Raw genomic sequence first — 1053759 nt, 5'->3', positions numbered from 1 at the left:
GAAGTCACATTATTGGTATCCTCTGCTGCCACATAAAATCACTGCACCACTCACTCACAATTAGTATTTTTTTTTGAAAAACATCGAAAAAGTTGTTTGCTTATGTAGGACTTTTGAGAAGCGCAGAGGAGGGCACCTATATTTTGGTATTATTTAGTATTATTCAGTATTAAGTGTTTAGTATTATTTAGTATTTAGTATTATTTAGTATTTAGTACTTAGTACTATTTAGTATTTAATACTTAGTATTTTTTAGTATCTAGTATTATTCATTATTTCCTTTTAATGTAACGATACTTTCAGTTATCTTACTTATAATTTTATAATTTCATTTTGAATGCCAGCTAGAACAATAGAAATGGAATAGTGTTAATTAAACATAAATATTATTTAATAATAAACACCCGGGTGTTTGTTATTGCCGCAATTAGAGTGTCCACGAATACCCGGGTGCTGAGACACCTCTGGCAGTAAAAGGAGTAAAGGAGTACTGCCTTAATAATGAATAAAATGTAGCATACTTTTTGCAGTTCAGTGCGCTTGAAATCGCAGTAAGTCCAAGTAGCACTGCCCACAAGTAACTCTGTAATGAAATGGAATAAGAAGGAATTTTATTTAAAACTCTTTTTTAATAAATATGCAATATTTTATAAGTCTGTTTTTGAAGTTTTTTTTCCTGTAATAGCTATGCGCACCAGCTACTTTGACAGCACTGGGCCAGGTTCGACGTCGAGCCGGGCGGTTCGAACAGATCGAGAGGAAAATCTATTTAAGCAACACACAGCTCTCGACACTTTGTATTTGCACGATATCTTTTCACCCGCGCTGCTTGTGCCTCGCTTCCCACGGAGATCCACGGCGATCCACGACGATCCATTTGGGAAAATATATATCAGGGAAAACGCTGCCAAGCCGGGAAGAACGGAAACTCCAGTTGAAAAAGTGGACAATACGACAGTTTGCCAAAGATCTAAAACGGCGTCAATTTCAAACAGACTCCACACCAATACAGATAGAGAAAAAGACTCGCGGACTAGTGTGTGTGTGTGCGTTTGTGATTGATTCGAATCGTAATATCGGAGTTTTCAAAAAACGCGCTTTATTTTTTCTGTTTTTTTTTGCCCGGTTTTGGGTATTTATTTATTGTTTTTTTTACCTGTGCCTGTGAACCGAGGTTCGCGACTTGTGAAATCATCGGCCATTGTTGTGAAAGAGCGGCTGTCTGGGGCCTGCGTTCTCCTACCTGGCGTTATAATCGCCGCCCCTAAATAAAATAAAAAAATAAAATACAAAAAAAAAAGAATAATAATAAAGCTAAACTGCTGCCGACGGGCTTTTGCTGTTGTTTGCGGTTAAAATATTTGCGGGCTTCATCAGCGGCGCCTCTCGGAATTGGATTCCACATTGAATTCGGAATCGGTGAGTCGGGACATCCGAAGAATGCGAAGTATCTGCGATCCAGCGATGGTATCTGCCAGATACATTTATTAAATATATTCCTGATTAGTGGGCCAGCTTCATTTCTTCTACATTACTGTGGTTGTTAAGCCATTAAGTTAAGCAAATAGATGTCATACCTTAGGTGCAACTAGTAATTTGTGTTTTGGCATCACATCACCAGCAGCGATCTCTGAGTTTTCCACTGCCAATTTCCTGTGTGTGATCTCACGAAAAAGCAGAAGACAAAACATAAAAATACACACACTCTTTATCGCGCAGAAAACAAACCAAAAAAACAAAAAATAAATCAAATACAAAAAAGCGCGACTCCCAAAAACGGTGAAAATAAAAAAAGCGCCAGTCATGTATGGTCACAAGCGGCGAGATGCCCACAATGTCATGACAAACAAACCGAATTCAAACGATCTGCTTCGTAGTATTTTGTTTTTTTTTTCGTATTTCTTATTTTGTATTTTGGACGCGACCAGTCCATTAAAAAAAGGCAAAGGAACATCCCCGAGAAATGAGAAATGGCTGTGCGAAAAAAAAGATCGGAAGCAGAAAATGAGTAAAGTTTAAGACGCTTTCCAGGCAGACAGACAGACAGACAGACATGTGTGTAGTACACGCCAAATAACACACAAGCACAACACAAAACAAATGAAATAATAAATCGAACGACGCTGCCATAAAAATACATTTTCGGCCCACATGCGAGCGAAGCCATAGAGATTCAAATGTGCCCCCAGATAGGAGCGAAATCATCGGAGTAACGTGCGATCCGGCGATCCGGCGGGGGCGGGGCCCCCAGATAATCAGGGGCAGGGACAGGGGCAGGGGGTGATCAGAGATCGGGGAATGGGGGGCTATGGGGCACCCAACCAACCAACCAACCAGCCAACCAAGCAACCCAACCGAAGCCGAGCGAGCAATATGGAATCGTCGTTTTTACGTGAAAAGCTTCATTTCATTCATAAAAAAACGCCATAAATGAAAAAGAAACGAGCAAGGCAGCAAACTTGGTTACGTTACGAAGCTTTGATACCCTCGCTGACTGCAAAAGTCAAAGTGACTGCACTTTGGTTTGATTCAAATTGCAAATCCCAAAAATAACTATTGAAATGATATTACTATATCGAAAACACCATTTAGAGCATGCAATAATAAGCAATCTTATAACATTTTTGTAGCATGCGGAGTCAGAACCACCCCTTTTTACAGGGTATGTGCCAGCTCCATGTGCGTCTGTCTGAGTTTCTCAATGAAACTACAATGCATGAATGGCAAGACATATCAATGGAGCTCCCAGCCAAAGATGCCCGATCCCCCAAACCAAAACTTACCCCCGAAACATCCATATCCACATCCACGGCCTAGTCTGGATCCAAAGTCTGGAACTCTGGGTACTGGGTACTGGGTACTGGGTGCTGGGCTCTTTCTTGGATCCGATCTGGCCAACTGGATAGATGGTGGGCGTACAAATTGCTTCGCCTCTCGACTGGAGGCCTCCACAAAGTGAAATCGGAAATTCGCCAGCCAGAGGGTCTGTTTTTTGGATTTTTTTAGTTTTTGTCTCGAATGTAGTCGTGGCCGCCAGGAAAGAGGAGGAGTGCGTGTATCCGATCTTGATTTGGTCTTTCTTTAGCATAAATATTCGACAGCGATGATCGATGAGCAAAAAAAGAAAGGAAAAAAACCGAGGTGACAAATCTAGTGATAAATGATCAACAAATTGCCTAAAGACCGAACTAAGCGAAATAATGAAACGCCAACGTGTGAATGAATTATATATAGAAAATAGTAAGAGTTGCTGTTTTATACGTCGGTATTATTATGCGGAGGAGGTTCGATCTTCGAGAATTCAAGTGAAATTCCCCACCAAAAAAAAAAGTCAAACCGCATCGCATATGGAGAAGTCCAAGTCACATGAGATCATGCGGACATTTCCACGAAATTCGCCCTTCTCAATGAATTCTTGCATTAAATATATGTTAAGTTATTCCAACCGATGCTATCCGGTTTGCTGGAATAAGGGGAAGTACCTCGAATGCACAAAAAATCGTTATCAAATCGGGCTGCCCATCTATTTGTATTCAAAGTTGCGACTCTGATCTGGAAAACTGGCCATAAATTATAGCTCCAAGGATCTGATCTGCCAGCGAGTCCTGAGCAAGAAACGCAATGAGGGCTTCTATATATTCATACATCTATATATAGGCGGGGGAAGTGCGGGGCGTGGCAGACAGTCTGCAATCAATTGGCTGACATTTAGTGGAGGGAGTCGTCGGGCGGCAGTGATTGATTGATTGATAATTAAGAGTGGCGCCTACTGCCAGCCACGCCATTCCACACTCCATTGAGCCGGCGAAACGGGAGGCACTGCAGCATAATGGGACAAACGGATGGATGGCTGGCTGGACAATGGCCACATTTTAATATATGTACGATCATGTGGCGCTTGCTAATTTAGCTGGTCAGTCTTTCAAGTTTCGCCGCGACTCGAATGCGACGATACACAGAATCAAAATCGAAACAGGAATGGGCGGGCTATCGCTGAGGTCTCGTCTGGGTGAGTGGGAATTTTGGGTATATCCCATATTTAAGCGCATATTTTATTGCCATCATTATGGACGCGATGAGTTCGCATTCGCATTCGCATTGGGTTTGGGTTTGGGTATTAAGAACGGCACCTGCCCCCCAGGCGCCATCGTCAAGGTCATTGGCGTTGGCTACGTGCTGCCCATCACGCTGGTGGGGTAGCTGCGACTATCTGCCAGCCATCTCCATGAAGTTGGAAATGTATATCTTTATATACAGTATCATCCATAGATCTACATAGACAGTGTCATCCATAGATCAATATATACAGTATCATCCATCCTTTCGCTGCAAATGAATCATGATTTAAAGAAACTAAGTTATAGATTTACAGGGTATGCGAGTTCACTGGGTGACAGGGCGTCTAATATTTGGCTTGTCTTCGGCTGTGCCTGCAAATCTCCAAATCGCCAAATCGGCTGCTGTGGAGCTAATGAGCTTTTGTTAAATTTTATTAATGGAATTGCCAACATTTATCATAAATTACAAATCGTGATCGTGATAAGAGCGCCGTTGACTGCGTCAATCTTTTGAATAATTAAGTTGTCGTGTTGCTTTGATAATGTGTTGTTGCTGTTATTGTTGTTTTGGTTGTTGCTGTCTTTGAAGCGCCGCACTCCACAAAAAATTTGCTTAATTTTATGGCCCGTGTCTGCTTTTTTCGTCTATCATATATTTTGTTGGCCCATCCATTGTCTGCGTTTCATCTCGAAAGCGTTTGCTAAAAGCCAAAAAGCCAAAAAGCCAAATCACCGATTATTTATTGTATCTGGAAGTGGACTCTTTCTTTTTATGGCCTCCGTATGCCACAATTCGCCACAACAATAATCCCAAATCGGATTGTCTCTCTCGATGGGATTAGATGGGCTTGGAATCGATTGCTTCAACAACAACTTATGGGCTGGATGGCGCCAGGTCCACATGGAAACCACAATGATCGGCGATAACCGCAGCAGTAAGCTCAGTACTTCAACGATTGATTGCCTCATTAACAAGCGTCGTAAATAATATCTAGTTTGCTACTGAAAACGGTGGGCCTAATGGCGTTGAAAATCTCTGAAATCTTTATAAAATCCATGTCCTACCTCTCTCCATTTCAGCGAGCGCTGATCCTGACCAGCCCAAGATCCTTGTCCGTATTATGCGACCGCTGCCATGCTGCTGAGACAGCTGAGACTGGATAACGGCTAGTGGGCTGTGGACTAGGATCGGATTGAGGAACATGGCGTGCAGCAGGATGTGGATCAGGCGTCGCTGGCTGAGCCTGCTGCTCCACTGGTCGTGGCTGATTGTGGTCACACAGGGCAGTGGGGTACGCCCGCTTTACGGCCTCCATTCCGACGCACTGATGGCGGGTGAGGGGCAGCTGGTGGTGCCGCGACGCGTTCATCCCGATGGGGCGTTTATGACCCACCAGCTGGACTACGCACACGAGCTGGATCATCGGCGGCATCGCCAGCGGCGCAGCCTGAACTCGGAGCAGGATGCACAGCCGGCAGAGCTGCATGTGCTGGTCCCGCTGGCGAACGAGACACTGCATCTGGAGCTGATGGCGCACAGCTACTTCCTGGCCCCCCATCTGGTGGTGGAGCGGCATCGGCGGGATTTGCGCACGCGCTCATCGCTGACGGCGCGCCACCTCAACTGCCACTTCCATGGCAAGGTGCGCGGCCAGCCGGCCACCAATGTGGCCATCTCCACTTGCTCCGGACTGGTGAGTTGTCCAGCTGTCCGTGCTTCGCCCAAAAACTGATCACTCTCTGCCAGGTGGGTCACATCCGGACGGCCAGCAATGAGTACTACATCGAGCCCTCCAAGGAGCACCAAGCGCATCCGGTCAACGGGCATCCGCACGTGGTCTTTCAGCGCTCCTCCGTCAAACCGAAGGTGCGTTGGCTTATACCCTTGATGATCCTTTTGATAATCCATCCATTAGCATTCGTCGCGAAAGCGGAACAAACGCAAGCGGATTGGCCAATCGGGAGGTGCTGGCGCGGAGGTCAGCAACTGTGGCACGCGGGAGCCACGCCGGCGGATGGAGACGAGACTGGAGTGGCAGGCCAGGGGCAAGGTGAAGGTGCAGGGAGGGCGTCAAATCAGGCGCCATCACCACCACCACCAGCACCAGCACCAGCACCAGGATCACCATTACAAGCACAAGAACCACCATCATCAGCAGAAAAATCACCGAGTGCCGCACACCAAGTTCAAGTACGAGACGCAATTCCAAACGGAGCCGGAGATTCATCCGGAGATGCCCAGGCGACGGCGTTCCATCAGCAGTCCACGGCATGTGGAGACGCTCATCGTGGCCGATGCCACCATGTCGGCATTTCACAGGGACCTCAACGGCTACCTGCTGACCATCATGAACATGGTGTCCGCCCTGTACAAGGATCCCAGCATTGGCAACTCCATCGAGATCGTTGTGGTGCGCATCATTCAGCTGGACGAGGAGGAGTCCCAGCTCCAGCTGAATCTCACCCAGAATGCCCAGAAGAACTTGGATCGTTTCTGCAGGTGGGCTTAAATATATCTATCAACTCTTTTTTATATATCTTTGATTAGTTGGCAGCACAAACTGAACAAGGGCAGTGAGAAGGATCCGCATCACCACGACGTGGCCATCCTGATCACACGGAAGAACATTTGCGCCAACAACTGCATGTGAGTCCATTCGATATACCAATGCAGATAGCTATATACTATATCCATGACAAATGGCATCCGCAGGACACTCGGCCTGGCCAACGTGGGTGGCATGTGCAAGCCGAAGCAATCCTGCAGCGTCAACGAGGACAATGGGATCATGCTCTCGCACACCATCACCCATGAACTGGGCCACAAGTAAGAGAATGAAATGGGTAACTTGGATGGGGGAAATGGATGTTGTAACTCTGTATGATCTGTAAATTGAATTAAAGGAGGCAGGAGTGCGTGTGCAACAACAGGTAGCCGGCAGCGATTTGCATTGCCTCCTGCGGCGCCAGACGTTGCCCCACTCGCATGCCCCACGCGCTGCTGTCCAGTGAAGTGGCCCGTGTGATTTCCGCTCCCCATCCCCCGGGCCAAGATTTATGGCCAGCCCAATTCCGTTTAATGAATGAATCGCCAGCGCACTCAAGCAGCAAAAAAATATAAAAAAAGAAGTAGAAAAAAAACTGCAAAAGCAGGCAAGAGCACAAGTTGCTTGATTGCAAACGAGGCGGCTAAGTGGACGCGACGGATGCTTTGACACCTGCGTGTGTGCTTTATTTTCAGCGACAATGATCGCCTGCGTTGCATACTCAGACTCAGATACAAATTCTGTGGCTGTTTCAGATGCAGATTTAGTTCCAGATCAAGATTTATATGTAGCCTGCTTCCTGCTCGATTCAAACTCAATTAGTCGAGGCACCGAGATCTCGCCAGAGATGATCGCCAAGTCGCTGGCCAGTCACTGGCAGTCACTGGCAGTCACTTGCACTCACTCAATGTCACGGTTTTAGATACATATGTCTATGCTGTCAGAGAAAACTGAAAAACTGTACGATGCTGTATGATACAAGTAAAGTCTGTTTTTTGTAAACCTAATATGTAAAATATGGCTAAGAACTCGTTGGCTAAAAATCATAGCATAGTTTTTGGCGCTAAGTTGGGCTTAGTGCCTAAGAACTTTGCCAGGGGATGCAATAGTATAATATCATATTAAATTAGTAATAATAATAATAATAATAATATAATATTATGTTAGTATATTCTCTCCTCCATCATTAACCAAAAACAATGATCTATTGACGGCAATCATCAATGGTTCCATGCGATTCACCGTGATCACAGCATCGATCTCGAGCGGTCGGCACACCCAGACACTCCGACTCATTCCCACTCACACCCAGCGACAGCCGGGTCCGGTTTTCGCTGTCACATCGGGCGGAGAGAGGGGGCTGGGGGGGTAGAGCGGCGGACTTGGATCGTAATGGATCCGATCGGATCGTATGGGTTTGGATTGGGTCGATCGTTCGATGTTCGTGCCATGTTGCCAAGTTTTCCAGTTTCCAAGTGGCTGCTCCGTGGCTGTGGCTGTGGGTCGCCTACTGTGTCAGCATACACTGAAAACAATCACTTCTTGCTAAATTGTAGTAAAATGCCTTAAACTAACCATGTGTCTTGAGGAACTCAGTTGATTAGTTGGCATATAACACTAGTAGTTCTTCGTATTTAGTTACAATTTTAGGTATTACTACTTTGAAACTCACGCGGCTTTTCTGCCAGTGCAGCCCAGGGGCCGTCAGTCAGTCTAGCGTGCTCAGTTCGCTTCTCCCTTCCGATCTCCCCGATCTCTCCGATCGGTCAAGATATAGTGGCGATGGGTTGTGTAAGCCGACCGGAATCGGAATCTCTCTGGGCGGGAAATCAAAACAAAAAACAAAAACAAAAAAACAGGTGGTTTGTTTTGGTTTCGCTTATGTGCTTTTAATCGGATATATCTGCTTGTGTTGCACTGGCGATTTGCTCCCAATTGGCTATTATTCTATTAAAATAATCAGGTTTTGGAGCGATGTGCTGAGAGGGGGGCGGGAGGGGATGGCCCCACGATTGGGTCATTTTCTCAACGACAACTTTGCAACTTTGTTTCCACGATTTGTTATGTTTCGTGTTGCTTTTGTAACCCAATGGACTGTTCTTCGTGTGCCCCACAGCTTTGGGATGTTCCATGATACCGCGAAAATCGGCTGCCATCCGCGTGTGGGTCCCATTGTGCACATCATGACGCCCACTTTTGGGGCGGACACGCTGCAGGTTTGCTGGTCGAACTGCAGCCGCAAGTACATCACGCACTTCCTCGAGTGAGTATCCTGTGGCAACACCACAACCAACCCAGGTGACTGACTCCCCAACGATTGCAGCCAGGGATTGGGCGAGTGCCTGGACGATCCGCCAACGCCACTGGATGAGTACAACTACACGGGCGAGCTGCCGGGCATGCGGTACAATGCGAGGGGCCAGTGCCGCCTGCAGTTCAACCTGACCACGGACAGCGAGGTGGGCGCCTGCTCCGCGCCCCACGAGTTCTGCTCGACGCTGTGGTGCAAGGTCAACGGCGAGTGCGTCACCCACATGCGGCCCACCGCACCGGGAACGCTGTGCGGCCGGAACAAGTGGTGCCAGAACGGCAAGTGTGTGCGCCGCGAGGAGCTGGCGGCGGTCAATGGGGGATGGGGCGATTGGAGCGAGTGGAGCGAGTGCTCGCGCAGCTGCGGCGGTGGGGTGTCCACGCAGCAGCGGGAATGCGACAATCCGGTGCCCGCCAATGGCGGTGTCTTCTGCATTGGCGAGCGCAAGCGGTACAAGATCTGCCGGAAGCGACCGTGTCCGGCGGAGGAGCCCAGCTTCCGGGCGCAGCAGTGCGCGCGGTTCGACAACGTCAGCTACCAGGGTGCCACGTACAAGTGGCTGCCCTTCTTCGACAAGAGTGAGTCCATCAGCTGGTTGGTATTTCATATGATGCTTAGTTTGGTACTCGATCTCTATGGCAGATAATCCCTGCAAGCTGTTCTGCAGCGATGTGGACGACACGATAATCGCCAACTGGGGCGCCACCGTGCTGGATGGCACGCCCTGCACGCTGGGCACGAACAACATGTGCATCGATGGCATCTGCAAGGTAGGGTATTCCGAATCCAAAGTCCCGATAACTGATCGCGAACCGCATCTCGTTCAGAAAGTTGGTTGCGATTGGATCGTCGACTCGGAGGTGCAGGACGATCGGTGCGGTATCTGCGGCGGTACTGGCGATCACTGCCAGCCGGTGAGGGACACCTACGCGGATCCGTTCGCCGCCAAGGATGGCGCCTACGTGGAGATCGTCACCATACCGGCACGCGCCCGGCACATCCTCATCCGTGAGTTGGCCAACTCGCCGCACTTCCTGGCCATTGCGACGGGCGGCGGGGAGCGATTCTATCTGAACGGGGACAGCCTCATCTCCATGCCCGGCGAGTTCGAGATTGCCGGCGCCGAGAGCCTCTACGATCGCGTGGACGAGCAGGAGACCATCACAATACCTCAGCCCATTCAGCATTCCATATCGCTATATGTGAGTGCCGTTTGCTGTTTCATTTTCATTGAATTTCCACTGACTTTCCACTGTATTCCTCAGGCGATTGTGCGCGGCAATGAGAGCAACGCTGGCATTTTCTACGAGTTCACGCTGCCCGCGCTGAATGTGACCGCTGGCAGGCAGTTCCTGTGGCGCCTCAGCAACTGGACCGCGTGCTCCGCCAGCTGCGGCGGCGGCGTGCAGCACCGGGAGCCCAGCTGCCAGGAGAACGGCAAGGGTGAGTCCAGCAATCCAGCAATCCAGCATGAAATCCTGTGAAATTGCCACTTAAACTCACTTAATCCTTAATCCTTTTAAAGCTCTGGCTGACACGCTGCCCTGTTGGACGCACGCGAAGAACAAGCGACCCGCGCGTCAGTCGCGCGGATGTGGCGACCAGCCGTGTCCTGCCCACTGGTGGCCAGGTCCTTGGCAATTCTGTCCGGTCACCTGTCTTTCAGCCGTTGGCGGTGGTTCGTTGGCGCCACCGCAACGCCGGCGATCCGTCGTCTGTCTGGACGAACACGACGTGGTCGTGGCCGATGCGGAGTGCGGACTGCTGCAGAAGCCGCCGGAAATGGAGCCCTGCGAGTCCACGCTGCCGATTTGCAGGACCAAGTAGCACCACAGGACACACTCCTCCCTATTTATTGACGCCGCCACTGAAGGAGCAGTGCGCTGCACTGGAACATATTTATTCAGCGAGTAAGCGATCATCCCAGATGTACTTAACTATAACTATACGACGCACAAACAAACAAAAAAAAAGAATTATATGGAAAATGAAAAGTGGAAATTACATAGGCTTAGGATAACGCTTAGGCACTAGCGATAAGGCATCTTATGTATTACGATCGCGGGCTTATCGATATATATATATATATATATATAGTATTTAGGTTACTCAATACAGATAGATGTATGCGGAATTGCCGGCTCTCTCTCTCTCTCTCTCTCTCTCTCTCTCTGTCACTATGTAGTTCATATCACATGGATGCAGTGCATCGGGATGGCTTATGGAGTGCACCTAGAACCGCGTATTGTCCGGCATCTTGCGGAAGTAGGCGATCTTGTCCTTGGGCACCCGGTAGCCGTGCATCCAGCGACTGCCCTTCCTCAGCGAGCCATCGATACCGTCCTTCCACACGCCCTGCGGCAAGTAAACTGCAAAAAGGACACACAGGACATCAGTAAAGAACGATACCATGCCATGATAGCTTCAACTCACCCTCGCGCTCCTCGCGGTTCGCATGCAGAATGGGGGCCACAATGAGCTCCTCGCCCACGGAGAACTCATCGCTCACAATGAGACAGGCGGGATCGTGGGGATCCATCATCCACAGGGGCCTCACCAGCGGCAGTCCCTCGTTCATCGACGGATTGAGGTACTTCTTGAGCAGTGGAATCACGATCAGCTGGCGCACCTCCTTCAGCTCCTGGGCCACCCGGGTGACCAGATCACTGCGATACTCCGAGGGCAGGTGGCTGAACTGCATGGCCGGCATGAAGGTGGCCAGCTGGAGCCAGCGGATGAAGAGTTCCGGTTCGGGCAACGGTGGCTGCGCCATCGAATAGAAGCTGACCATCTTGGTGAGCGGTCGCTGCAGCAGGTAGTCGCCGCCAATCACGCCCGGCAACACAAACGGATAACCGATGACGCCGTAGTTGAGCACAGCACCCAGCGTCTCGCGCAATCCCTCCCAGGTGGCGTTCGCCGGCGGAGTGCTGAGGAATGTGGGCGGCTTGGGCACCACACTCGCCGTGGAGACGGCCATCAACCCAGCGCCCTCCAAGCTGGCGGTGAACAGCCTGGCATAGGTGTCCGGATTGTCGAGGGTCTGGCGGCACTGGTAGTAGTGCGGCAGATTGTAGCCCGTGCCCAGGTCCAGGTAGAAGCTCTGCACGCCGTACTCCTCCTTCAGACGCTGCAGCTTCTCCAGCAGCCAGGGAACGGACGCATTGTTGGTTATGTCCAGCACCCCGGCGCTGGAGCTACTCTTGTACCGGGTCAGGGCGGGAATACTGCGCTCCGAGTGGCGTTCGTAGATCAGCAGCTTGCGCTTCACTGCATCCTTGAAGTTCGCGCTGTCCGTGCTGATGAACGGCTGGATGGTGAGGACCACCTTGAATCCCCTGCGGTGCAGCACATCGATGGTGTCCTTGAGCGTGGGAAAGCGGGTCTTGTCCACCGTGAAGTCGCCAATGTTCTCCTGCCAGAACTCATTGATCACGATGTGGCCGAGGCCCATGGCAATGGCACTTTCCGAGTAGTCACAGATGGCGGACTCGTTGAGGGACTCGGGCAGCTCGGTGTGCGGTATCCTCCACACCGGCTCCTCCAGCAGCGAGTGCAGCACCTTGAACTCCTGCTCCTTGAGGCCATCCCACAGGCTCTGCTGCGTCATCAGCATGTGCAGGCTGCGCATGTCCTCCGTGGTGCAGATGCGGTAGTCCAACTGCGGCAGCGGAGTCAGGTGATTCACGAAGGTGAACTCATCGTTGGCCGCCCGCAGACAGAAGCGATTCTCCGTCCGGTTGACGCCCAGTTGCAGTGGCGTCTTCTCGCTCACCTGCATGGCCACGCCGATCGAGTTGATGAAGTACCTCTTCACCCCATTGCCAAACTGATGGATCTTCGCATCGCCGGAGGCATAGGGGGCAAAATCGAAGTTGGCATAACTGAGGGACCACTCCTGACCCTTGGTCACACCGCCGCCGAACCACAGCCCGTTGTCCCGCTTCAGTTCGTAGCAATCGGTGGGCAGGAGACCCGGCGTCAGTGCCTGCCACTGCAGCGTGTAGCACCGGAAGACGCCCTTGTCCTCGAAGTTCATATGCAGTCGCGCTATGCCATTCCACTCGATGCACACGCTGCCATCACTGCGCCGCTGCTCCTCGAGGCAGTGGAATGGCGCCGTGTCAAAGCCCAGGGTCACGCCCAGCTGACCCGATATCACCTCCTTGTCCTCGTGGCTCAGGATGCGAAGGATGCGGTCGTGCGAGTTGAACTTGATCTTCTGGAAGTAGCTCCTCGTGAGCACCTGCTGGTGGTAGGCCACATAGGCATAGCCAATCTGTGAGGGTAAACGGATGCAAATTGAAAAGCTATCGATGAATGAGTTTCAACATATTTGTTTGCCATATCTTGTGGCCTCTTGGGTTTCTTTAAGTAACCTTGTCAAAGTGCCACACTTTAAAGCCGCTCAAAATAAAAGGCAATGCGATAAAAGGCTTAGCAATTCAACGCAGCCTTTTTGGGAGCTCATAAAACCCATTTGGACATTAGGCAAAATTATTCAATCACCCTTTATCTGCAAAAGCACACAGTACTTTTATCGTGTGCAGCGAGTTGACAAGCTAAGTCAACCAAAAATGTTTAAAAGCATAGATGCAAAGTCATTGTCTTATTGATATTAAGAAGAAATAATCTACAAATTCTCATTGAGAATTTTCTATTAAAAGCTCTGCATCATCATGTTTATGATCACTCACTATGCTAGTGATTTCCACTTCGACTCAATAAATGAATAAATGAATGAATGATTGAACGCTGATGTCTGCTGATGATTGCTGATGATTGCTGCTTACCAGAAATATGATGATGAAAAACATGATGATGACGAATATCTTGATCTTGTAGTCCTTCGTCTCGCGCTTCTTTTTCCTTATCAGCTGCGGAAATGCCTGTGGATATGGGTGTTTTTTAATAACCTGACCTTTGAACTCTGTGCGCGTGGAACCAACTCACCTGCATCTTCTCGCGCAGCAAACTGGCCAGGGAGTTCACGCTGGTGATGGAGGCCTGATTGGAGGCCAGGCTGTGGCTATCGAAGTCGCTGGCCAGCATCTCCTTGCTGTTCAGCCGCAGGGCGGGCAGTGGAGCAATCGAGGCGCGTCTCCTGCTCCGAAAACGATCGCTGCAAAAAATCAGTGGTACCTTTTAGTTCTATATCGGGTTATATCCTTTCAACCTACGTGTATTTCTATTTTTCGCAACAAAAATCTGTGTTTGGCTCATAACAATCGACATAATTACTCAAATGTGGAATGTTACACCTCGTTGAGTGGAAATGAAAAAAAAATTAACCAAAAAAAAAAATGTCTAAATCGGTCAGAAATGGTTAGTATAAGTAATAAGCTGCTCAAAAAAGTTTTTCTTTTATCTTTAGCATCATTTTTAGGGAAGTTATGATGAAAATACCCATAGAAAATAGCGATTATTTGCCAAAAGTCGTTTTTCTGAATTTCCGGCATAAAATAATCTGTTTTTTTGCCACAACTTTAAAAATAATTGTCAGAGTATGGAATGCCATACCTCGTCGAGCTCGTAATTAAATTTCCAATCGAACGGTGTCCTCAAAAGGCGATTCTATTTTTTAGTTATTTTTTGCAAATTTTGATGATGGTACCCCTTACAAAAAATGCGAAAATTTGGTCAAAAAATATTTGAACAGAGTCGGCCAAAAAGTGATTTGGTTGATTAGTTTTGGTAATTAGGAGTACAAAAATGTAATTCTTTTCGCTTTCTGACCATTTTTAGCCACGTTATGCAGACAATACCAATCGTAAATATTGCATATTTGCCGAAAATCGTTTTTCTGTTTTTTTGCGGAAATAAATATCAGTATTTTGAACACAACATTCAAAATAATGGTCCAAATATGGATTGTTATACCTCGTTGAGCTCGTAATTAAATTCCCAATCGATTTGCATTTCAAGTTTGACATGTAAAATTTGACCCATTTTTTTTTCAAATTTTGAGTAATGAAGAAAACGCCTTCGAAAAAATTGCAGTTTTTTTTAATAATCAATTAAAACAATGCTCTATGAGTTTACCAAATAGTTTCTCATTTATGGAGCATTTCAATCAGAACAAATGAGGAAGACCTATGCTGATTGTACCTTTGATAGGCGTGGTATATGGAACATAAATTCTTTTATGAGTCTGATAAGTTAAGCAGACGTAACATTTACAGATGCAATTTGCTAGAAATATGTGTATATTTTATATTAAATACCCCGAAAACACTTAATTTTTGTTTAGTTCTGGCAGATAGCGAATGAGATAAGGTGAGTGAGGCCTTGTGGAATGGCTTATTCAAATGCGTGGATGCAACCGAATGGACCCTGAACTTGCAACACCATCGGGGTCGCCTTATCGCCCTTATCGAGGGGCGGAGGACACTCGTTGAGCCCACTTTCCACTTTCCGGGTAGACAGAGCAATTTTTGTTTGCATAACGCAGACTTTTCGCTCCGTTCGCGTATGCAAATCTCGCGCAAACAAACAGAGCCAAAAAGTGACGAAAAAGCCGAGACACGAAAATCTTTGGAGCTGATATTGTGCTCTATAATTATATATATGTACGTACGTGTATATACACTTGCTTGGCCTGATTTATTTGCAGTTGATAAGCGGCCTGGCAGCTCTCGAAAAAGTCGTAAACACTCCCCCGTTGCCTATAGCCGATATATAAAATAAATACCACAACGAGTATATAACATCTATATAGATATATCACTTGGTGGAGGCGACTTGAGTTGGAGTTGGATATGCGGATGCTATCACGCCCAATCGCGATCATCAACTGAGCCGAGGTCCGTTTATGTCGCTCATGCCGCACAGCTCCAGATCTGTACAGTGGAGCTTCCTCTACCCCAAATTAACTTATCAGACGCTGGAGAAGATTGGAGACTGAGACTGTGTATAGTAATGTGCTTAAGCACTTAAATTGCCTCATCGCGTGTGAATGCCGGCAAAAGCTGAACGCTGATGACACGGGTCTCTGTGGAGAAATCTCGGCGAACTCAAGATATACATACATATTTACGTATATTCAGCCCGTAGGGTATACCCTTTCCTTTGGAGAAACCTCAGCGAGACATTGGAACCGTTTATTATGGTATCATAAAATATATATCCCTTGCAATAACCTTTCGAGTAGAAGATGCAACTATGGAGTTGCTAGGCTGATTTGTAATCACTCGCAGTGCACACTGCAATTACTGATAAGAGAGCTCTTGAAATCAGAATGCAAGGCATTCGAGTCGGCTAGTTTGAACTGCTTTGAATTGATATAAAACCGGATAATTAATCTGGGATTACACTCAATCTCGAATGAATGTATTTATGAATTTCCTTTTACAGATACTTTCCCCAAATCATGTCTACTACAATATTAGATAGTAAATATTGCTCAGGTGTGCAATTTTACACCTGGTACGGGGCAGCCTATCACTTTGATAATAACTGTTATTGGTCCAACACCTTGGCGATTCCATGTGGGTAATCATAGGAATTCACACTCTCGCGGCGGCGGGGAAAAATCGAGAGAAAATCGCTGTGGAATTAGCATGGAAGTGGGCAGTAGCTGCAACCGATACTCGGCATGGGGCGTTAATGTGGAGGGGAATGTTTGGGTAAGGCACGTTCCACTGGCAGTCGACGCCACAATTGAATTACTGTCGTTCGCTGGAGACAAAAGGCAGCGACTTTCGATTAATTAATCTAATTGCCCGATGATTCAAGTGGGAAAAAAGTGCCCAACGACAGCGTGGGCCAAGTTTAAAGCAGCTACACACTGTATTCTTTGAAATTATGTAAATATACAACATAGAACTAAGCCACTATCTACTACTCGGTTATCAGTGCAGTATCTGAACAAATCGCTCACCGGTGAACTGGTCTTCTGGCGTTCCCGAACTCGTCATCGCTGTCATCGTTGGCAAAATTGATGGCCTTATCCGGCGTATTGGCCGATGTCGTCGTCGTCGTTGTACCCGTAATTCCCGGTGTATCCGGAGTGGCCGGAGTGCCCAGGCTGGAAGTCGCATCGTCGGCTATCTGGAAAATGGGAATAGGAATTTATATTGCCAAACAGACACCTTCCCTTTATATAGATAGCTGGGTAGATAGAGCAAACAGTTGGCGATTGTAACTGAAAGTGCGCGATTTTGGAAGAATATACTCGCATATTGTGATATTGTATGTGGCTTCCCTGGGCTTTTGACACCTGCACTTGGGCAAGGTGAGTGCAATTAGCACAGAGGCGTTACCGCAGAGAAGGTGGCTCAAAGTAACCGCAAGTCCGGAAAACCGGCATCGCATCGAAATGAGATTGAGAATGAGAAATTCATGAGCCACGGGCCACACTTAGTACCTGCCTTATCCTTATCCGTAGCCGCACTGATATCGAGTATTACGGCGGTGTCTGTATCTTTAGCGGGTGGCTGATCCTCGATGGGAACACTCGAGAGGATGAAGCGGCTGTTGGGCGAGCTCATTTCGGGCACTCAGCACTTATATCATGCAATTATTGTGTTATCACAGGCACTGTATTATAAATTTGAAATATCAGACTGTGTTACAAGTACGCGGCTACTTGAAGTTGCTCAACACGAACACCGCACTGATTCGCAAAAAAAAAGTAATACAATTATTTGCTAAATTAGCAAAGTAGTTGTTTTATTTGTTTGCTGTTAACTATGTTTGAGCTAGTTCAGATCGCCAATACTGTCGAGTTGCCAAATTTAATTATATAGGACACCGATCCGAACGCCGTTAGTGCCGCGATCGCACTGTTAACCGTTGATAATTGCTGGATCGCTATTGCCTGAATATTGTTTTTGAAGCCTCAATTTATGCGTTTTAATCGCTTCGCTCTCGCAGCCTCTGCCGCGGTCGCAGTCGCAGTCGGCGTCGGCGTTGGCAGCGCAGTCGCTGCGCGGCGTTGAGTGGAAGTATCGACACCCACACTCAGAACAATCATGAGTGGGAATTTGATTTTGATAGAATTATCCGACAGAGTCGTAAATTAATTGCGGCTACCCTGATTGTCGACCGTACTGCGGTTTTAGAATTTTAGCGCCGATTTAGCCTTACTTCGTGACAAATGGCCATAAATATGAATGCACTGCAAATAATTTCATTTCATACCAAAGTAAAGTACATATATATTTTACACGGCATTTATGAAATCGAATACTATTGCAATAACTTGGAATACAACAGAGAAAATCGGTCTAATTAAATCTGCGTGGTGTGACATTCATGTCTCCCTTTCAATATTTATTTATTCCACATTTTCTCAACTCTCTTCGAAAGCGAAAAGTTGCGAAGCTAAAAAACATTGCATACTTTTGGGCATGCTGCGCACAGACCACACTGCGTATGTGTTATATTCTCGCTGTGTGACAGTTGATCGCTTGGGCACATCACACATACGCCGCGTTGGCCTGGCCACGCCCCCTCCGCCCGCCCGACGGCGTATTTGCAGCTCTATAATTAGCGCACGGCATTCGTCGCTACCTTCCGACACCAGTAATGAGTTTGAGTGTTAACACATCGAAAATAATAGACAAAATCTCCCACGGGAAAAAATATCGGATGCGCTAATAATTCAGATATTCTAGTTTGGAATTCAGAGAGTTCGGTCGGAATAATGTAAATATTTGTGCGAAATATCGGCAATCAATCATAATTGCTTTGCGCTTACATACGTCTCTGTTAAGTGGGAAAAAATAAAAACATATACTTATGTAATACGTTTAAAGAATAATGAACACGTTGTTGCCTTCAACGGCAACTTGTTTTAATTTGTACCAAATTCAAGTGATTCCCAATGATAATAGCTTGTTAGCATAAATGTTTATGCAAATGTCGGAAGCTATGAATTCGTATTTGGAGCACTATGCATATATTAATGGACATTTAATGTGATATACTAATCTATTGAATGGATACCTAAACGACTGCTTAAAAGGTGTTTTTTGAAATACACTAAATGTGCTAAAATAATGGTGCCCATTTATACCGTTGGACCATCATGTGACTTAACTAAAATTCGGGTTTTCGTCACATGTGTATTGTTTGCCAACTTCATATAATTAAGGCACAATTAACGTTTGGATATTTTTTGGATAACTTTTTTGTAATTTGGCGAGATTTGCCGAGCGCGAGGAATCACACTAGAGGCGATGACGCTGCGCTTAATTACGCATTGTATTTTAATTTCGAATGAGGCTTAACTGCTCAACTGGTTTGCTGCAATTATATATTTAAAAAAAATGGAAAAAGAGGCAAAAAATAGCAGAAGATACGCTGTACCGCATTCTAGATACCCTCAAAAGGCAGCTCCCTGCAAAACTGTTGTTAACTTCATAAATGGATACTCGTTTAAAAAAACCTGCAATTAGCTTATCGTTTTATGTAAATTTTCTACTTAAGCTTTTGAGAATACCAAGCGACTTGTCTTTCGAGGAATTTATATAAGTATTTTAGTGGGTCATAAACTAATCTTTTTATACCCCTCCTACGCCAGATTCTTCGTTTTACATCGGCACAAGATTCACAAGATGAATTCAATGTTAAATTTAAGATGATTATTTGATTGCCGGGCGAAGTGAATTGCGAGCAATACTCACGATCTCCTCGTGCAGCGCATCCTGTGGCTGCATCTGGTGTCGCAGACGCAGTGCCTCCAGATCCAGGGCATTGATGCCCGACGGCATGGATATGGAATTGCGCCGCAGTCCCGGTGCAAAGGCCTCCGGCGAGGGCGTCGCCGAGTTGGACATGATCGCCTCCGGTTCCTTTTCGTTGACCATCTTCAAAAGCGGCAGCTCCACATTGCGTCGCTCGCTCAGTGATTGCTTCCTGGGCATGGCGCCCAGCAGCTGATGCTGCTCCTGCTGCGCCACCGGCTCGTCCCGCTCATCTCCATCCGTGTCCGCGTCCGCGAAGGCCAACTCCGGATGCTGGCCGTTGAGCGCCTGCGCGGCTCCCGTTTGCGATGAGTGAGCCATTTCTCCGCTTCTGTCGATTCTGCCGCTTCTCAGTTCCAGCGGCTGCGTTCCAAACGCGATCGCGTTCCACTGGCGAATGAAAAGGGTTGAGCGGCAACCGGAACCCGAAATCGCCGGCGGAGCGAAAGAGAGCGCTGGCGGGCGGACAGCGGGAGGTGGGCAGTGAGCGGGCGGCTTCGATTGCCATCGCTATTTGCCTTTAATCAGCGCTTATCATCGCTCGGCGATAATCGCGCACAGCGATCAAAAAAATAAAGGTTCAATCCCAGTGCCACACATATGTCTATATATATTATGGCTAAATTAATCAGTTAAAAAGGTAATCGAATAATATATGAATCATGGCTTCGTATTTGCTGAGCCCCAAAAATAACTGTACCAGTTATATATTTTTTAGAAATTTTCAATTTGCATCACTGCTTTTTCAGTGTATGTGTACTTTTAATCCGTGTGCACTCGTTACGCACATATTGCTCATACGCCCCGTATTTCCCCCGTATAAAAAAAACTTCTTGTTTGAACTCTGCGACTGTTGTCCCACTGAATCGGTTAATTAAATTCGCTTTCTAGCCATAAGCCCACTTCGTGGATCGCATTTGTTTGCCTGGCTAATTAGGCGTAATCTAGCACCGACTACTCTCTACTATTCGCGCTCCCCGTAAAAATGCTCTACCCCGTTTCACCACCAAAGTGTACACGAATAAAAGGCCAAACAAAAAAATTAATCAACTGGCAAAGTCAAGAGCCAAACTCGTTCGTCCGCCGATCCGATCATTTCAATCGCGCAGCGCCTTTCAATAATTACATGTGTTACCTGATAAGGTGAAAACCAAACCAACCCAGCCACCCACATCCACCCCCCTCTCCCCCTCCCCTCTCCACCCATGGGCAAACTTCTCGCCCACAACTAATTTGCAATATTGTTTAACAAATTGCGCTCATAAATTGTCTAGAAGTGCGCAAATATTTGACGATTGAACTATATTTATGATCATTGCCACAGGGAAGCGAAGAGCAGGAAATGGAATCAAATAAAAACACCGCTTTAAAGGAAATATAGAAATATATGCCGAGTAATGTAATTCTGGTATTTTAATTGAAATATTTTACATTTTGTTTGCATGGCCAGCATAGCCTGTGGGCACTGTACCGCAGACGAAACGCATAGAGGCAATCGCACTGAATCACATATTAGAGACGGTAATAAACCGATTTAGTGATACACTAAACACAAAACAAAAACGGGCATAACCATTCCACGTTTACAGCTTCTGATAAACCCACTACAGTGGGACTAAAACCACGCTGCTAATCGCTCGAATTTGTTATAAACTATTAAGTTATAATACTGTGAGGTGAGGCGATGCCCGATTTGAGAATTAATAAGCCGAGATCGCAGGCAAATAATTGTCATGCAATTCGCGATTCAAAGTCACCGCCAAAGTTGGTCAACTCTCGCATTGTGTATGTGCGTGTATTTTCAATAAGCCAACAGTACGACTATTTGCAACTCGTACAACCTTTACCATGGACTGCTGATGACCTCATGTTGTTGGTTTAAGTCTGCAAAAAAGATACAAGTAATACAAACCAGAGATTCAGTCGGAAAGCAACCACTATATAAGCGAAAATCTAGAAATCCTCTACATAATGCAATTAAATTCGATTCGAAGGCCGCACAAGTCGCAGAAGAAATGATTTGAGTAATTTTGAAAAGGGGAAAAATGCAATTTGCTTTTATTATGCTTGTTTTCGATAAATTTGTTAAATTTGTTCATTTAGTTTTAGTTGTACACTTAAACGTTTGTTGGATGTTCCAGTTCACATACGCATTTATTTATTTATTATTTAATTTATCATTTTATCATTTAGCTTATTTTCGCCGAGCTGTGTTGTCGTATTAAATGTGTTCGAAAACATTGATAATTACTATCGTATTTATTAAGGAATGTATCTTCTTGTTAGCGTATATACTTTTCTCGATATTGTAGTATGTGGCTTCTATTTGCTTTCGCGGTCCCCGAGACGCCCAACACTTTTGTTTGCTCAACAGTCACGAGACACAGAAAGAATAATTAAATAAACAACACGACAGAGCGTAGTTAGTTGCATAGTATTATTAATTATTATATGGAATACACACAAATCTAAACTAAGCGCTTGCTACATGTAAATGGCCAAAAAGAGAGAAATACTAAAAAAAAAAAAAAAAAAAAATGAAAAAACGAGCGAGTAATAATAATAAACATAATTTTAAATTCACATTATCGTAGGACTATAACTAAACATAATAAATACATTACGTGATCTACGCACATCGAGAGATTAACAAATCCAATACAGATACGAAAGAGATATGGAATCAATTAAATAATATATAAAATTAATCGTAATAATCGTGTAAATTGTAAATATCACAAGCAGACGTCACTTGCATCGTTGATAAATGTATGCCTATATGCCATTCTATAAGTTTGCGGATGTGTAATTGTGTTCTGCCTTAAAATGGTGTGAATTTGTTTAGGTTGTTTAGGTTTTGGATTCGGATTTTCCTAATGTGATTTCTTGTGAAAGAAAGCTTGGCCTTAGCGCGCGATTTTCGCTATTTGTGTTGTGCCTCTCTTTCTACTGCCCGCCTGCCGTCTCTTTCTACGTTACGTTTTTGAGTTCGCCTTTGAGTTGACATTAGTTGAGTTTTGAGTTCTGAGTCTCGCTTTTGCATTTGTTCAATAACTATTAACGTTACCTTATATTTAACTAACAATTTCTATAGAAAGTTTCGAATGAGTACAATATTTTCAACATTTCATCGCTTTTATCTGATAGATGTATATTGTTTCGCTTAGCATTTCTTTTGCTGATTTCTGAATTCTGATTTCGGTTTCATGCGTTGAGAGTTCGTTCTAGGCCTTTCTACGTACATACAAATAAATAAATGATCAATGTCTGTTGATTTGTTTGCTAAACATTTATGTATATGTATATATATATGATGTATATTTGTGTATAATTAAAATTGACTTTTTACAATTCATTTTTCAAAGATCTCCTATAGCCGCTGCTTTCCTATGAGCAAAATATACAAACACAAACGGAACAAAGGGTATTTGGAAAAGTACGAATTAAATATTACGCTGAGGTTGGCTTAAATATACTCTTTTATATATTTTTGTTTGTTTGTTTGTTTTGTATTGTTGTTTAATGTACGCATGTCTGTGAGTGGTGTGTATATATGTATATATATATATTTATATTGTATAATGAGAATCGTCGGTTCTGCTTGATCTAAATTGGTGCCTGTGTTTGCTCTATGTGCTAAGTGCCGAAAACATTTGAAACATTTTTGTTGCTGCTGTTAACATTTTCCAACCTCGTCCAACCACCGGACCAGACGACCAACCCATCCGCATCCCAAATCGGAGCCACGAGAGCCAAGGCGATTGCAATTGCTTGTCAATGTACAAATTATATAAATGTATATATATCAGTGCCAAATATACTTTACAATATATGTGGGTGAGGCATTAGATGCAGCAGTGGACCAGCACGAATCTGAGTCCTCAGATTCCGCAGCCCCAACAACTGACCAGCCGGAGTATGGCAAGCTAACCAAAGGAGATGTGGTGTGGTGTGGGCTCAGAGGCGGAGAGTTCGGCAGTTGGGCTTCTCCCACCAACGAACCACTAACGAACAATGTGCAATGCCTCGGCCCGCCTGGTGATGCTTGGTATGGTACTGGGTTGCTTAATCTGCCCCTCCTGCCGCCGACGCCGTCGCTGCTCCTCTTTCTGCTCCACTGGCTCCTCTGGCTCCTGCTCCTGCTCCTCGTCCAGCACCTTACGCCTTCCCTAGTCGCCGCTGTCTTCCCACTTGCGCTCCTCCATGATGCGATCAAAGCAGTCCGCAAGGAATGCATGCTGCAGGATGGAAAACAATATTAATTAAATGCAATTCACATGGGAGTGGATGTAGGGATTTGTGGCTTATATAGTGTGCAGCTGACCTCTCTAAATTACTTTTCCAATCAACAGGACAATTGCATGCATATTAATTATGTCATTTAAATCACACAAAAAATAATTAACCAAGTTCAATTTACCATTGCGTGTTTTGTCATTCAAAATATGTTACAATATTAAAGGGAATCATTTTTGTGTACACCAGAGCTATACTATATGCCATTATACTGCACTGTTTCACATCCAAACTTACATATGGCGTGTAGACTTTGACCCAACGTGCTGGCTTATCTGGACGATTGTACTGAAAGCAGAATGACATGGACTCCTCGTCGCTCTCGGAGCGCGTGATGCTGTCCCAGGTCAGCTCGACCATTTGCGCCTCCAGCGAACCATCCTCACGGCAGGCGTGCAGGCGAAAGCTCTTCATGCCTGTGGATGAGAGAGAGAAGAGAGTTGTTGCTAGATGCGTGGAATAGAGGCGTTTTGCATATACGATTACTCACCCACAGCGGGCACAACGTGTCCCTCCTTGCGACTATCACAGGAGCAGTGGGGAAAGACGACGTCTCCATATCCTGGCAGTGTGCGGGCCAAGGCCAGATAGTCGCCCGCCTTCTTGGCGTCCTGCAGCGCCTTCAGCTCGTACAGGCGTCCATCGGCACGGATATTGCCGCGATTCACCTCGTCGACCGCCTGGTAAAATATGAAGCGGCCAGCCTGCTCGCCATCCGGCAGCGTCAGCTCCTTGGCCACCGAGAAGAGCCAGCGACGGACGCAGAGGCAGGTGGATGAGGCGGTGCTGTAGTTCTGCACGTACAACTGATGTGGAATCTCGTGCGGCTGCAGCTTCCGCTCAAAGTTGTACTCGACGATCTCGAACAGGTAGAAATACTGCTGCGTGTAGGCGGTGAGATTGGCGCGCTGCACCAGGATCTCCCATACCACCTGGGCATTGGAAGACTTCTTCACCGACACGGTGCTCACTTCATGATCGGGCAGCATCACCTTAATGTCCACCGGCGAGGCGGATATATCATCCTCGGTGTCGGTGAGGAAGTCCTGAACGGCATCACTCTCCGCAATCACCCGCACAGCGCACACCTTCTCCAGATACTGCTCCAGTCCACGGCGCCTCGTGTCCAGCTGCTGTTCGCTCAGCTGGAAGGGCCACTTGCCGGGCAGCTTGGGAAAGTTGAAGCCGGAGAACTCCTTGCGCAGCAGCGAGTGCAGGTTGGCGAACTCCCGATAGCGACGCGAACAGAGCTGCCGTCCAGCCATGTGTATGTTGAAGACGATGTACCGCTCGCCATTTCGATTCACGATCCCATAGTCCGGTATGCTAAACAGGGAATGGTATATATAACAATTAATTTTATTATCCAATTAATCTGTTTCGTTTGACGGGAACTTACCTAATGGGCAGCGAACGCTTGTCCGAGTAATCGATGTAGGAGTAGCCGCTCTGATCCTCCTGCGGCTCCAGTCGATCAGCCTCCTATTGAAGTAGTAGTGTGTCAAATTTGTGGCTATATTATTTATATTTTGAACTCACCTGCTGTGTCACCGATATCACCGTCAGTGTTAGGCAGTCGCCGCCGGATTTGATCAGATCTACGACCTGTTTATGTGTGGCTCCCTCGACGCTGACGCCATTTCTGCAATTAAGCGGAGAGAAGCATTAAAACATCAGTTTGTTTTCAATGGTAATATGGTAGAAGCTATAGGGAAACCCAACCGAAGACAACGTTTCTCTAAGGCCGTCAACTGAGCATACTGAACAGAATGAAAGGGCAGCATCTCGAAGGAAGTTGCTAAAGTTGCAAAAGTTGCGAAGAAGTTGCGAATGGAATCGGTGCTGAACGATCGTCACTGGCGAATTAAAGGCGTTGCCATCGACCACAGATCCATTTAAGCGAAAATAACAACAGTGGGAGCCCGGAGATAGCGTCGATAATGGATGCATTGACATCGCAGTGGCGTTGATAAGGCGGCTACTCTGGATGGTCGGTCGATTGGCGTCCATTCGACGATGCGGGTCAAGTTGGAATCACTTATCGTATCTATCTAGGAGCGATGCTCTCGAACTTGAAGGTTGATCGACATAGAAACAAATGATAACCTTATTTTAGTGATAAGCACCTAACTGAAATGAGGCACAAGTTACAAGAATAAATCTGACAATCAAATAGTGTACAGCATAGTGGGCTTTCAATTTGATTAAGTGGGGAAGCAAACAATTATTGAATTGGAACGACAACAAGTAGCACAGATATTAGTAACACCACCACGAATCCGCTTTAAGTGAATCAAGTTGATAGCAATAAAATGGGAACAACGAAAGGCCTTGGATAAGGGCAGCTCTCAGCTTTCTTCCTCGATTTCCTTCACTTCTCCGGAGGAAAAGGCGTCTTCCGGTTTGCCATTCGCCATCCCATTTCATCCCATCCCATCCCATCCGTACCGTACTGAAGTAAGTAAGTAAGTAAAGTAAGTGAATAAATAATCGCTGCAGATATCGCCGCACATTGTGACGCACTGTGGAATGGATGAAAAGCTCCCGAGACTCGCAGCATGACTCACATAGCGACATGTCAGAAATCCAGAAATGCAGAAATCTGGGGGACAATAAGCGGCGTGCAGCGTTGGGGAAGAGAGGTGAAGATGTGGAGATGTGGGGATGTGGAGGAGAATGCAGTGCAGGAGACAGGCGCAAACAGTTGAGCGCCTGAAACTGAATCTGAAACTGAAACCTAAACCAAGACGCGTCTCTGCTCTGCTCAGCTCCGGAAACCTGTTTGCCAGCCAGCCACTTGGTAAAAATAGTTAAGAAATACAGCAACGATACAAAAACAAGACGGAAACACAATAAAGCAGAAAAGATCACAACGAAAGAGCAGCAGCACAAAGCACAAAGCTATCTATGCATTTATTTATAGGCGAATGCAAATGCCTTTCCCTTTTAATTGTGTCCGACAAGATGAGGCGAATGTTTTTTTTCCGTTTACGACGCGACTGTATCATTTTCCATTAATTGTCGTAGCTTTAATTTAAGGCATCTTAGCTAGCCGTGCAGCTTGGCCAGTAGCTTCTCTGGGTGCGAAAAAGGGTATATACAAAACCAAGGCACAGTGGGACAGGTGTACAAAGCCACACACACAAAGTGTGGCATGTGAAGCAACATCTGGCGGCTTTATGTCTATTGGCTTATTCCCAAGAGCATTTCATATCGATTGACATCTACGTGGCCACTTTCGTTTGCCACTTTCGATTGCAACTTTCAATAACTTGAAGTTACGTGTACTTCCGGCATACCTTCACATCCAGGGTATCTGCAAGGCTGATGGGCCGAAGCAACTAATAGGATTTCTATATCCATTACGGTCAATGTTTACTCGCGATTTGTGTGCATTTCCCTCCGGCACTAATTGGACATGGTAATGCGACTGGACTGTGGGCTGGATTCGCTACTACGGGGTATGCAATTGTTTAAGTCCGGCAAATCGAATAAATATTTGCCGGGCACCGAACAAATAATAAAATCCAAAATGTTTACACACCGAATTTGAATAGTTGAGGGCGAAATGAAAAGATAATTCGCACATATAGGCTATGCAGAGGGGATTTCAAATATCTAAAAATACCCTAAGAAATGTGAAGAGCAAATAATAATGGCCAATATATCTTATTTATATATCTATATATATGCACTGGATAGCACAAAGTTGGCGCCTGCATTCCATGTTTATATCTAATTCACCTTGGACACGTAGCATGTGAAATGTAATTCCATTAACGGGCATGGAAATCGAAAATTAATTAAGCCCAACAGGAATCCGTTGGAGGACCTGACATGAGTGCTTAACAAGTGTCCTGCCATTGCTTAATTCTCGTTTTCAGTTTCTGTTTCTGTTTGATGTGCCTCGCCCCGTGTCTGCTCCCGAATCCCAATCCAAATCGTTTCCTATCCTATTGCTACTCCCAGTCCCAGTGCTAGTCCCATTCCCACTACCCACTGTCCACTTCCATTTCCCGTCGGTTTATTTTGGGCTTAGTTTGGTCCGCATGAAGCCGAAAAGTGAAACCTGAAAACATGAAAACCTGAAACCGCCACCAAAACTCCTCGGTCTCTGCTCTCGGCCGCTCTAGGAAATGCGGAAATGTGGGCCAGCCAGTCCGACAGCCAGCTACTCCACCACTCTGCCACTCCGCCAGTCAGCCAGTCAGCCGGTCAGGCAACCAAGCCGCAACCACATCGACATCCCATTGCCCATCGCCCATTGCCCCATGCCCTCCACCATCCCCATCCCCATCCCCATCCCATTCAATCCGAGTCGATCCAGTGACGTAAATCTATTGATTATTGTCGGGGCATATGCCACAGACCAGCAGCAACAACATTGACACAGAACCCAACCGCAAACACAAATTCGTGGCAGCATAAAAAAAAAGGTTTCGATTGAATTGGTCAACGTGTTTTATGTTGAGATCTTTGCACTTTGTCTCGAAAACATTTGGTATTTAATATGTATTCCAGTTGGGAACTCATGTTGCTCCTGTTCCTTCGGCTAAAGTAGTTTCCTTGCCATTAATAAACACCCAAGTCCACAATGCACACACATGGCTACAAATCAGCTAATGACCCTTCAATAACTCAAGCCATATGCCACAGTAACATTAGAGTGGTAGAGTGTGGCAAGTTTGAAATTTCCCAAGCTGGGAAATTGTCTGCCACTTGCGTGCTGTGCCTAAAGGCTTCTTAACACTCAATTTAGTTTCCGGCCCGAGAAGATGAACTTTAAATTGTTTGCTTAAACTTGTACATACGAAACGCTTTGGAAGATGCATGTATTATAGTATGTCGCACCATGGTTATGAGAGGTTAAATGCCTTGAGAGTAAATGGGTTGAAGGCCCAGGAGTTGCAAACAGAAAAGAGTGGAAAAAATGGGGGGAGCGAAAAAAATTGTGAAAGAAATTTCCGGCTCAAGGTGCAATTGTTCCTCTGCGTTTCAATCAAGTTCCTTTTTTATTGTCTGCGTTGTATTCTATGGATACATTTGTTTCGTTTATCTTGATATGCACTGAAAGAAATTGTTGGGCATGGGATTTCATACCGCTCAGATAAGCTTTTTAAAGCCAATGAATGTCACGTTCAACAACTATTTATTGCTATATTTACTCAAATGTTTCCCCATTTGTGCACTTTTGCGTTGACATGACTGTGGCGCGTTATTTGTTTTTAACGACAATTGCTTGGAAAGCAAAACGAGCGGCAAACTGAAAATAGTTCATAATCCCCATTGATTGAATCCCACAACCTTAGAACAGCCAACCACCCAACCAACAACCTCATTGTACCCCCACAAGTACAATGTTAAGTGGACTGCGAGATGGCCAAGTGCAAGCCGAGCACAAAAGCTGCAGATGGAATATGGCCAAAAGGAATGTCTTGTCTGGGTTTCTCAATCAAGAAGTATCCTTTCAGTGTCCTGTTTGTCTCAAAGGAGCAGTCGCAAAAGGGCAATTCATCAAACCCTCTTCCGTATTAATCCTCCCATTCAGGGATCAACGAACCCATCCCTCCAGTCGACCTCCAGAGTCTACAGTCTAACGAATCCAAGTTCACTTCAAAGTGCATTGCTTAGTTGGCCCATTGAATCATCGGCCAAGAAGTTGAACAACTTCCAATTATTATCCATACGACAAACGTAATTGATGGTCCATTTTCCTGTTGAAATGAATTAGGTTTCATATATGAGTTTATGAGTTAATTCAGTCAACAAAGTTGAGACGTAGCAAACGTAGCAAATTGTCCAAGGAATTTATTTATTCAATTTGAATGGACAACAACAAGTGGGGGTGCGAAACTTTCTCCGCTGCAAATGTGGGTTAAATTCGCAGGCAAATTGTGTTTTCTCTCGGCAAAAGTTTATTGTTTTTAATTGCCCAATGTTACTGAACGCACACAGAGCACTGGATCCATTCTCTGTTTATTCCAACTTAAAGATAATAACGTCTTTTGTGTGTGTTTAAGTGGATTTCAAAACAAGCAGAAGGGCAATTAGAAATGGAAACCCTTCAATGAATGATGTGCACAAGGGGATTCCCCTAACTTGATATCGTTTTTAAAACTCCTTGCATTGTAGATCTAGTTCGCTATTGGAGTTCCGTGTTTCTAGAACCAGTCAGCACTTGGAAAGTGGAATCTTTAGCACTTTTGGGACCAACAAAGAAACATGGGACCATTTCAGCAACTTATCCGGACCAATCAGTGCGAACTTGGAACCACTTGAGATTCAATGGCTAATCTAATCGCAGTGTAGCCTGCATTATACGTGCCCTCCAGTTCTTTGTCGCCGCAGTTAGTCCAGCGATTCGAGACCGATTAAACGATGGCCAGAAGACCTGGAACACTGGATTCCCAACTGCCGCTCCTTGCGGTGGGCGGACTACTCATCCTGGGATTGGCCATCGTCGAGTCCCTGGAGTGCTATGCCTGCGACTCCGCGGAGGATTCGGAATGTGCCACCCGACCGGGTCAGCAGCTGGAAGTGGAGGAGTGTCAGCAGACGGGCGACGAGTGTGTCACCTCCATATCGGCGGGATTAACGCGACGCGGCTGCCTGGCGCGTTTGTATCCTAATGGCTACTGTGCCGCTCCATGTGACCGGTGCAATACGAGCCTGTGCAATCGGCACGTTTATCCCACGGATCGATTGCGTTGCTATCAGTGCAGCGGCTCGGATTGCATCGATGTGGCCAGTCGGCCGCAGTACCTGCTGCCGTGTCCGGTTTATCGGGAGGATGACAGGTGCTACACGAACGTAGTCCACTTATCCAACACCCAGCGCGGCTGTGAGCACACCAATCTGCCGACAACCTGTCCGCATGTCTGTCTGAAGTGCAATTACAATGGTTGCAATGCGGAGAAGACCGTCACGGAATCGCGCTGCCTTCAGTGCACCCACAATCGATTGGCCCCCAATCCGGACTGTCTGCGGGACCAGGATCCCCAGGCGGAGCAGCCCAAGTGCTCGTTGAGCAACTCAACGGTGACGCATTGCGTCAACAAGGTGATGTACGGACACAGGGAGAATTGCTTTAGCTACCTCAACAGCCAGACGGAGGTACTCCAGAGGGGCTGCTCCACCAGCATGGGATTCTATCCCACTGGCGACCTAACCGAGTGCCACGGCGAATTCTGCAATGCCAATTGCCAGGATATTGTCTGCGCCGCCTGCAACTCCACCGCAAATCCTGCCTGCCGTTCTGGCCGCAATTTGCCAACGGAAAAGTGCGCAGCGGGCACCACGGCCTGCTATTCCTGCGAGCAAGGTTAGGGTGAGTGGGGCATCTCATCTCGACCAGGAACTGCTTTTAAGGGACCCACTCAAGCTGTCAGTACATCATTTGGAAATAAAACTTGTCAGGCAATGCATCTCTACGGAGATTTTCAATTGAATGGCATTCATTGATTTAATTTTTGTTCCCTTGGCCAACTTTGTCAAAGTTGAATTAAATTACTATTTTGCTATAAAATTAGATCTTAATTGTTCTCAATTAATCAGTTAATGTGCAACTGCTACCATCGATACATCAGTGCTTAACCTTGTGAATGCAATATCTGTAACCCATTTCCCTTGTCATCGCAGATACCTTCCTGCGACGTGGCTGTGCGGATGCGGATTTTGCACCTTCAGCCCTGGGCGAAAATTGCCAGTTGTGCCGCGATGCGGACTCCTGCAATCGGTACTCCGTCCGGAGCTGCTACCGCTGCAATGCCCAGGACCAGGATGCGGACTGTGCGGCCATGAACCTGCCCACAGCGATGACCACCAGCAATTGCTCCAGCCCCACGGAACTGTGCGTGAGCACGGTGGTCAGCCGGCTGGACGGGATCTATACGGTGCGCGGATGCGAGGGTCAGGTGCCGGAGTGCTCTGCCAATGATCCGTACTGTGTGCGCTGCAACGGAAGTCTGTGCAACGATGCACCCACTCTCTGGCGGCAGACGCAACTCGGGTCAGCAGTTTCTACGGATCAGCAGTTGCCGCATAGCTGGTGGTCACTGCTGCAGTACTGGTGGTCCAGGAAACTTCGATAAGCACCCATTACATGGCTGGCTGGACGAACTTTGCGCCGATATCTGATTAATGGGCGTGGCCAAGGGGCGGATGTGTTCGGCAGGAGAAAATAAAGCGAGCGGAACGCCCCCGCAAAATCGGGCAAACAAAAGCATTTGGATAAACAAGCTGTGGATTACTAAACGGGCTCACTGGACACTGCTGCTCATTGGAAGTACGGATGCCATAAATAAGGATTACATATTGTGTTCCATAGATCATGTATGGCAAATAGTTCCTATCTAGGAGAATTGTATAATTGTATGTACATGTTTTAAAAATGTAGGATATCATAAGTAAAAACGGGGCTAGTTTTTTGGAGCTTGGAGCCAGTTTCGTTATGAATATATTCATATTTTTGATAAACTCTCAGCAAATTTGCGTATTTAATAATCATTAAAGTGGAGCAGAAATATATTAGCGGGATTTAAGCGCTTGGTTCCAGTTGAAAACTGGTTCGCAAAGGCGGAAACCAAATGCAAATTTGTTTGCTTTTACTTTCTGCTTTTTGCATTTTGCTTGCTCTGCAGTTTGCGCTTTCTTGTTGCTCTTGCTTTGCTTTTGTTTTTGCTTTTTCTTTTTCTTTTGCTTTGCTTTTGCTTTTGTTAGCTCACGCGCAGCCGAATTATAACGGCTGTCCGCCGTCGTCGTCGTGTTTGTCGTTGTTGTTGTTATTTAAACTGATAATGAAATGATGGGCACTGCAAATAGCAACAACAACAAGCCGCATAATAGTCAAACCCCCTCCCAGTCCCCCTCTTTCCGCTAGCATCCACGTCACTCATTCTATTTGCTTTGGAAAAGTGTGGAAAATTTGCGAATTTTCCGTTGCCGACAAGGGAAGGTGACAATGATAATTAAGTTGCTGCATGCTCTCCAGTGCGACGAAACTTTGGTAAAATTTATTAATTGAATTTCGTACCGAAACCAGACTGTATGCTGTACTGTGCGCTAGAAAGGGACAGCGAAACCGCACCCACTATGAAAACAAAATGAAACTACAAGAGTAGCAAAGTACAGTGAACACTACATCACTTTTGATTCTTAATATTTGGAAATTACCTAATTAAAGGCAAAGAAGTTTGGGAAAGATAGAAGATAGAAATGCACTTTTCAGGATTTAATATTATACATTTTTAATTGAAACACCATTCATGCACTCTATCGAAAGGCCACTGTACGTGAGTAATGAAATAAAATAAAATGATTGATGGACAGCCTCAAAGAGAAGAAAGGGGAAGAGCGAAAGGAAGGATAGGGAAGAGAGGGACACGAGATATTCACTGATAACGGGTATCGAAACTAAAATGTCAAAAGATGCTAAACAAAAGCTTCGCCAGACAGGGACGCAAGATACGGGAAACGGGTGAAGAGCAGCATTGAGAAAGAAACAATACAATGCGAGAAAAAAGAAATATAAGTGAGCAATTTAATTAGCCTGCATGCAATTGTGTTGGACTGAGTGTGTGTCCACGTGTGTGTGTGTGTTGGTGTGGTGTGTCATAATATTATGCCACTCGAGACAACATAGGAACACAGAAAAGCGAAGTTTAAATTAATTCCATTAAACGAAAATATTTTTATTCATCAAGCAAGAAAGTAATTGATAAATGTGGTTCCTTATCAACATGTTCCACTGACTCATATTTCTCCATCGTCATACTTCCTTGTTTCAGTGTTATTTAAACAGGAATTCCGAGAAACTGATAAGCCCCAATATCATTTCATGACACAAAATGAAATACTAGCTCTGCAGAAAACTCGCTATTATTATCTAATCGTACACACTTATTTTGTTTTAATAATATACATGCATTATACATCAGATATAGGATATAAGACTTGTATGGGGGCTTTTTCCCTTTTTAACCCCAATTTTTGGTAACAACCCTCTGGAATCCAGCAACAACCACCAACGCCATGCAGGTAGAAGTGTTTATTGATATTCCCGGGCTTTTTTGACCCACTACGAATTCACCTCCACTTCCAAATTCAACTTCAGTTCCCCCCGCACGCCCCCCACTCCATAAAAAAGTGGGCGGGGTCAGAGGTCGCACATGCAAGCCCTTCGTGGGGTTAACTTCGCTTACTTAACCCCTGGGCACCCCGAAAATACCAACACCAGCCGTAAGCTTAAAGAGCTTACTCTTCAGATTGCCCTTTGAATTTATACAAACTGTATGTAAGTTTTTTTCTCCCCCACTCGTTGGTAAAATTAACTTTCTCGTGCAAAAACTAAAATTCAAACTATAATTTGATAAGAGAAAGGTTTTAGTTTGGGCCCAGTTAAAAGTGTTTAAAATGAAGTAACTTGTGCGCACATTTTCCCAATTAGTGTTGCACATGCCTTAAGTTACAAGTAGACAAGTGGTCAAAAGCAGGTTTTAAACTCGCCTAAACTCAATAATGATTCTAAGGACTTGAAGTCGAAAGCAGATAAATGCAAGGACGCAGCACTTTTCGGATGAAATCTAGTTTTAGGATACAACTCATTGGGAGAGAGATTAATGAATCAGGGATATATGGAATATTTTCAATCACAGTTAATGATAGTATCAGATAGCTATTAGCTCTTTAAGCTCACATTGATATCACATCCCCCAAAAGATGGAAACTAGTCTACATAATGTGGATGGTACTTACACTTCCAGGATGCGATCGCCCTTCTTGATGCCCGCCTTCTCGGCCGCCCCGTTCTCAAGGACGGCGCTCACGTGCTGAAGGGGGGCGTACAGCTCGCCGTTGATCGAGCGCAGTTGACCCCCCTCGGAAACTTGGCCACGCACGTTGAAGCCAAAGCCCGTTTCCGTTTTGTAAATGGTGACGACACGGGGTCCATTCGCTGTGGTCACGCCTACGCCGACGCCCATGACGACCGCGCCGCCCCCACCGCCGCCCGATGATGCGGACACCACGGCGCTGGCGGGGGTTGGGTTTGGGAGGGGATGGTTTTCGCCAACGATGCTCATTGCGCCGGTCGTTCGCTCTCGCTCGCACCACCTCCGTCCGCCAGGCCCCTCTCCCTCACCCTCTGCTGCTGCCCCTCTCCGACGTGCTGCTTTCCACCTTTCCGCTTCTCAGCGCTGTGTTGTTTGCACAATATCTTTTGTTGTGTTGTGGTTATTTCGCTCTTTTATTTTGCGTAATGTTTTCTGCAACTTCTTTTCGGCACACACATACACAACAAACCACACTTGCACACACACACACACGTATAGAGACAGGCACCGCCACTTTTACTTTTTACGCTCCTCCTTCACTCCGCTTCGCCTTCTGCACTGTGCTCCACCGAAACTTCTTCTCTTCCTGCTCTTTCGCGCGCACACACACACACGCGCACGCACCGCAAAAAAATAGATTATTTATGGGACTTATTTTAGTTAACACACACGCCAGTGTTTTCGCTACTTATTTTATTTTCGCGCTGCGCATTTTTGTTCCGTTAGTTGGTCTGTTCTGTGTGTTGATGTTCGTAGCGCAGTCTTCCGATAGCTTTGCGTGTATCGCAGTGACTGCCAGTCGATGTATCGGTGGCGTCCTATCGCAATGGAATCCGATTGCCGACTGCGCCTATCGTGAGAGACTGCAGCTATCAGCTGGTCGGTTATCGATAACAATCGTTACTATGCAACACTGCTATCGCCGGCTGAGAGCGTAAGCAACGCAATTGTGAGTAAGAGCACAGTGGGACAGTAAATGGTATATATGGCATATTTTTAGTAAATACTATATTTATGCTTTTGTATAATTCAGTATTTTGCGCTTATTTAAACAGCACTAATAATACTGTAATCAAGAAAATACTATGCTCTCTCTTACAAATGCATTTATTTTCAAACCCACTGTGCAGAATGCCGAACGCAAGCACGAGAATGAATAACGGTACGATTTAATTCAAAATGTTCGCACTATTCAAACAACTCATATTTTGTTAAACTCTTATGCCTCAATCTAAGAAAGAAACATTTTAAAGTAAAGCAACTAAGTTTCATAAAATAATAGTACAACTTTTGAAAAATAGTCTCGCATTAAAAGCTAAGGAAAAATGGATTTAAAACTTTGCAGAGCCAAAGCAGACAACTTTTATCCCCCAAAATAGATGGTCTTAAAAAATAAAATGGGTAAATGGTTTTGGAGCAGCGACTGCGACCGCGAGAAGGGATCATTCATACATGGGGCATGGTCGCCGACGCTTTTGGATGGGGAGGGGGGAGGTGGGTGATGACTTATGAGAAAATATGCTTATTGGGGCCTAAGTACCAAAGTTATTTCCCCCCAACACATGAAACTTTAATGCAATGCTCCTCTTTTTATTTTCGTTTGATTTCGTATTGATTTCAGTTTGCTTTACTGCTGCTCTGTTGATTCTGTGTTGTGGATGTCTTATGAAATTTGTTAGATACGCACACTCTAAATTGTACATCATTATTTAATCCTGAAGCAGTTCTAAAACACTGCCCTTCTCCTAACTACTAGTAAACGTTTTCTCTTTTCTCATTTTTGTTTTTTTGTTATATCTCAATTACTCACAGGCCATGCATACAAACATACACGTAAAAAAATAGTGCAAAAATGTATTACTCTTTCTTGTTCTTCTATATGTATAACAAACGGTACGTTTATCGTTTTGCCTGCCTTTGAAATGATAATTGTGTTTTTTTGTATTGTTTCTACAGGCAATGCTCACATTACAATTCGCATAAATATTTTATGAAATAAACATAACATAATAGCAAATAAGTTATTGGAGGATTCAAGAAAATACATATTAATACAATTCTTTTCGATAATGAAACGCTGACCCGATCTAGGCAATATCCTCCATATATATATATATATGAACATATACATTTGTATTTGCAGGGTCCTCAGTATTTTACGTTCTCTATTCGTTTTGGCTAAAATCAAAGCAAAGTGTTCTTGAAACAGGTCCAACAAATAATTGGCTAAAACGTGTGAGGCTCATTAAGCTCAAGCTTTTCCTAAACTTTTCCCTTTTGTTTTTTTATACACATACACTTTTACACTTAAATTCATCAAAGTCTAATTAAAAATATTCCTAAATTCTTAGACGTACAAGAGAAAATATATGCTTATCTAGTTATACTAAGTAAAAAAAAAAAAAAAACTGAAACAGCTGCTACAAAATCCTTTCGCTTCATCCTTACTTTAAGTTGTATCGTTAACTATCGGCTAGCTTAAGTATTTATATATGGTATAATTACATGTATCTTGCCTCATGACGAACGGATTTAAATCCGTGCGCCATACAAAATTTCTAAGCTCCCTAAACTAAGTAGAAATCGACCCTAAAAGTGTGGTGTTTTCTCTGTTTTAGAATTGTGGCTGCTTGTTGGTTGTTGTTAATGTTATTGTTGCTTGTTTGGTATGCGATATAGTGGCTATATCCCCCGGCGTTGATCCTCATCCAGATCCTTTGGGTTACCTGTCCTGGCAATTATTTACAGTATATGGAAATTGACGAGAATTCTTGGCTTTCGCGGCTGCTCCCCCCTTCCACTTTTACTTATACTTCAGTTTTTTTTACTGTTTCAGTTTCTGTTTCAGTTTCAGTTAAGATTTCGATTTCGATTTTGTTGACATCACAGACAGATGGATTGGATGACCCCGCGGGCTCAGTGGTGCCACATGAGCCATCGTTAACTCTTGGCGACAACCTGCTCTGCGCCGGCAGTCACTCCTCCAGTGGTTCCCACTCCAGTTAACTGCTGCTTGCGATCCCACCACTCCTGAATGCTGGACGCCATGCGATGGCGGCGGAAGCGCAGTGATTCGCCGATGCACATGTCCACGAAATCCGACTGCATATCCTGGTCGCCCTTGACCAGATTCATGTGCTCCAGCAACAGGCTGTAGTCGCGGCCGGGTCGCCGAATATCCCGGAAGATCTGGAGTCGCAGTTCAATGTTGTGCAGCCGCGCAGCTTCACGTTGCTCCTCGGTGAAGATGTGCGGCAGGTTCTGTCCCGGTGAGCTCATGCCCCCGTTGTTGTGCGTCGGCGAGGAGCCACAGCTAGAGTTGCTCTTCACCTCCAGTTTGCAGGGGCTGCTGTTGTTGTGGCCCCGGTGGTTGTGATTGTTGCTTAACGCCGAACCGCCAGCTGTTCCAGCGGCGCTGCTGTTGTTATTGTTGTGATGGTTGAGACCACTGGCCCAGTAGTAGTGGGGATTCCCCGCTGCAGTGCTGCCGGCAATTCCCGCTGTCCGTTTCAGGGCATCGAAACTGTTGCCACCCAGCGAGGCATGCTCATCGGACGAGACGCTTCCACTCTCTGTGCTGCCATTGCCATTCAAATTGCTGTTGCTTGCGCCCGCTCCGACCGAGGAGCCACTGCTGGTTCCATTGTGACAGGTCTGCAGTATCCGCGAGATCTCCGAGGCATCGTTGATGTCATTATGGCTGAAGTAGGCGGAACTGGACGATAATCCCGAGGTGCTGGGAGCGGGAGTACTTGTTCCCAGTGGTGATGGAGGTACCAAGGACAATGGAGAAGGTGGTGAGATGGCTGAACTGTGACCGTGGCCATAGCCATTGGCCAAGGGCAGCGATCCCGGCTTGCTGACACCCAGTAGCCCCGCTCCACCACCTCCGGCCGCTCCACCCAAGGAGCTCAGGTTGTCCAACGGCGAGCTCAGGCCACCCAGATTACTGCTGTAGGCCGCATGGGTTGTCAGTCCGTTGAGGGGTACATAGAGAACGCCAGAAGAACTGGCGCTGGAGCTGATGGAACTGCTGCTGCCGGGTGCGACGGCGGAGCAAACTTCGCTGCCATTGCTGGCCGGAATCACAGATGTTGCTGGTGTCGCTGAAACTGCTGGTGATGCTCCAGTTGGCGGTTCGTTGGCTGGAGCCGTACCCGGCAGGGAAGCCCCACCTGGAACTGCTTCCGTTTCCCCCGTTGTCGCATCGTCGCTGATGCCATTGATAAAGTTGTGCACATAGCCATTGAGCGGTGTATCCTGATCGCTGGTCTCCTCCTCGTTGAAATCGAAACTGATGCCCAAGCGATCCGAATGCGACATTGACATCCCAGAATCACTAGACGAGGCCTCCGATGTAGAGCTCACAAAGCTGCTGTTGCTATTGCTGTCGTCGTCGAAACAGCTGGCACTGGGACTGCCATCAGCTCCCATGGAGGAATCGCAGCCGACTATAGATGATGTGGCACCTAGTATTGGTGTTCCTGGTGCACTACCCGTCGTGGAGGAGACTGAGCTGGAGCAGGAAGATCGCGAATCCGTAGATATTCGACGGAATTCAAAGCCACGTGGCAGCGGGCCTGCTTTCCTCTTGCGTCCTCGAGACGTGCCGTCAAGTTTCTTGGAGGATCCGCCACTGCCACCCGCGCCCAGCATTAGTCCTGACATTCCACCGCCCATTCCAGGCATCCCGGGACCGGAGCCACCGCCTGGCGACGAGCCAGGGGACGAGGGGCCCGGTCCAGTGGGCGAACCCGATCCGGAAGGTGAGCCGGGCGGCGCTCCACCCGGTCCATTGCCATTTGGCGACTTCATTGGCGCCACATCGCTCAGATCCGCCTCGTCCACCATCACCATGTGCTTGTCCTTCTTGTACGGATTACCAAACATGTGCTGCCGCACATTCGTCGGCTCGATTTCACGCAGCGGATTGTCCTTGTTCTTGAGGTACTCCTGATAGTTGCCCATCTCGGCGATAGGCAGACAGTGGCCCGAGTCCTTGGCCACCAGCGAGGCGGGTCGCAGGAAGGTCTCACGCATCCTGGCTATTTCCTCCACCAAATCCCGTCGCGGTATATCGAATGGATTCCGATACGACTTGGCCGACGACTGATGCGTCAGCTGCGGCACCACAATCGTATAATTCTCCACGGGCTCTATTTCCGCATGCAACTTGGCAAATATATCCCGCAGCAGTGGATGCCGCACCAAATCCCTTCGCAACGCCGCACCTGTGCAAAGTTTGGCCGTCTCCACTTGGCGATAAGGTGGCTTTGGCTGCTTTAGCTGCTTGTACACTTTCATGCAAAGATTCTCCTGATCCTGCTTGGCCGTGTTCTTAATGTGCTTCAGCTGATTGGCGATCGTGGGCGACAGGTAGTTGTCCACATTCTCCGGCAGCAGGAACTGCAGCAGCTGATACGGAACATTGATGTTGACCAGCGCCTTGCGCAGGAAGGGGCAGTAATACGGCGGTATTGAACGCACATAGGCGTTGAATTTGTACATCAGATCGCTTGGCGGACTCATATTGTACTTGTGGATGAGGTCATGCAGGATGGGCAGCAACGCTGGATAATTGTAAGCCAGTACATAGAGGTGCACCTGGGAAAAGTTGGGCGCCGCTTTCAAGTAGCCAAAGGGCAACTCAAATCCATGCATTCCATTGGTCACAATCACCTGCCAGCACTTGTTCATTTCGCGCTTATTGAGGATCTGCAGCGTCAACGGACAGCCTTCAATCTCGTACTTGTCGACGGGGAAACTGCGCACCAACTGTGGCTCGTCCACCGCCGGCGTCAGGATTTTCAATTTGGGATGTGCGTCGCGAGGCGGCAATGTGATCGCCTTGGAGTCCGGCCAGTAGGGCTCCGGCAGTGGCCAATAGCCGATGGGGAAGGTTTTCTGCGTGATGTGCTTCTGCACGTAGATCATCTTCTTCACCGGCTGGAAGACGATATCGGGCGGCGGACCAGCTCCGGGCGTTAAGGATATTCCCATACCGGATAGCGTGCTCGCCGGCGTCGCTTCGCCAGCGGTAGTGGAAGCAGCCTCCTTGGGCAGCATCGGCTCGAACTGCAGCACCACACCGGGCTGCACCTTTTGGACAAGACTTTCAATGCACTGGTTGAGTACGTAGTGGCTTCGCACTCGATATGACCGTCCGCCCGTGACCTCGCACATCCGCTCGATGGGAGAATCGTCATGCGGCACCTTGCCATCCACACGCTCGTCAATCTTGTTGCCCGGCATGCGGAGGACCAACGAAAACAAACGCTGATCCCAGCGAAATGGCTCCTTGGTGAACTTTGTGCCCGGTATTTGGTTGCTTAGCGGCAGTATGATCTCCTGGTGGACACCGTTGCGGTACGAATAGCGACCGCCGTCCGTAATTACAATAATGACCGATGGCTCCAGGTAAAATGGACACCTGCCCTGTCCGTACGTATCGATGCCCGACTGCATCCGATTCAGGTTCAACAGATCGAACGCGTTGCGCAGCGATTCTCCCATCGAGGTGAGGCCGTGACTCTGCAGGTTCTTCAGTTCGTTCATGAAGGTGGCATGGTTCTCCTTCCACCCAGCTTTTACGTTCGCCGGTGGCTCCTCGAACGTGAGCAACATGTAGCGATCTCCCAGGCAATCCTGCGTCCGCTGGCGATACTTAAGGAACGTCTCCACGGCGCCCTTGGCAATGTCCAGATACGTCTTCTGTACCCCATTCACATACGCCTTCTGGCACATGGACGACGAGGTGTCCACCAGGAAGAGTATGATTGTCATGGCGGTGATTAATCCTGTGCTCTAGTGACCTCCTCTCCCAACCTGCTTTATTTAATATGCGTGGTTGTCGCTTTGTAATCCTAGAAAGAATGGAAAAATGTTTTTAGAATAAGATGCAAATGTTAACATTTTATCTTGTGCAAGGGTTGCAAGACGATATTTATCAGCTGGAATGCTTCAAGTCAAATTTGTCGATACATAATTATGTTAAATAATTATATTACATTTTTTATATATCATAGAGTAAATAAATGTCGGCTTGGCGTTACGCTTCCTTGGCTCTTCTATAACACAAATATTCGTACAAAATCAAATTAAACCATGACGTAATTTAATTCTAATTCAAAACAATGTGAAATCTCACAGAGTGATGCATAAATGTATAATAAGCTGAGTTCCAAGCCCAACAGTTTGGTTATACCAAAACCGAGTAAAAAGTAGCAGCTAATTGCTTTCGGCAAGAAATTACACTGGATCTTGGTTAATTCCAAAATATGTCTATTATTAAAGTTCAAATTAATTATTTAATATTTTGATCCCTTATTTACCGTTATCGGTTCAATTTCGATTGACCAACCGAAAATCGAGCTTTACTTACTTTATCTCTTATCTGTTATCGTTTATCTTATATTTTTCCTCTCTTTCTACTGAGCCCGGGTGCACTTTCTCCCTCTCTCTTTCTCTCCCTCTTCTTGCTGTCTTCTTATTATTTGTGGTTGTTGTTTTTGTAGCTATCTCCCTTTGTGTGTATGAGTGTTTAGGTTTTGTTTACGTTGTTAGCAGCTCTCTTCATCTGCTTGCTGTTTTTGCTGCCGATTCTCTCGCATTTGTTGTTCTTGTCCTGGACTGGATCGATTTGCTCTTTTTCTGCGTTTCGCTGTTCCGCTTTTATGGTACATGTTGCGTGAAACAGCTGACATTTGGACTGGTGAAACAACAACAACAGCGAACTGCGAATGAAAACGAAAAAGAACGAAATGGTAATGAAACAGGCATGCAACTGGTTGTAAAATATCAATAGGTTGCGCATACGCACTGTGCGCAATCGATTTAGAAGCCGCAATATAAATGCATACCGATAATGGAACAACTGCGTAATCACCGTTATCAAACACAAATGCTACACACCACACACTCTGTCGCATAACGCAAGTGCTAATTAAACAACAAAATGGAATCTAATTCCCAGGGGGTCAGCCGTTGGTCCTAGAGGGGGAAATATTTATGTTGGGGAAAATCGCTTTGACACAAATCCAAATCCATTCCACTCACTGGCCATTATTTCTCCTCTTCATTCCGCTCCTTCTAACTCGTTCCTCCTTCTCTTTCTATTGATGCCCCACTACGGAGTCATTCACTCGACGCAACTGCCACCACTACTACGCTCTGCTGGCGTCGCCTAGAGATGACTGCGTGATCCAGGTGGGCGAGACTCGTGAGCAAAGCTTTAACTTTGCCAAAAACTATTCTTAGCCCTTTTACAGAGAAAATGTATCAATGGGAATAATATTCATTTGTAGAAGTTGAAGATAAGATACAAATAATTTAGCATTAATTACAATATAACACAAGGTCATTATTGTGCAGGTGCTATAAGATTTTGTTCTTAAAATGGTTATCTATACTCCTACATACAATATAATTATATCTTTCTGAAATCATCTGAAGCGTACCATACATATTGCGAATTTTTAGTCTACCGATACTCGCTGCTCCTATTACCAAAATAGGTTACTCTCCTTACCATCTCCAGTTGGGGTAAAAGGTAACCGTAAATCTATTACACAATGACAAAGCTCACGATCGTGAGTGTGTGTGCGAGAGAGCACGACCTACGCATCTCTGATGGAGAGCGAAGGAGACGGATGGCCGCAGAAGAAGCGGAGGAGGAGAAAAATGAGAAAGGGGGTTGGGATGTGGATGCCAGGGGGAGGAGAAGGAGGAATGCGATTAACCAAAGCCGGGATAACGATAACGATCACTTAGCGATCGCAGGCTTAACCCACATCCTTACACTTTTAATTAGGACAAGTAAGCCAGTCAGAATGTATGTTTTACCGGGGGAGCCGTAATTGTCTTGAGTTCGAGTGCAAAACATTCAATTTCTAAATAAGAGCGCAAACACACACGACACTCGCGCACATGGACTTGCACACACACACTCGCGGTTTGGTGCATGGTTGCCAGATACCCCCACTTTAAATACGTAAGGAATTGATCGAAAATTACAAGAAATCTTATAAATTGTACTAATTTATCTTGAGCAAAAACACCACAAAGTTCGGATTAAACGAGCGGTGTGTGATTTATCGATGATCTGGCAACCCTGTACCGACGTGTGGGTGGGGTGAGGGTGGCTGCGGGGGACGAGTCGGCCTATTGTGTTCGATGGCAATCCACAAAGTTCACACACACGTTTAAACAAAAATGATAGAGGGCCAAGCACTTCAAGTAATCGAGTTTTTCCGTCTAATTAATCTCAGCGCAGCGATGTTTTGGCCAACAAAATGACACGGCTCTTCGTCGGAATTCACTTATGCAGCCGCGGCAGGGTTGCCAAAGCACGAAAATCGGCGAAAAAATAAACACACTATTTTTTGTTGTTTCGAATAAATAGGGGGCGGCAAAGGGGTGCAGGGCCTTTGATTGGTGGTCATTTTTCATTTGGATGACCTTAATTTGCATGTGATAATGCTGATTAGTGCAGCCCCGTTATCGTCACGGTAATCGTTATCGTCAGAGTTGCAAACACCCGCGCATCGACAGCCCGCCAAAGCTTTCAAATTTAAAAATGTGTGGTCGTGTCTTAAAATTTCGATTATAAGGATCGCATAGTTAATACTTTAAATTTCTCTAAGAAAAAAAATGGGACAACACTCACACATAACTACACCGGCAGCATCATCGAGTAAGAGTTTCCGGGCCAAAAAAAAAATTAAAAGAAAACAAAAACAAAAAAAAACGCACTCACAACAAAAGGAATGTTTCACCTCTTCCCAATACTTGCAATAATTTTCGATTAGCTTCTATATGCCGCGCCACGATTTTTTATTCTGTTATATTTTTACTTTGTGCCAACAGAAATTTATCACCACCGCACGAGAGAGCGAGAACACACACGCACACACACAGCCAGAGTGCGCTCTCTTTCGCTCTGCCGCCGTGGTGCATAAGCGAGAACGACCGACAGACGCGACTAACGGTCGGACCGACCAAACGACCGTCGCTATCGCCGTCCCCCTCTCGCTCGTGGGTTTGTATCGGGGAGTTGTTGCTTACACGCACTCGCACACATACTCTAGCACACTGGCGCCTCGTCACTGTTGTTGCATCGCTGTCGTCCACTCCTGCTCTTCTTCTTCTTTTCTTGTTCGCCTCGCTTCTCTTCGGATTTAACTTTGCTGCCGAGCAAAAACAACACAACACTACCGTTCTCAAAGTTCGAATGATTTGATTCCGTTCCGTCAAATGACGGTGTGGCCAAGTAGCGCCAAATCAGTGAGCCCGTACCGCGGCGATTCGGAAAAGCCATGAGAAGGGGTCGGGAATTATGGATTTGTAAACGTATTAGGAGTTTATAATATTTGCAGCCATATATTTCCTACCATTTTAAAGTAATTTAGAAGTATGCTGCACAGACGACCTTTCATGACAATAATTTAGCGTTATCCATAACATTTACTTGAAATGTAATGGTTAATCCTTCATCAAAATATACAGCATCACAACTATAGTAGTCCCTCGAATGCTTATACTGCATATGTTTTCATTACTATTGAAACCAAAAGATTTTATATTCATAACATTTACATAAAATGTGATGGTTAATAATTGATCAAAATATACAGAATCACAACTACATTAGTCCCTCGAATGCTAATACTGCACTTTAGTTTTCTTAACTATTGAAACCAAAATATTTTATATAAATAACATTTACTTAAGATGTGTTGGTTAATTCGTGATCTAAATAAACAGCATCACAACAATAGTAGTCCCTCGAATGCTAATACTGCACATTTTTTCGTTACTATTGAAACCAAAAGATTTTACTTAAAATGTGATAGTTAATCCTTGATCAAAATATACAACATCACAACTATAGTAGTACCTCGAATGCTAATACTGCATATGTTTTCATTACTATTAAAAACAAAAGATTTTACTTAAAATGTTATGGTTAATTTTTGATCAAAATATACAGCATCACAACTATAGTAGTCCCTCGAATGCTAATACTGTATTTATGTTTTCATTACTGTAGAGTAGATAATACCGATATACTATATCCTATTTAGTTACTAATTAAATAAATTAGTGAGCTAAGAACAAATACATGTGTTATTTGTTACTGCAAAACATTGGACTCGGAGTTCAAGATGACCTAATAAAATATTATTTAATCAGAGTCCACCGTACTCTATCGATAGCGATAACTGTTCACCACACATACAGGTATCGTTATCGAGCAACGAACACATGTTCACTACGTTTTGGCGCGTAAACAAGTAAATAAATAGTATTATTAAAAATAATGCCGGAAAGCCTGATCGCTGGCATTCCGGTGCACTTCCCGTTTGAGCCTTATCCGGTTCAGCGGGCGTACATGGAGAAGGTGATCCAGTGTCTTCGCGATGGCACGAATGGAGTCCTGGAATCGCCAACCGGTACGGGCAAGACGCTAAGTTTGCTGTGCTCATCGTTGGCCTGGATCCGCACAAGGCAATCGGAGCACCAACAGCAGATGGTCAAAATGGAGAAGGCCGATTTTACTGGTCTTGGAGGAGGAGCAGCTGGGGGAGACCTGTCCGAGCTGGCCAAGACCATGGGTCGTGCGAATAACTGGGGCGTGCCCAAGGTCATTTACGCGTCGCGTACCCACTCCCAGTTGACCCAGGCGATGCGGGAACTCAAGAGGACGGCGTACGCCAACATGCGATCCGTGGTACTGGGCTCCCGCGATCAGTTATGCATTCATCCGGAGGTCATGAGGGAGCAGGGGAACTCCAACAAGACCAACATGTGCAAGCTACGGGTGCACTCCAAGACCTGTTCATTTCAAATGCGCGTGGAGTCGCGAAAGGATCATCCAGATCTGCGCGGACCCTCCATCATGGACATTGAGGACCTGGTCAAGGTGGGCCAGCGCCTAAAGATATGTCCCTACTTTGCATCTCGGGAGTTGGTTCCTCAAGCGGATATCACCTTCATGCCCTATAACTATCTACTCGATCCCAAGGCTCGCAAGGCCAACAAAATTGAACTGGGCAACACCATTGTAATTCTGGACGAGGCACACAACATCGAGAAGATCTGCGAGGAGTCCGCTTCGGTGCAGATTAAGTCCTCTGATGTGGCTATGGCCATCGAGGACGTCACGCATATCATGCAAGTCTTTGCGAGCGGCGAGTCGCAAGACATGGGCGGGGATGAGCCAAAAGACTTCACCTTGGATGACCTTACGTTGCTTAAGGAGATGCTGCTCGAGTTTGAGAAGGCCATCGATGCCGTCGTTGTGGAAAACGCCGTCGAAGGAACAACCTTTCCCGCCTCCATGATGTACGAACTGCTTGGCAAGGCGAATGTAAGATGCACTGAATCTTTAAGTATTGTTGAGGCTTACTGAAACTTCCTTTATTTTAGTTCACCTACGGCAACGTTGCCACAATAGTATCCCTGCTGGACAAACTGGTGCAGTACCTCCTTGTGGCCTCCCAGCAGATGACCATCCGCAAGGGCGGCACCTTTACGATGCTCAGCGATCTGCTGACAATTGTGTTTGCCAACAAGGAGGATGTGATGAGCAAGGTGTACGCAAGCTTTAAGGTGCATGTGCAGTTGGAGGAGGTTAAGCAGGGACACGGAAAGCAGCAGGGTGGTAAACAGCACGGTGGTTGGCTGGGCAAGGGAACGATTGCAGCAGCGACTGGCTCAATTAAGGTCGCCAAAATCATCAACTTCTGGTGCTTTAATCCTGGCTTCGGAATGGAACAACTGCTAAACACCCAAGTGCGCAGCGTAATCCTGACGAGCGGCACGCTGGCTCCTCTCAAGCCGCTGATCGCCGAACTTGCTATTCCGGTGGCACAGCATCTGGAGAATCCCCACATCGTCGACCAGTCGCAGGTTTATGTCAAGATCATCGGCACTGGACCCGATCGACAGCAGCTGATATCGAACTACGCGAACCGGTAAGCATTATTCACACCAAAAGCTTATTTGTTTATGGGCAATGCCATGAGTAAATAAACAATTTGGGCCAAACATAAATCACTTCTGTTGCAGGTGAATCATATCATAACTTTACGGAATGCCAACGTATCAATTTCCTAATGTTAAGCAAATGAATTTTAGTAATAAACATACTTTTGGTATCTACCTTCTTTCTTCTTCTGCAGTGATAATCCCAAGTACATCAGCTCCCTGGGACAGACAATTCTGAATGTATCGCGGATAGTACCCGACGGCCTCCTTGTCTTTTTCCCATCGTATCCCATGTTGAACAAGTGCGTGGATGCGTGGCAGGCCAGTGGATTGTGGGCAGACATATCGGTCAAGAAACCGATATTTCTGGAGCCGCGGAGCAAGGATCAGTTCACCAGCACGATGGAGGAGTTCTACCAGGCGATACGCGACTCCAAGGGTGCCGTATTCATGGCTGTTTGTCGCGGCAAAGTCTCCGAAGGTCTGGACTTTGCTGATCGCAATGGCCGGGCGGTGATTATTACGGGTCTGCCATTCCCGCCGCTAAAAGATCCCAAGGTGATACTGAAACGTCGCTATCTGGAGGCGAATAGGACGCGCGAGAATCAGCTGTTAAGTGGTCAGGAATGGTACAATCTAGATGCCACGAGGGCAGTCAATCAAGCCATCGGTCGTGTAATCCGGCATCGCAACGATTATGGTGCCATTCTGCTCTGTGATTCGCGGTTCAAGGACGCCTCCCAGGTCCAGCAGCTGTCCAAATGGATTCGGGGTCACCTGGGCGACCGGCCACAGTGCTCACCCTTTGGTCCCATCGTCCGGGAACTGCGTCAGTTCTTCAAGAATGCCGAGGCCAATGTGAGTCTATGATGTTCTTGAATTTTTCACAATTTGTGATACAATTCTTTCCAATCTTCAGATGAAGCTACCGGACGAGAGGGAAACGGATTCGCCTTTGGAGACCGTCTGCAAGACAGAGAATGAACCCATAGCCGCCATTCCAAAAGTGAAACGGGAGCCTGGTTCCAATGCCACCTTCAAATCGGCCAATGAATCCGCCATGTACGTAACCTGCGATCTAAGATCACGCTTATCAGCTTAATAGATTGCATTGTAATTACTAAATCGGATTTTAGTACGAAAACATTTTAGTCTATGAAGTTTTGAGATTTATAATGGCGAAATCCGATTTCAAAAGGTTTAAGTGAAAAGTTTTAAGCCATTTTCAGTGGTCATTTGCCATCACTGCAAGGGTAAATAAACTTTTGTTTGTCTTTCCTCTTGTATTGACTCTTTGAAATATTTATTATTTTTCTTTGTAGCAAAGTGGAGATGGCCAATTCCATAAAGACATGGACACCCGCCGATTATGCCAGCGCCGCTGGACGAAAACTGGGTGGTGCGGCGCCCAATGCCATGGACTTTATGAGTCGACTCGACTCAAATGTCTCGGTAAACACGAGATTCCCACGAATCTACTTTTACTTTGTGTTTATTTAGTTCCTACGGAATTGTTTTCCCCTTTCTAGAGTATCGATTTTAACTGCTGCATGGATAGTAAAAGTGGCTCCTCTGGCATGGTGAAGATTCACAAGCGGGAGCGAAGCTCGCCGACGCAGCCGGAATCCTCCAGTCAGGTGTCAAAGAAGCGATATAAGCTGGTGGAGAACATCAAGGTGGAGCCAAGCAGTTCGCAAGTTAAGGAGGCACCTGCGGAAAGGGCCGATTTTCTCCGAGAGGTGGGATACATTGGAAATTTCTTTCATACTGCTGTTAATTATATACCTTACATTGCAGCTACGCAGTCTGGTCACCCAGGATCAATTCCGCCGCTTTGGCAAGGCTCTGCTGGAGTATAAAGATGGCACCTATGAGAGCTTTCAGGCCCTGATGGTCATACTCCTGGATGTCCTATCCGCGCCCAAAGTGCGCTACATGCTCGTCGGGATGCGGAAGTACCTAAAGAATGAGCACAAGGACGAGTTCGATCAGAAGGTGGGCAAACTTTAACAAAAGTTTTAGGCATTTATATAAAAGAGTTTTTAAGCTAAGTCATCCCAAGGATATCTTTTTTTCAAATATTTTGACCCTGGCTGTAAATTTTTGTTACTATTTAGTGGGGCGTGTATAATTCTACTAAGACTAGTTATAATACCCGATGCTATGCATTAGTGTACATTAATAATATTCGTATTTCTGTATATTAGTATTAAAAATTATACATTAATCATGATATTGTTTATTAATTTGTGGGAAAATATGAGGCCTTATTAAATGCAAATGTAGTTACTCCAAATCGTTTACAAACGAATTTCGCTTTCCGTTTCCCCAATCTGTTTACTTATTTACCGCTCAAGGTGGATTTAAGTCAACAGTTTACCTTTATTGGAAATTTAAAACCACGCTCATCAAAACTTCGATTTCGTTTGCTGATAAGCTGATGAGCTTTAATAAGCTTTCAATCAAATCAAAGGTGAATGGAACAGGGTGCTTAAAACTCTTGAAATCTTACAACTCTTATTTAAATGCAACCTCAATTTGCCTAATTATATGTAGGTACGTATAAATATTTTGTTAAAGTTTAAGCATGTTCTTGTCTTGATTTTTTTAACTTAAACATGAAATTCTTTATTTTTATAAGCTATATATGTATGTATATATGTGTATATGTTTTTCGCATTTATTTTTGAATCCATCGCTTGGGGACATACATTTTAGAGTTGGCAGCTTGCTTGGTAACAAATCTGCGAAACGCAGCCAGCGCAGAACGCATCCAATAAGTTCATTGCCAAACGGGCCGAGACCCTATAATGCACATCCACATGGCCATCGGCTGGCGCAACCGAGTCCGAAAACTGAGACCGAGTGCAACGAGAATGCGGGTCCGAGAGGCTCCGACTTCGGACTTGGGGAGGCACTCGCGTGGCAACAATCGTCCAGGGCGCACGGCACACACGCAGAGCTGCCGGAGGAGATAGCCCATTGCTGTTGGGGCCAGAGTCGTACCTCCGATCCAAGTGCAGGCCCGCAAAAGACCCGTTCCCGATCCATCCGCCTCATTAAATTTCCGCCGCTTTGATTGGGGCACGCAGTAAGTCGATTGCAATTGCCGTAGCCTTTGACTTGCTGCTCGTTTGCTGCTGTTTACTGCTCGCTATTTGCAACAAGTAATAAGGGTGGGTTGGGGGTGGCTGGGTGCTCGGCCCACGCAGCGACCTTGGCCTGGTTTAGGCACTTGCCTTAATTGCATTTTGTCGTCATCGCAGCGCACATGGTGGAGGAGATTGGCTGCCAGAGACAGACGGGCATTGTGGTCGCCATGCCCAGCCAGGTTGCATCGAGTACCGGAACTCCAGCCCCATCCGCCGGCGGCATTCACCACCAGCAACAGCAGCAGCAGCAACAACACCACCAGCAGCAGCAGCAGCAGCAACACCAACAGCAACACCTTCAGCAGCAACAGCAGCACCAGCAGCAGCATCAGCAGCAACACCACCAGCAGCAACAGCAGCAGCAGCATCAACAACTCGCCAGCAACATGAGCCTGCTGACCGTCAAAGGTGGTCGTTACCTTTGGACAGATCGGGAGCTATTGATGCACCTCCAGAACTACACGCCTCTGATCCTTCTCATCGATTTCGTGGAGAAGACCCGAACCAAGCGCTTTTATGAGAGCTCCGAGCGCTATGAGATACTCATGCTGGTCTTCATCATGCGCAAGGGAGCGCCGTTCTGCGAGAACAAGCGCTTTCCAGCGGAGTACTGGGTTAATTTGTCGGTGGGACCAATTGCCGAGGCTTTTGACCGACTGCAGGCAGCCATCGATATACCGGATCCCCAGCTGCCGATCCACATGAGCGTCACGGATTTGACCAGTTGGAAGCAAATGTTCGACCTGGCCATGCTGGATATACGGCGTTTTGCGTACTACACCGATCCCTTGCAGCTGGCCGATGCGGGCGTCTTTAACCGGATCACCTTTGAGCAGCGATTCGGAATGCAATGGCAGGAGTAATGGGAATTGATGCAAGTTAGGCAGAATATATTCACGGGAAACAGCATGTAATCACACCATCAGCACCAACACACTTTCCCACATTGGGATGGATCATGGGAAAGGCTACTATATAAATCTGAATGAAAGCATTTAGTTAAGTATAAATAGAAGGCACTAGAGTAACCGATCCATCCAATCCCACATAGACAGAGTTATTTGTTGCGTTAATGTCCCTGCATAGCGAAATCTACTGTGCCTTCTCCAAAACTTCTGATCCTTCTGCATTCCTTGGCAATCCTTCAACTTCATCTCTCCTTCGACTCCTCAAATGTATCTGTAATACAAGCGACGTAGGACCCAAAATGCTTTAATGGAAATAAACGTTAGTTACTGTTCAAACGCCTATTTATCTTTGTAAAATTGCGATACATTCACAACTCGCATAACGCACTATAAAAATAGAACTATGTACACTATGAAACTACGCCTATGTTCCTAATTCGACTTCAAAGAGATCCTTGGCAGTCCCATTTCCAGGGATCACCCAGTCATCCTGCCTCATGGCTGCCGCTTAGGAACGCGATCCCGGTCAAAGATGCCCAGCAGCTTACCACGAGTCATCTCCTTTGCCTCACGCAGTCCCAGCTGGTAAATTTCATCATGCATTGACTTTATATTCTCGATCAGCTGCTCGGGAGTGAGCTGGGCTAGTTCTGAAAAAACAAAAGTATGTAATGAATATGCCGCAATACATATATATACACAATATATATACATACGATTGATTTTGGCCATGTCCTCCATTGTCAGATTGTTGGCGTAGTCCGTGCTGCGCGTGTAGATCGGCGTGTCGCTCATGGTGAGGAACTCGTCCATTCCGGGAACTGGACCAAAAGAAACGAAAAGTAGGCGTTAAAAATGGCGCCAACTTCTGGGTGCTCACGTTGTCTACACTCACATCGCTCCGGCCATTGGACAGGCGAGGGGCGCAGCGTTTCCATGGAGATAAGCTCGTCCTCCGGCGTTACCGCCTGCTCCTTGCCATCCGGGTTCTTCTCTTCGGCCGATAACCTGCTCCTACTGGCCGCTGAAGCCTTCTCCACTTCCTCGTCCGCTGCTTTCAGAATGGTTTCTACAAGAAAATCTCGTTGTATTACACCTTTCGGGTTGTTTTAATATTCACTCACCTGTGGAATATAAATCCGTAGTTGCCTCTGCGTTGCTCATCGCTGAAAATTTTTAAAAACTCCCAAAACGAATAAAAAGAACACAGAAAGATGCACAAAAAATCCGTGGGCTAATCACTTGCCACCTCGTTAAAAGAAAGCAAAGCGTTGCCATTTTTAACAATGACTATCGAAGACTATCGATTAACCGCCAGGCCAGTGCTATAAAGCACCAGGAAGTATAAAACAACTTATATTTTTGGTAAACAAAGAACTGTTGTTGTTGCTTTTCCTGGTTTTATTTTTAGAATTTAAAAATAAATTGCAAAACAATGAGGAAATTAGCGAGCCTTGGATTCATTTCAAATTGAGAGTGAAGAGCAGGCGTCTTAGCAAAGCAATGGGACCCTCCCGCGACCTCTATCGTGCTCTCTTTTCCGCTCACGGTCGCTTAACGGCGCATAGAGACAACTCTGCGCGAGGTCGCCTACTCTCATTCGCTCTCGCGCGCAAACGGCACTTGGCACACTTTGCACAGTGGCGCCAAAAAGTATGTGCCCGCAAAAAGCACATGTGCTGTGCTGCAGTTGTGCGAAACAAGAAGAGACAGATGTCTAGCCAGTTATTAAATTCAACACTTTTAAAAGTAGGTTGATTTTAAAATCTGAATCTTAGTTTCTTGTTAATACCCAATTGACGCAGTGGCTGGTTAAGCTTTAGATACTTATTGGGGGCGATTGGTCACACTGTTCGCCTGCGCACACTTTTGGTCGCCACTGTGTTACCATGCGCGCTCCCACTTTCTTTCAGTTTTTCAGTCGCTGCTCCGCTCTCACTCGGTCCACAAGCACTCACACGCACACACACATACACCCGCGCTCACCTGTTCCGCCGGCCCGCCACCCCCTCTCTCGACCTTACTGCGACCGCTCCCGTTCCGTTTCGTTATTTTTTTTTTCGTTTCGATTCAGTTGCCGTTTTAACTTCGCCGCGCGAGAAGCGGAATCTTTTGTTAGTCCGCTCGTGGAAAATCGGGAAAATACTGCAGTGCCGCTGCACTGCTGCAACTCGTACCTTTCGCTTCGTTTGGCGCCAAATTTCGAATCGCATATCCGCTGGCGGATTGAATTGCACCAAAGTTGATCTTGCTCCACGTTTGCATCCCACCCACCTACCATCACCCCTCCCCCTGACAGTGCCCCCACGTACGCACAGCCCCCCAAACCCCCATCCCCCCGCTCGACGACTCCCATGGCAGCTAGCAAACTCCATTGCGGCAAGCAATTGACAGCCACACATTCACATTTCGATGCGACATGTGCGAAAATCAGGGCCTTTTACTTTGACCTGGACAACACGTTGATTCCCACCCGAGCCGGCGATTCCAAGGCGATCAGAAAGGTGAGCTATGTTAACCAAGCCAAACGGAAACAGCCTCCCTGTGTCTCTGTCTCCCCACCTGCCCCAATCCGTTGGCGTTTCTTCCGTTTCTTTTCCAGAGGGGTGAAAGTGCGCAGCAGGCGGGCGGAGCAGCTAGAAAATTTTCCACTGCAGCCCGCCCGTTGTTACGTAGTCGAAAAACCCGGACGCTCGGCTGATAGCACGCGCCCGAAATTCGATTGTTTATTTGCGTTCCGTACCGATTTCCTTTCCCTTCCCTTCCCTTCCTTTTACATCCCCCAACCCCAACGCCTCCCCACCCAAAAGAAAAACTCTGAGTGCACTCGACAAGGTCTTAACTTAAATATAACCACGGGTACATGCACTCTAGAAGGCTGTCAGCGCGATAAAACCAACAAAGAACCAGCATTACGTTGGAAATTGGGAATCTTGGGTTTTTCGAAATGCCCAAAGGCACTTTACAGGATCTTATCATAGGCGCATTATCATTATACGTGCACTCCAGGCGGTTAACGATTGCAAAAAAGTCGTAAATCGGGGAACTTGGGTTCAACAAAAGTTAAAAGGAGCGTCTTTAAAGGATCACCATGCCATAATTAAAGGATAAATGCTTAAACTTATCCGGCCAACTGTTAGTTTATGAAATCAATGGTTTCTTTTGAAATATAAACTGCCGACTACAATTGAATGGCACACCGAGAAGCTAAAGGTTAAGTGATGATAATAGGTAGCACTTCACAATAGGTACATACATATAAGAACATTCAGAGGTCATTGACATCATTTATTACAGAGATCCTTTCTGTAGTTGAGTCTATTTGCGTCTGTCTTGAAAGGTTAAACTTTATTTTAGCAATCTTATCTTATTTCCACTTTCCCTTCAAGAGAGAAAGGTATTCTTGAAAATGTGTTCTATGTCACGTACATTTACTTATTTTTTGCATTCCAGATTATATCGTTATCTATTAAACTGCGCCAATTTAGATAGTTAACTTCATTATCACGTTCACGTTTCAATATGCCATGTTTGAAGGCCTTTAATAAGACAGTTCAGTTTCTTTATTCAGTTGCTTTCAATTGTTAGCGGGCGGAGCCACACCCATTTATATTTCGGAACTCATGTTCATAGTAGTATTTATGTATATGTGGCAATTCGCAGGGACTCCAACTTGATTTTTACTATTGAAATGACTTTTATTATATTAGATCGGGTCGTTAAGCCGGAAAATAGATAACCAATGGAAATTTTCAAGCTATCATTGCAACCATAACATATAGTATACATATATACATATAATATTACTCATGCGACATGTGTGCCGGCGGCAATTGCAGTTTGATGATCAATTCCCAGATAGTACGACGATGCTATAACGATTACGGCATTACGTTCGATTAATCAATTGGCTTAGATTTGATCGAATGATTGGGTTTGACAATCTGACGCTTAATTGAGAACTTTATGGACGTAATAGTTTTGATTGCAGATTGTAGACATAGGTTTTTAATTGCTTTTATTAATCTCAACTTCACGTTAGCCAAAGTTTTGACTTTGTTTTAACAGTTCTTACAGCGTGAGAGTTCTTAACTTATCACGTCGTTAATTCGTCATGGCGTATTTATAGTTTTATCGCTACTAAGGTTTTTATGACATTATCATATCAACCAAACACACGGGTTAAGCTTATTTATATATATATATTTTAAAATTTATGTAACGTAATCACACAAATTGCCACAATTACCCATTTCGTTCTCAGCTCGCGGATGTTCTAGAGAGTCAGTACCAGTTCAGCAAAGATGATGCCACTCAGGCCACCCAAAACTTTCTAAAGGCCTTCCGCCGTTGTCCGGACAACTCGCAAACATCGCTGGACTCGTGGCGCACTCACCTGTGGCGCGAATCCCTTCCAGCTCGCCACAAGCACCTGGCGGAGCAGATCTATCCCAAGTGGCTGAAGCTGCGGTATCGCTACCTAGCCGTGCCCGCTGATTATGTCCAGCTGCTGCTGCGAATGCGCCAGGCGGGCTACGCCCTGGCCCTCATCACCAACGGACCGTCGAACGCCCAGTGGGAGAAGGTGGCCGAGCTGAATGTGCGCGGCTACTTCGACTGCGTGCTGGTCTCATCGGATCTGCCATGGGAGAAACCGCATCCGGAGATCTTCTATGCCGCCTGCAACTTTCTCAATGTCAAGCCGCAGGAGTGCGTCATGATCGGCGACAAACTGGAGACCGACATTAAGGTGGGTCTGGGCTATTCACAAATGTACTCGCAACCAACTGACCAATCTCTCTTTTAGGGCGGTCACTTGGCCCAGCTGGGTCTCACCTTCTGGACGCCACTGAGCAATAGCAGCTCGGCAGCACAATCCCTGCTGGATGTGGAGTACAAGCCGCACGTTAAGTTGGGCAGCCTGCTGGAGATGTACAAGTACTTTCCGCGCCTCAACGCCGTCGCCCTGCCGGAGACGCCGTCGACCTCCAGAAGACGTGGCAGCCACATGAGTCCCACTGGCCAGGGCTCCGGCAGCGGTAGCAGCTCCAGCGCCAGTTGCGTGCCGGGTGCTGGCCATGGATACCATCACCACCACCAGCACCAGCAGCTGCAGCAGCATCATCATCATCAGAGGCAGTGGCTCTATCGACGAGGCGTTTCACTTCCAGCCATGGATTGCTCCAATAGCGAGGCGGAGAACAGCTGCGACAGTTTTCTGTAGGCAGAGCAGAGGACCTAGGGGATCTAGGTGATCGAGAGGATCTATACGGATCGATACGGATCGAGAGATTGTTGAAAAATGTACCTTCAGTTTACAAAACTATAGCTAAAGAGGATTGAGGATCGTAGAACGGGTGTAATATTCACGGATGGACGATGGACGATGGAGAGCCAGGAGAATTGGAAACGAATGCAGGAATTTAAAGTTCAACTATTAGCGGGAGGAGCCCGGAAGCACGGTGAATCTCGATATCTGCCATTAGACTAAAATTAAGGCTAGCAAACAGCATCGGAGCACACAAACAAACTACAGCAAACAAGTACATGGAACAAACGAAACAAATAGAAAAACAAATGAGGAGGACAGGAACCAAAGCATTGCTTTGAAAGCAACCAAATGTATTTTTCTAAGCGAATTTTCTGTCACATATTTTGTAAATTGATATAACACGCAACTGAAAGTACGTCAAGGTAAACGTAAAACGCGACAAAGAAAAAAAAATAAGAAAAAAGTAAAAACGATACAGTAAAGCAGAAAAAAACCTCAACACGAACCTCTTTCAGACTCTGATGAATGATGATGAAAAACAAAAAAAAAAAAACAAAATGCAAAATACAAAAGAAACGACACGAATAACCGAATCACCCACAAATCTGTAGTTATGGTGTTATGGCGATGATGGATGTACGTGAACGTTAACTATTGTCTTAGTCGTAGCCTTTAGTCGGGTATTGTAATCGCGGCCTCTCGAAGCTGTGGGCCCACACTGTTGGCAAATTGTTATTTGCAACCACCACCACCTCCTCCCCATTTACCCACCACACTCCACCCCGCCCTATGCCACGCCCCAGACCCGCCCACAAGCCCCAGGTTGTTCAGCACCCACGCGAAAAGCATCGTTGATGATATATGTAGATGGCTCATATGCCGGAGCACTGTTGATCATTGGAAATGGAAAATAAATGACACCGCAAAACGCAAAACTCCTAGTTTCTTTAATCCGTGGGATTACCATACCTTGTGCCCTCTGAACTGGGATAACTGGGATTATAGTGGATCAAGCTGAGAGTTTTGCCCTCCAGCCCACAGAAGTTGCAACTTGTTGGCATCTCTTTCTAAAGCGTGTAGTTATCCAGTTGGAGTTGAAATGAAAGCAATGTTTGGATTTCATCATAGTAAAATAAGCTTGATTTGTTTTTATTTATTTGTGGGGATCTTGTTGTTTATGGACTACAAATACGCTATACGGTAAAATGGTATATCGCTTGCAGAATCAGCAAATAAAAGTTATAACCAACATTGAATCTTTCGCAGATTAATGCTAACGTCAACTGGCTGTATAATTGTTTCTTCACACATATACCATACATACATATACACACGGTTATACATATACATATATAATTATAATCAAAGTCACGTACACGTAAAAAAAATAGTTCGGTTACAAATGACACGTTTTGAAAAAAAGTTTTATCGAAAAACGAAACACTTTCACGCGATACCGAGGCATTTTGAATATTCGGCTGGCTAGCTAGGCTTGCACTTGGCTTTACTTAAGTTTGTTATTTACGCATTACGCTTTTAGTTTCTTTTACAAAAGAGCACTTTTCAGACTACAAAATACCCTAAGAACCCGTTTACTGAAAATGGATTATACATAGATAATGGACATAAAATGAATAAGAAAACGTAACGTAATATAACATGGAGTAGTTGTAGTTGTAGTTGTAGTTCTTTTGCAGAGGTTGTTATTATCGTAGTAGTTAATAGCAGGTGCTGCCGTCGTCGTAGTATAGTAGTATTTATCGTTCTTGTAAAGCATTGTACAACATTGTTATCCGCTTAAGTGTTAATCCGATGGTTCACCCATCCTACGTCCTACGCCCATCTCACTCCCGGATTGGCCGTGTTAGTCGCTCTGGCTGCCTCGTCGTTTAGTTGCGCGTCGCATTGGCCGCATATATCTCCATCTCCTCGATCTTTTTCCTGCGCTTCGTCAGCAGCGGATTGTTCGACTTGTCCAGCGCCTTGATTTGCATCTGAGGAATAAAAAAGGCCAATTAACAATTTATTTTTCAGAGTATCAAACTAATCAAAGCATTCCCGTTAGTTCTTATAATTAGTGACTTGGCAGTTCACGACTGGAACAAAACAGGGCTAAGAGGCAGTCTACTTGCTAATTGCTTAAGCATATTAAAATTGAAATTTATTTTCCCATTGTATAAACAAAACACTGCACACAATATATGGTGAAAAGCAAATGCGTAATGTTATATAATAGAATGGAAAAATTCAGACTCGCATCGAGATTTATCCTGCAGACAAAACAATGGCAAGATACATTGGCCTACATTGTCATGTTAGCCATGCGGATGACCCACCTGATCGTAATCCACGCGCATAGTGGCCAGCGAGCGCATCATCTCCTCCTGCACCTCCGGCCAGGTTTCCTCGCTCTCCTTCAGCATGCGACCCGTGCAGAGCGGTGTCTGTGGTACGGCATTGTACTGGGCAATCCAGTTGTTGCGAATGACGTCCTGGATGCGCAGACGCTTGCTGGGATCCACGTTCAGCATGCCCTTGATCAGGTCCTTTGCCGCTGGGCTCACATTCGTCCACTCCGGATCGGGAAAGTCATACTGGCCGGTGCGAATGCGCTTCTTCATGCCGGGCGAAATGGCCAGGCCATGGTTGCTGTAGAACGGCGGGAATCCGCACATTATGATGTACATCACCACGCCCAGCGACCAGATGTCGCAGCTCTTGTCGTACTTCTCCGGGCCCAGGACTTCAGGAGCTGCAAAATGAACATTATCATTAAAATGGCAAGGGAACTACGCAGAAGTAACAAATACTTATTTAGCAGTGGAATGAGAACTAAATCCCCCGATATATTCGCAACCTTACTTTCCGTTTTATTGCAAATTAAGTCGGTCGCACTTTTGCAACGAGATTGAGAACAAGGCTGAATTGATTTATAGAAATTATAGAGAAAGTTCACTCAATAAGTTATGTGAGACGGGTGCAAGTAAAAAACCTCTGGTAAGCTACCTAAAAACTCATTTTACTATCAGCTGTGTGGTGTATAATTAAGTCAATAATTCAAATGCCCGTCATGCAGTTTCCGGCCCCAAAATGCCATGCCATAGTTTAGCGTAGGTAAACAGCGGATTTTAACAATTATAGAGAAATTTTTTGTTAACTAGCAACTAGCTGATGATGACAATTCCTTCGAAAGGCACTAACCCACGTAATAAGGAGTGTAGCAGGGCGTCTGCAGCTTGTCATTGCTGAATGTCTCCTTGGCGAAGCCAAAGTCCGTCAGTTTTAGGATCGCATTCGGTTGAGAGGTGGTGTACAGCAAGTTCTCCGGCTTGAGATCGCGGTGTGCAATGTCGCGACTGTGCAGATAGTCTACCGCCGAGCAGATCTCGTGCATTATCTGGGCCGCCTCCCGTTCCGTGAAGGCGCCATCGGCCTTGTCCTGGATCCTCTGGAAGAGTTCGCCGCCCTCCATGCACTCCATGACCACCAGAAGGCACTTCCTGCCGCTATAGGTGTTCTCGTAGACATCGATAATGTTCACAATGTGCCGGCATCCGCTGAGTCGCCAATGCAGATCTACCTCGCGACGCGCCTTCTCATTGTCCAGCAGCACCTTGAGGGCATAGTTCTGTTTGGTGCGGCGGTGGGTGCACTGCACCACCTTTCCATTGATCCCCAGGCCCAGTACCGTGTCCGAGATCTCGTACTCGTCCACCAGAGGTGTGGTCTTCGGTTGCCGTTGGTTTTGCAGCGAAAGCATTCTGGAATCGGCTGATCTCTAACTGAAAAAATAGGGGGATATATATATATAGTCAGTTAAGTTTGATGATCAGGCGTCTGAATTGTATGCATTTAAATCATTTTAAAGTCTTGTTTTAATACTAAATAATACAATTATAATTCCATGCCTAACTAACTTTGTACTTGTGCAATTAAACAAAGTCTTAAATAATTAATTTATTTCGAGGCGCTTCTTTTCATTTTAATGGCGAATGGCAAGCCAATTTTGGTTAACAATTTATGGGCAACTTATTTGCTTAACGATTTACGCGTTCATTGAGGGTCGGGCCTCTTGGGGAACAATAAATTATATTTAATTATTATCTTTCGTAAAACCCATTGTTGCTATAAATGTAAAGTTCAGTTAAGATGGGTGTATATCAATTGGGCCTTTTAATTACGTGCTATATAGTCTGCCGTGGGAATTATAAGGGGATTCCCGCACTACTTTTCCACTGCTTCTTTAGAAAGTAAATCCCTGGATAACAATAATAAAACTAATTAGGCGGAAGTACATCGAGAAAAATGTGTTTATTTGTTGATTTAATTAACTGGTTGGATCGAGAAATATAGTAAAGATCTATATGGAGTGTATATTGTTCTTCGGCGTGTACGAAGCGAGAATAAGAAGTGCGCTATTCAGTTCTCCAGCCTTAAATACAGAATATGGAGATCCGAGAACCTCGAAGAGCTTCGATCTCGACTCGATTCAAATTGCATGCAAATGAACTTACAGAAAGGCAGAAAAAACAAATATCAAAAAAAAATCTGGGGGCGGAGGAAGTGGGGTGGGGTGGCTAGTTAAGCCCACAGTCGCTGCATATTTTCGTGGTTTCTTTTTCTTTCTGTTTTTCCGGGGAAAAAACGTTATACAATGTTTTTTTTTTTTTTATAACGGGGAAAACAGGAAAACGATGGTAATTGCATATGTTGGACGCGTTATCGGTAATCGCTAATATCGATACACGGCTGTGGGCTAAGTGCATTTGTGTGCGTGCCGCACTGCTGATGAAATAATTGGTACATTCGGTTTTTGTTTATTTCGAGCACATTACGCATTGGCGGAGAATAAAACTACTGTTTTTTTAGCTTCCCGTAAAATTGGTTAATTAACGCGTTGGTTTATTTTACTGTCCACATGCACACACACCGCACTCACACCGAGAAGCCCGCGCACGCACACAGACACACACTGTCGAACGTCCATACAAATGCAAACAATGCGTCATGTTTTCCCACTGTTTAACTAGTATTTCCTAGCTTTCTGGTTTTCACTGTACACGCCAGTACGTTTTTTTTATCTTGTTATCGCTTTTCGATCGTTTTCAGGTGGCCCAGATTTTTCCTGGCCACGCGCAGCGATTTTATCTTATCCGCCCGGATATATATCCCGCATTATCACCTGCTGTTCAGCTGATCGTATTTACCTTTCGGATATTTATTTTAGCGTGCTATGTAACGGAACGAAAAAAAAAGAACAACTACACAACCAGGGAATTTATTTGTAAATGCTTCGCGGTGTGACCAGGCGGCACTGAATGGAAAATACTATACTATAATTCCACTGCAATGCACAAATCTTAGTATGCCAGTCATAAGGCTTGTTCGATATTTAAAAATCGATTAGATTGATCGAGTGCACAATAACGGTAAGGTTTTGTATTCGATCTTACTCAAATAGAGTTTTCCAATTGGAACATTGGAACCTTTCAGTAATTGGAAGACTGAGAGCATCGTATTTTGTTAACAAAGTGATATTTGCGGAACAGTTATGCCAGAAAGACGCAACTTATTGTAACGTAAAACATAAGATATAAAAACGTATTTTATTACTCCCATGACTATCGAATACTTTCACGAGCTATCAAGCCAGGCGCCTATCGCCGTTCGCCCATCTCTACTACCCACTGTCTACAAAGTGGTGTGGGGTGTGGGTACTGCAAAAAGTGGTTTAAATGTTGTTGCCACGGCCAAACTGACGATGCGCCGCGTCCGCTGAGCCTCGTGTCCGCACCCGTGAGATCCGTGATCCCCAGGTCCGAGCTCTGGGCACCCGGAAAACACAACGAGCACAGATTCCGACTGTTTTCGGTTTCGTTTTCAGTTGGTTTGCATAGGCAGACCAGGCAAACAAACAAACAAACACATAGAAGCATCGGGCTTATACTATACCAACGCGAAAATAGGATAAACGGAAGGCGGAGAAGTAGATAGACATCCTCTCGTTCCCTCTGATTGCGAATCAGTTCAGTTCAGCGCGCCATGTCGCAGGTGCTCAGCCCCCACAAACAAGGCGTGGCGGAGGCGGACGGGCTGGACTACACCAACAGCAGCTCAATCATCGAGTTCCTGGCCAAGGAGCAGGACTGCGGCGGAATACTGACCGATCCGGACCCGGAGTCCATATTCCAGGAGGTTAGCCGCCTGTCCGACAGCACGGACATGCGATCCGTGGATGAACTGCTGCAGGAAGCGGAGCGTCTGATCCAACAGCAGTTGCGTCTCGGCGGTATGGCCCCGGAAATGGATGGTTCCGGGCCTCTTGTTCCGCCCAAATCCCTCGTCGGAGAAGCTTCCACCTGTGGTGATGGCTCCTCCTCATCCCCGCAATCCTCGCCGCACAGCAGCATACGGCTGAATACACGCTATACCCATCGCATCGAGCATTTGCCCGCTCCCTTGCCGCCAAAAACCGTCGTAGTCAATGGCAGGAACAGGCCCAGATCCGGTTCCAAATCGTCGGCCTCGCCCACATCCGTGCAGACGCCGCTTGAGAGCAGCAATGGCTGTGGATTTGCCGCCTTCGTGGATAACCTGCCATCGGAGTCGGTCATTTCCGAGGAGTCCACGCCCAAGGACATGGACATGGAGAACCATACGGCGGCCTTGGCGCAGCTACAACTCCAGCTCCAGGATAATACCGATGACGACGAGGATACGGTGAGTTCCAAAGTTAGCTTTTGCAGTTTTATTTCCCAACCATTCTTATTGGTTTGCTTTTGGTCAAGTGCTCTATCTCAGGGAAGTGTAGTGCTTAACATAGTTGAATAAGCTGCTACTGTCTGATTATTTGTTTACTCCGCTCAAATAAATTCTCAATCGTTGTGTAGTAATAAATAGCGTAGATTCGTTTATTGTCCGCCGTACAGGATTCAAAGGATACAGCAGCCCACCCAAAACACACACACTCGCACTCAGTCACCAAATCAGGCATTCAAACCAACATAAATAATCCTTCACGCACACATAGAGATTACACATTACACTAGGTGGGGGTGGGGGGGTGTAAAAAAAAGCGATATAGTTTACCAATTACACCGAGCTTCGGCGGCGAAGATTGGGCGGCATTTAAGCAGCTGAACTGGGGCCAATAGCCTGCGCCACCGTCTCCACCACTGTCCAGCCCTCGAGAGCTGTGTCCTTGATGAAGCGCGGCGGCAGGACAAATCCGTAGGCTCCACGGTCCCTCAGCTCGATGGTGTACACATATTTGACACCCAGCGCGGCACGGCTCCAGTCATCGGATCCACCGCCTGCGATACCCAAAACTTCATGGGTTACTGCTGCCCTGTACGACGTGCCCGTCTTCTGGAGGATTCGCTCCGCAGCCAAACTGCTCACACGCTGCAGAACACTGGCATCCTTGACCTTGACGGCCTTGTAGGCCCACGGATAAACAATCATCTGTCCGTAGCTGTGGAAGGTCAAATACGATTCCAGATTGTACTTTCTCTTGGCCAAAAACTCGGCCACCGCACGCGTTTCCCGCTCCGAAGCTGGCGAGGATCCGCGGTACGTGTCACTGCAGGGATTCGTCGACGAACCATAGCCATTCCAGCCGATGTCGAAGTTCCGATTGAGATCCACACCGCTGCACTGGGCGCGACGCGACGGTGAGCGATTCTTGCGCCACAGACGATTCGTGGTCCGACTGTATTCATAGCCATCGGGATTCATCACCGGCATTATGTACCAGGTGAGGCCGCGAATGTGCGCCGGCTGGTTCTCCCAGTCGGACATCAGCTGGTACAGGATGAAGGTCACCGTCGCGGGGCTGATCCATTCGCGGGCGTGGATGCCGCCGTCGATCCACACCTTCTTGTTCTCGCGGGGATTCTCCGAGATTCTGCGGCGATATATCAAGATTTGCGTTGGATTATTAGGAAGGAGATCAAGTTACGCTAGACGATGGACAATGCCACGGTGCCTAAAAGTAGGCAACCTATTTTGGTAACCGCTGAGAAGTATATGAAATGATTGCATACTTCTGGGCCTTTCGACACCGCAGCTTATGGCACTCTTAAAATTTATAAGAAATATAATCATATAAGCTTATACTGGCACCCCCACCTGAGCACTTTCAGATCGCGACCCTCGGCCGTTTGGCCAATGGTGTATAGTCGCACGATGTTGGGGAACTTGCTGCGGATCTCGCGCATGAAGCTATAGATGGTCTCCAGATCGTGGTAGTCCTTCCAGTGCATGCCGCTCCTGGCGGCCTTCTCTGTGGGTTGAAAACCGTAAACATTCAATAAGATTCCATTCGATAAGATGCTCTTGTAGCACTCCACTTACTTGTTCTGCTTCCGAGAGTGAACGAACTTGACTGAATGCCTTCGAGCAGCTCCTCATCGATCATGGATTGAATGTTGTGGGACAGAATCTGGGGATCCAGGCGATGGGCGGATAGGAAGCTGCGAGCGGCCTTCAGTTGATCCCTGGCAATGGAGATGTCCAGGAACTTGGAGTTCTCCTTCCAGATATTGCCGCCGAACTTCTGCTCCAGCATTTGGCCCACGGGCACACGTTGTTGCATCGCCTCCGAGATGTTGTAGATCCTCCAAAGCTGCGCCTCATCGTATCTTTGGGGTATCTCATTGGCATCCAGCTGGGTGAGATTGGAGGGCAGCTCGTTGGCCGAGCTGGCTGCTGCAGCTGCCACAAGGAGCAGCATCAGCAGTTGAGTTTTTTGCGTCATTTTCGCTTTGTTGCTATCAGCAGGTTGACCTGGAAAAGTGATTCGGTCGGTGGTAATCAGTAAACAGCGAAAAGCCATCAGCACAATGTTATCACGCGTAAAAAGCAGTTTCATTAATTAACTTCTGATCAGTGCTAAAGGAGAAACTGGCCTTGGTAACCAACCCACAGTTATTGGTCAAACATTAGTTAGCATCTAACGTGGCTTTAATAGGATGAATACAATGTGTGTCACGATTTTCATATTGTTATTTATGGCATCTATTAAGCCGCTAGTTGCTACCAACAAATGGTAATGTCCATTGCCAGTTGATTGCTAAACTCTAAAGGTTAAAATAGTACACGCTTGTTTGGTTTGCAATAAAATCACGCTATTTATGACCAAAGTGCTTGCCTTTTTCGAGTCACCCGCAGTTGGGGAATAAACAAACCAGTGCCAGTGTTAACTTAGTTTCACTATTATGAATAGAATTTCAATCTAACCTTCTCGCCCATCGATACGCTGGGCGAATGAAATGAAAATAATCATATGTACCTTCAACCAAATCGTTCATGTACCGAGAACTAAATAACAAACGAAACTATGTGCACACTGGGTGCAAACTCCAACTGGTATCGGTGAAAATAATTGTTACAGCAAAAGTTCCTCTAATTACCGGCACACAAAAATAGAACAAAAAAATGTTTCCGTTTTCATTGTTGGTGGTTTTGGGTTATCTAGATGTGTGAATTACACGTAACCCTGTTTTTTGTGTGTGCGCTTGTCATTGCCAATGAAGTAATTAAAATTAGTAGATAGCGTTAATGGTTTTGCAATCTTTTCCATGGAAACACACGTGAGTTTCAGGATCTTTTTGTGCCAAACAGAAATGAATCTAAATGATTTTAAAGGCAAAATGGTAAAATTAATAGTTAATAGCTAATGCTAACGAGATACTTATCAAGGCAACCCAAGTGTTCGAAAACATTTGTATTTCTGTACGTGCATTTGATTTCTAGTATACAACTCAATCACTCAACCAATTTGCATTGTTTTACGGATTCTGATGGCATCGAGCGATCGATCGATTGATCGTTTTGATCGCTTGGATCGTTTGTTGCATTTGAATCGTATGAATCGTTCGATCTGTGAATTCCCTCAGTTCTGAGAAGTTCCGGGGTTTATTGCCTTATTGACTCAATCAGAGTTTCGTGTTTACGTTTCCACTGTTTTGTATGCACAATGATGGATGAGATGGATGGATGTTTCACCTGCGTCTTGGTCACTGGACCCTAAGAACTAGATTATGGGCTTGGGCCTAGAAACTTTTCCTGGTCGTCTTACCGATTTCGAAACGCCGTGTTTAACGCTTCTGTGCTAATTTCCCTGGCCCGTTTTTATTTCTTTTTTTTTTTGAGTTTTTGTAGTTTTTGTTTTCATTTCGGTTTTTTTTTTATGAATGCGTATTTGTATTTTCGTGTTTATTTTCTTTTTATTGCCAGGCAGAAAGTGGCACTTGAATGTTGGGAGGGAGGTGGTCGTCTCCGTTTCTCTGTGTCTCCAAGTCTCTTAGTCTCCGAACCCCGAGAACTGGTTCTCGGATCTCAGATCTCAGATGTCCGATCTCGGGAGTCGAATGTGGAGTACACAGTACAAACACAGTTTCGGATTGGGTTTCGCTTTGTTTCGGTTTCATTTCGCTGCTGTTCACCTCGACCTTCGTGCCCCCCGGTTCTCCTTCCATTAAGTTGTGCGTTTATGCTTGCACTTCATTCCGAAAAGTAAACAGTTTAAGAATCAGATCTTAGATTCAGAGTCTGAATCTGAATACTTCTGTTGAAGTTATAAATATATAAATATATAAAGCCCTATAAGCATCATATAATCGCATCTTTGTTAATATAAACTTCTGTCTGAAATTAAATATATCATTTACATTCAATCATCAAGAGATCGGAAATTATGGAAATTATGAACTATAAAAAATGCATTAGGTTGTTACTAATTGCCTCTTAATTCGTTAACAAAGAGGCGTATAAAAAAGTATATTTCGCGTGAAATTTCTCGCATTTTAGCACTTTCGACGAATGCGAAAGACGGCAACATTTTAAGTTCCTCCGCTGATTGGCCAAATAATTAAAATTCAAAACCTGTTTTGAAACGACGCCGGTGCATTTTGCACTTCCTTGTTCGTTGTAACAGCTTTATTTTTTTTTTTTTAAAGCCTTTCTTTATTCATAATTATTTTCTGAAGTCCTGCATTCTTTGTCAATCTTCAACCCATTCATTTGCAATTCCCCCCTAAATTTTACACAGTCATCCTGCAGTCTGCAGTCTTTTTACGTCTTTTCTTACAGTCTGGCATCCCTGATGTTTTGCAATTCTTTCGGCCGTTTGTAAGAATCACCCCTTTTCTTCGGAAGTCCTCCCTTTTACCTCCACTCCCTTCTCCTCTGAAGCTTTGCACTTCACTTTCTTCCGAATTCTCCTCCACTTCATTTCGTTTGCGTTCTTGCCTTCTTTTTTCCACTTTTGACAAATTAGTTTAGTTTATAGCATTTTCGTTGCGTCTTTCACTTTTTTTTTATATTTTTTTTACTTTGTTTTTGCCTATTCCACTTACGGTTTTTTTTTGATTGCGATTGCTGCGCCTGTTCTTCTTCTTCCTCCAGTTGCCGGCTCTTCGGAAGAGAGTGCACTTTGCGAATATGTGTGTTTTTGTGTGTGTGTGCGCGTGTGTGGGAGAGAGTGTGTCGCTGGGCGAGCTGCAAACTTCGACTAAATGCTGATTGTATGCGCTTCAATTTTATATTGCCGCTCTGTCGGCGCAAGGGAGCCGTTATTCAAAAAAAAAACAAAATTATTTTAAATTTAAAAAATAATAAAAAAAAACGAACACAACAAACGAAACCGAGAATTACAAAACAACAACAGCACCAAAGCCCAAGAGTGTTGTAAATGTTTGCGCTGACCGACGACCGATCTTTAAAGCGATCGTCGCGTAAATGGAAATTGGAAATGGAAACGACAGCGACGCCGGCAGCAAGGCGGCAGCGCAGCTGCAGAGTCGGCGGCAGAGAGCGATGAGGAAGAGTGCCAGAGGGAGAGGGAGCGGGAGCGGGAGAGGGAGCGGGAGAGGTGGAGGAGATCCCCCAGTGCACCACGCACACGCGCTGTCTCTTTCTCTGGCATCTGCATCCCACCATCTCGTGACGTTGGTTTCGGGAGGGGGAGAGGGCGCGAGAGGGAGAGATGGATGGAGAGGGATGGCCCACGCCCACGCCAGCAGCTGTCTCTCTTGCACCCGCGACATTGACACTTTGACTCAGTCACACACATTGAGTTGCACTCGCATGCATTTAACGGTGCATTTCGCACCGGGGACTGTCCACTTGCTGAACATGTCAACTGAACAATGTAAACGGACTCAAATGCATCATTAGTCACGGCTTCAGTTTGAAAAAACCTTTTTTGTTATCCGTAATTTTCTGGAAAATAATGGCCAAGTTGTATTGTTTTTTTTGGAATATCCTACTATACCATTTCCGGTGTTTAAAGATATTCTTTACTGTTCAGTGGTGCTGGTCATGAATCACTGGGGATCAAAGTCGAACAAATTCTTTTGCTGTAACCTGGTATTTCCAAAGATTATATAAATCCCAGTCTTAATCAACTATTTAATTATTAATTAAAATGTTGTAATCTAGCCATAAATTTTTACAAGCGTCTTAAACGTTTTTAATTCATTGCAAGTGGTGGAAATACCCCGTGCATAAAAAGGTAGCGAAGGTGCAAAGTTGTATATCTCGACATTTGAGGCAATCTAATATTCAATCAATCTATCATCATAACCAATAATGATGATTGCTCGTTATGAAACGTCGATCGCATGTAATGGAAATGATAATAAAATGAAAATTCACACTCGACAAGCAAGTTCAAGATATATTGTATATATATGTATATATACATACATATATGTATACACATATTCCCATCTCTTTTTGACTGCAGCTGATTTTTGAACACAAGTGCGATTGTAAATTGCATATTCAATTGTATCACTAACTCAAAATCACCCGCGTGTGTGTGTAAGTGTGTGACGGGGCGATTTTGACCCACTTGGCGAGTTTTACTTTCTTTTGCCTTTGATCAGCTGCCCCGCCCACCTCCGCCCCGCCGCCCACAAATGTTTTTTTTTCGCCGCCAGGCATTATTTATTTTTGATTTGTTTCTGGCTTTTTTCCGGTGTTTCGCTTCATTTTTTTTTATTTCACCTTTTTGTGGTGCCCAGATTTTCACTTTTAACCCTTTTTTCGAGAGTGCGGCCACAATGGTTGGTTTTTTTTTTTTTGGGGCACCTTTCTTGTTTGCTGTCGGTTGATTGTACAGTAAATGCTGGATACACGAAAAGAAATTCGTATATTATCAAAATACCCATCTTATATCCTATTCTTTTGGTGTGAAAACTGCTTGCCGTTCTCTTCTTAGTTTCAGGCCAGGGTCTTTTGTTAATTTTTTCCATACATACATATGACATGTTAATAACAATATAGTTTCGGTTTATTTTCCTTATCGCTCAAATCACTTTCTTCGATAGCTGGCAGCTTTGACTTTGACTTTGGCGTCGGGCGGCGATGGCCGCGGGCCTTTCGCTTAATTTCTATATGCATGCACAAAATAAATCCAATCAAATATGCAACAACAAACAACAAGAAGCAACGAGCAGCAAAAAACAAAAACAACAAAAAATAATAATAAATAAAAAATAAATAAGGCGGCCACGGCTGAAAAACAAAACGTCGTAAGCGATGTGGTTCGAGCTTACTGGTTTATGAAACGCGATTGAAAGTGAAAGTTGGCGCCCTCTCTCTCTCGCGCTAGCGCTCTCTTTCGCTCTCTATTGCCGCCCCCCTCACTCCCAGCTTTCTTTTCCTTTCTTCACTTCACTTTATTCTTGTTGACCAAATTCGCCCCTTGTTTTTTTGATAACTTTACATAAGATCGTTAATGAATAATGGCTTTTACGATATGCGCGATTGCGAAATCTATAATCGAAATTGGCAGCGAATCCAAAACGTGGCCTAAAAGTTTACTGCTTTTTCTCTCTCTGTTGCCACCTTCCAATCCCCCCAAAACAAGGCCCAAAGAGACTCCACAAAGAAAAGGCCCACTCTCTCCGGAGAATTCGATTTTTAGACCGCTTTCTACGCGCGAGCTTTTCCCGACCACTTCAGCCTGAAAGTATGCAGCTGACACAAAATAAATTCAAATTTTTATGGTAAAGGAAATTAGCTAAGAAACTACTATTTATATTCACTAATTTTCCAAATAAATATGTACGAGTTCAATTAAGATCCTGATGCTTTAGGCACTTTTGATCCAGCTTGATCCAACCTGTAGATTAGATTAGATAGTTGAATGTCGCTCCACCCGTTTCCTTTACTCCAATTGCTGAGCAATGGTGCGCAGAAACTCGAAGACCTCCTCGCCGGACTCCACGATGTAGTGCGGCGGCAGCAGGTAGCCATAGCGTCCCTGATCCTTGAGGAACATGTTGAACACCAACTGCGGTTCAATGCGATCCTGCACCCAATCGGCCGAGTTGCCCGGGCGCGCCAACTTCTGGCGATAGCTGGTGCCCGAAGTGTACTCCGCCTGGTTGAGTCGTCGCAGTGCGAGCACTGCCCTCCTTGCTGTCTGCTTGAGATCCCGCTGATTCTCCGTCACGTAGTCCGCATCGCCCCAGGGATACGTGATGGCCTGCCCGTACCCGCCCAGGGACACATAGGCACCCAAATACTCGCGCATTCCGGAGAGGAAACTGCGCACAGCACGACTCTCCGGCTCGGAAAAGCTCTGCGCTCCACGATAGAGATTCTTGCAGGGATTGCTCGTCGATCCGGTGCCATCCCAACCGTAGTCAAAGTTTCGGTCCAAATGAACGCCATAGCAACCACTGGCAGTGTCGTAGCCACGGTTCTTCGTCCACAGGCGATCCGTGTGGCGGGAGTACTGGTAGCCATCGGGATTTGCCAGTGGCAGGAAGTACCAATCGATGCGGCGCATCGCCCTCTCCGCCCTGCTCTGCCTCTGACCCCCACCCTTCGGCCTGCCCCAGAGATGGGTCAGCTTGGATATGGCGTAGGTGAGGGCGGCAGGACTCAACCAATCCCTGGCCTGCAGGCCAGCATCCACGAACACCGCCCAGTTATCGGGATTCCCATTGGAGACCCTGAAAAAGTCATACTCTTCATACTTTTCCAAGTGATCTGATGGCAAACTCACCTGATGACCTCCAGTGGTCGCTTGTTGCGCGTGACCCCAATCTGGATGAGTTCCACATTTTCCTCGTAGGTCTCGAGCAGCGTCTGCAGGAACTGCTTGATGTCCGCCTGATCGTGGTAACGCCGCCAGTTCATCGTTGAACCCGGTACTTCCATCCATGGCAGCGAATTGTTGCGCACGGAATCCAATGGATGTTCCACAGCCGGCACTTCCACGTAGGTCTCATCGATGGCCGTTTCAATGTCGTCGATCATTATATTGTAGCTGTAGCCCACCTGGTCCATGAACTTGCGGGCATCGGCCACGTTGCGTTGCTCGATGAGGATGTCGATGCCATCCTGGTTGATATTCCACACCTCGCTGCCTGAAAGAAGTCGAAAAACGTTAGGAAAGGTCGTAATGCCTTTTTGAATTCGGAATTGGGTTAATGTCATATTCACATTAGTTGGTAGCTTAGATACTTAGATATTTTTGCATATTAAAGACTTAAAGACTGGCATGTTATGATAATATTCATAGAAGTATATGTTTATACCGAAGTGCCTCCAAAAGGCTCTGAGTTCCGGCTGTTCCAGCCGCGTTTCGTGGACCTTCCACAGCTGGAAGCCGTAGTATCGCTGCACCTGGCTGCCATTCCGGTAGCGCCTGTTTATCTGGAACGAGGAGCCCGGCGACAGGAAGTCGAAGCGACGCAGATCCAGCGGCGATAGCCACTGCAAACCCTCCAGCGTGGACTCGTACAGCTCGCTGCTATTGAGGGTCAGCAGGGCGAGGGGCAGGCCGGAGATTCCGGAGATCTCCGGCACGGAGACGCTGCGCCACAGCAGCAGCTTCTGGCCAAGAACCGATCCGATGAGGGCCACAAACGTGAGCGCTTCCAGTGGCGGCATCTTCGAACTGAATATCTAACTGGGTTCTCGTCTTTTTTGGGTTCTGGGCTAGCGGTTCTCTGAATTATGCGAAAACCACAAATTTATGCGTGCGAATGCGTGCTCAGGTGGCCGAGCTGACCTGACCTGACCCGACCCGCCCTGACCCCTCCCAGAACGCGCCTCTCATCGTGACAGACGCGGTCAAGACACTAGCAGCTGGCGATCGATTACAAATGGGTTGTTCGTCATAACTCTGCTAAAAATCGCCATACTGCTAAAAGAAATGCTGTTATGTGCAGTTAGTACCAATACTAACCATCCCATTCACTTTTTGAAAAATGTTGACACATTAATTTTTTTTCAATTTTTTGCATTTTTGGTAAGGGTAACATCGTCAAAATTGGCGAAAAATGGGTCAAATTTCACATGTCAAAGTTGGAATGCAATTCGATTAGGAATTTAATTACGAGCTCAACGAAGTATAACAATCCATGTTTGGATTATTATTGTGAATGTTTTGATCAAAATACTGATAATAACATTCGCAAAAAAAAGAAAAATCGATTTGCGCCAAAATTTCAATATTTACGATTGGTATTTTCTGTATAACTTGACTAAAAATAGTCCGAAAGTGAAAAGAATTACATATTTGTACTCCTAATTACCAATACTAACCAACCAAATCACTTTTTGACCGACTCTGTTAAAAAATTTGTTGGCCAAATTTTCGCATTTTTTGTAAGGGGTGACATCATCAAAATATGCAAAAAATGGCAAAAATTATTTTTTTTAAGATTTGAATGCCAATCGGTTGGAGGTCAAATTGCGAGCTCAAAAAGGTATGGCAATTGATTTTATAACCATTTTTCGCATTGTTATGGCCAAAACACTGCATACGCAAGTGTAAGTGCTAGTAGCTCTAGTTTCGCGGCCGCGAGTGTGCGGGGCTAGGCTTGACAATTTCTCTTCTATTGTTGTGGCATGACAGACATCTTGAAAGCGCCTGCGGGCATTAGTTTTAAACTCACCGAATAAAGCGACCACCTCGTTGAATTGGGCATCCGGCGAAGCCAGCACCTGTCGCTCCTCAGCCACCTCGTCGTCCTCCTCCTCCCGCTCCGCCATGGATGCGCCCCGGGTGGCGTTGAAGTTCAGCTTCCACAGCTGCGCACCGCGGTAGCTCACATAGTTGGCATCCAGGTCGCTGCGCAGCTCCGAGATTCTGCCGCGTTCGGATGGCGAACTCAACGACAAGGGGTGCAGATATCGCAGCAGGTGACCCACACCGCCGCCAAAGAATGGTAACCTCGTTAGCTGACTATCGGTGCGTGCTAAGTCCGTATAGCTGCGGCCGCCCACCTGCTCCCATTTCGCAGTAATTAGTAGCATTAGCGGCAGCCACGCCCACTTCCAGGGTAGGCGTTGCATATTATTGGAATATTCTAGGAATAGTATCGCGAATCTTGTGGTGCGATCGATTGGGCAGTTGGTGCGGATTTAATGCGTTCGCAAATCGATCGGTGAGCCGCAGCCTCCGGCTAACGGTTTTTCGCGTTCTCAATTCTTCGTTCTCCATTCTTCGTTCACCATTCTTCGTTCTCCGTTCTCCATTCTCCGAGCCGCGTTCTTCTCGTCTTCCGATTGCCCAATTAAGGCCAACGCATTTGCATATTGACGAAATGCCGCTGATTTTGATGCTTTTCATTTCGGACTTTTACTTTGGTTGGTTGCCTGTTATACTGTCATACTGGTTGGAAGAAGGCAGCTACCGATTCTTCACACGCAAACTATTAGCATAAATTTGGCTGCTCTCTTTGAGCATATAACATTTACATTTTGTTTGTTTGTTAATTAAAGAATTAACACCTTATTGCCGACAGTTAAAACACTTGTACGTTTTTCTCAATTATATTTAATTTTTTTTTTTCAATTTTAATAAACATTTCAATAAACATTTTTCAGTCTATTTAGATGAGCTTTCTCGTTTTTCTTTTTTGTTGTGTGTGTGTGCTTTTGTGTGTGTTCAATTTGTCTAGTTACAAGTAGAATAAATAAATAAATAAATAGTATTCATATAAATAGAAAAAAAAAAAAATCATTAGGCTGATTTACAAACAAATCGCATTGAGCTAAGTATCCAGACTAGTGGCCACGCCTCCGGCTGCCACTGCTGTTCCTGGCCACCGACTTTCCGCGTCCCTGGGCAATGGCCCTGGCCACGGTATCGGCGAAGGTCACGCCATCCTTGCCATTGTACTGGATGAAGCGGGCGGGCAGGACGAAGCCATAACGTCCGGTGTCGCCCATTTCAATGGTGTAGGCGTACTTGATGCCCGCAATGCCCTTGGCCCAGTCATCGGAGCCGCCGGCGGCCGGGTACAAAGTTGTGGCGGAGGAACCCACCGTATACTTCACGCCCGTCGACTTGGTGATGCTCTGTAACAAAGGGATATAATTAATCAAGAGGCTGAACCTAACATTCGATTTAAGGGACAACTCACCGTTCCCGCCTGTCGCGCCACACGATCCAGATCGGCACGATCCTGGGTCAGCTGGTAGTCGTAGCCCCAAGGATACAGGATGTACTGGCCATAGCTGTGGAACGAGAGGTACGCCTGGAAGGTTTCGCGCGGGAATCCGCTGATGAACTTGGAGATGTAGAAGGTCTCCGGCTCGGAGAAGGCCTTGCTGCCGCGATACGTCTGCGAGCAGGGACTGGCGGAGGTGCCCTTGCCGCCCCACTTGTAGCCAAAGTTACGGTTCAGATCCACTCCGGGACACTGGCGGCCATGGGCGCGCATGTTCTTGCGCCAGAGGCGATCGGTGGTGTGGGAGTATTCGTAGCCATCGGGATTGGCCACCGGATGGATGTACCAGTTGATGCTGCGCATGTGCTCGGGCAGATCCTCCCATCCCTCGACCAGCTGGTTGGCAATGTAGGTGACCGTGGCCGGGCTGATCCACTCGCGTGCATGCATGCCACCATCGATCCAGATGCCAGGATTACGGGCATTGCCATTGGAAATCCTGAGGAAAGAAAACATATATATTATATATATTACATTGCATTAGAGGGTTAGACTCACTTGAGAATCTTCAGTGGTCGCTTCTCCACCGAGTATCCAATGATCTCCGTGGAGCAAATATCCGGATAGGTTTTGGCCATGTAGTCAATGAAGCCATGGATGTCCTCCAGGCGATGGTAGGCCTGCCAGGTGAGGCGATGTCCTGCGGCGAATACAAAATGCAATGCAGATAAATATGATGTACTAACCCCTTTTGGTTCATTCAACTTGCTGCTGTCAATTCACAGCGAGCAAAGGGAACTTGGCACTCGGACCCTCAACTTGAACCCCGAACCCAGAACCCAGAACACAGAACCCTTGGCAGTGAACCCTCAAAGGAGACACCTCCTTGTCTTGGCGTCGTCTGGTGTTCCCCGTTTCGCCGGCTATCGATTAAACAACAGCGTCTTGCAAGGACCTGGCCCCTTTTCTCCGGGTGCGTTCAGGAGTCCAGGAGTTCAGGAGTTCAGGAGTTGGGGCAATGTGGCACGTGGCACGTTCCTATGGCAAAGCCACTTTGCGCTTGATGACTTTTCACACGCCCCTCGCCAAGTGCATTAAATGCTCGTTTGCGGCGACACCTCGCTTCGGTAAAAAGGGGTGGCACCGACCTACCGCCTGTCAATCAAAAGCGCTTACTCCACACACAAAAAAAAAAACAAAAAAATAATAGAAGGTATATATCCTTTGGCACCACGAATAGCGGGTGTATGAGTCAAGACAAACTTCTTAATGACCATAACTTGTACGTTTTCAGGCTTTATAAACACAGTTTTGAGATCTGCGCAAGATTAGTTACACTTACACTTCATTCTGCACTTGATTTAAATTCACTCTTTGATTGCTTTTGTTTTGACTTACCCTTGCGGTTCTGGAGTTCGGCAATCTTTTCCGCTGGGGGATTCTCCTTTTCGATGACTCGCTGCAGATTGTCGATGAGTACGATCCGGGAAAGATTAGCGGCGCGAATGTGGCGCTCGGCGGCGGCCAAAACTTGTGGCTTCAGCAGATAGTCCACCTCCTGCTTGACCTCCTTCCACAGTTGGCCATCTAAACAAGAGATAAGATAGGATTAGCTATTGAAGGTACTAGAGCATTAGATGGGGCACTCACCATATTTGGACTGCAGTTCGTCGGCCATTCGCTTATCCTTGTCGGTCTGGACCACGATGCGCCACACTTGGGCGCCATCATAGCGCCGCAGATGGGCATTGAATGGTGACTCCTCCTCCGTCTTGGGCAGATTCGTTTCCGATGGCTGCTGCTGCTGCTGCAGGAACGAGGCGTTGACGTAGTTCAGCACACTATCCTGCACCTGAATGGGTTGCGATGGCACCTGGGGCTGGGGCACCACCATGGGAATGATGGTGGTCAGCAGGGACGATTCGATGGGCTTGGTTTCCTTCTCTGGCTGCTGGGCTTCCTGCTCCACTTGGACTTCGTTTTGGGTCGAGTCGGATTGGATTTCATCTTGTTGCTTAGATGGGATTTCAGCTGGTACTTCTGCAGTGTTTTCAGCTGTGGTTTCCGCTGGAACTTCAGCGAGAACCTGAACTGGAAGAGAATCAGCAGGGAGTTCAGCTGGAATTTCCATTGGAGTTTCAGCAGGGGTTTCAACAGGAGTTTCAGCTGGGGTTTCAGCTGGGATTTCAGCTGGGATTTCAGCAGGGGTTTCAGCTGGGATTTCAGCAGGGATCTCTGCAGGAATCTCGGCAGGGATCTCAGCAGCAGTTTCTTCTGGTTTCACTTCGGGAATAGCTGGCTGGGTCTCGGCATCATTCTGGACCTCCTCCTCTGGCTTGGCATCTTCCTGTTGCTTGATTTCCTCCACGGGCTTGGATCCTTCAAGTGGCTTAGCCTCCTCCTCAATTTGAACTTCCTCCTCTGGCTTGGCTTCCTCTGGAATTTCAGCAGGAGCAATCTCCGCTTGAACTTGTTGCTCTGGGGCAATCTCGACTGGCTCGTCATTCGAAGGCTGGGCAATAATATCCTGATCCGTTTCATCGGCCAAGGCTGGCTGCTCGGGTTCCTTTTCCTGTTCCTGTTCCTTTACCTTTTCCTGCTCAATTTCTATGGCTTCTGTAACTGGGGACTGTTGGTCCTCGCTTTCCGGCTCCGGTACCTGGTGGTCACTGGCCTCGGCCAATTCTTCGGGCACCAGGTTGTCCATAGCGGCAGTTAGGCCATCTTCAATGCCCTCGACTAGGGTTTCCATCAGGGATGCCTCCGTGGTGTCCACCTCGTTATCACTGACCTTCTCGGCCTCGGCCTCGACTTCGGGTTCCTTTTCTGGCTGGGAATCTGCTTCTGGCTGGGATTCAGCCTCTGGTTGGGCTTCTACTTCAGGCTGGGCTTCCACTTCTGGCTGGGATTCAGGTTCTGATTGAGACTCAGCTTCTGGCTGGGCTTCTACTTCTGGCTGAGGTTCAACCTCTGGCTGAGATTCCACTTCAGGTTGGGCTTCCACTTCTGGCTGGGTTTCAACCTCTGGCTGGGATTCCGTTTCTTGCTGGGACTCTACTTCTGGTTGGGGCTCCATTTCTGGCTGGGATTCCACTTCTGGTTGGGACTCCACTTCTGGCTGGGATTCCACTTCTGGCTGGGATTCCACTTCTGGTTGAGCTTCCACTTCTGGCTGAGCTTCAATCTCTGGCTTCCTCTCTGCCTGTTCACCATCAGATTCTGACTGAGATTCCTCTGGTTGCATCTGTTCCGGCTGAGTTTCCGATGCCTCGGGCACTTGATCATCCATGGCAGCTGCGGATTCCTTTTCCAATTCCTCCACGACACTTTCGGTGGCAGCAGAAGATTCCTCATCCTCTGGCTGTTCATCGTTTAAGGGAACTGGTGCCGATTCGGTGGCTAAGTCCACGGTTTGCTCCAGCTGAGCCTCCTGGCTAGCTGGTTTCATCAGGACCACATGTTCCTCGATGGACTCGGGCTGCTGTTGTTCGTTCTCCGCGTCGTCGTGCTCCGTTTCTGGCTGGGATTCGGCCACCGTAATGTCGCTGGGCAGCTCCATAAGCTGCATGGCCGGGCTGGAATCGCTCTCCAGCGCCAGCATGTCGGAGGATAATGAGCCTGAGGGCTCCGATTCGGGATCGGCTTCAATGGAGTTGCGATTGACGTGCTCGGTGTCTTCCAGTTGGCTGGCCACCGTATCGGGCACCAGCATATACATGTCCGATGAGTCGGCGGATGGAATGGAGGTGAGCTTCATGTCGTCCACGAGAACATCCTGCTGCTGCGGCTGCGGCTGCTGTTGATCCGCTGGCAGCTCGTTCCTCTCGAGTGCCAGGCGATCCAGCGACATGGACGCCACCTGGTTAAAACCAAGGTTAAGGACTAGGAGCAGAGAGCCGATGGTGACTATTCTTTTGGGGGAAATCCCCTCGTTGGCAGTGCTGCCACGCGATCTCGCGTTGTACATCTTAGCGGGATCTGACTGTGAACCGTAATGAGACATGTCCCATTGGTGGAGTGGCGCTTTTATACCAACGCTGGGAAAGTATTGCCATTTCATTTTCGATATTTCTCTCCACGCTGCCACCGCCGCAGTCGGCGTCGCTCTGCCGCCGTCGACGTCGCTGCCCGCTTACACTGGTCATCAAAAAGAGTGGAACTTGTTATGTATGTTAATGTGTGTCTTCCAAGTGTCCGAAGCCCCGTGGCTCTCTTCCTTGTGAGAGACTCTTATGTTAATCCCCCCAGCAAGTGTCATCGGCATAACCATATCTGCCGCCCAGCATTTCAACCATCTTCGAATGCGACAACGATCCCACATTTCCATACCCATACCCATACCATAGACCAGGTCGCCTGGTCGCTCTCGCTTTCTTTCGGGATCGATGCGGCGCATAACACGAAATTGATAATCGAAATATATGTATATATGCACTGCTATAACAGATCAAATGCCACGATAAGCCCCCAAAATTTCTTGAGAAACTCATATAAAGCGGTTAGACTATATCTATAGACTTATAGCTGGCTTAAGAAGCTTATTGAAATAAATAAATATTCTGACTAATTCATACTTATAACTAACACACATAATAGGAGAAGTTGTAATGAGAAAATAAAGTGAAAATCACTGCACACATTTCACCTCTGCAATTAAGCACTGTTGAGCTTCCGATGCCATAAATAACTTTTTCCCAATTAAATATTAAATGTAGCACTCTGCAAGTGCGCAAGTGCCATCAGCTGTCACAATTATCGAGTGATCGACTTTCTATATGCACAGCAAATCATTCTGAAGCTCCATTTCCATATCGATCTCGATCTCGATCTCGATCTCAATCTCGATCTGAATCGCTGAATCAGCGGGGGCCCCAATTGATAAACGATGTCAATTGGCAATGGCGTGTTAACTGCAATGCGTATTGTCATTGCAATCGTTTTTGGAATCGTGCTATATATATATATATATATATATGTAAATATTTATTGAGCAAATGCAGCAGGACGCACCCGTGATTCCTCGGATTTGGCACACGAACTCACACGCTGATCATCATGTGTCTTGCGTGTTGTGCTGGCGCGCTTTTTTAAAAGTTTCCAATTTGCTCATTGACATGATTTCTGAATAAGTTGTTTTGTCGCTTTTTTATTTGCACTCGAATATTGTATATTTGTATTGGTATTACCCACGCTCTGCTCTCTAATCAACCGCACCTCGTTGGCGGGCAAACAATTGCCGGTTCCATCGGTTTGGTTCCATTGCTGTTTTTACCGCGCGCTCCTTTCACTTTATAAGTGGAGTTTATCAAATGACAATTGAGGAAGAGCGAGAGTTCAAGTAATTGCAATCGCCTTCGCTATTGCCATCGCCATTGCCTGGGTCAAGTAGTGAAATTGTCCTAATAGTCAGCCATACATATAGTTGCTTAGGGCAAGTGCCTCTCGATTTGCTTTACCATTTGGCAACCGACTGATAATGAATCTAATAGATGCGTTAATGTTGTGGCGTGAAATGCACAAACTATTGCTAATTGGCAATTTGGTTAACATCCTTATCGATGCCCATACATGTAATAAATCCTATTAAATAAATACGAATTAACTATTAACTATTAAAGTGGCTCAATAGTTAAATAAACTAGCGATCTCTAAACGAAGTAGAACCAATACAAATCAACTACCCCACCACATCATATAGGTTCACACATTTCAAGCTGATTTCCAAGTGGAAAGTGGCAGCTCCATAAAATTCACAAAAGTATGAATGAAGTGAATGGTGCAAACGAGTTGGAGGTGTACGATGCTTTCCAGGTAGATTCTACTACCAGCCTGGCGGAGTCGATGAAAGCGAGAGTGGGCAGCGAATGTCAGTCAATCGCTGGCGGCTAAATGCCGAAAAAGGCCACTTCAAAACCAATGCACACACACACACCAACACACATACGCTCACACACACACACAGATGCCGACGAGCACAGTGGGACAATGGGCAATGTTGGGCGGAGTGGGAGGTTCGGTGCCACGAACTTTCTTTCTTCATCGATATTTCGCTGCTTTTTGTCGAGTGCATTGTTGTTGTTGTTGTTGTTGCCGCTGCTGCTGCTGCACGCCCACATCATCCCAATTATCTCCTTACGCTCACGGGCACCCATAAGACCATAGCACCATGTGCCACTTGACAGTCGATAGCGTTTGACGAGGGTGTTGCTGCCGCGCACAGTGGGCCAAAAGCTAGTTCGTTGCCTAAGTCTTTCGTTTTGGCAACTCACTTTAGGTTTGCAGGCATGAATTTGTTAAATATAACTAATTGTGGGAATACTTTGATTTGATTAAACAGCAACTAGCCAACATTTTACTAATGCCATTTTAAGCACTTGGATCCACTGTCCACTTCGACATAAAGTTGTCATTGTGGCGTGTATTTCTAGTGTACTGTCTTTGTACTTCCACTGGCCTGCTCTGTTTGCCATCTCGCCAGAGGATGGTTGTTGGTGGGGGCACCGAAAGAAACCGCCCAGCGGCGACAAGTATTAAGTATTATTGTTATTCTCGCAACGCGCACCTTCACGGCTCGTTTTGTGGCCCATTAGCGTTGAGCTGCCACACCCCAGGAGCACCTCCCCTGCACTTTCACATGTCCCCGTGGCCGCGACTCATCGAACCTCTTCATCTTTCACGTAGTCTGTAAATGAGACATTAAGTATGGGTCGGGTCTTCAAATTTGCGAGGAAAAACGAAACGCTGTAAAATGCTTTTCTCAATAATAGTTTAGTGGAGCATGAGTTAACTGCAGAAAATGTTGAGGAAATATTTCCTACTTTCCCCAGTATTTATGTTCTACATGTTCGCTTTGCTATTATTTGCAGATGGAGGAGATCACCGAGGCGGAGGTGGACGCCCCCACTTTTTCGCGGCCTGAGGACACTGGCAACTCGGTGAGGAGTCCTCCTGGCAGGCTGTCCAATGGTCAAGGGCAGTCTTACAGCAAGCCCAGTCAGTCCAGTCAGCCCATTCGACCAATGGCCAGCTACAGCGAGAAGGCGGTGGGCAGCTCACCCAAGCGCATGGTCAGCACCTTGACCTCACCCATCGAGCAGATCGCTTGCAGTGTTTCCCGGGAGCATGCGCTCAAGCTGGAGATCGAGCAGCTGCAGGAGCGCCTCAAGGACACCGAGGAGCGACTGGCCTCCGTTCGCCTGCAGAGCGACTCGCTGTCGCAGACGCAGCGTGCGCTCCGGGAGCACAACAGCCGGCTGCAGGAGGAGTCCGAGATGCTCAAGCTGGATGTGCAGCATCTCAATGAGTGCGCCAATGTCTTGAGGGCGGAACTGCAAGCGGCTCGCCGCGATCGTGGTGAGGCGCTCCAAATGCAGCGCTCCCTGCGCGAGGAACTCGAGGAGGCGCACCAGGAGCGGCGGCGAACCGGGGAGGGCAAGGAGAAGGACAGCCGCGTCATTCAGGACCTGCAGCGCCAGTGCCGCGAGATGGAGCGGATACTCATGCGCAAGCATCCGGACTCCGTGTCCGCGCTGATAGGTGCGTTTAGACTAACCTAACACTAATGTTATGTTTTGAACTTTCTGATTCTGGATTTCCTCTCCTCTAGTGGCGTCCAAGAGTCCGGGCATGTGTCCGCTAAACGACCAGGAGAACTTAACCAGTCGCAAGCTGCTGGAGCAGCGCATTGCCCAGCTGGAATCTGATGCCAAGGAGCAGGATCGTAAGGCGCAACAGATTCTGGCCAATGTCCAGGCGCGCTTCAACTCGGTGCAAGCCAAATATGAGACGCACATCGCGGACCTGGAGACGCAGGTTCTTAGGTGGGTCCCAGCTAAGAGGTTGCTCACAAGCACATTGAATTATCAAGGTTTCTTTTGATATCCACAGCCTTCAGGAGATCAACACGAAGCTGAACGAGCAGATAGAATCGCAGGTGCGCACCTTGGATCGCTATATGCAAAAGCGGGCGGATAGGTACTACAACAATTGCACCCAAACGGAGCCATTGGAGGATGATGGATCAGTCGGCGGTGGTCTGAACCACGGAAGAGCTACCCCAGTCAGCTCGACCACAATGGGCACCCAAACACAGGCGGCAAATGGAACGCGGGATCACAGTACCAATACCATTGGCTGCCCCTCGCCGGCGCTCGTGTGCCAGCAGCAACACCTCCATCCAGCGCATGGCCACCTCCATCCACATGCACCGTCCGCAAGCAGCAGCACCAGCAGCACGGCCAATTCCACGCCGAACACGTCGCGTCCGAATTCGAAGCAAAGTGGCGGTCAAAGGCGTTCGCCACTGGTCACCGCCGGCCCCTCCAAGCTGCCCATCTCGCAGTCGGACTCGACGCTCTCACTGCTCAGCCATGGCGGCGGAGGATCCAAGGAGGAGGCACAATTGCTCAGCTCCGTGCGGAGCATGCGCGTCGATCTGGCCATCAAAAACAAGGCAATGCAGCGTCTTACGCGGGAGCTGGATGAATGCAAGAAGACCATACGGAAGCTGCAGCGGGACAGGGAGGCTAGTGGCTCTGGCAGCCAGCCAGGTGAGCATCGATACCCTCCACATTCGAAGTTCACATCCCCTTAGCCATCGCCATCGCCATCCCCATCCTCATACCCATTAAAATCCAAAATCGAATCTAAAAACCCATCCCATAGCCCCTCTCTAATTTCGGTTGTGTTTGTGTCACTCGGTCGCCGATGGATGGCTGGTAATTTATGGACTTTCTCTGCCCGGTCAGCACGTACACTTGGTAGTTCCCCGCTCCTCTGCCCACTGCCCACTGCCTAGTGCCCACTCCTCCTCCTCCTCCCAGGCCCCGCAAGCTGGGGACCCCTCACCGGCACTCCGCTTCTAGAGACCGCAAATAAATTGCTGGAATAAATCATTGTACGGCTGTCGACGCTGTCGGCCTTTTGACCACTTTTTGCACTCGTTTCAAACGGCAATTGCAGCGCAACTAAGCGGCTAAGCGGCCATCGGCCAATGGCCAAGACAAACACGTTTCAGCCAGGCCAAGACGCCTTAACCCACTGATCATCGTGGGTTAAATTCGGGGATCTCAAAAAAGAGCTCTGTAATTGTTTAAAAAAGTATTTATTTTATTTTGAGCTGAAACAATCTTTCCATTGAAACTATTTTTAAAATTTTTGTTTGCTTGTTTATATTTACGAAATATTATTTGCCTGATTTTGGTGCTGTGCTAGGGTTAAAACAAACGGCCAAAACGAAACTGAAGCCACAGCGTCGCAGTTGGAGACACCGAGCGACCGAGAGATACATGTGGATACACGGAGTGGAGGGCGGAGTGGGAGGCCCCATCTCGGGCACTTGGTTATGTCACCTGTGCGGCCTGACGCTTGTTTATTTACCTTTTGTCGATTTGGATTTAAATTTCTTGTTGCTATTGCTATTGCTGTTGCTATTGCTGTTGCTGTTGCGGTGCGGTTGCCATCGAAAAAGAAAATTCGAAAGCGAAAGTCAAAGTCAAAGACGCGGGTTTGTTTTGGCGGCGGGTCGGTGGACGCTGCTGGGGATTCGACTTGGATTGGATCAGGTCTTCTTCGGCCCCATCCTCCTCCTCTTTCTTTCACCCCGCTGCCATCGACGGCGAAATGGACGTTTTATAATGCCATGACTTGTTAGCCCAGCCGCCTCTGTCGTTGGCCAAAACGCTTAGCGTGCTTTTTATTACTTCTTTTTCTGCGTTTTGTGATTATTTTGTATTTTTTATTGTCTCGTTGTATGTGTGTGTGTGTAGTTTGATGCGATGTGCTGTGCGCTTTTTTGTGGCTAATTAATGAGCCGTCGCTCCGTCAAATTTGTTTTGTTAATAATTGTAAATGCCAAAAGCGGACGACGGTAACCGTATAAATAGCATCATCAGCGAGTGTTTTAATTTCGTACGCGCGTGTAAAAAATGTAAATCGCTCTTCATAACTGCCGGATTATGCAATACGATTTTTGTGAAAATTTTGTATACAAAATTTTGGCCACACGCAGCTCAATGAACCCCGCATCTCAGCTTACATAATTGAATTATGCGTATGCGTTATATTAGATTATTACTGATATTTGCCATCTTGTGCTCTTCTAACACATCAGGCAGCAAACTGGATCTGCGGTCCCAGGCCAGCGGCGGATCCCTGCAGAGGCGCTCCAGTGGCTACGATCACCATCACCACAGTGACCACATTCCGGCGGCCACCGAAAGTCAGGCTCTGAAGGAGGCCCAAAACAAGTACCGCCTGCTGGAGGCCGACTATAAAACCCTTCACGACAAGCGGCTGCAGGATGTAAGTGATCACACTACTTAAGTAAACTTATGTAAATTAATGTTTAATACTTGTATTGGGCACACAGCTGAAGACCCTGCAGAGTGCCCACGAAAGGGAACTGGCCTCGTGCAACGAGACTGTGCGGATCCTGCAGCAGCGCCTCAACGAGCGGGAAGAGGCTCTGACCACCCAGAAGCGGCGCAAGGTGCCCGTGGATTACTATGCCCTGAAAGCCAAGGTACAGAAGCCAAAGCATAAGGCATAAAGCATAAAGCTCCCTGAAACAATCAAGATCTATTGCAAGTTCAAGAACATCCAGAAGAAGTCAAGTAGAGCAAATATTGTTTGTTCAATGTAAATGCAAAATAAACTAATCTTTTGGACATAAATATTATTTCAAGGTATCGCTGTTGGAGAGGAGACACTCGGAGCGGGAGGAGAGACTGCATATGCTGGTGGAGGCGCTCAGCAAAGGACGGCTCAATGGTGCACTCGAGGATCTGATGCAGGAGAACAACAACAAGTAGTGGAGTTCAGAGTGTTTAGGATATTACTTAAGCCACATTGCCACATTTAATGCCAGCCAATTCGATTAGAGTCCGTCTAAGCAGAAAACATCCAATGATAAATGATAAATTTTAGCCAGAACAAAAAACAGGGCTTGGTGGTAGCAAAGGGTCCGAGCACTTGCTGCCAGGTTGGATTGCGTTCGCTAAGAAATGGAACTCTAACTGGACGCACCTGCGATTTTCTCAAACCAAATTCGAATGTGTTCAAAGAGGAAACAATAAGTGTATCGAGAAGTGATCAGTTAGCCGGTGGTTGGCTTATTTATAGGCTTAAGATCTTTCCCAACAACAGCTGCAATCCAATCTGGCAACCGAAGGCCAATCGGAATCCATTTCATGCCCTTTGCTCACCAAGGATATTGAAAGAAACAGAAAAGGATTAAAGTTATTGTAGTTCTTAGAGCAGAATGTATTTTAAATATCAGTGTTTTGATGTAGAAATTGAATGGTTTAGACCGCGTTCACACAACTTAGAAAGGGATAGCGATGGAGGTGTGAAAGAGAGCGAGCCAGCTGAATGCTCCATGGAAATGAAAGGGAGAGGCAGCTTGTAAAACGGCAGTTGTACTAGAAATAAGTATTTTATGTATATAGAATATCGAAGTACCGAAATTCGAAGCGATCTCAACATGAATATTATATATTTGATTTAGACGAAAGGTGCTGTACGAGCGCAATTAATTTTACCAACTTAGCAGTCGATTTTTTTTTACCTAACCCAATTATTGTGCGTTTATGAATAGAGAACTTTGAAAAAGTTAAAAACACACTAAGAACCAGGGACCGTAAATACGGGTTATTTATACCCTTTCCCAAAACTGACAGAAAATAAATGTATGTCATCAAGTATGACATACTTCAGTACTGGCAATGAAAGAAGATTCTATATATTTCTCAAACAGTAAACGATAAATGTAAAGTTCAACCAGTATTTATTATGTATAACTTTTGTTAAAACTGGCATTATCTTTGGATTCTACATTTTCGAGAGATACGGTCCCTGTTAAGAATTGAATGGAATAGTATAGATCTCCCATAAGTAAAAACTCAAGCAGGCGGACAATTAAGACAAAAACCAAATAAAAATTCCCAGTATTCCAATTCACACCCCTTATGATATTTATTGTCAAAACAGTCAACTTCTTCGCCTTATCGACAATTGTTGAATATGTTTGACCGGAGTCCGTTTCGCACCGGTGGGTCACTGGGTTCCCGAGTATCCAGTTTCATGGAGCGCCACCACCGACGAGTACAGATGAGTCGCAACAAGTTGTACCTTTACCGGCTCAGTCGAGCCACCAGTTTGGTGCACCAGCGACCGCCCCTGATGAACACCAAGGCCCAGTCGGGATTCGATGTTCTGCACGAGGATGCCCGTATCTTTCTGGAGCGTACCAACGCGAATGTGCGCCTGCTACTGAATCTGTCGAAGATCAAGCGAACCAGAGGCACCATTGACATTGACGAGGGTTCACCGCTCGTTCCCAAATCGGCTCTACCACAAATGCGGCATAGACTGGATCTGGTGGAGCGTCACAACCTTTTGTTGGGTCGCCGCCTGTTGAGGATCCATGAGCGTGGAGCCGCCCAGCGGAAGCGGTCCAGCCGGCAATCGCCAACGAGCAGCATAAGGTGTCCCAGTGTGATGACCAATCGGTCCACTCTGGGTGAGAGTGAGGTGTTCGACAAGTACATTGGCTGGGATCTGGACATGCCCGTGGGAAACTTCGAACTGATGCGACTGCTTCGGCCCAGGATTGTTTTACACTTCGGTCTGATGGACGGCCGGCCGTTGGGCCAAGTGGTGGTACAGCTATATACGGAGGCGGCGCCGCTGGTGGTGCTGCAGTTCGTCCGCACTTGCCTGGCCCAGCGGTCGCATGAGTTCGCCGTGCGCCGGATCTTTCCACGTCTGTGGTTGGAGGGCTATCTCCTGAGCAGCTGCAAAAACAGCGGAGGCGAAGCGTCCTCATTAAGCTATCGCGATCCCATGGAGTTCGATACGCGCGTGGTGAGTCACGCTCGCTACGGTTGCGTCTTGTCCTGCGCCAAGGAGTTCTGTGTCCACGGCTTCCCCGGCGGAGCCATCAACTTTACCATCAGCTTCAAGCCCCTGCCGGTGGCCATGGGTCAGCGCGTGGGCTTCGGTCGGGTGATACGCGGCGACAAGGTCATCGTGGCCATGGAAGCTCATGGCACCAAGAATGGAAAAATTAGCCGTCCACTGCTCATCACCCACTGCGAAATGCTATAGGACATGATGGAGCTTCTGGAGGTACTTCTGGTTTTATAATGCAGAGAATCGTAATCGTGAAGGAATGATTCTATGCGTACTGAAATCGGGAGTCCTGCAGATTCATTTGAAACTCCCTCCCATTGAAATTCAACTTGGTCTCTGTCCAACTGTTGGTTAAAGTACGAGTACAATTTATTTGATTTCTGGATGGATAACTACCGACGATTCGGGCAATCCCCATAAACGAACATTGTATTAATATGTGCTTCTTGTATCGTGCATTCAAGCATATGGATAGTTATACATTATAGTCCTCCGTATGAGACTAGCTAGACTAGCGTTGAAGTTGCATACAAATATATATACGAGTAAGTGGTTCACGGATAGACGAGTAAGAGAAGAAGCTGCTCAAATCCTTCAGCTCCATGACAATACGATCCCAAACAACAGCAACATTTAACTGGCTAAGTTTAACAGTGATTACATTTGGATAGAATAGATAGTAACCGAACTACGAATTGATTAAATGCTGGTTAATGCGGATAAGATGCAGATATATAAACCGTATAACTAGACTGTTTTGATACTTGGTTAAGTGATATTCTTAGTAGGCGTTTACTGCAACTCCAATTGCTTGGCCTTCCCAGTGATACTCCAGAAGTCCGGAAAGGGTCCATCCTCGAGCCTCCGGTTCCGAGGCCAACCGGAATTCGAAGAACCAACCAACCAACTGCTCGATTATCCTTGGAACTGTGAAGCTCTGCGAGCTGGCCGTGCCTGCTTTTATACCCGGAGTGGTTTCATGGCCATGACACCAGAGTCCGGGACACAGTTGCCAAGTCGATGGGCAATTTTATGCCCTGATGGCCATCTAAAGCGCCACAGGAGTATCCTCAATTATTGGGTTGGCTCCTTTGCTCGATGCACTCTAATTTGATTTTGATTGAATTGCGCTTATCGCAATTGTGCACTCGCTCCGGCAAAAACGGAGTTTCAGCATCCTCCTTCCAAGCATATGTACATATATTGACGTCACTGGTGCTTAACGAGCTTCGCAAATCGATTCCCTATTTTATTTATTGTTTATACAAGTATGTACATATAACCACCATATACCCATATACCCATATACCCATACACCCATATATACCCCCCACGTGACGTCACGGGCTTGGCAGTTTTCATTCATGGAAAATTGGAACAGGCGGCCGCGCATTAGGCTCACTCGAATGGACAGTGGCGTCTGCGCCACTTGGAATTGCGTCTTGTGTCGTCTTGGTGGTGCAGTGGTGCACATGTGCGATAAGCGGAATTCAATCAATCAGCCCAGCAAATTGGGAGCAGAAAGTGCCAGCGTGGGTGTTGCCCAACTAAGTTTCTAGGCCGGATTCCGCTATAAAAGTGGCGACAATCCTCTAGCGAAGTCATTCCAGTTGCGTATCCTGCTGGTGACACAGCAGCGGACTGAATCTTCCAACTTCTTCTTTCGTACCTGACTACCAAGCACCACCGATCCACCGAGGATGAGACTACGGCTTAGCGTTCTGCTCCTTCTGCTTCACCTTGGCTGTTTAACTGTGACATGGGCCAGCAGCAGGCACTCCTGTGGCACTGACATCTGCAATGATGGCCGCTGGGATGGCCATCAACGTCAGGACGACTATGATGAGCACATGGTTTACAGACAAGGCGCGGCGGAGAGTCAGAGGAGAGTCCACGTTGAGTCAGTGGCGCGCGATGATCGTGGCAACGAAAGGCGCGAGGAAACAAGGGTTCGTTTGGACTCATCCCTGCGCCTGGAGGCGCGCGAAGATCGTGATGAGCGACGTGAAGCTCGGGAAGAGCGGGAGCAGCCTCGTGAAACCCGTGAAGTTCGAGTCGACAGGCGTGCAGCTCGGGAAGATAAACTACTGGAGGTTCGCGAAGCTCGTGATGAGCGACGTGAAGCCCGGGAAGAGCGGGTGCAGCCTCGAGAAACCCGTGAAGTTCGAGTGGACCGACGTGAAACTCGTGAAGATCGAGTAGACCGACGTGAGTCCCGTGAAGATCGAGAGGACCGACGTGAATCCCGTGAAGATCGAGTGGAGGGTCGTGAAGCTCGCGTCGGACGCGTTGAGCAACGCGATGCTCGTGACAATCAAGTTGAGCACCGTCAAATTCGTGAGAACCGAGAGCAGCGACGTGAAACTCGAGAACAACGAGTTGAGCGACGCGACGTCCGCGAGGAACGTGTGGAGCGACGTGATGCTGACGAAGAGCAACGAGACACTCGTGAGGTTCGCAATCAGCCTCGTGAGGCACGTGAGAAACTGGTGGAGCGACGTGAGGAGCGCGAATCGGACAGGCGTGACTACGAAACTCGACGAGTAGCAGGGAACGACAGACGACTCGAACGCCGAGTAGAACGTGAAATGTCCAGACGCGAGGAACGCGTTAATCGCCGTGACGAAGGAGCTAGGCTAGACAGGCAATTGTCCCGACGCATGGAGCGCGAACAACAAGAGCGAGACCCTGAGCGACGAAACGAACGGGAGAATTTTCGACGAGCAGAAGACCGGCGTGTTGAACGACGCGAACAGCGAGAGAACCGAGTACGATTTGTTTTGGATGACAACTCTCGACGAAGCGAAGACCGCAAGGAAGAGCGTGACAATAAACGCAGGGTACAGCGACGGGAAGAGCGAGACTCAGCTGAGCGTGTAAAGCAAGAGGAAGACCTCGACAGGATCAACCAGCGCCGAGAGGACAATGAAGTCGTTCGCCGTGCAGAACAAGAATCCTTCCGTCGATTCGACTTGCAAAGAGTGCCGGCAGACGGTATTAGCGTCGAGGAACGAAGGGTGGAGAGCAATATTAATCGTAGAGAAGACCGTGAAGCTGAGCGCAGGGAGGAACGCGCAACCGAACGCAGGATGGAGCGCGCCGAAGGAGAAGTGCGGCCGGAAGAACGAGTTGAGCGAAGAGAAGTTCAACGGCGAGTAACTGGAGACGATTTCCGAACTAGCGAGCGGCGTGAGGAGCGAGAGGACACACGTCGAGTGGAGCGCGATGGTCTGCGAAGAGAACGAGAAGTTGAACGAGTCGAAGAGCGTCGGGAGGAGAGCGATGGTATGCGAAGAGAGGAACGAGAAGTTGAACGAGCCGAGGAGCGCCGAGTGATGCGCGATGGTATGCGAAGAGAGGAACGAGACGAGGAGCGCCGAGTGGAGAGCGTCGATATCCGAAGAGATAATCTTCGCAGGGAAGAACGAGAAAATCAAAGGGAAGATCGTCGCCGAGAAGTACAGCGCCGCGAGGAACGGGTAGACCGTGAACGTGTTGAACGCCAGCTTTCCAGACGAGAGATTCGTGAGCCATTGGAAGAGCGTGTACTGCTTACCACCCAAGTGAAAGCCAAAGGCTGGTTGAGCTATGGCAAACGGGAACTGCTGATGACCGGGCAGATCCTCCTCCTGGCCGCTCTCTACAAGAAGTCCACGGCCGGCGGCAAGGGCTTTGGGTGAGCATATTGTGCATGGTACTGGTACTGGAGAAAAGAAAAACTAATCAACTCTTTTTATAGCCATGCGCTGAGTGAGCAGATCCAGGGCTACTTGCAGGCCATTGGATGCTAGGATGCACAAAGGAAATCGACGGCCCTCCCCAAATGAGCAAACGGATATGGATCAAGGAAAACAGCATTACTACCCACAGAAAATGCAAACGGACCCGACAGCGAGCTACGAGCAGAGGGATGGGATGGGATACTCCGCCGGAGCATTGTACAATTTAATCCAACTGTTACTGTAACCAACAAACCTTTCCCCTTTCCTGTTGTAGCCAACAAAAGCATAACGAAAATATATGATGGGATGCTCGAGTAGCCGAGCATCTGCAAACTGCATTGCAATTCGTGAGTTTCGATTCCCAGCCACCTCCACCTCCAACCCCACCTCCTGGATAATTGGAGCAGTCGCCTTCGCATTCGCATCCGAGGGACCGCAACTGTCCACTCACATGGCTGGGCATCCTTGGATGGTTGGATCCTTGAGGCAGCTTTTAAAACCGCCCACTTGGCCCGCCTCCTTTCGGATGCCACAGAAACCGAAACCGAAGCTGAAAGGCAAAATTATTATTGCGATTTTCCATGCCGTTTGCCTTCGTCCTTGCAGCCGCATTGCTCCTGAATATATCCTTTCTCCACCCACGTGTGTGAGTGTCTGTGTGTGTGTGTGTATCGAGGCTGATAAATTTCGCACATATTAGATGTTGGTCTGGTCTATTCATCTTTTTGGCTTTCAAGAGATTTCCCCTGATGGGGCCAGCCGTAGAAGCAGCAGTTTTTGGGGGGCCGACAAGCAGCCAGTAAGCCATCCTTAATCAGTGAAACCAACACACAAATTTTACACAATTTTCATCTTTTGGGGATTATTTTGGGGGTGTGGACTGTGGACTGTGGAGTGTGGAGTGTGTGTGAGTGTGTGTCTGCTGCATAGCTGGATAGCTAGAGTGTGCACTTGTATCCGTATTTGTGGGGAAGTATCCTTTCCTTTGCCATGTTTGCCATGAGCTGGTTCCGAGTTGCTTTACTTACACTTATCCAGGGATACGAATTTCGTTCGGTAGGAATTCAGAATGTGAAGAGTGCACGCAGAGATAAAATCAAGTACTTCCTACTTTGGATTGCAATTTCAAAAAGTTGCCTGTAAAGTTGCTTACTTCATTAAAGCACTTGATCCTAATAGGATCTACGATCGACAATGAGTTTAAGGCAAGTGAAATATCACACAGAAGTATAAAGCTAACTCGAAACATACCCATTCAGTTTGATGTATGCATATTCACAGAACCAAAGGATTTGCTTTTTTCCATCTATTTTTGTTTGCCATCTCTCGCTGGGTTTATTCATGGGGATTTTCATGAAGGGTTTAAATTCAATGCGAACTCTTCTTATACACACATATATATATGTATATATGTATATATATACAGATATATGTTAAATTCGTGGGCCATGGAAGTGTGAAATATCAATACGCAATGTCTGATGGGGGATCCTGTGGCCAGGACACTGGGCAGGCTATGCGATATGAAAGCGCCACAAAAGAGCAATAAACCAACGGGAAAACATCATAAAAAATGCAGTTTTCAATATTTATACGAATTAAATAATTCACTGGCATTGGCCGGGCCAAAGAGGAGCTTCAAAAACCAAAGTGAAACCCAGATTCCTACATATATACGTATGTATATATATATAGACAAGGCGAAAAGGATCCGGTTGCGAAAGGAGAAAGCAAGCAGTAGGTTCTGCCCCGCTCTCTCAAAAACTTGTGACTCTGGTGGCCGGGCTGCTTTTACTGGGCATTTTACGAGTATTTGAGGTTTATTTTATGCCCCCAAACACACACAAGCACACAGAAACACACACACACACACACACTCTCCGGAATGCAAAACAACATAAATTCTGTGTCAGAAATCATAAATTTCAATAAAATAAAAGCAGCGAAGCGCCAAATAAATACGTGGGGTGGCAGCTGGGGGCTTTTGGGGCGCCACCACCTAATGGGGTTAGATTGTGGGGCAAATTACAGCTACGCTAAAAGTAATAAGTAGACGCGCAGTTTTTTAAGCTCCTATTGCAATATTTTGTATATTAATGGACTCTATATGGCATACATTTTTGATTAAATTATTTACAGCTCAGTAATCCGGATTCAGTTAAAAATGCACTTTAGAATGGTAGGAAAAAATGCGAAAAAATAGGAGTATAAATATATCTGTATTATTTTGACCTTAGCTGTTGATGTGTGTGTGTTGGTGTGTGTGTGTTGCCACGCTTCACTTGGCTAAGTAAAAGCAACAGCCAAGTGCAAAATATATTTTCTTTAAAGCGGGCGTGAGAAAAGGCAAAATAGAAAAAGAGGAGGACACAAAAGGAAAGTCCTTGGGAAAGTGTGTGTGTGTGAGTGTGAGTGTGAGTGTGTGTTTTGCATAATTTAATGGGCGACTGGGGAGGTGGTGGGTGTAGGGGAGACTGTTGGCAAGGATGCAGGATACCCGCCATAAAGTGGCCACCAGGCTGCCGCAGGATGCTTTCTATCAAGTCAAGGTAACGGCCGAAACTTGAGAAATATTTCATGAGGCGAACGCGGCAAATGTGTTGCAACACACACACACCACCAAATTGGTGGAGAAATGGGGGAAAACCCTGCGTTTTTTTTTTACATTTTTCCACCTTTTCTTTTTGCCATTTGCCAGCAATTTTATAAATTATCAATTTCACTCGCCCCACTGAAAGGCTAAAAAGCAAAGCAAAAAAAGCAAAAAGCGAACAGGGCGCGCACACAAAATAAATAAATGCAATAAGCGAAGGCAAATGGAAAATGGGTAAAATTGGGGAAAATTGGAAAACCGCAGAAATTGCAATCGAAAATCCGCCACAAGTTGCCATTAAATGTCAATCCTCGAAAGGGGGAAATGTGCAGTTAAATAAAAATCAAAGCGGTTTACGTTATCAGCAGCCAGCGATGCTGATGCCAGTCGAAGAAGAAGTTGCGTTGACAGAATTTCCCAACTTGCTCGCCCACTTTTCCACTTGCCCGCCCACTTTTTGCCTGCGCCCTCGGCGGCATTCTGCATTCGGTGGCGTAGCAAATGCGAAATTGGTTTATGCAACAGACTTTTATGGTGCCGATCGGGCGTCGAGCATTTGGCAAATGCCAAACTCCGAGTGACGTACAGCCGGATTCACCGAATGTCAGGCTACTGCATTCACTGCATTCACTGCATTCAGAAAAATGCACTTTCCAAATCTCTGCCAATTTGAATTTATTGCATATATCCCTAAGACAGCTATAAACTGGCATTTAGCCTAATGGTATTTTCTAATGCGCAAAGTAAGTCAAAGAGTCCTTAGTTGCTTTCAATACATACACTAATTTTTTTGCAGTGCACAAGGTCTGCAGGTTGCCGACTGGGGGCGGTTCGATGCCAGCATCAATCGCAGTTGTGCAAATAAATTTGCCGTTCACGTACATGAAAGCCGCTTGCACAGGCATGCAATCATCCTCAAATATTGTCCCAATCCAAATCCAAATCCAAATCCAAATGCGAATCCCAATTGCAGCCGTCTCCTGGATTTTGGGATGCGCCAGGCGGCCGTCCAGCGCAATTGAAAGGCGACCGATTCGGATTTGGTTTTTGGATTTGAACCTGGGGGATTTGGGTTTGACTAGGCGCCATCATCTAGGTTAGCCATCATCTCATTCGATTTCATCGCATCTCATCTCGCACCTGTTCGATGGCCACACAATACCAATGATGAAATTTGCTTGGGCTTGAGCTGAGTTTTATGGGTTCTTAGATATTTATAGATTGCCACTGCTCAAGGGTAGCGGATGACTTCCCACCTCCACCCCACTCCCCCAAAAGTGGCATCGAAATGGATCCTGGCAAGCTGGGATTCTGGGATTCTGGGATTCTGGGCTGTCGTTGCCCAACGGAGCATAAAAAATTGCTGCACTCAGACTCGGCACTCCGGCAATTTTTGGGGCGTGGATGAATGTGAATGTGGGCGGAGTGGGGCGGACAGGGTGGCATTTTCAGGGGGCGTCGGTGCACCCTAAACGATAGCAGGCAAAGTCAATTTAGTGAAAATGCGAGGCAGCAAGTGAAATGTCATAGCCAAGTGGTTGGGCTGTGGGGCGACCTTCGTGATACCAAGGCAACCAAGCCACCCCCTTTACCACCCACCAACAGCTGTCATTGTCAGTGGGCCACATGCTGTCTTCCCCTTTTTCTTTTCCTTTCTTTTTCCAGCTGCAAGCTGCACTTTTCCTTAAAGACGAACTCCCCATCGATTGTTAAACTTACTGCCATAAACACAAGGCGCTTGCACTGTGCTTGCCACATATCTTCAAATATTTAAACTAATAATACCGACGTACAACGTACAACGTGAGTGCTGCTAAAACTCAGCTTATAAAATATTCCACAAGTTGGAGATGATAGTAAAGTAAAGATTTTTATTGGTGACAAACCGCCAGGGATCTTTGCAACACCTCAAAATGTACTTTTTGGCAAGCATTCGTTTGCTGAACTTCGTTTTTATGAAAGCCGGGTTTTTCACACAGTCCATTTCTCCACATTCCCCCCATTTTCACCCCATTTCCCAGTTTCTCCCACTTGGCAGTTCGACTTTGACAGTTTGCCGAAGGAGAGCAGCTTTAAGCCACATTTGGCAAAAACTTCGCAGCAGTAATCCCAGTGGCTCATGTGTCCTGCCAGCTGGAAGCAATCAGTGGGAAAAATGGAGCGCGCGGAAAATGCCTTTGCATGCTGGGTGTTAACTGCATTCCGCATTCCGCATCCCTTATACTCGTAATTGCCATATCACTCGCCATGCATTCCATTTTCCGGCCCTCACCTTTTTCGGCGATGGGCGATGGGCGATGGCACCACTGTGATGAAAATTCAATTTGAAATGCGCAAACAGCAAGCAAACTGGCCACGCCCACCAAGCCCACTACGTGACCTGCAAGGTGGGCGGTGGACGATGGGCGTGGTTGTTGGGCACAAAACGAACTGAAAATGAAATTGTCTAAACAAGTTACGAAATCCTGGAAAACTGGGCCAACAATGGACCAGTCCATTCGCCAAGCAACAAATAAACAGATATCAATGACTTTTTATGGGTCCAACGATAGCTGGATATTCTGTTTCGAAATATACGATTCTGTGAAGTTCTGGTTAATTCTTTGCCTAGTTTATTGCCTGCCAACTTGCAAAGTTACTTTAGTTGCTGCCAATGAATTGATAATCATTTAATTACCCCTGTTAATACTCGAAGCGCATTTGGAGTTTCATAACGTAGCCACAATTCGCTTGATTAACTTCGATTTAGTAGCTCCCTTTGGGAAAAACAAGGGAAACAGGCAACAAATTGTACACAGTTCACCTGTCAATTGCAATTTATGCAAGGGGGTTAAGGGTCGATGGGGGGTTAAGGGGGGGTTAAGGGGGCCAGATACCAGAATGCAGAATTAAGGATCCACTGGCAGTGGCAAATAAAAAGGTGTTGATGGACTGCGACATGACTGCACAAATTGCATGGACACGGGTTTGGCATATGGCCAGAATCGTATAAAACAGCACAGGGCCTTCAGTTCAATAGAGGCGAATGGGCGGCTGGGCGGCTGGGCGGCAGGGGGCGTGGTCACATTGCAGTTGCAACTGCAGTCACAGCTAATTAAACGCGAAAAGTGCAGCGGGGGAGTTGCAATTGTTGCCAATTTTACAGCCACTGAATGGGATGTTGAAAACAGAGATGCTCGCCTTTGAACTTTAAAATCTGTTACGTTACTTATTAAAAATAATAATATTACCATGTAAAGTAAGTAATATGTATATCTATATTTGCAGCTTACCAGCTGAGCTTCTTCATGAGCCACATCCGCCATACCTCTCACCACTGACTGGATGCACATAGAGATGAAGGCGGCAGTGCAAGGAGGGCGTGGCCCGGGGGGCAAAATGTTGTATACCAGGTGCCGGAATCGATGCCGCTTTCAATTGGAATTCAATTCGAGCTGGTCCGCGAGAGCAAATTAAATGAGGTAGCCACGGATCTGCGCATCCTGTCCAGCTTCCATGGCCATCCAAATCTGGTATCGCCATGCGAAACCCATGTGGTTTTGGCCCTCGCCGCAGAGGAACTGGAATTAGAATGGAAAATAATTGCAGCTGGCGCCGTTTCAATTAGGTACGTTGCATGAATTTGCCAATGCAGCTGAATCCCCTGACCACCCAATCCGACTACCAATCCCACTACCAATACCAATACCAGTTCCAAAACCCAGCCCATTCCAAAAATCCAAACCCAACTCCAAAAGTCTAGACCCTGGATACTGGTCCCAGTCCCTGTTCCACTAGCAGTCGCTCAGTTTGCACTTATATTCCAGCACATCCCCCTCAATTTGCTGCTAATTGCACGGCAGTATGCACTGTGAAAAAAAAGAAAAGAGAACTGCAAAATGTTTACTGCTATTTGCATAATTTCCCCAGCTGATTTCTCTTAGTTTTTTATGCAAATAATGGCGTTTTCATTGCAGCAATAATAAAAAACTCTCTATTCTTTGCCACATGCCACATTTTCACGCAGTGTACGCCGCTGGGCAGCTCCGAAATTGAGTGGCCACAGCGGAGCTGCAACCGCCTTAACCCCTGTTTGCCAGCTGTTGGCCGTTTCCCCTGCAATTTGCCAACTGCACTCGAGGGATGCATTCTGCTGACCGACTCTCTCTGCGACTCCGCCGTCTGGTGTCTCGTCCTCTGTGGGCCAAAAAGGATTGCACATGCGGATGCGGATGTGGATGGGATGGGTTGGTATCCAGTTAACCACAAAGTGGAAGCCTAAAAATTCACCAGGATCCGGTCTAGAGATGCATGCGCTTTCATCGACTTGGCGAATTATGCTTGGCCATAAATCAAGCAGTGTCCTTGCCATATTGCTATTTCTATTCCCAGTCATATTTCCATTTCTATTTCCATTTTTATTTCCATTTCGATTTCCAGTTCATTTGGTCGCCATTAGTTGCCATCGAATCGCAAATAACTCACATGAATTCGGCTCGGAATTGATAATTGATTTGGCCATTATGATGTGCCGCCGTGCCAGAATGCCGCATCATCATCGAACGCCAGCCAGAGTCCACCCATCAGTCATCAGTCACTCATCACCCACTCATCACCCACTCATCACCCACACTCATCACACTCTCTCGCAGCTCATCAGCTGTCCATTGCGGGGAATTAAAGCCAATCGCCGATGAATGGGGCCGTGCCACGTGACTAGGAATCACAAAAATGGGTAAGTGCATTTAGAAATAGCTTTATTTACTGATTTATGATCGATCAAGCAAAGGATGTACCAAAAATACTTATCTTTTACTTACGAAAAACATATTATAGTTACGCCGCAGCACGAAGATCGTTGTGGCTTTATCGTTTTGGATGAATTTGTAACTCAAATTGTTAGTGCAAACTTGCAACATCAAAGGGAGCAATAGAAATGTTGTAGAAACTAGTTGCCTCACTTTTCGCCCCGAACAGGTCCTGCGGCGAATTCGGCAGAGCTTTGAAACGGATATATACACCCACCACCCCCCTTTTGGATTTAAGTTGAGGGAGATCCCGGCGATGTCAGAAGTTGGCAGCATTTACTTCATTGTGCTTAACACTTTCCGCTTTGCCAGACGCCGCTTGACAGCCACCTCCTTTGGCCCCCAATCCCGTAAGTCCACCCATTCCCCACCAACCAAACTCCAGCCCGCACTCTGCCCCTCCAACGCTCGCCGAGCTTAGGACTTCCTGCGGGTGTTGCAAAGTTGTGCGGCATGGCTGATGTATGCTCATATAACTTTGCCACTAACGATGAGCTCATGAGCTGCATAATAATGAGCCAACGTCGGCGAGGGCCCAGGACCAGGCCCACTATTTCGTTGCTTCTAATCCTCGAGGATTGAGGTGCGCGGTGAGGGCTTGAGCCAGGAACCCAACCCCATCCGAAGTGCATCCATTTCGCATTTATCGACTCAATATGCCCAACCCTCGGCCGGCCATCAATCGCCGTGTTATGGCCATGAATGCCGCACGATTAATCTGCCAACCGATTTCCCGTTGACGCAACAACAATGCCCAGCTAATGCGGGCCAATTATTCATATTTCCAAATCAAAAACTTTCCTTTCGATTGCCTTCACCTGCGGGATTTGCCTCGTTGGTGAGCTGCTGAAGAAGTGGGGGATTTGGGGGCAAACTTATGAACTTGTCCTGCCTGCCGACTGATTCGTTTTGATTAACATTTGCATACGCATGTCTGGCCATTCCTGTTTGCTACTGCGACATGCATACCAAGTATCCTTCTCGTCCTGCGGCGAATTTGGAATTTATTTTGATTTAATCTATACACTTTTTTCGTACAGAAACTACTGATGCATTTAACTAGGAGAACCACCTGCCACCTTTTAATTATAACGCAGCTAGTTTCATTCGCTCACAACTTTCAAGTGTTTAATTGCAGTTTGCAAGTGCTAAATACTTGATTTATTTTTTCTGCGTATATATGCACATCTGCAGCCGATCTGCAGCTACTTGGGGCTACTATTTAGCTGCTCAACTTCAAGTGGGCCAAGTGGATGGCTATGAAGGCTATGAAGGTTATGGGTGCATGGGGCTTCGCCTCCGGGCATCGTCTTTTCAATTAGCCCAATGCAAAGCATTCTGCTAGTGGGGAGCAATGGAAAAAACCCCCCTGAAAACCGCCGCCCTTGAAGGCCTCCACTAAAACTCAGACCATTGCGTTACAAGTGCAAATTAGTCGAGAGTGCCAACAAATTTAACGAGCAAATTTACACTCAGCGAGCAGCAACAGCAACAGAAGGGCATTTTCTGGAGGGGATTTTCACCCGGAGGTGGGTTTTCGGCTGTTTCCGGGCATTTCGGTGGGCATTTCCGGGGGGGAGGGGGAGGGCGTCCGGGGGCTTCTGCGGGTTCCGGAGGCCATGAACCGAGTGCATGTCCCTGGCCCGATCTCACAGCAAATGCCCCGTACTTTCTGTTCCATTCAAAGGCAGTTGCAAATTCGCCTGCCATTTTTTCGGGCCGGGGATTCCCCCAGCTGCCTGTGTTTTAATTTAAGCAACACAGGGTTGGCACAAAAAGGAGGAGAAGCAAGGAGGAGCAGAAGGAGGAGGAGCTGGTGGCGGAGGAGGAAAAGTGAAAAGCCTTGTGGCAGGGCGAACCTTTTCCCCGATTCTCGACCCGCTTTTCCGTTTGTCTTATTACGCCTGGGCGTTGGCCACTTTTTTTTTTGTTTGGCTCGGCGCCGTAAGTATTTCCTTTGATTCCGTAGGCCGTGTGTGTTTGTCGTTGGAAATTGATTCAAAAATACAGCAGGATACAGCGGAGGAGAGCTAAATTCTGGATGCTGGGTTCTGGATACTGGAACCTGGACTTTGGACTTTGGACTCGGGATCTGAGCCAATCTGACAGAGTGCAGAGCCCAGAGCCAGCTGTGAACCCATGTCAACTTTAATTGAATTTGATAGAACGGATATTTAGCCAAGGTCCTGCACCATTTACACCATTAGGCGGACGAAGGACCTCCTGCTGGCCCAGGACCTTCGTCGCAGTCCACGACTCATATTCGTAATTAAATTTCGTAGTGGGCGTACGTTTGTTTTTCCGTCACATCAGCCTGTCTGCATTTTTCCCACAGGCACATTATTTTCACATTTGTGAAGGTTCCAGCAAATTTTTTACCCCAGCCAAGAAAGGCATAGAATATTTTGTGGTTCAAATCTTGTGAGTTATCTTAAAGTGGCATTCATTTCTTTCTGCCTGCGTGGCTTTTTGGGGGCCTTAATAATTTAGTGACTGGAGCAATCGCTCAAATTCTGCAGCCATGACTGGTCGTTTATGGATTTGCCAGCTGAAGATGACAGCCCACGGTGATGATGATGATTAAAATATTACTTTCGCCGGCTGCTCGGTTACTTGGTTACTCTGTTGCACTGAACAGATTATACCTTGGATCTATGGATATATGGATCTATGTAGAGCTATGTAGCTAAGTATTTCGATTTATGTCATTGGGAGCATTAGGAGCATTGCTGTTGTAATTAACGTGGCTCGCTTGTTGGCCCAGACCGGTTTGCCAAAAAGAAATATCCACAATGTCTCGTTTCTTCTGTATGAATGTCACATTAACTGGCATGGCACACACATGTGTGTGTATGCTGTGTGTATTGTATGTATGTTGCATTATTTCAATTATGTGGTTGCTGCCAATTGCTCCATGTGCTCCACAAAAGGTCCACAATGTCGGCCTTGGGCATTATAGTGTTCAAATTGGGTTTTCGGTTTTAAGTTTTTTCTATTTTTTTTCCAGATTTGAGTAACGAGTGGCAAGTGCGGCGTTACATTTGCTAAATTATTTTGACTATAAAGGCCGCTAACGGCGCCGCATTTGTTATCAAACAGCAGCCAACGCTCTACGCACCAACAGCCCTCGCCTTGCAGTCCAAATCAAGCTCATAAAATGGCATTCAAGGTGGGTTGTAGAAGCCTAACGGATACCCATTCACATACTAAATATTCTACTATCCCTGCAGTTTGTGGCTCTCCTCGCTCTGATCGCCGCCGCCAGTGCCGGTGTCCTGCCCGCCGCCCAGGTGTACCACCATGCTGCTCCGGTGGTGGGCACCTATGCGGCACCAGTTCCCGTCGCCGCCACTGGCGCCGTCCTGAAGACCGTGGCCCAGCCGGTGCTGGCCAAGGCCGATGAGGAGTACGACCCGCATCCGCAGTACAAGTACGCCTACGATGTGCAGGACGCCCTCTCCGGCGACTCCAAGAGCCAGGTGGAGGAGCGCGACGGCGACGTGGTCCGCGGCGAGTACTCCCTGGTGGATGCCGATGGCTTCAAGCGCACGGTGCAGTACACCGCCGATCCCATCAACGGGTTCAATGCCGTGGTCAACCGGGAGCCGCTGGTGAAGACCGTGGTCAAGACCGTGGCTCCAGTGGCTCCAGTGGCTCCCGTTTACGCCGCCTATCACCACTAAGCCAGGACATCACCACTTGAATGCCATTTTTGTTGACTTAGTTGTAGGGCTCTTAACTGCAAATATATATGTGACTTTTTTTTTGAAAACTTAACGATATGATCGAGTTTCACTTACTTCTGCAGCTGTTTAAATAGACGTTCTATGTTATATATGTTATATGTATCCAATTTCAGCACTCGTGGAGTGCGGAGTAAATCAAAGGCACACCCATATCCTTATGTACGTATGGCATCCTCTGGGCTCCGCATTACTTTTTACTTTCCATGCCGTTGCGATGCCGTTTGCCTTTGTTATTAAATTGCCAGCCACATTGCGCACACTGGGGAGTATTTATTAAGTCATAACCTCCCATATGTGGGCTATATATATTCTGCGATGGGTGGCAGTGGGTGTGGCAGTGGGTGTAATTGTGGCAACAACACACACGCGCATAGATGCAAACGACGTGCAGTTTGCACCAGAGAACTGCAGCCAGCCACCTGAACTCTAAGTGCACCCACTAAACACCGGGTGTCTCAGCACTCTATTTGGGGCAATAACAAACACCCGGGTGTTTATTATTAAATAATATTTATGTTTATTTACCACTATTCCATTTCCATTGTTCTAGCTGACATTTAAAGTGAAAATATAAAATTATAAGTAAGATAGCTGAAATTATTACGTTACATTAAAAGGAAATAATAAATAATACTAAATACTAAAAAATACTAGGTATTAAATACTAAATAATACTAAGTACTAAATACTAAATAATACTAAATACTAAATAATACTAAATACTTAATACTAAATAATACTAAATAATACCAAAATATAGGTGCCCTCCTCTGCGCTTCTCAAAAGTCCTACATAAGCAAACAACTTTTTCGATTTTTTTCAAAAAAAAATACTAATTGTGAGTGAGTGGTGCAGTGATTTTATGTGGCAGCAGAGGATACCAATAATGTGAGTTCGACCTACTGGAGGAAGTGCCTGAGCTACCTATTTTCCAGGAGCTACAACCAGCTGTCAGCTCAGAGGTGGAAAGAGCTTGAGTGGGGTGAGTACCTGGCAGTGTTTATTTTTATCACTTTAAAAAGAAAAATTAACATTTATAAAGTTAAATATGGCAAGCAAATATTAAACATTTTTTAATATTAAGGCAATAAAGGAGGCCATCTACAGATTTTGGGCATAATCTATTTAGTTTTTCAATAATTATGTTACCACAGGCACTCGAGTGTCTACCAGGCACCCGGGTGTTTACGAGACATAAATGAGTGTTTTTGCCATCAAACCCATAGCCACACGTGCACCTGGTAAGCAAGGAAAGTGCAGTGAAAGTATAAGAAAATCTCGGGCATAATTCTATGCACATAATATTCATAGCTTTGTATTAAGATTTAGTTCCCTACAAAATGGAATATTTAATAGAAGCAAGCGATTTAATTTTTCCTTCACATGCCAGTGCTTGTTTCGATCACTAGTGTTTCCTTTTTTCCAGTGTGATTGCCGGCGATTGTAGTGCGAAAAGCTGGCGAATCTTAACGATTTGCTTATTGTTCCTTGCCGCCCGTTATGCATATACTCGCATACTCGCATACTCGCTATATATTTGAGTTCCCTGCTCGAGGACTTCCTGCTGGGTATTCACAACGCGAATGCCTCAGAACAGCAGGCAATTCAAGTCGATGTTTGAGTCGAGAAAGCCATGTGAAATTTGGAGTAAAATCAAAGATTAGTTTGAATAACTAGGTGCGATGACGAGTTGATTTCATTCGAATCCAAGGTGAATGGTGGGTAAATTCCAGTCGAACGAAGTATCCTTTTTTCAGCAATTTCATGTTGCACATGGCGTCGCCAACAGATGTTGCTGTTGTTGCTGTTGCTGTTGTTGCGTGGGTGTTGCTGCTGTTGCTGTTGCGGCAACTTGGCGTCGCCGAAATGAAATTCCCGTTTAATTGCTGCAATAGAAGGAGCAGACGGTTGCCAGTGCCACACATGTTGCACATTCCACGGATAATGGGGCACGGGGCGGAGAATGGAAAATGGAGAGTGGAGAAGAAAGCCGTAGCGGGCAGAATGGCACGACTACAACTAATTGAATTATGCGGTTGCAGCGCCAGCCGCTTCATCTTCATTCCTGGGATTCCCTGAATTTTTCCTTTTTTTTTTGTTTTTTGTGTTGGCCAACATCAGCTTCCAGGCCAATGAATCGCCGAACTCGACTGCACTCCCTTGACAGGGCTTAAACTAAATAGAGATGCATACAAATCGCAAAACGCAAATCGCAGGACATCATGCAAGCAGACATACAATATGGAAAGGCGCTTGTGGCTTGTTAGTAAATATCCAAGCAGAACTTCATCCACGACCTCATGTCCTCATGTCCATTATCCTGGTCGCGCTCAAAAGCCGCATAGCTGTGCCAACTGAATTCAGCGACATGGCTTAAAAGGCCGTTTGTCCTTTGGCAGGATGTAGGATATTATCCGTGGACGTCGGGCGTTGGACATTGGATGTGGGATGTTGCACGAATATGGATGGGTGTGTGCTAATAGCGAGTGCAATGGTCCATCCAAGGATGCAGTGGCCATTGGACTGGGACAGGGACTGGGACTGGAACTGGGAGTGGCGAGGAAATGGGAAATGGACAGCAGGGCAACATCAAAGGACTCATCATGGCGCCGTTTTTGAAATTGGCATAGCTCTCTTTGTGTGTGTGTGGCGCTGTTGCAAGTGTGTGTCTCTCAGGCAGCTGAAAGTCATAAGCATGCGAAATATTGGCAGCGGGATAGTCGAAAATATCCCTTAAAAAACGCACTTAGACTTTGAACAGAGAAATGGACCAAAGGCTTTCTAGTTTTAACCACTCTAATTAAAAATCGTAGCAAAAGAGAGAGCTTCAGCAGCAGATAGTCAATCAATAACCAGATGACATCGTGTCACTGACTATCTTATTTATTTATGGCGTTATTTACGGCAAGCAGCAAGCGAATTTTGCAAACCCAAATAAACAACCAACAACGAGCAGGACCGAAATGACTTTATAATCTTATTAAATTTTAATCTCCCAATCAGCCAGGGACGCAACCTTTTGTCAGTGGCGGCATTGCCCCATAATTATCCTGGGCAAAGTTACAGCCACAAAAATCCAAAAAAAAAAGGATGGGAAACCCGAAAAAAGGAAAAAGGATTCCGATGGCGGGTAGAACAACCTGTTCGATTTGGGTTTTTTTTCTCATTTTTTTCGAGGGTAAGTGAGGGCGTCAAACTTTTGCGATTGCTGTTAACAAAACAGAAATCAAAATTGAATGCCAACTCTTGATTAGTTTTCCACTTTAAGGCCTGCCATCATCGGCTGTCGATTGTCAGGTGTTTTGTGCGCTGTCGCCTAATTGAAAAGCCAACTGCTGTCCGAAAAAACGGAAAATTTCGCATGGAAATATTTTGGAGAGGCGACGGCAAAAAATGAAAATTGTTCCAGCTGCATTTGCATTTGTCGCAAAAGTTTTGCGGCTCTCAATTGCCAAGGGGAAGTTTTTCGAGGCTGCAAAATGCGATGAAAGAAAACTCTTCTAATTGTAGGCACTTTACGGCGAATCCCTTTTGATTTACCACATTTATAAAAAGCAGATTAAGCAGATGTATTAAAATATTTCAATTTTGTTATATTATATATATAACATGTTATATCAGTTATTTCTCCGTCTGTTGAGGTCCTTTTGGTGGTTGTGGCAACCAAGTGAAGAGCAGCGAAATCACAGCTTGAAGTGAGCATTGCAATCGTCGCAGATTGCTGACCAAATGTTGATTAAAATATAATTGGATACTAATTAATGCTAATTGATTTGTGCCACATGCGCCCGTGTCGGACATCTGAAACCGACCAAGTTACAAGGACCCACTCCCACTTCCACTCCCCCTTTATCTCGGCTTGAGTATCCAAGTCCTTGGATTATGCAGCACCCACACGAATGCAAATGCAAATACAAATAAGAACACAGATGCAGTGCTGTCAGTTCATAGTTGTGTGCGTGTGTGTGCGAAAGGACACACGGTCTCATGTCAGATGGACAAACTTTCGACCACACACGCACACCCACGCACACACACGCACACATGCAGATTCGTGGAATGGGCAACCAATTAAGCTCTGTCAAATTGTTTGGCATTTGAAGTGCAGTTGGAAAATGGGTGGAAATGGCTCCGCTGCACCGATGACTTTACACCGCTCACTTTTTCATGATGCTTTTCCAGCCGAGTGCACGTTTTAAATTTTTTAATCGTTTCCAATCGATTCCAAAGTATATCGTTTTTTAAATCCTTCTCTTCATTACGCGAAAAAACAATATGCAATTTTTGCGATTTTTTTTACTGGCTCTCTATATTTCAAGATATCATTTTGTAAGATTCCTAAAGTTTTCCTAGATTTTCCTGTCTAACTAACGCACTACACCAAGAAGCTTGCCGCTTACAGATTAACATATTCCACACGATGCTTTTTCCATTTTCCGCTCGCAAGGCGAATCAATCCGCGGATTTTCTTGGCTCGCGGTGCGGATTCAACTTCGTAAATTGCAGGCGGTAAGCAGCAATGTTTGTCTATAAGCACTTTCAAAACGAATGTCTTTTTCTCGCACAGAAATGCGGAGCTTTTGTCGCAGGGATATGAGCCACCGAAGGCGATCCGCACGGGCACCTCCATTGTGGGCATCATCTACCAGGATGGCGTTATCCTGGGCGCCGACACGCGCGCCACCGAAGGACCCATTGTCTCGGACAAGAACTGCTCCAAAATCCACCACCTTCAGGATCACATCTAGTGAGTATCCAATAACTTGGCGTATCTTTTTTGAAATGGATCCCTGACGCAGCTGCTGTGGAGCTGGCACCGCCGCCGACACCGAGATGATGACCCTGATGACCAGCGCCGAGCTGGATCTGCACCAGCTGAACACGGGGAGGCAGGTGCCGGTGGTCTGCGCCAGCATGCTGCTCCGCAGGACCCTCTTCCGCTACCAGGGTCACATTGGTGCCGCCCTGGTGATGGGCGGCGTGGACAGCAGCGGTCCGCAGATCTACTGCATCTATCCGTGCGGCTCCAACGACAAGATACCCTACGCGGCCATGGGCTCCGGCACCTTGGCGGCCATGTCTGTGCTGGAGCACGGCTGGCAACCCCACCTGGACCAGGAGCAGGGCAAGCAGCTGGTGCGCGAGGCCATCTCGGCGGGCGTGTTCAATGACCTGGGCTCCGGTTCCAACATCGATCTCTGTGTGATCACCAAGAAGGGTGCCGTGTACCTGCGCACGGATACGATAGCCAGCGAGAAGGGCGAGCGGCTGGGCAAGTACGGCATCAAGCCCAACTCCACCATGGTCACCTCGATCTCCGTGCTGAGTCTCCAGGTCACCGATGAGCGAACCTACGCCGTGGATGATCCACAGCCGGGCACCAGTGGCGTCCAGGCGGATTCACCGCCAACGGGAGTGGAGGCGGAGCAGGAGGAGAAGGAGGAGCTGGCCGAAGGATCACAGACTAAATCACCATAGGCATTCCACCCACACATTCATACATTCATTTCAATTCGAGCAAATTAACCGTTAACCAGCCACTTGACTTCACATAAATGCAAATGCAAAGCGCCGAGATTCCCCAGAAATTCTGGCATCGTGTAGTTGGTGCAAGGAGCATCAAACGCGTTTCCCTTGGGGGCACAGAATGTGCGGCAAAGTTGAAAAGTTGGCCATGCCCAGTGCAGCAGCACTGGCCAAAAATGCCAAACGAACCAACGAATACGGAAGTATATCTCTATCAAGAGATATGCCATCTCTTTTTGCAGTGTAGGAATCCGGAAACCGTTCTGCTTGAAAATTGTTTGAATCTCTGGCAATTCCCAATGGTTGGACTGCCATCAATCCGGCAGCGTCTGGGGTATCTGGGCGAGTCCTTCTGGCGGCGAATGCGGTGTACGGATTCGGAGGCCAGGTGTTTGTCCGTCCGTAAAGGGGATACAGCTGCCAGCTGGATGGGATGCCGATCCCATCAGGCGATGAACTGCGAGGACGTGTAAATAAGGCCTGGAATGCGAGACGATGATAGAGGGACTAGGGAATAGGGAATAGGGACTTGGGGAACTGGAACTCCGCCGGAGAGCAGCATCATTATAAGATTAAATCGCAAGTCCACCACTCCTTTGGGGGGTGGCTAAGGTGACTCTGATTTTGTTTTGTCGACTGTTTGCCTCCTCTGCCACCTTTGGCCACTGTGCACAGGTGCCTCGGTACACCCATCTGTTGTCTGTCCTCTGACCTCCCATAAGCCAGCGTCCAAGTGCTCCACCACCCACCACCCACCACCCACCATCATCCAGTATCCATCTTCCTCCAACCCGCGCCAAGCTCCACATGTGTGCAGATTTTAAATTAGATTTCTGTGTGCACTCCGAGCATCCTCGAATCCTCGCATCCTCGCATTGCCTTCACTTTGGCCACGCCCACTTTCTTTGGAGCTAGCTGCAAAGCCCGGTTATTGCGGATGCCATGTGGTCCTGATTCTGATTCTGATTCTCGTGGAGAATCCTCCCGCTTGCGGAGCATTCGAGGATAATCTCGTTTACTTGATGGAACTATTTTATCATGGAATTGGCTGAACCCAAATTGAGTTAGACTATGACCGGGATATTTAGGAGATATGTATGTATGTATCTTCCCTGTGGGCTCATTTATTATTGCCATATCAAAATGTATTTGCGAACGTCTCCAATTTATAGTTTAATTTTGTTCTTCTCCATTTTATTTTCAGTAGATCAAATTTGGTCTTTAGACTTTCTACTCTTTGCTTACAAATTCACTTCTTCTGCCTTCTGTTCACCCATTTGCCCCATTAATCCCTCCAGCCACTGGCTGGATTCACCATGCAATCTGCCATCCATCAATCCGGCCATTCATCCATTTCGACCTCTGATCTCTGCTGGTTCAACGAACCCTTTTTGCTTCCTTTTTGCCTTTTGGCTCCAGTGTCCAGTGTCCAGCGTCCAGCACAGGCGATGAGGGTCCGAGCTTGGGATTACATTTATTATTTATTTACGGCCACTTGGCCACCAGATGGCCAGGAAGCGTTGTTCCGGAGTGCACCGGAGTGGCCATCTGGCCATCTGGCCATCTGACCATCCGACCTAGGCGCACTAATTGAATCACAATAGGAGGTGTGTTGGATGAGGACTCACAGTACTGGCAGAACTGGGTGAAGTCCCATGTCAGAGGGTCGTGTCGCTGCTGTGACACCTCCTTCTGCCGGAAAATGCGTCAAGTGCAATTTAATTTAAATCGTGCGTAGCCAAGGGCATCGGCATCGGCAGCAGAAGCACTAGCCAGGAGTACGAGCCAGGAGCAGTAAGGATATCGTTGTTGGGGTCACGGCTGAGTATGCCTGTCCCCGGGGCCACTCGAGGCAGTCATTTCATATCCTGTTGTTTATGGGCTCTCACACACACACACACACACACACACATACAAACATATCCTTAAGGTCACATCCTGCAGCACAGGAGCAGAAGGAGCAGCAGGACGACCTGGCTGATGATGGGCCACGTGGGAGTGAAAGGTCAGTGTGCAAAGTGCCTGCGAATCGGAGGCCCAAACGGCGACGCAGGTCCTGCGGACTGCGAAATGTGCCAACGGATGCGGACACGGATATTGACAGGCGGGCAATAAAAACAATAAAGACAACGGCGACAACAGCCACACCAGCCACACCAGCAGCTCAAACAGGAGCAACAATCAACGCAACGCCAAGGATGCGTGGACATTTCTTATTTATACAACACCCATACAAATTCATAGTACACCCATTGCAGATGGGCATACATCAGTATGTGTTGTGTCCTCGCTGCTCTTTCGTGCATATCGCATACACTAAAATACAGTGCAATGAAACACGCATGTTACACTCTTACTATACAATTATTAGTGCCTTCGGAAATCCAGATAACTTATGCTTTCTTTGCTGTTCGAATACTCTTATTCTGTATTTCAATTACAGGATCTTGCAGAGCAAATCAATGGCATTTGCTTATAACACATCTCAACATTTTTAGAACACATCCCTCATGAGGTTGGCCCTCATTTATGCAAGTGCCACTGTTTGGAGCCCGAAAACTTTGAAAACGGACAGTGTGCTCCAGTTTTTGAGCTGATGTCATCCAGAATCCCATTACGGAGCTGTTCCTTTGATCTGCTGCCGCAATCAGGCTGCTGATTCTTTGCCAGAGAAACTTCTTCGTGTCCTTTCTTGCTCGCATTTTGTTAGCTTTTCTTTTTTTGTGTTCCTCCTCAGTATTTTTTTTTTCGGGGTGGAGAAAGGAGAAACTTGTGCTGCCGCACTTTTGTTACTTGTTACTGGTTCCTTGGCCAGTTTGCTTTTGGCCGGCAGCAAAGTTTGCACGCGGCCATTTAGCATCGGCAGCATGGGGCATTGGCAAGTGGGGAATGAAGAATGGAGAATGGTGAATGGTGAATGGAATGCATGCCACGTCAGATGGCCCCGGCTCAAAAAAGGACGTGCTTCACAGCTTAAACAGGCGGCCAACAGACCCGCCTCCCTTCCGGTGGGCGTCGGCGGACGTGCCGGCGGCGGCTGGTGGGCGTGGCAGTGGCAGGGGCATAATCATATAACTTGCAACACCAAGCAAGCAGAAGCGGCTTCATTATCGACAGCTGCAGCAGCTGCATTGTCTAATTAGCGCGTCCAACGCGTCGTATGCGCAATGAATAATTGTCGGTTACCTAGCTGCTAAGCCAGCAGCCAGCAGCCACCCAGCCACGCCCACTTACCACCTCCCGCCCCATTGCGGTTGCAACTGGTCGGCCAAATAGGCCCAGGTTGAGGGTTGAGGGTCAGGTGGGGTTGTTGTAGGTTCACAGGGCGTGCATACAAGTGCAGATAGAGATTTGGGACCTGCACGTGCCCCATCCGGCATCCCATGGATCGAATCCGAACGAGCTGGAGCTCCAACTGGCCAGTCAGTCACGCGCCAAGGACCGACACTTATTACGTAATATCCATGAGCAAATTGTCCCAGCTTCAGATGAAAACCAAACCCTTTCGAGCAACGCCATATAAATCTGGCTCAATGCTCAACTTGACCAGATGTTTGAAAATATGCAAATATTCATATGTAATTTTGTGAGTACACATAATTGGGTGTAATTAATCAATGTGCTTGAATACTTTCAAACAGCATTTGCACCCACTCGAAAGCTTTGTTACTGAGAATACTTCAGAGCTGCGTCGGCAAACAAATCACAAAGCAATTGCTCAACTGTGCTGCTTAATTAGCACAGGTACACGAGGATTACGTTCCCCATTAGGGATTATTAATTTGAGATTTATTCGCCCTGATCCACAGCCAAGAAGTGGGCGTCCTTGGAGCCCTTGGAGTTGCCATGGCATCCATCCACAAGCTCAGCCACCCAATTCCAGCGTAAGCATCGCACAAGTGCCACATAATAACAATTGAATTTTCAGTTAACAGCACTAATTAGTCGCCAGACACTTGGGGCGCCACTCAATATGTGGATCTATGCACTGGCGAAAATTTGCCAAAGTAATCGCAATTACAATTAATACACTAATACCTTTATTAAATATAGAATATTGCTATTTTAAGCCGAAATATTAGTACATTTCGGCGTTGCTATACTAAAGTGATAAGCTTTTACAAGCTGATTGCATGACGCATTTGCAGGGCTCACTTATCAGGTTCATAAGCTTGCGATAAGATATTTTTGGGGTGTGTTATGGGGTTTTGTGAAGATAACATGGCAGGTGAACATGGACAGGTTACATGGCCTACAAATGCAGCACAAAGGTCTGGACACTCTCGTGTGGCGGCGGCGGCCGGATGAGCTGCTGCCCACTGGCGTCCAGGTGATCCACGTACCGCAACGTGTTGATCAGCTGGTAGCCCAGGCGCTGGACCAATCTGGCGGAGTACACACTGGTGCAGTCGACGGAGATCAGCTGGTGTCCCAGTTCCCGGCCCCGCTGGGCCACTGCCTCCATGAGGCGACCGCCCAGGTTGCGACCCCTCAGCTCCGGATCCACGCCCAGTGCATGGACATGCAGGCAGCTGGGCACGTTGAAGCGACGGCACACATCGGTGGCCGTCTCCACCGCGGAGAGCAGATGCAGTATGGTGCCCCACTTACCGCCGGCATATTTGACGGCCTCCTCGGCCATGTGCTCCGGCTCGTGGATGTCCTTGGGTCCCGCCACCACGGCGGCCACAATCCTGCCGCCGTGCAGTGCCACAAAGCATGTGCCATGGGGAACGTTGGACAGCAGGAACTCCTTGTCCGCCGCCTCCGGCTCCGGCGGATGTGTGCCCGCGGTCAGCGGCTCCTCGGGGTAATAGTGGGCCAGCAGGAAGGTCATCAGCTCCTCCGTTCCAGCGGCGGCTACCTGGCGCACCTCAATATCATCGGCATTCCGGCTCTTCATTTTGCACTTTGTGTTTGCCAATCGTTTGGCCACGATTCCAAACACGTGGAGACTTTACAAACAACTGATCGTCAGCTGGGCGAGATTGGGGCTTTTTTCCAAACAGATGGTGCTTGGGTGGCATGTTGGATGCCAAGCTTTCGCAAGTGGATCGCTTGATGGTTGGGGCAGGTCGCAATTGTGTGGATGGTAAAGCGCTTTTTGCTTTTTGCTTTTCGCTTTTCGCTTTTACCTGTTGTATGGCTTATTGTGCTTTGTAACAATTTGAAATAATTATCTATTTTTAAAAATTAACTGAAGCTAAGCATAACGCTTTAAGATATTCATTTTATATATATATAATATATTAATTTTCCGGAATTTTCCACAATCGCGAATCGCAACATGCCGTGTTCCCACACACATAATGGGCACTTTGTGTTAGGCACACGGGGTCCAATTGTGTTGATGGTGTCCGGAGAATGCGATGTTTGGCATTGATTAACCAATCAGGACCACACGAGGAGAACACCACACAGCAGGAGCTCCTCCACAGAGCGACCAAACGGGGACTGCCCCACTCCGTAATCCCGTGGAGCAGGTCGCATTTCCATGCGGACTACGTGTGCCATTAAGTGGCGCACAGTAGCGCTAATGGAGAGCATCGGAGCCATTAGGAAAGGTATTAGGTCGGCTTAAGAACCTTGGAGCCGCATCCAACAGCACAACATCTACGGCGGCACCACAGCAGCAGGGACACGGCACACACAACAAGGACAACAAGGACGAACAAGGAGCAAGTGGGGACTCCTGGCTGAGCAAATAAATGTGTAGTGTCCACGTGGGTATCGCCACGACTGCCCGTTGCCCTGTCCTGTCCATCATTTGCATGGCCAATGGCCCATGGACAATGGGCATCGATGAGCGGTTCGATGGGGTTCACGGGCGAAACGGATACGGATACGGATATGCTTTCCCGGAAAGGGTGCTGCTCGGGCGACATTCGTAATCCGTAAACTACGGAAACTACACAAACGACATCGACAGCGACACCACATGGAGTGGATGTGGATGTGGATTTGGATGTGTGAGTGAATGTGTGAGTGGGCAAGTGGGGAAGTGGAACGGAAATGTTCTTGGCCGGGGATTATGCCACTGAAACTTATGGAAGTGAAATCGAGCGCGCGAAGTTCAAGTGGCAGCCATTGTCCACCTCGGAAAACACACACAATTCTAATTGGAGTGCTGCTGGGCGTTGGGTGGACGTGGGCGGGTTGGACACAGACGGAGACGGAGACGGAGAGGCAACCGAGGATGTCCAAGCAAATCAACTAAAAATAAAGAAATCCTTCACAATGAAAGCATTAAGCTGGAGAGTCCTTGTCCTGCTGCCCCCCTCCTTTCCCCACCCATCATCATTTTCGGATGGTGACATGGGCTGGAACAGCGTGTCGTGCACAGCGAGAAATTCGGTGCTTTTGCTTCTACAAAATATGAAAACTAAACAAAGAAATCTCAAATTTCGCTATAAAATGCACTATGAGAATGTAGCATACTTTCAGGCAGAAAATAGCCAAGCATTTGGCAAATATATAATTATTTTGTAGCATACTTTTGGCCTGCGACAAAATCGTTAGTTTTGCCTTGAAAATGCACAATCCTTCAATTTGCTTACGAAATGCATGTTTTTATGCCTAATTCATTGATTTTTTAAAAACAATAAATTATCGACCAACTAAAATCGAAACATTACGCAATTTTTGCACTAAAAAGTCAATTTCTCATTAAAAAACAGTGTACAATTTGTGTTTTGACCACGTTTACAAGTTTCTGTTAGGACATCTAGAGGATGTCCTTGAAGTCGTCGTCCTGCAGCACCTCGTCGCCGATGGTGAGGATCAGCGTGTCCTCCAGATCCTCCGAAACGTGGCTAGGAGTAGGCGAAGGGGCCGGCGGCGTCGAAGCCAAGCTGGCTTCCAGTTCCTCCTGCTGCTGCTGCTGTAGACGATGCTCGATAAGGTTCACAACGACCTTGAAGGCCACCATGGTCTTGGTGTGCTCGATATTATGGGTCAGTTCCTCCAGTCGGCTGTGGATAATGGAAGAAGTGGGATTGGCCAGCCTGCGCCGGTAGGCGGGGCCGAAGTAGTGCGTCCGCTGGAAGTGGAGTTGCGCCTGCGAACGCGATGCGTACGGCGCAGGACGATGGGACTTGAACTTGCCGCCCGGCTTCTTCACGTGCTTCTCGTAGTAATTGTCTGGCGAAACGGATATCTCACACCAATCTTTGAATACTTTAAAACAAAAAAAAGCTTACCCAATGACATTGAGGCCAATTCGGGATCAAGAACACCCTTTTTGCGTTCAAGTTTCATCTTTTCTTCTTTCTCTTCGGTTCTTTTCACAAGATCTGAGCTCTAGAAACTTTCTCGTTCGTCGATTTGGCAGGTTAAAGTGAATTTTCTTGGGCCATCTATCAATAATGAAAACTCTGTTTGCAGTGCTGTAAAATCTACCTTGACAGGAAGCAGTGTTCGAAAAGTTCGCTCCCAAGGAAAGGGGGCAAAACAGTGAATAGTAATGAGCTCGTTAAAAGCGGTTTATCCGATTTTCCTTCATAAAATAATCAGTTTTTTGTCCAAAACTTTGAAAATAATTGTCAGAATATGGAATGTCATGTCTCGTTGAGTTCGTATTCAAATTTCCAATCGAACAGTGTCCATGAATAGGAATTCTATTTTTTAACCATTTTTCGCAAATTTTGATGTTGTGACCCCTTATCAAAAATGCAAAAAATTGAAAAAAATTAAATTTCCCCAAATTTATCAAAAAGTGATAGATTTCGTTAGGATTGGTAATTAGCTGCTCAATACTGTCATTCTCTCATTTTTATGATCATTTTTACCAAAGTTATATAAAAAATTCCCATTGAAAATATCGAATATTTGCCAAAAATGTTTTGTTCGAATTTTCGTCATAAAATAATCAGTTTTTTTAACATTTCTTAAAAATTATTTGTCTGAATATGGAATGTCATACCTCGTTGAGCTCGTAATTAAATTTCCAATCGAACTGTGTTTTCAAAAAAAAAAAATTTTTTTTTCACATTTTTTGCAATTTTTGATGATGGTACCCCTTACAAAAAATGCGAAAATTTGGCCAAAAAATATTTTAACAGAGTCGGTCAAAAAGTGATTTGGTTGTTTAGTATTGGTAATAGGGAGTACAAAACTGTAATTCTTTTTGCTTTCTGACCATTTTCAGCCAAGTAATACCAAAAATACCAATCGTAAATATTGAATTTTGGCGAAAATCGATTTTCTGTTTTTGTGTGTAATAAATATGAGTATTTTGATCACAACATTCGAAATAATGGTCCAAATATGGATTGTTATACCTCGTTGAGCTCGTAATTAAATTCCCAATTGAATTGCATTCCAAGTTTGACATGAAAAATTTGACCCATTTTTTGCCAATTTTGACGTGGTTACCCCTTATCAAAAATGCAAAAAATTAAAAAAAAATTTAATTTCTCAAAAACTTATCAAAAGTGATGGGGTTCGTTAGCATAGGTAATTAGCTGCTCAAAACCGTTATTGCTGTGGCTACATGAACATTTTGAGGATAGTTGTAAAGAAACGCGCTTCGCAAAGCCCTGTAAAATAACGAATTTTGTAACGTTTTCAGAGCTTGCGTGATTTTTCCATGTGTACTCGTTGGTTTTGGGTCTGGTGCTAGTTTTGGGCAAGTGTCCTTGAGCATTTTGTGCCAAATGCACAGGCGAAGGGGGGACGGACAATGAAGGAGCATGGGCGTGGACTGGGAAGAGCGGGGGGGTGGGGAGTGGGAGGGGACTTGTACTAGCAGCACAGCTTAGCACACACTTCATGCTCGAAGCGAGCCACAGTCACGTACATTTGATAAACTTCATTCGCTTCGCCCCGTCTCGTATTCGCTCGGCAGGGAGCCGAATTCGCCGCGGAGCTTTCGCCCTTGCCTTCGCCGTGGCAGGACATTAAAAAGGACCTGTTTCGCCGTCGAGGCTCCAGAACAATTCGTGCCGCGCGCGCGTTCGGTTCGTTGTGCTTTTTGGGCTCCTGCAAGGATTCGTTTATAGTCCCGTCTTTCTCTCTCTCTCTCTCTCTCTGTGTCTCCCTCTCTGTCTCCTGCCTCTGCACTTCATATCCTGTGTGTGTTTGGGTGTGTGCGTGTGTCTGTGTGAGTGAGTGAGTCCTTGTGGTAGTGAAGGTAAACAAGTCGCCGCGGCGCCGGCAAAATGTTTTATTCCTTGTTATTGTTGCGTGGGCACAGCAGAAATATTAAAAGTGTCCTGCACGGGGAGGTGAAGTGAGAGAGAGAGAGAGAGAGACAGGGAGAAGAGGAGGAGGGGGGCAGGGGAAAGAGGAGAAGTTCCTTATCATAAAAATGAAAATCCTTTCGCGAACTCCGTGCCGATGCGTTAATGAACCACTGCCAACGCGATTGTACCATTTCTTTTTTTATAGTGAGCGCCAAAACAAAAAATTTGAGAACATACAACAAATAAAGAACAAGACATAAAGAAAGCTGTTTATCCTTGTCGACAGAAATTGTAAAAGGAAATAAAGTGTGGAAAATGTTGCGACCGCGCTGCCTGGTGTCCTTTTTGGGACTCTGCCTGGTGATCAGCCTGGGAATGCGTTGCGATGCTAGAGCGGTGAGTAAATTGATATTCCATTCGATCAAAATCCGAGTTCCAAGTTCAACAGCACCATGTGCCCATAGAGTCCTTCCAATGTCCTTCTCCTTTGCTGTTCTGTTGCTATTGAGCTGCACCTAAAGGACCAAGCAACTAAAGGACCAGCCCAGCTTGAGCTCGCTTGACTCGTTGTCCTGGCATTTGAAGCTAGTCATTTTACAAGCCAAACAATCATTTGCCGAAATGCCAACAGCAATAGAGCAACTTTATGTATTGCAACTTATTCCATGACTTCTGTAAGTTATACCTGCCGCCCAGCCGAATGAAACTCGAAATGTAAACTCATGAATGCTAATAAATTACAAAATTATTGCGGCCCAAAATCGGCTAAGGCGGCATATATAAATGTCTGTTTTCAAACTTCTGAGATTTCTCTCCGCAGGCGAACTCATGAAACGGAACCACCGCAAGAAATTTCCGGACTAAATTGCGGCTAGTTGGTAATCGAAAATCATTTGAACAGAGATTGGGCTAAGATAATTTGCGAATATATATAGCTAGTTGGCAGTTTGGGCAAAGTGGACTGTGGACTCCTGACCACCAAAATGGCTTGGCCCCAAAATTTATATGCGCAAAAGTTGCGATTCTGCTGCTGCTGCTCGAGAGTAAATCAAAAATGCGAAACTCTTTGGTTAGCCAGCAAAAAGTTTTCTTTTGCTGCTGTTGTCGTTGAGTCGCTGAGTCGCTTGAGTCGCCGTATCCTCGGCAGTTGATTTTGGCAACGTTCTTGTTTTGGTCTTGTGCTCAGCTTATCCTTTCGACCCCATCTTCTCCCCTTTAGCCTGCCACGTGCACTCGGAAAAATAAATGGGCAAGTCCCACAAGCAGTTAATCGCTCATTGAAAGCTTCTCGTAAGGGCGCCCAAATGTAGGCCGCCAATTTAGTTTAATTTCCGTGACTTGTAACCCCGTTTCTTTCGGTGCACTCGTCTTTTTCCTCTCCCGTGGCAGTCGGGTTGTCCTGCTTCGAACTGTCCACCCGACCGTAAGCGCTGCGAAATGAATAATTTCAGTGAATTTACTACACAATTTTATTCATATAAATCACAAATTAAATAAGTTTTTACGAGGTTGTTCGGCGGTTTGCAGCCCCACTACAAAACTTGTTTGTGTTCTCGTTCTCAACGTTCATTCGTTTGTTTCTGTGTTTCTGTGTTTGTTTGTTTGTTTGTTTGTTCGTTTGCTTGCCTGCTTGCTTGCCTCCTTGTTTGTTGGCTCTGTTCTGGTCTGAAATGGAATGGTATGGTACACTTCGGTTCGGGTTTTCGGCCCTTTCCACATGGCCAGCAAAGACGAATGATGATGGAGGAGCTTGGGGTTTGGGATTGGAGCTGGTGCTGCTGGTGGAGCTGCTGGTGATGGTGGTGATGGTGGTGATGGTGGTCACGGGACCGGGGGTTTTTATGCCCATTTGCCCTTTTTTATGGCTGTGTAATTTTTTTGTTGGCCTCTTTATTTATGCTTATTATCGTGATTGCTATTGCTGGCTTGGAAAAACAGCAACTGAAATGCCCACAGCCGAGGCAGAAAGTTTAGACTCGAACAACTAGCGTATAATTCAATTTGGAGCAGAACTTTGCGGACTTGGCTCGCATTTCCAATATTAAGCACTCACTTTACGCATGTTTGATTTGATTATTGCAAAGAGTTATCAGCTCATTCAAGGGGACACCCACGCATAATGGCATTATATCAGACAAAGAACTCTTGAGGCGAGTAATTTCTATAGGTAAAGCCCTTATTTACATTTCACATTTACTTTGACGCACCGATGATGTTGGGGATTATCCCATTATCCTCGTTAAGCTGTTCAAAGCGAAACGCGAATATTATGCGAGTGCGCGGTGAAAATGAAAATTTAATCACCAAATAAATGGGGTCAGTTGTTGTACAGCCATGATTGGCCGTTGACGAACCATACACTTTTGAGGAAAATCTACTTGGGCCTGGATTTGCAATCCATTCGATTATGGGCTCAATCATTTATCACTTTCCAGCGTAACAGACAGAATATTGCCATTGCTTTGCTTTGCTTTGCTTTTCCCCATCTTTTTGGGCCTTTTCCAGCAAACATTTTTGGGTTTTTCTTTTTGGTTTTGAGCACGTCTCGTCAGCGGAAGGGAATGCGGGTGAAAACTCTGGCCTGGTCCCCAATTTGCATACGAAGGCTCGAGGAAGCTTCATGCAGATGCATTAATAATGTAACATTAGACGGGCGGAGAAGAACGGAGGCCAAGGAGCTGGAAGATAAACAATGCGGAACGCCTTAAACGTTAGCCAGGATGACACGAGATGAGCTGGGAAACTTGGCCTCGCACACTGCCGATAAAATATTCACCTTAGCATGGCGCCAGTATAATAGTAAAATATATGAAAAACTATTTCATATGTGCTCTTCTCAAGACTCACTCTACTTTGAACTTATGTAGAAACAAACTGAATTTCCATGATTGGCTCGCACTTGGCTCTTGGCATGGCCAATTATTTTGTTGCAGTGTAGCCGAGTTTTGGCCCGATTTCAGGCCGTTTCATTCCGCTCTTATTCATGGCATTCACGTGCGCCCGACACGAGATTCACGAGACGTGAAAGCAATTTACGATGTGGCCGCCGCAACAATGAGCAATTAATCATGCCACCGCCACAAAATGGAGCATGGAACTCCTCCTGCTTCGGTTCCAGTTTCACTTTCCCGGCATCCATGCGCCACCCACTCAAGGACGCGGCCGGCAAAGGCCGCCCAGCAGACACAGAAGGCAGCGGCAAAGAGAGACGTAAAAAGAGGAGGAAAATCCGGAAAATCGGGAAAAAAGAAGCGTAGGCGACCTTGAGCTGCATTTACCTACCCATCAGCGACAGGCGCCCAACTATTTCGCACATCAAATCATAATTTATGGACGGCAATCAAAATGAGCCCGACTTCCCAACCCAATCCATTTCATTCCATTTCTTTGCATTTTTTTTTACATTTCGGGCGTATTTGATGATGGCTTGGGGCTGGTGCGAAAAAGTTGCGCAGTCGCCCACATAATTATCGGTTTGATTTATGGCAGCGTTTTCGCAGCCAATTACTTCGCACTTCGCGCTGAAAACGGGAGGGGGTGGGGGGAAAACGAAACGGAAACGGAACCGGAAGTTAAAATGAACCACTGAGCGACCGCTCATTCCTGCATATCGCTATCCTTGGCAGCTTACACATCCATATCCTTGGCCACATTCCCACCGGAGCGACGCTGATTGGCCAGCCTTGAAGTCGGTCGAAACTCGCTGTGAATGCCCATGATTTGGTGAGTTGCATGTGGATTTTCGAAGGACATTCAGTCACAAACGAGGGGAGAAATGAAAAAAGTGCTTTATGGCAAACCAACTGCCATGCAATCGAATTTTATTTATACACCTTTAGTTGCGACTTGCTGGTGTGCAAAATTTTCAGTGCAGGGAAATGAAATGGGTTCTCTAAGACAGGACATTAACAAAGTTGGCGCCCAACGCACAAAAAGACTAAAGGACAAACAGGCAAAAGGACAAATGGACGAAAGGACTAAAGGACTAAAGGACGAATGGACAAATGGACAAATAGACAAACAGAATGACAGATAGACAGTCGGATAAACAGATGGACCATCAAACAGTTGACACACACGTATATATCTGCGCCGAGCAAGGACAATGGCGACAGGACAATGGGAACCAGGTCAACTGGGGCAACTGAGGTGAAGGCAAAAGAGTCGACAGCCAGTTGGCAACCCAACCAAAAATTTTCACCGAACCTGAAGGCTTAAGTGGGAATTTCAGCTTGAACTCGATTGCCATGGAAATGTATGCTTTTTTAGTGCTGCCATTTTTATTTAAATTCGAATACTCAGCATAAAAAGATGTATATAATGCCACACACATGATGACGTGTTAATTTTGCTTAATTTATGAAATTAACAACGTTCCCACGCTGAGTTTTCAACACAAAACGCCAGGGGAATGTTCGGCCATTTCCACAGATCCTTTGAATGGTGGGAACTTTGGTATAATTGCGTTATCTGCGACTCACCCCCTTCCCCCTCGCCCCTCCCCCCCTCCGACCAGTGAAAGAAAAGTTGAAAAGTGTTTGCATTCAGTTTCATCAGCTGATTGCCGGCAGGTTCAAAGGCTCAAAGCGAAGAAGAAGGCAAACTTTGCGATGGAATGCAAATGCGAAAAGTGCGTCAGTTAGTTGAGGTGTGTTGACACATCGTTTAGGCCAATTTGCAAATTTTCTTGCAAATCTGCCAGAGACTTTATGCTCCAAAAATGCCTTGATTTTCTTTGCAACATTGCAAATATTATAGGAAACGTGGATTAATACCTAAAAAGCACATAGCACATCACATGAAACTATTTCGTCGTCCTTACAGGTATTTCGATTGAATAAACGAGGCGGGCGAGTCAATTTCATTGCCGATCGAATGCCAAATGAGTTTATATAAATTAATTATTTCTGCGTCCCACGGCCGTCGATTGGTTGACCCGATTAGAAACACAGAAATACAGAAATACAGTCCATCCGCAATGGCATCAGAATTGGAAATTGGAAATGGGAAATTGGATATGGGAAATTGGAAACTGCAAGTCGGAATGCATCGGCAATGTTTGAATGTTTGAATGTTTGAATGTTTGCTGTTCGCTGCTCTGTGGTCGCTTGTGCAATCCTCGACTGTTGACAAACGTAATTAAGAAATTGTTAGGCTGTCCAAATGGCAGGGGGGTGAGGGGAGGGGAGGGGATTTCGCAAATATTTGCCCACCGCAATGGATCCCCCATAGATATCGGATACTGCTGTGTGCTCTGCGGCAGGATGCAGGTTAACGAGGATAAACAATACACAAATTTGCACTTTGCCATCCAACGAGATGTGCGTAGCATACGCCGCGAAAATTAAACATTAATTGCAGCAGGAATCGGCCAACTTGCTCCATTCCGCTAATGAAATTAGGAACTGCACTTCTGCACTGATATTTCACTCACAGGTGTTCGCAGGTATGCAGCAATATATAGTATTATCACTGCATTCTTTTGGCCACTTTTGTGAGCTATTTCGACGTTCTAACACTTCAGCTGTGGAAATTATGCAGCGCAGTTGTTAAAGCTGCTTTGCAACCTCCACTTTCATGGCTGTGCAAATGTCTGCAGCTTAGTTACTCCAGTTCTACAGCACTTTTCCATGGGTTTTGCGCCATTGTTGCAACGGAAAGCCGTTCTCCTTTTTCTTCGCACTTCTTCTCGTTCGTTTTTTTTTGTTCAGCGAGGGGCGAATGTTATTGAGTTGAAAATGTGCAAGTAATGAAGCAATTGGCACGTGGACCTTCAGCACTTTTCCCCGCATTTTTCTGCGCTCCCCCACCCCCCTTTCTACTGCTGTCGCCCCTCTCCTACCCCCCTGCCGCCATTCCGCCATTCATTCGTTGTGGGCCATTGTCTTTTGTTCGGCGTTCGCGTGGTAATCAACTCGATTGCCACCCCGCCCACGGCACTCTCCCCTTCCCCCTCTCTCTTTAGCTGGCGCCCTTTGACCCCGTTCAGTGGGTGGCAGGATGGCCGGGTGGCGTGTCCTTCGCTGGATGCGGGCAAAGTGCAGTCTTCATCCTCGCTGTCGCGGTGGAAAGCGGGGAACAAAAGCGAATCCGAATACGAATCCCCCTTTGGAGCCATGCCCCCCCACCACCCCCCTGGCACGCCTCGTTATGCACAAACAAAGCGTTTTCGCTCGCATTTAGCAGCAAATTAGAAGCTGGCGCTTTGAGGTCCTGCCACGTCTCGGAAAAAAAGGACTTAAACGGAGGCGGAGGATGAGACAGGTGCGCTTTTGTGACACGTGCATTTGCAAAGTCAGTTTGCAAAAAACTAGAATGAAAAGCGTGAAGCGCAACAAAAAAAAGATTACATTACGAATTAGTTAACAGTAAATAAAAGTGTTTGTCTGTGTGTGTGTGTGCGCGTGTTTTAATCACTAAAACGCAGGCAGCAAGTCCTTAAAAGGATGCAGGACTTTAAATACAGACGTGCAGCTGAGGCAGTTGTCACTGTTGTGAGGCGGATTCATTACGGGGCACTTGGTTTTGGGCCACAGCTTGACCCCAAGCGTCGGACATTAGGCCACAACGATGATGGCACTGAAACAAATCGGGGCACACAAGTAAGCGGCTGCCTTGATTTTTAATTGAAAAGGAAAACATGCAAGCAATGAAAGTCCAAGCTATTTTGGCCATTATGCGCAGTGTGTTCGCTTCATCCTACAATCGCCATTGACAAGGACGATAATGAGAGCGATAATGATGATGGTTGGATCACCACACCACCCCCACTCCCCACTCCCCACTCCCCGATCCCCCTTCATTGGCCCAGCTGGGCAACATCCTTGTTGCAGAACCATTATCGTTCACTGGGGCATCATTGATAACAAATGCTGGCCCATTAATCGGCGCACTTTCCCCACTTTCCCGACTTTCCCGACTTTCGCAGCCGAGCTGCCTGATTAAACACCACACACACAAAGAAAAAAGGAACACACACACACATACACACACGCAGATGGCAACTTCTAATGTGTGTGTTAAACTTTTTTATGCCTTCAGGCCTTGTTTAATAATTGAACAATAAAGAACGAACGGCATTAAGTAATTTGTGTCGGTTAAGTCATAAAACTCACACACCCACATACATATGTAGCCATGCATATATGCACACACACACACACACACACACACACACACATATGCGCATAAATTGTTAATTCAGTGCTCAAGTTAAATGAGTCGTTGGCATGAAAATTTCAAGTTTATTGCAGACGAACTGGGGTGCCCAATAAATTTTGGCTTGCGTGCCTGAGCATTGAACACCACCCAACCCCTTCTCACCAAGCAAATGGCCAGGGGCGCACAGAAGGGGGCTCCAGAAATGAATGTCCCCCGCAGCAAACACTGCGTAATCATTTACTATGATTTAGTTAAGTTATTAGGATGCCTGCCTTTGACTTGGGGTTTGAGTTAACTTGGCAAAATCGATGCCCCTCGCAAAAAGTTGTGTGTGCGCCCCTGTGCACCATCGCCCACATACAATCCCCCCTCATGCTCGACAGGATGAGCCATTGATTCATGTTAATTAAATGTGACAAAAGTTGAGAAACTTTTCCCAGGCGACTTTCTGGCTTTCTGGCTTGCTGGCTTGCTGGCTTGCTGGCTTGCTGGCTTTCTGCCTTCCGGCCTTTGCCTGCCAACCCCATTTGCCATTGTCCTCCGCTGCACATTTTCATTTCGGCCATGTTGCGGTTGCTTTATGGCCAATCTAGCCTGTACCAGTACCAGCCCACCCAAAACTGAACTCAACTGAACGGAACTGAACGCCACCCCTGCATAATGTGCGACAATTTCGATTGCAATCATCTGGGCAAAAATGTTGCGGAGCAAAAGTTTCTGCGCTTTTAATTAGAATTCGAAGCGAATCCGCAAGCTGTCCAAGTTTTATCTGGGCCATGATATTGGTATACCTTGGGGAAGAATGGCTGACTGGCTTACTAGCTGACTGGCTGCATCACCGATTCCCTGCAGGGATTTGCGATTTGGTGCGGAAGGACTTAGTTTCCTTGGAGCTGGCAAAAGTTTATGCAACGATTTGCCAACTTGAAGGTGGTCGCCGCTGGATTATCAGCCTTGGAAGGCGGGGCAGTGCAAACTTAAGCCTCCTGCAATCAACTTTCCAGGGGAAACTTTATGATATCGATGACCACAGTGGTTACTACTACAGTGATTACTACTCACACAAATTTATTTATTTTCCATGAATGACGCGCCATATTTTGTCATGTTTATTAGGCATTCGGATTGTCAGATCTCTGCAACGGCAGCTTGTTAGCTGTTTTACTTATAAACAACTATCTGTACTATTCAGTGGTGACGCTTGATATTTACTTATGCTGCCTTGCACTTAAGCTCCCAGCTGCCAGCACATTTTGCACATTGAACAGATGCCAATTCAGGAGTACATAAAACCTGGTTCTCTGTACCGGCGGAGTGCAAGGATAATGCTTAGCAGGAGCTGCTTGCAAACTCCTTGTCCGCATGCACCACCTCCATTTGGCATTCATCCACCCCTCGGGTCTTCCGTGGGATTTCATTTTCGCTAATCAATTTGCATAGCTGCGGGAGGGAGTGCCAATCCTCCCGGTTAACTCGGCGTCCTTTCTTCAACTCGGCGCCCAGCAACTGACGGCTTTCTTGTCCGTAAAGCCTTGTCCGCTGTCCGCTGTCCGTTGTCCGCTGTCCGTTGTCCGTTGTCCGCCGCTCTGTTTCAATTTCAATTAGAAACTTCTTTAACTGCTTCAGCTGCGCGAACCCAGCGGATTGCCTTCGGCCAAGTTTAGTTCACTGCAGTCAAGCTGGCTGCACTGCGAGAATTGCATCTTCCTTTTTGGCCACTGCCAGGAAAGAACTAGACTATTTATGGCATTTGTTTTGAATAAATGAATAAGCTGCGATTACAAGCTTAAGTTTATGTTGCATCTATCGCTGCACTCAAGCCAAGTACATAACTAACTAAATAAATCCCATTTGGCATTTACTTATTTTTAATGATTAATTCCACCCAAGTGCACTGTGTGTTTCCATGGCTAACTGAATAATTGCGGGATATTCAGCTTGGCTAGGTTTATTCAGCATTTGGTTGCACTGCGAACGGATGGCTTCCCCAACCGAATTGTGCGGGAATTAAGGTAAGCTGAAATTGGTTCTATTTGACTTGGTTCTATTTGGGTTTTCTCGCATTATTTTCACCGGCTTGATTGCAGGAATAACAGTTTGGGCACCTGTCAACGCATTCCACGCCACTTCCCCTCCCACTTCCCCTCCCATTTCCCAGGCATTTTTCGCGCGAGAAATTTAATTTCTTCTCAGCTGCCATTCGGAACGTCTTGGCTGTTTTTTTTTTCTTAGCTGAATAAAATCTCTTAAGCTGGTTGCATTTATACAAGCACACACACACAGACGTGCGAGGGCATAGGACGAAGTGAGTGCGAGTGTGTGTGTGAGTGTGGCAGGATGTGCAGGATGTGATGTGCATGTGTGCGTGTCCTGAGAGTTGACTTAAGTGCGCATAATTCACATTGGCTCGAAAGTAGCGCAAGGATTAGGCGATGCACAACAAATTACGATGTTATCCTTGGGGCTGCACCCGAAACACATGCACACATGTTGTTGTCCATGTCCTTCTCGCCATCTCCTTATCTCCTTGGCGGCCCCATTAACCCACAAAGCAGCACACGCCTCGTGGCCCCAGAAATCATCATTTTCCGCAGCTGAAAAACATTTTCTTGTCTACTTACAAAACATTCTCATGGGCCATGTAGGATAATCCAGCTGCACATCACTAATTGATAAATTATTAACAGAAAAAGTAGAGCTAGTTTCTCTAAGATGGTGAACCAACTGGTGCATTCTCTTGTCTCCTATCGAGATGTCCTCATTGCAGCATTTTCCCATATTTTCCTGAATTTTCTCGTATTTTCACGTATTTTCTTGCATTTTCTCCATTTGTCTCACCTCGCTGATTGACTGGCCAGATTGCATTGGATATTTCCCTGGATATCTCCGCCCCACTTAATCCCCTTAAGCCCCCGTGTCACGCACTCATCTGCAGACAGACTGAATGGCTGGCGGACTGATGGATTGACTGGCTGACACAGTGACAAACTGACAAACTGGCAAACTGGCAAACTGACTTGCAGCGCTGGTTGTCTTCAATTTTAATAAATTTCCCGTGCATGTAAGCAAGCGCGACAGTTGACAGCTGCAGCTTCGTTTCCCATTTTCCTCCTCTGCTGCTGCTGCTAGTGGATAGTGGGTAGTGAAAAGTGGGTGGTGAGTAGTGGGTGGTGGGTGGTTGCTAGCGGGTAAGTGGGCGTCGTGTTATCCTTTGTCCTTCGTCCATTGTTGGGCCGCCAAAGGGGGCGGTGGGTGCAGAAGCGGCTTTGTTGCCACTGTTTTTGGCACAGTCTGTTACAATTACATGTCCCACTGTCTGCCTTAGGGGGCGGTAGGCGGTAGGCGGTAGGCGGTGTGCGGTGGGTGGCTGGGCTGGTGTGCAGTGGGTGGTGACCTGCCAAGGACATTGCAGTGGCACTGTAACATCACGATATATTTTATACAAGGCGACGGGTCACGCTCTCGTTTCATTTATTTCTGCTCTGTGCATATTTCTCTGCCACCCAGTGTCATCGTTATTTATATATCCTAGTCACCACCCTCCCCCCGCCCTTCTAAACCACCTGTCGTTGGATTGAGGCTGCAGGTAATGTTGGGCGATGGGTGGTTGTGGGTGGTGGGTGGTGGGTGCTGGTGGCTGGTGGCTGACTGGCTGGCTGCACAATTGCCACTCGACGCACATCGAGGATACTCGAACGCAGCATCGACAAATTGAGCAGCTAACGGAGGAGCTACTCCAGCACAAGCTGCAGCTCTTCGCTGGCCTTGTCATCCATTCTCAATTCGCATCTAATGATCTCGGCTATCTGCTATCTAATATATATTAGAAAATATTTCAATATGGCACATCTAAGTGGCTGTTATGCAGGTTATACACTTGTATCCTTATAAATAAAGTTTCTTAGCTTCTGGAGTAATATTAGTTCTTCTGCTTCTTTTTATTTTGCATTTTCTACCATCACAGAGACGAGCGCTTTTCCAGCTTACCACACATCGCTCATACGCACCGTGGCCAGAAATTTATCGCCATAAAAGTACGTAATGCCAGGTCGTCCCATGCCAGCGCTCCAGACGCTTCATTAGCATAATGGCCAACCTTATGGGGTGTAAATCATCTGAAACATAAGCGCGCCGCAAGGTGGGCGAGTAAATGGCAGACTAGGGAAAAATAAAGCTCAAAAATCACATTGCTAATTCATAAATAAGCCGTTTGACTTGGCAGCTTTTGTGATGTAATATTTAGCCTCCCCTTCCGTCCCCCCCCCCCCCCTCAGAAAAAGAAAAAATTAAAGTACAAAAAAGGCAGGTGGCATTAAATATGCCAATATATCAAAAGGATTGCTAATGTACACACCTTGCGCCAACGGGCGTATTTGATTTTAAACGCGCCCCATTTTGTGGCTGCCACATTAGCATACATCTGCATAAATGTGCGTATTTCTGAGAATATATACCTACATATATTTATATATACATGCAAATGGATATAGTCGCTTGTACTGGGACAAGATACTTATGATTCACGCACGACTCGGCCAAAGATTGGAGCCACTTGAAAGCGCCACAGGCGCTGATTGTGTTGACACCCCGGGCCAAAGAGGCGCCCTCCTTCAATCCACATCATCGTTCTCATCCTCATCCGCATCCCCATCTTCATTCCCATCCCAATCTTCATAGCCATGCCATCTTGGCAGCAAGTTCCATTATAATCGCTCGAGTACTTGGTGAAAAGCCAATAACGAAGAGGAAAATGAAAATACTTTCCTTTGAGCTCAGGTGAGCGGGCAACGGAGCATGGGGCATGTGGCATGGGGCATGGGGCATGGGGCATGGGGAATGGGGAATGGGGAATGGGGCATGTTAACGTTATCAAAAGGGATGAATCAGCTCACATTATGCATTCACAATTTGTTTTGGATCTCAGCTGAAGGAAGTATGCAGATAATACAGTTTTAGCGCATAGTAATACATAGTATTATGCATGAAGTTAATAAAACAAGTTAACTTCCCAAAGCTGCCTAAAGGCGTTCATAACTTTTCGTATCTAATGGGTAATTATAATTTGGCTTCACTGCAAACTGGCAAACTGGCAAACCGGCAAACTGGCAAACCGGCAAACCGTTTGAAGAACACAAAGAACACGCACTTTAAGCCCCTTACAAGTTGATGATCTCATTATATCCTTTTGGCTAAATGTTCGCTAGCAAGTACTTAGCGCTTAATTTCCCGCTCTGTGCCAAAGTAAAATAGAAACCCATGATTAAAAGGTGCAAACAGAGCGCTTTTCCCTGGAAATCCTCAGGATGCATTGTGCTAACTTGTTCGCCGCTCTGCGCTCTGCAGCCGTTCGCAAAATGCAAATACAAGAGTACAAGAATTACACAAGCCAAAAGAAGTCTTTTGCAGCGCTTTGTGATTTCACTTATTCTTTTGTTTAATTTGTACTCGCACCGCCCGCCCACCGCCCTTCACCCGCCGCCACAGGATGTCTTCATCATAATTACAAACAAAGCATAACTAGGGGGAAAGCAGCAGACAAACAACAGCAGCAGCAGCAGCAACAACAGCAGTAGCAACAACAGGAGGCGCCGCAAAAGAAGTGGCAACCGTGGAATTGTTTGCACAGCAAGTTGCGAAGTCTCTGAAAAAGAGAAGAAAAAACATAGCTATGAAGAAGCAGATAAAACATAAATATAAAACATAGTATATATAGTTAATATATATGTGGAAAAATCAACAATCGGTGGCAGCTGAGCATCTGCTGCAGTTGCAGTTGCACTTGCCTCAGTTCGTGCTGATGTTGCCAATATTTGTAATAAAGTAGGAAAATACATTAGCTCCAATTTGAGCTTGAACTTTTCTCACATATACTCGTAGCTATCTAATGACATTGATTCCGTAATACTTTAATATGATTATGCAGCACTTATTGCCATTGCCATTACTTCTGCAACAATTGCTGCTATCGTTGCCAAGTTGCAAGTTGCCACGTTGCAAGTGCAATATAGCAGCTTATGTTGCTGTCCCATATTGCGACTCATTTGCATTCCTTTTACTAATGAGCTCTGATTTGCTTTAAGTTCCCGCAAAAGTCCTTAGCTTTCAAAACCGAGGCATTGAAACACTTTAAGTAATTTTTTCGAAATTTTGACGGTTTTGTGTAGCCTAGCAGCTAGAGCATTTGACTCTCACTCGAAAGTGAAGGGGTTCAAGTCCCAGTAGGTTTATCAAAATTTTTTCATGAATACTACTTTATACTTTATATTGGATCGCAACTTAATGGAACGGTATACATTTTTATTCCGACTTTCAAATATATCGATGTGATTCACATATTTTCGGTTACTCCCTTTGCGAGCAGCCAACTGAAATGTTTGCATGCAAATTGTTGAATAATTGCTGCCTCAGTAAACTCCATTGCATTGCGTAATGCAATAGTATTAATAATTCCAGCAAAAACACATTCACACTCACACACTCGCAGCGACACGTGTGTTAATGCCACTTTGTAGCAGATCTCCATCAAGTTATTATATATTGAAAGCCATATAGGGCCGTAAATGCATAATAACTGCAATTGGGCTAATTAAATTCATATTTCATAAGCGAGCCAATTCGCTGGGCGATAAAAGTCGCAATAAAGTAATAAATCGCTTTTATGGATATATTTGTACTCGCATAACCAAAATTAATCGACTGATAAGTGCTGCATAAAAACCTATTCAAATACATTTACAATCCCCGCACCTTTCACCGTCTCTATATTTTCATTTTTCCATTTCCCTGTTGATGGAATTTTTTTGCGCCGAAGAGATGAAAGTACCCGCATCACGATGGCCAAGAAGTTGCTTTTTTGCTTTGTTAAATTTTTCAATTAAACGTTAATTAAGTTAATGAAATGCTTGCCACCCAGCCCGCATTCACGTTGTCCCGTATTGGAAATGGGGGAATAAAAATCCGGAGAAAAGCTGAAATAAAATTTTCGAATTTATGACCAGCAGCATTCCTTGGGACTCTTAATTTCACTGGGTTTTTGCCAAAGGACTTGCCGCAAGAATTTTTCCACCAGCAAGTTGCTAAGCAATGTGCACAAAGCAGATTTAATTAGTTTAAACAAAACAAAAATAAACCACACTTAGCTGCGTTTATGAGCAGCATTGGATGAGCAGCATGCAAAGTTTAGAAGTTGAGTGAAAAAAAAAAGTATTTTTTCTCCTTTCAATGCGTTTTTCATTTTTGGTGGTTAGATAAAAAAAGTTTTATTTTTTATATACAGAGGTTAACTTTTGGCTTAAATTCTAATATTGCACGCACGACGTTCCCCATATGTGGTAATGTAGTAAATCTGGCCTTCAAGTCTCGATACTGGGTCGGGATATGTGTATATGTCTCTGCTCTCTCTCTATCACTCTCCATCCACAACTTCAACAACTATGTTATGTTAACTATGTCATGTATCCATTTCCATGCTACTTTACTTCACCGGGATTCGAACCCGGACCGGCGGCACTACTCCGCTCCGTTTGGGAGCTCGGAGTCCAACCAACTGTGCTGCCGCCGGCGGCGAGGAGACAGCGTCCAGGAGCTCAACTAGAACCTCACCTGCTTCGATTGCCACAAATGAGTTGCCACCTGCTTACTGCGATAATCCTAATTTGCAGCAAGCGATTGCCATTTGATTTTGTTCAGTTACAAGTTGTTATCCCTACACTTTTACTGCTGAAACTAGTTTCAGAACTCGAAACTACCAAGTTGTTTGTATCATAAGCCCATCTAGAACACATTTCGTGTGCGGAGCACTCGAGGAAAGCAGCCATTTAAATTTCCGTTTGACAAGAGGGTTTTGTTGAGCCCGCCGTAATGCCCACCTTCTTTCGGCCGCACTTTGTCATCAGCTTGGCGCTGCTCGTCTTAATGCGAATATGGTATATGGTATATGCTATATTTGCATACATATAGATGTATACGTTTATGTGTATATATGTATGTATTCCAGGCGACGAGTTCGCCATCGTCCTCGGGTCTCTGCTCCTAATTAGTTAATGTACGAAAGCGAGGTCTGTCACTCGACTCCGTAAGCTGAAGGCGGAGATGGAAATGGAGATGGGAACGGGAACGGGGATGGAGATGGTGACGGAAATGGAAATGGAGACGATGCTGGAGTACCCGGGCTGGTTCCCCTGGCGCTTGGTTCCTCGGTCTCAGCACGCGGCAGGCTACAAAGAACATTTTTGGAATCTCTCGCGGCGGAGGAGCTGGAGGAGCAGGAGGAGCAGGAGGAGCAGGAGGAGCAGGAGGAGCTGGATGTAGATGCGAGGCATTCTGCGCTGCTTTGCTTTGCGGCAGCTGTTGCCCGTTTGTTGCCCCGCTGCCCGTTTGTTCAGTTTTTCCCAGTTGCGCCCTAATGAAATATATGGGGACATGGCTTCAAAGCAGATTTTACATCCAGGAGAACCCCTCTTACCCCCCAACCCCCTCAAAAGCCAATGTGCGCGTGTGTTGTATGTATTTTTAATGTCGTAGAGTCCTACCTACAAGCAACAAACTCTTCAACATCACCAACACAGCCCCCCTGTCCCCCTGTCCCCCCTTGGGCATTAAAAATGTAAACGCTTTACGGGCCACGCGGCGTATGCTTAATGCATAACGTATACGCACCGTGCGCCGCTCGCATACAAATAAACCGAAATGAACTCTTTTACGTATGTATGTATATTTCCGCACTTTTTCCCATTCTGTTTTACAGGTGAACGTGAGCAACACCTGGACGATGCCGCAGGAGGGTCTGAACGTCTTCTATCGCTTCTTTCGCGATCGCATTTCCTGGTTCGAAGCCGATGCCGTCTGTCAATTTCATCACGCCAATCTGGTGACGGGTAAGCAAGAATCTGGCAAATCTGGGGACACTGTGTAAACTGGGGAAAAGCTACAGCATTGGGTTGTAACAGAGCTGTGTGCTAAATGCCCAAAAAAGCAAATGCCACATTATTGCGAAACTGAACGGCCAACGAGCGTCACCTAGCAACTAGAGAATGCAATTGGGATCGCAGGAATAGAGGAGGAGCAGGAGGAGGAGGAGGAGGAGGAGGAACTGGAGGGCACTGCGGGTGCAGAAGACCGATTTCAGAAAGGGGCATTGCCATTGTGGTTCGCAAATGAATGAAATGACAGCAAAGTGACGCAGCCACAGTCGACTATCCCTCCCTCCCTCTCTCAGTATCTCTCTCTCTCTCTCTCTCTTATGTGGCAAGACCCCAAAAGCTTTGGCGTAGAATCAACCTCTGCGCCGCACTTGCCGCCCCCCCGTTTACCGCACTGAATTCGCCTTTCAGCTCCTCATGCGAAGCTGTGGGGCTGCAAGCCCAACCATCCTCATAATACAATAAATCCCTCTGACAAATGCTGTCGCTGCAGTGCCGGGGGCACCACCCCCCACTCCCCACTCCCCACTCCCACCCTGTAAATGGGGGCTAGTACTCGTAGTACGAAACAGCAGCAGGTCGAGATTGGGGTCGCAGTGGCCAGATAAAGATGGCCAGCAGTTCGTTGCATCTAAATCACAATCAACCGGTCGCTCCAATGACCCAAAACAAGCGACTCAATAGGGCGCCAGAAAAATGCCAATATATCAGCTTTCAACAAAAGTTGGCCAAAATGCAGGTCCTGCGATCCTTGCGGCGGCGAAATCCACATAAAAGTCACATTTATACGTGTGATTTTAAAGGAGTGATGTAAAGTGATTTAAAATGTAACGATTGGTATCCAAAGCTAACATACTTTTTCCTTTATGTACAAGAGATGCAATTAACAATTGAAATATAATAATTTATTTATATCTAGCGAGCTGTTAGCGTATGTAGAATGCGGCGTCAATTTGTTGAAAGCGCACACTGTTTTTGTTGTATTTCTTTTGCAACATATGCAAATGTGATGCACACAATAGCTAAATAGGAAGCACAAACAGCAGCGAAAACAGGAAACCGACACACGAGAGTTGTGCAAAAAATGGGAGGAAAAACAACAAAAAACAAAAATTATTTTCGACAGCGTTTTGTTAACAATTTGTGATGTCACTGGTGGGTAACATCGAGCTGATGGCTTCCCACTGCCGAAAAGCTCAATTGAAACAAAAAACCCGAAGTGAAAACGAAATGTGGGGGTAAAAAAAAACAAATACAAAGAACGAACAAAGAAAACAACAATAGGCGAGGCGAATTTAATAGAAATACGCTGTGTAGAACAAATAAAAACCATTTGTCGACTCGTTTTCATTTGAACTATTCTCTCTGCTCATCCTTTTTTCTTCTTCTTCTTCTGCTGTTTTTCCGAACGTCCTGCATGCGTGTGTGTGTGTCTGTGTATGTGCTTGATGTCCTTACAGTCGACAACAGTTTTCAATTCGATGCAACGCGCGACCTGCTGAGGGAATTGGATGTGAACGACATCGTTTGGATTGGTCTCATGCGACCGCAGAACTCGGATCGTTTTATGTGGTCGTAAGTACAACAATAGCAATTCCAATAGCAATGGCAATAGCAACGGCTACATCAACATCAACACCAGCGACAAAAGCAGGCCATTGTAGTGTGCGGGGCATGCCAGGCCACCAGGACAGCAGGATACAGGGGTACAAGGATACACGGTATGCGGATATACGGATACACGAACGCACGGATACACGGATACACGGAGACGGGGGTACAGGGATACATGGATATACCGATACATAAGCAGATAGAGGACATGGGAATGCAGGCGGAAGGGATTGTGCGACAATTGTTCTGTTGGGGCCGACATGTGTATAGTGGTCCTCCATTTAGGAGTAGATCAGAGTCGGGGAATCCCCCACTCCCCATATATATTATATATATATTTATATATATTCAGAAGCTTAGCGGGCTTCAAATCCTTGCCTTTCAGCTCAAGCATATAGCCATCAAAAGGGTGCAGCATATCAACTTTCCTAATTGATTATCAATTAAATACAAATAATAGATAGTAAGCCATGACAGATACGTCACAGCCACTTATAAATATTAATAGCAAGAAAGCAAGCAGTTCATGATGTGATTTCCTTTTGGGGTGGTCAGGAATTCACGTCCCTTGGTGGCGGACACTGGTTACTGGGCCGAATCGCTGCCCCTGATGGATGCTCCACTCTGCGCCGTCATCGATCCCATACGAGATTACCGCTGGCACGCCCTGCGCTGCGGTGGACCCGAAACGGCCTCCTTCCTCTGCGAAATGCCAGGTAGGTGGAGTACTCCAGAGAGTACTTTCTGGTGGGGATTTCAGCTAACTGATCTGCACCATCCGCAGTTCCCAGCTGGGCGGATGCGTGCATACTGAAGGACATGCCCAATTTGACCATGCAGTACATGGCGGATACGGCCAGCATCGAGCTCATCCGCAATTGCCAGGAGGAGGGACTGCTGCGACACACCTGCAAGGGCAAGGAGGTGAGTTTGGTTTGTTTCTTTATTGGTCCATGATTGATTGCTAAAAGCGAATTCTCCTTCCCCACCTGTTTGCCTAACTCTTGTGCGTCTTTGCAGGATCGCGAGCGTGCCATCCGACAACTGATCTGCCCCAAGGAGCGGCTGGAGGCGCAGCGCATCAACGACATCACCAACTCGCACTTCAAGTCGCTGCAGATCATCAACAACATACGCACGGACAACAAGGAGAACAACGACATCGATCTGCTGCCCAACTATGGCCGCCGCTCTGGCATGGCCATCAACATCGAGGTGGCGCCACCAGTGCCGCCCGTTGCCGTCTCCGTTCCCGGATTGGGTGAGCTGATGCAGGCGGATGCGCCGGGCGCCGTATCGCTGTCCGGACTGTATCGCATACCCGATTTGGTGCCCAAGCCGGTGAAGAAGGCGGCCAAGAAGGTGATCACGCCGGACTTTGCCAAGAAGCTGCAGGGCAACCACCAGCAGCAGCAGCAGCACAATCAGCAACAGCAGCAGCAGCAGAAGTCGCGCAAATCGCTGGTGCACCAGCACGAGGAGGAGCTGATGATGGGCGACCAGCCGGCGCTGAGTGAGGAGCAACTGCCTCCGGGCATGGCCATGGGCCTGGGCATTCGACTGCCTCTGAACGAGGATGACAGCAATAGCGATGCCTCCAATGAGATATTCGAGCATTTGCCGCACAAGAAGAAGATCCTGCCGCAGGATCTGCGCACCATGGCGCCAATTGTAGAAGCCAAAACGCCAGCGACCACAACAACAACAACACTGAAGACAACCACTTTGGCAGCAACAACCACTAAGCCAACACCAATGACAACAACAACAACAACACTTACACCAACAACAGCAGCGGCAACGGAAGCTACTGAGGACGTGACCACACCGAAAGCAGTGGACACCACAAGTTCACAGGCGCCGGCAACAACCACGCGGCCAACAACAACGGTTAGAAGCACCACCATAACAACCACCACCACAACAGCAACAACAACTACGCCGCAAGCGGAGGAGATAACAACAACAACGACCAGGAAACCGGAGCCAACAACCATGGTGGCACCACGAACAACAAAAACCGCGGCGAGCGAACCAGCAGCACCAGCAGCAACTAGCACAACAACAGCTGCAACATCCGCTGCCACAACAAGAACAACAACAACAAGCACAACAGCATCAGCAGCAGCAACAACAACAACAACTAGCCATGCCACGCCCACGGACAACAGCAACAACATGGCACATCCCATACACCCATCGCAGCAGCAACACCACCAGCTACCTATGTGGCACGAAGGCGCAACGTTGCAACAGCAACAGCAGCATGCAACGCACGTCAACGAGTCCGCCGATAATACGCGCTTCATACCGCCAATGCTGCTGGTGAAGTCGCACTACGTGCCGCCGGCCAAACATGCCAGCGAGCACTCGACCACAACAACACGTGCGACAACAACGACGAGTACGGCAACAGCAACAACATCGGCAGCAGCAACAACATCTGCAGCAGCAACATCGGCCAAAGAGGAAGTGCAGCCATCAACAGTAACGTCATCGAAGGGAGTGACAGCAGCAGCAGCAGGAGCAGCAACAACATCAGCTGCAACATCAGCTGCAGCAGTCGCTGACACTGTGGCAACATCAACCGTGACAGCGACAACAGGTGCAGCTGTGGAGGTGACAACAAGCGTGAAAGTAGCTGAAGACACCGCAGCAACATCGGCGACAATGCCAGCAGCAACGGTAATTGCCAGTGAAGCGCCACCAGCAGCAGCAGCAACAGCAGCAGCAGCAGCAGCAGCAACAACAACTGCTGCCAGAGCAGTCGCAGCTAATGAAATCAAATCGAATGCCACAGCATCTGCAGCTGCAACAGCAGCAGCAACAGCAGCAGCAACAACAGCAACAACAGCCATACCGAAGCCAGTCAGGGAGTTCAGATATCCCCCAGTGAATCAGGGATCCTTCAAAGTGGACAACAACGGCATGGGCAGCCCCGAGGAGGAGGAGGAGGTGGAGGACGAGGAAGGACATTTGGAGAGCGAGGCGGCCACAACGCGACACAACTTCCTGGAGGAGACCGAGGCGCCATTCAAGCCAAATCGACGACGCTCGCTAACCAAACCGGAAACGGTTAGCTATTTCAAGAAGATCTTGGGCTAAGAACGCCCGTAGCCCAGAGCCCGGAGCCCGGAGCCCGGAGCCCGGAGTCCGAAGACCGGAGTTGCTGCAACCGTAATCCGCACTAGTAACCGTAAACGTAAACTTAATCGTAACAGCAACAGTAACGAACTGTTAAACCATAAATAAGAAAAGATGATGATGAGGTACGAGTATGACGTAAGAAGTACACTCCCTGCACAGCCAAGCGTAATTGGTCTTCAAAATCAGAGCAAATTGAAACAGTTGTTGGCATTGCCCCGCTGGCCATTTTTTTAAAAGTCCCCCGGAGTCCCACCCCACATCCCACATCCCACATCCCACATCCAGCATCCCACATTCCGGCCAAAAGTTTGCGGAGCTAGCGCTTCCCAAAGTCTTGTGTCTCCAGCAGAAATGCCGGAAATCCAAGCGGAAACCCAAAAGAAAACTCAACTCAACTCAAGTCGACTCGACTTCAGTTGCAAGTACCGAAATATGTCAATTTTTCACCGCAAAAAGAAGGAAAAGCAAGCAAATGCAAACAAACAAACACGCACACTCAAAAGCAGATACAGATACAGCTGGAGATACAGATAACAGATACACTTACAGCCGGAGAAAGTGCAAAGTCTGTCAGGTGGGGAAAGCGGAAAAAAAAGAAAAAGGATGGAAACCAAAACGCTGGAGGAGATTCGAATGGAAAAGCGGGGAGTTTGTGCGATGCAAAGGCCAAATCTAAAGTACGATAAATACTACGATAAAAGTGTTTACAAACGTATACACAGGGCGTCTGTTTTGGATTTCCGTTTGCTTTGCCTACAAGCGACATGTGGTCACACTGGTCCAAGTGCACAGAGCAGTGGAAGGTGGACAACACTGGATGGCAATTATTTCGCGTTCCGTTCGCATTTTCTCGTTTTTAAACAAAACGTTTAGAATCCATGGGAAAACGTTGCTTATGTCTAAGGCTTCCTCATGAAGCATTCACTCCATTAAACTGCATTTTTGAGCAAGTGCCAGCACTAAAATAATATTTATTTACTTTTCAATCAGCAGAAGGTTTCACTTGCCGCTTAAAACTTACGTGCCAGTTGATCCTCACCTCAGTTTTCATTTTTCGAACAAGCTTATGAAAATCCAAAACAGCAAACGCCATGCAACTTACATAATTACCTATTAATTATGAACATATGTAATAGATGTTGTTTTTTTTTTTTTGGTGTATGGAAATAGTCAAATACAATTTGTGTAAGCGAGTATAAACCAGTTTGTCATTTGAGAAAATTTTGAGAAAATTACTTCGAATGAATGCGGCAAATTGGCGGAGCGAAAATAAAATGAAAAATGCGTTGCAAGAAGAAATGAGCACACTTAAGATTAAGCTAAAATTAAACGAATCGAAAGGCAAGTCCAAAGTGGAAAATGAAACCGAAAAAAAGGCGCAGACGAGTCCCGAAATAAAACGGAAAAAGCCGAAAAAGAAAAGCACTTGATGTAGAGAATTATTTGTAGGTACTTCTGAGAGCAACGGGCAAATTAATGCGGTTCCGTTGGGTTGCTCTGGAAAAAAACCAAAAAACCGAAAAAAACACACAAAAACATGCAGTAAAATAGTATAAATGTAAACCAAAGTAATGAATTATGAATAAAAGAAACCCTTTCAAGACATTTAAATTGGCCAAGAGTTTAAATGGGAAATGGCAGGTAAATGCAGTGGAAAATAGGAACAGGTGGCTTAAAATGGCTTGCATGAAAGCTTAAAATTTTAATTTTTCATTGGCCATCATCTTAATCTTTTTCTGACTTTTATTTCTAACCCATCGAAGGCGATGTCAGAGTTTTGTAGCCTCACACAGCATCCACTTTCCTTTTTTTGTCGATTTCCATTTTTATTTCGTTTCCCTTTTTAGCGCTTTGAGTTCTCCGGTTGTTTTTAATTTTTACTTTGCTTTGGTTCTTTTTTTTGGTATTTTTGAGTGCGCGACGCGTGAAAAGCTGCTGGAGGCGTATTTTGTAAATTGAAAAACAAGAGGGCCGATTCCAATGACTGCCTGCGACCCAGCACCGCCTGCGGAATACCCTAACCAAGAAAAGGCACCCGAACTGCGAGTAACGCTAGCGCTGGCCCACGTGTCGTATACGTAATCACGCTTACGCAAATCCTACACTACAAACTCAAGGCAATGGCAAATTAAGTCTTACACTACAGTGTATATCATATATTTTGAACTAACCCGCCGGAAATGCCCAGCACTTCTCTAATCGAAAGTCCGTGGCCGTTGGTTTCGTTTCATCGTAAGTGGATTGTTGGCCGGAATGGTGGCTCGATGTCCGTAATTCGCTCAGAAGGACGGAGGATGTTGTGTGTGTGTGTGTGTGCTGAAGTTGGGCATGCCGGAGCTGCAGGTTCTGGTCGCTGGTCGCTGGTCACTGCTTTTTCGTCCTGGACACAACTGGAGTCCTGACCAGCCAGGCGTCCCTTTTAGCCTTGGGTGTATGCTACGTCGTTTTCCTTGCCGCTTTTTTTTTTTTCTTTTTGTTTTTGTCGTTTTCGGTTTCTTTGCGCTACCAATTTTTGCGTGCAGCATGCAAAGGGGGAGCAGTCTGGAAAAGTGTGGCAACTGAACTGAAAATAGCTGAGCACCAGCGGGCGTGGCAGGACATGCCGCCGCCACCCACACGCCCGCACGCCACAAAAACTTTCTAAAAATTCGAGAATACACGGCACTTTGCACAATTTACCAGCTACATTTTTTCAGCTGCAACATGTGATGCATTTTCGCTTTGAACAAATTATGCGACAAAGCAAACCGATTATTTGTGTTTCATAAAAGCGAATTTTTAATTAAATATTATGCACTGCCATATGCAGTGCAGTGTTTATTGCCTATGACTTCAAATGCCATGACACATCGTTTTTTTTTCTGGTGCAGCGAGCAACGGGTTAAGCGGGTGAATACTTTGAAAATTTATTACACACACATTGCAGGCGCACTTTTATTTCATTTCGGTCGATGGACGCCTTTTGGCCTTTTTATGGCCAACTCGAGGAGCGAATTAAGTGCAGCCGGCGCAGACAGGACCTTCCTGCTTCCTATAGGAGGCACACACACTCACACACAGACACACACATGGCAGCCATTAGGCTGGAAATTAAATTTTTCATTTGAGCCAAAAGGGCACAGCTCGACCATAAAAGCAGCCCGTGCAGCGGAGGCTGCAAAATTTCAAATTTATATCAATTGCGGTTGCTCATTGACGCCTCGGCGGTTGTGCCTCCCCCCTCTCCCCCTTTCCCCCTTCCTCTTCGCAAGCAAACGAGTCAAAGTTAATTGAATTTCCACAGGTGAGGAGGCGGATGTGCAGGCATTAATTATGCAGACGCCACATGAGCTGCAGGCGAACTTGATCCGGCCACATCGAATCCAATCAATTTGCACCGAAGATTCTGCCGCCAGACGAGTAAAATCTTTGCATTAGTAATATGATAGGTAAGGCTGACAATAAAACATGGCCATACATTCATAGCATACATTTTTCATTATACTATATGCATTAGCTGCGGATAGTGATATATATTTTCATGGACGCTACTGTTTCGCTTCGATAAGCCACGAATCGCTTACCGTTTTGCTTAATCACATTTAATCGACAGCTTACGGCAATTATCCTAATCCTTCGCTTGGCACTCCTGCTGGCAATACCAATCCCAATCCTTGGGAATCTCTATCCCAAACCCATTTCCATACGCATTCGCATCTCCGCCAGCATTTCCATTCGCATTCGTGGAGGAAATGTAAGTGCAAAGTGGATTCCCTGACGGCTGCCTCGGGGGTTGCATCGCGTCATCGAGCTGCAGTCAAATAGCAGTAAGCTTCAACTGTCCTCGTCCTCATCCTCATCCTTGTCATCCTTGTCGTCCTTGTTGTCCTTGTCGTCCATGTCCTTTGCCACCGCCTCCGCCCCTGTGGGTTATTTTGGCGAGGCAATGGCAACCGGATGCGGAACCAATTTAACGACGCCATTTCCGCGTCAGCCAGGCAACTGCAGAATCTCTGCGGCGACCATTGGCATCATGGATGTGGCATGCCCCTACCCCCTGCCCCCTGCCCCTTGCCCCTTGCTGTCTGCCACAAATATTCCGATTCCCATCGCAGAGTTTGTGATGTTGTTATGTTTGCCGCCCCTTCTACGCGTGGCTGCTATTTTTGGTTGCCATTATTGATTTCCCAAATAAGTTTCGTGGCCATCGCCGCAGTTTTAATAACACAAACGGTTCATTAAAAAATATAGCAAATTCAATTATGCTCACAGAGTCATTTTTCTGCATTTTGGTTTTGGACAATTTTAATGGAATCACTGGAATGTACAGGAATATAAAGCAACTGAATTGTACTAGTTCGTATTTGGTATTGACAAAGTTATGTAATTATAAAATAAATTAGATATTGATTAAGCTTATTTCTATTAAATGTTATGGAGTATTCTGCGAATACTTCGCATGCCATTTCATTTAAATAATCGTATACAAGTAAAATAAAAAACACAATTCCAAATTAATAGCAACTGAATAAACAGTGTACCAGTTTCTTGATCAATGTGCATATCAATTTATATCGAAATTTATGTAAGCCGTCATCAGTTTAATCAAATAATCGAATGATTGAAAATGCTGACCATAAATTGAATTACGCCCAAAGCTGAGTTCATTCTTTCGCATGTACGAATATTAAACACGTCTCTCTTAATTTATGAAATAACCTATTCACTGTTTTTCTCTGCACATTCGAGGCATTAAATTCTTTTTTTTCTGGAATAAAATATCTTAGTGTACGCATACGCAGGTCAAACTGAATTGAGATTGAAGCACCATGGGGCTTTCATTTTTATGTCCCATTTATTTCGAAAGATAAACATGTCTATTTCAATTTACAAAGTATATAAACTTGTCTGCTATGGGAAGACACTCTCTTTTCCCTGGAAAACTTTCAATTTGTTGAATTCAATGAGAACACACTTATTTGAAAAACAAGTTGGGAAAAGTATAATTTTGTGGCCTTTAAAGCTGACAGATGACTGCATAGGTATTTTTAAAATATCCCTTAATGCTGAAGTGAATACCGAAAAACAATCAAGCTCAACTGAGACGTTTGCTTCGCCAGTAATAAATAACTTGCTTAACGCATTTGCAGGTTACCGCATTTGAACCGCATTAAATTTGAAACCCCATCAGGATCCCCATCAGGATTCCCAGCCATTTCCGGTCGTCCCAGCCGCAACGCCGTCTATTTCCGGTTGTGAATGCGATGCGCATTTATTACTCGCTTTCGCTATTCGCCCGATATCAGCCACCGACTTGACTTGGCCACAATCGTTTAAGCCGTTTCAGCCAGCCGCAAGCAAACCCAGTAAACCAAGTAAACCGAGCAAGCCGAGAGCAATCCCCCAAATTGCCGCCAAAGAACACTGCCATATATATCTATACACAGATACTTCGATAAAGATGTGCGTTTATACACATATATACAAAGATATATATAAATGTATGTATATAGATATATATATAAGGAGCCGGAAGGGAGGTGCCACAACAAAGGACCTTGGCAAGCTGCTGGCATCCAATTGAATCCGGCATCAATTCAGACGACCCGGCGATGACATCCCAAACAAAAGGGCGGCGGCAAGTGGAAAAGCGGAAAAGCGGAAAAGCAGAAATGAAATGAATTATGTTAAGCATGCAAATTTAAATAAAAACAAACAGAAAAAAAGTGACAAGGGAAAAAGAAAGTGCAAACAGGGTAAAATCAAACAAAAAAATTAAAATGATGAACTACAAAATAAGTGGAGAGGGAACTTAACTGGCAAGGACATGGACATGAACATGAACAGAGGCTCTCTGGCAAAAATCAACTGCCAATTGCAATTTGCCAGGCTGTGCAAATAAAACAATTTCACAACATTTACAACACAAAAATAGTGCAAAACGATGGCAGTGCGCATTGAAATGTACCAAATGTAAATGCTCATAAAATGTAAAACATTGCATATGAAACGATACAAGGTGTATCGTTCAAAATGTGAAATGACAAATCTAGTGTGCTCTGTCAGAATTGCTGTCTCAAAATTGTTGTGGCCCACAGGTGCATCTTCGCAGAGATGCCCATTGATTTCCATTGATCGCCATGGAAACGTCAGTACTCTCCGATCTCAGCGAGCTGTCGCTCCAATCTCTGGGGATTGGAGTTGCTGGAAGGGGCCAGGCCAGAAGGGAAATCGGTGCCTACGACTGGCAGTCGCTGCTGAACTCAGTACGGCCGAGTATTCGCAAGAAGTCCGATCTGTTGATAGCCGTCACCCACTGGCTGGTGACCAAGGAGTACCGCCTGCGATGCGCCTCCCAGTTGCCCAGCTACCCAGTTTCCGGCGGCAGGCAATTGGCCGGCGGCTGTGGAGCTGTGTGCGAACTGCTGCCCGATCACTGGAATCGGGAGGCCGATAGATACACGCTGAACTACACGGATGGACTGGGTGGTCAGTATGTGCTTATGGCCAAGCTGAGTCGTCGGGATCTGGTCATCAGTCTGCAGAACTCGACCAGCAAACGAATGGCCATCGCCTGTGTGCAGCCGGAGCATCTGGTGCGTTCCACATGCAAGTCATCGATGGACAAGTGCATTCCCATGCTGGACAAGTTCATGAAGAGATTGCGCGTCGAACTGGTGGATCCGGCGGTGCGGGGCACCAAAAGATTGGTCGAGGCACCGTCCTGCAATAGGAAAATTTGGAAAAAGGAGCTACCCGTCCGGCAATCGGCCACTTCTAGTGTGACCTTCAATCTCGCCAAGAGCGCCCATGGTCTGGATTGTGAGGAGTCCACTTAGGGATGCAGAACTCACCATTCAATACAAATAAATATGAAATTATCAGTGCAGAGTCGAAATCACACTTCGCTTAATTCATTTCGCTAATTATTTCAGTTTCTTTTGGTTGTAAAAGTGGTTTTGTGAGGTTTTTGCATAAAAATTTGCAAATGAAATGGCAAAAAAATATATAAAATTCCAGATTCAAATGCCAATCGATAAGGCGTTAAATTTCGAGCTCTGCGAGAGCAGACCTTCAATATCTGGATCGATACTTGCATTGTTATGGCCGTTAAGCCGATTGCTAAATGTTAAATGTTCCCATGTGTACATTACTCATACGCAATGTTGCACTTAGAAATTCAATTAACCAAACATTGTGTTTCACTATTATTTCACTATTTGTATACCCTTACGGCATCCCTTTGGTATCGGAGCATTGGTCAGTCGATAGCCAGATGTATTTCACGACTGCGGTTGCTCGTTTTTGGTTGGATTTTTCGGTTTTGACTGCCATGTCCTTTTCTCGTCCTGCCACGAATGGCTGTCATTATTATGGTTTGCCCCCCCAATCGCATTTACGATGCTTTGTACGCATTTATTATTTATTGTATTAATAATGCAGTCGCGTTGAAAATTTCATAATGTCCGGCGATGTGTCATTGAGGCAGTCGCCAGCAGTTGTTGTTCCGCAGTTTTGTGTGTTTCATTTCTGTTGCATATCTGCGGATATATTATTGCATGCTGACACTTTTGTTGTTCATGCCGCTGTGGTTGCGGCAAACTTGACGTTGATGTGGCTGTGGATATGTGGATGGGGATGCTGATGGCCGCTTTGGTTCGCTTTTGGATTCGCTTTTGGGTTCGCTTTGGCTGGCTGCAACCAGCGGTTTGTACCGCAAAAAAACAAACAAAAAAACAAACAAAAAACAATGCAAACCCACCTCCGGTTGATGCAGTGAAATGAAAACCACTGCGTAATGGAATATGAATATCATATGCAGACTCAGTGGCTAGCAAAGTGCTGCCCCTCCATTTTGATGGGTTTGTCGAAGACCCAAACTCGATGTAACGATACAAGCTTGTTGACTAGGGTGGACCCTATCCTTAAATCGAGGCATGTTGTGGCATGTGTGGCAGAAGCTATAATCTGAATAAATCATTTGCTGGGCTTATAACCATTTAACCAAAAATGTGTGCTCGCTTTGTTCTCAATACGTGTATTAACAGTTAAGTGCTGTAATTATTTCCACCATTCTGCGGTTCATGGCACTGCACTATGAGAAATTAAACCATATAGTTAGGGATAGGGATAGTTAGTTATGTTTATTGGCAACACAAAACAGTCTTTATTTTTGCACTGCCACCCTTTTTGGCCACGTTATAGCGAAAACCCCGATTGAAAATATAACATTTTTGCCAACATTTTTTTTCTTATTTTTTTGATAAAAAATGTGAACCGATTAATTAAGAAAATTGAGAGATTCTGGATTTCAGATACCAGGCAAACAGAAATGTCAGGAAGTGGCCAACGATCATTTCGATTTTAGTAGCCACCTACTGCTAATTATAATTGCCTGGTGCATAAAACAGCGAAATGTGCCAAAAACCGGGCTTTTAAGCCGAGTTTTGGAGGTGAAATTGAGAAATTCTCGATTTCAGATACCAGGCAAACAGAAATGTCAGGAAGTGGCCAACGATCATTGCGATTTAAGTAGCCACCTACTGCTAATTATAATTGCCTGGTGCATAAAACAGCGAAATGTGCCAAAAACCGGGCTTTTAAGCCGAGTTTTGGAGGTGAAATTGAGAAATTCTCGATTTCAGATACCAGGCAAACAGAAATGTCAGGAAGTGGCCAACGATCATTGCGATTTTAGTAGCCACCTACTGCTAATTATGATTGCCTGGTGCATAAAACAATGAAATGTCCAAAAACCGGACATTAAATCCGAGTTTTGTTCGAAAAATGGAGATATTTCGAATTTCAGATACCAGGCGAACAGAAATGTCAGGAAGTGGCCAACGATCATTTCGATTTTAGTAGCCACCTACTGCTAATTATGATTGCCTGGTGCATAAAACAACGAAATGTCCCAAAAACCGGACATTTAATCCGAGTTTTGTTCGAAAAATGGAGATATTTCGAATTTTAGATACCAGGCAAACAGAAATGTCAGGAAGTGGCCAACGATCATTTCGATTTTAGTAGCCACCTTCTGCTAATTATGATTGCCTGGTGCATAAAACAACGAAATGTCCCAAAAACCGGACATTTGTTTTGTTCGAAAAATGGAGATATTTCGAATTTCAGATACCAGGCGAACAGAAATTTCAGGAGGTGACTTTGCAGAATTTAAAATCAAGCAGCCCCCGAAAGTAGGCAACGAAAAAATTCACGATCAGCTGATCTCATCTCTTCCATCAGCCCAAAAGTATGCAACGAAAAATTCATGATCAGCTGGTCAACGTTTTCTGACACACCCTAAAGGTATGCAACGGAAAGTTGGTCGCAGCAATTGCAATAATTTCTACCTGCGGCCCAAAAGTATGCAGCCAAATATGCATGCTCAGCTGAAGTGCATGCATCTTTCGCTGTATACTTTTGGGATGCCGGAGGAAATTCATGCTGCGACCAACTTTCCGTTGCATACCTTTAGGGTGTGTCAGAAAACGTTGACCAGCTGATCATGAATTTTTCGTTGCATACTTTTGGGCTGATGGAAGAGATGAGATCAACTGATCGTGAATTTTTTCGTTGCCTACTTTCGGGGGCTGCTTGATTTTAAATTCTGCAAAGTCACCTCCTGAAATTTCTGTTCGCCTGGTATCTGAAATTCGAAATATCTCCATTTTTCGAACAAAACAAATGTCCGGTTTTTGGGACATTTCGTTGTTTTATGCACCAGGCAATCATAATTAGCAGTAGGTGGCTACTAAAATCGCAATGATCGTTGGCCACTTCCTGACATTTCTGTTTGCCTGGTATCTGAAATCGAGAATTTCTCAATTTCACCTCCAAAACTCGGCTTAAAAGCCCGGTTTTTGGCACATTTCGCTGTTTTATGCACCAGGCAATTATAATTAGCAGTAGGTGGCTACTTAAATCGCAATGATCGTTGGCCACTTCCTGACATTTCTGTTTGCCTGGTATCTGAAATCGAGAATTTCTCAATTTCACCTCCAAAACTCGGCTTAAAAGCCCGGTTTTTGGCACATTTCGCTGTTTTATGCACCAGGCAATTATAATTAGCAGTAGGTGGCTACTTAAATCGCAATGATCGTTGGCCACTTCCTGACATTTCTGTTTGCCTGGTATCTGAAATTCGAAATATCTCCATTTTTCGAACAAAACTCGGCTTAAAAGCCCGGCATATTTCGTTGTTTTATGCACCAGGCAATAATAATTAGCAGTAGGTGGCTACTAAAATCGAAATGATCGTTGGCCACTTCCTTACATTTCAGTTTGCCTGGTATCTGAAATCCAGAATCTCTCAATTTTCTTAACAAAACTCGGTTCACATTTTTTATAAAAAAAATAATACAAAAAATGTTGGCAAAAATGTTATATTTTCAATCCGGGTTTTCGCCTTAACTTGGCCAAAAAAGGTGGCTGAGCTAAAATGACATTTAATCACAGTTGGGAAAATTTAGAGATTCTGGATTTCAGGAATCCCCGTTCTTTTCCCGTTCTGGAGTTAATAATTTTGGCCAGAAAAAGTGGGTAAATTTCCCATAGTGCAATGTGCGTGTGGTGTGTGTGTGTGTGTGTTGCAGCATCATCATAAAATTCAATTAAACCGAAAGGCACACAATCAAACAAAAGATCAAATTAAATGCCGGCTAGCAGTTTACTTCGTTGATGTTCGCTGTGAGGGCGGGGCAGCTAACCCACAGCAAAGCACATGTGTTGGCTGGGCTTCGATGTGTGCTGCTGTGCACAGAGAGAAATTTCGGACAACTGAGCTCCTGAGCTGCGTGCTACGTAGTCGCTACCCTGGAATATCACACAACTAGCTGGAAATTTGTTTCTACCTATGTACAATGTAGTTGTAACTGCAAGATACGAGTATATGGCAAATTCGTTTCCATTTCTTTCAGTGTGCCACTCACACATGTCTGTGTGTATGTATGCGTGTGTGTGCATAGACAAGACAGCGGCACGCATTGCGGTTTAACGCGCTTTTCATTACTTGGCGGGGATGAAGGAGGCTGAATGGCTGCCAAAGAAACATCAAAGGAGGTGGCCACACAACGTGGAAGGACATGGCACCAGAAACAGGAACAAGGAGCAAGGAGCGCGCAAGGAGCAAAGGAACAAGGACAAGTTGCTGTGGTATTTTTATGGCCATTTCAGTTTCGAAACGGCAATCGAAAAGCTTGTACCATCACACACACATGGCCAAATGGGCGAAATGGGCGAAATGGGCGAAAGGGGCTGTGCAGCGAATATCATATAAAAGTCATTGGGACTTAGTTAAGCCAGCGATATTAACAAACGCCAAGGATGCCAAGAAAGGCAAAGAAAAGGCAGCACAAGGATAATAATAAACCAAGGCGGCCACAAAGGCCATATAGCGACACTAAAATCCACATGTCGCACTGGACATTAGCGGCACACGAGAATTTTCCCCTGACATAAAGCTGAAGCAGAACCATTAACTTGAATATATATTAGGACCATATATATATAGCAATAAAATCATGTTTAGTGAAGACAAACCTGAGTGGCTACTAAACTTGCATAGACCAGCATTCAAATGGCATGCAATCAATTGCGATTTTGGCCAAGTGCTTGATGCGTTTAATCAATGAGTTGGCTGCCAAATGCAATCCCATCCACCAGCGCCAATCAGCCGGCCAACAGCTGACCACAATCCGGTGGCCAGTGAGCAGTAGCCATTGAACTGGGCATAGTGACCATTATATGGCCCTTTCGCAACTCGCGCCGCAATCTCGCGTCCAGCCAATGACACGGATTTTCACTTTATGGAGCACTCGTAGCTGGAACCGGAACCGTGTCCTATCCACATTATCCAACGATGCTTAACCCTCGAAAGACCCGATGGCGCCAACCGGCGTGCAGGCAATTACAAAGTTTTGGGCGCTGCATTTAATTGGGTACGGCAGCAATCGGCCATCGGCCATCGGCCATCGGCCATCAGGCATCAGCATTTGTTATAGTCGCTCGACAATGTACCAAACTAATAGCTGACCGCTCCGGGCGACTTATGAGGCTGATGGGGGGTGGGGTTTGAGCGGGACGGGGGGGTGGAGCGTGGGTAATGGGGCACGGGCCCAACGAGCCGCCTAATTGAATGCCCCTGGCGAAGAGTGCAAAAAAAAACCCAACAAAAACAGGCTAAAAAACAAGTAAACGGCAACCACTTTTCCACAACGACTTTTAAATGAGCTTTACTTTGAATGAACCTTTTTTTAACTTTTATTCTTTGCTCAAGTTCGTTATAAACTTGCTTTAATATATGCATTATAAATGCTTGTAAAATAATGTTGTTGCTGAAAACTGTTTAGAATTTCGTTGAATTGCGTATGGAACTCAATATACCCGATTTGAAAAAAAGGCGAAAACACGTAGAGGCAACTGAAGAAAAGCTAAAAATTATACATTGTATTTATTATCGGCTGCGGAAAAGCAGCGCGTCCCAAGCATTTTGGCTTCGACTTTGGCTTTGGCTTTGGCTTTGGCCCGCCGGCTGTTTGTTAATGGCAAAGCTCAAGCGAGTTTTCATGTTGGCTTAGACAAAACGGCCCAGCTGCAAAACGCCGCCGCAGAAATTGGCCTTTTTATTGTGTAACCCACCATGGCGGCCAGGAGGAAGGACCTCCCTGTTTTCCCCCAGCTCCCGAATTTCAAAAGCGGCGACCACAAGCCGCCGCGCAGAACAGCACCTTCTGCTCACAATTCTGTAATTCTGTAGCTTCTGCACTTGCAAAAATCGTACACTTGCGTGAATCCAAAAATGCGGAAGTGAAAATTTAAAAATTCTTATTTTTGAAGGTTTTTTTGGTCTTTATGGGTTAAAAGTAATCTCACTAGAAAATTTGTTTAAATTTGAAGGGCCAAAAAGTGCATAACAGATACCCAGCTATAAAACCATGTTGCGTAACTCAGCACGCGTTCATTACTGCATTTTTTTGCTGTGTAGCACTCCTCTATTTTCCACTCATTTATTTGCTTGTTCTTGTTCCAAAGCAGCGGCATTACGAAATGTTGGCGGCGGTTGTTGGCCATTTTGGTAACAAAGGACGACCGCTTCCGAAAGGGCTGCGAAATGGAAGGAATTAAACATAAATGTGCATAGTGCTTTGCATTTTTCTTTTAGTTGGTGCGCGAGACGAGCGGAATTTCGCCACGGGGTTCAAAAGAATGTTTATTGATATTGGAAAATATGTCTTGTTTCAAAGAATTCAATGAAAAGGGCATGCACACAAGGGACGTCATGTGTTTCAATTCATATTGACTTTCTATCATAAAGCATATTTATAAAATGCCAAAAAAAATACAACAAAAAATGCACAAAAGCGAAATTTATTAATTTTGAAAGAACAAATATGTGCGTTTGCATAAAAGAGAAGCTATTACAACGAAATGTTCCGTACGGCTTATGGCATCAAAACATAAGCCAGGCATTTGGGTTTGCTTTTAAAATTCCACTTAACACCTTTGTCGTCGGTGTTTTGTACAAGAAATAGCTTTTCAAAGTGTTTCCCTTCGAGGGAAACGCCCATTAAAGGGAATTATAAGCAGCCACCTTGCAAGTTGGCCAGTTGGGGGAACCTATACTATACTCGTATTCCATTTCGCCCACCGCAGATTTAAAATTCCATTGAGTCCCTCTGTTTTTGGCCTGAAAATATGCATCGTCACTCGGCCATCGTTCTTCTTCGGAGCTCAATGTAATCGCCTTAAAAGCTCCTCAAATAGCAGCGACTGTTCACAAAAAATGTTCCTGCTGGCATTTACCGACTTTTGATTTGAGCCTGACACATATGTATGTATGTGCATATATGTATGTATGTATGTATGTACATATGTGGTGATTACACCACACCTTCTTTTCGATTACATTTTTTCGGCTGGAAGATGGATTTTCACCTATATGGCCAAATGGCTTAAAACGAATAATGCAACAGGAAACCGGAAACAGGGCACTGCTTGTCCGCACTGCTTGCCACGCACTGGATCCATGTGAACATATGTATATTTACCTTTGAATGGACGCACATATTAAACCATCCAAACGCCCCAAAACTATCTGTTCAAGCCGATACACTGCAAAACAACTCACACTAACATTGTGCACAATGCAAGCGAGTAATCATGTAAAGATTAAACAAAAAGGAGGGACACACATTTGCTGGGCGCATTTTGAAGTATTTTTGCATAATATAATCAAATTAAATGCATTTAATATGCCGATTTCTGGCAGTGTTCACGCACTGCAGCTGCGCGAATTTCGGGTCGCATTTTAATGGTGGCTTAATTAAGCGTTGCATTTTGCATGCGGTTGCCCAAAAATGGCAGCGAACATTGTGAAAACTTTGCATTTTCCTTTTCCACCCACTAACCACCAACCAACCAGCCACCGCCCACTTTCCCACCCACTTTCCCTCCCACTTTCCCGCCCCTACTTTCCGCACCTCGGCTGTCACTAATCAAGCTGCGCTGCCTGTCAATTACATGGTCCGCGGAGACAAGGACGAACCGCTGGAGGTGCGTGTCCTGATAATGATGGATGGATTGATAAATGGACGGATGGATGCCTCCAGGATCGCAGGGATCACATTACCCGCCCGTCAGCGGGATTTCCCGCTTGGATTGGCATTAGCATGCGACTGGATTTCGCATGCGGCATGCGGCATGCGGCATGCGGCATGTGGCATGCACATCATCAGGTTCGCCAAATGTACTCGTTGTGATTGAATTGAATTTGTATTTATAATGTATGCCAGTACGCATTAATCAACTTTCTAATCAAATATTTAAATCCGTATAAACTAGAATGTATATCCATGTATTTCCATACTATTTCAACCTAAAGTTCCACTAAAAACTGCTATAAAAAATTAGCATGCAACTTTGTAAGTAGGCCCATAAATATTTACATTATTAATGGCATGCTTTTAACCCTGTGCAATAAACAAATCCAATTTGATTCAATCCAACAATTCTTGACCTATTGATGATCGAATGGGTTTGCACAAAGAAAAGTTCCACCCTTGAGTTATGAAAACGCAATTGAATTGCGGGCTTATGGAAAAATCGGATTTATCCGCCACTCCGATGGCCGGGCATCTGTGTCAAGAGTTTGGCAAACAAATGGTGGATTATGTGCTGCGGCGCAATGTTTAATCAAGTTCACAAAAATTACATTTGATTTTTTTCGATATTCTTTTTTTTTTTCTTTTTTTCTGCGCCCAGCAAATTGCATAATAAATGCGGAATGGCAATGGCGAGGGAGCGGAAAAAACAAGAGCGCCAAGGCAGAAAAAATAAAATTTCAATTATTGAAATGCAAATGGAATACAAATATTTGCATAAACACAAGCGAAGCGCCGCCCGGCCACGCCCCCCGCCTTCCAGCCACGCCCACACAGCAAATATAGATTTTTTTCGAGCTCAAATCTACTCGGGCTTAACATGGAAATGTGGAGAAATGGAAAAATCACAAATTAAATGAATGCCATGCCGGAGATATGGAAAGTGGGAGCTGCGAAGTGCGTGCCGCGTAAAAGTGGCAAATCTGGCCCTTTCAAAATATAAGCAATTAGAATGCCAGGCACACAGCCAAATCCAGCGAAACCTATACAACCAACAGATACCCTGTAATACGGCGAAGAATGAAAGGATCCAAATATACCAGCTAATTTAGGTTTAAATGCAGCATATAAACAACTGGGTATCTAAAATGCTCAACTCACTTGGGCAGTTCGCCGTTCTGTCGAGAAACAGAGGCAAGTGGGGGTTTACAAGTGGGTGGCTAAACTGGGGGTCAAAGGTTGCCCAGCCAGCGGCGCCACTTGTTGCATGCCCCATTGGCTCAGCTGCATGCAAATGTTAATTAAGCGAGCGTGCCTCTCAAAAATTCCGCCATATTCCCGCCACTTTGGCGCAAAATTAATGTACTCCCTCCAGGACTGCAGGACTCCAGGACTTTAGGACTCCAGGACATCAGGACACCAGGACTCCGAAACTGCGGGCGAAAAGAAGGAGACAAAATGGGGATTATGGGGCGAAATTCAAATTGGAAAATATTTGTTGCTCCTGCAGGTCCTTCCCCACTGCTCCCCACCGCTCCCCACCGCTCCCGGCTGCATTCCAATTGGAGGGCAAATAATGGTCAAAAAGGGGGAAAATGAGCGCCATGACGGACAGGTGGAGCAGGGGGTGGTCCAATCAATATGGAAAGCACTTGCAGAGCATGATTCATATTCAACACGCGCCGAGTTGCCGCTGAAGCATTAAGAGTTTCAAATGAAATGGAACGAAACAAAATGAACGGGAATAATAAAGGATACACGCGCAGAAAACGATGCTGCTAGCAGACCACAATGAAATAAGCTAGCCACAGGACTAACATCCTTGCCGCCTCAAATTGGAATGGAAACAGAGTAAGCAGTAAGCACAAATGAGAAATGTAATAGCTGAGGCATCTTTATTTCTCGCTGTGCAGGGCGGCTGCTTTGAAAGGAAATTAAGTACACATTGTTTTGGATGATGATTGTTCGATGGCAAGCGGTGGGAAATGAGGGGGCGGCGATTTCATTTTCCATTCGGTTTCGGGAAATTACGAGTGACTGGTCAGGAGCACAAGGACGAGCATGTCCTGAAGCAGAACCAGAAGCAGAACCAGAAGCAGAACCAGAACCAGAACCAGAACCCGGACAAGCCAATGCAATCAGCGCCATGCAAAAATCTATTGGAAATTTATAGCAATCATCAGTGGAGAGCAGCGAGTGAGGCGTGTGCCCGCTGAGTCGTTCAATATTGCGAGTAAGTACAAGTATGTATTCTAAATGCGAATAAATGAACAATAAATTGTGAGCTAGCAGCGGCTTTCCTTGTACTCGAGTAACTACGTCCCTCGCTGATTGTTTTTTGCCACTCGAGAGAGCATCTTCATGTCGCCGGCAAAGCCGCAATTTATTGTCCTTCTAATGCCTGCGAATGGAGCGTAGAACGGAGAATTGCCAGGCACCAATATACATGTATATATATATACAAGTATTTATACATTTCCCAGATGCCATTCCCACGGTTTATCTGGGGGATAAATAAAATGGGTTATGGCTGAAATTGGAAGAGCATGGATAGGAAAAGCACTCCCTCTAAAGTGGTTTTAAATGTATATACTCGTATGTTAAATATGTGATTACCCTTAGTTATTTATCCTCGCATTCAGACGCGCAGCAACAGTTCTATAATTCGTTTCCCCTCCGCCTTTGAAGTCAACCATTTTCATTCCTTTTGCCAGGCTTAATGCCCTTGTGACTGTGGCCTCTTTGGCAAATTTGCTTACTCGACGGCTTTGCAACCTCATCAAAGTGCAGCCTGCTGCTGCCCATTCACGTTCGCCATTTTTAGCGCTAAATAATGAAGGACCCCCGAGCCGTAAAGCCGTAATCCCGCCGACCCGGAGACACGGAGACATGGAGACCCGTAGAGCCGTAGAGCCGTAGACCACGGCAGCTCATAAAGCCGCAAAGTGCCGCTGGTGCTGTCCCTGTCAACCGTGCACTTGCAACCGGCTTTGCAGATGCAACTGCTGCACTTGCAGCACTGCTGAAAAATGCACGTCCCTCTACTGCAAATGGAAAAACGACAAGGAAAAGGTTTCAACTTCTCTCGAAAGATGTACAAAACGCTGAGCCCTTAGTTAGTTAACTTCCGCAAACATTCAGCTTCATTTAAAAAGGATCCAAATATTTCTCACTGTGCATGCTGCGTGGGCGGGTCGGACTTTTGTGAGTTTCCACAACTGCAAAATGAGGCCCAGGCAGATGGAAACGCACTGTGTTGCGCACATACATACATGTTTCATAAATAATCTCCATTTGCGATGCAACACGCAATGTTGACTTTACCTCCCGATTTTCCACTGCCTCGGCTTTCATTGCATCTCATTCGCATTCAGTCGTTGCCTTCGGGCCAACGGGCTACTAACTCCGATTCTCTCAGTGCACTGCGCAAAAACTGTGCCCGCTATTTGGAAGTGATTCATTTTTCCGCCATAGAATCACATTTTTTCTTAATATTCCTCGCAGTTTGCGGGACATTCTCTTCATTACTCATGTGGCTTGTTTATCGCTGGTTTTTTTCAGTGCATAGGTCCTCTTCCTGGAGCTGTCGCTTCCACTTCTGCAGTTACTGTGGCCGAGCTGTCATTGTTTATGTACGTGAATTGCAAATCTCTCTCTCTCCAACGGACGGACGGACAGACCGACGGACGGACACAGAGTGTCCGGACATATCTGTGCCCATTCGTGCCGCAAAGATGCCCGAAAATGGATGCCAGCAGTTTCGGGATTTCGGATTGCAGTCCATTTGGGTCGATGCATTTGTGCGTTGTCCAAATCCGCACTTCCATATCTGCACTTCCATATTTCCCTCCACTCACTCAAACACCTCGATTTTTCCGCCCACTGGCTGAAACTGGTTGCTGCCACTGGCGATTTGCTTAAGTTTACTTAGTTCACCGCATTGTCGCCATTTGCCGTCTGCTCATCTCAATCCTGCCACCCACCAGGACTTTGCCACTTTCCGCAGTCCTTGGAGTTGCTTACTTGGGCCTCGGCTTATTACGATTATTATGTCTTTTATGGTTGCGGTCTTGTAGCCTCCGGATTCTCGGCTACGCACACACATTTAGTGGCAAGTCCTTTCGCAGGCTAAAGGTTTGCAGTACAGTGCGCGACGCACATATAGAACCCAGGGGAGACCTAGCGAAACAGAAAATACTATTTAATATAACTTGAATCAAACCCCAACTATATTACTTACATTCTTCTCCGGGAACCATGGCCATGAAAACCACTGTACACTTGGCGTTCTACTGGGGATTCGGTCTAGCTTGCGTGGCAGCCGCACCATCATCATCACCATCTCCATCAGCACCAGCACCACCACCACCACCATCTCCATCAGCACCACCACCACCACCACCACCACCACCACCACCACCACCACCACCATCTCCATCATCAACCACACGATCAACGCCATCAGCATCAGTTGTGATATGCAAGGCGACAGGTTCGCTTTTCCCGATCCGATGGCTGCAGTTTTCCCCAAGTTTTCCACTGCGTGCTGCGTTCTGCGTTCTGCGTTGAGTGGAAAATCATGGCAATAACTTCCACTTGTTTAGCAGCCAAACTTTGCATGCTGCTGGCTGGCCGACGACTATTTTCGGTTCCATTTGAGGTTCAAGTTGCGGCATCAAGTTGAGAACGAAGTCATGCTCGTATTGCAAGTACTTTAAGGCCCTCAAGTTTGTACTGCAATTATTTCCATACACGATTTGCTTCACTGAAAGTCAAAGACGAAGTACCAATGTACTAAATGCCGTACACTTCGATGGTAATTCAAATTAGGCCAAGAGAGCCCCACTCCCCGCTCATTCGATGCGTAAATTCAATTGCATATCTATTGATTCCTCAATGGATTAATTCGAGCGTTGATTGTGCTTTCCATATATTTGCGCTTTAGTTGCGGTACAGTGCGGCCTGGCTATGTGTGTATATGCATACGAGTACATACTCGCCTGATATTGATTTATCGCTGTCTGGCGCACAGATTTATTTTGGCCAGAAACAATTAGCCGCCCGTAAATGGCAAATGCAGATGTTCGACTGACTGGCTGCGGGAAAGCTGTGAAAATGTAACTTGATGATGCATATAAAAGCAATTTTACGCAAATTGTTTGCCCAGCAGCAGGAGATGTGCGGTGCGAGATGTGATGTGTGGTCGTGTTCGGACAGACAATTGACCACTCAGCACATCGTTAGGATGTGCCAGGATCGGCGGCAGCTGAATCCCAATCCCAATCCCAATCCACATCCCAATCCCAATCCACATCCGAATCCGGCCAAGAAGCAGCAGCAACAGCTGCAGCAGCCATTTGGTTTTTGCTCGCCTTGGCGCTCTCACATCTGGATATTTATGAAATGCTCCATCTTCAACTGCGTGTTCGTCTTTCGCATTCGAGTGTTGTGTGCAAAATGACATGTCGAGTGAACTGGAAAAAAAGAACTGAGAATTATTGGAGAATTTTACAATTTGCATAAAGGAAAACATGTTGGGAAACCTGAAGTAAAAAAAGATATATAAATAGTACTTAATGATAGACAAATATGTATATGAATGTATTTAACTGATTTTTCATTTATTTGATTAGTCAGCATTGGATTCCTCTACACTGATCAAATATTAATCATACGACCCGTTGACGCTGGCTAGCCAACAGCTATCCTCTGGAATAGACGACTGTTTTTTCTCAGTGCGCCAATAAAGTTAAAAGACAAAGGACATGACAAACACTGAGCAACTGGAGGGGTAGAGGAGGGGAGGAAACGAAAGGACTAAGAGCGGCCATGTCCTTGTCGAGGGTCGTTGAGTAAAGTGTATTCGAGTGTGGAATATAACGATTAGTTGAATCAGCTGCTACTCCGTCCATCTCTCCAGCATCTAGACCCACTCCGTCTCATTTCTGGCTCTTCAAGCGCAGCCAAAAACATTTTGCCCTTTACAAGGAGCTGTGTGCAGAAAAAGGATTCGCATCATAAGGATATCGCTTACTTGATTTGCAAAATATTTCAAATACACTTTCGATTGTGTAAAAAGAGGTAAGGAGAACTGAGAAGTTTTGAGTAATGAAACCTATTTAACTTCAAATGATATAACTTCAATATACCCTGTGCGGTATTAGTGGGTATACGAAAAATGCTTAGCGTAACTTTGGGCGCCATCTGCAACTGCTTTGAATGCGATGAAAATGGGGTGAAAGGGGGGTAGTGGGGGCTGAAAAGGTTGAAAGCCGGGGTGTTGAGAGGGGGGTTGGGTTGGGGGGTTGGATTGAAAAGGTGATTGAGGGCAAAGGTGCAGCCGTCTGTCAGAAACTAATGCCATGAATAAATGAATGAATGTTTCGATTTCGATTTGAGTTTTCTTTCTCCGTGTTTTCCACGCACACTTCTTGCACATTTTTCCCCGCACACTTTTCAACATTTTCTTTTTTTTGGTTTTTTGGTTTCTCTGGTTTTTTTGTGTGTGTGGTTGAGGTCTTCTCTGTGTGCAGCTGCGAATAAAGTTTCGACTTTTGACTTGCAGCCGCTTGATTGTCGAACGCATGTTGCATAAAGCCACTTCCGCTCTATATCTCTGCACATCAAATCCCACTCTGCACTTGAAGAAATAGCTGATTATTACACATATCCAAAATACAAAAAAAAGGCTATATTCATGATAATTCTATAGGCCTGGTGATGCTTTCAATAAAGCCATCATTTTGTACAAAAAACCTAATAATCTCGAGGGCAGCGTCTCGTAACATTTTTCTCAGTGCACTGGCTGGCGAAAACGAGCGGCGGCGGCGGGAGGGGGAGGGGGAGGGTGTGGGAGGGCTGTGTGTGTGACAGGAAAACGGAATTGAAAATGAAACCACGCACGCAGCAAAACACATTGTACTCTGTACTTGGCTAGTCCTTGCACTTGTCTTCCACTGTCTGCCGTTTGTCTCCTGCCAGCCACTCCCCCCATTTTTTGTCAGTGCATCGCGCTGTCTGCCGCTCCCCCTGGCACCATTTTCAGCACCTCTTCCCAAGTTTTCCGGGCGTTGCACGTTGCCTATTGCAGCCATTACTCAAGCGACAGCAACGGGTGGTTACAGCCTCCTCCGATTTTCCCCAGACTCCCCCCCACCTCTTCCCACACCCCCTTTTCCCCTTCCCACCGTCAACAGTTCACTACACCACACTTTTCCACCCACGCAGTCAGAGCCACCCCCTCAATGGCACTGTGTGCATGCAAACACGTTTCTGATTAGGAATCAACAAAACCGACAACAGCAGCCGGAAAAAGGACCTGTTCCTTGGACCACCAGATAGCAGATGGGAAATGTGAGGAAAATGGAAGGAAAGCAGGCGAATAAATAGCTGGGAAGCAAGGAAGAGGCGACGTGGTCATAATGACAATGCCACAAAAACAGAGAAACCACTGCAAACGGGTGTCCATGCCAAGCAACGTGAGTAATATGTTTTCTTAAAGGCGAGCCCGCAAAAGTATGCTATGCTTTTCGAGCACCTCAGTTTTCTTCAATTTCTTCCATTTCCAGCATTTCTAATACGAGCACTTGCACACATTTAGTCCATTAAGTTTCATTGACTTTAGGGCCTTGCGTTTATATTCCAACTTTTCCTCAGTCGATTTTCGCACTTCAAAGCACCTTACCTGTGACCTGTGACCTGTGACACGCATCTTGTTTATAAGACTACTTTCACTAGACTTTGTAGAAATCAAGACAAAAGCTGCTGGCAACTGGGGGAAACTGGGAAAACTGGGAAAACTGGCGGCTCGTTTCGTTGAATTTTAGCAACTTTTGGGCACTTTGGCAACCGCCGGGCGCCGTATACTTCGGTTTTTAGCTACCCGAATTGTCTGCATCAACCAGGGCAACTCAAATTACCCCATTACCTGCCGAAAGTGCCCCTCCCAGCACCGCACAGACCCCCTTTCTAATTTCTAACACCGGCCCGCTCCTGAGTTTCCATCTGTTTTTTCAATTTGCGCGCTCACGACTCAAAAACAATATGGCAAAAGTTATGCGCCTCGAAATTTCCAACAAGCTGTACCCGGGAACAGGCAACTTTCGTGGACCACCCACGCCACGCCACGCCCCCGCCCCCGTTGAAAACCACCGCCCCTGGCTCATAAGTTGTCGGGTTTCCCCCCTCCCCCCATTTGCCACTTTACACACGAAATAAACGTGTTGAAATTCAACTAAAATTAATTTGCCAAAAATCAAGGCGAAAGTTTTGCGCCATTTTTGGCCTCTGATTTACTTGACTCCACTCCATTCCGGACAGCACCACCACTGCGAAATTCCCCTTTTGTTCGCTACGGACAGGGTCATAAATTTCACCGGGATTTTGGCCAACCGAGAGAGAGCCCTTTTGTCAATTCCAAAGTAATTCGATGGCAAACAAGACATCCTGGGTGTGGATGTCCAGTGCTGGGGAATACCGACCATTGGTTACACCCGAAACTGTTCACTTGGACACTGAAAACGGGGTACCGGATACTTGGATACTTAGATATGGGATACTGGCATACTGGGAGACTGGGTGATGACCCCTAAACCAGATCGATTACACAGCTGGGAATTCGGCAAACGGTTTTCCGTAGTTCAAAGCGTCAGTTGGCCTTCAACATTCAATATGATTTATATTATTAATGGAATCGATTGCAGCTTGCTTCATTTATTCGCAAAGAGTGAATAACCACAATGCTAATTCAATTTGCTTATTTACTGCTGGAAATGAGATGCTTTGCTTGGCAGTCTCATTTGGTTAATTACCCATAATTTAGGAGAAACATGCAAAAGTATTTGCAAGTTGTTTAAGGATATCGAGCCATTCACTCGTTTATTTCGCATATTTATTCCTGATTGATTCTGCAGCGTTTCTCCGGCACTTGAGTGCACTTTTTCGCATATCTTGGACCCGTTCAACCATCACTAATCCTCCGCCGTGCAATTCGATCCGTATATCAGCATATCCATATGGCAATGGCGTGCACTCGACGATTTCCCTGGGAAATGCAGATGGAAATGGGGTATAGAGTCTCGCTTGGCAATTAGTTTAGTGGCTGCCAGCCCGCAGAGAAAACACAAAATTAGCGGCAGACTATAAGCACGCCAGATCCGTCAAATGCCCCATGCCACATGCCACATGCCACGTGCCACCTGCCCCCGCTGCAATGCTGCCCGTATCCGGGACTCGTATCCGTCCGGATTGCGGTGCATTTTTGTGAGGCAGAGTGAGCGCGAAGTAATTTGCATATGTATTGCCATGGCATTTGCATTTATGCATGTCGACATCACCCGCTACAAAGTCCCACCCCCCCCCCCCCCCTCCCCCCGCTCCAAAAACCCCCCTCAAAGCCCACGCCCCTGTGTTTTTGCATTTGCACATTTGCGGTCATGTTTATGCGCGCCAGTTAATCGATTATGCACGGGCTGAGTGAGCAGCGCCGGAAATGTGCAAATGCTGCACTTCCGCTTTAGCCGCCGGCATAACCCCTAAACACCCTTCACCCCTTCACCATTGCACACAAAAAAATAGAAACGAAAGAGCCACGCCCTGCGCCCCCTTGTGCTGGCACTTTTTCATTTGACATCCTTTGTGTCGCAGCGAGGTGTGAAAACGGAAATCATTATCGCGTTGCTGTCATCTCTTTACCATTCGACACTATGCCACGCCTCTCAATGTCCTTTCTATGACTCCTTAGAACGCCCTGATGACAATTCATATTCTAGAATATTTGCATATTTTCTCTTCTCAGTGGTACATTTGAATTCTGCATTTAATTAGCTGCGAAGCTTATTAATATTAAGTATCCTTTTGGTTTATCAATTTGGACTTTCGTTCCATTTAACTTGATATTGCAGAGCACTGCACTTTCGGTTTGGCATCTACGCTTTTCCCCCCATTACACTCGTTTTTGTGGTTGTTTATTCAAATATTCATCGCCCGGAGCGGCAAGTCCATATCACAAATTTCGCTAAATAAATATTGCAAATTTGTGCATGTAGCCAATGCGGGTGTTTAGCGCACTCGTGCTCATTCACTCGTGCTCATTTACTCACACTCATTTACTCACACTCATTTACTCACACCCATTTGCTCACACTCATTTTGTCGAGTGTAAGTGGAAAAAATTGCAACATTAAATTATTCAAATATGATTTTTGTATTGATTGCGTCTCTTTGTTGCATATTTAATTCCAATTGCAAATCTGCAACTTTAATCGAAATCGGCCATAAATGTCACGTTGACCAATTATAAATATTTCAACAATTACTAATAAATTCAGAACTAGGAACTGCACTTTCTGGCCGTACATAAACATGGCCGGAATCGATTTCGTGGCCCAAGAACCATCGATCTTGGCCTGGCCCCCCATTCGATTTATATTCCTAGCCCATTTGGCGATGCTAATCGATGTGCATTTGTGGCTTACATCACTAATCCGCCCCCATTTCGAGGCGCCACAAGGCGGGGGGCGTGGCACAATCACTGGCCATTTATCAAGCATGCACTCCGTTGTGTGCGGACCAAGAAACAGGAAAAGGAAACAAGCCGAAGGATTCGAGGATACAAGGATACTAGGATACTGGGTACTGGGGCTACTGGCACGCCCGAATGCTGAGATACCAAAAAAGGATAACAGCTGCAAGGAGTCACAAGTGAAGCGGGATGATGGCACGTCTGAGAAATGGCCTGTTTGGATCTGGATCTGAATCTGAATCCGAATCTGGGGATATGTATCGGGATCTGAATCTGAAACTGGCCAACAAAGTTAATTGAGCAAGCCGGCTGGCGGCGAGTGAGGGAGTTGGAGCCACAGTTGAAATCCAATTTGTCTGGCAAATACACAAATGATGGTCCGCCCAACTCCTTTGTCTCCCTGGGCTCCTTCGATGGTCCGGAGTGGCCACAACCGGAACATCCGGCGGAGAAATAGCAGCAGCAGGAGTTGGAGCAGCAGAAGTTGAAGCAGCAGGAGTTGGAGCAGCAGGAGTTGAAGCAGCAGGAGTTGGAGCATTCAAGGCAGCATCGTTCATCTGTCAGGGCCAAAAAAACGGATGCAAGTCGTGAAAGAATCACCAAGATGCCATCGCAACCGTGGTGAGGGGCGGCGAAGGGGAGAGGCGTGGCCATCTGGCCGGCACTATCACCACCAGCACCAGCAACAACAACAACAACACTAAGAACAACATCAGCAGCGGCAACAACATCGCAAAAACAGCCAACGGACACGGATCCCAGCGGGCGGCCAATTTCCCTTTCGCACAGGACATCTCCTCTTTGCTTTGTGAATATTTCAAAAATTGCAGCAGCAAAGGCGTTACACTTGGAAAAATGTAATAACAATATATATATAAAAACCGATATATGTGTATATAGATATATAGTAGCTCTCCGTTTAAAAAACACCTGATTTCAGTTGCATGGTTTTGTTGATTTCTTGAAGCACTTCAGTGGCAATCGGCAACTTTTCCGCACAGTGCTGCAACAGCAGGCGATGGAACTCCAGTTGAGTCCTGTCTTGGCAGCAGCACTAAAATCAACAAATTTTTCAGGACCCCCCACTCCCCCAAGAAAGACAGCCCGGGATGGTGGCATGCAATCTGCTTTGGGCCGAGCCGAAAATAATACCCTACCATCGAATAAGTGGCCCCATATTGCCATAAAGGCATGCAGCAGTAGTGTGAGAGTGAGAGTAAAAGGGTATACAAATAATGGATGGCTGCGAAGTGCGGACTGGAGCCGATATGCATCTGACAGCATTATGGGTAAATTTGTTTGCCTTGTAAGCATATCCTTGGGCGCACATCCGGCTGGGGATATGTCTACCATCTGCCTAACAAGCCAACAACAGTTTAGTTTGCTCCATTTCCGTCCTGCTCGTCTTTGTCTGGCTTCTGTTTTTGGTTCTGGCTGCTGGAGCCTGAAGCTTGCAGTCTGGATTCTGGAGTCTGGAGTCTGGAGTCTGGAGACCAGCGCCAACATGATCTGCTTCCAACTTAATCTGCATATGCGACCAAACATCTGGACGACGGACCAAGGACGACTCTGCCAACATAAATTGCCGGGCAACGAGTCCCAAAATCAGGACTCAGCCTCCGGTTTCGTAGCAATTCACTTGGAAAGCAAAAGGCTGGCATTCTCAGGCCATCAAAGATTCACCAGTTTACACTAACTTTGCTGCTTTACTGCAAATCAGCTGATGGCGGAACATTTAAAAGGATTAAATGAGCATATTAATTACCTAGTTTTGATCTAGTACCATTATTGCGTTATATAAATATGTATATAGCCAACTCGAATATACTACTCCCTATGAACTCCAACTTGAACTCCGTTGGGTTCGTGTCGTGCGTTGCGTTATCAATTATCAATCAATTTCCCCAGCTCCCCTTTGATGTCCCTTCAACACATGCTTGCCGTCACTTGCCCATTTTGGCGTAAATCGAAAACGTTTCCCACTCGGATCGTAAAATCCGGCCATAAACCGGGCAGCATATCAAGTGCGTATCCGTATCCGTATCCGTGCCCGTGCGCATCCTTGGCTGATGACTCATCAATAAAGCAAATAAAAGATGCGAAGGAGCTGCTACGCCTTTTGGGTCGAAAGGTGTCCTCTTGGAAAATGAGCAAATATCCGCTGAATCAGGATTGCCGGAATTAACGCATCAGCATGTCTCTTTTATATGGAAAAAATTAAACACGAATGTTGCAATTTAACTATTAATGTAAGCCATTTGATCATATGTACATGGTATTCAAATAATTCAATGCTGCTTATTGGCCAATCTACTATTTACAGATGTAGCATATCCGCTTCAGCCTTTTCATTTGATGAAAATATTTTTGGCATTACACAAATTTCTTGTCACTTTGCTCGTTTGTCGGTTATCAACGCATCCTTGGGGGGAAATCCGTTGACGAACTCGCAATGCGGCTGCTCTCCCAGCCGAAAGATCATGCACAGTCGCCCTTTTCCGCGCGGCTTTTTCCTGGCCATTTCCATGCGGCTCCTCTGAAAATCGTTTGAATCCCATTCACCTGTGGCTGCATCTTCTCCTGGCAGCACCGTTTCCGCGCTCTCCTGATCGTCCACCATTCTGCTCATGCCGTAGAAATAGAACAATGAGTTGTGAAGGAAAGTATCACTTTCATTTTACCTGCGCTGAGATTTTGATTTTGGTTTCCTTTTTTTTTTTGTCTCAAAGGGTTGACAATAATGTCTCAGGCATATCGTCGTGCTTTGAAATTTGGGGCACCGCCTGTCACGCCTACTGCGAAGTACGCCCATCAATCCAGCCAGAAAGATGAATCTGTTCAGATGCCCCATAACGCCGTGTATGCTTAGTAAAGTAAAGTTAGTAAAGTTAGAATTTAAGATATTCCGCCAATTCAGATTGAAACTGGTACTTTTGAAATTGGCGCCAAACTAAAACCGATTTAGGCCATTCTCACTTCCCAGCTTTTCCCTTGGGCTTTTTGTAAAGTAATTCAACATGCAGCCTTGAAGCAAAAGATAAGCAAATTAAAAATACGCAAAGCCCAAACTTGCAACTTGCAACTTGCAACTGGCAAACAACAAAAAATAAACATATCGAACTGGAAAACACTTTCGCTTCGGCAGATTTTGGGTCAGTGGGAACAGTAGGATATTGGGCATTGTGATGTTCTGTTATCGAAAGCATCTTGTGGCGCCACTTTTCGGTTATCGCTGCTATTTTGTTAAAAATAAAAGCGTAAACAACATGTGCGAATCTATTACGCCGGCGGATCAGCGCAATGTGGAGGTGAAGGCACGAATTCCGGGTGGAGCCGAGGGCTTCGAGAAGCGCCTGATCCTAGCCAGAAACCTGAGCGGCAGCCAGGATGCGCAGCTAATCGAGCAGCGGGACGTGTTCTTTGAATCACCGCTGGGTGGTCGCCTAAAGTTGCGCTACTTGCAGGCGCCATCGCGCTCCCAATTGGTCTACTACGATCGTCCGGATGTGGCCGGTCCCAAGCTCTCCAAGTTCAACAAGACGGAGGTGGACGAACCGGAGGTGCTGGAGAAGATCCTGCGCCAGTCGAACGGCGTCCTTGGTGTCCTGGCAAAGCGACGGCATCTATTCCTTTGCGGACAGACGCGCATCCACCTGGACGAGGTAAAGGATCTGGGACACTTCATGGAACTGGAGGTATGCCTGAAAGAGGAACAAACCCTCGAGGAGGGCCAAGCCATCGCCGAGAAGCTGTCCAGCGAACTGGGCATCCAGGAGGAGGATCTAATGACCGGCTCGTACTTCGATGCCCTCAGAAAGCTGAATCGTTAAGCGTATAATCCTTTTATATGTCCCTTTTTACGATTAGTTCCTTACCCAAAATCATAGAATTACCAGCAATTGTTATCCATAAAACATTTTGTGAGGCAAACTTCAAACATAGATGGGCTTTTAGTAAAATAATTATATCCATAATTATAGCAAACGAATCACGCGCTTGGTGTATAATAGGTATCTTTTATTTTGTGAGTTGTTGCAAAAAACACAAAGTCAAACTCAAGTCTGGCAATGGATATTTACAAAATCGCTTTCCGTTGGCTACGCTAGTTGGTGTGAACAGAACTTAAAGTCGAGAGTTTTAAATGCAAAATGGTTAGAACGACGAACACAAGGATGAAGCGCGACGGCCTGGAGCTTGTTAACTGTTAAACTAATCATAGGCTTACGATCTAGGACTTGAGGATTACAATGGGCGACGAATTGAGCCGGTGGCCTAAGGGACTAGTAAATTAAAAACGAAGGCAGCTTCTAGCTTCCCTTGTTTCTTTCATTTCCATTCCATTCCTTTTGTTTTGTTTTTGTTTTGCTTGCTTATCCAATGGAGCGGCAAAATTCGTAAAATAATTTTGGCTTGGTAAAAGTCGTGGTTGTGTGTGTATATATGGCGCTTAAAGCTAGGAGCGAGGGAAGCGGGAAACGTGGACTGTCATCTGGATCTGCATCCTCTAGCAGTAGGATCCAATTAGGCTGATGGACAGCGTTTCGGAGATGGGATCCGGCGCAGAGATCGGTTTCCAGTACAACCAATTGTAACTGACTGCAAAAGCGTTGGGAATTAGTAAGAAATCGATAGGATTTTTAGGAGAAACCCCACATTGAAAGGCTCGTTAGTGCAAGAAACACAGAGTTGCAATTAGCACAAAATGGCTAATGATAACCTATCTTCTGTGGAGTATGCCCCGAAAGAAAAGCACTCGAACGATACTCACGCACAAAGGACTGGGTTAGTCGCAGGGACAAGGTGCGACAGCGGTGCCGGCACTCACTGGTGGGTCGCAAGATGATGAACCGCGTGCCTACCGCCTGGTGGACATAGACATTGGAGCATTCCGTCTCTGGCAAGGTGTAGACCGGCGCCTGGGCAGTATCGATGGCCACATAACGCTCCAGGGCCACGCCCATGCTGGGCAATCGCGTTGGCCTTGCGAAAATGGGACGCAAAAGGCGCGCGGGCAGCATGCGGTTGCAGCGCCAAAGATTGTGCGCCTGCTGGGTCGAGCTGCTGTTGAACTGCCCAAAGAGATCCTCGAGATTGTGCACGGCCTGGTTGGTCGAGTGCACCCGATACGCGTCGCGCTGGAAGATCTTATGATTGCTGGCGTAGATGTTGTAGAACTGGCTTAAGTCAATGGCCTCCAGCTGGTTGCTGCGAAAGGCAATGGGCGATCCCTCCGGCTGATGGCACTTGTGGTTCTTATGGTACTCCAGCGGATGACTATCTGCGCACTCCTCGCCCTCCAACCAGATGGACTCCACATCGGCGCACGGCCCACAGCTCAGATCCTCCAGCTGAAAGAACGGATTACCCATCAGGCAGGACTCGTCGTAGAGCTCTGTAAGCTGTGGGAATCGTTGGATCAGCGGCATGGTCATTCGCCGCCACATGCGCATCCCGGGATAGACCATGGCCTGGACGACGCGCTCCTGGTGGCCGCCGGTGGAGCTAGTTACCTCGTAACGGTAGGCGGCCACGCAGAGCGACACCAGCGTCAGGTAAAACAGCCAGCAGAGGATTTGCCGTCGCCGGTCCAGCAGATGATGCAGTACCTCCAGCTTGAGGTAGGCCATCAAGGGGGCGGGTGGCGTGACGCCAGTTTGCCAATTGCGTTGCCGGAAATACTGAAAGAGCACATAATTGTCGAAGCTCAGGGGTCGCACACCGTACCGCTGATCCGCCAGCCGGCGCAGCTGACGCACTGCACCCGAATATCGCTGCAGCACTTGCTGGCGACTCAGCTGCACAAAGTTCAGATCATAGTCCTCCGGATCCTCCATGGCGCTCCTTGGGTCACATAAACAAATGGATTGGTACTCGATTTTCCGATGTGTTTTCGTTGTCCTGTCGTTTTGGAGGAATTTCCGTATGCCGGAAATCACTTAAAGTTCATTGCTAAAACACAGCATACTGTTTTTTGTTTCCTTTTGATTTTATTTGTTTTCTTTTTGTGATATGATATCGATGTAAGAAGGCGTTTTTGTTAACAATAGCATTGTTATCGATAAACTAGGGATGGAGCGTTACATAACAAAATACAGTAGGCATTTAATACAATGGACAATATAGGAAGAGTGTCAGAGCCTTATAAAAACAATGGCTTAAAAATATTAGATTAAGCTTAATAAAGTTTAATCGCTTAATAGGGGCTTAAGTAGAATATTTACATTTGAAATAATAAATCATATATAACATCCCCTAAAAAACAGAATACTTCAAATATATCGAAGAACGCCAGCCCTGATCGATTTCGTCTTTTGTTATTGTTTTTCGTTTGTTATGATATCAGTTTGTAATATCAGAGAAGATGGGGAACTACGAGAAACTGGAGGGCAGCTCCTTGGGGAAGGTAACGGATGAGCTGCCCAGCCATGGACACCGCAATTGGACCCTGCGAACTTTGGTCTGCTGGAGTGCTTTGTTGTCGTCTTTGTTGTGCCTCTTCTTGGGATTCATTGGCATGGGTTTGCTGGGGCTCCAAATTGAGGAATTCCACAAGGTAGAGCAGCGATTGGTGTGCTACTATGCCAGCGATGGCAACCACAACCTTAGCCTTTTGGATGTTCCCGGCGAACTGTGCACCCACATCAATATCGGGCCCGCCACTTTGGACAATGCCACCATATTCCTTCCCGATACCCTAAGACAGGTGCTACAGAACGACAGTCGATCCTATCGTGCTGCCCACCCGCAGGTTCATCTGCTTCTCTGGATCGGCGGAGCCGACAGCGGGCGGCAATTTGCCCTTATGGTGGCGAACCACGCCATGCGAAAGGTGTTCCTGCGCTCCCTCCGCGAAATATTGCGCACCTATCCCAGTTTGGATGGCATCGATCTGGACTGGGAGTTCCCGAGTGCCTACGACCGTGAGAGAATGCATCTCTCGCAGCTGCTTTACGAGATTAGAACGGAGTGGCGACGCGAAAAGCGTCCCAATGATATTCTCTCGCTGGCTGTGGCTGCTCCCGAGGGTATCGCCTTCTATGCCTACGACATCCGAGAGCTAAATCTGTACGCAGACTATGTAAATCTGATGTCCTATGATTTCCACTTTTACCGCGAGGACACACCCTTCACCGGCTTAAATGCCCCACTTTATGCCCGCTCGCAGGAACGTTCGCTGATGGCCACGTTCAACATCAATTACACGGTTCAGTGGTGGCTGAAGAGCGGCCTGGAGCCACAGCGGTTGGTTGTGGGTCTGCCCACCTACGGACACTCTTTTACGTTAGTAGCTGCATACATTTCAGAATGAATCCCTCTTTAATTACACTTTCTCGCCCACCAAACAGGTTGGTTAATCCCCTTAATCACCGCATAGGAGCTCCTGCTTCGGGTTACGGAAAATGTGGCCAACTGGGCTTCACCACACTGTCCGAAACTTGTGAGTGTGCCGCCAAGTATTTCAAACCCAACTTGTCCTACGATGCCGACAGTTGTTCCCCATATTTAAGCGCTCTGCAGGAGTGGATATCCTATGAAAACCAAATGAGCATCGCCTGCAAGGCTAACTACGTAAAATCCCTCAATCTGGGCGGCGTTATGGTCTTCTCCCTAAACACCGATGATCTCAGGAACTCATGCAGCTTTTTGCCAAACTCGAAATACAACGAGAAACCGGTTTTTCCTCTAACCCAGGCCATTAAGGACGTCCTACGGGAGTCGCTGTGATTACTCTGTATTATTTGATATTTGATTTATTTGCAAGAGGCTGTTGCTTCTGCTGCTGTGTCACAACCGCCTGGCAAACTGCTCGGAACAGAAACAGTTTTGTACATAGTCATAGACGATAACTTTATGTATATATAAGTATAAATTAAATTATCACAATCGATCAATTCATAATATAACTAGATGGTGTCAGCATACGCAAATCAAAGGTATATACTCGCATGTACATGTGTGTGGTGGCTGGTTTTTTGGGAGGATTGGGACGTGAAAGTGGGTGCCTCACACCGGATCCGTATCGCTTGGCTAATCAAATAGTATAGAAAGCATAATACATTATAACTGGGAATGGGAGACGGAGTTGGACAACGTTACGATGGCCACGTCCGCCGCAGGCATGGCAACTCGGGCAGGGAGACGATCCTGCGCTCCGGCAATCATGTTTGCTTCGGCGGTCGTTGCAGATTGGGTGGCGGAGCGGCAAGAAGCTCGTCGATCTGCAGCTTGTAGGCCGCCTTCAGCTCGGTCAGATCCAGCTCCAGTTCCTCGGTGCGCTCCACCTTCTCGCCGTACATCTGGAGCAGGGCGTCGTAGCGATGCTGCAGGTCCTCGTAACCCTTCTCCATCACCTCGTACACCTGCTGCTTCTCCTTCATCTATCATTAGATGGATATAATGAATTATTATCTCTGATAAATTGGGGCTCTCATTCCTACCGTTTCCAGCTCGATGGTCAGGTTGGATATCTCGCCGTCAAGCACGCTTCGCTCTGCCTGTAGGCGCGACACTTCCCACTGCAGGTGGGTCAGCTCACCGTCGCGCTGCTTCAGCAGAGCCTGCAGGTGCTCCAAAGTTGTGGTGTTGGCCGCCAGGAAGCTCAGGTGTACACCTTGGATGATGCCCGATTGCTGGCGGCCCGAGTTGGAAGCGCAATCGAGGTCGTCCTGAATTTGGCAGTAAATTAGAAACTTAAGAAGGTTCTTCATTTAAAAGATTAGGTAAGTTAGATTACCGCTTGCCAGTCGATCATGCCGCCCAGGGTCTCCTCATTGGAACCACTGTCGTCCACCAAGCTGAGAGGCGGTGAGGAGCGCTGTGGTGCCTGGGTTTTCGGCAGCTGCATTTGCAGCTGTGGCTGCAACTCACTGCTGGCCTTCACCGCCTCCACGGTCAGCAGCGTGGGCTGTTTCCTCTGCTCGGCTTCCGCCTTTAGGCGCAGGCACTGCTGCTCCAGACTCGCAATCCTCTCCTGCTGCTGCTTAATCTCTTCCTGCAGCAGGCTCAGTTGTCTATTAGGTTCAACAAAAAGTATATGGTATAAGAAATGGGTAAGTCGATAAATCGTGTAAAGGCACGCACTTTTTGTGGTCGGTTTCCTTATTGCCGGATTCCAGATCGTGCTGACGCAGTGCCATCTTGGCAGCTTCCGCCTCCATCAGCGCACTGGACAGCTTTTCCTCCAGCAGGCCGCAACGGGTGCGCAGCAGCTCCTGCTTCTCGCCCTGTACAGATTCCAGTTGCTGAAGCGAGCGCAGTTGTACCTGTGAGTCGTCCAGTTTCTGGAGAAGCTGCTGCTCTTCGCGGTTCCAGCCAGCGGAGCGCTGGTCCAGGGTGCGCTGCAGCGACTCGATCTGTCGTATCAGCGGTGTGGTAGTGGCACCCAGCTCTTGAGTGGAACTTTCCGCTCGCAGCTCGGCGGCTTCTAGGCGACGCATTAGTTGGCGGTTCTCCTCGCGCATCTGCTGCTCCCTTCTGGCCAGGCTGTGCTCGGCCAGGCGCAATTTTTCGCGCAGGTCGGAGACCTGCTGCACGTACTCCTGCTGCTCCGCACGCAGACTGTCCTGCTCCAATCGCGTACGCTTTTGGAGGTCTCCCTTAAGGCCATCGAAGCTGGCTTGCAGGGCAGCCAGTCTGGACTGAAGATCTTCGATGCGACTGCGGCTCTCGGCGTTCTCCTCATCCACGCGCTTCTTCTCCGCCGTCATCCGGAACACCGCCTCGATTTGGGTGCGCTCCATTTCCTCCTTGGCTGCTAGGGATCTCTTAAGGCGCTCCGATTCGCTGGAAAGCAGCGAGATCTGCTCGCCATTCTTTTTCAGCAGCGTGTCCGAGGTCTTCTCCTTAGCGCGAAGTTTCTTGATGATCGTCGACTGCTGCAGGATCTCCTTCGACAGCTTCTCGCCCTCGGACTGCAGGGCGGCGATCATCTCGTTACATTCGGCTAGCTCATCCTTGGGTATTTTGTTCTGCAGCTCATCGCGCAGACTCTTCATTTGGATGCGCAGGGCATCGCGTTCGCGGATGCTGGCCTGGAACTTCTTCTCCAGCGCTGACAGACGCTGCACTGCATCCGCCGCATCCGGACTGTTGGCGCTATCGGCTGCCGCCTCAACGCGGGCGCGCAACTCCTGGTTCCGCTCGAGGAGCTCGGCATTCTGGCGCTCTGATTGCAGCAGTCGCTGCTCCCGCGCCTCAATCACCTGGTTCAGCTCGCTGATGCGTTGCACCAGTTTGTCCAGCTCCGACTGTGAGTCCTCCGACAGCAGCGAGATCTCCGAGGGCTCGCGATGGTGTCCCTTGGGCTTTAGACAAACCTTGCCGCCCGCGAGCTCTTTGAACTTCTGCGGACTGGTACGCGTGGTGGTACTGTTGGTGCTGGAGTCGCCATTTGGATTGGAGATGATCTCAATGTCCGAGGAGGTGGACGAGTAGCTCTGGTCCACCACTTCCGCCTTGGCCGGAGCGGGTGACTTGCCCTTGTGGCTTATCTGCAGCTGGATGTCCTCAAAGCTCTGCGTGGAATCGGAGTCGGCATTACCGGCTGCCTGAATGTCGCTCAGTATCAGAGCCTTCATGGTTTTCGTGGAGTCTGCAGAGGGAAAGATTATCACTGTTAGGAAGGTTTTGGGAATATCGGCAAGGCTATATACCATTCAGATGATCCTCCATGTGGCGTTCCAGCTGGGTGCCGTCATCGTCATCATCCTCGCCGTCGCCCTCGGCATTGTCAGACGTGTCATTGCTGGCGATGATGACAATGCTGTCGGGCAAGGAGGGCTCCGTGTCCGGCGACATCTCCACTTCGCTGGCCGTGGTGGCCGTTATGAGTTCCAGCGAGGATTCGGACATGCGCTTGGCCACCGAGGGCACATCGCCGCCGCATGGCGAGATGGGCGAGGTCGGGGAGGAGAGCAGATCCACCGAATCCGAAGTGGCTGACTGCCGTTTGCCGTAGGCGGCACTTCCAGGCACGGATGTGGGTGTGGGCGGAATGGTTACCATCTCGTTGGCATGCGGATTGTCGAAGAATGTAGGCGTGTCCGAAGCGGGCGTGGCAGCGGATCCGACTGTCTCCGTGGATGCATTGTTGCCAGGCGGTGTGCCACCTTCGCCCGCAGCTCCTGTCACCAGCGAGTCCTTCTCCGCCGCCTTGCTGTCATCGTCCTGGATGTCCAGCGCCTCAATCAGCACCGTTTTGGCCTTTTCGAACCAGCTCATCTTGGGTGCGGATGTGGAATCGCAGCCCGAAGTGCCACTGTATCAATATTGTGGTTGACGTTGCCGCAGTAGCCTGGCGAATTGAGTCCGATCTCGACCGCACTCCTGCTGGTCCGACTGCTCCTGCTGCAATCTCCTGCTCCTTGGCGGCACATGCAAATCCCAGGTCTTTGGAGGACTTCGGATTTGCCTGTTTTATGGCCAATTGGAATTGTGTTTTCAACAACTTAACTCAGCCCCGATAACTATAGTCGGCTATCGATAGGTCAGCTGTGTGACCATCGGTCGTGCAGTACAGTGAGCACGCGATACTATGAAAATTCATTTAATTCAAATTTATTATTTAGTACTTGTCTATTTTAATTAAATGTTATCCGAGCCATTGTGAACTAATTAACACATGAAGTCTAACTTTTATTACATAGATATTTTATTTTGAGATTGAGATTTGTACGTACTAAAATTGCACCGATGCAAACGAACCTAAAAATTTGGCGAAAGAAAAAAAGCTAATACCCCATGTAGCTGATATGGCACATTAAATTAATTAAACAACAACAACAAATTAAAATCGATACATTAATATTTATATTTCTGAAATGCGTAAATAAGGAACACTCATGGAGGTTCATGTCCTTGCTAGGTGCCTATGCAGTATCGCCACCATTCTTATTAGAATACAGCCGACAATCGATTGGCCCTCCCAATTGGACTAACGCCTCTGTTGATATCGAGAAACTCTTTTAATGTAATGTATAAAAAAATAAAAAAAAAATATGGAAAACGGTCATTTAAATTGAGAGTGTAATCAAGGCAGATTGGGCAGCAGCGTCGTGTCGCGTCACACCTATTTTTTAGTCGGCGAGAGCAGCAGTAGTGCACCGCGTAGCGTTTGGATCGGATTGCATAGGATTAGGCAGCAGGAGCCAGTGGCAAGTGGCAAGTAGCGAGTAGCAAGGAGCAAGTAGCAGGCGCAGGAGCAGCTAGTTCCCATCATCAGTCATCGGGAGTCATCCGGCGACCGCAGGGCCGACTCGAGTTCCAAAACACCATAGCACCAGAGCTGCAGAACATCCGAACATCTGAACATCTGAGTCCCCGGAATCAGCAGGCGGAGCACAATAAAACGGGGCAGCAACAATAACAATCGCTACTCAACTACGCACCGATTGACGCCCGACCGCCCACCCCCCGTCCTCGACACCTCCTCGCCACCTCCTCCCCACTCCTCGAGCACCCGCACTTTTGGCACAAACACCGAAACACCAAAACACACACACTCACACACCAACACACACACTCGCACACTCCGCACACACACACACACTTATCAAGCGAGCGACAAAAAAGCGACCGCATTTATCATCCGCCCATCGCAAATCGCACATCGCATTGTTTGCTATTGTTGTCTGCTCCGTTTTTCGCACGCGAAGGAGCAGACAAAGAGGACGCGCCAAGGAGGCGGAGAAGTGCAGAAGGCGGTGGTGGAGCAGGAGCTGGCGCAGCAGCAGGCGCAGGTGGACAAAGGTTCGTCACCAAGTTAAATCCACCAGCATCTATGGGTCAAAAGGCGAGCACTCCGGCTACCAGTGGCCAACAGAGCCCACGCTCCAGGACATTCTCGAGCAGTTCGACAGGAGCCGCTGATGCGGCGCTGCAGCAGCAGCACCAACAGAATCCCGGCCAAAATCGTAACGCCGGCAATGACTCCAGCGGTCAGGGTTTCAATCTGCTGCGCACTTTGCCCGGCCTGCAGGTGTACCACAACCAGAACTCCACGTCCATCGATCGCCAGCGGGCGCGGAGTCTGAGCTCCGTGCCGGATATTCAGCAACAGGCGCAGCAGCAGCAGCAGCAGGGATCGATTACCTCGTCCGGCAGCAGTCCGCACTCGCATCCACATGCGGCGCACGGACACCCGGCCGTTGGTGTCTCCGTATCCGTGTCCGGGAATGCGAATGCAAATGCCAATAGCAACAGCAGCTTCGCGGCCGCCGGGAACAACAATGGATCCGCCACACAGTCCTACATGCAGCAGAGGCGTACCCTCGGCGATTCCATAAGGGTGAGTCCTGGAGGGGATTACAACGGGAGGGTCAGTTTAAATAACTTGAACCATAGTATGTAGACATTCCGAAGGTCAGCAGGTTACTCCTCGATTTATATGTCTGTCCAGTGGCAGGCATTGTCCAACTTGTTCGATATCTATTTTTGGATTCAACAAGGGTAATTCCATTAATAAGTACTTAATAGTTGGGTAAATAAGCCGAATACCCAGAATGCATTCACATTGTATGTATTTATGACTAAATATCGGATTTATACCTCAAATATTGGCATATTTGTATTCCATCATTTTCAGATGCATTAAAGATTCCGAAAATAGTATCTAGAACATCAGACTGCGAGTGGCTATGATGTACAATAGATACAAATTGTTTTAACTGGTTTAGAGTACTTAAAAACTAATTTGGATCAGTTCGATCTATGAATAGTCAAGTGATGCAAATGAATCTCTTTAGTCAGCAGTAGGAATTACGTATGCGCCCCATGTTACCAAAATCCTAACCCCTTCTTTTTTTCTCGCAATCCTCTGTTTCAGGACATGTCAATGACCGGCGGCAACATCGCCGAGAGCATCGCCCTGGCCGCTTCCGCCACGTCCGCCAATGGGATAGGTCGTGTCTACACAGCCACCTCGCTTCCATCGCACATTTGGTCCTTCAATGGTGAGCGTTCGTGGCAGCCCCACAATCCGCACCATCCGTGCCATCTCCGATCTCTGATTTTGCTACATTTCCCTTACCATATTACAGGTATCAAGTGCCCCGTGTGCAATAAGTTTGTGTTGCCGGACGACATCGAATGCCATTTAGTCATGTGCCTAACAAAACCACGACTCTCATATAACGGTATGCTGTTTACATAATCCCAACGAGAATCGCCGCCGATATTCGCAGAAAGCTAATGTCTATGTTTATCCCGCATTCCAGAGGACGTTCTCACGGACGCCAAGGGCGAGTGCGTCATCTGCCTGGAGGACCTGAGTCCGGGGGACACCATCGCCCGGCTGCCATGCCTCTGCATATATCACAAAGGGTGAGCACTGGGGGATCCCTAAGCTCTCTGTGCTTTTGCAATCCCAAGATAAGTCGTAGCGGTAGGGTACTTTCAAGTAGCTGAAATTTGAGGACTCCACTTTTTGTAAACTACGTATTTTAGATTTGAAATGTCAAGCTTTGAATGCCATTCCATTGGAAATGGAATTACGATCTCGTCGAGAGGTGTAACATTCCACATTTGGATCATTTTCTATACTCATTTCATTGAGAAAATTGAGAAGAAAGGGTTTTAGTTACTTCTTCAGCTGAAGAATAAAATAGAATAGAAATAGAACGGATTTCTGGGATGACTATACAAAACAAATTTCAATATTTGATAAAATATACGGTTGAATTTATTCTTCAGCTAGCTGAGTTACTTTATTGCAGACGGTTGTAAACCCGCACAGTAGGGAATTATAATCTTATCTATAAAGTAATCGCGAAATTTGCCCTTAAAGAGGAAAGTGAACAAGCCCGCAAAACCGCAAAGCTAGCAAAAAAAAAATAGTAGTAGAAACAAACAAAGAGTCAATAACGAGAAATTGAGGAGTGTCTGAGTTTGAATTTTCACTTTTCCCACCCCTTTGGGGCCATAAATTTAAAAATAAGTATGCTCACATAATGGCCGCTTGTAGTGTGAGCACTTTTCCCCGAAACGCCGGCAGTGCTAATTACAATTCGTTTGCTTCTTTCGCCCCCCGCAGATGCATCGATCGTTGGTTTGAGGTGAATCGCTCCTGCCCCGAGCATCCTGGAGATTAGTAAGCCTTGCCAGGTAAGCGCCTGTCCTTGGCACCATGCATTGCAGATGGTGCAGTTGTTACTCTTGGACTCACACATCCATTTGCTGTTGCTGCAGGTCTCGCCGAGTTGTTTGTGTGGTGCGTTATGCAAGCGAGGAGGAGGAGTTATGGAGCAGGAATCGATATGGAGCAGCGACTGGAACTGGCCAGCTGGACGCAGTGCGAGGATGGGTCCATTCTCTGGGTTGGGACGGAGATCCCAGGCCCAGTGACCAAATACTTTGCACGTAAGTTGGGCCAAAATAAAGTCATAATTTGAAAGAGATATGCATATTTCATATCATAGTAAGTTGGCCAAGTAGATTACCATTTCATAGCTTGTATACCATTTGCAGCCTTTCAACACCGCGACCAGCTGGAGCTTGTAAACAAAAAGCGGAGTATATGGGATAAAGGATGGTACATAGGAGAGGCTATGCCACAAAATGCTGATCTTGAGAGTGGGATCGAGGCATCGATCATTTGACCTACCGACCGACAGACCGAGAAACCGATCGACCGCTGGTGGAACCCAAACACACACAAATCAATTGAAACAAATTAATTTACAATGCTAAACTGGCAGTATAATAATAATAAACGTAATGCTAATAACAAGTGAATTATATAAGTAACGAAATCAACCAACCCACAAAAACTACAAGATGAAGCAACAACCAGAAGATTTAGATGACGGGAGATGAGGAGTGTAAAGCGAAGCAACCAACCAACCAACAAAAGAATGTCAACCAATGTGATGTTAAATTTTATATTTTGTACTATGGATAATGATGTAATTGTAATTGTAATGTATATGTATGTATTTATTATTTTAAACAGGACTAAAATAGGATAAACACAAGCGTAAGGAGAACACACACAAGAAAATAACAATAACAAACACTATTAATAACTATGTTAAATTAGAAGACAAACAAAGGAAAACGAAAAGCAAAGCAACCAAAAAAACAAAACAAAACAATACAAAAAAGAAGAAGATTGAACTTCAAATAAGAATGAAATGTAAGGAAGATAGAAAACAATGGATCCCATATTTTCGGTGTATTTTAAGATTTGTTCAACAATTCGCAATCGATTCTCTTTGTGTTTATCCATTAGTTATGGCTAGTTATATTTAAATTATTGTAACTTTTTATATCCATGTTTGTTATCAACATTTTGTTTGTGTTTTTGTTTAAACAAATGAAACATTTTTTTTAATTGACGGAAATCGAATGAGAAATATTTGAAATATTTCCCACTATTTGTAATTTGTCAATGTGAAGTTCTGGTCAAACGAAAGCTGAGGACAAATCCGTTTGTATTTTTTTTTGTAACTGTCGAAAGCTTCAAATTGGCCATATATATATGCATATATTCGGAATCGGCAGACATTGCAAACTGGTTGTAAACGATGCAGCGGCTAAGGAAAACTCAAAGCAATATATGTATGTAGGTTGGATTGAATGCAACCGCTGCACCGTTTACAATCAGCTTCAGTCTTGTGAAGCTGTGCGTTTATTATCATTACTGATTACGGATTTTGGATTACGGATTACTGCATGTAAATTACTATCCATTATGTTTAATATCCTTGCTCATCGATATATCCGGATCGCATCGATGATCCGCCAAAGTTTCCTTAGCAACCGGAGCAACTGCAGCGACGGCGGCAGCTCGTAAGAACTATTTTGTAAATGATATACTTTAATGTATTGTACAGATGATATACACCCCATACACCATCTATATATATATACATACATATATATATATATATCTATATATATATGAATTGTAACTGTATAACTATAGCGTTGCATTGAGCGATTGAGAATACAACTGATTTCACTCCAAGCGTAAACGTGAAAATAAAAGCGATAATCGTAAACGTAATCGTAACATTTGAATGCAAATTTCCATATTGGTTATATTTGAGAAATCATTTTTTGTATCCCGATGGCGAAATTGGTAACTAATCGAAGCCACGAAGGCAAAACAAACAAAACAAAACAAAAAAAAATAAAAATATTTGAACTTTTATAACCAACCAAACCGAATAGAGCAAATAAAACGATCTAGGATAACAATTGTCAAGTAAAACGGATGCAAATCGAGAAGAACTTTAGAAAATAAATGAGTGATTATATACCACAAATGTCTAACTCACTTGAAGTCGAAGGAAACGAACAGTCACATTTATATTCAGCATTGCGTTTATTGAAATAACTAAAACAAGAACGGGAGGCGTGTATATCGACATCGCGTCGAAATCAATTCCGCCACATTGTCTATAAACGGGCATAGCGGTTATATAGAGTTGTATATATAGTTCTAATGTGGCTACGGATAATTTGGTAACGAAATTCAATCGGCTTACACCTAACAATTTTGCATTTAGGTGGGGGGAAACTAAAAGTGGCTTAACACATAATTAAAACACATCCGGTACGGCGTAAATTAATATATAGTATATAATCGAATCGTATAGGAAAAGTCGCACAACAGCATTAAAAAAAAATAATAATAAAAAGGGAGAACCGGAAAACGTATTTTGCGAATCTGAAACCTGAAATATATCGTATCCGATAACGTCATTGACCCCAGATCTTCTACATCGGGAGCTGTGTGAGCTGCTGCAGCTGCTGCTGGCCAGCTACTCGTTATGTCCACTCGGAATGCGGGTTGCGCTCCGAGAGAGCACGGAACATGCGCCACGATCCGCCGGCTTCCGGACCACAGCACTCCGCGTCTGTCTGTCGATTCGTTTCGTTTCCTATCGTTTATGCAACTACACATGGTTGAATGGGGGCGGCGGCCAAATTGGTTCCGCCACGGCCTTTGGGTAGTCAGATGCCGTCAGGCTGCGACTGCTTACAGTCCGGAGGAGGTCCTGATATCCGATCCAAAAGGTGGCCCCAATGTTGAATGTAGTCTCCCCGCTCCGAGTTGTGATGCGTGGTGATGTCAAAAGCCCAAAATTGCGGCCGAACAGTGTGAAGAATTATACCCACGGCGTCCAGCCCTCGTAGAGCACGGCTAGGTTGTCTGGATTGGTGGCCTCGCGAATGGCATAGTCCACCTGCTCGGCGACGGTGCTGCGCTGGTTGCTATCTGGATCCCGGCCCTCCAGCTTCATCCTAATCTTCTTCCACACGGACACGCCGTACGCATTTCGCTTCTGCTCATGCACATTACTAGAACCTAAAGTGAATTAAGTAAAATTTAGTAACGCATTCGCTTGAGATTTGTTGGTGGTCTGCCTCACCTTTGGCATGCGTGAACGTTTCGTACGAGTCCGTTTCGGCTGCGTGCTGCAGGAAGTCGTCAATGCTCTTGAAGAACTCGTTCACCTCCTGGCTGGACAACGCCAAGATCATCTGCAGCTGGTGACGCCAGCTCTGCAGCACTGCAGGCTGCAGAACGCGACGCTCGGCGCAGAGATCCTTTCGCAGGTCCTGCAACCGCATGAAGAGGGACTGCACCAGCCGCTGGCAGTCGCGCAGGTGGCCGCAAAGTAGCTGCACATCCGTGGGCACCAGTTTCCCTTGTCCCTGCGCCTGGGCCTCGGAGCACAGGCTCCGCACATGGTAGCGTGGCATGTTGTCCTGCAGCCGCTGTTATTTGGAGATAAATAAGCACATTATAAAAAGTTACAGTTGCATTGTGATTAGACGCGTACCAGAGTCTCCTTGAGCAAGGTGCAAATGAAACGATGCTTGCTCTGCTGCTCGCCCTCTAGGGCCGCAATCTCGCGGTGCACCTTGCAAGTCTGCTCCTCCAGCAATCCCTGTACATTCTCAATCCAATACGAATCAATGACACCTTCGGGGTCCAACAGTTCAACCACCGACTGCTCCACGGCGCTGATCCTTGAACTGCTCGCCTGCCATTGTCCATGCGCAGCCAGCCATTGTTCCAAGTGGTCAACAAGTGTTTGCCCCTCCTTGCCAAGAGCTCCCGCATGCTGCTCCAGTCGGGCTACAGCCCCGGCTCCATCCGTCAGCTGTTGCACCAGCGCCACATGAGCCATTATCCTCTGGTTGCTACACTGCTCCCTGCGCAACAAGTTGTCTATGTGGTTACGATTCCAGTTACTGCGCTGCGTCTGCAATTGGCTGAGTTGCGACTCAAGGCCAGCTTGTAGTTGCTGCAGGGCCGCCAGATTCTGGTCCAACTCCAGCCAACTTTCGCCAATGATGGCGGCCAGTTTCGGGCGGCTGACGATGTGGTGGCCACAGCGCAGCTGGCTTCCCAGTGCTTCCGAATAGGCCCAGTATTGAGCAGATGCGGCCAGGGTGTGCATCTCCAGTTGCTGATTGAGTAGCGCAATTTCCGCTTGCTGCTGCTGCAAAGCGCTGTCCGATTGCAGGGAAATGAAGAGACCCTCGCACAGGTGGTCCGCTTGCGCTGGATCCCCGCAGTTCGCAGTGGGCAGACATTGCGGACCGACGGCGGTGTAAAAGTTGCGCGTGAGGATCGGCAGCAGGCCTGCAAGACTTTCCACTTGAAGGCGATGGATGAGGCCCACAACAGGTCGGGCCATTTCACGCACATCGCAAGTGCGACTGGACTCCAATGCCTCACTGATCAGGCCGAAGAAGCATTCGTCATTCAGTTCCGTATGGCATGACCGAAGTAGACCCAGCTCCTAATAGAAAATCTCCTCTAGTTAAGCCCTTAAAAATACCAAGCTAATTATACACTCACCATTAACTGTTGGGTCTGCACGTCGTGGACATCCTCGAGCATCATCTGCACGCTGCTAACCAACGAGTCCAAGGTGGTGGAGGCCAACTGGAATTGCTCGTAGGCGGGCTGCAGGGTAAGAAGAAACCTGCGCTCTGCTGGGAACTGATCCGGCTGCTGTTCGTTCTCCAGCGTGGCTTCCAGATACAGCTGAGCAAGACTGGGGGCACTCAAATGGCACAAGGCACTCAGCTGGCCCAGATTGGGTTGTAGCAGGAGCAAGCGATATATGATGGCTGGCAAGTCGTACTCAAAGATCTGCTTTAGATGCGACAGCGCTGAAAGTAGACTCTCCAATTGTCCCAGATGAAGATCCTCCTGCTTGGCCATCGCCAAAACTCCTTGGGACATGGAGCGCACCAGGTGGATGAAGTGCAGCTGGTGTTGCAGCAAATCCTCGTCCTGGTTGGCCAGTGCCACCTGTTCGTAAGCAGCGAATGCTCCTCCAGCTCGATCCAAGGTGCGAACTAGGCTCGCCTTGAGCAGCAGCAGGCTGCAGCCACTCTGGCCAATCATGGCCAGCAGAGCAGGAGTGGGTGCACCGAGGGATTGAGCCTGCGCCTGCTTGGCGGCATAAAGCTGAGAGACCTCATTCAATTTGCAACCTAGCCGCTCCCAAGCGTACTCCAAGGCATCCGCGACGCCCACGACATCCGCAGTGCAAATAATGGAACTAGACGGCGAATTGGTATTGCTGGTGGAGTCCACAGTGTAACCGTGCTGGATGTACGATCCAAAGCTGTCGTGGAAGCGAACGAATAGGTTTTGGCGATGACTTTGTTCAGGGAAGAAGTTCATGACTGCCGCGTACTGCTGCAGGTGCTCGGAAGTCTTCAGGGCCACCTCATCCAGGCGACTCAGTAGCTCATCCAACTGGCTGCGCATGCTGTCCAGTCCGGCCAGCTGTATGGCCTCTGCCAGTGCAGAAAATTCCCTGCCAGTCGCCACATCCGACTCCATTTGCAGCTGCACGAGCTGGGCGTGCAATTCGGCCAGATGATACGGCTGCAGACACTGACCATAAGTTCGGAGAAGGCACTGCACTCGGCCAAAGTCCGGCAGCCGTTCCGTACTGAGCGATGCCAGTGCCTCGGAGTGACCACGGCGAACGGCATGACGCAGCGATGCCGTATTGAAACTGTGACTCTCGATCGCCGTGCCCAGCGATTTGATTTCGGCGATTAGGGCGCTGCGCTGATTTAGCTCCACAAGCTCCTGCTCGGCCACCAGTTGCTTGGTCTGCGCCGTCTGAAGGTTGCCCACCTCCTGCTCCATCTCCTCCAGCTGCGACATCATCTCCGTCCTAGCAAATACAAGAGATTTATAGACAAGATATAAGATATGATGGATATACTCACTTGTGGGTGGACCAGTATTTTTGCAGCATACCCAGCTTGCTTAGGAAGTGCTGTCGCTTGGCATCCCAATCGTGTGTCTTTCCCTTACTCTTGTCCTTCTTGTGGCACTTAAGATCTCCGCCACCGGAACCACTTGCTCCTCCACCAGTCACCTGCTGATGCTTGGCGTTCAGGGATCGGCGCATGGCCTGGGCATCGTCGTTGATGGTCCAATCCACCAGGGGATCGTAGACGAAGGCCTCCAGCAGGGTCAGCAGAGTCTCGCGCTCCTTGCGCATCACCTTTAGCACATATTCGCAGCCCAAGCGGAAGGAGCCCTGCAAAAGACGATCGGTTTAATGGTTAATGACGGTGCTTTGTCTATATGTATATGCATTTATATCACTGCTGTAAATGGGACATTGGGGTCCAATAAATGTACGACGGAACCGTTTCCATCTGTCGCATGGCGCACAGATATACGATTCGAAATATTGGCAATGCTGATTTTATGGGAGCCCCAACCAGAACTCAACCAGAACTAGAAACAAGACCGAAACCATAACCATGTTCTACATATACGACCTCGACTGCCAGCGACGCTAATCGCTGTTTACAATTGTAGATTGGCCCGCAATTTGCGTGATAAGCCACAATGTCTGTCCATTTAGATATATATAAATGGACACCAGATTTACCCCATTTATCCATTTGGCCATGTTATCCTTAGATGTGGTCTGTTTTGTTCCATGGGTTCTGTAACATCGGATTTATATCACCCATCGCGACTTATAGGTTCTTCGCTTTCATTTTATCGAGAAAATGCAATGGATCCTGCTGGAAATTTTGGCAAAATCAATGATGTATCTGTTTACTACTGACCCTGGTTGTTTATCAATCTATTTTGGTCCGCGGAGCTGGACTAATCTGCTAAAACCCCCAGCGATCTGTTTGGCCATGCATTGGGCCCGGGAGTCCGGGCACTCCAAACGCTCGGGGGCAATGGATGAAGTGGTTCTATGGGTGGGTAGGTGGATGGTGGTTGGGCCAAAGTGGCGGGCTTATCAACGGATTGCGGTTCTCACGGTGGATCTGGCGCGCTATCAGTTAACAGTGGTGGTGACGATGTCGTAAAGCCACCAGCGAAACGTAAACAAACGACGCCCACGGTCCGTGCCGAAGCCCAATTGAATCTGCATCCGATCCGAACCGATCCGAACCGAGCCGAAGTCCTGGCCAAAAGTCGGACAGCTCCAGCTCCCACGGTTGCCAGATAGCCAACCACTGGCGTCGCGTGCGCTTCGTTTTCCATCGCGGCCCATGGCATTTACCAGCAGCTCATCGCCCGCTTGGGATTATCGCAGCTCCCCGGCAGCGTTGGGTGTCGACCCGTTCCTGTGGCAGCGGCAGAATGCCACGGAAACGCCAAAGGAAATAAGTCTCCAGGCGACCAACTTGGGTGCCGGGCATCTTCTGTGGCTCGCCATCAATGCCTTCTTGTTTGTCCTCATCTTGGGCGGCAATATGCTGACCATTGTGGCGGTGCGCACATGTCGCCACCTGCGATCGGTCATCTCCAATCTGTTCATCCTGTCGCTGGCCGTCTCCGACTTCTGTGTGGGATTGGCTCTGCCCTATCACCTGGCCTTCTACATGGGCTCGGATATTGGCGCCATGAGAGCACCCTGCCTGCTACGCTTCTTTCTGCTCATCTGCGCCTGCTGCGTGTCCATGCTGACTCTAATCTCCATTGCGGTGGATCGGTATATAGCAGTGGTCTATGCCCTGCACTACAGAAGGTAAGGGGTCAAGGGAACGGGATCAATCCTAATTCAGTGGCTACATAAGAGAAACCCATCTAAACCGTAGATACATGACCCGTCGAGTGGCGTATGGCATCATCATATCCAACTGGTGCGTGGGTGCTTTGGTGGCCCTGCTGCCCGTTTTCTGGAATCGATGGCCGGAGGCGCAGGCGTGTGAATTCGACGAAGTTCTCTCACCCGGTTACATAGCCGGAGTGATAACGCCGGGATTTGTGATCATCTGGATATGCATGTTCCTCGTCTACTGGCGCATCATGCGCGAAGCATCCAAGCAGGCGCTGCGATTGCGACAGTCGGTGGTCTACAACACGGACGAGGCCACCACAATGCGGAGTCTGCTGCTGCATCCGGACTGGAAAAGCGTCCAGATCGTAGTATTCATCATGGGCTGCTTCACGCTCTGTTGGCTACCGTACTTCTGTGTGGCCATTGCCCAGCTATTCAGCATCTGCCGGAGCAGCTCGATGATCTACAAGACGACGTTTTCTCTGGCCATTGCCAACTCTGCTCTCAATCCCATAATTTATTCGTGGAAGAACTCCGGCTTCCGGCGAGCCTTTGCCCAAACACTGTGCTGCCGACCAACGAGGCAGTGCGATGATCCGTTGCCGGCGGATAGCAAGCACCGCATGGAGGCCACATCCTCATCCACGGGCTACCAGCAGGAGATCAAGCCGAAGGACACGCAGTGATTAACGGCACGGAAAACACACCGCTCTGACTTGGTAGAATCAAATTGAGATGATAGCAATAAAAGTGGACATTATCATTAGGAGCACCGTTTTTTAACCCACCACCAGCGGTTTGTTTAGATAGATCGATTCCAAAGTCGAAAGAAACTGCAGTAAAGTAGTAGGGTGAAGAGTGGTCTTACCTCGATTCCCGTGATGCCCAGGGCGTGCACCAGATTCTGGGTGAGACGGAAGGGCACCTTCTCGGGGATGCGCAGCGTGCGGCCCTTTTCGAAGCACACGTTGTAGTCGATGTGCACGATATCGCCGCTGCCCAGGTTGATAAGCACGTTGTCCAAATGACGATCGCCCAGGCCAATGACGTAGCCAATCATCGACATGACCGACATGCAGCGGGCATAGCGACGCACCGACTGCCGCCACTCGGCGGCGTTTCCCGCCTGGCACCACAGTTCGCGGGCGAGCAGATCTCCGGGTGTTTCCTGCGACAATTCCGCGAGCACCTGGCGCAGGGCAGAGATTGGCCACTGGCGTCGCGGGTCGCTCACCTGCAGGTTGTGCTTGGCCAACAGTGGCGAGAGTTTGCTGTAGAACAAGTCCGTGAAGCGTCGCGTGGCATTTGCCCCAGCACCGGCACCCGATTTCCCAGTGACCTGGGGCTGTCGCTGCTGCCACTTCTTGTAGAGCGCAAAGAGTGGTGTGACCCCGTCCACCCAGCTTATCAGTCCGGATTGCGGGCCCAATGGAATAACCGAATAGTGGTGGGCACGATAGCAACCGTTGCCGGGTGCATCGCTGCGGCAGGCCATGATGGCGTTCGAGATGGACAGGAACTGCATGATGCGCTCGTCCAGATGAAGATCCTCCATGCCCTTGAAGAGGAACGTGTAGCGCTGACCATTGCTGCCGTAGAAGGCGACCTTTTTCGGTTTCGTCTTGGTGGGCAAAACGCACACCGAACCCTCGACGCTCTCGATGTACACCTGCTCCTCATCCGGCGCGTGGGCGTCCAGGCCTGGCATCGAGATGCGCATGCGTCCAATGCCACAGAGCACCGGGCTCAGACTCTGCATTTTGAGAGTGCTGCCCGTGCCTCGGATCATGTTCGATTGCAAGATGTGGTACAGCTGCTTCAGCTTATCCCATGCCTCCGGATAGCGACGAGTGCGCAGTGCATCCACGGTGGCGCGAATGGGGGCATCGAAACGCTTGCGGAAACTCCGCTCATAGCTGGTCTCCGCCGGACGAGCGGTGAGCGCTGCCAGGGCCTCCAGATCGGCGAGCAATTGGGGTCGCCAGACATTAAAGCGGTTATTCTTGCCCTCGTGATCGTCCGGGCGGAATTCGGTTGCCAGCGCACTCACACGACTCACGTACGTGTTGTATATGTGGGCCAGCGAGTGGATCCAATACTCGTCCCACAGCAGGCAAACGCGGCGCAGCTCCTTCACCATCAGCTGCACATGCTGCACTGCTTCCGGCGCCTGTTTCGAGAGCTCGCCCAAAAGATAGCCATAGCAGCAGGCGTCCTCCGTGGTTGGGGGCGTTGACGCTGGCGGTGCTGCTGCGTCCTGTTGCTCCCTGTTCGCACCAACCACTGCCGGGAAGATAACCAGCTGGGGGCGACTCTCGGCCAGACGACACAGCAAGTCGCAAACGCTCTTCCTCACATACGGTTCGTGGTGATTCAGTCGGCTGAAGAGCTGTGGTATGATCACTTTCCAGGGGGCAATGGGCGTGGTGTGCAGTCCCTGCTCCAGAACTTCCTGCAGACCGCTGGCGTGCTTGACAATCAAGCGGAGGAGACGGAGCGTCGTGGTCACCAGATTGCTGTCATCCACATGGAAACGTTCCCGCTGCGATACGTTTCCTTCTCCGCCAGACTTCTCCGGACCAGAGCCCGATTTCAAACTGAGATACTGGAAGTACGAGCGCGCTGCATCCTTGTAATAATCATAGGTGTTGCTTATGGCCCGCCGCCAGATCTGCAGAATGGCATCCAGCACTTCCGTCGATTTATCCGCCAAAAAGGGCAGCCGACGCAGACAGTTCTTGGCCGCCTCGTCGTCGCGGGCACGCGCCACCTCTGGACACACCTCTACACAGTTCGCTGGCGGCTGCTCCATGCTCAGTGCTTGGAGGAGCTCACCCAACTGTTCGTTTTCAAGCGGCTGGGCAATGTCCAGCGCCTGGCTAAGAGCAGTCGCATCCGCCTGGGTAAGCACACAGCCGCTGTCGACGATTTTCTTGCCCCATCGATAGCACCAATTGCCGTAGGCGATCAGTGCTTCCTCGCAGTTGGGACGCTGCTTTAAACTAGAGTGAACCAGGCGGGCAACCAGACGTTCCGCCTGGGGAATGGCCAGTGGTTGGCTGGAGCCACAGGTCAGCGGACACTCTGGTAGCTGGTCCAGCAGTTGAACCAGTGCAGGCGACTGATTGGTGGCCAAGCCATTGCAAGTCCGGGTAGCTATCCAATCGGAGAGGTTAAGCAAGAGATCCGCTCCCGCGGCCGGTGGATTGTTGCTCTTTTGGATGTTCAGGCACAGGGAGGCGCATACATCAATCGAAGAACTTACTTCGCTGCACTGTGTCTGCGTTTGCTGCTGCTGGAAATGTAGGCACTTGACCAGCTCACTGTAGCCGCGAAGCAACTCCGGATTATCCGTTTGCACTCCCTGTTCCAGTGAAAACAGACCGGCTATCTCATCCAGCGGCTGGCCGAAGAAGTGGGTGAGCAGGGTTTCCGCTAGCTGAAGATTGCCTTCCTCTCGCGCCGCTGCAGCTCCATCCAAACAAAGCGTTTCCCAGCTGCCAGGCGCACAATGCTGACGTAGCAGTTGCGTCCACGCCAAGCAGCGCATTAAAATGGCGCTGGAAATGTGATTGGAGCGGTTTTGACATCTGTTCGAGGACAAGGGCAGCAGGGACAACTCCTGACCGCCACTGACACCTTGCACTATATGTCGTAGCAGTGTGAGCTCTTTGCAGGATCTCTGATCGAAGCTGGGGTTCAGCAGACTGTCTCGCCATTGGGTGTCAAGTAGGTTTCTCGCCTGATCTGGCAGACAACGTTCTTCTAATAGCTTGTGCAGCACAATGTCCTCGGTTCGTTGACGCACATGGACGGAGGAGAAGCTGGCACGTTCGCTTACGCCACTTGCTGACACAGACTCTTCCCAGTTGCTGGGCCAAAGACTCAACTGCTGCAAGGCTCCCCCGAACTCGTCCATCGAGGAGTACGCCTCCTCTCCCCTGGCCAAGAGCCGTTCCAGTGCACTGACCTCCACATTGCTGCGTTGCAGAAAGGGATTCAGTTCCCTGTCCTCCGGGCGCGACAGCTGCTGCTGCTTCAGCTCCACCAGCTGGGACCACTGACCCAGATCCTGCAAGCACTGCATCATCTGCGCCACAACAAACTGTCGAGTATGCGGCTCCAGTTCGGGCTGATGCTCCTCCTCGGCAATAATAGTTTTGTAGCCGGCAAGGGCGGATTCCCGCTTTCCGGCCGCCTGATCCGCCGCGTATATCAGCCACTGGTAGGATTTGCTGCTCTTGGAACGGGCCCACAGGCAGAGACCGCGCAGCGAGTCTGCTTCTTGGCAACTGACCCAAGCCCAGGCCAAGTAAACGATAGCCTGACTGTAGGTGGCATCTTGCGTCTTTTGGGTGAGCAGAATTTGCTGCAAGGAAGTGAAAAACAAACTCAGTTGACCACTTAATTGGAGTACTGTATATCTAACTCACCTGGGCATATCGGATGACCAGTTCCGGCTGCTGCACATGCATGGCGATAATGACCACACCAATACGGATACGATTAAACCACGACTGACAAGTGGGGTTGTTCAGACGGAAGAAGGCAGCCACTGGCTTTTCCGGGGGACGCAGGGCAAAGGCGCTTCCCTCGGCGGCGTTGTAGATGAGCTTCTCCAGCGCATCGAGGAAACCCAGCAGCAGACTGAGATTGCTCTGCATGCTTAGGAGCTCCTCCAACGACAGAGTGTCCAGGGCTGAGCGCTCCATCTCCTTGGCACAGCCACTCAGCAATCGGGCATGACGCATGATAATGGCCTCGAATCCGAGGAACGTTTCCTGAGGCTTTCCCAGCGTTGTGCGGAGTCGCTGATCCACGCAGTATCTGGCTGCTTCGAATTGCAGCCAGGCGGTAGCCAAACGCTGGCAGCGCCTGGTGCATTGCGACAGCTTCTCCTGCCGCTCATCCTGCGGAGCCACCTGGCAGCTACGAACGAACAGCTCCCGCAGACAGTGGACCAGTGAACTTTGCTCTGGTTTATGCAGCCGCTCAAAGAAATCTCGGAACACGGTGTCGCGTACTGCACTGCATTGGCTCATCCTCTGCTGCCAAACGCTAACTCTTCTGCTCGTCATTCCCGGCATTGATGATTCCCCACAGATGAGGGTAAGATGCAATGGCAACTGGGCGTAGATTTGGGAATAGGGTGCATGGCAATTCGTGGAAAGCACCTGTAGCTGCTGCAGGGCCGTATCGCGGTACAGAATCAGCAGCTCCGGAAGATGGGCTAGCCTTTCCGGGCCGTAGTCTAAAACAGTTTGGATGCAGGCAGCACTTTCCAGGGGTGTCCATTTGGAGGCAGTGGCCGCAATGTTTCGGCAAATTCCTCGGAAGTTCTGTTGCTCCATAAGCAGATCAGCCTTCTCGCGGCATTCGCTCAGGAGCATCTGTGTCCACTGCAGCAATATCCTTAGGTTTTGAGGCGCCAGCTGGTGAGCCTGTTCCAAAACCGAATCCAAGAAGTGAAGTATGCTCGCGAAACTGTTTGCTGTTGGCGAGGTGTTCTCTGCCGACAGTTCCTGATCACGAAGCAAGCTGGAGTTGGTGCGGAAGTTGTGATTCGCCTGGCAGTGGACCACGAGCAGACCCAAAATGGCCTGCTGAGCGGCGGGATACCTGCCCCAGAGCATCAGCTCGTGGGCCCTGCAGTTGGTGAGGAGCAGTTCCAGAATCGAGGGCTTGCAGGCGTACATGCCAATAATAGAAGATGTTTGCTTAGCCAGGGCAGCCAGAGCGGCCAGATGGAAAACGAGGAGCACACTCGCTTCGCTGGCTTTCCTTACGGACTCCTCCGTTGTCGGTGAAGTGAAGAGCAGTTGTTCCAGACAGGCGTCAATGTCGTCGACAAGATATTTATACGCCTGCTGAAGCAGCGGCACATTTCGGATGAGCAGTGTCTCCTGGCATGTGCGCAGTAGCAGCCTGTAAGAACTGCCACCTGGCGTTTGACGCCTCACCTCAGTCAAATAGGGATTGGATTGGAATATTAAATGCACCAGGCTAGGCGTCAGACGTGCCCGCAACCTTCTCACCGTGCAGAGCAGCAGATAAAGGACACTCTGCCGCTGGGGCTCCTTCAGAGAAAGCATCTGTTCAAGTTGTTCAAGCAGCAGCTGCTCCAACGTTATCGGATCAAGGCCGCTGAAGTTATTTAACAGGCAGATGCAGAGCAATTCGTTAATATTGACCAATGCTTCGGTATCCGAGTGCAACTCTAGGTGGGGCATTATTTTGATTAGATGATCGACGGCCATTTGGACGATGCATTCACAGGTGGGCATGCCCACGAATATCTGCATGCGCGCCAGACACTTTAGAAGCGTGTTGAAGGCACCGACAAAGGCACCCACACGCTCCGCGGTGGCCGTGGGTTCGTCTTCCTCCAGCGTGGTAATATCCTCGACAAACTGGTCCAACAAACCGTAACTAAAGTCGATTTGCTTGCTAAAGTACGGCGTTAACTGCTCCAATACCTGGGCACAATGGGCCTTTAGGTGCGTGGGCTGCCCGGCCTCCAGTTGCCAGCCGATTACGATGTCCACTACATCGGTAAAGTGACACTCGAAGGCCTCCCCGTAGCTGGCTGAGAACTGCACTAGAGTGTTGCTGACGGCAATGAAGTTGTCAGCGCTCTCCGCATTCTCCAGAAAGTCCTTCAGCAGCAGCATGATTTTATCGGCGTACATGTGCAGCTCGCACTTCGTGTCGCAGCTGCATTTGAATTGGGATAAGTTAATATAAAGATGAACAATACTAATAGAGGGCAGAAAATGCGTCACCTTAGTGTGGAGCGCAGGGCCAAGATCAGGTACTTCTGCATGCGCTTGCTACTCTTGTAGTTCATCACAATGAACTCTTCGTAAATGGGATACGACTTGCGGTTGATGTAGCCAATCAAGCCAAGGGTCTTGCTGCACTCCTCCAGAACCGGCGGCGGGCATTGCTTATATAGGGTGAGCATGTTCTCCAGGATCCACACGAATGAGCATGACATATAGCCCATGTTAATGGGCGTGCGAACGGCTTGATCCAGTTTGGCGCACAGCTCCAGAGCCACGGCGGGATTGGACTCGTTGATTAGCCTGCGGATGATCTTGGACAGACGCAAATCTTCGCCATTGGCCGTGGAGTTAACCGGTTCGCCTGTTGAGATTCAATCAAAAATTGGAGCGAATGTCAAGGTCGAAACTGTCGACTCACCTTTGCACTGGTAAACCTTCCTATGATTTTGAGCTCCAGCCTGCCCTTTGCTCACATCATGGTTCATGTTGCGCAGCAGCAGTGTGTTGGCGAACGCCTGCGCAACATCGTGCACCTTACCCCCGCCAGGTGACCACATGGACTCACTGCCTCCCGATCCGGCGGCACTGCCACTTCCGCTGGCTCTACCGCTCCCGCTGCCACTCCCACCGCCGCCTTCGTTGCCGCTGCCACTGTGATTGTCATTGTTGTTCAGCAGAACGCGGTCGATCTCCGCGTGGAACGCGGAGGACGCCTCCTCCTCGGTTCCAGCCCCATTGCAGTTGTCTGGGTGGAGCGCGTTCTTCATAGAGGGAATTGGCGGCGCTAGCGCAGACATCAAATGTCCGTGAAGTACGTCATTAATCACTGATTTGGTTAGATATACTTAGTTTAGTTTATACTAATTATTTCTTTCTTTTCCTTTTCTTTTTTGTTTCAACAATCGGGTCAATCGGTTATCGATAGGAACAGCTGACGCTGGCGCTCAACGGGCCATCGTATCGATGTTCCGGTGGAAACACTTTATCTAACCTGCCCAGTGTGATTGCCAACTTTCCTACCAGTTGGATGTGTTCCGCCACCAAACAGCTTGACAGGATCAATTAAATATCATCAATTTGTCCAGCTTTCCTGGGTTAACACTCCGGCCAATCGTGACACGAAGACTGCGTACGTCAAAGGGAACTGTTGAATGCAGTGGGTATCGGCCAAAGTGCCATCTCTGTTCTATTTTGCGCGCGCAATTTGAACCAAAATTACAGTTACTTTAAACTTTATTTAAGAAAAAAAGTCAAAATACAATGCACTTTTTTGTACATATATTCAATTTTTACGTGCGCGGCGTATACAAGGAATAGTGCTGAATATATTCCTGAAACGCCAGCCAAACCCTTAAATTTGTGGCCTAATAGTTAAGCTTTCCCATCATGTGCTGGGTGTAAACGGCCACAAAACTGGCCATTTGGGCATACACCTGGTACGGATGCTTGAACGGCGGCAATCCATAGCTGCCGGTAGGCGGAGATCCCATCGGAGCTGGCATTTCCATTGACGTGGGCAGAGAGGGAGGAGGACATGGTGGTGGCGGCGCCGGCGGAGGAGGACATGGCGCGGCGGGCTGCTCGCGTGGCACCAGCGACAAACAGATGTCGCCCACCTGCAGCTGCTGGCACTTGAGCTCGTACAGCTGCATCGACAACTGTGGATCGCAGGAGGCCCAGCCCTGTCCGTAAACAAACATCGGATGACCCGGCTGCACCTCCAAGTCCACCTGAAAAATGAGTCCAAGGATGAGACAAATGTGATTTAAAGAAGTAAATGCCGAACCCACCTTGGCGTGGTGTGTGTCGTAACTGAAGGTGAGGGTCACGTGGCTGGGGCATCCTCCCCGGTCTATCCTAACGACTGTGGCCTCTCGCAGTTCAAAAATTTGACTACGCAGCGCCGACTGGATGAAGTCCTCGGTGCGTATGTCCTCCACGCGACGCATGGCCCCGCTGCCCAGTTCAATGTAGGATCCCCGGCGGAAACAGGAAGCTGAGTCGTCGGAGAACCCGCTGAAATTGAAGCAACTGTTTAACTGAATTAGGAAAAATAACGAATCGTGTGCTTACTTGTTGGACCAATGCTGTTGTGGCGGTGGAGGCGGCGGTGGTTGCCTCCTGATTGGGTCGTAGCCGTGGCCATAGGGGAGTTCCATGTGCATCTGCATGTCGATCTGTTCGCCTGGACGGAAGCTCGTCAACTGAAGTATTCTCTGCCAAGGGAGGCAATTGATATACACTTATTCATTCAACGCCAGCGTGTTTTCCACGGTTTTTCCAGGAATGTCACCCACTCAGCCGGCCCGCCTGATACCTGTTTTATGGCCCAAAAGGCCATAATCTGGTCGTGCCAACAGGTACGTGGCACCTTAGACGCCGGTGATCGCTACCTGCCCACCGAATTCCGTTTAACAGCCATTGTTCGTTGTCCATTGTTGTTTGGACCAGAGAATCCTGGCCAGCGGCGCCGAACTGGCTGTTGCGCCAGGCGCCTTGAAGGCTGCTCGACTGCACCACCACCACTCTGAATGCAAGACGTGACCAATTGCGGATTTCTGCTGAAGCCCATTCTAGTGCTCCGTTTATTTGGTTTTTCGTTTTCTCTTAACAGCGGACGAGGACGACGCGGATGACGATGCGATGGCCACTTTGCCACAGCTGATCCCCAGAGCGTACAGATAGTAGGCCCCAAAGAAGTAGAGCACTCCCAGCGCCGAGTACACGGAGGTCAGCAGCAGGGGCAAGAAGGGCAGACGCTTGTCTAGGTGCAGCAGGAACGAGAGCAGATGCTCGTAAAACGGAATGGCCAGGAAGCCCAGCATGTACAGCCACTCCAGCGGGTGGAAGCCTCGGAAGCCGGGGAAGATGCGATACAACTGGCCGTACATCATGGCCACGTAGGACATGTACAGGGAATACCGGGGAATGTACAGATCCACATCGAAGAGCAGCGGAAACAGCGAGAAATAACCGGCAATGCCAAGGATGTAGGCGTATCTGGCATCTTCCCGGTTCACCAGGGTGAGCAGACTGCAAAAGGTGGGCCTGTTAGTGGGATTCCCTTTGATTAATTAATAGAGGGGAAGGGGAACTTACCAGAGCGGAAGGAGCACCATCAATATAGCCTTCTCGTGGACATGCCAGCCGAAGACGAAGGAGGAGCAGCCGCACAAAACCACGGCTCGCAGGAAGACCAGTGGACTTTGACTGCAAAGAGATGGCGATTAGTTTGCTGTGATATCCTGGAATCCAACCGAAGAAGGCCTCACTTCTTAGGACTGCGGAAGAGCTTCACCAGAATGGGCAGCATGAAGAGAGCGGTGAGAGCAAAAGTCACGGGCGGTGTGATGGCTGGTAGCACCGAGTGCCTAACCTCCTGAACCAATCCTGAAGTGGTAGAGGCACCGCCATCCTGCACCTTCAAAACTCCGGCGGCCACCTTATCGGCGGCGTTGTACATTGCCCAGAAATTGGGTGCCCAGTAGGCGTGCGTTAAGCCACGCTTAAAAGGAAACAGGCGGGAGAGGACCTGCGGCAATTGCTGCCAGAAGGGTCCGAAGGACACGGCGAATGGAGTGAGTCCAACGACTAGCAGCTTGACTATGGCGCCCCCCATAGAAACCACACTCGCCTGCTCCAGGCAATAGAATCGCAGCAGGTATACACCAAAAGCGGGAGCCATGTACAGAAAGATGTGCTTAAAGTTGAGCAACACGGCGAAGGCAAAGGCGCTTCTGAGGAACCGCTGACGAATGAGGGATCCGATGCTTAGGAGCAGTATGCCGAACAGGAAGCCATTGTATTGGAAGTGAATGTGGTCCACGAAGAGGAGTCCCACGTTGAGAAGCAGCAACATTGAGCCGGCAAAGAACTGCTGCGTATCCCTGGCCAATCCCAGTGATCCCAGGCAGCTGCGCACGCCGAGCACATACACTAGATCCGTAACAATCACTGAGAGCCTCTGGAAGTAAACGGTGCCCTTGGACTCGTAGTTCAGGTTATCCACCACCAGCATCCGTGGATCCACGTACTTGGCCACCTGCGAGAGCAGCCACTCAAAGTAGGCAAAGAACGGCGGGTAGTCCAGGGTCCACGCGCTGGTGGCATTCACATACCACTGATCTAGGGGCAAGCTATGGGTGATGGCCAGCCAGTTGCGATGGACTTCGAAATCCGTGGAATGGCTAAGGATGAATTTGTAATGGGTTTGATAAGCGGAAACACCACTGCACTTACTAGGCTGGAATCAGGAGAATCTTCAGGCCGGTGGCTATGCCCACCAGGTGCCAGAAGAGGTCCTTCATCTTCGTTTCTCTCGGGGATTGGGATTGTAAGTGCAAGTTTTGATTTCGATTCGTTTCTTATCAGCGGTGAGTGCTGTCTGATCTGGCTTGAAAGTGGACGAAATGCGATTATCGATGGTGCAAGCTAGATCTGGCTTGGAAGTAGCCAGGTAGCCCAAATAAAAGCTATCGTTATCGAACTGGCCAGTTTTCGCCCTCGCCGCCGCCTGGTCACACTGGCGTTCGCGTGTATGCATGTGTGTGTGTGTGTGCGTTACATTACGCATTTGCTTTGCGAATTAGAAGCTAATTGAAGCGAATATTGTGGACTCGAGCCGGTCACCAGAGTTCCACGGTTGCCGCCAACGCCGAGCTAAGGTCTCCAGCCAACCGGGCCATGTACGCCACCAACAATGGCGGCACGAACAAGGCGCCAAACAGGTAAGTTCCGCCTCCGCCAGCAAAATCGAGCGCCCCTCCCCCAAAAAAACAGGCGGTACAGCCGAGATTTTTAATATGTGCGCCGCTCCTTTTTGTTTTCATTCTGTGATCTGTGTGTGATTTGCCAAATTAATATGAATCCCCTGCAGCAACGCCACCTCCATGTTCGACAACACAATCACAGTGACGCCCATTAAGATGGAACTGGGCCAGGCGTATGCCAAATCCCAAAATCCAGCGGCGATGCAGCGAAGAACACCCAATGCAGTGGTAGTCACCACCTCCTCCGCCGTTTCTTCCGCCCAGCAGCAGCAGGGACAGCAGCAACAACAGCAGACGGTACCCATGGCCAGCCTGGTGTCCAACGCATGCACCCTGGTTAATCCCAGCATGAGTGTGACAGTGGCCACCACCGGAGCGAGCGGCGCCAAGGAAAAGACCACGAAGGCTACACGTGCTCAGGTGGCACGCAAACCACCGCCCACCATCGACAACTTCTGGCCGAATATCGTGAGCGAGGTGCACAGCATCGGCCAGGTTGATGCCAAGCATCAGGTGCTGCCATTGGCGCGCATCAAGAAGATCATGAAGCTGGATGAGAACGCCAAGATGATTGCCGGAGAAGCGCCGCTGCTGTTTGCCAAGGCCTGCGAGTACTTCATTCAGGAGCTTACCATGCACGCATGGGTGCACACCGAGGAGAGCCGGCGGCGCACGCTCCAGCGTTCGGATATTGCCCAGGCCATAGCCAACTACGACCAGTTCGACTTTCTCATCGACATTGTGCCGCGCGAGGAGATCAAGCCGTCGTCGGCGCAAAAGGGCAAGGATGGCAGTACTTCCAGTTCGAGCGGAATGGCGGGAACAACCAGCAGTGCCGCCTCCACCTCCAATCCAGCCACCTCCAATGCGGCCGCCTCCGTGGCGGGAAATGCTACCGCCACGGGCAACTTTGTAGCCAGTGGTTCCTCCGTACCTGCGGCCACCGCTGGCGGCCTCAAGCTGGACACCACGGGCGCAGCCACCGCCGCCGAGGTGCTCGGCTTCAGTACTGTTAACTCAGACATCTTCTCAGCGCAACTGCAGCAGCAGCAGCAACAACAACAGCAGCAACAGCATGCCGCCCAGCAACAACAGCAGCAGCAACAACAACATCACCAGGCGCATCCACAGCAGGTTCAGATTATTCAGCAGGGCGCTGGTGGTCAACAGTTGCAGTACTTTATCGCACTGCCGGGGCAGCAGGCGGCCCAGCTCGTGCAGCAGGTTCAACAGCAGCCGCAGCCCGCGCAGAACCATCTACCCATCAACATTTTGTCAGCCCAACAACCCACCCAGCAGTTGATACTGACCGCCGGTCCCAACGGTCAGCTGACCGCCACGCCAGCGCCGCAAACGGCTGCTCAGCAGCAGACGGCCCTGCTCCAGAATCTCGCCCAGCAGCAACAGCAGCACCAGCAACAACAGCAGCAGATTCAGCTGCTGCAGCAAGTGGTGACGCCCACGGGGGAACTGACTAACGTGCCGGTAGGTATCACTTGAGCTAATTGCACTGAATCCCACATTGACAATTGCCTTTTTCATTCCAGATCGCCATTAATGCCAACCATTTGCATCTCCTGCAGCGCCTACAAATGCAACAGCAGCAGCAACAACAGCAGCAGCAACAGCAGCAGCAGCAACAACAGGTCATCATCCCAACCCAACTGCTGACGGCCCAGCAACTGCTCCAGCTGGGCGGAGCACCAACGGTCGCCCATCAGCAGCAGCAACAGCAGCAGCACGCCAATCTCACCCAGAGCAATGCCAGTGCGGTGACCAGTGGCACGCCGATCTTTATCAACTCGACTATGGCTGGTGCCCAGGCGGCGACGCAGGCACAGCAGCAATCGGCGCAACAACAGCAGCAACAGCAGGCACAAACGATCTCCACCATGTCCACGGATCGCACATTAACCGGCGGATTTCGGTAAAAGCTGGAAGTATGATATCCGAACTAACAGTCGGACCAGACGGACAGTTGGCAATCATATCGAAGCATCGGGAGGCATTGGAATCGGGCATTGGCAAGCGGGCATTGATTGCGCCATCCCCTGTCATCCAGCACAATGTATAATATTATAGTTTACGTAGGTGTATACGATTGTATATCGGAGGAGATTATATATAGCTAGTGTCTAAGTCGTAGGCATCTGTGTAGAAACGATTTCTCAATTGTAATTTATTACTGACCCTCCCGCCCCCTGGGAGCAGGTTTCACCTCCTCCAAAACACCGCCACCTCCACCACTTTTAAAACCTAGCACTTAGAGAGAATAATGGGAAATCTAGTGTATGTGACGGGGATGCCACCGGTCCAAAGCATAACCCAGCGTTTCGCGTGGCATCCGCACTTTATTATGTATTTGTACTTCTAACTAAGCTAAGCTCTGATAAACAATTATAAGCCACCAAGGACTATGTGCCAGAAACTCGTGCGCCCCCTGTATTCACTTTCTAGCCAGGATCTTGTTGATGTCCTGCAGCTCGCGAGTGCTCCACGGTTCCAGGGGATCGGGCGGCGATTGCGTTCTCCGTGTGTAAGCGGAACGTCCCCGCTGGCTGTGCTCGCCTGGATCATCACTTTGCTCCGGCGAAACTCTGGCGCACAAGGAAACGTGGGACTTAAAAAAGGAAGTGGATGCCAGATATAGGAACTCACTTGTTCCGGCGACGAACACGAGCACTTTTGGCGCGACGAGCGGCCTCATCCTGTGCCGGCTGACACTTGCGCAGGTGAAACTGCTTCATGGTGGCGTGCACCTCCTCCGCCGTGGGTATATCCTCGCTGTCCTGTCCACCATTGCCGTCCTCGGTCTCCACTTCGGCTTCCTGTTCGATGGTCAGCACCTCCTCCGCCACAACTTCATCAAAGTGGAAGCCCTAGTATTGAATGAACATTTTTCATTCCTATTCGTCCGTTTCTTATCCACTCACCGTATCCACATCCAAGCCTGGTGGTGCCCACACCGAGGACATGGGCTGAAACTGTCCATGGCTGTGTCCCTCGAATCCCTGCTGGTCCCGTCGAATATCCGCCTTGGATAGAGCATTGTGTGTCCGTTTGGCCAGCGATAGCTTGCCGAGAATGGGCCCGCCGCTGTCGCTCTCCTCGGTTTCCACCTCTGCCAGCATGGCCATGAACTCCTCGAGCTTTTTGGGATCGACGATGTCCTTGGGGTCCTGGAACAGGTTGCTCAAATTCGAAATGGGCAATGGCATGGCCATTAGGTCGGGAGCAGCAGAAGCAGCAGCACCACCAGCAGCAGATCGTATTGCAGGAGCGGCCGGAGATGCAGTGGCCACCGAAGCCACGGGCAGCGAATCCACCTTCTTGACCATCGGCGCATGCGGCTGTGTCTTCATCGTTTGCTCCACCAAGTCGAAGGCCTTATTGGCCAGTTGCTGCAAGCCAGCAAAGTAGTGGGGATCATGAGTCTCCGGTCGCTGGTCCGACATCATGATCAGCTCTCTGAAGGGATCCGGTGCTGGCGGAGCGGGCGGTGGAGCTGTCACCGATCGCAGAGTGACACCATTGGAAGAAGCCGGATTGCTAGCGAAGGTCAACATGTCCATGGCGTTGGTGAAGTCGGAGTCCGTGTGCAGATTGTAGGGATCCTTGAGCTTCTGCTTGGTCACTTTAACGGGACTGGAAATGGAAGCCCGTCCCCACATAAGGCGACGCATCTCCTCGCCGGTCATTCCGCGCTTCTTCAGCGCCGTTAGCGTCACACGACCCACTCGCTGGTGAGGATGGACACAGAATAAGAATGCGTTCATTATGGGAATGGTAACATACCTTCCAGTTGGAGACGGCTCCCTTCCGCTGCTTGGCCCTCGTCTTGCTCTTGCTCTTGATGACCATCACGCCGCGCACCTCGAATCCCGAGTCATCGGAGGGACCCAGCGGAATGGAGTAGGCCTCCAGATAGCCCTTGGCATCCGCCTGCGGCACAGCGCGTTCCAGGGTTACGACAATCTTGGCCCACTGCTTCATCCACTCCTTCTCCGACTGCTCGATCACAGTCACATAGGTGTTGCCCATCATGGCAATCAACATGTTGAGCAACAGGATGGGCACGAAGATCATAAAGATAACAAACACGGTCTTGGAGAGATTGGGGTATGTCGTCTGGTTGAGATCGGGATACTGCAATGGAATGATATCATTACGAGTAAGAAATCCACGTTTGAGTAAGTAATCCACCCACTTACGTTATAATCACCTAGTGTGGTCTGAAACAGGGCCATCCAAGTGCTGGTGTAGGTGTTGAACATGGTGGACTGCACCTGGGGATGTCCCTTGTAGAGGAAGTAGAAGGCCTGCGAGAATCCACACAGCACAATGCAGTAGATGATGCCGAAGGTGAACATGTCGCCCGTGATCATGGAGTAGATCATAGTCACAAAGGGACCCGTCAACCGAATGGCACTGAAATGGAATGGAGGAGGAATGGGGATAACTTCTAGACAAGCCCAACTATCTAACTTACCCAGCAAAGAACATTAGGAGAAACCAGGAGCCGGGTACAGCGAAAATCAGGATGGCCTCCTCGGTGTCGGTGTCGCCAATCAAACGAAATGGAATGCACGCCAGGATCAGCAAGTTGGAGAACAGGAAGATGGCCTTAGCCGGCGCATGGGACTGTGGAACAAGAAAAATGATAATGGTAAGCAGAATATAGCAATCTATATATATTAAGATCCCTACCAGTTGCTTGAGAAACGCGGATAACCCCTGGTTTTTTATCTCGTCGCCCTGCTGGAAGATCACATAGCTTAAGACCCCCACCAGAGTGGCAAACTCGGCGCAGTAACGGGCCACCGTCTGGGCATTGTAGTCACTACCACTGTCGCCCTCATCCGTCGGCATGTCCAGGAGAGCGGCTGCCGAGGGATCAGATCCTTCGGAGTCCTCGCCCTCGCCTTCACCATCGTGGGCCGGACGCAAGTATACCGATACGGACAGGCACAGCAGATGGGTGGACAGGATGAGCAGGCGCTTCAGAAACTGGTTCTGCGCAAAGGTCTTCCACTTCTCCTCCAGCAGACGCTGGATGATGCCGCCGTCCAACATGTCCAGATGCTCCGGTTTGGTGCCGTTCAGGATGATGAACAAGGCTGAATTCCAGTCTGTTTGGGATTGGTAATCAAATCATATCTTCAAAAGATTTCGATATCGACTTTTGGGAGTACTCACTAGTTCTGCCGTCCGGCAGGAGTGTGTCCAGTGCATTGAGTGGGTAACCGGAGCAGGTGATGTTACTGTAGCGCCAAAACTCTCGAGCGGACAGCTCCAACATTTCACGGAATACCTCAGCCCGTCCCAGTTTGCAGGCCAGGGTGAGTGGAGTCAGTCCTGTTTGGTTGACGATGCCATTCTTCGCCGGCGTCTTGGGATGTCGCAGGGCATAGCCGAACATGTCCAGCTTGTCGCACACGACCACCATGTGCAGGATCATGTTACCGAAGGAGTCTTGGGCATCCGGATCGGATCCGCAGTCGACCAGCAGATTGTAGACACTCTCGTTGGCACAGCAGGCGGCCCAGGCCAGAGGATATTCACCCATGTAGGCCAGTCCCTCGTAGTCGGTGCTCTTGGCCGGATTCGCCCGCTGCTGGTCACGTGGCAGGAAGAAACTGCCGATCGCCCGCTGATTGATATCCGCTCCGGCCTCGATAAGATCTGCCACCAGCTCATTGTTGCTATAGGCAATCGACAGGTGCAGGGCACTGGCACCCAGATATTCCTCGCCCTCCATCACATCCAGCGCCAGGTTGGGGAACACACGGAGCAGCACTCTCGCCAACTTGGTGTGCACCTTTGAATCGCAAATGATGAGCACATGGAGCAGACTCTCGCCCAGGGCGCCGCGGTACTGCATCTGCCAGCAGGCCTTGTGGTCCTCCCATTTGCCCAGCGGATCGTGGATGGACAGCGACGCCTCAATGGGTATGGTCACCTCGGTGTGGTCGCGGTACTTCCAGCGTAAGAACTCTGCACGATTTATCACCTGGCCCTTGCCATCGTTGTACATGAAGACACCAAACTGCTCCCGGATCAGCTGCTCCACGGCAATCAGTCCGCCCGAGTTGATGGCGTCGATGAGGTCACCACCTGGTCAGGTTTGGTTATCAGTATTGCTTTTATAGAAACTCCCTGTAACTCATGTTACCAAGGTGCACCAAGGTCACCAAACTCTTGGGTCACCTTTTGGCCATTTATCATTACCTACCTCTTTTGTAATCCGCCAACTTATAGAGCAGGCACTTGCAGGCGGTGGCCGAGGATTGCGAGATGACGGCATCCAAGATGGCGCCGGGCTTCATCTCCGGCGCCTTCTTGCGCAGGCATTTCTTCAGTAGGAACTTCATATCCGACCCCTCGATTCCAATCCCTGCTGCGAACTCAACTGGCGAACTCCTGGTGGAAATGCGCACAACCTTCTCCGCTTGTTTGTTCGATGACCCATGATATCAAGAACGAGAAAGACAGCTCGTTGTCCAGGTAACCCCACACACCTGACCAAGCCAAGCCAATGGGAGTGAAACTATTTCCTCAAATCCACAAGTCAGTGGGGATACAAGTTTCAGAAATGAGATACAAGTTTAAGATTAATTTTAAGATTTTGAATTAAGATATGAAGCCGTAGATCACAGAAACACTGTTCACATATATAGTTTCCTTTTGTTTTTTTATTGAATTATGTATATAAATATATTTTTGCTTTCATTATTATTATTGTAATTATAACTTAGTGCTAGAGTATCGGATGGGGGTTATCGGATATACTCGTACTGTAAAATAAATTGTATAAATAATGTGTATGCTTCTGATTCGGATTCAGATTCAGATATCGATTCCGATTCTGCTTGTTCGCCTTCTTCAACCATCCTCACTACTTTCTGCTTGCATTTCCTTTCGATTTCCGCTGTGAATCATCAATCAATCAATCAATCCTTCATCTGCTTATCATCGTATAATATATCGCTTGAAGTTGTATTTTCGTATATTGGTATTGTTATAGATATATATAAATATAAATATAAATAAGAGACGTTCGAAAATGGTAATCGAATATGGCTAATAAATACAGAACGACATAATATCTGCGGGCGTTCGAGTTGGGGTTTTAGTATTGGATTTTGGAGTGGGTTTACTGGGACATAGGACTTTATGATCGTAGAACTGTGTTCCCGCTTCCCCAAATGGGATCCTGATCCCTATCCCAATCCCCGATCTCAGACCAACCTTTTCAATTCAACTCCTTTGGGACTTTTTGGGAATCTTTGACGGGGCGGGCAGATGCAGATTCAAATGCAGATCAGAATGTTTAGCGAATACTTGTCTGTCAGTCGTTCCATGGCGTTTGGATTCAATAAATGCAGCTTGGACTTTGATTTGCAGTTGCTGGAATTGCTTCAGTTTGCGACGTATATGCCGTATGCCTATAACTATGCGTATGGTATGTGTGTATATATAATCTGTATAATAGAACCTTGTTTAGCACAATATTGCCCGTTACCCGAGAATTGGTTGTTGGTCTGTTTTGAATTATTTGAGTTTGAGTTTGAATTTCGATTTGCCACGCTATTCGCCCTACGCGGCTCTAGTTCAGTCGTTCGTTCAGAAGTTCGAGTTCTTGGCCAGCTTTTAGTTACGCTTGGTATACAAAATATATAATATATCATGTATATGTGTATATATGTATATTCTATTGCAAGTACAAAACGTTATTGCCTATGGGTTATGCTACTCGAGATACGTTCTATTGCCTTCCCTCGTTTCCGTTTCCGGTTCTGTTTTAATGGCAACTCATTATTTCCCCCCTTCCGTTCTGATTGGCATCGTACTTTCTTTTTGCGTTAGTAGGGGACGTTCGGGGAGGAGGATTGTGAGGATGGAGATGGACAGCTGGACAACTGACCCATCCGCTGATCAAGTCTTTTCGTTATACATTTTGGAATTGTTGTTTGCATGTCTTTTCGGTTTGATTCGGCTGTTGCAGTATGTTTGATTTACGCATTTTACACTATAAAAATTGTCTCGCTTGATTGTAGTTCTCAGCATTACTTTCATTTTCATATAATTTTTTTTTGTTTTTTCTTTTTTGTTTGGCTACAGTCTATAAGTTTTTCTTTCCTGTCTTGTTGTTGTTGGTTGGGGAATGGGTAATGGGGGGAGGTGGTTTATTTGGGGGATCGAAAGATGCGAAAGACTAGAAACGATGTTGGGGGGCATCTTCGGTTCGATTTGGGCGGGTTTTTCATTTCGGATAGATGGTAGGTAGAAGGAGGGTGAAATATTGCGAAAAAGGAAATAGTCAGGCACACGCACACACACACACTCTATCTCTCTCTATCTCGTTCTCTCTCTCTCACGCACTCACATGCAAACTTGAAACAAACAGAGAGGGGAATACATATGCGTAATGTACATACGTAAAATTAGTATCATCTAAGCGCTTCTCCTCACTTTTCCTATATGGCCACATAAACTGAAGGACACAGGAGAACCGGGGAAATTAATCGTAAGTGTAAACACCTTAATAGGCTAAACTAATTTTGGACTAACTACTTAAATAGCACACAAAAACACAAACATATATGGGTAAATCAAAAGTTAATACACACACAATAAAAAAAAAAGAACATACATAAAAATCAACGTTTAACAAAACGAACAAAACTGGCTTATGATGTTTAATTTGGCAATTATTGAGCAACTGCAGTAATTGGCGGAGGAGCGAGGAACTGAATGCTGGGATGATGAGGGATGAGGGTGTGTGTACGGGAGTGTGTTAGTTTTTTTACTTTCGGCTTAGCTACGAGTTCTCTATATACGCTCGCTCGCAAGTAGATTGTAAATGTCAAGCACTTTGCTGTTCTGTCATGATGTCGTGTCATGTTTAGATTGTTAAAAAAAAGTTACGCCCATTGGTTAAACGCTAAATTGTGAACTGATTTCCATGGTTCATGTCCGCCGCAGATGTTGGCTATACTGCTACTCCTGCCACTCGTTCTCGTCCACGCCCTCCATGTCGTCCTGCTCCAGCTTGGTGGTGAACTCCATACGCGCGCTTACTGATTTCTGGATCTGAAAGGAGCGATTTTTAGTTGGATTCGGTAAATATACCGAATATAGGCTTAATTCTAACCTCCTGCTGCTTGTTGATCTCGTACTCGGACTTCTGACCACCGAACTGAGGATGATCCGGCTTCTTGACGGGCTGCGCTGGCACTTGCTGTATGGAAGATACTAAAACGGAGATAACATCAGTTTATTTTGCCAGAATAGAGAGTCAATCATCACTCACAAGTTTCCATGCCCTCTGGCTTGAGGCTGACCTTGGGTGCCGCCTTGTCATTGCTAGCGAACCAATCCTCGGAGCTTAGAGTGGCGCTCCAGGTGATGCGTGTGGGTGGGAACAGATCGTCTTGGAACAGCTCGCTCTGCAAAGCGAATGGTGATTAGAGTCGGGGTAAGGAAATGCCTAATAGGCATGCAAAACCCACCTTGATGCGGGGCACAGTGAAACTCAGGGGCTCAATTGTGGTATTGGTTAGCCGATAGGCCTTCGAGAACTCCACGCTGGCCACGTCGCAGTGGTTCTTCGTGAGGAAACTGAGGCCCTGGTGCAGCGAGGTGCAACGATGGTGCGACAGTGGGCAGATGTACGGCTCCTCGTCGGTGATCTCGTAGCAGTAGATGGTGGAGTCACCCTTGCCCGTAACAAACAGTGTGGAGCTATCTTCGTCATAGAATGGGATCAATATGGAGGGTGAGACATCCAAACTAGCAGTGTTCAACGGGGCGGACAATTTTTGTGCATTGTACACGCTGATCTGTCGCTCCGAAACCCTGAAAAAGTTATGCAAATGTCAGTCAGAAGTTCACCAAATGGTCGAATTTTCCGAATCCTACTTGTCGAAACCAGTGCAGACGATGTAATGTCCCTCCAACGCCCAGGTGATCCGAGCTCCGCGAGTGCCGACCGGTCCATTGCCTTCCCGTATGGGTGTCTCCGATTTCCTTGGGTTGTATACCCTAATCTTACCATCCTTGCATACGGTGGCGCCCAACCGGCCGCAGGGACTCCAGGCGAAGTCAAAGATCTGATCTGTATGCCCCGAAAGCGAGCACTTCTCTGTCATGGTGCGCAAATCCCACAGCTTGATGGTCATATCGTAGCTGGCGGTTAGCAGAACATCAGCAGCCAGCGGGTGGAAGCGTATGAAGTAAATCTTGTCCAGGTGAGCGGTCAGCTCGCCGGCAGGTGTGTTTGTCGGCTCACTCAATCCGCCGGCTTCAATATGCCAGATTTTTACGATGCCATCGTCGCAGGCCACAGCCAATCGCTGGGCATCAAACGGATCCCACTGGAAGTCCATTATGTTGCTGCCGTTCACGAGCGACGGAATAACGCCATCGGGCAACCGTCCAGGGCGGCTCAACTCAAAGATGGCTATCTTGCCGCCGGGCCCAGAAAGTGGCACTGCGACGCGCTCCTGGTTGGCGTGGAAGCCATTGCACTCGCCCGGAATCTGGCGACTTAGGTTGCGCAAGTTCTCGATGTGCGTGGACTTGTGACCAGGGGTGCCCTTCAAGTGCCTGAACTTGGACACCTTGCCAAAAACGGTGGAGGTGCGTTTGGTGCTGGCAGCACTGAATGCCGCCTCAGTGGCGGATTTTTTAAGTCCAGCGCCGTTTCCGCGGCGGTGCTCCTCCATTAATTTACCCTCTGGGACAGAGATGCGCTTGGTGTCGATCACATTGCCCTGCTGCTGCTGCTGTTGACTGGGCTTCAGGGGCTCCACCTTGGAGTGCTCGCGACGTCTGAAAATCAAAATGGTATGATGAGTATGGGTACTGTGCTTTACGCCTTTGGAGGAGGAAGGATACTTACAATGGAACTGGCGACTGAGGCTTCTCGTCCACCTGACTCTTGGAGCGATTCTCGTATATACGCCGTCGCTCGGCAAAGCTGCTCCTGGAGGTGCAGTTCCTTCGCAAATCCGCATCCGTGCGATCTTCGCCCTCCGTCGAGTTCTCCGAGGACTCCGAGTTTTGCTCGAATATCTAAGAAGAGTCATGGAATATAAAGTAAAGGATTAGTTTCTGGCAAGTATAGTCAAGTTGGAAATCCCTTTAGCAGACCTTGTCGGATGATTCATCATCGTCAGCCGAGGACTACACAGTTGTTATAGTAGTTCCCGTTGCAGAATCGGCAGTAGATCAAGTACAGAAGATAAAGTTGGATTTTAGGGGTTAGTTGGAAGTGATCGGGAGCGTTTCAAAGTTAGTTAGACGGAAGAAGGCGAATTTTGTTGTTGGCACAGGCATGTAATAGAGGGCGAGCAGAACGTTACAGTAGTAATAGTATACAATGGATTAAATATATTGACCCCATTTGACGCGGACTTACCTTACGGCGCTCCGAGGTGGTCAGTGACTTCTGGACTCCGTTTCCAGCCACAGCAGGTTCCCTTTCGGGTTTCTCTGCAAAGAAAGTAGTGAAATAAGTTGCTTATTAAAGGTCTTTTTTCAGAGAACGCAGTCTCCTTACTTTTAATTTCGATTTCCACAATGAGATCCGGTTTGGCTCCCTGAGCGGGTGTCATCTCCACTCCGCTGTCCTGCCCCACGTTCGAGATATTCTCGTGGGATCCCGGAGCCAAGGGCACAGCGAACACCTTGTCAAACGAAACGTCACCTGTGGTGCTGGAGAAGGGCTTGGGACCCAAACGTGGCTGTGGAAAAATGATAACCACGTAATGTTAGTCGACATCTTAAGTAACAACACAAATAGAAAATCATAAATTGCGTTTACAGAATTCGCAGAAATACCAACTGAGACAAACTACAAATAGTCTGAATATACAACGGATATCGTAAACAACTGAAAATGTGCCAATAAGAAAACAAAACGAAATGCTATCAACTGAAAACATAATCTCTAGGTGTTTCACAAGAAAACCAAACGCAAACCAACTGCAAATAAAGTAAAACAAACGTAGAGCACTGAAATATGAATCGGAAGATGTCGCGACTTTGGTAACAGCAATTGCCGTCTCAATACCCGGCAAAAATGGAAAAAAATTACCTGAGTTCAACAAAAAATAAGGAAAATACATTAAAACTGTACTTAAAAGTATAATAATCAGCTCAACGATATAATACACAAACAACAAACAAATAGGAGTGTCTGGCGGTTGATTATGAAGTGAGGATGACGGCACCTTGTAAGCAGACGCAGCGGTGGTACGAGGCCTCGGGCGCGGCGTGTTGGTGCTGCTGCTTTCCCCAGCGGAATCACTGGCCTCCGGCAGGGAATTGTTGCGCGAGGTGCGCGGCATGGGCTTCGGTGGCGAGTGGCTGCCACTGGCCGAGTGGTTGTCCAGTCCACCGGACGAGGAGACCTCCTCGCTGCTGCCGGTCGAATGCTCCTGCTCGGTGGGTGACTCCTTGTCATCCTCCTGGGACTGGGCGTAGGCATGGGCCTTTTCCTTCTCCGAATCCACCTTGTATTTGGCCTCGAACTTACGGATGAGCTCACTGCACTCGCCATCTGGCTGGGACTGTGAAGGTATGCTCTTCTTTCCATTGCTATCGTTGCTGTTGTCATTGCCGTTCTTCTCCTCAAAGTTATTCCCCTTGTTTAGCATGACAAAATGCTCGTTATCGTTGCGTTTGGCCTGCTGATTTGGTTTCCCAGTAGTGTTGCTCTTGGCCCGCTGATTCTCCAGGTTCTTAACAAAATCACTCAGGTTACCGCGATGAATCTGCATTGATGGCCAAATTGGGGTTAAACAAAACGCCCAAGAAGAGCTAACTATTGAACCCTAACTACATTAACCCTCATTGCCCTGGTCTTCCTTTTTCCAATCTTACAATATATAAGTCGAAATATAAATAAATAAAAGGTTACTTACAATAATTGGCTCATCGCCATGCTCGCGCTTGGCGGGATCAAGGCTCATCTTGGGTACCGCCTGGTTGCTGCCATTCAGCCACTCGCCGGCCACCAGTTCTGTCTTATAGCCAGTGGTCTCCGGATATAGATCAGCGTGGAAATCACGGTATGTCTGTGGAATTTTCTTATAAGTACTTCTAGGATAAATTTAATATTAGTATATTACGCACCTTTCTGGGCACCTGGTACATGATGGGTATGACCATGTTGGAGGTCAATTGCAACACCCGGTTAACCTCTGCCTCCATGACTTTAAGTGCCCGCTTGGGCACCAGACACGCACCCTTTGTCTGCTCGCCAGTATGACGCAAGCCCTCAATTAAATACGGATCCTTCTCCGTAATCTCCAAGTAGTTAATGGTTGTGTCACCTTTTCCGGCTAGGAAAAGCATATTGGTGTCGGGATCGAAGAGGGGCATCAGTATGCCCGTGGAGCAGTCCAGTTCGAGAGTTTTCTCTGGCGTGTTAAAGTTGCGCACATCGCGGATGATCACCTGTCGCAGTCGGGCCGCATCGAAGCCTGTGGTCAGAATGCGGTGCTGATTTCCCAGCCACACCACCCGCGAGTCCTTGATGCTCTGATGCGACTCAGCAGTCAGCTGGATGGGTGAACCAGCGGCACGGGGATCGAAGATTCGCACATTCTTATCCTTGCAACTGGTGGCCAATACGGTGCCATCCTCGCGCCAACTGGCCGACTGTATCACCTCGGGATGCTCATTGTTCGCTGTAGTGACAAAAATACATTTAGTAAGGGTTCCATTTGAAAAAGGATGTTTTTACTCACAGAATATCTCCTTTTGGGTGCTGAGATCGAAGAGAGCCACGCAGCCGGCGGCTGTGGAGTACATCAAGCCGTCGGCCGTTGGATGGAAGCCCACTGTCTCTACGCGTCTCTGCTTGTGTGAGAAGATGGCCTCCGGATCGGAAAGCGACTGCTCTAGACCTTTTTCCGGTATGTGCCAGATCTTGACCTGTGGATTGCAATGGGAGTGATTGATTAGCTGAGGGACTTTGTATCATCGACTATAAAATTTGTGACTAATGTGATAGCATTTGTGGGATCTTATGTTTTCTGCTGAGTAATTAATATTAATAATAGCACAGCTATTGATTGCTGGTTCTTATCACACTTATAAACTCATCAAAACATGCAACAATTTTATCACTACCTTCTGGGAAATAACAATTAATGTTTGAGAAATGGAAAAAACAATTTTAGTATATTAATAATATTGCAATAAGTAAGCAAATAATCTGAGTAACTCTTTGGACAAATCATTGGGAAGTGATGACCCACACATAAGATATTTTTAAAAAATTTAGGGGTACTCCCAAGAAATGTTGAAGGATAAACAGTTCTCTTACCAGGCAATCCTGCGAGGCGGTGGCCAGCAGCCCGTCGTGAAACGGGGAGAACTTGAGGTCCGTCACTGTGTCCGTGTGCCCATGGAGCAGCGGCATGGTCTTGCTCTTCCGGCCGCAGTCATCCAGCGGGAGGACAGCGACGCTGGAGCCGGTGTGCTCCCAGTTAAAGGCCATGAAGGCGCCGGAGGCGGCAATGTTGTTGCCGTACGTCTGGTAGCTGCCCACGCAGATCTCGCGGACGCATGCCTCCGCTTTGGGCACAATGGGTGCGGCATTTTTGTACTTGGAAGCCTTGAATCGCCAGGCCATGGTTGGCTACTTGGTTGAGATGGGGGGCTTCGATCCGATGTGATGGCGATCCGATGCGGATGTGGATATGGACGTTCTCTGCTCGAGTGTAGAGTGTCGATTGTGGATTGTATATGCCTGATGGTTGATGCCTGATGGTCGATTGTCACTAGTCCGGTGGCTCCCTCTCAGTCGCTCTCTTGCGCTTCGCTCTGCGCTCCGCTTCTCCGTTTGTGAGTTTCGTTTCTGGAAAATGGCAAAATAGCCGCATAAGTATGATATCACTTGGGTGTGCGGGGGACATTCCACAGTTTGTTATCGCCCTGCCCGCCGCTCCTGACTCATCGTCATCCGAATCCGATAGGGCAAACAATAGCCGATAACCGAATATAAATAATAATACATTTAGCAAGTAGGGGAAAAAAAGAGAGATGCACTTGCTGTTGCGGCGATACGACTATTGAAAAGAGAAAGCTGGACAAGAATGGTGTCCCCCAAAGCCGGATGAGCCAGCCAGACCAACACTCGCGCATTTGGCGTACGTGTTTGTTTGAGTGTGTATGCGAATGTTTGTTTGTACATCATCAGGAAAGGCGAAGAAAAACACTGGGCAAAAAGTGATGCGATCCGGCCGGTAGGGGTTAATTTGCCACACCTAAGGGTTAGTGATCCTCTCATAGCGCTATTTCTTCACATTCTGCCGAGCTAAACATATATTTTGTATTAATTTTCCTAATTTTAAAAGTGCAGTTTGCAAATATTAGGTACGTGTTTAAACAACTGCTGAAAATGGCAACACAAACAGTATGATCCAAGCGGCGGTAAGGGTTTATATGCCACACCTAAGGGTTAACGATCCTTTTGATAAATTTCATGGAGAGTTTCACACACATACACTTGTACAAACACAACCCACTTGGCTTGCAGTTTATGGATAACCACAGTAAGCACTCTGTAAGCTAACCATCACATCAGTGTAGTTACACCAATTTGCTTTGGTTCAAACAAACAAAATGTTACTTTGCTAAACAAGTGTTGTTTTTCTACGTATTCAATTAGTTATTACTTTATTTTTATAGTTTTCTCTCTGGTGACCACACTGTAGTTTCCTGAGTGCATTTAGCTAACGTCGAGAGAGCGAGAGCGGGAGGGAGAGAGCATGCGCCAATTCAACTGTTTCTGTTTGTTAGAAAGCGGCAAAACAAATGACCACTGGGGGTAAAAGGAGGCGCGGCTGGGGGACGGCCAAGCAGGTATTGGCCAGCGGAGCCACCAGGTAATGGGGTCAAGTGATTTAGAAAAGCAAAATCAAAGGCAATGTAACGAGGCGATGTTGCAAAGTGAGAGCGAGACGGGCACAGGTGCAACTTGCAGGAGAGCTGTGCCGCTAACGGTTCAACTGATGATAGCGGACGGCGTGGGAGAGCACGAGCATCTGCATCCCTATCTCTCTCTTTCGCTTGGTTGGGGGTGGCTAGAAACAAGCCGGCTAGCATTTTTGTTGTTTTCACCCACTGCCCACTAAACACACACACGGACGCATTTGCACTTCTGGTGGTTGATTTTTTGGTCACTTTGTTGTTATTCCTGTTGTTGCTGCCTATATGCATTTATTGACATTTTCGCAGGTTTTCCCTCCTTTATTTTGCATACATTGCATTTGATTATTGGGTGTTACTTTCTAGTTTGCGTGCAATTCAATGAAAAGAGGGGTGAATTTATTTTTTATACACTTCTTTTCTCGCTTTTCCTTCGTTTCCTTTTCCTTATTTTTTGCAGCACACACCCTGGCGCCGGCAGAAGAAGAAGAGGAAGAATTCAAAGCGGCGGCAATGACAATGACAACTACAAATGCAACAACAAAGGGTGCGCGGGGGTGGAGTGAGGAGTACCGGAGAGGGGGTGGTGCAACTACACTAACAACAACTGCGCAAAGACGACGCCGCTTCTTTTTTTATGGTCAAACAAAGGAGCAGTTTTGCACACACACATACACACACATGCACACTTGAGTTGCAGCGCTGCAACTACACCCACACAAAAACGCACACGGATAGAAAATCCCGACAATGAGGATCACACACGCGCGCCGGTAATTATACTCCCGCTTATAATTACAAATATTGCAATTAGATTACCAATGCAATCAATAAACTACGCGAGAGATCTTCAACTTTTTTTTCAAACGTTCTGTCATTGTCTATCGATAGTTTCTATCATCGTCGCGTGCTAGAGGTGGCACATAAACATCGCCACATACCGATAGCCCTATCGATGGCGCTACAATCGTCACTTTCTTTCGTCGCTATTTTCACATTGTTTGGGCAGCATTTTAGCAGCACTGCGCGACGGTCACCGCATTTTGTTGTTGTGTTGCGCGTTTAAAATTGTATTGTTATTTTTTTATATTTTATTTTTTTTTGGTCCAAATGAGAGCCGGCCAAAAGTGCAGTGCGAGTGCAATTGAATTCCAGTGAATACGAAGCGCGGATCGCAAGCACATTTAAATATACATATATGTGTAGTTAGAGCGAGATGGGGCGAAATATCAAATAAAAATACTGTACTATGTGTGTGAGCAAATACTAATACTACTCAAGCGGAGAACGAAAATGTGCGTGTGAGAGAGAAAGAGAATTTAGTGTTTTTTATTTTATTTAATGGCTTGCGGCTATGAGCAAAAAGAACCGAATTTCATTGCGGAAAAAGGAGAATGAAAATTGCCAAGAGGGAAATCTGTGAATCCTGGCGAAAACACACGGCCTCATCATGAATATACTGCAGAAAATCGGTCAGTATTTCCCTCTTTAGCGCTCTCCTTTTTTATGGCGACTCCTTGGCTTTTCCATCCATCTTCCACACAGTTTACCGTTTGCATTCGCCTCCATCGTTTACACACATACCTTTGCCTCCTCCTTCTCCCCTGCTCCTGTTCAACCAAATCCCTCTGCTTCTCCTACACCCCGCCCCCCCTTTATCCAGCAACGCCCTCGCCTCTCATTGTTTTTATTCTTGTTGTTGGTGGCTGCTGCTGCTCGTTTTGGGAGCTGTCAACAAGTCTATTTTTAGACTTTTAGATGCTGCAGTTGCATTTGCCTCTCATCCAGAAGTGTTAAACATTGAAAGAACAACTCCAGAAGCGAAGGCAAACATTTTCATTTCCATTTCCTCTTCCTATTTTCATTTTGCCCCTCGCATCTCCCCTGCACCCAAAACACCGCTCCCACACACTCTCTCGTTTTTTTCCTCTAAAACTCCTCCTAAATTCACATGGTTCGAAACCTGGATAAAAAGGCTGTCATCCTAATTGGAATTTATCCTCTTGTCTTTACTCCATTTGTATAACCCATAGAATTTTACTTTGTATCCCATATGGAAGCGGAAGCTCCTTGAGTATTTCCTGGAACTCTCCGATTGCATTTGATTATTGTTTACCTGTGGAATTTTGTTTAATTAAGCAACTTTTCTCCGAAAATCCTTATTGACTAGCATTTTTGAAGCACAGCACATACACCTACACACATTTACTTAAAATGCATTAAATATTCTCAAAACAATCCTTAACCGATTTTGACCTTTGCAAACGTTATCCTTATATTCTTTGCTTAGCTGAAAAGTGGGCAAGAATTCTCACGTTTTATTTTTTTTTAGATAAGTAAGATGTAAGAGATATGTAACTAACTTAATCATATAAAACTTATCATATAAAATATGTTTCGAGAATAAATATGTAGCCTGCATATTCACTTATACCTAAGTTCACCACTAGTCTTAACCTAATAATAACTTAATCATATAAAATAGATAAGTAAGATGTAGGAGATATTCATATAAATATAATAGCCTATAATATAAATATAATAGCCTATAATATAAATATAATAGCCTATAATATAAATATAATAGCCTATAATATAAATATAATAGCCTATAATATAAATATAATAGCCTATAATATAAATATAATAGCCTATAATATAAATATAATAGCCTATAATATAAATATAATAGCCTATAATATAAATATAATAGCCTATAATTTAAATAAGTAGCCTGCATATTCACGTATACCTGAGTTCACCACTGTGTTAACCTAAACGTAAAATAATAACTTAATCATATAAAACATAATCATAGCAAACTTAATTGTATAAAAGTTATCATACAAGATATTTCGAGAATAAAATATGTTTCGAGAATAGATATAATATAATATAATAATAATATTCTATAATAATAATAATAATATAATATAATAATAATAATATAATATAATAATATAATAATATAATAATATAATAATATAATAATATAATAATATAATAATATAATAATATAATAATATAATAATATAATAATATAATAATATAATAATATAATAATATAATAATATAATAATATAATAATATAATAATATAATAATATAATAATATAATAATATAATAATATAATAATATAATAATATAATATAATAATATAATAATATAATATAATAATATAATAATATAATAATTTACCTCCTAAGTGTGGGACATACCTGGTCAGGTCCATGGAGCACTGCATCCAGATCGACGACGGGATGTCCACATGGCCTCTGGAACCACTATCACACACACAAACACACATACTACTACTTCTACTACCACATCATAACTTCCGGTCAACTGATCTATGAGCTGTCAGAGCGGCTATCCCATGAGGATTGAGTCAGAACTGATTGGGAATTTTAAGTCTTGGTGGACGAAATTTTTTTTACATTACATTAATTATGTAAATTAAGTAAATTAAAATGTATACAAAATAACTTTTGGTTTGTTTAAAGTTTTGCGTTGAATGTTACCTATGTTTCAATGTTGCAAATTCATTGTTGCACATTCAATGTTGCAAATTCATTGTTGCACATTCAATGTTGCAAATTCAATGTTGCAAATTAATTGTTGCAAATTCAATCTAGCAATTTCAATGCTGTAAATACAATGTTACAAAGTCAATGTTGCAAAGTCAATGTTGCATGTTTAATGTTACATGTCACATATGTACATATTGATCGAAATATTTGTATTTTAACTAATCTCAATGGTAGAAAGTGTGACAAATCTGGGGTTTCCATGGAAATACGCCCTGCTGACTATATTTATGCACTTCTGCCCACATATGTACATACATATGTAGATACAAAGCACTAATTATTTAATTTCTGCGAATGACAGTTTTCATGTGATATGTTATTTGATTTACCACTTCATGTCTATTATTCTGTTGATTCCGACAAAACGCCAAGGATTTTGATTTCCTGGAAAATGCAATTGCTTTAGGAACTAGCGCTGAAAAAGTTAAGTGGGCGAAAATGTATATTAATCCTTTGCGCAGCCGACTCCATTGCCCACCCTCGTTTTAATTAATTCCTGGAAAACACAATTCCTGCTTTCTGGTGTCCATTTATAATTGCATTTTTTGCCCCAGCATTATCCTGTTGATTCTGGTTCCATGCAACGCCAGCTTATAATTAATGAGCAGAGCTCCGATTTCGTGGGAAATGCATTGAAACTTGTTGCTTCTTAGAGACTTGGCCTTTGAAGGATTCGTCTTTTCATTCGCCTTCAATTGTATTTCCTTGGCAGTTTAACTGACTTTCATAAATGCTAAGTGGGAAGTGCAAGTGGGAATGCTTAAATATCTGGGCCCTTTTTTTCAGCTAAATATTTAATTTGTACTTTCTGTGTGGATTTCATTGTTTTGGCAGCACTTTTGTCGCCCACTCTGCATGACCGCTAACTTGAATTTAAAAGGAAAACAACCAATTTTTGACAACGACTGCCTTTCTGTGTGTGTTCAGCTCATTCGGTGTTTACCTTTTTTTTGCGAGTGCAAATTTAAAGAGCCGCCAGCTGACTTAAATGTTTCCATCAAGCTGATAAGAGCCCCTGACGATAATAATGGTCACTGGCTCTCACACTCGCGCACCTTTGAATAGGAGCAGTCAACAGTTTAGCGAACTAAACTAGTGCAGATGATCGTTACTAATAAAAACTAATAAAGTCACAATTAGTTTATTTTCAATTAGATAAATAGATGAGTTTACTTGCAATAAGGTCATATAAAGAACTTGAGTTATGCAATGTATTATCCATGAATGTATGGAGTTTGTGGTACTCCACAGCATTCAATAGTAGTGACTAACTACTATGCATATAGTTTAAGGATTTCCTGAAGGCAGCTGGAGGGGCGGGGAAAGTAGCTAGACTGTCAGATCTGGCGATGAGCGCTCTGCCCAGTGGTCTCGCGATTAGATTGTAAAAGTTGTGCGCTCGCAGCTCATCGCTTTACCGCTCACCGTGTACCGCGTACCGCTCACCGCTTACCGCTTACTGCTCACTGCTCGCTGGTGCGGCGGTATGGTAGGTTGACTCGGTTTTGTTGGGTTAGTTGTGTGGCTTTTGGGTTGGGTTGGGTTGAATTGGGTGGCTCAGCTCGGTCGGTCAGTCGCACGCGAAATTTTCACAACAACGGTGTGTGGCTGTCGTCTCTGCGCACGGAAACACATAACACACAAATCGAGTCAAGTTGAATAAATGTTCGTTGAATAGCTCGTGATTTGCAGGCAGGCAGTGTGATATCATACATATAGGGGCGATCCCCCAAATCATTTGCCTATTTTAGTTTTTGGTTTTTTTTATTCGAGTGTTCCAGTGATCAGTGATCAAAAAGCGATCGATGCGGGCCACAAATTGAGTTGGAGTCGTTGATGCGTTTGCTCCAATTCTCGCGCCCCAACCAAATCTAGAGCTAAACAATAGCAAAAGGCCAGAGAGAGCCTCCTCCTCCGCTTGTTTTTTGTTGTTAAATATAGTGCTTGTAGTGTATATATATATATATATATATATATTCCCATCGATTTCCGGCCGTCGACAAAATGCGCGTTCTCAACACGGAGCTGCGCCTGCGCTTCAAAAATCGCAAACCGCGACCCTTTAATCGCGCTGCCAGTGCCGATGATGCGATGGATTTGGGCACAGGAATGGGAATGGGAATGCAAACTGGGACGGGGACGGGCATCGCGAATGGGACAGAGATCGGTCTGCGCCTGAATGGAGCCACCAGTATGAGTACGTATCATCTATAAACTGTGAAAAACTGTATGAAGATTAAAGACTACATCGTCGTTTAGACATACGGCTAATAAACATACATATAACTCCATTTCAAAACGAAAATAGTAGTGAATAGTAGATTTCGTCGGCTGTGACTGTCGGGTGGCAAACAATTTGACAGCCAACCTAGTAGCTTAATTATGTTTGCAGATAGTAAAGTTAAGCAAGGTGTTAACTAACAGTTCGCAAATATTGCAGAACTGTGGCACGTTATCTGGATTTACAAGTAGTTGGGCAAGTATCATCGGTATCATCATGGAGTAGTTTTTGTCCAGACAAACATACCAAACTGGGATTTCAATAGTTAAATGCATTCACTTTTGTAGCGAATAGGGGTTAGCAAACTAATTTATTATTGCTCTTATCGATGAAAGACAGGTGTAAAAACTCAACATGCTTATTTATAGATACATTGTGATGATTATTTTTCCATGTGCAATTTCCCCGCTGACAAAAAGCAACAACAAAACAATTGCTAGTTTTCATTTTTCCGCTTGCAGTTCGCCAGTAGTTTTCAGTTCCAGTTCAGTTGAATGTGTAAATGGCCTTGAGCCAGTCAGATAGAGATGGATGTATGGATATAGCTACACAGATAGAGATAGATAGATAGTGCGCTGTGGAATGCGATAGTTCGTCGAGATAATGGAATAATGGCCACGGGCAAATCATCATTTGTATCATTTTCATCTAGCTGCAATTGCCTCAAATTAGGCGAGCATAATCGGCCAAATTGATCAGAATCCGAATCCAATGCGGCTATAGTGGGCACTTTATGCGCGGATCCGATCGAAGATGAATCAATTTGTCCGATAAATTGAGGAACTGACTGATTGTGATATAATACATTTCTGAAATCGAAACGAACGAGGCCAGAGTTGCACTTGCTTTGCTTGGGAAGATCCTCTATGTATCTGAATATAGAATATTTGAATTCTACCTCGTCCGTGGAAGAACAATATCAGTAACAATATCTAAATGGTAGTACACCGTTGGCTGGGAGTTGCATATACCAGTGTTTCAATGAGTACAGCCAACTAGTCCCCAGATACTCGTATTAGGTATTATTAAATATATATTAGTGGCTGTTTGGGGTTCCTTGCCCGATCGGAGTGGTGGTAGTAGTACTCAGTAGTATCCTATCTAATCTAATCACCCGACTCCATGTCTGCGTCAACACATGTCCACATTGTTGGGATTGCCAGCATTTGGAATATATGTAGAAGTATCATAAAATATACACATATTTGGTATAATATATGAGATGTGCGTTGGTTGCCAACGACATTTTGGCATGCGCAAGCGAAAACGAATGAAAACATTCTCCAACTGGCGAGATGGAAATGGAAATGTAAATGCAAATGCAAATGTAAATGGGAATTCCATAAACATGAAAAGGGTTTTGTCTAATTGTTGTTGATTGAACAATTTCGTGTTGGCTTTCACTGCACTTTCTAACTGGGAGAAAGGGGGGAAGCTGCTGACTGCTGACTGCTGACTGTTGACTACTGCTGGTCACCTGTTGCCGCCTCTTGGGTTTCGATAAATGAATAGCACTGCACTCAAAAAAAAAATGGTTTTTGTTATATATATTAGTACTAGCATAGATGATTTGCAATGAACTATATGATTTATGATCCGACTGGGCCACATTTCAATGGGGAAAATGTGGGCACATATTTATATACATATAAAATATCTCACAGTCCGTCATAAATCAATAACAGAACGTGATAAACTCCATATTGCACTCATTAGCACTATGGGATTTCTAATAATAGTACGCACATGATTCTTTGGAAAACTGCATGTTTGCTAAACTAAATTCAGTTTTCAGCCGAGATATATAAAATGTACCACTTGCCATTTGCACTGAAAAGAGATTTGTGCGTTTGTTTGTCACATTCGGGGCAAACAAAGGAGCTCAAGTGTCGGGAATTGATGGCTTTGTGGCCAGGACACCAAACGGAAGCACACAGAGCGTCCACAAAGCGAGTGCCAGGAATCAGGCATCGAGAATGGAAAATAGAAAATGGTAAATGGCAAATGGCGAACGGGTAATGGAAGATGGAAAATGGAAAATAGAAAAAGGGGAATCCTGGTCAAAGGAGAGTTCCGATTTCGATTCCGCTTCCCGGGAATAATATGCGTCCGCTTGCGGCTGATAAGTGACATACGATGCGAGTTGGCAGGTCAATGGCAATGGCCACCGGGAATTGACTCGATTGCCTCGCTTTTTATTCTTGTATGCTCGTATTGCTATTGCTATTGCTGTTCCTGCCTCCTGACCCTGACCTTTGACTGGAAAATCCGTTAAGGGGCGCCTGTTTGGTGCGGCTCCTCCGTGCTAATTCGTCCATGGAGCTAGCGCAGGAGAAGGGCACACTGAGATCTTAATTGACCAAGTGAGTGCCCGTCGACAAATGCCTCAATTTCACAATGTACATATGTACATACCCATATATGTACATACATATATGGTCTTACGACTCGTCCGAGTTGAAAATTATTTAATTGAATCGTGCGGCGATCAAGAGATAGCGGCCAAGTTAAAGGGAAAATGTGGCCAGCGCTTAAATACATACAAATGGGAGATGCCTAGCAAAAAGCTGCAATGAATTGCACGCTGTGCACATATGTATACAGGAACTCCAGCGTGGAAAGCACCTCTAGGTATTAGCTCTTGAAACCTTCGAGCTCAAGCTCGAGCTGGACAGAAATGCTTTCGAATAAACCATTTGCAATGCGTTGAGGTCGAAAGGAGATAAGGTTGGGAATGTCAGGCGCAGAGATGTCTTCGCAATGGCCACCATTTGATGGACTTAAGCTGGGTGTGTGGTCACAGGTGGGCAGAGGGCTTCCATTGGCGCCCAAGTGAAATCTGGACTGACTTGGTTGGTTAGGTTGGTTGGCTAGATGGCTGGGCTCACATACCTGTGTGCTGGTGGCCATTGTTGGATCTATGGTCACGTATGACATGGCACTTTCCCGCTTTCCCTCTGGCTGCCCCCACAAATGTTTGTTTATGTCAACTCGATTGTGGGCTTCTTTAAACTGTTTTATGCTTTGCGCTTTGTGCCTCGTGCTCTCTGCTTTTCACTTACACAATTGCCATTCTGCACTTTTGCTTTCCAATGGACTTCATTTCATTTCGTTTTCCATATCGTCAACGCTCTATGTCATAATTGTTCACCTGGCCGCCCAATCTTTCTTTCTTCCCCCCCTCGATTCCCTCGCACTACTTTCTTCTGGGGTGCGAAACTTTCATTCTTCAATCTGTGCGGCTGTCTTGCTTTCTGGTCAAGAGTATCGCATCTGAAGCGTGTCTATTGGACAGTTACATTGTTGCAGTTGTTTTGTAGTCGGTTTGTCTGTCAGCCCCTCGATTCCCGCCACTTTTCATTATTATTATTATTACTATAAGTTGTAGCGGCACAATAACCACCTGCTTGAATCGAACTGAAGATTTCATTCAGCGAGCCATTCCATTCCATTCCAATCTATTCGAAAGTGAAAGAGTTTTCATTGAGCATTGAGAAATCCAAATTAATTGGAGGGCATTCACCCCTCCTCCGCCCTATCCCTTTAGTTGATAATCAGATTTATTGAAGCGATTAATTTGCACAACTTTCGGTGAGTAGTTAACATAAAAAGTCGCCAATCAAGCGGTCCGCATCTAAAACTTGAAACTTGTAGCTATGCAATATTTTTTGAAAAACAAAAATAGATTGAAGCTATAATTATATTATTTAGTGCACATTAGTTTACTGTTGTGCTCCATATGTACCATAGCCAGTTTTTGAAGTAGTGGGCGACACCCAAACACCCACACCACTCGCACACACTAACACACACTCCCACACACTCTCACGCACAGCCGACGTCATCGGCGTAGTCACCATTTTTGTGCCGTCATCGTCATCGCTCCCAATTCTCTATTGGGTTCTCAGTCTCGCTTCGTTTGTCGTTCGGTTTCCCTGCTTATGTGGTAGGCATTCAAAAGTAATAAAACAAAAGCCCAAATACCCCAAATACCCATTATACACGGGGAAAAAAGGCGGTCGTTTTAAGGTATAAACAAACCAGTATCTAGAGTTTGGAGTTCGGCCAGCTATTCTTGTTCTTGTTCTTACATCAACAAGAAATCAGTTTGTATAATTCCGGAATGAGCAGTGAAATGTGTTAATAAACGGGAAACAATAAGTAAAATAGGTCACGCACTTTTCTACATGGCGAGAAAAGAATGTGATTCTGTGAAAAGTTCTTAAAAAAGCGGACAAGCAAGATGTGATGTTCTTTTTAAGAGATGAGCACTTGAACATTATCATTTATCACTAAAAATATTCTGTTGCGTCAATAATGAATCAAGTTTCTTAAAACAGAAAATAACTAGAATTACTTTTGGATCAAGTTATGCACCATAAGATTATTCGTCATATATGGCTTATCGCTTCCTGACAAATGAGTGTCTAAAATTGTAAATACCCCAGAGCATTTTGCAAGTACACAAGTTGTAGTTCGAATTTGAATCCCGATTTGAGCAGAGCTTTTGTTTTCAGTGCGCCGAGAAATGTTGTAGTTTCGTTTTCGTTTACGCTGCGTTGAGAGTTTTCTTTCCGTATTTCTGTATTTTTTTGTTGTTTTCCATCGACTTGGTTGTTTTTTGTTTGTGCCATTCCTGAGTTGTGTTGTCGCTGCTTTTTTTTCTGGCTGGCTGTTTGTTTGCAGCGCATTATTAATTATGACGACGAGCTGTTCAAAAGTTATCTAACCGTTGCCGGGAACGCACGAACGGGCCGTTTAACGACGCACTCCATCGGCGAAGAAACTATAGAACCCAAAAAAAAAACACAAAAAAAGAAAGAAATATATATATATATAAGAATGAGTATCGGAACTCAAGTGGCCGCGTATATTTAGCCGTGTGCTTTCCGTTTTTCGTTCGTTTGCGCGGGGTGAAAAGTTAAATAATATACGGCAGTTGGAAAATTAGCTACTACAAAACAACACAAACATCACAAAATACACAAACAACAAAAAGGGCTAAGCGACAATTCTTGAGTGAGTAATCGCGGAGAAGAGAACTCAGCCCATAAGCACGATGATGTGTAACTCAGCATTGTAATTCGATGGCATTGTTGATGCGGTGGGAATAATACTCATACGCAGTGGGTGCCAATCGAGTTCTCTCCAGCAAATCGCACAAATCGCACAATCGTACACAGCGAAAACAAATGCACATACTTTTGCGATGACAGCACCTGCGAGTGACGTCATCGTTGCCTGGGCAGGGGGGAGAGGGGTGTAGTATGTTTGTATTTCATGGGGGCAATGAACAAATGGTAAAGGAGTTTCCACACCCACATCATATGCAAGTTACAGTTAAAGATACTAAGGTGATCAGTAAAAGAAAGGTGATCCATTTCTCTCAGTGCACCACATGTCGCCCACACGTTTAGGTGTGTGGATATTATGCATTTGATACGATGCATTTTACCGGCATGAAAACCAGTCGTGATCAGTTGATGACCCATGCCCAAGCATAAATCAGTGGCTGTCAAATGAAATGGAAGCCACATGAGCCCTTAATAGACACACCTGATTGCCAAATGCACTGGGGGAAAACTCGTTATGCTTCACATCCAAAAAAAGTAATCAAAAAATGGAAAATCAATTATTACAACTCAGAATAGCGGCTTAAAAAGCCATCCTAAAGATATTCAATTGCTCATTTGCAAATACAACTGCGGTGTGTCACAAATGAGTGCCTTTGTGCTGTGAAACACAGCCGATTTGATCACCAAAATTGGTCATTTCGCTACACTTTATATATGTACATATGTAAATTAGCATGTGCTCGGCTGTATTAACAGCTGAAAAGTTAACATGGCATTAACAGGCATTAGCTGTGCATCCACAGCAGCGGTCAAGATAACAGTGCTCAGCTGAAAACAAATGATTACAAATATTTACTGTGCCTTCGACCGTCAGTAGTTAAAGTTCACAATTGTAGCTGGTAAATAGAACTAATAACTACAATATTAGTAGATATGTTATTATTTTGACACGTGCTGTTTGGGTCAAACGAATATGCAGGTTCATTGGTTCAGTGAAACATTGCCTTAATGACCAGTTAAATAGTTGAATTGCTACACTAATTAATGCGACAGTAAGCAAATGCCTACAACATTTCAGGTTCAATCGTTTAGTTGATTTGACTACTTGAGATTGTGTTTTTGTTGCGCCTAATGGACAATTTGCATGGAAATTGCTGCTTCTGTTTTGTTTTCCAACAGATTATGTCATTTACCCGATTTTGATTGCTCCACTCAATGTGGGGCAGAGTTTCGTTGGTTATTTTTTTGTTTTTTAATTATTTTGTTGGGCGCCCATGTGCGTGCAGGGCAGCCTAATAAATACATGTACAAATGTATGAACATTTGGGTATAGACAGACATATGTTACGTGTGTTTATATGTTCAGGAACTATCGCGATCGCAGCAGTTAGAAAGCATAGCATTCCATAAGGCAAACAGAAATTCCTCGGCTCTTGTTTTATTTATTTGCTGTTGTTTTCCGTGCTCATTCAGTCGGCATTTCACATTTTGTGCGGTTTTGGCTTTATTTTCGCCTTACATTTCGCGATTTGTTAGCTGCTGCCGCTAATAGGCTTACTCTCAGTCTCTCTATCGCAATCTCCCTATCTCGATCTTCAAACTGGTTGAAGATACACTGAGCAAAAGCGGTGTCTCTGGGGCACTGCGGTCTATATATTCTACCAAACTTTATCCCATCAAACACGTTAGTCTTCCACTTGAAACTTCATCTTCAAATCGATCTGAGAACGGGTTAATTAGCTTGGCTTGACCCCTTAATGCCATAAGGCATAAGTCTAGCAAATCTTGATCACTGAATATTTGTTTTCACTGCATAATAACAATAACAGCAACATTGAAACTGGTCGGGAAATTGAGGGGCGACACTCGCGAATATTGGTCAAGTTTGCGGTCCCCCGAGGACTTTGCATATAAACGCGAGCCAATGGCATTGCGATGATGCCTCCGCTGATTTTATGAGCGATCTTCATCATCGTCGTCTTCATCGGGTGTGCCAATTACCGAATTCGGTGTCAACTCCTCCTCCCAACCCCTTTATTTCTCTATTCGACGACAGCTGCTTTGAATCCGCCTAGCCCAGTTTGCTGCTGTACAGTGAAGCGTCGCTAAGTGGCATCGCATATAACTCAATCTAAAACCCACTGAAAGTAAGTTAGTGATATTGATATTTTATGAAGAAGTACCATGTTGAACCTAACTTATATCTGTGTATCTATATAAATATTTGAAAATGTCAAACAGAAAACTTGTTTGTTTCGTTATTGCCAAGCTGTACTGTTCGAATTCTTTTGGTGTGTGCCTTCTTTTTGGGCTTTGTCTTCTTTTTGGCCAGAACCAGAATCGAAATCACCTCTTGATCGACTCCGCGCGACTCGTCCAACCCGCTCGGCGACTCCAGACCAAACCAAACTCGCTGGGTCCGTTGCCTGATCCAATTTCCTAATCATGCAAAGTGGCACTCGACTCTCGGCGAGATTGCAGTCGCCGCCAAGTGATATCGGGTTTGGTTGCCTGCCTTCCCATTTACCATTTACCATTTGTGCGGTGCCAAATTAATTGGGTGAACGTGACTGCTGCTACTTCTAGTGCTGCTACTTTGCACTGGAGTGGGTGGCGCTGCGAAAGATGCCCGAAAAAACAAAACCCATTTCGGGCAGTAGGTCAGAACAGAATCTGAAATGTTTTTGCAATTGCAAGTTCCTGGAATGTTGTATTGAAAACAATACACGATAAGCTTCGTTGTTTCTGGTTTTCTTCAGAATGTTTTCGACTTTTTGGAATCCAAGCCTAATTCTGATACAACTCATGTTAAGATAAACACATATACATACATGACTGTAGTCTATATTATGTACATTAGTAGCTTTAAATAGTTATATTTTTAAGGCAATTCCATGAGTTTGTATATCAGTTTTTAATCCGGAATTAAATTTAAAGTCCTATTAACGACGACAAACTATGACCTTGATACTCGAACCTTTCACTGGACCCAGTCAAGCTTTATTCTATTTAAATTGCGCCTTTGGCCAGGATTTCAGCTTGGCCTTAACCTTAACCCAAGGTATCGATTCCACCCATAGCCATGCACCTAACTCTCCGCTCGGGACAATGATGGCCTTTCTTTTTAGCGCTAACCCGATCCACTTGGGGGTTTTTTGTTTTGTTTTTGTTTCTGCTTTCCATATACATTTCAGTTACTTGCTTTGTTGTTTTGCATGCTTATGCTTAAGATATTTTTTATATTTATTTTCTTGCTGTACTCACTTTTGGCGACGCCTTCGATTTTCGCCCATTTGCGCAGCAGCTAGTAGTTCATTTCCAAGGCAAGTCACGAGCGGCACTTGCAAATTGAAGAAATCCGCCCGGCGTCCTCTTGTCTCTGGGCCCCCTTTACCGCCCCCTCACCCCCTGCGGCTCTATTCAAGGTGCGCCAGCTGATTGATAATTGGCGGAGAGCTCTGCGGATGGAGAGCAGCCTCCCGGGCGCAAGGAAAGAGCCGCAAACCGCGGGCTGCACAGCGAGAAAGTGGGTGTACCTGCAAGTAAAAACAGTAAAAAGAACTTGTCATCTTAAAGTGGCAAAGTCATCAAATCGTTGAGAATATATATATATTGAATACTTAAATTCGATTTGCGAGACCTATTGAATGGATACTATTGTAGCCCATTTGGATTAGCGGTGATGTGAAAATGAATATGTGTGATTTGTTTGATGAATCTTGGCGAGAAAGAGCGATGTGGCGAGAGCAGCAGGAGAGATCAGGAGAGATGGTGAGAGGGCGATTGCCAGGTGGGCAAGTGCCATTTGGGGCTCTTTTTTCCCTCGGCGGCTCTCGTATGCTGCTGCTGCTATTGATGGTATTGCTGGTATTGCTATATGGCTATATGGCTATATTGCTAATGTGTTGCCATTGCCGTTGGCCGGTTAGCGGGTCTCCAAGACTCGGACACTCGCTTTTGCCGCCTGGTCGGTCGGTCGTCTTTTGCTTTGCCCGTTTGCGGATTTTCATAGTTCAGTGCGCTTTCCAGTCGACAACGACAACGACAACGGCAACGGCAACGCGAACGGACTACGACGACAGCTGACGACGGCAGAGCGCCAGCATCTAAATATAATCATCTTTATTTGTGATTTATTTAATCAACATCTCACCCAGAGGCCAACCAGATAGATTGGCCACTGCGGGGGCGGTGCGACAACGAGATGGATGTATGGATTGATGGTGGTGAAAAATCAAAAGGAAAAACGAGCGCAGAAAATTGCACTTGAAAGTGAAAGAAATTGCCCTGGAAGTGCAGCAAAGTGTGTGCTTATCGCTTATCGGCGATTGTACCAATCAGCCTGTTGATATTTCAAGTTCAAAAATGCAAAAGTGCCAAAGTGCCGAAGTGTGGTGGTGAATGAAAACCTATTGGGAAAATTGCGGAAATCGCACTTGAACTATACGTAAAGCAAAAGACAAGTGGTACCACAATCGGGCAGAGCAGTAAGAAACGGAAATTAGGGCTTGATAGCCTTTAAACATTTAAGAAAATAATATACGGAAATCACTACGGCCAATTGAAGTAATCTGAGATACTTATTACAGATATTTCAGTTAGCTAGAATCGGTAATCGCTTAAATTGCCTATCGGAGTTCTTGCAAAAGCAAAAGAACATGATCAGAAAGCATTTAAGTCTACTTCCTCAACGGATATAGCATTTATCAGTGGTCAAAACTTTTTCGAAAATACAACTGCAAACTGAAAGTGAAATAATCAATGTAAAACATTAAAACATGCCGAAACAGAAAAATGAATTGATGTTGTAATCGAATCGACGGCCAATCGCTTGAAACAACAATCTTATACAAACCAATGTTGCTGCTATCGCTTATCGCTATTTGGAGAAATCAGTTGGGCCAACGTGTGTGTGTTTTGGCCAGGCATATTTAAGCCACAACAAATTGTTGTTATGCGTGTTGCTGTTGCTGCCGCTGCCATTATGCAACATTATGCCGCAGTTTGATGAATCTTTTTTGAGCGACTGTGCGCTGGCCGACCGCTGGCATTTCTATTCGTACACGGTCAAGCAATTGCCACCGCATCCGAGTCCAAGTCCGAAACCGAATCGGAATCCGTATCCCAGCAGTGCCAGCCACGATGATGATGATCAGCACCGACTCCATCATCATCATCATAATCATCACCATCACAATCACCACCGTCTTTGGAAGACGCAGCGGCAGTCGTGGTCGCCATGCGACTCCAACAACAATCATAGCCCAAGTAGCAATGGCAACTGCAGCAGCAGCACCTGCAACAGCATCAGTGCCACCGGTAACACGTTGCATAGCATCAAATTCCACAGACGTCGCAAATACAAAAAGCTGGCACGATTGGCGCTATCAACGCCAGCGATTCCACTGCAGATGGATGTGGATGCCGATGTGGATGTGGATGTGACCGTGGATAGGGAGTTCGATATGGAGATGGACACACCTGTGCCGCTCAAGAATGCGGTGTGCCGTAAGTGAAAGCTACTCGCCGGGCTTTTCGCTTGGTGGGTGGTGCTCATCGGTTTCTCGGTTTTTGGCTCTTTAAAAAGTTCCGAAATGAAAATGATTGTGCTCGCATGAACGATTCCGAAATGGGAATGCTAGGAATTTGTATTACATATGCTCATTTCAGCTGTAATTATTCCACTTTTAAGTATACACGTTTCAAGATTCGAATGAGAAGGGTATATATATATATTTAATCGTTGTAAAGGGGCAATGAAACATCTTTCAAGATCTTTGGCTAACTCTGAAAGATTTTCAATTTTGCAGCTAGCTTAGCCAGTGTAGAATGACCTTAAAATATTCGTCTTACTTAACCAAATGATGAAAAGTACGAAACGAAACCTACATTGCCATATATTGCAAAAGATTGTGGTTTCAAATGGGGCAACTTTTGATTTTCAAATTGGCATTCAAGAATGCTGCTCGAACAGGAAAGACAAATCCCATGCTATAAACATACATATTGTAGAATCCTATGAAACTCGTATTTTTGCTACCATTCAAAAATATATTGATATGTAATGCCTATGAATTAATAAAGTGCTCGAAATACCTTCTCTTGCAGACGGCAGCATCAGTTCTCCATCCACGCCCGGCGCCTGTTCCAGTGGCATCGGAGTGGGCGGTGGCGGCTGCAGCAGCAGCAGCAACAACAGCATCAACAGCGGCAGCTACTCCACCGCCTGCACTCCGCCACCACCCACGCACCACCATCACACGCAGCACCAGCAGCTGCAGGGCACGCCCGCAGGATCTAGTCGGGTGGGAGGAGCAGGTGGAGCAGGTGGTGGAAGTGGAGTGCCACCGGCACCACCCAGTGCCGGATCCTCGGGCCACAAGAACAGTCTGAAGGGCACCAAGCTAGCACGCCGAGCGCGCTCCTTTAAGGACGACCTCATCGAGAAGATTTCCCTGATGCGCACCACCAACAATACACTGGGTCGCTCCCATTCGCCGCACAGTCCGCGGACCAAGCACGGCTCCAAGGCACCGCCCACCACCGAGGAGGTGCAGCGATCCACCCAAACTCTGGAGACGCACGTCAAGGACATCTCGAACGCGCTCAAGCATTTCCGGGATGTCATACTAAAGAAGAAGCTGGAGGTGTTGCCCGGAAACGGAACGGTCATTCTGGAAACCATAGCCAGCATGTATTCCGGTAAGTATCCACTCCTCGACTTCCTCGGCTTGTATCCTAAATGATCCTTTTGCTTTGCTGCCGCAGTGATCCAAACGTACACCCTGAATGAAAACAGTGCCATCATGAGCTGCGCCACACAGCAGGTTTACCAGAGCCTGGGCAAGCTCATCAAGCTCTGCGACGAGGTGATGCTCTCCGAGGACAGCGGCGAGTGCGCCTCCCTGAGCAACGAGAATGTGCGAGAGGTCATTGATCTTCTGGAGGATGCTGTGCGGGTGAGTCTTGCTAACTTTCCTTATACACACGGTACGTTTTCTAACGATAATGATTCCACAATTCTACATTTTCATGCACAGAATCTCGTTACGCTGGCGCAGGGCAAACTGAAGGAGCAGGATCAGTGCGCCTTTCGCTATGGTGGATCTGGTTTGGGCGGCATTGGAGCGGCGGCGGAGATCATGGGTGCGGTCACCGCCTCGCCGGGAGTGAGTGTTCCCGGCACTGGCATCATGCGCGTTTCAGCCGCCGAATCAGCTGCCCAGCGAACTTCGTTGCCGGACATTGCACTCACGCCCAAGGAACGCGACATACTGGAGCAGCACAATGTGAATCCCATGCGCGGCTCGCACAGCACCGAAAGCATCCTGCGCGACACGAGTCCACCGCCAAAGCCACCGCTACCCAATAGGGCCAGTAATCCGCCGCCGTTGCCACCCAAGAGACGCAGCCAGCCGGGCGCACCTGCTGGCGCTGCGGTGGTCGGCTGCTCATCGTTGACATCCGCCTCCTACGCCCAGCCCCATAATATCAGCCTGAACTTGGACCTGGACTGCAGTTCCAACATCTCGCTGCTGAACTATGGCGTGGATCGGTAAGTGACTTGCAGACTAGGGATCTATTAGAAATCACTAATTGGTGCATCTTCCACAGCCTATCTGTGCGGTCGCGGTCACCGGATGAGAATAGTCAGTGCTCCTTTGACTCGGCGTTGAATCACTCACGCGAGGAGGAGGACCACCAACAGCAACAGCAGCAGCAGCTGAGGTCGCTCTCGAAGATGCCAACGATGATGGACGAGGACATGGACAAGATGGTCAGCTACAGTGAGTATTGCCGCAAGGCTTCGCCACTTCCCTCACTTTGCTCAACTCAAGTGGTGGCCCCCCCAATCAACGAATTCCGTACAGAATCCACCGGTTACGCAGGCGCCGCAGTCGAGGACAAAATGCAGACACCACTTGCGACTGGTGGTGTTGGTGGTGGTGTTGTTGGCGGAACTGGAGGAGCAGCCGAAGGTGCAGCTGCTGCAGCGACTGGTGGCGGGGAAACTAACAGCAATCGCCACTCAAACGAATCGGGTACCCAGAACATCTATCATCGTACTTAAAATCCCGCTTATTATTTTGTATCTGTTGCACGGCCAATGCACGGCCAATGAATCCCCTCCCAATTCATCGTTAGGCATTTTGTATCTATGTTTGTCCAGACTCATCAATAGATGCTGTAAAAAGTTGGCTTTATCCTCCCGCCTTCCACCTGATCCTTTCCACGGCTTTCCTTCGGCTTATTATTTAATTATCGCTTGGTTTTGGCTTCCAATTACCCACAACGAGGTCTGCACTTTCGGACTATTTCTAACGCTCTCCTTCCATCGGCAGGTTTCGTGTCGATGCGCGAGTTTCGCACTTCCACACAGACGACGGACTACAGCATCCAGTCCTCCACGAAGTCGTCCAGCAGCAATTCGGAGATTGCGTTTAGCATCAGTGAGTCGACGGCGGTCGGCAGCAGCAGCGAGTACCAGCAGATTAGCCAGTCGGTGTCGCACAGCCAGCGTCATATATCTTCGAGCAGTAGTAGCTGCACCACCACAACCACCAGCAGCAGCACCACCACCGGCTATGGGAGCAGCAGCAGCGAATTGGAGCAGCAGCAGCAACAGCAGCAGACGACGACGCCGGCCGAACTGGCGCCCGCCCTGCCGCCAAAGAGCACCCAACGGAGCAGCCTAACCCGCCACGAGTCGCCCGTTGTTGGCGATGAGCTGGACGACGCGCTGTCCTCCTCCGGCTGGGCCAGCCACCGGAGCAGCCAGTCAGAGGTGGCCGAGCTGCGCCAACTGTCGCCGCTCCATCACCTCAATCACCATCCGCACACCGCGTCCGCCGGGCAGCTGCAGCAGTGGCACTCCAAGCACCACAGCCTGATCGAGGGACCCCGCCTCCAGCTGGCGGGGAGTGGCAGCTGCAGTGCGTTCGATCAGCGCCACTTGGACCAGGAGCCACCGCCGCTGCCCATGAAGAAGAAGCACAGTAAGTCGGTTTGCCCACGATGCACACTTTATTTACATCGATTCTCCCTATTTTTCTTTTTTATTTTTTTTCCCCCCCGTTTTTCGATTTGGTTTGGTTCTGCCTCTCGTACCGTGTGTGTGTTTTTTGTTGTGTATATTATGTATATTATGTACATTACTTTTATATAATTTTATTGTCATTTTTGGAACCGCCCAGGCCAGGCCGAGCGGTAAGTTAATGGGTGTTTGTTGAGCGCATATCAGGGGTTTCCTTTATCACCGTCCTCCTGTTGCGGAATCCATCCCATCAGATCCATTTAATAGGTTACTCCATCGCTAAAACCCAAACAAAATCAGACGAAACAGAAACACCACAACAATCAGACCTCCAATTAGTTATTCAATCAGTCAATCAGTCAACCAGCCAATCAGTCAGCCAATCAGTTAGTCAGTCAACACCTTGTATGGGTAGCCAGGCAGAGCAGTCCGTTTTTCGAGATTTGTTTGTTTCTTTAAGACCATTTTATTTATAGCACATACCCGCATTATCGCAAACCCCTTAGAAATGCTGGCGACAAGAAAGTTTGCCAAATTGTTGTACGCAAGAGTCTAACCCATCTAAATTATCGTTCCAACCAACATCTAGTGTTTCAAAGTGTGGCCTTTTCGGGTAAGTCTGTGTGTGTTACTAGAGGACCAACACGAAACAAAAACACTAAGCCAACTTTTGCTGCCAAATGCCAAACAAAAACGAAACAATACAAAATCACCCACGAAACAAACTTTTTGCGGCGCCCTTGGAAAGCTCGCAATGCTCTTTTCTTCCCTCCGCATTGAATGACACTCCGTTCGGTAAAGTTTTGCTTTATTTCACCATTGGGCAGTGATTTCCTTGGCCCAACAAAATGGGAATATTCCATGTTTGCCTATGCCTTTTCCGTATTTATAAAACTTCATAAGGTGAATAGCTTGGACCTATTATATTGCTATCCATTTAATGGAGACCTAAAACCCATGATAGAAAGAGCATTTCGAGTTCGCTATAGGCTTTAGGCTATTTGCTCTGCTGTTAACTTTGCTGCTGCGCCGCTTTGGTGGCGCTTTGACTTGGCGCCCGAGCAGCCACCTGTTTGCAGTTTCCGTTTCTAGTACTAGGCTAAGTTACAGTTCTCTGGCTTCCATTTCGCTCCGCCTAACCCACTGTGTCCGTCCAGAGCTAGTTCCTCCAGTCCAACGACCCGAAACCACCCACCCGCTCAATGTCCTGCTCTGTGTTACTTACTATCCAGTCCTCTGTTACTCGTTGTGCTGTGTTGTATGTTGCGATTCCTGTAGATCTGGCGAACAGACAAAGACCTTCGGGATGGGGGGTCCAAGGATCGATCGATCGGCTTAGTTTTGGTTACTGTCCGCTGCCACTGTAGTGAATGCTGCTAACGATTTTCCCTTAACTACCGCACACAGTTCTGGCGTACATGGAAATCTGCTCGGCTTCTACGCGATCCATTGAGCAGCACCGTCACACGATGCATGCCTGCAACATAAGTCGCAACATCTCGCACAGCCAGACCATGAAGTGAGTAAAGTTGTATCTAGCAGCCACTTCGCCGTAATACGTACTAACCTCATTTTGTTGCTACCTTCGCAGCATCATGCCCATGAGCAAGGAGCTGTCGCCGGAGCTCGAGATACCGCCTGCCCTGCCGCCAAAGAACTACAAGCAGCGCAAGGCGACAAGCATGGTGGCATCACCCACGCTGCAGCCCATCATTGTGTCCACGCCGCCGCCGAGTCCGAAGCCGGCACTGGGTGAGAATGGGTCGACGGGCAGGCCGGACAGTCGCATGGCCACCGTATGCGAGGAGCTGAACGATGCAGTGGGCAGCGACGACGCGATGCCGGAGCCCCGCTCGCCCGTGCTGGACAGCAATGAGAATGTGAGCGCGGTCGATGATGTACGGACGTTCTACTGTCACTCGCATCAGCTGCCCAGTGAGATGAAGATGAGCGAGGACGCGAGCAATGCCGACCAGCCGATAACCACGCCGCAAGTGCTTGAGGAGCAGGAGGAGCCAACGGCGGAGTCCCGTCCACTGGTCGCTGTGCACGAGGCGGGTAAGCCAGAGAACGCCGACGATGAAGCGGAGGGCGAGGCGGAGGCGGAGCGAGCGGATATGCTGATCAACATGCTGGAAGAGGTCAACATCACACGGTACCTGATACTCAAGAAGAGAGAGGAGGACGGGCCCGAGGTGAAAGGCGGCTACATCGACGCCCTCATAGTGCACGCCAGCCGTGTGCAGAAGGTCGCCGATAATGGTAGGCATTCGCAGCGCAAGCAGAAGCAGCACAAACATACCAAATCTCATTCGCATGGTCATTTACCCAACTCCTCTGTTGTCTCTGTCAATTTCCATTCCATTCGTGCAGCGTTCTGCGAGGCCTTCATCACCACCTTTCGCACCTTCATCCAGCCGATCGACGTGATCGAGAAGCTGACCCATCGCTACACATACTTCTTCTGTCAAGTGCAGGACAACAAGCAGAAGGCCGCCAAGGAGACCTTTGCGCTGCTGGTCCGAGTTGTCAACGATCTAACGTGAGTTTCCTAACCGCAATTTGAATAACTTATCTTTGAAGCAACTAGGTGGCACATAAATCTACATACCTGCTTATCATTGTGTTCACCATGCAGGTCGACGGATCTTACCAGCCAACTGTTGAGCCTGCTGGTGGAGTTCGTCTATCAGTTGGTATGCTCTGGTCAATTGTACTTGGCCAAGTTGCTGCGCAACAAGTTCGTGGAAAAGGTGACGCTGTACAAGGAGCCCAAGGTGTATGGCTTTGTCGGTGAGTTGGGCGGAGCCGGTGGTGGCCCCGGAACGGGAATCGCCGGCAGTGGTGGATGCAGTGCAGGTGGTGGAGGAAACCAGCCTAGCCTGCTGGACCTCAAATCGCTGGAGATTGCAGAACAGATGACGCTGTTGGACGCGGAGCTGTTCACGAAGATCGAGATACCCGAAGTATTACTATTTGCCAAAGATCAGTGCGAGGAGAAGTCGCCCAACCTTAACAAATTCACCGAGCACTTCAACAAGATGTCCTACTGGGCGCGCTCCAAAATCCTGCGACTGCAGGATGCCAAGGAGCGGGAGAAGCATGTGAACAAGTTCATCAAAATCATGAAGCATCTACGCAAGATGAACAACTACAACTCGTATCTGGCGCTGTTGTCGGCCCTCGATTCGGGCCCCATTAGAAGGTAGGTCCTGCTTCGGCCTCTTAAAGCTATTGTTATACGATTTATTTGTCCTGCAGATTGGAGTGGCAAAAGGGCATCACCGAGGAGGTGCGATCCTTCTGCGCCCTCATCGATTCCAGCTCCAGTTTTCGCGCCTATCGACAGGCGCTGGCCGAAACTAATCCGCCCTGCATACCCTACATGTAAGAATGATGATCTGATGTTCTTTGAAAACCCAAAACCCAAAGCTAACCAATTTGTTTGTTTCAGCGGCCTAATTCTGCAGGATCTAACGTTTGTGCATGTGGGCAACCAGGACTACCTGTCCAAGGGCGTTATTAACTTCTCTAAGCGCTGGCAGCAGTACAACATAATTGACAACATGAAACGTTTTAAGAAATGGTAATTTATTTCAATTCCAATCACTTTTTCCATTGATCACGAACTAACTTTAATTTCTGACGTAGTGCCTATCCATTTCGACGCAACGAGCGCATTATACGCTTCTTTGATAACTTCAAGGACTTTATGGGCGAGGAGGAGATGTGGCAGATATCTGAGAAGATAAAGCCACGTGGGCGCCGCCCCGTTAACTATTAGTCTTCAAGCAGCAACAGCAAAACACCAATATTATATATTATGAAATATATACACCATATTAATAAAACAGTGCAAACGGTTGCCACGTCTGGGAGGAGCATCGTCAGGAGCAGCCGACAACTATTCTAATGGGTCTGAGCAATAATGTTCGCTATTCTCTGTCTATATATACAATTATACAAGATATCTAGCTATAATTACCAGCCGATGCCGGATCGGAAATACATATACTTATTTAAGATGTAGCGATTCAGATACGGATACACGTAGCCGCGTACAAATAACGAGCCGATCTGTAGTTTAACTATTAAGCTCTATGACGGTTGGGCAATGAACCAACCTCAGCTAACTCCCCACCAATATTCGAATCCCTGTCTACGAGTCCCCAACTTTTTCCTGGACTTTTGCCAGCACTAGAACACCAAACTTACTTACCACCATGAGACAACCGAGAATCGAGAAATCAAAAAATCAGCAATGTTCGCTTTTGTTTTGAGATCTCTTTTTATACAAGAACACAACGAATTTTGAAAACAAGCTACGTGAACGTAGAGGCCAACCGACAACCTATATTCGACGATATATGTAGCGATATCTCGGACTATAAATCGATGCAATCCACGAGCAGAACACCAAGCAACCCGTAGCACAAAGCGCGTTATATATGCAATTCTCTACAAAACAACCAATATTAAATACCCGTGTGCGTTAGAAGTTATTGAAATTGAACTCCAAATCAAAATCAGATTTCAGAGTGCACGAAACAGAAAACAGAAGCGGTATCGATCAAATCAATCAAAAATTCATTTTGCAACTCAATTAATTGAAGAAACTTTTAAAGTTACAAAAAAAAAGAGGAGAGGAACATGTGGGAGATTAACTAAATTCAATTTGCTTTTAAATGTACGACTAACATTAAAAATATTTATGGGCATGTAATAATAGTTCTAAATAAAGCTTTGACTTCTCCTTTCAATTCTGTGAGGAATAAATTTATTGATATTGCGTGTAAAAATATTAATCATGAGAAGAAATCTGAAGCAGAGTTAAAACTGAATGAAATCGACCTCAAGTTGTTTTTACTGAGCAATACTCTGTCTCGTCTGAGAAATATTGTCTTCTTATTTAGAAATGGGAAACAGAAAAAAAGGCTGCTTACTTGAAGAATTTAATTCCCGATCACCATAGCCATTTTAAAGAAAACTTAATTTTTCATTTGTGTTCAGTGAATTCGGTCTTCTTTTTGCTGCTGCTTCCGCTGCCGCTGGCGCATAAATTATGTTTACTAAGCTAACGAACCTAAGGACAACAATTTATTCTTTTTTTTTCACCTATTTTTAAATAAAATATTTTGTATATGTAGAGAAAATTTTCAATTGTAAATGTATTTGTATTTAAATGTTATGTGTGTATTCATAAGAAGAATGAAAATAGCTACCACAATCAATGTATTTTTCCTTTATCCGCAAAACGTATTTTTATTGGGGGGTCACGGAATATGGACTATGAATTGAAAATAAAGCGTTGCCTCTCAGCAGTCATCAAAACTAAAACTGTTGTTAAAAATATGGGATTTTTGCAATTACTTGGCCAAAAATGGGCGCACAGCTAAAAGCTGTTTTGTGCTGCTAATAAACATAGCTAACGATGTCTAGCCCTACTTTATTGATTTTCGAAAAAAAAAAATTTGTCAAATTTTCGCATTTTCGATAAGGGGTACCATCATCAAAATTTGCGAAAAATGGGAACAAATTAGCATTTCAATGTAGGTACATGGATCGATAGGGAATTTTGTTACGAACTCAACGAGGTATGGCATTCCACTTTTGGGCAACTATTTTTGATGATATTGAAGAAAAAACGCATTATTTTTCATCAAAAAATCGGAAAAAAAAATTGTAAAAGTTCGGACATTTTCAATCGGCATTTTCGCCGTAACTTGGCCAAGTACCGGACATGTAATTCTATTTTTTTAATTATAGGCGCCTTTCATCGACAGCACATAGGCCGCCTGGTCACAATCGGTGCAGTGAGTTATCGTGTAATCGTTATCGCATGAGGTAAACATTCGATAGAATAGAAATGGATCTGCGCCGGGACCTTCTGGAGGCGGAGTATAGAGCGGATCAGGACGAGGCGGAGCGTCAGGCGCACTTGCAGCTCGTCCGGAAACTGGACCACAACATCGGCGTCACTGTGGGCGTGGCGGCGGATCGTCTGCAGCAGCTAGTCGCTGGCGTGCGAGGGAGAGGGCACCATGGCTTGTTGCGTCTTTGGCAGCTGTGGCTCAACGAGTTAATCTTGACCGCCGGACTGAGGGATCCCGCTATGTGAAGCTGTACGCCGCACGCTGCTTGAACTCCGTTGGCTACCAGCTGGACAGGCTGTTGCGGGAACCGGCAGATTGGGAGCTCCATATGTCCTTTTGGCTCACACTGCTGCCGGCCACCTATGAAGCCTACGATTCCGCCGGGTGCTCCTTGAAGTGCGCGCTCTGCGACGCCCTGTCCAACTTGGGAACCTTTTGCTTCAACAGACTCCCGGATGGCCAGAGGACCGCCTTGTTGGCCTTCCTAAGCGGTTGCGCCATCGACGATCATGAGGATCCGAGGATCAGGGGAGCCGAACTTTTGGAACGCCTCATCCAGGCGGCCACGAAGTGGTGTGCCGACGACGACAAGGTCAGGGCCAATGCGGTACGTGCCCTGGGAAATCTCTTGCAGATCCTGTAGGCCCAGCCTCTGGGAAACGGATCAGATTCATTATTCTCTCTCTCCTAGCGCAAACACAGTATTGCATCATTTCTCGATCTCAAATACCAGGCGCGCAGAAAGATTACCACGTGCAAAACAATCAGCTGATCAGTCAAATTTGCGCTTAGACAGAGATGCCCGCGTGCCTTTTAGTTTCGGCACGCACCCATGTAATGCAAGGGACTTTCGTGCCTATCGTGCTAAAATCGTGACACGAACACAAGAACAACGTGGTCGCTCATCACTGCTCTGCACTTAGATCCCAAGTAACGGTTCCGCTGCTCTCCTATTGGTCAGAAGGAGCTGGGGAGATCGAAATGGCAGCCATCATGAAAAAGGGCGGCCATCATGAAAAGGATCAGCTGTTTCAACTGATTTCGAACTGTCAGCTGCTGCTTGCTGCGGATTCTGTTCGCCTGGTGTCCGGGACCCAAAAAGTGCCAATTTGACTCGTAAAAATTATGCCGGGTAGGAAATTATGTGCGAGTTTGGTGAATTCTCGGTGGCTTAGCACCAGGCGAACATAAATTTGCGTAGGGGGCAGGCGGACATGATCGTTGACTGCTGACTGGAAAGACGTATAGGGCGGGCTCATGGAAAAACTAACGGTTACCCCTACATCGCTAGCTTCCCATTGGTCAAATGGCTACTGGAAAAACGTATGGGGCGGCCATCATGAAAAAGCGATCAGCTGTTTTGGTTAAATTTGAGCGGCCAGCTGGCGCTTGCTTCTGTTTCTGTTCCCCTGGTGCCTGGAACTTGTAAAGTTGGCAGTTTCGACCGGACAAAATTTGCTTGGCGGCCGGCGGACCAAGTAAAAAATCGGTAATTAATACAAGAAATATACTTTTTATTTAATGTGGATTGCCTTAATTTGATTTGTTTATTTGTTAGTGATGGATGGATGTGATCAAATATTTACTACAACTATTTCCAAGTATTGGGTTAGCGTATTTGCAATTGGATTTAAGTTAAAATGTCAAATAAATAAATATAATAAATAAAATATTTCGTGAACAATTTGATGATTTGATTAAATAATATAAATTTTAGATTTAATTTATTAAATGCTTTTTAGTGTGAGGTTGCGGCTTGAAGCGGTTTGAGAGAGCGCAAAATGTGCTTCAGATTGAGATTGTTTGTTTGAAGGTTCGAGAGAGGCAACAGTAGCAGTGATGCCAATTTGGCTTTTTTTCTCTGTATTAGATTTATAGTCCTATTGTACCAATACCAATACCCAGAAGCATTTTTCTGTTACTAAACTATGTTCAACTTGTTTGTAAAGTACAACGAATGCATTAGGAGGTGCGGTACATACATTTTTTAAAATAATTTTCTAATAATCGTATTTTATTATAAGGTTCTAACTTGGTCCAATTTTAATGATATTCATTTATATTTGAGATTCGATTTAAATTAAGAGAGTAATCTTGCAATTAAGCCTCTTGTTCTTTCTTTGTTTTTAGCAGTGATTCGACTGAAAAGCGGGCATCACTGCGATTCGATCTAAACGTCCGCCGGTTTTCGTTGGAGTGTTCAGATGAGCTCAGGAGCTGCAGTGCGACGGTCGCACCTCGAAACTTAGCGGGATTTTAAAGTGTCAAAAACGAACTCTTTTCGCGCTTGAGTCTGAATCCAAAGAGCTTTCGAGCCAACGAAATACGTGAAAAGTTTAAGGCTCATACTAATCGGAAACTACAAGGCTCCAAAACTGAATTTTATTTGTTTTCCGCCTCATACATTTTGTCAACGTACCGACGGCATTTTTTGTTTTTTAAGCCCGGCGACAGCCAACGAGTACGTAAAGTGTGCAAAAAAATTTCAAAATTGAAAACTAACCTGTGATCTTAAGTTGATGTGATTGTTGTGAAAACATTGCCAGACATGCAGAGTTAATCTCGCACAGCGCAATGATAAGAACTAAACAAACCGCTAAAGTGCGAAAGTACTTGCATATTTTTGTACCATATCAATGGGGCGATGGTCTGTCCAAAGTAAACGAATACTTCCCCTGTGCTTTCCAGCTCCTGGATCGAAAGATCGAGAGTTGATGTCCAGATTGAAGGCTTAAGTGCTGATCGACCGCAACGGAAATTGAAATCGGGGAGCATTTTTGTGAAAAGTGCACAGATATAAAATAATGTGGTGTTGAATAGTGCAAAACAGATAAGCTAAATTATCAAAGATAACATTGTCTTGATCCTAACTTCTCCAAGAAATCAATAAAGTCATTTTTTTTGTACGATAGTGAAAAGATTACTTGTCAGAAAAACTATAATCAAACCACCAAAGCTACCTACGTTGGTAGGGTATCTGGGATACCTGCTGGTCGGCTGTACTTGACATGTTCGTTTTGGCGCGCTCGAAAGGCGTGAAAGTCATTGTCCAACGTTGGCCATTTGATTGCCAGCTCCTTGGAGCTGTATGCTGTTTGCTGGATGCGGCGATCTGCGAACTGGTAATGGAGTGGAGTGGAATGGAGTGGCTGAGCGGCTGCTCTCCAGCATGCATATAGACACACGATCGCCTCATCGGAATCGGAATTCTGCGGCTCTCAAGTAGCTTCTGCTTCTGCTGCTGGTGCTTATGCTGCCGGTCGTCCAGCAGCCTGCGTGTCTCGCTGTGCTGCCCCTTCTCCTTCTCCTCCTACTCGTCCTCGTCCTCGTCCTCCAACTCGAACTTCAACTCCAACTCCTTCTCCGCAGTCACCTCCACCTCCTGCGGCACTTGAGTCCACTTGGAGACAGGCGTTGTTATCCGCCTGTTGTCTGGCTCTCCTCCTTCTACTCCTCCTCCTCCTCCTCCTCCTCCCACTCTCTTTTGCCACTCAATTGGTGATCGTTATCATCAGTAGGAGTAGCATCCAGGATTAATGGGCTGCGCCAGTCTAGCGAAGCACGAATAGGCCAGCACCCTCGAGGTCAGGTGTCACAGTTATGACCTACACGGGGAATATAATATTCTTAGAATCATAGAATCAGGATACTTCTGTATCTTGAAGATACTTTTTATCTTGTATATACTTCTATATCTGTAAGATACTTTTATATCTGGTAGATACTTTTATATCTTACAGATACGCTTACGCTAAAAATTGGCCAATTTGGAAAAATTGATGAGTATTTACCAAGTCGATTGTGGCCGTCCTGTCTGCATTATTTGCCCAAGGTGTATTTGTTGGTGTTTCACACAGTCCCTTGGTGTTACTTTGTGTGTGTGTGTGCCAGTGTGAGTGTGAATGTGAGTGTGTCGCTGTTGTTTCATTAAGCAAACAGAGCTGCAAGTGCCACTTGGTGCTGTTGTTGTTATTGCTGTTGAGCACTGGACATCATTTAAATCGGTCGGTAGCCGGGAAAGTAACTCTCCTCCTCCCAAAACAAGCGTTCCCCTCGCTCATCCTTGCTCATTTGGCTTGCTCGTTCATTTGAAATCCTTTTAGCCGATGACTTTGTCGTTTTTTAGTCAACAAATTGCTTGTACTCTCTTTCTATACACAAGGAGAAACATACACCATATTTAATTATTATCTGCATATCTGTATAAAATAATCACAGAATTCTAAATTCTTTCGCGGCTTTGGGGCATTCTTTTTAAGATAACTGTAGGCATAATTTGTAATCTCTAGGAATTCTTTTCTCGGTGTATGTCATTTTTTATGTTGGGATTGTTTATGAACTACATGCCTCTCGCTTGCACCATCAATGGCTGTGAGTGTGCGATTTCCAGTGCCTCTCCCCCGCCCCCACTTCCTTTTCCAGACTCAGTTCCATCCCACTCCACTGCCAGTCCACTCCCAGTCCACTCTACAGTCCACTGCAGTCCAGTCGAGTCCACTCCACTCCAAGGGGCAGCTTCTTGTTCTCGTTGTGGCCTTTTGTTGTACCTTGTGTGTGTGTTTGGGTTCTTTTTTTATTTGTATTTTCACGTCTCATCGTCGAGTATTTGTTGTTGCCCGTGTGGATGCTGCTTCTTTATTTTCTTGGTAATAAGGTGTGAGAAAGGCAATAATCGTAAAGAGCTAACAAATTGTTGTTGCTGCTGCTGCTGCTGCTGCTGAAGCTGCTGTTCCTACTTTGATTGCTACTGCTACTCCATCCTACCATCCACCTCCTCCTCCTCTCGCTTCTTTCACGCTAAAATGTTAATCTGTCCCTTTTTTCTCTCCAGCTGAAGCAATTATATCGTTGACGACAGCACTAACAATGCATGGCCTCATCTTCATTCCATCGCCCTGATAACAACGGCCAATCCTCACCTCTTATTCCCAGGCTGCACCTGATCCTCACACAGTACTTGAAGGAGAAGTAGAAACGCGAATTCTTCAGTAGTGCAGCAGTAGTTGATTTGCAATATGTATTTAGCAAACTTGCTAACTGCTCCGAGTAACCATAAGTGTCAAAAGGTTAAGTTAATACCTATTTGGATATTTATACACTTTACACCTTTGTGAAAACCTTCAAGTCAGGTTTAGCCATATTGATTACACGCTGACTAAGCTTTCCTCACCCTGCGAGCGCGCCTTAGCTGGAAATTCCAATTCCGATTCGGACTTAGATTGACCATGGGATTATCTATGCGCCGGAGCCGGCTATCGCCATCATGTGCTTCCTTATCGGCCGACCATTAATTAGCACAAAATAAAAATAATTTCAAAACAAAGCGTGGACGCCGTATTTATAGGAAATCGAGGTCTGGCTCGGTCCCGATCCCGAGATCCCAGATCCCGAGATACACCATCCCGATTTCAATTCCAATCTCTGATGCCATATGACGTTCCCGTTTATGTTCTATATTCATATTGCGTTGTAATATGCTGCAGTACTTCCGCCAACGAATTTTTAACCACTGATTCAATTACGAATCGGATATATATACATCTATATTTATGCATGTACGTGGGAATCCAGGGAAGCAATTAGTTCACTTAACGAATTCATTTCCCAGGCCGTTTTGCAGATGAGTTGCAGTTGGATTTCGGCTGCTGCCCGATTTTAAAACTGAATCTTCGAGAGCCAGAGCCTTTTGCTGGCTGACGCTGGCCGATGTCATTATCTCCAAGTAATTCCTCATAATCGCCATGTTTGATCTTATTAAGACAACTTAACTTGTTTTCTTGCCCATCATCGTCGTTTGCCCTGTCCCCTGATCTCGAATCAACCCATTCATACGTGATGGACTGGACATGGACAGACAGCGCTCGATCGATCGCTTGACCAGTCTGTAGTGCTGCGAGTCTCTTTAGAGCCACCAGAAGAGCTCTTTTTCTTTTTTAGCGGAAACCAAATTGAAACCTTAATGTGAAATCTCAAGACTGGGACCTGTTTCACACACCTCAGTCGATTTGCTCTCAGATGAAGGCACTTTGAAGCTAGGCTCCGAAACACGCGAATTCTTCAGTGAGTTTAGTGAATTCAGTAGATATTCGTGCACATACTGAATACTGAGTTTGAATAAGAGTTTGTATTTTCCTTGTCCAGAGTGTCCAAATAAAAAAAGGTCAAAGAGGCATCACTGGAACACTTTTGGCCGTTCACTTGTTGGCCGTGTTAAACGTCTGGCTTCTGGCTGTCCGGTCTGTCGTGTAACAAGGCTGGCTGGAGCTGAAGCTGGAGCTGGAGATGGCCCTCGTTGACTTGGGTAACTTCACACCGGGCAAAGTGCTAACGACTTTGTACCTGCTCTTCCTCCACTTCTGCATCGTTTTAAGCGACTGCCCCTTAGCGCTTCAATCTGGCCAAGCTGAAAGAGTTGGGGGGTGCAGCGGAATGGGGACACTTCAATTGCTGGTTGGCAACTTTGCTCTTCGGTTATGTTTCATAATTTATTTCTGACTGTAGAGTTTAATTTAATTTTTAGTTAGTTGGACACTAAAAAGCCGAAATATATATAAGCACTTTTCTTGGAAATCTAAAGTGCCAGCACACAGACTATTCTCAATCCCCTCCAGCGACTAGAAAATGCCCGCGTCCAGAGCAGTGAAACCGAATCGCAAATAGATCGCGGGTCTGCAAATATGGCAAAAGATAAACAAACTGCATGGGTGTGGGATTGGCAATCAGTGATCGGCAATAAGCAATCAGATATCCGATGTCTGGAGGGGATTGGGTGTACGTGTGAGTGTGAGTTGGGGAGTATGGCCTGACCAGGCCATAATGCACGGGCAACGTTTATTTTTAATTTCAATCTCAATCTCCGTTTCGGTTTGCTTTGGCAGCTGGGGAAACTATGACACATCAGGGTATCGGCTGCCTGGTCAAGTGGTTATATCTGGTGCTGATCGTGCACACGCTCCTCTGCATCAACCAGCTCGAGTGTCGCCAGCACCACAATCGGAATAACAATAACAATAACAGAAGAGCGGACTCGGCCAGCTCAGAGGAGGGCCACAGCAGCACCAGCGATGGCCTGGACAACTTTGCGGACCAGGACGCCAGCTTCGTTGGCCATGGCCACCAGCCGCGTCGAGGCCAACGAAAGAAACAGCAGGGTGGTGGCGGTGGAGGAGGAGGTGGCGTCGGAAACGGAGGAGGTGGTGGAAGCCGGCACAATCGCAACGAGGAGAGCGGCATCTCGTTGTGGATCAACGAGCAGCAGCTCAAAATGCTTACAGGTTGGTGAATAATGCCTAACCTCGTTTTTAGCAAATATGCAAATCTGCTTAAATAAAGTTAGTAGATTGTAGACGTACCTGGACATTGACCCATTCCTGCTCCTCCACAGCGCTCTACTTTCCACAGGGCTACTCGGAACGCCTGTACGCTATACACAACAGCCGGGTGACCAACGATCTGAGGGACACCACGCTGTACAACTTCCTGGTCATTCCCTCGGAGGTGAACTACGTTAACTTCACATGGAAGTCGGGCCGTCGCAAGTACTTCTACGACTTCGACCGCCTGCAGACCATGGACGAAAGCATTTTAAAGGCGCCAACGCTGTCCATTCGCAAGAGCGGACGCATTCCGCAGGAGCAGAAGAGTAAGTAGTGCGGCAGAGATTATCAGTGTCCGGCAACTAGCCTCATTCCAAGCCAGATTTTAGCATATTCCTGCCCTGCACCGGCAACAGCTCCGGCACCGCGTCCTTCAACGTCGGCCTCAAGATCCAGACGCGCCACAACAAGCCGCTCTCGGGCACACCCATTCGCCTCAACTTCAAAAAGGAATGCGCCCACAGAGGTGTGTATGATATAGACGCTTCCAACCCTACTTCACTAACAACTTTGCAAGGTAGTGTATATGAAATATTAAGCAATGCTTTTATCTAGTCGATAGTAATTGTAATTTAGCATATACATACATATTGTGCACACTCCTCCCATCAGCCATCCATGTGCGATCCTAGCATGACATCCACGCCCACCCGACTCCCTATCGATTCCATTCCATTGCCCCCATGTAGTCGCTTTTCACGATACCTCCGCACCCAGCTCTTCACTTTTTCCACGGCACCAAATTACTAGGGCTATCAAAGAGAATCTCTGGCAAAAGTAACTACTTAATGACATCTTAAATTATAGCCACATATTACTTTTTTTAATATATGTGATAAATTCAGCAATAGTTTCTTCTCAAAGTACATTCATTCTTGAGTTCTAAAGTTCTTCAATCTCTTTCTCGATAGTAAATTACGGGTTGATAGCCCCAATAAAAATTCGATTCGATCTACCCTCGCTCCCAAGCCAACCGCTTTTGTATCTATCTCTCGATCTATGTATCCACTGTCCACTCCAACCTGCCCCTCTTTGTGCTTCCGATGTGCTCCGTTTAGTGTAAGTCAAATGTGACTGAGTGTTAAATGAGTGTTAATGCCTCGTGACCTGCGAACGATTGAACTAAACTAAAAAAACTTAAGCTCCCGATCCAGAATGCAGCTTGAAGTGCGGCAAGAACGGCTACTGCAACGAGCACCACATCTGCAAGTGCAACGTGGGCTACACGGGCCAATACTGCGAGACGGCCTTCTGTTTTCCGCAGTGCCTCAATGGCGGCAACTGCACCGCGCCGTCAGTTTGCACCTGTCCGGAGGGCTACCAAGGCACGCAGTGCGAAGGTGGTGAGTAGACGCGTCTGTTCCGGACATTTAGCTCTATCTTTAATGCTTAACACGGTAGCGAAACAGATAATTTGGTTTTGGTATATACAGGGGGGGCCCAACTGTTCCAGCCTAGATCTTCTTCGAGATGGCAATAGCCGTCTTGCAGCCGAACTTGATTACCTCGGTCATGGCCTGGTAAAAGGGCGCTTGCTCGGCCCCGTGATCAATGCCCGTGTCGTGGTGCTCCTGTTCCTCGTCCCGGAACTTGGTGATGGTGGCCAACAGCTCCTAAAAAACCATAAAACGTTGTTAGTTGGTCCGTTCTTTGGTGATTGCAATCAGTACTTACCTTATCCGGGTTCGGTGCCTCCATTATCTGGCGCAGCTGGTCGTTGTAGTGCTCAACGATCACCGTCTCCACTGCCACCGTGCAAGCCATGGCTGCCTTTTCGCCCATGAGAGCGGTTCCGGCACCTAGCACAAATCCGGCCACGTTCCAAATCGGCGTCATAATCGTTGGACGCACGCGGTGCTGCTGGATGAGCTGTTCGAACTGTTTACGGTGCTCCTTCTCCTGTTCCCACATGTGTCCGATGGTCTTGCCCAGCGGTCCGTTGCCCAGAATGGCCATTTGCCCGGCGTAAATGCGATCTGCTCCCAATTCGCCGGCATGATCAACGCGTATTATCTCATCTGTGAGCGCATTTGGTCGTGGACGCAGCGAGGTGGTGTCAGGGCTGCCTTCTTCCGCGGTGCCGGCTGATGCTCCTCCAGTTGCTGAGCTCTGGCAGCGCATGGAGAGCAGGCGTGGCTCGGGCCGGCTAAGGACTCTTCTCAGCATTCCATCTGCGAAGGAGAGGAGGGAACGCTATGATTAGCACACTCAGGGCAAGATAACTGGGCATTATATAAGAATTGAATGTGGTTGAGAAGCGCAACTAATTAAATCCTACTAATCAACAGGTATTTGCAAAGACAAGTGTTTGAATGGCGGCAAGTGCATACAGAAGGACAAGTGCCAGTGCTCCAAGGGTTACTACGGCCTGCATTGCGAGTACTGTGAGTATCAAAGGTCCTGCTCGTCAAGGCGATCCTCTGAACGTTCTCCACCCATTTTCTTCACAGCCAAGTGTGTGATACCCTGCAAGAACGAGGGCCGCTGCATCGGCAACAATCTGTGCCGCTGTCCCAACGGACTACGAGGCGATCACTGCGAGATCGGGCGCAAGCAGCGCTCCATTTGCAAGTGTCGCAACGGCACCTGCGGCTCCCACAAGCACTGCAAGTGCCATCCGGGGTTCTATGGGCGCCACTGCAACGGTCGTAAGTGCAACGCTGATCCTGGGATGTCCCAGGGATAAGGATGTGCACATACAATACGCTAATCTGAATCATTTTCAGGCAAGCGACGCCATGTCCACCGAAACAATGACTCCAAGTTCTAGAGCTTCCGGCGCGGCGCACACGATCCAATGTAATATTCATTCAACTTTTCACTTTTCTACTAAAAAAAAAGGCACGACAAGAACAACAGCAACAGCGACAAAAGGAAGAAACGAAAATAATTCTAATTGTGATACATTTTTTTTGTAATTTAACATTTTTAAATAAATACAAAATCGAAGAGTTCATGGTTGGTGATCTAGCCAAGATTGAGGGGGTCTGTTGTGAGCTACTAAGTGCAGTGTACTTACTCATTGGTAAGCTTTGGTGGGCTAAGCTTTCCACAAGGTGTATCGTATTTAAAAAATAAATAATTAAGTAAACTGCAGAACAATTTGCCGAGCACAAAAACAAGTTGCGTTCTGTTTATTTTTGCACAATCCAATCTAGAGATGGACATTTTCAACGTGCGTGCCGCCGGTATCGGATCGCGGTCGTGAGTCACGCCGTTCACTATTGATTCAAACAGACTCTTAGCCGGTTAATCAAAAGTAACTCGTTAATTTTTAGATTTTCCATTTTCATTTTATTTTAATTACGCACCACCTCTATACACCATTTCCAAATTTCCGGGTTTTCGATTAAATAAATAACACTGTACAACATTATTAACACTTTCCATTTGTCTTTGCAGCCCTGGCCGAACAGCCGGCTATAGCCGATAGTCACGCAATCAGCTGTGCCGCAACTAACAAACAAAGCTACATACATACATACAAATGTGATCTGATCTGATATGCAACCCAAAGCCTTTAATGCTTAAATTCTACGTGTATCTCGATGAATTTCACCACGATCCTCCCGGCCTGCCGCCCCGCTGGGGGATTGCGCCGGGTGGTTTCCAATGCGTGATGATAGCGCCTCTATATAAGAATCGCTCCACAAGTGACCACCAAACAGTCTCGCAGAGATCGCAATTATCGCAGTTATTGCAGTAACTCGTTGGTGAAGAGGAAGCCTGTACGTACATATGCATATAGATACGTATATCGGGAATTGGGGGCAGGTTAACGTACTGCCCGTGAAAGCGACAATCAACTGCAATTGCAACTCTCCATTCGCCAGGGCACAATGTCGACGCAGCAGCAGCAATTGGACTACATTGAGCGCAGCCTGGTGTACGAAATCTTTAAGTATTTCGGCTCGGGGGTGACGCTGGAGGGCCACCGAGTTGAGTGCTCCACTGGGTTGGACGGATTCATGTCCGCCCTGTACACGGTGCAGTTGGATCTCGTGGTCGCCGAACGGATGCGGACTGAGGTCGTTATGGTCAAGTTTATGAAGGGTTCGAAGGAATTCCGCGAGCAGAGCAACTCGTACATTCAGTTCGCCAACGAGGTGTTCGCCTACGCCGAAATTCTGCCTGCCTATGAGCACTTGCTGCGGACGAGTCATCTGTCCAGCGAAATTGTGTCCAACTGGGTGCCGCGCTGCTACTTTGCCAAGTTCGGAAGGGTCAATAGTGTGTACAGCTAAAATGTTCCTCTAGCCCTGCTAATCTTTGCCTTATATTGCAGACCTTGGGACTGAACGCGAATCCGTCCTGGCTGTAAAGCATCTGAAGGGCGAAGGCTACGAGATGGGCCCGCGTGTGACTCTCCGTCGAGATCAGCTGGAGGCAATGGTCAAACTGATTGGGCCCTTTCATGCCTTAGGCTATGCCATACGAATACTGCAGCCGCAGGTTCAAGCCCGCCTGCGTTCGGGCGTGGTTGACTTGCCCTTCGTCTCCAGCACAGGAAAAACCAGCTTCGATATGGTATATCGTGTGACCTTTGATCGTTTTTACGAATTTTACGATCGGCAGAGGGAGCAGCTTTTAAAAGACTCAGATGCCGGCTTTGCCGTCGCCATCGAGCGTCTGCGCGAAAAGTACTTTACAAATCCCACGCATCTGCTGGAGAGGATTCGTACCGCGTCCTATGCGGACGATCAGCCAGATAGTCACTTTGCCACATTCCTGCATGGAGACTACAATCGTAACAATGTGTTGTTCCACTATGGCGACGATGGCCAAGTGGATTCCATTAAGACCATTGATTTTCAAGAGTTGCGCTTCAGCACCACGGCCATTGACCTGAGCTTCTTTATGTACATGAACACGCCGTCCGAGAGCAGAGCAGAGATCTTCGCAGATCTCCTGAAGAAATACCACAAGTACATGAGCGAAATGCTGGAACTAGTGCTGCATCGCAACCGGGATGAATTGAGCGACGAGCGTGTTGAAGAGCTCCTAGCTGATTACAGGTGGATGAGACATAATTGTTCTTTAATTTCCATGATTCTCATTTAATCCATGCTATCCACAGTTACGAACGCTTTGAGGCCCACTTCAAGCGATATGCCTTCTACGGGGTGATGGTCTGCATGCACTTTAAGCCCTGGCTGATGGGCAGTGAGACGGACTGCGCTGAATTGTCGCGTCTCTGTGAAACAGATTTGCACGGCCAGGCATGCTACCAGCTGTCGCTGGACATTGGCGGTGACGTGGCCAACGAGGAGGTCTTCAAAATTGTCCGTCATGCCTACGAGCATGGGTATATGGACGAGATATAGATACCACCCGCATGCTTATCGGTCGTGAACAACATCTCGGATTTCAAATAGAATTATCTAGAGATCCTTTTTTATCTAGAGATCATATTAAATAATCCGACCGCTACAATAACAATCTCTGTTTGCTTAAAGATTCATCTTCACTCCCTGCTACGTTATACCACTTTTTTAAGGGAGCCGAATTGAAATGAGAGTTACTTCAATTCAAACAATAGTTTAATTAATTGAAGCCAATATCAGTTAGTCTCCAAGGTCCTTATCAGTTTTTACTCTTACAAATGTAGTAAACATCATCTCTTAATTAAGTTTAAAAAAAAATAGTTTTCAATTCTTAAATAGTTTGAAACTAGCACTAATTATGCATAATGGGGATCAATAGACGCGACATAATAATAATAATAATGGTGTGGTGTTAGTGTTGATCCAAGTTTCTGGTTGCAGGGCGAACCACGAGACTGTTGCGGCGCTTCAGAATGGTGATGAGAGACCCTGCCGTAGCAAAAGTAGCCGCCACCGACGAAGTGGAAGGAGCGGCTTTTTCGACAGCTGTGGGCGGCGTCTGTGCCTGAACCTCATTTGCCTGACGGAGTAGTTCGCCAGGATTGAGCGTTTTGCGCCGCTTTGCGATCCGCACCAACGAGACAGGTTCCTGCACTTGAGCTTCCTGCTCCTGGACTCCAGTCGATTTGAGTCTGATATGTAGACGCGGAATTGGTGGCCTGTGGGCCTTAGACATTAGCTCATTGTCTAGCTTACGCATTATACTGTCTGTATTATAACGTGTATAGCGCAGGCTGCTTTTTGTGATAATCAATCCGTTCTGGAATTGGTAATGCACTTGCATAAGGAACTTCTTCAGATCGTTAAACGTATGCACTTCCCGGAAGCTTTTCCAATCGTTCCGGTGGTAAGTGTAGCAGTGCTGGATGTACTCATCGAAGCCACCTGGCTGGGAGCGAGTGCAGAACTGACAAACCAGGAAGCGGCTGTAGTGGTCCAACATATGGCGCAGCGTGGTCAGTTCATCGGTCGAAGTGAAAATGCAGTAGGAACAGTGATAGATCACCGCCGACACCAGCTGCCGAAAGCAAAAACGCTCGCCTGGCTTGCTGTGCTCCACTTGACCGTGCTGGCCAATAGTCGCCTTCGTCGGCATCACCACACTGCACAATCCGCACTGGTAGTATTCGTTTATGATCCCACCACTTCCACTGGCACTGAGCAGCATTAGGGCATCAAGTTCAGCATTTGTTACGTGCTTCAGATCATTGGGCAGATGACCCAATCGACTGATGTGCTGCGCAAGATCCTGCCAGTCGGCATAGCGGTAGTCGCAGTACGCGCACTCCGACGGTTGACGAATGTCCGCAGCCACTATTTTCAGGATGCCGTGCTCCCTAAGCAGGTGCTCGCGCAGTGCCTTTGCGTTGCCCTTAAAGCTCTTGCACTCGCAGCAGAGCAGCAGTGGCTGCACGCGGAAATAGAAGGGTTGGTCCGGATGATCGCGAGCCCAGTGCTGGGTGCGTAGGTCCGGCAAGTTTGTGTTTGTTCCGCCGCAGTGCGTACAGGCGAACTCCATGATTTTCTGTTGCGGAATAATATTGATATTTAATATAAAGGTAAATAATTTGTACCAGACTCCCAAATTAGGACCTGCATTACCCATTTCACTTACCGGTTCATCATTTTCGCTGGGCTCGTCCGTCTCGTCGTCTGAATCCAGCAGGTCCACCACTTCCGTTACAATCTGTGGCTCCTGCAATTGCCTTACTCCCGAGTCCCGGCTCTGGTTTAGTGGCAGGAACACGCCCTGCTCATTGTTCTGTTCCTTCTCCTTCTCAAGGTCTATTTCGATGGGGCGACCCATCTCCCAACTTATGCTGTCTGGGATTTCGTTAAGCACACGTTCGAACTGGACCACTGCCAGTCCGTTTTCATTGGGGTGCGTCTCGTGTATGTGTAAGGCTACCTGGCGCTCCAGCGAATGCCCGAAGACGCAGTGGGGACATTGCACCTGGCTGCGCGACATGTGCTTCTCTTCGCAGTGCGCAGCCATCTTTTGGTAGCTAGTGGCCGCCTTGTGACATATGGTACAGTAGAAGCCCAGTGTCTGCTTGCTCTTACACACGATGCGCTGGTAGATTTGCACAGGCTGCACGTCCCTTTCCGGGTGTTCGCGAAGAATGTGTTCAATGAGCACGGTGGCGAAGTTTCCACCAAAGGCACAGTACGGGCAGTGGTACTGGTAGTTCCGCTCGTGAACGGACGCCGCATGGGCCATGATCTGCACGGTCGTAGGAAAGCACTGGAGGCACAGGTTACACGTGTACTCCATTGTCGCTTCGCGCGCCAGTTTAGCTAGAGAGTGGGGTTAAATAACACTTGAGTGGGCGTTTCGGATGAAGGTCGGTGAAATTCTACACTTACGCGCCTTCAGCCAGCGGGCGTCGGTCGTTTCGTTGGTGTCACTGTGGCGATGTACGATCAAGTCCACATTTTTGTTAAGGTGACGCTCCTGGATGTGCCGTTCGATGGCACGTCTGCTATTATGGCGTGAGCAACTACCGCATTGAAAGATGTACCGCTTATGCATTGAAAGATGATCCGTGTACTTTTCTACGCAAACGTGACCTTGGGACTTCTTGCAGTGCGGGCAGCTTACACCCTCTGAATATTTGTGGTTAGCCATCATGTGTTTGCGCATCGCCGTTTCCGAGGAACACAGCAAGCCACACAGGAAGAAGCCACAGCGGTAGCGTAGATCCGAGGGCACAAAGTTAAACGGCGGCTTGACGGGCTTGTGGGTTCCAGGAACTACTGGTTCGGGCTGCGGCGGTGGTGCTGTGTCACAACTTTGCCCAGAAGTAGATGGTTTTTCCAAATCGATGACTGGCCTCTGCGGTGCCACCACTGCACCCGCCTGAACAGTTGCTTCTCGAACTGCTAGCACTTCCTCCCTTTTGTAGGCCTCCCGAATGTTCTCTCCTTTGTGCTCGTAGAGGTGCACCTGCATGTTGGTCCTTACCGAGCTGGAGAAGGGGCATTCCGCACAGCGCAGCGGTTGCTGGAACATCGGCTGCGATGGCAGGAGATGCACCTCGGAGCTCCGGAATTCCGTCTTTGTGCCCGAGCATCGGCGGTCCATTTCCTCGAACAGCTTGCGCTGAAAATTCTGCATCTGAAGGTTGCCAAAGGGCTGCTCCAAGACGGCAACAGAACATTGCGTTTCTACACTTTTCTTGGCAGCGTCGGGCTTCACAGGCAGCGGCACGAACTCTATCGGCCGATTAGTCCTGTTGTAGGCCCTGCAGTGCACCGTGCGCATGTGATACAACATGATGAGCTTGTTGACCGATGTGGCCAAACAAATGCCGCAGAAGATGCTGTGGCGGGCGTGGTACTGTTGCAGATGCGTACGGAGTGCCGGCGGTTGCATCGCCCGGGGGCAGAACTTGCATCTCACCAACCCGCTGACCATATGGGTGCTACGGATGTGGTAGCGCAGATGGTTCACAAACTGCTCACCCGCCAGCCTCACGATGCAGCCTTTTAGGGGACAGGCGAATAGTTTATCGTCTGGTCAAGGGATACAAGGAATACAGATGAAGGCTAAGAAATATGAAACAGATTAGCTATAGTCTAGTTCACTCACCACTGTATCCCGTGGGTTTTAACAGACCCAAGATCACATCAGACAGGGAGCCAAGATAGGTGGGGCCGGCGGTTGATCCCGCCGCCGCAGGCTCATTGCCGTTGATGGCCGATTGGGCAGCGACGGTGGTGGTTGCAGTTGAAACACCCCCGCTGCTCGCACTATCTCGCAGGTTGAGCATATCCCGGATTTTCTGGCTAACAGATGGTGGTCCAGTGGAACTCTCCAGATCGGAGCGAGGTGCCAGGTCGTGAATGATCACTCCGTGGCGCAAGTAATCATCCACATCGACTGCCACATGGGAGCAGTACGCGCAATTCAGGTGACCGCTGCTGAAACTGAAGCTGTGGAACTTCATGTGCTCCCGGACGAACATGACCTTGTGAGCGGTGAAATTGCAGTTGTTGGCCATGCATCTAAAGCGATTACGATTCTCTTCAACGGCGGCAGGAGCAGATGCCTCCACGGGCAGAGGATCGTTAACGACTGGCGAAAGCACTGCGTCTTCCGAAATTTGAGTTCTGCTGAAAACCTGGCTGATTTTCAAGCCCAAGCCACTCGGATAGCCAACTATTACGAGCTGCTGCTCGGCTGGCTCTGCTGACGGCTCAGTAGAATCGGGCTTGGCGGAAAGGAACTCGCCCAAACCGGAGGCGTGGAAGTCCGACTGCTGATTGGGTGGCCGTGGTTCCGCCGCCAGCAAATCCCTTAGCATCCCATTTTGCTGATTATCAGCATCCGGTGAAACTATTTCTTCCGGTTGGGTCTTCTCCGCTTGTGAATCCGCAACAAGGCGGTCGCCAGTGAAGCGTCGAACGCGTAGCTTGCAAAGCACGGGGACGGGATCAGGTGTTGATTCAGGTTGAGATTCAGGCTGTAATTCTACAACGGCTGGAATTTCTTCCGTAGATGGCTGCGGAGGTAGGTTGGATCTGTCTTGCATGTGCACGTCCCTCATGTGACGCAACTCCTCGGAAATTCCAAGATTCGTTTCCGTTGCATTCAGTTTTTGATGGCACATGCCACATTTGCCGCTCCATCGAACCAGAGGGTGCTCCAATGCAAAGTGATTCTCGAGGCCTTCCAGCTCATCGGAGAAGAGGAAAGGGCAGCCCGGCTGCACGCAGTAATAGGATGCCAGTCGATGTTGGTCCTCATCTGATGAGGACTTTCGAAAGGCCACATTCTCCACCCGCTTGGTTAGCGACTTAGCACCCGTAGATGTGGATAAATCCTCCGGCTCTGGCTCCGGCTCCGGTTCCGGCTCCAATGGTTGCATTGTGGGCATAAGCTCGCTGGGATCAGGGACGTCGTCGTTGCTGCCATCGCTGCATTGACTACCATTCGAGGGCACAGCTTTGCTTGATCGGGGTCCTTTGTTCAGGCGCGAGCAGAAGCGATTGAACACGTGGAAAATGCTCTTGGAGGCCTTGGAGTTGCTCTTGGCAGTTTCCAGATCCACCCACTCGTCGGTAAGCGCACCATCGTCATCACTACTTCTATTATTGGCCTCGTCGACGTTTTCGTTATTGGTATCCTCTTGCTCTGAATCATCGTCATTCTCAACGTCGGATCCGTCACTGCCAATCCCATCAAGCACATCCCCAGCCAATTCGGCTAGACTGACTTCCGTCGCCATGGACGTCACGATGGACGTCGCCGTCAGCGCAGGCTGTGGCTGTGGCTGTGGCTGAGGGAAAGCCACTACTGTTTCCACATCCACATGTTCATCAGCAGAATCGCCATCTTCTTCCTGTGCAGATGGATCATCGGCAGGCTCGGGATTTGGGACAGTAGGCTCCGCCAGTTCTGTGCACCCACCGAGCAGCACCACTGGCTTTTCGTCCACCATTAGGGTCGTATTTTGAACGGACTGTTCCAGAACTTCTTCCAAGTCCGTGTCCATTTCAGAGTTCATTAGACACTCATTGACCACTAGCACGGGCTCCCTTTCTGGCGGAGGCGGAGGTAGCTCCGGCACTTCCAGATCATCCTCCATTTTGACCGCTGGCCCTTCGTCCTCCTGCACTTGCACTTGTGCTTCCTGGGTCTCCTTCTGTTCATCCTGCTCTTCTCTTTCGCGCTTCACTAGCCGTACGGATTTTTTGACCATTTTTATGAAGCGCATATTGGCCTTCTTTTGCTGTTTACTCTTTTTGATTGACTTGGATGTGCTTGGCTTCGGTCTGTTGTCCTGTGTTCCTCGCACAATGACTCTGCCGTCCTCATTCGACTCGGCAGCTGGGACGTCTGTTGTGTCGCAGATAAGCAACTCCTCCGGTGCGATACCCTGCATCTCCTCCTTCGTTAGACCATGCTGAACCATAAGGTGCCGGTCCATATTTTCCCTGCTGTACTGCAGAAACTGGCAGATGTGGCACACGTGAACACTCATCGGCAGGCGGCCGTTGTTGCTACTCACAGGCTTGGCACCCGGCCCACAGGTTGCGGTGTGGGCCTGCAGCCTACTGAGGCGGTTCTGCGGCATATTACACCTGGAGCAGTGGAATCGCGACTCGCCCATGTGGGCGGATAGGTGATCGATCAGGCCCAGTTGGCAGAGGAGCAGTGGCTTCTGGCAGAACGGGCAAGTGAAGTGCAGTGTGTGGATGCCGCGTTGTGAAATCCAGTAATCCGGGCGATTTCCGCGACCATCTCGCAGCTCTATAAGCACATCGGGTGGCAATCGGGCGGCATAGTGCTCCTTATGGCACATCATATAATGACAGAGGGGGCTTCTGCGAATCAACTTCGAGCAGACGACACACTTGATGACAGCCATCGATTTGGAGTGCCATTCGGGATTTATGTTAGCAATTGTATTTTTCTTACTTTTCCCCTTTTCAACGGCTTTTTTCAACGGCTTTGTTTGCTTCCGCTCATCCTTCTTCTTCTGCTCGTCCTTTTCCTCGTCCTTAAGCATCTTCAGCAATGCAGCACATCGCTGGATCCGCACACGGCACAACATTGGTTTCTTTGCATCTTTGGTTGCCTTAAACGTGGCACGATTGATGCCGCTCTCGGATGTTCTGAAGGCTTTGCCCCTTCGCGCCGTGTTTCGCACGAATATGGAACTACAATCCGATACGGTGGAGATGCTATCGCCTTGCGATAGAGAGGACGTGCGGGAATGCCGGCTACTGGATCGTGCCAGCGAGGGAGTGCGGGAACGCCGGGTACAAGCCCTGCGTCCGGTGGCCCGTAGCACTTCCTCGCCGTAGTACATCTGCGCAATGTCCTCGTTGAGCTTGTCCAGCTCATTACGCTTCCTTCGCGGTTTCGCGCGAGGCTTCGGTGTTGTTTCAATCTCGGAAACGGGCAGTGGCTCTGCGGACTTTACATCCTCTTTCATTTGGGAGACTTCCACGTTGTTCTCTGCCGGCCGCTCATCAGCTGTGTCACTGACCTCCTTCAACTCCTCGGCCTCCAAGCGAGCCTTTTTAGGCTCCACTTGCACATCCGGTGATTCCTTGTGAACGGTCTGCCTTTTCCGCTTACGATTTGGAGGGGGGATTGGAGCTACTGCATTAACATCAGCACGCATAGAATCTTTCGCAGGGGCCGGAGTTTTTGCCCTGGTAGCTTTACCCTCGCTGACCTTTGCCCGCGTCCTGTTTATCTGGCCTAGGCCAAAGCAGCTTCGACTCAATTGGGTCTCGTTAAAGGAGGCCTCACATCCGCGAGTGCGACGTTTGCCGGTAATAATGTTGTGCGTGGATAAGCTGCAGTTGTCATCAGTTTTCTTGAACATGTTGGCCAGGTTTCGGGCGTTCTGAGACCCGCGTTTCTGCTCCGGCAGATCCTCGTAGGTAAAACTGGATGAAGAAATCTTATCCTTGTCCACCAATGGCTTACTATATGTAGGAGCCATGGAGCTGCGTCGCTTCATGATCCGGTGTAGGAATTGAAGTGAAGGCCCGGGCACCTCCTCATCATCGTGGTCATCATTAAATGTCTTGTTGTCCATGAACTTTTGTTCCCTGCTCTTGATGTCATCATCAGAATGCACCACCAGTGAATGGGCATTGGGACCAAGGACAATTTTTATCTTGGAGATCTTTGGAGGCTTATCCAATTCAGTATCCTCCTCCTCCTCTTTCGTCTCGTCACACTCTTTACTTACTTTCTTGGTGGATTTATTTTCTTCGATAGTATCATCCTCCGATTTTTCATTGGCAGGCTTTGCCACCAACGTCCCGCAGTTCTTTTTAGTCGGTTTTTCCAACGTGTCCTCATCTCCACCATCTAACTGTCGCTTTGGTGCAGCTTTTGCTGAAGACGTAAGGGAAGACTTTGTTCCAGTTCCAGATGTTTTACGGATCTTGGCCAGGATGTCCAACTCCTCACTCACTGGCTGGGCCTGTTGACTGTCCGGAGTGCCGGGAGGTAGCTCTGGAACTGGAGACGAGTTGGTCTCGCTAAGGGGCGGTTCATTTTCCAAATTGTCCGTATTTTCCGAGCTGTCCTCACTGACCACGCTATTCGAGTCCATGAGCTCGCGGGAGCTCTCGACTTTCGATTTCTTTTCATGCTCCCTATTCAGTCTCTTCTTCTCCTTTTTGTCGGACTTGTTCTTCTCCTTGTCGTTGGCCTTCTTATCCTGCGGTTTGTGATGCTTCTCAGACTTATCCAGCGTGCTCTCCGGCTTTTCTTTGCCCTTATCTACCTTGTCTTTATCCTTAGTCTTATCTAAATGTCTATCTTTATTCTTATAAGTATCTTTGTCCTGTTTGGCATCACAGCTTTTGCTTGCGGGGGAATTTGAGGAGCAGCCTAAATTATCCCCATTTCCATTGACTGAGCTTGTTGAGGTTATTGTCGCTGCCGCTGGTAGCGTTTTCTTCGGTATTCGAAAGTCTAGCTTTTTGCTTAACGGACCGAGAGTAACGTTGCGGTAGGAGGTGTCCAATTCCGGCAAATTCGTCATCGGCGTTTTCGACTTCTCCGCCTCGCTCTCATCCGACTTTTGCTTCTTTTCGGCGGCAAGCTGTCTACGCTTTTCTTCGGCTTCCAATTGCCGCATAACTTCCGCTTCCAATTGACGTAGCTCCGCCGCAGCCTTAGCCTTGGCCTCCGCCTCAGCGCGGGCCTTGGCTTTGCGGTGCTCGCCGTATGTACGTGGCACGTCTTTGGGTCGCTCATAGCGGGAACCTGGGTTGCCAAAGCCCCGGTTGTTGTGACCGCCACGGAATCCGCCCCTGAAACTATGCGATCCATTAAACCCACCAGCATATTCATTCCCATATTGATTGTTTGGAAAGGGTCTTGGGTTTGAACCGCTTCCATTTTGATTGCCACTCCAGTTGGACTTGCATGAATTTCCATTGGCGTTAACATTGTGATTATGATTATTATTATTACTATTAGATTGCCCTCTATTGGCCGACTCTTCGTAACCGCTGTAGATGCTTGTAGCACGACGCGGGTCACTGGCATACGGTGGAACTTGTGCCTGAGGCGTCAGTTGCTGTTGCTGCTGTTGCTGGGCGGACTTGTTTTTCCAGATGCGAGGGTCACGTGGTTCTCGGGAGTCAATGCCATAGAAGGACCTGGGTTCAAGGCCAGGGTCCTGTGCCAAAGCATCCCCAAAGGCTCGAGAATCTCCCGGAGATACTGAGTTGCGTCGCGGAGCACGCTGGATTGCACAGCCGCTCTCCAGGGGAGCATTTGAAAATGGTGCCCACGTACCGGGCCTCATGCTCGGTGGCGGCGGAATAGGCGAGGGAGTTCGCGCAGGCGGCGGCAGTGTTAAGCTTATGTCGTTGTCATTATTGATGTTCGTTTTAGGCAGGTTTTGGCCCTTTCTGCCGCGTGGATCGTTTATGTTTGAGGACAGTATAGGCATACATGGGGCCGTTCCTGCTCCATCTCGCAAAGCTGCCAGCTTCTTGCGGGCTTCTTCAAGCGTATTTGCGGGACTTGGTGTGCTGGCACTGACCAAAGCAGGTAAATCCTGTACCGACGACGATACGGGTACGTCTTTTTTGGATTGCCTTGGAGAGGCTTCCTGCCGAGGAGCAGGCTGTACAAGCGATCTGCTCCGGCGCGCAAAATCCGGGCTATCCGCATTCACAGGCTTTGCTGGTGAGCGGCGGGTTAACTGTGGCGATGTTGTATAAGATCGCCGCGAGAAATTCACCTCTGGCTGCGGTGCAGCGTTTGTTGTCGCTTTTTGCGCGCTAGCACGCTGCTTCTTCTCTTCCATTAAAGCCTTCTGCATGGCAGCCAGAACTCCGCGACTGCCAGGAGAAGGGCTGGAATGCTGATGGAGTTTCTTAGCCGCCGCGGATGTTGGTTCTGGAATGGTTGGTGTCGTCATATCCTGAGCAACAGCTTGACGGGAGGTACGTGGTTCTGGTGAGGTCAGCTGCACCTCATCTGATGGCTTGGAGCTGGGAGTCTTTGGGGAGTTCAAAGACCCGGAAACCTTTGAAATGGCTGGAGAAACTGGAATCTCCATGGCAACTACAGAAGAAGTCTTTGTGTATATGGAGCAAGTAGCTTTTGACCTGCGCTCCAGCTCCAGTTCCTTTGGTGTCGCTGGCTTGGCCTTGGTAGCCGCTGATGCCAGGTTAAGTGAGCCATTTAACCTTCTAGCCGGCTCCACGGAACTTAGTTTTGTGTGAGCCGATGGTGAAAGAGGTGAACTCCTTTCTCCTTGGTCTGGCGGCTGTGTGGTTGATCCGGAGGAAGTCGATGCGGTGGAATCATACTCTGTGTTGTCACTGATATCAATGATTTCGCCAGTGTCCACTTCGATCCTCTGCACAACGAAAATTAAGGATTGGAACATGATTAGACGATGTGGCCATACCTGTGACCCGCACTTGGACTTACCGGCTTGAATCGCGTCTTTAGCTTTTCGATGATCCCCTCGATCTTGTTAAGAGAGTTCATCGATACATTTCTGAAACGAAGGAGTGGATATGATTGATAACCAAGTTCGGTGTTCGTCCCGTGGTCCATGACTTACTCGCGCTCCAGCAGGCCAACCAGGGCATCCAGACGCTGGCCCTGAACTTTGGACAAAGTCTTCTGGAAGTCCTTTCGCACACGCCGAATAAAGGGCACAAACTTACGGATCTCCAACAGCTTGGCGCGGACCTTCTTCTCCATCGTCCTATCGCAGCTCACCTCCACCACGTCGTCCTCGCTGTCCTCCATTCTGCAGCAGGCACTGTTCGCTCGATCCCGGATCCGACTCCTCTGCGATTGTTTGGGGTTATGGGTTTATTAATTACATGGGTTAACTAAACGGCATGGTTTCTATTCCAGCGGCTCCGGCACTTCAGCTCACATCACTCACCGAATGAGCACAACTAATGTGTCATTAATGTCTCTTAAAACCGCGACTTCTCAAACTTAATTAACGTTTCTAAAGGAGGCAGCACACAACGGCGTCGTCAAAGGCATGACAACAACATCTGTGGCGCCGAAACCGACCGAAACCGGGTGGATTCAATAACAATCGATAACGTCGGAGCAAACTAAAATATTTTTGTCAGTAGTGTAATCGTGTCGTAGTACGTTGCAATGCAATGCAACCATCATATAGCAACCAACATAGCAAATAATTTCCCGTAACTAAATTTCTTTATGTTTTAAAAATGATAAACATTTAAACATTTTTTGCACAGCGGACTATCGATAATGCTTAAGTGTCATCACTACTCGCGCACGCCGTCAGTGGAAATGAATTCGCCGCAAGCAGCAGTTGTGTGCGTTTGGCAGCGCTCAAGTGTGAGTGTATTAGAGCGTAAGACGTTCGATATTCTTGCTGTTGTTATTGTTTTGCGGAGGAAAAAATCCCACGGCGTTGCGATCGAAAACGTAAATAAAACAGCCAACATGAGATATACACACACTTATGTACATATGTACGCCTTTCACAAATCCCGTACCTACTAACTGAAGTTGGGAACAGCCATTCGAACTAGCGTCTACCTAGTTTTCTGCATAACGACGAAACACACACATTAAAACATTCAGCGGCTCTTGAGCAAATCAAAAAGTCCAAGAAAGCCAAGAATTCTAGGCGACGTGGCAGCTCGCGCTGATCAAGAATATAGATAGTCTAGAAGACCAACAGAGATTCCACCACTGCTAACATCCAAACCTATTGTCATTTATCATATTTAATTATATATATGCATGGTAGAGCGTGCTGTTTCTTACATACCGTTGCAGTTTGAACTCTCCCAAAAAAAACTTATTTAGCAGGCTTTACTTCACAGTATTACGAAATGGACTTAAAGGTTCGTCGATCGGAGAATACCAAATACATATACACGAACTAAATACGGCGAATTTTCCAACTCGTATATATACAAAATGAGAAGACGGCCAAAAAATGTACAAATGAGCGAACAAAAGGAAAAGAAAGGAGAAATTTTCGAGTATTTCAACTATAAAAGAAACTACGATATTTGCGGGTAAGATAAGTAATATCTATTAGTGTAATATATATTAGTGTTGTATGATAAAAAAGAGCTTTTTAAAAATAAATGCAAAAACTTGCAACAAGTTTTTTTTTTTTAATAACTCGGGGAGGATATGTTTAATATCCTTTAAATAAAATCTGTTAAAAATACCTATCGCTATTTTCGAAAAGATGGAACATTGTGCAGTCCAAGCACCTATCTATAGGTTCCTTCATGTTCCTTAAACTATATTGGAAACAATTTATATATGAAGGTGCTTTATTTGAAAGAACTTTACCGCCTTTTGAGCATTGGTAAAACTTTTTATAAACTATCAAGACGTAGTAGCACGACGGAAACGTGTTGCTCTAATCCTTGATTACTATTACTGTAGCAACAGCATCATAAGTATCAATTCTCTTGACTAGCCAGTATACATGGCTATCGAGAAATAATTGACCGAAAATATTGTTATTTGGTATTCGGTCCTTTTGTGGGAAGAGTACGTAAAAATAATCAATAGAAAGTGGTTAAGTTTTTGGTAAGTCCGGGCAACAACAAATCGGTAACACTCAATTGTCGATGGGATTTTTCCAGCGATGCGAATATATAATATACGAATTAACACAATTTAGTCGTTTTTCACTTGTGATATGTTCTTTGTCGATTAGCTTTCACAGTCCATATGCTATGCTTAAAAAGTTTTTTTAAAAGATCTTTTTTATGCACATATTGTGTAATTATTACATTCATATGTGCACTTAATACATTTGTCTACAATAAATGTATACACATTACTCTTTATTTTGAAAAATATTTTCAAAAATGGTGTATTTCGCCGATATTAAAAAAATATCAGATAGTGCCGTTATTTCCAAAGTCCGAGTCTCTCGATTAGTTTTTTCATTTATAACAAAATCTACTCCCAGATAGTTTATGGGCACAAAAAATTATCCATATTTTGGTCAAAGTACCTCTCGTTGCCTCTACGAGGTACTGTAGTTTATCCATATTTATGTGCGATATAGGAGTTGATGAAGAAATCCGGTTAACCAATCGGTAAAGTAATATATGTTGTAAGGACTACTAGACTCTTTTCCGCACGGGATCCTCGTGGGAAAAGTTTAAATATAATTGGGAGAATGTTGGTCAAAAATGCTTAGCATCGAAAATTGCGCCGCGTGGCCGCCATTAGAATCTGTTTCCCTAATCTTAGCTCTTCAGGTCGCATATTGTCCGATATCTCGGTATTCATACGGACAGACAAACGGACAAATGGCCGAGATCGACTCTCCTTGTGACCAGGGTTAAAAAGAGTATATTCTATAAAAGGTAAGAAGCTTTCCTTCCACGTACTACGTAGTGGCTACTCTACGAGTAGCTGGCAAAACAAGGTTTATAGAATACAAGTTATCGATATATTCAAACGATTTATCGATAAGTTAATTCAACTTTCTACACTCCAGCCCGTAATACGCCATTATTGATTATAAATGTCCTTACAGCTCTCGCTTGAGACCGCGACGGCGCGTATTCGAATCGATGTATGAAAGAATATTTATATAAAAGGCGATGGGATTCTTTACACGATAAGTTCTGCGGGAAACTTATGCAGACACACTCACACAAACACAGTCGCAAAAGCTCACACACATGCGACGCAAACTCGAACGAACACAAAGGCACACAAGAGCATAACTTTTTTGCTGGCCTCAACAATTGGTTTTTTTTTCTTTGCTGCACACTTCCCGTTTTTACAACTATTGCACTTGATTAATAATATTCAACAGTACTTACGTTAGGTTACTCTCCGCCGTCGTTTCTGGCGTCTTGCGCGATTCTCAGCAATTTGGCCTTGTCTGCGAAGGTGTTGTCGAAATACGAGCCGATCCGAGCACCTCCAAAGTTGTCGCTGAAGTGGCGGAACTATGCCCGTGTCGCCGACAATGCGCAATAGCCGGCGAAATGCGGTGCACGCACACAAGAACAAGTCCCACATACAGGCACACGTGCTCACACTAACACGGCTACAACTGCAATTCGCCGCGACGAATTCGCCGTATGCAGCGAATATCGAAACAAGTGTGTTTTTTTTCTCTTATTTTTATCTGACAAGATTTTGGTGTTACTCAAACTAGCAGCAATACAGAACTGAGAACAGAGCTAATTCACCGGCTTGATGTGCGCCTTTGACAACTGTGGAAGGAATTGCAAGGGTTCCTGTGCCAAAAATATAAAACTATATTGTTTAGGGTTTATCACACATAATAGTCATACATCATGTCACGATAGTCATCGATAGTTGTGGGGCAAACGAGAATTTTCGCTAAGACGCGATATGGTCATACTGAAGGAAAATTGTAACATAAAGAAAGATGATAACTGACTGCTGACTTCGACAGCCAAAACGGCGAAGCACAAATGGAAAATAGCCGCCATTTTGATCCTCTACAGTTGGTAAATATATTGAATCGCGAGTATCGAACACAATTGATATTAACAAAACAGCACTTTATTAAAGTTGTACACTTGTAATCGCCTAACGAATTAAGTACACAATTATCGCGCTAAAAATACAGTGTTTCGGGACCAACTCATCCCCTCGCTTAGGACTATGATCGCAGGGTGTAAGGACACCTGCTCCGGATTCGTGCTTATTTGTGATAATAACTGATATTTGACTTAAAGCAGATATCGAATTATCAGTTAGCCGAATTTTAAGCAAGTAACTGAACACCCAAACATAAAAATTCCATAATATTATTTAATAAAAAAAAAACACTCCGGAGTTTAAGCTTATCTATAGTCTACTGCTCTCCGCGCCATTTTGTCGCGGCGGCGAAATCTGGGACTTGTCGTAGCCATTGCTGGACATTTGCAGATGCTGCGGCAGTTGGGCAGGACGTCCGTTGGAGGGCAGGGTCTCGTCCACGGAGAACACGGAGTTGTCGTGTCCGTGCATGTGGCGAGCATTGAGCACGGCATCCGGATGGCTCTTTGGCGACTCCGGCTGTCCGACCTCTTCCGGCTTGCCTTCCAGCAGGAAACAGGTGATGAAGAAGAGGATGGAACCTGTGAAAAAAAGGTGTTAGTAATATATTGGCACCCAAAAGAGACCAGACCCATGTCGACTTACTGATGCCATAGAATCCAGCGTAGAAGATCATGATCGAGCCGCGATAGCCCAGGACCTTAGCCACAGGATCCACCAGAATGGGCAGGTTGCCGCCGATGTTGTTCATCACAAACAGGAAGACGCCAATGGTCGAGGAGCGAACGCGCAGCGGTACAATCTCCACAACAATGGCGAATACAATGCCGAACCACATCTCGGCGAAGAAGTAGCTCAGGCCCAGCGTGATCATGGCCCACAGCGGATCAAAGTAGACCGATCCAAAGGCCGGCAGTGTGGCAATTAGCTGGCTGACAGCCAGAACAAAGGCGCGTGATCGAATGCCCATCTTGGCGACAATCTTGTCCGACACAATGCCACCAACGACCACACCCACGCTGCCAATGCCGATGGTGACGCCAAAGAGCCACCAGCCCAAGTCCACGTCGGGGAAGTACGTGTTGTAGTAGAGATCGGCGTTGTAGGCAAAGGTCATGCCACCACAGTGACGGATGGACGCGGCAATCATCAGCATGATCATTGCCGGACTCTTGATAACCTGCCACAGGCTCACCGGTTTGCCGCTGGACGTCTGGCGGTCACCCTCACCGATGGCCTTGCGCTCCGGCTCCCGCAAAGTGGTTCCGGTCAGGGCGGCCATAATAACGGTGAGGACACCGGCGCCTAGGTAGCAAACGCGCCATCCCAGATTCCAGAAGTTCAGCTTGGTGATGTAGCGGCCCACCGGAAAGGCGATGCCATAGCCTCCATAGATGCCCCAGTTAAAGATGGCCATGACCAGAGCTCTCTTATCCTCCGGAAAGATGTCAGACATGATGCCCGTGGCCAAGGGATTGCAGCCCGATTCGCCGGCTGCCATGATCATGCGCAAAATGACCAGTTGCCAGTACTCCTTAACAGTTCCCTGCAGGATCATGGCAATGCCAAAGATCACTGTGCACACGGTCAGCATATTGACGCGATTGTACTTGTCCGCTGCGAAGCCCATGAAGACGCCCGCGATGGTGAAAATCAGGATGAAGGTCGGTCCGGCCAGGATCTGGTAGTCGATTCCCAGTCCATTGTAGTTCCACTCGCAATACCCAGTGCCGTTGAAGTCGAGGGCATAGCAACTGGTCTCGTTCCCCACCGCCGAGCACTGGGTGGGCAACTCGTGGCGATTAAACATGGAGGTGTTCTGCTGGCAGGCATGATCGCCGTAGTCCAGCTCAATGGCTGTCTGCTTGGAGGTCACACCGATCAGATAGTGACCCAGTTCGCCCAGGATATAGCCGATCGTGAGTACGGCCAAGACGTAGGAGTTGTAGAACCCGCTGAGTTTCTCCAGAACAGGTATCATATTGTGGCCGTTGACTGCGGAAGAGACAGGAGTTCGGCATTGATTAATACAACCATTCACTATATTGTAAACTAAAACCAACAAGAAGGTACACAAACCCAATTGGCTAGCTATCTGACTACAACGCATTCCCAATGAGAGGACCATCACTATCGCATTTCTCATTTGCACCGAGTGAGTGGGCAATGAGGAAAACATTCAAGTGGCTCGACATAATGACAAATAATCTGCGAGCGAGCACTCAATTAATGAGTCTACCAGCCTCCGATTGTCAGCTCACAGATCAGCTGCATAATGCAATCTCGGCATAGCACTTGACGGATCGGATCCGTCGTGACTGGAATTTCGAAAGGAACTTGGCACAATGTCCATAATTCTCCCTCGCAGCGTAACGAAAGTGAAGGCAATTACGCGTACGTGATACGCGAGGCGATCTCTCTAACGTGCATTATCCGGATACTTGTACACATAGATTGCAGGCATAATGATCTCAAATCGGAGCTCTGCAGGTGGTGACAATTAAGTTAAGATCGAAAAACATTTCGCTATAAAATAAAGTACTTGTTTGATAATAAATCAGTTAATGGACTGATAATGATAATGGAAAGGCGGCTTTAAGTAAAACGAATAAATATTTAATGGACTTCAAGATCAATATGATCAATATGAGGAAGCAATTTGTGCCTTCTTTTCTGTAGCTGTGTGGCCTTACATTGAGCATTTTAAGCCTCAACGCTTTCAAGGAAATCGGAACGGAACTGGGAAAATTGTATAATTTATATACATATGTATCTATGGGATTTATGGGGTATCCAAGAGCTCAGTTGAACTGATCCACAAACGTTTACCTGCCGTACCGAGCAAAGTGCCACGATCAATTTGTCTTTTTTGTGGTACCCTCCATTCTCGCAGGCGGCAAATTATTTTGTTGTTTTTTTGTTTTGTTTTTGGCAAACCGCCATTAGGCAAGCTTCATAATGGGTTAAGCCCGGCAAGAAGTCAGCTCTTTTGGGCCTCGACTTGACTTTTGACAGTCAAACACCCGCCCCGCCAACGTGCGTACCGAAATTCCTTTAATCAATCAAGTTAATTTGCTTTTGCTGTTCTTTGTCTTTCTCTTTTTTTTTCTACAATTCTGTCTACAATTTTTGGCTATGTCTTACAATTGCCGGGCTGTCAAAAGCGCCAAGGTCAATACCAAGAATCGCCGAGAACATGGCTGGAAAAATAGTGGCCAGACACCTTTGCTATCTGGATAGCCATCCAGCCATCCGACGGATATGCGGTTGAACAAAAGGTCTCAAGAATGCGGATGCTCGGTGTATTGACCGCCTGGTTTATTGCACAGCTGGTTCTCTATTTACCATTTATACCATTTTTAATTTTTTTTTTTTTTTACCATTTTTTTTTACCATTTGGTCATTGATCATTGGGCATTGGCTTGTGTGCTCATTGTTTAAAACGCTTACAGAGATCCGTCTTTGTGTCTCCAGTTCCGAGTTAGCACTAAACGCCTTCGAAGTGAGGCACATTCTGGTTTCGACATATTTGGCCCAATGTTCGGTGCAATTTTAATAATAATAGTCATTTCAACACTAACGGCCCATTGAAAATCCCATAACCTTGATCATCGTGATGCTTCGTGTGGCGCGTTTGACATTTATAAAGCCATAAATAGGTATTAAAGGTATTAAAGCTCACACGTGAGTCTGGTAGTCTGTAGTCTGTAGTCTTATATGCAGATTCGATGTAGGAAGCGGGGTATTATTTCCGATTGTTGTCGACTTAGCCGAATAGACAAGAGGCAGCCTTGGCATTGGACTATTGTCCGAACTGAATAAGGTTGCTGCTCGATTCTTATGGAGATCCAGCAGTTCCTTGGCCATGCATTACATCCATATCCACATCCGCCAGTGAGCCGCGTCGTTTGGCTGTAAGCCGCGTTTTCTATTTCTAGTCCAATGTCAAGGCGCCAATGGAGTAGAGGCGTGTAATAGACCGAAAACCGGACTCTCGACCAGACGTGACTGGCTCCCTCCCTCCCTCCTCTGGAAACTCGCCTCTTTCGCTTTCTTTGGCAAGGCCATCGCATTTGCACTTCGTGCATTGGCTATCGAATATATGGGTGCTCATTGGAGCGATAATGTTTAAACTTAAACCTACTAGCAGTAGGAATCGATGTCTTTCGAACAATGAAACTAATGTAAAATGGAATTGCACAAAGCATAGAATCGCGAATTTGCATTTAATTATTGTCTAGCACAATTAATATACCATTTTCGTGTGCTCCGCCGTGTGCTCCATGTGCTCCATGTGCTCCATGTGCTCCATGTGCTATTTGGAACGCAACTGATCCTTGAGTTTGAAGCACTGCCATCTACCCCCTTTCCCTTCCACCACATATCACGCAATGCCCCGACATTACAGCATCGACTTGGCTAATGTTCGTGACAAGATTAGACCAAGAACGGTCAGGCTTGGCTGCCTCGAGCTAGAGCTTAGAATCGAGACTCCAAACTTTGAAACTCGAATCAAGTGGACAGTCGAGAGTTGAGTACTGTGAGCATGTGCGAATATCCGATTCAGATGTGTGGGTGCATAGAGTTTTCCAGATATGGATGGATGGCAATTGCCACACCATTAGCTGCTATTAAAAACTCGGCTTATTTTCAATGGGCCGGGCAATTAGAGGCAAGTACTTCTGGGAACTTTCTAGCTGATAGATGCGAGTCATGTTTAACCCCGATTCGATTAGTCGCCTATGCAAAGCACTTTGAACATCTGACAGACAGACAAATGGCTGGCACTCAAGCATGCCCATTACACATAATGCACATTATACAATCGTATTAAGTTGGCTTTTAAATGCGGTTTATCAGCCCGACTTGTAACTCGTAACCGCAGTCAAGGTTAACCTGCCCACCAATTGCAATTATGAATGGTCTCTGGGTGGCCGACGGGGGTGGTGCGGGTCGCATGCATATAGCTAATGCCATTTGGCTGATTTTTAAATAAATAGCGAATAAATATTCCTAATTTATTGGCTAGTCTCCCGTGCGGCAGGTGTCTCTCTTTTTTCTCGCCCACAATTAACAGTCACTTAGTTGAATTGAATGGTTTGAATGCTTTGAATGGTTTGAATGGTTTGCTGGCTTGTGGGCTTGTGGGCTTGTGGGAATAGAAGATCTTTGGTGCCACCTAAGATTGCGTGACGTAGTCGGCTACGTTCCACCTTGACACCTGCCTGTGTGAACCGAACACTGGCATTCTGCAGCAGATCGCCAATTAATTAATAACTGATTACAGATAACGCCCCCCTTGGACTTTGTCTGCGAATTTGATTTATGCATGGCACTCGCCATTCGACTGTCGTCTAAATGAAGCCATCAGCCGGTGGACTGGATTGGATTGCGTTGAGTGTGGTCAGTTAGCCGCTGGGTGCCAAGAGAATCCATGTGATGATTTGCATATGGCCATTATAATGAGCGAGGTGCTAAGTGCCAGCGACGCCACCTGAAGAAATGCCGGATGTCTGTGGACTTGGCTTGCATAAGTCTCGTAAGCAAAGTGCTTTGCACGGGCGAAAGTAAAACTGAAGATCATAAAACTATACTATACTATACTATATAAATCAGCTAGGTGTGCAGCGGAGTTAAGATCGTTTATTACCATCCCCGTCCAATGTTCTGCCTGAGACAATATATGTGTGTGTATATACGGGCAGGTGGAAGAGATAAACTGCCAATGAATCAGATTCGATTTCTCTGGACCAGGTGTTCGCAACCTGAACCTAATGAATTACAAAATGCCATACGGGCCATACAGGCACCTGGCAACTGCACTTCCAGTTCAATCCCATCCCATATCATCCCACCTGATCCGATTCGATTGGATACCAGATGCTAATGCAAATGCAAATGCAATGTAGATCCGCGAATCGAGCTAAGTTGAACCCGGGCCATTGGCAAAGGGCTGCCGATGGAAACGGTTCCGCTATTAGCATAAATTAATACGGCTGCTGGGCATCGATGATCCGCCGACCGGCTGGTCAAACCGGTGGTCAATGGCAAGGGTGGCGGCGATTGCGAGTGCAGCGAATGCAAACTGGCTAGTCATCATCCGGACTGAATATTGGCCCCATCTGGAGTGGATTCTAAGCAACAACAAGTGCAAGCAAACAAAAAAATGACTGAAAAAAATGGCTTTCGCCGGACTGTATAACCCGAATTACGGGTAATTACGTCGTCTCCGCTTGTTCGACAAATGCAAATTAAATGGTTGGCTGCTATCTTCCAGATTCGACTACTCTGATACCCTGATATCGCATCAGATTGATCCACTTTGAGTGGCCAGTAGCAGTTGCATTACTCAGTGATGACAATGAGTGCCTGGCTCATTAGAGTTAATTGTTAATTGCAGCGGCCCTAGTCGCCCAGATTGGGCAATAAATTGCACATAAATATATCACTCAAGATGCCAGATGGCCTGGCATAATTAGAGTAGTCGAGCAATTAAGCTGGCTGCCAGCTTATGCGAGAGTTATCAATTAAAATTAATCATCTGCGACACCTGAGCAACCTTTCTAATTACTCGCATATATAGAACTGACATTCCGCCATCGAAACTGATTGAGCTATTACCAATTACGCGGTATAGGGAAATGTGGCCAAAGACGGTTCATTTGATTTGGTTTCCAAATAGGGAGATTGTAATAATATATAATATATAATGCTCATATAAATTACAGAAAAGGGAATGTTAATCAAAATCAGACACACTTATGCAATTGCCGCTGTTCATTAGCAATTTTAACTCCTCCATAATATATTTCCAGCTGTGTTTGCATCTCCCAGCTCAGCTCGGATCTTCGTGACTGCCCCACAACAATGTAGCCCCCAAATGGATAGCTCCTGCTTCCACTCTTCCCCCCTCGCCACCATCCGTGCCGAAAGACGCCCACCAGAAATTCTGTTAGAGAGGTGGGAACGAATGCGATTCATGTCGAAATTAAATGATTGCCAGAATTTGTTTAATAAATTCCCATTTAAATCGAGCTTTCAAACTTTTTGCGATAATGCCATGTTTATACAACACGTCTCCGAACAAATTGCCCAGTTGCTACTCATTAGAATCGATCGATTCATTATGAATGGAAAGATTCATTAGAGCGTCTATATACTCGTATGTCTTGTTTAAAATCCAATTCGGGGCTTTTCCTCTCTGTTCCGCGGCGATAAGATAGCCCAAACTTGGTGGCTTCATTACCTCCGGGATGTGGGAGTGTCGTCCGTAATTTGTTGACAGCAACCGAGTTGCGTCAATATTATGTGGCTCAAACACAGACTCTTAATGGTTTGCGTTGTAGAGCGAAGTGCCATTGGCTATTTCTCCGCTTCCCATCGGCATCTTTTTTGAAATGGAATATGACTTATTAATGACTAGCGTCTCTTCTTATTTCAACTTCTCATATCGCACTAATCACGATTGTTTGATTTCAGCACATACACACACTTGGCAATCGAAGTGCTAGTCTTTATTGCCTGCGATCTTTAATGAGCCGCGTTAATGGCTTGCGATCTTTGCTTATAAGGCTAGTTAGAAGATGATCGTTCAGATCTGTAGACTTCGAATTCATCTGTATTATCATCGGACTTCCAAGTGAATTACTAATCTTTTTCCTGCGACTCAATCGTCACACCTTTTGGATTGGTAAGTCTGCGGTTTCTTGGTCTTCCCCCCAGTGAAATCCACTGATTCATCTGCACCCATCTAACTTACACTTTCCTTTCCCACTCGTGTCGAACTGCTGCTATATGTTCTTGTTCGATCTGGCGATCTGTCGATCGATCGATTGTTCGATCGCTTGATCGGTAGCTTTGGCACTGACACACAAAAACTGTGGAGAATTATGATACCCCTCGATGGATTTAAATTAATTGCACACAAGCACGCGTCGGCGAGCAATTGAGTACTGTCAAGGCGTTTTAATATTTATTTATATGGTTTTTTTTTTTCTTTGGTTTTCTTAAATTTGCAGCTAGAGCATCCGAGCTTGTGTCTCTATTTTTCAATCAACATCAGCGGAGTAGATAACGCGACACGACAGACGAAAGACGAAAGACGCCACTTACACAGAACAAACAATTCGATGGGTTGTGGGTAAATACAAAAAAAAACACTCTGTTCAGTCCGAAGCGAGAATAAATGTGCTCCCTGGACTTTTTGGGGCACGTCCAGTTGGCTGCGTTTTGCAAACAGAACTAAAACACGGCTCAGTCCATCGTCGTTTTTAAAAAGGAAAACCGCCCAAACGGCGACGGCGACGTCGACGGCGCTGCCATCGCCGGCTAAACAATGCTAACTTTCAGCTCGAGAGAAGTCCAAAAGCAAAGCGGCAAGCCAACCAAGCCAACCAAGCCAGCGAAGCCAGCCAAGCAAAAGCAGTCAAGCAGGCCGAGAGCAAAAGCAAAAGCAAAATCAGCAAAGAGCGAGTGCGCTTTGTTGGCGAGATGCCTCGTCAAGAACAAATGTCGGGAACATGACCCTTCCATCCCGATGCCGATGTTGATGCCCATGCCCATACCCATGCTGATTCCGAATCCGATTTCGATGCCGAATTCCAATCCCAAGTGCCAAAAATAGTACATGCAGTTGGAACAAAGGACTGATTAATCGGTGATTCCCGATCCTCAACGGCCGTGCCTCCTTTTTATTATTCCCGTTGCCGGTGCATTTGAACTGGCCGCTGCGCAGGTGCTCTGCGTTTGTCATCTCGTCCAATTGGAGGAGGAATCATGAGGAAACTAAGCACTCAACACAACCAAAGTTCAAAGTCAACAGCCAGCAGCAGGAAATCACACAAAATTAGCACATGAAACCTTTGTGATTAAGCACCTAGCAATCATCATCGATAGTAGACTTACATACAGTGATCCTTTGCTCGAATAGTTCCATTCTGACTGGCCACAGTCACGGCCACTCAGCTGATCATCTCGAGCTGCATGCGTGCTGATCATGATCATGCTGCCCTTGATCCCGCCTCTATGATTTGTTTACGTTCTCCTCTCCAAAAAGCAGCGAAAAGTAGCGAAAACAACAAGCGATTCACCAGCAGCGCAGAGAAAACCAGTTGGCTGCTATGGAAAATCCACGCATAACACAACACCGAGACTTGGTCGGTGGATTCCCCCATTCTGATGACTACCTTGCCCACCGTCTCATCTCTCCTCTCTCAGTGGTCAGTGGTCAGTGGTCAGTCGTTCCGAGCATGCCGATGATGAGTGGTGCTTGTCTGTGCCATGTTGTGCGGACGATCTTCTTGACTGACCCCTCCGATTTATGTTAAGTTAACCCATATAAGTCACCGATCTTACTTAAATAAGCAATTGATTTAACCATTAAGTCGATATTTAATATTTATTTATTAATAAATCTAAACACATGTGAGCAATCACTTAAAGTGCTTCCATTTCAATCCTAACCCATTTTAACTGCACTGTTTGCATAAATTTGGCCAGTGGGTTAAGTAAGTTCTGGGATGGGGTTAAATAAGTTCTGGGATGGATGGATGGATGGATGGATGGATGAACTCTTGGATTCGGGGAATACATTAAAATGCGCTGCAAAATCCAGTTCCCAGCCGATGTCCGTGACTGCAATTTCGGGGGATTTTTTCGCTGCAACTCCGCTGACTGACTGCTGCTCCTGCTTCGGCACTATCATTACCAAGGAAACTCGTGTGCGTGCCGTAAATCGGTGCACACGATAGCCGCCTATCCGCAGCTGACTCATGGAGCACCGAGCTCCAAGCTCCGATCTTTGAGCCACAGATCTCAGCTTCCCCGCGGAACCAGTTTCCAGTGGTGGTTTTTGTATAGCCCTCGTGTTGTTCTGTCGTTCTGTGCTTTTTGGCTTTTGCAGGTGTTGCTTTGGTCTTACGGGTAATTTTTTCGATGCTAATTTGGAGCTGTCGTGGTCAACGGAACACCACGTTGTGACGTCAGTTGGTTGGGTGTTCCAAGTGGTCGAGTTGGGCGGCTCTAGTCTCAAGTTCGAGTGCACCGGGAATCAAGAATTGTGCGTCATAGATATCAAAGTGAGGTTTTCTCATTTAAAATATTTTCCTACTTCGCTACTTGCGCTGATATAAACTCTTTTAAATTTCTAAATTGCACATAAATTAGTCACATTTTCTTGCTGTGTATGTGAGCAGTGGGTGGTTGCTAGGCTTTGCTTAGATTCAATTCAATTCGTTTGCATTTCGTTCTGGGAGTAGTGTTCTGTTTCTTTTGCTATGGTCTTGCTTGAACGCCCACGAGCCACGAGCATTTCAAGGCCCAATCCCTCGGTTGGTAGCTCCACTTAAGTGCCACCGTGTGTGAGTGTGTGTGTGTGTGTGTGGAACCGGATCCTTGGGGCAGCGACATGGACGTGGAGCTACGGACGACATGGCACGTGCAGCAGTTGCGACACTCCAGACAGTCCAGACACTCCAGTTCCCAGTTTCTCGACACTTGACCTCAAGAGATGGAAATCCAAGTGATCGAGCGACACCTGCAATTAGGCGTGAATCATGAATAAATTGAATGGGCACGCGGACACTAAAAATACAACTATACGAGTGTTGAATTCGCGCCAATTACAAAACAATAAACGTATTGTTTTTTTTTTTACTGATTTACTGATTGCTCTGCGCGTTGGTCGCCCAAAGAACTGGGATTTGCCGCAGGATTTGGTGAGTGGTTGGTGGCCAGTGGCCAGTGGTCAGTGGTGAGCGGTGGAGCAACGCCTTCCCGACCGGTTTGATCCGCAGTCTTATTTTTGATCGCCGGCCGATTAGCAACGGGCATTTTTATGGCCATGTCCAGAACGAACGCGCTAATAAATGACTAACAGAAAAGGGACAATGCAGTGCGGCTTATTGAGAGCATACATATGGCCTTTTTGGCTCGATCGGTTTTATCAGGTCGCTTAATTAAAATGCATTGCCCCCCAGGTGCTAGTTATTTTCCACACTTATCATCATCGACAAACCGCAAAAATACTCCAAGTTTCACAGTCTCCAAGTGACGTCACAGTCACTCCATTAGTCCAAAACCACAAAATTCGAATACTCTGTTTAATAAACGAACTGTTTCCCACCATTTAATTTGGGCCAATAGAATACACAAATATTTATGATTTAACTAAGTTTATTTGATTTTTTAAGCTATGGGAATTTGGGGCCCAAGTGAATGCCTGCCCCTATTGTTCATAAATGAAGTGAGTAATTTATGCAGAGCTCTGGGAAGTTTCCATTTCCATTTAATCAAAAGCCAGTGCCTGCTTAAGTCGGATTCAATTTAGCTCGTAGTCTATAGAATCAGGATTAGTATCGTATTGAAAGTGATTCCAATGAAAGTGCCGCGATGATCGCCAGGAGTTTTTCGAATGCCGAAATAGCTCAGTTGGGAGAGCGTTAGACTGAAGATCTAAAGGTCCCCGGTTCAATCCCGGGTTTCGGCAATGATTCTCTATTTTATTTTTTATTTTTCAATCAAATTGCATTCTTTACAACTAACTTGCTGCCGATAACGTCTTTTAATTTGAATAATTCAAATAATCACATTTATATATTTAAGCTAATTTTTTATCAGCTTACCGTTGGTGCTTTGCAGCACTGGATAGTGTAAGCCAACGCTAAGCTCAGCAAGGCCTTGAACCATCGCATCGATCCCCTATGCGTTTCGCTTTCCAACACAGTCACACTTTTAACATTTCTGTTCGATATTACCAGGCATCCAGCATTTGGTTTGCGTCCGCAATAAACCAGGGATTACTGGCCTATTTTAGGCACACGCTGCGAACGCCAGCTGGCCACTCTAATTGGACTCGATTTCAAACACTGGAACTGCCATTTCCTTTCTTTTTCGTTCCACGTTTCCGGTGAGTGCATGTGCCCAGCGAGTTATTTTCCGTAAATTGCCACTTTAAACGTTTCCAAACTCATTTACTTGTAGCCAGGGCACTGCGGTACGTTTGCGGTCGTGTTAACGGTGTTGGCGGCGCAATTCTGGCTGGTAGAAATCAACACGTCCAATTGGCCGGCCAGAAAATGCGTTTGCACCGAAACCAATTCTTTTTTTCTTACATATTTTTTTACTGTGGGCCTGCGGGTCGAAACCGAAAGTTGCACCATATAAACAATCAAGTGCACGATATGGATCACTATCATATATGCCTTGATGGCATTATCTTTTTTTTTCTGTGAAATATAGTGTAAAATGTTCCAGAAATGCGTGTGTTGTCACTGCGTCTGTGTGTGTGTGCGTGTGTGCATAGTGTTTCCAAAACTTACTTAAATTATTCAAGTAAAGTGCTACCCCAATTAAATGCACAAGTTAGGCGGTTTTCAAAGGATTTCAACAAGCAGAATTAATGCGGAATTGTTGTTGTTTACAGGAGCACACACATGAGCACTCATTCACGCACACACACGCAAGCAGGCAGCCGCTTAGTTTTTTTCTCTCGCTCATTTTGCACGTGTTTTGATTGCCGCGTTTTAAGATAAAAACTGCTGTTCAAATTGGTTATATTCTTGAGAGACTTACACACGACCGCCAGCGTATTTAGGGTGCCCTCGAAAATAAGCAGGAAATTGGCAAAATTCGCGCATTTTGCGTATTGTACAATGCCGGTCAACATAATAGTAGCAGCAACTAGAAGCATAGTTTATCCAAGCACTAATCACTGATTTAGCTCACTGCAGCTGTTTTAGAATCACTATTTGCCCTTCTGTCGAAAAATGAGACCCTTTAAAGTTGATACTTATGAAGCGTCTCAAGAAACGCACGGGTACAATTTCAAATAAACATGCATGTAAATTCGAATCCAAATCCACTTATAACTGCTCTTGCTGGCTTGCCAAAGCTGCTGCTGCTGTTGCTGTCGATTTATCTTGACCGGATGTGCTATTTTGTCATATGCAATATTAAGATATCTTACTAATGGCTCATGTTCCTTGCAGATATTGAAAAATGGGCCGTTACTCACGCGAGTCAGACAACGTGGCCAAGTCGTGCAAGGCGCGCGGGCCCAATCTACGTGTGCACTTCAAGGTGAGAATCCTACCCAGAAGAGTCAAAGGAGAACCTGGGTCATCCAGGGTATCCCGTATCCCTCACTCCGCAGCTTAAATCAGTGAATGCCAGCCGATTGTGCAGCACCTCGCTTTTGCATTGCTGCCAGAAGAAACCTCCAAATGGACGAGTTCATCAGCTGAGTGCCAAGTCCCGAATCTCTGGACGCCCTCTTCTAAAATCTCGCCCACAACCCAAGCATTCTCCAAGAATCTCCATCGAGTGTTTCGGCATGCCCATTTACTAGGCGGTTGCTCCATCCTGGACAACTGCTGACGATATGTGTGCCCAGAGCGAAACCAAAGCCTTGCTAAAACAGCGGCCTGCTGCTTTCCATGAGCTAGTCTCTACCTGTAGCCTGGCACAGATCTACCAATGAATCTACTACTGAAGTACATCAGGGAATCCACTAAATCAAACTCATATCACTAGTTAGCCAACCGGAGCATAAAAATCTAGCAGCCTAAGCTGATAACTTGTAACCAACTTGATCCTGTATAGCTAACATGATATTTGCTATGATTTACTCGCCTCCTTCTCCATGGGCACAGTTTTAAACCAGGTGGTTCTCCTCCATGGAAGATTACCGATTGAAAGCTGTGCCCAGAGCAAAACCCAGCCATTGTAAAACAGCGGCGTGTTGGCCATCAATGCTCGCGTCTCTACCTGAACTTTGGCACAAAACGATAGTACTCCCCCAGTCCATGACTTCACCATGACGATCATCCAACATAAAGCACAGCTAGTAAAGATAATTTCATCATTTTGCAGAACACACATGAGACCGCCCAGGCCATCAAGCGCATGCCCCTGCGCCGTGCCCAGCGTTACCTGAAGGCCGTCATCGACCAGAAGGAGTGCGTGCCCTTCCGTCGCTTCAACGGTGGAGTCGGTCGTTGTGCCCAGGCCAAGCAGTGGAAGACCACGCAGGGTCGCTGGCCCAAGAAGTCCGCCGAGTTCCTGCTGCAGCTGCTGCGCAACGCCGAGGCCAACGCTGACTGCAAGGGTCTGGATGCCGACCGCCTGGTCGTCCACCACATCCAGGTGAACCGCGCCCAGTGCCTGCGTCGCCGCACGTACCGTGCCCACGGTCGCATCAATCCCTACATGTCGTCGCCGTGCCACGTCGAGGTCATCCTCACCGAGAAGGAGGAGGTCGTCTCCAAGGCCACCGATGACGAGCCCACCAAGAAGAAGCTCTCCAAGAAGAAGCTGCAGCGCCAAAAGGAGAAGATGTTGCGTTCTGAATAAAATGTGTTCTGGGCCAGCCGCCCAAGCCGGTGACAACTACTGAAGCTCCATTCTTTTTTTTTGTATCCTAAACCTAATACCGATTATTGTGCGACGAGATGAAGTCGCGGATGTGGAGAATACAGAGTACAAGCCCCCAGATTTGACCACCTGGAAATGCTATGCGTTTTGCTTTAAACTCAAACCAATTTTTTTTTGCTAGGCTAGGAGAGCAATAAAGTGAATTGCTATTTTCGTACATCTGACTTGACTCAAAATGGGGCTTAGGGTTAGGTTTAAACGCTTTCTAGAAATTGAAATTTATTGAGGGACTTTGTTAGATTGAACAGGGCGGCCAGTAATGCCAGTAATACATGGCATAATATATAAATTATAAATTTTGTTTGAACAGTAGATTTATATCTATATTTACAATAGGTTGTTTTTTTCAGCGTGCATTAACATTCAGCCAATACACGAACCTTAGCTAGTACTTCGAAGTTAGCGGGGACATCTTACACTATCCAGCTCGTGCGCGAACCATTGCGATAACTTATCGATACCTTAGCCAAGACCGAGTTCCGCAACAGCGAGCTTCAGACAGCTAGACAGTTGAGCGCGCTTTTTTATTTGAATTTGTAAAACGTTTTGCCGATTGACAGCGAACAGTCAGTTTTCAGTCTATTTCCTTCCGCAGAGCTCTTGTGGAATGTTCGGTGGCTTTTGCGCGCATTCACTTGCATCAATTGCCTTCGAGTGGCCACTTGGCATATTCATTTAAACTGATTTCATTGTAGCGCACTCGTTTACCAGCCTCCCCACATTTTCTTTGATTACAATTCAGCCGTACTTATACTTACAATGCAAATTAATTGAATTATTTCAATTTGCTGTGCTTCTGGCTTCTGGCTCTGGCCAGTGTATTTCGTATTATTATTTTGGTGAGCTCTCTTCCCTGTTTTTGTCTATTTATCTTTTCTTTTTTTTTGATGTTGTTGTTGTTGTTTGCCTACTGAATCACTCGCTGGAGGAATGCCACGCCCACAAGCCCTGCTTGATATCAATTCCATTGAAGAAGCAACCCACCGAGAAAAAGCTGGAAAAACAGGCAAATGGAAATAAAAGCAACCAAGCAGCATTCGGACTCAACGAAGAGCACTTGAGCGGCATAATGCAATAAATGTCGGGTTTTGTTTCTGCTTTTCTTGGCGATCGTTGCGATCTTTGGGAATCATCTTCTTGCTGAGCTTGGATTCAGATACACCTAAACCTAACGTCGTCCGAACTGAGACAAATCTAATTTACATGATCGCTCGCATTATCTCGTCCATTGTATTATAATCATCTGCGACGTCGACATCGACCTCTGCCGCCGTCCCCAGTTCATTGCTGCAGTGGTTGTTGTATATATTTTGATTTTTTTCTCTGCTTTATTTTGTACTTGTTGTATTTTTTGGTACTGTTGCTGGCGAGTTCAGTGGTTGGCGCTTCCTAAGTGGATGACACTCAAGCTCATTGAGCGCTCCATTGTGGGGAGACATTCGATGGGAATGGACGGTGCGCGAACGGCGGGGTGAGACCGAGATCCGAGATCGGGGATGGATGGATGGATCTATGGGGTTGGTGGCGGCATCGGGGTGTCCAGGGGCTTGGGGCTGGGATCGGTGAGATTGGGATTGGGATTCGGATTGGGATTCTGCCGGCGTCGCTGTCGTGCTGCACCTAGCCAGTAGTAAACATAATACAATAACAACAATAACGGCAATCACAGCAACAACAACAATAGAGCTCCCGCACAGCGGACTAAACAATGCGAAACATCACATCTGAAATTCGTTCGTTTTCAGTTTTAAAGTTCAAGCCGCGACATTAGCACACAAAATCTGCGATTATCCGATACTGAAAAAAATCTATAAAGAGCTGAAACAAAAATACATCGAAATAAAAATATAAATAAAAATAGAAATACGTATAATAGCAATAAAAGCAATCGAAAGCGCGTAATAAAAATTACAGATGAAAATAAATCGTTTAGTGATCCACATTCGATTCCCATTGAAAGCGATTTAAACGCAAGCGTTTCTAGAGCGTGAAGGAATCAATATAAATGAATTACAACTAAAGCGCAAACAAAAAACATATACAACCAATTTAACAAGCATTAACCAAGCAAATAAAAAGAAAATCGAACCACTAAAGCACCTGGCAAGACTCCAAATTATAAACACATTTCAGCGCGAAAGCATCAACAAATCGTACAAGTTGGAAAAACAGTGGAAAACTTTGTTTCCCATACCGAATATCAATTAAAAACGAAATATAAACACAAAAAAAAAACAAGTAGGATCGAACGCACTAGCAGGAAAGCGGAAGACAGCCACAAAGTAAGGATTCAAGCTGAATTGCGTAGTGTGGAGGGGGTGGAGCCACCGATTTGGTTATCGTTATCGCAGCGTTGACCCTTCGCCATGCAGACTGTACCGGCGATCGCGTTTTGCAATTAGGGGCGGAGAACTGTTGCAGTACTTGTATTTACATATAATTTGATTGATATATCATTTCATATTCAGCATGGAAAATAACACACAAGTAAATATTGTGCGCCTGGTTTTGTTTACTCAAAATTTGCATTTAAATTGTGGGAATATTTTTTCACTTGGCCGTTGTTTCTCCTCGTATTTGCATGCTAATTCGAATTGGACCAGCACCCCCGATAAATATGGCCCGTTTGCAGGGGAATTACTAGCTACTCGCTACTGGCCAAGTCGCACGTGTCCGTCCGGTTCAGGAATGTCCGAATGGCATCCAAATCCGTATTCGAGTTCAGCAGACTGACTGCACGATCTTTTGGCTCACTTGGCCCGACATCACGCACCGATCTGGTGGATATAGAAGTATATATATATATTTAGGCCAGATAGCCATTTGGTCGAAAGAGACGTCACCCAATGTCAACGTCAGCACTCAAGAGTGTGTATTTTTACCACAGACTCACAGAATGTTGGGTCCGAACTGCCCCATTCCAGAACGAACAGGTCTGGTCCACCTTCCCGACTCGAACTCTTCTCTATCTGATCATCATCTCTCTTTCGGCACTTTGACCTCCCATTGGCATCAGAAGGACGCACGGATTTCCGATTCGGATACAGATCTATAAATATGTGGTATTAATCATCTGGCAGCGAAGTGCTGAAGTGCTGCGTCACTGGGGCACATCATTTTCCAATGCAAGACATTCAAATATAGACCCCAAAGACGGCACTTGTTGCTGACGGAAATAGCTCTCGGCAACAGTTTAGTTTGAAAACTCATGGTTCCAGAGATGAACCGGTATAACCGGTTGCAACGGGTATTGGGAACTTTACCCGCTTGGGCTAAAGGAAAATTTTGCAATACTTCTCTTCCTTGGGACATCTTTCGAATGGCTTGTCAATAGGAAATTCAGAATCGCAGACAGGGCGCATTTTCTGCGCGAAAGAAACGAAGAACAATTTAAACACAAAAAAAAAGAAGAAAAAACATAAACAAAACGAAGTATATAGTACTAAAAACGATCGAAATAACAGACAGACTCACCCTCGGGTGTCCGAAATAAACAAGATTAAATCAGTTTTTCCATTTTCCCTCTTGGCAAAACAAATTTTCCTTGCGCTCCGTCTCGTTCTATCCATTCTATTGCGCACTCGTTCGCACGACAGACTTTCGCTTTTTGGGGGCCACAAGAAAATCCACGACTCACGTGTTGCGTATTGTTTATATTTTGGCCGTTGGGTAGAATTGGGTGAAACGTGTGGATCGATCGTGTGGATCTCTTGATCCGATCGCATGTGCACATCCGGATGAATGCTTAGATAAGAATGCCCCGATGATGACGATCTCATTCTATGGGTTTCAGAGTCACATAATTGCGCCAAAAAACAAAAAACGACGGTAAAACATAACAAAAGTCGACGACACCAAAAATCAGCGATAACTATTTGAATGGAAGCAATATCGAAGGTCAATCGGCAAGATAACGATAAAACCGGTAAGAAGGACTCGGTTAAGGCACCGATAACGATAACGAGACTTCACCATTGCCACGCCCACCGCTACCACGAAGAGGTAAGTTTACAGTCATGGTGATTTATACAGAATGTATACGAAATAAATTGCGTATACGCCCAGTGACACAAAGAGCATTTCTGCATTTTCCCACCGATTTCCCGATTTTCCGATTTTCAATTGGCCACTCAATCGTTGCTGATTGCACTTGATTTGCATTTTTCGCATCGAAAACATGCATATTTGTTTGCAGTGGCGGCAATCAAACAAGTTAAGTCACCAGCGGCGCATTTCTTATGACAGATCGCTGTAACAGAAATAAAATGCAACCGCAGGCAAATTACAATTTAATCAAAATATTTGCTCACAGATAAGACAAGAGAAACGTGTCGGCATTTTTAAGCGTTCTTACTATGGGAAATGGGGTGCTTCAGGGAGCAGAAAGGTCACACATGAAACACACAGAAAGGCAGCACATTAAAAGTACCAGGAAGTGCTTAAGATTTGGATGCCAAACCATGTATCTAGATGTATCTGTAAATCGATGTATTTTAAACGGCGCACAATGTTCTTGAACCTGAAACGCGACCACACTTTTTGAAAACCGAAATTTGCGAGTCGCTTTATTTTCGGCCAGGCAAACATTTCCTTCAAGGCATGCTTTAAAAATAAAGCGCATATACATAGATTGCTCTCCGCCATAATTATTTATTTATTTGTTTGTTTATTTTCTGAATGCCTTGCCCTCGCGTTCATTCGATTTTGGGGGGCGGCAAGGCGGCTCAAACCGATTCGAATTGGTTTGGGTCAGCGCAAAGTTCTTCGATATAGCGTCAGATATAGACGGATTCCCATTTCGATTCCGATGCGGATTCAGATTCAGATTGAGATTCGCATGCAGATACAGTCTGTGCTGGCAGTGCAGGGAATTAATTCTTTTCTGCGGGCTGCGAATGCAACTGCTTTAATTGTGCAATTAGCTGCATAATTGCAATGCTCTGAATGATCACGTATTCAAGGAGGCACTTAAGGGGTGTATTTGTACTGCAATCGCATGGCTACTTAGACCAAGTATGCTACTTATTATATTGCATTGTCCAGCTTTTCTTGTGGCCACCACCCATTGAAAATAAAACACGTTCATAATCATCTAACTATTTAATACGGCTTTTCTTTTATAGGTTATGGCAACAAATGCAAAACTCCGTGTTAGCTTTAAGTTACCTACCCCACCATTGGCTTTAAATAAATAAATAGCGAAATATTGATTGAATCGTAATAATTTATTTGGAACAGCATGCGAAAATTGAATAGTCAATAAGGTTTTTTCCCTGTGCACTTAGCAAACAAATAAGAAATAACGAGACAGGGAAATCTCATAAAAACCTGCCACGTAAGCATTTTCAGGCAGTTCGGGGTCACCAATCTGACACTTTCTCTAGCACCGTCGTCGATCTCTCCTTTCCCTCACTTCATTATTGCCCACCTTATTGCCGGTATTTAGCAAACAAATAGTACATTCAAGTGGGAAGACTTATAAATACATTCCTTTTGTTTTTTTTTGCCTGCTCGGGGTTACCAGAATGCAAATAACTCTAGATGTGCATGTGCACTATACATATGTACGTACATATGTGTATATATCCACTCTATATGTTTTGCGCCGAAAGTCAGCCAGTTGAGTTGAGGGCCTCGCTCGTTTGTTTAACTCTTTATGGCCCTTCGGTTGGTGGCTCGTGTAGCGGCGTTGTTGATCCAGTAGCTATATCAAGTAGTGGTAGCTATATAGTGGCTCGATTACATTAGCAGCTAAAGGCCCTAATCAAGATAAACATTTTAAATCAAATTACCCGCGCCGACAGTTTTAGACATCATAAAAATCCAAACAAAAGCCGCGTAGAACCGCCCCAACCAACCAACCAACCAAACAAACAAAGCAAAGCAAAGCAAAACAAGTGCTTTTGGGCATTTTGCAATATCTATTTTGCAAATAACGACAGCGACAACGAACAAAGAGCCAGGCGACATGTGGCATCAACTAATTGTTGTCATATCCATTGTTGTAACTGCTCGGGCGCCACAAACCAGTTCGCAAATGGAATTAAGTGAAAATCAAAATCAAAATGAAAATTCAAATTCCAATTCCAATTCAAATAGAAATAGAAAAACTCTCCGCAATGGAAAAGCACTCAAGCAGACAGTTCCTCAGTTCCTCAGTTACTCAGCTCGAGATCGTCTTCCAATTGATGCAATTCCAATTGAGGCTTCCGAACTAGAAGAATTCAGTAGACAGGTGGTTTTGCCTGCCCAAAGCGTGCAGATCCAGTTTCCATTCGAATTTCAAATTCTGTAAATAACAATAAATCCAAATGAAATTCATTCTTTAATATACAAACAACGGAAACGCGGAGCAATAACAAATTAATCAGCTTAAACTAACATTAGGTGTTTACGCCTTATTAATAATAACGAAATATTTAGAAAGAATCAATTGCTTATAACAGCGAATGCAACAAGAAATTGATTCTCATTATTTGTATCATTTCCATTCGGAGAATCTATATATGATTTATAAATAATGTGGTTTTGTTTCAAATCAATTTATAGTTTGTATATATGGCATATGTATACTGTATAAGTGATTAAAGAACTTGAACCTAAACCTATAATCTCGATGAGGCCCTTTGATAATGTGTTTATTCTTTGAAATCCAAATTATCCGTAAAACTGAACACCTCATCTCGATGCACCAATAATGATGCTTCATGGAATAGCTAACTAAATGATCTGCGGAACTGAAGAACTCGTCGCGTTTTCGCCCCTTTTTAATTCAGATGACGTAGCTGCCTCAAAGGTTCATCGTGTTGATTGGCATCGGTTCTAACCGGTTCGCACTGGCGACTGGAAACAGAAGATTGAGGACTGAAGACAGAAGTCTGTAGACTGTAGAATGCAGAATGTGCCTCACGTTCTTCGGTTGTTTTCCTCTTCATCGATGTCGCTGAAATTGGGCATTGAATTGATTTCTGCTTAAGCCACATGGTTAGTCATCGGCTGTGCTCCTCTCTCTCTTTTTAACCCATTGGAAACGGCGTCTTCTTCTGCACCCCTTTTCCATATAGTGCCCTCTATATAGAGCCGATCTTGTATTTTTCCCCTTGCCTTAATTGATATTGAGCATGCAATGATTAATCAAGCCGAAACTGCGAATGAACGCGCTATTCAACAGAAGGGGCTTCTCAGAAGGGGAGATGAGACTATGATATAGTGACTTTATGGGGGATACCAGGGGAAAGAGTGGAGCAGTTGGACCATAGACACTGCGTAGCCAAAAGTGACTTGGCACTTTGAATGCACGTGACTCGAGGAATTCTCTGTGCGTCAGTGGAGAAGTTATAAACAAGTGTATTAGGAAAAAGCCAACGCTAAGCCAATTACAATGCTGATGTTTTGAACGTTATAATGTTGCGGCTCAGCGAAATGACAGATCGTAAACCTAAAGATAGACCATTGAGGTGGAGTTATCACTTGCAGATCGTAACTCTGCTGATTACTGGGTGGGAATCCACCGAGAGAGAGACTGGCTTGGTTCGAAATCAATAGAGAAACCCCAACAATTTCACCTTTTTTTTTATGGAACTAAAAAAACAATCAACAATTCGCCTGTGATCTTGAATCTATTTATGTGCGGAGGGTTCAAGGCGAGATCAGTGCAGTGCATACCCCTAAAATAACCGACGTTCTATGTTCTTGGGTCTGTTCTTAATTGATGGGAATAAGAGTTTGTTTTTGCCAATGGAAATACAAATAAGGAAGTGGGATATCAACAATTCATGTGTCTCTTTGATTGCTGTTTAGATAATATGCACATACTTTTTGCATACTTTTAAGCTAAGCCTCCAGAGAAGCAGCAGAGATATCAAGGGGATGGCGCAGAAGTGCCAGGGTAGGCAGATTTATGCCTGGCAAACGGTCCGCTTGATAAGCGGAGTATCTCCGTGTGGGTGGCCCATAAATCCCCAGTGGCAGCAATCACAAAACAAAAACATCAACAACTTTAAGCCGCAGCCTCATAAAGTCTACACAAATTTCCACTGACGTCAGTCCCACATGAGGAGCAGTGTACATAGCGATCAAGATCAGGAGACGAGGAGTTGAAGAGATCTGGGTATTGGGATGAGAGATGAGAGATGAGGGATGCTTCGTTGGTTGGTTGCTTCGTTTGGGAGTTGACTTTGATGGCGTTTGCAATGGGCCTTGGCAGTCACAGAAGACACGTTGGCTTGTCCAAAAAGTGAAACAAAAAAAAAAAAATAAGGAGACGAGAGTGAAGGGAAAACAATATCAGAGGGCCAGGTCACGAGGGCTGGCGAACACGGACACGGACACAGACACGGACAAACAAGCAACTGGAAGTGATGACAAGCGGGCAAACACCACTGAACTTGGACGACTGGCTGGCGGCTGGGCCAATATTTATTCGGGATCCACTTCGAGTTGCGAAAGATGTGTGACGAGAAGTAAAGCCACTTATTTTTAGCCGATCTATATTGCATTCGACGGCAGCCAGCCACCGAATTTACAAATAATGCCGGATTACAGGGCAAACACCTTGAAATTCTCCACTGCGTCTTATATGATAATATTCACTTATACCTGAGTTCCCCACTAGTCTTAACCTAATAATAACTCAATCATAGAAAACTTATTCATATAAAGCTTATCATATAAAATATGTTTCGAGAATAAATATGTAGCCTGCATTCACTTATACCTAAGTTCACCACTAGTCTTAACCTAATAATAACTTAATCATATAAAATATGTTTCGAGAATAAATAGGTAGATAAGTAAGATGTAAGAGATATAATAATATAAATAAGTAGCCTGCATATTCACTTATACCTAAGTTCACCACTAGTCTTAACATAATAATAACTAATAATTATATAAAATATGTTTCGAGAATAAATAGGTAGATAAGTAAGATGTAAGAGATATTCATATAAATATAATAGCCTATAATATAAATATAATAGCCTATAATATAAATATAATAGCCTATAATATAAATATAATAGCCTATAATATAAATATAATAGCCTATAATATAAATAAGTAGCCTGCATATTCACGTATACCTGAGATCACCACTGTGTTAACCTAAACGTAAAATAATAACTTAATCATATAAAACATAATCATCGTATAAAACTTATCATATAAGATATTTCGAGAATAAAATATGTTTCGAGAATAGATATGATAAATATAATATAATATAATAATATAATAATAATAATGTATAATAATATAATAATATAATAATATAATAATATAATAATATAATAATATAATAATATAATAATATAATAATATAATAATATAATAATATAATAATATAATAATATAATAATATAATAATATAATAATATAATAATATAATAATATAATAATATAATAATATAATATAATAATATAATAATATAATAATATAATAATATAATAATATAATAATATAATAATATAATAATATAATAATATAATAATATAATAATATAATAATATAATAATATAATAATATAATAATATAATAATATAATAATTTACCTCCTAAGTGTGGGACATACCTGGTCAGGTCCATGGTGCACTGCATCCAGATCGACGACGGGATGTCCACTTGGCCTCTGGAACCACTATCACACACACAAACACACATACTACTACTTCTACTACCACATCATAACTTCCGGTCAACTGATCGATGAGCTGTCAGAGCTGCTATCCCATGAGGATTGAGTGAGAACTGATTGGGAATTGTAAGTGTTGGTGGGCAAAATTTTTTTTACATTACATTAATTATGTAAAATTATGTAAATTAAGTAAATTACAATGTATACAAAATCACTTTTGATATGTTTAATGTTTTGCGTTGAATGTTGCCTATGTTTCAATGTTGCAAATTCATTGTTGCACTTTCAATGTTGCAAATTCAATGTTGCACATTCAATGTTGCATATTCAATGTTGCCAATTCAATGTTGCATGTTCAATGTTGCAAATTCAATGTTGCATGTTTAATGTTCCATGTCACACTTATATATATATCACTGATTGATATATGCTGATTGTTATATGTTGCTTGTTGAATGTATCAAGTCCCAAGTTTATTGCTAAATTTCAATTTTCCTTTGTTGTTCATTGATAATTATTGAAAGTAGCTTTTGAATAATCATGAAACATCAAATGTTGCCTTTGTTTTCCATATACCAATGATTAGCATCACTATGCGACATAAACGTTTTCTTGGAAATCCAAGTTCTTTGCCAACGAAACGCCAAATATATACGATATGGAAAACTGTCTAGCATCATTTTTGGTTTCGATTTTGTTTCATGGCTGTGGGCTGCGGAAAAAACCTTTGCACACACAAAAGATCATTTATACATTTATATTTTTATGGAACTGAACACAACAAAAATTACGTAGATCTGTTGCCGCCGCCAGGGAATTGGCGGGTCCTATGGGGGCCAGTGGGGGTGGGGGAAGTGAGGGGGCGGACAACAAGCACGCAAATAATTTCGACACATTCGAGGCGACAAAAAACACGAGAGGCACTGAGTTCGCACGCACATATTTCATACATATTCGCAGAGCTATTTCTGTAGCGCCTGGATATTGCTGACGCGCGATTTTTTTTTTTTTTTTTTGGGACCCTGCAGCGGTTTGGTTGGAAATAATGTTGGTTTTAGCCAGGGTTTGCGTTTCAACTTGGCCGTTTGCAAAGGCCATAGTGCACGAGCAGCCCTTAGCTGGTGCAGACCGATCGCAGAACTGGTTCATACCCGTTTCGCAATCGACTTCATGTCCAGCTGCCCCATGACTAAGCGATTCGTAACGAAAATCTTTTTAACCGATTCATAAGCGATTTATATATAGCTGTGCCATAAACTACGACGTTCAAAAGCAGCACCCTCAATATGTATACTTTTTTTATTATTATAAGAAGTCCTACTAGGAGGTCCTCTCATAACTTTCCATCTGTTTCTATGTTATTGGTGATTTTCAAAATTCAACCGCTTTTAACCGATTCGCACCCGATGCGCCGGACGCTAAGGACTTCGTATTGGTATTAACGAACTACAGGCTTTGCATTTTGCATGAAGAAGGAAGAGCATTGCATTCGCAGCGAGCCATAAAGATTGCAGTTCTTATTTTCGTGCACCCACACACACACATGTGTACACACATTGTTGCGGTTACGAGTATAGCACTCACTAGGCAGATAAGAGCGCCTGAGAGCCAAGTGATAAGCATCGGAGGGCGACATCTCTGATGCTGCCACATCTCCTCGCTGTTGTTGTTGTTGTTGTGGTCTCCGATCCGCCAGGCGATAACGTCAAGAGCAACAAAAAAACTAGGAAGGCGCGCAAGAGCAACAAAAAGCACAAGAACAACAACTAAAACCAAAAAAATAAAAATAAATAAGCAATAGCAACAGAGGCAGCTGGGTAGCTGAGTAGCTGAGTGTACACCAGCTAAGAAGAACCGAGTGAGCGAGAGTGGCAGGCACACACAGATTGCGCGATCGCGAAAGAGCGAAGAAGAGTCAGCATCCCGAGAACGAATCCGAAAAAAGGGGCGGCAGGGTTCGCCAGGGGGGGCGGGGGTAGGCTGTGGGGCTATGGGTTGGCGGTTATAAAAACGCCGACCCAACGATGCTTGGAACGCACTGTCCAATCGCTCTTGGAGCCGCGTGGAGCTCCTCCAACCAGTGATCGTGATCTATATAGCCCGATTCATCTACTCGCCTAACCGCCGTGCATCGCATCCCTATTGAAACAACACACACGCAACACCCAACACACAGCAAACAACACTCGTCGACATCGTCGACAAGGACAGCAGTAGTAGGTGCGTATTCCCCCCGATAATTAAGAACCACCCCGCTACACCCCTCTGCACCCCACCGCGAAGCCCAAGGATAAAGTACAATGGGCAATGGTGATTCAGTTGGCTGCGCGAGTCTTCCTGTTGCTCGTAAATATAATTCAGATTCAGGATGACACAAAACAAATTATTTTCTGCCGCCCGCGGGCATTATTCCACATTCTTTATTCCAACCTTTTTGTTTTTTTTTTTTTGTTATTTAACATTTTTTTTTTGTTGCTGGAAATGCGGTGTAACAGCTGAAAATAACAAATACCCATAAATTAATTATGCAAACTAAATTGTCGCGCGCCCGCGAAAAAAACTCGCAAAAAAAAGAGGGGGAAAAAATACAAGTATTTAATTCGATGCCAAAGTGAATACCAGATTGAAAAACGGAAGGCAGGCGCCAAAACACCTGTGTCCGATTAATTCAAATATGCATAATCCCCGAAATTCCCAGATTTTCAATCGCAGGCCCCCATATGAAAATGAAATTTTTGAGGGCAAAATTCTGTACAGGATCTCCATGATCTCCTTAGCTTATATCAGATACTTTCCTTTGTTTCTATAAGATACTTTCCTATTCCTTTTCTATCAGATATCTAAGTAGTTGATATGTAGTATCTAAAAGGATTGTCCTTCCAAAAGGGACATTTTTTATGGCATTTTCTGTAGAGCCCAAGAGTTTGGAGCTGCTGCCCCAAAAGCCCTGATGAAATACACTTTCCGCAGGTTTATTTATCATGCCTACATTGTCCTCTGAATCATACGAAGCGGTAATAGCTTTGGCGCTTGTTGCTGGGTCAGCAGATCGCCTCCAGAGAGGCCTCACTGTGGCCCATAGTCGCGCACTCGCTCTCTCTTGAGGCGCAAAAACAACAAAAGCAACAACAATATCTCCAGCATATTAGTCATGTTTGTTTTGAATTATCTGTGAAAGAGCGATCCGTTTCGTTGTTTATTGAACACCCAATTCGGAATTCCTCGTAATATCCATTTGAATTCGTTATATTCACGCTCTCTTGTGCGACTTTTGTTTTCGTTTCGCACATCGCGCATCGCACGTCGTCTTCAATTGAAAGTGGTCAATTAATTGAAATGTTTGTGCAGCGATCAGCAGCAAGAAGCGCACAAATGATGCTGGTCTCTTTAATTGAAGATGCGGATCGGAAAGATGTCGAAAGATATATACTCTCCTTGGTGGGGGAAATAAAAAACCGATTCGAACGAGTTTCGAGCACAGCGCACGCAGTTTGATTAACAATTCAGCAACAACAGCCAGTCCAGTACATACACATGTACATATTTACATATGTCCTCACATACATACATACATATATGAGCAGATAAATGTGCATATAGAATATACTTGTGGTGGGCACCTCTATATGTAGGAAATGAAATATATGTAGGCCCATCTGTGTACGTTGGCTCTGTTATTGTTTGTAGATTAAACTCAGCCATGGCCACGGCACAGACGCCCAAAATGAACTTAGCGAAGGCAGCAACCATTTGACCTTTAGTCTAGATATCAATCACGGGCTTCTTAACGTTACGATTTTATACAATTGACTTGTGATGGGTAACTGTAACTGTAACTGTATCTGTACCTGTATCTGTGTTATTACGATCGTAATTAAGCTGTCCCTCATCTAGCATAATTTTCAATTGGCCGTGTTCGTTTCGTGACAACAATGTCTAATTAAATTAATTGTGGGCGGCTTAAACAAACGGCTAGTTAGCAAATATTAAGCGAAAACGAGAAGCGAACAAAGAACACGTACAGCAACCCACTGACATCCAATCTTTTGTGTGGCTCTTCTGTGGGTCAGAGGTGCGATAATTTGCCAAACGAAGCAACCAGAAATTAGCGTCAAGTTACGACTACGTCCGTACTAATAATCGCCCATTATGCAAGGCCCCCATCTGCACTTGACTCTGGAGAGAGTCACGTCGTCTTTGGTAACCCGTAGAAGTTAACCATCTCGGGTTTCACTGCGCTTTCCCCTTTATTCGCGTTTTTCGGCCCGCATAAACATCCCGAATGCAGATGACTCACAAACAAAGTGGGCGAAAAAAACGCCCACCAAAGTGTTGCTAACAATTAAGCAATTAGACAATAATGATCGACTTTATGGCAGATATTCGTTATTCGCATGATATAATGATTAATGAGCTGCTCCAATTGCATCACTAAGTTCGATTAATTTCCATCTCAATATGGGTTTCGAAAATCCCTATACTTGGTTACTTTTTCGTTTTTTTGTAAGCTCACAAGTCACATGGCCAGCTTACACGATCATTGCTCGCTCTGATCGAGTGGTAGTATCAGTAATCGCCCTGACAACAATACGTTTAATCGCTATACATATACATATACATATACATATACATATACATATACATATACATATACATATACATATACATATACATATACATATACATATACATATACATATACATATACATATACATATACATATACATATACATATACATATACATATATACTCGCCCGCTATATGTAACAATATGAACAATAATGATAATGCCGCTATTAAGTCTCAAGTATAATTCTTTTGATCACTTAAGCCGATGCCTGCTGCCGTTAATTGTTCACAAAAAGGGATTCGAAGTTGAATTTTCAAAATAATCATCGGCATTGTCACCCGATCGGCCAGTTACGTTTAAGTTCGGATAACGTTATGCGATTATCATTTCTACGATTTGTACCGCACTTGACTCATCTGAACTGTTTATTTCGGGCTCAAGGTAGATCACGTGGCGATCACGATTTGCAATTGCCATATACGCATCGTAAAAATAATCCTTGCACCTTAGGCAATGCTTTCTTATTGTTAATCGATTTCTGAATCGATCATTTGGGGGTCACTTGTCTTTGAATACATTTTGGTACTCCAGACTAGTAATTAGTTTCTTTATTTAATGGTTACATATGATTAATTCCTGAATACTTCATGCTGCATCTTACTTTAATTTCGAAAATGATTAATAAGTGGGAGCTCAACTTTTGATCTCTGGAGGAATTCAACTCAATCGTATCGAGGTCATCAGAGGCTGAACATTTCTTGTTTTGATTTGCTTTCTTCGGCGTTATCATTGCATTGATTTGCAATTGCTGGTCGCACTTGGCGATGATCGCAATTTGAATATCAATTAGCAAGCAAGCGCGCGCGCTCACAGCGTGCGAACAGTGGGAATGGAACAGTGCGGCGTGCGGCAGTGAAAACGGTAAAAGGGGGCGGTGGGCGGGTGATAAGCCGCGTTCCACTGCCGCCCGTTCCGCGGATGCGATTTCTGTGTATTTAAGCGGCCGTCGAACGCCGCTCAGATACTTTCCACCGCTTGAAGTGCACGAACGTTGATCAAGAGACCGCTCCGCTCACAGTACCGCTCATAGTACCGCTCATAGTACCGCCGACGTACCGCTAACCGCTCGTAAATCCGCTCGTATTTGCAGAAGATCCGTTGAGAAAAGCGTCAAATAGGGTATTTTTTTTTTGCGCCCAAATTGGTTCGATTTCAATGCCCTCTGCCATTCGCCCATTGTGTGCCAGCCAACGGTTTTAATGTTTTCGCCAGTTTGCAAGAATTGCCAAGCCTCGTTGAGAACTCCGCGCACCAGCAACGCCAAGATCCACTATAAGCAAAAACACAAACAGTCCACATTGAGCTGACGAGCAATTTTCTAAAATTTAATCCACAAACAACACGAGTTAAAATAAACAAACACCAAACAAGTGCAAAATAAAAAAATTATAAGTACAGATATACAGATATACAGGGCGTAGCAGCGCGATAAATACAATTATTTAACGGTGCATAAAAAACATATATTATTCGCAAGGAATACAACCAATTTAATTGCCAAACAATAAGCCCCGAAAAGCAGCGAGTTCTGACCAAGAACAGCCAACAGGTAATGAAATGCCAATCATGAAAAAGTTGGGGCAAATTAGCAGAATTACCAAAAGCTAATATTCTAGCAGTGAAAACAAATCGAGAATTATATAATTTATGTTATGAAATAATGAACTTAGGTATTTGGAATATTAAAGACTCTTAAACTTAAGGGTCTTGTTTTGCTCACAGTTCCATTTTTAAAGGAATCCAAACAATTTATCTGAGTAATTTTATTTTTTGGTTTTAGCACTGGTTCGGTAAGCGATTGAGTGGTTCAAATCTCTCACAAATGTTTTGTTGAAAATCTGTAGTTTTACGAGTTCATTCCGACTTCGAACCTCAGCATTTCCCACAATGCACAATCCACATCCCATACATCTGTTAGGAGCCGTAGTTTAAAGCCGGGTCTCAGTTTTATGTGCTAATTAATTTGAGATATGCAAAGGCGCAAAAACAAAGCTTCGTGCACCATAAACGGTCCACCCAATCCCCCATTTGGCATAGCCCCTTTTTCCCTGGGCATCCGACACATGCATCGGATGACATTGGGGCACCGAGTGAGTGAGTATAAAGCTGAAGCTGGGACCACATCAAGTCCGGGGTATTCCATTCACACGCAGTTTTTCCAGTTGCGCTGCTTTAATTGCGCCTGAAAAAGACAATCATTCTAATGCGACTTGTTTAAACAGCAAAACTGGAAACGAGTGCGTTTTTATGGCGCTAATATATACATACGTAGCCATAGCATAGCATTTTTATACAGATGAAATGTTTTTTTTTTTCGAGCCAATAATCATGGTTCAACTCGAAAGTTTATGGGAGCACACTTAACGAGTGAACTGTGCGGTTGAGGAATTCATTTAATATGCTGACAAATATATTGCACTTCCTAAATGTCTCTAGTAGGGCTCCAGAGTTGTGACTGTACTTTTTATGTGGTAAATGGATTGGGCATGGGAATGGGAATGGGAACAAGATCGGGAGTGGATCTGGGAATGGCACGAAGGCCAGGTGAAGGGCCATGTGGCACTGGCTTGCGGAAGCGTAGGCGTTTAATGATCGTCCAGGGCATAAATCAGCATATATTCATAATAAAACATGGCTAATTGCTGGCGATTATCGTTTTGCAAGCGAATGGAAACGGAATGAGCGGAACGAAACGGAACGGAACGCAGTGGCAATGAAACACATCCACCCACAAGTGACGGACACTGACAGCTACACAACGCAAAAGGCTTTGATGATTTCATATCAATGAGCCAATAGATAAATATTATATATATATATAGATATATATACCATACTGTTAGGAGTAAGGCAAAGAGTTGGCAAGCCAGCAGCATTTCTCTCAGTGCACTTGCCGTTGCGCTTTTGGTTCCTGTTCTCCTTCATTGCACATGCGTACGGCCGGTTCAGTTTCAGGTTCAATGCGATTGCGATTGCGATTGCGATTGCGCTGTCGATTGCGAATACGAATCATTTGTTACTGATGCACATTTGTAATTGTTGTTGCCGCTGCCGCTGCTGCCTAATGAATAAAGTGAAAGATTGGCGCGATAAATTGCGATTTGAATTCAATTTTCGCCAATCTCTTAATTAGCAAGCTGTTCGAGCGGAAGACGCACTTGCTCGCTTTGATTTATTTTTTACTTATTTTTTATTGAGTGCTACAAACCAATTAGTTTCCCATGCTTAAAAATTGCCAGTGCGTGGGCAAAACAATTATAATTAGTATGGCAAAATTTCAAAAAATACCCCTAAGTATAACATTGTTATATCTACATATACTTTTTTAGCACCCACCGCAGCTGGAGCAGTGAAATTCAAATACGCTGCGAAGACAGCTCCTCAATTATTTATTAATAAAATTGTCGACCCAAATGGGGGATTTTTTCACGCCTTCGGCACTTACGGTTAATTTCAGTGCCCGCGACTATTTCGGGCATAATTTTTTATTAATCAATTACGTTGTCGCTTGGGCGCGACGAACAGATCGTTCATTCATTCTGCTCAATTGCCGACCAATTGCGTTAAATTAACCCACTTTCCTCCCATGTCGAAAAATCGATCGATACAACGATCGATCTCTGATTAAACACAACGATAACACTCGCCATCTCTTTTCTCTTTCTCTCATTGCAGACCGCTAAGCGAGGCTTACACAACTGTACCCATCTAAGCAGAGCTTAGAGCAAAGAAGCCACAAAAAAAACCCCGAAAAGAATCCCAATTTCCTTTTTGCTACGCGCACAAGAAGCCAACAAAACCCTGAACTATAGAATGGTAGAAGGTGATTCCGCAAAGGGCAAAAGCGAATGTAAGTAATATAGATTCCATTACATTAATGGATATTTGATAATATCATATTGTTGTAAGAACCGAACCTTTAATCCCCGTGTGTAACCACCTATTACAGCCTATAATGTAGAAGCTGGACTACAACCAAACTACAACCAGAGCTCAGCAAGCAACCAAGCAAGCAACCATCCCACTGGCCAGGCAATCGCACCAGCCACCGGAAACGCGACCTCGCACATCGACAACCGAGCGATCATCCAGCCGTACTCCTTGGGCACCGGACCCAAGCAGCCGGAGTATCAGTTTGCGGCGGACAATCGCGGCTACGAGCCGGACAGCCATGCCAATGGCAAGCAGCAGGACGTAGAGCGGGACGCCCCCGATGGGGGTCACGGGGGTCATGGGCCACCCGGTAGGGGTAAGGGACGCAAGAAGTCCATACCCTTGCCGGAACCCACTGCCCCGATAGTCGCCAACTTTGAGAGGGCCATCGAATTGTGCGGCTATGGCAAGTTCCATTACATACTGCTGGCCATCTGCGGATTGGTCAGCACGTCCGAGGAAATGGATGTCATCTCCATGTCCTTCATTCTGCCATCGGCGGAATGTGATCTGGATTTGAATACGGAGACCAAGGGCTGGCTCAACTCGATCATCTTCATTGGCATGATGGTGGGCGCCTACTTCTGGGGCAGCATCGCCGACAGTTTTGGCCGCAAGAAGGTCCTCATCGTCATCTCGTTCATGAACGCCTTCTGCATCGTCGCCTCGTCCTTCTCGCAGACGTACTCCTTCTTTATGCTGTTCCGCTTCCTCAATGGCGCAGCGTAAGTATTTATCATCCATCTAAAATTAAGCCATAACAATCAGCCAACGAGTGCCATTCAATAATAGCCAATCGATGAGGTGATACTAGCGCTCCATGCAGCCATGGATCATCGTTCGATGAATCTGTGGATCTGTGGATTGAGTGACACACGGGCCCGGACCCGGGGCAAAGTGTTAATTCAATTACTTCTATTATGAATAACAACAAAATATTTGAGCCGCAATATCGTGACTGTTTATGCTAATTAAAGGCTCGAATCCCGCAAGTCCGATCGAAATGCCCCGAAAATGTAACGAACGCGAAAAGATCACCCAAATGCCCAATGAATTTGCCGCTGGCAAATGGAAAATCTGAGCTCAGGCCTCGGCCCCCTGGCTTTTTGGGTTACATTGACGCTTAGTCACCGGTTTACCCCAATGCTCAACCATATTTAACAATATATTTTGTATTTTTTGCCAATCGTTTGCTAATTACCGCACCGAACTAACAACACTTATTTCGCAATATTTTCATGCGCTCCGACATTGAGTGCTAAATGATACTTCAATTTTGGTTTATCAATATCCAAAGAATTTCAAAAAATATTCGTATATTTGATGTCCTGCTGTAGAACTCAGTAAACGGGGCGTATACGCAATATATGATTTGTGAAATCGCGTATACGCACTGTATGATTTGGAAAATAGCGTATACGCATTGTATGATTTGGAAAATTGCGTATACGCACTGTATTAACATAATTTTTTTGAAAAATCCCCGGATAGTTTTTATAGTTACGAATTAAATCCTTTTTTTTACCCATTTATTTACAGTTTGGGCGGCAGTGGTCCTGTGATCTGGTCGTACTTCGCCGAATTCCAGCCGAAGGCGAAACGCGGCTCCATGCTGAGCTTCATGGCCGCCTTCTGGACGTTTGGCAATCTGTTCGTGGCAAGCTTGGCCTGGCTGATCATCCCGCGTACGATTGGCGTCACCACGCAGTACTTCACGTATAACTCATGGCGTATCTTCCTGTTGGTCTGCTCACTGCCTTCGTTCCTCGTGGGATTCCTGCTCTTCTATCTGCCCGAGTCGCCCAAGTTTCTGCTGACGCGCGGCAAGAAGGATCGCGCCCTGGCCATTTTCCGTGGCATTTTCGTGACGAACACGAAGCGCCGACCGGACGAGTACATGGTCTACGACCTGGAGGTGGACGAGAAGCTGCTGGAGAGCAATGGCAGTGTGAAGAACAAGTATAGCCGCATGATCAGCGGAATGGTGGACCACAGTCGCGCCCTGTTCAAGTCGCCCATACTGCGATTCACCATCGTCTCGATCACGATTAACTTTACATTCCACATTGGCTATTATGGCCTGTTGATGTGGTTCCCGGAGCTCTTTAATCGCTTCGAGGAGTACGAGAAGGCATTCCCGGACCAGTCGGCCGGCGTTTGTGCTGTCACGGACTACGTGGTTAACCTGGCCAAGGAGCAAAGCAACAATGGCACCTGCTCGTCGGATATACCGCAATCGGTGTTCATGGAATCGCTGATATCACTGGCCTCGGCGCTGCCCGCCAATCTTTTGGCCATCCTCGGCATGGACATGCTGGGTAGGAAGTTCTTCCTAATCGCCGGCACCATGACCGCCGGCATCTGCTCGGCGCTGATGTACTTTGTGCGCAGCTCCGTTCAGAACCTGGTCGTATCGGCCATCTTCAGTGGCGCCATCTCGGCAGCCAATGCGGCGCTCGACTGCCTGATCACCGAAGTATTCCCCACCAAGCTGAGGGCCACCGGTGTGGCCATTTCGATGGTCGCCGCTCGATTGGGCGGCATCATTGGCAACATCGTAATTGCCCAGCTGCTGGACAACTACTGTCCATCGCCCACGTTCATCGTGTCGGGTCTGCTCATCGGCGGTGGTCTCATGTGCCTGCTGTTGCCCAATACGACGCGCAAGGAACTCAATTAAGCAACTAATCACTAATCACTAAACGATAGCCCCCAGCCAAAAACCCATAGAATCTTCTGCTAAAACTGTTAACCTGCAAGCTCCTGTCTAGAGTTATGATATTATAGATATCAACTTGTGGGCAGGACCTTTGGGCTAATTACGTTTTCCTTGAAAATCAACAATAGCTAACACACCACCACACCAGCCCACCCCACCCGCGACCCACAAGTAATTTCCATTTGCCCCATTCCGCCAGAGGATCGGGCATTATCTGTGTATATATGGTATGTGTGTGCTACAATACACGATTATTTGTATCGTCAGTAATTATTTAACGATAGCGATAATGATTTTCATTGTGTGTCTAATTTTAAACGTCCCCTCCCCCCACCCCTCCTAAAAATATCTATCTATCTATTGGAATTTAAACGAACCAACAAAATGAAATCAGAAATGGGCAAAAGAAATGCCAAATCAAAATCGGGCCTTATCTAAAACGAAAAAAAAAACAAAAACAAACAGAAAAAGAAAAAGAAAGGAAAATATGAAATACCCGTTTTTGGATGCCACTCTTTCGCCCAATATGATAAGCAAAGAAAACCCCAAGCCAGCGAGAAGATATAGCAGGTAGGATCGATAGCAATCGATGTATATGTATTGTATTGTACGATATGTAGAGAATAATATATATTTGGCAAGCGCCGGCGCCGGCTGAAGCAGCAGCAGAGGGGCTGAGTAACGGTAAAGACAAGGACTAAGCGCCGATAAACATGATAATCGTGAATGATACACAATGATCACTTACCGTTCTTGTCCCGCTGCTGTCCGTTATTGTTGTTATTATTGCTATTATTAATACATCCAATGTAAAACACATACGTATATAACTTTATCTATATATTAAACATACATATATCAAAACCATTTTTTTTTGTTTTTTTTTTCGTCATGTAGGACCAAAGCACAGGAAGTGAAAGAATATTTGTAAAATTTAGTTACGTTACTACAAGTTACGCTACATATATACAAAACAAAATAAAACCGAATAAAAAAGGACAAACCACAAAGAAAACGTTTTTTAATTGGCACCAAGCGGCTTATATTGGGTATCTAATAGCTACGAGTATCTGAGTATCTGTAAAAATAGTACTTCCTCAGCAATTTCGATGCCATTCAAGATCAGTTTAATCAGTCGCACATCTGCGAATTTCGAATGGAACACGCGACCGGATTAATGTTTATTTGCCCAATGAATGAGAAATATTGACGAGGACGTGGAGCTGGCCAGCGGTCCAGAATTAGCGTTAATTAAATAAATACATTGCCCAGATCCGCAGACTCACGGATCCAACAAAGGTAGTCCATGTGTACGTACATAGATAATGTACATATTTATTCAACTGAACTCAACTGAAGTGGATGTGCACGTCTGCTGGGCCTAAGCATTCAAAGAGATTCGCCGACGAATGGAAATGGCCAAACAAATGCCGAAGAATTCGCCCCATTTCCACTCCCCTGGGCACTAAAAAATATAGTATATACTCGTAGGATTCGATGGGTATCATCAACACGTGCAAGTGGGAAAAATCCAATAAAAGAGAAACCATAAAAATAGATTAGCAATGTTGATTTGCGTCATATGAGTGAGATATTAATACGAAAATGTTCCAGTTTCCAAATGGAATTGCTCAACATATACGCACATTAATTCGGAAATACAGAAGACTTCATGTTGTCACATAAATCTGGGATGAAAAGTCCGCGGAATATTATGGAAATAGAATTTTAGACATTTGCTAAGAGACTATGATAAATAATTTAAATTGATTAGCAAATATGCATCAGAAAAGGCTGTGATAATAAACTTGGCTCCCATGATCGTAAAAGATTTAAGCATTCTCTTTGCTAATTATGGCATAAGCAAATTGGAAAGCTTTTTGCCCGCTTAACTATGCCATTAAACTATTGCCTACTTTGGGGAACCACGTGTAAACGCAGCTTTACACTCAGAAAAATAGCTAGGTTCGACAAAGCTACTCAGTTTCCCAGCCATCGATTTGAGAAGAAATCAACATATTCTTGAAATATTATTTATTCATTTAAAAATATATAATGTTTGTATTTTTTTTTGTTGTTTTTCGTTTCTTTTCCTTCAGATGACATTTTGGAATGATTATTTAATGCATTACATCGGCTTGTCTCTAAGTGTTTGTGTGTGTCTGTGTATATTTGGGTGTATGTGTATGGGTGTTTAGTCAGATTTAATCGCTACATAGGCACGTCAGTTCTATTTGTTGATGCTGCTTGCAATGGATCCTTACTATTATTCGCTTTAAAATATATATATATTTATATGTGTATATTAAATTATATTTCATAGACATCATTCTTTGCTTTTCATACAAAAAAATTGTAATCATTATTGTAAATCTATTTTATAAGCTGCGGCTAATAAATATGATAAAAAAAAACGACAAAAAAAATTATTTCATAAATTTAGTTTCATATGCGTTTAAATGGTAAATATTTGAATATGGGTATGGGTACATTTATATGTAATGAATATAGAAAATACTTCGCACAGTACGCGTGTGTGTGTTTTGTATGTGTGTGGGCTTGTGGAGGGAGGGAATCATTCATTGATTGATTGATAAAAAGCAGTTACAATTTTAAATTGTACAAAAATGTAAAAAAAAATACTATCTCGCTTGCTCGCCCTCTCTCTCTCTCTCAATCTCTAGCTATCTCTTTCGCTCTAACTGCCGACCTTAAAAGCTATACAAAAATAAATCGCAGACGAAGTTCACCCGCAACAAAAAAAAAAAAAAAATAATAAAATACATGTTCCTAAAATTGGCTGTAAATAAATACAGTTCCGAGTGCTCGGCATAACTTGTCTTCATTTTCAATTCTTTTCGCTTTGTTCTTTTGTGGTTACTCTCACATTTTTTTACTAACAATTGGCTACGAAGTTTTAAACATTGCTCGTATGTTTGTCTTGTTTCCATAAATATATTACTTAAATTGGGGCTTGGTTGGAGGATGGATTCGGAGTAACTCTGTCTATGTGGAAAACGATCGGGAGAAAGAAAGCGGAAAATGGGAAAGTTAGTATATTAGTGGATTCCCACACGAATTTATTAAACTACAAAATTGTACTAAAAACACCACTAAAAAGAAACCTTTTGCGTTTGATTTTTAAAATGTTTTTGCCTGCCTGAGGCTAAACGAAGTTTTGGTAAATCTTTGGAAATGTATGTATACATCAGGTTATTCATCTGAAAACAATTTTATTTTAATTTACCTAAACTAATTTAAGACCGAAATGTAAGGGCTTGATTTGTATATATATTTTGTCTATACTTTCTGATTTTGATTTAGCGGAAAGTTTAGTGTTTAGTGGTGTTTAGATTTTAAATATGACATTTGATTTTCCCTCTCTTTCTCCCATGTACCACTCTCCTATCTTCTGTCTCGGTTACACGATAATGTTAGACATTCTTGTTGATTTTTAGGTTTAGTTTATAATTGCACTTATGTTGCTATGTTGCTAGCTCTCTCAACTTTCAACCAGCTGCTGTTTGTTCTGCTTCCGTTCGCTTTGTTCTGATTGTTATTTAATCGTTTGATGCATTAATTTAACTAAATAATAGTTCACTACTCAATAATTGCTTGTATGCGTGTGTGTGTGCGTGAGTAAAATAAATTAATAAAACATGGTGAACATTTTTAAATACATTTCTCAGTTGAAAAGTACACACACACAAGGACATGCGATCAATAAATATTAATTAAATAACTCAAATTATGAACTAAGTGTGTGTTGGTGTAGTGTATGTAAGTGTGTGCGTGGATGGAGGACGAGGAAAAGGAAGCTGCTGAAATTAAAGGAAGGAAATCAATTCCTCACTTGGAATGAACGTGTTTTTGGGCGTGTTTTTTCTTTTGTGTGTGACATTCTAGGAATGCTTAGCATATATATATTGGATATATAAATCTAATACAGAATCGTACCATATATGCTATCTCATATCGATTAAAAATACAAATACATCTCAAGCGCGCTCTCCCTTTCAAATACTATATAAAAAATACAAGTTGTTGTTGCTGTGCTGTTCTATGTATGTCGATTTGGGTGGCTCGAATAAAATATCTTATTTAACTGAAGTCGTAATTGCGGACACTATATAGACGTTTTGTCTTGGAAATGGTAATTAATTCTTTTCTTATTTCAATCAGTATCTACTAGAATTTGATCCTATCAACCATCTTTACTCCGGCTTGTATATCTTCTTTGTAAGTGTGAAATGAAGTCCTAAATCAAAAATTTCCAAACCAAAATGTTTTACCTAATTTGCCCTCTAGTTTATATGCTGACGTACGATTTTGAACCACTCCAATGAGTCTAATATATAATTCTAGGTCTGGGGAGGACTTCTGGTCGATCTACTAGCGGGTGAAGGCACTGAGAAAGTGCGGCCCGCCCATGTCAAACTGCTGCTGATCGAAGCTGTCGTCGGCCAGGCCAAAACTACTGCCACCCAGTCCAGCACTGCCACCAACGACACCGCCGACGCCGGCTAAGCCAGCTGCCGCTGCGGCAGCCGCCACTGTGGCCGCTTTCAGCTGGCTGATGGCCAGCATGGGTGGCTTGTCGCCCGGCTTCCAGCGCCTATGGATGCCCATCGACTTGAGCTTCTGGCAGACGGACGAGGGCGATATATTGATGCCCTTCTCGGCCAGGCGGGCCGACACCTTCCAGTACTGAATGTTGCTGTCCTCTTTGATCAGCTCGAGTATTTCGCGTGTGATCTCTTTGTCGCGCAGCTCACGTTCCGCGGCCTTTAGACGGCGGCGAGGATGCAGCAGCTTTGGTGTCGTCTGCTGTTGTTGCTGATAGTGTGATGTGTCCGCTGGTGTATGGTGGCGCAGTTGCTGTTGCTGCTGATGTTGTTGCTGTTGCTGCTGCTGCTGTTGAAGTAGCAGCTCCTGTTGCTGGCGTTGCTGCTTGATTAGTTCCATTTGCTGTTGCTGCTGACGTTGCATCTCCTGCTGGCGTTGCTGTTGCTCCTGTTGATGCTGCTGCTGATGCTGCTGCTGATGCTGCTGCTGATGCTGTTGCTGCTGTTGATGCTGCTGCTGCTCCTTGACGCTGAACTCATCCGAATGCCTGCCATCGGAACGCTTGTTGCGATAGGAGAGCGGCACTCCCTTTAGAATGGCATCGCGCACTTTCCAGGCCGTCATTTGCGAAACATTGAGTGCCCTGGCTATCTCCATGGTGGAGGAGTTCTGGGCCACCAGCAACTTGGCCATGGCATACTTCTCGTCATCGATAAAGACGTTCGGCTTGCGGGGCTTCTTGCCGGTTGGCGTAACAGTCGCCGAGGCTGCAGATGAGCCTAAAACGGGCACTGGAGCTGCAGTGTTGCTGCTGGAGCTGCCATTGCTGCGAAGGAAGATTAAGAAATTAATGGATGTGTTTACTGACTTAAGCACTCGCTTGAAACTCACCTCTCGTTGCTGTTCATGTGGGGCATGGAACGCAGGGACAGGTTGACGGGCAGGGCGTGCCTATTGAATATGGAACACGATTACGATTAGATTTTGAGCCTATTTTGAATTGTAAATATATATCTTATCTCTTGCTATCACATATTTTTTATAAACTGACTTTTATGTAGCTGAGTACCAAGGCTAATTACTTGTTAGATGATATTAAAAACTTATCGAGGTATACCATTTCAAGTTGGGAATATTAAATCGAATTTTCGGGTTTTCGAGTTTGGGCTAAAAAAAACTGTCTAAATGAGCAACCAGAAATAAACTATAAAATTTGATAGGAACGGTCGCTAATCATATTATTAAAGCTAAAATATTTATGACTGAGTGATAAGACTATTTATACATTTATGATAGATTAAATAAAATCGATTTCATAAGCATTTAAATAATCTTGAACGGCATTTATGATTTTGAATGTATGATTTATGGTTTATGGAAAATGTAGTCTTACATGACGGAGGTCGGATAACGAGTTAACATCGGCATTCCACCGTTGTGGGCCTTCTGTTGCTGCAGTTGCTCTCGCCCGCGATCTCGGTGCTCCCTTTCCCGCTCGCGTTGCTGTTGCTGCATCTGCAACTGCTGGGCGTTGACGATGTGGGGAAAGTGCTGTGACTCGGCCAGCAGACGTTTATAGACCTCCACGTCGGGCCGCGCGGCAGCATGTACTTGCACTGGCACTGGCATCCCAGAACTTCCCAGCGTTGGCGGCGGTATTGGCGGCGCGGGCGAAGCAGATCCGGGTCGTCCACCATTCGATTGGTGTTCATTGTTTTCGGTGCCCTCGAAGGGATCGTGATCAATGTGATCGGAATCGGGATCAGGATCGTAGCCATTGTGGAGCAATCCACAAACGGCATCCTCATCACCCATATATCCCGCTGTTTCCTCAGCTCCGATCTCGTCTGCTCCGCACTCATCCACTAGGCCCAGTTGATGATGTGAAGGATGGTGATGCTGCTGTTGCTGCTGATGCTCCTCATCCTCGCTGTCCTGTCGTTCTTCTTTGATAAGGCCCAAGCCGAGGTGACTATAGGGAAGACTCAAATGATGGTGTTCTCGTTCACGTTCCGCTTGTGCCGCCGCAGCAACTGCTGCCTGCTGCTGATCCTCCTGCTGTTGATGCTGCAGCTGTATTTGCTGATGATGGTGTTGGTGCTGCTGCTGTTGTTGCAGTTGTTGCAGGTGCTGCTCCTCCTGCGATGGATCCACGACGCGCTCATGCAAACTGACTCCATTCACCAGACTTTTACGCAAGCGCCAGGCAAAGGTGCGCGAGATGTTCAGCTCGTTGGCGATCACCGTTGTGGTGGCCTCTCGCAATATCAACTGCTTGGCCAGGGCAATCTTCTTTGCATCCAACTTGATGCGAGTGCGTCCCTTTCTCTTGTTGGCCAGCCCAAGTCTTAAAGATCAATCAAATAATCAGTAAGGTTCTTAAAGTTAAATGCAATATCTATAACTTACTTGCGATTGTTTATGTGCAGATCGGGAGCCGTGGGCTTGCGTGCTCCTCCGGCGGCAACTCGCTTGGGGAAATTATTAAACTGCACAATGTTTTGCTTGAAAAGCTGTTGCAGTGGCCTGTTAAAACGAAGAACCAGATAGTTTGTCTCACATATAATGTTTTTTTCCGATAAATCACTTACATTTTGGCCGCCTTCGAAGGACAACCGGTGCGCTTATGCCAACCCAGATGATGGCCTGTAGGGAAGAGGACATGACAATCCGAGCACTGCATCGGTCGACTGAAAAACCAATAAATACAATAGATAATTCAATATACCAATCTATTCGATTACACTCACGTTTGGTTACGACGCTTCTTGACACAACGACCGCGTCGTATGTGTTTCTCCAGAAAACGCTTGTAGAAGTAGGTCTTGCGGCAATTGCTGCATTCATACACCGGACCCGGTGCTCCATGGACGCTCTGCATGTGCGCTTTGAGGATCTGTTTCATCTCAAAGATCTGATAGCAATGAGGGCATTGGAAACCAGGCTCCTGCAATCCCTGAACCACGCCAACGCCGACTCCGTTGACCAAATCATTTGGATTCGACGGATCCGCTGAAGCTTCATCCCCCGGCGTGATCAATTCAATTTCGGGTATAAGCGGCAGCGACATTTCCTCATCCTCATCATCGTCGCCATCGTGGTGCTGCTGGTCGAGATCGAGCTCCATATCCTGACCGGGCGGACCGGTGGCGGAGCCATTGGGAAACTTGTTCATCTGATGTTGCATATACTCCTGCATCAGACGAATGGAATTGAAGTCGAAGGGCTCCTTGGGATGACCGCCATGGCCGGTTATCTCGCCATCATCGTTATGGTGCTGATTTAAGGGATTGATTTCCTCCACATCATTGTCATCCTCGTGGTTTGCCGTCAACTCTAGGCCGTTTCTGAGTAGTTCGTCTTCTGGACCGGCATCACGTCCTGGTTCGTGGTGGTCATCAATCTCATCGTGGATCTGATCAGCCTCATCCCCGCGATGACCATTAATGGACTGTCCATGGCCATTTTGGAGGCGTTTTTGTGCTTCGCTAACTGCGACATCATTGTCGTTATCCTGCTCCTGGTCATTGTCCTCGTCCTCATCATCGGATGATGAACTGCTGCTGGTGGAACTGCTGCCGCTTCCGCTGGCACTGCTGCTCCCGCTGCCACTGCTGCAGCCGCTGCTCTTGGTCTGGTCGGCAGCAGCACTCGCCTCCAGCGGATCCGCGCCCTCGATCTTCTGGAGCCTCAGTTGCTGGCGATAAAAACTGTCCGCCTCCTCGCACTTCTTCTTGAACACGCACGCCGATATGGCCGTCTTAGCACATCCAACGCACACCTGTTGCGGTAGGGTGTCGTTTTTACTAATCTAGAGGGTAAAAAAAAAACAATGTAAAAATAGGTTTTATATGCAAGTTTTACCTCTGCCAAATGTAACAGCCATCAAAACAGCCAGAGTGACGGAAAAATACAGATTATCGATTTACAAAGCTCGCTTTGATTAAGTGATTACTCATAAATACAAACGGAAATGACAGATTTTCAAATTTGATCATAATACATATGATTACCTACTACATTAGTGAAATTGCCAAGCATTATTTAGGCAACACTTTTTATTTGATTTAATAATAAATCTGTAGCTAAAATAAACTTGTAAAATATATGAAAATTGAAGGACAACGGTACTCCCAGGCGTTGCCAGATTGCAAACAGACCTCACAAATGCCAAATGACAACATAAAATTCCTTGAATTGGCAACATAATCTACTCAAGTGGGAAAATTGCACAAATAAACCAGAAAATTGCAGCATTTCAACGGTTGAGGAAAAACACATAAGGAGAAAATCAAATTGAAATATGCACATGAATTGTAAAAGCACCAAATGCGAATAAGGGGCCGAAGACATACCACATACAGGCGAGAAACAGGCGAGGAAAAACACACAGAGCCACCCCATTCACATTCACGTGCCGCCCCTCACTTTACCCCTTACCTTTCCCCTTACCGGCCCAGAATCGAGGGGCCAACGAACGTCTAAGCCGAACATAAAGTGGAAAATGGGCAAAGAGCGAATACACAGAGCGAAAAGTACTGACTCCATTATTACATAACATTTTCAAGGACCGAATTCAAGTCCCATCGCTGCTCAATACAATGTTGATAGCTTTAGACATGAATAATGTTTTTTTTGTACCTGAATGAAATCTAGATAATTGGCACGTGTAAAATTATAGCTATATTATATATTTTATAGCAATACATAGTATACGTAGTGCCATATACATATTTTCTATCATACTATTTGTATCTCTTCGTGTACGAGAGCGACAGAGATTAGGAGGAGCTGGCGAAAGAGAGTCAAGAGAGCCAAGATTGTAAAGTTAAGTAAAGGAAAAATGTATGGAATTAAGCCAAGCACATACAAACATTCAAACATACAAGCAAAGCAAACACTTCTAAACAGCAATTTCAAACGGTAAATTATTTTACAAAAGACAAGACAAGACAGAGTAGAGAAACGAAAAGATACGAAATGAAATGAAGAAATACAAAATGCGAAGACAAGACCCACAAGAAATTCCATCGAACGAACGGCAAACGGAAAAAATATGAAATGCTCGTTGGAAAAAATTGTATACACAATACACAAGACACAATATGAATAAAATAAACTAACCAAAGCCGAAGCCGAAACCGAAACCATTCCATGGAACAAATAAACATCAAACAGAATAAATGGCCAAAGAGGAGTGGAGCAACAAGACAAAGCAATGAAAACTGATTCCAAATTACACACACACTTATGTGGCTCGGATATAAGATATAAGATATATTATGTACATATGTACGTACGTACGGGCGAATGTGTATGAAAATTAATATGAATAATAAATACGCCGAGTGGCTGTTGCTGTTGGTGTTGGTGTGAATAACTTTCATGTGTTTGCTTTTTTTAGTTTTAGTATTCCACGAAGAAGAACACAACAACAATCTTGGATTACACACAAACAGTGGGCTCGAATAGTCGACACACCTCGTTAAAACTAAATACAGATACCCTAAAAACATCTTTCAGCTCAACTATGCATGTGCAAATACCTTGGGCAAAATGGTAAAATGGCAAAATGGAATAAGACCAAACACAATTTGCTTCCTGCCATTGCATGTGTTTCAAATTTTGATGTATTCCAAGCCCTCGGTGATGGCATGGTATGTATGGAATACAAATTAGGATCGATTTTATAGGCAAACAGCTCGAAAAGCTCTCCAGAATCAATGGGATAGAAAAGAAAACAAGCTATTCACAGCAAAACATTTAAATCAATAACTACAGTGGTCGCTAGCTAGCACATTAGAACATTCATTGAAATAAAAAAAAATGCTTGATAAATTATATAAAAATGTTTCCCATTGTGGAATGAACATTTTTATGAATATTAGGCCACTCCACGTGCTAGTTTATTTTGATCAGCCATTATAAAAGCGGCCCTAAAACATTTCTTATCAAAAAGTTTACCATCTGAAGATGATAAGAGGTCTATGTAAATGGAAACCTATATGGCATGTTCTACAAACTGAATTACTTCAGGTAAACCTGCTTATGTAGGTTTCTAGACCTGGTCCTAACTACTTTATAATACGTTGCAATACTTTATAGCTCTACAGTACAGTATTACTTTGCATGTGACCACTGTATGGGAAGTCTGCAATTCTTGACCTTCGGTTCACCCGCTTTTTCTTCGTCACCTGCTTGGCTTGCTCTTCCGTTCGGATTTCTTGGTGTTTGGATTGCTCCCCTTTTTACTGTCAGCCCCCATTTCATTTCCCATTTCATTTCCCCTATTCTGCGATTGACACTCACCTTGACGTTGGCCAGCGTGGTAATCTTCTGCCAGAGCGCATCCTCGCCGAAGATGGGTATCATTGGCAGGTTGGCTGCGGCTGTGGTGGTGTTGTTCTGCTGCTGGTGGGTGGTGATGCAGATGCGACACAGTGGCGCACTTCCGCCCACAACCTCCTGCTGTTCGCTCTCCATCGCGAGAGTGTGGAACGGAGGGAACTGGAACTGGAATCGAAGGAGATGGAGCTGCTGCAGGAGTAACAGGAGTAACCGCTGGCCATCAACTGCATGCCTTCCAATGGTTCGGGGTCCTTCTGTTTCCACTAAGCGTCGTCGTACCGCAAATCTCCGCCAGTAGGTGGACCAGATCAATCAGTTACCAAGTCCCGGTATCGATGGATTGATGGATTGATAAAGAGTACCGGCAACAAGTGGCACTCTCTCACGCGAGAAAGAAGCGCGCGGAACGTACGGAATGGAGAGCTAACGCACGGAGAATCCGAAACGTGGAAAAGAAACGTTGCGATTGTACCGACGACGTTTGGTAAACTGAAATGGGAATGCAGAGCAGAACAAGAAAACTATTTATTAATAATGGGGTATAAACGAAAAATATGTGTACGAAAAAAACATACTTATATATACACACATTGACGTATGATACACAGGCAACGACGTTTAAGACGCAAAGAAAACTAAATAAGAGTTAACAAAACACTGAGCGAGCAAACTAGAAAATAAATGTGAAAAATAAAAAAAAAAAACAGGCACACACACAGTTATGGCAACACAATGGCACACTGATACAAACATACTCCTTGCCCCCTGCGTACAAACATACGTAAAAGCATATATTTATTGTGTGGATTTCAACAAAAACAACAGCAGCAACAACAAAACAATTCTTACTGTCGTAGCCGCCGTACAAAAGTTATGAACTTGATACACACACACAGGCACATACGAAAATAAAATTACACAAAAGAAAACAAGTCGAAACTAAAAAATAACATTCATGCACACACTCTCACACACACACACACTGTTACAACAGGGGTATCTCACAGATACAGTGACAGTGAGACACGAACAAATAATAATAGCAAAAATCGTAACGAAACGAAATGAAATAAAACTTTATATCTACAAAGTTGAAATTAAGGGGTGGGGAGGTGAGGTTCGGGGGGTTTATAGACGAGATAGGGCGGAAGACAAAGCGCACAGAGTACGATAAATTCATGCTCGCTCTCTTTCGCACATTATGGAATGAGACAAATTACTGTAATTTAGTTGAGCAATTAAGTTTTAGTTCGCCATTTTTGCTCCATCGATAAACTCATCTCGATCAATAAATCACCAGCGTCATCGATAAGCCAGCGGCAAAGTCATCGAACTATCGGCGTTTCCATTCCATTTACCTCCCCCCATTCCCCATTCCCCACTCCCCATCTACTCAACTCAAAACCCCCCACAACTACTGAAAAGAACAAGGTGAACGAACGGAAATGGAAAATGCGTGGAACACAGCACGAGAACTACGAACAAATTCCAAATGCAATTCAAGTTCAGCACTGGAATGCAAAAATTCTTAACCAGTTTCGCCTCCCGAGAACTTTTTGCAAAAAATCATATCCCAAAAAAAGAAAAAGAAGAGAAAACAAAAACAAAACAAAAAAAAACGCAGTCTATGTGGGGGCAATGGGGGGTTAAGAATCCTAGCCACATGAGTTTGCAAATTGAAATTCTGTTTTGATCTTCTGCGCGATCTCTCTTTTTTCCTCCATCTGCATTGGGGAAAGAGAACAAGAATAAGCTCTCGCATAATGATGCACAGAGAGCAAGAGCGAGAGCGAACAAGAGAGGGGAATAGCACCTGGAAACTGGAACTGGTAAAAAGACCAAAGCAATTTGCAATACATATTTGTACAACGAGTGCTAAACCCCGCCGCCTCCCACTCCCTGAAGAAACATAATGCATGCGAGTATTGTGAACATTGTGGATCTTCTGTAACCCCAACGCAAATATCATGGATATAAAATTATTAGTTGCAGTACTTTTAAAATCCTTTTGAGGATATGAATAAATTTTCACTTAAACGTAACTAACATTCGTAACATTATCACAAATCTGAATATCACAAAGTACTACCAGAAAACGCCCGAAACAACGTTTGCAAATATCATTGCATACTTTTCAACGTCCTGCCAAGGCTCTTTGGAACATACGATTTCAGAGCCTTCGTTTAAAGTTTATTGAAATATTTAATTAATACTGTAAGTTTATAACGAATTCAAAGTACAAAAATGTCAAAGTCAAAGCGTTCGTAGACTATAAAACTGGAACCACTTTTTTTATTACAAATAATTCGAGAAACAAAACTTGTTTGCGTTCCATAAATAATCTTTAAAAGAAACTTGAATTTCTATGAGACAGATGGTGGTTGGAATTATGGAAGTTCGACTGTATATGAATAGTTTCCATGTCTGTCCTCTGTAAGCGGCCCGCATATGGAGCTATCCCTCTCGCTTCCACCTCTATCAATTGCCATTTCAAGTCAGCGCCAGACATTGTTTAAGTTTAAAATAAAAATTAAATAAAATGAAACCCATATAAAGACGTCCGAAGTTGGCCAGGGAGGGGCGGAGCAATGGTGGTGGGAAACGTCGCGGTTTTACACATATGAGGAAATGTACGGAATACGGAGCAAGAAAGAAAAAAAAACTTTATAACAAACGAAATGCTTATTACTTATGAGAAGAGGGTTTTTGGGGGAGGTGGGAGGTAGTGCGTAAGAGTCGAGCGGAAAAGCAGGCAGAAAAGTCAAGAAACTCGAGATTTCTGCTTCTGCACAAAGACAAGACTAGGAGACTAGAGAGAGAGAGAGAAGATTTCAAATCGTTGAGCCGAAGTCTTGAAGCTCCAAACAAACCGAAGCGAACCCCAACACGAACAGCAACGAACCCGAACCCGAACCCGAAACCAAACCGAACTCAACTTAACTCAGCTCAACTTAACTGAACTGAACTGAGCTGAACTGAACAACTTTACTCTACAACTATTCAAGAAGTCGCGCCGAGAAAAGCAAATACACACTACTTACACTTACTATCCCATATATCCCAGGGAGAAACATGTGTGTTGGTTGCCTGCGCTTGTTGGTTTACCTCCACTCACACTGTGGGACTTAAAACTTTGTTATTTCTTTTTTATGATTATTTTAGCTATTGTACAGTTCCACAGAAAATTTATACACCGCACACGAACGACCAACTTACAAGGGGGCGGTGGGAGGTGGGTGGTGGCGGTCTTTAGATGGTGGGTTTTTACTATACATACAGACATACATATACACCATACCATACCATGCCATACCGTACCGTACCATACAGAATTTAATATTTGTGAGCATATTTGCGGACGGCTATGGAATGGTATAGAACACAATAGGAGCACAAGAACGCCGAGAAGACGAAGAAGCACATCTAGAAGAATTGAAGACAGAACGCGCAATGACAAAGTAAACTCTTTTATCGCTATTCGTACCGTGTGTGCGCAAGTAGTACTGGATAAATTCTAAATGCTGTCGTTGACTTAGAAAGTATTCCAAATAATAAGCTTAAGAAGAACAAGAAGTGGGCAATTCTTCTGTAAGCTCACCGACCGGCATACTTTTTTTTTTTTTTTGCTTTTTTCCATCTGAAGATCACAGATCAAGAAACCGAAGAAGTATGGAAAATAAGCAAGAAAGGCCTCCATGGCCTTGCATAACAAACTGCTGTGTTCATAATTAAGTTGAGACTCTCCTGCATGCAACAGTTTAGGGGGCAAAAAGAAAGATACGGCCAGCAGACCGATAGGAAGACAGATGTGTGAGAAGAAAGCGGAAGGGTGGAGGGTGCAAGCTAAAGAGATTATACTGATTATGCAATGCCCCCAAAAAGAATATCATTATTTGTATCTACAACTTACACAGGCATAAGAACATGCATGGCCAACTACAGTGATGTCTCCCAATTTGCTTCCCAAATACATTCGAGTTGTTTAACTCCACCAATTCCAATACAATATGATAATCAAATATTAATAATAATAAAAATATGTTCCTTTAAACACGATAGTGTCTATTGCTTGTTTACACTAACCCGTTCTCCGATTTACAAGTGGGAATTTGTTGATGAAACTCACACCATTAATAAATAATGATATACTGATGCAAGGCCCGATTTCCAGATGTGTTTATTATTTTAATACTCGGAACTGTCAGGAGAATGGGGTATATTTAATATACTATACTGTATGTGTGTAACAGAGAGAAGGTTTTGCTGTTTTGATCCGATAAAGTGTATGCATGTACATAAATATGTATGTATGATCTTTTCGATTAGGTTGAATCACTTCTTATTGAAATCCAAGATAAGGTAATCTTAGACATATTATTCTACTTGTTGTTATTGTTATTTTGAAACTTTTCTTAGTTACAGGTCAGTGAAGCAGGTTGTTTCACTTAGCAAGCGACCACTGTGCTGCACATTGAGACCGCATATGAACGGTCGGTGGTAAAGAGATGGGATATTGAGGTGAGGTGAGGTTGGTAATTACAAACTCACGACAATGTGCGACGTGAACAATAATTTTACGTGTACTTGCAATAACAATAGCTCCGGAAGAAGACACACCAGCACACACACATACACACACGCATGAGTGATTACAGTGGCCGGCGTGTCGGTGTGAGGAAATGTGCACTCACAAACATCTGCAAGTTCAACCATAATAAAAAAATAAAAGAGAAGATTGGAATGTCTTGCCTGTTTGTTTGTATATTTTGTTTGTTTCTTTGCCGTCAGTTGGCGAGATATTAATTTCGATAGTCGCTCGATATCGATAGCCGAACCCGGTGGTATCAGGTTTATCTGATTATGTAAACAATTTTACCCAACTATGCCCCAATATTGTATGCACACATACGACCGAACAAAACCTAGATAAATGCTGATGGTTTCGTTTCGCAGAAACACCCAAATAAATATTGCGATTAAAATTCTACAGAACTGAAAAGAAAACAAAAAAGATATTGAAGAGACTGAAGACTAAGACCAAAGGTATGCGTGCAAAGCAAAGCAAAGCTTCAAGCAAACAAATAGAATCGCGCTGATAATGAAGATTACGGAAACGATGATGACGATGATGGAGAGCGAGGATATTATGTCAAAAAAAAAAAAACAAATAAAGAAAAACAACAACTAGCGCTACGAGGGGGCTGTAAACCAAGTAACCCGACCGCTTCCACAAAAGGAATTGCGTGTGGGCGGGTGGGAGTGCCGAGAAAAAAAGAAACAGCTTGAGAAGACGACAGGAGAAGAACAGGAATCAAAACTGGGAGCAAGGGGAAAAAGCCAGGCCAAAAACTAGATGAAAAACTTGGCAATGACCAGAGATAAGCCTCAGATGAGAGGAGCGAATAGCAAACAGAGAACCGAGGAACCAAGGAACCGAAGAACGCCGATGCCAAATAACCACGAACCCAGAAGCGAGAGAAGAAACCAGCCAGAAGAAAGAACCAGGCGCGCTCAATAGACAAGTTTCATATGCAGCAAACTTGCCCATAAAAGCATCAAAGATGCAGCGCCCTCTTTTCACATCTTCCCAACTGCGTTGCAAAAACCAAAAAAAAAAAACACAAACAGATGTGTTCAACATACTAGGAGCCTTACGAATAGGGCGAAGAGTCTTCTATAACCGGAAGAAACCAATTTTAATCACACAAAGTACTGAGGGAGCTATCTTTAGGATGCATTCCTGAAATCTCTAAAACTTTACGATCTAGTGCAATAAAGTACCTAAAGTAACCAACTGCCTTTCAAACTATATGATATATGTACGTGATCCTTGACCTTTCGTTTAAATTCCTCGTGGCATTAATTCTAAGATATAACCCCGTTGAGCAATGAATGAACATTTTAAGAAGAATTACTTTGACACTTTCTTGCAAGAATTTAAATATATATAAATTCAGCAAATTGGATCGACAATGAGAACAGGGTTACTATTATTTTGACCTCATTTGTTCGTACCAAGGGGAATCGCAGTGGAAATCCTCCAACCGCAAGAGCTCGCTTGATTGATACCCTGTAGCCGGGTGGGCGAGGGGTTCTGGATGAATGGGGAGGAGATCGTTTGGTGCGGTTTGGTCGTCGGAAAACCACAGAAAGAGAAAGAAGAAAAGAACTCAAAGAAACTGTGCAGCATAGAAAAGTTTACAGCTTGAAAAATATTTTTATGGCCTTACATTTTGTGCTTTACTTGACTCTTGTTTGCGAATGCGAGTGACAGAGACGGGTGCGACGGGTGCAAAGGAGATAGCACGAGCACGTGCAATAAATGCAATTACCACATTGAAGCTAGCATCTGTCTCCATGTATGTGTGTGTGTTTGTGTGTGTATGCGAGAGTTTATGGGTTCAAGTTGTACATTTTCTACAGACTTTTAAAGACGATTCTGATATAAGCGGTATCAAGGGTTGGATTGGTTATTATCTTAAAAAGTAGCACATTTAAACCTGCAAGTTGGTCTTCAGCCAAAATGGCACATACTATAATTTTCCTAAAACTAACACTAAAATATACCTATAATCACGTTAGTGGAATTTAGCGAACTCTGATTCGATACATATGTAGTTTTCTGTAAGCAGCAATTTGTATCTGTAAAACCAGTTTTCAGCGTTATAGTTATTGTATAATCTAAATGATATGCCAGTACACTGTATACTCGAAAAAACAATAGTTGCAAAACACCAGAGTGTGGGTAGAGTCGGGGAAATGCCATTCAAAACATCCCAATTTCGCAGGGGTATCATATAGTCGAATACCAGGACTTTGGCCCAACACTACTTACTTATTTAATGCGTTCACCAAACTTGGGGGGCAAAAACAAACAAAGCAAAAAGACTTGGAACTTCAACGACATTTGACTTTGCACTGCCTTTGCGTTGTATTTGCCATTTGCTTTTGTCTTTCGATTTGGCTGCATTTTTTGTGTTTTCTGTTTTTTCTTGATTTTCTGTTACTGCACTTACATTTGTCGTATATTTTGTATTCAAACATACCTACATATTTTTTCTTCATATGCATTTTTATGTGCGTGTGAGTTGTCTATGATTGTCGAGTGTGTGTGTATCTGTGTGTGTGAGTGGACCTATGGATGTGTGTATTTATGAGTGTGTGTGTGCTTGCCTCGGATCAAATTTGTTGAATTGTTTATTTAGTACGCTGCTCTATTGTTGTTGCTGTAGCTGTTTATTGCTATTGCCGTGTGTGTTGCCATGTTTTTTTTCACCGTGTGTTTTTCTCTCTTTTTTATTAAATTTTTTTTATTCGTTATTGTTATTATCGTTAGTTGGCTGCAGCAGTTGCATTCGCTCTCATCGTCTTTCGTTTGCTTATTTTTCCTTTTTTTTAGTTTTGCCTTTTGCCGTCTCTTTCGTTTTTGGTATTTGTAAATTACATAAATTGTCTTGGACTATAAATTACGGGAAGATTATTATGGATTGTTGGCTGTGTGTCTTGTCTGCTTGTCTTGGTAACGAAACGAAACGATACGATATGAAAAAAACCGCACTCAAAAGTCACTTCTCTGCTTCGACTTCGTTTTTTATGCTTCTATAGAGATCTGCATTTAATGATACTCGAGTAGTTACATATGCATATCGGCAACTCTTTGTTTTTCTTTTTGGTTTCTTCGAGTGTACCTGTGCATGGGCCACCACAAACAGCTGTGTCCACAAAAATAGTGGTGCTGTAATGTTTTTTCAATATTAAGTAGGGAGCTTATACATTTTAATTTAAAGAATTATATTTCCAATATTATATTCAAGTATATATCTATCTGTGAACATTAAATATCTCAAATTGTCATGCTTATTTCCAATTAAATAGTAAGTAAAGGCGTATTTTTTCAAGTGTTAAACAAACATGAATTAAGATACATATGGATTTTTAAGCACCACTATCATGTTGAACCCAGCTGTAACTAGGTGTGTGTATTGCCTTATTATTGTTGCAGTTTTTATTTGAGCTCCGCTTGTTGTTTTTGTTGTTTCTGAGTCACAGAGAAGCGAGCTTGGAAATTGGAAATGGGATATGGTAATGGTAATGTTAACAAATATGTGCAGCTCCACTCGTCTAGTGGGTTTTTGTCTTCTTTTTTCTGCAAATGCCAGCTAGGCAGCTATAGAAAAAAAGGGAAGGGCCTGAACAAAGTAAAGGATCACAAAAGGGGTTGCAATGATCATTCGCACAAAACAGGAACCTTTTAATAGCGGAATATCAAGTTATCGCATTTATCTGTCAAGCACGCAAAGTTCGGCTTATGGGAAAGATTGTTATCGTTGTTTCGAATTTACCAAGCTTGATGGATTTAATAATTTAATGTCGATTTCAGTATAAATAAATGCAAATTTATTGTATTATCTAACAATTAAATAGACAAGAGAACAATAACATTTACCCTAACAAGTGTCATGTGGCATGAAATCTGGGGCATTGTAACAAAAAACTATTTAAACATTGGATTCAAGGCAATTTTTTATTTGCTGAAAATGACAAGCTTGTGACAAATGATCCAATACACATACTATTGACTTTAAAGCTGTGTTTTATTCATAATTATTCTACAAATTAACGTTTGAATTTGAAACCAATTGGAATATCAATTAGTTAAATGGCGCATTAGCCAACACTGAACGTAGACTATTTTACATATATTCGTACAGAAAAAAAAAATAATAATGGGAAAAACATTAGGCAGCTATCTTAACGTAATTCATTTTAGGAACCCGATATCTTTTCAAGAGTTCTACATTCAAATGTTGCATAACGATCGAGATTCCAATCGGAATTTGTTCAGACATCAAAGTAATAACTTATCGGAAATGTCATAGAAAAACCGTTGAGCATGCGTGTGCTTGTTTGATTTGTAGTTCGATTTTTTTTAGTGATCGCCGAACATGCGGTGTAGAAATTTCCGCTAACCAAAACAACAACAACAAGTTTCACTTAATTCAATTTATGTACAATGCAAACGCACCAATACATACAGATGCGAGGGCACTTACAGATACAAAACATACCGACATTGTCGTATTTTAACCTGACTTGTTGTTTTTCTCTATTTTATCAAGCGGGTGATCAAATACGAAAGAACAATAAACACGGAGAAACGCACACACGCTTAGTGCCTTAAACATTTCGTAGGCATATTCAAAAAACAAAATAAACGAACAAAAAACGTAATCTTTAGACATACTGAGATACAGATACCGACATATAGACACACCAGCAGACATACACACGAATACAAGTTAACGCACTGATTTAACGTAACTATTTTAATAAGAACTAGCGAAAGAGAGGGTCAAGAAAAATGAGAGAAGAGAGAGCAGAGCGGCGCAAAAGGAGAGCACAAGGAGCGTGCGAGCGGGACGGGAATAGAAAGGCAATAGCAATAGCAACAGCAATAGCAATAATAACAATAATAAATTGAAGAGTTAAACTAATAATGAAAATGTGTGTGCATGTGTGTTTGCCTCTGATTGTACATATGTATGTAGTACATATGCCTTTCTCGCTCTAGCGGGTAGTAGCGAGTATAGTAATAATAAAGTCAAGTAAAATCGTCGTCGCACATACCTTTATTTAGTCGAAATTGCTATGTATTTATCTTGCTTCTTCCTCTTCTTCTTTGCCGTTGACTTCGCTGCTTTGCTATGCTGCTTGTTGTTGTTGTTGCTGCTGCTGCTTACTGTTGTTTTATTTGATACTTTTGTTATTTGCCGTTGGTTTCGCGTTGTTTTTGTTGCTTTTCTTATAAGTTTTTCACACACAACAGAATGAAAATGGAATGTGAATGTGTAAAATTGTTGTATTTATTATTAACTGCTTTTTAAAGTAGTTGCCTTGAATGTCTGTCTGTCTTTGTTTATTTGTATGCGAGAATGATAAATTATGTTAGTGCTTATATAAATTTGAATACCGTTGCTCGGATCTGATTTGTTCTTTGCTTTTCATTTGCTTTTCTTTGCTTTGCGCCTGGCTTTTCTTCATGCCTTTCCTTTCGCTGCACATTCCAATTGAAGGAAAACCCGAGAGAACGAGAACCAAAAACAAACAAACAAAAAGGATGAGCGTACAAGAGGGGCTCAAAGTTGGGGAGGGAAGAAATCGACGACACACGCACGCAGTCAAATCGCAGTTATAAAATGTATGTTTATCTCCCAGTGGCAGTGTGTGCGTTTGTGTGTGAATCGCTGGCGAATGACAATCAAAGGTAAACACAATTAAGAATGCGCCTATTGTTGCAGTTGACGTTGCTTTTGCGATTATCGTCGTCGTTGTTATTATTGTTATTTGACTTTTGTAGAGCGGCAAAGGTAAACTACGCTACCTGTGCCAACTGGCGCCGCATAACACGAGCACACACGTCCGTTCACGTCGAGAACCAAAACAAAAATGCGGTACAACATGGCGTGTGCTGTCATTCCACCATTCATTCACTCAACTACCAGAGATGCGCGCGTGAGCCAACTTCGCCGCCCGTGTAACGATTCATCGGCTGTTACAGCACAATTTATTTATATGTGCCACTATGACATTTTATTGTTTTTGATGGCAATACCTTTTAAAAATGTAATAACTAAATAATGGAGTATTTTAAATTTGCATTGTATTGTAGCGTATTGCAAAATTTTTCACTTTGAATAAGAAGGGCCTGGCATAAAGCAACAAAGTAAGGTGCACGCACGCATTTCTACTTACAGCCGCAACGCGTTGGATGTGACGTCACGCGGTTTGAAGCGGCTTAAGAGCTGAACTATAATTATTATTATGGGATACCAAGCTCAAAGAAGAAATATGTACATATACTACAAACGCTGAATATAAATTAACATAATCTTGTATGTGGTTGAAATTCTGGATACCAAAATTAAAATGAAAGTGGGGTATCATGTTAATCAAAGAACATTGTAATAAAACGCCCGTATTGCAAGCAATCAAAATTTTCGCATTTTTTTGAAAATATTTAAGCTAACAAAGTATAAAAAACGTTATCTAATAATTAAGAAATTCAAAATCCAAACATCTAAAATCAAACATGCACAACTTTAAACAAAAATGTTGCAATTCCTAACAAAAAGTGCATCCAATGTCTGCATCCAATCACCTTTATAAGCCAATTTCATTGTCTACAAATATTTATAAATGAAAACATGGGCTAACTTTTGACTAAAAGTTTTCGAAATAGAAAATTTAAAAATGTATAGTAAAAAACGATTCATTTATATTTTACCACTAAATAGTATAGGATCTTGCATTTGTATTTCAGTTAGGGATTGTTTTTAAGAATAATTATTTCATGTGGGGGAGTGCCACAATGTGGCTGTGGTATTATTTCGCCATCGATGTGCGGCCACACTGCGCCGAAAGCTTGTGCAAAATAATTGAAAGCTATTTTTAAAGCTATTTTGGACCAGATCTGCAGCTTTTTTCCATATTGATTAGTTATGTCGCTTTTGTTGTTTACTCGCCACATTTTTTTTGCCCAGGCCAGTTAATTGTGTTAATTCCCGGCGCGCGGGAAAAGAAAAAAAGGGCGAACCACGGTGGAACCACAAAAGGACCTGACTGCCGCCAAAGAGTAAACACCACAAACACCACCAACCGGATCCCAAAGGCGAGTCGCGAGCGAGCGCACCAAATCCACCGATGTCAGCGGGTGTGGGTGGCGGAGGGAGCATTACCACCGAGCACCACAGTCGCCTCTACTTCCTCAACTCGCCGACGGCGCCGCTCACCGCCCGCGATCCGTTCTTCATCAAGCCGGAGTATCTCAGCTATGAGAGTCCCATGCACCATGCCCTCTACTCGGGCAATCGGGGCCTCCTAGAGTACAACAACTATACGAGTTCGGCGGCCGCGGCGGCAGCCGTTGCCTCATCCGTAGCCACCTCCGTATCCGTGTCCGGCTCCGGTTCGGTATCGGGATCAGGATCCGCTGGAACCGCAGCCAGTGCCTCAGTAAGTGCAGCGAACAGCGGTGGCAGTGCGTCTGGAACGGCGGTGCTGAGCCTGGAGAACAACTTTGCACAGCAGGGCAATCCCCACCAGCAGCAGCAGCAACAGCAGGGCAATCCCCACCAGGAGGTCCTCCAGCAGCAGCATCCCCTGCATCATCATTTGTCCGCTGGCGTTGTAGTCGAGGCCGGTCAACTTGGTGGCGTACCGGGCCTTGCCAATCTTGGTGTGCCTCATCTCAGCGCCCAGCAGTCTGTGACGCAGCAAGGTCAATCCTCGCGAGCGCAAAAGGCCGCCCGCCGGAGAAGCAACGAATCGATTGAGGCCAGGGAAAGGCGGCTAGAGAGAAACGCCGCCCGGATGCGGGACAAACGGTCCAAGGAATCGGAGGCCGAGTACCGCGTGCGTTTGGCCAAGAATGCGGAGGCGAATCGAGTGCGCCGCCAGAACGAAACGGAAGTACAAAGAACCCTAAGACTGATGAAGAATGCAGCGCGGCAGCGACTGCGCCGCGCCTCGGAAACCGTCGATGAGCGCAAAAAGCGGCTGGCCAAAGCCGCCGAACGGATGCGAATCGCCCGGGCCAATGCGCCCAAGGTCATCAAGCCGCCGCTGGCCGACAGGCTAAAGGGTTACTAATGGAGGATCGTATATCGGTTAGCCTGGACTAAGGCAAAGACGCCCATTTGGAGCTGGCTCTCCGGCAGAGCAGCCAGGCCGAGCAGCAGGAAAAGCTGGCCCAGGATCGGCAGAGGAACACAGACACATCCACAAATTATATATATATATATATATTGTATACAGCCTATAAGAGAAAAGAAATGAGATAAGGAAACCCATCCGAAACCAGGAGGATTCTCGAGAATTAGCAGATGAATGGGCAGCAGGCACTCTAGGATTAAAGCCAGGCAATTTTTTTTTTTAAGTTTAAAATTAACAAGATGAAGTAACGTAATGTAATCATAAAGTAAAGTATTTTTATAATGCATGCATTATATTCGTACGATATGTATACACACACGACACAAAAACCACACACACCCACACTCCCCCCCACAAACACACACACACATATGCACTAGCATAGTCATAGCACACATATAGAGCCCCCAAAAAAGGGCAGTGATGCCCCCACTCCCCCAGGAAAAAGGAAGCTTACATCGCCAGGGTGCCTCACTGTAAATAAAAACAAACGGAGGGAAAATCGCCAACGACTGAGGTACACCTCCCAAACTTAAAAAAAAACCAAAAAAAAAGAAAAAAAATTATTGAGCATCGCGAATGGACGAGGCAACAAGTGCCTTTCGAGGAAGTCCTCGGGCGAAACTTGCTATAACATTCAAAAATCGTATTTTTCCACAACAACAACTGAGGCACCCTACTGACGAACAACCCCCATATGTGTGTGTAGTTGCTAAAGGCATGTAACCCAAAACGGACAACGCCACTCACATAAGGATATAATATACACACACTCGTCACAGCCCCCATATAAATATATGTATATATACAAATTTATATATATATATATATATATATTTGGAGAATACACACATGATCCGTTGCCAGGCGCACATAACGCAATATTTGTTAAAGCACGCAATCCTTCTTCCTTCCTTCCCAAGCCGACACCCAACCGCCCACTTTTCCTAGACCTTTTCCTTATCCTCATCCATGTCCTCAGCCCCCTCCCACGCCAATGTCCTTAGACGGATAGTAGACTCTTCCGCGCGGGCCCACATGATATATATTTATATATATTATGCTAATTATTATTAATAAAGTGTAACCATTAAGTTCTAGTCGAAATTTCAAATTGTTTTTCTCCTGTCTAAATACGTTTATCAATTGTTTTTGCCTTAAGTCTTAAGATTGAGATACATTTTTGTGTATTGTAATATTCGTGTACACTAACAATAACAACACACAACAACAACAAAAATTAACAAATAAAACACACAACACCAACAAGGGGAAAACAGAAACAGAAAAATATAAGCGAAAAAACGAGAATAACAAAATGAATATACTTGAATAAAGTTGCATTCACAATTTTTACATGCTGCGTTCTAAGTTTTTGGCGGGAATTTAGTTAGTGGGGAAATTTGATAATCTGAAAAAATTGCATTCAATTCATTCAAAGAGATTTGAAAGCTTTGCAATGTAAATGCCATGTTAACATAACAGTTACAGGTGACTGTAATGTAAAGTAAGCTTAAAAACAGTGTGACCTGTACTGTGTACAGCGTGAACTGTAATCTTGAACTGTAATGTTGTGTAGAATAATGATAGGACAAGCCAATTGAAACCCAGATATTATCGAACATAATATCTCCTTGCAAGACTAATTTCCAAACTGTAAAACAGGCGCAGGCGATATTTTAAGCAGAACATCGATTTATCAGTTGCATTGTCCAATGCATCGACAGTCGGCTTGACTATCGATGTATCGATAAGTTTTACCATCCCTACTGTGAACTGAACGATTGTTGAAATGAAAACAACTGAAATAAAATGAATTAAATTAAATTAAAGCCATAGTGCCACGAATTGAGAAAAATAACGCATAGTTAAAGTTAATGACACTCCGGTGCGATTAGAAGTAGAAGATATACGCTGGACCCAGCTATGTGGAAAATTCCCGGTCAATGTCGGTAGTTAAGTTAACGCTGCGCCGCCACTGAACATCCTTTTAACCCACTGAGGGAAAAGGCGCCTGGATGCACCGCAACACGGCGATTAAATGGAATTACAAATCGAAGGGTTAAGGTTTGTGCGAAAAGCAAAATAAGGAGCGGAAAAAAACTCGCACACACGTACGTCGTGTATTGCTGTGCTGCAAGAGTGTGAGTTTAGCAGTGCGTGCGTGTGTGTAAGTGCGAGCGGCGTGCTGCATGGGTGTGTGTGTATAATCATGTGAAAAATCGATTGGCAGCGCAGCAGCAGCGCGGCGGCGGCGCCAATTGTCACTGACTCGAAAGAAGAAGCACGCTTTTATGAAAACGCACGAAAAATTGTAATGGCAAAATACGAACGGGAATAAAAACACACTGCTAAAGAAGGAAGAATCGCTCCTAAAAATAAAGGGAATGAAATAAAATGCTCGTGGATCACAATAATAGTTAGCGCAGCGATCGCCGCAAAAAGAGAGTGGGAGAGCAAAAACGGCGCCAGCACACACATATTCTTTATATAACTAGTGGGCAAAAAGCGAAACAAAACAAACACAAAGCGGAAACGCCAAGGAGCAGCGAAAAAAAGAGCGGGAGACGGCCCAGAGTGTGTGAAAGAGAGGGGAGAGAGCTGGAGCGCGGCCCCTAGATGTTATCGAAACAATCGGAAGGACTGCGCTCATCCTTTCGATAACCAACTAATATACCCATTGTCTATATACATATATATATATATACACTACACTTTTGGAGCCCCGATAGACGACAATTTCGATTGTTGTTGCCCCCGGCTTTTGACCAAGAATGGAACCAGATCCCAATGGGATAAAAATAGAGCCCTCACTTGATCAGCAGCAGTACGCCACCCATGTGCTGGCCATCAATGGCTCCAATGCCCGCCTGCTCATCGAGCATCCCTCAGCTTTATTGGTACCACTCTCCTCGCATCACCAGTTGCAGTTGCAGCAGCAGCAACAACAACAACAGCAGCACGTGCAGCAGCAACATCAACAACAGCAGCAGCAGCAGCATCAGCAACAACAGCAACAGTTCCAGCAGCAACAGCAACATCTTCACCAGCAGCAACAGGATCAACTGCAGTTCCAGCAACAGCATCTCCAGCTTTATGCACACGCACCACTAAAGCAGCAACAGTTGCAGCAGCAGCAGTCGCAACAACAACAGCAATCGCAGCAGCCGCCCACTCCATTGGGACCCACCAGCAGTGCCAGTTCCGCATCCATAACAGGTGCATCCACCACTGGCCACCAGCAGAGGTGGAACGAGAGCCCCGAGGCACGCCAGCGCCGTCTGGCCAGAAATGCTGAAAGGATGCGGGAACGCCGGCAGCGCGAAAGCGAGGATGAGTATCGGAAGCGACTACTCCGGAATGCAGAAGCCAATCGCCAGAGACGCCAGAACGAATCCGATATAGAGAGGGCCATGCGGCTAGTTAGGAATGCGGCCAGGCAACGGCTACGCCGGGCCATGGAGTCGCCGGATCAGAGGGCCAAACGATTGGCCAAATTGGCCGAGAGGATGCGCATGTATCGCGCCAGCGAGACGAACGATCAGCGGAAGCTTCGGCTGGCGGAAATGGCGGCCAGGGCGCGCCAGAGGATCGCCAATGAGTCACCGGAGGAGCGCAAGGAAAGACTGAGAAAGCTGAACGATTATGCCAAAAAGGTCAGAGAAAAGAAGAAGGTACTGAAGCATGTTGTGGTGCACGGTGGTTCGTCGTCGGTGGTCGTCTCAACGCCGACATCCTCCTCGTCGTCAACGGACCAGCAGCACCACCACCAGCAACAGCAGCAGCAGCAACAGCAGCAACAACAGCAGCAACAACAACAGCAGCAAGTGCTAGCTGTTGCAGCAGCAGCCGCAGCAGCAGCGGCAGCCAATTGTACTAACGAACACACTATCAATCTAAACCAGGCGGCCACCACAGCGACGACAACGGACGAGGCGGGGACCCCGCAGCCCTCGGAGGATCAGCATCATCTGGTGACGGCAGCCGCCTATCAGCAACACCAGGCCCTGGCTGGAGTGGAGTATATGGGACAGGGCATGTTCCTGGCGCCCGGTTCCCTGCGTCCACCCATGCAGCTGAAGCAGGAGCCACAGACGCCGCAGCAGCAGCAGATCACCCAGCAGCAGTTGCAGCAGCAGCATCAGCGATACACCATCACCGGGCAGCAGCAGCAACAGGTTACGGCCGCCCTACTCGAGGGCACCGAGCCGGGCAGCATCTTTGTGCAGCAGATCTATGGCGATGAGGGTGGGAAGGGCACCGCCAAGCTGCTCCAGGCCCATGTGCCGCACTTCAGCATCGCCGGTGGCCAGCTGGAACTCTACCCGCACAAATATGCCGCCAAGAAGCAGGAACTTCAGGTTCGTATGCAGTCGTAGAGGGTATTGAATGATCGGCGATAGCAACCCCAAACACACACCCACACACACCGTAATGCATCACTGTCCAAGCTTAGGAAGCTCCTCTTTCCCATGAATTCCATGTAATCGACGCAGCGCCTGTTTGCTTGTCCATAGTCTTGTATTCTTTGTTTTCTAGAGACCGCTGCATCGTTTGCAAAAGAAAAGAGCACTTATTTGCCAGTAAACGTAAAATCGAAACACGATTTGCTAGTTTTCTCCTGATTTTCAATAATAACAATACATGATTTTTGCAGTTGCAGAGGAATTTGGAATCGAATACAAATTCGTAGCACTGGTAAAATATCAAACAATTGCCAATACTCGTAAATTTCAAATATTTTCCTTGCAGTTGGAGAAATCAACTGCCTCCAAGGAAAATGATTGAAACCGGAAAGTAGGAATTTTGAAAATACAGAATTCAGAATTCAATGAAAATGGGAAGAAGAAACGGCTGATGGACATTTTTTTGTTGTATGTTTTTTTGGCCGCATTTGAACTCCTTTTTTGATCAAATCGAAAATCGTATCATTTTGTTTACAATTTTCTTTATTTCTGGTTGTTTATATTATTATATTTTGATCAGGAGCAAAGGATTATTAACCATATAGAGTGTAGATACTTATTTGTAGCATTGTAAATGTTGAACCTAAGGAGAACAAATCAAAATACGTTTAACAACAAGAAACAAACAACAAAGTGGTTTTAATTCGTTTGTACAGGTGTGTGTGTGTGTGTGTCACATTTGTCTCTTTCACTCTATCACTCGCACTCGCTTCTTTTCGAAAAGCAATCTATAAGCCCACTTTTAATCACAGCAATCAATCTTATCTCTAATATTACGAAATTAGGTTGCAATGCTTTATAAAATTCAATTACCGAAGATTGCTGTGATTTCTAAGATTAAAGCCAAAAAACCAAAGATCGAATTTCAAGTGAAAGAAACCCCATTCCCCATTCCCCGTTAACCCCATAGGCCCATAAGCCAGCCAAAACCAAACCAATCCTCTATCCCTACTTGCAGTCGGACAACGATGCTCCGGGATCAGCGGGCGGCAATGATAACAGCGGGTCTGTTAGTCTCGGGCACAACGAGACCAAGGTGATCGTGACGACAGCCAGCGGGGAGCAGAAGCTGCTGAAGGCGACGCCCGGCCAGGCGCAGCAGCTGTACAACCAATTCCCCTACCTGGCCACCTTCCCCAACACCACCAGCAGCGGCAACAGCACCACCAGCACCACCAATGTCGGCCACGTGGGCGTCGTGACGGCGGGAACAACAACGGGCGCCGGCGGCACCACGACCACCGCCTACTATCCAATGTACCACAATGGCTTCCAGATTGGCATCGGACCGAATGCAGTGCCGCCGCCATTTACGCCCGTTAACTTTGCCAACGCCAGTGGCGGCAATAGTCCCGGTCAGTACAACATCCTGGCGGCGAATCCCACGCTAACGGTCACTGGATTGGGACAGCAGGAGCAACAGCAAACGACGGCGGCGGCGCCACAGATTGTGACCACCCCGGTGGGCAGGGGCAGGCCGCGAAAGAATGCGCTGCCCAGCGAGGAGCAGCTGAAGGTCAACAGTCTGCTGGAGCAGGAGCTCAATCAGATGCTGTCCGCACCGCAGTTGGCCACCAGTACGCCGCGTCGCGGCCGACCACTGTCGCAGACATCGCAGCAACATCATCAGGAGCTCAGCCAGATTCATGTACATTCCACGGCCGATGGCGACAGTCGAACGCCAGTGATGACGCCGCGACGCAGCGGTGCCAACAAGTATGAGACGGAGGAGGAGAAGCGAATACGTCTGGACAAGATGGCCGCACACCAGCGAGCGGTGCGTGCCAATGAGACGCCCGAGCAGCGGGCCACGCGCCTCCAGAAGCTGAGCGAACGGGCACGGCTGAAGCGGGCGCAGATCCGGGCCACCGAGAATACGGACGAGCGCAAGGAGCGCCTGTCCAAGCAGGCGGAATATGCACGAATGCGACGCATGCGCAGCCACACGCCGCGCAGCAGCAGCGCCACCAGCACCGAGTTCCGTGCCAAAACCGAGGAGGAAGATGAGGGCCAGGACGACGACACCAGTGCCGAGCAGCATATGTACGAAAGTGAAGCCGTTTCGGTCACGGGCACGGGCAGCGATGGTGGCTTCGTTTCGGTGGTTAAGGCCGATAACGACGACTCACCGTTGGGCGGTGGCGATGGCTCCAACGATCACGAACAGCTGCCGGCGTTGCAGTTGCAGCAGCACGAACTGCAACAGATTGCCGGCAGCCTGCAGCAGCAACAATTGGTGCAGCATCCGCATCACGAGGCGATTGTGCTGAACCAGCAGCACCGCCTGGTGACCATCAGTCAGCACCAGCAGCAGCAGCTCCATCAGCAGCAGCTGCAGCCACATCCGAACTTCAGCAAACTGCAGACGGTCAAGGATTACGGCAACGCAGCCAGTGGCGGAGGAGGAGCTCCTGGTTCTGGCGGCGGCAGTGGAACGGGAGCACCGGAGAACAATGACATGCTAAAGATACTCGAGCCAATCATTGTGATGAAGACCAAATGAGGTTCGCGGAGGCGTCACAGTCGCAGCACCAATCGCTAGAGGGGATGTGTGGATGACGTGCTAGCCAGGCCTCCAGTCCAGCCAGGAAATCGGCCGTTGGACGCACAAACGAGAGAGATATCTGCGAAAAGTAGGGATTGTCTATAGTTATCAATAAGAGTATTTTTTTTTTTTAAATGTGTTTTTGAATGTGTTGGTGTTCTTCGATGGTAGAATTTGTAAAAAGTCAGAGTAAGCGGAGATCAAGGATCAAGTGCAATACGGATGCCTGGCAGTCACCAAAGTCCCCCGGAAAACCAGCAAACTGAAATTATACACTGTGACGCCCCTAAAACCACTGAAAATCGAGGAAATGCAGCTAAAAAAAGAAAAATAAAAGAAAACTACGATCGATGGAGGAGATCAACTAAACCTAATCCAGAATATGTAGCGCGTAAACAGAGCACTAAGTAGTTGTATGTATTAACTATTAATTTTTTAAATTAGCAAAAAAAAAAACCCAAAATAACAAATAAATCTAATAAGATCAAAACGGAACGGTCGATTGGCAGCGATATATGGGCAGATGGTCAGCTAGTGTCTATCTGTTATCGATAGCCGATAACAGCTTTTTATAAACATGTTTACAACGCTCTACAGCGAGGATACGGAATACTCGGCGGATTCCGTGGAGTGGCTGACACAGGATGATGAGACATCAGGCTTCTTCGCCTGCGGCACCTATCAATTGGTACAGGAAGAGGGGGAGCCAGCGGCGGAGGCTTCACCCAAGCGTCCACGCAAGGGTCGCGTTTATTTGTACCATTTCGAAGAGGCAAACGGCTGCCTGGAGCGGCTGCAGTGCATCGAAACGTCTGCCATTCTGGACATGAAGTGGCTGCCTGCCTGGAACAATGAATGTAATCCCCACCTGGCCACGGTTAACTCATTGGGACAGCTGGAAATCTACGAGTTCCTCAGCGATGAGAAGAAACTGCAGAGGCGCACGTGTTTCTGCCTGGCGGAGGAGCAGGAATCGCAGGAGGAAGCGCCGTTGGCGCTGGCCCTAGACTGGCGACACGACGGACAGCACATCCAACTGGCCATTTCCGATTCCAAAGGCGGCCTGAGCCTATTGAACTACTCGCCACAGGGTGAGATAATCCGCGAGCGGTCTTGGCTGTCCCACGGCTTTGAGGCGTGGACCTGCGCCTTCGATCGCTGGTCACCGCACCTTCTGTACAGCGGTGGCGACGATATGCTGCTCATGGCCCACGATTTACGCACCGAACAGCGTGCGTGGACCAACCGGGCGCACATGGCTGGAGTCACCTGTCTGCTAAGTCATCCGCGGCACAAGAACCATCTGCTCACGGGAAGCTATGATGAGCAGCTGCGTCTCTTCGACACCCGATCGATGAAGCGAACTCTGGCCCAACTGGACTTGAGCGGTGGCATCTGGCGACTGAAGCCGCATCCCGCTCAGCCCGATCTCATCCTGGCCGCCTGCATGTACACCAACTTTAGCGTGGTGGAGCTGGATGTCGCGGCACCTGGCCTGAGTTTACTGGGCGCCTATGAGGAACACGAGAGCATCTGTTACGGCGCTGATTGGGCTCCGTTCCGGAACAAGGACGATGCGTCCTTGACCATGGCCACTTGCTCATTTTACGATCACAAGTTGTGCGTAAGTCGCGTGGAGATTAGCAAATAAATTCCGACATTGTAGGCAGTAAATTGATTTATTTGCTATTTGTTACATGTTCTGTTATGTTTTGTAACTAGATGTAACTAAATATTAATTAAACCAACAATAACAACTAAAGAAAAACAAAGGGTTTATGTTTTTAAGCTACCGATAGTTTAAAACTGGGGGGAAAAACCGAATTGCTCAGGGTTTTGGGATATTTTGAATTTTCCATAACTATTTTTGAATTTCCCCCATCCCTGGCAAGCAATCGATAACGTTGGCAATCGGATCAGCCCTAGCACGGTTATCGTTATTGCTGTCAGCGCATTTATCTCAAAACATTCGAATTGAGCGAAGTCTGAAAAATAACTGAAGGAACTTAAACTGCTTAGTCATGGTAATTGCCAAGCGGAGAGATCCTGCGGGCTTAATAAACTCATTATCGAACTCCCCACAGCATCCGCAACCCAATGGTCATCCCAATCCCAATCCCAGCAAGGTGGACGCCGAGAACAGCCTAGATCTGGCGTCCAGCAGCATTGATGAATTGGACGAGACCATCCAGAATCTGATGCTTGAGCTGGAGAGCGAATCGGAAGTGACAAATGTGGCGTTTGAGGCCCTCAGAGCGCGCATCATAGAACTGCTGCATGAGTACGAGGATGAAATGGCCGAGGAGAAGGCGCTGCGCGCGGAACTCCGCGATCTGGAGGAACTGCAGAGTCAGATGGATCTGGAAGATTTTCAGGATGAAACAATGAATAAATAATGTACCGGAGGCGTGCTGCTGTTAATTTTGATTTGTTTTATAAATACATATGTAAAATATAGGTATCACACGCTTTTCCATTTGATTTTCTCAGAGTAACAAGTAGAAGTAGAAGGTTTTACGCCACCACATTCTGGATCCAGTTAAGGGCGCCGCGAATGCGACGCAGCCGGGCGCGTGACAGGAAGCTGCAAATGAGCAGGTATTCCACATACGCGCGCCTGCCACTGGTGGCCACTGGCATCAAACCCGCACCCAACTGGGGACGGCCCTCGCACATGATCTTGGTGGTCAGCGAAAGCAGCCACTGGAGGATCTGTAAAATATTATTATGATAATTCAAATCTATAGGCTGCTGGCAGTATCGAAAAGGACCCACCTCGGGACTGTTGGGCATGCCGCCAGCCTTAAGCCAATTGGACGGTGCCCACAGGAACAGCTGCACCACATTTGCCGCAATATCCGGACTGACCCGCTTGGACGGGTTGGGATTGAGGATGTTGTAGACCAGCTGCTGCAACAGCGGCGGGCAGGCATCGCTCATTGGCGGCAGTTGGTCCTGCCGGTAATCGCTGTTCCTCAACGAAAGCGTCATCTCACCGCGCTCGCGCGCCAGCCCAGCGCTGCTCGAATAGAACGGATTGCGGCTGCCAAAGATCTCGTAGGCCAATGCACCACAGGCCCACAGATCCGCCTTGCCGTAATTGAGCACGGCAAACGGACCAGGCATCGTATTGAAGATCTCCGGCGCCATCAGCGCCGCATTGCCGCCCTTGTCCACGTCGTGCGAAACGTACGGCAGCCGCAGGCCATGCACCTTGTCAGCCAGACAGCAGCCAAAATCGGAGAGCACCAGCACCGGAGCCGCATCGTCCTGCAACTCGATTAGCACATTATCGGACTTTAAATCCCGATGGGCGACGCCGTGACGACTTAAATGATTGACAGCCTCGAGCATTTGGGCCAGCAGCAGAATGCGGGTGCGCGTGCTCAGCTCCTGGCTATCGAGCAGTCCGCGAAGACTGTGATCGTAGCGTTTCATCAGCAAATACAGCGACATGTTGCGGCCATAGCCCTGCGGATTGATGCGTTGCGGCTGGGCCACCGGATACAGGAGGTGGCCATCGGGAAAGTTGCGCACCTCGTCGCAAAAGAAGCCAAACATACAGACAATGTTGGGATGCGGCGGCAGGTGCACGGTTTGGTTCTGCAGCAAACGTTCCCACTCATCGGAGGCCTCATTCATGCCGCGCTGGCGGGCCGGCACTGTCTCCTTGTACATGGCACGCAGGATGGACAGGGCGTTGCTCTGGATGTCGTAGTTGAACATCATTTTGAGCGCCAGTGGATAGTTGTCCGCAGAGCTGTTGATGTCTGTATTCGCTGGTGGGGTCTGCAAGTTCAAGTAAAGCGCGTGAAGGCAAGTTGCCTAATAAGGGTTGAAGTTACATATTTACCACATTGAAGGCACTGCTGTTGGGCTGCTGATCCTGCTGCTGCTGCTGCTCCTGTTCTCTAGCCTGAGCGCCTACGAAATCACTGGCCGCCGATGGCTGGCTATAGTGGAAGATATTGTCCACAGAGCCGCCAAAGTTGTGAACAAAGCGCGACATGTTCTGCAGCGGCGACATCATCTCGTGGGCACTCCAGCTATTGGGCGCAAAGGCTGGCGTTGCCTGCGGCGGCTGCGCATCGGGCTGCGGGGCCTCCGAGGTACCGTCCTTCTTGAAACCCGCTGCATAGACAACAGCGGCACAACCTTTGGCAATGGGCGGACCGATTTCCAAGTCATCGATGCTGAACTTGCTGTCCAGCGTATCGGAGATATCGTCGTGATTCCAGGCGTTCTGCAGCCGGCTAGCTGCCTCCCGAATCTCCCAGCATACGCCCTCCAGTTCATCCTCCTTGCTGAGGACACCCGACCCGGAGGCCAAGCTGACGCCAATCAGGGCGAAGAAGGGCGCCGAGTCCCCAAAGAAGAGTTTGCGTGTGGCCCGCTGACGAAGATCCTCCGAGTAGGTGGTGGTCACCCGGCTGAGGATGTTGTCGATGAATAGTTTGCGCGCATGCTGGCCCACGCGGAAGAGTCCACTGCTGCTGGTGGGGCTGCTGGCGCTGGCATTAAGCGGCGATCCCGCCGGAGAGCTGGTGGTGCGGGGCAATACATTGACCACCGATTTGGCCGCCTGCTGGGGCGTTGTCTGGCGGAGATTGGGTTGGGTTAATTGGCCGTGATTTTGATTAGCAAGTTGGCTATAGTTACCCGCAGCACATTGGCGGCGGTGGAGGGTAGGGGAAAGCCTCGCTTGCTTCTTGTCTTCAATTGATTCTGGTCCAAAATGTTGGCGTGTATATCACGTTTACAATAGCTGCGCAAAATGTAGCGACCATGTTTGATCAGTCGCACGGTCAGCAGTCTCACAGACATCTTTCGGCCCACAAAGACCTCGGCTCCAAGTGCCTGCAACTGAATGAAGCCTTTGAACTGTCTGCAATCTATTAATTATCTTTTAATCCTTACCTATTTTTTAAGATTTGTGGTGCTTAACTCTTGCTGCTTCTTCTTCTTCACCGCCAATGTTGCTCATGTGTGTGATCGATAACATCGATCGATCGCCAAACAGCTGCTGTCGATTCGATTGTTTTGTTTTTGCGTCGCAAATAAATTTTCTGTTTGTGTGTTTGGTAGTGGTAGTAGTGGGTGGTGGGCGCTGCAGCTGGGGGGCGAATTGAGGGGGCGGTCGCAGTGGTAGAACTACAAGGCAAAATCCTCGGATCGAAAGGGTTTATTTTTGCACCGATTCTCGAAAGATATATCGCCTTTTTCGATATCTGTGTGGGCTAGACTGATTTTGGGCTATTTTCAACTGAACGAAACGGTTAATTTACGATATCCAACTTGCCTGGCTGCTTAATTTTTATTATCTGCGCCTACTTCAACGTTTCGTTTCGATTCGATTTTGTCGTTAGATAATCGCTTTCAGCTGGAACTTGTTTTGCCCGGAGAAATTGGAAGTCGCAACCAACACTTGCTTATCTTATCTGTTTTTCTTTGCTTTATTTCGCTATAATATAATAGCTAAATCTGCAAGAATTTACAATAAAAACAAAGAATAAGTTAAAAACAGCAAGGCGCTAGTGTGACCGTTACACGACACTTGCGGTATATTTAAAAATCGATAACAATCGAATAGTCTGGACTCGCACCACAACTAAAAACCGTTACTTTGTTGCCGTAAACTCCACAATTAAGATAATAACAATAAAAGAATACAGGACACACGTCAATTTATTACATCAAACAAACCAATCGTCATAAACCGCAAAACGAATCACTTCGGTCCCAGCATCTCCTTGGGATTGACCCACTCCTTAAACTGCTCCTCGGTAATGCCCGTCTTCAGCGCCTCCTCCTTCAGCGTGGTCTTATTCTTGTGCGCCGTCTTGGCGATCAGAGCGGCCTTGTCGTAGCCGATGTGGGGATTCAGGGCGGTCACCAGCATCAGCGACTCGTTCATGATCTTGTCGATCCGCTCCTTATTGGCCTGCAGTCCCTCCACGCAGTTCTTGCTGAAGGTCATGCTGCCATCAGCTAAAAGTGGGTGAAAGCAGGTTTACTCTTCCAACTATGGAATCACTCATTTAGACGGCTTACCCAACAATCGAATGGAGCGCAGCACATTGGACACGACCAGGGGCTTGAACACGTTCAGCTCGAAGTGCCCGTTGGAGCCACCGATGGTCACGGCCACCTGGTTGCCCATCACCTGGGCGCACAGCATGGTAATCGATTCGCACTGCGTGGGATTCACCTTGCCGGGCATGATGGAGCTACCGGGCTCGTTCTCCGGCAGCATTAGTTCACCCAAGCCACAGCGCGGACCCGATCCCAGCAGTCGGATATCGTTGGCGATCTTCATCAGGCTGACGGCGATCGTGTTGAGGACACCATGCACCTCCACCATGGCATCGCGGGCAGCCAGTGCCTCGAACTTGTTGGGCGCCGTCACGAAGGGCAGACATGTGAGCTCGGATATCCGCTTGGCCACCTTCTCGGCGAATCCCTTGCGTGTGTTCAGACCCGTTCCCACGGCAGTGCCGCCCAGTGCCAGCTCATACACCCGCGGCAGACAGCCCTTGATCCTGTCCAGACCGTTGGTCAGCTGCTGGGTGTAGCCGCTGAACTCCTGGCCCAAAGTCAGCGGCACTGCGTCCATCAAATGGGTGCGGCCAATCTTGATGATGTCCTTGAACTCATCCGACTTGGACTTGAGGGCATCCCTCAAGTGGGTCACCGCCGGCACCAGCCGCTCGTTCAGCTCCATGCCCACTGAGATGTGGATGGCGGTGGGGAAGGTGTCGTTGGAGCTCTGCGACTTGTTCACATGATCGTTGGGATGTACGGGCTTCTTGCTGCCCAGCTCGCCACCCATCATCTTAATGGCCGCATTGCTGATCACCTAGATGGTGTTAGCAATAAACAGGGTAAGCACGTAATCTATAGACATTTCTCGTTTCCCGTAACCAATCTCACCTCGTTGGTGTTCATATTGGTCTGGGTGCCCGAGCCAGTTTGCCAGATGACCAAGGGGAAGTGACCCTGCTTGTATAGCTTGCCGGAAATGACATCGTCACAGGCGCAGGACACCGCATCCGACACCTTGCCATCCAGGCCGTAATCCTTGTTCACCTCGGCACAGGCCTTCTTCAGTATGCCCATCGCCTGGATCACCGGCATCTGCGGGCAGTACGTGATTAAATGGGTATGGAGCAGAGCTCTAGATGATGCCAAGGATATGTCGGATATATGCCTACCGGCATGCGTTCGCCAATGTCGCCAATGGGAAAATTCAGCTTGGAGCGCATCGTCTGCGCTCCGTACAGCTTGTCCGCCGGCACCCTCAGCTCCCCAAAGGTGTCCTTCTCCATGCGGAACTTGGCATTCTCCTTTCCCTTGCCGCCCTTGTCGCACTGCGAATGCAAATGCAAATATATGCGCCCGCTGCATGAGAAGCCACCGCCCATTGAGTCTACTTACATCCTTGGCACGGAGGCCACCGCAAAGCAACCAGAGATTGCGCCTACCCAAACTCAGGCCATTGATTTGCTTCAGCATTTTCAGTTATTATTGTTCTGTGATTCAGTGATTTCGTGATTCCGAGCGATTCATATACAAACGATCTAAAGCCGACAAGCTAGAAAATTCCACTGGGATTCCGATGACAGCATGGGGTTGAACTAGTGGGTCTCGCCTACTGGCTGGCCTACACTTCACTTGGGTCCCAGCATCTGTTCGGGTCGCACCCAGTCGTTGAACTGCTGCTCCGTGAGGTAGCCCAGATTGATGGCCTCCTCCTTGAGGGTGGTGCCATTCTTGTGCGCCGTCTTCGCGATCTTCGCCGCCTTGTCGTAGCCGATGTGGGGATTCAGTGCGGTCACCAGCATCAGCGACTCGTTCATGATCTTGGCAATGTTCTCGCGGTTGGCCTGGATGCCATTCACGCAGTTGGCAGTGAAGGTCCTGCTGCCATCAGCTGCAAACAGAAATTTCAATTGATTTCGATTGGTGGCGCAACAATAAGTCGTGTGGATAGCTTACACAACAGCCGAATGGAGCGCAGCACATTGGACACGATCAGGGGCTTGAAGACATTGAGTTCAAAGTGCCCGTTGGAGCCGCCGATGGTCACGGCCACCTGGTTGCCCATCACCTGGGCGGAGAGCATCGTCAGCGACTCGCACTGCGTGGGATTCACCTTGCCGGGCATAATGGAGCTACCGGGCTCGTTCTCCGGCAGCGACAGCTCGCCCAAACCGCAACGCGGACCGGAGCCAAGGAAACGGATATCGTTGGCGATCTTCATCAGGCTGACGGCGATCGTGTTGAGGACACCATGCACCTCCACCATGGCATCGCGGGCAGCCAGCGCCTCGAACTTGTTGGGCGCGGTGACGAATGGCAGGCTCGTCAGCTCGGCGATCTTGGCCGCGCACTTCTCTGCGAATCCCTTGCGTGTGTTGAGACCAGTTCCCACGGCAGTGCCGCCCAGTGCCAGCTCATAGACACGCGGCAGGCAGGCATCGATGCGCTCCTGGGCGTAGGCCAACTGCTGGGCATAGCCGCTGAACTCCTGGCCCAGCGTCAGTGGCACCGCGTCCATGGTGTGGGTGCGTCCGATCTTGATGATGTCCTTGAACTCCTCGGACTTGGTGCGCAGCGCATCGTGCAGCGTCTTGATCGCCGGCTTGAGGTTGTTGTTCAGCTCCAGGGCCACCGAAATGTGGATGGCGGTGGGGAAGGTATCGTTGGAGCTCTGCGACTTGTTCACATGATCGTTGGGATGCACGGGCGTCTTGCTGCCCAGTTTGCCGCCCAGCAGCTCAATGGCGCGATTGCTGATCACCTGAATTGTGAGGTGAGGAGATTATGAAGTCAGAAAAGGAGGAGGACATGGCAGAGTGACTGCTTCGCTCACCTCATTCACGTTCATGTTGCTCTGGGTGCCGGAGCCCGTCTGCCAGATGACCAGCGGGAAGTGGTCGTCGTACAGCTTGCCGGAGATCACATCGTCGGCCGCCTTCGAGATCGCCTCGCTCACCTTGGTGTCCAGTCCGAACTCCTTGTTCACCTCGGCGGCGGCCTTCTTCAGGATGCCCATGGCCTGCACCACGGGTTTCTGGCGGGGATCAACGAGAGTTTCAGTATTTATGCATAGTTTTATTACTTTTAACACTGCAATTTGCTTAGGCCTTGCAAATCATTCTCAATTTATGCAGCTTTCGATAGTAAAAGCTGTGCTCAAGCATTATTTTGGTTTGTAATTAGCTAGACCTAGCAGTTTTTTCAACCTTGAATGCTAGAGAACTGACTGTGGAGAGCTGAATATCATTTTCTAATGAAACTTAAAAGGAAAACTTATTGAAATGATAAATAAGACGATATATGAATAAGTAATTGCTAATTTAATTTAAGCTAGTATTACTCATAAAAAGCAGTATATTGAGATTGAGATTTTCATATAGTACAGAACCTGATTGAGTTTTATGTAATTTTTCCCGATTTACTTACGGGCATCCGCTCGGTGGCTCCGCCAATGGGGAAGTTGATCTGGGATCGCATCGTCTGGGCGCCATAGTATTTATCCGCGGGCACCTTCAGTTCGCCGAAGGTGTCGCTCTCCACGCGAAACTCCTGGGAGGCCTGTCGATGGGGAAGGTATCATCAGTTTCAAGTGCGGCAATCTTACGAGCTAAACAGATAGGGGCCCCGACCATTTCAGATTGCAGATAGATGGCAGATAAGTTGGGCGAAATCGAGAACCCGAGTGACTATGGAACCGGTGACTATGGAAATCAGAAAGCAGAATCTACAAATCAGAGGACGACCACTCGACGGCTGCTGCTGCTCTAAGTCGACTGAGGCGAGCTCCGGCAATCGGAACGCAGAACGATAAGCCTGAGACTCTTTGGAGTCCAAATCAAAAGGCCGAGTGTACAGCGCACAGATTCTTGAAAGTAAGCGCTCTCATCGAGCACATTTGTGGAAGTGGAGGTGTAAAAGAGGCCCAGTCTCAGGGGAACTGACTGTGCTGACTATGGAAGACCCTACTTTGCATGGGGTGCCTTGCTAATCAGCACAGCATGGAGCGCAAAAGTAGTGCGAGGATCTGCAAATATATCCAATATGGTAAGGGTAATTGCAGTTTCTCCTGCTGTAAACGATTGATATGCAGTATGTTTACTTATTATTTGCGGTGCTATTCATGTGGGCAGCAATGTGCTTCTGATTTATGGGTGTAATTTACGCCCGACATAGTAGCTACTATCTAGTGCTATATATATGCCGTACTATCTGCATAATCGCTGCTGGCGGGGAGTGTATTACGGTGGTCGGCATGTTGCAGATGTTACCATATAATTAACCGGTTTCGAATTCAATTGCCGAAAAACTAGAATTCGCTGACTAGCACAATTTCTTGAATTACAACTCGTTTCGCGAGTTCCTTTTCGTTTTTTTTGTTTTTTGTGCGCTGTGAGTTTGTTTTGTTTTCAATCATGTGATTTGAGTGCGATTTTCAGGCGGGGGGTAGAATACAAAAAGAAAAAGAAAAAGAAAAACGTGTGAGAAATTTGAGTGAAAAAATCAATGCAGCGGCTTCCAATTGGAGCCCGCCGCATGCCAATTGGAGTTGGGCCACAAGTGGTCGGCAGTGCCAGTGCCAATTGGAACGTTCGTTCCAGCGCCTGGAAGGCGGCGGTCACTTCCACTTTCCATTGTGTAACGATTACGAAACGCCGGCATTTGTGCACTTTTCATTTGCATTTCAATTCTCGCCTCGCCATGTTTACAATCAAAAACACACTTCTTTGAATTATTAGTGCCTGCTGCATGGGATGCATTACATAAGGCACAATATTTGCCATATCGATGCGAAATATATATCCAATTTGCAGAGCCAATTCGAGTCCTTACCAGACGCAAGCTTCCAATGGCGGCCCAGGGTTTCGTCATTTGTTGAACGCCACGAAGCGTGGAGCGCTGCAATAGCGGTAGCACCATCTTTATGCTTATTTCTTGGGCGGTAATTAATAAATAAGTTTGCCAAGTGATTTCTTTCGCGGACGAGCCCACCACAACAACACCAACAACAAAAACACAACAACAGCAAGTCGATGCGCGGGTGAGAGCTATCGCCCCATCGATTGTTCCTATCGACATATCGATTGCTGCTTAAATTCATAATAATTAGGATACAAAACCACATACCTACCGTAGCAGCTACTGTTTAAGCAAAACAATAGTTCATTGTTAATACTCAAAATTGAAATAAACAGTGATAAGTTTAATCTGTTGGTATTTTTTGCAACTGCAACTATTGCTCTTCACAACTATCGATAGCGGTCTGCAACTTGCTTATCGTTTGTGTGCCATCTGCAGGCGAACAGCTGTTTTTTCGGAAATTGAAACTTTGTGAATTTTTTTTTGAAGTGAGCCTGCAATGTCGGCGTTTGTGAAAACCGTGTGCCTGGCCCAAAAGCTGTGCGCCGCCAATCCCGCCGTGGCACGCCAGGCGATCCGCAGCAGTAAGTGGAGATCCGGATGCGCTGGCATCCGCAGGCAACCTGCTCCTCTGTTTTGTTTACGTAACTTTTGCATGCACCGAATGCTACAAACACTCGCCTTTTCCGTTTCAGTGGCTGGCTGGAACAAAGACTACAAGCCGGGTCCGTATCCACAGACGGAGAAGGAGCGTCTGGCGGCGGCCAAGAAGTACTATCTGCTGCCGGAAGAGTACAAACCGTATGCTGATGACGGTCTGGGCTACGGAGATTATCCCAAAACGGGCGGCGGTCTGGGCGTTGAGGCCAAGGACTCGTATTATCCCTGGGATTATCCGGAGCACAAGCGCAACCACCACGAGCCCGTATGTGCCTAACACCAGCAGATTAGTTAGCTTCACAACATCTAGCCTAATTCATTCTCATTTCTAGATCTCGGCGGATCATGATCTGTACAGCGAGGATCGCTGGTCGCAGGCCGAACCGCCGCGCTACAGCAACGCGTACTACTTTGTCTGCTTCCTGGGCGTCATGTCCGGCTGCCTGGCACTGTACTACTGGCTGGATGACAAGAAGATGTACCGCCCCGTGGCCGCCAAGCAATACCCCAGCGATGGGGTCAAGCACTACACCTTCGAGAAGTAGAATGTGCCACACTCTCGATCGCTCTGCGGGCCTCGTTTTTATTTCATAGGCAATTAATCAACGCATCTGTACAATTAAAATGAATGGAAACCAAGCTAAAAACATGGATTTCGTATCATTTTTGACCAGCAGCTGCGTCCCATACACCTTTTCTCCTTTAATGAGCGAGCAATTGAAACTTGAGATGAACGTTTATTTTTGTGGCGAAAACATGAATGATTTTGGAACGTAACTGGGCCGCAAAGGGGCCCCAAAAATCCTTAATGGGTTTTTAGTAATGTCGCTAAACTCTACACTTACGGCTAAATACATTGTATTGGGTGACCAAAAAAAAGCAAGACGTGGAAACATATACTTAACTAGTTAGATAAGAGTATAAAATTAACTGTTGTCCGGCTGGTTTCACTCCACAATGTAGTTGGGGTGCACCACCAGCAGGGGATCGTCCTCCGTTTCGTCATCGTCCTGGCCCTGAAACTTGATTATCGGCTTCAGCGTGGACGTCTTGAGCGGAATGATGACCTGATCGTGGTAGATGAGGCGATCGATCAGCTTCTCGATGAGGTTTTTACGCGAGATTAGCTCATCTTCGGATTCGATTTGCTCCGCCACCTGCTCCAGATACCAGGTGACCACATCGCTCCGCTTCATGCCCGTATCGCTGCCCTCCACCTCGCAGCGCGCCTCCTCGCCGCGCATGTGCAGCACCAGCATGGTGGACAGATTCTTGTAGTCCTCGAAGGAGAGCGTGAACTTCTTCTTTTGCACGGCGCCGCTGGCGGAGGTGTCCATGTTCTCATCCACATTGGCCGCTGCACCATTGTTCTCCATGTCGATGTCATGCTGAATGCCATCGTCCATTTCCAGGCCCTCGTCGTCATCCAAATGTATGTCCGGTTGTTCCACGCGAATGATCGACTTGTTCAGCAAACGGAAGGCCTCCTTGACGTGCCGCTCCAGCACGCGATTTGAGCACTCCAGCTTGGCCTTGGCCTCGCTCAGTCGGATCATGGACTCCAGCTGGCGCACCGTGATTCTCCAGGTGCTCCTGCCCGACGTGCCCGTATCGCGCTGCCTCAAATGGCCATAGTTCTCCACCAGCATGCGTCCGGCCTCCTGGCTAATCACCGGCTTGAATTGCCGCGCAAATGTCACGTAGCGAAGGACCTCTTCGCGGGTATACGCCCGCTCCACGGACTCCTCGATGTTCGAGTGGAGATCAACGATCTTGCGGGCAATGGCATAGTCCACCACTTCATTGCATTCGTCCACAAGGATGAAGAACAGATCGAAACGCGACATAATCGGTGCAGATAGCTGAATGTTCTGCTGCAGACTCTTGGAGCGATCGTAGCGACCATTTATGGGGTTGGCGGCGGCCAGTATCGAAGTGCGGGCATTGAGAGTGGCTCGTACACCGGCGCGGGCAATCGATATGGTCTGCTGCTCCATGGCCTCGTGAATGGCCACCTGATCGCGCTGGTCCATCTTGTCGAACTCGTCAATGCAGCAAATGCCATTGTCGGCCAACATGAGGGCGCCCGCCTCGATGACAAAGTCAAAGGATTCCTCGTCGCGCACAACGGCTGCGGTTAAGCCCGCTGCCGAGGATGCCTTGCCGGAGGTGTAGATCGCACGCGGCGAGAAGTCGGAAACCTGCTTGAGGAACTGCGACTTGGCCGTACTGGGATCACCCACGATGCACACATTGACGTCGCCACGTAGCGATGTCTTTTCGGTGGTGGTCTTTGCAACGCCGCCAAATTGCTGGAGCAGAATGCCCCGCTTGACCTCATCGTTGCCGTAGATCGAGGGAAACAGACTGCTGATCAGATTCTGGTAGAGATGGCGATCCTTGGACATCTCGTAGATCTTGTGCCACTCGGCATCCGTCATCTGCTTCTTCATATCCTCGGCTGTCACCTCCGACATCGGCAGATCGGTGCCGCCAAAACGTGCTGTGGTCGCCTGAACGCTGCAGGCGAGGAAGGCCATCCTGTAGTTGAGCTCTCGCATGCCCAGTGCCTTGAGGCCAGTAACGCCATCCATGCCCTCGCCGGGCTTGTGGCGGGAACTATTCTCTGCCCGCGTGCCCACGCCGGCCAGGACACTCACATCGGGCACAACGATCAGAGTGCCCGTGAAATCATAGCGATCGCCAGCCTGAACGGTTTCCACCAGCTCCGAGCGCAGAATGATCTCCACCGCGCGGGGAATACAGCCGCGAGGCAGCTCTGCTTGGGTCTCCTGGATGCGAATCTTCTGGAAGTCCAAGAACAAACTCTTCTCCACGTCCAGCATGAAACGCTTGCGATTGGAACAGACGGGATTGCGGCAAATGGTGGGATTGGTGAACTTGAACTGCTGCTCTACATTCCGAATCTCCGTCTGGCAATCAAGGCACATGAACACGCCCGAAACCAGCTCCGGATGGACGGGATGGGTGCGCACCACCTGGCCGGAGATGCGGATGAGGGTGCCGATCTTGGAGGTGGTCAGATCGCGAACCTTGTGACGCGTCGGCACCTCCGTGAAGGCCACATAACAATCCTTCTGGGTCTTCAATCCGATCCTGTCCTTCACGTAGTTCGAAACCGATTGGCAGAGAAACGGATAGACGTGGTAGTACTCCTCGATGATGGCGGTGGCCAGATTCTGATCGTACTTCTCCACATCCTCGAAGCTGACCTCCAGGGTGCAGCGATCCGGGGATTCCAAGCTAGCGGCTGGGCGCGTGTACTTGATCTCGCCGTCCTCCTTGAATTCCTCGAGGAAATCCTGAAACAACTTCTGCGCCCGAATGCCCACTTCGTCCTTCACGCGCAGCTGGCCAACCTGAGCATCTGCCACATCCATATTGGGTCACTTCTCGCTTCAAACTGGTAAATAACGCGCTAAATTCGGGGATTGCTTTGGTTTCTTGCGAATGTTTACAGCTGCGTGCTTCGCTAATTTTTGGCGCCTTTTTCTGACAGTTGCTGGGGTGTGGCAACACCTGTGGGCAAAGATGCCACCTATTCAAGAGCAAATGTAAACATATGTTACGGTCACATTAATTTATTTATTGTTTTTTTTTTGTTATCTTTCAAAACATTATTCAAATTCCTTGCTAAGCCATACATAGTTTTTGCATTCTTTAAATACATTAATTTTGAAAACAGAGTAGTTAAGTAGTAGTTAAGAGTAGTATAAAAGTTAAATGAGATGTGCTATAAAAATAACCTAATTTGAAATACTTAACGGTACACAAGATGAATGGCACAAGTTACAGAAATATTTTTACAGCTTGAGTATTTAATCATTAAACCTAATTATTAATAAATAATGGCTTTTCCATGATAAACAACACAATCAGTACACTTTTAAGACCGATAGGTCTCCCACGCATGTCGCAAAACGATATGAACCGATAGGTTCATTTCGAATTAATCGATACCACGCGAATTCCGTGAAATAATTTTATTGATTCTATTTTGGCAAGTTTTCTGATAAAACTGCGTGAGTACGTGCCTCCCGCGCCGTTGCACGTGTGTTAAGTGGGTGCACCTGTCCGCCGGCACCGTGCTGGCCATAAAAGTCGGTGCGGAACCGCTGTATTCACTGACACCACTGTGGACCACTTTGCACCACCTCCCCCTTTGGAGTTTTGTCCCAACAAATTGCAAAGGAGCCCCGGAAAATGGTGGACGCCGCCAGGCAGATGCTCGACGAGCTGATGGGCAGGAATCGCAACCTGCATCCCTCGGAGGCGGGCGCCAAAGTCAATTGGGAGGATCCAGAGGTGAGTACTCGCAGATTATGGCGCGGTAAAGAGCAACCCCGCACAAATAATGTGTTTTATTCCGCAGTTCTGTCAGTTCTACAACGTTAAGTTCTGTCCGCACGATCTATTCATAAATACCCGCGCGGACCTGGGCCCCTGTGCCCGCATCCACGACGAGGAAGCCCGACATCTCTACGAGGATGCTCGACCCTCGCAGCGGAAGCGCCAGTACGAGGATGAGTTCCTGCGCTTTTGCAATGTGATGCTGCACGATGTGGATCGCAAGATCCAGAAAGGCAAACAGCGTTTGCTCCTAATGCAAAAGGATCAGCCCAATGTACCGGCACCCCTAAGCAGGCATCAAGAGCAACTGGCCAACCTGACGGCCAGGATCAATAAGCTGCTCTCGGAGGCGGAGGAAGCCGGCATTCGGGGGGATGTGGACCAGGCCCAGGATCTGATGACCCTGTGCGAGGAGCTCAAGGAGGAGAAGGAGCAGTTGGTGCAGCAATACGAGTCCAACCACAAGGCCATCAGCAGCATCAGCCTGACCAAGTCACCGGAGGATGAGCTGCAGCAGCAAACCCGCAGCAGTCCTGTCACAAATCCCAGCGAGGAAACTCCAACAACTCCTCTACCAGCCGCCATCACCCCCGATGAAGCGCCGGATGCAGCGCCAAGTTCTGCGCCACCTGCAGCGGCAGTAAACACATCGACAGACGAGGCCGCCGAAGCTGCTGGCTCAGCCAGCGAGGACAAAACGGAGAAGAGCGATGGCAAGGCGGCTGGCTGGTCGCACGACGCCATGCCCGAGAAACAGATGAAGGTGTGCGAGATCTGCGGCGCATTCCTGATCGTCGGCGATGCACAGCAGCGGATTGAGGACCATTTGATGGGCAAACAACATTTGGGCTACTCCAAGCTGCGCAACGCAGTGGCCGAGATCAACGAGGCGCGCCAGAAGGAGCGCGAGCAGGAGGAACGACGTCGGCGCGATGGCCGAGTGCAGCGCTTCCACTCCTACGAAAGCAGACGGTAAGGTCGCAAGTCATGTATCCTGCATATGTATGCACACCTGGGAATCGATCGGAAAACAAAAATACGTTCTTCTTCGAGCAAGAAAATTGGCAGAATGCCTTCAATGTGACTATGAGTAATGCTGTTTGATTACTTTGCGTTTATTTTATCACTTGGTTACTGCACGAAAAGCAAACTATGTGATGTCACAAAATCGTATAGACCATCTATTTGTAGTTAATGTCGTGTGATGATCAATAATATATCTAATCGGTGCGTTTTCCATTATTTAATCCTTTAGCGAGCCACGCAGCGAGTACCGCGAGCGAAGTCGCGACTATGTTCAGAATCGCCAGCCCTCGGATCGGCGTCACCGTAAGTTGCCTCGCCTCCTATTGGAGACCGGGATCCCGCTTGCACTTGCACACGGCACTTGAGCGCTTATTAAACTACCTTTCTGTCTTTCTGTTTCAGATCACCATAAGTCACACCACAGCTCCCATCACTCGTACTCGCGCAGTGGCGGAGGTGGTGCTGGTGGTGGCGGCGGCGGAGGAGGTGGTGGAGGTGGTGGCGGTGGTGGCGGCAGCAGTCGGAGCAACCGGAGCCACCATAATCACAACCATAATCACTACCGCCACGACAGCCGCGAACGACATTGCCGCAGTCGGAGTCGCAGTCGCTACTAGAGACCAAAAATAATAGAAACCAAGTGAATAGCAAACCAAGAACACAAGTAAATAATTAGAGAGAGTCCAGGAGCAGTTCCCAAAGTCCCATACCGAAAGCGTACAACTAAATATGATCGAGTTCAACACGACACACAATCTCTCGCCCATCTACGATCTGCGATCTTCAGTCTTCTTTGTCTTATGTGTTCGCAAATCCGCAATCTGCAAGTCCGCAATCCGTAAGCACCAGCTGCCGTGGCCACGGGCGGCAGCATCGAGGTATCCCAATAAAACAAAAAAAACCAAAATCATTAACACAATTTCCAAAAAAAAAAAATAATAATATGTATCAAAAAACAGTTAGAAAGAAACAGTATCTGAGCTGGCAGTAACGAGTGCGCTGAGGTGAGTCCAACACTTGATAAACCCGTAAAAAGTAACACTCGGGCGCCATTGTGCCCCACCACATTCTGTTGACATACTCGTTTCCGTACCATTACTCTATATCGATCTATATCTGTGTACACACACACGCGTTCCCCCATTAATGTGTGTACCCAGTTGGGCTGAGATCCGGGTGAGGATTTCCACCAGGGGCCACTACTTCGAAACGAACCGACGGACCAACGAATAATATGGTTAACTTGTCTGGTCTTTAAAGCATCAAAGTCGCTTTTACTCTAACTATGTAGTTTTCAAGGGCAACTAGTATAACAATTTTGTGCAATGGGTATCTATTAATGAAATATTAAGGGAGCTGTACACTGCATATACATATAAGACTCATTCAAGTTCAAGGATCAGACTTAAGAGTAGTCAACTATAAGTACAAGATCTTGCCAAGTGCTGGGCAATCAGACTTCTTTATGAACATGTATATTGACCAAGAGATAGGCTGAGGATTAGGGAGATACGGAGCGTTCTATGGGCGTTTCCCTTGCAATTGTGAGTGGGACATTGACTGAAACAGGTATTTACGAAGCCTTACTGTTATCTCTATGCGCTTAACTAACCCAACAGATACAGATCCACGCATTCCCCTCTGCATTCCACCCCCCCACATTCCTCCCTGCACATCCAACCACCGCCCCATAAACCACAAACGATAAATGTATGTATATATAGTAATATCTATATGGCGAATTTAAAAGAGATTCACTCGTACTGCATGTGATTTTGGCTTCGCTTGGCCACTGGGTTGCTGGGTCATTTCTTTGCGATGGGATGGGTTTCGAGTACCCAAGTGGTACTTTATCAGCCATGGTACCTTAACCGCCAGAAAGAGCCGGACTGAGAGAGAGAGAAAGAGAGAAAGAGCTTGCAGGTACATTTGATCAAGCGATAAAGACCAACACAACCGATTAGCCCTTTCCAAGGATTATTCTTCTGGATTTTGCTACTTGTCTTAATTTTGTTACTTGTCTTAATGATTTATGATATTGAATATATTTGAAAAACCCATGTTAATTACGAGCTTTAACCTTGGAAAAGGATCGTCGGCTTGCCGTCAAAACTCTACATATTACAGTTTCTTTTTTTTGTGACTTCCTTACTCATTGTTGTGGTTTTCTGCCCCGCCCATCCTTCCCCTGCACTATACTATTTTTTAAGATTAAAAAAAAAATCAAAAAAAAAAACTAACCCCAGCGAGAACTCTTCAAGTCAAGATTCCAAGACACCCACGAAAAATCACGAGGTAATTGAATTGCTAAATCGAATTAAATTATAATCAATCAAATACAATATACAACGCAAGTGACGAAACACAAGCATAGGCAGTGATCAGAGGGAGACAGCAAACAGAGCAAAGACAGAGAGGGCGAGAGAGTTCGAGTTCCCAAAAAAACCCATACACATGTATGTATGTTCATGTTCCCCCCTCCTCTTCACCAAACAGGTAAATTGTGACTGACCCCCGACCCCCTAAAATTATGATACTCATATTGATATTGATTAAGTCGAATTTTGTGATTACTTTTGTAATTTGTGATGCGATCTCTGAATCTCTGTCCAGAGCCAATCGAAATCCCCGTAGCTGTATGTTGTGTACTGTTCGTACCACAAAAAACCAAAGAAAAAAAGAAGATACTAATAATAATGTTTAAAATATAAATATAAATAAACCCCACACTCAGATGAACTCTGAAAACGTATCTATATATACACGATCAGCTCGAAATTAATCTAAGATGCGCTATCCACTTTTAACCGCCCCAAACTTTTGGTCTGGCTCACTTAACTCACACTTTTCCCTCTGCAAACGTATTCCAGAAGCCGCCATCTGAGGAATGGAGCCCCAAGGCTTCTACACCTATATATATATGGAGAGAGAAGAGAGAGAGAGGAAGATATATGAGAAAGAAGAACCAACCAGGTAACTTCTATGCCACACCTCCCCACATAAATGTTTCTTCACGACAGACAAGGCGAAATCCGCAATCCAAAGTCCGAAATCTGGGATACGAGATCCATAAAACGCTATCCGGAATTCAACGATCATCAACGAACGATCAGTGATCAGAGAAAGAGAGAGAGAGAGCTGAGTGCAAGAGAACGCCAAGAGCCACTGAGCGCAGAGAGAGAGAGAGAAAGAAAGAGAGAGGGAGAGAGAGAGACACTCGTGTAGAACTGTATTAGGCATAATACAAAACGAGGTGAATTTCCATTTCTCTCATCTACTTATAACTATATTATATACATATATATCTATAACTCTACCCATTACTTCACCCCATCATCCTTGGATCAAAATTAATAATGCATTGAAAACGCCGGGTTGTTAAAGTCAGTTAATGAACGATATACTATGGAGCAATTTGAACCGTACATACATATACGAAATGTATGGTTGCTTTAGTTTCTGTGTCCGCGCAGGATGAGCTCCTATTTTTTCCGGCCATTCCTGCGAGGAACACAACTTCTTCCTGTCTCCCAGCATCCCCAATAATACCCACTAACCTAACCCATCAAGGCACATTCTTATTGGTTTCCTACCTATCACCTAGCAAATTAATCAATTGAATTGAGTTCCCATCGGGCAAGCAAAGTTAAGGCAAATTTACGAATGCAGATTTAAGTATATAGTGTAACCAATCAATAAAACTCGATCGATCGCCTTTAGTCATGTAAAGATGTTTTTAATTATGAATTACGATATGAGTAAGGATTAACACATTCTATTGAGAGACTCGCAATAACTTTCTAATAAAGATCAAAGTAAATCCCGAAAAAGAACTCCAAGCCGTTGTTTTCATTGCAATTATGATAAATGTAAGGTGCCATCGTCACTAGTTGTTTTTACCACGCCGAAAGGTGTTTCGTTTTGTATTTTATATTCCGAAATTTTTCGAATTAAAGTGCATCCTAATAAATTTATTTCGAAACAAAGAATATAATATCCCCAATTTTAAAGTCCGTTTCGTTTCAGTTATAACAATATTCTGTTTGTATATTTATTAATCTATAGATAGAATTAATATTAATAGTATTTATAAATTTGTTGTCGCTGTACTGTATGTATTTGCATTAAGATTAATATCTACAACATCTATTTACGCACTTCAACGGAGTCGCTGAACGTATGCTAGTCACAGTGCGTTTCGGGACAGTAAGGCAGCATGTAGTTCGGATTCATTGCATTCATTCTAGGAACGCAATTCACACAACAGCCATTTTCGGGTTGAGCAAAAACTGTACGACTCGAACGCCTGTTTTTGCGAACAGTCAATTAAAAATAAGAACAGACAATAATTTACAATCAGCAGTGGGGGGGTCGAGAGTGGAGGGGGGTGCACTTTAAAGTTAATTGCATAATATCGTAACAGTTTTCAAGCCTAAAGTAATATCAGTTGTCTGAACAACACGTAAATGCAAGCATAATTCAATGCCAACCATTCCAGCAGGAGTTGATCGGTGTCTATAATCTACAATCGTTTCCATAACCAAATTACACTTGTGAAACGCACTGTTGCAGCACACATTCAAGCCTTACAACATACGCCGCGGCCTAGCCAACATTTCACAAGGAAGCCAAATTTAACAATGTTGTAACCAAAGTGATGTATAATATATATATATATAATATGTATATATAAAAAAGAATGGAGTTTATTACCAAATAATAATAATAATCATAATCGTATAATAGGGTTACAAAATGGTGTATATTAGTAATGATAAAAAAAAATATATTTGCTTTTGTGGGAATCCTGCGAACATAGATTGAGTACCAATAGAAAAAAAAGTTATTTTTGCATTGCTTAACTTTTATACAATTCGCTAGCCAGTCGCTCAATTTGTTCTCTTGTATAAATTACACTTTCTTTACGGACAGCAGATAGACATAGTCCTACATAGTTGATCTTGATGTCGGTATATAAACGGTATTGTAAACGATGCAGCGGTTGCAGCGGTTGCAGCGGTTGCATCGTTTACGGCCAGCATGGGATTGGATTTATAGTTTATAGGCTAATACCTAGAGAATAGCAAGTGCTGCAGGGTGTGTTGAAGTGTGTGTTTTCCTGTGGGGATGAGAGCTTCCTGGGTTCCCAGCTTAGCACCAACGCCTCTGCCTTTCCTTTAGATGAACATCTGCTCCTCCAACGCCTCCGCCCCCGTCTCCATCTCCATCTCCAGATCCAGCTCCAGATCCATTTCCATCTCTGTGAGACAACGGCGGCTGAGGCTACCGGGAGTTGTCCTCTGTTAGTGACAGTGCTCGGTGACGTCCACGATTACGGATTTCTTCCAGCAGAAGAGGAAGTAGCCAACGGCGGCGCCCAGGACGACCATCAGGCAGAGCCACACGTTGTACGTCATGAAGATCAGCATGAGCAGGAAGGACAAGGTCACCTGGAGCACGTGCAGCAGCGTCTGGAGCAGGTGGTTCACCGACAGCATCGAAGGTCTGTTTGCATCGAAAGAGTTACATTTAGTTCGAATATAGCACCATTTAGCTCTTACAAATGTAGCAGGACAACGGAAGATACATAATTGAACGTGACAAAATCAAAAGAACATAACAAATTGGTAAAGAACATAACAAAATATATAAGTTTAGATCGGTGATCCTTGGGGTTGGGTTTACTCCTGCTCTAAAGTTCCATTTGTTAGATTAAACTACCATTAACGATTAGGGTTAGACTCCAGATTAATTGCCAACTCGAACTACTGTGTACTGTGTACAGGTGTGTAACCAAGTGTAATCATATATATTATGCGGTCCAGCCAGATATCTGTACAAATTACGGGCCAATTTGTAAGCCGATACGTAAATCGAAGCGCAGCCGTTCGCAATTGTTTTTTTTCCCATTAACTGGCGGCGCTTGGGTATATCGGACATATCGGATAGCAAACAACATGGATGTAACTAATGCAAATTTAAGTGAGGCAACAAAATTATACAGAGACGGGGATATTACATATATTGATTGGGCAGGTGGACAGTTGGGCAGTTGGGCAATTGGTCAAGTGTTCAGTTGGTTAATTGGGTTGGGGGCAATGGAGCGATACTTACGGTTGCTTGTGCACAACTTCGCCCACGTATCTAAGAAAGGATCGATCGAAGCGTGCCGGGTGGGACACCACACGATTGCGGATGCGATTCGCGGATGCAGATGCAGATACAGAATCAGATTGAGTTACAATATATATGTATAGTTTCAATTACGGTCGCGTGAATCACAGTTGCCAATTATACGAAATTAACGAGGCGAGACAGCAGAGCGTATCGATATATGAATTTGGTTTGAATTGGTTTACGTTTGTTGGTTTTTTGTTTTAGTTTTTGAGATGAATCAATTTACAAATGAAGAGCGACGCGCATTGATGATGATGCAGATATAGATATTGATATTGATATTGATGGTATTGATCAGAATATGAGGCGGTAGCGGTAGCGATAACGATTTTGTACGATTTTGTACGATTTAACGGGTAACAGCATAACGAAAACGAAACGAGAAGAAAGAAGAAGGCATTAAGATTAATATATACAACAAGTAATAAATACAATAGATACAAAGCTACAAAGCTACAGAGTATGGATGGGGGGCAAAAAGCATGCTTAAACAAAGTCGCTTAGCGGCAGGGAAGGGGATAGCATAGATTATCATCCAGAACTCACTGCACGGGCGAGGGAGCTGCCGCTGCCGGCGATGGTATGCGCGGTGCCTCCGGATTTCTTTGGGGCCCCGTCACGGGTCGATACTCCAGCAGATTGTATGTCTTCCAGAACAGATACTCGCGATAGTACTTCAGTCCCTCGTACATCAGGGCCAGCAGGAAGATGGCGATCATGGAGCCGACCAAACCGGCCACCGTTTCGATGTGCCACCAGGAGAACAGGATCGTCTCGTCGTAGCCAAAGTGGAACTGCGAAGACCATGGAGAATTGGCAATTATAAGGAATACCATTAAATCACGTTCTCTTACCGCCATGGGCATCATGTGCTTCATTCCGGTGCCAGAGCCACCGCCATGGTTGTGGGCACCGTGACCCGCGTGACTCGCCTGCAAATCGCTGGTGTCGGGGATCAGGTCGAACATGGAAGCGGAATCCGATGGAGACGCCGTCGACGCAGCCATGCCGCTGTGGTCGTGGTGCATGCCCGCATGATCGTGGTGCATGGAGTGATCTGTGGATTATGCAAAATCATCGAGGTTGTGATCCAAGTCCAAATCGAAATCCAAATCCGAAACTCACCAACACCGGGCGCACTGTGATGGGCGTGGTCCATAGCTGCTGGTTAACCGACTTCTTACTGTGGATCTGCGATTAATGACTGCAAAGGAGAACGGGGTGAAAGTCGCATTAAATCTTTGCCACTCGTAAGTGAATAATAAACAGTGTACATATAAAAGATATGAATGGCTACAATGGCGGTCAAGATAATAGAGCTTTCTTCACATAAATTCCCCAGGAAAGATTTAAAGATCCAAGCCATCGCACAATGACAATTGAATAATAGTTTGCATTGAGATATATATATTAAATCTTATAAATTATATTGCCTATTTATAGTTACAAATCTTGCGAGCTCTAGTTTCTGCCGCATTTGTAAATCGAAAGGTTGCTTTTCACGTGTGTTGCGGCTCAATTGCCAAGCCCCAAATCTCATTCAAACCGATATATCTCAATTAGAAAGTCAATCCCTGAACAATCCAACCTCACCCTTTTCCCTTCCCTTCCCTTCCCTTTCCCTTTCACATCTGCGAAGGGAATGTTCGTTCAATGACGAATGCGAAATGTTCGCTGTGGAATGTGAAATGAAAATGCCAGACATTGCCACGCGTGCTCCACCCACCGGATAATGAGGAGGAAACTGCGTTAACCACTCACTCAGCCCCCCCAAAATGCTCCCCCCTGACCTTGGATTAACCTGGATTAAAATGGGTCGCTTACGACTCCTCCAACTGCTGTGCCACTTCTGCAAATGGGAACACTGCGAGCCATAATTAAACAGGCCTGGTAGCTTCATTCATTTCACTTCTCTTTGTCTCTGTGGTTCACCGCATTCGGTTAATGTCGCAGTTCGCAGTTCGCAGTTGTGTGATAAGGCGCTGCTGCGACACCACATTACAAGGTAATCAGTGGAACATGCTCGCACATCGAGCCACTTGTGGCATGCAGTACAAGAAGCTCGCTGATATGACAGGATGTGCGGTTTGGATGGCAGAAGGCTCACTGATACGAGTTCAGGTATAGGAAAGAACCTTGAAAGGATCCTAACTGATGATGATACTTTTCAATTTGTTGCGCTATTCCCTTCGATACTCGTAGAAAACCAAGTGTCACTCAGTTGAAAAGGTCGACATACAACAGTGGCTGGTTTATCACAACGATTCAGTGAGCATTGCATTTAGCATTTTTGTCTAAACACAAATGAACACAAGCACATCCGCAAATTCCATTGAAGAGTTAAAACACGTATTCCTCCCCTTTTTCACTGTAATTAATCCCAGCATTCAACATCTCGTAGAAACAAACAAAACCACAAGCGAGCTTTAGAATTCATATCGTGTTAGAAAACCCGTTTCGCTGGAATTCTTCGTCATGTTCTGAAGTCTGAAGCGGCGAAATTTCTATAAAAATAGGTAGACAAGTGCACATTTGAAACCTCTTAATGCGAAGATCTGGTGAGGAACGGCTTGCTTTGGCCTCCAAGCGATGGACTCAATAGTTATCCAACTGAACTGGACTGGCACAACTGGTTAACTGGTTGGTTGGTTGGCTTGCCACTATTTCTTTTTGGTTTTGGCCCGAAACGAAAGGAAAATTAGCTCTGTTGCGGTAGTAATTTGTTTTTCAAGACAATGATCGGTACGCAAACCCAAGACTTTCAAAATAACCAATGAAAAGAGAACATACACAACATAATTGCCACTCTTGGATGCAGTAATTGTATTTCGATTTTGAAATAACCATTGAACAGGGGCGGTGGCGGTGGGGGGAAACCAAATTGCGGTGCAAAAGTACTAAAAAGTTAAAGTTCAGGGTAAATTTGCGTAGCTTTTAGATAACATTCTGTGGTTTGTTTGGTTTCTATGGAATCGCTGATATGGAATCGCTTGGGAGGTTCTGTGGGCGGCAATTGGAACCCCGTTTCAGCGCCTCTGATAATTAAACAGCACAAAACTAACGCACGGAACAAACCGGTTGGACCTACTCACCTCTGTCACTCTCGCTTTTAGTCGCCTGCATTAGCAGCTTAGTCTTTGCACAGAGAGAAATACCTACTTCCCCTTTGATATTGTTGTTATTAAATATATGTTCTCATTTTTCAGTTTTATCTGTATTCAGTAACAGTGAATAAGCAACATTCAACAAAAATTTATATGCTTTAATATGTGTAAATTGCTAAATGCTAAGACTCAGCGAAATAGTTCAAAATGTAGATAAAAGTTCTGAAATGTCCGTGATGCATATGATTCAGCTTGTCCTATTCATTATTCATATTATACTGAAGAGTCTTGTAGATCGAAATAGTAATATAAGGGCAAATCAAAGTGGTCAAGCTACAATACCTTTTTTTTCTGTGTATTTGCATGGACAAATGGCATTAACCGTTACTTCATCTCATCAGCTGATCTCCCCAAAGAGAGCTCCATCCTTTTCTCTGCACACACACACACAAACTCGCAGCACTTGCGAAATGTCAAATCACGACCGATGTGTATTGCAACAACAACTGAGAGAGCGAGAGTGATTATTTTTGTTCAGTGCGTGAGTTTTTTCTATTGAGCGGGCGGGGGAGCTATTATATCACATGTGCAAGAAAGAGAGTCAGAAAGAGAGTTTAATGATCTGAATCTGAATTTGAGCACATATCAGTCAACGCACAAACACAGATAGGTTAATTGTGCTTGTAACGGTATAATTGACTGATAAGCGATTGGCACTGATAATCGCAATCGGTATGCAATCGCTGATTATCGATAAGGACACCTAAACTTTGTTTTTAATTTAGTTTATTCTTTTTCACGCATTTCGTATGTGTGCTTGTTGTTGTACTTACTGCAATTGGCGGCAATTTGCTCGAGTTGTAACAATGTATGTATGTAACGCCGGTTTAAGTGACGAGCTCAACGGAATGTCTAGCTAAAAACAGAGAGTCAACGAAAAATTCCAATAAGCCAAACAATCGTACATTTTTTACAATGCATGCAACTGCTGTCCCGCTCCCTCTGAACCCAACCCCTCCCCCCCCCTCGACTCTTTTAACAACAATCACAGTTTGTTTTTTTTTTGCTTCGTTGTTGCTTTTTGCACTAAATCACACACACACACACTAACTGCAAGTGCTGAGCTTTGAGAGCAAGCGAGATAGCAATAGAGAACCGGCTGCAGCATCTTATGAAAAATAATAATTGCTTTAATCGTTTTTGCAAGTGTAAAACCCGATCTATTTCACAGTGTTATCCAATCGCACATGTGTGTGCGTTTGTTTTGCGGGTGTGCACTTAGCCCACACACCCGATTTGTAGTATCATTAGCACTTTATCTGTTAATATATTCATATGTTTGGGGCTTACTTTACTTCCTGCGGAAAGGAAATAAATAATAATAAAAGAAAATGCGCACCGTCCGCCCGCAGACAACTTGTTCGCACGATTGTTGATGAATTAATTGCAAACATATGTTTTTTTTATTTAACAGAGCGCTGTCCACGAAAAGACACTAAATAATGCCAAAAAAGAGTTTCACAACGTTCAAAGTAGATTAAGTTTAGCTTAGTAATACAACTTATTTTACAACTTATAGTCGCCACAAATAGCACATTTATTGACTTTTAGTTTGAATTATTAGTATTTATTTGAAATAAAAACGAACAGCTGTGGGTCAGTGTGCACACACCCAGAATTTTCCACATATCGATAAGAACCTATCGCCCAGGGATCGTCTCCGACATTCTTTGTGCGCATTAAATCTGTAAAACTTTTAAAACACATTTATTCTCCCTTAGAAGGTAAAGTTAATCACAAAATTACTGCAATGGTATATCAATTGAATGTCTAAATGCATTACAGGTATTAGGAAACACCTAGGGAACCAGCAGAAGTTAAAACCCCACTGGTAACCAAAACACGTGCCAAAACAAACGTTCATATTTTCCGTATAAGTTGTAAATATATAAAAAGCCAGCAAAATGGGAATGGTAACAAAGCGCAAGAAGATGCACTATGGCGATACCCATCTTCAGAGGAGATGGCGTGTGCGGAATCGCCGTCGTGATCTCGACCAGATCGACGATGACCTGCGCACCCGGAGTGGTGAACTGATTAATCAGAATGTGGACCTCGACAAGCCGGGATTTGCGCAGTTCTACTGCGTCCACTGTGCCAAGTACTTCATTGATGACACCGCCATGCAGGCACATTTCCGCACCAAGGTGCACAAGAGGCGACTCAAGGCATTGGAGATCGAGCCGTACAGCATCGAGGAGGCGGAACGCGCCGCAGGACGTGGCAGTTTCGTGAAGCCGAAGAAGCGGTCGATGGAAACACAGCCATCAAAGGAGGACGTGGTCGCCGGCAAGAGGATCCGAGTGGAGGAGGTGACCGAGGACACAGACGCCACCGATTCGCCCTCGACGTCCAAAACGAAGCGCAAGAAAGCCGAGAAAATGGAGACTTCGCCGGAAGGATGATCGAATTATTTGATCTAGCTTAGTTTTTAAGACCCTCTGGGAATGGATTTTCTGGTTTCCCCCCAACTGCTTTCTTTAAATACATTTTTTTTCTTCTTAAATCGATTCAAAATTATATTTTATTTGATGCGAGCAAAGGGGGCCGAAGATCAGCAACTTCAAAAAAGTAATTCAGCGCTAGCAAACAGAACAGCTTGCAAAGCTTTCATTACCGTTACGATTTCTCCTGCAGCTCAAAAGTTCAAGTTCTCTCCGCAAACGGTCACTTTCTTCGTCCGTGCGCACCGGTTAACACAAATCGCAATGGCGGTCGCGCATAAAAATTGAAATTAATTAATTATCAGCTTCATTTGCCGTCGAAAAGTGTTTCAAAGTGCAGTTAAACAGGGATCGCAGGTACTGGCAATGCGTTTGCCTTGGTATTTCATGTTTAAACGGCTGAAATCGGTGAATTTCTGCAATTTCGCTGTTCTCCTTTGGACTTGTTCTGCTTTGGCGCGCGTGCGTAGGTATGTGTGCGCGTTTCACCGGCATTCTCTCGCACACATAAAAGTGTGCAATGGTTTGTGTGCTGATTTTGTGCATTTTGATATCGCGAGTGTTTTGTTATTATTTTTGTTTTGTTTTTTTTTTAAGTTATTTGTGCTGTGTATTTTATGATTGTGCCCAAAAAATATGATCACTAAATTGTGTGAGAAGTGTAATCAATTATTTTTATTTTTTTTAAGTGATTTGTGCTGTGTATGTTATGATTGTGCCAAAAAAAATATGATCACTAAAATGTGTGAGTAGTGTAATCAATTATTATTTTTATTTTTTTTAAGTGATTTGTGATGTGTATGTGTAATATGAAATTAAATAATGTGAAATTGAAATGTGTATTTGTACATATACATATAGCAAGAATTGTAAATGTACGAATTTCTAATGGTGGTAAGTGCTCTATTATTACACTTTAATTTATGAGTCCTATAGTTGTAACTTGTATGAGTTTGGAGACTTAGAAAATGGAGACTTAGCCGGAAGGATGATCCAATTATTTGATCTAATTTAGTTTTTAAGGCCCTCGGGAACTGGACTTTCTGGTTTCCCCCCAACTGCTATCTTTAAATACATTTTTTTCCTACTTAAATCGATTCAAAATTATATTTTATTTGATGCGAGCAAAGTAGGCCGAAGATCAGCAACTTCAAACAAGTAGTTCAGCGCTAGCAAACAGAACAGCTTGCAAAGCTTTCATTACCGTTACGATTTCTCCTGCAGCTCAAAAGTTCAAGTTCTCTCCGCAAACAGTCACTTTCTTCGTCCGTGCGCACCGGTTAACACAAATCGCAATGGCGGTCGCGCGTAAAAATTGAAATTAATTAATTATCAGCTTCATTTGCCGTCGAAAAGTGTTTCAAAGTGCTGTTAAACAGGGATCGCAGGTACTGGCAATGCGTTTGCCTTGGTATTTCATGTTTAAACGGCTGAAATCGGTGAATTTCTGCAATTTCGCTGTTCTCCTTTGGACTTGTTCTGCTTTGGCGCGCGTGCGTAGGTATGTGTGCGCGTTTCACCGGCATTCTCTCGCACACCTAAAAGTGTGCAATGGTTTGTGTGCTGATTTTGTGCATTTTGCTATCGCGAGTGTTTTGTTATTATTTTTATTTTTTTTTTAAGTTATTTGTGCTGTGTATTTTATGATTGTGCCCAAAAAATATGATCACTAAATTGTGTGAGAAGCGTAATCAATTATTATTTCTATTTTTTTTAAGTGATTTGTGATACGTATGTGTAATATGAAATTAAATAATGTGAAATTGAAACGAAATGTATATATACGAGTTTCTAATGGTGGTAAGTGCTCTATTAATACACTTTAATTTATGAGTCCTATAATTGTAACTTGTATGATTTTTTACATTCCCTTGATCAAGTACAAAAATCCCGGTGCATTTGTTTAAGGAAATAAATAATAATTTGTTCATGTTTCCATTTGTGGATTAATGAAAATCACGCCTTCATTCAATCTTCATGGTATAAATATATTTTCGCTCTTATATCCTCGTTTCGCATGGTTTTCAGATATACAATAATTATACTTAGGTTACCTATAAGACTATTCGAACTATACAACATGATGGATGGTGCAAAACTCTCTGCCACTGGGCGGTGGTGGCCATGCACTTGGGTCGCCTTCATGATCCTAAATGTACAACAATTTGTAGCCTTTTCAGCCATACTTCATAATCAATCTCTCCTCGTTTGTTTTTGTTTTTGGTATTGGTATTCCTTGCCCATTGTTCATGATTGAAACGTTTCTTTAAATATATATATCTACATATGTATGTGTTTGTGTGTGTATGTTGTGTTGCTTGCGTGCTTCATTTGGTTTCATCTTCCTGCAGCTTGAGGTAAGTAAATGTGGCCGAGCGGGGCGCTTGGACATCGTACACTGGAGTGGGAGTTTCCCCTTGGGTATTGGGTATTGGTGCAAAAATGAGATGTGCTCGGGAGGTGGGTGTGTGCGGTCTATATACAATCATGATATGTGAACTGGGTTTAGTCTATTTACAAGTGTATGTATGTTCGTATGTATGTATGTGGACTAGTTTCACAGCTTGTTAATGGCCGCTTGCTGCAAATCAAGGGCCACCTGCTGCTTGAGCTGCTCCGGTGAGGCGGCCACCGTTTTGTGATTTTGATATCTTTGTCGACGCATCTTACGCGGCGTTCCATTAGCCAGCTGATCTTGCTCCGTCTGCTCGGCCTCCTCGGCGGCCGTAAAGAATGGATGCTTTAGTGCCTCGTCGGCGGTAATCCGCTTATGGGGATTAATCTCGAGCAGGCGATGCAGTAGGTCATAGGCGCTGGCCGGAAAGCATTCGTATGCATCCAGTGGCTCTGTCAAATATTCGCTGTCATCGCACAGGCAGTTGAAGAAGTATTGATCACAATTCCGGCATACTTCGCACCTTCCGTCCACAGATTCGTGGCTCTTGAGGAGCTTGGCATCACTGAAAACGGAACGGTGGCGAAAACGCAGGCATAACTTTCTCAGATTCAGTGGCCTGGACCTCTGACTCAGGGTGATCATACGATCAAGAGCCAAGGCCGTTTTCCGTATCGCTTGATCTCCAAAAATGGTCACAATCTCGGCCAGAGCAATGAAATCGTTGGGTGCCTTGAAAAACGGGTACACCGACGACATGATCGAGAGGAAAATCACACCCGCCGCCCAAACGTCCACGGCAGTCGTCTGATCTGGGTACTTGAGCAAGACCTCCGGCGGCCGATAGCCAGGTGTTCCTGCCCTGGAGGCGTGCACCTCCTTCTTCATCAGGCAATTGAGGCAAACCGAGGGATTTGCAAAGCAGAAGCACTTGGCATTATTAGCCGCCGCTGTCGAGGCATTTCGATTCGTATTGTACTTGCTGCCCGATGGCGTTGAGGGTGTTTGGTCCAGCTGCGCCAGTTGCGGCTGTTGTTGTTGCTGCTGGTGTTGCACTGGCTGTGGCTGGACGGGATTGGACCCATCTACCGACTGCTGCTGCTGCGAGTCGCTTGGCGCAATATCGTTGACCGGTTTCAGGGGCATCTTGCTGGAGTCCTCGTGCAAACGCATACGTTTAACAGCTCCACCCAAACCAGCATCCGCTGATGCACTTTGTTGCACTGCATCGATTGCTTCACGCTCGCGTGGTCGTTTGCTATGGTTGTTGTTGGCGGCGGCGATGGATCCGGCAGATCCGGAAGATCGCAGAGCCGGTGGGTTCACATGCTGGGCCAGGCCGAAATCGACCAGGAGAAACTCTCGTCGGCGTCGATTGTAGAGAAAGTTGCTCGGCTTCACGTCGCGATGGATGACATCGAACTTGTGGACATGACGCAGGGCCACCAGGAGATTGCGCATATACAGCCGGATCTCGGGCACATCCATGCGCGTGTAGAAGTCGTGGAATCGGTCATGCGCCATGTAGGGCATCACAAAAGCGGCGGAGGCGTCGCAACGCAGGCAACAGTGGATGCCCACCACGTTCTCGATTCCCCTGAAAAGCGAAACAGAGCGAGAAAACAATAGATTAGATATATACTCGTATGCAGCTATAGGTTTCGATACGCAGCCATTGGCTTTAATTAATCTAACCAGTGATTTGACCAACATCCTGATTCATTTTAAAGGTAGTATGATATGATTGAGCTAATCCTGCGTTGGATAGATTGAACTGAACAGCAGGATTGATCCATGTCAGCTTTACCTTCTTGTCTATGTTGCTTTGTTGTTGTTTCGTGTGGGAAAACCACAACACAAACAGGGATATCCACACACTTCCGCCCACTTCATTTTAGAGAGAGGGATAGAAAGAGAGAGTGACTTTTCGACGTCACGCAGAACTAGTGCTGACCTGATTTCTAGCTATTTTTGGCTGAATAGTTGTTATATATATATAGCTTACACGTAAATTTGCCAATTCGTAGTAATTAAAAATAACTTTATTAGCTATTTATATTACAAGTACTTTAAATGTCTGAGTGGAGTGTTGGCTATCGGTATAACTTCAAAAAGCTCAAATGAACGAAGGACCAACCAACGATTTGATAAGCGACTTTTCTAGCCAGTCGCGCAGCTCGATTGTGGGCGATGGCGATGGGCGATATGGCAGATGCGATTTGCGAACTGGGCGCTGGGCCTTCGGGTGCGGAACAGGGAAAAGGGAACAGGGGGCAAGCGGCATATGTGAATACGTGAGGGAGCACTCGGCATGGCCCAGTCATAATTATCATCGGCTGTGACGCAATTGGGTCTGCGGAATTTGCGCAAATTGCTTGAATAGACACAAAATCGTAGCTGGCAGTGGGTCTCTTCGAGGGGCAAAAAAAAGATGGGCGGTGGACGATGGGTAATCAGGGGGCGGGCAGCCGGCTTATGTCAAACATGCAACGTCGCCCACACAAAATACTGCCCACTGCCTACTGCCCACTCGCTCTCTCCTTCCTATTTTGGGTGAATTATACAGCCAAGCGATGAGCTGACCGCTGACGAACGATACTGCCCCAAACTCCTCCGGTTCGAGGCGGTATTGAACCGATTTTGCCACCTAATCGCCTAATCTAATCGCCTGGCCCGGCAGACCAATCGATAACAGGCAGCTGGGATTGCAGGATATGCTACAGTCTGTACCTTCACACCACGCATGTGTGATGTGTGATGTGCGCGGGCTGTAAACAAACCGTACAGCTGCCACACGGTAAGAAATTATGATATATCTGAGGACTATAATGGCATTTTTAAATGCATTAGGCAGCGGTGGGTTTCGAATTCGGAATTCTGTTCCATGTTGGAACACAAACCTTGTTGTTTTACGTGAGCAAAGTTATAATTTCATGGGAACTAATCATAACACAGCGATATCAATCGTGTTTCCTTTTCTTTCTGTGAACGGGCAGATGCGATTTTGCATAAACAAATGTGAAATGTATTCAGATCGAACATTTTTCGCATATCAAAGTGATGTGAAATGCGTAAATGAATGCAAAGAGAGATGCGGCATTTTTCTCGCTGTGCAGCGAGAGGGCTTCAATGTAACTGTAAATGGGCACGTGAATGGCGTGTGAAAGTGCAATAAACGAACGCTACAATCATGCCATCTCGCTCGTTCGTGCGGCTAAATAAATTGCAATGACGTAGATGGAGCCGCTGCCGGCGGCTGACGTCGTTTAACGGCGTTTGACGCAGACGAGGACGAAGAAGCGTGCGTGGGTGGCTCTACCATCGTACCACCGAATTCGTATGCGATACTATAAGGATGCGGCACAGGATAACAGGAAAGCAAGCAAGCGAAGAACCTACCCCATTTTTGTCATGCACTGCAGCTCCTTCATTATCCTATCCGGATGACTGGTGGGTATGTGATGCTTGATGGCAAACTTGCGGCGCAGACTGTCCGGCAGATGCGATTCCCGCCGCAGTGTGCCCAGCAGCACAGTGCTAAAGGTCCCGTTGCCAATCCGGCTGTGCACATCGAACAGCTTGCCAATGTCCGGGATGCGTGTGAGGAGATCATTGATGGCTTCTGCAAAGGATTGCCAATTACATTCATTTGCTGTGCACTACACCTTGGTGAAGATTTAAACTTACCTTCGCTTTTGTTGCGCGCCTGTTTGGTTGTACGCGGTGTGACGGGCAGACCCATGACTTCAGCTCCTATGGATTCCACAGGCTGCTCCTCCACGGACGCAGTGGATGCTTTGCCCACATGCCTGCCCGCGGTTCCAGTTGCCAGACTGCTGGCATATTGCTGAACGGCTTGCCTCGGCTGCCGTTGGACTTGCCTTGGCGCGGCACGCCAGGATCCGCCTCCGTTGGCGTACACCACATTGGCGCTTGCCACACCCGTTTTGGGGCGACGATAGTGACTGCCCGGTGTTGCCATCTCCTGGCACAAAACGCGATCGGCCATTGTTCTTCAGGAGCACACTATTCCTGGGCATCGGCGTGTTGATAGTGCTTGAACGGCTTATTGCGGGGCTAGAAAAGAGCCTGTAAAGAGCACAGTTAATTTCGACAAGGAATTTTTGGAAAATTTTGTTGTTTGCCAGGCCAAAGTGGAAAGTAAAGTGCTTCCGAACAGTTGGGACTTGAGGTTGACACTGTGTCATTTGCCTTATGGACGGCCGGGCAACAGTGCCCAAAATTGTCAACGCCTACTCACTTGAATGCCTGCTTATCCGCAATCCGGTGTCCTGCTGCGCCGCCCTTTAATCCCGGAACTCTGGCTGTGGCGCAGCGTCCGTTGGTTGAAAGTGGATACCCTGAATGGAGCACATTAACAACTGGTCACCACTGGTCACTGGTCGTATTGTCTGGATTGTGTGGTCGGTCGGTCGGTTCGGCGTTCCGCGGGAGCTGAGGTGGTATCAAACCATCGATGGCGCTACTGATAATATCGATGGTTCAGTTCCAGCCGGTTCGATGCCATCGATGGTTTTTTCGAGACTATGGGGTCAGTATGATTGCCAGTCGGGCAGAATAGAATACCAAATACCTTGCCCTACCCTGGTCACTGGTCACACTGATTTGGCGGGGAAATCGCTTTTCCGGCGGAAGTCTGAGTTAAGGTCAACATAAAACTGAAAATTGTTGGTAGTAATGGGAAATGATTAACTAGTTAACTGCTCTTTATTGGAACAAAACTGCGCTTATTTTAAATTTTAGTTATTTAAGAATACATGTGTCTGCTTAAAAAACAGTTATATACTTATTTATTAAATAACAAAAAAGTTGTTACAAAGTGCGCCAAAGCTGGCATTGAATATACCAAAAATACCATAAAAGAGTATTTTTTGCAATGTGCTCCGTGCTCGCCACGCGTTATGCGTTTTTTAGTACATTCAGTACGGGCGCCGGCGTCATTGAATTGCTCGAAATTTCTGCGAACCTGCAAAAGTTTGTCAACGGTTATTGAAAGCAACAACACAGAAAATGTCACTCGAACAGGTAAGTCCAAGTGGTGCTCGAACAAGTGATCAATGAAATAAACCAATGAAATCCAACCAAACAGCTGAAAAGCGATGTGGCCGAGCTTGCGGCCTTCCTGCAGCAGGCGAAAGGTGCCCGCGTAAAAGGCGTGCTGACCACCGCAAAAGCGGAGGCGGAACGGGAGATAGTTAACCTGGAGATGAAGGCCAAAATTGCGGCGGAGCGTCAGGCAGCCGGGCCCAACGATGCCAAGAGGTGAGCAAAGTGGACTATACAAATCCACAGAGTCCGGGGAATTCAGCGTCCACTAGGATTTCGAAATCTCTTCATTGAGCCCGCACTTACCACTAATACATCCCCATTTTGATGTCCCAGATATCTGCACGAGCTGACCGACTACGGCTGGGACCAGAGCGCCAAGTTCGTGAAGCTGTTCATCACGTTGAACGGAGTGCAGGCCTGCACGGAGGAGAACGTGACCGTCACCTACACACCAAACTCGTTGCAGCTCCATGTGCGAGATCTTCAAGGCAAGGACTTTGGGCTGACCGTGAACAATCTGCTGCACAGTATCAATGTGGAGAAGAGCTACCGAAAGATCAAGACCGACATGGTGGCCATCTACCTGAAGAAGGTGAAGGAGGACGAAAACTGGGACGTGCTCACAGCCATCCAGAAGCGCCTGAAGCAGAAGCAGGACAGTGAACTGACCAAGGATGGCGAAAACCCCGAATCGGCACTGGTCAACATTATGAAGAAGATGTACAACGATGGTGACTCCAAGACAAAGCAAATGATCGCCAAGGCCTGGACCGAAAGTCAGGATAAGGCCAAGTTTGGCAAGGAGGCGGGCGGCGGACTGGATTCTTTCGGCGATCTCTAGATATGATAACAACCCTTGAAACCGACTATATGTATTGCTAAATACCTAAGCACTGCTTCGATTCCAGCACACGTTGTATATGTGGATAAATAAACACCCAGCTAGGGCATTAAGTTAAACCGAGTGGTGGTTTTCTTGGTTTTTATATATATTTGTATATAGGCTTTTATTAATTAAATTCTTGTGATTAAAATCAATTATGCTGCTCTTCGCTTAGAGTACACCCTTGCGGTCTAATCTATTCCATTTGTAGTGGTTAGTTTGCTTTCGAAATGAATTGATAATTACACTTTAGCTGTATTCAAAATACACTTTATATGTTCTGCGATATATATCCAAGTACATATATATATATATATATATATATATATATATGCGATGCGATGCTCATCATGGCCAGCGCTTGAGAACCCGTGGTGCACTATCATCCTTTCTTTTGTTCGATTTCTTATCAACCTTTTGGCATGCAAATCGGGCAATTGCTTAATTCTCTATAATTATAATTACACCACGGGCCATGTGTGTGTGTGTGTAAGGTGTTTTTGTCTATGTGAGTGTATGTGTCTGTATTGGAACAATTTAATTGTTAAACAATTAATCATTAATTATTTTGGTTGCGATCTTTCTTGCCGCTTCGAGTTATCATATACATAAATTGGTATCATTTGGTGTACAATAAAAAGCTGAAAAACGCAACTTAAATTCAAATTGAAATACAAATTATATGAAAAGAATACAAATACAAAATGTAACTGATACAAGATATCGACAGACTGAACATTAAGACCGATTTTACGAGTACATAAGAACTATACAACATGTGGGCAATTGGACAAACACAATTTACAATCTATATATATATTTATATGCATAGGTACGATGTACTAAACTATATGTTAACATTGCTAAATCTAAAGAACAAAAAAAAAATGAAATCATACAATAAATGTTCAATAGTTGTAGATATTTAAGGTTTCTGAAAATTATGCTATGGTTCGTTCGTTCGCTCAACGGTGCCATTAACTATATAACGATTTCTTTTGTCCTCTCAAAAGCTATGGTTTCTCAGTTATTTTTATTTTTTTGTGACCGTTTTTCTTGTTTTGTGTTTTTTGTATATTTTGAATGCTCGATGAATACAGTGCGTTTTAGAGCTGTACTCGAAATTGCTTCCACTATAATTGAATTAATTTATCGTGTATTTAAATTCGAACTAACCATCCTTTTATTTCCTTTAATTTCACTACACCCCCGAAACGCACTGTATCCCTTGAATGGTGTGTGTGCATATGTGTTTTTTTTGCTGGTGCAGTTTTGTGGGTTTGAAGAGCCTGATTTTGGAGTTCCCAGACTAAGGAGCACCCACTTATTGAAGTTGTTTTCTTATAATGCGGGGGCGGTCGCTTCATTTCCTAGCTATGCTTGCTATATCCCTAACCGATCTCTTCTCTTCTTCTTTCCTTGTATATATAGTATATATATATAGAGCTATACTGTAAAAGTCGAGTTGTCTAAAAGCTATTCATCTTTCCAGATCCCACGATCCCTTCCTTCCACGATCGGTTCCTCTGTTCAAGCGTACAAAAATAAATGTATTCTGCTTCGCTACAAATCGAATCTGAAGAATTTTGTTGGCTTTACTTTAAAAATTTCTAGAAAACTAGGTATGCGTCCTCTATGTGTTTGCGATCGTGTGTGTGTTCTTTTATGCTTTTAAATAGATATATTCAATATTGTAATGCTTTTGGTTTTGGTGTAGATTTAAAATTCCTGTTCTAGGCCTAGACAAAAAATTGATTTAAAATTTTTACTCGAGTCTTAAATTTGGATTGTATATATGGTTTTATCATCATTACCCTAGATCAGCGCAGATCGAAGCTTATTGGGGGTATCCTAGCTCGACGCTAGCTCTAAATACAAATCAAATGCTTATATTTGGTTAAGAAAACGCTTTTACCCTACAACGCCGCAAAAAATAATAACTGACTTATTTCGAAATGCATATAAAGATGTTGGAAAACTGGAAACTGGAAAATCTGTATTAACGTAGTATATTGAGTGGTTATAGGGAAAGAGAATTGAGAGCTTATATATTGACGATTACAGGGGTTCAATACTCGCAGATAGAGAACTGTTTATACGGGGGATATGCTTAGGAGTCTCTGGCTGCTAGGGATTCTGCCCTGTCTGTCCTTGAGGCAGTTTCAGTTTTGCTTTCTTCATTACTCGACATTTAACGATCCTGATTCTGATTTGGGTATATATCCTATAGCTATGGCTTTCCCCTGGATTTCATTTGGATTGGAGTGGGGTGACCTCCCATTCTTTGCCTTTTGAGACAATGTTTTCATTAAAATTCTCCAGTTTCAGGATTTTGCCTTCATATTTTTTGGTTTAAATCGTTCAATGGCTGATCTCCACCTTCTTTTTCATTGGGATTCTCCCTTCTGATTCTTTACCTTTTCTCTGCTCTCCACGCACACACACACGCCGTAGCAGCAGCAGCAGTAGCAGCAGACAATTCCAGCTTGGCTCTAAACCTATCTTAACTATTCACTACCCACATAACCGAAGTCATATGACTTCACATTACTTTTCGATCTTCATGCTCCTCTGCTCACTTGGAGGCTTTTCAGAAAACCCTCGACTTGGCTTGGAAACGGACCTGGACGCTTGGCGTCCGCCGGCGCTGTTAGTAAAGCTCTGTATGATGACGTACTGGCGCCGGAATCTTGGACATGCCCCTCTCTCGCCTGGGCGATACCACGCTGGCTGATCCAGCAGCCGCTCCGGATCCAACTCCCGCATTTGAATGGTTGCTTTCGCAGGAACTGGCGGCGGAACTTCGCTTGGATCGCGCCTTGGCTGGAGGAGAACAGCTCTCCGAACGCTCCAGATTACCATTGCTGTGCACCCAGGCCGTGGTGAAGTCCTCGTAGACCGGTGTCTTTTTGCCATTACTGTTGATCTTATTCGCTGCTGTTGTCGATGATGCACCACCTGCCTTTGTTTGGTTACCAGCCGCATAGCGTGACAGTAGTGACTTCATCTTCTCCAGAATCTGGGCATCGTTCTTCGCGCTACTGGCAGCCTCCAGGAGTTGTTGGGCCAACGGCGACGAAGCGTGGTTCTTCACGGGCGACGTGGTTAGCGAACTGGTGCATCCCGGTGCTCCACTCCTCACACGGCGCCCATTGCTGTCGTAGAGAATTTGCGATGAGCGTCCTTTGCCATTGCGCTCGAAGGAACCAGTTGCTCCTGTACCATTTGTGGGGGCCACAAAGGTATCTGCGGTGCAGGGTGGTCTTCGTTTTGGTGCCCCCGTGGTTCGTCCACTCCACGTATTCGTGACATCACGCACCATGGGCAATTGGGTAGCTTGACGGGATCGGGGCGGCGCCACCGGCGTGGGCGTGGCTCCAGTAGAGTTCCGAACTCGAACTGATCGATAAACCGGCTGTTTTCGGCTAAAGGCTGGAGCCGGTAAACCAGATCGGCTGCTCAAATCCTGCAGGCTTCCACCAGCTCCGCCACATGTGCTGTTATCGATGCTGCGGCGACGACGCTGCGCCAACGGAGAGCGTGGAATCTTGCTGAGATTAGGTGTTGGATTACCCAGAGTGGTAGCCACCGACTGATCCTCGGTCTTGGCCATGTCCACGGTGATTTCGTCGTCGGTTATAAAGACACCAGATTGCTCAAATTTGTCATTTAGCTTATGAGCTCCGCTAAGAATCGCTGGCAGCGATTGTGGGCCATCGCACACCGAGTAGTCCTCACGATCGTGGCCATTTAGATCCTCCTCTTCTAGAATGTCCGTGGTTGTCTTCTCCGCCGGCTCATCAGAGGGCGAGATCTGCGAGTCACTTGAGGTCTGATCCAGACGCGCTAAAAATATTAAGGATAATTGAGGACATCAAAAATCATATAGAAAAACACTTTGCACCTTCGGAATATTCAGAAACTCACCATTGCTTTCAGCGTCCTCAATAGAAGCCTGACTGTGCAGGGACTCCCGTTTTTGAGCTCCGGATTGGATGACTCCCAGACTGCGGTATCCTTCGTCACTGATCTCACTGCCATTGTCGCTAATGTTCTCGAATTTGTTGGCGCCACCCTGTTCGCTCGCGACTCCCGATCCTCCGGATCCCGAACCGACACCTCCTGCCGCCGAACCGACACCAGAACCACCGTTTGCCTCCTCTGAGGAGCAACTGTAGACGGGCAGCGATTTCGGACCACTGCTGTACGAATCCAAAGAGCTCTGTTTCTTGCGCATATCGATTAGTCGGCGAGGACTTGGTGACATGGAGCGCCTGGTCAAGCTGGGCGATCCAAGCAGTTGGCCGCTGGAGGCGTCTGTGGTGACTGCCTGGCTAGATCCCGTCGCGGATGCACTGCCACCTCCGTTCGCCTGCTGGTTGAGGAATTTTCGCTGTGGTGTCGGACTGCGACTGCGGTATTTTCCCGAATTAGGCGAAAGACTGTGACCATTCTGGAGAGGTGGAGGAGTAGGCACGCCCACAACTCCTGTTCCACATGATGATCCTGTTCCCGATATTGTTCCGGGTCCTCCATTGCAATTGGGACTGTTGAAAACGCGTCGAGCTGCTGGCGGTGACCTAAAAATAAAGATAACCCAAACATAAGTGTGAAGATATTGATGATTTTAACAGAAACCGATGCTTTAAATATCACGGAATATATTAGAAAGTCATAAAAGAATAAAAGAGTACTTACCTTTCGAATATCACCTGCGCCTTGTGAAGCTCGATGCCATTGCTCGGATTGTGATTCGGTGACTGACGGGGAATGAGGCGAGCGGCCACGGAGCTGCGATGTTGGGCACGGCAGCGGCACGGATCGTGCTTATCCAGATAGTGTGATAGTGTGTCCCAGCCGCCACCGACGCGCACCATCACGTGGGAACGAAGGATCTAATAGGTCAATGGATTCAGCTTAGAACTATACATTTTGGCTTTAAATACTTACCCGCACAAAGATGAGAACTTTGGTGTCGCCAATACGATATTTGCCCTCCGATACTCTGACCATGGGAAATTGCGAGGGGCATGTGCACTTCTCCACTAGATCTCGGACCTGTTGTTGAAATGAAAAGTATAAGATATATTAAGATATATTAATTTTCTTTGTGAACATTAGCGATCACAAATAACGACTAGTCAACTTATTAAATTGATCAGCTGAAAGCTATCAGCCATAATAGTCCATTGCCAACTAAATACGTTTCAACAAATGACCATATACATGAGTAATGATGACAGTTATTGTAATTGAAATTAATTGCGATAATTAGCATTTATCTGTATCACTACGTATTAAGTGAAATGAGTGTGAACCAAATATGTGAAGCAACCAATGCGCGAGCTAAAAATGTTCTCAGTGGCACTGTACCAATTCCCCAATATCGGCGGACGAAGAAAAACTCTTGACTCCAAGTGTCCAATCCGCGGCTTCCTCCCCCCTCGATTGACCCTTAGCATTGCATAAGCCTGACCCGATCAGTTCCCCGACTTCCTAACTCCCTGACTTCTGCAGTGGCAGTTTGTTGCAGTTGCAGTTTGCCCAAAACACAGGAAGAGGAGGTGGCGGTGAAGGTGGAGATGTAGATGGAGGAGATGCAGAAGCAGAAGGAGCAGAGCGACGAGCATCGGGGTCACCAAATAGTTTTTCACTGCATAAATTCACGCGCTGCCATTGTCCAACAAACAAATGATCCGCAGGGGCGGCGAGTCGAGAGAAGAGGGCGGTCTACGAGGGACACCGAGGGGGCTACCCTTGCCCTAGGGAGCCATGGGATCCATGGGATCCATGGCAAGACCATTGGCAAGTCAGCATTGGCTCCACCATCAGCAGTACGTCCCAGCGGGCGGCGGCAGACAAACAAATGACGACTTGCCCTGGCCTCTCTTTGGGTCTGATTCTTCACTTGCCGAAATTCGAGTGCGATTTGCGAAATAAAGTATTTAGATGGGTGCCATTTTCACAAATATTTCGAAGTTTCTCATGACTTGCAGTGTATTTTTGTTTCTGGCCCTGACTGCAACCCCACCTCCATCCTAATCCTAACTTCTTTGCCAGCAGCTCGGTCTCCCCGATTGCGAGTCGAACCCATTGCTACTGTAGTTTGTGGCAGCTTGGAGCTGAGCAGCAACGCATTGGCACCTTTGAACTTTTGCAACTCCTTCTGGGCTGGGATGCGTGCTTAGGTGGAGCTGAGGCTGGAGATGGAGCTGCTTAGCTGCTAGACCAACTTCAACTCCAACTCCAACTCCATGGTGGCTCCAAGCTGGAACCGACATGACAATAAATCTTTTGGTTGGTGGGGATGGTGGAAGGTGGGCCAAGCAATCCAGCCAGCGATCCGCCAGCGATCGGGGATCGGCGTGACTCTGACGCATACGAGATTAGCTGGCCATGGATTGCGATGGGGATAGCGATGTGATCCTGGCCTAACCATAAATCGCATGCCACCAACTAACCAACAGCGACTGGAGACCGAACAGACAGACAGCGGCGATGCGGACGTGCCAGTAGCTCCAGAGCTCTACAGCTCCACAGCTCCACAGCTCTACAGCTCCAGACTTTTGGAGTCGACAAATGATCGTGGCTTTTTCTTTTCATTTCTTTTTGTTTCGTTTCTGCTGTTGGTGGCACATCATTTGATTTTCGACAAGTTGTTGAGGCTATTTGCTGATTTGGCTGCTGCTGTTGCTGCTGCTTTTGCTGCTGCTGTTGCTGCTGCACAAATTGATTGGCTGCCTCGGAGTGGATTTTTGCTGGAGAAGGAGGACGGTACGATGGAGGAGGGGAGGTCCATGTCCATGTCCAGGTTCATGTCCCATCCATCCAGCGACCATCCATCCGCCAGCTGTCGAACATTGTTGCTGCTGTTGCTGTTGCTCATGTTGCTGCTGCTCATGTTGCTGTTGTCAATGTTGCTGGCGGCGTGAGGAAATGTTTGCATGGCTTTCATTAGTTTGGCCGTCAATGATTTTCCATTGCGCCTGACCAATCCGCATCCTTTGTTGCTTACTGCTGTCGTCGTCACACTTGCAATTACATTGACAATTGCAATTGTTGTAATTGTTGTTGGCACCATCGTCTTGTCAAATTAATTTGACATCTCAACATGGCAGCAGGCAAATCTGGAAAACCCTCATAACACCCCATCAAAAAAAAGAAAAGTAGAAAAAAAAAGTAACCAAAGTTCCAGTTTCAATTGCTTCTGATTTGTTTTGGTATTGTTTTTGGCGTGTTTTGTTGTTGTATTTTTCATAACTGGAAACTTAGCCATGGCTAAAAATGGACATGAGCAAACTAGCAACAACAGCAGCCCAAGCAAAACAATAACAAACAAAATCGTGAGTTGAGCCCTCTCAGAAATAAAGTAAATAGAAAACAAAAACAACCAAAATATAAAAAAGAGAAACCCAAAAGTGGACATTGGGAGTGGGACTGGAACACCAAAGGAACGGGAACGGAAAGCCCTGCGGGAAAATGGAAAGCCAAAAGCGGAAAGATCGGACACTGAACACCAAGTTGGTTGCGCTTATTCTGCATCATAAACTGAGTTGGTCGCACATAGTTTCAAGAATCTAGTATATATTGGGTCACCCAACTTGAATCAAAAATTTGTGAAATTTATGAAAAATTGATTCGCTTCACTCACCATTTCGTCGAGGCTCTTCAGATCATTAGTGATTATCTGGGGCTGGGGTCCGTACATCAGCACGGGATTCTGGTCGCCATCATCCTCGGTCTCCGAATCATCGCTGTCATCATAGAGATCCGTCTCCACTGTGGTCGTCGTTATTGTCGTTGTTGTGGCCGCACTATTTCCGGAGTCCAGTGCCTCCGTTTGGGTGCCGTTCTCCGAGGAGCCAGCCCCATTGGCCTTGATGTCCGCGGCGATCTCCCGATCGATTTGTCGCTCCATTTGCACCAGCATGGGAGCCAACATTCCTAGTCAAATAGAATAAAATAGTTTCCATTTTTTTTGGTTTTATTATTTTACTATGCATATTAAAGAAACTTACCAAACTTGGCTCCCCGACGTGCCACCTCCAAAAGGCACAGGATCACGTGTTTTTCGTTTTTACGCATGATCAGATCGTCCGTTTCGAACAGCAGGCACTCGATGATCTTAAGGCTTTTTCTGCAACAATAAGATAAGGTTACTAAGAGTTAAGGTTGCGAAGAGATTAAACCCACCTGCACCAGGTTATAAAGTTGGAAACATTGTCGCGGGCAAAGAAGGTGCCACTTTTGGCAGCCGGAAGGTAGTGGACATTTCCCATGGCCAGAATTGGACCCGCCAGGCCCGAGGTCATCGAGCGGGTCATCGATTTGTTGCGGGCCTGTCGCCGTGCCAGATAATCCTCAGCCGCCTGTCTCACATAATTTGCGTGCTGCAAAGAAATAAAAGAACGCAGTAGAGGCATTAGCATTAGCATTAGATGATGAGATGATGCAGAAATTCCCAATGAGCACGGCAAATAATTCGCCGAGTGCGTCCGCGTGAAAGTCAAAAATACAAAACTAGAAAACGTTTTATTTTTAAGCTCCTTAGGAATTTAGCACGGCATTTTTAGGCTGTCTCCCCCCCTTTCGAATTTCCCGCGATCTTGGCCACCACATTTGCTACCTGCAATGGGCGTTGAACGATCAACGTCGCGACAATGCTATTTATTTGTGCTCTTCTGGGGTAAATGGTATTTTAGGACACATTTGGACACACAGCGTTATTGTTGCTTGCTTCATCCTGGAGTAGAACTGCATCCTAACCAAGTGAAACTGTGTTTTCAATATGTACATTTCGAGTCTTACAATGTGGGCGCAACATTGTAATCCCAGTGTTTCAGCGCTATTTGCCATTGGCACATTTGACGTTTGGGGTTATGTCATCCGCAATGCGAGTTCCCTGGGCCAAAACAAAAACAAAAAGGAAAAAAAAAACCTACAAAAATTAAGCTCCAATCCCATTCGGGGCGAAAACAACAACTGCAATCGTGTCTCGACGTGTCATGCATTTCCATTTGCATCATTCCATATTCATTTATGCACACTTTGTTGTAATAATTTAATATTTAAACAATATTATTATTTCTGCTTCTTCCAGCGCCTCTCTTCTTTTATGGATATCTGACAAATGCTTTATTTGGTGTTTATTGTTTCACCTTACCATAATACCCTACCCCAAATTAGGGCAACGCAAACTGCAACAAATGCGGTGACGATGTTGACGCTCTGCTGACGTTTGCATGCCATTATACATATGTACATTTGTAAATACATACATATATCTCAAGGAAAGCCAGAGGAGATCCAATTGAGATCGTTAACTAATTGCTAATATGCATATCATCAGTTTTCCAACTGTTTCGTTCTACGCTTAAAATATTGTATAATCAAGATGGTGGGAACTTAAATATATATTTAACTAATGGGAAAAGAGCATTTCCAAGTCGATATGTTGCTTCGCTACCTTTTTCTTTAAGGCATCTGCCTCTTTGGCTTCTTCTTTTCTTCCTCTTTGGCTCTTATCATGCCGCTTGCAAGGTAAAGCTGCAACGCCCACAACCTATTTCGGCAACCCAGAGGCGTTAAATGCATCTCTCTCGCCCCGTCTCTTTCCTATCTCTCTTCATTCTCCCTCTCTCTCTCTCGCTCTCCTTGAACAGATGCGCTACCCACGAAGTTGGTTTGGGCCTTGGTTTCACTTTGGCCGCCAGCTTAGAACCGAAGCCTTAACACAGGCACAGTCGGGGACATGTAAATAGTGTTTTCGAATAATGCGTTACTGCTATTACACAAAAAGTTGTTATGTGTAAACATAAAATGGTCTGATCTATGTTTTAGAAAATATTTAAGTTTAAGTTTAAACTATAACCTTGTGTTCTTTTCATGATTTCGGAATACAGTTTTGATTTCTGTGGCTTGACTTAGGAAAACCGTAAGATGCTCTTTGCAGACCTCATATCTTAGACACTACTGTGGGTGTCTATATGTGCAGGTGAGTGTGGTTGCTGCAGCACCACTCCAATGTTTGTTTGGCTTCTTCCTCTTCTCAATCCGAATCTGAATCTGAATAATGCATGCAGAGTGGCGCGCGACAGAGACGGACGCACATGCATATTTGATAATCGCAGCATCACATTTTCACTTTCGAAATTCGACAGTTGACTGAGGCATTGGATAGAGGGGGTGGACGGTTGTGGAAATGGAAATTGTTATTATGACATCAAAACTTTCTTGCATCAACATCAGCGGAGAGCACGTGCCACTTGTTGTTGGTTTTTTTTTTCTTTCTTTTTCCCCCGTCTGGAGCAAGTGCAAGTGCAGTTTGCTGTTGATAAATCGATATTGGGACACCGGAAAAAATAAATCAACGGCCGCCAGCTATCTTATCTGCCATATAGTAAAAGTAAAACGAACTAATTCGATTGCAAATGGAATTCTTTGCCTATAACTGATCGGAGAATCAGTTCGGGTCACCAAATACAATCATTAGCAAGTGCAGTTATATATATTTTACAACACTGCATTTGGATTTCAATGGTTTTCGTTTTAAAACACGTTATATACCATCAAAGATGGTAGGGTTCAACAGCCACTATCTTTTGCCAAATCCTTCTCAGCGTGTGGGCTTTAATTCAGCTATGAAAATTAAAGGTGTAACTGCATCAACTTTGTTTTCTTATCCATCTAACCCAGTGAACTGACATACACATCCGCATCCGCCTCCGCCTCTTCAGAGTCAAGTGTCGAAGCAATTAACATGACTCTTCTTCTAGTTCTACTTAGTCTTCTTATCCATATGGTTCCCAGTTCTGCTCTGGTGTTTTCTTTTTTCCCTGGGAATAAAACGTTGAGTGGGAAAGAGATGGAAAGTGGGTCGACCTGTAGTCCAAAGCCTACCGCCCACGACACTCAATCTGGCCACGCCCCTTCATATTGCAAATACGTGACGGTGATGCGGTGCAAGAACGAGAAGAAGAAGACAGCAAGGAGGCAGACGAAGAACTACAGTGATGCTTCCATTAATCGAACTATACGTGATATTAAAACAAAAATTAAGTTAATTAGACGTCGAGTACACTGAACAGTTTGGTCCTTCATCTCTCCGTTGCCTTTAAAGTGTTTCACTTAACGAGACTTTGAAATAGGAAAGTTCGTTACGAGTTATGGATGTTCGACTGTAAATGGTGTGTGTGCAAAAAAAAAAGGAAAAGAGGGGGCGTTATTACAGGTACGTAACGTCACGTAATTAGCTTAGATTTTTCTCTATTTTTTGTTGCGCTTTTGCCTGTGCACAAAATGTATGTCAATATGGCGTTAATAACATTACATGACTACTACTTAAAGCTATTGCAAAAAAAAAGAAATAAACTGCAACAACAGAAATAAACTCTGTCGCATTATTTGTACCGTAACATTCGACGACGTAAGCGACGGCAAAGCAACGCAGCCAGTGCGAAAAGCATTTTTTGCTTCCGCAAAACTCAAATTAAATAAAACAAAATTAAAGCGGGCAAAAAAAGCAGCAGCTAAATAATAAATAAAATGACATCGCAAAAAATTCATCCGAAAAAACCGTGAAACAAAAATGGCACTAACTCTTATAAAATCATCAATAAATCCACTCGAATGTTTTGCGTTAATTTATATCAATCAATGATCAGAAATACAAAAACATTTAACTATTTTTATTTATTTATTTATTGAATTTAAATATTAATAAGCTATTATTATACGGCTGGGAAATGTTATCAATTGATGCTCACTGTACCGAACAATAGTTGATTTTTGCAATTACACAGACGCATTTGTGATTCCTTCAGAGTGCCAAAGATGGGGTTTTTCGAGAGCGGGCGAAGTTTGCTAAGCGGATTTGCCGCCGTTTCAACTGTTATTTGTTATTTGGCAATTGTTATTATTATTTTATTTTTATTTTTGTTTTTCTTTATGTCACTGATTGCCGTCGATTGGCCCCACACAAAACAGAAACAAAAAAGCGCACACAATAAACCGCGAACTGGGAGCTCAATCAAAATCACAAAACTGTCCGCGACCCATTCAAAATCATATTTCAAACGCCGTTCCATCGGCGGCTTTGTCTCTTTGGGTTCAAGGTTCTCGCATGGCGATGACTTCCTACCCACAATTCGTATTGCTTATATGGCTTTGGCAATGATAGATCGATCGATCGATTCGCTTGCAAATGATTTCTGCACAACGGAGCACAGGTAACAGCCAACAGCTAACCATGATCGATCTATCGATCTTCTTACCGAGATTCAAACACTGCTTGGCTCACCTGCTCGGGAGTCTTTTGATCTTGCTAACGGTATTTCCATAATGCCCATAGAAGGCGTTCTTTCTACCTTTTTTTTGCTTTGTTTTTTTTCGGACCCAAAGTTTATTGCTCTGTGTGTGTGTGTGGGAAAAACTTGAAGCGACCCTGACGATTGGCAATTTCGATAGAGCTGTGCAGAATCGATGAGATCACTCAGAATTGGCGATTTTCGATGACGATTGCCAAAGCCAAAGCATAGCTAAAAAAACAAAATTAGAAGCTACGACTTCCGCTTGACTTGAAGCCAATGGTACTGCTAATGGGAATGGCAATAATGGCAACAAGTGTGTGCTCTCGAAATCCGAGTAGCTTAAATCCAATTAACCCAGTAACTGGGTGTATTGTTTGCAACCATATGTTAAGACAATCATGTATTAGTTTTCACCGATTTCACGGGAAAAATATTTCCTTAGGCTAATGAATAAAAACACAAAAGCATATCTTTCCCATTGGGTTTTTTTTCTATAAAAAAAACTTACAACCGTCTTTTGATTGGTTTAATTACTTGTGAAATTTCAAAACTGAGCAAATTATGTACAACGTTCACAATTTGTTTTTCCATTTTTAATATATATATTTTTTTGGTCAGCCAAATTACCCCAAAATTGGCTAAATAGCTTCAAAATTAGCAGAGTGATTTCCTTTAATGGACGCCAAACGGTCGGGTTGTTAATGACCAAGTTAAATTAGGGGAATTCTTTATAAGGTCACTTAATGCTTCTAAATGAAATGAAATATGTATTTACGATTCTAGGGTTCAGAGACATTGGGAGAAACGAAACGAAAGAGGGCAACAAACAGAGCTAAGTAGATGGGCATTTGGATACGGCCAAAACTGGCAGAATTCGATGCCAAAACTCCCCTAAACACAAACCAAAAAAAAAACAAAGAAAAAACTGAACCAAACTGAACTGGTTTATGTTGTTGTAGTCGGCCAAAGCCAAAACGAATTTTGAATGTGGGTGAAGTTGTTAAAAATGTGGCAAACGCAATCGAGGTTAGCTAGAGCTATGGCTATAGCAGGAACCCCCCTCCGGACCCTCCCACAATGATCCGTACCTACTTGGCGCATATTTAGTTATAAACTTGAATTTAGACTCTGGCCAAATTAGAGCCGATCTACAATGTGCGCGAGTCGAGCGCCTATGCCCCCAGAGTGAGAGCGAGACTGACAAAATACGGCACTGCTTGGTTGCAAACATAACTAAAGATACAGGTACAGATACAGATACAGATGGATTTACAGATGGATATACCAAGATACAGAAATAGAAACAGAAAACCGACTCTGACTCAGAACAAGCCACAAATGTCGAGATCTGTTTGTCGCGCTTGTCCAATTTGTCCGATTCGGTGTGTTTCCTGTTTCGAATTGCCAAAATCCAAAGAGAGAAAAGCATTACGTGTTTTTACTAGGCAATGAATTCAATGACCGAACTGAACTCAGGCTAAGCTAATCTTGTGTGATCCGAATTATTTTAAGCGGTTCTCTTTTCGTCTTATAACTGAGAATATAACTTTTTTCATAATTGGAGAAATGTTCTGGAAATGATTCTTTGTTACATGCTACCTTCTTTCAGGACCTCCCATTTATAACAATACTTTATAAATACTAATCGGTTTAAAGTGAAGCACTTTTCCCAAAATAGAGTGCTAGCCTTTGGAAAATCTCTCCTCGAATGGCTCACGATCGTGGCGCTTCCGATTTGCCTGAGATCCTTATCGTCATTTGGCAATGAGTGAGTCACCCGGTTACCGCATTGACCGGCTCATTTTCTCCAATGGATCACGGATCTCGGATCACGGATCACGAAAGCGCCTTTAACGTATACAAAGATCATCACGGACGAATTATGGTGCGTGCTGGGGATAGAAATGGGTATGGAGTATTGAGGATTGGGGACTCGGGGGGAATCGCTGCCACGCGGATCGTGCAAATTGCCTGACCATGCCGGTCTATTTGGCTATTTGTCCACTTACGGAGGGGGCAGCAGCATTTGTTGTGTGTGTGTAAATACGGAACATATGTAAATATTAATTTTATTAAGCAAACGTGACTGCAAGATCTCGGAGCGACTTGGGGTTTGGACTATGGGAGTTTTAAAGGCTTTTGGTCTTGGCACATTGACGTCGCTGACACGACAACGAACTGTGTTTGCTTTTCATATTTGGCATTTCAATTCACAATATTTGTGCTGGCAAAAGTAGTGTGTTTCTTTTGTTTTGGTTTTGTTTTGGTTTTTCGTAATTTTGTTGTTGTTGTTTTGTTGTTTTTGGCACTGACAGCAGTTGACAGTTGCCATCACTCACGCATCCCGTGCGTGGGAACCACCTAGGGGGTGGATGTGGGGGAGTGGCGGCCTTGTCTTTGAAGTGCAACTTCGCCGGATACAAAAAAAAGTAGATGGCATATGTACGTGACAGCTTATCGTTATCGTTGCAACGGATTGTTTGTCTTCTTTGTGGTCAGGTAAAACGCATAAAGTGTGGCCAGATCAAGTAAAGATGTTAGGAAATAATAAAAAAAATACTACAGTTATTACAAAAGACAGGTTATCACGTAGTTGATGAATAAATTTAAATTTCAAAGGCCATATTTACCAATATAAATTTAGAAGCAAATGTATTCAACCTAACATTAAATGAATATTTCATTTCACCATTATCCTATGTGATCCTATAAATGTGATTGGAAGGATGTTATTAAAGCCAATTACAACGTGCCTATTGTTTCTATGCATGTCCCGTTCAATGCCGACTCCCATTTCTAGCAACACTTTTGCGCAATCTTTAATTTCCGCAATGACTCAGTGAAATCGATCAATTGTTGAATCGATTGCCTTTTTCGGACTCCATCCCACCAACTCCGCCCCCCCCTTAGCGCTGACCTTTGCGGTTCTAAATTTGGAAACAGTGCAGTTACGATCGTGAGTGATTTTGTGGCTTGTGCTGGTCACGCTTTTCTGCCATCCCTAGAATGGTCATTTGCAGTTCGGAAAACTCAACAGCAAACAGCAAACTGTAAACTGCAGCACTCACACCCCACGAAAGATCTGGAATTAGTCAGCGACACTCCATAAATCAGGCACACTCATAGAGTAACCGAAGGAAAACAATCGAGTGCTCCGACTCCAGGTCCCCAGGTTCCATGTCCCCATGTCCAGTTTCACTTGGGGCAGCTGCCAATGTCTCGGGGTCCAAGCGATTAGCATACAATTTGTGGGAGGCGGGGCGGAGTGTGGTGGGGGGCTAACACTCGCGGCCATAAATAATAATCGCTAGGGGTCTTTGGCTTGCAGTCTCCGGGAGTTCGAAGTTAAAAGAGTTAAGAGTTTCGGACTGCCAGTTGGTTCCCGTCTGGCAGTTGTCGGTACAAATTGCACCGTTAATAAAGTCAAAATCGGATTAGACACGGTCCACCGCCCTCTTTTTGTTTTTTTTTAGTTTTTCTATATTTTTTTCTGAACAAAACTCAGCTGCAAGCCGAGCCACCTGTGATATCTGTTGTAGATATAGCCGCGATATACACAACCCCTTCACACCCCAATCAGGCAAACGAACGGCCCACCCGATCGATTGGCCAGAAATTTGATCTCGGCTGGGACCGAAATCAAATGGCCAACACAATAAATTCACCTCTAATGAATTTTGATTCATTTCCATTTGCTTTTGGCGCAAACAACTAAATAACTCTGGCAATCAATGGACCAAAGGGGGGGATTGTATGGAAAATATTGACCCATATATGTCCGAATTGGACGGTAGGCGAATCAGTAAATCGGTGACAGAAGCCAAATGATTCGATATGGATCGAGATCTAGGTGGATTTTCACAATTTACTGCACCATTACAGCGATAGAAAACAATTTGTAGAATAAATTCCGAATGATTGGTAAGCTAATTAAATTTAAATACCCTGAAAATATTTTAACTTTCTGTGAATTACTTTAGTTTAAATGGCACTTATCGTATTTTCTTAGCTTGTAAAACTTTATACGCATAAGTAAATTACATATTGTAGATATCGCGAGGGATTCAGTATGAGCTGTAACAGTATTTGAATATTGATGGGCTGCAATTCACTTGCATAACGTCACGTCTTCTGAGCTCTGGATGCACAACTTTCTTTGCGGACGTGCCATCCATCCATGCCTCCCATTCGTCATTACCAATTTTGCAGTCCAAATGGCCCCAAAAATTCTAAAAACTTCCCATTTGATATGCATTGACCCAGGTAATCAATAAACATTTATCGGACCCATTATTTATTAAGGAGGCATGCAGTTATACAATCAAAATGTTTGCCAATGATTTTCAATTTCGGTGCATCTAAACCCTAACGCTTGCGATTGTAGCGTTGTGGACGATGGCGCTTTCGATTACGGGGGCGACGAGCTTGTTCTTCAGCCATTTGAAGAAGGTGCGGTTGTATTTCTTGTTTATTGTTCTTGAGAAAATCGACCACGTCCACCAAGAGCTTGGAGTTTGCCTTGGTAAAGAAACTGATGGCCTCACAGTTACGGGAACGCGATAGGCATCCCGTTCTGACCAAACGCTGGACATAGCCCTCAATGGAAATGGGGAAATCGTAATTGATCACATAACGAATGCCCGGTACATCCAGTCCGCGCGAAGTCATATCCGTGGCCACTATAATATTGTAGGCACCATTGCGAAAATCTCGGATTATGACTTCCTTTTCCAGCGTAGAACGTCCTCCGTGGATGCCCTCACAGGGCACAAAGAGCCGAATGAATTCCACCAGTTCGTCCACGAGCTTTTGGCGCTTCACATAGACCACCACTTTCCCGGGACTATCGCTTGAATCATAAATAGCAGTCAGCTCTTCTTTAAGTTGATACATTTTGGAACGCCCATCGATTACTTCCACCCGCTGGCGAATGTTTTGTAAATCCTCGCTGGAATTGTTGATTGGACCCACGCGTATCGAGGTGTATTGGCCCATAAACTTGTTGGCTATCCGCTCCAGATTACGTGACCACGAGGACGTGGTGATGATCAATTGGGCACGTGGACGTAGACGACATAGCAGCCGGCAGATTTGACCCTCTAAGCCCACGTCTATCATGCGGTCGATGTCGTCTAGAACCAAATAGGCGCAACGATCCAGTTCCACCTCATGTTTTTTATCATCTATCATTTCCAGAAGGCGACCAGCAGAAGCCACCAGCAGATCGCATTCGGAATGGCTTTGCCATTGACCACCGCCCAAGAGGCAATGAGCCCTAAGCTCGCGGGGATTAGTGTAGTTCAATACCTCCTTGCGGACCAAAGTAGCAGCCTCGCGACCGTCCACCAAAATCAAGACAATGGGTCCTTTCTTGCGCCCCTTTGATCCTCGCTGCTCCTGTATATTCAATATGCCAGGCAGTAGGTAGCCCAATGTTTTGCCAGTGCCGTTACCGGAAATCATCACCAGATTTCTACCCGCCAGGGCAATCGACCAAGCTTGCGCCTGAATGGGCGTGGGTGCATCATAGCCTTGGAGCTCTAGTCGCCCTAATATGGTCGCATCGAATCCGCTGCTGTGGAAACTCTTCATAGGCTTGGGAATGGGTCGGATATCCCAGCTGGCCAAGGTGATTTTGTGGCGTTCCCGATAAAGATCGGTGTCATTATCCACCACATCCTTCGGCTGCTTTCTGGTACTTAAGTTATTAGGGGGACTTCGGCTTTTGGGTGGGGAACGATCCCTCCAGGGATTGCGATGGGGACTACGGCTTCTGATCAAGGACCCATTCTTGAAAACCTTTTGAGAAGGGCTGAAGCTACTGCCCCTCGATTGAGTCTTCAGACGATTGCGCATCCCGACCCTCCAAGGATTGCGACTGCGATTGTCCGGACTTTTGAGATTCGTACTGCCGTTCGTCAGATCTATTCTGTTCTTCCAAGGATTTTGTGGTGTACTGCTGCTTCCTGATTCATATTTTTTACGATACGTTTTTACTGACTTGAAAGAGTTTGGTGATTGCCAAGTTTCATTAATGCGACGAACAGCGCTTCGTAGTCGTGTAGTCTCTTTCTTGTCGCTACCACGAGAACTGGCTCCCGCATTGGATTCCGCATCGGATCCCGAACCGGAACTGGAATTGGATTCAGAATCGTTTCCGGAATGGGACCCGGAATTGGACCCAGAATCGGACCCAGAACTGGACCGTAAATTGGATCTTCCTCTAAAATTGCTTTTACTCATGCTACGGCTCCTGCTTTTCGACTTCGATACGTCAGCAGAACATGGTTCAGCGGAATTATGGCTCCTGACTTTCAATTTTAATTTCTCGTCCTGAGTTCCATTCCGTGTAGAGGAAAACCTATCCCTCGAAGGGCGAGACTCCGAGCCAGAGCTGGAGGATATTGAAGTTCTGAACAATCGGCTTGTACCAGAACCGCTCGATGAGCTCGAAGACGTGGAATGCTTACGGAACGGATTATTCGGCTTGTTATTCTCTATTTTACTAACTGTTTTCTTTGGTGAAAGGCCAGAGGTCCGTTCGATTTCCTGATTTTGTTCTGTATCAGAAGCTTCGCCTTTCAAGTTTTCCATCTCCATTTCTTTAACCTCCTTAGACATTTTCTGTAGCGGTTCTCAGAGTTAGTTCTGCGTTTTGATATCCCCGTTTTAGTTTTTGCTAAAGCACTGAAATTTTTCCTTGCCAAGGTAGCGAAATGTCAAGTGAAGTGAAAAAGTAGACAACTCTAAATTTTGGTGTTGGCTAATTTTCCGAGTGGTTACTCTAGTACCCTTAGTGTTAGTCAACCAAACAAATTTTTTAATTTCAATGTTGATCTTTATAATGAATAATTGCAAATTGTTGTTTATTATTATTATTATATAAATAATTGTGTCAGATGTCTTATTTTTTAAATGGAGAATACCAGTTCCGTATTAATCTGAATGGTTTAAGTGGACTTTTATGGTCTTTAATATGCTTCACTTTCCGAGTGCAAACTGTCCCAGTTCCGGACAGTGGTACGGATACGGGTTTGGACTTCGCTGGCGGAAGTGCAGAGCTCTCTTACTCAATCGAAAGACCCAAAAAAAGAGAGCTGGGCATTATCTGGCTCCATTGGGTTATCTACGTATAATTGGCGACTGTGTGAGTGTCTGAATGTTTGTTCAATTAAAAGCATTCGCTGGCTTTTTATCAAATTCAATTAGCCGACGACGAAAACCAAACAAAATCCGAAAAAACCGCGGCAAAAAAGTTGCTTAATGCGGAATTCAGAGGGAGGTGTAACATCTCTCTCGAATAAAAATCATAAAACTAAACAACAAAAAATAAGAAGTACATGCATGCATTGGCGAGGAGTTCTAACTATAGAAAATCCGTATAATTAACTAGATAAATTGGCAAGCAATTGGCTGTACAGATCGTTAAGGCTAATGATCGCCAGACAGTTCTCTAACGATCTCCTTTGGCTAATTGGCCCCCAGTACGGAACACCCCTCCACCCCTTTTTCCGACCACCCTTCATTTAAAGTGGCCATCAAGTCGTAATTACGATCGTTGTTGAAACGATGAAGACATAAAATCGCACTGCATCGCCTCAGAATTGCTGGCCATTCAAAGAGATTTGTTTTGGCTTAAGACCCCCAATCAGCAAGACCCCATCTACAGACTCCATCTACAGACCGGAGTTTCAATTAAAGTTCCATTAACGCTTCGCGACACACACAATTATCAAAAATTATATTTATGCTTATGACATTTCCGGCAGCTACCCAGTTTCCCCCCCGAACTTTGGACGGTGCAAAATTTATACCCCCTGTCTGAGTCATTTCATTTATTTCGAGACAGCGCAGACAGAAGATCAAAGCAACTTCATGATTATGCTGCACGCATATCCATCACCATATCGAGCTCGAGCATTCGCCTTGGGGTGGAGTTGTCTATGGATCCATGGATGCACTCGAGTATTGGGGGGAATGTCCAACATCTTGAGGTGAGCTGTGTGTGTGTATGTGTGTTGTTGTGTGTGTGCAGTTGCAGGTGCAGCTGTGTGGCTGCGGCTGCTGGGATCGCTGTGTGTGGCTACAGTGGTTGGGGGAGTGGATAATCGGCACCAAACGTACAAAAACGGCGTTACATTCAACACTTTGTTAGCAGAAACCAAGCTCAAAAAATAGTGGATTACTTATAAATTGTTTGTCTCGAGGGAAAATCAAGACTAACTGCTCGCAAAATTGTGCATATAGTCACTAACTTTACAAGATTCTTTCAAATCCCTTCCCATGTCCGGCAATTACTGGATTTAAATTCACTGAATAACTAAACGATAACGACATATACTAGATTCGTTGAAAAGTATAAAGTACATCCAAATCGAGCTGGCCATGTCCGTCTGTCTGATTGCTGAGTAACGGGTATCCAATAGTCGAGGAACTTTACTATAGCGATCTCTCTGGTTACATTACATATTTTCGTCGACAACAGAGTTCTATGCTACTAATGTAGGACTGGGCATAAATTCTCGGCTATGTTCCCTGAAGAAAAGCAGCAAAAGTCCACACACACTCAAAAGAAACGAGAGGAGATCGACGCAGCAGGAGACCCCCAAACGGGGCAAGGCGATCTCGTTGCCGATACGAATCCGCAAAGCAGAAAAAAAGGCTGCAACAAAATAAAAAAAAAACAAAAACAGCAAAGCAACAAAACAGAAAAAATAGCTGCAACATCGGGGCAACAGCAGAAGTAAAGACAAATTGTCTACGGGTTGAGGTCTTGCTATTGGCCTCCAGCGTGACGATGTCGGGTGCTACTGGCGCCACTCAGCGCCAACCAAATAGAAACAGAAAAGAGGGCCAAAAGGCAGGGGGCAGGGATTTGTGGTTATGGCATGTGCCACCCAAACCAAACCAAGCCAAACCGAAACTGAAAACGGACTACAGACTGCAGAAAACTGAAAAACAAAACAAAACCAAAGCCAAGCAAATAATATTAGCGATCAAAGAGAATGCATATATGAGCATTAAATGTAACATGTCTAGTTAAGGTAACAATTTTTAACTTGGATTTCGACATTAATGATATCATTAACGATAGGCCTCTCACCCTATTGATATATTTATAAATTTAGTTGGTTTTAATTGACTTCTTATAAATTCCATGTAATTGCTGTTTCACTTGCATGCATTTTCTTTAATTTGTAAGTTTAACGACTAAATGGGGTGTCTTTTGTATGTAGAATTAGGCAACTCACTCGGTAAAAATCTTTTCTACACCCTAATTTATTATCCCTGTCCCGTTGGCTTATTTCAGTACTTCATTTAAATTATGAACTTTTCACAATTGCTTTCGGTTGAGCAACTAAGCCGGCTCAATGAACCCCCGGTGACCTGGTTTCTGTTTCTTCCTATGGTTTTCCTGCCGGAGTGCCGTTGGCCAGGTAAGAAGCCTTTTAGCCGAGTTGAGTCGAGTCGAGACATAAAAGATGAAATGGAAATTTGTCGAGCTCTTGCCACTTGCAGAGTGTCGAGTTGTCGAGCTTGTGAGTGTGGTGTGTAAAGTGTGTGTGATGTGAAATGGATGGGTAGGTGGAAATGGAATGAGTATGAGTTGCGGCTTACCTTGCACAATGCCACTCCCGTGTCCAAGCGATCCATAAAGTTATCGGCATTGATGCTCAGCTCTGGATAAAGTGTGCTAAGCCACTCGGCCAAATCCTCCCTCATGGCCTCCAGATATTCCTCGCTGGATTTAAATGGCCTATATGGCCTCGCCTCCAACATGGCCATTGCGTCGGGCTTATATTGAATCCTTCTAAAATTCTATTCACAGCTTCTTCGCCTTTGCTTTTGCTTTCGATTTCGATTTCGATTTTTAGATATTTGTGTTTTTGGTTATCTATATATGTATGTATATATTTTTGTGGTTTCTCAGACCTTAGCAAAGATTGGTCGTCGTATTTTCCTTACGCTTCTGGCTGCAGTGCATCGCGTCTGGTTCGGATTAGCGTTTCGGTACGGTTCGGTTCGATATTGAGCTGAAAGAAATCAAAAGTATAAACATAAATTAATATTTTGTTGGCCAAATATTTTGTTTGTATGCTGCGGAAATGCAAGAATTTCCTCAACTCCTCGTCTGAAAATCTCGTTGATTGATGATATGTAATCAGATTGCCAGCGAGTGGATAATAAATTTTAAAAAATTGTTGCACCAAAACGGCGTAAATTTATGATTGTGCCACTGCAGCTGACATAATTATGGTACTGAAAACCGCAGCGGCAACGGCAACGGCAAACCACCGCCGTCGGCAAAACAGCAACTGCAAAGTTATACAAATAAAATCAATAAACAAAACATAAAAGTCGGTAACTTGAAAAAGGCCCAGACAAACCAGCGGCAGCCTCTAGAAAAATAAAACAAAATCGGTATTGGGGCGCCGGGTTAATGGCATCTCACACCCAAGTTCCCCATTTTTTAAAGTTTTTTAAAGTTTTTTTCTTAGCCGCTGCTCATTAACAGCAGCAACTAATTGGCGGTAAGCCCAATTGAACTGTGAACTTCGGTCAGAAGGAGATTAATGTCGAAGACGATAGCCAACAGGCAACTGCCATTCAAGGCCAGTCATAAAACTTATGGCTTATCAGAAGCATTTATCGAATTATCGTTGCATAAGGATGCCGCAACAGGATTCGACCTTGGGCCATCAGAACAGGTTGCTGTTATTGCCATCCGCCCCTCATTAATCCTCATCCCCATCCAATGGAATTAAACTTTTGCTGAGGGGCTCCCAGGACAAAGGAAGCCGAAGCGCAACTTTGTGTATGTAAGTGTTAAATATGTATATTGCAACATGCAATAAATATGAAAAAGAAGTCCGTTATATAGTTTATGGTTAAAAAGTAACTTAACTCTCAACCTTAAATGGCAACATGTGGCACAAATTTCTAACTGCAAAGCAGAACATCACCATAGACACACCTGCTCTATTAATAATAAATTATGATAATTAGGCCAAGGTGCTGCTGGGCTAGGTCGAAAACCGTGTATATTGTATATTGTAAGAGCGATCCAATCGATAGGTAATCATAAAAACGCCATGGGAGAAAGAGTGGGAACAAAGCTGAAAGAAATCGAATCCCGTTCGCACTGGAATTCCGCTGTTCGTTGTTTGGGGTTTTTGGTTTTTAGAGATCGCTGTGTGTATTTTAAATGTTTTGTGTATTTAATTCGCCTGGCTATTGAATCCATTGGTCCCCGAAGCTGTATTAAGCGCTTGCGCAACCGCCTCATTCCCGATGAGGCTGGTCTTAATTAAGGCGCACCGATTTGGCCACTTACGTGTTTTTTCAAAGCGATCAGGCGGATTCGGAATCGGATTGCGATTGCTATTCGAATTCGGATTCGTATTCGTATTTGTTTTTGCATTCGGACAAGTACAAAAAACATGCATGTGTGTGTTGGCTAATTTGCTGGCCATTGATGTACCAAAAAACTTACCTCCGGGGGGTTTGGTTTTTGGGTAAATCCGCATCTCATCCCCCGGATTTCACTTTCGCACTTGCGAAAATCTTTTTGCCTAGATCGATCAATCCATTCATATGCCACGCCCCCCTGCTGTTGACCCAAGTCAGAGAATAACTAAAAAAAACAAAAATGAAACAAAAGTTGCAAGCTTTCGAGACAAACATATATGCAAATGCTCGCTGGCCTTTTGTTCGAATGATTAGCGGTATTTTTGAAAGTGAATTTAATTAAAAAATCCGCATCCAAACACAGCGAAATGTATGTATATACAGCACACACATTTTGCATAGGATGCGTCGCGTCGTTGGCATCGATTCGCATATAAGGTCTGCCCCATTCCATTTCAATCCAATGCGATCCAATCTCCTCCCATCGCCAAGTCCGGTAATTGAATGCCCCTCCAAAGTAAGTTTTTTTTTGCTTTGTTTTTTTCTTATTAAATTGTATTTTGGCCATTGCCGATTTTCACATTCGAAACTGTCATCACGCAACTCCCCCGCATTTCCCAACGTTTTCTACATTGTTTTCCAATGCTTCTTCATTCTGTGAGGCGTGAAACTTGTCCCTTATCTGACCAAAAGTTCCCAGACTCGATGGCAATCGGATTGGTGGGTTCCCATATATACATACATACATATATAGTATATTCCTTATTAGATATTGCAGCAATTGTTCAATCGGAAGAGAACAGCTTCTATATCAAAGGGCTTAAGTAATCAACCAAGGCGTACAAATAAAAACTTCTTATCTTTTGTTGTCATGCCTATAATTGTTATTGGATCATTTTCTAATTCAGGTATATACAAGTTTGTATATACGACTATAAAAAAAATAAGAATGTGCTCATTTTGTATGCAGTTTGGCAATTTTTAATTTTATTAAGTTCTTCAAACTAACATAACAAACTTCAAGCAACAAGTGAACTAATGAATTCCCCTAGCTCCCCAATACTTTTAATACTTCGACTTTTCCCCACTTTTGACAATAGCAAAGTGTGAATTGCCGGATGACAGTAAAAGTGATCGAGAGTGTGAAGCGATAAAGTTTTGGCTTCAACATGACAGTGGGCATGGAAAATATGTTATAAAAGTAACGAATTCAATCTTTTTGTTGCTGCTGCTGCTGCTGCTCTTGTTGCCTTTTTCAATTAACAATTACTAAAGTGGCAAAAGAGATAGAGTTTGTGTTTGCTGTTCGGTCATGCGGTAGAGTTTCACAATGCTGTCATATCGCTATACGATGGACCCAATAGGATAGTTATACCAGACAATTTGGGACTTCAAGTGCGAGTCAAACAAGACATCAAGTATCTGTTGCATATCCCAGAGATACACATCGGCTTTTGGTTGTTTATGCACAAAATATCAGCCTGATTAAAGCAGTAAAAAAAGATTATGTAAATTATCAGATAAAAGAACTAGTGATAATTAGGTGTTATAGTCCAATTCCAGTTATAGTAACATTTATATAGATAGGTTAATGGTAAGCTTTTTTCAGTGTACTCCCAAGAGAGTTCTCCTCCACATATTTTCTTTTCATGCCACCCAAACGTTCAATGACACTTGAGGCGACAATCGAAACGATTTCGTTGCAGGCCCACAACATTCAATTGGAGTGCAGTTCACACTCCCACTCCGCCCCTTTGCCAACAGCTCCATTTCCAATTCCATTTCCAATTTCAATACCAATTCCACTTCCATCTCCGTCGCCGTCGCCGAACACTCTCGAAATCATCCGAACTTGATGCACTCGCATCTGTCAGAAATTTCAGTGTCGAATGTGGTCCATGGACCATGATTTTGACAGTGCCCGTGTGTACAATATGGATATGGAATGGATGCAACTCCGTCTGCGTTGAGTGCTCCCCATTCAGCAACAACATTTGAAATCTCGTTCAAGTGCAGAAGGTATTTTCACAAGTTATTATCTATCCATTTTCAGCCATTGAGCCAACAACAGCAACAACAATGGTAACACAGCACTCGACTGGAGTTGTTCCCCTTATTCGCCCTCTTTTGCATATGCACATATACCATGCACCATGCCCATATGGAATGTTTGGCTCCTTTTGTGGCCGTTCCCTTTTGGCTCCTTTTGTCTGTTGATGCATTGTCATCATCATCATCATCCACCCATCAGCGGACCCATTGCATTCCATCCCATCCATGTACAGATATATATATATATGTATATATATTTCCATTATCAGCAGTAGATGTCAGCACTATCCCCTGTTTCTCCTCATTTTCCGCATTTTCCCCGCTCATTTGGTTAAATGCACTTGCCGGAGTTTCCTTTTGGACGCTTTGTCTCCGTTTTTGTCATTTTGTCATTTACGGCTAAATCAATAGACGCCAGACAAAAGCAGAACCGGCGCCTCCATTTTGTAGTTAAGAATCAAAAAATATAGTGAGCAAAAAAATTTCTGGCATAGAGTGGCTTTTGCATGTGATTACAGTGGTTTGCGTGATCAAAAAAATATAAACCATATTAGCTTACATTTTCTCTAACCAATCTGCATAGTTTGAGCGCCGGCGGCTTTGAATTAATTTTATTATAATTAATAGGTACAAATAACGATAACTAAGCTACAAGTTGATTTATCGCATGCCATCTAAATTTTACATTTTTTAACCAACATATGTATGTCTGGTATATGTCTTTAAAAAATTGCATATTTTATGGGAATTTCATGGGAAAACATGGAGCTACAATATGATATTAATTTTGTGATTTTGGACAGATGTAAACATTAATTTATATATTTATGTTATACGTTATTTATGCACATTTTAATTATTCATTGCAAAATTGAATATTAATTAAATGAGTTATGCTTACATTTCCCATGGTCCCACTTTGGACCACAATTTTTTAAATCAAATGGAACGTTGATCGTTAAATAGATATCATCTTCTATTTCTAACAACTCAGAAGCACTGTACAATTTTCATGTTCATACGGATACTTTGTATATATTAGTCAGTTGGTGTTGGACACTGACGGTGATGTCGGCTGACGATTTTATTGGAGTGCGGTGGAGTGGGTGGCGTGTGTGGGAGGACGACGACCTTGGACTAGCTGAGGGAACTACGGTGGGGAAGGGGAATACGAGAGTGGGAGGATACCAATGAGCGGGTAAGGAAATTCACTGGCAGCGGGCCAAAACTAAAGTTCAGCAAACTGACTCACTCAAAAGCAAATAATCGAGCTCGGCAACAAGAACAACATCGAATTATATGGGGAGTACAAAGAGAAACGTATTTTTTTAGTTTTTTTTTTATTTCGTCTGGCCTTAAGTAGATCAAACTTCCACTCACACACATGTTAACCTTCTAAAGCCGCTATATCATTTAAAAGGGCAAAGAAAACACAACACAATAGTATACAAAAACCAAAGAACTGCAAATCAGCGGCAGCAACAACAAAAAACTTGTCGCTCAATGGCCGCTTTTTGTAGAAATGTCGCAGAAACTTAATTTACAATTTATTTTGCCTCCGTCTGTGTAAGCAAAAAAAAAAGAACAAAAAAGAAACAAAGACAAAGCTGCGACAAGTTAAGAACTCGAAACAAGAAACGCAACTTAAGCTGCGTAGGTTTCTTAAGTAACTTCAAATGTTTTGATTAGACTTTAAATGACAACAGCAGCAGCAGCAACAGCAACAAAACCAACAATAGGCTCTGCTAAGCTCCAAGTTGGAGTCGAACTCAGTCATTTGCGCAGTCGCAGCTGCGCAGTGTGGGTTGCCTCAGGAGCGAGCGAGATAGCCATAAGGAGAAGCGAGAACGCAGAGAGAGACAGTAAGAAGGGGGAGTAGTGCTAACTTTGTTCGACTTTGAAGACCAATGCAATGACCTCCGCCGAAAGGACAACTAACAATGATCAAAACAATAATATGCCAAACAATTATATAATACATTCTGTAAACTAACACAGAGGTATTTGCAGATATTGAAAGAAAAATATAGTTTATGACGGGAGGGGGTTTTGAAATCTTATCAGTTGATCCATCACTCAATGTGGAGATTACATTGAGCAAACTAGAAAGGTTTTTGCACTATCTAAGTCACAGATATATATACATATGTATGTACATATGTACAAAGACAGCGACTGTGATCGTGCTATAGAATGTATAAATAAATAATAAATACATAATAGGTACGTACATACATATGAGTCTACTCCACGCTCAATGACGTAATGGCGGTAGCACTTCGGTGCGTTTAAAGTGGGCTTTTGGCCAAGGAGAGAGAGGGGAGCTCGGTGGCTAAAGAGTGAGAGGGGGAAAGGCGGCGATTGCAAGCGTTTTTCTGCCTCGCCACTTCTAATGCTTTTCAGTTTCTACCCCGCCCACTGTCTGACTTTCATTAACCATGGCTTCAAGTTGCCTTTGTTGTTGCGTTCCGGCTGCTGTTTTACCTGATTCTTTTCTCTGCCACAGTACAAACTCAATAGGTTGCATTTTCAGATGAGAATTACAAAACAAATAAATGTTATGTTCAAACGTTTTGCACGGGTATAATGTCGCACTTTGTGACGGAAAAGAAAACATGCAAATTGGTGTTTTTGCCCTTACTAAATATTATAGAATACTATAAAATGCCATAGCGATGCATGACTGTACTCTTTTAGTGTTGCTTTTATGCTTGCGCTGATGCTGTGAAGTTCTTTCTGCTGCACAACTCATGCCCTTCTGCTCCAACTAGCGCCCCCATCCGCTTGCCATCTCCCTCACTCGCGGGTTCACCTTTCGCTCGTGCATGTGTGTGTGTGTGAGACAGACCTGAAGCGCAGCTTTCCGCTCTCTTCTGCACTCTCTTCTCCGCTCTTGACCTTGAACTTGTACCGGGTTTACTTTTGTTTTCTTTCGGTCGCCCCGTCAACACTTATGAGTTTTTTTCTCCCATTTTTTTATGTGTGCCTTTATTGTTGCCTTTCTTTTTGGCCCAGCCTAATCAGGCTTAATGCCGTCGTCATCTTACTCGCTCTTTTTTGGGCGACAAGGGTCGGTGAGAGGGGGGCTGATCGAAAGGTAGCGTCTTCTGGGAACCAACCTTAAAAAGGGCAATTTTTTGCAGTATTTATGCAGAAATCGAATCGCTTCGGCCTGTAATTTCTACGCGAGTATATGCAAACAAGATTTATATGCCCCTCATAAATACCGATTTTGCTGATTCTCGAACCCTGTTCAAATTCTCAGAATGTTTTAACCGGACCGTTGATACCTTGGCTAGTAAACGAATCAATTGATTTTTGCATATAAGATAGTGACAAATGGGTTATAATATCTCTTGTCATGCGCAGATTCTTCCAAGAAACGATTAAATCTGAGTCTAATTCTGGGTTCAAAATTTGTGTTTTTATTCGTTTCGGTTAAGAATTGGGGCTTACTATTTAAAACCGTGATTATCTAAACATATTTTGCATTTTAAACAACAAAGTCATTAACACTATAACCTTGTTTAGATACACAACCTGGCTATTTTGCTACTTTGCAAATAACCAAATGTCAAAAAGTAGTGCTGATAAGTAGTAGTAATTATTTGCATACAGCACTGGACTGCTTATTTTTACTCTACTTTAACTTGGTTACATATGAATGGAAAGTGAGTTCAATAAATTATTGTCTACATGTCTGACTTTAACAGCAATTTATTCAATTTTAAAGCAATAAATTTGATTTTTCCACGTTTGAGCGTAGTAAATTCCTATCAAAATATTTAACTAAGTTACACATATACATACATACATTTGTGTTACGATTGTCTAACTTGTGGGAGCTGTCCGTTTTGGGGGCAATGATAATGATGATGAAGAGGACTATCTAATGACAACTGACATTGGCCATGCGACAAGCTCGGTGGCCAAGATGTGTGACACAATTGCCACATATCCAATGACATTGTGCAGCTGAGGCAACAACCACCAGCAGCAACAAGGGGCCAAGAACAAAAGTTGCTAAGATTTTGAAATGGAAACCAACCACCGAGCGTCCAAGAGCAAGAGCAAGAGCACAATCTCGGACTAGACCTGCAATCCGTAACTAGAACTCGACGTGGAACTTGAACTGGATCTGGACCTGAACATAATTGGCAATTGTCTAGTCCGTAAAGACCTCCAATGCTCCATCTCCATTTCCATTTCCATTACCATTTGCCAACGTGCTGAGCTCTTTGGCCAGGTGAGAGTTATGCGTTGTTGTTAATTAGCCATTTACGGCCTGATTGCTGGCAGCCAACTCATCGGTATTGGGCCCAGCCTTCCAGCGATTCCGAGATCACCTGTTAACGAGGTCAAGACAACACACACACACGCAGCGGGAGCAACCAGGCCACGGCGAACAACTGGAGCACATAGCGGGTGATAACTGTGCGGATCCCTTGATGCAAAAATCCCCTGCAGATCAAATAATTTAAAATTGTGCAAAAAAAAAGTTACACGTTTACTTTTAATTAGTTTAATGCCACTACCACACTATACGATAGCTTTTAAATACCACGTCTATCAAGCTAACAAAATAAACAGGAATGAAGAACAACTCCGCTGGCGGAGGGCATAATTGATATGCGACACGCACACGGCGATGGATCACTCCAATTTATGCATCGAACGACCAGGAAAACGAATCCAAACTTTGAGTTGGACCTGGACTTTGTCTTGGTGGACCTGCCAAAAGGAGTGGGAGATGATGGGGCGACTTTGAGGCGTTGATGTCAACGTGCCACCTCCATAAACAACTCAATTCGATCGTGAGTCTGGCCACGTTGCTACGAATCGGTTCAATCAACTGCTCCCCACTCTACGTTTGTTACAGACATACGTGTGTATGTCTCCTTCCCCACTCCTTACGTTACCCCACCGTACCGCCCCGATATGTTTTGATAGCAGGCACGTGATCTGCAGACGAAACGCTGGCGAACCAAATCTGAATGGAGCATTTATGAATGGAGCACTCAGCCCAGACTGGAGCTCAGCCTTAAAGTTTGGTTCACTCCAGTTCAGCTAGGTTCTACGATGTGCGTGAGCGTGTGTGCACTGTTCAAAATAGTTAGGAGGCCCACGCTGGGTACTTTATTTCTTTAAAGTATAAAAAGTATAAAAAATGAATTGAAAAATAGGTAAATAGATTTCTACAGCTTATTTTGCCTCAGTGTATCAGGTAGATAGTTTCGCTTTCTACAGATCGCTTCTAGGAGTATTATGTATACGCATACGAAGAAGAAGAAGTGGTAAGAATCGGGAGATTAAGCTCTTCTTGTGAGAAGAACCGTTGTTGTAGTCGAATGTATATGAAGTATCTTTGTATCTTCGTATCTGTATCTGTATTTTGGCACGAATGTCGCATGTCGCATGTTGCTGTTGCTGTTGTTGTCGCCGTCGTCGTAGTCGTCTGACGCATTTGTCTGCCTGTCTCAGTGCGTGGCTTAACAACTTGAAATTGTGGCATAAACACGTTCTACAATTTCCGGCATGAGTGTTGGGCGTTTTGTTGTTTGTTGTCGCCGTTGTTTTTCTTGTTTTTTTTTTCTGTATTTTTGTTTATTAATTCCATTGATCATAATTATCCGAAAACAAAACACACGATTTTAGATCGCTTCTTCGATGCCCACTGGGAGCTTCTCCCTCCCCCAAAAAGAGGAGTGTGTTTTAGTACCCTAAAAATATCCACCTCCCTTGGCTAATGTCAATGATCCATTCGAGCAATTTGGGAGTCTCGTTTCTCAGGGCTATTTATGGCTAACCTTGCGGCTCCAAAAAGCAAACAGAGGCGCAACACTAACTCAACGAAACCAAAAGGTCTTTCATCTCGCGACTGCAGGCGATATTTTTTTGTGTGTCACTTTTAGAACAATTAATTAGTGTTTGTCTTTTTTTAGTCACACGGCCAGCGAACAAACAACAAACTTTGGAAAACGATCGATTGACTGACCTTAGTCAGGGATACAAATACCGATACCAATACATATAGAGATACACATACAGATATAGATACAGATGGAGCAACAAAATAGATACAATTGGTGCGTTTGTGCGCACTTCAATAATGGTTAACGAAATTGAAAATAAATTCACTTTCAATTTCACGATCATCGCTTGAACTGGCAAAATGCTTTAAATTAATTTATGACAAGCCCTTAAGAGGGTTAGAGCAATTAAAATTGATCAAGCTGCGACCCAAGACATTGGAAGCGATGATGATCATGTGGCATCATTAAAACCGCCGGCCAAACAACATCAGTTTTGTGATAATGATCCGGCAATCAAACAGAGGGCTTAAAACAAAACCAAACTAGTGTGAATGCCAAGCCATGTCAAATGGCCCAAAACAAATGGCCAAGACCAGAAAGACAGATCTCCAGATCCCAAAAGACGCTGAAACGCACAACCAATCTTGGGCCAGTTTCAATTTCGATTTCGTAATTTAAATTTCAAGTGGATTGGAAACTGTCAAAAGCCCCCCCACTACCATCGAAAAAAAATTAAATAGAAAAATAGGAAACACGAAAAAACACAGCAGGTGATCAGAGGGCGGGGCAATTTAAGGGGTGCCTGCAATCAATTAGGTTTTGATGATGTTTGCCGAGTCGAAATTGAGTCCATTGCACGATCATTATACAAGATGATCGCATTATCGTCTCAACTTTGACACACTGCAAAAGAGACTGGCACAAATTACACGGATATGAACTTGTGCGGATCAATTAAATGACATAATTGGATCCGTTTTGGGTGCGTATTAGCGCTCAACGATTGTTGATCATTGAAAATCCCCAAACGAGATCTGCTTTGGAGCAAATCGATTATCAGAGAATAATTGAAGTCAGGGACTAATGGCTAGAATGATTAGTGATCATTGTTGCAGCTTGAGATCTATCGAGAGGATATTCTACTTACTTTAAACCCATTTAAACTGTATCAAGTCTCAACTATGTTTGAATCACATATAGAACGGAGTCAAATGCCGCTTAGGCTTTTAATTTTCTTTATCAGTTATAGTTCCTGCTCAGTGATCAATGATCTTACTGACACATTGCTCTTTGCAATTTCAGTACCTATTGAAGTCTATTGATTTGACTTATCTCCTCAAGGTTTTTTTCTGCTGGTAGCTCCAAGAGAGTAAACCGCAATAAAACAGACGAGTTCATTGGCACCTCTTGAGCGAATTTCATTGATCAATGTTTTCAGCGCTCATTTATCAAGCTTTCAAGGCGTTCATTTTCGCTCCAGTTTGCAGATATGTGTATATAGATACACCCACCCGTCGAAGAACAACCCACGCCTCCCTCTGCAGATCTCGATCTTTGGACATTGGTCATAGACCATCGACCATCGACCATCGACCATAGATCAGCGCTGGCATTTCCGCATTGGCATTTGGTTTTGTTATTCGAGATCAGCGCACTCGAGTGTTTCTCAAAGCCTTCGATCATTTCATTCCATTTCATTTCCAATTCGCATGCAAAACGGCGCGCATTCTAAAAACGATCGACGATCGAGCTTGACCAACGCCCAGTGCATTATTATCATTATTGTTCCGTCATATTTCACTGGCAAATTGCTGGGCAATCGTAAATGGTGACAGGAGAGGCGCCACCAGCGCTCGCTCCTCTACGGGGAAAATAAATGGAAAATTTAAATAAGAAATGCGAGATGTGAAATAAATGTGCCCAGCTAATCGATTAATTGCCACGGCAGCTACAGAAGCACTCAGCGAATGCCTAGATGAATATACCCCCGCACTCACATCTGTGTGTGTTTGCTGCCTGGGAATACTGTCTGGAAACCCCGGGAGGGGTAGTATTTATACCAATACCACCTTATACCATATAACATATACCATAGCTCGCAGGGAAATGTCGTAACGAATGGTCGTCGGAATGGCCCAAACGAATTGTGCAGCCGATAAATGAACAAAGAATTCGCAACGCCCACAAAATGAGGCGGAACATTTAGAATGCGGGGCGCGAAAAGGGCAACAATTTACATTGGGCATTGCTGAAATGGTAGGAAGCTGTGCTGCCGAGGGACACGAACTCACACCGAGAAGGTGGATAAGAAAAGAGTGGGTCTGGAGTGCGGAACCCGATAAGGATACTATGATTGGGTATGGTATGGTACCAGAAAAAAGGAAAAACAGTGGGAATATGCACATATATTTTGGGACAAGTTTCATATATGTACAAATAAATACATACTAAGAGTATTTCTTATACAAAAGGTATTTATGGTATTGTTTTGGAAAAACACCAAACGCCTGCGAAATGGAAAAGTTCAAAGAAAAGGGTAACCAACATGGACGAAGGAAACACAAAGCTAAATCAAAGGAAATAACAAGAAAATAAATAAGCGAACAGACCAACTGCAAGAAGTGGGCGTGCTAAGAAGATTATGGAAACAAGGAAATGTGCCGGCAAAATCCCATCGTCTCACCCTCGCATTTTTCCCCTCCAGGCAAATCCTGGGGTTTTTTCCGAACTTCCCTTTTCCCTCACATTTGGTTCATCATTTGGTCATATCTGTCAACATTCGTCGGGTAAAAATAAAGACATTTTTACTGCACCACCCATCCTAAACGCACCAACAACGACGAGAAAAAAAAAAGAAACATATAAACACTTGAGCCTTGCAACACACATATGTGCAACGTGTAATGTGCAATCTGCCATTTGCAGTATGCAACATGCAACTGCAACCGGATGGAGCAACTGTACGCCGGGGTGCTGGATATTACGGGGTACTGGGGGTGGTGATGGGGATGGTGATTACCGTTCGGGGACACATCAGTTTTATTGCACTCACTCGGTTTAGTTTCAAGTTGTTGCTGTTGGTGCAGCTAAATGGAATTATTTATGCAAATTTAATGCAATGCAAATGTGAGTAGCTGTGAGAAGAAGCAGGGGAAAAGTGCATTTTATATTGATAACAAGCATAAATCTGTGTATCTATGCACAGCTAGAAAAAGGTTGTTAATTACTATCATTCGCAATTAAAACATAAGAACTGATACGTTGTCCAGCCACAATTAATTCCTTATATTATGCCTAACTAATAAGGGTGGATATTATATAAATGTATCTAAATTTCTTTCTGTGTGAGTACCTGTATTCTTGCCAATGTATGTGTGTGCTTAATGCACTTTCAGTAAGTTGGTTATTTACCTTTTTTTCTTCTGTTTTTGCTGTTTTTGCAATTTGAAACGAATCGGAATCGTTGGACTTTTTTGCGGGGGCGGGTGGTGCAGGTAGGGGGCGTTCACTGTCGGCATTTTGTCAAAGGTAATTCATAGTTGTTTTTGTTGCAGCGACATTGACAGGTTGCCGTTGTTGTTGCAGCTTTTGCTGCTGTTGCTGCGATATTGTTGCTGTTCTTGAGTTGCGCATGCGCAGAGAATTTCAATGCAGCATAGATAACCAACTTAGCCCCCTTAACCCCCGACCATCCCCATCATCACGAACACCCACGGACATGTCTTGGCATAATTAAACAAATCTGCGACAACAAACAGACATAAGCAAGCCATTAACCCATTACTGACCCCAAAACCGGTCACCTATCAACACACTCGCGCCGCGTTCACCTTGTTAATTAATGCGAAAAACAACAAGAAAAACAAATTGGAAAACGCACCAAAAAGGGGGCGGCTTGGGAGGGGGCTGAAGATGGAGGCGGGGCCAGACGTTGTCAAAGTTGGAGCCACTAAAAATCCAAACTTTCAGGGCCAACCAGACTAAGTTGGTGGCTTACACAGAGAAGAATTAACTTGTATGTCGTTCCCCAGAAATAGGGAAAAATCGTAATTTTCGTCTATTAAATGGTAATATAGAATGAATTCAAAGCCAATGGGTTAAAGACTAAGAAAAAGCTTAGAAAAAGGTAGCTGGCCTTCTAAACGTGTCCATCCATCCATCAATCTTAATTATGCTAATCACAACTATCAGATTAGATCAACGATTTGTACCCATCACTTTTCAATCTGCAAAAGAATGCGGATTTTCGACACGCAAAGCAATGCTTTCGTGAAATTATGCTGACTATTCCATGAATTGAGAAAAAGGCAATCAAATGTATGCATTAGCTTATAGCTTATCATACCCAAAGGCAATAGAGAAGAATAGACATAGGCGTTAAACGATAATTTCCTGCAATTGGAATGGAAAAGAATGGGGCCCCGCCAGTTGTAAAATAGATGTGCATGTGGATACCAGTCATATAGATACATACATAAGTATAAAATCCACTTAACCCCCAACTACATACTTTTATGCAATTGAAACTGCAACTACTTGCAAAGAATCGAGGCGAGAAGATTTAACAAGACGATATAAGGTGGCTTGGTGAACAATTTTCATTAAAAAAAAAGGGGAAAATGGGGTGGCTGTGTCGAGGTTAAGGGCTGAAAAGTGAAAACCAATAAACTGCATGGCCTGCTCAATTGGAAAATATTTATGTGCTGAAATTTTCCCGTTCGCGCTTGAGTGGTTTTGATATTGCTTGGGCCTGGTCTTGGTCTGCTCAGCATCCCCTTTGTCCCTTCCCCAGATCCTCACCTTTCAACGGAACGTTGGATTTTATTTTACTTTACTTTATTTTGGCACACAAGGAATGCACCCGGCAAGGAATTCAAGGGAGAGCACTGAACGATGTCCGCATCGTTTTGTCCGACATGCGATACATTAGAAACCAATGAGAATGGGAGAGAAATGGGCCATATTTCAATACGGAATAACGAATGCCCTTCGAATCTGTGTGTGATGGAAAATTATAGCTTTGATTGGATTTATGGTCTCCCAAACTGTAAGTTGTAGCTATATTCATAGAAACCGTCTTGCAATGGCAAGTAATTTGGCAACACACTATGAAGATCTCATAAAAATCGCACTACAAATTTGATAAGAATCTATTAGCAAAGCAGAACTTCGGATAAAAGTTAGAGTATGAAATCAGAAATGTGAAAACCATGAGAGACGAAAAAAAAAAAACCATTAAAAAGAAAAGGGAAAATTCTTTCAGTCAGTGCTGAAAGGTAATAAATAAGCGCAAGATGCGGACACGTGTGCCGTTAATCCAACAGAAGCTATATCTGCAGAGACGGTCGGAGAACTCCTCATCGCGTTTCTTGCAATCCCAATCCCCCAATGGCAATCCACTGCAGCAGCCATGCATGGTGCATCGTTCTAATTAACGTCACAAAGACGGAAAGAATCGGGGAACTGGGAACTGGGAACCGGGAACTTAGGGAGCATACAAAAGATGAACGGAGGAAAGAAGGAAGGGCAGCTGCATGCATATAAATCCGTATATATAAATTTATATGGACGCCAAGCCTCATGAATTGCCATTCACATTTGTATATATACATATATAGGGGTTAGGTCTCCGACTTTGACATCAACTTCCATTCCCACTTCCATATCCATCTCTCAACCAAGATGCTTGGTTCTTTTCCAATTAGGGATAAGCACTTCTAGGAGGACCAGGAATATGGTAGGGCACTGGAAACTCTTCAATAAATCGAATTGATTCGAGAAAACGATGCACACGGCGCGAACTTATGCCGCAAAAGCGTAATGCTTCTCATAAATTACAAAAATCAGGCAGTTAAATTGGGTTCCTACTTAAGTTGCTCAAGTTGTTTACAATCAATTAATATGTTTATGGGCTTTCGGAATTGAGAAATCTTTGGTGATGTTATATCACAAAATAAATTGAATTCCAAATCAGTTAACGATATGACTCGCTTTGCCATTATGAAGTACTTGCCATAACTGTTTAGTCTACTATTTGACCCGACATGACCTGAATACAAAGGGGCCCAAGCTAAAAACCCAAAACTGGGACGACAACGACAACTTCTTGTCTGATTTCCACTCAAATGAAGTTGTTTGCCGTGTGTTTACGCCCACAGCGAAAAGATACAGATAGGCAAATACAAATACAAATATAAATGTAAATACAAACAGCTCAATAGTTTGACTCGATGGCAAGATGGATTGGCTCGCGATGGGACGACGGACCAGAGTAGGGCTAGGTTTATAGCATCCAAGATGAGATGGAGATAGGCGAGGGGAGTCTAAAGCCCAAGTGATGGGGCTGGGCTACTAACCTTGACCCAATAGCGTGTGCTTGGTATGTGCTGAAAGCGTGCTAATTGCAAAGACTTTTCAACACGACCCAATCCTAGGCACCAGCAACATGATGGAGTCAAGTGTAAACACAATAAAAACACACGGAGATGAAGCAGATTCAGATTCAGCTACAGATACACAAAGATAGAGAGAGAGAGATATGTATCCAATGTATCCATTTACAGATACAAGTCAAAAGATACGATCGCAGCAGCAAATAAAGTTCCTCAGTCAATACAGAAAGTTGTGTTTTTGTTTGGTCTTTGCAAATGAAGAAGACTTTTCAAGCAGAATCAACAATTGGGCGCAACATATAGATCTGTACATATGTACATACATATATCTTTGCCCTGGATGTGTACATCTGGCCATATGAACTCGTAAACTCCATTTCCAGACATCTCCAGCAGGTAAACACCCAACAAAAAAGTTTCGAACCGAACCCCATCAAAAGCGAACTGCAGCCCCAAATCAAAATCGAACTAAAATCGTACGTAAACACCAGATAAGATAAAATAACTCTTTGCCAGAAACAGAGCTAAAGCCTCAACTGTTTGTGCCTGATTCACATTGGCATATGGTGTTTGTTTGCATAGTGACTATGGCTTGATAGATGGATGACACAATACCAACACCGGATGTTAGATAGGCCTTCAAAGGAAGGAGCATGAGATGATGGCGCTTGAAAGCCCAGTTTGGTTTATTTATCTCACATTATCAGTCGTTTGGATTTTTCTGCGGTATTTCTGTACTACAAATACGGCATTATTTGGATATCTCAATGGGTTTTAAAAGGTCCTGTGCTTCGGTAATCCCTTTTAAATCTCTCTTCAGACCTTCTTTGCGGTCCTTTTTTTCATTACTATTTTGGTAATTTCTATAAGATGTAAGCTGCTTTTAAATTATATTTTTGGGCAATATGTTCTACCTTTTCAATGCAGATCCCTTGAGAAACCATAATAGAATTTTTTAGAGGCTTCTACTCAATCACTTAATACCACCTCTATAATCTTTCCTGCTTTCTGTAATCTTCCCACCATTCTCACTTCGTTAAATGGAATTCCATTCATGATCCCCACGATTACTGGACGTTCATTGATGATGGGGGAAGTGCTATTTAGGTTTCATTTAGTCAAATGGAAAGTTGGCCAAATGCAAATCGCCCGCCATAAAATATCCATAAATAGTTTAAATTAAATGATCTATCTAACGTTCCGTCAATCAAGGTACAATGTTGACTCTATTTTTTCGATGGTTAAAAGTGAGGTTCCGGCGGGCGACCAAGTCAGCGGGCATTAAGGCGCTCGTAAAAAATTTGGATGATCTCTTAGCCAAAAGGGGCAGGGCACGAGGCACGCTTTGATTTTACGATCCGGGCCAATCAGGGGAATGACGAGCACGCAGCCAACAGAAATTATCCCCTGCAGCTAGGCGATCGTAACGAGAGACGCAAGGCCCCACACACGCAACCCAATGATCACAGATCTGCAAGAGAAACCCAAACCCTATGGCCCCCAGAACTCGAAACCAATCAACCAGCAAAGAAGTAACTAAATTTGGTTACAAATTATGCACAAGACAACGGGGATGCCCAGTTGATCAGATGGGATCAAGTTGGATCACCTGGGCATAATGATTCAATCGGAGCGATCGTTTGATCTAAACATCCCAGTCACCCATTGATGGATGAGCACTTTAGCAGGAGAGGAGTGCCAAGTCATGGATATTTGAGTTCGAAACTCAAAAACCCATCCTGTATCCCAAATGGTCCTTCAAATCCCGTGAGGGATTAGCCGGGGAATAAAATCAAAGAAAAAAAACGCTTTGAAAGAGACTCTGTTGTCTGCTGTTTGATTTCTGATTTCCTGGCTCAAGTGGCCGAGGACAAAGCGATCGACACTTGACACACTCGGACGCGATTGCAAAATCGCCGAGAATAGATCTCCACAAACTCGAGTCTCAAGTGCGAAGAGTCGCGGGTAGTCGACTTATGAGGTAACCCAAAACAGCAAATTAAATGTCGGTTCGTGAAGTCAGAGATTTAGAGGTTCAGAGAGGCGGGGACCCGACATTGACATAATGATTCTTGGCCAGGCTTGGGTTTCGCCGCCCGGTTCCGGCCAACAGTTTTTGACTGCCATTTGAGGAACTTAATGAGCAACAAACTACAGCCACTCAAACTGCAAACAACGAACTACAAGCTAAGCTAAGCACACACGAAACAGCATAAAGCACACACCAAAATCTTTCGCCCACCCAGGCAACTTTGTCTTAAAGGCCAGGCCAAAGACAAAAATTCTTAATTGCCGGGCCTTTGGGCGATATATATTTGCTGTCAGACAGTGCAAAAAACAAAAAACCGAAAAGAAAAAATCAAAACCCCCTCATGATGTAAGCTGCCCAATTTGTCTTCACCTTTCCGTACATCAGGTTGGTCCAGTCCGGTTTGCTTCGTTTCGCTGGAGTCTCTCTTTGGTCGCCAAACCCCATCGCATCTCACGTCTCGATTCATAATTCAGTGGCCAAAAAATGCGCATGCGCATGCGCAACTATTTGGCATTCGAAATGTGATCACATTCGGACATTCGATCGCTTGTCGCCCCCATTCATAATATTCCATATCCATCGAAACGGATCTCCACGGATTTTTGACAATCTTCCGACAGTTCCAGCAAAATCACAGGCTTATGTGCACATAACAAAATGAAACCCTTGATGACTAAATGCCATTAAATGTAATGAGATTTAAGTACGCACCGCCGATACCCCTGACCCACTAAATGTATATATCTTATGTGTGTGTTTATGATGTCAAATATGCCGTCGTGTATCTCATAAATACATTTTTGATTAGGCCCATCATCAGACCGCCCGCATCCGAGTTGATTTTGTTAATAGGCGACAATCGTCGAAGGCATTTAATCGGATCCGCTTGGCTTCCACTCCTCGAAATCACCCCTAACTTCTATATACATACATATGTATATGTATGTGTAATGGGTCTGTGAAGCGCCGTGTTAATTTGATAATAATGCCCGCCGTTGAGCAAAAAACTAATCATCATAATAACGATGATTTCACGCCTGCTTGGCGATCGCTAAAGATCGCAAAAAAGTGATGGTAACTCAGCCATTATGCGGATAGATCATTCTTAACAGATGTTGAGTACATTAAAAAGTGGCGGTCTAAATGTTCACTTAATGATACCAACATTTGCTTTTAATCGCTTGATGATTTTCAAGCCTGAAGAGATTATCTCTAATGATCGCAGACTAAGTTCGGTTACATTTTTGGACAGACATGAAAGGATTTTATGTAGGATCCTAATTGAAAGATCATTTAATCACTTGGGGATTGAAATGCACTGATGCAGTTACATCGTTACGATTTGGTCGTTAAAGATCTGAATCTCTGGCAAAAACTCTGCCTGGCGGATCACTCGAGATCAATGCGAGATCAAACTGCGTAATACCCATGACTGTCGAGGCATAATCCAAGTGAAACTTCAGCATTTCATTGTCATCAGCCAACGGCATCGGCGGCAGTCAACTTGAATGGTTTCATTTCACCCACAACCCATATGCCAACGACATGGAGCCGGAGCTCAAAATGGTTGTGTAGATGGAGATGGATTTGAAGCTGGAGACGACGGAGCCACATCATCCATCAACCGCTGGCGAGAGGGGCTGAGCAATTAATAAACAAATAAAATGGCAACTACAATGCGGGTTCATGACCACAGCAAGCATCTCATCTGCGAGCCAGCAGCAAATTGCGTGCGCGAACAACTAAATTTACAAGGCGCCTGGGCCTGGGAATCACTCTGCTCCTCAAGATGCAGATGGATATAGATATAGATATAGATATACTCGTACAGATGCAGATGCAGTTGCAGTTGCAATCTTACAGATGAAGATCGAGCCGGGATGGGACGGAAGATGGGACCAACCAAGTTGCGACTCCGTGTACAATTAATTCAATGAGCAGTGGCGACAAAGAGACAAAAGATCGCCTCGGGCAAATGCCTCACGATCAACACGCATAGAGTTTGTGAATCAAATATGAATGGAGAGATCAGCACTCGCAAATAAGGCATAAAACGTTGCAAAAAAATGTGGAGATTTCTCACCCCAGCCCCAGACTAGTATGTTTGAAAACGAAATTAACCTTTTGAATTAGGATTAGAAATCGTTAAACAAAAAATGACTAGATCCATTAAAATGCCTTTTCATTTTTACAATAAAACTTAAAGATGTGTTTAGGAATTTTGGGTGGTCAAGTGAAATGATTTATTATCGTTGCATTTCAATTAGTTGAGTACAAATGAAATATCTCATATTGCATGATTATCTTTTATCCTTTACCTTTGTTAGGGGATCATCTATTTTGTGTCTACTTTAAAATACCCACATGAGTTACCTGCCAGAGGGTGAGATCCTAGTTCTTTATGGAGTAAAGATGATCCTCAACTCTTAAAATGTATTTCGAGGATAGCACACCTCTGCTTCATTTCCCATTCACCTTGGGATCCCTTCGTCTGTCATCTGCACTATCTGTGTTTGATCAACTGCCAGCTGATCGATGATCTATTCCGTTTCCCCAGCAATTTGTATGCCTGGCATTTAGTATTCCGCCGTTTTCGTGGCCCTTTGGCGATCACTTGACACACTCTTGCTCTCTCCCCGCCTGACGACTGTCGCCTGTCGAAATAAATAAATGAACTGTCCAAAACTGATCGGAGATGGGGGTGCCTGACGTCGATTCGGCTGTCCATTTTGGGAACTCTGGAACTAGGAGCGATTGCATACTCATGAATATTGAAATAGTCAAGGGGTTCACAAGGGGGGCGAGTATACATATGACAAACGACGACAAATCGACCCGAGCTATCGATTGTCGCCATTTGGCGATCGTTGAAATGAATGAATTTCGCGCCACGTTTTTCCGATACGCGTTAGTAGTTGAATGCCAATTGGGGTGCCTGATAAGCACTTGATAACGAAATCGAAATCACAAACGAAAACGAAACCCAAAAATGCAGCCGAAGAAGCGCCGTATTTTTGTGACTCACAGATTCTTTTGGCGGTCTGCCCATTCATAACCAATCGCAACGAGCATTTCTTTCGCACATTCAGATTCCCTGACCTACGACATAATCCCCCGAAAAATGCGCTCACACGAATATAGCTTAATATTATATATACACATATATATATATATATAGCCATCTCGGTCTATGACGAAACCGTTCGTATATTTGTATCATGGCCAAGAGATATGCGTTTGACTCTATCAAACGTGGCATATATAGTAAGTGTGTAGAGCATATAGCCACATGATTCACACGTTTCCCCAGAACCAAAGTGATTAATTCCCGGGCGCATTTCTTTCTAGATGGCAAATGATCGGATTTATCTTTTTTCAGGAAGCGAATTCTTGGGAAGGGAATTCTACAAATCAGGACTCTGCTTACCCATTGAATTGAAAGGCTTCCTAGGTTGGCAATATATATATATTTATATGGCAAGGAATATAGTTGTGGAAATCTACACAATATTTAAAATACCAGAAAATTTATATTTAAAATGAAACACAGCCTATCTGTACAGCCCATAAATTTTTGAATAACAATGAAAGTTTCTATGACTTTTACGATACATCACCACCCCCCACCCGCAAAACAAAAGTTCATAACACATACATATGTATGTATGTGTATGCCCCCCTTTGCTTAACACTTCCCCCAGCGACCTTTGATGAACTTACCGATCTGGCGTTGATATCTTCACTCGGTGCGCGTTCTTCTGTTTGGTTTCTTGTTCGTTTCTGTTGGTTTTCCTCAATTGCGGCCGGAACCTGAGGACGGAAAAAAAGGAAATCGAAAATGAAATGAAATGTGCATATATGCATATAAGTAGATAGATAGTTTGGCGTTTTTTTTCTTTTAGTTATGCTATAGAGACAGTGAGTGTGACATCATCAGAGACGTAAGTCGAAAACGGTAAATGGAGTTTTATTTGCTTTTTGTCATTGAACGTGAGTGAGCGTTCCACACATCGTAGAGAACTAGAGAACTGGCAAGAGAGATGGCGCGAGGTGTTGGTCTAAACAAATAAGTCAATAAATAAAGGCGTTAACTTGCCTTAACGAATGGCCTACGTAAATATGCGTTGAAATGAGCGAAAAGAAACGACTTAAAAATAAGTGTTATAGAGTTGATGAATACGAAAATGGAACCGTACTAAGGTGGGCTAAAGTCTCGGACCCAATCCAAATCCCCGATTTCAATTCCAAACCCAAACCCAAGCAGTAACCCAAAACCAAAGTCAAAGCCCAGACTCACAATCGGTGTAGGCTTGTTTCGCAATCGCTCATGGACTTTTGCTACAGAAGTTGGCAATAAGCTAAAAGCTGACAAATGTCTGACAAGCGGAAATGGCAAGAGAGTTGGGAAAACACCACGTCCAAAATACACGAAAATTCGCACGCAATCTAGAGGAAATTCCAATTGAAAGTCGAAACGGAACCGCCACCAGAGAATAGTTTGGGTGTGTCCTGCGGCTTAAAGTATCCAAGCATTCATCATTATCATCGTTATTAATAAACCATTTTGATACTTCATAACATTTGTTGGTTGTTCGAAACTATCGAAAAACCAATATCGACCAATTTATCTCTATCTTTTTGTGCGTTGGCTTGACACCTTCTGTTTGAATACGATTGGTTTGGTTTCTACTTGGACCTTGGGCCAACCTTTTCCCATGAAGGCCACTTAGCGGGTGAGAGGGTCTAATGGGCAGGTAAGAATTAGGCAAGGTCAATGCCACATATGCAGAGTGCTGTTCTGACCTTTTTAGGGAATCTCCGGCTTCTTTTTCGAGTGCGTGACGAATGCCTGCGCATGCGGTCATCAAGGTCAGCTAGCAACTCAGCCCACCACCCCAAACACTTCCCCATTTGCCGGCTACCATTTACTCATTAGAACAGCTGACGTGACTCAAACTCCTGGCAAATAATAATAAAAAAAAGAGGCGCCACGTCGATGGGTGGCCTGCAAAACTATGAGTCATGAAAATGTTGGCAAAATTCGGTAAGGGAAAATTAATAATATTGCCATAGAACATTCACAAGTTCTTTAATTAAGCGCCAGACATCCAACGATGCAAAGAAAGTTTACAGAAAGATTTATGACTCAGCGTTTGTGTCTCCTCTTTGGTATTCCCGTATATTTAAAGCAAAACATGGACCTTTACTAGTCCATACAGGATATAATAAATAATCTTTTGAAGTCTACTCTATTTTTGGTGCGGCAGAAGAATTTTAAGGGAAAAATCGACAGGATTTCATAAAAAAAAGAGAGCTTTGAAACTGGAGCATTCAGCCATTCTTATCGCTATGTTTGACCAAAAGCTTCGATGTCTTATGATCAGTTAAGAAATGGCTTTACTGTAATTTCTTCTTGGAATAAACAACCACTATTATCTGTTTATCTTTACTATTATATTTATGGTCATGAAGGAATATGGCCTTTGACGATCTACTTAACTATAAAGTTCTACAGTCATAAATTGGCCTACCCCTAAGTGGTTAAAACTGGATCTGGAACCTTATCCCTGGTCGTATGACATATTTTATGGAAATCCATATATGGATGTGCATATGCATATAGCCGCGACATTTGTCATTTGTCGGTCTGTAAGTGGAACTTCAGATAAACCCCATAAGCAATGGGACCAACCGAGCTGTCACAGTTTGTTGTTCACTTGTAATTCCTATATGTACATATCCATGTATATATATATATGTATATATGCACACCAAAGATCGGGTGAGTTGGCAAGCCAAGGGGTACTATATAGTGCTCATTCGTTATCGGGGGTGTCGTTGCATGTGGAATTATAATTGAATGCGCCTCATGTTTATGATTTACACCATTGCATTCCGGCACAGATATATGTATGTATCTGCAGTGTGTATCATTGGCAGACAAATAAAACGATAAGTTCCAACTACAATTCCAATTCCAATACCAATAATAATAATAATAATAATCATTATTTTGTGCTGTGTGTTTGTTTATTTGTTTGTTTGATTTTTGGGTCTTTCTCTCTCGCCCAAATCAGACAATCGAATTGCTATTTTGGCATTAGATTTCTTTTGTTTCCCTGTATGTCTACTCTTTTTGCCGATTTGATTTTGAGTTTTGAATTTTTGTGTTTCGGCTGCGCGACACGCAAATCGATGGTTGCCACCCTAACAGACCAAAACAACAACAATGCCACTTAAATGTACGTTAAATTCTGCGCTTACTTTTTACTTTTTCTGCACGCGACGACGGCAGAGGCGGTACCGAAAAATCGGCCAGACGAGGAAGCACGTTATTATTATAGCGGTAAGTGTGCTATAGCTACACAGTGTGCTAAACAACAGCGATGCAAAAACACCAATGTTTTCCCTTCTTAATATTCACTTGAAACACACAGCTGGAAATCACCAAACACCAAACAAAAAGATTAAGTATGCAAGTAGTAGATTCAGAAGTCGAGGAGCAGCGACGGAAACGGAAACGGGGAAATCGGGAATTATAGTGGCACAGGATGTTCGGAGCGTGGACGCCACCAAATAGCGCGAGAAGGCGACTCCGCGAGACCGCAACTCCCGAACTCCGCAACTCGACGGGCGACCATATGACCGAAGACTAACGTGGCTCAGCCCAACTTTTCGCAACACGCACCAGGACCAGCACCAGCACCGCAGGGTTGCAATATCCACCTTGCCCCTCCCCATTCGCCAGCAGCTTCCGCGCAAGTCCTTGCCCAACTATTCCGATACCGGGAGAGAATCGAAAAGGACGAAAGAAGCAGCAGAAGGCATAACGCATTACAATAGTTAGCACAGTGGATCTAGTATTCAACAATAACTATCATATCTAAGGGAAATATATGTAATCTATAATTTAAAGGTATACATATAATGGAGAAACAGCCAGTAAACGGATTTTCGTCTATTTAAATGACAGATGCGTATATATCACACTTTTATAGACCAGTTTATATTATAGATCAACATAAAGTAATGCTAATGTACAAGTAATAAAGGGATGTACAATAGAATGACTCTGTTAAGGCTTTAATAACTATTGGGATTGTGTATCAGAAATGCTTAAAATCGAAACGCGAACATCATAATTGGTAGGCCAATAAAATCGCAGTTAAAGCAAACAGTGGGGGGTCAGTGGGGCACCACTGTGCATTGATTTCTGGAAATTATTGTAATCCCATAAGCGCTATCTCTCACGCCAGTGTGCGTGAGTGCGAGTGGGAAAGAGACGGGGCGCACGAGAGAGATGCCGCGAGCCGTGGGAGGAGAGGCGCATGCGTTGCGACCGCTTTACGCGATGGGAAAACATATGGAGGCCCAGCCCAAACGGTAGAACCAAAACTTAAGACACAAGACTCAAGCCCCCGGGACTTTAGAACTCAAGACCCGCAACTCTCGACGCTTTGTGTGTGAATGTGTGAATGTGCGAGTGTGTTGGTGCTTTACCCTTTATCAGTTGAGCATTTTCCTTATCAGTTCGACCGTTGACGGCCCGAGACTTTGAGAACCAACAGTTCACACCACAGCAGATCTCTGCTCTCGTAATTTCTCTAGGGGATTCGGAGAGGAAAGAGAGAGAGTGCACTTAATATTCCGTTCATTCCTTTGCCTCAGCTTGTTGTTGTTGCGGGAGTCCAACAGGCGTAAACAGCTGTAAATTGTTTGTTGACACACGCACAGCTGAGGTCAAAATAACAGTCGATTTTATAACTATATTATATTATACATATGTTAATAATAAAATTGAAATAGCCACAAACATAGCTAAAATAAGGCTAATTACAAGCATTTTTTTGTGATATAAATTTTTAGGTTTTAGTTGCTTTAATGTGAACTAAATCTGTGCCCGCATCTGTAAGGCGATCCTGTCAACGTTTTGCCTTATTGCTTTTAATTGGCAAGCCGAAGAATTTAAGGGCGGATGAGCGATTTGGAGAGGGTTATTTTTGAGGGGGCAAATTTATGGTGTGCAGCGGATTTTAATTTTATTCATCAGCCGATTTCGCGGAAGCCCCCGTCCACAAGAAAGTCATCGGAAACAAAGCCAAGGGAACTTTGCCATTCTTGTTGACATGACAAACCCATCGCGTTCTAGGAAATCGACACACAATTGGCACAAAACTGCAGTGGCAAAGTGCAACAAAAAGTGCCGAAATCAACAAGTGCGTGTGCCTGATAAAGTGGGTGATATTATACATACATATACATACATATGTACGATGTATGTGCATTGGATGGTTTTTTGGTGACCCACTCGATAGGGCATGTGTGCAAGACAATATTTCTGGGCTTTATCAAACGAAAGAACGACAAGGCAAACACAACACACAAATCCACAATCGCCAAACATGTGTAACGCTCCCATTTGTTTTTATTCCACTGATAAACATAGTGTGTCCGATTAAATCAACTCAACCATTTGTCTGGTCTCGTCGAAATGGAATAGGAAATGACTAAATGCTATAACTAAAACGCCTGTTTGAAATATTACACATTTTAATACAAACCTTTCGCAGAGCTCCGCCAATATATTGATTTGTATGCAAATTTGGGGTTTATTTGTGTGTTTCTCGTTCACAAGTATAACAATTGTGGGAAAAATCTTATTAATATAGATCTTTTTAAATCATATCAATATTGCGTGTATATTGGTTCAAAAGGCACTTCACTTCGCGGTTTATATTCGAAAAAAAGGGTTTCTTTTCGCACACTGGTTTCAAAAGAACATAAACAAAAAATTCCGCGTCACGGCCCAAAATCGTTTGGGTTGTGAGGAGTATATATGGCAATCATTATAACAATATATCCTCTTGAAAGAAATCAAATATCATCGTGTGATATTGTTTCACCACAATTTAACGCATGTTTTCGAGACAATTTTCGAAAAGAACTAACGGAAACCGAGACACAACCATCAGCGCGCGGTGTCGGTTGGAAAATTTCAAAAAATGGGTTGCCGCTATTTCTTATATAGGCTCTGCCGACGCCGCTGCTTCTCTCTCGCGACGACGACGCTGACGTCGCTGTTAAGCCTCTCGCGCCATGTTAACACGCACGCTGTTGGGAATTTTGTTAGGCTTTTGAGCGATAAGCTCAGACAACCAAGTACCTTAAGCTTAGTATATACAAATCTTAAAATATAAGATGAACTTTGTAAGTCTGTCTACCCTATTTGCTGGATGATTAATTATAATTTCCTTAATTATTTCTTTTCTTTACAGAAAAGCACTGCGTGAATTATGACTAAATCTGGTAAGCTCTATTCTATATATACAAATATTCTAGTTAAAGCTGTGCGTACATATATTTACATTCGGAGATTTTAATTTTGATTTTGGCGGCACAAACTCTCATCAAAAGTTTAACATTGAGAGATATTTTTTTACGGGTATGTTGTTAACAGTGACTGGGCCAAAATCGTGGAGAAAATAATTTGGTGGGGTATATTCTCGATAAAAAATTATTTTAAGTTCTTGACAACTTGTAATGAACTTGTTTAATGCTGGGCTTTATTATTTATTTTTGTATGGCGAAAGGGGTTAGAGCCCCTTTGCTACACCTCTTGAGTTTATGTTGTTACAGTTCTTATACCTTTAACAACGCTCTCCGATTAAGTGCTGACACAGTCTGCTTGCTGTAAAACACACTTTGCAGTATATCAAAAATAACTAGTTCGCGTGGGGCTTCAATTTAAATTTTAATTCTAAGTTTATTGTTATTTTTAGTTTATTTTAAACGTTTTTTTTTATTTGATTACAAATTACAAAATTACAAAAATTAAATGAATTAATTACAAAAATAGCATGGCAAGACAATAAACATTCCATAGAAAATAAATAATATAAATAGGGACGTTAGCAAAAACCTGGCTCAATGCCCATCAAAATTCATGGTAATCATTTCCGCATCGACGTCGTGCCAAACGGCGCCATCTTCGTCTCCCTCCTGACCTGACCTTGCGGCTGGTGAGGAGGATGCCTCCCGAGAATTCTCTGCACCATCGGCACCCAACCATTCCCCATTCGATGTTCCACAGGGTGGGGCCAGTCCATTGGCGGATGGCTGGTTATTCACCTTAATGGCGCCACTTTCGTCCAGGACAGGTGATTCATCTATATAATTGGAACTACTCAATAAACTGATTCCTCGCAAAGTCCGCTCACACTTGGGATCTTTACTGCAAATTGTTTAAAATAGATACACCATAGTATAACTGCCCAAAGACCATCAACTCACCCCAATGCCTTGTAGTAGTATTCCAGCGCCTTGATGGGTTCCTTTTGGATTCGCAGTATATCGCCAAGATGGGTGAACAGATTCGCCTGCGGAAAGAGGGAAACGTGATCCTCGAGCAGTTTAATGGAGGCCTTGGGTGCGCCCTCGACCTGACAGATATCGGCCATTAGAGCCACCGCCGGCGTGTAGTTGGGATCGATCTTCAGTGACTTTTCGGCAAACTTGCGGGCAGTCTTTCTAATCTTTGGATCCGGTGAATGAAAGAGGGTGCGACCAAACATCTGTCGATAAAAGTAAAGAGGCCAATTAAACCATGTCACTGGAAGTATTGAGATTCACAGCAGTACCGTGAGGCTCCTGGGCGAATTTTTAAAGATGTGCAGTGTCCAGTTGCACATGGTATGGGCCTCCTTGAATCGCTTCTGAGCCAAATAGCTGTGGAAAAGTCCCCTATACACCTCGAAACGATATGGTATCACAGTTTGTGCCGTGCGAAAGGCCTCCGCCGCCTCCTTGTGCCGCTCCAACGAGATCAACAGGCGGCCGCGTAGGATTAGGGCTTCGTGGTGTCGGGGCTCCAAATTCAGGCATTGACCAACGAAACTCAAGCCCCGCTCGAATTTTCCCGAATCGTACATCAACTGCGCATGGACAAACCAATGACTTGCAGAGTACTTGACTTCGGAGGTCACCTGTGCATACAGGCGATCCATATCCATGCTCCCATCAACGCCCTCCTGACTACGGACCACCGCCAGCATTGCGATCGCCTCCACGTTGTCCGGATTGGCACTTATCGCTGACGCGAAGAGCTGCTCCGCTTGAATATAGTTGCCGTGGTAGTAGAGGCACCTGCCCATAGCCATCATCAGGTACTCATTGCACCGCAGCATGGTGGTGTCCTGCAGCCTCTGGAAAGTGCGGGCCGCGTCCAAGTGCTTGCAGTCGAACATCTGGGCGAGGGCTTTGATCCACGTGCTCAGCCAGTCGAAATTGCCGGGCACCGTGGCAGCTAATTGATATGGTAAAGATATGAATGGATTAGAGACCCCACTGTGGTAGATTGAAAGGACCATGAAAGGACCATGAAAGGACCATATCACCCAAGTTTGAAACTACTGGATTAATTTGGAAAATCTTGTGCATATGTACTACCGTGCATCACCAGAGAGTTGACCTCGTTGCCATCAACTCCCAGATCCAAAAGGGCCTCGATCACCTGCAGCGCCATTGGGCACTCGCGCAACACTTCCTTGTAGCCGAACAGGGCCTCCGACTTGTTGGGGTATCCGTATCCGGAGCCGTGATGCTGCAGCCTGGCCAGCATGAAATTGATCCTCGGCGAGCGCAATTTTGCGGGCACCTGGAGCAAAGTAGCTACGGCCATGCTGTGATTTCCAATTTCACGATAACACTCGGCGGCCCGACGACGCAGCTCCGCATCCACAAATTCCGGATAGGAACTTTCGATGGCCACCAAACAGGCGTTCTTGTGGCGCACCATGTGTCGCCGTTGGTGGATAATCTCCTCAAAATGCCTTAAAGCTGCGCGATGTTGTCGCTCCTTGTAGTACGAATTCACTAGATAGAGCTGTACCTGGTATTCCACCTCCAGAGTGGCCACATAGCGATCATTCTTCAGCACGGTTTTTAACAGTTTCGCCTGCCCAATTAGATTGTATTATATGGAATTATTTTTAAGATCATCATCGGATATTACCGCTGGAATAACGCACTCGTACAGCTTGTAATCGTAAAGCTTCTTAATATTGGCAAATAGCGCGTTCTCCATCTTTTGCGCTGGTCCAAAGACTGGAAGAAAAACTCGTGTAAGACAGGAATATCGAATGCTAATGCAGATGCTAGTCCATATCGTGATTTTCCGATATCGATTCGAAATTTGAATAGTGTTTAAAAGGTTCCAAACCTCGCTTACAAAGCAATTACAATACAAAGAGCACAATTCATTTTTGCAGATATTTTATTTTGAGATTTACGACGTCGGTCTTAAACTAAATCGCTAGGTAATGCCAAAAAGAGTTTTGCAACTACAATTGTGTATTATAAGTATCGCTCTAGGTAGCAAATGTAAATGGTATAAACTGTCTTTATTTGTAGGCATTAATTTATTTATATATGTTATGTATGTGTGTGTATTATTACAAACCATTTATTTTTTTTAACTGGAAGCTGTAATATTCAACCCGAGTTATTTACAACGCTTGCCGGTCGCAAATGCACTCCAGTTGCTTTACTGAATGTTATGTGCTGCGACAATACTTTTGATGCACTTTTTTCTGAAGTGAACGCAAGGAAATATACATATATTATCGTTTGGAGTTGGCCTAGACTATACAATGGGCTTACTCCTTGCGCTATACACAACTTTAAATCTTATACTATAGGGGAAAATTACAAATTGAATATACTTGCTACTCCCAAGAAAGCAAAACAAAAGCAAAGTTAATCCTCTGATGACTGGCCTTCTGGTTTCCAAAAAAAAACGAATACAAAAGTAGAATTATTAGATGCAAAAATCCACAAAAACTTGAACATTTGTACATGGAACAAAACGCGGGGAATACATTAAAAAACTATTTGCTCAACGATTGCCCGATTAGCCGGGTAACCGAAGCTCCAACAATACTACTACATCTTAGCCTAGGTCTATCTGACTGAAAAAACAGGACTGGGCATCCTTGAAAACTTTGGGAACTAGGGGTACTGGACGTATTCGATGATGACTGGAACACAGTGAAACATTTACTGAACTGACCCACTCTCGGTACGACATAATAATACCTATAGTGCGGGTATAACTACGGGGCTTATTCGATGGAAATGGCAAACAAAACCTTTAACAAAGCGTGGTTGAATATTAGAGGCCGACCAAGCTAGGCTATTTAACTATGCTTAGACATTCTTATAGAACACACGGGTCGATCCTTGATGCCACCTTATTTTCTGTCTAATCAACGTGGGCTAACTTATGCGAATCTCTTATCTAGGACAAACTACATATGTTGCCGCCGCCGACACCATTGCCGCTGCTCCTGCTGCAGTTTGCCCGCCAGTTTGTGCCATCCGATGCCGGGGGTGTGGGTGCGATTGCGATTGCGATTGCTAGTGCGGGTGCAACTGTAACTTCCTCATCGTCGTCCGCTACCATATCCAATTCCGCTCCCACTCCCAAAGCCCCTGCTCAGTTCGAGCTCGTCGTTGACTCTACTAGCTCCGAGCGGTTTGGGGTGTTTTTGCAGACGCACATGCTGAAGAACTTGCTCTTGACCTCCTCGATAGAATAGTCCACCTCGATGGCGGGATAGCTGGACTTCTGCAAGAAAATCGGTCAATCCGTATGTCAATTATAAAACGATGCAAAGTTACATACATTTTGAGTGAGGTTTTGACCACGCAGCATCTGCCAGTTCTCAAGCTTGTGCGCATATTTCAAATACTTTTCAAAGTCGTGCAATGCTTCGTAGACGTGGCACAGACCCAGGTAATCGTACTCCAGGCCAGAGTACGAGTGCCCAAACAGACGCAAGCCTGCAACAAAAATGCAAATATATGTAAAATTTAACAACGAATAGTTTTTCTAACAGTATGTATACACATACTTATATCAATGCTGCGCAGATAAAGCTGTTCGGCATCACGGTATTTCTTCATCTGGTAGTTGTATAGCGAGGCCAAATGTCCAATGGACAGGCCCACCTCGTAGTCAAAGGCACCCAGCAGATCTGTCTTGATTTTGATCGCCTTTTGGTGCATTCGTTCCGCCTCCTCGAAGCGATTCATCGTTTGGTATAAACGCCCCAGATTTCCATAGTGCTTCGCCGTCTGCACATTCACCTCGCCAAACACTTGAAGCGAGAGGAGCAGGGCGAAGTTATGCAGCTCCTCGGACTGGAGCAGCAGATCCTCCTCGTCCATGCCATCAGCCATCTTGTCCAGCGCAATCTCCTCCAGCAGAAGCGCTTTCACACGCTTTGCCGAGGCCAACATCAGATGATTGCTGGGCACTAGACGCTTCATGATATTCACTGCCTTGTCTACGTGATCCTGGGCACAGCTGAAGTCACCGGTGCTGTACTCGTGAACGTAATAGGCATAAGACAAATCCTCGTGGGCAATGGCCACGTGAAAGTTCATATTGCCAAAAATACCGCGGCGCACGGCCAGTGCCTCTTTATACACATTTACAGACTGGAAGACAGAGTCCACGTTGAGCAGGAAAAATCCATAGTCCAGCAGAGCATCGCCGTACTTCTGGTGCTTTGGGCCAAAGTGTTCGCTGTGGGAAAAAAAGTTGTCGAATAAGTTTTTAATTATAAACTGGATACATCGTGAAGAAGTTCGTTATGAAGCACCGATTGCTTGACAACTATTGATTTGTTTTTTTGCCAGATTATCACCGAAAAGAAAGAGAAGGGCAAAATGTTGTGGAATCCATGGAATGATTCGCTTACCGTGCGCGTCGCACCGCCTGGCAGATGAGCAGATTGGCCCGGGCAAAGTCCCGCTTAACAACACAGGCCTTGGCCGCCTGGCGCAGAACATCGATGGTGATGCTGTCGGGGATTAAGGGGAAATATGAGCCACCCATATATGAGGCTAAAGAGAATAGGAACACAACTCACCGTGGATTCGCAGATCCCCTTAGAAATCGCATGGCGAGACCGCTCCACATATGACTGTAGTTGTACTCATTGCGGGCAAAGTACATGGCGGAAATCTGAGTGTAGGCTATGGCCACCAGCTGGGTTGGCACGCGACTATTGAGCCATTTGTTCAGACCGATCAATTCCTCGTAGGTGCGCTGCGCCAGCTTGAAGTTGCAATGGGCCGCTTCTGCGTATAGAAGCCTATTCAGAGGAGATATATTTGATTAGTTTGTTTGATAATAGATTTAATAAATATATAAATTACCGCTGCAGGCAGTCGAGTCGCAACTCCAACCAGTGTTTGTGGGTCGGCAAGTCCTTCAGTCTTCCATTAAGGCATGCCAGCACGGTTATGCTCTCCTGCATCCATCCAGCCTCTGAGAGGAACGATCCGAGGCGCAGTCCCAGGTCGATGGCCTGCATCTCCACGGCGGGCAGCTCCTCGAGGTCAGAATCGTTGATCACAGTGGGTTCAACCGGGGTGTCTTTCTTCTGTGGGAGACCGAGTATGCTCAGAATATCACCACTGAATTCGGAACACAAATCACTGGTGCCGCTGTCTGCTTCTGACGCCTCCCCGTCGTAGATATACATTTTACTGAGGTCCGTTGTGCGATCCTCCGGTGTATCCTTATTCGTCTCCTTGTGCGAATCTACCGATTCCGATTCCGGTTCCACCTCCTCTTCCTCCTGACCGGCAACCTCATAGCGCGATACATAGTTCTCGCTGAGTCTTTTGGCCAGCATCTTCTTGCTGGCCATTAGTGAGGCCATTATGTGCAGCAACTGGCTGCGAGCAGCTGGGTATCGAACGAGTCGAGCGAACACCTCCAGCTGGGCCAGCTCCTCCAGCAGCGTGTCCTTCAAGGACTCCTGCTGCGACATCTGTGGATGTGGAAAAAGCGATTGGTTATTGGTATAGTAGTAGCATTAGCATTAGTAGTGGCAAAATAGGTCAGTAATTTAGTTACGAAACACTTTAATGTGGGAACAAATTGCTAATCGATAATCCTATTTGAAAAGCTTAAGATTTTAGTACTGGAGTCGCCAATAAAAAGTAAACCAATTCGAAGAGAAGAGAAGAGAAGAAAAGAAATACATCCAATCAGCGGACAATGGAATTTGCTTAGCCATTATCAGCAAGTTCAATGGCTCTTCAGCCAGCAGCTGCGCCATATAAGCAAGGTCTATGCATCACTGCATCCACCATCCCCCATCCGCCATCCCAATCCCAGAACGAGACCCACCATTTCCAAACAGGACAATCAAAGCGCGCTGGACCCATCCAACTGGTTGGTTTATTTATAGAGCCCCCCGCCTTCAATGTCGCTTCAGTTTATAATTTACACAGTAATTGCCACATATTATGACAATCCATGTATGGAGGAATCGAAACCCCAGGCTGGCACTGGCCAGCATTGTAGATACATTGTACACTCGCAACCACCTGTGGGTCTGTCGACTCGGGTTGCCTTCATCAGAACGGAATCCATCCGAACGGAATGCAGCGCCAGTTTATCCCTGGATTACTAAGTAAACTCATTATAAACAATAATTTCCGATAATTGAAGGTCGTTATTCGATATGTCGATCAGATCGCTATGATCGTTCAGTCAAAATAAACAATGGTCTCAATTGATGATGGTGAACTTTATCAGCAATCTATCCTTTAGCTTGTAGTATGCTGCATTATGTACATATTTGTAAAGATAACGATTAACGATCGGTTATAGTAAAATGTACAATTAAATCAGTGCCAATCATAATGTGTCAGAGAAATCTGAATGCATTGAGTGGGAGTGCTAGGCTAGTGAGTGTTAATCTACAATTTTCGCGAAGGCCTTGCTGCCAAGGGTTAATGGGCAGACTGGCGGGGTGTAAACAATTTAAGCGGAAAAGCAAACAAACACAAACAGACAAGTGTCCATACCCCCCATCGCTGATAATGGGTACGAGAGAATGGTAATTGCCAGTGGCGAAATATGTATGTACATACATAAATGTGTATGGCGAGTTCAGATAAGAACTAACTAGGCAAGAACTAAGTTAAGGTGGTAAGGTATCGAAATTTAGGGATCCTCACTCATGCTGCCAAGAATCTTAATGATTGAATGCGCATAGTTCCGGGAATTTAATGTGTGTGTGTATGCATCATTCGAAAAATAAGCGTCACAAAAATTTACAGATAAAAGCTGAGGATATGCTCTTAAAACGGAATTTCATACACATTTAGATGTACTAATAATAAAATAATGAGATGGTACCATAAGTTTTGGGTAACGTAACTTACGACATTGAAAACCAGGAAACGTAGGGGCATTATTAGTATTCAGAACCCAGTTAACCAGATTATAACTTAGCTATTGCCCCATACTGGTTATGATAATGGGATTCAACTGAGTTTTGGAGGGAAAGAAGTGCTGGCACTTACCATTTCGTAGACATCGATGAGCAGGTTGCGTGGCAGTTCCGCCAATCGGTTGATCCTGTCCAGCGCCGGAATCTTGGTGTTCATACTCCCGATGAGGGCCTGCAGCGACAGGTCGTATAGGGCCTTCGGGGTGTTGGGAATTGGATTTTGGATCAGGGCTGCGAGTTGTTGGCCAGCCATCTCGCTGATTTGCTGTTGATATTGCCTTTCTTTTTTATTTCGATGCTATCGCTGTTTATCGTTTACAGCGATGCTAACCTTAGGGGCGGGCGGGGGACTCGCGGGAGGCGTGGCACTCTGCAACAAGTTTCGATTTGTCGATATTTGTGGGAAATGCATTCGCACACGTGCCGCGGGTACAGAAAACCAAAAACAATCAAAAAACCAAAAAAATAAAACAAATTGAGCGAATAAGACAAAGAAAGAAAAGGCAAACAAAAACAAAAAGCACGGTTAAAAGCAAGAGCAGAAGAGGTCCACAACAAGATCTGGTTTTTTTCGAGTGTGTCTCGCACTTCACTTCACTTTCTTTAAAGGCGTTCTTCGGTATTCTGGTTTCTGTGTTTCTGTTTTTGCTTTTCGGTTTTCCTTTCTCTGCCAGCGCGCTGCTTTGCTTTTGTTTTTCGCTGCTACGTTTTGCCTTGCTTTGTTGCTGCTGCGATTGTTTTGCTTTTGCTCGAATGGGAATTCTCTAGCACTTACACAACTCGAAATCGGAATACATCTAATTGTCTAATGGCCCGTCGGCTGAAGTCGATATCGTGGCCCACGGCTAATGTGTTGGGGATTGTATTGTTTCTGCAGCACTTTTTCTTTATTTTCGTGTGTCGATTTGATGGAACTAGTGGTGGCAAACAGCTGGTCTTATCGATAGCCACTGCTGCGGGACTTCACTGCGGACCGACCGATAGATCGCAGTGTTACCTTACCGTAGGGTCCTCAAAAGTCTATTAAATCTTTATTAACCGTTTAGAAATATATTAAACTCTTTCTATTGCAAATAAAATTTGATTTTGTAATTATGCATAGTGTGTAGGCTGAGCACCCGCGATTCGGGAAATATACCATGTGCAAAATAATACTAAAACTGATGTAAATATTTTGGCGGTTTCCGGCAGCGTATTTTAAAAATTCTGATACTAAAAATAATAAAACAATAAAATAATGTAATAAATTACTTCATTTATTACATCACGTTCTTGGTGGAACTACCTAAGACGGCACTGCCTTCCAATCATCATACTTGTTACTTCAACCCTTATCATCAGCCTAGTCATCAAAAAAATCAATGGACTCATCCTCGATCTCCACCAGGGCAAAGTCGGAGGTGCTGCCAAACATCCACCAGTGGCGCAGAATGTTCCGGATGAGCAGGAACCGTGTGGTGACGAACTCAAAGAAGTGGAAGAACAGGGCACTGGAGGTCAGCAGGGCGCAGGAGGCGACAAACACCTCCTGGACGGTAAGCTGCTCGGTGCTGCCCTGATTCATAGTATCCATGCACTGCAGCACCTTTGATCATCAAGTTTTCAACTTAAAACAAAGCCAGTGAAACTCCAAGCTCAGTTGAAACTCACCTGCTGCAATATGATATGGGCTAGTGGCATCAGCGAGGCGCTAAATAGCAGGTGCTTCACAATCAGGCCGCAACAACGGCCACAGCAGAAGGTTCGGATCATCTGCTTCAGACTGACCCGCTCCTCCGAAATGTCAAAGACTGCATTGCAGACCTCACAGCGATTATCCCTTCTGTGCATAATCCAGCGCTTCAGGCACTTCAGGTGGATGTAGCCCTGCAAAGATCACCTGAATGCCGTAAGTCCAAGAAGACAATCCCATATGCAAGATTTTGAGATGCTACTAAGCTGGTGTCGGTAAAGGGAAGAGTATTCCCACGAACTGGAACCCTTGCCGGCGGTAGCAGGTGCTGTGTAAGGAACCACACTTACCACGCTGCCCTTGCAGTTGCACGGACACTTGATGATCTCCATGTCGCTGCGATTCCAGCGGCAGATGCGGCACGAGTTGCCATTCTCGTTCGCCGAATGGAGGCTCTCCTCCAAGGGACTTCGCGTTATCAGTGGCAGCATCCTCTGTCGAGCTGATGATATTTCCAGGGCGGCCATGGAGGCGGTGGGCGTGCCACTGGCCATCCGATGAGCCGATGCAACGATTTCCGGCAAGCAGTTTACTTCCGCTGCCGCTGCGGGAGGCGGCTGGGCGCTGGGAGGCGTGGCACTGCCGGTGGCATCCAAGCCGTTTATCAGGAGGAGGGCAGCTGCCTCGGTAAGAACGTGTGGATGATGCGACATATTGCTCGGGTACACAGATGTTGTTGCGTGAATGCAACGTATATTGTGGCGCCTGCACTGCTTGCAATGATTGTGAAAACTGCTTGGCAGTAGAGGCGCTCGTGTTTACTAATGTGGGTTACAAACCAAATTTTGAAAAACAAATTTTTACACCGGATTTTTCTGCGACATCTTACATACAACTTGAACGTTGGACTTTTACCGAGTTTCTGAGCACACCTCACACATAGTTTATTGCCAAGAAACAAACGGCATACTGTATAGCATTCCCAGTAGCTTTAATTTTACCAGTTACTCGTAGAGTAAGAGGGTATATTAGACTCATTGAAAAGTATGTAACAGGCAGAATTTTAAATGTATATTTGTATACCTTTTGATCAAACCACATATAAACACATTTTGCTTGGGTTTCATTTGATTTTTTTTTTATTTCTTTGCGGCCGTTTTATTGCCATCGGTTAGTAAATGTTTCGATCTCGTTACACGTACGTATTATTACAGTAGTTCATCAATGTGTGCGACGGCATCGGGACGTATCTTACATACATATATACTCAATCCATTGTCGATAACCGCCGGCAGGGTTAGTAACTGCTCTGCATCTCCTCTCTCCGCAATTAAAATTATGACAAAAAAATATATAATTCAACAATTATTTGCATAGATTCTGCTTCAAGTTCGATAACAAATAATAATGCGTAATCGTAATAATAGTAAAAAATAGTAAAGGTAAAACAAACACAAAAAAACGTACAAAGAGTCGGTTGTTCAAGTTCGACGAGCCATTTGCGCTTCAGTTGAAGAATATACAATACATTTATGCCGATTATACAATTAGATATTCGCAGGATGACGGCTACTTGAGTGGCTGCCACGTAGGCATAGGATTATTATAGATTATTATGGATTATAATGGTGTATGGGGGATAGATGGGGTGTGTCTAAACACAAAATGCCAAAGGGGATGCGTACGTATGGTGTATGCTTAAAATTTAATGAGTTTCTGCTGTTGCCGTTGAGTTGACTTGGATTTGGATTTGGATTTGGACTGTTCTGCTACTGCTGCTGCTGATTTCGATGGATAATCACTGACAATTCCGGAATCGGCGATATATGCTCTGCACGTAGACGAACACGCACTTCCAGTCAGGACGACTCATCTCCACCATGTCTTCCACATCCAGCAATGGTGCAATGCCAGCCTTCTCACTGCAAATTATTTACCATTAGATAACAAATATATAGCATACACTTGGGGACACCCCACGGTGCAGCGGGGCGTATACTTACTCAGCAACGCTGAAGGCCAGCTCAAAGTTGTGTCGTCGCGTCTGCTTGGTTAGTGTGGTGTAATCAAATGCATCTGGCAAGAAATGGTGTATCAGCGCACAAAAGGCCAAGCCGTCTGACCAGCTCGAGCTAAAGTTGTTTATTTGGACGTTCTGCGAAACAACACACATTCAGTTTTGTATTTAACGATGGTCGGTAGTGAACGGTAATAATCGAGCGCATTCATTTTTTGAGATGGTTGATTGATAATTGTTTTTTTTTTTTTTATTATGGCCCTTGAGCAAAAGCAAGAAGCATTTAGTTTGAGATTCCAGCCTCCATTACTAGATAAGACTAACTAAGCAGCTGGTAAGTGAGTAAAACTAGGGTCAACTAAATCGAAACAATAACAACAACAGCGGCAATAACTCAAGCGATTAAGCGAAATGGCCAAAAAGAACGGTAAGCGGTGATCGATAATAATCGGCAGCAAAAAGCGGTAAACGAAAACGGAAATGACAATCGTCATTCTATTTCTATTTCCTACATCATTTTCGTGCGTTGTGTTCGTGTGTGTGAGCGTGTGCGTGTATGTGTGTGCCTGTGTGAATGAGTTTTGGAGAAAGCTTTTAGACTCAGCCGAAGTTAGGCGCTGTTAGATGTTTTTGCTTAAGTTTATTTTGTTTGTTGCTTGGATTGTTCTTGGCTTGTCGTTAGATTGTTTGTTAAATAGGGCTAAACTAAAATAATATCATCAAAACAAACGGCAAACTCAAGAAAAGATTCTATAAACTAGGCTTTTTGGCGGTTGAGGTCAAAATAAGTCGATAACATTAGGAATCATGTAAGAAACACTATTTCGATTGCATTAAATTTTGTTGGCATTATTTCATAACTTTTACAGAACAATTTTGGCCTCAGCTGCTATAAATAATTAACAAAGAATGGCAAGGGCAACAAATATTGGCTGTGGCTTCGGCATTTCATTTGTACTTTAAGGGTTTGCTAGGTCATAGGTTTGTTTTTTTTTTTTTTGGTTTGGTTTAGGTTTTGGATACCTCATATTCCTGCGTTTTATGCTTACACCACTGCAGAAGTTGATCCTTGACAGTGGCGGCGCGCGCATTTAATGCCGGATCGGTAAATTTGAACAACGGTTGTGCCGAACCGCCGGGGGTCGTGGGTGTGCTTGTTGTTGGAGATGATCTGAACAAATGAGTCAAGGTTGGAGGATTGCAGACGTTTTAGCGAAACTCACACAAAATCGGTTCATCTTCATGTTGTTCTTAATTTCTGATTTTTGCAATTTATTTGTTTCGTGTTTTTTTTGTTTGATATTTTAGTTCAAATGTGTTAAATGTATTTTTTTTTTAAATTTTGTGTATGTGTATATATATGTATGTGTATAATCTTTGTGTTAGCAAGAAACAACAACAACAATTATTTAAATACCAAAAGTACTTGGCAATGGAACAACTAACGCGATGTTTTTTGGTTTTCTGACAAAGGATACTTAAAATTTTGGCTTTGGGTATTGGTGGCATTATTTATTTGCCGAAACAAAACAAAAAACATATAGTAATAGAGATAGTCGGGAGTAAAAGAGTAAAAGAGGGTAGTTCAAGTCCAGTTTCCAAAGGCTAACTAAAAAAAACAGGAATACGGTTGGTCTATGTACAAGAGAAAAATCACTTTTTCCCTCCCTAGATCTTTTCTTATCAATTTTTATACATTTTGTTTTTCTTGGTAGAGGGATAGACAATACTACGACACACCTCCATAGAGAACCAACACCAGAAATCGTATATGTAAATGTGTGTTAAAAGGAGGTGAAGATTGTGATTGTTTTTGTATCCATTGATTGTGTAAGTGTGTGATGTCCTCCAATAACCAATTGAATTATTTCAGTGATTACAAGAAAATTTAGGAGAAGCAATTTTACTTTAATAGAATGCCCGTATGATACCATAAAAAAGTGTGATAATTTTGAACATTTTTTAAGACCAATGGAGTTACAGGTGATTACTTCTGAAATTGCTTGCACTGCTTGCTTCTCCCATAACTTTCAAATCGGATGAGTGACCTGCACAAATGTTGACTTGTGTGTATAGTATTCATGCCCTTGCTACCACATATGTGTGTCGATTTTTGTATGTATATGTATATGGAATAATCTGAATAATCGTTGGGGTTTGGGGGGTATTGACTTACTTTTGCGCCTGCTGGGCGGCTGCCTGTTTGTCCAGCTGTTTGAATTTAGCCAAGGGTGAGATGTTTTTGGAGGCAGCACTTCCGCTGACAGTGCGTGTGGTAACTGAGGAAATGCGAAAATGGAAATGGTATCCTGGTCAATACATGTCATAGAGAACCGCATCCATTGGACTCACCCTTTGTTGTCGTTGTGGTCACAGTGGCACCGCCATCCTTGGACTTGGTTTCCGTTCGCTGTTCGCTGGACGAGGAGCTCTTGTGTTGGGCTGCTGTGTGAATAGAGTTTTTTAGGGATGCGGTTTTGGGTTTTTGTTTTTTTTTTTTTTTGCAGCAGGTGGAAGAAAAAAGAGAAGCAAACAAATTACATTGATTAGTTTTGGGGCATGCACAAAATCAATTACACAAAAAATATCAATAAGTTTTGGGTAATCAACTATTCTATTGGGTTATTAAAAACTACATGTGTTTTGTATCTCTGGGCAGGCAACAAAATTACACACTACGACAACGGGTCGAAAAATAGCACAAAAATTGATTTGTTTTCGTTTGTTATATGATATCAGCTACTACACAAAATTCAAAAACATATTGGCATTATTCAAGCTGCCACACACACTAGGGCTTCATTTTTTTTTCCCAGTGTCTGCGGTTTGGCATTCCCCACGAAAGGAGAACACGGAAATCACACAAAGAAACACTCAGAAATTGTCGCTAATGGTGTGGACATGACTGTGGCGGTGGTGGTGGTGGTGTTGGTGCTTCTGCTGTTCATGGGTGTATTTATGTTCTTGGTTTTTAAATACACAGAGAAAAAGTTAAACATTTTGAGCTTAAAGTAAGCAAGTTGAAGTAAATGCATACAAAATATTTACAATTTTAATGCATATATGATTTGCTATTCAAGCTCAATTTCAAGTTCACTTGTACGCAGTTTTAACGTACATTTTCCATCTGTGTAGTTATGAATGTATAAAAACTCATGCACAAAAAAAGTATTTACAATTACAGCTAAAAATCAATGAACGGCATGCTTTAAATCGAGGAACAGGGTACAGGAGCAGATCAGCAGATCGACAAAATATGTGTAGACAAAAAAACTGATCATTAAATTCAACACTGTTTCCTCATCTCATCTGTTTTGGGTGTTAAAAAAAAATTAAGATAAATATATATGTACAAAGGACGACAGAGAGAAAAAGGAGGGACAACATGGGGGTTTCTTTTTGCCGCTTCCGTTTTCTTTTTTTTCTTTCAATTTTTGTTTATGCTTTATTTGAATCCTTGCTGGACCAACCAACCAACCAATCAACCAGTCAATCAATCAAATCAATCAGCCAACTAACGAACGAGCAAAACGTAACAGAACGTAACAGAACGTAACAGAACGTAACGTAACGCAACGTAAGGGGGAGAGTAAATTGAGGGATAAGCGCTAAAATCGACGCATTTTTACGTTTTCACACTTGGCTGAATAAAAACTTTCAGGCAAAACAAATATGTACAAAAAAAACACACACCACATAATGCACAGTCAGTTGTTTGTTAAAAATAGCATTAAATAATTGAAGAAGTTTTTGTAAGGTATCCTCTATTAATAGTTGAAAAAACGTTGAAGTACAAATTGGTTTTTAGAAATAAGTAGTTAAATAGAAATGCTCTGTACAAATATTTTAAAATTTGTTTAGGTCTTTTTCATTTAAAATTCAAAATAATCATAAGCACTTGTACTAATAATAGCATTATTTTGGTAACAACTGTATGTTCTTGTATGATGTGTGTGGTTTTTATGCTGTTAGGCTGCTGCTGGGCGGTATAGCAATATTTTATAAACTAAATATCTTTTTTATTGGTAGTACAAGGCGGGGCAGGGGCGCTGGCAAAAACAGGATAATGGGCGGACTTTCAGGGCTAGCATTCTGTACATCTGATATTTCTTTCGTTTTCAACTCACAAATCTCGGAATATTGATCAAGCTGTTGCTTTTGTTGCTATTGTTGCTTATTGTTGTTGTTGTTGTTGTTTGGGGCTTCATTGGGACGCAGTGCAGCAAACATTTTCATTTTTATCTTTATTTAACTTCTCGATTGTCGCGATTGAGCGTGTTTGTGAGTTTAGTCTTTTAAAAATTGAAAAAGACAAAAAAAAATAACAAATCGAAACCGGCTGTGGTCCCTCAATTTTCAACAGCTGCTTGCCTGGCTTTTTATAGTTATCTGCGATTAACTAACTCTCGAACATGGGAAAAGTGGGTGGGGTGGGGGTTCTGGGTGCTGGTGGGTGGGTGTGACAAAAACAAAGCTAATCTTAGGACTCAGCAGTAGCGCTTGAGTAAATCAGTAAACATTAATCAGTACAGTTGCCGTTACATGTTACAGTTATCATTCCGTTTCGATGTCGATTTTTCGATTTCGTATATCTTTATACTTGTTTTTTGTTTTTTTTTTTATATATATTTTATATAGATTGTTGAGATTATTTTTATCATGTTCTCATCCAGTTTCGAACTGGAATGCCTCAATGCGATTGTTCTTTTATATATTCTTTGGGTGGGTTAAGTTATTTGGCTTGAGTGGTTGAGTGGTTGGCTGGACTGCTATTTCTTGATTATTTGAATTTAGTATTTTAGGCACCCATCATTAGCTGCTCGAAGGCGTCCTCCACATTGCTCTCGTCCAGCAGATTGAGATTCGCGATGTGCGGCATGGTGGCACTGCGACTGAGTGCACCACCGCCACCACCACGCACCACCATGCCCAAACCGGCGGTGGAAACGTTACCATTCGATGTGGTCAGCGAACTCAATGATTTTCGAGCTGCCGCCGAAAGTTTTTCACTCGTTTTTGTGCGATTAATGGCCGATTTTCGACTTGATGATGTCGTCGTCATCGATGTGCGTAGCTCCTCCACTTGGCCGCCAGTCGGTGATTTTTGACCGGAGAAGTAGGCAGCCACCGTTCGCTGTTTCTCGCTGACTTGGGCCTTATCAATGCCCGCTTCGTAGAGTTTGGGCACAGCGAGTGAGTGTCCGGATTTGGTGCGTCTCAGTTCGCCGGGAGAACCGGGCTGGTTGTACTTGGCCGGACTCGGACCCGCCGTCTGTTGTAGCTGGCAGATTTGGTTCCACGAATCGCACTTGCTCAGTCGATTCACCCTGGATCCCGATTGCGTACCCTGATGAGAGTCCTCCTCGTGATTTCGCCTGCTCATCGATGTAAAGGCACTCACATTGTTGAACACTATGTTGTGGGGTATCTCGTCTTCGGGCGGCACTTGTGGCTGTGGTGTCGCCGGGGTTTCCACAATACTCGGCTTGATTTGCTGATGCTGCTGTTGTTGTTGCTGTTGCACCACTGTGGTGCTCCTTACTGTGGTACTGCTGGTGGCGGTGCTACTGCTATTTTCCTGCTTATTCAGTTGCGGACTCTGGTACGAATTGGGCATGTAGTGATGACGCTGTGGTGGCCCAAATTTCTTTAGCAGTGGTGCATCCTCCTTGGGCAGTGATGATTTCACAATATCCGGCGTATCGGGTGGTGCCGAAGACTTGTACTCCTGTTCGAAGTACGTGCTCCTTTGACTGCTCTCCAGGACATTGCCCAAACTCTTGCGGCGCAACTCGTTAATGTGCTGCTCCTTTTGCTGTTTCTGGACGGTGGTCTGGTTACTGCTGGTAATAATGCTGGAGTTAAGGGTTTGCTGGGACATTACACGATTCTGGAGAGGACGATTCTCGTAGCCGGAGTCTCCCTGGATGGTATGACTACGCGAACTCAGCTTGGGAGCATGTCTGGGCAGATTGTTGGGCAGTTGTTGAGGTAACTGTTGCTGCGGGATCTGTTGGGGTAATTGCTTGCGCAATTGTTGTGGGATCTGCTGAGGCAGCTGCTTTGGTAACTGTTGCGGCAATTGTTGAGGTAACTGTTGTGGGATCTGTTGTGGGATCTGTTGTGGTAACTGCTTTGGCAACTGCTTGGGAATCTGTTGGGGCAATTGCTTTGGCAACTGCTGTGGAATCTGCTGTGGAATCTGCTGAGGAACCTGCTGTTGCTTCGGAGCAACCTGCTGTGGCATCTTTGGCCCCACTGGCTGACTAATTTGCGGTTTAGTGCTGCGATCCACTGGAGGACCCATTGAGGAACCCAGCGGTACACTGGAAACTGTGTTATGCACCGGATTTGCTGTCCAACTGGTGCTGCCCAACGACAGCGAGGAGCTGGCATTCGAGTGTTCTGAAGTTCGACGCAATCGCTGGCTCACCGATGTGGCCATCGATTCCGGTTCGGGCTCATCACCGGAATCGTCCATGGGATAGGTAACTACGTAGGAGGTGTTGGTCTCACTCAAATAGGAGTTGGCATTCTGATTGCTTCTGGGTGGTGTGTACGTGGGATTTGCTTGATAGTTTATCGAGGGCATGCTCACAGCAGGCGGCGTGGACATGGGCGAATTCGCGAACTGCGGCTGTCGTTTGGGCTCAAAGGTGTTCAGGTGCGGGAAGAGTGGTTCCACCAGGGGAGCCTGATATTGCCGGCCATCGGGCGAAAGGCAACCTGATTTTGGCGAACTTGGAGCCGTTAAGGGTTGCCTCCTTTGTCCACTATTGCCAACTGAAGCATTTCCAGGAGCACCACCAAGCTGCTTCATGGTGTAGAGCAAGGACTTGGCCGCCCTTGAGTTCTTTCCGTAAACCTCATCGTCACTCATGTGAGCGTTCCTTCTGTCCGCCACCCTTACTGCCGTTTGACTACGTGGCTTACGCATCACCTTTGTTTCGGCTCGGTACTCCAGCATGTTGTTATCCGAATCCAGATCGAGATCATCGTCCGTATTGTCTGTCATCAATGTGGGATTCGGCATGGTCATGAAGCTCGTGGGACTATTGGGTGGACTGTCCACATCCACATCCACTGGACTGCTTATGTAGTCGAATCTCCTGCTTCCAGGTGGCGGCAGATAAGTGGGATTTGAGCTGGTAAGCACTAGAGGTGCACCCAGGGGGTTGGTTAATGCCTCGGCCTGATCCACAGCACTTGTTAGGCAAGGTTGACTTCTGTAGTTGTGAGCATTACCACCTTGGGGCCGTCGCACTGGCGGGAAGTCGGCATACGTAAATGAGATATTAGTGGGTGGCGGTGGTGCTTGATACGCCTGTCGCGGTGGTGCAGCTGTTCCCGGGTCCATGGCATTCGGCAGGGATGGCCTCTTCTTGAACTCACTCAAAGCTGGTGCCTTTGAGCGCAAGGAATTGTGACGCTGCAAATAACCATTATTGCCATTGGGATATGTTGGCTGTTGCTGGTGCTGTTGCTGTTGCTCTATGTTATCCCTTAAGGACCTCTCTTCAAAGTGATGTGCTTTGCGTCGGAAATCGCTATTGTCCACCTTCGGTTTGGCCACCCAGGGCAATCCGATGGGCGAGGTGGCTGTTGAGGATGGCGAGGGCGTATTGCTATACGAAGTAGCCGATCTTGCCTGCAAATATTGCTGCGATTGCGGTGGCGGCTGTGACTGCTGCGTTGGTGGTTTCCAAACGGCTGCATTGGGCTGGGATTTTTGAGCTATGGGCTTGTAAATACCCGGTTGCGGTTGCGTTTCGTTTTCAATGGGACGAAAGACCGACTGGGGAGCGTGTATAAAGTTATTGACTTGGGCAGCCTGTTCCCGCTGTTGCTGGAGACGTAGTTCCATCTCTTGTCGTCTCTGTCGCTCCAGCTGCTCCTGTTGCTGGCGCTGCCTGTCCAATTGCTGCTGCCTTTCGACCTGTTGTCGCTGCAATTGCTGTTCGTAGTATTCGCGCTCCAGGCGAGTGCGTTCCTCACGTTCGTAGCGTGCCTCTTGCTCGAGTCGCAACTGTCTTTCCAATTCCTGGCGACGTTGCCGTTCAATTTGAACAGCGGCAGCAGCTTGCTGTTGCTGCTGGAGTTGCAATTGATCGCGCTGCAGTTGCTCTCGCTGGAGTTGTTCTCGTTGAAGCTGTTCTCTCTGAAGTTGCTCTCTTTGAAGTTGTTCTCGCTGGAGCTGCTCTCGCTGGAGTTGTTCGCGTTGCAGCTGCTCCCGTTGGAGTTGCTCTCGTTGGAGCTGCTCCCGCTGGAATTGTTCTCGCTTGGAGAGCTCCCGTTGATTCTGATCTCGCTGGTTCTGTTCGCCCTGGTATTGTTCCCTTTGAAGTTGCTCTCGCAACTCCCTCTGCTCTCGCTGCCGCTGCTCCCTTTGATACTGCTCTCGCTGCATCTGCTCGCGCTGCATTTGCTCTCGCTGCAATTGCTGATGATGCAGCTGCTCTTGCTTGGCCCACCCCGGCACATGTCCAGGCACTGGTGGCGGCTTACCCTTGGTCACCGTGGCCACAGCTCCTGTCTCAAAGGTATGCTTGATGTTACCAAACTTGTGGGTCCAATTCGAGACACTTCTTCCACCACCACCGCTCCAACCCAAACCAGTTTGATGACTTTGCTTGTTGATAAAAGCCAGGAACTTGTGATCGTTCTCAGTTTTTGGCTCAAACGGTGGCACTGCATTGTGAACGCGTCGCTTGACACTCACCTGCACCGCTCGCTTCAGACCCATATGTGGACCATGGTCATCTTCCAAATCCGAATCGGAATCACAGTCCGCCATATACTTGGCTTTTGCCTTCGGTATATCGATGGTGTTGGCTCGCTTCATTAAATGTTTCTTGCCGCCACCAAATCGACTGGAGTTCGAACTGGAATTCGAATTGGTTTGCGAGTTACTGGCGGAGTTTCCATTGCCATCGGGACTAGAGTTCTGTGAATTCTGATTTGCCTCGTAGCTGGCAAAGCTGACGGCATAATCACCGGAAAGTGGCCGTCTATTGGTGGTACTGGGTCTTAATTGTGATTGATTCTGGGTGGGGCCTGTCTGCGTCACATTGGGTGGATTATTGGGTGACTGCAGTTGCTGCAGCGGTGGCTGTGCCACAAACTGATTAGGACGGTAGAGTTGAACTGGTACTGCACTCGAGCTCGGTGACTTGCTCAGCGTAAAATCCTTGCCCTCCAGGATCAACATGTCCTCCATGTACCGTCGGGCGTCGGCAAGTTCCTCTCGACTAACACCAACTGTGTGCCGACTGTTACGCTGCCGACGTTTTGCGAATCGAGATTGTCGACTATCCGTTTCCGGTTCCGGACTACCGGCATCGGCCTCCTTTTGATTTTCGTCGATCTTTCGATCCTCGGCCAACTTTTCGGGCGCACTGAGTCCACTCTGGAGGCGGGCCACCAGGCCGAGCAGAGCCTGCCGTTGACCCCCATCGACGGCTAGCTCCTTGCCTTGTTTCAGGCTGCTCTCCAGGCGGCTGAGGGCATCGGTCACTTCTTCGACCAGGCTGCGATTCGCTTCGCTGGCATCGCTACCACTCTGCTGTTGCAAGGTGTCACGCAATCCCGCGGCCAGCAGACGCAAATCTTCGCCGCTTTCCGTGCCGGAATCCTCTTTCGAGGGCACGCTTAAGCGGCTGCCTGTGCTGGGTGCTCCAGAGCCTGGTACGGATTCGGATCCCGACCCAGTTCCTGAGACTGGCTTCATTTCCGGCTTGACTTTGTCCCTGGACCTAACCACTGTGCTAACCTGGCTACTGCTAAGACTACTGGATTTCCTACTACCTATGCTACTGCTGCTGACTGGTCCTGCTGCTCCTGTGGCTCCTGTTTTCTTTGCTTTTGCTGGCAGGGACTCACCCTGAACCTGAACACCGTCTGTGGTCGAGGAGCTGCTGCTACTGGCCAGCTCAACTTTGGCCAACTTTTTGCTAACACTTTCAGTGACTTGGCTAGTCTTGGTCTCCGTCTTTTCCACCTTTTGCACGGCTTTCTGTTGGATCTCCTCTTGCTGCTTGGTGACCTCTTTTTGGGTCACTTCCTTTTTGGTGACCTCTTTCTTGGGCTCCTCCTTTTTAGGCGGAACTTCTTCCTCCTCGTCACTGTAGTCGGTCACCTCCTCGATGATTTCCTCATACTCGCTGGCACTGCTTTCCTCCTCCTCCTTCGACGTCTGCTTTAAATTCTTTTGCTCTGTTTACCGCAGCGGATAAAGTTAAGAGATAAAGGAGACATAGATAGAAAGATAGAAAAAGTGGTGGAAATGCGAAAAATTCGCAACGAGAACGCAATCAAGCAATAAAAAGAACTGGAGTGGGAAACAAAACCTGCTCAGTTGATCGATTATTCCAAAATGGTGGATAAATATAAATATATATTTAAGAAAATCTAAAACGGCCAGACCACTAAAGTTGTAACTGTTTTTAGACGTTTGTCTCCTTAAAGCCGCTTAGACCTTAAAAATCAAAAATCTCCAATATACTATACGTATTCACCATTTATTTGTTTTCAAACTTCCAAGCATCGATAAAAATCGATCAAATAAACGGGCACAGAATTGGTGTATCGGTGACTTGTTTTTTTTGGCGTACAATGGATCAATTCCAATTTTATGTGGGTCTTCGACGTGAGACTTTCACTTAACGACTACAACATTGAAGGAAAGATAGTACAACAAAGTAACGATAGCACTATAACGATAACGATGTGTGCAACGCGACGAGAAAACGATAAATATTCATCGACTGGGGAGGAGCAATGGACATGACCAACATCGAAACGCTGGGTGGTTTAGTACCTGAAGACTAATGATAACCGGGGAAAATCGGATAAACGGTTTAACTCTGATCCTACCGACTTCAAACTTCCTGCCTAGCTAGTTGCTGTGCGCATTATCTACAAGATACAGATACAGAACACAATATATAGAGACGTGTTTGCTCGATATCACTGCGTTTCCATGTGGAGAGCTTTAGGCGTCTCCACTGTTGATGAGGCGTTGAGCTAATCCGCTGGCTTTTCATTTTGGATGGGGAACATTACGGAGTTGTGGAAATAATAGAGGCACTCACCTTCGCGTTCCGCCATAAGTTCGCGTAGACGTGCACGGATCTTTCGACGCTCCTCGTAGGTGGACGCCTGTTCCAGCTGCAAGCGTACGAGAAAAAATGATGGTTAATCGATCGAGTTTGTTCGCAAAGTGATTTCCGGAAATATTTGGGTGTTAATACCCACCAATTGCTTGAGGACTTGCTCGTCCCAAATCTCCTCAATGTCACAAGTTGTACGTGTAACTGGTGCTGAGGAGCTGCTGACCTTGTTGGAGGTGTTGCTGGTGTTATTGGTGGTGCTGGTGCTGCTATTGCCGGACTTGCTGTAGGTGTTGGTTATCCGCGTGGTCTTCACCTAAAAGCGAGAGCAGAAGATTTGACGGAGATCAGAAAGCGTTTAATTCATTTTCGTTTCTTGTTGTTTTTTGTTTATCAACCGGAAAATTTCATTTGATTTTTGTGTGTGGGTGAGAAACAAACGCCAGCTGTTTGGACCTGGCTAAATAAAGCACGATGAGCACATTCGCCGGCCACAGAATCCACGCCAGCCAGCGCAATTATTCACTTGCCAAGAGTTGCCAACAAAATTTGGTGTTGGTGGCATCTCCGTCGATCGATGGCCGTGATAAGGCAGAAACCACAAGATCAATTTGTCAGTACAATGTGTCCTTAGCCGTGATTTCGAATGCATTTGCTTGCCACATTACCCCCTGCTGCTTCCGCCAGCAGTTGATCAATGTCATTGCATACCTGTCGTATGCGTAATATGCCCAAGTATACACTATACAAAGTGCGCATACGACGCGTTGACGAAAGGTAAAGCAACAACAAAGGGAATACTTTGCCTCATTGTGCTTAAAAAGTAGTCAGTTGACATTGTCTTTTCCATTTTATTCTTTTGGTCAAATATGAAATGTATGGGAATTTTTGGCTTCTGCAGTCTTAAAATCGTTTTAAATACAGGCCACAATTAAGCCGTTCCCCTCAAGAGTACATTGATATTGAACGACATCAAAATAAAAATGTTATCAGCGAATTTATGGCGAAAATTCATTTTAATTGCGCCCAAAAGAAAATCTGGCAATAAAATTTCTCTTTGTGCTGGCGGACAGCACATCAGATAAATCAGCTAAAAGCGTTTATAGACCCCTGAATTGATGGCAAATATTGATGCACATACATAGAGTAAATGCCTTTATAGATATATTGAGTGCAATTAAGTATACGCCGCGTTGGCCTGCAATTTTTAATGATGAAGCACAACGCAAATAGCCAAATAATAAAACATTTCTCACTGTTTTCTATCCGTTTCTCTCACTCTCTGGCAGAATGAAAAATGTAGTTGTTTATATCAATTTGACCAAATTTGGTCAGCGGCATGGGAAATTTTCGATTCAAAAACTGACTTCCAACATGTTCGAAAAACGCCCCCGCTCTTCCTCTTGCAACACGCGTTGCTATTTATAATTATAAATTATTTAAGCACACACACATTTCAAGCGAGCCCAGTATTTCAGGAAAAGTTCCTCATATTTTCCTCTCCCATATTCGTTCCCTGCCTTCCTGCTCCGTGCTCCCTGGTTTTTTGGGTTAAACTTTATATAATATTTGTGTTGTTTTATAAACAAAGTGTACGATAACAACAACAATCAAACCAAGAATTAATTGCCAAACATTTTTACAATTCCCGCGTCCCGTTTGCTGTTGCTATTGTTTTTGTTGTCAAAATGTGGGCCAAAACTACAACGCGTTTCATCTAATTTGACTTGGTTTAATTTGAATTTCATTCTTTTCACTCTGGGCTTATTTATAATAATTTTTCTTTTTGTTATATTTTATATTTTTTTTGTTATTCGCTTTGGGGGACTGCAAAGGCTTGCCAACTATTTGGCGCAATTCCGCCAAAGCGTAACAAATAGAGGGGTAGCAAACCAAGCATGGAAATCAAAATGGAAATTGCAAAAAGAAAACAATTAAAAAGATTGAATGGGGGGGGAAATGGGGAGTGCAGCTGACCAAAGCGATCATTGCCAGGTAGCTGATTTTTCAACTGCACTTGGCCATTGACTGTTGCTGCTGGTCAACAGTCGTTTTTCTCTCTGCCATTGATTTTTCGGCTTTGACACTGCCTCAAATGATGGAAAGGACGAGCATTTGATTGATGGCCACCAATTTGTAGCGGCACCCAGACACTGCCGAAAAATGGAGCACTTAAATATAGAAATATCACCTTTTTAAAAAAATAAATTTTCAACATACTTCTGATGGCTGCTCTTGTGCAGCAAAGCAACCCCCTACGATTTTCAATTTAAATAGGATGGATTTGGTTAGTTAGCAAAACTTGCTTGAAATGCAAACCAAGAACTGCCCAAATACGAGTTAAGTGAATCGTGTTTCTTTCAGTGCAATTTCGTGCCTAACAACAATCTGATCAATATTGACCTCCTACCAAAAAAAATTTTTAAGACTTTGCCAATCACACACGCAGAAAAGTGTACCCCATTTTCCATGCAAAAGAATAATGATTTTCATTTTGCGTTTCCAAATTGACTTTCTTTCGTTTTCGATTTTTCTTTTCTTGGATTTAGTTTTGTTGTGTTGTGTTGCTGGTTGTGTTGTTATTTGTATTTTTAGCTCGGGCAAAATGAGAAATTATTTGACATGCAAAATGCGAAGCAAAGACAAAGGCGAAACAGCCAACACGCACACACAGTGATTATGAAACGGCAAAAAGCAGGAAGAAGCAGCCGGCCGACAAAAAATGATTGGAACGATGGGAGTCGCAGCTAAGACGCTTTGACAAAGCGCGATGTGCGGCATATACACCACTCACCTCAACGGCAGCGCAAAATGCATAATGAACTTTACAAATAGCATATATGTACATATAGGGGCAGAATCGTGTTTTTTTTCAAAATTTTGAGTGGGCTTAGTTTCAACTAGTTTCAGCTGTTTGCTCGTTGACGGGGCTTAAGTTATTATCACTTGTGTTCTCGAAACCTCGAGAGATTTTAGAACATTATTTTTTTGTTTTCCAAAGTAAGATATATGCGGCTTGTGTGCTCTTATATAAACAGCTTGTCATGTTTATTATTTCCAAAAACATTTATATAACCATTCAATAGCCTTAATGTATATATGTTTTACATCGCTCGTAAATGCGTTTCCCTAATTTGTTCAAGTTTTCATTCCTCACTTCTTGAGTCAGTGTGATAGGGGCATAATGGAAACCGGCTTCCCAACTCGAAGCACTTGCAGCAGCCGATGCTTAATCACCGAACGCAGAGCTGGTGAGCTGAATGCGGGCAGTTGGGGGAAATTGGGGGTCTCGGAAGGCTGAAGCGGCGTTTGAGGATTTGCCGATCTGCATGTTACGCTCAGCTACACACACCTGAAAATGGCAAAAACAGAAACGGCATTTCTTTACGTTCCAGTTCTATCGGCTGGAATCGTGGATCCGTGGAGCTTGCCATGGAGTCTGCCTTATGGAGTGGACGTTCTGGAGTGAACGCCACTTTATCGAAGAACATAACATTAAGTGGCAAATACACGACAAAGTACACTTAGCTATATGCTTATATCCTCAAGAGAAAACTATGGAATATACATAACTCTTTATTGTACACAGCATTAACTTCCTTTGAGATCTACAAGTTTGTACACCCAGCTGTTTTAATATTGTGGGCAAACATTATCTATTTGCTATTCGATTGATTCTTTGAAGTTAAATATAATTTCACACAAATAGGACAGCCGCATAGGCTGCTTAAAAACTGAAGAATCTGCTTTTTGATCCCAAGAAATTGCATCTAAAGCTTATCCACTGTGTTGGGATTTGTTTTAAAGGAATACCCAGGTCAAGGAGCGATGATATAAATGCCATTTTTCTTTGAATCTGTCTTGTGTGTATATCGGATATATCTAGGAGAATTCCTACAGCATCGGCTGGTGGGGAATTTATCAGTGGGAATCGGTATTTAGTTCACACAAGTGGAGGAAACGGGAACATCAGATGCCAGAGTCCGTTGCACATGCACCATCCCAATGCCCAATGCCCAACGCCTGCTGCCCCTCCACTTTCTGGTTCCTCCTACCATATTGTGTTGCCCAAAAATGCTCCAACATAGCCCGAATAGTCCGTAGAGTCCGTAAAAATAGTGCCCGTCGTTGGAGCTATTTTTGTAGAAATTTTCCGTACGCTTGACGCTCTCATTCATGCATCCTCCTGCTCTCCGCTCTGTTTTTAAATGTATTTATTTATTTATTTGCTCTATAGCTGGGAAGATGAGCGTGTCTGTATCTCGGCAGACTTTTATATATACATGTATGTATAAATAGCTATATGTATCGGTGGATATAGATCTTTCAAAATATATATCTATACATCTATACGAATGCGAATATATATATATGTGTGTGTATAGAGATCGGTGGCGGTGTCGTCGCCTTTCAGGTGCATTTTGAGGTGTCGTGACAGGAATGCTTCGTTTTGCCAGCAAATTATGCGCACTAAAAATAATTGACAAAAGCATTTGCCCTCTCTCCACTCCCCACTTTTGCCCCATCATCATCTTCATCACCATCACCATCACCATCATCATTATCATCTTGCCCCATAAAGTGACATGAAACTTACGCCGTGGACTGCTCTTGCGTTGCCCCTTTTATTTTGATGTTGCTCGAGATTCTCGGGATGTTGCAGAGTTAAACCAAATATGGACACTCGCGTTTGTTCACCATATAACGATAGTATAATAACAGAACTGCACAGTAAAAAAAACTACAAAACTTGTCTTTTCTTATGCGCTTCTATTGCTTATTATTACTCCTCTTTTCTTTTCGCTTCTATATTTTGTTGTATTTTTTTTGTTAACACAAGTGGTTCGCTTGGCACTCTTTTATTCTGTTTTCTGCTTAGCTTTTTTGCCCGTGGTTCTTCGCACAAGTGATCGATGCCGCCTCTGAGTTTCTACTGACAATTTCGATCTCGATGCCGAGATGCGCTTCTGCCTCTGCAGACGTCGACGTCGCTGCCGCAGCCACTGCTAATGCCCGTTAGTACAGCAAAGGCCGCACAAATAGCACTCAGCTTATTATAATAAATGTCTTGTATGTTTAAGCGTTTTAACAGACACAAGCTCTTACTACGTATGTAAAGTTCACAACACAATGTGAAACCTTATCTTTTCTATCAACCATCAACTTAGTGTCCCAGAATTTAAATGGTAATACAGCATTTGGATTGAATAGCTATTCAATGGGCCGTTACTGTACTTGTGGCTTTCTGACCAGCCAGGCATTGCGCATCTATCGCATCTCTTCCTACATCGCATCACGCACACGGCACACACATGCCGCAAAGTGTCCCAGCCTCACAAGTGCGAGCGGGATGGGTGAAAGGTGGGGAATGAGCAACGGTTGTTGCACACCAAATCTCACCAAAGACGAGAGAGAGTGAGACGGTTGGGGACAGCGGGAGCACGCGCTCAGTTAACGGTTAATCGAGCACGTGCACGTGCTTCCGCGCATCATTGAGGTTAGGTTATGCTTGCATGGCACTTGCAACAACAAATAGCGGCAAAAACGTGCAACAAGTGCTGGGAAAACTCTAGTAAAATGAGGCTTATATCGCCACTGTGCATATGGGAGACTTTTAATTTTTTAAAGACAGTTTTTACTTACGCCTTGACTATTTAGGCGCTGACCCGTGGCGGTGGGTGGCAGCATGCTCTCCACGCCCTGCATAATGACACTGGCTCCCAGGAATTTGTTGAGCAGAGCACGGGCCTCGCGATCCTCGCTAGAATCTCCGGGCTCCTCGACTGGAAAATTAAATATCACAATCAATGTTTTAAAAAGAGAAAGGCAAGTGCATTGAGTTCTTACCATTATCCGCATTACGCATGCGCTCGAGGACATCGTCCACACTGGTCACCTGGCGCTGATCGGCACTGCTGTTGAGGAATGATCGTGTGTTGCTGGATCGAGTGGTGCTAGTGATGTGACTCTGATTCTGGCGCATCTGTGGTGCCTCGATCACGCTGCAAACCTCATTGGATTCGCTATCATCCTCGGTCTCATCCTCATGCCTCACCAGCGATTGGGCGATCGAGGAGTGGGTCGAATGGGTGGATGAGGAGGATTCCTTGCGTATGAACTTCTCGCTAAGCTCCTTCACCGATCCGCGACGCACATATCGGGCATCCTCGGGAAGCGCTTGCTGAGACTCCACCTTCTTGAACTCCCGCACCACTCGGGCATCCAACAGCGGAGGTGAGCTATCATCCTCATCCTCAAGCTGCTGCTTTATGGCGGCCAGTTCGTCCGCATTGCTTGAATAGATGAGTTCCTTGCGCTCGTGACGCGGCGGGGACTTATTATCCGAGTAGAACTGCTCCTCGATCACATAGCCTTTGACTTCTGGATGGGAAGAATCACGGATATTAAATAACATTGCGTGTGGTTTAGTTAAAACCAACAATCATCCACTCACCTTTCTTGGTCTCACAGGGTTCCTCTGCCGGTGGCGTCGCCTTCTTCTTGAGCGCCCGAATTCCGAAGAGCGGCAGTCCATTCTCGTCTGTGGGTCCCACACCATAACTGGAGGTGATCGAGTCCTCCTCGCGCTGCTTGTTGCGTGTGTTGGTGGTGCTACTGGAGCTAGTCGTGGTGCTCGAACTGGTCGTTGTGCGAGTGATCTTGCCACTGCTCGAAGTGGTACTAGAGGTGGATCCTTTCCGGGGAGTGCTTCCATTCGTTTGGGGAACGGGGGCATGACCCTTCAGCACCTTGGAGCGATCTGCCCAAATGGGTCCTTGAGCTGGCTTGCTGGGAGCTCCACGGGTGGTGCTTGTGGTGGTGACCTTAGTGGTTGTGGTGGTGCTTCTATCTCCGGGCGATTGCTTTCCCGGCGAACTAATTCGGCGCTTCTGTGCGGGACTGGCACTTCTTTCCCTCGGCTTCATTGGCGGCTTACCGTGGGGCGAGGTTTTTCCCGGTGTCGTTGGGGTTGTGCTGTCCACCTGTTCCACTCGCTGTTGTTGCTGCCGGCGGGTTGTGGTGGTGCGAACTTCCTTGGTCTTTACTTCAGCAGCGCCCGCTGGACTCTGATCGCGTCTCTTGGGAAGTGGTGAACTCTTACCCGGAGTTGTGCTTGTGGTTATGGTGGTGATGGTGGTAGTTGTACCCGCATTGATCATATTCTTGCGTATAAGACGCATTTGTGCACGAATGCGGCGACGCAGTTCGTAGCTGGCAACTGTTTCCAAAAGCTTCTCCAGTCGCTGAAGATCGAAAATTTCCTCGATCTCTAGCTCCAAATCTGAGTCCTCATCCTTACCCTTCAGCGAAGTCTTTCTTGGCTCATCTGCCCCTCTTGACGGGGTCTTTCTCGGCACATCGAATTTCACGGATGAGTTGGGATTGCGTGGCTCCACAGGAGATTCATCCTCCACGGATGACTTTCTGGAATAGTGACTCTTATTGATCTCCAGAGAATCGCGTCGAATGTGCTCAAGTGAACTCTTTGTGTGATCCATGTACGAGGGACGACGACCAGTTGGCTCGGAATCCACGTGTGTTTCATGGACTGGTTCAAACACATTTCTGCGGCTAGCCACATTTCGTCCAGTGGTGTTCGTCGTGTAAGTAGTGGTGATGCTCTTTTCTGTAAGGGATTCAATGGGTATGATTTCGGGTTCGTCTTTGGATGGGTTAGTTGGAGTCGGTTTTGGAGTCGGTTTAGTTGTCTTTGTGGTGCTCGGGTGCTCAGTGGTGGTGGTGGTGGTGGTGGTTGTGGAGATCGTGTTCAAATTGGTGGAGGTGCGTCTACTGGGCGATCGGGAAGGAGATCGCGATGGCGATCGCGATGACGTTGGGGATGGGCTCTTTCCCTGGGGCTTCTCGCTGATGTGTGAAGGTGGCGCCGGTCCCACCACCTCTACGTCCACATCCACATCTTGGACTACCCATGACTGCTGACTGATTTCCTCCATTCGTTTGGAAATGCTGCTGGTCTTGGATGGTGGCGATTGGGCTGGGGAATAGGCCGATGGAGTGGTTTTTCTGGTTCCCGGCTTGGTCACATTGGTCACCTGATTTCTGTACGATCTCTTCTCTTCGGTAATCAAGCTGGTGCTTGGACTAGGTCGTCCACGGGTTCCATTTAATTTATTTGGCGATGGCGTAGTGCTGGACTTTCGTTCTGGCGTGCGCTGGCCAAACACAGAGGGACGGTTAAGGATATCCTTTTGACGCTTAATTTCAATAGCTGTTGTGTGTGCCTTGGTCATTGGCAGAGGTTCATCATCGAATTCTTCTTCAGGGGACAACTCCGGCTCTTCTTCGGATTGCCTCAGTGGTTCCCTGCGAGGTTCTTTTTGGGGTACCCTTTTGGTCACCCTTTCTGGTTCCTCTTTGAGCTTGGCTTGAGAATCCTTTTGGGGCACCTTTGGTTCCCTTTTGTTTACCTTTTCAGGTTCATCTTTAGGCTTCGGAAGGGGTTGTTTCTTGGGTTCCCATGGGGTTTCTTTTTGTGACACCTTTGGCTCCCGTAGAGGTTGCTTTTTAGGCTCCCATTGTGAAACTTTTTGTGGAACCTTTGCCTGATATTTAGGCACCTTTGCAGGTTCTTCCTTGAGCTTAGTTTGAGGTGATTTTTTCTGTACATTTTCCGGTTCAGCTTTGGAATCCCTACGTGTCTCTCTGGTTTCCATAGTTTCTTGCTTAAATTCATTTAGGGTCTTCTTCTTAGTCACAGTTTGGGTGATCTCTTCCTCCGTCTCGAGTTGCCTAGTTTGGTCGTCATCCTCCACGTCTGTGTCCCGATCTAGGTCTGGTTCTGACTCCTCATCCAACTCGCGCTCTGGTTCGCTCTGTCGGGAGATATGGCGCTCAATGTTGGCTACTAGACGTGGCGACTTCTGTGGCATAGTGGGCGCTAACTTCTCGGCTGTGTCTATGAACTTGTGAACTTTCTGGGAGACACTCAGGGTACAATCGTCGCGAAGCAGCTCCTCATCTATCTCCTCCAATGCAGGGCGCTCGATCTCAGGTCGAGGAGAAAGTGACGAAGGCCTGATAACATTCTCGGCAGTGCGCATGAACTTGTCTACTTTCTGATTGATGCTAAGCAGGCAATCGTCATTTTCAGGGATCTTGGCGTTTGCATCAAATTCTCTGCTAAATGGTGCTGAAACCTTTGGCTCCTTAACCTTCTCAGCTGAGTGAGTGAATCGGGATACCTTCTCGTGCACACTCAACAGACTCTCGTCCGTATCGGGAGTATTTACGGGATAGTCCAGGCTCTTGGGAGCCTCCACAGTGGGATTATCCAGAATATCAACCTCTATGCCATTTGAGCTAAGCAACTCGGAAATTTGACACCCAACATAGGTTTGAGATTCCTCCTCGAAAATCGGAATATTTGTAACCTGTGGCTTGCGACGTGGCTCATCATCGGGCTCCTGTACCACATCCGGATAGCGAGGCTTTCCCGTTTCCAGTTCAGCGGGCACGGGTGTTGGCACAATCCTATCCGGTGATGGCTCCCTAGAGCTCTTTGCTTGCTGGATATCGATGATCACACCCTCTATGTCAGTGGCCGTATTGATGCGCTGCTCGCTCAGGTTGATTGTCTTGGTGGTGCAGCACTTGCTGGGTCGGCTCCTTTCTCCACCTGGCTTAAGGCTACTCATCTCAGGATGAGGCTTACTACCGCTCACCTTAATGATATTCTCGCTTGTGGAGCGCGTGACCTTCTCGGTTTTATCGCGACGCGTCACTCGAGGCACAGGTGCTGACTCCTTGCGCTCCGTTACCGGAAGCTTTCGAATCGGACTGGGCACGTTTCCGGTGCTACTTTGAGGTCGCCTCTCAGTTTTCGGTGATTTGGGGGCCATGTGATCTATGATAATCTCCGTGTGCACGGAAATATTGCTAGATCGCCGGCGTTCGTTACCCACCCTAGTGGGACTGGCATCTGGGGAAGAGGAGTCCCCATCTACGTCATCTTCTGGGTTACGTGTCTGGGCCGGAGTGGGCGTTCGGGTTTGTTGGGGAGAAGTTTTTTGCTTGCGCGGCGATGAACGGAGGCGATCCTTAATCGTAGGCGAACCATTGGTATCGCTGGGCTTCCGACCCTGCCGAGTTGTTGTGGTCGTTGTAGTGGTACGTGTCTCCTCCACCAGGCTATCCCGCTTGCGACCCGACAGGGAATCCTTGCGAGGACTCTTCGCAGTTGGGACCTTTGATTGAGGTTCTTTGGGCTGCAGTGGCTGCTTTGTTTTAGTGGTGCGTGAATTGCGACGTTCGGTTTCAAGTTTTGAGACGCTGACACTGGTCTTTTTCTTAGTCTCCGGTTCTGAATCCTTTTCGGGTTCCGATTCAGTTTCGGGTACCCTCTCTGGAATATTTTGTGATGGCTTCGTATTCTTTTTGGGAGTAGTTGGACTTGGAGTACGCGGTCTCTGGCTGATTTTCTCTACAACAGTTTTTCCCCGGCAATCGATGACCTTTTCGGTCACAAAGTTTGACTCCACTTTGCTGGGAATCTTTTTTCCAGAGACGGGAGATACTGATGGCGATGCAGTAGGAGAAGGATGCTGTTGAATCTTCGGAACTCTGCGTTCAGGAGAAGGAGACTTTGATCTCTGCTTGGTAATGACAATGGTGGTTTCTTCATTAATGTTAATTGTCTCGGCATCGTCTTTAGGATTCCTAGGGCTCTCCTTGGGATATTCAGAAGGTTCTGGCTCTTTTGGATACCTACGACTGCCTGGTTCCTGGGGATATCTTGGAGTTTCTTCATCCTTGGAATAAACAGGACTCTGTACCTTCTTTAAAGTAGTGGGAATCGGTTGATCCTTTTTGGGAGATTTGGGAGTATCTTGTCCCTTTGAGTATTTAGGAGTATCCTCTTCCTTGGGTGTCTTTTTCGATGGATTTACCAGAATCTCCACTTCCTCTGCTTCGGTCACATCTACAAAGAGCTCCTCCTCCACCTTAATCGTAGGTTGTGTGCGTACCACATATGTCTCAGTAACACGACTTGGCTTATCATCTTCATCATCATCGGGGCAATCCTCAATTTTCACTTGAATTGTTTCTATGGTTGTGTGAGAAACATTCTCAGCTTCCTCTTCGTTATCTGGCCGCTCAGTGTAAGTTCCCTGAGTATCGCCGTCTTCCTCCATGCCCAAAATCTGGCGACAGCGATCCTCGAAGGTCTCACGACGAGTCAAGCCCTTCTTGCGGAAGGTGGGTGACTCTTTTACTTCGGGCTGAGCATCAACTTCATGCGGCTTGGAAGGAAATCCACCATCTGGACTTTCAATGGTCTCAGCCGGCTTGGTTTTCGGTTCATTATTAGCTGTGGTCCGTGGTGTCTTTTCGGAAATGGGCTGATTCGGGTTACCCCGTTCGTTCGTTATAAATTCTTCGTTTAAATTGTTGGTGGTTCGTTTTTGTGTAGTGGTAATGGTGCTGCGGAATATTTCCTCCTCCCGTCTTTGCTGGCTGGTTAGATCCTTCTCCGGGCTTTGGCGGGACTTCGGGGGTGTTTCCTTGGGTAACTGCTTCTCAGGACTTTGCCGAGGTGAAATACGGGGAAGACCAGGACCTTGATCGCGAGTCTGGGAGTCGGGTACTTGCTTCTCGGGACTTTGACGAGGAGAAGCACTAGGTTGCCTTACACCAGGAACCTCTTCGGGACTCTGGGCTCGGGGCAATGGCCTTTCGGGGCTTTGACGAGGTGAAACTTGAGGCTGGGTCCATCCAGGAGTCTTCCCAGGACTCTGAGCACGGTGAAACTGCTTATCAGTCTGGCTGGGCGTGTAAACCTCATGTGGTTGCTTAAAGGCCGGCTGCTCCTTCTCAGGACTTTGTCTGGGAGTTGCCCTAGGCTGTTGTTTCTCGGGACTTTGGGTCCTAGTCACTGGTTTCCCAGGACTTTGAGCCCTAGGGACTGGACTTGTGGAAGCCGTGGGCAAACCAGGAGCTCCTCTCATCTCTTCGGTAAGAATCAGCTCATCGATCAAGAGCTCACGATCCTCCGGATGGGAGACGCGACGACCTTCGAAAGTAGTTTCCCGCTGCACCTGACGTGGCTCCACACTGGGCGACTTGGAGCTACGCCTCAGCTGTGGCTCCGTCTTGGGTTCGTCGTGGGGCCTCCTCATTGGGTGGGGCTTCTTGTTGGCTGCAACGGATCAGGACATAAGACTGGGGCACGCAAGGCGCTATGTGAACTCGTCTACTTCTTCAACCGCTGTGTGTAAGGTGAGCGTATGTTGTGTCTATTATGGCATATCCCTGGTTAATTGGTTAGGATTAGTTACATCTACGCTGGCAGCTTCCGCTACGGATGTTAGGCAAATTCTACGGTGTTAGGCAGGCACAGGCACGTTCTCAGGCAATGTTGAACCAATACAATATATAAAAAAACACCCATTAGTGGAAGCTCGAGTGAAAGAAAGGTTAGACTTGTAGTGGTAGAGTTAGGGGCGCAGATCTCTCTCAGTCTGCCACCCACAGAATTGGCATCCCAGTTTGTGATTCAGTGCAAATTCGGCTTTAGTGTGCGCTTGGTCAAGACATTGAACATTGAACATTTCAGAGTTGCGGTTTTTGGTAAACAGTTTTCAAGTATATTTATTTGCAAAAAAATCCAAAAATGTAGAAGTAAAGATAGCATAGTTAGGTGTACAGAGTTTCTTGATTTTATTGTTTTGTTTGTTTTATTTTTTAATTTTATTTTTTTTTGCCTACTTTCGGGTAGTGGTTGAATTCAAGCCTTACCAGGGGTCCCTGAGCTCTCGGGCGTCTCGGGGTTTTCCCCCTCATTTCCCAGCTGGTAATATTGACGCCGCACACAGGGCGCCTCTTCCACCACCTTTGCCTCATTTGCGCTCAGCTTCACCTTGCGGATCGGCTGGGAATCGGTATCGGTATCGGTGGTAGCAGGTTCGATTGCAGATTGTTTCGGGTGATTCTGGAGGTTGTCGGAGGTGGTGGTGGTGGTTGTTGTTTTGCGGGTGGTGGTTAGTGTTGGTTCGTTGTTAATAGTAGGAGGAGTAGTTGGTGGCAGAGAGAATATATCGCCGGGCTTAGTGGTAGTATACGTATACTGTGATAGCTTGTTATCTGAAGGATATACATTCATATACATAGTTCATAGTTCCAATATTTATATAGCATATATAATCATGTGGTTTCTATTTCAATTATTTTTTTGTTTGTTGACCAAGAAGTCATCAAACCTCTTTTTTTATAATTTGTTGTTTGTTCTCTAATTCGTACCTGGTGGTGCGGAACTGGCTGGTGCTGAGGTGGGTGGTGCAGCGGTTGTGGGTGAGGCTGGTGCTGGACTGGGACTGGACTTGGTGGTACTGCTAATGGTGGTCGTGGTGGTGGTCACACTTCCTCCTGCTTTTGGGGTGGGCGACCTGGGCTCGCTGGGAGTTTTCACCGGCTTGGTGGTCTTGGTCTTGATGGTGCTGCTGGTGACATTGCCACCTGTGTGCCTGGTCACAGTGGTCGAGCTGATCCTGCTCGATTCCGATGGCGCCTGGCTGTCATGAGAACCCTCACGCATTTCCCGACGGAACGTGCGATTCGAGGAAACGCTCGATCGTGGCGACTGGTGGTGGTGGTGTGAACCCACCGAGGTGGTGCTGTCCGCCGGCGAACTGCTGCGTAGCGAGGCGGCAAATGCCCGATGGGCGGCATCCACCTCGCGCTCCTTTTGCAACTGACGCCGCGTCAACGGCTCCGAAGTGGTGGTTGTCTTGGTGGTGGTGGTGGTGCTACCACCAGTGGTGCTGGGCCGCGATTGACTCGGTTTGCCGGCTGGTCCGCGTGGCGAACTGGCGTAATCGTCGCGTGGCTGAGATCGACGTGGACTTCCGGATCGGGGAGTGGAGTGTGTGGGAGCATTGGGATGCTCAACCTGTGTCTCAATGATCCGCTCCGTGTTCGTCTTGCGATTGGCGCTCTGATTGCGACTCACCGTCTTGGACGTGAGCAACACCTCACCATCGGGTTGATCGGGACGAGTGGTTGTGGTGGTTGTGGTGCTTGTGCGCACCGAGGGAAAACCATGGGTGCTAAAATCCTCCTCCACCGGCTGACGTCTGGTGGCGGGCTGCTCCCAGCTAGGTGTTGGTGCCTCCCTCAACTTCTGTGGGGATCTCTGCGGCTCGTGGTAATCATCGCCCACAACCTCCGTTTCGATGGTGCGCTGTGAGCTGGTCTGCTGCTTCACTTGGCGGCTCTTTTCTGAACGTACCACCACCACCTCCTCGCCAGCAATGCCTGGTCTTTGAGAGGGATACTCCTGTGTGGGCTTATTCGGACGCACCGAGGGGAAACCATGGGTGCTGAAGTCCTTGGCCGGCGACTGACGTGGTGAATGGGAGGGTGGGGCGTATGATTGTGTGGGTGCCTTCTGCACCACCCTAGTTGAGGGCTGGCCACGGTCATCGTACTCCTCCACGGTTTCCGAGGTGGTTTCCGTGGAGAAACGGCGACTGGACTTCTTCACCGAGGAGAAGCTCTGCGACTCCGTCACATGCTTTTGCTCCACATTGTCCACTACATCACGAGTTTGGCTATCCTGCTCATCGTGTTCACGTCGCTGATTGTGGACTTGGTTACGGGTTTGATTGTGTGTCTGGTTGTTGGTCTGCTTGTGCGTTGTATGGCTCTGACTGGGAGTAAGTTGCTCCGTCTCATAGCGCTTGTTTTTAACAATGGTTCCGTCCGGCAGGCGCTTAACCGTAGTAATCATCTTGACATTCGGCTTGGGATACTCCACCGTATTGGAGATTATCTCGCCGGGCTGCTCCATTAGATGTTGGACATGGCGTTGATACTCCGGCGAAGCCTTGTCCATGTCCACATAGCGCTTGTTCTCCTCGTAATGCTGTTGGGTCTGGACATTCCGGGTGCTGTTGCTTTGCTCGCGGCTCTCCGTGAATCGTTCCTGCTGCCTCTGGATTTGCTCCTGGCGCTGGATCTGCTCCTGCCGCTGGAATTCCTCCTGGCGCTGCAGTTGCTCTTGGCGAATCTGTTGCTCTTGTCGCTGCAGTTGCTCCTGCATACGCTGCTCCTGACGCCTCTGATCCTGCTCCCACTCGCGCTGATGGGGCTGATGCGGCTGATGTAGCTTCTCCTGGTTATCCAGCAGATATCGCGGCTCATCACCGTACTCCACAGTGGACGAGGAGGACACCACCTTGGAGGAGGACGAGGTGGAGGTGGAGCTCATCTTCATCTCGGTGCGACCACTGTTCTCGTCCCCAAAGACCACCGTCTCTTGGAGCTGGGTCTTCGAGCTATCGGAGGCCTGCTTCACGAAGTTCTTGTCATCGCCCTGATGGGAGGCACTTGAGCGCTGCTCGTTGCGACCTTTGAACTCGGCCAGGCCACCACCATTGAGCTTCTCCACGCCTGCGTTTGTGTTGGGGTTTGTTCGTAGGTTGGTTCGTTGGGTGGAAGGTCGAGTGGTGGACATGGACATACAGAACAAACAGAGTTGGGTTATACACAAAACTTCACCGACAAGGGACAAGGGGGTTAGATTGCTTAGACATTTACTGCAAACTCAGCTGGCTGACTTATACGATTCGTTATCTATATACCCAATAACATTTGCCAACAAGTCCATATAGCCGGTGAGTTTCCAACAAATTCCTTTTGATTTTTTTTTTGGTCAGCTTTGGTGCCAGCCAGACAAAGGGGCTATCACCAAGCAAAAACGGATATGCACTTACCATCTGTTTTGGCCAGAGTTTCGGTGCGATAGGCCCGTCCATCCGGACTGACCTCCGAGGAGGTCTGCACATCCCAACCGGTGGTATTCGGCTGGCTGAGCGTCATCGAATGGAATCGCAGCTCATGGGTGGGACTGGTCGAGTCGCGCACCTCCTTGGACTTGAGGCTCTGGAAGTTCTGGTCGAGCAGGGCATCGCCGTGGCTGGTGGCCAGCGGATCCTTGCCTGCATATCCGGCCAGCGTATTCACGTTGCCATTTCCGTTTCCGTTGGGCTCCGACATTGGGTCCGTTTCGTGCCTATAGAGGTTGCAAAGTCGCGACTCGCGCAGCTTATAGAGATGCGATCGGATCTGCCTCTTGCGCTCGCTGTCCTCGGACTGCTGCCACTGAAAAGGATACGAAAAAAAAGCATTACAAATGTTATATATAAAAAGGTGGTTAATTTCAGTGTATCTCGATAATATGCAGTCTCAGCACTTGTGTTATTTCAATGTAGATCACTCGGTATCTCGGTAAATAGGCGCGTCCTTGGGCCAATTAAGCCAAGTGAACTCGTGCTCAGCGTTGAGTGCCTGCGAGTGGAGTCCAAGTGGAGTGCAGGGAGCCCACGCTCGTCGCTTCCAGCGGCTTGGATCGCCTTTTATGGCGCCCGCGGGCCACTAACAATTAGCCAGCCAGCCGGTCAGCCAACACAACAAATGCAACCACCATCGGCTGACTCAGCCACTTGCCTTATAGACTGAAATCGAATCGAGTGGAGTCGAGTCGAATGCCCGCTTCTAGCTGGTGAAACGACGATCATGATGATGATGATAAAGATGCCGCCCCCAATAAGTTCTCGGATTTCAATGGCAGAAGCAACCGATGACCAAAAATGGCTGGGATTAGCGTAAGGGTAACAAATTGAATGATTCAGACCAACAAAATGATTGATAGAGATTGGCTTTTAATAAAAATAGAGCATAAAGTAAACAAGGAATCGATGACAGGCATAAGACCCGCCTAAATCCGATTTCAGTTTACGGGAATTCTCTACATTTACGCCCTTATTCCTCGGAAATCCCAAGTGGTATTCAGTTATCAGAATCGAATCAAATTCGAGGGCTGACGTTTTAGCCTATAAATAAAACATGGAACAATTCCGACTGACCGATAGCGGATCCTATTGGCTTCAACAAAGACTCATAAACGATCGTATTTATTTAAACAATAATCTAGAAAGGTGGCAGACTTTAAAGAGGGAGAGAGGGAGGCAAAGCGAGCGAAAGAGAGAGCAAGCGATCGAAATATAGTTAGCAAAGAAATTGAGTGAAGTTGAAGCGGTGATATCACCTCACCTCAACACGACCAGTTTGGCTATAGCGGAAAAACATGTCAAATAACATTTGTATTAACAATAATGACACCTCGATGTCAGTGGGGGTGAAGGGGCTTCGCTAACTGTTTAATTTTAGCCCAACAGAGGCCATGCGACAGGCAAATGGGAAACTTCCTACAACCAGATGGAACTCTATTTGCATATAGAAGAGGGGGGAAGGAGGTGGGAAATATAATTATAAGTATTTCGCAGTTTAGTAGCTAAGAGCAGGCATTAAATTTATGATGCATAACAGCAAATTGGGAAGTGGAATCATGAATAACTCTAAAGTTATAACCAAATAAAACTCGAAAATAAAAGATTTGTAATGGAATTCTTACGCTTATAGGTAAAATCTCATTAATAACTTTGTAAATATCATTTCTCTTTGGTATCTTAAAGTTCTTATGACCATCTGGTCAGTTTGCAACCGAAATTGCAGTTTGTTTTAATTAGAACAGCGGGTGACCAATAGTTGTAGTGTTATGAACAACCTTTCTAGCATTTGCCAGAGATTTACGGTTGCTGTCGTTTCTCTAGTTATTAGCGAAATCTCATATTTGTGGCAGCCACATCCACATCTACAGTGATTGATAGCGAAGTTGGTGCTTTCTTTTCTGACAAAACGGAACGACAGATGGCGCTGCCATTACTTTCAGCGCTTTCACTCGCCCAAATCAACCGATTCACTCGAATTGACAAAATAAAACAAAGTGCACGAAATCAAAATGAGAGATACATCTATATCCAAGTGTGTTGTGTGTGTGTGTGTGTGTGGGGTTGTGCGAAAAGTTTGCAACTTTGCTTTGTTGTTGTTTCCGTCTATTTGTTTGTTTGCTTGCCTGCTTGTTTGCCAGTGTGTGATTTTTTTCAAGAACTGGTCGCGTGGTCGCAGTCTAGACCTGCGTCTTAAGTCGCCTCTGCTTGCGCCGCTGCCAGCAGACTCCGTCTCTCTGAGTGCACTGCAAACAATTTTGAAGTTTCTACATTCTAAGCCAAATAGTGGTATGAAGAGAAACTAGCGAGCTCTAAGATAACAAACAAAAATATAATGTTTTAGTGCCTTATTTTGTTGACTTGCATTTCCCTCTATAAGGTTTAAAGTTCATCACAAGAGCTTTAGGTTGCGGACGACAGATGACCTGTTCCACGCTGGTGATTATTTTTCTGCAAATTCTCAATCGGAACTAGTTTCTCCCAGTGTACCTCAGCCCCTGTCTCTGCCCGCAATGACGTAATTTCTAAAAGTACCGGGCCGCGATAACCAGTTAACTGAGAAGAAGACGAGAAGAAGAAGCTGATTTCGCACCTCTGCAGCGACGTCGGCAGCGGCAACCTGTTGGCGTCGACGCCAACGCCGACTTCAACTGAGACTTCAACTGATGGGATGGACCGCTCTTGCCTCTCGCTCTGCGTCCGCTCTCGCCGTCCCTCTCTGATGACGTGACGTGCGAGATTTCGTTGATGTGCGAATGCTGATAAATTATTTTGAAGTTTTTTTTTTTCGCTTCTTAGCTGTTTTTGTTTTTTCATTTATTAAGCTGTCGTGTCAGCAACGTTGACCTCCAACTTTTTCCTTTTTTTTTTTTTTGTTTTTGCACCAAAACAAAAATCTTGTTGTTATTGAAATTAAACTTTATTTAAACTTAATTGAGAGGAAATCAAAAAAGAGAGAAAGAGAAGGTCGCGGGATCAGCGGAGCCATCCCACTTAGCCGGTGCCCACTGTACAGAAAAACCTTGGCTGCGATTAGCTCATAACTTAATGTTTCCCCATTCAATGCACATCAATCGAGATAGGACACGAAATATTGCTAAAAATATCAGATAGTAAGCGTTTAAAAATAATACATATTTTACTTTCCCTGTCGATAAGAACCTTCCCATATTTATCAGTAAAAAAAGAACATAAGAATGCAGGTATTTTGAGACTTGTCATAAACTGTTTTTAAGATTACTTTACAATTCATATAACGATTTTAATAAAATATATATAAACCCAATTCTACATATGTATGTACATTTGAAGCAGCTTATGTTTACCAATTCATGATAATCATCTTCACGTTAATAATACTGATAATACTACCGTGAATAGTACTTTTTTAGGTACCAGGGAGCGTAAAGCTCTACAATGAGCTAAACAAAATTGCTTTGCACTTTGCTGCCGGCGTTAATTGCCGTCACTTGCTGTGTGTATTTTTATGGCAATTTCGAATTCGATTTCAATTTCGCTTCAATTCCGATTCCCCTTCAATCTGTACTGTGTGTATCTTACTGTGCATATGCATATTAAAGTGACCCAATTGCCACTGTCCGTACGCCCAATTGCGAATCAAGAATCTAGAATCGAGAATATAGAATATAGAATATAAAGTCTACAATAATTTGAATTGTGTCATTTTCGGTTGACGAAGGCAGCGAGCGGTACAAAAAATAAAAAAAACATGTTTATGTTTGCTTTCGTGGACTTATTTGTGTTTTCGGTATCGCTGTTAATTGTTTGCCTCTTATTTTGGGTATGACATCGCCCCAGGTGAATAAAACATGGCACTATAAAGCCACAACACAGCCACAGCCGCAGTTCTGAAAGTGGAGCACTTTCGTGGGCCGTCGCTTGCATACAAAAATAAAAAAAATTACAGAAAAAAGACCAACGAGAACTGGACGTACATTAGCCGGTCTTCACTGTTTGTGCCATGGGAAAACGTGAAAAAATAACTCAATCTTTTGGTTTTTGGGTCTCGCGGCTTTTTGATCGATGGACAGCTGTCAAATGGTTAAGCGTGTGGGAAATTATAATGCAAGCTTGGATCCATAGGTGATATATAGCCGACAATCGTCACCAAATCGGTGGGGTACAGCAACAAAAACAAACAAATAGTATAAATCTTAAGCCCAATATGATATCATACATATACGAAAGCGGAATTATGCATAGAGTGTAGATACATGTATATACATATATATGTAAATATGTACATATATATATTCCAGACAATTATCGGAGCCACAGTCATTAGTGCAGGTGGAGTTTTTTGTTTCGCTGGCCGGAAAGCCATTTGCACTGTTTTCTCAAATTATAGTTTGCCTAATTTGAAGCCGTCTTTTGTCTCGAGATCATATGATTGACATTGGATGCCATAGCGCCTGAATTCCATGCTTTAAACAAACGATATTTTGCTAAGAATTGAAATTCCCAGTTAAATAGTATGAATTTGAGAGTTATTAGAACCTTGGAGCAACAGATGTTGGTTTCTCGAAGAGCGCAACCTGCCTTATAGAGAAAGAAGATTTTCCCGGTGGATATAGCGCAATATGGTTTTGCATATTGTGAACGTCGAAGATTTATCGAAACTTCTATCACCGACAATGGGTGCAATTACCATGGCTAATTACGGCCGAAGCCCCGCTCCCCGAAAAATAAATCCCTTTTGGCTGTGATCTGGTTTCGTGAGTGGAAAGGTGGAAAAGTGAAAAAGTGGAAAAGCGTAAGAGCGTAGAACAGTTGGTTGCCAAGGCCGACGGCCCACGGCGGTGTAAACTTGTTCGCCAGTAATTAGATACACTCCCGATTAGCATATGCATACAGTACGTACATTTATATATGTATCTCTCTTAGCGTAACTCTTAACTCTTTCTATTTGATCACGCCCCCGCCACACCCCCACCAACGCCCCCGCCCTTGTCAGCTGTTCTAGTTCTACGATCTTCGATCAACTGGCGACGAAAACCTACAAACTGAGCACTAATTCCCCGATAAGATCCGTTTGTTTGTTTACAAGCCACTTGGCGCAGTTAAAGATACAGCCAGAGATACATAAATAGGTGGTATAAACAGGTACAGGTAGCCCCCGCTAATTGGCAGGCGTCGTTTATTTTGTCTTTGTATTAGACACTTTGAGTGTTAATTGCCAAACTATACACACTTTTGGGTGGCATTCAACGATACCAAGTGGCTCAAATCAATGAATTTGCAATTTGCTGAATTAAAAATAGGTCTTCAAGGACCGCAAAAAATGGCAACGGACAATTTCCCACGCAACAAGATGGTCTGCAATGGATTTTTACCACCGCAATTACGCGTCACTATCGATTGTGCTGTTAAATAATAAATTGTGGCGGTGGGTGTCTTGGGCCAACTTGTTTAGCCCCAAGTTGGCTATATCCTACTGTAGCATTTGCATTATGGCCAACGATGACTGTATCTTACAGATGTACAGATATAGCTACAGTTAGCGACTAACTGTTATGCAAAGACTGGGAAAAAGGTGAAGCTAAAACTGTGCGAAAGTGTGAATGTTATGCGAAGACGTTAAGGGGGTAAGGGAAAGGGACGGTGCTTGAGGGGGTGAAAGAGATGGCTTTACGACCTCTTGTTGGCAGCTTCTTTTACGTTTTAGTGCCCATATTCTGGTCGAAATGACAGGGAATTACCTCAGGTAAAAAAGAATGGGTATTCCGTTTCTTTTTGATTTATTTTTTGATTCCGGAATTCCTCTCCTTGCTGACGCTGTGCTGTTCTTATTGGAGATTCTGTACGGTTGAGTTGTTGTTGCACCGGCAAAAAAGCACGTCAAAAAAACACTTGGTGTGACTAATCCTGTAGGTTTCTCTCTTTTTGTATACTTTTTACTTTCGTGCGATTAACAAATAACTAGAAGTGTGTTTAAAAAAAAAAGACGATCGTCGCTGACTGTTGTCGCTTGGATGGTTTGGTAGATATTGGTAGGTTCTTTTTCACGGAGCGTCGGCACGTTGCAATCGATCGAGCACCAAAATCAGACTGAAGTTTCCAATCAGAATCAAAGCCGCCTAAAGTGGCCGCTGCCGCTTAAACGTCGACGGCGACGCCGGCAGCGAGCCGAGATATGACCGAATACGAAAAAGCGACGAATACGAAGATGACGCGACCGCCCAACCGCACAGTGGGGCAAATCAGGCGGGCTGGCAGGCGAAATGCTATAATCTCTATATTCAGCAGTCACCAAACCAGCAATTACCAACTCATAGCTTGGTGAAAAATTATCGTATCATGGATTGTAATACCTTCTGCAACTCGGCTCATTAAATACAAACAGCTAGTTTCATAAGCTAGTTAAAAAATTTTAGAAAATTTTTTTATTATTTTTAAAGGGGTTACTCCATAAAAATTGACAAAATCTATCAAAAAAATGCAATTTTATATTGTATTGTAGACTTTTAGACGTAATTAAATGTAATTACATTGCAACAATTTTGAGGTATGCCATATGGAAATCGGACTAAAATCAGCAAAGTTATGACATCCAGAAGATGCGTCTTGGGTCACAATCTTGAAAATTAAACATTTTGAAAAATGTTGAAATTTCAAACCGAAAAGTGCCTCTTTTCTTATTGGTTTATGGGAAATTTACAGTTGTTGGCCCTCTTACGTTCCTTTTGTAAAAATGTAAGTAGAATTTGCTCCAAACATTGCTCATCCGTTGCGATTGCATTGAAACGTGTTCAATTTCGGACTTTTGTGCAAAGAATCCGTGTCCGTGCGGATCGACAATAATAAATCACTCGTTCGTCGGCCGGAGGTGGGTGTCATTGTTGCAATATGTTAATAAACACCTTTAGCCCAACCATGTGTGTGTGTGGCTGGCTCAAAACTATTTTCAGCATTTTTGGAAAACACTCGAGCTGCTGGCGCCCACCATTCCCACTGAATCGCTATGATTTGTATTTGTACAATTTCCAACGGGCCCCAAAAATTACTCATCGACGTTGGCGCAGACGTTGCGCAGACGCAGACAGAGATAGAGACAGAGACGCAGACGTCGTGACTAGACGGTCGTTCTAATTTGCCGCACTGTCCACCGGTCGGTCCGCCATTTGTGGCCCACTGTCCACAGCGATCAGTGACCATTGGCCACTTGCTGCATTTGGCCATTTGCCATACGCGGGTGTTTTATTTATGTTTTTTACATTACTTTTTTTTTGTTACTCCATGTGTGCCAATTCACTGATTTATTCAACAGTCGACGGCTGGCGACCCACGCGATTTTTTGACTCGCGCCTGTAACGAATCGAATTGACTCGAATCGAACTCGAACTCGGGGACTCGAAGCTGAATTGAATCGCCTCATGGCCAAGAAACTCAGATCGTGGCCAACCAACGCCGCTTTCTGGGGTTTCGTTTCATACTGAGATTCTGAGATCTGAGCGCCCAGGGATGCACACACTATCCTGAAGATTTTAATATGCGAACTTTATTAGCACTCGATTCGTTTGAATAAATATTTATGAATTTATAGCAAATACTGTGTTTGCAGGAGCTTTGCTCGTTAAATTCAAATAAATTTCATTTGATTAGATAAGAAAGTGTTTATAAATTGGCGAAAATTTGATAAAATTTTCTGAGAAATCATCGTGCGCTATTGATTGCTATTCTCAATGACATTTCAGGTGTTGTCTTTACACCTCTGAAATTTGTTATCTCCACGAAAGACAGACACCATTTAATTAATTTATACAGCATTGTAAACGGACATATTAATGTGAGTTAAATTAATGTTATTTGATTAAACAAGTGACTGCTGACGCTGACAAGCTGATATTACATTTTAGCAATACCAAAGATGATAGAGCAAAAGAAATGACCATCCCTGGTTAAGGAGGAAGGAGCATAGATAGCTGGCTTGACACAAGGGGGGAGGGGGGTATGGAGGCCATCAGCGGTCAGCGGGCTCAGAGGCCAAAGCTGAAATTGATTCATGGCCAATGAGTCATCATCGCAGGCTTTTTATCAGCGTCCGTCGCAGTTGCAGCGCAGTCGCACAGCCTCCCAATTTGTCTCTTTCCCTCTCGCTCTCTCTCTCTCTCTCGCTCTCTGGTTCTATCTCTCCCTCTCCATATATGATGCCACCTTTCTTTCTCTTTCTCTGTTTCTCAACACCGACTGCGTGGGCTATCGCTCGTCTGCTGCTGCTTCTTCTTTCGCCTGGTCTGTTATTGTCTTATACCCTCTATAAAGGTATGATATAATGGTCAAACACGCAGGATCATACACGGTATTATTAAGCATATAATAACATTATGATCTGAAAACTTTAGTGGCCAAAGAATGTGTTTAGTTCGAGGTTCCTAACCATATGCAATCAAACGTGTTCTTAAACTCTCTGTTTTTCCTATTGCTTGTTTTCATGGAAAGTTTTTTCACTTTAAAATTTAATTTAATATTATTATACTTTTTGTTTAAAAAGTAATCCATGTTTCGCTTGAGAAACTAGTCCATCTTTCTCTCAACTGCTATTTCCCACTTATGCAGATGGATGGATCATCATTTATTTGGACAGATCCCCGATGCGACGTCGTCATCGTTTTTCCATTGACTCTTCTAACGACTTTTTAACGATTATTGCGAATGTCTGTGCCAAGTCAGCGACTAGCGGCCCACGCGGCCAAGTGAGCTACAGTGAGCAACCCCATAGATGACCCAATTTGGCCAGGTTGAACTGGGTTGGGTTTAGACTCGGACTGACTAACCGAGTGAGTGAGTGAGTGAATCTCTGGCCATGGATGGTCTGGATCGCTTCTGGCCAGTTCTCGAAATTATCGTCTGGGGAAAAAAGCAGGGCTTTAAAGGCAATGCCATTGGCCATTGGCCATTGGCATTGAGCTGGGAACGGGGACACGAGTCCGTCAAAGAGGCAATGAACAGGCATACAATCGAGCTGCAATACAGCTTATTTTTATTGATTTTAATGCCGCAAGAGGACCACACTAGCACTAGCTAAGAACATTCCCCAAAATACATACCATTTTCCTCAGCAATTCCTCGTTTTGAATATCACCCAGATCGCATTCCACCTCCATGGCAGGGATGGCTGAAAAGTAGACGCAAACAAATACAAATAAATATAATTATATTAGCAGATAGTACAGATCGGACATAGGATTAATACCCATAGAAGCTGGCCAAAGATTGTTCGTTTTAGCTGATGATGCAATTATTTCGCTGCACATTTCTCATGTTGATTTATTTGATTTGATGATTATAATTTGTCGCTACCGCCCGGGGCACGGCAAGTTTACCGAGCAATATCGGTTGCCATCGATCATGAGCAGTGTTATGGGTGATCACTGCGGACGAGGCGAGCCAGAATCGGAATCGCATAGAATAGCCCAGAATCGGTCAGAGTCACTGTGACATTTCCCCCGTAAATGGCCAACTTCAAACATGGACAGCAGCTGCACATATACATGTACATTTAATACAAAACTAGAAACGCCAAACGAAAAACAAATAACAAAAAAAAACAAAAACAGTCAAGTGCATCCACCATTGCACGCAACAAAACTGAAGTTTCTAAGTAGTCTGCATATTCTAAGCCCTCCACTCAGATTTCAACTCATAATAAATAAATACGAATAACTAAATCTACTACCAACTAAATCTTAAAAATTTAATTTACATATTTTAAATAGTTAAACAAGTACATTTTCTTGCTGTGCATTCGAGTTGCAAGCTTGATTAGCGCGGCCGCAACATTTTGGCTTCGCTTTTGGTTAGCATCAACGGGCTCGGTCAATTGGCAGTCCATTGAAAGGGGCGTGGGGATGGGGGGTTTGCGGCATTGCCGGGAAAAAGCTCGGGCAAAAGCCAAACAAGTTCAAAACCACAATTGGGCAAACAGAGCCCCATTGAGTCGAGCAATTGAACTTGAAAACTGAGCCAGCATGAAAGAGAGCACCTTGCGCGATCGGTGGGGATTTTGGTCAAGTTAGCCACCTCCTCTGCTCAAATATGTCGGAATGCATTTAACTGATTGATCCAGTGGGTGCACACAATATAAATTTCTTTATACATATATATAAAAAAAAAGTTGGATTTCAAAAACTACAGCAATTGCTAGCCTATGTTAGCCTATAATCCAAATCCGCCCCATTTACGATAACAATTTAAATACAACACAAATCAAAGCCTTTCGGACGTCAGACGAACAACCATTTAACGCGTTTATGGGTCATCCATCAAAACAGTGGTCCAATAAAGACATGTCTGCCGGACCAAAAGATACACTTTTTATCACGATCCGTGTGTCGCCGTACCTTATGCAAATCGCGTGGGTTGGCGTGTGGCCAATGCCCTACGAATGCCGATTGGCGATCTCATAAAATTCATGAATTACCAAAACGGCAAAACGAAACCGTCATATTTAGCTGTTGGCCAATTAAAAACCGTTTTATTATCGAAAATCACTCGGTTATTTTGGTAAGTCAAGATTTATGGCTAATAAAATGGGCATAGATGCAAATTCAAAGCAAAGCCATACAAATGGCAGCATGACATTATAATTAAAAAGAATAACCCTAAGCCACTTACAGTTTCTTTGAAATTAAATTACGTATAATTAAATTATTAAGCCCTTCTTAATCAGTGTCATGCAGGCATAATAATGTGTTGCGATGCCGCTAGGTGGCGCCAGGCGGCAGGTAAACCGCAGAAATCACCGCAAAACTGTTAGAATTCCTCCCCAACATTGTAGTCAATCTTGGGCCTCTGTTGCCCAGTATATATATGTGTATATATATATATATATATAGATTAGGAATCGCATAGAATAGCCCAGAATCGGTCAGAGTCACTGTGACATTTCCCCCGTAAATGGCCAACTTCAAACATGGACAGCAGCTGCACATATACATGTACATTTAATACAAAACTAGAAACGCCAAACGAAAAACAAATAACAAAAAAAAACAAAAACAGTCAAGTGCATCCACCATTGCACGCAACAAAACTGAAGTTTCTAAGTAGTCTGCATATTCTAAGCCCTCCACTCAGATTTCAACTCATAATAAATAAATACGAATAACTAAATCTACTACCAACTAAATCTTAAAAATTTAATTTACATATTTTAAATAGTTAAACAAGTACATTTTCTTGCTGTGCATTCGAGTTGCAAGCTTGATTAGCGCGGCCGCAACATTTTGGCTTCGCTTTTGGTTAGCATCAACGGGCTCGGTCAATTGGCAGTCCATTGAAAGGGGCGTGGGGATGGGGGGTTTGCGGCATTGCCGGGAAAAAGCTCGGGCAAAAGCCAAACAAGTTCAAAACCACAATTGGGCAAACAGAGCCCCATTGAGTCGAGCAATTGAACTTGAAAACTGAGCCAGCATGAAAGAGAGCACCTTGCGCGATCGGTGGGGATTTTGGTCAAGTTAGCCACCTCCTCTGCTCAAATATGTCGGAATGCATTTAACTGATTGATCCAGTGGGTGCACACAATATAAATTTCTTTATACATATATATAAAAAAAAAGTTGGATTTCAAAAACTACAGCAATTGCTAGCCTATGTTAGCCTATAATCCAAATCCGCCCCATTTACGATAACAATTTAAATACAACACAAATCAAAGCCTTTCGGACGTCAGACGAACAACCATTTAACGCGTTTATGGGTCATCCATCAAAACAGTGGTCCAATAAAGACATGTCTGCCGGACCAAAAGATACACTTTTTATCACGATCCGTGTGTCGCCGTACCTTATGCAAATCGCGTGGGTTGGCGTGTGGCCAATGCCCTACGAATGCCGATTGGCGATCTCATAAAATTCATGAATTACCAAAACGGCAAAACGAAACCGTCATATTTAGCTGTTGGCCAATTAAAAACCGTTTTATTATCGAAAATCACTCGGTTATTTTGGTAAGTCAAGATTTATGGCTAATAAAATGGGCATAGATGCAAATTCAAAGCAAAGCCATACAAATGGCAGCATGACATTATAATTAAAAAGAATAACCCTAAGCCACTTACAGTTTCTTTGAAATTAAATTACGTATAATTAAATTATTAAGCCCTTCTTAATCAGTGTCATGCAGGCATAATAATGTGTTGCGATGCCGCTAGGTGGCGCCAGGCGGCAGGTAAACCGCAGAAATCACCGCAAAACTGTTAGAATTCCTCCCCAACATTGTAGTCAATCTTGGGCCTCTGTTGCCCAGTATATATATGTGTATATATATATATATATATAGATTAGATATTTATATATGTGTATACATGTACCAAGTCAGTACTACTTGTGCAATTGTACTCACCTGTTGCTGCTGCTGTTTTTTAAGTTTATTATCAGAGAAAGACGTCGACTTGGAGGCCTTTGTAATTTTAGACGACGCGACAACGAGCAGCAACGTTTGTGTATTTTCGTGTACTTGGCAATTATTTAAACAGTAAATAGTTTAATTTACGGAAAGATCAAGTTGCGGCTGCCTCACCGGCGAAAAGTTGTCAGCGACTTGCGCGCGGTTAAAAACGCGGGCGCTGACTTTTTTTTCAAATCTGCCGATTGTTTGATTGATTTGCGGTTTATTTGTTGAACGTTGCGACTAATAACTCAAATACGTTTGGTTTAAAACAAATATACTTATTTCAACAAAAGTAAAACACGAAGAGCAGTGTCCTGCCACAAAAAAAAAAAAATCGTTAACACTTTGAAAAGCGTTCGTTTTGGAACGCAACAGCGATTGAGTTCGAAGTAGGGTTTGTGCGGCAAGCCAAGGGAGGCGGAGGGCTGAGGGGCGTGGCGAATGATGCGGCTGGCACGAGTGGAGGCTCTTGACTGATTGCAAGCCGCTGTTGTTGCCGCATTTAGGCGCTGGCTCTCGCGGCCGCCCAAAAACGCTGGCGTCGACGCCACTGCCACTGCAACGCTCTCTACACTTAAGGAAAATGGTAATACGAATTACGATAACTAGGAAGTACACGTATACCCAAAGAAAAGGGCAAGATAACTCTGAAACTGGGCTTTAAGCGCGTCTTAGTAAATGCAGAGCATAATCAGAGAACTGCAATAGTGGCATTTTTTGCCACCCTACTCACCCCTTTCCTCAAGCTCTTTCCACGTCAGAGCTCACAGCTGGTTGTAGCACTTCCTCCAGTAGGTCGAAATCACATTATTGGTATCCTCTGCTGCCACATAAAATCACTGTACCACTCACTCACAATTAGTATTTAAAAAAAAAACTTCAAAAAAGTTGTTTGCTTATGTAGGACTTTTGAGAAGCGCAGAGAAGGGCGCATATATTTCGGAATTATTTAGTATTATTTAGTATTAAGTATTTAGTATTATTTAGTATTTAGTGTTTAGTGTTTAGTACTATTTAAGGTGTTTCTCCGAGTGCATATACATATCTCTCTCCGTCAGCTGATCCTGAGAGATAAGGAAAGTGAGAGCGAGCGAGAGAGCCAAAGACAGAACTTGATAATCCCAGCTCATTTGCATGACTAATGACCACTGGGTGTGCAAGTGGGAGGGGTATAGTGGAAAGACAGGAACCAGAATCCAAAAAAAAACAAAAAAAGGGAAAGAACATAAACAGGAACAAAGTCAATGGCTGCCAAACCCATTGCATATTTTTCTTATGAGAGTTTGCCATGGCAATCCAATACGAATTTCTTGTGCAAATTTGACTTTTTTTATCACGTTATCAAGTTGGCTTGTAAAACTCAAGACTTTAGTGGGTTTTGGGTTATAGGTAGCACAGAATTAGCCAAAGTAATAGCTTTTTTTATTATTAAAGCTGAGTAAGCAGAGATATCGGTATATCTGATGGTAAAAGTAGAATAAAGGATAATGGTGTTTTCTTCTAGAAGGAAATGGAAATAAAACTGGAACAAGAGGGACAGATCGGATGGCCTTATGCCAGTGTCTATCACAAAAAATTAAAATGGTCAGGACGAGGCTGAGGCCCAAAAAAACAAAAAACAACAACAAAAAAATAACAAAAAGGCGAATGTCACAGGGTCAGTGGAGCAGGCTTTTTTATTTTGGCCAAAACCACCTTATTAGCAATCTCATCATCATCGATACGCACTTGTTGTCACCTCTCTCTTTCCCCGGCACACGTTTCACATATATCGGTCTCTGTCTGCCGGGTTGAATGCGTGTGTTGAATGTCAACGATCAGCGATCATTGCCAGTCGCATAAAATCGCATGCAATGCTGTAAATTCTAGGAAAACATTTGCTTATGCAAGTGGCACAAGGAAAACAGCCGCATCAGCAGGAGCAGCAGTTTTCAGATCTCTACTTTATGATATTTCAATTTCCTAAGATCTGTTCTTAGTGTCTTATGTGTTACACTAATGAAGGTTTCCTAAAGCACAACATGCAATAGACCCAAAGCAACAGCAATCTAAACATTTTGAGTTGCAGCAGGATCCTTTCACATCGCAATCGTGGCCAAATGCTGCTAATGCCAAACTAACGCCTTGCAACAAGAACAGCTGCGGCCGAAAGAAGAGCGCCCTTGGAGGTGCAGTGAAAGCCGCTCTGGGCCACGTTTTATTGGCCACTTTTGGACACTGTCCTTGCGCCTGCCTGACGTCAGCACGTAGGCAATTGAAGAGGCGACTTGGCGAGTTGGCGACAACACACGTCTTCAACTTGTTGCCACTGCGCCTTAAATGGCCCGGAGCAACTTAACCAACATCGCCAACATCACGCACTCGGTGCACAGCACCGCACAATGACAAAAAATGCATCTGATTTGTTGTCTTTTATTAATTTATTTTAAGTGATTCACGGCGGCGACTGAAATCGAAAACCGAAAACTGAAAACAGCCAAACGGCAATCGTAAGTGAAAACGAACCTTGGAAGTACCAAAAATGTCAACTGATTGATTTGAATTGCACTGCACTGCATTGGTAAGAAACAGGCGATGCAACAACATACATACATAGTTTGCAATCAGCATGGAATAATAGAGTGAATAATATAACTTAAAAGAACCCAAGTGAATGATTTCAATTGAACATGAATGGAGTTACTTTATTAGAACTATATATAAATGTACTGTATATATGTATATACGTAATATATGGTGTGGAATTTGTTGTTGTGGAATAATCGCAATGAACTCTAATAACTAATCAGTGCTAAATACAACTTAGTAAAATCATATCATATCAAATATGGTGGCGCGAACAAGAGCCGCTAGCTGTCCGTACGATCTCTACATACTATATGCTATATATGCTATATATTGGCGATGTATACGATAGTTCGATGTTCGATGATATCAATATGAAAGCAACAATTCATCAAATGTGTGCAAGGGATTCGATTAAAAAAAATTATTGTTATGTCTATGTTTAAAATATGTTTGTGTATATGTATGTATGTATGTGCGTAATGGAATATCTGGCTGAGTTAAAACTATGCTTCCTACATGCTCTTTTTTTAGTAATGGATAATTCAAATTAAAATCACATCAAATTCGCTGAATGGAAGAGATTAAATGGCCAAGACAAGTCTTTCGAATTTACCCAACTCCATCTCCGCTCTCAAAACACTATTATTCCTATAGCATTCTACGATCTAAAGAAGGTCTACAACATAGAGCTGGCAAAAGAGATGTATTCGAAACCGAGAGAGATGGAGATGGAGAGCTGGGCGATGGTTATAGTTGTCTATATCAACAATATACATATCCTATTAATGGGAGCGCTACGGTTTTGGCACACAGCTTACACTCGTTTGTTTGAGGGATGGCGTGGCGTGGCGTGTCTTGAATCAAATCAGGAATCAAGAATCAAAAATCAAGAATCAAGAATCAGGATTCAGGTTAATGATAATAATGCCTAATACTAGTAGGTGTCTTGGGTCAAGATTCTCTTGGGAACTACAACTACATGCTAACTAACTTATTGGGTAAGTGCGTACAAATACGAATTGGAAGAGCGGAAAGGAAGCTACAATTGCAATTGTGGTTTGCTGTTGTTTAGGGTTCGAGCAGCTCGAACGCTATTACAATATATCTATAAAAAAAATATATCATAGTAAACGAGGATTGCACACACACTGAGATTATGTAGAAAGTAACTTATCGACAAATGGAAGAGAATGATCGAGGTGAGGGTTTCGGTTATCATGGAAGCTTCGGTGGGTGGTGGGTGGTTGGTTGTTGACGGTTCTACTGGATGGAAACGGGACTTCCTTAATCCGTCACGCCCAGGTGCACCAGCTGCTGCATGGTTCGCTGCAGATATGTGGGATCCGGAAACATATTGAACTGCGTCTTGTGATCCACACTGTTCCAGATCACCACATCCTCGCGTCCGGTGGTTACCGATCGTCCGATCGAGAATAGCAGCCGACGGTCGAAGGCAATCTTAAGGAAGCGCAGCACCTTTCGCCCCAGCGGGCAATCCGGCAAGTAGCAGATCCGCGGGAATCCCACGGCAAAGAAGGCACGACCTGGATGCGGATGCTCCTCTGTCTGTAGGCCCGATGCAATGCTGTAATGCAAAAGAGCGATTATAAGTGATTGCTCAGAGGCCACATGCAATCACACTTACTCGTAGACAATCTGTATGGTGTTCTGACCCTCGTGTCCTGGCAGATTCTTGCTGATAATGCTCCATGACATGCTGCCTATGGGCTGATTGCCCACCTTCTCCCCGTAAACGATTCCGCATACTGGGCACTCGATGAAGAGGTTCTACGGCGAAGAATTATTGTAAGCTTTCTCTTTCTAATTGACATCGTATTTTCCGCTCACCTTGTTCATTTCGTTTTGCTGGGCAATTATCATCCCGTTGAGGCACTGCAAATGCATGAGATGCTGGCAGCGACTCAGCGAAATGGCCGGATTCTGGGCGGAGTGCACCAGCTCCTCCATGCACATGGGACACGGTTGGGCATTGGGCCACAGCGGTGGCTCCACCACCTTCACAAATCGCGATATCATATCGCTGGCCGGGTCCACGCCCACAATCGAACCGGCGATTGATTGCTGCTGCTGCTGCTGCGCCTGTTGTTGCTGCTGCATCTGCAGCTGTTGCTGCTGTTGTTGCTGCTGCTGTTGCTGTCGCGGATGCAGTGGCAATGGCGGCGGCACCGGTGCTCTTTCGCCCAGCGACGATGGCGGCAGCGAGGGCACAAAAACCTCATCGCTTCCGAGCGAGCAGTCTAGCAGATCATTGACCGAAATGGCAAAGTTCCTGCTGCGCAGACTCTCCTTGCTCTCGTGGCTGAGGTAAGTGGACACGGTGTCCACACTGGGTCTCCGCCGATGCGATTTCACACTGTTCGTATCCGTGTCCGAGGTTCGCGTCCTCGATCTCGAGCGATGCGAGCCCATCCGGCTGCTCCTTTGCGACTGCAGCGATCCCTCCGAGCAGCGACTATGATGACTGTTCATCGAGGCAGTCAGCATGTTCTTGGCGTGCGAGAAGTGGGCATGCGACAGGTGATTGGCATGGTGCAGGGATGCCGATGAGGAGGACGAACTGGCACTGGTCGCCGTCGCCATGTTCGAGTGCTTGGTGCTGCTGCTGAAGATGTTTAGGTTGTTGAGAATCTGGCGCAGATTGGTGGTCGAGATCTCGCTGTGCTTCTTGGGCGGCTTCCTGGGCGCCGTCTGATGATGGATTTGATGGTGCTGCAGCTGATGTTGCTGTTGCTGGTGATGATGTTGCTGCTGCTGTTGCTGATGCTGCTGATGCTGCTGGTGCTGCTGCTGCTGCACTTGATGGCTGGTGGGCAGTGGATGTTGCTGCCTGGTCATTGGCACTCTGTGCAGACTCTTGGTGTCGCCCAGTTTGGGCAGTGTGTTGTACTGGCTGCTCGCGCTGGCGGAATTCGACTTGAGTTGGTTGGCCTGCTGCGGCGTCAGCTTCACCAAGGGATACGGCGCCTGCTGGGTTCGCCGGATGCTGCGCATGGGTCCGCTGGGTTGGCGCAGCTGGGTGAGATTGCAAAAGTTGATGGTGTAGGGCAGGCCGATGTGGGTGTTGCACAGGTCCAAGGTTTGTTCGCCCTGCGAGGGAGTAGAAATATGTTTAGTTCGAATCTGTGCTTGACGTTATAGTATGCAGTTGCAGTTGGAATTAATGCGGATAAAAGAAATCTTGAAGATATAAAAAAGCCCCTAAAAAGTGGATTATATTATCATAACTCAGCCAAATCTCCAGCGGCTGCTTTTGCTAGTCTTTATTTTTAAAGCAGAAAGATTCTGTATTCAAAATTTTACAAAAGTGAAAAAAAAAAATTTTTTTTTAATTTTTTACAATTTTGATAATGACACCCCTTGCAAAAAATTAAAATTTGAAAAATTTTAAATTTCACTTAAATAAAAATATTTAAATGCACATTTGTTTGTGTGAAAATCTAGAAACCAGAAAGGTGCAATATTATCATCTACTACGTTTTTTGGCTGAGATATGAACTGTGGAACTGTGGGAAATGTGTAATATTAAACACCAATGTACACTTCGCCGAATTATGCATCCTTCGCGAATTGTTGAGCATCTCAAAAGACAAACACACACAGTCTTTAAAGATTCCTGATGGACTCAACTGGCGGGATTTCTTGAGCAAATTAAAATTCCAACTGGACTGCGAATAGGAAAACTGTCACTGGGCAACTGGCACTTACTCTCGCCCAGGCGTCCTCGATGATGCACTGGACGTGCATGTTGTAGGGCCGCCAGTCGTTGTTGCTATCGGCACTGCCGCCCGACCACTCCCACTTGGTGCCCTTGCCCGCCGGCGAGCTGGGGGCGTAGAACATGCGGCGCACGCCGATGGTCAGCAGACCGGAGCCGGCCGTCTCGGCCTCCGATTCCTGGGTCATGGTGCGGACGTTGACGTAGTACTGCTCCAGGCTGGGATCCGCATCGCTTAGCATGACGCGCGTCAGTTTCTTGGCGTGGGCGCGTTCCAGGTGCTGCGACACCGCCGGGGAATAGGGCAGCCATTTGCCGCCACGCGACTCGAACTCCCACACGCAGACGGCGTGGGCGTGGTTCACGGGCGGACCACCGGATCCGGCGGTGGACATTGGCATGGTGGCACAACTGAAGGCGCTGTTTCCACCGCCATCGGAAACGACGGATCCGGATGCCGCACTTCCGGCGCTGCTGGCCATTGCTTGGAATTGGTCCGTTATCCCTGGCGTAAGTCCATTGCCATTTCCATACCCATTTCCATATCCAACTCCTCCTGCACTCACTTCTCTCTCCTTCTCTCTATGGCGCTGTCTCGCTCGCTCGCGAAGATGGGCACAAAATAAACAAAGAAATTAAAAATGGTGGCCCCGCTGCCAGCGTTAGTTAGCCCTGATTTTCCCTGGCTTCCATTTTCCCGTTCTTTTCGTTTTGGTTCTCAAGTCACTCGGTTTAGTTAACGTGCGGCTCAAGAATTCGCGTTTGACGGTAAAAACGGTTTTTCTAGCATTTAGCGCAAGCGCAGGCAGGAAATTTATTTTTTTTTGGGCAGCGAGTTGGTGAGAGACAACAGCGGAAAATGGCTAAATATAGACAGGTGAAAATACCGCACTGCATATGCAGCCACCAGTTGGATTCGGTAGTTTCAGGGATGGCTTGACTGGTTTCTAGCTAGAAGTAGCTATTCTTTCCATATATTTAATCCTTGTCTTGCACTTCAATAGAAATATATGCTATGTTTAGTGATTATGTTTGAGTTTATTTATAAATGTATAATTTAATTCCGTATTCTACTACTTATTAGGTTAATGTTATGTAATGTTAGTACCGCAAAAATAACCTTTAAACTGGAAAGGATTTAAATTAATATTTACTTTAATATTTGTTATTGCATTTGTTATATTTTGGAAAATTATAGCTACTTTTTTCCAACGATTCGACTTTCAGCACTGGCTGTTTCAAGTACTTCTTGCTTTTTGGTATTTTCTTGAATGATTTTCAGTAATTTCAACTCGGTCACTTTGAAAAAAATTGTAACTTCCCCAAAAAGGAGCATGTCTCAGCTTCGACGATCACTCAAGCGGCTTATGTCCACGATAAGTTGGAATGATCGAAATATAATTTTCAATTTAATCGAATGGTATCTGGCAACATGTTCTGACTTCATATTCAGTGTTGACATATTCTTAAAAGTTCTGTGTGAAAAACATTCTTTCTAAAAGACCAGTTTTTTTATTAAACGGTTGATAAATAGAAAAATGGAGAGAGTCTCTGCTAAGTATAAGCATGGCTTCGCACCGCGATAAATCGGTATTAGTGGCCTATTTTGGCGTTTTGGTGGAATCGTCGCATGGCCACCTCGAATCGATTCGATTTCAAACACTGAAACTGCCACTTCCTTTCTTTTTCGTTCCACGTTTCCGGTGAGTGCATGTGCCTAGCGAGCGGTCTTGAATTTTGTGCTAAAAACTATTCTTTTATTTACTTGCAGCGAGTATTTCGATACGTTCGTGGTCGTGCTTATCACAGGTAAAGCCCACAATTCCAGAGATTCTCCAAAAACTATTGCGACCGGCGAAAATGTGTGTGAAAACGAATTTTTTTTTTGTGTTATATATTTTTTTTTCTGTGGGCTCCAAGGCCGGATTCAAATGTGCCACTTGAAACAAAGTGTAAACAACACATGGAGTACATTAAATACTTCGAAACCCTTTTTTTGTTAGTGAAATTGCAAAATTCCAACCAATTGGAACAAAAATGTGCGTTGCGGCATGTTTTTGTGCAGGTGTATGTGTGTGTGTGTGTACGTGTGTGTAGAAGTGTTGATAAAAACCTTGAAAATCGCTAAAACAACCAAAATGAAAGTAAAACGGCTCCTATTTAATAAAACGGACTAGATTTATTCAAAAAGCAGCGGAAATGCGTGTTGTTTACACCCATTTAGCACACACACGCACATTCACACACACACAAGCAACATGGTTTTTTTTTTCGTACTTACAATTTCATGCACGTGTTTTGCTGGTCGCTAAAGTTTTGCGTGTTTTCTTGTTACTTTACGAAGTTTAAAACATATTAACGTTTGGATTCTATTTTAGCAACTGCTTATTTCGGTAGCAAAACTTAAAACCGCTTGAAAATGGTTGTCAAGAAGGTGAGTTGTTGCTGCTCCAGCTGCTTTGTTGTCGATTAACTAACCAAATCCCTGCTTCGATTACAGCCCAGGCCAAAGAAGAAGCCAGTGACCAAGAAGGTGGCTCCCGCTCCTCTGGCTGTGAAGAAGCCCGTGGTCAAGAAGGTCGTCAACCAGCTGTTCGAGAAGCGTCCCAAGAACTTCGGAATCGGTGAGTAGTGTGGATATATATGAATATTACAGGGTTTCCTCTTTTGAGAAACAGAAAGAAACATCATTTGCTCAATTTGCATTTAGTAATCGCCATTATACGCTCACCTTTCAGGCCAGAATGTGCAGCCCAAGCGCGATCTGTCCCGTTTCGTTCGCTGGCCCAAATACATCCGGGTGCAGCGGCAGAAGGCTGTGCTCCAGAAGCGCCTGAAGGTCCCACCGCCAATCCACCAGTTCAGCCAGACTCTGGACAAGACCACCGCTGTGAAACTGTTCAAGCTGCTGGAGAAGTACCGTCCCGAGTCGCCGCTGGCCAAGAAGCTGCGCTTGAAGAAGATCGCTGAGGCCAAGGCCAAGGGCAAGGATGTCGAGCCCAAGAAGAAGCCCAGCTACGTGTCCGCCGGTACCAACACCGTCACCAAGCTGATCGAGCAGAAGAAGGCTCAACTGGTGGTCATTGCCCACGATGTTGATCCTCTTGAGGTGAGTGTCTTTACTTTACTCTTGCAAGAATTGCAAGTACATATGGTTCTCAATCTCGTTGCGATGATGAAAAAATTTCTTCAACTCAAGGCATCTCGCTCCCGGCTAGCAGGTAAATCCTGCTCCCAGGTGTAGTGGGTCGCTGCCATGTAGAAATTTGACTCCTGACGCCGTAATTCCTTGAAATCTTACTTGATATTTGGCTTAGTTGACGTTAGTTGACAACAATAGCTAGCAAACCAATGCCAAACGATGAAGTTTCAATTGAAAGAATTACAATACCACGACCACGTGGTCATCAACGACAACCAAATGACGCTACTCTATTTCTCTATTTGCAGCTGGTGCTCTTCCTGCCCGCCCTCTGCCGCAAGATGGGCGTGCCCTACTGCATTGTGAAGGGCAAGGCTCGTCTGGGTCGCCTGGTGCGTCGCAAGACCTGCACCACCCTCGCCCTGACCACCGTCGACAACAACGACAAGGCCAACTTCGGCAAGGTCCTGGAGGCCGTCAAGACCAACTTCAACGAGCGCCACGAGGAGATCCGTCGTCACTGGGGCGGTGGCATCCTCGGCTCCAAGAGTCTGGCCCGCATCTCCAAACTGGAGCGCGCCAAGGCACGCGAGCTTGCCCAGAAGCAGGGTTGATGATGTTCAAGCCGATGAAGCCGATCCGATGGTGGAGACTTTTTTAGTACACATGGATGAAATTAGTTGGGCCTTGCCCACTGAATTTGATAACTAATAAACGTTTAAGTGTACAATTTTTTTTTGTTTTTTTGTAATCTAAGTGTGTGTACGTGAGAGTGCTTTCGGCTGAGCCGTTTTCGCATCGGCTTGGATTGAATAAATCTAAGATGTATCCATCCCCCAAGTCGCGCTTTGTTTTCCGATACTATTGGCGTTTCCGGAGCCAACAATTTCCGGTTCTTTGTCCCATTATTCTCTAAATTACGAAATAACCATACGTAGAACCGCGTATTTCAAACATTTAGCTAAGCAAAAACCAGAGAAAGTAATCGGCGTTTCAAAATTTAGTTTTCCAAGATTGTTTTTATTTTAGATCTATTGATGGCAAGGTTACGATTACTAAATTTTAGAGAGATCCGTCTTGATCCCCAGCTTGCTGCTCTGGATGGCCTCGTTCAGGATGCTGAGCACCATGTCCACGCGCTCCACGGTGGCGTTCTCGCCCATCAAGCCGATGCGGAAGACGTGCTCCACAGTGGGTCCCAAACCGCCGCTAATCTCAACGCTGTACCTGAAAACATAATGGATATGTTAATACACAGATACAGATATCTTCATTTAACAAGACAATAGTTCAATACACACTTGCGCATGGCGTACTCGGCCACCTTCTTCCAGTCGACGCCGAAGGGCACCTTAATCGTGTTTACCGTGGGCAGACGCTCGTCCTCCCGCGACACGAACATCTCCAGGCCCAGCTCCTCGATGCCCAGCTGCAACCGCTTGGAGCACTCCTGATGCCGTCGCACCACCGCCTTCAGGCCAACGGCACAAAAGTGGGCCAGTGCCTCACGCAGTCCGTACAGCAGGGTGGAGGATATGGTGTGATGGTAGATTCTGGGTGTGCCGTAGCAGCCCCAGTACTGACCAATCAGCAGAATGTCGAAGTAGTACACCTTCGGCTTGCTCTTTCGCTTTCGGATGCGCGTTAAAGCGCGTTTACTGAACGAAATGGGTGTGAGGCCGGCGGGACCGCCGAGGGATTTCTGGGAACCCGTGTACGCCACATCCACCTTCCACTCGTCCATGAGGAACTCGGTGCCGCCCAACGAGGCCACCGTGTCCACGATGAGGAAACAATCGTACTTGCGACACAGTTCGCCCAGCTCGCGGATATTCTGCTGGATAATTCCGGTGGAGGAGTCACCCTGGGCTATGAAGAACACCTTGGGGCGATGCGCCTCGAAGGCGAATGTGATCTCCTCGTGCGAGAGGGCACGGCCGAAACTGGCCTCCACATAGTGAACTACGGCGCCATAACGACGGGCCATGTCACCGGCACGATGGCCCCAAACGCCGGTGATGCCCATGAGCACCACATCGCCATCCTCGATCAGATTGCACAGGGCGGCCTCCATGCCCGAGTGGCCGGCTCCACTGATGCACATGGTGGCATCGTTGAGGGTCTGGAAGATGTACTTGATGCCCTCCTTCACCTCGTCCATGATCTGAGTATGCAGAGAAATGCAGATATATACAGAGATTAACATTCATTCGAATTTTCGAGGGTTAGCCCATTCCCAGTTTGTAGCTCAAGTAGCTCAATCCATCGATGGGATCTTTAATGTTAGATTGCTATAGCGTATAAGAGATGTGCTGGTTTCACTCGATTTGTAGCCCACAGATCTCTGACCCATCTCAGCAATTGTATCTCAATGTTTCTACTCGCTTCCGATAAGGTACAGTGCGGCCCATAAGTATAAGGTCCGAACCCAATTTGAGGATTAAGGGTGCATCTTGCTTGCAGTTTTGAAGTACTTGTAGTATAGTATAGTAAAAGGGCTATTATACCTGCAGGCACTCGGGATGCATGTGGCCCAGCACCGGATTGCTCATGGCCTCCAGGACGCGATGGGAGCAGTTGGAGGGTCCGGGGCCCATCAGCGTCTTGCTGGGCACATAGAGCGGTCGCTTGAGCACAAGTGGCGGTGGCACCTCCATACTCTTTCGTTCTTCTGTTTACGTAACCAGACCAGATCTCAGATCGCCTTATGTTTATGGCCGCCTTATCGCCTAATCCGCTCTACACCGTACCAGGTGGGGTGGGTGTTACTGTTTTGCGTGTGTGTTGTGGTGATGGTTATGGGTTGTCTCTCGGTGGCTGGCCAAGATCTGACTGAAACGCTTGCCGGGCTGCTGGCCACTTTATAGGAATCGGGATCGCGGCTTATCGCCGTGAATTTCGCCGATGAACGCACTTGAACAAGTGGTAAATGATGCGCTCTCCCGGCTTATCAAGGCATCAAGATCGAGAGCAACTGCGTCGTTGGCGGCACAGAACAAAATTTTGATATTTTATTTAAGAATAATAGCTCTAAAGGCTGATACTACTTACTTTGGATGGGACAAAATTGAAAAGTTAGATCAAGTTTAAAGACATTACTTTTAAAGTTACTATATGCATATGCATGATTATCTTATTTATTTCATTGCTAATCGGTGGTAACTTCCGTTTATTTTCAGTGTGCTGGCGATTCTTTGATTGACCTTCTTTGATTCTTTGAGTGGCCTTCGGAAGGTTGGCGGACCAATATGCTTGTTGTGAAATACGAATACGAATGCGAATTCAACGAATTCACAAGTCGAACCTTGGAAGTGGGTGCGTATACGTAATATAGTCGCATCTTTTCTGATGCTGGAAGAATCTGCAGAGAGCAGAGATCAAGAATCTACATATTTCTTAGTTGTCGAATATACTCTCAAAATCTCAGCTCACTGATTATTTGATTGGTGGTTTGGTTGGGAAGCTAATCTTGATAGCAGGCCTCCCCGTCAGTTTTTCCATCAGAGATTCAAAGTGAAAATGGAAAACACATCGTTGACGGCAATGTTGTGACCAAGAGGTCAAACTCCAAAAATATTATTACCACTTTGCTTGTGGTGAAATGGGAATCAAAATAACAACAAAACCATAGATCTAAGAAAGTGATAAATAGTAAAACTAACAGGCCGCGACTTTGAAATAATCTGTGGTTCTCATTTAGTTAAGTTAGTTAGCTTAGCTAAATTGTTCGTTTGAGTAATGATTGATTTTCCAATACTTTAGGGACAGAAACATTTAAAAATCAGCTATTTTCAATGAAGAAGTATGTTCACAATTATAATATTGTTAAAACTATTAATCATAAACCAATATATAAATATAAATTGGTTTATGTTTAGGTTTCATATTTAGTTTCCCTAATATTTCGTTACTGAAACATTTAAAACTCATTTAATTGAATAAAAAAGAGAGTTTAAAATTATATTACTGTTGAAAATATCAATACTATTAATATATAAATAGGTTTATTTTATGGCTTTGCTTAAAGTTTCCCTAATATTTCGTTTCCATATATGGCTTAAGTATTTCCTATAAATATGATATATATAGTACTTCATTTTTCTCCAAGTGATGAAGACGTTTTTTCACTTTGGCACTTGGTCACACTTGATTTTTGGTCAAAACAAACTGCACAATAATTAATGTATTTAAACGCTTTTGATACGACTGCAAAAGTAGGCAAGATTCAGTTGCTATATGTATATAATTGATATATAGACAGCATGGAAATCGGCAGCGATCAGTCCTATCAGGACTTCTTCGACAAGTTGCGTGGGTGAGTCTGATTCTGGACAGGATTAGGATGCAAGTGCTGCATATTAAGTAAATGCTTATACATATATACACTCCAGTGAATCGGCACCTCGAAACTTGCGTCAGATCTTCGAGGACGACGATCGTCCACTGGCGAACGAAACAACCAGTTTGCGTTACCAACCAGGTAGCTCCAAGAAATCGCAATCGCAGGCTGGCAAGCGACCGGCAATGAGCAGGAGTAGCACCCTGGAAACGGCCGCCTGGAACACGGTCATTGCCAAGGTGGTGCATGCGTATCAGAGCAGCGAGAATGTGGGACGCGTTGGTCTGGCCCTCTCGATTCTGGGCGAGATGGAGGCCAGCAAGCTGATTGTCTACAGGAGCAAGAGCCAGGTGCTGACCACGCTGCAATTGACGCCGCGTGGCGGCAAGGTGATATTGCGGGAATCCTATTTGCAGTTCTACGATGACGAGCAGTGCTGCTGGAGCCTGCGATTTGACAAGGAAACGGATCAGCAGGAATTCGTAACGTTTATGCGCAAAAAGCAACTGCCAGTGGAGCACTTTCCCAGCGAGGTTTCCAGCTCCTCCAGCTCGGCATCGCCTTCCTGCGAGGACTTATCCAAGTCCCAGGTTAAAACTACGGTCACAAAGGCGACGGCCAATCCCCCACAGCCGCAACCACGTTCCCGCGTGGCGCTGCCAACGCTGGAGAAGCCGGATGACGTGGAACCCGTAGAGGAACCACCGCCTTCCAACGAAGATGTGATAGTCACGCCACTGCCCCGACCCATAGGCTCGTCAAATACCCAGAGGAAAACCAGTTCCAGTTCCAGTTCCAGTTCCCTGGCGGTGGCCACCTCTGAACCTCTGAGCAGCGATACTCCGTTGGCTGTGACGACGCTGGACAAATATCTAAACGAACAGCGAGCCTCGGGTGTGTTGATGGAGCACAAGATGGACGCCATTCTGCAGGCCATGAATCGCATGGGTGGCGGCAAGTCGAGTGTGCCCCTAGAGAAGTCAAGTGATCCGCTGCTGGAACGCGACAGCGAGGACGAAATGTTGGAACTGGAGCAGAAGCTGCTCAACTTCAAGCGGGAGAATCGTGCCCTCATGCGAAACCTCAAAGCGCGCGAGCAGGCGCTGGAGGATCTACGCTGCTCCGCGTGCGCTCTATGCGAGGAGCTGCTGGTCCAGAATAGCGATCTCAAGGAGCAGAATGCCCAGCTATTGGCCAGCAAGCATATTTCTGATGCAGGCACAGCTTCCCCTGCCAGTTGTCGCAGCTGCGAGCAGTCTTCCCGGCAAATAGCCAAAATGCAGCGACAAATTGCCGCCCTGCATGAAGCACTGCGAATCTTTCAGAAGTCGGGCGACTCCCAGTCGGGTCGCTTATAGTGCCTATTGTAAGCGTATATGTTCTGTATTACTCGTACTATCGAAAAATGTATTAAATCGTTTGTTAGGTCTCGTAACATATCCATAAATACAAGCCACACACTACCAGCTCTCTTCTAAAGTCAAAAGTCACCAGTCACTGCAATTGAGATTACCAATGCATGGCAATCATTTACAAAGCGAGTTTCTAACTTATTACAACTATTCGTGGAACAAAAAGTACCAGTTAAGATGATATATTAGCTGATATTAATGAGCGATATATAAAAGCTATTGCCTAGGCTAAAACAATTGGGATGGGAATATTGTATAGAGCGAACCCGTTTTTAAATTATGAAAACACCGCAACGAGCGACTTCCTCTTGTACAAACTAATTTGTTGTATTTGCAGCACATGATGCTGAAACTTAAGGGCTAAGACAAGTCTAGAGTTTAGTGCTTGCGTTTCGTAATCCGGGGAAGAGTTCATCGGGGACCTGGTTTTTGGGACCTGGAACTGGAGGCAGTCTCTGTGGAAGTGGAAGTGGAAGGGAAGGACGGGCTGGCGGTCCTACACTTTTACGGCTAAAATGGAAATCGAGCTAGTTTACGGAGCGAGTGCTTTGGGAGGCAGCTGTGTATCCTGATACCGATACTGTTCCTGATCCTGGATACAGATCCAGATTCTCTTGCTGATCCATCCATCTCAGTAGGTGCTGCTGTCGCTGAGGCTGCTCAGGTAGCTGCTGCCGGCGGTGGGAGCACCGGAGCCGCCGGCGCGATGTCGCTTCCGCTTCACCTTGGTCTTCTTGCGCCGCAGCATGGCCGTGTCCGTGGACTTGCGCTTGTACTTGCCCTGCCGCTTCTTCTTGCGTCCGTACTCGTCCGATTCACTGGTGCTCGACTCCTCATTGTCGCTGGAATCGGACTCGGACTCGGACGAATCGCCCGACGTGGTGGAGTCCTCACTCGAGTCGTCCGATGACGACGATGAGCTGCTGGCTGATGAGGAGGAGGAGGAGGACGACGATGACGACGAATCTGAGCTGGAAGTGGTGGAGGAGCGTCGTCGCTTTGACTTCTTGCTTGTGCTCCCGCTGCTGGGTCGCTTGCCCGTTTTGGTTTTGGCCAGCTCGCTGCTGCTGTTGCTGCTGCTATTGGTCTTTTTGTGCTTCCGGCTCTTCTTCGTTCCGTGCTTCTTGTGGCGCACCGACTTCTTCTCCTTGTCCTTGTCCCTGTCGGCCAACTTGTGGCTGCGCTTTGAATTGCTTCGCTTCTTTTCCTTGCTCCGGCTCGCCCCCTTCTCCTTCTCCTTCCCTCTCTCTCTTTCTCTCTCCCGCACCCGCTCCTTTTCTCGCTTCTTTGCCTTGAGCCTATCCCGGCTCTTGTCCTTGCTCCTCTCCCGGTTGGTGGCTGACGCCAGCGGAATGGGCGCCACTGGCGGCGGCACCTCAGCGCCGCCCTTTAGCTCCTGGGCTCGCAGCTCCGTGAGCGGCGTGAGGTAGTCCAGCTCCGAGTCCGAGCTGGTGCTCTCCACATCCAGCAGGATCTCCTTGTTGGGGTCCACCTGCGCGATCAGTAGCATTAGCCATGTTTTCGGCCACCATGTGGGGTTAAAGTAAACAAGACATGCGGTCTTTGCACTTACCTTGAGAAAATTGCGGCATTGGTAGGTCAGGTGACCGGCGTAGCCGCATTTCTTGCAGGCCGCCCTCAGCGTATCCTTGTTGGCGCTCGCCAGTGGAAAGTTCATGGCCGCTGCGCTGCCGGTCGATCCTTTGCGGCGCTGGGGGACGGGGCGGTGGCGGTGCGGTGCAGTGCGGTGCGGTGGGCTGCTTGTCCACTGATTATTTCGCCTCGCGCAGCATTAATTGATATATGCACAACAACAACAACAACAACAATGGGGAAAAATGAAACGCGAGTTGAAGTAAATCGCGATTTTAGTGTGACCATGGGCACTCTTTTCAAAACACACCAAGCGGCTGACCAGCCGAGTTTCACACCACTTAGCCGAGACACTCACCGATATACCATATTTGCCAGTGGGGGTGACACTGGCAGACGAAAAATACCATCATACCTGAATGGAATCTGGTCCCACTGGACGCCAGCAAGGTTTAGTTGTTTACCAAATTTCAAGCTCTACGGTTGAGTCGCGCATAAAAAAGGCGCCAAAAAACTTGGACACTACTCGCGAACGTTCAAAACAGTTCATTTATATCCAGCCAATTCCGCGTAGTTCCCGGCCCAGGCTTTACGCCTAGCTGCAGCCCGTGTTGTTAATTACGTGGGGTATTTTTGTTTTTTTGCAAGTGCTTTTGAGTGCCGAAACTAAACCAGTGCAGCGTAAGCCATCGCAATCGCGCCCCAGTTCAATCGCCTGGCAAAAAGGACACAGTTTGAAGCCATGGCCCAAGCAGAGGCCAAGACCACGTGCACGCGGCGTCGCCGCCAGTTTTTGCCCGATGGCCAAAATCGCCAGCAGCGACAACAACATTGTTAGCGGTTTCCACTGAAACAACAACGTTGTGTATTTGTAACGGCTTGGATCGCGTACCGTTAATCGTGGATTGTGGCATTAACTTGAACTGGTCGAGCAGCTAGCAGTGATTATCCTTGTGATCCCGCCCATCGAGAGTGGGGATAAAAACATTGGCAACAGTTGGAAGTTGGAAGTTCGTAAGCAGTTGAAGCAGTCAAGCCAGACATCAGGTGAGTGCTTAGTATTCTTTGAAAATGAAACATTTCAAAATATATTGAAAGTGATGGAAATTTGACACCCAAAAGTGATATATGCATCCTGCAAGCGTTTAAAACAAATGAAATAGAGTTAATTAAAAACAATGTGAGTCGGGACGAGGCAATGCAAAACGATTCCATAGTTAATTTTCAGCAATTTAAGTGTCTGCAGTTAATTCATTTGAGTGTCACATTCCATCCGGTGTGATTGCTTTATTGTCGGCCAGTGTGACCAATGCGCTGTGCAATGCATTCATCGCCTGGGAGACCAAGCCTCCGTATTAATTACAAACAAATTAAAATTTTTTGCCTCGCCCACTGCCCACGCCTTAATTAAAGACGCCAAAGAGTAACGGTAATAACCGACAACGGGAACGACGGCCATCGGGGGTTTACGTTATTCGTTATTCCTTATTGTTGTTTTTGTACTTCTGTGGATGCTGGCCCTTGTTGTTGCTCTTGCTGTTGCACTTGTTGTTGTAAGCGTAATTGTGCCAGACATCGTCGCTCATTCTCGCTAACGCTCAGACCGTACACTGAAAGAAAAGCTGATATAAAGCTATGTACATCTAGTTTCTGCAATTCCGCATTCAAAGATTAGTGTGACCATGCCTGTCAGGGAGTAACTACTCTTATTATTGATAAGATTATATATTTATTTAATTTTTTAAACTCTCAACTCTTTTGTTACAAACACCTCGATTTTAAAAATGAAAAGTACCCACTTTATCATGGTTTTTTTTCCGTGTGTGGACTCCAAGCGCCACCCCGTTGGACCACAACCCCCTCTAAAATCACCCGCACGCGCCGCTCTCCGCCCCGCCCCCTGGCCACGTTTTCTTCTTGGTCCTTGCCTGCTTTTGTTGGCAGGAAAAAATAATAAAAGCTAGAGGGCTGAAAGGCTGGGCAAGGGGATCGGGGTGGCAGCTGAAAACTGTGTCGCTTTCGCCTGCGTGCGGTGACTGCAAAACTGTTGCCCAAAACAAATGACTAGAAACATGATTGTGCCCCACTCTGCCACGTCCGTGGCATCGCATCCCCCCATCGCTGATTTATGCCAGCGGCAAAATTATGAAAAATTGTTGCAGCTAAATTTAAAAGAAATCTGTAAGTAAACACAACCGAGAAACGTACACCCAAAGAGGCGAAAATAAATAAATTCGATAATTTATCCATAAATTCTGGACTCGCAGCATTTTCGGCGTCAACGGCGGCTATCGGCCTTGGCTACCGTTGCTGCTGTTGCTAGTGTTAGTAGCAGTGGCAGTGCACCCATTCCACCCATTCCACCCATTTCACCCATTTCAGCCATACCCCTGCTTTGTAGCAATTAACATGTGCAAATTTCTGGCCACATAAATTTCCGTAAACTGTTTGTTGCTCCCAGCGCCAAATCTCTGCGTCTGTCGGGAGGAGCCATAAATTTCTTGTCGCGTTGAATGGGGAGTGTCCAGAAGCACAAGATCTACAGATATAGATGGTAAATCTTTGGAGCCAAAGGCGAGATAAGGCAACGAAATTGGCCTTGGAGATCAATCCTTGAAACGTATATTATTAGGGTTAGGATTTTGTATTTATCCAACTAGACTGGCCTTGAATTGCTTGTGCCAAACCCAATCGAAAAATATATTCAAAGATATCTGCTACCCATTTTAAGCCAAGGTCAAGTGTGTGCCAACAGTGTGACCAAAGTCTATCGCTAGGGTTCTGAAGCAAAATCTAATAAAGTACATAATAAATCATCATTAAGTTGAATAGAGGCATTTTTACAATAACATTAAGGCATTTGTGCCCACGGCGAAATATGTTGATTGTAGAATAAAGTAAAGTATTCTCAGCATTCATTTCTGCATTCATCACCAAACCAACTCAAAAGTACAAGGTGGATAAGATGGGGAAATCAAACCGGCTCAAGCTCCAAACCATCAAAGTCGAATAAAGCGGAGTATAATCCTTGCCGCCGGTTGCCATTACTTGAGCGAATGACCCTCCGGCAGTTCGACAACGTCAATAGTATATAGTTATGCACATACTTATATATGCGTGTAATATCGTGTCATTCAGTGACACTCAAAACTCTCAAGTGCATTCAAAATTTAAGTGCGCATTTAAATACGTGGCGGCGGCTTTTGCCTTGCCACCGAAACTTGGCGCCCCAAAAAGACCCGGATGAAGATGGATAGATGGATGGATGGATGTGGATGGATGTGGATGGAGTGTGTGGGTGTGTGATAGAGAGGATTCTAATGCGGTAGAGCAGGAGGGGTTGAGTTCAAAGGAAAGGGACGGCACTAGAGCAGCTGAGCGTGCACCGCAGAGTCAAAGAAGGAGCTCAAAGTGGCTTACGCTTGACTGATTTAATGCATGTCAAAATGTCAAAATATATGCATGCACAAAGAAAACCGTTACATGAATCCCTTTAACCCACCACCCACACCTCCTCCCACCTCCCCCCTCCCTGTTTTCGGTCACAGATTCTCGGACTCGGAAGTCCCTTTGCCATAGTCAAAACAATTATAAATGATAAATGTCAAACAGAGATGGACAGTGGCAAAAGGAGAGAGATGACAGATGCTACACGGTGGGAAAATGTCTTGGGAAACTGTCGGAACTTAATACACAGGATGTCAGGTATTTTAGTGAGTGATATATGTATATACCTATAGTGTATACCACACCTACAATTCTTTATGAGCTACAAAAATATCTGCACATCGCGGTACTTAATTGCATTTCGTATGAATGTATGATTTCTATATGAAACAAATGTTTTGCGTGTATGGAAGTGACAAGGGGCAAGGGAGAGGGGCTTAAGGAGCGAAAGGGACAACGAGCAGCATTTAAATATGCAAACTGGCAAACAAACACACAGATAACACACACATATTAAACTTAATTTGGCGCAGCTCATTAATAAAACACAAGCAGGCAAACAAACAAACATGCACATACACTGAAACCTAGGCGGAGAGCCATTAAAACTTTAAAGTGTTGTCGCTGTGAGAAAGCGGTAGAAAGTGGGAGAAATCGGGAGTAAGGGGTTGAGGGTTGAGGGAGGAGGGAGGGTTGGTGGCTGGCTGGCTGCTGACATAATTTATGCAAAATATAAACCGAGCGACAGGCAAAAACAACTTATTAAAAAATACGTACAACAAACGAGCGACAGCTATAAATAACCTGGCCAAGTAAAAGCCATCAGAGAAAAAGGGGCGGGCGCCGAAAAGTCGGGGGAGTGGCAGTGGAGAACTTTTTCAAGTGGCTGCGAAACTGTAAACATTCTCCAACTGCCTTGCCACAACAATTTTTCCCAGGACAACGGAGCATATGCACTGCGGCAGGACTCTCGGGGGGAAAAACAACGGGGATCATACTATTTTACACATTATAAATTAACTTTATGCGGGGAGGCAATATACAAATGCAGCTCAAAGTTTTCATTGAACTTGATTGCTTCTGTTAAGCAAATAAATTCATATGGGTTTTAATGATGTTTTATTTCCATGAAATTCAAGCCACTGAAGTTGTTAACAACAGTTTACTTTCTATATTTTCTATATTATGTGAATGACACCTTAATAAACACACACTAAAACCCACTATACAAAGACTGGAATATAAAGAAAGTTTGTTTGTATTTATAATAAAGGAAGATGGAGTTATTATTTTTTTCCGAAAGTCTCCTATCAAAACTAAGCAACAGAAGGGTGAACTTTTAACGGTTACGCCACATTTACCTTGCAGTAAAAATCCTTTTTTTTATTTTGTTTGTACGGATCATACATAAGTCTATGTATATATATAGAGACCATTAAAAAAATGCAGGAAAACTTCTTTGTTGTTTACCTTCATCAATTGGCTTTTGTGTGCACTTTTGTTTTCGAAAACCCCAGAGAACATAATCCAAATTATAAGCCCCAGATGTGTGTCGCAAAGTTTGAGTTGTTTTTCGGAGCACGGGTACATTATTATTATTTTGGCCCACGACCAATGCCAAATCCTCATGAGTCTCCTCGTCCTTAAAGGACATTCAGGTTTCGACTTAGCCTTAGCCCAATCGTCTTTCCCTTTCGTGTTTCGTGTTTACTTGTGTTTTACGGCTGTCGCCGCCTGCGGCTCGTCCAAACAATTTTCAGTTTCATTTTCGTTTAGTGTCAAGTGGCAGCAAGAACAGCAACAACTAATGGTAATAGCCCTGCACACGACAAGCGACTAAAACTGCTGGAAATAATATCGGGCAACAAACAGTTGTCAGGCCCAGCTGCTTGTTACGGCGACTCTTTCCGCTTTCCCCTTTCCCCTTCCCCTCCAAAGAAAACCAGCTAAAAGCGAAGAAAAGCGGGCCAAGAAGTGCCAAATGGATGAGGGAGGGGGGGATAGGTTCCTAAGTGGATGGCAGATAGCCTGATCTGGGTCTTGTCTCTGGATTATCTTCCCGCTTAACCCCATGCACCCCAAAAACACTGCACAAAAATGGCGCAAAAACAAAGGAGAGAAATGAAAACGAAACCCAGAATTAAATGCCTCGACGAATGAATCCTCGTTTTAATTATCCCCATAAATAGGTGGGTCATTTATCGAAATGCCAAATGGTCGCTGGCTGGCCATGAATACCCGTTCTCATACTTATTCACCACCTATTATGAATGCGAATTAAACGTGAATTTATAGAAGAAATGACACAAATGCTGGCCATTATAAACGGCTAACGAAATGTGATAATGCGCACACTTACGATTATATAACTACTTGTTGATTAATGGCAAATTAGAGTGCAATTTCAAATATTTAGTACTTTGCCCTGCTCTTGGATGAATATATAAAAATCATGTATAACACATTCAGTGAGCTCTGTTATTTTCTCGCAGTGTGGGTCACTATTTTGCTTCAACCAATATTGCTGGCTGCGGGCTAGAAAACTTGGTTGTTTCAGTTTGATTCCGATTGTTGCTGTTGTGTGCCGGACTGGAACTAGTTTGCTTAGCTAAGCTAAGCTAAGCACTTCCTCTTCCCGGGCTGATTTATATACACAAACACAGGCACAAACACAAACACACACACATTTCAAAAGGGGGACACATTTACACATTTTCAGTGCTGCTCAAACTGAAAGTGTGCACATAAATTAAGGTAAGGGCGCCACTTGCATGTGTGTGAGTTTGTGTGTGAGAATCAAGCGATTTCTTAACCTTATTTTTCCCAACTTTTTACAAACACAATGCACACGACAAAATGAATAATGGCTTTGGCAGAATAGATTAAAAGTCACTTTCCACTTTAGTTTAAGCAATTCCGAAATAGCCCTTTAATTATGATATATTTTATTTATGTAGTTACGTATGTTTCCTATATATAAAATCAAGCAAGGATCAGTATAATTCGTAGTCTGTAACTTACTCTAAATAGATCTCAGATTTTCTCTCAGTGTTTGGGCACTTGAGCGTTGCCATTTGATGGCTCCTCGGGATATTGAATGCAGATCATCCGTTTTCGCAGGCAAAGCAATCTTGCAAATTGCACATGCACAACCTTAACTTAACGCACACAATCATGGCTGCCGTTAACCGGTACCTATTTTGCACAAACACAGACGTGCACACAGTGCGTATGATTAATTTAAATGCATGGCTATTTGCATAGCAACCAATGAGATGCAATTGCGTGACGCCGATGAAATGGATTGAACTAAGACAATGTGCACAGCTTCTTGAGAAACTATTTGCCCATTGAATCGAATATTTTACTTAAATATTGCACCTATTTAAGTAGTACTAAGCTAAATTTTTATTCATTATTTTTATTAAATTTGTTGTTTTTTTGGTTTTAGTTGTCCCCTGTTTCGTGCGCATATCCTGTGCTACTCCCCACTCAATCATTAGCTTATGGAATAAAAGAAGTAATAAAATCTAAATAGCTCTTGTTCCAGTGTCCCAGGACATGCCACTTGGGTTTTTATAGCCTTTTCTAATTAAGTTAAGCTCACATAACAATTTGGGTTGGCGGGAGCACGAAATAGTTTGCCGGAGCTCAAATGTCAGGCAAACATTTTCTTAAGACGCTCAACGATCTCATTCGTTTGAGTGCGCGAATGTGTGTGTGTGTGTGTGTGTTTGCATTGCCTTGAACCGTTTTAACATCTTAAAAGGACTCGTTCTATTTGCTTAAGGCACACTCAAAATCAATTAAACGCATAGTTTCCAGTTGCAGCTCGCTCTCTGTCTGTCTGTCTGTCTGTCTGTCTGACTGTCTTTCTGCTTGCCTGTCTCTACTTTTTGGCCAAAAAACTGTGCTGCATTTTGATGCGCTACGCTCGAATTCATTAGCGTCTAAAGTCGAAGTGTCTTTCTGTCTTTCTGTCTTTTTGTCTGTCTGCCTGGAAATACTTCTGTCTCTTCTGTCTGGCAGCTTGAAGTGTTTAGCTTATTGAAAACTTTTCATTTGGCCCCGCGTGGGCACGTTTAGCTCAAAGTTGCCGCCCTGCCGCCAAACCGGCTGACAAACTGAGCAAACTGTGCAAACTGAACCAACTCAACTGCCGGCTGTCGCGCTAATCAGCCAGCGAATGCGACTCCACAAAATGTATGCAAAAAATATGTGCTGGCACTGAACAAAAAAGGCGCAAGACCCTAATAAATATAATTACAAGTAAGCGGACATAACATCTACCGACGCTTTTTGAAATATTATTTCCTGAATAAAAGGCATATATTTTCATAAAGACTAATCATTTTCGGTATAAAAAAAAAAAATTTGCTAAAAAATTGATTGCCGAAACCCGGGATTGAACCGGGGACCTTTAGATCTTCAGTCTAACGCTCTCCCAACTGAGCTATTTCGGCACTTGCGATTGTGAATGCGAAAATCATGTGATTAGAAGTGCAGAATAAGACTTGCAATTATTAGAGCTTAATTAGTAGAGCTGTATATAGTATTACCTAAATGGAAGATACTCAGTTACCTTGAAAGTAACTCATTAAATAATGGAAATATTTCGTTAGCGATAAGAAGCGACTTGCGTGTATAAACTAATTTTAGTCAACGTAGCTTGACAATCTACAAATATTTCATGTAAGTACTACGAATGAACTCCCAGTTGAAGTATTCGGATGCAATTAAGGCGGTAATAATGGCATTACATCTTAATTAAAGGATCCGTTCTAATTTTTCTGAGTGCTCATCTGGCTGTAGGTTCAGCTTTTGGCTTTAGCATCTGCAGCTGCATTCTAGCTTCAGTGGAGAGGCGGGCAAAGTTTGCCTGAATTATGTAGCGCGACGGTAATTTGAGGCAAACTTTTGACGCTCAAATAGTTTTGGACACAGCGCTAAAGCTTCAAGTTCGCAGTGGGGATCGCGGCGAACAGCAGGGGGGCGCGGCAAAAAGGGGCGCGGTAAAAGGGGGGTGGTTAAGTCAGGGGCGTTAGCTGGTAAATGGAAAAACTCTTAGCGGGGCGGGTGCGTGACTAACAATGTGATTGTTAAAGTATTTGCACTTGATTACAAACTTTGCAGTATGCATATTTATCGAAAGATAAAGGGAACATCCTTTAGCAATTTATCTAGCATAGTTTACTTGTTTTGCAGCTGAGTTTGCAAATAGTGCATAACAATTTTAATTGGATACGTTCAACATCAATTCCCAAAGCGTACTATGAAATTGCAGTGTCAATGTAATACGAAAATACTATCTAGAGACTTGCCACAATAAAAGGACTCCTTTAATGCCTGCCTCTTTAGTTCATCAATGGTCTTTTTTTGGGCAAGCCAGCCAACCGCATCAATCGCTTAGTATACTTTTTGTCAAGTAATTGCCCCGGTTGTGACCCAAATAATCGTTATCGGTAATAACCAAACATTGATTTATCCCCAGTTTTTTTTTTCTTTTTGTATGCGCCATTGTCTGCCTAGCGAGACTTCTTAGCATTGCTCTCAACGTAGCATTTGACCCGACCCACACACCGAGAACCGATAACCGAAAACCGAAAACCGGTGACCCCGGCGAAAAAGGAACCCCGTCGAAGTGCCACAGTGCCACAGACAAAGCCATTAAAATCGCCATCAATGCGACCCTGTGGCAAAGCGAATAACGCATGAGAGTACGCTTAGAAAAAGTGGAGTGATGTTGGGGAATTTCGAATCAAATTAAGTTTGTTTTCCTAGCGTAGGGACTTCGTTTGAAGTGATGCTTACAAAAAGAACACTAATTTGTAATCATATCGTTGTTTTCAAACAGTTTTCTCAGTGCACTCGACGCCGAAATGCTGAGAATAATCCAAAACGGAATATCCAATATGGAATACCGAAAATACCCGAAAGCAAAACCAATTCCAATTCAAAAACAAATCCATTGTAAATGCGCTTGTCGTCGGTTAAAAGTTTTCTCCGTTTCCCTTTTCTTGTTTTTTTTTTGGGTTTGCAGAGGGGCGGCGATGGGCGTGTCGTCGATGGGCGTTTGGCATAATAATAACCGCTAACTTGTCACCTTGCCACCGACGTTCGCACTTTTATTACGACCGGATCGAGAACTCGTAAAAAAGGACATAGGACAAAAAATTACGTGTATCCTTTTTCTAATCGCAAACGCGTGCCCAGTATGGCAAAGCTAAAGTCCCTCGTTCGGGGGGAGCCCCTTTTGGAGCACCTAAAAACCAGCATATAGCGAACTATTACTTTTATTTCCTCGGTGGCTAGCAATTGGTTTGCCTTAGCTTTGCTCCCTGTCACTTTTGTGGCCCAGTCCCATTGTGGCCAAGTCTGGTTCATTCCGAATGGGAATGGGAAGGGGAATGAGAGTTGGCCAACTGTGCGGCTTTGTGTCGCATACAAAGTGATAACGAAATAAATAAATAATAAATTTCGTTTCCTTTCCTTTCGTTTCTGTACGTTTCGTTTGGTTTTTATTTTAACACAGTGTCTCGCACGATTTTTAGCAAATTTACCCCGCCAACGCTGCCCACATAAGTAAATAGCTGTGTGAGAAAGGACTGCGGGGCAAAAAGGTTCTGTCATGAAGTTTGTCGCTTGGTTAGTTGGGAATTTGGGAGCCCCAGACCCCAACGATATGGTCAAAATGCGCAGAGCAGTCTGGCTCAAATGTAATAATGTTCAGATACACACATAGCGACTATATATATATATAGATATATGTATACATGTATAATAAGAGCGAAGGAGTGCATAAATTTTGGTGAATTTTGAGTAGGGACAGGACAAAGTCAGAGTCCCAAAGTCCGGAGTACCAGAGTACCAGAGTACCAGAGTCAAGTGCTGATTCAGTTGCCTGAGTTATGGGCCACTATGGCACCCAGAAATTGTCTTTGACTGCGGACTGAATGAATGTTCTGTTTATTCAGCGAGTGACTGGCATGCAGAACGCAGAACCCTCGAATGAAAACGAATGAAACCCGTATTTATGAGTACTAAACAAATAAAGGAGTTACACTTGATGTCCTGGCCATTCATAATGCTGGAATAGCTCATTTGGAAGTCGTTGCTTTGAATGATTAGGCCACCGCCCACTTGGGTTTTTTTTCTTTTTCACAAAAATGGGAAGGTTAAATAGCGAGGAGTATTTATTTAAGCAATGAAAAATAAACAATTATTTATTAATACCCTCCATCTTTTCCATACTGAAATTATTTTTATTATTTATAACTTATAAAATGGAATTAAGCTTGTGCATATTTAAAAGCTATATTTACGCAGATTCTTTTTCATAACTCTTTTAATGCGCCATATGCAATATATATTTATTTTCAATATTAAAGGTAGAATTACTCCTATGTGCTTTTTAATCATTTTCAGTTGGACAATTCGGCATTTTCATTGGAAAATGTTTGGCTTTTTTGAATGCCTTTCTCTTGCTTTCCATTAGGTGCATTTTTTGTTCAATGACTAATGCCAGTAGAATGGCCAACAGTTTTGGATTCATGAAGATGAAAGCCCAACATTTGTGTCACCAAACGGAGAGGTTGGAGGTGTGCTGAATTTGCATTCACCATCGGACTCTGGGACCCTTTTCAGTGGGCTGCGAACCGCAGATTTTCACGGCGGAGCAACAAACAAATGCCAGGAAAAACCTCGATGGGATCTGACCAACATGAGTGCGTGGTAGGAGGGGTGGCAGAGGTTAATGGCGGGTAAACACTGAGCGAAAAACTGATGGAAATGTGAGTGGTACAACGGTACAAATCTCTTGGTTGCCGGAGAACTTTGTCATGTTGTCACATAACAGCAAATCCCAGCGCGAGTCTGTTCTTCCCTTTGCAGGTCGCTCTGCTCTGGCCACCAAGCCCCACTCCATTTCCCCAAAGCCCCACCCTTTTGAGGGGGGGGGGGGGGGTTGTCGCCCACAACCCCCACCTTTCCGCGCGTCCAAATGGGGTCTGTGGAATGAACATCAGCGAAATCATTTGGCGAACCACAAAATCGCATCAAAATATTGCGTATGTGCGTGCCGAGCCAGCAAGTCTTTTCCCCTGTTGATGTGCCTACTCCCTTCGCTCGTGTGTGTGTGTGTGTGAGTTTGTGGGCTTATATGGGCGGTGGTGGGCGTGGCAGAACTACCGAGCTGGGAGTAATCATGTATCGCTATTCTAAACACACTGAAATGCTCGAAATGAGCCGAGATTTGTCTCTGCCAATAAAAAGTAAGGCATATCAACTGCTGGTTGAACTCCAGTTGCTCAAAATCACAATAAAATAGCAATAAAAGCAATATAACTATGAAAAATAAGTTGCAAAATTCTTCACTGTTATTTATTAAAAGAAAAAGTGCCCATCGTAAAAGTTACTTCACCATTTTTCATTTTATATATTATATATTTATACTTTAATCTGAAATACTATGTTTTCTCATATGAAATTCATATACTTTTATATTCAGTATACTGGTACTCGTATATGTGCTTATTTAACTGCCATTGGAGTCACATTTTCCACTAAAGTGTCGTAACAATTTCTGATTTAGTTTTTCGTGACATATGCTGCCGTTTTCTGCCAGACTTCACCGCATTCCCTCCCACATTTCAAGCTTATTGCTGCTTATTGTGAGAGGCACCTGTTTTGGGCTTTATTTAGGCCATTATTTTCTATACTGTCAATACTTTTGTACACACTTTTGCACTCCCCCCGCTGCGCCAGCACAGCTCATCAGTTTTGTCTGGTAATTTGCATTTAAATTTGCGAATGTTTTGCCTTTTTCTCGTTTTTCCCGTTGCCAAACAAAAGGCAGCGAAACACAAAATCCGTGGGCTGCCGGAGGATGGGATTTTCCAGGGGGTGGTGATGCTGATACAGGACTACGGATGAGATGGGGAATTCTTTCCTTTTTTTTTGGAAGCGGGGACAGGAGGTTGGGGCGTGTTATCAGAGCAAGTTGACAACTTTGCAATGCGTTTCGTTTCGTTTCGCTAAGATTTGTTTAATATTTGCCCGCAGGCCGTCGATAGCTGGAGTACCCAACTCAACTCAAAAGAAGAGAAACAAAATGAACTACAAATAAGAGAGGGAAAAGTTGGGAGAAATGGGCGAAAGTCTGGCCACGCCCTCGTCCTTGGCGGCGCCTTTCACCGGCTTTGATGTTGTGTGTGTGTGTGTGTTTTGCTTTTTTATTTTTTTCTGGCGGCAAAAGCGGAAAACTGAGCGGAAGAAAAAGTGCGAACTTGGCTCGAATATGGCGGGGAATTTGGGCGGTGGAAATCGGTGGAAAATGTGGGGCAGTGAAGCCAAGAAAGGGTGTTCTTCTTATTTTTATTTTTTAAGGCCACGCCACTGCCAAATATTAAATAACCTTTCGGTTATTGGCTTAGTCATGGGGCATTCTACTGCTTCGCTTTTCTGCAGAAATATCTCTTCCCGAAATTCTGGCGCTCCATGTTCTCCAATCCCCCACCCATTTCGTTTTATTGCCACAAATTTGGTTTGATAAGCCATGGGCGAACTTTTTACAATGGACAGTTTTTCGAACATTTCGCATTTCTAGGCCCTTTTGTTTTTTTATTATTATTATTTGCCTCCGCTTTTGGGTACCTCACTTATTGGATCGACCTTTGGGAAAACTTTTGCCCAACCCCGCCAACCCGCAAAATTTTGACATAAAAGCTCATTAACGTGATATAAATTAGATTTTGGGTGTTAGTGCAGAGCATTTTCGGATACACATGGCAACACTTGGTGTGCGTGGCAACCCTGCTCGTTAAGAAGGAGCAGTAGTTTTCCAAAGACCCTTTTGAATAAATTAGTGGTCGGGGAAAAGGTTCCTATTATGTTTTATTGCTCTTGATTATGGCTCATGGTTCGTTCTCAGTTTTTCGGAAGGGAGAAAAGGTAATTGTAGCATCATTTCACGATTATCCACTTCAGACCGAGCAATCACCCCATTCCACACGACTTTTCTCCGCCACTTTCGCTTAATGCCTTTAAAATCACCTCGGAATAAGCTCCACTCGACGGAGGGGAGCTATTGTCCATGGTTAACACTCCCTCGCAACTTGTTCTCGTCTTGCTTTCTATTGTACTACACTGCGCGATCAGGTGCTGGTATTATACATTTTAAAATCATATACGGTGCAATCTAATGGTGTAAATTTTAAACCAATGAAATAATATTTAATTTTCTCTTATTTTCAGATTCAATCGGCACAGCCTTTGGAGAACTTACTACAGTTGAATTCAGGTAAAAATTCTATTCAAAACAGCTTGAAATGTTTTTAATTCATTTGCATAAATCTTGGTAACAGCTTGTAATATTTCAAAAAAATTTCTAAAAAATCCGATAAGCATAGTGGATAGGAAATAGCGCGATTAGATAAATCATTTGTTCCTCGCATAGTATGTTTTTGAATGCAATTTTCTCAGTGCAGGGTATATCGTCTGTCATTGTTTTTGGTTTTGGTTTTGGCTCTTTCTAGTCGAGTCGTCGCTTTTATTGAGCTGCTGCTCGGCAAAATCGCAAATAGCCATAAACGTGTACATCAGACTTTGCTTTGGTTCGCTTGGCACCAGCTGCCAGTACCAGTGAGCCATCCCAGCCCCTTTTCCCTTTAGCCCCCCTTTTTGGGCGCCCATGCTTCATACTTGAACGCATTGTTGTTATAGCCATCTAATATTGGATTTGTTATTGTTACTTCTTCCTTTGCTCTTTGTTTTTTCTTTGGCCATTTTTGTTTTTTATTTTTTATTATATATGAACAAACAATATTCATACAGCAGAATGGAATGGAATGGGATGGGTTTCGAATGGTATAGGATAGATTTGATGCCCACGACTCGTGTCTGTTCTGTCGGGCGCCCCTTTATTTCATTTTATTTTATTTATTTATTTATTTATTTTTATTTTATTTTCTACGTATTTTATTTGCCCCCCAACTCGACTGCCTTTGCTTTGCTTTGCTTTTGGGCTTGGGTGTGAGTTTTGGGCTTGGGCTTGGGCTTCCGACCGCCACTAAGCCCGAGATTTATGTACTAAAAGCACGTTGAAATGCAAACGCGGGGAATGGAAATGGAAATAAAATAAAATACATTTTATTATTTATATTTGTCGTGACTTCGATTTATTATACGGCCAATGCCATAGAGGAGGTCTAGTTGTACGTTGGATAAACTGGGGGATCAGACGCGAGGCATATGTCTTACCTAAAAACCTCTAGTGACTGGGTTTCGTGAACCTATATTTTCTTAGTAAATGTATTCATTGCATTGCATGGGGGAGCAAATGTTGATACTGTCTGTTATTACTGCAAAATGATATGGGAGTCTATTTATGGGTGTATTTTTTGGGACTTGTTATCATTGCATAAGCCGAATTGGTTTATTCGAGGTCTTTTAAGACCAATTTGTTGGAGGTATTTAACATTGCGGCATTCGAATTTCATCTAACTATTTTGTATCCTTTTGAGATTATTAATTAAAATGGAATTCCCCTTTGCCTTAATTATCTTTTTCTTTCCTTTAGCTTTCTGACCATTTTTAGCCAAGTTTTACCTAAAATACTAATCGCTAATATTGAAATTTTGGCAAAAATTGATTTTCTGTTTTTTGGGTAAATAATTATCAGTATTTTGATCACAGCATTAAAAATAGTGGTCCAAATGTTGAATGTCATACCTCGTTAAGTTCGTAATTAAATTTCCAATCGAACTGTGTTTTCAAAAAAAATTCATAGAAATTTTTTTTTTTTTCAAATTTTGTGCAATTTTTGATGATGTTACCCTTAAAATGTGAAAATGTATTTTAACAAAGTTGGTCAAAAAGTGATTTGGTTGGTTAGTATTGGTAATTATGAGTAAACAACTGTAATTCTTTTCGCTTAATTTTCTGACGGTTTTCAATGTTAGCTCCGAAAAATATGCAACACTTTTGGGTTTTGCCTAATATAACGTATACGCAGCGTTCACAAGAAATATTTTACAAATTAAAGGGCAACACTTTTTCATAGTGACCAAATTACTCATTCGCACTGGTGGCATTGGAAATTGTAATATATTATACATATTCGATTGCTTTTGATGTATTTTTATAAACCGATTTTTAGTTCTTGATTTGTGGGCTTTTATATGTACGTAATTCAATAGAGCTCTGTTTCCGAGAAAATAAATACAAATAGACATAAGCTTATAGTGGAATATATTATCGGATTATGCTATTGATTACCATCAATAGAGTGCATTTATTGGCCAGATAGAAATTCACCGCAACAAATGTATTATCTTGGTTACAACACATAACAAAGGGAACCAAATTTATTGAATATGCTCACACAGAATTTCCAAAGATAGCTAATCTTTATTCCTTTGTTGCAATATTTTTATCTGCATTGTACACCTATTTGGGTTTCTGAACATTATAATAACAAATGCGTTGGCCACTTTTCGACATTTTGGCCTAATGCCCTGCAAGTTCGAAAATGGGATTTTTTTCTTTTTTTTTTTTGAAGTGAAGTAAATACCATTTTTCTTGCCATTGCCACTTGCCAAGTACCCGAAAGTTGGAGATGGGACTCTCTCGCTCTCGATTCAATTAGAATGCCAAAAATCATGTCAGCAGCCATTATAATTACTTCCGTTCATTTTCGGCCACTCCCACGCCAAAAGTCTAAGCTCATTAGCAGCACAAAAAACTTTGCTCAATGCTCCTCCAGCTGACCGAAACAGACATGGCATCCAAAGGACATGGACACGGCTCTGCAATGGAATCGACCAGAACAAAACTCGAATGCTAATGACAAAAATAACGAGATTAGATCCGATCGGATCGAAACGAAATGGCGGCGGAAAATAATGAGCGCAGAGTGGATATATAGAGGAACGGAGGGCAAATTGAAGCAAATCAACAAATTAGCCTTGTCAAACTGCATGGCAAAATCGCGGGCGGTATGATTGCGTTGTGCCGTTGCCTGCCAACTTCAGTCAATCTGTCAATATTTACTCATTTCATTTAGTCATTTTCAATTTATAACCATTCAATGGAATTCAACCCGCCACCCGCCACCCGCCGTCCGCCTCCTCTTCAATTCCCCTCCCCACCATGTCACGCATCAATCGCTGTCTTAGCCTCCTGTTTTTTTTTTGTCCTTTTTTTGCCGTCCTCTTGGTATTTGTGCCATTTCGCACGCACTACAGTTTCCTTTCCCCCTCACATTCCTCGTCCTTTTTCGGCGTTAATTTCCCTGCTACTTATGCACAGAGGGAAATGCCTCCGGCCAGGACATCCATCCATCAGTCAGCTGCTCGGTGGTTGGGTGTGGGCTGTTGTGCACTGATGATACCCCAGGGTGGGATATGTCGTCTTGGGGAAAGTGTATCTGTATTTGTCTCTGTATTGGCGGCAGCGACAGCTCCACATTTCCCATTCGAAGCGATCGGCCTGCGAAGATACCCCTATGAAAATTGCCATATGGGTTACCCGAGTACTTAAGTGGCTAATGTTTGCTCAAGATTGCCGTCATAAATCTTCTCAAATCGAACATCAAAGGGTAGTTTTCTATAATAATATATATCAGCTATATATGTACTCGTATATATTTTAAATAAAATTTATTCCACTTTAAGTGCCAAAAAAGAACAATCAAAATTCGTTGTGCTTTGCTACGCCCTTATTTCTAACGATGCTCAGAATTAATTCTAGTTTTGGACAGCAAGCGACAGCAGCATTTTTAATAGTCGCCACATTTGTGAGGGGGAGGTGGAGTTCCCCCCACTCCAAAAGTTGTAAATTTTTCCAAGTGCCTTCCCCCTCTTTCCCCGCTGCGCAAAGACTACAACACTTGAGGCGTTTCAATTGTTTTGAAGTTCCTCATCGAGCCATTCTTGTATCTATTTAATGCTACTGTTTTGTCTGAGACTTTTGGCTGCGGCGCTCAATTAACGCGTTTGGTTTATGGCCAAAGAATTTGCGTGGAAAGGTTCGGGGTTGCTTTTGCTTTTGGCCACTTGTCGGTCGTAGTTGGCCCAACAATTAGAAGCGCTCGACCCAATAATGCTGAGTTAGCTGAGCCATCATAACGGTAGCTCCGTAGCCCCAATGCCCACATTTCATCACTTACACCACCCACCGCCCACCACCCACTATCCCCCCACAAAATGGCTTCATTTACAGCCGGAGGCAACAACAATAAGTGAAATTTTCACAAGCTTTGGGTAAAGCTTTAGTTGTTTGTTCCTCCCGGCCCAACTGCTTTATATATAGAGTATATCTACCTTTTTTTTCGTTTTGTTTTTTGTTGCATTAAAGGGGAACTGGTTAGTGGGGGATAGCGGAGAGAAAAGTTTTCCACTTTACACAGCGAAGAAGACGCAACTTTGTAAGACCTCCGGTCGTTCCAAACTTCCCCCGAAGCCCAAAGAATTACTGGTCGTTATATACGTATATATAGTGGGAAATCTATTTTCGAATGCCAGTCAGACGACGACGACGACGACGACGACGACGACGGTGGGTGGTCAGATGCTGGATGGGTTTTGGTGGTTGGGTTGGGTTTTGTGCAAAAAGTATTTTTCATTACATTTTCCAACATTTCCACTGTGCCGTTGCCTTTGCCTTTCTTCAACACCACCCCCACCACCACCCCCTGCGAAAGCAAACCAACGTCGACTTAATTTATAATTACGATAATTTGCGCATTACGTTTTCTTTTGTTGGCCTGGTTCGTTCTGTTCGTCGTGGTTCGTCCTCCTCGTTCCGAGGTCCTGCTTTTCCAGGAGGCAAACTTTTGTCGGTTAGTTGGAACTGCGTCTCCCGCTCGCACTTTGCTTTTCCTCCAATCTCTATCTATTGCTACCCAGCCAGTAACGCCACCATTCCGCCACCGCACCCCTCCCGCAAGCCCTTCCGCTGGTTATCTATCCCCGCCCATCTTTTCGCCCCCATTTTCCGTTGTCCTTGCGGCTTATCAATAATGTTGATTTCACTCTGTGTCGCATAATTGAATTCTGAAGTTGTTAAGTCACAGCACAGCCAAATTTACGCGCTGGGAATAGGTCAGCCCACCACCCAAAATATCACCTCCACCACCACCCCCCCCACTTCCCTTTCGTAGGTCCAAGGCTGTTCGTTTGCTGATTGAAAATTTGCCAATTAGAAATAATGAAGCGTGTGACATTAAATGCAAGACAAGCAGCAAATCGGGCCAAGTCCCCCAGGTTCTTTTACCGCCAGCCAACCACCTACCACCACCTACCACCACCCACCTAGCCACCTCACACCTCTCCTCTCCCGCAAAAACCCCATGGGATCGGCAGCGGATGGCTCGTTAGAGCTATATATACTATATATAGAGATGTATATGTACCTTGTAATATAGTATTTTTCACTGGTTCAGCCTGCCAATGGCGATAACAAATTTTTGCTTAGAAAGGAAGAAGGAAGCTCTTAAAATCTCATTGCCGCACACACACACACCCACACCCACACACACACGTAGTCGTTAGGCACGGATATCGAAAATTTTCATGTCTTCCTTTAGTTTGTCTTAGTTGGTGAGCCCTCCACTCTGCTCCTCTCCCGCCGACGAGACCAGCCATCATTAGACTCTCCGGGCCAGAAATCCCGTCAATCGAGTCCTCTTTCCGACCAGCTAGCTAGCTGGCTCTCCATGCCCCATGCCCCATGCGCCTGCCCCTCTCAAGAACACCTACCTTCAACATTTTTCCGGAAATTTATAGTCCTTTCGGGCAGGAAGAACGGCGGGGTAGGGGGTGCTGGTTGGGTGGTAGGCAAATTCGCATTAGGCAAATTCTTTGGGCACACGGAGCCCCCAACTTGATGCATCCCTGCTGCACTTTGGTTGCCAGCCAGTCAGCTGCATACATACATATTTCTTTTAAGTAGCTCATTATTTCAGCGTTTTTTTCCAAACGCCCCCAACCCCGCCCCCATTTCGCCAATAAATATGCCGATGACAGGGGTTAAGACTGCAACCACAGGTGATTGGTGAAGTGCTCCTTTCGCATTCGCCGGGGCTGGAAAAAAGCCATCAAAGAGTGTCAACAGGAGAAAATCAGTCAGTGCCTGGTTTTCCTAGATCTCCTAGTTTTCCTGGTTTTCCACACCCCCCACCCAACTTGAAAAAAGTAACTAAAAGTCCCCAAGGCTCTCACAAAATTGTACAACTTTGCGCTTGGGTGAGCTAAGTTCTGGAATTGATTAGTATAATTATAATTGTATTACCATTAATTGGGCTCCTCGCACCTAAGCAGCTTACATTGCAGTTTTGAATACAATTACTTATTTTGGTATATTATTAAGTTGCTTCACAAATGAATAACAAAAGATAAAGAGAAATATAGCACTCTTGAGCAGCAGATTATTAAATTGTTACCAATTGCAAGTACTGACTACATACATTTGCGATCTAAGGCTTTAAGTGCGGAATATTTTCCAACAGAATTAAGTACAACCTCAACGTCATCAACGTAACTACACTCATACTCATACTCAACTCAGCTCAGCTCAGCTCAACACTCATCATCACCATGAACATCATGGCCATCATCAACACGATGACGGCCAAAAGTCAGCGCTGGAATTAAATTAGAGCCAACTTGTCTTGATGCCATTCAAATGCTCGCCAACTTCCTACCACTTTTATGCATAGCGAAGGATATTTCGGATATTCAGCAGCACCTGGGTGGGTTATGTCAAGGAGTTCTCTCTGGTTTTGGGATAGCATGGTGCTGCCATTTGGCTTGGTGGTTTCCGAGGGTTGGGGCTTTGAGATGGGGTTTCCACGCTCTGAAGGGATAGGGATACTGGGTGGGAAAAGGGGAAATGGGGAAAAGGGCTGCCAGCAAGCGGTAGTATTACAACGCATCGCATCGCATAGCATCGCATCGCATCGCTCACGTTAAGCACATAATTACAATTCTGCTTTATATTTACGTGTATTTATATTACCTTTTCTTGCCAGCGAACACGACAGCGCACTAAGCTCTTGGCTTCCCCATTGTGTCCATGATGCGGAACTATGGATACCCTCGTTGTCGGTTCCTGGGAACTTGGGTTGTTGGCTTGTTTGGTTGCCGATTGTCGGTTGTTCGGGGTTCGCAAAAAGGGGACTTATCCCACGCACTGCCAGCGATTGCGGTATTCAAATGAGATTTTCGCCTTTCGCGTTTGACAACAGGCATTAAATCGTATTTTCGCATCTTTGTGAGTTATTTTGAATAATTCTGTTGGACCTTATCATTACCATGCTGTGTCTTTCTAGGTGTTTGCGAATAATATAGTTGATTTTTAAATGCTTCCGTTAAACAATTCAAATCTTAATTCATAAAAAAAATATTAATTTATCATTTTGATACTCGTAGTCCAAAAATATTTAAGTGGACCCTGATTAATTATGCCGGCAGTTTTGTTAGCTCTGATATTTTATGCCGAGTTTTATTGTTTGCATTCGAAGGCTTAAATTTTGTACAAGTAGCCAAAAAGTTTGGCAGACTTTGCCGCGAATTTCCAGTCTGATTTTCTCATTTGAGGAATGATTTAATAAGCTCGAGATTAATTATAGCAAAGTTGGTTCTTTATTTTACACCGACGTTGTTTGTCTGCCCCAGAAGGGATTGAATTAGTGCCCCCTTTTTGCGTTCAAGATGGAGCTTGGGAGCTTCCAGCGACCCGCAATTCGTTGTGCGTACTTTTCCGGGCTCTAATGGGCTGTCTGTCGTCCTGCGAGATGGTAAGGTGGCAAGATGGTAAGATGGCAAGATGGCTAGATGGGGAATAAGGCTGGCGAGAAGGCGACGATGCCAATCCATCCCCGAGGGTCCTGCCACATATCCAACCCGGGCATACGGGATCACACATACGGCAAGTTAACGGCACCTCGACTCCTAGACGAAGTCGTAGTCACAGTCGCAGTCGCAGAGTCGACATATTTCACGTTGATGTATGGTTTAATTACATTTACGTGGCTGTTATACGGCCGGAGCTCCAACTTAATGGAGAGCTGACTGGGAGTCCTGAAGTGGCCGCCTGCACAGCGCGCAATTTCAGTAAAATTAGCAAGTGCTACTGGCTAAATATATCTATTAATCAGATAAATTCGAATTTATAGAACTATAACTTATAAATATATTTATTGCTGGTTTCTTCTTGGATTAATAACTTATTACATTTGGAAAACATTTTAAATGCATATTTTTGAGCCATCTTCATTTTAGATAGTTTAATTCTGGCACTTTGTATGTGGTTTATTAAGTTATTGTAATGAATATTAATACACCTTATTTTGCGGTGCAATAAGACGCGAGGTCGGATGGATAAGTTGGCTGCTGTGTTGTTGGATTCCCGCGTTTTTTTTTTTTTTTTCTTTTTTGGGGGACGGGAGACAGCTGTCTTTCAGCGCTTTTGTTTGGCTGTCGTCGCCGCCATTAGAAGACATCGCGATAGGCGCTTTCATAATTATCCTGCACGAAAGTTATCCACCGTTGCCTGCAAGGATTTCGTGTGGTGGTAATGGTGGTGTTGATGGTGGTGGTGCTGGTGCTCCTGCCGACCCGCGGTGAACTCCTTTTCATGAGCTGCACGTCGTCGCTGGCAAACTTTCGCCTTCACCTGGCGGCGTTCATCCTACGATGAAGTTTTCACGCTCCGCAGGATTTTCGGGCATCCTCTTCAACCGGAGTAAGTAAAGTGCTGTCTCCTGGGGGGAAGATGGTATGGGCATTGCCATACCAGAGTCTCACCCACTATCGCCTCGGGTTGTGGGTTAAGTGCTTAGATTAGGTTTTGTGGATCTTTAATTGATGTTAAGCGGCGAGTTGATGTCAAGTTGCAACTCGCGCGCCTCTCAGCCTGTCACGCTGTTTGCTCCATATTTTCCACACGCACAAATACATATATATAATACTTGTTTATATATGTATGCCTGCGATTCGTGCTTGGTATCGCTTTTCCCGGCACCGTTCAATTTTCCATTTTAATGCCGGGAAAGTGCCATGGCGACTCATGAGAAGGCAGCTTTGCTCGGGTAAAAAATGGGGGAGTTCTTAGCTTGGAAAAACTGCAGGGTTGAAAAGAGAGAGGTGGTCTTGTTATGGGCCAAAGCCCTCAGCTGCTTAATGAGACTGAATAACCTGCAAGTATACAATTTTTTTAATTCCTCTCTTTATGCGAATTTAGTTTTGAGCCATCGAGAAGGGGCTTTTAATAAGACTATTTATACATATATTAATGATTAATGATGGCCAATATAATTTGGCACATCATCTTCTTGTTGTCAGCGAAGAAACCTTTGGCTTGAACTTTATTGAACAGTACTTTTAAATCAATTTACCCTGTCTCCTTTACATTTCGCCCACATCTTAACATTTCCACCCCTCGAACCTTTTTTTTGCTGACTTTTCTCGTTTCTTCATTAAGCTTCTCTTCATCAATTCAGCTGAGCAATTACCTCCGACTTGGCCATTTTCACTAACCGCAACTGTGACCGCACTTCAACTTCATTCAACACGCGCACAAAAAAAAAAGAAAAACGAAAAGAGCACGGGGGAAAATGAAAAATAAAAAGAAAAGCCCGGCTTGCTCTTAAATGTCGCCGTTTCTCAACTTCTTTCGACGCTTTCATTAATGGTTTTGGCTTTGATTTTTCACCATCTCTTTACCTGTTTTCCTCTCCCGATTTTCCCCTTCTGCCCCCTTTTTTGCACCCCCTATAATTTTCGGACTCTGCTTCTTCTTGTCTGGCTGTTTCGTTTACTTTTCAGCAGATTTTATTTATTTATGAGCAACTTGACTTTAATTAATGTATTTATCGCTTCAATAATTCGAATACAACTTTTCCCGCCACCCACCAACCACCACCCACAGTTCGCTTTTAACTCAATTATAGCCAGCACTTTTCCCTTTGTGCCTTCTCTTTGGCTTAGGGTTTTAAACTAAGTTTTTTTGTTTTTTTTTCTTTCACTTCTGATTGTTTCCAACAAAATGCAATAATGAGCTTAATTTTCCCGCTTTTCCAAGCCACCCAACCCTACACACAAAACCACACACATGCGAACGGAAAACTTTGCCATTTGGCCAGTTTAGAGTTGCTCAATAGAAAATCCTTGTTTGGTTCTTTGTGATTCACATTTTCCTTTGGCCCACCGTGAAATGAAAACAAAATAGGCCATTCCATACATTTCATTTTTCATTTAATTTTAAAGTTGGTGTTTTAAAATTGTCCTTAATAACTCTTGTCATAATTATGATAATAATTTCTGTTTTCCTACCATTTTCCCGGTGTATTCGCGTGAAGTTTATGTGGTGGAAAACTTACGCTTTTCCGCTGGTCAGCGGGCCACCATCGTTGTTAATTATATTGCGCCGGGTGTCAGTTGCCTGTCACTGTCCGTCCGCTCTTTGCGCTTTTCCAGCTTTTCCAGCTTTTCCCGCTTTTCCCTTGCTGCTCTCGACTGCGGCTCAAAGCATTTTCCATGGCGTGTGTTGTGCATAAAAATTCGAGGAGCGGTGGTAAAGCGATGAAAACAAGTTTTCAAAAGTCTGGCATAATAACCCGTCTCCCGCCGAACCGAACTCCACTTGAAACGGCAGTCAATTAGGCACAGAAGAGACCTGTCCTGAATACAACCCCCTTCCCCACCCACCCCTGGAAGATTGCCCTGAAGAGCCCCCATCCCCCGCCCATGTCTCGTAAAATTATGCGCACTTTGCATTTACATTTTGTGGTTTTTGGAAAACGAGAAACGAAAGTAAGTTTCTTGGGCTTGGGCTCTGTGGGACACAGAACTTGGCTGGCTGGCTGACTTATTTACTTAGTTCGCTGAGCGCTGAATTTGAACGAAATCATTTGTGTCTTAAGCGCAAATGAATCACTTAAGTTGAGGACAACCGAATAACAACAATAATAATAATATTAAGGGAAAAGGCACGGCAAGTTGGAAAATGGAAATGGGAAATGGTAAATGGTAAATTTGTCGTTGTTCTGTGGCTCAAATTGTGTCCCGAAAAGAACTTTTCCAACAAACATTTTTGAAACAATGCTGTGGCCCACAAAAGGGGCGGTTTAGATTGTGGGCGAGTGTGGGCGTGGCCGTGGCACGTGCCTAATAGAAAAGCGATAAGCAACCCCCTCTCCATCGACTCCAGTGCTGACAACTTTTCTATTTTCTAGCCAAATTGAGGTTTTTCCGGACGTAAGCCCTTTAATATCTTTGCCCCTTTTGTTGGTACTTTTAATTGCACTTTTTAGATGCGAAATGAACTTTGAAGGATTGCTAATAATATGGTATCACAGTAGAAAGTTAGCTTCATGAAATATATTATTTGCTACATCCAACTAGGATGTTCAGCTACTTGAAGTGGATTTTTAGCTACTCCAATGCGGTAACATTATCCAATTGCCAAATTGCCAGCACTGACCTCCAATTGGAGCTCCAGTTGGAGCTCTGCCGCTGCTCAGATAGTCAGCGATGCGAACGCGCTTATTCCGTGGAGACTCATTCAAAAAGGTCACCACCACCTAGCCCACTGATTCCCATTTTGTTGGGAGCGCTGGGGGGGGGCGTGGCAGTTGGGCGGCCGAAGGTCAAGGGTAGCTGAAAATAATGCACAGGGAAAAAATAGGGGAAGCTAAATTCGGGAGCTTGATGCTCAACCAAGAGCGTGAGAACGAAGGCAATGGAGAAATGAAAAATAAGCCAACTGAGACACGCCTCGGCGGTCACAGGACCACAAAGGAGATTCGGAGGGGGTGGGGGAGGGGGAGGGGCAGTCGGTGACTGTAATATGATTAAAAGCACCTCATAATTGTGGTCAATAGAGGGGAAAGCGGGGTGGAAAATCCTCCGCCGCAGTGGGCGTGAAAAGTGCGAGGGGCACATTTTTGAATGGAAGGTGAAAAGTGGGTTGTGCAGCGAAGCGATAAGTGAGAATAGAGTGAATTGTAAAGCTCGGGAAAAATATATATGTATGTACTATATAATCTCTGCGGGCAGCGGTTTTCAGTATTTAAACAATCGAAAGTTAAATATTGAATTACATTGATGCTCCGCAAATGAAATTGGCTTAAAGGAAAATCGCGAATTTTTAAATAATCAAATAAAGTCTTTTATTTCGAATTCCGAATTATTCTTAATTCATTTAAATCAGCAATTTAACTTAAAACTGCTTTTATTTGATTACCAATTAAAACGTGTACGTAATTTTGGTTGCCTGCCCGACTTAATATACATAGTTCATTTTTGAATTATAACTTGTTTCATTTACCCATTTTCCATCACTGTTGATGTTAATATATAAAGGGAATAATTTACCCGATACGCATTAATTGCACTTGCACGCGCCGAACTGAAGAATTTATAACTTATGGTGCATTTTCCAGGGCGCAAAGTCGACATCATCGCCTTAAAATTTTCCGAATCGAAGCGGCAAAGTGAGAAAGTGCGAAAAGCATTGTGGCGCAATGGGGAAATGTTTGTATGCGGAGTATATGTATGTGTATTTGTATATGTGGTGCATATAAAGCTGCGCTTATTTCACTTTTCCACTTTGCTGCCATTTCACACATACACATATAGTACGCAGAGTTTGCCGAGAAGAGGCCAGTTGAAAATCCCAGCCATATAAACTTATACAAATGACATCCGGTGCGCACACACACGCACACACATGCAAAGCACACACACATACACACACAGATCCAAAGACGACCTTTACGGTACCGCTCATTGTTGAATGATGTATGAAGCTTTTGGGGCGCCACACGTCCAAATTGTTGGCTCCACACTTAGAGAACCAGAGAACCCTATGCTGCTCCGCCGTTCTCCCCACTTTCTCCCCAATCTCTCTAGCCCTTTCCACTACTTTGGCCATTGAGTCTCCTCCCAACTGCTCCCTAAGAAGTTAGAGGCACGCAAATACCGCAATTGGAAGCGGTCGAGGTGTAAAATCATGTTTGGGCATCAAGCGGAATTAGAGAAAGATGGACGTGGTGTATGGGTGGAAAATGGTGGAAAGTGGGCAGGTGAGGAGCGGAAAACGTGGGCTAGAGAATTGGGAATTTGGGTCGCCGCCGCCTGGCACAGTCACAGTCAAAGTACAGTGGAGATTACCCACGCCAGAACGGATGCATTGTCTATATGCCGAAATATTTCACAATTATAGACATTGCATGCAAGTGAAGGGCACTGATAAAAGTAATGACTGAATGACTTAGAATTCCAATCAAAATTAAATTTTTTTTTTTTAATGTCAAATTGTATTTGGATTAAAATATATTTCGAATCCTATTGAAGTAACATTGTGTATTTAAAAAGCAAATACCCATGAGATTTCTTGCAGTGCATCCCGCAGCCAAGTACACAGAAATAGTGAAATGCAGACATGGAAACACTCATAGACAGAGTTGCAATTTATATTTGATTCGAGGCATTCGCTTCGGGTCGATTAGTTGCCGCCGATGTCACCGCTCGCCTCTAAAATCCCCTCACCGCACCCCTTCAACGCCCTGTTTGCCCACCGCTATATACAGGCTTAGCCCACCGCATGCCACCTTAACCCACAGCATGGCGTAGAATGTGCAGTCCACAGCACAGAGTACAGAGCACAGAATACGTATACGCATGGTATGCCCAACACACTCAGCGAGTGCTGCTCGTTACGGCAAGCGTATCAATTTGATCATGCGTGTCCTTTTGCCTCCCGATTTTCCAGTTCCACTCTCCTCTTTGCGTGTGTGAGTGGTGTGTATGTGACTGTGTGTGTGTGTGGGTGTGTGGGTGTGTGTTAGGGGGCTAAATGCCGCAAATTGAAATATGGTTTTCGATTTTCAGTTTATATGCAGCCATCTATAACCAAAACCCACACATCTGTATATCGGCTTTCGATGTGAGTGTGTGTGTGTGTGCGTGTGTTTGTTTGTGTGGGCGTTTTGCGCTGGTGTTTGCCTCTCTGTTTGTATTTGAATTATTTTATCATCTTTTCGTTTACTTTTCAAATTTCAAGTCGTTTGCTTAAGAGCGAGTCGAAACAGGAATCGAAAAAGGAATCGAAATCGATGTTCCACATGAGCGATTGCTAACGTACTTTTGGATATCATTTTAAAATGTTTTGAAGGAATCGTTAGGTTTTCCGATACTTTTTGAATCGATTTATACGAATTTTTGAATGGGTTTATTTGAAAGTTTATAAACATTTAGAACGACTTAAGCTAGTTTTATCCATTTAAGATTAAGAATCCATAGGTAAAGAATGAGCATATTCAAAATTTATTCAATCGCTCTGCTGAGTGTATTAACTTAGTCGCTGATTGCTTTTCGGTTTTTGGGAGCAGCCCGCAGTTGCGCTTTGTGCTTAGTTTGTTATTAAATAAAGGCTTAGTTGAGTGGTTTTTTTATGTGTCCATATGTGGCAAACGAAAGCACACACGCACGCACAAGCACCCAAACCAACACACTCACACTAACACTCGCAATCACACTCACACTTTCGCACACCCGCAAAAGCGACCACCAGCCCATTGTCATATTAAATCATACAATTGGTCAGATGCCCCAAAGCTAGTAACCAAAAAAAAAAAAATAAAATAAAAATTTCCCTTTTTTTTGTAGCCACATGCTGACACATTTCGCCATTCACTTTTCACGCTCACCCACACAAAGACCGCTTTTGATTTCGCTACTTTCGTTTGCGTGTGTGTTAGTGTGACTGTGCCAGATGCGCGAGAAAATAAAGCGAAAAATTTGCATGCCTACACAGAGAGAAATTTCCATATGATTAAAAGGCGTTCAAATAGCAAGTTCCACTTTTACGAAACATCTGTGGTAGCAAAGTAAAACTTCAAGTTATCTTATTATATTTCAATTTTAGGGAATTCAATCATAAGGGTGTCAGCGAGACAGAACTATTTGAAAATTCAGCGAATTTCGTTTAGTGTATTGTTCTCTCTTGAATCCTCTTCTCTTTTTTCGCTCATCCCATTTTTGTTCGGTTTCTTTCCCTATTTTTTGGTGGCTTTGCTGCTTTATAGACTTTTCGATTTGGCTTAGCATGTGTGCGTAACCGTTACGGTGTGTGTGTGTGGGTGCATGGATGTGTGCGTGCCTGTTTGTCTATTTTGTCGTCCGTGTCGGTTTTAGTTGCCAATAGGCGGCTTAGCTAAATTTGCATTTATTGTTAAAATGTTTCATTTCATTTCATTTATTTGGCCAACACAAAAAAAATAAAAATAAATAAAAAAACAACACGGCAAAACTGAAATCCATGCGAAAATTGGACACGTGTTTATATGCGTGTGTGTGTGTGCGTGTATGGGTGTGTGGGTGTGTGGTTCGGTCTATTGGTTTTTTGGCTTTGGATTATAACAAAAATTTGGGGACAAGTGTAAAGGGGCGTGTGGAAGTGGGCGGGCGGTTAAATGTTTGCACTTTTGACTTTTCCCATGCAATATTTTTCGGGACTCGACAGTTTGGGGCTTGTAGGTGAGTGATTGAAGTTGATTTGCCTTTGTTGAATACTTTTATTTTATGCGGTACAGTCCCGTCTGGTCAGCAAAGTCATCAACTTTTGCTCCATTGCATTCCATTCACATATATATTTTTATTTCATTTGTGGGGGGCGCCAAAAACACAGTTTTGTGGTGCGCTGAAAAACGATTATATTATTTTGTGGCCAGCAATGATTGGTTTTGTATTTAATAAAGTAAGGTGTTATAAATGGGGCTTTAATAAAATTTTTTGTTAATTAAATTGTTTTTTTTTGGGTTGTCGGTTACAATTACTCAGTTCCTTAGCGAAGAAACCTATTTAATTCATTTTATTTGGAAGGTATTTTAATTGGCAATTGTTTACTTAAGGTCCTAACATTTTTTGTTACAGCTGTGCTTGTTGGTATTGTTTCTCCATCTCCCCAAAACCTGCCAAGTTCTTGTTGTGTTGTTGTGATTTTCCTTTTTCCTTTGAGGCTATTTCTTTCTTTTCCTTTTTGTGCTTTCCCCCTAGCTTTGCTTGCCTTTTTGCAACTCACAATCAATGTGTCCAATTAGGTTCTCAGTTTTTCGGGTTACCTTCCAGTCGAGTGGAGCCGCCTTCCCACCAAAAGCCCCGAATATCCTGTAACCTGTTGTAGCATAACTCAATTTCGGCTTAAACAACAAACCGAATCGAAACGAAACGAAACGTATACCAAGTGAACTGGAAACGGAACCAAAGTGCAATTATATCCCCTAACCCCTACAGAAAAAAAAACAAAAAAAAAAACAGTCAAAAGGAAGGGAGAGGAAACTGCGTCAACACGTGACTGACAGGCCAGAAATAAACAAAATGTAGCTCCGCTTTGTGCCAAATCCCACAGCATACTTTCTGGGGTTTTCCCCGGATGCCCAATGCCCGATGCTCGATGGTCGATGCTCGATGGTCGGTGGTCAGTGTTTCGGGTGCATTCTAAAAGGCATTTCCCATTGCATTTTCATTCATCGCTCGTAATTGTGGTGTAAAAACGAGGCATCAAAGGAGCGGTTCAGCTATGTGGAGAACTGAAAGGCAAATGGCAATAACTGTCATTTCCTGGCGACCTAGTAAATTCGCCTCAGCTCTCGAAGCTCGAAGCTCTCAAATGAAAATTGCTGACCTCTGCCCAGGCCCAGACCAAAAACAAAAATGAAAGCAAAGGAAAAGGAAAGGAAAGGGGGATGGGAGCCCAAAAGGATTTGCCTCCTCACATCACGTCCTTCGCCACCACGCCTCACACATGTGCAACAATTGTAATGGTCTTCGTGTGGAGGCAATGCATAATTTGTTATCTAAATTCAGGTTGTCTATCGGAATGCTCGCAATGCTATACTGATTAAATTTCGCTACCTCCCCCTTACATGCACACTCACAGACACAGACACACACACACACATACAGTAGTCGTACACAGACAGGACTTGCATTGAAAATAAAAACCCCCAGCTCCTTAACACGTTTCATAGCATTGAATGAAGAACGTGCTGGCTACATATGCGAATCGTTCGCAGCCAGATGTACGCGAGTAGCAACCGAAACTGTCCGTGCCAGTCTCATTCGCATTTTCTGGCTCTAATGCCTCCGTCTTCCAATCCTCCCCCCAACTGCAGGATCCATTACAGTGGTCCTGGATTAAATTAGGCAAGTGCTTAGTCTCTTTAATTTGAAATAACTGGGCTGAACTAGGCCGAATTTCTGCGAGTATGCTGCAAAAATTAAACGCTTAAGCTCACACATTTTTGATGAAGTATTTATGGTTGCATACTTTCAGACACTTTGTCAAAGGATTATGCATTTTTAAGTGATTAAGTGTCTGTAAATCTGCATTTATCTGCTTTACATCCCACCCTTGGGATTCGGGTATTCAGACATTCAGGTATTACATTTCAGGCGAATATTGTCCGAAGTTCATTAGGAGCATTTGTAGTGCATCTTACCATTTCGGTTGTGGTTTCCTTCTCGGTTTCCTGCTGCAGTTTGTCTCACGGTGCGGCTTTCGTTTTGGTTTTTTGGTTTTCGGGGCCGCCGATTCCGATTCCATTTGCCATTCGCCATCTCCCTCGCGCGCCACTTGCTGTCCCTGTCTCGGTTTTGGTTTCCTCACTGGGGCCATGTAATTTCAAGTGGCGTCTGGATGTGGCAGGAAAAGGACTCGGTTCTCAGCTTGTTTATGCATTTGCAGCGGGCCCGCAGAAGCAACAGTCGCAGATGGACCCCGCCCACTTGCCCGTTTGCCCACTTTTACTTCGATATTCCGCACTTGCTTGTTATTTTTGCTTTTGTTGCCTTCCTTTTTATTTTTTGTGTTCCACCACGTACTTCGTTCGCTCTCGATGATGCAAAAGATTACCAAGTTGTTGGCATGTGGCAGCGGCCGAAAGCGGAATATAAACTCAACTCAGCTCTCATCTCTTAGCTCTATGCCTGTGGGTCATTATGCAGGCCCCAACCGCATCCGCAGCCGCATCCGCATACCCGAATATCCGCATTCGTGTCCGCTTTTTGGTGGCCGCAAACCGTCAACGAGTCCAGCGGGCTGACAGCTTGAGGCACACTTTTTATATCCCTTTTCTTATTATTTGTATTTTATTCGGGCTGCTATCCATGGGTATCCATGTCTGCGGTTTGGGTCTTGAGCACCCCAAAAGATTTATTTATTGCGGCTTTTAAACTCCGCAAGGAGTGAGTGAGTGAGTGAGCCCAAAAGACACCCAAATGCCGAAAACACCGTAGTCCGTAGACCGTAGTCCGTAGTCTGAAGACGGAAGGCGTGACTGGCGTGGGGTACTGGCCATCAAATTGGGCACGATTCTATCGCACTCCGTTTATCCGTTCGAAATGTTTGACTGCGGCATCACGCTCCGCATTCGATAAATGATTTGGGTGTACTCCGATGCCAGCTACCTATAATTTATTGAAAGTGCATTTCAATTGATTTGGGTTCGATCAGGTATTCTGGTTGCGGTAGCAGATTCTTTAATTTATGATTTATACCATACTTGAAGCACAGACACTGTCTTACTTAAAAACTAAAAACAAGGAAAAATCGTTAGCATTGGTTGTAATATACATTTTTCATTGAACTCGTTTTCCTGATTTTTTCCTCAAAAATATTTAGTTATTTGGCCAAAAAATTGGATATAATAAACCAAATCTAGATTGTGATACATCTTTAAACTCGTAATTAAATTTCGAATCAAATAGTGTTTTCTCCAGAAAAAAAATTTTTTTTTTTCAGTTTTTGCCAATTTTTATGGTGTTACCCCTTATAAAATATGAAAAAATTGGTTTAAAAATTAATTTTCCTTAATCCGTCAAAATGAGAAAGCTGTCGTTAGATTTGCTTATAAGCTGTTAAAAAAATTGTTCTTTGAGCTATGTATATGATAATTTTCGGCCAAGTTATGATGAAAAATGTTCAGAAAACATTGCGTTTTTAACAAAGGTTTTTTTTTTATTTTTTCTCTAAAAATAATTGGATGTTTGACCACTTTGAACTTAAAATTCGAACTTAACATACATATGTACAAATTTATTGTGCCAACTAAAAAGATTAAACTTTAACTTGGAGTTCCGTCTAGCATTTCGTGGTCAGCTTTGGGCTATTGACTCGAACTAATTGAAGGCCATTATATCCTGAGACTCAGTCTCAGTATCATTGTGTGGGGAAATACTTGAAACTTGTAAGTTTTTTTTTGTATTTTTTTTTTTTTTTTGGTGAGTGTGGAGGAGGGAAGGGGAGGGGGAAAGGGAAAACATTTGTGCGGGATTCTCGAGTGAAATGTTCTTTGGTGCTTGCTGTATCGCTGGCCTTGTGCCAATCAGTGTTTGCCTTCGTCAGTGCCACTTGTGGCAGCTGCACACATCTGCCCCTTCGTTCGCTTACACCGCCCACTTACACCGCCCACTTTCACCGCCCACCCCGCTTGGAATCGTACTCGTACATTTTTGTAAGTGCATCAAAATTCTTAGCATAAGACGTGGACTTGTATCTCGGCTTGTGTTTTCCTTTTTGATTTAGTTTTTATTTTTCCAGCTTCTTTTCTCACTGCACGTTGTTTTACTTTCTTTGCTTTCTTTACATTTTTCATGATTCTCTGTGCTCAGCATTTCTACGTTTTTTTTTTGTTTTGCTAGTTTTTTCCACCACCTCCCCTCTTTTTTTTTGTTTTGTTTGTAGTATTTGCTAGTTTTCCCACATTCTCTTTCCTATATATGTATATATATAGTATGTATATATATATATAATTTTTTTTGATGTTTGTTTGTAGTATTTTGCTGGAATTTCACTTGGTGAACTGAACTGTTCTGGCGTCTATTTCTTTCTTGCCACATTTTCATGTCGTTCTCTGTTTGGTTTTTATGTATTGCACAACAAATTTTATGTTGGCTTGGACGTCTTGATCCAAAAACACCGCCCATCAGCCCCTTAACCCTCGAGTGCCGCTACGTGTGCCCTAGAAAAATGCACAGAAAATTCTTCATTTGCGAGGGTTTCAATTGAATTTCGAGCTCCAAGTCCTTTACTCGTATGTTTTTACGCACACTGTGCACAATTGTTGTTAGCAAACAAATTGAAATCTTTCCTGATTTTAAATAGTTAAAGTTCATAAATAGAAGGATCTTTATGGAAATGTCACAATTAGTTGCTTAAAAACATTTCCGAAGTGTCGACAAATTTTTCCTCCATAATTTTTTCTCAGTGCCTGTGATAGGAGTGTGTGTGTGTGTGTGAGAGAGACCGGGCATTCAATCATTGCGAGACTCAACATGACGAAAGGATGCAGGACAAATGGCGGTGGAAATGCGGAGCGGGGGGGTGTGGCAGCTATCTGACTGATTTTCCCTGTACTCGTGCTGCCCCCACATTTTTTTTTTTCCAATTTATTTGCTTGCTCCACAAAATCACCAACTAAGCAATAACAACAAGGGGCGAACCTCTTTAGACGTGACTCTACGTTTCACTTTGCAGTGAAATTGTTTTTTCATTTCCATCTCCCAACCCCAACAGACACTAATGGGTTAACTCGAGTTGGTTACAATCTAACCCAAGGGCTCCTCAAGTGGGTTAAGCCTAAGCATTTGTACGCCCCCAACCCTTTAACCCGTAGTCTGTGCTTTGGGGCGGTGGGGGGCTCAAGTTCAGCAAATTGTGAGGATTTTTGTGAGTTATTGTTTGAATCCATTTGTGCGGATGCGAGGATTCGGATTTGGATGCGGTCAGCGGGGGCTGGTAATAGAATTAGGCAACTTCAGCTTAGGCAACCAGCTGGGGGATAATCAATTTGATAGTTTTGGTGTCCACCTTTGAACCCCTCGATTCCGTATTAGATATTAGGAATTCCCGGGATGGAATTGCAAAGGTTCCGTGTGTTTGTACAACGATGTGGGATGTGGATGCCTTCAAGATTAGGACAAAGAGGGTGTGCATTTTCGCCGAGTGTTTGTCCTTTTTGTGGGTAACTCTTTGTTTGCCAGTGATATACGCAGGCCATTTTTCGAAATAATAAACAAGTCTAATTGCGAGAATGTACACTTTTTGTCTGGAGTTGGTACTACATATTATAGCAAAAAAGGCATATTTATTTTTATAAAGTGGAAAAAGTAACAATAATTGTTTATGTTTATGCAAAATATAAGTGAAATGCTGGTAGAAAAAACCTAAGTAATTAACATGTTCTATTCATTTTATAATTTTTTATGTGTTACATTGACATTAAAGTGCGCTATGGTACTTGACGTAGTAATTAGGATGTTTGTTACAACAAATATGACTTTTATTAAATAGTTACAATTACATATTTATATCTATGATATATTTGTTATCTTTAACGTTAGTTCCTCTTTAAAGCGGCTGCTGTATTTGATGTAGTTATTATTTGCAGTTTCCCTGTGACATTTATGATCTTTTCGTGTCACTTAGCCTGATATATATTCTGTTTTGCACAGAATCGCATTTGTTTTTTATTTTTTACCAACTCCTTTTTGTTTTGGCAACCCGATTTTTTGTTATTTTGTTTTTGTTGCAGCCCGGGGCTTTATGGCTTCCACGGAATTTTTTGGTCTTTGCTTAACTTTTGTTTTCTGGTTCTTTATGACTCGTTGACCGCCCCAAACCGCCCCGCTGATCAGTTTTGGCCCCCCGTTTTGGTCCTCGGCCGTCCAGACATTTCGCCATCGCTCTCTGTACATTTCATTTGCAATTTACTTTTTGCCCTCCGGCCAACTTTCCAACGTCGGTGGTTTTTCCCGCACACAGCTCGTCATCAATCTCCTGCCCTCCGCATCCACGTTCTCCTCCGTATACTCCTCCGCCAGCGATCTCTCCATGGTTTCGCCTTTGGCCGTGCTCCAGTTTTTGTGCCATTTCCCAATTGCTTTCTGTGCGGTTTTGGCCATCCATTGTTGTTGCTCCATTCCCATTCACGAGAGGCTGCGAGGATGCTGGAGGAGGAACTGGATGCTTTTACGAAATCCTAGGCGTGATTTGCCGTTTAATTGTGCAGCAAGTTGCCAAAAACGCAATGAGTGAGAAATGGATATTTGGATATGTGACCCCCTTTGGCCTTCCTTTTCGCCCTGCCATAATGGTTGCTCTCCTTTCGGCTTTTCATTTTTTTTTCGACCAATTTTTCGAACTTTTTTTTGGCCCCTTCCCTGCCTCCTCCTATTCCACTGTGCACTCATGTCCTGGCAGCAGGACGAACTGCTAGTCAGCTTAGACACAAGAATCGTTTTTGGCGGCATGCGTGATGTGATGTGCTACCCTCTCATCCGCACTTCCATCGTAATGACTCTTTTATCGGCACTTGCAGAAATTTTGTGCCAATTATTTGCGAGAAAAACTGTGATAGTAACTTTGGTTTTTTGCTGAAAATATCAATCAACTATTCCTATCAAGATTTTACAGAAACAAGTGAAATGCAGTTTCAAATTTTCATTCATTTGGAAAGGCTAATTAAAGATTTAATGTTTTCGAACTTAATGAAATGCTGTGCAGCAAAGCAAACAAAAAAACACTTTCACTTAGATAATGAAAACATTATCTAAGCAGGATGATAAATTTTCCCATTCAGTCGATGTGCCCCTCTTTTCTGCGAGTGACCTGTCATCAATAAGGCAACAAACTTACAAACGGCAAAAGGACCGACTTGAACACGACGGACACTGGTTTGCACTTTCACAAAAAAAAAAAGCAAAATGGGGAAAAGAGAGGAAGTGGTTTGTATCAAATGGAGCGGTAGAAAGGATGCGATGGTAAGGGATGCGATCTATGGTCGCTCCATTTGATTCACCTCGTGCCTTCGTTGGGACGTGCGCAAATCAGTTGCAGGAAAATCTATCAAAATTCCGCAAATAACTGCACGTGTCCTGCGTGTGTGTGAGAGTCCTGTCGCATGTCCTGGAAAGTTACTTCGTTTCAATCAGGCATATTGGTTGTACACACACAACTCGATTTTGCGATGTCTTCTCGACCACCACCACCCAGCCCATATCCTCGCCATCTTAAAAGCATCTATCTTCGCGGTGGCACTTTCCCCGTGCTCCTTGCCCCATTCTCTGACTTGCCATCTTGAGTCCTCTTGCCGGGATTCCGAGCAGGACTTGGACACTTGGTTGGCTTCTCTTGGTTAGGCGCTGCTCTTGCATTTGATTAAGTGCTGGACGTCGTGTTTTGGTAAAGAAGCCGGAGAACCATCACCACCATCACCAGAAGCAGAAGCAGAAGCAGAACATGTGAACTTTCTCATTTGAGCTAATGATCCGTGTAATCTGCTTCAGTTTTCCCGCTTTGGCCCACTTCCACTGAGCTCTGCATACACGGAAAGAAATCAATAGCAACTCATCTGAAATTCATCAAATAATATGTTAATTATTTGAATGACACAGAAAAAAATCGTTAAAACGGTACGATTTAAAGAATTTGAAAGAATCTTTACCATTTTAATGTAATATAATTAAATATCCGCTTTTTTTTGTTGGTAATTAAAATCTTTTGTTTTAAATCAATTAAACATTCCTTTCCGCGTGTATGTGAAATTGAATGCGGGATGCCTGCTGGGAAAAGCTTTGCATAATTGGCATAAGTTTGCACTTAAGTCAGACTCAAAGGTAGCAACCCACACACACCCACACACAGGCACACACACACACACGTAATGCGTGCATACATGCGTGTTTCCCCACCTGTCCTCCCATCCATCCGCCATCGATGTTGCGCTCTTCTCACGGTAGATTTAACACACGACGGAGCGTTCAATAAATGTCAGCAATTAAAAGGGCAAAATAAATGTTGCACCGCCCCTAGGTGTAAGTGTGTAGGTGTAGGTGCTAGAGTGGGCGGAGTGGGGGCGTGGTTAAGCTGGCAAATGGCGTGGAATACAAGTGTAATATTTAAATGCCAAGATGACAGGGAATCGGAGCAAAGCCTAAATGGAAGAACGCAGAACAAGAGCGTATCTAGATACAGCATACAAAGCAAATTCAAAATAACACATAATTCAGAACCTGCGAGATTGAATGAATGGCGGTATCATTTTGACTGAAAATAAAATTCTGTCTAGCTGCTTGAAGAAATGAGTTCTTGGAATATAAGTTCCCAGAAATATACACGAATGTCATAATCAACATAGCATGTATACATGACAAATAATTATTAAATAATAACATCAAAAGCTAGTGCCGAAAATAATGCAAACAAATTGCGTTTCCATTTTTTGAACGAGTCAATATTTAACTGCATAAATTTGGGTCTTAAACCCAAAAATTGCATGAACTGCACGAAGTAAACAAAAATGTTAAATGCAAAGTGTAATAAAATAACACATTTTAGCGTTTAACAATGTGGTTTTTGCCAAATATTTGCAAATAAAAATGAAATATAATTAGTCTGCTCATAATCCTCATAAATATGAGCTAATTTTTGGGCAAAAACACTTTAAGTAAATCCCACCCACATAGTCGTGATTGATTCCGTTTGGTTTGGAGAACGTTGGGTAGCATTGTTTTGGTCTGTGGTCCTGCCACCTCCCACCACCCACCTCTCACATCATGATTGATGATGGCCCCGTTCGCCAGAAACTGCGCAAATTGGCAGGATAATCGTATTGGAGCTGGCTGTGGAATGCAGATTGGCATTTGGCAATGCGAAAAGCCGAAAATACTGTCGCATTAGGCTTGAGGTGAACCAAAAGTATTTCCATTCCGATTGCATGTCCTTGTGATTTTGCTTTTGCTCTCTTGCTTTTGCTCTTGCTCTCTTGCTCTTGCTTTTGGCTGCCATGATGATCCAGATATCAATTTCAATTGTGGGGCCAAAGAGAATTGATATGCAGATGCAATTACCAATTACCTCGCTTGATTTGCCTGATGCGTGTAGTTATTTCAACGGGCCACACACACTGAGCGAAAATTGTGTTATTACAGTTGGTGAATGAACGAATTTTGCAAACGATATACATATGCATTAATTTATGGGCAGTTCGCTAGGCCTTTTGAAATTTCTGAAAACAATAGAAATCAGACAACCCATTGTTTATTTGTAACACTTGTAAGCCGAAAACAGAGAAATTAATTAGGAATTACGTTGCTTTGTTTACACCAGCTGCTGCTACTCAGTTCCTCATTTTCAAATGCTAGAAGTGTTTTGTTTTTCCCTGTGCCCCACAACACAGACAATTTGTGTTTTACTTATCGCAGGACAGTATCTGGTCTCTGGTATCCCAAACAAGATTGAATGACGGGATATTATATGCCACAAACATGTGCGGCAACGGCAATTGAACATGTTTCATTAAATTCGGGGCGGTTTTTCGGGTGTGGAGTAAAACGTGCTGCGATGTCTTCACCTAATTAGCATTGAGGGCGGGTCGCCAAAAATGCAAGCCCAAATCATGGCCAAAAGCAGGCCTGACACTGAAACACTGTAACACTGTAATGGGGGCAACGGGGTGTCCTTAATTGAAGTGCCACAGGATTGGGATATGCGAGCAGTCCAGAAATCTCCACAAAAGGGATGGCACGTGCTAACCAGAGTGCGAATCGCTGTCGCATCGTATGAAGTCGGCAAGTTTTTGTGCTTGGGTGGCGCAATCTGTAATTTAAATGCCAGCCATCTTCACGTTTATCAGATTATTTGCGACAAACACTGCGGATACTCTACTCGTATATATATATGTGTGTGTGTGCAGATATGCTAATGTAAATGTGTGGACTGTGATTAGCAGGATAATGAGCATGTTTCATCCGCTGAAACTGAAAACCGATCTTTCGGCTGGTTTGTGTGGAGTTTGGTGCTCAAAAATATCTGTAATTTAATGTTTGACAGAAAACTTATTTGTAGATTCATTGAAAGGGAGTATTAGATATTTGTTTGGATTATATGTTATACGAACATTACAAACATTACTAATTATGCAATGGTAAAATGAACCACCTCTTTTAGCATTATGTGTAATATTCTGTACTCACTTATCGCCAGTGAAGTTTATATAAAAGGTATGTGAATGTGAATGCGATTTTCCAGGATATTACACATTTTCCTGTGGTAACTTGAAGCTGTTGACTCAATTACATGGTGTTTGCCGTGCAATTTGCGCTCTAAAACACTCACATCACAATTTTCATTTTCATTTTCATTTTGGGCCAGATTTTCATGAAAATATTTTGCATTTGCAGCACCCGGCGCGACAGGCTGTCTCATTTCCACTTTCACTTCCACTTCCACGCTCACACTCAGCCAACTGAAGACTGAAAAGGAGAAAATAAAGGTTGCAAAATAACAAAAAAAAGAAGGTTGAAGGCGGCGACAGGCTCGTAAAAGGGCGCTGCTGTACAGCAATAACAACATTTTATGACGGTCACATAATAAGATCGAAAAGACCCCGCCCACTTTCACACAAACCAGCGGCGCAGACGAGGATGCAAATTACGTGGCACATGAAGCGTCAAAGCGTTTGATTTGATTGTCAGCGGCAGAAGAGAAGGGAGGCGAATCGAATCGAGTCGTTTACCGCCCAAGTTTACACCTTCAACGGACCGACTGGAACAGATTGATTGATTGATTGATTGATTGATAGATCCATAGCCAGTGGTCGGAGGTTAGAGGTCAGAGGCAAAGGCAAAGGCAAAGGCAGCGACAGCGACAGCGGCACAATGAACAAGAAGTCGCCACTGCCGTTGGCGGCGTTTCTCGGCGGCGACGGCAGCGGAAGCTGTGCCGCCAGCGGCAGCAGCAATGTTGCAGCAACTGCAGCGGCAGCGGCGGCGGCTGCAAACGTTTCCGGCGGACGTGCTGGTCGCCAATCGTCGACGGGCGGCTCGTCGAGCGGCAGCGGCGGTTCAAAGTCGGAGAAACAGGCGGCAAGGGAGGCGGGCGGCGGTGGAGGCAGTCTATGCGGCTGCCAAAAGGCGCCCAAGTCGCACTGCATATCAGCAACAGGTAAGCAAAAAAAAAAAAAGAACAGTTTAAAAGACCCAAAAAAGTATGCTACTCCATGTGATAAAACACAGTGCGTATGAGTTATAAAATGTAATATTACTCATACGCCATGCCTTGTATGACAAGCTCTTTTTTGCACGAACGACATAGTCAGGAAATTATTTATATTACCATTTTTAAATTGCTTTATTAAAAATATTTATTGGCCATATATATGTTTAATACGCTGCAAGCGAAGTTTGTTTGCAGCATAAATATCGGTATTCATCATACGCCGTGTGGCCCAGCTCAATTATTTTAAATACGCCAGTTGGCATAGATTTCAAACCAACACACAAAAAGTGATTTAACACAGCTGGTGATATTTTAGATAAATTCAATTTTGAACGTTATAATGCTAAAAAAAAAAAAAACAGAAAAGGAAATGCGAGTTGCAATTAATGGAACCTTTGTGCTCGACAGGCGTGCTTTTGTTGGTGCTGCTCTACACGGCCATGGGTTCCATCGTTTTCGTGACCCTCGAGGGCGAACTGGAGGATGGTAACGCCCTGGAAACCGCTGTGGCCGCTTCCAAGCCATATCCCCGCACCGAACTAGCCAACGCCGAGATACGATCCAGGTACAGATATTAATTACTTGTTTCAGCTTTTTCTATAACTTACTTACATACTTTATGTACCCACAGAACTGTGGATCGCTTGTGGTCGATAACGGAGGACCTGAATATATTGTACAAGGAGAACTGGACGCGCCTCGCCGCGCAGGAGGTGCAGCTGTTTCAGGTGAGCATACCCGCCATACAACGGGCAATGTTTCGGGACACTAATTGAGCATTTCCTTGGCGCCCCTTTTCCAGGACACTTTGCTGCGGGCGGTGCGACAGTCGAAGGTTTATCCCCCCGGAGGAATCCAGTTGAATGCGCCCACACATAAATGGACCTACGCCTCGGCCTTTCTCTACTCCCTGACATTAATTACGACGATAGGTGAGTGAGTGAGAAGTGCCTTTCGTTCGTCCCTCCATTTGCCACCCTGGACGCATCGCTCATACGCCCCGTCTGCCACTAGTAAACACACCGCATACCCCGCCCGCCTTCAGGCTGTAGCCCTACCGCTCCCCCACGCCCCTCGCCCCTCGCCCATCGCCCTCGTCCACAGCGACCTCTTCCCATTTCCTTTGTTCGGCACTCCTTCGATTCTCTGGGCAATTTATTAGCCCGGGCATCTGACGTTTGCCATCCGAGCCTGCCAAGTGCATGAACCCCGTCACGTGTGCGTGTGTGCGTGAGACGTTGAGTGACCGCCCCGGACCAGCGATGTCCGCTCCACTGGCCATTACCCATTTACCGCCCTCTTGCCACCCACTTGCCACCCATTTACCACCACCCAACTGACCGCCCAAAGAACGGCTGCTGTTTTTAATTAACAAACTGTCAACTGACAGCATCGATTTGGATCGCTCGGCCTCTTGGCCACACATTTTTCCCCTTTCTTTTTTTGCGTTCAATATACGATTGCGTCTGCCTTCCTTTTTTTTTGCTGTCTGATTTCAATTAGTTGTAAGTAACCCGGGGGGCTAAGTAGTCGAGAGTCTCTCCGTGCCCTAATACAGAAAATATTGTTAAGATGCATGTCCATCGTTATTTAACATGCGGCCCAAAAAAGTGTGCACACACACACACGCAGCCCTTCTGCTCGAAAAAAAATTCGGATGCAAATTGAATTGTTGAGGGCCCAAAATATTAATTGGAAAAATAATTTGAAACTGCCAGCAAGAGGCTGGCTGGCCAACACTTTCATTTCCGGACATCGTAATTTGTTTATTTTCAAATTTTCATCCAAAATAATGAAGCTTATATTTATGACAACCAATTTGAGGCTGCCCTTAATGTTTTTCTTGAATTTGCAGTAATAGGAGATTTTCTACATGAAATAGGAAACAGCAGCTTGGGCATTGTATTTAAATTATATCTTCTCTACTTTGTGGAATTTTTCCGTTTAAGAATGTTTTCTTTAAAGGGACGGTTTTCAAAAGGCAGGCCCACTTTTGCCAGATCTTGGGGATATTGGTCACGTACGATTTCTTTTTTTGTCTCGGAGGGTATCAACTGTCGGATTTGTCATGGCATATTCAATTCACTGGGCAGCAAAAAGCTCAAAATGTTAAAAAAATAAAATCAGAGCGTGTTCCGCCGACCATAGGATAAATACAAAAAAAAAAAAAAAAGAGCACAGAAATGGGTGGCGCAGGAAATTTGGCGTGTGGTTGGTTGGCTGCCAGCACAAAAGAGCTCACAATAAACGCGCTGTTAAATCAATCGAATTTGTAGCAATCACCAGCAGAAACACACACACACCACACACCTACACCCGTACACCCCTACAGCCATCACCCTACACCTCCCCCGCTTAATGTGAATTGAGTTTGAAATCAAAACTCAATTTCGGCCAGCCGCCGGAGGGAAAACGGAGGGGGGGAAAGCGAGGGGAAGGTTGAGGGAGTGCTGCTCTAGCCGCCGGGAAAGCTATCAAAAATCTGTCTAAATATCGCCAGCCAGAGTAGTACAAACGCTGCCAGTCACGACTGTATGGCGGGTGTCATTGAAATTATTTTGACATCGTTTAGATAAAAGGGGGAAATTGGGGAAAACCAGGAAAACCAGGAAAATCAGGAAAACAGGGGCCGCTGAACGCTGAATGCTGAATGCGTGGTAGACAAGCTGGGCAACCTGCGGTTGGCAGTTGGGTAAACCAAACAACAGCGCCAGAAATACGGCTGCAATACAGGAGGATAGTGAGCCACAAAGTTTGGCCATCCATCCACTCGACAGGATCGGGGAACGGATAGTTTCCTTTGCCGCTCTGCCCCCAAATGTATCCGTTCGTTTCCCGTGAAAGTGTATGTAATTAAAGTGCTTGATGGAAATGCTCTTTCGCATTTGACAGTATAGTCATGTATCTGGTAAAGAGTTGAGGGGTTCATTAATTTACCTATTCATTTATCAGACTTTGATGTTTTTTTGGGAAAACGTGGCAAAACAAATTTTTGTGTAAAGCACATTACCCATTTATGTTTTTCAAACTACAAAGTGCTTATGTTCGATTTGTTGGCATTGCAATAACTTTACATATGCGCCGTATTTAAAATATAATATCTGTCAGTTGCCATGCTAAACGAGACAACTTGGCCTGAATGGCACATCAATCAATTATGAAACAATTTGTCCCCAAATTGCTAAGTGGGAAGTTTCGATTGTTTTCAGCTAATGTGTTTTCTATAAATAAGCCAAGTGGCTCCCGCTCAGTGCCAACAACGTGGAGAGCAAAGTGCTGGGGATAAATGTGAATGGCTCGAAATTGGTAAATCTGAAAATCCCAGCCAGACCATCCCGTCACCGTCACCTTGGATTGGGGCCAAAAACTTTTGCCCGGGGAATTGGGGTTGCGACTCGGGGCGGCATTCGATAAAACGATCGTCATGAGATTAAGTCGGCAGAGACAAGACCATTATGCAAAATTCCCATCGATTATCTGTTAAAGCCTTGCCAGGACACTTGGCTCATTATTCAATAATGAAGATATTTGGCCCGGCTTACACTCGAGTGTGTTTGTCATGGTTGCTAGATATTCGCCGTCGGTATTCGGATATTTAGGTACTTGGTTATAGCCATTGTGCTATTTTCGATGTGCACAATGGCCCACCTGTCTCCACCGGATGTCCTTCAATTAAAATCCACCGAAAATTGCCAAATTCTTGTGGGTGTGTGTGTGTGTGCTTAGCTCGTAAAACTAATTTCATTGCCTACTTATGTGGGCTAATGGCGTGAGGAAAATCCCATCCCTTGATATATGACATTTACAACTGCAAATTTATGTCGATCTATTTGCATTTGCTGCGATTTTCCAAATGTGCCTATCTGACCGCCTTATCGGTTGACACAATCCAGTCGTTCATTGTCTATTACCAGGAATAATTAATATCACGCATACGCCCCGTGCTGCGGTAATAAAATTAACACTTGCACTCATAAATATAAAACATGGTACCAATAAATACCACCGCACACACTCCATTCACTTGTGATTTATTCGCTAGTCATTGTGTGTATGTGTTTTGTTATCCACACTTACACACACACACATGCAGACCCTGCAATTTTCTGACAGCTGCGATTCAATTTGGCCAAATGCAGTGAGCCACCGCAGAACCCACTTTTAACCAACTAACTGCGGAAAAGTTGATAGTTTTTTGTTCTGGGGCATGGCATGTCATTAGGGCGGCGCTCTATTGTTAATTGGATTTGTCGCCGGTGCAGAATGAGAACTTTTTGCAGCACTTAATTGAGTCGGAAGCGCACGGCTATGAAAGGTGGTTGGTTGGTCCAGGAATTTGCCATATACTATTCTGTATACATCCTGAAAAATGGCAATCACAATTGCTAACATTTTCCATTTTCCTCGCTGTTTTGCAATCGATAAGTGAATGCAAACTGGCAGGAACACACTCGATTGGCTAACATAAATCTCTGGCAAATAAAGAAAGGCAACTACCCGCAAAAAAAGGGTGGAAAAAAAGAAACCCCAAACCACTATTCACTATTTACAACCCACTCTGACCTTCTTCGCGCTGTTGACCTTCAACGCTGCCAGACCATAAACTATTACCATCCGTGTAATGGCTTCGTCTGCCACTTCCGGTTGCCATTTTGAATTACAAATGGCTGTGCAATGCGGAGAAAGAACCGTTCGACTGAATCGCCATTTGTATTTCGTGCAACCGCCACACCCGCCACACCCGCTGCACCCTCACCTATTTGCATGACCAGCATTGTGCTCGATTGGCCCCTATTAACTTTATTAAATACTCTTGCCCTGCATTATATTCACACGAAAAACTCCCCGCCTCCCCCTCCAGCACAAACACTTGCGTTGCGCCATGATAGATGACACGTCCTCTGTTGTATTATTATTATTACATAATTTGTATGCCCGGAATTGTGTTTTGCCGGCCGGGTCGGCAACTATAATCATTTGCCACACGTGCCACCGAAAAATCTATGGGCTCAGCGCTGTTAACAGTGTTGGCCAAAATTGCGGAAACTAATTTGGCAGGATTTTCCTGAGCTCTTTCTTTTCTATTTTTTTTAACTGGGCCTAATTAGTTAGTGGCGCTTAATAAAAACATTCGGTTGAGAGGGCTTTTACATAATGACTAAGGGTTTTCGAATCACTTTTAGCTGTTCCCATGCAAAACTATCTTAATAACAAGTAATGCTTATCGTTGCTATGGCTAAAATACTGTAAATCGGGGGGATTCCTTTCGACAAGATGGACTTGTGAACTAGTTCAGGCTAGAAGTTGACAACACTGATTGAATTGTGGTGGGAGAGGAGAAAATAATATATTGCGCGGCAGTTTATTTTATTTTATTGCAACTCACAGCCTCATTTTTATGGCCATGGTCATTGAGCGTGTGTGGGTGTGTGGGTATCCCAGTGTCAAATATAAAACAAATAATGCCAAACGCGACAACAGCTACTACGACTAGAACAACAATATCGGCGAGGCAATCACAGATAAGTCAACATTCCGCTGGCATAGAAAAGTGGAGAAAGTTCGAGCAAAGTGGTGAGCTACGAAATAGCGAATAAATGAATGAGCGAATGAATGGCTCCACGAATAAGTGTCAAACGCCTACGCTTCGGCCATATAATGTGGCTCACACACACATACACACACACGCACATAAAGCGTTGAGTGGCCTAATGCGAGTGTAAATGTGCTGCCACATCACCCCATTCAAGCCAACCCCTCACTTTTCGACCCTTGACATACTGCATACATTATTAAATGTCTTCCTGTTCAACAGCAGTTGCAACAACTACAACCGTGACATGTGTCAAACACTGAAACGCATACTACTCAATTTTTTTTTTTTTTTTTTAGCAAAGCCCCCACCATCCCACCCCTTTAAAATCCACCCGTTTCGCCCAGTTTTTCGGCTAGTTTTTCATCTCTTGCAAACGCTTACTGCAGGCAATCAATCTCGCCAGTGGGGAAAATCCAGCGAAGTACAGATTATAGGAGAGAAAAGGGGCGAAAAAAAGGGAGCAAGAGTTGAAAGGGAAAGTGGAAATCTGAAAATATAAGGGCGACAATACTGGGGATGGGGCATCCTTAAAGCCTGTGGACTGAGATCGAGACACGCGCTCGCAGCTCACAAGGCCCCATCAATGGCTCTTTGTCTCTGTGGCTCTCTTGGGGATTTTGTCTTTTAATGCCGGATCCGGAAACACACACACACACACGCTAACGCATACGCACACCACCCACGCACCGGGGAACATGGTCCAATCAAGCGTAGCTCTTATTTCTGTGTGTAAATGTCGCCTATCAATGCTTAATAATGTCATAAAATCAAAAAGTCAGGCCAAGCGGGTGTAGCACAACAATCATGCGGATTTCTTACAAAATTACACGCGAAGAAAGAAAAATCCATAAAAGAAGCCGCAGTGTGAACATGCTCTCTTGGTTACTTTAGGATATTCTGAGCAACCGATCAGTGTGACCATGCTGCCTAAACATTGTTCTAAGAAATCGTTCCTATAATCGTTCGCGAATCTAAGTGTCAGTGTGATGAGACAGCAACTACTTACACTCAACAAATTGCATATACATATGTAGATGCATACTATCTGCATATGCAAACTGTCCCTATTTATTCTCTGTGTGCACATAGTACACATGCTCCATGGCTCAGCATACATACATATGTATGTATATGTGGGTACGCTTGTGAGTTGGTATGGAACATTTTTCAGGGCATGTGTTCGGGGTACCGTCGCCGTTCGAGTGGCCACTCTCCATGCTCCTTGACCTTGCCCCTTCCCCTTGCCCCCCTTGTCACAGCGCCCAACGAAGGGCTTGGGGGTCAACGGGGCTGAGACGGAGAACAGAGAACAGATTGCTTGAAGCGGGGAGTGCGAATCGCAGAACAAACTGTGAAATGGGGGAAAATGTTGCTGCGTTAGCTGGAAAATGTGCACGCCCCTACTGGCTCAGTCCGGGTCCGGTATTGGCTTGAGTTCGCATTTTTTATTTTATGCATATTTTCTTCGAGTGTTCGGCATACAGAAAAGCGCGCTATACAGCATGTGAGATGGTTGGCATCCGTTATGTCAAGTGCTTGACAAATCTTTGTACACTGGTAAACAGTCAGCGGGATTTGAATGTTTTAAGTTTGTCGCTGGCATAATTGAAATTTATTTTTTTGCTGAGCGTTCTGTGCTGCAGGCATCGATCGATATTAGATGTATATTCTTTTCAATGCAAGGTCAGAATCACTATTGCTTAATAATAATAATTTCAATAATGTTATCATACTAATTGTCATTGCGTTTGACAATAAAACATTGGAAACAAAAAGATGTTATCTTAATTGAAACTGTCGTTTTCACTTATCAAAAGTCCGGTTGCTTTATTTATTTACCGTCTGACCAAATAGTTTTCTATAAAGGAATTCTTTTTATTGTATTAAAAAATAGTTTGGCTCTGGTTGGGTAATTGAAAGTCGTTTAGTTTATGCTGTAATTGATGCGCCTAGTAGTAATCCGATTAGATGGAATTTCGCAACTAATTACCAACTTAAAACCAACTGCTTTTTTAACAATGTTCACATTGTCAAGCATAATTATATGTCAATCGAATTAAAACACCCTTTCTGTGGATAGGGTGTCTCACTTTCATTTAAGTCTGCACTCATAATAAATCTCTCGCCAAAGGGATTTGTTTTAAGACTGCATTAGATGTTCTAATCAAAGTAAGGACTTCCATAAAGCGAACGCTGCATCTTTTCAACTATCAATAAACTTTGTGAATTCTAGCTTTCTGCTTTTGATGTTCCATCCCCGATAAGTTTATTTTCATGGACGGATAACAATGACGAACTGTACAGTTTTGCCATATGAATTGTGACAAAATGCGAATGGCTTCCTCTCTCTCTTTCTCTCTCTCTCTCTCTCTCTCTCTCTCTCTCTCTCTCTCTTGTTTGCCTATTTCTGTCTCTTTTGCTCCGTGCATATCTCATTGTGTCATTTTCCAGGAGTTATAACCTCACTTCGCATCGCCCCCTCGGCCAATTTTCGCATTTTTATGCATGTTTTGACATGTTCAAGCATCGTTGGCGTCTCTTCGCGATGTCAGGCATGCAACGTTTTATGGTCCATATACGCGTATGTTTGCGCATATACTATACGGCTATTTATGTGCATATATCTGTGTGTTTGTAGAGCATATATGCATGTATATAATATGTATAGAGATCTGATAGCACTGCAGGCCGTTGTAGGGACATTTTGTCTGCGGCTGGCTGGCTTTTGTTTCCATTTCGCTCGCGCCGCTCTCCGATATTCACATTTTACATTTCGCATTTGTTTAACAGTTAAATGGACAGCAGTGACGTTGCTGCCGGCGTCACCGCGTCTCGATAACAATTTTAATAGGCCATTTAATTTTTAATTAATTCTTCAAGCGCCAGTTGCCATGTCATAAAAATGTTTGCTGTCATGTTTGTCCAATGTCCTCGGTGCTCAGTCCTCAGTCCTCAGTCCATCGTCCTACATCCTACGTCCTCTGTCCTTCGATTTTCATTTGCCATCAGCCATCCATTGATGATGATGTTTTTGGGGCGTTTAATGACATGTTTTTGTTTCATTTCGCCCTTGCCGGATGGCCCTGCATATCATTATTATTATTTCGATATTTCCTTCGCTGCCCTTTCCACGACAAAATAGTACGCAATTTGCTTTGTTTATTGAACATTTGTCTATTTACGAAGATGAGGGGCGGGTGCGTGTGTTTTTCCCTCGTAATTTCATTACTCAAATCTTGCTGACGCGCACACACAAAGAAAATGCGGCAAACATTTGTCATTTATGCTATCCAAATGTATTTAATTCCACTTTTGGTCACACCGAGCTATGATCCTAAATGCTATAAGCATAATTTATAGTAGATGTTGTACCCACCTTGTGTTAAATTAGTCTACTCTTTGTAAAACATATTTTCTGCGTGTAATCTGTAATTAAAGCGAGACAGAGAATGTGAGGGGGGAGGCATCCACATTGCTGCCCACTCAGCCATTGCTGCTTGACCTCGAGTCTCGAGTCCAGTGGTTGAGGGCATCTAACCTTCGACATTGTGCCCGTCGACCACGTTGTACCAACCACCAGCCACCCAGCCACCCAACCCCCTCAGTCCCCCCGCCCCTCCTCCAATGGGCATTGTTTGGTTTTATATTTGGAAATTTTTGTGACTCTCTTAATAGCTTTTTGTGAAAATTAATTTCTTAGCTATTAGAGGCTCTTGTCGTCTCCACATTCACTTCTCCCCCGAAGCCCACACCCTCAACTCTCTCAGTGTAACTGTGTTGCTGTGTGTGTGTGTATGTGTGTATGATGGAGAGTATTTTGTAATTACTTTATGCTCGAAAATTGCCGTAGTAAAATATTTCTCGCTGGCTTTTGGGTTGGATTTTACTGTCGCTTTGGGTCAGGACAAAAAAGCCTTAGCAAAAATCAAAGGGGGGGTGGCAATGGTTTTAAGAGGGCACACGTTGACCCAGTCGCCTCCATGAAATGGCCCTTTTGTCGACACAACCGGCACTCAACTTTCACTAATGGAATCAAATGCCATGCCTAGCCACCGAAAGTAAACCAATTTAAGCAACCCAGATTCACTATGTATACATATGTATGGTGTGGTCAGGTATTGGTATCAAATACTTAAAGACACAACTTTGTCGTCTGGAGCTTATAATATCATATCATATCATCATTCTTTGATGATAAGGCAACAGCTTGCATTGTAGCATATGCAATAAATAAATTATTTGATCACTGCATTGCCATTGAAGCAAAGTCATATTAACAAAATGTTACTTAAATCTAGCAGAAACACATGTCTTTCTATGGAACACGTTTTATGCCGGATACTTATTAAAATAATTTACCCCATTGGCAGTTAAAAAATTGTGGCTCTCGACAGTTACGTTAACATGCCACGTGGCAAATGAGTGGTCCAAGTCGTAGGCCAGAATAGCTAAATCTGCCCAAGAACAAGGCCCTAAAACTGACCATCTGACCATGTTAGAGCCGGACGTGTGCACTTAACCCGTTCTTGGCCAACTCGGCCATTATCCACCCACTAACCAACACCCACTAGCCAGCACTCACCACAGCATACAGCATACAGCATACAGTACTACAGCATACAACACCCACAGTCTCAATCTCCGGCCCGGATTTCAATCCCCCAACATGGAAATCGTTTTACAGCCCCCCGCTCTGGTTAAATGTGTATATGGCATGCAGTTTGGGGTAAACTTTTCCCGAAAATTGCTACGCATAATTGCCAGTTTTTGCTGCCTGCAAAGCAGCAGTGTGGGGTGACCACCCTTAACCCGTTACAGAAATCTTCCAGCTAGTTGAAGAGAAAGGGGGTGGTGGGTGGTGGTAAAAAGGGGCTTTATAGCCTGGTCGACATGTGTGCGTCGTTAGTTAGTTAGTTATAACTACATACAATTTTATGAACGCCATATTGTAAATGTTATAATTTTCACTAACAATTTTTAGCAACCGTTGCCGTCGTCGCTGGCGAATGGGGGGCGTGGTTCTCACCGCCCACATTTATGAACGATGACCATGCGACGATGATAATTTTCAACAACTTTTACGTAGCGTGTGAAACACGGAACTCAAGAGGGTCTGAGTGGGTCTGGGGGGAAAGGTGGGGCATTGGGGTTGGGTTTTTTCTGGAAAAGCCTACACATGCAACGCCCACCACCCCCCTCTCTACGGCCATGCACTTAAACGTGCTTGGGATTTTAAAGTATTTTTTACATTACGACTGAAAAGCATTTTCTGTGTTTTTTAACTCCGATTTTTGTCGTGCTTTTTTGCTATTGTCGTTTGGTTTTTTTTTATTTTTCAGTAATAAAATGTAATACATACAAAGATTAACACACACATACACACTGGGGCTGCACTCACACACGCACCATTTTACTCAATTATAAAAGTTTCCACATTAAAAGTTCATTGCAGAGCCGAAAGTCTGGGCGAAACGAAACGAAAGTCCGAGGCAGAAAAGCACAGAGTTGTTGGGTTAGGTCGTGCCCACAGGAAGGAAGGCCTAGGAAGGACCCACCACAGGTCCTTATTTGGGGTGCTGGCTCCTGGCTCCTAGCTCCTAACTGGCACCCAGTCTCGTTTCCATTTCCCCAATCCTCAAAACCCCACTACCAATGCCCTCCGTTGCGCTCCAAAATCACCGGGTCTGGGCAAACAACATCAAAGCCAAAGTGTCTCCGACAGAAAAAGTTACGTTTTTTCTATTATTTGGCCCTTTTTGGGGCCAGCCAGAGAGGAATCTGTGTTCGGCGGGGCCGTGGGCCGGGGGTGGGGTGTAGGTAGTTGAATATGGAAAATGGGCAAAAAGGAGTCTGGTCGAAAAAGGTTGTTGTGCCACATGCACATGCCACATGCCACTCTTTTTTTAGCTCAGTTTTCAGTCTGTGAGCAAACGACTCTATCTGCTACTGCTAATCTGTATATGTATCTTCACTATCTGAATAGTCTGAACTGCTAATTAGATAAAGCATAAAGAACTGACCTTAACTTAAACTGGCAATGAAAGCACGTGTGCAACGAGCTTAGTTAACTGATCTACTTAGCGAGATTTCACTGTGGCCCTAAACAAGAAACTTCCTAATCGCATTAGTTCTTAGTTCCATGATTCTATCAAATCAAGCAGCCATCTTAATCGATCTATTATTATTGTTTTCAATCATTACAATCCCAACTTAAATGTGTGCCTTTACTACTGCTGCAACTTTAAGTACATTGTTTGTTTGATTTCTTTCAGGCTATGGCGGCATCTCACCACGGACGCAGTGGGGCCGAGTGGCGGCCTTGGTGTACGCTTTGTTCGGGATACCCATTGTGCTGCTCTACCTGTCCGCCATGGGCGAAGCTCTCTCGGCGGGAATGCGCTGCCTGTTCCGGCGCCAGCGTGTGAAGGGCGGACCAGGTGGCGGACCCGGTGGCGGTGCCTCCGGTGGTGTGGGCTCGGGCGCCGGGGGAAGCGGTGGCGGCCGAAAGACGGACAAGACCAAAAGCCAGGGGCAGCACTACGGCCACCAGAAGTTGCATCAGTACGGCCTGCCGCCATCGGTGTACCAGCAGCAGCAGCAGGCGCAGCAAGCGCAACAGGCACAGCAGCAGCAGCAGGCGCAACAAGCGCAGCAGGCGGGGCAGCAGCAGCAGGTGCAGCAGGGCAAAAAATCCTCGGGCAATCGCCGTGGCTCACCTAGTGTACCCATCTCCATTTGCGTGTGTGTGCTGCTCTGCTATGTGAGCAGCGGTGCGATTTTGTTCCACAAACTGCAGAACTGGAGTGTCCTGGAGTCGCTCTACTTCTGCTTCACCTCGCTGGGAACCATTGGATTCGGTGAGATGGCTCCCAATGGCGCAGTGGCTCTCTATACGGCCTCCGCGTACATTCTGGTCGGCATGGCCGTGGTGGCCATGTGCTTCAGCCTCATCCAGACGGAGATCGTACTGTGGCTGCGCCGGTTCAGCGTGCAGGATCACGTGATGCCCAAGGCCGAGGAACTGGCTCTAGTCACCGTGGCGGTCACACCGAAACCCTCCTGACAGCGACCCAGCGCGGATCCCAGTCTGGGCGTCGGATTGGGAGTGGGTCTGGCCGGCGGCGCCCTGGGGCAGCCGCAAAACAATCTTGGCCAGCACCAGACCATGTTCTTTGGACCCGCCCACACGCTGACGCAGTACAGCTCGCTGCCGCGCAGGAGTCACCTGCAGGCGGCCAACCATTCCGGCGGAGGATCGGCCTTCCAGCGAAACACGCCCATTCGTAGATCGACGGGCATACCGGAGCACCATTTGGAGTACTTTGTGCCGCGCAGCATCAGTGAGTTTAATCTGTCGGGTGTGGGCGATCTCGCCCTGCCGCCACCCCGTCGATACTCACCCAACATGGTGGGTGGTGGTGGTGGTGGCGGAATGGGTGGCATGGGCATGAATATGGGTGGCATGGGCATGAGCATGGGCATGGGCATGGGCCTGCCACATGGCCTCCAGTTGGGTCCACCACAGACGCTGCTCTGCTCGGCCACGCCCACTGTGCAGCAGCAGCAACAGCAGCCGCCTCCGCCGCCGGCACAGCTGCAGATTGTCACCCTAAAGCCGCGCAGCGAAAAGATGGTCACCTTCGAGGATGAGTCAAAGCAGGCGGTTGGCGGTGGTGCAGTTGGCGGAGGAGCCGGCGGCTCAGGCACGCCACCGCATTGTCCACACGGAGTGCCGACGACTCCGCGAAAATCACCGGCCGTGGGCGATATATTCATGTGACCAGGAGCGCAGGACGAGGCGGCCCAGTTGGATGCAGCAATGCGATTGCGCGACAGCATCGATGATGCACTGTGTCCAAAAGTTGGACCGGCGCCAGGTGAAGTGATACGTGTCTAGAAAACAAAATGAACATTCTCAACGCAAACACTCACACACACACAACACACACACGCAAACCAACACACTGTAAGTAAATGCACACACACACACACACGTATAAAACGAACTCTTTCCAAAGCATAAGAGAGTATAACAAAAAAACATTGCCTACTTTTGAGGGCCAATACTCTCAACTTGAAGTTCATTGTGTTTTTCAGCATATAAGTATAAATAAAACATTGAGCAAATATTTATTATTATGTGTGTAAATATAGCATACAAAAACCACAAAGAAGGCAAACAACTAAAGTTGAATCGCACTTTGCGACAGAATGAGAGAGTGAATTAAAATTAAAATTCTAAATGATAAATGCATAAATAATTGAATGCTGCGTGAGGGCGTTTTACGGTTAATGCTGTACAACACGGATCCAGAAATTAATAAATACACTCAACCACACACACACACTATGAATAATAAATAGTGCGTGGGCGTGGCATTAGGGAGCGGGACGGAGGCTGGGCGGGCAAGTAGAGCAAACAAAATGCAAATGAAAATGACAAATTGTATAAATACCAAAGGACAAAGTTTATTTATGCGATTTGTTAGTTAGTTGCTGCTCCTGCTCTCTGAGTTCTGTTTTTTTTTTCTCCTTTTTTTGTTTCGCCGTTTCTGGTCGCAAAATTTCAATTAGTTTTATTTGCTGTTTCGCAGGGCAAATATGTATAAATTTCCGGAAGGCAGATTTTTACTATTTGCGAAATGCTGATGGTTTTCTTTGCAGACATGCCAAATGTTATTTAAACTATGACAAGTGAAATCGAAATGTTTTGCACCGATCTTTTCTAGAATATTTATACATATATATATTGTTTTTTTTTTTTAATAAATGGGGGTGCACTACATGTAAAGTAATTTTCCCATTTGCCAATATCTTACGAACTGTTATACGGTGCCAAGTTAGATGTAAAATCCTACCAATAATAGCAAAAGTGTTTTTATGCTAAATCGTATTTTTAACAAGCGAACTGTTGAATGTATGTATCTCCCCATTAAATTAGGCTCAAAGTGTTAAGTGTGTATATGAATGTAAGATAAATGTGTATGTGCCAAAAAGGGAACCGAAAGTATTATCAAAAATTGATTATTAAGCAGACCTTTTAATCCGACTAAATGCCACGTACGAGCGATCAACGAATTACCAACGATTTATTCAAAAACTTTGGTGGCATTTGGCTTTGGCTTGAGTATTTCGCTTTTTAGCCGCCATTTTTTCATTTGTTTGGCAAAACGCGTAATTTCCAAACCGCCCACTGGCAATTAGGTTTAAATACTTTTTAAATGCATTTTGATTGTAGGTAATTGAGCGCGTGAATGGCCATTTGTTGTTTGTTTCTGTTGGTTACTGGCCTTGTTTTCTGTTCTCTGTTGCCTGTTTTTTGTTGCCCGTTCTCTGCTTTCTGTTGGTGTTGCTGTTTTCCACTGACAGGACATCCAATTGGAGGGCTGTCAAGCGAGCGGAGCTCATTTGAACGCGTTTTTTTCCCTTTTTTTTTGTTGCTTTTGCTGCTTTGCGGCAATTCATTTAAAATAAATTCAATTTGAGCGACCGCCACCGCCCACCGAGTGGGCGTGGTCGCCTGGTTGCATTTGTTAATTTTTGCCATATTCAATTTGTGACATTCAATTAAAATAGTGAAATTAAACCAGATAGGATAGTCATTGCTCGTAAAACACAAAGCATGCGGACAAAAACAAAAACGAAAAACAAAAAGGGATTAATATATAAATAAAGAAATTTTTTAAAAAATACAACACGCCGGACAACCTTCAATCTATGGGTTGTGGCCCCGCAGAGACTAACTGCAGAGCTCAAACTTGGGTCACAGCCTCAGCCAATTCAGAATATGTATGTATGTCTATGTAGTTAATAACGAACTAACTAACAGCCAAACGGTAATAGTATAACAAAAGAGAGATAAAACAAATATTGAAATTAAGCCAATGTAATTAAATTAAGTCCACTTGAACACGCATTCACACAGTACACACAGACAGAGCCACAACCACAGACAAATTAATACCATTAAGTAAACTAAATGTAACGATAATTTTTTTTTGTCAAATTCCTAGCACGGTAAGTTGAACTTTTAGGCTAACCGCATGGGCTCATTGCGAGTGGCAGTTAAGGATAATTACTCTAATTCATATGTAATCCTAGTCCACTAGATACACACATACATATGCATATACATATACATATAGATATATGTAGCCGTACACAAAACGAAACTAATCTAGCATTGAGAAAGGCAAATAAGAAATACCAATAAGAAATACCGCAGTTCGCATCATATATATACATACATATATATGTATACAAACATCTCTCTATATATATACATATATATACAAGCCCAACCAAAAAGAAAAGAGCAGAATAAATACATCATGAACAATTTAGTCAAAAATCAACAACTCTTTGTTTGTTCTTCTCACTTGCGGCTCACATTAACAAATGCCAAACATCTGGATGATGGGATATGGGAAATAGGATATATGTGTGTGTGGTCTTTTGGGTGATATATTTGCAGATTGTCAACAAGTGCCAACATCTTAATGGGAAATGTTAGCTTCTTATTTAATATTTGACATGGATTTACTTTTTTATATTTAACTGTCTTTATTTATGCTCGAATTTATTGTGTTCATTATTTTTGATTATATTTTATAATATAATTTTTTATTTTCTTATTTTATTATATTTTATTTTGTCTTATTGCAGATCTTCAGATTTTAACGATCACTGTCATCTTCAGTAATTACTTCGTATTTGGAAATCCCAGCCTACATTTGATACGCCCAAATATGTTCGCCTGATTTGGTAAGTCGAAGCAATCAATATTATATGATTATATGATGATGGAGCATTTAGTCGAAATTAAGGCCAGGATATTCGACATTCCAAGAGTTGTGTCCAAGAGCATTATTTTCCTTTCGGTTCAATTAATGAACCTATTTATGGCATGCCTTTTTCGGACGGGGCTCGTTGAAAACTGAAACTTAAACTGAGACTGAGAGTGAAACGCGTGGATACATTACCGAAATCATCAAAAAGAAACGGCGAATTTATTGGAGCGGCAGAAAGGAGAGGGTGGTGGGGAGGAGAGGGAATAAGGGGAGATTGTGAATATCTTAAATTTAATTGAAATGCGCAGAATCAATTTGCGTGTTAATTGATAAAGATAAAAACGGACGAGAGCGAGTGCGATAGTCTGACCAATACAAAAACAAAAACACAAAAAAAAGGCCTCCCTTCCGCTGGCTCTCTTTTCTGCGAATTGTGAATTATTTAATCATTTAATTAGTGTTAATAATTTATAGCAAACAGCTTCGCAATCAATTTGCGTTTCAGTCCGTATCTGTATCTGTATCTGTATCTGTATCTGTATCCGTACCTTTGTGGCCATTTCGCTGTGCGTGTGCATTTTATGACAACTCTGGAATGAAATTTCACTTAATCAAGAGTCGCATCCAGGTGTTCAGCCGAATGGCTGGCTGATTCCCTGCCTGTGGGAGAGTCCGAGAGCCCCGAGTCCAGATTCCGGCTTTTTGCCACATCAATTTAATTTACTTGTGACAAATATCTCCATATCCGGTCATCGCATTTACCCCAGCATTTCCCATTTCCCAATTCCCCCGATGGATTCTTCCTCTTCGCTCGAGTGTTTGTCGAACCTATAGACCAAATGTCAAGTGGAATAGCATTAGCCCATCAAATGATGTGTAATGTACTCGACTGTCTCTCGAAATTATCAAGCCAATGCATACACATTTTGAACGCTGCGTTGCATGGCTGTAAGTTCAACCTAATACGAGTATAGTTCTCGTAAGTATAGTTCTCGTAAAGCTCTCTACTATTGCTCAAAGATCTTTATAGTGCCGAACTGCACTGTACTTGCATTGTTTGTACACATAGCCATCTGCTCGTTACATCCGAATGCTTGTGTAACATCCAGCGAATTACCTCAATTTACACAGATGGCAGGGCATTAAATTAATTTCGTCAAATGGCAAATGCGAGTTCGAGTTTGAGTACGAGTGCGAGTGCGAGAGCTGCCAGAGCAGACTAATTCGGCCAGGTGAAGTGGGATCAGTGGGTGAAATGGATGCACTTCTCGGATCGAAGTGGATTCGGATCCATGGGAGCAAGTGAAGCTGCAGGATATATGTTAGATGGAGCAAAAACACACACACACGCAAACACACTTACATCCAAGTAATAAATTTCGCTTAAATGTTCTCCTTTGTTCAAGTCATTAAAATCGCATTTGGCAAAGGAAGGAAGCCAGTGGGTCCTGTATGTGACGACTCACTGATGAGAATGAGGATGAGCAAACTGGATGGCTGTATGTTTGGATGCTTGGATGTTTGGCTGTTTGGATGTTTGGGTGATGATGCTGATGATGGTCTCCATCTACTTGGCAATGCGTTGCCATTAACGTTGACTGCTACGTTGTCAACACACTTGACATATAATTTGATTACGCATACGCATTTTATTAACTCATTTTCAGCGCAACCATCCGCCCCTCCTGTTCTTCTCTCTTCTTCTCTGTTCTGTCCCGATGGCGATATGATATACTTACAAGCAAGAGATATGCCGGTCCCATTAACGGTTACGTTGTGTCGGCTCTGCGGTTTTCAAGTGCCCCTGAAAAGCGCCTGAAAAACATCCACAATTTCCCCATTATTCCGCCAGCATATTGTCTGAGTCAATTACAACAACCTCGCTGCTGACGATGGCAGCGATCGTAGCAAAGTGTGCGTATGGCGAACGCCTTCGATGGGCGGACCATCTCTAGGAAAAACCCGCTGGCGGCGGCAACTAATTTCTTTTTACAACTGTAGCAGTTCCTCAGCAGTTCCTTTATGGAAAGGCAAAAAACCCACACATGCCCGCCTACACTAAGGCAAAAAACTCGAGTGGTTCGTCTTTAAATCCAAAGTGCTCAGTATCCTGCAGCTGGAAAGCCTTAAAGCCAACGGAGATTAAGAGTGATAGCATTTAAGGCACGGAAGGATGCTTTAAGTCTGTCTCTGCCATGCAAAGGTGTGTGAAAGTATGCAATTAAGTTGCCAATTGAAAGATAACAGGATAGCACAAAATGTGTCGTGCGATTGTTTCGAAATTAAGTGTGCTGTAAGTGGAGGCTCTTCAAATGACTAACTGGATTTCATTTACTCACTAGAAACCCTCAGAAATAAAGTGAGCGTAGATTGGGGATTTACAACGAATGTCTCGCAATTGAGACCATGTTTTTCTCGCCGTGCAGATGTTTGCAGAGCCTCAAACAGCTGCTGCCAGGCCAAGCCAAGCCAATAACCCAAAGGAGAGCAGTCACGAGGAGTCGTAGCAAACTGTTTACTTGGAACAGACTGTCCTCACACACACGCGCATACACACACACTAGCACACACACATACGCATACCGCACACCAGAAAGGACCAAGGACGTTATGGCCGAGGGGGGGAGGCGAAGGAGCCCGGGAACCGCAAAACTTATGCCTTGGCCCAGCAGCAGCCATTGAAAAGTCGTTAGCAAAACGTCAGACAACACACGGCAGTTGGCCAAAAGGATGCGGCTGCTGCTTCTACTGCCACTACCGCCACTACTGCTCCTTGGGATCTTTGCAATCCTTGGAATCCTCGGAATACGGATACGGGTGCGGGGTCCTGGCTTTGCAACTTTGCGTCGTGAAAACCGGAGGGGCCCCGCCATAATATATAGAGCCCAAGTAACCAGCTAAACTCTTGATGGAGCTGCAAAACGGGGGCCGCAAGACAAACATCAACAAAATGCCGTCGTCGTCTGTAAGTTAACCCTGACTGGGGATTATGACGATTAAAGTTAGTGCATAAATGTCCCCCAAAGTTAGTTGATAAAAAAAGGGAGATACCTGGGCGAGCATAAGTTTTTCGATCGCTGGCAAGAGATTAAAGCACAATTTGTCAGTCGGAAGGGAGATGGCGATGGAAAAGCGAGTGATATGAATGGTAAGAGGAAACCAACCGCTCTGGTCAGTTGATTTGGGGTTCTCTCGGGGGATTTGTGACCCAGAAATTGGGGCTCCCAATTCGAGTACCATTAACCCGCAGCTAATATCGCTCCAAGCCCAACTAATGGGCAAATAAAAAGAGCGGGGTGGAGCTGCGAAAGCCAAGTCTTGCGCAACCAAATTAAAAGTCCTTGCTGCTCTCCCTTCTTTCTGCTCTCGCCATTCACCGCCAGCACCCTTTCTCTCTCTTACATTTTTTGGCCACTTCCGGTCCGGGCCAAGTGCAGCCATTTTGCGTACGCCCATAAATCTATTAAGACAATTTGGCAAAGGCAAAGGCAAAGCAGCCCAGGAAAGTAGAAACTTTGTCTACATATATTCTGTTCTGTTCTGTTCTGTTCTTTTTATTTTACTTATATTTCTTTAAAATTTTTGTTTTATTTTTTGGTAGAGCGCATCCAGCGCCAAAAGTAACCGCACAAAATCTGAAACGCAGCAGGAAAAACAGGCAAAATCGGGCAGATTCGGGCAGCTAAGGAGGTGAAGTGGCTGAAAGAACGAAGGCGGAGCAAACAAAAGTAAACTTGCGTGCTTCCTCTTCATTTTTTATTCGCATTTTTTAAGTACTGTCAAGGGTATCGCTATCTTACGTCCTATACATACACACACGCACTCCCAGCTCGGTGATTATATGACAAGCTGCTGGAGCTTTACTTTGCACTTGGCCAAAGAAATGAGGAATTAGTCACTAATTTGGTTTTTAATTTGCGTGATTTTCTACCTCCATAAAAAGAAAGTGGCTTAAGTCGTAGACATTCTGCATAACTCTCGATAAATATTTGCTTTGAAGAGTATACAGAATTTTGCTCAGTGCAGAGCGTATGCTGAACCTGAAGCCGAAGCTGATCCCCTGGCCCATTCCATTCCAATCCATTCCAGCCATGCAAACAAGCTGCGCTTGGGCGTGGCGCACGGGGCGTATGGGTAATGGATAATGGATAATGGTTACTGGGTAGTGGGTAGTGGGTAGTGGGTAGTGGGTAGTGGGTACTGGGTATCTCCAGCCTCTCAATACAAGTTCTACTTACTTCCTCACCGACTTGATTTACTCCCCCAGCCGCCGAACCCACTTGGTTCCGTTTATGTCAACTTGGCGCGAAGTTGCTGGCTGTGACTGCAAGATACTGTCATTATATACATATATATATATATATATATATATATATAGAATACATATGTATATAGAGCCCAGCCCGGAAAACCCAACTCTGCCGCATTCTGTAATAATCTATCAAAAATTGTACGCAAACAAAATGTGATTTTGCTCCACGTGCTCTGCATATCGCTCCCTTTTTTTTCATTTTTGGTCGCACACTTTTCCTTGGCATTTTCCTACTCTGCATAAATTTTGTTCAGGCATTTGGCAATTGATGGCACTGCAAAAAAGTTCATAAAACTGACCAAGGTTTTATTTTAATCGGTACCTCTTTTTAATTAATAAAAAGTGGCATTTTTATTCATTAGGTTTTATCTAATACATAAGAACCTCTGTGATTCTTGCTCGCTAAAATCTCGCACAAAATCGCTTAAAATTTCCGTTAAAAGTATGCAAAGCTGGGTTGTTAATGCAGTTAATATAATTTTTTTGCCGTGTGAGTTGTGTGCGAGCAATGGTTGTTTGCCCATTTCAAGATTGTGATTGAGTTGGGTTGAGTTGCCAGGGGGGCAGCATGCAACTGGTTGAGATTGCATTGGAGACTCTGCAGCGGAGGTCCTGGGACCGCAGTCCCTTAACCGCAGGATGCCCATTACGTAGGCATTCCCAAAAGGTGGCAAGTTTTCGATTTCAATATTAGTTGTTTTGCATTAAGGTTAACATTCATGCTATATATGCTTTGTATAGCAGTTCTATGACAAAGAAAGAACTATCTTGGGCAAGGTGGATACTTGTAAAGTAGAGCCACTCTCTTATCTACTGATAATGCAAATTCGTTGTCTTTTAAAAACAAGAGAGAACGCTATAGTCGAGTTCCCCGACTATCTGATACCCGTTACTCAGCTAGTGTAAGTGCGAAGGACAGTTTTTGGCGGTTTGTGGGCGTTAGAGTGGGCGTGGCCAAAAGTTTTTTGGCAAATAGATAGAAATTTACAAGACTAATACAAAAATGAAAAAATATCAAAACATTTTTCAAAAGTGTGGGCGTGGCAGCTTTGGGCGGTTTGTGGGCGTTAGAGTGGGCGTGGCAAAAAGTTTTTTTGCAAATCGAGAGAAATTTACAAGACCAATACAAAAATGAAAAAATATTAAAACATTTTTCAAAAATGTGGGCGTGGCAGTTTTGGGCGGTTTGTGGGCCTTAGAGTGGGCGTGGCAACCTGAATCGACAAACTTGCGCTGCGTCTATGTCCCTGGAGTCTGTATACTTAATCTCAACTTTCTAGCTTTTGTAGTTCCTGAGATCTCGACGTTCATACGGACAGACGGACAGACGGACAGACGGACAGACAGACGGACGGACAGACGGACATGGCCAGATCGACTCGGCTACTGATCCTGATCAAGAATATATATACTTTATATGGTCGGAAACGCTTCCTTCTGCCTGTTACATACTTTTCAACGAATCTAGTATACCCTTTTACTCTACGAGTAACGGGTATAAAAAACCCATAAACTAAAGAGGATTCTTGAAAGATGGCTGGCTCAGAGGAATCAAACTTTTTGCTACCCTAAACTTGCCAAACATTTTCGACCACCACAAATGACTTGCCACCTAAAACGACGGGTAAAAAACGATCTTGGTTTTGGAAATTTTGCAGATATTTTAGTTGCGGATTAAAATGCGTGCGGAAAACCAAAGTTAGTATTAAGTTCTCTTACCAGGGTATTTGAGGCGTCATCCCTTTGGATTTCGGATTTCGGCAGCCTTTCGTGTTTTATTTGCGGGCTGTGTTCAATCTGTTGAACTTTGTGCCATAAACAACTTTGCTTTAATCGATTCTGATTCGATTTGAGAATCTGACTTTGAATCGCTTTTTAAATCGTTTTTGTTTGAAAGTTTTTTGGCATATCTCCCACCCGCCCCCTTGCCCCCTTGCCATTCCCCCTTTTGCTACCGTGCAACCCGCTCAATCTGTCACTCAATCTCCCTGGAGGCGACTCTGCAACATTACTTTCGTGCCACTTTTTTACCAAAGCGGCAAAAGTTGAATCGCAACCAGAACTTTTGCACCGTCACATATGCACGCATATCTCTTTCTCTCTCTCTCTCTGTTGTCATCTATCTATCTCGCTCGCTTTGTTCGTCAGCAGGTTTTGGATGTTGCAGCATCTTTGGTTACACTCAAAATGAATCGAACGAACGCAATGCACCGCGAATGTGGCACACTGAGAGAAAATGGTCTAGCAAAGCGATTTGATGTACATTTCATTACATTCTTGTACCATGAATAATTTGTAGTGTATCGCTGCCAAATTAATAATACAATTACAAAATGTTTGCTTAGACATTTTGTTGACAAAACTTCGTTGAGTTAAGTGCTTTCAATTGATTTATTGTTAAACATGGTAAAAACTCAACTACATATCACATCATTTTTCAAGTGCAGCGACCAAAGAGTTTAAAACTTTACGAGAAGAATCGAATAAAGGGGATAACTGCAAAGCAACTGCAAAACAAAAGTCGAGCGTGGAGTAAACAAATCTTTGCGACATAAAAGACGCCACAAAGATTCAGATACAGATTCAAATGCAGATGCAGATGCAGATACATGTGCGGATGGGTAAGACGCTGCCGCGAAAGAGACAGAGAGCTGTGCAGCGAAAGAGCCAGCAGCATGAGACTGCAATTTGTGGACACAGATGGGAGCGAGAGTCAACCAAAGTGAAATCCTATAGAAATTGCATTTGCGGCAGCAAAAATTTGAATTGCAATTGCGCTCACACACACACGGATGACCCCCGATCTCATCCGCATTTCCACTTTTCCCTCTTCTTCTCCAGTCCCGCATCCTGCATCCAGTATCCACTATCCAACATCCAGTGCGGTATCTCTCCTTGGTTTTCCTTGGCTTTTTGCTCAGGGTCCAAGCCGTCCAGCTCAGCTCGTTTATCAAAGCCAACGCTTTTGAATTTCTGAAATGTCTTTTCCGCTTTCCTCGCTCCTGCGGCCAGTTCTTGGCTTTTCTATGGAGCGGTGCGGGCGGGGAGGGCGGGAAAAGCTTGGGGTGAAAAGCAGGAAGTATCGTTGCAAATTACGTTGGGCTATGTCGCTTAGTTTTTCCGATTCGAATGCGCGAACATGACAAATAGATTAACCAAAAACTTGGCCACAAGGCCGAAAGGGAATGTGGCAGCAGTCGAGGGGAGGGGGAAATTCGTTGGAAAAAGGGACAGGACTGGACAGGAAGTCGCCCGTAATGATGACGGGTGCAGCTGCAATTAGGGCAAGGCTTTTCCTCGCCACCAACTCCCCCCAATCCACCCATCCGGCTGTCAAACGCATGAAAAATGTGCAACATTTTGCGGCGCTCCCAGCAGACGCTTTAAGTAATAACAATTTCGCGGCCAGCAGATACGAGTGGGGGAAAGGGTGGGGGGTAAAGCAAAAAACCATATCATCTACAAAAAAACAAAGTCAAAAATAACAACTGCCCGCGGGACGGTTGTCTGATCTATGGGCCATATCCATGTCCGTCCGCTCCATGACTTCCATATTCCATCTGTCACCGCTGCAGCATTTTATGGCTATTCATTTTTATGCAACATGGCCAATTGATGGCCGTAATTGCTTTTATTTCCTCCAAAAACTTTCGATGCGAAGGGGGGAAATGGTTTGGATTGGGATGGGAATGGGAATGGGATCTTGCTGCACAAATGGCGACAAATGTGGAATCAATTACATGCTGCAAACTAGGCTTCGGAAAACGGAAATAGTTGCAAAGGGTTTTTAGTTGAAGGGAGTAGGCAAAACGAAAACAAAACAGAAGGCACTGAATTGACACATTTCGTTTGCCCAAAGGGAATTTTGCACAAAAAATTTACGAAAATATAAAATGCGGAAAAGTGTTCAACTAACGTTAGGATTCCTAGTTTTGCGATAGAAACATACATGCGATATACAAATTACAGGGCAAAATTAAGTACTAAAATCCAATGTTTTACACAAAGATTACTTATTGAAACTTCTTAGCTAATAGAATCACGTAAGGAATTGATGGAAATAAATGCCTTCAAAAATAATTAAATTGAAAGTGGTGTTACGGTCCAAGGATCTTAAATTGGGAGAATCTCCGCACTTTCCCCACTGAGACATTGCAAATTATTGCCTTTCGCCACCACGAAAATCACTTCGATGGGAAACTAAGCCCACCGCCTATCAGCACTCTGCTGTAAGAAAAAACAAGACAAATACAACTTATAAATAGTTTTACTTGAGTAGCGAAAATTGAAAAACCAAAGGGGGCCCAAAAAAATAAATATATACCTACATACATATATATATATATATACTATATATATAGATACATCTGTAGGGATTGCAAAAGTGGGTGAAGCCAAAGAGAAAGGCGATGAGAAAACGGAGCAAAGACAGCCAGAAATAATAAAATAGGAAAACTTTTAGCGGCGCATTAAGTTAACCGAGAATCTGCGACTATGCGGTTGTCCTTGAGGCTCCGCTCAAGTGGGCGGAGATGGGCGTTGGTGGGCGGCAGTGCGAAAATGTGCGGCTAACTTAAATTTATGCGACACGCCGACCAGGAAGTAAAGGAGCCCAACAAAATCTGAAAAAAACAAAAAAAACAAAAACGATAGTCGGAGAAAAAGAAACCAAAACTCGCATAAAATTCAAACGCAAGCGAAAACTTTTTGTGAAGCTTAAGCGAAAAACCAGGTTCTCTGCTCCATTCACCACTTGCCCCAAAAAAATAAAAATCCAAAAATTGGGGGGCTGCGATCCGTTGCTGCCTCCGAAAAAGTGAGCCTCCGCTGGACACGAAATGCCGAACCTTGTTATCCTCAATGGGTCAAGAACAATACACCACCACTACAACTACAACTACAACTACAGCGTGGAAAGTGGGCGGGAAAAATCTGGCGGTGGAAAATTGTCAGGGGGCGAAGCTGTTGGCTGTTGGCCGTTTGCTGTTGAAGCCGGGCATCGGCGACATTTTGATTTATTTATGCTGCTGCCGACACCAAACGGCGGCCATATGAACCGTCCTGTATGAATACATATAAACTATGGCCTAGTCGCATGTGAGTAGGATTTTGGTAGCGGCGGTCCAGGCTCCTGACACAATCAGTTAATGGTAGCTCCCCATCTCCCCAACGGGGCATCCCATTCCCCCATTCGAGCCGGGAAAATTAATAACTTTTAAAGAGCTAGCTTGAATATTGGGATTAAATGAGGAGACTTTCATGCACAAAATCATAAATGGTAAGGCTGTCTATAAAAGTGAGAAACTAATGCTTTACATACTATACTATATATACTATCACTATATATACAGTTTTTGCAATTTCCTCGTAATTTGTATTATATAAAATAGGGTTCTTGAGATCACGTTTCCACGTCACATGTTAACGAAGTCAGTGGGAGTCAGAAAGCCAGGAAATTATGATTTTAGTTGGTCGGCTAAATGCTGTTAACCACATGGACTGGCGTCCATGCTCGGCTCCTTCAGCTGCTTCATCCTCGCGGACTGGGGGATTTTATAAACCGGTTTTGGATTTGGGTTTGGGTTTGGTTCGATTTCGGTGCGCTTGGCTCGCTCATTTGGTTTTCCGTTTGAATTTCCTTTGCACTCTATGAAATTTCAACTTGATTTCCGTCGGGGCATTTGTTACTTATATTTTTAGCTCTCCGCCTGGCCACTTCTGTGTGTATTTGTGTGTAGTGATATGGGTGTGTGGCTCTTTCGCAGCCCTTCACACACCCATTCACCCACACAGTTGTTGACACCTACCGCCGACGACAGCTGCTTCACCCACACACCCACATCCAACTCAACATCCACACCCACGTCTACACTCACTGTGCATGTGCCTGTGTCCTGTCCATCCATGTGTATAGGTGTGTGTGTGTATTTGTTTGTTGATTTGGCTTAGTAGTTACCAGGAGTCTGGCCTTGATGGCAAAAGTGTCCTGGCAGGAAAAAATACATATAAAAAAGAGCAGATCGCCCCGACTATTGGCTACCTGGCGTTCTATTATTAGGATGCTTGAATAAATCATTGCCATTTCCAGTCCCTTGATGTTAGCTAAACCTCGTTTAAGATCTGTGTAAAGTGCCTAGTTACACTTACGACACTTATAGTTTATTCGAAACTTTAAGGTAACCATATCTAAATGGCAGAGTGTCTTTAAAAAATAGAAATAACCCTTGTAGGGGGTACAAAAGTGCGGAATATAAAAATGCAGAAACATACAGCCAATTTGAGGAATCCGCTTAAGTGCGACATTGATTTCCGTCACTGATACCCGACACATGTCGACCCGGCAAAAAGCTTATGAAGAGAGGATATAGAAAAGTGGAAAATAGGTTTCCATAGGATGTACACCTAGAGCTCAAACATTTCGCCACAAAAATGACCTAATTGCAATTGAAAATGGTTTAAAATGGCCACCCCGAAATATATGGGTCCAAGATCCAAAGAAAACCGAAGTGAAAGCCTCTAAAATGTGCTGCACATTTAATGAGAATTTGCCGTTCGATAAGAGAGCGCATTCATTCATGCTGCGGTTTTTCGCAGTGCAACAGAGCGGTTCACAGGATTCACGCAGTTGGTCACACACGAGCTGACATTTCGAGAGTGTCCCAGTCCAACCTCAGTCTGGATATTGGATGGCGCCTGCGGCAATTGCAAAACCTATGGATACGGAGATGGAGATGGTCGACTCCATGGAGTGTATCCATAAAATATTGTTGCCAACCGATTTTCACATGCAAAGTTTCTATTCCTCTTTTCGTACTCTATCTGCAGCGTATTGTGGTTCTATCGGCAAGTTTGTCACTTGAATATATGACAATAATATTATTAGCTTTTAAATATCACGCATATATACAATATATTGTTACAAACTAGTAGTTTTTCGATTTAATTAAAGGGTATATGACATTTATTGACAATTAGTTTTGCGACTTTTTGGGTTTTTTTTTTCTGGAATCTGAAATTTCGAGTAGAATGTGTGGGTGCTTTTCCGATTTAAGCGGGTTAGTCCGATGGGAGCAGAGGGGGGGAGGGGAAAGTAAAGGGAGGCAAGTCGGCGACAAGTTGGCCAGGGGAAAATACGAGATGGCATTAATAACTTAGCAATTGTATTGGGCCGTTGTTGCAGACGCAGCAAGGCCAACTGCAGCAGCTGTTCTCCACTCCTGCACTTCTGCACTCCAAAGGGGAAAGGGGCAAGTGGCAAGGGGCGGTGTGGTGTGGTCTCCACAAAGTGGGCGGAGGTGTTGCACTGGTCAAGAAGTGGGCGTGCTGGAAGACTTATGTCTGGGCCAAAGCCCAGGCGAGATTGAGCCAGGCTGAGACCGGCCGAGCCCGGCAGGTTGATTGATGGCCTGGAACGGAATGAAATTGAATGGAATGGAACCCTGGGGATTTATTCAGACGCTGAAACAAAGGAAGCAGGAGGACAATCTACTACTACTACTACCACTACTACTACTGGAAACAATGACCTGATCTGAAATCAAAAGATTAATCAAGGCAAGCAGGGCAACCTGAAAGCAGAACAACAGGGTATTTGCAAAAAAGCTAGAATAGATACATATACAATAGGTAGGTGCATATGGCTGAAAGCACAAAGCATTGTGATATTTAAATTATTCATGTGGCTGGAATCATTTGCGTGGGCCCAAAACGTATGGCAATCGAATGCAGAGAGCCAAATAAAATGGACTGGCATTAATTGGGGATTAAGAGTGTAATTATATTTTTATAAAAACATAACCTATTTCGATATTATCCGGCCACTGACCAGAGAAATCAAGGCAAATTACATATTAGCAAATTTAGCCGGAAATGAAACGGTCGTAGATTAATTAGGGCTTAGTGGTGGGCGCCAGTGCTATACTTAGCCACTATTTAGCAATGCTGATGTGTGGAGTTCTTTCATCAGTTCGTTAGATAAGTAGTTGATATATGAGGACGCAAGGAGGCACGGGTCAAAGGTCAAACGGTGTGCCAGACACTCAGTCATCCGCAAGTCAGTTCGTCATAGACAGGCGTCCGCCTTTCAATCAACCCAATACATACCACCTACCGAACACACACACACATACCACCCCCACAAAGTACCCAATAAACCCGGCGGGTTCCCATTTAGCCACGATGATTAATTGCGGCCCCGGCATGCTAACAATGTTAATTTGTCATATACGCGACGGCACATCCGCCGGCAACATGGGTGGCCCGAATGCTGGGAAAAAAGCTGAAGGAATCAAATTAAAAATGTATAATCGCTGGGGGAACATAAAAGTACGAAAAAAAAGAACAAAAAAAACAAAAATAAAGTGAAACAAGAGCAGCAGATTGAAGAGCAATCAAATCAATAATTCATGATATGAAAACGTTAAGAGTAACGATAATGCACGAGTCGAGTCCGTTCGGATGACTGAAGAAGAGCCCGTCTTGAGGTCGAATTTGTATCCGATTTTTATGCGGAGGTCGTTGGGCGGGTTAGGCAAATGTACATTTTCAATGACAACGGTAAGAGCATGTAAATGCAGGCGATGACAATGTCGAAATGGGGGCATATTCGGGGGCAACGAAGGAGCTGTGCTGTGCACAGACAACAAATACACACACACACACACACACACACAACCAGGCAACTGCAAGTGCAATTCAAATAAGTTTTCATCTATTCCGGTTTTCGGGCTATGCTTACTCTTCGCATTTTCACATTTTCACATCTCCGCTCTTCCTGGGAATCCGCAGCACTTACCACTGTGGCTGTATTTAAATACTTGCACGATTTCCGGTTGTTAGCGCAGCTAAGTTTCAAAATGGCTGTCCCAGCCACACACAAACACAGAGAGACTATCTCACATACACACAGACACACATCAATTTTTGTGGCACACTTTTGAGCGCACTCATCGACATCGGACATGCATTGTTTTTCGCCACTGCTGCTTTTCACAATTTGCAATGATATTCGCAAAAAAAACAGAAAAACGATTTTCGGCAAAAATTCAATATTTACGATTGGTATTTTCTGTATAACTCGGCTAAAAATGGTCAGAAATCCAAAAGAATTACGTTTTTTTACTCCTAATTGCCAATACTAACCAACCAAATTACTTTTTGACCGACTCTGTTAAAATAATTTTTGGCCAAATTTTCGCATTTTTTGTAAAAAAATTGCAAAAAATTTGAAAAAAAAATTTTCTATGAATTTTTTTTTTTGAAAACACAGTTCGATTGGAAATTTAATTACGAACTCAACGAGGTATGACATTCAACATTTGGATTTTGAATGCTGTGATCAAAATACTGATAATTATTTACCCAAAAAAACAGAAAATCGATTTTCGCCAAAATTTAAATATTTTCGATTGGTATTTTCGGTATAACTTGGCTAGAAATGGTCAGAAAACTACGTTTTTTTACTCCTAATTACCAATACTAACCATCCAAATCACTTTTTATGAAAAAATTGTTTTTCGCCACTGCTAATTTTCACAATTTGTTCTTGCAAATATGGCAAAACGCTCTGAAAGCAGAATGAACGGTGCAAATGTGTAACATGAACCAAGTTCTTTTTTCATTTTTTTACATTAATGGATTTGCCACAGGCAACCCAATTTAACTGACCGAAAAGTACGGAAAATGCTCAAGTTTCTACTTTGAATATCGGGTTTTTAAGACTTGATCCAGGGGAAAAGCGATTTTTGTTTTTGGTAAATACCTAACAGATATCATCCTAAAAGCAGCTGCAAAATGACAGCTTAAAGCTTTGCCGCATGTAAACAGGCCTTGATGTTTACCAAATAGTTCCTTTTTGCATAGCTGCCAAAAAAAATCTCAGCTGATGACCCATTGTTTAAATGCAGTAACATGATATATTAATTTTTATTACCTTCGGCGCTCAATGCAAAATGGCCAAATAGCCAAATATCCCAACTCCAGTCATATTTACAATGTTCGTAACAACCGGACGGGATGTTCAATAGATTTTATGCAAGCAAGTAAATAGAGTGTAAATGCATGCTTTATTGAAACAAGCGAAAAGCACACACATATCAAATTGTTTAAGAGTGTAAAAGAAAGCGAAACAATCGCTTAAATTTATCTATTGGAAATCCATTGATCATCTGCTGTAATTTTGCTCAAGTGAGCGTTGAAAACTGCTCTAAATCGGCTCTGCGTCGCCGTTTTTTCACCTCGAGTTTCCATTTCAAGGAAAATATGCAAAACAATCATTGTCGGAGCCAATCCGCAAAGCCAAATAGCCGGGCAAAAACCATACTCGCCGGCGGCGAAACTTGCAGGGATGTATGCAGTATGTACATATATGAATATGTATATGAGTGTATATGTATGTAGATGTGTCTGTATATGCCAAAACCCCCTATAAGTCCAGCGATGCCAAGCTTTTCACTCGCTCTACTCGTTTTTGAAGCGGCTGGCTTATTTTATTATTTTCTGCTCCCCCTGCGCACAAATACAAACAAACATACACACTCATTCGTATAGCTAGCATTTTTTCCAGCTGCATTCTGTGGCGGAAGTTCATTTGAGGAATTTCGCTTTGGCATTTCCGATGTGCCGTTCATTATTTTGCTTTGCCATCGCCTTGGCTTTCACCTGGCTTTCCGCACCCCTTTTGCCTTACCATTGGCCAATCGGCGAGTGAATAGTCTGATTTATAATGATTAATGCCCTCGAGTTATGTGTCCGACATTTGCGATTGAGATGGTGCTGAATGCGCCAGGAGATGCGGAGATGCGGATGCCACCGAAGTTGGCCAAAACAATTTGCGGCCACAGCTCGTTGGCCAAAAATGACAGTGTGTTTGGCTGCTTTTGTCTGTCTTATTTTCATTGTAAATGGGAATGTGAGTGAGTGTGACTGTGAGTGTTGGTGTGAGTGTGAGTGTTGGTGCGGGTGCCATCAGAAACTTCATCAAACTGTGTTTCGCCGATTTCGCGGTTTTTGGCGCAGCTTTTCAGGAGATTTTCCGCCCCTCGCAAGAGCAGCCTGCATTCGCACTGATAGTGCGATAAGCAGCTTACCTCTATGGACCCATTTCACCTGACTGATTGCATCTGGCCAGGCTGTACTGTACTCATCAACACAATGGCCAGTGAACTTCTAGCCAAATTCCTTTCGCAATAAACCCAGCCATCTGCCCCGTCCAGCAGCCCAGACGCCAAACTCCGAGTCACCTTGCGGCGATTTTCATTTCGCTGGTAAACGCTGTTCCCATTTCAATTTTCGTTTTGGCCATCATAAAATATAATTGTTTTTCCACTCGCCCCGAAAGTGAAAAATAAACTGCCAATTCCACATTGGCGACTGGCTAACAATAAGCTACACCAACAATGGCAATAACAACAGCAACAGCAGCAACAATGGACAAAAGTAAGCTATTTGTTTAACAGCTGCAAGTCAGCAGGAATATAAAAAGAGAGCTGGAAATAAAGCAGCTCATGAGCAGGTGAACCTGGCCCTGGGATGCGACCAACTGATATCCTGTTTCAGCAGGATATAAACTTATAGATTGTCCATAGATCTAACCTATGGATCTATGGAAAATATGTCTAGTAGTAGTAGTTTCTTTTACAGATTGTTTAATTGTGGCATTTGTATTCATACTTTTCACTGTACACTGGACTACAGGGTATGCGTACGTTGGGCAGTACGAACGAAAAATAAGCGAAGCGCCTTTTTGGCGGGGGCATGCTTCTTGTTCTGGTTCAGCTGGTGATTCTTGGATGGATGCTGAGACCGCATTTATGGCCCACCGGATTTCACTCCTATAGCAATACATATAGGCTATATATATTTATGTATATATTCATAAATATATATGTGTACGTATGTATGTATAGCGGGCGCTATATACGATGGCCGTTTCCTACGATTTTTACCTATGTGCCGTGTGGTCGGACACGGAATTCATTTAAAATTTAATGACCTAACCGTTATTGTTGCTTTTGCCGGTTGCTGCTGCTTGCTGGTTGTTGTTGCTTGTTGTTGTATGTTGTATGTTGGTTGTATGCATGTCGGGCCACCAACAACAAGAGCAACAACATCGACGCAATATTAAAATTCATTAAAAATGATTTGCGTAAAACGCAATTTTATTTTTTCATCGCCACAAAATGAGGAAAAAAAAAATAAAACGCCAGGCAAGCTACCGAAAAAAAGAACAAAATTGCAAAAAAAAAAAAGAAAAAAGAAGAAATGGATGTGGAAGTGGAAAAATGGGAGAGGGAATATATAACACGGGCATAAAAACAAGTGGCAGTGAAAGTACAACACTTCAAAACGAAACAAATAAACAAAAAGCAAACGGATCGGAATTCAGGACGTGGAGTTTCATGGAAAATGGAAATATGGTTTGGCATGCTGTGTCCGCTGGTGTGTCCGGTGTCCAGAGACCAAGAGGTGGCAAAAATATCCATGGGCGTAGTGGAAAAGGGGGCTTTCCCTGTATCCATGAATCCATGAATGGCGAAGCCCTTTTAATTGAATTGCCTAAAACACAGGAGCTATCAAGCAGATGTTGCGCTCATTGAGTAAAGTGAAATACACTTTATGTGTGGTTGCAAATGTCCACCAAGTTGCGTTGCAAACCTCTGACCGAAATCAATATACCCTTTGCAAACGTATAAAAACATATTCTCTTTGTTTAGTATTTCGGCATTTTCCCCATCATTCGCTTTTCAGCCTGTAACTTTTCACAAACAGCCATCATACTTTTAAAGTTTTTATTCTATCAAGCCCCACAGTTTCTATTTTATTTAGATCATTGTGGAATTTATTTGAAAATTCCCCATCAGCTACCCAACTCAGACGTTTTATGTACTGGTCGGTGTTACAAGTTGGCTTCAATTTACGATAGTTTTTGGCCCGGATTTTTTTCTGTCCGCTCTTTCTCATTCGGTGGCAGTTAGCCTCGATGAACGTTATGCTTTGACTGGCCGCTGCCACTTTGTGCTTATTTGTGCTTGAACAACACGATGGTTACCATCCAAAAATGCCGCTCATAGATTTCATAGAGTCCGAGTCCGCATCCGCATCCGGTGGAGGCCACTAAAAAATTAATGAAAAAAATTGCACCGCACACACGCAGCGACGTGCATATAAAATTAAAAAATTTATTGCTGTCGCTGATAGGCATACTCAGGCCATTGGCTGCCTTGTAACGCAACGCCCAGCTCTGCCCTGCCCCGCCCACTTAGCCAGTGCCGCCTCCTTTCTGCTGCGTCACGCAAATTAAAAACACAAAATATGAAAATACGGTGCTTTACGGTGCAAAAATAATCAAAAAAAATAAGCAACAAAATAAAGTGACCAGAAAGTTTTTAAAATATTGCGCAAGGCATTTATATTTAACAATCCATGCATTCTATATATTCCGCCCTAATGGGCGTTTTGTGGGCGTGGGCAGGCAGCGGGGGCGTGGCATGCAGAAGTACGTGGTGCGTGCTGTAATTTCCATGTAGACACAATAACAGCAACAGCAACAGCTTTCACCTTGTCGCTTTTTCAATTTTCCCTCCGCTTCTTATTGACTTTTTCCCGCTTTTCTCGTTGGTTTTTTTCCTGCGCATAGCACACACACACCAGATATCGCACATATACTCGTATACCTATATTTTTTATTACTTGATTTGATTTTATTTTTATTTCGCTGTTGCCACTTGCAAACATTTCACAGTCTGTTGCCTGTTTTGAGCCCTGATTGTCATTGAGTTCCGGGAAAGTAGACAAAAGTGGGTGAACGTGGGTGAAAGCGACTGAAATGTGGACAGCAAATGGGGCGTAGGGATTTGTTAAGAAGTCGCGATTTCTGGGCTCATTAGATTTGACAGAAATTTGCGCCAAAGTTTCCGTTTCGTCTGATCCCTGTCTGGTATTATCCCCGAACTTTTATGAGTGCCATGTCAACTTGATTGCCCCGACATATGTATGTATGCGGACTGAAGTGGGCGGAATGGGCGGACTGGGATGTGAGGTCAAGCCACTTTGTCATCTAGTGCTCCTGCCGGTGACCAATTAGTCCACAGGTGACAAAAGAGCCACTCCCACTTGTAAGCCCACGGACATCGGACGAGAGAGTACAAAAGGGCGGGGCTGGTCCAAAAAAAGAACAAAATGGAGAAAGGAGGAGAAAGTACGTGGCAAGTGAAAGAAATATGAAAATGGCAGGCGAGCATTTTCCCAGCTAAGCCTAAAAGGCAAAGAGTGAGTTTTGATTTATGCGCCTAAGGAAGCGCCCTACCCAAAATCAAAAAAATTCAAAAATCTTAGACCTACAAAGATATGCAGTTCATAAGCTGCATAATCAGTATGCTATTGCTGGCCTTTGGGTACTTGGATTAATTTCATATATTTACTATTGAAAACCACTGAAACTTTCACTGGCAACAAGTTTTTGGGCAACTTGAAAATTCCTAAAGCAAAGCAAATGAAGTTTTCGCCAATGCAACAACTCAGCAGAATACTGCTAGCTCAACAACACACACTTCTGATGTTAGTTACTTTGGGGCCTGCGGTACCCAATGTGCGCATTGGCTGCTGGGTGTCTTCGGTTTCTACTGAATATGTGACATTTATGCATTATTGCATAACCTTTTAGACTTACTGTAAGCCATGTGCTATGTAGCTTTGCACTTATACATCATACTTGCCATACTCGCATGCCAGCTTCTTACGTATGCGTAATATCAAGCATTTGCATTGCGTATACGCCCCGTTGCTAGGTTACTTTCTGTTGCACTATATTTGTACCAGTAGAATTTAAAAGGAATACAACTGTTTAACCACTCTATTGAAAATTGCAATAAAATGTAATTAAGTGAAGTCTTTTAAAGACCAAACGGATCACGGCATTTAAATTCATTGCAAAATTCATTGCAATTCCTTGTGCAAAAAATCAACGAAATAAAGAACAGTGATTATCGGGTATCACGTAGTCGAAAAACAGTGCTCCAGACTTGTTTTTCTGCTCGCCTCTTTCGTCGGACACAAGGAAACAATAACAAGCGGAAAAAACAGACGCAGTTCGGCAACGCCATTGTTACCCGTACAGGTGGACGTGTGTGTGCGCGGACAGAGATGGCGAATGCGAATGCGATATTTCAATGCGTTGTGTGAAAAGCAGCGTAAAAAAAGCTTAAGCTAAAATGGGATTAGAAACAACAGAAGGGACGATGCGGAATGGAAAGGAGAGGTCCTGGTTCTGTGCAAGGACGAGACGATGAGAAGAGGAATTTTTGGCTACCTGGTCATGGCAAAGTGCTTATTTGTGTGTATGTTGTTTACTCTGCAGTTGCTGTTGTTGTTTTTTGAGTGGCCACACAGCTGGCACATCCAGCAACCAGCATCCAGCACCCAGAATCCCGAGTCCAGAGTCCAGAATCCTGCACACAGCATACGCACTCTGCCAGCAACAGGAGGAAAAAATTACCCAAGCTCACCTGAACTTACCGGCGGATAACAGGCGTGCTCGCAATTCGATGGGGAAAAAATAGGAAACTTCAGAATGCACTTGGCAAACGCCAAAGACCCTAACTTTATGAACATCTTAACATAATGCAATCGATGAGCTCGAAAGAGGTACAAATTCAACAGCAAGATACGGAAAATATTATAAAAAATCGGAAGTGCAGCGAGTTTTGGTTTCATAAGAACGAGAACAATGTGAGTTATTTTCCAATCTGATGCCCATTTCACAATTAATTGCTGTGAGTGTAGGGCATTTGCAGCGGCGACCTTGTCTCGTTTACAAGCTTCTATTGTTTCTTTACATTTCGCTTTCCTTTGTACTTTTCCCACGCTTTTTTGCAGCCGTTGTGTTGCTAACGAAATTATTTAGTAGACCCGCGTGGCTGTCAGTGGGGCCAAAAGGGAGCAGGGAATCTGCCACAGGAAGGAGGAAAGCTGTCCGGGCTGGCAGCGAAGGGGGAACGGGGAACGGGGAAAACAGGACATTGAGTGGCAAGTAGTTCATCAGGTCTAGGTGGCGCTCTTTTTCCCCTTTTTTCTATGTATTTATGTAGTGTAGTACTCTGTCTCCGCGGCGTTGCGCATAAAAATCGCATTAAAACTAAAGTCAAAGTTGGTTTGTAGCCGCCCTCGTCGGTGACCATGCCCACGCGAATGGAACTCGAAAAAACCAAATTCATGTTCACACGCACAGCAGCAACAACGGTACAAAGACAGGGTAAAGTCCATGGAGAAAGCAGGGCTACCTGCGGATTTTGTCCTTTCTTTTTACGGCTCTCGTCCACCTCAGTGGTCCACTAAGCACAGTGGGCAAAAGTGGATACAAAAAGATTAAATAGTAATATTACATAAATTATGCTATAAACTCAAACATTTCGCTTTCTTTGACAAGATGACTATGATAGGAATGTTTTGTTAACTACTACTGTTCAGAAGCCAATAATTTGACTTAAATATGAAGCAGTTTAATGCCACTGTAATCGAGTTAGCTTGTGTGTATGTGTGTGCACGAGTGGGTGTTTGTTTGTTTGCCTGGCCAGCTTTATTTTTTACCTTACTGACTTTTCCTTTTTGGCCGGGAAGAGCGCCTTTTGATGTGGGCTTATCAGATATCAAAGCGCATAACTGATAATGTGGCAATTGGAGGAGAAACTCAGACAACAGGTGGTCGACTGGGTCGAACTCGAGGGCTTACCCCCCTCTGGAATGCTGATTACATCTAAACTGAACTGACACGGGCAACACGAAAACACTAAAGTCAAAGGCGGAGTTCAAACACTGCCAGATACATAGGATCATCCATCGCATTTCCTTATCGAAATGCTGTCGGGTTTTCTTTTGTCTGACTTACCTTTGCGGACGTTTCGGTTTGTATTCATTTGCCCTTTTTTCTTGTGGGGTACAATGAACGGAATGAGAAGTTGGCTAAAAATGTAGATACATCCATCAAATATACATACATAGGCTTTTCTCCAGAAATATGTGCAGTAGCTTATTTATTGCCTATTTCTTAACGAAAGCAATCTATCTGTATATTGCGATACATAATGTGAAAGTAATTCAAATAATATTATGCACAAGTGTAATTCGAACTTGTGTTTACAAATATTTCCTGCTCGTTTTCGTACTTCCCCATTTTGAGAATGTTTTTTTTTCGGCTGGGTCCTTTTTGCTGATTTGTTTAGGTTGATAATGATTACAATGCTGTGTTGTGTCGCTGCTGTTCTTCCGGAGGCGATGCTTTCCTCAAGCACACCCACCAACCCCCACCCCCCTTCTAGCAGCCAATCCCCGCCTCCCCCCTTTTGCACGGCCACCTTGATTGTTTTATGTGCCGCTCTCATTATCGCGGCCATCTTTCAAACGTTGCCGGCATACGTTAGTTGGCCTAAACTTGAAAAGCTTCCAGCGGCACACAAGTGTGGCCTACTTTCCGGGGAGAAGGCACATGGAAGGGGGGAGGTAGGGAAAGGACACAAGAGCTGGGGGGCTTAGAGAGAGGTGGTAGATGTCTGCCAGCAAACATAAAATCAGCTAAAACGTTGCCACAGCACGGCACACACACTCACTCACACACACACACGCACACCCATATAGTGGCACACAATTTATGCCCCTTTTTGCGGAAGCCTCAACACGGCCTGTACACCTTGCGGCATTTAATATTTGTGTTTCGCCCGGCACACGGGCATTTTCCACCCATTTTCCACCCGCCCGCACCTGAGCTTCTGGCTTCTCAAAACAAAAAACAGAACAAAAACCAAAAAAAGAAAAGAATACAAAAATAAAAAAAAGAGGGGCAAAAATGTTACCTGCCCGGCTTTTTTCGTGCAAATATAATAATGTCAGGACTGCGTCGACTTGTTTACGCTTTGGCGAAGGCTTTCGCTAAGGCAATTTATGATTGACCGCATGTCCTGGGGGCCAAGGACCTGCCCGCCTGGCCGCAATTGAAACTTTAGCGCAAGCACGTGCCAAATGTTTTCGCCCTCGGCTTGCGACGATTACAAAGCCTTCAACTCCCACGAAAAAGCCAGTATATATATATACACATATATATGTATGTATATAAATTGTAATTACGTTTTCCCAAAAGGTGAAACTTCAACTGCCTCCAAAAGTGTGTGATACGAAACGAAAAGGGAGCCCAACAAGAAATGACTTAAAAAAAAGGCAGTGTCGTCAGCTTTTTGCAGCGAAAATTAATTTGTATACTTTCTGCAGCACGTATGTAACAGCTAATAAATAGAAAGTTTCGCCAGCCAGTTCATTGTAATTGCGAAATATATAATAGAAAAAAAGAAAGATGTTAAATGTCTAAAACCTGACAATGGGTGCAGCATGTTTAACCAACAATTACATTTACCAACAAAACTACACATGTATTATAAAAAAAACCATCGAGCTTAGTACATTGAATGTAATGTACAAGTTTTTCCAACAAATCCATAAAAATCATTGGTCCCATGTTTGCGCAGTCCCCTCTGATAAAGGGCGCACTATCGAATGAAACAGATGTCGTTTATAGATATTGCAGATATATGTACATAGCTGCACTTAATCAACCCACCTGTGGGTGACGCGTAATGGCCAGCAAATCCGGGTCGTAAATAAAACAACGATGCACTTTTTACGGTCATTGCATTGCTTTAGTTCTGCTGCCAGTCTAAAACTGAGAGCAAACAAATAAATACAAAAAAAAAACACGAAAACAAGGCACATAAATTAGCGGCTGTAACTGCTATTGTTTGTTGAAACTAATTAAATTATCATTGTAATTGATTAGCCTGCAATCTCAATTTGGCGATTGGGAAAAAGGGTCACCGAAAACCAATTGCGCATTCCCCCAGAGATGGATCCCTCAAAATGATGGGTAATGTGTGTGTGAAGGGCTTGGGCCAAATGGAATTTGAAGCATCGGATAAACAATATATTATATTTCTATAAATCAAACTCGCTGCCAAAGCAGTTGGTGTGGAAAAAACTGCAAAAAAAATTGAAAATAAGAGGAGAGAAGGGGAGTGAAGGGGAGAAGCAAAGGAGTCCCTTAACCGAGAATATTTATAAACCCGTGTTTGGATGTAGTCGTATGAGTATTCAAAGCGCAGCGGGGAGAAAATACAAACAGCTACGAGGATACGGCAAAGCACAAGATGAAGAAGCAGCATCCTTGCCACAGCAAGGACCAAGGACGCACCAGGACGAAGGACGGAGGACGAGGACGAGAAGGGGATAAGGGGATAAGGGGATAGGGAGTGGAACAGACAGAGTGACTGGGACTCAAATGGCATTTCGCAGACAATATGCAAACATATAGCATACTAGACATGCTTACAACCAGATACCTTCCCCATCCTTTTAAAAGAATGAAATAAATGGGGGCGGTGGGGGAAGAGGGGAAAAGGACGAACGATGGGCGGGTGTAGAGGGACCCACATGAATATTGAGAACTGCGATTTGATTGTATTGTATATGCTATATAGTATGCTATAAGCTACAAAAAAAAAGGCAAAATAAAGCGGAGAGGCATTCACCCTATTGCTGTTAACAACGCAGCCTGTGGACTGAGTGAAAATCGGAAAAATCTGAGATTCTGGCATGTCCAGCCGACTTTTCCGGGGATTAAGAGCATGGACCACATAACTTCGAAGTTAACTGATAGCTTTTGTACCAACTGCCCAAAAAGGAGCAATTCTGCTCAGATTTACAGACATTGCGTTTCAGAATGGTAGTTCAGCTCACATGGTTTATTATAGCATTAGCATATTAAATTGCGAATATTAGATTCATACTTTTATGGATTGACAAATCATTAAATCCAATATATCTACGCTCCACTCGAAAGGGAGTGTGTGGTATTAATTATAAACGCTCTGCATTTCGTACTATTTTCTGCAGTAAATCTTTTAGAGGATGGCACAGAATGGCATGAATTGCATGAACTGATGCAATTATCGTATGTCTGAGGCATTTCAAATATTCCTGGATAAATTAGCTGGCTGCTGGATGTACTGTTCTTCAAATGTGTATGTGTATGTGCTTGCGCTTGTGCTTGTGCTTGTGTGTGGGTACAGTGCGCGCCGACTTGGCCAACTTCCTGACTGGATGAGGTCCTGCCAGGAGCTCCCACTCTCGACCGGGCCATCTATCTGCTATCTACAATCTGTGGCATTTGCAGCAGCAGCAGCAGCAGCAGCAGCTACGTGAGTGTGTGAAAAGCACACATACTAACTCAGAGGCACAAACACATACATATGTATATATGCATATGTACATTCATACGCTGAAAGTGTGCCAGGGTTGTGCAAGCCGAAGTCAAAGTGTTCTGTCCACAAAACTTTGTGCCCGGCTAAGAGGCAAATCGAAGAGGCAAACCGAATGGAGGTGCCTGGAATTTATTCCGTATCGCAGCCATATATCTTCAAGATGGAGCACCCACATACACACACACACCCTCGCACACTCGCACACTGACACACACAAGCAAAGAGAACAGAGGGAGAGCAACAAATTGTCATGCAGTGCAATGCAAAAACAATTGCTCGTGGTCGGACATCAACAACATCATCAACAACAACGCAATGGATTGATAAACATAGACAACAGACGCCGCATGCACTGAAAAAATAACTGATTCGAAAAATTTTAACAAACAAAATCTGCCGTTTTAGAAATCTTGTTTATTCTTCATAGTTTTAAAAAACAAAGCATTTGTTCTCAGCTTCAAAAATAACCAAAATTGTTTTGAAAATTCTTCATCCTTGCAAAAACTATCCCATTTTTCGCAGTGTAGAATACACTTCCACACACTCACACAACTCGAGTGTGCGTGTGTGGCTCCAGCAGATTGTGTGTCATGTTCGAGTGGAGCAACTTAAGCAGTCAAATAGTTTAGCAAATTGAATTAATAATATTTTGTGGGCGGAGTAAAAAGGGGGGCGGGGCGGACAGATGGGCGGGAAGGGGCAGGATCTAATTGTGGCAATAATCAAATATTGTTGCATACTTTGGGACAGATTGGGGCATTCGAGTCTCGAGTACCATTCAATTACTCCACTTTCCCCACACAAATTTCCAGGATCGTCGCAATTCGATTGCCTCGCAATTGTGCATGTATTTTTCTTTGATTAATTTATTTATCTTCGTGCCGGCATCATTTTGTATTTATTTATGTGCAGACGCACAATATCTTGAAATGGGACTTTATTATTCATGAGGAATTTGTTATTATTCAATGTGGGTGCTATAATCACTTGGGCATCTTAACAGATTTTCGTATCAATCATTGCCTGCAACCAAAGAGGACAAGTATTTGTAAAGAAATATTATTGGGATTATAGGTAAATAAGTCTTGTTAAAATTAACTAGTATGCTCATTTAACCCATAGCATTGCCCATCTATATCTTTGTCTGGCATACAATAGCCTAGTTGTTTAAAAAATACTCGATTCGATGTGAACAACGGATGAATCTATATTGCATTTGCGATTCGCTTCGATTTGATTCGATTGCCCTGGGTATATGTCGTTTTGGATATTAACTTTTGTAAAACGCGTAGTAGGAGGAGCCCTTTGGTCAGATGTTGTAATTTCGTAGACTGCCACAAATGTGACACATTTGGCCAAAATGAAAACATTATATCCAGCTGGGCTTCTATGTGCGCCTTTGTGTGCCTTTGTGTGTGTGTGTGTGTTTGTCGGTATCTGTGTGATGGCGCGTGAGTGTGTGTGGCATTTACTCAGCTAATTTAAAGCTTAAAAACCCCTTTGGCCGGCAATGTGAACAATGCCAGTAGCCAAGGGCCACTCGAGTTTACCTGAGTGGGTGTGTTTGTGTGGGTGTAAGGGTGTCTGTGTGTGTTAAGGGGCTGTGCTTTGACCCCCCAATCTCTCTCTACCCCTCTCTCACTCTATGTGTGTGTGTGTGTGTGTGTGTGGCAAATAGTCAAATGCAAACTATTTACCACACATTGAACAACAGTTGCATAACGGACCAGGTCTCCTTTTCATTTGGGGATCCCAAGGTTGGGAGTCCCTTTCACACACCCACTACTAATACCAATACCATCACATGCACCCGCAGTGAATGCAATTTTAACTATGTCACACACACACGCACACACACACATACAGAGCTCAGAAAATGCGGAGTGGCACTCCATTAAGCATATAAGTACACCTATTAATGGTCAAAAAGGAAGCCAACGAGAAACCGACAACGACAACGACAACGAACAGAAATGAAAAACGAATTCAGAAAAACAGAAGAAGAAAAAAAAGGGAAAAAAAGAACGTAACCAAAGGAAGCAGAGGAAGCAGGAACGAGGGAACAATATTACACTTTATACTTTTGCCACATTACAAAATGGAATTTCCTTCGCACTGTGCGAATATTCGAAGATAATAGAGTTTTTGAATTTAAAAATGGTTAATATATTAGTAATTAGCTCAAATAAAGAACGTCAGTACTAAATTGCTAATACTGAATATTTGTAACCTGCCTGTTGCATGCAACACTTATCAGCACAAAAAATTAATCAATAAAACAATTTGAGCTTCATTTTCTGCGACCGATTAAGGCTACTTTGCGTGCGTTTCTTTGAGTGTACCACTGGCACCACACTGATACACATAATGTAACTCATCTTAAGCACATTAAGAGATGTGCAGGACCCGCAGAAGAGTGCGGTCCTGAATCCGGAGGATACAGGAGCCAGGAGCCAGGATGCTGGATACTGGATTCTGGATACTGAGTTTCTGGACCCACCAAGGATGTAGATGGCGGTGGAGCAGCAAGCTGCAAGGAGCACTTGCGGTCGAAAGGCAAACTCGGGGTTCAGTTGGTTGAGTGAATGGATTAAAAGTCCATCAGAATGTACATAAAAGTCATTGACTTAACAGCCGGGGTCCGGAGTTCTTTTTTTTTCCAGGCTTTTCCGGCTTCTCCGGCTTCTCAGGTTCCGCGAACGTCGAGGGTCGTCCCAGTTATCCCAGCATCCCACCTGAGGGAATCTTGGGCATCATTACTATTATTTCACGTTCTTTTTTTTGGTCCCAGTATTTTTTGGATCCTGCACACTGCAGGTGTGTGGGTGTGTGTGCTTGTGCTGAACGGCGCTTCACTTGCCGCACGACAACACTGGCGCTCGCGTGTGAAATTAAATTGTTTGTTGGTTCGCGGAAAATGAAAATAAACTTTTGTCTTCCTGCCGCTGTTGTTATATTTCCGGCACGTGTGTGTGCCCATGTGTGTGTGTGGGTTTTGCACGGATAGACCGATCAAATGCTGCGACCACATGACTAATTGAGGTTGGGCCTTTGGAAATGTTGAACAAGTGTGCTTAAAACGGTTTGAACTGGAATTAAAACTGAATTTTGTCGTACTGTCGCACAGTCGTAATTGTATGTAATATGCATTATATGAATGTCTATCATGTTAGTGCCATTTCTACTAGAATGCATTGCAATATATTTGTGTGTTTATTCCGCATTCGAATCTTTTATTATCTTTGCAACTTGTAATACACTACTAATACGCTCAACGAACCGCATAAATGTGCCCCGTAATGCTAACTGAGATTATGTGGTCTCAAATGAAATTGAGCAACCATCGCATCATTAAGATTAAATGGAAATGCCGCCAGTTTATGGAAACGGACAAGTGAGCCTGATTGTGCCAGCCGCAAAATTTCGGGATGCGATCGAATGTCGGTCATGAATTTGAATTATAACCTGTACCTGTACCAACATTTTGTTGGCCATGAAACGGGATTTTTCGTAATGAGCCGAGCATGATGTTCAATGTTGTGCAATATGAACTCGTATGCAAAAACCCGCCAGTCATTCAATTTCCCCGACTCCCCCCCAAAAAACCACGCCAAGTATTCCCATCCGGCAGGTGGCTCTCCATTATGGAGTGTTCAATAATTATGCTGCTGGTTTGTTTCTGGTTTTTCCTGCTGCGGTCGTCCTCGAGCCTCATTGACTCATTGTCCTGGCTTTATTTTCGGGTGAGGATCCACCCATTATTCTGTCCGTCAGTTGGCAAACATATTAGTTTATTGGTCATTTCTCCAGTTCTTTGCCCATCTCCACTCGATTTTCCACTCGCCGGCCTAACGACGCGAAACCGCAGGCTTAGGAAACACCATACCAACCAACCAACCAACCAACCAACCAACCACCCACTCATCCCTGAAAATCCTTGGATCGCAAGTGCGAAATGTATTTACACTGCTGCAGCTCCATTCAGTAAGAACCTACTGCACCTGTACATATGAAAGCACTGAGAGAAATTAATGTATATAACAACTTCGTTTGGTTCACTAAAAAGTCAGTCTGCCATAAATATAATATAAATATTAATAAATATAATACAAATATAAATATATTTTATAAATTTTATATAATAGGTTGTGAATTTTTACTTAATTCCATATATGTAGACTTGACTGCATAAAAAGCGGCATAAGGGATTAAAAAATATATTTCAACTAGTAGTGCATTTTTTACTATGTCTTATGCCCATAGAATTCATCTGCCTGTGTATGCGTGTGGGTGTGTGTGTGTGTGTGTGTGTGGGAAAACCATGGTTATGCGAAAAGCGGCTCAGTGTCATTAGGTGTTTGGGTTGGCAGCAGGAACTGGAAACTGGGAACAGGAACCAGAACCGAAACAGGACGAGGATGAGGGTAAGGACGAGAACGAGGAGCCCAAGCCCGAGTTGCCATGTCATCGAATTTTCCGCATTTGTAAACGCAATGTATTTTCGTGGAGCGCCGGGGACTTTGGGATGCGAATGAATGGCAAAGTTATTATGTAGCCGCAAACGCTGCATTCCTCTTATTAACTTATTCAGCGTGCCAGCGCAATCAATCCGTCAATAAATATAGACGGGGGAGTTGCGAGGGCAGGGGGCATGGAAAACTCGTAACTGGGAAAATCGTTGGAATCGGGGGAAATCGGCTTTTGGACGCCGATTCTCGGGCGAGCAATCACAGTCACAGGAATGTTCATGCATTTGCGACCGATTTCGGGGGTATTAAAAGTCTGTCACTCCCGTTCACTATGTATGTTATGTGTGCTCTGCCTTCTGCCAAACCATATGCTTTGTCCGAGGATCATTTCATACGGATAATACTCCACCACCCATTCTCCCATTCTCTCAAAATTGTTCGCTATTATACTATTGATTCCTAGGAAATTAACAGTCCCAGTGTTCCAGAGCTTGAAAGAGCTCAAATCTCAATTGAATTCCGACGAATTGTCGTAGTTACATGCGAACTACTTAGTAAGTAATGCAATCCTATTTTGCATTTCCTTTTCATTCGAAATGGTTTACAGTAATGCGTAATTCATAAATGCTAAGTTCATTACGCAATTTTATTAAATCGCATGCCTTTAAATTTGTAGGAAAAAACTTTCCAGACCAAAATGGTTTTGGATAACTCAAACTAAACTAGAAATGCACCACTGTTTACTTTATATTTCCATTAAATGAAAGTTAACGCCTGCTTTTTGGCCTCCATTCAAAAACTAGCCCACATCTACAGTGGCCGCTTAAGTTTGAGTTTTGGAAACAATAATTGCAGCAGGCGACCGCAGAACTTTTGTTTAATAGACCCAATCGCACACTCAACGAGATGAAGAGGACTCCTTGGGGGGCAGAAAGGCAGAAAGGCGGGTCGGCAGGTCAGCCGCGGCGCACACTTAACTCAAGTTTCATTCAATTATTGTTAAGCACCTCAAGTTTTCTTAGCCGCATACCGCAAAACGCCCACAACCGCCATGGGCGTGGCTGTCCCATACACCTTGTCCATTCCCATTCCCATTCCCATTGCCAAAGCAAAAAGCCAGGCCAACGCCCACCTTTTGGGTTCTCGGCCCCAAAAACGAGGCCACTTGACAGCCGCCAAGCCAGCGGAGAAGACATCCAACGTCACCTACTCAGCGGACCCGACAAACCCATAAACACCATGTCACAGGGACCAGGAAGATGGGCGATGGGCGATGGGCGATGGAGGCCTCCTTCTGGAGGCTTTCTGGGCTCAGCAGCCGCACAAAAATGTTGTCGCACGATTTTCTGGCTGGCCAAAGTCTGTTGCACTGGAAAAAATGTCGAGTGCGTGAAGCAAGAAGAAGCCGGCTCTATTGAGTTGCATCTGAAAACTAATAGATATATTTTTTATTATTTTCTTCTTCAACATCCGATTGGAAAGTCAAAAGTCTTTCAATGAAATCTTGCTAACTATGTTATGATTATACGAAGGTTTTTATTTTACTTAACTACTTACTTGTATTATAATAGTATGTTCTCAAGCTTTGCCTCCTTCAAATACTGGATAAATAGCATCTTATAATAATGTATTAGTTACGCATAATATTGCCCAGTGTAGCCACAACGCACATGCTTACAAGGCACACCGGTCGAGAGGTGGGAGGGTGAAGAGGGAAGGGGGGAGCTGTCACACTTGGCCATCCCAGGCGGCATCCTGGCCAACTCCCGAGGCCTGACACCAATACTAATGCGTGCGATTAACATTCGGAATGGTCTGCATCCAGTCGGAGATTTGATGGTGGTGGTGCAGGATGCGAGGAGGCAGAAGAGGGAGAAGAGGCAAAAGACGGAGGACTAAGGACGAAGAACGCAGGACTTCTGGCAATCGGCAGGCAATTGGCATGGACGCGACTCTGGGCTTTGGGCCACATACACACACGGGCGATGGGCGATGGGCATAACCCGTCGTGGGGCTGCGGACACGGTCAGATGGCTGCGGTACATGTGTACATGTGTACATGTGTACATGTGTATCTGTGTATGCACACCCACACACCTACACATGTTACCACACATATCCCACATATTGCACACCCAGTTACCCATACACATGTAGAATCTAAGCCAACACGTACGCCCACGCATACACACGGCTGCATATGTTTGTTATAAGTCCCCCTGCAAATATGCGATAAACTACTTGCCACCTTGGGGGTTTTCCGGGCTGGGGCTTTGTGTGGCCGTTTGGTGGCGGTGGGTGGGTGATTTCAGTGGGTGATTTCAGTGGGTGATTTCGAAAGGGTGTTGGCTACACGAAAAATGGCGGCATGTCCCGTCTTGTTGCCGCAACGTGTGTCTTTCGATCGGATGGCAAATGGCAAGAGTGGCCGCGAATGGACAGGGATGGCAAACATTCAATCGCAGTGTATCCGGTTCCAATTCAGTGAATTTCAGTATTCAGTCTACAGTTTTCAGTGAATTTATTAGATTTTTGCAAATTGCCAAATGAGTAATAAAGAATGTGAAGCTTTTCACTTTAATTTCAATCACATATACTATGTACATACGAATAAAAATTGTAATTCCGCCATGTCATTGCTTATGTATGTATGGCATTTCTGAAAGTATGAAATTGGATATGCTTAAGCCTTTTAACTTTATTGCGTACGTGAACTCATATTGTAACTGACATTACATATAAAATATAAATACATATGATTGGGATATTAATAGTCAACCAAATTGAAAAGCAAAATGGCTGCAAATCGATGAAACTTTTCACAAAAATAATTCTCTTATTATTTGCAACTGTTTGAAAAGTACCATTCAAATATGAACTGTTAGCGTGCTTAATTGAAAAATGAACCAAGTTCGTGCCGGCTTTTTCGGCTGGTTCCCCTGAAATATGGCCTTTCAACCGGTGCCCAATGGGGAATATACCCAGACTGCAAGTTGCCAGCCCTTTTGCCTTTTTGGAAGAGGGCAAAAAATGGTAGCCATGTTGCCAGCGGCCACGTAGAAGGCATAACTTCGCTTCACTTTACGCCTATTTCACATAAAACTTACGATTACACAAAAGGAAGAAAGCGCCAAAAAAACAAAAAAAAACACCAAAAAGGGGCGGCTGTGAGTAGTGGGCGTGGCAGTTCACTTTAAGACTTCTTAGCGAAGAAGCGACACACTGGAAGTTTATTTTGCGGTGCGATTTGATTTTATGCAAATGATTTGGGATGGGATCGAAGGTTCTGTGGTTCTGAGGGGCGAGGGGAAGTTGCGACAACTTTCTGGCAAATCAATTCGAGCTTGCCAAAGTGACACAACTTTGAACACACACAGATACACTCACAGATATACTAACTCGCACACACACACGCACACACGGTGGGCGAAAAGGATGCGAAAAGAAGCACGGAAACAACATCTCGGAAAAAGGATAGAGAGACTGGGAGAGGGAGAGAGAGGGGGGGGCGAGCGGGTGTGGAAAAGTGTCGAAAATGCGAGTCAAGGCGCCGTTTTTGCAATTTGTGTGCGACGCGATGTCAAAATACATTGCCAGCTACAAAAACAACAGTAGCAACAGCAACACAAACCGCACATGGCAAAATGTAAAAAAAAAAACAAAAAAAATGAGGGGAAAAAATAGCAGAAGAGCAGGGAAGCCGAGAAGCAGCCGCATGTAAATGCCAAACGCTAGTTGCGGACAGTGCGCGACATAAGTCTATTAAGCCGCAAAACCCAACCCTTCTCGATTTACTAATGATTTGAAAACTGAAAATCTTGGCCAACATAAATATGCATGAGCAGAGCTTTCGCACAGTTTGTATGCTAATCTTGGGCTTTTCTTCCGGCCTTTCCAGCAAATACCTTTCTCCGGCAGAAACTTTAAAGTAAATCATAGTCTTAAGCTGTTACACATTTGGGCTTTAAAAGGTAACTTCTGGGTTACGTTGCGTATGCGTGATATTTCCATTGTTTCGCTATTACTGAGCTGTGAAAATGTTTCTTATTAAATACTAACAAGCTGGAAAGCTTGGTGTCTTATAACTTGGCAATGCAATTTAGCTGGTTTGCTTATGTTTTCTTGGCAGCCTTACGCTTTCGTCGCTCACTGTACGCCGCATTCGTTTTGTGTTGTTATTGTTGGTCTGCATACGTGTCGAGTGTTTATTTGAAGGTTAAAAATGCATAAACTTTTAAGCTCGCACGCACACACACACACACAAACACACACTCACAGCTACCGACACTAACACTAATGGCTTTAATTATTAATATTTCAGCGTGAAATTTAAATTCAAGGCATGACAGCCAGCAGAGCGAGAGAGAGAGAAAGAAACACTCGCAATGCGAGGCTACAATTTCCACCCATTTCACCTAGTTCTTTCTCTTGTTTTCCCTTCGTTTAGTTTTGTTATTGTTGCTCCAGCAATATATTAAAATTCAATTTAATACAATTTCAATTGCTTGTGCGTGCCATTGCTATTGCAATGGCGATGGCGATGGCGGAGGCGAGAAGGCAATAGTGGCTTTGCCGAATGGCGAAAGGTGATGTGTTTCGCACATTGGCGCCCATTAGTTGGCCAGAACGATGGGAATATGGCCCAGTAGGAATTACTTAAAAGGCTCTGCGGGTCTGCACCTACGTTACAGTAGTTACTTGCTAGAAAGAGATAAATTGACCTTAGCCCCGGACAAATTAAATGGTGTGTTCATTGTTTCTAAATCGATGGGTACTTAAAGGGCAATATCTATCTCTTGATAGATGCCAGAAACAGGCATTTTAAAATCTAGCACAGCTGGAATATAAGTGCATTCTTAATATTTGTGGACATGAGCAGTTCAATTAGCCATTCAGTGATGCTACTAGGTACAACTGAGTGCTTAAGTGCATCTATGTTTCTATGTTTGCAATATTTCTTGCAGCTTTCCCCTCACCCGCCAGATACTTTTTTGCGGGTTATTCTGCTTTGTATGCAAAACGTGCAACGTTTTGTTGTTGTGGGTGTGCTGTTGCTACTGTTAGTGTTGTTTGAAGTGCGTGTTGCATCGTTCAACGCTGGCGTTATTTATGCAACAACGGCAATAGCAACAGCAACAGCAACAGCAACATGAACGGAAGCGGCAACAACGTCTAGCAGTCGATCTATGTAGCCCTTTGCTGTTGTTTCTGCTTCTGCTTCTGCTGGCATTTACGAGTAATGAAGAGCCCACCATCAACCATCAGAATCGGTGCCTAGACCCACACATATATTCTCATCCGAAATTCGAGGCCATTCCCTGACATGTCAGTGTCGCTGTGCTGCTGCGTTGCAATTTGCATTTCATTTTTCGCCTTTGTAGTGCAAAAATATCATTAAATTAAAGGGCACAAAATGAAGGAAGCAAAGTCCGAACGAAGACAAAATTCTGGCTCAGTGTTTCTTTTTAGTATGCATCTTGTACGGAAAGTAAAATAAATCAAGAAATCCAACACAGACACGCAGTGAAAGGCTTTTCCTTTATTTCTTTGTGGCTAAAACGTAGACTAAGCTCCGAGCTTAATTCACACGACACTCATACATATGCAATATGCAAGCCAATAAATGTCTGAGTAGACATTAAGTTGCGTTTTTAACACAATTTCAAGTTGCTCAATTCTCGACACCAGGCGATCATAATTAGTAACATGTGACCACTTTCTGGAGTTCCTGTTCGCCTGGAAATTTCATATATTTTATAACAAAAAATCTCACCAGCCGATTTTTAGCTCGACAAAAGCTTAGTTTTGACTTTAACTTTATCAAATTACTTACATATCAGATGCGTTTTAGTTTTTTTTTGGCAATAGTTACATTGACATTTTGTACATTTTGCACACAGGTCACATTTTGAGTATATTTAATGTATTGGGGCTGAGACTTTGAAGAGACATTGTGCGTAAGGACTTGGCCATTTAAGTGCGTGTTTTCAATGCATCTTGCAAAGAAAGTGAACCGAAAAACGGAAACGAAAATAAATCAAGGTATTCAGAGCAGGCGCAGTCATACAAACACACACCACACACCACACACACACAGTGTCTGCACTTTATGCACAAATTTTTGTTTTGCCACTGCTTCTGTGTGGGTGAAAAACTGATTTAACTGAGAGTTTAATTCATATGACACGCATATGCAAGTCGATATGTGTCTCTGTGTATTGGCCTGCATATATAGAATTTATATAATATTTTTGTTAACAGATATACTATACTATACATATGTGTGTGTGTGTGCGTAAACAAACAAACGACTTACATAGGCGAACTGCAGCGTTGGCAAAACTTTATCAACGGCAGTCAGCGGGGTCAGAGGTTAGCCATAAATATATGTGTGTGTGTGTGTGTGTGTGTGTGTGTGTGTGTGTGTGTGCATCCAACTGGCTATGTACTAACCGAATCAGGTCAAAGAAAGCACGCGAAGGGTAATAAACATGATAAATACTCGGCAAAAAGAACAACAGCAAGAGCAAACAATTTAATAAAGAACGCAAAATAAAGAAGCCAGAGTCGTGAACGAAATCCTGTTGAATTGGAACTGAAGGCATAAAAGTAAAACTGACAAAAGCAATAGACCAATTGCTAAATAACTACATTATTTTGTGGGCAAGCATTTCTCATCTTTACTGGTATATCTCCCTACTATTCTGTTAGGTGACCCATCGATTGTTAAGAGCTTAACCTGAACTTAAGCTGATGAAAGAATAAAATCAGAGATAAACCCAATTAAAGCGGAAGTCCTCGGGGCGCCTCCAGCTGAGCCATAGCCATCATTATAGTTCCAATACCAATTGCAATTCCAATGCGGCAAAGGGATAACAGCGCCTGCAGGCAAATCCCGAGAGGATCGAAAGGACGAAGGGGAGCAGCACTGCAGCAGCAGCAGGAGCAGCACGAACAGGAACAGGAAGCTGGGAACCAGGCGGCAATGGGAGCACACTTTGCATTCTGGCAATGCCGAGAATCTCAGTTTCAGTGCAATTAGCTGCAAGCTGGGAACCGGGCTTAATCAAATGCCCAGCTACTTCATCCTTTTTGTCCCTTTTGGGGGGAGAAAGATGAAGAAGCTCTGGAAAAAGTGCAGAACATAAAAATGTTTGCTTCCGGCCAACAATACAGAAGCCGCAATATTCACACTTTTACAGCTGACTGGGCAGACGCACACATCCAGGCATATTCAGACACATGCAGACACATCCAGGCACATCCTGGCATCATGAAGGTCCTGAAGGACGAGCAGGCATACAAATGAAGAGAGCTGGCGGGCAAAAAGTTGCCTCAAGTTGTGATGCAGCTCCCGATGAAGTCGTTCCAAATGAATATGCGTGCAGAGCCGAAAACAGGACAGCTTTACCGCTCAACGAGATGCTAGGGACTCATCCTCAACGAAATCCTCATCCTTATCCGAAGCTGAATCTGAATCTGAATCTGAATCCTCATGCCCATCCAAATCCAAGCGGCAGCCACCCCACTCTCCATCATTCATGATTGCCGCAGTCTGTGGTCTCATGATCGTAATTTACTATTCACAAAATATTCAAAACTGCTGCACAAGTGACACTCGAATGTCTTTTCGCAGTCCCACTGACAGACGCAGACGCATTCACAGTTGGAGCCATTCGGAGCCTGAATCCAGGACTGAGGACTCAGGACTCAGGACTCGGCATTCTGGTCCGGAGTCATCTCCTCCCCAAGCTCATCATCCACACCCACATCCCCATCCTCATCCACATCGCCATCGTTGTTGTCGTCTGTCAAGTGCCAAAAGTGCTTTATGCCTTTTGCTCTCCGAGTTTTATTGTAATGCTCTTTGTTGGAGCTGGCAAAACTTTGCTGCAGGTTCGTCTTAATGAGAGGGGATAGTCGAGCTCAACGGCACCAAGGCGATCCTGGAATAAGACACCTTAACCATAGGATCTATGCATTACAAATCTTGGCAATACGCACTACTCAAAGCAACATTCGAAATAAGTGCGAATTTCGAATGTGCATGTGCAAGGGTTTTGCGAATTTAGCCAAATTAAATCCAATAGATTGAATCTACCGCATTTAATAATTAGTTTTCCCAAATTAAACCCAGTTTGCACAACAATCTAAATCCCTTAAGACACAACAAATTAATTCTAGTTCATATTGGGATTCAATTATTTCTGATCTCTAGTAATATTCTTAGCTTTTGTTTGACAAAAAAAAAAGCGTTTAGTGTTTGGCAAAAGGATTTGCTGTCCTGTCAATATGACAATGTGGCAGGGAATGAGAAATTTCCTGCACTCAACACTCAAAATATAGAATTCTATTTATTCTATTCTACTTACAATAATTCTACAGCCATAAAATAATTCTATAGTTACAAGAATATGTGTTATACACATAACTTGAGTTATTATTTCTTTCAGTATGGTCTCCTGCTACGAATTATTATCGACTGCTGATTTTGACGATTCAGTTAAAGCCCAACTCTCTTTGTTGGCCGAAATACATGAAATACGTATCCTTGTGACTCGAAAGACGTCCAGATGCTAAAGATATCCAGTGTATTGGGCCTTCTCCCCATAATCGTTGTTAACAACGGTATTGTTGTTCTTTGAGTTGTGCTTCTAGATAATGGACGCACTTTGGGCGCAGGATTATTAATATGGTTTGGTCCTTGAGTTTCAACAAAGCCGTAAGGCGGCTCAGTTAGGTGTAGCTTAAATGCCTGGCATTGGCATATTTGAAATTTAAAATTTGTGCAAATCTCGGTCTGACTCAGTTATGAAGTTAGAACTACAGCTTCTCGTATGCTTGTTCCTTTTTGCTATTCAAAAGTGCAATTGAGTGCGTTCGAAAAGTTGAGTACCTTCGATGCCGTGACAGTTTCGCGGACTTTTGCAAATATATTTGATTTTATGCAAATGCTCGTATTATTGACAAACATGAATATAATATTTTTTATTTGCAATCCACTCATTTCTTCGCTGCTCCTTCTCTGTGATTTCTCGGTGGAACAAGTCAGGGCAAACTTTGGCTGATTGTTTCGGCTTTCTCCCTTCGCCCCCCTCGCTTTCATCGCATTTCACTTCTTTCACTTTTTGGCAACAGAGCGAAAAAAACAAAAAAAAAAACAGAAGAAAAAAGAAATACCACCGGGGGAAACAACAACTTGGTGGACCATAAAACAAGGTAAACTATAAAAAAAAGCGACGCCAAGTGAAAGCAATTACAAATGCAAACTACGAGCAACAGCTGCGGGCGGTACTTCCATGGGGGATTTGACTTAGGGGTATGGGTTTTTAGTTCCCGAGATAGTGGGGCAATGCGGAGTGGAGTGGGGGGAGTGGGGAAAGTCTGGGGCTAAGGTGTGTCCAATCTGCTGTTTTTGGCAGATGTTCTTGGCCTCGAAAGGCATTCTCTTTTCTCTTTTCAGTTCGCAGTTTCAGTTTTGCGAAATTTTAATGTCCAACGGGGGCATATGTTTATGACGCTTACTAATAAAAAATGTTTTTACGACTCGACTCTTCCACTTTCTAGCGTTCTCGGCACTTACAGTTTATGTGGCTTTCTCTCCGGCGAATAAACGAATCAAATTCCTTGGCCGTCGCACAGGGCGTATGAGTAATGCAAGAAAGTGTTCTCCATGGAAATGGATGATGGTGGATGTGAATGTGGCAATGGGTGGGTATCAAAGGGGGCAAAGGGGTGGATTTTCGGGTAGGATAGATCATCATGGCATTGTCATGGTAGCTGGTAGCTGGTAGCTGGTAATGGTGGCTGCTCGCATTCCAGCCCAGTTAGAGCGGAGGATACCTTCGAGGAATTCCAGAAACTAGAGCCCAAGGAGCAGCCATAAAGTGCAAGGATACGTAATGCAATATTTAGCCTCCTTTGAGCGCGCTTCCAGCAAAGTGACAAAAAAGCAAAAAAAAAAGACAAAAAAAAAATAAAATAATATAAAAAGAGTGGGGTACACACAAAAAATCTCACAAGAAGCAGCCGGCAGATCCTTGGGCTCATCCTGCGTCCCACAGCGCTGCTCGTTGCGACGTGCAACTCGACGCGTATCAAGTTACAACTTGCAACAAATATTAAATCAGTAAAATGTCCTTTAGGGCGCACTCCACTATAATTGTTGTTGCAGCCACCCGTACTCCTTCCTTTTCTCCGCCTCTCCCCTCCCCGCTTCTCCGCCGCCAAGGAGAGGCTTCTAGTTCATCGCGCCGCCATTGTTGTCCTTGTTGTCCTCGTTGGCTCCACTGCCGTTTTCCTCATCTTCAGTTACAGCGCGTCAAAATTGCTGCCAGCCCGCGAGTGTTTATGGCGCCTCACAGGCTCACCTCGTCCCGTTCGTCCTGTCCGTCCTGTCCGTCCTGATGGAGCTGGTCACCTTTCCAAAGGAGGTGCTAAGCCAGGTGGGATGCACAGTGGAACTGAACGTCTGTCCATCTCAGTGCATCTTAACACAGTCGTATCAATATGCTGATAGTGAAGTACATTCAATCAGTAACTTGCGCCAAGGTCATTTTGCATGTTTGTTTGGGTTTTTGCCTCGTTTTCATATTTATGATATATTTATATATAATCACATATGCAAAATTAAGATCTAACCTTAAGTATTACGTAAAAATACGATTTTTAAAGTTGCTTCTTACATATAAAAACGCCATTTTTCCTATCCTCTTCCTCAAGTTTTTAACCACATTTCGCGCGGATCTTTTGCCCGGTTTCCCTTTCTCCTCATCCAATTTCCTACTACCTCGGATTGAATAAGCGACTTGTGCCGGGCACTTTGTCAGCTGGGCGTATCAATTCGGAGTCACTGTGCCTCGGGTCCACTCTACTCGAATCTCCTCCATCACTTTGACTCCCTTTTGGCTCCATCCTGTGACGCTTTTTATTACGCATCCCGGGCGGATGAGACATTGTTGCGCCGCTGATGGATTCCGCTACTTAGGCCGGATTCCGGGATCTGGGATCTGGGATCTGGGATCTGGGTTCTGGGATCCGGATTCCGTGGCTGCAGCGGCGACGAACTGAAAGATTGTGCAAGTGCAAATGCATTTTGCGGCCATGAAATTACCAGCGACTTGGCCGCAGACAACAGGAGATGGAAAGCCAGTTGATGGCGGAGTCAAATGCGAGCGCTTCGGGCCACAAACACCCCACTGTATTTGACATTGTAATTTGATTTTGTGGTCTGCAGGTACAAATGCCTCGGCCCTCGCCGATGTGGTCAGCTAAAGGCGCTGGATTTTGCGGCTCTGAATTGTGCCCGTAAATGGCAAAAGCAAGGCGGTTTCCCCCATACCCATTGCCATTGCCATTCCACTCCCGTCTCATTTCCATTCTTGGTCGCGAGTTTTGCCACTCGGTCTGCTCCTGTCACTTGCACTTTTCAGATTGTGTGTCCTGTCCTGTCCTGTCCTGTGCTGTCCTTTCCTCTGCTCTGCTGTCCGTTCCCATACTTTAGTCCTGCAGCTCTGCAGTCCTGTCCGTGTTATTTATGCCCCTCGGTGTGCTCTACCACACCGTATATACCCCGCACTCTACACATGTATGTGTGTGGGTGTGGCTCTGGGTGTGTGTGTGTGCGAAAACGCCTCCGCTGGGATGATAATGTGTGCGCATAAATATACATGGGGAATTTATTAAGTTTTATGTGCCAGCGCACAGAAGTAGGCAACAAGAAGCGCAGCTCACGGCAAGGACTCGCATTCGGATTCAGTTTTGACACCTCACCTCCGTGCCCCCCCTCCTCCCTCCCAGTCCACCCATCTTTGCCCCACCTTGATGCCTCCTAGCCAACTCTGCTTCTTCTTTGAACCTGCTTTAAAACAAGTTTATCAACTTTTTGGCAGGCCAAAATGAGGCAGAAAGGAGAAATTCAAGGCACTCGAAAAAATAGCCAATCCCTTGATAAGAAAACTACAGTCTCATAAACTGTTTCGTGCATTTTGATGCCTACGTAAGCATGACCCAAACATCTGTCGTTTAACAAATAAAAGTGTCAATAGAAGGATGGTCCAACTACTGCAAGGTTGTAACCCACATTTTTGTACAGTGCCAGCATTGTCAGGACATCGCATTAGGCACGTGTTTTTTGGATTCGGATGTGGATGTGGATTCAGCACAGATCCCATCACATTTCGCCCCATTCACATATCCAACGCATTTGTCGCAAATTTTTGCTTTTAACGAGGCAAATTGTCTGGGCCAAAAGTTTAGCTCGTTTTCGGTGTGGAAACTATGCGGTTAAATGATGGAATCAGCGACTTGCGACTTCAATCGCAACTCCTCGCCGGAGCAGCTCTGGCGGGGATCACGGAGTCGTCTGTGCGGAGTACAGCTCGTAAACATTTGCCAATCTGCAGACAACGCCCCCCCGGGGGCTATGCCCCTGCACTGCCTCCTCATCACTTGCTACACCAACTACTTATCTTATTACCCAGGACCCTCTTCTGCTCCTGCTCCTTTTCTTTTTCTTCATCTTTTTGTTTTTTTTTTTTTGAGTCCTCATCAAGTAGTCGCCATGGGAGGCAATTCCATTCCGCTGCTGTTCCGTACCGTTCCGTTTCAGTCCCCACGGAGCAGAGCTGCAGACTGCAGCGTTGACAAGTCGTCATTCCACTCCGAATTTCCCCGGAAAACCCCACCACCGAACCACCCCACAGCCAGTACAACTTAATTTGCACTACTCACGGGTGCATAGTCGTAGTCGTAGTCGTTGTCGTCATGGCTGCCAGCATCAGGCGCTTTTTATTATTTCTCGCTCTGCCAAATTGTATCCAAGTTATTGTCGTAAAACATACGAAGCTGCCACAGTGCGTATGCGCTATATTTTGCCATAGCACCAACACCACCACCACCACCACCACCACCACCACCACCATCACATCTCCTTCCTTCTTTTCAGTTCACCATTCTCACTTCCTTCCGCGCCCAGGAGCATTGCACTGTGCTCTATTCCGGCTATACCCTGCCGCAGGGTATTTCGCTTTTCCATTTCGGAAACTCAGGAAATCTTAAATCACTCAAAAAGGCAGTGGCTGCAATTGGGGAAATTCCTTTTCGCACCATTGCTCTTTGTGAACGCTTTTGAATGCCATTCTTTTGCATGAAAGCATGTCATAAGTGACTGCAACTTGAATAATTATTAGAAAAGTTCATCTGCATATGTATTACAAGCAAATTTTCAGCAAAAGATTGCATTTCTCTTGGAAATTTTCCAAAAAGGTGTTTCCTTTTCTTCAGCAGATTATCTGCGGCTTTTTATTTGCAGCATTTTTATAAATTTTACGCTGCGGTTGTCGCCGCCGTTTTTGATTTGGTCTTCTCGCGCTACGCGACTCGCAAGGCAACTTATCCCGCCAGCCACTCGCCATCTGCACCACCCCCACTAACCCAGCCACCCAACCACCCGACGAGCCACCCACCACCCACACATATGCCAGTGGGCGGGCGGTTTCCATGGGTTTTCCACACTTTTTCTGGTCTTTTTCGCGACTCTCCGCCGTTTTTTGCGTGTTTTATTTCGCTCAGCGAATGTGTCACACAGTTTTTAGTGTGTAAAGTGCAAACAATCAACGCAAGCGACTTTCAGCTGCTGCCCACCGATGCCCCCCCTCCCCCCGCCCCCTTGGGCGTGTCTCGTCACGCTTTTAGCTAAGCTCGGTCGCACTCCGCGAGGCTTCACCGTACTCACACAGCACACTCTTTGGCAAAACTGCATCTGGTCGCTTGTCAAACGCTGGCAGCACTTTTTCAGCTTGTTTCTGTCACTATTACATTTCATATTTCCACGCCCTTGTTGTTCTTGCTGTTGTCCAGTTTAGAACCGAAATTCCACACTTTGCCATCGTGAATTCAACGCAACTGGGGGTTTTTATCTGCAGCTCACCCCCGCCCCCTGAAGTGCCCCTTTGACCCCTTCGGAAAAGCCCCCTTTCATTTGGCTGTCGCTTTTTTTTTGTGTGCCGAGTTTAGTCCAGCTCTTAGGACTCAATTTTCAAGGAGAAACTGCATCCACTGCCAGAAATAATGAAGTTGTTTTATCTTCTGCCCTCTAAAACAGTCACACCGAATTTGGAAATATTTTTAAAGCATTTAAAACAGCTTCAAATAATATTTCTCCATTCTTAGCATTCGATATTTGTATAAAGCGAGGGATTTTCTGAAGGTTAAACCAGTTTCGAGGCAGGGATAAAATAAGTGCGACAAATGCGTTTTCCAATAAACATTTACCCGCGGAAATGTAGAAATAAATCCAGGATGAAGCCATGGCTCCAGACGGCTGCTCCGGCACCTAATCGCAAGGACACGAAACAGGACTTTATTGGACCGGACTGGGCCAGATCCAAGTCGGCATCAGCACCTGCCAACGGTGGCTATCAATGGCCGGGCACAAAACTGATTTCAATTCGACTGGGAGATGACCGCATCCCAAGTCTCCAAGGACATTTCGTGTGCTGGCTGCTCATTTCATTGTCGACTGCCTCGCTTTAAATGACAGATTTATACGGTATGCACAGGCAACAAACAAGGACAATGACAACTCCGATTCTGATGCCGATTGGATGGGATGGGATGGGATGCGGATGCGAATGCGAAAGCGAATGGGAGTGCGATTTCATCTCGGGCTCCTGGTTTCGAAACAATCCAGCAGAGTAGCACAGTGCGGCAGTTGCAACTTCAGTCCTTCAGACCGAATGAGTGACATGAGTGCCAAAAGGAGCAGGACATTGGTATGCACTGCGCTCGTCCTTCCCCACTCATAAAAGGGGGTGGTAATCCCCCCTCGTAATCCCAAAACATATACTTAGAAGTGCGCTGGAATACGGAGATCCGAGATCCTAGTAGATACGAGCAACAATAAACAGGAAGCACAACGGGAAAAACCAACAAACGAGCTACGAAATGCCACGCAGGACACTGCTGAAGGAGTCAGACTGGCAGCATAAACTGAATAAAAAATAATTAAGCTACTGTTGACGCACTTCTCCTTCCCCTTCTCCATTTTTATTTTTTTTGTTTTTTGTTTTTGGGCACGCCAGGCACGTGACAGGGTTCCCAGTTTCGAGATGAGTAGATGGCTTACAAAGTAGCGAGTAGAAAGTGCAGAGGTGACCATTAAATTGCAAAACAACTGCTCAGCGCCACCAATTAAACTTGAAGTTCCCCGAAGTGAGTTGGCAATGTAGAGTGGGTTATACACCATCGCCGGGTTTTCATTTGAAAGAGCTACGAGTATTTGGATATACCATTTTCGTTACGAAATACAAAGGTTACAGGTTAGATTCGCTAGTTAATTTTCCTCATTCAATTCATTTGAGATCCTTTTTTGGTCGCATTTAATATGTTTCAGCGCTTCGGATTGACTGTCTTCGGTGTACACGGGTTGCTGTATTCCCCGACTTCTTCGCTGCAGTCCCTCAATTATGCATTCATCGGATTCTTTTCATGCCATTGCCACCACTCCTCCTCCTCCTTCTCCTCCGGTCCGCCACTCATCCATTCCTGACCCACTTCCTGATGCCCAGTTAGCGACCAAATGAACCAACATGGCAGACGCTGATGACCGTCTGCCATTGCCATTCTGAAATTCTGCCATTCTGCCGTTTTGCCATTTTGCATTTGCGTTTTAGTTGTTTCTCTGTCCGACGCCATTTTGTGACCCCTAATGAATATGAAGAGAAGAGTTGGCTGCATAATTTAGGGGGACCACCCGGCAAGGACATCCAAAAACTGCATTGAATGACATGCGTTTTGGCATCAGAGTTTTTACGAGTCGACTGCTGGTCAGCTGGTCATAAAAAAAACACGCACAGCTTAACCAAGACAAATGACAAGGAAATGTGTCAGAAGAAAGGGGGAAGGGGGAAAGGGGGGTCAAAGGGCGGCGGCTTTAGGAAGTGGGCCAAATGCGAGCGGTCCCTGGAAGTGTCCTACGAAAAAAAAGGCAACTGATTAAAGTTGCTGATTGAATGGCACGAGGCTAGAACACTCACCAACGCACACACGCATACACTGCGCCAAACGGGTTATTAAAAAGTAATTAACTATGAGTGAAAATACTAAAGCTATGCGTCTATGAATCTATGATATTTGCAAGTATTATAATTTCCTTAAATCTGAAAAGTTCCCACACTTGATTGTGTTCTTTTTCCACTTTCTTCCGATGTTCCAATAATCTAATAAAGCTAATTTATTTCGCTGAGTGCACAGTTGCCATAAATAAGTAAATGCAAAAGTCAGAAAGTTGACAGGACTTGGGTAACGAAACGAGGCGCACGTCAGTGGCTGCAAATGAACAGGGAAGGGGGGGGTCATGGGGCACGGGGCACGGTACATGGAAGGCGGTTGAGGGGGGTTTTTGTGGGGCACAGCACGCATTTGTCAGGCAAGCGGCAAAAGATGTTTGACGCTTTGACAGCTGTGGCAGCGACAGTGACAGCGGCAGAGGTAGACGCCGAAATCAAACGGGAGATATACACACGTGGATTCGGCGCTTTCGTCACTAGTCGAAGGCTTTTGGGCCTCTGCCTCTCACCTCTCACCTCGCTCCGATTGCCTGCCCTTATGTTGCTTTTTTATTCGGCATGGAACGTCATCTTCAATGGGACATTTCCACTTTGTCAGCCATCATCGTACTTGTCGTCGACGCCGTTATCATCGTCAATGGTCGCAAGGGACAGACTGTTCGCCATTATGACGACTTCTTTGCCCAGCCGCTTTTTCCGCTTTTTTCCGCCTTTCCCGCACTTTCCCGCTTCTCAAGCTTTTCTTACCTCAAACCCCGCTCTAACGCAGATGGAACCAGCAGCATCCGCTGCCCGAAAAAGCGGACCCCATGACGGGGTTTTCAAATATATTTCACTGCACGTTCTCCTGCCACTTAGGAACGCTTTTCGGTTATTTTTAATATGAGTACGTGACTTTTCCACAGCCACTTTGTCGGCGGAAAAGAGGTGGGTAGTGGAAAATGCGCAGGGTATGTGGCTCTTTGGGCCATAGCCTAATTGAATGCACGCCCGATTCGAATGCTGGCTATCTGTGGGATTTATGTGCGACGTCATTCAATTGCGAATCTAACAACTATGCTACCTCTGCATTATTTGAGCTGGTTTTCTTTGTAGCCATCATTTATTGTCAATCCATATCTTATGGGTCCAAAAATTAGCTTTCCCAAAGTGGAATGCCATACCTTTGTAACAAAAAGTAATTATCAACTAATCGAAAAAAAAATGTTTGTAAAAAATCGGATATTTTCAATCGGCGTTTTTGCCATACATTGGCCAAAAATGGGCGCATAGCTAAAACAAAAACTGTTTTGTGCTGCTAATAAACACAGCTAACTATGTGTATCCCTACTTTTTTAATTTTCGAGAAAAAAAAATTTGTCAAATTTTCGCATTTTCGATAAGGGGTACCATCATCAAAATTTGCGAAAAATTGGCAAAAATTAGCATTTCAATGTATGTACATGGATCGATAGGGAATTTTGTTACGAATTCAACGAGATATGGCATTCCACTTTTGGACAAATATATTTGTGGTTATTGAAAAAAAACGGATTATTTTTGATCAAAAAATCGAAAAAAATGGGCGCATAGCTAAATTTGTATTTTTTTTTTGTTTTTTCAACGAACGAAATAATTAATAATTAATAATTAGTAGGTGTCTACTTAAAACGAAATGATTTTTGGCCACTTCCTGACATTTCTGTTTGCCTGGTATTTGAAATCCAGAATCTCTCAATTTTCCCAACAAAACTCGGTTCACATTTTTTATAAAAAAAAAAAACAAAAAAAAAATGTTGGCAAAAATGTGATATTTTCAATCGGGGTTTTCGCCATAACTTGGCCAAAAAAGGGCGCATAGCTAAAATAAAGACTCTTTTTAACAAATTTTCGAATTTTCTGTATTTTTTCGATAGCAAACGGAATTCTTCTTTCAACCAGGAATGCTGGATTTCCGGCTTCCTGGAAACTGACCAGGTAGCAGCGGCTTAAAAATGGAGGCCTTTTGGAGCGGAGGGAATCCGAATTTTGGCAGCCGCACCGCCACCAACAACCTGACACACACACACAGGCACAAACACCGATGCAGACGTAAAGTACAAATGTGCCAGATGATAACATTTCGGGTCACCCCCGTTCACATATCCCACAGCGATTCCAACTAGCCTCCAAAGTCTTATCTGCATCCTCGCGCTAATACGTATGTGCGTACACTGGTAGAACGACGAGAACATTTGGATTATTAGGAAGATAGAAAGTTTTTGGTAAATATGAATAATGTTTTATCAAGAGTGCTAACAGCCTTTAACAGCATTAAAATTTAACTTTGCAGTTTATTGTCAAGCAAATGGTAATTGCACCGGATTTTAATCACATACTTTCGCTCACTGCACTCAGCCTTTTGGCTCCTTCGGCAAATTTGGCCAACTGCTCGGTGTTTTGGTTTCGGTGCGTGCGAGTGTGGATGAGGATGGGGATGGGGGTGTGCGTGTGCCGGATTGCATTCCTTGAATGCTCATTTGCCTCGCTTTTGCTGCGCTTTTACTGCCAGAGCCCCACAGCCACACACACACCTCCACACGAACACACTTGCATACCCACGCACACACACACACACACACGCACTCACACGTGTGAGAGGAGGGGTGAGATTTTTCTGTTGCTGTTGATGCGATTTTATGTATTTCCATGATGCGCTTATTCGACTACGGCATTATCCTGGCGAAGCCACGCAGCGCTTTCCATGCATACAAATTGCTAAATTATTTAAGCAGCGACAACGGCCCAGTTGCAGGAGGAAAACTGGAGGAAAACCGGAGGAAAACCAGGAGAAAGCAGGAGAAGCTGGGTCAAATCCAGGCGTATGGGGAACGAGCGGTTGCTATTAGTCCAAGTTGTCCTGTCCGGTAAGTCGTTGGGTTGGTCAGGGGGCTGCGGCAGTTTAAGGACACGCACACGCACACGTGTGTGTCGGCGTTTGTGTGTTTGTGTGTGTGTGTGTGTGTGCTTGCGGTCAGGCCAATAATAAATAAGTGGCCGAAAGCATAGCATACTTTTGTGCGCCGTTAAACTTTCTGCGTAAATTCAGCGTTCATCATGGCTAACTTCGTTTCCTTTCCCCACTCCATTCACTGCTGCCATTACATACAATTGCTGTCCGCCGCACACACATGCGCACACTGAGAGAAAATAGGAAGATGGCTTATCAACAAATTGGGTTCCCTTGTGTCAATCTGTCATCGTGTATATTACATTTAGTTGCAATTTTCAGAAGGCAATTAAAGGTGATTTTATCTATTAATATGTAACTCATTTTCTGCCAGTGCACACACACACACACACAGACACACAGTGTCGCCCAAAGTTGTGGAACTTGAACACGGACTTCTGGCCTGCTGGCGGTTAAGCGGTCACCGGGCCAGTGGTCACTGTACCGGAGACACCATACGCATTCAATTCAATTTGAAATTCATGGCATTAACTTTAACTTCAACTTAAGACCGCCGCTTGCAACTTGATAAAATGTCTGGCAGAAGGAGGTGGAGCAGGGGGGTTCTGCGGGAAATGCTGTGTGGCGAGGGGGAGGGTGGCGTCTGGGGGCAAGGGTGGGCGTGACCACTGCAGTGAAGCCTTTTAACTTAGTTTGTGTGCGCTGATGTTTTCCTTTTATGCTTGCAGTTTCATAATTTGATTGCATACTTTTCGGGGCGCCCATTAACACGATACGTGTGTGCGAGTCGGCACTTGTGTGCGTGTATCGCTGCGTTTGTGTGAGTGCAACCGGCACTGGTGTGCGTGTAAGCTTTTAGCTAGCTAATTGCGTCCAATTGGCCAAAACAAAACCACCGCAAAAATTTCACAAAAATTCAACATGTACCGCAATGTATGCATTTAACTCAACCAGAAGGAGACATGGAAAAAAAAAAAACAACCAGAAATATTCGCAAAATTTGCGCAAAACCATTGCGAAAAGTGAGCAGCTATAGCAATATCTATACAGTTATATTAATGCTAACTAGTTTGAAGCAGTGGCAGCTGCATAAACAATTCGCTGCGACTCTCGTCCAACTTTCACAGGACCAACTCGGTTCGAACAAATTTCGGTAATTAAACTACATTCGCATTTTCCAGGAAGGGAAATCAAGGGCGTGCTGTGACGGGGTGTGGTGATGGGGAAGGGAAGGGGATACATCCCATTTGTACAGAAAAACATGGATTGTTCTTAATTGCGAAATGGATGGCTGATAAACTCATTGGAATTGGATGCCACACCATAATAGTTTCAATCGATGCAAATGAATGTTTATAAGCGGAAAAGATCAATCGACAAATGATTTGTTTTCCATTGTGAACGATTCGTTACTCGTTATAAGTTTATAGTTATGCGGGAAATGAAATGAAATTTGTTTAGAAACATATTCACACAAATAGCACAAATCGCTGGGCATTAAAAAACCCATCGATGGCATAAAGTGTTTAATCAATTGCATAAATTGTGGCAAATGGAAAACATGAATAAATTTCAAAACATGAAAAATGCAAAACAAATCGCAGGGCCAAGTAATTTTCAAAACAAAACATTCGAAACAGCAACACGGACATCAGTTTAATCTCTAATAGTTTGGCATTAAAACTGCAGCTCTTCATTGTGGCCGAGCATAAAGTACTTGCGCATATTAATATGAATTGATTGCGAATCGCAACTGTTGCAAGTTTAATGAGCCCATTCACGCTGCAGTATTCATGGGCCGCAGAAGTGGCAATCATTCATTTAATTGTATAACCATTTCGGGCAAATAAAGTGGTTAAAAATATTGCCAAGCCAATTACATACCTCATGTGATGCTTCCTGGGGCCTAAGGAAATCCCGAGAAAGTTCCACTTGCAATATGAATATCAATAATGTTTTCGACTATCTGCTGCTGCCAATCTGAGCCAACTTTATTGCCCTCCTTTGGCCGCGTTGGCCACTCGAGGCTTCAAAGGACTTCCAACTTCAAATCACGTCGCTTTATTAGTTCAACTTTCATCGCTCGCCGATTTTTCAGCTCCCCAGGTCCCAGTGGCCGGGATTTCCAAGTGGGCGGGTACTCTCGGTGGGTGGAAAATGGGTCGACTACCTACCACCTATTGACGTTTATTGAATCAAAAGCGTTCGATTCGCCGCCGCCGCCGTCGCTTTGGTTTCAGTTCAGTTCGCTCGGCTTTTCTGATTCAACTTGGTGCTTTGTTGCGGCGCCGTAAAAAATATGGCTTGCACTGCAAAAAAAGAATATGTGTAAAAATGCAAATTAAATTGGAATAATTTTAACGATTCTATGCATTAAAGAAACATGCAAAAAAACACTGATTATATGGGGTACATTCGCAACATGGCTTGAAATGCGTGGTAAGCCTTTGAACTTTTTTCAAGTGCTCGCAAAAAGTGGGCGCAAGGTGGAAAAAACAAAGGAGATTTCCCCGCGGAGCGTGAGCTCAGCAAACTGCTAAGCCTTTCAGCTCCATCGTTGCCCACATCCACATCCTACACATCCTATACTCCTGCACACACACCTACACCAACACACACCACATCTAAGCACACACACACACATCCAAACACCCGGCAAACATTTCAAATCGCCGGGTCATGATTCAAGCACTCAGTCAGCTGTATTTTATTGAATTAAGGCGGAGCACCGACTGCCGTTCGATGGGCGGATCGGATGAGAACGGATCGGGTGGGCATTTCGGATGGGGGTGTACTAAGGGGGCATCGAGGGGAGCATCAAGGGGGCATCAAAGGGGGGGGCGCCACAACAAATGCGACGCTTGGGGCCTAAACTGCGATATGGATGCAGGAGCTCCAGGTCCTTTGGTCCTCTGCTTCTCTGGTCCTCTTCCAGTGGCGCCCGCACATATGGGTGAGTGTGTGTGTGCGGCTCTGAGCCGCCCAATAACTTCATAAATCAAAGCGTTTGCTCAGTCATTTTTAGAATTTGTTTGCCACTACGCTGCAATGCAAACGAATCCCCGGCCAGAACAACTCGTATGAGAATGCAAAAACCGTACGTATGAGATTTTTGCTCCCCCACACCCTCCTCGTCCTCATCCTCCACACCCAATTCCCATTGTTTTTTTCCTGTGATTTTTCTAGCGCTTTCATGGCTATTGAAGTGCGGGTATATCGAACTATTATTATATGCTTAATGGCATCTGGGCTACGCGATCCATCGCAGACAGAATGCAAAATTGCCATTTAAATTGGGCAGGAATAGAAAACAATTCGAGATGTCTGTAAGCACTTTCTAAATAATTCTAAGTCGTGCTAAGCAAAAGCTTCTGTAGCAATGGGAACTATATAAACGTGAAATAGTGTTAAATATATAAAACTCCTGCTCATATAACAACTTTTAGCAGTTTAAGTGCCTTGCAGTTGAATAACCTAGAATATCCTTTAAAACAAGAAACTCAAGAAACCAAGATAAGTTATTCAAGCAAGTGCTTGTAATATGATTTATACTTTAATTTGAGTACATAGTACTTGGTAACCTTTCAAAACGCAGAGAACAGGGCGTTCAGAAACGCTTTCCAGGGCATCGTGAGTTCGAATCCCGCCCATGCATTGGCGGCATTGCACAACGCCTTTGTCCTGTCCCATTGCGATTTCCATTGTTGTTGTAATTGCTCCGGCTGCAAATTTAGCCGGTGTTTTTGCTGGCAGTGTTTTTATTCAGCGCTACCTTTGCCATCGGAATGTTTGCCTGTTTGCTGGATGTTCGTTTGCAGGTTTCTTTGGCAATGCCATTCGCATTCAGATTCCCAATCCCAATCCCAATCCTGTTCCCAATGCCACTGCCATTGGTGCTCCACCCATTTTGCGCGCCCTCCTTTCAGTGATTTAAATTACAATTGTGGGTGGTTGGCAGCCTGTTCATCGATGTGTCGCGTGTGACATTGTCATTTGTTTAAGCTTTATTAATGGTTTTTTGGCTTTGTGCTGCGCTGTGTGGCGAAGGGCGTATCGCGAGTTGCGAGTTGCTAGTAGCGCATTGCGAATTGCGATTTGCGAATTGCGGCATGCGAACCATGCGAATTGTGGGCGGCCCTCAACAGTAGGCAACACTTTTTGTCCTCGCCAAGTGCTCTCTAATTAGTGCTTGTTTACGGGCCCTGAGAACTCTTGACAGCCGGCGCCTTCGAGTATCCAAGCAAGTTTCGCAAAATACGATTTGCATATTAAACCAAAGTTTGGTGGGTGCGGGGAAGTACATAGAGCAACCAGGCAAACTCATTGAAATTGAACGGAAATTTTGCGCCCAAGTTGAGCGAAAGTTGAGCAACTTTTCCACGCGTTCTTGTTCTTCTCGTTTTTCATGCTTATGGATTTTTTCTAGCCACTCGCCACTTGCCACTTGCCACTTGCCCTTCGCATTCCGTATTGCTTGTTGTTTAGCCTGACTTTCTATTTACAGATTATATTTATACTTTCCGCAGTTTGCTCCATTTCCATTCCCCAGCCGCCCTTCCATTTTATTTACACGCTCGCTTTGACTTGCCCGTGGAACAATGAATGTCACTTCGGTCTAGAGTCTAGACCCCAGACATTGCCCTCGCCAGTTCGCCGAAGGATAACGCCGAAGCGGCCATACTCTTTGATCAGCTACAAGCGAATTTTGATTGAGTTGCAACTCTGTCGCCTAACCGGAATCAATTTGCTTATCTATTCGATCAGTTTGAGTAAAATCGTATTAAATAAGCTGCAGAATCGACTTTTATTTAGTTGCACAAAATGCACTTTGCTTTCGACTGCAAATGTATTTCGGCATTTTTCGCATGTGATTGCGTAAACCTGTTGATCTGCCAGAGTAATCGCCTCAAATATTTTCGTGTACAACTTTTGTTTGGTGACCTGGAGCGGCGGGTGAGGGGGCGGGGGCGGCGGCACACATACGCAGGATACTGTGGCGCACATCGTGGACAGGAGAGGATGTGACCTGGCCTGGGGTCACACGTGAAACGGGGTAAGCTTATAAGTTTATAAAGTTGCGGATGGACGCACGTGTCGTTTGTTGTTCGGTGCTCAAGTTTTTTTTCCATTCTTGTTTTGGTGCCATCGATGCGGCTGACCTTTTGTTGCTGTTGACTCTGACCCCTGACCCCTTTCCCCCTACCCCTCATCCCTGCCCCCGTTGTGCCTCCCAGTGCTCCTCTTATCGCAGCAATGGATTACATTCCTGCTTTCGCCTCAAAGGGCGAAGGACGAAGGGCGAAGGACGTTGGAAGAAAGGCTCTGGCTCCTCACCGTGTCGCAATCGGATTTATCGCATTACGCATACGCACTGTCGGTCTCCTGGACTTTCCCAGCCCCCTCATCCCCGCTCCCTTTCATCCTGCCATCACCCATCAATTTATCGGCCTGTTTATGGTCGTTTTACATGGCCATAACGTTAATTAAGCCCAGTTGGCTAAAACTGTTGTTGCTCCTGCTAATACTATCCCAACTCCTGTGGAAGGAGTTTAGTTATCCCCATCTTTGTGTGTGTGTGTATGTGTGTGTGTGCATGTGTGTGTGTGCTGTTGCCCCAGTGTTTGAGCAAGTCAATCGATTATTCATCGAATATGCTAATGGCCAAATCACTGGGCCCAACTAAAATCCCCAATTAAGGGCTGTAATTGCAGTCCATACAACTTTTCGGCGCTCATTAAATATAAACTGCCTGGCTGGCTAAAGCAATAACTAATATTTTGAGTGCGAATTGATTTTAAATAGGACTTTCGGCAAACTTTTCATGCCAAATCTGAATAAATTCAATGTTCGCAACTACTTGTACTTGTACTTGTGAGTGTGTTAGTAAGCTTATGCCATGGCGTGTGTACACAATATGGAATTATTGGTTTCACTTCCAAATACACTTTTTGCACATCTTTTGGAACTGAGCACAAAGAGTGCCTCTTGGTTGGTTTCTCATCTTGACTGGACAAACAATCTTTATGCCACCTGCTGGTCGTAAACTAATAAGCTTTGTGGTCATGTCCTCTTTGTCCAGTGGCCCAGTGCATCCTATCCCATCCTATCCTATACCATCCCATCTGGCAGCATCGCATCGCCTTACTAAGAAGTCCTGCCGTCGTCGTCCTTTTGCTTGCACTCTCGCACAATGAAATCGCTGGAATTCCTTGCCAATTTTATAAACAACAATGAACAGGCAAGTGTCGGTGGCATCGTGTTGATGTCAATAGTGGGGGATTGTGGCTGGCTTGTGGATAGAAGGATAGTAGGCGGCGGGTGGTCCGCATTCCACTTGCTGCATTATTCTGCTTGTTAAACAGTTGACGGTGGCCTTTGACTGGCGACGCCAAATACTACCAAAAACACCAACAAAAGGGCTAAAGGAGCAGAAAAAAAAATGGGAAAACCAAACCAAAAAAAAAAATGGCAAAAAATAGAGGGAAAAACACCAACAACAGCGTACAGAAATGCAGAAACAAAAAAATAATGGCTTGACTTTCAATTGCACAAGAACAACGGGAGCGGCAGGACAAACAGGACGAACAGAGACGAACAGGACGAACAGGACGAGCAGCCAGCAAGCAGCGGCAATCAACAAACAACACAGCAGCGCCGACAACAATAAAAGGCTCAGTAAGTGGGGATTCCGGGGATCCTGGGGATCCTGCGGCGGAGGACATCAAAATCAATTCGAGCACGGAAACTGCTGCAGTTGTTCAGTTGAACGGCCTGGACACACACAGAAAACCAGCCAAAGTGGCAGCAGCAGCAACAGCAGGGAAAATGCGAAGACCGTTGTGGCAAAAAGGAAAACCGCACTGCTCGAAAATGTTTACCTCTCCCACTGATTTCAATGGCCAATTATCCCAACTACTACTGTATGCAAAATGGGGAAATGCACACGCTGAATTTCCCAATCAAAATCCTCTATTTGTAATTCAGAGTAGCTTGTGTTGAATGGAAAGCATTTAAGTTAGCCTTTTTTGTTTGCAGTGCAGCAAAGTCATTCCCGGAAAGGAATCCCATTGTTTTTAGTGTTTTGGTTGTTGTAGCTCAGCAGGCGCTGCAGAATATGCATTGATTTAAATGAATTGTTGGAGTAAAAGTCAAAAAGGATGCAAACGGATGCAAACGGATGCACACGCGTTAAGCGATAAAAGGATAATGCCGCACAGCCTGATATCATCTTTAGTGGCTCACATTTGAATTTAGATTGAAAGCAGATCACAACGACGCACGCAGATTAATCAACTCTGGATTAATCAACTCTGGATTTCCTTTCAAGCGTTTCTATTTCATAACCTCAGCAGGACACACACAGCACACACAAAATGCAGCAACATTGCCAGAAGAAACCCAAATGGGGGATGAGAAATGAAAGCGAAAGTGAAAGTGAAAGTGTAAGTACTTGGATCCACAAATGATTCGAGTGTCATCGCATGACCCCGTCAAATGAGCCATTCTGGCAGTTACTCTGGGCACACAGCTCATTCCCGAACCCGATCAGGTTCGGTCCCAAAAGGAAATCAATTCAAATTAGATGAAAATTATAGTTGAAATTGCCGGGGGGCGGAGAGGGCACCTCTCTCTCTCTCTCTGCCCGCCAATCTCCTCAATCTGATTAACACTTTGCAGCCGGAGGGCAGATAAAGAAATCGATTTGGCCACGTAATCAAGGCAGCCGGAATAAGAATCGGATTCCGAATCCGGAATAGGAATCTGAATCGGAATCGCAATGTGAATGGGATTGGGAATGGAAATCGATGCGAAGTGAAGTGAAGCGAGGGGATGACTTGCTGACCACCAGTTGCCCATTTGGTGGCCACCAACTGATTACAGTCTAATAAGTATGCGTGGGGCGTGACCAAGGGTCCTTTGTTAATAGGTCTCCAAAGGGTCACTCGCACACACACACACGCCTTTGAGGTCATAAAAGGGCGTAAAGGAGAGAAACTTCGAAAAGGGAATTCAAATTGAAGGCCACAAAACGAAATCTTAACAATAAAATGAGTTCAAAAGTTGCGCATCGTGGAAATAGCAACAACAGCAACTAAGCAAATGCCAGTGTGAGAAACACGCAGATACACTGAGCGAAATACAGCTGTGCAAACAATAGAAATGCAGTAGAGGAACTTGAAGTACAATACCTAACTGTGAGTGATACTTTTCTGCGAGTGTACCCACATGCACACCCACTTGCTGCCCTTTGCCAGCTTCTTTTTGGCATTTTGATTTTGATGTGTTCATTTGCACTTGTCCTCACTCCCACCGAAGATAAATTAAATTTAAACTGATAATAAAAGAGGCAAATTTACGAGCCAATAAGACAGGCGAGCGGGCGAGGGGGCGAGGGGGTGGGGCGGGTGGATTTGGCCTTGAGTTTTGGGGTGGGCATGGCCCTTTGGCCCGCCGCACAAATAAATAATAACAAAGGGCCAAATAACAACGACAGGAAGCAGAAGCAGCAGCAGCAGCAGCAGCAGCAAAAGAGCAGCAAAGGAGCAGCAACTTCACGACTTCAGGACCTCAAATCCTCACAATGGGGATGTGTGGCTAAGGAGTCCTGGCGCAGGACAAAGGGGAGCCGAAACCGAGATAAGGACAAGACAAGTGCAGTGCGAGATAAACTTAACAAACGAAGTCAACAGCAACCAGACAGGCAGTGCGGGGTGCGGGGTGCGGAGTGGGGTGGGGGTGCGGGGTGATGGGGTGTGTGGTGCTGTGGCAGCGTCCTTGCAGGTCCTTCGAAGAAGAAGAACAAGAACAATGGCATTGGCAATGTTTAGCACATGAAGTAGAAGAAAAAAAAGAGGAAGTAAGGCAGAGCAGCTGGGTCATAACAACAGATTCCAACTGCTTAGTGGATACTTACCCCGACATACACACACCCACACACATATATACCCACACACACACACAAACACACAAACTCGCTGAGACGTACTTAGTGATCCCTGCGAACAATCCAACGCTGAGGTATATTACGTATACGCAATGTTTGCTTAACGGCAGCGGACGGCGACAAAGAGATTAGAAATCGCACAAAGCACAGCCAGCCACATTCACATCCACATCCAAATCCAAATCCAAATCCAAATTCAACTTCAATTTAAGCTTTTGTCAGGGAAACCAGGAAGCGGGGAAGCAGGGAAGCAAAAACGCGGGGGCGTGCACTGAAAACATAAAAAAAGGGAATGATAAAGCGGTTGGCCATGGGAAGCAGGCAATAGCGGGGAGTGAGGGATGGAGGGGGAGGGGAGGGGAGGGCACTTGGCCAACAAATGGAATTAAATTCGCCACTTACCAAGTCGCTGGAGGGAAAACTAATCTGCTTGCACCGCAGCCACCGAGGGGGCAGATGTCTTGTGCTGGTTTCGTTCCGGATTCTCTAATTGATTTAAATTTGATTACTTTCGATAGATCGCTTGAGGTGGCTCAACCAAAGCGCCTGGCCATTGGGTTTTATTTTCTCTGATTTTGGCAACGAACAGCAGGCTTTAATTCTAGAAGCTGAAAGTATTCATCGATACTTTATTGCAGGCTCCTTTCTAATTGGGAATTTCTTTTATTTACTTAAGTGTTTGTGCTGTTTATTGCACTTTGCCTATTAATCAAGTGCTTCTTCTTTGCCTGCCAAGTGATTAAGTACACTTTTTAATTTACTTCGCTGCATCGGCGACTATTTGATTCGATCAATGTGGATATTTATCAATTTCTTTCTTTTCAGCCATTCGCTGCCGTTGGCCTACCCCACCATATCCTCCCATATCCTTTTTAAGGAGCGTCGAAAAGAAAGCCAAATGATTTCATTTAACCAGCGAAATGACACCGCCACCAATACACACTCACACACACACACACGCGCGTTGAGAACAACAAGGACACAACAAGGAAGGACGAGGAGGGACGAGAAATGGCGGCGAAAGCGAGTGTAATTGCAGCAAATGAATAAATGAGGCGAGGCAGGCGAAAGCCACCGCTGGTTGCTCCTTGCGGAGGAGTCCTCCATGGAAAACCCCCTGATATCCTGCCATCTGCCACTGTGCTTGTGTGTGTGAGTTGGCTTGAATGCAACGCATGTTTTGCCGCTTATTGCCCCAGCAGCAACAACAACAACAATGGCAAACAAGAGCCAAAAAAATCGGAATGAAAATGATGGAAAGAAAGCAGTAATCACAAGTAGTCAACTTTCAGGTACCTGGTAAAAGCAAAGATATTAAGTAAGATTAAGTTAGACTAAGATTAAGTTAAAGCAAGGACATCCTGAGGATCTATGATAAGTTCTATTCCTGTTTCCTGTTTCCTTACTCTTCTACGATTCGATAACTTGACATTATTGATCTTATTTGCGAAAGCCAAGCAAACAGCACATGGAACTCGATATACCCTCGAAAAGCTCGTGTGCAGAGGTATTGAAATGAAAATGAGCAAATGTAAGCACACTGTCTCTCGCACTTTCTCCCTCTCTCGCACTTTCTCCCTCTCTCTCGCTTACTCTCTTATATAGCCGCCTGATCCCGGCGCTGCTTCATAAATTCAAATTTGATTTTCATGTTGATTATGATGCGAGCGCTGCGCAGATGATGATGGACATGAAGATGGCGAATGGCAGTCGAGGCCTCGGAGATGGAGCCACAATCAGAGCCATAGGCACTCTCACACACACACACACACACTCCATCCTGATTGCTGTCCTCTTGCTGTGTGAGTGTGTCCTGGTGTGCGTAAGTGTGTGTGTGGTGACTCTGTTGCTTGTGCTTTGCATGCCACTTGGATTTTTATTCAAGCTTTTCTCCCCTATCATCGCGTCGCGTCGCTTGCTTTTACGTTTACGTTTGCGTTTACGACTCGAACGCAACTTGCGAATTGAACTAGCCTGTTTTGCCGGCAAAGAGCCTTTATATGTTTTGGCCCAGAAGCGTCGTATATATGAGTACGTATGTGGCCTACTATGTACTACTAAACAGAACAGAGCCGTCAAATGTCTCAGTTCGCAGAAATCGATTATTAAGTGACGTATGATGATTAAGTGGCTCCACAATTCCTCGCAACTTAATGCACTCGTAATTAATGGAGGGCAGTGGACTAATACCTTTTGATGGCTTCCTCACATTAATGCTGCATAACAATAATGATTACAATGTGCAGTTACAATGCTCGAAAACCCTTTAAAGTAAAGTGTACAGCTAGTCGTTTTTAAAGAATGGCATCTAACATATATTGTTGCCCACTTTTATTAGTAGTTTCGAAATAGTTCACTCACGCATTTAGCATGCGATATACGACATAGATTCGATTGAAAACTTTACGACTTTGCGACTGCAACCAATTTGGTGATTCAAGGACGCCACTTAAGCCCATTCCCATGGCCATACGCATGACATATAACATTTCGCAGCCATTCCGCCGCAGTCTTCAGCGAAATCCTCCTCCTTGCAGCTGCAAATGGCCGGAGCAAGACAATCAAAGGCGGCCATCAAGTCAACTGACTTTATTACACTCCAGTCCTCCAGTTGCCTCGTTAGAGCGGTTAATGCCCAAAAGCGATGACAGCGCTGCATCGCCATCGCCACCGCCTCGCTCTCTATCTGGCATGCATCCATGTGCATTTGGTGTCCTCCATCCCGCATCAAGCCACCAGTATCCAGCAGTCAGTATCCAGCATTCTGCATCCAGCATTTTGCATTCTGCGCTCTGCGTTCAGCATTCTGCATCCACCATGTGCCCTCCAATCGCCTCCATTTCCAGGCCAATACCGCCAATGCGACTGCACTTGGCCGAATGACACAAAAACAAAAGCGAATGACTGGCGACATATGGACGTCATCGTCATCGTCGTCCTCGTCGTCCTCGTCGTCGTCGGCGGCGTTGAAAGGGTGAGTCCACCGCCATAACAATGCGACTGGCGGCATCTGCTGGCGACACATCCCGTCCGATTTCCATCCGTATCCGGAAACCCATTCCCATATACCCATATACCCATTTCCATTCCCATACCCATTCCCACACCCACGCCCATTCTCCTGGCCACATTCACTTGGAAAAGCCAAAGACAAAGGACAAAAGACGCCGTTCGCCATGTACCACGCACCACTGTTAAACTCAGCCGTAAAACTCTCATTCTCAATTACAATTGTAATTGTAAAAGGCAATAATTTGGCGCAGGCGAGTTGCATGAATCCACAACCATACGCCACCGCACCATTCCCATTCCCATTCCCTCAATCCACGCGAGCAGTATCCCCAATGCAATGCCACACAAAAGTTGTGCCGTTATTCTCGAAAAACTAAAAGTACACAAAGGTACAGAAATCCCTGCCACCTGCAAGACTGGAAGTGTAGATTCTCTTCTTCGATATTTTCGCTTAACACTCACTTTTCAACCCACTAAAAAATTTTAAGTGTCTAAAGAGCACATCTTTTCAATCAATATCATCAATCTTTTATATGAATTTCCTATCACATAGAATAGTTGTCGATCAGCAGCGATTTAGGCATCTAAATGGAATGGGAAAGAGTGTCCCGTTTCCGGTTTGGCATTACAGACGCAGTTTTCCGGGCTGACCAACAGGTGGATGTCGGGTTGCAGTGTCATAACAACCAGCCGAGAGGATGCGATGAAAATGGGGGGGAATGCGGGAAAAATGGTGGAAAATGGATGGCGGGAAAAGCGAAACTTCGGCCGAATGGCGAGTGGTGACGGGTGCGTAGCGGTTGTTATTGAAATTTTTCGAGCGTATGCTGTCGATTGGGTGACAGAGCCAGAGTCGGAAAACAACGTGGGGGCGAGGCAGCTGCGAGCCCATTAAGTATGCAACAAATTGCAGTCAGGACATCCAGGACAGCCAGTGGAGTCAGGACATCCAGTACAATCAGGACGGACAGGACGGACAGGACACGCCGGAAGAGCAAGGACATCGGGGACATCAACAATCAAATGGCCGCAGCTGGAATGTAATGATAGGTGTTCGAGGAATTTCCCAATGAGAAAATTGCCAATCGACGGCGGCAACGAAACAGTTCTCCACCAAAGCCACCAAAGTGGCGACATTAAAGCCGTAAGTGCACAAGGACCTTGCTCAAATCGTGAAATGCTCCCCCACTCAGATTCAGATTTAAAATGTGGGAGAAAAATAAAACGAAGAACCCTTTTTTTTTTTTGTTTTTTGTGGCATGCATGTATGTATGCGAGCCCTCAACTAAGAAAAATGACGCCGCACTGTACCTTAAAATGGAATCGAATTGATCAACTGGGAATGCTCTGCACTCCGTCTATGCCACGCCCACTGCCGCACACGGCCGCCCCTTTCAAGGTAAGCCAGCCATAAAGCCAGCCTCACATAACCTCACATAAACTTGAAAAGAAGAGTGCCCTCTAAAAAGGACCAAGCTGAAAGTCGAGTGGAGCGCCGGCCGTCGTAAAGCAGCTGTTGCTCCTGTGCGTGGAGTGTCCTTGTCACAACTACACACACACATGCACTGGCAGAAATCGGAGCTGCAAAGGTATGCTACTGATTGGCTGTGTTTTGGCCATTACAACGGAAAAAATTCTTGAAATGTGGAATGTCATACCTTGTTGAGCTCGTATTTCGATTTCAGAACGATTTGCGTTCGAATTTTCACAATCTAATTTTTTGCCATTTTTCGCAAATTTTGATGATGGTACCCCTTATCAAAAATGCGAATATTTGTTAAAATTATTTTGTTGGAAAATTAAAAAAGTAGCGATACACATAGTTAGCTATGTTTATTAGCAGAACAAAACCGTCTTTATTTTAGCTGTGCGCCCATTTTTGGCCAAATTATGGCAAAAACGGCTATTGAAAATATCCGATTTTTTACAAACATTTTTTTTACGATTTTTTGATCAAAAATAATCAGTTTTTTTACGAAAACAACAAAAATAGTTGTCCAAAAGTGGAATGCCATACCTCGTTGAATTCGTTACAAAATTCCCTATCGATCCATTTACATACATTGAAATGCTAACTTTTGCCCATTTTTCGCAAAATTTGCCAAATTTTTTTTTCTCGAAAATTAAAAAAGTAGGGATACACATAGTTAGCTGTGTTTATTAGCAGCACAAAACAGTTTTCATTTTATCTCTGCCACCTTTTTTGGCCAAGTTATGAAAAAACCAATCTTTTTGAACTTATTTTTCTTTCAGTGCACTTGGGTAATATATTTATACAAATGTGATAAAGTGGAGTCTCCTCCACGCAAACCAAAACAAGTGGGTGGCAATAAGAGAGAGAGAGAGATAAAGAGAGAGGGAGAGATGTTGGCCGCCGCAGAAGGCAACAAAATTCAATTTACTATGCGCGCTTTATGGCCGATTCCAGCCGTGTGTTTGTGTGTTTGGCCGAAAGCCGAGCAAACAGCACCCATCGCCCACCGCCCAGCAACACCCACCCACCCATGAAAGGAATCGCTGTTTATGGGCAGCAGAGCTTGGCCAGTTGGGCCGCTGCCCCGCAGACAGAAGTAATTACAAGTGTTTGCTTATTAAGTTCCATGGCTCATTAGGCGGCTGGCGAGGAAGGGCGCGTGAGCAGCAGAGCAGCAATCACCATGTGATCTACCTAGGCACGGCCTCCACTGCCCACTGCTCACTGCCCACCACCAATCCACCAGGCTGGACAAAGGACGAGCCAGGAGATAGAGGAGAACGGTGGTCACCGCGGGCCATCGACACCGCATTAAGGCAAACAGGATGGCAGGAAAACAGGACATGGACATGGCCATGGCCATGGATATGGAGGAGCAACAGGCCGCTTAAGCCAGCCTCGCATTATCTAATTATCAGGCTTACTGTACTAATTTTTCGGCCATCAGTCGGTAAGTCCCACGACCTCTGACCCCTGGCGGTCATACCAGATGATGGAAACCTTCAGCAAGGTGATGAAAAGTGTTTCCCTTTCGTGTGTTGCATACACTTCTCAGGCAAAGTGGTTGCCTTACATATGGATATTACTGTGATTGCATGTATTGAATTATACAAAAGTTGAAAAACCCATTTAAAGTAATTAATGTAATAAGCTCGGTGCCACTTACATTGGCTGCAAAAGCTTCAAGTTCCTTGCTACTCACTCATTAGGCGGTCCCTCCAATGGGGCAACTAATCGGGCTGCACATCCTGCACTGCGGGCAGACATCCCGGGGATTCAAAGATTCGGGGGCCAGGTCATTTGGGTCCGTCACCTAATCTCATTCGCTTTGTCCATTTCAATTTTCCTTCGTCAGGCGCCGCACTTTTCACCTCCGCCTCTCGTTTTCCGCCTTCCGCCAGAAGGCTGCCAACTTGACCCTTTTGTCAGTCCGTTTCGTATCGTTTGATTTTTTGGCCACCATTCGGGATTTTCCCTTTGGCTCCTTTTCCGTGCCCGTCCGTCTGCCAATTACCAATTAAGCTTTGCTTAAAGCCCAATTAATACCCTCGCTCTGATTACCCGTCCACCGTCATCGTCGCCCATCATCAATGCAATTATTGACAACAAAGCTCGGCGCTGTGCCAAATCCCAGAATGCCAGAATCCCTGAATGCCAGAATGCCAGGATGCCAGGATGCCAGGACCTCCAATAACCCCAGAAATCAGGCACCCCAGCAGCACCCCATAATGCTAGCCAGAAGGGGTAATCGACTAACTGGGCACTCCAAGTCAGCCACGTACATTGGAGAATCGACACATGGCGTTGGGGGCGGCCAGTGGGTCGTCATTGGATGATTCGTTGTGGTTTAGATGATCGGGGGAGGTGGGATGACTGCGATGAGCAGTGGAAAAGGAGCTGCAACAGCCCGATGACCCAAGGCATTTCATCCAACCGATATCTGGCAGGCACTGCGAATAGCACGCTGAAAAAAACGGGAAAAGATATGAGTTTTGTTGAATATCGCGGATATATGGAATGCATGAATATGTACTGAAATAAGCAAACTTGTTTAGCCCTGCAATTGGGCACATTTTAGCTTAGTTAAACTGGAAACAACATTTCTATGGGATAGCTGGAGGCAGAGCGTTTTCGCGCAGTGTAAGAGCCGTTGGCTTTGCAATTGGTGGCGTTGGCGAGGTAAGTGAAAAATTGGTCACTGATTAAATTCAACACGTTGTGGGATTAACTAACTTGTTTTCTTTATTTCCCCGCCGAAATTGTGTTGTTAACTTTGCTGGCCAAAAAAACAAAAAAAAAGAAGCGGACGACAGACATTCCGGCCGCAGACCAGCAATTACACCTCGCCCACTGGCGGCCCTCCCCGGAGATTGCCCCTCCGGAGAGACTCCCCCCTGCCCCCTGCAGTCCACATGGCCCCCGGAAGGACTGCCCCCCCCCCCCCCCCCCCCCCCCTCATGGACTCTCCCGGCTGCCCGTTCAATCGGAGGCCCTCGAGCACTTGGACAAAACACTCGAGCGCCGCTCGACAGGCGGCGGTGCAATTTTTTTCATTCAATGTTTCCCTCCAGGGCCAGTCAACAAATGTCCCGCCCACGCTGTCACGCCCCTTGCCATGGCTGCGTCATTAGGGAAAGCGAAAAAGAAAGGAAAAAAAGAAAATGTGGAAAAGAAACGGAAAGGGAAAGAGAAGGGAAGAGATTTGCACATGAGATCGAAGATTGGGATATCCTGTAGCTGAAGCTATTTGCGTTAGCAGCTGAAAATTAACTGCTGGTGTGGTTGAGATTTAGTTATGTACTCTTAGGGCAAGCCAAACATTTTGTGAATACAGACCTGTTCTTAAAGAAATTATGGTTTTTCATATGATATCCTGGTAATCCTGTAGAGCAAAAGTGAAAACCTAATGATTAAGCATAGTCTTGAGCGTTTCATGTGACTCTACTTAACTAGACAATTAAAATTCGAATTCTTTGCAGTTTCAAAAATCACGGCATCGCTTTAAGGAGCGCCATAATATGTTTTCCTTCATTTGGAAACGGAAAATACCCGCAATTTGCAGGAGCTCCAAGATGGAGGAGTCGCCGTGCCGCAAAATGCGCCGCCGGCGGGGAATCGTTTTTGTTTCTGAAGTTTGCCCAACTGGAGCATCGCGACGAGCAATGCCGGAGATCCGGAGGCGCTGGAGGAGCTATGGGCTACGGGATAGCCACCCCCAGATGCTCGGACTTGGAGCGGCGATGCAGCGAGGAGCGAAGGCGGCCCGGCAACCTGGCCAACAACTTGGGGCGACTTTTTGCACTCATTTCGCACGTTCAAACAATGGAAGTGTGTAGGTGCGCGACAAGGGGGGAAAAGTAATTGGTGGACCAGGACGCAGGACATGGCCCCGGGATGAGGAAGTAGCTGGCGAAAGGAACCAACTCTGGCTGGCACACGCGTCTAAACAGCGGTGCAAAATTGGGAGCCAGGCGACGAGATTTCAAACCAGTTTAAACCCCCAAAAACAGCCCATAAATATTATATTTACTTAAGCGAGTTTTTTCCATTTTTCCATTTCCCCATTGAACACCTTTTGATACATTTATTTTGCATTTAGCATCTATGCAGCATAATCGCATCTCTGGAAAAACTCACTCACATTCAAGAAGTCCTGCGCTGCGTTCGCTTTCATCTTTGTCGGCTGGCTGTTTGTGGAGATACTTGGATAGCTGCTGGGTTTTCGACTGGGAAAACTGCGGGAAAACTGAAGGGAAGGTAAGGAAAGGGAGGGAGAAAATTAGTGGAAGGAGTGGAAGCTGGGAAAACGCAGAAGGCATTAGGGGCATCAGCCGCACACGAAAATACAGTTAGCTTAAAGCATTTCCCGTATTTTACTGTCATGCCACATTGCCACGGCCTCTATTTCCCTGTCTGTGTGTATGTGTGTGTCTGTGTGTGTGTGTGTGTGTGTGTCTCGGGGGGCTGCGGAGGCGTGGCTGCTAAAAGGGGGCGGGGCCAGCCAACGGTGCTTTGGGGTTTTCTACTTGGTCGTTGTAAATTACTTGATTCGTTGTTGGAATTTAATTAACATTTTCCTAAGTTTTACTTTTAGTCTTTTTACTAACTGCGCGTGTGTGTGTTTGTTTGTGTGTATGCTCGCTCTCCGTCTCTATCGCGCTGGCCATTGCCGTCTCTTTCTGGCCGTGACAGGCGTTTCATGCGGGCCGAGAATCGGACCCAAAAGCTTACGAGTTGTTATGTTTACACATTCGTGTTCCTTTGCATCTGTGTTCGTAGACACACACACACACTCACACAACCAGTCTATCACCCACACACACACTAGCACATGTGAGCAATGTACATTTTAAAGTGCAGATAATTGCGCGTGTAGACAAAATGGATTTTCGACTGTTTATGTGGTTATCCTAAACTGAATCCCCAACCGCATTTTTCACCATTTAGCACACATGCAAACACTCACACACGGATGAACAATCGCTTTTCCTGCTGCCTGGAAAAACTGAGCCAACAAAAATTGTTTTTAATTGGCGCCCAATTCGAAGCAAGCCCGAAAATTAAACAAACAATTTGATGAGGCAAAGCCAAAAATCGTAGATGTGCAATTGTTTCACAATTTGATCATGAAAATCCATTTTCATGGGGAAACATCAACTTCAAAATGCCAGCGAAAGTTTGGAATTTCGAAAAATGTATGTATATTTATGGAGCAGTGTACAATTATGCTGAGGAAGTAATAATATAAAATATACTTTTAGTTATATGTGAAACATGTACATATGTTTAACCAATTTACCCATTTGTTTTTATATTCGTAGCATTTTTTCAAGGATACTGTCAAGGATCAAGGATCATGTGGGTAAATGGCTTTCCAGGTAACTTTCACTGGCGTTTCCAGGAGCCTTTCCTACCTTTTACCAAAAAGCAATTGCACTGGCACGCTGACTCATGGACGGCAATTTCAAAAGGAATTTGAAATCGAGCTGGGAACAACAAATGCAACAAAAACAACAGAAACAGCAAGAAGTGCAACAACAAGAAAAGCGGCAGCAATTGCAATCATTTACATAAAAAACAATGCAAATAGAGTAAAATTAAGCAAATATAAATAAAATGCATTGCTCAAAAAACATCAACTGGAAAATGAAATGGAAACGTGTGGGCAGCAACCAGGCATATACTACCACACAAATGTATGTATGTATTACTATGTATGTGTATGTGTGCAAGAGCATGTGTGTGTGTGGACAGCATAATGCACATGTGGAAAATGAAATCAAATGCAATAAAATGCTCTGACATGTTGGGATGCGTAACTGAAACTAGCCGGGAAGATAATAAAACAAAATGAACCCAGAATGGGAATCATATAAAATGAAACCGAACCAAATTGCATTTGCAATCCCATCCGGATCATACATATGTATGTATATATATAATCTATATAGCCGACTGAATTTGCCATGGAAATAGATGTGCACGGGAATAAGCGAGCTGACCAACAGCTTTCTGGCCATAAGAGTTGGCCTAATGACTTCATTCCCGGCCCAAAGTGTTAACTAAAGCAAGTCAGCTGCTTACGAGTGATTATCCAATGCGAATTGGATAAAAAATTCAAAGAAATCATGAGAATACGATTTCAACGATGACAAAATTAAAGAAATCAAAGAATTAATGATAAATTTTAATAGAATGATTTCACTCGCATTGAATAAACATAATGCAGGCGGAGCTTGAAATGCATTGCACATGCAGTTGTTCACTTCAATTCACATTCACATTCTTCGCGGAAATTTAAATGAAAATTGGCCGGAATATGTATTAACATACATACATATGTATGTATATGTACATATGTATAGTGTATCCTTCGCTTGCCTCGCTTCTGCGACGTTCTGCCATCAATATCGCAGCATAAATATTTACATGCTGCCGAGAACGCGAACAAACAAACAAACTTTATTTTTGGGCAGCAGGAAACAAGTGCAATCCCTTGCCCTTCCCCTCTTCCTTCCCCCTTTCTTCAACCCTTTCTCCGCCGCTTTCGCCGTCCACCTTTTGCGCTTTCTTCGCTGCCGCTTGACAATGTAAGCTCAAACAATTTCATTTCCAAGCTGGCACACTCACTCACAGATGCTCGCACACACACACACACACACACACACACACACGCGAGCACGTGCGCGCACACAGATACAAATGCAAACAAGTACGCACAAACACACACACACATACACACGCATAACGGTACATTAATTGATAATTGTTTTGTGCTCAAAAGAAATTAAAGAGCAGAAGCTGCCCTCTCGCTTCTCCACTCCCTCGTTTCCCTGCTTTTCTCCCCTCTCCCCAACCTGCACCCCTTTCTCTCTTTCTCCACCCTTTTTCCCCACTTTCCCCTCACGCCTCATTACACTGCAGATGTATTGCGAACACAGGAGACAGACGGAAGTAAATAAAACGCGAGTCGACAGCCAAGTGAAAAGTCTCTGCAGTGGAAAAAGCATCAAGAATATTTACCAAAAAACCGAAAATATCTGCAAATATGCGCTTTGTATTTCATTAGTGAGTTGTTGTAATTGCTGGAAATATGATTTCAAGTTTATAAATATATGTTTTGGCTTCTTCTGGTTTCTCTCAGTGCATTGTGTTTCGCGTTTCCTAATACAATCTGCACAAACTCTACGTTTTCCTTTTGTTTTTGCGCTGTGCTCCTCGCTCTTTTTTCATTAACTTTTTGCGTTTGCTGCTTGTTTCGGACATGTTCTATGTGCCACGCCCCTTCGCCGCCCCGCGGCCAACTTAATTGAACGATTAGTTTTTGTACGTGGACCACGCCCACAGCGGCGTGGCAGCAGGTGCCGCCCACAAATCGCCCCCTCAGCTCAGTTCCCTCGATTTTGAAACATCCGGATTTTCGCTGTCCATCGTGGGTCACTATTTAATTTTATCTGCTACGTTTTGGCTTTTATTCTCGTTTTTATCGCAACAGCAAGCAAACTATGTACTACCATTTGCCACGCCTCCCGTCCCGCCGCCCCTCGAGAGGGGGTGAAATGGGCGAAAAGGGGGGAAGAGGAAAGGGGGGTTGTCAAAGTGAGGAAAGGAATGAAAAAGTCAAATGCCAAGTCACTAAAAAGTCAAAAGGCCCCAAAGAAGCAGCGACAACAGCAAGTTATAGTAATGACAATCTACTGGCCGAGCAAGAGGAAGCGGGATAGGATGCGGGGTAGGAGCGATAGAGAGCGAGAGGGAGTGAGAGGGAGGTGCGAAAGAGAGCGGTAGATGGGCACAAAAGTTAAAATAAATAAAACAAAGCGAACGCATGAAATGACACAACAGAGACAAAGGAAGCTGCCGAAAAGGGGCTGCTAGGGGGACGGTAAGGGGTGACAAGGGGGAGGGGTAGAAGGGGTGTTAAAGTACCGCCCCCAAACAACAAAAACAACACCGCCCACCCACCAAGCAGCAGCAGCTGGGCGACAAAACGTGGCCGAACGACACGAGAACCCGCCTAAAAATGACAGCAAACGTGGCAAGATGTGGCGCTCCAGCATATACACTGCGAAAATACAGCCATGGAAATTATTCAAGAATTTAAATAACTCAAAAATGCCTCGAAAATTTACATTTACAATTACAAAATACCATTCCAGTAAACCAAAAAAAAACATCTACCTTGTTTTATTACAAATATAAATATTATATATATATATTTTTTTTTTATTAAAAAATTTGGATACATGTAGAATTAATTTATTGTACTGCTACATTCAGGCAGCCTAAACAATTATATGTTTAAGGAATAGGACATAGTAATTTATAAGATATAAGATTAACAATTTTTAATGATATTCAATGTTTTATATTTATTTAATGTCTAAATTTAAAATGACAGTTATACGCGCCGAGTGAGGGGGGAAATTAAAAAGTTCTCTGATAGGAAGCTGATTAAAGTCGATTGAGTATTAATATTATAGACATCAGTGCCAATGACGAGAAACAAAAACCTATTTTTTTAATCGAAATCGGATCACAGTTAAAAAAGTATTTTATTTATTTACTATCCATCTGGTTAAGGAGAAAGCTAGTTCTGCGATAAAAGCGTAGATCTTAGAATCAGCATGTCCATCAATTATTTTCGCACGTTCGCAGGAATCTTTGATTAATATTGTATAATACATTTAATTGAATTTTAAACCTAGCTTAAGTATTTTATAGTTTGCATTTGAATTTTCTAATATCTTCTTTTCTTTTCAGGTGCTGAAACCACAAATGGATGAATTGGTCGTTGGCTGCGCGAAAATTGATCCGTACTTACCATAAATATCTGTACTTATCATAAAACATTTAATACTTACCTGTAAACAATGTATGAAATAAAATATTTTATTTAACAAAAAGTTTTTTTTTTTGGGGCTTTGACTTTGCCAGAGTTTTTCTTACATATTTTAAGCTATACACAAAGCGTAGACAGTATCCGTTGCATACTTTCAGGCTGCTGATTGCAAGCGTATTGCATACTTTTGGGCTGCGACATTTATGGTCGTCATCTGCTGGAAAACAACCGTTAGTTAGGTTGCACCATCGAACTGATCGCCGGTCACCTACTGACATTTATGTTCGCCTGGTACTACAAATCGAAAAATCACCAATTTGCTTCATCTCGGAGCGCCCCAACCAATTTCTTCGGCCAAAATTGTCAGTTTTACCGATGCTGAATACCAGGCGAACAGAATCGAATAGCAGGTGGAAACGAACAGCTGATCGCTGAAAGTAAAGCTTACTTAGGGATGGGCGATTCAAATGAATCGTTTGTTCTTGTGGACGTGTCACGAGCTTTGATCCGATAGACTCGAAAGCTCCCAGTTCATTTGAATCGCCCATCCCTAAGTAAGGTTTAGTTTAAGCGATCAGCTGTTCGTTTCCACCTGCTATTCGATTCTGTTCGCCTGGTACTTCAAATCGAAAAATCACCAATTTGCTTCATCTCGGAGCGCCCCAACCAATTTCTTCGGCCGAAATTGTCAGTTTTACCGATGCTGAATACCAGGCGAACAGAAACAGATAGCAGGTGGTAAAAGATCAGCTGATCGCTGAAAGTAAAGCTTACTTAGGGATGGGCGATTCAAATGAATCGTACGTTTTTGTAGACGTGTCACGAGCTTTGATCCGATAGACACGAAAGCTCCCAGTTTATTTGAATCGCCCATCCCTAAGTAAGCTTTAGTTTAAGCGATCAGCTGTTCGTTTCCACGTGCTATTCGATTCTGTTCGCCTGGTAGCTGAAATTCAGAAACTTCGCCATGCGGCGGTTTTTTGGCCCGCTGAAAAAGAAAACAACAACAACTACGCATGCAAATGAAACCAGGTTATGTTTGTTTTTGTCTCAATATAAATTTATTGATCTTGTTGCACATCTAAAAAAAATACAATACAATAAAATAAAATAAATGCTAATAATAACTTTAACTGCACAATTGCTAATGTACAATTGCTAATGCTGCTTCGAACAGAGCCGATGGAATCGCTTGGTTATTTCGCGACCTTTATCCCCCGGCGATCCTTCGGCGATCCCCCGGCGATCCTTCGCAGAATAAGGGCAGGGCAACAAACTCAACTCTTTTGACAGCAACTCCGATCGCCACTTCGTAGATAATATTGATAAAAATAATTCGTTTTAGTACTAGTACTTAAAATCGGGAATCTCTTCGATTTCTTGAAAATTTCAGCCGCCCGGAACTTATTTTCGCTGCTAAATCGGCCAGTTTTTCGTTTCGCACACCAGGCGAACATAAATCTCAGCAGGTGACGGCAGGTCCCAGCAGATATCATAGAACGAGACAACTAGCTTATACTTCCATGATGGCCGTCCCTTTCATGCTTTCAGGCGCCCTCTAAGGAGAAACACCGTTACTTTGCAACGGAACTCAGATCAGAGATGCTCAGTCACATTGTGCTTCACGTGTTTTTCACGAGATTTGCACGACAATCACGACATAAATAAAATATCCCATGTGGTTGTTGGAACGTGACAAGAAATCAATTACACGCGGCCATCTCTATTTTAAGCAAAAAAAACGGATCGTTGGCTACCTTCTGAGATTTTTGTTCGCCTAGTACTTAAAATAGGGAATCTCTTCGATTTCTTGAAAATTTCAGCCGCCCGGATATTATTTTCGCATAACGAAGTGATCGTTGGCCACTTCCTGTCATTTATGTTTTCCTGGTATGGACTGTGGACATTTTTTCACGATTCTCATTTGACTATTTCACGTTGCTGCTAATTATGCCAATATTTGTTTCAGTGCAGGCGGCTGCTCGAGCAGGAGCGTTAAACACGAGACGGGCGGCTGTTGGTAGTGCGTCTTCTTGGCTGCCAAAGCGGGTGGTGGGTGGCGCCGACAGTCACAGCAGATAACTTAAACCGAGGAGCAGGGAGCAAGGAGCAAGGAGCAAGGAACAAGGAGGCAGTGTCGCCGACTCCATTCCAGAGTTCTACGACTCCGGATGCTCGACCGGTGGTGTGCCGCCAAGTAGCCGAATGGCAACTGTTGATAATGATGATGGAGATCCAGGAGATGGAGGTGACGATGGAGATGGAGGTGCCGTCGACACGCTTACTTCACGGGATACAGTGAAGCCTGCAGTGAAGCGACCTGCAGGGAACACAGCAAATCAACATCAACACTACAACCGAGCATCTAATTGCCAAAACTTTTTAGTTTGATTCAAAGCCCTAGTGATATGCATCCTTGATGGGATTTTAATTGCAAGTCATTGGAAAAACGAAAGTTTGCGATGCAGAAATAAATATATTTAATCGAATCTTCAAAATACACTTTTCATGTACAGCTTTTTTCTAGAGAAGAAACTTCTTAACCAACCATATGAGTGCTGGTTTCCTTTGACAACTGAAATCATGCAGGCCCATTTAATTAGCCATTCTTTACGCACTTCTTCAACTTTAGCGCTCCATTAGTGCGTTAACATTAACGTTATGACAAAGTGACCTCCGATTCGGTCAGCTGCGCATCCTTTGGCCCGAAGTTGCGGCTGGGAGTCGCTGATGCTGCTGCTGCTGCTGAGGTTGATTTAAATGTTGATGCAACTGTGGGCGGACTGTGGGCACCTTGGGGTCGCAGGATGCGCACACGCGCGTGAATCAAACGGCACAGGTGGGCGATTGGGTGGTTCTGGGTGGTTGGGTGGTTGGGTGGCTGTCCTGCCTGTCTTGTCTCGCTGTGCGTGAGTCGCTGTGTGTGTGTGCTTGTTTATACAAACACAAGCGGTAATTAATTTTATTTAATTTTCGACGACAATCCAAGCGACAAGAGCAAGGGCAGCCAAAAAGTCGTCAGAGAAATGAGACAAGCAGCGCAAGATAAAGATACAAAAAATAGAGAAAGAAAAAAGGCATTGGTTGGGGGAGGGGGCGTGGCACAGGAAAAAACAAGTTAACAAAACGTCAACAATGAGAATGAGACTGAAAATGAGAATGAGAATGAGAAGAGCAAAAGCCGGCTAAAATGAGCAGCGCGCGGTCAAAGAAGGCGGACACAATGCCGAAAAATATAAAATGACCCACAACTGTTGGCCATTTATCGCTGGCTCTCAATGTTTTTACCGCTGGCTGCACAGCAGGAAGCTGGTTGAAATGCGATTTAAATTGAAAAAGGTGTCATAATCTTGTTGCGTCAAATTATGAATATAAAGCCTCTGTGGTTTAGGGAATTTGAATAAATAATAAATCCGTGTATGTGACACACCTTTCTATTGGTTGCTCCCAGGAAACGCTGGACTTTTTGGCACCGTGTTTGCGCCAAGATAAAGTCCAATGTCCGTTGTCCTTCTGCCGCATCCAGCATTCCGCATTCCGTGTCCTTTGCGTCGCGTCCGTGCAGGGGACACATAATTATCAGCCACATCAGCCGCAGACGACAGGACTTTGACTTTTGGAGGGCGAGCGGAGCGGAATTGGCGAAACGTAACGAAACGAAGTAAGAAAACAAGTTTAACTTAATTGTCAACATTGTGCCAGGCGGACATAGTGGACACAAACCGGCAAGGACAATGGAAGGATGCGAGCGGATTGGGGAGTGGGACGCACTGGGAGGCAGGATGGAAGGCATTGGCGAGATGGCCAAAAGAGCTGGAGGAACAAGCCCTCGTTGAATACCAAAAGCGGAAGGGCATGAAGTAGCGCCACTAATGATGGAGCACGACATCATCGCAGGAGAGAGGGAGAGAGAGAGTGAGCGAGAAAGAGAGGGAGATTAGGTGGCAGACAGAGGATGGGTGGCGAGCACAACTAAACCAAAAGCAAGATATCATCCACATCAGGTATTTCCTTTAATTTGTTCCACTATTGAACGCAACGACAAACAATTATTTCATTCATTTTGTATAGAGATATGTCTAAAATAAAACATTCTGTCTATATTTTGTGCATCGACACGCATGAAATGTTGATTTAAATTCCAATTCCCCTTCACTCGCGAATTGTCACCTTTACGGCACGTTTATTTTGCCAACTCAAGATGCTCGAAAGGCAAATGAAAAAGCCAACACAATCAAATGGCAGCGTGCTAATGAGACTCTAAACAACTAAACAAGCTGCAGGGCCATTAACCCATGTGCGCCACCCCGTGCCGGAAAAACGCATGCCAGCACGCTTCTCATAACCCTTAACACTCGCTGCCCGGGAAAATAAAAGGAGCAACGCAAAAAGCGGAGGGCAAAACAAACAGCGAACAAGTAGCGTGCGATGGCAATAAAATTTAAGAGCGTGATTATTTTCAAGAAGCTAAAGAAAAAATATATGTAAATGTAAATGGGCTTGGGTTACAAAAATAAACGGATTTAAAAAGCTTTCAGCGCGGACTAATTATGATTTGTGGTGGCTAAAAGCTAATTGCGACTAATTTTGCTTTTCGCTTGGTCAACAAAATAACACGAAAACACTGAGCAACTCATATGTCCCGCCAAAGGATTTGAATATTTTGAATTTGAATTTAAATGTGATTGGTATCGATAACAAGGGCATTAGGTTCGCAGTGTGTGCACACCAAGTTATAAATATTCTCACAGTTTTGATAAGAATGTGGTGCATGCACTGGTGGTTGTATTGGCTAAGAATTCGATTGATGATTAACCGTTCCATCCAAATCAATGGGAAACAAACAAACAAAGTACATAATAATATCATTCAAATTACAACGAAGAGGAACGCAAAAAAAGCTGTTCGAAACTCTTGATTAATTAGATAGTTCGATACAGGGGGCAGCAGTCTGACCGTTGCTCGTTTGCGATTCGAAACCCGCCAGTGTGACCGTAGGTGCGCAGATGAACTTGCAACCAATACCAGAACGTTTTTTATTTATGAACTTGTTTTAAGGCGAATTACCGTGGATATCACAGGCACTGGGCATCATGGGCGACGTGGACAAGTGGATAGAGATCGTGAAGGAGTGCAAGTACCTGCCGGAGAACGAGCTGAAGAAGCTCTGCGATATGGTGTGCGACATCCTCCTGGAGGAGACGAACATCCTGCCCGTGAGCACGCCCGTCACCGTTTGCGGTGACATCCATGGTCAGGTAAGCGATCATCCATCCAGACCACTAACGCATTGCCATCAGCCTTCACCTATCGCCCCCATTCCCCCCATTCTAGTTCTACGACCTGGAGCAGCTGTTCCGCACTGGCGGCCAAGTGCCGGACACCAACTACATATTCATGGGCGACTTCGTGGACAGGGGCCACTACTCGCTGGAGACATTCACTAGACTGCTCACCCTGAAGGCGCGCTATCCCAGCCGAATCACGCTGCTGCGGGGCAACCACGAGACGCGACAGATCACCAAGGTGTACGGATTCTTTGACGAATGCTTCAGCAAGTACGGCAATGCCAATGGATGGAAGTACTGCTGCAAGGTCTTCGATTTGCTCACAATCGCTGCCGTGGGTTAAATTGTGATATGCTCTGCATTGAACGCCAATCTTATTCATATATTTACTTACCCTGCCCATGTAGATCATTGACGAGGAGGTGCTGTGCGTGCACGGCGGCCTGAGTCCCGAGATTATCACCCTGGACCAGATACGGACGATCGAGCGGAATGGCGAGATACCGTACAAGGGTGCCTTCTGCGATCTGGTGTGGTCCGATCCGGAGGACATGGAGTACTGGGGCCAGAGTCCGCGCGGAGCCGGCTGGCTGTTTGGCCACAATGTGACCAAGGACTTTATGGCGATCAATAACCTGGACCTGATATGCCGAGCGCATCAGCTGGTCAACGAGGGCATCAAGTACATGTTCGAGGGCAAACTGGTGACCGTGTGGTCGGCGCCAAACTATTGCTATCGCTGCGGCAACGTGGCCGCCATTCTCAGCTTCGAAACGGCGCAGCAGCGGCAGACGAAGATCTTCCTGGCGGTTCCGGATGCGGAGCGTGTGATACCCAAGCAGAACACAACGCCCTACTTCCTGTAAAACGTTGTGATACGACGCAATACCACATACCACACCATACCATATACCGATCCAATACGATCCGCCCACTGTTCCGGCATCGTGGCAAATAATCATATACGCTTGTGGAGAGCAGCGGAGAGCAGCCTTCGACTGGCTGATCCATTTGTCCACCCTTGAACGCCTTCAACAAAAAGCATACATACCAAGCATACCAAAACACTCAGAGCAGAGACCAGAGAACAGAAAACAGAGCAACACACACCTGTAACTTGTAACTTGCGGCCCTTTCGTATGGGAAGAACACATATCTAATTCATAAGAGCAGAGTTGAGAACCTTTTGTTATTTGTTTCCGGCAAGTCAGCATGTAAGACCAAAAAAAAAACAAAAAAAGAAGAAAGAAACACAAAATTGAGAAGCATAGATTCGATTTGTTTAAGAAGTATATATACCAATATCCAAGTATTGTAATTAACGATAATGGATGCTGAAACAGCTAGGCATTTACAGAAGCAAGCCTCTATATAATTCACTATATTTTGTATTCCAAACCTATTTATTTCTGTGAACAACACACATAAATCATATATTTTGTACATTTTGTATTAGTAATGCTTTAAAGAAAATAGGTGGCACAGCAAGAACTATGAATAACCCAATTGTGTGATCCCGATCAAAACGATATGATTAAAACAAAAAAGACAATTTCAAATGCGTTCGTCGGCAATCAATGGGCATAAACGACTGTAGGCAATCTGGATAATGATTCAGATCCCTCACCCAAAAGCGTCCATCATCCATCTCTATCACATTCGTGGCACTGCCGCTGAGAGCAGAGCGCACAGCTCGGATTCAAAGTTTCAATGAAATAATTACAAGTTTCTTACGTAAATATCTTTTATTTCGTTTCGTTTTCGTTGATGAATCATTCAACTGCTTTGCAACATCAACAATTGTGTTTGTATATCGTATTTGCTTTTACCCCAAAGAGCCATTTACATTATTCTAGCGTCCAATTCAAAAACAAAAATGTATAATTACTAGGCTTTCTATTAAGTGGGGAAAAGGGTAGGGTAAATCAGTGGCATTCGCTTTCTGGGGTTATCATGCTGTATAATTCATCATAACTTGCTTTTCCATGGCGCCTGGCCATGCTCACAGTGGTTTGGATACTCGTAATGTATATAGAATATATATGTGTGTTTCGGGGTCAACAATTACAAAAAAATTAAATAATCACACTAGCAATAGTGCCTGTTAGGAATTAAAATAACTCTCAACAACAACAACAATTTGTTTAAACAAAAGAGAATAAAGAGGTACTAATCGATTGGCTCAAATCATGCATTTTCCTATAAAAAAAAAGGAGGTGAGAAAACTGAGAGTTGAGCAACTAATACGTAGTGCATTAATGTTGTTGTAGTCGTTTGGGTGTTTGCTTGGGTGTTTCCCTTGAGTTCTATGACCATCCACTTTCTTGTTCTTGTGTTTTCCCTTTCGGATCCTCTGGATCGCCCGCCTGAGCCACCCCGGTGTTCCACTACTGCGGAGATATATAGTTATGCTCGAAGATGTCCAGCTCGTTCTGTATGTAGTTGGCCTTGTTGCGGAGCAGCTTGAGTTGCTTCTGGTTCGCCTCCAGGATGTTGAGCTGCGAGTCCAGCGTCTTGAGCTCATCGTTCATGTCCGTGGTGGCGGTGTCAACGGTGCGGCACAAACGGGCAAAGGTGCTCGACAGTTCCCTGTTCAGATATCACACGGGTATGATGTTCAGTAATCGGGAATTCAATCGCTTATTTATCCATACTTACTGCTGCACTTGGTGGCTGCAATTGGCCGAGGTGAGGTCGACGATCATCTTGAGCTTCTTGGTGGCATGGCGCACATACTGTGACTTGAAGGTGCGCTCCTTGGCGGAATTGGTCCACGAGAGGCGCTCGTACAGGTAGATGCAGCCGTAGAGGGCGCCCACGCCCACCAGCACGCGCCAGCCGATGGTTTTCAGCATCTGCAAGTGGTTTGATTTCAGCACATAGCTATGCACTAGCACCTGCTTGAGCGTTTGTGAGCACAAGAGGTGTGGCGACAATCTGAGCTGTTAACACTTACGATGCCGGCGACGACGAGGCCACCAACGGTGCCCTGCGATCCAATGGAGGACACCGCAAAGCGTGAGATCAGCGACAGCTGCTCGGGCGTAATGCCGGCGACACCAGGAGCGGGCAGTAGGCACACAGGAGTCGATTCCACGGGCGTGGTGGCCGGCGTCGATACGCTGTGCTGTAAACGAGATTTGATGGCGGTGATATAGTATAACACACAACTTAAGCCGTAAAGAACTCACTCCAATACTGCTCTGTCGATGGACCAACGCCGGCTGCCCCTTCTTGCTGCGCTCGCGCACCTTGCCGGTGAAGCGCTGGATCATCGCCGCGATGCCCCAGCTGAATTTGAACTCCAGATCCTCCTGGAAGTCGGCGCACAGGTTCTGGCAATTCAGTGAGTAGAGCATCTCGAAGGGCTGTGTGCGCACCACCAACTTGGTGCTGGTGGCCAGCAGCTGCTCGTTGGGCACCAGGGCGTGCATGCGATCGGTCATCTCCGTCTGTGCGGACTCCACGTTCATGGCCAGGGCCATGGATAAACGAGCGCGCAGATTGCTGCCCAGACCACTCTCCACATGGGCATTCAATTCCTTCTTGTAGATGTTCAAAACCAGACGCTCCGGATGGAAGGGCATGTTGAACTCGTCAATGAGGACGCCCAGGCGCCAGATCTCCTCGTTCAGGGCCTTCGACACCTTCTCTTCCACCTCCTCCACCATGTTGTGAATCTTCATCTTCATTTCCCGCGTGACCTGCATCATCTGCGTCTCTGTGCCCTGAATGCGTTCGGTGAGCAGATTCTTCTGGTCCTGCTTCAGATTGCGGAATATGGTGATTCGCTCGTAAATGTTGTCCAGCATCGATTTCATGTCCCCGGAAACACTTTTGCCACGCGAACTGTGCTGCTGGAACTTGGTTTTTACCGCACTCTGCGAGATGCACTCCTCGAACTTGCGCTCGAAGTCCTGGAACTCAAAGTAGCGTATCTGGAATCCCTCGGCAATGGCGCCCATGTGCGGCGGATTGCCCTTGGCCTCCTCGATGCGCGCCTGCAGCGTTTCTCTGGCGGAAACGAAGAAAACTCTTTCGGCCGCCTCCTTTTCGTTGCTCACCTTCAACTCCTTGGTGAGGAAGTCGATGCAGCGTTCCGTGTGCTGAGACTTGACCTATCAATGGGTGAAATACGGGGCTTAGAAAGTGCAAGTAGCAGTCATTTCATTTAGGGCAACTAAAGAAGCTGCTTTGGGAAGAGTAAACAATGTAGTTCATCGGTTCAAGCCGATGTTACATTAGGAAACCAAAGCAGAGTGGATTGGGTTTTTTGTGGGACCAAGCAAGCGATTCATTTTACCGGGTCTAGCTCATTCATTACCTTAGCCAGTTCCTGGCGTTGATTACAGTGGATAGTTGGTTGGTTGATTGTTTGATTGATAGATTGATTGGTTGGGTAATAAACAAAAACAAAAGACACGCATCAACATAGAGAGACACAACAGGCATACAAAGAGGTCCAGAAGACACTTATGAGATGTGGCAGTGCAAAACTGCTGGAAAACGAACCATTGTCAACCAGATATATGTGGAAATGGTTCGTCTGCCATGTAATGGTAATGCGGGGCCTCACAGAGATTGTGGACTAACTAAAAGGGCTTCCTAGAAGACCATACCGATTCCTGGCACTCGGGCTCGTTGGCCGAAGCATCCCAGCGATTGTTTAGAATGAAGATATTCGGCTTGCTCAGTTTCTGGGATACGGTGTGAAAGAATTGCTTCTCTGCACGCGTCATCGTTGACTCGGCATTCAGGACCAGCACAAAGACATCGGCGTTGAGGCAATGGTTGTCGATCCAGTCGTCCAAATTGGCCGACACGTCCACGCCAGGTGAGTCCACAAAGACGACATCGTCGCGCAGCAGGCTGCAGCGTTCCCTTGGCCAAAAGATGCGCACCAAACTGCTCTCGCAGAGCTTCTCCTGACACAAGGCGTTCGCCAGTTGTTTGATGTTCTACGGATGAAGGGCATCATTAGGCATTATTGGGCAAACCACAGTTCCAAAGCACAGATGGGTGGCCGTCTACTTACCACCACGTTGAGCTTCTCCTCGGAGCCCTCGGTCATCAGATACGCCTCACCGCCATTGCTGCCCTCCACTTGGCAGAAGCAATTCGTGGTGTGCCCGATGCCACTGGGCAGAATCTTCTCGCGCAACATGGCATTGATGACTGAGCTCTTGCCGTTCGAGGTGCGCCCGAAGAAGGCCACCTTCATGTGATCCCGTTGCAGTACCTCGCGAATGGCGGCCACCTTGTAAACATAGCTCTCGAAGAGCTCCCGTTCCGCCTTGTCCACGATCTCCGCCTCCGCGTGCAGAGCTGGAATTGCAACGAACATTAGGAGGGATTAGAGGGTATTTCACTAAAGGAGGCATATATTAGATAAGAATCAATCAATTAATTTCACCATTACATTTTCAAAACTGTTTAGGATGTTGATTGGTTGATTGGCCAACTCACCGTTGATGAAGGTGGTCGTCTCATGGACATACTCCTCGATCTCGCCGTAGATGTCGTTGATCTTCTTCTTGGCGCGCACAAAAATCTGGAGCGGTGATTTGTCGTTGGATTGATAGAGCCGCGATTCCGGCAGCAGATTGGCGGCCATGGTGGAACCGGATGGTTGCAGCGATGAGTTGAGCCGGGATAGGGGGGATCCGGTTCCGGATTTGTCCACCGTGTCCGTGGAGGAAGCGTGACGGTCGTCGTCGGCGGGGCCCGTTTGCCCGGTCACCAGCGAGATGGTGCGGTTCAAGTAGGCCGCCATTTCGGGATCCGGTTTATAGGTGATTATAGGTTTTGCAGATGGTTTTTGGGAAGAAGAGAATTGCGATACAAAACAAAAGGTATGCAGCCTAGGGATTCGGTTCTTTAGACTCCAACTTCGATAACTTCGCCAACTTCTCCACCAACCAAAAACTCAAAACTTAAATATCTCTGTTTCTTGTGTGTTATTTTGCTTTTGGGGTATTTGCTCAAAAATCAACGTCACAAAACTGAAACGAAATTAAATTTCAAATTATGACACGAAAGAAAAACATAACGATATAATACAGTGCGCACTAGATAAGCTGAACTGCTCGCTTTAAATATACAAGCATTATACAAATCATGCACTACAAAATCAAGCATGTGTTTGCTTATATATTTAAAGAGAACATAAACTATTGATTTGCTGTTTAACATTTCGAAAGTGCACTGTATTTGGCGAAAAGGAAAATACCGCAACGCAAATTGCACACACACACACGTGGTCCAATTGCGCTGCAAACAAATATAGGCGAAAAAAGTATAATAATCTAATGTTTTTGGTTTCTTCTTTTTTTGACAATTCACATCTGTGTGCGTAAATCGAGTTGATAAAGTTCAATCTGCCCTCTCGCTCTATCAACTAACCTGATTATTGCCACTCTCGCTCATATTTGTATTTGTTTTATATTATATTTGTATTTATTTTCCTCTCCGGTTTTTCTATTCTTTTAGTGGTTGCCCCTCAACTGATGCGTTTTCAAATGGAAATTCGTGGAAAGCGTGGCTCGAACTTCCAATAACCGTACATTGCCCACTAGAATCCAGTTGCAGAGAGGCAATTTCACGAAATTTAGTTAATATTATTAAATTTTTTTAAATGCACATGATGTAACGTTAAGGTGACCAACTCTTATTGCTTGCTGCCATCCGGCGTTAGTGTATTTTTATTCTATCCCGTCTCTGGTATATTTTCATGCCAATCGGAAGCTTAAAATGGTATTTTTTCAATTCTATGCCGGATTTTATTTAAATTAATTGTTTTGGAGTACCAGGAAACTTTAAACATTTAATTGCTCAATGCAAAAGTTGAATTTACCTTGACAATGTAGTTCACTGATTGGAAATGGTCACACCAGCCATTTTCGAGTTAACCGGAATGTAACGGCGCTTTTCCAATCTCCAATTGGAGTCCGCGTGTAGTTTCTGTCTTGTGTTAGTTGTATTATTTTCCCCGCTTTTCCGCTTTTTTGCGTTCCGTGTGCAAGGAAATGAGTCTGCAGGACGAGAGTTTTCCGGCGGACGAGCTGTTTGACCAGCTGAACAATTTAAGTAGCGGTGGCGCCAGAAACACCTGGTTCTCGGAACACCATCAGCCGGCCGCCTTTAAGCGGGATCCGGCGCCATTTTTGGAGATCGTCTACGCGGATGCGGATTTCGATGCGGATGGGGATGCAGATGTGGCCAACAAGAGCGCCAAAACTTGCGTTAGCGATCCCGTGGGTCGCGATCAGGAGGATGAAGATGAGGATGAGGACGATGATGAGGATGTCGATGGTAAAAAGTGCTCCCTTTACTTGGTGACCTACACTGGGAAAAATATTAAAAATATAAATTATTGTGTTCAACCAGGTGATGGCCGTAAACTGGGTGGGGAGAAGGCACCGTTGGGAAGCGGACGCTCCAGCAAGGCGGTTTCCTATCAGGACATCCACTCGGCGTACACGAAGCGCCGCTTTCAGCACGTGACCAGCAAGGTGGGCCAGTACATAGCGGAGATCCAGGCGCAGGACCAAAAGAGACGCAATGCAGCATTAACCGGCATCCAGCGGGTCAACTCCATGCCAGAAAGTCTAACGCCCAATTCGCAGCGGGCGTTTGACCATGATGATGAATTCAAGGTGCACAACTGCCAGACGCCCACCAACGCGAACTGCAATGCCAATTCGAACAACTCCAGCTGCAACTATGAGCGATTGGTGGCCGAGAACGAGAGCCTGCACCAGGAGATCGAGGCACTAAAGGTCGAGGCGAAGCGCCTGCAGACGGTCAACGTCTTTGTCCAGGAACGACTGCAAAGAAAGATGGATGATTTCCTGAATGTAAAGCGCAATTTCGAGAACCTGCGCAATGAGCTAAGCGATTGCCAGCAGAAACTGAGACGCCAGCAGGGCTACTCACAGCAATCCCTGAACTACATTCAACCGGCGACCTTCGCCAAGGGCACACAAACGGATTCCCTGGTGGCCGCCATCTCTGCGTCCGGGAATGGCCTTGTCACACCCCATCCCCTGGGCAACCTGACGTACAACAGCAGCAAAGGATCCATCGAGATGGCACTGCTTAGTGTGATGCCCTCTGCCCGGGTGGCCCAGAATGCCGGCCACAGCCAACGCGTGATTCACCCACAATCCTTGGACTTTAGCAGCGTTAGCACCGAAGCTGATGGCAGCGGAAGTGGTAAGGATCTGTATTAGAATAGGAATTTAGATAGCATGGATAATGATTGATTTCTTTTCAAGGCGAACCTCGTGTGAGCTCCGTATCCAGACCGTTGGTCAGAAGAACCCCGGCGCCCAACAACTCGGAAACCAGTCAGCCGAGCAGCAACGACTCGGCCATCGAGGTGGAGGGCCACGAGGATGAGCGGCCCAGCTCCAGGCGGCAGTGGACCCACCAGGAGGAGCGCACCTCCTCCCGGCAATGGGATCATCAGCACGAGCGCATGTACTACTTTGACAAGCGCAACAACCGAGTCATTGAGGTGATGGGCTTCAACATCAGTCAGGGTCGGAACCAGAGCCGAGACACCATTCACAATCAGAGCATCAGCGATAGCCAGGCGCATCTGCTGGTCCACTCGATGTCGCAGTCGCAGGTGGAGACGCATGTCCACTTTAGGAGCAAGAGGACGACACTAGGCAGCCGGGTGCTCCGTTTCCTGGGGCCCTGCGTTCGCTGTCGCAATGGTTCTAATGGGGAGCCAATGAACGGCAGCAATGCCACATACACGGTGGCTTTGCCTCCGATGTCGGAGGAGGAGTTCATAGACCCAAGGAACCAGCGTTAGTCCCTCCCCCCCCTTATTTCTAATCTTTTATTTATTTTTTGTATGTATAATCATATCTTGTTATTTTATGTCGCGTTAAGTTATCCATGTAGTGCAAATTTTAAATGCCACCGTATTCAGTTAACCAATATGTGCATGAATGTATAATCAAATTAAAAAAAACCGTAAGTAACTTTCCCCAAAAAAAAATAGGAAACTTTTTTGCAAATTATATAGTGAAACGTTGTATTTATTTATATTCAAGTAAATTTACTTGTTTTAATAATACGTTCGCAAGGGACTTTGTAAAGGACTGGTGACAAAATGTAAGTTATTTCATCAATCGAAATGATGTTAGTCCACGAATCACATGCTGACTCGGTCACACTAACAGTGGCCGCTTCGGCGACTTACGCCACACCGACAGTTGACAGATGTCAGCATTCGTTACCAAAATGTTCGCACCCTTTCGCGCCGAAAATGGACAAACGATCTTCGATTCAAGTTTGCTAAGATTTATTGTGGGTTTTGTTTGCTTTCTCGAATACACTTGCACGGCAATGAACGAACGCTTTTGCAGCTTCCACTGGTGGAGTTGACAATAACTACTCACTATGCATTATATTATTTATTGTTCTGTTTTTTTATTGAGTTTTTTCAAATGTTTTTGTTGGTTTCTTTACACTTGTTTTTGTATTGTATTTCTCGTTTGTATCTTGTTTGCATAATAAATTATAGTTAAATTAAAAGTAAAATGTTATCAAGTTAGTAATTTTTTTTTTTAAGTTTTCAGGCGGGGTGGGTGGTGTGCTGGTGGGTCGGGCGGTTGGGGGGATTAAATCATTAGGCATTAAGGTCGTGTTGTGGTTAGTCGATCGGCTAAGATGAACAAAAAAAAAACATAACAAACTTAATAAAGAGTGGGGATCGTGGGCGTGTGGGCGGGTTCTTGGGTGGGGGAAATGCTGAACATAAACAATAGGCGCAAACATTTTTCTCTCTCTGCCTGTCCCTATATATATAGTCAATCGTACATATGTATATATGTATATATATATATATAGCTTATACAAATAATTAAGTGGTTGCTTGTCGGTTTCTCTTCGTTAATTATTTTACTACTAAAAATAAGTGTTTGCCTTATTTCCAACTTATTGTTTGCAGTTGCAGTGTGTTGCAGTTTTCCTCTGGTTTTCGTTTTTGTCCTATTGGTTCGTATTTGGTTGCTGTTTTCCTCAACTACACATCTCCAACTCTTTAAATATCAGCGTCGTCATATCGATATCCATCCCATCCCATCCCATCCTAATCCAATCCAATTTAATCCAATCCAATTCAATCCAATCGATTCTCTCTCTCCCTCGTCCCTCGTCAATTACAATCTACAGCTTTTGCATTTTTCGTCCATTCGTCCTCTGGCTATAAAAGGTTGAACTCCAGCAACTCCCGCTCCTCCTGCTTCTGCTGCTCTTGTTGCTCCAGTTGCTTACTTCTGGACCATCTTGACCAGCAGATCGGTGGAGAATGACTTGGGGCGCTCGATGGGCAGGCCGAGGGCGCGATCCCAGACGAGGGAGGCCAGCACGCCGAGGGCACGGGACACGCCGAACAGCACGGTGTAGTAGTTCATCTCCTTCATGCCGTAGTACTGCAGCAGCACACCGGAATGGGCATCTACATTGGGCCAGGGGTTCTTCACCTTGCCGGTCTCGGTCAGGATTGGGGGCACCACCTTGTAGATCTTGGACACCAGCTGGAACGTCTCATCATCGGGCAGGTGCTTCAGCGCAAACTCGCGCTGGCAGGTGTAGCGGGGATCGGTCTTGCGGAGCACGGCATGTCCGTAGCCGGGAACCACCTGGAAAATGGCCAAGTAGTTTCGATAAATAAGCAGCTCTTGTTTTTTACATTATTTAAATATTTTTTAAACAGCTTGTTAGTAATTTTTTGACAAAATAATAAGGTGTAATTAAATTCATGAAGAAATGAGCTTACCTGTCCGGACTTGAGGGTCTTCCAGATGTACTCCTTGAGCTGCTCCTCCGAGGGGTTGTTGCCGGCCTCCTTTTGCAGCTTGCGCAGCCACACGAGCACCTCCTGGTTGGCCAGGCCGTGCAGTGGACCAGCCAGACCGTTCAGGCCGGCGGCGAACGAGAGGTAGGGATCGCTGAGGGCGGAGCCCACCAAGTGAACGGTGTGGGCGGACACGTTGCCACCCTCATGGTCACTGTGGATGGTCAGATAGAGACGCATCAGCTCGGTGAAGGGGGCGTTGTCGTAGCCAAGCATCTTCACAAAGTTGGCCGACCAATCCAGGCTGGAGTCAATCGAACGGGAGCCCTTGCCGCCGCGATAGGTGTTGCAGTAGATGGTGGCCGCCACCACTGGCAGCTTGGCAATCAGGTCCATGCTGTCCTCGTAGACGTACTCCCAGTACTTGCTCTTGTGCACACCATCCGAGTAGGCCTTGGCGAACTTGCTGTCGTGATTCAGCGCGGTGACGGCGGCGGCAAACTGCGACATCGGGTGCAGGGTGGTGGGCATGTTGTTCAACATGGTAACCACGTGCTGGGGCAGGGCGGCGCGCTCGGCCCATTCGCGGGACAGCTGCTGCACCTGAGACTTGGTAGGCACCTCGCCGGTCAACAGCAGCCAGAAGAGACCCTCGGGCAGGGGCTCGGTGCCGCCATCGGCGGCGGGCAGAACCTTTTGGCACTCGGGAATGGAGAGGCCGCGGAAGCGGATGCCCTCGTCCGCATCCAGCACCGAGGTCTCGGTGACCAGGGCCTTGATGCCGCGCATGCCGCCGTACATCATGTCGATGGTCGTCTCGCCCATCTTGGTGGCGCCATGCTGCTTGCGGAAGTTCTTCACGCGCTCCTGCTCCTGGGGCACCTTGGCGGTCAGCACGTCGCGCAGGCTCTTGCCATCGGCGGCGATCGTGCGGACGTAGGATCCCACATTTGGCAGTTTCTGGAAAGGGAAGGAGTGGGAAAATCCCAGTTAGTTTGGAAATTGGATACAGAAAGCGGAAGAAATATACAAAAACATTATGCTACATTCAAAAATACTGGTTTATCATTTTGGGAGGCCTCATTATTGCCTGTCAAAGAATGAACCTTTACAATTTCCGTGTAATCGGCGGACTGCAGGTAATGAACCGCATTCTTGACTGTAATATTTTCCGTGTAAATAAATACTGAAATCTTGTTCAAACAAAAGAAACGAACGGTTGCAAATGAACAAGGGCATTGGCTTCCACTACTGATAAAGATATGATCGATCAAGATCCCAGCCAGTTGGATGCTCAAGGAATGTTATCGTTTATTGTCTATCAATTTATCGACGGCAATCGCCATCGAAGCTTTCTAGCATTGCAAAAAAGCGAAATATTAAACATACATATGAAAGATAATGTAGAAATTCGATTTAAGCCCCATAGAACATAGAACATAGAAACTCACGCTAATTCGCCAAAGACTGACAACTAACAAGCACTTCCGATCAATGTTATCGATTGCAAGCGACCGCTTCATTGTCTGTCATTGAACGACGCTTTCAAGTACAAGGCGAAACGCACATTCATGTGCATTCACATACATGTATGCATATTGAGTAATTCCCCCCGTCTGTGTGGCCGTCTGAGCTCAGCTGATAAAGCTGCACTGCCCCATGGGTTATGTCAGCAGCATTTGAGCACTTTGCATTTCAGTGACTCAGATTCCCAGGCCAGATTCCCGGGTTGGACGAATTGACCAAGTGACAAACTGACAAACTGTGGCACGAGTGTGGCACAAACAAATGTTTGCCGGCATTTAATTGAATTCAACTTAACAGCCGGTTCACTGAACCGCCCCCAACACTAACTCACCTGACTCACACAATTGCATTTATTTTCCCCATTCGTATAAATTGTATATGCAAAGGAATTGTTTCGAGATCATGTATATATAGTGGTTGAACGATAGAAGGGAGGATTCTTTAATTGAAAAGTCCATCTTTCCTTCTTTCAATAGTCAAAATATATGTTTAAGATCATCAACTTTTCAGCTAACATTAAAAACCATTTGGAAGTTGACCAAATGAAATGATATCACAAGAAAGGAAAATGTGTAAGAAATGATTAAATTAAATTCATTTAAATAAATTGAAAATGTGTAGTATGGATCCCGATCCCGATCTCGATCCCGATCCCCTCAGAACTGGAACAAGCAGTTGATCTTTACCCACGCGTTGGCATTTGTCAAATAAAACGAAGCGAAGTGGCATGGAAAATGGGCTTCCGAGCCGAGAGTCCAATTTCAGTTTCAATTCCGATTCCGATTCTGAATCCGAATCCGAATCCGCTCGGCAGGCGCAAAGTGCGATTTTGTATTTGATTGACAGGCGTAGAGCCCCCCTCTCTCTCCCTCCATCTCCCCCTCCCCTCAACACTCTGGCTCGATTTTCTTTATTTTTCTGGTTGCGCGGCCAGTGGGTCAACAAATTCAATTAACCAAGTGAACTTGTGGCGCCGCCTGCAAAATTGAATTGCATGATTCGCGGACCTGCCATTTGACACAAGCGACTACCGGTTTGGGTTTTGGCCTTCATCCATTCAAATTCATTGATAAAACGCATTTGCCTTTTTCGCCAAGCTCGACGTGGTAATTAATATACCGATAATAGCCGCGTAGCGTACCAAAATATGTAACCAAAGTCCGTTGACAACCGCAAATGCTGGTTTTTTGCTACCACAAAAGAAGCACTGAGCGAAATCGGTGGCGCCAAATATGCACTATATTCAATATAAATACAATTTCATAGCTATTTTTGTTGCTGTGTCGTGTGGACACAGCACAGCAACCCAAGAAACCCAAGATGTTGGGGGGAAAACATCGTTTTGTAGCCATTGCGGCAAACCGCAAGGGAAACGCTCGTGTTTCTAATGCTAATTGAGCTGTCAACCGAGTGGTTTTTGCCTGGGAAAATGCCTTGCATAACACCCAAAACTGGGCAAAACACCGAAAGACCACGCACCAGTGTACCACTGTACTGCTTTACCACTATACCGCTGTACCACTGTACCGCTGTACCACTTTAGCACTGTACCACTGTGCCGCTGCTATCTAATCGCTATGCTCTGCAATTATTTCACTTTTCCGGAGTGGCGTGGGGTAGGGGGAGGGGGGAGGAGTGGTGAGGGGATGGGGGGTCACTTGAAGTGAGCCTGAGGCTCGACGCGAGAATACACTTGTACACGACTGGAGGGCCCATTATCTGGAGCAGAGGCGCGCGTTCATCTGCTGATAAGCCCAAGCCCCCGAGAATGGGCGACTACTACTACCCAAGTCTAGTAGTTGTATTTGTAGTAGTATTAGTAGTAGTAGTAGTGGATGTTCCGAATGGATTTCAAGGTCTCACGCGCCGGCAATTATCGCATGTCTAACTATGGGCCGTTGGCCGTCCCGGCTGCGTTTGCCATGTCATCAAGGAAGCGCTCTGGACTCGCGTGTTGTGACGGCGCCGGCAGACTTGCTCCACTTCTTTAACCTCGATCGAATGATCGAATCTGCTCCATTGGGTTACGCAATGTATATATATGTATATATGTGCGAAAACGAAACAAAACCTTGAGAAAAGCCGGGAAAGCCTCGATCAGCAAGCGCCGAGCAGAGTTGTCATCGAGGTGAGCCGCCGATGACCCCGTGGAGATGGAATCAAGTGTTCCACACAAACACAGTGACTACAGTGAAGCACCATCGGAAGCACAACTTTAAATGAAACACTACCAATGTGTAGACATCTTCCCCAAGCCACCAAATATGCAATTCATATGCAATGCGAGTTATGCAACTGGCAAAGTGCATTGTGGAGCGAAGCCTGCACTTCAATCGCTTGGCATTTGAATGGTGATCATGGCAACGGTTGCATCTATGCACTTTGGATGAATGGTGGTATGGGTTTGGGTAGGGGTAGGGGTATGGGAACCTTGAGCTCTCCTTGCCTCGCGTGACGTTTTCAATTCGACTTTAATGATATCTGCTATTAGAGAACGGACCGGACCGCCGCCTGTCAGTTGTCTAATAATTGCACTCCGAGTTAATCGTCTTAATTAAGTTTAGTGCGCTGTGTTTGCCATTCGGTGCGTTAGTAGTAGTGCTTTTTTTTTTATTGTGTCTCTCTCCCGCCGAAAGTAAACGGACATCATCAGACAATCGCATCGCATCGCATTGAAAGTACCGACGACCGCGTGACGTAATCGCGACACTCAACTAAATTCAACTCAACTCAACTTAAGTCAAGTCAACTGGAGAATCGTTTCGTATTGGATTGGATCAGTTGAACAAACTTCAGGCGACGACTGTCCGTTGTTGCCGGGTCGAATTTTTCCCCTCAGTCATTTAAAATGCTGTAAAATACAAAGTCTGACTAAGCGAAGATCATAATGGGGGGATTTTGCGAGGAATTACGGGGCATGCGTCGTAAGCAGATTCAAATTTGCATATTACATTGGCAAGATTCCGGTTCCCAAATTTCCAAGTACTTAAGATCTTTGACGCGATGTTCGAAAGATGGAAACAAGTTTTTGGTAACACAATGCTTTCTAATTAGTTGGTATTTTAAATAGAACTTTTTGCTCTTTGTGTAGACCATCAATCATACGGATACATTTGTATCTTGTATCTACAAAAACTGTGCAATTTGCGCATTGCGAAACCGCCCAAATAGCATATATAACATATATAGTATGTATACAAATATTTGGCCGTCTTTTTATCATGACCAAAATATAAAACTGATTGAGTTAACACCTTATTCGCATTCGCATTCCCATTCGCATTTCCAGTTGGTTGGGGGGCTTTGCGTGTCCGCTTTATCAGCGATATGGCGACGACGTTAACCGATCATGTGCCCCAGCCGCAAATTTGTCACGCTTATCAGTCCGCTTCGAAAACGAGGGGGTGTTATAAAGGGGGCTTATGCCGTATAGTACATATGCTATACCACATATACTAGTTGGAGATATGGAGGGAGACTGGGCGTGGCATCGCAGAGAAGCTACAAGGCAAATGACTTGCTATCAAGTGCTGCACGCAATGTGGATTTAGACCATTTACCCGATATTAGTTGCAAATTATACAGGAAGATATATAATATAAATATATAACAATAGATCTTTTGATTGGCAATGCATTTAGTATTGTTTGGCAATGAATTCTCCCAACAAGGTGACATTTTCTACTGAGTTGCATAACCCTGCGATTGTTATAATTGTACTATGCTGATAAGTTGATCGTGCGGATTAGTTTTATAAAAGAAAGACAGCATGAAGTTTATGCCACACATAATATGTAAATTGGGATCATAAAGTTTTAATTGGTGGGAGAAACCCTAAAGCTGATAACAGAAGTTGATACCAAATATTAATATACGAGGGTTTCATGAATTATTTATTATACCGATGGCAAGACGGGGGTTTTCGTCGCATTTTAACCATGAATGTACATATGTATGAATGTAGTTTGGCCAAAAAATCGATGTGATGATTTGGGACCCGATTCTTGGTGGCATTATCTCGTATTTTGGGACTGTCAAACTTTCCATGACGCCTGTTTAAGAAGGTGGCGTTATCATGCGCATAACTAGAACTATGGATTGGCGGTATAATCCAGGTGGAAAAAGGTCCACTTGAGCTTTGACCACTGGTCGTAAAATCCCGATTTAGATTCCCTAATCAAAAATGCGCACAGGTCGTAAAACCTAATGTACAAATTGTGGAATATACATTATGCATTTGCTCTTATGCAATCGCTTGATCATCTGTTTACTTCTTCCACTCTCTCCCTCGCTCTCACTGGCTCTTGGTTTGTTTTGGAAAAACAAAAGGAAAAAGGGTTGTGGGCGTTACGTAAGAATTGTCACGATTTGTGACGTATTAGCGGAGAGGCGATAAAAAATTTCGCGTGTTGCCATTTCAGCAGACTACGTCAAACGCAAATAAAACCAAACTATTTTGTTTTGGCCAAGAAAACACTTGGTAAAATAATGTGGGTTATTGGCCAATTCGCCGCATAGAAATTAGATTATAACATAGACAATAATTGCTCGAACTAGCAAACAAACAAATTACGCCTTTCCTAGTTTAACATTTACAGGAATTATTTATAGAGAAAATACGCAAAAATCAAAAAGCAGAAAAATAAAAAAAAAAAAAAAAACGCGTCAGCTCCTAAATTTTCTTTTTTTTGGCAAACGGCCAGCGTTGGCAGAAGAGAAAAAAGATTTGGGGAGTGTGCATAACATTTGGCGAATCTACACGGCGAGAAATACTTATAATAATAATAATAATCAAATCTACATAACAGTCAACTGAAGCACTTGCTTACAATTACTGTCTCTTGTTTTTCATTTTCAATTATTATTAAAGTTAAATTCTCAACGATTGTTTGCTATGAAAGTTGACGAATTGACCCTAACTTTTTTGCCGGTGTATTTATTACCCAACGCAGGTCCAAAAGAAAGCAAAACAACCCCGGAAAAAAAACCAAAAGGAGGCTCGTCCTGCAAGCCCTTTTTTGTGTGTATGTGTTCGCCGACTGTGTGTGTGGGTGCGTGTGTCTGTATGTGTGTGTTGTATTGATTTTTCAATTATCAAATCGCAAGTTCTATTCTTTTCGGCATTTAACTTGTTCTCAGCATTATGCAATCCGCACACATGCAAATCTGCATGGCCGGTGAACGGCGGGTGTTGGGTGGTAAGTGGGCGTGCTGCTGCTGCTGCTCCTCCTTTTGCTTTAAGGTCATTCGGCGGACACTTCTCTTTTGCAAGAGAGAGATGGTGTGTCTTCCTTCTTTCGATTTTAGCAAGAACAACAACAATGAGAATAACGTGACACGCATGGGAAACGAAACGGGAACAAAAGAGAGGGGAAAAATGGTATTCTCTGTTTTTTTTTTTATCCGCTCTCCTCTCCCGCTGACTATCTCTCTCTGCCTTACGCTCTTTTTCTTAATTTCGCTCTGCGCCGTGGCATTTGTTTTTGTTGTTGTAAATTTACAAGAGGGCCAAAAATATATCAAGCCGGACTTGTGGAAATTTACCAAAAAATCAAAGGCGGATGGCCCAAAATGAGACAAAGTTCGTTAAACCCACAAAGAATACAGAGACTTTTATTTATAGGCATGCCGATGTTGCCAAAAAAAATATAAAGAAATGGGCGAATTTCATTTGGCGATTATGTAATGTATTAGAAAACACATACACATACGTACATACATGCATACACGTTAGCACTTATCATTCGCCAACAACAATAAAGCGAATAAAGTTTCTTAATCGCAAGCACATGTCTGGAAATTCTTTTTTTTTTCAATTCCAGCATGACGTGCGTGGAAGAAGAAGAGGAGGCAAAGGAGGAGTAGGACAAGATGAAAAAGAAGAGGGAGGGAAACAGGAGAGGAAGAAGGTGTTAACAACAGAAGCGACACACTTTACGGTTAAGCTGACTGGAAGGAGATATATGTATAGAGATCCCAGGAAAGCATGGGAATTCAATACACTCGACGAAAATCAAGGGGTAATTCGTAAAAATAAAGAAGAACTCACCTGCGCTTCGGCCAATTTGCGTGCGGAAATGCGATAGAACATGGTAATGCGATTACGTACGGCTGCGAGTAGAAGAAAAACACTTTCGCCTCGGCTAGAAAATCCCTCTCGCACTGAAAAACACACACACACAGAAAAAAATTTGCTTTCCTTTTTCTGGAAGTGAAGTGTTCTTTTCGTGGGTCTCTCGTCTAGCAGCTGCGCGGCAACTGAATGGCGCCAATCGCATTTTCTACGGGAAGGGGCGGCACGAGCGAAAAGAACACCCGCTAATTCCCACGCAGCGGTGTTTTCCGCTCTGCCGTGGCAAGGTCACACCAAAGGTGGGCTGCCTGCTGTGGTACTTAAAACTGAATCGCCCACGCCGCAAAGTCAATTTAAACAGATGCCTTTTGCTAAGGATGCATTTTGTGGCTAATAAGTGCATATAAATTGATATTTGCACACACTCAGACTGGTTTTTAATTCAGGGTCCTGGTATTAATTCCAGTCGACACTCCCACATCCCACGCATTTTAAACTGCTCTCTGACGTAGTCTGGTTGCTATAAAACAGAAATGCTGTTGCGGGCAAAATAATGTTTTATTTTGCGGGAAATTGGAAAAACTTTTTTAAAAATGATAATTTTTTATAATAAAGGTTTTATAATATTTATCGCTTAAAAGTCCAAAAAAAAACTTCGCAGATCCAAGAGTTTTGCTGGTTTGTACAGTTCTAACGCAAGCGAACGACGAAGTTAGATAAAGGATAAATTAAAAGAAACTCACTTGGGCATCCTGCATATCCGGCATGTTCAAGGATTCCTGAGTCTCCAATTGTGGCTGCTCCTTGAGGCTACCAGTCACATCATCATCCTGTTTGGAACGTATTCGGAAACTAATAGACTTGGAGTCCCACATAGAATTTTTGGCCAAATAACGCCGTTGCAAGAATAAATAATGGCCCAAAGAGGCATTATCAAGACGACGAACGAACATTAGTCCTGCTAGCGGTAAATAAAGAAAATACTTCGTAGTTTTTACTTCGCTTTTCCCTATTATTGTTAAGAATGTGGAAGCTAGTGATGTAGAATAGAAAATTATTTTGACAGGAAAGTGAGTGCGATAAAAGTAGGGATGGGATCAAACAGTTAGGGATACTGTATGAAGTTAAATTTAACAACGAACACACCGCTTAGCGTATACACTTTCTGTTTTGACGTGTTGCAAGAAAAGTTTGATAAAATAAAGCAAATTATCTTTACTTTAAAATCACAAAAGAAAAAATGTTTAAACTTGGTTTGCAGTTTTTTTGGTATTTGCTTCTTTTTTGGTATATTTATCGTTGCTCCTTGATATTTTACCCTGGCCAAAGTCAGGTCACACTGTCCTGGTGTTATGCAAAAAACGTCATTTTTTGACATTTCGACCGATTTTTTCCCTTTATTCGAGCGTAAGTTCCAAACTTACCGGGCAAATAGCCGACTAATATATACATTGTCCCGCAGGAGGAGTCACCATGGCGACGGCCGTGCCGCATTGTCCCCCGAAACAGGACCTTCCACCGCCGGGCGGCTACAAGAAGATCCCCTTTGCCCGCGTGCCACCAAAGAGCTACTTCACAGGTGAGCTCCAAACCCGATATCAACCCGATTAAAGCGTATTTATATGTACTGAAACTGTATCAATCCCTCGGCAGGCTTTACCACCATCGGCACCTACGTGGTTGTGACGGCCGTTGGCCTGGGAGTCTACTACTTGACCGCCAAGAAGGTGAAGCGCGACGAGATCGAGATGCGATCCGCCCAAAATGTCATCTTTCCTATTTTGGTGGCCGAACGGGATCGTGAATTCCTGCGCCAGTTGCGACGCAATCGGGACGAGGAGGCCGAGCTGATGAAGAACGTTCCCGGCTGGGAGGTGGGCACCTGGTATGGTGAGCCCGTCTTTAAGACCCTGCCCGAGGATACTCTGGTCACGCCCATTTTCAAGGAGTTCTACGCTCACTCCGACTGGAAGTCATACGCCAAGCGTGCCCACTTGAAGCTCTGGTCCTAAATCGGCCTAGTTAATGGATTAGTTAATGCCTAAGCCCGCTCCTTTTTGTTTGTAGATCCGCCTAAGCGTCAAAAAAGAAAGTATCGACCAATTATAATGTCAGATCAGATTGGCTGAAATACCGATTGTGTGTGTTTAATCCAATCCTGTGCTGGACCACCGAGGTTACCAGAGGTTTTCCGATCGGGGGCGTTGCCGTCCAACTGCAAACAGCCCATGAGCAGTGCTCAAAAATGGCCAAATATGATGGAGATTTGGTGGTCCAACAGCGGGGAATCCCAGTTGGTGTGTTTGCGAAAATAAATTTAATTGCAAATCTGCGGGAAATTCAATCTACAGCTCCTCGCAATGAATGCAGAAACAATAAATGTTGACCACATATGAGATATAAAAATGCTTACATTGGGATTATTAAAATAGCAATGGAGGCATCTTGCACAATTGAAAAAGCATTCTCGATTTAGTTTGTTTTTATTGAATTCAACATCGATTTGACGCTCGTTTTGTGTGTCAGCATTTCGGTTAGGGGTTATTACACAATAGCGGGTGATTGTGAGCTCTATCATTAAGTAGTCGTAATTAAAAGTAAGTAATATATATCTATACATTGGCCATCATTGCCATCCGTCTGTGTCCAACGTCCGCTCGTCGTTGGTGCTGCATTATCTCAAATTGAAAGCCACAGAGGTGGCCTGAAATCATAACATATACAATTTTGTGTTTAAGTGTGTGTTTGTTTGTGTACAATTAGGTAAAAGATAAACGCTCTCCTTTGGAATTGGTTGAAGAAAGTGGTCGTTGAGGCCCCCAAAAAAAAAGCGTGTGGTTTTGTGGTTTTGTTTGCGTGTAGATAGATGGCCAGCAGCTGCTCCTTGTGGATAATTCGTTATGATTTCAGTGGCCCGGGCGGCTAGTCTGAGTTCTGCATTGGCCGATTCATCAGAAACTAGCTCGTGCCCCTGCTAATCCTACTGCTCCTCATCTACGTACTCCTGCTTGATAACAACGTAACGTACTGGCGGCGGCGACTCCTGCTCCTCGCTCGCCGGCTCCAGCTGCTGCCGACGCCGCCAGTTGTCATCACGTTGAGGCCGCCTCTACTTCATGTCGCGTCGGCGCTTGATGCTGCCATCGCAGGTGGGCAGATGGCGCTGAAGGAAGCCCTCGAAAACGAACTTGCGGCCGCAGCGCTCGCAGCTGAACTCGCGCTTCTCCTCCACTTGCTGCTTGTGCTGGCGCAGTGCCTCCGCATTGGAGTACTTATCGCGACAGGCGTCGCAGGCATAGCGACGCTTCACCTGTCCTACATCAAAGACGACGGTGAAGTTCTGCGAACAGAAGGCGCACTGGAACTCCTTAACGACCACCTTCTTGCCGCCGTGCTGGGCGGCCAGGGCAACCGCCTCGGCCTCTAGCTTGTCCTGGTGCTTGTGCGACTCCATATGGGCGGCGAACTTGCCCTCGTCGACGAACTTGCGATAGCAGCGGGTGCAGCGGAAGGGCTGCTCGCCCGTGTGGCGCATCATGTGCTCCTTAAGGTAGGCAACCGAGTTGAAGATCTTGCTGCACACCTTGCACTTGCGGTCCTCGGCGGAGACCTCGTTCCTCTGGCGCAGGCAGGCGCGCATGTGAAGCTTCAGGGAGCCGGCGGCACTGTAGCAATTGCCGCAGTTGGGGCAGTAGAAGGTCTTGTTGCGGGCATGCGGATCTTGTTCGGCCTGATCGATGGTGCCCTCGAAAACAATGGAGCCCACCTCGTCTTCTTCCTCCTCCAATTCGGCTTCCTCGTGCTCCACAGTGACAATCTCATCGTCATGTTCTAGCTCCTCGCCCTCCTCGAGCTCTTCGTCCTCCTCGACCTCCTCATCATGCATATTGGGCACAATGTGAAGGATGGTGTGTGTGCCATCGCCCTGTTCGATGGTCTCCACCTCCTCGACGGTGCTGTTCTCGACCAGCTCCTGCAGGGTCACCGCGTGACCGTTCTCATCAATGATCACCTCCTGGGCATTGGCCAGTGCCTCGTGATCCCGATCGCTGAGGGTCACCACCGCTGTTTCGGTGTCATCGTCCTCGCCGGTGGTATAGGCATACGTATACTGCGTCTCCTGGCCGTCGTCCTCGTGCTCGTGGACGTGCTCCTCCTCCTCCTCGGGTTCCTCCTCGGGATCCACCTCGGGATCGTGCTGGATGAGCACGGGCACGATCTCCTCCTTCACGGTGGAGTACTTCACGCGCTTGGCATTCATATCGAGTTGGCTATGAGCAAGGGAGCTGCTGTAACGTCCTGCGGCGACAAAATCTGAAGCTAGATTGATTTGACAGCAGGTTTTGATTTTCCTACTTTGACAATATGATTTTCCCGGCTGACAGCTCTGCCTCTACCTCTACCTCTCCCGCTTCCTCACCCACTCTGCTCTGCTCCACCCCGCTCACGCGCTGTCTCTTTCGCTCGGCTGGAATCGAAATTGAAATAAATTTCGAGCACTTTGTGGCCAGCTGGAATCGGAACCCAATCCCCGCCTGCTTTCTCGCCAACTTCTTTTTGGCGGCCTTTCGCTCTGGTTTTTTTCCACAATAGTCAACACTATGCGTTTTGCAATTATTTGCCGTCCGTCACGATTCTACTTTTGTGGCAACTTCGGCCAAGATGGTGGACACTGGAAGTGGAGCTGCATGCGGTCTGGCCCGCCGCGTCAGCGATTTTTTAGTGCGTTTTTGGCATTTGGTATTTCCCGATCGCCACTATCTATCGGCACTGTAATCGGTAGTTTCCGACTATCTGGCAACGCCGCCCGTTTGGCGCGCACTTTAACGTAATTTTAAACAAGATGACGTGGTAAATACAAAAAAAAAATGTATTTAGTTTATTTCTAGTTTAGTATAAATCTAGTTTAGTTTAATTCCAGTTAAGTTTATTGTTTAAATACGTTTTTATTAATTGGGTTCCATTCCTATGTAGACAATTTAATGGATGTAAGCTACATGAAACATTTAACACCAGTGATATGCACTTAACAAATATATATGAATACCTTGCCCACATGGGAGTGGAACTACCCCCCTTAGCCCCATTGCCCCCCTATTTTCAGCGATTTAAAGACATCAAGACGTGCCCTGTCGTGAGGAAGATGTCAGGGAAATGGGCGAGATTATTTTCGCCACTGCATTTGTCACGTCGCCAAGCAATTTCTGCTTTTGGCTGCTCAATGGTCACAAAAAAAATTTGCCAGCGCCTCAGCGTGTCTAAAATTAGAGCTGCTATATGTGGAATTGCACTTAGAGTTTGTTTTGTTTTTCACGGCATTTCTATTAGCTGGCGTGTCACTTCTTTACACCCCCCAAGACGACCTTGAACCAATTATCGCCGATTGACGAGCGATCGACGGTGTCGGAAAAGCTCGTAACTGACTCAGCCGAACGCCAATTGAAGATCATTCAGCGAATTCCCATGAATGGAAAGTTTTTGCTTCGTTAACCCTCTAACTATCATTTACCTAGCTATATTTATCCGAATAGTTAAATATTTATCTTGCATTAGTATTATTTCAAAAAGCTTAAGAAGTTCAATATTAAAACGGATTATAGCAGTATGTAATCGAAGAATGAAACCTTATTTTACATTATTGTGAAATCTAGTGGGACAGATGCTTGTTTTTAAGTTAAAGATACCGGAATTGAAGGTTCTGAAGTGCATAACTGCGTAAACAAAAATAGTTCCATGGAGTGGAAAAGGGCTAATGACGCGCCATCACATGAGCACCAAGATTGCAATCTAAATATCACAAGTCAATTGCGTCAGTGGAGGGTACAAAATTCCAAAGTTCTTTATTTATTACTACATGGGGGTTCCGTTGCCCTTCCAATCATCGCTTTCTGGTCACTTGAGTGGGTCAAAAGTATGCATAAATGTAAATGTGAATCTCTGGCAGATTGAGCCCAACGTGGCAATCACGTTTTTATTCAGACGAATGAATGCCAACTATCAATTGCATCAGAATAAATTACGGCTTATAAAGAAGGTAATATTTCATATTGTCGCTCTGTATCAAAATTTATAGGAAATCGCAAGTTCAATAGGGTTAATTGCGGCTTAATTGTTAGTCGACTACCAACAATATCGGCTTCAAAATCGAACACATATGACGTGTATATTTGTTAAAGGAATATATACTTATATATTTATTGGCTGATAAGAAAATTGTGGTAGGTTGTAGTTTAGGCTTATCGTGCACTTTCAGCAAAAGCCCTCACATAAAATGTCCCCGGGGAAAAAGATCCTCCATTTGCTTGATTTGCAGTTCTAGAAAATTCTACAGTCTGCAGTTCTTAAATCTTCCATCGTCACCCTATACTATTTTTCATATAAACTGCAATACAATGTCTTCAATTTCATTTCATTTTCACTAACAGTTTTAAATTGCTTTCCCATGATGATTGACTGAATGATTGACTGAAATTGATTGAGTACCGGCTAAGTGCTAGCAGAAATTTCTGGAAAATTCCGGACATTTAGAAATGCTGAAACTAAAATGAAATTATATAGTATTTTGGTGGCATTAATGGCAGTAATGGTTCCCTTGGCAGAACACCTGTTTCAATTTTGATTTATTAACCCTCAACCGCACAAGTTATGTACATACCAATTTCCTGTCGCCGCTTTTCTGCTCAAGCATTTTCCAGCTATTTCGTCATTTCACAAAAGTTTTCCCCTCTCGTCTTTCCCTTTATTTTGCGCCTCTTATTGATCAATTTCACTTGGCGCCGAGGTTTCAGCCAATGCAACAGCTGTTCACAGGGGGGAGGGGTAGAGGGGTGGGTGGGTTGATGATTTGGGGGTGTTTTGGGGTGCTTGGCTGGGCGCCGAAGGGGTGGTACGCAATCAAAAGACAGTCATTCGCGAGTGGAAATTTCCATTGCAATTTTTCGTGTAATTGAAGCGGCTCCACTTAACCCTAGAAGCCCCAAATTGAAATGTACATACGGTATATTACATTTTAATACATTAAATTATACCGATGTGCATTTGTAACCAAGAGTTGTGTTTTTTATGTTATAATATAGCGAGTTGGGAAATCCAGCAAAGCGCAACCAGCACTGTGCCCTGAAAATGATATTCCGAAATAGACTTACAGGCAACTTTGGAGCATCAAACCTGGTGTTATACATATGTATATGTATGTATGTAATTTAAAAGTAGGTAAGTAATTGTTCAGAGCCAGTGCATTAAAAGTGCATGAATTATGTGGATCGTTACATTTGGATTTGCCGCGTCTAATTGATCGAGTCTGTGATTTTCACTTTTTTGGCACACCCCGATTGCCAGCGCACCAGAACGACCCCCTTGGGCCTGCATGGGTTTAATTGCACTGCTGGGCTCTCGCTCTCGCTCGCACCTAGGCGGCACCTGGCAGCTGGCACCTCGCCCCCTCTCGCTCGCTCGCTCGCTGCATGGGCTTATGTGATTTCCGTTAATGCTAATGGCTAATGTGGATCAGTGAACAGGTGCACAGTGGGTGCATTTGCTCAAATAGCGCTCCTGTTGTGAAAAATGTAATGTACACTTGCCTCGCCTTGTCCGTGATTGGTTTTCATACAGGGTTTTCCATCTATGCATGTAAGTTTGAAATTCTATTAGTAAATTGAAATAATTGTTATTTAAGATTAATATATCGCCGTTTTGTCCACTGTGAAAAAGCAGAGCGACTGACTGACTGTCTGACTCACGCGCTCTCTCACTCACTTGGCTTACTCACCTCACCTACTCACGCTCACGCTCTCGCTCACCCCCGCCACCTCCGACTCACCCACCCCCTTGCCCGGCCTGTCGCTCGCACACGAAAGTGCAGTGGCAGCGACCGCTGCAGCAGAGGACGCAGCAGCGCAGTCAGCGTTCTCATTGATTTCGCTTTGTTGTCGTAAATTGTTCACTTTATGCTGATTGTTATTGTTTCTTTTCTGCTCATTCTATTTCTTCGCGAGGCATAGCGAACAGGAAGGGACAGAGCAACGGAGAAAGGAGATTCCAAAACAGGATTGCATGTCTGGTTTAAATTTTATTTTAATGGGTTTTCTTTTCCTTAAAATTATGTACAGAACGAGAGCGACAAAAAAAAAACATGTATGCAAGAGTATGCAAAAGCTAACTTCGATGACCGAATACTTAAATACCCTGGGAAATCCGCAGTTCAGCGTAGTTAAATGTTATTTAACAATTTTAAGAACTTCTTTCAATAATCTCAAGTAAAAATCAAAACATATGTATATTAAGCAGCAGAACACAGTTCCCAAAAACACTATTTACTATACACACATATGTACATATACATATGTATCTCCAACGACTCCAGACCTCAAACGACCTCATTCCGCACTGGGTATTTCCAAGGCTAGTCAAGCACGCCATAGGGAATTTAATTAAGAGCAAGGTCTGCACTCTAATGAAGGACTCTACTCTGACTACGACTACGAACGATTGACCACGACCGTTTCGACGGACTGCATTTCCCGTGAAGCGGGATTGGCATTACCATTTCCATTACCACTACCATTGCCACTGGCAGCACCGTTTTGAGGGCCATTGCCATTCTGGGTGGGGTTCTGTCCAGGAGGAGGTGGCTCTAGTGGTGGCAGACCCACCAGTTTCTCACTTTCTCGCCACAACCAGTCGGCGGTCTGCATATTTCGAGCCCACGGAACCAGAGGCCACCACATGCAGTCCGAGTAGTAGCCACCAGTGGAGTGCTCCAGCTTTGGATCCAGGGCTAATCTCAGCGAGGTCTGGGCGCCCGCTTTGGGGGTCTTGAAGAAGTACAGGGAGCCCGTCTGGAGGACGCTCTTCATCCAGCCGGGACCGGCAAAGTGGCGATTGAGCTCCGTGCGCACCACGCCCGGATGGCAACAGTTCACCGTCACGCCGGTGTCCTTGAGGATGGTGCTCAGTTTGCGGGTGAAGAGGATGTTGGCCAACTTCGACTGACTGTACGCGCCAAAGAACTTGCCATAGTTTTTCTCGCTCATCAGATCCTCGCGATTAATCCGCCCAAAGAGATGGGCCGCCGAACTGACCACCACAATGCGACTGGGCGAGCTGTGCTTCAAGCGATCCAGCAGCAGATTCGTGAGCAAAAAGTGTCCCAGATGATTGACACCGAACTGCTGCTCATAGCCATCGGCTGTGAGGGTCCTGGGACAGGCCATTATGCCGGCATTATTGATCAGTATATCCAGCCGGGATTCCTCGGCCTTGAAGCGCTCCACGAAATTCCTCACCGACTGCAGCGAGCCCAGATCGAGGGTGCGATTGAAGAGCTGCTGGTTGCGACTGCGATCCATGATATCCAGGCGTGCGGCCTCACAACGTCCGGGATCCCGACAGGCCATATAGATGCGGGCACCCCTCTTGGCCAATTCGAGAACTGTCTCCTTGCCAATGCCCGTGTTGCAGCCGGTGACGATGACCACCTTGCCATCGATGCGATTGGCCTTCCGGTAGGCCGGTCCCTGGATGCACTTGCGCAGCAGCCACATGAAGAGCGATATGCCAAGGGCAATCAGCAGTATCAGCACGGCCCAGGCCCAGAAACCCCGGAAGCAGAGGGTCTTCTCCACCGATTCGGCGGTGGGATCGAAACCAGGTGGGAATACTGTACCTGGCACTGATCCTGGGGGCGTGGCAGCCTCCGACATAGCTGGCTAAGCGATAGCTTAGATTCGATAGTGAATCTCTGGTTTCGCTGCTGCTGTTCTCTTCCGCTTCACTCGAATTCTACAAGAGAGAGAGAAAGAGAGGGAGACAGAGAGAGAGAGAGAGGGAGAGAGGGAAAAGAAAGTTGTGAGTTAACCCATTAAAATGAAAAAAGGGGTAGGGTACAAAAGAAATAAGTCAAGAGGCGACGATTGCCAATGGAGGGGAGTGACCAAGTTGAAGGCCCCCCTGACCCCGAAATCTCGAGTGGTTTTGCGCACCTGAGCAACTGGTTTCTAGTAATTTACTTAAATTGCTCGTTGCTAGCAAATCATTTTGGTTTTAAAAGTCGTAAAGTTTCATAGCATTACAATGCTGTCTACAATCAAGGCATGTTTTAAAATGGCTCAATCAAATTTAGCGTTTAGACTTTGGACACCGGTTGGTATTGGAAACTCAGCGAGTAATTGTTTTCCAGGCCCAATTACAAATTCATAAACTATTCTAAGCTATCGCGTATATTCAATTCAAATGATCGTTTATGCATTGGAATGCTAAGTGCGAGAATTCCTTTCATTTAATTAACATTAAGCTGCACCTGGTTTTTATAAAAAACTTAAAACTATCTTAATTATTCAATTATAATCGAATTAAGGGAATGTGTGCAAGTCGGTCAAATTTTGTGCTTAAGAACTTTCTCTATGGTAATGGAATTAACACCTGAACTTTTTCCTTCAGCCATTATTGATTTATCAAAGGGAAATTCAATTCCAGTTTTCTATATAGCACTGAATAAATGTCGCAGTATTTTAAAAATGTTATTTCTAGATTACATTACTTAACTTTTGTTAGCCCACCAAAGACTTACCTGTATAAGAAAATTAGTTTTTGAAATGCTGCGTTGGAAAGAAACAGGAAAATTTTCGGGGAATGTCAGTCAGGTGGCGATTTCGCACATTTCCCAGGGACGGCCAAACGATATTTGCTCGATCAGTTAGTACGGGTGATCTGACAATCTAGTTACTGGGCCACTGCCTCCGTGTGTCTAAGCCTCTCGCTCGATCTTGGCCAACTGACTGCCGTGGAGTCCAATTGCTCGGCGTCTGACTTCGACTTCCAGCGGTTTCAAGCCGTGTTAACGCGTCAGAAATAACCTGAAAAAAAATTATTCCGAGGCGTCTGTTATTAACATGCTGCCTCTGCCGCCGTTGCATTTGCACTAGGGTGGACCTTATTGCCATTTGTGAGCAGCGAACTCAAACATTCTTTTGCTGAGATTGTTATATTTGCACCATAAAAAGTATTTTATTGGGGAAGGAAATCTATGAAGAATGGGGAACATGTGCGTATTAGTAATCACTCATACGCAGTGTTGCTATACTGTTTTCAAAATCAGTTAGCATAGTCTTACAGTTTCTTTGCAGCTTAATGGTCTTCAAATGCCTTGCTTATGCGTATTTACATGTTTTTAAGATTATACTATATTATAGAGGGTCTACGGGTCGTATGCGTAATTTATATATATTCTTTTAATATGAAGGTGTGGTGTATTTTCCTAACCAAAAGGTGATCTTTAAGGTTCGTTCTACCTATTAAGGTTCACCCTATGTGGTTACAGTGGCTCTCAGTCGGCGTCGCAGTCGCTGCCTGCTGTTGTTGTGGCCAACATACCAAAGAAGAGCAACTTGGCTTCAATTTCATTTCTTACCAATTTGCTGTTCGCCTTTTCTGTCTCCTTTTCTGTTTCTGTGTTCGACTTTCACTTGAAACGTTTGTTTATCTCTTTTCCCGCGGCTCGTTTGTTTTGCTCACACGTTCTTAAGCCGCGCTCGCTTCGATGCCTTTTGCGGTCTTCTTCTCTTTCGCTTCGTCTCTCTTCCTCTCCATTCGCATTCCAAGTCGTAGCACGTTTTTGTTTTTGAATCGCTTAAATAGACAAGGCGATTAAGTGCACTGCAAGAAATAGATGTTGGTCCTAAAATAAGTAATATAAATAAATTAATTGCTTGTGAAAATATCTAATATTTAGCAATAAGTGAAACAAGATTTACGAAAATGTCATTATACAAATATTTGTAAATATATAAATGTAACCACAAGTGATGGTTTTTATGTGTAAACGAACCGTTGTGTGTGCGCAAGGGGGATAGCCAGAGGGGGATCAATGACCCCGCTTTGAACCCAAGGCCAAAACGTTGTTATATTCATTTTCAACTGGGCAATAATATTTGCACTCAAAACCTGCACTTTGACTGTAATAGCGAACAATGAAAACGCCGGAAAGTGTCATATGGAAATTACAGCAGGACGGAAATCGATAAATGCCGTTAATCGAAGGCAGGATACGGGTGAATGTCCTTGACACGGTCGAGAAAGCAAGTCGCAGGGGTCACGGGACCAAAGCCGGCTTACATTTCTCCCCCGGCTTAGCATTTTTGGCTACGTGCTGCCCCGCACGTTCCATAAAGTCAGAAAAAGAGAGCAGAACTGTGGGAAGTGAAGAGGAGGGTAGAAAATCAGGAGACAGGAAACCGGATAACAGGTTTCGCATGGGTGTGGTTGAAACAGTTTCTTGAGGGGTTTATTGTATCCGTATATGGGTTCAAAACTTTTTTGCTTACTTTTAAGAGATGATTTGGTATTTTCAATAAAACACCTCCTCCGTCTGCCTTTGAATAGCACAGTAAATTCATGCTAAAGCATCGCTACTTTTTATAGGGGAGGTATAATCAACAGTTCTTATCTGCTGCAAAAGCTTCAATGTGGTCATCATACACAATTTAGGTTCCACACAAGTTTGCCCATCCCACGATCGACAATCAGTGGTGTTCTGACCTTTTTGCACTAATGCACTGGTAACTTTTACACTATGAAATCAAAAAGCTTGCTAATTTCGTTACACAACTTTTTGTCAACATATACTGGATAATTAAATGAATGCACAGGTAAATGAATTAGCGCATACTAAAACATGCACTTTTGACATGCAATAATTGAATAACTGTGATAGGCTTAAACTTTGTCACGTGGCTGGGTGTGCAACTCCCTTTTGGGCCTCCCATTCTACGCATATGGCGGGAGAGAGTGAGACAGAGAGAGAGAGACCAGGAGAGCAGGGCATAGAGTAAATGTCACTGCGCCCGAGAGCGCGAGAGAGGCGAACTTTGACTAGGTCAGGATAATGGGCCCTATTTGCGTCCTTCTGCTCACCCGCCATTCGCGTTGTTTAATCGATGAGCAGAGCGAAAGATGTGCCCTTTGCCACCGGCCACGCCCCCCGAAGCGCCCCCGTAATCCTTGCTCTCTTTCACCGTCCCTTTCTAGCGTGATTTCGGGAATTTTCCACTGACAATGCAGATGGGTGTTTTTTTTGTACGTTCAATTGAGAACATTAATCCGATTCCTGATTAAGTCACATACATTTCGATGGAGTGAACAAGAAAGGAAAGAGGCGCGTGACTGTGGTTTATCACATTAAAATGGTATTTGCATCTTAGACTGAAAAAGAGTAAGCAGCGAAGCAATGTTAAGCAACTATTGAAAACATAACATTTGAGTAAAACTAATATGGATATATTTCAAGTTAATATAAATATAATATTATATCATTTTTATAAATATTATTATAATATATCAGCAAACAGAGTGCATGTATGTAAATAGTATTTATTGGAGTATTTCCAGTACGTTACGTACATACAGTTGCGAAAAAAATAATAGCACCACCATACCTTTTTTTGTTATTGATCAAATAAATTAAGGTTGAGGTACCGATAGAACCAAATACTGATTTTTCGCATAATGCTAGATATTTTTCCCATCCAAAAATGAAAAAAAAAATTTGAATTTTTTATACCTTAATTTTTTATAATTTTTTTTGGGCGGCAAGGTCTTAAATGAGGCGAAAAAAAAAATAGCACCACTATCGATTTTTTCAAATAATCAATAATTATCGAAGGATTGCTTTGGTAAAAAGCATGTGGTTATTAAACTTGACACTTAATCTATTATTTCGAAAATGATTTTTAAAAAATTTCCTTTAAAAAATCATTAAAATGGGACGTGAAAAGGACTGCACTGAAGAAAAACGTGACTTGATCAAAAAACTCATTTCTGAAGGAAAATCTTTTAGAAATATTGGCCAAATCCTTCAATGCTCAAACAAAATTATAGGAAATGTAATCACCTACAACGAGAATCCCGAAAAACGTGGGAAAAAACAATCATTGGGCACCCATCTCTTCAAAAGGCTAATGCCCGAGAGCAAGAAGGATCCATTTAAAGCTCCTACCGAACTGAAAAAGGATCTCAACATATCCGCAACAGTGCAAACAGTTCACACATGTCTAAGGGAACATAGTTTAAAAGGCTGTAGTCCAAGGAAAGGTCCTTTTTTTAAATGGGAGACACATACCCAAGCGCATTAAGTTCGTCAAGGAACATTTAAATTGGCCATGCGAAAGATGGACGAACTTTTTATTGTCAGATGAGAGCAAGGTGGTTTTTTTTGGTGGCAATGGATCTTGATCGAATGTAAGGCGCCCTAGGAACACCGAATATAAGCCAAACGACACAGTAGAAGCAATTAAACACGGCGGATCCAGTGTAATGGTATGGGCATGTTTTTCTTACTATGGAGTTGGACCAATACATTGGATAAAACCATAATGGATCAGCATGTGTATGTGGATATTTTGGAAACGGTTATGCTACCCTTTGCTGAATATGATATGCCGCTAAAATAGGTCTTCCAACAAGACAATGACCCCAAGCATACCAGCAGGAAAGCCAAGGAATGGTTCCAAAATAGATCAGTTCATGTTCTGGAGTGGCCTGCGCAGTCGCCAGACCTCAATCCCATTGAAAACCTTTGGTCGAATATTAAAAAGGCAGTTGCAGCTTTTAAGCCAACTAATAACGAAAGCCTATTGACCGTGATTAAGGAGTCCTGGAGCAATATAACCCCAAAACGGTGCCAGGACCTGGTTGACTCCATGCCAAAGCGTTGCGCAGCTGTTATTGCTAATAAAGGATACACTACCAAACACTAAATTAATGGGATCGTCGTAGTTTTAATATACAATCACTTGTTATTAATGAATTTGTTACTGTTAAGTTTATATTTTATGTTTAAAGCATTTTTTATGAAGTGGTGCTATTATTTTTTTCGCCCTTTTTTGCCATTTTTCATAAAGTTCCTTAAATAAGTTAAGAATTCATAGAACAATTGTGATTTTTTTTTTATTTCCTAAAAAGTGAATTGTTTAACCTTTCTAAAAAGGTACTTCAGATCCTTTTAAACCCAAAATTGTAGGTAGGAGACTTATTCAAAGTTTTACTGGGCAAGTGGTGCTATTTTTTTTTTCGCAGCTGTATGTACATATTTATGTACATATATCCTCGTTGGTTACACTTAAGTACGCTTATCTCGTTATTCACTTGCCGTCCGTTTTGCCGTCGTCAGTTGTCAGCCACGCCAAAAGAAAACGTGAATAAATAAAAACGAATGTCAAATCATCCTTGACCCCTGGCATCAGGATAAGCCCCGTTAGTTGGTCCTCTGGGCCCGATGCGCGGTGACGTCAATGGAATTCGGGTTAGGCAACATCACCTTGATCTTGGGCTAAACAACAGATCGGGGTAAACAATGGGGGCTGCCAAAAGATTAAAACACGCGAAACGTAAACAACGACTATCAACGCAGTGGGCAACTGTACTTGTGCGATAAATGAAATTTTGACATTTTCATAAAGATGTCTTAGCTTGTACGCTCATACTTTTCCTCATTTTCCATTCCAATTGTTTAGTATATGCTATAACAAAACGGAAATAAATTGTTTTCGGTCAAAAAGTAATCCAAACATTGAGTAAAGCCAAGTCATCATGTGCTTGCTTTGAGAAACGGTTACACTCTGCAATTAGATAATCACTGAACTGACCAACCGCAAAAACTGAACGCACGTAATCAAATTACACTATGCTTGGCGAAAGGAATGGGGCAGCCAGGGGTTAAGCGGCACAACAGACACATTGTTGGCGTCATTGTATCGCGCTTATAAGAGGATCGAACTGGAAATTGTTCAATAAATGTTCAATTCAGCATCACGTTGAATGCGGCACGCGCACAGCTCAAAAACGCAAAAAAAAAAAACAATAAAAAACAAAAAATGGAGGGGCAATGGGGCTGCAGGGGTTTAATTCCAATGAAAACCTGTTGCCTCGCATAAACATAGAAAACAATAGTTCCCCCCACTCATTCGCATTCCTCCCCCTTTTATTTTTTTTACCGCCTGTCACTCGTCTTCAAGTGATTCGTAAATCAGCAAATAAAAAAAGATCGAAACGTGGGGAACACAAGAAGTTCACAGTAGCAAATACAAATTCTTTGTAAGAGAATCAGTGAGAACCAAGCAGCAAAAAACAATACAAGGACCCTGCCCAGCGCACATAAAAATAACATATAATTACAATAAAAGAAATGCTACTAATACCTATATATCCAACAAACGATTAACTTTGTAATGAAAAGATGATAGCTTCCGTTTCGTAGAATGTTGTCAAAAAATTGATTGAGAATAATACAAATTGATTTACAATGGTTTTTCAGATTCCCTTTTATAAGAATAATGAAATTAGATGTTGTATCTGCACAAGATGAAATGAGAAATTGATGCTAACCAAATCTTTATGAAGAGATTGTAGACGTATGCACATATATTCTCCGACAATTAGGTTGTGTTGTTGTTTTGTTGATGCATCGAGTGTATTGTTTATGCTGACAATGGAGAAAACAAGCAGGCAACTGGGAAATTGCAATGGGTAGAAGATATACATACATAGATGCAGTATTCGATTGACATTGGCGAAAGGAATGGGAGGGAATTGCACAACCGCAGGCCAACAACAATGGTGATATAACTGATGACAAGGCAGGCAAATCATGCCTTACACATGTGTGAGCAGCAGTGCATCGAAATCACAACCATATCTGAGTAATGTATGTAAGTCAAATGGACAGCACATACATAAGTTATACGGCCATTCATCCGTTCATCCATCTGGCCAAAAACCATAGCAGGGACACTAAATCAAACAGTTGACATTTATGAATGCATAACATTAGTCTATTTGATGTATTTATGCCGGATATTTAGATGTCCAACTGCGTATCGCTTTTTACAGCCGTGTGAAGTTGAAAATCTGTCGTCTAACCAACTCGAACCGGATCCAGAAAACACCAGAATATCAAAAGATAACAGCTGACTAGGCAAAATGCGGGGATAAACAAACAGATAAGGCAACTGTACCATAGATATATGTACTTCAATTGATTTTAAAGACCGCAATTTTGTTTTGCTTTTTCTAATTATCTGAAGACGATATGGAATCTATATAAAGTTTCATTGCATCCTTGAGATTTTATGTGCATCTTTATAATATTTTCATAATATTTAATAAAGTGCAACTGTATTTGCATTAACCTTTCACCATTTTTAGTTTTAATTGTACTGATTGAAATTTTAGATGCGCAAATTGCTAAAAATCTTTATTGAAACTATGAAAAGAGATCCACCGACTTACATATGTTCATACATATATAAATGAATAATACTATATCTAATAAATCTACATATGTATATCTATCTTTGAACATCTATTCCGGACCATTGCTCGATCGTCCTTCGATTAATTCTCTAATTGAAATTGAATCGCTGAATTTTTATGAAAACATTTCTAAATATGTAGGTTTCGCCTAGATTTCAAATGTGTGCCATGGTGTCGCATAGAAAGCATTCCCACAAATGCTCCACAAGTTCAACACAAAATTCTAGCTATATGACACACGCCAATTTGTTTCGGGCTATTCAATTCGACGCTGCTGTGTCCAAAGGTCAAGGTTGCAGCATCACTATACCGCTTCTGCTTCGGGTATATGCGAGTCTGTGTGACACATGCCAGGTACTCCAAGGAATAAGAATACACTGCTAGGCAAATCTGCTGCTGCTTACCCCTTAACTATCGCATCCTCCATACATCATTAGCAAAAAAAAAAATAGAACACCGGAATAAAGATTTAGGAAACAAGTGATAAAGTGCTTAGCTAAAATAAACTGTATATTGGGCTCTAATCTTACATATCGGGTGATTACTGTGCCCATCTCTCTTTCTTCTATTTTGGCCTTTCTTCGCGCTGCGCTTCTTCTGCTTCCGCATGCCTAATTCCCATGAAGAGCAGCGTGTGCGAGGGAGAGGCCAAAGGGCGCGCGAGTGGGATGGCGAGCGTGGGGGCCGAATTGGGGGCTTCTCCCTCCCCCACGAAACGCATTTTCTGCGCACTTGGCTGCAGCTGAATTTTGCTCTCACTCCCCCTCTTTCTCTCTCTCACTCTGCCCCTATCTGTCTCGCTCCCTCTGCTGACGTTTCAATGTTTTCGCGTGCAAATAAAATTACATATGTAGGTTTTCTTTCCATATAGTTCGTTACTTTTTATTTATTTGTTTTTTTTTTTTTTTGTCAGAGTTTTTCCTTTTTTCGTTTGCCGTGTATGTTTGTGTAATTACAAAATTACTAGCTAAGAAAAAAAAACGAATAACATTAATTGTTGCTTAAAAGTAGCTGTCGTCTAGGTACATTTTTGTATACATATATATTTATACATATATATATCCGTACGTACAAGTACAAGTGTGTGTATATGTTATACGATATAATATTAAGTCTGTTTCAGCTGTTTCGTTTTTTAGATTTGTGTTTTCTATTTATTTATTTATTTTGTTCGCAATGCCTTTAAAAGTATATTGTCAATTACTGTTCGTAATTATGCAATTATAAAATGAAGGGTAAAAATCCGTGGTTCTTTTTCTGGTTGCTCGTTATTTTCGCAAGTGTTTTGTCTTGTTTGTGGGTTGTTGCTGATGTGGTCTTTGTTATACAATGCAATTGGCAGTTGCAATTCTCTGTTTTCCTCTTGTCGCGAAACCGCAGGTACAAAAAAAGTTTGAATTATTTGGAGAGGTTTTGGTTTTGGGACAGGTTCTATGCTCTATATTCTATTTGGAAGCCTGACATACATAAATACATATAATTAATGTAATTATACATTTGGGACTTTAGCTTGTATACTATATAAATATTTAAGTAGTTTGCATATGTACACCGAAATCGATTTAGGTATAGATTATGTAGATTATGCCCAAACAAATATGCGCCAACAACTCTATGTACGCCAACTCAATTTTTTTCACGGGGGGAAAACAATAACTAGGTTAAGTGACTTTTTGTTTGTTACCCGACCCCCTTTTGGCTACGCCACTGCACTCTTTTTCTCTGCACTTCATTTCCAGTCTCTCCTCTCTCTCGCGCTCTTTCGTCTCTGTCACTTCGACTCAGTGCCATCTCGCTCTTATCCTGGTGACGAAGTGCAGCGCCGAAGTCGCATCTTCAGCCGGCTGCCGGCGCTCCCAATACTGCTGCTGCGGCGTCGGCGACTACGACTGCTGCTCCGGCTGCCGGTCAGTTGCTCCAAGGAGCTGACCTCCGCCTCTGTCTCGTCTTCTGGCGCCGAAACGCTTTCATGGTGAGAGTGAGCCAGGAATATACAGTAACGCCGAAAGCGTCTTCCCAAGCGACTGACCATGCCTCTTTCTCGTTCTCTGGGCGTTGCCGCTTTCGCTGCTCTCTCGCATGCTTCTAGTGCCTGGGCCGTGTCAGCATTGCACTCTCTCACATCTCTTCCAGACGATCTTCTGCTGGAAATGGCATCGCTACCGTCACTAACTTTCCAGCCGGCTCCGTTGCTGTCGTTGTTGTTATTGTGGGCAATGGAAAGGAGCGCCATGCTGCTGCTGCTGGCATTGTTGTTGTCGTAGTTTTGGTTGTTGTTGCTGTGATTGCGCTGTTCTCATGACCGTTTACCGCTATCCTTGCGAAAGGACTTGCGCAGCTTGTCGACCAAACGCAAATGGAACTTCGTATAATCATTGGAAGATTCCACTGCAGCAGCTGCAGCGACCGACTGTTGCTGCTTCTGATTAATGGCCGCCGCCTGGGCGGCGGCCTGCCTCTCCAGTGCGGATGCGGTATGCGACCGGGTGGGCGGACTACTGCGCGTGGGCGACACCATTTGCTGCAGCGAGCCGTGCGAACTGCGCGATGCGTTGCGAGGAAAAGCCCGCGAACTGTGGCAGCGCTGCATTTGCATCCTTTGGTGGGCGGAGGATACGCCCAGTTGACCGTGCGATGGTGAGGTGGCGAAGCTCTCCGACTTGCATTCGGACACCTTGCGACGTCGCTGATTCCCCTGCAGTTGTTGTTGTTGTCCCTGGGCGGGCGTTCCAAGAGCGGTGGCCAAAGCCGTTGTACCGTTACTACTCGCATTCGAACATTCCGATGTTTTGCGGGAACGCGTGTCCTTGTAAATATCATAATTGTTCTTCATCACGGGCATCATGAACGCCATCTCGATCACTTTCTGCTGTTCGCCTTTCTCTCTCTCTCTCTTTCAGAACACAAAACAAAAAGAAATAAACGGTTTGACGACTCGTTTTGTTTGGATTTTCTTGTCTTTTATTTTCCTTTTATTTTCGATTTTCGTTCTTCACTTTTTTCTGTTTGGTTCTTGCGGGGGAGAGTTTTGATGCGCGCACCTTTGCCGTTCAATGGCTCTGTTCGTTTTGAGGCCGTCCCGCTTTGGCCGCCTCTACTTATACGCTGACCGGTTGGCGGGAGAGTACACTGAGAGAGTGTAGAGAGAGTAACGAATGTATCTTTTCGTATACGTATGTTAACGTACGTACAATTTATTGAAAGTTTATTACTCATACATATCGTTGCACTAGCTTATATTCACTGAGCTTACAACATATTCTAGAATCTTATCACTCATACGCACTGTATAACAATTAAATATCACATTTTGTAGGTATGTAGGTATTTCACTAAATATTAAACTAATATTTTTAATGCGCCTACTTTATGTTTTTGTGCTAGGTAAGTTACGTTTTGTTGATAACGAAACATAAGATTCACTGAATTAATCACACCCACTATGCTCTGATCTATTTCCGTTAAATTTTTTGCAAGTGTATGCATGGGGCTCTCACTCTCCGTCAAGAAAAAGAGAGTGCGCATGCGCAGGGAGAGCGACGCTCAGTGCAACACGTTTACACGTGTCGCTTAAACGCGAAATGACAGCCAATAAACAAATTTAACATAACGCATATTATCTTCAACGCTAAAGTGTTCTGAATACAAAATGAACTCGTGAAATAATACAGGTGTATAAACTTACCAGAAAGTTGTTTAAAATGCAGATAATAGAAAGGAGTTCGTCAGAATTTGACGTAGCCTCCCAAATGTCGTTATCTGAAATCGCACAGTGGCTTACGGCTAAGCCCTGTATGCATGTTAAATAGCCGTAATCATGATCGATTGCAAACGGTGGGCCGTTTAAGCCTCAGATTGCGATAAGAGTCCAATTCTCATGTCCAAGTCGCATGCTAGCGAACGGGAAGCGATAAACCCCTATAATATCCGAAACAAGGCACAAGATAAAACCACACATGTTGTTTAAATATGTTTTTGTCACTTTAATGAATAGTTTTCAATTAATGTTCTGTCTGCTCTTCAGCATAATCATCCTCATCGCCTATATGAAATCGTTAAATAATGAAAGTGCATACATATATATTTATTAATTTATTTTCTTTTGCTTAACCCATCTGTTTTACTTTGTTTTTCGTATGAATGCATAAATCTTGGTAACAATTCTTCATATTCCTTTGCTTATTTAAACGCTCAACTCGTCTTCTTTTTGTAATGTAAATGCATTTGTAACAACAATTTTTTCGTGGCTTGTCTAAGTAATACAAAAAAAATTCCCTTTTTGAAAACAATTGAAAAGTATTGAGAACAAGATTCGGAAACGGGAATGCAACTTATGCGTAAATGCGTTTACATTTAGATCTCTAAATATATGAATATATATTTTCCTCACATAAATGTATTGTGGAAATTATTGTACAATTTGTTAAGATCTGGTTTGAATTCGTCATTACGTCTATATATCGTATATGTTTCAAGTGCATTTTGTGCTTCACCACTTCTGCTACTAAAAAAAAAAATACAAAAAAGGTTTCCATTACTCATTATTCATTGTTGGGAATGCATGGGGCTCTGAAATTCATTCGATAAACTCGCACAGTATTTTGAATCAAGCTCCCATTAATTCTCTACCCCCTTCGCACATTTTCAATGTTGTTTATGTATTGTATAATTTACCTATAAGTTCCTCTTAAGTTGCTTTAATGTAAGTTTTTATTTGCTTGATTTTGCTTCAATTCAATGAATGTCCGTTGTCCGCTAAGTTTAATAAAGTATTTAGGAATTTTAAAGGCTAGCTAGATGGTGTTTTTGTATTCGTAGGAGAGTGTTCAAAAGGTATTCCCTTGCAGGACTCGAAGCTAGTTTATAGATGGTTTTTTTCGTATCGTGATGTTTGAGCGCATATACGTAACGGGGTCACCAAATAGTGATTTACTGAACCGGTTACCCCCAAACAAAAACAAAGGAGGAACTTTTCTTATGGCAAGTGTGTGTGTGTGTGCTGGCAGTTTGTTGGCTATATAATAATATTCATATATGTCTATATGTATAATAAACCCATTTAAAAGTTCACAAACTCTTGGCGGCATTTCTTTGGTCCGCAAAAAATGGGAAAAAATTGCCAAAACCAATTTTCATCGAATACTGTAATCTAGTTTGACTTACATATGTATGTATTTACAACACACCCAGTAAATCGGGGCTGACTAACTAGCTAACGCTTCGAACTCAACTAAAGGCTATGAATCAGGCTAACTTTTGTGTTTGACCAACTGAAAACGATTACAACTCGTTCATAGATCGTTCAATGTGTCTCATTGTGAGATTCCTAGAGATATGGGGAGAACTCGGGAGGAGTGGTGCTATAAAAGAGATATACATCCACAACACACACACATACGCACACATATGCGCACGCCTCTATGTAGAATCGGACACAGATACAGACAGCGATATTGATAGAGATTAGTGACTAATCCTAGGGACCTTGGATTCTGGATGCTGGATTATGAATTCTGGATTCTGGATCCTGGATTTGTCTGAGCTAGTTAACAAACTACACACAAATACACCGACTTACAGCTAGAGAATCCGATCGAATGTCCAAAGTGTCTTAGCCACACATGCATGACACTTTATCCGAGATCACATATAGTAAAATTACCAGCAAAAAGTTTCTAGGGAAAACGATCGTCCGTCAGGATTGCTATATAGAGTTAGAGTATGTGTTGTAATTGTTGCTATCAAAAAAATTACCCTAACCATGTACATTCATGAGCTAAATAGTACCGAGTATCGCGTATGAATATAATCGTATGTTTAAATTATATATTTCTTTTCATATTATTTGATTTCCCCTCTCTGTTTTCCATATAGAGTTAAGCTAATCGAGTCGAGAGTCATAGAATACGCATCATTGACAAGCGATCATAACATAACAACCACTCTGCTTGAGGTACATTAAGGATATGGGCCAGGAGGAGACGCTGGCCCTTAGTTTAGTGACTCGACTTACATAGAGATATATTACCGGCTAAGCTACCCTGAATATCTAGAAAGAACCGATCCGTTGCGAACCAAAACATAGCTGCTTACTTCCTTTCGGGGAACTTGCGATTGCGAGGACTGGAGCCGCCCTCCCGACGAGAAAACTCCTCGTGCTGGCTCTGAAATGGTGAGGATCATAAGTGGTCTGCTTCTGGCAGTCCGAATTGATGGGCTTTAAACTTACCCTGGGATGGGTGACTCCCTTGCCACTGTGACGCATTAGAGGCGCCTGTTCCTCGTCCCCGTAAATTCTGCAAAGATCGAAGTGGGTGAGTAACTTAAAGTTTGCAACTCTTAGGATGACTCACCTGCCCTCCGCTGAGGTGTCGGGTTCGAGTAGTGGCAACATGTCCTCGCCCTGCTGCAGCAGCTCCACGGACGCCAGAGACTCGCTGCCCGTTCCCGTTCCCGTTCCAGTGCCCGTTTCTGTACTGGTATCTCCCGCTCCGGCCGTTGCTTGCGAGGATTCGCCGCGCTCCGCCTCGTGACACTCGCACTGACAGTCCTCCGGCTTTACGTAGTTGTAGTGCAACTTATCCCCGCCTTCCGTATTCGTTTTTGACGCCTGCTGGTGATGGTGGTGGTGATGATGATGGTGGCCAGTTCCGGTGCCGGAACGATGACCACTGCCGCAGGCGGAAGAGGAACTGGTGGTGGCCGTGACGGGCACACTGCTCGTTATCGTTTCCTTGGGCAGGGTGGTGATCCTCTTGGCCGGTTTCCTCTTTTCGGGTATGTTCTCGAAGTCGATCCAATGCCCGGAGAGCTTTCGTTGGGTTGAGGCCTTCGGCTTCGGTTCCTCCAGGGTAGAAGAAGTAGCTGGTGGAGGTGTGACCACCGGGAGCAATTGTTTGGCGGAATCCTTGCGCTCCAGGTTGTTATTGGCTCGAAGACCCTCCTCGGCGAATTCAAACCAGGACTTGCCACTGGTGTTAGACACACGACGCGGTGACTTGGAGTTCTGTATACGTTCCTTGCCGATGGACTCCTTGCGTGGTAGACTGATCCTCAGCTTCTCCCCCCGCACTGGAGTTCCGACCAGTCCACCGCCTCCAATTCCAGTGCTAGCACCACCTACTCCGTCGGTCTCTTGATACCCACCAGGTGTTGCCTCCTGCGGTGTCATGATTCCCGTGCAGTACTCCTCAAGATGCGATGGATTCAGCGGCGTGGTGGATCTTGGCCTGTCCACCGGGCACGTCTTCAGCTCCATATTCGCTCGTTCTCTCATGGGGATTATAGGTACACCCTGGGCCCGCTCCTCGGGCAGCGTGGTGGGTATGTAGGGCAGCTCGTCCTCAAAGGACTCTTGAGACACCAGACCCGTGCTCTCATGCTCCTCTATGACGCACACGTTGCGCGGAAAGTTGTGGTGCCGTCGTCCTGATTCTCCACCAGCAGGCACTGCCGTAGTCACTGAAGAGCTACCGGCCATGTCCGAGTCCCTTTCACTCTCCGAGGATTCCACGGGCTCGTGCTCATCCGTTGACTGCGAGTGACGACGTTCTGGTGGCGGGGAGGATACACTGGTCAGAGAATCGTGATGGGAAGTGCTTTCGTGCGCCCTAATGAAAGTGGTTACAGGTTCCCTAGCGGCTCCAGTTGGTGGCTCCTTATGGGAAGTGCTGGGCTGATCCCTGCGGGTGGTGTTTGATGGCTCAATGGAGGAAGTGTCTGGAGGACCCGTAAAAGAAGTGGAAGCGTGAGCAGCGGTGGCGGGTGTGGTGGTCACTGAAACTCCTTTGGATGTGGGAGTAGTTGCAGAGGTCGGTGGCTGCTTGGACTGACCCACCGGTGTGGCTGGCGTTGGTGTGGGAGTGGTGGGTGTGACAGTGCCAGAACTATAGCTAGGGGTTTCACCTACAAGGGGACCAACAATGTATTAAACTTGAATCTCTAGAGATTTGGGGATACCACTTACGTCTTGATTCTGGAACGCTCTGTCGCTTTGGCTTTCTGGGTATGGTTGCCTGACTTCCTGGCATTTCACCCGATCGACTCACTTCCGCTTCCGTAAGATTCTCGTGCAGCTTGCGGCGCACATCGAAGTTCTCCAAGTAACGTGAGTGGCGCAAATCCGCCGCGGCCGTCGGAGCAGCTTCATCCTCCGAGCTGGGACGCGACTTGGATCGCTTGGCACGCATCACCACCGAGCCGGACATGACGGCGCCCTGCTCCTCCTCCGAACTGCAGACGCCTCTTGGCGGTGGCGGTGGAGGACCGGTTTCCATTCGTCGAATCACAGTTGCCTGGCGCTGCAATCCCTCGGCGGTTTCAGAGCCAGAGTGCTCCACTTGCTCGGATAGCTGACTCGACTGGCTCTCTGTCTTCGAAATACTGAACTGGGTGGAGAAGAGCTGCTCCTGACTGCCTGAACCCAACCGCGTGGCGAACAACAGACGTCTGCGCTCCTTGGCGGCTGCCTCCGAATCCGGATTGGGAGCATTCACAGTGGCCACCGTGTGCACCAATCTCGGCTCGCAGGCACTCTGTGTGCTTTCCACGGAGGGCAGTCGCTGCATGGCTGCCTGCTCCCGTTGCTGGGCAAGATTAGCCGCCCGGGCACTAACCACCGAGCCCACCGATTCGGCCGTCGTCTCCTGCGAGTCCTGCGAACTGTGTCGCTGAACCTCCAGGCTCCAGTTGGCCGGTTCCGGCTGCTGAAGGATCGTCTCCTCGCCAGGCGCCGTTGGCGGATCTTCCTGGCTGGGCATCGATTGTATGGCATCCAGATCCGGTCGTTGGGCCACCCTCCTTTGGGTCACGGGACGCAAGGCAGCCGCTGCGGCCGCCAATTGGGTGGCTGTGATTTGGGTGCCCGGCGCCACTGGTTGAGCGGAAGTGGGCGGTGCTCGGTGGGTGGGCAGCGGCGAGGGATCCATGCTGGCCTGCGCCGCATGGGTCAGCTGCTGGATGCCTTGCAGCAGAGTGCGTGCCTCGCGCTCTTCCGGCGGCGTGTGCAGCGGTATATGGATAACCCCCTCCACAGGCTCATCGTAGTAACGCAGGCGACTGCCTGGTCGCGATCCCACGGGGGTTCGGCTGCGATTTGTTGACCCCGATCCAGGTGCGGGTGGTGGTGGCGGTGGCACGGGCTCAACACTGGACTCTATGGGCGACGAGCTCTTGCTGCTCTGACTGCCCCTCTTGCCCGGCTTGAAGATGGCCAGCACGGACTTTTGCTTACTAGGCGTTACATTCTGGGAACCGCCTCCGCCTGCTCCGCCTCCTCCTCCCAATCCGCCCGATGCAGTGGCTGGTCGTTCTTTGCTTTTGCTACGCGATCGAGCCGTCTCCCTGGGCGAATCCGGTGAATCTTTGCCCAAACGAAAGAGGGAGCTGAAGGAGCTCTTGCGCGACACGGAGCCACCTGCTCCGCCACCAGCTCCAGTGGCGGGTGAAGGTGAACGACTGGTCAAGCGTCGGCCCGGCTTGGGACTCGCTGTGGGGGTCAAACGATGCTCCTCTATGGGAGCACCCTGCAGGCTCAACGAGGCCGGCTTGGAGTAGACCGGTGCCAGTTGATTGGGTGCCTCCACCACGCGCTCATTAGATGCAATGCCCTTGTCACTGTACATGTGATCCGGTCTGAGATTAATCCTTATATACTCCGTGCCGCTGGCCGTCTTGCCCACAACCATTTGACCCGGACTCTTGGTGCTCCTGCGTTGGGCGCCAATCGACTGCTTCACCTTTGGCTCCTTCTCCATGCGTTCGCCGTTGGCCAGCGAGCTGGTCTGCCTGCTCCTGCTGCGACTTGAGCTGGTGGCTGCGGCACCTGATGGTGCGGGGGGCAGCACCTTGATGCCCTCGGCCAATACCGCCTGGGTGGGATCATGTTTGCGGGCTAGCAACAGTTGCTCCAATAGTGCCGCATTTGCGGCCACAGTGCCGGCACCCGGCATTCCGTCCGCCTGACTGTGAGCGGAGCTGGCTGCCGTGGAGGCATTGCTGGCACCCCCGCTCCCGGCCAGCTCCACGGGCTTGGGGCCACAGAATGAGGTCTCCAGGAGCATGCGATGCGGGGAGGGGGAGCGCGAGACACCCGATATCGCCGAGAGGCGACTCACCGCCGATCCCTGGCTGCCCACGCTCGAGATGCGGCTGGTGCGACCCGAGATGCACAGCAGGGCAGCCACCTCCGAGCTGGCCGAGTCCTTGCGCTGGTGCTGTTGCAGGTAACTCTGGTGGTCATCGAACTTGAAGATGTGCGGCGATGAGCGCTTGGCCTGGAAAACAAACGAAAGAAAAAAGGGGCGCGAGAAAGGGGAAAATATAATATGTTAATAAGAGCAAATATATGGAAAGCGCTTCATTTCAGATTGATGAATACCTAGCATGTATATGGAGTGTATTGTGATTCATAATCTCGTGGAATTTTAAACGCTGATGTGAAGATGTCCGAGGATCTTGAAACTCAAATTAGGTATAGGGCTAACTAGAACATTACAAAATCTTATAGAGGAACTCTAAACTGGCAAGAAGTGGGAGGAAAGTAGGTGGAGGTGACCATTGAAATAGAAACATATATCAGATCGTGCAGTGCGGAAATATAAAATGAATCTACCAGATAATCAAATTTAATTGAATCACAACTATCAAAACTATTTCCCGCAGTGTACACACCAAAGCTAGAAAATGGACGTCTGGCGTCTGGTAATCATGGGATTCCATTCGACGCCACGTCAATCGCGACTCTTCAATCTGGACTCACTAACCGGGGGCTGCCAATCAACCAAGGCAAACAGAGGTGGAGCACAAAGGAATGATGGAGCCTCAGTCGAAAGTGGGAGAAAGTGCGAAATGGAAATTGGGTTTGCATTTTGGTTGCCAGTGGTGAATGCTCTGCAGTGCACCGGACTTTCACATTTTTCACCGCCACTCCACATAATGCAGTATTATTGTAGTTTGAATATTGTTGAATATAAACATGCTAATTAAAGAGTTAATTAACTTCGTTTGCTATCCTAAGAAGCCTATACTTTTCACAGGGTACTGGGTATCGAAAGTCCGTCATACGCACTTTAGCAATGGCCTTCAGATAATTACAGCATTCCTTGGGCCCAATTAACGCAGTCACCCGCCCAACTAATCAATTGTAACTTTTCGCAATTAACCAGAAGACCTCACTTCACTTCGCCACCATCTCCTTGTCCATCTCCAATTCCGCCTTCAACTCATCCAACTTATCCAGCAATTGATAAGTTGGACGGCTTTCGCCCAGCTGACAGTTACTCATTTCTCCCGGGGAAAAACTGGACCGGGGGTAAATAATTCCCATTCCCACAAACTTTTGCCCGAGTGCAGGAATAAACTTTGGCCAAACAATCGCAACTGGGGAAATTGAGGATGCAGTGGAGCAGTGGTGGCGTGGGTGGGGTATGGCTAGGGTATGGGTGGGTACTTGGGCTTTTGTTGCTGGGTGGTTACACTTGTCAGCTGTCACTCGGTGCTTACTCGTCCATCCGCCTGCCCATTTCCGTTGATGGCACCACTGCTGCTACACTTCCCAGCCACTCAAATGCAATTTTGCATTATTAATTCAACTTGCGATGCGGTTGCTCCCATCTACCATCGACCCCCTCCACCCCTTCGACCCCGTCGAACCTTGGCGACCCCTTCAATGTCAAGAGCATCCGCTTGTTTAATAGAAAATGTCGAAGCTACTTGAAGAAAGAACACACTTCAAGCGCGCAAATGTGTTTAAAAGAGTCGTTATTTCATTTCCAGAGCGGAAAAGGTGTGCATTTCAAGTAGTGGGATACCGTGAACATACGTAATCATAAATTATACCATGACTTCCATACTGGTAGGTGTTTAATCGTGTAAATACTCAGTTAAAAAGTCGACTTGGTGTTGGGTATCGTGTGTTTGTAATCGAATTCAGTTTAGTTATCTAATTGATCGCTGCTATTATCGCATTTTTATTGTTTTGTTTCTTGTGTATTTATCGTGTGCATTTCGATAGTTATCGATGCTGCAATCGCTCGCTCGCTCGCTCGCTTTCTTGCCAGCCGCCGCTCACCTGCTGCTGCTGCTGCTGGATCCGTTCCTGCTCCTCCTTTTTCTGCTCGGGATCCATGAAGTACAGCTCCTCGGTGGAGCTGCGCAGCTCCAAAGCGCCATCCTCCCGAAAGCCAACGCCAATCGTTTCCTGTAGGGTGCCGGTGCCGACCTTCAGAGCATTAGTTCAATCACATAAACCAGCCAGTACACACACACACACACATCGAGTGGGCAGAAGGCAAGTTGAGCAGTTCGTTTTTGTCAGAGCGATAGTTTGTTTGGTTTGGTTTTTTCGATTTTTTTTCGATTTTTTCGATTTGGTGGGTCAGGTAAGGTGAGGAGGTGAGGTGAGGATGTGGTTGGGGGTTAAGAAGCATGCAAGGCGTTTAAGGAAATGGAAATGGAGGCAAGAGTCGAAAACAGAAAAGAGAAAACAGAAACAGAAATCAGAAACGAAATCAACAAATCAACAGCCAATTTGTGTGCAGGTTTCGTTTTGTGGTTCGGTCGGGATTTTCGTTTTTCAAATGGTTGCGTTTTTCGTGAGTTGGTTAAAGGATATACGAGTATGTATGTATGTATGTATGTATGTATATGTATACGTATTATAGGTCAGGGGTTATAGGTATTTTTTTTTTTTTTTTGGGCGTGTGGGAAGGGGGCGTGTGTGTGCAAGGGGTAGCGAGCGCATCACAGAGTGTTACAGACAGAGAAAGAGACAGATGTACACAGATATAGACGGTGATATACATATCGATGAATGGTTAAGATATATTGATTGATTGATTGATGTTTGAATGGTAGAAGCGAATGAAGCAAACAAGAGCAAAGTACAACATAATTAGCATTAGATTATGCTTTGCCTCCTCATATCAAAACCCATATGGTATCCATATGGTATTCACTTTACAATGTTTATGACCATGGATAAGGATATGCCTATCATAGATAGTAAATTGAATACCTCTATGTAATACCCTATGCCCCATTTAGAACACTTAGAATGGGCTACGTTATCCATTGACCCACCTGCTCGAATACATTTTCCGGACTGCTTTCCCGGCTGTCCTCCTCGTGATGCGACGAACTGGAGGCGCGACTCAGTTCGATGCGGGGCGTTGAGGGCGTGGTCAGGGTGGCAGCCCCGCGATAACTTCCACCTACACTAGCACCACCCCCTGGGCCGCCCCCTGGACCGCCAGCCGTGTGGGCGGTGGGTGGTATGGGCTGACCGCCCTCGCTGCTGCTCACCAAGGTGGTGGTCACCGTTGTCGTTGCCGTTTTCAGTGGCGGCGGTCGCTGCTTCGCCTGGACAATCGTCGCCGAGCAAGTGGCCGATGAAACCGATGACGACGACGAGGAGGAGGCAGATGCTGCGGATGTTGCGGATGCGGAGGCGGCTGTACTTGCATTTGCTAATGCAGATGCGGATGCGGATGCAGATGCAGTGGCTATGCTGGGTGCTTCAATGCCGCCGGCGGTTCTATTGCGATTCGTCGTCTTCGACATCGTTGTCTGATTCCTCACACTCTGCTCCATCATCTGAAAATAATAATAAAGTTATTACCATAAACAAGTACATAATTGAAGGAGTAATAAGTTGGAGCCTCAAATGTTTCAACAAAAACTGTACCACATTCTTTGCTAGACCACAAATTATTAAAAGCTACCAAGCAATATAGTTGCAAAACTGTGAAAACTGTAATTTTAAGCTGCCCAAAAGTGAGTTTTGCAATACACATAGTTGCAACTTGTGGGACAGTTTGTTCAGCACGGCCCACAGTTTCGGTTGCAAGTTTGTGCTGTTTTTGCAACTACATAGATTGGGCAAAAGGAGCTTTGCTTAAATTGTGGTTGCAAAATTCTGCAAACTGGCACCCAAAACAGTTCATGCTACGTAAGTATCCTGACATTAATATATACGTTTTAAGAAGGATAATATTATGTGCTCTTATCACTTCGATTTTAAAGCTTTTTGAGTCAGGTAGAGTAATGCAATTTTAGAAAACGTATGTACATATATGCATTGCACTCGAAATTCAAAAACAAACACACAATCTAATTGTTTTGCCGTGGGGATGTCAAGAGAAGCCGCATTAGATGGCATAAAACCCAGGGGAATAGGGTTGCTGAATAGAAAACTGCTGGGTCACTTCGATAGGGTACTGGCACAGCCAACACCCACTATAATCTACCCTCGGATTGCATTTCGCAAATTGAAATCAACCGCTTTTGACACACTTTCCACCGAACAGTCCTACATGTGGAGCTGGCCCGCGGCGTTTCCTCTGCGGATTTTCATTCTGTTTCGCATTCATTCTGGTTCGCTCATTGTCACATGTGAATTTTAAACGAAACGATGATTTGCTTTGTCTTCATGTGGCCGCCATTGTTTGCCAGAGGTTACCCCTCATAATTAAATTTTTTTTTTGGTTTATCCTTGCACTGAAGTTTTGCTTTGGGCAAGACACAAAACAGTGACCTGCATCCTGAATTGCCAGGAGCTCGAATTCGAGAAGACAGATTGTTATCTGGCCATTTTGCCGATAACGAATCAATCAGGCCACTGATTACCACCTATCAACTTCATGGGAATCATGTTAATCAATCTACTACTTCTTTGCTGAATATCCCTTATCCACACAAATTTACAAGATCCTTTTTTGTCGCCAATGCAAAGTCCTGCAGGAAATTGGGAAATACTTTCCTAATGTAGCAGTTTCCTCCTCGTCACTTTTTTCCCCATCTCTGAATTTCCTTTAAGTAGCAACAAATCGGTGGTGCGAGTTAATAACTTTTAGCTACCGAGCGACTTTATTTGTCGCCTTTCTTGTCCGGGACTCAAAGTCGTTGGCCAACACCATTAGCAGGATTTAAGTTTTCAAGCTGCTCGAAATGGGGACGGCATGGAAATGCGGAGTCGAAAGTTTACTGGAGCAACAGACTTGCTCCATCACCGCTGCAGTTTTTCCACTGACGCTGCACTCGCATTAAAAGCGCTCAAGGTGAAATCCTTTCACACGCAAACTGTGAAAGTGAGTGCGGTGCTAAAGAGCAATGCAGATGCAAGAGGATATACATATATGCATGTATGTATGTATGTATGTATGGATATAGTATATTTGCTTTGGATATGGGTGGTATGATTGACAGATGGCGCCTGAGTGCGGGAAATGGGTGGAAATCGAGGACGGGCATCGCTTATTGTCGCTGCGGGACCTTGGGGCCACAAATTAATTTAAAGTTGACGCTGCTAGCTATGCAACAATTTCCGAAATTGAAGGCATACCGCGTGCTGTGCAGCAAGCGAAATGGGAGCACACAATGTCCCCCATGAAAGCCCCCAAAGAAACGCAGAATCATCGCTACACGCTTAAATCTGTAAGCTCTATTAGGACTTTCTAAGCCCCTGAGCAACTCGTTATGTTCACAAATCGCCAGACTGCTTTAAAGCACATATATACAGCCTAGACAAGGCTCTTAATTATCCATCATTCTGGGAGTTTCGAAAACTACCCAAAACATATATCTCCCTTCTGATTTCCATGAGATATAATTGGCGACCTTTGGGTCTTATCAAATTCTACGCATCCCGTAACCCCACATCTCCGTAGCCGTAGCCCCCTTCTACCAAAAACGTTGGCCTTTTGTTTTTGTGGTGTACAGAAAAGAAAATACCGTATATTTCTTGCTTATTTTTTAGGAGGCGCGGCAGGAAATATGGGCAAGTGCTTTGGGACACATCGTAACATCATTTTAGGCACATGAATGGGAAGGAAAAGGGAACCGGGCGAGCAGAAGGAGTACACAAAAGAGATTGAGAGGAAGAGAGAGAGAGAAAGGGGAGAAGAGTCAGCACAGCAGAGAGGCTGTCGCACAAATGTGTGATCAAATTAATTAAAATTTAAATAAAAAGCAACTTAAGGAACCGAGAGCAAGTGAGAGAGAGTAATAAAGGGGGGTCGGAAGGGGGGTGGGCGGAATTGGATAAGAGAGCGCCGCGTGCTTTGCTTTCTGTTTATTGTTCACACACACACAAAAACACTCACACACACTCACCGCGGTCCCAAAAAGTCCTCTCCACGTGTACGAGTGCGTGTGTATTAGTTGTCCTTATTAATTTTGCATCAATTTGCACTACAAAAAAAAAAGTGGAACGGTAAATGGCAGCAAGAAGTGTGATTTCTGCTCTGTTTTTTTCTTATACGATTGCTTGCTATCTTTCGTTTTTGATTTATCTCCTTTGCTGCTCACTTCAGCTAACTGCTAATGCTATCTCTGTCTGGCGTCTGGCTGGCACACACAAACACACACGCGCTCTCTCTGCCTCGCTATTCCGCTCTCTCGCAGGAGCACCGTTCACCGTTAGACCGCACGCACGCAGCGCCAGCGTCGAACTGCCCCGAAAAGTATGCTAACGGTGAATGTGAATGGGAATGCGACGAAAGCTTCGCCGTCTTCGCTTTTCCGCTGTTTCTTAGCACCACTCTCCCCCACTCCCTCTCTCACATACTCTCTCGTTTCGAAAGCTTCTCTGAAAGTGGATGGGAAGAGGGAGGGCAGAGCGGTGTAGAGAGCCTGCGGCCGGAAAGCTCTGAGGACTCAGCTGTGGCGCCTGCGAAGCTTCAAGAGTCAACTTGCCATGTGTGCAAATGTGTGGGTGCGACTGCAAAGGGGAATACAGCGGCGGGCAGATGAATAACATCTCTCTCGGTTGATTTGCTATGAATTAGCCACTGGCAAAATGGCATTATTTAAAGCACTTCACATCCAAGGCGGATGGGTGCCACAATATTTTCGAAGGCGTGTAAAACTCATGGGTCACCGATCTGCAACGCCTGTTTCTGGCTATAGCTTTCAAATTTACTATTGTTCATTCTTTTTTTTTGCAGTGTAATCGATGTTTCTGCTGTTTTGTCGTTTAAGATTCATTTTGTTTATTAGCCGCAAGCGTTTGGCCTGCCTGGCTGCCTTTTAAGTGGCCATTTGCATGATTGCGGCATACATCCCCCGACCTTTGAGCTCCCACACCCACCAATTGCCACCCCCAGTTATACACCCATATTTTTTAAAGAGCGGAAAGCTTTGCCCAAGCTTACGCCGCCCAGGAGCGACTTAGTTGATTTCGTGTTTTGGTTAATTAATTTAAGCCATGCATTATGTGCATGCGACGTGCGGGGGTGGCTTTTACGAGAGGGTCTACGAAAAACAGGAATACGCATATTATAGATCATATTTATGCTGCCAGCATTACGCACTTAAAGCACGCGTATGAGGCACACATTTATCATTATGAATGCAGCAGTAATGTTGACCATACATATAGATATTTACTGTAATGTTCTTATGGGGTGCTTTCGGTAAAGGACTCACCGCCACTTGGCCAGGATGCTGATGGTTATGGGGCTGGTGATGGTGATGCTGTTGCTCCTGCTGCTGCTGCTGCGACTGTTGTGCATTTGTCGTGGCATTGTCCTCGAATGACTTCTCGAAGGATGCAATTGGCGCTGGGCCAAGTCGTTTCTGCCGGCGCGCATCCATTCCGTAACCGTTTCCTAGTGCCTAGTGCCCAATGGCGCTCCTCGATGCTATTTATTTAGCCAGCAGCACGGCATCGGCATGGAATATCCTTAAAATGGAGCACCGGCTAAGGAAGAGAGGAAAAAAAGGACACACATTAGAAGGCCGTTGGCACGATTTCTCTCTTGGTGTGGCTTTTCATAATTGCCTTTGGCTACAATAACGCACTGAAAAAAAGCAGTTCCTATTATAATAACTCATAAATACGCCTTCTATGAATGCTACATCCTATATCGATTTATTTCATAACAAAAATCGTAACAATTTGTATCAAAGAGAAATAATTCGTTGAAAGTTATGAAATGAGTTTCAGTTTTACTTATTTGTAGATAACATCGCATTTTGGCACTCTGCACGATCAACTACAGCAAAACGGTTGCAATCACATATCACTTGGGCTTTACTGCGCGCGTTGGGCCCCATCAATCATGGGGGAATCATTTGGAGAAATAAGCCAAACTAAATACATACATATATTTGAGGCAATACATACGTGTCTGCATTGCCAGCGAATAATTTGCCACTGCGAGCGAGCGAGACGGATGCGGTGAGAGAAAGGGAGAGAAAGGGGACACTTCCGTGTCAAGAGTTCATTGAACCGCATGGCAGCCGCTAGCGAACCGGAAGTGAAATAATAACATCAACAATTGATGAATATTTAAGGACGCGGCCATTCAGGGTTGCCATGTTATACAGTAATTCTCGGAAATTCGCCATTAAATATTCAGCGCTATGATTGTTAACCTGGACTTCGTAGATTACGTAGATTGCATAGGTTGCAGTATCTAAAGATCCAACAGCTTTAATTAAGAATATTTACAGGGCTGCCCATGTGTGCACACAGTTTATGGTAAGCCATAATCTTTAAATTTACAAGGCCATAAATGTAACCCCATAAAGACCCCAATTTTCATTGAGTTGAGCAAATATGCCATTTCAATGCCATCTAGTTTAGTTTAGCAAACGAAATAGTACCACTCAGATGACGAAGGACCAAAGTAAATATCAACATAAACATAAACACATTTGTGCACACAAGTTTGCTGATGCCACCATGACTTCATCATCCGTCTGACTGAAATTGTGTTAAAACTTTAACCAAAAACCAATTTGAGTTAATGCATCATCCTTTGAGGAGTCAGATTTTTTGTGATTTCAAGTAACTGAGGCGGCTGGCAATCTGTTATTTCTGAATTTTCGAGACACACAATAGCAATTGCAACCTTTCATTTTAATACACAAAAGACAATATTTCCTTTGCTCCCTTGATTTTCTGGGTCCAAAATCAAAATAAAAAAACTCTCGAGAAATAGGACATGAAACTCGAGCATCCTTGAACCACACACACTCTCTCCCTCACACACGCACACACCCACACACACATATATATATCCTGATGCAAACATGATTATTGTAGCTGGCTGGTATAAAGTTTTTTATTCGTTTTTCGACTTGGGCATGGAAACTTTTACTCCGCAGTTTGTTCTGGTTATTGGGGCAGTGACGAAAAAAAAGTACCGGGGAAGGTCCTGCAGGGGATGCATATTGATTGGGGAGTTGAGAGTCGAAATAAATTCGGTGCATTTTTCATTGACGTGCGGATAGACACACGTACTGTATTTCGCACAATGGCAATGGGAATTGTTTGACAATCGCTCAAGCGCACAAGTTTGAAGGGCTTAAATCGAAGGAGTCGCCATAAATAATTCACTATAAAACCCTGTTTTAGTGGAAAAATTATAAATAAAATTGGTAAAAGGATTTACCCCTGGGGCATATGAAGTAACTAATTTTTGGTATTCCGCATTTAGGCGTACTGGTTAAGGCGATATTTATAGCTAGATTGTCATTGGATTGGCAAAACGATTAAAGCCATTCAGTGAAAGCGGCTCTCCGTGCAAAGTTGACGTAGTTTTTAATAAACTTGTCAGCGCCCTTTTCCGCAATCGACCACCCAAACCACTGCGATGGCCTTGAATCAACACCCACCACCCCCACACATTTGACCTTCTGGGGGCGCGGTTCTAAATTTAAAACGTTTAGCAGCAATTTTTCGTAATTTTCCCATAGATCCAGGGGCAATGCATACAAATGAGCGCACTCATCAGTGTCAAGTTGCGATGAAAAGCTAAGGCCAACTACTTGGTTGCGGCTATATGTACATATGTATGTATGTATGTGTATATGTGCATGAATAAATCGCCCGATTTTCGAAAGGATTATACTCACAAATGACATGGTAACGCAAACACGAAACTAGTTAATTGACAATTGCCTTAATTGATTGCGCAGTACACTTTTTTTATGGCATTAATCAATATCATAATTGACACGAACAGTAATGGAAATTTGTAAACGAAAATAATTGCACTCTTTGATGGAGTGTTTACCATTATTAAAACAAACACTATTTAATTGCACTCGAAAGTGCAAAATGTCAGTAATAACATGCATGTATTTTTTACCACTTTCTACACAACAAAAGGCCACAACAAAAGTGGCCCTTAGTTACAAGCCACTTAATGGAATTCTGCATTAGTGGAAACCAGCAATATTTCGTGCATGCTACGAAGTTTCGCATAATTTAGCTAAACAAAATTTAATTTGTTTCAATTAGCTGCACATATGCAAAACACTTTGTTACATTTACTGCACTTTACTTTACTTTTCACTAAAAGTCTCCTTTTAGGTTAAACCAATTCAGGATTTCCACGAACACAATATACTCTACAACATTTCTTGGCCTTATTTGAACTTTACAAATATGTCAATAAAATAAAAATTCTCGAATTTGAATCTAAATCGATTGGGATTTAAATAACAAGCTCAACGAGATATAACAATCCATATTTGATCCATTACTTCTTACGTTCTGATGAAAACACTTATAATTTTTTGTAAAAAAATTCAGAGGAACGATTTTTGGCAAAAATGCAGTATTTACGATTGGCATTTTCTGTATAACTTGGCTAAAAATGGTCAGAAATCCAAAAGAATTACGGTTTTTTACTTCTAATTACCAATACTAACCATCCAAATCACTTTTTGACCGACATTGTCAAAATAATTTTTTGCCCAAATTTTCGCATTTTTTGTAAGGGGTAACCTCATTAAAATTTGCAAAAAATGTGAACAAAATATAATTTTTTTTTGAAAACACAGTTCGATTGGGAATTAAATTACGAGCTCAAAGAGGTATAACATTCCATATTTGGAGCATTATTTTGAAAGTTGTGGGAACAAAGCGGATTATTTTTTGACGGAAATGTGAAAAAATCATGTTGCAGATTTTTTTGAAGCTGCCCTTTTAGCTCCACTCTACTTTAAGCTACTTGCTGGTCTTTAACACAGACATTCCTTCCCCAGATAGAGCATGGAAAATCGATGGAATCAGCGCCAGAAACAGGAGGTGGAGACGCGAAGGCGACAAGGATGTCAGCATAACTTTGCCAAGCAGCTTAACGAAGCCTTTCCGTAAGTCCCTTCACAACCAGCACTCTTGGCATTCCCGATTTCTCCATTTCAGCGAAACTTTGATGCTTTGGCAAAACTGCGTAAAGAAAATTGGAGTAGGAAAACAGAACTTTGTCTGGCCGAGCATTAAATAAACATTTACAAATCTTTATAGCACAAATAGCCGAAAAGACTTCGATTTCAATAATCCATGCATTGTCATTACTAGCCAAATACTTAAGCTTAATCTCTCATCCATTCACTATAAAAGTTCGTTACTCATCACTCACTCGCACTGAAAATCCTTTTACTAAAGCAAGGGTACCTGTACGTTAGCTTTGGCTTAATAAACATTTAAAAATGTTGTTCGTCGAGACTTTTTTCCAATTGTTCCGATTCCTTTGCCCAATTCCTTTGCCCTCTACGTATTGGCAACTCCGGCTGAAAATGGCTCATGGCAATAGGCAAAAATGGCAAAAGCCTGTAGACACATTGCCCCCAATGACATTGGTGGCCCAGTGGCGTAGCAAAGGGGGGGTTTAGTGAGGAGAACGGGGGACGGGAAACGGGGGTCTGGAGACGGTGGGCGACGTCGCCGTTGTCGTCGCTGGCAGAATTTCCCACTGCGAACGGCGGGAGACGCTCAGCAGGCGGGTAAAGCATTTCATTGACCTCATAAATTGTCCAAGAAGAGGCCCACACAAAAAATATAAAAAGGGGGGCCAATGGGAGCCCAAAAAACTGGCATTCAAAAGACGGCGACGGCCATTTAATGTCGGCTGCACAGGAAACAATCTAGTAACGCTTCTCATTAACCCGCTTAAATACCAAAAATATCATAAAACAGAGAGCTGCTGAATAAGCGACTCGAGGGACCAAATTAGATTTAAGTCATAATAATGCAAACTGAACAAGGGCGTTTTTTCACTGCATAAAGAAAGCAAGTTGCTCATCGTTTGAACCCAAACTGCTGGTGGTTGGATAGTGGTTAAATTCAATAAAAATATTCAATGGATGTGCATAAGTTATATGTACGTGCAAGCTGTGTGCACTGAGCCAAAAGAATGGCCAGACTTCCAATAAAAAAGTAGATGGCTGGCCGAAAATGGAATGACAACGAAGACAGCCAAGCGACCATTTTTAATGCAATTAAAAAATGGAACTTCTCCTTTTTGTTATATGTACATCCACGGGAGGGGGCAACGTTGCTGGTTGCTGGTGTAAGGACGAAAGTGTTATTAAGGTCCTTTACAATTTATAGCACACTGTGCTGTTCACCATGAGCTATACCAGCGCTTATCGCCGGTGGAAAACTGAGGCAGACAGGTGGAGGCGAGAAGCAGAAACGGCAAAATGGAAACAAAACACTGCCTTTGATCGGTGGCTTTTGATAAGCGTCAATGGCACAGACAGTGCAGAGGATGGAGGATATGGAGTGGAAGGAACTGGGGAAGGACCTCGTTGCTGCTGGCAGTGAATCAGATTTTGCTCTCTCGCTCTCTCTTATTATGCATTATACATTGTGCATTGTAACCAAGGTGAGCTGACTCATTGAAACTTGTCGCCGGGAATTTGGGGCAACTGCAAAAGGGGCCGCAGGGTGGGTGGTTGGACCGAACAGGTGACTTTTCTTTGTCTAGCCGCAAAAGTGGAGCACCCACGATGCTGACCAGGCACCATTGCACTGCGCACAATACAGCGATCAAATGGCTTATGTGCCTTGAGAGATCTTTCAAAATCGAATCCGGTTCGTAGGACCATTAAGTAAGGAAAAAAGTTAAAGGAGAAGCTATATAGTTAGCTTGAGGACAAATAAGCACAGCGTTGTTTTTCTCTCTGTGTGCCAAATGCGATTACACCTCATCCACTGAACACTTTCAGGCAGTCGCAGGAAAATGACTTCTTGAAAGGCAAAAAGCCAAAAGCAATAATGTGAACGAAACGAGAATTCGAGTGGGGCAACGAGGCAACAGAATTAGCATGCAATAACAATGGGTGCGATGTATAGGTGTGAGCTTAGTTCTGTGCGGTGTTCTTTTCGGTTTGGGGTACTATTCGGTTTGGGGTTCCATTCGGCTTGGGGTTCTATTCTCCAAAAAGGGGGCGTGAGTCGTCGGGTGGGGCATGACTAATATGGGCCTCTCGCCCATCGTTCTTCAGCGAGGTTCAAATCATTTGGGGGTAGTTCAAAGCCGTCGACCACCATTTTTCTCCGCGTTTTTATTCGTACTTCCTCCGCTTCTTACTTCTGCTGTTGCTATGTATTTGTGTGATATTGTAATAGTGTAATAGTATAATGGCCTGCTTGTAGGTGTTAAGTAATGACACACATATGTACACAGTGGGTTAAGAGGGGGTGGCATTAAGGGTTATTCGCTGAGGTCGCCAATTATCGGGGACTGCCACAACACGTATGTTGTATGTACAAATGTATGAATAGACCCAAAAACGTAATTGTAGTTGCGGCCTAATTGGAAATCATTTCGACCATATGATCAAAACGCAAGAGTTTCTATTTAATTAATAAAATTAGTTTAGTACACTGTTAGCTTAAATTTGAACATTATTCATAGAATTTCGAATCTATATAGCATCTAAATGGTAAAAGAGTTTTTGATTTACAAACAATATCCTTTCTTAGCTTTATTATAGCTCTCAACTACTGGACGATTGTTCATATGTGTTTACATAAAGCTTAACCCTAGCTGTTCACTGCATTCCAGAATTATTTTCACCAGAACTCGGCCTCCGAACTGCTGCTATGGCTATCGCCTGGTAACTGGCCTTGCAGCCATGAATTCCACCTTACATAATTGAACAAGGATATAGTTGGCAGGACACCCAGGCAGAATAGTTATGTGCATGGCACAAGCAACAGCTACAAAGCCGCTTACCCACTGCAGTCGAAATTCATTGCATACCTTTTGGCGTCTGGGGTTCTTGGAGTCTGCTATCCGGTGATGAAATTCCACAAAAGTAGCTCACTTGCCGGTTGTTGCACTCCAAAAAAAAACACACACTCACACAATAAAACACCATTTAAGGAGACATCTTTCGGTCGAATTCCGCGAATAAGTGTATTCAGCAAATATTTGCCTGGCTATTTGCTACGAACTTTGGGGGTAAATTCGATTAGAAGCGATAACCGTTCTCGGCGCCAAACGAACGCCGACTGAACTTATCAGTCACTCAACTGAACAGCGACCCGGCCAACAACTACAATTGCAAGTCCATGCGCATGTGTGTGTGTGTGTGTTGGTGGTGTTGGTGTTGGTGTTGCGACGCCAACGAGCATGCAACAACAACATGTTGGACCGCACACAGACACACAGGAAAGAACAGTGGTGAGTGGCTAAATGCAACGACAGACAGTTAGCTTTATTATTGTATTTAAATTTGAGAATAATTAAATGTGTAATAGCTGAGTTCGACTTTGGCGAGGGCTCACTGTACTTCGACACCAACACACTCGGAAGAGAGCCGAACTCGGTGGACTGGCGGACTATTGTTGACTGCACATTTCGTTTATTGCTGCTGCTTTTGTTTTCGGGCTTTTCATCTTCCGGCAAAAAGGAAGGCGAAGTGCAGGGCAAACGGAGAAAGCTGAAAGCAGAAAACAGAGAACAGAAAACAGAGCGCAGAAAACAGAGCACAGAAAACAGAGCACAGAAATGCAAAGGAACTTACTGAGCAACTGGGGGAAATCCCCGACCAACTGCAGTTCACGTATAGAGTGCAGCGTAAGCTTTTTTCGGCTTGGGCTTGGGCATATTAATGGGGTCACCAGCACCACGCCCACTCCATTCGACGCCCACACCGCCCGCCTTTTACTTTTACAGCTGCAATTGTTGTGGCAAAATGCAAAATTGATCAATTTGGGCGTCAGAACTGGCAGGGACTCTCGGTCTCCATCTTTGATGGGCTACAACCCCACTCTGATTTTCCTTCCGCCCATCATGTGCAAATATATATAATTTATTGCCCACATCTCGGGGACTTTCCAGCCAGACAAGCTATCGCCCGAACGCCCTAATTGTGTTGGAAGTCATAATGCAATTGAAGGAAGGGTTGACTGCTCATGCCCACGAGTCGGATGTAGGATGCTCTTGGTTCTCCGAGCCGGATGGTCTACTAATCTCCACTATGGAATCTCTGTGGATGGAAGTACAATGTACGAGTATTCAAGCGGAATTGCTAACGCATACAAAATATATCGCAGTATTCTGAGGCATTACTTTCTTAAACAATTAGACAATGAATCTAAGGAAATCAATTAAATTACCAGACATGAAGGGTATAAGTCCGGCACATATCGCTTCCTCACAAAAGAGTGAAAAGAGGACGCAAACCAGACAATCCACATCCATTGTGCATATGTATGTATGTGCAAGCATCCTGCCACAAAGACTTGTCACCCCTCTGCTGCCACGCCCCCTGAAAGGCAGAGTTGCCACATAATTCGATTACCATGCATGCAATCGCATGCAGTGCGCATCTGGCTTTGGCTAAAAGTGTAAGTCCCCCCACACACGCCACCACCCACCGCCCATCTCCCATTCAAATGGAAGTGACACGCACCGCACTGATGGATGAGTTGGGGCGTTAAGTGGCGTTAAATCGGGGAATACGAAGCGGAGAGGCCGACGAGAAAAATGCCTTTAACATAGAGTATTCCAATCCAAACAGCTTAAAAAGTTTCTGTACCATAGGCACCGTTCCCTATTTAATGTATACTTTATAGATTTTAATTGCATTTGTTTCGTGTAAGCCGACATTGAGACCAATATGTCACGGGAACGGACAGCAATGGACGGCCAAGTGGATGTGATGGAGAATAGGTTGTATAGTAAGTATAGTAAGCACACTTTCAACCGAGCCACACTTGAATGTGTCAACTGCACGACTCGCAGACGTGTTCAAAGTGTCGCTAGGCGATTGCCAGTTGCGAGTTGTGTGAGTCCGGATTGCGTATTGCGGATTGCGGATTGCAGACTGCAGACTGGGCATTGTGAACGTGGACGTGGACGACCCAGTGGCCAGGTTGGCCAACCCAACGATATGCGCATTATGCCTCAAGGGTCTTTTGGCCTCCACTTGCCGTGCCACAGTGTTGTGGCATGGCCACTGCTGTTGTTGCTCCACTTCTACTGCCACTTCCACTTCCTGCAGGCCAACCAACCCACACATTCGCACAGCCACTCATCCCGATCATACACAGATACGCAGACACACCCACACTCACACACACATATATACGGCACGATTTTTAGGGCAGTTTGATGCACTGCTACAAATTAGTGCACAAATGCAGCAAAGCTGTTTAGGTACAACCAAAAAGAAAACAATTTTAATAGACAATGTCATTTACTCAATTTACACTATCCTATCAAACTGAGGAATGGTAAATTCTCTCACTAGCTAAAATAACTTTTTTCAGTGCAGGCCAGCCACATTATCCCCTTCGGCGGCCGTCTTTTTTTGTAGCGAGTTAATTGCATCAGTCACAGGCATCGAAATGCACCGCCAGTGATTGGAGTTATGCTGTTGCATTTAAAAGGGAAATTCTGTGCGCACAATACACATTTATATATAAATATATATATATATATATATATGTATATACATATCTCCTCGCAGTGAAAATAATAATAAATATAGAATATGGAGAAGCATATCTATAGGGAACAATACATATATTTACATAGATCCAAGCCCAGCTGGGAAATCAAAACGGGAACAAAGCAAAAATACAATAGCTAGACGGGCCCAATACGATTTTCACATTCACCACAATTTGGCCAAAGTGCCTTGAGCCCAATTGGATTTTCCGATCGGTAAATTGGTATATGCGGCAAAGTTTGTGAGGGAAATGTGAAAATCGCTAAAGGCCCAAAAATTATGGTACAGTCGTGCGCACGGCGACTAATCAATTTCAAGAGAACGTAGACTTTGTGTCACTCCGGAATCACTGGATTTTCGTTGGGCATTTTTTTTGATTTTGTTTATTTGCCAGTTCTCCGAATCCATCAGATAGTCTCTGAAAGAGGAAAACTAATGAAGTATCTCTCATAACTGATAAGTGTTCTATTACCTCTGTTCCTTGAGCAACTGCATCCACTGGAGCTTCAGGTCGGACATCTTGCCCGCCTCTCCGCCGTATTCCTCCGGCAACATGGTGCGCGGGAAGTGGCGATATGGGGTGTCCGCATCCGGCAAGTGGAAGTGGATTAGCTTGAACACCTCTCCCTTGATGAACGGCTTAACCACAGCCATCACCTTGTCCACGTACGAGGGACAGTTAAGGACGTGGATTTCCTTGAGCCGGACAGGATGCGCCTCCTGGACGAACTTCATGTAGACGCGGAGGGCGCCCAATGCGGTTTTGGTCAGGTGGCGCAGCGTATAGCCAGCCATGTCGAACACTGGTATCTCGCCGTCCGACAAACGATCCTCGTTCTCCGTCGCAAATCGACAGTCGGCCACCATGAAGAAGACCTTGATGGCAGCCGTAAAGTTGAACTGTCAGAAAAGAGATATGTAAAATACAGCCAATAAATGGGTAAAGATGGTTTAACTACTCAATGTTCGCCACTAGTTAGTGTTCACCTACCTTGTCCGCATCAAAGTCGATCAGGCGGTAAAAGAGCAGCTTGTTGTTCTCCGGGGTCAAGCCGGGCAACGGCACCAGATCTCTGCGAGCGAAAATGGCAGGGAAAATGTGCATGTTAACATAATTCTGGCTACCCCATTATTGTGTCCATCCGACAACCAAACCGGTTGCCAGCTATTGCAAGCCAATGCACTCTCTGTGTACACTAAGCGAAAAAACCAGCCGCAAGTCAACATTGTATGTCTTTGAACTCACAAGGCTTGCAAGATTTAAGTCATGTCGTTATGGCCAAAAATTCAGACATTATTTCCCATTTCACAGGAATACCAGCTAATTGAAAGTCGAGTGAACAGTCGCCACTAAAATCATCAGTACCCAACGGCGTTTAATGTCTCTATTGAAGCTACTAAAGTTTATCTGTTAATAAATTACGTTTATGGCTCTTTGGACGGTACTTATTTCTATGATGATTTTGTGGTGGTTTTAAGTAGATTGTAAGCTTGCTTTCAAAGTAAAAAGAAAAATGATTTTCTGGAAAAAAAAACCTTGCTTTGGCTTGCAAATTAAAATGTAATAATTTATTTCTTGTTAACTTCTCAAAGTATTAAACAGGTTTAGCCTGGCTTTTAACTTTTTTTGGTCTCAAATTTATTAGCCCAACTGGATAAGTTCTTTTTTTTTTAATCTGTTTCGGTCATTAAGTTGAGCACATAAACAATTGTTTTTATCGAAATCTTTGTATATTCGTTTCATATTATAATCAGTTTTCTTTCCTATTTCACTTGTAAAGATAGTCTGACTTTGCTGATCCTAACTGCAATAGGCCCTATATCTTCGTACTCACGCGACTTGCAGCAGCTGCTGGGAACTGGCATCCAGCGGATCGCGATCGATGAAGATGTGGCCATGCTTGTTGCGCAGTCCGTAATTGAGTTCCAAGAGGCGCTGGGCGGCGGATAGATCGCCCCTCGTCGTGTGCAGAAAGCGGCGCAAAAGCAATCGGGCTGCGGTGGAGGAGGACGCGGATAGGGGATAGGGATTCAGGTGAGCACAGGGGAGTTTGCAGTATGGGTGCATTCATAAGTCACTGCGGTGCGTTGGTTATGCAACTGGCTGCGGTTCCCATCACTCAGGCAATTGACCCACACACAAAGTTGGCCAGGCCACAATAAGCACACAGTAGGAAATTTATTCACAACAAAGCAAATATTATACCTAAAAACTCGTTCAATACTTATATATTTTTATATTTCGCATTTAAACAAAAAAAAAAATTATATTTCTGTTTTGATTACAGATGTGTATTATTACTTCATATTAAAAAAAAAACGATCACAATTTCTGACTGTGCTTTCTTTGCGGTGAAGATGGAAACTGCGTTTTTTTGCAATCCGACCCACATGACAATATATATACTAATATACGAACATATATTCTGCGGCAACTGCGGCTGCGACTTGAGCCAATCCTGCAGTTCCGAAATCCTAGTGGTCATCAGCTGATCCTCCGTTATCTCATTTAGGTGCACCATTTCGTTTACTGTTGCGCCGAAAGGGACGAACTATCGAAACTGTCGGACTTCCGCGAGGGAGCAAGACAGCAAATGGAGCAAGAAAGGAACACTTGTGCGAGACGAGACACCGCGTCTGTGCGACGCTAATTCGCGACTGCAACTGATTGGAACATTTTTTTGGCTTTTCGTCGACTCGCTTCGCCACTGGAACACTGCCTCTGCCGACGTCGCCGCCTCTGCCGGCATCGCAAATAATAAGTGCTTGCTTAGTGGTACACAAGGGGGGAAAGGTGGTTATAAGGAGGGGGGAGAGCACAGAGGGGATAAGTCTGGCAACTAGCTGTGCGATCAGTTGCCTTTTGGAGTTGCCATCTCGCTTTCCCAGGAATTCGTGGCAGGAAATATCCTGTTATATTGAATGTATAAAATTTGAATATTTTATTATAAAAAGATGTTTACTTTCTTTTGATTACCTTTATCTTTGCTGCCGACTGAAATCGACGATCTAGATTCGCTTTCATTAATTTAGTCTTTTCTTTTAACACACATGCTAATTTATCTGCCCTGAAAAAAAGAGGTTTTGTGGCATAGTGATATTGAGGTATTGTGTGAGAATATTTTAGAATTTTCATTAAAATACTTTGAACTATTTCAAGGTATTCATACTGAATATGAGCAATATTTCCTTTTGCATTTTTTTAATAATTTTTGTTGATGTCGTCGCTGAATAACTCCACAATCAGTCGCTATTGGGCAATTTCCATGATTGACTTTACTGCGCCAGAAGGTCGAAAAGCGGCAGGTGTGTTGGCTTCATTTCTTCTTATATGTTTTTTCGCGTGTGCGTATTGCGTGGGTGCTGTGCGGTTTTTCCGGCTTTTCACCACTCGGCCTGGGCCATTGCCATGTTTGGCGGCATTTTTTGTACCCGGTCCCAGCTCGTTGTTTCTTCGGTTTTGCCTTTGTTTTTGTTTGGCTTTATCGCGACATTGGCAAACAATTTTCGGCAAGGCAAAGTCGCGCTCCACTTGTTATGCTGCTCTGCTCCCGGCTGAGCTGGCCAACTGAACTGGCTTGGCTGCGACTCTTTCGGACGTGTTTCGCAAGTTAAACCCAGTCCGAGCCCAAACCCATGCATGCCCACAGCCAAACTATTTACAACCGACCAACTCTGAAGCGGCGACCGCAAAGCATGAACATGAATTAAAACAAAACTGTCAACAGAAAACCCAAAAAGTAAAAATGAAGCCGCCGAATGAAGTAGGCGAAAGCGAATATGAGTTCGTTTTTCTTGATGGCCCGTAGAACTCGAATTTACGTGTCTTACTATGCGAGTGCTACAGTAGAACATCTGTTCAAAACTCTAAGATCATTTTTTTATATTCGAAGTGGGCATTGGGAAAACTTTAATCTTAAATAAATTAAATTTTTGAGGTTTGGACTACAAAACTTCATTGCATGTTTCACCTGAAGATTCTAGAATATTACGCATACGACGTGTGGGCCCTTCTGAATACAGTAACTAAGTTTAAATGTTTGTATGGAGAGTTATTACAACCAACCTGTTTATAACAGACTTATAGTACGTAATTTGAGGTATTTAGAATTCACTTTTAGCCCTTGAGCTTACAACCCAAAATTAATCATACGACGCATTGGCACTACAAAGTATGTACATACATATGTAAATCTCAAGTTTTCAAGTAAAAAGTAACCAAAGTGTTCAAACTACGGGAGTTTTACTGTGCCAATTAAGTGCAGCTGTAAAATTATTAAGCTGAAAGCAAACGCAGCAAAAACACGCATAAGTTCACATTTGAGTGTGTCTTGAGTCTTGAAAACAGCTGACTGGCCTTGAAAATGGAACATAGCCGATCCACAAATGCTTTAAAACAATGCCCAATTTAGAGGTTTGGTAAAAAAGTGCTAACTGACAATTTAAAATGGTCAACGTACGATTCGAGATATACGTGAAGTTGGGAATTATGGTCTTGAATAGTACGCGGCCTTAGTTGTAGGGTGGTACACTCAGAGAATACTATATAATGAACACAATTGTTTAATTTTTGAATGATTTCAAATAGGGCTAATATTCATGCATTTTGTTGGCAAAACTGCTATCTCTGTCGTATATTAAAAATTCCGATTGGCCAGTGTGCCAATCACGGCAAAGTGCATTTCGCAATAATGCACTTGCTGTTTGCCAACTTTGTTTGCATCATTTTGCAAATCAATTAGGTAGAATTTTAGCACTGCCTGCTAATTGCGGTCGCAGCATCATCAAAGCAAATTGGTGCCTACAAGTCATGCAAATCAGTTGCATTTCGGCAAAGCAAAGAATGATACATGCTTTTTCAGATAAGCCAAAAGGCAAAGCGTCAAACGCTCCAAACACTCCACTCATCGCAAAAAAAACATATCATTGGACACGGTGGTGTAATCTGCGATCGGTCGAAAAATAGGGTTTTGCTGGCTCAATATCTTGACCAATACAGAAACTTAACATAATTGCTACACACCAGTTCAGACCACTTCAATCAGATGTTGCTTCATGCATCCTGGGACATCAATCATGAGTCTTCATTCACCACTCTTTAACAGGCGACTTGCCAAAATTATACTGTCTTAGCCGATGAATTGTACTATGTTTTACAATGTTTCGTTCCCTGAAATGTAAATACTTTAAAAATACTTTAATTCGTATCGAGAATTAACTTTAATGATGTATGTTTAAATTCCATTTAAAATAACGCTTATCCGTTACGTTACGTAACGTTAAATAAGACCTGCGTCAACGTCACGTAACGATTGGCACATCGATAGGCGCTGGGTAGACGATGTGCCACCGCTAGGGTAGTGTGACCGTGCGCGTGTGAGGAACACAAACCAATGGAATAAAGTAAAAATTGTATATTTTAAAGCGGAATAAAATGATCTGTCGCCTGTGTCTAAACGCGCTCGACGAGCAGAGCGCGGTGCTGCTGTTCGGTGGCGCCGGCGAAGCCAGTGCGCCCGCTCCGGCCGACGAGGACGACGAAAAGGCGATGCCAGAGAGCTACCTGGTCCAACTGATCTCGATTCACTTGTACCTCTGCGTGAGTATCTGCTGATGATTCTCCTGCCCACCGCCTCACCCGAATACTCCCGCTCCCATCTGCCGCAGCTCTCCCGCGACGATGCCATCTCCACCTGCATCTGCACCGAGTGCTGCTCGCAACTGGAGAGCTTCCACAACTTCTGGAAGCTGGTGGAGCTGAAGCAGACGACGCTGTGCAGCCAGTTCCTGGCCATCGATTGCGATGTCAACTGGTCGGAGGATGGCAGCGAAACGCAGTTGGATGCGCAGCCGCAATTGCTGCTGCTGGAGCCGGCGGAGGAGCCCAAGGTGGTGACTCCCACAACGGCCAATAAGTTTCCCTGCATGTTCTGTGAGAAATCCTTCAAGATGCGTCGCTACCTGGAGGAGCACATAGCCACGCACACCGGCGACCGACCCATCGCATGTCCCTACTGCGAGATGGCCTTCCGCTGCCGTTCGAATATGTACACGCATGTGAAGAGCAAGCACACCACACAGTGGCTAAAGGCGCGCGAGGAACGGGATGCGGCCAAGTCGAATCAGAATCACACGACGCCGGAGGAGCCTGCTCCAGCAGTTACAGTTCCTGCTCCTGCTCCAGCACCTACTGCTTGTGCATCTCCTGGAAACACAGTAAATGCAGCTATTTCTCGTCATCCCGCTGCTACTCCTGCTCCTGCTCCCTCTGGAACTCCCACCACCAATCTCGTAGCAGCTCCTCTGCCCTCGCCACCAACTGTCCAAGAGCTGCCCCTGTCGGTGATCAAGAATCAGCCCAGTGAGGCCATTAACCTCACCATAACCAAAACCCCGCCATCCGGCAGTCGGGGCTCACGCAATCGATCCAGTCGCCGGAAGACGCACTCACCGAAAAAGGTCCAGCACACGGAGGGCAGCGATGTTAGCGACGAGGATTCGCCACAGAAAAGGCTCAAGGAGAACGAGCTCATACTGGCAAATTACAATGCGGTAGCCGCGGCTGTCGTGGCAGCCGCGTCGCTAACTGGCAATCCACCAGGACAATCGGATAGCCTGCAGCAGCGTCTGTGTGCGAGCCTTCTGCAACAGCAACAGCAGGAACAACTCTTTGCCGTCATGTCGGCAACAGCGGCTGCAGCGGCGGCCGTGGGAACGAGCAGTGCTACCACAACGACGACAACGACAACCGGAACGGTGATGGGGCATCCCTATGGGTAAGTCGCTTGGATAATCCAGCAGATAAAAAGGCTTATAAACGAATCTGCCATAGCAACCCGCCTTCAGAGACGGATAAACGACCGACTGCTCCGCTACAGGCCGCCATCCATGCCGCACCCGTTTCGGTCCTTTGTCCCAACTGCGGGGAGCTTCCCGGTCAGAACCATCGCTGCATGAGCAAGCCCAAGTATGCATGCGATGTGTGCGGCAAGTGCTTCAAGATGAAGCGCTATTTGGAGGTGAGTACTCCTGCTCCAGTAGTTCGCGCTGCATGGTTATTAACGAAGTTATTCTGCGACAGGAGCACTTTGCCACGCACACGGGCGTCAAGCTGCACACCTGCGCCTTCTGTCCCACGGAGTTTCGCTCCAAGTCGAACATGTACCATCACACCAAGCGCAAGCACAAAGCGGAATGGGAGAGGTCGCGGGCCACGCGATCGGCGGCCAAGGCTGGCGTCCAGGAGCAGATGCAGCACCCCGACCCGTCACAGGAACAGGCACAGGCTCAGCCGGGACCTGCGGCTGCTCTCTAGGGGAGCCGGTACCAGGACGTGGTGCATTCGTAGTCTTAGACCCTTAATTAAACAATTACAAATATATTTTTTGCATATTAGCCATACCGAATGTACTTATCCGACGTCTCGTGTACTCCACAAAAGTCCCGGCGTCCCGTCGCCTGGCACCTATTGTGTATACTCTTCTCGTTCTCTATAATGCCTTAACCAGTTGGATTGGATCTGGTTATAAAGTAAACATTCATTTAAAACGAATACGTTTGAGTATACTTATTGGATTGGGTTTACTGCCAATTGGAGATGCCACAAATCCGGTGAATGCATCGGTATGGCATACATACAATAGAATTGCATTTGGAGAAATCCCTGATTGTAATGCTTACAAGTTTATTTCAGTTTAGCAATTTATACAAGTGGTTTTTACAGTAAAAGTACAATGTATTGGGTTTATTCACGGTTCATGAACATTATGGTTAATTCAATAAATAAGGAGTTTGGCCCAAATGTTGCGTGCACTTTTGGGCTCAACTCCGTATTTATTGCACTGGTCATAAGGCAAATATCCCCTTAATGCTAGGATGGGAGGATTGTGTGTGTGATTTAAAAGTGTAGCCGAGGCATTACATTGTGATAATGATTGCAATGAAATTGAACTGGTATCTGCTAGCCCTAACCCTATGCCTGGCTGCTAGCTGCCCCACTGAGATTGGTGCTGCTCCACTGGAGTTGGCTGCGGTTGAGCGCGTGTCTGCTTCTGTGTCTTTCTGCTTAAACTAAGAGCTGTAGTTGCTGCAGCTGCTGCTGATGGACTCTGGTCCTACGATCGCTTGGTGCGCGCCTGCGCCAGCAGATCCACCGACGGCACCGAGAAGACAAACGACAGGCAGCCGAAGCGCAGCAGGCTGCCGTGTGCCAGCACCGCCGATCCTTCCCAGGCGCCGGCCACCATGGGCACGGGTCCTGCGTTGATGCACCGGCAGGCGGGCTTGACGATGGGTGCCAATCTGTAGAGGATTAAACAACATGTGGTTATCATTATCATTGGGTATGTTTACTATAGCTACCGCTCTTTGCCGATCTTCTTTGTCTCGAACTGGCGGTGAATTTGCCGCCGCTTGTCCAGCAGATCGTCGACGCGTCTCTTCAGCTCGGCATCGTCGGGTCGCATCCGCTTGCCGGCATGCGTGGGCATCCTGTCGGTCAGGTCGCAGGCGTACAGCTGTCCATTGACTTCTGTGCCAAACTCTGAGTAGTTGATCAGCTCGTACGACTTGGAGAACTCATCGTAGAAGATGATGGCGTGCTGCGGCGAAATGCGGCAGCAGTAACCAATCGCCGAAAGGTCCACGGTTTCCGTTTGCGCCAGCGTCGTCGTCGGCGAGTAGTGTCCACCGTAGCCAATGTACAGCGTGCGGTAACGCATGAAAATCGAATGGTCCAGCCCCAGTGAACTGAACCAGCGGCTGTCCTCGAGCATGTCGCCCAACGGGGTTATCACCGCGCGCGCCTGCACCTTGCACTGCAGCAGCTTGAGCTCCAGGCGCGAGGCCAGCTCGTAGGCCTTCTCCGTGTCGCTACGGGCACGCGGCACATAGTTCTCGGCGGCGGCATCCGCTGCTGCAATGGCCGCCGCGGTGGCCAGTGCTGGATGCAGGGCCATTGCGGGATCTTCGTCGGCGGCATTGCCGTTCTTTTGCGCCAGAATGGATGACGTTTCGCTGGTAAAGAGCAGCGAGAAGCGGTTCATATCTTCTGGTGCTAGTTGGCCTTGTAGCGCAGCCGTTTCACCGGCTACATGTGATCCATCGGCAGCTGCCAGTTGCCGCAGGCGGCGGGCGGCCGTGCGATTCTTGTACTGCGTCACAATCTCCGGATGCTCTTCGACCAGCTGCTGCAGTCGCTGGTGCGCCAGCTTCTTGATAATATCGACGTCCAGGTGGAAGAGGTCCGCATCGATAATGCCAGCCTTGCTGTCCTCCTCGTCCTCCTCGAAGCTGGAGGCTAGCTCTAGACTAGCCTTCGACTCCACCTTGACAACCGACGGTTGATCGTTGGCCTGTACATCCGCTTCTGTATTGGGATTCTCCGATTCCACTTCGCCATTAACTTTATCGGCGGGAGAGTTCGTCTCTGGCTCCTGCTCTTCAGGACTGGGATCGCTGTCGCTGTCGCCATCCACCGCCGTCTCCACGGTGCCGTATTCCCGCTGAATCTCACGGAACTTGGCGCGAGCCGAACGCAATGCCTCCAGATCTTTCAGCAGCGATTCGGTGACAGACTCTCGTGATATCTCCTCGACTTCGGTGGGCAGGTTCTTGCGCCGCTTGACCCGATCGTAGCGCAACGTTTGGCGCATGGAGGGCAGCAGCGCCGGTGGATGCTCGTAGTGGTAGCGCACAATGGCTGGCACCTCGATGTGGGCACGGGCACGCACATTTGTCTTGGTGCGAAAGGGCGGATGGCGTGTGTTGACACGCCGGAAGAACTCAAGTTTGACGTTTTCATGGTCAAGTGGCTGGTGGAAGCGATTCCATAGGCGCACCCGCTCAGTGGCGGAAATGCTGTTGGTCATATTGGCATCCTGTGAACAGACATCCTTATTAGAACGCAAATTGACCTCCGCGTGCGTTGGCTGACTTACGATAAAATTCTCGGCATGGTTGGGGCACATCCACAATCCAGCTGGCAGTGCCGTCAGTGGGGGATCCAGGCAATCCTGGTGGTAGTAGAGCGGACAGTAGTCGCAGGAGATGAGCGGCGCCCGTTTGCAGGAGCGCGTGCAGTAGAAACAGGTTTTGGCGGGCAGCGGCACCAGTCCCTGGGCGTCCAGCTCGAAAGGCTTGGAATTGCGACGCTGATTGCCGGCACACTTGCGGTGCCCGCCATTTCCGCTCGGCGGATGCGTCTGCTGCACGGGCTGCACCTTGCCATTGCCCGGGAACTGGGTGTGCAGCTCGAGTTCCGGCGGCAGCGAGAACTGCTGCGGATTCAGCATGCTGGCCGCCCGGATGACATCGTCCAGCGGCGTCGGTTTCTTATTGGGATCAAGGGCACGCTGTATGGCCAGCGGCATCTTGGCCAGCAGCTTCTCGGTGCTATTGCGTTCGCTGTTGCTGCGTTTACGCAAATTGCGGATCTTCAGCGGTATGGACTCCAGATCGCCAGAGGAAGGAGTATTCGCACGGGATCCACTGCCCGCCGAGGGTACGCGCTCCACGGAACTGGCCTTGGAGGAGGACGCCGGCGGCTGTGAAACTTTGGCCATGCGGCAGCTGTGGCACAGCCACTGGCCACTGGGTATGTCCTCCTCGCTCAACGGTGGATCACTGCGGGAAACAGCACACCACGACGCTTAAGCAGAAGCACTCAAAATGGGCAGCAAGATGCGTGTATACTCACTGGCATTGCAGGTGGAAGCTGGAGGGGCATCGATCGCAGCACAACAGATTGCCGCCCTCCTCGCAGGCGTCGCAGTAGTCGTGGTTGTGGCCCCTGCCCGGGCGCCTGTAATACGGATGCTTCGTGTTGGTGGTCCGCTGCACCAGCTTCTCGTCCTCGTTGGGCGGCGGGCGGATGAGCTGCTTGATTTGCTGTGCGGCGCGGCGCGGGAAACGAATGTTAAGTAAAAGGGAGAAATGGACAGCATTTGTGCATGCGTTAATGTGGCATCTCTGAGGGCAGCCACCGCCAATTGCAATTGGAGCGCCGGGCGTTGGAGATAAGGGAGCAGACGGGTGTGCCGGCGGCAAACTCACCTCCATGATGCTCAGCGAGGCGTTCGGGTCCTGGTCCACTTTCGACATCTTTTTCGCTGGCTCCTCTTATCCGGTGTACACAATCAATCTCGGAGCGACTTCACTTGTAGACGGAGGCGGGCGCAGTGTGGGTTATGCAGCCCTGCGCATCTGTCGCGCAGCTGGCCACACTGCGCGCCCATCGATAGGCGATCAACGGAAATTCAGTGCTGACTGCATTTCACCCCAAATATAGCTACTTTGCTAGTTTTTGGTTTTGTTTTACATTTGCAACCGGAAAACTCAAAAGCAAACAAATAGTTGGGCAAAGTCAGAATATAAATTAAAACCCCTAAATTCCCATATATTACTTAGCAACAATAAACCTTTTTTAATTTTGGGCACAACTCTAGAACTCGCAGATTTGGCCTAAAGTCCGCTAAAAGAGTATCACAGTTGGTCGACGACGCATTTCGCCAGCTTATTTTACCAAACAATAGAACAAAATAGAGCAATGTTTTCGATTTTCGGGAAACGCAAGCCCGCGGAAACGCCCACAGAGGATCAGCCCATTCAGGGGCCGGCGGAGGCCTCTCGTCCAGGCACGAGCGGTGATGATTTCGTGTTTATAGAGCGGAAACCAGGACCGGATGCACATCATTCGGGTGCTCAATCCGGTTCCATGTATCCGCCCATGCCACCAGCGGGCTACCTGCCCTACCCGCCGATGCCAGGACCGCGCGGCGCACCACCAGCCGGCGGTCAGGTGAAGCTGCCCGGCGCCCAAGGACCCGTCAACTACTTGCAGGACATTCCCTTTGAGCTGGCACCCGGACTGGACACCAAGGATCGCTGCACCAGCACCCAAATGCACGTGGACAGCATCCTGGCGCTGCTCACGCGCCAAATGTCCGTGGACGAGCTGGCCGAGGAGTACACCTTCGCCCTGGAGCGATCCGTGCAGAATGAGTGTTACTAGCATTAGTCCGTAGATCCACTGGTTATTATACATATAATAAAACGTTGCTTATTTAATTGTAAACCGTGCTCTGGTGATCTGGAGTGCTCTGCCCCATTGTATCCTCTGTTGCTTGCTGAATGCGTGAGCATTGAATTCCTTAATCTTGTGGGCCTAAGTGTACACATCTTGAAAATCCACGTAGAAGTACAACTTTTTGATGTATCTAGTAGTCCGTTGGCTTTTCCTCGGTCAGATTTCAACGGGGACTGCTCATAAGGTGTTCAACTATCCGAGCGTGAATACATCAAATTGTTAGTGCTCTCGTTTTCCCAAAATTTTACGTAAACAACAAAGGTTTCGAACATTTTTTTCTGATAAGATACAAGTTCCCAGCTAAATTCTCAATCCGTACAAATTGAACGAGCCGTTCTGTGCAGTTAACTTCAGTCATGGCCAGCTCCAATGTCTCGGACTGGGATCAGCCGCTGCCCACGTCGACGGACTCGCTGCCGGAGGAGGAGGATCCGGATGTGTGCGCCGAGGAGAACGTGAAGAAGCGGCAGGAGGAGAACCTGGTCAAGCTGCAGTCGTATGTGCGGCGCATGGCCTACCAGCCGGCAATGCCGCCCAAGGTGAAGCCCTACGACGTGGCCCTGTCCAAGCCCAAGATCAACACGCTCGCCGACAACTACAAGCAGTTCAAGGACGTCTACGATCCAAAGCTGCGGGCCAAGCGGATCAAGCGCATGCTGGGCAAATTCAATGCCATTACGACGGAGTAAGTGCAGCGGGTGCAACACTGGCATCACTCCACTAGATAACCAACTTCATTTAAACAGACAGCTGGAGCAGATCCTCAAGAGCAACAAGACCAAGGAGCGAAAGAAGGAGGATTTCCTGAAGCGCAAGCAGGAACTGTACTATAACATGCTGACCAAGCTGGAGCGCCAGTGCCGCACCCAGTACCTGAACGTGCTCATCAAGAAGTTCGCCAAGTTCATCTCCCATCTGGCGACAACGATGCGCATCCCGCCGCAGCTAGTGGATCCGTATGCGCGCATGCAGCGCGGCATCTTCTGCAACATCCTGTTGGCCATCGGTGTGCAGCCCACCTCGCAGTCGGCCATCTATTACACCAGCCAGGACGCCATCGAGTACGATGTGTGCCATCGCCTGGCGCACGCCCTGCTCAGCCTGATCATCAAGGCGCTGGACTCGGCAGCCACGCGTGACCCCAACGAGATGGCCAAGGCGGCGGACATGGACTTCGAGATGGACAACCACATCAAGCGGCGGCTCATGTGCGCCGCCGAGAAGAAGCTGTTGTACGAGCGCCGTCGCAAGAAGCCCCAGCCGCAGAGCCTTGGTGCGTTTGAGAAGTGCACCCGCTATGACTGCGACTAGGACGGCTCATCCAGTGTATTCGTTAACCTTTGGCCTCTATTTATTGTTAATACAAGTCTTGCTCACATGGTCACCTTGTTTTCCCCTTGGCTTTGGTAGCGGCTGTCTGCTGATTCAGCTTGAGGCACAGCCAATTGGCGGGCACCTCGAAGCTGTCCGTGGGATGCAGTGTGTACTGCTCGCAGTAGGGCACGTGCCAGGTGTCCGCCACCTTGTGGGCGCACAGCCGATGGCGAATGGGCTCCTTGACTATGATCTGACCCGTTTGTGTTTGGGTGACCAGCGAGAACTGGTGCTCCTGCTGCCAGCGGCGGAAGACGGGCTTCAGTTCGGGTCCCAGATGGAAGGCGTGACTGCGCATTAAGTCGCGGGAGAAGAAGTCCGTCTCCTGGCCGCTGCGCAGCGTGGCATACAGCAGGAAGGGATCGTCGTGCGACCTGCAAGCAAACGAAACGATTTAGTCTACCTATCTCGCTCCTATTCGAGATGGATCTTCTTACAGATTGTTGGTCAGGAAGAGGCTGGCATTGCTGTGGACATAGTGCATGGCCTGTTTGGACCAGTTGCGCATGTGCTCACGTCCCAGGACGAGGACACGCTTGTCCTGATCGCGAAAATGACGCACCACAGTGGCTACCAGCTTGGCCAGCTGCTGGGGTGTCTTTTTGGTGCCCGTGGAGTAGGCCACATTGAGGCCATCGATCACACAGTCGTATGGCGCCGTCTTCTCCACAAACTTCTTGAACCTGGCCACCTCCTCGGGCGTGGAGCGCTGGAAAACATCTCGTCGTATAAGCACGCGCTCCAGGAAACATTCGCTGAGCCGCCGGAACTCCTCATCACTGATGGCCACCGGCTGCAGATGCTGCTGGCACGACTGGCACTTGCCCAGAGCTCCCAAATTGGTGGCCCGGACTTCTAGCAGATGGGGCACCTGCCTGGACAGTTCTTGCAATCGCACCGCCACCCGCTGGCTGACTAGAACCTCATGGCTTTTGAGGAAGTGCAGCAAACGGCTAAGCTGGGCAGGAAGTTGGGCAGTTTCGTTTGCCAGACGATTGAGCAGCGCCAGGTAGACCTCGCATTTGGGCAGCTTGCGCGCTGTGGCCATCTCCTCCAGCAGGCGCCAGGCCAGTTCCTGATCCGGCGTCTCCACATTGAAGGCCTTCTCCGCCAGCGCGGAGTAGGCGGCCACGCTGGGCGCACTGGTGACCTTCATCATCTCTAGGAGCGGCAGGCCGCGGTGCCAATCATCGCCACTGGTAGCCACCAAGCCGTGGATCACATTCTCGCAGCTGGTGGCATCCAGAGTTTCATGCTCCGCCTGTAGCGATCGGCAGATCTGCAGTATCTCCGCCTGTTCCGCCTCGCTGAGCGGTCGTTCATGGTACGCGGCATTGTACACCCGCAGCAGGCGACCCAGTGTCGCTGCATTGGGCTTGGAGCCCCTACTCCTGAGGAACTCCACATAGTTCTTGGCCAGCGACAGTTGGCTTGGGCCACTGCAGACGCCCAGAATCACGGCGTCGACGTTGTGTCCGTTGATGTGCTTGTACCCGTCCACCAGCGACTGTCGCACCTCCGCCCACTCCGCACCACTCAGCTCCTGGCGACGCTCGAAGAGATCACTGCGCAGCTGCTCCAGCCGATCTGGCGGCAGGCTGCCCGGCTGCGGGCGCCGCTTGTGCTGGCTTGCCAGCCAGCGCGGATGGGCGTGGCCGGCGCTCGGTAGCAGATTTCGTAGCAGGCGTAAATTATACATAATTTAAATTTAAAATTAAAATTATTCTCAAAACACACAATTCCAATAAGAATTATGCCGGCTGGCGGTGTGGCCAGTCATGCGCTGCACTTAGCGAGTGCACACACCACACTTAGTATATACCAACATGGATATACTGAAATATTTGCGCATCTATTGCGTGCCACGTTAGGGCCACACTGCATTGCGACAAAAGTTGCAACTCACTATTTTTCCGGATTTAATTTATTTTAAGCGTTGCATAGCTAAAAGTAAAGCGTAAATCCTTGAACAAAATGACCGTAACCGCCACCCCGCTGCCCGACAATCTGCGAGTGAAAGCCTTCTCCGAGTACAGAAAGAAGTTGCTGGAGCACAAGGAAATCGAAGGACGCCTCAAAGAAAGTGCGTCCATCCGGTAATCTTCACCAGCAAATCCATAATAACTGGTCATTTTCAGAGCGCGAGGAGATCAAGGAGCTAACCAAGCTGTACGACAAGTCGGAGAACGACCTGAAGGCCCTGCAGAGCGTGGGACAGATCGTCGGCGAGGTGCTAAAGCAGCTGACCGAGGATAAATGTAAGACTCCTGTCATTCCGTCTAAGACTGCCTGTATTCTAGCTTCTTCCATGTCCCACAGTCATTGTAAAGGCAACCAATGGTCCCCGCTATGTGGTCGGCTGCCGCAGGCAGCTGGACAAAGCCAAGCTGAAGTCCGGTACTCGTGTGGCCCTCGACATGACCACCCTGACCATTATGCGCTACTTGCCGCGCGAAGTGGACCCACTGGTGTACAATATGTCGCACGAGGATCCCGGCGATGTCACCTACTCGGCCATTGGCGGCCTCACGGAGCAAATCCGCGAGCTGCGCGAGGTGATTGAGCTGCCCCTGCTGAATCCGGAGCTCTTCCTGCGCGTCGGCATCACCCCACCGAAGGGTTGTCTGTTGTACGGACCCCCTGGCACCGGAAAGACGCTGCTGGCCCGTGCGGTGGCCTCCCAACTGGACGCCAACTTCCTCAAGGTCGTGTCCTCGGCGATTGTGGACAAGTATATTGGCGAGAGTGCCCGTCTCATTCGCGAGATGTTCAACTATGCCCGTGACCATCAGCCCTGCATCATTTTCATGGACGAGATCGACGCCATCGGCGGCCGTCGCTTCTCCGAGGGCACCTCTGCCGATCGCGAAATCCAGCGCACACTGATGGAGCTGCTCAACCAGATGGACGGTTTCGATTCGCTTGGCCAGGTCAAGATGATCATGGCCACCAATCGACCGGACACCCTGGATCCCGCCCTGCTGCGTCCGGGTCGCTTGGACAGGAAGATCGAGATTCCGCTGCCCAACGAGCAGGCTAGGTAAGTTATTTTGATCGGCTTGGGATTGATGGTAAAACCAATTTGAATGAGGAACCCCTCTTCTTCTTAGGTTGGAAATCCTCAAGATTCACGCCCTAAAGATCGCGAAGCACGGCGAAATTGACTACGAGGCCATTGTCAAGCTGTCGGACAACTTCAACGGCGCGGATCTGCGTAATGTCTGCACGGAGGCAGGTCTCTTTGCCATTCGGTAAGTGCGAAGCTCCTTCACCTTCATAATCTCCCTTTAATGAAATTATTCTGCCGACTTTAGTGCCGAGCGGGAGTACGTCATCCAGGAGGACTTTATGAAGGCGGTGCGCAAGGTGTCGGACAACAAGAAGCTGGAGAGCAAGCTGGACTACAAGCCCGTCTAGGAACCCCCTCCCGCCGCCCATAGAGATAACCATTCACCATTTACACACATATACAGATATATATATATATTATGCCCACAACGGGCCTGTCACACAAAGTCCGTTGCTTCTTCTCCATATGCTAATTAAATGCTATGTAAAGATTAGGTTCATGTAATTTCCTTTGGGTGTCCTCTCTCGCGGGGATTAGCCGCACTTCTGCTGCTGCTGCTCCTCGATGCGTCGCTTCTTGCGCTCCAAATAGTCGCTGACGTTGTCGAAGCGCTTCTTAAACCAAACGGACAAGTCCTCGGGAATGAATGGTGGTGCGCCCTCCTCGTTGGCGCCCAGTCCGTCCAGCACCATCTTCACCCAGCCTTCTGGCACTCCGCTAGTCGCCGGTTGGCCAGTTGCGATGTCGTAGACTCGCAGGCTCAAGCGCTCGTTCTCCGCGCCGGTGACGTAGATCCGGTCGCTGGTTAAAGTAAAGTTACTAATGCTCCAGGAGCCCGCCTCGGCGCACACCAGTTGCGTGGCCGTGACGCTCCAGATGTCGTCTGAGCTGCGCTCCAGGCGATACAATCCCAGGGCGTCCACGTGCTCGTAGAAGAGCACCGCCGCCTGGAATATCTTCTCCGGCTCCAGTTGACGCACCAACAAACGAACCGCCGGTGCCGGTAGCTCATGCTGCAGCAGCTCCTTTCCCTGGATGTAGTTCCATACGCGCAGCGTCTTATCCCCCGAGGCGGAGGCGATGTGCTTGTCCGTGAGCAGGGCCAGTCCCGAGACGAATTCCCTGTGGCCCAGGCAATAGCTGTGGATGTCGAAGGTGGCGGGATAGTTGGTCACGCGTATCTTATCATCACGGTCGCAGGTGATGATGTGCTGCTGGTCCTCCGACCATAGGATGTCGTACACTACGCTCAAATGGCCCAGCAGCAGGCGCGGCGGAGCCTCCAACTCGACGCAGTCGTACTGATAGCAATCGCCAGTCTTGTCCGTGACCAGAACAGAGCTGCTGTCGCTGCAGAAGCGCACAGCGCTGGCCGCCCGGGCCAGTGGTCGGGTGGAGAGAAGGCGTGCGTTCTCCGGCCGCGAGCGATACAGCAAGAGCGCCTTCTGGCCCCCACTGGTGGTCACGGCCAGCAGCTGTCCGTCTGGCGAGTAGGTCACATTCTGCACCGATGTGCTGGTGACTCCCGATCCGGAGGCGGTTGTGCCGCCCTCCTCCGGCTGCTTGGTAAGCTGTTGCTCCTTGCCACCCGGTTCCTTTCCAGCGCATGTGGCTGTGGCTGTGGATGTGGATGTGGCTGCGGCAGCCGCTGGACACGATTCCTGCGACTGGGATCCAAGGCCTTTCAGGCCAAGGTCGGGCGGCAGCTCAATCTCCTTGAATATCTGCAGGTCGTCGGGGTTCACGAAGAGCACCCTGCGGCCATGGCCGAGCACGATTTCGGGTTCCGCGAACGAAATTGTTGTGCACATTCTTCCGACTCGATTCGATAGCCACCGATAGGTTCGCACCACTAATGACTACTACCGATATCGAAAAACGCGCACGATAAGCTTCGCTGCCCAGGGCTGCACTCTGCAGTATGACCAGTTGCTGTGTATGAATAAACGCAGTATGACCATTTGGTATTTACTGCAGTGAGACCGTATTGATAGCTGGAAAATAATGCCTGTGAAATTGGTTAAATAGAGTGGATTATACGTATATATAACGAGCAATTCATACATTACGCTGTGTGTGTGCGTGTGTTTATGCTGTGTGTGCGGCGCGCAAACCGGCGATTCCCATGCGAGTAAACGAGTGGGCAGGAGGAAGCGCTGCGAAAAAGTCATCAATTATATAGGCCATTCGATTCTGGGATTTGGGCCATGAAGAGCGTGCTGATGGTGGCCGAGAAGCCCTCGCTGGCGGCATCGCTGGCGGGGATTCTCTCGAACGGACGCTGCACTGCCAAGCGGGGTGAGTCGCACTAGAAACCCCAATTGCATCGCAGCAATCATTCGCCATCAATCCAATCCAATGTAATCCTCTCCAGGCACCGGTAACGGCTGTTCCACGCACGAGTGGACGGGAAACTTTCGAAACGAGGGCAGCGTCCACTTTCGGATGACGTCCGTGTGCGGTCATGTGATGTCGCTGGACTTCATCAGCAAATACAACTCCTGGGACAAGGTGGATCCCGTCGAGCTCTTTGGCTGCCCCACCGAGAAAAAGGAAACGAATCCCAAGCAGCACATGCGCACCTTTCTGGCTCACGAGGCGCGCGGCTGCGACTATCTAGTCCTTTGGCTGGATTGCGACAAGGAGGGCGAGAACATCTGCTTCGAGGTGATGGACGCCGTGCAGCATGTCATCCACAACGTGTACAGCAAGCAGGTGACGTATCGCGCCCACTTTTCGGCCATCACGGAGAAGGATATCAAGGGAGCGATGGAGACGCTGGGGCATCCCAACGAGAACGAGGCCAAGTCGGTGGACGCTCGCCAGGAACTGGACCTGCGCATTGGATGCGCCTTTACCCGCTTCCAAACCAAGTTCTTTCAGGACCGGTACGGCGACCTGGACTCTTCGCTGATCTCCTACGGTCCTTGCCAGACGCCCACACTTGGCTTCTGCGTGAAGCGGCACGACGACATCCAGACCTTCAAACCGGAGAGCTTCTGGCACCTGCAGCTCCTCGCCGGCCAGCCGGAATTCACGCTGGAGTGGGCGCGAGGTCGGGTCTTCAAGAAAGACATCGCCATCATGCTGCTGGGTCGCGTCAAGGAGCACAAGGAGGCTACGTAAGACCTAAATTTCGCTGCCATCGCCGGCTAATCTATAAATAGCCATGCTTTCGTCACTTTTTCGTTTGTTAATACCCACTTTTTGGTCACTTGAAAGCAAACTGACTCTTTTTTGTCCCATTACGCCATTATTTCCAAATCTGGTGACTACATCATCTATCTGCCAGAGAAGCAATCATACCGAATTAGCATAATTTCTTTGTATTCACAATGTATGCAAACAAACAAAATGCTGCTGGTCCATTAAATTTAGAAATGCTGGCCAAGAATGGGCTATCCTTCATCTATTAATCACTTCCTATTCTCTTTTGTCAGTGTGGAGAGCGTGGCCAGCAAGGAGGCCTTCAAGAGCAAACCACAGGCACTAAACACCGTGGAACTGATGCGAATCTGCAGCTCCGGACTGGGCATCGGTCCGTTCCAGGCGATGCAGATAGCGGAGCGCCTGTACACGCAGGGCTACATCAGCTATCCGCGAACGGAGACCAATCAGTATCCGACTAACTTCGATCTGCCGGCTGTGCTGCACGTTCTGAAGCCATCGGGGGATTTCGGCGAAGAGGCGCGTTCCATTCTGGGCGACATGCAGACGCCGCGTAAGGGCAAGGATGCCGGCGACCATCCACCCATCACGCCCATGAAACTTGGCAACCGCAGTGACTTCGATCGCGACACCTGGCGCGTCTACGAGTTCATCTGCCGGCACTTCATGGGCACGGTGTCGCGTGATCTCAAGTACCGCGTGACGACGGCCAAGCTGCGCGTTGGTCTGGAGACATTTAGCTGCACGGCCAATGTGCTGATCGATGCCGGTTTCACCAAGGTGATGACCTGGCAGGCCTTCGGCAGGGACGAACCGATGCCGCCGTTCGTCCAGGGCACTCAGGTGGCCATCAACGATGTGCGTCTTACCGAAAGCCAGACGGGGCCGCCGGATTATCTCACCGAATCGGAGCTGATCACACTAATGGAGCAGCACGGCATCGGCACGGATGCCTCAATACCGGTGCACATTAATAACATCTGCCAGCGCAACTATGTGCATATTGAAAACGGCCGCAAGCTGATTCCAACGACGCTGGGCATTGTGTTGGTCCACGGCTATCAGAAGATCGATCCGGAACTCGTGCTGCCCACCATGCGAACGGAGGTGGAGCGCATGCTGACGCTGATTGCCCAGGGTTCGGCTAACTTTCAGGATGTGCTGCGTCACGCCATCAAGATCTTTAAGCTGAAGTTTATGTACTTTGTAAAGAACATCGCCAACATGGACTCACTGTTTGAGGTCTCCTTTTCGCCGCTGGCCGAGTCGGGCAAGGCGCACTCGCGCTGCGGCAAGTGTAGGCGCTACATGAAGTACATACAGGTGCGTTAACCAGCCTGCCCCATCATCCGCTTAAGTTGTAATCCCTGCTACCGTTTAATTACAGACCAAACCGGCGAGGTTGCACTGCTCTCATTGCGATGAAACCTACGCCCTGCCCATTGGCAATGTGAAGGTGTATCGCGAGTTCAAGTGCCCGCTGGATGACTTCGATCTGCTTGCCTTCTCCACCGGCGTCAAGGGACGATCGTATCCGTTCTGCCCTTACTGCTACAACCATCCGCCGTTCAGCGACATGCCCCACTTAGGGGGCTGCAACACCTGCACGCACGCAACCTGCCCGCACTCGCTGAACACGCTGGGCATCTCCGGTTGCGTGGAGTGTCCCACCGGCGTCCTGGTGCTTGACTGTACGTTGGCGCCCACCTGGAAGCTGGGCTGCAACCGCTGCGACGTGATCATCAACTGCTTCAAGGGAGCCACAAAGATCACGGTGGAAGGTGGGTTGTTAACCATATAGACCTACATATATATATATGTGTGATTTTTTGCAGAGGCCAAGTGTCAGGAGTGTGGCGCCCAGCAGGTGAACGTGGTCTACAAGTCCGACAAAAGCAAGTTCAAGGATGGTAGTGAGGAGAAGAGCGGCTGCATCTTCTGCTCCACCGACTTCTCCCACTTGGTTGAGAAGCATCGGGCGGTGGCATCCAGACCTGTTCGCAGTGGCGGTGGATCCCGTGGCGGCAAGGCTGGTCGTGGCGGTGGAGGTGTGGGCGGCCCGGCTGGTGGCGCTGGAGGAGCGGTTACGGCTGGCGGTGGGCCTGGTGCAGGGGGCGGGGGGCGTGGCGGGCGCGGTGGTCGGCCGCCCAAGGATAAAATGGCCCAGCTGGCGGCGTATTTCGTTTGAGGACGCTGAATTGCATTTAGAAGAACAATAACTAAACAAGAAACAAAAAAACAGCCTAATAAAATCGAAATTGTATAAAGAAAAGTGAATTTGTTTTTGTCAAGGGGCTTCAATTGATAGTTTGTAATTACAAATTTTGTAATTACAAATTTCTAGTAATTTAGAATATAAATATGTATTAAGTTATGTTAAAATATTTTTTTTTTTTTTAATTTCATAGTTTTAATACTTTGCTTATACTTATATACATTTATTTATTTATAAAAAGGAAACCTAATGAAATATCGTATAACATATAACTATTTTAAAGTCGAGCTACCAATTCCAAATAAATCTTTAATTTTGCCCTAGAGATTAAATATTTTGAAAATGTATGCATATTTAGGGGCAAGCGGTACAGGAATAAAAACTGAGTAAATAAATTTAAATTTCTCTGAACCCTTGCTTTCACTTTTCGGAAATTTGATAAATCGGAAAACGAAAGAACCCCCATTTATTTTCGTGAGTAAGGGGTTTTTGTGTTAGAAACAAGGGTTGTTTTAATGAAAAACCCATGAATCACGTTTCATGACTTTGCCTAATTTAAATTTTCCATATCTATGCATCTGTATGACTATTGTTTTATTATTGTTTAAATTATCTTATAGCTTTAAAGTTTGATCTCCAAAAATGAATAACGTTTACTATTCTTAGGGGTTACATCAAGGGTTAAGTTTGCTGACATCAGCATACATCAGATTTCATCAGCCCAGTCCATTCCAGGAACTTTCCAGATGCATTTAGTCACAAGTACATATATGTATGTAAATAGGTGTGCACGCACACTGTCTCTTGTGAGAGTGTGGAAGTGGGGAAATTGGGAATTGTGTGTGCGTGTGTGGGGGACTGACTCTCTTGTCTAAAGGCTGTTGACCAAAGCGAAGACAAATCTCCCCCAGGCGGCGTCAAAACAAAATAAAGGTCGTTTAACTCGCCAAACAAAGAACGTCACAATATGTCCGTGCTTGTTTGTATGTACATCCATTTGTACATACAAATTTACACACCTCCATCTGTTAGAATACACACACGCACTTGCAGGAACAGCTGCGATTAGTGTTGAAAAGAGGGGCAGGGAATTAATCGATAGCCGCCCTCTCTCATGAGAGCAAGCGAGATGAAAACACTGCACAAATGCACTACGCACTTTGTTTTCAATGCCTAATTTTGCGTATTGCAGCTAACCAATTGATTGGTCTTCATTTGTTAAATACTCTTGCCAATGCAAAATCTCATTCTCAATAGGTTAGACAAAAGAAATGGCCACATTAAGAGGTAAAAATTGTCAAGCAAAGTGAACTGCTGCCCGAGAGTGAGCGAGAGAGCAGGCGACGACTTTCCAGTCAGCTTGCCTATAAATACCAGTGTGCAGCTGTGAAACGGAACATAAGCTGTGAAAAAATAGTAGAGAGCAGACGTGCGAGCGAGGGAAATAAGCAAGTTTTTGAATATTAATAGGTACTATTTCAAAAAGTGCAGACCAAAAGTAAAGAAATAAATTCAGTTTTCTGTGCGAAACAAAAAAATACGGTGAGTTAAGTTTGCCAAGTGCCTTATAGATTTTCTTAGTTGCATTCAAAATGGCGACGCAGCAAGTGCAGCAAAAGAAAAACGGGGTTTTTCATGCATATTGTGTATGCGCTGTTCCAGGGGTTTTATTGCTTCCAACGAAGTTTGGAGATTAGTCAGCAAAACTAAATTTGCCATTTCATGGCGAAATAATGCAAGCTGTTAAAACATTAAGGGGAAAACCCAATCAAGTTTTCTGTGTGTGTATGCTAAAATACTTTTCTGGGTCACGGGAACTGGGTCACTACGCAGAAAATCAATTGCGCACTTTCCTTCCACTTTCCATTACTGAAGCCAACTTTTTCCCTTCCCCATTTTTCCACTCGTAGCCAATATGCAAATTTTCGTGAAGACCCTCACTGGCAAGACCATCACTTTGGAGGTTGAGCCATCCGATACCATCGAGAACGTCAAGGCTAAGATCCAGGACAAGGAGGGAATCCCCCCAGATCAGCAGCGTTTGATCTTCGCCGGAAAGCAGTTGGAGGACGGACGCACCCTGTCCGACTACAATATCCAGAAGGAGTCCACCCTTCACTTGGTCCTGCGTCTGCGTGGTGGCATGCAGATCTTCGTGAAGACTCTGACCGGCAAGACCATCACCTTGGAGGTTGAGCCATCCGATACCATCGAGAACGTCAAGGCTAAGATCCAGGACAAGGAGGGAATCCCCCCAGATCAGCAGCGTTTGATCTTCGCCGGAAAGCAGCTGGAAGACGGACGCACCCTGTCCGACTACAACATCCAGAAGGAGTCCACCCTTCACTTGGTCCTGCGTCTGCGTGGTGGCATGCAGATCTTCGTGAAGACTCTGACCGGCAAGACCATCACCTTGGAGGTTGAGCCATCCGATACCATCGAGAACGTCAAGGCTAAGATCCAGGACAAGGAGGGAATCCCCCCAGATCAGCAGCGTTTGATCTTCGCCGGAAAGCAGCTGGAAGACGGACGCACCCTGTCCGACTACAACATCCAGAAGGAGTCCACCCTTCACTTGGTCCTGCGTCTGCGTGGTGGCATGCAGATCTTCGTGAAGACTCTGACCGGCAAGACCATCACCTTGGAGGTTGAGCCATCCGATACCATCGAGAACGTCAAGGCTAAGATCCAGGACAAGGAGGGAATCCCCCCAGATCAGCAGCGTTTGATCTTCGCCGGAAAGCAGCTGGAAGACGGACGCACCCTGTCCGACTACAACATCCAGAAGGAGTCCACCCTCCACTTGGTCCTGCGTCTGCGTGGTGGCATGCAGATCTTCGTGAAGACTCTGACCGGCAAGACCATCACCTTGGAGGTTGAGCCATCCGATACCATCGAGAACGTCAAGGCTAAGATCCAGGACAAGGAGGGAATCCCCCCAGATCAGCAGCGTTTGATCTTCGCCGGAAAGCAGCTGGAAGACGGACGCACCCTGTCCGACTACAACATCCAGAAGGAGTCCACCCTTCACTTGGTCCTGCGTCTGCGTGGTGGCATGCAGATCTTCGTGAAGACTCTGACCGGCAAGACCATCACCTTGGAGGTTGAGCCATCCGATACCATCGAGAACGTCAAGGCTAAGATCCAGGACAAGGAGGGAATCCCCCCAGATCAGCAGCGTTTGATCTTCGCCGGAAAGCAGCTGGAAGACGGACGCACCCTGTCCGACTACAACATCCAGAAGGAGTCCACCCTCCACTTGGTCCTGCGTCTGCGTGGTGGCGCCATCTAGATTTTTTCACGCATAATATAAAACAACGCAAGAATGCATACTAAATTTTAGTAAATTGGTTTAATCAAAAGCACAATATAATCATAATATTTATTGGTACTCAAAGAATAAAACTTTCAATTTGTGTGTTCAATGTAATACGTTATGTAGTTTTTATCGGATCCAATGGGCTTCAGTATTTTAAGGGATTCTTGGCAGTCCGCTTAAGTTTTCCCTATGTCTATGCGAATATATTTGGAAAACTATGGATGGGTACAATAAACAGAAGATGTTTCTAAAACAGTGGATTTTATTTGAATATATTAATTTATTTGCAATACCTCCATCCTTGTCGTATTCATTCTAATAAGTTATTTTACATTTGTTAATTTGTACCACAGGTACATTGGAATCAACTGCCTAGGTACTTCAAGAGGTATATTTTAGGGTATTTTGTGTGACCAAATGGCTCCAACGAGAAGTGGAGTCGGGCACACTGCACGAGTCCGAAAAACCTGTTGGCTTGTGCGTAGCAGTAATTTTTGTGGAGAAGAGCAGGCAGGCAGCCAAGATGAGCAAGGAAATCCCTTTGGCCACCGTTAACCAGCACAACAAGGCCACGGATCTGTGGGTGGTCATCAACAACAAGGTGTACGATGTGACCAAGTTCCGGCTCGAGGCAAGTGGCGTTGCAGATACACGGATTTTGGGGGGCGAATTCATCTAATTCAATCGCATCCTCTCCAGCATCCTGGCGGCGAAGACTCCCTGGTGGATGTGGCTGGTCGCGATGCCACCAAGGACTTCAATGACGTGGGTCACAGCTCCGAGGCGAGGTTAGAATGTTCAATTTAAAGCCAGTGTGACTGGTTTTTTCACGTTTTCCCCACTTGCCTTTACAGAGAAATGCTAAAGAAGTACTACGTCGGTGACCTGGCTGCTGCGGACATCAAGCAAAAGAGCCCAATTAGGTGAGAATCCCGTCCAGCAAATGCATGCCAACACCTAAGACCAAGTCAAAATGCCATATCATCTGTAAATAAAGAAAACCTTGGGGATTTCCTTGCTCCGCTCCCACACGAATCGATCTCATCTCATTTTCTCGCTGGAGCACAAGTATTCCTGATAAGGCATTGCATCATATACCTCTGTGATCACTCCACTTACCTAATGCATGACGCTTCTATTTCGACCACAACCGGTTTCGCATGAGCTTAGCCTGCCTGCCAATCCATTGGTCATTGTACAATTAGCCAACTCTTATGTAATTGCCATTAATTGCCTTGAAGCCCCCAAAGTTTCACGCTTGACGTGTCCTGAAAGTCTCCCCTTCACTTTCCTTTCTGGTGTACCACCACTACTTTGCATGGGTCAATAAGATAGGTTCCTATTCCACCGGATAATGATGAAATAATATTGTGTTCGTTGAAAAGAATAGTATTTTATAAATATTTGATATGACCTGCATTCAATGACCTCAACACTCAAAATAATTGTTTACAATTCAATTCTATAGGAAACCGTAGCGACTTTTTGTTTACGAACAGCAAACAATGCAACAATGTCTAATATTTAATGAATATATCTCAACTTGCATGTACAATATCTGCTCAATTCAAGATTTAAGTCCTTCTCGAGCACGAAAGTAAGGTTCTACAAAAGCTAGTTTGACTTGTAAGTTCTAACCGACCTGCAAATATCTCCATTATAATTAACCAAAGCACGTTAAGCACTCGGAACTATGTACATAAACGCGATAATCTGGAGCACAAACAATGCACGCCGTAGTTTGTCACACTTTTTGAATGGCTTGCACACCTTGACTTGTGTTTTTATTTTGATTCTTGGTTCTGTGCATTCGCCTACTATAGTGTCACGCCCACTGATGCCACCGAAGCCCCCAAACAATGCTGCATCCTAAGTTAACCCCTCTAGAAATGCCCGTAAACCAATCCGTAATCCTAGCTAGCTAACCAAAGTGCACTCAGTTTGCTGTGACTGCTGTGGCGACTTGTCGGAGTGCCTACTCCTGGCCAGTTCCCCAAATGATTGACACTCCTCTTCATATTTCTATATTCCATTTCCCATCAAACAGCTGCCGCCATGTGGCATTGGCCCTGGGCGCCGCCTTCATCGGCATCACCCTGGTCTATGTGATCCGACGCGGAGTGGCCAGAAATTAATCTGCGGCCTCGGGCGATTTCACCACTGACCAGCTGCATTCCGTGATTCCAGAGATATTCCTTCAACTTGGATAATCATTTTCCACACATTTGATACGCAATAAATTGTACAAATTGCTTAAATACACAACTCTGGCGTTTTATTTATGACCGGCGGGGTGTCTCCAAAAAACAAAAAAAAAGAAGGACAATTGATAGTGAGAATAAAACTATTGTGGATACCCAACAGTAGGAAAAGAGCTTGCATATTTCTGGTCAGAAAAACTTGAAATTTATTTTTCGTCCTTCCGTCGTCACAAACCTGATTGCTCCCCGCCCCCGAGCGTCTCAACTCCTCCAGCTCCTGCCCAGCCGTTCTCCACCGCCTTCTCCTCCGGATGATAAATCCACTCCACTCCAACGACACCAACGGCAGGCGCCCCTCAATTTTCGATTATACATAGATATATGTGTGAACCGCGAATCAGTTATGGACTTGACTTAAACGTAAATATCGTTGAGGATCAATGCGGAATCGCATCCCAAATTACTAAGATTACTGCAACTGCTTCTCCGCCAGCTGCGCGTGCATGATTTTTATATTATTGTAGACTGTTCTGTTCCGTTCCGTTCGGTTGTTCTGTTCTGTTCTGTTCTCGTTTTTGTATTTTAGTGTTTAGGGTTTAGTGTATAAGGTATATGGTGTGTGCATAGTGTTCCTTTGCAGTTTGTGGTGGTTTAGTTCTGCGTTCAGTTCGCCCTAGTTCTCGTCGTAGAGGGGCGTGGCATCGCCCAGATTCATGGAGTGCGGCGAGGTGTTGGTGCGCGGCGTGCTGCGCACGGATGCCTTCGAGGACATGGAGGCGCCTGCTCCGTGGCCCTGGTTCATGCCCATTCCCCGATTGTGTCCGCCTCCGCTGCTGTAGTCATTGACGGGCGTCGATCCATAGCCACCACCACCGCCGCTGGCCCCATGCCCCATTCCAATGCCCATGTTCATGCCCATTCCCATCTGCTGTTGCTGCTGCGAATGATGGTGCTGCTGCTGGGCATGATGCGACTGATGCGACTGGTGCTGCTGCTGCTGCGGCGGCGGTCTGCGTCTTGCCCAGGCATCGTTGGCCAGCTGCCAGTCGAGGTTCTCTTTGGCACGTTGCTGGTGATGGGGCGGCATGCTGCCACCGCCCATGTTGTAGGCATTGGAACCACCGCCACCGCCTCCACCTCCGCCCATATCATAGTATCTGGGTGTGCTGCCCGTTCCGGAACTGCTGCCGTAGTGGTGCCTCTGACTGCTCGAGGATTGCGAGCTGGGACTCGGCACATTGTGGCCGTAGCGCGGCGTCTGTGAGGCATGCGGTGTGTAGGGCGTCATGAACGGAGTCTGGCCACTGGGCGTATATGGCGTATTGATGGCACCGAACGACGGCGTCGATGAGCTGCCGTAGTGCGAGGCGCCCATTCCAGCCGCTGGACCAGAATTGCTCGCCGCTCCGTAGCCAACCATGGATTGCGTGATGGAGTAGGCGCTGGAACTGCCACCGCCACCGCCAGCGGAACTGCTGATGCCACTGCGCGGCGTTCCACCAGACACGCTGCCAGAGATGCTGTAGGGCGCCTGTGAGCCCAAGGATGTCAGGGATGACGACGAGATCGCCGGTGGCGGACGCATCGAGTGCAGTGGCGTAGAATTGGATACCATGGAGGCGCTGGCCGGCGTGGCCGTTGGATCCAGCCAGTGTTCCTTGAACCAGCGCAGCAGACTGTTGACCGAATCGAATATCTGGCCACGGAAACGATAGCCCTCCGGCATCACCGTCACATACTCGTGGCGCACCTTCGTCTTGGGCAGATAGGACAACAGGAATTTGCCGGGCATGGAGCGGGATGCCGTGAAGAAATAGTGTATCTTTTTTGGATCCTTTGACTTCTCCTCGCGTAGCACCTTGTCCATTACGTCCCGCTCATTTTCATCGCCGGTCACCGTGATCGGCTTGTAGTACTTGTACTGTATCAGTTCGCGGGCAGCCAAGGCCATCGGCGTGATGTGACGGGCGATGATCTCGTCCAGATCCTCGAACTCCTCGGTGCCGATCCACAGACTCCTGCCCAGGCTGTAATCGTTCTCCTTACCCTCCTCGCGCACATCGATGTGCTGGAAGATGTCGTCGGACACCTTCCAGGTGGCTGTCAGGTGATCCTTGGACTTGCTGCTCGGACGCAGGGCCACCTCGCCCTGATCGGCCTCCGCCAGCATGGCTACCACCTCCGCATACGACTTGTTGAAGAAGCTGGGATGGGCGATAACGCGGCGGGCGTAGGTTTTGCGCTTCATGGCCTTCGCCTTGGCATCGCTCGCTTTCCGATTGTCCTGCTCTTCGGTCACAAAATCATAGTAGTTGTCGCGCCGCGGCCGCCACTCATTGTTTACGTCCTTTAGATCAGCGGTCTTGGATGAGCAGTCGACTGAGAATCGATCAATGTCTATCTTAATGATGCGCACATGAATCATCTGGGAGACACGCACACGCTCCTCAGGATTGCGCACCTGCTTATCGGACAAGTTCTTGATGTGTATGAAGCCAGGCAAGCCGTTTTCCAGACGCACACGAACGCCCGATGCTTGGCCAGGACAGGCATTCGCGTCAAAGTGATTCCACACCTCGGAAAGCTCTGGGAAGTCGTCCTTGTGGCAGAAGGGGCACTGCCAACTGTCGCTGGATTCTATGCGCACCGGATTCGCGTTGTCCAGCTGCTCGCCCTGCGGCCGACGGTAGGTGAACCCGGTAACCATGGCCGTGACGCACTTGCCCACGTAAAACGAGTCGGGCGTCTCCTTGGTCAGCATGTCGAAGAGCTCCTCCGCACTGGGCTTGGTGTACGGAGTGCGGTAGTCCTTGTACAGGCAGCTCAACTCGTTGCGTATGTCGTACAAGGTGATGCTCTTGCTGCCGAAACCCTGGCGCTCCAGCTCCACGGCGAATGCGTCCAGATCGAGATCCTTGAGGCGCTCTGGCGATTCGAGAATTTCCTCAAGAGCACCGGCCGGATTGGTCTCCTCGTCGTCGTACTCCATGGCATCGATGGCCATCTTTCTGGCCCATTCGTACGTTTCTGGATGCACACGCGACCCGTCCAGCACCTCGACATACGCCTCCGTGCTGTCGCCCAGGGATGAGGTATCGATCTTAATAAAACCGCTGCAGTTAATGAAGACCTTGGGACCCAGATGACACACGGTGACCAGCTGGGTGCGATTCTCCAACCGTTGGTTGCTCTGCTTCAGCAGTTTGAGTAGAGCCTGACCCTTACGCGGACCCAAGCCGCAGGTGTACTGCAGCAAGTTGACGGTCCGTGAGTTCTGTACCATCAGGTTGATGTCCAGGCCCACCTCGCTCGTTCGATTGATGAACTGCAGGCTGAGCTGCTCCAGCAGCTGCTCGCGCGGCACACGCTCCTGCAGCGGATGGTAGCGCAGGCAGAGGATTTCGTCGTCCGCATCACACAGCTGCGAATACTCCACAAGCGGATCCTGCATCTTGCGGGCCAGCGAAGCAGCCTGCTTTAGCAGGGCAGGATACTCCTTGAAGTCAGATTCGCCCTTCTTTGAGTTGGCATAGATCTTGGCCAGCTCGTTGTCGATTATCTCCACCTCGATGGGCGGAAACTGTTCGGAGGTCTCAAGCTCTTGCAGAATCTCCTTGATGTCTGCCTGGATGTTCTGGGCGTCACGCGATTCCGCTCCAATGACAACAATGTGTGGCTTCTTCATTTTGATAAAGTCACTCAGTTTTCGAAGGTCGGCCAATTTCTGGGCCTTCTCCTCGGCGTTGTGCGAATTCTTGCGCCTCAGAATGTTCGGAAGTCGCAGGTAGTCGGAGATGTCGCCCTCCACGGTTGTCACCGCACAGAAGGCGGCCACCGACTGATCGGGATCGTAGGCCAGACCCAGCACCCGTATGCCCCGCAGTGTGCTCCAGTCCTCGTAACCGTAGTCGGTGGGCAGTTCCGGCTTATAGGGTGCAACCTTTAACCACTTGTACAGCTTGCCCGTGCAGGAGCGCAGCACAAATTGCTGAGCCTCCTCGTGCAGAGTGGAACGCAGCTCCTTGATAAGATCCGGAATAACCCACTTCTGCAGCGCCAGCTTAACGCACTCCGCCCGCAGCTTATTCCACTCCTGCACGTGCTTGGAGAACTGATCCAGCTGGTACAGGGCCTTGGACTCTTCCACATAGTCGCCGGGTGGTCCGTTGGCGTTTGCATTGCCCTCGAACTCCTCGAGGAACGTAATCTCCAGCAGTTTCTCCTCCTCGGCCATCATCAGCTTTATGAACTGATCGCCAAATAGATCACCCACCGGCTTCTTGGCCACGTACTTCATCGAGTACACGGGTGAATTCTCATCGATTAGCACCATGCCATTCTTGGTGGGCCGTATGTTAATCCGTGCTCTGTCGAAGTACACCTCACGCATGGTCTTGCGGAGCAGTGGCTCCTGTGCCAGCTGACGGGCCACCACATATTTTGCGGCATGGATAACCTCATCTGTGGTCATGAAGCGCGGCGACAAATATTGCTTCGCCAGTTCAGTGGGGCCGAGACTTTCCTGGGTGATCTCATTACGCTGGTAATTGTCGCGCAGGTTTTCGGCAAACTGCTCAGGCGTCAGACCAAAGTGCTTGGCAAAGCCGCAGATGCCCGCCTTGCGGAACACCGCATAGGGACTGCTGTTGGGCGCCTGCTTCAGCTGGTCATCGATCAGCTCCGGATCGTCATCGTCCTCCGGCTCTGGGACAACTATCGCCGCGCCCTCCGCCGCATCGTCACCGTTCTCGGCGGCGGCCGCCAGTCGACGCGCCTTGGCCTCGCGACGTTCCTGGATCACCTTGCGTCGCTGCTCCGCCTGCATGCGCGGCAGCTCGTGCGAGTAGTTGAGCAGGAAGTACATGTGCACGTCCTTCAGCTCTTCCATGGACTGCACGTCGTCAAGGCGCTCAAAATCGCTGTCCAGCATTAGGCGCACATCGTCCGGTATGGGTTTATCGGGGTCGGCGCAAAGCGTGTCCAGCTGGAATTGACGCATCTTCTCGAAGAGCACCTTTAGCTTGCGCTTTCTCTCGTTTAGCTGACACCAGCGCTCATCATAGTAGTAAACCTTCCACAGATCGTCAATGTTCAGCTCTGGCTTGACGTACTCCTTGCGATAGAAGGCTATGAAGGGCACCTCCAACTGCTGGTTGCGTATAAATTCCAGCGTCTGCTTAATCTTGTTTACGGCCGTCGGTGGTTTGCGCAGCTTCTCGCGGTTCTCCGGCTTCTCCTGCTCGGAAACGGTCTGCTTGCAGAACGCATACTTGTAGATCCAGTCAGCCTCGAGGTCCAGCTCGTGTGATCCCTCGGGCACCGGGGTCACGGGCACCTGGCGCAGCTGCATGCGTTCTGGGATGTCTGTCTTGCGAATCTCGTTGTCCATGTCGGTGAAATGGCCACGCTTAAGCTCGCTAGGCTCGTATATGTCGAAGATTGTCTTTTTGGCCACCTTCTTTTTGAGCGCTTTCTTTTTCTTGACGCGCATATCATCACCGGCGCCCAGCTCCTCATCGTACTCATCTCCTTCGGAATCATCCTCGTACTCGTCCTCCTCGTATTTTGAGAAGTCGTCATAGTCGAAGTCCACGCCAAAGATGTCCTGACCCTCTTGGAGTGATCTGTAGTTCAATTTTATCATTAATGTCCCAGGCGGTAATAACTTGAGTATATTTTATATACTTACGCGTCTGTAAAGATCGGACGCCGCTTCTTCTTCTTCTCTGCTATGGGACGCCCATTATCGTCCACAATGAAGTCATCCGCGTCCGACTCCGTGTCCTCCTCGTCGAAGGCGTCCGCCTCCCTGGGACTGCGCTCGCTGCGATGCTCAATGCTCTGTAAAATTGGGGCAATCAGTTAAACACTGTGCATTGATGGGGGGTGAGGAGTTACTAGTGGCATACCTCATCGTTCTCGTCGAACAACTGTTCGGCAATCTGCTCCCGGGCCAGACCCTCGTCCACGTGCTGCTCCTCGCCATCGCTTTCGTTGTCGTGAATGCGGCGCAGACGCTTAAACCGCTTCTGCAAGAGAAAAACAAGATTAGAAACGTTATACATATACATTCGAGGAGCATAGAAGCCCCTAATCGAAATATGAAAAGTCCATACTTAATTGGAGTTTAACAAGTGCAAAGCTAGCAATATACAGTTATTTTCTTTAGGAAATACCTACCCGTCTCTCGACTTTGACGCCCAGATTCTCCTCGATCAGATCGTAGTCATCGTCCTCCAGTCGATCGTCCAGATCGTCGTCCTCGTGCTTTTTGCGCTTTTTACCGCTGCCGCCGCCTTCGGTGTCGCCACCGCTCCCGGTATCTGAGTCGTCACCGCTGCCATCGTCCTCCTCGATGGGATTGTCATCGATCAGATCTTTGAGCTCTTCGCGCAGTCGTTCCTCGTCATCTGCGGAATAAGGCATTAAGAATTTCGGTTTACCACGTTCCTTCATCAGATTTCTAACTGCAAACTATTGTCAAAACTTAATGTGACCCGGTTTTTTGAAAGGTCTACCTAAAATATGGGTATCTAGATTTTTACCCATACCTATAACATTTTAAAATAGTGAAGCCTCTAAGCATTGATTATTCCAGGGCAGCTGCATCGATTGATCCCCCTCCCCTCATGCTTTGAAATGCAATTTCTTGGAAAAAGCCGCACTTCGAATTCACCGCACTTGTTCCACTTACTGGAACGAGCGCAGCTGTTTGTTGTTGCTGCTGCTGGTGCTGATATTCCATGGCCATTCCATGGCCACGGTAGCACGGTAAAAACACAAGACCTAACCTCAAAGTTGTAAACAAAAGAAGTTGCAACCGGGCGCATTGGGCAGTTATAGATGGCTATATCCCGGATATGGATTGTTTGTATCGGCGGATGGTAAGAGAAGGGTGGGGGCGAGGTAAGTGAAAAGCCCGCCAGCGATCGCCACATACGTATGTATGTATGTATTTTGTTATCGTACGCGCTTTAAGCGGCTCGAGTGGAAAACTCACCTTCTTCTTCTTCGCTACTATCGGAGACGGCCGCCTTTAGTTTCTTGAGCTTCTTGCGCTCGTTCACGTCCAATTCTTCCTCCTCCTGTGGGAAAAACCAAGAAAAGCCATTGGGGAAAAAGCAATATATATATATATGTTTGTAGATGTATGTATGTACACATACGCAAGGCGCAACGCACACCGCACGCATACAGTCGCACGGACGGTACGCGCGCCTAGAAACCGTGTTTTTGGGCTACGCAGACACCTACCTCTGATTCCTCGGCCTCTGAGTCCAGAAATTCGGCCATAATATAATGGAATAAAACTTAACTTAATAATATAGTGCGTATATATGCAGAGAAACGCCGCGTTTGTGTGCGTTTCTGCCTCTTCTCTTCTTCTTTATTTTTGCTTTGCTTCTCCCATAGGGGAGAAGCAAAATACTAGCTAAATACCCATCCAAAAATGCATGCTGTTTGGTCACACTCTTCTACTGTTTACATTACAGTTTGCTGTTAGCTTACAGCAGCTTATCGGTGCCAGCCCTGGCTTACATTGCAGCACGACAGTAGATCCTTCCTATGACATATATGTGGTTATTCGTTCACATTTGCTGTTCGCAATTTGCAAAGCTTGTTAAGCACATGCTGGTATTGAAAAATGGTTATAATCCATCATTGGTTATTATCGAACACAGATACATACATATGCTGTTTGGTTTTCACGATGTAGTTTGCTAGTTCCTAATGCATGGATTACATGGTTTGTATTGCATACTATAATAATTCTTGGAAATAACTAATATAAAGTGTAATGAATAATAATTTCTTGAAAGTAAATAATAGTAAGCGGTATACATAAGTTTGGATTTAATAATAATAAACGTAAGCAGTTAATTAAATTCGCAATTTAATGAATTGAATGGTATAGTATGGAATGGAATAGTATTTTGTCAAACGCCTCATTTTTTTGGCTCTCCTTGGTTTCCCGAAAACGGGCAGACTGGTCGCGCTGCCGTTACATTTACCGCTTCGTCGACACTGGGCACACTGTATTGTTGTTGCTCGACGAGGAAATACTATTAGTATTTTTTTTTCGTTCATCCTAAAAGTTTAAGTGGACGAGACGAGCGGCGGCCCACTCGACCCCTAATCGAAATTCAGAAGTGTATTGTTTTGGCCGAGAACAGTTTGTCAGGGAACTTCATTTCATTTACGCTCCGAAGCGGCAAAAGTAGGATTTCCAAAAACGAATAAAATCTAAATTCAAATTCAAATCCAAATAGAAATAGAAATATAAGAGCCATAAGCTGAAGTTAACGAGACGAGACAACAATTCGATTCAGCGGTTTTTGTTTTTTTTTGCCAGTGTGTGTTTGTGCTACGCTGTGAGTGTGCATTACGTGCATTAGTGTATGTGTCCAGTGCTCCTGTTGTTCTTGTTGCTGTTGTTATAGTTTATTGTTGTTCTTGCTGTTCTTGTTGTTGTTGCTGCTCGCAAGGCACAAAAACATAGAAACACACAGACAATCACACAACACGCAGATCGTTCACACAATTGCGAATATTTAGAAAAGCAAAGCATATATGTGACAACAAAACGCCAGGGAAAAACTGAAAATCCGAGCAAAGGAGACAAACCAAAAAAGCCAATTGAGAAATTAAAGCAGCTGAAGCAACAGCAACATGGACCTAATCAATAAGTTCAGCAATGCATTCTGGAGTACGCAAATCTGGCTGCCCCCGAACACAACCTGGGCGGACATTGCGCCCGGCTCGCGACCAGATGTGGTGCACGCCAACTACAAGGACCTCATTTGGCCCATTCCATTTGCCGCTGTCGTCATGCTGGTCCGCTACACGCTGGAGCGGTAAGTTTCCCATTTTCCGCCTTTCCTCTTTCTATTTCCCATTTCCCACTGCTCACTTCCCGACTCCCTTTCCATTCTTGCCATTCCCGGCAACTCGATTCCATTCCGCCTCTCTTTAACCCCATTCATACGGCTTTCCCTTGCTCTCTCCCGCTTCCGCTCTTTTTTTCTCTCTCCGACTGACTCTCCTTTCCATTTAGTAAGCCCACCGCCCACGTTTGTTGCACCATGTACAGTAAACTTTATTCATAATTCCTTCTTTTCGTCATTTTATTTCATTTTATTATTTTTTCGACAAACATAACCTCACGTGGAAACGCCCAACATTCTGCAAGCGTACGAATATATGTGTGTGTGTGTGAAACAGCATTTGTTTGTTTGTGTGTGGCTTGTGCGGCATACACGCGTTTTGGTTGCTGCAACTTGAAGTTTTTCCTTTCCAAGCGACGCCGGCTGCAGTTTCGAGCCCAGCCGGCAACGAATTTCCCACAAAATATTAGCCCCACTCCACTTACAACTTCCTACTAATTGTTTAGTCAAAGGGAAAACATACATGTATGTTTATTTGTATGTATGTATTTGTTTATAGTCGGCACCATCAGCTCCATGCGGTTTTTTTTTCATGGTTGTATGGATGTGTATGCACCGCTAACGAATTGGGTACAAATCAGGCACAGTGGTGCAAATAGTTAAACAATCGACCAGTGTTAGAAATTATTTTTTTTTACTTATCATTTAAAGGGTGTTTTCTTGAATACGCCAAAAAGCTAAGCTATATACATCTCACAAATATAACCAGATTAGCCTTAACTTTAATTTATGTTTGGGAACGACCTCGGTGGAAATTCAAAGCTTACATTTATTGACTTGTCAATCTGCGGCGATAAGAAAGCCATGTTTTTTTAAACTTTTGCCAGGTTTCAAGGAAACTAGTGCTCCAATTGTATCGCATAGTGCGATAACTGAATTAAACCCATTATTCACTTTCAAGGCAAATGTTCATAAATGTTTTCTTTCATTTAGCTTATTGGGTATTACCCAATTATATCAAATACCCAATCTCACAGTTAACATCTGGTTACTTGAAAATATTTTAAAATGCTGCATTTCCATGCCTGTTGACCCACTGTGCGCTGGGGCAAGAGCATTTTGGCCGCTTTTCAGGCCAATTAACCGGCGCGTCGTTTGGCTTTAATTATGTAGCTGTGAATAGGCGAACGAGCATCAGTTCGCGTGCACTGGCATTTACATGTGGAGAAGTTGTTATTATCATATTTTGCAATGTTTTCGGTGCCCTTAATTTGACATAAGTGGCGAGCGGCTAGTCCAGCGTGCTGCACTCTGGTCCAAACTCTGAACATCTGCCACTTACTTGGCTAGAATAATGACAAATTCACAAATTTTTTAACTTGACCGCAGCTGTGGGTTCAACTTATAGAATTCCAACTGTGTCTCTTGTTTTCATTCCATTTTAAGCTATTTTTTTGGTGGCTTGTTTGCATTCACGTTTGAAAATGAAATTGAGACAAAAACCAAATCTGTTTCATGGCGGACCACTTTTGTTTTTTTTGTTTTGTTTTTTTTTCTTCGTATATCTGCCTTTGCTTCTTAAACGAGAATTGGTCTTCAAGGCCGAATTGGATTTTTTTATTTTATTTTCCTGCTCTTCCATTAAGATTCGTTTAATGGCAAAAGTCGCCGCGGAATCGATTGGTGGAGACTTTCCCAAAGTGCCATCCCATCCGTGGTGGGCATATTTGGAGCCACCTTGGGCAGCACCAACGCCACCACTAGCACCACCGCGCCACTCCACGCCGATAAGATTTCCGCCAAGATTTACGTATAAAACCTGATAACAGTGCTCAGTGCCTCGATTGTTTTACGGCAAACTCTCGAATGACTGTTTCCATTTCCCCATTTGGTGGATGGGTGTGTGTATGCGTGGTTGTGTGGGTACAGCAGGGGCGTGGTCAAGGGGGACAGGTGTGTCATTAACATTTATTTGGGTCAAAAGAGTGCAAAAGGGCTTGAATGTTAACCATCGTTACTGCACATTTCGCAGGCTTAAAACGCGAATTCTTTATGTTTTCGCATTTGTACGTATATATGTCTGTACATATGTATGAGTGTAGGTACCCTGGGCTAAAAACCAGCAAGGCGAGGATTTGGACAAATTGCTCATTGGGGATTAACCATAGCTCTGCCATGTGTTTGTTTAAAATAAAGATAAGTAACTAACTTATAGTCACTCCGCCCCCATCGTGTGCTTTTTATGTACTATCTTGGTCCGTGATTCGTCAACCGTTTTTCCTTTTGCGGGCCTGGCCAAAAGCACTTGGCCCGCCAGTGAGTCATTGACTCGAGAAGTTTTTCCAAATATGTGCGCACTTTATGGCCCGATTGGCGCTTCCCTTATGGCCACCATCCATACTATGCCGTACTATGCCATACTATCCGCCACTACTAATGCCACAAACAAAAGCACAAAAGCACGCTTTGGAATGTGGTGTGCCATGGATTGGGGTTTATGTTTCTGTTTATGTTTATGCTGCGGGGGGAGGGAAGAACAAGTGAGAGACACTTGCTAAAACAATTCACACAGCTGGGGCCAAGTGATTAGAGCTCTAGAAAAGAAATAGGTGAAGAGAAAGTTTTATTTTCGTTCTTATTCAAATTATTCAAATTCAGATAAGATAGTTGTATCTCCCAATGATAAATTGTATCCATTAATGGCATTATTCCATTTTCGCATATAGTTTCTTTCGACTGGTGGTATTGGAATCTTTTATTAAAGTATATTGCAAATCCATAAAGCTAATCATCGTCGAGATCCCACCTGGCTGTTCCATAACTTAGATAGTAGAGCTCAAGTGGGTTTTATGAGTGCTAGTTAGCTGGGCGCAGCTGTGTGTGGGGCATGTACTATTTGTCCGCATTTATGCTGAAGCTTTTGTGATACGTAATCGCCAAGAGGCGACCCTCGAGCTCAGCGCTCTAGTGCGATAAAATTTCAGGTTAATTATTTTAATGGCTCACATGCACACAGCAATCGGGGAAATGTGTATACATGCATATATACATATATTCAAATATACACACTAAATCGCCGGCCAATGGGCAATTGCCAGCTGCACGACCATTTCTCCGTCTTTTCTTCTTGTTAAACCTCTTAGCTTTGGGTTGGCAATAGTGTTTCCAGGAACAATAATCCCAGAAACCGATCCGTAAACCCGTTTCCGTAAGTTTTCCACACTTTACCTCGGTCACTCGAATTGCTTATCGTGCCGATTGCCCAATGGTTAGTGAAAAAAAAACGAAAAAACCGAAAAAAATAACGTCAAATGCTATAAAACCAAAAAAAAATAGAATAAAAAAACGCACGTGCTTCACGCACCAGCTGAGTATGGGAATAGGAATGAGGAGTTCCAACTGGTCAGGTGGTACTCCACTTGAGGGAAGGGCGGACTTTTGATGCCGGTGCAATTTGTTCAATGTTCAATTAGCACCTCTCGTTCTTCTTGAAAAGAGTATGAATTAGTTTTTATGAAATATGGCTAATATCACTAAAACTAGTGTTGCTCTATGCTTTGTAAGGATTCTAAAAATATATCTGCGAAATTATCTCCATGTATCATATTTAAGAATATAAAGTGGTTGTTTCCTGAAACACTAGCGAATATTTCCATTAAAAGATTATGAATTTGGTTACCAATAAGTGTAGTTTATGCCAAGAAAAATATTTGTATTTAATTTACAAGCCGCAGATTGCCGAATTGGTCATAAAGCAAATTGAAATAGGGCATGTTTTAGAGATTATAATCGGCGATAGGTACATTCACGGCTGACTAATGGCACCTATGCTAAATTCCAAGTTCCATCTGGCAATTGGTGGCCATGAGTCAGACCCATGTCGGACCACATATAGGATACGGCATAGGCATAGCCGCTGTATTCACTTGCGCTAATCTCACAATCGTTGGCTTGCCTTTGCGTGTTGAATTATCGCTGACAAGCGCAAATAATTCGCCAAACAACCGGCGACATATATGCATTATATTATATTTATATTTATATATAAATTCTGTATGGCTTGACCGCCGAAATTTTAGTTGTGCCGGCGATAAGAGCCGAATAATTGCCAGTGCATTGCTCTTTGGGCGCAATTTGTGCACACTGCCTAAGTGAAATTTAATAAATGCGTTCAAATAATGGTGGGGCTCTTATCGCAAACTGTCATCGCGTTGCAGCTCAATCAAAACACACTCATTATTCGCACGAAACCCAACGAATTTGTGGCGTTTAACGTTTGGCCTTTAAGCGGGTGATCCAAAGTTTCCAATCTTAAAAGCATACAAAATTTCCCTTGCAGAACTTAGTATTTATTATTCTTTATTACTACATCGTTTCTTTGCTTAAATGTGGCTACCACTTACAGTGCGAAATAGTTAATATTTAAATTGCATATTCTAGGGCACTTTTTGGTTAATTTCATGAAATAATTGGTACAATAACTAATGGTGCTCCATGATATAACTTTATTTGCATATCCATAACATTAATCCCTGAACTGCGGCAACAGCCAACGTTGCTGGGTCTTAGCGTCCTTCGAGTCCGCTTGCACCTCGTTCAGCACCAGGAATAGCTCGTGGTCCAACTGCAGCTGGGTGCGAAGAAACTCTAGGAACTCCTGCTCGGTGCCCAGGCACTTGGGCTCCCGCAGCTTAGAGTCCAGGTTGTAGTAGCTGCCGTTCAAGCGACGCAGTGCCAGCCAGTGGCGCATCTGGAAGGGCAGTGGGATGTAGTAGCCCAGGCTCATCTGGGCCGGCACATTGAGGATGAAGCCGAAAATGGCGCTCAGATTGAGGCAGTGTGGATCCCGCCGGCGGTCGAACCACACCGCCTCGCAGTTCCGCTGCTGCAGGGCGTACATGATCACATTCACGTCGTAGTTGCCCCAGCCGATCCAGGAACGGTGCGGATTCAGCCAGTTGCGCGGGGTCAGTGTGGTGCAGTAGTCGTCCAGTTCCGATTTGGAGAACGTGTCGGGGCCCTGGAACAGGTTGTTCAGGGCGTGGAGGCCGCAAAGGTGGCGTGTCTGTCGCTCATGGTAGATTCCATGTGGCATCATCGTGGTGTTCCCGTTTCCATTCCCATACCCGTTCCCATTGCCGCAGTCATCCGCCAGAGAATTCCCGAGTGTTCGAGCACTGGGAGATTCCATTTCGGAGCGGAGCAGAGTGTGGTGACAGTATCCAGTGGGTGAATTAGCTCCAAACAGACGGGGAGCTCGAAATGGTCACTAGATGAAGTGGCTTTTTGGTGTTTACAAGTTCGAGGATAGTAGTTTATAGCGATGACACAGGAATAGGGATGGCACCAAGTATCGATATGCGTGCGAAATTTTAGCCATGCACCGGTGTGCATATCGATGTTTTGGCAATGGTACTTTTTTTTTAAATTATGCTACAAGTTTTTTAACTTGCCGATTACATTTATCAGGAAGCAAAGATATTTCTATCATGCTGTATCAATCTTTTCTAATATATTTTTATACTCGCTTAGAAATGGAAACCTATTAAGGAATTTGTTGTTTTTCACTAGTGAAATGTACCGAAAAAAGCCCTTGATGAATATTTCATTAGCACTGCTATGAATTTGTATGACCTTTGTTCAGTTGATAACATAAACTTGCAGTGTGCGTCATTAATGACGCACTCCCAGGCGTATTTTCGATAAAACTTGAATAGACCAATTTATTTTTACACGCCCCAACACGCACTTCTTGTTCAAGAAGCCTCCCAATTACAGGGTTTACTCCCTATAAGCATTACTTGTCAACGTACCAGGGGAATTTACATTTAAATACATAAATCAATATTCGACTTCGAATGCGGGTCAATTAAATCCTTCTTGGTGCGTTAATTCAATTACGCACTACTTGAACTTGAACTGAGCCCAGATTTGGCATTAATTCGAATTAATTGTTATTTGTCGATTGTAATAATAGAAAATCTGATATTTCCGCGTTTCTTCTTGGGCTGCGTGCCCCATGTGCTTTGCCTACGAAATGAGAAGGGGTTACTTTGGAAACCACTTGGAATTCCAATCGTGGTAGAGCCATGCGATCTGCACATCTCGTGGGCATGACAGTCAGTCGACCATTTTCGATTTCATTGGCAAATTAACTTCCCAAACGGGATATACTCTATATGCTCGCCAGTCTGGCGTGGTGTCCAGCTTTGGACGAGCTAATTACCCATGCATGTGGGCGTGCGGGCAGACCAAAAACCGATCCCAAAATCCCCATCCACATCCCAAATCCCAGTTGCCATGCCTCACACGTGCCAGACGTTGGGGCGACGACAGGTGTGTGTGCAAAATAAATATAAATAAAATAAAATAAAATAAAATCATAAACAAATACAGATACAGAAACTGAAAATCCAGAAACGTTTCCGCCATGGGTGTACGTACCTACATGCATAATTAGTGATGTTGTCAAGCCCAATCGAACTTTTTATTGGATATGTTGTCAAGTATCAACGTTAGCAATTCCATTGCCAAGATTACAATTGTTCCTGAATTGAATGTCATACATTTCAATAATATGGGTGCGTGGGATATCCGTCTACCTTTTCTTGTAACTTTCTTATGCAATAGCCAACATTATCTGGTCACAGTTTATCTTTCTACCATAAACTTTAAAACCTATGCCTCCAACTAACTGCTTTATCTCCTCATAAAGCATTTAAAAATAGCACTTTCTAATCGAAATCACAATATTACTTGCAGTTTCTGGATATCGCCCGTAGGCAAATCACTGGGCATACGTAGTTCTAGACCTAAGAAAGCGGCAAATGTTCCTATTTTGGAAAAGGCCTATGCCAAGTCGACACGATTGGACAAGAAATGTGTAAGATAATGCCTACCATCAATCCCTTCCAGATAACTGACCATGGAACTTCTGATTCCTCTTTCAGCTGGGTCCGCTGTCCAAGCAGACGGATATGAGCGAGCGCCAAATCGAGCGCTGGTGGCGTCTACGAAGGGCCCAGGATAAACCGTCGACACTTGTCAAGTTCTGCGAGAACACCTGGCGCTGCATCTACTATCTGTACAGCTTCATCTTTGGCGTGATCGTGCTGTGGGACAAGCCGTGGTTCTGGGATGTGAAGAGCTGCTGGTACGGCTACCCGCATCAGGTGAGGATTTCATCTCTTCGATTACTCGATCTTACATACTTACATACTACAATACATATTCTATCACTTGCAGTCGATCAGCAATGATATCTGGTGGTACTACATGATTTCGATGTCCTTCTACTGGTCCCTCACTGGCACCCAGTTCTTCGATGTGAAACGCAAGGACTTCTGGCAGATGTTCATCCATCACATGGTCACCCTGCTGCTGATGTCGCTCAGCTGGGTGTGCAATCTGCATCGCGTCGGTTCGCTTGTCCTGGTCGTTCACGATTGTGCCGACATCTTTTTGGAGGCTGCCAAACTCACCAAATATGCCAACTATCAGAAGCTGTGCGATGCGATCTTTGCCATCTTCACAGTGGTCTGGATTGTGACGCGTCTGGGCTTCTATCCACGCATCATTTACAGGTGAGTAGCGTCCAGCGCCAAAACCCTCTCTTTTGGTTTATCTGATCCCAATCCAAACTGACATGCTATTCCATGCCAACCATCCTGTTAACCCGGCAGCTCATCTGTGGAAGCACCGCGCATTCTGCCCATGTTCCCAGCCTACTACATCTTCAACTCATTGCTTCTGATGCTGCTCGTTCTACACGTGATCTGGACATACATGATCCTCAAGATCGTTGTTGACTCTCTGCAGAAGGGTCTGGTAAGTGTGGAGGCATCTGGCCATCAAGCTATTATCCTCTTAACTGTGCTGTTTATCTCCGTAACCTACCATTTATCTTTAATTCTTTAAGTAGTTTAAATAGCCCATGTAGACTACAAACAGAACTTGATTGTATTTTGAAAACACACTCATCCGATTTCCATTTCCCTGCAGATGTCCGGTGACATACGTTCCAGTGATAGTGAGGATCTCACAGACAGTTCGGAGAATGCACGTCTGGCCAATGGCTCGGCGCGCTCCAAGAACAAGTCGAACAGCGGTGCGTCTTTGGCTGCAGGATCTGCCGGAGAAGCAGGAGCTGGCGCTGTCACCCAGCGCAAGACCAACAATGCCAACAACCACACGACCGAGGCGGCAGGAGGAGCTGCGACAACGGCAGCCAAGTAGGATGGGATGCGGGTGACTGGGGGCAAATGGAGCGAGGAGGAGCCGGTGGCCACCGGCATCTGAGACACCAGTACCACTAGTAGTGGGCACACTTCCCGACGGGCAGGCGCAACAACAACAGCAAACAAACAAAATCCACATACACCCCAAAAACACACCACACACACACACGCAAACACACGCATGTACGCACACACAAACAAACACACACACGCATACAAAAAAACCAAACCAGTTCAGAACGTTTTTATGTTAATTATTATTTTTTATATATAAATCGTTTTTAAGGTTAACAAAAAAGAAACAAAACGAAAACCAAAAGAAATTTCAATAAATGCGAGAAAATTGATGTGTAACGATCCACTTGTACATCGTTATTGGTTACAATTACTATAACTATATGCCTCACAGTTTTTTTTGTTGTTGTTTGTCTTGCTTAACCAAAAAAAAAAAGAAGAGAAGAAAAAACCGTTAAATATAACCATTTAAACGTAATGCTAAAGTTAAGTTATTTTACCAAACGAAATGGAAGATAGCACAGTGGGACTAAACCAAAATCGCTTAGGCAAGAATTCAATAAACGAAGAGTAAAGAAAAAAATGAATAGTTAAAACTATTGTAAATACTGTACTTGTATGTTTCCCATATAAATAAATTTATGCAAAACAAATTACAAGACCCAATCAAAGTGTTTCGAAAAAAGCGGGACGGCACCATCCTGGTTTCGATCTAGTAAATATTAAACGGTTGAGTAAAAAATAATTCTTGTGTTTATTTTGTCTCGCCTCAATTTGTATGAACTACAAGCTAGTTCCTATACATCGCTTCAAAATAGAAATGCATAGTGAAATTACAAAAAACGCCTTATAATCGCTTTTTTTATAAGATCTATTAATGTACAAACTAGAATTAGAACTTATAGGATCAACATTTTGCGAAATCGTTTTATATTTATTGAGACAAATAGTTCCATAAAAAGATTATGACCAATGTCAAGTTTAAATCCTATTTCCAATTCATTTCATTTCGTCTTGTAAGAATTTAAAGTTTATAATGTGACTACTAAATGGGAATAAAATGGTGATTTAAACATCTCCCAAAAGGGGTTTCGGGCGTTAAATGCATATGAGGACGAAGAGTAGAAGTCTTAACATATCCCAGAGCATTCTTCATTAATAAATCCTATTAAAGTTTATTTTCTCTCGTCCAAATTGGTATACACTACACGCTAGATTTTTAGTACTGGTAGCCGTCGGGTTGATAGGGCCGTGCGAAGGGCGTGGGAGCGAAGGGCACGGGCGGTGGACGCCAGTTGGTGGGCGGCGGTCTGGGAGGAGGAGCTGGCATGCCCGGCGGTGCCCAGGCATTTGGCTGCATCATGCGTGGCGGCGGCGGAATGCCCATTGCTGGCGGCAGAGGCGGCTGTCCGCCGGCCATCGGTGGCAGCGGTGGCGGCGGTATTGTGGCTGGGAATGGAGCAGGCTGGGGAACGGGAGGCGGCGGTGCTATCATGCCCATGTTGTTATTCGAAACGGGCACCACCGGCGGCGGTGGCGCCATCATTGGTGGTGGCATCATCTGGCCCGGCATCTGGGGCATCATATTCTGCACAGGTGCATCGGCGAACAATTGATGCGGCCGGTCCGCATGGGCCGATGGATTCTGGGCGGCTAAAAGGCGCTCCGCAGCTGAGCCGTGACGCTCGCCCTTGTGATCCTTCTTAAAGGCATAGGACACGGAAATGGGACGGTTGCACAGGTACTGGCCGTTCATGGCGTCCATCGCCGCATCGCTGGCCTCGAAGCTGGCAAAGTTGATAAAGGCGAAGCTCTTTGACTTGCCCGTCTCCGGATCCCTCATAATCTTCGGCGTCTGCAGAATAACACCAAAGGCGGAGAACGTATCGTACAGCAGCTTCTCGTCGACCTCCACGTCCAAGTTGCCAATGAAGATGTTGGCGCCGACGTCCAGATTCTTCTGATGCGCCGACGCCTTGTTTACGCGAATGGGCTTGCCATAGAGCTTGATCATGTTCATGATCTTTATTGCATAGTCGGCATCCTCCTCGCTGAGGAACTCCACGAATCCGTAGCCCTGGTGCATTTGAGTAACCCGATCCTTGGGCATGTGTACATTCACTGCAAGCATGACGATTAGGGAGGTGGTGAGAACTATACATGTGTGACTAGACTTACCCACGGGTCCTGCCTGCACAAACAGCTCCCAGAGCAGCGTTTCCGACACCTTGTCGTCCAGACCGCCGGCGTAGATGGTGGCATCTGTGGAGGGAACAGAAAAAGCGGGTTTAGGCGTTTCGTAACTGGGGGCAAAAGCTCAGTAGAGGTCAAACCCACCTTGGTTGCGTTCAGCAATTGGACCGGCCGCCATTTCGGAGCTATTTTTATAAACAAAACCAAAAACTAAATTTCGGCGTTTTCAACATGCAAAAATGCTCACAACACAACCCTGAATATCGACACAGGCTATCGATGCCACAAGTCGATATTAATTCGGGCCATCCCAATTATAGTTTCGATTAGCAATCGAAATCGATAGAATAATAAATGTAAATGTATACAAAACGAATCTATTTATTGGTATTGGGCATTAAGTAAATAAAATTTAATAGAGGCGATGCAAAAATATAATTTTCTCATTTAAGCTAACAAATTTAGCTCTTCATTAGAAACAACATATTTATTTAATTTATTTGATATTCTAATCTAAAATATAATAGTGAAAACTTATTCGGATAATTCGAATTAGCTTATTTAAATAATAAGGTATTATTCTTTAACCGATGTTTCGCCCCCCATGCCGTGACATCCCTAATATCGATAGTTCGATTGACCGCGCTGGCCAAGAACCCAACTCTAATTTTTATGTAATGTCACTTTGTTGTCGTTTGTTACAAGAAGCAAGGAAAATTCGTGCTAGAAACCAAAGAACCAAGCCCCCAATATCCGTGCGCTGTGATGTGATAATCAACTGTGTGTAAATTATGAATTGTCATCAGATTTTGAGCGGCGCCTGCAATGCGGGCGACCGGTGCTTCGCCATTGGCTCCGTGGAAGGAATACCATTTACAGTAAGCGTAGAGCCATCTCAATCTGAATCCGGATCGAATTGGGTGAAAATCGTTGGCGGAATGAGCACCATTAGCCGCCCAACCTTCCGGACACGCCCCCCAAATCGTTCGATTAGCCTGAATACATTTTTTAGCACAATCCCAATACGTTTCCAATTGGAAACGGGGCATCATCATCATCATCGTCGCCGTCGTCGTCATTCCAACCAGAACCGATCGCAGCACGTCTTTAATGTTTTTATTTACATATTTGCGTGTGTGTGGTGTGCGTGTGTGCGGTGTGTGTGTGTGTGCGAATGTGTGTTTGAATTTTATATCGTTTTTTATGCCACACTTGGTGGTCAATTAAAAAATCAAATGCAAATGATGAGATAGAGAACTTTTCGTGTTTGCTGGCGCTGTGCAAAAATTCGATAACAACAAAGTGTGCAGCTCGTGTGTGTGGCACAACAAATACAACACAATATTTGTTTTCACCTGCATTTACATACCTGGCCAGCAATTAATTACATTTTTTTATTTTTTTAAGGTCAAGTGCTGGCAGTAAACAAGCCGCACGCTCACATGCGCCAGTTGCAGTGAGAGTGTGTGCTTGAAAGTATATACACATGTATATATAGAAGTGTGAGTAAGTGTGCGTGTGTGTACCCTTCTATTGGTCAGGTGGCCTTTGATGCCCTAATTTCGCAGCTTGCAAGCTGCCCCTCTCCGCACCCACACACCCTTTCTCCCCGCCAGCACCCCCCCCTCAACTCCTTTCGCCGACCCACGTCAATGGCAAATTGGAATTATAAACGGCCATAATAAAAAACGTGAGCACGCATTTATAATGTGCCTAATTCGATCCCTATACTATATAGTACCATATACTCAAAGCAATCTGGTCATTTTTGTATATTAACCCTTTTGCGTTAACCGGAAAAGGTTGGAGAGCCCATTATAAACTTCGTTATGTCAACTTCGAGTTATAAACATTACACATATAGAGACATGTGTACTATATGTGCTATATGTTCAACCAGAATGTTTATCCGATGTAGAGAACAAGGTCTGTGTTTTCCTGCAAACGCAAAGGAAGCATAATTAACTGCTGTGCACATTTCGCCATTCTAATGAGAGGCCCCACGGGGCGTATGTGTACATTCTATATACTATATTCTACTATATTCTATTCTGTAATCAGTACCGCCGTTCACAGTCCCCCGTTCACAGACGAACCAAAACCCACCCACTGCCCACCGCCTTGCGCCATATCATTTGCCATCATTTCAATTTGTTTAATTTCGAATGTTTGCATATGTGTATATTTATTTAGTATACGGTCGGCATGAACACAATACCTGGGCGCCACCTAGCGGGTGGAAGGGGAAACCAAAAAATAATAAACCTATTAAAACCGCATTTGAAGTAGAATTTTAATAGTATAGCTATACCGTTGCATCCATTTTGATAATTTCCGTACAAAAGCCCGGTTTTTTCAGCAGGGAACATATTATAACATAAAGTAATCTTATCTGTGGGGAAACTAATGAGTTGGTAAGCGAAAAGCTGGAAAAACCTCCATTGAAAAGTATCTTCGGTGTTTATTTTTATAGTTAATAATCGCAGTTATGCGCATAAAGTCATCTAGCAGACTACAAGTTAAGCTGACATTTGGGAATGGGAAAACAGAAAGTTAAAAATAAATGCCGACAGAAAAGCAGAGTAGTTGAACCATTTAATGTCCAAAAGTTAGCAGGTGACTAGTTTGTGATGAAGTTGGTAATACCCTTGTTCATCTAAAATCATAGAGAATTCATTGAATAGCAAAATAAGGTTTTTTATTTCATTGTCGCGATAAGCAATTGCAAAAAGATTCCCTATTGATATTCACCATTTATCGCAATTGTAACTAAATAGGGTATCCGTAATCTGCGGAATCAATGAACCAATCATAAAGATAAAGACTCAGATCGTTATGCGGTAAATAATTCCTAGACATTTAATTCATGTTAGTAGTATTCGCACTATAAATAGTATACCCCACCCACCTGAACAGGGTATTCTAATTTCTGCCGACGATAATGAGCATATCAGCGACAGCTCAACAAATAAATCAAACACACTTTAGCTAACCAGGTAACCAAACATGATGTGGCAAGAGCTTTGTCAGCCAGCCTGATAAGCCAGTTAACTGGACAGTTGGGGTATTGTTATCGATATAAGGTTATATACCCGCCCTATATACACATAGCCCACTCGAAAACAAATAGCTGAGAAAGCACACAACGATCGTATAACTCTTAGATTATCTGCAGTACTTACAAAACCCACATTTCTCCATTTTCCAGGCCTACGCCGCCGGCTGCAATGTGGTCATCCTGGCAAGCACCTTCGAGCGCGTCCAGATCATTCCGGGCGCCAACCATGGCTATGTCAAGATATCCGCCCTCGACTGCAGCACCGATACCGGAAAAATAGCAGCAGCCTATGAAAATAAAATTTGCATTTTTGAGCCCACGCCGGTGATTGAGTCCAGCAAACACAATACCCACTTTCTGGATTACAGGTGAGCTATGAATGGATTCAAGAAGCCCAAAGACATACTAACTTGATTTTCTATTTTCCCCCTCCTCCCACAGATGGGTGCAAACGGGCTCATTCACCAGCCACTCGAGCGTGGTGACCCTGTCCTGGAATCTGGAGGGCACACGTCTCCTCACCGGCGGCACCAACATCCAGCTGTGGAAGAGCAAGTCACCCACTCACCAGCAGGAGGAGGAGCATACGGGTGAGCCAACTGCCCAACAGCCCATTTCTACATATATATGTGTGTTTGTGGCCAACTATCGATTTGCGTGGGCGGAGATGAATCACAAATGCAAATTGGTTGCAATGGGGTTTTTGTTTTTTACGTTTTATAAATCGTTTTGTCGTCAGTGGGGTGTTTCCGTTTTATTGACCGATTTCATAAAAGCATGTACAAGTTCCTTAAAAATTTCTCTTCTTGCGTACTGTAAAATTTGATTTTTGGCTTTTAAGACCTCCATACCTTTATTTGCCTTTGCAATAAGAAGCGATATGCTCGGTTTTTTGTTTAGTCTATGTTCTGTTTATGCAAACCATCAGCGGATGATACTGAAACTCTGCTTGCTGAATTTCCATTTGTAATTATTTATTTGATATCAGTCCACTGGCAATAAAAAAGCTGGCATTGTATATATGTATTTCTTGCGTTGCAAATTCCTTGTCCAAGAATCGCCGTCTAATCAGTATCTGTTTTTCGAATAGGTGTCAAGTTCGAGATTGGCGAAAGCAAGGAGCCCAAGCAGTCAAGCAACGCCCAATCGGAGGATGTGTCCACGTGGGAGAACATATGGAGCTGCCAGACGGCCATACCCATTTACCATATGGCATTTAGTCCGGACGGAACGCTTTTCGCCACCTGCGGACGCAACGATCGTCTGGTGAAGATCTGGTATGAGAACAAACAGGTCCTATTCCCTGCCAAGGGTTCCTCCACCGCCGGAACGACGGCATCGGGTCGCCACGGAGTGGACGATGGCACCGGCTCCAGCTCTGGCGGAGAGCTGAACTTCACCTATGTGTACATCGCCCATCCGCGAGCCGTATCCAATATTGTGTGGCGCAAGACGAGCAAGTACATGCCCAAGGGCTCGGTGGCCAATATGCTGGTGACGTCCTGTCTGGACAACATCTGTCGCATCTGGATCGAGACGGTGCTGCCGGACGATGGGATGGTGAACATGACCCAGTTCGATCCAATGGCCTCGCAGAACCCAAAGTTTCGTACGCATCGGCACAAGCATCGGTTCATGCAGCGGCTGAAGCACATGAAGACCTGCTTTCATATACGTCGGCATATGAAGGCCGGAGCGAATGCCGGGACGGGCGCGGCCAGTGGAGGCGCTGCGAGTGGCGGAGGACCAGCAGGTGCAATGGGCGCCATGGGTAGCTCCCCGGCCAGCTATACAAACTATCTGGGACCAATACCCTCGCTACCATCCTCGTGCAGCGTACACGATTTTCACTCTTACGGATTCCAGGGATCGGGCGTTACACCCGGTATGCACTTCCACCTGGCCGCGTCGATAAATGCGGAAACGGACATCCCGCTGGTGCCATCGATGCAGACCAGCGATCCGGCCAACCAGAATGTCTTTATCCTGCACTGGCTGAACAACAAGGAGATGCATTTTACGCTGCAGGCGGAGGCCATACTTCAGGAGCTCACGAAGAAGGTGATCGACGAGGAGAACGGTCATGGGAACGCCTCCTCCGGCGGCGTTGATCTGCCGGACGATGCACACGGTTCCCACTCGCAGGCGCATGCGCACAAGAAGTACCTGCGCTCCTCCAAGTCGGTGTCCGTGGACGACAGCGGCGAGGAGTTCAGCCGGTATTCGCAGCACACGGCAGGCACGGGAATGGGTGGCGGAGGAGGCGTTGCCGGACTGCATCTGAACTCCATGTCCAACACGACGTCACAGAACTCGCTAAACAATGAGCCGGCCCATCCGATCACACAGCTGGTGGATTCACTGGACAATAAGATCGAGTGCTTGCTGCGCGACTGGCACCAGAGTCCGGATCTGCTCTTCGCCATTCACCCGGTGGACGGTAGCTACCTAATCTGGGTTATCGAGTGGCTGGATGACTACTATCCCGGTTCGTTCAGGCAGGCGCAGGTCTCCTTCTCCACTCGTATTCCTTCGGCCTTCCCTCTGGGCGACGCCATGTCCATGTCCACCACGGTCAGCCTCTTCAACACGGGCACGCATCCGCTGGCCTTCCGCGACATAGCGAACAATGTGCGCAGCAAGGATGAGTTCCACAAGGGACACGCGGATGATTCCTCCCTGAAAAGTGACCAGCACTCGGGGCAGACCTTTGAGAGGCACGACGAAGAGCAGGAGGATGCTGCCGATGTGGAGGATGGCGACCGCGAAGGAGACGCAGACCAGGATGAGGCTGGTGGCGATCGCAGTGCTGCGGCTAGTGGAGTCGGAGGAGCGGAGCACAGCAGTAGCTCGCAAGATTCGGCTGCAACTGGCGCCAGTGCATTGCCACTGAACGTGTCTCCCTCGGTTTCCATGGTGACCAAGCACTCGAACGGAACCCTCAATCTCTGGCAGCTAACGTTCGCCTTTAAGACGAAGTTTACCCAAGTATTAAGCATTGGCCACGTGAGCCGTGCCTCCGGGCATCGGTTCCGGGTGAACGACATCACCTGTCACCCGGTGCTGCCGCTGCTCGTCTCCACCTCGCACCACAACCTGCCCGATTCGGAGGCTAAGTCGCCAATGTCACCGTTTGAGCAGCCCCTGAGTGGTGGACTCACCTCGGGCGGAGGAACAGGAGCCGGTCCCTCTGGTGGTTCCAATGGAGACAAAGATGTATTTACGCCCACGGGCTTCTGTTCGGAGCTAATCCTCTGGCGTGTGGACTCCGTGGGACCGCTGTGCCATTCGGGCGGGGTCAGCGAGCTGGCTAGGATCAACTCGCCGGAGATCTCGGCCTTCAGCAATGTGGCCTGGATTCCCACCCTCCTGCCGAGCACCACACTGGGCAGCTACAGTAACTCTCCGTCCGCCTGCTTCGTGGCCAGCGATGGCGAGAACCTGCGCGTCTACCAGGCGGTGATCGATGCCCGCACCCTGCTGGCTGAGATCTCCTGCTCGGAGAACCTAAACACGTTGCACAAGTCGCATTCGCTGTCGTCGATGATCTCGAATGCTTCGTCCACGATGCGGGCCCAGCGATCGGCGCTGCACGACAAGCTCAAGGTTGTGTCCCAGCAGTCGACGGCGAGACCCGGTTGCATTTTGCAGCTGGACGCCATCTCGGATGCCAAGCACGACTGGCAAAATACGCAGTTCCTGCACGTGTTCCAGGCGCAGTTGATTACGGGTGGCCAGCGAACGCCCCAGACGGATCCTCATGATCTGGAGGAGCCGCGTCTGAACGCACTGCTCGAGTCGGACATGGACGCCATTGTCGATTTGCAGCGGAATGCGGACTTTGAGGAGCCCTTCTACATTGTGAACATCGAGAAAACCCTGCGCGGCAGCACCATTCACATGTGGCGAATAGTCATTAGCTCGAAGCAGCAGAGCTCGTTCCTTTCCGAAACGGCCATGTATGTGCCGGATAGCAACCTCACCCAGGAGCCAGATGAGGATGGTGCTGGTGGAAATCCGAATCCCAGGCGAATGTCACAGGGAGCCGAAACGCTGACGGGAGCCGAGCACTTCGGTCCACAAGTGGAGGCGCCGCACATCTCGATTACCACCAAGAAGGTGTGTACCCAAGAGCTGCCTCTGCCCGAGGGCGTGGACGTCATCCATGCCTCTCCGGCCGCCGGTCACCTGAGCAGCTCCAGCATTTACCCAGCCTGCTTTGCGCCGTACATCATTGTGACCGCCTGCTCGGATTCCATATCGCGTTTTTGGAAGTGTGAGCCCATCGGTGATGAGGATGATCCGGATACAGAGGGTGATGCCTATCACTGGAGCGAGTGGAAGATGTTCAGTCGCATTCAGCATTCCGCCATCGAGATTCCGGGCCAGCCGCTGAACATCAGTGCGGCCTATTCCGGCCGGATAGCCTGTGCCTACAAGTACGGCAAGAGTTTCACACGACCCAACAAAGGACCCGATCCGGACTCGCGTTATGTGAACCTCTGCGTGGCCATCTACGAGTGCGAGAGCTCCGGAGGTAGTGAGTGGGTGCTGGAGGACACCATTCACCTGAAGAATGTCCATTTGCCGCGAATCAACATTGGTCATGGCATCGATCTGAGTTACCTGCACGACAGTCGGCTGCTGGCGAAGAAGCAACGACTGAACCAGGTCCTGCACACCTTCGCCCACGATTCGGAGAGCAGATCCCCACGGAGTGGCGAGACCACACCTGAGTTGGCCGTCAATAGGCAACCGTCGGCCGCTGCCTCAGGCTTGCTAACTGTGCCCAGCTTCAGTACGCTGCAATCCCTGCGGAAGAGCATCGCCGAAAACGGGAACACTTGTCCGCTGACCCAGAAGCATCTAGTCCAACTGGACTGGGTGAGCAAGGAGGATGGTTCTCACATCCTAACCGTCGCGGTGGGCAGCAAAATACTGCTGTACACCCCTGTTAGCTCGGACATTGCCCAGGCAAACATCAAGGCGATGAAGGAGTCGCGTTCAGTGAATCGTCCCATCCTGCGAAAGGCCAGTTCCCTGGCGCAGCCCAACTTTGTGGACGAGATCCGTTGGATGAAGTTGCGCCAGATAGATCTTCAGACCGCCGACGGTCTACCGCCGCTGCCCATGCAGATCTCTTGGGTTCGCGATGGGATTCTAGTGGTGGCCATGGACTCCGAGATGCACGTCTACTCGCAGTGGAAGCCGCACTATTCTTCGCACTTTGCCGCCGCGGCTGCTGCTGGCGATGATGTACCGGATACCCGTAACCTTAGGGACGAGGATCTCCGCTCACTGGCCAATGAGTCCACACAGCTGCGGCTCAAGAATGTGGCATCCATGCCTCTGATAAGCAAAGTGAGCACGGCCAATTTGCAGCTGCTGTCGCACGACAAGAAGCGTCGTCTCGGCAACACCAGCATGGCCAACATGAACGGTGCCGGCGGCGCAGGAGGAGCTGGAACATATGGCGGTGGCGCTGATGACGGTGGCAACGATGACTACATGACGGACTTCGGTCTGTTCCAGGCCTCTCGCATTGCCTGCCCAGTGCTGCCGCAATACCATCCCAAGCAGCTGATGGAGCTGCTTAACTGTGGCAAGATCCGTTGGGTGAAGGCCATCCTGGCGCATCTGGTGCGCTGCATGAGTGGCAACAGTTCGAGCACGGTTGGCCAGGACGATGATGGCTATGCCAGACAACGCAGCTGGTCGAGATCCCGCACCCTAAGCATTAGCTACACGGCGGATCAGAACATCCAGGCGGAGCATCGCGGCAGCACCACCCAAATTCCCGAGGAGCTGATGCTGGACTATGCGGAAATCAACTCGATTCCACCGTTACCCTTGTGGGTGCTCCTTAATGCGGATCGTGAAACGCCGGGTCAGAGCAACAACTATGCTGAGGGCGATAAGGACTACGACGAACTCTTCGACATGCACAACTCGGAGGACAATCTGGATGAGCTGCTGAGCGAGGGTGACGAGAAGAAGCGCCAGGAGCGCCGTCTCTCGCTGCCCGAGAAGCACTCCATTTCGCACTTTGGTCCGCGGCAGGGTCAGCTTCTATCGCGCCTGCTCACCCACACCCATTTGCCGGGGCTCTCCTCGCTGGACCAGATGCATCTGCTGGCATTGGCCGATACGGTGGCCACGTGCAATACGGACTTCTCCGACAAGTTTGCCGCCGATCAAGGCAAGTCGGGCGGAATGGCCGGTGGAGCGGCATCGGGAGCTGTTAAGGACGGCAGCACCAGTACTGACTCCCTGGATGATTGTGGACTACGCTTTTTGTTGGCCATGAAACACTTCACCTACCTGCTGCGCTGCCTGCCGCTCCAGCAGCGGGCGCAGTTCCAGCGCCAGGGCGTGGGCACCTCCAACATCGTGTGGGCCTTCCACTCGGAGAGCGAGGAGGAGCTGCTGAACCTCATTCCCAGCTACACCAAAGGCGATCTCCGCTGGGCAACGCTGCGGGATCTGGGCGTCGGCTACTGGCTGAAGAACATCAACACTCTGCGGCGATGCGTGGAGAAGCTGGCCAAGTGTGCCTACCAGCAGAAGCAGGAGCCACTGGACGCGGCCATCTATTACCTGGCCATGAAGAAGAAGTCCCTGGTCTGGGGTCTGTTCCGGTCACGTCGGGACGAGAAGATGACCGCCTTCTTTGGCAACAACTTTGCCGAGGATCGCTGGCGCAAGGCGGCATTAAAGAATGCCTTTGTGCTGTTGGGCAAGCAGAGATTCGAGCACGCGGTGGCCTTCTTCCTGCTGGCCAATAGCCTCAATGATGCCATCGAAGTGTGCATGAACAAGCTGGAGGACTTCCAACTGGCACTGATCATAGCTCGACTCTATGAGGGCGACGGCGAGGGCTGCTACTACCACCACTTGCTGCATGAGCACATTTTGGGCACGGATGCGGAAACCGGACGCTGTGATCTCAGCCGCGCCCATCCCGATCCTTTCCTGCGCTCGATGACCTACTGGACGATCAAGAAGTATCAGGAAAGCCTGAACACCCTGCTCCTGAACAACGTGGGCAGCCTGCACAGCAGCTACAGGGAGGAGGATCTACTGCGTCCCGAACCACAGGCCACAAATCCCAATGTCTTTAACTTCTACATCTATTTGCGCACCCATCCGCTGCTCATCCGGCAGAACATCGCCTTGTCGGCGCAGGAGAAACGCATTGCGCATGTGGTCTTGTCCGGCTTCAATTATGCCGGCGATGCTGCTCCCAGTGCCGTGGCCTGCGACAAACAGCTGCAGCTGGAGGATTCAATAACGCCCATCGAGCGGCAATTGTACTTCACCACCGCACATGGACACTTCAAGAGCGGCTGCCCGGCTCTGGCGCTGGAGGTGCTCAACAAGCTGCCCCAGAAGATCAGCGACGATTCCGGTGGCAGTGTGGCCGGTAGCCAGGCGCAGGAGCGTGCCCAGCAGAACAAGGAGGAGCTGATCAACACGGGAATCATGGACCAGTGGGGAGCAACTCCAGCCGCTGCGTCAAACACTGCAGATGCCTTCGACTGGGGCGCACCCGTGTCCAGCGAGCCGGAAGCCAAGTTCGAAATCAAATGGGATGATGAGGACGAGGAAGAAGACCCAGATCTGGAGCCGGACGAACCGGAGCTGGCCACCCCGCAGCCGCAGGCCTCTATCCTAGGCAGAGGCAAATCGAATGGCAACGACACCAAGATGGACATTATGGCGCAGCAGCTTAAGTTCGTCGCCTGTCTGAAGATCCTCATGGAGGAGTTGTCCACGCTGGCCACCGGCTTCGAAGTGGATGGCGGGCAGTTGCGCTACCAGCTGTACATGTGGCTGGAACGGGAGGTGGAGGCGCTCAAGCAGCTGTGCAACTACTGCAGCCAAGCGGAGCAGTCGAGTCACGAATCGGGCGATGCTGATGCCGAGGCCAGGGACAAGGAGATGAACGCCAGCATCTATCCCAGCACCGAGCGACCTACGCTTCACGAGATCCTCATGCAGGACAAACAGGACTTTGAGGCCAAAGTGATGCGGGCGGCCAAACGCAAGCGATGGCTCAAGGGTAAGCTCATCTTCGATACATCCTTTTGTACGTATCTAATGGAATACGTTCTTCTCTAGCCAACGAAACCCTACTTCGCACACTGCTGAGTTATTGTTCCCTACATGGCGCCAGTGGCGGTGGCCTGGCATCCGTGCGCATGGAACTGGTGCTGCTTCTGCAAGAGCTCCAGCAAGAGAAGACCCAACAGCAGCTACTGAGTCCGTTGCCCTTCCCCACCACGTTGCCCCTGCTCAGCGCCTGTGTGGCGGGCAACAAGACGGTGATCGCTGATCCCATCAAGTACCTGCAGTCCCAGACGGTGGACATGCTGCAAAGCATCATTAAGGTGCTGCCCTTCCCGGGAATCGAGCCCAGTGCTTTGAGCGAGATCTTTGTGCTGCGCGATCTGGCCGTGGCGCTGTCATCCTGCATTTACCAGTCGCTCTGCGATTCTGAGAGCTTTGTGGTAAACAACTCGGCCTTCAACGGTTACCCCAGTCCGGGAATGGAGAATATAGCCAAAATAAACTCATCGTTCGAGTGCAGCTATCTGGTGGGCAGCCGGAATGCCTATGGCCGCAGGCGCAAGTACTCCACGGATGAGCCGGCGGGCGTGTGCACCACTCCATCCAAGTGGCCGGGTGTAACCAATCTGCGTGCGCTTTTGGCGCGGGAGAAGGATGAGGATGTGCCCAAACTGAATGTGCTGCTGCTGGAGTCCTTTGTTTCTACCTATATGGCGCTCTTCATTTACTCGCTCTCCACCTGCGATAGCCGTTTGTTGTACCGCCTGAGTGGCCAGAGTTTCAACAACGAGACCTGGTCCACTCTTTTCGGCGGCGGCATGAAAAAGTTGCTCATTAAGCCCGCTGCTGCACCGCCCCCCACTCAAATGGTGACCGGAGGAGCAGTGGCAGGAGCTGGTGGAGCAAGTGGCGGTACTGGGTCCACATCGGAAGAGCCGGCTGATGAGAATAGCGTTTGGAACACAGTTACTTCCATTACAAAACAACGCATGAAACTGAACATGAAAATCCTAGGCAGCTTCAGCCAGAACAGCACTTCAAGCAACATGAAGGAGGACAAGCCCACGTACCGGGAGCAGTTCATGCCGCCGGAGACGTCCATGCTCTCCTACTTCCTCACCAAACCGCCCACAACCGGTAGGTATTTGAGTATCCACGTAATTGGTCGCTAGGTAACATGGCTAATCCCTTTTAGAATGCGATGACTACGACACGGACGACTCGCACGAGTCGGACAACGAGGAGGAGGAGGAGGATGACGATGATGTGAATGTGAGCCGATCGCAGCTAAAGGCCAAGGATAACACGGAGCACACTAATCCCACGTCGTACTCGTGGAGTATCCTGCGCCTGGCGCTCATCAAGATTAGCACGCACAAGATCCAGGAGCTGGTGAAGGTGGCCGGCATCGAACTGCAGGGTACTTGTAACATTTCATCCATCCACTCGCCATCATCCACTAAAAGTTCCCTCCTATATTGTCCACCCGTTTCGTGCAGACTTGCCTGTGATCAGTCCACTCTCCCACGAGGTGCTGAGGACCCTCAATCGCTGGCAGGACTTCGCCCTGAGCGACCTAATAGCCCGTGGGCCACCGTCCCGAAATTATATACCAGGATGCTATGCGGAGAGCGGCATCAACGGATTGGCCATCCACAAGTACCGCTCGCTCCTAAATAAGGACAACACTCCATTCGTTTCCGGTTCATCTGCTGGACCCATCCGGCGACTGTGGAACTATCTGGTGCGTCAGGAGCCTGCCCAGGAGGTCTTCATTAAGAGCATCTTTGGCAAGAACATGGAGCCCAGCACGCGGGGATCGCACCACACCCACAACGACAACGAGACGGATGAGGGTGAGTCGTTTAACAGTCTGTGTTTATGGTTATTTTAATAAACTTTTCTGTGCAGGTCAATCGCATTCGACCATCGAGAATACCGACCACATCCGCATCATTCACAAGGATCACGAGTCTATATTGTCCTTCTGCTTAAAGAACAACAGCTCCTCGATGATTGCCTTTGCAAATCCGCGTGAGATCCAAGAGTTTGACATCTCACTGCTGCTGGAGTCGCCGAATTGGTACGAGGACGAGTGCGACTACGATATGATGAACCTGTCCAAGGACGCGGACACCAACAGCTCGTCCTTCCTGATCATTCAAACGCAGGAGCAGTAAGTCAAGCTAAAACAAATTGCATCATGCGGAATTTTTCAATGGTTTTTATGTGCAGAAACCAATTTGGAGGTAGCAGCAATGCCTACAGCGAGTCCAATGCCAGCACACAAAGTGCTTCGCAATCGGGACGCGGCACATCCATGGTGGGTAATCCTCGCAAGCATTCTATGATTAATTGCAATGACGGCGCTTATTCTAAACAGGTGCTGCGTCACAAGGTGGACAATGTGAAGCGCATGAGCGCCCATCCGCTGATGCCGTTGTATCTCACTGGAGGTCAGGACGGATCCGTGCAGATCTGGGAGTGGGGTCACCAGCAGCCCGTCTGCTCGCCCCGTACCTCGGGTACCTTTGCCAAGGTGACGCGGTGCCGCTTCTCGGAGCAGGGCAACAAGTTCGGCATCGGTGATGGCGACGGCAAGCTCAGTCTCTGGCAGGCGGGCATCGCCTCACAGAACAATCGTTCGTTTATAGTGAGTTGGCACACGATCGGGCTCCATCCCTGACCCTAAACCCTTCTAATCCATGCCCTCTTACTTTGCAGAGCTATCAGTGCCACAACAAGGCGTTGTCGGATTTCGTGTTCCTCGGCTCGTGCAGTCTCCTGGCTAGCGGTGAGTTGTGATGTTGTAACACCGCCTGTTCCCAAAAGAGCCCCTTTTACATTGCATCTATTTTGCAGCTGGTCAAAGTTCCGAGAACAAGAACATCAACATCTGGGACACATTGCTGCCCCACAAGAAGTCCTGTGTATCGGGTATGTTTGATGTTAGCCAATGTCATGGGGTTTTTAATGTCTGAGCGCTTTTAATTTCTTTTACAGCCTTCACCTGCCACGACCAAGGCTCGTCCTGTCTGGTGTTTGCTCCGCAGCACCAGGTGCTCATCTCGTGCGGCAAACGCGGCGACGTTTGCGTCTTCGATGTGAGACAACGTACGCTGCGCCATCGCTATCAGGTGGGTTATTGGCATACAAATCGGTTTAAACGATTGGTAATCCTGTTTAATTCCTCGACAGGCCCATGATAGCACCATCAAGTGCATTGCTCTGGATCCGCATGAGGAGTTCTTTGTCACTGGTTCCATTGAGGGTGACATAAAGGTGGGTTTCTGTGGCTTGGCAACTTTTGGCGACCTGTTTATTAATCCGTGTTTATCCGGCAGATCTGGGACATGAATCAGTTCATGCTGATCAATACGTTCCCGCATGAGCATGCCAAGAACGGGTTCTTCAAGCACACTGGCCAGGGCGTCAGCCAGGTGTACGTGGATGCCTTCGGGCGGCTCTTCTCGTGCGGCTCCGATGGCTGCATGAAGGTCCGTCTGCTGGTGGAGAAGGACAACATTGTCCACTCCGTGTATTGAAAGCTGTATTCTATCCGTTACATTTCTGGCGCGAATCCAGCCGGTTTCCGTGCCCAAATCGGTGTCCATTTGCCGCAGCCAAGTCCGTGTTTCTGCTCCCGTGCTCGTCTGTTTTTATATGTGCCGCGGCAAAAGGGACGCGATGCGAGTGTCCTACGATATGTGTATTCTTTGTTAATCGTTGATTATTGTAACATTTTTAATTGTATTTCAATTTCCTACACGTACAGTTATAAAACTATATATATATATATTTTATTGCTACTTTTATTTGCATAATGTATTGTTTATTTTTTTTTGCCCGTTTCCGATTTGCTATTTAATGTTTTTCCAAACGACGAAACAAAAAAAACGAAACTTGTGTCTGACTCGATTCGCTTGATTCGTTTCATGTTCTTTGAGTATTTCCTAAACAGACTATAAACTATACACTACTATACAGATACAAGATATATATATATACATAAATATATTATATACATCTATTATATGCTTTAAATCAATTAATTATTATTATACGATATACAAGACATTCGACAGTATGGTAATTGATATGCTTACGAATATATATTACGATCTATGTCTTTGTGTTGAGCTTTGTGCAAAAATTTGTCTGTTGTTGAATCAATCAAGATATATGTATACCTAAAACAAAACTAAATGAATTAACTAAAAATAAATAAAGTGCAAAATGAATAAAAAAAATTATTTAAACCAATAGCCGAGCGTTGTCTTTTTCTTCTGTGAATGGAAATATGAAACAGCACAAACAGGATGTGCTTTGCCATATATGAATCCATCCATTTGCCCAATAATATACACATCAAATTCACTGAATGCTTCCATTTCCGTTTGCCATTGAAAAGTGTTTTTCTTATTTCATCTTTATTATTTCATTTCTGTGTTTTTGCTTATTTTTGTTTTTTTTTCATTGTTAGACAATCAAACGAATTAGACGCTACGCCTTATATGGGCCTTTAATAATAAAACTAGCAAAGTTGAAAAGTTCACAGGGGAGACAGACAGAGAGATAGATATATAGATAGAAAGGCAACAAAAACATAGATGGTAGCCAAAAAAAGAATTATTATGGATCGGATCGGATCGGCTGATCGAGCGGAAACGTTGGCATCCGTTGAAAACAGCTTTATAGCATGTGTGTAGTATACATCGAAGTAGGGTAAGATAAACTGGGTAGTACCGAATCCGGAGTGTGGTCGTCATGGGGGCCCCGTCTATTTGGCCGGAACGCGTTGTCATCGTAATCGCATCGCATCGGATCGTATTGGATTGGATTGGATTTACGACCTCGGCGGCTTTATTAGCTTGCTGGTGGGCGGTGGCAGCTTGCAGAAGCCAGCCGCATCGAAAACGGGCAGCAGTTCCCTCACCCGTCCGGGAATCGAGCCATCGAGCATTCTGCGAACGAGAAAAGGGCTTAAATCAACTACTTAACGTATAATATTAGTCTAGAAAGAACTTTGTTAAGAACCAGTTGCGAAAGGTATACCAAACCTCTTGTAGCCAATTTACCTGCGCTTGTAATCGATCTTGGCGCCCTTTAGCGAGATGTTGGCCTCAGTGGGAAAGAACGTGGCATCGTAGAAGTTAAGTCCGTTCTGCAACAGGATGTTGTACTCATCCATGGAGGCCAGGGTTACCCGGATAACGGCTGGCGGCAGTTCTCTGCGCTCAGGACGCTCGGCCTTCTCGATGGCATCGCCCACCACAGAGCCCACGCTCTTGGAGACGCCTGCAAAGTGGATAGGGAATTATTTGGCCATTTCACGGCAGGATTTACCAACTAGAGGCTTGCAAGGAGAAGGAAGGGAATGAGGGCAGAGGGTCGGGTCATAATTTCAATATTTTTTCACATGTTACCAATTGGAGGGTACTTTACTTCGGAGTGCCGCTCGGCGCAGCGTCTGGGTTGGCGTGTGCAGCAGCTGGATCTGCTCACCTTCGACGCCCTTGTCCCCGCCGGCGGAGGAGCTGCTGGCGGCGACGGCGGAGGAGCTGCTGGCGGCATTGCTGGCGAGGCTCGAATAGATGTGCAGCCGCACCACCTCCACCACCGAATCGAACTTGTACATGGCATGCCGGATATCCTCCACGGGCAGATCCTCGGGCACATCCAGCACGTACAGGGTGAAGGTCTTCCTGGGCCGACACGGTATGGCTATCTGTGGGTCACACAAGAGAACGAAGGGAGAACGGAGAGTGACTGCTGCGCATGCGCATGGTTAGGCTAAGCTACATATGTAGGTCGATCGATGGATATATGGGGATTTTGTTTTTTATTTTTTCTGAGGGTAATGTCTGTGTTTGTGTGCTGGGTCAATTCCAATCTCAGTGGAGCGTCATCAGTCGATGTGGTTATACAATGTGGATATACTCACGCTGCGCGAGAATGTTTGCTGCAAAATGGGGTAGAATAAAATTTGCATGTTTCACTTGTCGGTTGGGTTAGTCTGGCCAAAGATGCTCGGATGATCTGAATGATCGAAGGATCTGATGAGGTGGCATGTGTGGCATTGGCAGTGAAATGGACAGTGATGGGAAGTTCTGGGAATTTCTGGGTCTCGGGCATAGCCCCATTCGGGTGCAACGAATCTCCAATAGATAATTTTGGTCTTGAACTTTTCATATTTAACATTATGCTCGTATTTTGTGCTTTAGCGAAGGTTTTGCATAAATATTTCTGAAAGTCAGAAGTCTGCATTTGTAAACGATAAAAGCATTTAGTATTGAATTCGAATTACTGATCATAATTTTGGAATCTGTGGGCACGTTTTTAGTTACACTTATGATAGATACCCTCTCTCTCTCGCAGGACTTTCGAGCTGAATTGAGAAGGTGTTGCACCTCTAACCTCACTGCTGTGGCACATACCTTGTGCCCCATAATGCCCTTCCAATCACTGGAGATGTGGGTGTGGGTGGATGGGCTCACCTTGCGGTAGAATCGCGCCCCGGTGACCTTGTGGAAGCCCTTCTTGAACACCGCCTGATAGTCATCTGGGTGTGAGAATTTAAACAGAATGCCTGTAGCGGTTTTGGTCAAGCTGAAGCATCCCTTGAATGCCATCTTCTCGCAGATGAGGGCCGCCCGCTCCATGGACAACTCGTAGGATGGGGTCAGTAGGAAGGCGCCTGTAAGTACGATTACGTTCTGGTTAAGCTACGTGGTTAGTCTCTCCAACTACCGGGTTAGTAAAATGGCTAATTCGAAATGGCACTTGAAATACTGATTAGTAGTATTATCCAAAACTTCAGTTTATCTAAACACAAGTTTATCTGGTTTTCTAAGCCCATAAAAATGGACATATCTCTCTGACAAACGGACACTTAGTGATTTAGGATCTAATAACTTTAATGGTAATCCCCTGGAAATAGTTATAATAGTATAGAATTAGTTGGGCCATGGCCACCTTTAGTGAGGAAGTTATCCGGCGACGAGACCTCCGAGTCGGAGTCATCCTCCCGCTTGTCCGTCCACTTGGGCTCCGCGGACAGCTTGTGGGCGGCCACCTTGGTGATGATGCCCGTGGGTCGTTGCCGCGGGAACTCGTTCTTTTCGCACTCCAGATCGGATGTGTTGCCCAGGAACGACATGTTCGTAGCTTGGATTGTGCCACACAGAAACAAACAAAAAAAATACTCCAAAAAAAGATTCGAAAACGGTTCGAAAAACGATCGCAATTCGCTGAGGCGGCAGGCGTTTGGGGCGATAATTTTGAAGCAACTGAAATGTAGCTGCGCTTCCAAAGCGCTTTTATACGCTTGGTTGGGCCCGCTTCGCAGCGCATCTTTGGCTTCTAGGTTTGGGCACCGATCAGCGAAATGAAAGTCCCACACACGCGTACAACTGGGGCCAAGCTGCCAGAGATTTTTCCAAATTGTATCTGGCACAAAGATAGGTAAGCAATCCAAAGGTTAAAGTCAATTTTTCAAAAATGCATTTCAATAAAACGAGTCGTATACGTGATTTCTTAACCCTGGCATGCCAAAATTACGTATACGCCTGTTTGCATTTGTAGTCACTAACTTACAAATGGCTTGCTGAATTATTAACAAAATGTACAAATTTGAAATGAACAAAAGTTAACTACCATTTTTGCCAGTGCTGTGGGCACGGGTTATGCGATCATGTCGGATGTCTCTGAAATTGGAAGTTGGTTCTTACAATTAGACGACGGCACATTATTGTCTGTTTGTTATTGATCCTCTCCCGTTGGAGTGGGCGAACCAAAAGCTGTGATGGCATGGGGTTGGGGCTGGGAACAGATTGGATTGGTTTGGCTCAATGGTGCAGATGGGCACCCAGACTGGGTGATTGGGTGAACGGGTGGTCGGGCCGCAGGTTGACGCCATCGACATCGCCATCGCCATATAGCCAAGATCTAGCTGCGACGGCGGCGGCGCCAACTGTTGCGTAAAATTCAAGAACACGGCTATACAACCCAAAATGGAGCCACATGCCCGCCGAATTGCGAATTATATAACGAGCCCATATCGCATATGGGCACTCGGGTATCAGCTGGCGGCAAAAGGAGCCCAAACGGGATCAAGGGCATTCGGTACTTGGATTTCGACCTCGGCACACCAAGGTGCCACACACAAATTGGCCACTGGAGCCGGAATGAATCTGCGCCAGACATGGAAACCACTGCATTTGCGATATTATCAGCGGATAAGGCAGTCAACTTTCCAACATGATATCATATTGCCCCACAAGAAAATTCAATTGGTAAAAAATCTATAATTACTTAAGATTAACAACACACAAAATACGAAACACAAGTGATTATTTTGTTTTTTTTTTGTTCATTTTATAATATGTGGTTTATTAATAAATTAGTTTATTTAAATTAATTTTGTCAGTTTTCATTTTTGAATATTTATAATATTTTTGTTTGCTTCTTTTTGTTTGCCTTCCTTCGTTTAAACAAAATGTGTCCTTCGCTTAATAATATTGTAATAATCGTAGTAATAATAATAATAATAATAATAAACTACTAAAGTGTTATACATGGCAACATTTAATTTCATTTCGTTTCGATTCGGTTCGTTTCGTTATGGATTTGGTTTTGGTGTTGGATGGATAAACAAGGACCTTACGATCGCAAGGATCGGGATCAACTGGGAATCGGCATTAACTGATTGATGGAACTGAACAGCAAGCAAAAGTGTACGTCTCTCGGATTTGATCGTCTTCTATATGATGAAAGGGGATTGGATTGGATTGGTTTGGATTGGAGTTCATTGCTCGAAAGTGTTATACAATTGGTATGATTTATATATATATATATATATTTTTATAATCTTTATACGCTGTTATATATATTGGTGTGTATATACTATATAGTAATATAAGCATTTCGTGGAGATCACTCTTTTGTGTCCTAGTGTGTGTGTGAGTGTGTGCGTGTGTGTAGTTTTGCTTGCTAAAAAAGTCTGATTTTTGGGTAGAAAAAGGGTGGATAAATCATATATCACTAGCTCTTAAAAGACATGCGCTGCCAATAACAACAAGAATTGAGTATCGCTATCATTACCGTTAATCGTAATCGTTATTTTCTTTCGGTTGGCGAGGGGAGGCTGTGGGGGTCACGGGGGAGCATTGGGGTAAGCACACATTTACATACTTACATACATACATACACAACAACTACGTTAATAACCGATACAAATGTTAACAATTATGCGGCGGATCGATGGACATAGCAGTACACTATATCGCACAAAAGTACCCCAACGACCTTGGCGACGGGCGGGGGCGGTGCAAATCATCGGGGAGCTTTTGGGGGTGTGGATAGGTGGCTAGGGGGCTAGGGGGCTAGGGGGCGGGGAGCATCTAGGCATTTTCTCGAAGCGGGGACTTTAGGCAGGTGGGACATTCATAGAACTTACATGGCAAAACATTAGATTCGTATAGTAGTTTTCCGAATTACTCCGACTCATCATTCTGCTCCTTAGCGTAATTAGTTATTTTTTCTTAGTTTTTTGCTGGTTTTCTTTTTCCTTTTTGTGTTTTTTGGATTGTTTATGGTTTTGGTTTACTTCTTGTGCCAAGCGTACACACTCATTTATATTCAATTTAAACATATACGTATTTAATTTGTATGTATATTTAAGTATAGCCTAATTTTTCGGTTTTATTTTCCCATATTTTGCAAAAAGCAGCATAAACAACTTTTGTGATTCTCATTTATCTTAGCATTTGTATAATTTTTCGATTATATTTTATATGCATATGTTTTCATTTTCTTATTATTTCTGTTTTCGTTTGCATTACACTTAGCCGGCGTTTTGTTTTTTGTTTTAGCACGATATAGGTATTATTATTAACTATATAAATCGATGAATTTCCAAGTTTCAATGGTTCGAAAAAAAAATCAAAAGTTTCATTTCCAATTGTTTTCATATATTAGGTGCATTTTTTTCATGTTCTTTTGTGTTTTTTTTTGCTTTCTTGTTTTGTGTTTCGATATTACATACAAGTACATACAGCTTAGGTGTAAGGGCGGGGGGCGTGGCAGGGGGCGTTAAAAGCTTGCCTTGACTATATAAAACTATGGGTGTGTGTGTGTTTTTGTATTTCTGTGTGGCGGGGGAGTGACAAAACGAACAAAAAACGCTTTGAACTGACTAGAGAAGATCTAAAATTCGGCTTAAATTCCAGTCGAAACATGCTAAACAATAATGTACAATCTAGTATATGGGTGTATACGTATATATATATATATATTTAGTTTAAAAAAAAGTAAAGGTATATAAAAGTCTTTGCATTGGAATCGTTAAACACATACGAGTACTAGAAGAATTAAGCCGATCCGCGAATTGAAGCCAAGCGCATTTGTCTAGTTTCAAAAATGATACTGATACCCTGCAATCGCCTCACGCCATAAGGATTTCCATATGGCGGTACCAATTTTCATCATTGGACATTGGACACTAGATCGGCAAAGACTAAGTTCTTTTTCTTAATGGAGGGAGGCTGATGTCTCTTCGTTCTCACTTCGTTTTTGACCAACAAGCAAGCTCGCGGAAGAAAGCTAGTGCTAAGCTCGATGCTAGCCGTAAATCAATCGCCGGATTGATCGGCTTACTGCTGAGCGCGTGTGGGTAAAGTTATATATAAAGTTATAAAGTTATGGCACTGGTAAATGCTGGAAGCTTCAGTACGCCTAAATCTCACTTTCACCAATGGCAGTGTGTGTGTGTGTGTGTGAGTGAGGGGGGGTGTCGTTTGCTTGTGCGGACTAGGATTTGTCATACTGTGCAAAGGGGGTCACAAAAGGGTCACTAAAGCTTGAGAGGTTGAGGGGTAGTAAACAATTGCATCTAGTACTATATGCTAATGATATTACAGGATATTACAGGTCGAAATCAACAGGATGTGTCCAGTGATGTGTCCTTTGTGTATGCGTGTGGTTTCTTGCAGTCCTTAGATCGATGGGGCGCAACTCAGGATTAAGTTTATTAATACGGCACAGTGCGTTTGCGCGCTATAAGGCCCAGGCCATCTACTGCAGCCGAGTTCGATTTCAGTTATTCTGATGACTTTGCGATGGCCGATGGCCCTATGGCCACGAAACGCACTGCACTTGCAACACGTTATGTACAGTACAGTGCAGTAAATGTCGGAAAGTCTTGCAAGGACTACAAATTTAGTTTACAAACAATGCATTCGTGCGCTTCATTCTGGTGGCCTCGTTTTAGAGCCTTACAAAAAATCAGATTGCTTAATTTCGTTTTACAATTGTTTGCTTTGCTTTTGCTTTGTTTCGTTTGCTTTTGTTTATCGTTTCATTCAGCTTTGTTTTGTTTCTTGTTTCTCATTTCATTTGTTTTTGTTTTTTTTTTTTTTGGACGGAACAATTTACAACATATGATTATGAAACAATGAGAGAAACGAACATAATACTTAGATGGCCTCTAAAATATAAACTAATCGGATATGACACTTATGCATAGCTACAGATGTGGTTACAGATCTTACGAACGAAATTAAACAGACTTACTTAAACAAACACAAACGAAAGAAGACAAAAACGCGTTTAGTGGCTACAAGTTTGATTTGCTAATGGAATGAAGTAGCTTTTGGGTGTTATGATATATGTATATCATACATTCCCTAAGGAAAACGAACAGATGCAATTACAAATATGTATGTAGAAGGAGAGCGCGCGTGTGACACACAAGTTAATGAATATATCATCATATATGTATATAAATATATATAGTAATATATAATCATATAGATAGGGCGTTCTGGTTCTATCCATGCCCCTCTTACAGTGTGTCCTCGATTCGTGTCTAATTTCGCTATTCAAAGTGGGGCTTTTCGATTTGAGTTGGAGTTTGAAGTAATTTTGCACTTGTTCCTTTTCTCGTTGGTAATAAATACAGTAATGATAATAATCGTAAGACAAGATAATAATAATCAGTAATAATAATAATAGTAATAAATATGCACGTATGCTATAAATATGGTAAATTTGTTATATAAAGCTTGGATCGCTCGGTAATATCATATAATATTTGGTTTCACATTTCCCCGCTACTGTTTGTGATTCGGTTTTTGGGGATTCTGTTCTGCTTTTAGCTTCCATTTTAATGCAATCGATCAAATAAAGCTCATAAGCGTCTATATATTATTTGTGATTTGTAATTTGTGAATTGTGATTTGTGAATTGTGTGGTGTTTGTTTTCTAGGTTTCCCGATTTATGATTGGTATTGGGCTTCAATTGCCAACTTATAAAGCGACGATTTCTGTTCAAGTTTCCGTTTTAGATAATGTAGCATTTTGGATTATCCTTCGATTTTGCTTTAAATTTTAGCGCGCGCTATATAATAATAAATATATATATATATATACATAATTATATATATATATATACATATATATATATATATATATATATAATTATATAAATACGTGTGTATAGCATGTATATTATTCAGTTTTTAAGTTCTAGCGACTTTTGGGAGCGGTGCCCGGCACATTTTGGAAACTCTCCTCTTTTGTTTTTGTTTTCTATCAACTTCTCTCTGTCGCTGTCTCCCTCACTTTCGCTCTCGCTTTCTCTCTATCTCACTTTCTCTGGCGCACACACACACACGCACACAAAATGCACTCACACTCACTCAGACGCAGACACAACAGAGAGTAGATATACATAGGATATGCAAGATCGGGCCGAGATCGTGTGAATATAGAGATGCTGAATCGAACCAGACGGATGGGACACGCGACATTATCTAAGGATGCGTGTGTGTGAAGCGAAGAGAATGGGAAAAAATGTCTGGATTAAGCTATGCTTTAGATGGCTGATCCTTAACTACACCATGGTACTTATGCAGATACTGCAACAGATGCAGATACAGTTACAGTTATAGTTACAGATACAGTTACAGAGATATAGATTGTTGTATACTATATGTGGTTGCCCGTCGATTCCGATTGTGTCAGGCACGCGCTCCTCGAGATACACTTGGATTATCTCCACGTTTACATATGCCTATAGGTGTATGCTTTAAATATGAACTTAGCCTAGCAATAAATATGTTTCTCCATCGAATTATCTCCTTCTCCTTGCCTGCACGTACGCCAGCACGGCTGACGAGTCCGTTTCCGGGCTGCCTTCTTGCGCAATCGCAGCATGGATTCTTATACGGAGTTGGTGGATGGAGCGGCCTCAAGGTTTGCTTTAAGAGTACTGGGGGAGTATTGCTAGAATTGCGTTTAGATGTGTGCCAGGTTTGACGTCTAGAACTGCCTGCTCTCGATGTCCAACGCTCCATCGTAGGCATCGAATGCATCAGCATCGGCATCAGCTTCAGCATCAGCGGAATCGTTTGCCACTCCGTCACCTGGGGCCAATGGTGTTGACTTGGTTGCGGTGAAGGCTGTGGCCGTTGCCACGCCAGCGACCAGTTCGTCAAGCAGCTGCATCTGCTGGCGAGTGGGCGAGGTCAGTGGCGTGGCAACCGTTTGATATCGGTGATGGAACGTGGACAATATCTCGCGAATTTTAGCAATGATCTCCTGTACTCAGGCATTTGACTCCTGCGGAACACAAGTGTTAAAAGAGAGAACATTGCAACCTTTCATTACTCACCTTTAGGTTGTCAAAGTAGTGCATGATCTGCTCGTAATCCATGTCGAGATCGTCCAGGCCAAGACGCTCGCCGGGAGTGGCAGACTCATCGACGGTGGCCGAGAACATCGGATTGCCCACCACGGTGGCGCGCTTGACACGCGACGATTTCGTGGTGGGCTCCTGGCTGACGGCGCTGGCTGGCAGCCTTATAATCTCGTCCGTTCCATTTGAGTTGGCCGCATCCCCAGTGCTGCTAGCCATGCTGTGGTTTTCTGTTGGAGAAGGTTCGTTAGAAGGTCTCCTCTATATTAGATACCAAATAAATATATGCGTACCTTTAGCTTTGCCCTGGACTGCCGATGTGGATGATGTGGAAGGCGTTGCCGGCGATGACGCGGCTGCTTTGGTAACTCTCTTTGGTGTCAGCGAATCGAACTGAAACGCGTTCTTCTGGTGCGGATTCGTGTACTCCACCAGCTTCTCGGCGTTGTGCAGCTCCTCGTGTTGCTGCTGCTGTTGTTGTTGCTGCTGCTGCTTGATTTTGTTGTGCGCCGCCTTAATGAGTGGCTCCTGGCTGAAGTTGTGGCTGTGGCTATGGCTGCGCTGATGCTGGTGCGGATGTGGATGTGGATGGGCATTGGCCAGTGGATGAGGGCGTTCTGTTGGCGGTTGCTGATTCGGCTGCTGTGCCGGCTGTTGATTGGCATTGCTATCGCTGTTCTGCAGATGCTCACGTCTGTACAGCTGACTGTAGCGCTTGTTGGGTGCTGCATCCTGCTAGGTAGAATCAATCACAATAAGTCCATTGATTTGAAGCTGGTGTGTTTGAAGGCATACCTTTACAGACCCAGTACCGGGCACTGGCTGAACCGGTAGGCATGCTCGGGCGCCCACATTCCTATGCGGCGGCACTGGTGGCTTGTAGTCCAGGGCATTATCCTTGCGCTCGTTGGCTAAATAGCTGCAAATATATTTGTCAGATAAGTGTGGGCTTCTGCAGAATACTGCTGAACACAATACTCACTGGTCGGCGTGCTGTTTGTTTAGATTGGAGGCCGGCACGATATGCGTCTGCAGCTTAGGCTGTTGGTCAAAGGAGCTCACGCGACGTCCATTGTCGTAGTTGACAATCGGATTGCTAGTGATACGCATGCGGGAATCTGTTAAAAAAATGAAGCCTTGAGTAAGTGAAACCTTTTATAAAGATCGAATGTCACCTCTCGGATTCAGATGCGTGTTGGTCTCAGCCACAATCGACTGGCGGTCGATGGTGGAGCGTCCCAGCCAGACCCAATCGTGTGCATTCGTAGTCGACTCCTTTAAGCGCACATCCCGAAAGCCCCCAGATCCACCAGAACTATTGCTCTTGCCCGACGACAGAGGATCCAAGCCGGATTCAATCATTGCTGGCCGGAACTTGGAGGCATACACCACGCAAGAGATCACAAACACTATAATAGCGAAGCAGAACGCCGTGAGCAGGACGTACATGCCCAGTTCCATGGTGGTCATGGTGCCTGTGCCAGCAATACCCTTGCCATGATGACCCTTATGAACCGCCTGAATGCTGCCCCGATGCTGACGCGCCTGGACAGTTGGCTCGTACAGCTGGCTGGAGTCGCGCAAAGGGATGCCCACTGAAAGAAGAATTAAGCACAAATAAGCATAAAGTGATACAGTCATAATAAATAATCTGCACCCACCAATGATATCGGCCAGATCGCCTGTTTGCCTATAGTTCTTTCTTTCCCTGCCCACAGTGCCATCATTTTGGATAGCCTCCTGCTTGCTCACGATATCCACATTGTTGAAATCCACTTCAATGGATGCCAATGCACTGGCCAGTGGTGCTGCATTCGATTTGTTCTGTTTGGAGCTGCTTAACGTGCCGCGTCGCTGGCGGCACTCCTCGGAAAGTAAAAGGGTCACGCGCAGCAGGTTACCATTGCCCTCGCCGACGGCAATGACACGAGGATGATGGGAAGCCAGCATCGGAGCAAATGCCACCACCTCTGTGTCCAAGCTCTCCACCAGCAGGAAGTAGTCCTCCACGGCAATATCTCTGTAATCACGATAATTACAATTTCATATACGCGATTTGAAAGTTGTTAAATATTGACTCACCGCAAAGGAGTTTTGGAGCCATCGGTAAACTCAAGATCGATGTCAAGCAGTCCCTCCTGATACTGAGCAGTCAGCTTGTGGGTAACGGAAGTCTCCGCCAGGTAGCCGTTCTCAATCGTGTTGTCCGGACTGATGGTGAGCTGCAGGCCCGAAATGACGCGCACAATGAGCTTTGAAAGGTTGACCTTGTCGCTGCCCACACGGATTTCCTTGGTGCCAATTACTCGACCCGTTATAGGTGACAGGACCTGCACATCGGTGCGTCCCATGGACTTGCCCTGCAGAATTCGACCCTTCAGAGATGCGATCTTGGGATCGGCTACACGAAGCAGCGGCTGCACCAGATCCGTGACTCTTAGGCCTGTACGCCGTGAGATAAAGTAGCTGGTGCGTCCAGAGTTCTGATTCAAAGGGATGAGAAAAACATAAGGATATAGTCACTTTTCGCGCCTATGAACGTCAGTAAATCTCACCTGATCCACGGCCAGGAATTTGGCGTACACCTCTACGGGACTTTGCTGATATCGAGCTCGACAAATCGTCTTGTCTGCTCCCAGATTGTTATAGTAGTTGGTTCCGTGCTGACCCCAGACGTAGGATCTCTTCTTTCTCCGGCGCGACTGCTTGTTGTGTCTGCCATAAAATGTATCACAATGATTAGTACAGCGTGTGCAAGCATATTCATAGGATAATCAACTTACAGATAGTGATTGTCATCGGTTACTTTCCATCCCTTGATTTGGGAGAGACGGAAATCGGATATGTAAACCTCCAGCGGGAACTCGGGCATCCAAACGATGAACTTTGCCACGCCCACATAGGTACCATACTTGACTATGACCGAGGCATTGGAAGACCCTCGCTGCTCGGAGCCATCCACATAAACAGAACTGCAGGACGAGGAAACCTGAAAGAAATTGATTAGTTATTTAGCTATCAATTGAGTAGTCCACAGTAAACAAACACACCTTGATCACACTTTCGTCTTCGGCATGACAAGAGCTCTGTAGCGTCACATCGGCCACCTTGCCTGCCTGCGAAACGATAAACACCTTCATGGCCTGGGCCACCTGCCTGCCGGTTAGCACTGCCGTGTTCATCACCTCCCAGATCTTGGCCATCGGCAGCACCGCCTGAATGTCGTCCTTATTGATCTCCAGCTTGGCAATTAGTCGCTTCTTGTTGTCATCGGGTATAACCAGTTCGCCGGAATCCTTGTCCTTTGGCGTGTCATAGACATGGGTCACGGACCACACAATCTTGCCACCATCCACAATATCATTGGTGTCCTCGGCCACCTCGAGCAGCCATGAGAATACCTCAAACACCTCGCTGGTTAGATTACCTCCGCTTTCCACACTGGATTCGGCCTCTTTGCGGAATGCGGTCACCCGGGCGGTGGTGTGCTTGGGATTTTCCTTTTCAACGGAGACGCTCCACTGGTCTGTGGAGGCAGTGGCGCCCAAAATCTTCAAGCCCGCCTTGACACGAGCTCTCACTGTGAAGGCGGCCACCCGCTGATCGGGATATTGGTGGAGAAAAACGGGCACATGGAGACGTGACAGTGGATACAGTGGATGTTGGGGCAGCAAAAATGTGACGGCATCGTCGGCGCGCAACATACGATAGGGAGTCCTGGCGGCCAACAAAGGCACCTGGGCGAATGTAGTCAGCGGTTGGATCTGCACCTTGGGCTCGCATTGCTCGGGATTCCGCAATGGTGGTTCAAAGACACTGTACGAGACCTGGGCATACCGCTGCGGCACTTTGGGTGGCGCCTGGCTGCTGCCATCCTGTGTGGGCGCGGGCAGCTGGGGCCACCAGCCCAGGGGCACAACCACTTCGGCTACGCAGACACCGTCCTCGCCCTCCGGCATGCAGCGTCCCTTGAGCGGCTGCTCCGAGCCCATGGCCACGTGCAGGAGTACACAGACCTTCTGACGCTGCAAGTGACCACCCGGATCGGCTCCGGCATGGAATAGTACCCGAAGCACAGGAGCATCCTGCGATACACTGGAGCGCACTAAATGGGCGGAGATGTCTAGATGCATGTTGGGCTGCTGGAGTTCCAGTAGAGTGGCATTCTGTGGACGAGAAAGTGGGTTTAAAAAGGCGTCCTTTTGCTGGTCAGGATTAGGGGAGCACTCACGTTCATATAATCGCCCGACTGGCTGTCCATTGTGTCCGGCACAATGTAGCGGGCTGGCACCGTTTGTTTCGTGGAAAAGGGTCCATAGCTGGCGCGAATGGACACCGGCTGCGTGGTCTCCACCACAGTAAATCTGTCCAGGGATAACACGGAATCGTATGTGGATCGTTGCCGTAGCGGCGGCACTGCCGAGGATGTTTGCACGTTGGCGATCTCCGGCGTCACAGGTGGTTGACGGGCGTGCTTCAGAAAGAAGCCACTGTCCGGCGCCTCAAAGTGCACCTCCACGGAGTCTGTCGAAGATTGGGTAGGGATTTTTCGAGTGTTGCGAGCAAATGAAGAAGAGAATTAGTTGAATTATAATTGGTAACATAGGGGTTGGGGCTTTTCTTCAGCACGGAGGTTACCAACTCCTCCTTTACCCCCTCCCCAGGACCTACACCCTCCACCCACTGCATCGCATTTTTTTACCACCCCCCTCGGTTTGGGAAACTTTAGTTAATACTTACATGCCAACGACAGCTGCAAAGCAATTATGAGGCAGTATCTCATCATCTTGTTCATGTGCAGGAATCCAAAATATATCGAAATCCTGATATCCTGTGGCCACCCACTCGTTAATTTGCTAATTAACTGTGCCCGCACTCTCGTTATTTTCACTGTTCTCTCGGTTTGTTTGACTTGTTTGACCGTTATTCCGTTAAGCGTGCCAAAAGTTAACCGTTAATTCGCTCGGGCTAGCACTTTTCGTCCTTTTTTCTCGCTCAGCAATCCGCAGCACATCCTTTATTGATTCTTTCCAGTGTGCCCACACACCAACACACACCCACACACCAACACACACTCACACGCTGCTCACACACACAGCCGTGGGCCACCTCGCACACAGATACACATGCACATGCAGGTATAGACACATCTCCTGCAAATCGCGCAGTTCAGTTCGAAATTAATTGGACTGCGACCGTGCCAACCGATTCGATTTTCACTCGTCTCGCTTTTCACGCGCTGGCAAGGATCTGCTGGGCTGGTAAATCCCTCGTTCGACGCCCTAATGCATGCCTCTTTTCATTCAGGTCTCTCAGAATTTTACACAAATATCGAACATCCCAAACACTTTGCAGTGTGTCCATACCGTATTGAAAACAATATCCTAAAATATTGGTACTACCGTATTTGGAAGTGTTGTAATAACGGGCTGCCAGACTGCGCAAGTACTCCTGCAGCTCCAATCAGAACGCGGGCATTTCAAAAAGTTAATACCAAATAAAAAAACGTATGAATGCCAGAAAAAATTAAAATAAACAAAATTCATTATCTATAACCATTGTTATCCGCATCCGATTTTCAATGTAAAATGTATTTCAAAATTTTGTAATTTAAGAGCCGAAATATTTAGTATTTGCAGTATTATTAAGCATGTTCCACGGTATTTTTATGTATATTCGAACAGCTCTTGTGTTGGTCACACTTGCCCTTCTCATCGAACCGAAATCGCTTTTATAAAAGACAAAAGTGCAGCTGGTCGAAAGTTGCATTAACGAAACTTCGAAAGTATTAAACACTCGACATTCGGCAGCTGTGAGTATGAATCAAATCAGGCGTATTCAAGCTAACATAATCGATCAAATAAACGAACTGAAGCCCCAAAGGGCGCTGCCCTTTGTGGGTGTGCGTGTGTGAGAGTGTGTGCGTATGAGTCAGCGTCGGCAGCGCGCAAAAGAAAACAATTGTTTTTGTGCTGTAAATCCATTTAAATGTCCATCCGATGGTGATAAATCAACGAAGTCGCAAACATTTGGCCCAACTTGAGTTCTCAAGTGGATTTTGGTGCCTCAACTGCTGTTTTTTCGGGCCTTTTAAGGCTTTAATTGAAATGTGCGCGGTAGTGTGCGTGAGAATGTTTTCAATGAGCCATATACGTGTGTGATGTTGTTTTTGTTAACCGCAGTTCAACAGCATTGATAAACACCCATACACATGCACGCATTGGTGGAGCGAGAGCGAAACTCCCATACGTGTCATTTTCGTTTGCGCGAGTGACTCAGAGAAGCTGCGCATGTCTGCGTGCATGAGTCGCACACAGTGGGCACCCGATAATGTGGACTTCTAACTGTAGAGGAAGCTCTTCTTTTAGACCTAAAATTGTCTCCTTTGGATATCTTTATACATAAAATGTTTACCTTCATATATTAGCTATATCTTAAAACTTGTTGGTCTTGCCAAGTAGCAATAAGATGTTCCTTCCGTTGTGATAAACATAAAAATAGTGGACTCACAATAGGGAGCGTTCACTGTATGTTGACACAGTTTGTTTGGAGAGCAATGAAAATCGGTTTCAGCGGAATTCGCTGCAATATGTCTATATATAGCCATAAATACATACCCGGCCAACAAAATGCTAATGTGAGTCGTCGTTTTTCGATTTCAGATCCACGCCGCACACACACATCACTTTAGCGCGAACCACTAGTGCAACCAGCTCCACAGGCCGGCTCCATTTAGATCCATTAACTGCAGCAGAACTACCAATCCAACAGAAACCATGTCATCCCGCAAGACCGCCGGACGTCGCGCCACCACCAAGAAGCGCGCCCAACGCGCCACCTCCAATGTGTTCGCCATGTTCGATCAGGCGCAGATCGCCGAGTTCAAGGAGGCCTTCAACATGATCGACCAGAACAGAGATGGCTTCGTCGAGAAGGAGGATCTGCACGACATGCTGGCCTCGCTGGGCAAGAACCCAACGGACGACTATCTCGATGGCATGATGAACGAGGCGCCCGGTCCCATAAACTTCACCATGTTCCTCACGCTCTTCGGCGAGCGGCTGCAGGGCACCGATCCCGAGGATGTGATCAAGAACGCCTTCGGCTGCTTCGACGAGGAGAACATGGGCGTCCTGCCCGAGGATCGCCTGAGGGAGCTGCTCACCACCATGGGTGATCGGTTCACAGACGAGGATGTAAGTTGTCTAGCTTATGATATCAAATCGGAGTTTCTCTATACAACTGCTTTCTATTCACATTCACATTCACATTCACAGGTGGACGAGATGTATCGGGAGGCGCCCATCAAGAACGGTCTGTTCGACTACCTCGAGTTCACGCGCATCCTTAAGCACGGTGCCAAGGACAAGGATGAGCAGTAAGATCGAGAGCCATCGATGCATAAGCCAGCTGCCTCTCCAAACAATCCATCATGAGTTTCGTTTTGATAATTTAATATATATATATTTTTTTTGCTCTCGCGCCTTCTGTTCTTTAAATTCCTGATATTCCTGTACTTACCTGTGCATTTAAATTAAAACAAAAGTAGACAACACAAGCGAATGTTACTGTACGATACTATAGTGTGTGATGTTGGAGCCAGATAACACGATTTCCCGAAAAACTCCTTTCATAAGTATTAACTCATTGAATATACATATATATTACCTATATACAAATACATACTTATACAAGAATGTGGCAATAAATGTTTGTTTTTCTTACACTCGTACGTGCGCACGTCCAACTCAACAGATGTCTGCGGCAATCCTTCAGCCAAAGACAACTGATCAAATAAGAGCAACTTTGGAATACCCCGCATGACAAACTAACAGCATGACGTGATAAGCTTTGGATGTGGTCGAAAATGAAAGAGAAGGTCGGTGAAACACCTTCGTTTCGGAAATTTGTCAAAAGTTTCTTGGAATCTTTGACAAGCTGACTAATGAGTTCACATCTCGACGTGCCAGTCTGCAAAAATCTTATCTTATCTCATATTTTGGATTTTATGAATTTAAAAAGGAATCAATTAAATAGTTGCCTTAAGGTTAAAAACACACAACGTTGTATATTACAAACGTTTGGACAATTATTTATTAAAAAAAACGAACATTTGAAAATCCAAAAAGACACGCATAAGCTCACTTTGCGATGGACGAGAATTAGAAACCAGACAAAGAGGCGTCTACACACTAGGCAAATTCTATGTACAAACAAGGCGCTAGGACTACAAATTAAAGGTTAATGGCCTCTGCAGCAGGAACCAACACAACCCTCGGAGATTACTCCGCCTTCTTGGCCAGCGGAGCGGTGTCGAAGTGGCTCTTCCGTGTCAACCTGGCCCGATACGCGTCCCTCACCTGGTTGATCACATTGGCGAAGAGTATTGTGCCGAAGAAGACCAGGATGGTGCCCACCCAATGATTCAGGGTAAAGGGGTTCCGGAAATAGATGATGGAGAACAGCAGCGAGACGAACTTGCGCAGGGTGACCACCAGCGTGACGGTTAGCGAGGCACATTCGGTCGTCAGGACGTAGACGGCACTGATGCACACGTACTGGGTGACCACGTTGCACAGCAGGTAGAACAGCATCAGCGGGAATTTCCACTCCAGACCAATGGCTCCCAGCAGTGGCACGGCCACTGGCTCCGATGACCATGCGATGCCAAAGTGTTGGACTATATTGCCGGCCATGATCAGAAAACCGGGCAGGGGCAGCATGTGCGTAAAGAATAACGCCTCGCTGGGATGCTTGCCGTACTTCTTGTAGATCACCTCCTGGTAGATGCCCATGTACGCGGTGACCAGCAGGGCGATGGTCAGCAAACCGATGCCCACCGACCACCAGAAGAAGTCGGAATAGGAGGTATCCACCTTGAGGCTGTGATGGGTATTATCCTTGACATCGCCGCTGGAAACAAGGGTGCATAGTATAATGCCCGCCGTGATCATGGCCACGGAGCTGTACTGTCGCAGATTATAGCGCTTTTTCAGCAGCACAATGCCCATGATCATGTTGGCCATCAGTGAACCGCTGCGGAAGATCATGTGCAGCGGCATGGGTATGTTGAAGTTAAACGCGTAGTTATTGCACACGTTCGCTCCAAAGAACAGGGCCACCAGGATGACGTAGTCCTTCAGCGCAATCTTTGGTCGCACCGTAAAGAACTTGGAGGTGAAGACCAGGCCCTCCAGTGCGATGAACAGGAACTGGGCGAAGGTGATCAGGTTACCGGCTCCCGGATCGATCTGAATGATCAGCTCCAGGAAGACCACGTTGCTGCAGCATCCGATGAACACGAACAGCATGCCCAACAGGGCCTTCAGATTCAGAGCCATATCTAAAAGTAGAAAATACGAAAGATTAGATATATTGAATAACACATATTGACTATGCTATCAGGCACCTTAGCAATCGATGTACATTGCATTCCGAGTTCAATTATGATTTTCTGAGTATTTTAACGGGGGGTTTTCATTTTTTCATTGTAACTTGCTTGTAAAACATGCCGTGCTATCGGTATTTCGAACAGGTTAATAAGTAAGTGCATACATATGTTCCCACTTGCACGTAAATTACTCAATACCTTCGCAAATCATTGTCATGATTACAAAGCAACTTCTATCGCAACTTTGATCTGATTATGTTAATGAAAATAATTTAGGACTATTGATTATTCAACCCGATTTTAAATACATTACTACTAGCTGATGAAATTACATTTCTTAATCATTATTAATTTGCAAATCAGCAAAAAAAAACCTTTAAATTTCAGTCGCATGTGCAAAGCGCACGGTGATACCAAAGAAAAGAATATATACATATGTACATATATAAATGCTTCAAAAGCAAAATACATTAGCATAAATTATTATAAAAATTTCTTAGCGCCTGTGAAGCTAATCGTTTAGCTGTCAGATTTATTACCTTTCATAGCGAATAATTATGCGAGATATAAACACGTTCCATGATATTTTTACTGATTTTTTTAATTAGCATAAAATGCTTACCAAAACTAGAACTAATCGTAAACAAAGCTATTATAATGTGGCCTTTTCGGAGGAATTGGGTACTTAAGATGACAGTTTTATTCACTTTATACCTGAGATTATGCGGTGCTAACAATTTTAATTGAGATATTAACATTCAAATATTTTAAATCTTTCTATGAAGAATTTATAGTCACCCCGAATCCTATCGAAAAGTTGGCGATACCTGATCGATTTTTTTTGATATATGTGATCGAATTCTGGTGTTTTACTGAACTCAAAGGGTGTTTCCAAGGTCGGGGTGGGTGGATTTAAACCGCTACCCGCTCAGCGTTAGTTGACAATTTGGACAATTGTCACGTTGCCGATAAGAAAGAAATACGCGCATTGCTTAAACTGAACAGAACCGACAATCGGTTATCGGTGTTACTTACCTTCGTAATGGAATATATTCTAATCCGCTGGATGAGGATGAGCGGGAAGCGGGACACCGATGGTTGTGTTGGTCCGGTTTGATGACGGATCTCTCGGATCTTTCGGATCTTTCGGATCTCTATTGTTTTGTCTCCCTGGCGGGATGTCGAGAATCAAGATTGATTATATCAGTTGCTTGGTGGCTTGCTGTATAAAACACACACACACACACACACGCACATAAGGGTATTAGAACATGAATAAGCACCAACACCAACCTGCGAATCAATTATCTCTATCTTATGCAGAGCGACCTTCACCGTTTTTCTATCTCACTCTCTCTCTCTTTCACGCTATGGGCTCTCCTTGGAATGGCGTTTACCGTTCGTTGGGCGCATTGAAACTGCGACAATTAGTTTTTGGGTAGCTCGCTAATAAGTGTTAACAACTTGATTACAATCTTATTGTTTTGTTGTAGTCGCTGCCGCGTGTTGTTGTTGTGGAACAGCTGAAGTTCGCTGGCGCAGTGTGACCAGGTTGTGGTGAATCGGAAAATGCCGTCAGTTGGAGAGCTTTAAGTTATTGGCGACAATCGAATTCGCTGGTAACAATAATCGCCAATCGAATTTGAATATAGAAATGCATAACTTCCCACTTCAATTAAAAACATTTAAATATAATACTAAACATTATTCCGAGAATATAGTATGAGAGTTATTTGCAGATAAGATTTCATAAAGAGCAGCGTGCATAAGGCACTTTAGTTTCGCCATATTTACGCAAATCATATCATATCATATGACATCATATCATAACTGCTTTGACCAAACAAATGTGACACCGCAATTAATTGCTATCTTTTATTTTAAGTGTCTTCGTTTAAGCACCACCAAACCAAGAAATCATTAACCCCTTGTTGACAAGCATATATTGTAAGCACAGATAAGAGTTATACGAATAATTGGGGCTCTTATCTACCCAAATGCATAATCTTTTTGTATCCACCATCATCATCAGTCGCCCCCATAATAAAATATGCCTATATGTAAGATAGTGGGATTTCATTCTTGTCCCTGCACTTGATTCTTGATGCGTAGTCTTCGTTTTTGGCCAAAATCTCGATGGTTTGGCAGTTGGATTTCGGCAATCGTTGCATTATGAAGTCGATTCAATTGGGTTTTCTGCTCTTGGCAGCGCTCTTCAGCAGTTCGCATCAGGTAAATGTGGATTAAGTACTTATTTCTAGAGTTATCCATGAGAATTCCAGAAATTGGTTCACCCTGTCGTATACGTAATATTTCAAAATATTATTTATATTCTCTCCATAGCTTTCCAAGCCGGAAGATCCCACCTATACGGCAGCAGTGGTGGAGCACATCGAGCCAGTGGGCAATTCCGCACGGACACGCACCACCTTAGCTTCGGAATCCTTTCAAAAGATCATCCGCGAAGTGGGTGATGTGGACATCATAGTGTTTCCCGAGCACATACTCAATAGCCAGGCAACGGCCACATTTGTGCCCCACGAGTACCAGAACATAACGCCCTGCTACCAAACGGACTACGAGCTGTTCCTCATCGAACTGTCCTGCTCGGCGAGGGCTAATGGCATATACGTGGTCATAAACGTGGTGGAGAAGGAGCTGTGCGCTAATGGAGCTGGTTCCGATACCTTCAATCCTTGTCCCTCGACTGGAGTTCGCTACTTCAACACGAATGTGGTGTTCGACCGAAGGGGCAGGATAATCTCGCGGTACAGGAAATCCCATTTGTGGCGGCACGAGTATGACTCAACATCGGTGTTGCGAACGCCGGATATATCCATATTTAGCACAGACTTTGGCGTCACCTTTGGCCACTTCATCTGCTTTGACATGCTGTTCTATGATCCGGCAGTGAAATTGCTGAGGGAGCACAACATCACGGATATCGTGTATCCCACCTACTGGTTCTCGGAACTGCCATTCCTTGGTGCCGTGCAACTGCAAGAGGGTTGGGCATTTGGCAATGATGTTAATGTCCTGGCCGCAGATGCCAGTAAGCCAGCTGGACGCACTTCCGGTTCGGGTATCTATGCAGGACGCGGTGGCCGTCTGGTGGCGGAGATATTCGAGCAGCCCACCACCAAGTTGCTGATTGCGGAGGTGCCGAAAAGGGAGCATGGCCAATTGTCGCCCACTTTCACGCCGCTGTTCACGCCGCAGTGGAAAACGCCAAGATTGACCGGCTTGGCCACCTACCGGGATAACAATGTGGATATATTCGAGAGTGAACTGTTGCCCGAGGACTTTCTGAGTTTCGAACGCCAGTTGTGCCATGGCAGCTTTTGCTGCTCGTTCGCCATCGAACGGCAGGTGAACAGCCCCGCGGAGAACGAGGTGACCAGCAGTGAGGCCAAGTCGTATCGCTATAGGATCGGCGTCTATTGGGGCAACAAGACCACCGTCATTGGAGTGGATCGCACCGAGCAGGCCACTTGTGCGCTCTTCGCCTGCACGGATGTGCGTACCGCCAGCTGTGGCTACATATTCCCGGAAAACGACGAGGTCATCAATACGCACCATTTCACAAAACTGAGCATCTCGGGCAAATTTCCAGCTGCTCCTCGTGGCCGTCGCTTGATCATGCCCAGCACCTTGAATGCCCTATTCCTGCCCGTTTCGGTGGCCGATTATGAATGGAGTGAGTCACTAGAGGCGGCGAATAATCTGGGTAAGCCCATATTGGTCGATTTGAAACTGGCAAAGTCGCAAAACGATCTGCTGACCTTTGCCATTTGGGCCAACTATTTCACCGAAATACCCAGCACCCACAATTTGGATCACATGCAGCCGATCAATGCCACCAGTTCCACGACATCCGCATCTTCGGCTATCTCGGCACTCTGGATTTTATGGGTTCTCAGCTGTCTCTGCATCATCGTATTTTAGATTACCCAACGCAGCAATTGAAATGTAATAAATCTCTGGGTCATAATACGTGGAAATACTTTGTTTCTGCCGCTTTCACTTTCTGCTTTTCTTTGCTTTCTGCTTTTTTCCCTTTACTTTTTGCTTATCTGAGGACCAATATAAATGAAAAACAAACAAATTGTATATAATTTTTATTGAAATATATCCCGCTTGCATTATGGCCCTCATAAGGTCAAAATCCCCCAATAAACCAGTGTCACAAAAAGTTTTGTTGAATTTGTTTAAAGTTGTAGTTTCAAATTGAAAGCTGGCTGCTATTTTCAGAGAAGCTTAATGGGGGGAAACCTAAAGCCAGAGGAAAAGCATCGAGGTAAAAGGCATTTTCCAAGAACAAATAATGAACTAATGCAGACTTTGCAGATGCAAATTTCCCAGAATTTTGACAGCAGCTCCAATCCAGCAGATCGAATGCAATTCCTGCGAACTGGCCGTTACATTCTCTACCGTTCGTGGGTCTCCATTTGGAGTCGGGTATTATTTGAATGAAGGCAGCATTCCACCGCCCACCGCACCCCGCCCATCGCCCACCCGCCCTTTTTGGCGGCCAAGCTGCCGACGTGCGACCTTGTGGAGATTTGCTTCCAGCGCAGGCGCTTCAAGGACCTCTGCCAGCGTTGTTTGCATTTCCAACAGGTAGCGACGTCGACGTCGCCGTCGAAGTCCATGCAACAGTGGCCGCCGTTTATAATGAGCCAAGGCCGATGATGAGGGGAGAGGGCGGGCAGGGGGGGCGCCACCCAGTGGGCGGCGGGTGGAAATCCTCATCTGCCAAAACACACTCACACTCACACACTCACGCATCAATGTAGCATCTTCAATGACAACGACGACGACTTCTCCGCGGGAGAATCCTGCTGGACAGGATTCACGCTGTGACTTTCCGTGCGATTTAACATCATTTGCTTGCTTGCTGCCACGCCGTCACCTGCCACGCCTCCCCAACTTCCGCCCACCGTCAAAGAAGAAGAAAACAACAACAACAAAACAGCCCAAAAAGTAAGTACAAACTAGTGTGCCTAAGAAAAGTGAAATAAAGTGCCGAAAAAGAGTTTCAAGTTTGCCTGATTTTAAACAAGTATAGGCACTCAAAGTACATTTGTTATTTTATTAACTTATTAAATGTTATTTATATTTATCTAGCAATTTTCTTCGATTTCATCTTTATTTTCGTGTTTCATCTAGCAATTTTCCTTGACTTCATCTTAATTTTCGTGTTTTTGGTGCAGAGTTTGGGGGCATAAGCTGTTTGCAATAGAGTTATAGCCAACACGCCCCCTTTTCCCCCTTCACTCCCCGCTGTGTAATTCCCTCCATTTATTTGAAGCCCCTCTTACCATTATTTTTTCATTACTTCCCTCCACCCCCTTCCATCTACCGCCATTCAATTCGATTCCCAGGCCTTGGTAAACACTTTTTTTTTTAGCACAAAAATCAAAAACTTTGAGCTCTCTCCGCTTTTTAGGGGCTCTATAGGGACACCACGGGTGGTTTTAGGGTGGCTCAGAGTTGTTCGGGGTGCTGCTGGTGTTGCTACTGTTGCTGCTGTGGCACCTGCCACTTGAAAATTCCACACGGCTTCTGTTACATTTTGATTTATTTGTTGAAATTTATTGTTAAAGTGAATGGAGGCGCAAAGTTGCCAGCGCAAGGAGGGGGGCTGTGGTGGGGGGTTGCTGATGAATGGGGAGTTTGAGTGGGTGGCTGGGTGGCGCTTATGTATAACAGGTGGTGAAGTGTAGGTGAAGGCCGCCGTCGCACCCATAAAATATCTGGCCGTACTGGCTTCTCTCTACTACTTTCCTTGCCTTTCGTTTTTTTTTTCAACTTCGACCTGTCGAGAGGCGGCAACGAGGAAGGATTCTCAATCAGAATCAGTTCCAGTCATTGAGACGCACACACACACACACACACGCAGAGAAGGTCGCCGCATTAGCAACTAACCGCATTCGGAACTGGGTACCAATTCGATTACCATTCTCCTGGCCACACAGTGCAAAAAAAGGGGGAAAAAACATACAAACGCGAATTCTTCAGCAATGCTGAATGTGTATATTATGCATAAGAAGTTAGCAAGCATTTTCCTTTGCTATGTTTCTACAAATGTATGTGCATTTCTAGACACGCGAATTCTTTAGTTACGCGTGGTTTTCCATTTTCAATTTTCATTTATTGTTTTAGTTTCGGTTTAAGTTATCAAATAACAACCTGGTTTTCTTCTGTGCAGTTACCTTTTCGCCACCTTCGGTGCCACGCCACGCCAGTGCTACAGTCACTTCCCTGAGGTCTCAGGCAGAACTGATTGAATTGAATATCAGTTTTCAGCTGGCACAGCTCCCCAGATTGCCACGCCCCCACAAGTTGCGCCCTTGCCGTTCTGCTGTGCCATTTGAATTTGAATGGAAATGATTTCACTTGATTTTCATATTTTTATTATGTTCCCGCCGGGCTCACCTGGCACACAAACATGTATGTACATATGTATACAAACACACATCCGGACTGGAGTCACGCCCCATCTCACTCGCTCGTTGTGCTCGCCCTCTCCCTTTCGCACACAGCCAAACGCCCATTTTGACTTTATTAAAATGTATTGTAAACACGATTGTGAGGGGTGTGAAGGTGGTGGTGGAAGGGGAGGGGGAGGTGGAAAGTATCTTGCCATATTTACCAGACTTAGCTGGCCACAACTTTTGGTTTTCGGCCGCTGCCAGAATGCAATCCTCTAATTGTCTGCCGATTTGGCCAAACATTTGCGGCTTTAAGCGGGCAAGCAATCCGGATAACATCACAGATTGCAACTAAACTAGCTAATATTCCCAAACGAGAGTATACGGGTACATAAAGCGAATGCAAATGTTTAACAACTACGTTTTCGAATGCATAAAGTGAATCATTTTATAATTAATATATGTATATAACTTCAGCGACTTAACCAGCAAACTGCCGCCGCATTCAGCGAACTTCCTTTGTAGTGGCCCATTGCCATCGATTTGAGAGACCCAATTTTTTTGGCCACTTGTCCACGCAGCCGGAAACTCAGCCAGTCTGCTCAGGTATATACATATATATGTATATATATATAAAATATATATGTATATACGTGCATGCAGATGTATTATTTAGCAGGAGTAGGGAAAACCGGGGCCGAAACCAAAATAAAAATAAGAAAGAATATGATTACGTATACGCAACGTGGAACTTCTTTAACTTCAAATGCGAGAGAGTGTGAGTGCGCTAGTGAGCATTGTGATTGTGTGAGTGTCTCTGTGTGTGTGTGTGTGTGTGCCTGGTCATTACGCACGTAGCATTTGTATGAATGGAAAAGCCAACCAGCCCATCCACTCAACAGCCCACTCCATTCGCCTTGCCGCATCGCTGAGCACATAAAAATAAATCAAGTTTTTCTTCATTTCCTTTGCTGTTCGTCGACTTTTCCGCCCCTCGGATTTCCACCACCCCCCGCTCCAACGACTTCTTTCATTTGTTTGTGCGCCAGGCATATGGCTTTTCCTTTTTTTTTTTTAAGATTTTAACTTTATGTGGCATACTTACGGAGGCGAAACGCCCAGGTGGAGAAGCTAACGATGCCGCTGACCGCGTGCGTCCTTAACGCGTTTTTTATGCTAAAAACCGAAATGAAGTCAAACGCAGACGGGCAATTGCGAAACCAGGTAACTGCTAACTGGTAACTGGTAACAGGTTACAAAGCCCGCAGGACAAAACGGAGGACAATCACACGGGGCAAGCTAATATCTAAAAAATAATAATAAAATGCCACGGGAAGCAGCCGCAGACGAGCGTTCAACAGCAACAGGCTTTCTAACCACAAGTGGTTACACCATCGACAAAAAAATGCCAGTAACTGAAAACTAGTAGATACACGCAAAAAAATAGATTTAATTGATTAAATATGTATGGATTTTAATATGTATGCGATACATTTTTAAATAAACACGTAGCAACTACATTTAAGCCAGCACTTTAAAGTCTTATTTAGAAAATGAAATTTCTCGTTGCACTACACAAAAGGGCTTCTGTCTTTTGTTGTTTAATTGCAGCTATCATTTTTTATATAGAAATATAGAGATTAAAGAGCACAAATGTCCCTGTTTTCATGCAGTGTAGACAAATGAAACATAAAAAACAGCGTCCAAAACAAACAGTTAAAAAACGCGTAAAACGACCACAACGATGCCAATAAAAGTATTTATACAACCGCACCGCCAACAGACAACAAGAGCTCAATTAATTTATATAAAAACCACAAAAAAACGGCGACATATTAACCATAACCAGCTGCAACAGGCAAAAGTGTGGAAAAAATGTAAGGCCATCAGAAGTATGGCAATAAAAAATATATAGAAAGTTATGAAAGCTTTGGTGTATAAATCAGAGTTAGTAGCAAAGTAAAGTAGATTCAGAAAATCCAGCAAATAAGTTTTGATAAAATGGAAATATACAATGTCGCCATGGTAAATTAAGCAACAATGTCACTCAATAGCAAAGAAAAAGCGAAAAATCAAAGAGCAGAAATTAGAAAGCAAAATACTCGATTTGCTAGCCGCAATTTTCAAGGAAACTCGAGTCGGAAAACGCGCCATGAAATGTGCGAATTATATGCAAGATTATTAAAGTTAAACGTACATTTTTGTTGCGTTCATCAAATGTGTGGAAATTGAAATTGAAAAGCATTTTATTGGCAAGGCCATCCACGTTCCCCGATTTCCACATGGACCATGGAATCAACAACATGGAATCACCTTTTTGAATGTGTGGCTATAATTTTCTGCATTTTCAACACGTCAACGCTACGTGTTGATGATGCTAACAATTTTCCATTTCCATTGCAGCAACGAATGAAAGGGAAAGCGCGGGTGGAAGGAAATTCATTCAAACTGCGGGGGAATCCAGCGCCATATAATAATGCCATTGCCAGAACTTACACACGATTGCACTGCGAGCGTTTATATTTCATTTCCTGTTGCATTTTATTGCTGACTCCATTATTGAGGGGCAAGCGGGACAAAGGGGGCTCAAAGGGCGGAAAGGATGGCCAGGATGGGCAGAATGGCCAGAATGGGCAGGATCTAATCGGGTTATGCCACTGGATGACTGGGTGCATCGTGACTGCGGAAGCCAGGGATTAGGTATATATTCCATGTCACCTAACGTCGATATGCTTTCAAGGCAATAAATAACGTAGAACTTGATTGGATTTCAAGAGTTTTGGCATTTAATATACTGACATATTTGGCATGAACTTTAGTTTCAACGGCAAGACGAAGCAGAAACCGCGCTTAAGTAGCTCACAAAAATATATGAATGTATTCAATATATTCTTAAACGAATGATGCATTTCATTGCCTACTTTCAGGCACTTTACCTATACATACGTAGGTTGTGTAAAACACACATTTATGGTAATGCTAGTAAATGCTCTATACAAATATCCGTAAGTATGGAGTATTTTTAGAGACCTCCAGTCGATTGAGCCATCGATTTGAACTGTCTGTTATTACTTTATTGTTCTATATTTATGCACATGCACTGGCTGAAGTGTCCTTCGAACTTCGCAAACACACACACAAACGCATTGAGGCGGATAAATTTACACACAGATACAGGCACAATGCAGCGACGTCCTTGCTCCTTGATGGCATTGAATACCGCCCACCGCCCACAATCCAGCGACCGCCCAAAAAGCAACCCACATTATTTTCATATTAGTTTTGAAAAGCGCATTATGTGCTCTTGGCCCCCGTTTCGCATTAAGTCCGCGTTTTTATCCTCTTTCTTTTCGGCATGTGTAATGGCTCGCATTATTATCCTCATTTCGGTGTCCTGTGGCCGCCATCAAAATGGAAATATGCAAATGGCCACGCGGCGCCCAACTACTGAATTCGTTGATACAACTGCGGATACAGATACTGTGAAATTTGCCCGCTAATCGCTAATCGCTGGCGGTAAAAACCTCGCGCAGACACATTTCGAGGACGCTGGCCAAGGATCAAGGACCAAGGAATAGGAAAGTGTTAATGAGTTAATTTCGCTATTAACTGAGTTAGCTTGAACAGAAAAGGCTGGCCTGAAAATTTGCACAATACATTGTTCCCATTTTTAGGGAACTCCTGAGCTGATGAAAGTTGTGTCATCAGGACTTCAGATCCTGCGACACACTCCATTGCACAGGCCATTTCTTGATGGGCAAAAAAGCAAAACAATCACAGAATGTTATCCTATACGAGTATAAGTAATTTCAGTGCTTTAGCCATTGGGCCAAATCAAGCGTAAACTGTCCGATAAAACGATAAACAAAACAATTAATTGCATTGTGAGCATGTCCGTGTCCATATATGTACATGTCCTGTTTCAGGACCCTTTTTAATGACTATTTACGCACACGACTTGCCTTTCGGCATCATACGATTTATTATGATTGGGGCAAGGAATTTGGTTTTTAGGATCGGGATCCACCACTGCCTGGGTCACTGACTTCTCCTTTGGGGATGCAAATGTGTGTCCCGCTCGGCCAGAAAACGGAAACTGCTCGAAAAGTATGCCATAAATAAGAACGAGGGCCGAGTGCACAGCATATTTGGCTCCTGAATTGTTCCACCGAGAAGTGCGCAATATACATGTACATAAATATATATATGTATATATATATATGGCGGCGAGCAAACGAAATATTTAATAACACTGTGGCATGCCCCAACAAAAAATTCGTCCTTCAAGCAATTCCCGAACCAGAAAATTCCCGCTTTTTATTCGTTTGAAGCACAGAAATCTCGCCAAATCACGGCAAAACACTGCAGGTACACAAAATGCCATCGATTAATTCCCCAAATAAGTTTCTTCATTGCAAACTTTGCAATTGACTTTCGTCGTCTTGATATATAACCAATTAAAAATTGTTTTGATTGTAAAAGTTTAGCCGCGTTGACTTTTTTTATTTATTAATATTTATTAAGTGAAGAATCCGTACATCATAATATTCTTAAGATATACCAAACACTATGTACAAATTAGTATTAGTGAATAGTTTTTACTGCTGTTCAATTGTCTTGGTTATTTATAATTCAATTTGGCTGCAATTCCACAAATCTGGATCTGGAATCATAGAAAACTTAATTTAAAAAAAACTTAATCTTAAAAATTTTAATCTTATAAAATCTTAATCATGTAGAACTTAATCAAAGAAATATTAGTTATAGAAAACTTAATCATAGGAACCTTAATCATAGAAAACTTAGTTATAGAAAATTTAATCATAGGTAACTTAATCTGATAAAATCTTAATCTTATAAAACTTAATCATAGAAAACTTATTTTTAGAAAATAAAAAGATATATAAGTAAGAAGTAAGAGATATTCATATAAATATATCTGCCTATAATATAAATATAGTTGCCTATAATATTAATATAGTTGCCTATAATATAAATAAGTAGTCTGCATAATCACTTATACCTGAGTTCACCACTAGTCTTAACCTAATAATAACTTAATCATATAAAATATGTTTCGAGAATAAATAGGTAGATAAGTAAGATGTCAGAGATATTATAGCCTATAATATAAATATAATAGCCTATAATATAAATATAATAGCCTATAATATAAATATAATAGCCTATAATATAAATATAATAGCCTATAATATAAATATAATAGCCTATAATATAAATATAATAGCCTATAATATAAATATAATAGCCTATAATATAAATATAATAGCCTATAATATAAATAAGCAGCCTGCATATTCACTTATACCTGAATATACCCACTGTCTTAACCTAATCATATAATAACTTAATTATATAAAATATGTTTCGAGAATAAATAGGTAAATAAGTAAGATGTAAGAGATATTATAGCCTGTAATATAAGTAAGTAGCCTGCATATTCACTTATACCATTGTCTTAACCTAATCATATAATAATAACTTAATAATATAAAATAACTTAATAAAATCGTAGCAAATTAATAAAATATGTTTCGAGAATAGATATGATAAATATAATATAATAATATAATAATATAATAATATAATAATATAATAATATAATAATATAATAATATAATAATATAATAATATAATAATATAATAATATAATAATATAATAATATAATAATATAATAATATAATAATATAATAATATAATAATATAATAATATAATAATATAATAATATAATAATATAATAATATAATAATATAATAATATAATAATATAATAATATAATAATATAATAATATAATAATATAATAATATAATAATATAATAATATAATAATATAATAATATAATAATATAATAATATAATAATATAATAATATAATAATATAATAATATAATAATATAATAATATAATAATATAATAATATAATAATATAATAATATAATAATATAATAATATAATAATATAATAATATAATAATATAATAATATAATAATATAATAATATAATAATATAATAATATAATAATATAATAATATAATAATTTACCTCCGAAGCGTGGAACATACCTGGTCAGGTCCATGGTGCACTGCATCCAGATAGACGACGGGATGTCCACATGGTCTCTGGAACCACTATCACACACACAAACACACATACTACCATTTTTACTATCACATCTTAGCTTCCGGTCAACTGATCTATCAACTGTCAGAGCGGCTATCCCATGAGGATTGAGTCAGAACTGATTGGGAATTATAAGTATTGGTGGACGAAATTTTTTTTACAATCCATTAATTATGTAAATTAGGTAAATTACAATGTATACAATATAAATTTTGATATGTTTAATGTTTTGCGTTGAATGTTACCTATGTTTCAATGTTGCAAATTCATTGTTGCACGTTTAATGTTGCAAATTCAATGTTGCAAGTTCAATGTTGCAAATTCAATTTTTGCTAATTATATGTTGCAAATTCAATGTTGCAAATTCAATGTTGCAAATTCAATGTTGCAAATTCAATATTGAAAATTTAATGTTTCATATTCAATGTTACTTGTTAAATAAGTAATTTTTTAATTTAACTTTTACATATTTACTTAAAAAAACTACAAGTCCATGGAAAAATAAGGAAAATAAAAACGAAGCTTGCAAATTGAATCAAGAAGTGACACAATCGACAAGGATACTGCCGCTGATACTTCCGGCCAAAAAAAAATGAAAGAAAGAAAATAAAATGGCATAACCTCAGCTAGTCTGTGTGGGAAAAGATTTTTCCACACTGTTGTGCGCCGATATTCCCCCAGATTTTCCGCTCTCACTTTCCACCTTTCCACACCCTCTTCCCGCCCGCAGCCACCCACGTATTGCCTATAACAAGCCGCCAATTACGATAGAAATCTAGAGAATGTGCAAAATCGAGCAAAAAATTTGCGACTATAAGGCGAAAACAAATTTACATGCAAATCCATTATAGCCATGGCAAGGACACGCCAGGAGCCAAAATGGCGACACGCTTCGTGTCTGTGTGACTGCTAGTGTGTGTTTCTCTGCTTGTGTGTGTTTCTGTGTGTGTATTTCAGCCAACAAATTATCTCAATTTAGCATAATATTTACCGAACTGCATTGAACCTTTGCCAGACGACAGGAGATGCAGCAAAAGAAGGTGGTTGGCAAAGAAAAGGGAAAAACCGGTGAAAAGCGGTGAAAGCGGAAAAGCTGGGCCAAGAATAGTGGGTGCATTTGGGGGGGATTCCCCTAGAATATTGCCAATTAGAGCTGAACGGGCCTCGTGATTGTAATTACGAGCTTATAATGTGCAATTGGCCACGAAAGTGGCTTAAACAAATGCTACCAAGAGATTTATGCGGCAAATGTAAATGTTTAGATATAAAGTTTATATTTAAAGTGGGTAAAGATTTCAATTTTTTGAATTTTTTATTTAAAGAGTGCTACTTAGTCGCTATTTCAACTATTTTGAAAACAAAGGTGTACAAAATTCCATAATAAATAGGACTAAAAATTCAATGTAGCCATGTCGTTCATTCTTATTGAAAAACATCAATTAACATGTGATTGGGCAAATGTATCAAACGTTCTTTAATTAAATGAAATTTTAAAATTGTATAAATTGCTGGCCATCCATGATGAACTGCAAATTGAACTTAAAATGTGAATTTTATTGAAATGGAAACAAATATTTCTGCCTTTAATTAAATGAAGCAAAGTTTTCTCAATGGCAAATATTTATATACGTATTTTTTATTTAATCAAATGACAGATTTCAATCGTGTAGGTCAAATGCATTTCGCTGTTCATAATTGAATTCACTTTGCTGCCATTGAATGAAACATCTAGTGATTTACTGTCCAAATTCGCATTAAATTCGTATTTAATAAAGTGGTTTTCGTGTTCGTGTTCGGATTTGTGTCACGACCGCAGCATCGAGGTTTTGAGAAATGTCGCGGCTTTGGCGCCGTTTCATGAGCTAAGAAATTGAATTTCAAGTCCTTGTCGTCCTTGTCGTCCTGCCACTAACTTATGGCTGGCCTTTCCCCCATTTTCCCCTGCCTGATTTCCCCTGGCTGATTCACCTGGCTGTCTCGGGCATCCATGTTCATGCATGGCGCTCTGACATTCCATTCCATTCCATACAATTCCAAGCCATTCAATTCGATGCCACCAAGGCAGCCTGCGCTCCACCATTCGATATCAGTCAAACTAATGGCGCTTGATTCTGTCTATTGAAAAGTCCCATTGCTGTCTTGCCTTCGGTGGAAAATTTTCGGTGCTCTGCATCGGTGGCAAATTGCAAACTTTCCATCTGCCTCGCTGCATTTCGCTGACATTGAAAAAGGTGCACAAGACGCAGCAAGCTGAAATGGGGGGAAAAAATGTCTTAAGTCTTTTGAAAGGCAGTCTGAAAGTATAGTTGAATTTGACTTTCCTTTAATTTATACAGGCTAGCGTACGAATTATTTACACAGCATATCTCTCACACACTTTAGCACTTAAGTTTTCAGAGGTTTTTGATTTCTATGTTGCCATCCAGATTGCAATTGCAAATCGAGGAAATTGTGGCACACTTTTGCGATCTTGCCAAATTGCTAAACCAATTAGGCAGCAGCCCAATCGATTTGGGTGCCTTCAATTATCACAAATCGAATACCGATTTACAAACGAATCCTAATTCGGCAAATAGAATATATTGCTGGCTGCCCAAAGGTGTTGTCCTGCCAAAAGGATTCACTTTCAATTGAAGTCCTTCTCTTTTGCCCTGTTTTTTCCGTTTTCCCCCCATTTTTTTTAGATTTTGTTTTACGTACGACTTTCTCCCCCAGAGCTTTTTCAATTTACTAACGGAAATCCAGGCAGTAAAGCGCATTCAATCAACTGCTCCTAACTTTGTTGTGAGCTGGACTTGGTCGATGGTCGTGGCTCGGAGGCTGGGAGGCATTAAATTTATATGTCAATAAATCTCGAGGAGCAAAAGCCAAACGGCAAGTCATTGGCTTTGGCGGATATGTGCGAGCAGTGCAGCCAGACATTTGCTCGGCTGGCAAAACTTATTAGCCATCGCGTTTAAGGCCATTAAACCAAGCCAGGTGGCGTGGGGTCGTGCCACATACATGGCCATAAATCAGAGGGCCGACATGGCCAACTCTGGCTCAATGGTTTGGCATGAGGCAGTTTAGTGGTCCAGTGACAGTTTGCCGATACAAAGGATTAACATAGCAGCTCAATTACACGGCACTACTGCCTCAAGTTGACAGATTCTTAAAGAGACTCTTGCTAGATTTGATTGGGTGGCTGCAGCTTTGCGTTCCATGAAAAAATGAATTTTATTAAAAAACTTGTATTTTTTGGTAATTTGTGGAAGGATTATGATTACGGATTATGGCTAAAAATGGTCACAAATCCGAAAGAATAACTGTTTTGAGCAGCTAGCTACCAATGCTAACCATTCCAATGTCTTATAAGACGGATTTGGGAAATTAAATTTTTGTCCAAATTTTCGCATTTTTTTTTTTTATTTGCAAAAAATTTGAAAAAAAAATAGATTTTTTTTTGAAAACACAGTTCGATTGAAAATTTAATTACGAACTCAACGAGGTATTGCATTCCATATTTGGACCAATATTTCGAATGCTGTGATAAAAATACTAATAATTTTTTACGCAAAAAAACAGAAAAACGATTTTTGGCAAAAATGCAATATTTACGATTGGTATTTTCGGCATAACTTGGCTAAAAATGGTCAGAAAGCGAAAATAATTACAGTTTTGTGCTCCTAGTTACCAATACTAACCAACCAAATCACTTTTTGACCGACTTGGTTAAAATAATTTTTGGCCAAATTTTCGCATTTTTTGTAAGGGGTAACATCATCCAAAATTGCAAAAAATGAGAAAAAAAAAGAGTTCTAATTTTTGAACACAGTTCGATAGGAAATTTAATTACGAGCTAAGCGAGGTATGACATTCCATATTTGGACCTTTTTGACGAGTATTTTTCGCATAACCTCATTTTGGCAACTTAGCCACGTTTGACATGCCACAGCTTTACTATTGTAGTGGCCACTGCAAGTTTGTTTCAATTTGTAGATGCACTTGGAGTACGTTTAATCGCAATCTTACTTCGATTCGAGTACAATTCCACGTTGTCCTTGGCAAATTTTGTGCTGCCACAGCAAGCGGCTAATCGCACACATGTAAGCAAATTTCTCAAGCTTTTCCACCCATACAGTTCACTTCATACAGTTCATTTTCCGAGTGCGTATGCGTAATAATTCGTCACAGGTTTTTGTAGCTTGTTGTGCGTGTGTGTGTGTGTGTGTGGCTTAGTGTGTTGTCGGTTGTTTGTTGTCGGATTTAAGCGTTTGTGATTAATCAGACAGCCAGTTTGCCAGCCACTGACCCACTTCACACCCATGGCCACTTTTCGGCGAGTGTCGCTGTTGGTGGCATAAATCTCAGACAACGCGTCGTATGAGCGATGTCAAATGCAGGCACACTGACTGCCTTACTGGGGCATCATTAATAATACTTTTTAGTTTGCAAATACGCATGTGTGTGTGCGTGTGTGTGTGTCTGTGGGTGCCTTTCTTCCTTTTTTTTTTGGCTAACAAATTGCCCGGTTCAGGGCACAACAAAATTGCAATTAATCAAGCAGACAAAAGTCTGCCGCAAGTCCCGAGGCCAACTTACCAACATATAACTTAACAACATATAACATCCCATCTAACATATGATTTTGTGGCCTAACTAATCAATGATTGAGCGAGCGCTTCATTCATTTCTGGTCATCGAAGTCCTGGTCTGATTATCCGCAAATGAAAAAAAGGCCCAGGACTCTGTCAAAATGGCTAGAAATAAGCCCAATATACGTAGAAAATACGACCCAAGAAATTAAATTATTTGTTAGTCAGGGAAAACGGAGATAAGAGGTCCAGGAAGCAGATCTACAAAAGAGCCTGACAGCAAGGAAGGCTCGCACTCAAACACTGCGAGAAAATAGTGGTTAAAATAAAGACAATACCGAAATACACACAAATAGCTATTGATTAGGCACCTTAAAAAAGTGCATTCCAAATAGAAGACAGCATATTGTTGTATTTTCGCAAGCTAACAACTAACGCAGCAGTAATTTCGCTCAGTGCAGATCCCATATTAATGTGTGTGTGGTTGTGTGTGATGACTTCGTTCGTCTGGCTGGGCAACAAGTGAAAATCCATTTGTTAGAGGAAATCGTGCAAAAAGCTTAAATACGAAGCTTAAACATAAGTAGCAACGAATGCCGCACACACACAAATGCACAAACACACAAGCACACACACCCCCTGAAATACATACATGCGCACATAAGTATATGTATATGCATATGTGAAGCAGGCCAAAAACTAAATGAAGCTGCCGCCGTTTTTCCATCTTTAAAGGGATACCCTAACTGCCAAGCGGCACGTGGAATATTTTGAATCATTTGCGCCTCAAAAATATATTAAAAAATGTTGAGTGTGATGGCAGATATTTTATCAGTCAAATCGCTATCAAAGTTTATGGTATATAAATGATATGAACGGATATAAAACCATAAATCAAATATCTTGAGAGCCAGTATTTAACAATCTGAGCCCTTGTTGCTGTGGCTACTCTTGTGTGATTGGTCGTATGATGTGTTATAAATTTTATTAAACTTTACAACACAACTGATTGCGTATAAAAATAATAATAATAAATCGATGGAACGTCTGTTATTCACTGCACTGAAAGAGCATCCAGTCATCCTTGTTGTGAGCATTCGAATTCTCTTTCAACCTTTTTGTGCTCTCTCTCCCCTTTCTTCCCATTCTCCCACGTCGGCTTTTGTTGCTGTTTTTGTTGGGACTTCGTCTTAGCTTTTAACGTGTTTTACCGTTCGTTTCTTTTTGCGCATAAAATGAGCAGGTAACAGTCTTCTGTGTGTGTGTGCGTGAGTGTGTGTGAGTGTGTGTGTGCGTGCACGGTTGAACTCCCTTGGGTAAATTTTCGTATTTAAAATATATGACCAAGACATTTTCAAACATTATTTTTTAATTTTATTCTTTTTTCTTCTCTCTCTTTCTCTCTCTCTCTCCCTCTTTTCCTGCTCCTCAGTTGGCCAAAGTTTTTGCGCACTTTTGCCTTTGCTTTTGCCGCAAATCAATTTGCCAGGACGAGGGGGGCATACATACATAAGTGGAGCGATGTGGGCTGCAAAAAGAAAGGAAGCGGAAAGGATTGCCGAGTAGACTTTGTTAGGGGAGTTCCCCCAAATTTTTTTTTTATGCTGCATCCATGCCGTGAAGGCGAACGCCTTATTCCGGGGTCTTGGGCTTTCACTCTGCAGTGGAGCGTATGGAAATGCATTAAGTTCGGAGATGACTGGATGACTGCACGTTTTGGGATTTGGATTGGGATTTTGCGAGTGGGGATTATCTTGGCACGCAAAGAGATCTACTACTATAAATGCTGCTGCATATTTATGGCAACTGAATACACCCGATAATGCTCGAAGTGGGGCAATGATGTCGACTCGGAACGGAACGGCAAGTCAAATGCTTTGTGGGGCAGAGATTGTGGCCTAAATTAGCCACCAGCAGCATTTTTCCATTGCTGACGGATAACTTTGCATAGCACTTGACAATGGCATATTGACAGAATTAATGTGCTTTTTCGAATGAAATTTATGGTAATTAACTTAGCCATTGTTTATCAAACTGGCATTTAATTCAGTTAGTATGTAGGCAACAAATTAATGCCTAAATCATTTAGCAAAACATTTCCTTATCTTGTCGACAAGTGTTATTCGCCACAATAGCTACAGGTAATTGCAGATAGCATCGAAATGTGTAGATAACATTTCGGACAGCTATATAAATGTTCTGATAACACGACATCAAATCGAAATTGTCAATGCAAGTGTCCGATAAAAGTGGATCAATTTGGATATGTACATAGTTGAGATACAGAGCACTCACCTCCAAACATTTATGACCCAGACGTTTTCATAATAAATGCGATAATTTCGTCATAAGAAAAGAAACCTGCCTATGGCCTATAAAAATAAAATCAAAGGCATTCTAGATACTCTAATTTCTAACATGGACCGCGCACCGCTGATTTATTTTGCCAATTGCGGTAATGGATGGTAAACATTTAAGAGGCGCAAATAAAAATCAATGTCGTACTAAAAATCGAGAGAAATCAATTGATAAAGAAGTCTGTGCTAGAGTATAGTATAGTATGGTATGGTAGAGAGAACATCGGACTTGGATAGTCTGGGTCTGGGGTGTGGCGATAAGACTGCCGGCAAAATAGTTGGCCCAAGCCCAGTCCCAGTCCAATGTACATCGCGGCGAACCCACTAGTCATGCTCACGGTTGGCGGACATGACTCCCGGAATAGAACAAAGCCAGAATAACCCATAAAAAGACCTTTAGAAATTAGCGATTTAGCCAATCTGGTGCTGGCAATCTGGCATTCTAGCCTTTTACTGGCTTTTTAGTACGAAACTATCATATTTGGATTATTTCTTAGCTATGTGCAGTTGGTGCACTTTTCTAAAATGTTATTTTAAAAAGAAGAAAATTCAATAGTTAGTCATTTAATAATTATATTCCTATCATATACTCGAATATCTGACATGGTTTCTTTTGATTTAGGCTCATCTTTTCAGTCATGCTCACCCATATTGCATCTAAAATATGGGCAGCACTATAAAGAGCGAACCATTCGATGTTCGGCGACCAGAGCCCAAGATAAGATTAAGTAGTTCCCGGTAAATGCCTGCCACTCCGATGGGCGACTATAAAAGCCTCCATGCCTGAGGCTGTGCCAGTCATTAGCGATACTCAGGCTCCATACGAAATGTCAAATACTTGGTGGTGGCTTTCTATAGTGCTACTAATCCTGGCGCTAATGCCGGGCATGAGTCAGCAGGTGGGGTTTTTAATTGGCAATTAGATGGATTGGTCTTGATGCTTATCGCAATTTTCAGGCGGCCCTGACCGAATCGGATTACTATACGGCCGGAGTGGTGGAGTTCCAACAGTCGATCCTCAGCTTGTCCTCCTGGTCGGACTCCCTTGCGGGCTATGTGGAGATCATAAACTCTGAGAATGCCAGTGCCACCGACATCATTGTGTTCCCCGAGAGTACCCTGAACTCCGCGGGCTCCACCACCTTTGTGCCCAATCCCGAGGATCAGATAAACCCCTGTTTGATCGACCCCAATGCCACCTTATACGAGGAGTTCCTGGTGACCCTCTCATGTGCCGCTCGCAATGCCAGCAAATACGTTGTGATCAATCTCACCGAGAAGCAGAAGTGCGAGGATGTTCCCGAGGATACGAGACCCTGTGCCTCCAACGGACTGAATGTCTTCAACACCAATGTGGTCTTCGATCGCCAGGGAGTGGTGGTGTCCAGGTATCGCAAGGTTCATTTGTACGGTGAAGCCAAGAACAGCACCTTCCTGCCGGAGTTGAGCACCTTTGAGACGGACTTTGGGGTCACCTTCGGGCACTTCATCTGCTTCGACATCCTGTTCTACACACCCGCCCATCAGCTCATCGTGGAGCAGGGTATTACGGACTTTGTGTATCCGGCCATGTGGTTCTCCCAACTGCCCTTCCTCACGGGTAAGACATAGACATGGAAACGGGTGATAAGGAAAGGTGGGGGCTAGTTCATTGACATGTGTCTCTTATCGCCGCCAATGGATTGCTAATTGATGGCTCTCGCCAGCTCTCGAGATGGAGTGCCTGGACGCGATTATGTGTTGGTATCAGGCTGTAAAAACTAAAAAGTCGCTAATGGCAGGTGATTAGGCAGCACAGCAATGGCTTGTAATTATAAACTAGCTCTTATCGCCGTAGCTACATACAAGTCAAAAAGTAGGCAAATAATCCGCGTCTAATTTGCATTGTTGCGGCTTTATCTTTTTACTCTTACCACGCGAATGTTTCAGAACACTAAAATGAATCGAGAAAACGGGCAAAATTCTTAAGGATAACCATGTCTAATATTTGTTAAATGTTTTCCTCAACAGCTGTTCAGACGCAGCAAGGTTGGGCCTATGCCAACGATGTGAATCTCCTGGCGTCTGGAGCCAGTCGTCCCTCCATTGGAAATAGTGGATCAGGCATTTATCACGGACGCTCGGGCCCTCTGATCAGTGTTATGCGCCAGGACTCCGGCCAGCGGGCCATCTATGTGGCCCAGGTGCCCAAGTACACTCGCACCAGATCCCAGCCGCAACGTGTGAGGAGGAGCGCGGCGGAGATCCAAAGCCGCCAGGTTGCCTCAAGCTCGAGTTTCTATATGAAGCGGGATTACTTGGAGAACTACGAGTCGGAGGTGCTGCAGTTGGACGCGGGCACTAGTGGAGCTATCAATAGAACCATCTGCCAGGGCAGCTTTTGCTGTAACTTTGACCTGGCGTGGCGGTCCTTGGGAACCTCGGCGGAGAATGGCAGCTACTATAGCTATCGATTGGGTGCCTACGATGGCTGGCGCAACGAGAACAACGTGGATGCCAATTACATACGTAATTGTGCGCTGTTCACCTGTTCCGGCGACTCCATCGATGATTGTGGCAAACTGCTGCCCACCGAGGGTGAGCTTCAGCAGTCCCGAGTGACCTTCACGCGCCTGGAGATCGCCGTCATCTATCCAGAGTCGCGGGAGTTCCTCCTGTTTCCCGACACTCTGCTGGACAGTCTGCTGCCCCTGGAACCCAGCCAGTTTGAATGGTCCCAGCGGAAGCCCACGGAAGATAGGTGAGTTAGCAGAAGGAACGTGTTATTTCTAAGTTTTATATTAAATTCTGGGTTCTCCATGATTCTTAGCTATGTGCAAGAAGTGCGCTTTGGCCTGAAGGAATCGCAGGAGGTGAGCAACTTGCTGACCTTTGCCATCTACGGAAATTACTACGACAACGAGTGCACCTTTGGTGTTGGCACCGCGGAGGAGCAGCTGACCTGCGGCTACAGAAGTGGATCTGCCAGACTTAGAATCCTTGGGGGTTGGCTCGCGCTGCCGCTGATTATCCTGGCAGTTGCCAGGATAGGTTAAAGTGTAAGGCAAATTAGAAATCCAAAACAACACGGATTTCTCAGGCATTTTATACAAATATCTGAGGATCAATTTTTTTTTGTACATCTAATGCTCGATATGAACAGTATTTATATTATAACAATTTAATAAAAAATGCTCTCGACTTGTTGGTAATTATTTATTTCTGCTTTTTAGGTATGCAACAAATTGTTTAGCAACTTAGTGAAGACGTGTGTTTTCTTGTTTTAGATTATTCACCATTTTTGAAATTCTAGGCTTTGTTTAGTGGGAATTTTCACTTGAGCAGATAATGAATTAGATAGCAATGTGGGGAAAGTTGGTAAAGTTAATGAAATAATAATATTCCGATATACGGAATTTGGCTGCTTACTCTTATCTAAATTAAAAAAAATTCCATGTTCGTGTATAAAAAGCCGTAGTTGCTGCTCCAAAATCTTCAGTTATTCTTAAAGAAACACTTAAAATACATCAAACTTTAGAAAATGACTTGGATATGGACACTTTTTCTGCTGGGATTCGTTATTGCACAAGGAACAGCTCAAGTACATTTGTTATTAGCTTAAAGGGTTCAAACATATTTAAATATTTTCAACAGGGAATTGCCGAACAAGGAATTGCTGAAATCGATGGAGAAGTGACGAAGAAACTAAAAAGTTTCTTGGAGAACTTCAGTGGAAACTGGAAGGATAACACCGAGTTTCTCAACTGGATTTCAAAAATACGCACGGCATTGAATAATAATAACACCCGGCTAGTGGATAAGTTCGAGTTACGATTTGGCTTCGAGAGTTACAATTCCGATCGTTTGGTTTTGGAGCAAAAGATCTCGGATCGCATAGAGGAGCTGGACAGCATTATTCCCCATCAAAAGCATTCGAAATGCTTGAATTTCTATGTGGGACAAAGAACCGCTCTGAAAACGGCTCTCAAGCAATCCAATTTCATAAAAGTCGAAAGGTTTGCCGAAAACGCATCATCTTGTCCGTACTATCATTTCGATGATAATATATTCCTAAGTATTTTAAAGGCATAAATAAGTCTTTATAAAATATCACATATTGGTGAATATTCGTGTATTATAATTTCATATATTCACATATTATTAAATGAATCTTGAGCAAATAAAGTTGGTTCTTAATTCATTTGGGGCAAACTGGGCATTGATGATCGAACTAATTTATACGATTACTTTTAATATTATTTAATAGTATTAAACTATTAATTTATGTAAGAAAATATTTTGCACTTTAGCCATCAAAAAGTCACGTGTCATCGGTGATAAGTAGGTAACCTAGTTGATAACACCAGTCTATTAAATTGATATATACATGTGGGCTTAGTTTTAAGTGCAACTGTCTAAGTTGCTACTTCATATAATATGATTATTAAAACATGAGTTCCATTTGGAGTTTTTTTATTGGCATATCTGCAAGCTATTTCTAAATTAGGAATTTCATGCTTACATATTTTTGGAGCTTAGTTAGTTCATAAATCATATATTAGCATTTATTGTTGTCTTTTTAGTTTGAATATGGGACCATTTATTCATCGAAGTCCAGACAGCATTTGTTTTTGACATGTTTTTGGGCAGATAAGATTAACAATTTTCTGTTGAAAATTACTATAAAAGCCGCAAATTTTGGAAGTTGGTAAGACATTTGCCAATTCGTACTGGCCAATAAGAATGGCGAAGAATTATTGGGGGTTTTTCCTCTTCGGTTTAACCCTAGGTTTAATGCTGAACTTGAGTCAGCAGGTGGGTGTGTTGAACTGAATCTACATAAAAATGCACTCACGTTTGGAGTTTCAGGTTTCACTTTTCAAGAGAGATTTCTATACAGCTGGTGTGGTGGAGTTTAAGCCGTCCAATGTGCTGTCCAACAATCTAGCCGGCTATTTGGAGATAATCAGCTCGCAGAATGCCACTTCTACGGACATTATTGTGTTCCCAGAGAGCACTCTTAACGACATGGGTCCCACGACCTTTGTGCCCAGTCCCGAGGATCAGATAAGCCCCTGTTTGAGTGATCCAAATGCAACGTACTTCAAGGATTTTCTGGTGACCCTCTCATGTGCGGCTCGCAATGCCAGCAAATACGTTGTGATCAATCTCACCGAGAAGCAGAAGTGCGAGGATGTTCCCGAGGATACGAGACCCTGTGCCTCCAACGGACTGAATGTCTTCAACACCAATGTGGTCTTCGATCGCCAGGGAGTGGTGGTGTCCAGGTATCGCAAGGTTCATTTGTACGGTGAAGCCAAGAACAGCACCTTCCTGCCGGAGCTGAGCACCTTTGAGACGGACTTTGGGGTCACCTTCGGGCACTTCATCTGCTTCGACATCCTGTTCTACACACCTGCTCATCAGCTGGTGGATCAGGGAGTCACGGACTTTGTGTATCCGGCCATGTGGTTCTCCCAACTGCCCTTCCTCACAGGTGAGTCCGAGAAAGGGGTGAAAAAGTGGGTCAGTTCACTGACTTGGGCCCATTAACTGGGTCGAGTGATTGCTAATTGATGGCTCTCACGAAACCCTTGAGATAGAGTGTCCTCCATGCGGAATGTTCAAGAGGGTAATGCTTGCAATCTGCTCTTGGAATATTTAAACCTGTGGCCAATTCAATGGTGATAATTTCTACTTAATGGCTAATGGTATTTTCCCTTCAAAAGCTGTTCAGATCCAGATGGGTTGGTCCTATGGCAACGATGTGAATTTGCTGGCTGCTGGAGCAAGTGATCCCACTGTGGGAAATAGTGGATCGGGAATTTATCACGGACGCAGTGGCTCACTGAGAAGCGTAATGCGGCAGGAGTCTGGTGAGAGGAGTATATACGTGGCCCGGGTACCAAAATACAGGCGCAGAAGGCGGATGAAGCGGGATCTCAACCGTCAAGTGGCCACCAGTTCAAGTTTTAGCATTAAACGGGATTATCTGGAGAACTTTAACAGCGAGAATGTGAAAATCGACGCTGGAGAAACGGGTAATCTTAGCCAGATTCTGTGTCACGGTGGCTTCTGTTGTCACTTCGATCTGGCCTGGAGATCCTTGAGGAATCCGTCGAGTAACACCAGTAACTACAGCTATCGAGTGGGCATCTACGAGGGTTGGCGTAATGACAAGAGGTTGGATGTCAACTATATTCGCAACTGTGGTTTGTTCTCCTGCTCTGGGAAGTCGATAGATGATTGTGGTCAGCTGCTGCCTGACCTACAGAGGCCGCTGGTGACCTTCACCCATCTGGAGATTGGGGTCACGTATCCGCAGTCAAGGAAATTCCTTCTGTTTCCCGATACTCTGCTCGATAATCTTCTGCCTTTGGAGCCCAGCCAATTTGAGTGGTCACAAAAACAGATCTCTGAAGAGAGGTGAGCTGGAATCCACTAAATATATATAAATTAATTAATTATATATACTTTATAGCCACCAAGTGCGATTTGCCTTGAGCAAATCCCTGGAGGTCAAACACCTCTTGACCTTTGGCATTTATGGTAATTACTACAAGAATGAGTGCACAGCTGGCGTGGGAACAGCAGAAGAGCAGTTGGAATGCGGCTATAAAAATCCGAAAACATAAAAGATACGTTCTAAATTGTAGAATTGATAAAAACTATTGTTTGAAGGTATCTTTTATGCTTGCAATATTTTCAAAAAGAGCCCAAAATTCGACTTTAGTTGGCAAAAATCTTGGCACGCACAAATCTGCTGACTTGACCATACTGATTACCGATCTAAGCGATTAGATAGTAAATCATGCGAGACCTGATATGCCGTGGGAAAAATAAATAAATATATATATATGTATATGTATATACATATGTGTATACAGAGCTAGTATGAAAGGTGGAGAACCGGATTGCGATTAGTCGGTTTGCGATCGTTGAACTAAAAACACCATGGCTGCATTCCATCGTCGATTTCTCTGGCTCCTCGGTGTTACTTTGCTTTTGGCTGATGTCAATTCCACTGAGAATGCATTCTATATAGCTGGTGTAGTGGAGTATCGACCGACGATTATGGGTGGCACTTCGGAACAGCTGTTGGAGGCGAATCTGGCTGGTTATCTGGAAATCATGGCTTCTGGGAATGGCACTACGGACATCATAGTCTTTCCGGAGGCCACACTAAATAGTGTGATTACCCTGACTGTAGTGCCAAAATCTACGGAGCAAAGTTTGTGTGATGAGCAGGTGGGTGATGATCCGGAGATAGCAACATTCCTGAGATCTTTGGCCTGTGCGGCCAGGGAATATAGCACCTATCTGGTGGTCAATGTTAAGGAGCAGGTTGCAGAGCATTGCACTGCGGATGAGACATGTTCCAGTAGCGGCTATTCGATTCATAACACCAATGTTGTGTTCGACAGACGAGGAGCGGTGATATCGCGCTATAGGAAGTGGAATCTTTACTTGGAACCATCCACCAATCGAACGGAATCCCCTGAAATAGCCACCTTTACAACGGATTTCAATGTGACTTTCGGTCATTTCATCTGCTTCGACATGCTCTTCTATACGCCGGCCCAGGACTTGGTGGAGCAACTGGGCATCCGCCATGTGATTGTCACCAAAATGTTCAACTCGGAGCTGCCCTTCCTCACAGGTGATAAATAATAATAGATTATTGAATTGAATTATATTAATCACTTCTTGGCAGCCTCCCAATTCCAGCAGGGATGGGCGTGGGCCAATCGGGTGAACCTCCTGGCCTCCGGAGCAAGCCTTCCGCAGGGTGGAATAAGTGGCAGTGGAATTTACGCAAGTCAACAGGGCGCTCTGGCGCGACTTATGATCGCGGATGAACTGGAGGGCCAGAGGAAGTTGCTTCTGGCTAGAGTTCCCCTCGATCCCGACGAGCCGATAGCCACGGATGAGATTTTGGAGTCGGAAAGGACGACTCCGGTGAAACTGAAACTCCTGCAGCAACCTGAACTTAAGAACTTTGCCACCTGGGAGTTGCCCAAGGTTCAGGGAAGTTCGGTGGACAAGAGGATATGCCAGGAGGACTTGTGCTGCGAGTTCCGGGCCACTTGGACCTTGGTGGGCACCCAACAGGAATATAACTACAGATTGGGTGTTTGGGTTGGCCAGAGGCGGTACGAGGAGGAGCAGTACAGTGCCATCCGGCTGTGTGGTCTGTTCGCCTGCACAGGTTCCACTGTGGAGAGTTGCGGCCTCATAAGCGAGGAACAGGAACACCTGCAGGAGCACCAAGTGGTGTTCACCAAGCTCCAGATCCTTGGGGAGTTTGTCCAGAGACCACGACGTCTTTTAATGCCCAGCACCTTGAGCTCCTCCAGTCTGTATGCCCTGCAACCATCCCAATTAACGTGGTCAATGAAGGAATCGGTTAATGTAACGCGGATTAAGATGGAGCTGCTAGAACCTCATGGCCAGCTAATGACCTTTGCCATATATGGCAACTATTTCGATGAGTATGCGAATGGTGGAGCTGAAAGATTGGGGACGGGAACCCAGCTGTTTCTTCTAATTACGCCGCTAATTATGAAGCATCTATTTTGGGAGTAGGTCGATGCACACTACATTTGTGCAGGTTATCTTAGTTAATTTCTAGGTTTTTGTTAACTATTTTTATCTTAGTTTAAGATTTTAAACCATTTTTTTTTGTTTAGAAATATTTCTAATGGTGGAAAATCCCCAAATAAAGTAATTCAGAAATGCGTAATTGTCGTTGAGCGCATCAAAGCTATCTAAATTAAACAAGTCTATTAATTGCCAGTCGTTTTTCGAAAATTCGCTTTTATGTTTATTCATAAATGACAGAGAGATGCATCAAAATGTTGATTTATTTGCGTGGCTGTCAAAACGATTAGGTTCGTTTTGTCGCCTGGCAACTCATTAAAATCAATGCGTGCATGCATAAGTGTAGGTGAGTGTGTCCGTGTGTGACTACATATGTGTGTGTGTGGTGCATTTGCTGCGAGCTGCACTTTATATTTGCCATTGTTTGTGTAGTTGCCCTTAAGCTGGCACATTGTAATTAAGTGTCGCTCAAACAGAAGCACACTGCCACAAAAAAAGATGTATTTTACGGCATAAAAGTGTTAAATATGTGGAATTAGTTACTTAAGGCGCCATTTAGCCAAATGCATATTCAGACAAAAATGTGTTTTTAATATTAGTAGATATAATTTCGAACGTCTATTGTTTATTAAATATAGAGTTTTTATAAAATAAATTGACGTGTATTGTCGCCTTATTATCTTCAACCGCATCACGTTGTCTATGTGGCTGCCTACTTTATGGAAATGGAGGCATCGGCAATGAAATGGTGTCAAGTTCATGTCATTAAGGTGTGATTAACAAAAATTAGTAGCTGCTTAACGGGACCAAGAGCAATCTACCCCGAAAATCGCCCCTCAACTAACCGAAAAACAAAAAAAAAAGAGCGAAAATAAGAAGAAAAACAGACGTCTCAGCGAGAGCAACAGTGTGTTGGCTGGAAAGAGCAACAGCTAGCGGAAAGGCGACCTCCACCCACCCACTAGGAAGCCAACTAAACTGAATTCAGCAGGTGAAGCAGGCGAAGCAACACATGAAGCTGGCTTCGCTGTCCGCGTCGCTGCCAGCGCAGCTGACGGCGTCGACGTCGAGGAACGAGCTGTGTCGAAAGTTTTCATTAATTTCAACTGTTGCTTTCCACTTGTTAGCACACGAGGCCGACTGGAAGGCGAAGGGAAGTCCGACTGGAAGGACAGTCTCAGCAGCGTCACGCTCTCGCTTGAAAGTCTCCACTGAGAACACCTGAGCACAGTGTGCAATCCAACCATACTACATGAAATTACCAACAAAAGAGCATACTATAACTGTAAAAGTATAGTGTTGATTTTCTCTAATTTTTGTCAAAAATTTATATAACTTGTATGTGTGTTCATGAGAGCAGAGGGTATAAACTATTGGAATAGAATTAAAAGAAGCATATTTTGTTATAGGTCTACCTTTTTCATTCCACAGTGCGGAGTGCGTGAGCGAGGATGTGTAGAGTTTTCGGATGGCGGCGTGTAGACTGCGTTATATTTGCCTTGAATTATTCAGGCAGATATGTTTTATGGATCAGGGCAAAGGCGCTGCGCTTTTGGACGTCCGCGTTGGAGAAAATGCAATTAACGGGAAAGACTAACGGGGATCCAATTCCGAAAGACGCAGTTAGTCAGCAAGCGATCGTGAAGGTGTTTAGTCAGAGCGAAGTTTTGTTTGCAATCAGCCAACGTTTTATTCAATGGAATTTAATTCTTTTGTTCTATTTTATTTAGTATTTTAAATAAATCTATTCAAATAATTTTTTTGCCTGTTCTGCCTTTAAGTCGCCGACGCGTGCTCATTTATAAGTCAAATATTTAGTTTAAATATTTCATATTTATATTTATGATGATGTGACTATTAATATTTTAAGCAACAATTTTGGTAAAGTAAAAGCTTAGCTTACAAACTCCAGCTAAATTACTAATACAATTAAATGATTGGGCACATTTGAACAAGAACCTTTTTTATGATTATAACATATTGGTAATTGTATTTGTTAATTTCAATATTTTTAATCGTTGTGCTTGAAATTGTAGCCTTAGCGAAGCTAGATTGGTGAAATCTCCCCTGGGCTTCCGAGTCCAATCCGGTGTATCGGTCGTGTCCGTTCGTTTTCCGTCGTGTTCGTGCACGTCGCTGACAGCGACGCCGCTGCTGCTCTGCCGACTGCGCCGCCGACGCGTTGCGTGCTTTGGCAAACGTAAAGGCACATTCTGCGGAAGCTTTCGGCGCGTGCAACATCCAAACATCCAGTAGGCGTTCAGCCTCCGAGCGGATAACATTGCGTTGTTGTAGTTCTTGGAGTCCCAGCGATACGATACACACACCACCCACTAGAAACACACGCCCAGTAAATAAAACACCAGAGGAGCAGTTACACCAAAATCAACACTAAATACCGTTGGCATCCAGATTTACAAATAATTAAGCTTAACTAGTGCGTGACAAACAGGAAACCAAAAACAGATTTCGAATTTTTTTTTAAACTTTTTTTTGTGTTTCCAAAAGTTTCGAACTCTTGAAGAAAACAAAAAAGTGATTGACGATAAAACAAACGGGAGATCTTTCGAAAATCTTCTAGAATACTGTATGCGTATGGAATTTGTAATTGTGCGGCAATCGTTTATAACTTCTTGATCTTTTTTGAAAACGTCTTTTAGGAATTTTTGGTTTATTACCATAAAGTGATTTTTGAATTTGTTAATACCCGAAAATTAGCTTGTAAATAAATAACTTTTCGATGCGGTTCTTCAATATTCCCATTTGCATTTTTTTGATTGCTTCTCAATAAATAATAAACGAGCGTGAATGATTGCCTTGCATATTGCTCGGATGTAATTTAAATTCATATTTTCAAATTTTTTTTTAAGAGTTTTTGTGTTCGAAATGTGTTTTTTCATCGGTACCCCGAGGTATTTTGGCATCGAACGCCGACGGACGATTTACAGCAACAACAATCAACAATCGCGGACTTCCTGGGCGCGCAACTTTTGTTTTGAAATTCTATATAGTTCGATATATGTATATACATATGTATATATGCCGATCTCAATCGCATACGCACACACATGCTCCCTCACACCCCATTAAAAAAAAACCAATGTTTGTTGTTTTTTTTCGGTTATTGTTGTGACTTTGGCAGAGACACCAGATAAAAGACAACATCAAGCTGAATACGATTTGAAAATTCGACAAGAAAATTCAAAACCAAAATTGTAATTAAAACAAAGCGAAAAGTTTTCGGAAAGCGGAGCGGAAAAGGAGAAAATCCAAGGTAAACAACAACCACCAAGTAAAAAAGGCCTTCGCAGCGAAAAAAGGTGAGTAAAACTGCCAATGGGAACTTGATTTCAATGAATATCGTGCAGGTGGTGTTTTTTTTAAAGTTTACTTTTTCGGGAATGGACTTTAATTGTTTCGCAAATAATAACCAATAAGAAATTATTTAACATGTAGATAGGAACATTAAACTACATGCTTCTTGTATTATTAAAGAGTGAACAAATAGTTATGCAAAGTTATTAACGAAAAAATCATGATAGATAAGATATAAATCGAAACAGGAAGAGAATAAATCACAGAGAAGCGACTCCGAGCTGAAGTATTTTAAAGCACAGCCTTTTCCTTTTCCTTTTTATCGGCCCTTTAGTATTTTTCTTTGGCTTTTGTTTGTCCAATGCTTTCTTAATGGTTTTTCTTGGTCTTTGTGTGCCATCGAACACACTGTTTACAATTCGATTTTGCATTCTTCTGCCATTCCCATTTCTCACTCACTTCTTGCTGTTGCCCAATTTTTTTCGGAACTTGTCCTCACATTAATTGTTCATTGATATTTGTTCTCTCATTCTCCAACTGGTTCTTTTTTTACTCGGTCATTTCCTGTGATTTTGTAATTAAATGGAAACGGTGCTTTCTCGAGGCAAGACTTTTTCTCTTCGTGTATTTTAAATTTTCATTGACTGCGTGGCAAAATCAAAGTTGCCAACTGTGCGTATGATTAATATCCTAAGAAATGCGCCAGATTGTTGAGCGAATTATCAAAAGGAAATGTTTTTGGGGGGGAAAAATGCGATTGAAGGCGGAAGGAGGTGAGGTTGAGGTACTGGGTGTATGGGGTTATTGGAAATGTTTTTTCCTTAATTATTGGCCAAACGGCATTAAATTTTCAAGTATTTACTAAAGCTTAACAAAACACAAACAGAGGCGAACACATTTTCCCCGATTTTCCTCGACTTTTCACTAAATAAACGGGCCAACTGAATATGTGTGTGTGTGTGTATCTTTGGTTGTACATAAGATTATCGAGTACTGGAGGCATTTGGCAATTGGCAGCTGTTCGATCTGTATCTGTATCAATAAAATGCCCTCTCTCTTTCCCTCGATTTATTCTCTTAGATTTTCTCATTATTTACTTGTCCGGATTTTGCTAAATGAATTGATTATAAAGCCCATTGGGGGTTGGCACATGTCTACACACATATTTTTATGCACATATCTAAACAATTAGCAAAATGTTTTTGATTTTTTTCCTCATATGATGGGGGGTGTGGTGGTGTTGAGCTTTTCTGTGTGGTTTTTCTTGGATTTTTCCTGTTCTTTCAGTAAATTGAATTAACGCAAGTTGTAATTGTGAATGTAAATGTAATGCGCGAACATTAAGCGATATCTAAAAAGCAAAAGCATACAAACCTACAGCCAAACACACACGTATGCACATATGTGGTGGGTATATAGAAAATCCGGACGGACTGAAAATCCGGACGGACAGCCCGACGGACATGTAAACAGAGGCAAGCCAAAGGTAACAAATGGCTTTTCAAATAAATTAGCGGGCGGCAATTGTAAACAGAGACAGACAGAGAAAGAGCAGTTCATATAGAAAGAGCGAAAGAGAGAGAGAGAGAGTGGGAGAAGGAGGGAAAAAGGCTAGTGAAGACTAGAAAGAGAGGCAAATTCACTGGACACGGTCAAATGGAGATGGAATTTGCAACCAGCGGGTTGCCCGATTAATTATTGCATTTTGCATAGCAGGATGAATCGAAAATAGTTTTAATTGATATCAGGCAAATATTGAAAATCATTTTAAATTTGCTTTTTCTCTTCGCTATTCGGGTTAAGTAATTATTGTGGCATTCAATTAAAAGAGATGCAGATGAAATATTTACGTGTCAATTGTGCACAACTTCTTTTTAATTCAATAACGAAATTCCTATCATATGAGGTTAATATTGGTTCAACCTGAATTGCCAAACTAAAAAACTTCCTAATAAGGCTTAAATCGTAGTTTTAAACGAAACGGACATTGAAATGCCCATTTGGGAAAGCTTCTACAGATGGATTTCAAATTCAAAAGTTCAAATCCATGTCTCTTGATTTCGCTCTCCGTTTAAAGGTTGAACATTATCCCATTTAGGGAACGCTATTGCATTGGCGACCCTCGTAAAAAGGGATTGTGGATTTGGGTATGGAGATTGCCAATGGATGGGATGGCAGCAGATTTAACCGGTTGTGAGCGGTTTTAGAAATTTTCGTTTTTGGAAACTATCCGTACCGCACTCACCCGACTTTTTGCATTAAGCGTCCATCGACGGCGGGGCAGCGTTCATTAATTATACAATTACATCTAGCGGTGGCCATTTAGGGGGGTGGCATGGGGATACGAGGGGATTGGATGGGGTTGGAGGGCGAGTGGGAGGTGGTCGATCAGTGAGCGGTGGGTGGTGCATAGACAGACCATTCCGCGTTGCACATGGCTTACAGGGGGAGCACTCAGCTCATTCAACTGCCAAGCAATTCGCGGAAAACCCAACTGAGTGTGCGGGGTGTGTGTGTGTATAGGTAGTACGTAATACTACTACTACTGCTGCATTGGTGTATGTTTGTTGGAGTGCTCTTCTTCTTGCCACTCTTCTTTTGTGCTGTTTGCTGTTTGCTTTGCCCCCGCGTTTGATATGCAAAATTCAGAATGTTTACCTTGAAATATGCCATGTCACTTTGCAAGCGATGCGAGTTGAATACTCGATGGAGCACAGTTTGAAAGAGAAAGGGCATAACCGAGAGAGAGAAAGTGAGATAGACAGAGCGAGGGGGAAGGAGGGATATTGCAAAATACCCATGTGCATTGCGCATTGTACATTATGCTACCTGACAGGTGAACTGCAAGAAAATCCAAAAAACAACAATACGATAAAAAATCAACTTTCAAAGCGATCCAATACACTTTTTTGATAATATACAAAAGTCTTTGGTTTCAACGTTTACTGTATTTGTTTTGATTTTAAAGTCTTTTGAAACTGATGTTCTTTAGAGATTCTTCTTTAATATTATATTTAATATATGACTGTATTTCCTTACTGTGTGAAAATTGCAAGGGCAGAGAAACTTTCATGAGCTTCAGTCGAACGGTCAGCGGTTAATGAGAAAGAAAACGGCAGCTTGGGCAGCGGGGGGCGTGGCAGGACGGAAGAGGCAGCCACATAGCCTCATTTGATGAACTTCTCCGTCCGGAGTTCCCAGAGCTCACGAGCTCCGGAGTTTGAAGGTGAGAGGTTACGAGAGTTGCAAGAGCAATAAGGGAGCGGATGGCAGTTGCTCACTCATTACCAGATATGGCCAGAAGTTGGCCAGACTTGCCGTTTGTTCATACGTTTCCAGTGTTTTCTTTTTTATGGGCCACCTCTTACCTGTCATTTAGCCCAAGTTGTCCCAGAGATTAGCTTTTGTGCTACGCGACTGCTGCAGTCGAAATTCCTGGAACTTTATTTACGGAATATTCGTTTTACAGGCACTTTGGCCGACTCATTTCAAGTGGACATCGTTGACGTTCAAGTTTTAATAAAAAATCAGAAAAGGAGACGGTACAGAAAGCGTACATAGGTTTTAAATAACTAAACTGACTTACTTTAATGAGAAATATTTAATTATTTCCAGTAATAATCAACCAACTTAAGTATGTGCACTCCTTGTGTTATTTGGCCTGAAATGATATTAATTTCTCTGCTTAATATTTGGTTGTATACAACCTCGAATTCCGTATATTAACTAAGGCTTAACCGTATTTGAATAGCTACTTCTTGTTCAAAACGCAATGCTGAACTGGGCTTATACGCCCAAATCACCTGCAGCTGTTTGGGATTGCAACTCTAGATATTCGCAAGTGCAGCATTGGTATTCATCTCTGCCACATACCACGCCCCCAACGCCTATAACGCCCACGTACCGGCTCTTAACCTTCGACCTGGTTGCAATCGCAGGACTTCAGGCCAGACACATGTACATTCCTATGTACGAATGTAGGTAGGCATGATTGTGCGCCTCCACCTGTCATTTTGGTTCAACTCCATTTCCGCACAACAACAGCAACTTGTCTGGGGCAAATTCAATATAGCAGCTGCATTTCCGGCTTCAAGTTGCAACATGCAGCTGGACTTTTGTCATTGCATTTTCCATGATTCGTTCTCTCTCCCTCCTCGCCTTAAAATTACTACGTGCAATTACGTTTTCTGTTTATTTGCGGCTTCATCTCCGAGCGAACTTTTTTCCCACTTTCCTTACTTTCCTTGCGGGAAAATACGGCGGCAGTGAGTGGGCGGAAAATAGAGGTGGGAAATGGGAGGGGTGATGGGAAAAAGGGGAAGGACTAAAGGAGCTGCGGAGGCGCGCGTTTTGGTAACCGCGAATACATTTTAATTAGCAGCTAAAATATTCAAACTGAAAATTGCCCTTTGCCTGGAGGGCAACAAAGCGCCCAAATCTCCCATTCACCCAACCCCGCTCATTGTGAGCACCAAAAACAGCGCAGCCACCCAAACCCCACTCACCTGTGCCTGTGTTTGTTTTTGTGTGAGCACCCTGCCCCACAAAGTTTGCCAGCCTCAGCAGCAACAGCTTCCCTACACAGCGAAAAATGCAAGTGTTCTTGGCTAGCACTTAAATAATAAATAAAAGTATAAAATTATTGAAGTATAAAAAAAAATTATTTAACAAAATTTTCAAAGTTGGAAAAACCAAGAAACAAGTTATTAACATTTATAATTATATGTTTCTCATATAACAATAAGTTTTTTCCTGTTTGTCATCCTCCTAAAATGGCTATGAATTTTACAGTTTAGAGAAAGGCCGAGGTTTGGAGAACTTTCCTCTAAATACTTGTGAAAATATGTCAGCAAAAGTTGGTGGGACCAAGCTAAATTTAAATATATATGTATATGTATTCACTCGTGCATATATATGCAATAATAATTATCATAAACATAATTTTTAAAGACTGTCTGCAGCTTAAAGGTTTTTTATTCTTATTTTTCGGCCCCACGGCAGTCAGGGAAATGAATGAAATGAAATTTGAAAGTCGTTGACTGTGGCTCTTCATGAATTTTAATTCGAAAATCTTGACATTGCGAAACTTTGGTCCTTTGAAAGGAAAAAGAACAGCAGACAGATCAAAGAAGAAGCATTCGGAATTCGAGAAATCCATTGGCAAAATTGCGATGGAGTGGGGTGGTGGCTTTCAGTGTCAAATATGCTAATTAATTTTATCTGCAGTGCAATGAATAAGTGACAACAATTATGTACGTGTCGCCCATTCCAAGTGCACGAAAATGATATGGCAACAATGTCGGCGAAAATCGACATTGAGCCCATAAAATATGATTAATTATACAGATGTATGCAAGGAACACATATAAATGGCTGTAAGGCAGTTAAATGGAAAGTGGGTATTTTGTTATCTGATGTGGGCTAACATTTCTCGAAAACAAAAAAAAAAAGCGTAATATTCCTATATGGTAAACAAGATATTTTGGGTAACTGTACGTATACGTCATATACGATATATTAAGTATACGCACTGTTTTTCATTTTATAAAGGACTATGAGAATACCATTTATTTTTGTTTGAAAACTTATTAAAGCCTTGTTTAGTGGGTATTATGTTATTTGATGTGGGCTAACATTTCTCGAAAACAAGAAATGTTGGCTAACTGTACGTATACGTGATATTTGACTTTTGAGTCCATTCGAATATTAGGTATGCACACTGTTTTTAATTTTATAAAGCACTATAAGTAGACCATTTATTTTTTCTTGAAAGCTAGCTAAAGCCTTGGTTAAATGAAATTTTCAAAATTTGTTGTTCAAGCTTAGAGCTGGCAAAAAACGGATTGCTCTTCTTCTGTGCAAAACCATGGTGGAAAGCACGCAAACATACAGAGACATTAGCGCTGGTTAAAATTGCCAAACAGCAAACAAAAAAAAGAAAGCATAAAAGTTTCCAACGGAAGAGGAATTTTTGGAAAAGGGTAGAAAGCAAAAGTTCCGACAACAAATAACCACAAGTGGATGCCACAGCTGGCCAAGCCGTTGCTTCTTTTTTAAGTCTTTTTTTGGTTTTTGTTTTTACCCTTTTTTGGGAGCTTTTCGTTGTTTCTGTTGGTTTTCTGTTTTTGCGGTAACAGTTGTCAAAATATGGTTTGGATATGAAGTGAATTGAATGCGAGCATATTTCATTCCCCTGGAATCCAGAGGACAGTGTGCAAAAAAAAGTAAGTGTGCGGTGGACAAACGGGCGAAAATGTGCAGAGTTTTCCTCACGAGGTACTCGCATTATTGAATCAAACTTTTACTTGGCCGGCATCCTCTGTGCTTGTGATTTGGGAGACTGTTAAGGTGAAATTTAGTTGGGATTCAATAAAGCTCACATATTGGGGTTTGAAAGTGGGAAAGTTAAAGCACGATTAAATTAAAATGGATTTCATTATACACTTAATTACAGGACTTGAAGAAAATAGCAAGGGGTTTTAATGTTGTGTAGCACAATCCCAATTTTGTGTGAATCAGATCAGCTGATCCAGTAGGCCAAAGCAAAGCTAAATCGTTCAACGAACTGTTTTTATTGATTAGAATTGATGGGCAGCACGACGAGCTCTGGTTTAGTTAAGGCGTTTCCAAGAAAAATGTGTGACACCCACTCAATCAGAAACACCCTTGAACACACACACACACACTCAGACATTCGCGTGATTCAATTTCCGCTGTCAGTTTCTGTCTTCATTTTGGCATTCGGTTTTGTTTTGACTGTGAAGTCTGGATGGACCAACTGTTGCCATATGTATAGATTCCCACACTAAGCAATGAACAAAAATGATTTTTTTTAAATAAAACACACAGACGTATATATGGTTTTCTAGCTACAGTACTCAGCTCTAACGTATAAATAAATTTAAATATTTAATGCATACATTAAGGACATGTATGCTTTCTCTGTGCATCCCATATAAATAAGAGTATGTGCATTTTTCTTTATGCATGTGGTTCTTGGGCCACTTCGCAGCACCTCATCTTTCCATTCAGCTGCCTTCTTTCCAATCACTTGCCATTTTCTTCAATGACGAGCAATTCAATTTGCCGCAGAAGTCCTTTCGATGGCTTTTCCCCCATTTTTCTATAAGCCCCGTCCTCGCACTTCGGCAAGGTGTCCTTTTTGGGTCCAAGTGCAGTTTTCCAATTCTGCTTAAGCTTCGAATCTCTGGCTTTCCCTTGTCTTTCCCTCGCATACAAATTATACATATTTCTGTTGTGTCTGGCATAGTTTTATTTCTCGCTTTGTTTTTCCCTCTTTCCATTGATCGCTGTAGTATTAGTACAGTTGTTGCTGTTTTTGTTGATGTTTATTACCTGTGCATTTCCAAGTGTTTTGTTTATGGAGCTTTCTTCTTTTTTCGAGGGGGTTTTGTTCTTATAATGCTGTAAATTATTCGCTGCCTGTCGATGGGCAAACACATAAATAACACATTTTGAAGGCAAGTGCAGAGCTGAAAGATAGGAAAGGGGGGCGTTAGGAAAATGTGGAAATGTCAAAGGGAATATTTTCTTTAAATAGCTTGATATATATCCCAAATGAAATTGTTAATAATAATCCTCCGTTAACTGCCATATTTAGCCACATATTTTGTTGCAACGTATTTACTCCAATTTTATCATATTTATTCTTTTCATCTTTTCTCGTGACCTCGTTTACCCATAAGAGCCACCATTCTACGCCGGCTTATTAATTTCCCCTTGTAATATCGCGCCGAATGTTTGTCTCGCTTTCAGCAATATTTACCCATCCCATTCCGCTTCTCCTATTACCCGGAGAATACAATTTCCAACGCAAACAGCAAATGCGAACAACAATTGTAATTGGGCATTAACATAAGCAGGCGCCCGCAGAACGAGACCCTCTTTAACCACCCCAAAATACACCCAACATCCAACACCCAACACCCAACACCCAACACCCAACACCGAACACCAGCAGCTACCCAGCAATTCCCCATGTTAAACATCAGCGATAAATCCTCCAGCGAAACGTGAGCTCGTACTGGGATGCCCCATCCCGACCCTTGAATACGGCCCCAAGTCATCCAAGGATCCGTAACACAGCTCCCTCAGCTCCCATTTGAATGTTTCCATTTCGGGGCGTCAATTTATTGAATTTTAATTAATTTTATTGCCCGGCATTGTCGTAAAGCCCTTAATGATAGCATCGCTTACCACCTCGATACAGTGGAGCCAGCGGAACGGAGGACTTAATATGATTGGCCAGGCAATATACTTATGGTTATCGGCTCGAGACTCTTGATTGAAATCAAGTGGACTGGCACTCTATTCAAGGGTTTTTGAAAACAGCTTAAAGACTTCTATTAATGTTTGTTGTATATTATTAATTTAGCCTTCTCAAACAGTCCGCTTGTGAGTTAAATGCTCAAGGTCACACAGAACAGCAACAGCAACCCTGCTGGGTCTTCTTTCCTCCTGGCGAGGCTCTACTGTGTTTTGGGCAAATTTTATACAAATGCTGAAATTATGGAAACTGCGTTGATGCTCTGGCATAAAAACAAATGTGCGACGGGGGCCAGTGGGTGGTTAACTAGGTGGGTAGTTGGGTGGTGCCATGGTAGCCCCACCTCCGATAGGCAGATGTCAAGGCCGTAGCAATTGTAGACGCAGCTCATTATGCCAAGCGGATGCCACTTCGCATACATTTCGCACCGAGATGAATCTCCGGCACTCTCTGGCCCAAAAAAAATAAATACTCGGGGTCAGGTGCAAGGTCTTCCAAAAAGGATCAGGGTAATGAGTAAGCGGGTGGTTCAGTGGTCGGTGGTGAAGTCGATTTTTCGCCATTGCGTGGCCAATTAACACGCAGCAATCAACAAACAAGCGGCAAGTCTACAGAAAGTTAATTCAGTGGGTGAAGAAAAGAATAAAAAAATATATAATAAAATGTCCCAACCCCTTTATGAAAACGGCAGTTAAGTCCGAAAATCCGGGGAGTTGGGGAATGGCCTTAAACGAGCATAAATAGCAACACGTCGCCGTTTTGCATGTCTAATGGTCATTCCAGTGAGTCGCCAGCACTTCAATCACTTCATCATGTTATGGCATCGGGAAAAAAAGGATCCTTGAATGAAGGGAAGTAAATGGTGGGAGAAAGCGCCAAAGGTAGAATACGCAAAATGGCAACGAGAATGGCGGTGCCTCTAGGCATCCCAATGGCCAAGAAAGCAGTCCCCATGAATGGGCCGCTTTTATTGCATTGCCAACATGAAAATAACGAATAAAAATTGAGTGGATTGCCCTCAGACTCAAAAAGGAAAAAAAAAAAACATAATAACGTGGGGTTAATGGAGAACACTGTGGGGCGAGCTAACGAGGTGAGGCACTTGAAAGGGGGTTAAGGGACAAGGTCCTGGGATAACGCCAAGGTGGTTAAGTGATGGCCACCGCAAATCCAGCGCCACGAGTCCAGTAATTGAGGAGCTGGGCCTAGGGATGCCGGATTAGAACGGGCTCTCAATCCCCCGAATCCCTGGGATGAGATGCAAACAGTTGGATTTAGGGATAGAAGGGCTAGCAACGATGCCCAAGGTGGTGGCAAGCAAACACCAAATGTTAGGGGTGGCCAAGGCAAATAGGTTGGTTATTATTCGAATGGGCTGGATAAGGAAGCTTAGGGGCTGATAACCAAAACAAAGACGGAAAGGGCTATTAAATAAAAAACATAACATAACATAAAAAACAGAACATAAACCTTAAACTTGAAATTATCCCTTGCATAAAAAAAATTTGTTACTTTTCTTGGGACGAGGTTATTGCAAAAGGTTACTTATATGCGTTTTCTAAGCATACACTTATATTGTAAAATATACACACCTTTTTCATCAATCAATTACTGATTTTCTCTTTACAAGGAGCTTTTCTACCAGTTGGATTTTCGCAATATACACGGAGTTCATTGCACTATCGTCATCTCATTGCTTACCGAAATGAACCGCCTTTCTTTTCCTTTTTTTTATATTATGTAGTACCAAGTCCCCGGGAAAAATGGCATTTGTCGTTGGCCACGGCAAACAGTTCCATTCCGCCATCCATTTTGGCTGCCTGGCTCCGTGTCCTGTGTTCTGCGCCCAAGTATGCCATGAGCTTCCGGCATTTGGCACTCGTTTCTAGACTTGCATCAACTTCCGTTCCGTTTCCGAACCGCCCATTTTGCCGCCCAGAGCCCATCGCCCATTTTTCCACACAACACCCACTTTTCCAGTGGACATGCCGGCAATTTACGCGAATTTCCGCTTGACGGAAATGCACAAAGTGAATGCAGCCAAGGTAAACGAGAGCAAAAAGCAAAACAACGACAACTTGAGCCTGTCATCACATGGGCAACAGTTTGTTGGGTGGGGGGTATCTCCCCGCTCCCCGCTCTCCGCTACCCGTTCTCAGTTTTCACCTTTCACCGTTCACCTTTCACCTTTCTGCCGGGTATTTGTATCCGTTGCTTGCAATTGGTTTATTCTATTAGATTCACTCGGGGAATCGGGGCCATATCGATAAGGCAAATTGAGTCAGTCGCTGCACTCTCTCAATGGGAATGACTGAACAGTCGTGATGGAGTGTAAATCCTTGAGGGATTGCAGCCAAAAATATAATGGAAATGGCTCAATTTGTTGCAAATCGGAAAATAGATACATGTGCACCTTGCTGAAATTGATTTGGTGTGGATCAATTTATGTGCAAATTCCAGAGTGGTGTCCCCCAAATTGATTCGACTTTGATTACATCTTATCATATTGCCCTTTTTGTCTACGTTATCTATCACTTATAAATGTACATTTTAACCTGTTACGAAAAAACGTATGTGGGTCAAAGTCTAACTTGATCTCTTTACTAAGCAAAATAGCTTTGTTAACTTAATCATTTGATGGCATATCACTCATTAATAGAGAAGAAGTGAACTCCTATTCAAATGGTGAACACCACATAACAGGCAATCAATTATTTGCACATTATGCTTCGAGTTTATATGTAAATGTATATGAATATATGTATGCCGTTGGTAAACGCCTTTTGTGTGTTGAGTTGACCGCTTATTAGCGTTCAGCTGGTAAGTATGCTACGCAAATTGGCCAAGTGGCGCCGCACGTGAGGTCAGAAGGTCCATTTCCACCCAGGTGGCTGGTCAAAATGGGAGGTTGCTCAAATTATTCGCGGCTAATGAGAGTGTTGCGCCATCCAATTCCGCTCCGCGAACCGCTAAAAATAAACTCAGTCGGGGGGAAACAAAACTATCCGAAAGTAATCCGCTGAAGTAGTTTCTCCCTTCCCCCCATAAACAAATAAAAAGTAGGAGCAGGGGGGCAGGGGGGCAGGGGGGCTGAATAAGGGAAAGAACTGCCAAGATTAGTTTCACAGCTTACACAATTTGTTGTGACTACAACAGCAGCGGCAGCAGTAACAGAAAGTTGCTCATATTGCGATGGGAAGGGTGCACTGCAAGAAATCATACACAAAATCATATCAAAGTTATATCAGCTGGTAGCAGAAAAATATTGAAAAGAAATTGTGTGTTCATCCTAGCCCTTGGTTAGCTTAGGCATTTAATGTTTTTGATTGCAAGATAGTCATATATTTTTCTTACAGTGCATATACTTTCTCTCTAAAAAGCAGAAAAGTAGAAACGAAGCCAAAGCCGAAAGCCAAAAGCAGCAAATGTCGTCGTCAACATTTGGCTTAGCTGAGTTTCTGTCGTAGCGGCTGGCGGAGGGGCGTGGCAGGAGGGCAGATAGACGAATGGGCAGTGGGCGTGGCAGGGGACCGGCAACTACTGTAACAGTAATACTTTAAGCCTTTACGCAGACGACAACCAGCAGGAGGGCTTTCTGCTCTGTTCTCGGTAACGCGACCACAGTGGCAACCGCAAAATGCAATGATCCCCGCGCACAGTGGTTCCAAGTTCATTATTCGGGGAAGTGCACTAAGTTAAGCAGTGGCCCAAAACCATACAGTTTATTAACAGTGGGCTTTGAGTGGATTTGGTAACCACACTTTGCGTGTGCAACCGGTATACTAAATCATTTGGAAATGTGAAAAGTGAGCTCATACGGCTTGACACACTTACCATTAGGAGAAGAGTGTATGTAAATATATTTCAAAGCAAGCAGAGACATGTGTATTTATTAGCTAGGTTTTTCAGTTTTGGCGCCATTAATTCTTATGTTGTTTTGGGCTTTGACCTTTAAACGCTGAGCAATTTCGAACGGTTTGAATAGTTTTTCCTGGTATTTTGCTTCTCCCACCCACTGTGCCATATGGACTAGTGCTGTTTTCAGTGGCTGCTGTTCTATTTTTATGCGACGTTGGCTAAACACTAAAAGTAGGCAAACAAACACTGAGCCAGGGGCGCACGGCAAATGGGGATGGGGGGTTTCCAGGAGGCGAGGGAGCAACCGCAACAATAACAAAAACAAAAACAGAAGCAACAAGGACATGGCATAAAAAGGATTTACCAAGCTAGAGCTGAAGCTGAAACTGAAACTGAAGCTGAAATGTGCGGCGTCTTAGCAACTTTGTTGCGGGTGCGAGAGGCAGCAAATTCAGGCGTACATCTGGTCGGATATGGTGCTACATGTGTTTGTTTCAAAAGGCTGGTTACGGGGTAAGTGGAAAGGGGGGAATGGGCAAATGGGGGCGGGGGGTCAGTATAACCTGCGCTGACTGGCTTAACTTTCCCCCAGTTTTTCTCAGTTTTCCCCATTTCGTTTCGGCCACTTGCCGTGTGCACTAATCACATTTGGGGGCCATTCGCGCAATTCCGACGTCGGACTCGGTCGCGCACTGTCTGCCTCTTATTTTTCCACGGACATGGTCCACCGTTTTGTTTCACTACACTGCCGAAAATATCGTCTTTATACCAAACATCGCCCTGGACTTCATGTTGGAAGTAATGCCTCGCTTTTCACCGATTTAGTTGTCTTAATACGATACCATTAACTAGGGTGCTTAGATGAAGAAAGAGTCATTGAAATGGATACAGACTTCATTTGTTTATTCTACTTTACTTTGTATACCTATACTTCATTTATGGCTACTTTTTCGCTCGGTGCTGGCCGACCCGCATAGTTTCAGCAACTTGTTAGACATGCGCTTCCGCTAACGTTGTTTCCGCTTCCGTTTCCCGCTGCCTGCCGCAGTTGCCACTTCATTTTTTCCTGTCCATGCTCTTGTTGCTTCTCCGGCGCCGACCTCTCCTGCTCCTTCTGCCTTGTTTTTTTTTCTTTTTTCCGGCCAGGATTTATGCGTGTCAGATTTTCATGGACACGCCGGTCGAAGGGGATGGGAGAGAGGGCGGTGGCTGGAGCAAAAGGAACAACCCATGAAGCAGCCACATGTGCGCCATAATTCAAACTTAACCGTGCTGCCAGAGACGAGTGACTTGCAGCACCTGTGCTCGCAGCAGATCGGATGGGATTAGACCCGGGCAGCAGAAGATGATTCCGGGCCGAATATGTGGCGATTTATTCTCTTGCCTTGCCCAGCGGTGCGGCAATGGGCATAATTTGCTTAAATATTAATCTCGTGGGAGGACTTCAGACTTCTGCGGGCCATGGAGATTAAATTTGCTTAAGCTCAGCATAATGCACTGCTTGCCGGCTGCAAACAGCACACGGCAGGCAATTTTCGATCGTAGATAGTATATATGTACATACGTCGCAGGATTTGGCTTAGCTTGAGACTATAAAACGGCTACCAAGCATTTAAAGCTAATTAGTCATGTCATATATGTACATGCCTATATTCTATTGCACATGTTTTCCGAGTCTGCATGCCCGAAATTCCTGAAAAAACATTTGTCTCTTGAAAAATGTTAAAATGATTCATATGGAATTCCGCTTGGTTAGCGCTGCATAGCAGGCAAATAATTTTCCCCCCTATTGCCACATTAATCCTTGCCCGTAAAAAAAAAGCTAAGCGGTAAAAAGCAAGGAAAACAAATGCAATGCGACTTATGTACGCCGACAATTATAATTAAAAGTAAAGAAATAAAATAAAACAGCAGAGCAACAAAATCTTTTGATTAAGTGTTGTCTGTCGTCAGCAGGGGGCGCTGCACCGGTGGTGGGCGGGGCGAGTGTGGTGGGCGTGCCCCGACAAAGGGCGTCGGCAATTAATTTATGAGGCTCCCACTCAACGCACACAAACACCCAGGCTTATTAATTAATTACTGTGATTGCTTTTTTTGCTCTCGCCCTTTTCTTTTTATTTTTTATTTGTGTTTTTGTTTTTGCACGCTTTTATCCCGACTGCCACGCCCACAACGCCTTACCGGCTGCCACGCCGCCTTCATCCTTCATCCGTTGATATATGGCCGTCGACTGCGCTGCTTTCAGCGTATTTACTGCTTATTACAGAACGCCAACAATAACAACAAAGTGTAGGGGGGAGGAAGGCGCTAAAGTGGGCGGAAAAGCGGGCAAGCGGGCGGAAATTGTGGGTCAGCTGGCAGCGAGTTTTTCCCTCGGAGGTCGCAAATTTCATTCCCGTTGTCATTGCCGTTTGGTTGGCTCTTCGCTGTTTTGCTTTTTGGTACCCGACAATCGCAGATCGGCGAGGTATATCTATTATCTTGATTCTAGAATCAAGATCGTATTGTTTTTTACTCCTCCAAAGTGGCTTAAAAGTATGCAACAAAGTATTTGAAGGCATCGTTCTTCACAATGCATACTTTTAGCTTTTTTCACAAGTCTGAAGCATTTTTGTTCTAAATTCAACATATACGTTGCTTTAAGCAAGAGTTTTGGACACTGAAAATGTGCGAACAATGGATGTCGTTGTGTGTTTATAGTTTCCTTTTTTTTAAATACCGGGTATCCAGATAGTCTCGAAACTCACCGAGAATGTAGCTCCCAACTTGTTCCTTTCTGTTCATCCGCCTTGCTGGTTTTCCCACAATGCGCTTTGTGTGCACGTGGCGCGCCTTCGAGTGTCCATTGTCCTGCTGGCCGCCCACTTTCTCCGCCGCCCCATTTCCCTCATCGCTTTTCTCTGGGGCCAATTGTCAACTGGCCAAGAACAACAAGAGTTGGCGCGGCGCGTTGGCGGGAAGAATGGGCACGAGAGCAGGAACAACAACAATCAGTTAAGTTATCCTAAATAAACACATTTTCCAAGCACGCAGTGCCAGCAGTTTCCACCTTCCACACCGCCCACAGCGACCACTTCCTCTGCTCCGTTGGAAAAGTGAAAGGAAAATTTGCTTTTGGTCTTTGCACTAAGCAAACTGTTGCGTTGCGTTACGTTACGTTGGCCGAAACCGAGACCGAATAGCCAAGGCTAAGACGTTGTTGTCCAGGTTTCAAATTAAACTCGAAAGAAAAACAAATTAGGCAAGCGACGGACACAAAGCATTCATCTGATGTTTACCCAGTGGGAAGAAAATTTTGGGCGGAGGGTAGTTACTTTCCATGGGTTTTTTTTGGTACGGTTGGTGTTTGCGGGGGAGGTAGGTTCAAATTAAAAGATGTCCCCAGGATGGTAATTGCTGGTCACTCAAGGAGAAAGCGCTCACTCACAAGGACTTGCCTGACTTATGACCTGGCATTTACATGGATTCCCAGACAAATTCCCACCCATTTTATGCCACTTAAAGGGGCTACCACTTCTATTTGCGGCCATCAATCATGGCCAGAGTTTCAGCCTTGCACTTGTTACTTGGGACTCGATGTACGAAGCCCTTTCGCAATCAATCGATCCATCGATCGTTTGGGAGCAATCAAAAGGTCTTTAAAGTGTTGAATGCGGAATGTGCGGAATTGTGTGGCAGGTACAAAGTGCCAGCGATTTGATGTCATTTGCATATTTCATAAACACCCGGGCTCATTGCGCTCTTTTAGCCAAGTTATTGCAGTGCGTCGAGTGCAGTTATCTGTGGCATATATAAGATATTATATACACCGGCGATACAGTGCGTTTCATGAATGTGTTGATGGAAGTACTTGTTTCACAGAATATAATCGTTTAATTTGGCTGTTTAAACGGGTATAGTGTCCATTCACTATGGATCATAAATGAAACGCTGATTAAATAATTCGTTGTATATTTTTGTATTATTATTTACTGTTTTGAAACGCACTTCTCCATTGCACACTGTTGTCCAAGTACACGACTGTATATGGGTCATCATAATGCTTCAAGTTTGGGTGAAACGCTCGCAAAAAACCTGGCGATGTGCAAAGCGTATGCAAATGAACATATCTGAGGGGAGATATGAACGTACATATGAAACTTATATATATAAAACACACCGAACTGAACCCGTAAAAGAAAAAAAACGTTATGAATGTGTACACTTGAAACAAAAGTTGTTGTTGATGTGACCACATCAGAAAAAAGGAAAATGTGTTGAAAAACTTTATCAAGAGATTAAATACTTTTGTGGCGAGAACTTTAAAGGTCCTGGCATTATCAAACTTTGCTAAAAAGTGGGCGTCATGGGAACTACTCCATCTACTTCTATCTAATAACTCTCAAGTTTTAAATCAGAATAGTTCACATTGTGGCAATCAATTTAGGTAATGGAAATAGTGACAAATACATATGTATTATTACATATGTACCTTTGGGGTTCGTAAAAAGTGATTTTAAATCACCAGAATTTCCTGTTGCTGTATTTATCTGCATACATATACGTAAGATACATATGCATGTGAGTAAACAGATAAACACACCACCCCCGCCCCGCCCCCAACCCCCAACAACCCAAACACGCCCATGGCCCTGCCCCCCATTCTGGGTGACCATATGCATTATAGATGCAAAAGGCCCACGGCGGCTGCTTCGTCTGTGGAGCCCACTGTCCCCACTGTCCCACTGTCCCTTTGCCTCCATCAACTGGCAGGGGGGTGGGAAGGGGTGAGGCGGGGCTCTTGCACAGCCCATTTCATTTTTAATAGTTTCAGTCGACGGACGTCGGCGGCGGCATTTCATTTGCCGTTTGTTTATTTTGCGAACTGGGTCTCGTCTCGCCTGTCCCTCCCCCGCTCCCCCCTTACCCCTTGCTGGACCCTCCACCGCCGTCCTTTCTTATGTTTTCCGCAAATCAAACAGAAAACGCAACCCAAAAAATAAAGAAGAAAGAACGCAAAAAAAGAATGTAGGAAATTTCTTTTCAGTTTTAGATTTTCCCCCCCTTTTTGTTTTGTTCTTCAACATATATTGTTGATTTATGCGCTGCGGCGCTTACTTTAAAACAATCACGTTTTTGATGAACTTTATCTTTTTGGAAACCATTTTCTTTGGCCGGTAATAGGGCAAAGCAATTAGACTTGGATCATGGACATCCGTTGCAAAAGCGGAAAAGTTGAACACCTAAAAAAAATACATACATACATATATGTTTATTGAATTAATGTATAAAATTCATATACAGAAGAAATTTCCATAATACATGTATGAATATGTAAATATTTAATACACAATTCTCCTTATGGAAGTTTTACTGTATGGTTGTGTGGAAAACTCACTGCGGTTTTGTTTACTCAAGGCGTTAACGCAAAAATAAAAGATGGAAAAACCCCTTTAAAGAAAGCTTGCTAAAAAAAATTGTGTAAATTGCGCCGCCTGTCCGTAAACAAAGTACGGCGGCAAAAGGTGACAAGTGGAATAAGTACATTTTAGGAAAAATCATCAGGCAATAGACATCGTATCATCTTTAAAGCGAGTTGATAAGTTCGCGCCGTCATCGTTATGTCAATCGAATGATGTCACACGACTCGATGTGGCATAAAACAAATAGATGACAGGCTCCACACACACACACAAATGCACACAGCAAACGGCCAACACACACACAGATAGGTACACGCTTCAGGGAGACAAAAGATTATCCCAAAGGCTGCAAAGATAAGATGACACACACATACCATCGGGGTATAGCGAATTAAATTAAGCAAATTTAATATTTCGGCAAACTGCGCCCTTCTCCGCGATTCTCACTGGGGCCACGTAAGCTACTCGGCAATGTGAAAATATACTTAATAGTTCTAGTATTTATATACTAAATAGTGAGTGTTTTTATTCTAAACAGTGCTAGTTTGTATATACTAAATAGTTTTAGTATTTATATACCAAATTGAATATTTCGGCTAACTGCGCCCTCCTCCGCGATTCTCACTAGGGCCACGTAAGCTACTCGGCAAGTTGAAAATATACCTAATAGTTCTGGTATTTATATACTAAATAGTGAAAGTGCTAATATACTGAACAGTGCTAGTTTTTATATACTATATAGTGCTAGTTTTTATATACTAAATAGTTTTAGTATTTATATACCAAATATTTCTAGTATATAAATACTAAAAATTTCTTGTATATATGTTTATAGTATCCATTTCGTAAATACGTACATACTTAATATTTTTGGTTTATTTTCGTTATTACTTCGATTAAAATGCATAGACAACTAAAAGAATTACTGGTTTATAAATCTAACGCTAATCACTTTCTAGCTATACATGCATTTTTATTTTCGATATTTTTTTTAAGGCTTCGACTTTTGTGATAGTAATCTCAACGTACTCAATAATAAATTCAAACTTAAAGCATACACAAAGTATCCTTAAGGACATGGAAGGATTAAAGAGTGACACATTCGTCGCCCTGCTGCATTCTGGCTATCTGCGTGCGAGTGTGTGCGTTAATCCATTCATATTTTATGTCCGTCGTAACCCATAAAAGCGAAAAGATGGTGCCATATAGTCCACGTAGCCTTACAGATATAGAACAGACTTCGGCCTTAAGCAAAAGCATTTATATATAGTCATGGTAGTAGTCCTAGTCAGAGTCACAGTCTCGTGGCTGTAAAACAGGATTTGCATAGCATCCCAGCCAGATTTGCATGCAGATGGCGATGGCGGCAGTAAGTTTGACATTGTTGCTCATTGCGACCAACGAGCTGCATCTAATGCAAATGCACAAATGCGATTTATGACAAGCGAGAGGCATCAGCTGAGATATATGGCCGTACATATAGTAAGTACTGGGGTTTGGGCTCATAGTTCGCCTTGTTTTTGCCCGCACACTCGAACACGCGTAACTCGCATATAACTCAGACCAAAAAAGCCACCACTTTCATGTCATCCATCATTCGGCCTGTCTGTCAGTTGGCCCATTAACGCCCCCGGGGACGGGATCCCTGATCAGAGCAGGGGCCGAGTATAACCTGGGCCATGGTCATGTGATATGGCTTGGTTCAACATTCGGCCCCCTTGACCAGCTTGACTCTTGTGGAAATTCAATGAAAAAATATTTGATTAATTGTCCCGAAACTGGAAATGTTTACCTAGTTCATGGCTTCGTTTACCAATGGCTAACGCACTGAAAGGACTGGATTAACACTTGATAAACATTCGCTCGACTAGAGGGTGAATACGGTGAAATGGTAAAATACGGTGATTGGGCTTGTCACAAATATTATGTAACCAACAACAACAAATAGATACTTTTTAAAATTGTTTATATTTCAACTCAACTTACTTTGACGGCCAATTTGACATGCTACTTTTGCTTTATCTTTACAGGGTCTGCTTCCTTTCTTGAGCTTGACAAATGTAAGTACTATCACAAAATTAACCTGTATTAGAAAGTGAGCTGTGTAAGCTGTACACATAGCTTAGGTGACCGGCGTTAATTTAAAATACAATATCTAAATTGCTTCTGTTTCAAGAAAGAAGCGCAGCGAAGTCCGCTGATGGGACAAGCTTATGATGGTAGGAGTAATCTGTGCCAAAAGCGCAGTAGACAGGTGATCATCGTCTGCAGTTTTAAAGCATATTCCCCAAAAAGCGTTTCTTTCCCCTCCCTTTTGCTATCTGGCAAAGTATTCGATTTGAATATTTTATTGGTGAAAGTTTCTCTCTCCCACTCTCGCTGGCTGCCATTGCAACCTTATTTTTTATTTTTTTCGTTTGGGGTTACCTGCTACATCACTTCAGCGCCCCCCAGAGAAACTGTTGCATTATTCATTAGGGCTGTAGTAGGAGTCGAGCTGGGCGAAACAACATGGCCCTGGCCCTGGCCCGACTAACAACTTCCGGGTGATGGCCGGGATGGAAATGGAATAGGGGGATGGAGACGGTGATGGAGATGGAGGTGGAGATGGTTGGGCAGCGGAAATTGCAAGCATGGCCAAATAATGACTTACACAGACAATTCTGGGTGGGATGAGGTTCAACGGAGTGAGGCGGCCAAATCAGCGCACTTGTCAAACATCTTGATGGACACTTGAAAGGCGACGACGAGGAAAAAAGGGGGAAAAGTGGAAAAGCGTATCGGGAATACATAAGGAAGCCGGAATGTCGGGGTAAGCAAAGAAGAAAGCAACGTTTAAATTGCTTTTAAAAATACACTTTCCCTCGCTATTTTCTTACGATTTTCTTTGTTAAGTGCCTAAAAATAGTTTTTCACGGAGATACTCATGTGTGAGTCATAAAAGTGCCAGCGGTGTGAAATATGTTTAAGGGGGCAAAACCCCCACTCACCCTGGCTGGCAAAAACAAAAAAAAAAAGCAACATATTCATAATGGTTGAGGAGGCATATCAAGCATACGCCATGTCTGCCGTTTTGCGGGGGCGGTGAACAACAGTCAGCCGATTTGGCGCCCTCTGCTGTCAACGCAGTCAAGTTCCATTTCCTCCGCCACTCTTCCATTTTCAAGTGCTGCTCATCGACTCGCTGGGGCACACATGCCACACCATCTACCATCTACCATACACTATCTACCATAGACCACCTACCATAGACCATAGGCACCATATCAATTCCTGGCCATATCTTGCGATATATATCGCTGGCTATGCATACAAATGATTTATTTATTTATTTGCTTATTGCCAAATGCCAAAATGACGCAGCTGCCACGATATCGTACTCCTATCAGTCCACCCCCTTCTCCACCCACATGGATTTATTTCCCCATTGGGCGAAATGCAGTACAAATCAAAATAAAAAAAGAAAATAGAAAGGACATATAAAAAAAAAACAATGTAAAATCGGATGCCAAAGCAACAGCAGTTTTTCCGCCAAACAACTTGATTGAACTGCGAATAGAACACATGTTTGATAGGTTTTTAGGTTTTTTGTTTTTTTTTTTTGTTTTGCTGGAACTATATGTACGCCAATCAGGAACACATGCAAGTTGATCACTTTCGATTCGGTTGAGCTGGTTAGCATTGCACGCCGCTTTATTGAAATTTAAATAAATATTTGAATAAATACATCACCAGTCACTTAAAATCTTAGAAAATTAATCCCATTTGCAGTCGCTTCTAATTGAGGGCGCATATCCTGAACCACATCGATTTATTGCATTCAACCAAACATATATCATTCGCACAATTGGATGGATCCGCATTGATAACCCCCCCAACCCCCCTGCTAATACCCTCAGACAATTACGGAATCTCTATTTGACAGACTGAAGAATGAACTCGCCGCCATTGCCTGGCTTCAAGTTCTGAGTTTTTGGGAAATTGCCTCATTTCCCAGTGTTTGCCGGGAAAGTTTCCCAGCCATTATTCCCACCCCGCCCCGCCCCCTTTGGCGTTTGTCATTAATTACGAGCAGAAGTAGAAGTAGAAGCCGAAGCTGAAGCAGAAGCAAAAGCTCACCAGCTACGTTAGATCATTAGTCCACTTGCTAATGGCCCACAAAACAAAGAAAATTTTCCTTGTTTTCTCCCCGTCGATAGCTGCTGCCCTTTCCCTTTCCCATTCACTCATCCTTTCACTTTTCCTTTCCCATCTGCTCGTCTCCTGTGCACTTAATTATGAAATTATGTCTTTTGTCATTTACTTGTTGTTCGCCCGCAAAATGCGTTTTACCAGATTTCCACCATCAAATTTATTATCGTTGCTATTTTTATACGCGGTATTTTTGGGGAACGAGAACGTTCCGGATATACCGCCATTTTATTACCCTATAAAGCCAAATTTGCTATGTTACTGCAGTTAGAGGAAATCTATGCCATTTACAACATTTTCACAGGGTATCTTATAGTCTCCACATTTCTCCTTCAACCGAATCACTTGTCATGGAAAATGGAGGCACATGTTGCTGGCGGAAAATGTTTGAGGTGGTGTTATTTGTGGGGGGGAATGGGGGGACTGGGGATTTCTCGGTGGCCGTAGACAAAGTCCTCTGACTTTGGGCGCAACAGCTGGTAACTGTAATTTGGCAACGCCAACTGCCACGCCCACACACACCCCCGCCTCTAATTGCGCCTTTCGGTTTTCCATTTTGCATTTCTGCGCGTTGAGCTCTCCATCTCTACATCTTCAACTGGAAAATGAAATTTACATTTTTGACTTCATTTAACTTGGCAACTGTGGCAGAGTGCTGCTACTGTTGCCACTGCTGCACGTGGATGCCTTTGCTTTTGTGTGTGTGGCACGCTGACATATGCCAATTGACTTGCCACTTGGTAATTTAATATGTGTGCTCTCCGCTTCCCGGCTTTTTTAGTGTTGGCAATACCAGCCCATCCCATCCCCATTCCATACCACATCGTTAATTTTCATCCCTATGTTATGGCCTCAAGCTGCCAAGGACAACGAATCCATTGTTCATTCATTCCTGTCACAAAACTGAACTTCAGATTGGTCAATGGGGCAGAGCGGGCTGGGTGGTTAAATCAAAGTGAACATTTCACTTGGCCGAAAGTCCGGAGTCCAAAGAACGCGGAGGAGGCCATTGTCCGATGGCCTTATGCAACTTTAATTGAATTGAATTGCACGCTAAGCCGGAGGGCCAGTACATGGACATGGGCAAGGACATGGTCGATGCACTGTGCCAAAATGGTCGACAAAGTTTGATTGTGATCTTATATTTTATATTTTGGGTATGCTTGCAAACAATGTACCTATCTTTAATTCCATATTTATGCACCTAAGTTGTCGAATGCATTATCGTTTAAACTAGTTTTCCTCTTTTAAAACTTCAATAAATCCTCATTTAATTTGTACGGTGCTTTTGGTGGCCATATTCTGCCAGTCCAGTTGGCTTATCAATAAATTACTTTCTGTCCAAGTTAAGATTTCATTTAAGAGCACACTTCACACTTTTTGAAGGCACGGCTTAGGATTTTCGCCAAGTGTCGACTAAGGACATGTTCGATTTGTTGACAGGCCGAGGCGAAGAAATTTTCATTAGATTTATTGATTGCCCAAGCAGATGGAGTGGAGTGTGGCTAAACTGGTAAATTGCCTCAAGTGGCAGGAAGATTGGTCGAAAATTAAATTGCCCTGATGTTTTGTTGGGAATTTGAGGTTTTCCGTTCAATGTTTTTCAGCGCAATTGTTTTTCAACGGTTTTCGCCCCATTTCGGTTGGCTGTAATTAGCATCCAAATAATGTCATTATAATGCTGATCCATTAAATATGCATTGCCGGCCATTTTGCTGCATTGGCCAGTGAGTGGCACATTAGATGCCAATTAAATTCTGATTTATTGCCAAAACAGGCAGAAGTGTGAAAAGGCAAAACAGTTTGTTCCGTCGTTTTGTCAACAGTTGTGCGGCCAATGCGGCGTATGCGTGATATCCAGTCGGCTAATTATCGATTTCATTCGATTGACCTGATAAAACCAAGCAAATAACAAAGTGCATTGCTAGTTTGCTGCCTTTTCTCACCCCGTCAACTGCATACCGTTTACAAATTGGTCAGAAAGGAGGAAATTTGAAGCACTAGTATTCAATTGAAATTCAAATTGAACTAAATACCGCATATACATGATACAAAGACAGTTGGTTTGATGGCACAATGATTATTTGAGTGAGTTGCTCGGTTAACCAACCAATAATATATTTTAAATGACAATAAAAGCGGTAGGCAATTGTGGCTTGCATAAATCGATAGAAGTCATAATAAAATATTCCATTTCATGTATACATAATGCTCATGGCTCTAGACCATTTTCTTTAAATAAAATCAACAATTAAAACAACAATAAAAACGTTTTTAAATGCTCAAATTGTAAGACCGAATATAAAAACGGAAATTTGATATTGCTTTTCAAATTTACCAGATATTAACTACTTTGCCTGCATGTATGTATACGTATGTATATCAATAACACGGAAACATTTCCCTCTGCGATTCTGCTTGTTTATGCATATAAAATCCGATTTAGGCAGTCTGTTTTTTGGCAGAGGAGGTGGCTTTAATAAAACATTTCATTTTCGGTTTTTCCATCACCGTTATTGACCAGTTTTCCAATTGGGACCTGTGATGATGATGGAGCCCCTGCTTAAGTTGTTGTTTTCTGTGTGCTTGGCCTGTTTTTGGTTTTCCTTGTGTTGTATTATTTCGTTTTGTTTTCTATTGCATTTGTGTGTTGTTTTTTGATTGTTTTTGTTTAAGGCCAGGGCCACGAGTATCTGTCTGTTGTCGCCATTGTTTCTCCGGGCCAAACAATGCCTACTAGTCAAAGATCCAAGATCCCAGTCGCCCGAGGCATTAATTACAACTACGAACACTGCCCCATCCGTACAATTGGCCATTGTCTCGCAGGATTCAGGTGCACATACAGCTACAGATACGTAATACAGCTGCAGATACACACACAGATGCAGATACGGGTACAGATTCAGGTGCAGTGGTAGTGGTGCAGGTGCAAGTGCAGGGCCAGGACTCCAAGGAGCCGGGCCAGAAGGAGGTGTCCATTGTTGGGCTAAAAACAATTGCAACTGCGCCGTGTGCCTGCCAAACTGCCGGAAGTTAGCTATTACACAGCGAGAAAAGAGGGGTATCAATAAATACAAAACTCTCAATCTAAAGCCCATTAGAAATATTATAGAAATATTTAAATGGTCATTTAAAAATACATACTTTAATAATTTATTTTTTAGTCCCAATTCTTGCATGTATAAAATGAACAAATAGTAAGTGATACTTGATCCTTTAAAACAACCGATAAAATATCAAGTTGTGGTTTAGGAATGCTCTTAAAATAATTTAAAATATCCCCATATAACAATTCAGAATAGAGTGCAGCGTTGGCTGGCTCGTCCGTTTGTCCGTGTCGTCTTTGGTTTGTTAGCCATCATTGTTTGGGCCAAACGGCTGCTCCATGCACAATCCTCTCTCCTCCCTCCTCCATCCAGGACTCGTGTCATATCGTGTCTCTTGGCCAGCATTGTTGGCATTTGCGCTGCGGGGCTCAGGTAAATTGATAAATGCACCTGACTAACTGAATTCCCCTCCTGCCACTTGACCCAAATCCCGGATCCTTTGCGATGGACTCTTTGTGCCCGGGGCCATTTGTGCCATTGATTTGATTGCTGGCTGCGATCATCTAACTGATGCGATGTGGGACAATTAATTTCGTAACTAATACGGCTCGCGGGGTTTTCCAGTTAGCTGGCAAGCCAAATTGTGGTAAAATTCGAAATTGAGGCTCAGTACTCTCAGTATTCGTGTTAACAAAAGGGAAGCAGGGGAATATACAATACAATTTGAATTAGATTTCCAGCTAGACAACCTTGACTTAGCCAGTCTCTTAGTTCTGCCATCGAATGCCAACGTGGATACGGAATGAATTCTTGAAGGCAACATTTTTCGGGCCACGTGTGGATGACAGCCTTTGGCCTTGGGCATTCGATTGTAGGTTGCTTCGGCATTTGGAACGGATCCGACGACCCCCTGGTTGTATCAACAGATGGCAAGCCTGCATTACCACAAGCGTTGCCTATTTTGCAGTGCACCGCGACACGGCCAATTGCCCTGATGGAGGGTGGGAATGTGGGTGGCATGGGCAGGTGTGGAAGGTGTGGGCGGTTGGACAGAGTGGCAAGCTCTTGATGTTGTCAGTTGGTTTAGAAATGCTGCATAAAAGGACAAAGGCGTCGCGGAGCCCGAGGAAGCGGGCCGGAATAACAACAGCTGCGATCCCGCCCCTCGACGCCCTTCGTTCGCCCAACCACCTCCCACCAGCACCACCCACTACCACCGAGCGGGAAAAAAGGGTTCTCCACAAAGCGATGTCAGCTGCTCAGATGCAACTGGCGCGCGTGCACTTGGGGGAAAAAAACCCCATTTCAAATGTGTCACTTCTTAAAGTGTCAATTAAAGTTGCCTGGATTATTTGGTATAACCTGCGCGCTGAGGAATAAGAAGCTTACAAAAATTTAAATAATATTCGGAACGAATTTTCCTTAATAAGCGAGTAAATCCGTTGCCTGACTTGCAGTTTTTTTTTTTTTGTATTTAAAGCATTTGTGTTTTTCGCTCTCTGCACAGACAGCCAACTTTTGCCTTTGAAGCACTTTTAGCCTCCTTTGTGCTGCACGTGCTCTTTGTTTCTGCCAGTGAGCACCTGAAACCACCCACCACCCAACACCACCACCCACTTCTCAAAACGTAAGGTCGTTGGAGTCGCTGGCTGCGTTTTTTGGGAGCACACTGTGCACTTGCCGCTTTTAATGAAGGCATTTAGCAATGCAATGCTAAAAAAAAAAGGGAAAAACTGAATTGTAAGCGGCGATGGATAATTGATGGCGATTCGCAGTTGCACTTGACCTTTGACTTGCACAGGTGAAATGATGAGGAGGCGAGGAGGAGCTGCAGCTTCGATGGCGATTCTCCAGTTACCAGTCGGCGACCTTCAGGTTTAAAAGGGTTTTCATTAACTTTAAATACTCCTAAAGAAAATACTTTAAAATGAGATAATTCCTGCGGCTTCAAAAGAAGCCAATTAATGGAAAGATAAATACGTAAAGTGGTAAACAACAAAAATGAGAAGAAAGCTAAATTCAAATTCAAAGCTAAATCTCATAAGCTGCAAAAGCGTTTGGCCCATTAATGCTCCAAAGTTTGGGCACTTTAAAAGCTATGTATTTTAAGTGGATACATTTGCATCCCATACCGCTACATATACATATATAAATATATGGAGTAAATATGTACATATACTATATAAAGATCTGGCGAAAAAGTGTGACAACAACACGAAACGGACACCTAAATGAAAACTAAAGTCTAAATTGTAAAGCAGCAGCTGAAACCGAAGCTCAAGTGGCCGGCGGCCATGCGTGGAAAAGCCCGTGAAAAGCGGGCGGGAAATGTGGAGAAAACTCGGGAAAAGTCCGTGAAAAAACGCGGACGCCAGTGTCGCACTTGGACTTTTTTTTTTTGGTTTCACTTTTCATACTTTTTTTTCACCTTTTTTTTCTCTCGCATGACAGATGGCAAATGACCCGCGGCCCAAGCTGTCCATAGTGTTGACCCCGCATTTTGGGTTCCCATTTCCATGTCCCATTTCGTTCCCGATTTTCCCGAGAATACTCACAACTGGAGTGACGTGCGCTAATTGATTTCAAGATACTCGGAGGGTTGCCAAAAGAAAAGAAAATAAAATAAATGGCGACGACAACTGTCCGAGAAAACAGTTTAATTATATTTAAAGTTCGAGTTTTGAGTTTTTTGTTTGCCAATTGTGATTGCTAAAGGCAGAGCGAAGAAGTTGCACTTCTTTCGGCCAGGTTAATTAATTTTTCCTTTTCTCGAGCAAAGGAAGCACTGACAGGTGGCAAAGTTTTCATTCAATCAAGTGTGCCAAGTGCGTTGCCGCCGCCGACGCCGCCACCAAAAAGAAGAACTTTGAACTTGAAGTTTTTTGGCAGCACCTTCAGCTGGTTCCTCATCTTTATCCTCCTCCAATGCCAGCATTTTAATTAGCCTAATTAATTTTTGGCACAAAAACTAAGAAAACCCCAGACGAGAGCCAAAACTTTTCACGGCATTTCCTTTTGCCTTTTATTTTATTGGTGGGCGGGTTCCTCGGAAGAAAAAAGTTGGAAACGAAGGGAAATGCAGTGACAAAAGTTTCGAGAATCTTGCCAAGAAAACGATGTGATGGTGCGTAGTTTCATAAATTCTTTCCAGCAAGCAAGTGCATAACAACAGGTTAAATTATACATACATACGAGTAAGTGTGCAAGAGTTTAGGGGATTATATATTAAATATGATTCAAATTACTGGATATTATTATAAAGTATCGTTTTAGAACACATTTAGAACTTTACTTGAATTTATCATTTAGCAAGCAGTTAGTGGTGAAGTTCTCCGCTCCAATTTCCAGTAAATCGTAATTAGTTCAGTGAAAAGCGATTGACGGAAGCGGAAACAAGCCGATAATGCTCGTATAACCGCCGCATTTCCCCTGTTTTAATGCCAATAAAGGCGGCACAGGCAGCACAGGCAGCCGTCCCTTTTGTCCGCTTTCGGTTGAGTTAATAAACATAAGTTTGCAGCAGAACGAAATAGGACAGCTTGCCAATGGGCCAGGACCAGATGCTCCTGAATCCGCCGGAAGTATGCAGGCGGGCTGACAAACCCGTTTAGGAAGTTGAATGGCCTGCGAGCTGCGGACTGCGAGCACAGAGAGCAGGACACAGAATAGCAGGAAGGAAGGCGGAAGTGTGTAATTTAAGCTGCGGGCGGGTGGACGAAGAACGAAGGATGCAGGACATGGTATGGAGCCACAGGACGGAGGAAATCAGGAAGCTGGCTAAACCAAAAATGTAACGACCATCAGATGGCCAACAATAGATAGGGGGTATTCTAAAATGAGGTGAGTCGACTAGGAGTAGCCATTTATTTGAAAACGCCAGTTGAGAGGAAAAATCTAGACCACTTATTTAAAGAACTACATACAAATTAGCAAAAACTACTCAGAAAACTACTCAAAACACAACAAAACAAAGCATTCAGCTCGGTTTAATTATCGTAAAGCGCTTGTTTAAATTTGCCTTATTATTATATTATATTATATTAATTAATTGCAAATAAATATCCACATATTGATATATGTATATTAAAGTTTGCCCAGTGTCAACATAAATGTTTTCATAGAGCAAATTCTATTGTATTGAAAGTGATATTGCTAATGAAGTTACAACTTTGTAGCCCCGTTTACGATGAGGTAAGTGCTGTGTTTGCTGGCCCACAGAGGCCAGTAGTTTGCAGTCCCAAGTATGCAGAACGACCAAATGCACTTAGTCGATATGGCTGCTCTTAGCCAAAAGTTGTTGCTGTTTTGCCGAAGTTGCACATAAATCGTGGCAACTTGTGCGCTCAAAGAGCCGAAAAATGACATCCAATGGCGGCATTGGCATCCGAGGAGCTCCCCAACTCCATCCTAGAAGGAGCATGGAAGGGGAGCATCCAGGACGAAGGACTAAACAAAACATTTAACGGTGTGAGAAGAGAGGGCAACAAATGGCAGCTTTGGCATCAACTCAAGTGGCCATAATGGCATAGACGATGTACAGGAAGCCACTGATGTTGTTGCCTCTGTTGTTGCTGGAAAGGGGAATGTGGGGAAGTGTCACCGGAAACAGGAAGTGCGGCAGATAGCAGAGCAAAAGTTGGCTATGTCCCAGTTTTAGTACAACGACACCATCACCGCAACCACCCAGGCAGGCATCATCCTCATCATTACGATGGCGATCATCATCATCAAAGTGGGTCTGGTCTCAAAAATTGAAATGTATAACTTAATTTATGGCGAAACGTCATCATCGCCATCGGGTTTTTGCGCCTTAATTATGCGCTCATTAGACGACTGCCTTTGTGGCACATGGTTTTCAGTTCAGTTTTCCCCCCCTCACAGTTCAATTGAATGCTTTTCATTTCATTTCATTACGTTTGATTTCATTTCATTGCGCATTGCATAGCATTGCTTTGCATTGCATTTGATTTCAATTCGTTTTCATTCCATTTCGTTTGGCTGCACTGCGAACTGACAAATTTCTTAATTGCAAGGCAGCTTTTTGGAATGGAATGCCTTTTCATCTACACGGGGCTTCTGGCCTCCGAAAAATGCAAACAGAAAGATTGAAAGCAAAGCAGCAAGAAGCGAACGAGAATTAACGTGCAAAAATAGGCCAAAACCGAAGAAAATAAAATTAAGAAAAACTAATTAAAGAACTATTTTACCAAGCGTTCAGGCCATAAGATACCGGGTTTCTCATTAAATTACATTTTGTACATTTCTTAATGTAAAGTGCTTGCTTAAAAGTGCTTGCCTAAAAATCCGGAATATTGAATACCAAGAGCTTCATTTTAGAGATTCTCCAACTATTATATTTATCGATCATCACACTAGACATGTAACCAATATGCCCCATTAATGGATATCAAAAGCAGAAGGGGCAGAAATCAGGCCAGTCAAGCGGGGGATCTGTTCAAAAACTGGCCAAATGCGGCAAAGGGCCGCTGGCAAATGCAAAAAGGCTGTTGCCTGTTTGTTGCTGCTACTGTTGCAACTTGGTTCTGTGGGCAACCTTGAAGTGGCACAGTTGAATGCAAGAAAAAAAATTGAATTTAATTCAAATTGAGCTTGCCACACACAAACACACTAACACACAGACAAACACTCGCACACACACCGAACAAAAGAAATGAGAACTGCTCTAAAAAGAGCTCAACAATGTCTTGGCATAGTAAGCACCTCCATCCGAAGCCCCAACCCACAACCTGCAACCTACAACCTAAAGCATCCTGCATCCCCTAACCATGCACCGTACATCTAGTCGTCTCTTTTTGTGGCATGTGCTTAAATAGACAAGTTTATTGCCAGTTTTGGGGCCTGTGGGGCAAACAATGACGAGGCCAAAAGGGTAGACAAGTGCTAGGCCATGTTGTTCTTATATTCTAACATTCCTCTCACACTGGCAAAGGTCAAAAGTGTGTTTCTGTATTTCGTATTCTGTATTCTGTATGCTGTATTCCGTGTTTTCTGCTTTTGGGTTTAGCACCAGGTCAAAATGCTGGGACAGTTGTCATGTGGCTGGCGAATAGGTCTCAAGCTGAACAACTTGAGTCCCAGTCCCACTTGCAGTTCCATTCTCAGTTTCATATTTCAGTTCAGTTCCAAATCACAGTTCCATAGCTCACAGTTCCATGAATCCGTTTCTTTTGCTGAGTCTGGCTTAGGGTTTTCTTTCTTTCATTCTTCTTTTTTTTTTTGTCATGTGTCGGAAAATTTGACAAGATCCCGGGTCTCCTCATCGTATCTTTCGGCTGCAGTCTCAGCACATTTGCTTTCGAATGGGTCCAGTGTTTGCTTGTGGTTATTCATAGAGCCAACCGTACTGCTGCTTTCACTGAGCTGTGGGCTTAATTGTCGTACCACGTTTTTATGACGGCCACGAAAACTGGGTTAAAACAACCGAAACACTCTTAACTGTGGACGCTAAGCCACGGGTCAAGATGGCCAAATTTGGCAGGGTTTCTTTTTTTTTTAACTGGATGTAATAGTTTAGGGTTTTTTTTTCACTGATAACTTTCGCAGTTGGGAGCAAGTGTAGCGACTATAAAATACTTAGTGCTATTAACAAGTTTGCGCTAATTATTAGGAATTTCGCAGTCCTTAATCTGAAATCTTTATATTTTTATATACGAGTATGTGCAAATATTAACATTTCCGATAAAACTTAATGCAAACTTCAAGATGCAACCAGCCACCATTTTCCAGTCACCTTCTACGCCCACTTAGTTATTCATTCAACTCAATTTGCGAATTTTACTGCCGCATTTCTCGCCGCCTTTTCATTTGCCAAACATTTCTTTTTACGAGCGGCGCAAAAGTTTCGCCATGATGCCATTCTCAACTCCCTGAAGACGGGACAATTAGGCAAGTTCTTGAACAACCACCACTCCACTTTTTACTTTTCACTTTTTTCCCATCCTAATCAACAGAGCAGCCTTAAGGGGAACGGGAAGGGAATAAAGGCATAACAACAAGACGGCAAGTAAATTTTTTGGCCAATCTCAAAAGTCCGTGCTGACCTGATGATGGCCAATTAAAAACCAAAAATTGCGTCAACTGACAAGGCGGACAAAGGCGAAAATACGGCGATGGGCGGGCCAAGTTTAATTGAAAATGATCAAGAACAGACTTTTGGGTCATAAAGGCAGGAATACATTCTTTTCTGTGGTCAGGGGTCAGGGGTCAGCCACCCCGGATGACAAGTGTCGTCGCACAGATCGCACCATTAAATGGCCTAGGACAGATACAGATACAGATGATTTCCTTAACAAACTTCACCGCGCACTCGAGATACGAGTACTCCATTTTAAAGGCATTACGGCCCACTGCTATGCGGCATAAAAACACTGAGCGAAAGTATGCCAACTGCAATTTGTTCATTAAATCTTAGAAGAACCTCGAAAATGAATAGTCAGATAGATATATAACCAATTATCTTGTTATCCAGAGTTTACTTATTTTACAGTGTTAAAAAAAACATATCGAATTTATAAGAAAACCATATACGCATATTTTTTTTTCGCTGTGTACCAGCGTGTTTACCTTGAGTGCAAGCCGACACGTTTTCAGTGTTTGATAAAATGAAATTTTATGGCATGAAGCACCGGCCATTGGGCACAGGACTCGGGACGCAGGACACTCCACTCCACGTAGTTAAAGAGCGAGAGCGGGAGCGCGAGTAAGGACAAGGACAAGTATGAGGATGAGAATGAAGATGAGGATGAAGAGGTGGATGTGGATGGAGACAGGACCACGACTGACCGAAAATTGAAACAGAGCGGCTATGAATTTCCAGCCAAGACAATGGCCACAACGTGCCCGGCCTTCCTGTCTTCCTTCTTCGCGTCCTTCGCATCCTGTTCGTCCTTTTTGGTACGGAGCCGAACAGTTTGGGGCTAGTTTCATTCCCCAGACGAGACAAACAAACAAACGAAACCAAACCAACTGGAGACTGGAGAGTCGGGCGAATGTTCAAGATAATTGAATGAAAATTCATTCGTGTGCTTTTCGATTTGGGAGTACGAATACACGCATACGAATACCAAGAAAACTTTTGCCCAGCCTCTGGCTTTTTGTCAACAACCGAAAATTCGTTTTTCTTCTTTTCACTTTTTGTTTTCTTTTTTATTTTTTTTTGATTTTTTTTTTGTGTTAGGCAAGTGAGGGATATTTTGTGTATTTCACATGTTTTTGTGTGGGGTGCGGGCAAAAGTATTTACATGTCGTTGTCATTTCCGAAATTTTCCCTTCCTTTGCTGGTGTGGGAAATTTCAGACTTAAATCGAATTAGAGATTTGTTGTCCCTTGTTGTCTTATTTGTTTAATTTGTGAAAAGTCTGCCTTCTGCACTTCGTCTTCCCCCCCTCCAAAAAAAAAAAGAAAAAATAGCTTGTGGCATCACTTCGGCTCAACAAGTTGAACCCGAAAAGAATTTGCATAAAAATTCATGGGGTTTTTGGTGGCCGTTTGGCCCAGATATTTATATCTGTATCAGTTTTTCCACAGTTATGTATTCATACATAAGTTGAAGCCAAGTCGGCGATTAGTTTGGTATTCCCCAGAAGCATTAAATCAGCATAATTCTGTGATTTCGCTGAAGGCAACAGGATTGCTTTTTTGTTTTCACCTTTTTGTTTCCGCAGGAATTCTCAATGTCAGCTAGAGCGCAGCAAAAGGAATTTACAATATCGATGCGACATGGCCTCAACCTTGGATGGCTTCCATTTCCTTGGCATTTTCCTCGTGAATTTTCCTGATTTCCTCCACCCTGCTTTTCCACCTTTTCCACCATTTCCACCTCTTCCGCCTGTCCCTTCTGTATTATTTAACAGATGCTGCCAATGAGGCGGAGAAGAAGGCGCTATCGCCGTTCTCATTACTTAAAAGCGCGATGCCAAAAAAACGTTGACTGAATGCTGGCACGGCCCACGCAGCGTATGCGCAATAATTTGGAACTGAAATTTTGCAACTGCTTCTGCTGGTGGTTAAGGAAATGCGGTTAACAGTTAAAAGTTAAAAGTCCATAAAAGCAAACAAGAAGAACATTTAATTCGATTCGGGGTCGAATATCCAATGGAGTCGTCGCAACGCAAAATGATCAAATTAAGTCATTGGCAATCGTTGAGCGAATTCAATTGGTGCAATTCCATTAAAAGCGTTTCGATATTGATTGTTCGTTCAATTCGCCAGGGAGGCCATTTAATATAATGCATAACGATGCTGATGAGCTTACGATTTTAAATACATTTTTGTGATTAAAATGAAAAATACTCTAGCTAGGCCTGGCGATAATTACGAGCATAGAACAAATAAAGAGTGTATTTTATGGCACATTTACGAGAGCTAACGGTGGCTGAAATATGAGTGCCTATTAAAAAAATATTGCAAATGTTTTGCAAATGGGTAATAATCAAATTTACGATACTACTAAAGTAAGAATAATTTGGTAACTGATACGACTATTTAAATTTAAAATCTGGAATATCTCTTTGATATTTATTACAAAACCAGTGGCCAATCGACTTCTATCGATAGCCCGGCCAACTGAGTGATTGACGCGGCTATAAATCGATTTTATCGATTACGACTTCCATTACCAAATTGAATCGCTCAACCCACAGCCCGCAATCGAAGCTCAAGACGTGCATTTCACATGCTCGCATGCTGAATATTTATCGAATAATGAATAAGAACCACGCATACCCACACAGATTCCATTAACCGTATTACGTAAAAGTTGCAAATAAAAAAGTACGGAATTTATCGAACTGCCAAAAAAGGAAAAGCATATACCACTACGTACATATACTCGTATATGGAGGATGTTGAAGGGATTCTGTGGATGCTCTGCACAGAAATTTACGGTTGTGCTCAACTGACTGCGCCAGGTGGATTCCGGAATTCGGGAACGCTGGATTCCCGTACGCTGAATTTTCCGACCGGCTTAGTGGTCGCCATTCATGGGCCAATAAAAAGTGAATATGAATTTTATGTCTGCGTATTTAAAACGACAATAAGTAGCGTGTGGCCATGAATGAAAAGTATGAAAGTAAAGGAAAGTAAAGCTCAAGTCCCCAGCCAGGGCAATCAAAACAAAATAAAAAAGGAAATGAAAAGCGTGAGCAACAAATGCGCTCAATGAAGCTGAAAAGCAACAAAAGCGGTGGAAATCGGTGGGCCCACTTGGATTGGAAAATCAAATGAAAGCAAAAAGAAAAAAAACAAAACAAAAAAAACGAAGTTCAAGCAGGTATTCATATATATATGCAACTGTCTGTTTTTCTGGCAGCTGCTGAACATGAAAATGAGTTTTCTCCTTCAACTGCCTTTTTTATGCCAGTCAAGCCAAATAAAAATAATAATAAAATCGGCGCAATAAGCAAGCAATGACGGCGGCGAAAGCGAGACTGAACATCGATTTATACACAGATGAGCAATCATAAATATTAATGTTAAATACAGCAGGGCTCGAGAGGTTGAAACTGGTATTCCTGGGTAAATCGCAAGAGATCCGAAGACAGAGCCACATTCCCACAACTGTCCATTGACCATTGCCTAATGGGATGGCAATCAGAATGGCCATTGATAACCGAAAGTTAAGTTGTATTCTTCTCAAAGTTCTCGCTTCCCACTGCCCCGTGGCCCGTGCCCCAAAAAATGGCACCAGCTTTATGCTAATGTCGGCGACTTTTCCCGACAGGCTCTGCCTCATAAGGCAGGCAGGCGGTGAGCATAAATCTTCCAGGCACGAGCAAGGACTCCCATGAGCTGAGAGTCACAAAAAAAAAAAGGATCTCCATGCCGTCGGGCGACATCGAGGCGCGCTGCCACTGATTTATTTGCCAACGTGTGTACCACGCTGCGTATGCTTATTATTCGTGCGACTCCTTCCTTGACTTGCCCTCCCGTTTTTCTTTATTTTTTGTGTGCTATTTTTTTTTATTATTTTCACTCTGCTCCAGAGACAGCTATCAATGACAGGGGCTTGATTTTGCATTTAAAAGTGAATTATATATCCGCAGATTCCACGACAGCCGCAGAGAAAAAAAAGGATGCGGGCCATGGAGAACTGTGCAAATATCTTGCCACATAAGCGACAATTTATTTGCATATTTTCATGGCTCCGACAGTCTGAAGAGTGAGTTGTCCTGGTTGTTGTTTACATTAACCCGCCGGCGGCAAAGTGAAAGGGGGCCAACTAGCAGACAACTATGTGTGTGTGTGAGTGTGGGTAAATAACAAATTGGTTGGTGATAAGTGAAAAAAGCAGCAAGACAACTAAGAGTGACAGTTGTGCAGGTTCATATGTCTTAAAAAGGGTTTTTTTAAATATCAATACTGCAAACTAATAATTTTCAACTCGTACTTAAACAAAGCGAATGCCAAATGTAACTTTAGTGGCAAATACTTATTTTATTTGACAAATGGATTAAGCTAGACTTAAACCTAGACTGTCCTCTTTTGGAATTATTTTCAATCAAATTCCAATTTGTTATGCGATATAATAATATACAATGGCTGGCAAATCCATTTGGAATGAACTCAATAAGCGCGCTCTCGTTTTGGGAAACCGTTTATGTCGATATATATCTACAGTTTGAGTCCACTTACAACATAAATTCATGTTGCACACTGTGTTGACCCATTTCAAATTGTTATCGCGTTAATATCTGACATGTTTGAATGTCACATTGATCCCGTTATTCGGCTAAAGTCTACATGTGTGTGTGTGTATGTGTGTGTGTGAGTGAGTGTTGGTTGGTTGGGTTTGTTTGTATTTTTGCTCGCCCTTTGACTAATATCAACAGCAAAGTTGCCTTTCCCGCGCTGTTTGTGTTTAATTATGTATATCTGTGTAAGGCACACGCACATAGACGCAGACGGGCGGGGTAATTCGCACACAAATACAGGGCGATTGTGTGAGTTTACATGGGTGCCATGTGTTTTCGTGCAAGGCGCTTACAATAGTTGTCCCACTGTGTGTGTTTGCTCCTGTCTGCTTAAGCCTGCTCAACATTTTCCAAATAATTCGGCAACTTTTGTATTGTCACGTGCGTTTGTGCGTGTATGCGTGTGTGTTTGGCATTGTTTGTCTTGGCGCTGACTTCCGTTTCCGGCTGATAAACAAATGGCGCCAGCCAACGATTAATTATTTTGATTTCTAGTCTTAAGGTCCACCCACAAAATAACCATAACAATAAAGGCAATATCAACAAAAACACATCTAAAGGACACGTGTCCTGCCAATTCTCAAATAGCCCAATCGACAAGCCATAAGATCAACGGATTTGTATGCGAAGACGATATATCGATTAAATTTCTTGTTAATACATTTCACACATTTAAAAGCTTTAATATTCATCCAACTTTTTTGAGTATTGTTTCCAACCTATCTGAATTTTCATAAATTGTTTGACACAAAAGTGCTTGCTCAATCGATTCCATAGATGCGCACAAATATCTCAATAGCTTCGCAAAGGAATCTCGTCCTTTGTGGCATTTCTTTGGCAGCCTATCAATGAGCCAATTTTCACACAATTGCAAGTGTGTGTTCGTGCGCGTGTGTGTGTGTGGGAAACCACAACGCAGCACTTTTTGGCACGTTAATGTGTTAGAGGTCCTTACCTCACAACGAAACACAAACACAGACGCACACGACGAGCTGTAATTAATGATTGAGCGCACAAGGGTCTCCCCCAAAAAGTATGCTACATTTCTTGTCTATACGCACAAAATGTGCTTCTCATTATTTTTACGTACTCCACACGCACGCACCCACACATGCCCACACACATACATAAAGTTTTCAGAAAAAGCAACGCACGTGCGTATAAATTATGTTTTGGCTTCATTATGTGGGTGAGTGGTTGGGTGGCTCACTTTGGGGGTGGTTGGGTGGCGACCATTGCTGGCGCCAAGTATCGCATTAAAAATCAGTTCCCGAAACTTTGCACGTACACCACAAGAAAATTGTTCAAATGAACTCATTAAAGCGTAATGAAATAAGTAATGCGCTTAAAATTTAAAAGAACTTGCAGAAACGGGATTTTCGAAATGAAATAAAAAAAAAAATTATTTAAATCCTCTACATGATAGCGGTTTATGGATTTTTTTTTTTGCGGAATATTACGAATATTGTGAATTCCCTTTGTTTCGGTGTAAGCTGATGTTGCACTTATAATTTAATATTCGATTTTAATGACTTTACTAATTGTTCACTTTCTCCTTTTTCAATTTCAGCAATCGGCAGGAAGATGGAATGACCAAAATTCGCTTAGTTGGCACCCCAGAAAATGCTGCCACAGCAAGCGGCAGCGGCGGCAATAACAACTACCACTCAATCAGCAACATCGACAGCGGCAACATCGACAGCGGCAACATCGGCGGCAGCAACAACAACAGCAGCAGCAGCACCAGCTAGGAATGGCCAGCGACGTCGCGTGGCAGCAGCAACAGAAGGCTGCAACAGCAACATTGGCAACAACAACCTCGGCAACAGCAACAGCAAGCTCAGCAGCAGCAGCAGCACCCACAGAGTAAGTCAAATGCATTCCAACGAAGAGCCGCCCATGACGGTGATCGTCGATGGGGGCGGTGGCAGCAACGTATCCGTTTCCGGTGCCAGCGGCCATCGACGGGGCAGCCAGCGGTTGCGGAAAACCAGTTCCTCCAGTGCCAATGCCAAGTCGGCATCGGCGTCGGCGAATCCTGCGGAAAGGACGAGCAGTGGCCAGAGGTCATCGCATCGCCAGACATCGAATGCCTCGGATGGTGGTGGCAGCAGCAGGCGTCGCTATCAGGGAAAGGAACATCACGAACGACGCGACCGCCAGGATCGCCAGGATCGGCAGGAGCGATCTGATCGAACGGATCGTCATGAGCGCCGTGATCATCGCGATGAGCAACAGGCGGCACGTCGGCGAACAGGACGCCGGCACAGTGGAGCCTCATCGCTGAGCGATGCTACCGCAGCAACAGCCGCAGGACGATCCCGATCCAGGGGAGGAGGTCGTCGAACTGGTGGAGCGGTCAGCTCATCGACCGCCTCCAGTTGCAATGGCAGCTGCAGCTCCGACGATGGCGACTCATCGCACACCTCGTCCTCCAGCTCGTCCAGCTCGTCCGGCGAACCGAATCTGCCGTATCCGGGATTCCCCGAGATCTCTATCAGGGCGCTGACGCAGTACACCCGGCCGCGCAACTGGTGCCTGATGCTCATCACCAATCCATATCCTTTGCACAAACAAAAACGAAGAGAGTTTCGAGGGTAGATGGGGATGGTGGTGGGGTTGACGGTGATGGTGATGGTGATGGTGGCTGGGATGCCCTAATTGCCATTGTCCTTCGCTGGCAATTTACCCATGGGTGTGTGTGTGGAAGTGTCCTTGTCACACATTTCACAGGATGTGCGTTGTGAGCCTATTGATTTTTCTCTTCTCTTTCCACCCTTCTGCTTCTCGCTTTCCTCTTCACTTTTTGTTGTATTTTTCATGTTTGTTTTTTAATTCGCCTAAGGATACTCGATTCGGTGCAGGATGTGAATTTTTAACAGGTGCATTCTTGGCAGGGATTAATCTACTGCAAGTTTATAATGTCGAGGTTATAGATTGCTTAATATTCAAAAAATGTCTATATATGTAATTATTATATATTTACTGGGTATCTCAAATTCGATCTACTCGACAATTTCTCTGTATTTTTTTTGTAGCTGTCTGTTGCAAAATTCATGCTACAATGTCAGCAGTTGCAAAAGGTATTGCGTGTGTTTGTGTGTGTGAGTTCGCTGGGCATAAATAATAAATATCTGAATGGGCATCGTCATTGAGAGACGGAACCAGTGGATATATGTCCCCCAGTCCCAGTTGCCAGATCCTTCCGCTGCCGCCTTGTTGTTTTTATATTTGCCGCATCCCCCCATCCGTTTTCTGGGGTGCTGGATAATGTGCGCCAATCAGTGGGATGTGGGATACGGTGGAGGCGTAGGCGAATGGAAGAAGTTGACAACCCTGGCGATTCGATGTTGTTTATCTGCCAGTGCCAGTGGCAGTGGCACACCTCCTGCTCCTGCTTCTGCTCCTGCTCCTGCTTCTGCTCCTGCTGCTTCCTCAAGTGGCATGTGGCACATGTGCATGAAAAATCGCTTTGCATACTTCTTGGCGCGCACTTCACATTTCACTTGGAGCGAAATTAAAATTGACTGACGTGGATATTTATTTATGCCCGTGGTTCTGGTTCTGGATCTGAGTAAATTATAATAATTGAGTTTCGAACGTCAAGTCGCTTCTCCGTTGACATCGCGAAGTGGAGTGGAGTGGAGTGGAGTGGAGTGGAGTGGAGCGGAGTGTCATTATTTTTAGCCCAAAAGCCGCGATGATGGCTGCGATTTAGCCACTTGATGTGCCACATCCAGACCACACCACTTCACTTCACTCCACTTCACTTCCGTACCATGGAAAATCCCTTTTCTTTGTGGCACAAGTATGTAATCGCTCTCTCGATACTTGCCACTTAATTGTTAGCCATAAATTTTGATTTGCCCCATTGTTCGCGCTTTTCAAGCCTCGCCCCGCCATTGTATTGTTTTCTATATCTTGCTGACATTTTATGGATTTTATTGTCAAAGTTTACGAGGGGATTGCCAATGCCTCCCCCAGCGCCAATTATTATATAGAAAGTGTGGTTGGAATTGAGTGGAAGTGTAAGCTGGGAGCCAAAGTGATTTTGTGGCTGGGCTGCGGTGCAACTTCGCCCTGGTTGCATTTCAATTTGGTATGAGAAGCAATCAAACTGCTTTGGCTAAACTAATTTAAGTTCAACTTGCTTGTGCTGCTACCCAAACTTCCACATCCACTTCCGTTTCCGCTTCCGCTGGCGACGCTCGTCTCGACCGTGTCTTTGGTGACCCAGACTTGACTTGGGCTGCAGCTGAGGTCAGCGGTGCCATTTGCCAAAAAGTTAAAGCCGCCGCAGCGTCGCCAGCTGGCCTTGCGTATCAATATCGGATGGCATAGTACGTACGCTCCTTTTTCTGTTTTTCGTTTCGTGTCCATCGATAGAGCCACACTCTGCCAAACTGTAGAATATTAATCGGTTCACTTAAAAAATGTTCGAGAATAACCTAATTACAACCAAATGATGCATTGCATGGTCACAGAAGTTCACTTTGAACAGGTTGCCTTTTATATGTGTTTTTATGCTTTGATGCATTATCATAACATGAAAGCCTTGAGATATTTCTCTCTGTGAGCTTTTGCAGCATGCGGTCGTCTTTGCAACTTTTCCACCCAAATTAGCAATGCAACTTTTAGACTCATATGGGATGATGCATTTTCGGGCAGTTTCCTGCAAAGTTGTCTCCTTCATTTTATGGCGCTTTTAGCGTGAAATGTGCCCGCCACGTGCTACATATATATGTATATATATTTTATATATAGATATGTCTCTGTGTGTGTGTGTGTGTGTATATGGAGCGCAGGAGCGGGGAGGCCAAACCAGAGGCACCAACACCAGCTGGCTGCATTCCTGTGCGGTGGCCATTAGGAGCACACACGGCTGTTCGGACGCGCAGGCATCATTAGCATGGAATGCGGGGTGGTGCGGGGCGGGGTAGGACTCGCTCCTTGGATAATGTGAAGTCGCTGCGACGCCCATAACTAATTATGACAGAGGGCCAAGAGTGCGGTGTGGATTTCCTTTTGGCCGATGCCCATTGGCCTCGCTGACTAGCTGACCAGCTGACCGCCACTGAGTACGTGCACTGTATTCATTACACAAATGCGCCTCGTCCCGTCAGGAAGGAGAGCGAGGAGGGGCGAGAGTCCTTGTTGTGGGACGGATAACAGGTCGTCGTGCTTCTGTGTGGGAATTGTTAATTTCCGCCGTTGCCCAATGCCTTTAAAAGCAGGACTATCAAATAATCACAGTGCTGCAAATGTGACCCTTTTGTGCTACTGCTAAAAGCTGTTCAAGTTAAGTTTAAGTATCCAGTATATATAAAGTACTTACGTTTTCGTAGCAACTACCCACCCACTTGATGTTAGAAATCTCGATACAGATGAGTAGTCAATTAAATGGCCCTCTGATGTCATAAAAGCAATTAAATTGATCGGCTTCCATTGAGGCAAACTTGTTCCTTGTCGAAGCCAATTTATCTCAAGTTTTTCATTTTTACTTTTGGCATTTTCGTTTTTCCAAATGTTTGTTGTTTTCTTTTTTTTTTGTATGTTTCGTTTGCCTCATTCGGGCTTTGGTTATTCTTTATTCGTTATTCGCCATTCAGTATTCGGTATTCAGTATTCAGCACTCTCCGTTCTTCAGCGCCCGTCCCACAATTTGGCATGTTCAGTCATCTTATTCGGCTTTTGCTTTCGGGGCTCTCGTTTTTGTTTGTGGCTCTTTTAATTTGTTGCGATTTCTGCACGCTTGCATGCGTCCCCATTCCCCATTCCATTCCCCTGCCACCCAGCGACCCGACCTGTTACGCCCTCTTAATGGCAACGCCCCCTTTCCGCTGGCCGACTTTACGCTCGACTTAATTTGTTTACTGTTGGTTTGGGGGCCATCGCTGTTGCCAAATCAAAAATAATGCGCGCATACCCGGGGACCCAACCTTTCCCACTTTCCCGCTTTCCACGCATTTTACGTGCCACCCACTCACACCCCTGACTAGGGATGAATATCAAAAGGTCGAAAGAATATCAACGGCATAGTTGGGATAGTATGGGATAGTATCTTTTATCATATCGGAACATCATTCATTTTTTTTTATTTTAAAAATTATAGCTTTTATATGGCACTTTCTTTTGATTCCAGGGCGCTTTAACCCCGAACCTTGCAATTGAATTTAACACCAGAGAGTGGACATTAAATAACGCTATTTTATTTGTCATAAAAAACGCTCAACTTGATATAATATTTATATGTTTATATATCAGTGCTGTATTTCTGTATTTTCTCGCATCCCTATACGTGCTCCTTTGAAGGCAAGTTGAAAGAAATGAATGCGCCAGGGTCGATGCTGCTGCTACTGCTGTCGCATATTTGTGCTGCTGCAGTATTTATCCAGGCGGAGAGTGGGCGTGTTCCCTGGGAGACGCCGCCTTCCCCCATCCCCCGTTCCGCCTTTCGTTTTTTTTTTTTTTTTTGTTTTTGTTGGCCTGGTCGCGGCCTTTTGTGCCGTCTGGCCTGTTCACATTTGTTTTTATGACACGGCCGCGGTCCCAAACCGAACCGAACTGAGCTCAGCTGAACTGAACTGAACTGAAGTGAATCCGAAAGCAAGCCCATCCGATCCGATTCCCTGACCCTCGACCGGCATATGCTTCAATCTCCTCTCGCCTCCTAATGAATTGCCCTTTTTGTGGCAACTTTTCGTCCTCTTACCGCCACCCAGGGATATTTTGTTTTCATTTTTTTTCCATTTCTTTACGTTACATTTCGGTTTGGCAGTGGTGTTTCACTGTTGGCCAGCGGATTGTGCGCCACGTTTTATCTTTAATTGTGCGTTAATAGCGTAAATATTTTTGCCATTTTGCGCGTGTGCTCTCGATCCTTAATTGCTCTGGCGAAAGAATGAGTCCTTGGCGCTCATTTGGCCATGCATTAAGCCGGCTCGAAATTTCCCCCTTTTCCCCACCCCCTTTTGCCAACTTGCTTGCCAACTTGGCCTTGTGCGAGTGTTTGTGTTTTCCAGTTTTTCCGTTTCTTCTTTTTTTTTCGCCTGAGGCCCGAAAACCAAAGTGCAGCTGCGAGGCTTTTAGGCGACAAGTGGCAAAAAGGACGTTGTGATGTTGGATGGCATGGGGGAAAAAATTCTGTCGGCAAAGCAGTCGATTGAATTCCATTTGATGAAAGATCCAAAAAAAAAGTGGACCCCTAAAAGCGCATTACTTGCACTTGTAAATTGTTTAAGTATTGTTATATTTTCTAGATTTATAAAAGTTTAAAGAAACCCGCAATTAAGAATGGAATTGCGCTACGTGTTATATTTCTAGGCTTCCACTTTGCACTTGCCAAGAATTTTAAACTCTGACAAAACTTCGTTTGAGTGATTAAATTACAAAGAATTTTACACACGCACACGTACGTATTACTTCTTGCCTTACGGCTTTCAAACTTAGCCCATTGTGGGCTCATCAAAACCCAAAAATATTTGCTTATCCTAGTCTTGTTTTTTTTTTGTCTAAAAATGCAACCATCTTGAAAAATTCGAGCAGAGCCACACTGCGTATGTGCAATAAACTGTGGTATTTGCATGCATTAACTGCTCAAGTGATGAGTATTTAAGCAGAGGCCGCACTGCGTATGAGTGTTCAACTTGAAGTGAGGAGAAAACATATAAAACCAGTAATTTACAATGTTACATTCAGCTGAGTAGTTGCCTGCTTGGCCAAACGCATTTAGATCAAGTGTTATGAGCTGACTGCCAACTGTCATCAATTTGCTGCATTTGCTGGCTGGGAATGGGAATGGGAATAGGATTGGGAACGGGAATGGGAATCCAGAAACCAAGAGCCCCAAGCCTCCAGCCCCACAAAACCAAAACCGAGAGCATACCTAACGAGACCGACAAACGACAACCGCAGGGGGCGGAGGGGGGAAAGTGTGGGCGGTGTGGGTTGCGGGTGGCTGGTTGGTTGGCTGGCTGGCTGGCAGGCAAGTTGACAAGCACTTGAGTGCGCATTAGAGGCAACTGCAAGTTGTTATCCACCACGCCCCCTTGCGTCTTTGTCTCCGCCCCGCTTCTTCTTGCCCGCTTCTTTCGCTCGACTTGTTTCGCCTTCAATCAACGCACAAAAGTAGGCAACGACTACAACGACTAGGAAAATTGCTCTATTTTTTCCCTTTGACCTCGTCCTTGTTTGCCATTCCCTTGGATTTGCCCTTAACTTAGATACGGACTCGTCTCCATTTTGGCCACCTTCACATGGTTCGAGCGCGTCTCCATCCTGGTCATCCTGCTCAACTGCATCACACTCGGCATGTATCAGCCCTGCGTGGACGACGCCTGTGTCACGAACCGCTGCAAGATCCTTCAGGTGAGTAAGCGCACTAGAACTAGCCATTAGATAATAACTTAGTTAAATACATATGATAACTAATTTGATTTGATAGCGCCAGCAAAATGTGGCATGTAAATATTTAAGTATGAGCAGCATAAAAGGTATGAGTGCAATACCATTTCAGTACATTCATTTCTGCCTGGGTGGCATATTTTTAATTGACATAATTATGGATCCATCCCGGGGGCTTAAGGTTAATTTGATAGGAAAAATGATGTGAAAAATGTGGTGAAGGACTCCAATTGTTGGGCTGGGTCTGCTTTCTTCGCTGGATATCCTTGCTCCCCAGGTGGGCCTGTCAGCATCGGTGTCACATTAAATGCCATTTATTTAAGCAATTTTTTGGCTCACTTCCTGGCGCTGCCACACTGATGACACCCCAAACGAGGCACTTCGGCTCATTAGGCGGCACCACCGCAGATTTTCTTCTTTATTTTTTTTTGTATTTTTTGTGCTTTTGCGGAGAGTGAAGTGGGTGGAGTGGCAGTGGGAGTGCTGTGCAGTGGAGTGTTCAGTGGGGCAATTACAGACAGAGCATAGAGAGAATCGCCGGGCTCAAGGTGCGAAAATGTTTGTAAATGATATGTAAGTCGGGCGACAGTTTCGGCGGCAGCCAAGTGTAAAGTAACAGGACAGCCGGGGCCAGGACCTCCCGAAAAGCAGGGCACCACCAACACCAGTCACGACAGGATACTGGCAAGGACAAGGATGAGTTTCTTGCGGAGATGGCGATGGCAAAAGAGGTGGCAGGAAGGACGAGACAAGACAAGAGAAGGCATCGCCAAATTGGCACACAGCACAAAGTCAAAATGACAACGACAGCCGCAGTCGCAGTCAGTGACATAAGTGGGCGTTACTGCCGCCCATTCTGCCACCCTTATCCCAGCTAAACATGTATATACACATATATATATATATATATCCAGACCATCCCCCAAAGAACACAAATTACTTGACACAAGACGGTGCACAAGAAAAAGATGACGACGATGATGATGATGCCGCCAAGGCAAACTCATTTCGATGTGCATGTGTGTGACGCCTGACGTGTCCTTGCCACCCCCGTCCTACACACCCACACTCACACCCCCTAACCCCTAAGCAGGGTTTGCTAATTTTAATTTGATCAACTGTCGTTAGTTCGTTAGGTTTAGGTCATTAATCGAATGGGATTTGCGGTGCGAAAAAGTTGCCAGAGCTCCAAAAAGCGGGTCAAATTAAAGAGCGAACACGAAGCTAATAAGATCGTAGCTAGATAATGTATTCATTTATAAACACTTAATGCAACTCCCTCCCTTTCAGATCTTCGATGACATCATCTTCGCCTTCTTTGCCCTGGAAATGACCATCAAAATGGTGGCCATGGGCATTTGTGGCAAGAACACCTATCTGGCGGACTCGTGGAACCGGCTGGACTTCTTCATCGTTCTGGCGGGTCTGCTGGAGTACGTGATGCATGTGGAGAACCTCAATCTGACTGCCATCCGGACGATTCGAGTGCTACGCCCCCTGCGGGCCATCAATCGAATACCCAGTAAGTGTGCAGATGGTAGCTCATATAGTGACTCCAAAAATGTGACACCCAATCCTTTGCAGGTATGCGAATCCTTGTGATGCTTTTGCTGGACACGCTGCCAATGCTGGGAAATGTCCTGCTGCTTTGCTTCTTTGTGTTCTTCATTTTCGGCATTATTGGAGTCCAGCTGTGGGAGGGTATTCTCCGGCAGCGGTGCAGTCTGATGCGAACCGAAGGCATGGTCTATCCCCTCACGTAAGTACAAAGTTGGAGCGAATGCCAAGCGCTCGATTCGAGAATGAAAAAAGAAAACTTGGTCGTATGGGACATATAGGCCTCTGTCTGCCGGCGCCTCCGGGTCTCATACATAATCGTACATATCTAGGCATTTAACATACATATTGTACATATTGATATATATTTATATATATTCCCGTATCGTGTATTCCGATTTGAACTTTTGTTGCCTTTAGTGCTTTGGTTTTGGTTTTTGGCTTTGTATTTTTTACTCCGCGTCATCTAAACCTAAATCGAGTCCAGACTTTAAACCGAGTCCTTCACAACTGCCTGGCTGCTGCTTTCCCAATCCTCCCGCTGTTTGGCTTTTTTGGTTCCATGGCTTAGCCTTTGGTTTTTGTTTAGCCTTAGCATTAGCCATAGGATACAGGATACAGGACACTATACAACCATACAAGCACATTTCACTCACACAAACGACGCTATAAATGCTTTAAACAAAAAATAGTTGAGATCCCGCTGTAGCTGCATCAGAGTCCGATGAATTTGCATATGAAATCCAAAAGGCCTGATGAAGACCGTTCTGCACACTTGGGCCTAATTCCCTTCTTTGGTCCTTGGGCCAGTTGTGGCAGCAAAAAACAGCCGTCTTGTGGTCCTGACAGCATGAAGAAACTGAAAAAAGGACCGCACAGTGGTGTAAATCCTATCAGAATTCGCAGTTATTAAACAAAAGTAAAAAATCCATGGATGGATAAAAGAAACTAGTAGGCATCTTGCAATTATATTTAGATTTTTAATTTAAAGAAATTTGTCAAAGTCCGCTTATCCGAATTTTTCGATCCTTTTTGAGGGGTGAGAGCCACAGTGCTCTCCAGTCGGCAACTGACAAAAGATTTTAAACTTGGCCAAAACAATCATTTATCATTGGCATTGTGTTTGCGTCTGTGTTTGTGTCACGGCGGCTTTATAGCGTCACACGCAGAACTGAAAGGACACGCGTGCTCTTTCACCCTCACACACACACATACACTGACACACACGTACAAAACAGAAGGACTCACCCATACATAGACAGCGCAGCCCTTTAAAGTAGACAACGAAATTTTTGGGTCGCTGCGCGGATTGTCCAAGAAGATTCAGTTTTTTGGCGGCTTTGTTTTCCCGGTTTCCTTGTTTCCTTGTTTACTGTTTGTTGTTTGCTTTTGCATGCCCAGCTGTACAAATTGTTTGTTTGTACACACGATTATTTGTTGTTCGGAAAATAAATTTATTTTTGCGGCTGACTTTTGCTTTGCATAATTATCGTGCAACTGGCAATTTGCAGTCGAGCGCATTTCAACATGATTTGTTTTGGCAAGTCTGCGAAATTGAATTCAATAGTAAGGTAGACATATTTTCCAGCTTTATAAACCAGGTTCCTGCCCCATTCAATTTTGATGATGGTACTTCTATTACGGCTTACCCTTTTTGGTTTGAAATCATTTTGATTTGGTTTTTGGGCCTTTCGTCATGAACAAACTTTATTCGCACGGGCAGGAATTGTACCATACAATCAACATATCTGTGATATTGTGAGCCTCCGAAGTCATGCTGTATATACATCCACACCCACACCCATACATACTCACAACAGACACAACACACACCCTCACACGCACACTCACAACAAAAGACAAGCCTGTGAGAATGGCAAACAGAGTATAGATATATATATGCATATATGTTCTTTTCCAGTTTTTCGTTTCTTCGATTTGTTGCTAAGTGTGACAAAAATCAAAAAAAAAAATATCAAAAAAAAAAAAATGAAACCAAAACAGAACAAGAGAACAAAAATATATCCTGATTGGCAGCCAAGCAAATCAAAAATCCAAAATCTGACCTCCACTTATCTCTTTATGTTTCGAGTTTTACGTTTTTTCCCGTAGAAGCAAACCAAACAAAAATAAATATCAAATACCAACAAAAGCAGATAATATGAAACAAAAACAAAAATCATACCGGGAACAAATTTTTTGTTTACAGGGTTCCTGAAGTGTACAGAGTTCGAGTCCGTGTTAACTCGTAAGATAAAATGATTTATTCCCCTCTTAACTTAACCCACACACAGACACACTTCCACACGAACACACTCCCACACGAACACACAGTTACACACACTATTAAACCAAAGAAAGACCCCCACGTGGACACAAAAAACAGATTCTAATAGCCGTCTACTAGCTAGTCTACAACTAGATTCTGTCTATAAATACTGATATCAATGTAACTCTTCACCACTGACTTTAAATACCTCTAGCCTTCCTCTAACTATGTCTGCCTTCACCTGCTAAGTGCTTAGACCTTTGACCTTTATCCCTAATCCCTTTGTACCTTGATCAGTGGATACTACTCTACCAAAAGCTCGATATCTTAATGTTTTATACCCCTAACTTTGTGAAGCGCGTTGGCCACTGTATCCAGCTTCTTGCTCTTATAACATATTTAATGGAATATTAAATTCCTTCAATCGTATGCGATATATGCAATGTAATCATCTATACTTTTTCAATTTCTGGGTATAAACTGGGTTAATTCAGTGGCCACGACGTTTCTATTGGATAGAAAAGGCATCAATACTTCACTGTCCAAGTACTTTCGACCATACTCTCCCACACACACACACCCACACACTCTACTCTATTTACCCCCACGTTCACACACACGTTCGATAGTCGACACACCTTATTAGTAGATGTGCATATCTATATACTTGTATTAGTTAAATATTTGGCCATACGATAATACGAAATACGACTTCTTTTAACTCTAACGTTTAACAAGCTAACTCTCTATCTGTATCTTTCTCTTTGTATAAGTAATATTTGAAGATTAATGAATATATATACATATATATACGAAATACCAAGCTATACTAAATATCAACTAAATTAAACTAAACTAGACTACCACTAAGCATCCTGCTGTTTCCTCCGCCCAAAAAAGAAAACACTATATGTATTCACTATTTTGCCCACCCCACACAACTGTACCAAAAGCAAAAGCCCCTAGTTAACCCATTTGAGGCCACATTTTATTTCCCACCTAGTCTAACCCCTTTTCCAGTTACCATAAATATTTTTAGCCTAGACTTGATGTACGTTTGATTTTGTGTTTAGAGTTGTTGATGTGGCACCACTTGAACCTGATCTCAACTGCTAACTAAACCACACACACTTCTTTATGAGTATAGATATATATATATACATATATATATATGTACATATATAGAATCGGGGTCAGACGCCCCATCCGCAACCCCCCTTTCAACCGTTTTGTTTGTGTTGCATTTGCCAAATTTTGGGTTTCATTTTGCAATTTTCTGCTTTTGTTTTCATCATTGTTTGAGGTTCTACACACAAATATATGACATGTTTTGGAAGCCCCCGAAAAAGAGAGGCAAAGAAAGCACACATACAACCAAAATAACAAGCATACCAATTAGCAACAACATACTCTCAACGGAGATCCTTTCATTCCGTGAAAATCCATTTGAATTAAATTTTAACCAAATTTTTTTTTGCACCTTTAATGCAATAAAAAAATATAAAAACAATACGAAAAAAAGTTACAAACATTCCCGATACAAAAAAATCATAGGTATTTTAAAGTCGGGCCTTCTAAACGTGCACAGCTCTGTATTTTTTTAAGTTTTTTGTTCACCAAGCTAAACAACATTTTGGGGTCCACAAACACACACACACTGAAAATACAGTAAAGTGGAGCACAGTGCAGTACAATATTTAGTAGAGTAGAGCGAAACACACACACACACACGTACAGCAGCACACAGGCACACTTGCCCCGCACTCACACGCACACAAACACACACACACACTGTCACGCTGCTGTGTGCGCCTATATATGTGTATCTCTTGTAAGCTGAACTCTTTTTACAGGAAAAATCATCAGTTTCTATTGCAAAGGTATTTAAAGCTGCCCCTGCTTCTTCATTTGCCCCTCTCGTTTTCGCTCTTTCCTATTCACACACTCTCGCGCAAATCAAGTACAACAATTACACATATGTACACACACAAATGCATATACATAAGCTCCATAAAGTTTTGCATACGTTGAAGCGTGCGAATTGTTGCGAATTGTGCAAAGAAATGGTAGGAAAAAAAAATAAACAGAAAAATGCTAGCGGGAATATTTTAAAATTCACTTGCGATGCCGCTCGCCCCTCGTCCTCGAATGTCATTGCCGTGCTTGCACGTGCATATTAAACACATTTTATTGTCACACGCACACGACAACACCCTGGAACCCAGACAAGCGCACACACCACACACACACACAGACACTTTACGGTTGACACTTGGTTGAGGCAGACATTTTTTGAAGTCGCGAGTTTCCGGCGCGTCGGCCATTTTGTGGCAACATTGCGCGTTTAATTTAAATTGCTTTGGCGTTTTCATTTCCTTTTTTACGAGTGTGTAGTCCTCTTCCTTTTTTGCTAACTTCTACCCCCCCTTCCAGCTGTCTTATTTTGCTCTCCACCTCCTCATTCCTTTTGTGCTTCTTGCTTTTTAGTTGGCGCTTTGTGGCTCGCTTATATCTCACTTTCCCACTTGCGGTACAGTTGTGTCTTTCTGTACTTATTTATGCTCAGTGTCAGCAGCTTTTACTATGACTCACTCCTTCCCGCTTACTCGCTCTGTGGCTAAATTCAGATCTCTCCGTGTGTGGGGAGCCCACCAATAGCTTCTTGCTACTTCCACTCGCTCTCGCTACTTGCCTTAGATTCACTATTGCTTCTTGATCTTGATACTCGCTCTCGCTACTCGCTATCGCTCACGCTCTATCTGTTATTATCTTGCATTGGTCAACCGTGACTCACTCTGATCAGTTCTGTTTAGCTGTTTTCATTTGCCTCACGTATATTGGAATTGGCATCTATATCACTATAATTAGTTGAATGTTTTCGCGGATGAACCGTGAAACTCAGCACAAATCAAAATTGAACTTATGGTATCATTCAGTTGCTTTATTTTTGTACATCTCTCTACGTAAATCTCGATGTATATGTTTACGATACGCATTGAACACACAGATTACTTATATGGAACTACGATTACGGATTACGATTATTAATTGTTCTCTTTGTGCTCTCTCTTTATCTTTCTCTCACTCTCACTCCTTCCTTATCTCTCTATATGTCTCAATCTCTATATATATAAATATATCTCTCTGTCTGTGGTGTGAACTTCTGTTTCGTACACTTTGTTTCTTTGTGTGCTGGATGTTCTTCCGATCTAAACTGACAATCGCATCCCATGACTCTCCTAATTCTCTGTACACATCGCACCCCTAGCCTGTCGCAGTACTACGAGTTCTCCAAAGATCAGGACTATATCTGCTCCACGCCCAACGATTCGGGGATGCATCTGTGCGGGAACTTTCCGCCCTATCGCATTGGTTCGCTGGTCTGTAATGGTAAGTCTCACCCAATCCGCACACCCATCCCTATTACCAGCGTCAACGTCAATTACATTAACTTTAAAGCTAAATGAAGTGCAAATTGCGCTGTAATCAAATTTGATGACATTTTTAATTGCCCTCCCGCTGTCGCTTAATGACAGCCGGAGCCACCGAAGCAATCACAATTACAAACAATACACTTTCCGCCCGCCCCATCGTCCCATCGTCTCATGCTAACATCTCTTCATCCCACAATCCGCAGAAGAGGCCAAGCTGTTCGACTTCAATGAGCCGACGAACACGTCCTGCGTCAATTGGAACCAGTACTATACCACCTGCAAGCAGAGCGGCGAGAATCCCTTCCAGGGCACGATATCCTTCGACAACATCGGCATGGCCTGGGTGGCCATATTCCTGGTGAGTAAAATCCCCGTCCCTGCACTGTGAAATAATTACAAGTTTTAAGTATTTTACCATGTTTTGAAAAAAAAAAATTAGATTAGTACTTGACTTTTGTCAAACACTAGCAATGCTACTTGCTTGTTCGTTGTGTATCCAATTAGTGTTCAACTTTGTTCAACATACAGCAACAGGCGAGTAGCAGCGATAGAAACAACAAAATATTGTATGCTAATTCGAGGTCAACTTCTTCCACGAGTAAAACTGCCAGCTTTCACTAAACTAACAAAACAAACGCCAGCAATTTGCATGCCCCTCCGAACGGGAATCGGGGTGATAGTGATATCCAAAGTGATAGTGATAGGGATGCTGATGTCGAAACTGATGCCGTAACTGATGCCAAAACTGATGCCAAAACTGATGAATAGCAACCCTAACTCGATCCACTTGTAAAGCACTCGTCCTCGGGGGCGGGCCTTAATTGATATGCCAATTACATGGCGCACACCGCAAGCCAATCCATTGATATGCAGGTCAAATGATGTAATTAAGCCCAAATCAAGTGCACATTAGGCCATGAAACCAATAGCGGGTTATACGCGGCGGTTTTGGCGGCAGCGGCGTCTGTATTTGATGCCCTCAGGGAGTTAAATCTGAATGGAATTTTAGCGCATTTGTTAAGGACCTTGATACAAATGGTTATCATTATTATTATTATTGTTTTCGTAATACAAATTCGTAATACATGAGCTGGATAAATGGCCGAGGCAAATTTAGTTCAATCAATAGCTTATTTACAAATTATTAAAAATATAGAAAAGTAGCAAGGTCCCTGCTCGGGCGCCAGCGACAACACAGTAAGCGTACCATTTATCATAAATAATATTGAGTTTTAGTTCATTCTCTGTAACTTTATAATGGGTTTAAGATCAGGTAGTAAATGGATAATTTCTTTCTCGTATTTCATCGCTTAAAGCCGCACATTACGCATACGTGACGTGGCCCCGACCAAAACGCCATCCTAATTGCTCTGCCCACAGCCCTTTCCCCTACCCCTTCCCCTTCCCCTTGCCATTTCATTTTGGCCAACAATGGCGGGGCGTGAACAATAAAACACCAGCCATCTGCCCCGACATTATGCCTCGTTCCTTCTTGCTTTTTTCGCTGCAAACTCGTACATTTATATATCTGCAGAGAGCGCACGCTAATTACGGTGAAATATTTGTTGGATTTGCAGGTCATCTCGCTGGAGGGCTGGACGGACATAATGTATTACGTGCAGGATGCGCACAGCTTTTGGGATTGGATATACTTTGTGCTGCTGATTGTGGTGAGTATTTTACTCTTATTTTGGCGGGGGTTGGGATTTCAGGAGGGCTCAGTGGGTTAGCGGGTCAGGGGTCAGAGGCCATGGTGTCTGGCAACCTGCCGCTTTGATCACGAATTGAATATTTAATTTGCAGAAGACTTAAAGGGACTCCAACTAATTGAGCTGAAGTTGCGCAGGGATCATGGTTTTGTTTTTTTTTGGGGCTTAGGACGGCGGCAATGGTAGGCCGAAAGTATGGCAAAGCAATTTGGCAATGCAAATAAGTAAATTACTTTTAAACTATGACCACACACGCACAACAGATCCTGTGCCCAGGTAGGCAACCGAGGCAACAGTGCGGAAAGTTTGTCTACGAAAAATGCTATGAATTTCATGAAGCTGAATTTGTGTTGTAAGGCAGACAGCAGGCACCCTGAACCTGTTCTCTTTCCTCTTCCTCCGCCGTTTTCCATTTTCCATTTCCATTTGCCACTTTCACATTTTGCCAACCGGCGACTGTCCACTTTCGCCAGTGCCATCTTCGAGTGGACTCCAGTCTGTTGTGCTGTCATTTGCATGGCAGGATTTGTGCTCAGGTGTCCTTGGACTAATTAAAAGCCTTTATGGCTCACAGACACTCACACAAGTGGACGCAGTCACAGGCACACATACAGGCACAGATACAGATACAGGTACAAATGCGGACACACATGAGGAAATTTCATTATTTATGTTTAAAGTTTGCTTCACCTTTCTCTCTCTTGCTCACTCTACCTCTCTCCCTTTCTCTCTCTCCTTCTCCTTCTCCTTCTCTTGCTGTCTCTGTCTCTGTCGCTGTTCATTTCGTGTGCAAAATGATTTTGCTCTTGTTGCCAACAACTTTTGGTATGCAAATAGTTTCCAGTTTCCCCCAAAACTCACTCACTCACTCAGTTGCCTCCATTTGCTATTGGGCGTTCGGCATGGAAGGAAATTGCTTATTTATGTTTTATGCATTTTCTGCCAAGCTCACGAGTTCCAAATTAGAAGCGCTTTCTTTGTTTTTGAAATATGTTTTCAATTTAAACTTTGCCAACGTGTCGATTTTCAGTCCTCGGCTAAAGTACTATTTACTAGTTTACTAAAAATTACGTTCTTGCTAAAATATATCTATAAATGTATCTACACTAAGCTGCAACTTGGCCATAAATAATCTAAGCTTGTAAAGTGCTTTTATCATTCCTTGAAAAATGAACTCAACATTTTGAACTTAACAACTGGGTCAAAATAAGTCGTAATATAAAAATAGACACTGTTTTCAGATTCTTTGCATAAATGATAATAATTATATAACTGAATTTTCAACGCAGTTGGGAAAAAATATTCCAATTGTAATTTTTAAAGTCATCTCAAGAACACCAACTGAACATAAACTATTCAAGTTGAAAATTGGTATTTAAAACTTCTACCATTTCTACCGCTTTCCTGACAGCTAAAGGCTACCCTATTACTGATGACAACTTAAAACTAAAGTTTCAAACTTCGTTTGCTCTACTCTACTCTAGCTAAGTTTTACAATAATTCGAAAGCTAGGCTTAACGTGTTAGGGCAGACAGGCGTTGGTATCTGAAGTTTTAGCGATTCAAAGTTTTGAGATCACCATCTTGGTGCCTTGCAAACCCACGATGACCACCAGGTGGCGTCTACCGATCCCCCAGCTAATTGAATTTAAGCGGCTGGCCAAAAAGGTCCTTCCAAAGGACCCGTTTGCTGTGTGTGCGGGTGGATAAACAAAGGCTGGGGAAAACTTATGGCTTGCACTTGTCGCTGGCAGCAATGAAAGCGAAAACTTTTAAACGGAAATGCGAAAAGTTTTTTTTCAGCATCAACAAAGCGCCAACTGCTGGCCAGAGCCCATTTCGGATAACCTTTTATTGCACATTTAAGGAGGTCTTTCGATTTGTTGCAAATGTATACCGATTGATGGGGTTTCTTTCTTTTTGGAATCTTTATAGATTGGTTCGTTCTTCATGATCAACCTGTGCCTAGTCGTCATCGCCACGCAATTCTCGGAGACCAAGAAGCGCGAGATGGAGCGGATGCGACAGGAGCGAGCCCGGTACACCTCCACTTCGACCCTGGCCAGCAGCACAAATAACTCGGAACCGGCCACCTGCTATGCGGAGATCGTCAAATATATCGCCCATCTGTGGCGGCGCTTCAAGAGACGAATGTTAAAGAAGTACAGATTATATAAGTATGCTGCTTGTACCTTTTGATTTCATTCAATTATACCTTACGTTCGTTATTTTAGTTTCCGGTTTCCGTTCCGTTCCCTTCCCCTGCCCATCACTCTCTCTTTCTCTCTAACTCTCTCACTCTCTCGCTCTCTCTCAGTATCCCAGTCTGTGACTGTCTCTGTGTATGATTTTTCTGATACCTCGAGCGCGAAACAGAAGGGAAAAGATTAAGAAAGCTGTAGGCTTTAGTCACTTCAAAACTTGATTGATTACTAACCCATTAAAGCGAGTAATTAGCACACTAATCTCTCGGCAAAAGCTCAGCTCGCGCTGACAGGAGAACTCGAGCCACGAACAAGGACTCTGCAACCATCGCCAGTGATTTTCTCAAAAAATGCCCAAGTCTTTTGGGCACCTCTTTTCCACAAAGTGCTTTAATTTATTTGAGTTTATTTTCTTGAAACGCATTAATTAAATAACTGTTTTGGTTTCAAGCAAAATCTCCCAGGTTTTAAAAACCTTTTTTCTTCTTTTGTCTTTTATGTTACGTTTGGTCGTTTCAATTGTTTATTGAGACTGCCCCAAGTCTACTAGTTTTTTTTATAAATTTATATTTTTCCTTTAAGTCTTAGTTAGAGTGCTTTGCAATTTGATTATGCATAGATATCGCTTAGTAAATTGAATTAGCAGCGAGTCTAGTGGCCAGGGCATGAATGTGTGTAAACAAAAGTTTTAAGCTAGAAGAGTTGTAGCTATTTGAAAGTGCATCCATATTGCGTCCCCCCATATGCACAAAAAAGTAAGGAATTTCCTCTTAAATCCGCTACGTTAAACCGCTCATTGTTAAACAAATCAGGATTTCATGGCAGAATCAGGCAGATCTTTGATCCTTCCATGAAGGAAATGTATTTGTAATGGTGACCTCCTTTTGTTGACCCATCTCTGTAACCGCAATCGCATCCGTACATGTGCCCCACACTAGATTGCCGCTCACACAATGATGCCACATTTAGAACAGAGTACAGAGTACAGAATAACGAGTTAAGCGAATGACACTGAATCCGCAGAATGGGACTCGTGTTAATTTGGATCATTTGCATTTTTGTACTGTCGTTGTCCTTAGTTCATTTGATTGAATTATGTAATTGCGATTGTTGTCTGTCTAACAGCACACACACACATACACATACACATACACATGAGACATGGCACTGACACTAATGAGAGTGCACTTGCAAATGGAAACCCCAACTGAATCACCCCAAAAACCATCTGACCCACCTCTTTAATCGATGCACGTGCAATGCAACCACCCACATCTCCGTGCCACCCGACCCACCCGAACCAACCAACCCAACAACCTACCCACCTGAATCGACCCCAAAAACATAGAACACGATGTTTTGTGTACATACATGAGTGTGTGAACCCCGCGTACTGTCTATCCAACTTGTCGCTAATCGAATTGTTATTTCACCCACTCTGTCACCCCGCCACCCAATCAATGAACCACCGAACCACTGGAACACCACCAGGTATCAGCGACAGCAGCGCAAGGAGGGCCTACTGCCCAATGCCGACAATTTGACCTTCTCGCCGTCGCGGATCAAGTGCCATCATCCCAAGTGCCCCAAGTACAGTAATCGCAAGCCGTCCAGTATTCAGGATCAGATGATTACCGTCATGGTGCCGCTTAATTCGGCTAGCAATAACAACAATAACAACAACAGCACCAGTAGCAACCACAACGGCAGTGGCAACCACACTGCTGCCGGCGGTGGCAACAACAGCAACAACAACAACAACGCCGCCAGTTGCACCACAGTGGCGCTGGTCAATGGGATAAATGGTAGTGCCGCAAGTGTGACGATGTCCTCGGCCCACCACCAGCAACATCAATTGCTGCAACAGCAACAGCAGCAACATCAAAACCAACAACAGTTGCAGCAGCAGCAGCACTCCTCCTCCGACAACACGGAGCAATCGCTGGCCCCAGACGGATTGCCGCGAAGTTCCTCGCTGAAAAAGTCCACCGCTCATCATCATCAGCTGAAGCCGGAGGGCAGCACCGCTGAGCAGAAGACCATATTGCTGAAGCTGCCGCAGCAAATGATTGATTCCGAGCAGCTGATTGTAAGTATGGTTACCTTTACAACAACGTTCAGCTCGATTCACAATAAATAGAACACCCAAAATCGATTCGAACCGAAAAACAGTAAAGATAAACAGCAACAGAAACAGAAACAGAATAAATATATGTATATATATATTTCCAAATTCCCGAATCAAAAATCTAAATGGCCAGCGAACAAAAACAGACAGCATCTCAAACAGCAGCAACCACAAACGAATAATTATTATAATAATAATTAATAATCTTTCATATTTGTTATAAACCTTGCTAATTCTCAAAAGCTGCAGTTGGGAAATTTGGGCAAGGTACTGAACGATAAATAAGTAAAATAATATGTTTAAATTGCCAGCATAATTTATAAAAGAGCGCAGCGCAACTTCGGTCAGCACCGAACACTGAATGTCCTACCGCCGAGAGTACAATACAAAAAAAGGCGCTCATATGTACGTGACCTTTGGCATGGACATTCAGCCAGCGAACGAGTCGAGTATCAACAAATATGCTTTTCACGTAAAAACCAATGGACAAAAACACAAATTGTAGATATAAACGATATGTTTGCATATTAAGTGCAGTTGAAATAGCTTTTTTGTTTCTGTGTCTATAAGCACACAGCGAATTGATTGTCCCATTGATAAATCTGTAGCCCATTGTTCCAGCCCATTGTCCCGTCGAAATGCCCATTAATTATTTATATCATTTCGTTTTGTTTGCGTATGTAAATGCCGTTTGTAAGCAGAGACAATAACCCGACCCGTATATACTCGTACGTCCATATGTCGCCCATTAAAGCTGTAATAAATGTTGGGTGGAATGGAGTCGCAAAAAAGGGCAAAGGTTAAAGTGTGCAATGTGCACAGGGAATTGTATTGTTGCCAAAATTAAGTTTCGCTGTAAAACTTGTAAATAAAAACACTGAAGGTGCAACCATATTAATTGATTTCCGTGCAAGCACTGTGAAAACCTTGTATATACTATTTGCTAGTACTTAGTCATAGATCCAGTTGAGCGTTATCTTCCATTTCATTCCCCCTAAAAAAACCCCAAAAAAGAATCCCGTGCAGTGTTTGTACCGTCTAATAACTTTGATTTCGAACCGCCGCCCACTCGCAGAGTCATCCGTGCACCTCGGGCTTCCTAAGTCCACCCACCTCGGCCAGCCGGCGACCATCGGTGATGTTCAACGAGTACGTGCTGCTCCACACGCCGCCCGCCCTCAACGCAGATCCCGCAACGGGTGGCACCACCACAACGGCGGCCCCCACAGTTGCCACAGTTGCTGGCACGGTGGCGGCCGCAGCAGCAGCGGCAACCGGATCCGGCGGTAGCAATAACAGTCACCAGAACGGCGGTGCAAGTGGCGGAGCTGGAACTGGAACTGGGGGAACCAATGAGAAAAGCAACATCTTCTCGACGGAAAAGATGACCCAAGCTGGCGATGGCAGCATCTGGCAGGTAAGCAGTGTCATAATTATGGCAGTCAAGTGGCGACCGAAGAGGAATTTATATGTTATATGTTCCTCTTCGGACGCCATTGTTTAGCTGTAGAATAGCCTACAATGAGTGCGCATTTTCTTGTTTTGTACAGGTTAATCTACCGCAGACCATCGGCACCATTGCCAATCCCTATGCCGATTGCTCTGAACTGGGTATACACGATGCGATGACTTGTCAAGAGCTCTTAGCATTCTCTGTGGCCTTTTCAGCGGCCTTGCCGACCGGCCAGAGTACGCTAGAGTCATTCTACACATCGCTGGCCCGCTGCGATCCACACACCGCAGAGGCGTTGCGGGCGCACCACAAGCCGCGCTCTGTGCCCACTGGACAAAATCAAATGCCACCGGGCGCCGATGCAGCCACTGTGATGGTTGCCACAACGGCTGGTGATCCCGGCCAGACACTCCAGCCCTCGACAGTGTCCGCTGTGGTGGGTGGTGGACCCATCGGACCCATCGACAGCCAGGCGGCGAACCATCGGCGCAAAGAGCACCATCAGCAGTCGCACCACCATCACAACAATAACAATACCACCAGTCACAGTCGCAACTATCGCTCACGGCAGGGACAGGGACAAGGACAGGGAAATTCGCGAATGCGAGCGGCCCGCGCCCCCACCGGCAACTATATGGAGGACTATGCCTGCTGCTATGATCTCTACCAGAACGCCCTGTCGCCGCTGGACGAGCGGCCTAGGCAGAGATCGCCGACGACTCGCTGCCTGATCTCCGTGTACCGGTGCATGTCGCGCGTGTGCAGCTGGATACGTCGCTACATTAGGCGATTGGTCGAGCACAAGTACTTCCAGCAGGGCATCTTGTTGGCCATCCTGATAAACACCCTGTCCATGGGCATCGAATACCATAACCAGCCGCCGGAACTGACCGCCATTGTGGAGACGAGCAACGTGGTCTTCTCCGGCATCTTTGCTGTTGAAATGCTACTAAAGGTGGTTGCAGAGGGTCCATTCCGCTACATTGCCAATGGATTCAATGTTTTCGATGGCATCATCGTTATACTCAGGTGAGTGATGGTGTTTACCATGGCAGGAGCCCAGTAGAAGTAACCAACTAAGCGTCGATAATCCATTTAACTTTCTCCCCACTACTATCATTAGTGCCATTGAGATCTGTCAGACGTTTATGGGCAACGGAACGGGTGGTGGTGGCTCCGGTCTGTCCGTGTTGCGGACTTTCCGGTTGCTGAGAATCCTCAAGTTGGTCCGGTTTATGCCCAACCTGCGGCGCCAGCTATTCGTGATGCTGCGCACTATGGACAATGTGGCCGTGTTCTTCTCCCTCCTCGTTCTATTCATCTTCATATTCAGGTGAGTTGAATTGCCGACTGTTCACAATAACTTACATACACACACACACACACACGGGCACAAAACACACCAACACACACACAGAAAGACTCACCTGTACAAGAAAAGAAGACACCAACAAAAACAAAAACACATACACACACAGACACACAAGAAGAAAGCGGAGATAACTAAAGTAATGATGAAATAGAAAGAAAATTCAATATAATCTACAATCTACAATCCACAATATGATAGCCAATCAGTTCAGTTATCGAACGCGACCCCACAAACATGAAATTAATGTATTGAAAAAGAGTGATTAACACAAAGAACCCGAGCCACAAAGACAGAAACAGTTCAGTTTCGTTAACCCATAGCAGTCGTCTAATGCCTAACAGTTCCTAGCGCCTCCCTAGCTGCTTACTACATAGATAAGAGTCCATCATCTAACCCATTCGGCCAATGCCTTCTCATTCCAAAACACCCTTTCCTCCCAAAGAACTTTGTCCATTTTAGGGCAGTTTTTTGTCGAATCCGAAGTCGAAGGATTCTAAAAAACTACTCCTTAGAGTATAGGTTTAAATCAAATCTTAAGAACTTACCAAATAATCAAAGCTAAGTTCTATGCCAAGTCATGATAAAAATTGTACCTATGCTTAGAGTTTCTGAATTCAATTCCATTTATATTCGATTTAGTACTTGAAGCTTGAGTTCATTTGCAATTTTCCTGATAATCCTGATTATCCATAACTGCTGTAGGTACCTATGACCACTTGATAGATGTATCACATGTATCACTTTCTGCCCCTGTCACCCTTCCCATAGACCTCTAGCTATGTCCACCCCATGATCATACAAAAACTTACACGTATCTCTTGAACCCCTGACTCTCCGAACTCCCATCCTCATTTAAGTGCTTCTACGACACGATCCTTTCTACTGTGTACTACTTGAGTATTGCCTATATAAGTAAAGATTTGCCTTAACGTCTCTTCAAGTGATATCTTTACGAATTCTCTCTCTTTCTCTCACCGCTTATTCTTAAGTTCTAACTCTTGGTATTTTTCTCACTTACTGTGTCTGAGTAACATTTGAAAATTCTGGAAGATTCGTAGTTAGATGACGTTACAAGTTGTGTAACTTTTAAAGCAATCGATCTTGTATCCCTACCAGCAAGAAATGTACCCGTATCACTTGATATATATATATATATCTCTTTCTATCTTGCTACATATATATTTCCCGAGCCTCTTAACCCCCATTTACATCATTTTATCCAACCCCCAAAGTGCCGTTAGATGTCGTACACAATTTGGCTCCTCGTTCGTTCACTTTGCTTCACACTTACACTTCTTACACTTTCTAACACCCCACTAAGACGAAGAAAATGTTTTCCTCCATCTTTCTATCTCCCTCTATCTCTCTCTCTAATATCTGAATTTCTCTGTATCTATCACTCTTTCGCTCGGTCCACTATCGACTTGTGTTCGATTTCAAGCACCGACCACGTCGCTGCCTTTTTTGATCATTTTTCTATGGTATTTATTCTTTATACTCAAAATCCTCCGAACATCACTTTCCAATACACCATGTTCACGGTTTCCCTTTCGAACACTATCACTGTTTTGTGCTTCTTTTCTATCTGTACGACATCCAATCATTTGAAGCTCTTTTGGTTAAATACACTACAATTACAGCAATAACAGCCACAGAAACAATTAGTTCGCTTAGTTAGTTAGCCAAAAACGCTTTATTCCATTTCAAATTAAATAAGTGTGTATCCTAGCTTCTTTTAGCGTTAACCAACAATGCAACACACATATACTACACACACTCCCAAACACAAAAGGCTCGGCTTGGCTTTATGCATTTGCCAATAGACCTGACAATGCGGCCTCTAAAGCTTTCCTGCTCGGAGCTTGTCACACGAACACACGGCACATTCACGCTCAAAAATACACCCGACACAAAGTACTTGAAAAAATTGATCATAGAAATAACTAAAAAGATCGTACGCTTACTTATTGTGTAGTTGCAGTCGCTGCAGTTTGATACAAACCTATATATACTCGTACTCTCTCTCTATCTCTATATATACCTATCTATGATTACTCGTAATTGATATTATTGTATAACTATGAATATCAAGTAAGCACACAGAACTTCAACAGTGAAAACTACAATAAGACACTCATATTAGCTAGACTAGTTGCTACAGTAAATGTAATCGAGTTTGTGTAGTTAGAATAGAAAAGACACAACAGCCACACGAAACATCCGACCAGACTCTATATAACCTTACTATGTACTAACAAGCAAATAATGAACCGAACGAACTGTAAATGGAGCTAAAAAGAAGCCAGCATCGCTACCAACGATAAATCAACTCAATAAATGCCCCGAATAAACTCGAAAGAGAAAACTAAAATAAAGCTGAAACTGAAAACAGACTCTCAAAAGACAGACCAAAAATAAACCAAATCCAAGGGCCGATTCTCCCCTTTAGCTTCTTAGTTCCTTTGGAGCGAACTGTACCTTTGTTTCATTTCCATTCTGTTCCGTGGTCCGATTTAAGTCGCACAGGTGGTTCTCTAAAGGTGTCTTTATCACCGTTGCTCTTTTTCCGAGAGCTTTTATTTGCTAGCTTTCTTTGCCGCTTACTTCACTAATAGAAACACTTTCTAGCTCAAGCCCTTTCTCCCTTGCTCTTTCTTTTAGTCTCTGTAAATCAATCACACACTCTGTCTCTTTCTTTACTATCTCTCTCTCTCTCTCTTTCTCTCTATAAATATATTTTTGTCTCTCTCTCTTTCTCTCTTTGTCACACTCCACACAATTTAAAAAAAAAATATACTAAAAACAATCCAATAATAATAAAATAAATTGAAAACCGAATATTAAAATAAACCTAAACAACTGTATGCTAAACACAACCCAAAAAAATACCCCCAAAAACCAAAAACACAAAAAATATATAAGAATATATATTTATATGAAATTAATCGAAAACGAAAAACCAAACAACAAATCAAAAAATATATATATATATATATATCATATTATATATCAACAAAACCAAACCATCACTTTAGTATACTCGGCATGAATCTGTTCGGATGTAAATTCTGCGAGAAAGTTAACGGAGAGATGATTTGCGATCGTAAGAATTTCGACAGCCTGCTCTGGGCGCTCGTCACAGTGTTCCAGGTAGACCCATTGCTATCAGCCTTTTACCATACGTAAACCTATATGTATATGTATATATCTATACTACTACTACTACTACTACTACTACTACAACTTCTAATGTTACGCCATAATCTGCTACCGATATGATTGCGATAACCTAATGTTCATAAAACCGAAAAAGAAAAAAAAAAACAAGATGAAAGCCCAATTCCCATTATGAATCCCCGTGAAATACGTTCTGATACGTTGAGCATTTAGCTTTCGTTCGTTTTTACTTGTTTTCTATTTCGATTTTAATGGTGTTTCTGTTTTCATTTTCATTTCCGTTTCCGTACCGATTCAAATTACCCGTTTGTTTTCTGCTTAAATCGATAACTGTTGTGACGTCCTATTGCCTCCTCACTCTCGCTCTGAGCCTCTGTCTCTGTCTGTCTGTCTAACCATGAGTTCGTTGAGTGCGAGTGATTTTGAGATCTACAGTACAGATCTACATGAAATAATCACCCGCACACACATATTGTATTATTTGTTAAGTTCTTTGATATTGTTTTCGATTGCCAGACATCGAGATCGACTAGCTAGCTAGCCATCTTGCTTGCTCTCACTAATTTGTGGTGTGTCCTTGATTGAGTGTGGTATTCAGTTAAAGACTTGATTTTATCTTAAGTTACTTAGATTTCGATACCGATTACGATTCTTGGTTTGGCATGCATGCGTTGACCGTTGCGATTACCGTTAGCTAACCGTAAGTGTTAGTGATAGAATTACCGTTGTCGTTAACATTACCGTTACGAGTTCCATAGCAAGCAGCGCGCATCCGCATGTCGTTCGAAGTGTTCGTATATGGGAATGTTCACAAGCCATATATGAATGCCCATAAGGTCGTTGTATATATGTGTATGTATTTGTGTTATGTACATTGATGCACCAGGTAAGCATTTCAGTTCGAGTTGGTTGAGCTTCCAGCATGCAATAAAATGTACATATATGTATATATAACCGAGTGGAACTGTGTTTGCATCTAGCATCTCAAACACTTTGAATACACTACTCGAAAAGAAACACACACACTTGCATTATTTATACACCTCTCACTCTCTCGCTATTTCTCTCTGTCTCGCTCGTGCTTTTCTTTATGTACTCTCTTTATATATATATATATATATATATATATGCCTCGATTTTGTCACTCACTTTGCTCAATGTCCTATGTTTAAGTATATACCTTTCTTTAGTCCATATGTTATTCTAGTTGTATAGAACTCCACCCGAAAAGCCCTCTGAAAGGAGAACTCTCTCTGTCTCTGTCTCTCCCACTGTCTCGCACTCAGACACAACGACACAAACACAAGCATAACCAATCAATATCCCACTGAATTCTGTAACCAAAGCCCCCCTTTCTCACTCAGACCCTCCAGGCACACGTACCTCTAAAAAGTACATACATGCAAAACACATACGGATTCGCCCATGATCCGTAGAATTGCTCGGTCATTTCAAGTTGGCCATCCATTGGACCTGAGATCAACTGTAAAATAAAAAGAATCTCTTCCGCCATTGTCGAGCTTATGCACAGCACACATTCCTAGAGATATATGTAAATTTGCAAGCATTGAGGCCAGATCTACCCAGAGAACTACCCATTAACCACTGTGTATATAGACAGACAGAACTCACGAAAAATAAAACTACAAGGTAGAAAAAAAGAGCAGAAGAATCTCCAGCCCAGCAGAAGAACAGATGAAAAGACATTTCTCCTTCTCTTCCTTATAAGATCACAAGTATCCGAATAATCCCGAATAACACCCAAACCACATTGTACAGGGACCACTTGATGAACCTACTACTCGTTTATATCCTTAGACATAAGAATCGCAACTATATATTATATATAAATATATATATACGAACCCAGATCTCTCTCTCTCTATATATGTCTATGAACCAGTTTAAATAGCCATTAATGAACTATAATAACAGACACACATCTATGACTCTATAAATAATACAAATGTATACGGTATATATAAAACATATATATAAACCTGCAGCATACTCGGCATGTATCTGTTTGGCGGTAAGTTTTGTAAATTTTTGGACGAATCCGGACTCGAACGCGAGTGCACGTGTCCCGAAATAATCAGCCGGCATCCGCAATGCGAGTGCGATCGCAAACACTTCAACAACATTTTGTGGGCCACAGTCACAGTATTCCAAGTAAGAACAATAATACAGCAATAAACTACCTTCCCACCCACTTACCCAGAGACCTGAATACCCCGAAAACCTTGAGAATCCATCCACCATCCAAAGCTGAACCAACCACAATCCCAAAGAAAACCCACGTTGAACAACAGCTACAACAATACCCATCAATACCAATCTTAAATTCTTGTTATTATGATAAAGTATTTAACGAATTCCTACGTATAGCCACAAAAGTTTCCAGTTCTTAGTTTCTGCTCTCTTTGCCCTCCTTGTTTTGATTTATTTGAAAATTAACCAGTTCCTAGTCTTTATCTAAGTACCGTACCTACCAGTTGCTAGTATTCCTTGAGTTCTCTCTTATTTAGCTTTGTTTTCGAACTGATTTTCGATTTCGTTTCGATTCCGATGCCAGCAATTGTAGTCGTAGAGTTCTCCACATAACCAAACACCCACAAACGCTTAAACGCCTAAACGCATTGACTCACGACCATTGAGGATTTAAACAGTTATTTTGGCAGTTGATTCCTGTACATATTGAATAGAAGGACATTTATTTGAAATTTACAATCAGTATGTGTGTATGTGTTGCATTCTAAACGGCTAAAACAAAAATCTGCGACTTTATCCTTATGAACCGATAGTATCGAATGCACTGACATCTCTAGTATGCAAATCCCCGTACAACTGTACCAAAATAACTAGAGGACCGTGGAAAGGACTCTCACATATTCTCTTTGTTCTGTCTCTTTCTCCCACTTATACCCCCCTTTCGCTCACACACACATACGACATAAGCAAAAACCGTTTGCGCTGATGCTTCGAGTTTTGTTGCATGATTTTTGGGATCCTCACATTGATTTACCTTCGGCTTTTGGCTTTCGGCTTTTGGCTTTTGGCTTTATAATTGTATGCCAGCCCAGAAGCAACTATCGATTGCGACCACTCACGACCACGGCAGAGAACAGAATGAATCATTAACAGCCACACTCATACCAACTGTATATATATTTGATTTAAGTCTTTTGTTTGTTCGAAGGTTTGTTTGTTTGTTTGTTGCTTCGTTGGCTTGTTCAAACTGAAACGAAAGTTTTTATTTCTAAATTTGCTGCTGCTGCTGCTGCTTAATATTTCCCCTCGATCTTTGCCTTTATATATATCTTTCTTTCACTAGTCGATCCATTTTAAAAACTTGTTGCTAAGCAAACTGTGTAAAAAGCGTTATTGATACATATAGTATATACTTTTAAAGTTGCTTATGCGCAATACAAATGTACAGTCACAAAAGATTAGAAACAACATGAAAACCAAAATCAATTTAATTCGCCTCTTATATAAACCGCATTCGTATTGTGTAGCACAAAAAAAAAACAACAATATATAAAAACTAAAATGAAAATAAATGCTATAGAAAAACCCATTGGCACTTTGTGTACAAAGCGAGAATAAAATGGTGAAAAAACCAAACTTTTTACAAATTTCTATATGCAAGAGTTTTGTGCGTTTTTTTGCTCTTTGATGTAATCCAAGAGCCTCTGCTGCTTTTCTTAAATTATTTGCTTTTGACTTTGCTTATAGCGTGCTTATATATTGGGTTTAACTTGGTTTCTATTTAGTTTTGCCTTCTGTTTGTTAAGTATGCCACACCACGAATTATTGTTTAATGGAAATCAGTTTGAGCAGCTTTTCAACGGGCTGCCTACGAAGATTTTGAGATAAGCTAATGCCACTGCTTGATCTCCCTAAAGTTCCCATCTAAATCTTTAACCAAACTATCTCACCTTATTAGGCTTTACCTATGTATATCCTGGTGTTCCTGGTCTCAATCATGTGCAATATCTAAAAACACAAGATCCCTCCGGGAACACTCTGGATTAATATTTGTCTGCGTTTTTAGTTATTAGAACTCATTTTGCCCCCAAATTGCAGGATATTTGTTTAATTTTACGCTTAATTTTATGTATGCACCAAAATGACCAAACTGCTAGTTTTCGATGCTCATCCATAGCATATGTGTACATATAAGTATGCCAGTCTCTACTTATGTGCACCTACATATGTATATACGTATATGCTATGAAAACGATAACACTGTTTGCCGTTTTGATATCGCTCTATCTACATCTGTCTGTCTTTTGTCTGAACTTTGACATTTTTGCCATTCGTTTTCCATTCGTATTTCGTATACTAATTACTTCCTAACTTACTTACTTACTTACGTTCTTTGCCACCGCCCACAACGAACAAAATTACAACATTTGTTTATCGGTATTTCGTTCTTTTTCTTTCGCTTCTTACGATATATATCCGATATCCAATATCCGATATGTGTATCACGACATATATATCCATGCGTATGTATGTTAAATCTGCACCACGTTTGCCGCCCGCCACTGCAACTGCCACCGATCAACAACTACAACTCAACAACTCTCCAACTCCAATCAAACTCAACAATCAACAACAAACCACAAAAAAAAAAAAAACAATGTTTTTAGATACTGACGCAAGAGGATTGGAACGTCGTCCTGTTCAACGGAATGGAAAAGACAAGTCATTGGGCCGCATTGTACTTTGTGGCACTAATGACGTTCGGCAATTATGTGCTGTTTAATTTATTGGTGGCCATTTTGGTTGAGGGATTCAGTTCAGAGGTAGAGTTTTGCCAACAACATTCCCTTGTCCCAAAAAAAAAACCTGAAAACCTTAAAACAAATGAAAACCTGGCTCTTTCGAAAAGATCTTTGGATTCTCTTTGATTGGCTGCGAAAAGAAAATTCGATTATACGCATGCGACGCTTCAAATTTGGATAATGTAAATGTTAATTTAATAACAAGAAAATGTCCAAATAGTATTCATTTAAGTCAATTTTAAATATGAGTTCTTATTGAATTTGTGACAAACAACTTGATAATACTGCAGTACAGCTTTAGTTACTCAAACACAATAATAATTATTATCATTTTTTCTTAGCTTGCTCACATAAAGATTACCTGATTTTTAAGACTACTTTATCAGCTTAGGGCAACTTAGATCATAATATGAAGCATCGTGTGCGTCGCGCTCCCAATCCCAGTGGCCTGTGCCTCCAATTCCTGTCCCCATTTTCTCCATCGGATGTAATCCGCCGGAAGTGCCAGCCGATCCAGGCAACGAGCACCATCGAGCAAGTGGGTCAAAGTGAAAAAAGAATAACAAAAAAGAATAAAAAATGCGACTGACCCGCTGACCCGCTAAACTAGCGAACTCGAAGACCCAATGCCATCACCCCCGAAATCCCCCGCCGGTTGACGAGAAAGTCTAATTTTGAAATTTTGATTCCCTCAGCGAAATGAACGTCGCGAGCGCGAACAGCGCGAGTTGGTTAAGAAACTGCGTGAGGAGACGCTGGCCGAGAACTACAGCGATGGTATGTACGATGAGTCGCGGAGCGAGGCGGACTCCTCGACCACCAACGATAGTTACTACGAGGTGCGCAACCGCTGGCGATCGGCGGAGGATGTGCGCAAGGTAAGTGAGCTCGGGCGGATCAAGGATCAAGGTCCCCAAATGACCAGGTGTGATTGAGTCGAACAAAACAAAAAACAAAACAAAAAATAACAGCTAAATGAAAAAAAAACTAGAATGTATGATAGGTGCATGCTGCATGCGATGAGTGTATGTCCGTTTGTTTGAGTGGCACGAGTTGAATCCACGGTTCGTAATCCCCCCGCAGCTACAGGACTCCGCCGAGCTGATCATCGAGGCCAAGAGCAACATGCACCGCCAGCGCCTGCTGCAGCCCACCCACGACTACCAGATCAACGAGCTGCCCGCCTCGTCTGCCGCTCCATCCGCCTCCGGCACATCTGGCGCCTCCGCGCCTGGCGAGCGGGAGCGGGAGAGGGACAGAGATAGGGATAGGGAGCGGGACAGGGAGCGGGACAGAGAGGCGGGCGGCGGTAGCGGCGGCAAGGATGAGGGGGCGCAGCATGCCAAGCCGCGCGGCGGCCTCAAAAAGGTAAGAACATCAGATGTGAGCTAGCCTCGCAGACGAACATGAACACTTGACTTGACACACCACCTGCACCCCATCGCACACAGACATACTCCATCAAGGAGCGGCGCAGCGAGGCGCCACGCCTCTCCAAGATCCGGCTCGCCCGGGATCCGCCCATCATCACGACAACCGCGGCCACGCCGCAGGACTCGCCCAGCACCACCTTGGAGCCGGGCATGAGCTTCCGCCAGTGGGGCGACATGGAGGTGAGTGCGAAACAACTTCTTAGCGCATCTCCAACTTGATTTCCTCTACATTTAACACACATTACTACCATTCACAGCCACCCAGTCCGCCCTCTCCGTCGCATTTGCGACCGCCGAACATCTTCACCGGCGGACAGCGGAGTCTGGACGAGGGCATACCCTCCATCGATCTCATCCCGCCCTCGCCGGTGCTCTCCCACAAGCCCCTGAACATCCTCAATGCCAGCCAGCTGGGTGTGGGTGTGGGCATGGGCATGGGAGGCGGTGTCCCCAGCACCGCCGGCAGTTCGGCCAGCATGCACAGCGTGATCATCGATGACATTTCGAAGAGCTCCAGCTCAACAGCGGCGGCAACGCCCATTTATGTGCCCACCATCTCGTCCACAGCAGACGCACAGAGCCAGAGCCAGAGTCACAGTCACAGTCTCAACGATGTGAGCGTGGGCTCCAGTCCAGGTGGTGAGATACCCACAACGGGAATGGGCAGGAATGCCAACACCGGAGCCTCGACTAGCGGCAGTTCGTCCAGCGAGCGGCTGCCTTTGGCTCCACCGCCTCAGCAGGGGAGTTTCAAGCAGCGCTTACGGCGCGGTAGCTCCAAAAGGCGACGTGCCTCCGCCTTGGCCCTTGGAGCCACCGACACAGATAATCCGGCTCGAAGGACCCAGGACGAAGAGGAAGAGCAGCAGCATCAGCTGAACAATGGCGGCGACAATAGTTGTTTGCTGCGAAGCAGCACTGCTGTGGTCAGTGGTTCCTCCTCGGGCACCAAGGAGACCAATCGCCTGAGTCCACAAAACTCCATACGAAGGCTATCCAATACACTGAGCATAGGCAGCGGCAGCGTCAGCGGACTGGTGGGCAGTCGTCGGGCATCGGCATGCATTTTCAACTCGCAGGTCTACCAGAATCTTAATCAACCGCCCAAACTGCGCCCAGGTTCCGGACAGCGAAGGATGAGCTCCATCGAACTTGCGTTCAGCAAGACATCGCACCTGAATCTGCACAACTTGGAGGCCAACCGCAAGTCGCTGTCGTACACGAACTCGAAGATGGACCTGGACAAGTGGAACAAGTCGTACGGCAATCTGAACGAGCCGGACAACATGCTGCAACAGTACATGGAGGCGCGGGACAAGCGCAAGAACTCCATTAGCCACTACAATCTGAAGAAGCGGCTCGAGGAAAAGGAGCTGCAGCAGCTGCAGCAGCTCCATCAGCAACAGCTGCTCCAGCAACGGCAGGACTCCTTCTCCTCGACCACCCAGCAGCAGCATCTGCAGCAGTTGCAGCAGCTGCAGCAGCACCGCTTGTCCAAGGATCAGCAGCAGCTGGCGATGCAGCCACATTCCATGGTGCCAGGAGGCGGCGAGCGCTACTCCAAACTCAAGATGCTCATCGAGCAGCTGACGCCCAAGCACTTTACCACCGAGCGCGAGGACTACTCGCTCTACATATTCCCCGAGAGCAACAGGTGAGTACCTATGTTCATCGATATGGTTAACGAATTTGTTTGTTTATTAAATATTGTTGGGTTCCGTTTTGCGTACTGATCATCAAACAATCAATCAATTCAATTGGCAACTTCTTGAAATGGGGGAAGCGAAAATTTCAAATCCACTTTCATTCTCCGACTTAACTATCTGTTTTCCGTACTTTTTTCCACCACCGAGCGGAAAATTCAGTTTCAACTTTGCCTGCGACTTCACGTATTTGCATTTCGACGCCCTCCGTTCCGTTTTGCAGGTTCCGGCAAATCTGTACGTGGTTTGTCAACCAAAAGTGGTTCGACAACGTGGTCCTGCTGTTCATCGCGCTCAACTGCATCACCCTGGCCATGGAAAGACCAAACATCCCTCCAAGCAGCACCGAAAGATTGTTCCTGGCAACAGCCAATTACGTGTTCACCGTCGTCTTCACCGTCGAAATGTTTATCAAGGTCAGTATATACAATATGATACAGTATGTACATATATACTCATAATTCTGATTATAATAATTACCAACAGGTGGTGGCTACGGGAATGTTTTACGGCCACGACGCCTACTTTACGTCCGGCTGGAATATCATGGACGGATCTTTGGTTACCATTTCCATAATTGATTTGTTAATGTCCCTGATTAGCGAATCGAGTCCGAGGATATTTGGGATTTTAAGGGTAAGTACGGGCTCGCGGCCCTTGGACACTTTGCTATCCGAAAGCAGCAGCAGTAGCCAGCAGTCCTCAGTCGACCAGAAAACCAGAAAACGAGAAAACCAGATTACCAGAATACCAGAAAACCTGACAACCAGAAAAACAAGCCAATAATCAATAATCAAGCGATTAACAACAAGCAGACCAAGATCAACCAGAACAGCTATTACCAAGAACCACGCCCAGAACCGACCACGCCCATTTACTTGGCTGCTGGGCTGCGCACTCGGATCAGAAAAGCTACCGCTAAATCGCTAATCGCAAATTATAGCTAAACTTAATGCTAAAGCTAATGCTAATGCTAATGCTAATGCTCGAAATCCCCAATCAAAGTCGCTCGCTATATCGCCTCGAACACATAGCTCTGTCTCTGTTTCTCTGCTGATTGGCTATCTCTGTCTTTTTATGTGCTCTTCTTTCTCTTGCGCACACCCACACACTCTTACACGCACACACACACACATCTACAAACCTAAACACACACACACATGATGCAAAATTCTTTAATGAAACATTATCTTAAATCTTTTCAATTTTGAGTTCATCTTCTACTTACACACATCTCGTGTCTATCTCAATCTAAAAAAAAAAAATGGTGTATATAATATACTTATATATATACTGTATATCTCTATGAAAACTTCAGGTAAATTTCCGCTGCTATATGCGTTAATCAGCAAAAATAAGATCGAATTTGTTTTCACCATTTATTATGTGTGTGTAGACCCCACTTCCCAAAATATAACTCTTAATAGTATACACCCCCCAAAATAACCAAAGAAAACTTAAATTCAAGTAATCTGTTGACTCGCCTTCATTGAGTTTCGTATTGTACATACTTGATTGTTTCCCCTTTCCTATCGACAACCTCCACGTGATGATAGGGTTATGACACTGGAGATGAGAAGACCCCTAAGGGTTTATCATTAAAATAATCAAAAAACGTCAATAAATCTTGAAATCTTTTACTCCGCTTTCAGTTCTCTGCGAGTTACCTATTCAATCAGTTGAATCATGTGGTCAGCCGTAGTGTCAGTTGGTAGTGTCATACCCCTATTCCTATAAAGCCACCATTTGAGCTTATCCCATTCCACTCCAATCAAAACCGAACAACATCTTCATATAGCTATAAATGCAAACGCCCCATCTCGTTGTATTATCACGTATAACCCATTTCCATTGCCTTGTTTTGTTGCTCAAGCAGTGTTGGCATTTACATATATTATTAATCATATTAATTTTCGGGCATTAACTGCTTCAATTTGTGTGACATTTTCCAAAATAATCCAATTAGTTACAGCACACCAGTGGTTTTGGTTTTAGTTTGTACAACTTGTGCAATTACAATACAATTTGATTTGGCAATTTAAAAAAGTGCACTATTTATTAGTTTGCTTTTTATATTATTTTTTAATATATTATATTTTGTTTGTAATTTTTTAACAATGGCAATTACACACTGGTGTGCTTTGTTGCTATTTCCTTTATGTGTTGGCTTCATCCAAAGTAAATGTGTATACTCTACATGGTCTTACATGCTTTTACTACATGTGTGGCGCCGCCTGGCGTCCGTTGGCTGAAGCCGGCGCAGCAAGCAGTGCCTCGGAAGAGGCGCCGCCGATAAAGCAGTGTAGCCGATGCACCAACCACAACCACTCTTCTCTTCTCGCCCCTTTCCGTTCTGCTCTGTTCTCTTCTCGCCACCGGCAAACAAAAAAAAAATGCCCTTGCAGGTGTTTCGACTACTCCGATCCTTGCGGCCGCTGCGGGTGATCAACCGAGCCCCGGGTCTGAAACTAGTCGTGCAAACGCTCTTATCGTCCCTGCGTCCCATCGGCAACATCGTGCTCATCTGCTGCACCTTCTTCATCATCTTCGGCATCCTGGGCGTTCAGCTCTTCAAGGGCACCTTCTACTACTGCGAGGGCGAGAACATCAAGGGCGTACGCAATGCGGACGAATGCCGCCGTATACCCGGCAACGTGTGGACCAATCGCAAATACAATTTCGATGATCTGGGCAAGGCCCTGATGTCCCTATTCGTACTGAGTTCCCGCGACGGCTGGGTGAACATCATGTACACCGGCCTGGATGCGGTGGGCGTTGACCAGCAGCCCATTGTCAACTACAACGAGTGGCGTCTCCTGTACTTCATTGCCTTCATTCTGCTGGTGGGCTTCTTTGTGCTGAACATGTTCGTCGGCGTGGTGGTGGAGAACTTTCATCGGTGTCGCGAGGAGCAGGAGAAGGAGGAGAAGATCCGGCGGGCGGCGAAGAGGGCACTGCAGATGGAGAAGAAACGACGCCGGATGCACGAGCCACCGTACTACACAAACTACTCACCCACCCGGATGTTCGTGCACAATGTGGTGACGTCCAAGTACTTTGACCTGGCCATTGCCGCCGTCATCGGTCTAAATGTGGTCACCATGGCCATGGAGTACTACAAGATGCCATCTGGTCTCAAGTACGCACTGAAGATCTTTAACTACTTCTTCACCGCGGTCTTCATACTGGAGGCGAACATGAAGCTGGTCGCACTGGGCTGGAAGCTGTATCTCAAGGATCGCTGGAACCAGCTGGACGTGGGCATTGTCCTGCTCTCGATTGTGGGCATTGTGCTGGAGGAGCTGGAGACAAACACGCACCAGATCATACCCATCAATCCGACAATCATACGTGTGATGCGGGTACTGCGGATAGCCAGAGTGCTCAAACTGCTAAAGATGGCCAATGGGATTAGGGCGCTGCTGGACACCGTAATGCAGGCCCTGCCCCAGGTGGGCAACCTGGGACTGCTGTTCTTCCTGCTCTTCTTCATATTCGCGGCATTGGGCGTGGAGCTGTTCGGGCGACTCGAGTGCTCCGACGAGATTCCCTGCCAGGGATTGGGCGAGCACGCGCACTTCGCCAACTTTGGCATGGCTTTCCTCACATTGTTTCGCGTAGCGACTGGCGACAATTGGAACGGCATCATGAAGGATACGCTGAGGGATAATTGCGATGACGCGGCCGATTGTGTCCGCAATTGCTGCGTCAGCTCAGTTATTGCTCCCATATTCTTTGTGATATTCGTGCTAATGGCGCAATTCGTTTTAGTGAACGTCGTCGTGGCTGTACTGATGAAACACCTCGAGGAGAGCCACAAGCAAATGGAGGACGAGCTCGACATGGAGGTGGAGCTCGAGCGCGAGCTGGTGCGCGAGCAGGAGTTCGCCCAGGAGCAAAAGCTGTGCCAGCAGCTGGCGGAGGCGCAATCAAAGGCGGCCGCTCCCCCGCGCCCCCTCGCCAAGGTCAAATCGCTTCCAAAGAACTTCATCTACAGCACTCCCTCGCTGGACAAGAAGTTTCCAACGGTTTCGGGCGCCAACAATCCCAACAATCCCAACGCCAGCCTAACCAGCTCGGCGGCCACCAATCTCAACCAGGTGGCGATGGGGACAGGAACGGGAAGCGGGGGTGCGGCAACGGGAGCGGTACCGCTTGGATCGGGAGCTGGACCACGTAGGCAGACCGTCCAGTATTTCCAGCAGCCACCACAGTCCATGTTCGGCGGCCTGAGTCTGGCCGAGATGGGCGGCACCCTGACGCCTCAGGCACTCGGTGCCCGATTGGGCGAACCCTTCGGCGGCGGAGGAGGAAGCAAATCTGGGCCACGACGCCAATCCTACTGGGTAATAAGATGAGTTCGTTTTCTAAAAATGCTTGCTTATTTGATTATATTTTCGTTTCATACAGCAGATTAATCCAATCCGTAAGCGCGGCGTGCTGTCCAAGGAGCGCTCACTGGACGAGCAGGCCATCCGTCGACGGAATCTGGAGGCCAAGCGCACCAGCTGCGACTCGCTCCCATGGGGCGGAGATGCCCTCGACTGCCGCAGGGGCACGATCTTCGAGAGCCTCGAGTCCGATGGGGGAGGAGTAGGGGGTGGTGGTAGTGGCGGCGCTAGTGGAGTTGGTGGAGTAGGAGGAGGAGGAGGAGTTTCCTACGATTTACGGAGTGTGCGCAGCGCGGATGTTGGCCATTCGCAGACGGATGGGGATGTGTCCCTGTCGGTGGTCAGTGCGCTGGTGCCCTCCGTAACGACGCCACTGCCCCCACCCCTGTCCTTGCCCATTGTGACGCCCACGTCGACGCCCACGCCCCTGCAATTGCCCATGCCAATGCCAATGCAAATGCCAATGCCAATAACAATGCCAATGACAATGCCGGTGCCGATGCCGATGGCACATCCTCCACCACGAAGACCCTTTGGTTGGTCACAGTCCGTGGACCAAGGATGCATGCGGAGCAACTTGCTCCTCTCCGTTCCCAGATCCTTGCCGCCGCGCAGTCGCAGTGGCAGCACCAAGCAACTGTTCAAACAACAGGCGCTGGACGAGGATGCCGACATGGATGAGAACTCGCTGCTGCTGCCAACAGCAGCTGCTGGAGGCCGATCAGGACCAGGATCGGTGGCAGTCATTGCCTCGAGTTCGCTGGATCTGCCAGATCAGAGCGGCAGCTCCAAGCAGATCCTGCCAGACTCCATCGCACTGGGGGTCAGCAAGTCCGACTCCTCGGACATCCTGCGCATCATCAGCGAACGGAGGCGCATGGATCAGCGGGAGCAGAGGGAGCCCGAGCAGGATCAGGACAACGAGGCGGAAGACAGGGACAGCGACTACAAGGAGCTGCTCCTGGTCAAGTCCCCCCAATCCTCCATGGACTAAATGCAACACACACACACACAAACACTCTGTAGATCGTTACAAGTAGTTATCTCTAAATAGGGCCAGGCTTACAACAATAATGATTACTGTAGTGCTGACTAACAAGGATAATAGCTAGGATAACAGTTAAGATATCCCTGGATTTCGAAATCTCTAAGTTGGTCCACCCACAAGCGAAGGAGCTTACTTTTAACCTCTATATATATACACACATGCATATATATACATATACATATATGTATTCTCCATAATTCAAAAACCTGGCCGCCATTAAAGAATACTTTAGGGAATTTTCTAAAAAGCTATAACTATAGCATTAGGCTCTAGGCATAGAGATCAACGAGTGTGGTTGGAAAGCAGAAATAATGATTATTCGATAGCTAATATACTATAGAGGATGGCGAATGGCATACTCTTAGCCATAAATCAAGAGGAAAACCAGAAAGCCAGAAAACAAGTAAATTAGAATTGAAAGCAAAGTTAAGTAAATTACAGCTAGTAAGCAAAATTGTCAACTGTTTTTAGTGCAATCCTACGGTTTTCATAACTTTAACAAGCAAAACTTATATATGAAGAACTCAAATCTAATAGATCGCCAGAGATCGTTGAAAATCGATGTAGATCGATGAAGATGAATAGCTAAGTTTCAAGTTGATTAGAGTGTTTTCCGTTTAAATGTAGCTGTCGAATACGATGATGGATTATATACAAGTGTTATATGCGATTTACATATATACAGTTATATTACATTTACAGTTACTTATAGGGGATACTGCATTCGAAACCAAAATGATGGAAATTTGTGAACAAAGAATCATCAACTCTGTGATTAGCTCTTAAAGTTTAAACGTTTATATGAGAGGCCGTGCAGACACCAAAACCAAAAACAAAAACAAAACCAAAATCAAAACCAAAACCAATACCAAAAACCAAAAACACAAAAACACAAAAACAAGCGATCTGTATATAGAATGCCTGTATGTAAGCATATGTAATCGAGTGTATTTTACGTAGCTAAGCCAAGGAACAAGCAACTGACTAGCGGAATGATACCGAATCCGAAGAAAAAGCCATCTGAACGAACCCATTGATAAGCAATAGAGAACTGTAGCTCTTAAGATCGTACCTAGCCCACAAACGAGTAAAGCTGCGTTGTTCCAGGGCGGAAAACGGATACGGAAAAGGGGAAAACCATTAGAGGGAAACACATAAGAACCTTGTGCAAACGAATTTACTTAGGTACTTAAACACACACCAACACACACACACACACACACCCCTAACCAATAGCTCGTACGATCTGGTCGACAATCTTCGCTAAATTTAAATACCCTACCCATGTCTGACACTCTATCCCCCCGCCCCCGAGAGGCTTCCAGAACTTCTAGATCCCGCCCCCCGAGGAAAAACAAGCAGACATCCGAAATACAGTGCCAACGCAGTAAGGGTATTCAAGATGTTTATTTTATATAATAAATAATATAATCCCCCAAGCTATCCAGCAATGAGGGTGGTGAAAGATGGCAGCAGGAGCAACTACAAGTGGAACTTTAAAAAGTAGCATTTATAAAGAATGAAAGAAAGAAAGATGGGGAAAACCAAGAGAAACGTAGTAGAAATTTAACGATTAATGTTTAATGACTATATATAGTGTATATATGGAACTATCAACGAATTACAATAGAGTATCAAGATATTTTCTTCAGAAGGCATAATTAGAACCAGAAGGCAAAGGAGCGAGGAACTGAGAAGAACACTAACTTAACACTGTCAATTTTTCAACATGGTCTAAGCTAATTTTTTTCAAGGAAAACCAATGATCTAAGAATGAAAACAATTTTACACTCTTTGTACACACTGTAAAAAAAAAAATAGTAAGGGGCTCTCCAGTTTAGATAAACTTTAAAATCAAACTTAGCAAACGATTAAACGATTCGGGCGAAAGCGAGGAAAAGAAGAAGCAACAAATTTAATTAAACGATAATTTCATCTGTGCCTTTCTCTACGAATATATATATATATATAAATATATATTGAAAATGTATCAGATACTGTCTCTATCTCTTTCTACGCTCCCACTTCCTCTCTCGCACACACACGCACACAATGAATACACCCTGCTCACAATCACACTCACACCAACACAGACACCAAGCAAGCAATGCGAAATGTAACGGTGATGGCAAGCAGTGCCTCGCGTAGCTGAAAATGCAACTCTGCAAACTATTTACGAGGCAGGAAGAAAGAATAATAACGAACAACCAAAATAACTACTTAAGCTAATAAAGAAAGAAAGAAAGAAAGAAATGAAAACCGAAAATACAAAAATCCAAAAACCCAAAAAATGAACGTAAAAATACAAATAAAATTAAAAGCATGAAGTTTATAGGTTAATGCGCTAGTAGTTTTGAAATTTTTTTTTGTAATTTTTTAAACGTAGCCGCTTTGAAGTAAACCAAATGAAACTATATACGTTTTTGGTTTTAGTTGTGTGTGTCTGTTTTTTTTTTGTGCGAAGCGTAAAGCAACTATAAAGAGCGTTTCTTCTTGTTGATTAATAATTAGGTAAATTGCTACAAAACATAAGTTAATTAAACCAAAAAAAAAACCAAAACGAGAGAATACAGTAAAACCGAAAATAACCGGAAAACCAAAGCGAACAGCAAAATTAGAAAAAGTGAGTTAAATTTAAAAATTATTGCCATAACGGCCAACGAAATGCAAGCTAAGCAAATTTGCTTTTAGCTCCATGCAGGTACAAGAGAAACCCCGCCCCAAAAAAAAAACCATTGATTCTTTGCAAACTAAAATAAGCCAATTAAATGTGAAATTGTTTAAGAAGGCCATAAGTAAGCATAACTAAGCACTATCCCCTGCTGCAAGGCCAGATACCGAAACTCTCTCTGTTAGACAAATAGCCAAAAGCCAAGTTGTAATCATTTCGTTGCGTGATCTTTGCGTATAATTTGAATGGTTCGATTGGTTCCACTAGAGATACGTACATATATACTGAGAACACATACTATGTAAAGCAGCGAAACAAAACCAAAAAAAAAACCTAAGAAAACGAGCATTATAAATTAAAGAGAATTTGAAAAGAACGTATACGCCCCGTGTTACTTGGAAGTGATTTAAGAAGATTTAAGGCGGCTCCCAACGAACTTCTCCTAAAAAAAAAAGAAGAGAAATTATGGGTTTCCGTACTGGTTCTTTATTCACGAATATAATGCCGGTAAGGAGGTGTGTGTGAAAGTGCGGATTCGGTGCTTTTTGTGGGCTACTCACGGATAGCGCACTCGTGTACTCGTGTACAGCTACAAACACTTTATAATTCTATATAGCCAGGTATAAAGTACATATGCATTGCAGCGCCATAACGAACAGAAAACAAGACAAAAAACAAATCTGGGGAGACTACACAAAAAATTGGAGCAGCACAGATCAGCAGCTGATCCTCAATCTCATCGCCCTGGTAATTGGTTTTCATTGCTGTTGCTGTTGGTTTGCTGTTGCCGCAGGTGATCTACAGTACTCGTATGGTGTATATCGATATGTATATACTATATAGTATGCGATATAAATATATAAAAAAAAATACATCGACGGCCACGGCGGACTACTACCACACGCTGCACTTTTCCGCCGGATTCATGGTGCTGCCCAGTGGGCATTTGTAGGCGCTGGCAAAGTCGCGCGAATTCGAAAGTGGCCCCAGGACACGTACGAATCCTGGCGAGTGGACCGCTGAGCGGATCTTGGTCAGCGCATCTTCCGGCCGCATGGATCCGCACCAGATTTGGGCATAGTTGAGAAAGAACAACTGATCGTGGGTCATGTTTAAGCCGGGCAGCTGCTGCTCCCGCCCATGCAAGGTCTCCCATTTCTTGTAGGCCTGAAAAAGCGCAGAACTCAATGGGTTTAGGATACGTGGATATATATAACTATATGGACTTACCCGGAAAGCCTGCTTAAGACCGCCGTTGTCGGCGATATTCTCGCCCTGCGTCATCCGGCCGTCCATGAACATGTCCACCTCATTGATCTTGTAGCGCGAGTACTGATCGATGACGCACTGCGTCCGTTCGCGAAAGGCCTCGATGGTGGCATTGTTCCACCACTGCATCATGTTGCCCTCCTTGTCGAACTGCCGTCCCTTGTCGTCGAATCCGTGGGTAATCTCGTGGCCAATGACCACTCCGATGCCGCCGTAATTCAGGGACTTGGGAAAGTGCTGGCTGTAGAACAGCGGCTGCAGGATGCCAGCAGGAAATACTAAGGTACGTACGGAATGCAAAGCAGTAGAATGAATTGGCATTGGTGGATGACTTCCATTGACCCACCTATATCGTTTTTATTCGGATTGTAGAAGGCATTGACCACCGCCGGTTCGGTGGTCCATTTTTCCTTGTCCACCGGCTGGCGAAGAAGCCGCAGCATCTTCTCCGACTCCCATTGCAGAATGCTAAGTACATTGTTGATGAAGTTGTCGGGGACAATGGTTAGCTGAGGAAATTAGGGACTACAGATTTCACGAAACTGTTTATCTATATACACGAGTATATACCCACATTCACGTACTCCTGCTCCAGCTCGGTGGCATTGGTCAGCAGCTCCGGATAGCCGATACGCTCGTTCATGGAGTCGGCCTTCTCTTTGGCCACCGCCCGCGTCTCGTCGTCCATCCAATCGTTCTCGGCCAGCAGTTCGTTGAAGGCCGCTCGTATGGTGTGGATCATCTCGAGGGCCACCTCCTTGCTCTCCTGGTTGAAGTTGTCCCGAATGAAGAGAGCGCCCACGGCGACGCCCAATTTCTTGTTCGTCCACTCGACGCACTGCGACCAACGTGTCCTCTCCGACTGGATGCCCATCAGGATCTTGCGGAACTCCACCCGCTCCCGCTGATACTCATCGATCATGTGCGACATCAAGGACATGACCAGGCGCCACAGCATGTAGTTGTGCACCACCCGGCGATCGGTGTGCGCCAGTATCTTGCCCATTTCGGTTAGATAGTGCAGGCCATAGGTGACCAGCGGCTCGTTCTCCTGCAATGGAATCTGTGGACCCAGGGCAGCCTGCAGATACTCCTGCCACTGCACTTCGGGCACCAGTTCCTGCAGCTCCGGCAGCAGCATCTTGCGATAGACCAGGCTCGTGTCATGGCGATCCGCCTCCGGCAGAGAAACATTCACCAGCTGCGTCTCAAAGAGCACCACCTTCTCCAGTTCGGCAGCGGCGGTGGCCGGATCCGCACCCAGGAGCAGCGCCACCTGCGTCATGTACCGGTGGTAGGCCCTCCGGTCGTTGGCACTGCTCTCCTTCAGGTAGTAATCCCTCGAGGGCAGCGCATACTGCAGTTGGTCCATCTGCAGGATGTTCACCGAGCTGTTCTTGTCGTCGGCGCCCACATACAGCTCGATCATCACCGGCTCGCTGTAGTTCAGCCGCAGCTGGCCCATCAGCCGCTCCACGGAGAGATCCGCCGGCGGACTCCAGTCCCGCTCGATGACCGGCCAGCCGCCCAGGGATTGCAGCACCTGCTTGAGTCGTCCCGTTCCGATTTTGCGGATTTGAGCTGAGAACGGGAAGTAAGGTCTTAAGACAGGTGAGCTAAGCAAAACCCTATTTCACAATGTTAGATATATTATAAACTGGTTTGCGATTGAGAGAATGAAAAAGCGTTAGCTTGTGATAGCAAATTTAAAATTAATTATAAAATAGCTAAACATGAAGAGTTCAACTTACGAATATCCATGCAGCTCTTGAAGAAGGTTTTCGCCTTTATGGTGGCCTTGTTGTCGCGTTCATCTACGGGCTCCTCCAGAACTGCGCGCAGGATAACCTGCTGCTGATCGGACAGGACCTGCAGGGAATTAGGAAGCACACTTAGCCACAAAGTCTTATCGAGGCATATAGTCCAATTGCGAATTACAAGTACCTCAAATGTGCTGATGGAGCTGCGGTCCTCGGGAATGGGATGCATCTTGTTCCACGTGCCGCACGCGTACTGGAAAAAGTCATCGCAGGGATCGGAGTTGAGGTCCATGGCCGAGAGCAGGGAGGCCGCTAGATTTGGATAGTTTAGTTTGTTGTGCGTTAGGCTGGTAGAGTATTCGGTGCCGTAAATCAAAGCCAATGCGGTGGGAAACCCCTCAGCTGGTGTACAATTAGTGCTTCACCCCGTTGAGGCCATAATTTATGCCTTCTTTTGATCGCACCGGCCATAAACTTGGACCACAAATCATCATCGCAACTTTTACGATAAGCGATAAGTAGTTCCACCTCCGCAAAATCCCACGTTTTTCCCCAATGCCAATGCAACTTTTCGGTCACACAAAAGTTACGAATTGAATGCGTAACTAAACTGCCAAGAAGCAGCAATTTTCCGAGATAGACCTGCATTGTTCACGGGTTGCGCTGCCAATCCATAAATCAACGTCATTAAAATGAATTTCATTATCTCGGAAAACTAAGTGCGAAACTCATTAGTGTGCCCCCACCTTCAAGATTTTTCTCACTTCTGGAAACGTCCTTGATTTATGCAGTAGCTCTAAAGGATACCAATAGGATACCTGCTCGCCAGCGAAAATTGCATTCTGGGAACTCGAAGTTACCCAGGATGTTTGTCAGCCACTTAGCAATTTCCCTGATTCACTTGCTTTAATGATTACCAACTGTCAATTGTCCTTATTCAATTCCTGGAAGGTGTTTTTATCCAGAGAATACGAACCACGCCGCTTAGTTCAATTAAGAATCTGATTTGGGTTACCAATTAGGGTGAAGCCCCGAAAAGTATGCTAAGTGGAGCACTCGATTCGATGGCATCGCCCGGTAATTGTGGCCATGTATATTTCAGTAAGTTCCATCTACCAGGACAGGTGTATCTATATACCCTTCCATCTATCCATCCGTCGAACTATCTATCTATCTATCTAACTATCCATCTATCTTTCTATCTATCTATCTATCTATCTACTTGACTATGCATTTCTGTGTCCGTGTATCTAGCGGCATGCCAGGCATGTCAATCACTGTGGCAATTTCCTCGGCAAGTGACTTTGAGGTGTTTGGTTGCCCGCATTGCTTGACATAAGTGCATTTGGAATGGATGAATGTGGGTATACATGTGGGTGAGCAGATGTTCTGGTCCCCATCGGTGGGCAAAATGAGCGGAATATATAGTACCATATACCATATTCCATAGAGCATATCCCGTAGACCGTAACGCACAGCCCTTCAAACGGGCACTTAGCTATCTTAATAGCCGGTGAATAATTTACAACTCAAATAAAAACCGCACATATTGGATGGTCGTTAAAGGCCCTTAACCTACGCCTTCTCCCATCGTTCACTCCATTTGATTGGCTGTTGTATAGTCGAGTTTCTTATAGATGGATTACTGTACTCATAATGAAGGCTTACAAAGATATCTGGTTTCGACATGAGTGAGTTTTACTGTAGTCATTATAGGTATTGGATTATTAAAGCTATTTGAAATGCAGTTTGATTGCAAGTGCAATTCGAATTCCCGTCGGCACATGCATTTGTTTCACTTTGAAAGCAGGGGTTCTTAACTAGCTTTTTAGAAAATCCCCAATACGACACCGATTTTGAAGTGGATCTGAGCTTACCTGTTCTCACGCACTCCTGGCTCATGCAAATGTTATCCTGCCCCTCGTGGGCGTATGCCGAATCCTGGTTCCACCTGCCATTCGGTCTGTCATCGTTGTCTGCAATGAAAGTTGACGGATTTTCAGTACAGCACACGTAGTACAGCAGCACGGCTTATGAAAAATTTGCTTTTAGAAGCGAATGTACAGCGGGAATACGTCGAAAAAGAACTTATCAAGACAACCAGCGATTCGCGGGCCACTCAACTAAATTGAATTTTAATTTCTCATTAAACGACGCGCAAGGAGCTCCTCCTGCTCCTGCTCCTGCTCCTGCTTCTGCTCCTCATCTACATTGGGATCCATCCCACCTGCCCCCTTCTTTCTTCCCAGTTGGCTTTATTAAATTAAAATAACGAAAAGCCAAGCTCGGTGGCTGAATTCCCTCGAACCCCCGTCCACTGGCCATCGATTGCCGCCTGGAAAGGACACATGTTGCATGTCGTCCTTGTCGAGGCTGTCAATAAAAGTGGGATGTTTCCCGGCGGTGGGGGAAACTGGAAAGGTGGAGGCGCGTTGGAAATGGCAGCTTTAGTTATTAATTAAAGCGATTCAGCCAAGCGTCCAACCGTCCAAACGCCCAATCGTCCACCCAGCTAATAACATTTCCCCCGGCGCTAATAGGTTTAAGTGGACCAGGGGAAGGTTCCATGTGGCATGTGGCCAGTGGCAAGTTACTCGGGTTGAATGTCCAGAAGTTGCAGCAATTATGTTTCAGCGAGGGGAATTCCATTATAACATTGACTAGCAGTGAAATCGGCCAGGGAACGGAGATGGAAAGCAATCGATTTAGATATAAATATTTCGATAAAATATTATATCCTGGCTTATTCATTTTTAATGCCTCAATATTGAGAGCGAAATCTATGTGGAATGTTTATGATTAATGGTTATTACAAGACCCTTAAAGCCAACGTAAAATGAGCTATGAGTATTAATAAGCGAAATAACTCGCTGATCTTTAGTTTCTACATATAAACCATTCCAGCAAACTTTGCATGAGCTTACTTTAAGCTCGAAAGGAGAAAATCGATGGGTCGAAAGGGAGGTCGTGGAAATGGAAAAGCCAAGTGGGAAAGTGGGAAAACGAGAGAAAAATCATAGTCAAGGCCAAAGGCCTACCACAAGTCGCTGTTGCCGATGGAAAATGTTGATGATGATGATGCTGGGTATTTACGGAGATGCCGCCAATGAGATATTTTTAAATGGTTTTAAAAAAAAGGGGAAATAGGCTTTGATGGTGCCGCTGCCGCTGCCACGTTAAATGAATTTGGCGCAAAATGTTGAAAACACGTTTTATCATGGTACAAATATAAACAGGATAATGGCCTGTGCAGTGGTGTGCGTGTGGCATATTCAATTAGCATAAGGATTCGATGGAGGAAGACACGATCGATGGGAACGGCCGTTAAAAAATTCATAGACATCCCTATCCAATGCCGATTGATTGCTTTTCGTTTGTATGTACATATATCTTACTTGTTTTTCTTTTTCGGCTGCTCATGTATTTGGTTATTTTTCTCGGTTTTTTTCTCTATTTTTTTTTTGGTTCTGTTTTCTGTAATCGAGGGAGCACATGAACATGTAAATTATGCCCGGACAGACATCCTTCCATGGAGCAGCTCCTGAATATTTCAGTTGCTTGGAATCGCATTATTCTATGTGCCAGCGAACAAATGCAGAAGGGCGTCGAGTCGAGACCGCCCAACAACAACCACCCACCGATAACACAAGATAAGAACGAACAGGGAACACAGTGTCCCTGGCTCTTTGGAAAATTCAAGCCATTCTAGTGTGGCATTAATAATATTTATGTTTGTATGCTTAATATTTCTGGTCAGATATTATAGCGTAGTTATCGCAGCAAACACTGAATTCTAGCTCAATAATCTATATTTGCTCAGTTCAGTTTGTGCATGTTTGCACCACTGTGGTGGCGAGAGCAACTGGCCCACCACAAAAAGGCTGACTGAAGGAAGCGAGTGTTGTCATTGTTGTTGCTGCTTCCGCTGCTTGTTTGACATATTCTGTAATTGAATTTTAAACAAGGCGCATTACAAGAGGACAGGACAGAACGGAGATTACAACACCCCGATGGACCCACAGTGTACCAGTGTGCAAGTGTGCCAGTGAGGCAGTTGCCCAGGAGGCAATGGCATCCTTCAGCCTGTTGCGCTCCATTCCCTGGGCCAAGAGGAAATTGAGTTTTGGCTCCATTTGTTGTGAGTCAGCAGCGGCCAGGCGCTAAATTCAGTTAACATGCCCGCTTGCTGGCCAACAGGGTAGCAGCAAGGGGTAGCGGCATCCACCGAAAGGAATCAGGAGCACAGGACTCGCCTGTTGATTGACTGCTGACCTAGTTGCCGCTCTTCCAGTTACTACTACCAACAGGTGAGGTGTTCCCAACACTTAACACGTTTGCTGCAGGATAATAGCCATTTCATTTTCCGACACTAGTAGATAGCTTTCGGATAGCATAGTAATAAATTGTGAGACAAACGGAATTCAAACTGATAAGTAAATACAAAAAACAGAACTACGTTTTACTCTAGAGCTTGCTAAACTTTAAGCATACTTATAGTAACCTTATTTTGATTTATATTTATTTCATAATTTTCAGATTTGATGGCCTTAACCCTTACCTGGCTCCAGGCGGTACAGGTGGCACCGCTGATGGACGCTGGCAAAATAGATGGCCAGTGCACCAATGGCCGCTCCCAGAACAGTGAAGGCGATGGCCAGGACGAAGAGGCGACGCCGCTGCTGCGACTCCTTGAGCAGCCAGTCGCTGTGGCTCCCGGTGCCCACCACCCCACCGGGATTGACCTGCGCTGGATTCCCTCGCTGGATTCCTACGCCCCCACTGCCGTCGGGCGCCAGGAAAACGACAGTGGGCAGCTTGTTTTGTTGCTGCTGCTGTTGCTGCTGCTGCTGCGTCTGATGTTGCTGCCCCAGGAGTGGCGACACCACCGTGGCACTCAGCTCCTCCAGCGGCGCATTCGCCTGCAGGTAGCCGTTATTCAGCGGCTTCTCGGCGCCGGCCGCTGTTGCCTCATGTTGCTGCGACATCTTCTCAATGGGACGCCTGATTTGTGGACCGGACCGCTGACGCGATCGGCGGACAGGTGAAGCGGTACAGCAGTACAGCGGTACAGCGGTTCGGCGGTTCAGCAGATCAGCAGTTCGCAGTTAGAGCGACAACGCCGGCGACGCTGGCAACATCAGCCTCGATGGCACTGGAAAAAAATCATCATCGTCAAGGTGAGCCATTTGCTTAAAAGAACATCTATACTATAGTTTACAATTTAACTAAGCCATATTTCTATATTTTATTTTTGTTGTTCTATATCTGTTCATTTAAATCATTTAGATAGAAAGGGAGACCATATTTAGGAATATGATTTCAGATTTCTATATTACTTAAAGTAGAGTATAATGATAATTTCTTATCAACGAGTTTCGCGCATGCTTGCTTCACTGTAGGCGGCCTTTGCGTAATTTTATCAGATGTCTGGGTGAATTTAAGACCAGACCGCCGAACACCGGATTCAACCAAATCTTCCGACAATCGAAGCGTGGCCAAATTTCGGCGCATCGAGTCTTCACTGTGCTCCTGGGTGGCTTCAAAAAGTTGGGCGGATCGTTGGGGAAAGAACCGCAGAAGTTACAAGTACCGGCTTCTGAAGTTTCGACTAGTAATGATCTTCTGATATCATCTTCTTCGCATTGTTGTTGTTCTTGGCTTATGTTTTTTGTGATATGGCCAAGTTTTGATTGTTTGTGTTGCTTTTAGTAGTTGTTGTTGTGACATGCGATCAGGGCCAACATGTTTTTCGCGCAATCGCAGCCGGCAACTCAGCAGGGGATGCAAAGCCACACAGTTTGTTGTGCCGCCGACTAAAGTAATCACTGGCTAAAAGGGCCGTTGAAAAAAAGTGAATCTATTCCATTCTTTCCTAAGTCATAACTTCGTGAATTACATTTAGAGTCACCTTTTGGCCAATTCATAGTTGGGCAACTTTGAAACGAGCTGCATTCTCAGCAGTTAGCTATAAGCGTGCTAACTCGTGCTTAGCATTGAATGAGTAAGCGGTTGGAATTAGTTTTAGTTTACGAGACTAGTAAACCTGTCAAATAAACGCTAAATGGTTTTTACGTAAACCCCGATGAGTGTACTAACAAGAAGTGGTTGAGAATGAATGTACTAACAAGAAGTGGTTGGGAACGCACAGCCTACTTGTTTGAAGATGAAAGTAAATACAGTAGTATATGATATGAGATGTTGTATCTTTTATTCACAAATTGAAATATTCGGCAAATGCGAGTATAACCGATATCCACTGTGAGTGGAAGCTCGGATAAATGCGCGTCAAATTTTGCAAAACTCGAAACTAGTTAACCCAGCTCCGAATGGGCAGCGACGCCGACGAAGGCAGCGGGCTATATCTCGTCTATATACTGTCTCCAAGCCGATTTCATTTAATTTGATTTTATCAAAGATCCGATGGCAGATTCGGTGGCAGATGCCAGATAACAGATCGAATGCCCAAATGGGAAATCTAAAGCTACCAATCTCGTGACGCTCTTGAATACTTAAATATTTGAAATTCACAATATTCTTCGCAGCTCGCGATCGTTTTCAAAATTGGGCACTTCTGCCGATGAAGCCACGTGAAATTCGATACAGTCGTTTTGTATTTTCATAATTATTATTTTTCCGCAAGAGGATGAGGATGGTGGTGGTGGTGCTGGTGGAAGCGGAGAAGAAACTCGAACGGAGCGACACAAACTAAAATAAATTAATGCGACCGTCGTTAAATTCGCATCGTATTGCCTACGCGCAGCTGGTTCACAAGCTAAACAAAAACTTTTAAATTCATAATAGCACAGGCAAAAAAAATTTTGGTAATTCTGGCTAGCATACGAGTATAAGAGTAGGTTTATCTGATCATCGTTTCAGTATCACATAAATATGTGGTCTATTAAAATACATCTTGTGATATGCGATAACTTGGCAAACAATTACTGCACAGAAAAAAAATATATACTGTATCTCAATCCTGATCAATATTTCAGCACTGTTATCAAAAACATGTCAAGTCCACCAAGAACTAAATCCCCGAGTTTCTCCCTGATGTGTTGGAATACCATAATGGAATACCTCTGCGATATCAGTTCCAAAAAAAACACAAAGATTCTATGATCTTATTTCTTTCTGTGCACTTTCCGGTTTTTTGTTTAATTTTTGTATAATATTTTAGTGCATTACTTTTTGTTGTTCTGCTGCTGACTTAGTGTTTTATTGTTATTGTTGTTGTTGCTTATTTTATTTGCACTATTTTTTATGATTATTTATGTCTTTTACGACTTTCACTGCCTTTGATTTGATTGTTTGTTTGTTGTTTTGAATTTGCGATTCGCCTGCGAGTGCGGGTGCGAGTGGGCGGGCGCTAGTGTGGCGCTCTCTCTCTTCCACTCACTCTCCGCTTTTTTTTAGTAATATAATTCTTCTACTTTTTCGTTTGTTTGTTTCTTCTTTTTTTTTGCCGCCAAACGCGCGAGGCGACTTTTCGATGCCAACTGAGCGTTCTCAACGCGTGTCCTTAGCTTTTAAGCAGTCGCTGCCGGCGTCGCTGCCGACGTCGCTGTCGACGCTGTCGCCGGCAGCACTAACAACAAATTCAACCAAGTATTGCCAATGGAAGTGACACCCCAGAGGTGTATATTAAATTAATGCCAACTTGGTTACAGAGCCCCAAAACGAATTAAATAATATGGGGCCAGATGCTCGCTCCCAGTTCTCTGCCCGAATTATGTATGGTCAAGCATTAAAGTTTCTCGACTTTCTCAAGATATTTTGGGGCAGATAGCTAAGTTGGGCCAATGCCATTTAAAGAGCTCAGAATCTTTGGAATATCCTTAAACTTGTTAAGGTTCCAAAGTATTTTTAATGGGATATTTATTAATATTTGAATATTGAATTGAATGTATTTCCCTGTACGAAAGGCTACCCATCGACTAGGTGGCCACCCTTTCGCGGTGCAGACGGGACTGGACTGTTTACTCATTACTATGGCGGTACTGCAGGTGCCGCCAATGGACGTCCATTTGGCACGTTCCACACACGATGCGTTCTTATCGCGGTATTTTTGCGGTTTTTGCGGATTTTGCCCGGCTGTCTGCCCCAGCCAGCATGACGCTGTGGTAAGCCATCGATGAATGGCCGGAGCAGCTAGTCCCACAACCCTTAGAGGAACCACTGGCAGGAGCCACAGACCCCAAAGAGAACACACATGACCCAGGGAAGCCGGAAAACCAGACAAGCTGGCAAATCATTGGTCATTGACGTTGGCATTATCAGTGCGTGATCATCGTGTCGTTGTCAATGGGCTGCGGACAGAAATATTAATTACCAACCCGTCCGATAAGTTGGGCGATTATAGAGCACTCCCCCTGCCCAAAACCCCAGCCCCACACACCCCACACACACCCCCCACACACCCCCGACACCACCCATTCAAAACCAAACAAAAACACCCACATTTGCGCCCATCTATGTGTTAATACTTTTGCGACAGGTAATCGTCGAAATTGCGTTACCCAATTTTCGATTTCGATTTCGCTGATTGATGGGTTGTACTTATCCCCAGTCCCCCAAATTTCCCAGCGATCATATATGACCAGCTCGGTGGAATCTCGCCTGGAATTCGGTGGGCAGTGCGGGGATTCCCCCGTCCTTTAACGTTACCAAGCCACCCTTGTCCAGCAACAAAGGCAACAAAGCCATCATTTGGTCGATTTTCGTTAGCTGATTGCTATTCTAGCTCACAAAAATAGATTGAAAGTTTCCAAACACGCGCTTTAAGCTCCAAAAAAAGAAATGGGCGCCCAACAGGTGGCGTGAATACACGGCAAGATAAGTGGTGTGCTTTTGAATTTATCAACTAATTAAATTGCCACTATAAATAAACAGTGTTCCCGTAGTAAAACATGTTTACATATAGATAATCTTTATGAGCGGTGGGCATCTATCGTAAATGCTTCAATTACTATGCACATGTTTACTATCAGTTTATTATATTCCCAGGCCAAACCAATCAGTTGACTTGATAGTATTGAAGTGATAAAAGGTTTCCAGTTTAAAAGTGCACTAATCATCGTCTGCATATGAAAAGTGGCTAATAGGCTTTGACCATCGCCAACATTTTACATCCAAATGTAAGTACCCCTCCGTTTTTTCCAGTGCAGTAGCGTGTGTTGCTACCACAAATAATGTCGGGCACCTTCAATGTTCCTGCTCCGGCTCCCATCCACAAATTCCCAAAAGGACAACGACTCCGACTTACCGGTTACCTGGAATTTTAGTTTTGGCGCAAAACTTTTGGCATGTGCGTTTCAGATTTTCCTTTTCTTCACTATTGACATTGGCGGCTTGTGACTCCTTGGGCGCCATATGGCAGCCACAAAAATAAACGATGGGCACCTCGATGAGCACCGGATTGCACCGAAACTCTTAAGAACAATAACTAAGTGACCACACAAAACGAATGTAGGGATGTATCTATTTATTTATGGCAGTTTTAAATTGTTTGTTTCGCGTTCTATTCTGGACAGTAATTTCAAATGTTTTCTCTTGCCAAGGCTTATTCCATTTGCGTGTTTGGCGTGCGACTAAACATATTTTTAATCGCTTAGTTTGCCGGGCCGGTTAAAATCGAGCTTTTTAAGGCAGAAAGCTCGTTTCGGCGAGAAGAACACTTGTTGAGCGGCAGCGCGCCGATTTCTGCACCTGCAAAGCTAACTAAATTTTCAATAAGCTAGTTTCATAAAATCATCCTGGAATGGAACTAGATACATTAATCTGCTGCCATCGCAGGCGCTTTTCAAAAATACCGCCAACTAGCGGTGGAAACGGGTTTATTTTTGCCTGCCCGGTTTGTTGGGGCTGCCAGATGACCTGCGATAGCCTTGCCACCTTTCGCCACTTGCACACTTGTCAAATTGTTTTTCTTTCGTGTTTATTATTTACTAGTTTTCTTTTGCGCTCGCCTTTCGTTCTGTTTTCCATGTTTTAATCCCGTTTTTCGGAAAAGCTCGTTTCCAATCTCGTGACAAGTTTTTCCGCCGCCCGGAAAGATGCTAAGCCAATTTTACTGTTTGTGTTTGTCGCTCCTCCTCTACTTCTTCGTGGGCGTGACGTGGGCTGAGGAGGGGGACTGCCGCCGCCTTAAGCGCGCAGATATCGAGGGCAGACTGTCCACAAAGACCCCGTACAGAGCGATCGCCAATTACGACGAAACGCCGCCGAAATACGCCGGTTTGTACTTTTGTTGTTTTCTGTGTAACGCACATACAGTGGGCACCTGCTTAGAAATACGAAACATATGTTGTGCCATGTGACAGTCGACAGCGCTCGCTTAATACAGTGAGCCCGTAATCACGTCAAATAGACTTTTTATTGCTCGTGAACACACAACTATTACGCAACTTGCTAGCGTCAGAACAAAAAAATTTAGTTGTTATTAAATAATTACTCGTATATCATTAGCGGTGCCCACTGCTTACATATGGATAATGAAACAGCTGATTTTACGCTTTTAACCGTTTCATCCGACAAGGTTGCCATCCGACGCGAATTTGGTCCATCATCCGACACGGAACACGAAATCCCAGCGAATCTGTTATTTTGCAGGCGCAAAATCGCCTTTCTGAAATAAAGAATCGCATTTTGGATCAGCCGAATCCGCCAATCTGCACAGCTGAATTAAAAAAACTGCGCCAATGGCATTGGATGCACCTGAATGCCACCGAAGATGAGAAATTACTGGTGGCCGAGGGAGAGGACGAGTTGATTGATCTGGCGGAACGGATGCAGCGGCGATTCCCGGATATACTTCCAGAGTTATACAATCCAGAGTGGTACTACTTCAAGTATACGGCGACACAGAGAACTCTGAAAAGCGCGGAAAGTTTCGCCACGGGCTTGTTTGGCCGTCATCGCATCCATACTGTACGGTATCCACCGCCTTTGCACGAGGATCCTGTTTTGCGGGTAAGCATTCCCTTAGTTTTTCTCTCGAATGTTAGAAATAAGAAAGTAAGTCAATGCGTTGAACTCAATTTGAATTGCGCGCCACATCTGCACTCGCAATGATCTGGCAAGGCAACTTATTACAGCAAGGCCATTTTTCGATTATTGAATTATCGATATCAATGTTGTAAACCGCTTGCTAGTGTGACCGCATCGGGGCAATCGAAAAATCATCGATTTTTGTTCCAGCTCTATTTTCTGCGCAATTCTTTTCGTACAATATAATTCGATTAAACATAAATAAATAAACCAACGCGCAAGTAAATAAACCCATTAATGCGCTTCATCTTGCGCCGGAGTTCGCTCGCGATAGTTGTACGGTTTTTATTTTGGCCCGTCCTCGACTTGAACGGCGCAGGCGGCGTGTTTTCCCCGAGTTCTTTTTAACCGTATTCGGGAAATGGGCCGCGATCCGTAGGCGGAAAACGTGGAGAAGAGGAACGAGGAAAGAAAAGCAGAGAAGCGCGGAGGAGGCGCTGGCGGTGTAGGAGGAGCGGAAAGTGCGAATAGTGTGAAAAGTGTTTGGGGTTATGTGCTAGAGTCCCCTCGGGGGGATTTTCAGCTGCTTGGATCCGCGACAGAGACGTAATCGCTCCGGGAAATCTCGCATTGCGCTGCTGCACCCTCTCCTCAGCAACCGAAAAAAGCAAAAAAGAAACAAAAGTAATACAGCGAGAAGCACGCAAAACATGGCAAGTGCCGTTCGCGCTAAGTCCGCCACTGCTGCGGTCGGCGTCGCAGTCGACGAAAGCAGCGGCAGCAGCAACGGCAGCGTCGCGGATCAGGAGGTGTCCTCCAGTAAGGAGACCGTCCTGCGCTTCTTTATTCGCACGAGATACGAAAAATATATATTCGCCCGTTGGGACGATCCCATACTCTTGATAATGGAGCAACTGGAGCAGATCGAGCGTTGTCGATCTGCCACCTTGGAGAACCAGGTGGCCATCGGCCGGGAACGATCCCAGGAAGACTCACCGAACGACCTGCGTGAGGTGGTTAGCAACATAAGGCAGGACCACTCACTACACCCAATCGTGAAGCACATCGAGCAAATATCCGACATCCAGGCCTCCAACGGTCAGGAGCACGCCTCCCTCGGTTGCTTGAGGGAGCTGATCAAGATTATCAGAAAGGAGTGGCCCCGGGACGACTCAATCCAAGTGCGGATGAAGCAAATACAAAGCATACAGGCCCAGCCGCCCACGGAGAGCATATGCTTTGGGGAGCGTCTCCGCGACGACAAGTGCCCGCTCTCCCTGCAGACCAAGCGGCACAAGGAGCGCATTCAGGCCATGATGTACGAACGAGTGACGTGGCGTATCCGCGAACGCATGAAGACGGCAAGCGTGGCCCTGGTTCTGTGCCTCAACATCGGCGTGGATCCGCCGGACGTGGTAAAGATCCAACCCTGCTCACGGCTAGAGTGCTGGATAGATCCCAGCTCGGTGTCCCCGCCCAAGGCCATGGAACTCATTGGGAGCAACCTGCAGATGCAGTACGAACGCTGGCAGCCAAGAGCCAGATATAAGAAGTGCAACGATCCCACCGTGGATGACGTTAAGAAGCTCTGCACCTCCCTACGCCGGAACGCCAAGGGGGAGCGCATACTCTTCCATTACAACGGACACGGTGTGCCCAAGCCCACAGCCAATGGAGAGATCTGGGTGTTTAACAAGACCTTCACGCAATACATCCCCCTGAGCATATTCGAGCTTATCACGTGGATGTCAGTGCCCTCAATCTACGTCTATGACTGCTCCAATGCAGGCATCATCATCAATTCGTTTCAGCCATACGCTGACCAGCATGAGGAAGAACTGAAAAAGGCGCAGGCCGCCGCCCAGCAGAGGGGCGGAGTCCAGCAGCTGGTGGGCGGCTCAGGTGGTGGCGTCAATGTAGCCTCCAACCAGGTGCAGTTGCCCAACCAGATGGTCAGTTACCAGAACTGTATACACCTGGCCGCCTGTGCTGCCAATGAGATTCTGCCCATGAATGCGCAGTTGCCGGCGGATCTGTTTACCAGCTGTCTGACAACACCCATCAACATAGCGCTCAAGTGGTATGCCATGCAGGAAAAACTGGGCATGGTGCCGCGTATCCAGAGTGAACTGATCGATAAGATTCCAGGTAAGTTTAGGCCTTTGCTCAGTCACGGACTTCTGGTAACCATTTAATCCCATCGCAGGCAAAGTCAACGACCGGCGCACCATGATGGGAGAGCTCAACTGGATCTTCACCGCCATTACGGACACGATAGCGTGGAACACACTTCCCCTCACGCTCTTTCAGCGCCTGTTCCGCCAGGATCTACTGGTGGCTAGCCTGTTCCGTAACTTCCTGTTGGCCGAGCGCATTCTGCGCAGCCACGACTGCACTCCAGTTTCCCTGCCCGCCCTGCCGCCTTGCTATCGCCATCCAATGTGGAAGGCCTGGGATCTAGTGGTAGATCTGGCTCTACAGCAGTTGCCCGAAATTCTCGATCACAATGCGCCGTACCGCCAGCTGCCGTTTTTCGAGCACCAACTCACAGCCTTCCAGGTGTGGCTGGACAGCGAATCGGAATCGAGAACGCCACCGGAACAGCTGCCCATTGTGCTGCAGGTCCTACTGTCGCAAGTGCACCGCCTGAGGGCCCTAGAGCTGCTGGCCCGATTTCTGGATCTCGGTCCGTGGGCCGTTAATCTCGCCCTGGGCGTGGGCATCTTTCCATATGTGCTCAAGCTGCTGCAGAGTTCTACGCGCGAACTGCGGCCCGTTTTGGTGTTCATTTGGGCCAAGATCCTGGCCGTGGATCCCAGCTGCCAGGTGGATCTGGTCAAGGAGTACAAGTACTTCCTCTCTGTGCTGCAGGACACATCCGTTTCCAAGGAGCATCGCACACTCTCCGCCTTTGTACTGTCCTCCATAGTGCACAACTTCCTGCTGGGACAGACTAGTGCCCTTCAGGGTCCCCTACTGTCCATTTGCCTGGAGCAGCTAAACGACGGAAGCTGGCTGTTGCGCCAGTGGCTTGCCATCTGCCTGGGCATGTTGTGGCAGAACTTTGAAAAGGCTCGTTGGTCGGGAGCACGCGACCTGGCGCACGAGAAGCTTTACGTTCTGCTGCGGGACAAGATTCCGGAAGTAAGAGCGGCTGCCGTCTTCGCCTTGGGCACATTTATCAGCTCCGTGACGGACCGCAGCGAGGAGCAGGCGAATAACATCGATCGCATCATTGCCATTACCATGCTCGAGACCGTGGGCGAGGATATGTCGCCGCTAGTCCGCATGGAGTTGGCCGCCGCTCTGCAATGGATGGTAGTACTCTTTGAGTCACAGTTCGTGGCCGTATATCTAGCTGAGCATATGCGCGGTCACGTCTCCGCCGCCTCGTTCGTGATGTGTCCCGATCCCCGGGAGCTGACATCTTCCACGCACAGCCTGGAGCGTCATGTGACCATCCGCAGGGGAGCCAGCTCCAGCTCCATATCTAACATGGGTGGTGCGTCAACTGGCTCGGGCACAGGATCATCCAGCAACCCATTGGGTCGCTCGAAGAGTGGCTCTGCCAGTTCGGGCGGAAGAGGAGCTGCCGGAGCTGCGGGTGGTACAAACAGCATACCCTTCCAGTCAATTTTCACCAAACTGTGGCTGGGCATCTGTAATCTGGCCCAGGATCCGTTTCCCCGCGTGGCGGCCATTGCCCAGGAGATTGTTGACCATGTGAGGGATACGGCACTGTGTCCCATTATGGCGGCCAAGGAAGCCACCATGTCCAATGCATCGGAGAAGTGCAGTAGCCTAAGCGTAAGCCTCCCGCCCAGTCCAAATACGAGGGTTAATTACTTGGGCGGTGGCGGTGCACCTGGAGGAGCTGGGGCGACTGCAGAATCACCGCCCGTCGGAGCAGCTGCCTCGGGCGCCAGTCACTGGGCCCAAAAGCTAAGGCTATCGGGCAGTGGAGCCTGCGTGGCTGCCGGAGATCCTCAAACCATTCTGCAGCGCAAACTGCGCACCAGCTCCATCAACGATGAGACTGACAGCGGACCAGCGTACTCCCGCGGAGTGACGGGCTCCGGAGCTGGTCTGGGACTGCCCAGCGGACCGAGGGAGAGCACCCATTCGGCGCGAAGCAGCGGCAGCGAGAGCAATCACTACTTGGAGCCGGGACACAGCCTCACGCCCATTGTGCTGACCGAGTTCATACCCTGGGCCATTTCCTATTTCACACGGCCGGGCAAGGAGCGCTACAGCAGCGCCGAGGGAGCTGCAGAGGAGGGACGCCAGCGTTACCCAGTGGACCGAAACTCAGCGGAGCTGCGGCGCAGGAGGTTGCGCTTCCTGAGGAACGATTTTGTGCGCCGACATGCCGGCCGCAAGCACCAGGAGCTGATCGATCCCTACGGCTTCGATGTGTGCGTGTGGAACCGGAAGACACAGTTCACGCCTTCCATTGTCAAACTGCTGCCTTACGAACCGCAGATTGCGGTGGCCTACAGGGAGAAGGTTCTGGTCTACGACTTCCAGTACAATTCGGTACGCACATACGGCTCCGAGGCTCTGGGCAGCAACTCCACTGGCTCTAGTTCCGGTTACGGATCAGGTTCCGGATCATCTTCATCGCTCAATGGCAGCACACCGCGAAAGTCGGGCGCACACCCAAGTGGGGGAGGTGGTGGATTTTCGGCCGCCCCCTTTGCCCGCGTTAGCAGCATCGAGTTCATCAATGCACAGGATATGGCACTCAACCTGGTGGCACACGAAGACGGAGTGGTGCGCGTCTGGCAATCCTCGCCGCCGGCCAGCACCGCCACCACCGAGGATACCCCGAGCAAGGCCCGATTGGTGACTGCTTGGACAGCACTGGGTCAGGTTAACCAACACAATCACCGTCAGCGCAGCGTGGCTTCCGGCGGCAGCATTGGCAAGGGTGCGGACGCATCGGGACTGTCGAGCGGAGCAATTGGCTCGGGAGGGATTGTGACCGCATGGCAGCAGTGCAGCCAGCACCTTGTGATAGGCGGCGGTGGCTGCCGGTTTATCCGCATTTGGGACGTAGAACGGGAACTGAAACTGGCAGATATTCCATTGGGCCGTAGCGAAACCTGCGCCCGGGTGCTATCACCTTACCTGCCCAATATGCGTTCCGATGTGATACTCGCCGGCTGCGACGACGGCAGTGTGCGACTGTTTGACAAGCGATGTTCGCCGCAGGACGCCCGGATCTCCGTTTATCGACGCCACAGTGCCCCCATTCTCCATGCCAGCCTGCGGGCAAACGTACCGGTGCTGGTCTCCGGCTGCACCGAAGGTCGGATTAGTGTGGCCGACATGCGGGCGAGCCAGTCCCCCATTGGCCTCAACGATGTAGTGTACGAGTGGGACGCCGGTGGCGATGTGACGGCCATAACCAGCCACCAGTTGGCGGACACAGTGGCCTGTGGCAATGCCTCGAAAATTGTGATCTACTCGCTGGACGGACGGCAACAGAAGGTGTTGCGGACGAACGAGGGTTTCATTGGGCCCAAGATCGGTCACCCCACGTGGCTGTATTTTCACCCATACAAAGTGCAGCTGGCGGTGGGCTTCGTGGACAATATGGTGGCCATATACAGCCCCACCCCAGGTAGAAAACAATGTACAAAATTAGAGGACTGGAGTTTCTTTAATAAGAAAATAGCAAGACATTCAAGAATTTCAAGAATATTAAGGAGCTACTTTGATAAGAAAATAATTGTATTTGTTAGTAATACTGAGCATAGAGCCTTATTTCACTAACATTTGTATTCATCTGTCTTTGCAGTTCTATAAGGGCTGTGGCAAGTGGAAAACTGACGTCGATAAGAATCCCGAAACCTTGGTCAACGCACGCAGGTACCTTGCGGAGCCGCAGATGCGGTCGGCAGTGGAGCAGATACGGAGCAGCACCCGGCTACCGGATCTTCAGCCGGAGGACGTTCAGCTTATGTATACGGTGTGCGCTTTCGAAACCGCCTGGCATCGACCGCGTCGCGACTCTGGCTCCAGATCCACATACGAATCCGTGTGGTGTAACTTCTTCGACGTGGCCGCCTTGGAGGCGCTGGAGTTCTTCAAGGATCTGGAATACTATTGGAACGATGGATACGGCTACGAACTGACTCATCGCATTGCCTGTCCGGCAATCGCAGATATGTTTGCTTCCATTGGGTGAGTGCGCCTGGAATTCATAAATTTTAATATAAAGCTTCCAAACTGGCAAACAAGTCTAGAATGCAAATTCCAGTCGAATCTGGTTTTTTTTATATATACTTTAATCTGAAGCACTGTTCGTTCTCAACTAATCTTCCAGATTAGAAATATCTTGTTTTAATTCTTTCTTCATCTTTTGTAACAATAATTCAAATGTATGCTGCAGTTCCTCTGAGGAGAAACAGCAGCGACGGGCCAACGCCACGTTGTACTTCACGCACTCGGGCACGCTTCTTAAATTGCTGGCCCACCTAGGGTTGGCCCGGGACAATAAGCCGCTGACGCACAAGCACTTTGCCAGCGAGCGTCTTTGGCGCACAAGCCAGATCGACGCGTTCGCGACCAACTTGGCCTTTCTACGTTACGAGTAAGTTGTGCGCGATATAAGCCGAATGTAAGATATCTATCTTAATAGCTAATCCTCCCCTGCAGTTGCGATGAGGAGAAGCCGCAAGTCCTGGTGCTGCATCAGGAGCGAGTGGTGCGCCTGCCCGGCTGCCCGCAGGACAAGGATCTCTGTCCGCTGGCCACGCTGCGTCGCATTTACGCCAAAAGCGTGGACCACTGCGACCGCGAGGAGATGTGCCGTGTGAAGGCCAACTAAGTATGGAGCACATTTGGAATGGAGCAGCTGATGCTGATGTAATGTGGTTTTGTGGCTCTGCTGCCCTGCCATTGAATGACCTCGGGAAAAGGGATTCGTCGGAAAGTTTAGGATACAACTGATATAAAGATATAAAGTTAAGAATGGAAAAGATGCGAAGGAACTGGAGTTAAGCGATGATCAGACTAGGACTAGTTGTGTAAGAGATGATCGGCCGGAGAGTTAGTTATGTGTTGACCAAGTAGCGAGTCAAATTCTGTGTGTTTCGTATGCCTTATTAATCAATGTGGACCATCCACTCCAGAACCAGATAACTTTGAGCAGGAGTGCAGGAGACAGAGCGAGATGGAGAGCTGAAAGAGAAAGAGAAAGGGACAGGTAGAGGTAGAGGATAGCCTGTGTCATGCTTTTTGGACCTTAGTCTATATACCCCGGATGGCTCTCCAAATGCTGTCAGGATTTACACGATTTATCTTGGGTTACTTTTTTTGTTATTCGGTTAATCATGCTATTACCCATAGCCTAATCCTTATCCCAAAGCCAAGTGGCAACGCATACTGTACATATATAAATACTTAATGTATAAGATATTTAACTATAGTTATATTTACCCCAACACACCACACATATATACATAAACAAAATCGTAGATGTATGCCTCCTATCTAATCGATCCTTCGCCCCCAAAAGGAAACGTTCGTTGTGCTAACTTGTGTTATATACCTATAAATGAGACAGGATATATATATATTTGATAAGGCAAGGATGTGGAACAAATGTTGGGTACCTACAATAATTGTTCAGCGGAGCGGGAGACGGGAGACTCACACACTTTGTACATAGCACTTACGACTTTAATCACTTTTGTCTAATTTTGTTTGTCCTATCGAAAGCCCAACAACAAAAACCAACCGCAGTAACAACAAATAAACTAACGAAAATTCTAGTTTAAAGCTTAACTGGCTTGGACTTTTCAATTTGTTTAAGCTGAAAAATAAAGAAAACCGAAAATCAATGCGCCCCTGTGGTCGAATGTGTTGGCTTTTTGCCTTTTTACCCATTTTTTTGTTTTTTTGTTTTTGAGCAGGCTTTTAAATAGTTTCTTCGATTTTTCCTTGTTTTTCCATCGTTTTTATTTTTATGGGTGCAAACTTCCCGTATTTGCCCAACGAGTGCCCTCCTAGTGTTTACAGCCAGCTAATTTGTTGTTCTGCCGGTCGAGTGGGCCACATACATATATTCTACCCGAGTCAGCGGAACAAAGGCCATCTCTGCGCATCCGAGAGTGGAGGAGGAGTGACCGAGGTGTGGGTGTGTTAATGGAGGTTACGACAGACGTAACCCGTGCTCCACCTGCAGCTGCAGCTTCCGATCGCAGCTAAGTGTGCTTATTCTTGGCATTTGCGTTTCGCATGGAACTATACGTACTTGATCTGAGTTTATTTGCCCATTTGGGCCGGGCTAATAAGGAGTAGCATTTGATTCTGGCTCAAAGAACAACTCAAGGAACTTTGAGTTCGTGTGGCAGTGCAGTTCATTGTGCAGTCTTGCGGTATTAAACCATAAAGACGTGATAGGTACCCTTTACTATCGCTTAGATAGTTATAAAACATACTTGGGATTCTAGCAGTAGTATCTAATCATATAAATTTTTGCATTGGGGGGAAATCCGGATTTTTTCTTGGAAATTAGTATTTTAGGTACATATGTGCGTACATACATTACAGCTACCTAATTATAGTTAATTGGGAATATGCAAGCATTGAATTCTCCTATAATATTCTGTGCTTAATTATGGAGTATTAACAATTAACACCTAATTCTAGGTGCAGGTTCCTCGATTTTGTCTTTAATGACTACTCATTTTGCCTTTAGCAAACATGTGCTGAAATGTAATATTCCCCTGTTGATAGGTTTACAGCCAGTTGAAAACTTCTCCCATCGCCTGCCGTCACATCAGTCCCGATGAGTCTGGTATTCCCGAATGCTCTATGGCATCCAATACTTGTGCTGGGCGGAATGGACCGGGAACGAGACCGGGACCGGGACCGGCAACAGGTTCAACCCTTAGCCAGCGGAGCTTTTCTGGCCGAAAGCTGCGAGGACGTCAGCTGAGAGCGGCGAGTGCGGGAGCTGCGCAGGCGTTGACTGCGACGGCGACTGAGGCTGCGGCGTACTTTCCGCCAGCGGACGGATTTGGATTTGGCCAAAAAGGCGATTCAGTCTCAGTGCGCTGTTGTCGCTGCGGTAGGCGCTTCGCTAGCATGTTTTCTTTGCATTTCGGCTTTTTGGTTTTTGGTCTAGAGCATTTTCGTTTTTTTTTTTTGTTTCGTGTGCCTTCCTGTAATTTAATAATGTGTGCGGTGTGTGCGCCTGCGAGTGGTTTTTCCTGTTATTGGAAAATATCGAAAATGAATTTCGGGACGGGCGGACGGGCGGGCGGGCAGTGCTGTGGGTATCGAAAGTGGCCGGGTGGCCTGGTGTCCCGTCGTCCGAATGTCCTGGCCATGAATCGAGCGACGAATCAACAAATTAGGGGTTGTCCTGGTGGCGCGCGAGTGTTTTCCACAGTGTCTCTGTGTGTGTGTGTGTCTGGTACACGGGAACGATTCGGGGATGCCTATTAATCAATTTTAAACAAACTATATAGAATGTAATAATTATAGCCCACATTTTTTTTGTTTTTTTTGCTTGTGCTGGGTGTGTGTGTGGGTGTGTGTGTGGGTGTGTGTTTGTGTCGTGGCCAATTGAATCACCTGATGGTGAAAACATGACCTAATTCCGTTCAGCATCCTGGCCAGCTTAGTGAGGACCAGAACCTGAACCTGAACCTGAACCGCGCTTAGAAAACCACCCCCGGGAACCTTAACCCTCGAACACCGAACGTCTCACCCTTAACCCTTAGCCGGAGCACTTGCCTGGCTTCCTGCTTCCGCATTCTAATTAGATTGCAATCATTTCACAATTTGATTGCCAGCCGATGATGATGATGAACACCAACCCCCCTTACCACTTGCAGTGCCAACCAGCTCCACGGACCACGCCCCCTAAGCGCCTGTCCGCCCGCCCACCAATCTGTCAGCCTGCCAATCTGCCATTCCGCCAACCCGCCAGCCCGCCAGCCGGAATGGAGCAGCTGTGCTACCTGGCGCTGAGCGTCCTGCTGGCCATCATCGTGGCCTACGGACTCCTGGAACTGCACTACTTCCTGCGCATGTGCCTCTGTGTCCTGCTCGCCCGGTTCGTGAAGAGGCGCTGCCACATCCTGGACACCACCACGGTTAACGGTGAGAGCTTCATGTCCCTTTTTATCCCTGATCCTATGTCCTTAATGCAAACTGAATAAATAGTAAAATATCCAGTGCCTTTTAAAGTTGTGAAGTCCATTGAATAGTCCTATGAAATATCTAGAAAGTCATGTTTCATACATACACCCTAAACTCAGTAATGTTAAACATGTCTTCCATGAATAATGGATAAGAACTATAATCAAGCTTAACTTTTTAGGAAATAAACATACATAAATAGCTTTAAAGTTGTTATGTAAGGGTGCAAAGTTTTATTCCTGAAGTGTTCCTGAAACGAGTAGACTAATTACGTTTAAGCGCCATCAAGTTGTCTCTAGAGGTTATCACTCATACGCAGTGTTGACATAACTTGGCGAATGCTTGAAGTTTATTTACCATTTGAAAGCAATTATTGGTTTTACGTTTTCACGCTGCCATGGCACGATAGCATTAGATGATCCTTTCGGAATTCAATATTTGCAGGACTCTGCCTCACCAACGACGTGGACACTTTGCTGTACCACATGAACAACGCTCGCTACTTCCGCGAGCTGGACTTCGCGCGCGTCGACTTTTACGAGCGGACCAATCTGTACCGCACCATTACGGGAATGGGCGGTTCCGTTTTCCAGGGGGCGGCCACCATACGCTACCGCCGCTTCATCCGCCCCTTTCATCGCTTCAACATTATTTCGCGGGTGAGTATAAAAAGTGTGAAAAGAGTTAAGTCTTTATAAATATGTTTAATTTCATTTCCTTTCAGATAATTTACTGGGACGAGCAGTCGCTCTTCATGGAGCACCGATTCGTGCGGCCGTCGGACAAGTTCGTGCACTGCATCGCCATCTGTCGGCAGCGGGTGATCGACGTGTCCATGGAGGCGGTGATGTCGGAATTGCTGCCCAGGACCTCCTCCAACGGATTCCGGGCGCCGGTGCTGCCCTCGCTGGCTGCTCCCTCGCCGCCGACTGGTGGTATAAGCAATCCTGCGATGGACACTTCGCTCGCGGAGAACGGACATGGGACGACGAGCGGGGGGGCGACGGGCACAGGTGCCACGCCCACCACGACCACGGCGCACTGCCTCAAGCTAAAGCCCTCGCTGCCGCCAGAGTTGGCCAAGTGGATCGAGTACAATGACATGTCGAGCAAGAATCTACGCAGCGGCTGCTGACTGGAATCCTTGGAGTCGCCGGAAGCGGATGCGGATTCGCAGCCGGAAATGGAAACGCCCATTAATACACGTTTTTTTTTCTGCCTCGCGTGCTTGTGTGTGTGAGTGTGCGTGCTAAAGTGTGCTAATGTTTAATGTCTAAGTGTGCACGTGAAATGTTTGTATTGTAAGCTACGTAAGGGTCTGTAAAACAAATAAGAAATACCCCCCCTATTTTTGGCCCCCCCCGAACAATGAACTAAAGATAAAAGCAAAACTCCTTGGTAGTCCACAGTGTGTAAGCTATGATGTACAATGATTGTTTAGTAAATGAACAAACTTTTAATAATAATTTTTATTTATTAAGGCATACGGGGAAAAGGAACAAACTAATCTGAAAAAAGACGCAACTAAATGAGTGATTTTCTCGGCCCTTTGCTTTGGCGCCTAAAAGCAGGCTATACTTTGCCACCAATTCAGTGCTATTGGTGCACGAGTTATGGGTAATTTTGCTTACACTTACGATTAAGTCGTGCTAAAACCCATTGGTAAATATTGTCTTTTCTTTCGATTCAACATCACCTTATGACTTGTGAGTAGGCCCCATCTTGAACTTTCAGCAGCGGTCACTCGTAACTTCTCTATTCGGGTAATTTGCCGCGTTGAAGGGCTAGTGTTTACACCGATCGGATAGTAGTTATATATATATTTTTAAGCGTTTACCTGCGAATTTGCCTATTGCGCCACACCAGAGATTCCCACACATCAGCGAACAGCCGGCGGTTGGAATCGAAATCAATCGATTGCTTAGGCAAGATGGAATTATCAGTACAGGTGAGCCAAGAAATACGGGGAAAAACATGCGAAAGTGGCGGAAACAGGCGAAGGTGGGCATGTGAAGGGGGTCGTTCCAGTGTTGACCATAACTATTTGAGAAAAGTAGCTAAAATACCTATTTAGCCCAGCTAATACGCTACTACGCTGTTTTGCGGTTAAGTCTCGAGACTTGTCGAAAAGTGACATCAATCTTTGGGTCACAGCTGTATAAATTGGTATTACAGAAGTAACTAGTTAAATTATTTGCATTAGCTAACTATATTGTTTACTTTAAAAGCTGTGCTTGTAAAACATCTGACTTGGGCCCCGTATTACTTGGCAACATTTTATTAAATGCTTAAATTGCGTATACGCCTCGTGTTTGGGGTTCAAAAGTAATAGATCGTAAATGGTACTTTTTAGTTGCATGCTACTGAAGTCAACTCGAAAATAGCCAAGTTATCAGAATTTTTTTTTCTTATTATTGCATTGTCTTTTTTTCATCGCTTTTTCACCGCTTGCATTCAGTGTTGTTCAGGGGGATTTTTTCTGGCTATTATCAAGTATACGCATACAAAAAGCATGACAACAAATCCAAGTTCTATGTACACATCTAATTGGAGATGTTTTAGCCCATATATTATTTTTGTAATGCGTTTTGCTTTAATTTATAGGCTTGTTTTTACAAACACACTTAATACATTATAGCTATAAACCTTAGTAATATTATAGTTGCCATCACAGCTAACCAGCTGGCGTTGGTTAACTTTCGACGGATTGCTTTCTTCTGCTTCGGCATTGCGTCGTCTTCGCTCTTTTCGTATCGGCAGTCTTCAGTCTACAGTTTACAGTCTGCAGTCTACAGTCTACAATCTCCGGTCTTCAGTCGACCGTGGCCTTGCTTCCTCAACGGTTGTGTTGCTGCGTACCGCTCCGCCCGCTTTTACCGCCCGTACCGCTTTCCCGCTCCTACCGCTCGTACCGCTCTCAGTTGCCGGCGAGTTTGGCCGAGCTTAACGATCGACTGCAAATGTAAGTATATGTATAACCAGATGCTTGGCGCAGGGGTCAGCCAATACGATTGACTTTCACGGCAACGGACTTTGGCGACCCGCTAAATCAGCGCCAAAGTCTGATGCACATTGCGAAATCAGGGCCATATCATTGGTATTTTACTTAAAGTTAAGTCCTAATTACTAGCAACTTCCTTTCTTTTTCTATCTATTTCTTAATATTTTCAATTTTTGTAATATATATTTTTGTTTCCCATCAAGAAACACTAATAGCTTTCCATGTAGCAACAACTTTCGCTGTCACTAACGAGTTTTCGCCCCTCATCTTTGCAGTGCCAACTACATACACACAAGCACATATAACGCGATGTCTTTTCTGGTGATTTTGCTGATCCTGTACGTGATCTGGGATGTCAACTATTTCATCCGCTGCGTATTCACCGTGTTCGCCGGCCGGCTGTTCCAGCGGAAGCGCAAGGTCACGGACACCACAACGATCTACGGGCTGTGCACCTCCCAGGACGTGGACATCTTTATCCGGCACATGAACAACGCCCGCTATCTGCGCGAACTGGACTTTGCCCGCTTCCATTTCTACGCCCTCACCGGACTTTACGAGCGCATCCGGGAGCGACGCGGCGGTGCCGTTCAGGGAGCCAGTAGTGTGCGCTACCGACGCACCATACCCATCTTCCATCCGTACAAGATCCAGACGAAGCTGATCTGGTGGGACGACAAGGCCATCTATCTGGAGCAGCAGTTCGTCACGCTCGCAGACGGATTTGTGCGCGCAGTGGCCATGTCCAAGCAGAACATCACCAACTGCAATGTGCTGGAGGTGCTGAAGACCTATCCGGAAACTGCCCAGCGACCGGAGAAGCCGGAGGAGCTCAAGCTCTGGCTGGATGCCATTGAGCTGTCCAGCCAGAAGCTGCGGAAGGACAAGTGAATCGATTGATTCCTTCGCGCGCAGCACAGCTCATTTATGCTTGCCTTATTTGCTTAGTCTTCTAGTTATCTCCCTTTTTTTTTTTCAGTTCACTGTGCGGAAATACTAGACTGATGTGTTTTTCACGCAAAAAAGGAGCGTAACAAAATGTACAGAAAAACAAGTAATGATTGTTAGCAAAAGCGCATAGCCACTTAAAAATTATTTTTTCACAGTGCGTTAGTTATACAAATATTGCATTAATGGAATGGCTGAATCTTTATAAATACATTTTTTTACAAACTTAATTGTAAATACTTCAATAATTTTGTATGATCTATATAACTTTTCCAGTTTGCTGGTTTCATCACATATATTTCGTTGTGTTGAGAGTCGGAGTCGTTGGAGTTTCTTTTCTCGACTTTCATTTATGCTAAGTTTGCTATCACGCAACGCCAAGTCATCTGTTATCTGTGTCGATAATTCAATGGATTGCTTATTTTCAATATTTTCTTTCACGCTGTCTCCGCCAAATGAAGCAGCTAATTACGAAGACTGCATTTTGATTATGTAATTATGTAACGGCCATCCTCAGCAGTTTTGCCACGGCCAAGCGTTTTGCAAATATTACACAAATATAAACATAAAATAAGCATATGTGCAATGTTAAAACATAGAGATATATATTTTTTTTTTCCACTTAGCGAAGGTTCTTTGAACCTATTACGGTATAACTATAACCCTATAACTATAATCGTTGCAAATACATACGAGTATTACTATTCAGCTGGACTTAACTGAGAGATCGAGGGACAGCTGACAGCTGAGTGCATCCGCAATTCGCAGCGTAATCCGTGACGTCATGTCGGATGCAACAGCTGCACACACGGCGTATGAGTGCTGACCACTTCCACTTCCCGTCGTTATGTATTTGTTGAAATCTCTTCGTTTGTTGTGCTCTTTTTTGTCTTTTATGTCTTTTTTGCCTTCATTGTTGTTGTTTTTTGTTTCTTTTGTTTGTTTGAATTTGTATGAATTAGGCCGAAAAGTGGATCAAAACGTGACACTGAAATCTAAATATAAATCTCATTCATGAAGTATGCAGACGGCGCGCGTCGCTATTCAGCTCTCTTTTTTTGGTTTTGGTTTTGGTTTTGGGGCCGCACGTACTCCCCGATTCGCCCAGTGTGTGTTGCGCTCTCGGAGAGCGAGGGACTTGCTGCAACTGTCACCAGTGAGTACACGGCGCAAAAAATCATATGTACAAGAATGCGCCACATTGTTATATGAAGTTGAGGGATTATTACTTGTATCATGCATACAGAGAGGTTAGTGCATTGTATATAATGATAAATCAATTTTATGCTAATATGGGAACTCTTCTCCAAGGGTACCCTTCTTTTGTCGCTGTGCATTACAAGTTGCAACCGAAGCCACTTCGGCTAGACATTCGTGCCACTTCGGCTGCTGCGCGGCGGCGTCGCTTCTTTGCTATTTTCAACTGACAACGCGAAGAATTGTCAGTTTATTTTGAACAACCGCGGCGAGCGCATAGAATTACGCCAAACGAACCGAAAATCTCAAATCATAAATCCCAAGCCAGCAATCCGAGTATTTGCATCCGAGTATCTGAAACCGAGTATCTGTATCAGAATCGGAAGTGCAGAACCAAACCAAAATTCCTGCGCCAGAAAGTGTCGCGATTTGTTTGTTTTCCTTCCTTTTTTTTCGAGTTAAATTCTGTGCCCTAATAGTGCGAATCGAAATCGGAAATTTCGTTGAAAACTGCAATCAAAATCGACCTGAAGCCAATGTAAATGTCCTGTTTGTATAGCTAAAGTTGATATAAATACATACATATATGTATATAGTTTATAGTATATGGAATAAAGTATATAGTACATAGCATATAGAAAACCGATGCAGTGACGACAATAACAACGAACTTTTGCAGTTTATTGACAGCAGCGAACAACCACAAAAACCAGATTGAAAGCAAACAACAAACAACAAGCAACAACTTAAAGTAATTTGCAACTGAAAAGAAATGCGGCAATGGGGCGCAAACAAAGTATAAGCACATAGATTGGCCGATCGGCCAGAAAGGCAGCGGCAACAACAACTGCCAACTGCCCAGGTTACAACAACAAAAAAAGAGAAAACTTTTCGTGGACGACACTTTGAAAAGACCAACAACAACAACAGCAATAACCACATTAAAGGGGGGTCTCAACGGTCAGATGGTGAAAATCTTTTTCAGAGCGACTGATCTTGTTGCTAAAGTCGTCGCTGTTGTTGTTGCAATTTTACCCACTGGTTTTTACCGCCAGCTACAGTAATCTCCCCGTAACTCGCGTCCCTGATCTTTTGAGATCTCCGTTTTGACATTATGAAATATTACACATATCTTTCATAATTTTCGGGCACTTTGCAGTGTTGGAACCTGAAATTAAAAGAGATATATTATAAATATGATAATACGTGATATGATATAATATCACCCAGCTTGCAGTTTGAATTCGTTTTGAATAGAAATGTATTAGGTTCTTCAACGAAACATCTTCAACTTTGATAATAAGAAGAATCTTAATTCTTACACATTAAAAGCACATGCAAGTTAATGGAGCATTTCAATTGGCGAGCGGAAAATGTGAAAAGCTAATCGATTTAACCCATTACTGCGACGATTTGCGAAACTTTTGCTTTGGCTAAACGAAAACAATTTGAGATGGCAGCACTTCCCTGGCATAAATCACTCTGCCACATCCTAATCCACATTCCCATTCTCCACATCCGCAGCATCCCAGATCCAGCTACTCGAATTATGATAAATGCCCACAGCACCGTGGATAGTGTGTAGTGTATAGGGTATAGAGTATGGTGTGTGGTGTGTGTGGTGTGTGTGGCATGCAGGGTATGTGCGGGATGGTAGGGCATAGTGGGTGGGTAAATCGCAAATTTTCAGCGTCAAATGCCATTAAGCCATAGTCCGCGTTATTGAGTTAAATTGGAAAATAAGCGAGCGACAGTTGCTGTTGTGTGTGCCTTGTGCAATTGTTCGCACTTGGAGACGACGAACTGGAAACTGCGAACTGCCAACTGGGAACTGGGAACTGGGAATGGTAATCGCGATGGAACCGAACCGAGCTGAAAAACTGAAAAAAATCTGAAAAAGCTGAAAAGTGGACAGGCCAGAGCCATTACCCCGCTTTGTCCCCCATTGTCGCTTATCATTTGCACTATTTCATTATTATTATGTTCGTCGATGGGGAAGGGGAGGGAGAGGGGGATCCTCATCGCGGATGATAGTTATTCCAATTATATGGCGGATAGCTCGACCCTCTAGGGGACATTCCGTACCCCTTTAAATGTGAATCTCAACTGAATGTGTGCATCTGAATCACAATCCGAAAGGGGTTAGTGAGATAGTGGGACGATCGTGATTAGGAGGCACGTGCTCCTCTGAAACTTCAACTTTGGATAAATTAGCAAGGCAATTGCAAGTCCGACAATTACAGCACAAGAAATTTCAAATCACAAGTGCAAAAGTATGAAAAGATTGATTTCAAGAGAGCGTTATATATTTGTTAGATTAACTTGATGCTGGATAATTCTGGGCAATCTTTACTGATCCCCTTTTGCCTAGCAGTGCATTTCAAAAGAAACACTTTTTTGGTTTTTATTTTGGTTTTCATTGCTGGTTCACACGCAAGCTGTTTTTTTTTTGGTCAACACGAATTTTCCCATCGCAGATCCATGGGCTTGATTGCAACAAAACATGTGATCATTAGCATGAAACCAATTTAAAAAGTGCTGCCGCTTCTTTCCCATGAATGTCGAGAAGAATGGTAGTTTTTGGCAATTCAACTCTTGATTTTCTCTGCACATTGGAAATGTTCCAAATACATATATAGAATATATATACCAAGTTGTGCACCTACTTTGTATTTAATTTTTAGTTCAAGTCAATGAAAGTTAATGGATAATTGTCGGCCCTGGATGCTTTTTGCCACCCATAGTTTAAATAAATAGATGAGGACATCCATTTATTTGTTCATCTGCTTCGGTGACCATGGTCATCCATCTGCTGCGGTCGCTGCTGTTGTTAATTTTGTGATATTCTTTTTATTTAGTTATTGTTTTCATTCAATCATACAAAATATTTGCATAAGCGAGTGCCCACCCATGTGTGCACATTTGTGCAGCAGTTGCAGCTTCAATTGCAATTGCCTAACCAGTGCCCCCGCTGGCACACATGTATCTATGTACATACATACATATATATGTGTCTGGGTACTCCAGTTACATGGCACTGACCAAAGGAAATGCCAATGGAAAACATAGTAATAATACTAACTTAATAATAACAGAATATTATATTTAATGGCTGAAAGGCCTTGTTTTCCTACAGGATTTGTAACAACATAATTATACTAAATAAAAAGTGCTCAATCTGACGGCTTTTTTCCTTTTCAGATCCCGCGATGGGCAATGCTGGCTACACTTGCATACGCCGCACATTCTGCTGGCTCAACATCATTCTATGGGTAAGTATGCAGATACAGATACAGATACAGATACAGATACAGATACAGATACAGATACAGATACAGATACAGATACAGATACAGATACAGATACAGATACAGATACAGATACAGATACAGATACAGATACAGATACAGATACAGATACAGATACAGATACAGATACAGATACAGATACAGATACAGATACAGATACAGATACAGATACAGATACAGATACAGATATAACATGGTAATTTGAAATTTGTTCGAGAACGGATATGCAGCATCAGAGGCCCAGGCAAAATCAAAACCAAAATCAGAAGGTAGGGCGGCTAATCAGTGCCACAAACTTTGCCGTCGTCTGCGGCGGAAGTGTCTTTGTGCCAGCATATTGCATTGTCTGCGCGCCTGTCATTGACTTTTGTGTTTGCTTTTGGCTTTGCTTTCAGTTTCCAGCTCGACTTAGACTTTGGCGGCGGTTGTTTGCCTATAGCTTTCTGCATCTGCAGCTGCAACTTCCGTCAGCTTTCGTTCCCGAAAATGTCAGCTGTCAGCCGTTGTCAACATGCAACAGTTGTGTGCGTTGCCTATGACATCGAAGGCTCTCCATCATCTAATATTCCTTCTGAAAGATAGATCCCAGAATCCCTCAATATTCCCAACAAAACTCGGATCAAAAGTCCAGTTTTCGGCACATTTCATTACTTTATGCACAAGGATGAGGTTATTAGATGCCAACGATCCCATTTTTTGTCTAAAATAGCCCGCGTGTAACAGATTTTTTGTCACGCTACCAACAACCACATGGGATATTTTATTTATGTCGTGATTGTCGTGCAAATCTCGTGAAAAACACGTGAAGCACAATGTGACTGAGCATCTCTGATCTGAGTTCCGTTGCAAAGTAACGGGGTTTCTCCTTAGAGGGCGCCAGAAAGCATGAAAGGGACGGCCATCATGGAAGTATAAGCTAGTTGTCTCGTTCAATGATATCTGCTGGGACCTGCCGTCACCTGCTGAGATTTCTGTTCGCCTGGTGTGCGAAACGAAGAACTGGCCGATTTAGCAGCGAAAATAATATCCGGGCGGCTGAAATTTTAAAGAAATTTACGAGATTTCCGATTTTAAACACTAGGCGAACATAAATCCCAGTAGGCAGCCAACGATCCGTTTTTTCCTTAAAATAGAGAGGCTTGCGTGTAACTGATTTTTTGTCACGCTCCCAACAACCACATGTGATATTTTATTTATGTCGTGATTGTCGTGCAAATCTCGTGATAAACGAGTGAAGCACCAAGTGCACAATGTGACTGCGCATCTCTGATCTGAGTTCCGTTGCAAGTAACGGCATTTCTCTTTAGAGCCTGAAAGCATGCAAGGGACGGCAATCATGGAAATATCAGATAGTTGTCTCGTTCTATGATAATTGCTGGCATCTGCTGCCACCTGCTGAGATTTCTGTTCGCCTGGTATTCAGCATCGGTAAAACTGACAATTTTGGCCGAAGAAATTGGTTGAGGCGCTCCGAGATGAGGCAAATTGGTGATTTTTCGATTTAAAGTACCAGGCGAACAGAATCGAATAGCAAGTGGAAACGAACAGCTGATCGCTAAAACTAAACCTTACTTAGGGATGGACGATTCAAATGAACTGGGAGCTTTCGAGTCTATCGGATCAAAGCTCGTGACACGTCCACAAGAACAAACGATTCATTTGAATCGCCCATCCCTAAGTAAGCTTTACTTTCAGCGATCAGCTGTTCGTTTCCACCTGCTATTCGATTCTGTTCGCCTGGTATTCAGCATCGGTAAAACTGACAATTTTGGCCGAAGAAATTGGCTGAGGCGCTCCGAGATGAGGCAAATTGGTGATTTTTCGATTTGAAGTACCAGGCGAACAGAATCGAATAGCAAGTGGAAACGAACAGCTGATCCCTTAAACTAAACCTTACTTAGGGATGGGCGATTCAAATGAACTGGGAGCATTCGAGTCTATCGGATCAAAGCTCGTGACACGTCCACAAGAACAAACGATTCATTTGAATCGCCCATCCCTAAGTAAGCTTTACTTTCAGCGATCAGCTGTTCGTTTCCACCTGCTATTCGATTCTGTTCGCCTGGTATTCAGCATCGGTAAAACTGACAATTTTGGCCGAAGAAATTGGGTAGGCGCTCCAAGATGAGGCAAATGGGTGATTTTTCGATTTGAAGTACCAGGCGAACAGAATCGAATAGCAAGTGGAAACGAACAGCTGATCGCTAAAACTAAACCTTACTTAGGGATGGACGATTCAAATGAACTGGGAGCTTTCGAGTCTATCGGATCAAAGCTCGTGACACGTCCACAAGAACAAACGATTCATTTGAATCGCCCATCCCTAAGTAAGCTTTACTTTCAGCGATCAGCTGTTCGTTTCCACCTGCTATTCGATTCTGTTCGCCTGGTATTCAGCATCGGTAAAACTGACAATTTTGGCCGAAGAAATTGGGTAGGCGCTCCAAGATGAGGCAAATGGGTGATTTTTCGATTTGAAGTACCAGGCGAACAGAATCGAATAGCAAGTGGAAACGAACAGCTGATCGCTAAAACTAAACCTTACTTAGGGATGGGCGATTCAAATGAACTGGGAGCTTTCGAGTCTATCGGATCAAAGCTCGTGACACGTCCACAAGAACAAACGATTCATTTGAATCGCCCATCCCTAAGTAAGCTTTACTTTCAGCGATCAGCTGTTCGTTTCCACCTGCTATTCGATTCTGTTCGCCTGGTATTCAGCATCGGTAAAACTGACAATTTTGGCCGAAGAAATTGGGTAGGCGCTCCAAGATGAGGCAAATGGGTGATTTTTCGATTTGAAGTACCAGGCGAACAGAAATGTCAGTAGGTGACCGGCGATCAGTTCGATGGTGACGACCATAAATGTCGCAGCCCAAAAGTATGCAATACACTTTAACGCTTGCTATCAGCAGCCTGAAAATATGCAACGGATACTGTCTACGCTTTGTGTATAGCTTAAAATGTGTAGGAAAAACGCTGCATACTCTCAGGCAAAGACAAAGCCCCCAAAAAAAAACGTTTTTTGTTCAATAAAATATTTTATTTCATGCATTGTTTACAGGTAAGTATTAAATGTTTATGGTAAGTACGGATCAATTTGCGCGCAGCCAACGACCAATTCATCCATTAATGGTTTCAGCACCTGAAAAGAAAAGAAGATATTAGAAAATTCAAATGCAAACTATAAAATACTTAAGCTAGGTTTATAATTCAATTAAAAGTATTATACAATATTAATCAAATAATTGATGGACATGCTGATCCTAAGATCTACGCTTTAAGCGCAGAACTAGCTTTCTCCTTAACCAGTTGGATAGTAAATAAATAAAATACTTTTCTAATTGCGATCCGATTCCGATGGGATTTTGAAATTTCCCAGCATTGCAGAAGCAAGAGAAGTACAACAAGAGACAGACAGTCGGGCATTTGAGCCATCTTAATGGGCTGAGAAGGCCAAATACAGCGAAAATCATTGGAGCAATTATAAGGCACCTAAATGTTGGTAAGATGACGAAGAGGAGTTGCAGGTGCATCATGCATCATACTAGGCTGTTTGCCTAGTACCTGAAATCCAGAATCCCACAACTCGGCTTAAAAGTCCGGTTTTTGGCCCATTTCATTACTTTATGCACCAGGCGATCATAATTAGCAGTAGGTGTCTACTTAAAAAGAAATGATCGATGGCCACTTCCTGACATTTCTGTTTGCCTAGTACCTGAAATCCAGAATCTCCCAATTTTCTTAACAAAACTCGGCTTAAAAGTCCGGTTTTCGGCCCATTTCATTACTTTATGCACCAGGCAATCATAATTAGCTGTAGGTGTCTACTTAAAACGAAATGATCGTTGGCCAATTCCTGACATTTCTGTTTGCCTACTACCTGAAATCCAGAATCTCTCAATTTTACCACCACAACTCGGCTTAAAAGTCCGGTTTTTGGCCCATTTCATTACTTTATGCACCAGGCGATCATAATTAGCAGTAGGTGTCTACTTAAAAAGAAATGATCGTTGGCCACTTCCTGACATTTCTGTTTGCCTAGTACCTGAAATCCAGAATCTCCCAATTTTCTTAACAAAACTCGGCTTAAAAGTCCGGTTTTCGGCCCATTTCATTACTTTATGCACCAGGCAATCATAATCAGCAGTAGGTGTCTTCTTAACCAAGCGCATATTATTTATATATAAAATGTATAATTTGGATGTCCCAGGCTGAGACAAACCACTCGTTGTATAGCAAATTGTAAGCTGGACAACTCATGTTAATCACAATCAGTTCCTTTAGCTTGGTAACCAGTGTCTTTCTAATTTCCGATTCCCCACCCGTTGCATTCCAGCTGTGTAGCTGCGCTTTCTTGGGAGCCGGACTCTGGTTGCGACTGAGCTACGCGGGATACGCTACCTTGCTGCCCCAGCACGCCGGCCTGAGTGCGGACACCATCTTCATGGGCATCGGCGGCACCGGGTTTGTGGTCAGCTTCTTTGGCTGCTGCGGAGCCTGGGTGCAGTCCCGCTGTCTCTTGGTCTTGGTGAGTAAATTGCGGGAGGTCAGGGTCATGGCATACATGTCGTATTAGTGATATACATATACTTTGTGTAACTAACTATTCGATATTCATATCTATCGCCGCAGTACTTCATGCTGATTGTGATGCTGTTCATGAGCGAGTTCCTGGTGGGCTCCATTGCCTTTCTCTTCCGCGGCGGACTGGGACGGACATTGGCCAACGAGTTGCGCTTCGGCATCGAGCGGCACTACAACAGCAGCGATCGGGGATCTCTGGTGGCGCCATCGGTGGCCTCAATTTGGGACAGCGTGCAGCAGTCGGTGAGTGGAGATCGAATGGCCTTTCTCTCGTGTTGCCCATTGAATGCCCATGGTTCCTTTTTTTTTTTGTTTTTGCAGTTCGAGTGCTGTGGCGTCTCCTCCTACGAGGATTGGTATGACATCCAGTCGTGGCCGGGCAGGCGCTGGGTGCCCGAATCCTGCTGCAGGACCCTTTACGATCAGCGCCAGGTGCTCACCGAAGGATCCGGCGACGGAATGATGCGTCCCGACTGCGGCAGGTGAGTGTACTGTTCCGATTCAGTCAAGAGTCAACCATTGTATTCATTCACTCCTCACTCCTTACCACCTTTAGGTCGGAGAACCCGTCGCTGTGGTGGGACAAGGGCTGTGCCCACTCGCTGCAGAGCTGGTTTACCGGCCAGCTGAACGTGGTGGGCGCCGTGGGACTGGGCATCGCCTTTGTCCAGCTGTTCGGGCTGATCACCTCGATGCTGCTGTTCTGCACGGTGAAGCATAAGCGCTCCTCGGACACCTACAAGTCCTACTCGCCGTCAATCGATCCCCAGACCCGCACCAGCAGTTGGGAGGACTGAACGCGATTGTGAGCGTTGGTGGTGGGCGGACTTCTAAATTGGCGGGTTGGATGCGGATGCGGATGCAGATGCAGATGTCGCTATCTCTATTCCTTTTGTTAACTCTCTCTCTCTCTCTCTTTCTCTCTTAGTTTCTAATTTATTCTGCGAAATGTGCCAAAAATTAATTTAATTTTTTTTTGTTTGTTTTTGTTTTGTAATCTGTAGGCGAAGACATATCGAACAAAATTGAACTGGCAGCAAGTTGCTACCGGTGTTAAACAATCACATATATGTAGTTAGCGGTGTATCCATATTGTGATGTGCTCTCTAGTAGTAGTAGTTTAAGGTCCAAGTACCGAAACGCACATAGAACAGGGTATATTGTGTTCCATCACCAATCATGGCTGGTTAGAGTGCCAGAGGAGTACCTGAGATACAGCTGGTGTGTGGAGCGGGATATGCTCGTAATCCTAAATTCAACTAAATCAAAATATCAACTATATATTTATACATATTTATACAATATACTTATGTTACTTTATGGAACTTTGTAGTAGTCGAAATAGCAGAAACCGCAACTGCCCGAAAAGCGTGAGAAAAATGAAGCGAGAAGACGAAGTGAAGAGAAAGTGAATGAAGTGGGAGCAAATATTACATAGCTACTATGGGTATGATTATTTTATTTATACATACAAATATTTATATCGAAATGCATTCCTACACAACATGTTCGTGTTAAGTTACAAATAAATTAAAGTATTTATTTAAATTACAAGCCAGTGCAGTTTCACTGGGGTTGGTTGGGTGGTTGGTTGGGTGGCTGGGTGGTTAGCGCCTTCAAAGGCCCACCAATTTGCCACCGATGACATCCAATTGAGCCGTAATCCCCTTCGTCACGCTGCGCGCCAACTCTTTGGGCTTCTGCAAGAGGGAGGGGTGGAGTGTGGTCAACAGAGGGAAAGCTGGAACTGACCTTGGTCAAAACGAAGCACACGACCAATTGCATAAGCAGCGCCAGCGGTGCTGTGGTGCTGTCAGTCTGGCTTGGAAATAGCCAAGACTCCAGGACTCGCTATCAAATTACTGCAGAAACATATCAATTGACGACTCAGGTCGCAAGTTCACAGCTCTTTCGATCGCAAGTATTTTATATACATAAATACTACATAATTGCTGGGACCATTATGCAACGTGTGTGCGAATGAATCCGCCATGGAAACAGGGCAAACAAACACAAAATACACAAGAAACCCACCTGAATGAAGGTGTTGAGCAGGTTGGAGAAGGCCTCATAGCCGTTGACAATGGAGCGCGAGATTCCGTCGAACATGTCGCCGTTGTTGCCGTACTTCTCGTGCTCACTGATGGAGTCCAAAATGGGAACGGGCTGCAATCGAAACTGGGTCTTATTGGCTCCATTTGGGGAATATATCACTCCACCTACCTGCGCCAATTCGGCCAGCTTCTTTTGGCTGTTGTCGTACACGCTCAGCACCTTCGAGGGAATGGCCTCCTGCTCCAGATTCACCGATTCCGCCGTCTTGGCCGGAGTCGGCAGCAGTGAGATCTGCCGGGAAAACAAAGGGTAGTCACTTCGTGGTATAAACTATACCTAGCATCTAACACCACCACCCACACTCACCTTGAATCCGGCCTCGCTGGCCTGCGCATGGGTGGATTCCGCGGAGCTGTCGGCGGCATCGAAGGCATCGAAGGCATCCTGGGCACCAAAGTCGGCGGCCGAGACGCGTGCGTCGATGGGCGTGGCGCCGTCGGGCGTGGCCGGCGCTATGGGCGTGGCGCAGATGCAGTGCATCATGGCCAAGAGCGGCAGCAGAATATGCATTTTATGATATTGCGCCATCGTCGTGGTTTTGCAATGCGAGGTTTTTGTGAGAAATCCAAATGCCCAGCTCGAGCTTCGATCCGCAGTCTCTCGAGTCCAAAATTCAACTGAATAGCTGCGTCTGCGCAACGATTTTATTGGTTTAACCTGACCACGAGAGTCGCCGCTTTGGACATTGAGCCACGATCGTTTTGGCTTTAGTTTGGCTTTCGGTTGAAGCTCAGGTTTTCAGGGGGCTGTCGGGGGTGGGCGACTCGTGGAGCCGCTGCACAGTTACATATGCTTGATTATTACGTTGCACAAAATCCGTGCAGTTAACAACGAAAATATATTACTAAAACTAACAGTGCAACAATTTACCTTCATAATATGCATTTCTATAGGATTGCTCAAGTACCCACTAAAGTTAAATTTTGAAAACCTTTGATTATTAAACATTTTGTCAGAGATTCGCTTCACTCTAGAAATTCACTAAACCTTTAGGAAAACCAAAATAATATCAGCCGCCTTTTCCAAGATCGCAAGAGCCGCTCACTTTTTTTCCGACAGTGTAGCGTATTGGTCGTAATGGTAATGACAACAACAAATAGCCATAAAACTGTAACAATAACAACAAAGCCGAAATCTGCAACTTGTTGCTGTCAACAAATGTTGCCGTCATTCTGTCGCAACAATGAGGAAGGAAACTCGGTTTACTTGATTTACTCAGTTAGTTGGTCAATCGGTAGCCCCATCCACATCCCCATCCCCTCATCCCCCACCTTCACATATGGTTGTGCAATTATGACTTCACACTGAAAGAAATTTAATGCAACGACGCGAACATTACGTGAACCAATATAAAAACATCTTGTACTGCAAGTGAATACATTTGTATTGCAAGTGAAATGATTTTTCCCATTTGTCCGGTTTATTTTTTGGCAGTGAACTTACCACCCAACACCAACGCCGCCCACTTTTACTTTTCATGCGACTCGATCAATTAAGAGATTGTTACTGGGTAACATGGCATATTTATTTGTGAATTGTTGGCTGTGTAGTTTTTCTGCTTTTACGGGTTCAGTTATAATCCCTGGATCACAGGGATTACTAGGGAATTCATGCGAGGAACACTTTTTATGTTTTATATTAAATTGGAAACTTTAACAATTTTACAACTGGGCAATTTGGCGCATACACTGTAATATTTTGATTAGCCAGAAAATACATTTGGTCGCTTATCACGCTAGCTACTCGGCTGCTGGCTCTGCTGCAGGATCGGCAGCAGCAGAAGCAGGAGCTTCTGCCACCGGTTCCGCTGGTGCTTCGGCGGCAGGTGCCTCCTCCTTGGGCGCCTCGGGTGGCGCCACTTCCGGTGCAGGAGCTTCCCCAGCTGGTGCCGGTGGTGCCTCCGTCGCGGTTCCTTCAGCGGCTGGCTCAGCGGCTGGTGCGGCCTCTCCGGCTGGCGGAGCTTCTCCAGCTGCTGGTGCGGCAGCTCCTTCGTCGCCAGCGGGAGCTTCAGCGGCGGGAGCTTCGGCTTCGACTGGAGCAGGTGGCTCCGGAGGATGAGCCGCCGCTGCAGCTGCTGCCGCTGTCTCCACTTCCTGGGTGATTTCGGTGGCCCGCTTGCTCTGCAATAAATAAACAATCAAGCAAATATTAAATTTAATATTGAGAATTTAACTGCGAATTCATGCGAATTGGTAAGTATAGAACGTACCTTCTTCTTTTTCTTTTCAACCTCGACGACGACCTCCTCCTGGGGCTTGTAGTCCTCCGGGAAGAACTTGTGCGCCTCGTCCTTGCCGACAATCACATTGGGACTCACATAGCTGGGACCGTACGACACCAGGGATAACATCATATTCGACTGCACCTTGTTCACCTTCAGCACGATCTTGTCGGACCTGCAGTTGGGCATGAAATGGGATTGAAATTGAAGTAAAGTGCATGGGGTAATCCCGGCCAGAATACGTACGGTGCGTGAGGGCTGCTCTCGTACTTATCCGTTGAGCTGGCAATGAGTTCGGCCTCATCCGGTTCGGCGCTGGAGAAGAATCCGTACAGCGGCACATCGTCCTTGTGTCGATCGATCACATGCATGATCTCCTTGCGCTTGGACGCGTCGAAGGCCATGATGATGTGCGGCGGATCCGGTTTGGGATCCGGCGGCAGGAATGAAGACGTCTGACTGCGGAAGAACACGTAGATGAGGGCGGCATGGGTGCGCCGGCTGTTGGGCACCCAAATCGGTGGCATTTTCACTGTCTTGGTGCGAGTTAGCGGCTTCGGTGGCTCCTCCTCCTTTACCTCCTGCACCTCCTCCTCATCCTCGCCCGCCTCATCAGCGGCATCCAGTTCTATCTCGAAACCGGGCATAGATGGCATGCCGCCCATGGCATCGCCACCTGGCTCCGGCATGGCTGTCTCCTCCTCGCTGGCCTCCTCCTCGGCATCCAGATCGGCTGCTTCCTCCTCGGCCAGATGCGCCTCCTCGTGGATGATCGACTTGGTTTTGGCCTTGCTCTTGGCCTGTTGCAGGCGCGCCTCCTCCTCGGAGCTAATCTCCTCCACCCAGGTCTCGCCCTCCTTTAGCTCCACCTCGATTTTCAGTTTCATGGTTGTGATCAGCGGCGGTATCACATGCTCCTCGGGTATATCATCGTTGGGCGGCGCCACTCTCTCCTTGGTCAGCTCATTGGCATAGGCCATGAGGACGTTGGGCACGGTGCCGATGCTCTCGTCAATCTTCCAGAAGCACATCAGCAGCTCCTTGCCGTCCAGTTGCTCGATCACATCCGGCGGCAGCGGATTCTTGCACGCAAAGTTCACAATCTCGAACTGATCGTTGCTCACCTGGATGATGCGGCGATCCTTGCACTGCATCTTCAGCGCCTCGGCTGGTTCGGTTAGCTTCTTGAACATATCGCGATTGACCTGCGGCCCAAAGATCGTCACGCCGATATCGGGCAGATTCTCCATGATGGAGTCCGTCACTTGGGTGAGGTAGTCCATCTGCTTCTTGTGCTTGATTTCACGCTCCGCCTTCTCGGCCCGCTCGATGGCCTCCATCTTGATGCGCTGCTGCTCCACCTCAATCGGCTGCAGTTCATCCAGTCTGTAGCTGACCTGACGTGATGCCTTCTGCGTGGTCTTCTCCAGCTCTTTGATCAGCACCGCCACAAGCTTGGGCACATCCGAGCCGAACATTAGATTAACCGCCCTGCCGCCCTAAAAATATCACATAAGTTTCGCAATTTAGTGATATTTATATAGACTTACGGTCACAAAAAGCCAGGTGGGCTCACTCCGCTTATTGAATCGTTTTAGGCACGAGATAGTATCCGATTTGCACTAGGTATCAAAATCAGTTAGGCAGCTGAAGATGAAAGCGTATAGTACTTAACCCACAATGGCCAGATGCAGATTATCGCCGCCAATTTCCAGCTTGATTTTTCGCAAGGATCCCACCAGTCCCTGGCAAGGACCACACCATTCCGAGTAAACATCCAAAACTGGGGGCGTATTATGTCTAGAATTTCTGTAGCTAAAAAAGTAGAGCTGCTGACAAACCCAAGAGTCCTGGTCGCTCCATGAAACGCTCCAGATCCTCGTCCGTCTGGATGTCAGCCTGCAGTTGTTGTTGTGCCCCCTTCTTTGCCATTTAGCCAAAAGAAAAAAAATTGAACAATTGAAAAACGAGTTTTGGAATTTTTTCGGAATTTTGAATGAATATTTGTACGCTTTTCTTTAGGATGCCAAACCGAAACGGAATGTTCCATGAACTATTGATTAAACAAGAAGCCCCTCATTTTCTACCGCCCCCTATACATTTACCACTCTTTGCCGGTTTTTTTTTTGTGTTTTTTTTGCAGCGAATTGAAATATACTGGATAATCGTAAATAAATTAGTCAACCACAATCGTTTAATTGTACGTAAAATTAACGCTTTTTACATTACACACATTGGCGAGTTCTTACACATTGCATAACAAAAAAATTGTTTTACTCCTCTCACTACAATAGTTAAAATAATTTAACATTTTTTAACACAAACAAAAAAATACGAGTATGAATATGGAGCGAATATCTTTCGGCTCGTGATCCAAAATTCCTACGCGACAAGTCACGATTTCAGTACATGGACTGCATAGTAGGTACATCGATTTGGACATGTTAAATACATATGTATAATATTTATAATAATTATAATAATAAATTTAATAATAATTATAATAATAATAATAATAATAATAATAATAATAATAGATTATGCGGTATATGAATAGACCTAAATCATACGAAGGGCTACAGTGTACATGTGGGGTGCACAGTGTACATAGGGTGAGCATGTTTTAGATTTAGGCGAACTACGAGTAACTCAAGACCTCCCTTAAACAATTAATATGTACAGTTATTAACACACAAAACTAACGTTAAACGTTCGTCAATTAATTCTGTCATCCGGTGCCTCCTTCAAAATGATATCAACACAAAGTTACAAAGATCCATTTGTATCTCTATCTCTATCTCACGGATATGCCATTGATGGTGATGACATTACTGGCCACCGGTTCCGGTTCGTAGACCTCATCATTGGTGCGCATCTCGTAGGGAGCGTCGTAGAATTGCTCGTTTGGTATTTGATCGTAAATGTTTTCTGTAAAGCAATGACATTGATGTAATTATACTAACTTTTGCTAAATATTTAATAGGCTGAATGCCATCATATGTAGTTGACCCTAGGCATCATCATAAAATCTTTATTCTATATTCTTTATAATTCGCATACCACTTACCCGAACGATTGTTGTTCAGTCTTTCGCCATTGCTGTTGGCATCCGGATTACCGCCGCCATTGTTCCGTCCGCCGGCTCCGCCGTGGAACGTGTTGAACGTCGCCGACGGATTGTTGTCCATGTGCATCCGGTTGTTCGCCTCCAGCGTAGAGTACGACATAACGGCGGCATTGCGCTCATCCTTCGTCTCCGCCGCCTGCACATTCTCCGTGTTCTTCACGGGTCTCGCCTTATTGCGATAGAGGAATATCAAGCCGAAGATCACCAGCAGGGCGACGATCACGGTGGCCCCAATGCCCACGCCCGTGCCCAGCTCCGAAGTCTCCTGACCCTCCGCCGTGGCCAGTTCGCAACGCGGCTGCTTGCCGCTCCACGCTCCATCCTCGGTGCACTTGCGCAGGTACTGACCAATCCGGTTGTAGTTCGGTATGCAGTGGTACTCCGCCGAGCCGCCGTACAACGTGGAATCGTTGACCACAATCACCCGGCCATTCTCGATGGCCAGCGGACGACCGCAGTCGACGGCTGAAAATGAGATTGATATATGTGGGTATGAACACATTTAGATATTAGTGGAGATGTGAATGACTTACGTCTGCAGGTGGGACTTTTTCCCGTCCATTTGCCGTTTTTCTGGCACACGCGCGTCTCATTTCCCATCATGATCCTGCCCTTGGCGCACTTGAAGGTGGCCACGGCACCCACCGCCCGTGGACCCGCCTCCACAATTAGATTCTCACTGATGTTGGGCGTATCGCAGACCACCTCCACGCATTCGGGCGCCTCGTGGCTCCAGTTACCGTGCTCCGTGCACAGGCGACGGGATACGCCGTTCAGCTTGAAGTTCACATTGCACTCGTAGAGGACAGCGGCGCCGTAGTAGGTGGCATTTGTGGCCAGGACCACCTTGCCATTGCCAATGCTCTCCGGCGCACCGCACTCCACATCTGCAATGGATTGTATATCAAGTAAATAGCATAAACTGAATTCTAAGCAAGTCTGTGTAGTACTTACACACACATTCCGGAATGCTGCCGCTCCACTGTCCGCTATCCGTGCAGGTGGCCAGTGCCTCACCCACCATCTTGTAGCCCCGTTCGCAGCGGTACTTGGCCAGAGCTCCAATCCTGCAGAGGAAAGTTGAAAGATGATGAAACGGAATTAGAAGGGGCACCACCAATGCTGCATTCTATCAATTACTTGTAGGTCTGAGCTGTGTTCTGCGCCGATTCGGAGGTGCGGATCAGTGTTCTGCCATACATGCGATCATTCCCGGTGACGGAGAGCAGACTATGCGCCGCCAGTTTCGGTTCCGGACAGCGGATCTCTGTGGAAGATGGAAGACCGCAACCGTGAGCAAACTGCATCCATGAGGGGTATCTACTATGTATTTGTATACTCACCCTCGCACTTGGGCGACGCATCGCTCCAGACGGCAGATTCGAGGCACGTGCGCTTGAGGACGCCACTCAGCTTGTGGGATTGGGAGCAACTGAAGACCACTTCGGAACCCACATAGGTGGTATTCGTCGCGTACTTGTGGCTGCCATAGGGAATGGGCAGGATTGTGCCGCAGTCGATGTCTGTAGCGGAATAAAGTATTATATGCAATAAATAAAAAAGTTCTTGTTCTTAACATACATTCGCAGTAGGGCGCATCGGCACTCCATTCCCCGGTGTCCAGGCACTCGAGCACCGGTGTGCCGTGCATGATGTGACCGGGATCGCAGTTGTACTGGATCTTCGAGTGGACATTGTAGTCGTAGCCGATGACAAAGGAACCAGACGGCACCGCTGGCGTCTCGCAAGTGACCAGCTCGCAGACGGGCGCCTCACCGGACCACTTGCCATCCCGGGTGCAATACAGCTCCGACTGCCCATCCAGCCAGTGATCCTCGTCGCACTCGTACTTGACCACCGAGTTGACGGTGGTGGTGCCGTTCAGCAGTATGGCAATGCCACGATTTGGTCGCGCCGGTGCACCGCAATCCACGAATCTGCACGAGGGCGTCTTGCTGGACCACTCGCCACCCAATCCGCACGAGATGATCTTTTGAAAGAAGTTAATTGATAATAGTTGGTGTCCAAAAGTGGATGTTCCCAACACGTACCGCCTCGCCAACTAGCACATAGCCCGGCTCACAGACATACGTGGCCGTGGAACCGGCCCTCTTGTCATTGAATCGCACATTGCCACCGGCAATGGGCTGCGGATCCGGACACCAGTCCACCAGACACTCCGGCTGCTTGCCACTCCAGCCGTCCACGGCGCACGTGCGATTCTCATTGCCGATCAGCGTGTAGTTCTCGTGGCAACTGTACGTAGCCACCACGCCGAAGCTCGTCCGCTCCTCGGACATGTGAATGGAGCCAAACTTCAGCTCCGGCAGACTGCCGCAGTCCACATCTGCGGAAGATTAATAATTCTTAGTTAAATGTTGATTGGACTTAATTACATTTCGCAGGCGACCCCATTTGCCATAATGTTCCAGCAAAATGGTGCAGTGGAAGAGGTTGCACAATATCGCTTACATTTGCAGTTCGGCGAGGAGCCACTCCAAGTGCCATCGAGTCTGCACTCCCGTTCCGTCTGACCGAGCAGCGAATGGCCCTTGGGACAGGTGTACTGGATCTTCTCGCCCAGAGTGAACTTTTTGCCCATGACAGTGGTGTTTTGCTGGGCATCCGGCGAGCCGCACGACAATGGAGCTGCCGGAAGAAGGCAAAGAGACAAACAAAGACGAGTTGATGAAACCCCGATGACACTGACTATTCGCATTGGCAAGACCTACAGTGCTGGCAGATGAAGTGCAGATAGTCCAGATTGCAGCCCACATCGTTCCACAGCCAATTGCGACCGCCATCGAGGACCACGCAGTTCTGTTCGCCATTGTAGTTATTCGGTTGGTCCTTGCCCCAGGCTGGCTTTTGCACCACATCGCCTGAAAGTGCAGATATGTGTGATGAAATAATTGTAAGTCATAGTAGTAGTAAAGGCCAGCCTTACCGTTCACCCATTTCCATGTGCGCGATGTGATGCCCGGCTCCTTTTGGGCGCCAATCCACACGAGCTGCGGCTTTAGTTCGCTCTTCCGGCGCTCCAGCTCGGACAAGATGTACGAGCTGGTGGCGCCACGAAAGTCGTGTACCAAGTCGCCACCTATCATTATAGAGGAATTCATTAATGCCACACCATGGGCATAGCATAGATGACCAAGCTTACCAGTCTGCTTGCAAATGGTTTGCGCCTTGTCGAAGCTTTCTCCTTTTGTGATATGAAAGTCGTAGCAGGTTTTCGAGAATGTCGTTACTACGGTCTCCACTCCGATCTTCGGACTCAGGCATCGGTCCACGGAGAACTCGTCGTTGGTGAACGTCTCCACCTCGCACAGACTGAGGCTGCCCTCCACGCCCACCAGCTGAATGGCCACATACTGACCGACCAGCGGGCGCGCACAGGTGAATGTCTTCACCACGCCCTCGTCGAGGGTGCCCGGGTACCAGGCGCACAGCGGATTACGCTGCAGATCCGCACTGCTGTTGCCCACCCGGATCTCCAGATCCTGCAGTGGCTGGTGGCCGCAGCAGCCGCGCGTCGTTATCCGCACCACGTGCACCGCCTGCGGGGTGAGGAGGTCAACGCGCCACCACGGCGATGGCTCCTTCTGCGTCTCGGAGCACTCCTGGCCATCGGGATTCTAGGTAGGAGGAAAGAACTTTATTTCATACCAAACTCAAGATGGACACTTTCTACTTGACCCACATGGCGGATGAGTAATATTTCAAGTTAGTTGCATATACATATGAAAACTTCCTATGAAGTAACCATTATCAATTTAAATAGGTTACTATTCTATTTTTATAAATTTATGTTGGTATTGTATAAAAATGAAAATAAACTTGTTTTAAATCACATTTTTGAGATGCAAATACATCATTATATTTTGCCTAAGTCTGACAGTTATATTTGATATTGTTGTTAATCCGAAGCCAGTTCTGTTGCTAAAATGGCACATAAAAAAGCAAACTGCACAACTAGCAAACTGAATGTATAATTTCCATGCGATTAATGCAAAAATAAATTTGACACCTGAACACCTTGAACTTTGACTTTTCTTATGAAAAAGCATAGAATGGAACTGAAAACAACATGAAGACCAAAACAAACACATTGTTGTTAATAATAGTTTACACATCGAACTATTAATATATTTTGCAGTAAATCAATCAAATAAGGTTGAGCATCAAAGTCTGCATCTACTCTGCAGTTTTTCCCCGTGAATTTCAAAGGATGTGGCCAACTCACCTTATTGCCCGGCTTGCCATCGTTCGCATAGCTGGCAGGACCGCTCCGTGTGTAGGAGCTCTGGTTGACCGGCTTGCGGTACGCCACGTTCACGCCGCAGAAGGGCAGCTCCCGCTCCCACCCTGTCCGCCGGTCACACTTGACCGCCGATGGCCCGAAGAGCTCGTAGCCAGCGTCGCACTCGTAGTGCGCCTCCGCAATCTGCGAGTCAACGGTGATGGTTCGCACCTTGGCATTCAGCGGCACCGCCGGCGGACCGCAGACTGAAAAAAAGTTAAAAAAACAGCAGACATAAGATACTGATACTTACTGTATATATATATATATATGTAAGACGAAAGCCTTAAATCTCGTATATCTACAACACACGCCGCTTGACGCAAGCGAGTTTTTTAAGTCAAGAAACTGGCTCAATTAAATGTAGCCAGAAAGCGCTTTTTAATGGCCTCAGATTCGCCACAGTTTTTTATTCATTTTGGAAAGTGCTAATTGCTGTGCATTTCATATTTATCGGGGAAAATTCTTACGATTTGAATGGGTGTTCAGAATTGGGTATTTTCGTATTTACAAGCCAAGCAAATGTATGAAAATTCCCCAAAAATAAAGGGATAGAAATCCACAATTAGTTATTTTAATCTTTTGTTCAAACAACCACATGAATCTAGCTCACCACAAAAATGTACAATTTTTACATGAGCCTTGCGTTTGATTAAACTTTCTGTCTGAAGACATGTAACATATATCGATTAGCTATTAAGCAAGAATTCAAATATATATAAAATATAAAAATAGAGGTGTGCAAATAGGTATCTGAAGCACCAAGAGCCACAAAAAGTAAACCAGTTAAGTCGACTCAGTTGGGAGTTTGCTAAACGATTCCTTATATAGTAGGACGCCAAAAGTCGTGTCTTTGACTTCGTGTTTTTTTTTTTTACTTTGCGTGGGCATTTTCTACTTTTCGTAGCTCTCAGCCTCTCAGCTTTGTTTCACCATCTGAATCCCGTGACCCATTCAAGTAAATTGTAATTTTATAAACGAACACTTTGAGACAAGAACTTGTGAAAAGTATTTTTCCTATTCCCATGATAAATATGCAAAAGCCCACAAAATTCCAATGCTCCCACAATTGTTTCTTGCCCACTAAATTAGCAAAAAAAACAACACAAAAAGACTACATAGTTATTTTGTGCATATACATATAGATATATATATTTATATATATATTTCTTTGGGCCTGAGTAATTTCATTAAGAATGAAGCGGCAATTAGGGGACAATGTGGAAAAGAGCGCGAAACGGTTTTGCAAACATGTTTTTGGCCAAGTTAAAGGGCAAGTTGGCCAAGCTGTTTTGTCTTGTTTCCAAGGGGAACGCCGCTTTTGCGAGGCAAACAAAATGGTTACGAAATGCAAAGTGCGGTTTGAGTGCCCCAGTTACCACTGTATTTCTCGACTCTTTTGCGAACATAATCTCCCAAAGAGATGCCCAGACCACGTGAATTCAACAGCATTTATGTGTATTTCAATGATCCACCCACTTGCAGGCTCATATTTTGGCCAAAATAACACCCAAGTGCGCTCGTAACCTGACTAAATCGAATTGAAAATAGTAGATCTTCGACTTTTTTTTTGCATACGTAGGTTTCTTAGATCGAAATTGGCTGAAGGAGACTAAGCCGTCAATTTGTTATTTCTTTTTCGACTGCAGCTGTTGATGCCAGTCAGTCTTGAGTTTTCGCAAAGGTAGAAAGAAAAAAAAATGGTAATGGTAACAGCTGCGCTAGCTGAACTCGATGATGTTATTTTTTCCCAACCGCCAAAGAGCCGTTATTGTTATGAGTTTTGAATCGCATTCATCCGGTTTTACTGGTGTCAATGATCTTCCTACACACTCCCAACCATCCCCCCATCCATCCATCCACCTTCCTCCGAATAAAAGGGCGTGGATCGGGCAACCGAAAAGAAGGAAACCAGGTTTTTGACAATTTTTATTTAATGGCAGAACCCTGGGAGGATGCCTGGAACTTTTATAGACATGCTACAAGCCACGCACAGTGGGATAAATGTGTTCAAAATAACAAGAAGAAACTATAAAAGTTAAGTTCTTCATACTAAACCGCATTTACTTATGTTTAGTTTTGATAGGCAATGAAAAGTTATACATACACTTTATTTATTTATTTTTTAACAGAAAAAGTCCTGAACACTCCCACTGTACGTGGGTCCGAATGTTGCGTATTTAACCATGTTTTTTGGTCTGCGATTCATAGCTGACCTTCAGAAAAACTTAAGTTAAGGGGCAATACGCGTTCAAAGACCTCAACGAGAAATTGTTTCGAAATCAGGCAATAAATTATCCTTAGGCAAACGAATAAAAAAGTATGTATATAATTTAGGACTTTTTTTTCAGCGCTGACAAGTAGTTTTGCGCAAAAAAGTGAGCGATTGTAAGCCAACAGCTTTTTTGTCGATATTTGGTTATTGTGCCGGTATTAGAAAGGTGCCCCATATTGCCGATGTGACAACATCGCGGTTGGCGATGGTAATCAAACGCAAATCGCCAAGGAAAATTGGTATTTAGCTCACGTAGGTGGGCGCAATACCTAAATATATAAGAGTATGTGGTTGGATGGATACCTGTAACTGTTGTCTAGTTAATTTACAAACGGTGAAATGTACAAACGCAATCACGTATTGCACGACGTGAACTTGTGAAACTTTTAAAACAAGAATGTCACAAGCAAAGTGGCTTCAAGTGCCTTCCTCCAAGCCAAGTTAAAGGCTCAACTCAAACACATTGTCGCAGAAGTCGTTCAACCACTGAGTCTTTCAGTCTTTCCGTCTTTCAGTCTTTTAGACTTTCAGTGTTTGAGTCTTTGAGTCTCCGTGTCTTTGAGTGTTTTTCAGTCTTTCGAAGCACTGCGTCTCTGAAACTTTCACTGCTTCACTCCAGCTGGCTGTCCATTTCTTCTTGCCCCTCCCTCCACTTGACCCAAAAGAGTTAGCCCCATTTACTTGCCGCCGAGGCAAACAAAAAACAGCAACAGAAACAGAAGAAACAGGCCATAAGGCAATTTATGTCTTACAGTAATTTGGATGTCTTTTCCCAAACTTTAATTGAAATCACCCCATCAACTGCAAGATCATTATTATGGATTTCGTATAGTGATACTACTGGACTTGGAATATGGCCAGAACTATTTGGCTATCCAGACTTTGTTACTGATATCAAGAAAAGGCAGTAAATGTTTTACGACGTGTACTTCAACACCTCCTTCTTTATGAATTTATTTACTATAAAATTTGCTACTCAGTTTGCAAGATAAGGATGCTGAACAATATGGCACCATTTCCAGCTATTTAAAACGCAGATTTGTCTGTAAATTTTCTGTAAATTTCCCCAAAACAAACTAATAAATTACTTGGCTGAGTCCAGCCAATTTATAATCAAGTTGAAGCTGCATTCATTGCTTTCCCATGGGCACAAAGAATGAGTTGAACAAACGACTTGAGAAATTCTCACCGCGCTGACCCCATTTAGAGGTGATAATTGGAAAATGGAGTGCATGTGTGGCTATACTATATATTACGAGTGTACTCGTATTTATATTGGGGTCAATACCATAGGATGGATGTACTCACTTTGGCCATTTCCAACGGCGCACAGTGCCAACAGTAGCAGCATAATGAGGGCCATTGCATTTGGAGGTGTCATGGCTCTTTTTGTGGCCCGTTGTAATGTGGATATGGATGTGGCCACGGCTATATATCCGTGCAACAGTATGTTGCAGCCAAACATTGTATCTGCTGGTGGCAAATGGCAAGTGGCAGGTGTGTTAATTATGCCCGGGATGCTGCAAAAGTCGCTGCTGAAGTTGAAGTTGAAACTGAAGCTGTAGCTGAAACTGAAGCTGATGATTATAATGCCGATGCCGTTGGCTGCCGATTAGCATTAGCTTTGGCTATATAGCATTAGCTTTGTTGTTTCAGTTGTTGTTGTTGCTGTTGCTGTTGTTGTTGCGGCATCAGCAGCGATTAATTTATGCACACACTTGTCGATTAGTCATATATATATATATCTCGTGTGTTTTTGTTTTTTTTTTTTGGTCGTAGTTGTTGTAAGATTTACACATAAACATAACACATAGATGGCGTGAGCGATCGTGATGCGTTCATTAAGGTTTCACTTTGCATTCACACTGAATTTCCACTGGCTAATTATGATGTTTTATGTATATTATGTGCATACTGGGTACTGGATATTGTGGATACTGCATTAAAAAAAAAAAACCCAGGCGCATTGTAATAATCGTGATAATCACATAGTATCCGTTGTCGGCCGTTGACTTCATCACCCTCACCTGTCCAATTCAACCGCTTTCCTAAGTTCCCATACCTTGCAAGCCATATACATATATACATACATGACTATGACTAGATTATAAAGTATATATATCTACAGTCTGTCTGGCTGTCTGAGCGAGTCAGTTCCATTCGATTGCTTCGATTGAAAAAGTAAAAGTAAACTTTAAATGGCTTCCCTTTTTGGGGGCTGCCCGGCTAAGCCATGGGTATTCGAAAGAATACCAGCTACCAGCTACAGACATTCGATGAAATATATATGTATATTATAGTATGGTATAGTATGGTATGGCATAGTATGGATAAAAGAGAAACAAATGAAATCGCCCGAGGGTGAGTGTGGTGTTTTGGTATTGCTTTCAAGGTTGCAACTACATACTACTACAATGCTACTCTGAAACACACAGAACCCATTGGGGACTTGGTTTCACTTTGCCCCGGGGATATGGATCTGAAAACTTGAAACTGGGTACCATCCGGTACAACTTTCGTCTGAGAGCCAAGCGACTATCTTATATACACATATATATATATATATATTTATATCTTTCACTAATTATCGGCTACTGTGGATGGCCTCTGGTGGAGAATTGGGAAAGTTTCGGCTTGGGCACTCTAATTCGATTTTGGTTGGTGCTAATTTAAAGCGTGTGTGAAAGTACACGGTTTTTGGCTTGATGGAGAACTAGAAATATTGGGGCACACACACACACACACATTATCACAATCACAACAGTCGATCAAAAACATTCCCGATTTTATTTGCATATATAGTATGTATGTATGTACCATACGTATAAGTCGTGAACTGCTAACATTCATATCTGAGCATGATTCAATATGACCGGATTTAGCCGTGTTTTTTTCATTTTTTTTCCATTTTATTCTGTCTGCTCTGGGTGGGAGCTGTAAGACAAGCAAACTCACTGAATCTCTGACCAGTTCACACACAAAAAAAAAACATAATTAAAAGAAACACTATGAAAACCACTAAAACAAAAATATATACAAAACAGTAACCACACACAGGAAAAAATTGGAAAAAAAAACAAAATAAGGGAAATAAAGTTGGAAAGAAATAGGCAAAAAAGAGCGCGGCTTGGTTTCTGCGGCTGAATTGGATTGCCGAGGAAAAATGGGAAAAATTAATGGCTACCTATGAACGTGAACTTATTTCTCGTTTTGGGCGACCTGGCTGCATTTGCACGAGTTAACGCTGCTGCTGCTGTTGCTGTTGCTGCTGCAACGGCGAAACAAAAAACCGCCGCTTTCCGATGCGAAACTCCCAGCACGTCTGCTTGGAATGAAAGTTGGCTTATAACTGGTTTTAGTGTCCCACCAAAGTTCGCAACGAACCGCACTCCATGCTGTATCTTGCCACTCTGCACCAAGCCGAGCCCATCCGAACCGAGCCGAACCCCTCACGAACCGAACCGAACCCCGAACCGAACCAAAACGACACGACACGACTCGACACGATGCGATCCGATGCGATGCGATGTGATATGATATGAACGGCGCAGCGCTGCGCGAGGTACTGCGCATGTGCAGCGACGACGCGCCAATGGAACCAACGCACCATGGAGCAAAAGCGAGCACTTTTCCATTTACGCGTATGACTTATTTTCCTGAAGGTCCTATTTAGATGTCGAATTTTTCACAATACGATTTTCCCCATGTCTCCAAAGTTCTATAGCTTTTTACCATTTATTACGCTGACCAAAAATGCAATATATAGCCCATTGTGCAGCGTCACCAACAAGAGTTTCATTGGTAGGTGGTGGTTGGTTGTTTGCTTGGCTGACCGATCGTCTCTTACACTTGACAAACTGTTAAGATTTTCCACAACCATTTCACATTTTCAGCGAAAGTATGCAGCTGGAGAACAACTTAAGAAACTTTGATGTTCTCCCACACTTTTCTTATCATTGCGATCCGAAAGCGACCTTTACAGTTTATTTGAGCTACTCAACCGGTTCTGTGTGTCGAAAGTTATTTAATTGCTTGTATCTAGATATTTTTATATATATTCTTTTACATAAAATACCTCAAATATTTCGTTGTTTGTGTAATTAACACTGCCCAGAATTTTGTTTAAAAGCACTACATACTTCATTAGTTTTGAATGTGACAGCTTAGCAGCTTTTCTAGCAGTGTAGTACCCTTATTTACCGCTCGACGAATGGCGGACGGTAGTTCGGTGGGTTTTCGCTGGTCGCTTGGTTGTCTGTCTATGGTCTTTGGTCTTTGCATTGTGACGTTGTTGGCGACGCAACGCGAAACACAATATGCGCAATCGCAGAGCTTTACACAATTTGAGAGTCGAGAGTCGATCCAAGCGTTCCATACTGCCACTGCCACCACTGCCCTCTGCGGAAGTTTATCCGATCCATCAAGGAAAACTCGGTGGCTAATTATTACAATATAACTATATTACCAGATGCCCACCGCACCTTTCTTCAGGGATATATGTACATATATCACATATGTATCCGATGGCTTGGCTTGGAACATTGTGTTCTTTTAAAAGAACACTGTTCATGTTCAATATATATTTATAGAAAGTCCGTATTTGGATAGATTGATATACATGTATGTCGCCAAAATGGCGTAGCTATACAAATTTGTGTAAATTTTGCAATTAGCGGGGGCGCAAAGGCGCGTGACCAAAATCAGAAACAGTCTTTCTTTTAGCATCAACAAGAGTTTACTAATTAATATTGTCTCCCTTTTTGATCATAAAAATTGGTTGGCTTATGATACTAGCTTCTTGGCTCTAAAACTACATACAATTTTTGGTATTAAACAGAATTTAAAATTTTATTAAAAAAAACTATTATTATAATGAGAGATATGTAATTTTAAATTCAAACGAGGGTATTCAAAAGACGGATTCCTTGTTTTCTGCACTTTGCTTTTGCTGGCTAGTTGGTTCCCAGCAAAGTAACCCAAGCCGAGTACATGTTAATGAAAGAAGTAGGACTTAAAAACCCGTACTAAAACTGGATCACAAAAGTAGCCGTGTTTTGTTTAATTCCTATAATTGGCACTGCCGAACGTTCTAAGTCGAAAACTGTGACAAATTGTGCAAGTAAATTGGTGATGAACGGACTTTCGGATTTTATTTCTATAGCTGTCCTAATTCCAAGTTCAATATACCGCAATGACAAGTGTTATTTTGGCAACTAAAATTCTGCAACTTTGCGGACAGCCAATAAAAATCAATAAGCCAAACGGCAGATTATGGTTCAACTAGCGGCAAAGGGAAGTCAAAATGGGGCTTCTCAGCTTTTTGTGGGAAGCGGGACTTTATAAAAAAACATATATGTCCATTTGTCATCGTAACATTTTTCATTCTCAATCCATCATTGCGCATGATTAACAATTTATGATTCCGCAACATTTCGCAAAGGTGCATTGGTCCGTTGACCAGGCTTTGTCGTCATCATCATCATCATCATCTTCATCGTGAAAACAGTCCCCCTTTTTTCCCAGCTGACGTCAGTTTATGGTCTTTTGAGCCAGCATTGCAATGCTTCAGTTGGCAAATATTATTTAACATTTTTACCCATGTATGATATAACTAGATTAACTGCTAAATGCAAAGACAACTGCAAAGCAATTCAACGCTCTTGAAATCGAGGGCTAACAAAAGAGTGGCCAGCAATAGCAAAACTACTGCCGATTTTAAACTCAACGTCTTAGCTTAGTCGTCTTGCCAACTTGAACACGAGCTTTTTATTACTGAACCATCTAAAGTAATAAAAAGCTTAGTATAGATAAGCTTGCGAATATCGGTTAAGATACTATATGCAAATCCAGTTAAATGGCGAGTTTATAGTGTGACGTGAAATTAATCTACAAGATACATTTGCAACTAAATACTATGATCAATTTGGTTAATATGTTGTATATAGTAAATTTGTAAGCAACATTATCCACAAACTTAAATACTATAAGCTTATGTTCTTGTAAACTAACAAAGCTGTTTCTTTACTTTTATGATATAAATACTCATATATACTTATATAGCTTCAAAAGGATTCAGATTCTTATCAATGCAAATGATAATAATAAAAATATATAATAAAAAACCAATTTAACGATTTTTTGAGACCGCTCCTTTGTTTACACACTGCAAGTGGGCAATAGTGTTAACCTTGGCTAAAATGCCTTCCACTTCCAAGACGCCACTTTTTCCGACTCTCTGGCGATCTCAGCTTGGGTTTTTTATAAATTCTCCGCGCTCGAGACAGAGAGAGAGAGAGTGGGAGAGAGTGAGGCAGAGTAAGGGAGAGTGAGAGCGAGGTGGTGGGGTCTATATGTACCTGTGTGTTCAGGTATTCGAGGTGTAGCCATAGGTGTACACACACACACACACATGGTATAGATCAGAGAGCATGCATAAGTGGAAATGGCTCGCTTTAAGGCGCTCGATGAGAATTATTTTTAGTTTGTTTTCGCCTCTTGGTGCGTACAGTTGCACTCACGATCCGTCCAATCCGTTTAGATTTTTATTTTTTATTACTTTTTTAGTTCAGTTTCAGTTCGATTTTGTTTTGATTTCAATTCGGTTCAGTTTCTTTTTTTTTGCTTCATTTTCTGAACGCTGCTTTCCCCGCCTTCGCTGTTCTCCATCGCAACGATTCCGAATCGGACTTTCGTTTTTTCTGTTGGTACGACAAATTTGCTCTCTAAAAAGTTGTAAAGTTTATTAGCTTGATGATCAGAAACATTTTTTGTTTATTTCGATGTGTGTGTTTGTGTGTGTGCGTCCCTAAATAGATCGAAAGTAGTGGAGTTCTTCAATTAGAGGTTTATATATTGATTGTACAGCGGCAAAAATAAATTGGTATTTTCACATGAAAAGAGCGCCTGTTCAACGATCCGTAACTGTAGAACCCCCAGAAATTTGTAGAGTTGCAACAACCTGGCCAACGACAACCAGCAAATACCAATATCGTCTCGTTCTCTGGAATTTGTGAATAACAACTATCTTTAACTGCTCCCTCTCACTCTCTTTCTCTGTCCGTCCTGCTCGCACTGTCTCCATCTCCCTCTAGCATCATCAATGGATGCCAACGACCCATTTAAAAACCGGAAAAAAATCTATGAAACCGGAAAAAATGACTAATCTTGAATATAGGTTTCCGCACCGGTGCTTTGAATCAATACTCTTTTCCCTTGAACCAGAAATTGTTTTCTGATTTAACAAAATATCTGCGTGCTTTCGATAAGATTGCAATTTCAAAACATAAACATTTAGAAACTAATATTTGCCTGCAAAATTAGTAGCATATCCAAAGGCGTGGGAATTTTGATTAGAATCCATAAACTTTAAATCAGTAATCAAGTATTTTAGACTATTATTTAGCTATAGTTTTGTAAGTACAGTTTATTTATTTTTATTGCAGCGAATGCAGACGAGAGTACTATGCTCGTAGCGCCTGGAGCGCTGCTCTCGCCTGGTTTCATCCTAGTTCCGAAATGTCCACTTAGCCAGGCGATTGGGGAGTCATGCCAGTGCAACCAGTCCGACCCGTGAGCACCTACGACAACTTGGGCGCCTCCCAGTCAAAGCAGCTAGCGTCCGGCATGGCTGGCGAACCGGAACCGGAAGTGGAAGTGGAGCTCAATGGCAGCCACACCAGCCACAGCATAGCCGCTGTAAAGGCGGCTCTAAACGATGCCAAGTCCAAATTCTTCGGGATCAACAACTATGAGTTACCCGCGGCCAATAGGAGCGCACCACTGGCGATTGTCAAGCCGGAGCCAAAGTATCAGAACGTACCGCAGCGGGATGAGCTGCCGGCAGTGGCAGCTGCTGCCGATCCGCCAACGCAACCACCACAGCTGCCGGCTCCAGCTGGCGATCATGGTAGGGCACTGCGCTATGCGACCACCTACGAACAGATTCCCCTCAGCGACTTGGAGCCACCGCCGCAGGCATCGCAGGTGAGTGACTTAATCTTCAGTAATCGAAAAGACCACTAAATCCATCGCTACTCTCACTGAAAAAGGCCGTCTACATGAGCACCACGGTGCCACAAAACATGAAGGGCATGAAGATCGCCGGACGACATACGCCCACTCGCAACAGCCTGAGGCACAGCCGCATGATCGTTGTCAATCACAAAAACCACGACAGTAAGTTTAGTAGAGGTGCATGGTGTGTCAATTGGAATATACTATTTAATAATATACTTTGTTGTATCTTCAGGTCTCCAGGCCACCAGGAATCTGAATATATCCCGCCAGCTTCTAGTTATGCAATTAGCTGTGGGCCTCTTCATTGTGGGTCTTGCCGCTTGGATTCTAATCCTATCCCCAAACGCATCCATATTGATCAATCCGTATTTGAGCGGACTGTCGGTAAGATTATAAGATGGATACACATATAGATGGATGGTATAATTCAATGAACTTACCTCTTCCTCAGCTGCTTTTGGCCAGCATTGCGGGTCTCATACTGCTTCGAAGGGATCACAAGATCACGGACCACAGACCGCCCAACAGTTGCTACAAGGTCCTGCTGGCCGAGTCGTACGTGTTCACTGGCCTGGCTCTGATCTTCTGCTGCTTGGCCCTCGTCTGTGCGGCGATCGAGTTCGCGGAGCTCATCTCATCCGCTAATGGTGAATGCGGACCAACATCGAGCTCACTGCTGAGCTATCACAATTGCACCTGCTTTCCGGCAGGTGAGGCGATGGCCAACTCCTCCTCCGAGGCACCAATGGCATTCACTGCTGCCCAGGAGGAGCCTTCACAGTAAGTCTACAACTGCAGCATATTCAAGTATCTATATGGAGAATATTCAATCTTTTAGAAACGATGGTTGTGCCGAGCTGCGGATCGAATGGAAGTATCTGCTCGCCTTCTCCATGGCGCTCAACACTCTGGGCATAGTTGCAACATTCTTATACATAACGCTATTTATTTGTTGCCACCGCAAGAGAGAGCACTTCTACACGTCTGTATGAGGAGGTTTACACCTAGGCTATTACTTTAATTATACTATACATACTTAAATTATTTTAGTAACTGATACAAATTACAAATAAATTATTTTTATCTCTAAGTACCATTAAAGTAACACAACGTTTTAACAAATACTGAATGTTTTTCGTTCGTGCGATAGCGTATATCAAATGAAATTAAAAATAATTGCCTAAACCATATATATTTGAGCAATGAACGTGTTTGAATGAGTTTCTGTTAGAAAACAGAATGTTCTCCTTCAGCATAACTAATACTTTATGTAATACTATATATTTGATACCATTCTTGGTTTAATTTGAGAAAACCTCCGATGAGATGCAAATCTCTAAAATCCACTAACCCCACCTGGCTTCCGGAAATCAGAGTTCACCCAGATGGTGTCATTTTCTTGAGCGATGCCACAGATGACGGATCCGCGGTTCTCATATCGTTCGCATCGATGTCCTTTATCCTCCAGGCTCTCCACATAGCTCTGCAATAGTCCATACTCGTAGAGCAGGACGTTGGGCAACATTTGGTGATGGATGCGACTGGCATCGATGGCGGCTTTGATGTTTGCCTCCTGCCAAAGGATGCGCACGAGAAGGGGAACGAGGGCGGTAATTATTTTGGTACCGCCAGCGGCACCCACAACCAGGCGAACTTTGCCAGTGGCGCGTTCGGTGACAATCACTGGACTCATGGAGGACATGGGACGGGCGGCCGGAACTACACCATTCGTGCCAGCCACGAAGGGCAGATCGAAGTAGTTCTTCAGCTGCTCGATGGAGAAATCCGACATGGCGTTGTTGAAGATAACACCCGTACGTCTGCCAGTTCGTCCACTGCCGAAACTGCAAAATGAAAAGGATTTCCTTTTTATACACATTCATATGTATGTTCGCAATATATAGTTACTAGAAATTGATAGAGCTGGTCACTGAAACAGCATCGTTTTCATGGAGCACGGAAGTGTGCGCAGTGCCGTGTTCATCTCGCATTTGAATGCCAGGAGAAGCTCCATAGAACTCTGGGCTGTTAAAGGTCTGTGTGTGGTTAATTTGCCTGGCCACGGATTTGGCCCATTCATAACTGGTCAGATTCGCCAAAAGCTGGGAGAGAAATGAAATTATATAATGGGTATATTAGTTCATTTCATACTATATTAAAGATTAAGACTACTCAATACCTAACTTCCTTTTATACATTTTACAAAGAGATTTCTTTTTATACATTTTACAAAGGTATTTGAAAAGTACACGGATTCGAAAGAGATGGAAATGAAAATGGGCTCACCTCCTCGCTGGCCGATGCGTCTAGTTGCCAACGCTTGACGAATCCAAACTTTATCGCCTCGACCATCAAGTGGAAATGCCGTGGGCTCATAGTTCCGGCTCTTGAGAGTTCCGCGCGGAACTCCTTCAGTATGTTCATTATGAACCCGATAACATGACCACTACCCGGCGGAGGAGTCAAATGGAGATCATGTTCATCCAGGGGCATCACAATGGACCTACTCAACTTGGCGTGTGCTTGGTTGAGGTCTTCCTTAGTTATGGCACTGCCCGCATCCTTTAAGTCGGCCAGCAGATCATCGGCGATAGATCCCCTGTAGAAGCTGAGTGGTCCGTTTCTGGCCAACCGATCATAGGTGGTGCACAATTGAGCCGAGGGGCGGATGAGATGGCCCAATGGCCAGAAGCGCCCAGTGCTGGGATCGATGAACATACGCCGCAGGCCGGGATCGGCACTGATCATGTCCTGGTTGAGTATGAGCGCATCGTACTGGTGCTTATACAATCGGTAGCCACGACGACACAGTTCCAAAGTGGGCAGCACCAAATCCTGCCACTTCAGCCGCCCGAATCTCTGATGGGCCACCGCATATCCGGTTAATTCAGCTGGCACGGCAATGGACCATCCGGATCTCTTGAAATCCTGCTCATCGCGAAATGACGAGAAGTTCTCCGCCCGCAGGGCCAACGGAGCAATTTCCCTGGCCAGAATGCTGTAGGATTTGCTCTCCTTGGCAATGTAAACGTTCATCACCATGCCGCCGCCGATGCCCATGCTCTGCATCCCAATGAGTCCGTTGCAAATCAGGGCCGCCAGGGCGGCATCCACAGCACTTCCTCCATTGGCCAGGACCTTTCTGGCCAACTGGCTGCACACATCGCTGTCGGAACAAACGGCCGCCCGGGAGAATTCGTGGAGCGGCGAGTTGGAGGGCGGCAATGGATCCTCCGGATTTGGCGGTCTCCTGGACGCTTTCCTTGTGCCAGCTAAAATCGAAAATATGGTGTAATTGTGCTCCTTGCTCGTTATTTAACTCACCATTTCCTCCAGGATGTCGGCGGTAGAGATAGGCTGCCACCAGGATGACAATCACCACAGATATCAAGCTATTCAATCCTATCCTAATGTACATCGCTAGCACCTAGGTTTCCATGGTTTTCAACCCCGTTGCCGCACCATCGAAGGTCAAACGGAAATGGCCATATCCTTTTCATTTCGAAACTCAGCTGTTTTCTGCTGTCTTCTAGGGGTGAAACTGTCGTCGATAGGTCAAAATAATCGAAGTGTTCCGTAGACTTATGATAATTAAAAAAAAAACTCGATCGCCTTACGTTCCCTATAGCAAGCGTAAATTAATTTGTTCGCCGAACTTTGCGCGTTTTAATTTAAATTGTTAAAATCTTGTTATCGAATTCCAGAGAATGCGCGTTGCCAGATGGTTGGCAGCTCCAAACAGTGAATTAGGTGGCAGCCCTGAAAGGCGCCAGCTGACCCCATAGAGCGTTTTTGTATCTTTTATCTTTTCTTTTTACACTTTTGTTTAGTAATTATTTTGGTTAATTTAACTGCATTTAATTGCGCCTTGCTAATTGCTAATCTTTTGTAAGTAACCACAGGTTGCAAGGTGATGCACAGACGCTGCAAATCTGTCTAATTTGCACAATTATTATAACCTTGACATAGAAACGGTGCCCCCCCCCCGTCATAACATCATTGATGAAAACAAAAACAAAAAACCGGTCCATCAAGTGTTTTTTTTGCTTTTTCCTTTTACATTGTCAATCTTTTTTGAATGTAACGGTATTTCGGCAACAATTATGTAGGTAAATAAATATATCATAAATCGTAATGATTGCACTGTAAAGTTTAACAGGTTTAACCTAACCAAAACCGCTCCAAAGTCGCTCCAAAACATATTTGGGTTGGGTGCGGTTTTAACGCGACTTTGTCGCGATTTGGTTTGATTTCGGTTTTGGTGCGGTTTTCGCGCGACTTGTGTGCGTTTTTTGATTAGAAATTGAAAGTGAAAATAAATAACAGGAAACAAATAAATACAAATTATCTATACTAGCTAAATAAAACTACATAAATAAAGTTTGGAGAAAATCCCTATTCGAACCAATATTTTTACAAATAGCAAGCAAAAGCAGTAATTAGTTTTTAACAGATGTTTTTAAATTTCAAACAAAAGTAATATTCAAGTGCAAAGCGTTTGGATTTCTGTGTTTACTCCATTGTTACGATTTATTTAGATTTATGGCGTTGACCTTAGCGAATTTAGTTGGTAAAAGGTTGCGCTTTCCTTATCAATAATGGCCATAAATCTTACAGCAATTAATTAAATAGCAATTCGAATTCAAAGTACCGATGAAAATAGAAAATACCAGTCAGGGGCCAAACTTGTGTGCCAACCGTCTGCCGATAAGCGCTCCATCTTGGACCTCAAGATTCGCATTTCTATTTGGATTTGGATTTGGATTTAGATTCCGTCCAGTCATGATTCCCAAACCCAAACCCAAGAACCCAATCCCATAGACTGGGTGCAAAGGGCAGCGAAAGATGCGCCATAAATAACCAGTGGAGGTCATGTGGGCAGCTGATACCATGGAGCACCAGATCCCGAACCATGTACTATATACCATATACATATGTGTACTATAGATCCATCCTTTGGCACAGTGCCTCGTATGCGATTTATCACCAAGCGCTGCAACTTATCACTCATCCAGCGGAAGCATAGAAATGCGCTCAAGAAATGAAATAAATTAAGTTCAAGTCTTAAGTGCAAAAATTTAAGCTTAAAATGACTTTTATCGCCGCTCGCCCACTCCTGTGCATTATGATTGTAGAAATTGCCATTATATTTTAACCCTACAACTTTTATATCTATATCTACTCAAATGGATTTATTGTTTGAGCAATACTTAGTTGAAAAATTAGTTTAAGTTTTCACTTAAAAAAGCATTTATTGAAGAACTGCTAGATGCATTTTGTTTTGAAATAGGTAAGAACTGAGATACTTTTATGCATATTACTTTTTCACTAAAATACTAAAATACTTAGATACTTTTATGCATTTAGGTAGTTTAATTATTCTGACAAGCATTTTCGTTAGGGTTTTCGAATGTGATGCTGCACTTTCGCCATCTGTTTTGCAATATATTTTAGCAATTCGCCATCGGGTTAATTTTCCCAATGCCCATTGCCTGTTGCCGGCTTCTGTTGCTCTGTTATCAGGCCGGGCTATCCAGTCCTCCAATTGTTCGCTTATCAGTGGGTGGAGAAGGAGGAGGAGGTGAAGGTGACGGAGCAGGAGAAACTAGAGGGTGAGGAGGTTGTGGCGAGATTGTGTGTCACGCCCGTGCCGGCTGGGGTATAAAAGATTTGGGGCGGATCGGATGGAATTCAGTTTGAACGCGCTACTCAACGCAGCGGTGTCCAAGGATTCTCGATTCCTGATTCTCAATTCTCTATTCCCCATCTCTCTCCTCGAGCAAAAGACTTTCTCCAAGGTAGGTGCTCCCCTGGCAGTGGCCCCTATTTTTTTTTAAGTGTGTTAAAGTGATGCAAAAAGAAGGTTCTCGGTGTTCTCTTTGCTTACATTGTATATTCCTACGAGGAAGTCGAATAACATTAAAATTAAATGAAAATTTATTTAATTCATTTCACACAAATGAGTCCTTTGGAATTTGGCAAAATTCCTTTGGTAAATGTGCCATAAAAAGTTGTAAAAACTAAAGTCGAAGAAAGTTTTGTAATAAGCAACTTCAACACGGATGAAGAACGATTATGTAGTACTTAATTTCTTTGATATGCTACACATCTGATAAAGACTTGTGAGTTTCACATTTTCGGGTGCATTTGCCCCACTGTGCCGAGCCATTTACATGTGTCCCGATAACAGAAGTCCCTGCCACTGAGCATCTCTTTAAGGTCTCCACTTCAATTCAGACCAATTCAATAACAGCGGCCGAATGACAACAAAAGTCAATTAAAAATCTAAAGCTAAATGCCAGGCGCCATCAAACTTAAAAGTTAATCGCGCGCCACTCTGTTGTTGTTGTTGTTGTTGTTGTTGAGTGAGTGAGTAAGTGAAGGGCATGACGTCACAAGAGCGCAGCTGCAACGCACAGTGGAGCAACTGGGCAATACAACTGGCAAAAAATTGCAGATTTACATATACAAAAAATATGTGCAAATTGTATATTTCAATTGCAGCACTTAATAAATTACCTAAACTTTTAAAACCTGAAATATGGCAAATATAACGAGCTGAAAAATGCAAAGAGAGAAAATAAAAACTCCACTGTGCAACGTCGGCCTGTGGAAAAATTGAACTTAAAAACATGGAAATGGAAGTAAATAAATAATCTTACATTGTGTTCCGCTTGCGATGATGACGATAATGACGATGATGACGCCGCTTCTCAGCCAGTAAAATGAAGCCCCTGGTCTGAAGGTAATAAAAGCATCTCGGGGCGACGGGTTTGGGCTCAGTTTGGATCCGGAGACCCAGAGAGCAAGATGCTACTGATTCCAGTGGTCACAGTGTGCCTTTTCGGCCTAACGGTACTGCATCTATTTTTTAGATAGTCCTACTTCTATCTAAAAAATCGGGAAAATAAGTTTAAGTTTTTGGGATTCAATAGAAAATGTCACGTTTCAGTTTCGTTTGAAATTTGTTTCAACAGTTATTTCTATTACCTTACGTTACTCGAATAGAAATTATCCTGTTTTTTCGTTATTATCATGATATTAATTGTTAAAATCGTTTTTGGAGAGTAATTTCATGATTTTATCGTACAGGCAAATTTTAATTGTTGCTTCTGGCTAATTGTTTAATCCAATTTAAGTGTGCTGACTTAGCGATCCTATCCTCCAGTCGAAAATTAAGTCGAATTCGAATGCGAATGGATAATCGTGTAATATCATACATATAATAACCATAAAGTGCTAAAATGCATTCCAAATTCCATTTGTGTTATGTAAATCCATATAATCCATAAGTAAATCCATATAATCAATTTGGTTCACTAATCGAGATTCAATGCTCCCAATTTCGCCAACAGATGTCGTACAAGATTGAACCACTGCCCGATTCCTACGCCGGCCTGGGCGAGGGTCCCCACTGGGATGTGGCCAGGCAGAGCCTGTACTATGTGGACCTGGAGGCCGGCAGCCTGCTCCGCTACGATTATGGCCAGAACAAGGTCTACAAGACGAAGATCGAGGGCGAAACTTTGGCCGGATTCGTGCTGCCGGTGGAGGGACGTCCGCAGGAGTTCGCCGTCGGCTGTGGACGCCGCGTGGTGATCGTCAACTGGGATGGTGTCTCGACCAGCGCCAAGGTGGTGCGCACACTGTTCGAGGTGCAGCCGCTGATGGAGAAGAATCGGCTGAACGACGCCAAGGTGGATCCACGTGGTCGCTTCTTTGGCGGCACCATGCGCTACATTGGCGATGAGTTCGAGTTCCGTCATGGTGAGCTGTACCGCTGGGAGGCCGGTGGCCAGGTGTCGGTGATCAAGGGCGATGTGGGCATCTCCAATGGGCTGGCGTGGGACGAGAAGGCCAAGAAGTTCTACTACATCGACACCACCGACTATGAGGTGAAGTCCTACGACTACGATTTTGAAACCGGCGTGGCCAGCAATCCCCAGGTCGTATTCAATCTGCGCAAGAACAGTCCCAAGGATCATCTGCTGCCCGATGGCCTGACCATCGATACCGAGGGCAATCTGTATGTGGCCACCTTCAATGGCGCCACCATCTACAAGATTAATCCCAAGTAAGTTCTCTATTCGAGATTCCAATCGCATACGAGATTTAAATGTCAAACTCTATTGCAGCACTGGCAAGATCCTGCTGGAGATCAAGTTCCCCACCAAACAGATCACCTCCGCCGCCTTCGGTGGCCCCAACTTGGACATCCTGTACGTGACCACCGCCGCCAAGTTCGATCAGCCTGCTCCAGCTGGCACCACCTACAAGGTGACCGGACTGAATGCCACTGGCTATCCCGGCGTCAACCTGAAGGTCTAGGAACTGCAATCTCTATCCTTAGCCCCAGTATAATGTACCAATCGAATCCCAGTGCAATTATATGTATGTTATGCTCTTTAACGTTTTAACTCGCGCCTTTCATTGTTTCGTATGCAAGGAGAAATTCTTTTAATACGAGTTAAAGGATTATGTTCATTATGGACTTGCCCGCCGATCTTGCTCAATGGGATATCAATGGGATACAAATAGGTTAATTAAGCGCTCTACTTCAATGTGGTGAACAGGCGTATCGGAGTTTCAACAGCAATCTTATCAGACGCAGACAATCGGTAACCATCCGCGGATCTTATGGTCATTTGAAGGACGCAGTGCTCTTATGCTTCTTTATTAATCAGGGTTTCTATAAAAAAATCGTTCACTTATCGTCTAGTCTAACATTGAAGATAATTGGGTGGCGTTAAAATCAGTCGGTGTTGGTGGAACATCCAGTCCATTTCCATGCGGAAATACATCTGCATAGCCGGCTATTCATCCGACTCAGATCCGGATTCGGACTCATCGTCGTCGTCGCTGCCGGCGGAGCGGTTTAGCCGTAGCATCTCCTTGAACTCGTGCACCCGGATCTTCTCCGGCACGATCTGCAGCAGAAACTCGAGATTCTTGCTCTTGTTGACCAGCTGGGAGAGATGCTCGTACTTGAGCGTTTCGCCCGGTTGCTGGCGGAATGCCTCCGTGTATGCCGCTCCCGCCAAATGGCGAACGAATAGCTCCGTGCACTTGGTCATCAGGAAGAGCACCTCGTTGGTGATCAGGCCCGTGTCCATGGAGCTCTTCATGATCGTGCGCACACGGCTGAGGGGCAGAAAGGTCTCTGCGCTCGGTGGACGCTCCACGGGCGGCTGGGTCTTCGGTTCCATCATTATATTTAATTCCTTTTGATTTTTGGATTTCCGCTTGGCTATTAGAGCTGGGCTTATAACTATCGATAGCGTCGATAGAGTCGATAGATCGGGTAGCGCCATGCCAATCTGCTATCGATAGTCAGGGCAAATATTTAATTACATTTTTGAAAATATTTATATTTTTAACTTGAAAAAAAGGCATTAACTAATATTATTAAAAAAAATAAAGCGATATGCGATGAATAGATTTGGAGCTTTATAATTCCTAAAAATACATAGAATGGCCGAAGCATTTGAGCAAACTTAGGCATACTTTCCAATACGCAATCAACTTTGGTTTACCATTACATTTTCATATCATATATATAATTTATAAATAATAAATAAATAAATTATTAATTGCGGTTGAAATATTTCCAGCAGCGTTGCCATACTTCACGAATCGATGTCTATCGAACCTATGGCTGCGCGGCATGTGCAACACTGCGTTTTCTGCTGCCCCCTTTTGGCTGTTGTTTCGTGTGTTGACCAATAAATTTTTCGCATATTTTTCCAACTTTTCAATTACCGAACCGCAATTGCCGCCAAATTAGATTGTCGATAGCTAGCCGAGCGAATAACCAATAAGTTTTTGCCCAAGTCACCCGAGGATCAGGAGCAACGGAAGCAGGAGCAGGATCTCGACCAGATCGCCAGGAAGCGACATTTCCATTGGAGCGGTTCAAGTGAAAGCGAGAAAGCTACACAGCAAGAGAGAGCGAGATAGACATACGGAGCGAGTGCGAGCGAGCGAGAGAGCTAGTGAAATCCTTTCCAGAAAGGAATCCCAAGAATCAAGAAGTCCATCCAGCTGCTCCCGCAAAATCATCAATTTCGTTTGAGCAACGTTGTTTAAGCAAGCGGCTTGAAAACAATCAGTATCCCATATTAGATCTAAATCCAGATCCATATCCATATCCACATAGCTTGTGGGTGCACTTTTCCAGTTGGCCAATCTCAACCAGCAATTAAAAATGGCCGCTGCCGCTGCGAGCGCAGTGAATGCAGTGAACGACTGCTTTAGCATTGGATCCACAGTCGTCTGCACGACCTGTTTCAACGAGGAGGTGGAGGGCGAGGTGCTGGCCTTCGATCATAACACAAAGATGCTTATCCTGAGTATCCTTTTGCAACATCAGTCACAAACAAGAACACAGATAGACCAACACACACACTTGCCCGCCAGGTGAAAGTGAACACTTTCACCGGCTTTACATAACATACAGGGATCTTTTGGATTGTCCAGCCTTGACTCAAATTCACACTCATCTTAACTGATTGCATTTTTTTTATCACTTATCTCTTATCAATCGCTGTTATTTACTGCTTGACAATTTGGTTCTCCGTACATCGTATATCTTTGCCCCTCTTTTTTGCTCTTCTTTTCCCTTTTCAACCATTTAGAATGCCGATCCAAGTCTACGGAGGAGCTGAGTGATATCTACGCGATGAACCTCTCGCTCTGCAGCAATGTGCAGGTGGTCAAGGAATGCAACGGCAACTTTGATGATCCGCAAAAGCTGAATCTGGAACAGGTAAGCATACTAGCTCTTCCTGAAATACTACGTAATCCTTACCCATTTATAACTTCTCAAACAGGTCAAAATGCGCCTGCGGAAAACAGTAGAGCGAAGACAGGACTACTTGAAGTCCAAGAATGCTGATGTCAGTCCAGAGGCACAGGAGCTGTATAGAGCGATAGCCAAACAATACGGGGTAATGACCTCTCGCTCTCTATGATTAGAGTCAACCATTTACCATTATAATTCATGTTTTGTAGTACAATGAAGTCTCCTGGCAAGGACTAAACATACAAATCCTAAATGAAGTCACCATCTCGCCGCCGTACCGAGTGGACAACGTGGTGTCCAGCTCGAACAACGAAACTTCATGCAACTACATCAAGCGCATCGTAAGCACATGACCAACCGCATCACTTTCAAACAAACTGTCATAATTCCATAACATGTTAGTAAAATCTTAAAAGCAGAGGACATAATCAGAATCACTTTACAGACTAGCAAAGCACCTTTATTTAAACCAAACTCAATGGGTTAAACAACAATTCAATGTTGGTAAAATAGCCAGCAGTTTAATTGATGTTCAGAACATTCTAGACTCGGTACTGTTTATAAATTAATTGCATGTAAAGCGAAGCCCAAATATTCCAAATCCATCTTTATTAGGTTTAGGTTTTGATTAGAATAGGGAATTAGAAACAGTGATAAGCAGTGGCTACTACTTCTTTTCTATCATTCTTATATTGTGTACAATTGCGTAAAGTTGCGGTCAAGGAAATATGTTTGTTTTATGACAGATGTATGAAAGGTCGGCGGTGTTTTGCGTATATAAGTGAATCAGCAATCTGTTTTCCAATATTCAGATCAAACAGTTCTTCAACACGAGGCCATCGCCCGTTCCAGAAAGCGGCGCTACGGCCAGCACCTCGTCACCATCGGTGTCTCCCACGTCCTCATCTCTTGCATCTGGATCGCCGGTTCCCGCAAACTAATAATAAAAAGAAAAAACAAAACAAAAAAAACAGAAATGTGCTTCACAAAAGGATAAACCGTTTGTATTTTAATTTATCAGTGGGCAGATAAAATACTTTTTTTTCTCGGGTTTCCAAAAAACTTAAACAACTATCGGTTTTTGGATGGATTTGAACTCTGAACTCATGCTTTCTCATTTTTGGCTCAAAGCTGTAAAAAGAAATATATAGAAATAATTTGCATTTTTGCATATTTGTTAATATAAAAAACCTTTTTTTTTTAATTTAAATTCGAATAAAATTTGGCTTGAAAATAGGTGGTCATGTAGCATAAACATTTGGCTATAAAACGGCTTTGGCTGACAGCACTGTCCGATAACCGATAGTCCGACTGTTGTGAATGGCTTGTGGTCAGCTGCAAAAGCCGCGCCGCATTTTCAATATATTTTAGCGAATAAACAATAAATAACAGCCAATTGCCATGGAAGACGTGCAAAAGCACAGCGTGCACACGCTGATATTTCGCTCCCTAAAGCGCACCCACGATCTGTTCGTTTCCAACCAGGGAAATCTGCCGGAAATTGATGACAGTTTGTGAGTATACTGGAGTTCCTAACTTTCGCAGTGCTAATTTGTGTTGTTAACCCAAACAGAGAGAAGTTGCGACGTTCCATCAAGGCCAAGGATAGCTACGGCCTTGTCCTGGACAGGGCGGTGAAGATCGGCGAGGCCAGAAAGGCATCCGGAGCCCAGACGCCGGGCGACACGTCACTGGCCATCACCGATGGCAGTGCGGCGGATTCGGGCAGCGGCGCCGGCAGTCTGGTTAAGTACAACGCCGGCGGCAGGCCAGCGGAGAAGACAGCGCCCCTGGTGACCGGCACGCACACATCGTTGGTGCGCGCCTCCCTGGCGAACAGCAATGGGGATAAGAGCGCCAATGGCACCACCGCCAGCAATTTGCAGTTGATACCCAAGAAGGCGCCCAGCATACCCAAACCCAAGTGGCACGCACCCTGGAAGCTGTCGCGCGTCATCTCCGGCCATTTGGGCTGGGTGCGCTGCATCGCCGTGGAGCCGGGCAACGAGTGGTTCGCCACCGGCGCTGGTGATCGTGTAATCAAGATCTGGGACCTGGCCAGCGGCAAACTGAAGCTATCGCTCACCGGTCATGTGAGCACTGTGCGCGGTGTGGCCGTCAGCTCGAAGCATCCGTATCTGTTTAGCTGCGGCGAGGATCGGCAGGTCAAGTGCTGGGATCTGGAGTATAACAAGGTCATACGACACTACCATGGCCACTTATCGGCTGTTTACTCCCTGGCCCTGCATCCCACCATCGATGTGCTGGCCACCTCCGGCCGTGACTCCACTGCCCGCATCTGGGACATGAGGACCAAGGCGAATGTGCACACACTGACGGGACACACGAACACAGTGGCTAGTGTGGTGGCCCAGGCGACGAATCCGCAGATCATCACAGGCTCCCACGACTCCACGGTGCGTCTGTGGGATTTGGCCGCCGGCAAGAGCGTCTGCACGCTGACCAATCACAAGAAGTCCGTGCGCAGCATTGTGCTGCATCCATCGCTGTACATGTTCGCCTCCGCTTCGCCGGACAACATCAAGCAGTGGCGCTGTCCCGAGGGCAACTTCGTGCAGAACATCTCCGGCCACACGGCCATCGTCAACTGCATGGCGGCGAACAATGATGGCGTACTCGTTTCGGGCGGCGACAACGGCACCATGTTCTTCTGGGACTGGCGCACCGGCTACAATTTCCAGCGCTTCCAAGCGCCCGTTCAGCCGGGCTCCATGGACAGCGAGGCGGGCATATTCGCCATGTGCTTTGACCAGTCGGGCACCAGGTTAATCACCGCCGAGGCGGACAAAACGATCAAGGTGTACAAGGAGGATGACGAGGCCAGCGAGGAGTCGCATCCGGTTAACTGGCGGCCGGAGCTACTGAAACGCCGCAAATTCTAGAGTCCTAGTTTGTAAGCTACCATCATAGACTATGATTTTCCAAACAACTTAATTAAAAACTACAATTAAAACCGCGCTCAGTTGAATTCTTGGTATTTTATTGGGGTTTTGTTGGTTTTTCGTTTCTTTTTTGTTTTGTAACATAAATAAATTGAATTATTGGCTGCATAAATAATAATAGCATAGCAGTAGATTATTAAAATATTATTTGTTGTTGGCTCTTCTCATTTGATAGGGCTTTTTTTTTTTAATTCGAATCGGATCCGGATTGCAGATCTCGAATCTTTCGCTATAGTTAACAAAGAAAAATCACTAAACTGTGTATTATAGTAATTTATTAATTAATATTATGTTGTCTAGTCCTTTGCATACATTTTTATCATTTCATGTTTAAAAATCACAAATAATTGTTTGAAACAAATCTTATATTTTCATCTCCCACACACGTTGTCTCTCTCTTTCGACTTGCCGACCGAATGAATATATCTTATCATATCCACCGCCTCCATTTTCATCGTCCTCGTTCTCGTCCTCGTCTCGTTTGGTGCAACTTGATGACTCTTTTTCTTTTGTTTTGTTTATCGTTTGTTTCGTTTAAAGTTATACTTGTTACATAGTTGCCTTTAATTGTTTACAGCTCATCCTCTCTCGCGTATTTATATATATATATATTTATATCTGTTTCTCTTGTTGGTTGCTTTTATTTAGTTTAGGTTCTTCCTATGCCTTCTATTAGTTTAAGGTTTTTCCTTTTCTTCTCTTCTCTTTCCTTTCCCTCATCTCTTCTTTCCTCCTTCGCCTCCTCTCTTTGTTACATATGTGTGTTTGCTTTTGTTTGTTTGTTTCCTCTATTTGTTTGTTTATACTTTTTAATGGGCAACTTGCAACGAACGCTTATTTACAATTAGACAAAAGTAACCGATTCGATCCGTTTCAAGTTCACTTCTGCCTACGATTAAACAATTATCGATTAAGAATATTATAGCATAGAAAGTACACCCACGCACACACATGCACACACACACGCGCAAACACACGTTAATGCCTAAGCCTGAATTGAAGTTACTTTAGTCCAAGCAATAAGTCAGTAGAATTGTGGAGACTGGACTCGATGCGAAAGCTGATACTCTGGTCAGGAATTGTTCGGTGGAAACGGAAATGGTAACGAGAGTAACAGGCAGGAAGAAGGCGAACGGAGGGAGCAAGTGTGCGTGGAGAGGCCAGTGGCCAGTGGCTCTGCTATCGTTGCCATCAGCGGCGATCGGGACTAATAAATAACTAAACATTACTTAGCTGTTAGATTACAAACAATATATATGTATAAAAATAAAAGGGGTAAGTTCCGCGCGTGTGTTTGTTTGTTTGTGTGTGTGCATGTGCATGTGTGTGTGTGTGTGTTTATGGTGTGGTGTGTATGAATTGGTTCCAAGAAACAGGCTCATTGTTTTGAATTTTGAAGAACAATAGACATTATTAGCCAAGCAACAAGTGCAGCCATCCCTTGCCCGCTATCCATCACACATCCAACTTGAATCCGTTAATCCCGCTGCGCAACGCAGCGTCCGCCTACTTCATCCAGTTTACAGCTTAAAAGCCAGCTTTGTTCCGTTTGTGTCGCCGCTCCGAACAAAACGCCCTAGTTGTAGATCTTGATGGCCTTCTCGGAAAAGTTAAGCGAGCTGCGCTTGCGCGACTTGTTGATGTGATCCAAACCAAAGAAGGGCAACTGTCCGCTGGTCCACGAGCGATACACCTCCAGGTCGACGGGCGTATTGTCGTTCACATCCGAATTGTGGCCCATGGAGATCACGGAGAATTTGTAGTTTTCCCACTCCTTGTCCGGCACATTCAGACGCCGCTGGATGCGCTGCTTTAGCGCACCATACGGCTCGCCGTGGCGTGCCTTGGCTAGGAAGGGTACGCCGAACGAGTTGTACAGCTCCTTGCTGAAGTGGCCCACTGGGATGAGGAACTCGTTCTCCGCCAGCTGCATCTCCTCCGCCGGCACCTCCTCGATGCGATAAGCCTTTTGACCGCCCTGTGTGGTCGTGATTGACTCGTTGGTCTTTAGCAGCGTATCCAGCGGTATATCATCCTTGCATATCGCCACGATTTTATGATGGCTAACCTTCATCAGGCGCAACTTGCGACGACTGTTCTCCGCAAATGTAATCTTCTTGGCCGCCTCCTCCAGCAGTCCCTTTACCGTATCGTTCTTGTTGGGGTACAGCACCAGTTCCTTCTCGTCCTTGAGGTCGCTGCTCACCCAGACGCATTTAAACTGCTTCTTGTTGTCCAGCTCATGGATGCTGAGCGACAGGCGCTGGTAGAAAATACGCTTGGGCGTGCTCAGTTTGGTGTAGGACACCAGATCTTTGATGGTTCCCTGCAAGAAATGAAAACGTTATGCTTAGTAATGTGAACAAGCACAACTCAAAGCCAATTACAAGTCTATAGCTACCTTAAATGTGTAGGGCACTGCATTGCCCGCCGTTTCCTTGTAGTTGTTGATGCACATAAAAAACTGCAGCTTCTGTGGATCGGTATTCAAGCGCTCGGCCACCGCATTGGTGAGTTGATCGTAGTTGTAGCGACCGGACAGCTTCAGCGTAAAGTCCGGCTCATTGGGGTTACATTTGTCGCTGAAGATGATCTCGACGCGATGGACGATATCATGGAAGTAGTCCTGCACCGTGGGCAGGTCGAGTTTGGCGTCGACGTTTTCACGTTCGAAGATTAGGATGTGGCCTTGCAGGTGGTCCTGCGGTATGAACAGCACACTCTCAATGGGCTCGTTCAGATTGACCAGCTTCTTGTCGGCGGACTCATCGAAGATGGTCAGCTCGGTGTCCGCATCGAAGCCCAGTTTCCGATTAACCTCCGGCACCAGATCGATAAGGCGGCGGGTGTGCGGCTGCTGGGTACATCCAATGTAGTTCAGGCGCTTGTTACGCGCATCATAGTACTTGAGGAACAGCAGGACTTCGGTCTTGGGATTAAAGGACGGCAGGGGACCAGAAACATCCGGCCAGGCTAGCTCCAGCCAGATGACCCACGGTTTCTGTGAGGTCGGTATCTGCTCGATGGCGCGTGACGCCTCCGCCACGAAATCAAAATGCAAAAACTTTTGGGGCTGGGCGGTGCACATGTTCCACATTCGCATGCGTTCGCGCGACACTCCGAAACCCTTGACAAACATGTCCACCAGCTCGTCGACAGTCTGATTTTGCTTGATGCGGAAGATGCGCGGATGAGCTTTCTCCAGATCGAAGAGGCGACCCTTGTGCTGGTCGTCGAAGTACTCCTCGAGGTTCACGTGCACGGACACATAAAGGTTGGCCTCGCTGCGCTCCTTGCGTCGCGCCATTTCGATGCGCTTCTCCAGATCGAGGCGCTCCACCAGGTCGCTTGAGATCTCGTTCTCTGGTATGTCGCCAAGGACGCGCTCCAACTCCGATTGGCGGATGTAGACCAGCATATAGGCATTGCTGCACTTCGCATGGAACGAGATCTCGTCGTCCATACCGCCGTAGTTCTGTTCGATCGCCTCCTGCTTGCGGCAACTGGAGACCACATCGTCGTCGAACTTAAACCAACGTCCGTCAGCCTTTGGATTAATGAAGACCACATAGTGCCCGCCATGGTTATCGCCAGAGTGCACCAGGACGGCGTGCAGAACGTAGTCCGCCGAGGTCTTCTCGCTCTCGGCTAGGTAGCGATCCAGATTGATCTGTTCGTAGAACTCAAAGCGATCGTTGTACTTAATCGAGCTGTCCGTGACGGGATCGTACTGGAAGCGCATCAGGTGCAGATGCAAAACGGGTGGGAATGAAGTGAAGATTACGCCCTTGCTGGCTTCCTAAATCCAGAAGATAATATATCAATTAATATTACGTATACATCATTTGTAAGTTCAGTAGAGAACTATTCAAGTTAAATCTTGATGATTTCATAAATCCCAACGGAATCACGACTCACCTGCAAGCCATGCACACCAGCATCGTATTTGTTGTCACCCTCCAGCGTCTCGGGAGCTACGTAATCCTGGAAGGACTCGTAGATGTTCTTCTTATCCTTGATGTTCAGCTGGATGTCGTAGAACGTCTCGTAGCGTGTGCTGTTGTAGTCAACGTTCTTGCATTTAATGTACGAAGACATTTTGCCCTCGAACAGACCCGGTATGGTGCCCTCCAGTGTTGTGCCCTTCATCTTTGACTCGAGCTTGTCGAGCAGCACGCGAAGGAACTCCTGGACATCGTGCTGCATGAACGAATCGAGCGTCTCCCAGCCAAAGGACTTGGTTAGCTTCTTGGTGCCCACGGGGCGGTCACCAAACTGCAGTTCATGAAACACACGCTGCAGCGATAGTCCAACTGATTTGGTGCTATCGTCAGCCTCTGTGGGTATGCGATACACAGACAGTCTTAGAGAATTGGTGAAGTACAATGTCTGCAGCAGCGAGTTCATATAGCAGGTTGCGCCCTGATTTTTGAGGCCCACATAGCCTGTGTGCTTCTTCGAGTCCCACAAAACGCCATGCGGTGCATCCGCAATTACGTGCACCTCCAGGGTGATGCTGTTGTTGTGCACATAGCTCTTGTCGGAATCCTGCAGCTCCGGCCAGGTGATGAAGTTCGAGTAGCCATAGTCGTTCTCCTTGGAGTAGAACAAATGCTTAATGCGAGCACGGCTGAATGGCTGTGCATCCGGCTTGTGGCTCTTCAAACGCAGCTCAGCAATGGCATTGCATGACCAGGTGGGCGAATCATTCTCACCATTGCATTGCAGGAAGAAGCCCAGCGCACGATCATTGGGTATGACCATAATTCTCCATGGCAACATGCGGACATACACTGGCGGCGACAGTCTCTGCGATTTCAATTGAACTACATTCTCGACGGTAAAGGAGAATGTGGTCTCCGAGCGGAACTGATCCTCCTTGGACTCATCGTCAATGCCCATGGCCTCGGCGTCGCCGAACGAAGTGGAGCTGCTATCCGCCAATAGTTGCTGTGGCGGCACATTGCCGTTCTCGCTGGGCAACTGGGTTACAGCGCCAACGGCGTGCAATTGTGGCTGGATAAGATTTTTGAATTTGGGCAATTGAGGCGGCGAATTCTGCTGCTGTTGCGGAGTCTGTTGTTGTTGTTGCTGCTGCTGCTGGAGGTCACTGGTGAGGATCTCGACCTCTTGGGTGTCCTGGGTGTCCATTGCTTCAATAGACTGATCTGTTTCAATTTCCATTTTAGTCGGCACTTGAATGGTGCTGAATTGGGGCGGCTCCTCCGCGAAGGATCGGTACTGATGGTATGGATTTCTCTGTAGGATCGGGACTCACTGGATGTGCTTTTTTACTTGGACAACTGCTGCCGCTATGCGGCGTTTCCGCTTTTTTAGCTTTTCTGCTTTTTTCTGCCTTCAAATTTGCTCACTGAATATCAAGTACTGTAATAAACAAATGTCAAATTACAAATATGTACGCACGTAATAGGAAAAACATACGCATGCTATAAGCTCCACACATGTATAAATATTGTACAATGACTGGATGAAAAGTGGTACATACGTATTTACACTCGTATGCATGTACCACCATAGATATGTACATAAATACACATGTATGTATATTTTGTTTTATGCAATTTGTTGCGGCCAGCGGCTGAGGAAGAAGAAGCAACGCCAGCAGCAGAAGCAGAATCAGCTTTAAATGCGTCGCCGCTTCAGCGTCTTCTTCTTCTTATGCCCCGCACACGCACAAGCATGCACTTATTTTGCGTACATACATCCACCGATGTACATAGGTACATACATATGCGTGTATGTATGGAGCTTACCTTGCTTGTTCGCTGCTCGTTGTCAATAAATATAAATAAATATATATATATTTGCGGGCCGCTCGCTTTCCGATTTTTCCGTATTCGAATACAAAAAACAAAAAAAAAAATAATAAAACGAGAAGAGTGGGTGGCGCTGGGCGGAGGATATTTTTGTGGGCGGGCGGCAAGGTTGATCTCACGCACGCACGCTGGATATTCGGAATATTAGCAATCGAATCGGCGATGTAACAGAGCGTAGCGTTGCGAACCGAAACTTTGGCAAAATTTAAAGATTCTTTGCGTACTTTTCGCCGTATGCGTGTGCTTGCTTGCTTTCTTTCCAACAATACAATAATTTACAAATACACTTCAATTTATGGCATTTGTATGGGTGTGTGCGTTTTTCCGTATGCCTTTACGCTGTCGGTCTCTCTGAGTGTGTGTGTGTGTGGTGTATGTTTGTTTTAGTGTGTGTGCTGCACGTCGCTGTTCACCTCCGTCGCTACGGTTCTTTTCTTTTTTTTGGGCTCGAGCAGCGGAGAGCACGTTATGTCGAACAGACAAAAGCTGTCTTAAATGTTGAATTGTTGAATATAAAAACAAACAGCTCCAAAGTATATCACACGGCACTGCATCGCATCGTTAAGGTATCAATTAATATTTTCGCACACACACATACACATGCAGCGCGCAGCTCGTGCAGCTGTCAAAAACGAAACGATAACGGCAGCACATGTTATCAGTGCCAGCAACGCTGCGTGCTGCTCATCTGACTATCGATAGTAACCAGGGCGAAAGGAAGATGTAGCCAGATGTAACTAGATTCTAGCTATTACTTTGACATACTCTTTAATATACTACTCTTTAATATACTTTTTTTTATAAATTGATTAAAAAAACCTATACATAATGCATAGTATATACATACACAAAAAAAAACATTTTATTTATATTATAGATTTATTTTGTTCCCCAAACGATTTGCGCTTTGATATATTTTAGCTATTTTCGAAGCTAGTTTTTAAAAAACTGCATTTAATTCTTAAAAATTTGCATATAATCTCATATATATAACATATATATATATTTTGGCATGCTTTTCTACAGTGAATTTCATTTGCTTATTTAACTAGAATTTCTATCGTTTCGAAAATGACACATATATGCCCTGCTGCGCTTTCAGTACCATCTGGGCCTGCAGCTTGAGAGGAGCTTGCTCCTGGTCCAGTTTCAGATCGAATGCCATGACGAGGCGGGCGGTGAGCAGCTTCATCAGGAGCAGGGAATACCGCCGGCCGATGCAGACGTGTGGTCCGCCGGAGAAGGGTATATAGCTGAAGGCGGGTGGTGCGAAAGCGCCATCCTCCTGCAACCATCGCTCCGGCTTGAAGGCATACGGATCCGGATAGTACTCCTTGTCGTGTGCCAATCCGTACATATTTATCCACAGCGTGACGCCGGCGCAGTAGGTTCGTCCTCCAATCTCGGTGGATCGCGTCGTCTGGCGTCCAGTGGTGGGCACAATGGTATAGAGACGCAGCACCTCCTTGATCAGCGCCTCCAGATAGGGCAGCCCATTGAGGGCGTCCAGGTCGGTGGATTCATCCAACGCCACATCCTGCAGCTCCTTGCGTAGACGGCATTGCGCTTCGGGATACTTGGCCAGCGCATAGAGCACGAACGACATGGAGGCCGTTGTGGTATCCACTCCCTGAAAAGGTATTTATAATAATACATATATGTTAGGGCAAAGATCATAGTTTAAGGAGAACCTACCGCAAACACAAAGGTGTTGATCTCATCGCGAATTTGCTTGCGACTCATGGATCGATCCTCGAATCTGGCCAAGAGCAGCGTGTCCAGGAGATTGTGGGATCTACCCGCGGTCTCCTCCTTAGCCAGCAGCTCCTGGGCCCGGTTTTCGATCACCGACTCCATCAGCGTGTGGATCACCTGGAGCTGCTCGTTGAGATCGCGCCAGAGTTGGGTGCGTTGAAAGATCCAGTCGGAGGAGAGGAGCGGATTGATCATGCGCTTGAAGAGGAGCTTACTGCTCAGATGGAATGCCTTGATGATGGGCGAGTGCTCCACGGACTGGGTGTCCAATTGGGCGCCCATGGAGGTGTCTAAAATCGATCAGGATCGATCAGTTACAACTTACTTATATCAAATGATCTACGTTTTCCAGCTCACCCACAATGGCGTCTAGGAGGCAGGCGAATAGCGGATCAGTGACCTCCAGGAACTCGCCACCGGTGGCCGCCAGTCGCCTGACCAAGCGCTCTACATGCCCACCAATCGCCGGAGCAAAGCTACGCAGCACCTGGGGCTGAAAGGCGGGCGTGAGGAGGCGACGCTGCCGTGTCCAATGGCCACCATGGCTGATTAGCAGACCGTTGCCGATGAGCGGCTCCAGCTGGAGAAAGGTGTCCGCCTTGCGGAGCGTGGGATCATGGAGCGCCTGTCGCGTCTCCTCTGCCGTATGAAGGAACACCCAGAGCTGGGGACCCAACCACAGGCGATAGGTGGCACCGAAGCGATCGCGCAGCTCTGTGAAAACGAGAAAGATGACTGGATGAAAGATGGTTGCTGGATGGCTACTACCGTGGGATGGCCCACTGCATCGTCACCCACATTCCGGCCTCAGTTTGCCCACCATCTGAGCATTGCCCAGGAGTGGAAACGCCCACGGACCCGGCAGACTGGTGCCCAGTCGCAGCAGTGTCCACTTTCGCAACAGAATCCAGATGCCCAGGGTGATCAGTAGCAGTGGCCACAGCGCCATGTCGCCCACTAAATGTAGGTGGGGTAGTGTGTTCTCCTCGAGCGTTTCAATCGCACTGAACTGTTAGCTAAATGAAACCTGATGATTGGCAGCTAATCTGCACTGGGCTACACTAACCCTAATTAATAGTAGTTACTTTCATTTGCATTTAAACTTAATACAATTTATGCATACTTAGTTACTTGCATTTGCATTTTTAACTATCAATAATACAATTTTATACTAACTTAATGGGCTTACTTTTAGAGATATTGAAAAACGAAAAAATATAGTCAAAGGTAGCATATAACTTAAAAATGTTTTAAATGATTTTCTTATAAGTTTAATTCATAAGTAATGTGGCTTTGTAGGGTTAAGAACTCGCTCCACTAACAGATCAACGAACTGTTAACAGTTAACAGCGGCCCAGATTAGATTATCGGATTTCATTCAGACGGTTGTACATACATATATTTAAACATATGTATATATAACTATGCACTTGTTTTATTGTGCCGCATTTGCTGGCTTTTTCCGTCGATCAAAGGGGATATCTAATCTGCGCCTGGGGAGATTGACAAAAGTGCACTGCTGCATCTTGAACTTTGACCTGGCCAATTTAGATAGATTTCTCTTTTATCGATTTGAAAAAACAAGCAATGTATTAGTGATCCAATTGAAGTGGATTATAAACTTATGCTGCTATTAAGAGTGAAATATTTTATATTATTATAGCTTATGGTGCAGAAATAGGTATTTAAATCAGCCTAAGAGTATGCAACAGCATATTTACTGCATACTTTTGGCCACCTTTGCGTGTTCTCCGCTCTTTAGCCAAATCTTATTTGATTACTATCATTGCTGTTGACCCAAAATCCTGCCCACTGTCCGCCGGGCAATTAAGAAAGCCATTTCAGTCATGAGCCAGCGGGTGTTGCCAATTATATTGTGTGTAGCACATTTTGGCAGTTGTCAACCGTTGGCCCAACCGAACGGTTCGCCCAGCCTCGTTTAAGCCACCTCCATTGTAGCCACCGAATCACCAAGCCACTAAAGCCACTGAAACCACTGAGCCACTGAAACCACTGGAGCCACTGAAACCACGTAGATTGCAAAGTGTGCTGCCTACAAAGCACCGCATTAGGCCGTAAAAAGCGTACTACCGCTGGCTGTGGTGTTGGTGTTGGTGATAGTGGTAGTGACACTAGCGATGCACCTGAACGTGGCCCTGTGGGCGTGCGGCGCCCTTTTGGCGGTGCTCCTCACCTGGCAGCAACGCAAGTGCTGGCGGCTCATCTGGCAGCTGAACGGATGGCGCGGCGTTGTCCAGCAGCCAGTTCTCTGGTTCCTCCTCTGCATCAATCTGCATCCAAACAGTTGAGTCTTACAGTTATAGTATTGTATTGTATCTAATTGTTAGTAAACATTTTGCAGGCATTCTGGAGAAGGTATCCCAGTATCGGGTGTACTTCCAGCGCCCGTTGGCCGTACTCGTGGGCACCCGAGTCCTGCTCTACATCGATGATCCCGCCGGCATGGAATGCGTCCTCAATGCGCCCGAGTGCCTGGACAAGACCTTTCTGCAGGATGGCTTCTTCGTGCGTCGCGGTTTGCTGCATGCCAGAGGTAAATATCTAAAGGATTTTTAAAGATAAATTACAATTATTATTCGTTATTAAAGGGCAAAAATGGAAGTTGCGTAGAAAGCAGCTGAATCCCGCCTTCAGTCACAACATTGTGGCCAGTTTCTTCGATGTCTTCAACTCGGTGGGCAACCAGATAATCGAACAGTTCCTATCGCAGCCCCATCTTCACGGACAGGCAGTCAAGTTTACGGATGCCGAGGATTTGCTCAGTCGAGCCGTGCTGGAGGTATCCTGTTGTGAGTATAAGCCATTAATACATACTGATTACTAAGATATATGGCTTAATGTGAAAGTAACTTGGAGATTTCGTTGCGGAATTCACAAACAAATAAATAAATAACTAATTGCATTGACTTCCCTTTGAGTTGCGACACGTGCCCACCGTTTCCATGCGCCTCACGTAGCCGGAATCCCGTCGTCCCCATCGTTCCAAAATTCAATATCAAATATCCAATGTGAATGTGCCTATATACCAAGTATATAGTCGCCGCACGAAAAGTCATCAAAATATTTACATGCAATTATGAGTGTTTGTTTGATTGAGTCGAGCAATAAGTGTTTGCACTCACAGTTATTGAAAACCAAGCCATTTATGAGGTTACCTTTAAGTATAGTATAAAACTTAATATATGGGAATTTTCATAAATTAGTATATATAATCGATTTACTCTCTTGCAGTGACTATTATGGGCACTCCAACCAATTTCACGCAATTGGATGACGCGCACATTGCCCACAGTTACAAGCGGTGAGTGCAGATTCCATCTAACCTTACATTACCTAACTCCACACCAATCGCAACCAGACTTTTGGAGATCTCAGCCGTGCGAGTGGTGAAGCCATGGCTCCAGATACGCCTTTTGCACCGCCTCCTGGCCCCGGAACTGTACGAGGAGTCCAGGAAGTGCGAGAAATTGCTGGAGGATTTCGTTGGCGGCATCGTGAGGACGAAGCATCGCAACTGGCGGCTAAGGGACGCCGTTGGTGGTGAAAAGTCTGGTGAGGATTCGTCGTCTTGCGGCTGGCAGAGGCGCATCTTCATCGAGCAGATCTTTCAACTGGCCGCCAATGGCGAGATGACGCTCGAGGAGATCATGGACGAAGCTCAGTCCATGGTACTGGTGGTATGTGTCACAAATGCGTTTTCATATTCCTTTATGTAAGTTTGGATAATTTGCAGTCCTTCGAGACGGTGTCCAATAGCATAATGCTGGCCCTCCTCTGCTTGGCCACCAACAAGGGCGTCTGCCAGCGTCGCTTGCTGGCGGAGATTAGAGCCCTGGTGGCACCGGATGGCACCGATCAGGTGGCGGTCAGCTTGGAGCAGCTGCAGCAGCTGCGTTATCTGGACGCCTTTGTCAGCGAATCGCTGCGCCTCCTGGCCACCGTACCGATGAATCTGCGCCACGTCAGTCGCGACTTTCCACTGGCGGGCCGGCAGCGGGAGACGATTGTGCCCCAAAACAGCATCGTGGTGCTGGACACCTTCAACATGCAACGCGACGAGCGCTGGTGGGGCGCCACCGCCAAGCAGTTCGATCCGCAGCGGTTTCTCGACCAGCAGCAGGAGCCCAGTAATCCTGGTTCGGGTTCGGGATCGGGATCAAGATCGGGATCGGGGGAACCGAGGAGGCAGCGCGATCGGCGGCACTCCTACAGCTTCCTGCCCTTCTCCAATGGACTGCGGTCGTGTATCGGTGAGTTGAAAGCAGTACACGACTAAAAGATACCCTTTTGCATTAACTTTGAAGCCCTACTTAGCAACATGAAACTATATAGTTTTGGTATCCATTCCATATATTTTCCAGGTCGCCGCTATGGACTTTTCATCATGAAGGTGTTCCTGGTGAAGTTGGTCTCAAACTTTGATTTTCAGAGCGATTTCCAGCTGGAAAAGCTGCAGTTTGTCGAAAACATATCGCTAAAGTTTAAAAACGCCGACGACATCTTGCTGTCCATCCAGCCACATAACCAGTCCAAGGAGTCCACTTAGGAGCATTGGTTTCCTCTTTTCCAAATAATATACGTAATTATACTTCTTTTTTTTTACTTCATGTATGTAGTTACAATACTTCTTTCTTTTTTACTTCATGTATGTAGTTACAATGTTAGTTACAATGTCATGTACAAGTTAAGATTTAATGTATCTTACGCAGTCTCAATAAATACACTTATTTTTTTACGCAATCTCAATAAATACCCTTATTTGTATAGCAAAATGAAATATCCTACTAACATTTTCCCAACAATTTGAAATTTTGCGAAAAGCTTTTGAAAATTGTTTACTAGAAAGCTTATTTTTGTTTTGCAACCATTGAAACTTGAGCAACAGATGGCGCCAGCTGGAGAATGAATATCTATATTTGAATATCTATGTATATTTCAATACCTATATTTGAATATCTATATTTGAATAATATATTCAATATATTCAATACAATATACCAATATAAACATTTTCAAATTACTCAAATGCCAAAAGGTAGATTTTTTTAAACATTAAGTCCACCAGCAAGCCAAACAGGACAATGAAAAAAAAATAATTTCTTTGCAACAAAAGATCAAAGGCGCCCTGTGACTCTGTGACTTGAAGTGGAAAATGGGTGTGAAACTGAAACTGCAACTGAAACTGAAACTGGGATGCACTGCATCTGTCATGGGATGCGACAAATGTCGGGCGATTGCCGAGCACACGCGACTGCTAATGTGGCAGGACATGGCGAAGGGACTTGCTACTTGCAGCGTGGAGGACACCGCCGTATGATAATATGCCACAACTGTCAGCAATATTTCCACTCCGCTCCACTCCGCTCCACTCCGTCGCCGAGTTTCCCGCCAGATTTGCCCGTCACCTTTTGGCATGCAGTATAGTACCTATGTAACTTCAGTGCCTTTAGTAACTTCAGTGCCGGGCACATTCACACATCATTGTCAGGAGTCCTCGAGTCCTGGAGTCCTTTTGACTTGTCTGAAGAGTGGAGTCCAAAGGGCGTCCAAAATGCTGGCATCGCCTCAGCAGCTAAACGACAACAGCAGCAACAGCAGCAGCAACATCAACAGCAGTCAGCCAAGTGGCATCATTATAACTTGGTCTACACTGCGCGAAATCCGACATGGAGCTCACCCATCCCAGTGGGAGTCGAAGGAGGCATCTTGTTATTTCCCAAATCATTCAGACAAGTGCTTTCACGACTTTTGTGGTAGAAGTCTATGCGTTAGTATATCAGTTTCTATGCACCCTACGGTTTTAACAGGTATTACCAACCATAAAAGCCATAACTAAATTCGCTTGAAAAGTTAAAATCTGCTATGAAGATTAGTCAAAAGTAAAGGGTATGTGCCAGTTGAGTTCGCCTGCTCTTTTGAGCTGCAAGATTTTTGCCTTGTGAGAGGAATTTACCTTTTCGCCAGGCAAATGACGCCGTCAACGAAGTCATTAGGTGAAGAGGTGGTGGGGGCGTGAGCGGTAGGCGGTGGGTGGTGGGATGGCCATGTCCTTGTAGTTGCTTTTGCTGCTATCGCTGCTGGCATTAACTTGACACTTTCCCCATTGCCGTGAGTGGAATGCATTCGGTGTGTGTCCGTGTCCCTTGTCCTTTGTGTTCCTCGTGTCCGTCGTCCTTGCGCCATCAAGGATGTGTGCGAAAATTTATAACTGGGAAAAGGCACTTGAAACACATTCGCATGGAAATTTCCACCACACACACACATATTTACTTTGATTGATGTGCCGGCGCACGAAATCGCCACGGATAAAATATGGCTGCTCCACTCTAAAACGGAGTCTTAATTATTTGCCAAAGCATCCGGAAATGACCGTAATTCCAACTGTCTGCAGTGGTCAAGCTAGAAGAAGAGTTATGTCCAAAGCCCAATGGGGTTTTCCGCATCCTGCGATTAGTCCAACGACGTGAATTCAATGCTTCACTTTGGGTGAGTAAGTTATTTGTATTCTTGAGCTGGCAAACAGTCGACTTTCTGCATAAAAGTTTAAATTAGATAGATGTTGTTTTTGTTAAGCAATTATTCATTATGTTTGGATCGAAAAAGGTTTTATGATCAGTGTTTTTTTTTTTTTTTTGGCCTATTGCAAGGACTTGCCGGTCCACTCGAAACAGGATTCCTAAAATGCAAATCGTGCTGAATTGCATTTTTCAGCAAAATGCTTGGGGAACCAAAACGGCGAGTTGCAGCCACTGGACTTTTGCTCTGTGCGAGGCGTTGATAAATGTGCCGAGTAGCGAAGCAGCAGGAGGACATGATGGTGCTGGTGTGGAAATGGTGGCCAGAGGACCATGGCCAGTGTCACTGCCACTGATGCCGTTAAGTGCGACAGAAATCCACTGAGCCGCATAAAAACGAAAGCGTGAAAATGCCAGCGGCCTGCTAATAGACGAGTCAGCCGTTCCAGTTGCACCACCAAAAACCCACCGATGCCATGAGAGCATCCACCAGGACGATGGGAGCCACCAGTAGCCACCAGGAGCCAGCAGGAGTCACTAGGACACATGCACATCGGTTGGAGGCTGCATTCCAGTGTGGCCGGCATTTTTGGATCATTTTTCTTAGTTTTTGTTGGTCCTTTGGTTTCTTCGGTGGCAACGTTGTTGACAATTTGTCGACGTGTCAAAAGAGTCAACGTGAATGTGACAAGTGACGCTGACGAGACAGGCGCCTACCCATCTCCACCAGCCATCTGGTCGAGATCCTGCTCCTGTCGCCCTGTCGTCCTGTCGTCCTGTCCCTGTTCCGGCTCCTTTTTCGGCACCCCATTTGTTGGCCTACTCCATCGCAGAGGCCTTTACACATTGCCACCGAGACTTGCTGCAAACGCGTATGCCATGGTTTCAGAAAATGTTTTCCAATTAACAAACAAAAAGTGAAATTTGTGATGATACAACTTTGGTGTTAATTTGGTGTTGTATTATACAAATTTGTTGGACTAAAGTTATGTAAAATTATGAAACAATTATATTATAATTATATTTTTATATTATTATTATATTATATTATATATAATAATATATTTTGTATAACAACTTTCTACAACACCTATCATTTCAAGCGTGTAAAATGTTAAGTGAAACCTTTTTTTTCCACATCAGTTTTTTGGCCAGATGATGTGTCATTCGCGATGGATTCCTGCGACGGCATCGAAAATTAATTTTTTTGCCAGATTCGAGGGCCAGGGAGGATAGCAACTGCAACTCTCGACATTTGGTCATAAACGGCATAATTGATATATATACGACTGCATATGCGAGCGTGTGCGGATAAAGCTCATCAAGTGCTAACAGCGGTCCACTGTCCACCGTCCATCGTCCACTGGCCCCTTGTCACTAATTACATGCATGTCAATTTTTCGCTCATCGTTGCATCGCCGCTCTGGGATTGGGATTGGGATCGGGATTGTTGGGCACCCACGCAGCTTCGGCAGCTGAAAAACCAAACATATTTGGACAGTTTGTGGGCGGATGGCGGCTGTGGCGACCATTTGGCGCCCAAGCCATCTGCATCTGTCCATCGGACGCAGTGCAATGCAACGCAACACCCTTAACGATGTGCAACGCGGCGTATGCGCAATATTTTACAATATTTTATACCCTTTTTTCTTCTGAGTTAACGAGGAAAAATTCGATCTGCTTGCCAATCTCTCTTGCTGTTTTTTTACATAGCAAAAAAAAATATAAACAAAATGTGACGTCTGCACCGTGTCGTATGCGCAATACTTTAACCTGTTGCTTAAATTACCCATCAATTGTTGTGGAAATAAGCGACTTTAGTTGGTAGGGATACATTCTATTGTATATAAAATCTGGAAAGATTAACTACTGCTACTGATAGGTTCACTTATACAGATTTCGAAATTCAGAACTCAAAACTCAGAACTGAGCAGAGCATTGAATGCCTCGGCTTGCAGCGCTTTTCTTACTTTATTCAATTTTTCATTATTTGCTGACAGTTGTCGGTAAATGGAATTGTTTATTACCTGTCGTCTGCCCCTGTTCATGTCCAAGTCCATGTCCTGCCATCGGCCACCACCTGTTCCATCCCATCGGAGACCCCATTTCCCATTCCCTAGCCGTATCCAGCGAGCAGACCACGTGGGTGATTATCATAACGTTTGAACTAACCCGACTCCATCAACTGGCAGCTGAATGTTGACAGTTTTGGTTGGCACAACAAAACGCTTTTGTGGACTAACAACAGGGCTGCCCCGGCTGATAGTGATAATGATAATGATGGATGTGTGTGTGTGTGTGTGTGTGTGTGTGTGTGTGTGTGTGTGTGTGTGTGTGTGTGCATAAATCAGGAGTTAAGGGAAGCTACGGAACAGTGGGCCACCAAAGGGTTTAAGTGCCAATGGGGCAGCATAAATGTGGAACGTGCAGTGCGGGATTACGGGCCTTGAATTGAACCCAATTTGAATCGCATTATCAATGCGTGTTCATTTGGAAAGTTCCGCTGCAAAATGTCGCGAATTCAACGAGGCATTCGCCAAATTCGATGATGAGTGAGTTATTACACGTAATGTAATTATAGTATATTTTAGGCAGAAATTTAACAAAATTTAACAATATACAAAATATCTTCAAATAGGTGGAATTTATATGCTTTAAAGTCTAAAAGCATGGTTACTTACTACAGAAATCGATTCGTTTTCGGAACTCACACTTCAAATGCACGCGATGAAATGACACTTCGCCCATTTGACACTCTTTTTCATGGCTCCACAGGCAATGCTGCCGCCCCAAAAAAGAAGTCTAATTGCCAGTGCCAAAGTGGCAAAGAATGGAGAGGGTGCCAGAAAAAAAAAAAAGAAAGTCGACCTGGCAGCAGCTGCCGCCTGCAACTGCAACTGCAACGGCAACGGCCACCAGCCACATCTGCAGCAGCAACAGAAAAAGCAACAGCAACAGCAAAAGCAGCATCGTGGACTTGCAACATGAGAACCAATTAAAGACATCGTTGGTGTCGACGACGTCGGCGTTGCTGGCAAACGTCAACGTCGAAAACTAATTAGCATAACAAGCGGCAAGCAGCAAGAAGCAAAGCGAACTGGGGCCCAAACTCCGCTCCAAAACCGAACCGGAGACTCGAACTGGAGACGGATGCAGCGCTGGTCACCAGGCGGCTGGCGCGGCGGATCAGGAGGATGAGGATGCGGATGCGGATGCGAATGAATGCAGAAACGAGGCTGCGCCCAGGGATGTTTGTCGATAAGAGGGGTAAGCAAAAAGTGTCGAAATTATCGCTGGATAGTTATCGAAGTTCAAGCCTTTCGGGCGATTACTTGAAGATTACTCATACTTACTATTCTGATTTTTAATATTTTTTACATTTAAGATGAATAATTTTTCCTGCGTACTTTTGTTTTATTATCAATATATTTGCAGCATCCCTAGTGGCGAAATCTCTGCCATGTGGGCTCCTCAAATCAAAAGTTCGCCCCTGGAGACACCCACACACGCATGCATATATACATGCATATAAAGGCAAATACAATTACAAGGCGGTCCACCCACCACTGCACGTTGCAATCGCTGGCCACGCCCCCCGCCTCCGCCTCTGTCTCCGAGTGGCATTAATAAACTGTCGGCATAAATAAAATGCGACCAAAATGGAGGAGGAAAGTCTTGGCAAATGGGAAATGCCATCCAGTTGGCGGGAAAACGGGAGAGGCTTAGAAGTGAAAAGAGGGGGGGAAAGTGGGGGGGAAGCTTGGTCAAAGCGTTATGATTTATACGCGCATGGCACTAAAAAAAAAAGAGAGATAATTAATATTTAATAATTAGACTAAAGAGAGTTTGTGTTTAGTTACAAGAAATATGTGAATAGTGTAAGCAAATAAGTGTGGGATTATATAGGGATTGATTCTAACAATACGACACCAAAAGTGACACCCTTTTGTTTCAGTGCATTGCCCGCAATGACATCGATGCTGCAATAGCGTTTTCTTCCAAACGCCAGAGTGCACAACTAGCGCCACGATTTTTTGGCCCAACTTGATAATAAAGGCCAACGGAATGGCGGTTCGTAGGAGCCGGGAACTGGTAGGTTCTGGCCGGGACTAGAGACTGGAGTCTTGAGACTTGAGACTTGGCCTCGAAGTTGACTGTTGCGTCCGATGCGGCGGCGTCGCATGTTTGTGATGGCGACGAGACAGCCAGCGAGACAAGCTCAAAGGGATTAAATTAAAATGTCCTTTGAGTTGTGTTTTAATTACTTCCTCTCTGGCAATGAAAACTGTCTCAGACGCCTGCTCGCCCACACTCCTCCATCGCTGGCCATGATTTTGGAGTTTGCCAAAAAGTTTCCTTGGGGTTCGGGAATCAGACATCTGGCTGGCACAAACAGTTGTGGGATCACTGCAAATTAGGCAGGGATCAGCGGAGGATTTCCGTTAATTGTGCGGCACATCCTAAATAGGTTTCCCTATTGGTTGCATGTAATAGCTGGCTGCTTTTTGAATTAGATTTAAGATTATATACTCCGTATATAGCCAAAGGCCAGCAAAGTGTTAAAAGCCATTGTAGAAGTGCCTTAAGTGATTAATAAACCGCAACCAAGATAACTGGAGTATTTCTGTACTGTGAGTAGTCAAAAATGGCAGACTTAATCAGCGTGGAACATTATCGGCTTAACGCTGGGTAGATGATCAAGTGAGTCCTCTTCGCAGTGCCCTTAACCCTCAGCTCTTAACCCCACAAAGCCCAGCAAAGCTGCGTCCGTTAATGGCACAATCCGCATCCGCATCTGCAATCCACATTCGCAGCACGCATAGATACATTTACATCTGTGCTGCATAGCAATCCGCATTCGCAAACGTATCTGTATCTGAAGCGGCCAATGCATCTGTATCTGTATCTGTAACTGTAACTGTAACTGCAGATGTATCTGGAGCTGCGGCTTTATCCCGCCATGGCGATGGCTCATTCATTCTTATCAGCGTATGGGGGATTTGTCGCCTTTCAAGACAGACAAACAAATGGCAAATTAATTGCCCGCCCGCCGTCGTATGGACCACTTGGTCTCCGAAAAAGGCGGAGTGCCATCGATTGTTTATACATACATATATTTATGTATTTATTTATGCCGCCTTCGATTGGCTACAAAATGCCGCTGATCTGCGTGGCACGGACAGCGGGCGCGGCTGTCGATGCGGATCCATGAATGCATGCCATTGCTGCCATGACATTGCCGCCGTGCCATGAATTTTGTGCCCTAGTCGAGCGGCAAATGTTTTGCATATCATTCGAATCCGAATCCGACTCGGAATCGGACTTGGAGTCGGAGTCGTTGGGTAGGTGGAATCCGTACCAGGGGGCTTTGCATACATTTTCCCTGACTCAGCCCGGACAACATATTTTAGGCTCTCCATTTCTATCTCCATCTCCATCTCCATTGCCATCGCCATCGCCAATCTCCATCTGACTACGACTTGCTTCGCAATCGCTCCGCCTGTCCCGCTCAGCGTGGAATTTATTTGAGCAAATTTACGAATTATTGCCAGCGTCCATGTTGGAGACGAAGTCGCCATCGTGCACGGAAAAAATTAATCGCATTTCACAACTGCTGGTGCAAAAACAACGCATGAGAACTGTTAATGGTACACGTAAAAAGCTACATCGTTTTTAAATAGATAATATAAAGTAAACAGTAACTACTTACATATTTTTCGTGATATGGAGCTCGTTTTTCTCAGTGTATCTGGAGACGTTGGACATCCATTACGTTGGCCATTTACATTTCACAATTGCCTTGTTGGCATCTTTTGCCCCGTTTGTTATGGCACTGTTCTGCTTCCTCCGACGCCCCTCCCTTCCCCACTTTCTCCTCACATTTCATTCGCTTTGTTCTTTCATTTTTTAATGGGCTTTTGAGTGGGCGTGGCCCAAGCCGATTTCGCACGCCGCATATATCTGAACATAATGCCATATGCCTTTTGAATGCTGAGTGGATTTTGGGCCAAATTGACGACAGACATTACAGGGATGCTTGAATGGCGGCGCCGCTTGAAGATTATTAACTTATGTCCGTAATAAAGCATATTAATGGGTAACACAGCATACACCATTTCAGGACTTAACCATCGCATGCTGATCTCGGCAGAAGTTTCATATTTTATTATTACCAATTCGGCCTTTTGAATTGTAATGGCAATAGAAAGATCAAAAGTGAGCGAGCGAGAGCGGAGAGACAGCTTTCAAAGTTCATCGTTTGCTTTAGCAACCGTTACTTTGGCTTAATGCTCTCTTTCGCAGTATGGATTAAAAGTTCTCTCTCCCTCTCGCTCTTCTTCATCATGTTCGTCTAGTTCTTCCTCTTCTTCTTCAGTTTTTAGTTCATTATTTGTTCGCTAAGGGTTGCAGCCGCGCAAAAACATCAAATTCAATAAAACAATGTTTAGCGTTGTTAAAGTGTTTGCAATGTTTGAATAACGTTATATTAAGTGATCGCGGTGTTGTGTTTTACGCATTCACATGGAATTAATGTTGAAATAGTTGGTTAAGTGCACAAATGCAAATGGCGCTCCGCGGGACAAGTGTAAGTGTATGCACATACATATGCATGTGTGTTTCGCGTCGTTTAAGTGTTTGCAAAATGAAATAACGTATTATTAACTATTATTAAAATGAAATAACGTATTATTAAGTGATCGCGGTGCTGTGTTTTACGCATACACATGGAATTATTGTTGAAATCGTTGGTTAAGTGCACAAATGCAATTGACGCTCCGCGGGAAAAGTGTAAGTGTATGCACATACTTATGCATGTGTGTTTAGCATTGTTTAAGTGTTTGCAAAATGAAATAACGGATTATAAAGTGATCGCGGTGTTGTGTTTAAATGGTTAAAATGGATAGTTAAGTGCACAAATGCAAATGGCGCTCCGCGGGTCAAGTGAAAGTGTATGCACATAAGCATGCATGTAAATATACGTACATACACATGTATACAGAGGATTTAAATCGCGTGCACATATTGATGTATGTACGTATGTACATATGCATGCAAAGCGAACATTGTAACTTGTGAGCTATTTACAGCGCCCAAAAGGCATTAAGTACATAGATCAAGTATAGTGAAACCAAGTAAATAACGAAATCTAGTATTTAGCCTGTTTCAATGTTCAAACGACATTCTAAGATCTTACTTTTTGTCAAATTTCGCTAACTTGTGCTCATTCGCGGCGGTTAAAGTGGACAGGAACACGGTGATCTCCATGCTCCGGTGGCTAGAAGTCCAGCATGACCACCACGATCGTCTTGTTTTAATCGGATGCCATTGTTCGCGAGGATTACGATCGGTTTTCCGGTCCTTTGTGTCGTTAGTGTTTTTTGTTTATTTTTTTTAAGTGATGTGGCAATGAGGTCCATTTCTCGCGAGGATTACGGTCGGTTTTTCGGTCCTTTGTGTCGTTAGTGTTTTTGTTTATTTTTTTTTAAGTGATGTGTGATTAAGTGAGAAAGAAAAGTGTCTAATAATCAATATCAATAACCATCATATATAAATTATCAATGCCATTTTTTGTTTATTTTTTTTAAGTGATGTGTGATTAAGTGAGAATGAATAGTGTCTAATAATAAATAATATCAATATCAATAATCATCATTTTTAAATTATCAGCAATTTAAAAAAATAATGGTAAGTGACGTTTGCATAAATTTAAAAATGTTTCTCTATAATAACCATTTATAACAATTTACATACGTATGTATGTACATATGTATGTAATAATGGGTTATATTATGGGTTTTATGATAATCAATAAACATATAAAGCAGCAAACCGCGAATCCTTGTCGTTAATGGCATATGCCTTTTGAATGCTGGGTGGATTTTGCGCCAAATTGACGACAGGCATTACAGGGCATGCATGAATAGCGGCGCCGCCTGAAGTTTATTAACTTATGTCCATAATAAAACATATTAATGGGTAACACAGCATACAGCATACAGCATCTTAACCATCGCATGCTGAACTTGGCAGAAGTTTCCTCAAAATTCGTAATCAAACTGTTTGCAGTTTTCACTTCATATTTTATTATTACCAATTCGGCCTTTTGAATTGTAATGGCAATAGAAAGATCAAAAGTGAGCGAGCGAGAGCGGAGAGACAGCTTTCGAAGTTCATCGTTTGCTTTAGCAACCGTTACTTTGGCTTAATGCTCTCTTTCGCAGTTTGGATTAAAAGTTCTCTCTCGCTCTCGCTCTTCTTCTTCATGTTCGTCTAGTTCTTCCTCTTCTTCTTCAGTTTTTAGTTCATTTTTTGTTCGCTAAGGATTGCAGCCGCGCAAAAACATCAAATTAAATAAAACAATGTTGTTTAGCGTTGTTTAAGTGTTTGCAAAATGGAATAACGTATTATTAAGTGATCGCGGTGTTGTGTTTTACGCATTCACATGGAATTAATTTTGAAATAGTTGGTTAAGTGCACAAATGCAAATGGCGCTCCGCGGGACAAGTGTAAGTGTATGCACATACATATGCATGTGTGTTTCGCGTCGTTTAAGTGTTTGCAAAATGAAATAACGTATTATTAACTATTATTAAAATGAAATAACGTATTATTAAGTGATCGCGGTGCTGTGTTTTACGCATACACATGGAATTATTGTTGAAATCGTTGGTTAAGTGCACAAATGCAATTGACGCTCCGCGGGAAAAGTGTAAGTGTATGCACATACTTATGCATGTGTGTTTAGCATTGTTTAAGTGTTTGCAAAATGAAATAACGGATTATAAAGTGATCGCGGTGTTGTGTTTAAATGGTTAAAATGGATAGTTAAGTGCACAAATGCAAATGGCGCTCCGCGGGTCAAGTGAAAGTGTATGCACATAAGCATGCATGTAAATATACGTACATACACATGTATACAGAGGATTTAAATCGCGTGCACATATTGATGTATGTACGTATGTACATATGCATGTAAAGCGAACATTGTAACTTGTGAGCTATTTACAGCGCCCAAAAGGCATTAAGTACATAGATCAAGTATAGTGAAACCAAGTAAATAACGAAATCTAGTATTTAGCCTGTTTCAATGTTCAAACGACATTCTAAGATCTCACTTTTTGTCAAATTTCGCTAACTTGTGCTCATTCGCGGCGGTTAAAGTGGACAGGAACACTGTGATCTCCATGCTCCGGTGGCTAGAAGTCCAGCATGACCACCACGATCGTCTTGTTTTAATCGGATGCCATTGTTCGCGAGGATTACGATCGGTTTTCCGGTCCTTTGTGTCGTTAGTGTTTTTTGTTTATTTTTTTTAAGTGATGTGGCAATGAGGTCCATTTCTCGCGAGGATTACGGTCGGTTTTTCGGTCCTTTGTGTCGTTAGTGTTTTTGTTTATTTTTTTTTAAGTGATGTGTGATTAAGTGAGAAAGAAAAGTGTCTAATAATCAATATCAATAACCATCATATATAAATTATCAATGCCATTTTTTGTTTATTTTTTTTAAGTGATGTGTGATTAAGTGAGAATGAATAGTGTCTAATAATAAATAATATCAATATCAATAATCATCATTTTTAAATTATCAGCAATTTAAAAAAATAATGGTAAGTGACGTTTGCATAAATTTAAAAATGTTTCTCTATAATAACCATTTATAACAATTTACATACGTATGTATGTACATATGTATGTAATAATGGGTTATATTATGGGTTTTATGATAATCAATAAACATATAAAGCAGCAAACCGCGAATCCTTGTCGTTAATGGCATATGCCTTTTGAATGCTGGGTGGATTTTGCGCCAAATTGACGACAGGCATTACAGGGCATGCATGAATAGCGGCGCCGCCTGAAGTTTATTAACTTATGTCCATAATAAAACATATTAATGGGTAACACAGCATACAGCATACAGCATCTTAACCATCGCATGCTGAACTTGGCAGAAGTTTCCTCAAAATTCGTAATCAAACTGTTTGCAGTTTTCACTTCATATTTTATTATTACCAATTCGGCCTTTTGAATTGTAATGGCAATAGAAAGATCAAAAGTGAGCGAGCGAGAGCGGAGAGACAGCTTTCGAAGTTCATCGTTTGCTTTAGCAACCGTTACTTTGGCTTAATGCTCTCTTTCGCAGTTTGGATTAAAAGTTCTCTCTCGCTCTCGCTCTTCTTCTTCATGTTCGTCTAGTTCTTCCTCTTCTTCTTCAGTTTTTAGTTCATTTTTTGTTCGCTAAGGATTGCAGCCGCGCAAAAACATCAAATTAAATAAAACAATGTTGTTTAGCGTTGTTTAAGTGTTTGCAAAATGGAATAACGTATTATTAAGTGATCGCGGTGTTGTGTTTTACGCATTCACATGGAATTAATTTTGAAATAGTTGGTTAAGTGCACAAATGCAAATGGCGCTCCGCGGGACAAGTGTAAGTGTATGCACATACATATGCATGTGTGTTTCGCGTCGTTTAAGTGTTTGCAAAATGAAATAACGTATTATTAACTATTATTAAAATGAAATAACGTATTATTAAGTGATCGCGGTGCTGTGTTTTACGCATACACATGGAATTATTGTTGAAATCGTTGGTTAAGTGCACAAATGCAATTGACGCTCCGCGGGAAAAGTGTAAGTGTATGCACATACTTATGCATGTGTGTTTAGCATTGTTTAAGTGTTTGCAAAATGAAATAACGGATTATAAAGTGATCGCGGTGTTGTGTTTAAATGGTTAAAATGGATAGTTAAGTGCACAAATGCAAATGGCGCTCCGCGGGTCAAGTGAAAGTGTATGCACATAAGCATGCATGTAAATATACGTACATACACATGTATACAGAGGATTTAAATCGCGTGCACATATTGATGTATGTACGTATGAACATATGCATGTAAAGCGAACATTGTAACTTGTGAGCTATTTACAGCGCCCAAAAGGCATTAAGTACATAGATCAAGTATAGTGAAACCAAGTAAATAACGAAATCTAGTATTTAGCCTGTTTCAATGTTCAAACGACATTCTAAGATCTCACTTTTTGTCAAATTTCGCTAACTTGTGCTCATTCGCGGCGGTTAAAGTGGACAGGAACACTGTGATCTCCATGCTCCGGTGGCTAGAAGTCCAGCATGACCACCACGATCGTCTTGTTTTAATCGGATGCCATTGTTCGCGAGGATTACGATCGGTTTTCCGGTCCTTTGTGTCGTTAGTGTTTTTTGTTTATTTTTTTTAAGTGATGTGGCAATGAGGTCCATTTCTCGCGAGGATTACGGTCGGTTTTCCGGTCCTTTGTGTCGTTAGTGTTTTTGTTTATTTTTTTTAAGTGATGTGTGATTAAGTGAGAATGAATATTGTCTAATAATAAATAAATAAAAATTAAATAATCAATATTAATAATCATCATATTTAAATTATCGATGCCACAAAAAATAACACGCAATTAAAAAAATCATGGTAAGTGACGTTTACATAAATTTAAATATTGTTATCTATAATAACCATTTATAAAGATTTACATACATATGTATGTAATAATGGGTTATATGATGGGTTTTATGATTATCAATAAACATATAAAATCGCAAACCGCAAATCCTTCTCCATACCATTATATTTTTATAACGTATAGTTTTATGTTCGTCTTGACTGAATGATTATTGTTTATTCTGAATACAATGGTACAATGTACGCTTATAAAAACGTTGCATACTTTACATACATCGCCTTTAGCCGATTAACGAGCTCAGTTCTCGATTCAAAGTCGATGATAAGCTGCTTCTCCATTTTTCACGGTACAGTGGCTCTCATATTTGCCTCGATATCGAAGGATACCGAAGATACCCAGCATAGGCAGGCAATATCTTGCACAACAAGGACATTTACCAATCGCACCGCCCACAGGGCTCAGTGGGTGTGGTGGGTGTGCGGACATGAAAGATGTAAATCAAATCCAGGAAAAATGAGAGCAACAAAAGGCGATGAGGGAGATGGAGGTGGAGCCATGAGGAGCCATGTGGAGCCATGTGGAGCAGGAGGAGCTGGGCCAGCCAGGATAATTCAATCGAAAGGGCATGGCAGATGACAGGATGAGAGTGCTGCAGCATCCTGGGGGCCAACCCATGGCAATGCCAAAGTCGAGGACACGTCAAGCAGCCGGCTCACTGGATTGAGGTTTCAGCTTCCAGGTGGCAATGGACTATGTGAACAACGGATTTGGATTGGGACAGGAATTGGTAAAGGCAAGGGTAAGGTGGTCCCTGCCAGAGACTTTTGCGCTTCCAATGGGTCATAGTCAGACCGAGGCACAAACTGCCAATTAACCAAACAAAGAAAGCAACGAAACAAAAAACGCAAAACACAACTGAAGAATTCTACGAAAGTGGAAATGCTCTTGCCAATCCAAAAGATACAAATGAACATGGCTTGGAGTTTAAGTGCCTCAAGTTAGGTGCTTGTTTGTAGAAAAATAAATAAATATAGAATATTCAAGGAAATTGGTTACCCATTTGTTCATTCATATGAATGATTGCCATTTGTATTACCAAGTGTGTAAACCCTTTCATAGGGCATTTGAAAACAAAACACCCGCAGTTCCGACAGCGGCGCATTAGAAGGGTCCGCCGGTCCAAGTGGGCAGTATACGAAAAACAAAATACGAGAAAAAACAATATGAACACGAGACAAGGACTGAGTCTGAATTTGTCCTGGCCAGGATACGACTGCGTTGCGATGCGTTGCGTTGCGTTGGTGGAATCAATTAAAAATTCTATGATTTTACACTTGATTGCATGCGTTTTGGGTCGTCCAGGCAACGCGGCCAAGGGCCTACTCCAACGTACTGGGAATGGATTGAAATGGGTTGGACTAGACCGGACTGAACTGAATTGGACTGGACGGGGTGGATGTGCCATGCACCTGAACTTGCCGCACGTCCGGGAGCCTGCGTTCTGGGAGTTCATCCGGCATTGACAAACATGCCACACGCTCAATGACTGCTGTCCAAGCAGTCCAGTCCACCTTCATCTCCACCGTCTCCTCCTCGCATGAACCAGGTGGAATGGGTTAAAGTGACCCAGAGCAGCTGCCGTCAAGTGGGCAATTAGGCAAAGAGGCGGACTTAGGAATGGCAGAGGCACGCGAGTCCTGCGAAAGGATAACGAAACCCACAACATGATCGTTTAAGAAGAGGCCTATCAATTAATTTATAGAAATGATTATTACTAACTGAATGGAGTACTCCTATAGTTTTCACTTAGGACTGCACTCTGCAAAGTGCTTTACTTTGATTGGAGAGTCGGCCATGGTCGTATGGCTATTTACCGGAAAATTCAAAAGATTTTTCTGCATTTTAGATGCACGGGAGACTTTACCGGATGGCAATTAGCATTTTGGTTTTGGTTTCAGTATTTATTTCAGCTTTGCCGCCGGTGTCTATTTGTTTGGGTGGTTTTGTAATCAAAGATTTTAAGCTGTAATTAAGCAGACCAAAAATTGCATGCCATATGTGCGTCTCTTTCCCCCATGCCAATACTCTCTCGCTCACAAACACACACACCGGCTCACACAATGCACTTGTTCAGTTGTGCGCTCGTAATACCCCAAAGAATTTAACACATTTTAGTTCAAATTAAATATTAAATGTAACAACAAATTGATATTTGAATTATTAAAATACAAAATAATGCGTCGCCAGAAGCGCACACACAAATGCACACTGATCCATACACATGCGACTGAACGTGTGTGCATATTTATTTTTATCCAACACAATACAGTGCGTATCTTAAGTATTGGGCCATTTGATGGGCAACCTAATTAGGATCTCGATGAGATATGCAGTTACAGGCTGGGAATATTATTTCTTTTTTTGACAATAATGTGATATTTTTAAAGTGTTATTTAACCGGATATTAGAAAATTAATTGTTCGACCATTTTTCGCATTTTTATTCAAAATTCGCAAAAAATTGAAAAAAAGTTTGAAATGCTTTTCGATTGGGAATTTAATAACAAATTCAAGGGGGTATAGCATTCCATATTTGACCCACTATTTCGAGTGCTGTGATAAATAATCTGATAATAATATTCGCAAAAAAACAGAAAAACGATTTTCGGCAAAATTTCAATACTTACGATATTTTGTAATACTTATGGTATTTTCGGCATAACTTGACTAAAAATGGTCAGAAAGTTAAAAGAATTACATTTTTGTACTTCTAATTACCAATACTAACCAACTAAATCACTTTTTGACCGACTTTGTTTAAATAATTTTTGTCCAAATTTTCGAATTTTTATACCCGTTACTCGTTGAGTAAAAGGGTATACTAGATTCGTTGAAAAGTATGTAAAAGGCAGAAGGAAGCGTTTCCGACAATATAAAGTATATATATTCTTAATCAGGACCAATAGCCGAGTCGATATGACCATGTCCGTCTGTCCGTCTGTCTGTCCGTCCGTATGAACGCTGTGATCTCAGGAACTACAAAAGCTAGAAAGTTGATATTTTTTCGTTTTTGTATTAGTCTTGTAATTTTCTATCGATTTACCAAAAAACTTTTTGCCACGCCCACTCTAACGCCCACAAACCGCCCAAAACTGCCACGCCCACACATTTGAAAAATGTTTTCATATTTTTTCATTTCTTTATTAGTCTTGTAAATTTCTATCTATTTGCCAAAAAACTTTAGGCCACGCCCACTCTAACGCCCACAAACCGCCAAAAACTGTCAGTGTTGAAGACTCTCCTTCGCACTTCCACTGGTTGAGTAACGGGTATCAGATAGTCGGGGAACTCGACTATAGCGTTCTCTCTTGTTTGTAATGGGTAACATCGTCAAAATTTGCGAAAATTGCAATAAATTAAGATTTTTAAACTGAAATGCCATTCGATTTGGAATTTAATTACAAGCTCAACGAGGTATGGCACTCCATTTTGGGATCAATATTTCCAAAGTTTTGATCAAAAAACTGATTATTTTCTGACGGAATATTAGGAAAACGATATTTTGCAAAAATGCAACATTTAGGAAGGAAATATTCTTCAAACTTGGCTAAAAATTGTCGTATAGATAACAGAACCCGTTTTGTTTAGCCAATAAGCAATGCTAAAGACCCATAAATATTGAGAACTACAGTCGCGATACGCACTGTGCCCATACATGATTCAGTAAAACGCATTTGCACATGGCCAGGTGGGTTGGCTGCCTGACAGCCGGTCAGCTGGTTGGATTTGTTGTCGGCTGCTGTTGATTTTGCATGGCGGAAATATCAGCGACAAAGTTACCAAAATATTGAAAACAAATAAAATAAAATTTGCATAAATAAATGCTTTTTATGTGCATGCCGATATGCACACATTTGTGTGTGCGTGTGGTGTATATTTTAAATCCCTAAAGCACTGGATTCAAATAATAAAAACAGAGCCGACAGCAGTGCAATAGCAACAAATTAACAACAAACACGTCGTCGAGCAGCAAAAAACCAAAAACATGCCAATTGTTTGTAAAATCCAACTGAGCGATGCGGCGGAATGGGCCAAAATGTCCTCTGATGCGATTAAAAGCGAATCTTTTTGGGCATTCCTTTTGTTGGTCTATGCCAAAAATTTCAATAAGTGTCATATACATATATTCATAGATACATGTGTTTTTTTGCACTGCATTTTTGAGTCTCGGCCATGACGTTTCATTTATGAATTATTATTAGCCAGGCCTGTTTCCGAGTACTTAAACGCTGTATTAGGTTTCTTGAATAATTAATGAGATCAAAAATAAAGTTGAAAACATACTTGTTTTTCTGCTCGCATTGTTTAATTTGTTCATTTTGATTTATGTACAAGTTGGTGGTGGCTTATTTTATAATATTGGTTAACCGAAAATATGTTTAAACTTTTCCATAGATGTTTTGATTGTCTGCTGCGAATTTATTCGCTTTACTCTGCCACATTAAAACTGCAGCGTATTCCATTTTAAAATGTATGCATTTGATTAAAGTACTTTGTTTGATTTTTCATTATTTCTATGCAAATTTGGTTACCTTACATAAAGATTGTTCGACTTTATTAAGATTTGAATTCAGCTTTAATATGTGTTTAAAATTAATTTATCTATAAAGCAGTTATTTTGGCATTCTTTTGAGTGCTTAGATTTCTTTTGTATTTGTAGTAAAATATGAAAAGAATATTTGATGTCGGTGCTAAAATCTACCAATATTATGATTCTATTTATCTGTAATTTGCATTTATTAAGGCGTTAATTATAAATAAAGGGTATATCTACTGTTCTAGTGAAACATTTTTGCGTCGATTTAGTATTTTTATCATTCGGTGGCAATTTTGATTTAAACCAAAATAAAAATTGGCAATAAAACTGTAACCTGGTCAGATAGGGCTATCTATTGCTTCGACTGGCTATCTTTTTTTCTTGATTTTTTGGACACGCATTTCAAACGCGCCGTAGGCTAATAATTCTTGACCATTCCTCGACTTGGGTTTGATTTCGATTACGGTTTCGGTTTTTGAATTGGACGCCTGGTCTATTTGATTTTCCACTGGCTGGTTGAGCATTAATTTAGTCGAAATAATATATGAAATAAAATAAAAGCAAATAGAGTACAAGTGAATAAATAAATAAATCAATTTTACAATTCTGTTGCGCAAACAATAATAATGTATGACAAAATGATTGGAAAATTAATTCGCCCTCAGAAAAATGATTTCCCCATTTTTCAGCCACCAATCGATTTTGGATGGTGGGCGAAGATTTTATACATGTGTTTCTTCTAATATTTAATAAATGTAATTATTCGTTAATGCTCGCTGGTCGACTTTTTAAAGAGTTTGAATATCTCAAAAACGTTTAAAATGTATTTTATCGTAATGCAATAATAATTAAATTTAATAATTAAATTTATACTTATTAGAAGCTTATATTGAATATGCTTTTGTTGGGCGAAAATGGTGAAGTGACATTCCACATTGTGAAATGTAAAACAATTCCTCAATCTAAGTGGCCCAATCCACCAAACACCTCACCTTGCCCTGTTCTATTTTTGCATTTCTTTTCCTTTTTTTTTTGTTGAGATGTCTTATCAAATCACCTTTTGCCTCTTCGTTTGGGGCAATGGCAATAATAAAAGAAATGAAAAGGGGGCCAAAGGAAGTACAACAAAGCAATCGGAAGCAGCGGAAATCAACGGCAAACAAAAGCCAAATACAGTCGCGCTGCTGACTGCACCCAGAAAATGTCCCATTTCCATTTTCGTTTTCCCACCACCACCCAACCCATAGCATCCACCCACCAGTGCCACCCACTCGCTTTTCCGCCCCACTCCGCGGGGCGTTTTCTCCTGTTGCTGCCGCTGACAGTTTTCTTTTACCCTGACGCTCGGGGAATTTTCCCTCGTTTTGTCTTTTCCTTGGTCGCGTGCGCGCGCGAAAATTAGGAAAATATTGTTTTGCTTGCTTTGCACCGATTTCTTTTCGTTTCTTTCTTTTCATTCATTTTCTTATTTATTTCGCTTTTTTTCCAGCATCAAATAAGCGGATTTCAATTTCAATGCCGAATCAAAGTGGCGGCATGTTATTCACTGGGCGGCCAAAGGGGGCGGGGCCGCTGATGTGGGTGGTGTCAGTCGCAGGGCAAAGAGCAAGAGGAAGCAGAGCAGCCAGCTGCAATATCGCCACTTTGGCCAAAGCAAAACTTATGGCTATTACAGATCCAAAATTCGGAGGATCTACACGTTAAAAACAAAGCTCTATGGCGGCAGAGTAAAAAGGAATTAATAATATTATGATTTTATTTTTTGGTAAAAATGGGAATGCAAGTAAGTGCATTTTGTCTAAAGCTAGTAAAACCAGTCAGTGCAATTACTCGCAAGCAATAAAATATTAATTATTTTGCCTGCTATCGATTCGATTTGGGGTTACCCCTTCGCTGGGTCACCATTCCCAGAAGTTCTCCCCTCTCCACTGTTCTCTACTGTTTTTTCCATATTTTTTTTTATTTTGCTCCCAGCTTTTATTTGTATTTGATGTAGTGGTTGTTGTAGTTGCGGTTACCGCTTCGGTCTGCTGTTGTTATTGTTGTTGTTTTAAATCCATTAGGATATGACAACCCCCTGGTTCAATTAAATTGTTTTCTCTTTGGGTTTACATTTCTTAGCAACTTTATAATTGTTTCATGTGTTTAAACCACTGCCGCCGTCTGAAAAGCCGCCGTTGGTGGAACAGAGATGAAGCACAAGGACAGAGGACGGAGGACACGGCGGACAATGGACAAAGGACGATGGGCAACTGGGGACTGAGACGCCGGGCCTCCGAGGCGCAAAGCCAAGAAGCACAGCATAAGAAATGTGTACGGTACGATTGCCCAAGGTAAAACGGAGCACCAGGGTCTGGAGGGGATCGGAAAAGTCGAGTCCGGGTACGGGATGGCAAAATGGAACGAAGTTTTCAGTAGCCTCAAGAGATTTTCCTCAGTCTTTAGCAATTTTTTTCTTCTCCTTTTGCACAATTTTTATCCCTGTGTGTTGTTTGCCTCGCCAGTTATATGTATATATAGTATACCACCCATGTCCTGGGCTCCAAGGATCTGGCATTCGTTTTGGTCTCTGTTTGCCGTTGTTGTTTCGTGACATAATCAACGAAAACGAGAAAAAATTGAAAGTAAGCAAAAAATAAATAATAAAACAAAGGCAAGGCAGCCAGCAGATGTTATTTTAACTAACTAACTAACCTAATCAGATGAAAATCAAAGGTCGTAATCTAATAAAATTTTGATACTAAAGTTTAAATATTAATAAAGTGACAGTAAAGTAAGTGTTTTAAAGTATTTAAAATCTTTAATTGCTTTAAGGTTTTGCACCCACACCTTGGAAACTTTCGGTTTGTCACTGAATTTCAGGATTTTGACCCCTCGAACATATTTTCGAGCATTCCATCTTGAACATGTGCTCGATGCTTTTTTTTCACCAACCCCTGTGCACTTCACCCTTGTTCATTTATTTTGAATTTTTTTGGACAGTCACAGTCGCCAGTTCGCGAAATCACGGCAGCACACACAACATATCCAAAATGGGGTTCCACCCCCCCTCAAAAAAAAGATTGAAAAATAAGAAACAAGAAACCAAAACCCTCTGCTGAAGGAGGTGGAGTAACAGTTATACATGCGGTAGCGGTGACGGTGACGTCGACATCACCGGCGGCTGACGGACCAGAAAATAAGCATCCTGGCTCATTCCACGACGCTCCTGGCCACTCCACCTGGCTTGTCCGACTGCTCACCGCCGCTGATGCTGATGCTGATGTTTTTGGCGTGCGGTAAATGGCAAGGCCGAGTCAGCGGTGGTCTCGACCCCACACCATCCTCTCCCAACCCAACCCAAACCCATACCATCCCATGCCATTCCAGTGCAGCAATTCGTTACTTGGCAGTCACCGCGCAAATGTAACAAATATTTGAAATATTTAAAATGGTACGCACACACAGGACACAAATATGTGTGTGTGTGTATGCATGTATGTATGTGCCAACATGTGGGTGGGTGGCCCCAAAACTTTCTCTCCGAGACCTTTTTGCATTATTAATGGCAAATTTCAATTAGCCTTTTGAACTAAACGCAACCATGCGAGGTTCGACCGAAAAGATGTAACAAAGTTTGAAAACAAGTGACTAGTTTTCACAACATTGTGTTTTGTGGTTATTCCATATATAAATCGGAAAAATTATGCCAACAAATTCTTTAGTATTTTCTTTTTGTCTTAAATTTAAATTTGTTATAGATTATAATGTAGAATTCTATATTAGGGTTTGTGGCAATTTTAGGTAACTAGACATATGAAACAGCAATTACGCGCCTGCTTTTTATTAATCTATTAAACAAAGTTTTGTGACCGACCTCGCTAATGCCAATTTAATGTTTTTGTTTTGTTTGGCATAAAAGTCGGTGGGTGAGCACCTGTGGACATATTTCAAAGCTGAGTAGTCAAACGAAGGGGATTCCCCACCTCGGCCACGCCTTCCACTTCCTCCGCTGAGGACTTTCCACACACCTGGAGAAATCATTTACGTTGCTACATGTATTAAAAACATTTTTATGATATGATTACTTAATCTCTTAAATTGTTGATGAAAGTAAAATATATATGGGTTACAATTTAATGTAAAAATTATTATTTTTGTTTAATTCAAATGTATATACATTGCATATGAAATGCGGTTTGGCCAAGTGTTGGATTTCAGCCTCCATAAACTCCCATGGGCATGTGTGTAAAGGTAAGCACTTCCGCTTCCGCTTTCATGTTGGGTCCTCTTCCACGACCACCATCTTCTCCTCCTCCGCCGCCACCGCCGCCTCCTCTGCCTCTTCCGCTTCCCTTTTGGCCAAAAATATGAAATGAAAGATAAGCAAACCCGAAATCAGCATCGCACACACAGGCTTCAAAAGGTAAAGTTGCCCAGCTTGTTCGCCCGCACAGATCTAAATTATTTAGGGATAATTTGAGTGTGCAGCATTTTTGTTATGATTGCTCTGCTGCACTCATATTTACATGTCCACGAGCTGAAGGAAATGAAAACAGTGAGCAGGAGCAAGTGTAACAAAAGGAAATCCAGCCGAGCGGGAAAAGAGATGGAAAATTGAGCGGGCTGATGTTAAATGTCTTTTGGTTATTTTGCGGTTTTTGTACTACATTTTTTTTTTGTGTTACTCCTCCATGTCTGTGTGTGCGAATGTGTTTTGCTGCCTTTTATGGGCAGCAACTTCTCACACCCACTGGCACTTCAATTCGACCATGTCCTTGCCTTTCTGCCGGTTCCGAGCATTATCCTTTTGACCAGATACATTTCATAGCCGTGACGGCAAGTATTTCTGAATGACAACCGTCATTGTGCATCCTGAGAGAACAAATTAACATTTAGTTATGGGTTCAATCTAAACATGCTGAAACTTACCTTGTTTTTATGAACTCAACTCTTCATGCATTGTTTAAAGTAAAGTTTAAAGTAAATGGTCTACAGTCCTGTGACTGACATTGTTTGGGTCCCAATTCGTATTCCTAGAAATGCATCTTTCCCTGCTCCTGTCCTCGCCCATAATGGTTGTCGTCGTCATCTTGTCGTGGTCGTGCGACTCCTGCGGCAAATGAAAATTAGTTGTTTACTCTGTGCAACATAAACAAATAAGCGCAACGTTCACCGTCCACCGTCCAGAATATCCACCACTTCCTCCCGTTCCTTCATCCGACTGTTGCAAATAGAAGCTGTAGGTTTGGACGGGCTCCGTTTGGTTGGGCCCATCGAAGCATTAAAAAGAAATCATTTATCAGAGCTACAGACGGTTCCAGATGAGGAGCCGTGGCTGCAGCAAATGCAAATTGAAAACCGACGACAAGAAGTGGGCAGAGCCTCAAGATGAGGGGCACTTGCCGTGCTGTTGGTGGGGATCCCAAATGGAATCTGTCATAATTCGCTGCGACAGCACTTGATAGGGGGGGATACTCAAGGTTGCCATGAATCTGGTTGTGCTATTTTGAAAATTTGTTCTTAAAACAGACACAGTTTATTGCTCCCATTTTGCATCCATTTAATGCCGCTGCATAATTATGACTGCCCTAATCCCTACGAAATCCCCAATGCGACAAACTGTTCGTGAACTCAAGTGGATTACTACGCAATCTTATCTTATCGTTTAATAAAACGAGAATGAGTGATCAATCATAATTGCAGAATAATGCATTAAACCATTTTTTATGATATATAATATTTAATAATGTATTTTACTGCAAAACGAATTGGGAAACCGCGTATCTAGTTCTATCGAAGTGGCATGTTTTTCTTATACGTTTCCAATCGATTGGTAATGCAGTTGCACAGCAGCAGGGTAATTTAGTTTGACATCATAAGTTAAATTCTTCTCATGGAGGGGGCTAGTTTTTATCGCTTTTGTACGCTTGGCATTGATAAGCCCGTTGCTTGGCCTTTTCGTAAATGGGCATCAATTGGCCAGTCTCGCCCAGCTGCTTCAGCAGCTCGAGAATAAAGGGCAAATAGTTGTGGCGGCGACGTATGTTCTCCTGACGGTATCGTCGCTTCTTCTCCTGCTCGAATTTCACAAAGGTCCTTAGAGTGGCGATCTCCGACTGACGCTCCGCGTGACTGAGCGGCGATGGCTGGTGGACAAGCAGTTGAATCTGGCGCTCGTAGCATCGCTGACGATCCGAGACCAAGGCCATCAGGTTGAAGTGGATCTCTCCGACGCTGTAGCGCTCCATGCGTGCCTCAATTATCGGTCTGACCACATCTAGCCAGTTTTGATGCTGGCCGATCTCGGCCAGCTCGATTGGACCCTCATGCATACCGTCCAATTCGAATAGTTTGCCTTTTATTGGCATATAGCCAACAAAGTGGTAACAATAATCATCGGGCGAGCCTGGGCGCGTATCAAACTCGAAAAGTACGGGTCGAGCAAAGGAATTGTGTACTTTACGGATCTTCTCCTCGTTGCCCAAGCAGTGACCACGGGTTTCTGGATCCAGATCCTGGCAGAAGCGCTTGAAACCGTTCAATGTTTGGCCCAAATCGATATCCGAATGGCGGAGATTGAGCAGCAGGCAGAGAAGAGCCTGCGTGGCGCAGGCATTTGATATCACCTGGCGGGCGAAGAAGATGTCACTCCTATCCGTGACCACGCGACCAGCGGGCTTGTCGTCCACCCACTTGAACAGGAAAATCAGGCCATGGATGGGCTCCAGGTGATGAAAGGCGTCTGCATCCAGGGTCCAGATCTCCTCCACTTGGGCACCCGTACAGCCAAAACCACGTATCAGCTCGGTGAAGACCCCCGGGTCGCTCTCAATCAGGCACCAGTTGCCTTCGACCTCCTCGGCAGTTCCTGCTACAGGATTCTCTGCGGCCATGGCTAAAGGTCTTCTAGCTTGCCTCGCTGATGGTTCTAAAATGGGAGGTATTTCTTGTTTGTGGATTAAATCCGCCTAAAACAAACGTCACAGTCGAAATTTTGAGTTCGTTTAAAGGTTTTTTTGTGACACATGACATGAGGACATGAACCGTATGATATGCATGCCTACTTGATTAATTGACTGCTGATGATTCCATTTTGCACGCCCAAACACACGTAAATTGAACCAATTTACAATGCAAAAGAGTTGAAATTTACGCGTTCGGGTGGTACAATTAATAAATCAACAAAAATCTGGTATTGCTGGCAGCTTTGTTCAAAACATTTTTTCTCAGTGAATTATTAAAGGCCGAAACCATTTAATTATTTTTTTCTTCTTATCGTTCTTTCTTATTAATCTTATCAATATCTTTCTTCCAAGAAACACCTTTAAATTTAGAAACCTCTTTTTTTTTTGTTTTTACTTTTAATTACCCGTCTGAAGATTAAAGCTACATCGGCAAACTGGGTAAAAACTTTCCTTTAAATGGCGTCAATTTACCCATTTGGGTCGTTAAGAATTTTTTTCCATACTCTCTAAAATTTATTTGGTTGTGGTTCTACGGCCCCTTTAAGGAATTTGAACTTTGAGCACAAATTAATTTCTAAAGGTATGCAAAATAAACTTAGAATTCCTCAGCATCCCTTTCTCCACTCCACTTGCTTACCCATTTTCAGTCATAATTTCGGGCTTCTCAGCCATCGCATCGAACCGCAATTTGCTATCCACGGAATAAATGAAGCCCTAATGAGCCGCAATCGATCAACTTTGCTGATATGTGGCTCACCCTAATGCGTATATATCCTCCTCACTGTCGTCTGTGTATCTGGGCGTGGGAGTCACTGGTTAGAGAGACGTGGCGAATGGCGTCGCATCGCCAGGGGATTAACAGGCAGTAGGAGGGGCCGCCTGAGGGATAATAAGTGCATTGGAGCATCAAATCAATAAAACGCGCACACTGCCCACGGTTGCGACACACAAAACACACACGCATTCGCATGGGACACTGGGCATTGGCCATTGGACATGGGATATGGGACATGTGAGAATTGTGCGGGTCCCTCGTCCCACTGCTACAAAGAATTCGCTGCATCAGTGGCGCTGCAATTGCGAAACATTGTTAATTTATGCAAATTTAGCCAACGCCGCTCGCTTTGTGAAACGCCAATGAGGCAAGAGAGAGTCGAGCCGCGACGCGGCTCCAACTGGAAGCCTCTGCACCACTGCAACCACCAACGGCGTCGTCATAGCCGCGACCATGGCCAAAGCCGCGACCGCAGCGCCAACAACATTAACGGAGGAGCTGCAACTGCAGCTGCCACTGCCACTGCAAAGGACTGGGTCCCTGCTCGGGCGCCACTCCGAAAGGTGGAAGCAAAATCGCAGGTCCCATGGTGGGCCCTCCGGGTGCCCTTGCATAATTTGACCCACCACCTTTGCCTTATTTGCATTTGCCTCCATCCCTCGCCTAGATCCGGTTGCCAACCTCAAAGCCTATTTAGGTTTGGGTCCACTCCAGCCACTGGGTTTCGAGCGAATTAGCACTCATCTAGCCAGAAGGTTTCTCATCGATGGCCACTCTAGCAGTCATAATATTAAATACATCTGAACACTGTCAAAATAATGACTGCAATTTAAAATATAAGTATATTAGGTGCTTAACTTAAAGAACAATATTAGAGAGATAAGTACAAGTTTCTATCCCATACATTATATTAAAATGGCAAAAACACAACTATAACTATCTAATAATTAATTAACATATGGATTTGATGTCTGGTTTTTCAAATAATTGCAGTGTATACATATTTGATAATACAGATATTTATTGTATTGTCTAGACACACGAAAACCGCACTTTGACTGCGCCTGCATTGCATTTACCATTTTTTATATTTTTTTTCAACTCGATATTTTGTTTTTGTTGCACGGCTAAACCGCATTAATGGCAAATAACAAAAAAAGTAAAGCAAATTCCACTTAATTGTTCAATTTTCATGGAATTCGCCAGTTCGGGCTCAAAGGGCATATGCAATGGGCCAGGGACATGGACAGGGAAGTTCGAAGTTCAAAGGCTGCCGGTGGGAGTGGGATTCGTGGGATCCATGACAGATGTTGGGCGCACCTCTCGACCTCCGGGTAATGATGGGCACTGCAGGTGTCCATTCCATATGGTAATTAAGGCTTCTGGGGAAACCGGCATGTCTTAACAGTAAATATTACTGAACCAAACTCTATTCTCGCTTTTATTCTCGCCTTTAATTGGTCATCGTGGTAATGTCGTTAACAATATGAAACAACAATGAAACGTTACCTAAGCTTCTACAAACTTTTGGGGATTACACTTGAGTGATGCTTGAACTCTAGAATGATCGGCCTACGATCGTAAATTTCACGAGCTCTCCCAGTTATACAATCCTTTTGGGAACCGCTTAGACTTTATGTCATCTGACAAAAACTGTCCCAAATGATATGCGTTTGGGACAGCAGATCGCAGCTAAAGCGTTATCTTCAAACGGTATGCAAAAAAATGAAAAAGTGCTCATGTCATGGGCATATTGTTAAAAATTACTCGCTAAAAAATCATTTGACTGCGTCACTGGCAAGAAAACTGCACTCAAAGATTTACTTGTGGGGCTTACTTGGGCTGTCGACCCCAAGAATCGGGTTAAGGGAAACTTGATGAAGAAGTATAGGAATTGTCTGTCTGTAGGTCTGCTCTTTTAATATCTGTTATAATGTTTATTTAACTAGCTGGCGGCAAATAAAGCAAAGACTCCAGTCAACGGAAATGCGCAGCCCGCTTTATCAACATTTGCCTTGACGTTAGTGTTGGCCAATATTAAGATTACGTATTTAAGAGTCAAAACAAATGGCAGGAAAAAAAGAGTCTCTAAGTTCTAAGATAACAAGTCTGAGTTGGTTGAGTCATGGTTGGGTTATAAAGTGCGTGGGTTATGACCTGCACTATATCAAGTCTATGACCCCTAGAAGTAAATGAAATATTACTTAATCGGGATTAGAACAGGTCATTTGGTTGATTTTTTTAAACTTTTGATATCACTTGCGCCGCAATACCATAAATTGGTATAGCCACACGGGGCTATCGGCCAAAACAAACAAGCGATTGTCGCGTATTTGGCCAGCGTCAGCAGAGATTTTGCTCGGGAAGCTGGAGATTTGAAGATAGCGAGATATTTCGCATAAAAACCCTAAAGTCTGGCATACAGAGGATAGTAACGATTCTTCATTCGAACCAAAAACACATCCAACAACGAACACGATGACAACGAACCGATCCACCAGACTTCTGGTGTTGCTAGTGGTAATTGCATAATACCGGAACTCGCAGCCATCGCGTCATCCCGATCCAAGTCCAATCCCAACTTGTATCGAATACTGTCGCAATGGATTGTGTACCCAAACTTGTTACATTTTTTTTTTTGCTGTTCTGTTTGGTTATTCATTTACTGACGTGTTGTACATGTATATATATTTTATTGGAATCCAATCGGTGTCGCACTTGGATACGCACATGCTGCGAAAAAATTGAAAAAATAATAATGCACCAATCAAAATCGAATCCGTAACGGAATCCGAATCCGTAGCTCCCGGGACTCTTGTTACTTTGGATAACGTTCAAAGCGCTCGGCGATCACTCGAAAGTATCCTATGCAAGTGAAACGAAACCACAGTGTAATTGTTAAGGTCCCGAGACAAACAGTGCACCGACCCAATCCCCTGGAGCCCACACCCACTAACACGATCCTCCCCCCGTGGCTTCTTTTTTTCCCACAGTTGACAGCCCTGGTGGCCAGCCAAAAGGCGCATGCTGCCGCCGTAGGACTCAAGTGCGGTGGCAAGAGCGCCGTCTGCGTGGGACCACTCTCCTATCAGCAGTGCGTCGATGACCTGACCACCGGTCCGGTGGTGCCATGCGAGCTTAACACCCGCTGCGTCACCGACGGCCTCGAGATCTGCGTGGCGGTCAAGTCGGCCGCTGAGGCGCCCACGGCGGCTGTCGCCAAGATGGTGACCATCACCGACAGCCCCGTGGTGAGCGAATCCGCCCCGCTCGTGGATTCCACCAGCAGTGTTAGCGCCGTAGAGATCTCCACCGAGGGTGTAGGTGCACCAGCCAGCGCTGTTCCCACGAAGCCATCTGCTCCAGTTGAGACCACTCAGACTCCGGTAGAGACCACCCAGATTCCGGTTGAGACCACTCAGGCACCGCTTAAAACCACCCAAGCTCCGGTCGAGACAACTACTGCAGCCATTGAGGAGACTACCACAGGATCGGAAGCACCACTGGAGTCGGAATCGACGGTGCCCAGCGATACAACTCCCGTGGACTCCACATTGTCACCCGGATCGGAGGGCACTTACCCAACCATTGAACCCAACACACCAGGAGCAGACCCCAACGCTCCGGCGGGAACGACTCTTGCTCCAGGCGAAGTCGATCCCAACAGTCCTATCGACCCCAATTCCCCTCTGAACCCGAACGCACCCGAAGAATCTACTAACGAACCCGGATTAGTTGACCCCACCCTACCGGCTGACACTACCGCTGCTCCAGATTCTCCTGTTGAAGGATCAACAGCAGCTCCCGGCACTCCGGCTGATGTAACCACTGCTGCTCCAGGCGCTCCAGGTGATGTCCCTACTGCTGCTCCTGGTTCTCCTGCTGATGTCACCACCGCCGCTCCTGGCGCTCCAGGTGATGGACCCTCTGCCGCTCCTGGATCTCCTGCTGATGTCACCACCGCCGCTCCTGGCGCTCCAGCTGATGGATCCTCTGCCGCCCCTGGCGCTCCAGCTGATGAATCCTCTGCCGCTCCTGGATCTCCTGCTGATGTCACCACCGCCGCTCCTGGCGCTCCAGGTGATGGAGCCTCTGCCGCTCCTGGTGCTCCTGCTGATGCTACCACCGCCGTTCCTGGCGCACCAGCTGATGGATCCTCTGCCGCTCCTGGTGCTCCTGCTGATGTTACAACCGCCGCTCCTGGCGCTCCAGCTGATGGATCTTCTGCCGCTCCTGGTGCTCCTGCTGATGTCACCACCGCCGCTCCTGGCGCTCCAGCTGATGGATCCTCTGCCGCCCCTGGCGCTCCAGCTGATGGATCCTCTGCCGCTCCTGGATCTCCTGCTGATGTCACCACCGCCGCTCCTGGCGCTCCAGGTGATGGACCCTCTGCCGCTCCTGGATCTCCTGCTGATGTCACCACCGCCGCTCCTGGCGCTCCAAGTGATGGATCCTCTGCCGCTCCTGGTGCTCCTGCCGATGTCACCACCGCCACTCCTGGCGCACCAGCTGAAGGATCCTCTGCCGCTCCTGGCGCTCCAGCTGATGGATCTTCTGCCGCTCCCGGATCTCCTGCTGATGTCACCACCGCCGTTCCTGGCGCACCAGCTGAAGGATCCTCTGCCGCTCCTGGCGCTCCAGGTGATGGATCCTCTGCCGCTCCCGGATCTCCTGCTGATGTTACCACCGCCACTCCTGGCGCTCCAGCTGATGGATCCTCTGCCGCTCCCGGATCTCCTGCTGATGTCACCACGGCCGCTCCTGGCGCTCCAGCTGATGGATCCTCTGCCGCTCCTGGTGCTCCTGCTGATGTTACCACCGCCGCTCCTGGCGCTCCAGCTGATGGATCTTCTGCCGCTCCCGGATCTCCTGCTGATGTCACCACGGCCGCTCCTGGCGCTCCAGCTGATGGATCCTCTGCCGCTCCTGGTGCTCCTGCTGATGTTACCACTGCCGCTCCTGGAGCTCCTGCTGATGTCACCACCGCCACTCCTGGCGCTCCAGCTGATGGATCCTCTGCCGCTCCTGGAGCTCCTGCTGATGTCACCACCGCCACTCCTGGCGCTCCAGCTGATGGATCCTCTGCCGCCCCTGGCGCTCCAGCTGATGGATCCTCTGCCGCCCCTGGCGCTCCAGCTGATGGATCCTCTGGCGCTCCTGGATCTCCTGCTGATGTCACAACCGCCGCTCCTGGCGCTCCAGGTGATGGACCCTCTGCCGCTCCTGGATCTCCTGCTGATGTCACCACCGCCGCTCCTGGCGCTCCAAGTGATGGATCCTCTGCCGCTCCTGGTGCTCCTGCTGATGTTACCACCGCCGCTCCTGGCGCACCAGCTGAAGGATCCTCTGCCGCTCCTGGCGCTCCAGCTGATGGATCTTCTGCCGCTCCCGGATCTCCTGCTGATGTCACCACCGCCGTTCCTGGCGCACCAGCTGAAGGATCCTCTGCCGCTCCTGGCGCTCCAGCTGATGGATCCTCTGCCGCTCCTGGTGCTCCTGCTGATGTTACCACCGCCGCTCCTGGCGCTCCAGCTGATGGATCTTCTGCCGCTCCCGGATCTCCTGCTGATGTCACCACGGCCGCTCCTGGTGCTCCTGCTGATGTTACCACTCCCGCTCCTGGCGCACCAGCTGAAGGATCCTCTGCCGCTCCTGGCGCTCCAGCTGATGGATCTTCTGCCGCTCCCGGATCTCCTGCTGATGTCACCACCGCCGTTCCTGGCGCACCAGCTGAAGGATCCTCTGCCGCTCCTGGCGCTCCAGCTGATGGATCCTCTGCCGCTCCTGGTGCTCCTGCTGATGTTACCACCGCCGCTCCTGGCGCTCCAGCTGATGGATCTTCTGCCGCTCCCGGATCTCCTGCTGATGTCACCACGGCCGCTCCTGGCGCTCCAGCTGATGGATCCTCTGCCGCTCCTGGCGCTCCAGCTGATGGATCTTCTGCCGCTCCCGGATCTCCTGCTGATGTCACCACCGCCGCTCCTGGCGCTCCATCTGATGGATCCTCTGCCGCTCCTGGTGCTCCTGCTGATGTTACCACCGCCGTTCCTGGCGCACCAGCTGAAGGATCCTCTGCCGCTCCTGGCGCTTCAGGTGATGGATCCTCTGCCGCTCCCGGATCTCCTGCTGATGTTACCACCGCCGCTCCTGGCGCTCCAGCTGATGGATCTTCTGCCGCTCCTGGTTCCCCAGCTGATGGATCCTCTGCCGCTCCCGGATCTCCTGCTGATGGATCCTCTGCCGCTCCCGGATCTCCTGCTGATGTTACCACCGCTCCTCCTGGCACTCCAGCTGATGGATCCTCTGCCGCTGGTGGAGTTCCTGCTGATTCCAATGTTCCCGCTGGTGGAGTTCCTGCTGATTCCAATGTTCCCGCTGGTGGAGCCCCTGCTGATTCCAATGTTCCCGCTGGTGGAATTCCTGCTAATTCAAATGTGCCAGCTGGTGGAGTTCCTGCTGATTCCAGTGTTCCCGGTGGTGGAGTTCCTGCTAATTCCAATCCTCCAGATAGTGGTGTTCCTGCTGGCTCCAGTGCTTCCGCTAGTAGCACGCCTGGACCATCTTCTGCGGGATCAAATCCGCCAGCTGGCTCAGTTATTCCATCTATTCCGGTACTTCCTGGCGGAGCCGGCTTTGGGCCTTGGTATCCTCGCCCGAACAGTCCGATCTTGCCGCCGACCTGGAGGCCGCTACTTCCTGGACAAAATGGCTCAGGTGCTCCTGGCAGTGGGCTAATCAACCCGCCTCAACGCCCACATCCTTTCTGGCCCAACTGGCAAAACTGGGTAAACAGCTGGCGACCAAAAAATCCAGTTCCTAGCACCGAAGCTCCTGTCCAACCGCAGAATCCCCAGCAGCCGCAGCAACCCCAAAATCCACAGCAGCCCCAGCAACCGCAGAACCCTCAACAGCCTGGAAACAACAATTCTGAAAACGCCGAAAGCGTAGAGCAAGCTGCTCCAGTTCCACCAGCCGAAGGACCAGCGTCCAACGAGAATGCCTCCGTTGAGGACAGCAACAAAGCGCCCAGCGAGAAGTCGAAGGACAAGCCAAAGTCCGGGGAGGATCAGTCCAAGGAGCAGGAACAGAAGAAGCCCAGCTCTGAGGAGAAGGAGAAGAGCGATAAAGACAGCAAGGAGAAAAAGGACAATGATAACAAGGACAAGAAGGACAAGTCCAAGGAGGAGAAGGACAACGAGTCCCAGAAGGACAACGAAGGCGACGACGAGCCGAGCTCCAAGGAGAAGAAGCAGTACGTCAAGGACCTGATCAAGAAGCTGAAGAAGGGTGACGACTGCGACGAGGACGACGTCTATCCCGATGTCCGCGATTGCCGCAAATACTACCGCTGCGAGGTAAAGAAGTCCGGCAAACACAAGTTCGCCCACCTGCGCTGCGACAAAAAGGAACGATTCGACTGGCTTGCCCAGTCCTGTGTGCCCAAGGACGAGGCCCGCTGCCTGGAGAAATCTAACTAGGATAGGACACAACTCCATCTCCGTTTGACCTGCCACCTTCCAATGATAGCCTCAAAATCAACTTTACTTTAATATTGGCAATCTCCAATCTTCAATTTCCATTTCCCTGGTCCTATCTAATTTATTGCACTAACTTAAATATGCATAATTTTTTTTGTTTTCCTCAATAAATCTTGAACTTTATGAAAATCTGGCAAATCAATTGTCTTCTTTGGGAAAGATTTCTCTTTTTTTACGATTTTCAAAGAAAAAAAAGGAAAAAGAAATCGAAAAACTGAACACTTTCCATGCTTAAATGCTATTTAAATGCGTTTATTGCACAGCTGTTTCGTTCTTGTTCTCAACAATTTGCTGATTATGCCGCCAATCCTTCTCCACGGCGCATAATGAGTAAAGGAAGTTTCGGCAAAGTTTCTGCAGCGCTTCCTTAAAGCATCTCACTTACACTTGCCAAGTTTTTTTCCTATCTAAATATTTAGTGCAGCATACAATTTTGAAGTGAAACGTAAACAGGAGCAAAAAAGCAATGAGGGGGAAAGTGCATTGGGCTGGCTCCAGTTGAGGCCAGAAGGCAGATATAGCCGAGGAGCAGGAGCCAAAGCCGGAACTGGAGCCCCTGACCCCCAACTACAGGACACCAGATCCATATAAAGCGGGAGAAACAGGAAGAGAGAAGGAGAGGGAGAGTGGGGGAGTGAAGCAGAGCAATACACTTAAGTTGATTCGCTGTCATCCATTGCAGCTCATTTATCATTAGACGGAGTCACACAGTCACAGTTTCAGTGTCGTCAAAGCAGGACGAGGACGCAGATGTGGGGGTGTAGAGAAGGATCAAGGAGGGGGGATATGGGCGCGTCAAGAGCAAGCCCAACACTTTGCAGGGAACGAAAAGCGGGGAGACCACGACAACGACAACGACGACGAAGTAATTCAATTTTTATCGTGGGTAATTTTGTAACGAGAAACGAAGCAAGCAAATGCAATGGGTTTGGGGTTTGCAGTTTTACGCTTATATAAATATATATCTATGTACAACATATATATATATATATATACATATATATACGGGATAACCGAGTGTGGGTGTGGGGATATAAGGGACCGTCGTTGACCGTGCTGATAAGAGCGAGATGGAAATGTTATACAGCCAATGACACGAAAATTGTGGGCTGACACCGAAAGCCAAGGCTTTAACCCTCTAACACCACAGAGGCTACAGCCGATTTCTATACATATATCTCTGAAAACATATGTAGCTTTAAACAACTATTTCTCAAAAGTATCAAGATCTATTCCACTCACTCTCACTCAGCTATTAAATCTCTATAGCTCATGATTGCTTGCATCTTGTTTTCGAAAAGAGACGAGCAGCATAAACCGAATTAAAGTCAGAGAGATCACAAGTGTCAGGAAAATCTTAATTAACGACCTGGTTTGAAATAAGTTGTCAACATTAAAGGGTTAAACAAAAAATAGAACGGGTCGAGGTCGAAAAAGCACATGGGATGGTTGGTGGCTGGTGGCGCCGTGACACAGAGTGGTGCAACGCAATGTGCGACCATACGTTGAAAATTCAATTTGCCTGATGACTTGCTGTGGTTTAAATACGGCCAAAAAGCGACAGCGCACATTAAACTCATTGCCGCCGTTGTGGCCAAACGGATAAAAGGCGAAACGGACCGTCGAACGACGGGCACCATGACTACAGCATCCATGTTGGAACCGTTGCCCAGCAGATTCACCCATCCATGTCCAGCCAGCTGCACATTATATACTTATGCATACGATACAACAAAAAACGACGAGAAGCCACAAAAAAAACAAAGGACACAAACACAAAAAAAATATTTAAAAAAAGTAATAGCAGCAGCAGGACAAAAAAATAAATCCAGCAGAATGAGACAGCGGCGCGCGCAAAAAGCGTAAACTTTGTTAACTCCATTTGACAACACGGCGGGAGTGGAGCAGAGCAGAGTGCATGGACCATGGAGCATGGAATTCAGGGTTTCACCATAGTCCGGTATGGAATCCAGGCCGGCATCCAGGCCACATGGACGCGCACGAGTCCCACTTGAAGCCAGGCCGTTGATTGCATTTCATGCGCTTGGAAAATCAATTTTTATTTAATTAATGCCTCGTTGCATGCATTACATATATGCCTGGCATGGAGCCATGGTAAAAGTACTGCATAAAGCTAGCGATATATAGGTTGTTGTCCATGTAATAATAATAGCGCCGCTTGCTGGAGATTTAGTTATCCGGGAACGTGTTTCACCCACCAAACTGACCCTATTCCATAGCTCTATTATATTGACATACTTTTGCCGGTAACGGTATGTTCAATCAGGGTCATGGGTCAAGTAAATGAGTAATGTCTTCCTCAACTGAAGTGGATTTTTGTTTGTATTTGAGAACCAACTCGTAATATGCCGGCTAAATACTTCCTTGTCAATGGACTGACTACCTAAACAATCCACTGTTCTCACGCATCCGACGCCAACTGACTAAGGCCAGCTTAAGACCTCTTTCCACCAACTAGATTTCCGTGGAGCTACCTTTCGCCAACTTCTTGAGCGCCCAAGAAACCAAAGCGAAGCCCTACATGTTCCGTACTCCAATCGCCTACCGCCAGCAGCCATCCGCCGCCAAGGGAATCCAACTGACCGAGCATGGGTCTGGCTTTTGGGAATTCCCAGAGAAGCCAGTAACATCAATCAGCGATCCCATCTAAATGCCATCAAATGGTATTTTCCACTGCCGCCTGCCAGGAAGCACAATGACGCCGCGGGGAGTTTACCGTCAAGTGGTGGGTGGATTGGATTTTGGAGTGGGTGTTTTTCTGGATCTGCAAGGTGCTGCAACAAACAATGGCGGGGGCACACTAACTGGCAACTTGTACTTGTATATTTAATATTTACATTTCAATGGTTTTTTTTTCCTCTCTTTGTTTTCATTCGGGCGAGTTTGCGTGTTGGTGTGTGTGTGTTTGTGTGGGTGGTTGTGCACCCGACTTTTCACCATCACCCAAATGGATTCATTGCGCAATTTCTCCAGCTTGGGGTTCGGTTCAGCTCAGTTCAGTTCAGTTTGGTTCGGATCCTTGGCCCCAGTAAGTTTTCCCCTGTTTGCTTTGACTTTTGAGCTTTCCTTTTCTTTTCTGTCAAGGAATCTGGCAACAGCTACTCCTGCACATCCTATTCCATCGCCTTCGCCTTTGCCAACGCCATCGCTGCCTTGTATTTATAAAATTTTCATAAAGTTTCGTGTTATTAAAAATGGAATATATTCTCGCGCGAATACGCAATGGAATATTAATAGCATGAAAGAGCTTGAATTTTAATACAGATCCACAAATGACTGGTACATAAGTAGCAAGGCAGCACAATTTCATATTCTTTAGGAGTCGGGAATGAGCGAAAGTCCTTTTCCTGTCAATGGGAAATCTGTGCATATCTCCGTAAGGGTCAACATTCACGTTTTCACTCACTGGCGTCGTACACTTTCAGAAAATGATCACGATACTCATGGTGAAAATTTAATTTACCCTTAAACGATTCCACAGCCAACTATCTGAGTATCTGAGTAGTTATGAGCTTAAGATTAATTCTTTACAATATATAAATGGATATTTTGTTCAGTGCACACACGAATCCATGGCAAATAAAGGTGTTCCGTGAAAGGAAACATGCTCGGCGTTTTCACAATATATCACAGCGTGAAAATGTGGAGGATGGCCAACAGGATGACCCAGTAAGTGAACCCGAATCTCCGAGTGCTGGCCAATGGATGGGTGCCAAAGTTCGCAGCCAGTCAGGCCGAAATGCTGCGCAGGTGTTGGCTGCCAAAGGTAAAGCCAGGTCCTGCTGTCCGCCATGCGGATGCGGGGTAATTGCCTTGAAAGGCCGCTGAAAGCCCTCAAACAAATTATAAATTGTTTCTCCACGGCGAGAGGCCCGGCTCAAAAGGGGTTAACAACATTTGACGGCAGCAGCCCCAATTCAACACACTCATTACCCCAACTCTGGATCTGGCTTCCAGGCCCACCTCCACCTCCAGCTCTAGCTTCTTGTCCTTCTTCGCCTGTCTTATCTGAGGCCGCTGATCCATCACCTGGCGTATGGCGTACGGCGCATGGAGTTGAAAGTGGGACCGGGCCGGGTTCTGGTGTTCCTGGGTGTACTCAGTCTTCAGACTTCGGCTTATGAGGCCGTCGTGAGGCATTTTCTGATTGCGTGTGCATTTTTAATGCGGCCTGCCTTTTGGCCTTTCAGCCACTACGCACTTCATTCATCAATGTGCCTGGCCTAAATGGAGGAGGCACTCTCCACTGCGCCTTGGTTGGCCATCGCCTTCTTCCCGCCAAGACAAATGATGATGTGTATCCAGATTCCTTTTCGACATTTCCCTTTTGTTTTACTCGCTGCGGAGCTGACCTCCTGCTCCTCCTCGGTTTCCTCGTTTTACTCTTTCCGCAGGTCCGCTTACTTACTGACTATTTGGTTAATAATTGATTAACTTGACAGCCCAAGTAAACTGAAAGTAAATAAATCTAAGCAAGCTTTCAGATTCAAATGATTTTGTTGCATACTTTCGGGCGGCTTGAAAAGTGCAGGGCCCATTCCCATAAACCAATTCTCCAATTCTGCAGAGATAAACATATACATATCTATGCAAACATATATGTAATTAAATAAAGGGTGATATCAGTGTCGGCTTGCAGAAAGCTGGTCTTCTTGCGCTCGCAGTGCTTACTTTGATTTTTATAAATTTTAGATGGCACACGCCTTTGCCTTTTGCTATCGCATCGCACCGTATCGCCTTCACCTGCGTTTCTGTGCTGTTCGCTAATGAAATATGAATAATTAACACTGTGTTTTCTTTTTGTTCTACTTCATTTGGAGCTCATTATTTTTGGCTCACTGCATTTGGCCCCTGCTATTTGACTTTTGGCCTCGCTCGCGTTGTCATATCTTGGCGATTCTATACTGTGAATTCCGGCTAATTACGCCGGAGTGGAGCCAGTTATTCCGTAAATTATTTATGCAGAACCTTCCTTGCAGATTGCTAGAAACTTTGTTTGTTTTTCTTTGGGCTTCGATATGTTCAGCGATCTGATAGCGATTCTCAACGACAAGCTATCGATTACTCTCGGTACTCGATTCTTACATCTTCAAGTCAAGTCAAAGCAAATCAAATTATTTTATCACTAAAAATGTTTACTTTCGCCACACGTATACGAACTAAAACTATAAAATATAGCATGTAGAAAGACAATTTGATATGTACATTTATCGAATACAATCGATTGCTTGTCATCGTATGCGGCATAAGTTTGAAAGAAACGAAAGAAGAAGAACATTACGTTTAAAGTTTAGAACGTTGAGATCTGGCCAGAAAAATGGCATACTATTTGGAACACGTGCTCGTTGGCAATCGGATTCAACTGAATGAGGGTGTCCAAGTTCTGGGGCGCCACTCCCAATGCACCTGTATAATGAAGTACGACTACATGTCCCGATTCCACGCCCTTGTTCTGGTTAAGCATGGCAAAATATTCATTAAGGAGCTGGTAAGATGCGGATTACGTTGGTGCGCGCCGCTAGTAATCCTCCTCGCAATTCGCAGGATACCAACAATGGTGTATTTATCAACTATTCGCCGGAGCGAATTGGCACGGAATGGCAGGAACTATCCGTGGGCGATGATCTCTGTTTTGGGGTCAAAATAAACGGCGAGGTCGCCGTGGAGATACCGGTTACGTTCGGGATCTTCACCGTCAAGGCGGAGGAGCTGCATTCCCATCACTCCCTTGCTGTCGTCGACGGCAGTAATGTACACCACACCGGAGAGCCATCCAGTTCGCCATAAAGCAGGGTGCAGAAATGCAAATGCCCCACTTAACGACACAATCCCATTTAAGGGGGCGTTAATTTTCCAAGCCCGATAAGACCATGGAACTGGATCCTAAGGACCAGAGTCATTGCATACAAATCGCCAACAAGAAGCTACTGCAATCCGACAAAAACCACACACACAGTTGCGGCTGAAATAATAGGTATTAGGCAACTACTTAGGAAACTATTTAATTGTATCATCTTACAATCAACTAATTGTATTTGCACTTGGTGAAACCAATTTATGAAAGCACTGAAAACCAGTACAGGAAAATTGGTCAAACACAAAAACCAAACCGTTTAAACACTTCGCTGTGTTGCCCTGTAATTGCTTAAACTTGGAAGAGACTTTATAGAATTCGATGGGCTAACTTTGCTAGAAGAAGGATAATTTAGTTAATAATAATGTATTTAACTATGCAATTTTCCAATAATGTAATTCAAATAAGCTGCTTGATAGTCTCTTTTATATAAGCTGGTTGAGCTTTGAAATTACGAGGCTAATGTTTCGATTGTAGCTGTTTACTTTGCAAGCCTCTGAGTATCCTGCAATCCTTATTGCCGCCTCATTTGGCTGGTAATTATGCAACAAAGAGAAGGGGGCTACGTGTACAGATTTGGGTAGTTTTCTTATGACAGCCACGACCACAATTGGAAATTCGCCATAAAACACAACACGCTTTATAAGTTGTTATGACCACAAAGAAATATAGAAAGGTTTAGGCTAACGAACAAGTTGTATTATAGAAGTTAAACTGTTTTGCCATAGACTGTGTGTGTGTGCTGGCATGGGTTATTATGGGCACACCCCGTGTCAATTGTAACGCTTTCAGTGTCGACGCCCCTGACTAATTTGTCACTTTTGTTCTCGCCTCGATGGGACTTTTAGAATTACTTGTTTGTTTGTTTTTCTTTATTTCATACCAGTTGCCCATTTTTTGGCTGGCAACCCTTTTCAAGGGCAATTTCGTATTCAAATGTTGTTTGACTCCGGTGTCTGTCTCGCTTTCTCTGCATTCAGTGGCTGTACGTGTTCGGTGTGATCTGCCCCCTGGCTGTCATTTTCGTCGTAGCCAGTACTTTGAACAACATCCCCACCGGAGAGCTCTCATTCGCACGTAATTAGCTGTTAATTTGGACTACCACTTGGCAACCGGGCGAGGAATTTCCTTTGTAACTTCTCCATGTTTCAGTGTGGGACAGAAAATAAAAATGTTTTTGATTTGCCACAAGAGACCCATGTCTCCGTCGTATAGTTTATTAGCTATGCTTTTGCTTCTCTATATGTTTGATTTTAATTGGTTACATTTTCGAATGTGGTCAACTTCGTGACCACTTCGTCCACAAATTTCTGAAACTCGGCTTGGCCCTCAGCGTCGGGGGTTTCCATTATCTTGTTGAGAATCTCCCAGTGAAAGTGCTTATTCAATAGGCCCTGCTTGATAACAAAGGCGGGCATTACGATGTCGAAGTGCCGGAGTTTCCAAGTGGCACGCAATCGCGGAATGTAGATGCGATTGCTGACCATCTCGCTGTCGTCCACATCGTAGATGCAGTGCTCCTCGCGCTCCTCTTGCTGCTGCTGCGGAGCCTTTTTCTCTACCTGGCGACGGGACTTCTTTGGCACTGGCGGTAGGGGATTCGATTCCGGCTGGCGGTTAGCCAGCTTCGCCATACATCTGACTTGCAGTGCGTCCAGCGCCTGGCACTCCATGGGGCTTAGGTTTGGCATGTCGCGGCACAGTCCTTCCAGCATGTCGCCCAGCACGTCCTGCGGAAAGCGACGCGACTCCGGGATCCAGTTGCCATTGGTGGGCAACATCTTGCCCATGTGACCAATCATTGTAATTTAAATGGATTTCCCAATGAATGTTATTGTTAAATGAAAGCTTTGCCCACAGCGTCGATTGATTGCGTCCGCCATCGATAAATGGACGATCGATACTATGGTCATCGTTTTACTGCAATGAGTGGAATGATTATAAGGTGTACACACTGATATTGATGTGGAAGCTCTTAATGTAAAAGGTTAATGTAAAGATAAGTCATTAACTTTGGTAAACTTTTAAAGGAGTAGAATTCCATCAAAAATGTATAATGCTGCATTTTGTTGATAGGTAATGTTTGATTTAAAGTTCATATTTATACCCGTTACTCGTAGAGTAAAAGGGTATACTAGATTCGTTGAAAAGTATGTAACAGGCACAAGGAAACGTTTCCGACCATATAAAGTATATATATTCTTGATCAGGATCAATAGCCGAGTCGATTTGGCCATGTCCGTCTGTCCGTCCGTCTGTCCGTCCGTCTGTCTGTCTGTCCGTCCGAATGAACGCTGAGATCTGAGGAACTACAAAAGCTAGAAAGTTGAGACTAAGCATACAGACTCCAGAGACAGACGCAGCGCAAGTTTGTCGATTCATGTTGCCACGCCCACAAACCGCCCAAAACTGCCACACCCACACTTTTGAAAAATGTTTTGATATTTTTTTATTTTTGTATTGGTCTTGTAAATTTCCATCGATTTGCCAAAAAACTTTTTGCCACGCCCACTCTAACGCCCACAAACCGCCAAAAACTGTCAGTGTTGAAGACTCTCCTTCGCACTTTCACTAGCTGAGTAACGGGTATCAGATAGTCGGGGAACTCGACTATAGCGTTCTCTCTTGTTTTTTTTTAGAAACCATTTACTCTACTTTGTTAGATACGAAACGTAAATTTAAAGAGCTTCTAACTTAATGTCACTTTAACTACAACATCCTGGGCGACGGGCAGCTCCAGTTTCATGTGAGACGTCACAAGCACCAAGGAGCAGTAAACATTGGGGCACCACCCCCTGCAGCGCAACCCCTAGCCCCCCTTCCAAACATATGGTGACCCAAGCAACCCCGGGAACCCAACTGACAAGCAAATTACTTGACCGGGGCCACACACCAACCACAAGTGAAGGTATGGCCGGGAACCGTTAACTTTGCAGCTAATTATAAATGAAATCCGATATCAAAAGGCACACTGGGACACGCCTTTGTGCAACACCCATTTGCCACCACCCCCTCACACACACAGGGAAGCAGCCATCGAACACACAGACAATGTCAATTCATTTGGAGTTTTGGAAGTCCTGGTCTTGAAGTCCTACAGTCCTGGAGTCCTGGAGTCCTACCGGCCGCCAGTCTGTGGTTCTCGGCAAACAAACAAATAATGAAATCAGCACAAAGGGGCGGGAAACGGGGTGGCATTGGCGCGGGGGGATATTGTGGGCGTGGACCGAGAACAAAGTGGAAAATTCATAAAATGTCATTGTCGCTTTATTAAAACGCGCCAAAAACCTTCACGATTCCCCACCATTTGCATCGCAGTCTAACCCCCATATCTAACACACAATTACGCACTGCAAAAAATTATTCTTCAATATGTAATTTATGTCTATAGCATAGAACTTACTGACATGCATTTAAGGGTAATGAATTATTTCAATTATTTGTTTTGTAATCGTACTAATCGTAATGTTGTAGGGTTCAATTGTGGCAAGGCCAAAAAGTATACTTTTTTGGAAACCTCATAATAACATTTAGTTGAAACCCCAATTGTTATTATTTTGCCCAGTGTACCCACACATAGATGTCAATCGTGGTACAACGAAGGGCGTGTTTCCGAGGGGGGTTTCGGGAATGGGTGGGGGTGGTAAGTGGGTGGGTGGCTTTGGCAAATTGGGCGGACGGCGACGTTGTCTGCTTTGCCATCGACAGCTGTTGGCGTCATTTACAAAAGCTTTTTGGCCGTTTTATGGGATTTTGCAACAGTTTCATTTTCATTTTGCGCAGGGCGCGCACTCACACACACACATACACATACTCATGAGCAGGACCAGGAGAGAGGGGGCGAAGTTTGGGGGGCTTGGGGGTCGCATAATGCCGCCATTAGAAGTTGCCGCCAAGCACTTGCTAACGCCAAAAGATGATGATGAGCAGCAGCAGCAGCAGCAGCAGCGGCAGCAGCAAGAGCAATAGCAATAGCAATAGCAACAAGGACCATATGCCATATGTGTATGCAGTGGCATTCGCAAAAGGGATCCAAAACTCCCATATATTCCAATATTACTTTGAAATTATAAGTTTATGTACCAGCAGATTCCCTTGAAACAACAAGATTGAAAGTAACTAGTTATAATCAAACACTCTACGATTTTAACACATTGGTAACTGGTTTCTGAAGGAGCACACACTTTTGTTATGCCTCCTGCCCCCCTTAATAATTTATTAAAAACGCCCATGCATGTTACGCCGTAGTTGTATTTGGAGTGGTGCGATGTTGCGACAACGATAATAGCTCCAACGTTTGTTGATTCGTTTGCCGTCTATATATGTATATATGGCTGCCGCCTGCCCAACCCAAAACCCCCAAAACAGCGAAACCCCCAAACCCCCAAAAACCCCTGCCCATGCAACCATAACCATTTTCCCTTGCCAATTTTACCAAGCGCCGTCGTCATCGTCATATTTGAACTTTTAATATTGACGCCATTTAACACGTTCGGGTGGAAATTTTATAAATGACTCTGTCTGTCGTTGGCTGGCTCCCTACTATGCCGCCGCCCCCCCCCTAACACCCAATAGACCCCTTGTAACCTTCTTGTAACCCCCTATAACCCATGTAACCCCGTGTAACCCCTTTTGTCCCCCGCTTGCCACCGCCACTGTAACCGACAACCTTCGATACCCATCGACGCGACAAGGAACAATGATGATTATGCGGCTGATTTGGGCCGTGAGTAGTGTGCCTTGAAAATGAAGTTTACTCGATAAATTGCTCGACTGTTTGTGGCCAGGACATGGATAATTGAATCAATGGAATAAATGCGATCAAAACTTTTAACTTGGGCCCACTAAATAATTATCACAATAAATCGATTTAATTTTGAATTAAACACACAAGATGCTTTACAAAGATTTACGTAATTTTATAAGTTTAGTGATCTTCTTAGTTGTAATCCGAAACCATAGTTTCCAGTTCCTTGAAGTCCTTGTTCAACCTGTCAAAAGTCATTTGCGGCCTTTAGGTTTGATTGTCTGCGAATTAGCTGGAGAGGAAATCACTTAAAGCGACCGCGCAGCTCAATCACGGCAACTCCAGGACGTTTTGGGGCGGGACACTGCGACATTAGGACATCGGGACAACAGGACATCAGAGCATCAGGACACGACAGTGGAGTCACTATCGAATGTCAGGAGTGTGTGGCATCTTATAAATCGATATGAGTGTCTGTTGCACAGACAGCAGCGAGACTAAGACTGAGACTGAAGTTCGATCGTTACTGCCGCCGACAAAAGTGCCTGTCCTGGCATACACTGCCATTAATAAAGTAGTAATTTACGAAATATATGCAATTTCTTGCGCTGCTTGTTGTAGATTTAAAAGATAACTATGTTTTTGACTTTGGTCAAATTTTAAACAGTAGTTAGAAGCAAACAAAAAACGCTGCATGCTTTACCCGTAAAAAGTGAAACCTTTTTCTGCATGTGCAGCTGTGAGGGGTGCAAATGGGCGCAGGGACTGTGGCATCGCGTCATCTTGTCAAATATTTCGCGCTAAATTAACACGACAGCGCGCCCAAATGGAGTAAGAAGATGTCAGCCGGGCCGAAAGGACAGACCTGGCACAGAGTCGCTAGTTGCAAGTGCCGGGTCCTCAAAGGACGCCAGAAAAAAAGTACAGCTCAAGTGGTGCAGGGGGGGGGGGAGGCGAGGGGCGAAGGTAGGTGGTAGCCGGTGTTGGTGCGGATGGCATTGCCATTTGCCGGCTCCTTTGCACATACTGGTACATAACTCAAATAGCGACGCAGTTGTCTGCACCCTCCCCCTCCCTCCCGTGTGTGTGTGTGTGTGTGTGTGTGTGTGTGTAAGTGCATAATTTGTTGGCTTTGTGCAACAGCCCCTTCATCGGACCCCCCTTTTGCCACCCACTCCCCGCCTGAATGGCAGACGAAGCCGTGCCAGGCATCAAGACAGGCCAAAAGTCGTTTGGTCGACCAGGACATGCAGTCAGTTGTTTCGAGCCGAAGATCGCACTACCCTACAGGCATATATTACAAATTTACCTAACATTTATCGCTAGGGTTCACCGTGTTTAGATCTTAGTGGAACATGAACAAGAACCTTATATCATGTTATACTCCTAATAGATCTCAATGACTTACAATAACCAACGAACCAGCAGAAAGGGTATTAAAAAGTGAAAGAGGACGAAGACTGGAAAGATGCTCGCAACAGCTGCCGCCTGCAAAAGTTAACACTAACTAAGGACAGGCGGAAAGACAGACAGGGTGGCAGAATGAGAGGGCTTGATAGACAGAAAGAGGCGGCAAGAGTTGGTGCGACAGAAACAGAGACACAGACAGGGACAGAGAGTGGGAAAGTGAGTGGGAGTGAGAGCGACACAGACGGGGCATATTATTAAAAATGATAGCAGCAATTTAGGCGCCGGCGTAATTAAAATTAGTCAACCTAATGATGCATCATCATCATTATCAGACAGCGGTGGCAGCAAGTTAAGTCTGCTATTTAGCTTTCCCCCCTTTTTTTGTCTGCCACTTCAAAGACCACAGTGGCAATAAATCGGAGTTTAAGATCTTGAAAAATGATCACAACATGGAATAAAATAATCAATAAAATATCTTGCGGAATTCCAGATTAGAAACTATATATAACCTATATCTATATAATATTCCTATACAGAAGTGACTTGTATAATTCATTAATTTTCATAGACCATCACAAATATTTATACATTTTCAGTTGAATTAAACTCCATAAATTCTTATGCATTTCAGCTAAATGGCAACGCATGGCACATAAAGCTAGGGCAGTGGTTTACGGATATCTGCGTTCATTACTCTGCCGAAATGCCAATTGTAAGTACATAATTTTCTTGCATTTATCATCCTCCCTTCGATGACGTCATTATGGGCGGCGCATATGGCGCAAAAATTGGCAAGCGGCAAGTGGGCGGGGGATTTACAGGCACCCAAGTACGCATTAAAAGCCAATAACAACATCCGTGATGAGCATGAAATTAATTTACAGAAAGCACTTGATGAGCTTATTAACAGACGCGGGCATCGCACATTTATCGCGGGTCATTTTCGCTCTAAAACTGTTTGTTCTTGTGTCAGACTGTGAAAAATGGGTCGGGCATGGATATATTCATACGTACATACACATGTACATATATAGGGATATATGAATGTATATGTAAGGGGAATGCAACCATAAACAGACGCACACTTATTAATTAAAAGCATACATTAAGGCCACACTCACCCACATAGACGCGCACAAGGAATAGCGCTTTATGTGCGGCCAGATCATAAACTCCATAAAATCCTTATAAGACCACCATCTACCATGTGCACTGCCACAAAAAGTGAATAGAAATTGGCAACTATTCGAAATGTAAAATTTCAATATATGAACAGACCAATATACCTATTTTACTTGTAAAATTTCATTTAATATTCGATTCTCTACATTTCTATAACAAAACTTTCTTTTTAGCAATATTTTTATATCTACCATTTTTTCCTCAAGTACTTATTATTCAAACGATGGAATCAACTTTTAGTGTGCCCTTTTTTTTCTCTGTGCCAGCTGGCAGCAACATTTGGTGAGCATATTGAATAACCTTCTTGGCCTTTTCGGGATAGCAATTGGCTTTGGTTTTGGCTTTCGCTTTGGTTTCGGGGCTTGGAGCTCATAAAAATTGGCTTAGACCGCATCAATGTTGGCCTGTGTGTTTTGTGTGTGTGAGCATGATTGTTTATATGGGCCACTATTAAGCGAGTTGAAAAGTTGACATTATTTTTCGTTTATATTTAATCATAATTTCAATTAAAATCGCTTTTACGACACTGCCAACAATGACGGAGTAATGGCCAAAAGGGAGTGCATCGTTAAACTCGTAAAACCAAGTGTGATGACTAAGTAAATCTCATCGGGGGGGGGTTCATCTGGGTTCATCTGGGATAGTGAAAGCAAGGGTTTTAGGGCTGAGCCATTATTTGCAGCTGTTCGTGTAAATATGAGCGAAAAAGTTGTTAGGAAATTGAGGAATTAATAGCTCATAGCAAAATCAAGATAAATTAAAATTACTGCGCACATATTTGTTCAAATATTGCAACATTTCAAATATTTTAATGGCGTATCGACTAAGGCTAAAATTTAAATTGCTAAGCAGTGATAAATTTGGCCAAAGCCTATTTGATAATTAGTCATTTCATTATACAAATGAAATGTATTGATTAATCATCGATAACGATAATATGTTATAGCCAGCTACGCACTCAATGAGATATATTCAAATGCTGCATTAAATGCAAATGTGAAACAATTATCTGATTGTGAGCTGCAAGACAGACACAGGTGTGTGTCAGGATGCGAGAAAAAGAGGAATACAAGTGCACAGAAGTCAATAAAGGATCAAAGGAGAATGCAAATCGCAATCGCCAGTGTCAATGGCTGTTTTCATTTTATTTGCTTGCTTTATTTATTTTCTAATGATTTATTTATCTCTTAGCCTTTGTGGTCCGTCGCTGCAGTTGTAGCTGTAGATGTATCTGCATCTGTATACGTATACGTATCACTGCCTGTAGCTGTACATATATGCAGTTGTATCTGCATCTGTATCTATGTCTGTAGATTTGACTTTCACACATGGCAAGTACCGTACAGGACCGGACCGGACCGGACAACATAAAACGAAATACAAATAAATATTTTCGCAACAGCTGCAGTTGAAAATATCTACTATATATGCCATAAAAAGCGCCTCCCATTCATTCGCATTCATTCAAATGCATGGCACTTGCTGCTGCTTGCAGTCCCATCCCGTTGCATCCCCCAATACGACGAGCTCCGGCCGGCCAACTGTACTGAACTGAACTAAGCTGAACTGTCCTGACCCCCCTCCTAATCCCCTGTTAATAGTTCCATCTCCACGACCCTGCGGTCATTGCATTTGCGGGCAGTTCAATTAAATTTTCCCAGTTCAATGCATACGGGTGGCCCAACACTTACTAACAGGATAGGTCACCAACGAGGACGATGGGGGTGAAAAGGCAATTCTATCACTTCATATTTCTTTCTATTAGGTGGAAACACAAACCCCCTGGCTCAATTAATTTATTTGTTTATTGCATTTCATGCGCCATATTTAAATCATGGAATTCTAGAGTCGGTGGAATCAGCCGATATGGGCGCACACACTCGTATCGTTTATCATTATATGGCCTATTAATTACCAAATACCGTTTGCCAGTCTGCACCCCTGCTCTACCATGGCTCACTATGCTACCCTGCACAAGGGGTATGTTGTATTCATGGTCATGAGGATGATAGGTGGTTATTAAGCAGATGGTTTCTTTCGATCTTTTGGGCGATCAGAGTGCTTACTTCATATATGGGAAAATCTCAAGATAGAAAACATAAAGTGCCTAAGTTATATAGAACTATATATATTGTATACCTACGATTCATTTTATCTAATTAAAGATATGAATATATTTTAAGGATAAAAAGGAATGTTTTAAAGATATTATTTTGCTTTCAAAGTAGAATTGTTACATTTGGTTTGGCGGGTATCCGAAAGTCTGAATAATAAGCAGAAAGAACTTTCTTGTTTTCAAATTGCATTTGCACTTGTTTTTATGGCTTTTGCCGGACTCCTGGTCCTTGGTCCTTGCATCCTGGATCTGCTTTTGACCATCGCCCGCAGACGGACGGAATGCAATGCAAGTGCAGCTGGCGCCGTTCCTGCAGAGCTGCTCCTAGAAGGAAAAAGCGGCGGGGGGCACAATGTGGGCAAATGTGAGTTGGGAGTGTTGGCTCCCCGATTGGCTGCTCCAGTGCTCCTGGTGCCGGTGCTCCTCCTCCAGATCTGAGTTGCTGTTGTGTCTGGCGCATTTCACATGATAAATGATGCAACAGACTAAACGTTGAAAATAGCTGCAACGAGGACGCAGTGCAAGAATGAGTGCGAATCCGCCCATTTCATGGGGTTGAGTATGGAATTGGTAACTGGGAGTTGGAATCTGGAAACTGGGTACTAAATCGAAAGGGATTTAGGATGGGCGATGGAGATGGTGATGGCAATGTTCGCCTAATAAGCCAACACACCAGAGCGTGACAAAACAAACAAATTGATGGAATGCCAGGCATCATAAATAATGACTTGCGATCCCAGCAACAAAGGACAATAATAAACTTGCAGCAGCTTCTGTCCTATTTTATCCTGAGATATGTGAGAAAAGTGAATCCAGAGCGTTTGCCGTGGCAAAGTGGTAAAATTAAAAATTCCACTCGAGTAATACGGTTTAATTACTTGGAATTAATAAACTTTTGTAGTTAGGAATTGCATTGATGCATGTACACATACAAGGCAAAATGAGAAAACTGCTAGTAATCATCTAAGTCAAGATCTATCTATTCAAGAATAATAATGCCTATATACTTCCTCTTCTTCTTTTTTTATTTCGTTGCTACCTAAATTTTACTATGCCGGCCTTTGAAATCATTTTTATGTTCTGTGCGCTATGGTGGGCATACAACAGTCGCCATTAAGCCGGGCCCATAAAAAAAGTATATAGACCATGTGTTGGACAATAATCTTAGTCGCTGGAAAACCTTTAACAATTTGACACACGATTGTTCACATTTTCGGTTATCTTGCCGTATTCCCGCCAACCCGTAACTCCCCATCCAATTTTAAGGACGTGCGTACCGCGCACTTCCGCCAGCCTAAAAATAGATGAAAAATTATTAAGGCGGAGTTTTGGGGAACGTGTGCCATCATTTCTACAAAGGCCGCCACGAAAGTAGCATTCGAAATGTGATTTTTATACATTTCTGTTTTGTTTCGAAATTTGAGCTATATATGACGTATATATTATATGTTCTTAAATTTAATAGAGAAAGTATTCGATGGCAAAATATAATGTTGCATAAGACATAAATAATATAATAATAAGACATAAATAATACAGCTCACAGCTTCACTTTTTTTAATTTTAATGACTTAATATTATTTACTATTTAAATAATACTTTTTTACTTCGCTCTTGTTTTTTTGACCTCACAATGGGGCGCGAAGAGAGTCCAAAAAATGTTCGAACGCATATTGTTAACAGAGGTTGGCGGTGTGGGGGGCGGTGGGCGTGACGGGTCCGAATGGGATATGTGCACAACTATACACACGCGCAAACACACATACATCCATCTACTCATGTGGGGCATACGACAAATTCCGCACGGCCGGAATACATATGCAAAATGTATAATTAACCATATACGCACACACACACACACACTTTTAGCGACAAAAGGACCAAAGAGTGGGAGTGGAGGGGGAGGTGGGGAATTGTTACGGCCGTTTACACAGTCAGCCGGGCACTTCGACCACGTTCCGTGCTGATCCCGCCACTCCTTGCCATTCTACCACTTTTTGCACTCCTGCCACTTTGTCCTATCCGGCCGGACATGACCGGCAAGGCATTGAATATTTTGACATTCCCGAATACCCTGCCAAAAGGTATTAAAACCTTCTGAGTTAGCCAGTAGCATCAGTTTTTTATAACATATAAACATCTATACTAGTACATTTGCGTTTGCAAAATGTACTGATGTACTAATGTACTGATGGACTGATTTGAGGAGTCCCTCAGAGCATCCAGATATCGTATTCACCAATAATTGCACCGTTTCACTTTGCTCGGCCCTTTTTACGAGTGTAACCTGTGTGAGCGAGTGCGGCAGTGGCAACAATGAAACGGGGAAAATGTTGCTCATTTTTTGTCGGTCCTTCCGTCCAGGCACTCTACCCCAGAATTTTGGGCTCAGCCCAACCCAACCCAACCCAACCCAACCCAACCCAACCCAACCCAACCCAACCCAACCCAACCCAACCCAATCCAACGCAACCCATCCGTTCCATGGTCCTGGTGATGTTTGGTCCAGTGGCTGCTCCTTTGGCCAATGTTGCTCCTTCTGCTGCTGTTGCTGCTGCTGTTGAATGCTGTGGTCAGCATTGCTGCCCCACCTGCTCCCTCCGTTTTTGCAAAAATATGGAAACATTTGGCACTAATTGCATGTGCTCAGCAGCAATGTTGTTGTTGCTGCTGTTGCTGCTGCTGCCGAGCGACAGTTATGACAGAGGCAATGGAAAATGGAGGCGTCGGCGGCGGCGGCTGCACAAAGCACAAAAGAAATTGCGCAAAAATCGTTGTAACAAAAGAACAGGACACGCACACACACATTACCCACACACAAACACACATATACATGTAGCCGCCACATGCGAAATGGGACAATTGCAGGACATCATAAACGTTTGCCACATCTCAAAAAAGTCTACCAACTTCTACTGCGAAATTAAGTTTGGCAGAAATGACTTGTTACCTTAAGGTTTATAAAACATGTAAATATGAAAAGATGTAACGAAAATTCAAGCAGTTACAGCACTATCAGAAATCTATACTTCTTAATATGAAAAATACGTGCATCATGTGCTTTTTTCAGTGTATCAGAGGGCGAGGCCAAAAATGTTTCAGAAAGAACCAAAGAATGAGAGAAAGAATGCGCGTGGCGCAGAACAAGGAAATTGGGGGTATCAGTAGGGGGATGAAAAAGGGGGATGGAGATGGGGACTCGCATGGCAAAAGGTCCTCCTGTTGCTCCTGTTGGCCCTGTACCATTCTGTTTGCTACTCCTTTCTAATAGTTGTTACACATACGCATAAAAGCCAACGACGTAGCAGCAGCAACAGCAGTCAGTCCCTGAATGCGAGAAATGCGAGTGGAAAAAAGCGGGTGGAATGGGGAAAATCCGGCGGAAAACTGGGAAATGTGGGGAGGGGCAAGGACATCCTTGTAAATGGCAATGACAAAGGCAACAATCCGCGGCATATGCACGTCCTGTATACGCCAGCATATTTCACTGACCATGGGCTTATGGCCCCATTTTCGATAAAAATCCAGTCGCTCAAACATAAAGAGCGCCCCGGTTGAAAAGATGGCCAATTAATGAAGAATTCCAGCTCCATTCAACATCATTTGACATCATTAGTGCGTTCTTAACCGTGTACGTATTCAACGTTTCATTTTGTATAGTACAAATTTTACTGAAATCTGTGTCATGTAATGGACAAAAGGAAAAATCATTGAAAGAAGTGTATAAATAATTTGGAATGTTAAAGTTGACCTTCATATCCTGGTAACTATGGCAAATTGAATGATAATGTCGCCCGAAGAGAGGGCATTGCAAAGACCAATAACCGTTATTGCCAGGGCACTAACCAGTTACCTGTAAGAGTGATCTGGTATTTTTATATTTCCTCCTTGCACTGCAGTTTCTAATTGGTTGTTGCGTTCGTGTGGAAGCGCCTCAAGTGCTGCTCCTTCGGACAAAGTATTTTTGGCAACAGCAGCCAGTGGGACTCCAAAAGGGCCAGGACACGGTGAGGAGAGAGGGGTAGAGGGCAAACTCATTTTGGCCATGAAGAAGACATCAAGGGGAAAAAAGAGGCGAAAATTTATTGAAGAGCAAACTCATTTGACTATAACTTATGATTGGATTATCGGTTTAGTATGGCATTTGACAGCAGCCAGCCATGTGAGTGTGTCTGTGCGCCTTTGTGTGTCTGTCTGTGTGTATGTGTGTGTGCGAGAGTATCTGTGTGAGTATCTGTGTGGGCATCTGTGTGTCTGTGATAAGGCATATGTCTGTGCGCCTATATGCAGGCTATGCAAGAGCCAAGAGCTTTGGTGGAAAAGTCATAAATGCGCAGCAGACAAGCGGAAAGATGCTGGCTGACTGTCTCCCTCCAACTGTCTCCGGCACTTTTACCCCTTTCTCCGTCGTTCGCCGACCTGCGTAGCACCGCCCCCTTCCCCTCCCATTCCAACTCTTTTCGAGCTGCTCTTTTTGGCCAGCAAAATTCGTCTGGCTGGGAGGCACTGCAACAAAATACTATAAACGAACTAAATAGCTGTCTTGTAAATCTGGCAGTACAAAGCTGAAAGTACCGATTCAAAAGGTAATTTTACATCAGTAGCTTCTTGTCGCTCTCCTCTTTGTTTTGTATTAATCAAATTTGGTCTAATTTATAGCGGCTTAGCATAATTTTTTTCGGTGCATTTGCTTCTTGGTCTCCGTCACCGTCTGGGTCTGAGTTTTGGTTTTTTGGGTTTCGCTTTGGCTGCTTCATTTGGCTCTGGCAACATGCAACAGCAAGAGCAGTCAACGCGATTGCTTTATGTCTATGCCTCAGCCTGCAGCCTCCGGCCTTCAGTTTCCAGTTTCCAGCTTCCAGCATCGAGCATCCAGCTCCCAAGCCCAACCCCCATCCGCTCCGCCCATGAGCACCCATCCCATCGCCCTTCCGAAAGTCACCCCCCCTGCGCTTTGTGTGCGATCCTGTTAGGGTCTGTTTTATTGCGCCATAAACACGCACTTAGGCACATACACGCAAAAAACATAACCAAACACGAAAATATACACTGCGAGTAAATGTTGAGCTCAATTAATGTTGTTTTGGGTGTCCCAAATCAGTCTACACAAACAATACTAGGCAAGAATATATAACTTACATTTTCAGGGTCATCCGTTGGCTTTATGAAATATAGAATATATTTACAGGATTCTTTTCGCCAGTGTACAGATACTTTTGCATGTATGGCCTAAGTAGTCCTAGTTCTCCGGCCGCCTTCTAGCCATAACTTTCGGTAGCCTTTGGAAATGTGTAGCCGAGTGTAAAATTTTGATTTTTCAACCTAAACAAACAAAGAGCGACGACTTAAGGGGGACACAACAGAAATTTGCGAGTGTGGGGAGCAACAGAGAGTCGGCAATTTGATAACGATTTCAAGTGTTGCCCCTGCCAACAAAAAAAAACTTCGGTGAAAAAATAAAAAACGCAAATCTGCAAAGAAATGGGGACTTGCAGAATTATACCATGTTAATAAGAAGAAGGCTTCCAAACGGGTCAAGGAATGTATATTTAAGTCTATATTTAATATACCAAATTGGTTTCACTACTTTGCCTAACTGCCAAGTTACCTATCGATAAGGCTAGAAGAATATGCCAATAATAAACGTTTGATTTAATTATCAGTTAATTTTCTCGCATTTATTTCAAAAAATATGCTGGCCATATGAATGCATCTGTTTTTCCGTTCAATGGCAAATGAATATTCCCTGCGGCAGGAGCAGAAGCATAATTTTCTGGTTTCATAATACGAGTGGGTCAAAGGACTTGGTGCCGGGGTGCCGGTATGGTGTGCACTTTGCCCAAACTTTAATGCATTTAGATGGGGCAAATGGAATGTCCTTGCTCCTGCTTTTTATCGTACTCCTTGTCCTGCTCCAGGTCCTGCTCCCTTTTCCGGACGTCGTTGCGAAGTGTCGCGCCATAAGAGACGCAAAAATCTCGGCATAAACTAATTATGTCTGCTTTTTAGGCGCTCAGGCAGGCGAACGAGCATTCGCACACATACGCACAGCCAAGTGAAGATATTGAATTTCCCAGTGAAATTTGCCTGCAGGAAAAGCTGCTGGCTGGATTCAACAAGTTATGGTTGGGTGTGTGCCTTATTTTTGCTACGCCACATTCGGTGTGCGCTCCTTCTTTTCAATATATCTTTAAATTCAAGCAAAATTAAGTGTTTTTTTTTTGTTATTTTATTCTTTTCTTTCTCTTTCAATAAAAATGTGAACAAATTGTTTTCGAGTGGCGTTAAGTCCGCCTCCTTGGCCATAATTGTTTATCCTTCGGTTATCTACCGACTGTAACCCAAGTTTTACATGGCAGTTATGTAACGCCGCATAGGACTCTGCTAAAATAACAGTCTGTTGCGCTCTCCGCAGAGAGCAAATATAACAGTGATGCTTAGTACGAAAGAGAGCCAGTAAATAAGGGAGAAAGTAACTCTCTTACTGAACCTCTTAGTTTAAGTATAACAATTTCCTTAACACAATCGCCGCACAGGACTCTTTTAAAATAACAGTATGCTGCGCTCTCAGCAGAGAGCAAGGATAACAGTGGGGCTTAGTGCGAAAGAGAGCCAGTAAATATGGGAGAAAGTAACACTCTTACTGAACCTCGTAGCTTAAGTATTACTGTTTTCTTAACACAATCTGTTAGTTTTGAAAATCCTAAGAGAAAAGTTTTGTGGCCACTCAAAATGAAACAACAATTTCTAGTTATTAGTTGTTGTTCAAAATGTTATATTCTATAATAATATAAAAAAAATTTAAATTTGTTTGTTTTATGTTTAAATAAATAATAGAATAAAGCTGGTTATTTTGGGAGAATCCTTTTAGCCAAGACACCAACCCGGAAATATAAGAGTCGCCTGCCACAAATCTATGAGGCATTTGATTAACAATCGACAATCAAATTCCATTTTCCAAACTCTTTTTCGGGAGTTTTCTCTTAATTCTGCTCTTCTGACGAAGAACGCTATCGCATAGAAAATATAATTATAAGTGTATTTTTATAACACTTAGATAATATATTTTTTCGGAGTGAAAGTGTCATAGAGAGCGATTTAATAATACCAAACGGAAGATCAATGAATTTGTTTAACAAAAGCACCAAGATTCTTATCACAGAAAGAAACGAAAATTAATAAAATCTTTTAATATTTTTATGAAACTCAAAACTGATTAATCTTAAGAACTATTATCTATTTCGCCTGCTTTATTCGCGCAAATATGAGTTTCGGTACAAAAAAAAACCTACGATTTAAAAAGGGACATATCCAAAGTGATACATAAACGCTAGCCGGTAATGCTGCCCGATACACGAAGGTATCCCTCGATATGACCAAATCGGATCTTAACAATGCCATTGATGGCATCCCGATAGGTGATGAGCACCGGACCACCGACCTTGGCTCCATTCACGGCCACACTTCCGTTGCGACTTTCGTTGACCAGAAACAATCCCTTCTCGCTGCGCGTCAAACTGGCATGGTACTTATCCAACGACTTTGAGGGATATCCGCGATTATTCCGATTGCGACATATGCATATGTAAACATATGTATATATATACATATATGCATATATATGCAAAACATACCTTATCAGACAAACAGAGGTCGAGAGTCTTGTCGTTCACATTGCTGCCGATGCGCCAAACCTGATAGGTGTGCAACACCTGGGTGGGTTGATTCTTAAACGAAATGCTAGCCATTTAGATGCAGTCCACTGTTATTCCTATTAAAAGCTTTACTTCAGTGGGATTTTCGATGTAATGTGCCTTGAAATTTTGTTTTCTGCTATTATCGCCAATGGAATACTGATTGTTTGAGCAAATGGATTGCCACGTTTGTCTAAGCAGGGCCAACTACGCTGTGATCGCAATTTTTGAATCACACCATGCACTGAAACGTATGTCATTGAGGAAAGGAAGCTGTCAAATCCATGTGCCCCCATCCAACCCGGAATACATTCAGTTTGCCACCAGAGCTCGTCTGGAGCACAACTTGTCTCGGAACAAGAAATGAAAAACAAAATTTTTCAAAATTATTGTGTAACTGGTAAGCTACAAATTTAACAAAAAAAAAATGTGATAAAATACTAAGAAAAACTACACAAAAATCGTAGAGTTCATGCTGTTGTTAACATTCACACTCGCCATTGCTTTCTTTGGTGACGGAAAAGCAATGGCATCGGCTTGCAAAGCAACTGGTTAACAAAAAAAGTAAGTAATTATACAGATTATTTATTTTATTCATTAACCAAAACTTTTCATTGCAGCAAAAAAACGAAAAACTTAGGCGAAGGGACAAGACTCATTTATCATTTTGACATTTTTCCCACGGCTTGCTATGGTAAAGCTTTAAGATCGATGGTACCGGTCCTGCTGGACAAGTAGTTTGCATCGGATTTAACGCAACTCGTATCTATATATATAAATATATCGACTTTATACTACGTGCTTATATGTATACACTTTCCCAACATTTGCGTGACAATTTAAAAATACATTCAATTTAAATGAAGCGTACAACATTTTTTTCCTTGGAATCTCTTCAAAAGCTTGTATACCCACATTCCAATTAGTAGTGTCAGTCGGAGGACAATGCTCAGAAATGTAGGCGGGGGAATGTGTCAAAAGGGGGAGTGGCACCGAGAATATCGGCATATCGTGATACGGTTGCTTGCAACGTGACACGGCTCTCTGCTATTCGATAAATTTGTATTCAAAATGCAGACCCAAATGAAATTATCGACCACAGACAGATTTCAGACGTGGATTCAATTACAAGGCATGTGCGCACTTGGACACTCGAGGAGGCTTGTGGGTTAAGGCATTGGTTGGGTGGGGGAGAGGGAGGGTTAAGGGGGTTGCCCTTTGTCTTCTGAGCTGCACAAATACATACGCATAAATTTGCGTTGCTATTTACATAAATGAGTGGGTGGGTTGGGCTTGGGCTTTGGGTTTTGGGATTGTGTTATGACATTTGCTTACAAAATGAACATCATTATCGGCATACTTGGGCTTCCCATTTAAGCACACACACTTACGCCTGCACCGCAAAAAATTGCATTAAATAATAATATAAAATGATATATATGATTATTAATTAGGTAGAAGTAAATGCATACACATATATAAAAAATGTTTTTATTAAATTGTTATAAATGTTAGTGCTATAATAAATTCTGGTGGCTCAAAAATATACTCTTCATTTAATGGTGAGTACCTATTTGTTGAGTGTACACTTGGGTGCTTAACGGCCAGTTCCTGATGGTGGTTAATTAGCCACACAGATACACACACCTGATGAGCCACACCCACACCTAAACCCACTTGCAATCCCCACCCACCCACCATTCACTTACTCATCTCGCAACGTAATTGGTCTGTATACAATTGTAATTATAAACCACTAATAAGATTCGAACACGGAGCGATTTTCAAACTAGCATTGAACGTGGCAAAGCGTTGGTAAATGAAACCCCCACCGATATTCCACGTTGAATTGAACCCTTTTCCCAATTACCACTTTTCCTGTCAGTTGTTACGGCTTCGTCGTCGTTCCCACATCAACAAGTTAATTTCGCATCGGTGGGACGGAATTGGGGGGAAATGGGGTGTTTTTGAATCTCAGTGCATTCAAATGGTCGGAAAATGGGGGCGTGGCGTTGGCGTCGGCGCTTAAGTGACTATTTAATGCGATTAAAATTGGAAAAGCTCCGCTTGACCAGGACACTCTGTCGAATCGAGTGGGGCGCCCAAGTGGTGGAAAGGGGGTGCAAAGGGGCCAAGGGTTCAAGGGGTTAGGGGTGCGCCGATTGGGGAAGGGGACCCAGTTGGGGTCAAGGGGTCACAGGTGAGCCCTGTTACCGATGACTCCCAGATGCACCGCTTCCAAATTGCATTTGCTTGCGAACTCCCAACTCGTCCATGCTGGCAAATGGAAATGATTGAGTTCCTGGGAAATCAAGTCAAAGAATATTAAACCGAATTATGCTCTGAAATGGACGAGGACTGGAAACTGGAAAACTGAGTTTCGAATCGATAAAGCTTCCTGTACAAAATCAATTAATTGCCTTCATTGCCATTCCGAACGATGAATTGGAAACGGCTTTTTCGAGTTTCGGCAGCCACAAAGATGTGGGTATAAATACAAATATTGAACTAAATAATAAACCGATTTTTTTATAAAATGGAACTTGATTGTTATCAAAGTAAGATTAATTCTACGCAGAATTAGTGTAATCATTTATTAACGACATGGTTTGCAATTCAATCTGTATCAACTTGAATATGAATTTCCATTGGACCCTTGGAATCGATGACCTTGTCTAACTCGTTCACTCCCACTTGAGCTGAGATTACGCGTTTCAAGGACCATCGTCGCAACTCTCCCAGCGACGAAATGAAAATGAAAATGGAAATTGACAAGTGGCCAAGCGACTGGCGAGGATGTGATGACCACCAAGAAGAGGAATGCACTCACATGTGAAATGGAAAAAATTATAATCCAAATAAGAGAATGCAAAAGGATATGGATGTGGATGTGGCGAGCGAACTTTTGGGGTCAGCAGGATTCGCAGGAAGAACCCAGTTGAATACCGGGATGAAACCACCGGGGGGCTGGACGGTTGGCTAAGAAGCCGGCGAAGCGAAGCGAGGCAATCGAAATCGATGACGGATACGCTGGCAGGACAACAAGTCATCGGCTGTCCCGCAGATTGAGCTCCTGCTCCTGCTCCTTCTCCGGTTTCTGTTCCTTGGCTACTCCTTGTGTGGCTACTGCTGTAGCCATTTTTGAAAATTTCTTAAAATTCAATAAATATTTATGAGTTGATAATGCCAAAGGCACACACACACACACAGCTGGCATGGTCGCTTGGTTGAATTAAATGGATTACAGATACACAGTGGAGTTCAAGCCATATGAAATATTTTGAATATAAAGTGTGGAATTATTAAACTTCGAAATATGGATATTTATAAAAAGTTGCACAGAACTAATTTGTTGGATATATGTTTAACTTCGATATATGCGAAGTCTTCATAGTCTTCAGATAAGAACTATAAATCACATATAACTCAATTAACAAAACTAATATTATATAATGAAATTTAAGTGAAAAGAAAATAAAAATGAGGGCAGCACTACTTTTGTGACCTCAACTGTGCACGGACGCCGTGTGAGGAAGCGCTCAGCGCCACGCACAAAATGCAAACACGCACAGCGGAATAACATCAGAGAGAGAGATGGGGCGACAGCGGACGAGAGAGACGGATATAGAATATGGGATACACCATATGGGAGGGGGAACAGCATATAAAAAGGAAGAGGGGCATAGAAGGGGAACGGGCGATGGGTTCAAAGGGCACGACAAGATGCTTGGTTAGCCGGCTTGTGCTTCTCAAAGTGGAACAGAACACATCTCAAGTAAATGTGCATAATTCATACTCGCAGTTATCCGTTTGCAGTTCGCATTAGTGGACAATCGGGTGAAGGACATGCCACGAGTGTCACAACTTGGCGATCCGAATCCATTTAAGTGGATTTCCTTAATAATAATACCATTTATTAAAGACAACTTCATAGCAAAGAAACAACTTTGCCTTAATAATGTGAAAGCAATTGTGGAATAATATATTTTATTTAATACAAAGAAATTAAATGACCATTGACCAATGAAATGAACCATTATGTGTAAGGATATACATACATATGTATGTATTTTCAATTAAGTTGTGTTATAATCTTATGAAAAATGGTGTAGCAATGAGGTGCCGAGTTTAGGCAGGGCCAACTACGATGGCGCTCAGAATTACTGATCACATTGTCCTTGGAACTAATTTCATCGAACAAACGGAGCTGTCAAATCCATGTGCCCCTGCCTAACTCGAAATATATTCAGTTTGCCACCAGAGCTTGTCTGGAGCACAACTCGTTTCGGAAATAAACAAATTTCAAAAGGCACCCAAAATTAAAAGTGAAGCAACGGGTAAGTCGAAAGTTTTGGCTCAATACATATGCTAGCAAAAAACTAAAAAGCTATCCTAAAAATGAAACGTTTTTTTTTTTTTTTTTTTTTTAAAGAAATTTATTGGTTAACTTGGGTGATGATACACACCCAGACGCACACATAAAAAGAGTCATACTGCCATGCAAGTTAAACAGATGAAAGCCCTATATACACATACATACATTTGAACGGACTGAGTGCAGTTGGTAAGCCCTAAGATACCTTTCCCTTTTATATATTATAAACTTATTTTGTCATCCAGCAGACACAGATATTAGCTGCTGCCCCGTCAAAATGAACACAATTGGAAACACCCAGACGCACACATACAAAGAGTCATACTGCCATGCAAGTTAAACAGATGAAAGCCCTATATACACATACATACATTTGAACGGACTGAGTGCAGTTGGTAAGCCCTAAGATACCTTTCCCTTTTATATATTATAAACTTATTTTGCCATCCAGAAGACACAGATATTAGCTGCTGCCCCGTCAAAATGAACACAATTGGAAACTAATGATGATCGTTCCGCATACCCTAGGTTTAGTTGACCGCCGCCTGGCCTTCTTTTTGGTCAGTTTATTCAACTGATAGTTATCCACATGCAATTGCATTAATAGGACTCCTTCCTCTACAGCTATAAGGGAATTCAAAGCGATGGTACCGGTCCCGCTGGACGAGAGGATTGCATCGCTTGAATTAGAACTGTAAATGCTGATGAACCACACATCCCATTGAATATTAACCTTTCGCTTGTCCTTGTCTTTAATAAACGCAATTCATCGAATACACATTAAAAAAGTTTTTTGATCTGCGAGGTTGTGACCTCACTTTAGGGGGGTCCTGGGGTCTAAGCCATCGGTAAACACGTCGAAGCAGATGAATAAACTTTAATAAACAACAAGCGCGGACCAATGCCCAAACTTATTTATAAAGAAATGGCGGGGAACTGCCGCAGTTCGCATTAGTGGACAATCGGGTGAAGGACATGCCACGAGTGTCGCAACTTGGCGATCCGAATCCATTTAAGTGGATTTCCTTAATAATAATACCATTTATTAAAGACAACTTCATAGCAAAGAAACAACTTTGCCTTAATAATGTGAAAGCAATTGTGGAATAATATATTTTATTTAATACAAAGAAAGTAAATGACCATTGACCAATGAAATGAACCATTATGTGTAAGGATATACATACATATGTATGTATTTTCAATTAAGTTGTGTTATAATCTTATGAAAAATGGTGTAGCAATGAGGTGCCGAGTTTAGGCAGGGCCAACTACGATGGCGCTCAGAATTACTGATCACATTGTCCTTGGAACTAATTTCATCGAACAAACGGAGCTGTCAAATCCATGTGCCCCTGCCTAACTCGAAATATATTCAGTTTGCCACCAGAGCTTGTCTGGAGCACAACTCGTTTCGGAAATAAACAAATTTCAAAAGGCACCCAAAATTAAAAGTGAAGCAACGGGTAAGTCGAAAGTTTTGGCTCAATACATATGCTAGCAAAAAACTAAAAAGCTATCCTAAAAATGAAACGTTTTTTTTTTTTTTTTTTTTTAAAGAAATTTATTGGTTAACTTGGGTGATGATACACACCCAGACGCACACATAAAAAGAGTCATACTGCCATGCAAGTTAAACAGATGAAAGCCCTATATACACATACATACATTTGAACGGACTGAGTGCAGTTGGTAAGCCCTAAGATACCTTTCCCTTTTATATATTATAAACTTATTTTGTCATCCAGCAGACACAGATATTAGCTGCTGCCCCGTCAAAATGAACACAATTGGAAACTAATGAAGATCGTTCCGCATACCCTAGGTTTAGTTGACCGCCGCCTGGCCTTCTTTTTGGTCAGTTTATTCAACTGATAGTTATCCACATGCAATTGCATTAATAGGACTCCTTCTTCTACAGCTATAAGGGAATTCAAAGCGATGGTACCGGTCCCGCTGGACGAGAGGATTGCATCGCTTGAATTAGAACTGTAAATGCTGATGAACCACACATCCCATTGAATATTAACCTTTCGCTTGTCCTTGTCTTTAATAAACGCAATTCATCGAATACACATTAAAAAAGTTTTTTGATCTGCGAGGTTGTGACCTCACTTTAGGGGGGTCCTGGGGTCTAAGCCATCGGTAAACACGTCGAAGCAGATGAATAAACTTTGGCAAACAACAAGCGCGGACCAATGCCCAAACTTATTTATAAAGAAATGATGGCGGGGAACTGCCATCAGTATTTCAAGCCGAAGCTTGAAATACTCTAGCTTACATCATAAGTCTTATAAATAAAGTGCAATTTGTTGGTTGACATTCTTGGATGCTAGACATTGAAATAAAAGAATTTTATAGACTTTAATAAACTCGACCTGAATCAATTGGTGTTTTTAGTCGTATATGTCTCTCATTTGCCAGCGTATGAAAACGGCGAAGAGGAGGCGTCTTAATGAAATTCTGTGCATATTCCAGCACACGCACACAAACACCACTCTTTTTTTTCATTTTTTTTCTGCATAACTGTAAGTTCGTCCTGTGCGATTGTCTTCCGTCTCCGTCTGTCTCGGATAGTTTTGCGGCGGAGGGAGTGAGTGGGGGCGTACGTGATGTTCATATTTTCATAGATTCAATAATTCATAAATTTTATGCGCTCACGCATACATTGATCTGCGCTGATTTCAGCATCCTTTCTGCGGAATGTCCATATCCTGGCTGTTATTGGAATTCCACTGTCTCGAAACTTTGCGCAAAACGAAAAGGATCTTCGGGCATCAGGCAGGATACCAGGATACTCATTTAATCCACAGGTTGAAAACTATGAGCACATGGATTTAACTGAAAATAAAAAAAAACAGGTGCAAATTAGTTGAAATTCTTACAGAAGATAAAAACGCCCTTCGGAACTATTGCATTTCTAGCAAAGGAAGCTTTTATACATTTTTGTCCAAAAATTATATGTATTTTGTCCATTAGTTAAATAAATATGGCCCAAATATGGCTTGTCATACCTCGTTAAGCTCGTAATTAAATTCCTAATTGAATGGCATTTCAGTTTGAAAATCTTAATTTTTTTCAATTTTTTGTAAATTTTGATGATGTTACTTCTTATCAAAAATGCGAAAATTGCTCGAAAAATTAATTTTTCAATTTTCGGTTAAACACGATTAGGTCATAAGCTGCACAAAAAAAAAAAATTTAATCGAAAAACAGTGATATTTTTGGTAATATCGCAGCATATATTGGCTTTAATATGGATGGTCACATCTCGCTGAGCTCATAATTCGAATACGATGTAACTGGAATGTGTAACGTAACTGAATACAAGTTGCAGATCGCTAAAAGCCGTCTCCAATGAGTGTGGCGATGAGTTGGCTAATAGTGTTGCCTACTTTTGCGGGGCAAGCGGGCGAGAAATTCTGGTCATGGAATTTCAGGACATGCGACGAGCTTGCGAAACACATACATATGTATGGACGTGCAACGACATCGTCGACACTTTCAGTTTTTTAACTCAATTTTCAATAAAAACAGTGCAGGAAACTTTTCCTCGCTGCCTCACGTTGTTGTTAACTTAATTTCGTTTGGCGCTGTTCAGTTGGCAGTTTCGCAGGCTAAAAGCATTTCATTGTTGTCCAACTCTTTTCTCATGCTGTTGTTTCTGCTGTTGTAATACGCACACAACCTACACACCACCCAACACAACACAAACACACTCACATACCGAAAAGGCATTTTACACGCACCGAGAGTTTCCATTTACAACGACTGTAAAAAAAAAACCCAATGGCCAAATGGAGTTATCGCCGATTGTGGATGTACGTATAGTACATGTCCTTTATATACATATAGCATTCCAAAGTTCTGACATCCTTGCTTCGATTGCTAATTAAATTGATCGATTGCGATCCGCCGGAAGAGCCGATTCGAAGAAAGATCCAAAGGACCACGACTCTGCCGTTGACTCCAATCCATTTCAGTTACCAACGAGCTAGGTAACCCAATATTTCCAAGAGCTTCCTTATCCGCTACCCATCGCTCATTATGGGCATATTTGTTTATGGTAACCCAGGGCGAACCAGTGCTTTTTCTTCTATCTTTTTTAATATGTGATATTTTGGAAAACTAAATGATGATAATAACTAATTATTAAAATTATAGATAATGTTAGGTAATGGCTCATATGTAAACAGAAAATGAAAACACCGTTTTGGTTCACCCTACTGGCACCACCACCTACCGATGCTATCGCAGTCATTTTTAGCCACTAATCACTCTTAAATAACAGGCCAGTGGCAGCGTCATAATAAAAATAATGATGCGACATAAAAACAAATTCCTGAGTACAATATGTGGCACTGTCTTTGTATTCCTTCCATTTGAGCTCCGATACTCCACCACTTCTCTCCACTCCTTCGATGTATTGTCATAAATCTTTCATTGATTGCAAACGAAGACATCGAGGAAGTAAAAGTGGGTGTTGCAAGACATACGATGTCTGTTCGATGGTGGTTGTTGGTTGAAGGGGACACACACCGTGTGGTGTGGCAAAATAGAAATTGTATAAAGCGGCCAAGCTGAAATAGATATAAATATTTTAGCCATCGTCGCCAAGGCAGCTGGCTGTTGCTCCAGTGCCTCCCCTTTTTCCGCCCGCCAATACACTTCCACGCGGCATGGCTGTTGTTTTCAAATAGCGATTGATCCTATTGTATGTATCAACTTAAAACCGTCCACTTAATGTTATAAGAGCATATCATGCTGTTTGGTCTTTAGAGTAAGTACAATTAATAAGATTTTGGTCCTATTATTGCTTATTATTCAATATGCATGCACTGAAGCACTGCACCCTTTATGTTTCAGAGCAAACTTAAAACCTATTGGTACAACTAGTGAAGGTGCCTGAAAGTGGACTTGAAAGCTCGTATACTGCTGCTAACTTTCTGAATTTGTAGTATTTATACATCTTTACGAATGCTTGTATATAGGGTCTCTTCCGATTCGTTATAAAATCCACGTATGTCATTGTTTGTCTGCGACTCTTCTTTTTGTGTGTTCGTTTATCTTGTTTATCGTGGATTTCATTATGCCTGTGGTTGCGTGTCTTTTGCTTTGCGGTGGCTTATGCCGCCATTCGATTTTGAAAATGTAAATCTCTTGTCGTCGTCGCTGTCGATGGTGCCTTCCTCCTTCTTGCCTGCTGCTTTCGGCTTTTCCGTGTTCCTGGCTTTTTCCTGATTCCTCTCCGATTTTGTCGCTTTTCCCAATTTTCCCTTGAAGTTGGTATGGTATGCTTATAGATGGCTAGATGGTAATGTCGGCGGCATCGTTTGTCAACATGTCGGCTGCGCTGATTGGTGATTTTGATCTGAATTATTAAGTTGCTTTTAATGCGTTTGCTTTCGGCTCCTTTTGCCTTGGCAACGGATTCAAGTGGCCTTTTCTTTGGCACACTTTTAAGCCTCGCAACTGGGGGAAGTCATTAGGCAATTGTCGAAAAATTTTCCTGCAATACTGACGACTTTGGTTTACATGGGTGCCATTGAAATTGCGAGTTAAAAATAAGCACATTTCATTCAAGGGGTCATCAAACTTGGGGTTTATGCTCACAACAATATGCTGGTCCAATAAACAATTTATTATTATTATTTTGACTAGAGTGTCCTATTATTTCAATAACAATTTTATAAATATATATAAATACATTTATCTAGCATAACAAATAGAAATAATGAATATTTATTGAGTTGAATCCGGCTTTCTGATCGGAGATGTTCGGACATGCTTAAAGAACGTTCGCGTGTAGTACTCCAAAACATTGCCAGCTGATGCTAATCCTTTTCGCTGCGGGACAAAATGAGCACATTTCTTTTTTTGCGGCGCCCAAGTCCAAAATCCTTTCACCGCCAGGACTTCATAAATATGCCAAAAAAGCAGACTCTATCAAAATGCCGGGGCAACCGCTTTGGTTTCAGTGTTTGCAAAGGAAGCAAAAGGGGCAGCAAGTTGAGCAGCTAGTAAGCAAGTAAATTGAGACACGACGGACACGTGAGTTTGATAGATTGAAGGATATGCGGGGAGCACTACACACACACGCTCACACATACACAATCATGTTTCCTGGAGCGCAGGAATCCTCGGCATCTGGCATCCTTGCTCGTGATTGTGCCTGTGTGCGTATTTCATTAACGTCGCCTTTGAAAATCCATTCATTTATCAAAAGCAAACTTCAAACACGCACAACTCGCGTTGTGTGTGTGCGTGCCAGGATGTGTTCGAGTGTTAGGGTGTGTGTGTGTGTGTGTGTGTGTGTTGGCAACAGATACTGCAACAATTTAGCAAGGAGCGTCGTAAAAACGAGACGGCCAAAGGGATCAATGAAGTATGCCTAAGAATCTGTCATTTATGACACATGACATACTTTATGAGGCCTGCCAGCGCTCAGTATCCTGAAACCAGGATTCTGGATGGGAATTTGGCCAAGGACCTCGACTTTTGGGGGCCAGGATAATAACAGCGGCGATAATAAAGATAAGCCAAACGAAACTTGGCCGAAATGCAATTGAAAGTTTTGCTCTTGGCAACTTGACGCCGTCGTCCCAGAACATAAAATCCGTGTCCTGCGGCTGTGCGTATTCTTGTATCGGCTTTTCATTCAGCCTTCCTCCTCCGTCGCCGCCCTCTCCCTCGCACCACCGGTTTCGCTCCATCCTAGGCCAAAGTCATGTATGTATTTGTAACTCTTGAAATCTGCTCGTAAATCTCATAGACTTTGCTTTATCGAAGCTTCTGCTCCTGCTCCTTGTGGCATGTAATCCTTTTTCCTTCTTTTTGCTGCCGGCTCGTAAAGCGCCTGGGAATTTATATTTATGGTTTGCCATGTGTACACCCACACACACACTTGGAAATATGACGCCCGCCCAGCCCCGCCCACTTTCTATTTGGCCAATTTAATGCGCTAATTTCGTGTAGAGATTCCCTTTCGGCATATGGAACATGAAATTATGTGCCTTTCAATTGGTTTTCAGTAATTGGGGTTAATTCTTCGATTGTTTTTTGAAAAGCTATCCAAAATTATACTACACTTGAAGGCTAGAAATTTGGACTGACGATTTATGCGATAAGTTTATCTAATTAATAAGTAAACATATTTAAATGCACCACTAGTAATTGGATTATTTAATTCAGTTTTAATTTTGCTTAATGCTGCACACATTTATAAATATATCAAACAACTACTCGTATTAGTCTTATACTTTTTGATTTTTCTGCCACATGTGTATGCTTATGTCAATTCATAAATATTAATCCCTTAATTACTATCCTCATATATGTGAGTTGCATGCATTTTCGCCATTAGCCTTTTTGTGTTTTATGGTTTCCCCAAACTTCGGCTCTTGGAAGCTCTCCTCTTTGATGGGCTCCAACTCCCTGAGAACCAGAAGGCCTGGCCAAAAAACTCTGGCTTCCAACTCCCAATTCAACATATCCCATTTACCAGCTTGAGCTCGATGCGCATTATGAATTAAGCTGAAGGCAGTGCGTCTTACACAATAATTGCCAACTACTGAAGCATTTAATATTTTGAGTGCATTTCCGCGTTACGCGTTGACCAAAATAAAAAAAAAAATGAAAAAAGGGGGAAAATGTTTTAAAACAGTGGCAGAGGAGAGGGGTCATAAGCTGGCGAAAGGATCTGAAGGTGGAGCCGGGGATTCCCCCGTATACGAATCGAATCGAATTGAATGGAATGGCATCCATTCGAATCGAATCGAAGCGGATGGAAATCGAAAGTCGAGGGCTGGAGATTTAGCCGCTGGCAAAGTAGAGAGAGAGAGGTCAGTTCTCACTCGGCCGATACGCCGTAAAGTTAATAAAGAACCCCTGGGGGCGATAAACAATTTGCGTTGGGTAAGATATATGTATGTACATACATACATATAGTATACAGTAGAGTGGGTGGAGGCTGGAAAACCCGAACACGGAGCGCTTAAGGCGGACCAACGGACTGCGAACTTGAAATTCTAATTGGCATTTTATGCCATTCCGGACGAGAGGGGCCGTGATTGAGGTCCTGTCCGTATTCGTGGCCAGGTCCTCGCTGCTGCCCGTCGAACAGGTGTGAAATCGCTGACGAATTCTCACGAATACGTTTAATCCGCTTTCGGATTTTTGCAGCTACGTCCGTGCCAAAGATCTGCCGGAAAATACAGTCAATACTGTTCAACAAAATACTGGTTAAACATAGTCCACTCAGTAAATCTACTATTATTTAATCAGAAAAATATCATACAAAATAATGTCAAAGTATTAATAGCTCTATCTATATTAGTGTAAAACCTAAAAATACAAAAAAAAAATCCATAATTTACTTTAATTGAATTTTAAACAATTTGTTTAGAGAAAATTTCATTACAAAAGTCGTAGTTTTGCGGCTTTGGCTGTGAAGTAAAACATTGAGCCACCACCATTTAGTTAGATCCATTGAAGTCGCACTGTACAGTGGAGCGACCTCGGCCGCTTTGCATTTTGCGGGCGATATCATGTTGGATTAAAAAGAGCGCTTCTCCGCCTCCATTCTTCGCGTCCTTCATCCGGCTGCCCTGGAAATTAATTTCGTGCACATGTCCTGCAGCCTTTTTGCGGCAACTTTGTTTGGCGCACACACAATGAGCGCAGCGTATCGCTTCGTATATCGTGTCACCCGGTTTACCTGTCCAGTCCAGTCCCCCCTTAATCCACCATCCCAGCCAAGGACCAAAAAAGATGCAAAAGGAACAAAAAAGGAGACGAAGGATACGAATTGTCCACAGCCTCACGTGCTGACCGCAAATGTTAAAGCGGCGTGACTTTATTCGATTATATATGAGGCTCGGAGTTTTTGGCCCCCCCAGGCGGATTGGTTACGTAAAAACATTAGACCCGGATCCGTTTAGCATAACACCATTGTTGCACCGAAATGAAATTGAAACCCGCTGTCATTTGACCGGCACAATTGTTTTGCGCTGACCGCGGCAAGTCCGCGTTGCACAGAGAAAAGAAAATTTTAGTCTGCAGTGTGTAATGGCAAAGACATTTTTTTTACATACGTTTAAATAAATAAATATTATTTATAAATAATATAATAATATATTATATATATAAATAATAATTTTACATATAAATAAATACTTTGCTTCATTAATATTAGTTAGTATTAATATAATTATATATTATGATTCATATAGTATATGTCCGTTGTATGTTATTTTGTTACTGATTTGCTCGAATTTTGACTTAGTACTTGATTTTGCATGTGATTTACTTCTCAGTGCCAAACGCGAAACGCCAATCGAATGAGCAACCATTCGTGGAGTGCTAACAGATATCGAGTTGATGAACAAGTTTGGGGCAAGTCCTGTAGATTAATTTGCTCTTTGGGCAAGGGTTTATCGCCCATCACTCCCTTAAGGGGTAACTCGCTTTCCTTCTGTTTTTTTTCTTTTTTTTTTGTGCGTCGGTGTCCAATTTTTGTTGTTTGACAACTCGTTGGTTGGCCGTCATACGAGCGCATAATCGTAAAAAGTCTGAAAAATTGTCCATAAATGGCGATTAAATCTTTAGTTTCCGCCTTGGCGCACGCGGTAGTCACTCTGAAAAATGCACATACAACCCTTGATGAGGGTTGTCCTCGTATATTCGGTTATACGGATTTTTGGGTATTTGGATATTTCGTTACGCGCTTTCGTTGACTGTTGACAGACGTGTGACAGGCGCGATCGTGCAACTTGATAATTTAATAACTCGCCCGGCGAAACGGATTAGAAATGCCCCTTGCGAGGACAATGACCGGAAGGATTGGTGGTGAACAGTGCTGGGAAAAAGGGGGCAAGGTATATTTTAGATGGGATTAAAGGAGGTACTCGAAAATGGCCATAGGTACTAGGTACATAGTAGGTGTCTAAGGTATAAAAAGTTATAGAGAGTAACTTGAGCTCAATTGCATTTACAAGTACTTTTGGTCGAGAATAAATTGTTAATAATACTAGTTTTTACACTTGGTAATACCATGAAGCTTAAATCTATTTTTACCGAAGAACACATTATAATGCAGCAACTGTAGTTTATGGATCCTGTTTCAAGTGGTGCTACAGATGCATATCTAGCTATGGGATATCACCAGTCCTGTTTTGCCTGGGGGTTGCAAATTTGCAGATACGAGGATGCCCCTGCCTTAGAAACTAACTATCCGGGATAACGGTGAGACATCGATGGGCTCTCCTTTTTCAGTTGTACGGTGCTGTTTTTGGTACTGTTGTTATTGTTGTTGTTGGTGTCACCGCAGCGTATCCTTCGTATGTATGTGAGTGTGTGCGGCGTGTATGTGATTGATGACAACTCGAATAAGCGATGATTGATGCTTATTTTACACTTTTCGCTACAACACACGGCGACACATGTTTGTTTGGGTGCGGTAAGGTGGTATTGGTGTCCTTGTCGATGTGCGTTTCCATTGGTGTGTGTGCGTGTGTTCCTGGCAGCTCGGACTAACTGCAGCGGCGGCTGGTGCAACAGCAGAGGTCACAAAAATAGGAAAGGTCATTATTTAAACACAAACGTTAGCTTACAAGTGGATAATATTATGTTCAATGTAAACAATTATGTTAAATTAAATTATGTCAGGGACGTGAATGGCATTTTACCTGAATTATAGATTTGGCTCAATAATAATTATTACAATTATTATCCGTATAGAGTTCCGAGTAATTGGCTGTGTAATTTTTACATTAAAAACTCCTGATCCTATCGTTCTAACCCAGTCTGTGCGCCATGGGATTATTACGAGCACACGTTCCGGCGTCTCCAGACGCCGCCGAGCCGCAATCATCAATGTCACCATCTCTCCGTGCCACCAAGCCGAATCCGGAGTTCTGAATCCTGAATCCTGCACCAACCTCATCATCCCTGCCCTTCGAAAACTGCGAGGTGGGTGCGAATCGATGTCAGTGTATTAGTAATTGTTTGATTTCACCCGCCTCCGGGAGTCACCGACCATGTGTGTGTGCTCCTTCTTGTGGTTTGCTTATTGCTGTTCGGTAATACATCATCGACTGGCTGACACCCAGCCCACCAACCACCGCCCACTCCTCAGCGATACCCACGTTCATATCCCATCAGGATGTCTGGCCAGAATCTGGTCGAAAGCGATGCCTTTTTGCATACTTACATTCATACAGTTGCGGTCTAGATAATAGCACAAATAATTTGGGGAGATTTATGTTACTTGTGCTATGTTACAAGCTAGCAAAAGGCCTTTCGAAACTACAAATTATGCACAAATCTTAAGCTGTTAAAATGCAATTTCAATACACTTGCGAAGCATGTGTATATATTTCTGATCAGCAATATTTTCAAATAGAAAGATCATTGTTTTTAAGTCTTATTTAAAGTAGAATTCATATTTAGTGCTGTTCTATTGACCGCTAATGTAGCAACTGTGGGAGCTTTTAAGAAATGTAATTTAAAACGCCACACAATGTCGAATTCGAAATCCTAGCCACTTGGGCCATCTTGTAATTGTTAATTAGAGCTGACAACGAACAGAGTCGACCGGAGGGTTCGTCATAAATTGTGCGAAATGTATAATTCGCTTGCCAGGGCAATTGATTAACTCCTGTTCGATTCAAATTGACAGACAAAACAGTGGAAATGTCAAACTTGCCTTCACAACACATTTCTGTAGTTGTTCTGTGTTATTCACTTGAATTGATGTTCCACTTACACTTACTTGTTGTTCAATGACATTGAGATATTTGGCTGATATCAGTCAATGCATTGGCAAGTTTTGTAATTCACAGTTTAACTTTGATCAATGATGACATGCAAAAGTGTACAATTACGTTGGAAACTTCTTTACCTTTACGTTTTGAACAAAAATAAAATGACACTTAATTGTTTGAGTAAAACGTGTTCACATTTAATTAGACAAAAATAATAAAATAAATAAAATGACAGTTAATTGTTTGAGTAAAACGTGTTCACATTTAATTAGACTTACAATTTTTAAACTAAACTTATGGCAAAAATAGCCACTGGTAAAAAAACTTTAATGATTTAATTTCATTTTTTGTTTGGCACTTTAAATGCGCACTTGATCACTTCGTTCTAAAACTTGTTCCTTTCTTCTCGTTGCGAATTTACAAAGAAAATTTTGGGTGGTGCTGTACTGGGTCTTTTTTTCGTTCCACCAAACCCTTGGATAGCAGGCAATATCTGTGGGAATTTCAGTGATAATTAATAAAAATTTAATAATTTAAAATTGACTCACCTTTCGTGTCTGTCGCCGAAAACGATGTCTATGAACTTGAGCTAGTTTTCCGGTGGATAAAAGCGATCGCTTTCGGCGCTGCCACGCCTAGAAATAAAGAAAATTTAGATTTATTTTACCATTAAATGGTTTCCTATTTGTATGGTAACTCACCTGCATATTTACATCGTATCGAATCCACTGATCCAATTGCGATTTCCTGGCCAACAATTGGTGGCACAGCCATCGGATTCCCCGCTGCAGGTCTTCCGCCTCGTCCATGTGACAGATGAGCAGTGGACATCCGCAGGATTTGGCCAGCTCTTCCAAACCGAACGCATATTCCACGTCGTACAGCTGGACGCCAACCCGATGACGTGAAGCCACCAGTAGCACTGGTTTACCAGCCAGCTGAGTGCCCAGTAGGCAATCGGTTAGCAGTGCGAATGTGCCCTCCATTTTAATTGGATCCGCAGCCAGATCAAAGCAATATATTAGGGCATGCGAGGTGGCATAATAGTGCTTCCACAGGCGCTGCATCTCCGCATTGCCACCGACTTCGGTGAGCTGGAGCTCTGCTGGTGGCTCCACTGCTGACATCTGATAGCAACGCACTCCATTTGTGGCCTCCTGGTCATCCAGGGCACGTGGCACTCGGCTCAAGCGGTGTCCCAGCTCCGTTTTGCCACTGCCCGAGGGTCCAAGGATCAGCACCTGGAAGTCCTCAATCGGAGGCAAACTATTTCGACAACAACTGATGGCTTGGTAACAACAGCAGTCGCGCAGCTTGGCGCACAGTAAACCCATCTAGCACGTGGCCATTTTTGTGAATATTTCTTTCAAAATTTGCTTGCTTTTCACTGCAACTCTTTTTGTGATTTGATGGAAATACTTGTTTATTTACCTGCCACCGGTGGACAGCTGACTGCGTCAGGTAGTCGTCACGGGCAACGCCAGAAAGTCCAATGTTTTGGCCAGTATACCTAGGCCAGTTGCCAAGTCAACCAATTCGACGAGGGATGGCATTTCCACGTAAGTGGCTGCCAGTTCACTTTTTATTCGGGGGGTAGGGTAGTCCAAATTTGGGCCATTGCCTGTGAAATACCTATAATGGATATTTAAAATATATATTAGTAAAGTTCTGAAATAAATTATATGGCAGCTAACCTATAAAAACATCATTTAATAAAACCTGAATGCCAAACAATTCTGTTATTAGAAAACTTTCTATTTCGTACTTATGTGCTTACAATGTATGTATTTTAAATGTATTTTAAAAGCGATTTTTATTTAGAAATGTTATTAGCATTTGCTAAACTTCTGTAAAAGTAAAAATGTTACTTTTAAAGTCAGCAACTACTGTAAAAGTAAAAATGTTACTTTTAAATTCAGCAACTTCTGTAAAACTAAAAATGTTACTTTTAAAGTCCGCTTGAGCGTTTTTTTCTAGATTATATATGTATATTTTTGAAGTTCGAATGAAAAGCTATATGCCCATTGTCGCCGCTAGCTGGCGCCAGTTGTCCCAAAAGTAATATTGGGATTTTTCTCTCTGCTTCGGTACTTTTGCATTTCCCATTTTGCCAATTTTCCCAATAAAGGGGAATTTTAAAATTACCTGTTTTGTGTCACCCCCAGACTTGCCGCTGATTTTAAACACCAACTGTTTGTTTGTACAAACAAAACTTGGCTAGTTATTGATTCGATTGCATTTCCTGATTACCAACGAGCTGAACAAGTGGCCTTTTGCTTTGATAATGGCCAAACAGCCATTGCCCGATGTTTGTGAATGTATAATCTCTGCACACACATAATGTATCTTTGATGAAGCTGCGGTGTTTGTGGCTTTGTGGCTTTCAATGGGCCATAAACCAGAAAGGAGTCCTTGATAAATTCGCGCTAATCGCTCTCCATGTGGCCGTATGTGTAGCCATGTTTGCCCCACCCAAGTCCAAAGTCCACAGTCCTTTGTGCCATTCCAATGCATTATGATGTGAATGGAGTCTGGGCGCATGGTCCATGGCCCATTCGCCTTCATCTTTTTGGCCAACAAATTGGAAAGTAAGCAAGCTAAACGTTCACCGAACTTTGGGGGGAAGAAAAGTCGTCTGTAGCCTTAAGGCAGTCGCCAGCAATCCTTTTGTCCAGATCCTGATTCTGTTCCATGACACAAGGAGTGGAAAATAGAGGCACCGCTTACGTTAGATGTTTTAATTTCTCTATTGCTTTTTAAAGAAAAGTATTGGGATTTCCTTTTTTAACTAAGCTCAAGCTTGTAATAATTAAAAATTGTTGCCGAAACCCATTGTATTCTATTTGGAATAATAATAGTAATATTTTGTAAATGTTTTTATTTTAACGAATAATTTGTTCTGAACTTTCTGAAAATGTGCTTTCAAAATTTGATTTCAACTGTGAGTGTTATATAAATATTTGTTTTGCTAATTGGATATTTGCTTATATGGACTTTCCTGGATTAAACCGTGCTCCATATTTATTTGAGTGCACCCGTGCCTCATCTAAATATCCAGTTTCTGGGCTTATGGCCAAGCCGACGATGACTGACATTAGTTTTGCATGCCTTCACCATCGTCTGCGACCATTTTAATATGCGCATTAATGCGGCTCAAAGCGGTGCGAAAAGTGACAACCCGGTAGCTTCGTTCTGCGTTTTGTTAGGTGAGTGGGCGGATGGATGGCCAGGTGGCAGGATGCGGGGCGGCAGGACACGGGTGCATATGCAAATACGCGGCTGCTGGAGCGGCAGTTGATTGCTTGCTGCACGGCACCCTCACAAATTACAGTCGACTAGCGAGTGGCAATCCACAGATTGCTCAGAATGCTCCACGATTCGCAGTTTCAATGCAGCTTTATTAAGGATAATGTTCGCACATTTTAAAATTCGATACCACTATTACTGCATTCTATTACTGGTGTAGCCGCAGTACTTTTAGCCGTGATTTCCAGTGATTGGCATTCACAAATCCGTTTCACGCGGTTCGCAGCGCGGACTATCGCTTGAACAGCCCTCGCATGTGTGGCTTTTGCCAAGCTTAAGTCAAATATTTGCACGTGGCTGACGCCGAAGGCCCTGCTTCACCTCTTCAGCGCCACTCCACGCCATTACAACCCCCAGCTAAATGAAGCGGCTCGTCGCAATCGCTCCTCGACGCACGCTAGCCACGCTAGCTCACACTCAACTGGTACCGCAGAACCAGGAACATAACCAGGAACAGCACCAGGAACAGCACCAGGAACACAACCAGAACCAGGACCAGGATCTGGCTTCATTCGATTATTCCTGCGCCGCAGCGTCATTTCGTTCGTTTTCCGGTTGCCTTGGCTCTGGGTCATTGTGTTCTTGTGTCCTTCGTCTATCGTTCTTATCCCAATCCGCTTTGACTATTCCTATGCCACATGGCGACGTCATATTTCCTTGTGCTTGTGTGGACGAGCGTTCTTCTCTTCTATTCTCGTTTTGTTTTTTTTTTGTTTTTGTTACGGCTCTCGCAGATTTCGCAGCTTTTCCGACTTTTCCGGCCAGTCGCACTTGTCGAGTCGTTCACCGTGGCAAAAGTTTAGCCAGCGGAGCAGCAGCTTGCCTCGGATTTCATTTCCGGCATGTTGCGGTTACGTTAAGTAACGGAGATTGCATCGCTAATGATGCAATTGTGTTTGGCGGAAATGAAAGCGGTTTCGTGTGACGACTTGACGCGCTTAGCCAGCTCGAACACCTCATCGCCGTCGCCGTCGTCGTCATCATCATCTTTTGTCCAGTCCTCCCATAGATGCTATCCTCTATGCAAAGCCAATGAAGTCGAAGGATAACCGAATGAAAAACTATGTGCCAAACGGAAGTGGTTGTCAAGTAAAAAATTAAAAAAAAAAAAACCAATAAAAAATAAAACCAAAAAATGAAATCAAGCCGCTCTCGGCGCTTCTCGAACAACCTGCCTTAATGAGCACTCCATAATTGTTTAATTGGATAAGAAATAGAGTCACGGATGCTTGACACACTTTGCCAGTCTGTCTGCGCAACATAAAAAGGAAGAAAAAAAAATTCGAAAATGAAAATTGAGAGTGGGAATGGGAATGGAAATGGGCTGTCAAATGATGGCAACGAATCGGAGCAGCCACTGACCTACTGGCCTATTGATTTTCCTACAATTTTCTACGACCTGAAGCAGACGACACACCTCTCGAACACTTTCCCTCAGAGATTCGGAACCAGATATTCTCATCCAGGCTGAATGCTGAGCCAATTTCACAACTAGCGGGGAGCATGAGGTGAGTTGGCAACGCATTTCTCAATGGGAATACAACATTTTACCCAAGGATTTTTACAGTAGGGAGAGGGGACAAACCGGTCCAAATGGGTCTGTGGAATGCAACAATAGGTGAGTGTATCCCTCGCATGGAGCGATTGTTGGTTTTTGAACAGAACATTGGGTTTATTTTTTCTTCCAGAAGCCCGAGAAGCATCCAGATGGCACGCTGCACGCCGCGGGGTGCCGATTTGGTTAGCACTCCGGAGCATCTTCGTCCTGGATTTCGTGGACGGGCACGTCGGTACAATCCAAGCGATTTCGGATTGACTGGCAATGAGGAATGGCGCCATCCACGCATGTTTAGGGACATGACCTGTGAGTATTTGGTATCCCAAGTGTGATTCGTTTCTGAAATATATTTCTCAATTAATATCAAATTGGTTTTCCTCTATTTTATTTTATTCAGATGAAACCGATGCTGCGGCCATGGAAACCTTTCGCCAAGCACAACCACGTCGTCAAGCGTATGAAACGGCTCTTAATCTGAGCAATCTGCCCGAGGAGTGCCTGGCGGATATGTCGGCGCCTGGTTTTGATCTTAGCCTGCCATCGCAGATGTCCGATTTGCGAGGAGAGTTTCTGGCCGATGTTTCGGCTCCGGATATGTGCGAAGTCTCCCAAAGCCATGTGGATGATGTGTATGGTGAGATTCTGGATCGCTTTAGGAGTATTCGTGAACGCATTAATCGTTCCAATCAACACCGCCGATCGGATGACTGCGCAATGCAACAACATGTATGTATTTAATGAATACCAATTCATTTATAGGGACTAATTGATTGAATCCACAGAAAACGCATCGCAGAATATACACCCATCGCGACCCAAGTGGCCATGTAACCAGTCACGTGGATGAGACGACCATTTCGAATACACCCTCACTGGATTGCACACCGGCTGGTGAGGGCGGTAAGCCTGGACGTCATCTTAATTTCTCCTCGCCAAACGAATCTGAAAACCTAATGGATGAGACAATGCCCTCGTATCATGATCCCACGATGCCGAATGAATGTTTGGAGGTCATGTCCTCGCAGGACATTCTGGAGAACGAGACCATGCCATCGTTTGCCAATAGTTCTGTACTATCGCGAAGACAGCCAACAATGCCTAGCGAATGCCTCGAGGATGTGAGCCAGCCCACGTTCGAGAGGAGTAGATCACGTAGAAGGAGTAGACAGAGTTCCAGAAGGCAATTGTCGATGCCTTCGCAGAACCTTTGGGACATATCGGCGCCATCTTTTGGCGACACCACCAGGGATCGAACTACCAACGAGTGCCTGGAGGACATATCAATGCCCGCCTTTGAAGAGGTTTCCAATGTATCCAGAAGCAGAAGTCCCCGGCGGAGGCAGAGGTCTAGGGGTGCGCGTAATATAAGTGATACCTCGGCCCCAACTTTAGTCAGCTCCGGACGAGGGCAAACCACAAATGAATGCCTGGATGACATGACCATGCCATCGTTTGGAAGATCATCAAGCGCGTCACCGAACCGAAGCCGTCGTCAAACGCAAAGATCGATGTCAAAGCCAAACATCAACGATATATCTGAACCCACATATACCAGTATCTTGAGGAAACCAATGACTAACGAATGCCTAGATGAAATTACGATGCCATCTTTTGGCCCAATATCGCAGGCTTCCAGGGGAAACATGTCTCGAGGACAAACAATGCCCAGCGAATGTCTGGAGGACATGACAATGCCATCTTTTGGTGGCCTTTCAAGAGGGAGAAGTTCCGACCGACATCAGATATCCATGCCATCGAGGATGACAAACGAGTGCTTGGATGATATGACCATGCCATCGTTTGGTGGAGTTTCAGGATCCTCCAGAAGGCAGTTAACGCTTCCCAACGAATGCCTGAATGATGTGAGTGCGCCATCCTTTGCGAAGAGCAGTTCACGAGGATCAAGCCGCCGGCAGAGAACCAATATCGACGATATATCGGCCCCTTCGTTTGCACACTCAACCAGATATGGAGATGCAAACGAATGCCTGGAAGATGTGTCAATGCCATCGTACGGAGGAGTATCAGGAACATCGAAAATAAAACGATCAAGGCGCCAGCAGTTAACAATGCCATCGCAAAATATTGGAGATATATCTGCACCATCATTCGCAAGTTCGGGTCGTGGTCATACGACCAATGAGTGCTTGGAGGACGTATCGATGCCATCTTTTCGAGAAGTGTCTACCAAATCCAGGAGCAGAAGTTCAAAGCGCCAACAAAGATCCGCAAAATCGTCAAGTCCTTTCGATGCCCCACGTACATCACATGGTTCGATGACCAACGAGTGTTTGGATGATGTGACCATGCCTTCAATATCTGGAGTATCTGCTGCGTCCAGAAGACAAATGACCCTGCCAAGTGAGTGCTTGGACGACGTTAGTGCCCCATCCTTTGGACGAAGCGTCTCCCGAGGTTCCAGCAGAAGGCGAGGCACACTGTCATCCCCAAATCCATGTGCTAGTTCCACCAGATGTCCACCGACAAATGAGTGCTTGGACGACATAACTATGCCTTCGTTTGGTGCTGTTTCGATGGGCCCCGAACAGAGACAGTTGACCATGCCTAGTGAGTGCTTGGAGGACATGAGTGCACCGTCCCTTGCAGGTATTTCTGGTCCATCTAGAAGACAAACTACTGGCCTACCCAGCGAGTGCCTTGACGACATGAGCATGCCGAACTTTGGCAATATTTCTGGAATATCGCGAAGAACTGAATGTGAGCCTGCATTTGGAAGAAGTAGATCGGTTGGTAGGAGTGTTCGAAGTAAACGCAACCTAAGTAAACCTCATTCCTCCATTGAATGTCTCGAAGATGTGACAATGCCATCATTTGGTGGTATTTCATATTCTACTAGGAGAAAGAGTACTGCACGACGTCAGACATCCATGCCACCTATTACCGACTTATCTGCCATGAGGACTAATGAATGTTTGGAAGATGTTACTATGCCTTCTATTGGAGATGTATCGGGCAGATCCACAGCAAGTAGTCCGCGGCAAAGAATACCAACTCCGAGAAGAGGGCAGTTCACAAGCGAGTGTTTGGATGATCAAACAATGCCATCGTTTGGAGGTATTTCACAATCTACAGGTCGAAGGACTCCCAGCCGACATACGAAGAATATCACTGGCTCAAGTCCAGAATTTAATACCAATGAATGTATTGAGAATATATCAATGCCTTCGTATGTTAACAATACGAGAGCATCCTGGGTAAATACCTTTCCGTCTATGCAAAGGTCAAGACAAGGAGCAATGACTAACGAATGCTTGGATGAGGTTGCCATGGCATCCTTTGGTACTTTAAGTCGACATACAGCTACAAATGAATGTCTCGAGGACATTTCAATGCCTTCATATCGGGATAATACCGGATCGCTGAGGCATAGATGTCCAACACCAATTCAGAGCACCAGAGAAGAATGTTTGGATGATATGACTATGCCATCTTTTGGTAGTACAATGCCAACTTTCGCAGAAACTACACGGTCGTCTAGAGGTAAAAGTCCTAGGCCAATGCAGAGCCTAAGGCAAAGAACGTTAACCCATGAATGCTTGGATGATATGACTATGCCATCATTTGGAAGATCCTACGGAGGACCTGTTACTAATGAATGTCTTGAGGATGTTACGATGCCTTCATTTGGTGAAACTACAGGATTTTATAGACGACGTAGTCATATGCCACTTGAAAGCACAAGACGAGGAGCGTCGATGATGCAAAGATCCAGACAAGGAGCGATAACTAACGAGCGGCTGGACGACATGACCATGCCTTCCTTTGGTAGTTCAGCACGTGGACACGCTACTAGTGAATGCCTTGAAGATATTTCAATGCCTTCATATGGAACGAATTCAGGAATGTCTAGACGAAGGTGCCACACGCCATCGCAAAGATCGAATCAGAATGCGACCACAGAATGCTTGGATGACATGACCATGCCATCGTTTGGTGATCCAAGTCATGGAACTGGATTTACTGATTGTCCTGAGGCCTTTAGATCGTTTCCAGGTAGGAGCCCCAACCAAATGCAAATAATTCAAGGACTGATGACCAACGAAAACTTGGATAATATTACGATGCCATCGTTTGGTACTTTTGGTCCGAGTCGAGCTTCAAATGAATGCCTTGAGGACATTTCAATGCCATCATTTGTAAGAAATACAAACTCAATGCCAGGAAGTAGCACCACGCCAAGGCAGCGGTCCCGAAACGAAATGACGACTAACGAATGTTTAGATGACATGACCATGCCATCGTATGGAGAAGTATTTGGTACACCCAGAAGGCAAATGACTTTACCAAGTGAGTGCTTAAACGACGTAAGTCAGCCGTCCTTCGTAAGAAGTACTGCTGAGGGAACCAGTCGAAGACATGGCAACTTGACGTCCCATAGTACAGTTTCGCGAGGTAGAAGCCCGAGGCAAAATAAAAGGTCGGTGACAAATGAGTGCCTGGAGGATATGACAATGCCAACGTTTGGCGACATCTCTGGGTCATCGCGACGTGGTGTCCAGAACAGCCATCGCCTGGAGGACATCAGTATGCCCTCGGGTTTCTTAAATCGAACCCAGCACAGTGAATGCGTTGAGGATAAGGTGAGCGGAACGCGCGGAGGGCCTAGGACCAACGAATGCCTCGAGGATGTGAGTGCACCCAGTTTTGCTCCAAGCTCTCGAATGACCTCAAGACATATGCCCGAGATGACAAACGAGTGCTTGGAGGATGTTTCTATGCCGCTAAATGAATCCTTAGCTATTAACGATTCTAAATCAATAGCGCGACGTCCTCCCGACATTTCGTATCCCTCGGAATTGTTGGCCAACGAGAGTGCTCCATCGTATCATTCACGGCAGGATAAATCGGATATGCTGGCTGATTGCCCTTCCACATCTCCGCAGAAAAACGCCAGAAGTCGAGCTTGGGATAATTGCAGTGGTGGTCGCTTGGAGGATGAGTCAATGCCCACATTTGAGGACGTATCCTATCAACCGAGGCGCCATCAGTTGACCATGCCCAGCGAGAATTTGGAAGATCAGACTCAGCCTAACTTCTTTAACTCCACGACCTTGCCTAGTTCTACTAGAACCGAGAAGCACCATGCAACAAAGTCCCCTCGACAGGAGCAGATAAGCAGCAGCAAACAGCTCGCCGATGAGAGTGCTCCATCTATACTGAAGGATACCACGAAGGGACCATCGGAAGTGGTGAAAGAAGTAACGGTTCAGAGCTCGACCACTTCAGTGACCAGGGTTTTCCAGAATACGGCCGATACTTCGAATAACTCCGGGCATCCCATGATAGAAGACCTTTCAATGCCACAGTTTGAGTCCACCGGTGCCAGCTCTCATCAGAATACCTCCCAGCATGGCTTTCAATCCATGGATAACTATAGACCATTCGATCAATTGATTTATAGCCAGAATTCGGTGGGTAATCAAACTCAGCCCGAGACTCCTCAACCAGTGAGGTCTTCGAATCGCAGTCGAAGTGCGCGGAGAACACCAAGCACCCCAAACACACCGAGCACTCCGAATAATCGAGGAGCGACTTCTCCCAGTTCTAGTACCGCAACTCCAGAACAACCATGCGATATGATCAGCACAAATTACCCATACGGAAAACCCTATTGCTATAACCGAAAGCCTTGCTAGATGGGTAATAGTTTATGAATATTTTTATGTAAATTGGTTTTAATACGGCCTGGTGATATATTTTATACTTTTTATTTTGAGGGAAGGAAACAAAAAATAACTGCAAACGAAAACGTTAATATTTAATTTACATATTCCATGATTGACTAGTTAGGGGAATTAATATAATTCTGATAATTCATCGAGCCACAGAGTTAAATACTGTGTTAATTATAGTTCATTAACTATAATTGTGGGTTCACAAGTTAAAACATTAGGGAAAAAAACAAAAAAAAAAAAGTATTTTTGAGTTAAAATTTCAAAAGTTCAACAACTTACACCATATTGCAATAATTTTCGTATTAATAATCATGCAAGGTTTATTGCAGCAAAAAGAATCTGGTATGCGCATATAAATCTACAAAATTGTTAACAAATAGCTTCAGGAATCGAAGAGGAAGCTTTCACCGGAAGCGCGTTCATTGCTGGCTTTTGTCAGCCGTTTGGCTCATTTCCTTTGTTGCTATTGTTGGTGTGGTTGTACTTTTGCTGTTTTTGTTATCGGTTCTATGCTCTATAGGGTAAGTAAGGAGTATCTCTATCTGTATCGGTATCTCTGCCTGTATCTGTATCTGTGCCTGTAGCAGACACTCAGACGAGCGTGTCGAGCGATGCGAGATGTTTAAAAACAATTTATTTTTAGCAAGTGAAGCGCCACAAGCGAAACAACCTGTCGACCCACTGTATACCCACCCATAAAAGCCCTGCACAGAGAGAAATCAACAGAAAATGTTGGAATGTTTAAAAACAATTTTAGGAAAATATTTAAGAGCGAAGTGCATTGGGGTCATTTAACACATTTATTAAACCACCGGATTTTGTTTAAATTATAATTGTCATGTGTTGCAAATATAATTCTGGTTTCTCGTATTAATATGCTATATTTCATATTTTCTTTTGCGATATGTTTATGCCAGTGTACTTTGCATCGGTGCGTCCTCACCTCGTTCACTTCCCTTCAGTTCCGCTCTTGTGACTGCGACGTTGATTTCGGTTTGAAAAATCGGCGAGGTCGACGAGGTCGGTTAGGAAGGTGCCAGAGGTATGCAAAACAAGAGCTGCAGATGCTTCAGATTGGTTTTCCAATTACTCAACATTTCAATGCAAATAACGCCGGGGTGCAAAACGGGATGGCAAGTGGGGGCGGGGTGTATAGAACGAGTGAGTCAGGAGAAAGATGGCGACGTATTGGTTAACGCCGCAGTGGGTAACCCGTTGCAGAATTGAATTGGCAAACGCACACACATTCATATAGCCGTCCCTATAGCCATCCCTATATAGCCATCCTTATCGCCAGCCCCATCAACATTCACATTCACATCGAAATCCCCCGTTTGTGAGCGGCGGTTGAGATTGTGGATGAGATGCGAAATGTGTGGGGGCGGTGACCCAGCACACATCTGGGGCTAAATATATCTTTCGATTTCTTGTCAGAGATAAAATTTCAATCACGTTTACTTCACTTTCACTTGGCCGTTCCCGCCCACTGACCCACTCTCAATCACAACCAGACTCCGCCTGGATCTGGTTATGTGTGTTGGCCAGCACTCAAAAGCTGGCTAAGCCCTGCTTACACTTGCCGTCTCCGTAGGTGGGTTTTTTGTTCGAGCTAAGACAAGGGCATTCGTTGTTAATTGAAAGACATAGTTCACAGAGTTCTACTCTTTACTATTGACGATACAAAAGTTTTTAATGTGTAAAAAATAGTTCTAATACTTCTGTTATTTCATCATTAAATTTTATTATTTGATTTGATCAGCCAAACATTTGCACTCGCATTACATTTGCCAACACTGGTATTATCCGCTGCTGTCTAACTTTTTGAACAAAGCAATCGTTTGTCAACACTGAAGTGGGCGCGAATGGTAAACTGGGTGGCGGAAGCAGAACTTCATTTTCATTTCCATTTTCCATCATCATTTTCAGAGGACGAAGGGTTGTGGCTGGAAAGCCTCACACGTAGCAGCCACTTAAAAGTTGAAAATTACAATTTACAGTTTTAGCCCCCAAAGACTTTTACCCACGCGCAATCACACATATACATATACATATTTAGTTTATTTTTTTCTCTTATTTTTTTTTGTTTTTTTTTTGTTTTTTGTGCAGTTACCATTCAAGTAGCAGTTAAAATGGCTTCAGCCTCAATTGTTGGCATCCCGGTTAGCGTTTCGCCGGTTGCATCCACCTATTTTACCATTCCACAAATTTACCGCCCCTACCAATTCGCCAACAGGACCTGCATCCAACATCCTACAGCCAACATCCTACATATAACATTCAACATCCAGCGACCCGCTGCATTAGAAAAGTTGACGCTGTTGATGCTGTGAGCGATTTATTGTTTTTGTGTAGAAAGCGTAAAATGGAACAAATTTCCTCATAAGCCCCCTCCTTGAGGCCCACTCACACACACACACCCAGGCACACACACGCACACACACCAGTGATGCCGGCGACCCATTTCAAAAACAGGACAAATCGAACTTAAAACAAAACGGGACGCTGTAGTCGAGTGCGCGACTATTGAATACCCAGTAATTAAATTATGCAGCGCGAGGAATTCAGATTGACATATAAAAGCAGCAGAGCGAGTGCTGTAGTAAGGGGAAATTAAATGATTATCAATATACTTTAAAATACTGTTCAACGATTCTAGTATACCCGTTTAAACTACAAGTAACGGGTAAAATAAAACGGCATTAAAAGGACAATAAAGACAACCGGATTTGGGTGAAAATTCGGATGTTTAATCAGATTACCCCACAAAAGGTAATTAATTTTTATTCCGATTATAAAAGCAATTTATATAAAGAGCTTTTGTGTGAAGAATTTGCAAGCTTACTTGTAGTGATTTAAATATAGTAGTTCTTTTCTTCCGTTCTTGTCGAAAATCAGTAATATTTTATTTTACACAATAAGAGATATTATGCATTTAATCAGGTTTTTTAAATTCGTTTTTTTCAAATTGCCAGCACTTACCCGCACACACACACACACTTGAAGTGTTGGCCTGTGAGTGTGGTTGCATACTTTTAGGCTGCAACTGCTGCTCCTGGTTTTTCGTTCTGCCAATTCTTTCCCGGCCCCTCGTCCTTTATTTCAACACCCTAACACACCCCCCACCCCACCATGACCATTGATGGCTAGGCAGTTAATTGTAATTCTGCAAAAATGCTGTCAAAGTTATGCGAGTGCGAAAATGTCCACGGGCAATGGGCAGATGGCGGTTTTGGATTTCGAAAGTAGGGGCAGTTTGGTGCAAATGGGGGTAAAACGGCAATTGGGGTGAGTAGGGGGTCGGAAAATGGCAAACCAAGGCGTTGGGGGCGGTGGTGGACAACAGCAGTCGACCAAGCCCGCATTCGAGTGGATCGCTGTTTGTTTCAAAATTGCATTTTTAAATCCAGTCGGCCGGCATCGCATCGGCTTTAAGCCAGCGGCATCGATTGCCCATGGACCAGAATTCCGGAAGTGGCCTAAATCTGAACAAGCTGGCTTTGTTAATCGTTTTCGGTTTGCCAGCTCGTATTTTTAAATATTCCATGCATTTGGGTTTTGCATTGTTATGGCCCGATGTGTGTGCAATGAAAATATAGCAATGCATACAATTTTAAAACATTGCAAACACCTTTGTAAAGCAATCGAACATATATATTTCATATATTTCTGAAAATATTTAAATGATAATATTCGAAAATATTAACAATAAGCAGATGAGCCTCATTATTGGACACCAAATAGGGACTCGCAGAACTAAAATGTAATCCCATAATAAAGTGCTCAGATTTCATCTAATTTTGTAGCCCATCGATATCTTGTTTTTGTCCTACATTTAAAACTTTTCTTGGCTATGCAATACAAACAGCCAACCACCCATCCACCCATGATTTGACGTTTGGGCGAATTTGGCAAATCAGTGTCGGAACTTTCGCAAATGCTAAAAGCAATATTCACGCGTTCATAATTTACAATCGCAAAGTTTCATCTGCCACTTGGTTGGCTTTCTGCATGTACATACATATATATTCGTACATCTACATATATATATTTTCACATATTTTACACTCTTTTTTCGCCCCCATACAGGAAGGAAATTATTACTTACATCAAAGATTTGCATACATCGTCTTAGTGGGTTAGGCAACGGCAAATTTGTCCCTGCCAGGGAAAGCAGGAAAAGCGGGAAAGTCGATGGAAAGAATGGGATTGTGCGGCAAGTGAAGGAAGAAGTTAAGTAAAAGAATTCGAAGGGAAAACTTTTGCCTTCAATGAAATGAAATAAAATTGCATTACAACGGCACAAAAAGAGGAGGGAGGAAGTAGAGGGTTCCTTTGCGACGTGTGCGAAAAACTTTCGCCTTGCTCCCATTTTTATTCCTGCCAATGGGCAAAGTAAAGTCAAGTCAAGTCAATGAACGACACACACTCGTACACACACACTCGCACACCCACTTGGACGCACATAAATTTGTTTAACCCGCACATGTGTCAAAGTTCTGCCTTTCCCCATCCCGCACTCATGCGCTCGCAATTTTCTTTTTTTTTAACCCAATTTCCGCAATTAAGTTTATATCATTCACCTGAGCTGACTAAATCAGAGGCAAAAGCATAGCAAACCGAAAGCCAAAGTAAAATTTCCTTGTCCAAGGACGAGAAGAAACTGACAGGTGAACTTTGAGCCAGCTACTACGTTTATACGCCTCCTGTTTGCAAAATTAATTCGAAAATAATAGCCTGCCTGTTTGAAGCAGTTTCAACATATTGCATTAATATACAAACTTAACTTAAATGTGCCTTTCAGAGTTTGAATTATACTTAGAGCCCTTTAAAGTCACATGATCTTCAGCATATTCTTTTTTACAACTGCTTTTCTATTATTTTAATATGTTTTTTGTTGTTAGGTTTTGTGTATTTAATTGGTTAGCACAATATCGTTTCCGTGCGTACAATGCAGGCGCATAAACTTGAGTGATATGCGTTTGTGATTCTGATTTAGTGATGGTCGCCAATGCCAAACGCTGCAGCTGGCAAAAAAAGGGGAATCACACAAAAGAGACGGGATTCCCCCATTTTGCCTGTGCGGGAATGGTTTTGTTTCTCTGATTTCAGCCTCTGTTTGACTATTCCTTCATTAGGGTTCCATGCAAGTGATGGACATGGATATAATGCAGGCGATACAGGTGCTGCAGTTACAGCTGCAGTGACGAATACAGATACAGATAAAGCAGTTGGTTGCTCAATTTCGAGATAAAACCATAAAAGCAGTTCAAAGAAGATCTCTTTTTTTTTTAACCATTTGTAGGCAACTATATGTTTATACCCCCTGTATGTCTAGGTCCCTCGGGACTTTTGTGAATCTAGTACGGTAACTCTTTTCTTATCGCGGAAGGTATTATGTAGTTATTGCCTTAATAGGGAATGGATGATCCTACGGATCGATAAATCCAATCGTTGGTCCTCTAGGGATTGTCATTCTCGGCTGGGGTTGGACAGCGTATATAGATTGATATAGTGACGCAGTAGACAACGAAAACTGTCTTGGGGTAATAAATGGCAGGACAAGGGAATTTGCCAAGTTAACGAAGCGTTCTGGACCAGGCCAACACACACACACACACTTACATAAAGAGGCACAAACATAAGAACACAGAGAGAAAAGCAGTCGACTTAAGACGATAAGGAGACGGGAAGAGCAGAGAAGTCGAGAGGCAAAGGAGAGCTGCATTAAATCCATGCTTGTTTGTTTTTCATATGTACTCGCAAACAAGGACGAGTGCCACATATGCACCTATCGCACAATGTATCTGTGCGTGTGTGTGTGTGTCTGTGTGTGTGTGTGAGCGGCGCGGCTTTGCGTTAGTAAAAAAATAATTCTAACAGCAACTCAAACAGGCAAACAAACAGGCAAACAAACAAACAAACCAACAGAAAACATGAAAAGCGGCGCAAAAACGGAGAAAAATAAAAGAAAACTGCACTGAAGAGTGAAAGAGATAGGCGACAAAGTGGATAGCGAGAGGGAAGCGCAACATTTGATGTTTGTGCTCAACAAACTTTGGCACGAAAACTTGCTCCAAAAGACACCTGAGCAGGCTTTCCTCCTCAATGTGCCGCTGCCGCATCCCCCAGATATCGAGCCAAAAGGACCAAAAATTTATCCTTACCTGGCCACGCCCATCGTCCCAAAGATCGATCACGTGTTTGAAATGTGCCGACAGGATGCACGGTGAAAAAAAATCGGCAATAAATCAGCAACTCCAAATAAAAAGAATGCTGCATATATTTCCATTCCAACTGACTGAAAACGAATTATCCGAAACAAGTTGAAATCACTTCCATCAAATAGCCCCAAATCGATAAGATGGAACAATATCGAAGACAAACCATAGAAACTGGGGAAAACACCAAAAGTTTATTGCATACTTTTAGACACCATTACCAATGTTTTGAAAGCCCATGTTTTCTGTTGCCGTGCAGGAAACACGTTGGGCGCCAATGGAGGAACATGTGTTTGCATTCAATTCATTCAAATATATTTTCAGCAATTTTTTCTTGTCATTTCATATGTGATGATGGGTGTAGGGACCCCCCTCTCTTGTCCTGCGTTCTATCTTCTCTTGTGTGTGTTTTCTCCATTCAATCATTTCATGGACAACATGTAGCCTAGACATCTATTCCATGTCACCGTGTGTTTGTTGTCTGGTGATTGACCCACAAAAAAAAAGAGTAACGTGAAATGGCAGTAAGAAAAAGGAGTGAAAGCCACCTGAGTAGACACCGCACATCCTGTCCCTTTTTTGCCTTCGTTGCACAACAAAAGACTTGGCGCCCGATTTGATTAGCAAGAGTAGCAGAGCGGCCACATGGAATAGAATGCTGTCATGTGTCCGTACTGCTTTTCCACTCTCCACAATTCCATCATTTTTTATTTTTAGTTTTTTTTTTGGGTCGTCTAAGTGCTCCGACTTGAGACATAGAGCATATAGCATATAGCGCATATATAGCATATATATAGTATACACCATATATCTTCCGAATGGGCTGGACGATTGCAGATGCATTTATGAATTGCACATGACTTGTCGAGAGTGGTGCAGAATGGTCGATGGTGTTTCTGGATTGATGGGGTTGCAGCAACCACAACTCGGAAGGATGATGCAAAAAGGGAAAAGCACTTAGCCGGCCGGTATCCAAACAGATGATATGAACGCAGTCCTAAAACTCTGAACATGCAAGTTTTTTATTTTTCTAGGTATAAGAAACTAAATTGCACATAATATAAAGTAATATAAAATTGGTTGTACTCGAAATGATCAATAAAAATTCGCGATTCACTTTTTACGTTTGAACTTCGCTTCGCGTAATTATTGAGAAAACCCAAAGCATGCATGTGCATAAATGAAATTTATAAAAATACCACGTGCATGTACTCACGATTTCCATTCTCAAAATAACTTGTAAATCAAATTTACGCCAATATTGTCCGAGTGTGTGTGGGTTTGAATGGTGAATGGTGGTTGTGTAAAATATAATGCAGTGCCCGTAGCCCCACAATTTGGCTTACCTTTTTGGCTCAACACATTTTGGCTGCTCCGGCTGCCTTAGATTCTCATCCTGTTCATCGCATAAAGTGTGAAAATGCCAAAAATTGTCGTACGTTGCGGTTTTTTTTTTTTGTCGAGCTCCAACCTGTGTCCTTGCCCTCGCTTTGGTTCTAGGAGAGAAAAAAAGAAGAAAAAAATATTGCAATTTTGTGACTGGGCTACGTGAATTTTTACACCGTTTTTACACCATAGTTGTGTGCATGTGTGTGTGTTTGAGTGAGCAAGTGGATTTACTGTTTGTCTTAGTGCTTTTCGCACACTGAAAAACATTCATAAAGTTGGCTCACGCTTAAGTAAACACGAAAAGTGTAAAATGATTTCATCTGATGATGATTTGGCTTTGGAAATTGCACGCTCCATTGCGTCACTTACGAGTCCTGCAGTCGTGTAAGTGTGCGGCATGCAATTATGTATTATTACACACACCACCCACACACACACATTCAAATGGATTTCCACAAAATGTAGAGCAAACAAGCTGGGAGACATTTACATATAGTAAAGCAAAATTCCATTCGTTTATAGTAGATGCTCTCTAAAGTGAAGTTTCCGAGATTACTTAGCAGTAAAATACACTTTTCTTACACGGGTAACATTGATTTAAAATCTCATACATTATATACGAGTATTAACTAGAAAACCTTATATTTTGTATACATTTTTAAGTGATTTTTGTACTTTTGGGGCTTGCACCATATTAAACTCGTCAAGTTACGCATATTTTTTGCATTCGACAGCCGTTTAATGAGTTAGTCTAACATGATATGACGCGGAAGAGGCCCTCGGGTATTTCGGGCTGTCAACAAAACGCATTCAATCGAATGCATTTCCTCTGGTCGGCCAACTGCATTTCGACCAATTCACTTTTCGCTTTTAATTAAAAAATATGTTTGCTTATTCGTGCGTTTGTGTGGAAATTCTGAATGAAGCGCGTCAAAAACCGCATTAATCTGGCAAACATTATCGGACTGATTTAGCCGCTTGCTTTTTTGCCCCAGACTTAGACAAAGTGGCATTTTGGGCATTAGCCCAATGCCAACACAAATCCACCTAGAATAACGATCTGTTTAAGGCCGCGAATCCCCCAAGATGATTAGCCAAAAGCAAAGCCAGCAGCAAGACGGCAAGAAAATCTGTGAACAACATTGGCACGTTGTTGGGAAACCAACACAAAACACATTTCAGGCCGAAGTTGAAAGTACCCTTTAATTTTTACTTTATTATCTCATTTTTGATGGCTGCATAGATGGTTTTTGCCTATATTGGTTTATAGGTTTATTGACTTGAAATAAAATGACTTAAAATAAAAATAATAAAAACAATTTGCTGATGTATTAAGACTTACAAATTATATAAAAGGGAATCGAAATCTTGCTAAAGTAGCCTATTGATATACACAATCGATATAACGTGTTTGCTTTATACAGTACCAAAAACGACTAAATAAATCTGTGATAATCTCATTGCTTGGCAAGTGTATCCTTGCGAAGCGCCTAAGAGTAGGCAATGCTTTTGATAAGATCAACTTGGTGGCACACTCTTTGTGTGTTAATGTGGATTTCTTGGGGGATTTTCGTGGTTGGGTGTTCGACACACACTTGTTGAGGATGTAACTAAGTACACACACATTCAACGACACACACACATTACGAATTTCCCACCAACACACACACAATGGATAGAGGGCGTGCTAAAAAAGTTTTCATAATTGACGACAAGCTGCAGGCTCCCAGGGCCCAGCTCTCTTTTGTTCTCCGCATTTTCTTCCGGTGTTCCCCTTTCCATGGCGATGATGATAAAGATGATGATGATGGGCAAATATTTTACGTCATTAATTAGCGCATGACAGCGCTCTTGAAACTATTACGTAATACCGTAACACCAGCAACAACAACAACGCGAACAGCATAAACTATTATGTGCAAAATTTTTAATGACGTTAGTGGGTGGGCGTACAAAGGGATGCCAGCATGAAAACAAAACGAACATTGTTTGAGGCACTTGCATTCCACGTCTACTTTCCCTCACCTTAAAATATACCCTAATTCTGGAATAAAAATATATAAATGTTTTATTAATTTTATTAATATATACTAATTTTATTTGTTTATTTTTTAATTATTTTATTAATTTTTGTATTTGGTTTTGCTAGCAACAATATTTTCATAATTGAAAATGCGTCTTTCATAAAAACTAAGAGGCTCTTTCTGTTATAAAATATTTCCTTATTTTCATTATAATATATATTTTTTAAAAGACTGTGTAAAACTTCGTTTTACAGTGTAAGCTTTTTGTTTACTTTACTTTTCGGTTTCTTTCGCTGTTATTTTTGATGTCCTTATAATTAAATTATTTAGCGCAAATTTGTGCACAGTTGTGGGCTCTTCCACGCACACACGCTCACACACTGAAACAGAAGGACACTTTCCCGCACATTTTAGATATGTTATCATTACTATATAGCGCCCTTCCACTTATCCGAAGTATCTGGCCCTCCCGCTCGCACACTGCTCCAGTTCATTTCTCACTCGCAGGATAATGAGAATTTAAAGCGCAATAAAGTGGTGCTGCAGAAGTTGGAGAAAATTTTGAGTTGGGTTGGGTTGGTTGGATTAAGATGCCTTCACTCCTCATTCCTCCGCCTAAAAAGGTGTCGGTTCGTCACTCAGT

General features: G+C 45.0%; 130 protein-coding genes, 14 long non-coding RNA genes, 2 other non-coding genes and 1 pseudogene across 289 annotated transcripts; 73 read left to right on the top strand and 74 right to left on the bottom strand.

Annotated features, from left to right (window-relative positions):
- Nucleotides 1–803: 803 nt before the first annotated feature.
- On the top strand, nucleotides 804–11049 carry LOC6524115 (A disintegrin and metalloproteinase with thrombospondin motifs 7). Of its 2 annotated transcripts, XM_039372546.2 has the most exons (12): nucleotides 804–1419; nucleotides 5139–5752; nucleotides 5806–5925; nucleotides 5975–6558; nucleotides 6607–6705; nucleotides 6772–6885; nucleotides 8721–8867; nucleotides 8928–9493; nucleotides 9558–9685; nucleotides 9743–10117; nucleotides 10181–10358; nucleotides 10441–11049. In XM_039372546.2, exons 2-12 carry the CDS (start codon nucleotides 5261–5263, stop codon nucleotides 10740–10742), a joined length of 3105 nt encoding a protein of 1034 aa, XP_039228480.1. In that variant the 5' UTR covers nucleotides 804–1419; nucleotides 5139–5260; the 3' UTR covers nucleotides 10743–11049. The 2 variants fall into 2 exon arrangements, with proteins under 2 accessions (XP_039228480.1, XP_039228483.1); XM_039372549.1 differs by lacking the exons at nucleotides 10181–10358; nucleotides 10441–11049 and having other exon boundaries at nucleotides 9747–9967.
- On the bottom strand, nucleotides 10784–20767 carry LOC6524113 (myogenesis-regulating glycosidase). 4 transcript variants are annotated; one of them, XM_002099941.4, is made up of 6 exons: nucleotides 19544–20767; nucleotides 16795–16964; nucleotides 13869–14037; nucleotides 13709–13804; nucleotides 11349–13194; nucleotides 10784–11284 (listed from the first exon to the last, which is right to left on the bottom strand). In XM_002099941.4, exons 1-6 carry the CDS (start codon nucleotides 19922–19924, stop codon nucleotides 11148–11150), a joined length of 2799 nt encoding a protein of 932 aa, XP_002099977.1. In that variant the 5' UTR covers nucleotides 19925–20767; the 3' UTR covers nucleotides 10784–11147. The 4 variants fall into 4 exon arrangements, with proteins under 4 accessions (XP_002099977.1, XP_015045507.1, XP_039228490.1 ...); XM_015190021.3 differs by lacking the exon at nucleotides 19544–20767 and adding an exon at nucleotides 17285–17706; XM_039372556.2 differs by lacking the exon at nucleotides 19544–20767 and adding an exon at nucleotides 17281–17397.
- A 2826-nt stretch (nucleotides 20768–23593) lies between these two features.
- LOC6524111 (sorting nexin-27) lies at nucleotides 23594–35532 on the bottom strand. Of its 2 annotated transcripts, none has more exons than XM_002099939.4 (6): nucleotides 34652–35532; nucleotides 25439–25541; nucleotides 25299–25381; nucleotides 24390–25225; nucleotides 24137–24315; nucleotides 23594–23841 (listed from the first exon to the last, which is right to left on the bottom strand). In XM_002099939.4, the coding sequence occupies exons 1-6, from the start codon at nucleotides 34975–34977 to the stop codon at nucleotides 23773–23775; spliced, it is 1596 nt and encodes a 531-aa protein (XP_002099975.1). In that variant the 5' UTR covers nucleotides 34978–35532; the 3' UTR covers nucleotides 23594–23772. The 2 variants fall into 2 exon arrangements, with proteins under 2 accessions (XP_002099975.1, XP_015045506.1); XM_015190020.2 differs by lacking the exon at nucleotides 34652–35532 and adding an exon at nucleotides 25622–25698 and having other exon boundaries at nucleotides 23632–23841.
- LOC6524112 lies at nucleotides 29812–32385 on the top strand. Its single transcript, XM_039372600.2, is given in 3 exon segments — nucleotides 29812–31220; nucleotides 31486–31525; nucleotides 31527–32385. Coding segments are annotated over 3 exon segments (1446 nt in total). The 5' UTR covers nucleotides 29812–30277; the 3' UTR covers nucleotides 31990–32385.
- Nucleotides 35533–36315: 783 nt separating the features above from the next.
- On the bottom strand, nucleotides 36316–45001 carry LOC6524110 (integrator complex subunit 6). 8 transcript variants are annotated; one of them, XM_002099938.4, is made up of 4 exons: nucleotides 42784–42982; nucleotides 42588–42717; nucleotides 42110–42461; nucleotides 36316–41591 (listed from the first exon to the last, which is right to left on the bottom strand). In XM_002099938.4, exon 4 carries the CDS (start codon nucleotides 41509–41511, stop codon nucleotides 37669–37671), a length of 3843 nt encoding a protein of 1280 aa, XP_002099974.1. In that variant the 5' UTR covers nucleotides 41512–41591; nucleotides 42110–42461; nucleotides 42588–42717; nucleotides 42784–42982; the 3' UTR covers nucleotides 36316–37668. The 8 variants fall into 8 exon arrangements, with proteins under 8 accessions (XP_002099974.1, XP_015045499.1, XP_015045500.1 ...); XM_015190013.3 differs by lacking the exons at nucleotides 42588–42717; nucleotides 42784–42982 and adding an exon at nucleotides 44393–45001; XM_015190014.3 differs by lacking the exons at nucleotides 42588–42717; nucleotides 42784–42982 and adding an exon at nucleotides 44483–45001.
- A 979-nt stretch (nucleotides 45002–45980) lies between these two features.
- On the top strand, nucleotides 45981–49942 carry LOC6524109 (regulator of telomere elongation helicase 1 homolog). The gene is made up of 7 exons (XM_002099937.4): nucleotides 45981–47095; nucleotides 47155–47702; nucleotides 47910–48573; nucleotides 48635–48777; nucleotides 49038–49167; nucleotides 49245–49454; nucleotides 49513–49942. Exons 1-7 carry the CDS (start codon nucleotides 46046–46048, stop codon nucleotides 49723–49725), a joined length of 2958 nt encoding a protein of 985 aa, XP_002099973.1. The 5' UTR covers nucleotides 45981–46045; the 3' UTR covers nucleotides 49726–49942.
- On the bottom strand, nucleotides 49190–50367 carry LOC120321102. The gene is made up of 2 exons (XR_005560655.2): nucleotides 50096–50367; nucleotides 49190–49674 (listed from the first exon to the last, which is right to left on the bottom strand). It is a non-coding gene; the product is annotated as an uncharacterized LOC120321102 (long non-coding RNA).
- A 159-nt stretch (nucleotides 50368–50526) lies between these two features.
- On the top strand, nucleotides 50527–52111 carry LOC6524108 (general transcriptional corepressor trfA). 2 transcript variants are annotated; one of them, XM_002099936.3, is made up of 2 exons: nucleotides 50527–50882; nucleotides 50982–52111. In XM_002099936.3, exon 2 carries the CDS (start codon nucleotides 50987–50989, stop codon nucleotides 51728–51730), a length of 744 nt encoding a protein of 247 aa, XP_002099972.1. In that variant the 5' UTR covers nucleotides 50527–50882; nucleotides 50982–50986; the 3' UTR covers nucleotides 51731–52111. The 2 variants fall into 2 exon arrangements, with proteins under 2 accessions (XP_002099972.1, XP_015045498.1); XM_015190012.3 differs by having other exon boundaries at nucleotides 50551–50806.
- Nucleotides 52100–53057, bottom strand: LOC6524107 (protein lin-52 homolog). Its single transcript, XM_002099935.3, has 4 exons — nucleotides 52900–53057; nucleotides 52671–52844; nucleotides 52492–52596; nucleotides 52100–52425 (listed from the first exon to the last, which is right to left on the bottom strand). The coding sequence occupies exons 1-4, from the start codon at nucleotides 52937–52939 to the stop codon at nucleotides 52271–52273; spliced, it is 474 nt and encodes a 157-aa protein (XP_002099971.1). The 5' UTR covers nucleotides 52940–53057; the 3' UTR covers nucleotides 52100–52270.
- A 653-nt stretch (nucleotides 53058–53710) lies between these two features.
- LOC6524106 (N-acylneuraminate-9-phosphatase) lies at nucleotides 53711–57982 on the top strand. The gene is made up of 3 exons (XM_002099934.3): nucleotides 53711–54279; nucleotides 56040–56525; nucleotides 56583–57982. Exons 1-3 carry the CDS (start codon nucleotides 54130–54132, stop codon nucleotides 56997–56999), a joined length of 1053 nt encoding a protein of 350 aa, XP_002099970.1. The 5' UTR covers nucleotides 53711–54129; the 3' UTR covers nucleotides 57000–57982.
- A 182-nt stretch (nucleotides 57983–58164) lies between these two features.
- LOC6524105 (MAP kinase-activated protein kinase 2) lies at nucleotides 58165–62403 on the bottom strand. The gene is made up of 4 exons (XM_015190011.3): nucleotides 62255–62403; nucleotides 60249–60829; nucleotides 59384–59799; nucleotides 58165–59041 (listed from the first exon to the last, which is right to left on the bottom strand). Exons 2-4 carry the CDS (start codon nucleotides 60805–60807, stop codon nucleotides 58937–58939), a joined length of 1080 nt encoding a protein of 359 aa, XP_015045497.1. The 5' UTR covers nucleotides 60808–60829; nucleotides 62255–62403; the 3' UTR covers nucleotides 58165–58936.
- A 324-nt stretch (nucleotides 62404–62727) lies between these two features.
- Nucleotides 62728–87430, top strand: LOC6524099 (centrosomal protein of 162 kDa). Of its 2 annotated transcripts, none has more exons than XR_001453777.3 (7): nucleotides 62728–63767; nucleotides 82339–83008; nucleotides 83079–83292; nucleotides 83360–84021; nucleotides 85584–85774; nucleotides 85842–86085; nucleotides 86158–86371. XR_001453777.3 is itself a non-coding variant. In XM_002099927.3 (7 exons), exons 1-7 carry the CDS (start codon nucleotides 63090–63092, stop codon nucleotides 86281–86283), a joined length of 2694 nt encoding a protein of 897 aa, XP_002099963.2. In that variant the 5' UTR covers nucleotides 62728–63089; the 3' UTR covers nucleotides 86284–87430. The 2 variants fall into 2 exon arrangements, 1 of the variants encoding a protein (XP_002099963.2); XM_002099927.3 differs by having other exon boundaries at nucleotides 85842–85994; nucleotides 86158–87430.
- Nucleotides 63933–68774, bottom strand: LOC6524103 (carboxypeptidase B). Its single transcript, XM_002099931.4, has 4 exons — nucleotides 68408–68774; nucleotides 65403–65834; nucleotides 65178–65331; nucleotides 63933–64953 (listed from the first exon to the last, which is right to left on the bottom strand). Exons 2-4 carry the CDS (start codon nucleotides 65803–65805, stop codon nucleotides 64176–64178), a joined length of 1335 nt encoding a protein of 444 aa, XP_002099967.1. The 5' UTR covers nucleotides 65806–65834; nucleotides 68408–68774; the 3' UTR covers nucleotides 63933–64175.
- LOC6524102 (carboxypeptidase B) lies at nucleotides 71058–74475 on the bottom strand. 2 transcript variants are annotated; one of them, XM_002099930.4, is made up of 4 exons: nucleotides 73973–74475; nucleotides 72608–72946; nucleotides 72073–72436; nucleotides 71058–72019 (listed from the first exon to the last, which is right to left on the bottom strand). In XM_002099930.4, the coding sequence occupies exons 1-4, from the start codon at nucleotides 74370–74372 to the stop codon at nucleotides 71227–71229; spliced, it is 1896 nt and encodes a 631-aa protein (XP_002099966.2). In that variant the 5' UTR covers nucleotides 74373–74475; the 3' UTR covers nucleotides 71058–71226. The 2 variants fall into 2 exon arrangements, with proteins under 2 accessions (XP_002099966.2, XP_015045495.1); XM_015190009.2 differs by lacking the exon at nucleotides 72608–72946 and having other exon boundaries at nucleotides 73973–74469.
- On the bottom strand, nucleotides 74958–79475 carry LOC6524100 (cell surface glycoprotein 1). The gene is made up of 5 exons (XM_039372543.1): nucleotides 77123–79475; nucleotides 76871–77059; nucleotides 76031–76172; nucleotides 75446–75971; nucleotides 74958–75380 (listed from the first exon to the last, which is right to left on the bottom strand). The coding sequence occupies exons 1-5, from the start codon at nucleotides 79473–79475 to the stop codon at nucleotides 75087–75089; spliced, it is 3504 nt and encodes a 1167-aa protein (XP_039228477.1). The 3' UTR covers nucleotides 74958–75086.
- A 61-nt stretch (nucleotides 87431–87491) lies between the features above and the next one.
- LOC6524098 lies at nucleotides 87492–89147 on the top strand. Its single transcript, XM_002099926.4, has one exon. The coding sequence runs from the start codon at nucleotides 87494–87496 to the stop codon at nucleotides 88577–88579; it is 1086 nt and encodes a 361-aa protein (XP_002099962.1). The 5' UTR covers nucleotides 87492–87493; the 3' UTR covers nucleotides 88580–89147.
- An 838-nt stretch (nucleotides 89148–89985) lies between these two features.
- LOC6524097 (trichohyalin) lies at nucleotides 89986–92450 on the top strand. Its single transcript, XM_002099925.4, has 2 exons — nucleotides 89986–92060; nucleotides 92124–92450. Exons 1-2 carry the CDS (start codon nucleotides 90085–90087, stop codon nucleotides 92173–92175), a joined length of 2028 nt encoding a protein of 675 aa, XP_002099961.2. The 5' UTR covers nucleotides 89986–90084; the 3' UTR covers nucleotides 92176–92450.
- A 9964-nt stretch (nucleotides 92451–102414) lies between these two features.
- LOC6524096 (larval cuticle protein A2B) lies at nucleotides 102415–103257 on the top strand. The gene is made up of 2 exons (XM_002099924.3): nucleotides 102415–102655; nucleotides 102717–103257. Exons 1-2 carry the CDS (start codon nucleotides 102644–102646, stop codon nucleotides 103167–103169), a joined length of 465 nt encoding a protein of 154 aa, XP_002099960.1. The 5' UTR covers nucleotides 102415–102643; the 3' UTR covers nucleotides 103170–103257.
- A 4324-nt stretch (nucleotides 103258–107581) lies between these two features.
- On the top strand, nucleotides 107582–108809 carry LOC6524095 (proteasome subunit beta type-7). The gene is made up of 3 exons (XM_002099923.4): nucleotides 107582–107741; nucleotides 107800–107979; nucleotides 108032–108809. Exons 1-3 carry the CDS (start codon nucleotides 107653–107655, stop codon nucleotides 108708–108710), a joined length of 948 nt encoding a protein of 315 aa, XP_002099959.1. The 5' UTR covers nucleotides 107582–107652; the 3' UTR covers nucleotides 108711–108809.
- Nucleotides 108810–112781: 3972 nt separating this feature from the next.
- On the bottom strand, nucleotides 112782–113735 carry LOC6524094 (arylalkylamine N-acetyltransferase 1). The gene has a single exon (XM_002099922.4). It carries the CDS (start codon nucleotides 113659–113661, stop codon nucleotides 113011–113013), a length of 651 nt encoding a protein of 216 aa, XP_002099958.2. The 5' UTR covers nucleotides 113662–113735; the 3' UTR covers nucleotides 112782–113010.
- Nucleotides 113736–115397: 1662 nt separating this feature from the next.
- LOC6524093 lies at nucleotides 115398–116302 on the bottom strand. Its single transcript, XM_002099921.3, has 2 exons — nucleotides 115958–116302; nucleotides 115398–115898 (listed from the first exon to the last, which is right to left on the bottom strand). The coding sequence occupies exons 1-2, from the start codon at nucleotides 116013–116015 to the stop codon at nucleotides 115483–115485; spliced, it is 474 nt and encodes a 157-aa protein (XP_002099957.1). The 5' UTR covers nucleotides 116016–116302; the 3' UTR covers nucleotides 115398–115482.
- A 1320-nt stretch (nucleotides 116303–117622) lies between these two features.
- Nucleotides 117623–140394, top strand: LOC6524092 (putative GPI-anchored protein pfl2). Its single transcript, XM_002099920.3, has 7 exons — nucleotides 117623–117715; nucleotides 118146–118336; nucleotides 133848–133977; nucleotides 135483–135597; nucleotides 136192–136352; nucleotides 136421–136560; nucleotides 136657–140394. The coding sequence occupies exons 2-7, from the start codon at nucleotides 118256–118258 to the stop codon at nucleotides 138739–138741; spliced, it is 2712 nt and encodes a 903-aa protein (XP_002099956.1). The 5' UTR covers nucleotides 117623–117715; nucleotides 118146–118255; the 3' UTR covers nucleotides 138742–140394.
- A 4402-nt stretch (nucleotides 140395–144796) lies between these two features.
- On the top strand, nucleotides 144797–145675 carry LOC6524091 (proteasome inhibitor PI31 subunit). The gene has a single exon (XM_002099919.4). It carries the CDS (start codon nucleotides 144903–144905, stop codon nucleotides 145599–145601), a length of 699 nt encoding a protein of 232 aa, XP_002099955.1. The 5' UTR covers nucleotides 144797–144902; the 3' UTR covers nucleotides 145602–145675.
- Nucleotides 145676–166114: 20439 nt separating this feature from the next.
- LOC6524090 lies at nucleotides 166115–166663 on the bottom strand. The gene is made up of 2 exons (XM_015190008.3): nucleotides 166566–166663; nucleotides 166115–166505 (listed from the first exon to the last, which is right to left on the bottom strand). Exon 2 carries the CDS (start codon nucleotides 166502–166504, stop codon nucleotides 166274–166276), a length of 231 nt encoding a protein of 76 aa, XP_015045494.2. The 5' UTR covers nucleotide 166505; nucleotides 166566–166663; the 3' UTR covers nucleotides 166115–166273.
- A 391-nt stretch (nucleotides 166664–167054) lies between these two features.
- LOC6524089 lies at nucleotides 167055–167872 on the top strand. Its single transcript, XM_002099917.4, has one exon. It carries the CDS (start codon nucleotides 167070–167072, stop codon nucleotides 167712–167714), a length of 645 nt encoding a protein of 214 aa, XP_002099953.2. The 5' UTR covers nucleotides 167055–167069; the 3' UTR covers nucleotides 167715–167872.
- A 7-nt stretch (nucleotides 167873–167879) lies between these two features.
- LOC6524088 lies at nucleotides 167880–169927 on the bottom strand. Its single transcript, XM_002099916.4, has 2 exons — nucleotides 168653–169927; nucleotides 167880–168480 (listed from the first exon to the last, which is right to left on the bottom strand). Exons 1-2 carry the CDS (start codon nucleotides 169716–169718, stop codon nucleotides 168389–168391), a joined length of 1158 nt encoding a protein of 385 aa, XP_002099952.1. The 5' UTR covers nucleotides 169719–169927; the 3' UTR covers nucleotides 167880–168388.
- Nucleotides 169928–170201: 274 nt separating this feature from the next.
- LOC6524087 (chitinase-3-like protein 2) lies at nucleotides 170202–171788 on the top strand. The gene is made up of 2 exons (XM_002099915.3): nucleotides 170202–171165; nucleotides 171231–171788. Exons 1-2 carry the CDS (start codon nucleotides 170246–170248, stop codon nucleotides 171607–171609), a joined length of 1299 nt encoding a protein of 432 aa, XP_002099951.3. The 5' UTR covers nucleotides 170202–170245; the 3' UTR covers nucleotides 171610–171788.
- On the bottom strand, nucleotides 171712–175363 carry LOC6524086 (TATA element modulatory factor). The gene is made up of 5 exons (XM_002099914.4): nucleotides 174537–175363; nucleotides 172966–174475; nucleotides 172619–172895; nucleotides 172323–172550; nucleotides 171712–172262 (listed from the first exon to the last, which is right to left on the bottom strand). Exons 1-5 carry the CDS (start codon nucleotides 175102–175104, stop codon nucleotides 172044–172046), a joined length of 2802 nt encoding a protein of 933 aa, XP_002099950.1. The 5' UTR covers nucleotides 175105–175363; the 3' UTR covers nucleotides 171712–172043.
- A 412-nt stretch (nucleotides 175364–175775) lies between these two features.
- On the top strand, nucleotides 175776–181148 carry LOC6524085 (E3 ubiquitin-protein ligase znrf2). Of its 2 annotated transcripts, XM_002099913.4 has the most exons (8): nucleotides 175776–175852; nucleotides 175922–177169; nucleotides 177707–177833; nucleotides 177921–178016; nucleotides 178098–178203; nucleotides 178913–178983; nucleotides 179068–179238; nucleotides 179347–181148. In XM_002099913.4, exons 2-6 carry the CDS (start codon nucleotides 176663–176665, stop codon nucleotides 178968–178970), a joined length of 894 nt encoding a protein of 297 aa, XP_002099949.1. In that variant the 5' UTR covers nucleotides 175776–175852; nucleotides 175922–176662; the 3' UTR covers nucleotides 178971–178983; nucleotides 179068–179238; nucleotides 179347–181148. The 2 variants fall into 2 exon arrangements, with proteins under 2 accessions (XP_002099949.1, XP_039230648.1); XM_039374714.2 differs by having other exon boundaries at nucleotides 175813–177169; nucleotides 179329–181148.
- A 40-nt stretch (nucleotides 181149–181188) lies between these two features.
- Nucleotides 181189–194608, bottom strand: LOC6524083 (serine/threonine-protein kinase Smg1). 2 transcript variants are annotated; one of them, XM_002099911.3, is made up of 9 exons: nucleotides 194112–194608; nucleotides 193691–194054; nucleotides 191342–193622; nucleotides 187777–191277; nucleotides 185098–185414; nucleotides 183701–185042; nucleotides 182673–183641; nucleotides 182259–182607; nucleotides 181189–182194 (listed from the first exon to the last, which is right to left on the bottom strand). In XM_002099911.3, exons 1-9 carry the CDS (start codon nucleotides 194488–194490, stop codon nucleotides 181995–181997), a joined length of 9702 nt encoding a protein of 3233 aa, XP_002099947.3. In that variant the 5' UTR covers nucleotides 194491–194608; the 3' UTR covers nucleotides 181189–181994. The 2 variants fall into 2 exon arrangements, with proteins under 2 accessions (XP_002099947.3, XP_039230541.1); XM_039374607.1 differs by having other exon boundaries at nucleotides 182673–183638.
- LOC6524084 (beta-1 adrenergic receptor) lies at nucleotides 185425–187674 on the top strand. The gene is made up of 2 exons (XM_002099912.3): nucleotides 185425–186875; nucleotides 186946–187674. Exons 1-2 carry the CDS (start codon nucleotides 186397–186399, stop codon nucleotides 187592–187594), a joined length of 1128 nt encoding a protein of 375 aa, XP_002099948.1. The 5' UTR covers nucleotides 185425–186396; the 3' UTR covers nucleotides 187595–187674.
- Nucleotides 194609–194845: 237 nt separating the features above from the next.
- LOC6524082 (ataxin-1-like) lies at nucleotides 194846–196100 on the bottom strand. The gene is made up of 3 exons (XM_002099910.4): nucleotides 195767–196100; nucleotides 195484–195709; nucleotides 194846–195423 (listed from the first exon to the last, which is right to left on the bottom strand). The coding sequence occupies exons 1-3, from the start codon at nucleotides 195862–195864 to the stop codon at nucleotides 195058–195060; spliced, it is 690 nt and encodes a 229-aa protein (XP_002099946.1). The 5' UTR covers nucleotides 195865–196100; the 3' UTR covers nucleotides 194846–195057.
- Nucleotides 196101–196241: 141 nt separating this feature from the next.
- LOC6524081 (probable dolichyl pyrophosphate Glc1Man9GlcNAc2 alpha-1,3-glucosyltransferase) lies at nucleotides 196242–198096 on the bottom strand. Its single transcript, XM_039374697.2, has 4 exons — nucleotides 197933–198096; nucleotides 196966–197880; nucleotides 196793–196903; nucleotides 196242–196726 (listed from the first exon to the last, which is right to left on the bottom strand). The coding sequence occupies exons 1-4, from the start codon at nucleotides 197998–198000 to the stop codon at nucleotides 196279–196281; spliced, it is 1542 nt and encodes a 513-aa protein (XP_039230631.1). The 5' UTR covers nucleotides 198001–198096; the 3' UTR covers nucleotides 196242–196278.
- Nucleotides 198097–198206: 110 nt separating this feature from the next.
- LOC6524080 (nuclear transcription factor Y subunit gamma) lies at nucleotides 198207–200890 on the top strand. Its single transcript, XM_002099908.3, has 3 exons — nucleotides 198207–198420; nucleotides 198570–199947; nucleotides 200010–200890. Exons 1-3 carry the CDS (start codon nucleotides 198377–198379, stop codon nucleotides 200391–200393), a joined length of 1806 nt encoding a protein of 601 aa, XP_002099944.1. The 5' UTR covers nucleotides 198207–198376; the 3' UTR covers nucleotides 200394–200890.
- LOC6524079 lies at nucleotides 200794–205277 on the bottom strand. The gene is made up of 9 exons (XM_002099907.3): nucleotides 204695–205277; nucleotides 203659–204576; nucleotides 203170–203591; nucleotides 202952–203103; nucleotides 202674–202890; nucleotides 202258–202608; nucleotides 201396–202202; nucleotides 201121–201341; nucleotides 200794–201059 (listed from the first exon to the last, which is right to left on the bottom strand). Exons 1-9 carry the CDS (start codon nucleotides 204831–204833, stop codon nucleotides 200909–200911), a joined length of 3378 nt encoding a protein of 1125 aa, XP_002099943.1. The 5' UTR covers nucleotides 204834–205277; the 3' UTR covers nucleotides 200794–200908.
- Nucleotides 205278–205425: 148 nt separating this feature from the next.
- Nucleotides 205426–217754, bottom strand: LOC6524078 (coronin-7). 7 transcript variants are annotated; one of them, XM_015189986.3, is made up of 15 exons: nucleotides 217626–217754; nucleotides 212801–213334; nucleotides 212220–212406; nucleotides 211603–212159; nucleotides 211392–211544; nucleotides 210699–211241; nucleotides 210026–210209; nucleotides 209885–209958; nucleotides 209617–209649; nucleotides 209366–209538; nucleotides 208384–209295; nucleotides 207975–208320; nucleotides 207776–207911; nucleotides 207617–207717; nucleotides 205426–207555 (listed from the first exon to the last, which is right to left on the bottom strand). In XM_015189986.3, the coding sequence occupies exons 2-15, from the start codon at nucleotides 213107–213109 to the stop codon at nucleotides 207463–207465; spliced, it is 3801 nt and encodes a 1266-aa protein (XP_015045472.1). In that variant the 5' UTR covers nucleotides 213110–213334; nucleotides 217626–217754; the 3' UTR covers nucleotides 205426–207462. The 7 variants fall into 7 exon arrangements, with proteins under 7 accessions (XP_015045472.1, XP_015045468.1, XP_015045470.1 ...); XM_015189982.3 differs by lacking the exon at nucleotides 217626–217754 and adding an exon at nucleotides 215227–215328; XM_015189984.3 differs by lacking the exon at nucleotides 217626–217754 and adding an exon at nucleotides 215138–215161.
- Nucleotides 210152–210655, top strand: LOC120321607. Its single transcript, XR_005561319.1, has 2 exons — nucleotides 210152–210235; nucleotides 210292–210655. It is a non-coding gene; the product is annotated as an uncharacterized LOC120321607 (long non-coding RNA).
- LOC6524076 (guanine nucleotide-releasing factor 2) lies at nucleotides 215416–239633 on the top strand. 14 transcript variants are annotated; one of them, XM_039374619.2, is made up of 15 exons: nucleotides 229462–230861; nucleotides 231462–232055; nucleotides 232122–232312; nucleotides 232394–232908; nucleotides 232968–233140; nucleotides 233225–233395; nucleotides 233696–234349; nucleotides 234977–235000; nucleotides 235795–235906; nucleotides 235979–236649; nucleotides 236761–236929; nucleotides 237026–237592; nucleotides 237649–237774; nucleotides 237842–237973; nucleotides 238039–239633. In XM_039374619.2, exons 1-15 carry the CDS (start codon nucleotides 230348–230350, stop codon nucleotides 238169–238171), a joined length of 4746 nt encoding a protein of 1581 aa, XP_039230553.1. In that variant the 5' UTR covers nucleotides 229462–230347; the 3' UTR covers nucleotides 238172–239633. The 14 variants fall into 14 exon arrangements, with proteins under 14 accessions (XP_039230563.1, XP_015045488.1, XP_015045486.1 ...); XM_039374629.2 differs by lacking the exon at nucleotides 229462–230861 and adding an exon at nucleotides 215416–215879 and having other exon boundaries at nucleotides 235979–236929; XM_015190000.3 differs by lacking the exons at nucleotides 229462–230861; nucleotides 233225–233395 and adding an exon at nucleotides 219591–220194 and having other exon boundaries at nucleotides 234848–235000.
- LOC120321604 lies at nucleotides 238978–247132 on the bottom strand. Its single transcript, XR_005561312.2, has 2 exons — nucleotides 244052–247132; nucleotides 238978–243865 (listed from the first exon to the last, which is right to left on the bottom strand). It is a non-coding gene; the product is annotated as an uncharacterized LOC120321604 (long non-coding RNA).
- Nucleotides 242271–250585, top strand: LOC6524073 (protein shifted). Of its 4 annotated transcripts, none has more exons than XM_015189998.3 (8): nucleotides 242271–242721; nucleotides 247139–247534; nucleotides 247645–247902; nucleotides 247959–248102; nucleotides 248791–248979; nucleotides 249925–250020; nucleotides 250087–250284; nucleotides 250363–250585. In XM_015189998.3, exons 2-8 carry the CDS (start codon nucleotides 247150–247152, stop codon nucleotides 250404–250406), a joined length of 1314 nt encoding a protein of 437 aa, XP_015045484.1. In that variant the 5' UTR covers nucleotides 242271–242721; nucleotides 247139–247149; the 3' UTR covers nucleotides 250407–250585. The 4 variants fall into 4 exon arrangements, with proteins under 4 accessions (XP_015045484.1, XP_015045485.1, XP_002099937.1 ...); XM_015189999.3 differs by having other exon boundaries at nucleotides 248779–248979; XM_002099901.4 differs by having other exon boundaries at nucleotides 242272–242721; nucleotides 247959–248153.
- Nucleotides 248997–250811, bottom strand: LOC6524074 (5-demethoxyubiquinone hydroxylase, mitochondrial). The gene is made up of 3 exons (XM_002099902.4): nucleotides 250656–250811; nucleotides 249311–249807; nucleotides 248997–249249 (listed from the first exon to the last, which is right to left on the bottom strand). The coding sequence occupies exons 1-3, from the start codon at nucleotides 250657–250659 to the stop codon at nucleotides 249091–249093; spliced, it is 660 nt and encodes a 219-aa protein (XP_002099938.2). The 5' UTR covers nucleotides 250660–250811; the 3' UTR covers nucleotides 248997–249090.
- Nucleotides 250812–251083: 272 nt separating this feature from the next.
- Nucleotides 251084–253072, top strand: LOC6524072. 2 transcript variants are annotated; one of them, XM_015189996.3, is made up of 4 exons: nucleotides 251084–251364; nucleotides 251470–251866; nucleotides 251922–252651; nucleotides 252714–253072. In XM_015189996.3, exons 2-4 carry the CDS (start codon nucleotides 251476–251478, stop codon nucleotides 252958–252960), a joined length of 1368 nt encoding a protein of 455 aa, XP_015045482.1. In that variant the 5' UTR covers nucleotides 251084–251364; nucleotides 251470–251475; the 3' UTR covers nucleotides 252961–253072. The 2 variants fall into 2 exon arrangements, with proteins under 2 accessions (XP_015045482.1, XP_002099936.1); XM_002099900.4 differs by having other exon boundaries at nucleotides 251084–251866.
- A 128-nt stretch (nucleotides 253073–253200) lies between these two features.
- On the bottom strand, nucleotides 253201–266979 carry LOC6524071. 2 transcript variants are annotated; one of them, XM_002099899.4, is made up of 7 exons: nucleotides 266830–266979; nucleotides 263586–263818; nucleotides 263450–263519; nucleotides 256613–263375; nucleotides 255388–256536; nucleotides 254636–255318; nucleotides 253201–254545 (listed from the first exon to the last, which is right to left on the bottom strand). In XM_002099899.4, the coding sequence occupies exons 2-7, from the start codon at nucleotides 263774–263776 to the stop codon at nucleotides 253373–253375; spliced, it is 10029 nt and encodes a 3342-aa protein (XP_002099935.1). In that variant the 5' UTR covers nucleotides 263777–263818; nucleotides 266830–266979; the 3' UTR covers nucleotides 253201–253372. The 2 variants fall into 2 exon arrangements, with proteins under 2 accessions (XP_002099935.1, XP_015045481.1); XM_015189995.3 differs by lacking the exon at nucleotides 266830–266979 and adding an exon at nucleotides 263919–264533.
- On the top strand, nucleotides 264329–265132 carry LOC120321605. Its single transcript, XR_005561315.1, has 2 exons — nucleotides 264329–264442; nucleotides 264527–265132. It is a non-coding gene; the product is annotated as an uncharacterized LOC120321605 (long non-coding RNA).
- Nucleotides 266980–267112: 133 nt separating the features above from the next.
- On the top strand, nucleotides 267113–276963 carry LOC120321606. Of its 2 annotated transcripts, none has more exons than XR_005561317.2 (3): nucleotides 267113–267489; nucleotides 275003–275213; nucleotides 275542–276963. It is a non-coding gene; the product is annotated as an uncharacterized LOC120321606 (long non-coding RNA). The 2 variants fall into 2 exon arrangements; XR_005561316.1 differs by having other exon boundaries at nucleotides 267307–267489; nucleotides 274339–275213.
- LOC6524070 (putative metabolite transport protein HI_1104) lies at nucleotides 267523–275747 on the bottom strand. Of its 2 annotated transcripts, none has more exons than XM_015189993.2 (3): nucleotides 275636–275747; nucleotides 268169–269518; nucleotides 267523–268104 (listed from the first exon to the last, which is right to left on the bottom strand). In XM_015189993.2, exons 2-3 carry the CDS (start codon nucleotides 269502–269504, stop codon nucleotides 267833–267835), a joined length of 1608 nt encoding a protein of 535 aa, XP_015045479.1. In that variant the 5' UTR covers nucleotides 269505–269518; nucleotides 275636–275747; the 3' UTR covers nucleotides 267523–267832. The 2 variants fall into 2 exon arrangements, with proteins under 2 accessions (XP_015045479.1, XP_015045478.1); XM_015189992.2 differs by lacking the exon at nucleotides 275636–275747 and adding an exon at nucleotides 275283–275543.
- Nucleotides 276964–277049: 86 nt separating the features above from the next.
- LOC26536400 lies at nucleotides 277050–278741 on the bottom strand (annotated as a pseudogene).
- Nucleotides 278742–278935: 194 nt separating this feature from the next.
- Trnaf-gaa lies at nucleotides 278936–279008 on the top strand. Its single transcript has one exon. It is a non-coding gene; the product is annotated as a tRNA-Phe (tRNA).
- Nucleotides 279009–279409: 401 nt separating this feature from the next.
- On the top strand, nucleotides 279410–282029 carry LOC6524064 (60S ribosomal protein L17-like). 4 transcript variants are annotated; one of them, XM_015189990.2, is made up of 3 exons: nucleotides 279410–279428; nucleotides 280510–280600; nucleotides 281393–282029. In XM_015189990.2, the coding sequence occupies exons 2-3, from the start codon at nucleotides 280520–280522 to the stop codon at nucleotides 281870–281872; spliced, it is 561 nt and encodes a 186-aa protein (XP_015045476.1). In that variant the 5' UTR covers nucleotides 279410–279428; nucleotides 280510–280519; the 3' UTR covers nucleotides 281873–282029. The 4 variants fall into 4 exon arrangements, with proteins under 4 accessions (XP_015045476.1, XP_002099933.1, XP_015045477.1 ...); XM_002099897.3 differs by lacking the exon at nucleotides 279410–279428 and adding an exon at nucleotides 279441–279459; XM_015189991.2 differs by lacking the exon at nucleotides 279410–279428 and adding an exon at nucleotides 279496–279515.
- Nucleotides 282030–283805: 1776 nt separating this feature from the next.
- Nucleotides 283806–291785, bottom strand: LOC26536379. Of its 2 annotated transcripts, none has more exons than XR_005561314.2 (3): nucleotides 291526–291785; nucleotides 284847–288242; nucleotides 283806–284730 (listed from the first exon to the last, which is right to left on the bottom strand). It is a non-coding gene; the product is annotated as an uncharacterized LOC26536379 (long non-coding RNA). The 2 variants fall into 2 exon arrangements; XR_005561313.2 differs by having other exon boundaries at nucleotides 283806–285002; nucleotides 285217–288242; nucleotides 291526–291782.
- Nucleotides 285816–303739, top strand: LOC6524063 (synaptic vesicle glycoprotein 2B). 3 transcript variants are annotated; one of them, XM_039374686.1, is made up of 4 exons: nucleotides 285816–285955; nucleotides 299896–300070; nucleotides 300170–300878; nucleotides 301693–303739. In XM_039374686.1, exons 2-4 carry the CDS (start codon nucleotides 300034–300036, stop codon nucleotides 302831–302833), a joined length of 1887 nt encoding a protein of 628 aa, XP_039230620.1. In that variant the 5' UTR covers nucleotides 285816–285955; nucleotides 299896–300033; the 3' UTR covers nucleotides 302834–303739. The 3 variants fall into 3 exon arrangements, with proteins under 3 accessions (XP_039230620.1, XP_015045467.1, XP_002099932.1); XM_015189981.2 differs by lacking the exon at nucleotides 285816–285955 and adding an exon at nucleotides 293610–293808; XM_002099896.3 differs by lacking the exon at nucleotides 285816–285955 and adding an exon at nucleotides 297631–297769.
- A 1988-nt stretch (nucleotides 303740–305727) lies between these two features.
- On the bottom strand, nucleotides 305728–324236 carry LOC6524062. 2 transcript variants are annotated; one of them, XM_002099895.4, is made up of 9 exons: nucleotides 324168–324236; nucleotides 323414–323840; nucleotides 313748–314275; nucleotides 310189–311249; nucleotides 310030–310128; nucleotides 309848–309964; nucleotides 308832–309785; nucleotides 308330–308389; nucleotides 305728–308264 (listed from the first exon to the last, which is right to left on the bottom strand). In XM_002099895.4, exons 3-9 carry the CDS (start codon nucleotides 313919–313921, stop codon nucleotides 307265–307267), a joined length of 3465 nt encoding a protein of 1154 aa, XP_002099931.2. In that variant the 5' UTR covers nucleotides 313922–314275; nucleotides 323414–323840; nucleotides 324168–324236; the 3' UTR covers nucleotides 305728–307264. The 2 variants fall into 2 exon arrangements, with proteins under 2 accessions (XP_002099931.2, XP_039230607.1); XM_039374673.2 differs by having other exon boundaries at nucleotides 323414–324236.
- Nucleotides 324237–325238: 1002 nt separating this feature from the next.
- LOC6524061 (AF4/FMR2 family member lilli) lies at nucleotides 325239–327853 on the top strand. Its single transcript, XM_002099894.3, has one exon. It carries the CDS (start codon nucleotides 325487–325489, stop codon nucleotides 326432–326434), a length of 948 nt encoding a protein of 315 aa, XP_002099930.1. The 5' UTR covers nucleotides 325239–325486; the 3' UTR covers nucleotides 326435–327853.
- A 397-nt stretch (nucleotides 327854–328250) lies between these two features.
- LOC6524059 (putative uncharacterized protein DDB_G0271606) lies at nucleotides 328251–334003 on the top strand. Of its 3 annotated transcripts, none has more exons than XM_015189979.3 (3): nucleotides 328251–330858; nucleotides 331155–331195; nucleotides 331250–331589. In XM_015189979.3, exons 1-2 carry the CDS (start codon nucleotides 329272–329274, stop codon nucleotides 331188–331190), a joined length of 1623 nt encoding a protein of 540 aa, XP_015045465.1. In that variant the 5' UTR covers nucleotides 328251–329271; the 3' UTR covers nucleotides 331191–331195; nucleotides 331250–331589. The 3 variants fall into 3 exon arrangements, with proteins under 3 accessions (XP_015045465.1, XP_015045466.1, XP_002099928.1); XM_015189980.3 differs by lacking the exons at nucleotides 331155–331195; nucleotides 331250–331589 and adding an exon at nucleotides 331922–334003 and having other exon boundaries at nucleotides 328253–330153; nucleotides 330403–330858; XM_002099892.4 differs by lacking the exons at nucleotides 331155–331195; nucleotides 331250–331589 and adding an exon at nucleotides 331922–334003 and having other exon boundaries at nucleotides 328254–330858.
- Nucleotides 334004–334082: 79 nt separating this feature from the next.
- LOC122319440 (diphthine methyltransferase) lies at nucleotides 334083–335182 on the top strand. Its single transcript, XM_043206847.1, has one exon. It carries the CDS (start codon nucleotides 334086–334088, stop codon nucleotides 335157–335159), a length of 1074 nt encoding a protein of 357 aa, XP_043062782.1. The 5' UTR covers nucleotides 334083–334085; the 3' UTR covers nucleotides 335160–335182.
- A 117-nt stretch (nucleotides 335183–335299) lies between these two features.
- LOC6524057 lies at nucleotides 335300–335929 on the top strand. Its single transcript, XM_002099890.4, has 2 exons — nucleotides 335300–335532; nucleotides 335593–335929. The coding sequence occupies exons 1-2, from the start codon at nucleotides 335530–335532 to the stop codon at nucleotides 335902–335904; spliced, it is 315 nt and encodes a 104-aa protein (XP_002099926.4). The 5' UTR covers nucleotides 335300–335529; the 3' UTR covers nucleotides 335905–335929.
- Nucleotides 335902–338801, bottom strand: LOC6524056 (serine/threonine-protein kinase Pink1, mitochondrial). The gene is made up of 5 exons (XM_002099889.3): nucleotides 338426–338801; nucleotides 338168–338371; nucleotides 337362–338105; nucleotides 336284–337297; nucleotides 335902–336220 (listed from the first exon to the last, which is right to left on the bottom strand). Exons 2-5 carry the CDS (start codon nucleotides 338330–338332, stop codon nucleotides 336023–336025), a joined length of 2121 nt encoding a protein of 706 aa, XP_002099925.1. The 5' UTR covers nucleotides 338333–338371; nucleotides 338426–338801; the 3' UTR covers nucleotides 335902–336022.
- Nucleotides 338802–339175: 374 nt separating this feature from the next.
- Nucleotides 339176–341058, bottom strand: LOC6524055 (probable fumarate hydratase, mitochondrial). Its single transcript, XM_002099888.3, has 5 exons — nucleotides 340943–341058; nucleotides 340720–340875; nucleotides 340439–340642; nucleotides 339560–340364; nucleotides 339176–339496 (listed from the first exon to the last, which is right to left on the bottom strand). Exons 1-5 carry the CDS (start codon nucleotides 341018–341020, stop codon nucleotides 339237–339239), a joined length of 1503 nt encoding a protein of 500 aa, XP_002099924.1. The 5' UTR covers nucleotides 341021–341058; the 3' UTR covers nucleotides 339176–339236.
- On the bottom strand, nucleotides 341008–344562 carry LOC6524054 (fumarate hydratase, mitochondrial). Of its 2 annotated transcripts, none has more exons than XM_002099887.4 (5): nucleotides 344378–344562; nucleotides 342974–343105; nucleotides 342381–342581; nucleotides 341504–342308; nucleotides 341008–341438 (listed from the first exon to the last, which is right to left on the bottom strand). In XM_002099887.4, the coding sequence occupies exons 1-5, from the start codon at nucleotides 344462–344464 to the stop codon at nucleotides 341176–341178; spliced, it is 1488 nt and encodes a 495-aa protein (XP_002099923.3). In that variant the 5' UTR covers nucleotides 344465–344562; the 3' UTR covers nucleotides 341008–341175. The 2 variants fall into 2 exon arrangements, with proteins under 2 accessions (XP_002099923.3, XP_015045463.1); XM_015189977.2 differs by lacking the exon at nucleotides 344378–344562 and adding an exon at nucleotides 343177–343319.
- A 148-nt stretch (nucleotides 344563–344710) lies between these two features.
- On the top strand, nucleotides 344711–345703 carry LOC6524053 (NADH dehydrogenase [ubiquinone] 1 beta subcomplex subunit 8, mitochondrial). The gene is made up of 3 exons (XM_002099886.4): nucleotides 344711–344988; nucleotides 345100–345329; nucleotides 345397–345703. Exons 1-3 carry the CDS (start codon nucleotides 344904–344906, stop codon nucleotides 345607–345609), a joined length of 528 nt encoding a protein of 175 aa, XP_002099922.1. The 5' UTR covers nucleotides 344711–344903; the 3' UTR covers nucleotides 345610–345703.
- A 78-nt stretch (nucleotides 345704–345781) lies between these two features.
- LOC6524052 (DNA replication licensing factor Mcm6) lies at nucleotides 345782–348590 on the bottom strand. Its single transcript, XM_002099885.4, has one exon. It carries the CDS (start codon nucleotides 348463–348465, stop codon nucleotides 346012–346014), a length of 2454 nt encoding a protein of 817 aa, XP_002099921.1. The 5' UTR covers nucleotides 348466–348590; the 3' UTR covers nucleotides 345782–346011.
- Nucleotides 348591–349019: 429 nt separating this feature from the next.
- On the top strand, nucleotides 349020–354294 carry LOC6524051 (luc7-like protein 3). Of its 2 annotated transcripts, XR_001453776.2 has the most exons (5): nucleotides 349020–349390; nucleotides 349458–350407; nucleotides 350691–350764; nucleotides 350864–351465; nucleotides 353332–354294. XR_001453776.2 is itself a non-coding variant. In XM_002099884.3 (4 exons), exons 1-4 carry the CDS (start codon nucleotides 349289–349291, stop codon nucleotides 351076–351078), a joined length of 1341 nt encoding a protein of 446 aa, XP_002099920.1. In that variant the 5' UTR covers nucleotides 349020–349288; the 3' UTR covers nucleotides 351079–354294. The 2 variants fall into 2 exon arrangements, 1 of the variants encoding a protein (XP_002099920.1); XM_002099884.3 differs by having other exon boundaries at nucleotides 350864–354294.
- Nucleotides 354295–354481: 187 nt separating this feature from the next.
- On the bottom strand, nucleotides 354482–361256 carry LOC6524050 (high affinity copper uptake protein 1). Of its 6 annotated transcripts, XM_015189972.3 has the most exons (7): nucleotides 361093–361238; nucleotides 360576–360658; nucleotides 357764–357842; nucleotides 357493–357695; nucleotides 357185–357432; nucleotides 356576–356605; nucleotides 354482–355966 (listed from the first exon to the last, which is right to left on the bottom strand). In XM_015189972.3, the coding sequence occupies exons 3-7, from the start codon at nucleotides 357795–357797 to the stop codon at nucleotides 355765–355767; spliced, it is 717 nt and encodes a 238-aa protein (XP_015045458.1). In that variant the 5' UTR covers nucleotides 357798–357842; nucleotides 360576–360658; nucleotides 361093–361238; the 3' UTR covers nucleotides 354482–355764. The 6 variants fall into 6 exon arrangements, with proteins under 6 accessions (XP_015045458.1, XP_015045457.1, XP_015045461.1 ...); XM_015189971.3 differs by lacking the exon at nucleotides 360576–360658 and having other exon boundaries at nucleotides 361142–361256; XM_015189975.3 differs by lacking the exon at nucleotides 360576–360658 and having other exon boundaries at nucleotides 361093–361242.
- A 111-nt stretch (nucleotides 361257–361367) lies between these two features.
- On the top strand, nucleotides 361368–362312 carry LOC6524049 (zinc finger protein 593 homolog). The gene is made up of 2 exons (XM_002099882.3): nucleotides 361368–361526; nucleotides 361588–362312. The coding sequence occupies exon 2, from the start codon at nucleotides 361707–361709 to the stop codon at nucleotides 362205–362207; it is 501 nt and encodes a 166-aa protein (XP_002099918.1). The 5' UTR covers nucleotides 361368–361526; nucleotides 361588–361706; the 3' UTR covers nucleotides 362208–362312.
- Nucleotides 362313–364213: 1901 nt separating this feature from the next.
- Nucleotides 364214–369179, bottom strand: LOC6524048 (cell division cycle 7-related protein kinase). The gene is made up of 4 exons (XM_002099881.4): nucleotides 368903–369179; nucleotides 368329–368730; nucleotides 368041–368263; nucleotides 364214–366238 (listed from the first exon to the last, which is right to left on the bottom strand). Exons 2-4 carry the CDS (start codon nucleotides 368648–368650, stop codon nucleotides 364804–364806), a joined length of 1980 nt encoding a protein of 659 aa, XP_002099917.1. The 5' UTR covers nucleotides 368651–368730; nucleotides 368903–369179; the 3' UTR covers nucleotides 364214–364803.
- Nucleotides 369180–369542: 363 nt separating this feature from the next.
- Nucleotides 369543–370671, top strand: LOC6524047 (calcyclin-binding protein). Its single transcript, XM_002099880.3, has 3 exons — nucleotides 369543–369687; nucleotides 369752–369924; nucleotides 370045–370671. The coding sequence occupies exons 1-3, from the start codon at nucleotides 369673–369675 to the stop codon at nucleotides 370550–370552; spliced, it is 696 nt and encodes a 231-aa protein (XP_002099916.1). The 5' UTR covers nucleotides 369543–369672; the 3' UTR covers nucleotides 370553–370671.
- A 464-nt stretch (nucleotides 370672–371135) lies between these two features.
- On the bottom strand, nucleotides 371136–419593 carry LOC6524046 (GAS2-like protein pickled eggs). 2 transcript variants are annotated; one of them, XM_015189969.3, is made up of 10 exons: nucleotides 419162–419593; nucleotides 414321–414410; nucleotides 392521–392936; nucleotides 378788–378984; nucleotides 378613–378731; nucleotides 378246–378538; nucleotides 375545–375652; nucleotides 375293–375489; nucleotides 374522–375174; nucleotides 371136–374440 (listed from the first exon to the last, which is right to left on the bottom strand). In XM_015189969.3, exons 3-10 carry the CDS (start codon nucleotides 392686–392688, stop codon nucleotides 373245–373247), a joined length of 2931 nt encoding a protein of 976 aa, XP_015045455.1. In that variant the 5' UTR covers nucleotides 392689–392936; nucleotides 414321–414410; nucleotides 419162–419593; the 3' UTR covers nucleotides 371136–373244. The 2 variants fall into 2 exon arrangements, with proteins under 2 accessions (XP_015045455.1, XP_002099915.1); XM_002099879.4 differs by lacking the exon at nucleotides 419162–419593 and adding an exon at nucleotides 416865–417265.
- On the bottom strand, nucleotides 387180–389737 carry LOC26534914 (putative ATP-dependent RNA helicase CG14443). The gene has a single exon (XM_015189970.2). The coding sequence runs from the start codon at nucleotides 389521–389523 to the stop codon at nucleotides 387268–387270; it is 2256 nt and encodes a 751-aa protein (XP_015045456.1). The 5' UTR covers nucleotides 389524–389737; the 3' UTR covers nucleotides 387180–387267.
- Nucleotides 419594–420459: 866 nt separating the features above from the next.
- On the bottom strand, nucleotides 420460–422720 carry LOC6524045 (anaphase-promoting complex subunit 7). The gene is made up of 5 exons (XM_002099878.4): nucleotides 422611–422720; nucleotides 422046–422553; nucleotides 421238–421902; nucleotides 420891–421171; nucleotides 420460–420831 (listed from the first exon to the last, which is right to left on the bottom strand). The coding sequence occupies exons 1-5, from the start codon at nucleotides 422680–422682 to the stop codon at nucleotides 420525–420527; spliced, it is 1833 nt and encodes a 610-aa protein (XP_002099914.1). The 5' UTR covers nucleotides 422683–422720; the 3' UTR covers nucleotides 420460–420524.
- Nucleotides 422721–422853: 133 nt separating this feature from the next.
- LOC6524044 (amyloid protein-binding protein 2) lies at nucleotides 422854–428854 on the bottom strand. Its single transcript, XM_002099877.3, has 8 exons — nucleotides 428691–428854; nucleotides 427989–428285; nucleotides 425823–426442; nucleotides 425534–425758; nucleotides 425363–425464; nucleotides 424511–425187; nucleotides 424282–424439; nucleotides 422854–424224 (listed from the first exon to the last, which is right to left on the bottom strand). Exons 2-8 carry the CDS (start codon nucleotides 428166–428168, stop codon nucleotides 424093–424095), a joined length of 2094 nt encoding a protein of 697 aa, XP_002099913.1. The 5' UTR covers nucleotides 428169–428285; nucleotides 428691–428854; the 3' UTR covers nucleotides 422854–424092.
- LOC120321967 lies at nucleotides 426455–427211 on the top strand. The gene is made up of 2 exons (XR_005561712.2): nucleotides 426455–426849; nucleotides 426909–427211. It is a non-coding gene; the product is annotated as an uncharacterized LOC120321967 (long non-coding RNA).
- Nucleotides 428855–429150: 296 nt separating the features above from the next.
- On the bottom strand, nucleotides 429151–430528 carry LOC6524043 (E3 ubiquitin-protein ligase MARCHF7). 3 transcript variants are annotated; one of them, XM_002099876.4, is made up of 3 exons: nucleotides 429938–430528; nucleotides 429566–429781; nucleotides 429151–429500 (listed from the first exon to the last, which is right to left on the bottom strand). In XM_002099876.4, the coding sequence occupies exons 1-3, from the start codon at nucleotides 430298–430300 to the stop codon at nucleotides 429258–429260; spliced, it is 822 nt and encodes a 273-aa protein (XP_002099912.1). In that variant the 5' UTR covers nucleotides 430301–430528; the 3' UTR covers nucleotides 429151–429257. The 3 variants fall into 3 exon arrangements, with proteins under 3 accessions (XP_002099912.1, XP_039232282.1, XP_043062785.1); XM_039376348.2 differs by having other exon boundaries at nucleotides 429566–429794; nucleotides 429938–430046; XM_043206850.1 differs by lacking the exon at nucleotides 429151–429500 and having other exon boundaries at nucleotides 429634–429794; nucleotides 429938–430508.
- A 175-nt stretch (nucleotides 430529–430703) lies between these two features.
- LOC6524042 (microtubule-associated protein futsch) lies at nucleotides 430704–471382 on the bottom strand. Of its 19 annotated transcripts, none has more exons than XM_039376236.2 (16): nucleotides 470882–471222; nucleotides 467587–467654; nucleotides 458444–458831; nucleotides 455970–458120; nucleotides 455469–455813; nucleotides 449167–454869; nucleotides 448560–449090; nucleotides 448356–448495; nucleotides 442858–443028; nucleotides 442695–442770; nucleotides 441484–441816; nucleotides 433957–434049; nucleotides 433781–433883; nucleotides 432628–432775; nucleotides 431591–431742; nucleotides 430704–431509 (listed from the first exon to the last, which is right to left on the bottom strand). In XM_039376236.2, exons 2-16 carry the CDS (start codon nucleotides 467641–467643, stop codon nucleotides 431386–431388), a joined length of 10515 nt encoding a protein of 3504 aa, XP_039232170.1. In that variant the 5' UTR covers nucleotides 467644–467654; nucleotides 470882–471222; the 3' UTR covers nucleotides 430704–431385. The 19 variants fall into 19 exon arrangements, with proteins under 19 accessions (XP_039232170.1, XP_015045444.2, XP_039232169.1 ...); XM_015189958.3 differs by having other exon boundaries at nucleotides 448560–449093; nucleotides 470882–471221; XM_039376235.2 differs by having other exon boundaries at nucleotides 433957–434046; nucleotides 448560–449093; nucleotides 470882–471221.
- Nucleotides 458808–459594, top strand: LOC120321968. The gene is made up of 2 exons (XR_005561713.1): nucleotides 458808–458879; nucleotides 458942–459594. It is a non-coding gene; the product is annotated as an uncharacterized LOC120321968 (long non-coding RNA).
- A 2204-nt stretch (nucleotides 471383–473586) lies between the features above and the next one.
- On the bottom strand, nucleotides 473587–478093 carry LOC6524041 (protein deltex). Its single transcript, XM_002099874.4, has 4 exons — nucleotides 477224–478093; nucleotides 475346–476605; nucleotides 475143–475285; nucleotides 473587–475082 (listed from the first exon to the last, which is right to left on the bottom strand). Exons 1-4 carry the CDS (start codon nucleotides 477713–477715, stop codon nucleotides 474782–474784), a joined length of 2196 nt encoding a protein of 731 aa, XP_002099910.1. The 5' UTR covers nucleotides 477716–478093; the 3' UTR covers nucleotides 473587–474781.
- An 824-nt stretch (nucleotides 478094–478917) lies between these two features.
- On the top strand, nucleotides 478918–481105 carry LOC6524039 (60S ribosomal protein L7a). The gene is made up of 6 exons (XM_015189953.2): nucleotides 478918–478936; nucleotides 479005–479042; nucleotides 479612–479667; nucleotides 479734–479857; nucleotides 479972–480342; nucleotides 480684–481105. The coding sequence occupies exons 3-6, from the start codon at nucleotides 479653–479655 to the stop codon at nucleotides 480987–480989; spliced, it is 816 nt and encodes a 271-aa protein (XP_015045439.1). The 5' UTR covers nucleotides 478918–478936; nucleotides 479005–479042; nucleotides 479612–479652; the 3' UTR covers nucleotides 480990–481105.
- A 269-nt stretch (nucleotides 481106–481374) lies between these two features.
- Nucleotides 481375–483218, bottom strand: LOC6524038 (alanine--glyoxylate aminotransferase). Its single transcript, XM_002099872.2, has 3 exons — nucleotides 482883–483218; nucleotides 481677–482539; nucleotides 481375–481602 (listed from the first exon to the last, which is right to left on the bottom strand). Exons 1-3 carry the CDS (start codon nucleotides 483030–483032, stop codon nucleotides 481431–481433), a joined length of 1185 nt encoding a protein of 394 aa, XP_002099908.1. The 5' UTR covers nucleotides 483033–483218; the 3' UTR covers nucleotides 481375–481430.
- A 353-nt stretch (nucleotides 483219–483571) lies between these two features.
- On the top strand, nucleotides 483572–544176 carry LOC6524034. Its single transcript, XM_039376291.1, is given in 7 exon segments — nucleotides 483572–483690; nucleotides 501418–501463; nucleotides 527409–528171; nucleotides 528634–528790; nucleotides 528857–528953; nucleotides 529028–529157; nucleotides 540094–544176. Coding segments are annotated over 5 exon segments (2178 nt in total). The 5' UTR covers nucleotides 483572–483690; nucleotides 501418–501463; nucleotides 527409–527885; the 3' UTR covers nucleotides 541602–544176.
- On the top strand, nucleotides 484506–486193 carry LOC6524037. Its single transcript, XM_002099871.4, has 2 exons — nucleotides 484506–484690; nucleotides 484767–486193. Exons 1-2 carry the CDS (start codon nucleotides 484638–484640, stop codon nucleotides 486070–486072), a joined length of 1359 nt encoding a protein of 452 aa, XP_002099907.1. The 5' UTR covers nucleotides 484506–484637; the 3' UTR covers nucleotides 486073–486193.
- On the bottom strand, nucleotides 486293–487999 carry LOC6524036 (protein FAM133). The gene is made up of 2 exons (XM_002099870.4): nucleotides 487700–487999; nucleotides 486293–487618 (listed from the first exon to the last, which is right to left on the bottom strand). Exons 1-2 carry the CDS (start codon nucleotides 487802–487804, stop codon nucleotides 486758–486760), a joined length of 966 nt encoding a protein of 321 aa, XP_002099906.1. The 5' UTR covers nucleotides 487805–487999; the 3' UTR covers nucleotides 486293–486757.
- Trnaf-gaa lies at nucleotides 495557–495629 on the bottom strand. The gene has a single exon. It is a non-coding gene; the product is annotated as a tRNA-Phe (tRNA).
- A 310-nt stretch (nucleotides 544177–544486) lies between the features above and the next one.
- Nucleotides 544487–614996, top strand: LOC26535035. 7 transcript variants are annotated; one of them, XR_005560846.1, is made up of 8 exons: nucleotides 544487–544585; nucleotides 591655–591829; nucleotides 591891–592002; nucleotides 592071–592644; nucleotides 602458–602924; nucleotides 609598–610375; nucleotides 611066–611313; nucleotides 611440–614630. It is a non-coding gene; the product is annotated as an uncharacterized LOC26535035 (long non-coding RNA). The 7 variants fall into 7 exon arrangements; XR_005560848.1 differs by having other exon boundaries at nucleotides 591655–591834; XR_005560842.1 differs by having other exon boundaries at nucleotides 591655–592002.
- A 4977-nt stretch (nucleotides 614997–619973) lies between these two features.
- On the top strand, nucleotides 619974–621807 carry LOC6524030 (serine/threonine-protein phosphatase 6 catalytic subunit). Its single transcript, XM_002099866.4, has 3 exons — nucleotides 619974–620218; nucleotides 620295–620582; nucleotides 620656–621807. The coding sequence occupies exons 1-3, from the start codon at nucleotides 620054–620056 to the stop codon at nucleotides 621112–621114; spliced, it is 912 nt and encodes a 303-aa protein (XP_002099902.1). The 5' UTR covers nucleotides 619974–620053; the 3' UTR covers nucleotides 621115–621807.
- Nucleotides 621808–621974: 167 nt separating this feature from the next.
- On the bottom strand, nucleotides 621975–626926 carry LOC6524029 (transmembrane GTPase Marf). 6 transcript variants are annotated; one of them, XM_015189951.3, is made up of 9 exons: nucleotides 626651–626926; nucleotides 625715–626250; nucleotides 625284–625573; nucleotides 624868–625206; nucleotides 624573–624584; nucleotides 623440–624366; nucleotides 623205–623375; nucleotides 622907–623103; nucleotides 621975–622837 (listed from the first exon to the last, which is right to left on the bottom strand). In XM_015189951.3, exons 2-9 carry the CDS (start codon nucleotides 626019–626021, stop codon nucleotides 622636–622638), a joined length of 2445 nt encoding a protein of 814 aa, XP_015045437.1. In that variant the 5' UTR covers nucleotides 626022–626250; nucleotides 626651–626926; the 3' UTR covers nucleotides 621975–622635. The 6 variants fall into 6 exon arrangements, with proteins under 6 accessions (XP_015045437.1, XP_039232375.1, XP_039232390.1 ...); XM_039376441.1 differs by having other exon boundaries at nucleotides 625715–626018; XM_039376456.2 differs by having other exon boundaries at nucleotides 625715–625799.
- Nucleotides 626927–627175: 249 nt separating this feature from the next.
- LOC6524028 (protein swallow) lies at nucleotides 627176–629339 on the top strand. The gene is made up of 3 exons (XM_002099864.4): nucleotides 627176–627559; nucleotides 627635–628462; nucleotides 628525–629339. Exons 1-3 carry the CDS (start codon nucleotides 627274–627276, stop codon nucleotides 629070–629072), a joined length of 1662 nt encoding a protein of 553 aa, XP_002099900.1. The 5' UTR covers nucleotides 627176–627273; the 3' UTR covers nucleotides 629073–629339.
- Nucleotides 629340–629550: 211 nt separating this feature from the next.
- LOC6524027 (probable citrate synthase, mitochondrial) lies at nucleotides 629551–639632 on the bottom strand. Its single transcript, XM_002099863.4, has 3 exons — nucleotides 639408–639632; nucleotides 631047–632024; nucleotides 629551–630909 (listed from the first exon to the last, which is right to left on the bottom strand). The coding sequence occupies exons 1-3, from the start codon at nucleotides 639615–639617 to the stop codon at nucleotides 630538–630540; spliced, it is 1560 nt and encodes a 519-aa protein (XP_002099899.2). The 5' UTR covers nucleotides 639618–639632; the 3' UTR covers nucleotides 629551–630537.
- Nucleotides 639633–639921: 289 nt separating this feature from the next.
- Nucleotides 639922–640795, top strand: LOC6524026 (NADH dehydrogenase [ubiquinone] 1 alpha subcomplex subunit 13). The gene is made up of 3 exons (XM_002099862.4): nucleotides 639922–640071; nucleotides 640127–640243; nucleotides 640318–640795. The coding sequence occupies exons 1-3, from the start codon at nucleotides 640017–640019 to the stop codon at nucleotides 640674–640676; spliced, it is 531 nt and encodes a 176-aa protein (XP_002099898.2). The 5' UTR covers nucleotides 639922–640016; the 3' UTR covers nucleotides 640677–640795.
- A 333-nt stretch (nucleotides 640796–641128) lies between these two features.
- On the bottom strand, nucleotides 641129–643342 carry LOC6524025 (zinc finger and SCAN domain-containing protein 31). Of its 2 annotated transcripts, none has more exons than XM_015189949.2 (2): nucleotides 643021–643342; nucleotides 641129–642963 (listed from the first exon to the last, which is right to left on the bottom strand). In XM_015189949.2, exon 2 carries the CDS (start codon nucleotides 642923–642925, stop codon nucleotides 641774–641776), a length of 1152 nt encoding a protein of 383 aa, XP_015045435.1. In that variant the 5' UTR covers nucleotides 642926–642963; nucleotides 643021–643342; the 3' UTR covers nucleotides 641129–641773. The 2 variants fall into 2 exon arrangements, with proteins under 2 accessions (XP_015045435.1, XP_002099897.1); XM_002099861.3 differs by having other exon boundaries at nucleotides 643085–643342.
- Nucleotides 643343–646998: 3656 nt separating this feature from the next.
- Nucleotides 646999–651319, bottom strand: LOC6524024 (retinol dehydrogenase 12). The gene is made up of 4 exons (XM_002099860.4): nucleotides 650985–651319; nucleotides 650072–650338; nucleotides 649232–649517; nucleotides 646999–648444 (listed from the first exon to the last, which is right to left on the bottom strand). The coding sequence occupies exon 4, from the start codon at nucleotides 648363–648365 to the stop codon at nucleotides 647142–647144; it is 1224 nt and encodes a 407-aa protein (XP_002099896.1). The 5' UTR covers nucleotides 648366–648444; nucleotides 649232–649517; nucleotides 650072–650338; nucleotides 650985–651319; the 3' UTR covers nucleotides 646999–647141.
- Nucleotides 651320–656819: 5500 nt separating this feature from the next.
- Nucleotides 656820–659036, bottom strand: LOC6524022. Its single transcript, XM_002099858.4, has one exon. It carries the CDS (start codon nucleotides 658820–658822, stop codon nucleotides 658265–658267), a length of 558 nt encoding a protein of 185 aa, XP_002099894.3. The 5' UTR covers nucleotides 658823–659036; the 3' UTR covers nucleotides 656820–658264.
- LOC120320534 lies at nucleotides 657767–658201 on the bottom strand. The gene has a single exon (XM_039370380.1). It carries the CDS (start codon nucleotides 658199–658201, stop codon nucleotides 657767–657769), a length of 435 nt encoding a protein of 144 aa, XP_039226314.1.
- An 891-nt stretch (nucleotides 659037–659927) lies between the features above and the next one.
- On the bottom strand, nucleotides 659928–680204 carry LOC6524021 (pneumococcal serine-rich repeat protein). 5 transcript variants are annotated; one of them, XM_002099857.3, is made up of 8 exons: nucleotides 679974–680204; nucleotides 673393–673666; nucleotides 669049–669561; nucleotides 668039–668188; nucleotides 663935–666242; nucleotides 662322–663873; nucleotides 662198–662264; nucleotides 659928–662132 (listed from the first exon to the last, which is right to left on the bottom strand). In XM_002099857.3, exons 2-8 carry the CDS (start codon nucleotides 673558–673560, stop codon nucleotides 662058–662060), a joined length of 4833 nt encoding a protein of 1610 aa, XP_002099893.1. In that variant the 5' UTR covers nucleotides 673561–673666; nucleotides 679974–680204; the 3' UTR covers nucleotides 659928–662057. The 5 variants fall into 5 exon arrangements, with proteins under 5 accessions (XP_002099893.1, XP_039232347.1, XP_039232355.1 ...); XM_039376413.1 differs by having other exon boundaries at nucleotides 668039–668167; XM_039376421.1 differs by lacking the exons at nucleotides 673393–673666; nucleotides 679974–680204 and adding exons at nucleotides 672069–672156; nucleotides 672274–672430.
- A 2524-nt stretch (nucleotides 680205–682728) lies between these two features.
- Nucleotides 682729–685555, bottom strand: LOC6524020 (alpha-tocopherol transfer protein-like). The gene is made up of 5 exons (XM_002099856.4): nucleotides 685091–685555; nucleotides 684507–684666; nucleotides 683663–683744; nucleotides 683144–683571; nucleotides 682729–683089 (listed from the first exon to the last, which is right to left on the bottom strand). The coding sequence occupies exons 1-5, from the start codon at nucleotides 685191–685193 to the stop codon at nucleotides 682975–682977; spliced, it is 888 nt and encodes a 295-aa protein (XP_002099892.1). The 5' UTR covers nucleotides 685194–685555; the 3' UTR covers nucleotides 682729–682974.
- A 2469-nt stretch (nucleotides 685556–688024) lies between these two features.
- Nucleotides 688025–690223, top strand: LOC6524019 (zinc finger protein 865). Its single transcript, XM_002099855.4, has 4 exons — nucleotides 688025–688270; nucleotides 688339–689447; nucleotides 689504–689690; nucleotides 689753–690223. Exons 1-4 carry the CDS (start codon nucleotides 688106–688108, stop codon nucleotides 689984–689986), a joined length of 1695 nt encoding a protein of 564 aa, XP_002099891.1. The 5' UTR covers nucleotides 688025–688105; the 3' UTR covers nucleotides 689987–690223.
- Nucleotides 690224–690338: 115 nt separating this feature from the next.
- Nucleotides 690339–693882, bottom strand: LOC6524018 (PHD finger protein 12). Its single transcript, XM_039376434.2, has 5 exons — nucleotides 693724–693882; nucleotides 693368–693558; nucleotides 692610–693294; nucleotides 691033–692549; nucleotides 690339–690972 (listed from the first exon to the last, which is right to left on the bottom strand). The coding sequence occupies exons 1-5, from the start codon at nucleotides 693769–693771 to the stop codon at nucleotides 690786–690788; spliced, it is 2628 nt and encodes an 875-aa protein (XP_039232368.1). The 5' UTR covers nucleotides 693772–693882; the 3' UTR covers nucleotides 690339–690785.
- Nucleotides 693883–694029: 147 nt separating this feature from the next.
- Nucleotides 694030–694744, top strand: LOC120322002. Its single transcript, XM_039376540.1, has one exon. It carries the CDS (start codon nucleotides 694217–694219, stop codon nucleotides 694679–694681), a length of 465 nt encoding a protein of 154 aa, XP_039232474.1. The 5' UTR covers nucleotides 694030–694216; the 3' UTR covers nucleotides 694682–694744.
- A 178-nt stretch (nucleotides 694745–694922) lies between these two features.
- On the top strand, nucleotides 694923–696134 carry LOC120321999. The gene is made up of 2 exons (XM_039376502.2): nucleotides 694923–695441; nucleotides 695503–696134. Exons 1-2 carry the CDS (start codon nucleotides 695113–695115, stop codon nucleotides 696065–696067), a joined length of 894 nt encoding a protein of 297 aa, XP_039232436.1. The 5' UTR covers nucleotides 694923–695112; the 3' UTR covers nucleotides 696068–696134.
- Nucleotides 696086–697907, bottom strand: LOC120321990 (mitochondrial ribonuclease P catalytic subunit). Its single transcript, XM_039376464.2, has 2 exons — nucleotides 696568–697907; nucleotides 696086–696504 (listed from the first exon to the last, which is right to left on the bottom strand). The coding sequence occupies exons 1-2, from the start codon at nucleotides 697827–697829 to the stop codon at nucleotides 696138–696140; spliced, it is 1629 nt and encodes a 542-aa protein (XP_039232398.1). The 5' UTR covers nucleotides 697830–697907; the 3' UTR covers nucleotides 696086–696137.
- A 92-nt stretch (nucleotides 697908–697999) lies between these two features.
- LOC6524017 (26S proteasome regulatory subunit 10B) lies at nucleotides 698000–699693 on the top strand. Its single transcript, XM_002099853.3, has 5 exons — nucleotides 698000–698213; nucleotides 698269–698388; nucleotides 698450–699170; nucleotides 699241–699381; nucleotides 699445–699693. Exons 1-5 carry the CDS (start codon nucleotides 698105–698107, stop codon nucleotides 699545–699547), a joined length of 1194 nt encoding a protein of 397 aa, XP_002099889.1. The 5' UTR covers nucleotides 698000–698104; the 3' UTR covers nucleotides 699548–699693.
- Nucleotides 699587–701088, bottom strand: LOC6524016 (tRNA (guanine-N(7)-)-methyltransferase non-catalytic subunit wuho). Its single transcript, XM_002099852.4, has one exon. It carries the CDS (start codon nucleotides 701009–701011, stop codon nucleotides 699734–699736), a length of 1278 nt encoding a protein of 425 aa, XP_002099888.1. The 5' UTR covers nucleotides 701012–701088; the 3' UTR covers nucleotides 699587–699733.
- Nucleotides 701089–701203: 115 nt separating this feature from the next.
- LOC6524015 (DNA topoisomerase 3-beta) lies at nucleotides 701204–704640 on the top strand. Its single transcript, XM_002099851.3, has 5 exons — nucleotides 701204–701498; nucleotides 701575–702322; nucleotides 702641–703691; nucleotides 703756–704149; nucleotides 704204–704640. Exons 1-5 carry the CDS (start codon nucleotides 701408–701410, stop codon nucleotides 704554–704556), a joined length of 2637 nt encoding a protein of 878 aa, XP_002099887.1. The 5' UTR covers nucleotides 701204–701407; the 3' UTR covers nucleotides 704557–704640.
- A 1330-nt stretch (nucleotides 704641–705970) lies between these two features.
- On the top strand, nucleotides 705971–708013 carry LOC6524014 (polyubiquitin-C). The gene is made up of 2 exons (XM_002099850.4): nucleotides 705971–706125; nucleotides 706494–708013. The coding sequence occupies exon 2, from the start codon at nucleotides 706499–706501 to the stop codon at nucleotides 707873–707875; it is 1377 nt and encodes a 458-aa protein (XP_002099886.2). The 5' UTR covers nucleotides 705971–706125; nucleotides 706494–706498; the 3' UTR covers nucleotides 707876–708013.
- A 286-nt stretch (nucleotides 708014–708299) lies between these two features.
- On the top strand, nucleotides 708300–710167 carry LOC6524013 (cytochrome b5). Of its 2 annotated transcripts, none has more exons than XM_015189945.3 (4): nucleotides 708300–708533; nucleotides 708602–708690; nucleotides 708757–708825; nucleotides 709726–709926. In XM_015189945.3, exons 1-4 carry the CDS (start codon nucleotides 708426–708428, stop codon nucleotides 709778–709780), a joined length of 321 nt encoding a protein of 106 aa, XP_015045431.1. In that variant the 5' UTR covers nucleotides 708300–708425; the 3' UTR covers nucleotides 709781–709926. The 2 variants fall into 2 exon arrangements, with proteins under 2 accessions (XP_015045431.1, XP_002099885.1); XM_002099849.4 differs by lacking the exon at nucleotides 709726–709926 and adding an exon at nucleotides 709950–710167 and having other exon boundaries at nucleotides 708313–708533.
- On the bottom strand, nucleotides 710156–717513 carry LOC6524012 (transcription elongation factor SPT6). Its single transcript, XM_002099848.3, has 6 exons — nucleotides 717358–717513; nucleotides 717104–717188; nucleotides 716284–716513; nucleotides 716013–716132; nucleotides 715793–715944; nucleotides 710156–715727 (listed from the first exon to the last, which is right to left on the bottom strand). The coding sequence occupies exons 1-6, from the start codon at nucleotides 717394–717396 to the stop codon at nucleotides 710777–710779; spliced, it is 5577 nt and encodes a 1858-aa protein (XP_002099884.1). The 5' UTR covers nucleotides 717397–717513; the 3' UTR covers nucleotides 710156–710776.
- A 661-nt stretch (nucleotides 717514–718174) lies between these two features.
- On the top strand, nucleotides 718175–727579 carry LOC6524010 (ceramide synthase 6). Its single transcript, XM_002099846.4, has 6 exons — nucleotides 718175–718958; nucleotides 725751–725871; nucleotides 725939–726160; nucleotides 726234–726571; nucleotides 726671–726815; nucleotides 726990–727579. The coding sequence occupies exons 1-6, from the start codon at nucleotides 718774–718776 to the stop codon at nucleotides 727221–727223; spliced, it is 1245 nt and encodes a 414-aa protein (XP_002099882.1). The 5' UTR covers nucleotides 718175–718773; the 3' UTR covers nucleotides 727224–727579.
- On the bottom strand, nucleotides 723331–724327 carry LOC6524011 (josephin-like protein). Its single transcript, XM_002099847.3, has one exon. It carries the CDS (start codon nucleotides 724177–724179, stop codon nucleotides 723514–723516), a length of 666 nt encoding a protein of 221 aa, XP_002099883.1. The 5' UTR covers nucleotides 724180–724327; the 3' UTR covers nucleotides 723331–723513.
- A 396-nt stretch (nucleotides 727580–727975) lies between the features above and the next one.
- On the bottom strand, nucleotides 727976–729730 carry LOC6524009 (splicing factor 3B subunit 4). Of its 2 annotated transcripts, XM_002099845.3 has the most exons (3): nucleotides 729578–729730; nucleotides 729419–729502; nucleotides 727976–729361 (listed from the first exon to the last, which is right to left on the bottom strand). In XM_002099845.3, the coding sequence occupies exons 1-3, from the start codon at nucleotides 729609–729611 to the stop codon at nucleotides 728460–728462; spliced, it is 1020 nt and encodes a 339-aa protein (XP_002099881.1). In that variant the 5' UTR covers nucleotides 729612–729730; the 3' UTR covers nucleotides 727976–728459. The 2 variants fall into 2 exon arrangements, with proteins under 2 accessions (XP_002099881.1, XP_015045430.1); XM_015189944.2 differs by having other exon boundaries at nucleotides 727976–729502.
- Nucleotides 729731–730102: 372 nt separating this feature from the next.
- LOC6524008 (dmX-like protein 2) lies at nucleotides 730103–745103 on the top strand. The gene is made up of 15 exons (XM_039370176.2): nucleotides 730103–730311; nucleotides 732642–732859; nucleotides 732933–733081; nucleotides 733582–740553; nucleotides 740613–741698; nucleotides 741757–741981; nucleotides 742061–742417; nucleotides 742473–742737; nucleotides 742797–742884; nucleotides 742945–743214; nucleotides 743286–743355; nucleotides 743424–743498; nucleotides 743565–743698; nucleotides 743760–743843; nucleotides 743906–745103. The coding sequence occupies exons 1-15, from the start codon at nucleotides 730225–730227 to the stop codon at nucleotides 744104–744106; spliced, it is 10281 nt and encodes a 3426-aa protein (XP_039226110.1). The 5' UTR covers nucleotides 730103–730224; the 3' UTR covers nucleotides 744107–745103.
- Nucleotides 745046–747854, bottom strand: LOC6524006. 5 transcript variants are annotated; one of them, XM_015189943.3, is made up of 6 exons: nucleotides 747537–747852; nucleotides 747059–747258; nucleotides 746506–746523; nucleotides 746007–746289; nucleotides 745640–745859; nucleotides 745046–745525 (listed from the first exon to the last, which is right to left on the bottom strand). In XM_015189943.3, the coding sequence occupies exons 1-6, from the start codon at nucleotides 747718–747720 to the stop codon at nucleotides 745408–745410; spliced, it is 1023 nt and encodes a 340-aa protein (XP_015045429.1). In that variant the 5' UTR covers nucleotides 747721–747852; the 3' UTR covers nucleotides 745046–745407. The 5 variants fall into 5 exon arrangements, with proteins under 5 accessions (XP_015045429.1, XP_015045426.1, XP_015045428.1 ...); XM_015189940.3 differs by lacking the exon at nucleotides 746506–746523 and having other exon boundaries at nucleotides 746067–746289; nucleotides 746999–747258; nucleotides 747537–747854; XM_015189942.3 differs by lacking the exon at nucleotides 746506–746523 and having other exon boundaries at nucleotides 746999–747258; nucleotides 747537–747853.
- Nucleotides 747855–750387: 2533 nt separating this feature from the next.
- Nucleotides 750388–759626, bottom strand: LOC6524005 (transmembrane protein 132E). Of its 2 annotated transcripts, none has more exons than XM_002099841.4 (13): nucleotides 758998–759626; nucleotides 758489–758781; nucleotides 757308–758423; nucleotides 757041–757246; nucleotides 756813–756972; nucleotides 756340–756740; nucleotides 755919–756277; nucleotides 755433–755852; nucleotides 755240–755375; nucleotides 755053–755176; nucleotides 754551–754992; nucleotides 754234–754487; nucleotides 750388–754181 (listed from the first exon to the last, which is right to left on the bottom strand). In XM_002099841.4, exons 1-13 carry the CDS (start codon nucleotides 759050–759052, stop codon nucleotides 754167–754169), a joined length of 3981 nt encoding a protein of 1326 aa, XP_002099877.2. In that variant the 5' UTR covers nucleotides 759053–759626; the 3' UTR covers nucleotides 750388–754166. The 2 variants fall into 2 exon arrangements, with proteins under 2 accessions (XP_002099877.2, XP_015045424.1); XM_015189938.3 differs by having other exon boundaries at nucleotides 754551–754989.
- Nucleotides 759627–759916: 290 nt separating this feature from the next.
- On the top strand, nucleotides 759917–761966 carry LOC6524004 (myosin regulatory light chain sqh). Its single transcript, XM_002099840.3, has 3 exons — nucleotides 759917–760069; nucleotides 760920–761453; nucleotides 761535–761966. Exons 2-3 carry the CDS (start codon nucleotides 761034–761036, stop codon nucleotides 761637–761639), a joined length of 525 nt encoding a protein of 174 aa, XP_002099876.1. The 5' UTR covers nucleotides 759917–760069; nucleotides 760920–761033; the 3' UTR covers nucleotides 761640–761966.
- Nucleotides 761967–762324: 358 nt separating this feature from the next.
- LOC6524003 (UDP-xylose and UDP-N-acetylglucosamine transporter) lies at nucleotides 762325–765196 on the bottom strand. 3 transcript variants are annotated; one of them, XM_015189937.3, is made up of 3 exons: nucleotides 764942–765196; nucleotides 764684–764870; nucleotides 762325–763600 (listed from the first exon to the last, which is right to left on the bottom strand). In XM_015189937.3, exon 3 carries the CDS (start codon nucleotides 763596–763598, stop codon nucleotides 762540–762542), a length of 1059 nt encoding a protein of 352 aa, XP_015045423.1. In that variant the 5' UTR covers nucleotides 763599–763600; nucleotides 764684–764870; nucleotides 764942–765196; the 3' UTR covers nucleotides 762325–762539. The 3 variants fall into 3 exon arrangements, with proteins under 3 accessions (XP_015045423.1, XP_015045422.1, XP_015045421.1); XM_015189936.3 differs by having other exon boundaries at nucleotides 764684–764818; XM_015189935.3 differs by having other exon boundaries at nucleotides 764684–764818; nucleotides 765046–765193.
- Nucleotides 765197–765771: 575 nt separating this feature from the next.
- Nucleotides 765772–767840, top strand: LOC6524002 (vanin-like protein 1). Its single transcript, XM_002099838.3, has 2 exons — nucleotides 765772–765880; nucleotides 765992–767840. Exons 1-2 carry the CDS (start codon nucleotides 765785–765787, stop codon nucleotides 767591–767593), a joined length of 1698 nt encoding a protein of 565 aa, XP_002099874.2. The 5' UTR covers nucleotides 765772–765784; the 3' UTR covers nucleotides 767594–767840.
- Nucleotides 767841–774549: 6709 nt separating this feature from the next.
- LOC120322003 lies at nucleotides 774550–776299 on the bottom strand. The gene is made up of 2 exons (XR_005561743.2): nucleotides 776168–776299; nucleotides 774550–774745 (listed from the first exon to the last, which is right to left on the bottom strand). It is a non-coding gene; the product is annotated as an uncharacterized LOC120322003 (long non-coding RNA).
- Nucleotides 776300–783909: 7610 nt separating this feature from the next.
- On the top strand, nucleotides 783910–786332 carry LOC6524001 (vanin-like protein 1). The gene is made up of 4 exons (XM_002099837.3): nucleotides 783910–784055; nucleotides 784114–784756; nucleotides 785167–785896; nucleotides 785966–786332. The coding sequence occupies exons 1-4, from the start codon at nucleotides 783936–783938 to the stop codon at nucleotides 786189–786191; spliced, it is 1719 nt and encodes a 572-aa protein (XP_002099873.2). The 5' UTR covers nucleotides 783910–783935; the 3' UTR covers nucleotides 786192–786332.
- A 297-nt stretch (nucleotides 786333–786629) lies between these two features.
- On the top strand, nucleotides 786630–787320 carry LOC26535517. Its single transcript, XM_015189934.2, has 2 exons — nucleotides 786630–786736; nucleotides 786790–787320. Exons 1-2 carry the CDS (start codon nucleotides 786677–786679, stop codon nucleotides 787225–787227), a joined length of 498 nt encoding a protein of 165 aa, XP_015045420.1. The 5' UTR covers nucleotides 786630–786676; the 3' UTR covers nucleotides 787228–787320.
- A 660-nt stretch (nucleotides 787321–787980) lies between these two features.
- LOC6524000 (vanin-like protein 2) lies at nucleotides 787981–789916 on the top strand. The gene is made up of 3 exons (XM_002099836.4): nucleotides 787981–788632; nucleotides 788865–789561; nucleotides 789617–789916. The coding sequence occupies exons 1-3, from the start codon at nucleotides 787981–787983 to the stop codon at nucleotides 789768–789770; spliced, it is 1503 nt and encodes a 500-aa protein (XP_002099872.2). The 3' UTR covers nucleotides 789771–789916.
- A 158-nt stretch (nucleotides 789917–790074) lies between these two features.
- On the top strand, nucleotides 790075–792372 carry LOC6523999 (vanin-like protein 3). The gene is made up of 2 exons (XM_002099835.3): nucleotides 790075–790795; nucleotides 790850–792372. Exons 1-2 carry the CDS (start codon nucleotides 790090–790092, stop codon nucleotides 791719–791721), a joined length of 1578 nt encoding a protein of 525 aa, XP_002099871.1. The 5' UTR covers nucleotides 790075–790089; the 3' UTR covers nucleotides 791722–792372.
- Nucleotides 792373–793947: 1575 nt separating this feature from the next.
- On the top strand, nucleotides 793948–875671 carry LOC6523998 (voltage-dependent T-type calcium channel subunit alpha-1G). 15 transcript variants are annotated; one of them, XM_039371891.2, is made up of 29 exons: nucleotides 793995–794136; nucleotides 794879–795056; nucleotides 814629–814658; nucleotides 833118–834105; nucleotides 839803–839914; nucleotides 841241–841472; nucleotides 841535–841709; nucleotides 843717–843755; nucleotides 845630–845656; nucleotides 847045–847166; nucleotides 847414–847568; nucleotides 848788–848880; nucleotides 850854–851095; nucleotides 852614–853211; nucleotides 853494–853517; nucleotides 854326–854667; nucleotides 854801–854861; nucleotides 854919–855732; nucleotides 855827–856036; nucleotides 861259–861424; nucleotides 863911–864066; nucleotides 864741–864923; nucleotides 865129–865413; nucleotides 865497–865658; nucleotides 865736–867132; nucleotides 867405–867597; nucleotides 867668–867817; nucleotides 869587–871527; nucleotides 871592–875671. In XM_039371891.2, exons 4-29 carry the CDS (start codon nucleotides 833171–833173, stop codon nucleotides 872564–872566), a joined length of 9789 nt encoding a protein of 3262 aa, XP_039227825.1. In that variant the 5' UTR covers nucleotides 793995–794136; nucleotides 794879–795056; nucleotides 814629–814658; nucleotides 833118–833170; the 3' UTR covers nucleotides 872567–875671. The 15 variants fall into 15 exon arrangements, with proteins under 15 accessions (XP_039227806.1, XP_039227825.1, XP_039227809.1 ...); XM_039371872.2 differs by having other exon boundaries at nucleotides 793948–794086; nucleotides 854801–855732; XM_039371875.2 differs by having other exon boundaries at nucleotides 850854–851080; nucleotides 854801–855732.
- An 83-nt stretch (nucleotides 875672–875754) lies between these two features.
- LOC6523997 (neprilysin-1) lies at nucleotides 875755–888067 on the bottom strand. 4 transcript variants are annotated; one of them, XM_039371939.2, is made up of 9 exons: nucleotides 887583–888067; nucleotides 882879–883472; nucleotides 880198–880296; nucleotides 878505–878632; nucleotides 878312–878429; nucleotides 877135–878141; nucleotides 876907–877069; nucleotides 876522–876838; nucleotides 875755–876458 (listed from the first exon to the last, which is right to left on the bottom strand). In XM_039371939.2, exons 2-9 carry the CDS (start codon nucleotides 883303–883305, stop codon nucleotides 876186–876188), a joined length of 2532 nt encoding a protein of 843 aa, XP_039227873.1. In that variant the 5' UTR covers nucleotides 883306–883472; nucleotides 887583–888067; the 3' UTR covers nucleotides 875755–876185. The 4 variants fall into 4 exon arrangements, with proteins under 4 accessions (XP_039227873.1, XP_015045417.1, XP_039227866.1 ...); XM_015189931.3 differs by having other exon boundaries at nucleotides 887590–888067; XM_039371932.1 differs by lacking the exon at nucleotides 887583–888067 and adding an exon at nucleotides 885398–885827.
- Nucleotides 888068–888226: 159 nt separating this feature from the next.
- LOC6523996 (regulatory-associated protein of mTOR) lies at nucleotides 888227–897100 on the top strand. Of its 3 annotated transcripts, none has more exons than XM_015189929.2 (5): nucleotides 888227–888553; nucleotides 888855–889288; nucleotides 895110–895495; nucleotides 895704–895904; nucleotides 895970–897100. In XM_015189929.2, exons 1-5 carry the CDS (start codon nucleotides 888373–888375, stop codon nucleotides 896139–896141), a joined length of 1374 nt encoding a protein of 457 aa, XP_015045415.1. In that variant the 5' UTR covers nucleotides 888227–888372; the 3' UTR covers nucleotides 896142–897100. The 3 variants fall into 3 exon arrangements, with proteins under 3 accessions (XP_015045415.1, XP_039227848.1, XP_039227844.1); XM_039371910.2 differs by lacking the exons at nucleotides 888227–888553; nucleotides 888855–889288 and adding exons at nucleotides 889489–891454; nucleotides 891513–895042; XM_039371914.1 differs by lacking the exons at nucleotides 888227–888553; nucleotides 888855–889288; nucleotides 895704–895904; nucleotides 895970–897100 and adding exons at nucleotides 889486–891454; nucleotides 891513–894932 and having other exon boundaries at nucleotides 895110–895252.
- Nucleotides 897101–898370: 1270 nt separating this feature from the next.
- LOC6523995 (protein THEM6) lies at nucleotides 898371–900927 on the top strand. Of its 2 annotated transcripts, XM_039371965.2 has the most exons (4): nucleotides 898371–898388; nucleotides 899161–899428; nucleotides 899912–900126; nucleotides 900192–900927. In XM_039371965.2, exons 2-4 carry the CDS (start codon nucleotides 899269–899271, stop codon nucleotides 900600–900602), a joined length of 786 nt encoding a protein of 261 aa, XP_039227899.1. In that variant the 5' UTR covers nucleotides 898371–898388; nucleotides 899161–899268; the 3' UTR covers nucleotides 900603–900927. The 2 variants fall into 2 exon arrangements, with proteins under 2 accessions (XP_039227899.1, XP_002099867.2); XM_002099831.4 differs by lacking the exon at nucleotides 898371–898388 and having other exon boundaries at nucleotides 898459–899428.
- Nucleotides 900928–902235: 1308 nt separating this feature from the next.
- On the top strand, nucleotides 902236–903661 carry LOC6523994 (protein THEM6). The gene is made up of 2 exons (XM_002099830.4): nucleotides 902236–902429; nucleotides 902744–903661. The coding sequence occupies exon 2, from the start codon at nucleotides 902778–902780 to the stop codon at nucleotides 903357–903359; it is 582 nt and encodes a 193-aa protein (XP_002099866.1). The 5' UTR covers nucleotides 902236–902429; nucleotides 902744–902777; the 3' UTR covers nucleotides 903360–903661.
- A 1419-nt stretch (nucleotides 903662–905080) lies between these two features.
- On the top strand, nucleotides 905081–914062 carry LOC6523993 (tetraspanin-9). The gene is made up of 6 exons (XM_002099829.4): nucleotides 905081–905151; nucleotides 907815–907885; nucleotides 912261–912452; nucleotides 912557–912751; nucleotides 912830–912990; nucleotides 913065–914062. Exons 2-6 carry the CDS (start codon nucleotides 907823–907825, stop codon nucleotides 913303–913305), a joined length of 852 nt encoding a protein of 283 aa, XP_002099865.3. The 5' UTR covers nucleotides 905081–905151; nucleotides 907815–907822; the 3' UTR covers nucleotides 913306–914062.
- On the top strand, nucleotides 905092–935687 carry LOC6523989. 2 transcript variants are annotated; one of them, XM_039371961.1, is made up of 7 exons: nucleotides 905092–905151; nucleotides 907815–907885; nucleotides 933992–934532; nucleotides 934598–934724; nucleotides 934798–934949; nucleotides 935017–935345; nucleotides 935404–935687. In XM_039371961.1, exons 3-7 carry the CDS (start codon nucleotides 934095–934097, stop codon nucleotides 935555–935557), a joined length of 1200 nt encoding a protein of 399 aa, XP_039227895.1. In that variant the 5' UTR covers nucleotides 905092–905151; nucleotides 907815–907885; nucleotides 933992–934094; the 3' UTR covers nucleotides 935558–935687. The 2 variants fall into 2 exon arrangements, with proteins under 2 accessions (XP_039227895.1, XP_002099861.1); XM_002099825.3 differs by lacking the exons at nucleotides 905092–905151; nucleotides 907815–907885 and adding an exon at nucleotides 933035–933253.
- On the bottom strand, nucleotides 913399–915270 carry LOC6523992. Its single transcript, XM_002099828.4, has 4 exons — nucleotides 914930–915270; nucleotides 914732–914854; nucleotides 914543–914674; nucleotides 913399–914208 (listed from the first exon to the last, which is right to left on the bottom strand). Exons 1-4 carry the CDS (start codon nucleotides 915149–915151, stop codon nucleotides 914125–914127), a joined length of 561 nt encoding a protein of 186 aa, XP_002099864.1. The 5' UTR covers nucleotides 915152–915270; the 3' UTR covers nucleotides 913399–914124.
- LOC6523991 (fibrous sheath CABYR-binding protein) lies at nucleotides 916244–918888 on the bottom strand. The gene is made up of 6 exons (XM_002099827.2): nucleotides 918686–918888; nucleotides 918524–918627; nucleotides 918395–918466; nucleotides 917091–918343; nucleotides 916833–917019; nucleotides 916244–916743 (listed from the first exon to the last, which is right to left on the bottom strand). The coding sequence occupies exons 1-6, from the start codon at nucleotides 918774–918776 to the stop codon at nucleotides 916363–916365; spliced, it is 2088 nt and encodes a 695-aa protein (XP_002099863.1). The 5' UTR covers nucleotides 918777–918888; the 3' UTR covers nucleotides 916244–916362.
- LOC6523990 (sushi, von Willebrand factor type A, EGF and pentraxin domain-containing protein 1) lies at nucleotides 919017–929929 on the bottom strand. 2 transcript variants are annotated; one of them, XM_002099826.4, is made up of 15 exons: nucleotides 929734–929929; nucleotides 927858–928486; nucleotides 924218–924480; nucleotides 923135–923609; nucleotides 922919–923071; nucleotides 922704–922853; nucleotides 922444–922620; nucleotides 922023–922318; nucleotides 921553–921961; nucleotides 921315–921494; nucleotides 921112–921238; nucleotides 920926–921038; nucleotides 920505–920858; nucleotides 919912–920436; nucleotides 919017–919772 (listed from the first exon to the last, which is right to left on the bottom strand). In XM_002099826.4, the coding sequence occupies exons 2-15, from the start codon at nucleotides 928012–928014 to the stop codon at nucleotides 919639–919641; spliced, it is 3513 nt and encodes a 1170-aa protein (XP_002099862.1). In that variant the 5' UTR covers nucleotides 928015–928486; nucleotides 929734–929929; the 3' UTR covers nucleotides 919017–919638. The 2 variants fall into 2 exon arrangements, with proteins under 2 accessions (XP_002099862.1, XP_039227859.1); XM_039371925.2 differs by having other exon boundaries at nucleotides 929769–929929.
- On the bottom strand, nucleotides 935555–938075 carry LOC6523988 (glutathione hydrolase 1 proenzyme). Its single transcript, XM_002099824.3, has 4 exons — nucleotides 937890–938075; nucleotides 936852–937837; nucleotides 936474–936667; nucleotides 935555–936409 (listed from the first exon to the last, which is right to left on the bottom strand). Exons 1-4 carry the CDS (start codon nucleotides 937981–937983, stop codon nucleotides 935902–935904), a joined length of 1782 nt encoding a protein of 593 aa, XP_002099860.1. The 5' UTR covers nucleotides 937984–938075; the 3' UTR covers nucleotides 935555–935901.
- A 250-nt stretch (nucleotides 938076–938325) lies between these two features.
- LOC6523987 (regucalcin) lies at nucleotides 938326–942982 on the top strand. Of its 3 annotated transcripts, none has more exons than XM_015189927.2 (3): nucleotides 938326–938453; nucleotides 941921–942639; nucleotides 942701–942982. In XM_015189927.2, the coding sequence occupies exons 2-3, from the start codon at nucleotides 941921–941923 to the stop codon at nucleotides 942891–942893; spliced, it is 912 nt and encodes a 303-aa protein (XP_015045413.1). In that variant the 5' UTR covers nucleotides 938326–938453; the 3' UTR covers nucleotides 942894–942982. The 3 variants fall into 3 exon arrangements, with proteins under 3 accessions (XP_015045413.1, XP_015045414.2, XP_002099859.1); XM_015189928.2 differs by lacking the exon at nucleotides 938326–938453 and adding an exon at nucleotides 940220–940363; XM_002099823.3 differs by lacking the exon at nucleotides 938326–938453 and adding an exon at nucleotides 941298–941420.
- Nucleotides 940485–941921, bottom strand: LOC120320966. Its single transcript, XR_005560492.1, has 3 exons — nucleotides 941556–941921; nucleotides 941228–941456; nucleotides 940485–941172 (listed from the first exon to the last, which is right to left on the bottom strand). It is a non-coding gene; the product is annotated as an uncharacterized LOC120320966 (long non-coding RNA).
- A 241-nt stretch (nucleotides 942983–943223) lies between the features above and the next one.
- Nucleotides 943224–943839, bottom strand: LOC6523986 (chromatin accessibility complex 16kD protein). The gene has a single exon (XM_002099822.4). It carries the CDS (start codon nucleotides 943772–943774, stop codon nucleotides 943379–943381), a length of 396 nt encoding a protein of 131 aa, XP_002099858.1. The 5' UTR covers nucleotides 943775–943839; the 3' UTR covers nucleotides 943224–943378.
- A 403-nt stretch (nucleotides 943840–944242) lies between these two features.
- LOC6523985 (LSM12 homolog A) lies at nucleotides 944243–946339 on the top strand. Its single transcript, XM_002099821.4, has 5 exons — nucleotides 944243–944914; nucleotides 945200–945330; nucleotides 945395–945511; nucleotides 945576–945707; nucleotides 946179–946339. The coding sequence occupies exons 1-5, from the start codon at nucleotides 944770–944772 to the stop codon at nucleotides 946305–946307; spliced, it is 654 nt and encodes a 217-aa protein (XP_002099857.1). The 5' UTR covers nucleotides 944243–944769; the 3' UTR covers nucleotides 946308–946339.
- A 145-nt stretch (nucleotides 946340–946484) lies between these two features.
- LOC6523984 (pleiotropic regulator 1) lies at nucleotides 946485–948355 on the top strand. The gene is made up of 2 exons (XM_002099820.4): nucleotides 946485–946880; nucleotides 946940–948355. Exons 1-2 carry the CDS (start codon nucleotides 946768–946770, stop codon nucleotides 948267–948269), a joined length of 1443 nt encoding a protein of 480 aa, XP_002099856.1. The 5' UTR covers nucleotides 946485–946767; the 3' UTR covers nucleotides 948270–948355.
- LOC6523983 (ubiquitin carboxyl-terminal hydrolase 7) lies at nucleotides 948351–954797 on the bottom strand. The gene is made up of 4 exons (XM_002099819.4): nucleotides 954104–954797; nucleotides 952248–953714; nucleotides 950731–952128; nucleotides 948351–950655 (listed from the first exon to the last, which is right to left on the bottom strand). The coding sequence occupies exons 2-4, from the start codon at nucleotides 953511–953513 to the stop codon at nucleotides 949906–949908; spliced, it is 3414 nt and encodes a 1137-aa protein (XP_002099855.1). The 5' UTR covers nucleotides 953514–953714; nucleotides 954104–954797; the 3' UTR covers nucleotides 948351–949905.
- Nucleotides 954798–955079: 282 nt separating this feature from the next.
- On the bottom strand, nucleotides 955080–957103 carry LOC6523982 (probable cytochrome P450 311a1). The gene is made up of 4 exons (XM_002099818.4): nucleotides 956720–957103; nucleotides 956279–956656; nucleotides 955862–956211; nucleotides 955080–955796 (listed from the first exon to the last, which is right to left on the bottom strand). Exons 1-4 carry the CDS (start codon nucleotides 956868–956870, stop codon nucleotides 955224–955226), a joined length of 1452 nt encoding a protein of 483 aa, XP_002099854.1. The 5' UTR covers nucleotides 956871–957103; the 3' UTR covers nucleotides 955080–955223.
- Nucleotides 957104–957227: 124 nt separating this feature from the next.
- LOC6523981 (probable cytochrome P450 318a1) lies at nucleotides 957228–960682 on the top strand. The gene is made up of 7 exons (XM_002099817.4): nucleotides 957228–958225; nucleotides 958284–958475; nucleotides 958531–958731; nucleotides 959174–959243; nucleotides 959301–959619; nucleotides 959676–960192; nucleotides 960304–960682. The coding sequence occupies exons 1-7, from the start codon at nucleotides 958060–958062 to the stop codon at nucleotides 960486–960488; spliced, it is 1650 nt and encodes a 549-aa protein (XP_002099853.1). The 5' UTR covers nucleotides 957228–958059; the 3' UTR covers nucleotides 960489–960682.
- Nucleotides 960683–984126: 23444 nt separating this feature from the next.
- On the bottom strand, nucleotides 984127–985544 carry LOC6523979 (ubiquitin carboxyl-terminal hydrolase isozyme L5). Its single transcript, XM_002099815.4, has one exon. The coding sequence runs from the start codon at nucleotides 985377–985379 to the stop codon at nucleotides 984390–984392; it is 990 nt and encodes a 329-aa protein (XP_002099851.1). The 5' UTR covers nucleotides 985380–985544; the 3' UTR covers nucleotides 984127–984389.
- Nucleotides 985545–988640: 3096 nt separating this feature from the next.
- LOC26535579 (mucin-1) lies at nucleotides 988641–993902 on the top strand. Of its 9 annotated transcripts, XM_039372279.1 has the most exons (4): nucleotides 988641–988746; nucleotides 989220–991815; nucleotides 991981–992013; nucleotides 992047–993902. In XM_039372279.1, the coding sequence occupies exons 1-4, from the start codon at nucleotides 988705–988707 to the stop codon at nucleotides 993702–993704; spliced, it is 4329 nt and encodes a 1442-aa protein (XP_039228213.1). In that variant the 5' UTR covers nucleotides 988641–988704; the 3' UTR covers nucleotides 993705–993902. The 9 variants fall into 9 exon arrangements, with proteins under 9 accessions (XP_039228213.1, XP_039228206.1, XP_039228217.1 ...); XM_039372272.1 differs by having other exon boundaries at nucleotides 989220–990867; nucleotides 991000–993902; XM_039372283.1 differs by having other exon boundaries at nucleotides 989220–991023; nucleotides 991717–993902.
- A 2549-nt stretch (nucleotides 993903–996451) lies between these two features.
- On the bottom strand, nucleotides 996452–998950 carry LOC120321618. 2 transcript variants are annotated; one of them, XR_005561336.1, is made up of 3 exons: nucleotides 998457–998950; nucleotides 998293–998370; nucleotides 996452–998237 (listed from the first exon to the last, which is right to left on the bottom strand). It is a non-coding gene; the product is annotated as an uncharacterized LOC120321618 (long non-coding RNA). The 2 variants fall into 2 exon arrangements; XR_005561335.1 differs by having other exon boundaries at nucleotides 998293–998950.
- Nucleotides 998951–999030: 80 nt separating this feature from the next.
- Nucleotides 999031–1001260, top strand: LOC6523977. Its single transcript, XM_002099813.3, has 2 exons — nucleotides 999031–999273; nucleotides 999330–1001260. Exons 1-2 carry the CDS (start codon nucleotides 999103–999105, stop codon nucleotides 999570–999572), a joined length of 414 nt encoding a protein of 137 aa, XP_002099849.1. The 5' UTR covers nucleotides 999031–999102; the 3' UTR covers nucleotides 999573–1001260.
- Nucleotides 1000814–1001528, bottom strand: LOC6523976 (moonshiner). The gene has a single exon (XM_002099812.4). It carries the CDS (start codon nucleotides 1001439–1001441, stop codon nucleotides 1000893–1000895), a length of 549 nt encoding a protein of 182 aa, XP_002099848.1. The 5' UTR covers nucleotides 1001442–1001528; the 3' UTR covers nucleotides 1000814–1000892.
- A 14782-nt stretch (nucleotides 1001529–1016310) lies between these two features.
- On the bottom strand, nucleotides 1016311–1016956 carry LOC6523975. The gene is made up of 2 exons (XM_002099811.3): nucleotides 1016729–1016956; nucleotides 1016311–1016634 (listed from the first exon to the last, which is right to left on the bottom strand). The coding sequence occupies exons 1-2, from the start codon at nucleotides 1016840–1016842 to the stop codon at nucleotides 1016425–1016427; spliced, it is 324 nt and encodes a 107-aa protein (XP_002099847.1). The 5' UTR covers nucleotides 1016843–1016956; the 3' UTR covers nucleotides 1016311–1016424.
- An 87-nt stretch (nucleotides 1016957–1017043) lies between these two features.
- On the top strand, nucleotides 1017044–1017658 carry LOC26535666. The gene is made up of 3 exons (XR_001453772.2): nucleotides 1017044–1017188; nucleotides 1017256–1017352; nucleotides 1017409–1017658. It is a non-coding gene; the product is annotated as an uncharacterized LOC26535666 (long non-coding RNA).
- Nucleotides 1017659–1021007: 3349 nt separating this feature from the next.
- Nucleotides 1021008–1023248, top strand: LOC26536412. 5 transcript variants are annotated; one of them, XR_005561368.1, is made up of 8 exons: nucleotides 1021008–1021125; nucleotides 1021221–1021352; nucleotides 1021412–1021558; nucleotides 1021615–1021723; nucleotides 1021788–1022629; nucleotides 1022724–1022855; nucleotides 1022912–1023020; nucleotides 1023085–1023248. It is a non-coding gene; the product is annotated as an uncharacterized LOC26536412 (long non-coding RNA). The 5 variants fall into 5 exon arrangements; XR_005561365.2 differs by having other exon boundaries at nucleotides 1021009–1021125; nucleotides 1021409–1021558; nucleotides 1021618–1021723; XR_005561367.2 differs by having other exon boundaries at nucleotides 1021009–1021125; nucleotides 1021409–1021558; nucleotides 1022915–1023020.
- Nucleotides 1023249–1033170: 9922 nt separating this feature from the next.
- On the bottom strand, nucleotides 1033171–1034538 carry LOC6523974 (ADP-ribosylation factor-related protein 1). Its single transcript, XM_039373990.2, has 3 exons — nucleotides 1033627–1034538; nucleotides 1033474–1033560; nucleotides 1033171–1033418 (listed from the first exon to the last, which is right to left on the bottom strand). Exons 1-3 carry the CDS (start codon nucleotides 1034257–1034259, stop codon nucleotides 1033311–1033313), a joined length of 828 nt encoding a protein of 275 aa, XP_039229924.1. The 5' UTR covers nucleotides 1034260–1034538; the 3' UTR covers nucleotides 1033171–1033310.
- Nucleotides 1034539–1037572: 3034 nt separating this feature from the next.
- Nucleotides 1037573–1043506, top strand: LOC6523973. Of its 2 annotated transcripts, none has more exons than XM_039373700.2 (5): nucleotides 1037573–1037739; nucleotides 1037799–1037849; nucleotides 1037920–1038095; nucleotides 1038187–1038515; nucleotides 1038572–1043506. In XM_039373700.2, exons 1-5 carry the CDS (start codon nucleotides 1037735–1037737, stop codon nucleotides 1043444–1043446), a joined length of 5436 nt encoding a protein of 1811 aa, XP_039229634.1. In that variant the 5' UTR covers nucleotides 1037573–1037734; the 3' UTR covers nucleotides 1043447–1043506. The 2 variants fall into 2 exon arrangements, with proteins under 2 accessions (XP_039229634.1, XP_039229638.1); XM_039373704.2 differs by having other exon boundaries at nucleotides 1037788–1037849.
- Nucleotides 1043507–1053759: the final 10253 nt, after the last annotated feature.

This window comes from Drosophila yakuba, chromosome X, assembly GCF_016746365.2.
Source record: "Drosophila yakuba strain Tai18E2 chromosome X, Prin_Dyak_Tai18E2_2.1, whole genome shotgun sequence".
In the NCBI taxonomy this organism is placed as follows: domain Eukaryota; kingdom Metazoa; phylum Arthropoda; class Insecta; order Diptera; family Drosophilidae; genus Drosophila; species Drosophila yakuba.
This window is presented reverse-complemented; position numbering and strand designations above follow the sequence as displayed.

Bases quoted from the DNA above. Each gene is read 5' to 3' on its own strand.
- LOC6524115 (XM_039372546.2), top strand. From the start codon at position 5,261: ATGGCGTGCAGCAGGATGTGGATCAGGCGTCGCTGGCTGAGCCTGCTG. The intron at 8,868-8,927 runs GTGAGTATCCTG...CAACGATTGCAG, and splicing joins TACATCACGCACTTCCTCGA to CCAGGGATTGGGCGAGTGCC. The intron at 10,118-10,180 runs GTGAGTGCCGTT...TGTATTCCTCAG, and splicing joins AGCATTCCATATCGCTATAT to GCGATTGTGCGCGGCAATGA.
- LOC6524113 (XM_002099941.4), bottom strand. From the start codon at position 19,924: ATGGCTCACTCATCGCAAACGGGAGCCGCGCAGGCGCTCAACGGCCAG. The intron at 13,805-13,868 runs GTGAGTTGGTTC...CCATATCCACAG, and splicing joins TGCTGCGCGAGAAGATGCAG to GCATTTCCGCAGCTGATAAG. The intron at 13,195-13,708 runs GTAAGCAGCAAT...TTACCCTCACAG, and splicing joins TTTTCATCATCATATTTCTG to ATTGGCTATGCCTATGTGGC.
- LOC6524111 (XM_002099939.4), bottom strand. From the start codon at position 34,977: ATGAGCATCGTTGGCGAAAACCATCCCCTCCCAAACCCAACCCCCGCC. The intron at 25,226-25,298 runs GTAAGTTCCCGT...TTCCCTGTTTAG, and splicing joins AAGCGTTCGCTGCCCATTAG to CATACCGGACTATGGGATCG. The intron at 24,316-24,389 runs GTGAGTAATCGT...TCTCATCCACAG, and splicing joins ACACGTTGTGCCCGCTGTGG to GCATGAAGAGCTTTCGCCTG.
- LOC6524110 (XM_015190013.3), bottom strand. From the start codon at position 41,511: ATGACAATCATACTCTTCCTGGTGGACACCTCGTCGTCCATGTGCCAG.
- LOC6524109 (XM_002099937.4), top strand. From the start codon at position 46,046: ATGCCGGAAAGCCTGATCGCTGGCATTCCGGTGCACTTCCCGTTTGAG. The intron at 47,096-47,154 runs GTAAGATGCACT...CCTTTATTTTAG, and splicing joins AACTGCTTGGCAAGGCGAAT to TTCACCTACGGCAACGTTGC. The intron at 47,703-47,909 runs GTAAGCATTATT...CTTCTTCTGCAG, and splicing joins ATATCGAACTACGCGAACCG to TGATAATCCCAAGTACATCA.
- LOC6524108 (XM_002099936.3), top strand. From the start codon at position 50,987: ATGGTGGAGGAGATTGGCTGCCAGAGACAGACGGGCATTGTGGTCGCC.
- LOC6524107 (XM_002099935.3), bottom strand. From the start codon at position 52,939: ATGAGCAACGCAGAGGCAACTACGGATTTATATTCCACAG. The intron at 52,845-52,899 runs GTGAGTGAATAT...ATTTTCTTGTAG, and splicing joins TACGGATTTATATTCCACAG to AAACCATTCTGAAAGCAGCG. The intron at 52,597-52,670 runs GTGAGTGTAGAC...CTTTTGGTCCAG, and splicing joins TGTCCAATGGCCGGAGCGAT to TTCCCGGAATGGACGAGTTC.
- LOC6524106 (XM_002099934.3), top strand. From the start codon at position 54,130: ATGGCAGCTAGCAAACTCCATTGCGGCAAGCAATTGACAGCCACACAT. The intron at 54,280-56,039 runs GTGAGCTATGTT...TTTCGTTCTCAG, and splicing joins ATTCCAAGGCGATCAGAAAG to CTCGCGGATGTTCTAGAGAG. The intron at 56,526-56,582 runs GTGGGTCTGGGC...TCTCTCTTTTAG, and splicing joins AACTGGAGACCGACATTAAG to GGCGGTCACTTGGCCCAGCT.
- LOC6524105 (XM_015190011.3), bottom strand. From the start codon at position 60,807: ATGCTTTCGCTGCAAAACCAACGGCAACCGAAGACCACACCTCTGGTG. The intron at 59,800-60,248 runs GTTAGTGCCTTT...TTCATTTTGCAG, and splicing joins CTACACTCCTTATTACGTGG to CTCCTGAAGTCCTGGGCCCG. The intron at 59,042-59,383 runs GTGGGTCATCCG...TTTATTCCTCAG, and splicing joins TGCGCGTGGATTACGATCAG to ATGCAAATCAAGGCGCTGGA.
- LOC6524099 (XM_002099927.3), top strand. From the start codon at position 63,090: ATGTCGCAGGTGCTCAGCCCCCACAAACAAGGCGTGGCGGAGGCGGAC. The intron at 83,293-83,359 runs GTGGGTCCCAGC...TGATATCCACAG, and splicing joins CTGGAGACGCAGGTTCTTAG to CCTTCAGGAGATCAACACGA. The intron at 85,775-85,841 runs GTAAGTGATCAC...TTGGGCACACAG, and splicing joins ACGACAAGCGGCTGCAGGAT to CTGAAGACCCTGCAGAGTGC.
- LOC6524103 (XM_002099931.4), bottom strand. From the start codon at position 65,805: ATGACGCAAAAAACTCAACTGCTGATGCTGCTCCTTGTGGCAGCTGCA. The intron at 65,332-65,402 runs GTAAGTGGAGTG...TTCAACCCACAG, and splicing joins CACTCTCGGAAGCAGAACAA to AGAAGGCCGCCAGGAGCGGC. The intron at 64,954-65,177 runs GTGGGGGTGCCA...ATATCGCCGCAG, and splicing joins CGCGATCTGAAAGTGCTCAG to AATCTCGGAGAATCCCCGCG.
- LOC6524102 (XM_002099930.4), bottom strand. From the start codon at position 74,372: ATGCAACGCCTACCCTGGAAGTGGGCGTGGCTGCCGCTAATGCTACTA. The intron at 72,947-73,972 runs GTGAGTTTAAAA...CGCCACTGGAAG, and splicing joins CGAGGTGGTCGCTTTATTCG to CGCTCACGTTTGTGGCCCTC. The intron at 72,020-72,072 runs GTGAGTTTGCCA...TGACTTTTTCAG, and splicing joins CGACCACTGGAGGTCATCAG to GGTCTCCAATGGGAATCCCG.
- LOC6524100 (XM_039372543.1), bottom strand. From the start codon at position 79,475: ATGTCTCATTACGGTTCACAGTCAGATCCCGCTAAGATGTACAACGCG. The intron at 77,060-77,122 runs GTGAGTGCCCCA...TCTCTTGTTTAG, and splicing joins CGAACTGCAGTCCAAATATG to ATGGCCAACTGTGGAAGGAG. The intron at 76,173-76,870 runs GTAAGTCAAAAC...TATTCGCCGCAG, and splicing joins CGAACTCCAGAACCGCAAGG to GACATCGCCTCACCTGGCAG.
- LOC6524098 (XM_002099926.4), top strand. From the start codon at position 87,494: ATGTTTGACCGGAGTCCGTTTCGCACCGGTGGGTCACTGGGTTCCCGA.
- LOC6524097 (XM_002099925.4), top strand. From the start codon at position 90,085: ATGAGACTACGGCTTAGCGTTCTGCTCCTTCTGCTTCACCTTGGCTGT. The intron at 92,061-92,123 runs GTGAGCATATTG...CTCTTTTTATAG, and splicing joins GCCGGCGGCAAGGGCTTTGG to CCATGCGCTGAGTGAGCAGA.
- LOC6524095 (XM_002099923.4), top strand. From the start codon at position 107,653: ATGCTTTTTCCATTTTCCGCTCGCAAGGCGAATCAATCCGCGGATTTT. The intron at 107,742-107,799 runs GTAAGCAGCAAT...TTTCTCGCACAG, and splicing joins AACTTCGTAAATTGCAGGCG to AAATGCGGAGCTTTTGTCGC. The intron at 107,980-108,031 runs GTGAGTATCCAA...TCCCTGACGCAG, and splicing joins CACCTTCAGGATCACATCTA to CTGCTGTGGAGCTGGCACCG.
- LOC6524094 (XM_002099922.4), bottom strand. From the start codon at position 113,661: ATGAAGAGCCGGAATGCCGATGATATTGAGGTGCGCCAGGTAGCCGCC.
- LOC6524093 (XM_002099921.3), bottom strand. From the start codon at position 116,015: ATGAAACTTGAACGCAAAAAGGGTGTTCTTGATCCCGAATTGGCCTCA. The intron at 115,899-115,957 runs GTAAGCTTTTTT...CCGTTTCGCCAG, and splicing joins ATTGGCCTCAATGTCATTGG to ACAATTACTACGAGAAGCAC.
- LOC6524092 (XM_002099920.3), top strand. From the start codon at position 118,256: ATGTTGCGACCGCGCTGCCTGGTGTCCTTTTTGGGACTCTGCCTGGTG. The intron at 133,978-135,482 runs GTAAGCAAGAAT...ATGTCCTTACAG, and splicing joins TCACGCCAATCTGGTGACGG to TCGACAACAGTTTTCAATTC. The intron at 136,353-136,420 runs GTAGGTGGAGTA...CACCATCCGCAG, and splicing joins CTTCCTCTGCGAAATGCCAG to TTCCCAGCTGGGCGGATGCG.
- LOC6524091 (XM_002099919.4), top strand. From the start codon at position 144,903: ATGGAAACGTCAGTACTCTCCGATCTCAGCGAGCTGTCGCTCCAATCT.
- LOC6524090 (XM_015190008.3), bottom strand. From the start codon at position 166,504: ATGGTGGACGATCAGGAGAGCGCGGAAACGGTGCTGCCAGGAGAAGAT.
- LOC6524089 (XM_002099917.4), top strand. From the start codon at position 167,070: ATGTTCTGTTATCGAAAGCATCTTGTGGCGCCACTTTTCGGTTATCGC.
- LOC6524088 (XM_002099916.4), bottom strand. From the start codon at position 169,718: ATGGAGGATCCGGAGGACTATGATCTGAACTTTGTGCAGCTGAGTCGC. The intron at 168,481-168,652 runs GTGAGTATCGTT...ACGCTTTTGCAG, and splicing joins ACTAACCCAGTCCTTTGTGC to TCAGTTACAATTGGTTGTAC.
- LOC6524087 (XM_002099915.3), top strand. From the start codon at position 170,246: ATGGGGAACTACGAGAAACTGGAGGGCAGCTCCTTGGGGAAGGTAACG. The intron at 171,166-171,230 runs GTTAGTAGCTGC...CCCACCAAACAG, and splicing joins ACCTACGGACACTCTTTTAC to GTTGGTTAATCCCCTTAATC.
- LOC6524086 (XM_002099914.4), bottom strand. From the start codon at position 175,104: ATGAGCTGGTTCGAAAAGGCCAAAACGGTGCTGATTGAGGCGCTGGAC. The intron at 172,551-172,618 runs GTAATCTAACTT...TGCCAAATTCAG, and splicing joins GCATGATCGACTGGCAAGCG to GACGACCTCGATTGCGCTTC. The intron at 172,263-172,322 runs GTAGGAATGAGA...ATCTAATGATAG, and splicing joins TGACCATCGAGCTGGAAACG to ATGAAGGAGAAGCAGCAGGT.
- LOC6524085 (XM_002099913.4), top strand. From the start codon at position 176,663: ATGGGTCAAAAGGCGAGCACTCCGGCTACCAGTGGCCAACAGAGCCCA. The intron at 177,170-177,706 runs GTGAGTCCTGGA...CCTCTGTTTCAG, and splicing joins CCCTCGGCGATTCCATAAGG to GACATGTCAATGACCGGCGG. The intron at 178,204-178,912 runs GTGAGCACTGGG...CGCCCCCCGCAG, and splicing joins CTCTGCATATATCACAAAGG to ATGCATCGATCGTTGGTTTG.
- LOC6524084 (XM_002099912.3), top strand. From the start codon at position 186,397: ATGGCATTTACCAGCAGCTCATCGCCCGCTTGGGATTATCGCAGCTCC. The intron at 186,876-186,945 runs GTAAGGGGTCAA...TCTAAACCGTAG, and splicing joins TATGCCCTGCACTACAGAAG to ATACATGACCCGTCGAGTGG.
- LOC6524083 (XM_002099911.3), bottom strand. From the start codon at position 194,490: ATGTCTGCGCTAGCGCCGCCAATTCCCTCTATGAAGAACGCGCTCCAC. The intron at 194,055-194,111 runs GTGAGTCGACAG...GAATCTCAACAG, and splicing joins GAAGGTTTACCAGTGCAAAG to GCGAACCGGTTAACTCCACG. The intron at 182,195-182,258 runs GTGAGGCAGACC...AATTCACTTTAG, and splicing joins AACGTTCACGCATGCCAAAG to GTTCTAGTAATGTGCATGAG.
- LOC6524082 (XM_002099910.4), bottom strand. From the start codon at position 195,864: ATGCAGATGCACATGGAACTCCCCTATGGCCACGGCTACGACCCAATC. The intron at 195,710-195,766 runs GTAAGCACACGA...CTTCAATTTCAG, and splicing joins CAACAGCATTGGTCCAACAA to CGGGTTCTCCGACGACTCAG. The intron at 195,424-195,483 runs GTGGGTTCGGCA...CTCATTTTTCAG, and splicing joins ACGACACACACCACGCCAAG to GTGGACTTGGAGGTGCAGCC.
- LOC6524081 (XM_039374697.2), bottom strand. From the start codon at position 198,000: ATGAAGGACCTCTTCTGGCACCTGGTGGGCATAGCCACCGGCCTGAAG. The intron at 197,881-197,932 runs GTAAGTGCAGTG...ATTCATCCTTAG, and splicing joins ATTCTCCTGATTCCAGCCTA to CCATTCCACGGATTTCGAAG. The intron at 196,727-196,792 runs GTAAGTTCCCCT...CACCTTTTGCAG, and splicing joins ATGGTGCTCCTTCCGCTCTG to TCTGCTCACCCTGGTGAACC.
- LOC6524080 (XM_002099908.3), top strand. From the start codon at position 198,377: ATGTACGCCACCAACAATGGCGGCACGAACAAGGCGCCAAACAG. The intron at 198,421-198,569 runs GTAAGTTCCGCC...AATCCCCTGCAG, and splicing joins ACGAACAAGGCGCCAAACAG to CAACGCCACCTCCATGTTCG. The intron at 199,948-200,009 runs GTAGGTATCACT...TTTTCATTCCAG, and splicing joins GGGAACTGACTAACGTGCCG to ATCGCCATTAATGCCAACCA.
- LOC6524079 (XM_002099907.3), bottom strand. From the start codon at position 204,833: ATGAAGTTCCTACTGAAGAAATGCCTGCGCAAGAAGGCGCCGGAGATG. The intron at 204,577-204,694 runs GTAGGTAATGAT...AAACCTGACCAG, and splicing joins GTTGGCGGATTACAAAAGAG to GTGGTGACCTCATCGACGCC. The intron at 201,060-201,120 runs GTGAGTTCCTAT...CTTGTGCGCCAG, and splicing joins CGTGTTCGTCGCCGGAACAA to AGTTTCGCCGGAGCAAAGTG.
- LOC6524078 (XM_015189986.3), bottom strand. From the start codon at position 213,109: ATGGCCTGGCGATTCAAGGCTTCCAAGTACAAAAATGCCGCACCCATT. The intron at 211,242-211,391 runs GTAAGTAACCTT...CCATCAATGCAG, and splicing joins ATGGCGATGAGCCAATTATT to ATTCATCGCGGTAACCTGAG. The intron at 209,650-209,884 runs GTAAGTCCGCGT...ACAACTGTGTAG, and splicing joins CCACCTCGGAGCGCCGTAAG to TCCTCGGCTGACGATGATGA.
- LOC6524076 (XM_039374615.2), top strand. From the start codon at position 230,348: ATGCCGCAGTTTGATGAATCTTTTTTGAGCGACTGTGCGCTGGCCGAC. The intron at 234,350-234,976 runs GTAAGTCGGTTT...ACCAACATCTAG, and splicing joins GCCCATGAAGAAGAAGCACA to TGTTTCAAAGTGTGGCCTTT. The intron at 235,001-235,794 runs GTAAGTCTGTGT...TACCGCACACAG, and splicing joins TCAAAGTGTGGCCTTTTCGG to TTCTGGCGTACATGGAAATC.
- LOC6524073 (XM_015189997.3), top strand. From the start codon at position 247,150: ATGACACATCAGGGTATCGGCTGCCTGGTCAAGTGGTTATATCTGGTG. The intron at 247,535-247,644 runs GTTGGTGAATAA...GCTCCTCCACAG, and splicing joins GCAGCTCAAAATGCTTACAG to CGCTCTACTTTCCACAGGGC. The intron at 247,903-247,958 runs GTAAGTAGTGCG...ATTCCAAGCCAG, and splicing joins CATTCCGCAGGAGCAGAAGA to ATTTTAGCATATTCCTGCCC.
- LOC6524074 (XM_002099902.4), bottom strand. The intron at 249,250-249,310 runs GTAAGTACTGAT...ATGGTTTTTTAG, and splicing joins AGGCACCGAACCCGGATAAG to GAGCTGTTGGCCACCATCAC.
- LOC6524072 (XM_015189996.3), top strand. From the start codon at position 251,476: ATGTCGACGCAGCAGCAGCAATTGGACTACATTGAGCGCAGCCTGGTG. The intron at 251,867-251,921 runs GTGTGTACAGCT...CTTATATTGCAG, and splicing joins CAAGTTCGGAAGGGTCAATA to ACCTTGGGACTGAACGCGAA. The intron at 252,652-252,713 runs GTGGATGAGACA...TGCTATCCACAG, and splicing joins GAGCTCCTAGCTGATTACAG to TTACGAACGCTTTGAGGCCC.
- LOC6524071 (XM_002099899.4), bottom strand. From the start codon at position 263,776: ATGGAGGACAGCGAGGACGACGTGGTGGAGGTGAGCTGCGATAGGACG. The intron at 263,520-263,585 runs GTAAGTCATGGA...CCTTCGTTTCAG, and splicing joins GTTGGCCTGCTGGAGCGCGA to AAATGTATCGATGAACTCTC. The intron at 256,537-256,612 runs GTGAGTGAACTA...TCCCTTGACCAG, and splicing joins AAAACCCACGGGATACAGTG to ACGATAAACTATTCGCCTGT.
- LOC6524070 (XM_015189993.2), bottom strand. From the start codon at position 269,504: ATGATACCTGTTCTGGAGAAACTCAGCGGGTTCTACAACTCCTACGTC. The intron at 268,105-268,168 runs GTAAGTCGACAT...TTTTTTTCACAG, and splicing joins CGCTGGATTCTATGGCATCA to GTTCCATCCTCTTCTTCATC.
- LOC6524064 (XM_015189990.2), top strand. From the start codon at position 280,520: ATGGGCCGTTACTCACGCGAGTCAGACAACGTGGCCAAGTCGTGCAAG. The intron at 280,601-281,392 runs GTGAGAATCCTA...ATCATTTTGCAG, and splicing joins ATCTACGTGTGCACTTCAAG to AACACACATGAGACCGCCCA.
- LOC6524063 (XM_039374686.1), top strand. From the start codon at position 300,034: ATGGTAGAAGGTGATTCCGCAAAGGGCAAAAGCGAAT. The intron at 300,071-300,169 runs GTAAGTAATATA...CACCTATTACAG, and splicing joins CGCAAAGGGCAAAAGCGAAT to CCTATAATGTAGAAGCTGGA. The intron at 300,879-301,692 runs GTAAGTATTTAT...ATTTATTTACAG, and splicing joins CGCTTCCTCAATGGCGCAGC to TTTGGGCGGCAGTGGTCCTG.
- LOC6524062 (XM_039374673.2), bottom strand. From the start codon at position 313,921: ATGGAGAGCGAACAGCAGGAGGTTGTGGGCGGAAGTGCGCCACTGTGT. The intron at 310,129-310,188 runs GTGAGTGTAATC...TTGGTTTTTCAG, and splicing joins AAGAAGCGTCGTAACCAAAC to TCGACCGATGCAGTGCTCGG. The intron at 309,965-310,029 runs GTAAGTGATTTA...TCGTTTTAACAG, and splicing joins CCTTCGAAGGCGGCCAAAAT to GCCACTGCAACAGCTTTTCA.
- LOC6524061 (XM_002099894.3), top strand. From the start codon at position 325,487: ATGTCAGCGGGTGTGGGTGGCGGAGGGAGCATTACCACCGAGCACCAC.
- LOC6524059 (XM_002099892.4), top strand. From the start codon at position 329,272: ATGGAACCAGATCCCAATGGGATAAAAATAGAGCCCTCACTTGATCAG. The intron at 330,859-331,921 runs GTTCGTATGCAG...CCCTACTTGCAG, and splicing joins CCAAGAAGCAGGAACTTCAG to TCGGACAACGATGCTCCGGG.
- LOC122319440 (XM_043206847.1), top strand. From the start codon at position 334,086: ATGTTTACAACGCTCTACAGCGAGGATACGGAATACTCGGCGGATTCC.
- LOC6524056 (XM_002099889.3), bottom strand. From the start codon at position 338,332: ATGTCTGTGAGACTGCTGACCGTGCGACTGATCAAACATGGTCGCTAC. The intron at 337,298-337,361 runs GTAAATATGTAA...TTGAACTTGCAG, and splicing joins ACAGCAGTGCCTTCAATGTG to ACCCCACCAGCGAATACAGA. The intron at 336,221-336,283 runs GTGGGTCCTTTT...AATATTTTACAG, and splicing joins GCATGCCCAACAGTCCCGAG to ATCCTCCAGTGGCTGCTTTC.
- LOC6524055 (XM_002099888.3), bottom strand. From the start codon at position 341,020: ATGCTGAAGCAAATCAATGGCCTGAGTTTGGGTAGGCGCAATCTCTGG. The intron at 340,365-340,438 runs GTGAGATTGGTT...AACACCATCTAG, and splicing joins CCAATATGAACACCAACGAG to GTGATCAGCAATGCGGCCAT. The intron at 339,497-339,559 runs GTAAGCCGTCTA...ACCCACTTTTAG, and splicing joins GCGCTCCATTCGATTGTTGG to CTGATGGCAGCATGACCTTC.
- LOC6524054 (XM_002099887.4), bottom strand. From the start codon at position 344,464: ATGGTGCTACCGCTATTGCAGCGCTCCACGCTTCGTGGCGTTCAACAA. The intron at 343,106-344,377 runs GTAAGGACTCGA...CCCCATCGACAG, and splicing joins CCATTGGAAGCTTGCGTCTG to GCCTCCCAGGAGTTTCGCGT. The intron at 342,582-342,973 runs GTAAGTAAATCG...GATCCCCGCCAG, and splicing joins GAGCCACCGAGCGGATGCCC to AAACCCGTGGTGCAGGCCAT.
- LOC6524053 (XM_002099886.4), top strand. From the start codon at position 344,904: ATGTCGGCGTTTGTGAAAACCGTGTGCCTGGCCCAAAAGCTGTGCGCC. The intron at 344,989-345,099 runs GTAAGTGGAGAT...TTTCCGTTTCAG, and splicing joins ACGCCAGGCGATCCGCAGCA to TGGCTGGCTGGAACAAAGAC. The intron at 345,330-345,396 runs GTATGTGCCTAA...TCTCATTTCTAG, and splicing joins AGCGCAACCACCACGAGCCC to ATCTCGGCGGATCATGATCT.
- LOC6524052 (XM_002099885.4), bottom strand. From the start codon at position 348,465: ATGGATGTGGCAGATGCTCAGGTTGGCCAGCTGCGCGTGAAGGACGAA.
- LOC6524051 (XM_002099884.3), top strand. From the start codon at position 349,289: ATGGTGGACGCCGCCAGGCAGATGCTCGACGAGCTGATGGGCAGGAAT. The intron at 349,391-349,457 runs GTGAGTACTCGC...TTTATTCCGCAG, and splicing joins TCAATTGGGAGGATCCAGAG to TTCTGTCAGTTCTACAACGT. The intron at 350,765-350,863 runs GTAAGTTGCCTC...TTTCTGTTTCAG, and splicing joins GCCCTCGGATCGGCGTCACC to ATCACCATAAGTCACACCAC.
- LOC6524050 (XM_015189971.3), bottom strand. From the start codon at position 357,797: ATGGACCACGCCCATCACAGTGCGCCCGGTGTTG. The intron at 357,433-357,492 runs GTAAGAGAACGT...TGGTCTTCGCAG, and splicing joins AGCACATGATGCCCATGGCG to TTCCACTTTGGCTACGACGA. The intron at 355,967-356,575 runs GTAAGTATCGCT...CGATGCAAACAG, and splicing joins GAAGTTGTGCACAAGCAACC to ACCTTCGATGCTGTCGGTGA.
- LOC6524049 (XM_002099882.3), top strand. From the start codon at position 361,707: ATGGGAATGGTAACAAAGCGCAAGAAGATGCACTATGGCGATACCCAT.
- LOC6524048 (XM_002099881.4), bottom strand. From the start codon at position 368,650: ATGGCCGATCGCGTTTTGTGCCAGGAGATGGCAACACCGGGCAGTCAC. The intron at 368,264-368,328 runs GTAAGTTTAAAT...AATCCTTTGCAG, and splicing joins GGCGCGCAACAAAAGCGAAG to AAGCCATCAATGATCTCCTC. The intron at 366,239-368,040 runs GTAGGTTCTTCG...TTCGCTTTTCAG, and splicing joins CAGTGCATGACAAAAATGGG to GGGAATCGAGAACGTGGTGG.
- LOC6524047 (XM_002099880.3), top strand. The intron at 369,925-370,044 runs GTGAGCAAAGTG...TTGATGTCCCAG, and splicing joins GGGCCCAACGATGCCAAGAG to ATATCTGCACGAGCTGACCG.
- LOC26534914 (XM_015189970.2), bottom strand. From the start codon at position 389,523: ATGTCTAAGGAGGTTAAAGAAATGGAGATGGAAAACTTGAAAGGCGAA.
- LOC6524046 (XM_015189969.3), bottom strand. From the start codon at position 392,688: ATGGCCATGTTGGAGGCGAGGCCATATAGGCCATTTAAATCCAGCGAG. The intron at 375,653-378,245 runs GTGAGTGAAGCG...TTTCAACAACAG, and splicing joins TGAAGAGCCTCGACGAAATG to GTCCGAGATCTAGTGGAGAA. The intron at 374,441-374,521 runs GTGAGTTTCTGA...TAATATTTTTAG, and splicing joins TGAGGACGCTGAAAGCAATG to CGCGTCTGGATCAGACCTCA.
- LOC6524045 (XM_002099878.4), bottom strand. From the start codon at position 422,682: ATGGAGAACGCGCTATTTGCCAATATTAAGAAGCTTTACGATTACAAG. The intron at 421,903-422,045 runs GTAGTACATATG...CATATCAATTAG, and splicing joins CAACTCTCTGGTGATGCACG to CTGCCACGGTGCCCGGCAAT. The intron at 420,832-420,890 runs GTGAGTTGATGG...AACAATTTGCAG, and splicing joins TACTACTACAAGGCATTGGG to TAAAGATCCCAAGTGTGAGC.
- LOC6524044 (XM_002099877.3), bottom strand. From the start codon at position 428,168: ATGGCTGGCCAACAACTCGCAGCCCTGATCCAAAATCCAATTCCCAAC. The intron at 425,465-425,533 runs GTGAGTTGTGTT...AATCCCCGACAG, and splicing joins AGGGGATCTGCGAATCCACG to CATCACCATCGATGTTCTGC. The intron at 424,225-424,281 runs GTATGTAACTTT...ATTTTCTTGCAG, and splicing joins GTCAAAACCTCACTCAAAAT to AAGTCCAGCTATCCCGCCAT.
- LOC6524043 (XM_002099876.4), bottom strand. From the start codon at position 430,300: ATGTCGCATCATCCACACGTTCTTACCGAGGCAGCTGCCCTCCTCCTG. The intron at 429,782-429,937 runs GTAAGTGTGGTT...TGATCTTTGCAG, and splicing joins GCAACTGCAAGGGCAGCGTG to GGCTACATCCACCTGAAGTG. The intron at 429,501-429,565 runs GTGAGTTTCAAC...TGATGATCAAAG, and splicing joins CCCATATCATATTGCAGCAG to GTGCTGCAGTGCATGGATAC.
- LOC6524042 (XM_039376223.2), bottom strand. From the start codon at position 467,643: ATGGAGGTGGAATGCGATCTGGGTGATATTCAAAACGAGGAATTGCTG. The intron at 458,121-458,443 runs GTAAGTGCATAT...ACACAAACGCAG, and splicing joins AACTCTGGCCAAAACAGATG to GCGTGGAGAAGCTCAATGGT. The intron at 441,817-442,694 runs GTGAGTGCCTCT...TGCGGTAAACAG, and splicing joins ACTTATGGCGGAACGCGAAG to AGCAAAAGAATTTAAAGCAG.
- LOC6524041 (XM_002099874.4), bottom strand. From the start codon at position 477,715: ATGGCCAGCAGCGCCGGAAGTGCGGCATCCGGATCCGTCGTTTCCGAT. The intron at 476,606-477,223 runs GTAAGTGCCAGT...ACTCCCTCGCAG, and splicing joins TCGAGGACGCCTGGGCGAGA to GGCGAACAAACCTTGGACCT. The intron at 475,286-475,345 runs GTGAGCGGAAAA...TCTTCGCCGTAG, and splicing joins AGCAAAACGAAATGAACAAG to AACCTCTTCATCGAGTGCCC.
- LOC6524039 (XM_015189953.2), top strand. The intron at 479,858-479,971 runs GTGAGTAGTGTG...CTCACCTTTCAG, and splicing joins TCCCAAGAACTTCGGAATCG to GCCAGAATGTGCAGCCCAAG. The intron at 480,343-480,683 runs GTGAGTGTCTTT...CTCTATTTGCAG, and splicing joins ACGATGTTGATCCTCTTGAG to CTGGTGCTCTTCCTGCCCGC.
- LOC6524038 (XM_002099872.2), bottom strand. From the start codon at position 483,032: ATGGAGGTGCCACCGCCACTTGTGCTCAAGCGACCGCTCTATGTGCCC. The intron at 482,540-482,882 runs GTATAATAGCCC...CTGCATACTCAG, and splicing joins TGCATCCCGAGTGCCTGCAG to ATCATGGACGAGGTGAAGGA. The intron at 481,603-481,676 runs GTGTGTATTGAA...TTATGTTTTCAG, and splicing joins GCCGAGTACGCCATGCGCAA to GTACAGCGTTGAGATTAGCG.
- LOC6524037 (XM_002099871.4), top strand. From the start codon at position 484,638: ATGGAAATCGGCAGCGATCAGTCCTATCAGGACTTCTTCGACAAGTTG. The intron at 484,691-484,766 runs GTGAGTCTGATT...TATACACTCCAG, and splicing joins TTCTTCGACAAGTTGCGTGG to TGAATCGGCACCTCGAAACT.
- LOC6524036 (XM_002099870.4), bottom strand. From the start codon at position 487,804: ATGAACTTTCCACTGGCGAGCGCCAACAAGGATACGCTGAGGGCGGCC. The intron at 487,619-487,699 runs GTAAGTGCAAAG...CTGATCGCGCAG, and splicing joins AATGCCGCAATTTTCTCAAG to GTGGACCCCAACAAGGAGAT.
- LOC6524030 (XM_002099866.4), top strand. From the start codon at position 620,054: ATGGGCGACGTGGACAAGTGGATAGAGATCGTGAAGGAGTGCAAGTAC. The intron at 620,219-620,294 runs GTAAGCGATCAT...CCCCCATTCTAG, and splicing joins GCGGTGACATCCATGGTCAG to TTCTACGACCTGGAGCAGCT. The intron at 620,583-620,655 runs GTGGGTTAAATT...CTGCCCATGTAG, and splicing joins ATTTGCTCACAATCGCTGCC to ATCATTGACGAGGAGGTGCT.
- LOC6524029 (XM_039376441.1), bottom strand. From the start codon at position 626,674: ATGAGCGAGAGTGGCAATAATCAG. The intron at 623,376-623,439 runs GTGAGTTCTTTA...TCTCGTTTACAG, and splicing joins ATCGACAGAGCAGTATTGGA to CACAGCGTATCGACGCCGGC. The intron at 623,104-623,204 runs GTAAGTGTTAAC...AACCACTTGCAG, and splicing joins GCCTCGTCGTCGCCGGCATC to ATGCTGAAAACCATCGGCTG.
- LOC6524028 (XM_002099864.4), top strand. From the start codon at position 627,274: ATGAGTCTGCAGGACGAGAGTTTTCCGGCGGACGAGCTGTTTGACCAG. The intron at 627,560-627,634 runs GTAAAAAGTGCT...GTGTTCAACCAG, and splicing joins CGATGATGAGGATGTCGATG to GTGATGGCCGTAAACTGGGT. The intron at 628,463-628,524 runs GTAAGGATCTGT...TTTCTTTTCAAG, and splicing joins AGCTGATGGCAGCGGAAGTG to GCGAACCTCGTGTGAGCTCC.
- LOC6524027 (XM_002099863.4), bottom strand. From the start codon at position 639,617: ATGTTCGTTCGTCGTCTTGATAATGCCTCTTTGGGCCATTATTTATTC. The intron at 632,025-639,407 runs GTGAGTTTCTTT...TTCCCTTTCCAG, and splicing joins CGGATATGCAGGATGCCCAA to AAACTGCCAAATGTGGGATC. The intron at 630,910-631,046 runs GTAAGCTCATTT...GCCATTTTCCAG, and splicing joins AGACCCTCAAGTCCGGACAG to GTGGTTCCCGGCTACGGACA.
- LOC6524026 (XM_002099862.4), top strand. From the start codon at position 640,017: ATGCAAAAAACGTCATTTTTTGACATTTCGACCGATTTTTTCCCTTTA. The intron at 640,072-640,126 runs GTAAGTTCCAAA...ATTGTCCCGCAG, and splicing joins TTTTTTCCCTTTATTCGAGC to GAGGAGTCACCATGGCGACG. The intron at 640,244-640,317 runs GTGAGCTCCAAA...ATCCCTCGGCAG, and splicing joins ACCAAAGAGCTACTTCACAG to GCTTTACCACCATCGGCACC.
- LOC6524025 (XM_015189949.2), bottom strand. From the start codon at position 642,925: ATGAATGCCAAGCGCGTGAAGTACTCCACCGTGAAGGAGGAGATCGTG.
- LOC6524024 (XM_002099860.4), bottom strand. From the start codon at position 648,365: ATGTCGGAGGCTGCCACGCCCCCAGGATCAGTGCCAGGTACAGTATTC.
- LOC120320534 (XM_039370380.1), bottom strand. From the start codon at position 658,201: ATGGCGCTCCTTTCCATTGCCCACAATAACAACAACGACAGCAACGGA.
- LOC6524022 (XM_002099858.4), bottom strand. From the start codon at position 658,822: ATGGCGTTCATGATGCCCGTGATGAAGAACAATTATGATATTTACAAG.
- LOC6524021 (XM_002099857.3), bottom strand. From the start codon at position 673,560: ATGGATGCGCGCCGGCAGAAACGACTTGGCCCAGCGCCAATTGCATCC. The intron at 668,189-669,048 runs GTGGGTCAATGG...AATGCTCTGAAG, and splicing joins CGGAAAATGTATTCGAGCAG to GTCGGCACCGGCACCCTACA. The intron at 666,243-668,038 runs GTGAGCGGCGGC...TTTGTTTTCCAG, and splicing joins TCCAGCAGCAGCAGCAGCAG to GCCAAGCGCTCATCGCCGCA.
- LOC6524020 (XM_002099856.4), bottom strand. From the start codon at position 685,193: ATGGTGCACCTAAATGAGATAACGGAGGATCAGCTGATGACCACTAGG. The intron at 684,667-685,090 runs GTTCGTATATTA...CCTCCACCGCAG, and splicing joins GCAGTTGCCGCAGAATATAT to CCCGATTGCTTTTGCGCCGC. The intron at 683,745-684,506 runs GTGAGTACGAAG...TTTCGCTCGCAG, and splicing joins CAGCAGCTGCTGCAAGTCGC to AGATCTGGTGCCGTTGCCCG.
- LOC6524019 (XM_002099855.4), top strand. From the start codon at position 688,106: ATGATCTGTCGCCTGTGTCTAAACGCGCTCGACGAGCAGAGCGCGGTG. The intron at 689,448-689,503 runs GTAAGTCGCTTG...AATCTGCCATAG, and splicing joins GTGATGGGGCATCCCTATGG to CAACCCGCCTTCAGAGACGG. The intron at 689,691-689,752 runs GTGAGTACTCCT...ATTCTGCGACAG, and splicing joins AGATGAAGCGCTATTTGGAG to GAGCACTTTGCCACGCACAC.
- LOC6524018 (XM_039376434.2), bottom strand. From the start codon at position 693,771: ATGTCGAAAGTGGACCAGGACCCGAACGCCTCGCTGAGCATCATGGAG. The intron at 693,295-693,367 runs GTGAGTATACAC...TGTTTCCCGCAG, and splicing joins AGCTTCCACCTGCAATGCCA to TGATCCACCGTTGAGCGAGG. The intron at 692,550-692,609 runs GTAAGTCAGCCA...GTCTGTTCACAG, and splicing joins ACCATGCCGAGAATTTTATC to GATGCCAATATGACCAACAG.
- LOC120322002 (XM_039376540.1), top strand. From the start codon at position 694,217: ATGTTTTCGATTTTCGGGAAACGCAAGCCCGCGGAAACGCCCACAGAG.
- LOC120321999 (XM_039376502.2), top strand. From the start codon at position 695,113: ATGGCCAGCTCCAATGTCTCGGACTGGGATCAGCCGCTGCCCACGTCG. The intron at 695,442-695,502 runs GTAAGTGCAGCG...TCATTTAAACAG, and splicing joins TTCAATGCCATTACGACGGA to ACAGCTGGAGCAGATCCTCA.
- LOC120321990 (XM_039376464.2), bottom strand. From the start codon at position 697,829: ATGTATAATTTACGCCTGCTACGAAATCTGCTACCGAGCGCCGGCCAC. The intron at 696,505-696,567 runs GTAAGAAGATCC...GTTTGCTTGCAG, and splicing joins CTCTTCCTGACCAACAATCT to GTCGCACGACGATCCCTTCC.
- LOC6524017 (XM_002099853.3), top strand. From the start codon at position 698,105: ATGACCGTAACCGCCACCCCGCTGCCCGACAATCTGCGAGTGAAAGCC. The intron at 699,171-699,240 runs GTAAGTTATTTT...TCTTCTTCTTAG, and splicing joins CTGCCCAACGAGCAGGCTAG to GTTGGAAATCCTCAAGATTC. The intron at 699,382-699,444 runs GTAAGTGCGAAG...TGCCGACTTTAG, and splicing joins GCAGGTCTCTTTGCCATTCG to TGCCGAGCGGGAGTACGTCA.
- LOC6524016 (XM_002099852.4), bottom strand. From the start codon at position 701,011: ATGTGCACAACAATTTCGTTCGCGGAACCCGAAATCGTGCTCGGCCAT.
- LOC6524015 (XM_002099851.3), top strand. From the start codon at position 701,408: ATGAAGAGCGTGCTGATGGTGGCCGAGAAGCCCTCGCTGGCGGCATCG. The intron at 702,323-702,640 runs GTAAGACCTAAA...CTCTTTTGTCAG, and splicing joins AAGGAGCACAAGGAGGCTAC to TGTGGAGAGCGTGGCCAGCA. The intron at 704,150-704,203 runs GTGGGTTGTTAA...GATTTTTTGCAG, and splicing joins CACAAAGATCACGGTGGAAG to AGGCCAAGTGTCAGGAGTGT.
- LOC6524014 (XM_002099850.4), top strand. From the start codon at position 706,499: ATGCAAATTTTCGTGAAGACCCTCACTGGCAAGACCATCACTTTGGAG.
- LOC6524013 (XM_002099849.4), top strand. From the start codon at position 708,426: ATGAGCAAGGAAATCCCTTTGGCCACCGTTAACCAGCACAACAAGGCC. The intron at 708,534-708,601 runs GCAAGTGGCGTT...CATCCTCTCCAG, and splicing joins TGACCAAGTTCCGGCTCGAG to CATCCTGGCGGCGAAGACTC. The intron at 708,691-708,756 runs GTTAGAATGTTC...TTGCCTTTACAG, and splicing joins GGTCACAGCTCCGAGGCGAG to AGAAATGCTAAAGAAGTACT.
- LOC6524012 (XM_002099848.3), bottom strand. From the start codon at position 717,396: ATGGCCGAATTTCTGGACTCAGAGGCCGAGGAATCAGAG. The intron at 716,514-717,103 runs GTGAGTTTTCCA...CTTATTCCGCAG, and splicing joins TAGTAGCGAAGAAGAAGAAG to ATGACGAGGAACGACTGCGC. The intron at 716,133-716,283 runs GTAGGTATTTCC...TTTCTCTTGCAG, and splicing joins GCGTCAAAGTCGAGAGACGG to AAGCGGTTTAAGCGTCTGCG.
- LOC6524010 (XM_002099846.4), top strand. From the start codon at position 718,774: ATGGACCTAATCAATAAGTTCAGCAATGCATTCTGGAGTACGCAAATC. The intron at 725,872-725,938 runs GTAAGATAATGC...TTCCTCTTTCAG, and splicing joins CACGATTGGACAAGAAATGT to CTGGGTCCGCTGTCCAAGCA. The intron at 726,572-726,670 runs GTGAGTAGCGTC...TTAACCCGGCAG, and splicing joins TATCCACGCATCATTTACAG to CTCATCTGTGGAAGCACCGC.
- LOC6524011 (XM_002099847.3), bottom strand. From the start codon at position 724,179: ATGGAATCTCCCAGTGCTCGAACACTCGGGAATTCTCTGGCGGATGAC.
- LOC6524009 (XM_015189944.2), bottom strand. From the start codon at position 729,611: ATGGCGGCCGGTCCAATTGCTGAACGCAACCAAG. The intron at 729,503-729,577 runs GTGGGTTTGACC...TTCCCTCCACAG, and splicing joins AATTGCTGAACGCAACCAAG to ATGCCACCATCTACGCCGGC.
- LOC6524008 (XM_039370176.2), top strand. From the start codon at position 730,225: ATGAATTGTCATCAGATTTTGAGCGGCGCCTGCAATGCGGGCGACCGG. The intron at 742,418-742,472 runs GTGAGTCGTTTA...TTTTCTGTGCAG, and splicing joins CGACAACGAGACGGATGAGG to GTCAATCGCATTCGACCATC. The intron at 743,499-743,564 runs GTATGTTTGATG...TTTCTTTTACAG, and splicing joins CAAGAAGTCCTGTGTATCGG to CCTTCACCTGCCACGACCAA.
- LOC6524006 (XM_015189942.3), bottom strand. From the start codon at position 747,720: ATGTCGTTCCTGGGCAACACATCCGATCTGGAGTGCGAAAAGAACGAG. The intron at 747,259-747,536 runs GTGGCCATGGCC...TCGTACTTACAG, and splicing joins GGATAACTTCCTCACTAAAG to GCGCCTTCCTACTGACCCCA. The intron at 746,290-746,998 runs GTATGTGCCACA...TGTGACCCACAG, and splicing joins AGGGCATTATGGGGCACAAG to ATAGCCATACCGTGTCGGCC.
- LOC6524005 (XM_002099841.4), bottom strand. From the start codon at position 759,052: ATGAACAAGATGATGAGATACTGCCTCATAATTGCTTTGCAGCTGTCG. The intron at 757,247-757,307 runs GTGTGTTTGTTT...AATTTCTTTCAG, and splicing joins AAGACGAAAGTGTGATCAAG to GTTTCCTCGTCCTGCAGTTC. The intron at 755,853-755,918 runs GTGGGTGCAGAT...TTCTTCTTTCAG, and splicing joins CGATCTGGCCGATATCATTG to TGGGCATCCCTTTGCGCGAC.
- LOC6524004 (XM_002099840.3), top strand. From the start codon at position 761,034: ATGTCATCCCGCAAGACCGCCGGACGTCGCGCCACCACCAAGAAGCGC. The intron at 761,454-761,534 runs GTAAGTTGTCTA...TCACATTCACAG, and splicing joins ATCGGTTCACAGACGAGGAT to GTGGACGAGATGTATCGGGA.
- LOC6524003 (XM_015189937.3), bottom strand. From the start codon at position 763,598: ATGGCTCTGAATCTGAAGGCCCTGTTGGGCATGCTGTTCGTGTTCATC.
- LOC6524002 (XM_002099838.3), top strand. From the start codon at position 765,785: ATGGTTTGGCAGTTGGATTTCGGCAATCGTTGCATTATGAAGTCGATT. The intron at 765,881-765,991 runs GTAAATGTGGAT...TTCTCTCCATAG, and splicing joins TCTTCAGCAGTTCGCATCAG to CTTTCCAAGCCGGAAGATCC.
- LOC6524001 (XM_002099837.3), top strand. From the start codon at position 783,936: ATGCCTGAGGCTGTGCCAGTCATTAGCGATACTCAGGCTCCATACGAA. The intron at 784,056-784,113 runs GTGGGGTTTTTA...CGCAATTTTCAG, and splicing joins TGCCGGGCATGAGTCAGCAG to GCGGCCCTGACCGAATCGGA. The intron at 784,757-785,166 runs GTAAGACATAGA...TTTCCTCAACAG, and splicing joins CCAACTGCCCTTCCTCACGG to CTGTTCAGACGCAGCAAGGT.
- LOC26535517 (XM_015189934.2), top strand. From the start codon at position 786,677: ATGACTTGGATATGGACACTTTTTCTGCTGGGATTCGTTATTGCACAA. The intron at 786,737-786,789 runs GTACATTTGTTA...TATTTTCAACAG, and splicing joins TTGCACAAGGAACAGCTCAA to GGAATTGCCGAACAAGGAAT.
- LOC6524000 (XM_002099836.4), top strand. From the start codon at position 787,981: ATGCACTCACGTTTGGAGTTTCAGGTTTCACTTTTCAAGAGAGATTTC. The intron at 788,633-788,864 runs GTGAGTCCGAGA...TCCCTTCAAAAG, and splicing joins CCAACTGCCCTTCCTCACAG to CTGTTCAGATCCAGATGGGT. The intron at 789,562-789,616 runs GTGAGCTGGAAT...TATACTTTATAG, and splicing joins AAACAGATCTCTGAAGAGAG to CCACCAAGTGCGATTTGCCT.
- LOC6523999 (XM_002099835.3), top strand. From the start codon at position 790,090: ATGGCTGCATTCCATCGTCGATTTCTCTGGCTCCTCGGTGTTACTTTG. The intron at 790,796-790,849 runs GTGATAAATAAT...ACTTCTTGGCAG, and splicing joins GGAGCTGCCCTTCCTCACAG to CCTCCCAATTCCAGCAGGGA.
- LOC6523998 (XM_039371872.2), top strand. From the start codon at position 833,171: ATGCTGCCACAGCAAGCGGCAGCGGCGGCAATAACAACTACCACTCAA. The intron at 847,167-847,413 runs GTAAGTCTCACC...CACAATCCGCAG, and splicing joins TGGTTCGCTGGTCTGTAATG to AAGAGGCCAAGCTGTTCGAC. The intron at 851,096-852,613 runs GTATGCTGCTTG...GAACACCACCAG, and splicing joins AAGAAGTACAGATTATATAA to GTATCAGCGACAGCAGCGCA.
- LOC6523997 (XM_039371939.2), bottom strand. From the start codon at position 883,305: ATGTCGCAGCAACATGAGGCAACAGCGGCCGGCGCCGAGAAGCCGCTG. The intron at 880,297-882,878 runs GTAAGGGTTAAG...CTTTCATTGCAG, and splicing joins CCTGTACCGCCTGGAGCCAG to ACAACGATGACAGACCGAAT. The intron at 877,070-877,134 runs GTGGGTATATAC...TAATTTCCTCAG, and splicing joins TGGAGCAGGAGTACGTGAAT to CTAACCATTGTCCCCGACAA.
- LOC6523996 (XM_039371910.2), top strand. From the start codon at position 890,017: ATGGCAAGTGCCGTTCGCGCTAAGTCCGCCACTGCTGCGGTCGGCGTC. The intron at 891,455-891,512 runs GTAAGTTTAGGC...ATCCCATCGCAG, and splicing joins ACTGATCGATAAGATTCCAG to GCAAAGTCAACGACCGGCGC. The intron at 895,043-895,109 runs GTATTTGTTAGT...CTGTCTTTGCAG, and splicing joins ACTTTGATAAGAAAATAATT to TTCTATAAGGGCTGTGGCAA.
- LOC6523995 (XM_002099831.4), top strand. From the start codon at position 899,122: ATGATGATGATGAACACCAACCCCCCTTACCACTTGCAGTGCCAACCA. The intron at 899,429-899,911 runs GTGAGAGCTTCA...CAATATTTGCAG, and splicing joins GGACACCACCACGGTTAACG to GACTCTGCCTCACCAACGAC. The intron at 900,127-900,191 runs GTGAGTATAAAA...ATTTCCTTTCAG, and splicing joins GCTTCAACATTATTTCGCGG to ATAATTTACTGGGACGAGCA.
- LOC6523994 (XM_002099830.4), top strand. From the start codon at position 902,778: ATGTCTTTTCTGGTGATTTTGCTGATCCTGTACGTGATCTGGGATGTC.
- LOC6523993 (XM_002099829.4), top strand. From the start codon at position 907,823: ATGGGCAATGCTGGCTACACTTGCATACGCCGCACATTCTGCTGGCTC. The intron at 907,886-912,260 runs GTAAGTATGCAG...GTTGCATTCCAG, and splicing joins GGCTCAACATCATTCTATGG to CTGTGTAGCTGCGCTTTCTT. The intron at 912,453-912,556 runs GTGAGTAAATTG...CTATCGCCGCAG, and splicing joins CCCGCTGTCTCTTGGTCTTG to TACTTCATGCTGATTGTGAT.
- LOC6523992 (XM_002099828.4), bottom strand. From the start codon at position 915,151: ATGGCGCAATATCATAAAATGCATATTCTGCTGCCGCTCTTGGCCATG. The intron at 914,855-914,929 runs GTGAGTGTGGGT...TTTTCCCGGCAG, and splicing joins CCAGCGAGGCCGGATTCAAG to ATCTCACTGCTGCCGACTCC. The intron at 914,209-914,542 runs GTGGGTTTCTTG...TCCCTCTTGCAG, and splicing joins TGCTCAACACCTTCATTCAG to AAGCCCAAAGAGTTGGCGCG.
- LOC6523991 (XM_002099827.2), bottom strand. From the start codon at position 918,776: ATGGCAAAGAAGGGGGCACAACAACAACTGCAGGCTGACATCCAGACG. The intron at 918,467-918,523 runs GTGGGTTAAGTA...TTTGATACCTAG, and splicing joins ATAATCTGCATCTGGCCATT to TGCAAATCGGATACTATCTC. The intron at 916,744-916,832 runs GTACGTTCTATA...TATTTATTGCAG, and splicing joins TTGAAAAGAAAAAGAAGAAG to AGCAAGCGGGCCACCGAAAT.
- LOC6523990 (XM_002099826.4), bottom strand. From the start codon at position 928,014: ATGTTTGGCTGCAACATACTGTTGCACGGATATATAGCCGTGGCCACA. The intron at 922,621-922,703 runs GTAGGTCTTGCC...TTCTTCCGGCAG, and splicing joins GCACTTCATCTGCCAGCACT to CTCCATTGTCGTGCGGCTCG. The intron at 922,319-922,443 runs GTAAGCGATATT...AATCTTCCGCAG, and splicing joins CTCCTCGCCGAACTGCAAAT to ATGTGGACTGCGGCAGTCTG.
- LOC6523989 (XM_039371961.1), top strand. From the start codon at position 934,095: ATGCCAGTGCAACCAGTCCGACCCGTGAGCACCTACGACAACTTGGGC. The intron at 934,725-934,797 runs GTAAGTTTAGTA...TTGTATCTTCAG, and splicing joins CAATCACAAAAACCACGACA to GTCTCCAGGCCACCAGGAAT. The intron at 935,346-935,403 runs GTAAGTCTACAA...TCAATCTTTTAG, and splicing joins GCCCAGGAGGAGCCTTCACA to AAACGATGGTTGTGCCGAGC.
- LOC6523988 (XM_002099824.3), bottom strand. From the start codon at position 937,983: ATGTACATTAGGATAGGATTGAATAGCTTGATATCTGTGGTGATTGTC. The intron at 936,668-936,851 runs GTGAGCCCATTT...TTTCTCTCCCAG, and splicing joins ACGCATCGGCCAGCGAGGAG to CTTTTGGCGAATCTGACCAG. The intron at 936,410-936,473 runs GTAACTATATAT...TTCATTTTGCAG, and splicing joins ACCAGCTCTATCAATTTCTA to TTTCGGCAGTGGACGAACTG.
- LOC6523987 (XM_015189928.2), top strand. From the start codon at position 940,250: ATGGAATTCAGTTTGAACGCGCTACTCAACGCAGCGGTGTCCAAGGAT. The intron at 940,364-941,920 runs GTAGGTGCTCCC...TTTCGCCAACAG, and splicing joins AGCAAAAGACTTTCTCCAAG to ATGTCGTACAAGATTGAACC. The intron at 942,640-942,700 runs GTAAGTTCTCTA...ACTCTATTGCAG, and splicing joins ATCTACAAGATTAATCCCAA to CACTGGCAAGATCCTGCTGG.
- LOC6523986 (XM_002099822.4), bottom strand. From the start codon at position 943,774: ATGATGGAACCGAAGACCCAGCCGCCCGTGGAGCGTCCACCGAGCGCA.
- LOC6523985 (XM_002099821.4), top strand. From the start codon at position 944,770: ATGGCCGCTGCCGCTGCGAGCGCAGTGAATGCAGTGAACGACTGCTTT. The intron at 945,331-945,394 runs GTAAGCATACTA...CTTCTCAAACAG, and splicing joins AAAAGCTGAATCTGGAACAG to GTCAAAATGCGCCTGCGGAA. The intron at 945,512-945,575 runs GTAATGACCTCT...CATGTTTTGTAG, and splicing joins CGATAGCCAAACAATACGGG to TACAATGAAGTCTCCTGGCA.
- LOC6523984 (XM_002099820.4), top strand. From the start codon at position 946,768: ATGGAAGACGTGCAAAAGCACAGCGTGCACACGCTGATATTTCGCTCC. The intron at 946,881-946,939 runs GTGAGTATACTG...TAACCCAAACAG, and splicing joins CCGGAAATTGATGACAGTTT to AGAGAAGTTGCGACGTTCCA.
- LOC6523983 (XM_002099819.4), bottom strand. From the start codon at position 953,513: ATGGAAATTGAAACAGATCAGTCTATTGAAGCAATGGACACCCAGGAC. The intron at 952,129-952,247 runs GTGAGTCGTGAT...TTCTGGATTTAG, and splicing joins CTGGTGTGCATGGCTTGCAG to GAAGCCAGCAAGGGCGTAAT. The intron at 950,656-950,730 runs GTAGCTATAGAC...CATTTCTTGCAG, and splicing joins CAGTGCCCTACACATTTAAG to GGAACCATCAAAGATCTGGT.
- LOC6523982 (XM_002099818.4), bottom strand. From the start codon at position 956,870: ATGGCGCTGTGGCCACTGCTACTGATCACCCTGGGCATCTGGATTCTG. The intron at 956,657-956,719 runs GTGGGTGACGAT...TCTTTCATCCAG, and splicing joins GGGCAAACTGAGGCCGGAAT to TCATCTTTCTCGTTTTCACA. The intron at 955,797-955,861 runs GTAGGTTCTCCT...ATACCTTTTCAG, and splicing joins TCAACACCTTTGTGTTTGCG to GGAGTGGATACCACAACGGC.
- LOC6523981 (XM_002099817.4), top strand. From the start codon at position 958,060: ATGCACCTGAACGTGGCCCTGTGGGCGTGCGGCGCCCTTTTGGCGGTG. The intron at 958,226-958,283 runs GTTGAGTCTTAC...AACATTTTGCAG, and splicing joins CATCAATCTGCATCCAAACA to GCATTCTGGAGAAGGTATCC. The intron at 960,193-960,303 runs GTGAGTTGAAAG...TATATTTTCCAG, and splicing joins TGGACTGCGGTCGTGTATCG to GTCGCCGCTATGGACTTTTC.
- LOC6523979 (XM_002099815.4), bottom strand. From the start codon at position 985,379: ATGGCCGCAGAGAATCCTGTAGCAGGAACTGCCGAGGAGGTCGAAGGC.
- LOC26535579 (XM_039372260.1), top strand. From the start codon at position 988,705: ATGACAACGAACCGATCCACCAGACTTCTGGTGTTGCTAGTG. The intron at 988,747-989,219 runs GTAATTGCATAA...TTTTTCCCACAG, and splicing joins GACTTCTGGTGTTGCTAGTG to TTGACAGCCCTGGTGGCCAG.
- LOC6523977 (XM_002099813.3), top strand. From the start codon at position 999,103: ATGGCATACTATTTGGAACACGTGCTCGTTGGCAATCGGATTCAACTG. The intron at 999,274-999,329 runs GTAAGATGCGGA...CGCAATTCGCAG, and splicing joins AAATATTCATTAAGGAGCTG to GATACCAACAATGGTGTATT.
- LOC6523976 (XM_002099812.4), bottom strand. From the start codon at position 1,001,441: ATGATTGGTCACATGGGCAAGATGTTGCCCACCAATGGCAACTGGATC.
- LOC6523975 (XM_002099811.3), bottom strand. From the start codon at position 1,016,842: ATGGCTAGCATTTCGTTTAAGAATCAACCCACCCAGGTGTTGCACACC. The intron at 1,016,635-1,016,728 runs GTATGTTTTGCA...TATCCCTCAAAG, and splicing joins ACCTCTGTTTGTCTGATAAG to TCGTTGGATAAGTACCATGC.
- LOC6523974 (XM_039373990.2), bottom strand. From the start codon at position 1,034,259: ATGGGTTTACTGTGCGCCAAGCTGCGCGACTGCTGTTGTTACCAAGCC. The intron at 1,033,561-1,033,626 runs GTGAGTTACCAT...CTTTATTTCTAG, and splicing joins GATACGATGTAAATATGCAG to GCGTGGCAGCGCCGAAAGCG. The intron at 1,033,419-1,033,473 runs GTGAGTCAATTT...AAATTCCCACAG, and splicing joins TTCGGCGACAGACACGAAAG to ATATTGCCTGCTATCCAAGG.
- LOC6523973 (XM_039373700.2), top strand. The intron at 1,037,850-1,037,919 runs GTGAGTGTATCC...TTTTTCTTCCAG, and splicing joins TCTGTGGAATGCAACAATAG to AAGCCCGAGAAGCATCCAGA. The intron at 1,038,096-1,038,186 runs GTGAGTATTTGG...TATTTTATTCAG, and splicing joins CATGTTTAGGGACATGACCT to ATGAAACCGATGCTGCGGCC.